This window comes from Bombus bifarius, unplaced genomic scaffold (assembly GCF_011952205.1).
Source record: "Bombus bifarius isolate JDL3187 unplaced genomic scaffold, Bbif_JDL3187 scf7180000008206, whole genome shotgun sequence".
Classification (NCBI taxonomy): domain Eukaryota; kingdom Metazoa; phylum Arthropoda; class Insecta; order Hymenoptera; family Apidae; genus Bombus; species Bombus bifarius.
The window spans coordinates 131,428-1,030,517 of NW_022884510.1; the positions used below are offsets into that span (position 1 = coordinate 131,428).

Genomic DNA, 899,090 nt, shown 5'->3' on the forward strand with positions numbered 1-899,090 from the left:
ATGCAAACGCATTTTAACGGAAGATCGATGCTAAGTATGTAAGTATCTAATGTAACGAATTCGAAATGTAAAGTGTTTCTGTGTCAAGGATCGAATACGCTTCGACACAGTAATAACATGCGAAGAACAGACATTGAAAATGTGTAAACTCTAGCGTTTGATGACGATCCTTTAAAATTCCACATAGTTGTACCAAACTTTCAATATTAACTCTCTCTAAAAACATTCGGTTTGAACTGAATCCAAGTTTCAACGAAAATATTCGAAATCTTAATTCGTTGTAACAATGCAGTGGTTTATGATCCAGGGGGAAATTTGATTTTTAAACTTTAATTAGCATTCAGCATAGTTTTAATGAAATTAACAAGTTCCAAATTAGATCTATGCGAAAGTTTTTATTGTCAACTTTTAAAATAAATGAAAAGATTTATATATATATATATATATACTTTTTGTACTTTATCGCTATCTTATATATATAAACGAAGACTAATTCAACCGTACCGTTCCTAGGGGCTACTTTCTTGATAATCAAGATAATCATTGCCTTTGAATGTTTCAACATTTAAATAAAATCATACATGACGTAACATAGTTGACGCATGAACGAAACGTTTCTTTGTCAGCTTCTTATTAGCGGGTATCTTTGAAAAATCGTGACGATAGACGCACACACACGCGCGCACGCACTTATATAATATCGCATACTGACAATCGGAATACGATTTCTATAGCAACAAATTTTTTGTAATCTGTGAAACGTCTACCAAAATGATGGGTCGACTCGTCGAAAGACTACTCCCTCGACGATCTCGACGATTTCTTAACTTGTCGACACGTAACCGTTTGTCGGCTCTAGTTTCCAACATATTCGCCAAAAGCTGTCGGTATTGGACACCGAATCCTGCCAATATATGTGCATCTGCGACATAACCCAAGCATAGCCGACACATTCGCCGCTCGACGATCTGTTTACATTCATCAGCCATTGATCTCTTTATCTTTGTAACGTACTTTACGGAAACTTCTAGATTGACAAAACCTAACCTAAATGCAAAATACATTGGTGATATTCATTTTTTACCGAGTTTATAATACTTATAACAGGCGTTTCTCACAGTCTCGCCCCGATAATATATTGAAAAATCATCGAAATCGATAGGGGAATAGTCTTTCGACAAGTTCATCGAGTGACGTAACACGAATTACATTTTTCAATATTTTACATTCTTCGCAAAGTAAAACAAATATTATTCGAGTTTCTGTGCTGCTTTGTTGTCACTGTTTCCGCTTAAATTGAATGTTCCGAGTGGCAAATATGAAACGAGCTTACCTAAAATTTTCCTTCTATCTTCGGTAAAAGTCACGTAACCAGCTTAAAACGTTAATTGTACATATGGCGTCGAACCACCGTTCTCACATAATCACTTCCTACCCGTTTAAATTCGTATTTTTAACGATCATCGCGTCACAAGTCTATCGTATGGAATACATGGTGCAGCATGCATTATGATGCACGAGCTTTCATAGAAGTATGGATTATTAATTACCGAATTTGTCATAGTTTTTGTCAAATTTCGCGAAATTGCGCGTCGCGCGTGCCCAACGTGTACATTCACAACCGGAAACTAGACTCTTGGATTTCGTGACGTAATAATGGCTGCCAAAAATGGCTTAAAGTAATGGATAGGCTGGTAATTTATCGATTGTGATAGATGTCCCTAAACGTTACAACCACGGATTGATAGTTATATGGTTTTCATTTTATTCAATTTATCGGTACACATTGTTCAGTTATGCTGCGTGTATAATAAATTTGGAATATTCATGGTATATTTATTTATAACGCGTCGAACTTGAATTTGAATTATGTAATCGTAGTTTTGGCATTGCAGAAGTGCAGCGCCACTACAAACGCGTTCCCTTTGGAATTTTAAAGATACACGAACAAAGTCTGACATGAACGGATTGAACTTTTCAAATAATTAAAATCCTTTATTCCTGTTCTCATCCATTTATAAGATTTCTATAATATAGATTCAAAGGTTCTTTCGATATAGTTTCGATGTTACAAGATCTTACGAATTTGCTGGAACAGGTTAGAGTCGCAAAAGTAAGAATGCGTTATATCGGTATAGCGGTAGAGATTAGTGGTTACCGAGGTGCGTGACGTATTGACTATGTAATATTTCCGTTACTATTTCGTTACTGTGGGTACTAGTTACATTGTTAATATTGTTATTATTAATTCTATTTATATATCTAATAACTCGTCGAACATTATATTTCGGAATTAAGTAGCTTTTTCCACTATCTTCTGTTTTTTCTGTTTTGATCGTGTATTCAGAGGTTAGAGTTATCGATATCTTATACTGGCTACTTTCAAAATTGAGATCTAAGATCAGTTACTGTTTCATTTTAGTGGTATACAATTAGGTGCTTGTTTTGACTTTACGTACACATGCATTTGAAATTTACGATATTCTTTAACTCAAATTAATCCCATACGTGAAATTAGAGTGAGTGTTTGCTAGTCGATCGTTCAACAGACGTGTTAATCTTCTTTCTTTTTGTATGTATTTATTTCTGCTTAGATGCTCAAATTTCATTTAAATATACGGTATTAGAGTCAGTTTGTGTCAAGAGGATCCAGCTTCTCGAAAAATTCAAGAATGTAAGTGTCTCTGTATTTGATACATTATATAAATTGTTAATTAAATAAAAGATAAAGACAATCGATAAGTAAAGAAACTTTGAAGCTTCGTTGCCAAACCAATTTTCTATCGAAACAATGTTGAGAAATTGCGAAACGAAATTTTAAAGTTTTAACACTGACTTATAAAATAAAAATGTCCAACATACGCGAAACGTATCGAATAATCTACAATCTACGATAACGTTGCTAGAGTACGATGCCGCATTTGTCAAAAGTTACATAGAAAATGTTTAGTGTTGTATATTTTTTAGAATGCTTAGGTCTGCCTGAAATATAAACATAATCGTGAGAGTTAAGATGACGCTTGCCAGTCACGTCGTTTTCTGCGTCGTGTCAATCGAAACCACAGTCTCTCACGCAGTTCATCGAAGCGAACATTGTGCGACACTTGCTGTACACAAGAATAGGGACTATTTTCGTATAATAAAAATAGTTTTTCTAATTACGAAATTAGATCTCTGACAATGCTTCTTGCTAATTTCGCGTATCAGGTAATTCCGCACGGTCGTTCCCTTTTAACGTACACCTGAGTCTGATCGTCAGAATCGTTCCTCCTTTCGTTCGTTTTTTCAGCCTTTGGCATACATATATAAGATGCTATGAGATATTCAAACGTGTAACTGAAATGTGTTTTCTGTAAATTGGTAAATTTGAAAGAAACTAGTCTACTGGATTAGAGTTGGATTTGGAGGGGCAAAAAAGTACTCTCGATAAATTTTTGGAGAAATAGAGAATCATTTGTATCTTTTTAGGCAGAAGTAGGAAAATTGAAAGCAAAAATGTTAAGTAATTTAGTTTGAACTGAATTAAAAATTGAAAATTTGATTTTTATTATTATTATTATCATTATTATTGTTATCTCCTATGATATGTCTTATCCTCGGTCAATAATCAACGATGGCTATATAATCGTTGGTAATTTACCACTTACCGACAAGCAAGAAACGTGAAATTTTCCATATTAGATAATATTAGGTTTTATCGATTACTAAGAACGTTTGGTCGGTGATAACAGTTTGATAACCTTCTTCGCGGAATTCCATTTAGTCCTCAGTCGATAAGAATAGTTTCTTTCAAAGTGGCGATTCTAATTTTGATTTATCCACTGGTTTACCTATATTGACAATCTTCACCGCGTATAATATTTGTAACTACGACCGATATTTTAATCGAGCATATATCGATAAAATATTCGTTTCGTTATCATCTGTCAGGAGAAATCGAATAATTTGATAATTCTTTTTAGCAATTCGGAGAATGAAAATTACAATGGATATTGTAATTCGCGAAGGAAACTCGAAGCGTATGGCACGACTGTAAGTTCATTGAATCGTCAAGTTGGTGGAAGTTGGAGTTTGACAGATCGAACACAGGCGTCAGAGTTATAACGTTGGAATATTGTAGTTGCAAAGATCTCTTCCGAAGTTTTCTCAATTTGCGTGTAGTTTCTCCTATTTAATCTAATCTGTTCGATCGAAGAGACGATCGGAAAGGTTGAAAATATAAATATAATATAATTTGTTTTTAACAGAAATGAGTAATTGATAAGTAATTAATATTAGAAACGTATTACGTATGTAGTAACTGATGGATTCTTAGAGTAAGGACAAGTAATGATGGTAGATTTAAAGTTTAATGTATTTTAATAAGTGATATTCAATAACAAAAGGACCGACTACAATATCGTCGCACGTCGATTCGCACTCTGTGTCCGCTCAACTCGCACTCTGCTTCTCAAGCACTCTGCTACTGGCCGTTGTAGCATTCTTTTGTCTTTTGCTAGGCCCACCGCACACGTGTTCCGCAGACGCTCGTAGCCAGAGTCGCGTAGGTCTTTTCGGGGAAACTATTTATTCGAAGGACCGATAACGCATCGATGGAGCCGACAGCGCCTCGGCTCTCGCGACATTGTCTATAGTTAGCTCGACGTTTCTTAGGCCCTTCTGCCCGATACTACAGGTATGTACGTACGAAAGAAATCAATATGAAAGGTACACCGTTGACCATTGATATCAGGATATCTATATTGGTATTTATTAGTAGAAATCGAACGCTTTTATCTTCTACCTATTTTATAATAAATTCACCGTTCCCTTCGTAAACTTATAACGTAAAATACTAAGTAAAATATTCGTTAGGTATTTCTTATACAAGCAGCAGTCTGTTTGACAAAAGAGTTGAAGGACCGTGGCAGAAACATTTTATGCCAAATCAGGCAAATTGTTCGCGAACGTAGCTAATAACGTCGAAGGAAATTATCTCGCTTGCACCGCCTCCGGCATTTTATATAATTTTAAAGGTTGAGCCGTAACGCTTTTAAAAGATGGAGAATAAAATAAAATAAAATAAAATGAAATATCGTTAAAAATAGCGTTTGAAAAATGTAAGATTGGTTGGAGGAAGACGAAATATCGTTGGACGCGAAAGAGTGGTAAATCGAACAAACGTAAATAGATAAAATGGAATCGACGATTCTTAAGAATCGTTTTACACATTTCCATGGTGTGAAGTGGCTTTGAAAGGCACGTCGAAGAAATATCGTTGACGCGCGGTTGTCGGTTCGAAAGATTTCCAGACGAGCGAGTATCGCAGCAGCGATTCTTTCGTTGCATCGTGAAATTTTCGGTGATTCGTGAAACAGAAATTGCACGACCTCGTGGTGGCCGTTTGCGCGAATTAATCGCGCGAATTAATCGCGCGAATTTTCCTTGCTAACGTGAAAATGCAATTTGGGTCGTGACCTCGCTGACCCATATGGCGTGTGTAACGAAGCTTCTTTGCGAAACTCGCGTCTATTCTTTATTCTTGTTTTTCAAATACGCTGTATCGTTGTTTCGCACGGCCGATGAAATATTCGTCGTCGCGGTAACGTGGCTCAAGATGGTATCGGTTCTACGGCGATGGTCTTTCGGTGGAAAGAATTTTGTGGACGAACGATATCTCGGTGAACCACGGGGTGGTCGCAGACCATTCGACACCCTAAAATGTAGTTGGATGCGATATTACGATAATCGCTTTAATTTACTGCGGCATCAGATGCGGTATGTGGGTTACGAGCTCGTTAACCTAGTCGTTGAGACAGAGATTCGGTTAACCCGCGCAGGGATCTGCGTGAGTTCTTACGAGATCGATTCGTAACAGCTTTCGACCCGAATTCCCAACCACGTGCTCCTCTCGTATCAATTTTGTCCACCTTTCGGCCAGAAATTGCTCGCGTTTTTGTCGATCGTGAGTAACGTGCGCGCGAAACAGGCTGCACATTCCAACGTTTATTTTGATTACGGGGCGAAACAAGGGGCGCGGCGGCCAATCCATTCGACCGATTTATTCGTCGCCGTTTTCGCGTTTGCTTCGGTTCTCTACTTCGTTCTAAAGGTTTATCGAGCGATCAGAGTTTGCCAAGTGGAGATATTATGTCTCTCTTCTTGCGTCGTTTCTCTGACATCGCTAGGTAAATTGGCCAAAGTGAAATTTTGTCTAAATACGCTTTCGTCGTGCTGTAAATCAGCTATATCGGTAGATATCGTGTCTCGATCGTTGCGTAGCCTCGAATTTCGCCTCGGTAAACTAACGGTAAAGCAACTTAATACGCACCGTTAGAATGGACTAGCGGCGCGACGTGTTGCAACGCGCGCAACAATGCCAGGTGCGAGCCGCCCGTTGTTTGCATGCAAAAGAAGGGTTGCCTCCAGAGACGATTCGACTAGAGGCGAAATTCCGCCGCTTTCTGTCACTGGCGCTATGTGTCACGTCGACGCGTACAAACCGATCGAGAATATGCTCCGTTGGTTATTCGGCTACGAGTCGATAGCTGGCTTGGCCGGACGAGGTGTTCTTACGCGGCGGTGCTGCGTGACATTTGGGTGAAACGCGACCCAAATTCCCGTAGAATCCCACGAGAATTGGACGCCGGACAGCTTGAACTGCTTGAAACGGGTGTAATAACAGTTTCCGTGTATTCGAATCGTTTGGACGTATCAGAGGTTCAAAGTTCGAAAGATGTCAGCTACAGAAAGCAAAATAAGTAAGCTACGTACTACGATAGATCGTATCTAGATAGATAAATATCCATACTTTCGAACGAATGGAAAATTGGGTAGAAAGAGTAGGATTTTGGTGCGGTATAGACGTATGTAACGGCTATGAATCGCAGCGAATGCCGGTGACTATTTGAAATTATAATTAAACGTCGAAGAGTGGATCAGCGTGAAGAAACAAGCTCGGTGAATCGAATCGCAACGTTCGTAACACGAAGTTAATTAAAATCGTACGCTCGTAAAAATAACAGGCGCAAGAAGAAAAAAGAGAGATTTGATTTCACGATATTTTCATTTTCTTTCCAGTTGGATACCGTTATACTAATGAAAGATAATGGTAATACTTGGTTTCCCCTATCATCGATCTTTTAACCGGATCCATTTTTTTCTTCCTTTTTCTCTTCCTTTTTTTTCTAGTTTATTCTGATGCAACTTTAGTCTGTCAATACTCGTTTATAAATATAAATATGTATTACTTCGATCGAAATCATTCGTAAGTAACGAGAAAATTATACCTACCTACGTGTTCTACATTCGACGTGGAAATTTTACTTTCGAACTTTCTACGATATGAAAGTTTTACCGTCTTGCTTTCTGATTATAAAACGTGCTATATTAAGATCGTTAACGCTCGTCGTTTTCTTCTTATTATTCGCATATGGACGAATAAACAAAGCCACGGATAACTTTTCTTAAAATTTTATTATCAATGCCCTAAGCTCGTAGCTCGGCACATTCTGTTTCAAACGACCATCTGATATATTTATACGTACATATATTTGTATACATATTTTTCTCCTATATATATACGTGTATATACACACGCACACACACGCATACACACGCGTTCATAACATCATCCGTCGCTACAAGAAAACAGGATGAAACAACGTCACACGCTCTTTCGTACTTTCATCGTCACCATCGTCATTCACCGCGTCTCACCTTAACACCGCACGAGTACCAATTACCATTAACAATTATCTAATTAATCGAATCGAACTAATAAAATAATCGTTCTTGACCGCTATTGTCGTTTGCATACTCGAACATCCTGTTCTTTTTCTTTTTCTTTCTTTCTTTTCTGTTTCTTTCCTCCGTTTCCGATCGTTATTTACCGAGTCTTGGTTTCATTTGATTAACGTTTAAGCGACGATTCATCGATTTCTGCGAGGAATTTTCTGGTAATATCGATACTTGACAAGTCGCAGTCGCGTTACATCTCGATTGATCGGTGGATAACGCGATACTGTAAAACGAATTGACCGTGTTTCGACCCTTTAACCATGTGGCTGTTTACTCATAGAAACACGAAATAGAGGATACGCTTTAAAACGAATGTTTTCGTATAAACGTTATGCTGTTGCGTAATAAATTTCTTTCAAGACAAAATGGTCTAATCGACACTGTTTTCCTTTCTCTTTTTCTTTTTTCTTTTTTTTTTTTTGGAATTGTTCTACGGTGGTCGATTTTGATTGTATAAAATTCCGGTGCTGTTGCTATTTTGCATAGTTTGACCAAGTTCGTATTCGTAGCGAAAGATAAAAGATAAAAGCGATACAAGATAGAGTCGATATTAGGAATATTAGCAAATCGCTGACGCGAACAACAGGTTGAAGCTAAACAACATGGTGTTTTACGAGAATTTTACGAGAACAGAACTTTACGAGAGAAACTTTGCGTGACTTTTAAACCGAATGAGACAAAGTTCCTACGGAAAACGGCGTAATTTATTATGCAACAACGGCAACAAGTTGAAAATTAGCAAGAGAAACAAATTTTCTGACAAATAAAAGGTCGTTGAATTTTGATTTTCTTAAACGTACCGATAGGAAATAGCTAGTATCGATTGGATGGAGATTAATTCGGTTATTAATACGCCGATTAGTTCTTAGAAAAATAAATATTCCTTTATTCGAAGATTCGGCCAATTTACGAATTTGGGTAATCGGACTACCGTAACAGGTTGTTGGATGTCAAATATTGTAATACTATGGGCGATTTGTACTCGATGATCCTCGGTGGGAAGAATGAAAAGTGAATTGAAAATTCAGACTAGTCTACTAATCTACAAATATAATCTGCCTTTATTAAATCGAAAGCATGATTCGTGCGGACGAACGTGTCTCCTGATATATGTACATATACCGATATTACATACAAAACAAGGGATTAAATTCTTCAAATAAATATCACAGATTACGTATGGTGGAACGTAGCACAGCCGGTTTAATCATCCTTTAAATAGGAAATTACGTACGCCGTTGGCTATAGATATTAGGGCATCTATTCGCTACATTTATCGAACAACTCTAACAAATTCTATTTTATCGAGTATTTTACATTGGATTAATCGTAATAGGTAGGTAGGTCTAGGTTATCTAAACTAGAAAGTGAAAGAAATATCTGCCAATGTCCTAATATTACTTACGGCCAAATAAATAGCGTCCGAATAACGATATGTTGATAATATACAATGTCGAAGAAAGAGAGTTTAGGTTGATTTCACTGGTGCTACGAAGATCACGTCGTTTCGGTTTTTCTTACGCGATAGGACAGCTAATCGATCGATCGAGTTCGTTAATTCAGTGTGCTGTGAAGTAAAAAAGGTTTAAGCTTTTAGCGCGAGCGTTACCTTACTTTCCGAGACGACTATATTACCGCAATACTTACGGTAAACGAATCTTATATCGCGCAAAGCCGACTGTTTAATTATCGGCTTTTCGATATTATATCTTTAGACCGAAGCAATTCTTGTTTTCAGATACGCCTTGCTAATACTAAACCTACTAAAAGTATACCGTTAGATTTCGCATGACTTGCGCGTGCTTTCAAACGTGTAAAAAATTCTGCAAAAATTCATCAAAACGCTTTCAAGTATGCAGCTTAAAAGTATAAATAGACGGCGAAGTTTTATGGATTTATGGGATATTTTGTGCCGCGAAAATGCATAGAAACTGGCCATAAAATTCAAACGTTCGAGAAAGATTGTTCGATCTTTTTACCTGCGATAATTTTGCAGCGCCAAAGTATCGTAACGACAGAGTAAACGAGATCGGTGAGTCGATGAAATATATTCCAATATACCATATACCATTCCAGCAACGAAAGATCATTTCCATTTACCATTTATTTGAAGTTACAAAATTAAGCAAAACAAGCTCATCGTAATTTTGCGACGACAGTTTGCGAATTTGTTTCGCGTCGACTAACAGCTAGGTACATCGAAACGCTGTACGATGAAATTCGAAGGGATTGGAAGCGGCGAATCTCGACACACATGGCTAAACGATCGCCGGAAACGCTACCGTTCTAACGAAAGTACCAGAGTTCTCTCTCGAAATATTTATCACGAGACAGGGATTTGTTTGTCGTACATGGTTCAAGGGTCACATACTCTACCGTTTGATTTATCGATCGATTCGTCGATCGCTTCGTCGATTGCTTCGTCGATTGCTTCGAGCTACGTTAGCCGAAATGATGAAATCGCCGCGCCACACTTACAGGTTAATGATTGTTCCGCGATCGAGATTGCGTCGCTAAGCTCGCTGATTTCCACGATTTCAATGGTCTTGGCAATATATACATTTAGAATATGCGAATGTTACGAATTGTTATATAAATTTCCAAATAGGTCTGCGCATCGCGACCTCGCCATGTAAAGTAATTTGATATTTGCGATATTTGATAGTTGCGCGTCGTCCTTTGTGACAGAAAGGTAAATATACGTTTTAAGCAATCTACCATATTTCATGTTATTAATATCCGTGAGCCTGAAAACAAATTTTCGTTTATATTTCGATCAACGCGATACGAGCTAATTAACCATTTATAGGAAATTTTCCTTATTTACACGTGTAGCTTACGATACCGCGATTGTCGTGGAAACATTGAAGACATCCTGTATATGTTGGCTTTTGCACCAGCTGATCATTAGCTGTTTCAAAATTTGCCAATTTTTCGTGTGAAATTGTTAAATAGTAGTAATAGAGGATACGTGGAAAATTGGTAATAAAAGAATAGCAAGAATACAAGAATTCTACAAGGTAAAACGCTACATTAGATTTCCAGTGTGAAAATAGAAAAAGAGGAAGCAAGTACGTGCTTTACGGGCTTCTCAGGCTTCCTTGGGAATCGAAATTTCGACCAATCGAAGTAATCGGACGTCGCTTCGTCTGTCAGATATTACGTACGTAACGATTTACATGGTATCGAAATCGGTTTAAACGCGAGTGGCCTAGGATCTCGTGGACACGAAATTTCTTCGTATCTTCGAAATTTGTTGCATTTTAACGCACTGCTCGTGGTTACAGAGAAGCGTTTTATCGAATTAAAAATGAAATGGAAAAGAAGCAAGTTGATCGTAAGATTGCAAGTGGAATTGTCAGGTTCGACGATTTCGATCTTCTTCTTTTTATCTTTTCGATTTTATAGGCTTTATAGGCTTCTTAAAATCTTGCAAATCTTTCTTGCTTGCTAAAATAAAGGCAAGATGGAAATATTGAGGTTCGAGGTTTAAACGAAAGTGGGAATAAATGAAAATTTGCCTGGAAAACAACTCTTTCTCCAAATAATTAGAATGGTGCAACGCGGAGAAAATGAAAATTAATAGAAACGCTAGATTGGAAATAGATCCTTTCGGAAAACCAATCGAGACTGATATTATCGTGAAAATGACCAGTGACTACCGTTTAATTAAACCGTGAACGAACGAAAGTCGAGAAAACTCTGTTGATTGTAAAATGATGGCCAGAACGAAACGGATATCCGCTCCAAATGTCAAAGTTCGGAATCGTATTCTCCCTGAACGAGCGTTGCACTCCATTAATTTCCTAAATTTGTTTGAATAGAACGCAATGAAATGAAAGCTCGTGAATACCATTCGCACGATCGATAATCTACAGGTCGTTTGTTCATCCAATCTCCCTGCCCCGCGACAAATACCATGTAAAGATATTTTTTGTCGTCCGCAAACATCCATAATATCGTACTGAGAATGAGATAAGAAAATATTCGAAAGAATTCTACAAACTAACGATCCTATTTCAACGAAATTGCCCACCTAATTGCCCTTTTCTAATTGTCTAATCTGCTGTTCTTTCCTACGTACAACGTCGAAACGTAGAATTCGGTAATTTAGACGAACGGAAGAAAGATGGCAAATTTATCAACGCATCGCGTTAATGCAACCATGGTCCTTGATGGGTTAGTAATCGTAGCAATTAGCAATCGTAGTTTTGACATATTTTACTCTCGAATTCGAAATGAAAATCCGTACACGCGTACTTGTTGCAAGTACCGTTTAAAGAAACCTGATTTACCTAATTTATACGTAGACATTTCTATTCGTGATTTCGCACAAACTTTCAAATTTATTTCGATTTATTTCCATTTATTTCGTGAAATAATTTGTTAATAAGAGTTCGTTTTATACTTTTCGCTGTTCCGTTTTCCGTATCTCAACGAACCGTGTCCCGCTTTTAACTTTCTTGCCTCTCGATTCGAACAGTGCGTTCAATTCGGACGAGAATTTAATAAACCTAGCTCGATTTATATCCAAAACAAAGTTCTGCCAGAAATCGTACTTTTAAACAGCGTTGCTAATTGGCCTTTGACGCCGAAGCGACGTCGAAACTAGAGAAGAAACAACCTCGAGAAATATACTTTATCTGTTTTTTCCTCGCTACGCTTTTTTTTTTCGTGTTTTCGCTCACAGAAACGCTACTAAATTCTCTTTCATCATAAACAGCTGGTGACTAATTCCAGTAACATATAGTAACACGAGATATCGCTTCTCTCGTCGTTAAAGGAGTCGGTTATCGGCCTCGATTCGGATACTCTCAATTTTCGACGAAACCAACAGTGTCTACTCGACTTCATTCGGGTCCAAACAATTTGGATTTCGCGCACACCTTCGCACGCCAGTAAAACCTCTGTTATCCGAATACAGCACAGTTCGAACATTCGATTATCCGAACGTTCTATCTATTCTGTCCTATTTCCTTTGAAACAGAAACGGTATACACAGTGTACACTGATTTGATCGTAACAGCTGTATGCATTCGTACTACGTTGACAGTCTAATCGTTCTCATAGCAGATGTTTACGCTACTCACAGACTATTTCAAACCATTGCAAATTTTATGCAACTTAAACATTTATCAAACTACGTAATTTTGGAATTTCCTTATATCGGACATTTTTTTTTTTTTTTTTTTTTATTGGAAATTCATCGTAGTATTACTTTTGTGCCAGAAATGAAAATATGCAAGACTCGAGTTTGGGGTACGAACTTGGAACTAAAAAGAGAAACAGCTTTTTCTTTTATAAGAGATAAGAACGCTCAAATTTTCCAACTTGAACGATTAACGTATCGTTTATCGAACGTAGTCGCTATTTACGACGATTGAACGTCATTTTCCGATCTTTATCCACGTTGGACAACGAAATAACCTTTGTTTCTTTCAAGTTTGGTCGCGTTCCTCGCGCGTTGTTTATCCTTTGATCGCCGGCGTCAGCATCGAGGTAATTTTCATGCTCGAACGCGACGTTCACCGACGACATTCCCAGCTTCCGCCTGGCTTTAAGAAATTCATCGCGCGACCGACAGCAGAGTTTCATCGATCGCTCGAAACAATTGAATCATCCATGTCCATTCTTTGATAAATTAAAATATACTTTTCACCGTAAGTAAAAACAACCTATTGACTCGTCCAACTTTACCACTTACTCGTTTAGGTTGAAAAAGTTGTTTAGCTCAAAAGCAGAAAAAGACGATGCCCGTTTACACACATTCGTCGATAGATTAAACGATCGCTGGCTGACTCGACATCGGTCGCTCGTCTGTGAACAAAAACTTTTGTACAAGAACTTTGATTTTTCGTCGAAATTTCACATCTAGGAGTAGGAAACTCTGGCTGAAAAGAAGCAAGTGACTCGATAAAATTCGTCGGAGAAAGTGGAACGAAGCGAGAACGAACTCGCGCGGCCTCTATCTATCGGGCCAATCTTAAAGTATTACTGAAATCAGATCATCCATCTGCTCGGGGGCAGCAGCCTTATTTATGGACTTGATAAACCGCCACGCAGTGGAAATAGACGACAGTGTGTCTTAAAATAGGTTAAAATAGGTTGACCGCATTGAAGATTTCCTTTCAGGACGCTTCTTCGTTCGTAGTTAACTTCTCGATAACGATATTTCACTTATTACTGCGAATAACGATAGAAAATCGAACAGATTGGCAAACCATTTCCACCACTTGCACCTTTACGTGCCGTTTCGAGCTTAGAAATAGATTTATTTCAAATATTCCGTTTTTCGTACTCTGGCATAATAGCGTTCGGTTTTACTCGTGTCCACGGCACCCTGAAGCCCAACTAAAACGCGAAGAAAACGTAGCAGCATGTCTAACACGGTGTTCGAGCGATCTTCGATCGGAGTGGAAACTTTGATCACGACGTATCGACGGTATAAATCTCCTAGTAGCCCTTTTCGTTCTTGAAAATAGGCTCGTAACATAGAAACGTTTTCAAAATCCACTACGATACACCGAATTTCCCAGATTTACGCTAAAAAGTTATCTCTAGACTGGCGCTTTTCTATCGATCGGCGGATCAAGGTACGCGCTCGAGCTTCGCCGAGCTTTCGTTGCCCTTCGACCGTTAATCGTCGATCGAAGAAAGGTCTTGCGCGTTCTTCCATCGTTTAATCGGCGAACGAGCGTCGCGTGCTGGCCGTGTTAATTGGCCAGCGAGATGCTGCTACTCGGCTGTCGTGGCTGGTGATTGGCACGATCGGCGTTTCAGTCGAAAATAGGTCGGATTCGAAACGATTTTTTCCAGTTCAGGAGATCGTTGAGACACGAACGTTGGAGGAACGGTTGGAAAATCAAATGCACGCCTCGATGTGCACATTGGTCATCTCGCTGGCTCTCAGCTGATTGTTAACGTGTAGTTCCGAAGACGCGTTACTGTGCACCAGATCCTGCTTCCGATGGGCTTGACGCAGATCGCGAACCGGCCCGATCGCCACGCAGCAGCTTTCGAGGGTCTTCCTGAAGGCGGCCCGGAAATCCCGGTTGAAGTAGGCGTAGATGAGCGGATTCAGCGCGCTGTTAAAGTAACCCACCCAAAACACCGCTGCAACCACCGAATCGCTGCTTTCGCAGCTGTCGCACAGAGACGTGATGACGTACCTGTTGACAAAAGAAGAAACGAATAATTACGCGTGAGATTTCAGTACGTAATTGTGATCGATGGATTTTTGCAGAGTTTGCCTTGCCGAGAAACGAAATACGAGATACGGAGGGTAATGTTGTATCTTTACAAATACGAGGAAGATGGAAAAGAGGCAAAACGTGGAATGTTCTTTCTCATTTTTTCGAAATTCGTCGTCCCTGTGACTTTATTGTGTCGATCTTCTTGCGAATTCGCCAGACGTCTAGCTCGATGGAATAGCCGGAATATAAGAGCCGAGACGGTTTGCATGTTCGCGAAAGTTTTTCTCTCGGGCGTAGTCGGTCGTCACAGTGGCGTTCTTTTTAAACGTGCCACACACGAGTGTGTCTGCACAGACTCGGCAGAGAGTTTGATTACTCAACCAAGTTAAAATTTACGAGAAGCTACGTTTCATTCGTCCTCGTTGAATCGTACCTCGGTGCAATCTCCTGTAAATTCGTGTTGATGTTATTTTCTTCCTTCTTTTCGTTCGTTTGTTACTTTTGAATCATATCGACGAGTGGGACGAACGTGTCATTTTCTGCAGTATCTTTGCTTTTGTCGCGTATCGATATAATTTTCTGTTTCATAAAGAGAGAGAGAGAGAGAGAGAGAGAGAGAACGGCATGGAATTTAGGAAAGAAAAAGGATGACCCTGTTTTTGGTTAAAAATCTGTCGCGCGGTTAAGCGTTATCGTTAGGAAGAAATTGTTTACACTTTCGTAAAACGAACAACGCAAAGTAAGAAACACAATGAACATGGTAATCTATAGGATATTGGAACTCGTAAGGGTTAGTAAAAGAAATGGAATATCGAGTGAAAAATAAACGAACGTTTCTGCGTTTATCTTGGTTGAATGAATATGACGAATAGACATAATAGGCGTACATACGTAACCATCCTTGGCTTTCAGTCGGCGTTATGTCATAGATTACGTGATGATAAGGGGAGAGAAAGAGCCAATAACAACGGCTATGACGAGAAAGCGTAGAGAAAGGAAAAGTTTCCAGACGATTAGACCGTTAACATGCACAGACAGTGAACGCGAGCTCGGTTCGATTCTCTCCTAGGGAAAAGTCCGACCAGTTGCTTGGAAAAACAATTGACCTTCACCCTTTGTTGTTTAATTTTAACTCGGACTGTAGCTAAGGTGGTGCACACGATTGATGTATCGATCTTACGAATGCAAGGGCAACCAAGCGCGCATGGAAATGTTACGACCGATCGAATCTGCTTGGCTTGGTTGCAGACGTAGTTTAGTCGCGTAAGCATTTTCGCTTGTTTACAAAATATAAGCAAAATTATAGGAAATACGGATAAACTGGCATATCGATTTCGGCTGGGAATTTTCGAGCGCGTTCGATATCAGCCGTAATTTGAATTCAAAGTGAGATACTTCTAGCGATCTCGATGCACATTCGAGGGGGATGGCTTTTATGCTTCGGGGTTTCTTTTAGTCAGCGAAGAAAAAAAGATTTGCTCGTTAAACGACTTCTTCTCCGTGACACCCAATGAGGCTCTACGAGAGAGAGAGAGAGAGCTTCAAGAACTTTTCCAATCTCTCGGAATCGTCAGCTTTTCATCCCCTTTCTTCCTTTTTCTTTCGATTCTATTCGTCGAGTGCTCGCTCTCTCAGTAACAAGCCTTCGTAGCCCCAGTAACAAGATCTTCGAGCACCTTGTTCGATGCTTCGACGAAATCGCCGCCTTATCGATCTGCATATGTGACAAGAAGATGGATTATTTATTGTTGGCATACAACGATATCAGTCGCATGCGGATAGAGTGTTTGATCGTACAGATTCTTCCATTCGTTGCCCAGCGCCATCCCCACTAGCGTACGTTCGTTAGATGTACCGCGGCGGCTGGCGCGTGCATGCTCTTCCGAGAACTCGGCGGAAGAAACATAAGGATATGGATGGAACATTGGGCACGTCGGTGTCGCGCCTTGACAGCGTAGCGCTTTGTATCGAGAAGCTGCTAGAAGGTTCCGTGGCACGTGACGTTACACAGACATCTACTCAGGTCACACTCATTATAGAGAGTGAGGGTTCAAAATCTTTACAAGCGCCACAGGTCACTAAGGCAGTTAGTCTGTGAATAACTGGCCAACTGTCTACGTTCCAGAACGCACATTTATAACTGTCGAAATAATTGTTTAATAAATATCACATTATATTATTTCAACATAAACATTGTGTCTTCCACAGAATATTAATCCTAATTCCAAGATTAAATTCTAACATTTATTACTCTGCAAATGATATTTAAAGCAAAGTATTTGTATTCGCTTATATACTTCTTTATTGCCTTAAAAGTCTAAATATACGCGAGCATCCACGTTTAAGTCATCGTGCTGTAAAAAAGGAAGAACTGTATCGAAAGCCTTCTGATTTCGAAACGACGGCTTAGGGTTTTTGATCGAGGGCTTCAACCACGCGCAAACACGATATAATTAATACGCGTAAATAAATTACAAACTATTACGTTTATCTACGTTGTATCGTATTTTTAGCGATTCGAGTCGTCGAATCGTTCGATCGCAACCGTGGCACGCTGATGATCGATAACGAAGAATCGTCGAGTTGTAAAAATCCGATGAAAAGGCCGTAGAGGAGCAGCTGAGAAATCCGTGGGGCTCGTCGAGCTTTGGAAAGAAAGGCGCGGCACGGAATTATTTCGCGGTTGCAGACGAGGAGCGGAGCGGATGGATGAAAGAAACGGAGAAAGGACGCGGATGAGAGAAGGCTGAAAGAACGCTGCTGCCGTGGAACGGGGTCGACAGGAAAATGCCGCGATTTCGCCAACACTCAGCCAACTTGTCAGACCGTGTACGTTTCGCTTTATTAACTCGTCCAGCCGCTGTACGCTTTTCACCCGTTTACCCCGACACCGTCGAGGAATCAACGGACCCGAGTCGAATGTCCGGAGTTTGGCGCTCCAGTTGCTGCAACATCGACTCGCAGCTGCTCCATTTTTTCTTTTCTCCGTTTTTCGCAGCAGTCGATGAAATCCGCGTGTGCGATAAAATCGATAAAAAAGAATCGAAGAATTTCGTTTCCTGCTCGATAAACAGCTTCAACTAACTTGGCTGACTAAAAGCATGCAATTATCGATTTTCGTCTTTCCTTAAGCTAATATACGATTCGTAGAAATACGATTCACGCTGAAAGAGCACGAGTGCGTCTTTCCACCGCCGATGAAACTAGCAGCATCGTTCGCGAAATACGAAATTGTCGCTCGAAACGAATTCACAGTTTTCTTTGTCGAAAGACGGTGTAAAACCAGCGGAACGTCGCAGTGGATTTTCTTCTCGAGAGAGACAGGCTTAAATCTCGTTTGATTTCTATCGGCGACGATTACGAAAAAGTTTCGTCGTTTCCACGAAACGAGAACGAACGTTTTCCATTAGGCGAAGCGAGAAACTGGAAACAAAGTGGCGCGAAGAAAAACGTTGCATAGGTAGGAGACAAGTCGGACGGAGAGGGTCGAGACGAGCGTAGCCGGAGGCAAGCAGACAAGAAACCAACGCGATAACTTTCGTCGATTCGACGAGACAGCTGAAAACACCGGGGAAATGAACGTTTGCCGTGGAAATTGCGATTCGTAGGAAGAAAATGGTCGCATGGGCCGGAAAATCGGGACGATTCTTCGTTTCCTCCTGTCGGCTGAATACGCGAAACGGCTGTTAATATTCGGACATCTCTGTACTTCTTTTGTACGAGAGAGGATGATTTAAATATCGCGTAGCTTGTTCCATTTATACGATAACTTGTTTTCACATCGCGCCGATAGTTGGTCGCTTGTTTGCGATTCTAGCAATTCTTGGAAATAGTTGAAACCGCGGAATAGATTTATTCTGTACAATTATTTGATATAATTAACTTCTTCGTGTACGTCTTCGAGTATTTGCCAATTTATCGTCCATTTGGCAAAGTTGGTGAAAATAGGAATTTTATTGGGCTGGCAACTAAGCGATCGCGGCTTTTGTTATTAGTTGGTATTGACAAAATCACTTAGTCGTCAACCCAATACTTTTTCTTGCGATCGAATGAACTTTATCTAATTTTATCGCAGTCACTTGTTGCGTTGCTCGAGTCGTTTCTATTATTTCTTTCGATAGGTGCGATACCTGCTATAGCGTTTCTCGATAATCAAGTAAGATCCGCATGATTCATCGAACAATTAACGACGGGACGATATGTCGCTTTTATTTCGTATCCGAGTGATCGATTTGTCTTGATTAAGGAAGACCGAGGAAGTGATTATTATTAGTATTTCGATATATGTTTTTATTTGGAAGAAAAAGAAGCACTTTGTATGTGTTTCCTTAAATAGTAATATACGATTGCTCGTAGTAAATAGCTACTGTTAACTCGTCAATGTAATGTGACCAGCAAGTGCGCTAAAACTAAGTATCATGGTATATGGTACTATAGTATTTTTAAGAGGTTGCCAGTGATACGACCGTATTAGATCTGGCGAATTTGTCGAGGACATCGAACCGATCGAATCTGAAATCGAGTATTCATTGGGAACAATTCGAGAACACGAATTACCACTTTGATCGCAGAATGTAAGAATAACTCGCGAAACCGATAGAAAGGTTAAAAACACCTTATCCGAGCTGAAGTAGCTGCCACTTGGAAGCTGAGTCTATCGTGAATATTTATTGCCAATTGTGCTACGTATCGCCTTTTTCTTTCTGACGTTTGTTTTTCAATTACACAGGGAAAAAGACTAAGTACAAGCCGTTGCGTCGAGATCACGCAAAAACTATATACAACGACGGGATAAAAACCGCCTACGAAAGATCGTGCCATTACGTTCGTTCTAGAAACAGCGTCTCTTCCGCCTCTCTCCGGTTGAAAGCTACACTCTGACAAATCCAAAGAGAGCTCGAACAGTAGCACGGAGAACGGGAACGCGCATAACAATAGAGCTTTCGAATGAAAATTCGATAAACAAAGGGACCGGCAGATCTGGCGGCTGGTACGTGCCGTGGATAACAGGCCAGAATACATTTGTCAGCATCGCTGCGACATTTCCGGCGTTGTGTCGAAACGTGGCCGGTATGCGTGCTGGAGAAATTATTCGTGACGTACGCACGGCGGTTGACGCGACGGTTCTTGGGCCGAGAATTCGACGGCGATATGCGTGCGTGTATCGTACGTGGTCTAGGATACTGACCGTTCTAGGCGATGAGAGGATAGCGTCGTAGTCAGGCTGGCAAAGTGGTCGTGACAAACACTACCTGGACTACTGGACATTAGAATCTTCGTTGCGTAAATTAGTTTCCTAATTACCAGCGAGGTAAAAACGTTACCGCGAAACTTTGCCATTTCGGACACCTCTTATTCCAGCGATATCGGAGAGCGAAAAAAAACCAAATATTCCAGATATACCTACTTAACCGTATTATGCTCTCTGTGTGTGTATATATATAGATATATACACACGTAAGTAAGGAAGAAATTATCGAAAGAATTAAAGGGAAATGGAAGAGCAGCGAAAACAGCGATAGGTGGTGAATCAGAAGCGTTCGTAACAACGCAAACGACCGGTGAATTGGTAATTGGAAAAAGAAATTTGGTAATTCGTCACTTCGGGAGGATTGGGAGGATAGATGAGAAGATGAAGAAGAAGATCGAGACGCACAGTTTGAGGTGTTCGACTATCCGATGTAATTCGATTCCGTCCAGTTTTGCTGTAAATAGTTAAATTAACGCGTCAAGTATAAAAGTATTTGGCAGTACTTTCTTCGTTTCTTCGAGTACTCGTAGAACACAAGTTCGAATCTACTCGAAAGTGTTCGTTCTCGGTTTAGGAACGGTAGGAAACGCCGCGTGCGAACTAATTGAGATTCTTTTACGCTGGAGACGTTATCGATCGGGTGTTGCCAGTGCCTTTCTCAAGCCCCGGCTGGCGGTCGCGTCACCAAGCTTTTAGGAATTTTGGGATGCACCGCAATATCGAAAGCGTTCGAGCAAACGAGGGCCTAGCCCATCGAAATTCCACTGAATCGCAAGCACCTACTTTTTACCTTGGTCTATTTTAAAGTAGCGTTTTCAGGGCGTTCGAGCGAAAGTTCAGGGATGGAATAGAATTTCCGAGGAAATGCGATTCTTCGGGATTCTTCGGGTAGGAAAACGGGATAGTTTGGCTTGTAAAAACGATTCTGGTGATCGTTTCCGGTTTTTAATCGCCGAGTTTATTGCAGATCAAATATGGGTAAACGGTGAATATTACGCCTTGCGACTATCTCCTAGTTAGTTATAATTTAATATTCGTAATATACTCGATCTAGCGCAATGCGAAATAGAAAAGAAATCCAGGTTTCTATCGCGGGTGACGAGTCGAAATGATAAAGTCTCGCGATGTTACTGGAATATATTATAAATAAATGGAGGAAAAGGACACAAACATTTTGTACGGTTATAGTAATGTCCAAATTTGTGTTTTCATGCATATAATTGAAGATACTGTACTTTAGATATAGAAAAAATCCGCTTTGTTTATTTCGCCTGGGTTCTCTCGTGCAATGAATCATCGTTTAGTATCGTGGAAAAGGCCTACGTAACCCTGGCCACGAACGGTTGCGGAACACGTGCGTGGTAGGCCTGAGAAAAGACAATGGGATGCTAGAACAGTGAGTGTCAGTGGAGAAGCCAGAGAGTGTGAATCGAGAAGTCAGACAGTGTGGTGCGTGTCAGAGAGAGAGAGAGAGAGAGCGTTGAATCCGTGGTGACGAGAGTTGCAAATTAACTATCGAGTTGTCTAAATACTACAATCATTAAAAATCAATTAAAATGAGCGAATTGGCAAGTTAGCAGTTGTAAATTATAGACACTTTATATGCACTTTCTTTGAAAATGTTGAATTTTAAAATCCGTGAAACGAGACCATCGACAATGTTCTATGATTCGTACGATTTACTCGGGCAACTGTACTTAGTTTATTACCAGTCTATATAAGAAATAAATTTAACAATGAATTTACTTTCAGTATCGCGGAATTCGCGTGTGACTTGTCAAGTTGAAGCAGCAATATTAATTCAGTCATGTAAGAGAGCTCTGGTATTTCGAGTAGTGTTGCATTGGCAAGCGTAAAAATGCATTTCCAAATTAACGAAGACCAATTTTGTTCGATCGATATTAGAGGGGGGTAATATCGATTAGCTTTACCGTGATATTAAAGGGGCAAAGACTGAATTTGTCGCGCAAAAGATTTCACGCACATCCGCAGTCGACTGTGAATAAAGTTAAATGAATATCACCTTTTGCAAAATTCTATTGAAACACGGTGAAACACGCTCGTTTTTAACCATTTAACGAGTCATTATTTTATTTTCATATCGTAAAACGCATAGTCGTTCGAATATCGAATAAAAATAAAAGAAAATATCCGGAACATCCGCTTAAAAAACATTTATCTTGATCAAGCGAGGTGGAAAATTCATTTTTACAGACAAAAATGTAGAATCGATGTGAGGAAAAATCGCGATATCCCTAATCGGTGGTCGTGTTCCGCGTATTTTTAATTCGATATTCTTTTACTGGGAATATTTTTAATGACGTAACCGTCAGGTTATACAGTAGCCACAAGGCCGTAAACGAAGAACGCGACAAGTCACGTTTCGCGTCTTTTACGAGAGTTTTACAAATTTAAAGTTCGGTACATCGTCGACCGATCACGCGTCAAACTTGACGTCGCGTTATCATACCTTATGATTATTTAAAAATATTAATAACGTTAATTATGCCGACTAATATCGATTAAGTTAAGTCAACGCAATGTCATTTGATTTATGCAAGACATCGCGAATTTATCATCTATATTCAGAAGGTACGTACGGCTTTCAAATGGAATATTTTTTCATCGTACCCTACTTTTCTTATCGTATCGTGATTTTTCTTTCTTTTCTCCCTCTTCTTCCTCTTCTTCTTCTTCTTCTTCTTCTTCCTTTTCTTTTTCTTCTTCCTCTTCATACTCTTCTTCTTCTTCTCCTTCCTTTTTTTTCCGTTTTCTCGATCGAAGAAAAATTTAGAACCGTAGGAAGGAAAAAGGGAAAAGATATAATTGATCGCGATCGTAATCGTACTCTGGTTAATTCGATGGAGCTATCGTAGTTTCAAAGTCCTTTTAGACCACGCGGACGTTTAATGCTCGTCTTAATATATTCGAATGAGTTTTGCCAATTAGCAGGAAGTCGGCTTAACTTGGATCGTGTTTCCTTGGATCTCGTTAAAACGAACTTGACTGGATCAGGAATAATAAGGAATAATAAGGAATAGTAAGGAATAGCAAGGAAACCGCTGGTGGACAGAATCAGGGTTTTTGCCGCTTGAAAAGTATGGAAAAGTTAGAGAAGGTGTTGTTGGATGGGACATGGGTGTCTGGCGTTTCATCGTAACACGTCTTTGGTAAGAATGTTCTTGCCGCCACGTAACTCGATCGTAACGCGTGTAACGACGCGAATATATCGCAGTTCTCTGCGATAAATAAACGAACGTGACAGCAAGACCGAACAATTTTCGACAATGGCGCGAGGGAAGAACGAGAAATTTACCAGAGGAAGAAGGGAAGCCAACAAGCCAGAAACGCTGACACGATGATTCCCAACGTTCTCGCTGCCTTTCGTTCCCTTCTCATTTTGCTGCTGCTGGTGATCGGTGGATCTTCTGGTTGTGGATCCGGCGACGATTGATCCACAGTTGGCAGCGTGGTCAAACCGGCCGAAATCCCATTGATCTGCAGATGTTTGTTTAAGAGCGCTGCCGCCACTTTGCTCCTGCAACCAAACGTCCCAACTTCATATTTCTGTTGATACGCAAGTCTGGAAAATAAAATAAGGGAACAATGCGTAGCTATTTTAAGCGTTAAAAGTATTCCCTCTGAATAAAACTAGACTCCTCGTAGCTTATATATACATCTTTAGACTCGTTTCAAGGCTTACTCATATAATCGCTATAGTCCTGATGAAATTTTCAAACGTGTTTTATATAACACGCGTAATATTCCTAATATTCGCGAATGGTTTGCACAAGTGTTCAAACACCTTCGTCGTCTACCGTACATTGAAAACGTAATTATACGTATTTGCAATTTCCTAGCTACGAATATGGTATTTTGTTGGCAAAAGACGTTAAATAAAGTATCGCTAAACGTGCGAGTGTTGTCCTTTTGAGGCATTATCTCGGCCGAGCGACTTTCGCCGGGCTATTTTCCAGATAATACGCGTATCTGAAGTTGCCGAGAAGAATAGGCACCGTTACAGCTGATACGAAGCGCGTCCGTCTATAGACGTTCCATTGTCACTGACGCGCATTGTTTCCGCTGTTCCACTACTTTTTCTCTCCGCGCCATCGTTTCTCGATCGCGCTTCTTCTTCGATCGATCTTCCTCTAACATTCTAACGCGTTTCGACAATTATTTCCACAACGAAAAACGAAAGCTTGCTCGATGCGTGCAAATCTGTCAGATATTCAAAGTGAAAATTCAGATACTCGCGGTAACTTTATACCGATCTTTCGTACGATACTCTTAAACGAATATTTCTCTAAGCGAATAAATAAAATTATCGTTTCGTTGTAATTCGACGCTAGTTCGCTGTACGTTACGTTTGCAAAGTTGAGAGAAAAATATTGAAAAGACGACGAGTTTCCTAGAGCTTTGTGCAGTTTCGATCAGAAGATTTGATTGGTAAGCGAACGTTGCTGGAAAATTCGCGAATACTGAAAATTCGATCGATTATCGATGATTTTCAATAAAACTAAAACCGCTGGAAGATGCGACCCCCGAATATCGCGTTAAAGCAAATCCTGGAAACTTTCATTATCGTTTCTCCCCTGAAACTCGAACATCCGCGAATAAATAAGATCTTTCCTTCGCATCTGCGATCTCGAGGGATCAGATCGGCCGGACACGATAGAACAGCGTTTGCTTTTGTACAATAAAAGTCGTCCTATCGATCTGAAAGCTTTTTCGTTCGAGTAATATGGTCGGCGCTCCTTTGAAGTGGAATTAGAAAGCAGAGACGTCGGAGAGGCTGGCTGCAGATTTAATTTTTCCTTTGACCGGCAAAGCACTCGCTATGCCTTGCAAACAGATCTGATTTTGCTCTCCGTGGAAATCCTCGAACATGCAGAGCCAAAGGCGCGTGCAAATCGGAATTGCAATCGGTAAAGAGCCCTCTGTGTCCTGGCTGAGCTACCGCAGACTCTGCTAAACTTTAACGTCGTTAAAGTCGAGGACGAATCTTTCGATCGTATTTCGAGTCGTTCGACCGATGGACCTCGTTCCGACGACAGACTAAAACGTTGAGTACAATGGTCGATGATTTAGTTTTCGGATGAAATCCGAATTTGACGTACAGTGGCGATTAGCAAAAGCTTAGTTACTCTTGCGCTGGAAACATTTGTTGGAAAAATTTGTAATAAAATTTATAGTATTTTTAATAAGGTATTATTTTAAGTAATCGGCGCTTAATCGGGTAATAATAGCGGATATATTCACGGACGTTTGTTCGAAGAATTCCAAGAATTTCGATAAGCTCGACCACTGTCGCTTTCTCATCTTTGCGCTTATTTTTTTCAACTGCCCGGCACAGCTTGTTTCGAGCAAATCGAGCTGGTAACGTTGGTGCTGACATTGTTATTCGTCGAGAGATACCGTCGAACGTCTTGGAAGAATTTTTCGTTCGCAAGTTCTCCTTCGTGCTAGTTTTGACAGCTGATACCAAAACGATAAAAGTTTCATCGGCGTACTAAAAATTCAAATAATCGCGATTCGATCGAACGCCGATCCGATCAACTTCGAAGCATAGTTCCGACCCTCGTTGGAAAGACGTCGGTCGATGGTCCAGGAATCGCCGGTTAATTCGATACTGTTTCTCCGGCTTGAAACTTTTTTCCAAGAGCATCTATGGAAAAGCGTGTTGCTGGCGAGCCAATCCACGTGGCAAGGGAAATCGAGAAAAGATTCGGATGAAAGGCGAAAGTTTCCAATCGAGATCTGAAAGTAATCTTCCAAGATCCTAATAAAAGTTGCCATGATTGCGTTCTCGATGGTTCTTGGCGTTTCATCTCGTTTTCCTTCGTCAAAGGTGACATAACGCAATGAGTTTCTCTTTTTTTCTTCCTCCTTTTTCTTTCGTGACCTTCTTCTTTTTACAAGGTATAGGAAACAGTGGAGTAATTAGTTTGCCGGTGAATCGTATCCTGTTTGAAGTGGCAGCATCGCGAATCAAACGTAATAACGACGGTAGTAATTATATCGAGTTATTCGTGTGAAATAGGTCAATCGATATTATTAATCGTTAATTTAACGTTCGTTATTTAACGTTAATAGATCTGCAATTAGATTATTCCTCTTCCTTCGTTCGTTATCAATTCGAAGCGACAAGGTAGATGACACGGTATACGTATTAGACGGTGCGCATTATAATTTAGATAAAAATAGGCCAAAAACCTTTCTCCTCTCTATTTCGTTCGTATTTTATGATTAATTTCATTTGATGACAGAATGAAAATGTAAATATTTGCATTTTTATGGATTTAGCATGGCAGAGGAAGTAGGTTCGTTCTTAATTGCATTATTCTCCATTTTTGCCGTAGATAAGGGCTGCCTGCGTCGCCTCGTGGCGGAAATAATCGAGTTACTGCGTTAAAAACGCAAAGTGTTCCACGAAGATGGAAAAATTGCTTTCTCTTGCGTCGTGTCGGCCGTGCATCGAGATGGTAAAATAAAAGTCTTAGCTCGTTTATACGATTTATAGAATACCGTTGCGTTATAGAGAACCAAGCGTGGTTACATAGTTGTAATAATCTCGAGCGTGCGTATCATCGTTTCGTCGATAGTCGATAGACTGTATCGCACTTATTAGGTATTTATGCGTTTATGTTAAATTTTGGGATAAAAAGGTCGAGACGAATCTTTTATCGTCGCTCAGGATCAGATACGTTTTATTAGGCAACCAAATCTATAATATGACGAGTGATTGCATGAAAAATATCGAAAGTTTCTTCTCGTTTATACGTAAAACGATTCGACGATCGTCGAAAGGAAGGAAAGGAAAGGATAGGAAGGAAAATCGGAAATAGGATAGAAAATTCTGGCGTTTAATTTACAAATCATGGCCGTACCGTCCGACTATAAACTGGCTCGTACTACTCGATGTTTACGCGCCGATCGATCTCTGGTCCATTCTTTCCCCCTGCACTCGCGTCGCATAGATATAGCAGCGATCGAATCATTCGCAAACACTTCTGCCGAATGTTTGCCGAATGTTTGCCGAATGGCATAAAATGACGATAGAAACAACGTGATTCCGAGATACCTTTTTATCTGTTTAGGGTTCTAGGTTTTTAAATCGAAGCATTCTTTTAGAAAAGAACGCGCAACGCCCAGGAAAACGTAAAGATAGTTTCGAGAAAACTGTTTTTTAAAACGTTCGAGTACTTGGATCTCGTTGAAAACTTTTCTCCTCGATTTTATTCGTGGTGAAAACATTAGAACGTTTAAATATTTTTTAATGCAATTGAAGTAATTGATTTAGACGTATCGATGGACATAGGTGAATTTATTTATGCGAAAATGTAATGGCAGAAAATTAGTGTCGAGTTTAAGTATATGTGAAAATTATATGACACGCTATTACAAGTAGATAAGATTAATTTTAATGACGCTAGCGCGAGCGTGTTCAGAGGAATAACCACTTTGGTTCTAACGAACAAAGTCGAATTAATGCCTGAATGCATAAATAAAATGTCTGGAGAGCTTACGGTTACCCAGTTCGCCGATCCTATCGAAAATTTACAGAATGCGGTGAATTTCCAACGTTATCCGAGAAACCGTTCGAGTGGCGTATATCGACCACTATGCCGGCACAATGCATTTTTACTCAAGTATTCTCGATTATCCTATAAATGCACGGATCCGTCCTTTATATAGCGCAACCTTGACTTCGCCAATTATTCGTTATCATAGCGAACAGCTGATATTCATTTTCAAATCGATAACCCACTGTCTTCTCTGTCTCGAGTTAAACGTTGAAAACTCGATCGTGCGAAACGAGTACCGGCGTAATTATTATATGAAAGTTACACAGTTGACCGATCGATAGAACGCGATCGTTCTTATCCTCTATCTCTTACTTGGGGACATTTTGAAAATTTCGTGCTACGACGAATTGTCGTAGCGAATGCTTGAAAGCGAAGAATCTCGATGAAAGTAAGAGTCGTTGGAATCTGCGAGTAATTTCTTTGCATTGGTATTAGCTTTCTGTATAATAAACGTCGATACGTTTGGAATTTTACGCCTCCGTCGGCCCATATATTTTCCAGAGGAATTTCCAGTTGTTCGATTCGATCGGACTTTTCTCCGTCTAACGAGCAATTAACTTTATTTCATGGAGTGGATCGTGTAATACCGACCAATCATCGTCCAATTAATAATCATGCAGGCGTGGGCGTTATTTAATAAAGTGAATCATATAAAGAAGGATGTGTGTTAGTTTATTCAAACAAGAAAATGCTTTCTCCGGCAATTATTTCAGTACATATTTGAGGCCTGTAATACGTTTATTATTCGAGACTAATTAAACCTTTATAAACTAATTAAAACTTTATAAAGTCTAAGATTATTTGCTATTTTATTTCAAACCTTCGAAACGAAATTATTCGAAATTGTAAGTTTTTAGCGTTACTTTGGATAACGTTTTCTCGGGTCTGTAACCATCGTAAGTAAAATACAGTGAAACACAGTGAAACAAAGCGAATCGTTGTTAAATTCGAGCGATGTAGCTAACTGCGAGATTTGCACATCGTGGATTGATAAAAAAAAAAAAAAAAGTATAAAAATTCTTTAAAACGTCTTTTCGTACGATAGGCTAGAAAACTATTTTGCGAGTTTAGACTTTGCGAGTTAGACTTTGACGAAATCTTGGCGACGCGACGGGAATATTATCGTACTTTCGTGAAAGAAATAAGATCCGACGACACGAAGAATCGCTTGAAGATAGAATTTTCGGCTTGCTGAAACGTAACGACGGTTCGCGATCCGGATCAACCCATCGACCATCCTCTTCCTTACGTCCGAGTTAAGCGTAAACACGTAAGCCGGAAAACGGAGAAACAATTTCTTAACCTTTAAACATTTTGCTCGGAACAACGATACTTTATATAGGGTAGTAAATGCAGTTTTCTTTCGTACGATTATCGTAAGATTATACATAGTTTCGTGATTTCCGGTTATAACATTACAAGATTAAGACAGATTGTGAGAATGATAATGTGGTTACTATATCGGCAATGTAATGGCAATGTCGCTGGTTTTTCAGGATTTTTTTTTTTTTTTTCAGGTTTTTCAGGAAAGAAACGGATGCCGATCGATGTTCGTGGAGGACGAAAATAAAAACGACAGCAGTGCCTTGTATCAGGAAAGCCAAGAGGAAAAAGAGGAAAGAATCGTTTGCCTCGAGAGAAGCACTCTTGAACTTTTCAAGTCAAACAAGTTACCTGGTGAATTTTTGATGCTCGCTACGGTAAAACTCGTTAAATTACCGGCGAAACTTTTCAAACTAATTCCATCAACGTTACGAATCGCTACGACTTGCTACTTCTCTGCGTTAATCGAAATTAATTAACAGGTCGAGCAGAAACGTTGAATTCTTTGAGCAAACTTTTTCTCATACTTTACGTGCCACCATCGCAGTCTTAACCTTGTTTCGAAGCAATGAAATACAGGAATATTTCCTTCGAAATATACGTGTACGGCTTGTTTCCACGAAACGAATCTGAGCAATCTCAGGTTATATGGTAGTATCCTTGTTGCTTGCAAAAGAATATCGGCAAAATATAGAAGAAATATTTGCAAGACTTATTACGATATCTGGTGGAAATATTTCAACTAGATTTAAATAAGATAAAAAATTCGCGATCGATATCCGTGGTCTACCGATTACCAGAAAGCCCAAGGGTGCCATATAACTACTAACTTTCCAAAGTTAAACCAACTGCCCAAGTTCCCGGGTACACTCGACATTTTTAAGGGCAGTTTGATTAGCGTTCTACGCGTAAGCTTCGATGAATTTTCGAAGCAGGGTCGATCGATAGCCAAGAGGGAAAAGTTTCCAAGTCGGTTGAGCACGTTGCCTGGAAGCTTTCGAACGGTTGGTACTTTCAAACTCAATTAGCACCTCGGCTACGAAAGATCCGCAGGGCTTTGGTAGCTCTCGTAAAGTCCGACTGATTATACTTTATATCGCAGCATGGAGCTGCGTCGATTCGAAATTTTGATAAGAAAAGATTGACTTTTCGAATGTTTCAAACGAAAGCTAGATGCTGTGATCGAGAAGTTGGGAGTTTCGAAGCTTCGAAGATAGACCCAAGCTTTTTGCCTGATTCGCAAAGGACCTAATTTTCGGATGTTTTTCCTTCGTTTCGAATCAATTTTTATCGCTATCGTCCCTGCGAGCCACTCTAATCTATGATTACAATAAACCAATTCAAAATATTCAAGGTGCAAACAGTAGAATTAAAATTTCCAATGTGTCACGCTTGAAATGCGATATCCATAAATCTTCTAAAAATGCGTTAACGGTTAAAGATTTTATGATGTCTGTATTTTACGATGTACCAAGTTTATAGATAGATTTACCGCGCGAATGCTGCACGGAATCCCTTGCCCATCGCAGATGCTTTCAGACGATGGGCAACCGTAGGTAGAAACATAAAAAATCCAACAGAAATCTGCCGGAGACTTGCTCTCTACGCAACATATCCTACGACCTATCCTATTGCCTCGTTTCCCTGCACAATGTTCCGAGCAAAGCACCTGCCGTTCGAAGAAACAAACTCGTAAATTCGAAATAATTGTCCTATCCCTAGCAACGAGTAGGGCTTGCACGACGTGTCAATTATACTGGTAGAAATGTACCGTCGCTCTATATTTTCTCCGATCCAACGACATTCTTATTTTCCGAAGAAATTCTCTTATACGAGGGAAATTGGTCGGTATAAAGTTCGTTTAAACACTTTTAATTACGCTTACGAAAGATATACGCTTGAAAGAAACAATTTGCAAATATCTCCGAGTTGATCGATGTCGCAACGGATTCCCAATGGACTGGGAAGGTACAGCCAGCGGCCGATCCATCGATACTCAAGCGTTACGGAAACGCAATTTATTCGATCTGCGAGTGTCTGCTGCATACGTCTTTGCAAACTAGGACGATCATCGGAGGCAATGGAGTCAATGGAGACAGTGGAGGCAGCGAAGGCAGTGGAAATGGCAGAGAAACGAGAGCAACGAAGTAAGTAATAATCCTTTAGATCGAGGCCACAATTGGATAGCCAAAGTTGAGAGTAAGAGAGCTGCCCCGACATTCGGTCAGCTTAAGAATATAGCCCACTAGGGTAATTGCGTTGAATGCCGGGGTTTCTTGCTTCTCATTAGTATCCTGAAGTAACGGGGTAATAAAAGCATCCTTTTTGACAAGGCTTTCCAACTTTTCATTTACTTTCCGCTTTCTTTTAGTCGAATATTCACGATCGAAGCTCTAGGAAATGTTACAATGTCGTTAAAACGAATATTCCATACGATCTCTCAGTCGCGTATACGTAAACAGGTTTTTAAGTTTGAATCTTTTCCTACTGCGGTTTCTTTTCTTATCGTGTTAGTTATTATGCGTGTGCATTAACGGTAGCAACTGTTTGCTACCGATCCCTGTCGCGTCTATTTTTTCGTTCGTAAGATTCTAAGACGAACGAAATGTTTATATATGCGACTTTATCCTTCATTCTCTATGAAACACTTTCTTTCGCTCGTGGAAGAAACTTGATACATGTAATATAAGTTTGACGTACTATAGCGTAACAGAGAAACACTACGTCGTCACAGGCATACGTTTCTGATCGGATAAAAAATAAATTCAGCTCTTTTATGGTAATAAGTTATGGTGACTTGCAAATCCGCGATACAAAGATACCAGCCGTTATCCGCTTGTTGTTACACGCGCCTCTCTCTCATAAAAATCGAAGAATATTCAACTCGAGTCTTTCTCGCTGTGCTTTTCCTTTTTCCCACGCACTCTTACGTTCTAAAACATAAATTTTCTACGCTATTCGCAGACTGATTCGAACGCCCGTTTCGTTATACTCGTTCTACGTGAACCCTTATCCCTTATCGTATACGCATCTCATAGGAATTTGAAAATATTCAACTTGGATCCTTCGCGCCCCAAACTAATACGTAATAAGATTCCGAAATACGAATCTCCGTTACGTTATTCGCATCGAATCTAACCTCTGCCCTGTTGTATCCATCCTCCATAAACATAGCCGACACCGTTAAAACAAAGGTATTCGATTTTTCGATAGGTAATCTAATACGAGCCAAAAAGAAAGAAACAGTCCGATCGAGCAACCGCTTTGCGATGAATTCTTTTGTGTAAGAAGGCGTCGAAACGTATGCACGGTTCGTATCCTCCGATTGGCTCAAGCTGAAAGCGTTTTCCTGTTTCATCACGGGGATCGTGAATCGTCGGTCACCGTACCGGACAAAAATATTACGATCGAGGTGGAAACGCTCGGATCTTCCCCGGTGTTCGTTATCGTTTTAGTCCAGCTATCGAGAAAGAAATCGAATTGCATTTTTATTACGGATTAAATCCCCCCTACCCCTTCCGTCGACGTTGTTAAGAGGGTTTGGTCGCGTGCACACAGCACACGCTCCATCAGTTCGATACCAGCGGAACTGTGCTTATCTAAAAATTCGTTATTTGCTCGTCGATGCTCCGGGGAAATAGTATCGAGCCCGATGAATCGTGCAAGATGCTGGTACCGAACGGAGGATTAAACGGCTTTCCATTAACTCGTCGAAGGATCGCATTGATTTTGTCAGGAATTTCTAAGCAATATCGTCGAGCTTGTTCGCAAAATATCCGGCCGAGGACGTTTCGAAAGCTTAAGGTAGTAACTAAGCTCCTAAGTAAACTGCAAATATTTACGGAAATTCATATTTTTACGAAGATGCTTAAACAGGACGACGAGTACTATATTTCTCGTATTTTACATGTTTTACATATATTACATGCAGTGTTTTGCGTATTACCTGCATTTTACGCATTTTTTACACTTTCAAATTTTCTATTATCTAATTGCATAAAAATTCGCTGTCTAGCTGTTTTATTTAAACGACTTTGTTGATTCGAATGCGACATTATTTGATTAAATTGATGAAATTGTTTCTTTTTTTTTTTTTTGTTTATTCCGAATAAAAAAATTCGAATCAAACGGAACATCCACCACATTACGTTCATTTTGTTCCAACACGTTTATTCACTCGCAACGCGTACACGCTATTCGTACCAACAGGCGTTGCCCAATTTTCGTCCGAATATCTCACAGTTAGGTGTTACGATAACAACCGGTCGAAGGCAACGAGCTAAACAACGACAACAATGTCGATACAAGGGCTGATAAAGCGAGCATTAGAGAGAGAGAGAGAGAGAGGAGAGAAATTAAGGTACTCCTTGGAAACTATTTGACAAGCATCGTGCTTTGTTCGGCGACGACCTCTGTTTACCGAGTCGGGTCTCGCAATAGCGACTTTTAATTAACCTACATATCGATGCCGCTCGTTATTCTCGTGCGCGAAAAAGCTCGCGTCTCTCTCTCTCTCTCTGCCTAGAGTTCTTCGCGTCCAATCGTTTTCGCAGCCTCCGATCCTTGAAACTCGCTGACCGTTTCCATCGTTTTCTACAAAGACGAAGAATGGCAAAGAGAATGTTATTTCTTTTATCGCTTAACCGGCACGGAGAAAACGTAATTTGTGTCATTTGTGTCATCGCTATTAGCGGGTATAATGGAATGAGATGCGAATCTGGTGCGAAAGTTTTCTAGCAAACGAGCGAATTTCGACGTTTCAACATACTGATCTTCCAATCTTCTAAAAAAAGTTTTAGAATCCTCGCTGAATTGAAATTTCATTGAAATATTTAAATATGTTTGTCCCTAGAATGTGGAACGTAGGGCGAAAAAGCGTACAAGTTTTCCGCTGTTTATAGTCGTATCGTCATTTAGAAGACAGTTTGCTAATTCTCGTATCGACTTTGCGTCAGAAAATCGACGATCGTAGACGAACCGATCGGACGTTGGTTCAATTTTCGGTTGACATTGAAACGTTTATTACCTTGGACGTGATCAAGTTCTCTCGACCGTACGCGGAGTTTCGTGAAAATTAGAAGAACGACAAGACGCGTCTCTCGCGAGCGTCGCAAGAACCTGAAGGTACGTCGACGGAATATCGTTGGAACGAGTAACGGATCAAACAATTCCTCGTTATTCGATTTGCCAGCGAATCCCACACAGCGGCCTTCCTTGGTTACCGAAGCGATTCCTTCGCAAGGTAAATATTCTCACTAGCGCCGGTGGAAGTTGCTCGTTGAAGTGTCATCGAGGTCGTGAGACTGGAAAACGGAAACGGTGGCGGAGCTCGAACGACCAAAGGACGGTGAATCCACAATTCGCGAGTCTATCGCTTTCAGAGTTTCAAGCTGTTTCGTTCGCCGAGTGGGAAAACTTTTGGTCGAATCGTTCGTTCGAACGTGATTCTTTGAAATCTCGAAGAGCGAAGATACGGTGTGGCGTGGTGTTGGCGTATCTCGATCTCGTTCGAGAGAAGAACCGATTCGCGAGAAGAAACTTGGCATAAAAAATTGTTATCCGCTTTTACTCGAAATAGATAGACGCAAGTAGATGGAAGAAATATGCAAAAATCGTTTTAAAAGTGGTGCGCGAACACGTTTCGAGCGTTGCAGCGATATCGCGAATCGACGGCTCGGGCGCGATCGTTGCCATCATCGAGAGCGCAATTGCTCGCGTGTAACGCCGTTGATAACAAGGACACCACAGTTACCCGATATATTTAACCCACTATCGACTATTTTCGCGTGCTTCGTTCACGCCGATTCGCTAAACTTTCTGACCGATGGATACGATCGATTCGCACAACAATTTACGGAAGGATAGCAGCCGAGCTGACACCTTTATAGACTCGATGACTTTCTATTATTTTATGACGCGACACGTTGTAGATTTACTTCCATCGAAAGAAGGTCGAATCATCTCGCAAAGTCTTTTGTTTCTTTTAGAAATTTCATTACAAAGATACTATATTATCGCAGGTATTTTCGCGATATTTCAGATCGATGCTATGTATGTCGATTATAAATATTTTTACTTCGATAGACGATAGAACTCTTTTAAATCGTTTACTTCTATGACACGTACGATAATTTCAAACTCTTACAGCATATAAAACGTATCGAATAGCATTGAACGATCGACTAAATGTCAGTGAAACTGTGGAATACGGAAGAAGCACCGGCGACACGAGCCAGTGTTTGAAACGATATTCCGACTCGTGGGACCAATAAGTAGATATGGATAGCGCTTGGTCAGGCCATTCCATTCAGGTAGATTACAGGAGCGAAGATGGTGCCTAGTGGAACGATCGCATCGAAGCAGTATCCGATAAAGCAAGTAAAGTAAAACGGAATAATAGCTGTGTTAGATTGGAAGTAGGAACGCGGCCTGGGATTTGCATAATCAAGTCATCGTAGACTGTGTCCCGAAAGATAATGCAGTATTTCTGCTTCCTTGATTTACGAATTGCCAAGTGGAAAAGACCTAAAAGATCGTAGCGTGGAATACATTTCGAAGTGTAAATATACTGACTCGCCTTTATTACACTCGATTTCGTAATGCGATATGGAAATGAGAAACAGTGTTAAACTTTTTTTAAAGTCACGATTCTTCCGAAGAATAACGTTTATCTTATAGGGAAAAAATTTCATTTCTGCTTAAAAGACAAGAATCGGGTTTTTCGCCGAGAGAAATCCTTCCGAGGGAATAAGAATTTGTATATAATTTTACTTTTTTGCAAAGAACGTACGTATAAAACGTCGTTAACGTAAGCGTACTAGCAAATTTAAAAAAATTTCTTTTTTAAACTATATCGTCGTTTAATTTTATATTTGCTACTATTTTACCGATAACGATGGAAGATGAGGCGAGGAGATGTCCTGAAAGTTTCGTTTCGATGATTCCGACATACGCGTAATCGCTTTAAACGTCGTTATATCCATTTTTCATTCTTAAATTATTTATACCACTTAGAGGCTGTCAAATCGTGGGGAAAATATTTAGACTTTTTACTTATCTATCGAAGCAAAGTTGTAACGATAGACAAACGTAACAAGTCGTATAATTCGAAAATCAAGCGATTACTCTTAAACGAACAATAATGATATTGGTATAGCGTATATGTATATAGGAAAGGAATAAGAGAAATAAAACGGGTCTAATTATCGGATGACGGAAAGGGCCAGGAAAAATGTCACGTCGTATCGATAGATAAGAACGGCAGGAGAAAGGAATGGTGGAACGAAAGAAGAGCGTGTTGAATACATGAATGTATTTACTTGCTGATATTTTCGTCGTGCTATATCACGCTCGTCGTTAACCCACATTGCACATTTTTTAAGGAAGTAGCAAAAAATTGTGCCGTTAACAGATTTGATCGATATCGATGAACCGACGTACATTTTTCAACGACATGAAATTATTTTTCATGGAATCTCGTTTTATATTCGATGCTTAACTTTTACCTCGAAATAATCAGACACAGACAATAATCAGACAAGAAAATATCATTTAATCGAAGAAAATTTGAAACGAGATGAAAATATTAGCAAAAATTTAGCGAAACGAATAGATTCTCGTTCGCCGACATTTGAACTTTATACCGCAAAACTTTGTTCGGTTTAAGTTATCACCTATATTAGGAGTCAAGTTTCCGGCATAAGACAGATGCACGCGATATACGCGACATTGACTGCGAACGATGAAAATCGACAAGAGATTGCACGATGATCGTGATTGTTTATAGCGACAAAATAAATAAACGGCTTGTTCTTTTCGAAGGTGAGAACGAGTGGTTCGGTTTGCCGAGAGACACGATGTCGATTACGAGGCGCGCCAGGTTCGCAGACCGTGAAAGGCGAAGGTAGACTCGTTCGAGGGTAACGTTAATCTTCGCTGGCGATGTTACTCGTCAAAGTAATAACGAGTACGCGTTACTGAAACTCGAGCAGCTTGATAACGATTATGTTGATAATTTTCGCTGGAATCAGGACTCGTGTATCACGAAAGAGGATATCTGTCCGTCCACGTTCGCCTCTCTCCACTAACCTATCAATTATCGTCTTTATATGAAAATTGATCGTTTCTTACGACGATGAAATTATTAACATTATTATTATTAATTATTATACGAGAATAACCGTAACTGTTTAAAACTTTTTTGAACTTTTGACTTTTTTCGTTCAACATCGTTTACTAAATATCGACATGTCGCGTACGTTGTACGTTCGAAATGTATCGTTAACAAGCTGCAGATGTGTGCACGTACATGGATTTATTAGAAATTTAAAGATACAAAAATGCACGGAATCGAAGTGAACGAGGTAATTCATAGCGATGTAACGAGCGAATAAATCGCCACCGTACGAATTGAATAAATAAATAGATGTAAATTAATAGCAACTACAAAAATGAATTCCAATATCTTGTAACAGATCAATAGGAAAGACAGGAAATGGATAAAACGCGAACGAAATTTGCTGTTGCTAAGGCTAAGTACGAAATCATTTATGCACGGCGATCGTTCGTTATTGCAAGAAAAAGTTCATTTCAATTCAATCGTCGATATCGAATGATCTATCAAAACCACGATTCCCACTATATCATAGTTCTCGTCCTGTCAATACGAGATGGCATCGAATTCAAAATTCAAAATTGCATAATAATCTGGGCATTGACGTAACGACTATCGAGAGACGATATATCGAAATGAATTCGATCGCTGCATATCTTTTTCACTAACTAAAGCTAACTGAAGCTAACTAAAGCTAACTAAAGCTAACTAAAGCTAACTAAAGCTAACTCACGATCTAAACTGAAGACCTATCTGCGATCTTTTAACAGAAGTAAAAGTGTACTACGTAATACCTGTGCAATACATAAAGCCTTAGGATATTACTTAACAAATTTAACGTTAAAAGCAGCGAAATATAAAAATAATAAACAGCAAATATACGCGTGAGTAAGGAAAAATATAAAGTACGAAAAAATCGTTCTTCGAGCAAGTAACAAATTCGTGGTATAAAATCGATTTTCGGAGGGAAACCCGTATGTGTATTTTCGAGGAATCTCGTGGGAAGCGAAGAAGCAATTTCGGAAATGCGGGTGAATGTTTATTCAAAAGTTTGTGCATCACTGTGATGCAAGGAAAGGTTGGTTTTAGTGTCTGCGCTGGTAATCTTCGGCCACATGCGAAACTTCAACGATTAATGGAGACGTGTCAACCGGGCAATTGCGTGACAAGTTTCCGTCGACCGATAGTCTTGAAACGAGATCGATCATCGAGCTGCTAATGCGCTATTTTGATTTTAACAGGATAAAAAACGTTCTTCCGCTGGAAGAATTTTTATGAGAGTACAAAGGCTACGCGATATATTCTAAATTCGAAACTCGAACACATATGTAGTTATAATTTTTAAAAAATTTATCAAAATACAATGCCGCGTATACGTAACACGAAGCGTACGAGGATTAGAAATTTTGTCCTCTCGATAATTATTCTAGATCTATAAACGTAAAAGAGGAATCGGATAAATTCTAAATTCAAAGTTGTAGGTTCGCTCCATCGTCGATCGCCTGATCGAGAATTGCCATTTTAACGTAACGCAATGACGAACGAGGGTGAGAAGAAAATCCTTCCGAAGCGATTTGAACTTTCGTTCGTCGAGATTGTACGATTAATATCGTGGATCGGACGACAGCGACGATGTCTTCTCTCCGTTGTTAATTCTTTGATCCACTTGAATCGCGGTTTCTAAAACGGCAGATGGTCGATGGCGTAGAAACCTTGTAAGAGGATCGAATCCTTATACAGAGAGCAAGCTGTGGATATGTAAGTGACGAGTGCGTTCTAGAAGCTTGAATTCGTCTCACGATTTCGCACGAATTGCGCTTTCTCGGTTCGTTTATCCCAAGTATTCGAACGAGGGAGAAACACGGTTTTCTTTAAATCACTTCCCGACGAGATGCTATTGCTATATCCCTTTGCTATATCCCATTTTAGAAGAAGGTCGTAGTAAGTTATTGCCTGCTAGATTCGCGAAATTATTCACACTTTTATAGAGGAAAATCTGGATCGAGACCTATTTATTATTGCGTACATTCTATGCACATTCGCATCTTCAAATTTATATAGAGGCTGATCTAAACGTCAGTCCGCACGATCTGTAGAGGATGGATCAGTTCGAATATCACTGTTACAGTCTAGAAGTCGTGAGCGCTTTATTACAGATAAGCTTTGATACAAAGCGCAAATCCTGGTATAATAATTTATCGAAATAAATACGCGCGTGTCAAGAAACTCCGTGTACACTATGATACGTCGATATGCTTAGGCTGCGATCGCTGAACTCTCTCGCTCGTCAATTCGTTTGTTTATTTATACTGGTCGGGGGACAGTCGGAAAGTTTGAACTCGACTGCGTTTGACGGTTGAAAGTAGCGGCGACATTGTTTTGCTCGGAGTTCGTTACTCCTTGCAATACCTGTGACCTAACGGTCATGATACTCCGAAACAAAACAACAATAAGATTTGAATTTATCCTGCTCGCGTGCCGCTACAGATCTTTCGGTCTTTGGTCGCACTGTCGATAGTCGGACAGAGAAATATTTCGTTTTAATCGGCAAGAAACTTCTCTACGACCAAGATTAGTCAAAGACATTCTCGTGCGAGTTTTCAACCTCGACTTTCTCGAAAATGAAAGTTGCGGAGTGATCTCGTCACTGCCGATTTCCATCTTAGAGTTTGATTTTCAGTCGCAGAGTCTTATCGGCTTCGCTTGTATTCGATTACTTTGATTTCACGAATTTAGATTCGCCGCGTAAGCACCATAGGTAAAGTAATATAGAAAATAATTTGTCGATGAATCGTTATCTTAATTGTCAAAACGTCTGGCGTGTGATTTCGTTCTGGTCAATGAATCGGCGCTCACCGCCAACCACGTTGCTCAGAAATAAATATCGCCAGTCTAAAAGGTAATAACCGCTTACGGGAATTCCACAGCTAGGGTAGGAAGCACATCGGCTTTTCCTGTTTGCACATCCTCCGCATCGCGTAATTACATTTACACGAGCGGAAATGGGGAACTGGGGCGCGACAACAAAATTGTCCCGAAAATATGCCGGAGGAAACGCGGTTACGACCGGGCCGTAGCGAAATTCTCGAGTTAATAATTAACGTTCATTCGGAACGACTAATTGCTTGCCGATGAGTAAAAACGCAAATTGTATATATGTATATATACACAATAAGGAATAAATTCCACGTACTCTTGATATCCTAGAAATCTAAGATATCGCATTTCTCTCTCTAAAAGTCGCTTCTCCAGATTTCTATGCAGCTGCAACTTGCCGTCCGAGTAAAAGCTGTAAAAACTGCATTGGAAGAAAGTGAAAGCGAAAGACTGGAGAGGAAGGAGGAACTCGGTAAAGGCTCGTTTCGTAGCGGACCAGCGATATTTCACTAAACGTCGGTGGTGGAGCATTTTTCAATCTTAGAGTTTTAACGAACGCGAAACTTTGTTCCCCCGAAGGTTGTAAATTTTCGCATAATTGATAGAATGGAGCACGATAGCAGCGTGGTAAACCTTGCCAAAGGTCTGACCGTGGCCGCTTCCTCCGCTATGTAAACGCTCCATTATGTGCAATCGCATGACACGAAAGTATAGCTAATGGAGAGCGTGCTGTAACGACGCGTTAAGCTTTAATCGATAAACAAATATGGAAGAGGGAGAGACGATCGAAGCATGTGAAAGCCAGGTATACTAGATAAGCAATTACCTTTCACCTGACAACGTGTCGGACGGATTAATCGAGCGGGGCGAGGGTGAATTCTTGCGGAAAATTTCCGCAATATCCGGATCATGGCCGTTATTAATTTCGTTAACGGGCATAATCGCGAAACTACGCTGTCGTGAACGTTTTAAAGTTGTAACGGGATCGAATCGCTTCGAGGCAAGTAGTTGCGTTTTTCCTCCCTCTGCGTTATTCCTATTATTCGTAGGCCAGCAATTTGTTCTTATTAATTGGTCACTTTATAGCGGTATTTTTTAGATATTAAACGCAATACGATTCCGTCGTATTTCACCATCCTGCGCGTCTCGATATTTTACTTTGGCCGAGCAATTACCTCTCGAAGCACGTCTACTCGGATCTGTTTTCCCCTTTACGACTCGAAATAAATAGTTAAGTGACCGGCATTTTCGCAAGTTTACGGTTGCCCGACGCTCTTCTACTCTCTACTATTTCTACAGGCTTTTCAATCGTTGAACAACCGAAACGCGTTTTTCTTCTTACGGTCGATGATCGATAAGGGTAGAACGAAAGTACCCCGATGTTATCCGACTGGTTCTATCTAATTCGCTTTTGTCGATCGTTCGCGCGTATCCTGTTTGATGAAAAGGGGGAAAAGCAAGAGAAAAGCGGGGATCAGAGATTGGAAACGCGAAGCGAATCGACCATTTGTTCGATTAGAAGGCAAAAACTAGCGATGAATAAATTCCATGATGCTCGAACACACGCTGTACACGCTGTACAAACGTATAACGTTCGGTATTGAAAAATGTTTAGAACTCGATCGTTTCGCGTTTCTTTCGAATACTCTTTACTTTCGCACTGGAGCATTCTCTGCAATCTAGTATGAAAACTCTTGCAATTCGAAAATTTCTTTCCCGAGAATACTATTTAAAGTTCGTTGAAACCGCAGAGTTTATAGACGGCAATTAAACAAATAGATAACGACATTTGTACATTCTCAAATTTACTTCGACTCGAAATCGTAAAGAACCTTTTGATCGAAAATTATTTTTACATATCTATACAGAACACGCATTGACACAGCGAAATTTGAAATTCGAAACTTACGCGCTACACGTATTCGCAGCTTCGACGAATCTCCTCGTATTATCGTACTAAAGTAAATTCCTCTATCACCAGCTTATGTCGCTCTATATGTCGTCTATATCTGTATTGCGGCATTTCTGAAAAATTGTGTTATCCGGCTATCGATTAAATCCTGTTGTTTCAAAGATTAATGCTACCGATACCAATAGCAATTTCTTTATTTCGATAAGTTTCCAACGTAAAAATCTTCAAAGACAACGGACGCCTAAGGAGACGTTTTTTTACAAATAGTTGGCGTTTATCGTCGTGGTAGCATGACGTGTAATTGTGTCGGGACAAAAATGGTTAATTGGCGTTTTTTCCGTTTCGATCGCTAAATCGCACAATTACGAACGATGTTTATCGATATCACTCGGCTGTCCATGTATAATATTTCGCAAAATGTAACACCGAAAGTCACAAAGATAGATTAAATGGAATGGAAAGTCGCAGTTGTAGCGTATTAAACAGCCAAAAGAAACAACCAAAAGAAATATTTTCGGCAAACGAGATATACGAGTCCTGATGAACTGTGAACGAGACGAACGCGCAACAAACAGATCGGTATTTGCCGATGTCGAACCGACCAATCTACGCTGAGAGCGTGCAAATTTCACCGTGCAAACTATGCCCTGGCTCGCCATCCTCGCTATCTTCGTTCTCCAACACACGGACTCGGATCGTCGTTCGAATTTTTGGCGAATCGCCAACCGAATCCTACCGCCATTGTGCAAATCAAATGCAAACTGTTGCATCGTTTGGCGAAAAGACGTCCTGGAAACTGAGTCGAGCATTTATCGATCGGGAAAATCGTTTCTATGCGAGTTTCTTCCTTTTCTTTCTTCTTGTTTTCCCCTTTTTTCGTACGAAACGAGTTTCAAGTAAGGACAGTGTCGACTAATTATCTTATCGAAGTGACAAAGTACGAAATTAGCAGTTCTCTTTGTCCTCCGTGTACGACGTAGCGTTTATCGGTTGTTTCTGTTACTTACCTGCTATTACCGATGCTTCCGATTCGCGACTCGTCGCTGTTTTCGCTACTATTAAATTTCCCTCTCGATTCTCTCGATAATTTCTTCGACGCTTACTTGTCTAACGAAGAATCGTGAATTGCCAAATATACAGACAGTATATGTGTATTGTACATGTTTAGTTGAGAATATTTCTGTTCGTGTACTGGCCGCGGATACTATTCGGATAGTCGTACATTGAAATACGAGATGCCGGGATATTCGAACGTTCGGATAAAATGTGTTGGAAAAATCGAGATCCTACGGAACTTTTGTTTTAGACAAGGGAATCGATTTGGCGGCTAGTGAAAGACGTTAATATCGGGTCAGACGCTCCTGTTTTATAGCTAACGATAAGAATACCGAAGAATAACGATTCGAATACCGAAGTTGCTTAAATTTGATTTCTTTGCTCGTATTCGTAAAAGATGTAGAAAAAGGTTTGATAGATTGGAAATGGCATAGAACGTAAGAACATATTTTCTAGGGTTTCGTGAAAATCTTTGCGAATGTTAAGCTTCGTTGAGCTTCGTTAAGCTTCGTTAAGCTTCGTTAAGCTTCGTTAAGCTTCGTGTCTGAACTGACACAATGACACTGTACTTCCGTGTTCCGTGTACGGCTTCTCTGTGGCATGCGTCTGCGTTATTTTTGTTCTAAACGTGTATCGGACTCGCGTGACGATTGAAACGGAATCAGTTCTACCCTATATAGTTGCTGTTCGAGACGCCTTGTTTATTAGATCCTCTTGAGAGTTCTCGCGATTTTGAATCGCTCACTTCGTATCGACGTATCTTCCGATATATCTGCTAGAGATCGATATTTCCAATTTCGTAGGCGATATATGTATAACCGACCCGCATAAAAGACCTGAATATCTATCGATCGATTTACAACACTCGCATTCTATCGGTGTGTTCGTTTCGCTCTAGAATCTGAAAATCCGAATCGATTGGAAAATTGAACGAAATAACGTTCGACCGTTCTACTTCTGGAACACGTGCGAAGCATTAATGGTCACGACGCTAGTGATAATTTAACAAATTATTAATTAATCTATGAAAATACTAGTTATTTCAATACCACGTTACATAGTTTTTCTCGTTTTAGACGTTTGTTGTTTGCAATTCTTCCGTTAAATAATTACGACCAAGCTGTGTGACAGGCATTCGTTTCAACGAAATATCGATATTACGGAAGATATTATCTTTCTCGTCTGCTTTCGTACGAACGAAACGTTGCCGCGCACTTGATTTAATTAAACTACTTTGTGTCGCATATCGTAATAATTACGTAACTTTGTCTGCTATTTTAATATCTGTAGGCTTCTACCGTCACGTTTCAATCGTTAGAAGTTACTTGTGTAATTCATAATCGTACGATGATGCCATCGAAATGTTACGCGTAGTATTAAAACGATCGGCCAGTTTTACAAGAAACAATTTTTCCGCCATATCGCTTTATAACGATCTATCTGCTTTATTCGTTTCGAGGGAAATTTTAACTCGGGTAACTAACGTTTCTCGAAAACATCGCGATTAAAGCGAAAATTAAAGAAGAAATTCTGCCATCTTGCACGTGCGTGCAATAACGTTTCCTCGTTCTAAACTAATTTCATTTCTGTTCGTATGTTATAACTTGATCGTTTACGACTGTTTCGAGATAGCTTGTAAATTAAACGATTGTTTAGCTGCGATAGAGAATATCGTTAATTCTCTTCAAAAGTTAAATATATATTTACTAAATATAGAAGTTAATGTATCCGATATTTTACGAATCTTATTCGTAGATAACGTTAAGATAGCCATACACCGTTTAGATACAAGTAGGAAAGATCAGGCGGCTGAAAATGCGGAAGAACGATGAGAAATCGTAGACTGCGCTTTTTCCAAAGAACCTCCTTATCTTCGTTTCCGTCTCGTTTTATCGTCGTTAACTTGGCTCGAATCAACGAGAAATCTCGCTGCGCTTCGCCATTTCATTCACTAGCGCTATTTCAACGTCGAAGGCCATTTTTCTCCGCGCCCGAACTCTATTTACGCTGGAAAAAGAGGGGCAATGGAAGAGAAGAGAAAGAGAAAAAGAAGAAACGCGCGACGAGTTTAGCAAGCAGCGTGGAATAATCTCACCGTTTCTCGTAAATCGCGACTTCGTTCCTGGCAATTTGTTTCGCAATCAGTTGTCGGCAGTCGTTTCAGCGTCGCGATAAGCGACCGGAACGAGCGTTGGTCCGCCATCCGGCGGAGATCTTTCAATTTCTCCTCGTTAAAGCTCTCAGAACGCGATCATAAATCGTTGGAAGAAGCTTCAAGGCCCGATACACCGCGAAGACATCGACAAACTGGCGATTAACCGACGATTTATCGAGCCTGACGTTGCCGCGTCTCCTTTCGACCGTTTTGCTCCTTTCCTAGGATCTCGAGCGCGTTTAACTTTGAAACCGGCGGGGGTTTCCGCGTTTCCAACCAAATGCGCGGAAAGCACTTCGTTACGGGAATGGGAAACTGACTTGGCGCTTCGTTTTCTTCGGAATTGGTCGAGCAACTGCGAACAATCGCGTCCCATTCCCTTATCTTTCGCATCGCCGCTCTAATTTCCCTTACCAGAGATCTCGAGCGAATTGAAACGCATTCTGTTGCATTCGGGCTAATTTCAGCCGATTGTATCGACGTTTAATCTTGCCCCGCTTTCCTATATATACAAATTATTGTACAGAAAAGCTGTTTCTATCGATGATCTTAAATATAGATCATTTTAACGGGTCAACATCAACGCGTATACAGCGAGAGTGAGTATGCAAGCGAGTACGTAGATACTTTGTGTGTTTATCGTTGAGACGAGTCCGTCGATCGAAGACGTTCTCTTTTCTCTTTCGATTTCACGAAATTACATTGCTCTCTGGCTGTTTTCTACCTGGCGATATTTACAAGAACAAAAAAGACGAGGAAAAGAGAGACATTGCCGATTCGAAACCGAATATACTATACTTTCTTGTAAGAAAACGTCTTTGCCGCTTCTCCGAGATCGTTCGCGTCCTCTTACATCGTCTACGTAGTTTCCTTAACGCGAACATAGCGTTCCCATGGTCCCCCGTATGAAAGTAAGATTTGCAATGGAAGCAACCATAAAGCGAATGGATAAAGGGACGTTCTTCCGTTCGAGAATTCACCTTCTACTTGTTTCCGTTTGGATGTACCACCGTGGCAATATTTTCTTCCGCTTGTCGAGTGTTTCGCTTGTGCGGACATGCTACTTTTATACTCGCTGTCGTAAATGCCACGCTACGGAGTAAATGTACATCTCTCGGTGTAGGAAATTCTTTCCTATCTTCGTGTTTAGAAGGTGAAACGAAAAATTTCTTTATATGATATTCGTGGAAATATGAGATTGCGCGAACGTAACAGTTGGCCACGTGGTTACACCACGTCCTCGATGATACTGGTTCTCGCGAAGGGACCTTGAACTGGAACGGGGCGAAACAGACGATTATCCGTTCTGTCAACCACCAGCCGCGAGAATCGAACAGGCTGACGACGGAAGCACGAAAACCGAAGCTATCGAAAAATCTCGTGTAAATACAGCTACTCTGGCGCGCGTTATTAGCTACTCGAACCAAGTAGACTGACACAGGGGAATAGAAGTAGAATGGAACTAGAATGGAACACGAGATCGTGATAAAATTCGAAGCCGAGAGTTATCGAATTACGTATCGACTCGCGCGGTTTTACTCCCTCCGATCCTTCGGTCCTCGTTCCCTATCCCCCTTTGCAGGGAGTTTGTTTCCTTCTGCTGAAAACTGGTAACAGAAGATGAAATTTTTTACGTAGCACGATGGTTTTACAAAGTGGTAAACGTTGATAACACGGAAGCTGATCTAAGAGAGAGGACAGCGGTACTAACCTAGCTCAAAGTTTTTTTTTATGGTACAACTCCTTTTACACGAACTTGGGAGACGAGCGGTTTATGCTCGTATAATACGTATGCAGGATTTATGCGCAGAGTTTAATAGCCAAACTTTGTCGGTATACTCTGTCATGCGAACCAAGTATACTCGAGCAAAAGGCGTTCTACAAATATGCACAGACTGCCAAACGTATTCGTACACCTTCTATAGAAATATGCGATATTTAATGCAATTTAATAATACGTTCGTTACGTAGAAAACATCCTGAAACTTCCTTAGAAATTACGTTACGAGACTCGTCGATTGTGAGATACGGTCGCATACCTATGTATGTACTTGGTACGTAGCATTTCCGATAGTCTGCCAAAGAAACGTTTCCGAGAAAGGTTGATCGATCTTCCATCTTTCGCACAGCTGGATATTAAAAATTTTACGTTTCAGGACGAGTCGATCAGCTTGATTTTTTAATCTATTGTATCACGATCTAGAGCGAAGAAATTTAGATTCGATGAACAGCGTTAGTTGGTTGCGATGTGTTATCGTTATCGTTGGATTTCTTTAATAAAAAATAAATAATAGTGATAGCGCATCAATAGTGACTAGCTATACTATTTGAAATCAGCCGTATGAAATTATAAAAGTTACCTTGTACATCGATATCGTAAAACGGTTCATTTTGGTAATCTTTTAATCCTAATGCGATCGTTACAACACTCGGTCGACCACACGAGTATTAGCACCAGTTTCGGCAATGGTTAGTAAAATTTCACGGGAAATTAATCCCTTTGGAAGAGCGACCGCTCCTTCGATGTGCCGTGTGTGAACGCTGCAAAATCAATAACATCTGCGATGTGGACTGATTTGCTGTCGCCGCATGTGTACGCAATAATCCCAGAAAATATGTTAAATACGATTACGATCCTACGTCGAATTTCAGTCGTTTCGTGCCAAAGATTATTTCAAGGAAACGCAATTTGAAACCTTCAAATACCCAGACCTTTGTAAGACAACGACTCGAACAACGATCTGGTTGTTTCAAGGAACACGAGTTCCGTTCGTTAACCGATAAAATTTTCCAATCGAGTCACGAGTCCGATGTTTCATGTTCGACGGCCGGAAACTTGGCGAGCAACGACATGACCAGAGAACGAAGCTTGTTAAAATCGGCCACGTCGTTGTCATTCTGTTTTCCTTGGCGAAATACCGAGACGAAATAACGAGACTGCCGAGATAAATCTGCGAGAAAGCTGTTTAAGAAAACGCAGAGAAAGCAAAAAAGGCGAAAGAAGGATCTCCTCTTCCATTTAATTTCTCCGTTTGCCTAATTCGTTCGCTTTGTTTCGCTTTTATTTTCGCGTCCCTTCGAAACGATTTCTCTTCGTTCCTCTCCACCGAATGAAACTGTCTGTCCGAGAGAACACGTTCGATCCGAAGCGAGTCCAACCGCAACCTAACCGCAACCTAACCCCTATAAAAAGATCCGTAAGGTTTGAGATTTCGCTTAATGGCGTGTCAGCCAACGATTCCGTTCTCCCCTTTTCCGTTGGAGCTTGTCCGTTGGACGATTATACATACACGGTGATTATGGAAGGCAAGATCCGATCTCGATTTCCGTAAGGTGATAGATTATTAGGCGTTGATCAATCAAAGATAAACGCGTTCGTCCTCGAAGCAATTAGTCTGCCGTGCAAATTTAATAGCTTGAGATAATTAGCAGCTACTTGGATCGATCGGATCGTGTCGACGCTTTGTCCGTCTCCCGCTATCCTTTTCTCGTGAGATTCGATCGCCGATTCAATTGTTTCATCGGCTTAGCTTACAGGAAACGAGCGACCTCGTTTCTCTCGCGCAACCACAACCAGGTCATAGACGAATCATTCCGATATTCCTTGCCCACCGCGACCATAAACCAGGCTCCAACTAAATTTTTCATTCGTCGTTACAAACGCTATGTATTTACGTTCGCTACACTTTTTCACGATTGCTGTCTCGAATCGATCAAGCTGAACTGCCGAACGAATCGCGTTATTAAAGGATATTAAAAAAGTCAGGCAGTTGGAAAAGTACAAGGAAAGTAGGTCAGTGCCTGGGCGTGTTGAAAAATAAAAGAACGAATACCGAATAATACGTAATACTGGAATTTTGAAGTTTGAAATTTTGCTTTTCTTTGTAAAATGTTGCTTCGTCGTGGTTACTTCGAGCGTACGTGCCGTACGTCTAACTCGAGGTATGACATTGTAGTACCGAACGTTACTCGATATTTTTATATTAATAAAACTCCACTCACACTGTATAGTACTACATGGAATGACAGGTAGTGTGGAAATGTGCTCGATTCGATGTAAGTAACGGAATGGACTACCGCGTACTAACCAGTAAGCAGCTTGTACGGTTCTTTCATAGAGGACGACCACCTACGCAAGTACAGGACGATTTTCTCTGTAAAAGAAAAACGTTTTACAGACGTTGTATATAATCGATTATTTTATTATATTTCGATAGAATCGTTTCTTTCGACCAGGGTACTATACTAAAAAGCAGGCTAAGCTATCGGTATCTATGGGCCTTGATCAAAAGCTCCATTAGCTTTCGCTGGCCAGTTTGATCAGCAAGTTCGATGTCGTGCTCCCCCGCCGTGAAGCGTAAACTTCCTTCCTTTGCCGTCACGAACCTTTCCCTTCGGTACAACGTTCTCCACGATTTCCACGTAGTTTAAACTACGTACCGAACGATCATCCTTCTTTCATTTATATTCCCGCTGTTTCGCCTTCGTATATTTGCTAACAGAATCGTATAATACATACGTATACGTATTCTATTTTATAAGGAAAGACGTTTAAAGTGCCATTTAATGGATATTTCACAGCAGCATAGAACTAAGATAGCAGCGAAAAGCTTTTTGCATCGACTCTCTTTTCTCACCTATCTTTTTGTTTGCGCTCTATCGTAAAACGTTTCTCTGTCAATCGCTCCGATATTACTACTACTACCACCACTACCATCACCACTGCTTCCAGTTACATTTACATCGATTCTCGTGAAAGTGTCGGATTAATCAGCAAGAGAGCTGTAAAGGAGAACGGCGTGAACAACGTGTTTGTCCCCTTTCGACAGGATTCGGCAGAACGTTTTTCCATTTTCATATAAATTTCCGCGCAGATACACCGATAACCGAAATCTTCATCGGGGAAGTAGGGAAATAGCAGTTTGCCGCGAAAATCGATGGTGCGCGAACTGTGAACTTTGCTGGATTTAGTTTCCAGTTTCAACGCAGATCCAAAGCTTAGAACGCATCGCGATTTAAGCATTCCGTGTATACGGTAAATACGTCTGTGAAAGCGGAGAAGATAAATATGATAGACAAGATGATAGATATGTGGAACAAGAGGCTGATATCCAATCGACAAGCAGCAGAACGAAGAAAATAATGTGCAGATGATTCTAGACAAACGTTTAACTCGACTAATTAAATTTAACGATAAAACAGAGACGCTACGTTAAATGAACGTTCGTGATTCACGGAGGAGCGCTTAAATCGGCGACGGAACGAAAATTCGATTTCCTCGATGACCAACGTTATTTCTTTGATAATATGCTGGGAATAATGGTGAGAATACGTCGTCTCTGACCGGCGTTTGCGATCTATTCCGTCCTTTCGAGCTATAAAAAGTAGGAAAGTGAAGGGAAATTTCATAAATTATGGCGATGCGAGTGGCAGTGGAGAAGGCCGTCGGTGAAAAGTTTGCCATCGATCTCGGTTGCAAGGGGAGAGAAAAGTAAGTAATCGGTTTGCGAGCAAAGTTCTCGCCGATATCTATTAAAAAGAGGAAGGCAAGGCAGTCCTCCGTCCTATTTCAAGGGCCGCGCGACACGTTCGATTCGCTTGGAACGAGCAACGTTGAAAAAAAGTTCTCCACCGTTTAGATCCGCCACCGTGTATCTCATACCTTTTCTTTCTTTTCTTTCTTTTTTCCCATTTTTCTCATAGCGTATCTTCATTTCTTACATTCCGTGCGATAACGTAACGACTTATAAAGCAGTCGGTCTAACTAATTTCGCGTATTCGAATTTATCAAGAGACTGGAAACGTAACGTGCAAAATGTCTGTTCCTTTCTCGAAATTTCTCGAAATACCTGCGATATTTTTGCTTTCGTCGAAACGTTTTTTCAACGATTTACTGGAACGAAACGCTCTGGGATCGAGTACACCGCTCTGATGCGGCGCGAAGATATCCAGTGGCGAGGATAACGCGCGATAATCGCGAGATCTTATTTATTTAGTCGCGACGATTCAATTTCCCGGCAGATCGACAAAAATCCGCGAAAATTCGCTGGTTCGCGCTGCAAAGTCAAACTTTCGCCTGCCTCGCTACGCCAAAGGGAAATTTGTAGCGCGTCAGCTATACGAGGGAACAGATCTGGAAAATTGCTCTTTCCCTCGACAGCAAGGGGAAACGCGCCACGAGAATTCGAATTAGCGCCACGGCTCCTCGTTATTTTCCCTCTAGTTTTACACGCATATCCAAGTTTTCAATATAACGACGGAAATCTCGTCTCGTCCTCGTATAATCTCGTTGCACCGTCTGCGAAGAAAGTGCTTTGTGCTACTTAGATCGGTAACTCCATTCGAGTGGCAAATGTTTAAAAGCGTGGAAAATGGTGGAAAATCGTGAAAAGTCGATGAATATTGTAACTGCAGAAGTATCTTTCTGCGAACGCATCTCGTTAGAAATAAGCACACGCATCCAAACGCTTTTAAAGCTTTTCAACGATGTTGGCTGCTTCTGTCGATGCATCAACCGGGAACCGTGTAGAAATGCGACGATTCATTCGGCAGGATTTTTTCCTCGTGTCGAACGATTCGTCCGTCGATTGGTCCGCCGTAGGAACGATTCCAACTACAGGGACGGTACTGGCGATTCAACGAAATACACGGCTGGCATTCGCCAGTATTCCGATTACTTTCGTTCCAGCCTTTTCTACCCAGGGATTTTCAAGGATTTACAGTCACTTTAGATCTCTTCGTCGTGGTCTCGCGATTTTCATTGCCGTCGTGTTTTCGCGAAAACAGAAAGGTTTACGCGTTCGCTGCCACCAGGTGATCCACCTTGCTAAATCTTGTAGAACGATGACATCCAAATCCTACCTTTTGCTTCCATTTTAAAACAGGGTCGAATAAAATTCAACTTTGTATTAAATTCTGTTCGTATTAAAATGTAAATTTGTTAGAACAGAAGACGCATACGTAGATCGCAGATTCTCCAAGGTTAGCAAATGTTAGGGCCGAATTATATGCTAACTGCGATAACTCACGGTCGTGGTAATAAACGAATTCGTTGCTAATCGGGCGAAAGCTATTCTTTGGTCCGTCAATTCTCGTTTCTACGACGCAAAAAGACGATACTTTCGAATAATACGCACGGTGCTTTATCGAATACTATTTAAATAAATAACGATTCGAGGGACGTTGTTTTTAACTTTAAACTGAATAATCGTGTTGCTACGGAATCGTGGAATTTAAGCATTCCACGTTTAATCGGTCGAGCAAATCGTCTACGTACGGACGAAATGATATTAATAAACATGGTATAGTGGAAACGTGATTCGCTTAATAACGTTCCGAGTGGAGTAATTACTTTGCTGGTTAATGGTGTGCTGTTTGAAGTGACAGCGTTACAGCGAGTCGAATGTAATAACCGTGATACTAAATCTATGGGTGCACGCGCAAAATAGGCCGATTAATCCGTTAATAAACGCAACCAAATTACACTGTTTCACGCAGGATGCGATTAAAAAATGCAATTTTACACCAAGCGCAGATTGTTCGACCAGATTACCGGTTACCGGTTACAGGTTATACGTAATCGTAAAATTTGGCGTAATGTCTAACGTGTACCGTAGATGATCGATGTTCTCGTAGAATAAGCAACGCGATATTTCAATCGTTCCCTCTGATACGAAACAGAGATAGACACATTTTCCTTTCGTATTTCTCGAATCCTTCGAATCGACGAATCGCCCGACGAAGCTAATCCACGCGAGACGTCGAGAAAACAGAGTGCGGTATTCGTAAAGTAAATTAAAGAAAAAAAAAAAAAAAGAAACACGGGAAGCGGAAGAATCGTCAGGAGAAAGAAGGGATCGACGAAGGAAGCATTCTTTCGAGAGAGTTTGAGGAGAAGCGTAACCGAACTAGCGTGTCGCGAGTATCGCGCGAGACATCGCGGTTCCGCGGCTGAAAGCTCGAAAAGTAGATCTGACAGCGACATAGAAGCGGGCATAGGCTCTCTCGCTGAAGCTATAAATCCAAGATTTTCGTTAAGCCCGAAGGAGACGCGTCAAGGCTGCTCGAGAGCATTCCGAAATACGAAACACCGGGGAGCAAATGTGTCCGTAAATTATGGATAGGATCTTGGAATCAGCTTGAGAAACGAAAGAAAGCGTCGGAAGGCGTCTTGGTCCTCGTCTTCAGTCGCGATAAGTGCTTTTCCATTGTGCTGTATCGATCGCCCATCTCACACGGAAGTATATTTTCCGGTTTTCCGGGACTCGTTACAATTGCGTATCCCCCTGATTTAGATCTCTGGTTTTTGCAAAGTGTCAGCAGTGCAGGAACGTGGAATCGCAGACAAGGTTCGTGAAACGTTGGATAAAACAACGAAAACTACCGAGTATATATACGTATAATAGTACGAGTCAGGGATGAATTCTCTTTAACGACTATGTTGGAAATATAGAATGACACTTTTCATTGACATCATCTCGTTCGAGAGAGAATAGTTTCTACCGATTTCTCCTAACGAGCGCATTTTTTCTTTATCTTTTTTTTCTTTTTTTTTACTCGAATTTATCGAATTTCGTCGTTTTGTTGGAAAAAATCGGCGTATCAGCCTATCCTTGATTTAGATTTGAAGCGAGAAACACGTGGAATCGACTCACGCGGAGCGTAAAGATCTCATTAATAATAGCCCAACGGCGACGTGAAAAAAAAACTTGCACAAAACGTTTCGCTTCGTCGCAATTCTCCCTTCGTTCCTGCTTTTGTCAACGATAAAAGTTTCATGGAAGGGAGTAGGACGTAGCCAACGACGGCCTAACCCCGTTTACGAACTGCAGGCGATCGGATCATGCGCACAGAAACGCTTGCAATCGCTTCGGGTACGTACACGATTCCATTCAGACTCGCTTAACGAAACTCGAAAGCGAATCTTGCGACAGTTTCAAGTAATAACGTAAGATACGTAATAGTTTATTCTTCAGCCTGCTGGCTTCAATTTCCGCAAGAGTTTACTGGTCCGAAAGGACTCGAATTATCAGAATCTTGAGATCGTTTCGAAATTGAGACTCCAACCAGCCATCGCTGATCGAGAGTCGCTAATCGACAGAGAAAGAGAGAGAGAGAGAGAGAGAGAGAGAGAGAGAGAGAACAAACGGGAAATAATAGATTCAAGAGCAACCGTTTCCACCGGCGTTTGTTATTCAACGACGGCACGGCTCGATAAATTTTGCGCTGACCCAAAAAGGCCACGGGACAACGCGCTCGAACCTCGAACGGAATTTAAAGAGCGCTCCTCTTCGAGTCAAGCCACTTAGCCATAGACTTTTGCATCGATACCGAGCCGATCTTCCTTCTCTCTCTCTCTCTCTCTCTCTCTCTCTCTCTCTCTTTCTATATATATATATATCATATATATAAGGTCACGAAGAGACTTGCAGCCGAGAGAGAATACCGTCGAGAGGCTTCGTGAAATTTCGGACGGCGTTTCAACGAAACTCGTTCGTGGATCTTGGAAAATCTGAGATGTAGATCACTTTTATTAGGGTAGAAGGATAAGAGGGATGGCTTTTCTAAGGGACGAGTTTCTAAAGAGATTATGATTTAGGAGTGGATGAGCGGTTTTGGGTATTGCAGGGCAAGCAAGGAGATCGTGATGTTCGTAGAGGGTGGAAAAGATGAAGTTTCAAATTTCCAGTGAAAACGTTTCATGTACACCGGCTACGAAAAGAGTATTTTTACATCGCTGCATTTATTATCGCGCGTTAAGTATATACTTGCGATGTTGGATACGTCGTTCGATTGGAAGCGTTTCCAAGTTGAAGACGATTCAAAGATGGATCGTTACTGAGCAAGCGAGACGATACGAACCAGAGAGGTAGATATCGGTCAGACGTTACGAAAGCCAGATCGAGAACAGTCGTTTAGAAAGCGTCGTATCAAACGAGATCGAATTATCGTTACTTTCGTCGAAAAATATATGCTAATTAACCGTTGCAATTTTTCTATGTGCTTTATTTGGGAATTTTTCGAAATTGAGAGCAAAGACGGGGTGCCGTTTCAGCGAGGATGGAAATTTGTCAAAGTTGCAGGATGCGTAGCACGTTGTTTCGCTGGGTTGTGAACATTTTTAGAAACTAGGACGCCACAGTATTTGTAGCAGATTGAGAATTTTTAGGAATTCGAAAGACAGGTGGACGTGATATTTTTACGGGTTGTCGTAAACTTGAAGAAAATCGAAATACGATATCGTTGCTGTAGAAGATTAACGATTTTTTGGACGCAGGCACGCCAGCATACTATTCTTCCCTATAAAGATCTACATTTCATAAAATTGTTTAATCTCTACAGTTTATAGCTTTTTATTAGTTCAATCTCTGTAACGTTGCTCTTTCATTTGTTTCAACTGGTCTTTCGATAGAATTTAACTCGTTTATTACGTACGCGTTGAACAGCAATTTACGGTATTGAAATTATTTAAATATTTGCGAGAGTACGTTTCATCGAAACAAACTTCTTCAAATTGTAGAGCTACTAGCCGTGTTACCACACAAGTTTTTTTATCTAAAACTTGTTTAAACATCTCTGCTAACACCGCTGTTAAAATAACGAGTACGTTGTAGAAACGTATAACTCGGCCGTGGTTAGCAAAGTTGCTAAAAATAACGATGCGATGCGATTGACCAACTATACAATTTTCCATTCGCTTCGTATAAAATGAGGGAATTTACAGAGGGTGTATGAACGCGATGTTCGCGATAATTGATCGAATTAATTCGTTAAATCGTTTTTATATCTAATAATATTCGCAATAAACTTCTTAATTTGTTAAACTTGGCGATATTCGTAATAATTTCTAATAATTGTCCGAGATAGTGATCTGATAGTATTGGTAATAATCGTTAATTCCTTAAAATAAAGTCAAGTAGTAGAACAATGTGAAAACAAAATGACATATATCGAGAATTACGTATTACAAGATAGAAGATTTTGCGGATCAGAAAGGGAAGAAGAAACGAATTACAGATTCCTTCTCCCGACAAAGTTCAGCGCCTCCTCCGCTGGCGAATAGTTGCTTTCCAGACTAGCCAGACGAATGACCTCCACCCCTAGATCGAATCGAGTTATTACGACGCACCACTTTCGTCCTGGCATGCCCATGAATGGCCGTGAATGCCTATGAATCGATGACGCGTGACTCTTTAAAAATTTCATCGACGGCAATTTCGTAGCCACGACGTAAAACAGTACTTTGGCTCGACTCCCCCCGGTATCGAAGCTCGAGAACCGCTGAGACGCTGAATTTTCGAGAGCGTCTCGAAAATCGAAAACCTGCGAAGAATACGTTCAATAGTCGTTCGATTATTATCTATGCGCATGCATTTAAGCATTTACCTGACCTTCCATTTGTATTTAGATCGCGAAATTTTTACGTATTCACGGGAAATTGATTTCTAGAAGCTTCTAGCGAGGTTTTACTATTTTAATTCTATTCTGAGACGTATAATTCGGCGGATCGATTTGTAACAGGAAGCTGAAAGTGGAAGCTCGATTATCGGAACGCCGATTGACGAAAAGTAGAATAATTATAAGATGAGAGCTCTTCCTGCAATTCGAAATCAATGGATATTCGATCGGATATCGTAAAACGCGTTATAAACTTTGAAAATGTTTCAAATGTTTCTCCGTTGAATCGTTAGTCGTCGAGTTGCGGTTCGATGGAACGAAACTTTGACTTTGAAAGATATCAACGTAACAGGATATAAAAAGGCAACTATCTAAATCGCGACATAAATGAAAGCTTTCGGTCCTTTGCCCTTGAAATTTGTGGACATTTCATAACAGAAACGATAGATTGCACAGATATCGTTGAATATACGTATATAGTAGGTTGGAAAAGAGCGGATGGTAGCACACGACACAGCGGTTTTACCTCAATTTTTGTACACTATCCGAAAAAAACAGTTGTTTTCGAGAACGTTGATCGATTACCACGGTCGTAGAACAAAAAGCGTAATGCAGTTACATTAACCCATTCTGGCTGTGAACAAGCTTGGAAATGTAGAAAAAATTCGCACTCTGCGTTGCACTCGAAAAACAAAAACTTTATTCTAAAGCCGATATAACTTAGCTTAACTTGGTCTTTTTATCCCTCGATCGATATACGCATATTCAATTGTTAACAAATAAATTCGTGGTACGAACGAAGCGGGGAAGATTTCGTGATTCGAGATAAGACGAAAATCAAGGATACACGGACAGATGACAGGAAGTTATTATTATTGCGTCGAAAACGTAGAACACAATGTTTTCGCTTCGAGTCTGACTTTCGAGAAAGTTGAGTTTAAAAATTAGTCGAAGATCAGTAGGACCTCGACGAAGAACGCTGTCAATGGTCGGTTTTCATCCGATGGATAATTAAACAAACACAGGTATGGTCGATTTTCTCGTTTCGTCGAAGAAAAGTTGACGAGTTCGAAGAACGTGTTTGACATTGCCATATAGAGTAGAATATAAGAAGCAGACCAAAAGGCATCTGCCTTCGGCTGCTAGAATTGCAGGATCGATTCATAAACACCGTCCGACCCTCGTCCCTCCTCGTGGATGACGTGCTAACCTTCCCATTTGCAAGCTCCGACCGCTCCGTCTCATCTTCGACGCGATGGTAGTGGTGGTTTCGTTGCTAGAACGATTACGCTGAAGAACGGCGGGACGTAAATCTCTGAAAGAACGCTTGATAGAAACGTGAAAGCGTAAAGGTATTCCCGATTATACGATAATTGTTCGCCGTGAGAAACGAAGGATTTACGGTGCTTTCTATCGTATCGCATTTTTATCATAATGATAAATTATTTCTTTTAGAATCTGTATTTTATTCGTGAAATTCTCGTCAAACAGAGTTGATAAATGGACTGTCAAATTTTTCGGAATGTCAGCATTTACAGCGTTAATTTACTTCGTAAACCACCGTAAGCTATATCGATCGTGAGGTGTAAGCTTTTAGAAGCACGTCGAATTCGTTGAATTAACTTTTGCCCGCCATTTGTCTGCGATAAAGGAAACGCGGTTCCGGCAACATCTGCGTTCCTTTGAGCAACAAAATTTAAGAGATACTCTTTGTTTCTTTTTCTTTTTCTTTTTTCTCTTCCTTTCTCGTAAGTTACTCTACTTGGACGGAGCAAATGGACGTCGCGAAGCAGCGACGTGTCGTCCCGGTAATCGCTCGGTCCTCGCGATCCTTAATTACGAGATTTTCATTCTTTACTTGTTCCGTATCTCGACGGTGAAATCGTTTGGCAAAAGGACACAGACGTAAAATACTGCGTCGCGAGTAGACAGAGGAATAACGATCGTGATTGGAAATAATTTTTAATCGAAACCGCGGTTCGCTCTGTCTCTTATACGTGGATCGCTTAATTTTATTTCTCCGAGCAAACGTCATACTCCTATTTCTTGTTTAATTCAAGTTTCATCTCGTATTCGAGGCCCGACGAACGACGACAAACCACCTTTACGAATTCCTTTTTCCGTATGTACTCGATATATATAAATGACTATACATAAGTAGTACTAGTACATAAATGACTATAAAATATATTTTCTTTAAAAAAGAGAGAGAGAGAGAGATTGCAATTGAAATTTTGCCGATATAACAAAGACCGTTCGAACGCGTTCGTTAACCACCACTAGCTGCGTAGACTTTCGTGTCTCGGTGTACATAGCAGCACGTACACATATCGGAGAAGCAACGCGACGTTAATTCCGCGCGTCGACGAATCAAGCAACTCTTGCAAGATGCATAAATGTTCTCAGCTAGAGATAACTGGTACATTCGCGTCGACGTATCCAATTTCCGACGACTGCCGATCGACGAGAAAAAGAGGAAAGTGTCGTCGAGCGTCAGGAAAGGATCGTCTCGGCCGAACGGTGCTTCGCCCATTACCGAGAAAAATCAAATCGGAAAATTTGATCGCTGCAGCTGCTACCGATATCTGTAAGGAGTAAGTAAGGCGGAAGTAAGCGGACGCCCAAGCAATTGTTCGTAGAATGCAAAATATTTCTCATTTCGTAAATTTGACGTACCGTGCTAAGAGACGATTCGAATTAGTTGCTATGAGAATACGATGAAACGACGAAAGAACAGATGAAATACGCGTTTCAGCGGTAGAACAAGTGCTTTGTTAGTGGACTTTGTTGATGCAACTATCTTCGAAATTGACATATTGTGCACGCAGGATGAGCCGTTTCAATCTAGAAATGGATTTAATGTAGTGGCGACTGAACAGAACTGAAAATACGCGAGATTCGAAAGAGATCGAGAGCACGTTGGAATATCGATTAGAAGGTGGAGAGAAGGACGAGTGGAGAAGTGGACGGTGTTTCGCGTCACTCGATACCAAAGAGTCGAGTTTAATCTCGTCTCGTACGTACGAATAGCTGCGATGAAAAGTTTCATCCAATTACGAATTTCACGAATTTTATGAAAATCGAACACGCGTTACAAAGCGTTAAAGTTTACTTTGAAAACTAAAGATTTCGTTCAATTCGAAGAATTCATAACGTAGTTGGTAGGTAGAGGCCGAACAAATTTCAGATTCGAAGATATCAAACGGCGAAGTAAAGTTGTAAATAACGGCGAAGCGTATAACGAGATAAGACGAAAGACGAGAGGAAGGAAAGATCACGATCCAGTTGTTCCATCGAATGATTCGATTTAGCCGAAATTCCTCGAAAATTAGGATTTACAATTCTCATCGAATATCTTTTATACGATCGAAATCTTCGCCGTCTATACGGCGTACGTAGTTGAGAGCGGCGATGATCGCCTGGCCAATTATTACACACCGCTGGCTGGCAAAGTGCAAAGAAATGGTTGAACGGCGAACGATATAACATGTTTAAGATACTCGTAAACGGATAAAGACGCACCGTCTGGGTTTACCTTTGCAAACGTAGCGCGATTAAAGAATAAAAAGAGAGAATTAAACGATTATCTTGCTCTAACGATACCATCGTAATGTTACTCGTAGCGCCGCTGTAAACTATAATTTTGCGTGGCTGTTTGCCCTAGAGCGTTAAACGAACGAGAAAGAAAACACTTACCGATAGAGCATCCGCTCTTGACGATCAGCCTCCCGGTAAATCTTGTAATACATGGCGATCATGATGATTCCAGGCAGCCAGAAACTGACACTGGAGCTAATCACGGCATAGAGTTTGTTCACTTGGAACACGCACACGTCGGGGAAATTCCTTCTGAACTCGAGATGCTTTTCGGTGGTGTACCAGCCGGCGAAGATGGGCAGGAAGCTCATCACCGTCGGCGAGCACCAAACCACGCTCAGCATGGTGCTCAGTCGAAGATTCGTCATGATCAATGGATAGTCCAACGGTTGCACGATCGCGTAATATCGATCCACGCTGATGCAGCACAGATGAAGAATCGAAACGGTGCTGAAGAACACGTCCAGCGAGTTCCACACGTCGCACATGAAATAGCCGAACAGCCATCTTCCGGACAGTTCGACCGACGCGTTGAACGTCATGGCGAAAATGGCCACCAACATGTCGGCCAACGCCAACGAGACCACGAAGTAATTGGTAATTACGCGAAGCTTCCTGTGCCTCATTACCGACACGATCACCAATAGATTGCCGAACAGAGCGCACAGAATGATGAAACCCATTACCATGGCTTTTACCGTTAGAAGAATCGCGTGTTCCAATTCGTGGCCATTTTGCTGTTCGTAGGGATTCGTGGAACGATTCGATGGACCAGTATCGACCAGCACGTTCGACAGACTCGATAGATCGGTGTTGTTGTTCGAATCCTCTTCCATCGTCTCGTTTAGTTCCATCTTTCTCGCCGCAGCTCCTCCCTTTCGCTGCGTTTTCCAGCACTTTTTCCCTTCCCGTCCCGTTACCGTGATCCGCGCTGCTGCTCGACGTCCTCGTCCGCTACTTCGACGACCTCGTCGACGAGGTTACGCCGCAGGTTCCGTCGCAGATTCCGCCGGGCCATCGAAGGAGCAGGGAAATCCACTTTGCTTTAGCTGGCTAACGGATGATATCGAAAGGTTAGATATGGATGCGAGTTGCGTTGCACGTTTCACCGTTCCCAGCCAGCCATTTTCCTGGGATAACGCGAGTCGTAAGGACAGAGTCGGATTCATCGGTGAACGCCGTTGGTTCGAGCAACGATCGTCTTATACGTGCTCGGGACTGAACCGAGAGACTCTCGAGGCGATTCGTTGGACGAGTTGCAGGCGGCACGTTGCACGGTTGCATTTCCATTCTGTGACTCAGGCTGCTCGAACGAGGACGAGACGAGGCACGGCTCCGTGCGATTCTTCCACATCTTCGGAGTCTGAAATTGGAAAAGAGAATCGAAGCTGTGCGAAATCTTGCAGAAACTTTGTTTCGTCGTTGATACGAATCGGACGCATTCGAAATGGTGCATTAGAAGTGCAAACTACTTTTTCTACGCGTATTATTCAGCTTATAACGTGGACAAAATGTGCAAAGTCTTGGATTTATATCCTACGTATCCCGTATTTGTGCGCCCAAGAGTAAGATTTTTGCACGGTTCGTAATAATATTAACTTGACCCTTTCATCCAAGATGAATAAATATCATCATACGTAATTGCAATTATCGATATTTCCGTTTTTATAGATATAATCGAAGATAGTTATAGTTTGCGTACGTAATGGATAGATGGAAGATAATCGGTAAGTTTCATTCGGCTACTTTCAAAGAAACGATCGTATTTCGCGTCGATTCCTCTTATTCGCGATTGCACAATGTGAAAAATAACGAAAAATTATCGAACCGGTAAAACGTGCGTATCCGCTGGTTTTACAAAATTCGTACGTGCTTTCTCGTCGTAGAGAAAATTAAATTTCGAACGAAACGGGATTACGACGAGGGAATTGGCTGGAACAATACCTTGGCGAAATATAAATGACGAACGCTGATCGAAAGATGACCGATATATGCAGCGTAAAGCAAATATCGTTGGTCGCGGTTCGTTGAACGGTTCCTCCGAAATTACAATATAAAAATTGTTCATTTATTACAGACCGGTAATCTAATTATTTAGTCTAATTATTGTCTACGGCTATTAACGGTAGCTATACATATGTAGACACTGTCCAATCTTGTCAGTCGTTTTATTCTTCCGTGGCTGTTTGTTTCCTTGGATCGAAGTAATTGAAAAGCTAATTTACTACTTTAATTTAGCCACACGGTTGATTCGCGTCATAAAATACCGTCGTCCCTTTTCCTTCCATCCGAATTAAATCCCATTACGATTTAATTATCGCCAACTATATTTTCCTCAACGTCAGGTTCCAGCTTCTCATCGGTAATTGATCGATCGTTCGCTCGGTCGATTAAACTCGTTCGTTTTTCACTTTCCCTCTCGATACCTTATTTCAAATAAAACTACATTAAATCTATCCCGTCGGATATTTCAAAATCACGCGAATCTGCCGCACGATTTCAACGTCACTTTTGACCGGCGATCGACATCGAGTTTCCGGAAACGAAGCACAACCTGAGAACCAGCGTTCGCAACGGCGTGCCACTAATCTGGCGATATAATCACAGCGGGAAATTTATTCGTAAATTGCGTTTCGGCGTTCGATGCTATTAGCGAGAGCAATTACAGGCAAAGAATTATTAAATCGTCGTTACAGTTAACGGTACAGCTACCGTAGATTAACTTGATCGACCAACTCGCGGTCTAACTCGTTAAGCGCAACAGTGTAAGTAGCGCGTTAGTAACGGCACAGTGTAAACAACCTGGAACTAGATCTACTCTGGTCCTCTGCACTTGGCCAAGGGTGCGAAGCTGCGACCCCCTTCTACGTAGGATCACGATTTATGCACGATTATGCACGATTTATACCGATAAATCGATTTATTCGTGTTGTTTGTTTGAGAAAAATTGCCAAAGATACTTTTATATTTTCCTAACTTTATCGCTGTAAAATTTCTACGCGTTTTTCAACGTACTTTTTAACAAGCACGACGGTTTATGCTCTGACGCGATACTATATTCCATCGTGCAAGTATCGAGTATTGGATTCACCTTTTAAACGCGTAATACATTCTTTCGGATAACCCTGTATTTACCGAAAGTTTACCGCTAATCACTGAAATCGTACGATCGATAAAATCATACGACGATAATAACGTCATCGAGGTAATTCATGCGACGATGATAAAACGACAGCTACGTCCAAGTGATGACTGGTAATCATCTTTCGAACATCTGGTACATCGACAAAATGTAGTCGTCTTGGAAAAATGTAGTCTCGGATCGGCTCGGTTTTATCAAATTTCGCTTCGTTACTGCAAGTATGCAGTAGCGAGGAAGCCCTACAATGCCGGGCGTATGCTGCGCTTGTACTACTGGCGTGAAACGTTGGTAAATCGAGCAGACTGAGACTAAGACGTGGAAACGTTCGTCCGTTGGTCTCGTAACGCTTTTACGACACCTCTTACCCTTTCTTCCCTTTGTTCGCCTTGTTCGCATCGCCAAGAATATAGAAATTTCGAATCGTGCTTTTCCGACAATCTTGATTGGCTGCAATTTTCCGTCTCGTCTCGGCTCTGCTCGATTACTTTCGCTACGTACACCTTTTTACGAAGAGGAATGGAACCGCCAGGAGTTTGTACCGAAAATGGAGAAACGAGTACCGGAGATGTGTGTGTGTGTGTATAGTGTAGATTTTCGCAAATTGAAATTTTCTTTAAACGCGTAAACATTCGCGATGTACTCGCATCGTTGACCTGCATACGAAACTATAGCGATTGTAAAGAATGAAACGATCGAATCGTCGATTTATGAGTATAATTTTAGAAGGAAGATAGTGCGGTTAAAAATGAGCGAACGATACTTTGGTATCGGATAGAGATAGGATAGAAAGAGTAATTGCGGACTTCCACCAGTATCCCCGTGAGCAATGAAACTATTCGATTCGACGGATGCTCGAGGGAATGCGATATTCAAGGTAAATCGGATAACGGATAGGTATGTAGAAAGGTAAACGGTTTACCTCGAGGTTCCACAGGTGCTGTGATTCCCGACGTGTATCGCACGTCATCGTATCCGACGGCAAGCTCTCGTTTCGACTCGCTCTTGCAACGTCCTTCTATTTCCGGTCAACGTTTCGTTAACGGATTCTTCGATCGCCCATATCGTTGGCAAAATATCGCGCAAACACTCGTCGAACTCGTTTCTGTCTCACTTTCGATCAACACGGCGGCAGTTCTCTACGAAACACTTTGTTCTATCGCACTTTCTAACACGATCGATCTTAACGCAAGAGGGCAACTTTGACGATGTTTCTCGGACCAGTCTCTTTGATCTTAAATTCTAATCTAGATTCCAATCGATTTGGTCTGACGTTTGTCGATTGCTAGAACGAACCACGATGCTTTTGTTCGTACGATATTTTTTAAAAAGCGTTCTTTCTCCCACATTCACCCCCTTTTTCTCTTCTGTTTCTCCTTCTTTCCTGTAATAAACTTTAAACGCCTGTTTTTAAAACGTCTCCGTTTACATACTCTTTATTTGTCCGACTCACGTCGGACGAAAACAATTTACGATACAACTCGCTGACACAACGTAGCGGCGCTTGTGCGCTCGGGATTTAGCGAATCGCGCAACAACCGCGGCTAAACTCAGGCCACGTGTTTCGAATCCGCTCGGCACCCTTGTCACAGCTCGTTTCAACGAGTCATGGTAATTATCCGCCGCGGGTCCGACCAAAGATCGACCGGTCTACCGCCGAACGAGAATTTTTCATCGAAAAGAATTCTCTGTCGCTGTCGCTGTCGCTGTCGCTGTCGCTGTCGAAAATTAGATCGGTCGGTCGAAGCTGCCGATCGATAATAAAAGACAACCGTTTAGTCCTTTCGATCCGTTTGATTCGAGGAAGGAGAAGATTGGCAGGACACGTGACGCTAACGATCGGACGCGGTGCTCGTTGGACGCGATCGATTCGACAAACACGAGGTTGGAGGAGATGGCGGTTCGACGACGAGAGAATAGTTGGCGATACGCGAGGCCGTGGATTTTGTTTACACGACGAGATGGATCGGCGATGGCGGAACGCGACGAGGCCGTGTGTCCGTTCGAACGGCTTGCGAGGCCGTGATGAACTGTGGACGAACAGGTTTCCCGCTTTCCGCCAGTCTCCGCTAAGCTGGCGGCAGCACCGGGGGCGTCCGCACCTTGGCATCCCCTGCGCGGACGCCACCCCCTAGCCACACGGAACGCGACACGCTCGCGCCGGGTTTTCGGCTGGCACGATCGCTACGGGACGGCTTCTGGGACGCGAACCGACCGACTTTGCCATTCTAGCCTGCGCGCTTCCCTCTGCTTCCAACAGCCACGTCCGATAATTCCCCGGGAATTTCGTAGAAGAAGGGGAACAACCAAGTTGGAAATTAGTCGAGTTCCAGTTCTGCGAGCCTGATCTGATTATCGCGCGGATCTGCTTGACTTTTTGTACGATCGCTTGGGAAAGCGGCGATTTTAGCAACCAGCGAGTTGGGAAAAGTTACGCTAGTGGCTCTTAACGATCATCGAAATGATTTACAACTCCATCTGGACATGCGCCGATCGTAAAAGAGCTTTCGTTATATCCGAGGGTTTAACAGTCTCGACGACTCTTCGCGAACAATTTTTCTGATGTATGCGGCGGTATTTTATTTGCCAGAAAAAGTATCGTTCTCCGCTAACGAAATACGTTGCGTCGAAATCTTCGCGAACGTTTCCAATCGCTAAGGGGATAGAGGACAACCGTGATTCGGAAAAATCTATTTATCGAAAGAAAGATTGTTTCTTTCGTCGCGAATTCGCTTCGATACTCGCTTCGATGCTTCGATCGATTTGCGAGAAGCCGAAGGAAACTAGATATCTACCGTAGGAATGGAAATGACGCGCTATTCGCTTTCGCAAAGGACGACGCCGAAACTCGCTGCTCGCTCTTCCGGCTTATTACGGTCAGCCTTTTATGGCCGATGTTTTCTCGCCCGATCGCTCATCGCTTATTGCTTTCGAACGCGTGCTGTGCAATTTAATCGGTAAGAAGCGATCTACGAAGCGTTTCTACGACAACGTCTATCGTTACGGGATCCGACACTTTATAACTTGATTAGACATTCTACGATACAATAGGAGACACGCGGCAATCGTTACGGTACGATCGTAACACGGCGAAAAAACTGAAACGCAGCCAACGGACGAGATATGAAAGATATGGCGATACCGCGGTAACAACGAGTAAGCAGGAATACGCAGGAGAGAGGAAATGGACGGCGAGTTGGAAAATTATTACACGGTTCGTAATTCCTAATTCATCGACTCCCGTCGCAATTTCTCCTGCCAGGCTAGATCGAATGGAGGCTCGTTAAACTCCGACAAAAGCTCGATGCAAAATGGATGTATGCGGGCGTACAGTCGTATCACGAGTCATTTATCAATTCGAATTACTCGCAGAGTTTCGAGCGAATCTGGTGAATTTGTCGCAACTTGGACATCGATTTCCTTCCAAATATAGGCATATCGGTGGAACAAAACGAACAACGACCGTGAAAAGTCGGCAACGTTGTTTCGCTTTGAAATATTTCGACGAAACTTTGCCAGATACGTGCGACAAGTTTTCAAACACCGAGTGGCTTTCTTATTTCCTCTTTCATTTCCTTTTCATTTCGTTCCCCTCTTATCTTAAAGCGCATAGAATCTACCAGCCTTCGCTCCAACGCATCCACCCAATTCGTCGATTAACATCTTCTAAACGATCACCGAATAATCGACCAGCATTTACGAGGAACAAACGTAACTTCCGACGTAGGCTATTAACGTATAACAATAAATAGCGTATAATGGTAAAAGGGTAGCGTATCGAAGAAACGTAACTGTAACGATCGTGAAGTATGGGGTTGGTTGGCCGCGAGATCCAGATCGAAATCGAACAAATTATTATTATTATTAATCGTAGTTTATAAAGAATTTGCATATCTCTGTAATTGGTGAATCTGTATAATTGTAGGGAGGACGTATCGACGCGACCTCGTTTATTTTCCAAAATAACTCTGTGTGCCACTATTTAATAAATATCGACGAACAACGGGCCATGTTTTAAAAAGTGTTTGAAAAAGTAAAAAGTGGGCCGAGGGCAAGGACTTGATTATCGCGCTAATTGAACAATCTCGAGCACCGGTTGATCGAGAGCTTTTAAAAAGAATCATCGTGCGCTGGCCGATCGAAAAACAAAGTAAATCGTTCTATTAGCGAAAAAGAAGAGAGAACGTGAAACGACGCGACGGGTTGGAGGATCGAGTGGGAAAAGCACTCGGGAATTAGGTCGCCGCGCCGGTGTGAAGGATGGGCCATCGTTAAAACGACAGTAATTACGAAGGTCTGAGGATCGCTAGGAAACAGCGTTCGAGGAGTGGACCAACGATCGACGAGCATGCAAAGATCCACTGATTCTCAAAGCTTACGTAACGTTGCGGCTTTAATTAAACCGAAGCGATGTTTCGCGCTGAACGAAAGAATCGTCGTTCCGGTTGTTCCATATATTGGCGCATATCGAATATCCGTTACTAGCAATAAGTAGTGGAATTTGATGCTACGTAGGCAAACTAGGTCGTTGACGACACTTTTGCCAAGTTTTATTTTAATCAAACTTGAATTAATATATAAACATATATATAGATAGATAGATGGATAGATAGATGAGAGAGAGAGAGAGAGAGAGAAAATAAAAAATATTTTCGTCGGAAAGTAAAAACAAAGTATAAAACGAAGACGTTAAATCGATGGATCGTTAGAATGACAGATTCCTCTTCTTTAAGCTTCATCATAATCCAGTTTATTAAGTGCTCCTGTATTCGCGCATATTACCATTATATAAACTCTATTTACATGCATACTTGTACGGAAATATGACAGAAAGGAATCCGCGACGAGCTTATTCCATAGAAATTCAAATTGAAAATCTCGTCGAGCGACCACATTTTTCTTCCTTTTTCCTATTACAGCGACGAGGCGCTTGTCATTTGTCGTAATTTGGTAATTAACCGCTCGATAAGGATAATTAAGGGCCATGACACTTGCGAAGCTCGCTCTCTTACAACGTCACGATATCGATACAATATACTATTGCCAATTACGAGTATGACAAAGCGGCGCAAGCATCGAACCGAAGATAGAGTCGATGTAAGGTAGAGTCCGATTCTTAAAAAAGTGTCTAACCGCTTACAGGTTCGGTTGAAGGATTTCCATCTTTTAAACTGTAATACTATGTGTGTGCGCGTGTGTACACAGATACATCTTTGCAGCGATATCAAATGCTAAGTTCATTTCCAACAGAGGCTATTCTCCTGAATCGAATCGATGCGTAATTCCGAAGAGAAATCGATTTTAAAGTCCTGTACACAATTTAGGAAGACTTTCGAAAGTTTAAACGATTCGTAAACTTGGCCTTTGAAAGTACGTGAAACGCGATTCGCAATATTAACGTGGTTTTCGCCGTTAATAAGTTGCCGACGATACAGCTTCCGATCGTCCCATTAGTCGTTTCTTATAAAATACTAATGAAACGAACCAAACGACACACAGTCGTGGCTTCGCTAATGGCTGTACGATAAAAAGAGGTAGAACGATGGAAAAATAAGAAAGGAAAGTAAAATATCGAAACAGCCGGCGAACGTTTTACAACAACAACGACAGGACAACGATTCGCTGCATTTGATATTTGGCTTTGCGTAAGTCTTTCATCGTCTTACGTAAGTACTTACATCGATTAGATTACAACGAGCATGTATCATGAGATTGTCTTTCTTCGCGGTGATTACACGCAGTTAATCGAATAATTTTTCGCTAGAACGGTTAAGCACGAGTAACAAAATGTACAACATCGAAAGATCGTTTTGGTCAGCGAACGTGCTTACAGACGGTAGTACTGTAATAAAGTCACAGTGAACGGTTTTCGTGACGAAACAGTTTTAATATGAAATCGCGTGTTTTTTGCAAAAAAAAAAAAAAAAAAAGAAAACGAAAGAAAAGGAAAAAAAAAGGAAAAGGAAAGAAAAGAAAAAGAAATAATGAGAGAGAGAAAAGAAATGTCATTAACCGTACTGTCAATTTTTAACGGATAATTGCAACTTTAAAGATGCAGACGTTTTTGTCGCGTCCAAGGATCGACTTGAAAACATGATTTACCATATATGTACCAGAGATTTCCAAGTCAGATCGTTAATCGAAAACGCTTCGCGCGTGTGATCGTCGGGATCCAAGGGCATAAAGCAACGTAAATTTGATTAATCCACCTCGATAATTCTTATTACGGATTTAATAATAGCAATAATAGTAGTAATAATAATAATAATAATAATAATAATAATGATAATGATAATGATAATGATAATGATAATAGTAGTAGTAGTAGTAGTAAGTAATAATGATAATAATAATAACATAATATATATAATATAATATAATATGATAATCGTAGCAATTATAATAATAAATCGTCATTTAGAATTATTGTACATCGATATATTATATATTTAATATAATCTATTTGATATATTCTATATTAATATAAACTTCTATCTCATCTCGATTAAATTCTTAAATCTTTATATTCATTTTTTTTTTCTTTTATCACCTGCCAAGAGTAAATTCTGGCAACACGAGCGAAAAACACTTACATGTTAACGAGGGGAAAGAAAATACCACCAGAGCGTCTTTTTTTTCTCTTCTTGTTGATCTCCTTTTTACATCGTAATTCCACCGTACGTAACGCCGTGTCACGAGAATGTCTTCTCACTTAGATAGATCAAAAGTAATCGCGCACTCTTATCGCTTAAATTCGCGCAAATGAGAAACCGCGATGAGAAAGAGGAAATAGAAAAAAAAAAAAAAAAAATAAAGAACAAACGGAAGAAAAAGTACAACAAAGACGACAAAATCGTTACTCATTCGACACGGTGTTACTTCGTTAAACGTTTGCTTCCTCTTCTAATTTTTTTTTTCTTTTTTCTTTCTTTTTTTGCAATTGACTTGTGAAATATTCTTCTTTCTATCCGAACGTTCGTATGCTGCCCTTCGGATAATCGCGCGATGATTAAATCACATGCTGAGCGTGTGATTAGAAAAAACGACGGTGCTAAAAAGGACTAGAGACTACGTTAGAATTAGTAAAAACGAGACTAAACTTTAAGCGGATACCACATGTGTAATAATAACACGTTTTCATAAAGAAACGTTATCATTTCCCTCTTACGATTTTTTGTACTTTTTTGATTAGGGTTCGTTATTTGGCCGAGCTAGTTACCATTAAATCTTTGTCCATTCGCGAATACCTCGTATTACGGTATATGCGTCTATACATATACATATACAGTGTATACAATTGTGTATCATATACACTCACACACGCCAGGCATATAATTTGGTACTTAAATAGTACTACTACTTGTTTCTCTCTTCTCATATTCGCCTTTTTCTTTTTACCTTGCTTTATAAAAGTTCTATTTTACTGCTACGTTCGTGGTGACTACACACCATCCGTTCGATCGATCCACTCGCACAATGTCGCTCTTCTCTTATTATACTTTCGTTTCCTTCTTCGCATTCTTCATTCTCGTCTTCGTTTTCTCCTACGTTTCCTTCTTCTCTTACTTCCCTCGTACTTCCGCTCTAAATAAATTCCGTTCGCGCATAAATTTCCGTTCGCGCACAAGAAAGTACAGCCTAATCGGTACTTTGTTTACGTTTACACATATCGAAACCGGCCACGGAAAAACTACAACGCTCCGCTCTGCCTCTAGTCGGACAAAAGTGTCGTTGTAATTCGACTTCGCCGTCTCACTTTTACATTAATATTAACACAGCTCAGAGTTAACAAATGATCGAAAGACGATTACAGAATTATTTTTCCCGCCCTTAGGTTTACTTATCTTTAAAAATCACATGATCCGTGCCACGATCTTCGACTACTTTCACACGTATGATCAGACAAAGACCAATGACCTTTACAAATATCTACTGTATATTCTTCGTCGAATATCTTTTTTCTTTTTCTCCCTCCTCTTTTTTTTTCCTTTTTTCTCTTTTTTGTACAACTAACAAACGACAAGATCCTTTTATCCTTCGTTCCTTTACTTCTTATAAATATAATAACACCGATGTATTTTGCACAATTTATGTGACGCGTTTCGTCAAAACAACCAAGAAACAAATTATCAATCTTCTCTACATCGAGTCTGCTTAATTACAACCTAAACGTGACTTCCTTTTTACCCCATTTTGGATTTATGGATTTTAAATCCAAAACATACAATTATTCGTACGTATTTTAACATCGAGATAGAAACCAAATCTTTATCTCTCAAAGTGTTTAACGAGATCAGAAACTGGGTCCGGATCTATCGAAACTGACACGCAGAAGCGGAAGAATATCTACCATACATATTTCGAACCTTTATCGCTTTCCAACTTCCAGCCTACTACCAATTCTTAACTCCAAGAAACTCAGAGAAATTACAATGGAATTGCTAATGTTAAGTGGCATGCTGACTGTTGCATTTTCCCCTTTAAATAATGAAAATAAACTTAAGCTGATTATATTATATAAGCGTCAGAAACTAAAAACTCTGTCTTCAGGTTAATATAATTACTTACAGATGACTTTAACGCTATTGGTGTTTATCGAATGACGTTAAGACGTGTATCTGTGATTATATCCGGCATTATGCAGGCTTCGCTATTCGTGAACATGAGTGCAATCGAATGGAGATTAAGGTAGACTTGATGTTTTGGAAGGTAAGTTATGACCCTTCGTTTGGTCGCCGCACGTTGAAGGAACTCTTATTAATGTCAGGGACACAACAGTTTAATAACTTTCTAGCTATAAACATATTGTGAAGATTAATATTACATATTTTCAGTAATAGTCAACTTATCAAGAGGAAAAACTAACTCTAACAGAAACGATATTAGCTGTAACAAAAATTTCACTTGTTAACTTACTACTTTGATACCCAGAATCGCACTTTGGCAACGAAACTACTTATTACGCAGTCTCTTGATTAAATAACAATAAAATAATACAGCAACTATTTGTAATGACGAATAAACATCCGATATAATTAAGTAATACGAATCGATGAAATTTTAGACGTTCAGTGGTTTAGTGGTTCAGTGACCGATATTAATGTACAAAGATCATTTAAAAATGATACATTGCCAATGTTTGTATGTGTGTGTGTGTGTGTGTGTGTGTTCGCGCGTGTGTGTGTTCGCGTGTGTGTGGGGGGGGGCACGTATGTGTGTGTGTGTGTGTGTGTGTTATAACATTCATACACTTCTTTCTGCTGTATTCAGCAGAAAGTTGCGAATCTCTGAGATCTTGCGTTACAATTAGTTTTGGGCAAATCATAGAAAAAGTCTTCTCGGTTGAACTTCGATAACTTAAAGCATTCCGCCTTGTTATTCATCTTCTGTGTCTCCATCGCTACTGTAATCTTGTAAAACTGCTGGTCTCAAAAAGGGTGCGTTGTTAGTTTGACTGTAACGACAAAAATTAATTTACATCTATATATATATAGACCGAAATCTAAATCGAACGAACGAAATTTAAAGAAAGGAATAAAATTACTCACGCGAGTCTCCGATAATGATTTAGCCATTCTTCTAGCATTTGTGCTACTAATAAGGGTCTTTTGTGTAGTTTTTGTTGCGCAACAAGAATACCACCTTCGGTCCTGCATACGTCCAGCCACTCCTTTAAAATAGATTCTTCGCGGCCTACTTCTTCTAGACTCAAAAAATGTATTGGTAAGAGTTTATGTTCTCGGTCCATTAAAGGCATGAATGTAGTCTGCATCTGTATTTGCAGCTGTTGAAGTGGACCGTTACCGCCACCCAAGCCTACACCACCATGAGACGAAAGAGGTGGTATTCTAGACGATGTGTATGGCTCGATGGGAACTAAAGCCGTGAAATGACCGCGTGTATAACCCAAAGCGATAGGTGAGCGAATACAAAATGAAGGTTCCCATAAAAGTGGAAGATAAACACCTTCGAATCTTGCATAACCTGTATGAAAATATTTTATTTAATTATGTATAAATCTTATGGATAATGTTACCTTCGTCGCGATCAATACCTACCTATATCTTCCCCTCTAAAACTTTTAACATATTTAACGCCATAAACAATAATAGGTCGCCTTAAAATATGGGCTAGGGCAAATACGTGTAGCTGCTCTAGAGCACTTCCTGGTTGAGCAGCTGTTGCTAATAAGCTTTCCCAATCTTCTTGCCATTGAGTCTCTTCTAATGTAAAATCCAACATTCTAGATGCTTGAGACGCTTCGTATTCTCTCCATCGAGGATAAAAACTAAATTAAGAAAAATAGATGTGTTGTAAAACAATATTATAATAAAAATTGACGTAAGAATTGCTTACAATTGACCAGCTTGTTGTAAAGTGTCAGCAAGAGCTCTTCTTAAAGCATTATCTCGATCAAAAACACCCCAAGTAGCTTGCATAGCAGAATCTAATAAACAATCGCCAGCAGATCTATTCCAAAGTGCATGTAAACGACTTCCTAAACGTTCGGTAATTTCTAAAGACCAATTCAGTGCTGGTGGTTCTCCGCCGCCACCTTCTAATTGTTGCTGAGCTTCTTTATCTAATAACTCTTCCAACATCTGTTCTTGCACTATACTTGGTAAATCTTCAACCTAATAAGTAATTTTCTGCTTAAACATTATTTATATAACCTACGTTACATCTAGGGATCTTTAACGGACTAATATCTCTAATATCCCATAATATCCCAAAGAAAGAATTATAATGTTATAGTAACCTCAGCAGGCAAAGCAAATGTAGCTATATCAGTGACAAAATAACATGGGAAAGAACCCTTGCGTAACCGGATACTATTAGTGACATGTCTGCGAATTTGAGCAGCCAAATCTGGTGCAACATAACTTGGTACTCTTTTTACTCCAGATCCAGAACCCTCGATTTGTGATAATAATGTCGCTAGTATATCCTCTCTTTGAAATCTGTCAAAAGTATAATAAAATTGTGTAAAGAACAATTTGGAAACTGTGTCTTTCTCAATGATAGTTGATTTACTTTTCTACACGTGTAATGAACAAGTTGAAACATCGCCAAAGAATATATACACTCATGTAATTATATAAAATAAGCTAAAATAGCTTCATAAAGAAATCCTTTGTCAAAAATTACTTCCCACAGACCTAATAGCTAAATGTACTAAGGTATGTCCAACATCAAAAGCACTACTTCTATTTAGAAGCAGAACTTCTGAATGCGTCAATTGACGAGCAGGATCACCACCACTTGCCAAATAAGCTTCAACAGGAGCATTGTCACCTTCCACAATGCCAAGACACGCATTTAACCAGCACCAATCAGTATGACGCCTCAACTGTTTTAGTCTACGCTCATAGTCACAATTATTAGGGGATTGAGGAGTTGACAAATTGTCATTTCTGCTATCAGGATATCTATGTGAATTCCTACAATATAAGAAAACTTATAATAAACTCGAATATTCGTCGCTATTATCTCGCTAATTCTACCAATCAAATTCTGATTAATAGTCAATCATTCTCGACAAATGTAAAAAATAAATTTACCTTCGTCCCACAGCCAAATTCTCATCCCTCTGGGTTTGATGAATATAAGGTGTATGAGGCGGAGAAGGTAAGTTACGCTGGCTATGATCTCTTTCTGGGCTTGGTAAAATAACACCCATGTTATTGGCTGTTCTGTCTCTTCTATCTTTTTCTTTAGGATTACCACACATCACACACTTTGTGGCTTTTGGCCAATTTTCATAAGTACACACAAGGCAAGACCATTTCTCGGGATGTAAATTTGCTTGTAAGTTATAATATCTTTCAGGGTGTAAGTTTATTGGAGGAGGATTTGATCCTGAGTTTGGTGGTGGATCTCCTAGCCTAAGAGGTGCTAGGTGTTCGTGCAAATTCGAGGCTACAGTCGAGTGTATCGACTGATTGAGACCTGTAGGTTTCCTATTTCCACACTGAACACAACGTGTGGTATTTTGATAATTAAGATAGGTACACATTGCGCAAGACCACTTTCCCAATGGTACATTTTGACAACTAACATTGTAAGAATCTGTTGGACTTAAATGAGTTACTGGACCAGATGCGACATTTGATCCAGACCTTTGTGGGCTTGGATCTCGTAGGCGGTAAATATCCTCCCCTAATAAAGGCTTGGCACCTCTGCACATTGTGCATTTCAACGATGAAGGCCAATTCTCGTATGTACAATATTCACATGTCCATTTTGACTCCTGTTCTTCAAGCCTGCTATTCATTTTCTCTATATGGCCCTTTATTGTGTGAATATTATTGTCTTTAATGCGTAGACAATGTGACGTTCATACACTACTTAAAAATATTTATAAAGCATAAATGTGGTGTCAAAAGTTACATTAAATACTTGTTAAACCGTTATTGCATGTAATAAAATTTTTCATATTTTGTGTCATAAAATGTGACGCAAAGATAATTTCCATAAATATTAGTGATATTATGTACTTGTCATAAAATGAAGTTCATGTCATGTGGTAAACATGTTGATCGTATGTAGGAAAATAAAAGCTGCCACAGTAACGTAAATGTAGACAGCTACCAAAATCTGCAAAGAAAAAAAGAAAAGGTATGACTAATGAAGAAAAGAACATGACGTGTATAAACAAATGTATATAACATTAAACGAAAGCAAGCATTGTCAACTTTATTAACAAAGATAATTTCGTAACCTTAACAAAAGGATACACATCCGCAAAATAAAATAGAAGGTAAGAAAAAACTCATTAAGAGCTCCTTTATTTACATTCGATGGACATTAATCACATGCAAATAATATATATGATGAGAATAATGACAGTGTGCGAACGAAGGTCTCTAGGGAAGCGTGACATTGAATTCGTTGGCGAAGCTAAACATTTCAAAACCAAAACGCGGTAAACTGTAATCGAGGTTTAAAATGTGACTGACCTCTGTGAGCTTTTATGTCGTGCAAGCGTCGCGGCAAGGATAAATATGAATACAATATCCGGAACAAAGTAAAGCTTATAACACGTGGTAGATCGGAATTGGGGCTACCTGGCGAAAGTCGAGCCTGGTGTCCCGAAAGTTGGTGTCACGCGCGAATAAGCTCCATCGAAGTACTATGCATCGGTCGATCGCTGCGAAATTGACGTGAGGATAGTCGTCGATCCGCAGGAATCACACACTGCGGCCAGCAGCCCACTTTAATTGCATTTAAACAATAGAAAAGGTTAAGACGCACAGTCGCGTGATAAATTTTTCGCGAGGACGAAAGCCCGCGTCTTCTCTATTTGCGCTAAAATCCAAGAACAATCCTCTTCCCCACCGACGAAGACCCGAGGCACGTCACTCGTCGAACGGGTGAAACGCGACGAGTGAAACGAAACGAGAAACCTTTCTCTGCACTCACTCACTCCTCCAAAACAGATGCGCTATCTTTCTCGCGGTTGCACTTTGCGCCTCTTTTCTTTTTACAAATCGAACGCAGTCATGATGTTTTCCTACGATACTGGCATGCAAAACTGCGGACTTCGTTGAGAAAATAGGTTTTGACAATCATTCGCAAACAGATGTCAGTACTACCAACGTCACTTCATCTGCAAAAACTCGACATTTCACGTAGTTACGTCACGCGGTTCATCCACGGGCATTCTAACCACAACCCGTTCATTTCTCTCAAATTAACCCATTCGCGAAGGTAATTAACACATGTACGCGAATAATTTCCTCGTAAAATATCACAAATAGTTCTGAATATTTTCTATTATGGTTATACTGATAATATCATGTCAGCTTCCGGTTTTTAAGATGCGCTACGATTCTTTCTTTCTTTCGTTTTTGGATTTTGTACCGATTTCAAAGCGTTCTATTACTCTTCTGACGTATAAAAATATGTAAATTCGCCGGGATATAAATATTGTAGAAGCAATCGCTGAGTGGCATAATTATGGTATATAATAGTCATAATAAACCATTCGTTCACGCAATGCACACGGGAAGCTATTTTTTATTTATAAATATCCTGGGCTAAGCGCCAAATGGGGCTTAGCCTAGACACCTATCCTTGACATTTGATTAAGTAAGACCATTACCATATGCGAAATACATTTAACACGGAAAAAAAACAATTATATTTGCTTTTTACAGTTTACATACCCCGTTCGTGAAACTTACGTTTCTCCAGATATCGTCTGCTAAACGACCAATGACGTCACGGTGTAACAGCTGAAAATTGGTAACATAGCGGTATCTCGTGACGCGATACAATTCTTTTTCTATCAAAAGACTTACGCTCGAAATTTTTTTACGACAAAGAACATTATGAGAATCACGATATTGTACGGTAGTGAGACAGGTACTGCACAAGATGTGGCTGAACAAATTTGGAAAACTGCCAAAAGGTTTTGTTATTGTCCTTCCCTCTATTGTATAGATAGAAATATATGTATATTGTTTCGCAGTTAGAAAGTTTGAAATCATTAATTAGCATTAAGAACTTTATCAATGTTATTTTATAATATAATTACTGATGCTAATATTAAGGATACAATGTCTTTTACAAAAGTCTCTTCGATTTTATTTCAGAAAAGGCCTGGAAAGCAATGTCTTTGCAATGAATGATTATAACGTTCAAAATCTTGATACAGAAAAAATGATAGTGTTTGTGGTCGCAACCACAGGCCAAGGAGATCCTCCTAATAATATGAGGCAATTCTGGAGACTTCTATTACGAAAAAATCTCCCAACAACATTGCTTTCTAATGTAAAGTATGGAATATTAGGCTTAGGTGACAGTTCCTATCAAAAATTTAATTTCGCAGCAAAAAAGTTAAACAGAAGATTAATGCAACTAGGTGCAAAGGAACTGTTACCTATTGGGCTAGCAGATGATCAACATGATTTAGGAATTGATGCTGTTGTTGATTCTTGGCTAGAAGAAATGTGGATGAAAGTTGGCGATACATTTAATATTTCCATAATAGATTTGATTAATAATAAAAATAACATAATTGAGAGATTTCATATATCAGAAAGAGACAGAAATTCCATGAATAATGAATATTGTTCAGTTCATGATATTTTCATGAAAGAAGTATTTACAAATAATGAAGTGAAAGTGGGTACAATAATTGAAAATATAAGAACTACTGCACAAGATCATTTTCAGGATGTTAGATTAATTAAATTTAGATCAGATAACATTAATTACCAACCTGGAGACATAGTGTATGTTAGACCCAAGAATTCTCAAAAACAAATTGAAAAATTTTTTAATATATTAAATGACAATAATGTGCAATTAAATCCGGATATGTTAATTCAAGTAACTGAAAAAGAAATTAAAGTACCTAATGTTCTAAAACAAATTCTAACTTTATACCAAATTGTAGAGCAGTATTGGGATTTGAGCTTTAAGCCACGCAGATCTACGATGCAACTGTTATCTCTTATCAGTGAAAATGAATTAGAGAAGGGCAAGTTAGATGAATTTACAACAGCAAGTGGTCAAGAAGAACTATATAATTACATCAATAGGCCAAGAAGAACTATTTTAGAGTTACTAGCAGACTTTCCACATACAACTAGTAAATTAAATGTAAAATTATTATTTGAAATTATGTCTCCTATAAAGCCTCGTGCATTTAGCATAGCTTCAAGTTTAAGGATTACTGAAAATGAAATTCATCTCTTAGTAGCAGTAGTAAAGTATAAAACAAAACTACTAGAGCCAAGATATGGACTGTGTTCTAATTGGTTGGCGAGTTTGAAAAAGGAAGACAAGATAATATTTTGGATACAGAAAGGAACATTTAAATTTGAGTACAATAAGCCAATGATATTCATCGGCCCTGGAACAGGAATTGCACCGTTTCGTTCGGCTATATTAGATAAATGTGCATTGGATGATAATTTAAATGATTGTGTCCTCTTTTTTGGCTGTAGAAACAAGAAAAAAGATTACCATTGTAAAGATGATTTTGAATATTTGTCGCTGCAAAAAGGTTTAAATTTATTCTGTGCGTTTTCCCGAGATCAAGAGCATAAAATGTAAGTAAATACTCCTTAAATATGTAAATTATTCACTTAAATGTGCCACTTGCATCTTATGTAACTAAATTTTTGTTAACATTTTAGATATGTACAACATGTTATACATAGTCAAAAGCAACTTTGTTGGGAATTTCTTAACAGAAATGGTAACATTTACCTAGCAGGTAATTCTAAAAATATGCCAAATTGTGTTCGTGAAGAATTTGTTGATTTAATCAAACAAATGACAAGATCAACTGAAGAAGAAGCAGAAAATTTTGTTAAACGTTTAGAAAATGAAGCTCGGTATCAAGTTGAAACTTGGGGTTAATAAAAGATTTAAAAAAAAATTAGTCATGGCTGCCAATTTTAAAAATTACACATACAAGAATGCGATAGTATGTATCGAAAGCATTTAAAAATAAAACTTTATAACTTTATGTTTGGATATGTAAAATGGGAACTATGTTTTTCAATACCATTTTGTTCCTTTTTATTCATGTAAATATAAAAACTTTTTAATTTTGGATATAGAATAGATCAGCAATATTTAAGAAAAAGAGGTATCTCACATACAAAATTATCCAATGAAATACCGATATAAATATGTACAATAATGTACATGTATCAGTCAAGGAGAACTAATTGTCTTACATTAGTCTTGCCAATTGCGTCCATCATGTTAGATTTTTTCTGTTTGTTGATTTGAATATTATAGATGTGCGCGCGTATCACAATATCTTGAACTAGTTCGTGGTTATTCCTGAATCTCCGCGCAGCGTGGAGCTCGCTCGACGAACTCTAACCCCTATCTTATCTTAACCTATAAAAAATAAAGCAGAAAGATGGTATGTCTTGCACATTGGGGAGCAGTTCTATTCATAACTTTGAAGCCTTAACTATCGAATATGCAGTGATCCCGACACTAAACTCGTAAAGTATTTTCGCCAGACACGGAATTCCACAGAAATTGGGAGAACTCTGCAAATGTCAATTAAATACTTTCTCGTAATTCAAGTTTTCCAATGATTATTTGAATTCTGAATATCCGTCTACCTGGCAAAAACGAAACTGTATTCAGACGAAACAATTATCGCAGATTCATCTCCACCCTAACACCCTTCACTAACACGTGAAGTATATTAACCCTCAATATTGCAACAGCTCTTAATTTGACTTAATCTTACAAACTGTGAAAAAATGGCGGGTAGTTACACGAAGAAGGAATTTAGTGTGGGCCCCGAGGAACAAACTTTGTTAAAAGATTCGAATGGAACACGCATTGTGCCCGCGAAAGGTATATACTAATGCCCTTCTTTATCGCATCGTCTTTCTCCATACTTTCAAACGTTAATCGTTTCAGCCTTACTACTATATTTTGAATACTTACAGCTTTACCCTACTTACAAACGTGCACCTTCCTTTCTTTTTATTTTTATCGCAAATATTCCACCAAACCGGTCTCTCACCGGTGAAGATTCATAAAATTCACTGTGATTTTAGATTCATTCTTAAAAAGAGCAGTATATTATGAAATGTTAAGTATTATTTTTACATGTTATATATGTTTAAATATTAATTATTATCGAATATTGTTATATGACGATTACATTAGAATCATTTGATACTGTATCTTTTTTATTCTTTTACATATTTAACTGATATGTTTAATTTAATTTATCAATTTTATTAAGAGAGTAATACAAAAACGTTCATTTTTCTAAATATATATAGCATCTGAAGTTTATATGTGATTTTCTGTTAAAATTTCATCTTAAAATATTATCTAGTTATCTTTAGCTTTTGACTTTTTTACTATTGTGCTTTGCATAGATAACTAACTTTGAAAAAAAAAAAATTTAGGAAAAGTGACTGAAAATAAACATAAAAGCATGTTACTTCCTAATTATCTTTCTATCGTAAACAAAACTTTGTACATGCATATTAAGATGAGTGAAATGAAATAATACAAATTCCTATGTTCTAAATAATTCTCTACAATAAATTTTACGATGCTTTAAAATATATATTATTAGAATTTCATTATGGAAGAAGTATATTGTATGCATATTATATGTACAAAGGTGTCATGTTTTATATAGAACATTATTTTTTTGCTGACACAGAGTTGATGTGAACTAAATATGAATATATCTTAGATCCAAGAAACAGAAATGAATATGTTATGAATATTATAAAATAACATGTGTCTGTATGTATGTATGTATGTATGTATGTATATATACATACATATATATATATATATATATATATATTGTGTTATTATCATAATTATCATCGGTTAATCAATTAATATTATAATTATATCTTAATAATTGATACCATGTGCCTGATATGTTTAAATTAGCTATTCAATTCCATAATTTTGTGGCATTTTCTGCTATCCTATAGTGTGCTTATAGCATGATCTTATGTATGTTATAGAGGGGTATAATTTAAGCAGATATGGAATACAAGTAAAATAAACTTTATATCAATGTTCCCAGGTTATATTAAATCTTCTTATAACACTTTTAAAGATCGTGTACCAGCTGGTAAATAATATTTTATTTTTTGCAAAATATAAACATAATATTTATGCGATTAAGATTAGTGCTGTGATATATTCTTTTTATCCTCTGTGCTATATAAATCTAAGATACAAATATAAAATCATATGAGTGTGTAATGTACATATCAAGTGTTTGTATCATGATCGCTAAATTAATAAATTGCTTTAAATTGGAGCATTAGTAAAGTGTTCTAAAGATAGCTTTAACTGCAGTATCATTAAATTTGTATGTATATGTGTTGCCCAAATCATATTGTGAAACTAGATCTTTTATTGTAGGCACTGAGCCTGTTCGTCTTTCTCCTGGTTGGGAAGGTACAGGCAGACCTGACGATGAATTAAATTTTAGAGGAGTTACAATGGATCAAGCAGACCTTGAATTAAATCCTCCTAAAGATAGGTATGTATATAAATAAGATGTCATACTTTCAATGCTATTTATTATAATTTACTAAAAATTTTAATTCTAATAGCTTATTTATGTAATTTTAGATTAAACATAGTATTCTGCATAATGGTACTACATGGAATTGGTGTCTTAATGCCATGGAATATGTTCATAACAGCAAAAAATGTATGACTCTTTAAAGCATATTTTTTAACTTTTTTATCACTAATTTTACATAGGTTATACATTTTTAATGAAATTTATTATTCTTCTAGTATTTTGTTAATTACAAATTATCTGAAGAGTATACAGGAATTCAATCAAACTATGCCACAAATTTTCTTGCATACTTAGGATTTGCAGCACAAATACCAAATCTACTATTTAATTGGTTAAATGTATTTATGCAATTTGGGTGTGTATATTCTGTATAATTTCAAATTAATGTCTTATATACGTGTTATCTTTTAATATTTCTGAAAAACATATTCTCTAGAGCACTTTCATTGTATATGATAGTCTTTATCATCATGTGATAATCTACAGATACTTAATAAGAATCAAGTATCTGTATTTAAAGACAATTTTTTAATTCTTTTAGTGGCAATTTGACAACACGTATAGTATGGGGCATCTTCATACAAGTTTTAATATTTGTATGTACCGTTATTTTGGCAATGACTGATAGCTCTGGTTGGCCAGGTGTCTTTTTCTGGATTACCATGATTTCTGTTATTATATTAAACAGTAAGATAAAATTATTTTTGCAGAAATTCCAAAATAACAGTCATTTATGTGTTTTAAATAAATTATATTTATATTTTGCAATTAGAGAGTACATTGATTTTAAATTATAATCCACTTTTTTACTTAGTGTCAAATGTACTTTCTAAGAACATTCACATCCACATAGTACTAATTTTTGTTTATGAAACACCTTTCAGCTGCTAATGGAATTTACCAAAACTCTGTGTTTGGTATGGTGGCAAAGTTACCAACAAAGTACACAGGAGCTGTTATCTTAGGCTCGGTAAACACCGACTTGTACAGTTTTGTGATATAAAACTTCATGTAATATGTACATGTTCAACTATATTACTCTTATGTTACTTTCAGAATATAAGTGGAACATTTACAGCGATGATTAACTTTCTTGCTCAGTATATGGCACCAAATCCTCGGACTGCGGCAATATATTACTTTATAACTGCTCTGTTTATTCTTCTTGCATGCTTTGATACTTATTTTGCACTACCGATAAATGTAAGATTTACAATTTTCTTATCAATTTTATTATAGATTAAGTATAATGTTTTACATGAATTGTTATTGATTGTAGAGATTTTACCGATACCGCGAATTATTACATCAGAAAGGAATAAATAAAAGGCAATTAGAAAATAATGCAAGAGACAAACATAACACACCGCCATACTGGAAAATATTTAAACAATGTTTTCCTCAGTGCTTCAACACATTTTTCATATTTTTCGTAACTCTTTCTCTATTTCCATCTGTTCAATCTGACATAGTTCGTTCGGATCCTAATTTTATAGTTTCATCAAATTATTACAGTACTGTTATGTGTTTTCTCACGTTCAACGTCACTGCTCTCATTGGCAGTTCAATCGCATCGTTGGTTCAGTGGGTGAGTAAATTTTTTAATCGAAATCCGTTAAGTAATAAATGCAGAAACTAATTTTTAAATCATTATCTTTTTTCTTTGCAGCCTAGTAAAAAGTACTTAATAATACCAGTTCTTTTACGTGTTTTCTATATACCATTGTTTTTATTCTGTAATTACAAACCAAGTGGTGTTTCAAGAATATTACCAGTGTACATTAGTAATGACTGGATTTATTTTCTAATCGCTGTTACAATGGGAATAAGTAGTGGCTATTTTTCCTCTTTATCCATGATGTATTGTCCGAGGTGAGATTTATACGATAAGAAAAAATAAAATCTTTTCCTTTTTTTTTATTTTTAATATTGAAACATATTAGAGAGCGAATTTTTATTTTAGAATGGTAGATTCTGAATATATGGCAACAGCTGGTATGTTTGGGGCAGCATCATTAATCACAGGGCTCTTTACTGGAATATTATTTTCTATGGTTATGCCCATCTTGGTAGCAAATATATCATTTGAATTATCTTAATGCATACAACATTCAATAATAAAATATTAATCCATGTTTAAAGACATTCACTTGATAGGAAAATCAAAAGAAGATGAGCGCAAGGAAAAGAATAAGATGAAAGTTCATCAATATAAAGTTCAATTTAATTTTGACATTACTCTATTTATGATATTAAACGAATTTAATAGATTTCTCTGCACTTAATGATGAAGCTGAAAATTTTGATGTTATAAGATGATCTGGCAAAGTAAAATGTTAATAATTTTTATTTGTTTGTCTCGTACTTCTTTAAAATGCTATGAATCTTTTTGTTACAATATAAAAAAAAAAAAAAAGAAAAACAAATACAAACATTAAACAATACCTCAAAGAATCGAATTTGTATTGTTGAGAACAAATATTTCATAATGGAATATTTAAAATCTGAAAAAAAAAAAAAATGATAGAGATCTCTGTTATTACATCAAGTTCATAGTTGTGAGATTAATATTTAATCACTGCCCTAATGCAACTATTAATACTAAATTGGACCAATAAGCCTTAATATCCATATATTATTAAGTTTTTCACATGCATCAGTTTACTCGAAGCCGCTAAAATAAGCACATAAAAGATCTGTACAATTAATAATTGTTATTTACATAGACCAAATTTATAATAAGACTGTGGTTTGTAAACTTTTCATACTGACAATTTAACAAAATTTAGGACTGAGCTGTATCCTATTTAGAAAACAAAGATGTTAAAATGGAAAATGATTTTCTTCTTTGTTAAATGTTTAGTAATGTGCTGATTATAGCGAACAATTAAAAATATTTACCATGTTGAAACACACACATGTGCATATAAGAGCATATTCAAATATTTTTTCCAAGGTACATAAATATTTTGCACAGGGTAGCTTTTCATAATTTTTAATCATCCATTTTCAATTGTTTTATTATATTTTGTATGTTTGTATTCTGATTTTCAGTAATAGGTTTTTTTTATAATATATCTTTACCGTTTGTTATTACAAGGTACATTTGTAAGTATATTTGTATTACAAACACATTTTGTGTTTTGTATGATTTTAGTATTAGTTTTATATATCAACTCTTTTTTTATTAAAATATTAGATAATTAGTGTTTGTCTTTTCAAATAATTCAAAATGTTCTACAAAACGGAAGTAATTTGGAAATGATATGATTAATGTTAATCTCGATAAAATTCAAGACAATAATATGTGTTTGTTTCATTTACTTTGTTTTGTATTTCTAATTATTACTCTTTTTTCATTTAGACATATTTCTATATGTTTACCATGTTATAATGTAATATCATGTGTTTGCTATGCTTTCTGTTCAATCAACATATTGTATATTAAAAAGAAGGCTAAGGTAATATGTAAAATTGAAATATCATAATGTCTAACAAGTTTACTAAGACTCTAATATAATATTTATTTCATATACTTACGAAAAAAAGAAATAGGTCATAGCATAAGTAACGCCGCGTTTTGACACGAACTTTCAATGAGTAAAATTAATACTTCCGTTTACTTTTAATCATCCATGTATGCATTTACCTACTTTTTCCTTAGCAGTCTAAGAAGATTCTACTTCAATCACAGCCTTTAATGCGTCGACATCGAACGTTACACTTCGGCCGGACCTGTGTTCATTAGAAAATTCAAAAACGTCATACGGAAATTTCGGAAACCATTTTTTGACATTTTCTCAGATTTAAAACGTGTTCACCGTATACTTTACAAACATTTTTAACAGTATCCTTAGTTGCACTGCCTTCTTTAAGTTTGTATAGTATGTAATGCTGCAAATAGTTTTCGCTGACACTCATCTTATAACTTCCTTTAATGTGAAAAATACCGATCTAATTGTTTCAATAATTAGAGAAAAACAAAGGGAGAAGTTCCTATAAAAACATGTCAGCGAAACATGATACGTAAGTTTATCTAAAGTAAGATAAGAAACGATATTACTTATGACATGACCTACTATTTGTTTACATCTAAACGAAGTGCCGCATATTTTACATTGAGTGGAAAGACGCGTTCTCTTATTATTACTTTATAATGTGTACTATTTTATTATTTATTGCTTATCCTTATTTATAATAAATGTGAAGTTATTATTTGACAAAATTAAAAATATAGTTACTTTTAATAGATTTTATTACATGTATTAACTCATATGTACATATGTGTACACATGTTATTTTCACTATAACAAAAAAAAAAAAAAAAGAAAAAAGAGAGAGAAAAGTATACATCATTAAGTATGAACTTCTGTCTTGGTACAGTTAGTAAAATCTGTAAATACTGTCTAAGTGCTTCTACATGTAATAACATGTGGCAATTATAAATCTGCATTTTTATTGTATACATCATCTCGTAAGCTATACCGTTTTACTGTTTATAATACTGTTTATGCTCTATTTCTATCAATTCACACATACAATTATAACTAATATTCCTATACACTTTCAAATTATGCTCAGCTAAATTATCAGAACCATATATATATATATATATATATATATATATAAACAAATCTTGCTAATGGTAAACCATAAATTACCTCAAATATTGTACCCCAGGTTGACCACAAATTTTATTCTAAAATATAGAATCCGAATTCCTAGAAGGACAATCCTCTGCATAAAGCAATTCAGACAATAAATTATAGATAAAATTCAATAAAACCAATGATTGGAAAATCATTGAACTTAAAGCTGGTAGAGCGTAGAAAGGATATTTTTATATCAATTAACTTGTGGACATATGTCATCTAAAATTGCTTAATGCATATCATTAGGTAGATTAGACTTTCTTCGTTGACATATACAATACAATTATTCACTTTAAAAAGTATTTGAATGGTGGTACATCTGTTTTTTACATGAAAAAGAAACAACAAAAAATTGTATAGCAAAGTAGGAGCCAGAATACATCAATGTTACAACACAAATCTTACCATTATTATGGTAAAATTTTTGGGCATGCAAAGTATAAATATAAATACGAATCACTGTAATATACTTACAAAGTTCAAACATTACAAAAAATGCGTCTTGAAACGTAGATTTATGGAATTGTTTTAATTGTTCAATTTATTGTAGAAATGATGTTAAATAAATGAGTAAGGACAAAAATCTGATTTCATGTTTAATAACCACTTACATTATCATAGTAATTTTTATATCTTTTTATATCGAAAAATTAGAACGTTTTCCATAACACACATTATTCATATGTATCACATTTTATTCTAGTAGATGATCACAAATTAATTAATTTGCAAAAAAATATTTCCTTAAAAATAGAAGTTATTCCCTTTGTTAATATCGGTATACAGTATTAAACAGTAAATATTCCAAGTTAGAATATGAAAGATGCATTGTATATAATACAAATTGTGTGTTTGAGTCAGTAATTTTTACATAACATACACTTTTTCTATCTTTTTATACGGAAACACTTCTTTGGTTTTTGGACAAATTACAGTACCATTGTTTTCTTGAGCCATCTTTTCCAATGCCTAAAATAAAATATAGTAAGTTAATTTAGTAAATTAATAATTATGTTTTATAAGAAACAAGCTTATCTACTTGTTCTCCATATACATATCCATTTGGCATCATCATTGGTTGATTATATTCATTTAATGGTTTTCCACTAATACTACAGACAAGTCTAGACTGTGAACAATGAGCAAAAGGCAATGGAACAGCTAATTCGTTAAGAGCTTCATTGCATACTGGACAATTTGGATTTCTCCCTTCTTTGTTTGCACTATAACATTGAGGTGTTTTTAATGCCGATAAACCTGCCTGTAATGCTACTGTAAAAACACTTTGAGTTGCTAATTGGAAAAGTCTATAATTTTCATGCCTGAATTGCTCAATTAATCTATCCCATCTGTAAATATTATATTTTATAAATATACATGCCATATATTATAAGAATTAATAACATATAACTTAATAAATATACTTACCTCTTTTCATCTAACAAATCTTTATATGGACTAAGAGACGTATTTGCTGGAAATGCTAATTGTCCCATACAGCATTGAATTTCTTGCAATTGGTAATCATCATAATTGGTAAAACATTTTCTAGCATGCTTGACAGCATCAAGCCTCCTATCCTGCCTTACTAACTCTATAAACTCTTGCACGCGTAAATTAAATTCCATAGTACTTCCTAATTTCCTTAACTTAGATCGATTGTCATAGCACCATCCAACACACCTTGCAGTTTCATGATTTGCTAAAGACGTTTCTACTTCCCTGGATACCATAAAAACATCTAAAAATATGAAACGAAACAAACAATATTATTCATATTCACAAAATACTGAGTAGCGTTAATATCGAACATACCTATGTTTGTTAAATCTCTAAGCTCGCTACTATCTGCTAATTTAGTTGCAGTTGTATAATAGCCTTTCCGAAGGAAATATTCTATCAGCATTCTATCAAGCCTTTGTCTCCGCCACTGATTCACAACACTCGGTGCGGTATTGGCGTGTTCTTTTAAATGTTCTAGACGTCTTTTGCAAACCATGCTTGCTTGCAACTCTTCTGTAATAGATTCGTGCGCCTTTCTCTTTAAGGTTTGAAGTTTCTCCACAACTCCACCTAATAATAGGCTCATCTCCCCAGCAGGAACAGAGGTTTTATTATCCTTTATTAATTCATTAGCTGCTGTTTGTACGTATGAAGCTTCCCTATCTATGACCTTTTGTGCTAACCGAAATTTTTTGTTGAGGAGTTCATAAGGAACCTAAGAACACGATATTGCGCATTAATTTATTAATATAAATGGTAACAGGATCTCCGTAAATTTAAATATAATAAAGCTCATGAAGTTAGTACAAAATAGCGCAAGTCTCGTAAATGATAAAGAACTGTCAAAGATCTCGAACGTTTCTAAGGAATTTATGTAGATGAACAAAAAGATCATAACACAATTACAAAAGTATTAAGTACCTTTAACGTTGGGTATTCGAGGCTTTTAACGTCTGACATATTGGTTATGCTCAAACAACGCGAAATGTTATACTTAAAAATTGGAAGAAAATTATATTTATTATGTCAGAGCTAATACACTTTACTATTATGTATCATAGTTATTCATCTCTTTTTGTACAAATTGCGGATATAAGCACAGAATGATGAATACAACTAATTTGACACTCTACTATTTTCAAGAATGGTGAAAGCTCTTGCTCTATTTTAATAGAGATAATTATCATTTTGTTTACGCATGATAAAAACGTTAGTATTATAACGTTACAATAGATGGCTCTATTAACGATAGAAATAAGGGATGATCCTCAGACTAAATCATGTGACTGAACCTGACTCAACTATTTGTTACCAATTAAAGAATTTATTGTTGTTTCTATCAAAGTAGAATTTATTTTGCGATTTTTTATAGCGGCGAAGGAAATTACGGTACCCGTAATACCAGTGCAAAAGATCTTGCCATTTATCTTTACGTTAATAATCTTATTTAACGTATGTATTATATCTTATTCTTGCCAATGATTCTTGGCGTTTTTGATTGGTCACTGGAGCGGATTAATTTTTGGTTTTGACCAATCGCGAAATTTGAACGTGTAACCCGAGTGCAACGTAACTGAATAGAAAATGCTAACAACGTACGCGTAATTGAATGTTTTGGAAATGTGATGTGCAGCTTTTCCCTCGCAAAGTGTACAAGATTTTATACAAAGGTGAGCTTTTGAAAAATTCTTTATTACTATCTCCGGTTTCAGTTAAATAATCGTAATCTTAAACAATCACATGTGCATCCCTCATAAAAAAAATTTATTTCGATTATTCGCTAATATTAACATGTTATTTCCATACTTTTTAACTTTAAATGCTAATTAAATAGAAAATTTTTATGGATTCTTTCCATTACAAAAGCGTATAAATTTCTCGTAAACATTAAATAATTCAAATGCATGATATCAGGATGAAGAAGCTAATGGCCCTGTAACAAAACTAATTCCGCTTATAAATATAAAATCAACACATTTTTCATCTGTGATTAGATATAACGATAAGTAAAATTTTGAAAGTCAGATTATTTTGAATAAAAGATTTTTGGAAATTGTTGGAAAAATTCGGCGGATATTTAACTTAACCGTTCGGTAGAGGCTTCGAAAAGGATCGGCGATATTCGGGTATGTTCGGCCGGTGACGGAGAGCATCGGTGGCGCGCGCGAGTCACTCGGATGGCCGGGGGCCGCCATTTTCCTCCAGCGAGGGAGACAGTCGCGAACGTAGTTCCGCGCATTGTCGACCAATTTTTTCGTCGAATCGAGAGATTTTCGGTAAGAACTGGGGCGTCGGGCGGGCGCGTGTGACCCCAGAGCCCGTATCCGAGCGAGTATCGTTCCACGGGAGGCTCGAAGTCACCCGTGGACGCCGCGAGAACCGTGTGAATTGTAATACAGAGTCAAGGCGCCGCGCTTATACCCCCGATCGAGACACAATCGTAAGAACGCCGTGTGAGAGAGTGAATAGTTTGGTGATCGCAGTGTAGCCGGTGAAAATACACGAGTACCCAGGAGTACCGTGGACCAAGGAATACTGGGAGAATCGCCTCCGACAGGTTAGTCAGTGTTTTTCTCACGTAGATCGCGCCGCCGAGAGGCTCAGTATACGCCGTGTGCGTCGCTCGCGCGGCCCCTGGTGTGCACGGTGCATGCGTGCACACACGCACCGGAGAAAATTCCGCGGGTTCGTGCGTGTGTATTTGTATGCGTTTCTATCTTCCGTCTCTACTCTGAACGTACCAATACAGTGCATACATAGTTCTTCGTTTAACCGTCCCACCGTCTCTCTATATGTATATGGCGAATGTATGACACTTGGTGTGCGAGTGTGCTGGAGTAGTGTGATATGGCGGGAGACGCCGCGCCAGCAACGGCCACGCGCCTTTCTTTTTATTCAGCCCTCCGCTCTCGCCACTGGCCCGATTATTCTATCTTTCCTCCTCTTTGTACCCATACTTTTCGACTCTTAAAAACTTATACAGATTTTTCGACTCGTGCCTCGCAAAACCCGAACTATTCGACACTTAAATACTTTCTTTTCCACTGAATTGTGTGTAATCGTATCTTGACGTTGACCTTCGGCAACGCTTCAACCTTTCCGATGAAACGTTACATGTTCGTGCTTCTCACATTTCCCTCGGTATACTTATTTGTATGTATAGACGCGTAACATCCTTTACTATAATATGCAAGTTCATTACAATATGTTAATTTTTCGAGTAGGATTCCAATGGGTAATTAAACGTCTTATCTGTTTTATCACGACACGTAAGGAGTATAATAACGGTGCTTGTACGAAATAAATCTGCACCGGTTAAATTACCGCGTGGAACGAATCGTACGATTTTCCTTCGATTTATGGTTACGCTATAAAACGCACGTGCGAACCAGGTGAATTTTCTGACATATCAGACGAGTATGAAAATTGTTATGAATTATTACTAGGTGGCAGCACTTTGCGCTGTATGCTTTGAAATTTCATTTATGAAAAGAAACATTCGCAGGGAATTTTCAATCTTCGTCCATCTGTGTATGCACAGGTACTTACACGTATCTGAGAACTCGGTCGAATCAAGTTCGCGTGATGTTCCCTCTTTACATTTTAATAAATCACGTTACTGGAAATGTTTGATTTGCCGTTCGAAGAGCATGTCGGAGGAGCGAAATGCCTATGGTGCAGTACAGTCTGATGTAAATCATTTATCCTGCTAAGTGTACGTATCGTGCGACTGACCGCCATTTGGATAGACGCTTCTAGAATATCATTCATTTGTATCTCTCGCTCCTTCCGTCGACAGCCTGTCTTCTCCATATCTATTTATCTCGTGATATACACCATATTAATGTGTTTTGCGTTTTTCACGCGAGAGACTTACATACGCACACGCTCGCTATCCCAGAGAATTTTCTTAAGCGAGAACATAATTTAGGAACGCGTTTACACGCGTCGCTAATTATCGCACCACGTTCGTGCTACAAATTAGCATCCTCCTCAGAGTTCGAGCGAACTTTTGCGAAAACGATTATCATTCGTGCTTGTGGGTGACACCGCGAACGCACTTAGTGGTTCTCAACTTTTTCCGTCCTGTTTCCTGGTGTCCCGCTGTTGTCGCGTGAATCTTTTATACGTGTTCGTGCAACCCGCATCCTTTGATTGATTTGATATATCGCTTGCTTCTCTTACAATACAACGTTTTAGTGTTCACAACTAATATAACGAACTTAATTAATTTTAAAAGTTTGTCGATCTTTTCCATCTATCCTCAATTTTTTAATTAGTTTTAGTCGTTTCTTTTACCATTTTCTAATTTAAAAAAAAAAAGTTTTTCTTAATTTTGTGAAGTAACGAAAAGTAGATACGATAAAAAAAGAATAATCGTGTTATTTTATTTCTTTTTTGAGAAAGATTATAATACGAACACCAATAAAGTATTAATTATATTGGTCCTTCCGTGGTTTAATAACTTGATAAAATTTTTGCAATTATTATTTATTAAAAAATAATATACAAAAGGGATATTTATAAATTAAAAATGACATAACCACGAAGTTTACATAATTGGATTTTCGTGCATGCATAAGTGAAGTTGAAAAATATTTTGTAACATAATCAATGCCACTTACACTTCAACTTCAACACACGCACTGGTTTGGTTTTTCCACGAGTTCGATGTTCTTGTCTGGACTTGGTTAACAAGCTTCCGTTCGAAACGATAAAGCATGCTAACGACCTACTAATCTGAAATGCGTAGGGTTCGAACGACTGCAAAATATTAGAAGCGTGACATCGCGTTTTCCGATGAGAAACAACACCTAACGGTGTAATAATAATATTATACAAACAAAATGAACACGATGAAAGGAGAAAAAGGGGAAGAGAATGATGGGGAATGAAAGAAATACTTTTTGGTGTTTGTGTGTACTGTAATGTGAAATGCAAAATGTAGAAATGAAATGTAGAATGCGAAAGTAGTGGAAAATTTCGGTATGTACGCATAGTTCGATGGCTAATAGCAAGTCTTACAGGACGTCGGCGCCAAACGGTATGTTGGATTGCGTAACTTTCGCCGAATTTAACGCGAATATGGAACGAACGCGTCGCGTACGTTTCCCTTATTTCGTTTCACCGCGCCGGTGCGCGCGCCACATGCACGGGTAACTTATTCATCGTTGATTGTGTCGGTATTTAAACGAGCTCCTGTTCTGGCCTTACGTAATTTGCTGAACGCGGAGAGCAGCGGGTATACACGCGCTCGGTTGCTTATTCAGCGATGTTGTGACCTGTATTCACGTCGCGACACTTCTGTTTCTTTTTACTAGAAACCCACTCACGGCTGGCCGTGTGTATGCGCGCGGCATCGCGCGTATATTTACGTTTTCCTCGTTGGCGCCGCGTAAATCCATCTCCTGCAATCGTCCAGGAGAAAGGAAACGGGAAGGCGTTATCCTTCGAGAAAGTTAAGTCGTTCTCAGTTTAACGAAGGAGGTCGGTTTTCGCGCCACCGTCACTGACCAATCGCGTTTTTCCTTTATTTAGGCCCTCTCGGTTCCCAAGAATATCTTTGCTGTCCGCCTAACGTCTCCCTTTCTTTTTCTGCGTTCTCTTTGCTAATTGCCTGACAATTCGTACATCACGATATATATTTATTCTAATATATATATAGTATTTATTATGACAGAATGTTACTTTGTAAATATCGACTATAATTCGGTTGTTTGGTTTCGTCAACTAGTAGATCGATAGTAGTCTTCTTAGTGCTTGTTAACCGACGGTTGGACATAATCGGGTCATATATCGCGTTCAATTCGGTTAAGGAATATGTCGCGCGTACGGGTCGTGGGACGGTGCGTGGCTTAGAATTTTTCTTGCCATTTGGTTTACTATTTATCGATGATTCATGGTTCATAGTGAACCACGAGGTCGTCGGAAGAATGAATTTGTTATTGTTTGTTCCAGACTCGGGTCGCACAGAAAGATACGTATGTTGCGATTATGTATCGCTCGAAAGCAACGTCATGTCATCATCTCCTAAACACGAAACTATCCGGTTAAATGTGCGACGCTGTCACCTTTCTTTTTACAAAACTATCTAGCTATAGTTACCTATTATTAAGCATCCGAAATAAGAGCAACGTTTCAAGCGTTTGTGAAATTTGTTTGATTATTGTTGCCTGTTTGTCGTATTGGCGTGTCGTATAACGCGCGCGCTCAGCTAAATCAGTTCATTACACGACTTGCATAGTCTTCGATGGGATACAGATGCGTCGCAGGAACACGTACCTATGTACCTCTTCAGAAATGTTATCGCCTGCACTGATAATGACGCGATAATGCGAAAAATGAACGAGTGTCGTATTTTCGAATCTTAAATTGCTCGAACGTTTGTAGTTAAATTAGAAGTACCATTACGGATAATCGATTTTCGATTTTTTTCCTTTTTAACGCAGCGATGGCTATTATTTTCATCGAAGGATAAACATTTATTTGGAAAATAAAAGTTTCAAAAAAATAAAACGTGCGGACAAGTATAAACAAGGATGCACGAGCGAAGTTTGTGTAGGCTTTGTTCCCTGTCGTCGCTCTTCCGTCATTTTTTGTCGCGTAATTAAAGCGTGAAATCGCCACGACGAGGAACGGGAGGAGAGATGACGAAAGCTGGCCAGATAAAGAGAGAGATAGCAGGATCGTCGAGAGGGGGGAGGAAAAAAGTGTCCCTGTCTCGTACGAGGCTCGGGTGGAACCAAACCGCGGCGGTTATTATCGATCTCTCGGCATCGTTACACTTCGTCCGGGATCCGTACAAGTGCGGTAAAAGGCACGAGAGAGTGGTTACGTCGATTGTCCACGGGCTGCAGAGAGAAGCGGCGCTCTACAGGCTGTTTCTAAAATAAACGACCAAAGCTTTTCGAGTGCGTTTTGTTTACCTTCACGATGGGGGACAGATCCCACGTTCACAGCCGCGGAAGTGACTTTTTTTTTTTTTTTTATAGGTCGCAGTCATTTTTTGTTCGTTACAGGGATTTTTCTGATTTAGAAGAAAAACATACTGAATTTCTTTTTATAAAATCACTGTGAACACTTACTTGTATTCCCGAATGTATGTCCCGAATTCGTTTAACGAGTTGAATAGAGTATAATTTTAGCTAGTCGTTTACTAAATACTTTTATAAAAATATTGATGACAAGTACCTAGTCATGATAACAAAATATTTGTTGATATTTATGAAAGTGGTTTACAAACAATTAAGGACAATTTACCTTATCTTACAGAATGTATTTTGGGGTTACCTATATTACATGGACATGATAGGAATATGTGACCTCGGTTGACAAGGTGAAACTGACCTTGAAATATCTGTGATTAATAGTCCTTGAAAAATCTCAAATAACTTTAATCTGGCCTACCACACCTAATCATACATAACTTATCTGCATTATAGTTACTCCGATTAGATTATTAACGGGTGCTGGTTAAGATCCAATTATGCGAATATATTATTTGTAGTCTCATTCACGAAGGTAGTTAAAGTTGTTCGTTTACACTGCTATCGTCGCCAATGTTCAAATTACATCCTAGTTTCGCGTGACAGAATTCAAAGTAGCTTGAGAACGTGCGAGAAGTTTTCTGTTAGGAAAGAAAACCATTTCTAACCGTTAACGGTGAATACTTATTTCAATTTTAAACGCTTGCAAACTAGCCAGCTATCCTTGCAAACCTCTGTCGCAAACAAAAGATAGCCATAACTCGAAAGGGAGTATTTCCCCTCCGTGTCCATGGGATCTTTTCCCATCCTCAAGGTGAACATCGTTAAGGCCCCCAGGAATTGGCTTAAACGAGAAATACAACTTATCGGATGACTACAATTACACAAAGCTTATGGGCATACCTATTTATATATTGTCATTCAAACTTTCCTCCAAGTTGTCTTCTAAGAGATACTACTTATGTAAGGAAGTGAGGTAACTGTAAAAATCATAGAGTGTGCATGTAACGTTAAATTAGCATTGCATCGGTTTAATAAAATTGAAAAATACAGATTATATTTTTTATATGGAAACTTACCTTAATATGAATTTAAAAATAAAGCTCGACGAACTATTTTACATTAACAAACATGACAATGGATATTTATTCTATTTTTTAGTCATAAAATTTTAGAAATTTTATTAGAAGTAATCAGATTATCCTATTAGATCCGAAATGCTTGTCTCTCTTTTAGAACACCCTATATACATAAATGTATCGTCAAGTCAAAACACGTACGTATCGTTTAAACGATTAGCGTAGTAGTCTCTGTTCTATAGTAAGCACGAACAGTTCATCTTGTCCCGTTATGGACGAAACGTTTATGGTAGTGTAGTAGTATACACATCCAAAATTTGTTCGCTCATTTTAGAAGCGCTGTATATATCCGATCGTTCCGTAGAAATTTCAATGTAACAGCCTAAGTGGCATGTGGATGAGTGCACGACAAAGAGGGAAAGGGAGAGCGAAAGAACGGTCTGGTCGGTTGTAACAGGTGCCCCCACCCGTTCTCTTGTTGCCCTTACTCTCCTTGCCTCGATGCCTCTCTTCTCCCGCAGCACTGTTCTCTTCAGGTTTGCCCTGTTCATCCTGTGTGTATATCTTATAACGTTTCCTATCTTCTTTCTCTTCGTCGTTACTTAGCCTCTTTTATGTAAGGCTAGCAAACTGACCTGACTCAACTATTGGGTATGCTATACTTCTCTCAGGGGAGAGAGACGAGCTATGGGTTTCTCCTCCTCTTTTCGGTTTCGTCGCTCAAGTTTCGTCGAGCATGAGGACGAGGCTTTCCGTTAGATGTCGTGTAATCAAAAATCTGCACGATAGAGGGCACGTTTTTCGCCGTTTCCTGCCAGTTGTATGCGATTCGGACAGATAGTAATTTTACCGGATATGTTGACTTGAAGCTTTTCATTACAATTGTATTCATGTAGAAGAATGATAACTTGTCTGATAGTATCATATGCATTGAATATATGAGTGTTTTCTTAATTTCAGCACGATTGAAAAGAACATAGAAATACTATTTATAAATTAGTCAATTAAAAGAGGTATTTTCATTTAGGATATTAGAGCGCAGAAACCTACAGAAAGAGAAACGTTTATAAATCCGAGATTGGACCCAATGGCATTTTTTTCTCCACTACTAAGTGCCCCGGTATCGCTCGCAAATGGTATTCGATAGATACTAGAGCGTGTCGTACAGATTCGAGAAAAAGATATATGACAATTTCTATGCGAGCAGCCAGCGGAACGTTGGAAACTGTTTCGTATGCACCCTGATTTCTTTTCGTCATGGGCCGCTTCTTCTTGTACAAATAATCGAGAATAGGGAAAAGCGTAATTACTGCTATGCTATTCAGGCTACAGGCAATCGATTTCTACAGTGCCTGTACAATGGAATGAAAATATAGATATTGCTATTCGTTTCTGCCAGTCTTGCGGAAAACGGACATGGATAGCTATAATAATAGATAAATGCACATGTATTACGTAAATAACGTGGAACAATGCGTCTGGAACACGCAAAAGAAACGACGTCATTGATCATACTTGCAACAAATTGGTTATTTGTAATCGTGCAAATACGTCCCATATATTCTAATACGCATTTAAGGATTATTACCAATGTTTCTTCTTCAAATTATCGACTATGCTTTAGTATTTAATCATTTAGATCACTCAGATATCGAGATGTAATTGGTTAGATAGTAACGGACGCGTATCATGTATCTCCGTATTCATTGCTCAGTCAAAGAAGGTCCCCACAGTACGCTGTACATAACTACGGTCGTTGGAATATCTTCCAGTAAATTGACCAAGCTAAATATACTATACGCGTATATACCTGGAAATGTCTGAAATACTTCAGATTACAGGAATCGCGCTATAAACGAGATAAAACAAATAGAGATACGGCTGCTACGTGAATATTGGATAGTGGTTGGGGGGAGGGGGGAGAAAAGGTGTGGATCGTTCGAAAGAAATATACAAAGTTAAGAAAACGAAACTCGTTGTTGTCGTCATTGAGGTGATGTAGTCCGAACGTGAAGTACGACCCTAGGATAATGGGGGTAGCACATCGCCATTGTAAACAGACTTGGAAGCAGTAAGCAGCTCCGGGATTTAGTTCGATGTGTCGGAGGATGGGGACAGCGGGAGGTGGTTGGGCGAGACGGGGAGTCTGACGGTTGGGATGAGGAAAGCCGGAGAGTAGGGTGCCAAAGCGGGGCGAGGGTGAGAGGGGACGTGTCGTGAAGAGAGGGGCAGACTGTCGAGGGTGGGAAGTTGCCGAGACATCGATCGGGCCGGCCATTGCTTGCCACACTCCACTACTAGGAGTCAAGATGCCATATCCACTACGAGGAACTAAACTCCATGAAACTACTCTCTGCCGCTCTCTACGCACTTGTCCTAACCCGCTGTAACTCTGTATAGGTGTGCGCCGCGCGCGCATAGGTCGAGCTGACGCGACGAACGTTGGGGACGATCACACAGCAGAAAGAGAAAGGGGTAGGGAGGGCAGAGAGAGAGAGAGAGAGAGAGAGAGAGAGAGACAACGGGAAAGGAGGCAAAAGAGCGACGGGGAAGACACGAGAACCAAGTTTTATGTCCTCTGCGTACGTATTACGTAGCAAGCACGCACGTAGGTGTACATGGGCACATCCACGAGAAAATAAGTGTACGCGGGACTCACTCATCGGTGCTGCTGCTGCTGCTGCTGCTGCTGCTTCCATGCTGGTGAATCGCGCGCATAGAGGAGAGAGAGAAAATCGTTTGTATATACTTGCGGCCCCGTGAGGTCGCTTTTATACGCGTACTCTCTCGCATACTTGAGCCGTTCTCGGACGTTCTTACGCGGGGACGCCAGCGAGCGTGAAGTAAGTTATAAATTGGCCGCTCTAATACGTGGACGAACTTGTTCTCCATGTAACCGTTGCGCCTAATGGGTTATAGGTCATTACGCTTCGCTAATGGATTATCATTTCTCTAGGAGTTATTAGTCCTTCCTTGCTCGATTGATTTGAGATATTGTGCTAATCAACGCGTCGAGCGCGTACACTGTACATAGATATATGTGTGTAAGTATTGTGTATTTCTCCGAACGATGTGTTCTTTAGATTATCGTGCCTCTAGAAATCATTCATTTCGCTGGATAGATCTCGCATGGGAAAATTTTGTCCTGACTGCGTTCGCGCTCAAATTAATTTAATATCTCGCCAAGTTTCTTCTTAACTAGAATTAGAACTACGAGGTTCTCAGCCCGAACCGGTTTCTTTGGAAATCTTGTCGTCGATTCGCTGAACTTGGCTGGATTTTCTTCAACGTATTTACGATAATAATGATTACTACTGAGCCTGTTCCTTTTCATTTTTTCTCTTGTATTTTTAATATATCCAGTGAAGCATAGTATGTAGTAGCAGCGTATGGAAGGTTTTACGAACAACTTTCTTTGTTTCTTTGGAAGTGATTTATTCCGTGAAGCGCGTCTAGAATGGGCGCGGAAACAATAAGAAAAGTTGTCGCGGTTTATGTGGAAAATTCTGATTCAGAGCGGAAGAGGATATAGGGAACCGTGAAGAAGGAGGGGTTGGCGAAGTCGACGGAGTGTATGTAACTTTGAAACTCAACAAGGGTATATTCATCGCGTTCCCCTACCCATGAATAGAAGGAGACACGAGCTGGCACATGTCTTCAGCCGCACTGGCATTGTTCTTTTTATGTATGCTTCTTGATCGAGTCCTTCTTAACCCGACCGCGCGGTGCAGTGGTGAGGCAGAGTTATGCGAATGGATGGATCTCTCGTACAAGAGATGCCGTAACAATTCTTTGCATCGTAATACTCGAACGGACCGCGAACGCGCGCGCGCACGGTCAGATCTGATTTAACGTCACTCGTCGGCCGGCATGGAGACGCTTAAAGGGATGTTAAACGGATGTTAAACGGTTTTGAGAAGCGTTCCGTGTGCTCGAGTCGTTCCACTCGCCACCTGTCGGCCTCTCTCTGTCTTCAAGGTTTCAGATATGAATGCAACGAATGTGTGCAGTGACTCGACACGAGTCCGTGCTCTTGTACTTTCTCCCACGTACACTCTGTTGCACGCTTTTGCTCTGTAGGTTATTACTGGTTGAAAGTTTGAAGCGACGAACGATTGTACCGTCAGTTTACCGTCGTTGCTCCTATTATCGCTTTTGTTCAACGAACGTAACTGGCGACGCCTTTTGTCAGTGGCTAATTAAAAGTTTCCACCAACTTGGGAATCTTTAACGCTGAATTTTTCTGCTATCGCCGTTGTTCCTTTTGCGCGAACACGAACCGCGCGGCGCTTGAATGGATCCGTAACTCCTGCCGAGGAATAGTTTGCCAAGGTAAACGCCCAGGGACGATGCTGAAACGTAGCGAGCCAAATGTTTTCCAAGTTGACTCGCGCAAACTCGAATACTACTCGCGCGAGCCGGGATGAGTCACTGGGTGAGCCGATTTGACTGTCACGGTGCAAAGGCAGCAAGTTATTAATGCGTGCACCTATATCGATCAGTGTGTAAAAGAGGAGGCAGACACGGAGGTTCGTGCTTCGAGCGCACTTTGCATGTGCATCGACATTTGCAGAACCGAGTGCGATCTCAAGGCCGACGCAGCGAATGAATTTACAGAGTTCAACCATTTCTTGTTTATCTTGTTTTCTTATTGCTGTTTCTTTCCTATTTTCTTTTCCTTTCCTTAGTTATTCTGCTTTCTCTCGATCTTTTTTATTTTGCTAAAATTTTCGAAAAGTCATGTTAGGGCTAATTTACAAATCCTTTTAGTTTTACGAAGAGAAGGAAGAAAATAATCGTTTTAGTATGTTACAAGAGCAAATATTAAATGAATTAACGGTACGGAAAAATTAGTCTTGCCTTCGAAATAATTCGAGATGATTCATAGATATATAGTAATACTTCATGAATTGAATTTACATACTAAATAAGTATGTAAAAAAATATCGCGTGAACATAAGCGGTATATACAATAATTTATAAGCTGTCGTTATTAAGAAAAACGTTAGGAGTAATTAAAATGCTACCGTATTTTCTTTCAAACATTATCAACTGATTTATTGGTATTATCATAAATTATTGAAATAAGGATTTAATCTATTCTCTTTGACGAAGAATCAGTTAATTCAATATGATGGAGCAAAAACCATTTCAAAAATTTTCCACATAAATATATACATACTACATTCGATTTAACGCGTAGATATGTATGTCCTACGAAGTATTATCTTTCATTTCTATGAATCATCATGCGTATCTTATGATCTTCAAATATATTATCTGTTTACTTAAAGATTTCTACCTACATAATCTCGTTATCAAATTATTATAAATAAATTATCTCACTTCTACTACTTTAAATAAGACGGTTCTTGCGCATTTCCAGTTGCATTTTCGAAATTTGTAAAAAATTTAAATTAAAAAGATAAAGGAAATTTTAATCCATGTAATAGCGTACAATTGTATAGCGTTCTCTAATAATTTCGCATTCTACATTCAAATGAATAGCAAGTGCCTTCTCTTGCACAATAATTTAGTAATGATATACTTAATATATGTAATGTCAAAGATCGATATAATTTACTAGTTAATAATACTAATAAACTACTAATTGTTAATATTAGTATATTGACAAGTAATGAGTTGTTTGTTACAAGCTTTCACTGCACAAACAATTTTTACAATTTTATGTCGAATAATTTGCCAAGTTCGTTTGTAGAATTTTGCTTGTTTTACTATTTTATTAGACTTGTTATCCAAGAGAATTTATTAGTGAGAGCATTGATAACTTGCAAGTCGCGATTGGTAAAATTTTGCTGATAATATTAGTTCAATAGTGCAAGAAGTACCAGGAAATAACGTTTGCGTAACGTCGAAACCATTTACAATTTAGTTAAAACGCCTAAATACGAAACTGCTTCTTTTCCACGTCTGAATAATTTTTTGCTCCAAAAAATTATTGGCGCAGGAAAGTTCTTTCCCTCCGTTTGGCCAGGAGAACGGTCGTAACTTCTTTTCAAACTATGTACATACATACATGAACCCTGAAAGCTAAACCTCTTCGTAAGTACCGACTCGACCGGTTTCTTTTTTGCTCTGGCGTACCATCAAAGGAGGGACAGTACGCGGTTGATGCTGACTGGTGTCTGTTACAAAACGATGCTTACAAGCTCCAATACACGTACGTACGCGAAGAAAGGCAACGATGAACGCAAGCGAAACTCGCGCTTTCCTTGGAATCTCGTAAACTTCGTCTTGGAATTTCGATCGTTGCCTGCCACTCTGGCCGTGGGAGGGGGGCAGAGTTCTCAGGGAAGTGGGAGAAACATCTTTCTTCCTGAAACGTTTCGTCGAAGTTTACAGGCTTTACCTAGCTGTTTCCAAGTCACTTTTACTTTTGACCATTTTCACGTGAAATTTTATACTGTGTTTTGAAATCTTCAACCGGTAGCAAAGGAATTCAATTTATAAATTACTGACCTTGAACTCTTATGCAGAAATATTACAAGAAATAATCACAAAGACTTATATCTAATAAAGTGTATCTTTTCAAAATGTTTAATCTTTTAACGATTCGTATAATAATCTTAATTTTATATATACACCATACATATGAATCTCATGTATTGATCGTATTGATAATAGTCGTACGAAAAGGATGTCTTAATTACGTCATTTAAATTTAACAGCTCAAACTTTATATCCATGCGAAAGCTGAACAATTTATGCAAATCATCTTAAGAGCGACACTCTTAAGAACGGGCACATGAAACTGCTAAATTTTCTTCAAACACTCACAGCTCGAGGGAATATAAGCTCTGAAAAAAGAAGTCTTGCCCCTCGTATCCGCATCCGCGTGTACATACGTGAAAACGTCTCGTTCCAGCTGCAAAATGGATGGCCTGGGTCTGGGCCTAAATGGTTAGGCCGCAGATTGACGCGACCGGTGCACGGAGAGAGAGAGTAGCACAGAAGGCAAACGAGAGTGACACCGGTCGCGCGCGGGTCGATGCCAATCGATCGTCACGGCGAAACATCGTGACGAAAGTTTGCGGAAAAATGATAATTCCAAAACACATTGCTTATTCGTGGAGCAGCACCGTAGGAATGGATATAGAAGGAAGGAAGAATGGCCAAGACAGTAGGAAGCACGGGCGCGAGACGAAGGGAGAGACAGAGAAAGGGAGAAGGCACACGGCAGGAAAAGGAGAGAGGAGAGAGGATGGAGAGCAAGCCAGGCAGAGGCAGGCAGGCAGGCAACCAGGCTGGCAGGGCAGGCGTTGGAGAACCGAAGTTTCGCTTTAGGAGCGGAGAACTTAACTGAGTTAACTTTGCTGCCGAACCAAACTTTCCGCCAACTTTAAGTAGTCGCCTCTCCTCTTCTCCTTCTCCCTTTCCTCCTTCCCTTCCTGCCTTTCTACACTCATGGCCGTTCGCTCGTTGCCCGCTGGAGAGACGAACGTGGAGGCGGAAGGTACCAGAGCAACAGCCCCTCTCTTTACCCCTTTGCCGACCATTTCGTTGTGCCCAAGGATGAGAATGCCCGAACGCCGACACCGATACTCGTCATCATAATTGGACAAGTTTCTTCTGCTCCTTTCTCCATTCTAGTACTCGACAGATTTTTTACTGTTCTCTCTTTCACACACACACACACACACACACACGCACGCACGCACGCACACCACCCCGTTTGCTTTGCTCTTTTTCGTTTTCGTTCGTTTTTTACATTTACAACTTAGAACAAACTCTCGCTCTCTTTTCAGGCACGGGTATTTATTTAAGCGTCTGTTGTTCGTTGCGCAGAGTACAACCGATTTTTGTTTCTACAAAGAGGAGGCCGCGTTGTCCTGTTTCCCGATGGCTCGCAGATGGCGCGTCGATTTTTATCATCGTAATTGGACGAGTATCTTCTTTCGTGTTCTTTATTCTTATTTCGTAATTTGAACGAATTCCTTGTTTCGTTTGCATTTATCGATAAACATGTATTGTTACGGGGAAAATTTATTCTTTGCAACGTGAAGATTGACTTTGGTTTTTGGTTAATTAAATGAAATTTCTGAGCATGTAGAGGAATTTTTTAAAAATTGATATTGATTTGTAACTGATAAATTTACGTGTGCATAATATACCGGATATATCCAAGAGACCTGAGAGAAGTTAAAATATATATATATATATATTCCTTCATTTAGAACAGTAATTAAAATAATGACGTGATTTGTGTTTAAAACTGACCTAAAATACGTATCTATTGGTGCTAACAATACATCGCTTTAAGAAGGTTTCCACGATGCCATATGCGTCATTACAACGAATGTTATCGCTAGTGCACTTTCCTAATAGACTTGTTTATTTTTAGCTCGCTATCAATGAGCATTCCTAACACCGAATTTCAAATAATAAAGATTTTGTTATACCGAAATGGTTTGATTCTAATTAACTCCTTATGCATATTAATAGAAATATTTATCACGGAATATTTAACACATCCGTCCTTTACAATATCGTTATATTGTACGACTTCAAGAAACAAGAATAAAAGATGCATGTACGTATCTTTTACAAATATATTAACACTCTTATTATATAATAACAGAAATCTGTGCTCAAAGTAAACATATAATGTAACTTAGCTTGACTTGCGATTAGTTAAATTTAAACTTAAGGATAATGCAATTCTTAATTAATTAATAGCTATATCTCCTTTTGTCTAATTACATATTCATAAGACGTGGCCGTATTCTTGAACGTTCACGCTGAAAAAGTTTCGTAGCGATCGTATTATTAATGAACCTTTGACTTAATTTATGGGATCCTTCTTGAATCTGAATACACCTCCTCTCCTTGCCGGTCGATATAAAAAAATTTGCCGCGATTATTATCGCATTGAAGTCGTTTGAATTTCACGTGTCACTAACAAAAACCTAGTCACCTCTCCGCGCGGTAAGTTTTGAAACAAACTTTACTTTATCGTGGCTCGATTGTAGGAAGGGAGAGAGTTGGCAGGACGAGCTTCCCTCCCACCAACGGTTCTCCGCCAAGTAAAGTTGCTCCCAGGTTAGACAATAATTGGATAACTTCGCCCTCATAGCTCCCCATCCCACCGGCAGCTTCGTTGCCCCACCCTTGCTCTGCTTTTCCCCTCTCCTCCCTCATCTCCCTCACCTCCCTCACCTCCCTCACCACCCCCTTCCTCTCCGCCACCCTTCATCGTTGTATCTGTAACTCGAAAAACTCTGTTGCACACTGAGATTAAGCTAAAGGGTTGAATTCGACCGCTTAGTCGAAACGTTCGTTCTAAAAGCTCGATGAATTTTTAACTCGTTCTGGAATATCTTTCGATAACTTTTGAGAAGCTTTCATTGCTGTAAGGAACATTGACAAGCGAACCTTATAAGTTGTGAACATTACATACAAGGTGATGCGTGGCTCCTCTAAGTACTTTGTTAATTGATAAAATTTTAACAAAACTTCATTTTATAATACAAATTTATATCATAAAAATCATCTAGAAAACAGTAAAAAAAAAAAAAAAAAGATAGATTTGAATGTTAGGTCTTGTAATATTTGTTTATTTACTTACTCGTAAATGCGAGGAGGAAGTAAAGATTATAACTAACATAGTAACATTGGGTATATTTCATCATCGTAATCATTTATTCATGCGCGGAACTGTATAATAAATAAAAATGTTCTTTCGGATCGCACTTCCTCGATACATTGCTCCTCCATGTTACGAACTGTACGTGTATTACGTATGATATACGTTGCCAGCTGTCGAACAAGGGCTTAATCTCGCTTCCTTGCCTCTCCTCCTTTTGATGATATGAGCTTGCATTTTCGCTGAGTTGGCACAACATGTGCCCAAGTCAAAGTGCTTGGGTTTGCACTCTACGTTAGTATCGCATCCTCGCTTTCGCTGAGGCCAGCAGCGATCTCATTTTGTAGCCTTCTCTGCGGACTGTGTTTCCGATTGCTTGTGTGTATTGACCCACAGATTAAACATTCCTAATGTGTATCATTTATCTTATATTAACCTTACCACATAGAATGTTTCTGCTACGGCGGGCCAACTACTATAAACTCACTGAACAAATCTCTGCGAGCACTTGTAACAAACGAGATCTCAATCTGTGTCGTTGAGTGTCAATGAAAAAGCTGAATGAGAAAAATAGTTGACATAACAGGCTAGAAAATTAGCATTATGGATTTCTATTTATTAACGCGCTCTGAAAATTAATTGTAGGGTATGACGATAAGTGTATGATTGTTCGCAATTTCTTTAGTATAAAGCAGTTAAAGTAATGTAGAATTTTCTATTTCCGAACAGAGAAGAGAAGGTTGTTTGAATTGTAGTTCATCAGAGAATATTCTATAGTACTACACGGAAGTAGTACTAGTCTAGGTTATACCAATTGTCAAGAATACCATATTGAAGTACTTTGAAGAAAGTTTGATTCATTTTTGATGATCTTGGTTAATTGTCGTGTGGTGACGGCGTCTGACGAGGGCGCCACGTGTCAGTTTCTCTACTTTCTTATGGAACTTCGCTGGTTCAGCATTTTTCCGTTCCGCCATATAAAAGCACCGGGTACTAAATCGACTCTTATCGAACATATTTTCTGTTTTCGTATAGTTACTTGCGTATTGATCATATTAGTAGATACCAAGATTCTGAGAACTGGAATTTATGAGTTACTAAGCAGTTAATCGGACATTAAGCGTGCAAATGCATCATGATTGGTTTACAATTGCTGCCGAAAATGGGCTGAAAACGTCGACCCACTAACCAAAGCCAGGCATTCTATTATCAGTTCCAAAAACATTTGCCCCAGCTAGTAATTTCGTTCTCGATACATGGTGTGTCCTGTGCAATAATTTTTACCGCTGTCTCACACCGAAGTGTAGAAAGTTCATACGCATTTTTGTTTGACATAACACCGACGTTATATTCTTGAAACTTCTTATATTTTCCAAGCGCTTCTATCACTGTTCTGGACACGCGTACTGCGCAGGTTAAGCCGGCGCGTTTCAAGGTAACCTAAAACATTCGGTTTCGTACACGCTGTTAAGTGTTTCGCTTTCTGTAAAATAAAGTAATGCTAAATTTTCTCACTTAACTGAGTACCAATATCTTGCCGAACTATTCATTGCATGATATTACATCCGTGAGTGAAATATTCGCAACCATACGTATCACATGGATTTCTTTTCTACGAAGAAATTCATGAAGGCGTTGAAATGTATGTTTATTGACCGAAGTTCGTACTTCATACGTATTGCGCTTTCTTTCTTAATATTTTAATTATTGAAGGTATAAATGTAATTGGCAACATTTCTTTTTTTTTTTTTTTTTTTTAGAAATTTTACCGCAAATTTTATCTTTTTAATATGTATAATTTATACATCGAATATTATAAAATAAATTCTAATACAATTTAGTTTTGTTTACGTTAACTGCAAAATATGTACGTATAGTTGATTACTACGAAATGATAAATAATTTTAATTCATTATTATTACTTAGTGGACTTTGCATAAGCGATATTTTAATTACTGTATTGCAACATCATACATTAATAGACATATTATTATGTTATGTATATAAGTATGGCAGGTTTCAAATGATTTATATCTTAAATGATATTTTATTTGAAATTTTCAGGAGACGGTGTTCAACAAGTCGTGATGCGTTGGGGGTTCGGCGGTCCTTGTCCAAAAACCGACCAGAAATCAGTGTTAGAGAAGCAATTTGTGTGACAAAGCATAAAAGTGCAAAACTGTATTTTAAGATATACTCAGAGGCTTCCTTGTCAGTGGACTGTAGGACTTCCTTGGAAGAAAGCAGACATTCTTAGTGATACTGAAAGTACAAGTGAAAAATATAAAAATTGGGGGGGCTGTTTGACCGATGGACAAACGGAAGATGATGCCCAAACGCCCTCGAATGGATAGCCTGAGGGGTCCCATTGCAAATGGACCCATTCAGACACGACCATTAGTGGCTTTGTTAGATGGTCGAGACTGTTCTATTGAAATGCCGATTCTCAAAGATGTTGCAACAGTAGCCTTCTGTGATGCACAGTCGACATCAGAAATTCATGAAAAGGTAAGTTATCTATCTATAATGTGTATTCTGTGTTATTAAAATTTCTTTTGATTAAGAAACATCTTTTATTTTATTATTTATAATAATTCATCGAGACTGTTACTATAATCTTCCTGTAGGTATTAAATGAGGCAGTAGGTGCACTAATGTGGCACACTATAATTCTGACAAAGGAGGATCTCGAAAAATTCAAGACATTACGAATCATTGTTAGAATTGGATCTGGGGTGGATAATATAGATGTCAAGGCAGCAGGGGAACTTGGTATCGCTGTGTGCAATGTGCCTGGATATGGTGTTGAAGAAGTAGCTGACACTACTCTTTGTCTTATTCTAAATTTATATCGACGTACATATTGGTTGGCAAACATGGTACGCGAAGGAAAGAAATTCACAGGTCCAGAACAGGTAAGAATTTTGAAATGTGCATAGTATATTTATTGTGCTACATAGCAAAAGTATTAAAAGTCCGATTTGATATTTGATGTCTCCTAGGTCAGGGAAGCTGCAACAGGATGTGCAAGGATACGGGGTGACACACTTGGTATAGTTGGGTTAGGCAGGATTGGTTCTGCAGTTGCCCTGCGTGCCAAAGCCTTCGGTTTCACTGTCATTTTTTATGATCCCTACCTACCAGACGGAATTGAAAAATCTCTTGGTCTTAACAGGGTCTACACGTTACAGGTTTGATATCAATGTTGTTGTTGTTTTTCTTTCTTTTCTTTTTTTTCTTTTTTCGTTTGTTTTTTTTTCTTCTTTTTTTTAAGGTAATAGCGTAGCAATCTCAGTTATATTCTATAAAACTTATAATTATATGATTTATTACAGGATTTGCTATTCCAGTCAGACTGTGTATCCTTGCATTGTACCTTGAACGAGCACAATCATCATCTTATTAATGAATTCACCATCAAACAGGTATTACAGGCCAAATTTGAAGTTTTTTTTTTTTGTTTTTTTATAGGAAAATTTCTTTCCTTTTTGTAAATGTATCTTGCAATAACAATGCAATATATAATGATACAGATAAACAACCTTGTTAAAGATTATTAATTATCTGCGATAAATTCTGTATTTTTTTTTGTATTTTATTCACATTAACTTCTTGTATCGTAGATGAGACCTGGCGCTTTCTTAGTCAATACAGCAAGGGGTGGTCTGGTTGATGATGACGCTTTGGCCGCAGCGTTGAAACAAGGCAGAATTCGTGCGGCGGCACTTGATGTACACGAAAATGAGCCATACAATGTTTTTCAGGGTCAGTCATCGCAGTGTGAGTTTTATCTATCCATACCACCTAACCCCTCTCTCACGTAACTAACGTTTTCCTTCATCATCTTGATCCTCCTTCTTCGCTGTTGGATAATGTAAGCTCATGCAACTAAGGTAACGCTCGGAAGAAGAAAAAAGAGAAAGAAAGAGAAAAGAAAGAGAAAGAAAAAGAGAAATATTTAAGATATGCAAAATGTGAAATTTCAAATTTTCTTATGTATAGATAGTATAGAAAGAATATATTTTTACTCATATCATAAATATAAATCATTGCAAGGTGTAGAAAAATCAGGTGTAGAATCAGGTATTTTTGTTTCATTGCACTCTTGATATACAGAAGAAACGAAAGGAGTTTTAAAAATTAAATATAATCGCTGATAACTGTGAGCAGTTGATGCAACATCCAACATAACCAACAACAAAACATATGTGTGCAAGAATATAATTACAGAGAGAAAATTGATAGCAGACAAGTATTGATATAAAGCACAATACCGAACAAATCGGATAATTATTATATTAGTATAATATTGAATATATTATTGTACGTTTTAAGATATCGTCTGCAAAAATGATTTTTTGAAACATTCTTATAATCCAATGCTCTGAAATGTTAATTACATGACGATATCTTAATGATTTATTAACATAGTACTATAGTGTATTCAATATTAATGAGTTCATTAATCAATCATGTATATTACTGTACATTGCTTATATATACAAATTTGATTTCACTATTATTGGATTTGCTTAATGTGAAGCGCGCGCGTGAAAATTGATTCATGAATATTGAAGGGTTAGTAAAGTAGCGTATTTCTGTATGTGTTCTATAGGTCCTTTGAAAGACGCACCCAATCTATTGTGTACACCACATGCAGCGTTCTACAGCGATGCAAGCTGCACCGAACTGCGTGAGATGGCAGCCAGTGAAATACGAAGAGCTATCGTTGGTCGCATACCCGACTGCTTGCGAAACTGTGTGAACAAGGAATACTTCCTTTCCTCGACCGGGTAAGCTTCGTTCGTATGTTAAATAAAGAAAGTTCAGCTTAACTTAAAAAAGAAAAAAAAAAAAAAGAAAAAGACATCAATAAAAAAAGAAATCAGCGTAGGGTATTACTTTTTTTTAGTATCGTTGCATTTGTTTCTCTTACACCGGGGAAAAAGATATCGTAATTTTTACAGAAACAGATTTTCAAGCAGATGTTAACTCGTATTACATGGAAAGAGAATCGAGTGTGTAAAGTAACGTGGTTAGAAGCGTTCGAACCTTTGGATTTCCTAAGATCGATTGGGCACTTTGTAAAAGGCATTTATCGAAGTGGCCAATTTCTTTTCGCTTTCTCCAGCAGCTACCCTGAGGGGATCAACGGCGGATACTATTCCGGGGGGCTGCCCGTTCAACAGGCGCATTCAACGACTCCTCACGATTCTGCACCCCCACCTCCTGGTGGGCATTCCGTCGTCGGTGGCGGTGGTGGTGGGGGTGGTGGCGGCGGACCGAACTCCTCTGCAGGCGGTGCAGGCGCCGGGGGTCCTACAGGCCCCACGGGTCCAACGGTAGGCGGCGGTGGAGCTGGAGGCCCTACCTCAGCTCCTCCTACTGCTGGATTAACCGGTATACCACACAGCATAGTGAGCGAGCCTGACCCCCGGCCAAGCCCACCTGCACCGAGCCCTCGTTGACCTTGAACCCCCGACGTCCACTCCAGCACCACCCTCCGATCTAATTTCCCTTAGCCATTCACACACGACCTCCGACGACAAATGGCCGATTGACTAACGTGTGTCGTGCACGATGTGCCCCAGAAATCTGTCCGCTGCTTCCGACGAACTCGAGGGAATCCATCCTTGAGAAAGAGTGAAATGAGAGAACGGGGGGTAGGCGGGAAGAAAGAGCGAGAGAAAGAGCGAGAGAAAGAAAGAACAAAATGAAGAAGAAGAAAACGCAATGGAGAGAGTGAATGAGTAGGAGAGAAAGATCGAGGTTTGCCTTGCTTTGAATTGCTACTGTGCGTGCGTTTAAAACGTGCGTTCTCCGGAGTGTACACGTGTTTTACGTACGTATCGATGTAGAGTATGCATGGCATGTGTGAATGGCGCGCGCATGTATGATGAGCTTGAGTCTGCGTTTGGTGGACTCCTGGAATAGTGCATTTGATGTAACATTGTGACCAAACCAAATACAGTTGGGCAGTAATGATGACAGTTTATAAGATGTCGTGGCTAAAGGAGGAAATAACAAACGGTGGGTAAGAATTCTCTGTGTCGTAATTTTGTATAATTCACTTCATACTTAACCGTACGTGACTTTAGACAACACAAATGATGACATAAAGAAAAAGCAAATACAAGGAAAATGAAGTTTCATTGATTTTTTGTTTTTGTGTTTTGTATTCTGTTTTTATCAAAGTTTAATCAAACTTTGGTCGATCAAGATTGGTAATTAGTTCCTCAGGCCCATGATCAGTTCTTCCTTTTATAATGATACCTGCAGCATCGAGAAGTACATTGGCTAGTCATAGAGTACAAATCAAACATGGGTGAACATTACATCTGGCACACAGTTGAAAAGCAATTAGCAAATATTAACGAGTTTAGCCTAAATATCCTGTATAAGTTTTATCAATGATATTTCGCTTCCAGTTAAATAGGTTTAACGAGACGTAGGGAATAAACAATTTCAGAATTTCTTATTTCGTATTTGCATTAGTTCCATTTGTAATTTTTGCGCTACATAATAGTTTAGTATTCCATGAAAACATCTAATACTATAAATAAAAGAAAAACCTCCCTGTTCGATATAAATATATATATACATATATATATATATATACATACATACATATATATATATATACACACAAAAACACACACACACAAAAAACACACACACACACCGCATATATACATATATATATACATATATACATATATACATATATATATATATATATATATATATATATATACTATATGTTTTAATCCTTCATATTCTTTCATTTCAAACATGAAACATGTTTTTAGCGAAGTCATGCATTATTTTGCCACACTGTATTTGGGTTCGCGCATGCTCTTTAGTTTTTGTTTCTAAATGAGAACCATACTCCCGAGAGCATATATATAAATATATAATTTGGCAACTTGAATAATTTTTACAAACTTTATTTCTTTCGTGGACGTTGTGACTCTCAGTGTTAGTATATTATATTAAAATGGAAAATGTAGTTGCTCACAGATACATTTTTATGTTTCACTTAAAGATCATGAAAATGCTGCGTGATAAAAGGAAAAGAAAAAAAAAAAAGAATACGAAGTCAGTAGTATATCTTACCTGTGGTAAAAGTGGCTAAAAGTAACGAAGGAAATTGTAAAGAAATATGTAACCGTTGGGGCATTCTCAAGCGTGTGGTACATCACTATGTTGTTGATAGTACTAAATAGAACTTGGTAAAATCGAATGCCTGATTTATTCATATTTTTAAATGTCGATTACCGATACAAACAGACGTATTTCAATTGCCTTACGATATATATGTATGATCAAAGTAAGGTTTGTTTGTCTTCACGCACCGATCGGTAAAACAAATTAAAAATGTATTGAGAAACTCAGTAAAAGGAGAATGGTATTCGTGAGAAGGGGAGAAACTGTTCTTGATAATTGAAATTTTATAAATTCCGATTGTTCTAATTCTCCCAATTTTGTAAGTTTTCTTTTTATTTTACATGCGAAAATTTTGAAGTGCACATATAAGTGCAAGATTGTTTAAGTTGCAGAAATATGAACTTTAGGGTTAAATATGATTTTTGTATTGTACATTAAGGATGATAGCGAATGGAAGATATATTTTTGAATGGGACATGATATATGACTTTTGTAGATATAAAATTAGTTTCCTCCTTTTCACGAATGCTATTTACTGCTAAAAAAAACTTATTGGTGACGATAGGATCAGCGCGGGTGTATAGTAAAACGAATTGCTTCAATAAACTGAGAAAAACGTGTCGTCTTTAATTTTTGTGGCATCTATTTTTGTACTTTTTTCGAGTTACACTCATGAATGCCTTAACGTTCCGTAATTGAATGCAGCATCTTCATCCGAAGTGTTTAAATTCGTAAATAACGATAATAATAATAATAGGTAACATCGATAAGTGGCATTTTGATACAGAGTATTTTTGTGTTTTCTGAAAGAAACAAAAAACCACTTATTGTTTCAGAGAAGATAAACACCTATCGATTAGCGTTCTTTAAGTGAGTGAGATTGTGTACGGAAGAAAGAGAGAACGAAAGAACACACGAGCGAAAGGTAGTACGAACAGAGACAAGTTTTATTAATTGATAATTATAATATGATTAATTATTGTATTAAGTAAAGTAAAAATGCGATGTTACGAAAACTTGAATATATTATCGAAAGATGAATCATTAAAAGAAAAAAAAAGCGAAAAAAAAGATGAAAGAAAGGACAAAATGGACAATTTTTTGAGAAAAAGATTATTAAAAACGATGATAATAATTAAATAAAAAAGAAAAAAGAGAAAAAAAATGAAGAATATGAAAAATCTATTTTAGAGACACACATATCTATTCGGTTGTTTTTTTTGTATCATTTCGTTTATCGGAGAGAAAGTAAAATTTATCGCGATGGTTAATCGTCGTCATGTATAATTGCGGATCGTCGTAATGGCGTTGGTTATTAATTTTAGACGCCATTTCGGAACTGTCGTACGGTTGTAAAGAGCGTTCAACTCTCCAACACACTGCGTGTCCGTATTTCAAGAGGAGTGCAAATATTGTGAGAAGAAAAGTGATATATATATATATATATATATATATCACTTTTATATATATATATATCATATATAGATATAGACGATTAGTTCTTCAGTTTCTCAGTGATCGATACATATGTATATTACGTCGGATGAAAGGATTTTTTCTTTTCTTCTTTTTTTTTTTTTTTTCTTAATATTATTTAGTCGTTCGGAAGACAAAAATAGACTGAGTTGTTTGGTATTATTCATCGATGCTTTTGGGTTGAATATGCACCTTACACGAGCTTTTGCTTCGAAGCTTTCACAAGCGAATGACGAACCATTCCAACTGTTGTAAAGATCAAATTACCGAACAACACTTGATCGATAAATATGAGACGATGTAGGAGTGAGAGAGAGAGAGAGCGCGAGCGAGCAAGCAAGCGAGAGAGAGAGAGAGAGAGAGAGAGAGAGAAAGAAAGAAGAAATGAAAACATAAAGCATCACAGAGACACATACAGTGTGACAGAGATGACATTATACAGTTCTAAATAGAGATACGCTACGTACACGCTACACGTGGTACGTTTGTCGCGTGACGAGATGGTCCAAAAAGCTGCAGGTTTGTTTAGAGGACTTCGATATAGAGAATCGGGGGTCAGCTCGTCCCTGCAACAAGTCGTACCGGTACATAACGTAGGAACATTATACATACGTTTTCTTTCTTTTCTTTTTCAAGAATATTATTACTTATAAATACATCATTATATATATATGAAGAAAGAACGAGAGCGTGAGCGAGAGAATTTTGACGAATGAATAGGAGATACTACTCTAAATGATGGAGAGAGCTGTTTTTATATAGTTTTAATTGTGAAGAGAGGTAAATTAATGCGAGGATTCATGAACCAATATCTACGCACTTAATTACCAACTAGCCGGCGAATATGAAGCCTCCTTTTCCCCCCTTCTGTCTACGAGAAAGTATGTGGGTCCTGATGCTGTGGGATTACAAACAAAAAAGAACTCACATATTCATTCATCCGTTTTTAATTAGTCGTTCTCATACGAATATTCTATATATATTATATATTAATATATATAATATATATATATATGTATAAATACATTATATATATATATATATTATATATAGAGAGAGGTCGTTCTTTTTTTCTTTTTTTTTTTTTTTTGTCCGATGGAAATGGCGCCAAAACACCTTCGTTTTACAATGACGAAAAAGAAGCAAACTGAGAAAGAAAAAGCCACATAATGAAAATTGAAGATGGTGAAAACAGCAACATTAATATTATAATTAATAATAATTATAATAAATACAATATTTGTACAATAATCAACGGTGCTGTGGTGGATGCTGTAGGTCTAAATCTGCGATACCCTGTTAACCTATCCCTGACCTATTTGTAAACAATTCCTGAACGTATAAGTGAACGAACAAGAAATTTCGCGGGTGCATACTTTCTAAAATTATAACGATGCCGATACATTTCGTTTTTTATTTCCTTCGATTTAATGTTCCGATTCAGGAGGTGATGATGATGATGATGATGATGATGACGACGATGATGATGATGATGATGTTGGCGAGGATGATGATAATGATGATGATGATGATGATGATTGATGATGATGATGATGATGATGATTGATGATGATGATAATGGTAATGATGATGATGTGTATATATATGTATATATGATATATATACATATATATATACTCACACACACACACACACACACATATATATATATATATGCATATATGTATATATATATAATGAATTCTTGATGAGTTCCTAATGCCAAATATAACACATATTGTGATTATTACTTGTCTTGTGTATCGTTTAAAAAAATATTCAAATGTAAGCCCTTAAATAACCAAGTGTTCGCACGAACGCTTTGCAAATTTGAGTCAGTCAGGAAGCAGAACTCTATTGAGAGTATCAACATTCGTCGCAGTTATTTTATTTTACATTTTCGCCGGTAAGCTCGAGCCAAGTTGAATCACAGGTATTCGACAACATCGCGGTAGAACACGATTGTTATCGATAATCGATATTGAGCTGTGTCACGTTAGAGAACCGCCATGGACTCTCATATGCCTGTTCAGATTACCGCTTTGGCTAAACCTCAGCAAGCACAACTTACACTGATATGGTTTCTCGCCAGAGTGAATACGAAGATGTTTGGTTAATGTAGAACTATCCGAGAATGCCTTTTTGCAGAATCGACATCTGGAATAAAAGAGAATTGGCGATTATAAAAGGTAAATCGATCAATTGGATTGCAAAACGTAATACAACATTGTTTAACGTAATTATGTCGATAATCGTCGACTTGGAAGTAATTTATATGAATTTAGAAGAAATAATTTTGTATAATATAAGAAATGTCATTCCAGATTTTTATACTTTTCTGCATGCGATAAGATACAAATACTTCCAAGTAATGTTATGTGCCGGTTTTAAGCGGCACGCGTTGTGCCACGGGTGAACAAATAATCCATATAACGTGGTGCAACACACCTATACGGACGTTCTCCCGAGTGCGTTCTCATATGTGTGGTTACGGAACTGCTTTGCGAAAATCTCCGATCACACACTGGACATCGAAATGGTTTTTCTCCCGAATGAGTTCTTGCATGGGCAGTTAAATTCGCGGCCTGACTAAATGCCTTGGAGCACGCGTGACACCTAAAAAATGTAAATCTTGAGACATTTTGTAAATATAAAATAATATTAGTAAAATTATCGCATAAAAGAATCCGAATTCTATGGTTTCATAGGAAGATAATTTTGATATATCGATCTATTATATACATATGTAATTGAAACGATTATTTCGTCACTGTGACATCATTTTCAAGTGGAAAATTTATTATAGTGGAAAAAATATTTTTATTTTTCATACGGAGCAGTAAATTTTGGTTGTAGGAGAACCATGTTATTATGCCAATATAGTGGTTATTGGTAGCAGTAACGAGTTTTTGTCAGTTTGTAATTCCATCGTTCTATTGAAAATTGAAGTACTGGAATTGCGACGAACGATTTATAGGAAGAACGACTGTAAGTATTTTGTCCAAAGAATTTGTGAACTAATTGTATTTAAATTTAAAAGAAAGAAGAAAAAAGATGGTAATCTCGTTAAGTATGTGTCGTTTTCGAAGGTTCGATTTTCGATACGATGAAAGTTTTGAACCTAACCTAAAGTAACGATGGGAACGATGGGGTACTGTCGCGACTACTGTTCGAACAACAGAAGTAAATATTTATGGTCTAAAGTATTTTTGATAACATCGATTAGAATAAATCTTTTATCAATATTTGAAAGTATCTACGAAGTTATAGAATTTAATTGAACTTTCATATCGACTCTATTAACCCTGTAACAAGATAATAACGCAATATTATACACTTTCAGATGCTTTTCAATGTAATATTTACTGGATTTAAATTGTTCCATCTGTGATTGTGCATTCATGATCGATGAAATCTATAAAGAACAGTATAATCGCAGCATAGTGACAATAATAAATCTTTGTACAATGATAAGTAAAATTGCCAACGTGTGGAATATCTCGTTTGATATATATCTGTGAATCGGTATCGTTTCGAGAGGTTCTCTTATAATAAATTTCTAATTACTACTGTAAATCGGTGAACGGAATAAAACGACCAACCTTTATCGATCGAATGTTATCGAGCGATAAGCGAAGCGGATTCACCACTAACCTAAACGGTTTCTCCCCAGAGTGCGTTCTAAGATGCGTCTTGAGGGTGCTGGGTCGCGCATACGACTTGCCGCAAATTCGGCATAGGTTAGGTCTGCCATTGTCGTCGGGTGTGACTGGGTTCCCGGTGGCGCCTATGCACAGAGCATGCTCACTGGACAATTGCAGCCTGGAATGGCCGTGCGCCGGGGGATGAGAATGAGGATGGGTACTGGTGCCGATCAGACTATTGGCCGGGGGTTGATTCACCCTTGCCTGCTGCTCCACAGGATTATACTGCTGGGCGGGACTTAACAGGGGTTCCACGCCCCATGCCGACGAATAGCTTTGCTCGTACCTACGCACACAACCGTGAATTTCAGAATAGCTCGGCTTTTACACCCTCTTAGATGCGCACCCTCTCCGTCGAGCAAAATGGCGAAGGGCTGTCTGGCTTCGAAGAGAAATATTACGAGCTACTTGGCAAAAAGTATATCGAAATGGTGAGATGAAATTGTATTTTGGAAAAAATGCTGTCGGAAATGATCGAAAGGCTGCCTTGGTCAAGTGAATTTTGTTGTAGTATAAGGTGTTTAAGAGACTCTCATGTATCAAATTCTTATTATAAAAGCTTTTCTACGTTGTAGGAATTTTCCAGGTATTTAGGTAATAATACGAATTGCACGATAATCATACGAACTAGATGTTTAATAAGAAAGTACCTTTCCTATTTATTTGTATATATTTATTTTGTTATTTTTAATAGTTTGATCGTCTTAAAAATTGTGCTTTCTCTTTTTGCCTATATAGTTTTTAGCTACGTATTTCGATAATTGATAATGCAAACGCATGGTATTTTAGGAAATTTTTATATCGTAAAAGGAAAGACAACAGAATTGCTATATAATAAAACTTGTTGAATTGTTTAAATCGTTGTGTTATGCGAGTTTCTGTGTTTGTGTTTTTCTAAGCAAATAGTAAAAAGCTTTATAAAACAATCAGATTCTTTGTATCGCAACAATTGCAACAAATTCACGTAATTTAGAAGAATAGAGTATCGGTTCACCTTACGATTCTTATGGCTTCCAATAAAGTGTCGATTTCTATGAAACAGTGCCGCTACGAATATGGTTCGATTCAGAAAATGTTCGTACTCGCCGCTCTATTTCTAGGCAACGATGGAAAAAGATTGCAAGAAAATAAAATGATGACGAATATTATTTCATAACGATTATTCTCTAAATTCTACGACCCCTTTCATATGAAAAAATAGCAATATTTTATAAAGTCTAATTTCACGATTGAAACAAGTATTTAAAATACTACAATTCTTATATATTTATTTATATCAGATTGAATCTTTTCGTTGAAACGAATTTTGAAACTTATTTTCCTAAGGGAAAAAAATATTGAAAATTAATAGAGGCCGATATTACACGTTTTAAGGATTTTAGATAAACCTATAAACGACATTTAAATTTTATATGAAATATTAAACAAAGGAGAATGATAAAAAATTGTGGAAATCGAGGTCCTTCCGATATTAGAAGTTTTAATTTTTAATTAAATAAATAATCTTCTATCGTAATTAATTGTAATTGTATTTTATATCTTACATTACGACGTACAGATGATGCGAATGAAATAACAGTTTTATATTAATATTATAGCGAAATACGTTGAATTTGTAGTGAATGTTGGCGGATGTGTTAATGGTTGGAGCGGCAGCGTGTAAGGAGAAAGCGATTGGATTGGTTTCGATGATTTGGAAAGGTAGAAATTGAAAATCTATTTTGAAACCGAAGAGCAATGTTTTTATCAGTCGTAAAGACACGGATCGTTAAAGATACAAATGGAGGATAAGCGTTAGCGTTGAAAATAAAAGTTTGATCATTTTCTACTCGCTCGTTAAAATAAATACAAATAAAGCGATACTCACCCAGAGTGCATGTTCATGTTCATGGTCATATTCATAGAAACGTTCACAGACATGGCTGGTGTAGACGCGTAATGCGTGGGTGGAACAGGTGGGCCAAGATTTTGAGTATAATCTTGAGAATAATGATGACTGGATCCTGCCGTGGAGTAGTATCCGCCGGTAGGACTTCCAGGATGGACCACCGCATGTTTTAACGATAGTAACACGTCCGCCACACCTTCCCCGTTCGCGTTGCTCGTTCTCGGCGCACATTCTCCTCTGGTGCAACCCCAACTGCAAGGACGCTTAAAGATTACAAGGTATATCGAATACAACGTTACAGTCATTTTTACGCTACATGCCACTCCATATTCCTTTTTCTGTTTCTTGTCTCGCGTCCATCGTTACGTCCATCGTTACGTGCATCGTTAATCCCGCTAATCTAGTGGCCACAAAAATTACTTGCTCGTACGCTTATTTTCTATATTCTATTTCATATAAAAGTACATATTACTATATGATACGTTAATTGTTACAGTTGCATCTAACTAGCTAGTATATAAATCCACCGATAAACGTACTAGCGTACTAATAGTTTCTGTAGCCACTGTATAATATTTTTCGAACAGAGGAGAACGAATCGAACGTATCGAAAACCTAAGGTCGCTAAAGTCGATTATCCTGGTTAACAAGTGGCTCCAATTATTCACTTTTAGAGAAATCGAAATGTTTGTCTAATATGAAATATATAATAGAAAACGTGTTGGATAGAAAAGGTGGAGGAGGTGCACGAAATTTTTGCAACTATTATGGTCGTTGCGCAACCCGGTTGGGAAACAAGGGTATCATTTTTTACGAGCGTCTGCCAGACAACGAATTCAGATAAAATTTGTTGCCTGTTCGATGTCAAACGCTGTACATATCGAAGAACGAGGAGAGTGAGAAAGCTGTCGTTTTTGAAAAAGGCAATATTAAATTTCACGCATCGATAAAAAGTAGGTGAACCTTACCTGGCATCACTTACGTTACATATCTACATTCGCAAAACGATCATTATTTATTCCGATTTTTATCATTTTACCTACCGACTTCTTCTAATGGCATCAAATGAGATATAGGAAAAGTTTACGGAAACTAGGAACAATTTATTACTACATAAGATGGCAAGTTCTTCGAGAAAGATAATTAAATTAAGATATTATCGAAGAAAAGACTCTATTAAAATAAAAACGTATACATAGGATTTGAAATTTTCTTAAACATTTCATTATTTTTTTCTTTTTTTCTTTTTTCCTTTTTTTCTTCTTTTCTTTTTTAGTCGAAACGTTTGCGTGCTTCGTTGTTTGTTAATATCAAATCTGTTTCGAACGAAATATTCGGACGTATCGGCGTTGAATTGAAATATATCGTCAGATATATTCTATCCGTTTGTTTATTTTTACCGATTCGGTAAACCGGTTGACTCTTTAGTCCCGTGTATGCAACGATCGATTGCAAGTGGAAACGCGTAACATTAGTCAGACCAGGACGCATGGCGGTTCACGTACGGGCGAAATAACTGATATTTTAGGAAATAATCGTAAAGATTGTGGAGGATTGGTGGTTGATAGGTCGAGCGAAATATTTCTGTCGCGGTCCGTCCAATATATTTTGAATAAATGAATAAATAAACAAATTATTTCGCGAGTCGTTGCTACAAATACAAGTGGCGGAATAAATGCTCGTTGATGGTCTTCGATACTGTTCGCGATACTCTCTCGGTGGCGATCGCGTCCGTTTATTTATACTGATCGGAGGAGAACCGGAAAATTCGAGTTCTTACATTGCTTGTCCACCTAACGGGTCTTGATACTCGGAGGCAAAACAACAGAGCAGGATTTGAATCGTCGCGAATTCAATTCGATCGTAACGAAGAGTAGAGAACTATACAAAGAGGAAAATCGTAATAAATCGTCGCACGTTGTAAATCAAGCCTAAATAGTCGAAGGTATCCTTCCGTTTGGATTCGCGGTTGAATATATGTTTCGAAATACTTGAAAAATGCCTATCGTGGCGATTAAACTGCAGATTTTTGTACATTTATGGGGGAAAAACACGCAGCATGCACATAACGCGTAAGAACATTACTTGTGCTGAATCTCGTTCTCCTCGTTACTCTCGCTTCGACGGATGTTTAAAAGACCAAAGAACTAACAAAAAAAAAAAAAAAAAAGGTTAAAACGAAGAATCATCGTTTCGTTTCTTTTTTTTTCAGATATAAGGAATTAAAGATATAAGAATATAAGGAAGGAAAGAAGGTGGCGGCAAATTTTTTACCAAACTTGTTACGCTATTTGATACGCTATTTTAGCGTATTCATATTTGTAATAGAAGTAGCGGTATGTTTATAATAGAGCGAAAAGTATGCACGAAAGGAAACAAACGAAGAGACGACGACTTTCCTGTCACTTACTTGTAGGTTGCCGAGCATGGGCTGAAGAGACCAGGAGGTAACGGGTCCAAGTCCAGCGGTGGCAATGGAAAACCAGCCATATCGTCGACCCAGAAGCTCGCCCCAAACTCGCTGACCACTTGGCTCTGTCCGGAATTTTGGATGTGTTGCGTTTGATCAGCGCCAATGTCTTGCGGAGAATTTTGCAGATCCTGTAGACGAAGCGTGCCCTGCAGTGCACCCAGAGTCTCTTCGTTTTGATTATCCGTTAAGGTGTCTTCGGTGGACAGGACACCGAGAGACCCGGTGCACAGGCCGGAAGGTATGGTGGCCTCGATACTTCCTACCGAACCTACGGATAGAAGAGACGTTCGATCAAATCGAATTAGGAAGACGACGTTATTTGGAAAAAATAAGTCCGAATCTCGTAGATTGTCCGGTGATTCGGATTTAAGCGAAATGGCAAGCTAATTTTTCAAACTCGCTTGCTGCTAAGATCGAAATGGAAAATTACGATGCTTTCGGATCGTGAAATTTCAACTTTGTGTATCGTTATTAGACGGAGTTTATCGAGAAACGATCTAGCGATATCGTTTCTGTCGTTTTCGTATCGTAAGTGTGGTAAGTGTATCGATGTTGGAAAATATGGCTAATAGAAAATCGTCTAACTTGATTATTTTGCAGTTTGAAGAGAGATTACGGGAGAGATGGTGAGAGAGAACGCGAGAGATATCGAGTAACCGTTGATCGTAAAGATTCTTCTGCTGAAATCTTCGGTCAAGATTCACGGACGATTGGCAGAAAGATAAACGACGAGTTTGCGAGCATCTGTATCGTTCTGTAACGCGTTATCCTGCAACGTGCGAGAAAGAATACGTAAAAGTCCGACGCAAGGTGGAACATGGAAGGAAAACGCGGAATGCTGGTCGCATGAACGAAAATAAAGAATACGCGAAGAAGGAGGACGTCACTTGGCGGAAGGAGGCAAAGTCACTTGGTAAAATCGTAGATAACCGCTAAGATATGCCGTGTTTCGTAAGAATAAGAAAAGAAAGGTTGCATCGGTTCCTTCGAGTCTCGAATCTCGCGTCTCGTATACGATATATAGCAGTGAAAATTATATTCGCAGTCAGGGACACTGTGGCTCACCTGTGCCAAGGGTGTACGGCGGTTCGGAGGTGTTCACCGTGTGATGATTCTGCAGAAACTCCATCTCTGCGAAATTTCTGGTCGTAGCCGCCCTTAGAGACACCCCCTTCCCCCGCCTCTCTCCACAAAATACACGGACGGATTGCCTCCTCTCTGTAGAGACGTGGTCCAGCCCCTCTGGTCTCCCTAGCAACCGCACATTGCTCCATGAGTATGACCGATTTCTTTATCAATATTTTTCGCGATATTTCCACCGTTGCCGCCGCCGTCGCCGCCGCCACCGCCACTTTCTCGATTGCCGATAAAATATCGCGAAAAAATATTCGTCGATATTTTCTTTTCGATACTCGTCTCTATAATTCGCTCTATCGTTCGTTCTGTCGTTCGTTCTGTCGTTCGTTCTGTCGTTCGTTCTGTCGTTCGCTTTCGAACGTTCGTTCCTTATTTCCGTATTTTCTTTCTTTCCTTTTATATTTTAGGAAATTCTCATCCAGTTTGTTGAAGATAACGCGTACCGCGAGACAAGTCGGAGAACGGCGAGTCGCTTTTCTTTCGAACGATCGTCAGTTTCGAAACGATACGACGTCGACGATATCGTTGACACGGTATATCGAGAGCAACGGCATGGAACGATAGACGAAATATTTGAAGGCGGTTTTCGAAAATTGCCCGTTTACGCGTTACAGGCGTATTCGAGGCTCGATGCTTTAGAAATCGCGAATTCGACGATCGAATGTATTTTTTTTCGAAGATGGGAAAATAAGATAAAGCTAGGAAACGAAAGATATAAGAAGCTTGATAAACCGACTACCGGTCAAACTACAAAGACGACTAAATAGTTTTACCATATACATCGTTACGTACGAACGTTCATTTTTTAGCGATCGCATCGATCGCGTTTCCAGCGTTTTTCCAGTTTCTTTGAATTCGTTCGAAAAGTTATTCGAGAGATCGTAGTACTCGGTAACGTAACTTTATAACGCGATTGTTTGAGAGAGCAAAGGAGATGAGCGAAAAAATGAGCGAAAATTCATGAATGACTTTTTATGAATGGCTGAAAGGAAAATGCACGTGCATATGGACCGAGCTTATAGAAGAGTACCTTTATGGCTTGGAAGACCTGCCGGTTTCCTCTAAAGGCTTCTGCAGAAAATCTGCCAGATATTTTCATTCATAGCCTGAAAACCATGTGCATGTTGCCACGTGATTCGGTTCTCCATATCCAGCGATTCGAACGATCATCGATCGTCGATCGATGCGGGAAATTTGCGTTTCGTCGATTCTCTTGGCGCGAGAAAATGGCCTTCCGCTTTCTTCCCTTCGAAACTTATCCTTTTACCCGCTTCCCCTTGCACGACTAACGATTACCGACTACAAACTACGACAAGTATCTGGTATTCGTTACACCGTGTATTTAAGATCGGCGAAAAGACTCGGCTTTCAAACTCTTCGTTCGAAACACTGTTTCCGACTTTGAAACTGAAACTCGCCTGCACGGTTAACAATTTCCAAAAATCCTAACAGGTGTACGGTATTTGCGCCGTTCGTTCGACGCGATCGTCTGGATCCGAGTCATCGCTTTCGCACGATTCGCGCACGGAACGCAAAATCAACGCAAAATCAACGCAAAATCAACGCAAAATCAACGTAAACGCTGTTGTCTCGCACAGTTGCTCGATGGTAAACAACGCGCATCCTTCCATCGCTGTACAATGTTCTCTCTTGTGAAACGCGTGCGTCGAGAGTCTCTTCTGTCTCGGCGGAACCGTACGCGATCTCTCGAATCGTTATTCACCTCGATCTCCTCGTGATCGAATTTTCAGTCTGATCTTGAAACACAGACAACACATAGCCGCGCACTGCACGCACCGTTCGTTGACGAAACGAATTGCAAACTACATCGTAAGTTGAGTGAAATCGCGTTCGAACTCGGTCGTCGATGTATACCGGAGTTTACAACGATGTGTATTAAAGTTGCAGCCAGCGTGAATCTCGAGGTAGCGAGAAGGAGGAGAAGAGGAAGACGAGGAAAAAGAAAAAGCGTCGGGAGAAGCGTCGAGGGATGGTATCGTGCGCTGCTGCCATGCTGCCACGATGGCTCGTCAACGTGTCTTGGCTAACTAGGGATCTACCACCTACTATCACCCACTCTCACCCCTTATTCACTGCGACTACCACTTTGACCCCACTCCATCATGGGCCGGCCTTTTCGTCGCTCTCTTTTTTCCTCCACCACGCCTCGCTTTCTTCCACGCACCTAACGTACTGCTCTTCCACGTGTGTCTACCCCTACCCTCGAGCAACGTTAACCTTTCGTCTACGCTCGCATTCGGCAACTCGTTTGCCAAGGAGATTCGCAGCACTTTTCAATTTCGCTCCCGTTTAAACCGCAGATCCACGCGTTTTCTATTCCACCATGTTTGCCCGTGCAGCGCAACGTTCGAGTTCGCTGCTGATGGAATTTTCATCGTTTCCATTGCCGAACGATGCGCCTTAATTTCTATACATTCAGTCTATTTCTATGTACATCGTCGGCTACGATCGGCTTCATCTTGTCAAGGCGAATTTTTACCTATAATATTTACGGAGAATTCGAACGGTCTGTCGGATTGTCCTTCGATTCGTTATTCGGTGGTAGAGGCGTCGAAGCGGCTACTCGGAATGGTAGAAAAGAAACGAGCGATAAAATCGTAAGATTCGACTATTCACCGATTTTCAAGAGCGAAGAAAGAAAATTCCCATGCGCGACCTATCGCACTGCCAGCGATATCTGTTACAAGGTAGAAGAAGGATGCGCGGAAAGAATAGGGGCAGGGTGGACGCGAGAGGACGCGAGGAAGAACCGTTTGAACGATATCCATGTCCACGGGCGTGTAAAACGCGAGACGTCTGGTTGGAATACACGGGTTGGCCGTCGTCGATGTCGACGACACGGGATACTAATGGTTCGTTGGGCGATCGGCGATCACCGATCACCGATCGCCGATCGGGGCCCTCGTTCGCCTGTCTGCTTCGCCTCTACTACACCGGTATCCCCGTTGCCAGGCCGGGGCGGGCAACTAGGATATTATTTTCTTCAGATACCATTACCACGCCGATCACGGTGGTCCTGCCTCGCAGACGAGTGGCCTCGATACCCTCGAGATCACTCGCTTGTAATGCCTTCCCTTTCGTCGATTATTGACCAGTGAACGGTGAGCCCGGCTGCCAAACACTCCGAGGCTACCTATTCCACTTGTGACCCATCTACGGCCACCCTTCGCGACCGCGCGCTCCCATGCCCGTTTTCTCAAATGCCCGTGTCTCCTCGTACTCTGGCCTTTTAACGGCGAGCCTGCTTCGCAAGCCCGTCAAAAGTCAAAAGTTTCCGTTACACCTTGTATATCGTTTCTGCAAACGGCAACTTTCCCGTCTTCCTTCCGGTATCTCGCTTAAATCCTACACTCGCGAAAAGTGTACTACTTTGTTTATCAACCTATCGAGCAAGCTCGACGAACGAGCGAAATTTGCCAGCTCGTCGTTCGGCTCCGTTTTTGCGAAAAGTCCGTCGGGCCTTGCAGATCGGGACAACGCGAGTGCGAAACCCGCGGTTTAATTAGGCGTACGCGTTTAGCCGTGGCCGTTTATTTGCACGTTAAATTCACGTAACTCGATACCAGCGTTAACGTCCGGTTTAAATACCAAGCCTCTGTATATCGTTATCAAATCGCGTCACTCTCGTCGATTCGTCTAAACGCGTTACAACGTACGATCGTATGGTTGCGAGCAACGAATAAACCAATGCTTTTTCCTAGCGTTTCTGATATTTCTTTCAAATTTAATATCGTATTCCTGTAATTCTTGTAATTCTATCGTTACTAAATATAAAACCGCCACGATAGGAAGGTAAACTAAGCTAAAGGTTAGGAAGGGGTAACAGAGATTAACTAGATTAGAGGGGTAACTAGATTAATCGTTTTCAAGTTGGAAGGAAAGAAGAAGCGCTGTCAAACTTTTTTCTTCGACGAGATGAGAATATCTTAAGCTATGCTTTTTACAATGCCGAACGCAAAGTCTCCGATGCGAAAGATAGGAATAAACGTATAGAAAGTTTCTTTGCGACGAGACGAGTGATTTGTTTTCCGGGCGAGCGACGCTGCAAGTTAGATGGAAGTTGGTTAGGCGATAGTTAGACGGTAGACGATGGAGATCGGAAAAAACGTAAAGTGACCGATGGCTGGAAACGCGGTCTCTCACGAGGCCGGGCGCATCCGACTATCGAATGTCTCGACGTAATCGCGACCGTCAGGCCGGACACCTGACTACTGTAGTTCCGATGTGCACGCAGGAAGAGGAAGTCGACCGCATGGCACCGATCGTTCCGGCGTCCACCGTGTGTCGTCGACGCGAACCGTCCAGTCCGTGCGAGCTCTGCGTGTTTTTCGATTCGTTATAACTCTACCTACGTGGCTCCGTATCGCTTACCGTTTACAGCGAATACGCTTTTATCGAAAAGAGATCGATCCGTATGGAGGAGCGATCGGGGAAAATACACCTAGCTGCGTGTCGTACGCACGCGGAAAGACGCGCGAAAGAACGACGAACGAAATAAGAGCGTAACGCTATCATTCGTTCGAAAAGTTTCGCGTCCGACGCTGGAAAACTGGTTAAAAGCGACGCTTCTCCGCTTCTCGATTACCAACGCGTACTAACGGTATAAATGTACGAAACGGTTTGTACGATGAAACCTTTCGCGAAGAAGAAGGCGAAAAGACACGGAGGAAGGATTTATAAAATTGAAAAACACGAAAAACACGAAAAACACGCGAGAACCTCGATACAGGCGTAAGAGAGAAGAGGGGGAAGAGGGGAAAGCGAGAAAGAAAAAAAGCGGCCAGAGGGTGTAAGAAGGATGGGAGTAGAGGGTCGCGTAGAAGAACTCGCAGTACGCCGAGTGCACAACACCCTGGGTATTGGCTTACGCTTCCAACCGATCGGGCCCGTGGTATTTACGCAGGACCCCGTAAAAAACCGGACCCCGCCTTCGTCTCTGTCGATGGTAACGCGCGATTCCACGCAACTGTAACGTTTTCAACGAGTTCGAGCGGTCGCTGTTAGGGTCGGGTTAGACCCGACAGGGTGGTGCGCGACCACCATGATGACCATCGAGTGACCGTGCGAGTCGCGCGAGACGATCCTACGGATTTAATCGTTCGACCATCGACCTAGTCGACCAACTAGTTGCCGCTTTTTATCGCGATCGAGACCGGAAGAACTCGGTTTTCGTGGCAAAGTTCGCTAATTTTCGGATCGTAGCTCGAATCTAGAAAGTGAAAGATAAAGGAAGGAAGACAGCGCCGAAACGACGGCGTCCGAGGCAGATTCATTTTCGTTTACATCGTCGAATCGTTGTTTCGCAGGTAAACATTTGATCGTATCGATAGAGCGACCACAAAATTTGCACGAAACGTTTACACTCGATTTCCCGATCTCGAATCATCGATTCAGAGGCAGAGATAGCCTGTGGCGCGTAGCGTCTATGGCAACGAGAATCGGTCGGTCTTCCAACCCTCTTCGAGGGAGCATCCCAGCCAACCACACACCTGTGTTTGCTCGCACACCTGAAATCAAACGGACGATTACATTCCCGCGATCGTTCTACCGGCGATATCGAAAGAAACAGACACGCGTCGTACGTATGCCGATCCGCCTTAATCGCGTGCGCGCGTTAAGCGACTACGCGAGCCGGGTTGCATCCGCTGTCGCGCCGCTTATCCCGCCGGGTGCTCGTTTCTTAAATACTTTCGACAAATATAATCGCAGTACGTGGGGTGTACGTTGGGTGTACGTAAAGTGTACGTAGGGTGTAAGTAGGGTGTACGTAGGGATTCGTAGGTACGTTCGTTTTCGTAGAAACGCATCTCGTTCACGCTCGGTTTCTCCCTTTTCGTCTGCAAAATGAAGCGATACGGATACGGAAAACCAGCTTCCTCTACCTGAAATTTGCTCTTAACTCGCCGCTAGTTACTCGATTATTCGATCATAGCAGGGTTAAACGTATCCGAATTCGCATTTTCCGAGCAAAAGTTCCTCGAAATTCGATTTACGTTCGATTTTCTATTTTCTGTTTTCTTTTCTGTGCTATCGTGTAACGTGTGGCGCGTCAAAGTACGGCGTACAGTAACCAGCGGTGTAGGTCGATAGAAGAGAGCAGGAAACCGGCCGTCCATTCAAAGTTGAATGATTAACCCTCGTGACGAGATGACAGTGACGGTATTGTTGGCGATCAAAAGTTCCTCCCACTGGTGCCCATCTCCCTTTGCTAAAGTGATTGCGCATCGGATAATCTCCACCGTTGGGATAAAGCCTGCTTTCGACGATCGAGATGTTACTAAATACGTCACGGCTGCTTAATTACATTTGCGGCGAACCACCTCTCGCGGCTGCACCAGCTTCCAGATACCGTGTAACTGGAAGAACGCGGTATTCCAAGACGACGTATCGCCGCGTTTCTACGCATTTTTCGTATTCGATGCGCGTATATCGTGGAAAATCAATTTCCAAGTTTCATCGGCACCGTAACGAGACGTCGCTTGCATCGGTGAAATTTTAAACGCATCCGAAAGCGTGCATAGCAATTACCAGATACTTGTTGCAAGCATATACGCTTTGCAGACGCTAAAACGTTCGAATTTCGTCGATCGTTTATGCCATCTTGTTGTCTATGTTGTCTGTGTTTCTTCGATTCCAGTCATTCCACGATCACCGATGACCCTACATATACGATCGTTGCCAGAAGATTTGCAAACGCGGTCGCCTCTTTGGTCGTTGGAAATCCCATCGGATGACGAGATAGCGATCGGATGATGGCTTATTGCGTTCTTTGTTCGAGCAAAGATCTTTGGCGTATGCGGTGACGGTGGCGGCCGGCTGGCACGCGCCACGTGTAATTCAATCGGCTATTTCGACGACCAGCAACGGCGGAACCGAGCGGCCCGGAAAGTCGACAAGGTTTTAATCCTCGAGAAAACTGTTACGAACACGGGGCGTGCTCGCTAATCGCGCCTCGCGAGTCTCGCCTTATTTTCTTAGTCGGCTATCTGCTAGGACAGATGCTAGGCCGTGGTCTCTGCCTCGCGTCTTCCTTCAACCCTTTCTCAAAATACGAAACTCGACACCAGCCGTGAATGTTGTAGCCAAATTGCCGCCTGCGACTCTCCTCTGAACTAAAAATAGCCGTCCGTGGTCGTTGGTTCTTGGATAAACAGCGCGAAGAAAGATAGCGGCGTTTGAGTTATTCGACCGTCGAAGTAAGTCGAGTTCTCCTTTATTTTCATTCCTATTGCCAATCTCGTCTTTTTTAAATCGTCTTCGAACCGAATTGCCGAATGGAAATGTCGACTAAAATGCCAAGCAAATTTATATCTTTACGTACGTTTATAAACGTAATTAAACAAACAGAAACTAGCTGGAGATTTACTTCGGCGTCCGAGTGTCGTGTCAACGATATGTGTATATTTTTACTCGATCGAGTCTCGATCGAGTTTCTAGAGGTAATAACGCAGCGATCGGTTCTATTAACTATCGACAAACAGTCGACTGTCGTCGTCGCAAAGAATTTCCCATTCTTGCACCGATTCTTGAAACGATTTCAAAGCAACAGCCTGGACAAGCGCTTTGAAATTACGTTCCTCGATACGTAGGCTTCGACTCGTGTTTCCGCCGCGGAAAACGTTGTTATAGGTCCGCTTTCGTTGCGAAATCGTACACGACACGCTGCAATTGCATAACCTTGTAAAATTATGAAAGAGAAATCTATAATATTAGTAATATCGTTAGCTGGCAGATTATCGTTAGCGTGCAAGAGACTGTGATATCCAGATAAAACGAAATACCTGTTAATATTAAAATAAGGTCGGATTAAAAAATTCTATAATGGAAAAATACCGTTTATAAAAGTACGGTAAGGAACATCTTTTAAACGTACAAAGTAGCCGACTATATTATTTCTCGTTCTCATTCTCACGATCTGTCGTAAAGCGTGCGATCGACGCGCGATCTGCCACCAATTTTGTAGCGGCGTTAGACGTAAAGATAGATACAAATGCGACAAATATTTATTTAATCGTAAAATACGATTGAATTTTTTGAAAACGCCAAACGTGAAGTGCACGCTAGAAACGAAGAAATAAAGAGGAATATCAGGGTACAACGTTTGTACTATAAGGCATCGATGTATTAGTAAGTCGTTCCGCATCCCTGGAAGATCGACGAGGAAGAAGAGACGCGACTAATTGCGCCGCGCCGGTATTCCGGAATTGCTTTAAAGCATTAGCTGGAACGTCGCAGAGAGGTATACAACCCCCCAAGATGGCTGCTCCCGGGCGTATCGACGTTTGGCGTTTGCAGGGTTTCCCAGAGGTAAGCTCATCGGAAATTGTGGGTCTTCCCTCCCCTGGCATCGCCCCCGCCGCCTTTGCTGGCCCTTCAAAACAAAGAAACACACGTAATTAAATTTTTGTCCGGCACAAATTAATGTACGCGACACGGCACGCTACTGCACGCCATGGCCTGGCAGCTACACCATCGCCAAAGGAACTTTAATCCGCGATCCGCCTTCTAATCGACATCCAACCTATCCCATTCTCGCCACTTTCCTTCCATCTCTTCCCTCCTTTTCTCCTATCTTTGCAAGATTCGCTCTCACCCTTCCTTCCTTCCTTCCTTCCTTGCTTACTCACTTTCCTCACTTTTATTTTAACCGTTTCCCCAGCCATCGAACATTTTCACCTAATTAGATTTATATCTTTGGACTCCTCTTGTTTACTTTTAAGAAACGTCAAGACACTTGCGATAGGAGCAAAGATCGAGTTCTACAAAGATTCATCGTCATTGGCTTTGATAATTTCGCGTTCATCGAGTTATTTTCCACGGATCGATGAGCACGGCAATTTCTCTACCGATCCAAGCTGATATTCGCGTGAGATTATCGGCTGATTGTCGATCATCGATAAAAGTAAAAAAATCGTTTTTTCTTCTGTTTTTGTACTTTGTTCCTTTCCCATTCCGATCGTTCTATCTTGTTTATCGCATCTTGGAAATACCTACCATGCAATGACACATGGACGACAAATATCTTTTTATTTTACGACAGTTTCTATCTTTATTAACTGTAGATAATCCTCTTATGGTTGGGAAAAGGAAAGGATTTCGTCGTTAGGAATACTTTTTTAGTAAGTAGAAAATTATTCGTGATTTACGATTCGGTCCTCTCGTTAACATTTCGATGGCTACATTGCAAATCAGAATTACGTTTATCGCCTTTGACCTTCTTCGGATATGTTTGCAAAGTTCGAAGAATATCGAACGACAAATAAAAGACGATAGTTTTACCATTATACGATATAAACAGGTAAAAATCACTTCGTAGCAACGAGTACGTTTCATAAAATCAACGCGTTGATCGGGTTGACGAAAGTGCCATTTTTATTTCGTTACATTATCCTTAATTTAGATAAGCGATAGAAAAGAAGCGTTAGGATACAGATGCTCAAACAACGTCGAACAATGTTCCTACTTCGTGACATTAAATAGCGACATTTATTCATACAAAAATAGATTAATTGTTTAGAAACTATTTGTTTAGAAATTAGTATCTATTTACAGCCGCACGAGTTTCTACATGAATTCGCTAGAATAATACAAAATGATTCGTCTCGTTCTTTTCAGCTAATTCCAATTTTCGCATCCTCCTTATGAATGTCACGGAGTTCCTGTAAACAGAAACAAAATATCGAAATACATTTGGTACATGCTCGTTGCAACATGGTCGTTCGTTTCGTATTAAAATGGGGAAAAAAAACACGCGAACGTACGTGTAACATTCGATAGTGGCCTCCTTTCACTTCGTGTTGCTCGGTTTGTTCGTAAGTTGCTTGAGTCGTTAGACGCGTTGCACTTTCCGCCTCTAACGGGCCGAAAGTCCAACCACCTTCTCCGTCGAAGCGTAACAGTAGTTTATGATATTTCGCGAGGGACGCCACGCGATGCGTGATAGTTAACAACGTTATGCCTTTCCTTTTGGCAGTTTCGTAAATCACTGCTTCAGCCTCGAGGCTCACGGCACTGGTACACTCGTCTAACAGCGCATACTGAGGCGCATGGTAAAACAAACGCGTCATCGCGAGTCTTTGTTTTTCACCACCAGACAACGTAGAGTCCCAGTCACCAAAAGAATCCAGTCCATTCGGCTCTCTCTCTGCCAGACTTCGTAGATCCACTTCTTCCAACAATTTCAGCAGTTCTTCGTCGCAACAGTCTTCCGTTTGTGATTCCGAGGGATATATGATCTGATCGCGCAAGCAACCGACGGTCATGTAAGGTTTTTGGGGAATATAAAATAAGGCGGGTCTTTCTCGTTTAGCAGAGTAATTTTCTGCCGGTCTTATCAAAGTGCCTCCATACACTGGCCATAAGCCAGAAATTATGCGGAACAGGGAACTCTTTCCACAGCCATTGGGCCCAGTAATTAATATATGGTCCCCTGGTCTTATCTACAAAAGTAAAAGCGTACGATAATTTTCCTTTTCTTTTCCGATAGTTTGTGATAGTTTAAAAATATAACGAAGCTTACACAAATAGTCAATCTAGGTACAATAATTTCACAGTTTGGTGTAACTATTGGCACGTCGATCAAGCTTATACTACCATCTGTACTTTCACGTACGATTCCTATAACAAATGTCCTTTGCGTCTTATCGTATCCGATCAAGTATACTTCAAGAATACTGCTAACCTGTATGCTCGTAGAACATTACCTTTTATCACTGGTGCTCCGTCTTTCAATTCGATTATATTATCTAAAGCAAAATTGGTTGTACTATTCGTTGTTCTCGATGAACTACCAACGATATTTCTTCTATATTTACATAGCGCAGCATCTTTAAATACATCCAACATTTCGCTGACCCGTGCTGCGTATCCAGCTAGCGCCACCAATTCCTATAATACATGAAATTCGTTATAAACGTCTTACTCTTCCAACTAGCTAATACGCTCTCTCCGTTATTCTAAATCTTACTTTGTAAGACAACATCAGTCTCTCGACGGCATCTGCCCCAGAACTCAAAAGATTTTTAGAAGTTGTCAAGTATCTAGTTCTTTCGCTCACTCCGCCTATTTACAAGGAAATAAATCCGTTAGTATTTCCCATACTATAAACTAACTTTATATTTAGCACGTACGTACCGTCGCCGTCATCTTTTAAAGCCACGTTTCCTGATGTCACTGTGGTATAAAGAAGGGGCATGGCAATAACTAAAAGTCCAGTGCCAGACCATACGTATTTCATGAGCAGTTGTTCCAACATCACGTACCAAAATTTTAGGGCTAACACTCTCCTTAAGTGCGAAACAAGAGATTTATAAGCGGTAATCAAGTATCGGTGCTCTGTACAGTGACCTCCGTAGAATGCTATCTCTTCTGCATGAGCACTGATGCGAGCATGTGCCTCTCTTAATATTCCACGTTTTGATGCTTCTTCGGCCACTAACTGGCCAAATTTAGGAGAAGCCAGACGTAGAATCTGTCCGGTTAGACCAATTACCACGCACGATAACAATGGCCCTGTAAAACAATACAAAGGAAATTTACTATGCTTGTTAATATGTCGCTTAATTTGCCTTTCAAACGATTAGACTCTGGTTATTCGTACACTCTCTATAACTTGCTAATGGTATTACCGTGTATCCTTCTTGCTCCCATTTTTGAAGAGAAAGAAATAAGCGCGATGCACACCAACGCACAATCTAACAATGGCTTGGTTAAACTGGAATACAAATGTGCCACAGAACTAGCCAATTCGGACAAATCATCCGTCAGTCTTTGTTCAGCACCTCCAAGTCTAGTGTCCAGTGCAGCCACTCTATAGTAGGTCTGTTGACTCAGATACATTTTGTAAGCATGCTCTACCAGGCGTCCTCTTTAAAAACAGAAAACAGAACTTGACACTTGTTTGTGAACCGTTAAAGCCATTTGTAGCAAACTACAAATCAATACATTGTTCGTGTAAATACCTAAAACTAAGAGCCAATCGTCCCTCTAGATATCGAATAGCCGAGTTAACGAACGTCGCGGGGAAAGCTATAGCGAACCATCTCGCGAGCATCAAAGAAAACCCTTGAACGTCTCGAAGCACGATTCTCTTCACGATTTGACCTTCTAAAGTGGCTACATAGATCGACAAAAACGTCCTAGCTAGTAACGTCAGAGTGGCACAAGTGAGTAATCCGGCTTCGCGCGTCTTCCATCCAGGAACCATGATCTTCAGCAACGCGATCAGCTGTTTAATGAATTTTCGGTCCAAACCCACGTTTGCTTTCCCTGCCTTGCTGTTCAACTTGCTATTATTAGCATTATTAATGTCATTCTTATCCCTGCTCGGCACTTGGACGCTATTCCGAGTTTGCTTTTTCCCCTTTTGGTACTGCTTTATAGCAAAAGTCACCAACGGATAACCGATCTTGATGAAATAGAGAGTGGTCGCTACCCCGACTATACCACGAATCAGCTGCTCTTGCCTAATACCGTATTTGGTAGACGTCTTGTCGATTAATTTCGAAAACACCGACGACATCCTGCCGGAGGCACGCTCTCATGGGAGCGTATCGCGGCGTAGAAAACTCGTTTCGAACGTCGTTTTAATCGAAACGACTCGTTTCGATGCTGAATGGTTCGTCAACGACGATCGTCACTCATTGTGCTACTATTAGTGGCAACCACTTCCGCTTCGCTTCTCTTCACAGCTATTCACAAGTGTGAACGTTGAATATACGCGGTAAGAGCGATTCGCGCGATAAACGTGTGTATTCTGCTACGTGCGCATAAAAGAGAAAAAGAAACACACACACACACACACACACGCATACGCACACTCTCTCTTTCCGGCTCGCGATTGCTCGATCCACGTAGACCGGCTACCAGCTGGCGACTGTTCGTCACGTCTCTCGCACGCAGTTTGCCGTTCCGTTCTCTTTTGGACCCTCTCCGCGGCGGCAACTAGAACCCGTGACTGGTAGATCGCCTGTGCTTGTGTCTATCGCTGGACTTGGATCCGAGCTCGTCGACTGCGACCGTGCGTCACTCATTTTTCCGAGCCGCCGATCTCAGATACCAAAATGCGCTCTCCTGGTACGCTAGTTCCGCCACGCTCGTTCCGGACCAACTCTAACATAGATCCCTTTGTGCGCAGCGCTTAGGCGAGCAGACTGTACCGTACGATAAAGTACGATAATATTATCTATATTATGTTGTTGACATTGCCATTATTGCTTGACGGATATCTGTGATATCGATAATCGTGTGCAAGCCTCTCGGCCGCTAGAATAACCGAGACCATTTTTTATGAAATTTTTAATTTCATTTCCCAGGGACGTAATTAGTGTTGAACATTTCAGACAGCAAAGGGCCTATCTTCATGAGTTTATTTATCGCAAGAGTAAGAACATAACATAACCATAAATTTCAAGGTAAATTTTAAAAAACAATGCACGCTATTGTTATTTTCTCTTACATATTAATTTATGGAAGTGATCAACATGGCTTGTGAGCTACTATAAGCATGCGCTATAAACGTATCGTTCTGTAATTCGAATGGAATATGAAATTCCGATTAAGGAACATTCTGTTCTGTCCGTAAATTATTTACAAACTATTATTGATCTTTCCCGACTATATTTCAATTTAATGTAATCTCGAGACGATCTATAAATTTTCTCAAAATGTTGACATTTTTTATATAACGAATTCTATGAAAGATTTAGCGAATTCGAAGATTTTTGTCGAGAAACTTGTAGTTGACTCGTTGTCGAGAAATTTGTTGTGACAGCCGTGTTTCATCTCGTACAGTGCTAATGAAGTTTCAAAATCTTTTATATAACGCATATATAATATGGACGTACAAATTTTGTACGTATTCAAATACTTTCGTAAGCAAATGTATGTAATGTAAATTGTGCAATATGGGGGGTACTGACTAAGGAAAATATGATAAATTTTATCCTAAATTTTGAGTACAATTACAAACGTTTCTTACGTAACGGTTATTCCAGAGAAACATTAGTGAGTTAGAAAGAAAATAGTTTTTGCTAGAAAGATTACCCTCGTATTAATTTAAATGCGTATAATTTGTATTTTTACTTCATAATTTTATTGTCAAATATTTCCAACGAATAAGAATTTGTATATCGATATTGTTCGATATTTTAGTTTGAGATTACAAAACTTCTTTTTAGTTTGTCGATATTGCATATAGGAAATTTTATTATGTCGTCAATTAATTAATGGCAAGTATGAATCATTGACCGTATTGCGACTTGCTTGAAACTTGAACACGCGGTACATTTGTGGATCAAAGTGCCGCTACTTAACTGTATTTGCCTTCCTCTCTTTCTCTCTAAAGATAACGTTGATGTGTGCGTGTATACATATATTAAACACACGTCTCCCATATGTATATAAATACTTATATTCTTTGTCTTCTTTCCCCGTAATCTTTTTCTGGCCTCTCCGCTTCTTTCACCCGTCTCCCCTATTAGTTATGCTATGAATCGTTGGTTGGAACTCGTATAGTCAAGAGCGAAATATCAGTACCGGTTACGCCGCTAATTCTTTGGACCTTTCGGTTAGCTGTTAGCTTCTGACTAATTCTTATTTTAGGCACAAGCGTTGTATGCGGCGCGACGTCTCGTAATGGCTGCTTTAAAGAACGAAGTATATAATAGCAGATATTTAGATACAACAGATAAATGAATAGCGAGAGGGGGGGGGGCATGGAGTAAGATCGTTGCCACTTGTAACTGTAACAAGTCGCGATAATTGACCGTTGGTCATGTTTGAAATAGAACATAGATCTATACTTCTTGGCGTTTCTGTTTTTCTTATGATCGTATAGTATACAGGCTATGGTGCACATAAACGGACGTAGCGTACAGTGACCTCGGCGGCATTCTCCGTGTCGACTTTGTCGACTTTGTCTCCTTAAAACTTCGTGATCGTACGACGCTTGGAATTCGTGGTCGAACGATCAAGCGACTTTGATGTATATCTTTGAAAATATTTTTCTCAATCAGCAATAACATCGATGTTGTCGATAATGTTAACAGATATTTTAAATACAAATGACTCTATAGAGACATATATTATAGCTTGTAGATGTTCAATATCGACGAGGAAAAATTGTTACACGAGAGTTCGATATATGTAATCTGAGAGTTGGTATTTATTTGCATTAGCGAATAGTACACGATATTATTGCGAATTAAAGAGAAAAACGTTTTAGAGGTCATCTGATACCCTGAGATCGCTGTGTTCAGAAATATCTTTCTATATATATACAGGCATTATTTGGAAATTACGATTAGATAAAGCGTGGATATTTTTATATGATTATACAGTGTTGTTGGGAAGTATAATTTAGAAAAGAAAGGCGAAAATTATTATTTAGAGGTGTTGGGAATTAGACATGTATGCATACTTTGAATCATTTATTGTAAGAATACGAGAATTAATTTAATTAGTATGTTTTATTTAAGAAAACAAGCGAATCCTGCAACTGTATTTTTATCATGATTCGATAGACGTCTATCAACTAGTCGTTTAACCTCTGCGGAAGTTAATTACGACGTTAGCCTAACACAACAGTCTATAGCTATATCTACAGATTTCCGGTTTGCCATTCTCTTCGTTTTTGATATATGCTGCTATAAGAAAGAGTCTAATCGAAAAATACCTTACAATTCATACGAATGCATAATTGATTTTATTTATCCAATATATGTGTGTGGTTAAAAGGTTACATCGCGAACTATAATTGCGAATTATAATTAATTATCCTCGTAAATTTTCAATCGATCGTTTTAGTTTATCCTATGATTATTATTTTACATTCTTTGTTGATTATAATTATTCGTTACCGATGCTAAATAATTACGTAATTCTAATCATTTGTCACTTTTCTCGCTAAGAATTTGTCATATTCGTGCGAATATACTCGTTCCGAAGCTGAATATTTACGTGCGTAGTGAATCATGTGTCGTAGAAAGTCCATTCCGAGCGAAGGAAAAACTTGTTTAAAGCAGTTGCAACGATCACAATGTCAATTTCAAATCGTGCTCCTCGCGGAAGAGGCTCGCGTAGCAACGGTTTCGCGTGAATTACGGTGAGTAACAAGATCGGTGCTCTACTTTGCTCTGATTCGCGTTGCACGATGCCGATATTCCCTGCTCCGGGAAATGTTGTTTTCCGCGATTATAGAGGAAAGGGGAGAGACGTCGAACGAAAGGCGATGAAACAGGCCAGTTGAACTCGAGACCGATGCAGGATGCGTGACATAATCGCGACGATATACGAGAATTCACGATGGGACCGATTTTTCTCGACGTTTATCTATGCCAAGTTAATATTTTTAACCTTTAAACGACGACATAACCTCGAAATAACACCACGTGTGGAAAGTAACTGTGTACTAGGGATACATACGATGGTAACACGAGAAACGTCTGTTTTCTTCGGTTAAGGTAAATATACTATCGCTTTTCGCCAGAGCGAGTTTATTAACCAGTTAACGAATGTATCCGTGACAAATGCCTATATAGCCTTGACAATTTGCTTATTTTAGCCATTTATATTTACCAGCTTCTACCGTGGTATATAGCTAGGTAAAGATACAGCTATTTCGTAAAAGACGTATCACATCCACTTTCATTGCTTATTTCTTTTCGAATTGTTTTATCTACGTATAATAGATTTGACCAGATATGCACGTACATTTATTTAGCAAAAACCGTTTGTGAAACCGCAGATAAAAACGTGGATCTCGTCGATTTGTTAAATTTATCGAGTCTCGTCTTAAATATGTTAAACCACTGCTTAAACAACTATTAGATTTCATCTTAAACGCATATAATTGTCTAATATTTAAACGACAATACGATAATTTTGTAACAAAAATGCCAGAAAACATTTTCATTTTACTCAAGTGCTGCTGTCGTTGAAACGTCGATCTCAAGAAATTTGGGAATTAAATATTTACAAAGAGAAATAGGAGAGTATATAATAAAATGTAGTTTTTTTATCACGATATATGTACATGTATGTAGCGCAATTAATGGGATAAGGGAACGTTGTAGTTGCGTATTTTGCAATCTCACGACGGTAACAAATCAAGTACGCTTATTAGAGTGATTTAGTTCGTTATACGTTTTGCAATTCCTCGAAACAGAATTGAACGGTGGAAAGTACGACGCCGACTCTATTAAGGGTAATGGGTTTCCAAGTTTGATAGAAATTGGAAATTTTGTCTAATTTGGTAAATCGCGAATGTGAGTGTTTCGAATTTTTTAGGGGTTTTAAAGTTGCTTCCTATTTTCAAAGATAAATACCTATATTTAAAATTTCGAAACATTAATTATTAGTAGCGAATATGACAACAAACGATAAACAATGGACAACTCGCCTCTATCTTACCTTCTCGAGTCTATATGGAACTTTCGATTACTATCGTAATCTACTAATCGCCGATGTAATCAGTGATTTTGAAAAATAATGCAAATCGAAAGAATCGGTTCGAATGGCTGATCTACGGACGACGAGTGTGGCGAAACGTTGATCGAAAGGATAAGAAACGACAAAGGATTTTAAGAGAGGCGGCCATGTTTCGATATCCGGAGACAGGACGAGAGGGAAAGCGGACTGCTTTTTGAAGCGGCATTTACCAGCCTCGCGGCCGCTATTTTGCGTTTCGTGCAAAACAGAGAAAGTAAAAGTGAGCCATCGCCGTTGTACACATGTGTACGGTAAGCTGGCTTTTTCCATCATTGGCTTTCGTTCTCTCCGAATGTTCGAACGAGTGAGCTCATTCGCTTTCGTTCTCTCCGAATGTTGGAACGGGCGAGCACATTCGCCACACTTTTTTCCAATCTTTACGACCGTTTCACTCGATTACGAGTAATTTCGGATGGATTTCGTTAGCCAATAAATAATACGGTTGTTCCGAGTCTCGCAGCATGTTTTATCAGTTCTACGACACCGAGTATCGCGGGAAACGATCGTAGGAAGGATCGTGTTTGTTTTGCGCGTTACGGATTCCTAGTAGAGCGCGAGGTAAAATATTATACAAAGCGTATAACGAGCAACGAACGTTAATGACATCCCAAGAAACCTAATCGTACGTAGAGTACGCTCGCGAAAGTATTCGAACGCTCTTAGAAACTTGTTGCATATATACGCGTTATACGAAATATTTTGAAATCCCATTAGCGCACTAACGAGGCATCCGTTGCGTATCCAGGCGTATCGTGATTATAGCGACAAAGTTTGAAACGTGTCTGGCAAAGCATATAAAAATTAGAGAAGTTATACAGATGGAAGATACACAATACCGTAGAACTAATTATCGTATATCTAACGGCTACTATTCACGCTGTGAAACGGTTTAAAGTTAATTTATATTTGATCTTGACTCGACGAATGTTTCTTCGTTTCTTGAGTTATCGAGAGGATGGGGGAAAAAGTTGCGTTCGACGTTGAAGAAAGCTGGAGAAATTGTATTCTTTTTTCGGATCGTTAGTTTTACAGTATTCAAGGCCACTTTTATTTTCTTCAACGAAAATACTTACGTGTCGGTTTTATCACACGAAACGTACTACGACGTTTCGAACACGACCAACTAAATCGTCTTTCACTTGGAACAACGATGTTCGTTCGTTTAAAAGGGCGTATTTTGTACGAGGCACGTTAATGTTACCGCGATACAAGAGCGTGTTGCGAAATTATAGATTATCGTCGTTACGTTGACTCGAGAACGGCAATTAATTTCCGATTAACGTTGACAAACGTATTTTGAAAGAAAATTAACTGGAAATGCTGGTTATTTACACGCATATAACGAGTAAACCGCGTTTGTTAGGTTTTTTTCAGAAAAAAATCGTCATAGGTATTTTTGAATGTTTTTATAATAGACTTTTTATAATTTCCCCTCTATTCCGTGTTTCCTCTTTCCGGAGATTCAATGGAAAGTAAAGGTTTTAGGAGAGAGTCACTGGTTGCTCGATCAGTTGGCGTGGCTGGCTGTGAAATTTCTCTAAAAGCTTCGAGGGGATACGATCTTTGACACCGTTCTCGTCTTTCGCTTCGGTTCGTTTTGATAACGGGGCTGCGTATCGCGAATTGGTATCGATTCTCACGTCGGAAGAAACTATTTGTCGATTATTAAAATTATCAAAATCGGAAATATCGGCATGCGAAAATGTTGATTTATAACGAATTCCTTGTTTCCATGTCGCATACACGAAGCAACAGGACGCTTTACGAAAAACGATGCAGCACTTTCCAATAATGAAAATAAGAAAAAAATAAAAAAGTTATTCCGTTACGGTGCCCTGTAAGAAAGAGGCAATTAATTTCAAAAGCGAACGACGGAAACCATAATACACTTTCGTTTACAAACTTTTCCTTTTATTTCGCCTCTTTTTCAACTTACGACCGCGTAACGCTCGAACAAAGCTTCGCGTACAAAAATTTCATAGCATTGTCGTAGATGGATCGCAGACAGACTTTAGCAACTTTGATTCTTTCTCTGGCACTTTTTAGCGGCGCGCGTGTGTCAGGTGAAAACCGCCGCCTGGTACATCTGAAATCTCTCTTCTAAGGCGGATATTTCGCAACGATCTTTATCGAGGAACGATAAGTCAGTATCTAATCGGAAAAAAGGGTTGCTGCGAACGCTAGATAACCGCGACTGTACAGAGTTTTCCGTCATCGTGTAATTACAACGACTACCGTCGAAGTTTCTCCTTTTTTACTTTGCGCGCGCAAAAGTTGCGTCGCTCCCACGGAGTAGAGATCGAAGCAGCGTCGTTTCTTTGTACCTACGTATGGAAACGTACGTATGGAAAGCTCGGACAACGATCTATAGTATGCACTACCGAAGCATAGTCCTACGATCCTTGTCGATACGATATAATTAATTGTCTCTAAATTTATAGCACGGTTCGAAAGCCGATTTCATTTTAGTCGATTTTCGAGATTGGTTTCCGTTAGTTTACTCGAATCCGAATCGAATCACAGCTGCTTCGGGTTTCCACCGATTTCGGAATTTTCTCTCTTTCTTTCCTTTTTTTTTTCATTTTCCTTTTCTCTATTATCGACCAGCGTCGAGATTTCCTCGAAAAGTGTGTCGAATCGCGCAACGATCCCTGGGCCCGGTGGATTTCACAGAAAGTACTAGTTGGTTCCAGCTCGATGGTCGTTTGCAATTAAAGACGCAGTTCGACATAGATCGACATAGATTGGATGTAAAAACGGATAACGAAATCTTTTGTACGATTACGTTAGAGACAAGTTCGTTTCTGACGAGTTTTGTTAGCATTCGACGATTGCGTAACGTTCGCGAGGAACGAGAGAAATTGAGATTATTGGTGATTTAAATTCTATTCTATAATTCTATTTATAGCAACAAGTAGCGGCGTCGGCGTACAAAAGCGGAGAGATTAATCTTTCCAAACGAAAGCTAAAAGACAACGTAACGAAATCGAATATTGGATCGAATAATCTCTGCTTACATCTGCATACGTGTCTTGGATGGTAGATCGATAACGACGCCTTAATCCTATCGTACGTTGGTCGAAGATTGTACCAGAGATCGTAAAAAGATCGTTTAAAGATCGTGTAACTTATATTTTTGAAGCGACTAATTTTAGTAGAAATCGTAGATACCGGATAAAGCAACCGGATAGGAAAAAAAATATCGGAAAACAGCGGCGACACGATGGCTCGAAATAAACTCGAAGAAATTGCAAATCCGTCATTCTCCAAGAGACGATCGTTTCGATGGATTTTTTTTTTTTTTTTTTTCTAACTTGACAAAATAATAACTTACTTTATTTACCTCTTTTAAATACTGCCGCAATTACGCAACTTTTACACGATATTTCGCTGCTTCGTCCTTAACGAGTTAAAAACCAGAGGAGTGGAAGGCAGAGGGTCCGTTCGTTAAATCGCTATCTTCCCACAACGAAAGGTAAAGTCGACGCGTGGCCTCCGTCATCCCCGACCAAATAGGTATGGAAACCGGTTGCACAAGGGCATTTCTTGCTATCGCTATTCGTAGGATACACGCTGCAAACGCTACTTCCTGTAACAAGCATTAAGAAAATTCGTTTCTGCCATCTTTGGAGAGATTAGACGTTCGTAGATAGAAATTCGTTAATTCGAATGTTTTGTACGAGACTGGTTTTGTCGATATATTCCACGGGCCAAGATGTTGCGTAACACTGTGTGTGTGTGTGTGTGTGTGTGCGTGTAACCTTTATGACGTTACTTTTAGAGCTCTAACGGGGACGAATGCCACGAGATCTAGATGAACTTGTCAAATAAATATATCTACGTGATCGTAAATCATTGCGAAATTAGAAGACAATGGCGAGAATAGGAAAGAAGGGAAAGCGAAAGAGCCACAGAGAATCTGCGAATTAATCTCCGTATTAATAGGCGAATATTAATATTTACGTAATTTCTGATCTCTCGTTGCAATCGAAATACTTTTTCTTTCATTAATCGCGAATTTTTATTTTGATTTCTGTAAAACATATCTCGCAGATTGCTACGGAATACGAAGGGGACGGTTAAACAGTTTTTTTTTTATTCGGTAACTCCTTGATCCGTCGATACTCGCGATTAACGACATTTTTACATAGCAGAACGTTCGCACATGTATTTAGAAATTCTAATATATTTTATATCGAAACGAACGCACTCCGACTGTGTAACCTTGGCCCAGTGGTGACTCTCGTATCGTCGTCCTCGTTGATTTGCAAAACAAATCTTATCGCTATATACGTTGTACAACGACTGGTTCGTATTACGAAAAGCGAAACGATTCGTAGGATACGATAGTAATTTGTCAGCAAAATCCCGAGTCTAACGAGGTCGGTTTACGTCCGAGTATCGTTAGAATTCGAATTATTATCCACCACGTGCGAATCGTCTGCTTTGTTTCGTCTATTACGAACGTCTTCTCAAATTTCAGAATTTCTTGACACATGCCAACGTAATTTGTTACGACGTATGTATAAAAGGCGTGCCAGAAGACATTCCAAGCGACAAAGTCACAGGCGGGACGGCTCTTATACAAATGTCACTCACCCAAGCCTGTTCGCAAAATGTTCAAATTAAAACCTATATAAGATCAGTGGACGGATCAAGGTCTCTTTCATCGTGAAAGAGAACGAGAGCGACTCGTAATATTACGTACACCTTATCTCGTTTATTCTTGCATCGTTTCTCGTGAGAACCACGTAATTTCGCGTATTTCGCGTAAAGGAAACTTTTACTTCTGTCGAATAATTGGATAACGGAATAGAGTTATGAGCGTTACGGTGTATAAATTTCAAACGCGTACATGTAAAACGGCAACGAAAATTTCAAAACTACGATACGAGACAGAGGCAATATTCGAATAATCGTTAAAGCGAATATAAACAAAACGAAGATAAAAATGCTGAAAAATGCAAGGAAAGTTTAAGATCAAAATTGTTTAGAAATAAAGCGTAGATGTCTGTTTTCCGTGTATCTACGTATCGAAACTAGAAAAATGTATAGGATACGACGTATAACGTGCGTAAATATCCGAGATAAAGAATTTTTTACTACGTACGATAAATTTCTAATTAGATTCTACCTCTTTCCTTGTGCTGATAATTTCAATTTAAAGTATATCGCATATCGTAATACCTGGAATGGGACATACGATAAATAGTACGTGCATAGTGGCGGCAAAATGTATTCATTACGGTATTTACGTTCTAATTAATTAAGTCGAAGCCTATCGAATCTCGTATCCGCGTACGGTGGTACGCGCATTAACACGATTATACGAATTTGACGCTAGAAAGATGAAATACGTATATACGTAGAATCTGATAAGAAAAATCGACTGATTCTAAAGCACCTACTCGTATAACTACTATTAGTAGGAGTACCTCATCCGCGTCTCCCACCGATGTCGTCCTAGTCCGCAGTTGCCAACTGTCGCGGTGGCTTTGTACCTTCGATCTCAATACGTGGGGGAACGAGCGTGTTCGACCAGCGTCGAACGATCGTCATCCGCTTGGTCGCGAACGAATGCCGACGATAGTTTGTCGGATATTCTGTCCGACGTGGCTTTATTTCCAAACTTGAAGGCACCGTTCGTACCTTGGAGATTGCGCTGCGAGGGCAACGCCTCCAAGATTCGAGGAGGATTCCGCCTTATCGCTTGATTAACGAGACAACTTTTGTTATTTATCGAATTTTCTTCCAACGTGCAACCTGGTCGGCTCGTTCGTCCGGTCGGTAGACGTTGCGTTGGCCTGTAACCATCCAAGTCGCCGATCACTGGCGCGCTACTTTGCAGATTTAAGGCGTTCAGTTGAAGACGATTGCCTCCAAAAGGAACGCTTTCCTCGGAACCAACTGATCTGCTGAGTCGGCTGCCCGGTTCTACAACGCGGTTATGATCGTTTATCTCGTCGTTTGTTATGTAGGATTTCTGTTTTCCGGATTTGCTAGTCGCGTACGCGTTTGCAAGAGGAAATAGATTTCTAGATTTGAAGCAACGAGCTTCTTAGGTCGATCCGTCGATGTATGCCCTTACGGATCGTTCGCGAGACTCTATCGTTCACGTTGTCGTGACGTGCGGCGTGTAGTAACGAGAAAAATAAGGAAAGCCGGCGTTCGCACCTAGACGATCTTCAAAACGATAAAATACCGCGTATTTTCCGATTTTGCTCGACCGGTCGGGATCGTCACGCATCGACGGATTCAACGGTTTTACGTTACAACGACCGATATCGGTTGCAACGACCGATAAATTTTCATCGCTTTTACATCGCTGCTTACCAAAAGTTTTTGCCTCTCTCGCGTGAGCTAGGAGCTTGTCGATCCTATTTCGTCGGAAGTACGTGTCAACGATATCGAGTTTCTTCGCTTGTTCCTGTTCGCTGCTCTCCTCGTTCTCAGCTTCCACGTCCATCTCGTCCGCGTTATCCTCGTTATTGCTATTATTGTTAAGATCCGGTTTGGAAGGCACTACGTTGTACTGTGTATTGTCTTTAGGCACCAACGACGCTGGAGGAAGGGAAATACGTGGCGTCGCGTCCGGTAATCTCCAACGACCCAGCTCGTCGCTCCAAGTGGCCGTGGATCTGACGGCAGCGACATCGCGAAACGGACATCCGGGTCGAAGATGAGGAACCATCGCGTCGCATATTTGCGAGGTAAGCAGTTCTCTGCGCAAAAGATCGCGTCGCTCCGCGTCCCAGCAAGCTTGGAGATCGGCTGCTTCCGCTTCGAGTTGCTTCGCTCGTTTCGCCATTCGTTTTAGCGCATCTTCCGTCGATCTACGTTGGGAATATAATTTTAGCCGAATAGAAAGATACATATAATATATGATCTCGAAACGTTTAAACGTACTCTTCGTAATAATACCAGGCAAACTACCGTTAAACTACGTTCTATCGTATATTTTATTTTCAATTATACTATCAATACTGCGTGTAAATACTCGAGTTTCTTGAAACTTGGTAGAATCGGAAAATCTAGAATCTAGATTTCATCGTACGAATTGTTAAAAGGATAGAATCCAATAGCGTAAATCGACCGAACGAAATTTATTCGTCTCTTCCCGCTAACGTTTCTCTCTAACTTGGACGAACAAAGAGGTATACGCCGTACGTTTCAATTGCACGAACCGTTTCGTGCGTACATATTCGACGCAGCTTTCGCACGTTCAAACTACTAACCGGAGTTGACCATACACCTGGAACACGCTTCCGTTTCCTTCCTGAGCGCTAGTCTCCAGAGCCGAAGCGAGAGCCTCCAGCCTCTTTCTTCTTTTTTCTCGTCGTCTCCTCAATTCGGCATTTCCTTGCTCCTCTCCTCCGATAGTTAGCTTCTCCAGTCTCTTCAATACCTCTTGCATGGCCGCCTCTCGCTTCTTCCTTCGCCTTTCCTCCCGTTCCACGTCCTGTTCGTCCATCGGCTGCTGAGAAACAGGCTTGGGCCTCGTATCGCCGATAGTACCAGCTTCGTAGCGAATCTTCATAGCCTGCAATTCCTCTCGAAGCTTCTGAGCAAACAGATTGGAGTGTTCGCACTCCTCCTTCAATCTTTTCACATGTTCGCTGTATTCTCGTTGCTCGATACTCTCTTCGTCTTCGATTTCTGCCTTCGCGGCTATCTCTTTTACGAGCGACTGATCGTTCGACTCGATCAACTTCCTTAGACGTTGCAGTTCTAATTGATACTGCCTCAGTAAAGCATCTTTCGGATCCTCGTTGACGACAGGTTTGTTCTTGATACATCGAGCTCTGGCTGCGTATCGCAAGGTACTCAGAGTTTCTTCGGCGTCCACGTCGCTGCCACTTATACAAGCTATCATCAGAGTTCTTGCGTTTCCACCGAGGCTGTCTCTTAGTAGCCTGGTTAGCTTGCTGTCTCTGGATAGGGAATTTTCAAAGGAAACGTTTAGTGACTTTGTGATCGATCGCGTTCGTTACGCGATGTTTCGTATCGTCTCGAGTATACGAGTTTCTTCGAGCGTCGATTTAAACAACGATTAATCCCTTTAGTATAGGCCTTTAAAGAACAGCCGATACATCCGCGAAGCGTTGTAAGAAAGAATTTATTCAACGACTAAAATTTTTACACCATCTTATCTAATGTTGCGATGTTATAACTAACTAACTCGGCATAACTAACGAAGGAAGGAACCAATCGTCGGCTATGAATCGACGATTTTAACGAAACTTACGTCTGATGTAGTTTTTGAAAAACAATGTGATTCTACTATGCCGCGTTGCGTCACCTATGATACCTTTACGGAGACTTTATCTCTGGAGTTCTCAACGAGTTCATCCTTTTTACAATCGTTCGATATCGAAGTATTCCTTTTTGGCCGTCAAGTGGCGTACAAATTAGAAACTAACTGACTTTTCTCCTGTATTCTTCGCACAAGTACGTTATCCTAACGATTCTAAAATTTCGTCTAACAGTCTACCAACATACCTATACGGCACGTGTCTGCCATGACCAGCAGCCAACGCACTGATCACGTTTCCCAGCGCCGAAAGACTCAAATTGATGCTAGCTGCCTCTTTCAGTCTATCTCCGGTAGCACCAGTCCTCGCTTGCCTCTCGGACCCGGCAAGATCCACCAGGTGAAGCCTTCCTCTCTTTACCGGATTCTCAGTCTTACTGCTCTCTTCGTTGATGGCCAGCGTTTCCAAGGACAACGTCAACACAGCGTGACTCCTGGAACTAGCTGCGTTCATTTTCGTAGCTGCAGCGGCTCTTCTTCGATCACCTTGTTCGACCAGTCGTGCGCATTCCGCCGCATCTTTCACCGTCACCTCTCTCAAACCTCCAGCCACGTAAGTCCCGCGATTGGGATCCTCTTTCAAGGTCAACAGATCGCTCCCACCGTCTTGCAATAGATCCCTTAATCGTTCGTTGTAAATTTCCAGGTAACTGAGCAGGGCCAAGTATCTCATTTCCGCGTTGGCCGTCGACGTGGCCTCGAAGATGTGATCTAAAGTACGTTCGATGAATCCACGCATTGTGTGCGATTTCCCGCAGCCTGTTTGTCCGTATGCAAACACCGTGCCATTGTAGCCGTCCAGTACAGCTTCCACGATGACCGAACCAACGTTTTCGTAGACAAATTCTGTAGTTGCTTCCGGACCGAAGGCGGCGTCGAATTGGTACACCTTGCCGTTTCCGGGGCCTGCGGCTGCTGGACACTCGAGGGTGCAGCATTTTGACGCAGAATCGATCGTTACCACGTTCTGCGCAGGTGAAAAAAATACGATAGGTGAATTTTCGAGTTTACCGATAGATGTGTAAAGCTCGATGAAATTTCCTTATTATTAATAATATAAGTTTAATAATATCTAATGATTAGTAATCGATTTAACAGCTTTGTTGCTTGTAGCTCTTTAATAGCTCTCAAAGTTGCTGTTTCCAGTATACCGCAAAGTATACCGTTTGCAGTATATAACGAGAGAACGCGAAGACGCAGAGGGAATAGAGAAAGAAAAAGGATAGAGACGCGAAAAGTAACGAGGATCGGAGGAAGAACGGAAAAGAAATAAGAGGCTAGAACCAAGAAAGTGTAATATCACATCATATCATGTGTAATAACGTAAGATCGAAGTACAGATATAGCGCGATATACTGCAGCGTGAATTAAGGTCACTGTACATTTACGAAACACCGTGACTTGGAAAAATATGTTTTCTTAAGTTCGTAGTGTGCATGCATGTAGGTTTCCGTTGTGCAAATATTTTTCTGTTTAGTCCATTCTTAAAAGCGAACTACGCGTATAAAGGAGGATAAATATTCACAAATGTTCCTGCCTTTATTAATAACAGGGTTTTTGTAAATTTCATCTGAGCGGAATATCGACCGAGCAAAAGACTTTGCCTTTCAAATTAAAACCTATAACTGCACTCCCGTAATTTACAAGCAACGCGTGCAAGAACGATTAAAGTTATATAATTTTTTTTATACGACTAATCGATCGACGTGATTTATCAATCACGTTATATTCTATACTCGTTATGCAAAAACTATCTGTGTAATGTGGCTATTATTTGCAACGTCGGTTTAGCGATAGTTCGTAGTTCGTACTCGTATCGATTGAATTTCGCGGAAATAATAATAAAACGCAATTGTCGCTTCTTCCTGTTTCAGTATTGTAACTAAATTATCGATTCGAGCTTCTTTTCCCATTTTTCGTCCGATACGTCGAGTAAATAAGTTTCGCAGATATAATTAAAAGCCAGCTGCCTGTTAATTTCAAATGTAGATTAGTTTAAAACCAAGTACTCTGATTAACATTTCCGTAGTGACACGTGATTCAACAACGTTGGTCGAGAGTTAAACCTGATATAACAAAGTGAAACTAAATTACCTTAAAATTAAATTAAAATTGTAGAGCGGGATACGATCCAACAAAATATTAATTAACAATTAACACTCGACATAATAAATACTCTGAATGCATCGAACTGCAAAATATGAAATAACGAATATTTTTCCTGATAATTCCTGTATCTTAAATCATTTTACGTTTCTATATGCATTATCAAACTTAATAAAATTGAACGAATACAGCGCACGAATTCTTTCAACAAAGTTAACATTCTATACTTCTTAAGTAATGAAAAACAAACGTAAATACAATTAAAAGAAAAGAAAACTTTTATTCTATCTGTCACGTGTTGACTCAAAGTCCCTTTCCACTTTCATCGTACGTCCATCAACGTAGCTCGCAGCTATGTATCACGGGCCATCGTGTACAGTGAGTCGTCATTAAATTTACTATTCCATAAGATATTCAGAAGGTAACGTAGGCACGCTAAGCTGATCGGTGCATACACGATGCATAGATAGTGGTATCGAACCGCGTCGTTGCACACATCATTTTACATGCCTATATACATACGTATTCACATGCTTATCGATGAAGCGGAATATATGCCAAATCGATGGAAAGCCACAGTCGTGCTACCAATTTTATATCCTCCTTGTTTTTCCCTCTTTTACGTTCATGTGCGGCGACACACGTGGTTGACACACTGCCACAAGAGGCACACGTGCACGCTGCGTGTACGTGTAACTTTGCGTAGGTGCGATCGTATGATTCGCGATAAATACACGCACATATTGTGTACGATTTGTAACAACGGTATAATGATTTTCAGATTTTCAGAAGTTCCGCGCTAATTATTAAACGATATATTTATAGTTTCTCGTGTTTTGACCTGGTCTGGATTTCGGTTCACACGAATTGCAATGCATATTCATGAAACGTTCAACGCATAATTCAAAACTTGTCGATCGAAACCTGAAAAATTATGAATATCTCGATAAAATGATTTTTTATTAAAGTATAGAAGTTACAAACGTAGTATACAAACTAATAGTTAACTGTCATATTTGTTATTTTTCTATATTCTTCCATATAATTATAACTTTGGAATAGTATGTACTAGGTACTTGAAGTAAGCATGATGTGCGATTTATCTGCGAGGTTAGAAGATCTGCTTTTATTTAATCTATATCTTAAAAATTAAACAATTTTGAAATCGAGAATTTCTCAAATAGCGAAACTCTTCCATTATATTACATGGCATTTGTGCAAAAGAAACTTACAGTTTTATTCATGCGAATAGTTGAATATCGTGTCATAATATTTTATAACAGATAGCTCCATAATGTTATAATTAAGTTACATTTCAAGTAATAAGCAACTGTTGGGATACTTTTCGACGATGGTGTAGGATTCCTAGATACGTAGAAAAACGAAATATACTCGTTGATACACGTTACGGTAAACTAATTATTTCGCCGTTCTTTCAATTTCTTTTATTGTTAAAAAATTACGTTTGGTTTGTATGGGATAAACGGGATTTCTTTATTTTATTTCCGATGTAAATTGTCGAATTCATAACCTATATTATACGATCAATTTTTTGTTCTTCTTTACGGTGTGAAAGAAATTCAAGCTCTTTACGGTTTACTGCAGAATTATAATAGCTATAACAGTTATAAGCAAAATTTAAACACTGTGCGACACTAAAGACAGACAGTTTCTATTTGTTAAAAAATTCTTACATTCAATGCCACGTCATGTTGCTAACAGTCACAAGACGTTAAAAATATTAAAAAGAACTATTCAGTTTAAATAAATAAAAAATGCAGTTCTCTTTTTACTAACGCGTTGTGCAATGTGGGACGAGAGCTTAAGGCTAAGCCGAGTTTTTAGCTTGTTGGGGGACATTCGAAAAGATCTAGAAAAATTCGTGGCTATTTATTAGCATCTCTGCCACGATATCCAACGGGTTTCAAAGTGACATATTTAAAAATTTGTTTAAAAAGACATCGACATTTAAACAAAATTATTTAAATACGCGATCGAAAAATCGTTGGAGGCTTACACGTCCCACATTGCATATAGAGGGTAAAAGATCTGAAACAAAAGAAAAAAAAGAAAAAAGACATCAATCAGAATCTTCGTGGTGACTTTACTTACTTAATAAAACTAAAACCATCCTTAATCCGACGAAATTCATTCATCCAACGAACTTGAGTCAAAGATTCGAAGATTCAGAGAGGATGATCTCGTAAAAAATTTCCTAGCGGAAAAATTACAGTGTGCATGCATGTTGCTCGCGTGTTTTGATACGGTCGCTAGGCTACAACGCGTTCGATAGAACAATGACGAGTTATCCACATACTTTCCACGAATAAACAAAACAAGAAACAGAAGCGAAAGCGTGCATAGCGCACGTTGGTGGCGCGGGTGCATGTGACACGAACTCAGAAGCGTCGACGATCTCCTGGCTGTTCATTGTCCGCCTCTATGAACGTACCCTGCATCCCTGCTGGAGCTCCCGAGCGTTCATTGGGCGACATCTCACAGCCACCTTCACAGACTCGCTCATCTAAAAACGAAAGACACTAGATTAGGCAGAGAAAGAGATTTTGCCTTGAGGATTGTCGTTACGCGTAACAATTGTAGAAGAGTCGTTACACCTTGACTGTTAGATCGCTATTACAAGATGATAGTATACTTGGTTGAAAAGTTGGTGACCGACGGGCAATTAAGTATGCATTTTATTTTGTTGTAAAGCATAGTTCTGTGTATCTTTTGCACTATTTGAACGGTCGAATATATTAATAAATTATGTTTCCCGAATTAATTTATCGATAAATTAAATGAGAATATCAAAAGTCACGAAAAATGTTATCGCTAATTGGATTGAATTTTCGTCATTTTAATAAGTATATCGTGCAATTTTCGACGCCATTATTTCGGCGATATTACTTGATGTTGTGTTTCTCAGGAACATATTGCTTTTTGCTCGTTAAGTATTTCATTCGTTTGCCGACGAAATGTGTGTGTGTGTGTGTGTGTTGTCCTTGAACTCAGTTACGCGTTGAATCACCCCGAATTATAGCGTGTCTAAGCCGTACAACCCACCTCTATGTATGCGACCAGCATTCATAAAATCGTATTTGAACGTAAAATGACCAAATGTGCCATTTAACAACGCATAATACGATAAGAACACCTGATAATAAAAATTTCGCAATTACGACCATAAACTACATTACAAAGTGAAATGTTGGGATCGATAGTTTGAAAAATATGGCAACTATAAGACCTAGTAGTAATGAATTGTATGAAAATTAAATTCTTAGAATAAATGAGTTATTATTGATTAACCAAAAAATTTCTCATTCCTATAGATCGAGTATAGAAAGTAAAAAAATATTTTATTTTTGCATATAATAATATCTCTCCTTTGTTTAATAATATTTTTATTTACATGTGCTACATTCTAAAAACATCAAATATAAAAACTAATAAACTAAATTTAACTTTCTTCAAGTTCAAGGAGTCGACTGAAACTGAATTGATTCTGAGAATTTAACTATGACCTTCAACTTTGAAGTATCAATCAGGCTGTCAAGATTCACGTTATTCCGTATGACAGATAAAACGAATAATAAATAAACTAGAAATAGAATGTTTCAAATATTCATAAATACCGGTTAATACAACTAACGTGATTATGCATAGAGTATACTGAATGAGTTACGGGTAGAATATTTTGCATGAATTAATTGATTTGTATAATTTTGAGCGTATATATAATTAACAAATTTTTATGTTATGAACTTTTAAAGGATACCTGTAAAATTTCATGTCAAGCACTATCAAATATCGATATCAATTGGATGGAAATATCGATCGGATTAAACATGCAAGAAATACAAATAGGTCAAGTGCAGAAGGTTAATGGATGTGTGGTAAGTGGCATAAATCATACGCAGGTGTCGCTCATGTACTCGAGTAAAAAAAGATTATATTAGATTGGGGTAAATACGAAAGCGACATAAGTTAAGCCCGCGTACAATTCATTCGGTGTATTTTACATTTACATTTGCACTTGCTATGTAGATGAATTCTGATTACGAAGGGTAGATAAAGAGACGGCCCCCTAACCGAATGAACTCTACGATTTGACCTAGTAGTAAGGAAAGTTTAAATCGACTAGACTAGATCGATTTGTATCGATTTGTCGAATATTCTCTATTTTATACAAAATATGTTTTCCTTTGTCACATTTAGTTAAATATACAACTGTATTTGATACAATATTGTCTACGTACATATATATATATATATACACACGTGTTTTAAATTTTGAATACATTTTGGACTTTTTTAGTCTAGTTTATCGTTTTCCCTCAGTTTACGAAACATTGTATACAGTTGCTTTAAGATAATTATGTTAATCGATCTTAATACTAATTAACAAATAATCGTGTGAATTTAGTTTTTTTCAAAGCAATTTGTATGGTAAATAAAAAAAAAGCATTTAATTATATAATATATGAAAACTGAATTGTTTGTTTTTATTAAACAAGAAGAGAAATGAGGATATAAATATGATATTAACATTGCATTTAATTGTCACTTTATATTTCATCAGATTATAAAATTGTAAACCGACCAAATATCCCATTATACGAAAACTATTCGAAAGTGATTACCGAATCTTTCAACAAAAATATATACATTCTTTTAATTGGACGAACAATTCTCAAGCTTTTGTTGTAGACGTAATTATAACTACTTATGTTTTAAAACGATATGCTATTGTTTTTAGTACAAAACAATATATGTAGTTTGGTAACCTTAAAATTATAGCAAAGCAAGTTATTTGAAATATTAGTATGTGTGATTGAAAACAAGGATCATGAAAAATGTAAAAAAGCCCGAAGAAATAAATTTGCAAACGATTATAAACAGTTTATAATAACTTCGTCGATAGTTTAACAGAAAGTATTAATCAAATTAAATCAAAATTACTCACTTCAATAAGCGTATTTTCCTCTTCGACATATGAATTATCCTATAATTGTGAAGATATATGTCCTCATGTGCCCCGTAGAAATAATTTGATATGTACTTACAGCGTACTGCATGACAAGCACACCTGAACTGACAAGCAGCTCTAATGTTGTGAATTGCTAGTACCTTGGTTGTCGACTTGCGCTCGTTCGAAAAATCACAGGATGCGCACGCATACCGTTTCATCGTTTGGTTGGTCTTTAAAATTAGAAACCATGTGCTTATTTTTCTGATAAGTTTGCCCGACGCTAGTAAGTCAAAAGTAATCGCTTAATATGGCGGCATACGATTTTAAAAAGAAAGAAGAGGTAGAAGAATATTTAAAGAATCTTTATATAGAATATCAATTTGGATGTTTAAGTGAGAAGAAAGCTGAAGGTAAGCACCGAGGCTGTTGGTGATTCTAACCTCGTATCTCAAATGTTTGACATTTTTCGATAGTTTGCCATCTTTTGGGTGATTATCATGAATCTATTAAGCAAAATCCCAAGGAGGCGCTAAATCTGTATAAGAAAAATTGTGACGAACGCGGTTATGGGAAAAGTTGCACAAAATACGGCGATTACAGAGTAATGGGTGAGTAAAAATGGCGCGTGCCTCGTACCGGGAAAATCAAAATGTTGCCCACGGTATTTTCGTCTCTTCGCCAAATATGTTATTTATATCATGTTTTATCTTTTTCAAATTTATATCGTTCGTTTAATATCTTACGTAATTAACTAATATTTAATGGTAACTAGTATTTGCCGAAACTGTTATTTGCTATTTATAAATTTGCAAATTGAATTTTTATAGGTACAGAGTGTGAGAAAGATTGCAAAGAAGCATTCAAATACATGCAAAAAGGTTGTGATAAGGACGATGCAAGAGGCTGCCTTCACGCAGGCGCTCTTGCGATATCTCAAGAAAAACTTGAGCCAGTCAGGGGTACTCAGGTCTTGCTTGGAATGAAACTATTAAAAAAAGCTTGCGATTTAAACCAAGAGAAAGCTTGCTTCTTTTTGTCAGGCATTTACTTAAGCGGTATCGAAGGATACGTAGAAAAGAATTTAAAAGAGGCCTATAAACTGTCATTAAAATGTTGCGAATTAAATAACCCATATGCTTGTGCTAATTTGTCTATAATGCACAAGAGGGGCGATGGTGTGCAGCAAAGTGCGGAGCTAGCAGAAACTTTCAGGACACGAGCTAACGAAATATTAAGGGATCTAAAAGAAAATAAGAGACCATTGAAATTTCATCAGGGAATCGATCCTTAATCTTATTTAGTATAAGATTGTTACATATAGTAGCTATACAGATGAAATTTTGTAGCGAATATGGTAGATCGATTAAATTATGTGTTCTTTTATCGTGCAAACAATGTGAAATACTAATTTTGACATTTGCATTCGTCGCTTTGTACAATGTCAAGAGATATCAATATTGTAAATGTTAAAGTGTTACGATATTTTCAGTTCTACGATCAACAGTGTTTTTTATCTCTACCGACTGCTAGCAGTTCAACAGCATACGCACGTCCGACCGGCAGTTCGGGCGCAGATTCTCCCTGGCGCCGGTTCTGTTTCGGTTTAGACTCTCCAATACCATTCTTTTTGTTCATCGCGAGTGGTGCGTCTTTGAAATTGGTATAAAACTGTGGGAGCTTACGAAGCAACGCAACTGAACAAAGTACCTTAGTACCAAATAACAAATTACTGCTCAAATAATGAGAAAGATTGTCGACGACAAAAAGCCGATTAATAGGTTATCGGTCGGTAGGCGTCGGCGACGAAAAACCAACTAATCGGCTATCGATCGGTAAAGTGTTAATTGTTGATTAATTATTTAAAAACGAATGAACCGAAAATATTCTTGCAATAATTTATCAAATATCAAAATAGATGGATATGTATGAAAATCGAATATATATTTGTCCACAAATGTAAACAATAAATATTGTTCCTTATTATGTTACTTTTTATAACATAATGAATGACAAAGACTGTATATCTGCGCAATTCACATGGTTTTTACATTAAAAGTTACTGTTAATTGCTTCGTTATTAATTTAATCGATTAATTCGCAAACCCATTACTACATCATTGTATTGTTTAGTAGTGAAAGTGAAGTTACATGTGAATTACTGTCTGTAGTACCGTATGAAGTACCGTCTACTATGTACGATTTCCCGTCTCTCTTCTCTTCCCTGCCTCTCTCGTATCGCTCTTTCTATCGGCCCCTCCTACATTTTCAAAGTCTCCCTCCTTGGCACAGGTTCGACGTCGCTATAGACTGTGGACTATAGATTATAGATAAAGCTGGTTTAAAAGCTGTTGGCCAGTTTGTCGGTATACCAGAAAGACCATGCGGTGCTACCTGTTCAGTGCGAGCAGCTCGATCACGGCCATACTCGCTGTCGCGTTCCTCGGCCATAGTGCTTTGGTAAGTGAGAATTCCTTTAATTTCACTTTTCATAGTTTGTATTTTCGATAAATATGTGTTCATAAGAGATTCTATCTCACGTGTGAAATTTTTATTTATTTTCCACTTAAAATGTAAGATTCTCCATTTAGAATGTCGAGTTTCTGTACATTTCCACATAGAACGTGGGATGTCTTTTTATTGTAGTTTTCAATGTAGAATTTCCATATGTTTTTATTTGAAAGAGATCTGGAATATAGGATGTTTTATTATTCCCATTTGGAATGTGAAATTTCCGCTTATTTAGGTTATAAAAGTTTTATTTATTTCTATAGACATGTAGACCTTGTATTTGTTCCCATTTAAAACGTAGAATCTCTCTCTCTCTCTCTCTCTCTCTCTCTCTCTTTCTATTTCCATTTAATATGTAGAATTTTTAAATATAGTAAGTAAAGCTATTTATATCGTATTTTTTGCACTAAATGTGACATGTATTTCGAATGTAAATAAAACGATGTATTAGAAACAAAGAAAGAGGAAATCGCTCGATAAATGAATTATTACCATGAATGTGTTGACTCGTTCCTTCCCATCATGGTTAAGATAACTGGTTATACGACGACAGTATTACAATGGGCAAATTGTCTTTAAATTATAATTACCTATTGTTTCCAACAGATTTTTGTCACAATTTACGTTGAATTCGCTGTTGAAGTTTGCTTACGTTTTATGATTCCTTTTACTAGATAATGAAGAGACAGAAATAAAATTTCAAATTTCAAATTATCAAAAAGTCTGATCTGTTGATCGTATCTTTGTTTTAATATCGTTGCCGACTTTTAAAATAACAAGTATATAACATGAAATAATAATTGACATTCGTGGTAAGTCTAATCTGAAAGTTCTTATTTTGACACATCGATGAAAAAAGCTATCAAGACGAAAGCCGGTTTTCAAGAAGTTTTTCCCCTCGAGTATCGTACAACATTGAAACCTGTTTATCGATTATTCGCGATGATCCTGTTTCTTTGTTCCAAAAGCTACGAGAGGTTATTTATAGAAATTTATTACGAAAATATTCGTTATAATGTCATTAAATTAATCACTGATCGAATTGTCAAATTGATTAATTAATCACAGAGCAAATAAATAACGTTATACAATTCTTTATAACGCGCCGACTATTTGTAGTAATTATCGTTAGATCATGGTTATATCTATAGATATACATATCGAGAAACGTACGTATTATAAAATATCGAACATAAAAGATATTTGTTATAACGTTTAATATTAAAGCATATTCTTATCGAAACTCCATTCCTTTAGTTTAATTGTAAAAATACCAATTCGATAAGTGATAAGTATAGAGAACGGAAGACGGGATACACACGATATCTATATAACAGAGAATTTTATTCTAGTTTGTCATACGTTGTAATGTTTGGAAGGACGAAGAACGTTTTATTACAAGCCGAAATAAAAATATAAAGTTGCGTGAAAATCTGCTTTCAGGTACCTTATATCAATGAAATATTAAATAATATACCTATCGTTCGCATAATTTATGTAAACGTAGGATAGCAATAGTCGAATTTTATCGACTCCCCTATGGGGTTACGAGGCTTCCGATTACCTCTCTTGCAAACTAGGCCAAACAACAGTCTCTTACGATAACTTGTACTAATTTACGCTCGCTTAAACTAACTTGAACCTAATTCGTCGGTTAAAATATAATTAAGCGTAAGATGATCGACAACCATATCGTAGACTCGTGATCGTTCTGTGATAACTGTGTAGGTGGCCGGCGGCGAGTCGAATGCAGCGATAGATGTGGGAGTTTATTACGAATCGCTATGCCCAGATAGCATACGGTGGATCAGGCAGCAACTTTTGCCGCAATACGATGTATTGAAAGATTACATCAGAGTCACTTTCGTTCCGTACGGGAAAGCATCGGTGAGTGGTGCTATCGCACTTTGCTATGTCATTACCTACTATATCGGACGCGCAACTAATACGTTTTACGCTAAACGCGATAGATAAATAAGAAATAGAATAACGTCGGCAAATACAACGTATCGTACGAATCGAGCCGTATGTCATTTATTCTTATATACTTATTTACATCTAAATAAATAGCATTGGAAAGATCCAATCACGCAAAAATGGCGCTTCGCGTGTCAGCACGGAGAAGCTGAGTGCAATGGGAACAAGGCTCAGGCGTGCGGTATTCACGCGATTCAGAACGGAGAAACGGCTGATAAGGTTCAACAACATACCGTGGCGCTAGTTGGTTGCGCAATGACCTCGCAGTTTCCGCCATCCTCTCTTTCACAGGTACTCGTTATTTTTATTTACCTTTTCTGCCATCTTTCTCGAAACTAGAAATTTAACCGAATATAATTAAACCAATAAAAAACATTGAATTTTCACACGTTGTTACATACTACTGTGCAAACTTTTTAGAAATTCTTCGATATACAGTGGCCTATATCAAATGTTCTAAAACGCGCGTAGAATTGTTTAGAATCGTTCATTTATAATTGCCCTGTGAGAACAAAAGGAATCGGAGATCGTAGGTAAATTGTTGGAGAATCGTTTGGTTGACCGATTCCCGAAAGTCGATTAGCCCGAAAGGATAAAAGAGGAGGAGAACAAAAGAGGAAAGGCCTTTCTCGCCAAATGGAAATGTTTCGTTTCTACGAATCAGCGCGAAGATATTTGACGCTATCTCGGATCCGTTGATATCTGTTCTTGAAACGCGTTTAATCAAAGATCGATCGGTAATTTGGAAAACAATTAAAATTTTGATAGATAGTCGGCTGATAGAAAAGGAAGATAATCAGTGGCCAAGTTTTTAGCCAAGTGTTCGTGTATTTTCGTATTGATTTTTAAGCATGTTAAAGAGAAGAGCAAATATCGATGGATTAAAAGCTGACAAGTTCGTCGATAAAGAAACTCGCGCTACACAAATTTTTCATTAACCGTTTACACCGTTCTAGCTCTAGCTTGAACTTTACGTTAAACGATCGCCTAAAAATACGACGAATTTTGCTGCTTCGTCGAAATAAGAAGAAACTTAAAATATAAAAATCGAAGGTTCGCGACGGGATTAAAGCAAACCTGTTACCTGAGGAATCTTTTCTTCGAGACAAAAGTACGAAACGATTTTCCAGTGTGCCAAGAACGTAGGATTGAGCGAGCAGATCCAAGAGAAGATGAACGAGTGCATCAAGAGTTCTCTGTCGGACGATCTGTTGGTCGCGTATGGCGAGAAAACGAAAGAGTTGGCCGCGAGACTCTCTTTCGTTCCAACGATCACGATCAACGGGGTGAGTACTCGGCATTGCGAGCACGTTTCTTCTATAAGAGCTCGATTAATAGCGAATCACGTTTCAAACGTTAATTCGTCGTGTTTTCCGTCTGTTGCAGGAGATACAAAGCAAGGCGCTGAACAATTTCTTTAAACTAATTTGCGACAAACTGACGGAGGGGGCGAAACCGTCTCGGTGCAGCACAGCTTGAAAATAAACCGTTGCTTAACCCTATCGCCACTAAAACATCTCTGTAGTGGGTCAGATTGCTTTTTATACAAAGCTTGCTGCAGCATGTCATCGTTACGATCCGCGCGAGGGGCCATTACAGTAGGTTAACGACAAGCTCGATATAGGAAAAAAAAAGAGAAGGCGGTACTTAAGCTGTTAGACTAATCCGATTAGCTCGGATGCTTGTCGAGTGCCGCCACAGATTTATCTAATTTAGTTGACTCGAAATATATCCTTCCAAGTTTTTACACCAGATCTATCGATCAACTGGAACGCAGTTAGTCGATCGACAAACAACGAATCGAGTATTTCCTTTTTACAATTTTGTCATTTTTCCTCAAACGGAATAACCAGTTAATGTAGAATTTGCGGAATTTCATCGGTTTTACTAGCACGTAAGTTTTGTTAACATAAGCAACGGGGTACTTATTAATATCGATAACTCGTGACTCGTGAAGTCTAAAAAGAAGTACTTTGTAAAAGTTTTACAAATCACGAGTTTATTATTCTTCTTATTATTGTTATTCTTATTATTCTTCAAACTTATTCGAATGCTTCGAATTCGAGTAATTCGAATTAAATTAATAGGAACGAGGACTCGTTGTTCGTAACGCTTTCTACGAACGAAAATATCGCGATGTATTTTTTGTATAAAAATACTTGTATAGCGAGTCGTTTTCTTAAGGATGTGCAACGATTCGGAGAAAGAAGTCAGAATTCGAACGCCCTTTCGACGAAACTGCGTTCTGCGTTTGAGGATTACATCGTATCGTAGAAAAATTGTCGCTGTCTCTGACTCGATGTACGACGAATAAATAAAAAGTCCACGTTTTATAAGCATAGCCAAGGTTTCTTAATTTCTATATCTTCGTATTAATTTCGTAAATTTTCTTATTAACGATAACGCGATAATAACAAAATTATATCGTGAAATAAATCAGTTCGTTCGCAAAATCGGTAACGTTATCGATAATATTCAGATAGCAAACGCCACTTTTTCTTAAAAAGTCAAAAATAAGATAACATCGGACGTAATAGTCAAAATCGTGTATTTAATGATATATACAACGGTCTATGTACAAAAATATATCTGTCGATGAAATTTATCTAATCGAGCGAAAGCGTATAAAAATCGAATACAAAAAGAAATGGAAACGAGTCTTTGGAAATATGGCGCGTTCACCGCGAAGTCTTCTTCGATCCTCCTCCTATGATAAACAACATGTTTCTCAACCGTCGATGAAAACCGCGTCATCGAGGCTGCTTAGTTCGAGAAACTGTTGTTCGATATCGGAACCGAGCTCTTGGAAGTCAGGCACTTCATCCTCGACCTGGTACCCTGTAAAGTAGAAAACAGATTTGAACGACCACTGTGCGCTAGTTTCGCGAATCTAGTTTAAAGACCTAGACCTAGACTCGACCCTTGAGTCGATCAAACTCCATTAGCTTGGTGATCGAAATTTTATTATTACGCACGTACAACGACGAGACTAGCTTCGATATACATACACGTACGCGTATTTATAATTCTATGAATAAACATAAATCCGAACGAAACGTGATATCGATGAATTTCTCTCGATAAATTCACATCGAGATATCGCTTCCGGCTGCTGATCCGTTGTTTTAAAATATCTTTTAAATTGCTCGCCGCACACCGTTCAAAATACCACAGGGAGTATGCGATAATGGAAATACGCGCGAAATCGTACGATTATCGTCGATCGTAAATGGTATGAAACTTAACGGTTGGAAAAATGAAACGCCCGCATATACGGTGCACGACGATGCACTCGAGCCGTACCTAGCCTAGAGCCTATCGCTGATAAACAGCGAAGAGAACGATTTTAGAAAGGAGTAGAGTGGGGATCGATGATGTGGCTGTATTATTTGGTAGAAAATCGCGGGCTCGAGGGCTGGAATTTAAAAGGGCACGCGTGTGTCGCACGTGGCAGCCGCGTCGTCTGTTTTGGCGCGTGCGTTACGTGCGTGTGCTCCCGGCCAAAAAAGTCGGGAATATTATTTTAAGACTCGGTGTGGGGTAAACGCGTAAAGCGTGTTTGAACCTCCTCTGAGATTAAGCATGGTGGAAGCGAAACGCGCACTGTCATCGGCGGCGCCGTTACTATTTACCGGGACAGAAAAAGGCAGCACGCGCGGACCAGTACAATGAAGATTCGTACGGGTCGCTCGAACAACGCTGCTCGACTTTTTGTTCGAAACGGTAGGAGTCGCGTCTGTTTTATCGCGCGTTCTCGGAATTTTTCTCCAGCTTGCCGTCCATTTACTTCGAACATAGGCGAGAAGGTGTTCGACGCTCTGCGAATTTTACGAAAGATCGATGCATAGACTCTGCCGTAGGTTAAATCTCGTCGATACGAATGCGTAAAGTATGAATGCGTCGATGATTTCTTAGAAATCGCAGAGAATCTCCCATCGATGATTCGTTGATCGGTCGAAGCGACGCGACCGATCTTTCTAACGTTAATCGTGAATCGTTCCCCTTACCTGTACCTTCCACGTGCGATCCTGACGCGCTGACATCGTCGATGAGAAAGCGTTTCACAGATTCGATCGGCACGTACTCTTGATTGCTGTCAAGGTTCATGGAAATCCGATCGACCTGACACAGATTCGTCTGGAACAGGTCCGCGTCCTCGTCCGCGTAAGACTCCGAAGTCTTATACGTTCGATAATTCGATTCCGCGGTGTAGACGATCGCCGTTCGCGCTTGTTGTTGCTGTTGCCTCGAACTAGTAGAAATCGGATCGTGCCGCGAGTTGCTTGAACTTTTAGTCAGGTTAGCCGAAGCCTTGCCGTCCGATGTCAATGACAAGTTGGACAGCGGCGTCGTTGGTTCCGAGTGATTTTTCACGTGTTTCCTGAGACTCGACGGGTCTGTGTACCTTTTTCCGCATCCGCTAACCTGACACGCGTACGGTTTCTGAAAATTTGCGCAAGCATTTTGTTAACAATATTTTTTATAAAATAAGTTTATTTTCCTGTCTAGCACTGATCTGACTTCGCTATAGCTGTTCGCTATAGTTCGAACACGAACACATAGTATCGTACAGGCAAGTATTCGCTACGGTAATTCGATAACGCGAAATATTCGTAGCAGATTTATTCGTCTCTTTTGAGATTCTTGTTTTTGTTCGATAAAAGTCGCGGATATCTAGGTGGATATTTAAAAGAACGGAACTGTACAAGCGGCTCTATTCGTCGTGTACGCTAGTATTGCCTGGTACGTGTAAACAGATGATACTACACGGCAGTGAAACGATTTAGCTGGTAATGGTAATTATTGGTTGGAAAGCCGCTGGACAAGAGGTAATCGTCGAGCGATAATTGCGTTAAGTAGCCGTTATTCGTTGAGCGACAAAATTATCGTGTCCGCGTCTTTTTAAAGCGATAATACATTTTTTTATTGTTACAATAGCAAAATGTTACGTTTCGCGTATCGTAATTCGCAAGCTTTTCGAGTTATCGAGTCAGCTTATGTTCACTGACCTTTCGTGCTACAAAATTTCAACATTGGCGATAAGCGCTTCTCTTTCTTAAAGTTACTCTACGATCGAGTAATATCGCGCGCGATACGTTTTACGTAATTTTAATTGCAAAAAATATCCATTTATCCAAATTTCAAAATATTTCGATACAACGATAGCTCGAGTTTTCACGCGCTTGCAGTTGAAAGATACGAAAGAGTATCGAAGAGGTTCGATCGCGTAAATATCAAAGGATCGCTGTACGAAAATAAATTGCTAATAAAAATGATTATTACGCGATTATGCGACAACTTTTTACTCGTCTTTCGTCACCTGTTCGAATAATCATAATTGAAAACCAACTGTACGCAAATGCGAATACCACATGATGAAATATCGTTCTTTAATTGCGATCGTCTTACGTAACGTAAGAACGCTGTATCGATATTTATCCCAAGATAGCTATATCAGACGCGCGCAGGCGATTGAAATCAAACCATAAATATGTTTTTAAGTTATGCAAATAGCTGACTTGTTAAAACGACCGATTTTGCTGCTTCCTCCTTTTAAATATATATACACACATTTATGATAATCCGAGTATCGTAGTTCAAGCAGGTTTCGATCTGGATAACTAAATAAAATAACAAACTCACCGTGTCGTAATGAGTCCTCTGATGTTTCGCACGATCACTGCTGTTACTGAACGCTTTGGAGCAACCGCGATGCTGACAGGCGTACGGTCTTTCTCCCGTATGAGATCTTTGGTGAATCTTCAGGTTCTCCAATCGTGAAAACGCCTTCTTGCATCCGGTGAACTGTAAAAATGAAAGTACAATTAATTACACCATGGCTCTACAAATGGTGGTTTCGATTAAAATGCAACAGCTTAGAGAAAGTTTGAAGCAAAACCACAGAAGAAACGTATTCGCTTCGGCCAACATGTTCGAGAAGAGTTCAACGGAAGAGGGTTTTTGAGTAAGAACGAAGAACGACTTCTTAATCTCGAATAAACGATTCGAAGAATAATTATTTCTCCTTGCGTTTCCGCTGTCGCATAAAATACGTACTTTCAACTTTTTACAGACAATAAATATCGATGATACTTAAACGCGTGAATCTTCTAGCATATTGTGTATTTGAGAGTTTGACGAATATTTCGAACTAACCGCTGTAACAAAGTATACCACTTGATATAACGAGATATAAAAGAACCCATACCGGACACTTATTAGGCTTTTCTCCGCTATGGACCCTCATATGAATCAGTAGCTTGTATCTGGCGTTAAAAGGTCGAACACGCGGACATCCTTGCCAAAGGCAAGCGAATTCATCTTGGCCGCTTACGGAACCAGCGTAACCCTCTCCCTCTTTGTCTTTATCCTTGTCCCTGTCCCTCTGAACCCGTCTTCCGTGTCCATGCGCGTTCGACGACGAGGATTCCACGTGTCTTCTTTCGATATGTCGAACCAGACCCTCTTGTTCGGCGAAAGCGCAGCCACAGTCTATCCATCGGCACTGATACGTCGACGTCAAGTTGTCGTCTGTCGTTGAACAGTCTGAAACGGAAACAAACATGTCATCAGCGTGTAAACAAGCCGTAGATCTCGAGACTCGAATTAAGGAAACTACTCGAAACTACTCGCTGCACTCGAGAGTGGCAGTCGAGTGCTACTTTTTAGTGCTATTTCTATTTATTTGTCACGTTCTTAAAACAAGCATGATTCTTACCGCCACTTCCTGCGTACATCGGGTAACGAGAAAGAGACCGATTAATCGTTGAACGGTGCGAGATCGGTGGCTCCCGAAAGTACCTTACGTCTTACTAAGTATACTACAGAGTGCTATAGCAAGATACGATTTAAGGTTATTTCCTTTGAAATATGAAATTTACGATTGAAAATATGCTGCTACACTTCGACGTAATATACTGTAATTTAATCAAACGCATTAAATAGCGTAAAAAAGTGAAAAAAAAGTGAGAAACAAACCAATGACCATAACGACGGCTTACCGAATTATACTTTAAGAATCGCGTAAATCGATACGCATACATATATATACTAATGGTCGACGGATATTAACTAAAAACAGCTTTAGACTCACCGAAAGATTTGCTTCGGGTGTCCGTGTCGCTCGCAGGCTTGGACACCGGCACTCTTCTGTCGGTCAGCAACAGTCCTTCGTTCCTGGGCAGAACAACTTGATTCGCAAATCCGTCGTTCAATCCAGTATCGTTGACGAAATTCATCGTGGACACGCAGGTTTGCTGGCCGGATACCAAGTGTCCAACCGCGTAGCAAGATCCGTTCAGGTTGGAAAACGGATCCTGAAGCTCTTCCAGGTACGTGGACGACGGGGAAGAAGGAGACTCCACGTTGCTTAACAACGACGTAGGATCGCCTCTGATTAAACTAAGATCGAATTCGTCCGTGGCTGCCTGCATGCAACCGTTGAACGCCTGATCGTCCGTTTGATTGTGAAGGACGAGGGGCAAAGAGGTCAAGGATACGTCGTCCTGATACTCTTGGTAATCCTGATATCCCTGGTACTCTGGATAGATCGTATTACAGAAAGTTCTTGAGAAAGAGAATGCAGAACCAACGGATGGTAATCTTTGGCTATTGGAACAGTCCGATGCTTCGCTGCGAACGACATTGTTCCAGGTTGGCGTGGTAGCTTCGCTACCTGTGCTTACTGGCGACCTGTCTGTGGACGAATACGGTTGACAGGGATACTGGAAGACGGTGGTGAGTTGCTCCCAGTCCGTGTACTCTCTGGGGCTGAAACTGTTTGGCAAAACGGGAGAGGAGACGCTGTCTGCGTGAGAAGCGATCCAACAGGATTGATCGCTGGTGTTTATGGTCGCGACAGGTGCCAGGTGCAAACTGTTGAAAGCCTCGTGTTTCGTGTTCTTGGAAACCGCCCGTTGCACGTCCTCTTCGTTTCTGTTCGCGTGGTAATCTTCGAGATGCATGTTGCCGCAACCTGAAACTTTCGTTTTTCCGTAAATTTTCCGATATAAAATTGACTTCGCGATACGGAACGGAAGGTTGGCATTCATTGGCAAAATTATACGTGGCAGGCTGGCGTCTAACGGAAAGTTACAGAGGCTTTAAGAAGACGAGTCGGGATGTTGCAACGAGTGACGCGTGATAGAAAGCGATAGTGGGTCGAGTAATCGCGAGTAGCACGTGAGTGAAACGGTATTGCAGGAATTTCTGGAATTACCGAGCCTCCAACTAACGTGCGATAGCATCCATGAATGAACCGTATGTTCGACGATAAATGGAGCTCGCATAGGTTCATGGACCTTTAATAAAATTCAGTTGCCGTTATTTTCAACTACCGTTTACTAATTTTAGTTCCGATCGTTTGACTTTGAACTCTCGATGCTCGTCGCGATATCCACGCTCGAAAACAACGTTCGACGCGGAATTCGTTTCTCGTTCCATTCGTTAACGACGTATTTACTTATTCTCCTTCTTGCGAATGCCGCGACCATCGATCACAAATCGAACCGACTTAAGAAATCGGTGCTATCGAATCACCAACCGACCAACGACATCACGATGCTGCAACCAACTTAATAACCTCCGTCCGAGAAAACTTCACACTGTCCACTTACGAGATCCGCCCGACCGATCAGACTCCCCAAACAAACTCCGCGGACACCGAGCGTGTCGCAGAAAATTTCTTCTTCGATAGATCGTCGACGACTCTTCCGACGTGATAAGCTTATCACTTGTCAAGGTCTACGCGTCACGCGCGATGGCGCGATCTTGATCGCGACGAGGAAGAATCGAGCGGCTACAGGGTGGCCGAACGAACGCCTGGACACTTTGCGCCTATCCGATCCTGAAGATATAGCTCGGCTACACCCGTTCCCGCGTCACTGCGACGACTATCAGCCAGGACAAGACATCGTAGTGCTCTTCCAGCGGACGACACGGAGGATCCCCTCCATCCCTGCGCCAGAAGCAAGGAAAGAAATCTTCGAGAAGGGTACGCGCCGCCCACTCGCGTGGCCGTGCTTCGTTTCCCTCGTGCAAGCAAAGAAGAAGAAGAAGAAGAAGAAGAAGAAAAATAAGAAGAGGAGAAGAGAAGATCGTCCGGCACTTGTGCATTTCTCTGCACTTGCCTCGACCTCGTCGGTTTCAGGGTGGCACGACACATCTGCGTGCGCGTCTGTCGTCTCCCTTTTCCCTCGCTGCTGCTCCTTCGAATTCGTCTTCCACGGCACGTTTTTGTCTCTTCTTAGATCGTTCGAACCGATCGTCATACCCGATGGATTGTCATCGAGGCTGACGAACTGCTACCAGATTGCGTCATCCGTTGTTTAGCGTTGCCCGAATGCCTTTTGATTCGTGCGATTAATCGACCGGCATTCCCTTGATTGGCTGCTGAACAGGATCGATCGGTATTGCCTTCGTGGTTAAAGAAGCGGACGTTGTATGGGAGGGCGTGGAATCGCGGAGGTGGCGGTGGTGGTGGTGGTGGTGGTGGTTGTTTGACGGATCCAGAATCCAAGAATCGAGAGGGCGGTGCATGGAGCTACGGGGTTGTTGCGAATGAGAATCGGCGAGTTGGTCGCGGTTTACAAATTAACTCTCTACCAAAGCATAGATTGCGTTATGCCTGACTTATGCGTGCACGCGTGTCCGTACGCGTGACATATGGATTACTTTGTACATCGTACTTTTATAAATATACCAAAGGATCGCTGAAAATTAATCGAACGTATACGAGTTTTGATTTCCTTTCTCAAAGTATTCTTACAGTTATCCAGAGTGCAGGATTTATTTTTAACCGGTCATTGACGCCGAGAAGCGATTCGGTAGTTGGACGTCGCGTGGCGATCGGTATCTCTTTGAAAATCTGTTAAGGAATATTCAAAGTCGAGGTGCATCGGGCCTCGGGCGAGAGATGGAAGCGGTGAAAGTGGCGGGAGAAGGGGTGCTTAGACCGATCTTTCGTCGCTCGAACCCCGAGAATCGGGTGCAAGGCAAAAAACGTAAAACCAGCTGCCGCACACGCGTCACTTATTAACAACAGCTTCTTCGCGCGCACACATGAGGGCAAGTCGTTCACTCCTTCCTCCTATTACAGCCTACTATTATTTCACTGACCTCCCCGTTCTCCTCCTCCTCCTCCTCCTCCTCCTCCTCCTCCTCCTTCCTTGCATCTCGGACTTTCGCATAAATGCGCTTGATATCGTTGCGTTCTTCATTCGGTATTGCGTTGCTTATGTTTCAAATACTTTACGCCGCATTAGGGTAACCGTCGCTAGTTGTTTCAAGTTTTTGGTAAGTTTAGGGGCGTGTCGATGGAATACCGCATGCTGGATGCACCTAAAGTTTTGGAAATTATTTCCATTATGTTAACCCTCTCGCGCTCCATGTTTCGTATACTATACGCTGTATTGGTCTCGTTAGTTCAAAAATGCCCTACCATTCTGAAACTGAACAAAATTCAAGTTTCGTTTGCTTTGTGTCGAGTTTGCTTCTCTTTGCTCGATTTAAGATAACAGCTGTCTGTATTTGAAGCTGTGGAAACAACTTGAAGCTCGGTTCTGAAAGGGACGAGGAATCAGACTTGAGAAAAGATTTGTCATTTCGTGGTTTCGTGTAAATGATTTTCGTGTCGTTTAAAGCTATATAGGAATTTGGATTGCTTAGTGAAACGGTTTGAAAGTATAGCAGGGAATACGAGGAATTTAAAGGTACAAGGAACATTAAAAATTAGTAGATTGAATATGCTCGACTGTTTAATTTCTTCTCAAATGTACTAACCTACCACTAATATCTAAATATAAAAGTACAAATGGAGGACAGCACGAAAATTCGTAGAAAATTATATATTATTCTTATTGCATTACCCAACTTTTCTTATGTATCGCATTCTTTTAAGTACGATGAAACAAAATGCGCGATACTTTCTAGTTGGCGTATGTGGCTTGTCATGTATAGTCGCATTAAAGAATCCGAGTAAGTTAGAACGAGCCAAGGAAGAATAAGAAAAATGGTAGACTATCGTACTTGGTTCATTGACTGGCCAGTCCAAAACGCGTTGTTATGATTCCATAGCGATTCTGGCGACATCGCGATCCTCGAAAGTCGGAATGTCCTCTGTTTCTTCCAAGCAAACGCACACAGAAGCGCGATCGTGCATCCTTCTATTCAACCCTTGTGTATGTATAAATGCGTGTATATAGTATGTACTGTACATCTTGACTGCTGCACTCACGCATACGCACGCATACATATATGCACGCATGCGTTCACAGTTGCATCTTATGGTCGGGTTATACGTCATATTACGGGTAGATAAGTGATAGAGTGGCACATGTGGCCTGCCAGCCCTCTATGCTTACATTATACATACTATGCCAGCTCTCGACCACGCTTTTTTGTCCAGGCACCTGTCAACTCCGTTCGTACCATAGTCACCGCATGTGTACGACTGCCATTAAAATAAATATACTGGAAAAAGGATTTCGATCGTACACCCCATACGGATGCAATAACAGAGAAAGAATGAAGAAGGGAGAGAAAAAAAAGGTGCTTTAACGAACGTTTAATCGGAGGGGATTCAACGCGACTCGTCCCTTCGCGATTTCCAAAAGGCTATCTACGTAAGTGAGACTGAGTTTCCATGTTCCGTCCATTTGATCAGTACCACGATGACAATCGACAACTGTTTCTCTGATTAGAAAGGAAGTTGAAAATGTCCTTAGTTTGAATTTTAGTTATATACATCGACCATCAAAAACGTTATTCTATTTAGTTATTACATTTATTGGAAAACCAAATGATTTTATTTTATTCGCTGTTTCGCATTTATATGATACGAACTATTAAACAAATTTACAATAAAGTAACTACAAGATATAAGAATAGGGAAGAACTTTCAACTTGTACCAAATATCAACAGATATCCTAATTATGGTCGGCACAATTGTAAGCGTACTTACTATTAGAAATTAGAATTACAATTTTATTTTTTAATATCTGATTTTTACGTTTACTAGAAATACGCATTGATCTCTCGAAGAAACGTCTTCTATGATAACCGATATGACGATGATTAATAGAAAAAAATAGAAAGTAAAGTATAATGAAGTAATTGAACATTATAGTGTGAGTATACTCCTCAATGAGTTTTCCTATGCAGTCTATGAAATCTATATCTTGTAAATCGTAAGAAAAAACTGCGTTTGAGAAACTTATATTTAGGACGATGGAGTTTCTAGAACGATGGATAAATAACGCCGGAGAATATATTGAAAATAGTGCGGGACGCATCGCATATATACATAAGTACGTGTCGACGTTCAGCATTCGGTCAAGCGACGTAAAAATAGAAAGACGTGCGCTCTGCATGTGACTTCGTATAATTAGGTACCGAACCCGAGAGCCGTCTCGTAGTATATCCCATACGTTAGAAAGATAGCACATTAGAACTTAACACGGGGCTGAACGATGTTTTTTCCCCTAGGCACGTTGACGGATCGGTTATGAAACATTATATAATTTCTGACGGGACGTGATGTGGCATGCGAGAACGTCGTGCCTGATCTATACGAACGAACGATTTATTGCTCTTTCATACACCGTTTAACAAAAATATTTGGACCCTTGTATAAAAATTAACAAAAAAAAAAAAAAAATAAACTAAAGATAGAATTTTCGTAGCTCTTGCTCGACAAGATAACAATCGATATAATCAGTAAATGGCAGTCAAATCGAAATTGTATGTATCGTGTCTTAACAACGAGTGCGATGAAACTGAAGTACTCGTATTCGTAACAGGAGCAATTTTCTTCTCAATTATTGGAAAGTGTTGGATACGACCACTACTCCATACAATTGTTAAACAAATTACATTGCCCGATCCTTTTTGACACTTTTGATAAAAGTCCATGCAATTAGGAACTTCGCCCGGAAATCCCTTTATAAGACAACTCGGTTTAACGTCAATCACACGTGACAGATTTCCTAGTTTGGTTTTAATCAATGCGATGTATGGGCTGTCCTAAATAATTAACAGATCTATCGTTAGACTGTTATCTTTTGAATGAAATTTCGAGAAGGAACATACCTGGAAGAGGATAGCAAGATATCTTCCTGTAGGGTCCCACTCCATTGCAGTTATTCTTCCGCCGACAGTAACGTAACTGTCACCGTCATCCAACGAAAAGTTAACTCTTGTTAAATCCATCAGAGGCACGGCCAGTTTGACGTCGTCGAGAGAAGGCTTCTTAACATCGAAAATATTTTCTTGCAGAGGTAAAGAAAAGATTGTGGCAGGGTCTTCGTTCGATGCAAACAACAGACTCAAATTAGGACCGAAACACGCAACAGCCACACGACCATTAGGCACTGTCCATTTATCTGCGTGCCATAACGTTGCTACTCCTGTGTTCCAAATTCTATGCATAGTTGTTAATACGTGAAATAAAATTTTATGCGACGTAAGAGATAAGAATACAAAATCAATAATACGGTATACCTAAATATATTTCTACACGAGGCTGAAAACAAATGAGAACCGCAAGACGACCAACGAGCGAAACATAGGCCGTCACCTCCGACTCGTCTCAATGGAACACCTTCTTTTTTAGAAGTATCCCAGATAATCATACGTGTATCAGCTGGAGAACAAGACACCAATAGATCACCCTGCGGATGCCATCTAACGCTTGTTACAGGAGCATGATTTCTTTGTTTTAGCAACACCGCGTGACTGAGAATATTACTGGCTGCCCCTAATTCTATCGTCCAAACTAAGACACCTGTGTGACACGCTACTGCCAGTTCTTTGCCAGTGAATGGTCTCCAATGTATACAACAAACAGACTTTTGAGCGCCGTGTCTTAAAATCGGTATTATCGGTGCTCCATGAGAAAATATACGTATACGATCGTCCCATGTAACTACTGCTAGTCGCGAGCAGTGTGGATGCCACGAGATACACCTGGCCTACAAATTAATACTGCAAATATAACATATACCGCGAGAAACATATACTGCGGTTTATGTTAATACCGTACCAAAGATGTTTCCCAGTCCTTTGTGTGAACAACGTCCGCAACTGATCCAGATCCAGAAGTAGGTAAAGTTTCTTTCTGATATATTCCTTTGTCTACTAAATCTAACATCCACTTGAGCCTAAAATTAAAATAATGGAAAATCAGATATTAAAATTAAACAAATATTTCTGTACCAGCTATTATTAATACCTCGTAGCTATCAAATGCAAGATTGGTGTAATTTCTTGCGGTTCTGCGGACGCAGCCAGACAAACAGCATCGATTAATCCTTTCTCTCTGCATACGCTAGCCAGCCTTCTAAAGATGCTATCGTGAACTGGTAAAAACAAATCACCGGCACAAGCTGTGCGTGCCGTTTCGCGTGTAGCAAGAATATCAGAAGTAATAGAAACTTCTGGATATTCTCGCAGATATTTGGCAAAAGGTCGTAATTCATTGGTCAGGTTATCACAATCACAGTAATGTAAAACGTCCTCTATAAGTGCAACAGTAGCCAAGTCATCGGCAGAAGGGCAATCAAATTCACGCAGAGAGAATATTTTTATCATAATTACTCGTTTAGATACGTACTTGTCTAACCTATAAAAATAAGATACGAAAGAATAAAATTCTACAGATATTTATGCGCAGGAAATAAATAACGAATAACCACAAGATAGCTATTCTCTTGGAAAAATGAAAGACGATTATTGGAACGAGTAGATTTGAAAAAGAAAGACCAGTTAAAATACTTTGAGATGAAACGAATCTTATACCTTTGTTACATCTAAAGCCGGATAAAATGGCGAACGAAAGTTTACATCGGTTACCATGGCAACATCCAATCGTGACACAGAAACGTAATACTATTGCGCATGTGGCAATTGGCTCCTATTCAAAACGTTTCAATCACGAAGACAAACTTTTAGTCAAGTTTGCTACTAGAAATTCGCATGACATTCAACGTGTGTGCATTCGTGTATTACGATTTAGTCCAAAAATCTCGCAAACATACATTTTCTGTAAAAAGATCTTTTCAAAGTTGTGGAAACGTGATTAGAGGTTGAACATTCAGCGAGTTACGTCGAACGTGACACAGCTAGAAGTAGGGGTTCCATTGGAGCAGGGTGGGGACCAAAAGGGAGGGGTGAGGTGGGGACAGCAGTATGTGGTCGCTATTCGTGCGGCGCGGATTACGTATTAGAGTTGTCTTCTGCTACGGATAGGTCTCGTTTATCGGTTCGTATCGTTCCAAAGCTTTTTCTCTCAATAAGAGTAGCAACGTGAGACACACTGGTCGGCGGACAGTTGTTAAAATGCTACCGCCAAGGTAGTAGCAAGATCAATCGCGATCAACATGGTTTTGGTGGAGCTGTCGCTGTAGAAAGTTGGCCGAGATCGCTGAGAAGACGAGAGACAGAAGGGAGGAGGACCAGCTCGGTCTTCGCGAAAGATGGGCAAGGGTTCTAAGCGGAAAACTCGATGGAGAACTCTCAGCATTGGCAGTGAGTGTTTTCTTATCAATGAAATTTATTGCGAGACACGCGAACGTCGCTTATGTCCGAGGTTATGATGCATGCTTTCGAAACTTGCGAGTGTATCTCGTGGCCGCACGTTCTCGGTCTAGTTATTGATCATTGATCACATATAGACATTTATCGTAAAACGCAGCCCGGTTATGTGAATTGCTATTTTGCATGCTGCGTGGTATCGAACGTGTGCGCTCTACTGGTCACCGTTGTGGCCGTGACACCCGATCTGTTCTCACCAATTTCTGTATAATCTCAAATCAATTTCGAGGAGATTGTGAAATAATAAGGGTGGTTGCATTTATACGACACGTCGTGTGCCGAGACACGCTGTTTTTTTTGCCCGGCAACGGAAAAAACGCGTTCGCGATAAACAACGACATGGGACGATCGTCGCGTAGATGAACGAGTGTACAGCGAGTCAGTTTCATCCGGTGGCAATGCGCGATATTACGAGGAAATTTTGCCATTCTGCTCGGGACCATTTCCTAGCCAGGCATCGATCCGTACACCCTCCATGACTTTCCTCCTTCGTGGAAATGTGTCTACTACTACGCTCTACACGCAACTTTACGGTACGTCAATGTCTGTCTTCTCGTATTTTAAGCGTCTCTTTTCCTCGATTGCCCGAGCTATATCTCCGTCGTCAACGACCCGTTCTAATATACGCTGCTTTTATTCTATACCCAACCCGGTAATATGTCCAGCGTAAACTGTAGTGCAAAAACAAAGTACGCAGTTTCGTCTGTATCCTACCGCGTGCTCTTCTATAACCTATGTCTTTTATTTTCCGGTTGAGACTTGTGCGTTTGTCGCTGCGATGTTTCGAACTCTGACGCGAGGTGCGTTCTCGTCGTTGAAGGGTTTGCCCCACGAAAGTCGTGTGTTCAGACACTAGAATTGCACACGATGATAGATACCGTGGAAATGCGCCACAAAAATGTCACAGACAATGTAAAAATGTGGAATTTTTAAGGCATCAGGAAAAAATCAGGTTGGTTAGTTCCATTCCAACCGCGTGTCGTCGAGAAGAAAACGGGGTGCAAAGATGGTGGTAGTATATATATATATATATATATATATATATATATATATATATATATATATAGGATGTCATCAGAAGGTGAAAGAAAGTCGTGTCTCTCGTTCGACTTGTTTCTTGTGTAAATAAGTATACATATTCCATTACGATTAGCAAATGAAACGACGTATGTATGAAACAAAAAGTAAGGAAAGGAAAGGAAAGAAAAGAAAATTCAATATTCTGTCACTGCTGTAATTCATTCTTGTATCATGTGTCGAAACATGCTTGTTCAATTACTCTTTTGCCGATATACGGTTCTTAGCTATAATCAGGCTTATAAACACAGATTTATTGTGTTGACAATTTTGGTTATAGTAAAGTGTATTTATTTTGATGTTCGGTTTCTTCCACGGTCAACGTCGAATAGCACAAACACGCACGTGAACATGTTAGGTTGGAACGATAATAAACCTCAACGATTGCCAAATATACCTATGTATGTACATCGCTAGTTGTATTTCATAACGTTTTTGTATACATCTTTCGTCGATCCCACCCCCCATCTTCTATTTGTCTGGAATATTGCTTGTACATCACGTTTCGTTTCGCGTTTATCAAACCCGTTGGCGTTATCTTCGCCCGATAAGGTTATGTGGATTATGCTGAAGAGTTACCATAGACGGCGGTACCGTATACATATTAGCTAAGAAATTTTCTTGTACCCGCACGGTTTCCTATATTTTGTAAAATTTTTGATCACTAATTTCTTAATTTCTTTCCATTTTTTTTTTTTTTTTTTTTGTTCTTTGATATCATTAACTTAGTTTCTCTGGGGTTGTTTTCTCTGATCGTTTGTATTATAACGTTATAACATCGTCATATTTTAAAAATCGTTAATGTCGTGATATTTGCAGAAAGCAACTGTAAATGTGAATTACTTATTAGAATGGGTGTATCAAAATTACCTAATAAAATTTGGTATCAGTGTCGCAATTCTAAGCAGTGTTTTAACTGTTGCTTAAGTTGTAAGCGATACAAGTGAACGTTATATATTTTGTTGGAAGCTTTCAAAACACGAATGATATTAGCTAAATAAATATAATAAAATATAAAGGAAAATAAATTCCTTCGCATATAAAAATTTGCTTCTTCCATGATATTAATTAATATTAAACGTTCTTTTATTTTTGACAAGTTATAAATTTGACCGTATACGAATTTCTTTTTACAAAATGAATTTCTTCTTTAGTTCTGTAAATGCATGCTTTATTTAGAATTATTTACAACTTTCTTTTTCATTCATTAATACGTGTATCTAGTCTGATGTATGCTTTTATTTCATTTCAATACCGTGAATGGATGAATTATATCATCGATTTAAAACGAGAATCGCAGTTAGGTAATCGATGTTCACGAAAATATAAACATAGGCGGAGCAGCGTGTAGTTCGCAACGTGGATCGCGTGTCAAATCATCTAATGCTTGGCTAGTGTTTCTAGCGATGCACTAGTTTAGCGATGAAAGTCGGCTCCTTGTGTTTTCCGTGAACGAGGTGGAACGAATTGAATATTTTTTCTCCTGTGCCTTCGTGTTCGTGCTAGCGGTAATTTATTTTTGAAATTGCGTAACAGATCTTTTGTATGCCGTCGTAAGGTAGAAAGAAGTTGCGTGCATAGACGTCACGTGAAAAGAAACTTTCGCACTTTAGATATGTTAAAAAGACGCTGGTCTCGGTTTCTATTTTATTTGGTTAAGACGCTAGTTAAGCCTTTAATATTTGTTCTGCTTGGTACGTTACCAATTATCGTTCTCCTGCGGTTATTAAACCAATGAATAATTTTCTGCGTTGCGTGCGAGTTCGAGATAGTTGGCGCATGCGCGTTTTATCGCTATAAAAGACATTAACTATCGGGTGAAATGATTGGAAAATTAACGTCACGTTTTCGTTTTACTACATAGCGAGAAATATCACGTTGGACATGAAAAAAGATGGACGTATTCTCGTTTAAAAACGTTTTGCATTTACATACTTGAAAGATCAGGGTATTTTGTTGGAGTAAAAGTATTTTTTTCAAGAGCTGTCGGTTACGTCATTGGATAGTTTTTACGATACTTACAACCAATTCAAATTAATATCATAATATATATGATAATTTCAAACGTTTGCTGGAAATAAGAGGAGATTTAAGTTTTATATCTTATCGTCAGATAGTTCAATGTGCAAACTCAAAATTAAAATGATATATAAATTATAGTAGTTTATATCGATTCGTTGAGAATGTTTGCTTCTTCTTCAATTTTTTTTTAGTGTAAAATATAACGTTAATTATAATAATAATAATAATAATCTACATATCCAATATTCTGTATAAGCTATAAAACTAAATGTATTTCTTTTCTTTTCATCTCTTACATCCGATACAAAATATAGCTTTGGCATAAAACAGATGTTATTGCTAGGCTTTTTTTACTATTAGGATGACTCGGAAAAATTAGTAGCTGTGATACGAGATCAGTTGCTATATTTACGTAAAGTTAGTTGTTTAGTGTTTTGAAGAATAGGTTGAATGAAATGTCAATGTTTATCATCTTTTTTCCTATTTTTTTTTTCCCTAGTAGAATCGATTCTGACGAACGCTTTACTCGCACCGATATTAGAGAAAGCAACTAAAGTACGAATATTTCATAGAGTACATATATACTTGAAATTCCTTGAAAAATCTCTTCTGTGCTATGTCTTCTGTTATATACATATATATAGGACTGTTCGTGTGGTGGTTCGTTGCGGAATTAACAGCAGAAAAGTTCCAAATTGTTTCCATTTTCAACGTAGATCGTATCGCCCGTATCGCTTTTATTTTCTTTTATTACTTCCCTGCCCCTTGAACCAGACAGGAAAACGATTTATCTCAATTGCATGAATCATCTTATATAGCATGATATGTACCTATGTACTTCTCACGCTGTACCTATACGTATGCATGTATAAGGCCTGCGCGCGCGTTGCAATTTTTCGCTTCGAACATGGTCGGAAGAGGAGAATCTATATAAATAGCAATTTAATTTTCGATATATTTTAATGTTCGATATATTTCAATTTTCCAGACGAAATATTTATTATATTTTTACGAAAGGCTTCGCTACGTCGTGAGTCTAGCTTTTGTTCGTTAGAACGCATCATTGTCCAGAAGGTGGAAGATTTCTTTGTCACTTTCTTAATCGAGTATAATTTTCGACAAATTTTGCACTTTGATAAATAGAATTTAAATCTTTAAATACGACATATAAATACGTATAAATTAACATTATATTCTAAACCATGATTGGAACAGTTATTACGATATATGCGCTATTTATTTCTAAACCCTCGTATTATTCGATTCTGAAGATACAGGTTTGAGAAAGATTAACAAACTTTAAGCGTTATGCCCTTTTCCAAGATTTGAAATACGAAAGGATTTCCTGTCCCCTCTCCCGTTCCAAGTATTTTCAAAAACGAAACTTTAGGAACTAAGGAAAATGAACGCGATGAGGAATCTACGTGACTTTACAACTTATCTAGCTTATAGAACCTAAGCCCAATCTCTTTGCTGCTTCGATTTTTCGCATTCCGCAAATGCATCTTCCCCTTTTCATCCGCTCAACGTGCGCACATACGTTCTCCTTCTTCTTTCCTTAACTCGCGTCTCTCAACGACAATTCCATTCTTCCGAACTCGATATTTTTTGCGCCTTTTCAGTCTGAATTTCTATACAAAAGGCGTAAAATAAGATTTTTTCTAAATAATCTTTCTCTTCTAACCTTCTCTCCTACCCTTACCTCTTTTTGCGATTAACCCTGTTCTCGTTCTAGCAAATGGAGAGAATTCGCAACGTCGTAACAAGATGTTGAATTAATTTAATCGATCGAACGTTAATTAAAGTTACCGTCTAATTGGGTCGAAAATGAGAAAAGAAAAAAAAAAAAAGAAAAAACGCAGTACGATCGAAAATAATTTGATCTTTTAAATATAAACTACGAATATACGAACAAAGTTCTCTTTCTTATTTCCTGGTGTTCGACCGCGCCCTTACACGCGGCATAAATGGATTTTTTTAGTCGTCTCGGTTAAACGACCGGGGATGAGACTCGATCGTCCTTTCCTTCCCTTCCAAAAAGAATGCGCGCTCGCCAAGAATTCACGATCCGCAACCCTTGATATTCACTCCCTTTCTCCACGACACACTCTTTCTTCAAAGATCTTCGGAGAGAGAGAGGGAGAGAGAGAGAGAGAGTGAGAGTGAGAGTGCGAGTGCGAGTGCGAGTGAGGGAGAGGGGCAGAGGAGGTTAAGATAGAGCGAATCAATAGGAGCAGCCGTTGCGCCTTGATCGTCGTCCTGCTCGGACGTACGAACGAACGAACGAACTGTAACGAAAGAGCAAAGATAGAAACGCGTGCTTACCCCAGACTACATCGATCCTTTGCGAGTATCCTAAGGAAATAACGAGGCCGTGTTTGCGAAAGGAAGCGGATCTTTTGATTATGGCTGTTGTAATTAGTAAAGATCGGCAAGGATAGATCGGTGGGTAGAGATACGGGAATAACATTACTACGGGGAGTACGTGTGTTAAACTAATTCGGAATTTTTATATCTCGAGTAATAGTATACTCTCACTACGTGTAACGTTTGGTGTACTGCTCGTAGGTAAGTAGAATGTGGAGAGTTTAGTCGATTCGTATAGCGTACGCTGGTTCACAGCTTTTTGTTCGTTATCCTTCATCGTGTGTCTCAATTGCAGAAATACAACTACTTCTTACCAATAATATCGTTTCTACGATCCAAGTATCGAACAGAGTATAAATCGGTTGTAAATCAGTCCTACTTTCTTTCAATCTGAGTTCGATAAATTATTCGATCGTTCACGATTGTAAAGACATCGACTAAATGTCTGCCGTGTATCGAAACACGTATTCGTATAGCGCGGTCTGTTCCTCGCTGATAAACGATCGTATCAGGGATGTTGCCGACATGCGCGAATCTTGATAGATACGTGGTTCATGGTGTTTCTTGCCAACTCCATGAGTGGGCTCAATAATCGACTCGTACTACTGCGAGCAGGGATTACGTTTTCTTCTTCTGTCGTATCGTATCGTTTAGCGATTAGAAGCGGCGCCGTTATCGCTAGACGGTCGACTTTTACGCATTTGTGCGAAATTGAAAAGTGCAAAAATACACGTTTCGTTTATCTCGTTTATCGGGACAGGTCGGGGACAAGGCAGTTTCGGTAAGAGAGATTCGGTAGATGACGGACAAAATAAATGATCACGTACAGTGATCTTTTTTCTTTTACGAACGTATTACGCGCATTGTACGAAACCTTTTGAAATTTCTTAGCGTTAGCATCGCAACGAGTCGCTATCGAGAGACTATCGTGACGACGATATTGAAATTTCAAAATATATACGAGAATGAGAGGAGAATCGCGGTATACGGGGATGCTAATTATGCGCGAAGGGGGGGGGGTCTCGACTCCGATGACCTTGACCATCAGATACGTCGAAGAGAAAAGGTCCTGAGTAACTTTGTTCGATGCGTGGCATCTAGCCCGATCCAACCTTACCGTGCTTTACCTCTATCGGGCATCTACCAATATCGCGCAATTTCATTTTTTAACCGCTTATATCGAAGCGAATATAATCTAACGGGTACCGTATTCTTTCTTGTCGTAATCTTCGAATCACGTCACTCGGATTACGAAACTATACTCGATCGTAGTTCGGATAATAGAGGCTCGACGTTAACTCCTACCGTAATAAGTAAGTGCTACCGTATCGAATACTTGTAAGATTCGATAAAAGAAATCAGCAGCGTTGTATCGCTGTGATACGTCTAATAGATACTAAATGGGTTGTATCTAAATATAAGCGATCGGTTATGAAGCTTGGATATGCACGCGAACGACGGTGCGTGCAAACAGAGAGAGAGAGAGAGAGAGAGAGAGAGAGAGCCGAGAAGGAATAAGGATTGGTTATGCGTGAACGCATGTGCCCTGAAAGTTGGGCACGTTGTTTGTTACGTAACCTGGCCGAGTCTCGTCTCGCACCTCGCTATCGTACAGCGGACGATCGTTGTAAGTAAAATCGTATCGTAATCGCCGTATCGTTCTCGTCGAGTAACGATTTAACGTCATTATCGAGCACGATATCTTTGTGTAACGAATTTAACTTTTGAAATTGTACGGCAGGTATCGTGTAGCCACTTGATATCGCTCTTCAAAAAATAGGAAGCCTATAAATTTTCGTCGACGCTCGAGCTTGTTTACGACTTTCGGTTCGTATAACCGAGTAAATCTCAAGAAGCTGCAGCTACTTTTAGATTCTGCAAACGCAGGAACGAGTATTATATGCAACGAGAAAAGATTCATTCAGCCTCGTCCCAAAGAAGTTACGTACCGGCATTCGTGTTGCGGACTATATCGCGAACTGCATCTGCTATCTAAATAATTCATCGATCGTTCGAACACGTCGAAGCAGAGATTTTCAGCTTTTCGAGCGATTTGGGACACGGTCGTTTGGGTGGAAGAGAAGAGCGCTTGTCAACGTTCGAATCATTTTCGATTATCTACGTTTTTTCGTTCGTAGAATCACGCGACGGTATTCGATGGAGAAATAACGCGTCGAGTACTTATATTTTAGCCATGCATAGATACTACATGGATATAGTATTTCGATAATGCTATATTATCCGATCAAAGTATTCCAATTATTTTAGGAAAGAGATACTTACGTTCCAGTGTTTAATTCAGTCGTAGTAAATAGCTATTACTAATTTCGATACTCGATGCTACGCGTTAGCGTAGCATTTAGTGCGAACAACGCTCCGATAATTACATATCGTATCGACGAAGGCTCTGAATATCGGTCATATCAAACATCCGATATTCTCCGATACCGATATTCTCAGAACCAAACACTTTGATATTCAACTATTTTAAACATTTACCTTTCAAATTATCGATATTTCGATCGATCGAGCCTCCACTATAACTGTATTCAAAATATCGATCCATCCGACGATCCGATATCGCAAATACTAAACATACTTACCGTAATCACGATACGATTACTACTCCGAACAATCGCACATAATTATTCCTTACGGACTAAACTTCCTAGTTGAAAAACAAAACTTCCTCGTTCTTTCTTACGCGAATCTAGCACGCGTAATGATCTCGTAATCGCAGTAATATTTTACGCTGACTCGCGTAATCGCTGGTTCTATCGGATTGGCCAAGAGGACTTTCCATATACGTATATATATATATATATATTTATTTATATATTTATTTATTTCTTATAGAACATTCAAACGTAAATGTTATATTTGTTAAACTGAAACTGTAACTATGCGATGCATTGGTCGTTGTATTCCACTATCTTCTGCCACCTTTCAGTTTCAGGCGAGTTTTTCACTTTTATCTTCGAAAACCTCCTACAGACGCGTTTACGGTCTTCTAAATTTCCAAATTTTTCCCCATTGCAAATTACAATGCGATTACTCGCGTCATCTTCGCCGTACGTTGTACACATTTTTTCTACTTTACGTATTTTATATACTTTTACATATAGTGTGTATTTTGCGCAGTTTGCAACTTTAAATTTCCTATAAACGCGTAAAAATCCGCGGTCTATTCGCAATAGGCGACCAACTCTGTTTATCTCGATACTTTTCTTTTTATATGACGCGTTGATACGTAATCGCGATATGCAAGTACGTTACGCGTATGCATTTACTAAAAGGGAAATAGAAGAAAGAAATTTTGATCGGGCCGAAGCTGATCGAGTCGAAGTAGTAGGACGAAGAATTCCATGCAACTAAAATATCTCGAGGGGCGAGATTCCTTCGTCGAATAAATAGAAAAAGACGGTACTTGGTGTCAGTGGTGATTACGATGTCTCTGCGTGAACGTTGCACGTGTTGCAGATCGTAGACCTTCCCGACGTTCCGGTGAATTACGTAACAGGCTCGGAGGCCGTCGGCGATAAAGCGTGGCTTTGCGCGCGTTACGCGCGACGGCATGTGACAAAAGTGTGCGTATCGTATGCATAGCCGCACGCGCTTCGCTGTATGGACGTGCAAAGAAGATTTAGCGCGTCGCGATTTCGAGCTTTTATTACGAGGACACCTTTCCACTGCGAACGAACGCCGAACGGTGTTGGCCCGATAAGATTTCATTTAGTTTACTATTATCTTTTAATCGATTCGACGATAGCAAGAATACGAAAAACGTGAGAAACGTGTTAGAAAATTCGTCGGCCGAAACGACTTGCCGATGCTTTGTTACGTGACCGCAAACGTATATAGGCACATTTGTAACAAGGAAAACTTCGCTATCCGTGTCTCTACGTGCTTCTTTATCCCGTTTCTCTCGTTAACTTTCGTCGAAAGATGCGGAACGTTGCTGCATCGACTCGAAGCGATACACGTATCTTTGTCATCGCACAGTCTTAAGAAACGTAAGATTTTCTCGCAAGATATACTTTGTTCCGTATACTCGCAACATATACTTTTTGCCCCAATTTTGTTTCTACGTTATACGCACACGCGCGCATACACACACACACGTGCATCTCCTTCCACATAATTTGTTCCAGTTACGTAAATCGCTCTATGTACCTACTGTTTATTCATGATAGATCTTTCTTCGTTAACGTGCAAGAAAAACCCAATGTCTAACGTAAGTCATCGGTGTCGTGTTACATCGGTGTTCGCGCGATCGTGCTTTAACCCCGTAACGGCTAAGTTTTTCTCTATATAAGTTTTCGTTATATTATTAATTCGTTGTGATTTTTGTCGTTGTGTCACCGTGTCCTGTAACGCGTCGCGTCAGCGGAGGTTAAAATCGCCGTGCACGTGGGAATGCGCGCGTTGCTCGCGAAACGCGTTATAACGCGTTCCTCGTTCGACGCAACGTCGACGAAAAGTGCGTGCGGAACGAGCCGCTTCGAGTTCAGGTTATGAATAGCACGTGAGTGACTACGAGGTCTTCGTCACGCGGTCCGCCATCCCGCTTTCGAATCGTTGGGCCGTCACGAGACGTTATACTTAACTTTGAGCGACACGCGAACGGGGCAATCGCGCGCGCGGGGGTGGACGAACCAAACGTTTCTCGCCAAATTCTTACCGTCGTCTCTGTGACACTCCGCTTGCGAGATCGTTCTCCCGCGTCTTTCGTCGATTAAACGTATCCTGGTACGTCGCGTTTCGCGGTTTCTCGGAATACAATGACTGGCAAAAGTATTTGTATATTTACTATCGCTATTACGCGTATATTGTACGTGTTGTAAGTACACACACACACACACACACACACGCACGTACACACATATATGGTCACTGTGCGTACTCGCAGCGTTAATCGCGTGTAACACCGTCGCTGCTTTGTTCCTCGTACGAAGCCGTCTCCTCCACCTTGCCCCGAAAGGTTAAAGAACTTTTGACGATTTGCCAAATGCAGTAGCCGTCCGATTTGCCGCTTTTCTCCGCGCCTGTCTTTCGTGCTTTTCTGTTTGCATTGCTTCGCTGTCTAATTTCGATTCACAAATTGCTCGTCCATTACCACTCGCGCGTTCACACTTTCGACTTTGAACGATCACGTTCGCCATTATATTTACTACGTTCGTAGATCTTTGTCCAATTTCAGTCGCTGAATCGAGATCCTAAATTGGCCAATAACTTGGCATTAACGATGGACAGCGGAGAAAGATATATTCGAATAATAATAATAATAATAATTAATTATTTCGAATATCGCTGCCTCGAGTGATCGAACGTGTGCGACATACGATACGGTGTTTAAAATCGGATAAAGTATTTTAAATACGAAGCTCGTTGTGGGTAAAAAGGTGTTCGCTCGTACGAAACAAGCGTATCCTTGTATTTCCAGTGCTACTAGTTTTCCGATCCGTTGTATCGCTTAGCCGATGTCGAGCTAATTACGAGTATTTTCGATACGAAATTTTGCCGTTCTAAGCTCTGATAGTTTTATGGGTGACTGTTCTATCCACAAATACCAAATGCGTTAAACACCAGATATTCCACATTCGCTGTACCATAACAGCACATCGAGTCTTTCGCCATAGCACACCGTTCGCAACATTCCTTTAGGACTTTATTCCTGGTACGCGATTTCTTAGAAGCGTTACGTGAACGCGAAAGTGATTCACGGAAGAATCGTCCGCAAAATACATAACGAGCCATCGCATTTATATTTCATTTTTCTTCACATCGTTACGTTACGTTACGTTACGTTACGCGTTATCGTCACGCGTAACTCCCTTTTTTTTCGCTCTTCCTTCTTCTTATTCGTCGCATATTCCACGTCGCGACGGTATTGGTCGTTGTCCAGTGATAAGTTTCTCGGCCGAAACGACGAGGAAGATGCGAAAAGTAACGGCGATTCTTTAAATTTCCGCGGAGAAAATCATCGAAGGGAAGTTAATTTTTCGTCGAAACGAAAACGATATCAAAGTTCGGTGGTATCCTGTCTTATCTCGGATCTGGCAAGTTCTTTCCATCGTTGGTTTCGAGATCGACGAAGATATATTTATCGTGCTTTTCTCTCGCGAGCTTCGTATCCGACTGTAAGGTTGTCTTCGTTGTAAAAGTCGGAAAACCTGGGCTATCGCGTTTCCCACCTGTGGCGTTCGGTTGCGATCCCTGCAATTATTCGATGGTGTAACCCGGTTACCGAGGAATCGGTAACCTACGATGGCGCGCGTTCGGTTGGCAAATGCCCGGTCGTTGTTCTGTACATCTGCCAGCGGAAGGGTTGGTTCATCGAGTTCATTGAGCACAATTTAGCAATACTCGTTGAAATATTTCGGCGACGCTTGGTCACCGCGAGCAGAAATAGCCGCGTGATTTTCTGGCCTTAGAAAATCTCCCGTACGAATGCCGATTCCTCGGCTGGATGGATTTATAGGCGCCTCTCCGATGGTGAATGGCGCTTCGTTCACGGCTAACAACGCTATCGGCGGAAAAGAGGAGCAGTTAATCAATTACGGTTATTCGTTTCTCTCTAATTCGTATGCATCCAGTTGATCGTCTAATTACGTAAATATTTCGAGAATTAGGTTGCTGCGTTATTGGAATTAGAGGACGTTTCGAGAATGCCGTCGCGCGTTTACGAAATCACCATACCTTACCGAAGCGAGGCTTCGCGAATATTACGCGTTTTAATTGTTGCCTATTTACGTCTTCGCGCGAGATTACTGCCGCGACGATTAAATTGCTTTTACGCTGAAAATATACGAACTAGGTTAATGCTTAAAATACCGATACACTTGCTCTTGTTTTAGATCGTTATAAATAGTGTCATTCACGTTTCTCGCTACTTATGCGGATCTTCGGATTAGATCGAGATTAACAGCTTTGTATCGAACGTTATCTCCGTTGTTTAATTCGTAACTATCATGGAATGATAACGTAACGGCGACTATGCATCTGCCACAACGGAAATAGAATTCTAGAACGACAGTGATTTGCAATTTTATCGCGACTCTTGGTTCCTTCGATCAGCTACTCGGCTAGTTTTCTCAAGGAACTATCGCTTTGAGAAATTCTGTCGCTTCGATGGATTCTAGTTACCAGATTATTTACTCGTCGTCGCAAGATTTGGCTGACAAACCGGCAAAACTGTCTCGATCGTTTCGTCGTACCTTGACGAAGCAGATATCGAATAATAGTAAAATGGTATCGTCTATCAACGTACGCGTGGAAACCTAAACGAGCATGCTACTTATATAGAAAGACCGAAATTATCAGATTCGCAATCGTAAGGTGACACGCCCTTCTAACTATTATTGGACCGTTCGTGTTGTTGTGATTCTTGGCACCTGTATAAATGCGCAATATGGGACATGTTCGTGCCATTCTGTAGCTTTATTCGCCTCCTTCAATCGACAGACGAAACGTTTCGAACGATAGTACATCGAGTCATCCTACAAGCATCGAGCGTGTTAATTAATTTCAGTCGCGAATCTGTTTTAAACTCGAACGTTTCTCTAGCATTTTACGATTTTAAATCGCGAATCGAAATACGTTGTAAATCGCTGTACTCGTAGATAGATAGGTTTAAGATACTTCCTAACCGTCCCTATCTAATTCCTACGTAAACGTAATCTCGAAAAAACATCCATAAGCTCGATGGCGTACTTTAAAGGAATAGTTTCGATATAATTTAACGCGATTTCTATCGGACTAAATTAGGCAACGTCTCATTTGTAATTTTGTTAAATCCATCCACACGATCCACTTCTATCTTTTAACATTGCCGTTATAAAACGTAATTTCAGGCATTCGATATTTTCCACCGTTTCCTTCTTCCACTCGTATTCTACGCAAATTATTCCTTCTTAAGCGACGAAAACCGTTAATTGTCACGCGCGTTATATCGCATCGGAGTAGCGTGATATTCGTGTTATTAACCTGAAAGTGAATCGACGGCGACTGTGGAAAGTAACGAGTTCCGCGACGACGCGAATTGACACCGAAACACAGCGGACGACTATGTGTACAGCTATTGTAAGTAGCGTATCGATACATTTTGTATTGACCGTTTTAACGCCTATACCAATTACCTTATTCCCTTTATCGCGGCCATTTACGACGGTAATAGGTACGTAGCGCGATTTAAAACGTTACTTCGTACGTCTGAAACGGTATTTCGTAAAGGAAAGTCGATATTTGCGTAGCATTTAAAAACGTATTGCCCGAATCGTTAATTAACGACGACGAAACAACCGGAAACTTACGGCGATGGAACGTATTTCGGGACTTTGTCGATTTCGTCTACGTTTTCTGCGGCTTTTTCGTCGCGTTTGCCACCAGTGATCGTACTTTATACCTCGGGACTCGGAGAATGCTACCTTATCGGAATTCTAGCTGTCCGAAGGGCTGCGAACGCGTCGTTTCTTCGTTATCGTCGTTCGATTAATCTGCGCGAAGCTTGATGTTAAATTTTACAGCCTTGAAACTTAATCGATTCGAGCAACTCCCACCTTATCCTATGCAGTTCTCCGCGAAAGGAGAAAAAATACGGTCCGAGCCCGTAATAAGCGTAATGAACGTCGTTATTGGTGGTTTGTACCATTAGGAAATCGGATACCGCGCCTTTTTTCCACTGTCGGTTCTCCGCATCCTCGATGGTGGACCGTGTCACAACACGTTTTTTCCTCGACCATGTGCGAGCCTGCTGGAATCGAGTTACGTCTTCGACCGCCGACGCGTTTCCACGTTTTCCGAAACAGATTGAAATCTCTTGGTATCGAATGTCCCCGCGTACGTTTCGTGATTATTTGTTGTTTCGGTCGAAACTACCCTCTCGATAATACTGGTGCGTGAACCTCGGCCAAAAAGATACTCGTTTCTGAGAAAACACGTCGCTCTCGCTTTGTCCAACCGCGTGAAAAGATAGAAAAGACGGAGAAAAGAAAAAAGAGGTTCATGGTCTGATTTATCGTCTCTACACCGAGGAGAATTTTTTGCTATCGATGGTCAAAAGTCAAGCCTGTTTATCGAGCTTCCATTTCTCCGATCGTGGATCGCTCGTTGCGTTAATTCTCCGTAATTCGCATTTTTTCTTATAAAAATAGAATGCGCAGAATTATCGGAATCAAACGGGGGGACACGATCGTTCGAACGAAGGAATTTTTCGACGATAAAACACGCTCCTTTTCCTACTTCCTTTTCCTGGATTATTATTCCATGTTTCGAAAACAATGAAACGAATGTAATATTTCCTAAATTATTTACATTCTGCGAATCCCCTAGTGTCATAAACGCTTCGGAAGAAGAAGCCATATATTCACCACCACTTTTACCGTAAGCTTCTTTTTTCGGTATCGAGATCGTCGAACGCAGACCGTCCAACGTAGTAATTTTTTCCAATTTTTCCACCACTTCCACATTTTTTTCTCGCCTTCGAAGTATCTTTCATTTCCCTTCGAATTTGTGTCGTTCGGCACAACGCGTTTCTTCTTTGACGTTATTGTACACGAGATATTAACGCGCGTAATATTAGTTTCGTGCTAAAGTAACAGGAAAGATATCGAAATTCTAGGAACGATAGCCGTATAACGGCAAAGGACGTATTCCAGCGTATTCCTGTTTAAAATCAGACTTTTCGTTCCGACTCGAGTCTAACGCGTTCCAATTTCGTATAAACCGAAACGAAGTTTAAGATCAAAGTAAAAATTCAGTTCGACCGTGACTTTTGTTCGAAATGGCTCGATCGTAGTCCCGTTACGCGCGCGAGTCGATATTACGAGCGAAGGAATTTTAAAAGACGATCGAAGCGCGCGATAACGTCGCGTAGGAAATGACACAGGAAATCGCGAAATTCACGGAACAAGTAAGGTAAAAAATTTGGACTTTAGAAACGATGGTAAAGTTTATTATTGTACGAATCCAACAGAGCGACGATTCGGAGTGTTGTAACGAAAAAGTGTCGAGTGCCGATTCGAGAGAGTTCTTATATTTACTAAGGCTCGGTCGCTGGTTGGGTTATCGTCGGCTATTTATCAGACGCCGCTATTTCGTTACTATCTGCTTATTGCTTCGATAGCTGTGGCACGCTGTCACGGCACGGGATGCTTTGTCTACCTTATTACCGTTTCTGAGCGTGCGACAGTAGCATCGGTATGCTCGTTTGGTCATTACGCGATTTCATATATATATATATATATTTACGATCCGACGCGGCGTTTATATTGTATCGTTTTATCGATCGATCGTTTCGCATTAAAGGCGGATTAATTCGCGATGTTTCTCAAACACGAAATCCAGTTGCTTGCTTAGGCCATTCGCTCGTGTAAATCAATATGTTCGTCTGGCGGCTTACTTAGGTTCGTACGTAGAGCATCGTGATAGTGCATACGGCGCTGCGATGGCCTCGTATCACAGTATGCACTTTAATAAATTAGAAAAGCGAGTCGAAGTTACGAGCACGGAAACGAGATTTCGATACGCAATCCATAGTTCGGGCTAATTCTGACTCGAATTTTATTTTCACGTTCCCTGTTTCGTTTAACGCTCGAGTCGAATTTAAAGATTCGAAGGGAGAACGGTAGGGTACGATGCGTCGTTACGCAGCTGCTCGAAAAGATTTGGAAATTCATGAAATCTCGTTACGCGTACGACTAACCGGGATTAAAAACCTTTGTAACGCGAAGAGGGTGGTTAGGCGGTGCTTGCCAAATGCAGAAAGAAATGTATTCAAAATACGAGAATGCGTGTTTATCGTGGAAAGCATTTTTTCGCAGCACCTTTTTCCTCCATTTACCTCCATAGTACCCTGCAGAATTTTAAACCTTTTTTACTCACTATGCGCGTTATCTTTAACTCGTACCATCGTAACTTGTAATATCGTAATATAACGGGATATTATTTTTTCAATTACTTACTTTTCAATCCGTTAAAGATGTTGGACGAGTATTGGTATTGTACATAGAGCTATGTAACGACGTGTAATGTCGTTGATTAATCAAAGATTAGTTATCATTACGCACCATACGTAATTTTGTACACGTAATTTTCTGATGGTCTAAAAGTAGTCGAAAGATCGTCGAAAATAAACGCGTGATATTTCCAACTTTTTTCGCATATATACGTGTATGTATACACGCGTGATTTCGTTCTTACGATTTACATAGCTCGTTTAAAGCGTTTTTTCGCAGAATCACCGCGTTTACGTAATACTTAAATATTCCTTACGTACGAAGCGGAGAAAGCTTCGCCGTTGCAAAGATGTTCTCCTTCTCGATCGAAACACGTAGAAATCTTCGTTGCCGTCAGGCGATCGAGAAAAGCGTGCATCTTCTTTAATTTTTCACGTGCACGTAAATCGATGAAGCGACCGCTGCACGCCCAGATACATTATCGATTCGTTGATTTATTCTTGGAGCCCGGAAACACAGGCAAGCTTCGATCAAACCTATAAACTCTGTGATCGTTAACCGTCGCAAGAATCTGCTGTACGAATCGACGTTGCTCTGGTGAAAAATGGTTTGAATTTTGCGCCTTACAAGTTCGTCGGAGAGTACGCGTCACCGGAGACTTGCTCGTGGAAATGAAACGGAAAAATTGTAATATAAAAGGGGGGAAATATAGAAGGCGTACCTTAATTCGTGTCAATCGTTCGATTATGGATTTTCAGGTATTTGTAAAGCTACGGATTTGCATAAAATATTCAGAATATGCACGTCGACGTTACATCGTTCCTGTTTCGCGGCGGGAATTTTTCTACGTCGATAAAATAAATTGCGGAAGAAAGTAACACGTATGTATAGAATTTTAGAATTTGCTGATAATTCATAAAAACAAGCCAATTAAATTCGTATAACGAAAAAAGTAGTATATTCGATAATAAAGAAAGAACAAGATATGCGTAATGAAATAACTCTTTATATATTCCGATGGTTATCGAAAGATACAAATTTTGGTCCTCGTAGCTATTTCACCAGGATATATTAAATTAAGCAAGGTTAGGGTTAACTGGACTTAACGAATGCGATTACTCTCGCAGCTAATAAACGCGATCAGATTCCGGAGCTTTCTCCCAGTGGGATTTAATTTTACAATGTAGTAAATAAGTGGCACGAGGAAAGCTGGAACCAACGTTTTGTGGAATAATTTGCTGCTAACATCTCCGTTTTTTTTTTTTTTTTTTTTACGGTTGAAGAGATAAGTGAAAATCTAGCGTTGTGAAAAGTAGCGAAGAAATTCTATTTTGTTCGTAATTATTCTTCGTGCGAATTTTGTCCACGAATCGATCGAACGTTTAATTAAAAATTATTTTTATTCGTTGAAACGAAAAATTAGGTGGTCATTACCGACGTCGTTTTATTCGAACGTTGTGTCACAGAGTAAAAATATGTTAGACTGTGATGTAAAAGTTGAAAATCATTTCGAAATGGTACAAGTGGAAAAGATACGAGACGTTGTTTCGTGGCTTCCTTGCACTTTTGCGGCGTCACGTACATGTAATAGTACTTGTAATTATTTTTTCATCGCGCGAACGACGCTAAATAAACGAATAAGAAAATTGGAAACTCTGTTAATTATCGTTCCGTAGCGATCTTTTCCTATGCTTTCCGATACTTTCCTTCTCTAATCATTTTCTACTACTTAAATGTTCAAAGGCTGCGACCGCCTATTTTTCAGTACGACACGATATTTGATACACTTGGATCTAAATAGCTAATACCTATATAAATATGTTTTTGTGGCCACTCTAATGAAATTTCTGGCAAGATATAAACCATAAACCGTGCTATTTCTTGGATGCAATAATTACCCTTTTCGATCGTGAAAAGCAACCATCGTCCCTTATGTCGCACCGAACGTCGATGATTCGCGAACATTAACGACAAATATAAATTTCGTCGCGACATCGCGGATATTAGCCTATCCGTCGGTTTCGTCAAAGAAACAAATTGATCGACGTTAACTGCTTGTTAGCATATATATTACACCCTTGTAAATATCGTTGGCGTAGGAAGAGCTCGTGTGTCGTGTTGATTCACAGCTGATCGTCGCTTAACCGAGTGTCTAACGGGCCGTATAAATCCAGCTCGTACATAAATTCGTTTTCTCACTCGAGTCGATCGAGAGGAGGATGTCGATGAAACGGAGGGATGACGAAGAGGAAACTGACTTGGCAAAGTGATTGTACGACAATCGTGCCGATGGTGTGACGAATTGGAATCTAGTTGCCTCCTAGCTTACAAGGAGCGGAAGAACAGGCGGTCCTATGTTTTCTACGATGTTGCTAGCCGGTTCTATAATGGTCCCACGTTCCAAATCGCTTATGTCTGGCTGTCCTATCTGCCTGCGAGCCACCTTATAAGATCATCCGCCTCGCGGGGACCACGGCTATGCCAAGCTTTCGTCCCTTCTCGTCGACCTTTTTCCATCTGCGAATACGCGACCATCGTCTTTCTACCCGCTCTATGTCGTATATCCTCCGAGCGTTTATCAAAGGCTAGCTTCTATCTATGTTTGCGGCTACGATCGCGTCTAAGTCGTACAACGAATGCCCTATATCGTGTTCGTTTTTCGAGGAACACCGGCCAGAATGTAGCATTTAAGAAGAAAGTAACGGAAAGAAGTAGAGTGAGAAAAAGTAACGCCGATCGTGGGTATTGTTCGAACATTTTTCGCTAAATGTTCTATATTGGCCGTTGTCTGGTATCGAGGGAAAAGCGTAGAATTTGACATCTAAAGAAAGGAAGGGCGTCTATGATCGCATATCGATTTGCACGATAAACAAACGTGTATGCATGTATGTACTGGCGATAGTATTCGACAAGTAAGAAAGATTTCTGTTTCGATTTTATCGCTTTAGTTAGATTCATAAAAACGTGAAATTCCATGGATATCCGCGGTCTTGTTTGCGCAGAGTACGCGTTAACTGCGTTTCTGAAACGAGATCTAAGACAGCCAGAGACACAAACGTATCACGGTGCGTTACACGTTAATTCGATAAGCGCGTACGCTCGCCAGTCGATATATGCACGTAGTAATTGATTTGTACGATTTGTATAATTTATATATTCGCGAGCAAAGAAATCGAAACTTTTACTACTTGATAGAGACGTACATCTCGTCTAGTAAAGCGAATATATCTATTAGGAACAGTAGACATTTTCGTATACGCTTTCGCGAAAATCTTACATAAACGCATACTCTTGCTAGTCAACGTACCTGTACGTTTATCAAATTTTAGCGCTTTCGCTGTGACATATACGATATATCGCGATATATCATGCCGAAAAAAGAACAGGATTCTCTGACAGTCGATATTTCGACTTTTTCAGAGATATTAACGCACACGCGCCCACAAAAACACGATGCGATCAGCCCCAAAATTTTTGTAATACTCTGCGCGGTAGTTTTACGCGTTCCATATTATTTTAGATTGCCATTCGTCCGTGATATCCCGTCGTGATATCCATTGTATTCTTATATCGCATCTCTATACATTTCCAAGTCTCGTTTATCTTTCGAAAGATTGTATACACCGTACAGGTACGATAATTTCCGAACCGTGTATTACTCGAGACTTCGATTAGTTCTCTGTTTCGTATCGTACTTCTTTTCGCGTTTCATTAGCCTTCGCGAGTTTCGTAATCGCTCACTGCTCCTAAAGATCTTCGAACTTGCGTTTCTGTAGTTTTAAATTTCTCCAAGTCGATATAACTCGAACAAACTTTCAACTTCACGAGCTACGTATATCTCATAGCCATTTCTCTAAATTTACTTTTTCCTAGTTTCTATTTCTAATTTTTAAAACGTTCTATCTGTCTACTATCGATCGTCGAGTATTTTATATTTTTCTAGAAATATTTTCGCTTTATCTCCTATCGCCTTCCGGACTTATTTCTTATAAGATATTTTTAACCGGTTGCAGAATTTTCAAAGAATACCTATATTTTTTTAACGTATTTTTACCTCGCGTTCCGCCGTTTCCAAATTCTGTATTCGTTCGTTACGCAAAAGCGTTTAAGCGATCAGTTTTCTCCAACGGTTTTCCAAGATCGACCACCCTCTTATCGAGTTTTAATAACAATTGTATCGATATATCGCGATCTGTTTTACTATAGAAAATATGTGGCGGCGATTTAAACACATGCAGTACCAAACGTTCGGAATTTCATTGGAAAACAATCGGAATTTTGACACGAATCGAAACTAAAATAATCTTTGCACTTGGCGAATTTGAATTTTTCACTCGTAAGACGTACGCGAGACAGACGAGTTTATCTCTTTGAAAAATGTAGCACGAAAATGCCTTCGCTTACAATTAGATATGAGAGAGAGAGAGAGAGAGAGAGAGAGAGAGAGAGAGTTGAGTCAAGGCAATGCAAACAATCACACTGACGTTATAAATTCATCTTCGCTGTGATCTATTTTAAACGATTCACGTCCTGAAAAAGATACGATCGAAGTCGTATTTGATATTTGACGAAAGAAATTGCAAATGCTGATTTTTCCAAGTAATAAAATCTATGAATCGCCCGCGAACGGAGTTTCTAATAAAACGTTGGTCTCGTTGCGTTGCGTAACATCGTGTAAACAAGTTAATATCTATGCACGCGTTAATTCGATTCGCACTACGCGTACGGGAAAGACGTTCTTCGTCGTTTTTCATCGGGACTCGTTGACTTCGGCTAATCTGATTATATAAGTGAGAATGAAAACGACGATAAAAGTAGTTTAAGAATCGATATCACATTGCACGCGGAGCTTCCATTACGGAAATCTGTTTGATTTTCATGGAAAGATGCATAGATAAAGTGACGGTGTAATTGTACATTTTCCGTTAAAGTTAATGATATCGATAATCGATAAATTAATTAATATTTGAACGAATAATCGTCGAACTGGCAATTTCTAATAACCGTTAAATTTCATTTTCTCGTCAAATTTTATCCTGCTTTCTAACGAAATAAGACATTCGAGAAATATTCGATTTTACGTAAATTACGATAAACGAAATGGTTGGCGTATATTTAATATCGCGATACGATATTTAAGCCGAGGGAAGCGTTGCATCGATTCGAAGATCCGTTACGTTAGATTCGCATTTCGACGTTCGATCGAACGACAACCACGCGAAGTAAACGATTTATCCAGCAGAGACGATGTATAATAAACGTAGCCCGACGATACGATATAGGTGATATAGGTAACGATTAAATTTCCTATATAACGCATGGTGGCACGCAAACGCGTAAATATAACGAGAAGGAAAGGAAAGACGAAGAGCGAGGGGGAGGGGAGGGGAGGGAAGGGAAGGGAAGGGAAGGGAAGGGAAGGAAATTCCATCGTAGCAGAGTTTCGTCGTTAGATCGAGAACGATGCGTCGAGTCTACGGTTTCCCTGGTCGTCCGCGGTGACAATTGCATTTGACGAGGCGTTTATACGAGGAGGCCGAATATCGAGTTCGGGTTCCCGTGCCAGGGTTAGCGTTTACGTAACGTGCCCACGCATCCAAATGTACCGAAAGGAACGCCGCTTTATCTATATTTATCGAGCTTATCGCCTCTAGCGCCGCAATATCTGCCTGCTCTGTCCATCGGTTGTACCGTGGATAAATCGTTGGATCCTCGTGGTCCCGTGGTACGAGTTATTTTGCTAAATTTTATAGATTTCAGCCGCGTTCGAACAAGATATAACTTACAAAGAGGAAACGTGGTTTGAGATCTCGTTGGATAAAGCGCGGTAGCTGTTGCGAAGTAAATTGTTGCAACGCGACGTTTGTTCTAGAACGTAGCGCGTGTTTTCTGTAAAATATCACGGTTCGAGTTAAATTATTCGTGTCAAGCGTCAGAAGTTGGAAAGCTGTTTACGCGTTCCTTGAAATTATTTCGTCGGATTATCGTTGACGAGTCGCGTGCGCGTTTCAACGAGAATAAATAAAATTATTCGACGATAGCGGTCGCCACGGTTATCTTGCTCGCACAGAGTTACTATCGTTGGCTGTTTGAAAAAGTTGTTATTTAGTAACGGATTGATAGAGAGATTGGGCATCGAAGTGTATATTCGGCGTATATAGAATAAAACGAGAAAAACTACGTCGAACGATGAAAATAAAGACGACGGTACCGGCGCGATACGAGTTTAGCGATCGAAAAGAAGAAGCAAAGGATTCGACGACCTTTCTCTCTTTGCGAATCAAATTTTTCATTCTCTAATTAACGGATAGAGGATGCGACGTTACGGAGACGAAAGAAAATTAGCGAGAAAGCAATAAGCGACGGAGGAAGGAAAATATAGATTCTCTCTCTATCTTTTTCTCTTTTTTTTCTTTTTTCTCTTTCTTTTTAACCGCGCTATCGCTTTTCCATTTTCCATCGATGATACGGTTCTAGGCCGTAGACACGAATTCGAAGCACTGCACCCAGCAACAGATTTCGACCGGCTCTATTTGTCACGTTTTATCGACCAATAATTTATTTCGCTAGCTGGCTAATCGCGCGCGGTTTCCTATTTTTCCAAACGAGAAATAACTCTGGCAGTTTGGACGAGCGGTGCGCGGAACTCGAGCGATTGAGAAACGATTTTTCGTCTCATTTGATCGATTAAACGTGGGACCGTGTTACGGCTCTTAGCTGTAATCCGATAATTGCCGTTGTATAGATATAGACTCTTGATTCGTCGTTCAACGAAGCTCGACCGAATATTTTTCGAAATAGTTTCAAATATCTTAATAGCGAATAACACCACCGTGTCGTTATAACTACCGCTGCTTAAGCTCAACGATAGCACTAATCCGTCGATATTTTCACAATTTCAGAAATAAGGCCGAATCTTAATATCACGTTGAAAGAGTAATCGAGCTACGTCTAAAATGAAATTTTGGTATGGAAGAATTCAAAGTCCAATTTTTTTTGTATTATTTTATTATTTTGTATTATCAATAAGATCGATATTAGATACGTACGAGTTCCATTTCTTCGGTTTCGTTCGTAAACGCGTAAAATTGCATAACGATCCGTAGTTTCGCTGTACGGCTTATGGACGAGAGCGTAATTACGGTATAACGTATTTTTTTCTTTTTTATAGAAACGCACGAAGAAACAAAGAATCCTGGAGAGAATAAATTACGGTGTACAAAATATCGGTGATCTCTCGCGACGAGTTACTCCGTGCTTTCTAGATAATAAAATCAACGTTTCCATTATTTTTATCGCGCTGTTGTTTAAAACGCGTAGCGCTTAATTCACGGGATATTTAGTTTCCGGAGTGGAAGCATTTTACTACCCACTTTTCGCCTAGAGGCACGCTTTTATAGCGTCGTTTTTGACACGCGTCCATAAACCGATTAAATATTTTCTAATACGAGCGTCGATAAGCGAACGAGTGGACGTTACACTGATCAGCGATTTTAGGAAGCTCTTAAACGCTCGTAGAAGGATGTTCGTTGCGAGTGCATGCGAATCTTGACGTTATCGCTATACCTGTTAGCCGTTAGAAAAACTTATAAAACGTACGTTACGTTCTGTCAAACTCGATCGATCGACGATCGCGGCAATAATATTAGATTGTCCGAAAAGTGACTTTCTTTTACAGACCCGTCCTTTACCTAATCCGTCGAACGTTGTGATCTTTGTTTTTAATAGAACAAAATGGATCGTACGTAATTACGGACAAAATCATATAAAACGGAAAGTGTCGTGCGTCCATTGTTTCCTTATAAAACGAAAGAAACTTTTCGGACGACCTTAATATATTTCGCTATTTACTACGCGTACGTATTAGTACCGGTGCCTGGTGTACGTATAAGGTTTCTCGCGAAAGTATTCCAACGCTCGTAGATATTCTTTGCGATTGCAATGGCTGTTACCCGCCACATCGCCCGATAGAAGGAAATTATTCGTACCTTTTTCTATTTACCGTGTGATCTTATGACCACATATTTACCTCTGGTATTGTAACGTTGCTGGGTTTACAGCAAGAAGGAATTGACGCGTATCGATTTCCCGAGATTCCGCATCCGAATAAGTCGACGTACGATCCGATCGCCTTAAGAGAAAAGGATGCGATTCGTCGACGGTTATCGCGAAGGAAAGTTTAGCTGAAAACTGCAACCTTTCGAACGTAAAAGGCGGGTCGTCGGTGGAAATCACGGAAATGCAGGGTGTACATCGGTCTGTTGAAAAAGTTGGTGGTACGATTTTTTTACCGTCGTCTCGGCAACGCTGCGGCGAACTGGTCGGGCGAGGAGCGCAGTTTATAGCCTTATCTATAAACGGATTAAATTTCGTGAGCCTACGATAAGCCGTTTGGCAACTTGCGACAACATCTTTGGTATGCCCGTATCGTTGTTTTTAAAGCGTCTTTTAAAACGTCTTTTGAAACGTCGACCGATCTTGCGAAGGAACGGGACGAATCTCGGGAAAAAAGGGGTGACCGAGGCGGTTGATACGCTGAAAGAAGCGTATGGAGAGAGCGCCGTAAAGCCAGTAACCATTTGCAAATGGATGAAAAGGTTTGAGGAAGAAAGAGAACGCGCGAAAGACGAAGCTCGTAAGAGTTCGTCCACCCCTAGCAGTGATCGCCGAACAACGATCTGGTATCGCCTTGGGAAGCGCGCGTTCGATTCGAAAAAATTATTCGGAAATGTAAAAGCTTGGCGATAGCGCGGTTTGTCGATGCGATTCTAAGAACTTTTTAAACGGAGTAGGACGTACGCGCCAACTTTGTTGATCCTGTAGTCTCGCGCCGTTGTACGGATTTGATGGATCGAGGTTGCCAAGTAATATCATCGGGTTTTCGATTTTTTAGTTCGAGATCAAAGCTAAATTTAGGACGGACGCGTAACGTTTGTAAATTTCATCGGACCTGGGAATTTCGTTAAAAGTCTGTCTTACTCGCGATTAAACCTTATCGTTGGAAGGGACTGGTTTACGTATTTTCGAGCTGCGATATATGGCTCGCGCAACGCACAGATAGAACCGCGTCCTAACGCGTTAAGGTGCGAGTAAAGTTACGCAAAATTTGTCCGCGATAGTCGTTGGAATACTTTCGCGAGTTAGCTTCGTAGCTATGAAAATAAGTTAGTGTGTGGATAATTGGAAAGGGATATAGCGTATAGTGTATATACGGTATATACGGTATATAGTACACGGTGCAGAATACGTCGTAGAGTATGAGGCAACTGGACTCGTTGTTCGCTCGTCGATCGGTTCGGGTGCGCAGCCGCACTTTCGTTCCAGTATATAGCGCGTTCAATCCGCGTCTCAGCGCCGACATCGCGACTGCTATATTCTCCAACGACCACCCTTCGCTTAGGTCAGTGAAATTTTAATTGGGCATTCGTTTCGACCGTGCAAAATTCCTTCAGCCCCGACGATATTCTCTCGTTATTTTTTCATCGAGTTCGTTACGGCGTCTGCCGCGTCATTCCCGATTAGCTGAACGTTACAACGCGAAAAGACTCGCTCTGATTTATTAGTCGTGGTTTTCATCGAGCGATAATCAGAGAAAGAAAGTACGAGTTTTACAAAATCGATCGTCGTCTCCCTTTTTCCAATCGATGAACTTGGTTTTACTCGTTAGTGTAATACGAATTACAGACGATTTCCGTTAACAATGTAGCAATTACAAAGCAAATACTTTACAATATTTGCGAGGTATATCTCTGGCTTTTAATGGCGAGCCCGACGAAAGCCCTTCGAGAACCATCATTAGCAAACTACAATGGGTCGTAACAAGTATACCGTCCACGACAATTCCGTTCGTTACGACGTATTGCATCGTTAATCGATAACGATGCCACGCGTTTATAAAATCCTTCGTAGATGAATTGATTCGCTTAATACCGCAAACAGAGTCGCAACTGGTACGAAACGAGTTTACTAAAACGACGATGATTCGGATTATTATGGAAAGGACGGAAGATTTTTTCTAATAAATACGTAATTTCTTGGAAATGAAAAGAACGATGGAAGGTAACGGTCGGGTAACACCCGCGCAAACGCAAGAGCAAAATATTTTCGTTTTTTAGTGAGCTGAAACTTTTACTTTTGATACCTTTGCTACCGTATTGTACGAAACGCGTTACGGAATTGCAAAGGAAGAAGACAAGAAGAGGCAAAGGAAAAAGGAATGGTCTGGTCTAAAAAAAGTGTTGCAACTGATCAAAGAGGCTGGAGGTAGAGGCTGCTCGTTGACATCGAAGTTTCACCGTAACGTTATAATCGAATAACGCGTCCACGGGGATCAAGTTAAACGGATTATTGTTCCTTTACCCCGTGAAATCTTGGGTGCGACACGAAACAGGCGATTTGCGTGCATGTGCAACGAGGGGGAATTATATTTCACGGTTCTATCCTTTGCGTTAATTATAAAGCGAAAGCTCCTTCGTTTGCTAATGTAAACTGCTAATTTTTTCGATAAAATTTCTTGGCATTTCGTTGGCGGTAAATTTTATCGATAAAAATTAACGAGCAAAGATATATTCTACCGTGGCCGTGGATATTTTGCGTAATCACGTAAAATTTACGATCTAACGATCGCGTTATAGCTATCTATCTTTCTATCTATCTATTCCTATTATGTAAATAACCACGCAGCCAGGACTCGTCCACCCGATTCACGATGCGTGGTATCGTTATCAACTATTCGTGACAATCGCGTATTCCACTGCTAAGAAAATAATTACACGGCTAAGGGATTGAAGAGGAGCCGTGGCTCTCGAGCTACCCTGTACGTCGACTCTCGGTCATAGACACGAAGTTCGCCTGGCGACAGACGGCGACTTGCGCAGATCCACGAGCGAAAAGCACGAGCGCTCAACTGGAATCGCGTATGCAGCGAGGGTGTTGCCCGAGCAGCTGGAACGACGTAACCCGCAAGAGGCGAGAAAAGGAAAACGAAGGAGAATAGGAAGGATGCCGAATGAAAATAAACGAGAAAGAAATGATAAGTGAAATAACAAGGTGCAATGGTACTTTCTTTGGGTACTTTCTTTCGTCGCTTTGGATTGGGAAGGGAAGAAATTTTGCTGAAACGTACGAATATAAATGACGGGAGGGGGGAGGGAGGGGGAAGGTAGATCGTAAATGAAATTGCAGAAATTTTGATATCGTCCGGACGGAGAGAGGATGGCGTTTCGCTAAAGATACGAACGATAGAAATTGCGAGAAAAGCAGAACGATAAGGCGTAGGCGAGGAAAAGAAGGACGAAAGGGGCAATTTTTGATGGATTCGAGTTTCCAGAGGAAGATATTTTGCTGAAAGTGAAAACGGACGGACGGTGAAAGAAGCGGAATCGTATAGAGTGGAAAAGGTGAATCCGTGGTTCCTTTAGATCGGAAAAGGAAAACGTTCCATCGAAATTACGAACAATGACGAATATCGGCGAGAGAGAAAGAAAGCGGATCAACGCGATTAAAACGACCATAAGCTTCTATAGACTCGAGGAACGAGACGAATCTCCGTCCCGTTGATAAAAATATATAAATTCGCATGGAACGAACGTTTGGAAAGAGGATAGAAGCGAGGTCGAGAGCGCGTAAAAAGCGACGGAACGTTACGCGACGAAGACGAATAGTAGAAGGTTGCGTGGTAGCGCGAGGAACGAGGAAATGGAAAGTGGTAACAAGACGGAAGCGAGGAATCGAACATCGACGAAACGACGAGGAGAGAAAGGGGTTGATGGTGGGGTAGACTGGAAAGCGTGCGCACAAGGGTGGCTGGCAGAGGGCGATGCAAAATCGTTCCGACTGCACAGTCGCAGGAAAATCGAAGCTAGCCGCCAGTGTGTCGCACACCAGTTCGGCGTACGCTCTCGTTTCTTTCATCTCGCTCGCGTGTTTTCGTCTTGAGAGGAACGAGCACGCCGAGCCATGCTGCTAGACGCTGGTTGAGCCGCGATCTCCATCGAGTCGTGCGGAAAAATATCAGTCGACAAAGTCGTTTATACGCGGACACTGTGTTTTCTTAATAATCCGTGGTCGTGGGGAAAACGATCGATATACCCGTTCCACGGAAATATGTATTCCGAGTCTTTGAAAGATGGTCTAGAGAAAGGGTGAACGATGGTGTTCGACGAGCTCTCGTCACAGGGAATTCTTCCGCGTTCGAGAATCTCTTTACTTTCCTTTGGTCGATCGACGTTTTAAGACGTATAAGACTGAATCCCTAGGACGGAGCAAGGCAGAAGGAAGTTCGAACGAGTAGCTTTGTAACGATTATTCGCGATTTGTATATCGGGTACGATGCTCTTTAAAGAATCTTTGCCACGCTCGGAAGAAACTTTGACTTAGATACGGGTAAAGAATCAAGACGTACCAAAGTTCGATAGTGCGAAATTTCGATTCCTCTTTTTATTTCTGCGTGGTGCCACGGTTTTTCCGTCCGTACACGAATTCCATCTATACACGAATCGACGTATACAAAGTTGGCCATAGGTAGGTTCTATTTAGTCGCAAGTCGTTCTTTGCAATTTTTCGTTTTTTAAAGATTCAGGATTCACACGCGTTCGTCTACGGCAGCTACAACGATCGGCAACCCTTTTTATTTTCGACTTATATTCTCGCAAATTATCTCGTCGCGGCGTCTTTGTTTTCAAAGTCGCTTTAAAACATTCCGCGTAATAATTTCGTTGTACGTTGAACGCCTTACGGTAATTTCGGTAGAAAATGAGTTGGAATTTTGCGAAAACGAGTCGTTCGATGGAGACGCGTCGGTCGGAATTAACGAGGAAACGGAGAAGTTGGCTCGCGAAGCGACGAACCGATACTGTCGTTCGTTGCCGCGGTGTCTCGCGAGGCACGGCGAGGAGGAGGTAGGCGAAACGTGTTTCGCGCGATTGCATTACGCGACGCAATGTCCGCACAGACCTGACAAGAGGCGTGTCGGCAAAGACTAATTATCGCGAGTGGAATCCTCGGTAGAGTTACAAGCTGTCCAGCGAATGACAGACGATCCTACTTCCACCGATTTGGCAAAGAAATCGAACTTGCGAAAGAAATCGGAGCCGATGCATTTCTCTCGAGCCTTTTTTTTTTCAAACTTTCTACCAAATAAGTAGCGAGGAGATTATTCTTCGTCGTTTGCATGCTTTTGCGCGACTTGTACGTTTTTACGACCGTAACACGTACCATCGACCGGTTCGTTTTAACCGCGTCGTTGTCTCGATCGATGCGTCGAATCTATACACGTACGTACTCGTTTGTCTTCTGTCTTTCCTACGTTAAATGCAGCCACGTTGCGAATCAAAGGTTCCCGATTATTTATGCGACGTGAAAATTAACCTTATTCCGCTTTCTACCATTTACGTATCTATAACGCGCTGAATAAATCGTCGATACCATCGTTAGTTTTCCTTCGAAAGATTATCCATATCCAACCCGATATCGAATCCGAGATTCAAAGTATGAAAAACAGATAATCCCGTGATAATCGTTCGTAGGTTTGCGTAAGAGGATTCCGTTATGTCCCACGTTCCAGTGATTCGGTGACCCGCGTAGAATTTAAGCCCTACGTTTCAAGATAGCACGCTACTGGGAACGAACGTTGTTCGTTATCTCCGGCTACGTAAGAGGTCGCTATCCTCTTCCTATCTCTTTTCACCCGTTACATCTCGTTTTTACTTTTCCACGCGTCAAACCTACCTATTAACTAAGTTCGTGCGTAAGATCTCTTGATTTTGCGTTTTATTAAAAAAAATCTCAATTTTTTTTTTCAATCTTTTTTTTCTTCAAACTTTGTTACTCGACGTCGCGAATCATCGACCACCGTAGTATTTGCGTGACTACTTTACGAGTTTAAAATTAGAAAATATATTGCAGAAACAGCTAAAAGCATTTGTAGAAGGTTATATAACAGTCGGAGCAGCTTAACGTCGATTCGTGCAGTTAAAAACCGATGATTTTTCTTGCGAGAACAGCGGTAAATTATCGCGAAGCTCGACCAAAGATTTTGACGATAAAGTTTATTATCAGAGGGATTTTTCAAAGTAACGTACACGCGCGCACAGAGGTGACAGAGTCTCCAAGTCTTTCCGAGTATTCCTATACTCGATCGAAATAGAAGAAACGTGTTTTCTCGCGAACGAAAGAACGGGGGAAGACGGGCGAGCCGTTCCGTACGCTCTTCGATGCGAAGAAAACGAACGTACGAACCGAGACGAACGATGAAAGCGCCGGTGCACCGGCATGCACCAAACACGATCGTGCACCAACTGTCCGAACGACTCTAACTTTTACGCAGGCTGCGCGAAAATGTGGCGTGGGTATAGATCTCGCCGTGTCGCGGTTTCGCTTCGAAAGGATTAAGGGAAAATTGTTTTATAGCAGGCGCGGCAAGCCTATGCAAGGTTTTCGTTAGGATTTCATTCGAGGGAGTGCGTAAAACGCGTTTGATAAACCGCGTAAACGTACGTAAGAATCGTTAAGAAACCGTGTAAGAAGTGTAATTAATTCTGGAATTTCCGTTCGTTCCAATATATCGAAGCGTTGGTTCCGTGTAACGCCGTAACTTCTATCGCGTAGTATTTCGAATTTGTCCGACTCTCTGCACCATCCATCACTTTTCGTTCGTACGATACAACATAACGTAATGTAACGACGGAATTTCGCGTCGAGATAAGCGAATTCGATCGTTGGAATAAACGAAGTTGAGATAAGCGGAGTGCTATTGTTACACACAGAGTCGTTTTTCTTCGTAATCGATTTTCGACGATCTATCGTTCCCCTTACCCGTTAAGATCAGCTTCTTTCTTAGCTGCCTATTTTCTTAATTAGCGTCTAAGCTTCGATAGGCGCGAATTCGAGGAACGATTTTCATAAAAAAAAAAAAGGTAATAAAAAGGTTCGTAGAAAGGATTCGATTTATCCGCAAACTCTGGATACGAGGATCCGCGAAAGAGATCGTTTTCGCGGTTGTTCCAATAAAGCTAAAACAAAAAAACAAACTGATTGCCTCTTATCGTTGGATATATTTAAGGAACGATCGAAGAAAAGTACGATAATAATATCCGACGAAACGATTTATCGAATAATCGATCTATAAATATCAACGATATTAAAATAAATCAACGGTGCGTTCCAAATACACGCGCGTATTTCCATACGAAAAAGAACAAGGCACGGAATGTAGCAATGGACGCGGTCAATCACCGATTCATCCCTGAGTATAGTAATTTCTGGCAGGCGTTTTGGGCTTTCGACACTTGGCTCGTCGATTCCCATCCACGTGTTCTCTCTTTTGCAACTTTATTCGCGCGGATATCGGCTCGCCCGTCCGTTCAGTAATCGACCTATTTGCGCGATTCTCCCGCGTACTCGAACGATCGTCGTTCGCGCGTACTTTCCACAATACGATCGTTGCTAGTGCTAAGGCACGGTATAACGACGTATATATCGCCTGTCGGCTTGTTTGTTCTTCCTCTGAAAGACGTTTCGTTCTTCGTTGCCTTTCGATGTTTCTATGTTATGACACGTTTATGGACTAGCGCGGGTTCGTAGCGCCCAAAGTTCGCAGCAAGGATCGCGAAATTTCCAAGAACCGTTCTACGCTGCTATCTATTTATAAATAGACACTTTGGTTCGTTCGTAATAAACGGTATCCGAATTTGATCAAAGCGGCGAAACTAACGACGAATCGATTATTTTTGACAGGATGTACTTACGCTATCGTCCAATGAGTATTTACAACGGCGCTATCGTCGCTATATCGGTAAAATTTTTAACGGATTTCGAAACGTGTAGGAAACGGTTACGAAATATTTATTGGAAACGCGTACGGTTGACGAAACTCGCCCAAATATACGACTGTTTGTTATTCTGTGTATTCGTAAGTGACAGTGTGTGCGGAACTATCGTGCGAGTTTAACGCGACTATCCTCGTTAACTTATCGATAAAATGCAATGATACAATTGTTCATTCCGGAAGGTACGTTCGTCTTGACTTTTCGAATAGTATTTTTTAGCTGCTCGACCGTGCTCGCTTCGTTTTATCGCTTAACGGAATCTTTGTCTCCGTGATGTTTAATTTTTGAGTCGCAAGACGGATTAAAAAGATCGCCAGGTCTAAATCGATAAAAAGATTCGTGGCGTGAATATCGTACGATCGACGACGCTTAAGTGGCAAACGCGCGTATACATCGTGTACGCGGCAAATATATTATCGCTGCTGCGTTTTTTAATAAATAATTCTGATAATACAACTCGCAATATAAATTAAGTTTATCTGGTTGGTCCATTCCGTAAAAATGACCGTAAAAAGATCGTTTAGCGACGATGCCGTAATTGCGGCGAATCGAGTGTTTTCCTCGCAGAGTTCAGATTCGATCGCTGATCGAGATCTCTTCGTTGTAAGAATTACGTCGCTTAGTTAGTTTTGATTTTGATAGATCGCTGATTTCGTTCGATCGACGACGGAGACGGTTCAAATATGCTATTTCGAAATTGTATCGTTAATTGTATCGTAACTCGAGTTTCTTCGAAACGTCGCTCGCCTCGAGTGTCCTCTATCTTGTTTTTCTCGCTTTATTCGGATATATTCAAATATATTCTCGTTATGGAAATTGTACCGTTAAACGAATTATAATTTGAATTCATTCAGAGAAACGGAGAAATAAATAATAAATAAAGAAAAAAAGTAAATAAATTAAACGTACATCGGCAAGAGTTTCCCGTTTCAATACGAAATGGCATTAGCATCTTTGCTAGAATATTCTAAATATAGAAATTTGCCTGTTGGTAAAATATCCTTCGCGCCTTAACCGCCACGGTGATCATCGATAACGCACGTTTTACAAAATAGATGTAATAAAGTTAAATTTCGGTTTAAACTTTAAACTTTAAAATTAAACGGTCTTCAACGGCGTGAGTGATTTCGACGATACGATATTTCGCCTAGGAATTAAATTATCGCGGCTCCCTGGGCAAAATGCGGCAAAATTCGCGTGCCCGCCGACGTTTCAAGAGATCCAGACGGACGAAATAATAGTCGAAGTAACACGGATACGCCCACTCTCGCTTACGTACTTAATTTGCGAATCGCGTCCTGACGCTACGCAGATTTAAGGAGATCGGAACGTACGATTCCTGTAAAAGAATATCGCTATTCCCCTACCATGTACCTAGATGATAGACCGTTTAAATATAAACGATCTTAATGTACAATTTACGTACACCCACAGCTTCTATTTCACCGTTAATAAAGTCGAGCATTTGTCGAGTACAACTGACAAACGCAAGGGTGTTTTATATAACGCGACAATGTAATGACGCAACAACCTACTTGGCATCTGTATCGGATCGTACTATAAATTTCCGAATTTCACAGCTTTATTTTTACTCGAAACCTATCGTTTCCGGTGTATAATCTGTCTTACGATCGACCGTTTAAACTTTGTAACCGTTTTCACCTATACGTTCGATACTTTGTTTTGTTTTCGATCGACGATAAACATAGGTACGTCGAAACTTTAGCCGAGAATTATCTCGCCTTGGAGATCGTGCGGGGTCGAAGGCATCAACAAAACGTAACTGATCTTTTTAACGTTTCCGTTAGGAAAACGAGTACGCGTACAGCTTCGGGATATCGAAGTTTCACACGATGAATTAATTTAATTTAGTTCGCGATGGTTGAAGATGGTTGAAGCGTGCAAGAAAATGGTTGTCACAATGCGTATAAGCGGACGAAGCTAGACGTTCGAAGTGCTTTCTATTTGTTGCTTAAAATACGCCGAGTGACCCCGGTACGTTGAACCTACAAATCTGATTAACAGCAAAGTACGTACGTAGTAGCTGGTTTTACCGTAAAATCAGAAATTACGAAACATCTGCATCTCGTATGGCGAAAGTAGGCCACGGCTTCTGCGATATTTTATAATTAGATGCTCTAGAGAAAAATAGGAATTAGAATATCGGTAATTAGAAAACTTGCTCCGATCGAGCAGATACTTTTTTTTTTTTTCGATACGATTTCCAAACTGGCACGGCGCGCAACTCGTAAACGTTACAACGGTATCTACGTAATAGTCGCGAGTGTGTCACGATTTGTACAAAAGGAGGGCAAGGAATACGATTTTGTAGATTTATTCCCTTCGACTTAAACCGTAAGATGCGGAAACTTTGGCCAAGTTTTACGTTGGCGATAGTTTGGTTCTTCGAGGACGACGACGAGGCGATATCGTAGAAAATATCGGAGGATCAGGTATTTCGAAAAGGCGCGACAAAAGGCTGGCAAAAGGAGGTCGTAGAAAAGGTGTCGATCGTCTTTCGAGAGTATTCGAAAATACGCGTATAATAAACATCTCGTTGTTATCGATACGTGTAATTTTTCGTTTTTAATCGTATGCCGACGATCGGACTGCGGATTTTTATGCATTTGCGCGCTGTTCGAAGACGCGAAGATGTATGACCATGATTTGCACGACGTGTAACGTAGAAAATTTCATTTTTCATAGGCGAAGCGAATTTCTTTCTATTCGAGTTCTACTTTTTTAATCTGACCGAAAGCTAACGCGGGATCGAGGCATAAAGCGCGCGACGATCGCGGCAGGTTCAAAAATTCCACTAATAAATTAACGTCGCTGTCGCGAATTACTTTCCGTTTTTCTATTACAACGGAGAGGAGGGACGTAGCCGTAAATAGGATGGCAGAGATCTCTCGGACAAATAGCACCTTCGATAAGAAGGTTAAAGATAGAAACCGTTCGTCTTCCGAAGCAAAGTCTCGAAATTCTGGAATACCTCCTAGAAATTCCAAACGCCTCTCCCTCCGAACACCCTGCACCACTGATTTCTCCGTTAACGATGCCCATCCTATTTCTCCGACGATACGGCGTACCACAGACGGACAGAGAGACAGAGAATCGACGTTGAGCGGCACGATTAGCAACATGGACGGTGAACGTTGGTTCTCGCCCGTTTTCTATTCTAATTCTGTTGCTATTCTAATCCACGACCGTCGGCCAATGAGCTACGTCCGCCAGCTGGTAAACCATTCTCTCTTTCTCTCTCTCTCTCTCTCTCTCTCTCTCTCCTCTTTCTCGCTCTTTTTCTCTCTCGTTCGTCCCCTGATCCCTCTGTACCCCTCGTTCCTCGCTTCAACCGCAGTCGTTCTCGAGGCATCGCGTGCACCAGATTATTCAGTTGCATCCTCCTTTTATTTGGCGCGTTTTATCAGTGCCGTTCACGTTTCTAAGCTCGTTTGTAAAGCCGTTTCTAAACCGATAACGTCCGATAGAGAAGAAATCACACCGAGAGTTATCGTGAATCGTCGTATAGACACCCTTAAACCTTTTACGCTGCGACATTCGATTATAATCGAGCTGTCGCTGTCAGATTCGACTTTGCGTGCCACGTGCTGTTCGATTTCTTCTTCTTCTTCTTCTTCTTCTTCTTCTTCTTCTTTTTCTTCTCCCTCTGTGAGCATCGACGTTGATATGGATTATATATACGTACATACGCTATAGAGATCTAGGAATTTCTTATTCTTTGCGCTTTTCCGAACCTTTTTTTAATACGATTTATCGACCGCTCGAGCGCTATCTGGCGGCGAAATTTTTTGCAAACAAGAATTATTTTTGGAAAGTAACAAAGTTTTATTTCTAGATCGGAGTTCTCTTCCATCTTTTATTTTTTTGCTGCTAAAAAACAAATTAAACGAAAGTTTGCGCTTTATCAATGTCGCCTAAAGAGGCGCCAGCGGTATGTAAAGGGTTAAAAATATCGGCCTAGACTCGAATTCAGTTCGGACTTCTTAGAATCCTTCTTCGTCGAAAGCCTGTCGAGACGAAGAAAATTGCCGTTAACGATGTGTAACGTCGTTAATTTCGAATCGATAACGAAATTAACGAGATATATAATCCGAGTAAAATTAGACGAGTAATTGGAAATCTTTGTCCGATAGTGACATATATATATATATATACATATATATGTATATGGAGAGATAGAGAGAGAGAGACACGCGATATAATATATAACAAAATGAACGCAAAGAAACGTAAAATTGTGCTAAAATGAAAATTTGTAAAAAATAATCAAAGAGATCGATTAGGCACCGTAAAAGTTAAGAGGATCGAACGATAGACGAATGTTTAAGCTTTTGCCACTTTTTTCTGTCGTCAAGAAGAAGAGAAGGAGTTAAAGAAGGTGAAGGGGAGAAAAAATGCAAAGGAGTGTGTAAATTGGAGCGAGAGAGCAGCGAGTGACCGACCGGTGGTGTATATACGCTGGAAAACAAGGGTCGAAGGAAAGGAGAATTTCGCGAGGAAGGAGACGGCCAGGGAGAGATGCAGTGGCGTCGACAGCGAAAGGTTATCCACGTGATCGGCTCCTCCAAACACGTTCTACTTTTAGCGAGGTACCAAGACGGTACGGAAACCCTGTCGAACAGACTGATCATGGTTCTTAGCGGACGGTTTTCACTCTAGCTTTTTTTTTTTTTTTTTATTATTTTCTGCACCTTTTTAAAAGCGAATCAAATTCGATGAAACGCGTTCGTTCGACCTACGTGGTTGGTGAAACTTGCCGATAATTCGTATGCCACGAGTTTACGAGTTATCGCCGTGATACGTGATAAATTCTATCGCGCGATACGTAGCTGCAGGTTTAGTTGGCACTTTTTCTACCTATTACGTACGTATTACCTATAGAAAGCACTATGCTTTGCATCTTACGCGATTCGACGCTGTTCCGGACCTCCCATAAACGCGTAAAAATCCGTAGTCCACGCGTTAGGCGTAGAGTGGCGCGAAATTAACGGATGTCTCGATCCGATCAACTTGTCGCTCGTCGATTCACCGATATTATTAGTCGGCAAATTATTGCGCAACGGGTCCTCGTCTCTATCTTTTACTCTGTTTTCGTTTCGCGAAATAGCAAGTATCGTAGCACACCGTGAAACAAGGTGACTAGAAAGAAACACTTTTATGCGAGATACGCGTTGCTCTAACTGCGAGACGACCGATAACGTGGCCGCTGTTCCGAATATCTTAAAATCTGGCTCTCGATCCGCTTGTCCGATTTTAATCCCGCCTTCTTTTATTCCAATTTATTTGTTATGTCTAAGCACGAGCAGACGTAGTAGCGTATTTCCATTCATGTCCATTTCTTGTCAACAAATTTCTCGTCGACGACCATCGAGTTTAACAAATAAATAAATCGGAAGATGTTAGTTTATCTTCGTATTAAACGACCAACATCTTGTCGATACCAATTAAAAGAACAGACGTTACTGGTAATATTATAATCTGCTTTTTCTACCGTTTTTTTAACGCCAGTTTCTTTTTTTTCTGCTTTATCCTCGTAATCGAACTAGAGAGAACGTCGTATTTAGCGACGAAGAATCACTTTCGAAATTACTTTTGAATTTCGCAAAACACGTTTCGTTTGACCCATGACCAGTCACGATTTTCTAAAGTTAATATCATAGAGTAGATAGAAACGAATTTTGTTGGTTGGCGTAATAGAGCAAAATTACGCGCAATATACTTAGGAGAATCGGAGGTTTGGTACGATCGATGTAACGAAGGTCGATAGCTCGTGCGACTAGTTTACCCTTTGTTTCGCCTGTTAAAAGTTAGCTTTTAGAAGCTCGAAGCTGTCGATATAAAATTATATCGTAGATTGGAAACTAGACTCTGGAATATTACGCGCGTATGTACATCCGTAATGGTTTCTTTTTCTATTTTCGTTTTTCTTTTCAACTCCTTCGCTACGACCTCCGTATCTCGAATGGACCTTGCGTTTCTCACATGTCGGCGACGTTAGATAAAGATACAGTCTTATGCAAGTGTTCTTCTATTTCGTTCGATACGACCGATCGTCGGACGGTATAATTCGTTTACGGTAAAAATCCATTTATCCGAACGTACGGTATACAGGGTTGATAGATTAACGCCGAAAAAAAGATGGATCACGCGTTTAAAAGTGTCCGAAATATTTATAAGGTAAATATTATACGTAAATGTCTAAAATTACTTATGCGATAGCCTTCTCTCTTTTTTCGTTTTTGTCGGTGAAAAACAATCGCTATATCGTCGTCCGTGTTGCTAATAAATCGTCACGTAGAACTGGAAAATTTACTGTAGAGATAAAATCTGGTACTGGTGTAACGTAATACCTTTCGATTTCAATCGTAATACCTTTTTTTCTTACGAGCCGAGAAAAGACGGATCGTGGAACGTAAAAGAAGGACGGAAAAATGATTGTTCTCGAGAGACAAGATTAACATGTTGATTTTCGTAGAAGTTTTGCACGAGTTTCGTATGAAATTGGTATGGGCGTTTGAACGGGATCGCTGTAACGAAATAGCACCGACCGAGAAATATCCGCTCGACTTATCCGATAAAAAAGAGAAATCGCTGATTCTCCTTATTATCCGTGATGTCTGGTTGAAACAGTCGAGGTTCGCGTTCAGCCAGATTTACTCGATCGATAGGAATTCGTTTGATCCGCCACCATCTAAATGCATCGATAATAAATGGAATTCCGATAAATGGATTACCGTAAATTTCCTCGTAGATCGGATCTTACCTAGTTTCTATCTAGATCTTATAATTATTTCTACGTATATATTTGTTTACGAATCTGTTTTATACGGAATAATCGATTTATCGCTGAATTAGAAAAAGGTGAATTAAAGTTGAAGAAAGAACGCCGAAAGCTTTCTTTTTTTTTTTGAAAAAGAAAGTTTCAAATTGTATATTTGTTTGTAAGGTGTTGGGACGCGAAACGTCGTATAAATATGTTTCCGTAATAACGGTTGCATAATACTGTATCTATCTTTATAACGATAATCTTCTGATCTTCGAGCAGTTAATTACGCTTGTCACTATGCAAGAAAAATGCACGGCACCGACGATTGTTTTCTTTCACCCTACACGTGCCAGTATCCGATACGGCAATTCGTTCTACTCAAAGTACGATATTCTAAAAATTTGACCGAACTCTTACGCTAATAATAATTCTCATTTTTACGATATCGCGTTTCTTTCTCTTAAACGAAGTACTATTACCGGACTACGAATTTTTATTCGATCTCGTATTTTTACGGACGTAGCTAAAAAAGTAGAATCGTCGTAGAGATTTGTCGTAGAACGTATTTCTTTTTCTCAAGTGGCGATCGATCCAACTGGCGATCTATTCGAAATTTCGTAGCATTTAACGCGAGATATTTATACGTACAATGTGCTTATATTTCGCTAGAGTCGTCGATTTCATTCTCGTTTCTTTCGTTTAATTTTTTATTCTCGTAGCGTTCGAGTTCCTACGTCCCGATCTTTGATCGAGTGACTTTAATCGGTACGATTTCTTTTCTCGAGTCGCGAACCATTAACTTCTTTGATCCTAATTATACGCATACGCCGTTTACAACAGCACAGCATGATGGATGATGAAAGCAGCATACTTTGTATTATAAACGTAGGTTACATTATTAGTCGTTTATAAATATCTCGTTTTATTCTTAAGTAACAATCTTTCAATCGAGAATAATACCAAGTACGATACTTGCAGAAACATCGTGACTAATCGTCGCTAGTTGCAATTTTAAACGACGATGAAAATGATCGACGTTCGCGCGTTTCTCACGCTGACTTATTAACGCGTATTGTGCACGTTGAGAGTTCACCAAATTTTAGGAAAACCTGCGTAAGAAAATAAAAAGCTTTTGCATCTTTTTTCTTCGTTGTATCGTACGTAACTGTATATGACCAGGAGAAGCTGTAACTCTAAAATGGTGGATGATATGACTCTTCGTCGAGAAAAGTTACACAGTGTCGAATAATACACGATCCAGTACGTATGTATATCGATCCTGCGAGTAATGGCGTTTTAAACGTTTTAAGGTCGTCTCGGTTCTTCTAAAAATAGATTTACGGAAATTCTTGTATGCGTCGATCGACGAGTCTTTTTAATTCTCCGTAGAAAATTATTGCCGTACTCGTATCCGGCAATGCACACACTTTAAGTACTCGCGTACTTTTAAACCGATCGATTCGCAAATCCAAGTGCTTGATTCTTAATACCCTTTTTGCGGACGATACGAAGATCGATCGATCGATGCTCAACGAGATTCTCTCGGTAGACCTTCTACCGGTAGAATACGTTTCACTTCGTGGACGCAAACTTTCGAACAGTGGTGTGTTTACCTGATCGAGGAACACCGAGTGGGATTTCCTCTCGAGACTTTGCTACCGCGTGTGAGACACGTCGTTGTACGTATCGAGCAAACGGACCTGTTTGTGGCTAGCGAACGCCGTTGCGCTCGGGTGACAAATTCCTCCGTAATTCGAATCGGTGTTCTTTCTGCTCGTGAAATCGTTACCGTTCCAACGACTCTTACGTTGTATCGAAGCACCGAAAACGATAAACTTCCTTCGACGGACGCTTCTCGTTGCATCAGACGCGTTGCAAATAGGTAAAACGATCGATCGATCGAAGATAGATTATTTATTGTTGCATCGATGCGAAAGAGGTTTATATCTCGTTGTTCGATTACTCGTAATTAATTACGCCTGTACAAGTAAATTTTATAACAGAGATAACGTGGAAATTATTTAATAGCGTTGCAGTTTATTCGTTTCGTGAAACATATCTATCTTTCGGTAAAGATTCGGTAAAGAATCGTGAAACGTCCAGTTATAAGTAGATAAAGATTGCGCAGCGTTGAGCAAACTAGCGAGAAGAAGAAAAGAATTTTTCTCACACTCTAGAAAGTAATCCGGTTTTACAAAGTACTGTAAAAGAAAATAAAACTCGTAAACTGCAAACTGCAAAACGAATAACTCGTAAACTACAAAATTATAAATTCTAACGCTATAATAGGTAAAATAATAGCCTAATGAAAGACAGGGTGAGAAGAATTTATATTCTTCGTTACACTTTTATAAATTGGGATAGTCGCTGTGACAATGTATCGACAACAGCATGCATTTAACGGGGAAAAAGGAAAAGGAGACAAGAGAAAAGAAAAAGGGAAAAAGGGAAAAAGAAAAAAGAAAACGAAATTACTTGGATCCGATGAACCATATTTTGCGATTTAATTTTCAGCTCCACCCGGCGAAGAGGACGAAGAAGAGGGATTGCGAAACGGTTACGCGAAGAGACAGGAAAATGACACGCACAGTAGGTTCGGACAGAGCGGGTACAAGCCGCTTAGAGCCGGAAGTAGCAACGGTGGAGCGTACGCGGGTGCCGCGTCTCGACACAATTCGTCCGGCTCGACGTCCCAACCCAAGATTATCTTCAACGAGGATGAGTACACGAGAATCACGACACCGAGGCAGGATATGCTGTTCAAAAAGGGTTATCTGTCGAAGAAGAAGCCGTGGGCTGGGAACGCGAACACCAGCGCGACATCCTCGACCACCGAGAGCCAATCGGCGTCGCATTCCACCGCAGGTAGAGGTATAGATAGAAACGTGACGTATTTCATCGAGTTTCTGGCTTGTCTCGTCCGCCTTCCCGATCGCCGCGTGGTATCCGGCAAAGCTGCTTGGAGTTACCCCTACCATTCTCTTCAAGTTTGTACGACTTTCCGCGTTACTCCATCGTATCTCGTTGGAGAACGTTGCCGACAGACAGAAGTACGGTATCGTCCCACCCCCTTCTTTCAACTCGCCGTGCATTCGAAAGATTTTCTGCACGATGTTTGGTAAAAAGTTGTTTCGTAGTTGAATTTTTCTGTACAATTGGCAGAAAGATAAATTATAAAATTCGTGGCTGTTTGCTTTTGAGATATCGAAGCGTTACACGTTGAGCTTATTTCCAACTTTCTAATCTCGAACCTGTGATTTTCTTCGGTTTGAAGAATATCTGCGGGGCTGAAACTTTAGTCGTCGAACTTTGTTTCCGCTCGAACCGGTAGCGAACAATGAAAATTGGGGGTGTAGATGAAAAATACTTGGAATTCGAAAATAAAGAAATTATTATATCTGTACGTTTAACGGAATTTTTAGCAAAGATGAAATCGTAGGTAAGAAGATACGTTGCGATCCGAGTTAACCCGTCGTCCCCGGTTAGCGAGTTACGTCCCACGGTTAAAAATGTAAATCACTGAAACTGCATGCACGAACCTGTTCTCTCGGTGTTTTCACGTAACATAAATGTTAGTTCTTGCGAGTTCGCGGTCCGTACTCTCGTCTTATCCTCTTACGTTGATTACAGATGGTAGTGAAACGACGGAGGATCAGCAACTGTTAGACAGGGACTGTGGTACCGGTGAGTATGCTCCAGCGATGGACTCGAACGCGCAATTGGGATATGGGACGTTTTACGACCACGTGGGTGGTTACTATTACGAGTATCCTGTGATGCTGGTCGGTCCTGCGCCGATGGCAGCGCAGGCTGCGCCCAGCGTCCTGGCGGCCATGCCTTGTGCACCGGTACCTCTCAGGCCGATCGAGTGGGTCAATTCGACGATCGTACCAAAACTGCCTGGTGAACCCTACTGTATTATGAATTACGAGGTATAGAGAAAATAGACGACGTATAATGGAGAGCCGAAAAGACGATCAGAGGAAGGAATACGAGTCCGATTGGTTATTTTTTGATAGATCCAACGCGATCGTAAACGTAATCGCGGGTATCGCGTGAAAGTGTTACGCGTACAAACAACACGGTATACGCGTGGTTTCGTTGCTCCTGTATCGTTCCGCCGATCCTCTTTTCAGCTCTGCGCTGTGCGTCTCGGCTCGTAGATCTCGCACAAATGGGTCGGGTTAAACACCCCAATACGAGAATAATTAAAATTCGCGCGTTCGTTGCGACAGTTTTACTCGTCGACCGCCATTCTCGGATTACGTCCATTCGTCTAACAAAAACCACTACTCGACGATCGCTTCGCGTTTCTTTCGGAACTTTTCTTCAACCCCGTCGTTCACGAACAAAAATAATCACCAAATATCTAATGGTGAAAATTCCTCTTTCAGAATAACCAATGCGTGGAAGAGAGTACGGTGGTAGTGGAAGAACAAGAAGATGCGATTCTACCAATGGAGAGTACCAGCAGGATGTGGAACGAGAATGGGACAAGAAGCATCGGTTACGGTGATAGCGTAGGTGGGGAAATGGACGACGAGCAATCTATAATTTTTATCGACGCGAAGGAGGGGCAGCAGGTCGACGAACGAGAGGAGGAAAGACTGGAGGAACAATACGAGGATGAACAACAGGCGGAAGAACAACCTTTGGAGAACGGGATGAACGGTGGTGCCTACTTTGATCCGATGATGATGCAGGATCCGGTACACGTTCCGCACGTGATACCAGCGGTTCCTCAGCCTTACATGTATCCTGGCCACTACATGTTTGGTCCTCCTTTGGTCAACGTAAATGGTTAGTTGATAGCGGCGTGTCAGAACCGGAGGCCGTAGAGAGAGTATCGGTCTTTCTCGGCTCTCCTCTATTCTTTTCTTCTTCTTCTTCTTCTTCTTCTTCTTCTTCTTCTACTTCTACTTCTTCTTCTTCTTCTTCTTCTCCTTCTTCTTCCATTCCTTCTCTGTCATTGGCAGTAGATTCTCGAAAGAGAGTTACTTACTTTTTCTGCCCTTGCTATCGCATGACTCTAGACGCGGGCCTTTCTCTCTCGCTCTCTGTCCCTCTCTCGTAGCTTTGGTTCTGTTCATGGACAGATGGACGGAACAACATGAGAACGGACGAACATGCGGAGGTTGTCTTTCTTGCGACCAAGAGAAAATCTACGCACTTCGGGGGAGGGAGCAGCGCTACGTCGCGCAAATCGTTTTGAGGTCGACGTTTCGTTCTGGCCGTCTCTCCACTCTCGCGATCCTACAAATTTGTATTCTTGCAAGAAACGATTCTAGCTTCGAAGAATCTCGCGAGACTCGAAAATTCTAGTCTTGATCTTCTCCGGATGACGGAAATTCCACTTCGATAACAGAAATTTCAATCTTAATTTCTTACAGCAAGAAACATACACATCGTATTACATATTTTTATTTATTACGATCCGATAAACGATTTCGATTTCTTTACTCTATATTCTATTTATATTTTTAATTTATTTAGTTTATAGTACTATTTTGTTATTATCTATCATCTTATTGCTACGCGTTATATCCGATTAATTTCTATCGTATTTTTGTTCCATCATTGAGATGCGTTTAACGCGTTAATCGATTCTCTCGAACAAAGATTCGTACTCCGCCACCTTTTTAACTTAATTTTGGACAAGAAATCTACCGTCTAACGCGTATAATCGTCAAATTCTACGAACGTTTAAACGTCGGAAGTGCATTACGCTTAACGTTAACTTAATTGTCGCTGCCACAAGAGAGAGAGAGAGGTCGGATGAAAAAGCATATATATGTAAGCGACGTGTAACACGAGAGGAAAGAAAGATCACGACTATCGAACGAGAAGCCGCTGTTTTGTACCCGGCTGCTCCTTCCCCGCGATGTCTCGGCTTAGGCGTTAGTACGTTTGATCGTTCCTGTTTCTAATGTTAAACGAGAACAGTGTCGGTTGGATGCGCGGCCAGGAGAAAGGGATATAGCCAGATTCATGACTGCTGTCCCGTCCATCGGCATCATTGCTGTTTTATTACCGCCGTGCCTCTACCACATTCAAGGTAAAAGGTAATAATTCGCAAAGAGAGCCGCTACTTTTTAGATACGATCGCGGAAATACGCGGAATGATGATCGCTACTTTGTTGCCTCGTTGATAACGTCGCTGTCCAAAAATCGAGCTTTTCATACCCTTTCGATGGTAATCTAGCGGAACAACAAAGTTTATAGAAACCATCGAGCGACGCTGTTCCACCGATAATGGTATCGCATAGACTTTTCTTATATGCTCCTTACAGGGTACCCTGTACGATTTATAACGATATTTTCAAACAAATACGAATCGATTAATTCAAAGTGATACGTCAAAGCGCAATACGATAGCAATTATACCGCTATCGAAACTGCATAGATAAAACGAAAAGAAATCATCAATTAATTATTCTTCTCTAGCTGCTTTCTCCTTTACCGTTATATACGCGTATATTTATGCATGCCAAGTTATTCATCTACAAATTATTTAAAAATCTATGCAATTCGTAGTTTACGTATCTGTAATAATTGAGAAATAGCAATTATCGAGTTATTACTCGTTTAAGAAATTAATCGATTAAATTATCAGTTCGTTCAAACCGATATATTTACATTATATTCTATTGACCGATATAACAAATACCTACGTATTTATTAAATTGTCAGTTCTATTAGCAATCCGAAACATTTACATATTGCTTCAAATTCAAACCACGATGGTAACTAAATTTGGAATTCAATGAAGAATTACAAGCATATTTACTATTACAATTACGGATAAAGCACCTTCTATCCGTTTCTTACTAACTTCCAAATCTCCATATTAAGTCGAAGAACGATAGAAAACTCAAAGTACGCACGTTTATGTATTTTTGGGTAATATAGAAGTACACAAACTGAGAGAAAACGTTTACGCGAATATGAGTAAATCGAGCAAAGACCATGCGATCTTATTAGCCTACTGATTTACATTCCATTGCGACTACAAAAAGTATTGGCACGCGTATCCCTATTTCACGCGTTTCAAGCACTTTTTAGCCAGGTTCTATGTTTCATTTCTAAAGTATGGCATCTTTGTAGCGGCACAAAAGTCGCGTTTGCAGATGATACAACATTTAAACGATATATTTGTACTTGATTAATTAGACCGATTCGTTAGCCTGATTAAACGTTATAATAAAAAGAATACCGTGGCGATACTCTTTGTAGCCGTTGTACAACATTGTGTGCATGTACCGAGTTCTCGCTGCCACGAAAATAGAGAAAGCTGCTTAAGAAGCTTGGACAGCGTCCGCATAAGCCAGTCGCGTCATGCGATCCACCGCGTGTGCGTGCCGTGGCCCGGTGACAATATCCGCGTCGATGATCCGGCGATCGTAGCTAAAGCCCAAGACTCTCTAACACGCTCGTATGTGTGTGTTCTCTCGCATATATTACGTTTTCCTAATCGTCACGATTCTCGTTATCCGCGTCTTCTCTCACCGTAACATATCTCGCTTTCGTCATCGTTATCTCGTCAAATCATCGCCTGCATCGACACGCTGCTTCGCACGTTGCACGTGACAAACGGACATTACACGTATATCGCAAGTGACTCGTAAGAAAATTGTCTCGTTGTCACGAAAGGGATGGCACAACCGTGTACACGAGCCACCGATCTTTGTCCGTAATTGGACCGCGCGAGGGGTGCCGAGTGAGACGATGCGATAGAAAACTGTGAAAATTTATATTGTCCTTGTTTCTTCTCGTATCTGCGTGAATATTATTTTTCATTGCTTATAACATTGCTAATAACGAGGGTACACAGAGGAAGAAGTTCGTCGAGCTTTCCGAAACTTCGTTTTCCAACGATATATACGCACGTTATTGATCGAAATAATCGGAGTATTCAGTCTTGAAACGATGAAATCCGATAGAGATCTATTTACACATTTTTTGGCGACAAAGCTCTGTTGTTTCGTATAATTTCAGGAATTTTCTCTAGTTTTTGTCTCGCGGAGTTAAGAAATTTGGCAAGTAAGCCGTTCGCGTCGTGCCGCGCATTCTATACATTTTTGTATATTTCAATTTATTAGAATTGCGGAAGAATCCGCAGTTTATCTAGTAGAATAAATGTGACGATAATGTGAATTTTCGTTTGTTTTCCACTTTTCTACAGCATCGTCGCCCGCTATGGAGCATCGCGAGATCTCTCGACTTCGGCAAAGGATCTGACCATCGTTGCGTCTCAAATAGACGCGATTTAAAATAACTGGTGCTCGGTTCCACGCGGAAAACGAAAGGAATCGCGTGGAAACGACGGAGAAGCCAAGTTCGATACTCGCGCCCTTCGACACGCGTTAATAATCACTTCCTCCTCGAGTTCTCCACCTGTTGATTTTCAGCTGGAGTTCTTAGGAGCAAAAGTCTTGGAAAGACGCGCGTTTCGTCCAACTTTTAACCGACGAACGATGTTTGCTGGTGTATGAAAGAGTTTTAATTCGCGATATTTCTGCTGTCCAAGGTGTAACGATACAGAGCGGGCTAATGATCAGAACTACGGACTTTGCGACCATGTCAGCGGCCATGTCAGCGGCCTGTGCCAAGCGAAAGAAGAAAAAAAAGAGAAGGAGGCAGAGAAGATTTACTACGGTGAGTGGGTGACACAGTTGGACGAATTTTTTAGATTGTACAAAGTTTTCTGGAAAATTGTTACGAATATACAGGATTTCGTTAGTTAACGATGGGGTTTCGTTAGTTAATCGAAAGACGATAAAGTCTAAAATCGTGTCGGTATATGTGCAGGCGAGATCTGTCTCCGGAAATCGATATCGGTCGTGCACTCTAGATGCTAGGACAGCGACGACTATGTGTGCGCACGTATTGCGTTTCTGCTCGAAAGCCGTCACAACTAAAAATAATTTCGTCCTGTATCGGGAGAACGCCAAAGCTATCGAAAGAAGGTTTCAAGGGCTAAAAGTGGAAAAACTTGGTCGAGTTATGTCGCTTTTGAAATATATGTGCCAGATCGTGGACCGCGTTAACTATAGATATAGAGAGGAGATTGTTTTACGTTATGCGCGTTATACGAAAGTTCGTTTTTGAAATTTCGTTTCACCGCAATGGAACAAGACACTGTTCGTTGACAGACTGTTTTACGTAATTAATTTTCGTTTATTAGAAACTAATGGAAAAATTGTTGTGAAAATACAGGGTAACACGGAAGACGAGGAGGAAGGAGAGTACAGTTCCGAATGTGATACCGGCCTACCGTCTTCCGAACTGCCCTGGACAGTGTGTTCAAGCACGGTCACGACCACGACCACGACCACGACCACGACCAGCAATCGGCCGCTGAACCCCGAGTGTCAGGAGTTTCAGCTGCGACGTACCGTCGAACCACGCACTCCGCTACCCATTGTTCCATCATCCGCTAACAACACACCTACGTCCGAGACCGGTACGACGATAAATCAACCGAGTGCGTTATCGTCGGACGCTAACCTGTTGGTAGACAACGAGTCGAACGCGGTATGCAACGGTGTCATATCGGACGACTCGAAGAACCAAAGCGACGAATTGTCCGATAACGGCAAGTCTGACCAGCAACCAGAACCGACATCAACTTCGTTAGAAAACAGTCGATCCAAGTCGCTAGATACGTTTACCAGTTCAGATAACGAATCAAATAGACTGACCAACTGCCTCCCCGGGGACGAGGAGGCAGCTCTTTCGACGGACGAGGTCGTGAACGAAGCGACTGACGTCGACAAACTGCCAAGCATTATCGAAGCAGCGAATAACGATTGTCCGAGTGCCAACGAGCTATGCGAACGACCGAGCAACGAAATGAACGGAGAGACCTTAACGAACGGAAACCTGGACTCCGACTCGAGCAGCAAGAACGCGTCGATGACCACGTCGAGGCCGTTGTCTCCTGTATCTAACGACGAAAACTCGAGATCCGGATCGATGACGCCGAAGAGCGTGGAGAACGCGGCGTTTCGCGACGATCAGAATCACGAATCTTTATCGAGCAGCAAATCGTCGTTGTCGACTAGTCTATCCAAGAGGAAGTACAGCGCAAAGGGTACCAAGTTCGTGAGGGAACCGACGCCTGGTCCGGACCTAAACAGCACCACGGAGCCAGAGAACGAAACCAAGACACACGATCTGACTGAGAATCTGCAAAAGATCGATCTGTCGAACGATACAAAGCTAGACTCAAAGTTCGAATCTCAGGATAACAAAGCGACGAAAGTCGATCAGGTATCGGGTAAGTTTGGAACAAAGACAGCAGCAGTGTGCAGTCTCTTAAATAAGGAGACTATCGAGGCGACGAACGAGGACTCTGGTTTCGAGAGCCAGACGCAACTATCCGATTATCCAATCACGCAGGCGGTGACGGAGTGGCTACGCAAAGAGAAGTCGCCGGATTTGTTCATTGCGTCGGCCATTTCGATGGACTGCGAGGAGGACGAGGACGATATGGACCAAGAGCCGCCAAAAAACTTGCAAGGCAACCCCATACTTGCACTATCTGCTAGTAGCGGTGCGGACAATACGGCATTGTCGCGCACAGCTATCTGCGGGGAATTCGCAGGGCTCGGTAACATCAAGAGTGGACAAGAGCAACAGCAGCCGGATGGTAGCAACAACAACAGCGGTGCTTCGAGAAGGAAGAAGGACGCGAAGAGGAGGTCGGAGGAACGGAGACGAGTGGCAAGGCACGTGGTGATTGGCAAAGTGGACCACGAGATGGTGTCCTCGTCGGATTCTTGCGGCCAGCGGGAGGACTTAGCGAACATCACGAGGAGGAAGAATCTGGCTAAACAACAGCAACAGGATGTTGTCGATGATACTTGCGAATTTACTGAGAAGGATAGCGTTGCGGGTGTGAGGGTTGCTTCAAGTTCTCGGATAGACTCGAAGAGAGTCAATGCAAGGCGAACGAAAAGACAAGGGAAATCGCACGCGCGGAATCCCTCCAATAACATCGATACGAAGATTCGACGTACAGAGGATGTGGACGACGAGGACGACGATGGGATTGTCGAGGACACGATGAACGTGAGGACCTTTGAAAAAGGAGAGATCATAGTCTCGGAAGATGGTAAGCTGTTAACGTCTTCCACGTACGAACCGAGCCTACGACGATGTCACGATGCTGCCACGACGATCAAAGCCCCGGACAAGAGTGAAACGGGCAAACAAACAACGGAGAGGAAGATGGAGGAAGAGCGAAAGAGGAGCAGTAGCATCGAGGACGAAAAGAGTGGTAGCGGAATAGATTCCTTGGACAGCATAGAAGAGCCTGACGTGTTAGAATGCTGGGAAACTGAGATCATCGAGCCTCTGGTAACTCCCAAGAGAATGTTACAAAGCGAGGGAATAGTATGCGAAGGAGAAGCTGCGGAGGACGATACCATCGAGGTTGAACAGGTTAACGTGGACTACGTGCAGAAATATTATCGATTGGCACGCGAGAGCGCTACCAGCATAGAGGAGATCAGTTTGAAAGCAGATCCGCCAACTTCGTCGAAATCAGTGCCAAATATGTCTGAGCGGAAGGAAGAGATTGCAGCGCGGAAGGAGCCCGTTAAAGACAAAGGCGACATGCCAATCGACGAAGCTTTTGAAGTATATGAAAGCTGTTACACCGGCAACTCACCGTTTCTAGCAATGGATTCGAAAGTTTTTAAATTACGAACGTTATACGGTCAGGAAGGCGAGACTCCAATACCATGCAAGACGGTCTGTTGCCAGATTCAATAATTTTTACTGACAGCCTCGTTTACAAACATATAAACCTCCACAGGGACATTTTTTTAAGTACCGATGTCAAGGCCGTCCTCTTCTAAGTATCGTAAGCCTCTGACATTGTACTCTTCGCTGATTTATATACATATATCGCGTGCACGTTTTCACGGAGAACGTGTGTATCCATCGTACTGTCGTTATATTTTTCATTAATATTAATATTATTATTATTATTATTACTATTATTATTATTAATACGCGCTCGGTAGTTGCGTCGAGGGAACTATCGAAAGATAAGAGATACGAAAGGAAATTAACCCTGTGGATCGACATCGAGTGCGCAAGTTTGTTGAAAGTTAGAGGCATGCTCAAAGGCAGCGGATAATAATATAATGAAAAGCCTACGTATCGCTATTCGTTTTTGTAAATAGCTTTTAAGAGGTCGCTCTCGCAAATCGTGTTTCATGGATGATTTTCGTTGAGATGTTATATGCATGAGAGAGCGTATATTACTTATACATATGATATTGTTGACATTATCGTCAATACGTAAATCGGTGCACATATTCTTCTTTTCCTTTCTTTCTCATGTTCGTTCTCTTCTTCATTTCTCATCTTCTTTTCTTCTGTTCTTTAAATTTTACCAAATGAAGAGGTTCGTTATACAATATGGTATATCGTTTCAAAGAAATCGAGCTTATTAAGATTCAAAGAGTATAATAGCTGCTTTGGAACGAATTGTCAGGTCTGAACTCTACGAAATAAAGAAAACAAACATACGGCAACAACAGAAATATGATCAAAACATACTACGTTACATTGTCGTTTCTGTTCTCGGTCTAATACTTTATAGATATTACGCACCCACGCACATACACGTACACACACGAAGTATATTACATCAAAATGACTAAGGCATATTTTTACAAAACTAATTCCGTAAAGTTTAAAACGTAAGTTTTAATGGACGAAAACTTAAAAAAAAAAAAGAAAAAGAAGCACACCAGTATATCGTTCCACGCACCACGTAGCCTTAAATAGCCTTTCGCATAGAAAAGTTACAGCTGCTTCTAAAACCATGATGTGCACCGATCATTTCAAAAGATTCCTAAGTAAGCAAAAGTCGTACTACCCTTTGGGGAATGTCGAGAACGATTCAGTAATCGAGCTACGCTTTACGTAAATATTACGACAGTCATACAGAATACAGTAATAACGAGCTAGGCAAAGGATATAGTTGTTCGAGAGGAAATGGATTGGTAAAAGAAGGAAACTATTTAACTATACCGTAGCTGTTACGAGGTAATGTAAGATGTATATAGGTAAACTTAACGAGAAGAATTATTAAACTCTATTGGTTTTCATTGAACGGGTAAAAGAAATATAAGGTGGAGCATGTTGTTTCGTAATAGATATTTTGAATTTGAAATAGAACAGATTTTACTCATACACATAAATGTACACAGTACAGAAATTGCACTTGTTACGACATAGTTCATGCTTTAGTTGAGTTGTGTCAAGTAGATCGAATACCTCAGTTTGCATATTATGTAAGTTGTTCGATAGACGTGGTTCGTGAAAAAAATCATATATATATATATATACACATATATATATACATACATAGACATACATACACACACACACACACACACACACACACACACACACACACACGCGCACACACGCACGCACGCCCCATATCATAAGATACCTGTATATACAAAACTACTCATCATCCAGTCATTATTAGTAACACCAAGTATGATAATAATAATATTAATTATTAATAATATTGATAATAATAATAATAAAACTATTATCACAACAGCAATATAGGCACAATAGTTCCTGCGAAGCTTTAGATTCCATAGGCATTATATACGTAAACACAATATCCAGGACGATTCATACACTGATAGAAATTCATTGACATCCAGTGGCACTTAAAGATAGATATATCGCTATATTAAATACGCGTTGCATCAATTGTGTGCCTTATTCCGCGGCTATCATTTTTGTAAGCATTTCACAGTATATTCTCTTCGATGAGAGAGTAACGGCTATCGAGTGATTTATGTAACAGATGTAAAATTTTGTGAAATCGTGAAATGACGATGCGGAGCTGTTGTTAAGTTCCATAACAATTATGATGATGCTGATGATGATGATGATCGTTTTATCTAGGCATGCATACAAAACGGATATATTGATTTTTTCATACATCAACTAACATGTTCATCAAGTATTTACAACTGATGTGCATACATTCATAAGCATGAAAGCATTAACATTGCATCTTACACGAGACATGTTATCGCATACTTACATTTTAGGCGAATTAAAGCAAACGTGTAAGGAACAAATGTACTTGAATTTTGCTGTTTGTTTTCGCTTAAAAAATAATGAATAAAATGTTTCAATTAACTTCCGGCATTTTTGATTCACCACACGTGATCGTATGTTTAATGTAAGGAAAAATATATTTTTGTAAGACGATTACTGTAATTTAAATACAATGTATTCTTAAAGGACGAGATAGAATTTCATGGTATACATATACTTAGTTTATACATATACACAGCTTATTTCAACGAAGGCAGCTTATATCAGTACGTTAAAATATATCGAAAAACAAGATTTATATAAACTCGAGGTGTACTATATTTTTATATATAACAGTTATATAAATATGTATAAAAACGACTTTTACATCACGCAAACGCAATATTTAATTTCAAAAAATAATATCCAAATCCGCATGCGCGTAACAAACCAATCAACTAAAAGTCAATTGACAGTAGCGCCACCAAGTTGGTTCGATAGCTCGAACGCAAGATGGACATAAACGCGATACGATACGACGTGAAGCGAGATACGAGCGAGTGCTGCCACCATTCGCTCGCACGAGTAGGTCGCGCAGTTGGTCAAACAAAGATAACGCGATAGGAACCGCTAAAAAGAGCGAAGGAGGGAAAGAGCGAGACAGAGTAAAGTTGTCGTTAATCAAAGAGAGAGAGATACAACGGATTGTGCCGTGGCTATGAAACTGTCTTATATAGATGGACACGCGCAGGCTACACGACGAAATGTCAGGAGTGTGTGCGTTCGCATAGAGTAAGTGTAGCGGTATCTCACTCTCTCGCACCGCGACGGGGTTCGGAGGTGGAGCGAGAGTGAAAGACGAAGAAGCGAGCGAGCGAGGGCGAGCGCGAGTCGGGCCAGCGAGCGTGGAACGGTGTAGAGCGAGCGAGCGAGCGTGTGGTGGTGGTGGTGACGACTGGTGCCGTGGACGGACGGTCGGTCGGCGGTCGGACCGTGGTGTGTGAAGAAGTGAAAAATTCGTAAGTGGTGTGCTGGGTTGGTGAGCTGGCTGGTTAGTGGTGATATATCGGGGTCGCGCCACGGACAGTGTCGGGGATTTTTGGTCGTCTTGGGGCCTGTTGCCGAGACGTCGAGGGACGACGCGTGGAACCGAAGAGAGAGAGACCGCGTTAAAGAGCAATGTCTGACCGGGAAAGTCTGGACGATCAACCGCAAAGTAAGGGTGAAGAAGGATCGTACGATCCTGAGTGCACGAGTGTTTAACATGTTCCGTATCGGTTACGATTTTCTAATAACGTGTTGCAAATGTGCGCGACCGTCGACATCTTTCCGTGCCTGTAGCACCGTGTGCTGCGCCTCCGGTTACCAGGACCGTCTCTTTTCCATGAGCAAACGCAACGACCTCCGGGTCGCGGTTGACCTGATCCGTTACTTCGCGCACGGTCTCCGAGCATCGCGGACTCGTTTACGTCCGATCGTTCCTTTCAGCCCTCGTGGCGTTCTGTCAACCGCCGAAAAGAATTGCTATTTTTCAACGATACCCAGGATTCAAGATGGCCGGTCGCGTATCGGCCGAGAGACAAACCCTGTCCTCTTTCCTCCTTCGGCTTACTCTCTCTTTCCCTCTGGCTCCCTCTTTACCTCGCGCCCCGTACCCTCACTATTTCTCTCTCTCTCTCCTTTTCGCTATGTTTCTCTCTTTCCGTCATATGAACACACGTACGCCTATACGTTTATGCGTGTACACATACGCATACACATATTCCCTCTTCTCTCTCTCTCTCTCTCTCTCTCTCTCTGCTCCGTGCTTTTAATTTTTTCTCTCCTCTTTTTTCTCCTTTTCTGTTTCTTTCCTCCCTTCCTCTTTTTCTTCCACGTCCGCGGCCCTCACGAGTTGAACATTCGCAACTTCCGATATGCGAGCCTCTCGACAGCCAAAATGGTCAACTCCATTTTTTCTAAATTCCATAATTTTCTTACTTGGATGAGAACCAGTATCCAATTTCTCAAAAGACCCATAAACTGCTTTCATACATTTATTTTACTTATAATATAACACGAATAAAAAAAGTAAAGTCTGAGTGAATTTTCAAGAACAATGTTTGCGATATTATCGCATTTCTGTGCTTCTCGATTTATGGAGTTGATCGATGTAACTTCAAAGCGGCTCGTGCGTTGCTTTCCGTGTATCACGACGGTTGTTTCTCCCTGGTGTTTCGTTTGAAAGTCGCGCTCACGACGAACCGTCCTCTGTTGTGTCAGTTGTGTGTGACAGGCACCCTGACCGCGCTCGGCCAGACAACCGGAATAGTCCCGGGTGAACACGCGTGATGTAACTCGCTGATCCCTCTATCTGGCACACACGTATGCGACACACGCAGCGTTACACCAGGAAAGCTAACCATCGCACACGCGCGCACGCACACACACATACACGTACACGCACATGGTGCGCGCGCGCGCGTTGACAGACGCGCACACGCAAAGCGAAGGAACCATGTCTAGCCACGATTCGCGTAAATTTCACACGTGCCATAAGCGCATCCCCACCCCAGAAGTAGCTGGCTCTTGGCCTCGAAACAGAACGGCCACGGTGTGTATCTATCTCGACTAGTGATGGGAGTAATTCGATTATAATCGAAAAATGCTCGACCGATGCATACCTCGATCATCGCTTGGTTGTCGATATTCCAGCGAGAATCGAAATTAAGCGTGTTGCATTCCACGTCTGAACAAACACTGATTACAAAATACAAATATTCCATAGGTGACACGGGGCGTCAATCAATATTTGGACATGTATCTCGACACAGGTGCTCTTAGAAGTATACTTGTTGAAACGGAGCATATATACACGCGTAGTTTCGAAAAAACAGTAAACTTGATCGATGTAACCGTCGTTGATACCGTGTAAAATTATATAATGGTTTTCATGGACGGCACGTGAGACGGTATGAATGTTTGTCAATAATTAAATAGTGTTACGGCAGTAATGCTTCCAGGTAACATTGACTGTCGTAACAATGATGCCATTCTAACCTTGATTTTAGCGTGTAGTGATATATTCTTAATATATATAAGAATATATATATATATATATTCTTTTTTTTCTTTTGTAATATTAGAAAACAATATTATTTCCATTGTTAAATAATATCATTCATGATGCGTATAGAAAATTGTGAATAACCCGGATTTTCATTAAATGTATCAACATGATTCGTGGTTATATTTTTCATTTTGGTCTCCCAAATGTAAGATTTCAAAATGTCGCGAATACGGCGTCGACCTGCTTTCATATTCCATTTGTTTTATTAATGTAGCATGAAGTTTGGTTAGTTTAAGTTTGTTGTGATTTTGGTGCGTTCCGGTACTAACGCGTTATTACGTTTCGATGAGCTACATTCATGCGATTCAAGATAGACATTCAATGTGTAATTCGGATTATCTGTTAGAATTATAGAACGGGCTGCATCGAATAGGTTATTACGATGTAAACGCTATCTAGTGTACGTTCTGCAATTTGTAAAGCATATATTTTTGGTATCTATGGTTGGTAATCAGAACATATTTTATTGAATTTATTTTATGCAAATGTTACTCTAGTAATAGTTTCGTTTGTGGCTGTTATCAACGATGATAATTTTTATCTTTTAGGATATGGAAATCCAGGTAGCATGGATGCTGGGGGGGCTGACTTCGATCCTGGTGAGTAAACAAAAATATAAAAGTCAGAAATATACACAAAGACAGAAAAGATATTTCTTATTACAATCAAAGAATGTTAGACTTTTTTCTGAGTGATAATTTGTGTTATTTTTACTACCTGCGAAACAGTCTCGTTAACATTTATGATTTATATTTACGATTATGTAACTCTAATACGAATCGAACAATATCCTTGAAAAATTATGTAACCAATTTCGCCAATATTTTAGTTAACAATATTGACCCCGAATTTATCGAGCGATACCAGAAGACTAGGGTCATAAATCTTAACGTAAATTTAAACATAAAGATAAACATTAATCTTCTCGACGGAACATGGCCATGTTTTATTTCTTGACTGAGAAATATCGTCTTGCCAAATATCTCCGACTTGCCAGAGATATTCGTTACATTTACAATTTGTCCGATACCATAAAAATCCCAAAATAATTGCGACAAGTTAGGAAACATATCACAGAGACTTTTTTTAGTCTTTTCCTGCACTATCTACACTCAAAATTGCAGATTTCTTTTTAGAATCTCCTTCGAACGATTCTCGTTTAACACCTGTGCTTCCATGATTTTCCAACTGCTCGAAAATCGTCGGCATCGCATCGAAACCGCCTTCCGTGTCTATTTTCGGTGGACGATCGAGAGTCGCGTTGCATCGCGTCAATTTCGGACCGTTCGGAAACGGATTCATCGAAAAATGGAAGTCGAGGAGAAAGAGGAGTAGAGAAGTAGCAGCAGTAGCAGGCAGCAGGACGAGTAAGAGGAGTAGGGAACCGTACTAGCGCAGTCAGCTGGTCGTGACGTCACGCGATCATGTCGTGGAGCTGAGCCTGGTGGTGGGAGGTGCAACGCTGTCACGTGGTCGAGCGGTGAAGTCACGTGGCGCGCGTGGTTCGCGAACGCAGAAGCCGGTGCGAGGTGAACGCCGATTGGTCGCCACGATTTCACCATCATGATGTGCGCATTCCATCAGCATGACGGCGGGCTCCATGAATGACCGGCACGTCATTCGTGTACGATTTCGTGTTCGACGACGCGTTGTCGTTGTTCCTTGAATATCATTGCTCTGTTGTTCAGTTCCCTGCTAAACATCATGTTTCGCGTGGTCGTGCAACAATCTATGTGGTATTGAGTGCAAGGAATCGCGATGACGACGACAATCAGTCAGCCAAACGCGATGCGTCATCGCGAGATGACGGCATTGTTACGTTGATAGTTTTTTCACCCCGTTCTCGTTATGACACATTGCCTCGGCGATTTCTCTGCGCAACGCTTCTTTTTCTTTATTTCGTTCGTCCCTCTGGTTCCTGGTCGCGATGTCCATGAGTGGTTGTGAAAGTTTCGAACTGACTATGCACACGGTGTTTCTTCATTCGTCAAACCGTCTTCTCCGACAGCGATTGGAAATCCTGCTTTAATCTTTTAGCGGTAAAGCCGGCTTGAAGTCCGTTGTACCGTGAAGATAGCGCGAGTTCGCGATCGGTCGACCGACTACGAGTCACTCGTGCGATCAATCGAGTTGGCCGCGACACGCGTGAAATCTGTGACTGATTTTCTCGAACAAACCTCGCGAGTGTTTTATTACATCGGTGAACGTGTAACAGTTTTTCAAAGTGGTCCGTACTGCTACTTTCAGACGAATGTTTATCGTGTATTTTTTGTTTCTATCGCGTAAAAAAGTGATTAATGTGGAAGTTTTGTGAGGTTTCAACTTCACCAATGCCCTTGATTTTAAAAGTACATTGAACTTGGTGCTTGTTGAGTGGTTTCATTAAAGTCCTTTGAAAGGATGTCACGTCAGTTTTGGGTGAAATTTACAAAGATGATTATACGAAGGTTTTGCAGTATAATTTGTTGACGTAGCGGGAATAGGATATTTTGTACTTTCTTCACAAGTGTTTCAATAATTGGCACAATGGGAGAAATCCTAGAAATTTCGCAGGGCGATGCTCAACAAAATGCAGTGAATGGTTGGGGCGACACTATGGGCAAAATACAGTACTGGTGCCCTGAAGGTAGCTGTTACTCAATAATCTTGATAGTTTGAGATTCGTAGCATACCATTTGTCAGAATTACTAAATGATATTGACCGTCTATTGTTGCTAACATGACTTACAATTAGTGTAGCTTGTATAAGAACAAATCATTAATTTTTTAACGTTTCTGACATTTAATTAAATAGCACATTTACGGTTTTTAAAATCAGACCTGTAGGTTATACTATTTTGATCGAATTTTAAAATTGGATTAAGTATTGTAGATATTAGTTTAAATATGTCTTAGTAAGTAATTTAAAAATATTTTAAATATGTTTCTTCTTAACATCGAAGTTAAATATCTCTTATAATTTGTGCATCTTACAGTATATTCAACTCATTTCATCGTCATTCCATCCCTAGATAATATTATAAAACTTTACATTATTGAAAGCATGCATAATTTACTCAAATTTAAGGTTTCAAAACCCGTAGTAAACGCGATAAAAATCGCGAAACTTAATTCTCTAATTTAACCGTGGTGTCTACTCTGAAAACATCCCTAGGAATTTTGTACGCTTGTCTAGGTTAGGTTGCGTGACGCAAGACCTGACACGAGACGACAAGCCTTGTTTTCTTAAACGTTGGCATTTTAGCTCCGACTAGAAGGAAAAAAGGTTCTAGGAGCTGGAACGCGAACGATGCGTCGCGTGTGTATACGCTACTGAAATATTTGCTCGATGATTCAGTAACCGTGCTAAATGTTAAGAAACCTGTGATTAAAAATAGCGGGCCCGGACGAAATAAAAAACTCGCGCCCTTCGCTCAATACTTGAAGTTGGTGAAGCTATTATTTGCATGCTTTAAAAAATGATACTTGGAATCTTAGGAAAAAAAATGTAACAAAAAGAAAAAACAAAAAATATTTGATATTTTCTTTTTTTTTTTATTTTTTTAGAGATTAGAAAATTATGTGTAACTTGACGAATCTTGGTCTTTATCGGCCGCCGTGTCTCTCACGAAGATAATTTACCGACCGTGAGAAACAGACGAACGCGGAATTCGCAGAAATCCATTGGCGCTTTCGTCACTCGTTCCGACGAATATTGTAACGAAATCAAACGGTTCCGTAGCCAGCGTGTTTCACGCTGGAACGCGTGCACAATTCGTTTCGCACCATAGAAACTCGTCGATTCGTAGATAAGTCGGCGAAATTGGAAATCGAGTCCGATCTAACCTCACATTTGCTCCAGCTCCCGAGGTTCATTGAAATCTGGCCCTAATTATTGCTTGCTACGTCAATGAGTTTGCTTCTCGATTCTGCTCGAATATATTATGACGTTTTAGATCGACTGCAGTTAGACTTTGAACAGAGAAAATAGTCGAGTTCAAACGATAAACATGACATCTTTTAATATTGTTAAGTTTGTCCATACGGTTTTTATAGGAAATTTAATGTGATGCATAAGTTGATCACCAGTTGGTTATACTCTTATACGTTATAATCTTATACATAGTATCGATCCATAAACTTACGTTTCCTCCCTTTTGTTTTATTTTTTATTACATAAACTAATTATTAGATAATATCTTTCTTATTTAATGAAACAAATGCCTTTGAGATAATAATGAAATGTTAAAATAAGCGTCCTTTATAATGATCAAACGGCCAATTTCAATTGTATTCGGAATTATTCGTTATTTAAGTAGCTATGATTTATTTTCCTTAAAATCAATTATGTTTCTATAATTTATTTTATAAATTTCTCTGAAGAGTAATGTTAGACATTTTTTGATAAAACATATAAAAACATTGATGAGGTATATGCGTAATATGTTTATCTGTATTTCTGAAACACCTGAATAAACAAACAGAGTAGACATAAAAAATCAAACTAAACTGCAACTTATTATAATATTCTGAATAGTTACAGCACGAAACATGCATTTTAAATTCAGTTAATCGATCGAAATGAAATAAAAATTTTATTTTTATTGCTCAATTATACGGTAAAAGTAAAATAGGAAGACGAAAATGTCTAATTTACTCCTATCGTAAATGTTACAATACGATAATTTACTCTTAAAGTAAAATAAGGAGATTAGAACTTTATTTTTTTCATTTGTATATCTTTGAATAATATTGATTATTCAAATACGATAATATGATAATAATAAGAAGCAATGGAAATTTGACGCATATATGTAATATCTAATATACACTATGCACAATACGTGTATGTAAACAAAGATTGTACAAGGCCTAGACCATAAATATGATCGCAATAAATATTGTAATATACATATACGTATACATTTACATTTGATTAACTCACAAATGTTGAAACTTGAATATTTATTTTTAGATCAACAAAAATACGTATTCCAAAAATTGAACTAAAAATACCAAAGATCGAAACGAACTCTGTCTGTTCTGAAAATAAAAGATTCCTCCAACTACCGGTGCCGGTTTAATAAAAGTTTAACAGAAATACATCAATAATGGCAAAAGTTTAATAAAACAATCGAAATATCGACAAAAAATAGTTAAAAATTTTATTAAAAAGTAAAAAAATTATGTTTTTACCGGAATATAACGTAAGTTTCATGTTGGATGCAATGGTACACTTAATAAACTTTTAATAATTAATTGTTCTTGTACCGAAAATTTTCAGTTGTGTCACGTGCGTCATTTACGACGGCAATTCCTCGATTATTTTCAACCTTGAGTTTTGTTTCTTTAAATAAAAAATTGACGAAAATTATAACATGTGCCGAAGATATGACAAGTTTTTTCGTTGCGTCTAGGATTGTGAAAAAACAGATGTTTTAGATATCGAATTAGTATCGATTTTTATTCAGATGGAAACACGATTATACAGAGCGTTTCCCACGTAAACAGTGAACAAACATTGAGGAATATATTGAATCTAAAGGATCGTAACGTGAAGTATCGCGAGGAAACCTGTAACTCGTTCCTAACGGTACAAAATTTCAACAAGCTCGTGTTCATCATGAATCATGCATGCGTTACGACCCGTTCATAGCGCACGAACCATCTTCTCTGTCTATCTTCGGCGATCATTGATGCGTAATGCGCAAGAAAGATGGGTCGATCAAAAGACATGGTGAAATACCTATGTGGTTAACTATAGTGGGTTACAAAAGTATTTGGACACTTGCTTAAGACTACCTCGAAGTATGAACACAAGAAAAATGTTAATATATAGTAAGAGAAAGACATTTTGATTTATCCAATTCCTTATTAAAATCACCAAAACACCGAGAGAATCAGTAAGCTGATATTCGTTAACAACTTCCAAAACAATCCGTTAACCAATAGTATCCGCTCGTAATGACTTCTGATAAGAACTGATCAGCTTACTCTTTACCTAAATGTGTAATCGCTAAAGAATATGTGAGTTGCTCGCGTAAGATAACACGAATTACGAGAGAGATTTGTTATTAAAACATGGGAAAAGCAGAGGAGGGCAGAGTCGACGTATCGAAGGCGGAGCAGCCGTCGTTGGACGCGACCGTTCATGGAAACGACGTCCCAGCGGCGGCGGCGGTGGTGGCGGCGGCGGCGGCGGCGGCGGCGACGGCGGCTGCTGCTGCTGCTGCTGCTGCGGAGACGGAGGCGGCGGAGGGTCGAGCGTAGAAGGGAGGACGGAAATATGCAGTTCGTATTGAGGCAGGTCGGTGCAGCGCCACGAGTCGCGTTCCAGGCGCAGAGATCAATGCACCCGCCCCCTTCGTGCTTCGCCGACGTCGACGTCCACGTCGAGTCAGCCTCGTAAATCCGCGAGCGACCGGGATGCGTCGACGGGTACGGGATCGCGAAGAGAGTCCTCCGTAGAATTTTCATCTAAACGTGCATGCGGAAAGAATGGGAGAAGACGTGCCGGTTACGTAAGGATTCGCGCGAAAGAGAGGTGTGCCATCAACGACGAGGATCTCGTCAACGCGTGAAAACATCTCGACGAAGATGCTTGGTTAAGAGTGAACGAGTTCTGTATAGAATGCCGTAAGGATTTGCAAAAGCGTGGAAAGAATTTTTTACGAGGATACTGGAAATTGCGGTTGTCCATGACCCTCGTTAGCGAAGAAAGAAAGCAATAGCGTGATTCGGTGTTAGTTCGAAGCTTCGAGGATAATGACCGAGTCTCGTCGAAGATCAGGAACGTTGGAGAAATCCTGGAAATCGAGAGAACTTAAGGAATTCTTCTAGAGAATGGAAAAGTTGTAAATCTAGGATCGGGAGAATCTTTCGAGGATTCTTTTCTTTTTGTCTTAGAACCTGAAAGTGGCGATATTAACGAAGAAATGGATCCTACAGAAATGGAATCTGGAGTATCCCCATGTTCGTGAGGTTTGATCGCGTCGATCTACGACTGCTAGTTTCCACCGGTTCATGATAAAGCCGAACTCGACCGGGTTCCTCGTCTCCTGATAATAAATGGTGACCTAGCAAAGTAGCGGAGGCGAGGCTGGAGTTGAGAACGGGCGAGAATCGTTGCGAGAGAAGTGGAAAATGACGGACGAGCGTACTGGTGAGACAAGCTGCGCGGAGACGCAGCTCGAGGCTGACGAAGACGACGGTCAACGCGTCAAAATTTCCTGAACGTATTATAATGAATTTACCATGGAAAAAAGCGCAGCAAACGAAAGGAAAGAGAAGAAGCGGTAAACGTACGTGTCTATGCTCTCTCCAAGGGACTGTAAATCGGAGGAGCGTGGGAGAAGGGGTGGAGGAACTGTGGGGGTGTGGGTGCGAAGAAGAGGAACGGCTGGCCGCTGATGCGATCATGCGAAGTCCATCGACCAGACGGAAGACGTTTTTCCAACTGTCGTTTTCGTCGTTGGACAGAGATTAAAGAGACTGTGATGGGTGGGAAAGGGTGTGGAGGGTGAGAAGAAGACGACGAAGAGAGAACGACGAGGGGAAGGAAGGGTGGAGAAAAGGAAGGAAAGAGAGTGCGCGAGAGAACAAGACGTATCGACGAACACGTAGAGAGAGGGATGTCGAGGACAGAGAGGCCCTTTCTTCGTGGAGTGTTCTCGACCCTGTCCCAATTTCCAGTCTCGTGATAGAGGCGGACTCGAAGGCGCGATGCTACGGATCAAACGGTTGCGAGATGATGCACACCGAGCGGCTCATAGTCGACGAAAGAAGACGTTATAAGCTCGTTCACGGTAGAAGGGAGTTATCGAGTACAGTAATCGATCGAGGAGAGGTCGAAAGAAAGGAAAAGAGAAAATAAAAGGGAGGAAGCGGAACAGATAATAAATATTAATACACGAAAGGGGTGACGAGCAGAAGGATAGGAATACAACAGGGTTCGGATGCATGAACTATCGGTAGCGTGTCTATAAGCAAGCAGAATGTTCAAGAGCAGGATCTTTCAGGGCGATCTCAGCCCTGTCCCAATTCCGGGCAGCCTGCAACAGTCCAGTACGTAATAACGAGGGAAACCCTTTACAGTTAGATCGATCGTTCGACGCACGTTTCGCGCAGGGGATCGATCCTTCGGGCTTTCTGACTTATCAGCATGGATGGCTACGTGCCTCGAATCGTGTATCGTACTTTTTCTTCTTTAAATGATTATTCAAATTTAATGATAATCTCGTAGGCTATTTTTATAGTATTAATTGTAAGAAATTCGATATTATATACTGGCAGTCATTTTTTACACAAAGACATATGTTATCGATTTAAAAATTTTACTCTATTTTTTGTTACCACTTTTAAATGATTAATTCAAACGCAATTAATATTATTTACGTTTGACATGAATTTATGATGAAATATTGCGTTTGGTCAGATTACCGTCATTCTATATGTGATGTAATTGTAGTAACTGTGTTATGTTATATTTTTCTACTCCGTTACTCTTTTATTCCTGATCATTTACCGTCAGAAAATAATTATCGTCATTATTCTCTATTTAACCAAACGAAGTCTTTAGATTTTGGAAGACCACAATTTCATTCTTCGTATAAATTTCTCTACTACCATATTATTTTTGTTGTTAATTCTGCTCTATAAAAATCAAAATACCTACAAATCAACGGTTTTTGAATACCAAGTTGTTCGTACACAAGAAAATGTTCTCCGTGTATGTCGCTAGTTTTGTCAATATCACGTTCGATGTAAAGTTTAAAGCTCTCTTATTGCCTGAGAAACCCCGTTATCTTTATCCGTATGGTCAATTTTCTTAAATCCAACAATTTATTTCTCAAAACCTGTATGCATGTATCTTCTACGCTTCTCGAAACACTTTCTACCCCGATGTAACACTTGCACGGTTCGACCGTGGCCGATGGGACCGAGCCACTTGTTCATGGTTCAAAAGCCTTCGTCTTTCGTAGGAAAGGTTAAGACGAAGCTAATGGCGCGAAAAACTAGGTAGAGGTGTATCCGATGGGCCGAGTGGGGCCAAACAGGTCAACGACCCGTTTAGTGCAGCTGTTATTGATCGACGAGAACGAGAGAGGAGGACGAGCAACATCGGTCGACCGTTTCATCCAACTCTCTCTCTCTCTCTCTCTCTCTCTCACTCTCCTGCATTCTGATCCTTCTTGATTCCCGCAGGATTCCAGCCTTATTTATCGACGAAGCTTCGTTAGAAACGAGCCATCGCCGTTTCACCTTGTCCTCGGCTAGCGATCGGCGAATTTCCGTCGTCACTTCGACCCAGAAATTCTCTCCGTAGCTTCAGGGGATCCGGCAAAGAGCTGACCCAATAAACACTGGGTGACCTCTTTCCGGACTACCACCCCTCATCCTTGTCACTCTAACCTGCCACTCTTCTCCCCTCTGTTCTTCTTTCTCCTCCTCCTTCTCTTCTTCTCCTCCTTCATCGTCATTTTCTTTTTCTTACTCTTCCTCTTACTCTTCTTCTTCTTCTTCTTCTTCTTCTTTCTTCTTCTTCTTCTTCTTCCTCCTTCTCTTCTGTCTGCCCTTCAACAAGCATAAAACAGTCATAGCAATCGCTGCAACGACCAAGACCCTTGGTCCCTTTTTTCAACCAGCGGGGAATTCTTTAAACGTTATTTATATACGTTGAATGCTATGTTCCCTATTCTGAATGGGTCTCATTGAATAGGGGGTGATTTAGGTGCTGGGAGTCAGTCGGTAGATGTAAGAGGGAATGTGGGGAAATTGGAGGATAAGAGAAGGGTGAATTGAATGGGTGGCAGGGTATTGTTTTCTCGTTTATAGGAACTGCTCCTTTTTCCCTTCCGTTGATGGATATGGAGTCCTTTATTACGTCAAAGGGGTTGTATGAATATATTATAAATGGTAATACGAGACGGTTTTACGGAAACGGTAGCTGTGAGGCGTAAAGTATCGATGAATATTAAAGGTGGAGTTAATTAGATTTCTTTGATGGTTTTAGGCCAGCAAGGTCAGCAGGGTGAACAGGAGTTGGCAACGAAGATGCTGCAAATACAGAGCAAAAGATTCTATCTTGATGTAAAACAGAACAGACGCGGAAGGTTTATCAAAGTAGCCGAGGTATTTCTGAAATTATTGCTAGCGGGATCCTCGGTTAGCCACGTTTAACCATCCATCTAACCATGTAACCCTCAACTAGTATTTTGGATTATAGATATTTATTTTATGCATTTATGTGAGTATTAAGTGTACATAATGCGTACATAAAATGCCCAAAGTAGGGTATTTTAAACAATTTTATAATAGACGAATTAAATTAGATGATTCTATTTCGTTTATCGCGTTTACAAAAATATGAATTTACATAAATATCCGTAATGTAATTACTAACATTGTAGGTATTGTGGATTATAGGCAAATTACAACTGCTTGAATTAAGTTTGAGATGTTATAATTAAAAATTAATTAATAATTACTATATTTTAGGCTATCTAATTTTAATTTATATTCTGTATATCAAACGATAATTTCTATCAGTTAAAACACAAAATATGAAATGAAATAAGCTGGTCAAAAATGAAGCAGTCTTTAGATAGAGATCCAAATTCTTGTGACTTAGTCACCGCCCAACAATACCAATTGAGGGTTAAAGGCAGCGAGATACGTTTTTTCCCCTCTCTTCTTTCTTAATTTTTGTTTGTTAATTTAATGCAAAGAAAGAAGGAAGTAAAGTATGCTTGTGTTTTGTAGATCGGCGCGGATGGGAGGAGAAGCCAAATCTACCTGGCACTTAGCACAGCATCCGAGTTTCGGAACTACCTTTCGACGTTTAGTGACTTTTACGCATCTCTAGGTAAACTGCAATCTCTAATTGTTATGAGATTTCGTTCGATGCGATCACTGATACGTGCCTCAAGAGAGAATGTCGTATTTTGTCAAATAAAATTGGCTTGTACACGGTTAGAAAAGATTTGCTTTAAATCGTAATTTGTGTGTTAGCACGTTCACGTTCGCTATACATAAAGATGGATTTTTATTTTCTATGAAATATGTTGGATCGATTTAGCAGGAGAAACTTGTGTGTAAAATTGAATTGAAAGCTCTTTAACTAGTGATAATCGTTAATTGTTAATATTTTTATAATTTTCTTCTTTTTTTGATGTTTGGTGTAGGCTTTTTCCAGCAAACAAGTATTCCTTTTCCTCTTGCTTTAGGCGAAGAATATTAAAATTGTATTTTTTGTTGTTAAAAGTTATTAATAATGAGACAGAATTAAGAACAGCTTGGTCCTATAAAAGAAATTTCCTCTTAGTAAATATGCATATGTCATTTTTACCGTTAGTATACTTGAAAGTATAAATTTTTAGAAATTAAAATTAGTTTAACTACTGTTGTTTGAGTTTGTATTATTTTTTTTTTATACATAACTTTCCTCTGTGTAATATATATTTATAATAGATACAACATCAAGTATAAAGATTTCGAAAGATGAACATATATATGTCTCTGAGTCAAAAGTATCTTGATATGCTGGTTGTGAGTCAACATTAGCATGAATCACGAATTGTTGACTCAAAGTCGTGACAAGTGAATTACGCATGTTGAGATATATGCAGTATGGATTACAAGCTTTTCTTTCAAAACCATTACAGATGCCAACTTGAATATGCAATGACTTTTCCTGCAATTGAATAGAACATAGGGCCCAATCATTTAATATACCACACATTACCTTAAAACTACTGTTAAGAGAGCAAAGGAGATTCTCTTTATTTATTTTTTATAAAACTAAATATTAATTTTTTTTATTCATTTTCTTTTTTTATAACATGACATTTTTTTGTATAAACTTTCCTGAAATACCTGGAAAAGTCATAAAAAATGTCTAAATAAATGTTTCGTGCTTTAAAAGTTGTATTACATGTGTATTCAAGTGTAATGTCTGAGCACTTTAAACACTTTTAACTTTATTAAATATTTCATGAATATTGTTTCAAATACTTGATAATAATAACGAAACGATTGAAGCCACGATACATAGACAATGTACAGGTATATTCTAATTTTCGTATTTTTCTTTAATATAGGAAGAATGGCCATCGCTCAGGCTCAATATATTTATATAGACCTACAAAGAGATCTAGTGGCTAGATTGCTTCAAGAACATTCCATAAAACGCTTCCCGGCACAGAATATGTTTACTTTTATATTTTGCGATGTCTCTGTAAAGTTTTTATTGAAAAACATATTTTTAATTACATAAAACGAAATATGAATACTTTCGACAGAAATTGGGCGATTAAATTATTTTAAGTAATTAAATTCGATAGGATAGGAAAGATATAAATATTAATATACCATTCTATGTTAACAAACAAATGCGATGCGTTGTCCTTTATTGGCCGTTCCAGAAAAATGTTATTATTCGAAAAAAGTTTAACATAATATCTGCGATAATCTCAGAGGAAGCAGCATGTAACACTTTATTTAGTCCAGCGTATAAATTTGTAATTTAAAATTATTCTGATTCACATGTAGGTCAGAACGGACAGTGAACCTGTTACGGCTTTTGTTTTAAGATAATATCTAATTTTAACGAAGAGAAACTATTTATTATTCAAGAAGTTTCATAAATTAACAAACATTCGAGCTCAATCTGTATCTGAGAATTATGAAAGCTCAAAGAATCTTAAATATTTCAATGTTTAATCTCAACTTACTAGTATTTGTATTAATAAATTAAGATATATTAATAATAATTTTAAATATTTTAATATTTAAGGTTCTTTTTTTACTTCAACAGATACGACTATCTGAATCTAAAACTGTCGAGTGCTATATATCATCGTATTAAGGATAAATAATTTGTTACGATAAATGAGAATAGGGAACTAAAAGGACACAGATGACTAAAATTTAATATGTACTTCTTTCCTGTTCGAACCGTCAAATCTGCAGGTCCACCAAACTCGGAGAACGTGCCAGATGATGGGAAACTGAAGTCGGAAGTAATGACGAAGGATAACAGGCGGTATTACTTGGACCTCAAGGAAAATACTCGCGGCCGTTTCCTGCGGGTGAGTCACCCTGTATGTACCAGCCAATGCATTTACTTTCTACACTAAGTGATAAGGAAGAGAGAGAGAGAGAGAGAGTCTGTCCCTTGTGGATATCGTCTTGAGGTGAAAGGGTCAACCTTATCAGATGGTAAAAAGCATTTAAGAAATGAAAACTCCGAAGAAACGTGTCGAAAAAAAAGAAATGATTTGTTCGAACAAATCGCTTCCACCGCGCACCTGCTTCAATTCCAAAGAAAATCTATAGTGAAATATTCGTTAAAACGATTCTATTGGTTGCACAGGTGTCGCAGACGATAACACGAGGAGGACCTAGGACACAGATCGCAATACCAGCACAGGGTATGATCGAATTCCGTGACGCTTTGACGGACCTCCTCGAAGAATACGGTACGGACGATGGCGGTTTCAAGGGTGACTTACCAGAAGGACGGTACATGCGCGTGGATAGCAAGAATTTCTATTTTGATATCGGCCAGAATAACCGTGGTATCTACATGAGAATTTCCGAGGTACGTGCGTATCGCTGGCTAAAAATACGGGGTGTGTCTTGACATGGTTGGACACATTGTCGTAGGGGTGGATTCAGGGAGAAAAAAGAGTTCCTGTGAACGTACGGCCTATTTAATAAGTGGTCTCGAATAGGAACCGCATTTAAATCATTCTTTACGTCAAATAATTATTATATCACGATAATAAAATTTCCATATACAAATTGATTGTAACATTATAAAACTTAGAACGAATAGATGGGTATTTACGGAAATTAAAAATATGGAACCAAAGTAGACGATTATTTTACTCACGAAATAACACGATGAGTACTAAATTCTAGGTTTATTTATATATTGTTCGATATTATGCGCATTCTGTGTATTTTTCTACAGAATTCTCAAATTTCCTATGTATAGCGTCCAAGTTCAAGCAAGATTCCAGATCGGCAAGATTCAAAATCATTTCGTTTCATGTAAAATACGTTATATTTGTCCAATTCTTAATACTACTACATTTCCTAAACTATAATAGTGTAAGAATATAATAAGAATTTCGTTAACCTACATCGTTATTAGAACAGAAACGTAATTACTAGTCGAAAGCCAGTACTAATGAGACACGCGTTTATGAAAGCATTTTACTATGAAATAATTTCTTGCCTACTAATTAATTAATTGATTGTATAAGGTAGTTGTAGGTACATCAGTACAGGGCAACAATTCAAGATACCGTAACGAAATGAACGTATCCTATAGTTTGAAGTATAATAAGCTAAACTGTTTAATAAAAAAATAAAAAAAAGGCACGATAAAAGTAAGAATACATTTTTACAGGTGAAGACACACTTTAGAACAGCAATCACCGTACCAGAGAAATCCTGGGAGCGTTTCCGTGATATATTCGCAGATTACTGCGAAAGAATGAGAGAAAGAGGCGCTGGAAGCAACGTCGGCATGAACAGCGGCGGTGGAGGAAATGTCTTGCCTGAGGGGAGGGGCTCGGTGGTGGCACAGGTACCATCACCATCGACCTCACAACAGCCTAACCCCAATCCAAATTTAGACTCTCCCTTAATGAAGTGAAAAAGGCTTTAACTTAACTCGAACATTGGAATTATAACCGTAACTCGTTTTCAAGTCATTAAGCGAACTAAAGGAACTTGTCAGAGTCTATGCCATCGTCATCGCCATTTTCATCGACATCGACATCGACATCGACATCGACATCGACATCGACATCGTCATCGTCATTGTCACCGTCACCGTCACCGTCACCGTCATCGTTATCGCCACCGTCACTATCACCGTCACTCGTCGTCAACTAAAAACACCAAAACTCGCCTGGAATGGGTTCTATATATAAAGAAATATATATATCGTCGCGGAGAATTCATACGAACGGCCAGTGCCGATTGTTCAGCATAGAAATTCGAAATTGCACGCAGATCCGATAGAGAAGGGTGCCTGACGCGAACGATCCATAGGTCGCGCGTCGACTTTCGATCTATCGGCCACCGCCAATCGTGGGAAAAAAGGGGGGAGGGGGCAGAACAAACTGGAGGAAGGAAAGGAAAAATAAACGATGAAAGATAGTAGATTAAAGGAGAATAGATGATGTGTGTGTGTGCGCGAAACAAAAAAGGAAAAAAAAAAAGTAAACGAGTCTGCTGCTCGTGCGATTCCACGAAAGTACGCAACGACGGGATCGTGGATATATAGAATTATTGCGCGATGTCCTTAGGTGGATACGAGTTGCCATCGATTAACGTTATGAGTACTACCGTTCATTTCCTGAGCTATTCCTCTCTACCACCATCGAATTCATCTTAATTCGTTAATTTTGCTTGTTTCTTCTCGCTTCTGTGAAATTTCTTACGAAAGATCGGCTGTCGGGTTGATTTATAATTTCGCTCTGGTTACACTCATTAATTCCAACGAAAACAATGAAAGAAAGAAATACGATCAGTCAGCGGGAAATGAACCGTAGTGGAGATCACGTTACAATTGAATTTGATCGTTCAGAATTTATGAATAAATGAATAGTTGTTATATTAACGATTATATCGCAGGGAGAAAGGAGAGCGTGGTGTGGGTAGTCGCGTTGTTAGACTAAAATCCCGTTGATCGCGGAAAGCGGGCCAATCATTTGTTGACTTAACCGAGAAAACGAGATAAATGAACGTGAGCATGAAAATCTCGTCGAACGGATCTCGACTGTGAAGTGTTCTTCGTACACAGAGTAAACGAAACTTTGTTTATACGTGCTCCTTTCACGAAATTCGTCCCGTGTTTTTCTTTGCGCGCGTATAACGTGCTCGCCACTTATGGTGCTCGTTACGGTCGAGTCAAAAGAGAGAATGGGAAAAAAGTGGTTCGCTCGCTTGACGCGTGAACGTCGAATCACGATCTAGCAATCGCGACGCCATATACACTCGTTTACAAACTGAACGACGTCTCTATTAAAAAAAAAAAAAGTAATTAATGAAATAATATATAATATAGGTGAAAAGAAAAAAAGATTCTAGCCGAATACGAATCCCTATGACATGTATATTATAAAAAGTTAATTATGTTATGTTTTGTTTCATCGATTCGTACGGGAAAGTGCGCACGCAGACGCAGATACAAGTCTGGTGTCCGGATTATACAGACTCCAGTGCAGACATACAACGGTACACGCATAAATCATACAGAACACACACACATGTCGAGACATTAGATAACGTAAACATACGCATACACGCAGTTGAAGGAAAAGATATAGAACACACAGAAAATATACGGAATATGATAGCTCCCAGTATCTGTCTCGCGCTACAGATCCACACACACAACACACACATGCATTCATTTCTACATACACATAGAAATATTCCATCATGAAAGACGAACGGTACAAGAGACGGTGTGCACGCGTACGTAATTACGTTACGTTTGAGTGACGGCCGAGTTCTAACACAATTGCATATTAGGTATGTATTATACGAATGCATATTAGGTATTTATATAGAATCTATATAACTGTATAATTGTAACGAAATGCCAATGTCCGTGGACCCAGGCAACTGTATCACCTGACAACGCGCGATCAATCGAATTGAAGGTGTTGCGGGCTTGCAGTCGCTTAGGTCCAGCCCTTGGACACAGGAAGAGAAAAAAGAAAAAGAAACACGTGACAGGAACAGGAACAAAAATGGGGAAAAAGGAAAGAAAGGTGGGGAGAAAAAGGTATATATGATACGAACGGAAAAGAGAAGGCTAGCGGAAGATAGAGAGAGATAATATTCAAAAACGAACGACCGTGTCGGAAGGAGAATTAACGCAGTCTAGTTATTTCTCTCAATGGAAAAGGAAAATCTTAATACGCTTTGATTCTGCAACGCTGTGTTAATATCAACAATGATAATGAAAGAAAGATTTAAAAAAAAAAAAAATAATAAGATGAAGATAAATATCTATCCGTTCTCTTGCGTTTCTTCGTGATCGAAAAACGATTAACCGAAATAATAATCTAAATATATTTCGCACTGGTGCGGAATAAGAGAGTTCGAAAGCAGCGGAGCGGCATAGATGCATTAAACGCATAAAGTGCTATTTAATTAATGGAGGACGCGTTCCGATTCGTGCGTTATCGGCGCGTTTACGTTTGAAGAGATGAGTAAAATTTTATTTATTTTTTAGCAATGAACCTATTATCTATTTCGATAAGATATTTCTTTGATTGCATTTCCTTCGAAATCAACAATTTCGGCTGGTCTGAATTTACTTAGCACGTAGGTTTTGATGATATAAATATGAAATATAAATCACAATAACAAATTCGAATACGCACGAGTGGGTGAATCAACGAGAAAGATATTATATCCCGATCCTCTTCAATTTAAGGATAGTTTGAACTAGATCGATGCACGCATCCCTTCTTCTACTTTGTCGTAATCATCATCTTGTGATATTATCGTCGTTTTAATTTCTGTTCATTTTTTTAACGTACCGTACGATTATTACTTATTGGTCTAGATTAAAGAAATTAGCCAAAAGAAGTATCCTTCGAATGAAATTATTTTTCGCACGTATGTCGTGTTCTTTCCTTTTTTACCAACTTTTTTTAATCTTCTTTTTATGCTTCGTCAAACTGTTTCGTCGAGTTCAAGGGGGTCGGTGAACCCGCAATCTGTGCACAAGAAATATAAAATTGTCCAAACCGAGCGTTCTGATGGAAACGGCAAAGAAAAGGCATAAAGGAAAATTGTTCAACCGATGCAGATGGTGTGACATATTGTGATCTATAAAAAAGTTACAAATTACAAAGCATCAACAAGTAGTAGATATTTAAGATATAAAATATACACAACACACGTACACCTACGGTGATCTAGACACAACACTGTCTAACTGATGTACGCGATCGCGTGTATAGTACACATACATTAAAAACATTTAAAAAAAATAAACAAACATAACATGTTATTAAAATGAGGACGACTACAGCGTACCTAACTAATAAAAAAAAAAAGAAAAAGAAAAGAAAAAACAAAGAAACACGAAGAGTCAGAAAGAGAGAGAGAGAGAAGGGGAGAAAGGGAGAGAGAGACAGTATAAAGTAAAAGAGAAAAAAGATAACAGAAAAGAAAAATCGTTTGACACAGTAAAAATAATAAGCAAAGTAATATAAAGGAAGAAGGGAAAAACGAAGAATGAAAAAAAAACACGACACTCCTGCCACGCAGCGAGTCTTTAGACAGCTTTAAGATAATAATTATAAATGATAAATAATAATTATTATTAAATAATAACGATAAACTTTCTATATGTTGAATCGTGTCTAGTGAGAGGTACTCTATTGAAGTAAAGCAAAAAAAAAAAGTCTACTATCGCCACACACGGATTAACACAGTTTATAATTGATCATTAGTTGTCTATCGAATGTTCTTTTTTCATATAGCGGAGAAGGTGATTGTTAGAGAATAGCTTGGTGTTTCGTTTGCTGTTTTACACGAAAAGAAAAAAAAAAAAAGAAAAAAAAACGTTGCGCGGTTGGTAATCGGCGAACCTTTTTACCAAATGTTGATATGAACGAGAGGGAGAGAGCGATCGAGAGAAAGAGAGAGAGAAAGAGAGAGAGAGAGTAACAAGAAAAAGGTAGCCGAAGATCCACACCTACGTTTATATTTGGTGGGGCTTTTGACCACTACTGTTATCATTATCACTGCTATTATCACGTAGGGTTTCCATACCAGAGCCGTGTTTCGCAAGCTGTTATAACGCGTAGAGAACCAATGATAAAATACCCTGTTAATAACTAAATATGCGATAATCAATCTCCCGATAGGAGACAAACAGAGAGAGAGAGAGAGAGAGAGAGAGAGAATGTGCACGTGAACTTTCAGTAATTACGCTACACCCGTTCGCTGGTATGGCTCTCGTCGTCCAAAGACGAAAGCGTTTTAGATAATTTAATCCATCCCCTTCACACGCATCAAATTCCTATAAAACTAATTCGCGCCGATGTTTTTCTCGCATTGTAAAGCGCTGTTTTATTCTCGCGGTTTGTAACAGGAGATTGAACGACGCCACGGTATGAAAACCCTGCGCTCGCTGCGATTATTCTTATTATCATTATTATTATTATTACGATTATATTGTCATTATACTTATTATTACGATTACTCTCCTTATTATTACTATTATTACTATTAGTACCATTATTACCAGAGAAAAAAGGAAAGAACCACCATCATCAGTTCGTGCCCTGATTATCGACCAGTCAGGACTAGCCTCGAGCGGGCTGATTTTTTAATTTTGTTTCTCTTTTGCTCCCACATATTCGTCTTTCTTATTATTTTTACCCTTTACACGCATTTTTAACACGCACCGTCGATCTCACGTTTTTTTCTCACGCGTCTATTTATCCTTCAATCTCGTTTCACTTCTTTCTATAAATTTTAAACAAAGTCATATCTCGTCCTTTCTCTGTTTACTTATCTGTTTTTATTATTCGATTTTCCTATCGGTTTCTCGTTTCTTAATCGTTTCGTTAATCGGCCCACTCAGCTCTGGCATAAAACCGGTGTGTAGACCGTACGCGCAAAGCAAACGCTATGCAAGAGAAATGGCAAGATAAAAAAAAAAAAGGGAAAGAAAAAGAAGCGGAGAACAAGGATCGAGCCGGAAGATCGAAAAGTGGCGCCAACTCGTGACTTCGATCGACGACGTTAGACATTTTTTCCGTGAATTCTCGCGAATCGACGAATCGTCTTTTTTTTTATTTCTTTTTTGTTTCTTTTTTCCCTTCTTCTACCATTTAAGAAAAGAGAAAAAAGAAACAAAAGGGAGAATCATCTTTTAAGCATGGCGTTTTCTTTTCTTCCTCTTATAGCGCGCTCTCGCGTGTGTGCATGCGTGCGTGTATGTGTTCATGTGCGTGTATACTCGAGATAATCGATGAAGCGAGCTATCTATTTACAAAAAGGGAAGGAAAAAGCAAAAAGATAAAAAATAACACAAGTACTGATCGCGGGGACGATGCAACCTCGGAGACGAGTTCGGTAGACCAATTTTTATCGCTCGCAGGATAAAAACGAAAAGAATATCAAATTTCCTTAATTTATAAATGTATAACTATGACGAAACATGTTAGCCGTAGCACTCTAATAAGATGGTATTTAAAGGTGCTGGGTGCAATTGGACAGTTCAACCCATTTTGCGGATAAACATACTTTTCGGAGTAACATTATAAATTTCGGACGATTTATTTTACTGCGACTAATTGCGTAAATGCTACAAATGTTCTGTTAACCCTTTGCATTCGGTGTACGATGTCCACTAAGCACGCATTTCTTGAACGATCTAAGATTAAACACGCCGATCGGATTTTAATAGATTTAATCTTGTATTTTTCAAATAATGGCACGAAATGGTGTAACACTTCAAAGGAACGCAATAGCTTTTACAATCGCCCCTTCGTTATCGTCAATCACGTATTAAATGTTAGTTGGGATAGTTTTGTAAAGTTGCTGACCGACTGACATACGAGAAAAATTGGACAATGCAAAGGGTTAATAAACTGTTAGCCTGCTTCTAGTGCATACATATATATATACACATATAAATACATACATATATATTTCGTTTGAAGAAAGTCGTGCACAAAGACATGATAATGACGATGAATCACTGCCTGAAATATCACGGCCTTCATCCATAAAGGGTTCAAATATTTTTGGCAAATGGTGCATACTATTTTTCATTGAACATAGTTAAAAAAAAAGAGATTTATTACAAATGCAACTGTTGTGCCTTTTTCATCACGTTGTATTGTATTATTTTTCTTGATAAGCTTTGGTTAATGAACTTTGTAAATAGTTATAAGGAGTAATAGTAGATCTATTTCCCAGTTCCGTATATTTCGCCTTAATGTCCATAGCACTTTAGCACTCTGCATTCGAACAATCGAAGAATGCAACGAGCCGATAGATTACGGTGCCAAAGCCGAATCTTCACCTAACGTTCTAATTGACCAGTCAGTAATATTCGTTTGTAACTACTACTAACCACCCATTCCTTATGCGATACTTGAAATGTACAATTCTAAAACTTTGATCCGTCTGTTCGATACGATACAAACCCTGAGAATTCATTGTAATCTAAATCGAAATTTATCTAAGTATTCCGAAGGAACGCAACGGAAAAGTGAAATCGTACCCGTTTATCTTCAAGGTGCATCGTCCCCAGCATCGGTGTGATGTTACAAGAGACGTTAAGAACGCTAGGAACGTTTAAAAGTCCGCTGCTCTTAAACGTTATTTATTTCGAGGATCGATATCAGCATAATATTAATTGTTATATAAAAAAAAAGAAAAAGAACTAATCGAGTCAAGTTTTCAAAATGTTACGAGCACGAGAATGATCTGCTGTGGATATATGGTTCATACTAATTATTTCTTCGAATCAACGTTTTTCGCCATAGTTTGTAATATTTTAATATATTAACTATTAAAAAAAAAAAAAATGAAAATGAAAAATGAATAAGGCGAAATGATGGAGAGTAAGTTCGAGTTGGAAAAGGGCGAAAGATCGATCGACGCGTGCTCGTACGGTACGAGTGGATCACACGCGATGGCGATACTGTCGTCATTGGTCGACCATATTGTAGATAACGGTTGTAGACGATCTTTCGCCCGCATATATATATAAGGAACGATGCAGAAAGAGTGTTACTATAGAAAAAAAAAACCCAGCAAAAATAGAATAAAAACGAAAACGAACCACTTGGCGTACACGTGTACACGTTAGACACTATAATATGCGTGTACGATCGTGTACGCGTATATTTGTTGGGGTTAAATAATTGTATGATTAAAAAAGACGAGAAAGTCAAAAAAAAAAGAGACAAAAAATTTGGGGGGAGATAAAAGGAGAAAGAGAGAGAGAGAGAGGGAGAAAGGAAAAGCTAGAAGAAACACTAACGATAAGAGAAATCAACATTCATTTTAAGCATAACGGCTTAAAATGAACACAGCTGTCCGTCTATTTGACTTGTGTCTTCGACGAAACAACTTCGATGAAAACAAAAAGGAACTGAAAAAAACAAAAAACAATTAAGAAAAAAAAAATAGAAACACTAATATTACGGCTCACAACACGTTTGAAAACAAAAACATTAAACGATAAAAAAAAATTCATCGCCTCGATGTTAAATGTAACACGTTTTACAAGGTAACAGAGTATTTCATTTTATAACATTTCTACTGTCTATACTTTTACCTGGACATTTTCACCGTGGACGAAAAAAGAGCGAAGCGTTCCATATAATCCAAAACCAATCCCCACCCTCTGCATCTCCTTTTCCCGTCGATAGAGCAAATAACGATTGTGCACGTAAATCGCGCGTGGAGACACGTTTTTGCCGTAAACCTCTCTTTCAACGAGGATTCTTTGTATTTACAAATTATTTTACATTTCCTATCTTTACGGAGAAAACACGTTATATGCGATTGTTAAAACAGAATATGATTCACAACAGACGAATTACGCATGGTTCCATAGAACCACGAAATTTCTTTAGATTTTGCAACAAATACGTTAATTGTGCTTTTAGTTTAAAATATAGAAATCTTTATATTCTATAAAGCTATTCATCTAACATGTATATGAAAGGTAATTAAAAAGATATTTTTAAGTTCTTAGATAATATCGTGTTTTTAAAATTAATTCCTCGTTGAAAACATTGAAAAGAAACAGTTTCATGTTTATTGCAAACACGTGTCACGAGAATAAACCGTAGCTCGATCTTTTATTTTTTATCTCTTATTTCTTTATTTCTTTATTTCATGGAAGTTGCAATAAGAGAGGTCAATGCTTTTTCGACATTCGCTTTCGATATTCTAAAAGAGATTTATCGTTTCAGAGGTCTCGTTGATACTTCGAGACCGCTTTTAAACGTGAATCCAGTGAATTGTGTTAGAAAAGGAATATTTTATATCCTTAAGATGTACCACGAAGAAACTATATGGATCATTACGTGCATAAAAACATGTAGGAGATAAATGTTGGTATTAAACGATTTTAATCGCTTCTGTTAGAGGAAGAAGAGAGAAAGAGAGAGAGAGAGAAAGAGAGGGGGAGAGAGAGAGAGAGAGAGAGACATATTTCAAAATCGTACTTGACAAAGATTATGATTAAATCAAAAGAGTACTGTTACTTAGAATTTCGTGATGAGTGCCTATTTTTGATCATGTTATTTATGCGCAAGGTGATTCGTGCTTCGAAGACAATCTATTGCTATTTGTAGGGTGAAATCCAATGAAAAATGTAAGAGAAGACTATATCTACGATTCAAACGAAATCTAATTTGTTATAAATCTTTGTCCAAAATATCTCGCTTAAAATATATCCATTTGTAACTTCTTCCACTTTGCAAATAGCTATAGTTGGTCGCGACTATGCGAGTCACCCTATAGAATGATTAGAGTTCCCGGAAGAAATAGAGCGAATTATGAAAAAGTTATTTTCGATATGATTGTAAACGGTCGAACTGTTCCCGCTATAAAGGTTTTATTTAAATTCAGTGTATGTTCTTCCCGGCACTCTGTCGTCATTCCTCTTTACAAACGACTCTTTTTAAGGTATATACTATTCATCTAGCCATCAGAAGCTCCTGCATTCATATATTGGCTTCGACAGGTAACACAGAAACCTGCTGGCGTAAAGAACAAAACGGAAAAGCGGCAGGCCGATCAACGGCAACGCGAGTCCTTGAAACGACGCAAATCCCTGCCACGCCAAGCAGAACCGTCCACCATCAGTCCTGAAAAATCCATGTCCGCTCCTGCCTCTCAAGTCCCGACAACCACCGATATCCCGTTGTCTTCTGGTTCTGCTATAACCACGTCAAGCACGAGCAAAAGCACGATGTCCGAAGAGAATGTTTCTAGCGGTTCTACAGCATCACAGGAGATTCAAGGCGTGCCGCGCTTAGAAACTGTCCAAGTTTAAATATCTGCGATGGCGTTCTGTACGAGCACGCATGCGTGCTGATCGCGTGCAAGCGCGAGCGATGGGCGCGTAAGGAACCGACAAAAGTCGGCGCGATCCAATTCAGAATGCACAGCTCGAGTGTAGTATCGTTTAATTTGTTGTTTTGTGTTCCATACTTCATGTATCGCGTTTCACGCGTAGCTTCATTTCCTTGTAAACATACAGATTCATTCAAATCTTACGGGAATAGTTCACTTGTTTGATTGTCGAAACGTTTAGATTCATTGCAAACGAACACAGGTTTCTAGTTAATAGAGCGAATGGTGGTACGTGCGCGTGTATTCCAACACTTCTACTGTATCAATGGAGTTTTCTGCTAAATTTTTTTATTACTAAATTTTTTTATGTTTTTTCATGTTCTAATTTTTCTATTGTTGTCGAAAACTTTCTGCATGCGAATTTTATCAACCGCTAGAAGAAAATATATTGATAAATTGTAATTCGAATTTTCGGCGCCATTATTCAAATTTAAAATTGATTTAATTACATTCTCCACACAAATTTAGTTCATTTCTTTCAAGTTGACGTGATTATATCGTGTTGTTAAAAGTTTCTTTGTTTTTAAAACTTCGAAAAAATTGAAGTAGGGGAAACATTTATATGCGTATTCGTTAATATATTCGGGAAACGGTAATTCTTATTCTTAATATCAATCTATCGAAATTGCATAATGCACCATTCTTTCCACAACTTGACAAAACAAGGGAACCCTACGTAAGTGTTGTTGAGCAGAGAAAAGAAGTATTGAATAACTTGATCTGAGTTTCTGTTCTTTTTTTCTCAATTGTTTAAGTAGAGATGGATCGGTATCGTTAAATACTTTGCTTGTTTTAACACGAGACGATAAGTTTTATAATAAAGACGTCTGATTAATGGTTGGATATGACTTGAGATTCGCGTACTACAACAAACATACGAAATAAAAACCACCTGTTGTATGCGAACTATTTAAGTTAATTATTACATTCTGTTCAAAACTATTAAATTTATATTATGCAGCTAGACAGTGATTTAATAAAGGTACTTTCTTTTGATACTACAACTTTCAAATCTCGATTTTCTTTTATTGTCTTATATTATAAATACATAAATACATTTGTCATTGCTTAAAACAAATTATAAAAACAGATCTGTGCAATTCAATATTTATTATAATTTATTACTATAAACAACTCAATTCCTCGTTATATGAACACATCATCTCGTCACTTGGACTCAAAAGTTGTCCAAATAACGTTAACCACAGCGGGTAATGTGACAACAGAGTTATTACGGTATCTTCATCTTCCATATAAATATCCTTTAGCATCCTTAATGTTCCATTTTTAGAATCATCTGTGTGATGTGTAGGTTCTATTTGTAGTAAAATTACAAGGGATTGCATGTTTCTTGGGTAAAGGTCTACAATATCTTTATTTTGTTTTTCACAATGTTTCTTAATGCTTTTTAGAATTGACTGTATAAAATTCACAACTGTAGGAGCATGATCTAACTGTACTAATAATTCCTTTAGGAATGCACATATTAATAAGAAGATACATGAAGATTTAGTGGCAAATCTGAATAATTGATCTATCAAATTTATATTCTCTAAATCATCTATATTGTCATCTTTATTTAAATCGATACACGATGATATGAAATTATTTAATAACGGTTGCTCTATTAATTTGCATTTCTGTGACTTATATATGGTTTCTATGGTTGAAAGTTTGAGGTCTAAATTGGAATTTTCTTGTACAGCGTAACATAACAAATATTCACTTTCATCGCAGGTTTCTAATTCTGCTAGTTTTAGTATCGACTTTTCTACGTAACACTTATAGTATGAATCTGTGGATGCCAAGCATATTAAAGCACTGATTAAGGATAATAGATTGTCGCTTGAGTCACAGCTGTCTAAGGTATCATCTGTTAAATATTTCTTCAACAAGCTTTTTAGTAATGTTAAGCTTTGCTTTTCATCTCTGAGTACTTCGAAATTTTGAAGATTGTCATTGATTTTACACCATTCTCGTAGAACTTCCTGAAATAACAATAAATTATGAAATAATACAATAAACTTTTTGTATATACTTTTAAATACAAGATACCCACGATTACATGAAGTCTCACAGTATAACGTTGATATGCCTCCTTTGATACCTTATATGTCAATAGTTTTGTTAAAGATAAACATAGTGCATTCAATATATCGTTAGATGGTAGGAATTTATTCTCTTCTAGTAGTTTCTTATATTCCTTTGAATTTTCTAGATTCTTATTAGCACTTTCACAACTATATAATATTGCTTTCAGGATCTTTTCAGCCATATCTTATTCACATTATTAAATAGAAGGGTGGTGTCGATAAAGATGAAAAAGAAGTAGTAAAGATAAAATAAAAGAAATATATATAATTATGAGCCATGCAAAATAATAATTTTCTTAACAGGTAAAATACATATCTATCTGTCAATATACTTACTGAGGTTATATTATTAAATATTATATACAAATCCTGTTGCATTTCTATACAAACACAATTAATTTTACCAATACAAAATGTTAAATTCATTATAAATACTACGACGAATACAATACGTTTTATTTTATTGAAATAAATATTCGATCAACATTGAAATTTTTCGTGGATGACAAGAGTTCCTCAATTACTTTTTCATTATAATGTTCCAAGATCCAGAACTGATTCGTTTAGCTTGTTAAATTTTATTAATCATATTTCTTAAATTTTTTTTTTCCTCCTTTGATTTTTAATATTTATTTTAGGATCTAAAAGTTTAATGCCTACAAGTTTAATATTTACAGAAGCAGAGAGAATTGAATTTTGCAAACTGTGATGATAAATGTTATTTTATGTATTGCATAAAAATGTATTTTAATATCTAAAAAAATTCGTTTCTTCTGTCAATTAAAATGATACACTGAAAACAATGAATCACTTTCATAATTTTAATATTGGTCATAATTCAGTTAAGTAATGCAATGAAGTTAGCAATACAAAATACCTATAAAATAAGAAGAATGTTAACGAAATACTGATATAATAATGAAAAAGATAGTTCATAATAATTATATGCATAATTTAGAATTGAGATCACTACATTATTGGTTTAAAAGCACTCTGTCACAAAATCCCACAATTAAATATGGTAATATATTTAAGATTATGCAAAATACAATACATAAGACTGAAATGTCAAATATAAATACTGATATTCAACAATTTCGAAAGTAAGATATCAAAAATCAACTTAATAGTATAACGGTATAAAATTGATTATCTTTATTTAGTTTTACTCAGAAATCACATGATAATTTTTATAATAAAGCAATATTAAGAAATGTTTTTGGATACTGGAAGATCTATGTTATACACAAATTACATACAAGAAGAGCTAAATATAAAGCAGATTATTTTTATCACAAAAAATTACAGAAAAAGGTTTTGAATGCGTTATCAAAAAATGTGTTATTAAAATGGAAAAATATTGTTTCATTTATGGATAAGTGCACTAACGACCCTATAGTTTCTGTCAATTATAAAAAAGCAGAGGCACATTATTCTAAATCTTTATTAAGAAATTATTTTAAATATTGGAATAATTGTGTTTCAATGATAAATAAGAAAAGAGACTTATTAGAAAAATCTGTAGCTTTCTACAATATATATTGTTTGAAAAACTGTATTACAAATTGGAAATTATATGTAGCATTACAAAAGGAGAAAAAAATTATAAAAGATAAAATTGATAAGGTAATGTTAATTTAATAATTAACACTTGACTCGTGTAATTAAGTTCTAATTTGTAAATAACTTTCAATTTAGGCACGTAAATTTTATGCAAAGAAAGTTTTACAAACTTTCATAAGAATTTGGATTAATAGTTGTGAATTTATATTACAAAGAAGTAAAATAGCACATGCAATTATGCATTATAAAAGTAAATTGTTAATAAAATATTTTGATGCTTGGAAAATATATCATGAATACAAACTAAAAAAGTTAAATATAGAAGAACGTGTTTCTGTATACAATAGAACAAAATTGTTAAAACGATATTTTGAACATTTTATATCGGTAGGATTTTTAATTGATCCATGAATTGCATTTACCATTGTTCTTATTAAATTTTATTTTTCCATGTAGTGCGTAAATGAATCCATCACAGAGAAGACAATGAATGAAAATATCGAAATGTTTTACAACTTCAAACTTGTACAAAAGACATTCTTTGCATGGCAAGACTGGTATAATATGAGTCTACAAAATTCAATAAAAAGTCATGAAATTAGAAATATATTTGAAAACAGAAAAAAGAGTATAATGTTCAATAATTGGCGTTTATATATAATTAAAAAAAAATGCAACAGAAGAAAGATACTTACAGCAAGCAATTTTTATGAAAAAAAGTTGACAATTAAAACTTTAAAGAAGTTTTATAATTATGCTGCTTATAGAAAAGAGAAAAGAATTAGATTATCTTATTTAAACGATAAAAGTAAGGAAATTATGCGACGATTGCAATATATTTACATAGAAAAATGGAGAAATGCGCTTTGCAGTGTTATACAAGAGAAACAAATGTTATATCAAGCGATTCAATTTTGGGAATTGAATGTAACTCGTAAATACTTTTTCAATTGGATAGAATTTTCTCGGCAGTACAAAATAAAAATGGTTCGTAAACAAGAATTAAATGAGATTGCCATTGGTTTCCTATTGAAAAGATTTATTTTACATTGGCACTCCAAGTTACAAGATGTTCTCTATATACGTAAAAAAGAATTTCTTGCGATTTCCATGATGGAACACAAAATTTTGAGAAAGTACTTTCTGCTTTGGGAACAGTATATTGCACAAAAAGTGAAAATGAACGATGATGTGAAAGTGGCAATGAAATTACATAAACAGCTCTTGTTACGAGAAGGACTTAAAGAAATTTTAAGAAATTCCCTTTATAATATCGATTACCAACGTGATTTACAATTAGGAAATGCAGTAATGAGGTCATTTCAAAATTTTGAAATTTTAAAAGAATACTTCGATAAATGGCACTCATTCGTTTATTTAAAAAAGAAATCAGTACCTGTCTGCAAAATTACAGATAGCGATGAATTTCAGTTTAAGCGTATTCAAATTCCATGTAATAATATATATAATAATTTTGAAACTTGCTTAGTTTTACCAGAATATATAATGAAAAAAGATACAATTTTAAATGCATATAATTCATTTCACAAGTTTTCGCGGGAAAGCTGGTTATTTGATTAATTTTAATCACTTTAGAATAACAATATCTTAATTAAAAAAGTACAGTATAAATAGTAAGAAATATATCTCTAGAAACCATTTATTATATATATACAGTGTGTTGCCGAAGAATATGTACATATAATACAAGCAGGCGTAAGGTGATTCCTTATGAGAAAGTAAGAAAATATAAAATAACATTTTTTCGTATAACACTTCGTTTTTGCGAAAATCGAGTTTGGAAATTTGTCAAGTATATTTGAACATTGCTAATTCCAGATTAGATAGAAATAAATAATCAGATTATTTTACATATGAAAATAAGTCAGAAATGTAGAATAAAATTTATTCACAAGATACTTTGTTTCCGAGAAAAATAAATTTGAAAAATTATACATGTACACTAGGACAATTCTTAACTAAACACGTTCAAATTCTATTTTCTTGAAAATTAAGAGGAAAAATGAATTGGAAAATTTTATATCACACTTTCTATCTATTTTTGTATGCAGAATAACCTTTTTCTGACTGTTTATTCCAAGGAGTAATTAGCCAAATTCAAGTACACTCGACAAATTTTCGAATTCGCTTTTCTTGAAAACTAAGCCTTGGATGAGAGAGTTTTATTTTGTGTTGTGAATTATCTCCGTATAATACAATTACAGTATTATTTTCATAAACGAAATGCATTAAAAGATTTTCTTATGAAAATGCTTATTTACATTTACTATAATTAATGAAATTATAAGAATCTTAAGAAACGCTATTATAGCGATCACGATTCGTTATATCCGAAGTCATCGTCAATACAATCTTACACAAAATCATTCAAAATAGCAATATCGTCTAAGAGAGATAATATATACAAACTCCAGAATGCGCCGTTTATTCTCTTACTATTATTTCTTCCGTTTTAATTTCTTTAATTCACTCTGTTGCACCGAAGCTTCTCCAAAGATTTCTTTTACCTTGCGTTTACGTTCTTCATCGCTCTTAATCTGTTGTTTTATTTGTAGTTTCGTTAAGAAAGCTCTTCGTATTTCACGCATAGCACCTCTCATTTATTTTTTATACTTGTCTCATTTACTTTTATACTGTGCAACAACTTTTCTCTTTCAGCTTTCTCCTTGGACATAATCTTATGTTTCTTACCGTCATATCCGTAAAAAATATACGAAACTTAATAACATTCTTGAATTTATAAAACGATGTGGTTTGAAATTGTAAGTTCAATTTTTACATACATTGCTTCAATTCACGGTCCATATAGTCTTAATGGTTTTGGTTTCTTCTTTTCAACCATAATATATTTTAATTTTTTATTCTTTAGTTTTTCCAAATCTTTTCGTAATTGCATAATATGTTTCTTCACTTTTGGTGGATATTTATCAAAAGAATTTGATTTAAGCAATTTTAAAATTGGTTCGAATATCGAATACACAGCTTCCAGTTCTTCTAGATGATTTTTAAATTCTCCCAATAAATTTACAGCTATTAATAATACCCTTATTTTGAAATCATCGTCTAAGGGTCCGTCTATCAGATCGGACGCTTTCATATAGCTACTACTTGGATTAACATCTAACTTAGATTGATCTTCGTCTAGTATTAATAAATTTTCTGAGTGTTTGATTCCTTTAGAGATTGGTATCGTTTTTATATCTTGAATTAGATGTTTAGGGCTGGATACGTAAATTATTGCGTGTAAGAAATTTATCACACATGGAGCAAATCGTTTACTTAATACCGTATACTGTGAATGTGGATGGAATATTATTAATGTAGTGTATTGCATTTCCACATAATATGTTTGTGTATAAAAATATAACAGCAGTAGTAACAATTACCTCTAATATAAGTGTACATATAAAAAGACCCTTTGAAATATCTATTTTATTTTTAATACGACATCTAAATAGTATTTCAGACATAAATATTGCACAGGCAGTAGTTACAGGATGTCTAAAATCAGACGTTGGAAATATCAAAGAAGCCAATTTGAAGAAAATAAGCTGAAAGAAAAGATTTTTATTAGAAGATTATAATTAATTACCATTGAAAATATATTTCTAATATAATTACACGTTAAACATACTGTATCTAGGCCAGGGTATTTCTTCTTATCTTCCTCAAAGTCGTCGTGCTTTTCTTTGATTATTCTTTGTATAACAGATTTGGCATTTTGTGGATTTAGATGAGCAAGATCGTATAAGAAAGGAGACAATCTGAAATAAATATGTGTAATATAATATAGATATAATACAAGTAAATAAATTTTATTAGAAATTTATATATTACCTGTCAATAATTTGGAAACCATTAACTATGCTTCCAACATCACTTCCTATAACATGATTATTTACATGTTGTAACAAAAATAAAAATAAATTTGACAACTTTCCTTCGTCTGTATTATTCGTTGGGCAATTATTACATTTAATTATACGATCTACGATAATCGATTGGTAATCAGCATTATAATTTTGCAAATATTCTTGTAACTCTTCAAACTTTTCTGGTACTTCATAGGTGTAAGGTAATTCCTTCCTTATATTTTCCATGACCTTACCCTTTTTAAAAGATCTGGGTATTTATGGTTTCTTATCAGTTATCATCAGTTCTTAACAGTTATCATCTGCTGGGACTTTGTTATTTACAATTTCTGACATAAAACCATCATCAAGATCATCGGCAGGTTTGTGTTTAATCTCATTGCGATCATAATTAACGTCGTTTTTTAAACAAGGTATATTTCTTTAAATATTATAAACATATACATTTATAAATATACAGTATAATCATGAATTCATAACTTACCCCGTTAAAAGAACGACGTGTTAGATTATCCAATGAATATAAAGCTTTAAAAGCAGGATACAGTATGTTCCTGATATTGCAAATTAAAATAAGACGTCGTTATTCAATTACAATGTTGTTAAAGATTGTATTCGATAAGCTTCTCTTTAGGACTAAACGTGTTACCGCTACCAACATGTATACGTATACGTCTTCTTAACGGAGAGAAAATGACAGTGCTCACGCTTATGGAAAATGGTTGTCTCTGGACTAGTAGTGCTGCACCATGCGGCCAAGTGCTGAGTTTAATTGACGTTAGCATGTACAAGAACCTATAAAATTAAGGATCTGCCGCGTTTGTTTGTACACTAGCATAGACAAGAACCTATTTCATTGTACGGTTCTATGGAAAAGTTTATATCTACTTTTCTACCCAAAATGGACAAATGTGAGAATGACAAAATGGCGCAATAATGAAACTAATTATAGGTTGCCTAAGAAAGAGAAATTAATCGTTTACTATATTTTTTATAGAGAGGAAATTTCCTCTCAGCGTTTTCGGTTTTGCGTTTTAGTTATTGACAATTAAAAATCGGTCAAAATATCCCTGCACGTGAGCAAACCTCCTTACATGAACGAAAGTAGGTCAGCCTAAGCAGCGGAACGCACAGGTATCCTCAAATAATAATTGTAACTGTAATAGTAATAACCAACGATTGTTTTTTTAGTTAATTTGTTAAATATGCTTTCGAATGTACTACAGTTGATTTTATAAAAGAAGACAAAGTATGCGCTATAGCTTCGTTATTTGATATTAAATGGACCTTTCAGGGACATGAAAGTACAATCAAGAATACACGAATTCGAGTTTATCGACGAAGAAAACGAAACTTCTCACCTGTCTTTACCTTTACCTGATAAGGCAGATTGCAATAGGCTTCTTTCTGTGAGAGCTATTTGTTTCAGATAAGAAAATAATGCATACATCTACATGATATATCTTTTATTAGGAAGTTCAAAAGAAAAAAAAAACATTTGCTATTACATTTTTTTTGTTTCACACCAATACAAAATACAGAGGTTTGTGACCGATTACTAGTAGTGTTTAACGGAAACGATAATAAAGATAAAGATGGTAATTATGGTGTAGTCTATTCAGCAGGAAACATTCAGAAAGAAGTTACACTACGTTGAAACCGCGAATAGTTTGACACAGTGGAAGTAGAAAAAATAAAGTGTGTTTTTCCATTTCTTTTAGAAAATTCTTATTTTTTTCGTTGACTCTTCCAATTTACTGGAGCTTTACGTAGATCATTGTTGTTAGACAAGTATATTAAATTGCGCTGGTATTGGTAAATAGAACTGTTTCACAAACAGAATAAAAATGATATTATCAATTTTTCGAACAGTCATGTCGATCGAAATGAACAATTTAATATACACGCCTGACGACAAAAGCCTATTATAGATTCTTCTATTTACGTATAAATTAGATGTTATTGACGTAAACATCCCGAATCGACATATTGTAATAGGAAAAAATAAAATAAATTTATTATAATTACGAGTCCTAGCTTTAATTTTAAATCGTAAGAACATCTACCATGGAACATTGATTCTTTTTACACTTTACCTTTAAATTTACGAAGATTACACGGTCTGTTGTAATTCGGATAAATTAATGAAAGTATTGTTGTTGGCTTTTGCACCATTTGTATTATTAGGCGGGAAGATTAGAGGATTTAAATTATTGTCCGGCGTACTAACGCTGTGTTTCCGGTATTTCGGTGTTGGTGGCCTTAGATCTGGTTCGGAGCAACCCCTTAACCAGTAAGAAGTTACTCGCCCCTTCCCCTTTAATTCCACTTCACCTCTGAGCTCCAAATCGAATGTTCCAAACTTATCCAATATACATTTTGTTGCTTCAGAAATGTGTATGCGTAGCGCTATATCAAAAATATATTTAAGAAAAGGATTGGAATGAAAAAAAAACAAAAGGGAATATCAGTGATCCAAAGTGATTCAAAGTTTCTTTTTTTTTTTAAATAAATTTGGAATTAGAATTAAAATTTAATGATATATCGTTATATAGAAATACTAATATCACGAGGTTTTCCGGAAATGATTTAAAATGACTTACGTAGTCCCGAAGACTCCATCCTTGATGCGGTATTTACTGTATCACCAAAAAGACAATAATGTGGCATCTTTTGACCAACTACACCCGCGCAAACAGGTCCACTGTGTACACCGATTCTAACACTGAGCTGTGCATTCTGTTTATGCATTATAGTGAAGGAACGTACAGAATCGAGAATCGCTAGAGCCATCAGGGCAATTTCTCTCACGTGTTCAATGCCGTTTCTTTCTGGCAAGCCAGACACTACCATGTACGCATCTCCTATTGTTTCCACCTTAGTTTAATTATATTACATGTTAGTAGCAATGCGAGCATCTTATTCAAAATTCTAATAACTGCAATAAGTTACGGATATTTATGAAAATAAATTGAATAAAATGGATTTTAATCCATATTTAATTAGAATTTTTCATATTTTCATATTTTTCTGGATATAACTAAAAAAAATAAAATCTAAATATAGCGAGTACTTTACTTCGGATGTTTTACGCATTTATCACCTTTAAATTTTTCATAAGTACATAAATATCCGTAGTTGAGCAACAGCTTTGGTAATTGATATCGCGAAGTACCTTGTAAACATCGTAGAATTCGATGATGCGATCGAAAGTACTGTAGAGGTCGTTTAAAAAATCCACCACTTCCATTGGTGTACTTTGTGCACAGAGAGCTGTGAAACCGACTATGTCACTGAAATAAATTGTCACGCACTCGAATTGTTCTGGTTGAACCAGCTCTCCAGCCATTAACTGACACGCCACTTGCCTGTGATATTTTAATTATAAATAAACATAGAAATTCTTTTATTCGCGAAAGAAACAGCGTTTAGAAATATTAAGAAACGTAGGAATCTTAAGAAATTTCGGATTTAGAAATATTTGAAATATATCGTTACCTTGGAAGCACTTGATACAGAAGTTCTTCGCTACGTCGTTTTTCTAGACTTAACTGTTCCGTTTTCTCCTCTACAAGGGCTTCTAAATTATTCGCATACTGTTCCATACGTCTTAATAGATCGTCCATTAAATTTTCACAGTAGCCTCTGCAATGTTACGTCATTTTCAGTTTTAGATAAAGACGCTTTGTCGAAGAAAAGAAATTTGTATTTCTTTTTACGGGGAAATACAAGACTTACTTCATAATGCCACGTATAGTTTCGCGAATTGCATGAAATGTTGGTCGTTCTTCTGGGATTTCGTTCCAGCATTTCTCCATAAGGGACAAGATATCAAGTGGGCAGTCTTTTGGTGTCACTTCCGGTCTGAATGATGGCGTTTCTGATGCTGCAACCCGACCGACGATCTTTGGGCAATTTATACAAGAATTATTGACAATATGTAAGCGGGAAAAGCTAATCTAACACGATATAAATATTTCAATACTTAACAATATTAATAGAAATGTATAGCATTAATAGAAATGTCAGGATGTGGCATGATACTTGAACATGATTACAGTAAATCATAGCAAATCGCGGTAAATCGCATTAAAAGATTAATCTTTATCATTGTTCTGCAAATAATCATAGTGATTAATAGTCATTAATTTTTTTTTGTTTTTCTGTAATTATCTTTGCAATTATTTTTTTTCTGTTATCAATTTTATAGTTATTTTCTATAATTCTTACTGTAATTGGATATCATACGACATTCTAAAAATTATGTCAAAATTTCTATCGTACCTCTTGGGAAGTCATAAACGATTTCACAGATTCGTATGGGCCACCACGAACCACGATTTCCTCTAGGATGATCGCGAAACTGTAAACATCCCCTTTCTGAGTTGCTGCACTGCCTGGTGTCACGGTTAATGACAACAGTTCCGGGGCGATCCAGAGCAATTCTATCAAACGATAATTGCATAATGGTCAATAACGTTCCATTCATTTTTCATAAACCGGTCTTACGTACTGGTATAATAATTATCATCCATTATTAAGTCAGACGGGGTAGTGAGTGTTTTGAGACCAAAGTCTGAAATTTTTAAGACGAAACGGCCATCGATTAAGCAGTTGCAGGATCGAAGCTTTCCATGTGCTGATACCTCGCTGGCATGAAGATAAGACATTCCCTGAAAAAATGAAACTTTTTTTGTATTTATAAAATTCTAGTAATATTATGCAAATAACGAAATTTGGGGTAAATATAAATAAAAGAACTTTTAGGTAAATTTGAAATATATTGTTATCTGTGTTGTTTAATATAGAATTGAAATTCTGCATAGTTGGATGAAATGAACCTGTGACGCAACATGTGCACCTGCGGTACCTTAACGATGTCGTGGATTAGAGACATTCGAAAATTCCAATCCAATTTAATAGCTTCGTTCTCTAGGACGTCTTTCAAGGAACCTCGAGGACAATACTCTGTCAAGATTAACACGGTCGGTGATGGAGAACAGAGACAAGCGCCGATAAATCTGAAATTCGTTCGTAACATTTCATCTAGCGAATGATAGTTTGTTTTCAATATTATAACGTTATGTTGCTACACAATCATATTATTAACATACCTGACAGTATTTTCCGATGTAACGTCTCGAACTTGTTTAATCTCCCATAATAATTTCTTGGTGACGTCAACTACTTTCTTTTTAGTGACTTTTTTAATAGCCACTCTTTCTCCTTTGTAAATTCCAACGGTGGTGAATACCGTAGTTGGAGGTAAGGATTCGCAGCTGAATTGCGATCCACGACGAATACGCTGCTCCAATCCAAAATTCTGTAAAAACAGAGTTGATTTTATTGTGTTTTCTTCGTTCGACTCGTCAGTATTCACCTCAGCTATCGCTTGGTGTAGATTAATTTTCGAAGAGAACGGTTTCCCTATTTCTAGAAGCAGTTCTTCAGGTCTGATTCTCCAGGACATGTTGTTCAGATCAGCCGACACCCTTAAATGTCTGCAAATATACGTGCATAAATGTTATTCTGTACAATTATTCTGGACAAAAGTGTATATTTAACACAAATTTCAACACTCTTGGCAAAAAATTCTATACAAAATCGTATAATATTATATATAATATGTAACACTGTATTGCGCGATAATGTCTGTAAAATGGAAATATTACTAGCCTGTACAACACATATATTGCGGTAACAGCAACGAGTAGGAACACAACGAGGGCCAAACTGCTATAAGCGACAAAAGTATACGCTTCGGTCCTGGACGTGCAAGAAGGATCGTTTCCTAGAAATCCACACTCCGGAACATCGGCAGGAGGACCTTCTCTTCCTCCGGGCCAATGAATCTTCTTCCCAGCCACGGGACTATATTCTCGATTTAATCCTAAATAGTGCGCAACGACTTCAAACCTAGAAAATTTCGAAGGAATATTAGCTCTGCATAAATTTACAGAACAATGTCTAATTGCGGTATACGCGATACATATGTATATATGCTTCGTCAAAATTCTGCTTGGTATTCAAAGTAAATTCGAGGGTTTCACAGTGGCGGCGGTTTTGGTTCGAATGTACTCGGTTGACTGATAGAATGGCGGTTGATTAGCAAACGGATCGGAGGAATGGCTGGCTTAATTGACGCTGACCTTCCCGTGATAGGATCTAAATCCAGGATACTGTAGTCCGCGTCGCGATCTCCATTGTCGTCGATCCTCACGTGCCCCGTAATACCAATGAAGTCTCGGTCCCACATTCTCCTCGTTATCGATATGCCGTCTGTGATATTTCCATCCTCGGACAGAGTTTCGTTCAATGCCATTCCGAGCAAATATACGCCATCGTAGAAAGCTCCGATAAAGAAATTCACCTGGAACGCCATAAGACCTGTTCGTTATGCTTGTCGTTTATTCTATTATTATTTAGTATTATTATTTCATTTTACTCGATGGATTTGTTAAGTTAAAAAGAATTCTTTTAAAATATAGTAAAAGTTTTATTACGTTTCTTATGTTATTCGATGGATATTGGTTTTTTGGCAGTTTGAAAGTACAACGCTATCGTCCGCGAACACTCGTTAAATATTTATTAGTTTAGTTATCTTTATCCGGTATTTATAGGCTAATAGGAATACCAATACCTCTTCTCCTTCCGAGAAAGAATAATTGTAGTCGGTTTGAGCTCTTTGGCGAACAGTGTCGGCAAAATCTTGAAATCTCGGACTGGTTGGTTGTAAAAGAGATACTCTGAGCAGTGCCTCGTACGCTTTTCTAGCAATGGCATCATTCTCGTCGTCAACCTGCCAATCGTGGTCACCCCAATAGGCTCCCTGAATTTTTATTAAAAAGGGAAAGAAATTTGTTTGTCTGTCTTGTATAACACTTCCGTATATGTAAGTTTTCGAATTTCAATTTCAATTCCAATTAAAGCGTTCTGACTTGGATTTTGAATTTGGAATTTGAATTCGAATTGAACATTTCTAACACGCTAATTTTATTCATCCATATAAATTTCTTCCTACACGTATTTAATGAAATTAATCGCATATTTATTTATATCTGATATGACTGGTCGGCTGAGTGCCGACTGATTTCAATAGTTTCGCATCTGTAAAGGAAGCTTTGAAGATTCTTCTGCATCGCTTAATTGTGACATTGTTGCACGCTACTTTTATTTCATCTATCGTTGATTTACCTATTTTAGTTCGAAAAATCGGTCTACTTTCGCCAAGTTAAAGAATAATGGACGCTTTAAACCATTTTTTCGTACCATAGAAAAAAGATTTTCGTAATTTTCGGAAAAGTATCGAGTTATTAAATCTCTTGTCGATTGGTAGCTTATTAACCACCCTATGTTTAGAAGAAAAACTTTCGTTTTACTTGAAATATTTCAACATCGAGGAACGCCCAATCTCCCCTCGTCATTTCCAAGTCGTGAGCAGCCAACATGAACTTTCTAACCAGAGTTCCTCGAACACTAAGGATCAGCACTGCCGGAAAACGAATGACGTGTTAATTTCGTTAGAAATGTTAATTTGAAAGAAATCCAGATATATATGTGACGTTTACCTCGTGCATACATACTAGCATCGCGCAAATAATAATGGCACGATTCGTCCTCGGAATTTCCATCCAGTTCTCTCACGAACTTCAACAGCCCTTCTTTTCTTAAACCGTATTCCAAATTTTTCCCGACAGTCCACGAGAACAGATCGGATCTGTCCAATATCAGTGCTACGTGGGACCACCCAAATTCTTTAAATATACTAGAGAATACCAGTCGAAGTCGACACTGGCAATAAGACATCCTCGTTAGAGTTGGATATTTGCTTTTGTCTTTGAAGATTCCCTTGAAAGCAAGAATTCAGGATCGAATGATACATTCTAAGCAACTTTTGAAATATGATTTATAAATTGCAGAAAGTTTCCATTTATTTATCTATTGCCCTCCAAAACGGAATTTATAGCTGAAAGATAGATTTAAACTTGACAGATTAAATAAAATTGAAATTACGAAATACAAAAATGCACTTGTCGCCTCTTTTACCTGCGACTTTCAGTTATTTTATTCGCGCGTATGATATACGTTTTAGTTTTATATTAGTCGCGTTAACAAGCGCGCGACTAATTAAGAATACTAACGAAGTCGTAAATAGGGATGCGGTATCAGGAGAAATATCTCATGTTCTCTTCCACCTAAATACTTCCGTTACATGCGATAATTAAGCGAAAAACGCGATCAATTAACTTAACGAACATAGAAGCATAATTACACTCTCCTTACCGAGCTTTCGTTCTTCCATTTATTGATTCTCCCAAGGATACCCGATGTTACGGACAGTTCTTCCTCCGATGGCGGCTTCATTGAGTTGAAAATGTCGTAATATGAAAACGAACAGCGTTATGTAAATAATTGTTAACGAGTAGATCACGGATATAATTATATAATTTCATTCGTGTAATTTATGCTATATATATTATCTTCTTTGAACTTTCTATTAACTTTCTATAATTTAGCAGCCGATATATCCCTAAGAAAATATCTGAGTTATCGTTAGGAATGTGGAGAGATTGGATTTTTAACAATAGATACAAATATCTTCTAAAAGCGTAAAGGTTCGTTTTCTGTTTGTCTTTGACGAGCTACATCGAATTAGAATGATCGATACTTGGTCACCCATTCCAGTGATTATGGGAGTGTTCCAATAGGCGGCGAGTTTTGCCACGGGTTCCAGAGCGAAAGCACAGGCTGGACCGATAAACGCGATCACGTTCGCCCGGAAGTGCATGTCGGCGGCTAAACCTGGTGCCGCGGATCCACTACACGATGGATAGCTGCGAATCATAGAGTTGCAGTTTTTAAAATTTCATTAATTAATCGTTAATATATAACCGTATTAACCGTATAATATATCGTATAACTGTCTTTTAAAATTCACAATCCCGTTGAATAAAGTATGAAGTTTATAAAAAAAAATCTACGAAACGAAACAAGATTAACGAATAGTTGTAGAATTGTATTGTACCTGGCCAATTTATAATTCTATTTTTACATTCATAATTCTACTAGAAATTACGACGAAAAAGAATTCAAAATGGAAATGTATCGAATATTAGAATAAAAAACAAACTTTGCGTTTCTTTTCAATGTTTCGTAAATATTTTCATATAACGATTTCATATGTATATCGATATTCTCGGGTTTCTAATATAACTGAGTATCGATTCGGATGTGGATATAAAAGTCTTCCGTTACGAGTGCTGAAATATTTTCGCCAACCACTGTACGCGGCAAACAACGATTTTCTCGTATTTCTCTGAAAATTGAGAAATTCCTTGACAACGAAAAGACACGAAGAAAAAGTTTGATATAACATTAAAAATCTTTTCTTCTTCGTTTGTCAAACATTATCTATTACAAAAGTTGCGAAGCTTGTTTCTTCGTCGTTCTATATACCTCTTTGGATCGATCGAAAGGAAGAAGGTCCGCTTTAACGTGACCTCCCGGTCTACTATTTGTCGGCAATCTTTCAGGATCACGTGTTTTCCTGTGCGCCGTTTTCTCCGCAACACGATCCCATTCGAGTCGACGACGGAACAAAAAGGAAGCGTGGGACAATGGGTTGTAGGAATCAAACAATACCGGGAAAAGGAACAGAGGGCAAACGAGTTGATGGATGACGGTGTTTCGTCGTGCAAACAGGTTGCGATCGAATTACCGCTCCAAGGGAAAAGAGGAAACGATCGAAACAGGGTGTTGTATACGAGAGATATCCCCGGAGAACCCGTGGAACGTTCGTAACGCACCTACGACTCGAATGATCGATAATTGTTGGGGGGGCTGGCAGAATGCAGCGTCATTTCAAGTGTAAAGTACCACTCGGAAATAATGATAGATTTAAATCGCACCGTTGAATGGCCAATGATTGGATATACCGGTTGATCCTAGGGATATTATCACGCTCGGTCATCCTTGCCCTTCGTTACCTTCGTTAACCGATTGTGACGTGGATTAATTCGTTCTGTCGGATTAGTCTAATTCTACGTCGTTCGATCGCACAGGGGAAACCTGACATTCGTTGGGCTTTTATTAGTTTTAGATTTACAGCGAAAGTTTCATATTCGATATCTGATATTTGGCATCGATATTTTAGTAATCGGTACTTGTTTGGCATTTGCCGGTCTTTATATATAGTTTTTGATATTTTAATGGAATATGATAGGGGAAGAACGCGATAAATACATTTCTGTTCGTTTCCCGGTTTAAAAGTTATTTTATGACTAAATAATAGTATTTTAATATGACGCACAATGCGAAATTCGAACGAGCCTTCGGGACGTTCGTAGGTCACGTTTGCACACCAGATATACATGCTCGCAGACCAGATACGCACGTTCGCATGTTTGCAGCTCACGTTCTTACACTGAAGGTAGAAAATGAAAACAATCTGTTAGATCCAACGACATAAGCTTTTTAAAAATAGCTCTTAAAGTGACAACATTTTGTAGTAGCCAAATATACAACTATAACTCTGATACTCTTTTATAAAAAATTGAAAACGTTGATATTATTTTTAACTTTTCAAAATTTACTACATTCTCCAAATTTATTCAAATTTCAGACGACTAATCTCGTTTCACCAAACAGTGGTCACGATCAACGAGTCACGGCATCGAAGGCCTGTCTTTTGTGCAAACGGCAAACGTCTGTCCAATTGGATCAATGTAATGACATGGAAGCGATGAGAACGCGTGGTCAAAAGTGAATCAGTTTACAGAGCACAGGGTCGTGCGTAATACACGCAATCTAGGGCACAGACACTTTATTCTACTTCCCTTATTTTTCTTTCATTTTACGTAAACAGAAGGTCAATCGGTAGAACGCGCAAACAAGTACCAGAAGAATTACGAGCGAATTGTCGGCAAAGAAAAATACGACGTAAAACCAACGACTCTACTACGCATAGACATACCTAAACGATCGGTCGTCCAAGGGTCAGGAAACGGAGGCTAGGAAACGTATCGATGGGATATTTTTTACATTCGTCTTACCTTCCTTGAACCTTGTGCAACTTTACGTTGTGCACGCTTAAGAAGTCATTTACTTCGGCCAAAGCCAAGTCGACGGCTGGACCGCATCTCTCCAGATCGAAAGGACTATTCAAGCGAGAAGCCATAAGAACGCCTACGTTGTACACTCTTGTGGAATGTTCATCATACGCTGAACAAACAAATAAAACTGAATTTATATCATTTGAAGATCGCAGTTGTTGTACATTATTGTTCTCTTTTATTTTAATGTCGCTTTAAGATAAAAAAGCAGCATCTTCGCTCTTGCAAATATCAATATTTCGTTGCATATCTATTGGTCTTTTTAAAATCAATTTTGTTACGCTCTAATAATAAAGCACGTAATAATCTTTATCAGCGACTCTGTAATTAAGTTACATCTTGAAAAAGGAACAATCTCTCGATTGCTGATATAGATACGAGTACAAAATATTTAACGAAGCAACCAACTTGCTTACATTATTTGAATTTGATTTGATAAGGACAAATTTGTACACTTTTTCATAATTAATACAGCTTGTTGGAATAAATTAACGATATAAACTCGTATTAAAAAAAAAGTGGTTTATGGACATGTATTTAAACGTGATGTTTATCAAACGCCATCGCGCTCAACAGAAACTGGATCGAGACCCAAACAAGTAGAAGAAGTCGTTGTTGTGTCAGCCATCGAAACAAATTGCACAGAAAGTATGTTTATTTCATTCATACGCACAACTGCTTGCTACATCAGAAAAACGAGGGTCGCCAAAGGTTGTATGTTTCTACTAATACTAATTTTTATACTTTTTAATATTTTATCCTTCCACGATCCTTTTCCACTCTTGTACGTATAGTTATCGATGGATCAACGATATTTTTAGTAGTTAAAATATTTTTAATAAAATTATAGCATTTGATAAAAATACTTTAACCGTTAAAAACAAACTGTTGACCTACCATTCATTAAAAAAAAAAAAAAAAAGAAAAGACTGACGTGCTAGAATATATTTATTCGATCGTCTATTTAATTAATACGAATATTATTTAAAAAATTTAATAGAATATTTTAATCTTACCTGGAGTAACGTTGACAAAACCCATAGTCTGAGAAATCACTGCGATTATCAAAAACTTCGTACTCACGGACAACACCTGTTTGCATAAACTATTCTCCATTCTTCTCTGTTGCGATTATTTCAATAGTACAAATCGTTACATTCGGTTAATAAGAATTATTATATTTATAGCAGAAAAGGTTGAAATTAAATAATTATTATTAACAAATTCGAGAAACTTCTCTTTTATTGGATTAGTATAATTCTATCATAACTTTCGCGTAGCGTATCGCGTGACGGAACACCGGTTAGAACATATCTAAACCACCCCCGAAGAAGATTCACCCTTATATACCGATTGATATAACGCGTTCGTGTCACTTCGTCAAACATTTGTTAGAAGATTTAATGCCTTGGATGTTAGCACACGTGTGTCTCTTTTCTCAGGGAATCACGGCAAGTTACGATAAATTGTGTTGTACGCGAGCAAAATAAACTGGAATATATGCATTTCGAAGATTTGGTACATGCGCCTTGACGATTAAAGCAGGCTATGCCTGTTGCTTCTACGCATGCCTCGTGATCCCACCTTTCGATATTTTATCCAAAGGACACTTTTTCTCGTTGTTTAGGAATAGTGGAATATTTATTTCCATTTGCTGGAGGAACTTCGATATTTCCCGGACGAATATTCTTTCTCCTCTTGAGCGACGAGTTCTTCGTCCAGGAGGAGCTCGAAATTCCCCAATGCTTCCGGTGGTGGACATTTGTTCCATCTTACGCTGTGTACAATCGTGTTTTGATTGAAATAGGAAAAATCGAGTTTTTAAAAATAAATGAAGATTACAAGAGAAACATGATAACTCATATTTTCCATCTTCCATAGAAGACCAATTTTTAAATTCGATATATTGTCAACCAAATCCACGTTACTATCGTTTTATTTGATTTTGCAATTAAATATATATTTGTAATATCGTAGAATAGATTTGAATTAGAGATCGGTTGAAAATAGAAAAAACCGTGTACGTCGTCCTTCTGTGGTTCGTTTACATTTAAGAGCGCCTATGTGACTAAAGTCACCTAGTTCTTACAGAGATATGAGAAAAACAAGAAACAACGTTAGAGCAGAAGGACGGTTTCGTGTTTCAAGGGCGGACGACCGAGAGGTCAGAGTATGCGAGTCGAAAAGCGAGTGTGTTGCGAGAGTCAGAGCTAATTGAGTCGTTGAAGAGAGTAAAGTCGTTAGAGGTTTCGAGTTGTCGAAGAGTAGAGTCGTTAGAGGTTTCGAGTTGTCGAAGAGTAGAGTTGTTAGAGAGAGAGTGTGTGTGTGTTAGATTCGTTGTGACGAGAGTGATCAAATAACTGTAAAGTTATTTGATATAGATACGAGTATTGCATTTATCAAATTTGTTTCCAATTTTTACAACTACTTTTTTCTTTATCCCGTAAAGGAATTTTCTTCAAATGTGACACTTACTCTGGGACACCCTCAGGTGGTACGACGATTGAAATTATGTTGTCGATTAATTTGTATTTTAAGATTCGATCGTTTACTGTGGTGGATGTCAACGACGGAGATGCGTTCACCTGTAGGAAATGTAGGAAAGATTGGTTACCAGAAGAAGAAATAAGGTAAATGATACTAAATACAGTTAAATAGTGAAAGGATTATTAAGAAATTGAAGAACCTCGATAAGCCACGGTTTAAGATCATTATCGATGATGATGTCATAGCCGTAGCACTCGAAGCAGTGTCGATCGTTTGCCATAACTGGAGCGACAGCTTTCAAAGAATGCACGATGCACCAAGTGATGTTTGCGAATAGCTTTTCCGTGACCGCTTTCCCACGCGTGCTTTCCAAGTATAATCTCAAATTGTGCACGCTTAATTTACCACCATGCTTGCTATTATATTCTTCCTGGAATATTCGCATGTTTTCAGAACTCTATGTTGTTCTCGTTTAGTTTTTCTTATATTTCGTTCTCGAATTTTTATACATTTACGCAAAATTTAAATTGTGTAAAAGTGTTTATAAAACAATGAATTTGCATTAAAATCCGCAGTCTATTTATATTTATATATATGTTTCTTTTCCTTGTAAAAACAGAAAAAATTCACTTACACCATGCTTTTGCACAGACACGTTCGTGAGATGAACATACATATTATCTAATTCTTGAATACTAGTGTCGTACTTGACTGTACAAAATCGGCAAAATCCTAGTTTGAAGAGATACGCTTTTAATGGTCGAAAAGACGTAATAAGAACGTATAGCCTCAGATCAAACTTTTTTCCTCCTATTAGAAGCGGATTGTCAATGTACCTATGTATTTATTTTGAAAATAGGAAAATATTTTTCATTTCAACATTCTTCATTTAAGTTATGTTTTAATATTACTAATTTAGCGTCTATATATTTATAATAAAACTGTAGATTTTTTTCAAAAAGCCCCTCAATTTTAACATAAATTAGATGAATTGTAGAGGATCATCTTGTACCTGGATATTACATACGATTCTTTCGTTAAATTTGGATTGAATGGGTTTTTTGCTTCTCGAGACCATTTCTTCAGTTTACTTAATTTATTGATTAGAAATATTCCAGCGCCTTGTGATTTGCCGCACGGTTTCATAATCCACGTGCTTTGTGGTGATTTTCGGTACTCCTCAACGAACATATTGTAGTCTAAAATAAATTTATCTTACTAAGTATTTCAACTATAATAATAACTTATTATATACAATGGCACCGATATTAATATTCGGAAGCCATATATATTTACAATACATTATGCAATATTACAACAATATTTTACCTGCCGGTAAAACAAACGTGATAGGTATGAAATCGAGATAAAGGTATTTTCCCGGGCCATCTCCTCTTTCCGCTAAAGGATTTCCCTCGCGTTCCAATTCTTTCCGGTAGCGTTTTATATTTTTCACCAACAAGTCTTTTCGAGTTAATTCGTAATGATTCGGGAAATGATTAATTATTCTACAAGTTGAGATACTACTTAATAAGTACTTACTTATAAGAAAATTGTACGAATATATTGTGTGTATCATACAGATTTTTTTTTAGATCTGATTAGCGTTATAATAATAAGATACGACTATGACGATTATATTGTTTAAAGTTTGGAACAAGTATGAAAACGTACTTAAAAGTTGTAAATTATTTGCTGCAAACTTATACTTGATAAAAAATTAGAATAAAACATGAACAATAGTTTTAAAGGTAGAATTAGTGTTCAACTTCGTTTGAAATTTCATCAATTAAATCACGATAGTGTCGTATCCTATTATATTATTAATGAAAATGGAAAGTTTTGTATGATACACATAATTCAGGATGTTCGTAAAAGTCTTATACGAGTGTTAGATACTTTCGTGCGTCACTAAATATAAAATGAACGATGAATATTTAAAAATTGTATTATGTTTTAACAAAATGGATATTTAACTGTTTGTCGTCCATCCTATATCCTGTTTCTACACTGAATATATTCCTGCACGATTGCGTGACTGCCCTAAAATAATTTTAAAAGCTTGCGTTACTTTTTCTTAATGCATTCCTTTTGTAGAATTTTCAAATAATACAAATCAGTATAAAAACATTTGGATAATACAATTTTATCTCTTACTTCTTTTCCTTCGGCAAAATAAAAAGTAATTATTACCAATAAAAATTCCAGTCATCCTCCGGACCAACTTGAACCCATCCCCTCTTCTCGAAATTATGTACTATTACAGATTTATCCACGTCCGTGCAAAACGTCACTTTCGTTTTGTCCGTTCCACTTGCCGATACTCTGTAAATGTTTAGAACTTTTCTAGAAGAAGAAAAAGATAGCTAATCATTTGCTTTATTCCGTATTGTTTAACCCTTCAGGGATAGCACGCGATTCTTTTCGTAGGACCGAATATATAAGATAAACAACCGAAGGTATAAACACCATCGAAAATACGATATACGATACGCTTTACAAACGGAGAACTACAACAGAGATAAGCAACAGAGATAAACGCATAGTCCAAGGATACAATAGGCTGGGGCCCGAAAATAGCCGAACAGTCCGTGCACATTGTACAGACACCATCCTTGATGGGTTAAGTCTTTTTCTTAATGTTGTATCACATTCGTTTTCGTTCTTGTTTACCTGCCGTGATTGTTAGATACGCTTAAATTTGTGACACGTTTATTTTCAGCTATTGTACCGGACGCCATGGTTTTCGATGAGAAAAGTTAGATCGATTCACCGTGGATACGCGAATTTTGAATGCATCCAGTCCCCGCGCATCAGGAATGTGATAAACAAGCGATAAAAATGAATCCGGAATAAAATTTGAGTCAGATACGCTTTATGCTTACGGTCAGATACGGTTACTCTTTCACATTTAATTTACGGTACGGTATTACTACTTGTACTCTATTTTCTTCTTAACATAATTCTTCGTAACATAATTCCATAATTCCTCCACGCTTATTTAAAATTCAAATATTTTAGAGCATGCGTTGCTAATATTATTTGATCATAGCTCGCATTAATATTAATTATATTATTTACATATAATCGCAAGCATCGACAGCAATGGCACACTGAGATATTTTTGATTCCGAACAGTAAAAGATATAAACGGCACACAAATATATGAGAAATATTTTTCCAAGAAGAATACAAATTGACTCTGTTTAGTAATGCTATATTTAACATAATTTGAATTTGAACAATGAACGAATAAAGAAAAGACAATTTTTGAAACGTTCACGAATGATTCTCATAACTTCGGAAATGATTAATCGATTACTACATACCTGTATATTTCTTTGAAAAACAATAAAAATACCTGTAAAATATTACGTCTTAAATATTCGACAACTTACAAAATAGGAAACAATTAAATTATAAAAAGACAATGAAGAAATATTACGCTGTTGTATAGATTATTGTTGTTAGCCAATTTATAAAAATCATCGAATTAAAATGTAAAGGTTACCGCCATTTATAAATATCATTGAAAAACTTACTCAAAGCTTCTTTAACTTTCTTTTTGAATATCTAATTTCAGAATCTTAAAGTAGATACCTTAAAGTATTTGAATGATTTTTTCCAAAATCCCTTAAACAAGTAAACGCGTGAAAAATCACATCGAACCTTGGAGACATTGTATCATATTGGGATTAACAAGGTCTCTATATATGTAAACTTCTAATTAAATCGATCAATGGGTCGATTATCGTTTTACCTTCTCGCCATGTCTACTTGCGTTACAATATACTCTCAATCTTAAATCGATCATAATTTTCAAAAGTTTGACCGTTTTTATTACAGAATAATCCCTGCGAGAAGAAACGATTAATTTGGTTATACTGTGACAAATCAACACGTTCGATCAAGCTCGAGTGGTTTGACTTCGCGTTAAAAGACAACCGGCAGATTTCAAGTGTGTTTACGTCGCTCTTATTTTCTTTTTCCTATCTGCCTCGATTGTACGTTTCATGTATCAGAAACCCGCTAGCGTCACAGTAAGAAAGACGTATTTGATCGTTTAGCTTTTCTATTCGACAAAGAAGTTATTTCACATTTGCAATACTTCCAAATTGTGTTGTTGTCAAATAAATTCATTCTTTTGAAATTTTCGACTGTCCTTTTAATCCGTGTGATCATATTTTATAGTGGTTTATTTCTTATTCGCCGCGTCGAAAAAACAGGTAACTTGAAAAGGGTATGTATATTAAAACAAATTATTATACTGTATGAAGATATTTAAGATTTAAGAAGACATAGTATAAATATAAAGGGTTTTATAAATTATTTCATTTTGGATTTTTGTTGTTATCATTGACAAGATTCATTTTCTGGGACTTGTAACATCCTCTTACACGTGTTAGATACGTAGATGCGTAGATGCGTAGATACGAGCATCGTTTTATTTTGTTGAAACGATACGAATTAAGCGTTAAAAGCGAGTCACAAAGAGACGGTTATTACTTGCGAACCGGAAATTAAACGCTGCTTGAGAGCACCAAAAGCGTCGTGGCTATACGAGTGAATCATATTTGCGCATAGGTATTCGTGTCATGAATTTACCATTCGAAATGCGTCTTTCATTAACTCTATATTTATTAATGTGGACCAAACGCATTTTAGAAAGTATTAATTAAATCGAAACGAGTTTTCTTTTGTGCTCTGTTTGCTATAATATTGGACATATTTCATAAAGAACATACACATTGTTCTTATTATATGTATATTATACTATATGTATATTTGTTATTATTTTGTTAAAAAATATTTTTATTGTAAATATTAAATAGTGAACATTGTATGATTTAATTAGGAGTAGACAGTCAAAATGAACGTCAATTTGAATTACAATAATTATGAAAGAAGAGTGGCCAGAGGAAGAGGGATAGCTCGAAGCAATTTACCTGCGAATAGGTGCCTTTGCCATAGACCATACACTATCGTGTTATGTAATGTTTGTGGTTACTGGACAAGGGGCAGAGTACGTTACTTTTGTCCAATTCATCCACAGGTATGTTGTCTTTGATATATCATACTTTTAAACAAAGTACAAAGCAAACGAAATCATTTGCACCTACTCTTTCTATCTAAATTTTCATTTTACCCTTTGTAATTATTAGTTAATTTCTCCTAATTATTTAATCCTTTCTTACAGGTAGTTTTTTTGTTTGACATTCCACAATGTCCCCAATGTAAATCTTATGGTTTTATGTTGAGCGAATATTGAATCATCTGAAAACAGAATGTATACCTTGCATAATAGTATATGAATTACATAATAATACGTAATACATTATACTATACATATACATGCATATACATAATGATTTATTTTGTTATTGATATGTAAGTATACATTCTACATTTATTTCCACAATTATTTCTAGTACAATCATGAAATATGTGTAATATTCTGTTATATAAACAATCATCTCAATACTAATTTATGTTTTCAATTTGTTATTGAAATTTAGATGTATATCTGTATTTATTTTGAGTATTTATTTCAATCATTTCTAATGCAATCACCAAATATTTATATTAAGATATTGTAATAGATGTAAGAATAAAAAAGGGAAAATGCAGATTAATTTGGTTAACATTAGACTTCATTTATTGTTGTACCAGACTAGCAAATTTACGTTTTTGATATTTTACGTTATGAACCAACTGGGAAAACCAGGTGTTTTGTTCTTTTTTGCAAAGTTCTTAAAGTTCTGTTCTACTTCGAGTATGGCTTTGTCAGTTTTATCTTCTGCTTCTTTGGGAATTATATCCGGAAATGTAAATGTTTCGGTATTAGGCTGAAATCGTACAAAATGTTAATAACGAAGATATATTTCTGTTAAAAATTGAGTTTTTATTTTAATACTTACTAGAGTAACATAAGCTATTTTCACGTCATCCTCTTTAACAACAAATTTAATACCTGTAGGTGAATAAGTTCTTCCAAGAGCAATCCTAGTACGCACATGGACAGGATGTATGTTATAAATTTTTTCTAAATAATTCTTCACATCCAATCTTGTCATCTCCATAGAACAGTGAAACTCTACTACATTTTTTGGTTGGTTATGTTCTGGTTTTACAAGCTTCAACCAAAAGTTTGGAAGAAATATTCTAAGTTGTGGATTACCTTGCTGGTACAAGGGGTACCTGTTAAAGTAGATAAAACCATGTCAATAAAATATAAAATAGTTAAACGATTCATCTTAACATACAAATTTCAAAATGCCTTTTTAAATTTCCGTTTCATTCCTTTATAACAATAATATATACTTACCAACGAGTAGACATTTTATCTCGTTAAAAAGATCAAAAATTTATTTATAACAGTAACAATTTTGTTTATAATATTAAACTTCTGTATCTTAAATATGTATATATCACAAATAAACAATGTTCTGTAATCAATACATAAGAGGTTATGTTATATAGGTTATGTCATAGCAGAGAGGGAATGAAAGTGCTCACACTCGTAGTTCTAGTTGCTTCACAGCACAGACGCTGCACCATAGGGCTAAATGCCGAAGGTGACCCACACTAGATATACAAGAATCTACAAAATTAAGTATCTGCCCTGTTTGGTTGCACGTTAATATACACAAGAATTTGTCGTATTCCACGCTGCAACCTATTTAATTGTACGGTTCTACGGAAAGGTTCATATCTACTTTTCTGTCCCAGATAGACAGGTATGAATTTTTTAATAATTGTCATTATAATTATGCATTTATTTTTATCTGTATTATTGAATTTTATTAATTTTTACATTTTTAACATATTATAGTAACCATAAATGTTACTGTCTTTATATTATAAACGTGTTCTATCAATGTTAATAGACATTGTAGTCTGTAGAAAAAAGTAAAATGATATATAGTTTTTGACGCCAATTTTAAAAAATTTACAATTAGAAACATTGGTTTCGATAATACAATTCTTCAAGAATATAAAAAGTGCCAATCGGCTGTTGTGTGACTTCCGAAAATTGTAGAAATTAAGGTCTGCGAAAATTACTTTTCAGTTGTTAAATAGCTTTACAGAATGATAAAAACTACATTTTCACAAAGTTTCAATTTTTCATTCTCAAAATATGTTTGGCAAAATATAGGCGCCTCTTGCATTTTAGATCTAAAACAAGTTTAATGTTTATATTAATTTATTTCATTTTATACTATTATAGGTATATTTATAACAAAATAATATATTGATTTCTTGATCAAAGCAATGAATCCGCTCGTCTGATTGAAATCGATTTCGATAGAAATCTTCTTCGTTTAAATTTTTCATCCGTTCGCGCTCTAATATCTAATCGAGAGTTGTAGTTGATTCGATAATCGATTTGTACGAAACATTCAGCTTTTGAACCGATTCAGTGCTATAAAAAGGACGTTCAAGTGTATTTCGGCAATGACTTCTTTCTTCGGCTAAATTAACAAGAATATGGTTCACGATATTGTTTCGCAAACACAAAACGGTGTTTTAAAAACGAAACGCGTCTAAGAAGATTGCTATTATTTTGAGAAAGTAAAGGGTTAGACCGAAGATTTTCAAGACTTTTGTTGATGAAATTTTGAATCGAAGATGAGCTGCGATTTGCTACCAGAATGGCTGAATCTTTTCTTGGACGACGTAGAAACTACTTTATGTTTACCGATATTGATCATCATGGTTCTTTGTACCGTTCAATTTATAATTAATCACGCTATGGATATTGGACTCACCTTTTATCAAAATGTAATGCAGAAGTCGGATGAAGACTCAGGGGAAGCTGGAAAAGAAAAGGGCGAAGATTTAATGAGCAAGATCAGAGGTTTTACTTTCGTATTTTTCTTAGACCTGGAAATATTTTTTTTTGGAGTGACATTACACAGGGTGCTTAGTAATCACGCTATTTGGTAATTAGTTAATATCATGTATACTAAACGAATGTATATTCAAACTCAATTTTACTCAAAAACGAAACATTGTACGGAGAAATTTTATTCTGTATTTACGATTTATTTCTTTACGTAAATTTACTACCTTACCGATTGTATCATGGCTACTGAGATACACCGTGTAAATTATTTGAATATTATTTTCTATAAAATAATAATGGTGTAATATTACTATATACATATATATATATATATATATATATGTATATATATAGTAACATTTCTATAATTGTGTATGTATATTAAATATTAATATAAAATAATTACTTCTCTTGTAGGGTTTTTATGCGACATTTCTTGCGGCTTTAATAATTCTGATTCGAAACCGGATGATTACCCAGCAGCATCGTTGTTTAGGTCAAACTCACAAGAAGAGGAATGGGATTATTGCGAGGAAGACGACGAAGATAAGTGACAAATATGCATCGCAGGAAAAATTACGCTCTTAATCGATAAGTGCTACAGTAAAACTTTTATAAGCATGCATCCCAAAAACGTTGATTTCGAAGTGGTACTATATTAAACTCAATAAACGGTATATGAAAACTAATACGATGAAATTAATAATAAAGAGGAAACGAGAATGGATCAGAATTACAGAAAGTAATTTTTATTACTTGTTCCTAACTTTACTTTGGATTACTTGTTTTTAATTTAGAGATTCTATAATTTTATAAAAAATAAAACTTCTCAGTTACATGTAAACGAAGAAACGCGGTATTTTTTTTATACTGTGTAGAAATGCTTACTGTTTTCTTTATTAACATTTTATTACGTCGAATTATCGATAGCCTGTCAGTTCAAGGGTTCAAAACTACAAAAAACCAAGTCCAAGTTGTGATTGTTCGATACTTTTACTTTGTCTCTCTTTAATGAAAATTTAGTGAATGTCAAGAAAGAAACACGCGTACAAACAGCGTATTTGAACACTCGTTGAGCCTCGATCCAGCTTGTCGATCTAGGGATATATCTCTCAGCATAGCGATTCGCACGGAAAAAATTTATCTGCAAGACTGGGTTTGGTTCAGTACGATACCGATGATGTACCTTTGAAACATTTCATTCTCTTTTTCTCATTTTCCATGATAAATTTCACCGTTCAACCACTCACTTATATGATAGTTTTATTCGTACACTTGCTTATTCGACTTTGTATTAAAATTAAGCGCTGTTCGAAGTTCGATTAAAATGAGTCTCTTAAAAGTTATACTAGGACAGACTGTCTCGTAACTGAGCACGTCTTTTTTTCTATATTTTATATTCATTTGTCTTTTTGTAACAATATTAATTGAACCGCCTGTCAGGCATATTTTTAAGGCTGTGTCTTTCTTTCGTTTTTCGCATTACCTCTTTCTCCTACGTCTTCTAAAGGATAAATAAAATATTGTAACAAATATAAAATTATCAAATGTCTGTCGAAATTATATATATTATTCAATTAATTATACAACTATTTATTGATGAATAATTAGTTAACTTTTGTTAAATTTCAGTTTTTTCGTACGAATAATTTATTTTCGATTGTCTTACACGTGGTTATTTAGGAAAGAAAAGAAATGTTCTTTGGGAGAAAGAGACGATGCAGCGGCGTATGTACATTTCGATAATTCACACAACTTGTACGAAGAAAATCCGCCCGTCTCGAGTAACCTAGCAACGATAATGATAAGAAGAAGAATATCAGCAGCGATAAGAATATTAAATAGTATTATAGTAACAGTAGTTATAATGTAAATGGTAGAAATCTAGTGTCTTTCGTGATGGCGAATAACCCTAAAAAAACCTCAGAATTCGCGGATTTTCGTTTCAGACACCTTCGTTGTTCGAAGATCGTGTCTTGGAGCCTGTAAATCCGTACGCGAGCATTTCACTCATGTTTCTAAGATTTTTCTCTAAAAAATGTTCTCACTTTATGCTCTTCGGACTCTTTTTCTTTTCTCACAAAATACGATGAAACGGTATAATTATAATCATTTACGAATGTCCTGTCTCTCCAATCAGTTTTATTTCTCTAGATCACACAGGAGAAACATACATATTCCTAGATACATAATTCTTTCCTAATTTTAAATTGCCCCTTCCCTGCCTCATTGATCAACATTGCCCATGCATCTACATAATATCCAAAATAATTCCACTTTCATTTAATTTCCACCAGAAACCTAATTACCTTTTTCCCGGCACAATCGAAACACAGAACACTTCATCCAACTTAGATTTTTTTTTCACAAAATCACCCATGATTGCAGCGTCACATGAAAACGTTCTCCAGCCCGGAAATATTCTTCCTGGTGGGCGTGGAGGTGGCACAGTTCACGCCCTCGTCTTCGAAGGTGACCATCTTCTCGCGACTCCTGGTCGCGGTTCCGGAACATTCTAATAACCTGGGCTGATTCAACGACGCTGAATTCGATGCGGAACCTATCGGCGGTGTTAGAGCCGAGGAGGGCCGTAAGACTGATGAAGGAGGCGGTGGTGGTACAGCCATGTCCGTGACCGCCGCTGCTGCCAGGTTGAACTCGCTCACGCTTCTAGGCACGAAGTACTCAAAATGTAGAGAACTCTCCTGCTGACGATGTTGATGATGCTGGTGATGATATTGCGTTGGAGACAAACAACTGCGTCTCAGAGACTGGGCGCGTTGAAATTGTTGAGTCGACGAGTTTCTGGATTCAGACGGCGTTTTCTTTCGTGGTAGAGAATGATGACCAGGCGATGGTTTTATGGCAGTGTTGGACGTGTGGGCCAGGAGTTTCCCATCCCCGGGACTCCTGGCCTGATGCTGTCAGGAGGTTGGCACCATGGACATGGCGATCGCTTCTTCTTCTTGTTCGGACAATCGCGAGTCACTGGTGCCTCCTCCGTCATCCAGGTCGGCCTTGAGCCCAGGACCGGCACCTGATGAAGAATTGAAGGATTTTATAACTTTTTGGTTGCGATGGATAGAGAGTTTTCGGTCTTTGGTTTGATTGAAATGGATTTTGATTTCATTTTGGCGTTTTTAAACGAAGGGGTTATGCAGAGTGGTCAAGATGCCTGATCGAAATCCCCGACGCGAGTGGATCAGAACCGCTCTACGTGCAAACGATCGAGAGCTCGACTCATTTGTTCGTGATGCCTTTGACACTTTGAGCCTGGGTTCGGTTGGAAACGAAGCTTTCGCTGTTGGGGTGGAAAACTGGAGTTTCGATAAATGGAGGGCGAAGAGAAGGTAACTGCTTATATTATTAGACGATTTTTTTAATAATATTTTTGAAAATATCGAAGATCGTTGTAAGCTGTAAATATCTTAGAATTTCCCTTAGGATAATATAGTGGCATTTTTGAGAAGATTCAAGATCACAGTAAGCTATAAATTTCTGTGTAACTCTTTTACAGTGATAAGCAGAAGTTGAAATATTTAAAATTCTTATGAGTCTTTCTCCAAGTCTACCACACCAGGAAACGTGATGGGATCAGACCTGACGATAACATTACTACTGCCATATAAATAATGTTTTTCGTAAACAGTATTATCTATATTCATACAATACTGCCACGCATAATATTACGATTAAGCCACTGTATAACACTATGTTTAATGATTGACTATAAATTCGCAGTTCTGTATATAGAAATAGTATGTTTCGTCGCCAGGCTCAAAGCGTTCAGGAAATTTAAAGCGTGGCCGGGTAAAATAGTTTCTCGCCCGGAACGATCTAGCGGTTCCCCGTCGAATGCCTGCATCAGGGATACCTGTACCACCGATAGGTCCGACCACCACCCCCGACGACATGCCGCAGGTTCTACCGAAGACCCTGACCACGCGTACCACCTCCTCCTGGACGAGGTTGAAGCACATGGCGATCAGGCCCATCCCGGCGAGTATGTAGAGCGAGCAGGCGCACAGACTGAGTTCCTCCAGGGTGGCGGACGCGGCATTTCGTCCAACGGGCATTAGGTCGCCGAAACCGATCGTTCCGAGGCTGGTGAAGCAGAAGTAGCCACCTTCCAAGAGACTCCAACCCTCCAGACGATTGAACATCACTGCGCCACCGCATATGTAGATCAGCATGATTACTAGACAGAGACTGATCGGTATCCTCACGGGATTCGTTTCCACTACGTAACCTGGCGACGAATTCGTCGACAGGGACAGCGAGCACGGGTGAAAATGGCGTTTACTGTTTCCTGATGTTACGTCCTGGAAAAGATTAAAATGTTTTTTACCATATCTTATATGTTTTTATATTTTTTTAGGACATTATATATGTGTGTTTCAAAAATGACGCAACTTCAACCAATTCCTCAGGAAAAGCTAGGAATTATATGGAATAGATTATACCAATTGGGATCAAATACTAGTTGTAACTTTTTAATACCTAGTTCTTGAAATCTTTTTTTGATGGTTTTGTTATTTGTGTTAGAAGAATGCTTGTGATTAAAATTTATTAGTGTGTCTGAAGATTTGAAAAGGTATAACGAAGACACATGGGATGTCTCATAGTTTTTCTCTATTTGGTATAGAACTGGAGTCCCTCTATTCGTATTACTTTACATTCAGTTAAACTTAATTTGTTTGCTTTTTGTAATCAATTCCGTCGATCATACGTATATGTAACTTTTCTAATTTATTCTTATATTTTTGCTTGTTCCAGAAAAATGGCTGATCATTCTACAAACAACATCTAGTGTCCTCACCGCAAGTGCAGGTAGGCCATATTTCCCCAATATACCGCTACTTTCTACTGTGAAATCATGTTTTTCGAATGAAATATGTTATACCTGAAGCGCTGCGGTGGAGCTGGTGGTAGCATGAAGCAGTCCCTCGCTTCCACAGTCCAACAAGATGGCACTGCTGGTGCCTCTGGTTCCTAGATCGTCGCAGGAGCTTTCTCTGCTAGCTGAATAGTAATTTCCAGATTTCGAGTCGACATGGTTATCATATCTGTAGGTTTTGCTCATCATGCCACCTACAGGAGGTGGCGGTGGTGGCGGTTGTTGCTTCCTGGTGCAATTTCGAGGCCTGCACAATCTGCCGTACAAACGACGGAAGCTCCTTGAGAGAACATCGCCCACCGTGCTTAAATAGACCAGCATTAAGGGAATTCCAGCCAGAGCGTACACTATTGTGATTAAACGACCCCAGACTGTGCGAGGCGCCACGCTACCGTATCCTGAAACGCCAATGATAACGATTGTGTTACAATCGACTGTTATTGAGGGAACAACCGAGGATTGATTGAATATGAGAGCGTTTATTAGAATGTAATGGGTGTGTTCTCAGTCAATTCAAATTGTCACATAAATTGAAGCTTCCAACTAGGTGTTATGTTACCTTTGTAGCTCAATTTTTGTACAATTTATTGGTACGCTTGTTCTCTGTTTTATTTTTGTCAATTTTTTATCAGATTATAGATCATATTTCATGAGTATTAACCTGTTAACCTGGAGAAACAAGTTAACATTAATATTTTTAAGTTATAAACTTTTAATTTATAATAAGTGGTACGTTACATGAAATATTGTATAATGATACTAATATATTCTATATTTTGTAAATATTGGTAATCCTTACCAATAGTAGTGATCAGCGTCAGGGAATACAATAAACTGCCACTAAAGGTCCATTTTCTATGTGATCTTCTGTCCATGGAATGGTCCCTGGATCGAGAGGATGATCCTATCGGTTCGTACTGCGAGGAAGTTCTCCTGAGACCTCGTGCCAAGTTCTCCTGAAATTCGAACACTTCCCTGGCTGCTAATCGTGTCCAGTTTTCCTTGTACAACACGTTCAAGTCCTCTGTGATACTCCAGAGCCTTTCAACGGTGCGCGCTCTTAGTTCCATGGCCGCAGTGTCATCCTCGATACTGGGCACAACGTACGATCCTCCTCCGTTCTTGGAACCGGGAATGAGCAGGTCGTTCCCTGAATCCTGCCATGGAAACAAATAGATTTTATACATATATGTATAATCCATACATATGGCCTTTCTGAAAGAAGAAAGTACAGAATCACTTAAGGATCACTAGGTTACAAATTAATTTTGGTTTGTTTTATGATGATTTATACACAAGATTTTTAGCAATTCTCTTCTTTTCCATTCTTTTCATTACGTATAACGCTCCTTAACATAAAAACTTTATTTAATACGAGTAAATTTATACAATTATGATACCAGACTTCTATAGAGCTTTTGGACAAGATAACGTTACCAAAGAAGCGATGACCTACCGACTTGAGGCCACCTTCCAGCGCCATGAACGCGAACGCGCCCAACAGCGTGTAACCCAGCACGAGCACGCAGACACCCAGACTGGCCAATAATCCCGGTGTCTTGGTAGATGTTGCCGTACTGCAGCTACAACAACAGCACAGCAACTCCGCTCCCCGGACAGAAGCGTTGATCCTCAACGCGTCCGCGTTTGCGTTCGCGTTCCTCCCTGGACAGCATCTCGGCGCCCTCTGATAGTAGTCGCCTGTGCTCTGCATTATGTTTTAGCCACCGTCTGCACGCTGCTACCGGCAGCCTCCTCGTCGCCGCAGCTGCAGCTGCAGGTGCAGCGACCGACGCCGCAGCTGCAGCCGCAACCGGTCGCCTCCTATCGTTCCACTATCCTCCCTCGAGCCTCGTCCATTTGGTGCGCTGGCAAGCCTGTCGCAGAGATTACCCGTGATCCCATTAGATCTTGTCGCTTGCAACTATATCGCCCTAAGGCTCTGTGCAGACGAGGAATGCGACGTCTCGCGCCATTCCGATTTCATAGCGCTGACGCTACACAATTCGACAAGTTTCAATTTTTGATACAATCTGAGCGTACAATCGAAAAGCTTCTGACTAGACTGCACACATATGTAAGTATAAAAATTTATATTTTTATTAATATAATTAAAATATTGGAACGTAAGTGGGAGATTGTTTTGTATACTAACTCTCAATTAATATCTTGGATTTTCAACCCTCGATAGGTCGTTAGTACAAAACTAAATTTTTCAACGCTCGAGTAATATAAAATTATTCAACGTTCGTTATTATTTGTGATCTAACGATATTATTGTTATAACTTGCATACATTATTCAGTTTGTTTTCTAAAATGCTTGTTACGTATATTTTAGAAAAGGAATTTTTGTTATCGAAATCGTACAGGCAGAAAATTATAGAATCGGTTTTGACAAAACTGGTTTACGTGCTGACATTTTTTGTCGAGTGAAACTTTGCAAATTATTTGAATTTCGAGAGTACTTTCCATTTCTCTGGAAAAGATAATATTCATATTACATAATCTACTATATAATATATATATACTATATAATATATGCAGATAATACGTAATTTTTGTAAAATTTCCACAATATCGTATGTCTCGTCTGCACCAAGTTTAATTGCTTCTTATTGGTACCTCAGGGAACGCGTGAGAGAGTGTACTTCTGGTATAGGTGTCGATGATGAGTGGTGACTATGGTCACGTGGCACTGGAGATGCGATCGGGTGACGAGTGTGAGCTCAGGAGGATGTGATTAGGTGTATGAGCGACGACGCCGCGGTGGTTAATTAAGGGGAATGTAGAGCTTGATTGGATCTTGGTGGATTTAGGTGGCGAGTATGTTTAGTGTGTTTGAGATATAACGGATGTGTTTGAATTTTGAGCGGCATATGAACATTAATTTGCATTTCAGGAATGTATTTTGAGAGTGTGACTTGATCTACGTTATGGAAGTTGGAAGAGTGATGTATGATTACGTCTAAAGTTTCAAGATGTTTTCTTGGAGGCAAGTATGTTTTCCATGATCTAATGTATCACCAAAGAGAATATATTTACATAGAAATATATTTAGATCTATCGTAAATTAGAGACTGGTTGTTTTAGTGGTATGCATTCGTACACGTAGGTTATACAACATTTCTGTTTGCTTACATTCTGTATTTGTTTGCTTACGTTCTTGGTTTAGTTGTTTACATTCTCCACTTGTTTATTTTTTCATTTAAGATTTTAAATCTTTACATTTATTTTTTTGTACATATTTTTTGTTCTGGTACCACGTTAAGGATTCAGATTCTTGCAACATAAGAAGTCAGATTCTTGTAACAAGAGGTGGGAGATTTTTATGAAATCCTAGAAATTCCTCCATCGCGTATTTCGTTCGAGGAATCTTCGTTCGCCGAAACGACGTCGTTAGCTCTGAATAATAGATAACAAACTAAAATCCACGAATTCTTCATGTAACGAGAACTTTTCTTCCTTTCTTCATTCGTAGAACCTCTATTAGAGATGATTGAAGTTCCACTTATTTCAATTGCGATGAAGAATAGAATTTATTTTGCGTAGTCAAATTAATATCCTTTACTCGTATAACATTTTCGATCAAAGAGTAATTTTTTGAAATGACAGTATTCTAAGCTGTTTTGTTTTTTCAATTCTGTGAATTCTGTGGAACACACGATGATTCCAAACTTTGTGTACACTAAATACATGCATATCTTTGGATTATGTTTGTATCATTACTTTATTGAAATATCATATTATGTTATTTTATATATAGTGTAATAACATGAATAATATGTACGTTATATTATATATAATATAATAATCCAATAAAATAGTGACACGAAGATAATCCAGAAGATATATGGGTTAGAAATGATTCGAAAACGATCATGATCCGACGAAGTTATACGCCACATAAAAATCAGACTATTTCCTTCTATAAACAATAACAGTGTTGATAAAACAGTGTTTGGAAAAAGCTTGACAAAAGGGTGCCTGCAAGCGATATTTGGCCCGGTAAGAGAATCGGTTCGCGACCAGCTAGTTCCGTAATCGTATTTTTCAATTTCCTGCCGGGCTGCGACCTATTACGAGAAGTTAATAATCGGACTGCTCGATTTCCCGAAATAAATGTCCCCTTTTCGCGCTTTCTGTCGGCCCTCCGCGAGGAGAGTCCGTTTACTGATAAAGCGATCGTTCCGTTGCGTGTATACAAGCAGAAATAGCTACGATCGAGCTTCCAACTAATGCATACTCATATGTATCACTTTTCATCTGTTTATACGGGTACTTACTTTCAAATAACTGATGTATATAGTTTATAATACCGGTCGTACTTGTTCGAACCATGGGACGTTCTAATTTTAACAGTAATGGGGTGGGTAGACGTACGAAGGGTTGATCCCTTTAGGGCGAAAAATAAATTTTTCGTTTGTTTCTGATGTTTCAGAGTAACAAAGTTGAGGGATGAAGTACATTTAGAATTAAATTAAATTAAAAGTTTTAGGTGTGCGTGTGTGTGTGTGTGTGGGTTTGTTTATTGTTATTGGAAATAATTTATTGTATTTATTCTGGCTGGCTATTGAGTGATAAAAACTTGTAATTGGAGAATTTTTTTGTTTTTAGGATGTGAATGATGCGAAAATATATTTTATATTTTTGTTCTTTTCAATGTGATTTCGTGAATATGGTTTTATTAAGAAAGATGGTACTTATTGGAGGTGGAAATGTAGCAGCAAATATAGATTAATAGTACCAAGCAAATATAGAAATTGAACACTTTTATATAGAATAAGAAATATTCCATATCTACTAAAAGCAAAAGAAAATTATTTTCATTCGTGTTAAAATTAAACGTTACTTATACATCAAAATATTGAGCGCGAAATGTTAAGTGTTACACACTATGTAGGTGGACATGTATATTTAGTATTATTTTTACATTTTCAAATAATTGCGAGCGATATTGTATGTGGTACAACTCCGTGTTGATATCACGGTGTGGACTACATGGTAAACTGTTCCGTTTTCTCTCTCTCTGTTCAACTGGTCGTCTCGTTGTCCCTCGACGAGCATTTGAATACCATCTATGTACTACATGTGTATCGCGCTTACGTATCTCTGTTTCGACTGGAGGACATACACGTGTTCCCAAGTAAATGAGTTTCTTTCTTCCCTTTTTTTTACTCTTTAGATTCATGTACTGGTTGGCCAGTAATATTTATTCTTTTTTTGTCAAAAATTAACTAATGAAAATTATAATAATGGTATTTTTCTTCGATGTATAGTGCGGCAATTGAAGGTTCTGATCAAATTGAATAGAAAATTGGAATTTCACTAAATTTTATGTACGTAGTTAAGTTTTGCAAGCGAACAAGAACGAAGTACACGAAACGCGTTGTCGAATTAACAATTTGAGATTGTACAAAGGAGACTGGAATTTGGTAGGATCAACCGGCTTGTAGTTAGCGTCTCTTTAAATAATCAGGCTTCCGACAAATAGAGTTTCCGGTGATCAACGTTCAGCAAGTTTAGAAGCAATCAGGCTTCTATCAATCAGTCTTTAGTTATCATCTCCTGAAGCAATCAGGCCTCCAGCGATCAGCTGCTGAATAATTACATATACTTTGACTAGGTTGTGACAATATTTGCTTGTAAAATATATCCTTCGTATTTGTGTAATTTCTATTTTATCGTATTTTCTTATAGTTTTTAACGATGTGTGAATAATTCTTCGTGAACTTTCTCTAAACTGATTTTGATTTTTTAATCCTTTCAACCACTTACATAGTAACTGAACTATCTTCTGATTAAACGTAGTTATAGAGCTTAGTTCTCTTCAAACAGATTATATTTTTGGATCGAATAGGTCGTTCTTCCTTTTAACCATGTTAGATTAAAGTACATTTTTTTAATCATTAAATAATATTGAAATAAGGAAATCAACAAAATTGTGCTTATCATATTTTTTCTCTGTAATCTTCAATTGTATTGAAAATGTATGGTCGCACTAGCATAAGAAAAAAAATGATATATTAAACTGTTTCGCTGAAGTATCACAAAACTTATGAAAATATTGAACAGTATAGCTTTGTTGTCAAACACATATGTGGTTACTTATTTTACAATGAATATTTCGTTTAAAACCCATATTCGTAATGGGGAAAGGATAAAAAAAGTTTTATTCTGTGAATTACTGAAAACATGTAGCGTTTTGTTATTTGTATCTTTAAATAAATGAGATAAAAGTTGTATTTAAGTGATCACCTATTAACTAACGTGGAAGGATGTAAATAAAAGGGGATTGCTACGGGGTGAATGGGGTCCCCCTTGTGTAAATAAGTGTTATCCGTTGTTTACGTGCGTATAAAGTACCAATGGAGGGTGTAAAAAGGGTTATTTTATATAATTTTCATTTATCAGTGATTTTCACAAAGGATGAAAGAGCTACTGTTTTCAAATAAAAATATTACAAATATTGAATGATCGTGAGGCGAAAATTTACCTAAAATGTCGACACATTAATTTATCGCGTTTCTTTCCTTTTTTTTTTAATTTTAATATTCAAGAAGAGATAAGCCAAAATACTATATGAAATAATGGAAATTTATAGCGATTGATGGACAGTTATTGTTAAAATTAAAAAGAGATGTTTAAAATAGTATCGTAAATTTACATTAGAAAAGGAACGTTTCGATGGACATTCATTACTTTAACTGATTAATACTCAGGATTATTGAACGAAAGCTTCTTTCTCATTTAAATTCCAATATTGAAAATAAAAAAGAAAATCCTCTTTCTCTTTTAATTGATAAAAACTGATGTCAATTGATTAACTTCCAAGATCAAAGAAAAAGGAGAAAAATAAAAAAAAGAATCATTTCAGTGGATTATTGAAAAAGAATCTATTACTATTAATTGACTAGGGATTGAAAAATAATTATTTTTTAGTATGTTAAAGAATTCTTTAGCTTTATTCATGAAAAAATCAACCAAAAGGCTAACCCATCAATTTGTTATGTAAGTTCCAATATTCATAACTGATTAAAAACTAATGTTAAATGTAACTCGTTATATTTCCTGTTTTCTTATGTAGATTTCGGTATTCACATTGGAAGAAACCATTATTTCAATTCAATCTGATGAGCATCTAATATTAAAAAAGAAGATAATTTATGCTGTAATTTTTCACCACCGTCCTCCCCTAATTATTTCAATTAATTAAAATAACGTATTTCACTATTCATTGTTTAATTAATACCTGAATATATTAATAATAACTTTGACTTGATAATAAGTTATGTCTATGGTTATTTAAAAATAATTTTGCGATAGCTTTATGATAACGTGAGAAAAGGGGAATGTAAATTTTGATTGATTGAAAAAATAAGAGTTCGCTGTGAAAAAAACGAGTGACATTTCGGGTGTAAATGACCCAAGTTGTCTACAAAATATTAAAAATCAGTCAATCTTCTGTAAAAGATAGAGAATGTGACTTTATGCATATAAATATTTATGTTTCAGATTGATTAACATTCTTTATTAAGAAAAAGAGAGAAAAAAAGAAAAAAAGAAAGGAAGAAAAGAAGTTGAGATGAGAAACGACGAGGTGAATATTTGGCGAGAAAAGTACAGGTAGAAATTGCGGCCGCGAAACAGGGGTATGATTCAGAGCCGTGAACCGTTGTAGACCAGTGTCGTGCGGCGGTGTATGTGGAGCGTACAAGGGTAAGATAGAAGGATTCGCAGCCGCCCCAGTTGAAGCATTGTACCGTGGTTACCAGAGATAAGGCATGAAATTAAATTCGACGGAATGTGGGTCGTCGTGGCATCCCTCCTTTCGCGACTGTGCTACGGCCAACGACGATGTCGACGCCGACGTCGCGAGCGCACACCGACGTCCTCCGCGTTGTCGTTGTCGTTGTCGTTGTCGTCGTTGTTGTCGTCGTCGTCGTCGTCGCCGTCGTCGTCGACCATGTTACCGAGATCGTGCCACTGCACTGTACAGAGTGTTTCAGAAATATTGATCGATTGATTGTAAATTAGTAATAGAAAAAAGTAATAAACGGAAGATACATATTTTTTGTATTTTTCCATAATATTATATTGTATTAAAGTTAAACGAAATACGATACAATACAATAAAAATTATAATTAATCTGTTAACTGGTGAAGATGCGATTGATTCGTCATTCGGATAATAATTCTTTTATTTAGAGGTATTGTTTCATGTAAAAAGTGTTTAAAATTCATATTTACGTTTCTGTTTAAAGGGCAACTCATTTAAAGGATCAAGTGGTCGTATTGGCAATAGTTGTATTTTACTTCATTTATTTTCATTTGCATTGTATTTTAGTTGTAGTATATTGTATTTCGTTCAATTTTAGTTTATATTGTGTTATAATTGATTTCGCTTGAATTGTATTGTATCGTATTTCATTTATTCTGAATTAGATTATATTTCGTGTTTCGAGTTCTGGCTGAATAATATAATAATGTTGCTTGATTGAGTTGTAACTCTGAAACACCTTGTATATCACGTGGAACGAGAATTTACGATTCAACGAACACGTTGAATCCAGACGAATTCAGCTAAACTCAATAAAAAGGAGACGTGGAAAGATCGGTCGGCCGAATGTGGAGGCGTCTGCCTGTTCCTCCTCCAAGAAAATTTGATTGATGAAGGAATTGATCTTCCCTTTTTGTTTCATGATTGATAAGATGTTTTAACCGATGGGACTCATGCACCAGAAATTTTAGCGTAAAAGTGCTTCGAGGTGGATTTTGATGGATAGAAGATTACATCATAACGTTATCAGGAAATTAATAAAAAACGTCAAGATATTATTTCTCAGAAAAATTTGAAAATCTCTTCTGAGGAAAAGAGAATTTTCAAAAGATAAATTATATATTACAGCAAGAAATTGATTTTCAAAGAAACAAGAAAATTGTTAACTGACGAACAAAAGATTTTGAGCAGTTGCCTTGGTGCAGTATCCTTAAGAAATTAATAAACGTTCTTAAAAAATTATTTTTTTTTACGGAAGATAGAAGATTGACTGCGGGGAAGATATAAAACATTACATTAAAATATTGCTTAGAAAAATAATTAAGTAAGAAACTAATAAATTGGTAATGGGTAAAAGGATTTTGCGAGATTTGCCAAAAGTGTAGTTTAAAATTTAAATTCTTATCTTTTTGAGATATATATATATATAGATTATACCGTACTTGTAGTATTCATTAACTATTCATATTATATCTGTAATTTGATTGTGCAAGGATAAGAATTAATAGAATCGGTTACCTATTTCCAAGAATTTCTTCCACCTCCTTTATTAACACTTTATGCAAATTTCAAACGTGAGATAGTAAACAACATTGAAGTAAATAGCTGTACCATAGCTACATAAGAGTCGATATTTCGTTCTACGCTCGATTTCCTTTATCGCAGATGGCGTAACCATTTCCTGTAACATTCTCGAGCTATTCGAGATGCAAGATGCAACTATGCGATCGGTCCGAGCATCTGTTGTCAGGTGGTAAACGCGAAGGAATCGCAATCCTCTGGGGATAGGCCAGTTTAATTGGAATTGATGCTGCAAGCCCAGCGCTACAATCGACACAGCTCTAACGCGCGTAACTAATTAACACGCCGGAGATAATCCAAGTGAATCGCGTCTAAGCAATAGCTCCCCCGTGATGTAGTCGATCGTACCACAATAGAGGTTATGAGAGCATCAGAAATCGAACGTACCAAGTAAGGAACTTTATATTGGTTTATACTACTGTACAATTCTCTTATATTACTATATTAATACATTCCTATGTTCTATATTATAAATATAGTAACCCCTCGCACTCGTATATTAATTGGGTCTGAAGTAATAGTTACTTGATATTGACTAGTCAATACACATACATATGTATATACATATTTACTTATATATGTTATATACGTATACACATATCTTAACACTTCGTTATAATTTATACACATATATTAACATAGTGAACGGCGGTTTAGATTAATTGCATTATTGATTATTATTTCATTGATTATCAACAAGAGACAACGCTTGGCGATACTTTGAGAATGTAACGTATCTTAAAAAACATAAAGTGAGTCGAGCACGGGAATATGAATTTGATTGTTAGAACAAATGGTTTTTGCGTCTTTAGTGCAAGCGATGTAAATCGGGAAGATGTATCTAAATCGAGGGATGGCTGTAACTGTGACTGTAGTCGCGTAACTTCGAACATATAACTATACAGTATACACAAATACTTGCAGTAATAATAAGTGTACGAAGTAGAGTAATTTAAGTAGAATAAATTCTATTAATTGTATTAAATCTTTTTAGAGGAGATTAGTCATTGTATTTAATAATAACATATAATTTTGAAAATTGTTTAAATTCCATGCCTCTATTGGAATTTGTCTAATTAATTATACATTTCTCTGTGAAATTATACTTTTTGCAGTAAGCATCCTATAACAGGTCAATAATTCCATACAAATTTGCATAGACAAATCGTGTATTCGCAGTGTATAGCCAAACTTCACGAAACCTTTCTACGCGTTTCCGAACAGCCACTAGTAATTTATTCAAATATCGAAACTGTTTGCACGAGAACACTTTGGAAGCAACGTCGGATTTTCCTCGCAAATTTCGTTTCAAATTCTGTTACAACATGAAATTCATATCGAAATTCTCCGATTTCCAGAGCACCTTCCAAAGTTCGCGGTCTCTAACCGAGAATACAGCGATGCATGCAGATATTTCGTTTATTCGTCCTCTCCTGTTATCGTACAGGATGTTCCACGCAACTAGGCCGATTACTATACGTATTTTATTATTAATTATACATATTATCAGTCTCTTCGTTTGATTGATTGAAGCGTTAGATAATTTTAACAAATTTTGTTAAATTCAAATTTTAGCAATTTATTGATTTTTAAATTAGTATCTTTAGTAAGTAGTCGCAGATTTCCTGACCAGTCGAAGATGTTACCTGTAAAATTAAATTTTGTCCCTCTGCGTTTCTGTTTATCTCGCGAGCCGACCTGTTCGATCAGGATTATGCGTTATGCATTCGTGAAGATGTTTTGATATTGTACGAGGGGAAAAAGCGAGCGGACACAGACGAATCGACCAGCAACGAGGAGAAACGTTTGCGTGGATTGGGCCTCTGGTGGAGATAACGAGCGGCGGTACGCGGAAAGCAGGATGTTGGCATGAAAAAGTAGATACAAAATGAGCTGTAGATGCCACGATAAGGTGTTACGGAGATGATGGAAGGAAGAAAGGAAAAATTAAACGATGATGATGGCAGAGGAACAAACGAGAGGTTGGTTTATGGCAAGGAGAATAGATGGACTAATTATCTTTATCTATTAGCTCCTTTTCTGTTGCATGATCTCTGAATTTGAATCGTTATTTGGATATATTATTCTCCTACTGATATAATGACGTTTTTAAATTTTCTAATACAGTTATTACCTCATTTTCTAAAAGTATTCTGATATTTCTGAACGTATGTTTGTGCTCACAAATTAAAAATTCCGAAAAACACGGAATGCGTATAATATGCAAAAATATTATATAAAATATTCAAAGTAAATCGCTTATCATGATATTTAGTAGATGAAGCAAATTTCTATTTAGATCTCATTTTTTTAATTATTTTCATAAAAATGTAAATTGCGTAAACATCTGTAGGTCTACTCATCACCGCGGTCAAACTAAAAAATCTATTTCATATGGCCACAAAGAAAAGTCGAAAACCGTCGAAACACAGAACTCAAAAGAATGATGGTGAATGCTCGTTACGTATACGTATACACGTATCGCACTGTGGGTGCAGACACACCGTCTGTTCCGGTTCTGCCAGAGTATAATCGGGACACGCGGTAACACCGCGTAACGAGTTAGCACAACGAAGCCAAGCCAGGGGTCTTCGTGGCCCTGGCAGCTCGCAATCGATAGCCCGAGCAGCTAGAGGCGTGGGAGTCTGCAGCCTCTGGGGTAGAGTGAGGGACACAAAGAGACGTTGGACCGAATTTCCGCTGAGAAAAAGAGAGAAAGAGGGAGACAGACAGACAGACAGAGAAAGGGAGAGATCTAGAACTCTCTAAGAGGAGGCTAGAAAAAGGGTAGAAAAGGAACGTGTCGCGTTAACGAAAAGCTTGGGACGCGAGAAGGTAGCATGATCCCCGTAGAAAGGCTGAAATTTTTCGTTCCTTGTGGGACTGGATCGTCAATTAGAGGATGTCCAGACTCGATGTGGCGTGGTCTGCAAAGAAGAGAAGGCTTTTCGAGCGTATAATGGGAGAGGGACGAGCCGGAAAGTCACGGAAACCTTTAAGGAAATAGGTCGAGAACCAATAAGTCGTTTAAAGGACCCTTTACGGTTCCGCTTGCCGGCCAGCAGATTTATAGAGATGCCTTTTAATCAAGCCTGACTTGAAACATCTTCGTTTCTCTCTCTTTTTCTTTCTCTCTGTTTCTCCAGGTTCGTGATGGGTGGATGCTACAGTTTAGGCAGATTGTTCGTACTGGATGTAGATTCGCATTAGAAGAGCGTAAACTAAGGTGCGATGACCTTTGATTGGAGGTTTAGTTGCATGTAGATTGGTATTTTGGTAAAGAGTTCAGAGTTTGAAATCTTTGGAATTTGTGGAACTTTTAGCATTTAACATGTTTGAAATGTGACATTTGGAATTTATAGAACTATTAGAAGATTTTTAAAGCGCTGAGTGTTTTAAGATTCAGGATTTTTTGAGATTTAGCTGGATGTAGATAATAATTAGGGCTGAAAGTTTAGGGTTTGGAATCTTGGAATTTTGGAATCTAGCGCCTAGGATATTTCGAATTTTTAATGGGAGGATTTCTAGGATTTTGGAAGAAGTAGTTAAAAAAATACCTATTTGATCTATATTTCTTTTATATTAGTCATCGCCATTTATAGTTACGGAATGAGAACAGCTCTCAGAACTGGGAGTAATTTTAATCAAAAAATTCCAGAATTATTAGTTTCAGTAAATGTCACTTTTCACTTTAAAATTTCAAAATGTAAAATAAGCGACGGTCTTGTACTTTCTTCTCGCCAAATCAATTCAACATTTCCCTTGCAAATCAGACCTCATACATGCACATTGCACATACATATGTATGTTCATCAGCCAAGGTCTCGTCCATATTTTCTGTTTCGAGGTACCGTCCACTTCTTCCAACCGGGCGGAGCGAGTATTCGTCGTGCAGTTGGAAAAACGAGCTTGGCAATTCTCGTGTTCGCGAGAAAAGTTCAAGTGTCTCGAATTAAATGCGTCTGCTCGCGCGAGATAACGAGCTCGTAACTATCTGCTTGTCGTGTCGACTGAATCTCTGCTAGACGAATAACAGTTACGTTTACCTTGTACCTAATCTGCTTTCTTAACGTCAATTACACACATGCACGCACCCACACACACACACTCCTTATATATCCTAGTGAAAACTCCTTGTAGATGAATAGGTGCCAGCATTCCAATGTCGAGTTTGACTATCCTTATGATAGAATATTCAAATTACAAGTCGGTTGAAATTTCAGATGGTAGTCGTAAAATAAAATTTGAAAGAGTTTCTGTGCTCCTATGGCTGGAGGATGTCGCGGGAATACGAAACTTAATAGTTAGTAGTTACTCGGTTCGCGATATCTTGAACTACGTGGTTTCAGTTATTAGCATTGTGGAAATTTTTCTTCTTTATTTTAGTTTCGAGGTAGTTTAGGAAGTTTTCAGGAGTTTATTGGTTTGTAACTTATCGTTATACGTTAGTAAATTATTGAAGATCTTTTTATATAAATTATTAGATTCTTCGGGGTTTTGTTTTTCTCCCTTTTTAAATTAATCAATTCGAATTTGTAAGAATTCTAAGAGATCTTGAGAACTCTATAAGATTTTTAAGAATAAGATTAGAGTGCTTTGTTAATTACGATTATGAGCATCGGAGTTGTCATGGTCTATAAATTATTACTATTAATAAGTAGCCGAAGATTTTTTTTAAGTAAAATTGAAATATAAAAATTCCAAAATCCTAGCAAGACAAATCTTGCATATACCAAGTATATAATCTTGTACATACCAAGCTCACTATAACGTTTCTATCAATAGTAGTTATTCAGATGAAGATCGAATTAGTTAACAGCAATCTGAGCTATTTGAAAACATTACTATACCGCGTGAAAGCCGCTTTAATCAATTTACACCGAGAAATTCTATTTTCTTATCAAGTGTTTCGAGTTGGAGGACAGGCCGGAAGTCGAGAGAAAAAGCGGCGAGGCGGGGTTAAGGCGAAATACCATTGGACTCTCTCTTCCGACTAACGTTTCTTCTCCAACGTTTTACCACGGTCTCAATTCTATCCATTCGCTCTGCAACCTCACTCGATTTTCCCGAACGATTTCGTCTATTTCTAGCTCGACCGTAAATCTCTTTTTGCATCAAAGCTTTTCATTTATGTATCCTTTATCGATAAAAGATGCGGTAGATTATTTTATTTTTATTATTGCATTTACATAGTTAACTCCTTTTTTGTCGATAATAACTACTTTATCCATTAACGTTACAACTATCAATCACTAAAGTATGAAATTTCTTTCAGAGAAAATAAAATGAAAGATATATGAAAGAATACTTAATGCAAGGAAGGGACAAGACCTTTATATATATATATTTTAATAGGAATAGAATAGAACGGATTGAATTGATATTTCCAAACTACGTTATAAATCTACAAAGTTCCCGTAAAAAATTACAAATTGATCGTTTTATAGCTGATAGTGACGAAGTTTATCTTGTAAAATAATAGTTAATAGTTAAAACTTGTAATAACGAAACTTGTATCAGTAATAGTTAATGGTTGTTTTGTGAGGTAACAGCCAATATAGTTAAATTTTATAATAGTGTAGCCTATGCGAGTAATAATTAAATTTTATTTTGTGGAGTAATGATTAATAGTTAAATTTTCTAATAAAAAAGACTATGCTAATAACGATTAAATATTATTTTGAAATTATAGCGAAGCAATAGCTGCATGAATAATAGTTAAGGGTTGTCTTATGAAGTTTTAGATGTTTTATATTTAAATGGATTTATTTCGTTCTTTGTTGTTGCTGAAACTAATGGCAGCAATTATCGATGTTAGAGGTGGTCTCTTAATTATCAAAAGCGTCTAATAGCTCGGTCGTTTCACAGTCCGTCGCGATACTAATGAACGTTGCTCTTTAATTCGTGCATACGCGTCCCACTCGAGTTTCTGTCTCCCTCTTTCTTTATCCGTGCCCTGATTCTTCATGTTTCTAAAGGAACATCGTGACGTTGATGGTCGACGTCTATTCTTACACATGGATTATCCTATAATCCCTACTTCTGACTGTTGTCAATATTTTTGTGACGTTCAATCTTTTCTTATTCGTGGTTTCGAGTGGTTCTACTCGAGTGTCAGACTGTCTTCCGTCTCTTTTTATAGATTCCCCTTGATGTTAGTGGTCGAAGAGAGTGTAAAATAGTACGTAGGGTGAGTTTTGTGAATGGTATGTAGTGGTTTTGCAGTTTTGTAAATAATGATACGTAGACGTAATTTTTAGATCAAGAGAGATTAAGGAAGTGGACAAGATGGGCAGAATTGCGTGAATTATGAAATTTATGATCGATACGCTGGGGAAACTGCACTGATTTCAGTGATTGAGAAGGTGGAAAAATTGTGAAGTTTATAATTGATATTGAAGATAAAAAAGAAGAAGGATTGCAATCAACGAATTTATGATTAAGAAGGTAAGATAAGATTGTAGAGATCGCGAAATTTGGCATTGAAAGAAGAGAAAATAGAGAGTGTTGCAAAAATTATGAAAGTTCTGATTGAGAAGAAATTGGAAAGTTTCTGATCGAGGAAAAATTGTAAAGTTTCTGATTGACAAAGTAGGACGGTGGGAAAGATTATGAAAATTATGAAGTAGTTGCGAAGCTGGAAAGGGAAACTGTTTCAAAGTTTGTCATCGAGCCGCTATAAAAAGGGAACGAATTTTGAAATTGAGGAAATGAAGAAATGGAAAGAGTCGTGATTATGAAATTTGTGACTAGCAAAATGGAAATAGGAAAAGAATCGTAATATTTCTGTAATTGAAAGAGTGGAAATATGAGGGTGGTTACGAAGATTATAATATTTATGTTTGAGGAAATAAATGTTGCGAAGGAAAGTGTTGTGAGATTGAGGAACTACGCTAATGGGGATAGGATCACGAAAAGGACGAAACTTTCGGCTAAGGAATTGAAGAAATAGAAAGATAATAAATCGGAAAACTTACGATTATGATATTGATACATCAATATGCAAAATTCAAAATCGATAAGTTAACAATCTCTTTAAAAGTACATTAAATTTTAACACACGTATACGTCTACGTGGAGTAATATCTTTCAAATATTACTGGAATTAAAATCAGGCTAGCTTAAAGTTATTCAATTTGAAAACTTATTTGTTATTCGGTAAAAGTTCAGTGGAAATTTAAATTTCTATGAAGTTGAATGTAAAAGAAGCGATAAGTAAAAATTTCCTAGTATTATAGCGGCCAGAGGCAGTTTCTCGATACTACTTATACACGTGGCGAAGTTTTGCAATTCTATCGCTATGAAGCGAATATCACTCAATTTGTATACGGTGTAAAGCGTAAGCCGTAAACTTCTCTAGACTGATTATTCTCATTGTGGATGGTGCAATCTAAAGTCATCTTGTTTCGAGTAATGTGCTTCTGAAGATGCATTTACGCAATTGCATTATATTTTACGTGTTTTACTTAACGCAACTAAATATTTCCATATTTCCTTATATAAAAATTAAAACGACGATGAAAATAAGTATTCGTGTTCCCCGTTTTAATACAAGTCAATATTCATTTTTACACATTTTTCGATGAAAGTACACATTAATGTTATTAAAAAAACACCTGCATGTTCTTAATAATTCCAAAATAAAAAATTCTAGTACCTTTAGACGAATGTACAAATCAGCCAAAATGGCTGATTTGACAATTTCATTCTGAATAATTTTAAAGACCAAAAACTGTAGAAGCTGAAGAGTGCGTTCGGAAAATAATATTATCGATATTTCAAAATTCTCAACGAAATTGCAGTTCACCGATAAATATTGTATTTGCAATACATATTGGTACCTTTAATCGAAGACCTTTAAATATCGACGATATACTTATATCGATAGTCCAAAGGCATCCTTAAAGGAGTGTAAAAATTATTCGTCAATTGCAGTTTTAATAATTCCAAAGTCGCAAATCGTAGACGTTTTAGAGGAATGTATTGTACAATCCATTCGTCCTGTCTGATTTGTTAACTTCAGTCTTAATGATTCCATAATGAGAAGCTGTTCAAAGGAATTTAAAAATCATTCATTTCGTCTAACGTGCTATTTTTAGTCTTAACTGCGCTCCTCGGATCCACTGCCTTCTCGAAAGTTCCTAATCTTTCGTTTATAACCGATCATCCCTTAACCTTCTCTTATTGAACTGAGTTGCGGTTGAAAAAAAGGGAGTCGCGGTGGCGCGTGTCGAGGTGAACAGGGTTTGGCAGGGTTATCGTTCGGGCACGCCTAAAGTTTCCGGCTTTACGGCCCGGCTAAAATCGAGAGGGAACATTCAATTAGGGCTTATCGGTTCTCGAGGCGAGTTTTTATCGCGTTTGATCGCCCTTTATTCGCGTGTACGCTCGACCCTGTTGGCCCGCGGCTTTTCCACCCTTATCTCGACGCTCGTACCTCATTTGCGAACGAGAAGCTCTTGCAGCGTGCCGCTCCGAGGATAAAAAGCCTGCTTCTATGCCTTCCTTCTTCTAATCTCTTCCTCTCTTCATCCTTATCTCTTATCCATCCTTTATTTTCTCGTTTCTTAAACGATAATTACAAATACCAACAGTTTTATCTTGCTATTACTCTAGCGAAAATTATCCACGCGTGCACCGGTGTCTATTATTTTTACCGAATGTATTTATTTATTTATACAACGTGATTATTTTAGTTTATCGAGACTACAGCGATTTATCGCGGGTGCAAATGCTCTGCTAATTTAAAAAGATTAAGAATGTTTTCGATATTTCCATTCATTTTCTATGTAAATAATAATGTGTTTATGTATATAGGATATATATATATATGTATTGTTCATTTAATTGCACCGTTCTTTCTCATATGTTTCCCACGTGATTAATACATTTTCATTATTGTAAAGAATCGTTGATTCTCGATTCTATCGAACAATCCTCCTAAACAAATAGAAATTCGGCGGAGATTTATTTCACCCTCCGGATACTGTAACGAGAAAGAAATTCTTTAGAAATTTCATATAGCAGTATATTTTATTGCTTGCTCTACGGCATTGCGAGCAGGTTTACATAGTTCTGCGTATTTCTAGCTAGAAACATGCTACCTTGAAATTTTATATATTTTTGCATATTTATACTTTGGAGGTTTTACATATTTTTATGTATTGTACTTTGGAAATTTTATATATTCTTTAATTCTTTCTTTTCTTTAATTTCTTTCATTTAAATTATACAATTATGCAACAATTATACAACAAAAGTGTATACAAATCCACGGTCTAATCGTAATTTACTCGAAAAAGACAATGCTATTGTCTGTGATAAACGATCTGAAAACCGAAAGAACTTCCGTAGCCGCCTATTATTTACTCCTCTCTCGCGACTGATTAAATTGCTCCATGATTACGATCGCCAGTTATATAGCGCCATTGTTACCACCTCTTACGATTAATCGTTCTAGGTTCTTCGTCGTTTTGGATTGTCTCTTGTTTGGAAGCATCTCTGAGTGGGAATGGTTTGGTTGGTTGGTGTTTAGTGTGTTGATGTTGATGATAAGACAGAAGAGGGTTGGCGAAGCTTTAGAGAAATTTACAGCGAACTGATACTCGACTTTTGTCTTTCGTGTTCATTTTATGATGGATGATGGGGAAAGATTGACACGTGGAAATATTGGGTAACGAATTCTTCTGACAGAATACTGTTTTTCGGACGACTTCAACAGGTTCGTTTCAATCGGCTCACAGATTTTTTAAACATTAAATATTATAGTGTAAGAGTTCTTATATCGTTTAACATCCTGATAACTGTTATATATCTATTTGTAACGTGTGAAACACGCGTTCATATTTATACGCGTTACAATGAATGCATTACTTTAGTAAATGTATACATTTGTTATAATGTATACATATATGTGCGTATTAATTGTACACTAAAATTGGTATAAACGGATTCACGTGCAACGAAATTTAAAGTTCTACCAGTAGCAGCATTCTATATTATCGAATAAATGAATGTATTTCGTACGTATTTATGAATACTTTTTGCCAAAATTTCATACAAATGCACGTTCTGACTGGATGATGTACCGATTAGAAAATTTCACGATTTCATTGCTACGTGAAATGCACATTTACTTGCGATATCCTTTCCTTCGATCGACTAAATATTTTTCTAAATTCGTTAATCGATTAATTTATTTGTTTACTTGTAGCGGTGCGCCGGAAGTTAACAAGAAAAATGGCTAGTTGTTTCTTGAATCTTCCGGAGTAACAGATGACGGAGGATTAAATCCCAAGACTATCCGGTTTATCTTTTTGCTAGGTAAGTCGAGTCCCATTTGTTTCCCTCGCCTAGGTGCATTGAATTCGCCAAGTTTAGTGTAGATAGGTGAGTTAAGTTTTATTTATACAGAAAGGTATTCTGTTAACATTAAGATTTAAACAGAATATGCATGGTATATAAAATTGTAATCTAAAATCTCGAATACAATTTTCTTGGATAGTATTATTGGTAAAGACCAATTTGGCATTGATAGTGGCACGACTTAAAAAACGTACATTTATGTCTTTGAAAATACAGAATACAGGGCTTATTCATCTAACAGCTCCTGAACAGATCGTCATCATTGTTATTACTATCATTATTACTATCAATATCATTACTGTAATATTCCCGAAAGAAAATTTATTCCATTTCAATAAAATCCAAATTTCCGCCACTAATCCACACATTTTATCCTAAAGAATAAGCAAAAAGCAAATTAAAAACGCGTCTAGAAACGAGTAGTACCTATACATAGAAGCGATTAGGACGAATGGTTTAATAATGAATTCACGAATATTTATATCCGACCAGTTCGTTTTATTTTTACTCGTAAAAGACAGGGTCGGGAAAGTTTGTGCGGAAAAATTTATGGGACGCCCTGTATAAATAAATTAAGAGGGATCAGGAGGGGGTAGTTTGCGCCGTCCGGAAGTTTTCGGTCGCAGACAGCCCAGCGATACGATAGGATTTCCAACGTATCACGCGATATATAGACCTGCCCTTAACTTTTGAACGTTCCGAGGCTAGGTTCTCGCGTAACATCCACCTTTGGCGACGCCTTTCACGGCGAGCGCATTCGAACGGAAAGAATGGTAGAAACTCGATAAAACGCCGCGAGAAAATATTTTCGAACGACACGGTTTTCCATTCTGACCACCCTACTTTATTCCAACCGAACCACCCTCCCCGTCGGATCGTAACTTTCCTCATTTCCTTGCGTCGTCGAAACTGTGTTCGCGGTAGCGCTTCGAAATAATGTTCCCTTCGTCGATTAACTTCTTGATTTTACTGGGAATTTTCTTTATGGAGGTGTTTCAAGAGAATTATTTCGAGAACGAAAGGAAAGTTCTTGAAGGATATTGGAGACGAAGATGGAGGTTTGCGACACGAAACTTAGATTCGAGGGGTTCGTTTCGCGATCGTCAGCCCTCGGAACGATGGAAAATAAAACTTGGATGTGTCTTTTAGGCTGTTTTATTTAGCCACGCACCAAAATAGATCGAATAAATTCTTTTTTTTTAGTAGGGATTGAAATTGTTAGTACAAATACATACAATGGAATATTTAAGGGTTCCTGATTGGTTTAAACGTTGCACGTATTTTTAAAACGAATAGGACAAACGGATTTTCAACGTTCGAATATTTCGAAATATTTGAATATTACGTGACCGTGGTCAAAATATGCAGTTTTGGTTGCAAACTAATACACGCTACGGTCATTTTTCTACGAAATCTATATAAAGCTCGAATAAATCTCTCGAATTAAAATTTTGCGCCAAAAATGTTCCTTGGCGCTTGGCTATCTGGCGATCGACATACCAACGACACCATCTTCTAACATTATTAATAAATATTTAAGAAGGTAAATTGCACTTAAGTTCTGTACTACATTCTGTATTCTCATCGCTAAGGAGAACATTTCCCGGTAAAGGCGTAAAATTTTCCAACTTTGGCACTTACAGCGCTTTCTACGAGTATTTTTCAATTTAATCTTCTATCTAATCTTCCATCTAATCTTAACGTAATTTTATAAGATTAAATACCGAGGATTAAATTCTTCTAAACCCTCTTTAGTTTATCCCGGCGGAAATTTAAACGCCACATAGAAATCATCTAGCCACGGAAAAACTGAAAAATGAGGAAAACAGAAAGGTGATTATAGGCGTAGAATATTTTTCTTCGCAGGTTGCAGGATTTTTGTAACGTAACTTTCGGTCGCGATTCTCGTCGCACTTTCAAAGCGGTTAAGGCTCGGCCGACGATTTTTTGGTCATGAAAAAAGAGAGAGAGGGAGATAGTAGGGGAGAAAAGAAAGGGTGGCAGGACAAAAGGTAGAAAAAGGGATGAAAGCGTGGGAAAAGAGGGGTGGAAAAAAGAAAAACAACGAGCGACCACGCGACGAACAATGGCGTAATGAAGAGTCCGCGCTTTACGCGCGCGATACCCGCCCGTGAAAGCCGTAAGAGGATTTTCGTTCAGTCGGGAAAAATGCCTGGCCAGAAATTCAATATTCAGCCTGCTCTTTGTTCTCATTAAGGGACGAACAACGTCGGTTGTAATTAAGGTGGAAACTGTGAGAATCGCGAACGTAAATAGGCTTTCTGACAAACTTCGTTTTCGAAACGAGTCGCTTTACTTCTTCCATGGTTTCACCCTTGTCTTTAGGATTTTTTTTCTTCTTCTGATAAACGGTGGTTTGTGGATGATGGAATTAGTCGCTATTAGTTATCGTATTACGTGCAGAAAGATTCCGCAGTCTACAAAGATCGATATAGTATAGCGTTAAAGTACTTTCATACGACGAGAACGATTTAACGCTATGAAAATAAAACGCAGAAGCCGAGATGAAAAGAAACTCTTAATAAGAATACGTAGAAGTATTTTTGATAACTATCGCATGTATTAAACTTTTAAATGGTCGATCCACGATTTTTGGAATTTTCCACAATTGGCAAACTATTTTCCTACTATTCTTAAAATTCTATAACTCGTAGCACGCTATACCAACTATTTATTATACAATTCCTCTAGCATTCCTTACTTCCATGAAAATTCTTTCTTCCCTATATCGAAGAAAATAAAATAAAACGGAGAATTTGAAATATCCGATTAGCCGTCTTTTTCCTACCGGCATCGCCATTCGACGAATTCTTCGGAATCGATCGATTATTTCGAATTGATGAGACGTCGAATGCTCGTGGAAAGCTCGTCCACCGTTAATGGAGTAGCGTAAATAAATAAGACGAAAGATACGGCTGGATCCCGTGGATGAGGAATCTTAATGCCTGGCCCATCGAAACGTTTGCTCTTCGCTGTTGTCGATCGATCGAGGAGCATCTTGAAAGATTTAACGATCTCGCGGAGTGAGAAGGATTGAGAAGTGTTAAAAGTCTCTCGAAATGTTGCAGGATGGGGAAGACAGAGAGGGTGAGAAAGGGTTGGTGAAATAGATGGATGGAATAAGGCATGGCAACACGCAACAGGCAATCAGGTCAAGTTGAGATGTTTCAAAACTTCAAGAGCCTCGAACTTCCGGTAAACTAGTGTTGAAGAAGGGAAAAGACACGTAGATATGTACAATATTTACGTGAGATGTAGCCATGGGATCAACTTGAATATGCACTTATAAATTCGAATCGAATCCGACATGGAAGGTCCACCGCGTAGGGTTATAGGGATACTATTCGTATCTTGACTGCGGATTTTTATGGAATTTCGTATTTTGATTGGATAGAACTGAAGAAATGCGACTTGTAGAGAAATTTGTTTCATCGACTAAAAATTCTAAAGAGTACGAAAGACAAATAGTTTGTATAACTGGAATTCACACGATGGCAATTTCTTGCTTCCGCTTGCTATAATTTTTTGTTTATACGATAGAAATTGACGTTTAGATAGATAACAATTTTTATAGACAAGAGTTCGTTTGACCGCAACACTGGCGAAAGTTTAGTTCAAATAAATGGATGTTTAGAAAGAAATATTTTTGGATCTCGTAAAGTAGCCGAAGCAGAGCAAAGTCTCTATTTGTTGTTGTAAAATATTCCGGGTCAGAAGAAATATTAAAACACGTTTATATCGCAAAGTAGTATGTAGAATATCATAAAATTACTACTCTATTATAAATTTTCCGCTGTGGAGAAAATTGTTAGATATTACTAAGAGATGTTTCAAATAAGGAACGATACTCGAACTCTATGATTGAACATAACAACGGCCAGTGATAGTTGGGACTCCTGAAATATATCAAATTGGAAAAGAATTTCTTATACATCATTGCATAATAATTTAGTCTACAAAAATATATATCCTACGTTGATATAAAATAAATCACGTAAACAGGAATACTTGCGGAAGTTTTTGTGAAAGGATACGAATGATATTTCTCTTCGTTTTTTACGTTTCACCGTGTAAAAAGCTCGGCGATTTTACATACAAAGAGGGAGAATAAGTTATTCTTCGAAATGGAATAAACGGGCGATAACGTTTGAGGATTTGAAATAGAAGCTCTGCTGACGGTGCTTTCATTAATCCAAGTGACTTTTATTCGGTACAGTCTTCAAAATAATGCATCGATGTATTAAGAGGATACAGCTAAATATAGCGGAGGGAATGATTGACCCGAACAAAGAAGCACGACGGAGAAGCGAAATGTAACAGTGCAAGGGAAAATGGATCGTCTATTGTCAGACACGTTTCGAACCGCTATGACCGGGACCTATATATTCCCTCCGTAACTCTTTACACATGCGTTATTTCGATAACTATTTCGAATAGAAGTTGTTCGGATTAAGTGGCAATCTAGGAAAATTCGAGTATCGTTGAAAATAACATAGAAAATAAATATACCCTATTTGTATTGTAAAATATTTAATTCTCTGCAAGTATTCGACTCACTTCGAACTTTTTACATTTTATGGTATCTTTATATTCATAGAAAATTTGGCCTACCCTTGAAAACTTTCTTTATAGAAACTTGTGTATTTCTTTCTTCTTTTCGATATTTCAGATATCAATATACTTCATATTCAATATTTTTTAGGATTTAATTTTTGGGAATTGTAACGATTACAATTTTCACATATATTTTATATAACTATATAGAATTCTTATAAAACTTATACAACGTTTAATTTATTTTTCAGCAAAATGTTTTTCTGTCAATGCGTTTGAATTGCTAACTTTAACAGTTAAGAACGGAAAGCGATATTAAAATAAATAAACGATTTTAGTTCGCTAGAGTTTGGAAGCCTAAAATAGCACGTTATAATAGTAAATTTTGGAAAATTCGAAAATAATTATTCTCCTTTACTTGAATCTCGCAGACAGCATTCCCAAAAATACCATTATCCGCTAATGGCCTACGCGATTGGCACGAAAATCTAAAGAATCTCCAGAAATTCCTCTCTTTCTTCGAACCACCACTTTTATCGAGTCCACGTTCAAAGAACCTCGAGACAGCGATGCTTCGTGTATCCAGGGAATCTCGTTTCCCTCGCAAAAGTCAGGAATAATAACAATATTCTTGCGGGAAAGGAGGAAAACTCATAATTTCTCGCGCAAACCGGCAACCAATTACGTTAAAAGATCCGAGAGCTGCGAGATTCTCCTTGACTGTGGAGGAAGGCGAGGGAAATAAAACAGAAAAGAGGACGAAGAAACGAGGAAAAAGGAAAATAAAGGCGGAGAAGGGTCGCTGGAAGGAAACTGCGTGCTGGAATACGACAACTATAGGCCGGCTTCGTCGTTATGAATTATCTATGCGCGAGTGACGCCTGCGCCTTTACGACGAGTAAAAGCGAATTTCACTGACGAATCGACAGACTCGTCCTTTGCGTCGGATCGACTCCGGAGACGCTTCTTTCACGCGAGTATCCTTGTTTCGCGAGATAAAGACAGTCGAGGATGAATTTATAGACGAGGGGGAATTTGATGGATAGGGCGAAATGGAAATTGGTTTTGCGAAGATTTTGTAGCAGTATTTGTGGAAAACTGGGGTCACCTTCTTACGTAGCACTCCTTTTTCTTTCTAATTTTCTTCCAGCTTAGTTAGGATTTTTTTTAGGGATCGCCAAGAGAAATGTATATAGGATTAGGAAGCTTTTAAGCTTTTAATTTAGAGTACTCTATCTTTTCTTTTCACGGTTGAGATTTTTAGAGACGCGTAGAATGTATAAAGTTTAAAGGACCAAGAAATTTTTGTTTTCATAATTTCTTCTCCTTCGTTTGCCAGATTAAGATTTTTGGAGATATATGAAAAAAACCTGCGGTTAGTTAATTTCTTATGTAGCAATTTTTTACCGTTCTAATTTTCTTTATATATGGTTAGGATCTTTTAGGATCTTTATTCTGAGAGAAATGGCTGTACATAGGATTAGGACGCTTTTAATTTAGAAATTTTTGTTTTCTATCCCTTACCTCTTTTAATAAAATTTAAGAAGTTGGGAAATTTTTATTTTCGTAATTTCTCCTTTTTACTTGCCAGCTTAAAATCTTTGGGGATATATGAAGGAGGTACGTGGGTATTTACGTTTTTAGGAATTTGTGAGAGAAATGTAATAAGATATTAACATTTTTTATATTTTATACTGCTTAAGGATAACATCCGGTTAAACATTTCTTATCTATTCTTTGCAGCTTCTTCTTTTATTTGTTAGGTTAAAATTCCTTGAAAAGAGACAGCAGCCGAGCATGTAAATGAGAAAAGTCCTCATATCAAATTTAGTTTGTAATTATTACTCTAAATAAACACTAGAATGTTTTTAATATAGGGAATATATACGATGAAATACTTAACTTTTGTTTTCTGTTTTATTCTGTTATATTTGTTGCTTCGCTCTTTTCCCACTACGGCTGTTAGGGCTCAAGAAATTCGATTTGCCTGTTGTTATAGTTTTAGCCGTTTGCTTGCCTGAATGCATAATATGTGTGCTATCTTGCTAAGAATGTACAAAACGTACCCTCGTGGGATACATCTTTATTTATGCGAACCGCTTGTCTGTACTGTCATGCATAAGAAAATTCTTCTACTACTATATTTAGATTTTTACTTATTAAGAGTAACACGAAACACAGAACTAATGAAACACAGTTAACGTTGTTACGAGAAATTCAGCCTATAGATGTAGATCTTAATTTAATTTACTATTATTATATTATATCATACTATATCGTAGTATTATTTGAATTATTATTTGAATAGGATATTTCGACTAAATTATTATATATTGTATCATTGTATCAAGAATATTGCAAAAGTAAGGTACTGATGAAATAATTAGAAGGCAGAAAATTTTGAAGATAATAGCAGAAGCGATCCAGTGAGAATATTTTAATAGCAGTTTCTTGTTACTATCTTTGCAGTTTGATCGCATCCTTGGAGTTTAAAGATCATCACGTTACCGTGCTTAGAGTTTACCTTAGAATTCGTAAATGATGATATCGCGATGTTTAAACTTTGCAGGCTTTCATATCGTTACATCTGAACTTTAAAAGTCGAAATATTACCAATATTATCAATGTAAAATCATTATCGTTAACATTTGATAACAATTCATCGAAAACTCCATAAAACTTGTTTATTTCCCATTCTAGATTCTATTCTAGATTCGAAAGAGTCTACGTTCTAGAGTTTAGGACAGGTATTGATCAGAAAGTATTAAGAGAGAAGATAGCGAGGATACTGGGCAGATCGGTTTTTCGGTTGTAAAATGTGACTCGATAAAAGCAGTTTCGATCTGTTCGCGGGTAAAAGCGTGTTTCGCTGACGAATCGACGGGCATAAAACGAGCCGGACGAGCCAACAAAGACGGGACATTTATCGAAAGCTGTTAACACGGTGAACGGGACAACCGGGACGAAATTACTTCGCCTCGCGCCCATCGTGAAAAGTTAAACGTCGATCTACTCGATTCCCGATATTCTACGAACGATAGAATCTTGTCCTATGTTCCACGGAACCAGATAAGATAAAATCCGAGAGAAAATTTGAATTAGTTAATGAGATTTTAATTTTATATAAAAATCAAATATTACTTAATGAGACCTAAATTTCGTACCAAAATTAAATATCACTTAACACGTTCGATGGGGCTGTCGCTCGAATACATACACGCGTTTCTTCCATGTATCTATCGACTTTGCATTGAACGTGTTAATGATATTTAAATTTTATATAAAAATTAAATATTAATTAGATTATAATTTTATACAAAAATTAAATATTAATAAAATTTAAATTTTATATGAAAGTTAAATATCGATTAATGAGATTTTATCCTACATATAGAACTATCGGTGTAACTATAGTGTTGGAATTTCTTGGAAAATTTATATGCGAGAACTTGGGTAAGTGGAATCGTTTTTTAAATAATTCTTGACAGATCATTTCGCTGGAATCATTTCTCTGGAGTATTTTCGAATGTTTAAAGAATCAGCAAATTTCCGATAACGTAGTCCTTTTATAGTATGAAAGGGTAAACGAGGATTTGAATTAATTGGTGAAAATTAAAAAATAGTAGATTTTTTTTTAGCTACCGCGGAATAATTTTTTAGGAATAATTTTTAATATATGTTGACTAATGAAAAAAGTTACCGAACTGATAAACACAGTCCGTTATTCGAAGGTATGGAAGCGTAAACGAGTACTTGGATTAATTAGTGAGATTTATTGAAAATATATTTCTTAATTAGTATGGACCAATTTCCTCGGAATTTTTGAGTAAACGTGAAATATGAAATTAGTAATAAAACCCTTGTTTTCGATAATCAGGGATTTAAATTAAAAAAAGAATGTTTTAACACTACATTAAAGTATTTTCGAAATTTGTTTTGCCGAATAGACTGAGTCATGTGGTAGATGTGTATGTTTCATGCGATTGATTAGGGTATATTGTTTTATGATTATTTACACTTTCATAGCTTTTTCGATATGATTTGTCGGTAAGAAAGTGCTTTGTGAGACGAAAATAATTTCCTTTAAACATAGTACTAAATTAAGTTTACCGACATCAACTGCAGTGACTGCGACTAATTTCATTTATCGACTACGTTTCGTCTAATAGTAAAAATATCGAGTTATCGATCCTAGTTAGGGCAAGGGGTAAACAATTAATAGTAGAGAAACGTTCGTTCTTGATCGAATTGCATCCGATATTCAAATACTCGTGCATTTCAGGTATAGGTATTAATCTGTTAACCGAAAAAGACAGATTATCTCGTTACTTGGATTTTTATAATATAATATGATATAATTTCTTTGTTTATAAATATCCTATACTTTATTGCTCCGTTTCATTTTTTTTTTTTTACATTTTCACTTAAACGTCACAGAAAAACGACATAATAAGTACATTTTTCCCCATAATTTTCCAAATCATCATGAAAATCTTTGGTAAAAAGATGACCCATTAAGAATTAACAGGTTAAGAGTAGGAATTGGTGCAACGCGATAAAAATCGTCTGGATGTTCCGGGATCGTATGCACGAGGCCGTACCGTGTGTTCGTGTGTGCTAGGTGTGTACGAAATGCCGATGGTTGTGGTGGCCGGTGTGGCGCATCGATTCGGAAACGTTCGAAAAACTTTTCTTTGAAAACTCGAGTCGCGTAACTTGCTACTTACCTTGGCAGCGATCGCCCCGTACCAAGCCAGTCCTCAACTTCCCGCAGTCGTATCGCCGGGCATATCGCCTCACCGACGCGTAGCAAACTTTTCCTTCGGCTCCTCGAATTGTTCCGATCCAATCTTTACATAGATAATTCCTTCTTTTCTCTTCAAATAAAAGATCTCGTAAAACTTCGTTCGACCGCGATCGTTACATAGAAAATCCTTCCTTTTCTCGTCTAATTAAAAATCTCATAGAAACCTGAGCTCACAAATGCATCAGGAGCTTCTTAATTATACCTGGTTTCCTTAAAATCTTTTGTAACTCGCTTCTTTTGGACGGATCTGGAAATCTGTCTGATCCGAATCTGACGTGCAAGAGACACTTACAGAATCCTCTCAGAGAACGCTTATAGAGTCCTCTCAGAGAACACTTATAGAATCCTCTCAAAGTACACTTCTTATTTAGAAGTAGCCGAAGCTTCTTTTATTTCTCACCTCGTACTGTCGCGAGTTTTTCCCCGAGACACAGGGATCTTCGTTTCGATAAGTCGATCAACCGTGCACGTCTCGGCTATTTCGCCCTTCGCCACCACCTTTCAGATGCGATCGAGGAGCCCGGAGCCTGTTCGTCGTTTACATCGATCCGCGACCCTGTCATCTGTTATTCGTCTCAAGCAACCGGTTCGACCATCGAAATCTTTCTCCGACGAACGATTTACTTCACCAAACTGGGTTTTCCCGGTAGAATACACGGGCTGTATCGACGAGAAAGTTAAATCTCTCGGAGAATCATCTCCGCGAGCCCGTACAAGTAGCAAGAGCCAGGAAGAAACGAGCAGATCCAGGGAGAGACGAGATGATCCAACGAAGGTTCCACTGGAAGAGATCTTGCTTCAGAAGCTTGCCACGTTGCTGCACGTTGCTTGCAGCATCCTCGGAGTATGCTAGTCGCGTGTTCGACCCACGATGATGCTTCTTTCAAAAAGATTCTCGCGTTTTCAGCGATTGAGGGTCGACGACGAGGACGAGAAGATGATTTGGTCGACTTGTTGGGTCACGGACGCGATATCGTCGCGGTTTCGAGGGTCGAATGGAATGCTTCGTCACGACTGGACGGGGAACGGCGTTCGTCGAGTGCCGTGGAAACTGTCTGCCGTCCATGAACAGCGTTGCCGGCACGGACGCACCCCGTAGAAGGGTGCACAACGCGCAAACGTAGTGGAGAAGAAGGTTGCTGCGCCAGCGCGGCCTCGTGCGGCCAGATCGCCGCATGAAGGAACGCCGCAGCCCCGTTTCAGCAGCCTCTCCTGCCGCTTCCACCCCTTCTAACGCTACTCCCCCACCGTAAACGTAGCGTGATTCCTCTGGTAGACTGTCTTCTTCGTCTCCTCCGCGGCCAATGGGTCGTCGAAGGCCGAGGCCACGAGCCTTCTTCTGTTCAGGGCTTTTTCCAGGTTAGGTTTCGTTCGAGTGGATGGAACCGGAGGATCTCGCGCCGTGTGGGACGCTTGATTAGCTTTTACAGTCGATGATTCGTTTAGACTTTTTGGCTACTTTGGTGCTTAGAAATTTTGTACATGATACGGAGTTTTGCACGTTGTTAGTTTTATTTCTAGGATTTCCTTTGTGGTATTTGATGGTTGAAAGATGGCGAGGGGTTTGGAGATCGAAGGTTGTCGATAGAGATTTTTGGAATACGAACGAATTAATGGTTTTTCGTGATTCGTCGGAAGAATGAATTTTATTCGAAAATAAAGCTTTTACGTCCAATTCTGAGAATTGTTTTAAGCAGTTAACCGTTCGATCGACCTGACTTATAGGTAAACTAGAAATTTCTAATTTGTCTCTCTCGCGTTACGCTATGGAAAGGTTGAATTAATCTAAATCGATATTCCAATATCTTTCTAAACATTTTCTCATTCGAACTTTCAAGCTACCGAGCTTTAACACGAGTAATATCTTCTGCTTAAATACTAGGACAAATTCCACGATTTTTTAAACAAATCTTATCCACTCGGTTAGAGAAGACAAAGAGACGATAAAGAAGAGCGACGACAACCGGCGGTGTATCGAGCCTGACGAACAGAAAGGCGATTTAATCGTTCAAAAAGTCGGACAAACGAAAAGTTTCCGCCGAAATATAACGTTCCGTACAAGGTAATTCGCTGCGTCTCTCCTCTCTCTTCTCTTTTCCTCTTTTAGTTCGAAGTGCCTACGACGTCTTTTTTTAATTTTTTCTCTCGACCAAGCCGGGCGTTGGAATTTCAAAGAACTCGTCTTTGTACCTTCGACGATTGTGGTCCCTTTATTTTCTGCCCCTTTCATGCTCTCCGCTCTTTCAAATTTTCCCCAGAGAGGGAGGGAGAGAAACGAAGGGAAAGGGAGAAAGAAGGAGAAACGAAAATCATCTTTTCCTCTTCGCTGTTTGCCCAACAAACGTCGCGTCGATTCCGATAGAATCATAATTTTCACGCGTGTACCCCTTCACGAGAACATGGCCGCTTCTCCATTCACTGATTTTCTGCTCTAATCCTTTAATCCTTTGTTTCATAATCTTTTCCGTGAGCGTATATCGTAGCGTTAGCTACCTGATGCTTTAATACGGTGTTTAAAGCAATGCAATTTGTATTTGGAAATCCGTATGTTTGCAATTTGGAATCGGCGCTTCAGTCATGTACCGTGAATTACATGGTAATTCTCAGCGAAAAACGTAAAAGATTCGTTTTTCCGTAGAAATATGTTCATCGAACAACATTAAACTTATCTCGCGATTATCCTATTCAAAGATAAAGCAGTTTCGCTCGGAAGCAAGCAAATATTTGTGATTATCGCGGCAGTCGACTTTTGCTAAAATCAAAGTTAATATTATAAAAGTTTATAATCTTCGTTGAATGATAACCTGTAAGAAATCGTTCGAATTTTCTTATAAAATCGTTCTCCTTTGCTCAAAGTTTCGCACGAAGCGAACGGTCACTGAAATTCTACGACTTAAATAAACCTTCGTATTTGGAGTAGAATAGGTTTTTCGAGGATGTGTCGAGGATGTCTGGAGTGTTGCTAGCGAATCAGCGAATATCACGAACTTTCGTTAGACCGTGTCGTCTTTTTCGGCCATTAAAGGCCGCTTTAGAGAGACATAGCCCCGGGTGAAGTCGCTTTAGCGACGACCACGAAACTCTTCTCGAAGAAATCAGGCATTAGTGCATCTTTGGAGCGAGCACACAGAAGCCTGGCCGAGAAAAATAAGCATAAGCGTTTTCTTTCTTCGCTTTCAGAGAAAGCAGCCCATCGTTTCAAGAGGATATTCCACTATCACTGTATACCGTATACATATATCGACGGAATACTCGAGAGGCTTAGCGAAAAAGCAACGTACACGTATAAAAGTGTATTTGAGAAGGAGGAATTTTTAGACGATCTTTTTTTCTATCAATCTCCAAACGTTTGCGAATACTTATGGCAACGTATTTTAAGCCATTGTCTCTCCAGCTTTTTTCTCGACTGTCCGAAGCGTTAGTCGTTTGTCTTGCACCTATAGATACCGTAATTATTTCTGCCGATACAAAAAATTGTAGGATAAAGTTAGTTGTGTCGGAACGACGAGCGTTATGATTTATGACTTTCTTTCTTCCAAGTCATTTTTTCCGAGTTCTATTCTCTAGAAGAACGTGTTAAGGCGATAGCGTCTGGAAACGACCAGCTTCTTCGTCACTTTCAGTAAAATTACCTAAAATATTTGTAATTAGAATTTTATATACAAATATATTTCTTCTTTATAAATTGGACGAATACCGGAACAGTTTATTGACTTTTTTATTTTGCTACTTATCATAGCCAAAGCGATCCTAATTAAGACTTCGACGTCGGTACGCTGCCGCAAGCACCTAGTCTTCTATGCCGCGCAATTTTGCAAGACAAGTATGCAAATGGAATATGCGGCAACGCTTGAAAAAATAAAAAACGTCGTTTTACGTCTGCCGTCGGTAACGCTCGAAAAACACAAGACGCCGATTCGCGTCTGCCGATGTCAATGTGCTTCTAGTTTCCAATTTCTCTAATTATTATTTGGTTAATTATCGTGCACGAGTGGCCAGATTGTTAAATCTCGTTCTTCGAGAACAAAATGAGGAAGATCTTAATCACATCCATCCACAATTTTCCATGCAATTATAAATCTCGTAATAAGAACAAAAGCGAGGAACAAAATTAATAACCCCGGTTAATAACTTGGGTATTTAATGAAACTGTAGACGGTGTCGCATAATAATGAAATCTTCCATTTTTAACGCTTTTCTTTGCCCCGGCTGGATATTCCATCGCTCGGAGGAAATGAAAGCAATGTCTTTGAAAGCGTAAACGAGCGTTTCAGCTCGATCTTTCGGCGCGCTAAATTCCCGTCGATCGATCGTTTCACGCCCCCATTATATTTCCTCTCGAAAGAAGGCTTCATTTTTCACCTACTATCTTCTTTTTGCCTCTTCTTTATCTATTCTGCGATTCGCCGCCGAGAGAAACAACTTCTCTCCTCGTTTCTTCGCGCCGCGTGCTTTCGCCGGAAGACAGCACATTTTTTCGAAAATAGCTCGCGCGTATATCGCATTTATCGCGTCCCAAGGATTTCTGTGGTTCTCTCTAAGGCGAGATTAAGGCATAACGCAAATTCCGTTCGATACCGAGTTATTTTTTTTTTTTTAGTTTCTTATTTTTCGTAATTTTACTAGAGAGCTGTCCACCCGTGTTCCGCTTTCGATACGAGCGAGCTTCGAGCGAACTAAAAGCCGTCAAAACTTGAAATGAAATTAAGAAACACTACTTTTGTGACATTTTAGTTTATACGTTTAGCACGGAAGAAACAATCGAAAGTGAAATCTTTGCATAGAAACAAGGCATGGGAACATTGGATATTTTCACTAATCTTCTTATATATTGTGCATAAAGTTACAAACGTTGCTTCTTCGCTATATCGTTATAATCGACATCGTCGCCATCTGCTACGTACAAATAAATCCGCGAATTATTGCGTTAATATTGCGTTATATCCTTTTCTTTCCATCAGAATCACGCGATTTCTAATATTTCGCGTTTTCTTGAAAATATTTCTGACACCTGACGCGCGTCTACTTAAATTTCCGATTCGTTCGGACAGCGTGTTCTCTGGAGGACCGATCTCAAAGTACGATTTGCTTCGAACGAAACTGTGTATCATGAATAAAACGAAACGAGTTTCGACTTACCGAGCGTCGTAGAGGAGCAGAACGTGGCTGAGACCGGTTATGGTCACCTGTCGCATCGGAATATGTATTTAATGGTACGCACGAACGCGCGCACCTTCGCGATCACTTCCTCTTGCATCAAGTTGAAGCACATCGCGATCAATGCCATACCTAAAACGTATTACTTTGCTGTTAGTCTATTTTTAACGATGTTTGTGCCTACTGGCAAGTTGACGTTACTTTCAGTGCTACCTTTTACTTTACAAATGTTTACCTCTGTAAATGAAGGTTACATTCAGTTTATGTTAGTTTCGCGAATCTTTGAATTTACACGTAAAGAGAATTCTCGCGAAAAAGGTGAGTAGATTGTTTCGTTACGAGAGCGGGTTGAAAAGTTTCCAGAATCGCCGGCTAGATGTTGCTTTATTTGTTATTGTTATCGTTATTCCGAAAACTTTTCAATCTGTCCTCGTATATTCTTTCGAAATTAATGGACTTGACGCGTCGAGATCAAAGAATCATACTTTCTTTGCTTCTTCGAGGATTTTTATAACGCAATTTTCTATTTGCCAAACTATTGTGCTATAATAATATCCGCGTGCTATAATAACGAAAAGACTCGAGACTTTCTTTGTTTTCTCGAAGAGTACTTGTAGTGTAATTTTCTAATCTTTAGAACATTATAATACGACAATGTCTAGCATCGTTCCAAAGGAAAAGAGAATAAACGAAAAGATTTGTTCTGCTTGATACGAAGAATTATATTTCCTTTGTTTCTTGAACGATTCTTGTATGATAGCACAATTTTCTATTTTTTTCTTTTTTTTTTTATAGTACTATAATATAATAATATCCATGCTCGATCGACGTCCACTCGGTGTAAACCAACGCTCAGACAGGAACGGCTATAAAATGGCCGTGGATTCGATTCGCTACTCGAAAAAAGCTCCGCTTCAAAGAGACTCGTTCCCATTGCCGCATAAACGCCAATCGAAAAATCGAATTTCTCTACTACCTGTGATACGACACGGGGTAAACCTCAAAAAAGCTAAAATAGAAAGAAGAATTCGGGCTAGTTGTCAAACTTTTGTCTGGCCACGTACAAAGTGGCGGACGGCTAAAAAGCAATCGATCCTCCTGACCCTTGACACGCTTCGCGACACTTTGGCCCTCGATTCATTAACCACGACACCACGTAAGTGTGCACCTACGATCGTGCCAGCATCGAACAATCGACGAATTTTAAACGACGGAAGATTTTTATTTATCATCGAGACGTTGACCGCCCACGGTGACCATCGATGAGACCTACGTTTCGCTAAATTTCTTAGAGCGATTGGAACAAGATAAATCTCGTGGATAAAAGCGTTTTTAACAGCGTGAACGATTCAGATAACATGGTTAGAAAAATGTGCGTAAATATAATATAATATTTTGCGAAGATTAAAATTAAAAAGCTTATGGTTTAGAGTGCTTCAACCTCTTGGCGGCTGTCAGGACAAAATATATGAAATTCTCGTGAATTTTTGAAAAATTGGATAAAGACAAAGACAGGCAAATTCGTATTAAACTCTCGATTTCAAGTTTCAACTTCAGGAATCGACAAAACTAAAGAATCGAAAATATACCACTATCGGAATTCGTACAATAATACGAACTTTTCGACAAACATTTTTACGAAATATTCTATGTATACGTGATATTATCGGTATATGCCCCCTGTGGAAATTTAACCAGTGAATGGATACTGTTTGAAGTGAATATTTCGTACCGTTGGCCAAATTAAAGCTGTCGATCTCTTTGAAAACGACCAAGTCTGGCCACGCGACATCGTGTTTCCAGCGGAAATCCGCGGCGATCCAATTGTCACGTTGCCAAAGAAACAATTACGGCGACGGTTTCGATGTTCGTCCAGCGAAAACTTGCTCAAATATGTGTTGGTGTGCCGTGCATCGATAGTTTTCTGATCGATGGAGTGGACGATTTTATTTTTCATTCGTTCCGCGGCTTTTTTCCACGAAGCTTTTAGGATTTAAAGAGATTCGTTGGTTTCTACTCTGATGATAGCTTTCAATTAATGAATATTCTAATAAAAGCTGAATCCGTAAACGAAGCCTTTCGTTAACAAAGATGAAACGATCGTAAGAAAAAAAGCTCGAAAAAAATATTTGATCTTTGCCTGGCGGATGACGGACATTCGAATCTACGCGTACGGCGTTTCTGAATCTCGATCGTTCGAAGCGAAGAAAATATACATGCGCCTATACAGCGTGTACAATCCTTAGACCTAGTTTATCGAGAAAGTAAATTCTTGAAAAATTCCTTTATCGCAGTTTGTAGCCGAGTCGAGGCCGATCCATTTCGTGCGATTATTGGAAAAATGGCTGCTTCGAGACTGTACATCTTGTACATATTTGTGAATATAACAAGATATGGAATATATATTCGATATTTGAAAAAAAGAAAAAAAACGTTGAAAGCAGCATCTGCATCAACATCCACCTTGCACTTTGCTAAAAAAAAAAGGTATAGAAATAAAGTAATATAATTCGTTTCATAAAAATAAGCGAGAAACTGATTTCTGCGATGTGCCGATCACAGAAACAGATAAAACAAGGGGAACAATAGCAATCTGTTCTCAAATTTCAAACACGATTGAATGACGTAGTGATAAATCACGGTAGAAGCAGACGTCTCTGTCGGGATCAATACGTGGATCGAAATCGATCGTTCGTAAATGCGTTTATTTATAGGATAAAATGGAGCGCGCAGTTCCTCCGAGCTTGTATTACATTATTCGTTCAATGAATCGGATCAACGAGAACGTTGTTAAGCGAAACGTTCGTTGTCGTGTCGTCAAGTCCGTGTGCTTGGAAACCGGCCTGAATAGAACTATTAAATCGCGACACACATTAACTGCCGTTAGAATTTCGTCACGGTGACACGGTTCGACCCTTTCGCAAATATCAATTCAAACAGGACACGAGACGAAACACTCGTCCAGTGGACTCAAAGATCTATACGGGAGGTTGCCCTTGTCGTAGATGGTATCTAGGAAAAGTGGTGGACCTTTATGAAAAAACAAATCAAAAAAATGGAAAATATTTTGGTTAAAATTGAATTTCATGTATTTTGAAGTCTTGTAAATGTAAATGTCAAATATTTGAAAGGGGAGATCGTTTTAATTTTCGAAAGATAAAAAATATGATATCCGCTGTACTATACATACATTTTATTTCTTAAAAAAACGATATAAAATTGTATTTACAATTTCACGTTTTACTTTTATTTGATATTTGATATTTTATTTATTTATATTTCATTTGATATTGCGAATATCGAGAATTCCTTTGCTGGAATATAATTTAAATATTTTAAATGATATGCGAGTTAAGTGTATCAAAATTCTGAAACGTTATACAAAAATTAAAAACGCGATATCCGTATACGTTAAAGATTGCTGCAAACCGAGAAAGACGAAAAACAGATGGGAAATGTAGAATAAAATTTTTGTAATCCATTCGCAAGACAAATTACGAATTGGTAACTGGAAAACTTAAAGAATGTACGTGATTTTTATTTATCTAAAGATAGAAAGGAGAAGAGAAAGAAGACAAAAGTGGACGAGGATGGAAAAAGTGAATGTCCGTAGGGAATTGGAAGCATTAAACGTCGAAACCGATAAAATTGTGAGGTCGGTCTGCACTCACCGAGCATTAGGTACATGGAGCAGAAGATGAAGGATAAATCGAGGCCCTGGGCCGCGTAGATTTTGTCACCCGGCACGATGTCGCCGAAACCTATGGTCGACAGGGAGACGAAGCAGAAATAAGAACCGTCCAACATGTTCCAGTCTTCCCATTCGGAAAACAAGATGGCTCCGGCCCAAATGTACCTGAAAAGTCCCTCCAAATAACACGATCGTTCGTAATCGCGATTTTCCTTCGATAGATCAACGAATAACAAATTTTCCGTTTTAAATCGACGAATAAGATAATTTGAGAATTTGTTAATTCGTGTCTGTGATTAATTTCGTGACATTATGATTATAGTCGGTTTGTATTTTGATATTTTTATAAAATTGACGCTAATAATCGTAATATATCAGAGGGTTAATTACGTATGATATACTTTGCTGGTGCGTTTTTTTATTGGAGAGATTCATAATTTTTTTACATCGTATTTTATCAGAAAAGGAAATTTTCTTTGCCAAGAATATTAAGATCTATATTTCTTTCAACCAAGGAGAGATATCGTTCTTCAAGAAACTTCATCAATATCCAAAATAATAATTTCACTTAATGGTGTGCTGCAGAGTATGATTTATATTCGGTCACCACGATATTTAAGGTTTATAGCTTATTTATATTTATATTTATATAGCTAGTTTATAACTTAGGTTCCTTAAGTTAATCTAATTTGATATAAACATTTAGTGTTTATCATTATATTTTAGCTTTTTCTAATTTACATGTAGCGGATATCAACTCTCGATACAAAACTTTATTTATTACACGTTTCAATATTTATCAATATTTATATGTTTCAATCATTTACTTAGTCAAAAGTACTTGTAAATACGGGTTAATTAAATATTATCGACTCACCCGACCATTATGGCGACACATAGCGTCAAAGGTACAGTGACTTGTTGAGGATCATAGCTACTGCTATTACTGTCATCGTCATTTTCCTCTTTCGTATCGTGTTTTTCCAAGGAAATATTCTTGTCCACGCTGAACGAATCAATTTCTCCTCCATCTATGTCGACCATCTATCGACAAATGCCTCTATATTATCGTAAAATTCTACCGTTTCCTGATTTTATAATTATTTGTCCGAGAATTTTGCGCGAGTACAGAATTTTTCGCGAATATTACTTTCCTAATACAAAGGAAACTTACATATCGATTTACGAGTACGCGTTAACGAAATTTTAACACGAAACTTACTTGCCAATGATTTCTCCTTACATCCGCGTCATCACGAGTATTTCCTCTTGGCATCGTTTCTAATGGCCTTCTGCGACATCTTTAAAGAAAAAAAGAAAGAAAAAATCCGTATCGAAGGAAAAAGAAGCAAAAGTACCAGAATTCTCTGGATCTAAAAGAAAAGAAAAAGCAAATTTCTTTAATCCTTGAACAATTAAGTAGATCGATGTAACAACGATGGTTTCACAAATCGAATTTTAAGGTTTCCGCTAACGATCCAATAAAAGTAGAAATGGATGAAATAAAACGAAATAAGAAGAAAAGGAGAATACTTACTTGCACAGACAGCAACGAGCGTACGTCCATTTGAAGCTTTTCGCAAGAATGTCACCGATGTTGCTTAGATATAGCAAGAAAAGTGGCAGGCCTATTATGGCGTACACTATGGTCACCACTTTGCCCCATTTCGTCTTTGGACAAATGTTTCCGTAACCTGCGAAACAAGAAAAGTCGCCGTTTCTTCCGTATCCTTCCTTTCGTTTCATTGAAAAAAGCCGCGAACACAAAAATTTTCACTTGTTCGTGACGAAAATGTATCGACTGTGTCTTTCTCTTTCTCTTAGTTATGTTAAAAACATCAGATTATAATAACGACTGTTATAACAAATATGGTATAATAACGTAATTACGCTCTGAACTTGATTCATCATCTTCACAATTGCATAACGATTTTGCGTTCAATTATGGATCTCTATAATCTGTCGAATCATTCATGATATTGTAATAAGAGGCGCGATATATTTACAGTAGAATTCTATTTATTATAAACTCCGTTTGTCCGAACAAAATTTTAGTTAATGCCCGATTAAATGAACTTTTGCTGGTTGAATTCATTTATCTGAACTCGAGTTCCTATTATATGAGCGAAAAATGGTAAATGGCAGAGATAATTGATGAGCTCCTATTATACGAACTCCAATTGTATATAAACTGTTTGTTCTCCGACAAGTTCTGATAAATGGAGTTCTACTATATCCTTTTCCGTGGTAAATGTTCCAATACTTTCGCGAGTTGCTGCACCTGTCTATAATCTTTAAGCAGATTCGATTTAGAAAATCCAAATAAAAAAAAAAAAAAAAAACAAAATACCTGATCTTATCTACAGTTCGGTAACATTTTGTAACAGCATCAACCGCGAGTATTTTAATTAAAATCCCCTCTCAGAATCAACGGTCGTCAGTCACCAAGTGTAAAGTTGAACGCGCGTTGACTATAAAAAGAAAGGAATGCCTGATCGAGCGTGTTCTCGCGAGAGTACGATATTAATTACTTAATCGACTATAAGTTACCGTCGACCCTTCGACACCTGTCGAGCGTCGTAAAGATCGCTGAAGGGAAGTCAAAAGTTTCCGACGATATCGCCCACGATCATTTTCCAGCCGAGATTTTACGAGCAACCCTTCTGGGAATCTCGTTCCATCAAATTATGGATCGTATTCGAAGGATTACGAAAGGCGAAAAGAGCCGTGAATATCCGAGAATCGTGGACGTTAAAGTTGTTTACCCTTTTTACATTGCTTTCTGGCGTCCGAAGTCTACTTCTGCAAACTTCGGAAAATTCTCGTATTCTAATTCTACAAACCGATCAATTTTTTAATTTTTCAAATTTCTACATTTCCAAATTTCTAAATTTTCAAACTACAAATTCTCTAAATTATCAAATTTCCAATTTTCCGAGTCTTTTGTTCGTTAGATTTCTAAATTTCCAAATATCCGAACCTCCGAATCGAAAAACTTCCAAATTTCCGAATTTCTAGTTTGTCGAATCTCTCGTTTGTTACGTTTCTACATCCCCAAGTTCCCGAATCTTCGAATTCAAAAATTTTCACGTTTTCAAATGTCTGAACTATGAAATTTATAACCTTTCAAATCTTTTGTTCGTTAAACTTCGAAATCTCGATATTTCTGAGCTGTTTGTTTCAACGATTTTCAAATTTTCAAAGTTGTTAGTTATGGAATTTTTAATTTTCCAAGAACCGCTCTTACCCAATCGGGAATTAGCCATGTACACGCATACTTGGCAGGTTTCCAAATCCCATTTTCACAAAAATGAAACCTTCGACATAATTTTGTTATTCTTGATTTTCGTCTTGTTTCGAGCCATACAATCTTCCTAGCTTCGCTGCTACTACGAATTTAGACCCACGTTGTATAGAATAGATACTTGATCCACTTTGTGTATGTAGCGAGAACGCGTATGCGTGAAAACGGAAAACATCGATATCTCGAAAACACCGGGAGAGCACGGAGAGGCCAATACAGCCGGAAACCAGCCTCGGAGTATTTACGTTCCAAGCCGCTTTATTATAATTTATCGGCGATTCACGGCACGATGATTTGTTTAGCGCTGCGCGAGCCGTCAGAGGCTTTGGGTTTCCGGTATCCGGCCTGGAGAACGGTGCTGGGTGATTAAATTCCAGTGGTAAAGCGATTTCGAGGGACCTTATGTCTTTGTATGCGCTGATATCGACGGTTTTCTTCCCGTTTATTGAATTTTCTATTAAGCACCAACCTCTTGAGAATTTTTCTTCGCGACATTCAAGCGTTTTATGAAAACATGGCAGTGAGTTTATAATTTGGTCCAAGTTATTTTTGGCAACATTATGTTTCTAAGTTAGGTTTGAGAAGTAGTACAATTTGTAATAAAACTATGTATTATTATACGATATTATTATACATTCGACAAAATTGTATAGCAATAATAATCGTAGTAAAAGGAAACCCTACAACATTTTATTAAATAAACGCTAAAGACGATCTATCGACGAGCGAATTCTGTGTATCTGACTCGAAAACTAAAAACTCTGCACTTTGTTACAAAATTACTTATACTTACGCATCGATATAATTATTATACGATTGTACGTATAATTGATTGCTTGAAAAATTCGACGGTCTGATATAACGTGATTAAATTCGGATAGTCAAGGTTCTATCGTAACGGGAAGAGTCAGAAATACAAGAGGGACTACTATCGACTACGTTGAATTATTAATAAATTCGCTGGTCAAATAAAGCGTTGTCGCAAATTATCGGGCGTGCTGCGATTAATCTTGATAATTGATTGGTTGACCCACGGTGAAATTATCCGGTTCTAGTGTAACGAGCACGTCCCGTTGGCCTACCAAGACACATCGGTTCCCAGTACTTTCGGTTAATCACCAATAATTCCTTTGCGTCATGTTACACTGTCACTAATGTCCTCGATCCGTCAATGAGCGCCACGCGACGCTGATTACGCGGATCCTCGATGATTTATGCGTTTCGTATCGGTCCACGAAACTTCCGAGTGCTCCCTTTGACGACTCTGATCATTTTACCACGAAACGCTAATTCGTATTCCATTTGCGTTTAATCGATGTGCCGTTATCAATGAATTACAAGTATATATATATATATCGGTATTATGAGTAGGTTATAGATTTTTATAGTAATTCATATTTTTATGAATCTCATAGATCAGCGGTTTTATGCTTTATACATCTTATACGTGGTTTTATTCCCACCGTTGTTCATATATCGATAAAGAGAAAAGTGGCATAAATATTGAACATTTTTTATAAAATTATAAACATTTTGGTAAGCAATCAGCGTATTCCTGAAAGTTTTTGCTCATACGCTGGATTAAGAGCCACTGGCCTGAACAATCGAATCCTGCGAATCGAACAAGATATAAGGTACTACCATCGATCGACTATCTGATCCCCGGATCCCCTGTACAACGCAAGTCCACCACTGTAGTAGCGATTAAATTGGCGTGTCCTCGAAAATTTTCACACGTTCCGAAAGCGGTTATCGTTAGCCGGGCTACGGTCGGCTCGCGAATCGATCTGCCTGTCGACTAGCCTACCCTTTTAGGCTGATGCTGCTAGCCTGTAATCACGGTTGAGATAAAGTGGATAGCTGGGTCTCGTCTCGAACCCAGAAGAGGGTGATGGGACATGGGCGAGGAAGGGACGAGAGGCCCCCGGGAATTAATTGAAAGGTCGCGTGCACGCGCGCGCTCACCTATACCTGTATCGCCTGTAACGCGATAAAAGTTCCCCTCGTTAATTCCCTCGATCTACCAACGCCAGTGGCCTTCTTTTGTTTTTGCCTAAAAAAGAAGTATCATAGTCGACGTTAAATTTAGCTTGGAACGTACTATTATTTACGTCATCTGATTTTTCGAGTAGCCATTCGAAGTACATATAATAAGCGTGAATCATAGTCCAGCCGAACCTTGAGACTTATTAGCGTTTACGGCTAAAATATTGTCACACGTGTTCGAGACTCGACCAATACGATCGTGATAGTCCAGTTTTCGTAATAGCGAAAAGGAAATCGTTCCATTCATCGGCATTAGCGATATATTATGTACAGTCGCCGCACTTATCCCCTACACACACTCAGGGATGCGCCACTCGCTCTCCATTGCCTTATTAATCAACCACCGTCACTCCCTCCTCTCCGCTCCTCCAATTTTCCTCGCTACTAAGTCCTGTTTTGTTCATTGACTGCAAGCCAAGCATTGCCCCTTATGCATAGAGCCGAGGACAAAGATAACTAGCCAGGTAATAAGCACCGATGAACTTTCCTAAAGTACACTGCTACTAATTTCATTAAACTTCATGAATATGTAATATATATCTTTCGACTCTAATGACGTTTCCAATAAACCGCGTTCTCCTAAAGAGCATTTATATACTTCGTTTTGCGTTGCCTCTGGAGGAACCTCGGCAAAGCGTTGGAATTCTTTTAATGGTGTTTCAAGAATATACGAAGTGATTTAAAAGATAAGGCTTTGCCTTTTACCTTCCTGCGGCGAATTAGACTTACTTAGATCAGGAAAATTCGAGAAGTGGGGGAAGGGACGCTGGCCAATTAACAAGACGACAGAGTGAGTGCTATATGTCCGTATTTATGCAAGAGGTAAGTGCAGTGCTTGTAATAATACGTTACATATGCCGACGAATGGAACGATTTCTTTTCCGCTATTACGAAAACTGGACGATCGTGATCGGATTCGTCGAGTCTGCAACATTTAGAGTCTGGCAATATTTAGAGTAATTGCAAGATATTGTGCAGCATGTTCGGTATACCAGCAGGTATTTCGCGAGGTTCGCATAAATGTTTCAACGATCGATTAACTATTCCTTTTTCAGGGGATTTTTCCGTTGGTGAATGATTTGCGCGTCGAATGGTCGCGTTCGTTATATCGATATCGTAGTTTTTTCGTATTTTGATCTCCCTATGGAAACAAACTTTCGTGAATCTGGCCTGCTTTCGTACGCGATTCTTCTCGGAATTCATCGTGAATCTTCTTTTATCCTATCCGTTACTTGACAAGAACTGCTTCGAGGATAGTTGTGAATTCGTTTACTGTACGCTAATCTGTAAAACCAAGTTTTATCGCGTCATAATATCGTGCGGATAGCTCTGATAAAGATTAAAATCATCCTGGGTTTTTCTGCTTATAACTTCCTAACCAAATTACATTTTGTCAAAAATAAACAATCGTTCGCATACTTTTAAGCGACAGTGTACATCGAGCAGCGAAATTATTCGGATTTAAAATCGTTGGAAAGTTTTTAATCGTGGATTTTCGGTTTTATCGCGTGGAACAGACTGTCGTTGGCTTGGGCTAAACACGTCCTTCGAAAACGCGGTCAACGACGCTGAATCGGAAATTAATTGACTCATATTCGAAGCGTCCTCCGAAGATCATCGAGCGAAGGTCGTGCTACGCTCGATTTCCGTCACATCGCGTCGGCTATGTTTAGCTCGTCGGATTTGGCTATTAGAGTATTTCTTTAACATACAGATTTTAATCTTACGAATGACAAAAAATCTTCTTCGAAACTCTACTCGATTTCGCGAGCGAGAGAAACGAAATTTTTTTATCTAAAGGAGGCATTTATTTCGTTGTAAAAATAAAATCTAAAGGAACAAACTTTCACGCGTTAAGTTTATAAAAAGCTCTCTATAGGAATAAATATCTTTTATAAAGAAACCAAAAAAGCCGGTAACAAATCTTCTCCTTCAAAAAATAATCTAAGAACCAATATTCTTAGATTCTATATTTAACAATAACTTCTCTCTAAAAAAAAAAAAAAAATAAAAAAGAAAAATTATTTCTGTACTTTTGGACCATCCGTAAAACCATTGGTTTATACGCGTTGAAGACGTTGAAGGTAAATGATCTGTGATCTTGGAATATTTTTAACTACGACTAGCGGGCCTCTCTCTTTCGACCAAGCGAGTTTCAGTTAAGATAATAGTCCGACGAAACTTTAACGGGGTTTAACGGGGTTTGTGTGTACCCAAATGATCGAACGACGTGCAATTTCTGTAACGAGGAACAAACTTGCAGGTAAACTCAGCCGAAGTCCCTCGTGTAAACCAGTCTGCCTCGTTATCGACTTCATCCTTTAAGTCGTCTGACAATCGGTGCCGAATCCCGCTGCTTTTTCGTATAATTAATACCTCCGGCTAACGCGTTTTCGTATTCCCGTTTTGGTACTCCTGTCTTGAGTGTACTTCGCTCGACAAACAATCTAAACCGATACTGTATCACCACGTTTTCTTGACAAACTACTAGAACCCCTTTTTTCTATCGTTTTCTTAGTGCATTAAGTGTTATTAAGGCGATATATCATCTGTTATTTCTTTCTCGATCAATTCACATCGGTATGGAAACATTTTTTATCGTTACAAGAAACGAGGAAAGCTTTAGAGAATTAAAAAATGAGAAAAAATTTAATAATAATTAGAAATTTAAGATAAAGATAGATTATAGAATCTTAGAACGAATAAAAAGATTCGTATCCAATATTGCGATAGATATCTGTTCTCTATGAATAATTTATTTGACGAATTTGGATGATTTTGTTAGTTTCTCGAATATTCTTGAGATCTCTTGAATATTTTTTAACGAACAAAGTTGAAAAAAGGCTTTATCGAAAGACACAAGCTATTTTTCTCCCGAAACTCCTACTTTTCCCATCAGAATTAAAACTTCAAAAGTAACTTAATCAAGACGCATCATTTCATCTTTTCTTATCGATAAACCATCAACGGATTTCCTTTAAATCGATACTTCTTGGAGCCAAGCGTGTATTCCAAGAGATAGAAAATATCTAAAGCAACCGCGAAAAGGGAAAAAGTGGAAGAACTTAATTACACTGGTTGGACAGTTTCGTATTTCCTGGATGTCGAGAAATCGGCGCGGCCGTTACTGGGAAGCGATTTTGGTATACATAGAAGACAGCCGACAAGCTGCGAATCATACACGAGAGACTTCGTTAGGCCGGAAATTAATTAACGGCCGAGCTGAGTCACCGATCGGTCGACCTCCTGAGATTAACGAAGCTACTCCCTGGGACGTTGATCTTAATCGATCTTCCGATCGACACTGTGTATCGTTCCTGATTAATTAATCCTCTGATTCTCTGTGTCCCGTTGAAATCAGAAATCAGTAAACTTTAACGTAACTCACCAACTACAGGAGGAAAACCGTAATTGTAATAATCAATAAAAAAAAGGGGGCAAACAGCGATAAGCTATAAGTAGTTTATACGGACATTTGTGCAATTTCATATTCTTATGAAAATATTTTTAATTTTAAATTGTTCTTGCCCTTTATATGTTTCTAATCTCCGCGTTATAATCTTTTAAAAGCGTCGAAGTATGTCTAGGAAATTTTCGTTAATTCCGATCGACTTTTAATCGACCTGCCTATCTTACTATATGATCTTGAAACGAGGAATTAATGAGAAAGAAATTATATTCGTTCAGCATTCACAAAACTAACTTTTCCTTCTTCCGCGTCACAGTATTTTATATAAAACGTAATATCCTCACGCCCTTAGCTTAAAATAAGCCGTTAGCCTCACAGAACGCTATAATTTATTTAAATTTCATATTTTAAGGGCGAGATCCGAGGCTCTATCCTTCACGCTGATGAGAACACGCGTAAATATCCTCCAGCTTATAAAAAAAAAAGAAAAAAAGAGAAATAAAATAAAACGCATCTCCCTTTACGCTCTTACATACACAGATCTTAATCCAATTTTGTTTGATCCCTGCCGGACCAAACCTAGCAAACAGATTTATCCAGCGGGTCACAGGTAAACTGGATCGCAATTTCCTTCGTTGGAACTTTGAAAACATTCGTTCCTCGAGTCGGCGGCTACATTTCAAACGTTAAAGGTCACTCGCGTCCGTGTGTTCCTCTTTTCGGCATTAACCATTCTTTTTGCAAGCTGGTTAGCCAGGTCGAGGCTCGTCCGACGCGAAACATTAAACTTTGTCCCGACAAAAACTGTCGTGTTTCTCTCGTGTATGTTTCTACTTTCTGCCGTCTATTTCACCCCTTTGTTTTTTCGATTTTTTTCTCCCGGTGTTTTCTTCTCTCGAGTAGTTGGTACAATTTTCTTGTAACGTTAAGGACGATGATTATGCAGGCGGGTAAATTGAACCCACTCGGAGTAATTTCTCTCTCTTTTTTTTTTTTTTTTTTAGAAGTGTTTGTAATTTATGGTGTGGTTATGAGCATGTAAATGGAATTGCAGAAATGGATGGTAATCCACATTGCTAGAGAGTAGAAGCGTTGGGGCAGCGTAGCAGCGAAGGTTTCCGATTTTTAGATATTATATTTATATCTAGTATTGTTTTTTTCTTTTTTTTTTTTTAGATTCATCTTACAGTAATTTTCTTATTTTCCGTAACGTTTTTAAATCCATTTCGTCCAAAGAACCGAATCAAAATCAAACGTCTACGTTATGAAAATAAAGCTATCTTTTTAATCTCTTTTTTTCTTTCAATCATATAACAAAAAAAAAAAAAGAAAAAACAAATGGAAATGAAACTTTTACGTATGTAATGAAAATTCTATTACTTTTTTTTTTAATATTTCTGGATCCACTCCTTTCTTTCAACCAAGTTGAACAAAAAAACGGTGGAGAAAGAGAAGTTTCACCATTCGATAGATTTTATCTGCTTTTTTCTTCTTACCTCTTTCCCTACATTCTTTGTACTTCTTTCTTCCAACCAAATTGCAAAAAATGGAGTGGTTATAGGATATGAAGATAAAAATAGGATATTTATAGCCCGATGGTTCTGTTCTTTAATGGAAGAAAGAAATTAAGATTCCTTTTTATTTGCTTTGAATCCAATTCTTTCTTACAACTAAATTGTAGAAAACTGAATAAGAATGGGAGGTGCAACGAGATAAAAATGTCTTAATAAGATGTCTTATAGATAGGTGTAATAAGAAGGTAAACTCACCGATAGTAGTGATCACCGTAAGAGAATAGAGAAATGCTCCAGCGAAGCTCCACCTTTTGTTTTCCTCCCCGCCATCGTAGCCATTCTTTATGGCCATTACCATTTTCTTTTGATAGTTCTCGAGGATCGCCTTCACTTTCGCTTTCCAGATCCTCTCGGAAAACACGTTCTCCTGCGCGTGACCAACCAAGCAAATAAAGAGGATAAGAACTTCGTTGGTTCTAATTCTCTCTTTAAAATTCTCTCTTTCAGGACGCGTCTATTCAATTTAATCCAATTTTTTAAACGTACTTTTTACATTAAACTACGCAGCAAGGAAATTGTACTTGTTTAATAACGATAAATTTACCTATATACGTAGTACCCAAATACTTCCATTTTATGCCACAAATCTATGAACCAGATTTAATTGCCGTAAAAACGTTTCTAAGACGTTAATGAAAAAGTTGAAAATCCTCAAATCGAAGGTTACCGACAAGTCCAGAAAGATTGTTAACAAGAATTTATGAGATATTATAACGCGCTATAATATTGTACGGACGTTTACAAAGATATTGGAAGCTTTTTCTCCTTTCCGCAAACCTTTTTCTTTAAATCCATAAATCACTGATTGAAGAAAAATTGTCAACCATAATTCTCGCACCTACTAAAACCAACTGAAGTAAAATTTTCTTTCGAAACCATGAAACGGAAATAGTATAAAAGAAAAAGTGGCTACCTTGGACGTAAGCTCCCAGAGGGTGGCAGCTGTCACGTTCCTCAACCTGATCACGTTCCCGACGATGTCCAGGTTGTTTCTACCCTCGATGTGGGTGAAGAGGAAGGCGCCGGCTATGGTATATCCGACCACCAGGCACACTATACCGACGTTGCTGAAGAGGAAGGCTATCAGAGCCCTGGTCCAGTCCGCGATCCTCTCGCCCCACGGCTTCCGTCTTCGTTTTCTTCGCCTTCCGCCGCGTACCCGATAATTTCCACGCTGCCAGTTTCTGTTGGACGTCGAATACGATGCTCGATCCCCTTCCATCTTTCATCCGGCATCCGACCACTCGAGATATCGTTGCCTTTTCTTTCACACTTTACGCTCGTTCTACTCGCTTCTGACTTTGACTCTATCGAACCGTTCGAGAGCGGTCCGCTACGAGCATTCCACGTACATGGTGGTGTGTTATTGTTTATGACGTTTTGTACCTGTAGAGAAATTGGTGAGATTTCAAAGACGGATCTTATTTCAATTTAGAAGGTTTTTACGAAGGACTTTCTTTTCTTTCTTTATTAATGTTGCCTTTCTGAGGGAGGTATGGTTCAAGCGTTGGATGTATTGGTCGCTGCCAATATTGCCTGTACTTATCGCGGTTTATATCTGTAGAAAAATTGTTGAAATTTGCAACGGAAATTTTACTAGGGTTTATTAGATTTTCTTTGCTTTTCTTTATATCTTTGCTCAAGTCATAGAGATATTGGTAGTTTGTTACGGCGATTTCATCTAGGAATAGTTTATTACGGAGAATTAAACGTTATAAAGCATCGAACTTTTATGTACAAGGGTCTTTGAGAAAGCAAGCTATCTCTCTTCTTCGAACGTCTACTAGAAAATTTCTTCAAGGGTCGACAATCCTTATAAGATTATCTAATAAAGAAAGTTGAAGGTAAAAGGTAGCCATTTCGAGATTATTAAGAGGTCAGTTTGTCAGGTTAACGAACCGATCGTAGATGTAACAAACGCGAGGGAAGAGACGTAATTTCGAAGTTTCCTGCGTAATGACGGAGGTCGTTTGTCGCGGTTGGACGCGACGAAGATCTAACATGCGTGAAATACCCGACGCCGCGTCGCGACGCTAGCCCAGCGTGCACCATTACGAAAGTATTTCGGTGGCAGTCGTAAAATAAAAAAAGAAGTCAGGCATATACCGTGTCGACCGTGAGCTCGGGGCCACCCTTTTCATTTCTCCGTAACACGAGCGGAGTAAACGTATGCTCCAAGTTTTGGCCTTCTTCCGGCTTTTAGTTGGCTATACGACTCTATGGAACGAGGTTTAAGAGTCTTCCTCTTTTTCTCTGCGTATTATACAATTTGTTAATTATGCTCTTAAGTTTGGTTCGAGTTAGAAGAAGAAGTTTATGATTATGATCTTGTCGGCTTCGGTATCAAACGTCTTTTAGATTCTGAACGATAGTTTATTATATCGTACCGAATGATATGCACTGTCGAGAACAGACATTGTTTCAAAATCATTTTCGTAATCTATCTGTCCGTTGAATATTACATATTTAATGTTTCCTATCGTTTTCCCTATTTCTTTCAACGTTATATGATCATTTTTACATGCAACGTTATTTATTGTTCATGCTTATTGCTTCCTATTTTAACAACCTCGATTGTCTGATCAAGAATAGGCAAGATATTATCTGAATACATTTTAAATACATATACTGTGTTATATAACAATATATCATACACGTTGTATTATTTTACAGGTACGTTATATCAAAAATTGCCAAGAACAGGCAATCGCTTTGGAGTCATACTGGCAATTTATTCACTCTGTTAATTTTTACATATAATACTTGATATTCTTTGTCATCTCCTTGTTCTTTTTATCCTTTTATTTATTATCATCTTAATTTATCTTAACTTCCTGCTTTGGCAACTGAGATGTATCTTATCACGAATATGCCAGTGTATTCGTATACTCTCGAAGGATAGTACACATGCATTGCTTTCAGGCATTCGAAAGCGAACGCCCTATTCGTCAACGTACCCGTTTAGGTTAGAAGGTCCAATTCCTCTTGGTCCGCCCGCATGACGATCCCCCGACCGGCCGTTTCCGGATAAAAGTCTGCCTTACCTCTGGCCTCCGCGATCCGTTCCAGATAAATTAATAGGAGGAACACGGTAGAATGCTAAAAAGGGGAGCGCCGATTATACGCGATCGCTGACCCGGCGCAATAGCAAAATTACACGGTCCCGTTTAATAGGAAACGTCAGTATCGCCAGTCGTCCTGTCCCTTCTGCCTTTTCCTGGATTATATCGTTCGAATGCACAACCTCTCTCCTGCTATCGACTTCGTCCACGACCCGCCAAGAATCGAAAACGAGTTTAACGAAATCTATTGTCAGGTCGTAGTATACGTTTCGCCGAAGGAACGATCAATTTCTCGAGAAGCGAAAATCCCGTTTATCTTATCGTCCGATCTTGAATTTTTCGATCACTCTTATTAATCCAAGTTGTTCCCCTTTGGTTTGCACTTCCATTCCCTTCCTATCGTTTTTCTCTGATTCGCACCTATGCCTGTTCTTTGCTTTATTTGGCTTCTGCCGAATTTTAGAGATTTCGATGGGTCGTCTGTCTTTTTCGATTTTGAAAATTTCGTTTCGTTCGCTTTCGATCACTTGAAATTAGTCGTCCAGGTTATCGGCCTTTTCATCTTACTTCTTGCGTTAATGGATCAGCTTTGTCGTACTGATTCTTTGGAGATTCGAAGGATCTTTGGAAATCCTTTTGCAAGCAAAATTATGGATCGAAGCTATTCGAGCGTTATTCGAATTACGTATTGCATTTTATCTTTGCGTCACCTTTTAGCTTTCTTGCTTCTTCTTTCTTCCTCGCTTTCTTGGGGTTTTCAGGATTTTCAGAGTGACTTAGATACCCTCGTGGCGTTTTAAATATAGACTAGCCTGTGCCTTTGAGTCAGACACACTGTCGAGACGACTCGCCACGTGTTGACACGTGCTGCGTGAATCCATTCTTCTTGGACTTGCACGTTTCTTTTTGTAAATCATTTTTCTCCCAGAAGACACGTCAATTCCTCTTCCTTGTGAATCTTCTTACATGTTCCACGATGTTTCCGATTTTGATAATTGTCAAGAACAATTGAATCACGGCTCTTCTTGAAATCCACGCTTTCTGTTTACATCAAAGTTATTATCAATTTTTAATCATTCATCGAAAAACATAATAATTCTTCCAAAGAAAAAAAAGATAATTTTCTTTATTTCACTTTTATTTCGCTTTCTTCTTAAAGATAAATCGAATCTCTATAATTTAAACAAAATTAAAGTGTAATTTTACGTATAATTTAAATATATCTTTTCCAAGAAAACTACGAATCTCCAAAAGGTACAACGTTCTACGATCTACTGCCAATTCTTCTGGAAACAAACATCTATTTCTTTGCACAAATTTTCAATTACAAATTCGCTAATCACAAAGCGTTAACAAAATCCACGAACTCCAATTTTATTCGCCGTAAGAACTGCCCTTTAATCGGCTATGTTTAATTCTGTGTAACTTAAAATCCACTAATGTAATAACTTTCATATACCGAACCATTCAACGTCATAATTTACTTGACATTATTTTATCTAAATGATTTATTTCAGAATTTATATTATTAAAATGTTTCGTGACACTCGATGGCATTCGATTTCCCGGAAGGGTCTAATGGCGTGTGTTTCACGATCCACATGGATAATTGCGTGAAAACGAGCCGAGCCAAACCACCACGAGGCTCTCTCGTGCACTGATTCCTTGTTACTCGCTTCGTAGACGTCGAACTGAAAATAGCGTTTCGCTAAAAATAACCGAATTCAACGGGGCTGGACCTGCCCGACTGGCAACTTCCTGGACACCCTATAGATGCGACCGCGCGGAACGTCTCCGTCTCCGTCACGCCTTTGAAATTTATCACCGGCGTCGATTTCTTGCGTACTTGTGTCTTGTAAGTATGCTACCGTTCGTTGGTATTACGACACCTGCTGAGACTTCGTTTTATGTATTTTGAATTTGTGCATGTACGAAGACTTCGGCGAAAGAGCTTGCTACATTTGCTATTCTTTTCTTTTCTTTTATACAAAAGCGGTTTTAAGGTTTGTGTCTCTGAGAGGATAAACTCCTGTTCCACCTTTTATTGATTTCTTAATTTTGTTACTTATGAAAGCGCATAATTGATATAAACGATTAACTAATGGTAAATGCTATATTTAACGTAAAAGACAGCGCGTTTCTTCTATCCTCTTTAGAATTTTCGAAATATCATTGATTATCGTAATCCAGCAGTCACGGGTAATCGTTAAATCGGTGAAAATGCTACGGAATATGAATAAATCCTCGATGTTTTAAATTATTAGTATCTTTTCTTTTATTCGAAGAATATTTAATAAAGTAAATTATGTTTTAGTAGGAAAGAAAGTGGATGCAGACAGGTTCTCTTGTCGTACGAGATAATGAACGAATGTTTTTTTTCAACGGATATAAAGTAACTTGTACATTGGCAGAGAGGGATCAAGTTATCATAATCCACGTTGGAATATTTACAAAGGGGGACATTTCTGAGAGGAACAGTAATATTTTCCAGAGAAATATTTAATTTTGTTATATTCTTCGCTGCATTCGTGACTTGTTTTACACAGTGTTATTATAAATTAGGGTCCTATTCATAATTAAAATTATAATAACAAAGTTGAATGCGGAATTTTGAGAAAATGGTAGAAGATGATTTTGTAATCAGAACGTTTTGACATATATAAATATAATATCACGAATGATAATGAATGGTGATTATGATTTTTAAGTTAGTGAATGGGAAAGCAGCGCCTTAGAGAAAGGAACATTGGAGTGTCGATTACGTTGATTGTTAGACCGGGGAATCCCTGACTCAGTGCAAGGGTTTTTCCAGTTTGTTGCATGTTACTCGAAAATACTATTGTGAAATAGTATCGTAATACGTATGAGATATAAAAACATACGAAATATTTAAAGCAAAATACCTGTTATGATACTTAGACAATGAAATAAACCTCTATTTAAGTTCCATTCCTGTAACTGTATTCATAAAGATGTGAATTTGCATGAACTTTCGCAGTCTGCAAACAATAATAAGCCAATAGTCGATTACATTCTTCAAAAACATGCTTCGTTCCAGAAATAAAGTTGCTGCAAATTTTTGACCGAGAGTGTACGATCGTAAGACGTTCGGACATTTCAGTTTCGTTCGGACATCGTCCAATTTCCAAGGACGAAGAAAAGAAGAACAACTGAAACAGGAAGAGGAAAGGGAATAGAGAAAACGAAGAAGAAAGAGAAAAGATGAAGAAGGAAGGGACAAACTGGAGAAAGGAAGGTAAGTATATTTGGCGAATGAATGAAGATTCGGATGTCGGAAGTTGGCTAGGCGACGGAAATTCCGCGAACGTTCCTAGTCATCGAGTGACATCGAGGAGTATCGAGAACGTAGCCCTCGAGCTCGTTGTCAACCTCGTCGTTGTATTCGACGTCGTACGCGTCGTAGTCGTCGGCATCTTCCTCGTCGTCACTCTCTTTGATGATCCCGAGCCTCTTCGCGACGTTCTTCACGTTGTTGATGACCTCCTCTTGCACCAGATTAAAGCTCATCGCCAGCAAAGCAATTCCAAATAACAAGTACAACGAGCAAACCGCGATCCCTTTGTGCGCATCCAGCTTGTACGCTGGAACGAAGTCACCGAATCCTGCGAATCAAATGTGCACTTCCAGTATCATATTCGCTTTTTTCCTTTTATTTTATTTTATCGGGATGATAGTTGTAGTCGGGAAGAACAGATGGGGCGCGTTATTATTTTCCTAGTTTTTTCTTTTACTTCCTACGTTGCTTCCTACGTAGTTTTAGCGTATCGCGTCGTGCAAGCGAGTGCACGCGCAATTGTACTGCTATATAGGATCGTATAATATTAATTTAAAAATAATAATAATTCTGTAATATCGAAAATAATCGTATAATAATTCTCAAATAATTCTATAATATCAATTTCTATTAAATTTTATATATAACATCAATATTCATAAATTTCCAGTGGATGATGCATGTACAATGACGAAAAGGTAAACGACCTTTCGGTGTGCAAAGGGTGAATGAACCTCTCATGCGTCAGAATCGAATGACAAGTGTTTAGAGAAGTGTGGAAGTTATCGAGTGGCTATTTGGGACGAGAGGTTCGATTAGGCAGAACTTTTGGCAGGAAAAGGTGAGAGAGAAATAATTAATGCATGCGTGATGCGATTTGGGAATGTCGCAGAATCAAGAGACAACTTTCATTCGATTCCAACAGAATGGAAAAGACGAATTTAAAATTAGAATAGAATATAAAATGTTTTCTAATTGAAGTTTCGTCAAATGTTTCAGAATTTTTAAATTAGCAAATGCTGTGAAATATTATTAGAACAATAATTTAATACGTATAATAAGCATAATAATTTAAAAACCAAATGCTGCTAATGTGCTAATTAATTTAAAAAAAAAAGAACAGAATTTTATTGAGTTTCAAAGGTGCAAGAAGTAACAAAGCAGAAGAAATTCTCCAATTTCATAAAATGCTTCAAACTTCATAACGTTATTTAAAATCTTTAAGTCGGAGCCGTAGACACAAGCAAGATGTAATTCAAACACCACACAGTGCAAAAATTCTAATTAGATAATTAAAAATGAGTAAGAAGTTGTTCTGAGAGTAATGAAGCGGAAATTGGCAGAACGAAGGAGATGAAAATGTTCATCAAGTTTCATAAACTTCTGTGGAGCCTTTAAATTAATACCGCGCACAAAGTAAGGCTTAATAAAAATATTAAATTATTAACTAATTAAATACTAAAAGCATACCAAATAAAAACGGAAAAGAAGAAAAGCCGTACTAACCTATGGTAGTGAGAGTAATAAAGCAAAAATATGCAGAATCGAGGAATGGCCAATGTTCCCAAGCGCTAAATAAGAAAGCGCCACCAAAAATGTAACTAACTACCAGGAAGACGCATAACCATATTGGTACCGGCTTTATTGGCTGCCTTTCCTGATCGTCGTTTACGTGGTACTCATAATCTGAGTCAAAATCGTCTATGTATACTTGTCTGTGCGCAGAAAATCCAGCTGAGGACATTATATCCGATGGCAATGTGTCTCTTCTATAAGAACGAGCTTCGTCGAAAAACAAGAAGGAAAAACAAAATTTATTATAGCAAACAGCTATAAATAAACACAAATTCGAGATGAAATAAAGATATAGATAAGAAACAAGAGGTTGCAAATATTTACATAGAAATTGTTATGATTTTACCAAAAAGATAAATAAATGTATCGAAATAAATAGAAAGATGATAAAATATATTATGGAAATAAGCGAATAATGTAAGAAATGTGAGATATAAATATGTAAATATAAATGTGACATGGATTAGAATATAAATTTAGAAAAATAGAATTTGTAACATAGAAAGATGAATTTAAGAACGAAAAGAAATATTAAGATAGATTACAGAAGTAACTGAATAGTAGAAGAAGATTTAAAAAAATGTATAAGAAGTATAAATTAGAGAATTTGAAAGTTCTTCAACTTGAAAACGCGAATTAGAAAAATAAATCTAACGAGTAGAATTGGAAAAAGAGAAATTATTTACCAGTGGGATAATTAGTTTTATAACGTCTACTTCTTGAAAACTGGGACCTTCTGGAGTTCTCTAGTTCCAAGTAAGTGGGCGACGGCCGTAAAGGCTGTGCCAGGTTCGTCCTGTAGTTGCTAGTCGCACCTTCCATGGATAAGCATCTTCTGGGCGACGACCTCGTCACTAATGGCGCTTGTTTCTCCACATTTTCCAGGGTTTCTGCCGCTTCTGGTTCCACCCGAGATTTGCTTGTATTGCCTACTGCAAATGAAAGAATCATATTTATTAGACAGGGAATTAACCGTCACTCCCTCCTCCTATTTTCAATTCTCTTTTTAATTTTAAATTTTTCATAAATTTTCTTTCCTCCTTTACTATTATATATACGAATGGAGAATTGTCCTGACAAAGTTCTACTGGAGAAAAATAAAATATTCCGAATTATAAATTATATATTTATTTATATTATTATCAAGTTGATTTTTGAATTTGACTGATCGATATAATTTTCCTTTAAATTTTCTTATATCGTCAATTATCAGTCACATTAAAGAAGAAGAAATTTGCTATGAATCACGTACATTCAATGTTGACAAGATTAATAAATTATATCGTAAATATTACATATATTTACATTATAAAACTATCTTAAAGTATATTAATTACGTTATAATTTATATTTAATTTTTGATCGATTATTTTTACAACTCACAGTCAGTTTTGTTTTCAGCGGAAGAGTGCCAGCGTCGTAATTCATCCTCCAAATCATCCAATGCATATTGGTTGCACAAAACCGGAGAACGATCAGTGTCATTCGGCGAACGCATTAGCAACTTCCTGTCTAACGATTGCGTCGTCATCTTGGGGCTAGCTAAACGCAATCGTCATTTAGAGATGTTTCTTTCTTTCATTTTCTCACAGATAATTTCACGGAATGTGGTTCAGATACCTCTGCTTGATTTTACCATCGGTAAATCCGAATATCTGGACACTGTCGCGGATTTAAATCCAAAATTTGGATTTGCCGAAGATGGATAAAAAGAGCTCGGTCTCTTGAGTTCCGAATCTTCGTATCGACGTACATTGTACCTCGATCGAAGCAAAGAAAACAAAAGAAGAAATTATTGTAGATATTTTTTTTAATTAAATAATTTTCTCTTTGTTTATATTTAAGGAATCTTCTCTAAAGAAAATTTCTTTTTGTCTAAATTCTCTATCGAACGCTTTATCAAATAATAAATGACACGGCTTTTTACTATCGCCATATTAAAAACGTTTCAAGAATCTACGTGATTAGGATATTACTTTTAAATACAATGAGAAAATTAAAAGTGCATAACATACTTATTATCTACGTCAAAGTACGATGATCTGGTCAAGGTTTCGGACAAACCCAGAGCTGAGTCTGCAGATCTCTGGCTCACCCTAATGGATCTTCCAAAGCCAACCCTGCTTCCACCATATCGCCTTTCCAAAAGTATGTTTTTATTGCACGTATTTGTTACAGAATATTATGGTTTTGGTATGAGGAAAATACGGATGTTTATACATTTATATGGAATTTAAATATGCCAATATATGCAAAATGTAAGTACAAAATGTATAGAAAAGAACGTTGAAAGCAAACCACTGGTTATATACATTTAGGTTTTTATTTCCGTAATTGTGCTCAAGAAAATACTCATGAGTTAAATAAATACCCTGGTTGTTTCATGGAATATGATCTGACGAAGTGGCTTCTTGGTCGCCTTTTTCTTGGTGGTTTCGTGCATATGTAACAGCAAACTCTCCAGTATAAAAATCTAATGACATAATAAAGGTAAAAGAAACAACGATTAAAATAATAAAATATCCATATAGACAAGACTCTTTTTTACAGTGATTGTATATTTTAATAAAATCCGAGGAATATAGAATAACTTGAGAAATATTTACGTAATTAGTTGCTTTTCTCTCTTTCCTCGACATTTTCATTCGCGTCTTCATTTTACATTCGTAGTTAACGTGCTTTGAAATCTCTCGTGACGCTAATTCGTAGAAGAATTCGATAATATATATATTTCTATGTAATCCAATGCGAAATAATAGTAACGAAAGGAAACGAACAAAATTGTCTCGAAGAGATACGAGCGTATATTTAAATATACATTAGAAATTGGTTGTTTTAGCACCGAAAGCATTAGAAAGTATAAATGAAGCGCATTTTTCTGCGTTCTACGCAATCGATTACCTGAAACTCGAAGCCATAATATCGCCAATGTTGGAGAGGCAAAGCAACATGAGGGGAATCCCAACGATAGCATAGAATATGGTGACCACTTTGCCGTTCTTAGTCTTCGGTGCGATGTGACCGTACCCTAGAGTCGAGGAACGCTCGATTAGCCTTGCGTAATTTCCCCGCTCACGTAATGCGCAATTAATCCTGTTAGGTCGAAAATTACGGCCGTAATTTTCACTTGATCTGCGCCTACCTTTCTTACAGCCCATAATTTACGTGACAATAATATAATAGTTTATGCAATATTATTTTCACTTTCTTATGATATACAGAATATTTATCGCGATATTTCGATCTATACTAAAATATTAATTATTATCCGAATTACCGTTATTCATCTGTTACTCGAAGCCTAGAAAATTTGGAATTTTACAATGGGACATTTGATAACGATATTTTTTAGAAATATCGATAACTTGCGGATATTTTAGTTAAGTTTTGGGATGTCTCCAATTTACAACGACAATCACAAGCTTAAAAAGTTCCTAAATAAATCTTTAAAAATTGTAATTGGTTCTCGTAATTCCGCGCGACTTCTAAGATATTCCCAGCGATTCCAATAACACAAAAATCTCCACGATTCACCTTTAATTTACTTCTACACGCTTCAAATCGAAGGTTGCTAGTAATTAATGTCATCATTCAAACTTTTCAAGGAACGAGCCTCGTGTTCTCAACCTTGTTCAAATATTTCCAGGGTCAACACACGTAATACTCGGAAGGATCATCAAGGTTGTCTCAGCCTCCACCAATTTCGTAACTAGAAATGTTTCTTCGTCTCCTATAGTCTGGGTCAAGGTCACTGCTTCGTTATACACAATTTTTACAATCACCGTAGCAAATACGCGACATCCGAGGATTATTTAATTTTGATGGTAAATTTAACTTTAAAAATCATCGAATTTTAGTTTTAGAGATATAAATTTAATTTTAATCGATTCGGAATGTTTCAGAAAATTTGAGTCAACTTTCACGAGCGTTACTCATAATTCCCATAGTACTCGTGGAAAGCAAGAAGGTGTTAACCACCTTTCTACAAATTATTTGGAAGCGAAGCATATGAACGTCTTTTTGCTTGCTTTTGGCGAGTATTACATGCTTCAGAAGTACGGGACCAATTTTTAAAAATATCCTATATATTGTAATTTATAAGGTTTTTAACGCCAAATGTTACTGAGAAAGATTTCTATTTTTCGTTCCTTCTTCTCCTGTTCTTGTTCTTTTTTTTTTTCTTGTACTTTTTAATTGCTCTAATTAACGATCGAGAAAGAATGAGAACAGGAAGATGGAGAAGATTGAGCGCATCCGCCGGAAAGGGACGAGGATCGATCGATCGAACACAAAAGAGGAGCGGATGTTCCAGCTGGATTTCGGAACGCAACTCGGTCACGCGTTATGAGCCTTTGTTCGTTGGTCGATCTTTCGCGATGCATTATAACCAGATTCCTCGAGGAGAGATCGAAATTTCACGACATTGCGAACGTCACTCTTTGCCATTGTTATTTCGTATGCCCTGCAATCTTTCTAGTCTTTTCAATTCTCAAGCTATTTAGCAGTCACAAATATTTACTTCTAATTTGCCGTATCAATGAATTTACTATGTTATTATTTATCAATTTGTTATTTATTAAGAGTAAGTTTAAGCGTATATGATATTCTAGGGTATATCGAGGTTACACGAGAGCGTGAATGAGAAATGTATGTAAATCGAGCTCCTTTTGCAGCCGGCAGCAAAAGATGAATATATTATATTGTATATGGGGTGTTCGTTTTATTACCAGCCAGCGTTTTTCTCGTAAACGATCAGTACGAGGAAAAAACGAAAGAGGAAAAAGACGAACGGTTTAAAGCGAACTACATATTCGCGATAATATTTCTTTCGCGCAAAAATGCATGTCTATTTCGTACATAATGCGCGTGATATTTTTTTACGCTCTGCCGATATTGCAAAGAATTATCGTTTACATTTATATTACGGACCGATGGTATATCATCGAACGATAATTACTTTGATTTTTCTTCGCTGCACGCCGCACTGTGGCGGTGTTACAAAGAATTTTCCCATCGAACCTAACAAATTTAGGCGTCCCCTTTCGTCGTGGAACGATGAAACGGTTAATCGACGAGATCGTTGGTCGGCGACACGGCGCAAAAATCAAGGAAAACGAATTACGAGACGCTGCCGGCTTCCTGTCCCGGAGGAAAAGTGAATTTCCTCGGTGGTTGGGACGGCGTTCTTCGTGAAAATGACCTTGATCATTGGATTTTCGTTCGACCGTGCCTTTTTTCCTCCCAAAAAAAACAAGGTTACACCAGACCGCGGGAAACGTCGCTTCCGAGAGCTCGACCATTTTCTTTCATCTAGAAAGATTTCCTCTAACGTTTAACGTTGCCTGATTTTATAACGACGCGGTGTTAAATGAAATACGATCGTTCAAAAAGTTTTGTATCTTCCACGAAAGTTTTGTTTAAATGCAGAAACTTTGAAAATGATCGATAACGAAGAAAAGCGACGACGAAGATTGGTGAAGAATAATTGGCACGTTCTTTTTACGGGTTTCTTAAATATTTGCAAGTGTATATTTTATTGCTTGCCTTGTGACGCATTGCAATGGGGTTTATAAACTTTCACGTATTTCTAGTTACGAATTCTTACACGCTACCTTATTAAGTTACTTAACTCTACTTATCAGAGTTATGTAATTTTAAACGTTACACCGATATATACGTTACACGTAGAAATAATTCCATAATAAGTAGGTATGGTACGTAGATCTAACAGAAAGCAAAAATATTACGTCAACTTCCCTACGCGCTACGTTATTAACATTTATGATACATAGTTAGTCCTCGGCAAACTATATTATAATAAATCATATTTTAAAAAATGAATTTCAATGTTAAATTTTGCAGGGAAATCTTAATCTTGACACTAGTCCACTTTAATTTCAACGATTATTTAATTTTCGGTCTAATTTTATGGATTACTTAATTTTCACTCTAGCTCTATTTTAATAAAGAAACACGAAGTAACATTTATTTACGTGTACACATCGATGCAATATTGCGAGGATAAAAATACCAAAATTCGTACATTACTTATCGTTTCTGAATTAATCGATAACGATTAATATACTGTAATGGCTCTATGCTTATCAGAATCGTTTTAAATCAAGAACACTTTTATCTATTTTTGGGGAAAAATAGAAGAATCGAAGATAAAGCGAAAGTCAAAAAAGAAGATCGAAGAAAGTTGGATAATGAAACGTATTTGTAAAGCTGTAATTTTATTGATTCGTCAAAAATTTCAGAAGGAAATGAAATTTGAAAAAACTGAATATGCAATAATGGTAAATATTTACGGTATACGTAACATATTAGCATATATGTAAAACGAGCGAGCGGTTCGCAAGAAACGACTCATCATTTTCATATAAGAATAAAAAAATTGCTGTAGTCATTAGGTTCAGGAATCGGAGACAATGCAGACGTCCTTCGAAGAACGACTGACGAAGTAGCGTGAAGGAGTGTTACGCCATTTCGCTGGATCTTGTCCAAAGAAAGAGGTCAGAAAACCACCTGTAATGAAACCGACTTCCCCTTCTCGAATCGGTGGATTTTCCCAGATCGAAGGACAGGCACGAGAAACACTGGTTTCAGTGCAATGCAATGCACCCACGTGCTCACCTCGCGTTACCTAACACGTTACGTTCGCGCATTTGGTGGGCCGCATTTGTATGTTTTGGTTTAAGTAGCATTTTGAAGAATAGCGATTAAGATCGGTGTTACTTTTTATCGCTTAATCGTCGTAAGTCAAAATAGTTTAATTATTATTACGAATATACAATATACGTATCTCCCAGTTTTCGTTCTGCCTTAAAATTCTTTCTCTCATTCACCGAACTATCGATATTTTCAATCTCCAAGTTCATCAATTTTATTTTCTCTCAAAATTTGCATGGAATCATTTTAATTACAGTTTTTTTTAAATACGTTTCATCGTTCAATCTTTCAATACGTTTATCTTTCAATTCTATTCGAACTTGGGACGAATATTCTCACTCTTTGAATTTTTCAATTTTCATTTTCCCTTCGATATCGTACTTGCAAATTTTCAAACGATATTATTCTGTTTCATATTTTCACGAAGGTAATTGGTTTGTGCATTTGGATGTTTATGCGTCTATTGGAAAATCGAAGGTACAAAAATCTACAGAGTACATGTAATATACAAAAACATGTAAAATATTCAAACTACAATACTAACTACAATATTCAGTAAGAAAACGATCGTCTATCGTGGTTCTTTCTTTGCAATTATATTTATACTATCTACTTGAAATATTTATAGACTTTTTCCACTTCTTGTTCCTTCTGTGTCTTTAAATTTCCCATAAATGTATAAACGTGCACACCGTCGTCGTATCCATTTCTCTTACGTACAATCTTTCAAACGAATATTCTTCCCCTGTTCGATCGCCGATCTTCTCGATTCTCGTTTTACCTTTCAGCTTGCTCATTATTCATTTTCCCATCAAATTTCTAACATTCGGCTCACGCTCGACGCTAAGCAAATATTCCAGCATCAATTTCCTCGCGTCGATTTACAGATTGAAACCTCTAAGCCCTCTAAACGATCCTAATCCGCGTAACGAGAACACCTGCGATTAAAACGGGCCGCACAAGGGGTGATTCACCCTCTGACGAAAACTGTTGATCCGAGATCGCTATCGAAGGGACCTCGAAACGAGCCACACGGTGCGTTCACCTTCCAACGGTGCATATATAAAGACGGGATTCACTTTCACTCTCGTTTTAGTCGACCGTCGGCGATATTCGCCGGTGAGGCTGTCCAAAGCAACAACCAGACGAAATCACGCCTTCTCGTGGAACGATGGCGACCTTCTTTCTCTTTTGTTGCGTCGCTATTGCCATGGTGGTCGCTGAAGAAGATGGCTGGGCATGGAAGCGCAGAGACGAACAGGAGAGCGACGTCGATAGAACAAGGTGTGTTGAATTTTTGGGTTTTCTTTCTTTTCGATGGAACGCGAGATATCGACGAATTGTGGTTTACGACGTGGATTCTAATGTATTTGCAGCAGTTTGATATTTTTTAGAGATGAGATGTAAACGTTTCATATTTGGTTCGATATTCGTCGAGATGTCGCGACGTGGAACTTTAACGTGGCAAATCCGTTCTCATCGGAACTTATAACGTAAGAGCGTTGTGAAAAAGGCTCCAGCAGCAAAATACGCCACGTCCATCCCTTAATCATTCCGCTACCTTCCCTTTTTCGATTTATTTTTCTCTAGCCAACAATTAAGATAATGGCTTTAAATATCTTTAAAAACTTTTCTCCCTTTTGCTCTGTACAAAAGAAGAAGAAGAAGAAGAAGAAGAAAATCGGAAGAAAATTGTTCATCGGAGCTATTTGTTCAGTTATAGGTACCAGGTGAACGAGAACCTCGAGGATCCCGGCCACGGAAGACCTTTGGTAGGATTTAGACCACAGAGCACCGGACCTTACGGTTCTAACAGTAGACCCATTGTGTCACCGTCGTATCCTGGCAACAAAGAAGTTCTCGTTGGTCCTGGTGGACCAACAGGCATTATAAAAAGGTATTTCGTATCTTCTCGCTGTTTTCCAACCCAGTAAATCTGTTTTCGTCGTTCGCGTCCTCCACGTTGATTGGCTTTGCACGATCGAATGATCTGCACCACCGTTGGATTTTATGAAAAGCGGCCAAACATCCGGAGTTACACGATCCGGGGGTTGGATCGGATTTAGGTTGGATTTGGGTTTCGTTCGAGTTCGATTGTTCAACTCTGTTACGAATATCGGCGGCTGGAGAATATTTGAGCACATTTCGATATCGGGCTTTGTCGGCGATCGATCGAATCTGAATTTTTAGTATGCCAATGACAAACTGAAAAGTAACGTATAATAGAGATTTAAGCACTTTCGAGGAAAAATAAAAGAAGAACGTATATACGCAGGGTTTTCCACCTAACTTTATCACTGTTGCATACATATATGTATATTATTCCTTTTAAACTAGAAATATTTTCTGGAAATACTAAATTCTATCGGTTTCCTGATTACATGCAGGATCGAAACTGCAAAAAGCTTAAACCATTATATCACTTAAAGAAGCAACCGTTGAATAATATTTACTTTTACTTTAACCCGTGCAGACCTTCCTACACCGCAAATATCGACGATGGCGAGTTGGAAAACGGTTTCGTGCCATCGTGGGTGAAGGACGATCCTCGATATAGAGAATACGACACTTGCAAATGCAGATACAGCTTCAATTGCCCCTCTAGCGGATTGAAATTTGTAAGAAATATGGAAAAATGACCGATATCTTTGAAACTTTATAACTATATGCTCATTAATATTTCTAATCATTTTTTTAATCAGGGAAGCTGCTCCAAGGATAAAAAATATTGCTGCTTTAATAGCAGAAAGTATCCAGCGTTGGTTTCCGGACGATACGGACAAGGACAACATCCTTCATATCCGGTACCGTTTTATTGATATTGACATTTACCGATACTACTATTAATTTTACAATAACTTCCGATATCTTTCTGATAATGTTACTCAGTTTTTGATATCGTAGATCGCGCAAAATCGAATTCTAGAAGAATTAATGTCGAGTGTTTGAATTTTTCAACTTGCCAATTGAACGAAACCCCCCTTTTCCAAATGAAGTCTAATAAAATACAACGATAGCAAAATTCGAAAAATCTAGATTTCCGAAGAAAGAGAAAAGAAACGAAATACGTCTGTACTCAAAAGAATAATCTGTAACTAGACTGTGGATACTTATGCAAATTCATATTTTTATGAACATAATTACAAAAAATAAAAGTACGGTAAAAAATTGTTTCGATTGCCGAATATTATAGCAAGTATTACAGTTTGAGTATTTTATATGTCTTTGTATAGTATATGCAATCTATAGACTTCTGCACCTGCGATTTTCCAATAAAAGCATAAAAATCTGCAGCCTATTTATAGCTTCGATCATATCGGTTAACTTTAATAACGTTTACACAAATTCCAGGGTGGTCCTAACAAGTACGGACCAGCGACTTTCGTGCAATCGCCGAACAATTATGGTAATCGAAGACCCCAGGGGAGTTTCACTGGCGCTAACAGATATCCTGGAAATTACCATTTTCCAGGGGAAAATCCGGAGCCCTATCCACGACCTCATAGCAATCCTTACGAGCAAAATTACGATTACAACGACTTTGATATTTACAGTCGGTCCTTGAAGAAAAATCAGACGCAAAACGCTAACGCGGATGAAAAAGTTTAAGCTCCATTTACACGAGGCTTTCGACGGCAACTTTTTCTCGCCTGATCGATCTTCCGACGGTTCTTCGCGTATTTCGTCTTGTAAATTCTTAATAAGATCGATCTGCCTGAACGAGGAGTCGGATTAAAGAGTTGGACAGCGTATGAGAGGAAATTATTAAAAAAATGTCGCGGTGTAGGATGTTTCTGAAATTGTTAAAACTGCCAAGATATTCGTTAAATTTTTATAGAAAGAATACTTGAATCAGAGAGATACGTAGCGTTACTCGATATTTATATATGCGTAGTTTCAAATATTATTCGTAATTTGTATAGATACTCTTTGGATATTTGTTTTCGAATATTTTTTAGATAGTTTGTTTATAGGTTGAAATGGAAGACGCATGAGTGTTTACGATGTAGTTGAATATCAAAGGGAAAAAATACTCTAACAGATTGTTCTGAAGGAAATGAAATATTTCCAGAAGTACGTACGGTATTCACAAGGTAGATACTTAGTTGTTAACCTTCTATGTGACTCGGAAATACTCGTGTATCTATACAATTGCCTTTAATTCTTATTTATCTATCATCTGACACGATTTATCTGACATTGTATTTCACGTATTACTCGTCTGTATTGTATTTATTTTTATCTTATTAATTCTTTATCGAAATTTACTAACACGATTCGTTTAGTGCTCACGTATGCATTTATAACTTTTAGATTTTATTTTATTCGTCTACCTTACTTTAGTATTTTATTGGTATAACGTTTTTTCGTAAAATGATATGGCAATTATCAGTACCAATTTTCAAACCAAAATTTTAATTTCAGTTTTCAATAATTGATCAAAGCAATGACGTTTCTTGTGTCGCGAGTGAGCAATGCATTCTGGTTATAGAAAGTTAATATAAATATTTCAGTTAAATTAAAAAAGAACAACAGTGGAACGTAATTTTAGACGAGCATGAAAATTCATGAAACATTTCTCCTTATTTTTAGCCACAGAACCCGCTGTCGTGGCTCCAATCTAAAAATTATCGAACTTCCTGTTTTTAAAAGAGCCACGACGACTTCAAACCCTTTTAACAAGATACCAAAGATTTTTCATTGAACTTATTCGATATTCGTTGTAATATAAACTTCGTATAATAAATATGATAATTGATGTCACGTAAGATTATCGTTAAGAACATTTCTTCTATTTCTATGAATTTTCTCTGCTTCTTTCACCTATCGAGACTTCTTATGCCACTGCTATTCAACCGCTAATATTCAAAGTATAGTGTTCGTTATAATACTCGTTTTAGTAGAAAATAGACTTCCTATTAAACCTACCTAGATTTCGTTTCTCCTAATTATATTTGTAAAAATACGAATTCGATAATATTCTACCGCTCTCCTAATATCCTTCGCTCTTGTCGATAACGTTCTTCGTTGTTAAGGAAATAACTATTAGAGAAAATCAAGATAATTCGTGAAAACAATTACAATCGATTTAAAAAAAATTAAGACGATTCGTGAAAACTATTAAAGAAGATTATGATAGATAATCGTCTGTTGAAGATAAGCGAGACGAAATGATTAGTCTTACCAATGGTAGTAATGACGACGATGGAGTAAAAGAGAGCGCCAGCAAAGGTCCATTGGATGTCATCCTCGCCCTCGCTGCCATCCCAACCCTCCTTCTCCATCATGCACACGAGGTTGTTCTCGAAGCTCTACGAAGAAAAGTAGCGGGAAAGTGATGGCGGAGGAAATTCGAGTTCGATCTCTGGTCACCGAATACGGATGAGACGGCCCGGTACCTTTAATTCACGTAACGCTTTGTCCGTCCAATTTTCACGAATCAGAACCTCTACCTCCTTCGTGATCTTCCATAGCTGCTCTGCTACGTTCCCTCTGATGTCTTTAATGCTCTTCTTGATCTGGACAAAAGAAAGCGAGAGAGAGAGAGAGACAAACAGAGAGAGAGAGAGAGAGAGAGAGAGAGAGAAGGAGAAAAAAAGAAGAAAACTAAAGAAAGGGGAAAGGGGATAAACGATAAAGGGAATTGGAATGAGAATTGTAAGAGGGGAAGATAAAGTGTCGTTATTTAGGCTGAGACAAATTGCGCGTTTATTTTTATTTCTGTATTTCGCTGTTGTTAAATGATAATGAAAATGGAAGTGTTTTCGTTTTATTCGATGTCTTTGTCGCGGAGATATCGCGTCATTAGGTTTTATTGAAATAAATGGATTTAATAGTAGAAGAAAAAAACGACGGAGCAGCGAAGTTTAAAGGAAACAGGAGAAGAAAATAAAGTGAGAAACGTAGAAGAGCGGAGGAATGTAAGAAGGTATAACTGAACGAATCATAATAGAGTACTAGAGAAGAGATTAAAATAGGAGAAAGGAGATGGCGAAAGGTGAAAAAGTAGCTTTTGGCGTGAAATATATCTCGAGTTCGAAGAAGAAAAAATCGAAGAAGAAACAGAATTTTTATTGGAGAACCTTCGGTCAGCCAGGACTTTTCATACAGAGAGAATAGGGGTACTTTAAAGACGGAAAGAATAAAAAAAAAGACGTGCAATCGTAATCAGAGTTCGAAGAAAACGATCAAAATTACGCGATTGACCAATTGATGGAAAGAAAGCCAAGAAAGGAAAAGAAATTAGAAAAAATCGCGAAACATTAAAATACGCGAACAACGTGGAACACGGATATGAAAAAATTAGCGAGAAAGAAATGGAAAAACGTCACTGGGCATAATATAGCCAGGCTAACTTCACCATGAACCAGATACTACTTTTTCCCTGAAACCTCTACAAAAGAACATCGTAAAAATGTAACATTGCAAATCTTCGCCGAGAAGAAAGAATAAAAATAGCGTTTAAATCCCGACTTTTATTTTACCGACGAACGTAACGATATAACGTATGATAATTAGTCGACGAATATTTATGCTCCGGTGAAAAATTTCAGAATGCAAAAATTCGCATAATACGCGAAAATAATATATTTAAAGTGCTCTCGTTATAGTTTACTCTAGAAGGTAAAACGACCTTCTGGATTTAATTTCTTCGGTTGCATTCGTAAAAATACGCTCGGTCTGGCGATAAGATACGCGATAATGTACAAGCAAGTTTGAAAAAATAGACATTGAACGCAGTTTCTAAAACGAGATATTTAATCCCACTCGTAATAAAATGCCGTATTTTAACGGATCTCAACGGAAAAATTTAAGAGAAAAGATGATAACGATTCGACCGTCGGTTGTATTCGTTGTACCGTCGGTTTCGTAAACCAGGGTTAAAGAGATAAGGGAATTAAAATTCGATATATCTACCTCTTTCTCGTGGGTGGCCTCGAGGGCCTCGAACGCGTACGCGCCGATCAGACAGTAGAGCACGACCAACGAAACCAAGGACACGTGGGAAAAAACGCATCTGAAGAACTTCCACAGGAAACGTAGAAACCTGATGCACTTGGAGGGCTTCTCGGCCTCGACCATCAGCTCGAACGCTTCCGGTCGCGAACGCGGCATCGTGCTTTCCGCTTCGGAGCACGTTCTCTTCCTTCACGCGCTTTCACCGCGTTTCTTCATCTTTCTTCGAATTTCTCTCTTCTCTCCTATACGTCTCTTGATATTCCTCTCACACCATTGAATTTCCACGATATCCAGTCGCTTTATCAACCAACGTTCTTACATTACGTTTCTTACGTTTTCAGAAACAAAAGGTACAGCGTTTTTCGAAAATGTTTCGCAATATTCGCAGTTCGCTCGTGGATGTTCGATGATCTAGAGCTAGATCATAAAACGCTTTTTAAATCGAACATTCAAGTATTTACGGACAGCGTACTAAATCATTCGTCACTGTTTTAGGTAAATTTGAAATAGAATTTTGAAAATCGATATAATCGCTGCAAATCTGACATAGTACCATTTTCGATGAATTTTACGTATTGGTTTTGCGATCGTTCGAGATTTTAGATACCAAAATTAATCGAATCGATTTCGATTCGCTATTGATCGATTTCTTTGAAAAAATGTTCTTTTATTTAATATTCTTCGGACAGCATTTGTCAGACAGCAAATCGATTCCACAAAGTTTGAGAATCTTATTACGTACATTAGTTTCTAAACGCGAATTTGATCGCGTGGTAATTTTCAATGCGTAAACGCACACGCTGCGACGACAATACGGAATAAAATCGTAACAAATTCTTCTGTATGCTCGCGACCTTCTAATTAAATTACATGCTGTAGAAGACGGGCAAGTTTGCCGGATACGTTTCAGGGCTAGCGTATGTACAATACACGGCGATTATTTTAACAACTAAAGTAAACGCATAGCTGTTAGGAATTGCTGACCACCGAGAGACACGAGTATGTACATTTTGGATAGCGAACCATGTCGCGAATCGTAGAATTAATATCTTTGGAATAAGATGTAAGGTTGCGTTCGAAGAAAGCTGAAACGGGCGTCTCGAGTATTTAAAAATTAGAAAATTATCGAGCGACGTACGATGTACGTGCGTTATAAAAATCTAAAATAACGGGACAATTTAGAGTTATCGAATCGATCGAGAATTACGATAAATGGAAATTAATGGATTATCAGATATAAGAAACAAATCGATGAATATATCTACGAGCGTATTAATTAATGGTCTATTTTGTATGATGTAAGAAGAGAGATGGCAAGGAAAGCGTATTACCGATATCAATCTAAAAGAAGGACGATGGTAGAGCATAAAAATTGATTTCCTCCTTCGCAACGTGCGTTTGATTTATCTTCCTGTGGTTCGAGTTCCGTTAGATTGGTAGGAAAGCAATCTAGGGGCCTATGCAATCTTTCTTATATCGTATCTTACCGTTATCAAAAATACCGCGTCGACCGAACTAAATGTCTTAAATTATATTGGATTAAATGTAATATGAATCGAAAAGATAAAAATTAACTTAAACCAAAGATAACAGTATTGTTCGAGTTATCGTTATTATTTACAGATAGAAAATTATGGCTCGATCTATCGGTACGATACGTCTATATGAAGATAAGATTTTGAGAAAAAGGCTGGAAATTATATTTTATAGTGAAAGCATCGATTTTAAAAAATCCCATTACATTGTCCGTTGATAGAGGTGAAAAATTACATTTCATACTGAAAGCATAAATTTTCGAAAATTCAATTGCATCGTCTGTATAGATGTATAGAGATAGAAAATCACATTTTACATCGAACGCCATTAACTTCGAAGAACACCACAGCGTTATTTGTTATGGAAATATAGAATTATAGTTTGCATAGGAAGCGTTGATTTTAAACTTCTTTTAAATCGCATCATAAATCGTTCGTGCGTCTACGAAGACACGGAACCACAAAGGAATACAAAAATTATGGTTTATCGTGATTTTAATACTTCGTTTCTATCGTAATTCCGATATTTCAACGGTTCTATTCCCCTGAACCTACGTACACGTATCAAACATTTTCATTCGTTCAACTATATGCACGTTCTTATAATTTTCCATTCTTTATATTTAAACAATTTATGCTTAAAACGCTCGCTACATTTAAATTTCGTATCTTAGTATTTTACACTTGGAACACCTGTAATATTTTACCAAGATAATAATTCGTCTAAGCGAACTTCATAGAGAAATTATTATTCGCGCAAAACGTCGTTCGACAAACGATAATTTTACTTCGTTTTTATCGAGATACACCTGTTAAACATCGCGGTATATCGAGTTCTTTATCGCGGCGTTGGAGAAGCGAAACTAACTGCGGAACTAACGTAAAACACAGGCGTGTTTCGTTCGAGATGGTTGTTCCAAATTTATCCTACCTATGCCATCGGCGAAATTTCGTTTCGAGACGAAGCGTCGTGAAAGGTCCACCCACTAAGTCACAAGTCCAAAATATTCTACAAACTTCTTTCTTTGTAAAGAAAAATTAGACAGTAGATTAGTAGGATGATCGAACCAACGATTAAACGATTAAATTGAAGTTAAAATAACAAATTCTGCTTCTTCGTAATCTTGCTCGTATGGATCGATTATAAAGAATTTCTATCTCGATTAATTCATACCATATATGTACTCTTGAACTTGAAGTAACTGGAATTACTAGAACCGTACATTTACGAAATCTTTTTATTTTTAATTTTTTGGTTTGATATTAAATTCAAATAAAATATCGATACATGTATTTCTGTAGCGTTGTATCAAAATAATCTGTACAATATATATATATCACGTACATGGTTCTATCGAGTCAGGCAACTAATTTTCCTTCGGAGGGCTACTTGATATTTGTCTACAGCTATCTATCTTATCGACGCCTGGTTTGCTCGTTAAAATCTTTATCCGATGTAGGAAATTTTATACCCTTCTCTTTCCATTAACCAAGAACAGAATAGAGATGACGTTGAACGAAACTTTGCGTCTCAGATCGTGAAATACCGACCTGCTGGAAAATCACACTGTTTCGTACGCCCTCTTCCATTTCCTACGGCTTACTATCGATCGATACTATACAATGGGTCGGCAACGTCGATAAATACTCTCTTCGTAACCTACTACAGATTTTTCGTTTGAAATCGTGCACTGTACGCATCTTTAGTGACTCGAATTGCGCGCGATTCAAAATTAAGCTTCTTCCAAATCATCACCAACTATCGAAGTATCGATATCGGCGATCTGATTATTTTTCGGCGGTCAATTATCTTTCTGTCTTTGAAAGAAATTTCGTTAGGAAGATCCATTGGAAAAGAAGACGTGAAAGATGAAAAAAATACGTGTATCTGGTAATGGTTTATTATTATCCCAACCGACTCTTCTGTGTATTTACATAAAAAACGAGAGATCGATCGTCAAGACCGAGCCGTGGATCGCATTCTATTCGCCACCAACGCGAGTTTAGGCACTTTGACGCTCGACTTCGCCTTTCTAAAAACACCAGGTCAACCAAAAACGAACTAGACCACCAGAAACGATCCATATCACCAGACAAACCGGAAATAGTTACCAGATGTTCAAAGATACCGCGAAACCGAGCGTAAATAGTCGTTTAAACAGGAATATTATCGTCAGTCTGATCGTTACGATCGCGTTGAATGGTGAAAAAGAAATGAATTTCGACCAGTTAACGCCGATTATACCACTGTGTCTTAGTAACTGCGTGTGTATAAGTATACGTATTCATTGGAGAGGATTTCAATGAATAGATCCGCTACACGAGAACATTATAATAATAAAGATAATAATAATGATGATAGTAGTAGTAGTAGTAATAGCAGTAGTAGTAGTAGTAGTAGTAGTAGTAGTAATAGTAGTAGTAGTAGTAGTAGTAGTAGTAATGATAATGATGATAATAGAAGTAATAATAATAATAATAATAATAATAATAATAATAGGAATAATAATAATCTATATGTTAGTTCATGGTGCAACGTCAATCGCGCTCTCACCAAACAGCGTAAAAAAAGAAAAGAAAGGAAACAATCGTGTCGCGTAGAAAGCGATCGAGGTTCACCATGCAAAAAGGAAAGGAAAACTTGGCCATGGGGGCCGCTTCGAGTTACGAAGAAAATACACGTAGGAAAAAAGCATTCGGTCGTTCCAGGGATGTACTTTCGTTCCTTCGTGAAACTCCGAAAACGATGATTTTTTACCTTACAAGTATCCTTTTTCTTTCTTCGACGACTCTGACGCGATATCGCGTGCAATAATTCAACTTCTATTTACGATTACCACGATCTCGTTAATTTCCTTAATTTCGATGGCGTTAATTTAATTCTAACAAATTTTTAGAATTTAGAATTTTTTAAATTTGCAAATTTTACGTACTCTTGCATTTTTTTGATCATTATATTTTTGAAATCTCGAGTATTAAGAAGATTTCCGAATCTCCAAGTTACTGAATTTTGCACTATTGCAATGTTTAAAGTTTAGAATTTTCAAGTATTCGACGTTTAAACTTTTGAATTTTGTGATTTTCGAATATTTGAAAATTTTGCCTGCAGCCGATTCGCGTATTCCGGAACTGTCAAATTTTTCATGTTTTTAACGTTTTAACGTTTCAACGTTTTAAAGTCTCCGACGCTGAACTCTTTAAGTTTGAACTTTTCCGCTCTAAAATTTCCGTACTTTCGATATCTTCGATATCTTGAATTAAAAATTGGCGAAATTCTATTTTAACGAGGTTTCGATTTCTTTTCTTCTCTTTCAACGTGAAATGTTATTGCCCAAGACGAGTGACCCTTGAGCGTGACATGAAAATGGCGGGCCATCGCGCGATGTTTCGAAAACCGTGCGATACAATTTATTTCGTGTCGTCTTCGCTTTACGTGACAGAATTCAAGATCGATCTGGTCTTTCACAATTCAACGTGATCGTACATCCCTGGGACAAGGGGCTCTCGTTGTGTCTCGGTTGAAACGCGCAAGAAACGCTATTCAACCAGAGTTACGATCGTTAGTTTACAGTAAACTCGAATTACAGCATCGATCGTGAACTCGAGACCATCCTCTGGTATCGTGGCATCGAAACCCCAAACCTTTCTCCGACCGATTCGACGCTCAGTGTACAAAGTGTTTCGAACTAAATGTCATTCTTCGATTTATCATTCAAAAAATATATTTTTTTTTTTTACTCAATTCGTTGAAAAACTTTTATAAATAAAATATAAGAATTTGACGATTCCATCTCTTTATTCTAGTTTACTCTTCTATTTTGAAACACTCTGCGTAAAGCGTTCCATAGAATTGCTGAACAATAAATTGAAAACGATGGTCCCGAATGAACGCGATCGATGTTGTTTTAATCGATGAAGTACCGTTCGTTTCACTTGCCGATCGATACCCATAATCAGCTTTCTTCCCGTTATCGCTTCGACACAAACATCGCAATCGACTCATCTTCGCGGAGGATTTCCGTTCCGCGCGAGCAAATCGAGAGAAAGAAGAGGAAAAAATGACAAAGAGAAACCGATACTGCGGGTCCTAGTTTTCGCGCAAGATAATAATCTAATTAATACTAACATGGGCTTGGTGGAAGAGATATAGTACGATTATAAACTAAATCTTTAACCTTAATTCGCTGATATCTACTTTGATTAATCGAAAAGAAGATCGTAGCCAAGAGTAGATATCAAATTGTAAAAGTCATTCTTAAAGCGATACATCAACCATGTTTCTAAAATCTGCTTTTCACATTTTATACCATACATCATTTTTTCTATATTATGGAGCGTTAAAAAAAGGAAAGAAACGATCGAAACATCGAGACTGAAAGTGGACTGAATAGGAAAAATTAATTTTTAGATAGGATTAGTTGCGCCGAGTATTCGATGCTCGCATCTATTTTAAACGACGAATTATTCAATTTGTGGCGTTTGAAATCAATTCGCTTTTACTCTTCGTACTTCAATTTTGAATGGACGCTCAAAATTTCGGCTTTCTCGTATCTATCTTTATCTAATCGAAATTAACGTTTCGAATCTTGAAACCTATAAATATTGATATATAATCAACTATATCGTCTCGCTATAATCTCTTTCACCTACAACGCGATATATTTGTGTAAATTCAATCGATCGATACAAAGAGCGCTCGATAGAGAATCGTTCGATAGAGAACGATAAATGGCTAGAATACGGTACGATTAAAAATACAACGAAGCTTCGTCGATTTTCATCGTTGAAATGAATAAATTTAAACTCGTTTCGTATCCAGATTACGTTGTCGTGTTGCGAATTTCGAAATATATTGCAGATTTCCTATTTATAGTTCTCGTTTTCGATCGTTTGTTTCTTTGATTCTTCTCTTTCAAATTCGAAATATACGACATAGCCAACGTTCCCTTTAATGCGACAATCTCGTCTCTTCGATTCTCGAATTTTTCGAGTAAGTCGAATGCTATTTGACTTTTCAAATTACTCGAAACATTCGCCTAATCAAACATTCGCTTGGCGTTCGCTAATTTAAGAAATCGACTAATTCGTTCTAATGTATTTCTGTGAATATTCGGATATTAAAAAATAGCCAAAATCTCTATCTCTTTAAGGTTCGGAATTTTCAAATTCGGAAAGTATTCGAATTCTTTCGTTTCAATTTAATATCCAAATATTTCCACATACTTGAATTATATAATTTAATGGTACGCGATACATTGCACAAATTGTTAAAAATTGGAATTTCTCTAGTTGATAAAATTCGATGTATCGAATGATACGATTATTAGAAATAAAATATTTCGCGTTACACGACGAAACGGGTTTCCCTCGGTTCGAATTTCAAGTGCAACTGTAATTAGTTGCCAGTCTTTCGATCGCGTTCGTTCGACGATATTCGATTTCGTAAAGAGCGTATCACACACGTGACAGCATAGTTGATCGAGAAGCAAATAATTCGTGGCTATCTCGAAGGACGTTGAGCAAAGAAGTCATGTTTCCAATCTACGATTCCGCCAATCGAGTTTACATTTCGTCCAGTGGCACAAATTGAAAAATCATTAACGCTATTCTTATCCTTATCCTATAGATTATTCTAATCGTCGCCGTACGTTCTGTCCGATTTACACAGCCTTTTCTTCCTCGAACGTGTCTCGGTGAATCACGACGCTTCGTTGTCATAACCACCGATTCTTTTCTTATCTAAGCGCATCGAGTTTCTGTCCAATTGCGAAGAATCGATAACAATAAGAAACACTTTAGAGAAAGACTCTATAAGAGACAAACAAGTGATTTTTAAATTATTAACGAAGTAATTTGTTTAAAGTATTTATAGAAACACGAAACTGGAATATCGTACGGTGCTTGTTAATATTTCAAGGCATCGTCGTACTTTGGTTTCAACAAATATTTCAAGCAAACCATCGTAACGCAACAAATATTTGATCCGAATGGAAAGTTTTATAGGAAAAAATTTGTATAGTTAAGCACCGGAGTGGATAAAAATTCTTTGTTAATCGAAGCAAACGCGTTCCTGGCGACCGTTCGAGTAGCAAACTTTTCGCACATTGGACCGTTTTAAAGGAAATCGATAGAAGGAGAAACGAGACGAACGGAGGAAACGATTCTAAACGGTTTCAAGCTTCGTCGTCGATAGCGCACGAAATAGAAACTCGGAAAGTCTGATTCTCGCTAGCTCGGTCCAAAGAAACCAAGGGTTTCCAACGTCCTGGTGACTCTTTCGATTAATTGGTCCTTGTATCGCCATATCGTGGTGTCTAACACGCTGTTCTCGCGATATTGGACGCAAGTCTTCTTCAACGATTTCACGCAATCGGCTCTGTAATGCTGAAGTTGAGCATCCTCGGTCTCTATGGGGTAACTGGTGCAACCGGCGCCCAAACAGGCCAAAGGGAAGTGATTGTGCAAGGTCACCACCCTCTCCGGATTGTGGAAGCACTTGATGTACTGATTAGGTTTCGTGAAGTTTTGCGAACGATAGACGTGTTGCAACATATGCATGTACCTGCGAACATATGAGAAATTTTGAACAAAGGATTAACGGAGACGTTGCATCGCTCGGTTCTCCAATCTTTGTATATTTCAATTTCCAAATACTCGAATGTCCATATTTTCAGACTTTCCGATATTCCGATTCATAATGTTTTCAAATTTTCGAATTTTCAAACGTTTGAATCTTTTAATTCTCGAACTTTGGAATTCCCGAATTTTGGAAAATACTAGATTTTCAAATTTCTCGTCTCTTAAAACTTCAAATTCCTAAACTCTTCGATCTTTGACTTTCTAACTTGTTAAATTTCGCAGATTTGCAGGTCATTGAACCCGAAAACTTTCCAATTTTTCATTATCGATTTCTAATGTTTCTAACGTTTGAAACCAAAGATCTACGGATCAAGTAGAAGGAAATTCGTGAAATGTATATTAGATCATTTACGGTTTCGTTACGTTTCGCTTGGCTTTGCTTCTTTTCGGTTGTTCAAAATTGGCTGACAGCGTTTGAGCGGTTGCTACATCGTAGTCGATACTATAGTTACTTTGTTAAACAGGGGTCCCGATACTTAGTTGGTTAGTTACGTTAAAATTTGCCAATACCTTTAATGACACAGAAGAAATTGTAAAAGTATCTTGGGTGCAATTTATTCGGCTTTCGAAACTAAACGATCGTTTACCCAACACGAAGAATACCGTTATTATCGATACGTTACCATCTAGTATTACGTTCAACCTAAATTTCACAATTTTACATAATTTCCAGTAAGGCTAAGATCTCGGATGAAATTACAATGATCGATATAATGATCGAAAAATTTATTTCCTTTGTATTCTGATCAAAATATTCTCTATGATAGTTATCTTCTTCTCAATGAAGATCGAACCTGATCCATCGACTTTCTTCTTGATTAACGAATCGTCGCTCTTTCTTTTATTCGACAGATTACTCGAGTCAAACTATCGCAAAACATCGATAGGAAAGAAAAAGTTCTATTTCGTTGAATGTAATGAAACAAATAGGAAAATAAGTTATATAATATAATATATAATATATAATAAAATAAGTGTGATACTCACTTTGGCATGTCCTTAAAGTACCCGTGCGAGTGCAGCAAATCGTCGAGGAAATACACGTTCCTCACGTTATACGAAGCCCTAGTCTCGTTTCTAATCTTTAACGCTTTCTGCAGCACCCTCTTCATCAAATCCTGCCACGTAGCGTCTTTCACTGGCATGATCACTTCGTCCACGTCCAATAAAGCGATATATTCGTACTCGTACATATGCTTGTACAAACAGTCGTTATAAGGAATCAGTTCGTTCTGTCTCTTATGATTGGTCTTCTTTGTCAGATACATGTGTTGAAAAGCAGGAACGTTAGGTTGCCCACCAGGTAACGTCAGCGGGGTCACATGGACCATTCCTAATTTCTGATAATGATCTAGAATCTTTGTCACGTTAGGATGAACCTGGAGCTGATAGAAGAAGATCTTGTCTGCGCCTAACAGGCTGATCAACTCGATCCATTCGACCAGTCTGACAGACAAATCCTCGTGAAGGAAATCTAGACCTTTCACGCAGACGGCAAAATCTTTTTTACGTTCTGGCTTATTGTATATGACTCTAAGATTATTGCTGGGAGTGTCGCAGCTCTTTTCTACCATAGAAACTGAAGCCGGAGGTCCCTTCGACCAATGAGACTGGGGAATCTTGCAGGCAATTACGTACGGCTGATAGATTCCCTGTTTGTAGTTACCCCATTTAGGGTACCAGATATATTTATATTCCATGGTCTCGACAATGACAGGATCTCTTTCCCCATCGTACCAAAATTGACAGTGAGTCTTTACAGTAGGCTCGATTCTATCGATCATCCCAACGATCCTAACGGCTGGCCCTATTCTCGACAGCTTTCTACGGTCGTAATAAGCACCAAACAATTGAAACGTGCCGTTACCGGTTCGCATCGTTTGCCAGTAAACGTTATTGAACTCTATATCGTAGATAGACGGATATTTCAGATTGGAACAGCTGTAATTGCCTTTAGTCTTGCTCTGACCAGCAGGATATTTGCTGTTCTTGTTCCAGTAAGCTAAAGGCAGACTAGGTATCCTCTGTTCTATTTCCTCGATCAACTCTTCCTCTGTTTTCGCTGGTCTTTTATCCAACAGTGGCTCCAACTCCGAAGGATTTTTCGTTGGATTGTTGGATATGGTGGTCAAAGTGGTTAAGAGGCTGGAACCACCGGAATTCGAAAAACTGGAGTCTGCCGAGGATCTCTGCAAGAGATATCTGGAGAGACCGAGACTGGAAGAGCCACGGTTCTTCATTATCTCGCGTCGACGATAGATGTCGTCGAGGAGAAGGTCGTTAGCGGACTCTTCGGCCGTTGGTGTCTCTCTGAGGCTGTTCTCCACATGACGGAATTGCACCGCCGCGATCATCACCAGGCCCCAGACGAACACGAACAACAGAGCGCGTCTGACGCACCTGGACCCTACGCCGCCACAGTTCTGCCACTTCATGCTGATCGACTAGCTGCGTATCGATTGGGACACGCTGGCTCTGTGGCCCCGGCTCCACTCACGCGGACGTCCAATCGTGTTGCGTCTGAAATCAAATTGAATAATGGTTACTAAGAGAAAGTATTTTCTTTCCTGTAATTATAATAATTATTATAATAGTACAATAACGTAAAACAGAACTCTCTCTCTCTCTCTCTCTCTCTCTCTCTCTCTCTCTCTCTCTCTATCTATCTATCTATCTATCTATCTATCTATTTATTTCAATGAAATTTTTATAGTTTCTACTTTATTAATTTGAACCTGAATTTCTACTATGCATTTTCTACTTTCTTCGTATAGAAGAAAGATCATAGACAGCGCAGAGAATCGGTGAATTCTTATTATACGAACTAATATAAGCTATTCGTCTCTCGACAAATTCATATAAGCGGAACTCTACCGAGCAAATTTACTTCTGTATACTTGTTTCATATTTTATTAGGACGATTATTAAGCTCCTTTTAAACTCATTGTTTCTAATATGCTAAAAAGACTGTCTCGGCGGTAATATCACTTGCTACGTGTAATAAACGAGATAAATTAGTATTGGAGTATTTGAACATGTATTAATTTCCAATGATCTTGGACTTTTTCACGTCTTTGTAGGAATTGTTAGATCGTTCGGCCCCAATGTCTAAGTCATATTTATTGAAAAAGAAAGAAACGTACAGACTCGATATTCAAAAGCGCAAAACTTTCTTACCACGAATATTAGCTCTAGCGACGATGATTCCGTCGGTTTGTTCAAACTATTTTGCAAACTACTATCTTCGCAAAGTGAAACTTAAATATACAGGATGCTCCAAAGGATACGAAGATTGAGAGTACAGAAAGCATAATAGTATCTCCTGGGACGAGCCGCGTCGGTTCGCCTAACGTTTGGGAGGAAGTCGATAATAACCGGAAGCGTTTTCCCGACAGTTGACGCAACCGGCGAAACTGGAGGATCGTAATCAAACTCTTCCTCCTTATAAATCGAGTTACAAGAAAGAAACAAAAAGAGATTATCCTACAGTTGTTTTTACTCGTCGATAATCCGAGACTATGATCTTCGACGTAATTGCTCTTCCATCGAGGAAAATCTTTTCCTGTATACCATTAAGCTTGGGTTATTACTTGCGATCGCTCATCCAGAACAATATTACCATGAACTAAATGACTTCGAGGTTAGAGTTAGAGGTCTTCGTTGAACTCCGCGTTATTACGATCCTGCTCTTGTGAAATTATCCTTGAAACAAAATCTTGCATTCTAAATAAACTTAAAATATATTTCCATTCGAAATTTCTGACCATTTTGTTTTCGTATTGAAACCATGAATTCTAAGACATCGCTAATCTACCAATGATACTTTGAAAAAATCGCTTCTTTCGATTTACATATCTTCTTTAATTCGTCGTTAATATACCGCGGATCTTCACGCGCTTAGATGCATACGCGTGGAAAATTAAAAGGTACAAGACCCTATACAACGCGCATGCGAGAATACATAAAATATCTAAAAGACAATATTTGCTAATTAAAACAAATATCTGCCTGAGACTTGCTTTTTTAACTGCGTTTATAGGACTACGAATTTGCGTGAAACCGTAAACTCGGGCTCTTTCGCAATTGTCAACTTCGATTGTTCGGCTAATTCGTTCATTTAAAATATAAAAGATGTTACTTGTTATATTTTCTGCCTGTGATCGTGAAACAGTGTACACATAGAACTCCAAGCGATTACGATCCTGGTTTTCGAAATTATCCTTGACCTTTTTGGCGCTTGGGATGGTAATAATTTCCAATTTTATCGTTTTTCAATTTCAGTGGTGTACATGGAAAGCGAAAAACAAGCTTGGTAGACAAACGGTATGGTGGAAGGCTTATCTGGAACGAGTCGACCGTGTCAAGGTATCAAGAACGATACTGGACTTATTGCGGTAGCTTTCACGCCTGGCCGAGGAGACAGCTTTTATTCGTCTGTTTATTTATAAACCGGGTGTAAGTGGCGGAGCGTGATACGAATTACGAAAGGTGGTGAATAATCCGCGAGGAATGGAGGGGATGGCTTTCGACTTCTGTATTTTTGTACATATATTTCTAATTTTATTTTCACTCTGAGCTTATTCCTCGAGATATTACTTGCAAGATATCACACCTTGAGTTGTAAGTTTTATTTTATCATAGCAACGTCCGTCATAGCAAAAGTAAGACATTTGAATGTAAAATTTTATAAAATTAAGACAGAAAATGATTGTAGAATTAAGAATTTAGTACTTAGAATTTAGGCAAATCGAGAATCGTAAAACTAAGAATTGATAATGCGTCTTTTATATAAATATATTGGCGTAATGGACGTTTGGTGCGATGAGCGTTAAATTCCAGAAAATTAGAGACGATCAAGATAATTGCTAAAGATTTAAAAAGACATCGAGATTCGAGATCCAGGCAGATACGTAGGAAATTGAAGACGTTGGACTTATCTCTGTACAATCGTACGTTTAATGTGTATCGAATAAAATAAAAGACCATGACGAATAACCAATGGTTCGCGGCTCGAACGTACAGATGGTAAATTATTACCGTTAATAGCTAATAAGTTGCGTACAACAGTAGCAACGGAAAATCTTGCGATATTCTCGCAAAGAAAGAAACGATTACATGACCGATTTTACGACCTTGCTAAGTCACGTGGCGACCTTGCCAGTAGGAATGAAGCAAAGCTAAGATATACGCATTACGCATAATAGCCTGTAGAATCTAATGAAATGTTAAGTTGATTCACCGACTAACAGCATCGACGAACACGTTGAATATCTGATCGATTGTGAAATACGGCATTCCATCCTTTTCAATTAATGTCTAATCGAAGCTAAAGTTGTTATACCTATTCTAGATGATTTTCAAAGTTTATCGGAAGTTTGCAGGACATTTAATAATCGCAGGATTCTGACAGAGATTATAATCTTAGAGGGCCGGGTACTTAAATTTATTTTTCAGATTTTTATCAATTCTTATTAAGCAAAACTTTACTATACACAGACGCGTAAACTCCGACGTTTATTCAGTTTTACGAACCAATTATATTACGAAAGCTACTATAAAAATTTACTGTAATTTCAAAATCACATATATTCGACATTTTATAAGAACCAGAAACACAAGTTTAAGATATATTCTACACACACTATCTGAGATTCCCAGCTTCTACCGTTTCAGATATTTCTATGAATCTCTTTTAGCCAGAAGCTCGAATATTTAAATGTAAACCGATTGTTAAACGTAAATTTTAATTTGGTCGATTTTACGATTTCGACGTGTCGTAAAAGCTGCGCTATCGACGATAACACAACCGGTAGCAGATAAAAGTCGATTATGATCGGTTAAGAGACCCTCTCTGCTAGTCGAATCCTTGTTATCCAACCACGCCAGAGAAACAGTGAGACGCGCAGGCTCGGAATACGTGGAACCGGTTATGCTGATGGCAAAGTGTTTTTCACCTTTTGCACCTCCCTCTACCTGGCCATCGCCCAGCCGCTCGCGAACACGCCGATGCTCTTTCGTCTAGCTAGCACGACGCTGCCCAACTTAAGTTCCAGAGCTTTTAGTTGGCGAACCTATCTCGCTTTTGTCCGACGACGTGTTAACAGGCACGTCGTCGAAATGAAACCTTCGATTCGGAGGCTCGGGAAGTACAAATGCAGTTTTCTCAAGAAACGAAATGAATAAAAGAAAGGACGTATCACGCGTGTACTTGCACAGACTCACGAAGGTATTCGAGTACGCGTTACACTTTGCAATCTCATTAACGATATTACCAGACTCCATTATCGTGATTATATCGATAGAGTTCAAAAGGAATCTGAAAACGTATGCAGGAATTATTTGATATTTAGCACGAGTATAATATTTCACGGAGATTACAAAAGTATTTAAACGGTCGATTATTCGCTACTTTTGTAAGCCTGAATATTTAATGGGACCATCTTTAACACCTCTTACATGCTCAAAGTGGATATTCGTGTCGTATGCTGGTTATGTACTAAATATATACTCGCAACAAGTATCTTTTGACTTGTTTATAGATTTTGACGATCGTGATAGTCGAGTCTTGTCACGATGTTAATGAAATTTCAAAATATTTCACGTAACATTCACCAATGTAAATATACAAGTTTTCTATTCAAATACCTCCGTGGGCATCTTACCGACCCAACAACAGCTAATTGTCATGTATTTCTTCGTCTTGCGTATTTCTGGTTTCTTGCAGAGAAAGGAAGCGAAAGAGAAAGAGAGATTACGAGGCTCTCGGATTTGATGAGGAAAGTTTGGAGGAATAATTGAGTTTTTAACCTTCTATAACGAGTTAAATACTACATATTCAAATGAGAAGCCAAATTGATCGATTCCATTAAGATAAATTGATTCTTAGGAAGTTAAACGTTAATCGTAAACCCTCTCCTATTCGAATGAAGAAGTTTGTATATTTTATAGAATTAAATTTCATTTTATCTATTTATTAGTATGTCACTATATTTCATTCCTATATCATAAGACTGATCCCCGATGATTTATTCTAATTATTTTCAATTTATTTCTTAATCTACTATATTATCCGTTATATGCCACAACTCGTTGATAGTCTGTCATAATTTATTGTGGCTTGAGATTCGTTTAATATATTATAATTTATCGTAAGTGATCTAGTAAATATCGTTTTTCTTTGATAAATAAGATACATTCGAGTTATCAAAGATTTAACGATTAATAGGTAAGTTCCTTTTTAGAGTAACTTTCTGAGGGGTTACTTGCGAGGAGGGTTGGTGTGTAGGGAGATTAAAAGTTGAGGGAAGCTTCAGAGTGGATGAAGTTTAGTGCTTTGGGAGGATCATTGTAGAAATTTTAAGACTCTCCGAGGAAAATATTTTATTTAATATTTCTATTTAACGAGTATGGAAGTTTTTATACGTTTTACGCGTCTTGGGAGGATTATAGGTATTAAGGTCTAATTTTAATCTTAACAAATATTTTCACTCGCAAGATACGTTTAATCTCTTCAAAAGAAACTTTGGAGTAAGAATAGAAATCTTTCTTTTCGAAAGATCTCCAATATTAAGCTTAACTGTAATCCTTCCATTACAAGAGCATATTTCTGAAAAATGTTGAGTAAAAGTAAAATATTCAGACGGAAGAAGGATTCTAAGTTCTTCGGAAATTCAGGTTCAAAGTAAAAATCTTTCCTTAAACAGGAACATCTAAATATTCGTTATTCGTTCTATCACGAATCTAAGAGAAAACCAAAGATACCAAAACGTTGCTAACGAAAGGGAAACCAAAGTACTACGAAAGTACCAATGTCCTTCTTGGGCCACTGGATTCAGAAAAGTCAGTCGTCTAGGCGTTTCGATGAATGGGATATCGCGTGCAAGGGAAAGTGTCACGCAGATCTCTCAATAAGCGAACTGTCCTTGCAATTTGAAAAAAAAAGTTATCTCGAATTCCATCACGAACTAGCTTCGCGACACGACAGAATTCTAACTAAATTCGATTTAAAGACAAGAAAAAATATGTTTGTTTTAAGCGGGAAGAATGATAATCCAATAATATCAGCGATCGGATGGAATTTCAAATAACAGAGAGAAATTTTGAGGCACGCGCTTACGCTGGGCGTATTCTAGAATCGCAGTGATTCGAACAAATAATTTCGAAACTTATCGCGAAACTTATCACGAAAGATGATTAGGCCTTCTAGCGGTCCCTAAAATAAAAGTGTACGATAAACAGATGTATCTATTTTTATTTGCTTGAATCTCTTATGTTTGTTGAAATTGTCACGAGGAAATTAAATTCGTCGATTATCTGGAAAATTGAAACACGGAAGATTCGATAATACTGATCGTTTATCGTTGCGTTGTCAATTTTTCTGACGAGTGGATCAAAATAGCTTCTATTGGTTGCGTTATTTTTAAGTTAAGTGACGTACGGAAGGATGGAATTTTATTTTTGAAGAACGTAGGATTTCAACTTGAAAATCACTCGATAGGAATATCGATTGATTTTGATCTACACGATTAAAATACAACGTGAATATAAGAAATAATATCGAAACAATTTCATTAACTCGTTTAATTTATATAGAAATTACTGTTAGTAATAAGTAGTAGTGGTAAGTAGTATTGCTATTAGTATTAATAACTTGTAAACTCTTCTATCCGAATTATTAAAACGTCTATTAATTTTATCTAACATTTCGTCTAGCTCAAAAACTACTGAAAAATCAAAAAACTACAAGAATATTCCTGGCTGGAAAGCGTCGCTTTGTTGCGTGTAGCCAGCACACGAGTTGAGTAAGTTTGCCAGGTCGAAACGCTGCAGTCCGCTGTACTCTGAGAGAAACTGGACCCAGAAGCCGTAAATTCGTCAAGGTTAGGGACTGGGCGTGTCGTGACACAGCTTGGCGATAAGTCAATCTTTATTGGGAACGAAAGATCAGGACCCTATACCATTGTGCAATATCTGGAAGCATGGAACTTTCTCGATAACGAATCGAGAGTAACGAATCTAGACTTTGGGTGCTGGGCTTAAATTCCCAACATTAGAATGACCACGGTAACGATTTTGAACCCCAATATCTGACGTGTATTAAGATAGAGATATTCCAAAAATTCGATGTAAACGCGCGATATCGTATTATAATTTTTACAGAGATACATGTGTTAAGTTACGATATACGTATAAGTATATATCTGTGTATCTGAAACTATATTTTAATTTTATATATTTAAATGTTATAAAATAAATTTTAATTTTAGTTCATGACAATAGCAATTTAACGAGCGCGGTAGAGAACGATAGATCAAAATTGCGAATCTTAACCTAATGAATTTTTTACGTAGATTACGTGGATTAGAAAAAACGTTCACATTCGAAAATTTCATTATATTTCATGGAAGAATCACACTGTTTAGTACACGAGACACAGCGTTTTGCTATTTCATCGAGGATGTCAAGCGTTTTGGATCTTTTTAGTGGTTTTTAAAAATTGTAATGCTTTAAAATAAAATAACTGTGAAATTAGATAATTATAACATAAGAAAACAATCGCGAGATTACAAAGATTTCAATAACGAAAGCAATTGCAATCGTCGACCATTCCCAGTTCTCCACGTAATCGTATCTCGTAATTACATCTCATTCTTCGACGTATTAAAGTCTCCTTATACTTCGTTCAAGTATCGTATCGTTCTATGCAAGAAAAATATACTTTACCGCTGCAACGTAGAATATACCTCAAGAACGAAAAAATTGCAGATTCGTCAACTCCGCTGTACGATCTTTCAAACATCCCAACATTCGACAATTCCTCTAAATTCTGCAAAACGCGATAACCACGATTCCTATAATTACAACGTAAAGAATCTAATAAAAGTGGAAAAGATTTCAAGCAAACCCATTACGACCATCGACCTCTACGTTTCTCTGCGCAAACTACCATTCGCATTCGAAAGTTTCATTATACTCGAGCAAAGAAGCATGCCGTTCGACAGAGCGTTCGAAGACAAAGCGTTTTGCTATACGACATCCAGCTCAACCATATGGAAAGTCGACTGGAGAGAGCGACTGATGCTGTTGCTGTACGTGTCTGCTCCAATTGCGATTTCTCGCTTACGCGTGCTAATTAACCCTAATTGTAGCAGCCTGGGGAGAGAAGCGGGAGAACCAGAGACGATTTCACTCGTCGAGGATCCTTCTCGTCGATCTTCGCGATTCGAGAGTAAGATACCATTGCGATGTATCGTCCACGATCGTAAACAGACACACATACGTGTATACATACACGTGTCACGCATGCCTGGATTCTTTCAACACCGAAAGTTCCGTGTTTCGGTGCTCGTGTATTACTCCTGGCAAACCGCTGGTTACGTGGAACGACAATTACGGTTATGTCAAACTTGGTTGGTTTGGCTTGTTTGCTATGATGCTTCTAACCACTCAACGTCGTAGCGTGTTAAGTAACGAGAGTGCAGAAATAAAAGGCGATTATTAGACTGCGAATTTTTATGCGTTTTTATATTTTTAGAAACACAACTAGACGGATGGAATTTAAATAGAATTTCGTTTCATCTATCGTTTGTATCGTATTCGCTTGTCCTATCAAGACTTATGCCTATTACCATATTTTTCTATATGTACGCGCTCCATACATTTTCTCTCTATCTTCATTACTATTCCGTTCTATGTCTGTTCCTTGAAACTAAATCTTAATCCGCTTAAATTGTCCAAACTGTTCATATCTTAATTTAATTTTATTTATATTCGTCCGTATCTTAATTTCTTCATTCCTTAAAGCCATATCTTATTTCGCTATCTGTCTTTGTATATCTATATCTTAATTTACTGCACGTATTATTATATGTCTTCTATGCGTTAGTCTTTGAATTTCACTTACCAAATATCTATTCTGCGTGTGTTTGCATCGCGTACGTTTATGCCGAATTTACAGATACAAAAATGCTTGCGATTCAGAAAAATATGACTCCTTATATCAAAATTTGCTATTTAGTGGTTACGAGATGACGATTTACTTTTGGAAAATATGCGTACAAGTATTAATAGGCATCTATTTGTATCGCCTTTTATTCATTTTGTAACATGAAACGATTTTATGTAACGATATTATCTATCTATCATTAAAAAAAACAGCTTCTTTCATTTATGCCACAAGATAGCAAATTGATAGTTTATGGGTTCTAATTAATGTACTCTAACGAGTCATTTAAAACCAATTATCTATTTCAAAATATTATTTCATAATATTCCCCTCAGCATCTTTAGCTTTTAGCGGTTCTTTCGAAGAAAATACACGTTCTCTCTGAGAGCTAAATTCTGAATAGTTTTTCTTTTACTTAGCACAATTATTAATTGCATAGTATAAAATTAAGTTCTATAGGCTCTAAAGTCCCAGAGACCCATTATTTATTCCTCGATAGTCCGCATAACAAACGACATCGACTGTGTTTGAACCTTATTCGTGCATCGACGATGAATGAGGTCGATCATTGATCGATGGAAGATCATTAAATATGAAAGAAGGAACGTATCGGATGATACTCGTTTCTGTGTCATGGAATTGGTATTTTAATGATAATTGAATCATTCCTAAAACAAAGTGTCTGCTATGGAAATAACTATCGCCCAATGTCCTTCGATCGCTCGTAGTAATTTTTTTTATCTTTAAAGTTGTTAATCTCCAGTCCGACTCTGTTAATGAGACGCACTACCATTATCTCTATTTAAAATCATCTTCGTACTCGGTGAAAGGCTCACCGCACTAAGATAGCATCGAGCAAGTCATCGTTTGCAAAATCGGAACATAACTTCAATCATGCGAACCATAATCGTTAAACAAAATTCTCTAAGAAACCAACCACTCGAAAAGAGCAAACCAAATTATCATTAATCGATCAAAAAATGATGAAATCCCACTTGATATATTGGAAATAAATCATGCGTAATTAAGTACTCTGCGATTAACGAAGATAAAATTATTACTGTTGCATAGATCCCATCTCGTGTTGGCGGCAAAGGACGCGTGTACCTTGTACCTTTAACAAAGAGGTTGAAAAAAATTCCTACGAGTAATCTTTGAGATCTTTCCAAGAAAAATCTCCAACTCAGGTGGAACAGCACACGGAAAAGCTTTGCTGTCTCATATATACTCGAAGTAAACGAGGAATTTCTTAACAAGGATCTAGTCACCAAGAACCTCGATCGTAGACATCAAATTGCATTAGCAACATGCATACCTAATCTGAAGATCTAACCCACCACCAGTCTGCGACATCTGCAATCGTTAAATTATCGTCAAACACATCCCTTTAAATCGTGCTAAATAAAATTATTCTCGCGACAAGTACCTTTTGAAAAGGAACTTGAAGCGAAAATCTCTGTGATAAAAATCAAGATTCAAGCGTTCTCTCCCCTCTGGAAGATATATCGTTATTTAACAAAATCTCTCTCTCTCTCTCTCTCTCTCTCTCTCTGCATTTATCGCATTATCGTCGCTAATAACCAGAAAGGTTGATGCGACGTTGAAATTTATACAAAGAGAAAAGATTATAATTTTTGTAAAGTCGATTTCGACCTCGATACACCATAATTAATCAAAGTTTTTGTAGAATGAATCTCGATCGCAGCAAATAAATTACAACTATCGACGCGATTTCCTACATTGAAACGCTTGTAGTAGATAAAATAGAGGTTGAAAGAAGCAAGCGGTCGAGAGTAAAAGGATCGCACCCACGCAGCGATTCATAGCAATATTTATAGGGCGATGGAGTTAAGCGACCGGGTTAAGCGCGATGAGACGTTTTAGTTAAACGAGCTGCCTGCAGCGAATCGACCGACTTTGTCTGCGATTATATTGCCATCTCGGTACCTGCAAGATACCTCGTTAGCTAAGCAAGATTAAATTGAAGAGAAAAAATTATAATTACGCTTTGTAAGCGCATCAATGCGTAAAGCTTGTTAAACAATGAAAAATTGTTCTCTCACTGTAACGGTTTTTCTAACTCGATAAAATAACTTTTATTACCAGACTGCGAATATTTATGCATTATTGAAGAATCTACAGGCTGTATACGATTTCGAGATTAATTTCGCACAAATTATAGCTTGTTGATCGATCGATGGCCGTTCAGATTGTATTTTTGGAGATGCGTTAGATTAATTTGTTAGACAATTTCTACGTATTACTCGAAAGATTAGATTACACATTAGATCGTAGATATTAGATAGATAGTAGCATTTCTAGAAAATTCAGCAACGTAAAAATGTACAAAATACAAGTGGTACGCAAAATTAAACGTTCATTCTAACAAGGTGAAGTAAATTGCTACTTAGTTCTCATTTATTTATTTGTCATTTATCGCCCTTAAATGTACTTTCTCATTTGTATCTATGCATTATAGTTTTAGTAATTAGGAAGTAGACTTATGGGAGATCGAAGAGTTAAAAATGCTGTAAGAGCGATTTCTTAAATCTTCTGCAAAGAGTTTCAAAATATTTGAACGCTATTCAAATTTTCCCCGCAAATTTTCTAATATTTACGGGCCGGAGTGTACGTGTTAGAAGCTTCGCTTTTGCTCGGCAAAGGGATAGAATATAAAGCTCGTTTGGTATTCGTCTCGTTGCGTCGACTCAATCATTGATGACAGTCAGACCACGTATCGTTAATAATCGAGCGTTTGTGGACGCACGGCTAACTCGCGCGAAACGCTCGGAACGGACCATCAGCTTGCACGATACGCTCGCGTAACACGCGTGTATCGCGCAATTAGGACAGTCACACGCGAATACTTAAACGACACACGGCCGAGTCGAAAACCAGGCCGTTGTTCCCTTCCACACACAGGAAGCAAAACGCGTCGCGTTAAATCGACGTCCGCCAACGCGTCATCGTCTGCTCTTGGGGGATAATCGAACGTTCCAGAGACTTTGGACGAATCTCCTCGTTTTCTTGCTTTAACGTCGTCGTATCGTTTACGACGATTTGTTCGAGAAGCTTTCAATTTAGGGGATCATAGAGGACTACGTTATTTCACATCGATCTGATCGTATTAGCTGCTCGTTATTTCGCTTCGACGTCACTGTATGGTCTATGGCAATTTGTTCAAAAGTTTTCAATTTATCCGATTATAGAGGACAACGTCGTTTCGCTTCAATGCGATCGTATTATTTACAACGGAGAAACTGAAAAACGTAACAGTATTCTTCTTAAATACGATTTTATCGCTTCCTTGTTATTTTACTTCGATTATGTGATTATCCATGACGATTAGTTCAAACACTTTTCAATCGACGAAATTACAATGGACAACTTATCTTATTTGTCTCGTAACTCTCACAAAATTATTAGTTTTTACAAAGTTTTTTTAGATTCTTATCAATGAAAAAAAAGAAAAAGGATTAACAACGATCTATTCGCGTTTCGTCGATGGTAGACAACGTTGTGAAACGGTAGTCAGAAAGATTGCGCGGTGTCTTGCTTACACATTATATTATAATACCATTCAGATGATATCTGTCTTACGTCATCACTTTAAAATGCTGTTTTTATAATATCTATCAAGTATCTCGCGGTGTACGGATAAGGATCCTCGTGTTGGTTAAAGTCTTCGTCAATTATTCTAGGTTTCTCGATTTTTAAGCTTTTAACGACGTAAATTGACAGACCAAATATAGCAGATACTATAAATTTCACGTGCTAAATATCACCATACGTGCGGCAATTATTAATATTCGTGGCGATCGCAGAGAAAAATAACACGATGAATACGTCTTTATACGTTTTTTCATTTTAACGTCAATTTTTGATTGTTGCGACTAAAAAGAAATATTTTAACATGAAACAGAGAGAAGGTCGCTGAGGCTCAGAAAAATAGCCAAAGTTTTGTGAAAGCCAAAGGTAAAACTGTTAGGGAAGAAGAATATTTCAATAGCTTTCGATATTTTGATATCGAAACAAGCAATATTTTTGAAATTATGAAAAGGATGAGAAAGGCTTATATAACTGCGCAATATAGTTACAAGCACGGATAGTTACAAGTTTATATAACTCCAAAAAAGAAAAAGAAAAATGGACAAGTTTGATAACCGGGGGCTAATAAAACCTGGCATAAGAAAATACTAAAAAAAAAAAAAGAAAAACAGCAGAAAATGTAACTTATCGTGTTTTTCCCTATAGATTCCACTTACTTGTTACTAAATTTCGTTTCTTTATTTCCTACAAAAAGTCGAAAACACGCGTGTTCTGTATCCAACGCGAAAGATTTTGGAAATCTCGAGAATACAGGGATAATTATCTTGAAAATCGTCGGTTCTCGAATCTTTGTCGTTTAATCACGCTGTCATTAATCGAAATCATACTCCGTGGATTAAACTTCGTTCGCTTTGATTACAAATCGTTTAACTCGTTGGAACGAGAGGAAAGAACGAAGGGTGAAGAAATAATAGAAAGACCTCGGCCAGTTGTTCCAGTTCGTTTTCTTTTCTACCCGTTTCGAAATTTCTCAGGATATCTGATTGTAATGCTTAGCCTTTTGGAATGACGCACGGTGAACATGCTCAGTTGATTTTCAGATTATGTTAATTACGGTTAACGTACGATCGAGTAAGGTTGAAAGCTACTATTTGCCCGAGGTAAATGGAAGAAGAGAGACTGTTGATTCGTTGCAGTTTTGCATATTAGGTTCGCAAATATCTATTTGTCCGTGTTTGGAGAACGAAACTGCAGTTTGCCTTCGTTTATAGCATTTTAAAAAACAGTATGATAATCGAAGTGTGATTAACTAAAGCGTGAATGATCGTTTAGTGGAAACCAATTATAGATTGTTCGATTAGAAGAATAAAATGCAAGTTGTCCGTCTAACTTTGCCATTAGAAAAGTGATACTACGATTTCTTCTTTTTATTTGAGATATTTTACGAAAGGGTATAACGTTTAATTTAAAATTTACGCATTAAACAGATACGTACAGGGTATATCCGAATAACATGTACGAAGGGATCGTGACTGGTTCCTTGTGAAAAAATAAGAGGAAAATGTAGAATAAAATTTTCGTTTAAGGCTTCGTTTTCAAAGAAATAGAATCTGAACGTGCTCGGTTAAACAATTCGTTTAGTACGCTCGTATGATAGATTTTGAAATTTATTTTTCTCGGAAACAGAGCGTCTTGCGGAATAATTTTATTCCACATTTGCGATTTATTTCCACGCGTAGAATAACGTCGTGTCGATTATTTGTTGCCGTTCGAAGTTAGCCGTGTTCGAGTATTGCTGATAAATTTTCAAACTCGATTCCCTCGAAAACGAAACGTCGTAGGAAAAAAACGTTATTCTATATCTTTTCATAAAGAATCGCTTCGTTCGCCCGCACGTACGCGTTATTCAGCCGCACTCTTCATAGAAATGAACATAAATGGAACAAAAATAAAATAAAAGATATAACACAAAACGAATAAGACGAATAAAACAGAAATGCGTAACGTAAAATCCAACTTTGAAAGCGTTTCTTTCTTTCTAACCACATTGCAACCTCAAAGAGATAAGAAAAATATCCAAGCTTCCTCTTTGACACGTTGTACTCGTCGTTTACTTTGCTTTTTCCTCGACTTCCTCTCGCGGGGGAACTGAAAAACACAGCCGCCGGATGTTCTAACGAAGAAATAACAGCATGAACGATCATGGCCACGAAATTAATCGACGAGAAATGCTACTTCGAGATTACACGGATCCACGGTAAATCATCTCTCCTTAATCGTTTCCTTTCTTCTTATCTACTTCTTCCTTTCTTATCTAAGAATAGGCAAACAAAAAATGGACCAAGATTCTTTCATACGATACTTTGTTTCTGACAAAATGAAATATGAAAATGTAACGAGTACGCGTGTACCAGTGCAACTCTTAAGTAAACGTATTGAAATTTTCTTAAAACGAACCTTTAAACGGGACAGTTTTGTTCCACATCTTTTATTTATTTTCGCGTGTACAATAACTTTCTGCCGATTGTTTGCTCGTATCCAGCCGATACTTTCGATCCGTTTTATCGACGATAGAATCATCATGATCGATTACTGATTATTATCATGCTTATATAATAAATTTCATAATAAATATGATGGTGTAACTGCTACTAAAATGTAGTCTATAGGCACTTTGTGGCCTGACTCGTTAACAAATAATGAACGAATATTATAAATATACATAGAGAAGCAGGAAAATGTTGAAACCTGTGTTAAAGACGTGGATGGAATAACAAGACGAAAAAGATTTCAAATCGGAGCACAACAGGAAACGTAATAAGCCTGATTATGGTCGAGTATGGTTCTACTATCAAGATTAAAGCAAATTAATTAAAGATCAGGGGGCGTGATGAGAAGCATGAAATTGTTGAATGATATTAAATCACTTTACATACATATACATCTATGTAGCTACTACGTAATATTATGTAGCTAAGGTGCAGAAATATTTTTAGTTTCGTTTTTACGAGGTTTTTAAACGTCGGTTCCAGGGATTTTCATCGGGAATTATTAAAACTTACAATGCTTGAATCGAATAAAAACTTACGTAAATACACGTGTACCGATGGATAGAAGAATATGGAAAGATAAGCAGTACAAGATACGTGATTTTAAAAATTTCGATTACGATAGGTAACGGTGATAGATAAGTATGGTAAGATCTTCAATTATTTTCGTTAACGCGATAAGAAATTCTATCACAAAAATCTCTAACAACCGTATAACCAAGCAAATATTAAAAATCTTTCCTCTATTTGTTCACTATTCGTAGGAATTGATCTGACTCTCAGAGGACTAGGTAATTAGTTGGTAGATTTTATTTCTAAAGAACAGAGATGCCTGATTTTTCTCGAAACAATCTTACGACCAAATACGCTTGTCTGGTTTAATAGAGCCGTCCTTTCGAAAAAAGCAAACATCGATAACGATCGTTGTCAAATTTTCGATCGTAAGAACGAAATCGGACGAGGAATTGAAAAAGAATGGGAACGAATTTTCCGATCGCGAGTCAAGTTTTAGATCGATAAGGGGTTTCAGCGATTTCGTAAAAAGTCGTCGGTCCGGTCGTTCAAGCGTATATAGACGATCCAGAAGCGGATCTATACAGAATCTATAGAGGTTCGATCGAGGTCACGATCACTTTAACGGTAGTTTTCTGGGGGACAATTGCTTTTAACCGTGAAACCGTCCGTATCGAAAAGCTTGCACCACGCGATATCGCGTTATAATTACGTAAGTCCGATGCAATTCCGTCTTCTCGCCAATCGTGCTAACCGTTAAGCTTCTGAAAGGCTGAATCGAAACAATCGATTCGATTCTTCTCTATCGCGTTCCCTGATTTCTTTCCCTCTTTCTCTGTTTCTTCCTTTGGTTCACGCACACACCTCTGGCATTTTCTTCGCGAGATATCGAAAGGCGAGGCGTGGCGAATATTTTTGATGAAAAAATGGCGTAAACGTTGAGAAAGTCGGGGAACGGGTGAGATTGGAATTAGAAAATTGCTTGGTTGAAATAAAAATGAAACGCATTAAGACGATACGACGCTAAGAATTTTAACATTAATTCGTACAATTTTTCGATCGTTCTATTTTGAATAAAAAACCACTGGATATTTAAAGAACGAAAGGTAATTTCTGCAATAAAAGGGAACGATGTTTTCTTGGAAAAAACAAACGTTTCGCGAACAATGTGAAACGAGTTGAAAGTTGGTTTTGAAAGGATCGGTAACACGTTCTAATGAGATCAAAATAACGAGGACTTAAAAGGAATAAAACGATAACCAGCTAAAGGAAGGTCATGTTTGAAAATTTGTTAGAAACGTTACTTCGTAAAATATCGAAGATCCAGAGGTTGATTTTAGAACGAAGAATAAATCGATTCTGCGACTGTTGGCAGAAATCGAAAGTACCATTCTAATTTACTAATTCTCTGTACCGGACAATGAATCATAGTGACGTATACGTGATAATTTGCGTATTACCGTAATACAACGACAAGGTTAAGAGGTTCTTAAACGACCAAACAATTCTCTTCTATCCTGCTTGAGTAAACTTTTGAATAAGCTGCAACAAGATTTGCATACAACGAGCAAAGATACAAATCGATCGAATCACAAATCGATTCTTAAGTTTTATATTCGATTATCAGTACCTACTTTCGCCGAAAAACCGGTCTGACAAATTATTTGCCTAGAGAATTATCGTCTTTCAAGGATAATATTGGCGTTGGTCGTTTGTTACGGTTAACGTTTCTTTAATCCTCGAACGACTCTCGATAATAATTTGACAGCTGATCAGGACGAAATTAGGCGGACATCGATGTTAATTTGGGTCAAGTAAATCACGGATGCGAGAACTGTCGCGAAATCAACGCGAATTTCACTCAAGATAGACACGGTTATGGATATGTTTAATAATATAATATAATAACAATATCAAGAGAAGCATATACGAGGAGTGACATGATCGACGCGATCGGAACAGAGCTAAGAAAAAAGGTCTGGAGTAACTCGTAACTATCTGTCGAAGTTCGCTACTTTTTTTAAACATTATTTCGAAAGAAAATGTTCAACGAAACAATCTGTTTCGCGATTTATTATTCTCCTGGTTTTAAATGTTTTTGATCAAAAGAAAAACATAACATCAATTTGGAATACATTACATCATACGGTAACGTTGACGAGTTATTTAAAATATTTACGTAGAGATGGTTATTGGAAATAAATTTCGCCCTGCTCTGTTCCAGGTTATTCGTTTCGGTCTTCTTCAATTAAATTTAATCAAACGGAAAACATAACATCAATTGGAACATATTGTTTGTCATACATCGTTTATTTGGAAATTATTTCAAATAAATTTCGCCTTCTTTCGTTCTAGACTACTAGTTTAAAATATTTTTACTCGTAAATAGATAACGTAACATTCGTTCGACCGTGTTATCTATATGATTTGCTGTTTGAAATATTTCCCTAGAAATTATTCGTTCAAATAAGCGTCGCGCTTTTTCTAAAGAGCTTCGCAAGTAAAGCTGGGAAAATTGAAATCGAATATTCGATTGCAACGATATTTATTCTACTCACGAGAGAGAGACGAGTCATCCAACACGAGAAACGGTCAAAACCACTTGGAAGTAGCTCCATTCAATCGGCACCGTGGAACTTCACCCGCGGTGCCTCTCATTCCTTCCGTTTCCACGGCGAAGAAGCGCGCGAAGATCATTAACAGGCCGGCATTCCTGCTTCCAAACCTCTCTCTTCGCTTTCCTCTTTTTTCTCCTTTCACAGAAATTCCCCACGAGGAAAGAAACCGAACGATGAAAGAGGAATTACGAGATTGATCGAAGATGAGCACACGATCGAAGAAGGTGGGCGACGTCTTTAACCGGATACAGCACCCAGACGAAACTTTCTTCTCCTCCGATTATCTGTGCCAGGTAGCTGGCCTTCGAGACAACCTCGCCGATTTTTCTTTTTTCCTAACCGTTTCTTCCAATTCTCCTTCGAATTCTTCCAACTTTTTCCCCTCGCCTTCCAATACGTTCTTCCTCCGTTTCAAAACTCTGTGAAATCTCGCCAACTTGTAAAAACCAGGGTTTCGGCCGCAGCCCGCGAATTGTCCGCTCGTCTAAAAATTTTCTTCTCAAACGTTTAGTTTCTAATTTTCGTGTGCCAAAAATTGCAGAGTTCCAGATTTCTTTGAAGATTCTTTCGAGTTTTCCAGATTCGACAGATCTTTATTCTGCGAGGAAATTTCTAGAGATTTAGCTTCCAAGAATTCTAAATATCGGGACGGTATTGCAGCTTCGGAATTTTAGATTCCTCGGTTCGAATTTTATTTTCCGAATAATTCGACCGAAAATTTGGTCCAAGTATCTCTCTCTTGCTCAAACTTTTCGTTCGATGTTTATTTCAGCGTAATGCTAGTAAAAATCTCGTTAAACTTGTAAAACGATAAGCTGTCAGGATTTTAGACTCTCGATTAGAATGTAATTCCAGGATCTTGGATCGCTATATTCGATGCAGAGCTTGACAACTCGAGAATCTTCGTGGTAATCTTCTCTCAAAAACAATTCGTCTTCGCCAAAAAGAATCGACGAAATTCCGCACAGTCGATCGCGCGATAGAAATTCACTTTCTTCGAAAAACTTTGGTCGATTTTACGAACAAAATAAATAATTTCTCCCTGCCCCGCCCCGAAAAAACTTCCAACCAATTCTCCAGAAAGCACGAATAAATACAACAAGATGCGAAACAACTGGAAATAAACCTGTTGCACAGTTTTTCGATGCTCCAAACTGTTTAGTCGAACACGATCAACACTCGAGACCTTGATACAAGGAATAAAAAATAAAAATAGCTTGAGCACCGTTAACCGCAGGGTTGACGACGAGGGATGTTTAACGACACTGTGGCTGACGAGAAATTAGGAACGAAGCGGAGACACGCGTTTCACGATCGAAGTGCCGCGACTAACTGCCGACAGACGCCGGACGAAGACTTTGAATAGGGGCCGTTGGAGGGTCGTCGCGCGGGAACAGCGGGGAAACGAAAAGAGGGAGGGAACGATCGGTCGACTTACGTGGCTACGGGGTGGGAGATGCCTGCGGGACCCCATGGACATTGGCAACAGATGGGAACATACCCGCAGGGAACGTACGTCATATAGGGTGAGTCATTTCGACTTGGTGCTGTATAGATAGAGTTTCGGATAGACTAACGCAGCAATCGTCCGACCTTCTTCGTCTCTTCTTCGTCTCTTCTTCGTCAGATATCGTAATTCTTAGGAGACGAATTTTCAAAGTTACGATATAAGAATTAATAGGTTTGATCGATCGAAAGATTTTCACGACGGATAAGCGTTATAAGAAATTGCAAATTTATTTCATTATCGATATAAGCGATTGGATTTTTTTTTAATATCAGCGATTATTATCGATGATCCGAATTTTATTCTGATTGCCGATAAGCATTATCGAGTGTAAAAAACGTATATAACGATTGACGATAGTCGAATACAGGCAGAAAAAATATTGTCGTCGATGTCGTAACCAAACAAATTTTTCGCTATCGATAATGAGTATCGGTGACCAAAATGAAATTCGAGCGGTCGATAAATGGTTACTGGTAGCCAAAAAAACCGAAACAATTAAAAATTAAAATTTTTTCACATTTATCGATAACTAGCTTCCATTTCAATAAAAATTAACTCTTTTTCATTGACCTTATTCCCAAAAACGCTAAAAATACCTGTTACTTTGAATCTCTGCATGGCACACATTATTCGCGTAAGCGACCAAACACTCTCAAACGCAGGAATAACTTTTTTAAAATTCAAAACCAAACGACTCTATTTTCTCGTTCTCCCTGAGAAGTTAGAAGGAATTGGTTTATTATTTAAAGTGACGGAGCACATAATCGGCGCAGCTGACTAAATTGTCGAATATCGCGCGTTTTAACAATTCTTGCGCCACAGCCGGCTGAAAATCGATCGGCGTCGATGAACTGAACGAAATTTATATATGTAGAGTAGGTTTTCTTATATACATTGGATCAGGTGCACACTGTTAAAACTAAGTTATATGATGTTTTAGTTATACTTTGTTTCAGCTTTGAAGTCAAGTTTAAGGCACCGAGTGAAGCGTCCTACTTTAGTTTGTCCACTTATTTGTATTATTCAGACTATTAAACGGTATTTTAACGCGTAGTACATTGTGCCATTATAAAACGTTCTCTTACGTTTGCTCGAAATAGCAAGGAAAAGTATTAACTTTATACGACACAGTGTATCACAGAATTAATATCCCATAAATTGATATCTTCTTTTAAATACTTTAAAAAATCCGCAAAAGTACCGTAATGAACTCGACCACGATCTCAAGAGACGCGTCAAACTGGTTCTATTTTAATCTCGTAATAACAGCAGTTAAATAAATTCAACGGCTAATTCCGTCGCACTTCTAAATCTACTTGAGGCGCCTCATGAATTGCAGATTTCGCACAATTCCACCATAGAATCACGATTACGTAGGTACGTAATTAGTAAATAACCTGTTAAGGTTATAACAGGTGGGAAAGTTAAGATTCATCGATCGAAAAATCAGTCGGGTTTATTAAAATTTCACAAGCAGACACTCGTATAAAGAAGAGCGAAGAAGAGATTTTTCACAACTATAATCCTGCCACTGTTTCCCTGCTTATTAACTCGAGGGCGTAATAAGCGCACGCGAAATTAAACGTTACGCGTATACGCGTTACCGCGATAATTAGAGTCACCAGCTATCCAAACACTACGAAGACGAAGATGTACATATTAAGGGAAAATATACCACTATGAGGTAATGTTTTGACGTAATAGACTTCGTTAACATTCGTCATTAATGGTAACAGATGTAATTAATTCCACTTAACGAAAGTTGAAAAATATTTGTACAGCTCATAGCGTTTTAACCGGAAGTAATATTTTAATATTCGTAAAAAGAGGACCGCTTTGACTTTTCCGACCACCCTCTATTTACGATGAAAACAAAAAAATAAATAAAAATATTTTACGTGTATTATATCTGACAGATCGATCGTGATTTCTTGGGTTAATTAATATCTGCAGCAGTCACTACGTGTAATCGACCACGTTTAATTTAAATTTATAATATCTTAATAATTAGAATTACGTCAAATTCTTTCCTTTCGTATCTTTACTCCTCCAAAGATTTCTATCAAACAAATTAGAAGAATATAGGAACGTTGTTATTGATATTGTCATGTCGGCTGTTAAAGAAGTTATTATAATTTTCCATAATGTTAACCAGCCTATAAGTATCTATACGCCGTATCAATAAAACGCGAATATTACGAATATGTATAAATTATCGTTAAATCGTAAAACATCGTAACATGTGTAAAGTAATGACTAAAGGATTATTTATCGTCCCCTTACGGAATCAACAGATCACACATATAGAAATTAAAAATACATCGAAATTAAATATGCAGTTCATCGTTGTATAAATTAAATACGTATTATCGCATACGTATTAATTCCCGTAATAACCACGATCTGACGAAAGCTGAGAGAGAAATACGGAGCAAGATTAGAAGTTGAGAGAGAAGCGGGGAAAAATGATAGAGAAGTTAAAGCGGAATATGAAAAAGTAAGGGTGGATGGAAAATGGATAGAATGGACTGATGGAGCAAAAGGAAGGTCGTCCGACGGACGATTCCAGGTTTTCGATAAAAAGGTGGAGCAGGAACAGCGTCGAACGGAAAAACGTAAATGAAAGTAAAAGCACGGGCAAAATGATTTTCTGGAACGTTGTGCGAGTCTCGAAAAAGGGACAAAGACTTCTGAGCTTGCAGACCGAGCCAGAACGCGTGGAAAGTACGGCAGGGGATGATTCGGTGAAATAAAAATAAAAAACAAAAGTATAAACGGATGGCGTCGTTATCGAGTTGCAGCTTATTTTCTGACGCTAGTTCCAATTGTTAGTTATAATGGTATTTAAAATCTGTTGTTTATGGAACGTCAGCTGACAGCGTCGAAGCTGTTCGTCAACGTGACAACCAAAATTGCCGACAAATTCGTGTAAGCTGTTCGAACAAGCTCGATAATCTACGATGCTATTCGAATTTCAGTTGCATTCAAGCTAGACCTGCACGCTTGCAGCAATTTCCCTGAAGGTAGATGAACGACTACCTACTATTAGTCGGCAATAAACTGAAATAAATTTGTGTATTTTCGTTTGAAATGTATTTATTTATAATACGTAAGTCAAATCCTTTTTCGCGGCCTGTAAATTCGATAAATAAATAAGATACGTTGTTAATGCCCATAATCTGTCATTCTGTTGCTAACTACATAAGAGGAACGGCCTACGGATAAAAAGATTTTCACATCAAAAACAAACGGTAATGAATTATTACTATTCGCGTGGTGGATAATCGAGACGACACATTCATCCTCATTCAGATTAATCGACGTCGATAAAGTACCGTTCGAGTGGCGATAGATAAACGCAAATAATTAATATTAATAACGCCAGTTTTCTTCGGATGTCGGCGAAAGCAGCGCCGATCGAAAGAATACAGACGGATCGAGATGAACAGTTAGAAGGAAATAGTAACGGGTGTTTGCCAGAAGGAATCCGCCAAATAAAATTTATCTCGTTTCGCGTTGCCGCGTTCAACGATCCTACGAATTCATTTTCTATTCCAGTGATTAGCATTTCTTCCTCTCTTTCTCCATTTCCTCCCTCTTTTTCTTATTTCGATCTGTCGAATAGCTGGCTTCCGTTCCAAGGAACGTATCTTTGCGTCTTTCGTAAACGTTTGTCATTCTCTTAGAACTTTTGCCATTTTTTCGCGATTGTAAAACTTTTTCTGTGCTTCTTTAAAATTGTATCGACAAAGGGCATCGCGATTAAACGTTTATAGATACGGAAGTGATAATATCATCTTAGATTAGAATCTTTGCAATTTCCGTCGCAATTGTGGAAGCGATAAAAAGCGATAAGATTCGTTGTAAGAAAACAAATATCTTTTATAGAATCTTCATCGATGAGAAGTATTGCAACAAAACGTCTAGAATTACGAAAGTGGTCGTATTTTCTTAGAACTAGCACCGTTTTTTTAAATTCATCGATATGGAAGGTTTAGAGTTGCGAAAGTGTTTACGATGCGATGGAATTTTCATTGTGGTGTTGATTGTGCGATCCGGCGAGGATTCAGACGAGCCAAGTGCACACGATCGAATGGTTAAGCGAATGGTGTATCGATGACGACGACGAGTCGAAATTAAGAAAAAGTAAGATCCAAGTAACTGCGTTATAATTATATAATCGACAAATATAGTAAATAGGAAAGATAAAATATGCAAAGATGCATAGAACGCATATTATACGCGAAAATATGAAACAATAAAATATAAAATATTAAAAGTATAGTAAAGTATAGTTATCGTGATGTTCAATGGGTAAAATAAATCTCTGTTTAGGTTGCATTTTTGTAGATGGGATCAGAAAGATCCGAGTTTGCGTAAATATCCGCGATCTAGTAATTATAATCTCTTCGTTCAGCATCGATTCGGAAATATTTGGTTCGCGTGCAAAGCGAGAGGGAAAACGTTGTTCCCGGATGTGTCTACCTTGCATCGAAACTGCCTTGAGCCAGTATCGACGTTGGTGCACGACAAATATTGACCAACGGAGCAGATAGCTGCGCGATTTTTCCGCCAGAAGCTATATTTCGCCGGTTTCTTTGCTTAACGGAACGGTCCTGCGGTACACGCGACGCTAGAAGCCCTGTTGCATGACTCGTTGTTATTCTAACCCTGTTCGTTCAGTTATAAATGTATCCTGGACAACCAAAGTGCAGTTAGATTGATTCCGTAGAGTTTGAGCACAGGATTTCGATCGTTTCGGCTTTCTATATCGCTGTTTGACGATTAAGAATGGAAACTCCTAACAGATATCGAAGACTTCCTCGTCGACTTTCGATCGTCGTAACTTCACAACAAATACCAGAAATCGTTCCATCGTGTTAGAAATCATGAAAAAGTACGCTCCCAACTGAAACCAACTTTTCTAGATGAAAATTGGAACGAAAGACACGTTCCGGTCGTAATTTCGAAAATCGGAGCAGGACATCCTGAAAGCGGTCGTCTTTGCCTCGGAGATACTTTTTCACCTTATAATATCTTCTCTTTTTTCTTCGAATCTTCCAACAATTCCTCCGTCGTCGAAGAAACGGCCCGTAAAAAGAATTCGAGGAGAACAGAACAGTTGGTTTCGCGGAAGATAACGATCCTATTACTCCGCGTATTACATCCGTTTCTTCCGATGATCTTAGAAGCCTCTTTCGCGGCTCAATGGATCGTTATGCGCTCGGTTTTCGCGTGAATCGGCCTTTCTCGGAACACTTTCGAGCCGCAGACGCTTGCCAGCCGTGCCGCCGTTACGTCGTGCACCATAAAACTCGAATCTGCCGCGCTTTTTATCCGACAGAGACTTTCGAAACAGGAAGCGTTTCGCCGGCATAAGAGATCGCGGAATATTAAAAATTCATATAACGAGTCGCGGACTCGGTCTGTTTCGTCTGCAACAACTATACCGGCTAAACGATTCGCGACTTCGCATGCACGCCACTCGTATTTTTTCTTTATTTTCCGAAACGCTCCTACATTATGCAAATGGTTTCGCAAGTATAACGTTTTACCGGACGATATGCTTTTTTCGCGTAGACACGGAATGCTTGATGTCGTGGTCGATAAGAGAAGACTGCAAGATATTAACATTTTGAAAAGAAACAGGATCCTATTTGCTATTTTTAGTTCGCTTCGAACTTAAAGGTTGTAAACTTGCTTCTCTGTAAGATTTTCAAATTTTTGGTACTCTATGCGTTATATAACGTTGAAGAGTAGCGGAAATTGGCGTTCGAGAAAGAAAGAGAGTCGTCTTTTAAATTTTTCTCTAGCTTGGAATAGCGAAACGTTAAGCGATGATTATCGATAAGCGAGTGGTTGAAGAATAATGGAATATAGTCAACTTTGATCTTGTTACTTCGGTTAAAATTTAATGGGTGAAATTTTGATATCTTTTATCGTGCTATTTGTTACGTACGACGTACGTCGAGGAACGGCAGAAAGTGGAAATCACGTTTGGTATTTTTCTCGTGACATTGAAAGAACGTAAAAAATATCATTTTGAAAAGAAGAAAAAGGTACTTGATTTAAAATCCAAAAATCAGGGACTGCTTAATAATACGAATCAAAATTATAAGATAAATTACAAAGCGCCTTCCGGCCAAAGAAACTCTGTAGATAACACAAATGACTTTGTAACTATTCTACAGAAATACGTACATAAAAGAATGGAATATAAAAAGGTATTAGATATTCAGCTTGATAAGAGGCAGAATCTCAGAAAGAAGCAGCATCACCTCGGCTACCTCTTCGCTCATTTAGAATGTGGAAAGGGAATATTGCACGCCCTGGAAAACCCGCTGGTATCTCATGACGAATGTAGGAATAAATATGCCAGTGAAGATCCTCGGATTTATATTTAAATTCCATATTAAATCGTTGGGAAACGGTCGAGTAATATTCTTTACAAGTTGCAAAGAATATTCTTCGTAAATAAGTTTTCATGCCAACTTATTACAATAAGATCAACATAATTTATTCGTTCCTATTATACTGAAAAAACTAGGGACAGTTTAATCACGAAAAACGTATATATACTTTCACTTCCTAAAACGAGTTATTACGCTTATCGATAGTTATTCGAGGGAAAGAAGGACGAAAACAGGACGATTAATATATCTCGCTTATCGTCGTGAATCATCTTGCATCTAGTCCCGTGTTACAATACACGCTTTCGAAAAAAAAAAGCGGATACATTCTGGTTACATTAATTAATTGATCAACTAATTATCATAATTATTTAACGAACGTCTTAACGTAGTTTGATACGGGAGAAAAAGCAAAATGTACAAGTACGAATATAAAAGTATTCAATTAACCAATTTACGTGGAGAAAATCGTCCATGACTGGTTTGTACAATGATCTATTGAAAGAAATTATGGGATCGGCCAGGAAACAAGGTTGATTAGCTTCGTTAGATCTACGTATCTGCAATTTAATGAGCGATTCGATCTTCCGATAGATTTCAAATGGATTTCTCTTCGGTTAATGGTTCTACGGACGCGAAGACGCTAGAATTCGAATCGATGATTTCGTTGCTCAAGGTCGTGTTTCCCTCCACTATTAATCAGCGTAGAATTTCCTTTTCCCTTTTACTCGGTCCACCCTGTTAGTTACCCCGCTGTGTCCTTTAAATCAGTTTCGAAAGATACGAACAAGTCGTTATTAATACGCATAATCTCTCACTCGAATTTTGTTTTCTCGAAACATTAAAAAATCTCTTTGTTTGTTAGTGTAAAAGTAAAGTTGGAATATAAAAATTCGAAGACTCTAACATAATTAACGATTATGTAACGATCTCGGTTGTTTTCTAAAAAATTAACGTTCTCATCGTCGACATTCTTTGAACCATTTTTGACTCGATCGTATTTTTTTATCGTTGACAAATTTTCCTAATTTAGGAGACGCGTGAGAGAACCGCTACTGATAATACCTATAACTTCTCATCTCGATTCTATCTTACGGATTTTCTTAAAACCGCTTAAACCGTTTCAACCGCACGACGCAAACGTCAGAAAGGAACGAAAAATGAAGGAAATTGGCTCATTGAAAAAAAAAATTGGTCCGCGAACGAATCGCTGGAGAACAGACGGGACCACGATGGCAGAGATGGAAGACTGCAGAAAATTTGTGTCAATGCCGATGGCTAGAGCAAAGAAAATTAAGGCCACGAAAGGAGGCACACGTCAGCTGTCGCGCAAAACGCGAGTAACACTTTTGGAACAGATGGTAACGCTGTACGAACGGTACAGTATGCGAATAGCGTACCACGATCCCTCGTACTTTGGCTAGCCTAGGTCTGGGTTAGGCCTAACAGGTCTTGGAAGTAGGCTGATCGTTAGGTCTAGGCCACGTTCAGTTCAAGACTGGATCACTTTGGATTACGTCTGGTTTGGCCGGGTTAAACGGCTGAATTACGATTTAGCCTAACTAGAATTGGGTCTGTGTCGAGTCTAGCTTCTGCTTAGCTTCTGACTTGAATCTAGATCTCCATTAGTCGAGTCTAAGTTTAGTTCTTCCGAGAATCGATCTTTCTCCCATTTGTTTCAATGAAGTTTACACGTCCAGCAATTAAGACGAGAAAACTATATCGCGTTAACGCTAGAAATTCCGTAATTTACACTTTTTGCTATTCTTCGTGGCTCTAGTATAGTATCCGGGTTGAAAAATATTCGACTCGTTCGTTGTCGAAAATTGATAAAATGTTGCGTCAAGTGTACAAATTTACAACAAGGAAAACAGCCGAGCAAATTCAAATTTTCAATATATGGTAGTCAAACGGATGAGTTTGATTAAATTTTCTATTTAACGCGTAATTTAAAAAAGAAATTATCTCTACGCCCTCTGCTTCCTTCGTAGATACGATAGGGTTGGATTTAAGGGTTGGGTTTTAAAGACTACGAGTCACGAAACGGTTGGGCCAATAGTAATTGATAAATTATTTTTTTATCTTTCGTCCTTCTATGCGTTCGTGGACAAAATTGCATTAAATAATTGCGTTTTATTATTTGCAACGACGTTCGGATTCATCGAAAGCGAGCAAATAATTTTAACCATTTGAGCCATTGAAATATTCCAAACGAAACTTTTCGTTCTTCGAAAACAGGACACGGTTTTCGCTGGTCGCCATTGCAAATCGTAATCGTTTCAACGGATTTCCTTGGTAGCCACTCTACAGAACATCACAGGGTTGCAGCAAATAATTTCAACAAATCAAAATTAATTTCAACAAACATCGCCAGTCGTGTTTCGCGATTATGGCGACACAGGAAAATCGCAACGATGCGGCACTGTTATTGGTAAAACCGGAGATTGCAAAGTATTTCACGAACGTATGTACACTGTCGTTCGTAAGTATGTGGACACTTTAGAGTTTGCTTCGTTTCAATTCTATGCTTCGCGTATAAAAATGAGAAATATCATTTATTACATAAGAGACAGAATACAAATGAAAATCGAACATCGTAAAATTAAGTAGCTTAACATAGATCCAACTTGAAACGTCGTAGCCACTTTTAATTCGATAACGTTGAAAACAGAGCAACTACTTAATATTTCGAAAAATATATCATAGGTCAAATATAGTAATATATTTATATCGGATCTATCAATTTTTTTTATAATTTTGATAAAATAATCTCAAGATAACTAATATAATACAATATAATAAATGATTTTTAGGATAATTTTCTAAACAGACAAGTGGACACGTAATAATTTTCACCTTAACGTTAATGTTGGGTGAAGACTTGGCTGAGAGCTTGGCTGTGAACTTAAGTGGATATACACTCTACTACTATATATATAAATAAATAAACAATATGTAAATAACAAATAGATAAGCGTTAATATATAATAAGACACCTGAACGATAGTGTACACAGGCGTTGGTACGATCCATCGTGGGATTATGTCATCGATAACGATATTCGAGTAACCGCCGCCAATTATTCGCCATCCGGCTGATGTTGCGCGATGCACGCTTTAAGAAAAGATGATAATACATGCCTGGAATATATTATTTAGCCCGTAACGATTTGTCCTCGTTGTATACGTATACGTTTGATAAATGTCGCTTCCTGGATGGATCCACGGTAACGGTACAAGGAAAATAAAGAGTCCCTATCGTCTCTTCTTCTTACGAAGTCTCCGATCAACTGCAAGTTTATAAATCGTTTTGTCCCGTGGTTTCCTCCTTTTTTAACAACAGTGTTTGCAACTTTTATGTTGTCCTTAACTTTATCTTAACTTTAACGGAAGTGTCCATGATTCAGTACTCTATACACGTTGTTTACTATCTTATACTACACTTTTGATGATTCTCGAATAGATTGCTTTTATCACGATCGATGAATAAACAAGCGAGCTTGATGTTCGTCGATTTTATCATGATTTCTGACAAATCTTGTGCGACAGAACCTTCTCGTTGCCAGTATCTCGTGGAAAATTCATCGCTTATACGCGTCACGTTTTTGTTAAATTACTCGTTTCATCTATAGTAGAAGCTTCTCGATGGCTGAAAGCAACAAAGAACGAGGAAAAGTAGGACCACCATGTCGTTTCACGAGTTTCTCTCTATAAATAACGATCCGAAAAGAGGACGAGGGTGCATCAATCGAGCCAAACTGTTATCTAACGCCACAGAGGGACTCGTCCCGCTAATCCAGCAGATTAAACACGGCCTAATCGTCTTCCTACGTTCATTTTCATCCTGTCATCGTCGTAGAAATGTCACGCGATCCATCCTGTCGCGAAACAACGTAATTACGTTTACCTTTCGTTCTTTCTGAACGCAATCATTCCTCTTCTAATGGCTATCGCGATTCCTCTGTCGTAAGACACGAATTACGCAAAAATATAGATTCGTATAAATCACTGAGGACTTTGATGATTCGCCATACGAATACGCTCACTGTCGGTATAATCTTCGACGCTGTTTTACGTCCAAAGCTACGAAAAGGTGTAGCGTCATCGTTATGGGCAACCGTCGATTTTAGACAAATTCGAATTACCCGACCCCCTCCCCCTACCAGTATAAATATACGGACGCGATCGCGGGAGAGGCAGTAATATACCGAGTGACACGTGTTAGCGAGCAATATGTTGGAGTCGAGTTTTCCGCGAGCGAACATATTCTATCGGTGCGAATGCAGTAAACGAGCGTCTTACGACGGTTTGTACTTTGTTTATTTATTTATTTGTTTAATTTATTCGAAATATATTTGACGGGTTGCGACAGCAACCTCTCGCTCTCGTTATTTCACATTGTCTATCCTCGACCAATCCTCCGCAAAGGTTTCTAACGAAAAGCATCAGAGTTGGCAAGAAATCGAAAAGTTGTATTGGCATTGTATCGCTTTGAGACAAAGATACACTTCTTTCTTTACAATCTCGGATAATTATCGTTTAATTTGTATCCACGCTGTCGTATCGCTTTGAGATAGATTAAGATACTGTTCTCTCTCCAAAAACGCGATTAATTGTTCATAAGATATGCTTCGATAATTCTTTAACCGTAGAACGTGGTATCAACTAAAATTTCGTCACGATCAATCAGAGAAATTCAGATAAATAAAGTTCTACCGTATTATTCGACTCTTTCCGATCTACGAAATCTTTCGGTCTGCCTTTTATAATCGATCTAGCCGATATATACCTTGGAAACGTCATTCTGTCCCAGTTCCCAGGCATCGAGGAGCATAGAGTTCGTTTTCACGATGATTCTCGTGCACGTTTTCTGAGGATCGAGTTCCGTCGGTCTCTATATACATATATGTATGCACTTCCGTAAGCTGCCATTCCAACGCAAATTTATTCCACAGAGTTTCTGCGTTCTAGTATCGTCACCACTAGCTTCAATTCTTTCGCTTCCGGTTGGTATTTTGGCAAAAGCACGTAACTGATTTAGCGAGATATTATTACCTATGACTTCTATTATATCAAATATTTTATTATTATAAATTTGTATATCGACATAACGTAAAATAATATTACGCGCTATTGTATCGTATCACGGACATCTTGCAATAATTAATATTTAATGATAAATTTATACATTATATCCGTTTCAAGAGCATACACGCGATTGTTTCTTCGAGTATCAAAAATACGAAAAAATGTTGCTGACAAGTGTCGTATGGTATCAAGGGGGACGTAATATCGTGTAATTAATCTTTTTGTAGTTGTTCGAGTAGAGATATATCTCATACGAAGTTGTTAACGCAAAACATAAAGATATTGACTACTTATTTACGTCGATATAATTTAGAAGATACTTTAACGTAGAAAGATTTAACGTATGGAAGACAAGGAAAGACGCGAGACGGTATTATTGCGTTTACGTTGTCTTTGCGTTTCATACGTTAAATTTACGTTAAATTAAAGTTAAAATATCTTCTAAACTAATGATTTTTCGATATAAATAGGTTAATACTTTTTTGTAGAGTCGGCTTTCGCCTATTGCGAACTTATCCTATTTATTTTATTTATTATCGGTGGACACAGATATTTTTCTTATATTTTACTCCTACATTTTCATCGTCCTTGGATCTGTTCGTTGGGAACAACGCGATAACGTTAATATCGTATTAGCACACAGGCTCGCGAAAGTATTTATTCGGACACTTGCAAACACCTCTAAACATTTTCAGATTCCATTAGCACTGTTATCAGGTGGATTTTTAAGGATTTCTATGGTAAGCTTCTTATCGTAGCTATTCCAATTCTTTCAGCGTAAATACCATTTCTTCGTAATGTCTTTACTGTATACTTAATGCTTTCTAATTCTAAGGTTAATACAATAATTGTCTTAAAACGTTTGAACGGTGGTGATGCCAAATCTTTTTGAAACGATCGGTACGGTTCAATGTCTTTGAAACATAGACAACGATTTTTTCTGCATTAATGAACGATTACTATCTCGCGTGATGGATCGAGTCGCGGGTTTGGAGATGCGAAATATTAATTCAGACGGTTGTAATTTTCACCCGAATAAAGCGAGACTTTCGCTTATTACGCTCTCATTTTTACGTCGCCGTTGTTTAGCATTTCAGAATAGCGTGATTTGAATTAATTGAACTTCCGCGGTTATACAGCCGGCTACGTAATCGCGTCTCCCCGAGCCGAGGATACGTTCTTGCTTGGAAATACGATGGATCCCTAGATAGGATCTCGTTTCGTCCATATACATATCGGGAATTTCGATCGGTTACGAGGCTCCTTTCTTTGGACTTCTGCTGAAAAATGCCATTCGACTCCGATTGTATTAACGAGAATGGACTAAGAATTCCGTAACGATTACTTAATGATTCTATCGAATTAGAAATTCTCTTTATAGGATTTCATAATTCTCTAGACTTTTTAACCTGTTAACTAGATCGTTCCATTGGACGTAACAAATTTCTTTGATACTTCGGATCGCAAAGTACGTATCATGCTAATGAAAAAGCAGTCTTGCGATAGAGTAACTAGAAATCAAAAGCAATGGAAAGCACGCAAAACATTAAAAAGCGTCGTAGCATTTATGACAGAGAGCGTAGATTCATCGATTTCCACGCTCGTCTAATTCGAATTCACTAAAATTTTATTTATAGAAATATCGTTCTATCTCTTAATATCCTATATATGTGTATTCTTTGAAATTCTCAAGTTATTAAATCAACAGAGTTCAACGGCGTTCTTTTATGCGTCTCTCGTCTTCAATCGTGGAAAGAGATAGAAGAAACTTGTTCGCGAAATCGCGTAGAAACAGCCAGTGTCTCGCCCTTAATCTCCAACTTCGCGAATTATCGAAGATACAATACCACTTCTACCGTTATCTCGAATCTTACTCCGCAGTTCGAAGCGATTTAAAAATGCTCGTCGGTTACGTGAATCGCGAGGAAATTCTTATCCGAAGATGCGATCGAAACCCGAACGTTAAAACTCTATTTTACGATCGAGATAACGCGGTAACTGCCTACAATTCGGCTCTAATTATCGATTTTTGCCGAAATTTCCGACGATCGTCCTTTTTTCACACACACTCACTATTCCGATCTTATACCATAACTTGTACTAAACGAAGTTTTTGCTTCTTTTATGGAGATAGCTTTATAACTAAATAAATATTATTCATAGCAAAAGGCCATCTTTTATAGCGATACTTAAGCTATTAAAAATCTCAATTTGTTGGATGAATTTTTTTTAAACGCTGCAAGCCAAAAGGTTTCGAAAATTATTTTCATCGCTTTTACGAATTTTCGATTGTTTTATAATTGGTTTTACGATTACCATCGTTTCTTCGTGTGAACTCATAACGCTAAAAGGAGTACGCTATCCCATGTGTAGAATAACATTACGTTACGTAATATTACATAATATTAACATTAGCGAAAGACAATTATTTTTAAGTGGAATAATTTTCAAATCTTCGCGTTTCCATCTTTTCTTACTAATTTTTCGAAAGAAAGCGCGGATCGGTGGGAAATGGAGAAAAATTCACAGTTACTTTTGCATGAAATAATTTACAAATCTTGGCGCCTTTTCGGTCTCTTGGGAAATTTTTGAAAGCACGTAGATACGCGATCGATGGAAAGTTTGCGCAAATTTCATTCTTATTTTTCAATGACATAATTTTCAAAACCTCCGCGCTTTTCTCTTCTTTTCTCGGGAAATTCTCAAAAAGCAACACGTAATCGATGGAAAATTTCATCTCTTGGAAAATTTTCGGAAGAAAGTAGGTACATGGTCGGTGGAAAGTTGAGAAAAATTCACGGTTCAGAAGACAAACTATATAGATACACGGTTTTCATTAGCCTACTTGATTCTGACAGGCCTGGATCGAACGCCGATCCGGTAGACCTCGATTGGATCTCTTACTTTGCTTGCCATGATGCACGTTAATGGGCGACAATGTAGTATAATCGACTACTCCGTGTTCATTACGCGTTACGATACTATAGAAACGCGAACGAAAGCGCGAGATTCTTTCATCGGAACCGCCATTTTCCTCCGTTCCGTGTGCCTTGAAACGGAACAAAAATCGAATTTATTTTTACAACTCGGCTACTTCAACAAGTACTTAACCGGCTTAATCAGTGGACTGATTTGTTTGCGTAACGAATAGGATGTTTATATAAATTGATATTTTTATCAAGTAAATGAATGGAAGTTGAGTTTGTTCTAGCTGCCAAATCAATCGTTAAATTGGATACTTTGCGGCACAACGCGTTAAGAACTAGTCCACGCTAACTGCTATATCAGAAATGAACAGTTAAGAAACGATCTGAAAATCCGAACCGTTATTGAATAAGTAGAAAAATTCACCGCAAGATACGGCAAGGAAATGTCAAATTACGCACAAGCAGTGGCAAACGAGCTAGTAAAAAACCTTAAATGCCACAGATATAGCGAGACGACTCAGACGTGGAAAACATCCAATCGACGACACACACGTCGCTCTAAAATAAAAGAAAGATAAGAAACTAAACTACGAGGAACACGGTAGCACTCGCTGGATCGTTAATTCAGAGGACTACCGTCGTTTTATCCGCCAAACGAATTAAAAGATACGCGAAATGCCCGGATGGCAGATTATAAAAAGAAAGGAAAACAGTTGGTTCTTTTATAAGTAGTCATGAATTTATTGCCTCGTAAGCAAAGAAAAATATTTTGGATGAATTGCGAGAGATCGTCGATCGTCAACGAATACATCAAATTACTCGAATCAAATAATCACTCGCGAAATTTCTTCTTCTCTCATAGGCATAGACACGTTGTTTTAGTCGACTTATGGAAAATTAACAAGCTACGAAATCGTTATAATTCAAACTGTTTTGATTTTTACGCGCAATTTAAGACAGCTTGTAGTAAAGCGAAGCACAGAAGAAAAAGAAAAGGGATGAGAAAAATATCAAGCCGTATAAAAAATAAACGATGCCCGATCGGTATGCTCTCCGTCGTACGCTTAGGGTCATTGTGCAAGCCTCCGATTCTTCCACTTGCCTGCTCTCCTCTTGCTTTCTTTCTTCGTTCGTCGTGCACGATCCATGAACCGTGATACGAGATGCGTTTCAGCTTCTCGAGCGTGCACGCCGGAACGTGCGGTCGATCAGAAATTGGTTCACTTTCGTTGCAACCGGAGGAGCCTTCTCCCGACTCGTTCGAACCGATTCAGAGCGTGCTACGTGGCCGGACACTTTCCCGTAACGACTAGAACCGCCATTTTTGGTAAACCGCTGGTGATCGTCTCCAACCGGTTCGGATAATTACATTGGATGCAGTCAACCTCGATATGTATTCTTCGTTACAGGTCTATTTATTTCGACGAAATTTTAATCCGCAGACTTATAAGCCAGATTTATTCTTTGTTTACCTTGTGATACTTATCAATAGAATAGATCCTTGTTGCGATACTTGTTGGTAGAATATGTATTCGCTTAACGCGAGATACGTAGTTTACTCTTTTGAAAAGTACCCAAGTATTTTAAGCGTTAGATCGAACTGCTCGTAACGGGATTTCGCACACTCGCAGATATCAGAAAAGCTACAAAATTACTAAAACTTTCCGACTTGAAAAATGATCTGTCTTGTATACGGAAGGATGTAGTAGGCTCAACAGCGATTCAATAAGTCGCGAGATTCGAAGAAACTCGCTAATACGACATTGATTTAGCAAGAAGCTGAATCTACTTATACTTTTATCCGAACGTTTGTTCTATCGTTTGTTTATTTTCCACCATTAGATATTTTGTATTATATCGATGAAATCTTAAATCTTTCCTTCTCAATTAATTCAAGCAGCGATCAATGATACTGATTCTTATAAATATTGAGAGAATATAACGATATTAAATCCTCTAAAAATTCTACTAGGAATCTTTCTCTTGAAAGACGATCAATTTTAGTATCACAGTGTTCGCTGATCCGATAAATCGCAAGATTGAAGGAAACCGCGTTAGTGGAAGCGATGTATGTCGATCTTATAAATATCCAAAATATAGCGATATAAAATTTTCTGAAAATTCTATCGAGAACTTCTCACTTGAGAAACGATCGACCTTATCGACGCCAGTACCTGTTGATCCGATAAATCGTAGGATTCGAAGAAACCGAGTTGATAGATGCTGGATTCGTATACGGGCCGAGAACCCGAATGGCTTCGTGCAATGGCTTCCGGTCGACTTTGAACGCGGCCACGCATAAATCTCCGAACCGCGTGATCTCAGCCGTGTATCGGTCCGTTTAGCAGCACAAAAACAGACGTCAACGTCGAATTTACATATTATCTTAGACTTGGCGTCCCTATAAATAATAAACGAGTCACGAACCAAGCGTGAAACAGAATTAACGACTCGCGATTGTTCCATGATTCACGGCGATTGCCAATCGAACGAGCCACGGAATCACGGAACCATTTCTCTCGTGAATTTACACGATCTTAGATCGAAAATAGTGGCGTAACGATAGCGTGTAATTGTTACTGGGACTTGGAAAAAATCTGATCGAGCGACGAGTATGAAGCTTCGTCTGGTACGGTTTTCTATTTGGATGCAAGGCGCGTATCGTTCGGAAACTTTCTTCCGTCAGTGACAAAGGCTCGAGGTAATTGTAACGCGATAATATTCCTCAAAAGTAAAATAAGCCGAGACTCGAAAGTCGTACTTTTCACGCACGTCTGAGATTCTCCCTCGAGAGATTTCTTGGTTGTCCGTACTTTCTACTAATTCCGTTTCCAAATTCAATTCTAATTCAATTATAGACATAACAGCAGATTCACGTTGTAAAATATCGCATTTTGGACATCGAAATTACCGACACGGCGCGTTTCACGTTACTTTTATCCGAAGGCGGTGCAGGCGGGGGACGAGTTTCTCTCGGAAAAGAATTCTTCTAACCATTTTATACGACGCGTTAGTCGTTTAACAGCTTTGTAAGAACGGTTTTTGTAGGTAGTAAAGAAGTCATTTTTTGCAACGGTTTATTACACGGATTACGCGTTAGAACTTTCGCTATAAATAATATACTATGGATGACGAATCGTCGAAATTTCAAAGAAATTGTAAGAGAGTCGATCCACGTACAGATCCATGTACAGATACCTTAACGAGCTTAAATGACTCGGTACTAGCTCTCATATAGGGTGATACGATTATCTCGTTAGCTCTGTTGTGGTCTTGGGAGACGCCGACGTCTCGTGAGCAATCCGAATGGTTCGATCGAGTAAAGTTAAGAAACGAGGGACCGTTGTAAAAGTTCTGAGAATTTGTGGATTTTCTTAAAAAAATCTCCCAACGACCTGAAATTTAAATGGAAGTCGGGAAGAGAATCCGTCGAAATAAGCAGAATGCGTGCTTAAATTTTCCTTTCCTCTTTCCTACGAATCGATATGTTTAATTTTTAATTTAGAAAATATCAAAGCTATAATTTATATTCTCGATAGTAAAAATTAGTAGATTTGTTAGAACGATGGATTTAAAACGAGGGCAGCTTGTGTCGTAATTATTACGTCGAAACGAAGTTAATGCTTGCTAATCGATTATCCCGTTAGAGGGAAAGTGTAAATAATTCTACGTGTTTTTCGCGAATCCTAGTTATATGTCTCGATTTATTCTTTTCGAAGGTTGCAATTTCGAAGGTATGCTGAAAATTCCTTCGTTATAAATCTTCTACAAATTATAACGAAACGATTAATAAACGAATCCTGAACGAAGTTGATAAAAATTGTTGTTCGATTTTACCAATTCGAGTCGCCATTACCGTCATTTAACCAGGATTAATCATTAAACAATTACAAGCAAGAGATTCCAACGACACGCGATCTTTCGCTGGACAAAATTAAGGCCGAGGACCGGAACGATTAGATTTTCGTTTTAAACTCTTAGATCGAAGAGTACATATGTATTGCGCAAAGCGAAAGTCGCTTCTTTTCAAGCTCCATCGTGTGCCATCGTCTTTACGTAAATTGCCACGTTAATTTCGTTCAACGATGTAAAAAGACGAGAGTGCTCTTGTAGAAAGAGGAGAACGAGCATCGTTCGTTTCTTCCTCGGCTAAACTCGCTTTCACAGTGAAAGATGAAACATTTTTCAAAGGAAGACTCGTCGTTTTCCTTTGACAGCGGTAAATTCTTTGTGTGAGAGTCAGACGATCGATAATTGTTCTCACATGTACGTTAAATGTTGAGTCACCGTTTCCAGATATTTCGAGCTGTAGAATATTGGCGAGTTTCGAAGGCAGATTAGATAGTACGAACGTTGGAGAACGCTCGCCTGTATTTGCATTATTATAATCTCCGGCGCATTTGCATATTCTGGTAACATCTGCAGGATGTTTCACAATTATGGGAGAATATATCGCAAACTGAAATTCTTCCTACATAACACGTGGACTTTTTCTAAATAAATATGAAAGTCGTTTTATAGACGTAGACACGGAAAATGTATCTACGCGTTAAAAATCATTTTTCAGCTGAAAATTATCTTTCGATAAGCGTAAAGAATACTACATCGAGTCTGTACGCTTGTATCTTGTGGATATTTTTACGAATATCGAACGAGATCGTATCGAAAAATATTTTTAAACGCGTCTATAAATATACGTAATACGATAATTGTATCTTTATACACATTTTTCGACGTGCTCAAATTTTAAGATCTTCAACGACGAATTTATTCAGATCAAGAGAAAGATAATTGCTTTATTTTCCAATTTAAAATGTATCGACGGATATATAGTCGGGTTCAGAACGAGTCAGAGATCGCGTAGCAGAATGTGTGGTCATTATATGAATTTTGAAATGGAAATTTTAAGAAATTAAGGCACAGGTTCGATAAAACGCTCGTTTCAAAATTTCTAGAACGCGCTTTTCAATTTAATGAATAAAATATTCTTTCGGAATTTGGGCCTCTGCGTTTCAAACGTCCTCTAGAATCTTCCACTATATCGGTCGGATAAAAAGTTATTACAGAAACTTTCTTGCATTACGAAAGTTATTACGCGAGTTTGTGTAAGGTGTTGCTCTCTTTTTACTAATAAAAAGATTACCCATAGCCTGCAGACGTATTTCCTGCAAGTAGAAGAAATTTATAACTCCACGACGAGATTAAAAACAATCCCGGGAAATTTAAAAAACTTTCACGGCTCAAAGATTAACCACGGTTAATTTTAACCATTCAAAGGAATCAATGTCCGTGATTGTACGCCATTATCGCGGACGTTGATTGACACGGCTCGACAATATTCTCTGTCATTAATCTGGCAGCCGGTCAAAGACCGTAATCCAAGCAGACGGATGTGCAGAAAAATTCCAGGAAAGAAGTTTTACGACAATTGCGACACGCTAGGGAAGTAGTCCAAGGGAATCTTTTTTCCAGAATCAAAATAAATATAGAAAACTACATTTATAATATAATAACGTTCTAACGCTTGTAGACACATTTTATGAATATATGCAGAACGTATTGTACGAAACATTTTAAAATTTCATTGGCATTGTTATAAGACCGTCACGATTATATGGATAACGTTTAAAACCTATAAAAAACAAAACTTTCTCCACGTACTTCGCAAACGCTCGTTCGAATCTGGAAAAGTACATCGATACGACGTTGTGATCATATGTTTTATTTAACAAGATATTAATCGTGAAAGAGATACAGGGAGAAAATAGGAAATCGAACTTCGATCTATAACGATGGTAAAATTTCTATGAGAAATTAGTTGAAATAACTCTGGTATAAAAGGATTTATTCTTTTTCGCCATTCTTCCTCTGAACTGCTAAATTATTCGTCGCTATCTAAAATAGCAGGAAGAATTTTGTACAAGTTCTTTCCTTTCTGACGATAGAAAAAGTTCGTGAATCGTGATGATCTCTTCGTGCAACGAAGAGAAACGATCGACCCTCGTGTACGTATTTATGCCGTTTGAGTAACATCGATTAAGTTATAGTTAGCAGAAACTGAACGCGAAGGCAATTAAGGAGGATTGCGAGAACGGGCCAAAGTACGCCTGTTCGACGAAGAAGTGTAGCTTAAATGGCGTTAACATTTTTGCCAGTGACGAGATCTGACTGTAATTGTACAACGGTACAAATAACTTTTATATATCGACCTTTTTTAATAAACAACGACCTTTTTGCGTAAGAAGGAAATAACGTAAGAAGAATTTTTACCTACAGGAGGATTTTTCTTCTTCGTTCGTCTCTTTATTCATCTTTTCACGCGAGTAAGACAAATAGAATATCAAAGACTAGAATTATAACAAAATAGACATACAACATGTATACCAAAAGATTCGAGAATTAGAGCAAACCGTTGAGAAAAGCTATTAAATTCCACTTTTCTTCTTCTCTTTTTGCCTCTATTTGTTTAAACGAACGAAACAATAATAACGCGATAAAATTGAACAAAATTTGATGAAAACTTACGTGAGTACGTTAAATTCTCAAAACGACTACAAATGCTTCGATAAACTGTGTTATCGAACTTTCCATCAAACTTTCCATTTCATACGAACGAAAGACAAATGAAACATTAAAAAAATTTGTCTCGCAATAACGAAGCTTTCTCGAAATCAAACGAAACCGCGCATAAAATACAGAAAGTAAAGGCCCCATTGTCATTGCGTAAAATTGCAGACACAGAGCTATTCGAGTGCATCGATACAAGTCGGTGCACGTGCGGCCATTGATTGTTTTCTATTAACGTTTCACGTCCCCGACAGCCATTGCGTGTGTTCGAACAGCTCGTTTTACACGTCCACGCTCGCATTTAAGTCGTATAATCGCAGTGACATGTACTCGATACGATCTGCTATTCAGCACGGTTTATTCGATTTTAGTGTGGCAAAACTATATACCAGATCTTGTACGGAGCATTGGAGGAGAGAAAACTGAACGTAATATAACGCGGTTAAGAGAATTATAAAATAGGAGAAGATTCTTGGAACTCTTTTTATAGAGATTTGGCTTCGTTATAAGTCAAAAATAAATTTTTATATATGGCGGCACGGGCCACGGAACTTTTCAACGGCTCCGGATGCAAAGCGCGACGCCGTCAAAGCGCAACACCGACGTGCCCAATGTACCATCGATATCTTCACACTCTTTCCGCCGAATTCTCGGAAGAGCATACACGTGCCAGCACTGGCGGCACATCTAATGAATGCACGCTAGTGGGGGATATCGATGGGCTACGAAGGGAAGAATCTGCGCGATCCGAAACAAAAGGACAGGCAGTCTGTCTTGCGCCATTAAATGTGTAACTCCTCGGTACTATTTGCATAGCAACGCGTCGAATGATCTCTCGGTGTCTATCGTTATTTGTTAGTTGTTACCTGTTGTCTGTTAAGTGTAATTGTTAATTGTTAATTGTTAACTCTGATTGTTGATTAGTTCTAATTGAACTATTGTTCGTTAAAAACACCAAGAGTAGTTCCTTACGCACCTATCACCATACCACCTCATATATTTAAAATCACTACATCTGCAAATAAAGAATTGAGAAAAATTTGAATATTCAAGATTTGCAATTTTTAGAAGGCCGCAATTAGTATTAAAATGGCCAAATTTAAATTTAAGAATCTGTACGCTTGAAACTTTGGACCCACCAAGTGAATCGGAAATAATAAAATAGATACCTGATCCTAAAATTTTAATCTGGAGTTCCAAAATCTGAAGAAAGCTGGAGGTCCTGAATTTCGCATATACCTACACAGACTAGGTGCGCCAGGAATAACCACGTAATGCTCGAATTTAAATTTAGAGTTCCAGAATCTCAAGATGTCCGAACGCTCCACACTCCGCTCCACATACAGTGTAATCAGTGTATCAGAAATAACTATGTACCTGGTCGTCAAATGTAAATTTAGAGTTCTTCAATCTGAAAAAGACCAAACACTGGCAACCTCGTATTTACTCAGTCACCGAGTGTATCAGAAATAACTACCAGATTCCAAAGAAACGCGAGTCTCGCGAGAAATTGCCGTGTTCCACGACCAAAGAAACTCGTTCCAGGATCGAGGTGAATTACCTCTGAAATCGAGGTATCGCGATCGTTCTCAAGGCGAATAACACGGAATAACACCCTGTACTCTCGAACGGAAGCCGAGCTGAAACGAGTGGCGGAGCAGGAAACCGTGCACTCCGTCGAAGGTAACGCGAGCCAAGGTCGTTCTACGTCCGAGAACCGCTTTTCGGTATACAGAGTATCGCTAAGTAGAAACGATCTCTGTGGAAAGTTGGTCTCTCACCTGACACAGAGCCACTTAACCATTCGATGACGTCGTTCACTGGTGATTTTGTTGCGGTAAGCCTGGAAATATTATCGTTTCCGTTTCGTTGGAATAATCAAGTTCCTTTCGAACGATCTCTAATCATATAGCGATGGGACCAAGTTCGACGTATGTATGTTCATAGCGTTCGAGTACCACTCGTAACTAGACTGCGAATTTTTACGCAACTTCATATTTTTACCAACACAAATAAGGGTTGGAATCTAGTAGACCGATGTTCGAACCTATTTGTGACGCACTTGAGCCTATCGCTGCTAATCAGCCTACAGCAAAGGGTCTGTAAATATGTTCAGTTTGCTTTAATGGAACTGTACGTCGTTAAAGTGGACCATTCGGTAAATTGCGTTAAAGTTGGGTTCCACGAGATACTAATGGATATTTCGAACGTTCGATGGTCAACGATGTAAACAATGGGGTTTCAGTATACCGGTTAACGATACTCGAGTTACGTAAAACTTACTCCGGGTTTTAAGTGATTTGAAGTCTGAAGAACGGAACTTGCAAATAAAAACATTAACTTATACTTGAATACACTGTGAAATCCTCGAGAACGTAAATCCTGATCGACAATTTGGAATCCGTGTAAATCGAGATCCTAACGAAAAATAAAAAAAATTATCCATTCCGTTCTATTTATATTCTTAGGGATAAAAATGTCAATAAAGAAATGTAAATCGTCTGCAAACGATTCCTAAAATACAGTCACGGTATGATCGATCTCGCATTAATATACGAATAATCGCAATGATAAAATAATGAAGAATAAAGGAATTCATATTCTTATAGATAAGTACTTTGATAAAAGATTTTATTTCATTAAAAACTAAATTTCACGAAAGAATGATCGACCTTACACAAAAGACACCAAGTACCACATTTAAACAGCCTCGTGCCGAATAACCATAACGAAGAAAGAATTAGGAACACAAAAGCTTATGTCACCGCGATCTGTTTCATCGCCGATAACATCGGCATTGTCGACAGGCGTAGCTATCATCCGCGTTGATGCTTCCAGGCATCACTGTCTCTCGTCTCGATGAATTTAACATTTTGAAACGCCGGGGAAATCGATACACGACCGTAAGTCGACCATGACAAATTCGTTTCGATTGTTTCGTATGTTTAAACGACGATCAGGTAACCGACCGTATCTGCTTGTAGTAGATAAAAAATTCCGCTCGTTAGGACGCCGGAACGACGGGTTTTCCAGGCTGTTGATTGCTTGTTTAAGCTACCCGTTGATTTCATGGGCCGATGAAGAGACCTAGACGCCTGAACGCCCTGATTTTTCCGTAAACCTGCCTTTAAAACCTGTCCTAAACCGTGTTCCCGATCGTTTAATCAGGAATTTTCTTTCGTGGATTTTATTCGACCAAAAATTTAGCATGTATTTTCAAAACCTGCCTGTCGAATTCTCGTTGGAAGATTGGCGCTATAGTTACCACTCGCAGATCGATAATTTATCACACACTTTCGATTCACCATCTGTAAAATTAGAATGCATCTAAAATGAAAGTTTATCGCGCGATTAAAATATTAATTAACGGTTTGTCGATTATCAGATTTTCTAAATATTTTGCATATGCGAAAGAAATTAAGTGCCAATATCGAAAATTATTTCCATTGAAAAATGTCTACGAAATCGAAACGTACGTCGAACGTAATTTTAATGAATACTAAACTATTAAATAATAAATTATTAAGTCTGATGAATGCTTCAGATACATATATACGTATATTTTGAAAAAGAATCGAACATTGACACGCTTCGGTGAATACTACTTTCGTTGAGGAGTTGTACCTATATGCATAGAATCAAAGTACATTTAGCAGGAAATTTTAACATCGTCTCTTAAATTCTCACTAAAAGACCGATAAAATAACAGCTATTTGCAATGTATATTATTCCGATAATATTTCAGGTATTGGAGAAGTAAATTAAGTAGGTAGCGATAATTTTCATTGCAAATAATTTTCATTAACGGGTGTTTACAAAGAGAAAAAGTTCGTTCTAGGAAAGTTAGACAACATTTAGCACGAACAATTTTACCGGTTAACCTTTTACCAGAGTCTACTTCCACTTTATTCGTCCTCTTAGCACAGCCGATTGCTCGTAAATCAACTTTTACCAACATCTTCGCATATTCACCGATCACCTATAGCTAGAATAAGAATTAAATATGACCGCTCAAGGCCGCTCTCCCCACCGCTATTTCAATCCACAACTATCCTTACTTTCACGGTTTTATCAAAAGCCTGAATTTTCTCCCAAACAGACATCGCAAATGCATCGTCTTCGATCTTTATTTACTTTAATATTTTATAATATCCAATAATTATTAATATCCATATTTCATTCGCAATTTATGGTAACGCTTTACATTTTGCAAAACCAAATTTGCAAACGGGGATGCCGGTGCAAGTAGGAAATCGTTGATTTATCATTGAGCACGTAACAAGCGTGCTGTGCAATCTGTTGATCTGGAAGCGATCGTTTCTCGTTCTGTTGTAAATGTTCGTGCATCGAGGCATAGAAAGTGACGCTTTCTCCATTCATCTTCAAAGAATTTTTAACCCTCGAACGGTATGGTTCGATCGTAGGTGGACAGAACCATTCGGATTACGTTACTTCATCTTCTATCGAGACGAATTTCTTTCTTTTTTAATAATAGTTGCAACGATATAGCAGCTAGAATATAAGCACAGCCTCTACATTTTCGATAAGATCAAGGATTACCATAAAAGATCAGAAAAAATAGGAATAACCCGAATTATGTAATTAATTGTCGAATCCATCGACCTTTCGTTAATCATCCGTCAGGGTGAGCCCAAGACCGATTCGAATGTTAATAACGGTGTTTCGTTACTATAAATAAATGCACGCGTGAGCAGCAGAAGGTGAACGTAAAATACCTTCGCAAAATAATGCTGATGTCGGCGGCGTCGCGTTCGGTCTGACGATGTGCAGAATGCAAATTACGAGGCAGTTACTTCGTGAAATTCTTTTTTGTGAAAGATTTTTGGTTTTCAGTATCGTAAAGTAGATTAATAGATATATAATGTCTACAGAGTACTGGATGAGGATCGATTAACTTTTAGAACGTTTTATTGAATTTTGTAAAATTTATACAAAAATAAAACTAGATACATGCAATCGTTACACGAACTTTTGAATTTGTAGGATTCGTTGAAAGTTATGTAGTCAGATATTTCGTTTATAATCTTTAATTTTATATTTTGCGCGATCTTTTACACACGATATAAACTGCAAGTAATATTTGTTTCTCTTTTTTATCAACGACTAATAGATCATTGCGAGTGCCGTGTAAGAAAAGATTGGAAACGAAAGTAGTATACGGAAATTTCACTCTAGAAAGCGTAAGTTTATGGATACCTCGACCACCAGATGATCGGACGATCTTCCTACGATAAAAATCTCAAAAACTCGATGACAAAATGTCGACAAATCCGCCATTTGTCGCTTCTCTTCGCGTGTTACGCTTATACAAAGAATTGTTTTTGATTAATTGGAAAAATAAAGGGGGACGAGAACGTATATTTGAAAAATATCAGGAAAATTCAAACTTTCTCTGTCTTTGCTATACGTGTAATCGAACGTGCGACAGTAAAACACGAACGAATCTCGTTCTATTCGCTCTCATCCATCCTCGTTCTTACGTGAAGTTCATTACGAAGTCGAAGTCCGTCTCGGAATTCCGTTCAACTCTCTCGAGAGTCTCGATCGTCCGGAACGATCTCGTTTACGTAACGATCTAACGGATTCCGTGTGGCATACGCAGACAATTGCACCGAATCGCCCATCAAAATGGAAATGTATACCCTTGGCGAAACGTTCTGACCAGCCGAAGGAAAACACTGACTCTCGAATTTTTACCGAAGAATCGAGATTTACCGGCGGAATCGACCGATCGGTGTCGTTGCCTGTGAGAATCGAACGGTCATGACGACGATGACGGTTTGATGAATCTGCTTATTGATTTGGAGGGCAATGGCCTTCGAGGATGTGAAATGGTAATAGCTTCGGAGAGATCGGAAGAGCAAGAGTGAGAAAGCAGGCTGCAACAGCCTGACAAATTGATATGGAAACTAGGAATGACTAGGAATGACTAGGAATGACGATAGTTTTCGACGAAGATAATTAGTACGAGTGACTTTTCGAAGAAAATCGTTTAAATGCATTTTTCCTTCGAATTGGGACAGAATCTCCATCGATTTCTAAAATGGCCTTGAACACGCTTTTAACATTTTATGCTACATATCTATCGATATATATGTGTATGTGTATGGATTTGGCTATATTTTTGCAATATCGTATTACGTGTAGTATCCGTGTGGATGATGTATGGAGCGTGAAGGAAGCGGAACATCGTAATCCCGTAGGGAAAGGAATAAATATTATTACTACGTATCTATTGCGAGACGACGTGTTCATCGTTGAGGATTGTAAAATCAAAATATCCATTAACTCTGTGAAATCTGAAAGGTGCTTTGTTATACCAAATATTCAGCCAAGATTGAATTCTTTATGCAAAGATAAACAAAAGCACATTTACCTCGTCAACTTGTTTTGGTTCCATCTTAATAAGCGACAGTAAGTAGTAACGTTATTTTATGTACCTTCTTACGTATCGACATAACTGGGACCGCGTAAAATTTCCACGAATAAAATGAGATCGCAAAAGGAGAAAGTTTAAGAAGCGCTGCTTTAGAGGATGTAGGATATTTAGAACGTTTAGCTTCCTTTTAGGTTCGAGTTTTTAACATTTTCACGATTACAAGTATTTTGGCGGATTTATCGAATCTGACAAAATTCTTCCGAGAAACACCGTGTCCTGATTTTCTCAATCGATCGTCGTCATGGAGTCCTTGACCAGTGGCGAAATCTCGAGGTCGAATCAAGATCTATGGAGAATACGTTTCTATGAAATTCAAAGAACCTCGTACCAGGCGCTACGAACCCAAGAATTTGGAAAATATTTTAGAATTCTGTCAGTGGCTGATTTGAATCGTACAACGAATTCGTATTGTTTTAAGCGGGACGATCGAACGGTGAACGGAAAAGACTAGAGACGAAGGAAGGGCACGATGTACAAAATGAACGAAATATCCCAAGAAAAGATAGAAGACGAAAGTCCTAAAAATGGGAAAGATCGTGAAACACTGAGGGAAAGACTGAAAAAAAAGGAAATATCCTAAAACAAGAAAGATAGAACAGAAACTCTGGAGAAAGAAGAATAAAGCAAAGGAAAAGAAAACGAAGAAGAAAGGTGAACAGTATATATCGTATATGTACTAAGAGAGGGAATTACGATAAAAAAATGTTCATTAACAACCTCGACTAAACTTAGTACATAGAAAAAATGAAAATGTGGACAGGGTGTGCTGGACGAACGACGACGATACCGCGGAGGACGACTGGAAAGTACGGTAGACCAAGGGGGAGTATGTCTCGTGGTGAAAGAGAAAGGCTATGGGAAAGGATGTATAGCAGAACGAGTGGCAGTCGACGTCTCTCTTCACAGTGCATCAGCATAGTGACCTTTCGTCGTTACGAAACGCTTAGTCCTGGGAGGTTAGGCATTAGACCGACGCCGATACCGATTCCGCTATATCGTTTAACTTGCGAAACACGAAGCCTCTTTTTCTTCGCAATTTACTCGTAATTACTTAAATTCGATTCTTCTGCCACGTAACGCTTCGTCTCGCGCTTAACACACATCCTGGAATTCGAATCCTAATCGAAATCACTTAACGATGAGTCAATGATAGCATCGCGTCGCTATAAGCGTGACTGCACTTCTTTTATTACCCTTTTTTACACTCGAAATAACGAATAACGAAATTGCAGTGTCGTACAAAGATGGGAAAAAATGTTGTCTTACGAAATGGATGGCGAGCGATAAAACGGCAAAAGCGATGAAACGAATCAGGTGTATTAGATATTATTAATTAGGTGTAACGAAATTTGTACTGTACGGATTACATGGACACTGTGACGACGTGTGATGATACTAACATCTTCTAAAAGAAAAGATGATAAATCTGTATTTGTTGATTCTTTGAAACAACGAACATTCTTCAACGTCGCGAATATCATTTCGGTCACTAAAATCCATCGCTTTTATGATCTTCTATTGGTCTGATATTTACATCGTCCGAATCGTAACTATATTTGAAAGAACTGTCGATATCGTCGCTTGGGCGATCGCACAAAGTGTGTATATATTTAGAGGAAATTTCTTCTTCGCTCAAAAATGCACGATACGTCGCTAGTTTTAAAAGTTTAGCAGTACCAAATCGAGTACCAAACAACGTACAGGAGATCGGAAAAAGACCTACCGTGACAAATGGCGAACGACGAAGATTGCAACGTTTTACGATAAAATGTACAAATTTGGAGCTACGACAACCTGACCGTTGACGTACGGTGATTTTAAAGACGTTTTAACGAAAGTCGTCCCCGACCGCGAAATATGTATATATTTACTGAAAATAACTGAAAATATCCAAAGTCAATAAAATAATGAAATTATTCAATCGCAAATCCAAGCTTAACCTCGCAAGCCCATAATCGAACCGCTCTAACGAAGGTTATCTGAAATTCCGACCGAGGATATCCACAACCGATTAAAAAGTTCAAGTCCAACAACTTCGTAAACCAACGGACAATCTCTAACGAATCTTCGATCCCTCCGTTATTGGCCGTGCGTTTTCGACGTGTTCATCGGCGTTTATCGCCAGAAGCGAAGATATTACGAAACGGCTAGCAGCAGGTAGGTATCCAGGTATCCACACATCGAGGAAGATCGAAAAATTCCTACGAGTTCCTAACGGTTCCGTGTACAGTACATATAGCCAGCTCGTTAACGCGTATCGCGTCCACAACATAACGTCGAATATTAGATAACAGAATGATGGTGTTCCACGTGATTCTTCGACGTGGACTGGTCAACGATAATAACGGGTTAATAAAGATTAGATGCCGCGATACGGACACGGCGGTGAGGACAAAACGGGGCAAAAACGTCCCCGGATGTTCTACTTGTTTCTGGTAATCGTATCCCAGACCGGTGCAATTCCGTTATGCAACGTCGCATCGCATCGTATCGGGGAGGATGTGACGATCGTCGGCGACGTTTTTGATTTCCATGCAATATACCGTAAGACGTATGAAAAGCCACGGAAACGCGGCTCGAACATCGGTACGCGAAATCCCGGAGCAAACGCGAGAACCGGTAATGCGGTGCACGCATGGATGACTCGGCGCATCCTGTCCCATCTAACTCGATTACGCTTCCGCGAAATTTTCATATACAGATAGCGGATTTTACCTACCTGGTTGACCTATTAAGGCCCAACGTTGCGTCGCAAAGAAAGATTTCTTCCTTCGAGATACCGGTTTCCAAGGCTTTGAGCTTCTACACTTTCGAGTCTTCGTATTCTCGTATCTTCGCAGGTTTCTAAATTTTATAATTTTCCAACTTTCTAATTCGTAATTGAATCGTACATTTTCAAATACGCAGATTTTCAAGTTTTTAAAACTTGAAGTTTTTAAGCTCCTTTTCACCTTTCAAGTATTCGCATCTCCAGATGTCTAAATGTTCGAATTTTTCGACTTTCCGATTTCAAATCTTCCAAACCTTCGTGTTTTCGTATCTTTCTATTTGCGAATCGTCTAACTTACAAGTGGATCGTTCACCTTCGAACGTTTAGGTTCTCAGAGTTTCTCATATTTTCGGATTTTTTCATTTTTGCCTAATTTCATTCACTCTGCCTAACTCGTAATAGGTTGCGCGAAGCGTATACGTATATAGGCGTTACAAGTGTGACAAAATTTCTGTTCATCCGTATACTTAACTCTCCTGTCAATGTACGACTCTATAAAATTCGATCGCGTCTTTGGACCTGTCCTCGAGTATCCAATTTTTAGCAAACGTTACAACTCGAATTATCGCAACTCGATTGCAGCTGAAATTCCAAGAAAATGCTTGAGAATTCCAGGATCTTATTGGAGTAATTTGAAAAGGAAAAAAAGGAAATTGTGCTGTTTTTGCATACAGAAACGATTTACGAAGATCAGCTGAGCGTGCGAGCACGAAGATTACTTTAAAATGGAGTAGCAAGGTTATGCAACGTAATGCGATAATTGCAGTCAATAACGTGGTTCCGTTATATAATTCCGCATCCTTCGTGTGCCTCGTAACGACAGAAATTTCATGTGCACGATCATCTGTTGATTTATCTCGTTACAATCGCCGGAAATTGATAATTGCTGTATAATTGAAACCCCCTTAAACTTCTTTGCATTCGTTATGTTAATCACTCCAGAATGATGCAATCTCTAAAATTGCTGTTTACGAACTCTCGTGAAACAAAACTAAACTGGACTCTCTTCAAAATCCATCGCGACACCTAATGAATACAAAATTACCGAATAATATTTATAGAATTATTATAAATTCCACTAGAATTATATTTCATATTCGTAAAAAGGAACGGACTTTTCTATAAATATTCGCAATTTGACGTTCCATGTTCTTCCATGTACGTACAATCGATAAGTAAAGTTTAAATTAGGTTTCAGCTCTTAAACGTTACGTACGAAAGATGTTAAGCTCGACGATTAGAAGCAGAACATAGTTTGTCCTAACCCAGAGAGGGAAGACCATGAAAAAATAAATAACAATTCTATGATCTAGAATACATAGCTCGATTTTATAAATTAGAATAGTCGTGCAAAATACGTCTCGTTGTAACAAAAAATACATAAGAGGTGTTTGCAGATGTTCGAATACTTTCGCGAGCCTCTATAACACGAGTGATAGATTTGTTCATTAGCATGCAACGTTAGAACGTTGTCTCGATGTAGGATTAATTTCTAAAGAAGAATTTGTTCGGTTTACTTGAAACTTTCACGTTACACCCCGTATTGGACTCGATCCCATCGCTACTTAGTCACGAACGATGTCTAGGACGAGTGTTCGAGCTGTTCCAAAGTCGAATCACGCGCGATTCTTGGACTCGTCGAAGGCAGCTGGCCAGACGGATTTCTCGTTGCTTTGCCAGAGCATCTCTGGACGCTCGCGTTACGCAACTCGGCCTGATATTCGCGACGAACGCCGTAAAAAGCTTCGCAGAACAATCTTACTCATCTTCTGCTTTCGCAACGAATGATCATCAAAGACGTTTCAAAGACGTTTACGGTGTCACGAAGACGGATGGCCACCTAATTTTGGTGAATACTAACGATCATGCACGAGTTTCTCTGATCGAATCGATTGAAAATGGGAAGAAAAAATTGCGCGAGAAATGGTTGTACGACGAACGAATCGATTTGTCTTTCCAGCACCTCGTTGAAGCTGAGAAACACCTGCGAGCAATGACTTGGACTTCCTTCTACGAAAGAATTCCCATTTTCGGAGCGAATTGATTGTTTGGGATATTCCGGTGATACAATATACTGTTTGAGAAGGTATCGGGGTTAAGGGTTAACTTAATTTTATAACGTACAATAATAATTTATTTCTTTGTACATTAGGCCCATAGTCTATTGCGAGAAGTTTGTTGGGTTCTTATTTCTAATGTTTTACGCTGTATCGTATTGAGTTGCTTTTTTATTTGAATATATTTATAAAATAAATTTTCTGAAATATTTTGGGATATTTCTGTGAGCCATTGTATATTTCAGAAGAAATAATTCTTACTAACTACGATAACTAAATAGGTAGGAAATAATGATTAGATTGTGATATGCTGTATATGTAGCGTATATATATACCACAACAAATTAACTAAAACTACAAACTAAAAAATATTACGAAGGTTGCTAACACTCGTATAAACGAGAACAAATTTTTAACTTTCTGTTATCGGTCACTGTATCTCGCAATTAAAATTGGGCTTTCGTGCTTATTGCGATCCAAGGAGTCGGCATGGTTGAAACAATATTATATATTAAAAACTTAAATAATAAACAATCAAAACTCGTTACGCTTTTCCACGACGATGGAAAATCTAAGAATTCTACGACGCAAGAGCGTACGTAAATTGTTCCAGAAGATAATAACGAAACGTTAGACAAAGATTACAAAGGAGCTTTGTAAAAGGTTATCAGAATACAGGCTGGTTAGTGAATAGCTTTCGGTGAATGGCAAAATCACTGGAACGAGCGATCTTTTAACTTTAAACAGCAACGAAGAATACAAAGACGAAAGAACATTGAAATGCACCGGCACGTTTCGAGTTCTCTGTTCTTCGCGTGGCCCATTAAGGTGCGTTTAGACCAAGCGAATGCTCCTTCTGCCTGCACGTTTAGTAAAATTACGCAACATAACACGACAAAAGCTGTCCAGTGTGAATGCCTTGTCTTGGACCGAACATCGATGCACAAATATCCAACGTCCACCAATCCAGTTTTGTGAAACTTGAGATTCTATATGCGACAAATAATTCTTGACTGTTCCCCCATGTGGTATAAAAATCACGTTTATATCTACTTTATCGATTTTTTCAAAATAATATTGTCGTTTATCGTATCTGTTTGGTGTATTGTACAGGGTGTCCCGCGTGACACGACTCGTTACTTTTCTGCCATTTGCGATCGTGCGACAAAAAATGTTTTGCAAACGACGATAAAAAGGTATTCCAAAAATACTTAGTTTTTATGACGGAACCAAGATCAGCTTTCCATGAGATCGTAGAGGTCTTTCCGAGAAATTCAAAAAGCACATCGCACGATACTTTTATCAACTCGATAATAGGTTTACAGCAGCGGAAATAATAACGTTTCATCACTCGATAGATTTCAGAATTGCTGATATTTCGATAAGAGAGAATTACTACGGCGTGTGCAATTGTATGTACATTTAGGTACTCTGATAATATCAATTTACTCAATCTTACTCTGCGAAAGAACAAAATGTCACATCGCGGAAAGCGATACAAAGTTTAAACAAGTGTTAGGAAAAATGTATCGTAAAGCTGGCACCGAGTTAATAAAAGGATTATATAACGTGCTTTTCGAATTGGTCGTAAATTCCCCTATAATCTGTTGAAAACATATCGTTCTATTTACGTCATATATACGTTTTTATCTTATATTATCTATCTATGTTAAAAAAGAAAGTATTTTCAGAACCTTTTTATTGCCATCTATAAAACGATCGTCCTGTTAAACTCCTAAAAAGGCACGTTTCGCAACCAATTTTATAATAGCATTGACAAAGATAAATACAACGTAAAAGGTATTTATTTCATCGTTTGAAACCATTGAAATTTGTAAACCTCTTTTGTCAATACGTGTTTGTGCAATAGATGAGTCGTCGGCAGAATCTATTCTCTCTTATGGTAGTTGTAGTAATTAATTTACACGCGTGCTGGGACAAAGAAACGTTGAAAATCGTCAATCTCTGCGAACGTTCGCTCGCTTCCGTTTCACGAAGAAACTCTTTTAGCGTAAATGAGTTTGGCCTTGATGTTCCCCGTATTTCTCGCCCGTTTGATCTAAATGCACATTTATACAACGTGTTCCACCAAAAACGGAACATTTCGTTGCCCCTTTTGTCGTAGACAAGACGCGAAAGAATAAAGGACGGTCGAGCGAAACTCGAATGCTTTGGAGAGACGCGGAGGTAATTAGACAGAGGTGCCATTTTTCTACCTTATGTTCAGGATAATCGATGTTTCTTCATATATGAAATTAATTGCCTCTGTAGTGTCGCGAAAATTGATTTAACGTCTAGTTTCAGCTTGCGGTTCAGGAGGGTCAATTATATCATTTGTTTGGAAATCTTGGAAATTGCATGAAATTACCATCTCAGTCTTCGAGAAACAAAATTAGCCAAACTTCCTTTCCTAAATAACAATTAGATCGTGGATGCTTGGCAAATTCAGAGTTTTTAAATGCAACTCGCAATTCGAACTAGCGATTTATCAGCTTTTTATTGCTCCTATTTGGGAATTGCTCTAATGGTTCAATATTTTAAAAGATAAATAGTAGAATTTCGTTCTCTATAAAAGAATTTCGGCGATATTATACAAATATTCTGTAACAGAAAGGTACGAAAAATATCTAAAAGAATTTTCGAGAAACCACATTTCGAAGAATTGTTCATTTAGCAATAGCAATCTGAACATGCGTGTTTCCACGTTGCTTATTTAACGACGGCACAAATATATCGCAATCTAATGTTCCGCATTAGCGTTATCTTTCTTATTCGTCGTTTTTCCGATCTGGTGTATCGCTAAACAGCCGTTAGCTGGAAGAACAAGAAAGAGAGTCTAAAAATATTAGAAGTAGTACGGTCGCTGCGAAGATGTACAACCAGGAAACGTTGTACCGCGTTGCTTTCTCCGAAAGACCTTTCCTCGACGCGTGAAAGCGACGACTGCCCTTACGATTCCTCTCTCGCCTCTCTCGATTCCGATCATCGAGATCCGACATCGACGCGATAGCAAGAAATATCATATTTCTATTATGGATCGAGTAAAGCAAAAGAGGTTGGTAGATGGAAGGAATCGAAATCGAAATTGAATACAGAATCGTTCGATCGACATATTAAATTTGGGTTAGAGCTTTTCCGAGGTGGCAAAGTGACGATTGTCGAATGTTATCGTGGATGCGATTTCAGAAGAACGATATTTCTGCTATCGCTGGTTTATTAGTGGGTATTCGACAAATTTATTGTTCTTATCGTACATCTGTAAATATATTTTCATAAGCGGTGAATTCTTTTCATTCTGTCGATAAAGTATCGCTTTTCCGATGAAACAAAAATATTCTTTTAGTCGTTTATTTTCTTAAATAACGTTTAATCTTTGACTGCTGCAAATTGTAACGATATCAACGATCCAAAGTCCAATTCCAAAATATTTGCGACACTGTATCTTCATGCACTTTTTTCCCGCTTAAGAATTCAGTAAAGAATCGAATGAAAAATTATTTCAGCTGGTCTGTGCACCTTTACCTTTACTTATCGCTATACGTCTTCCTCGTGAATACGCGAAATAACGTCAAGAATCGATGATCCACGAGTGTAAACACCGATTTAAATTCCAAAATTATTCTTAAAGAAGAATTTTCGTGTAACAACGATAAGAGCAACTTTTATGAATTTCTTTTACACTGACTGCTGGTTAGACGGAATTGGCCGTTTCTGGGATGAATAAATAGCGTTGAAGTACAAATGTGATTCTCTCATTTCGATTCTTTCGATACTGACCATTGTTGGCACGCGGTGTGGCATTCGTCACAGTCGTCAGAATGCAAAAGTTAGGAAATTTTCTCAATGATAGTTTACGCTGGCATTGAAACTATTTTTGAAAAAAAAAACATGGAAAATTGGAAAGTTGCAGCGTTTAGAAGAAAAATTTGCTTTCTTCCACGGATAAATCGAGTTTATATCCTTTAAAAAGATATACAAATAAATAATCGAAAGAAAATTTCGCAATAAAGTGAACGTGCTTCGTTCAAAATCGACCGATCGATTTGTTTTTCGGCTATCGTGCACGTCGGTTTAAAAAGTTGATAAACAACAAGAAGGATTCAACTAAAAAAGATCACGCTTGTACTTCGAAGACAAATTTACACGCCATGAAAGTATAGTCACATATAACTAGTAATTAGCCTAAAAAGATTCATAAGAATCGTCTTGCTTTTACTGTTGTTACACCAAGATCTTCCCTTAATAAAATCGTTCTCAGCCCAAACAGTAAAATACGAAGGAAAAGCTTCGTTTTCAATTAAGAACGTAAGAGCGTGCGATGTTGTGTAATTTCTCGGCGATGCTATCGTCACGCGCATCTTTGTTATCCTCTGGTCGCAAGAAAAGAAACACGGGTTCTTCGACACGATCAACAAACCGACGAGAATGTCGATGAAAATTTTGATGCAGACAACTCGTAAGACGCTTACCGTGAATCGCGTATCGCGTTGTAAACGATATTTTTCCACTTTCTAGGCCGTGTTCGAACGAGGATTCTCGTGACTCCTGGAGATCCCAGCGGAGCACGTACAACGTTCTCGTCTGTCTCCGCGAGATGCTGGGGCAATGCCCTGTCAAGGTTGTGAATGTTCGCGCGTATCGACGAACTTCCTTAAACCACGACCGTCATTTTTGTTCACGGCGTTTCCCTTCGTTAAGGTTGCTTTATAAACCCGTTCTGTTACGTTCCAGCGAGAGTGGGACAGTTCCGTTTACATTATAAATAGATCATAACGTTGTTACGTGCAGTCGAACGAGATCAAACGTCGTTGCGCTAATTACACAATAGATATGCCTATATTTAAACTGGAGGATTCGAATGGAATTTAAAATGAAACGTGAAACATACGGTGGCTACAAAAGGCATCGGCGCACGCTCTTATTTTCCAACGAAGCGTCTTTTTACCAGATTCCACGCATTTTATTTGCATAGTATCTCTGTAGTCACGCGAAAGTAGTAACTAAATAACACGATATTTTATTTTTCACCCAATTATCGTTCTTCTAGGAAAGACATCTTCGATTTGAACAGAATATGGACAACAAACATCGGCTTAAAACGTTACAAATTCTTTTTCCTTGCTACGATCAGAAAAAGATCGAAATATAAAGATTCGACGATGCTGGTAGGATCGATCGATTACAATGCAAATGTTGTGATAAATACAACGTTGTGCCTATACTTTTCGTAGCCTCCGTATCGTCCATTCTTTGAATACTTTCAACTTCGAATCTAACTAATCGTTCCTCCTTTTCAGGCATATCAAAGGTAGTTTTATTGCACGTGTCTTGTGTGGTCTGCGTTTATGAATATTAAATTCATCAAGTAGTACGAAATGACAAAATTATACCGCTACAAGTACGCTAGCGAACGTGATAAAAATTCATTTGCATAACTCGAAGGTCGACGATATCCACGCGTTCATCCGGCACGCGCGATGAAAGTGACGGAAGTCACGGACGCGGATGGCGCGTTTTCGCGAGTTTCCGCGGCAGGAATCGCGCCACGTTCTCCGATCGATCGAGGATGCCAGGCTGTATACCGTGAAAGCGCGAAACCAGCCAGTAAATGTCGTTAAACGTGCTGTTTGATTCGCGGCACGATCTGTCCTCGATCGGTATGCGAGCGCCGAAGATCAGACTCGATACTTCGATATCGAAAACGAGTCATACGCTGAAAACAAACTCGATTCGAAGATAATCTCTATCCTCCCGTGCCTTCTGCTTCGTTGCGAATTATCGTGTATTTGGTTGTGCGCATTCCCGAGAATAAGATCGGATTTTTGGTCAGTCGAAGAGGAAGCGGAAGATCAAATTCGAGTCGCTAAAAAGCCAAACTGATCAACGCGATTATCGCGACTTTTATCGCGCGAACGTGAATTTACGAAAAAGATCCAAACAAGAAATACGTATTATTCTCATAAATTGATTTATAACAAAGAAAAGTAGCACGCGTGATTCTAGATTTCAAGGAACATTTTCAAAAATAATATTTGTGACTGTCGTCCTTTCGTGCCTCTTAATTTATGACTCAAACGATACTAAATTCGATACTAAATACTAAGAATAAAAAAAAATATAGAGATAATAGAACTATGCTGATGATAGCTATATATCGATAGATACGTATAAAGATGGATTCGTACTGATGGACGAACGGATTCCGACTCAAAGTACCAGTTGAACACCATAGTTAACAACCTGCACTGCCAATCTATCTTAATAGCATGAGAATTATTCCGTCGTTTCGAGGCGAGTGTCTCCGAATGTTGGCAGTTGACCAACTGGCCGCTCGAAAAGTCTCATTGCGAATGGCCATTAATTCGACTAGCTCGTGCGAAGGATTTTCTGCGAGTCGCGTGACAGCCGTTTCGCAAATCCTACTTATTTATGCTGTAATATAGGCTTTAAGAAACTAAGAAAAAGAGAAGAGGAAAGACGAGGAAAGAAGGAAGAGAACAATAAGGGAGGAAATGATGGGTAGTTATTGAACGATCGACGTTCGTTTAACAAACTGTTCCACGATTCGAACGATAAGGAAGAGAGGAACGATGAAAGGACGAGAGGGAGAAGGACGAAGGAGAAGAAGGAAAAGGGAAAAGAAGAGATACGGAGCTATTGATACTGATTGATCCATGATTTGTACCTATACGAGGGAGAAGACGAGGATGAAGATCGAAGAAAGGAAAGGAGAAAAAAGGAAAAGGAAAGGGAAGACGCGGAGCTGTTGAAAGATTGACATGCTGTTACCGAGCATAATTTATATTCTAGGAAGAAGACGATGAAAATCAAGAAGGAAATAGGAAAAAGAAGAACGAGGGAACGCCAAGTTATTGAACGATTGACATTCGTTTACCGAGCTCCCCCGTAATTTAAATTATAAGAAGACGAAGGCAAGATACAAGGCGAAAAGGAAAGAATAAATATGGAATGGACCATAATTTAGATTGCAAAGAGAAGAAGAAGAAGAAGAGGAAGAAAAAGAAGAGGAGAGGAAAGTGTAGAGAAGAAAAATGAAAGAAGAGGCGCAAGGTTGTTGAACGATTGTTATTCGAGTCGTGAGCTGGCCCATAATTTAGATTATAATTTAACGGGTGCCTGCAACGCGCGGATGACGATCGGCCAACCATTTTATGCAGACGACATGCGTCAAACGTCGACAAGATGGCTCACGCCGGTGGAACGTCCCTCGTCAATATCCATAAGTCAAAGGACATCCGTCTTTGCGTACACACGCGGAATAATTTACAAGGATCCGTGATAACCAGCCGAAGGAATCGTTGCCGGACAACGTGCGCGAGGTAATAATGCACGGGAACGAGATGACGCTGTTTCCTTTCGATGAAGCGATAATAAGGCGCAACGAAGGCTGCCTTGTATTTATTAATGGATTGCACGGTAGCGTACACTACTAGAATAGGAAAAATGTAGAGAAAGAAAATGTAGGGAAAAATAGGGATACAAAAGATGATAGTGTAGTATTCGGATAAGTAATCGATAGCATATACCGTTGACGACGAAAATAAGTGGAAAGGTAAGGTAGAAATAGGTATGGTCGAAGTTTCGTTAACTACGATTTAACGGCTTAACTACATAAAAGAGTAAGTATTAATTTCAATTTGTTTGCTACATATTTTACGTACAATAGGGATATATAATAAACAAAACTGAAGCATATAACACCGGTATTAGCTCGATCGAACTTCATCTTCCACTATCTGCTCCTTTATTTTTGTGCCCGACTGCATAAACGAGTATTGTAATTACCGAATATACTTGATACTTATCGGCCGCTTGTATTACAGGGAAAACTAGGTTGTATCGTGTTTTGAAAATTTCTATACAGATTTAGTACAATTTTATCGAAGCTTAGATTTAGAGTTAAACAAAGTCCCGTTATTTATGGTCGACAGTGTACTTAAATATAATTGGTGGAAAATAGAGCGAAATAACGAAGATCGAAGAGGATCGAAGCGAAACAACGCGAGTTGAGGCTATTAGAAGAAAGATGGTATTTCGCTTACAATTAAGCAAAGTTGAAATTCCTCTCTCGAGGCATTTGCTTTTTCCTGTTTTCTTTTTTTTGTTTTAGTTATATCACTCTTGTGTCACGCACGCAATCGTACAACCTTCGGTTACGAATTTTTTACTTCTACATCAACCTTGAGTTAAAAGACGAGCGTACGTAACAACAGTTAGTCCAACGTTTTGTTGCACATTAATACCATCTTAATCTACGATGCTAGTTTATGGAGCGGTAAGATATGATTGGATCATAATGGAAAATGGAAAGAATAAATAGTTCCTGTTGCAAATAGAAATTTTTTATCTATCCAACCATCTAATCGCGGAATAAAAATTGCGTAAAATTTACGTCCTCTTCTATATTTTTATTCTTATGCTACAATATTGCATTTTTTTGTATCTTTAGTCGATAGTTTGACGTGTTATTCGTCTAATAATTAGTAGCATAGATTCGCCACGAGTGAGACTGCTAAATTTTAATAGAAATTAGAAACGTTTGTATTTCAAGATTGAAAAATGAATTTCTCCTTCTTGCGTGAATTTAAGGAAACGAAAGGAGTTCGTGTCCTTTTATTGCGATTTTATTAAAGCAAAAAGATAGCTGTTTGAAACTGTTCAGACTCGTTAAACACGCGTCGCAAGATTCCCTCATTCCGATAGCGCGGTTCTTTCAATTTAGATTCGTGACTGGCATCTTTATAATATTTCTAGTATGTACGTACAATATACGCGGACATCTTGTACCTCGTCCGACATCCATTAACGATGGTTTTTACCATCCGTTGGGGATAAAGAGGTATTAATTCGTTTTAACGAAACGTTCCAAAGATCTTAGTATCGACAGTCGTCTCAGTAAATTCACCGTGTAACATGTAAAAATTACATATCGACGTTTAAAACCGTAGTACGATGGATGACTCCGAATAAAAACAAATAACAGAAAACAAAGGTTAAAGCATAAATTCAATATTTTTTATAACTTTAAAATAATCGATTTTATGTTATTTAGAAACGACATTTTATATTCTACCCATGGTTCGGTTTCGGTTCAGTTTAGTTTCAGTTCGATTTCGGTCATAGAGATACAAAGATAGAGTACGCGAGTCATATGTTACCGTGTAACTGAATGCGACATGGGCATAGAAAGAGAACGCTGCATAGAGACCCCTTCTGTTCTGGTCTAATCCGCTAACGCATGCACACTGGCGCCGCTCATTGATCGGTGTTACGCTTACATATTTACTGTACGAACGTGCATGCGTCATCAGACAAGGACACAAGGGGCCTCTATGTAGAGTTCAACCTTCTATTCCTATAGAATCGCTTTTCAGTCCACTCACACGCTCTATCTTTATATGTATCCCTATAGTTTCGGTTTGATTTCGGTTAGATCGCAAAACCGTGTACAATATAAAGTAGAATATTCACCAATGGGTGAGTATTAACCGAGTGGGTAAAACAGATTTCTACCTAGATTTCGTTTCTTTAGTTGTATTCATAAGAATAAATTGCATGAAATTTGGCATGAAATCGCATAAATATCCGTAGTCTAATTATATTTAATATCTAGCCCATAATCGTTAAAATAGACAGCCTCTCTACCCCGATAAATATATAATTAAATTAATTGTTAAAAGTATGTATATTTGTGAATATTTGCAAAGAAAAAGAAATGTTAAATCGATCGTTTTGGTAGGTTTGGTAATACTAGTGTAACGTAATCGTCTCTCTTCGAAATTTGTTTTATTCGAGTCACACGTTGAACGATCAAGAAACACATTCCCTTTCATGGTAAAAGCACAAAGTATGCGGGTAACGAGATCCATTGAGGACAATAGAAAAAGACGAGTCGCGGATCTAAATTGGTTTCGACAATCGTCGACCAGTTTGCTCAACGACGAGACGACGAAAAGAGTTGCAGCAACCAGCCCGGGATGAACAGAGCTAACCGGTGAAGAAACGAACTTAAAGACGAATGCAGATTGAAGATCGTTTCTGTGTCGCAACAATTGACGCTTTTCAAACGACAATTTCTCAATCAAATCGTCATTGAATAGCTTAAAATACGACGATTTGAACATTCAACAAGTGCATGCGACGTTTCGACGCTTAAACGTTTGAAAGATTCAGAATCCTTGAAATTTTTAATTTAAATACTCGAATTTTTGGTTCTTTAAATTTATAGACATATTTGCATTTTAGAGTATCGGAGCTTTTCAATTATAGCATATTTCGATACTCGATTGCTTTACCTATAAATTTGAGATTTTTTAATTTCAAAGTTCTTGGATCTCTAAATTTCTAAATTTTCAGACTTTCAAGCTACCAACTTTTCGAATCTGTCGATTCTTCGACTTTTTAGAACTGAATTCCAATTGTAAGTGATTGGTAAATAAAAAAAAAATTCACTGAAAGAAGAGTTTAGAAATGAAAAAGGATCGAAGGATTAGTCGAGATCGAGATACCAACTCCGCCTTAATTCCAGCCCGGAACCCACAATTTTCATTGCCGACGACGCTTGTTATTTCACGATTTTGCAAACAAATTTGCGGTCGTACAACATTGCGTGATTTAACCACGAATTCATTCGATATTTTTTTTCCATGGATTTTTATCTCTTTATTACTTATATTACTATCATGCTGTAAATTTAAAAAATGGAATAAACGATAGGCTATTAAAATATTAAAATACACAATAAAATTCGCATTATTCCTGTTCAATAAAAGACTTTATGGTTTGAAACAAATGTTCCATTCCAAATTATAAAAATTTCGCTTTCGAGAAATATCGATGTAAAAATTAATATTAAGCAAGAACAGTTGCACACGCGTCAAAACGAAATATACCGAGGCTATACAATATGTTTATACATATGTGTAGGTATAAAATTATAATATATCACACGATAACGTTTTTATGCGGCGAATTACTGTTTTATTTATTGATTTTGAACTCACCGCATCGTCGTCTTGAAACTGCTCTGACAGGTTTCATAGTAAAAAATGTCCAAAAGAGGTTCGTTTCTTCTTCACACGCGCATACACACACACACACGAGCGCGCGCGCGCATGTACACTTCCTTCTCGATAGGCTGCTTACAAGTGACGCCTCACATTTCGTAAGCCTATTTTCAAAAAAATGATATTACATGTCTTTAAAACTCGCTCTTGTAATCTATGTAATCGGTAATTTTGACAATTAACATTATATATATATTAGATGTTATTAGATATTAGATACAATACACAGAAAAGAGAACAGACAAAAAAATGATACATTTTTTTAATATACCTGTAGTAAAATACCGAAAGAAATAAAGTTGTAATAAGGCACTCGGAACAAATATAAATATTGAAATTTCTACGATAAATAAAATGTTACACAAATCCTACAAATATTCCCCAAATTTATGTAATAAATAGCAATCGAATCCCATGAAACGACTTGAATTAGCAAACACATATTGAACTATTACTAACCTAAATCTTACGTTTCCACATTTCTCTGTATGCATTTATTTCTAGCATCGTGTATGTGCTCATATGTATACAAACTGCATGAATGTATCTGCTACACACGTGTAAGCACTTTGGTTAACTAACTTGAGTCACTTGAATGTCACTACGTTCTGTATGCTTTACACAGTATATGTATACAAATTAGGTTAGAATGTACAAAAAAAGTACTGCGTATACAATTCGCTATACAAAACTTTCAAACATCGTATAACCCGAATATTTCGTGATTAATTCTACCTTCAATTTGCGCCGACTTCCTTGAAGCACATCAAACTGGCGGGTTCGAAGCTTATTTATGACGTCATCGAGCATTGGTCGATAAAAATTCAACATTTACCACAAACAGCACCGTCTGTCGCATTACTGACTGTCGATGCTTACAACGGCTGAACTTCTCGTACAATCGCAGATGTCACTGTTTAACGATGAACCTGCCTAACGTGAGAAAGTGTATATAGGGCTTTCATTACAAATTTTACTATGAGCAGGCGATAAATAGAAAACGCTTGAGAATCATTTTAGTCGTATAATTCTCCAGAATTTTCCGCGACCACTGATTCAAATTATTTTTGTAATCTTAACGTTGCAAAAAACCACTTCCACCAATTCTATACTAGAATTTTATGTACGTTAACAGATATACCGGATGTGACAGGCAGCGTAACGATCTTTAAGGTTAAGTGACATTACGCTTTTTTTTATATTCCGACTTTTTTTTTTATATCGCTAAACTATTCGAAACAATGCCAACGCCAAACTCTATCAGCGTAGCTGTGATATGTTCTAGCAATATGAATAGAAGCATGGAAGCTCATGCCTTCTTGAGGTAATTAGTCTTAATTGCAATCGAACTATGAATTATATAAAATATTGAATAGACGAATTCTTACTTTATTGTTCTTTTTCAGTAAAAAAGGTTTCAATGTTAAATCCTTTGGAACTGGCGATAAAGTTAAGCTTCCTGGAAATGCACCTGATCGTCCAAACATTTATGACTTTGGAACTTCGTACGATGAAATCTACAATGACCTTTTATCTAAAGACAAGCAATAGTATCCTTTTTATCAAATAAATGAATGAATTTTTTTTCTTCTTTTCACAAAATCTGTACGAGAAGTCCATTGACTTCGAGGCAAAATAGATATCTTTTCATTTTTATTTCTTCCGCATTATTATCTCTGATAAGTACCATAAAGTTTATGAAATAACTGAAACTAAAATTCCTTAACTATAACATTAGCTATACACAAAATGGTTTATTGCACATGTTAGATAGAAACCGTAGAATAAAACCGAAACCAGAACGATTTCAGTTATCCAAGGACAAATTTGACATTTTAATCACATGCGAAGAACGTGTTTATGATCAAGTAATCGAATGTATGGAATCTAGAACTCAGGAAGATAGTCAACCAGTACATTTGATTAATATTGATATTCAGGATAATCATGAAGAAGCTACAGTTGGATCGTTCCTCATTTGTGAATTAGTCACTGTGGTAATTTCAGAATTCATTAAAATTTATGCATTTGTATATATTTAAGTCCTCCTGTAATTATTTCTCTAACTAAAAAATTGTTTTTTTCCAGCTGGCCAATAGTGAAGATTTAGATAACGATATAGATGAACTACTTCACGAATTTGAATCAAAATTTGCAAGAACGATCTTACACACGGTACTTTTTTATTAAGAAGCCTGTTGTATATCAACAACTTGGTGTTCATCAACGATTTAGCTTATAAAAGCAGACTAAATTATATATACTATAAATGTAGCACCACATTATCTGAATCAGATTATGTGAAGCGAATTCCGTTTTTACGTAACAACTAAGAATTCGATTCGCGCTTGCTGTTTAATGAGATATTGCTTTCCACGGAAATCGTTCTAGAAATCTGCTGTTACATTCATACTGTATCTCTAATCCGTGACAAAATATGCAAAAGCAAGATTATAGGATTCGTTCAGGTTTCGAAACGCCAGTATCAGAACGATTAGAAAAGATTAAAAAGCAAAGAATACAAATTATAAAATATTTTAATTTTATAATATATACGCATATAAGTACAACAGCAAGCTATTCTTATATGTGTATGTATGCCGTTATTAGAATGTATTTGTAGTACATAGAATCAATATGAGTCTCTGATATGCTTATAAATTCAGAGATTTGTATATTATAAAATATGATCCGCTGTTATATAGCGAAAAGGCCTTCAATTCTCATAATACAATATAAATATTCGTAAAATCAATGTTGATCGAGATGAGCGTACAATCTTCTTGTTTTTTCGCGTTTCTTTTTATTTGAGTGTTTATTAATCTTTTTCCACGGTTTCCCTTCAAGCAACAAACTCTGTGTAGAACCTGTCATCGATCCTGCATCCCTAAAAAAATAATTACAATAATTACCAAAGTATTCGAAACGAAATTCGTATACACGCTCCATTACTTATTATTATATATGAACAATTATTGTCAATAATTATACAAAAATGACTTTATCAATTAATAAATATACAATAATGTTACATACTTTGAATTAATTCTACGTAAACCGTGCATTTTTCCAATTACTCCTTTTACATGTACATTCGAAGTATTATCTTGAAAAAATACTTTATCTAAATCTTCAGACGTAGTTTTGCTCCCTTTATTCACGCGCACTGTTCTAGGTGGAAAATGCTTATTTTTCGAAATTATTCTTCTTCGCGGAGGAAATGTATGAAACGTTTTTTGTTCTGCTGTAGTGGGTGCAACGCAATACAACAATTTACCGTTTACAAAATCTTTCAGAAGATATCGCGCCGCACGTGGATTATCTGGTTGTCCATTCTGTGTCATAAAACCTCTATTATCTAAATAAAAGTATAAAATAAATTATTAAACTTATACAAATTATCATGCATTACTATCATGCTTAATACATAATTACATACAGGCATAAGCATTTAAAATTTCTTCTGCAGTTGGAGGACGATCAGCATCTTCTCCTTCTAATGGTGGAGGTATCATAATTCCATAAAGATCTTCTATAATGTGCCTTGGTATTAAAGTACCCAGTAATGTAATTGGAGGTACATGATCCCTCATTTGATCAATTGGCAATATACCATTTAATATCATTTCTGATTTTGTACAAACGAAACTAGGCATTACTAATCCAGGACAATCACAAAGAAGTAGATCCTTATCCAAGAATAGTGTTTGAAAATGCTTTGTTTTACCCGGTGTTGCAGACACGGATACCTTTTTGTCCATTAATAGGGCATTTATTGTGGAACTTTTACCTACATTTGGATAACCTACCAAACCAATTGTTGTGATTCCTTTTGTATATGTCTCACCCTTATAAATCATTTTGAAAAATGATACTAATTGATCTCTGGTTAATAATTCTGATGAATTCTTCACCTTTGTATTATCTTCTATATCTTTTTCACTTAATTTCTCTATTACATCATTCAATTCATTTAAATTACATTCATTAGATTGCTTAGAACTTACTTCCTCATTTTCAGTTATGGTATTATTACTACCATCATCTGCACTTTCATATTCGCTTTCTGAAGCAAATTCTGAAGTATACAAAGATCCATCACTATCATCATCCTCCACTTCACTCCCTTGTTCATCTTCACAATCTTCTTCCTCAATTATATCTTTTATCTTTTGTTTTTCAGCTGCCAATGTCGCGGAAAAGAATGCAACTCTCAAATTAATATCTGTAAAATATTTTGCCCATGCTTGTCTTTGTTCCTCTGTTAAAAAGTCTGCTTTATTAATTAGTATCAGATTCATTTTTTTAAAATCTACTTCTTTAACATATGCTTCTAGGTCCTCACAACGAAAGAGCAGTGGATTTCTTGCGTCAACTATCTGTACAATAACATCACTACGCTCAACTACTCTCCACAATTGTCTCCAAAATTCCAAATTCTTTTCATAAGGAGTTAACATCAATTCTTCGACTTCTTGCAACATAGCAAGAGAACGTCTCCACTCTAAAAATTCTTCTCTCTCTTTGCTTTGCAATTCGTGAGCTGTAGTTGAACTATTCCATTTTGGCCTTCTAGGTATTTTCAGAAGGGCTTTATTCTTTTTTTGCATCTCCAGTACCTTTGCTTTTTCATCTTTCGAGAGTAATCCGATTCCATTTTTTGGATTAACGAATTTAATGTTTAATTTTTCTGCATGAAACTCGGTTCCTGCTAACTCTGCAGTAGAGAGAAATTCTTGAAAAGAATTTTCTTCCGTGACGGATTGAAGATTGAGACGTCCCCAGTCGTAGCCATCGTTTAATTCGGCAGTGTGAAGCTAATTAAAAATGCAATGTCAAAATATCGAATATTTATAGTTTAATTCATTTTAGTATGTACCAAAACAAATAGGTTATGAAAAGGTTATGAAATAGGTTATTATTACGTTACCATAGATAAATCAACATCTTTTTTATTTCTCGATGAACCGAAACGGCCCCTAATCAAAGCCTTTCCTAAATTGTTGCCTTCTACTTTTCCTTTTTTACCCATTGCGTTTGATTTTATACGATTTCAAGAAATAACAGCCAAACCACAGCCAAATCACAGCCAAATCACAGCCATCGAACGTTATCTCACAAAGGATATAACCTAACAAACACGAAGATGGTACCCCGCTAGGGGTAGCCACCCACATGTCCTACTGGACAAATTGTAAAATTTAAATAAGTAAATAAAAAAAAAATCGAACGTTAGAAGTAACGTGATGGCAGCATGAACGGAACATTAAAGAAATAGACGTAACGTATATTAACTAATTAAGTTATAAGAATCATTGCAAAAAGATATTTCAAATATAATTTCATGCACGGTGAAATATTACAGATAGAATTTAAAAATATATATATATTTATGCATCATACATTTGAGCTATGTCTCTATATTCGCATATATAGTTAAGCTAGATCTATGTCTAATATCTATAAATTAAATCTGGGATAGAGCTTTCATGGAATAATTTCTGCATCTTAGTTCATTTTTATTAATAATTGATAGGTAGACTGTTCTGGTTCACAGTTTTCTCGACGACCAGCAACAATTATGAAACGTTCAACATGCTTCACATGCTTCTCTATCCTACTCCCGCGCGCTCATCAATTCTCGAAATCGGAACAAGAAAAATTCTTTCGCAAGGCAGCTTGTGAACAGTTGTTTTTTTCTTTTTTTAATCCATTTTTTCTTTTTTTTTTTAATCAGAATTATACCAGTGTGTCATTGATTATATTTTATATATTACAATTTCTGTGACTTCGTATAGATTCACCACGCTTGTACACCACTTGCAAGTATCACAAGTCGAGGAGAAGAGAAGTCTCACTTGCATCCAACACGAATTCATCTCTCGCATTATTTAGAAATCTAGCCATCTATAATATGGATAATCAGTCGCTTTTCCTGGAAAAAGGACATTGTTCTCCTCAAATAAAGTCTCATCGGAAAAAGAAAATATACTTTCTTCCAAGTATGCTGTACTCGAACGCCTACTTTTGAGTTTCCTTTTTTAGCACTGAGTATAAAGTGGCTCGCAACGTGTCTGATATGGGCCGTTATTTTACACCCGCGATACTTTTATGGGATACCGCCGTTCTACGGTCTAGAATTCATTATTGATCAACTGTACAACCCAGCACGGAACAATTGGATTATTCGTGCAAAACGAACGGCAGTATGTTAACGTACACATAACATACAGATACTTCCGTCCCGAATAATTATTTTTCAATAATTGTCTCTTCCTCGAATCCCTCGTGGTTGATCGCCGTCACGTCCTCTACCACGATTACTATAACCGCTCCTTCCCATTCTTCCCATGTTATTGTCGTTGGGACCTCGGTTCATACCACGATTAGGTCCCAGTTTATTTCCAAAATTACCAAAATTCGAATTAAAATTATTTGGCGGGTTCTGCCCGGGGTTTTGACCGCGGAAACCAGGACCAAAACCCGGCCGGTCAAAATTTGGCGGGCCTGAGTTCGGCCCCCGGAAATTCGGCAAACCTTGAAAGTTATTACCGAATGGTCCTTGGTTTGGTCCGAATGGAGGCAACGGGCTCGGCCTAAAGTGTTGATTGGGCCCGAAATTACCGTTTGGCGGTCTAAAGTTAGGGCCAAAGTTTCCGGGTGGTGGTCCGTTAGGACCAAAACCGGGATGCATGTTAGGATGGTGCATCATGTGCATTGGACCGTCAATTCCTTGCATACCAGGATGCAGCGGTTTATTTTGCATAGGATGCTGAGACATATTTGGATGTGGTACTAAACTTTGGATCGGGGGGGTCATGTTGGGATTAATATTTTGCATATTATGGTGACTCGACATGTGAGATATACTGTTGCCTAAATGAGGTATGCTGTTACTTATGCCGGAGCCTATAGCCAGCGGCATGTTATCACGTTTATCAAAGTTCCCTGAAAAACCACCATCCCCTTTTCTGGGACCATCATTCATCGACTTCTCATCGTCCCACCGCGAATTACCGTCCCGATCTCTGTCATCGTAAATGTCGTTATCCAAAGACTTCTTCAAGGGGAATCCATGCGAACTTCTAAAGTCCTTATCCGCGTAATTACTCCTTACGTCGTAATCGGAACGTGAACTGGGCCTTCCAGGTCCGCTAGAGATGTTAAACCGTAAGTCTTCATCGCGATTCGCATTTCGAGCATTTTCACCATGAGGAAGTTTCCTGAGATCCTCGTCCTGTCCACTGTGGAAAGAGTTAGTCTCGTTGGAGTGCTGATTTGATTTCGTTCCCGTGTACCTTAAGTCGGTATCACTGGATTGCGAGTCTTCCGTCATCACTCCGCCAAAGACCGGTTGATGAATCTTCGATGTTCTGTCGCTGGCTCCACCGTCGCTCCAACCGATTAGTTGATCGAATTTCCGCTTTCCACCGCGATTCAGCGCTTTCAGCAATTCAGGATTCTGTGCAAATTTGGAACTGGGTAAAGGTGGAGGAAGTTCGATATCGGGAACTTTGGAATAATCTATTTCGCTGTCGTCTTGCAAATATTCTTCGGAATCGTCCATGTTATCTGGTGGACCCACAACGTCTCGTAGCTCTTCTATTTCTCCGGAAAATACTAGTTTATTTATGGCATCATTTCCTTTGCTAATTGCTTCTGCTAACTTAGAACCGGCTGCAATATTAGCAACGATTTTAATAATCTTAGAATTTTATTTAATATTACAGTACTGAATGTTCTCATTAACAATAAATAATGCTTACGTTCGACAGGAATCATTTTTCCGTACAATATAATACCATTAGGTGTCACTTCATTCAATGGTACCGCTCCTGGTGTGGTTTCGATCAACTGATTCACAAATGCATTTAGAGCTTCTACCTGCTCCATATCCTCAGCCTCCATCTCATTCCATTGAGCTTGGAAATTCCTTGGAATTGGTTTGCTATATGGAACTTTCTTGTTAGCGAATTTCTTTCCTTCGTCGACTGCATGATCCAAATCCAAGCCAGGGATACCACCGCTTTTGTCTTCTGGTTCGCCATCGGCATTGATTCTATCTTCTGGCCCCATACCAGGTATTACAGCTGCTTCATCAGCTATGAAATAATCGAAACAATAGTAAAAAAATTCAAAATTCCCTTTTTTTAAAATGTGAAATTATTACATAAATTTTGTCCGGAGTTTTTCATTAGATTTGCATCTTTTCAAAGAATTACGAACCGATGGTAAAAAATGCAACAAGTTATTTTGTTAATGATAAATCTAAAGACTTTTATAAAAGTAGCATTCGCATAAATTGATATGGTAAATCTAATTTGTAGAAGATTCACTCTAGCGGACATAATTTGTGCAGTAACTTAATACTAATAACAATATTATTGTGATTATTCGCATAATATATTGTGTACCAATTTCATGATCATCAACGCCAGCCGATCCTGCAGGTAAAGTGTTGAGATTATACTTGTCTCTCATTAAATCACCAGGCCTGTTTCGTGTCCAAAACTTTGAAGTGTGATCATTACTACCGGAACACAGGATGTGTCCCAGCGGGTGCCAAGCTAACGTCCAAACTATACTGTCGTGAGCTTGTTCTATCGCACCTACCTCTTTGTCGGCTCTAAAAATTAATCATAGTGTGAGTGATGTGTAATAAATAAGATTAAAAAATAGGATTAAGAACTGCGGAAAGCGTACCCAACGTGCCAGAATAAAATAGCTCCATCGCTACCACCGCTACAAAATAGACCCTCGTGACTCGGGTGCCACGCGACGCTAGAAGCTTCTTTTTTGTGACCACGAAATGTTTGAACTTCTTGACTTAAATTTCGAAGATCAAACAACTTGAGCAAATGGTCCCGCGACGCGGTTACCAGCCAATTTCCATTTTCATTCCATTTAACATCCATTACTGTCGACTTGTGTGCATGTAATGTTGCGAGTGACTGGCCAGTCTTTGGATCCCATAATTTAACCGGTTGCTGATTATCTTTGCTTCCAGAGATGACTAGACTTTTTTGTGGATGCCAGTGCACACATTTCACATCAGCACCATGACCTAAACAACAATTATATGAATATTGAATTCATTGAAGTTTGTATTAATGATTGAGCTGTTCGTTGAAACCACAATTAATTAATAAATAAAATGTAAATAAAAATATTTTTTTCTAATGTTAAAGAGTAAATATAATATAATAAGAGAAAATATAATATAATATATACCCCTGAGAATTCGTTCTTCATGACACCGAAGAAAGTCCCAAATTCTGACTGTTCCATCATCACTGCATGTTGCCAATTTGTGATCCGTTGGACTGAAACTACCCACCCAAAAAGAAATGTTATATTCAAACAATACGCTGTCATGTACTTATAGAGCGATTCTTTATTTGCAAATGCTCACAATGAGAATTTTCTCAATGAAACAAGTATTACAACGTTATGGAATGTATAATACATATTTGGTAATTATTATCCCATGTAGGCACATGTATAAAATATTAGATAATAGAATAGTATGATGAACGATTGATTACACGTTGAGCTTTATTAACTTTTATTGAAGTTCTATCCTTATACAACTGCAATATATTCAAAGTGGAAGGAGACAGAATATGAAAAGTTTATTAATATTCAATAGAACATTTCAGGCATATGGTACACCTTACGGACATTATTATGATATGACATCAAAATATGATCATTAGAAATTGAAGTTAAAGCATATAATAGCTTACATTTATTACTGATTTGTCATTGGTTATTAAATAGATACTACACATGCAAAGAAACAAGCAAAGAATACTATAAATATTTTTCTTTTTTTTTATGGTACCATCTGCTAAATAAATTACGTATTTGTATGTCTACACATGCATCCTTGATGAATCCTAAACATATCATGTAGAAGTTAGTTAGAATCAACCGACAAACCTATAAAGGATTATAATTTTCAAAAAATTACTTAAACCAGATACATAACAAGCGACTATTATATGGTTGCTAAAATTCTTCATGTGTATGAAATTTTTTGAGTTAAATATATGCTATATGTGTGCGAAAAACGTGTATAGGAACGCGTAAAAATACACGAATGAAATTCATTTTCAGGACAATTTAAAAAATTATTCACATAACGATAATATATGTGATCTAAGAATGCGCGTAGTGGGCTTTTACTCTGAATTCGTCTCGCGGAATAGACAAACATCAGTAATAAAAGGAAGATCTATGTGTAAATATTGTAAATAAACAAAAAACCATCTTCGACAGTCATATCTGGCACTCAAACAAAATTCACTGCTGATCAAGCAACAAACTGTTCCATTATCATGAAAGTAGAATCTCTTTTTGATGCCACATGACCACCGAGTGATATACCAAGATTGATATTTTTTCAAAAGTTCAACATTTATTGCACAAAAAAAATGTCCGAAGTGTACATGAAGTTCGTTATATCTCTCTGTTACTCTCTCTCTTATCTGCAAAAGGGCACAAGTGACACAGACCAAAGAGAAAATACTTTATTTTTATTTTCAGAGACATATGATACTGTAACTGCCTTTATTTAACTTTATTGAAAACTTGGATGATGTAAAGAAGGACACAGGATATTTATTTTTATTTAATTCCATGGGAATCTCGACTAGGTATTGCTGTATATTTCTTGTTTGTTTATTCTTCATTCTAAATATACACATTTTACCTAATAACCTGACCATATAAATTCCATAAACTATGAGCCATAAGGACCTAATTTCTTTTTTCCTACAATTTGTTTTGTTTTTGTCTCAGACCTTTCTATATAAAAATAATAAATTCATACTACTGTAATCTAGTGGACCATGTAAATTTATTTAGGTCCCTAAGACTCTATGAATACAGTTGATAAATTTCATATTAACACACGTACAATATATTTGGCAGAAAAATTTACACTATCCTTGTTGATCAACTTTAAATATTATTAAGATACATGAAGATGTAAAAATTTCAAAAATTATTAATTTTGGGAAACTAAGCAAAAATAACTGGAATTACTTGTAACAACATTTATAATAGTATTATAGCACATTAAGTTTTTTTTAAATATAGAGCCTCATAGTTTATATCACAATTAAATATCAAAATTAAATATATATATATATATAGGAAACCTTAATAAAAAAAAGTAAGAAAATCAATTTGTAATAACACGGATCTCATCACGTAGTATAGGGAATGTATTTTCATCACAGACTTTATATCACAGAAATTTTTCAAAACTTGAGAATATCTTCACCATACATCTAATATATCAGGAAATCTTTCAAATACAATTTATGAAAAATTTTAGAAATCACCTGTGTACCCATACAAGAATTAATATTTTTAAAACAAAAATGTTGTAAAACCAGAAGAGGAAGAGAATGAGAGTCATGTCCAATATCTTAACTACAGCAAGGATGGACGGATCATCGATAACAGTGGCGCAAGAGACGTAAGGACTAGTGTGGTGGATGGTATACCTGAGTCCTCTAATCGCTTCTTTGTGCGCCTGAAACATCTTGACGTTGTTCATATTGCTCTGCCAATACTTCACATAGCCTGCATGATCTCCTGTGACCATCCAGCTCTCATTGTGCGACCATACCATTGTTCTCACTGGACTATCATGTGCCTAAACAGACAAAAACAAATATTTGATTAATGCATCTAAAACTAGTATACATTCTACACAAAAAGTAATACAATGTATTCAAGCTTTAAAGTTTTGGTCCCTATTTATGTCCAAAGCTCCCTATTTATACATATAGTCTTTTATTTAAATCACAAAGTTACAAATGATGATAATAAATTACAAAACAATATTAATAATATACAGAAATATTTAATTACTGTTAAACTATAATAAGGGGCATAAAATACCTGCAAAATAGTTTCAAAATTAAAGGTAAGACCATTCCACAATGTAAATTCTCCACTAGATGCACCAGTAACAAGGCGTCTTCCCTCTGGTGTCCAAGCCATACAAAAAATAGGGCAGCGCATTTTATTTGTTGCAGTCTTCACAAATCTTGTGGTGACTGCATTTATAGGATTGTCAACATAACTAGGTGGTGGAAGCAGATCAGGGTAATACATCACATCTGGCTGTAGGGCGCGTCTGTCTCTGTAATCCCTCTGCCATACTCGATTCTACATATAAAATATGTAATAACACTATTCATCACTGATATCACAAAACTTTGCAAACCAAATTAAGAATCCTACCTCTAAGCTTTTTATAATGGCAGAATTATAATCCACAGTTTTACGCATAACAGATTTCCTAAGTCTTTTGCCATCAAATTCATCTTGTAACGTATCTTGACCAGCCGCAACAATTTTGGGTGCATGATAAGGTCTGAATGGTTTAAAGAAACCCCTTGTTCCATCTCTATGATTAGTGTATCTGTGCTGATAACTTCCAGATGTGTTTATTGTAGTCAAATTAGGAGGTGGAGCTGATAAATTTGGAGTGGCAGGAGGTGGAACAGACATATTAGGTAAACTTATAGCTGGTGGAGGATTTGCAAATTGAGTATTTGCAGACATAACAGCAGTTGTTAATTCTGTAAATAAACACAAAATATGTTTCTTATTATTATTCCATGAAGTAAGTTTAACATTATTTAATCTTTATTAATGTTATATTTTATATATTCTTCAAATTATTTTTATTCAATTCACATATGGTATATGATACTCTATTGGGTTATCCAATAAATGGAAAAACTTAGAAGTCTGACCTAACTATTTGCTCTATTTATTATGTTTAAAAAGACTATTTAAATTTCAATAAAGTAGCAATAATACTGTGGTTGTTTTAACACATTTTCTGATGAACTAGAGATCTACAACGTTCAAATATAAACGAACAGAAACTGTACTTTCACAATATGTGAAAATCTAATACCGATTTCTATTGGTAGAAACATACTTCATGCATTATTTATCTTTATTATTGTAAATTTCAAGTTTCCTTTAATCATATAGTATAGCAATGAGCAATATATAATAATTAAGAACGAGTACAAAACCTATCGGAATCGGAATGTTACTAAAGGTTATACGAATTATTTTTCGAGAGAAGCTAACCAATTCGACAAACTTTATTAAAAATTCTACATTTCTCTAATGCAAAGTGAAGCTTGTTTACAAAAACTGATAAACAACCTGCTCATTAATTGTGAACAAATTTTCTTTGATGCTGTTGCACTGTAAAACGCTTGTCACATCTCCCGAACGTGTGTGGATCGAGCGAGTGGCGATAATTCAGCCCGCCGCCGTTAGATGTCTAGCAACTTTCCTTCACTCCGGCTTTCTTCTCTATATGTTCTAATATCCCGTGCAATTAAAGCAGGGGTTGCGAGCATAAGGCCTACTGATGAGTCTGGTTGGGTGGTTCCGAGACGAAACGCACCTTTCTTTTTCGTTCCATCCTTCTCTTTTGTTCTTCGGGATGCGACACGCGCTTTAATGTTGTATCTTTTATAGCTTACAACTCTGCAGGTGGGGGAATAAGACACAAGCTAAAAACTTAATACTTCCTTACGTTCTTAGATTCACTATCGAATCCGAACGTTAACACGTTTTTGATATATATTATACACAATATCACTTGTTATTTCCACCGTTTGTATAAAAAATGTTTTCCAAGTAATATGATGAAATATATGTATTGAAATGACTATATTATTTCCGAAACAATTTTTGGTTTCACGCTTTATATTGATGTAAATTTAAACACACACGAGCAAACAATGAGAAAATTATATGTCCCCTATATACTATGGACGCCATTACTCATTTGGATGATCACATCCGTTTCATTCGTATCCACTTCCGATAGTGATTTTGATAAATTGCTGTAATGTATATATTATGATAGAATTTTATTAACTAATAGCGTTTCATATATAGAATAGATAAAAGTATATTCGTATTAACCTAATGTTTCACTTTTATAATGAAAATTTAAAAATTTTAAAAATTGATAGGGATTTTTAAGATATTTTAGAGATTCTAGGAAATTAATACATTTCATACATCATATCTAATATACCTGAATGTTACCTTTTTGAGTTATCTGATTTCTGTATTTTTAAGATACATATTAATAAAATTTTTATTATCATTACTATATTTATTTAATTTTATTTAATTCCACAAGAATAAAAATTCATGTTTCATTACTATCGTAAAAAGAGCCACCTGTTATAAGTTGCCAAGTTAGCATCTTTAGCACAATTAGCATTCTTGCGTACAAAAATGTAAAGTGGTGCAACAACAATAATAAATATAAATATTAAATATATGAAATTTTATTAGAAAATTAATTATAACTATATATATTTAAAAAACTCCAATTTTGTAAAAGAATATAGTAAAAAAAAATATAAATCATGGATGATAAATGCGTCATAACAAAGCTTCCTCATCACGTACAACAAAAATTGTGTCATACACGACCTCCTTATAGACAAGGGAAAAGATTGACGTCTGTGAAGGTAGCATTGTGAACTTGTATCCTATCATATATAAAATTATGCTTAGTAATAAGTAATATTTTATAAGTTACTTTCTCATATTGTATATATCATTTATTATAAAATTGAATACAATTTTCATAAATCACACGATGAATTTCTTTAAATAATAACAAATTTAAGTTTACAAATAATTTTATTTTAAATACGTAGTTTATTTCATAATTTGCTATCATTTTTGGTTGTTTGTAATATTTCCTTGACACTCTAGCTCTATGTAACAGGTTTATACAATAAATGATGAATCAAAACACTTAATGATATGTGGAGTACCAAAACTCCAATTAGGTGATGAAGTGAGAAAGCTTGTTGAACCTTATGGTAATATTAGAAAGATACATGTAGTGTCTGATTATCCCACAGAGGAATTTACAGAAGCATATTATATACAATATGATCGTATACAAAATGCAAGGTTCATACCTTTTCATATTTCCCTAATACCTTTTATATAATTGAATTTTTGTAATTTGGTAATAAAATAATCCATGTCATTGTGTCTTATATTATACATTATATAGAATAGCAAAACGATTCATTGATGGCAAAAATTTTTATGGAGGTTCACTACATGTTTTTTATGCCCCTGAACTTGAAAATATCTCGGAAACTAGAGCTAAGCTCCTTCAACGTCGAAGAGAAGTAGCTATACGTATAAGAAAAAATCAACATGATATATTGAATCCAAATACTGATAAATTTGTTCCAAAGTATGTAAACAAATTATGCAGTAGCATAAAAGACTTGGCTTGTTATTATAATGGAATAACAACTTTTAGAGAACAGTATAATAGAAGAAAAAGAACACCTGCTTTACCACTGACAGAAGAGCGCCTCTGGCAACAATATCCTGGAGAAACATTATTTTCTATTTATGATGGTATACCACAAAGTCTAGATCCAAGGCCAATATGTGAACCTAGTCTACCATCAACATCATCTGAATATCAAGCAGATACCGCATCTAATTCATTGCAAAGTCCCTATTATCCGACTGAAGCTATTATTGCTCAAGCAAGTGAATTTAAAGAAACTACATCAAAATTGGACTGTGTAAGAAACAAAAGAAAAAATTACAAGGGACAGTCTATTAATAATAATCTCAAAGTTAGAGTTGTCAAGCCACAAATTGTCGATACAAGTGCTATAGCAAAATGGGATACTTCAAATAAGAATATATTTTCTAATCCAAAGAAGGCTCGGAACAATATAATTATTAAATTAATACCAAAAAGTGAAAATGAGAAAAAAAGGATTGTAATAAAAGATCCAAGGTATATTACATATTGCATTTTGTATTAATTGTACTTTCATAATAAATTATTATTATCATATTGTTTAGTGTTACCCAGTTAGTACAACCAAGCGAAAATCTGCAGTTGTCAATTGAAAAAGCCAAATCCCAGGTACGAGCAGCGATGCAAATGAACAACAAGGAAAATCCATGATTTTATATCAAGACAAATAATAAAAAGTTTATTCAAAGGATTATTTATTTTACATCAAGTAGATACGCACTATTCCAATCAAATAACACTTATGTTTATAATTAATTTTTACAATTATTTGAATTTGTTTAAAATATATAAAAAATATAAACTATGTCTAAATTTGTCCTATTATAAAAAATTAATAAAACCCTAAATGATAACCGTTGAATCTGGATCCCACTGTATACCACCTAATTTCGATTTTGTAGTATGTTTCTTGTGTGGTGGTGTGTTTTCTTGCAATATTTTTGAGGTAATACCTTTGTTCCTAAATACCTGTTGTGGTGATTTTATTAATAATGTTTGTACTTGTCCATTATTTGAACGATTTCCGAGAGGAGTTCGAATCTGAAAATAAAATATGAAAACTTTATAATAGAGCATAAACATTTATATTTTAGAGTCGCGCTGACTCGATTGACTGGGACTCAAACTCGTGGCTGTATGGTCAGGTTTCGAATTTCAGCTGGCACCTTTACAACTCGATTATAAATCATAGTTGTATTGTGCTTATTTCAGCGTGGTTTCTGCTGATTCAAAATCCACCAACTCATTTTCAAATAAACGAATAAATCGTGGTGATTCCGATTTACTGGATTTGTGATAATAAACATTAATAACTGAATTTTAAAACTTTGTTGTTAAAAACTGTACTTCAATAACATTCAATTGTGATGTTTCATAATATGAAAATTTTAGAAAAAATATATCTATACTGCAACTACCATGTCTGCAAAATAATTTATTAAGTACCTTTGTAGATTCACTTCCATCTTTATTAATAGAATTAGAAAATTTCTTTTCGTCTATTGGAATTTCCACTTCTGATTTTAGATTTTTTTTCTTTTTTCTAATTGTATCTATTTTAGTTCTTTCACTTTCAAAATTAGCTAGTTTTGCTATATTATCATCATCAAATGTTATAATTACTTCTTCTTTAGATACTTGTGCTATTTTTTCTTCAATAATTTGTACATTGTCTAATTCACTTGTTTTTAATTCTTGAGGCTCATCCAATATCAATGAATCTCTCCATACTTTAATTATTTCATCGCTGGTAACACATGTTTTCTTTTCTTCTATATCCTTCTTCACACATACATCATTGAACTTGTTTTGCCCTGAGATTCTTTGAGATTCACTCGGATCTTCCAATTCTTCCTTCGCTGATGCAAATATTTCTTTATTAGATATAATAAATTTTTGAAATAAGTTTTTTACATATTGTAATATAAATTAACTTTGAATTATTAAGAATAATTTCTCACCAATCACTGAAGTAGATTTATTTCCAGATGAATGACTAGAATATAGTGATTCAGGTGATTTGGATTTGTTATCGCAATCACTAATGACTGAATTCAAAGAATTTACATCAGTTGTGGCTAAACTACGTGAAGCCTGTACTTCAGTAACATTGAATTGTGATGATGTTTCACAATATGAAAATTTTGGATAAAACATATCTGTATCGTAACTACCAGCTCTATGTAAAAATTCTTGAGACCTTGCTCTTAAACGTTTTATAGATTTTGGCATTAAAATTGGCGTTCTGTCAAAATCCGCAGCTGGAGATCGAGGATCAAGTCCCAAGATATTAAAACGTTCCTTTTCTATATCAGTAATTACCTTTTCATTATTTAAATTACTAGTTGTTGGTGTTGAGGGAATATCTGTATCTTTATCTTCCTAAAATAGTTTAGTGAGCCTTATAAATTATTGATAATAATACAATTTCTAAGCCATGTTATAATATACATAATTTACCATTGTTGGCAGTTGTACTTTTGGAATATCTATTACTTTTGGCATACAATGTTTCATTGGAGTTAAACATAGCATTATTTTATCTATATCTGTTTCCAAATACTGTTTAGTTTGTAAATGTTTTGGCATTGCTGATATCATTTTTTTATTTGTTCCAAATGGTGTACAATTCACCTATAAATATTACAAATTTTATATATTGTGTATTATTATACAACTTGTGAAAATATATGTTAACTTGTGTTAAAATTACTTCTATTGGTGTACGATTTATTCCACTTGTTATTGATCTAGGATCAATTAATGTTTTACGAACTATTGGTGGAGTTTCCATAATGTCTGTCTTAAGAGTTACTTCATCAGTAGATAATGGACATCTTATTTCTTCTTTTTCCATTTTATTGTTATAAGCCTCAGTATTATGAGCAAAAAACTTATTAACATAATTTCCCATTATACGTTTTCACCTAGTAATTCAATAAATAAATTATGAATATAATTAGATTGCACTTGCATAAATAAACGACACTTAAATCATTTGTTTGGATACATAACAAACAGTAGCACATTTTGCTTAGCATTTTAAAAGTATTTACTGGTAATTTTAGGTACATTTAATATTGTATAAAACTTAAAAATTGTGTGTGAACTTACTTTATATATATAAATTAAACCCTTCAAAAATGCATACAAAACACAGTAAAATTCTTAACGGGCCACTGCTTCGATCTTAAACATGGTAAATCGTAATTACCTTTTGAAAATTAAATTAACCGAATGACGAAGTCTTACCAACATGTGGCTTTAAACAGGGGTACCAATGCACAAACTGTGTATCTTTGTATGTTTATTATCTGATTATATGCATATGTATACTTGAACAGACTTAAATAACATGTATCTGAAAATAACAAGCAAAATAATACGTTATATTTTCCTTAAATAAATTTGAAATAATGACACAGAATTTCAAATAACGTGCGAATTTCATTTAGTTTGTTATAATCATAATAAACCAATAAGTACGTCTATGGCTTAACGCGTAGGTAATATAATTCAATGGAATCTATATCGTTCACTGAACTAAAACTTTAAACGCGTCGTAAATATCAAATTGGAGCAATTAGTTTTAAATCATGTATAATGAGGGAATAAATAACAGAAATATGTAGTAAACTAATGATACTACATCTTTTAGGTTGTTGATCTAATAAGACAAATGCCTAAGTGCTAGAATTGTTAACACTATTTTGATTGTTGTATTTAAAGTAAATAAAGTTTCTCTGTAAAAAAAATTCTCATGTCTGAATATGCGAGCATGTCATTCACTTTAAATCCAGAAGAGAATTGTAAGAATGATATGGTTCAAATGCAGTCTATCAATCTTGTTTGTCCGGTGTGTGATGTTGGATACATAAATAAAAAAGAATTCTATGATCATTTACGTATCCATGCTGGAGATGTATTATTAAAGCATGTGCAATGGTTAAAAAATGCAAATAATGAATTAGAAACAGTGTCAAAACACTATACTTCGAAAAAGATTGATGACAATCCTTATGAAACTACATTAAGGCCTTTCAAATGCCATCAGTGCAGTTTAACTTTTGACAGAGCTTCTCAATATGATTATCATCATCGAAGTATACATTTAGGCGAAAAGTCACAGCTCTGTGAAATTTGTGGCAAAGGTTTCTTTCGCAAGGCAGATTTAAAAACACATTTAAACATTCATTTAGGAACAAATGTTTGTATTTGTGAAGTTTGTGGGAGAAAATTTAATCACATATCTAATTTAATCAGACACTGCAGAATGCATGCTGGTAGTTATATTGTACATCAAATTTTCCACAAAATGAAATACAAATAATGAATAAAAATTTAAATGTGATATGAATTTTTAGGGGAAAAATTATATCCATGTTCCATTTGTGGAAAACGTTTTACTCAAATTAGTTCCCTTGCAAGACACAAACGTATTCACGAAAGGGTAAAGGATGATGTTAAACATCATTCGCAAACTAATTTCAACAATATCAATTTACAGAAAAAAGATCATGCAATGTGCAAAAATAAGGTGATGAGCAAATGTGATATTATGTAATATCCTTTGAATATAAGTATATCTTACTGTCAATGTACAGTTTGTTGAAGGTAATGCACCTAGTCAGCAAAAGATTGTTAAGAGACAACATTACTGTAAGATTTGTGGTGAAAGTTTCAATTTTATTTTTCTCTTAAGGGAGCACGAAAAATCCCATTCGCAAACCTTGGAGTGCAAAAACAATGAGGTGGTAAGAATTCTGAAAGTAACATTCAAGAACTACATGTTTTTGACCTATTTCTTCCATTTAGAGTTTTCAGAAAGCTACAGAACTGAAAGAACAAACACAATGTACTAATAATTTTGACTTTCTTGAAAATGAAACAAATATGAAAAAAGCTTCACCATTGGATGCAATTATTTATATCACATCAGAACAGGTAAATATTTTATCATTTATAATCATACAATTCAAAACTATTTCTATATATAGTTACTTTTTTACATGGAAAAAGTTAAAGAAAATCAATCTGGAAAACATTGAAGATAGTAGAAATCACATTTCACAAGAAGATCTATGTGAAACAAAAATTTTGGGGGCTGAAGAATTAAGTGTTTCTGAGGAGGTAGCATTTAACGATGAACAAACACAACTTGTTCATGATAGTCCGCTTTTATTATGTAAATCCAATGATTCTACAGAAAGAGAAAATGTAGCATATGCTGGTCCATTAGATGAAAATATTCTTAAAAATAAATTATGTATTCAAACATACGAATCGGATTTACAAAAATCCGAAACAATATCAAATTATAACACCCTAATAAATACTCCTCTGAATGTTACCGATATGTTTCAAAAGATAGATCTCTCGGAATCTAGTAACAATGAACATCTTAATTCCGATTCAAATATACATAAAAATGAAGAAATAAATTTAGTACAAAGTGAAAAAATATCCGATGATTTGAACGACATAAATAATATCGTAAATCATGATGAACCAATGTTGCGTTTAGTACAAACAGAAACAGGGGAACAATTTTATGAATTTCTAATTAATAATTTAGTTGAAAAATTGCCGAATCCGCAAATTATTGAGTCCACAAAAAGTTCCGAGAGTAAAGATGATAGTACAAATATGAACGAAGAAAATCATGAGCAGAGTATACGAGATGATATACATAACGATTTAAATTATTCACAATATGAATTACAAGGCGAAGAAAAAAATTTTACAAATCAGATTCTATTAGACACACAAAGTGAATTCGATAAATATGTTGAAACAAATTTCGAAGTATTTGAAAGATTAAATTACGACGATAGTCCCGAGCGATTTCTTGAATTTGTGGAATCAGGACTTGAAAACCAAAACTCGAAAATTTCAGATTGTAACAAAGACAGTGATGAATTCTTACAATTTCAAAATTTTGGTGAAATTGACACTGTAGAATCGAATGTAAAAGATGATATTATCGATGACAATAATAGTAATAATCAAATTGTTGAAACAGATGAAAAACAAGAGCAAAGTGAAGATGTGACAAATAGTAATGAAAAATTAGAGGATGAACAAGACTCAAGGAAATCGAAAACGTTTTTAATAAAGTTTCAATGTACAATATGTGAAAAGTCATTTTCAACTAGTTACAATTACAAACAACACATCGGTACCCATTTCGCAGACCAGCAAAAATTTCATTGCAAAGACTGTAAAATGTCATTTGCTTGGAAATCAACGTTAAATAAACACATTGCAAACAATCATAGACCAGATGGTCCACAGAAGTTTGCATGTGATATATGTAATAAAATTTATAATACTTCTTCACAAGTAAATGTGAGTATTTTTCGGAGGATATTTCTCTAATTATTAAACCATATACTAAATTACATAACAATGATTATTTTGATATAGGAGCATGTAAAACGAGATCATTTAAAACAACGGAACCATGTTTGTTCTCAGTGCGGTAAATCATTTTTTAAAAAATACGATTTGAAAATGCATAATAGGATTCATACTGATGAACGGCCATATGTTTGTCGCGCTTGCGGAAAAAGATTTCATCATCGAAGTCACATTGTTCGTCACGAACGCATACACTTTTAGGAATAGATAAGTTTACGTTATTTGTTTAAGGGCGTAGGGAACAAATTGTAAAATAGTTATAAAATTTTATCGAATAAAAATTAACGACGATGATGTTCTGTTATGTTCGTGTGATTTACATTGTAATATGTATCGATACATATTTAAAACAGGCATTTAAAACAGGTTTTGTAGACGATTATTTTTTAATAAAAGAGAAGATATTAATGTTTTATTTCTTCATTTCCTCTTTATAATATTGTGATTAAAATATAAATATTAATTAAATTATACTATTAAATTATAAATATAAATTGAATATTTAATAAAATAAATTTTTATTCCTATTTCTTACGTCATCATAACGTACGTATAGAAAGTAGAGGTACATCGGAGCTAGTTTAACGAATCAGTTACATTATTATATATATACTCAGCAAGTCTAGCTTCAATATGGTCGACAACCTGTGTGAAGACGTGGTGAATAATATGGAAAACCTGAATTTGAAGGAAGACAAGGCATGAATACTGATTCTTTTTAATAAATATTTTCATTTTCATTTTTAGCGGTAAAATATGTTGGCGACTTTGCGTATTTGCAGTTATAGAAACACTTACAATGTTTCCAAGCGGACACATGCTTGGGTTGGTTATAAGATATACTATCATTACAACATTATGTTATAATATCACGTTTCGAATTTTCTTTTTTTTTTCGGTTCTTAAACTATTCATTGATATAATTTGTACTATGTTAAGAATGACCACCCATATCATTGAAATCGATAATCTGATGCAATCCAACCTTATACCTTTTAACGATTGTTGCATTGTCCGCGAATGCATTAGCCTCATGTTTTTTTAATTTAGAAGATAATGATTAGTATTTGCGGTGATATTAAATATTTTATTTTACTCAATATTAGAAAATGAAACCAAAGAAAAAAGCTGCTGCCATCGAAGAAAGGAATGTTTCTGAATTAAATCCTTGGCCAAGTTATATTCAGGTATGTTATTTTGCTAACATTTGAAAATTGCATGTTTAAATAACTGACAACTGAAACAAATAGATTTAATTAATTGAAATCAATTTTTGAATATACTTATTATTTGATTATGTTCCTGAATAATTATTTTTTCAGGATCGTATTGCATTATGGGATAAGCTTAAAGCAGAGTATGAAACATCATTAGCTTTGAAAACGGTTACTGACATAAAAGTAACACTACCTGATGGAAAGGAAGTTATAGCTCAATCTTGGCGTACAACGCCATACGAGATTGCCAAAAACATTAGTCAAGGTTTAGCGGACAGTACTGTTATTGCAAAAGTTAATAATGAACTGTGGGACCTTGACAGACCCTTGGAATCTGATTGCAAACTTGAACTCCTTAAATTTGATCATCCAGATGGCCAACAAGTGTTTTGGCACTCTAGTGCACACATTTTAGGAGAAGCCATGGAGAGAGTATATGGTGGTTGTTTATGTTATGGTCCACCAATAGAAAATGGATTTTATTATGATATGTACGTAGGTGAAACAGGAATTTCCAATTTAGACTTCCCATTCTTAGAGACTCTTTACAAAAAGATAGCTAAAGATAAACAACCATTCGAGAGATTAGAAATGACTAAGGAAGACCTCTTGGAGATGTTTAAATACAACGAATTTAAAGTTCGGATTATTAATGAAAAAATACATACTCCAACTACCACAGTATATAGATGTGGTCCATTAATTGATTTATGCAGAGGACCACATGTTAGACATACTGGAAAAGTTAAGGCCATTAAAATCACAAAAGGTTCATCTACTTATTGGGAAGGAAATGTCAATGCAGAATCTTTACAGAGAATTTATGGCATCAGTTTTCCAGATACCAAACAATTGAAAGAATGGGAAAAGTTTCAGGAAGAAGCAGCAAAACGAGATCACAGGAAAATAGGAAAGGAACAAGAGTTATTCTTTTTCCATGAACTTTCTCCAGGATCATGTTTCTTTCAACCACGCGGAGCCTATATTTATAATACTTTAGTTGAATTTATTCGTTCTGAATATAGAAAACGGGGTTTCCAAGAAGTAGTTACACCTAATATTTATAACAGTAAATTATGGCAAACGTCTGGTCACTGGCAGCATTACGCGGAAAATATGTTTTCCTTTGATGTTGAAAAGGAAACTTTTGCACTTAAACCAATGAATTGTCCTGGTCATTGTATGATCTTCGACGTTCGTATCAGGTCCTGGCGCGAATTGCCATTAAGGATGGCAGATTTCGGAGTATTGCACAGAAATGAGTTATCTGGTGCATTAACTGGACTAACTAGAGTCAGGCGCTTTCAACAAGATGACGCGCATATATTCTGTTCGGTTGATCAAATTAAAGATGAAATGATTGGCGCGCTTGACTTTTTGAGACACGTGTATTCCGTGTTCGGTTTCACATTTAATTTATGTTTATCCACGAGACCCGAAAAGTACATGGGAGATATAGAAATGTGGGATCAAGCTGAAAAAGCATTAGCAGAGAGTTTAGATGCATTTGGAGAACCATGGAAACTTAATCCAGAGGATGGTGCATTTTATGGTCCAAAAATTGACATAACCATTATGGATGCACTTAAGAGACATCATCAGTGTGCTACTATTCAACTGGACTTCCAACTACCAATTAGATTTAATTTGTCTTATATTAAGTAAGTAGAACGATTTTAAACTAATTTTGTGATATAAGTTGAAATTTTGAATTTTAATTTTAAATGCAAATTTAAATTAAAAATTTTAGCGAATCTGGGGAAAGAACGAGGCCAGTAATTATTCACAGAGCCATTTTGGGTTCTGTAGAAAGAATGATTGCAATTCTAACAGAATCATACGCTGGAAAATGGCCGTTTTGGTTGTCCCCGCGACAAGTAATGGTTATTCCAGTAAGCTCTCAATTTGATGAGTATGCGGAGCAAGTAAAAGATAAACTTTGGAATAGTGGAATTATGGTAGAGATTGATACAGATTCAAGTGATACTCTGAACAAAAAAATTCGAAATGCTCAACTCGCACAGTTTAACTTTATTCTCGGTAAAGAAATGTCTTGTATAGTAATGCTTTATATGTATCATGTAGTACAATATTAATGTGTTTAATACATATATAAATATATTTTTAGTTGTTGGAGAAAAAGAACTTAATGCTGGCACGGTAAATGTACGAACTAGGGACAATGTGGTGCATGGGGAAATTCTTGTAGATGACCTAATTGCAAAATTCAAAGTATTCAAAGAGAAAAAGGATAGAAACTGCGAAGAGAAGTTTTAAATAAGCTTTATATACAGACAGAATATTTATTTATTTCCAGACTATAATTCTGACAGAATCAGGTGTAATATAGGTCGACAGGATCTAAAATCACATTTTTTAAATATATTGAATAATGCATAGAAACTTATTGAAAGAGAATATTATTATAAAAAGAGTCTTGTTAATAAGATAACGATATAAAAGCATAAGATGATTATTTTGCATTTAATTAATTTTATTTAGTATTCAAACTTTGGTATAATATAATCCATGTATTTATGCTTGTGAAGTAATCTGTAATTTTATTATGAAAATCTTCCTTCTTATTAAATAGATTTTTTTTATGCAAAAACATGAATATATTTTATTCATAGAGATAAATTAGACAACGAAATATATAGTCAATTTATTTAATTTTCTCCAAACTCTATTTTTTATTCGATGATTTGTAAATGCTATTACGATAAATAATTTTATTCGGAAGCTACAAATAATTTTTTATTTTTCGCAATTATAGCAGAAACATTGAGTGTACATTGTAACTAACGAAATGTTCATCTCAACGGCTGTGCTCCGTAATTTATTGCAGATATTGTCAATATATGCATATTGCTGTAACTGCTCTAATATCTTTTGGGAATAAATTATTGTTGTAAATTATAAATCACATCGACACAAATCGAAAAGTTGTCATTAAAATCTTTCATAATATCTTTCACAATCAAGTCGCATCTTCGGCTAAAGTTGTTCTTATTTTACTAATAATCGAAGTACTGTTTGAATAAAAAATAACTTTTAACTAGGAATAGTAGATATATTTATTAGATTGAGTATTATCGCTTAATTAGATGTGTATCAGCCACAATCATATAAGACCGTGTATCAGCTTATACATATACATATATGTAAGTTTATGTAATCGTGGTATCAGTTTTCTTAGCTTCAATATCTTTTGTAAATTCATTGAAAAGAGCATAAAAAAATTTTGCTGCATAACTTTTATACATAATCGAAATAATGTTATTAATAAAACTTCACATGTTGCAAGCTACAAATTGCTATAGTTTATCCAATGAGACGAGGCAATAAACGTTGTAAAATTTGATTGTTGCGACTGCAACTATTGACTGCTGATTAGTGAAACTCGAGTGTCAGTACCTCGTCTCGTTAGATAGAGTATATGATAAGATGAGAATTTTAACTCAAAATTTTACCAATAAAACTTTTACTAATATGTTTCTAACATTTTTGTAATTAAAATGACACGATATAATTTACAGCATATTTGCTTACTTATTTTAGTCGGAAAGATTTCACAAATATGTTAGTAAAAGTTCAAATTTAAAAAAGTCAAAAATAAAAAATATTTCACTTTTAAATTAGTATCTACATACATTGTCTTAACGATATCTGATATTAGATCATGTTACACCACTCGATCGCGGCGGGCCGTCGAGCTTCTCTGTGTGTCGGGGAACCTCTTCTCCGTAGCGGCGACGAGCACAAGTGTGCAATTATGCAAAAGATCTTGTTTTATACAATTATCGAGTATTTCTTGAATTCGATAAATGGAAGCAAGATATAACGATTTTGAATCTAGGAATTACGGTTTGAAGTCCAGGAATCCATTGCACTGGTTCAAAAATTGTACATTGTTAAAGTTTGGTATTTCTTATTAAATTAATTGGCTTATTCTCCATGACCCCTTTTGTCATATGCGTTGTTTATTTTTGTTGATACTATGAACGTAACTGAATATTGTCTTATGGAGATAGAAAAGTACAAGTAATATTGGTTGGACCACGTACATAACATTTATTCAAAATGTTATTTGACAAATTGATTTATATATCGATAATAAAGCGAGATTCCGTTATTCTGAATATAATATGTGTTTAAATAAATAAGAAATTTATCGTTTAAATGGCTATCAGATTAAAGTAAGTTATGCAGTAGGCTAAAAGTACTAAACTTTGAAAACGCAGAACTTTTGAATCAATGGATTTCTAGATTAGAAACTTCTATATGTCGTCTCTATACTTCTCTATTCATATGAGTACTATCAGAAAATCCCCAAAAAGCATTCATAACACTTTACAACAATAAATGATCTCATATGTAAGATCGTTTAATTTGTTCAATTTAGGTTCTTGTATATGCTAATGTCAATTAAACTCAGCATTTCGCCGTATGATGCAGCACTAGTCCGGGAACAACCAGGGCCATACGCGTGAGCACTTTCATTTCCTCTCTGATTATATGTTGTCTATGGTATGTTAAGTACGCATTTCTGATTTCTGAGTGAAACGGACGCGCATGCCTGAAAATATGGAGGTCTGCTTCCGGCAAGAACGGTAAGTGGCGAGTAGAATCCTGGGAGCGTATTGTTTGATTATTATAAAATGACAGCCATTACAATCTCGCCGGCTGCACAAGGAATTATTCAAGTTGTAAATGAAAGCAATTTGTCTAAAATCGAAGGGTATGTGTTCCTTTAACTGTAAAATATAAATTTATTCTTGGTAGGATGTAGGACTTTACATGGCTACTATTGATTTCTTCACAGATTCCTCAATGACACAGCATATAGGGAAGCCATTGAAAATTCCTCAAATTATAATAGCCGACTATGCAGAGAACGACGTTTACGTATGCCTTTCCTCGATTCTCAAACAGGTATTAGTTATCATAATTTTTCTATAAAATTTTTATATCTGTTTTTCATGATATACCTACAATGTAATTAATGATGATTCGTTCGTATCCTTAAGGCTTCCTCGTTCGAATGATTGTTAAAAATGATTTAAACATTTAGACTCTGTCGTTGAATTTGTTATTTTTTATTGAAAAAGTTTTGATATAATTGAAAGAAGATATTTGGAGCAATTGCACTCCATACTTATTCAATTAAAAATGATAGGTATTAGTATTACAAATATACAATTATGTAGCATAGTTATTTACGGATGAAAATTGTTACTGTTGTTATTTGACTATATGAAATTACAGGTGTAGCACAGAATCACTCTGCGCTATTTATGTCTTCAAGAGAAAGACTACCCGGTTTGTTACATGGCCAGATATATACATATCCTAGTAAACGATGGAGGAAAAAACGGCGACAATACTTGATGCATTATTTACATCCAAAAAGAGGACCAAGAGGTGACACTGAAGACGGTAATGAAGGTGTAGAAACTGTAACACATGTAAATGACGATAGCAAAGATTCAGTGGCCCTTAAAGGTAATAAATAATATTACATTATTAGTGAAATAAAGTTAAAGATAAATTTCATTTGTTATAATGTGACGTATAATAATTTGATGCAGATGAACATAGTAAAGATGCATGGTACTATGATGAGCAAGACATGTTGGATATGGACACGTATGAAGAACCTGATGCTGAAAGTGATTATGATTATGAGGAAAGTTATAGTAGTAAAAGGAAACGAAGAAAACCACGTGGAGGTGGCCATCATCCTGCACGAAACCACCCATCTTCTACAGATAGCCCTGGGGGCAAACGTACTAAGGTAAATTTGATCGGTGCTGCATAGTTATGCAAACATTTTATTTTATTAATTTAATTTTTTCGGTATACGCGTCAGTTATGATCAACAGATACGAAATACACAGTCAATTGTTTATGCTTATATCCTTCGATACGGTTGCTACCTTTAGTGCTTTTGTTTATTTATTTAATCGTTTTAATCTGTCCATTCGTTTATAGATTAATAATACATATAATTAATAATAGAAGATGTACATACGATACACTTGCGCTACGTTACTCTCGCCAATAACACTATACGTCGAACTGTCGCCGTACCGAAGAAGTTAAAAAAAAAAAGAAAAATATTTAATTTGTTTTTCATTTAAATTCATAATTTAGTTTCTTTACATATGGCAGATATTAAATTCGTCATGCATATATTTTATTAAATATAGGGTGGGGGACGCGGGCGCAAAAAAACCAACTATGATGCCGTTGACACTGATAAGCCATTCGTTTGTGACCGTAAGTTTAATCACAGATACAACTACAAATGACCACTTCCTGTTACTAGTTTCATTAAAAATATAATTATTATTAGTTTTATCAGTTGTTAATTTTGAAATAAGAGAAAAGAAATGCATTGCATTAGAAGATTTGTTAATTTTATTAAATAACTATATTTTTACGATGCCTACGTATTATTTTACAAGATACGCAGAGGTTACTATATTAATATAAGATGATGATTGGAAACTCGAAATAAATTATTAAAGATTTAGTCTTGGTTGCCGCATAATTTTACATTTGGGGATGGTGATTGAACTAAGTATAATCTGATTGTGTAACGTGGGAAGGTACCCTTCTAGTCGTAAAATTAATTCCACAGTTGACTTTTAGTGCTCTTTCATTCAGTGGAATTGATCAGTATTGTATTGACTGCTGTTTTCCTTCAAGTTTATGAATTGCAGTATATTACTTAGCATATTCCAGTCCTTACTGTATAATTTCTGTTTGTATCAAAAACCTTGTACTCCATTTCTCTTTTCCTATTTGTTGAAGTATGAAGAGACATGGTATGATTCATGGATGAAAGGCAAAGATTGATTATCCGCATAAAAAAGAATTGAAGTTTTTATATAGAAGAATCTACGATATATTAATCCAGGTTGTGTGAAATTTCTATGAAATAGTACATTGTATGATTCTGTACAAAGACAATTACCCCCTAAAGTTATACTATAGTTTATCACGTAACTCGCGTTTCGTAAATTCACATTCATTCGAAGATTTATCAATCACGGTTACGAATCTGATAAATGCTATTCATTATATATTTGTTGTGTAATGGTTAATGCAATTTTTTTATTTTTTTTTTTTATTTATCATAACACGTAAGATTATGTTCATGACAGTAGCGTTGAGACGAGATATCGAAATTAGCTGAAGTATAATTTTCATGAACGCGTAACGTCGCGCTTGTCCAAACCTTGAAGGAGTATAATAGTCATTACTAATTTGATCGAACTTTTTCCAGACACGAAGTCTATGAATTAACTCGAATGTGCCTGCAATCTGTTTACTTCTTGAAACCACTCCTGTTAGATTAGCAGAAAATAAATCTAAAGACATTTGGTCTCGACTAGTAAGCTTCGATCACGCAACGATAGAAGAAACCTCACGATATTCGAAATTTTTTATCTCGATCACGTCGAGCTTACGAAATTGGCCAAATATCTTCGGACTTCTATACTACCTGCCAATAACAGAGCAAGAATGTACTGGCTCACACTGTAGCGAGCTCATTCTGTAGGAGTATACAAGCATCAAGCCTTGCATCGTATTAGTTTTGCTTCTTGGGCTGGAACTCCTTCACTGCTTGTCCACATATAGATTCGTAGGTGGATAGGGATATGTACTGGTGCGGAAGGTGTGCAAATGCTGTCCCTAACCTGTAAGCTTCTATCCTAGATTTACTTTAACCGCCTCGTTTCTTGAAATTCACCAAGACCTTTTTTATATCGTCGTACAATAGTTTAATCTTTTCGATGTTCTTTGTTATTATAAAAGGTTTAAAAGTACATTTCTAACGCGGCGGTTAAATAAGTACATCCTCCCATATCGTCCAACCAACTCGTCGACCAAGATTTCTCTTATCATGGACGTTGCATTGGATGGTTTGTGGGAAAACAGTATTTGCACTTTTGCAGTATGCAGCGCACGGTATAAAACCAGACCTGGTCTGGTCTACCATTACGGTCATTCCCACTCTACTTCCTCCGGTGATCCTGCTAAGGAACTAAGTCCCAGTCCTGCCGAAGTTGAACCTAGGAGCGTTGCAGACACCGCTGCTTCGAACCAGCCAGGTTGGAGCCAAAATCAGCTCAATTTTCTCACTTTCCTTTAAAGAAAAAATACCAACCCAGAAAGAAACAAAGAAACAAACGTCAACTTGTTCCTGGTCTCCCGATGTCTTTTTTTACCTGATGCCTTATGATCTTTGATCTCTGGATCCCGATTTTTGCAACTACTTACTTGTTCATATAACCCTGAACAATATTTACCTAACTTGATGGAATTAAATATAATATCTTCTTCTTGTTCTTATATTCTTCTGTTGTTTTTACTCTCTTCTTAATTACATGTATTGCAAATGCATGTATTGCAAATAACCGTAGCCGTAATTGATTTTTGTGTTTCCACTTTTTTCCATAGCGTTTTTCATGCATATGGAATCTCTCATGCACAATAATCTTTTTTCATTTTTATTATCTCTTTTCGGATAATTTACGTGTCGCGTAAATATCATACGGAGAAGAATATGCCTAAGTCAGTATGATAACTGCGATTTGTTTTTCTTTTTAATATATATATATATATATTTGACACATATATATATACGTATACCGTTTATATGTATACCAAAAATTATGTCTGCCTTTATTGTGCTGAAAATTTTTCAGATTTCTCTCTGTTTCGTCGATATATATATTTAACTATATTATATATATTTAAGATGGACTGATTCAAGCGAAATTATAAAAAGAGAAATGCAGCGATCGTTGCGAATGTTTTGCAATAGCATGTTTCTGCAATTCGCATCTTTTTCCTTCCAAAAAATGTTCTCGTGTGTTGGAAGAGTAAAAACCGGAAAATAAAGAGAGGCGACGTCATTTTAATGAAATCGGTAGTGCTCCTTGACGCGGTCATTTTTGAATGTTTGGTATGTGTGTGCGTCTTATTATTTCACCCGACGAGATAGTCGTCTCTTCCGTAATTCTCTATAGCATGCGTTCGCATTTATTCATTTCTAATCTTTAATAGTTACTATATAGTATTTCTTTTTTTACAGTTTGTTTTAATTTTTCATTTTTCTGTTTGCTTGCTGCTTCTATTACTGCTTTACTTTCCTAGAGCGATTTTGGCTTCGAGTTTTCCTCTTGATGAGCGCCTGCAGAGCTTAAAACTAAAGAAAAAAAATCGCACGGAGATACGTTTGTCTTATATCCTTCTCTTTCTCTCTGTCTATCTCTCTACATGAGTTGCCAAAGTAGTTTGTTTTTCACGTTTGTGTAGTGCTGTTTTGTCTGATCTTTGGAACACTTTCGAATTATCCCGACTTCTTTATATAATCTTGGAATTGCTCTTTTTTGGTGATGGAATGCATATCGGATTGACATAATATGTGCACCCTGTTACGATTATTATATTTGTGTGTGTATATATACATATATATATGTATATATTTATATACACACACACATATATATATATATATATTATATGTATCTATATACGTATTATTTCATTTGTTTCCTTATTGTTGTGCCAGTTTCTTTTCATTAAAACATTTGTGATGCATCGAATGATCGATTCTGGTTATTCGAAATAACAATTTTCGTCATTTGTGTGGTAAGTGATTGCCTGTCGTGAAGATTCTCTGAATTTCACAGAAACGTAAGATTATTTCACTAATCTCTTTCGCTTCAAATCTGTACAGTGTCTAATTTTTGTATCCTTATATTTCTTTAAAAAATTACAAGTTAATTACAACGGCTAAAATTTCGTGAAAAATATTACATTTAGCCAACTAAAATTGTACAGCCGATTCCTCGTCAATTTCTTTTTTTTTTTTTCACCTAAAAAATAGTAATTTCCACCACTCTGCCAAAATATCCGAAAGTCACTGATTCTAAATAGATTCTGTTTCACAATTTCCTTGTCCTGGATAGTGATAATTATTTCAGAACCGGCAATCGCTCGCCAAGCAAAGCCACGAATCCTCAATGCTTATCAAATGTGATATTACTGTCGACCCGACATCCGACAACCGGAAGGCTTGTAACCGAATCGATTATCGCTGTTCGTCATCACAGAAATTGACTCTAAATCATTGTTTCTAAGCCAGTGTGCATGGTCATTAGCTTGAGACGCAAAGCGCAACTGGGTATGTGGTCGGTTTGTGATCAGGTGGTACACGTCGGGGTCGTCAGAATGCAACTTCGTCGAGTACTTCGAGTCCCTCTCCCGCAGCGCCGTCCGCGTCCGCTGCGGGAGCATCGGCGCAGCCACAACCGCAGTCTCAGCCGGCCCAGCCTCAGCCGCAACAGTCGCAGCAGCAACAACCACAGCAACCGTCTCAGCAACAGCAGCCACCTCAGCAGCAGCAACAATTGCCCGCGGTACCGCCAACGGTAGCGCCAGCATCGCCTACGATACCAGCCGTGAAGGAAGAACATCTGCCGGCGGTGCCGTCGCCAGGTACAGCTGTCCCCTCGCCTTCCTCGGTGAGGACGGAAGGCCCACCGACCCCAGGGACGAACGAAAAAAAAGCTGGCAAGTCCGCGCAACCGTCCCCATACTGCGACTTCTGTCTGGGCGATGCTAGGGAAAATAAAAAGACCGGCGGCTCCGAAGAGTTGGTCTCTTGCAGTGATTGCGGTCGCTCAGGTAAGCCAGAGGAAAAGATCAAGCGCAAGTATACGCGGAGAACGAATCACAATTAAGCCACGGTTGTCCCCTGGTCTGTTGCGTTTAAGCAACGATATCTATAGCGTTTTCCGGGAACGATAATCGTCGTGTATCGTATTCGTCGATTGAACATTCGCAGCCGGGGATGTGGCTCTTCTCGTTTTTCGATAATCAATCCCCGCGCTATCGGCTGTGTATATGGGGATGAGTATTTTGTTCGGCATGATTGGAGTATTTGTGAAATACCGTTGTTCGTTGAATTGAGAGTTAATTTTCGTTAGTCGAATCGAGTATTTATTAGCCTTATAGCGTTCTCTAGGTCGTTCGTATTTATGATTCTTAACAATTTCTTGATATTTATATTTTCTTTAGTTTATATTTTCTTAAGTTTAAAAAGAATATAAAAGAATTGTTTATGTGAAATATCAATGTGATAAAAATACTAAGGAACGATCTTATGCTAAAGATTATTTTAAAACGTTATATGTCTTTCTATTCGTTAAAACGAGATCGAGACAAGGCTAAAAAGATATTTTATGAACGTTGTGTTTTATATAGTGCTCGGTCATTCCCTTCGATGGACTTAAATGGACTTCTGTTCATCTCTTTCCGGAGAAGATATATCGAGGATAAATGTTATTGTGTTATTTTCCAATTGCCTATTTGGACCATTGTCTTCCGGAAGTATGAAATCAGTTGCGTCTACCTCTTTCCTTAACGAATTATCATATACGAAATATTTAATATTCCTTACTCCTTTATAGTCCACCTTTACGTGTCTCCTTTTTCCAGTCTTCTTGTTGCCTCCTCTTCTCACGAAAAATCGACAATGAACAGCAAGATTAACATTTGTCAAGTCCATCAATAGGAAGTGATTTTAAAGTTTAAACTTTTATCGCCCCATAAAACACGGTCAACAGCGCGCGTTTTCATCTCTTGTGTCTCCTTACGATCCGCGACTTGTGTTCATACGAGGCATAAGAGCCGAGGAATTATCGCGTTTCTTCATTGTTCGTTCGATCATTCGTATTGATCATGGTCGATTAATTAACAATCGTTTATGGTTGAACCGTTCGTTTGTTGAACTAGACTTTTGTATCCGTATCGTAAGGATCGTTTTTTCTTTTCTGTTCGTTGTAGACGAATTTCGTAGACGAATCATTGTTATTGTCCATCGTCGACTCGGAGGTTATCATACCGATTCGATCGCTATTTTTCATACCGTTAAGGATAATTCGATTTGTCCGTGAGAGAATCGTAATGAAAGAAAAAAAAGGGAATTTAAAAAAATGGAGAAAAGTGCTGAAAAAAAAGTAAGAGAATAATATACTATTTTTCGGATTGAGGTTAGGTTGACAAACTAGTTGCTGTGTGACATACGTTCGGAACCATCGTTAAAACGTAGTTCATGTGCAATAATTAAGGGATATCGATTATCTGCACGGTTTTCTAGGCGGACAAAAATAAAAAGGTAGAGAGAGAGAGAGAGAGAGAGAGAGAGAGAGATAGAGATAGAGAGAAAGAGAGAGAGAGAAAGAGAGAGAGAGAGAGAAAGAGAGAGAAAGGAATATGAATGGTTACGAGCTTTACGTACACTAGTCAAGGCACGAAAAGCAAAAACATCACTTTGTCAATGGTGCAACTTGTCGCATCTGAGTAATAGGAATTTTCCACGAAATTCCTTTACTGCACGGATCAACTGTGATTTATTGTGTAATTCAATGATTAGTTTTTAAGGGATAAAAAAATTTTTACGGAGGAAAGAGGAACAAAAAGAAAAATGATAAACAAATAGAAAATGAGGAAGGTTAACTATGTACAAAAATCAATTGAAGTTGAAGATACACGAATCTCGCTCTGGATATTTAAGAAGGAAAGAAAGAAATGCGAATGAACAAAAAAAAGATTGAGGAAGAGAGAAAGATAAATCATCGATAAGATTAATCGTACAATTTACGCGAAAATTTTTGATGAAAAGAGAGAAAAAAAATTTGTAGATCGCGAAATCGACGCGTTTGAAAGTTTTTTAAAGAAACAAAGAAAAGAAAAAGAAAAATGAACAAAAGAGAAGAAAAATAACAAAATTCCTGTTGCACAGTATCACTAGAGCACATATTGAAGAAGATGTGTTTGTGTTCTCTGTTTGACTACAGTGTAATCGTGTGGTTTTTTTTTATCGTTGTTTCGTTCAAAAATCAAAAAATAAAAAAAGGATCAATAAAAAAGGACGAAGCTTGCCGCGAGAATTGTTCGTTCCATATGATCGCGAAGTTTTAAGAGAGCTTAAAGAACAAAACGATACGATATACAATATACATATATTATATATATACTTTATATTATTGATATTATCCAGCACAGTCGTGAATCGTTTAACGAGAGCAACAATATTTATATATAGTAAGACGAAACAAAAGGAATAACAGGATCGACCATGTTTTTTCGATACTTCTACACTTTTTCAAATTTGTAAATATCCTTTTTTATTTTACGTTTTTTCGAGTGTTTCTATTTACAGAATATATTACCATAGAATACCACAGCATAAGAGCGCAGCACATATAACGCTAGTAAACAAGTACTGTCGTTCAAAATACTCAATTAAAAAAGTCACAAAAAGAATATTCATTTTTGCGATTCGACCATAATTCATTATCATATTATTTTCTTTTTTAATATCTTTGCTACCGATACGTTGCATTTTTCTTGGAAAGTACAATAAAGAGGAAAGTTGATTTTTCGTACGAACGTAGCAATGTTTAGTAAACAGTTGTGTCAGTAAATTCACGATTGATTATCCGTCACCTTTTAATGCAATAATCATAGATGGCATGCGTTTTAAATAATCGATTTACAGCATTTTCGAGAATCGTAACGAAAAATCGCGGATTAAATTAAAAAAAAAAAAAAATAATTTCTCAATTTCCAATTTCACTTTTTTTCGCGTAAACATTCCACATATTTATAAATCTGCTGCTCTTAAAATCTTCCGTTTCGTTCTGGGCATTAATCGTTTCCGTCTCACGTTGCAAATGTAATACATAATATAGTAATCGCCTTTTTACCATTCGTAATCGTCATCAAATGACGAGTATATTTATTGCATACATTGAGGGAGAAAGAACAAGTGAAGCGACGACATATGCAAGCGAAACATGCGTATATAGAGTGAGAGAGAGAGAGAAAGGTTGTAAAAACTATCGATAATTCTTCCTTTTCTTTCCAAACGAATTTCTCCAGTCTTTAGGCAGCATTTCGACCATACGTCGTGTTTTAACGATATGAAAAAAGATGAAGAAAAAAGAGATAAAGATATATCACGTAATCTTAGAAACTCGATAATAGCTTAGTTTTATACAAGCTTTGATATTCGTACAAGAAAATATCGTTCGAACGCTAGAATTAACGAGAAGAAAAGAATACAAGGAAAGAAAAAGAAAAAAAAAACAGAAAAAATTCGTCATTTTATTGTTTGTACAATATTCCACGAGTTTCTCTCGTCGTAGCGGAGAGGTCGTCGCCGTCACCATTCGTATTTAATTAATCAACTCTCCACTCACCACTCCCGAACGGTACTGCAATCCGCGCGTTCGTTTTCCATTACTAGTAGCTGGTTTCCAACGCTAACGTTATATCATTATCATAGATTTACGAATAACCGATGCAAACGAGTTGTAACGTACGTACGTGTACTCGACATTTTCCCTTGTTATCACCTTTACATCCGACGTGTAAACAAGCGCAGTGGTTAGATGGTTAATTTCTACGGTGCGTCTGATTAACCGACCGGAATTGCACAGCGCAGAAACACACGCAGAGGAATTACCTAGGGTTTATATCGTCTTTAAGTGTTACACGCAAGTTCTTTTGTGTCTTTCTGCTGAAAAACGTCGTCGACGCCAGTTTCTCGAGTCTTACCAAAAAAAAAAAAAAAAAAAAATGGGAGAAAACAAATGAAAAAAAAAAATAAGTGAAGATAGGAATAAAATAGTGGAAAGAAGAATATATATAGAGAGGGAAAAAAAGAGCGAAGGAAGATGAGATGTGTTTAACCCCTTACCTTACGATTTAAATTCCAGTAGTGCGTGCCATAAACAACAATAAGGTCGGTCACACGTTGTGCCATTTCACGGTTTGGCTGTGCAAATCGCACATGTTTCTTGATACGTAAATGCATGTATAAGGTACAACTAATTTTATTTTGCAAGATGTTTGATAAATAATCACTACCAATTGATCATTTAACAAGAAAGATTGACTATCTTGAAGCGAATAACAAATCGATAACATCGAGGTGTACCACGTGTCTCACACGTGTTGTTTATGTTTGGCCCGATCGACGTTCCACGTCTCTCACACGACATTGTAGGTTAAGGGGTTAATAACACGAGATCCTTTAGGTTTACTTTATAGCTTAGTAGCGCTCGTGCGTCGAGAGAGAAATAAATCTGAAGGTGAATCACTATCGTATCTTGATGAACCCTTCTGTTTATCGTATTAAGAGAGATTCACACACCTAGTATAAGAGAGAGGATGAAAGATTAAAAAAAAAAAGTAATTACGAGTATGAAAGCATGCAGAGATAGTTCCTCCTTGTTATATAAAAGAAAAAAAGATCGAAGACTTGTTATTAGGCAATTTTAATTAAGCAATACCCATGAGGCTTACAAATCTAGTATTTAAGTAACGCTAGTTATATATAAATATATATATTATATATATATTATATATATCAAATGTGATACGTTATATGAGTTACATGTGTGCGCGTGTGTGTCTGTGTACATTTTGTGTGCGCGCGAGTGTGAGTGTATGGGTGTCAAGAAAAAAATATAGCACACGCACACACACACACACACCCGCGCGCACTAAAGGGGAGAAAGCGTGAGTGAGAGAGAGAAAAAGAAACGAAAAATAGCGTGAAAGAGGTGAAAAAGAGTACGAAGATTTGAAAAAAAAGTGTGTGTAAACTAATGAGAGGAGAGAGTGTGCTGGTCCGCGACGTTTATATTGTGCTGCGCAAGAAAGAACGTGAACTATTCCAAGGTACGCACCGCTATTACTTACCACCTTACTATTCCAAATAAAATAACAATATGTTCAAGAGGCAACATCAAAAAAAAAAAAAAAAAAAATAAAAAAATAAAAAAGAATACAATCGCAGATATCATGAAATAAAACATTCTGTGCGGAAACATAACAGAACGTATCATTATTCCGGACGTTTTTAGTGCTGAGGAAGGGTGAAAGTCATGATTCTTTGTGATAAATCATAGAAATCTTATCGCACGCGTTTTTTGAGCAATCGAAAAAAAAAAGAATGTAACTATCGAACTTAATTTGGAATTTCGACAAAATGCTTCCGTTCCAGTTCTTAAATGAACGTTTATCTTTCTGAATATGGAGTAAAAAGATATTAGAAACGAGATGATAGCTTGGAGTTCACTGTTCTTCGGCACAAGATAAATGTCCTAGCACCTTTCTACTCGTCCAAAAGCTATCCTATTCCGTCCCAAATGCGTGTTCCATGACCTAGTTTACGTTCTTGTTATAGGGCATCCGACTTGTTTGCAATTCACAGCGAACATGATCGTTTCTGTTCGCAAGTACAGGTGGCAGTGTATCGAATGCAAATGCTGTTCCATTTGTGGTACTTCTGACAACGATGTGAGTATTCATTACCATTTTTCGGGTTTCCCTTACACTTTACGTGGCCGAGACAAAGAACAATCCACGTGCAGCTACTTCAACTATTTTGATTTTCCTCCTCTGTCACGAAAGGACAATGTTGTTCGAATACCCTTTATTCTATACATACGTTAACGTTATCTTCGTTTAGACCTTACTTTGTCGATTACTTTACGTTGATTCTTTTGTTGCTATTAACACGTTAACTATCATTGTGTGATCATCAGAAAAAAAAATGTTTATTTTTCTAGAATGATTAAAATAATATGAATTTACTTATTGATTAAATAAATTTAAAATAGTTGATTGATATTGTAATATGAAAAATTTATTCAAGAATTAATTATTTGTATTACAAGATAATATTTTACAAAATTAATATTATAGTATATCATATTGAAACATTTTAATCTATCAAGATCATTGAAACAAAACAGATCAGTCACCGCATGATTATCATTTATTTGAAAAAATTGTTGGTTTTAAATCAAAATAGTTCGAGGAAGATGTACGGAAATACATTGACGATTCTAAATCTTATCAAATTTTTTGAACTATTACAACGCGTTACTAATATCTTTTATAAAGAAAAAAAAGAAAAGAAAAAGTTTATGATTATCGAAAATTAACAATGGATCAGACTACATCTGAATAAGTGAATACCGTAGTAGGGTAATCGTAAAGAGGAAGAGATAGTAAACTGTATAAAGCAACGATCGCGAATCACTACACCCAGTTAGTTAGGCATCGTTGGAAGCTAATTAATTGTTTCGCGAACCAAACTAGGATCAGCTGCTGTTCTGTGACGACTGTGATCGTGGATACCATATGTATTGTCTGTCTCCACCTCTTGCATCTCCTCCCGAGGGCTCCTGGTCTTGCCGTCTGTGCATAGCAGAGTTTCATCGCCGTGATTAAGAATCTTTTGTCTCGTAAATAAGTGATGGATTTTATCTATTTGCTGTGGTGCAGTGGCCGTTCTCGAATTAGGAGAGTATTCTATAAGCTCACTCTTCTTTCTAGTATTACGATAAACGCAAATGTACTTTCAAGTGAACTCTTCTTTCCTTTGTAAAAGGAACTATTAATTAACAACGTCGGCAGCATTAACTATTCCGCTTTTTGTTTTTCTTTTCGATTTAAGTTTCTATTGAATAAGATGAAATATCGCAAAGTATACGTAATGTATGAATGGTGCGTTATATTATCTCAGGCATTGGTGATCTCAGAAAATGAAAAGTATCACAATTATGTATTTATATTCTCTAACGAACTAGCGTTTATCACTAGATGTACGAAGGTATAAGGTCAAAGGGCTGTCTTAATGTTTCTATCGAGAACAGATGAATAGCCGCTTTAAGCTTGCCATTAAAGTTAATGGGTTTAATGGGCATAACCTTAATGGTCAAGGACTTCGGCATCAGATTGTCGTTAAACGTCGTTGCTTTTTTCATTGAAATAAGTTGGTTCGACAATTGCGAACATCGATAAATACTCTCCTAGTTCTCCTGGCCAATATATTTTTAGCCATTGACATTCGAAGTTCGGTTGCTTTTAGGATTTCAAAAAACTGCTTACACTTTAAACGACTTTGGAGATCTCAAGTTTTCATAATATCTTTAGCTCCTTGCTATTAACTTGGTTCAATCCAAGGTGAATGAAAGAAGCAAACGTAAGGAAAAAAAGATTGATATTCTAGGAAGAACATGATATTAATAGCATCTGTTTCATAAATAGTGATAAATAGAACACTATCTGTTTATCTGTATGTATCATGATATTAAAGCTTTTACACTTAATGACACAGCCATTACTAGCAGTATAGCTATGACATACAAAAAACTCACAGTACAGCAGAAAATTATATTCTATATGCCCTTTATTGTTAGCTCAGTATTTTTATATTTTATATATTGAATGTACTTAATTTAAGATACCATGGTGATATTTGGTACTCATTGTTGTAACTCTTCGTTTCTTTTTTATTCGAGTAATTTTAAGGTCGCTTAACGACATGGAATTGTGTGTATTAGATGTCATGGAAATGAGTCTATAAAGATTTTTGAGTTTGAACCAGTCAATGGTGAATTTACATTTTATATTGCTTATTTTTAACAAACTGTATGCAAATTTCAATAAACATTAGTATACAACTGAACCACTAACTTTAGACAGTCTTATTGTGTGCCATGAATATTTTCTGAGTGCAGGAATATAATACATAATGATAGAACTTCTTTGGGTGCTATATTTCAGGGATTAGGTCCCTTTTGAACATTTTAGGATAACTTTATAAGATTGAAAGTCATGTCTTTGACCAAGGAAAATTATATTCTATAATTATAATGAATAATATATATATATATTTGCGAAAGTGTAATGTAAGATATTCATAAGTAACAAACAATACTCAAAACAAATATAAGTTTTTTTATAAAAACAGGATTTATATATATAAATCTATGATTATGTGTACTCATTTTTGCATCATCCCATAAGTAAGCAAATATTCTGACAAAGTATTAAACAGAGGTACTTTGTTTCCCATAATTTTTCATTACATATGTGTCAATCAATTTCTATTAAAATATCAGATAGAGGTTTTCGCTGAAGGTCAGGCACTGTAGCATCCTTTGCTGGATAACCAACTGGCAGTAGTACAACAAGCCTTTCATTAGGAGGACGTCCAAGAAGGTTGCGGATGGCAGGTCCACAGTTTAAAGGAGTAGAAGTCAGAGTTACCAAACCTGCGTACTAGTTTTAAAGTTCATATATTATTAATTCATATTATTCATAGGTATACAGTATAAGAGATTATAGTATTATAACAATATTACCTGTATAGCAGTGATGAGAATACCACAAGCAATAGACGTGCTCATTTCATTATAGTAATGAATTTTCTTATTTCCATTTGGTAAAATTCCATAAATTTGCTTAAACACAAATATTAAATAAGGAGCGGTAGTCAGGTATTCTTTAATCCAATTTGTTCTTAATGGAAGTAAATCAGTTGTCCATTTTACTCCCATTCTTTTTTTATAGTTTATTTCTTCTTCGCTTTCAACGATAAGACGTATTTGTTCTTTCACCTTCTGATTTGATACCGCTACGAATGTCCATGGTTCTGTATGTGCACCACTAGGCGTAGTGCCTAAAACCGATTCAGATGTATAAAAGTTTTGTGAATGTAACAACATGATATTGTACCTGCAGCTTTTATTATCTCATGTATGACTTCTTTTGGTACAGGGTCAGGACTGAAAAATCTTATACTTCTCCTAGCAGCTACTATTTTATAAAACTCAGAAGCTCGACAGAGTATCTCTTCTTCAGAGGGTCTCTTATATACATAAGGGATATGTTTTAAATTTGTTGTTAGTACAGGTTCATCGCTATTTTCTAGTGTTTCCTGATTAATGTCTAGAATATCATAACTTTTTATTTTATTAAAAAAATACATGACTAATCAGTAATTATTACATTATTACATTCATTACATAAAAATACAAATGAATTTCACAGTTTAAATAGCATACTTTTTTATAATTATTATTTTAAAAATTTAAAACCTGGTAGTAATAATATTATAGTATTATTACCTTCTAACTGCTCCATGGTATTATCCAAAATGTTAAAATTATGTCTTTTGTTTTGAATAAAAATAGTGCCCTTTTTTAACACTTCATAAGATAATGTCAAAAAAATGTAAAGTATGATACTAATCAGTATATGGTACCAGTATTTCGTCCAAAATGGTAAAAGTTCAATAAACATTTTGAATAAAAATTTTACATTTATTTCAAGAACTAAAAGATTGAGTATACTGCTCAACGGTTTCAATTACAATATATTGAAGGCTAACAACGTAGCAATATATATATATATATATATATAAAGATATTGCGTTGAAACGAGTGAAGAGATACGTGTGACCTACAATAACTAAGTTATCGCTTTTAAACCGACTATGTACTCCACTACTCATGATACAAAGTAGATTTAATTAACAATTAATTTTTCGTCTATCATTTACTATACAACGAAGTATTCAAGTATTTGTGTCTTAAAAAAGAATACATATTATGCTTAGTAAGTTTCTAATTTTCCAAGTGTAACGAAGAGTAACTATAATTCTTACTATATACGATTAGCGATTATTTAACAAATTTTAAAATTGTCTTTTGCACCTTCTATCGTCTAGAGAAAAAAAAAGTATTATCTACTGAGGCATCTAATTACATCTTTAAGCAATACATGGAAACGATTTAATTATTCAGCGTAAAAGAGACTCAGGCTATTTAAAAAATAAATCCATCGAGACGCTGGCTTAGACAATGACTTTTATTGACATCCTACTATTGTTAAAGACTTGTTATTATAAATAAAGTCACTGTTTACTTTTAATAATTCTTATTCATTTCGATCAACATCGTGGTACATCGTTTCGCCTCCATGTTTTATTACGTTTCGTAAACTTCTTGCTAAGGGTTGTATATCGAGTAAAATATTCACATTTTCCTTCTTTCAATTTTAATCCTATTATTTTAATCCTATTAGTCCAGTAAACAGATGACTGGAAATTTTTGACCTTTAAGTATAATACAGACAGGATATTTTTTGAAGTAATTTTATTATTATATATGAATAGAAAGACGAGAAATCATAGTTATGAATTTTATTCAAAAACTATCATTGTAGTTTTATTCTAAATATATGAAAATTATAAGATTACGGACAAACTGAAAAATTACAAATATAAAATTACAAAAATTGTATAGGGACAAAAAATTATACAATTATAAAACCATGAAGAAATCATGTTATATACATTATAAAACTTTTGAAATTATATCCATTATCGTTAGAACTATTGAATTACTTTAATATATACTTAAATATATTATACATACATAATTAGAATTAAATAATTAGAATATGATGAATATATGGCGAATAAGAAAATAAATAAATATATGTAATCATATTTTTTTCAATAAAAATATCAATATTTAAAAAAACGCATCTTTTTAAAATTGTAATCAATCTTCTACCATTTTATGTATGTAGTTCTAATGTTAATGAATTAACATATTATTCCTGTTCGAAACATTAGAGTATCCTGCATGAGAACTTAAGAAATGCATTCCTTTATTACATTCATATGTAATTCGGTGCAAAAATGTCCCTATCATTGCTAGAGAAGGATAAAAAAAAAACGGTTTATTAATGAAAATTGATCGGCATGCCTTCTCCGCTGGAATCGATAAGATCATTTGATAATCACAGAAACATAAGTTATACTGCTTGTTTTCTATAGAGAAGCAATTTTAAAATTCAATGTATTGTTGATCAATCCCCCATCAAAATTGTCTTCCCGTTTAATTTAGAATTAAATATGTTTTTCTCATCCTCTTGAACATTAAAAAAATGTTGATAACATTAGTTACCCAGTTTAATACTAATTAAGTTAAACTAACATAAAAATCAAACTAGTATTATTCGTTTCCTACAAAATATCGTGGATTTATTACTTATTTTCAAAAGACTTGTATCTTTGAATTTACATATCAGGTTATTCCCTTTCTCAATTACAATGGTTACAAAAAGTATTTGCACAGCATTTATTTATTATTGTAACATTTACGTATTAATTAATCAGGCCTATGGATATTAAATTTCGTATGATTAATAGTATGCAAGTACTTTCATATGACTACAAAAAGTGATACTCTGCAAATGAAATGTGAAACCTATTAAAAAAGCACTTCATATGATCCTCTAAACTTAACAATTGTGTATTTTGTATTCTATTGCTTACTATCAAGAGATAAAAAATGAGATAAGAAATTTTAAATCCTTCAAAACATAGTTTACTCTAGTATTTCTTTTCAACTATCAAGCAACACAAAAGTTAAAAAATCAATAATGAACTTATCATATTTTTCTATTCTCTCGTGGTTTGCATTTAATATCGCACACGGTCGGTAATCTGTCGACAGTACTGACGCACCAACCGAAACCAGTTCAGTGTTGTATATTGCGCGTTGTGGATGCGCAGTATATTGAAACGTGCGTGCTTCGTTGTCCGTCAACACGGACGCGAGAAAGTTGTGGCAATCATGTAAAAACACGGTGTCAATGCGTCATTTCTCGGACCGATTCATTTATTCTTCGTGACAATCAGGACGATCGGTATTGTAACGCAATACAGAAAAACGATTCCATCTTGACGGTCGTAAGTACATTAGAGAGAGAGAGAAAGATCTTGTGTCACGCGTAGATATAGACCACGTACGTTTTTGCGACGAACCAGAAGATCATCGACCCGTATCGTTTCGCGAAATGTGTTCTCGCTAAAGAAGATCGAGAGTTGTATCGTGAGTGACATCGAAATTTTATCGAGCAACAGGGACATGGAGAACGCCATGCAGCCGCCACCGCCACCCCCACCCTCGGAAATTCTTGAGAATACCAGCACAGAGCACACGGTCACCCACGTCTTGACATTTGGTACGTAACATTTTTATTTTTTCTTATGTCTCAACACGGTGCCGTATAATCATAATCTCACCTATCTTTCAGTTTTGATAACGTGCAATTGATTACTAATTGTTGATAACGTTCTTACGACGTACTCGTCTGCGTCGACTAACTTCCTCTGATGTCACTTGACGTAAATATATTTAAAGAAACGTTGTGCTTTTTACTACCATAGGAATGATAGTCTTTCATATTTTTGGGGATTGTATGGTAGTTTAAAAAGTGGTTTATTCGAAATTTTTATCTGTTTTAAATGTCAGTTAGATAATCTGTAGAAAATATTGAATGAAATTTGTAGTTGAAAGTATCAGGTTTGAAGTTACTTGTCATGTTATAGTTTATTGTTCGATACAAAGTATATTTTCTTATTTACAAAATATGAAGCATTTGTTGATCTCTCATAAATATTAATTATTTAATATTTGGTTCCTGTGTATTTAGACTGATAAAGTTAATAACAAGAAGGTAAAAAAATGCATATATATGACAGATTTGAATTTTCTTTGAAAATTATGATACGAGGGATTTCTTTTGTCTGTATTAAGCCTCAGTTAGTCAGTGTACAGAAAGAATTGAATTGAATTTATAATCAAAAGTGTGAAGTTTAAAACTACTTGTCGTATAACAGTATGTTGTTCGATACAAAAAGATTGTCTGATTTGAAGAATATGAGAGATATAAAGTTAATTACAAAAAGATCAAAGTATGCATTCGGATGAACTATAATTTCTTTCTACAAAACAAAGTAACATTAGATAATTTGATCTAAAGTGTTTTATGGTTAGTTTAAAGTTGCCATTATACATGTAGCTTATCCTTGCCTTTCCCGTCTCATTTTTTTTGTTTCTTTAAATAATGTGTAAACCGTACCATATAGACTTAATGTTATTCGAAGGTTCTAAGAATACTACACCGGTCCTGAAATTTGTGATATTAACACACTGGCCATCATTCTCTCTTCTTTCTGAGAATAAAGGAAGCATTTGGATGCAAGATTCCCAAAGAACAGAAATGACACATATACATATGTGAACTTCTAAATTTAGTGGCTTGCCAGCCAGAAGGTGGTAGCCTTTTAAGCGAGCAATATTGGATGTTCTTTGTTGGTTGATGAAACAGAACAATGTGGTCGTGGTAGTGAAATGTTTATTGGCCTTTGTTGACATATATGGTAGATTTTAAAATAAACCTGTTGACCTTTCTTAATTAGTTTTCTGCAATGCATATTACACTTTATTATATAACTAATTAAATTGGACAATCCGTATTAGTTGTAGGTTGCTTTCTATTTGTATCGATTAACAGTAACTCCTAAACAAAAAGTAGTTTCTGACCATTTTTTATATAAAATAAGCACATTACCTACTCTGAACTTTTCAAACGAAATTTTTTGAAAATGATTAAGAAACAGGTATGATTCTTTATATTTTATTTTTTTTCTTTTAAATTTTTCATGAAAGAATATACATATAAATTTACACAAATTAGTGAAACATTTCTCCGTCGTTACGAAATAATATCTTAATCTTTTAATACGATTTTTTCCAAGAGAATTAGACAGATTTAAACGAAGCCAGGAAGAAATTACATAGCCAAATAATTCATGCAAAGTAAATTTGAAGAAAACACCACGCAATGATGTTGCATCATAGTCATATTCACAGTAGTTCAAGGTCATCGTATCTACACGCTCAATACAATAAAAGATATTTCGTAAGAGCAATTTTAATCAAAAACTAAAATCTTATCTACTTTACGAGAATTTGTTAATTAAGTTATCCATACAAAATATATTTAATTAAGTTTCATTTAGTTTTATCCGCTTTTCGTGATAAAGTAACAATATAAAAGTACCAATCATACGGATGTATTTAATAATAAGTTAATACATAAAAGGAAGTTATGCTTGTGTCTAGATTTCAATAGATGTATACACAACATAATTTTATCGATCGAATAGACGTTTTGTTTATCGACGATCGATATTTATCTTTGGATGCAGGTCGGGCATTTAAACTGCACGGCAATTTGTGTCAATTATATTCTTACATATTACGAGCTATACGTTTATCTGTTTATTAATATAATCATAAATATTACACAGTTGGACTTGAGCGGTATGTTTCCTAACGATATAATATAGTATATACATATCATGAATCATAAATGTCGTGTTCCTTGAAGGCGCATGCCTCTACCATGATGTTTCCAACTCTTTTTAGTATATTCCTCAACCATGCTCCTTCCTTATCTTGGTTATACGAAAACCAACATTATCTAGCCGCTTAAACAACCGCGTGGCAGGGATAGACGCGTCGTGGTGGGGATACGATATTTACGATTCATGGCGTATAATTTTCTCCTCGATACGCGAAATTTCGACCAAGTCGCATTTTCACATGTAAAATTCTGGTACGATCGCGACGCAAATGGAACGTTGATCGATAAAAATATTACTGCAATAAACAGCCTGTCGACGATTTGAGCAATAAATTACTAAGAGAAACTGGTAATAAAGTCAATAGGCGATCCTCCTTCTCTAACCTTACTTTTCCAAGAAACTTTATAACAAAATAGAATATTTAACCCTTTTTTTTTCTAGCATTCGTATAAAATAAGTATTTGTTGAATTAAAATTCACTTAAATGTAATCTCTTGTTTTCTATACTCTGAAAACAAGAACATATTCTCACATTATCCATACGAGTGACTTCAATTTACGTGGCATATGTGCAAGGGTTAAAAATCTGAATCTCTAGTTTATTTTTCATTATTTCTCTGCGTACGAGACGAATCGAATAATTCGATTTCGTTGAAATGGAGAAATAAGATTAACTGGTATTACGCAACTGTGCAAGGAACCGGGTTCGGTTGATCCGTTACTGGGCGGATCTCGGTGTTTTCCAAATCAGCTGTTAGTCGCCGGTGAAGGGTGACTCGCGGGTCTCGTAGTGGGAGGCCCGCCAGTCGGCTTTCGGACTTGAGCCGGTGCGTATGGTGTTTTGTTTACCGCGGATTACGATCCGTCGTATCTACGTGTACGTAGTCTACGTAACCTCGTGTACGTCAAATATCGTTTTTCCATCGTACTTGTAACATATCGGTGAAGTGAAAGTGAAACGAGATATATCGACTGGAAGCTTTTTGAAAAGCAAAATCATATTCGTATTACACGCTTACGACCTCTACGCTGTATAGTAGTTACACTATCAGTTGTTGGTTCGCGCGATCGACTGCGTGGTGTAAAACGTCAAGAGGTCTGCGTGTTACATGATTGCGGGGCCGCGTATCGAACGTGACACGCGAAAAGACACGCTGCGCCAAGTACAACGTTCCTTTTTACGTCGTACGATACATTGGCCAGACAGGCAGCAGTCGCCTCGTGAAACCATATGCTCTTGTGGTGCTAGGTACCCGGGTACTGCACCTAGTGGAAACTTCCATGTATCGATGAAGGGGAACACTGTGACGTGCCTTGGAAGCGCAGTAAATATTTAAAAATAAATACCAACGCGAAGCCCCGTGTGCCCTGTATACACGGGCGAGGCTCGCGAGTGTCACGGTGTGTGAGTGTGTGTAGTGTGTCTATCGAAAACATTGGAGCAGCGGAACACGTGGCAGCAGTGGTCACGGCTAATCAATTTATCCACTTTTCCACACGGTGTCTCTTCCCGAGTCAACGTTACGTTCGAGCAGATCGCGCAGATATTCGCGAAGGTGGCCAAGGCCGAGGCCTGCTCTCCGTACAAGGTACGCGACTTAAAGTGTGTCAGTAGGATAACGACGGCCGATCCGTTTCGTTCGGCCTGACACTTTTGCCTGACTCGACTCTTAGGAATTGGAACACGACTGCATAACTAGAGAAAGGGATTGCGCCATGGTCGGTCGGAACTTTTTCGAATACACGGTAGTTAACCGCGTTAACTGGCCGGAATTTTTTTTTTATCTTGCTTCGCTTCACGTTGTAACTTATGGTTCACCGATGACCCGTATCAAAATATTTCGTATAATGTATTGCATGGATCGTTGGTGACCCGTGAGGTACTTGATCATAACGTCAATCGGCGTGTTAATTATTATTTATATCGTAATACTTTGTATACTATATAACGCGTGAATATAATGCGAATACCGAATCGCAAAGTACTTCCTCGTATCGTCTGTCAGTATATTAATCGTGGTGTATTGCTATATTTTATACGTTAGGGATTTTTCTTTAAAATAATAATCTTTTCGATTTTGTAATCGATTTTGTAATATCATGGAATACAGATTATTTGATAAACGTCACGAATATGCTGCGTGGGTTATGTGGCCCACGCTGGAACTTTCGTTCAAGCCATTTGATATTTCGTCTATAAAAAGAAACAGTATCGCGAAATATTTGCTGGATCCTCTTGCACGATAATTTACCAGTTAATAGTATTAGTAAGTCGACAAATTGCAGGTTGCAGACTATGAACTTTCCCTCTATAAGATGTTGTCATTTTTCATCGAATAGAATAATCGAATAATTTATAGTATGCAAAGTTTATTTGGAAAAGATTTGTATTTTTTATCATCAAATTCGTTACTGCTGTTAATAATTCGTTATAATAATAATTTTTGCAACTATTACGAAACATAGTTTATTTATGTCACGTTTAGATGACAACTTAGAAAATTGATATAGCACCGAATCTATCGACTGTCCATCGCTATCTTCACAAATTCTTAGAACTGATTTCTTGCGGTAAACCTTTCGTGCTACGTATCTATTTAAAATAAACAAATGTTTAAGTATCCGTATATCACTCATGTTTAGCGGCTGTTCAGAAGTCGACAACTGGCTATTGGACGAGACCATTGGTCGATTATCGAGCAAGATATATCTCTAGGAAACCCCGAATATCTCTTTGACTCTTTAAGATATCGATACTATACTCGTTTGTTTATTTCGCATCAAGATAGTATTTTCATCGTAATTTACGACGGCATTTATATTAAAATACTGCTACAAACCAAGTATGCTTAAATAAGGTTAGGATTTCTAAATGGACCTCCAAGGTGCTATAAAATATAGTATTAACGCTCAGAAATACAAAGAGGAAGTTTCATTATAGCACGTGGTAACGATCCTTTTGTTCTCGGACTCGTTCGTATCGTTGTTTTTCAATTCGTTCACCGTTACAATGAATTTCCCTGAGATATTATCCGATCTCCTTAAAGAATCAAAATTGTTATTAAATCTGAATTTTTTTAGAATCATAGTTACTTTTCGCTACCAGTGTATGTCTTTATCCGTTAATGAACAAATTTCAATACAACATCGCGTTTCTCTCGATAACTACTTCGATAATATCTCGATTCGTAGCCACGTGGCGAAATTACTTTAGTATACGATTTTCGCGCCTCGTTGCGAAGAAACGCTACTTTCGGTCGGATTTGACATGCCTTGCCCCCTCCCTTTGCTCATTGGCGAATCGTGTTGCGTCATCGGGAGAGCGAGGGGAGGTTATGGCGATGACGATGACGGTAGGAAGAGAAAAAAAAATGAAAGAAGAGAAGAAGTTGTACCGAGTGGCGAAAATTGAGTCGACGTACACCGGTTTTCAGCGGATACGACGGTACATCCGAGCGCGTAAGCAGGTTAGTTACCGATTGTTTGGCCGTGGTATCCGACTACGCGAATAATACGGTTACGGTTAACCCAATACTCGCGTGATACACTGTTCAATCGAGCAATGGCAGTTATATTAATACGTTGTTACAGGGTGTCTGGTTCGAACAGGGAACACGTGATACGTGTATCGGGGTCACTGGTTCGGGTTAGGTTTAAACTTTGCGTGTAATTAGCGCACGCTGTGTATAGTACTTCATAATGATCACCGATAGGAAGCTTGTTTTTGACGCTCGCTCTGACCAGTAGTTTTCAACGTTTGCTAAGAAATATCGCTATGTACAAATGGTTCGCGTATGTATTTGAACATTTCTAGAAATGCTTTACGAGTACAGTTATGTAAGTTATACGAAATATCTTGAAGTTTCATTAGCGTTGGTAACGAGACGCGATTACTTGCCGCCGTTCTATCGGTAAGATTTCCAACGAACCTGAGAATTTATACAGGGTGGTTGGTAGCTGGTGGTACAAGCGGAAAGGGGGTGATTCTACGCGAAAAAAGAAGTCGAAAATATAGAATAAAAATTTTTTTGTTAATTTTTTATTTTTTTAATTTTTCCATCGGAACAACGATCTACAGTGAGATCCGTTATAACGAGACGCGATAAAAAGTGCACGCGTGCCGAGCGAAAATTCAAAGTCGATTTTCTCGAAAACAAAGCCTCGAACGAAAAATTTTTATTCCGCATTTTCGACTGCTTTTTTCGCGTAGATTCACCCCCTTTCCCCTTGTACCACCAGTTACCAACCACCCTGTATAGACGTAACAAGGCATTTATTGTAAATATAAATCTGGGTAAAAGAAAGTTTCGCATAAAGTAACGTGTTCGTAAAAATTTTTCGTTGGAAGTGTAGGTGTTTCGTAAATAAATATTGCCGAATTACTGCATGTGAACGTATCTTTTTTATATCTTTCGTTAATGTTTTCTTGACAATTCTGTTTGTTCAAGCGTATTTATTTGATGTTTAGTAGGAGACCACCATTTGATCAATGATATCTTTATTGCGTCAATTTTTTTATTAGATGATTATATAAAATTGTATGGCATAACCTATATATATATATATACACACGCACACATACAGATTCACCCCCCCCCCTCCTTCCCGCACAAAAATGCTTTGCCCAGTCGCGTCAGTAGATGTAAACACAATTGGTCACGTGTAACTTCAGCTATTAGTTAGTAGTGAATTACGATGCTCACGGATGGCTTTCTATCATTATGTAGAAAATATTTAACACGTTCACGCCGGCGTTGCCATGTGTGTTTCTCGCCGCAGGGGCCACGCTCGTATTCATGTTTATAATAACTTTATAATATCGAATTTGTATGCTTTTGCTATCGAATTTTTGTTTTCTAAGTTATGTTTATAACATCGAGATGAAACAAGATAAATCCTACTTTTTTGTTTTTAATTAATATACGTTAAATTTCCATTACTTAAATTTTCAACTGTTTTGGCAGTTTTTCCTAGTTACCAAACGAACGTTACGTTTTTGGTGGTACGCGCCGTCTGATGGGACGTCGAAGCGTGAGTCACCGGTGGTACGCGCCGGCGTGAACGTGTCAATCTGACCTGATAAACCTAATACCTGTTTTGCAATATCTTAGCATTGGGAATAGACTTTGTCTTCCCTACCCGTTTCGCCCAGGTATGTTTACTTATTTTTCGCGATTCGAGCCTGTTGCACAGAGTATGATATCACGCGTAGCAAGCCTTGTTTTTAATAAACAGTATATACTTTAAATTTACTGAAACTTTGCCTCAAAATGTTTGAGATAAACGATTGTTATTACCTGGATAATAATTTCTATTTAAGAAATTTCATTCGAGAGAGAAAACTCGGAAAGATTAAATCACGTTTAACTAGCGTGTCAAGGTAGAGCAAAAGATAGGATGACACGTGAATTTCGAGGAATATGTATTTTGCGGTGTGATGTAACCGGCGTCGATGATAAGTGAGATACGACATTTCTTTCTAGTCATTATTTTATGATAGTTTCACGTTTGAGAATCGATGTTACAACCCTGAGCTTTTATTACGCTATCTCGAAAAGTATCGTTAAAAATCGTAGAATACGTAACATCGACGATTCGATTGTGAATTTTTATTAATTTATGAGAAATCTAGAGATATACACGTGCGATGCAAATACCTTTACTTACTTTACCGTCGCGAATGTAGCCAATATTTATCAGTACGAATGTGGACGCTACAAGAGGCTATGAGTAATGGCAATAGGATGATCGAGATGATGGTGACGACGAATTCAGGTTCGATAACGAATCCACGATCCGCGGGAGGACAAGTATCAACGTACTACTCGATTCGGATAGCTCAATCGACAATTTGTCCAACGACTCTAACACTCTAACTCTCTTAATCCAAAAGAGGCTTATATATTCCTGTTTCCGCTTCTCGGGTTAATCTTTGCCTTTAAGGAGAGCCATATAATCATTTCATACCTCTGTCAGGTACATGCCCCTCGCGTGACCGTGGCTACGTCTAGTGACCCGCTATGTCACTTCGAGCCCAAACCCATCGTCGTAAAGTCAGATTGGAACATTAAGACTATTTGTTATTTCTATTGCTTAAGGGCGGCTGTAGTAAAAGTCTGGACTAGTGTGTTGGGGGTTTTCCCAACATTACGGACGGGAAATCCCGCTGTCGTTTCATCTCCGACATATATTTCGTTCTATAAAATTTTGTTAATGCAATAACGATATTGAAAGATACGGTATACGATGAAATAGAATGCTCGCAACTTGAACATTTTTACAAGAAGAAACTGAATAGTAGTGAAATTAGAGTTTTCACAATTAGTGATTGGAAAAATTTAATTCCAACTCTTATATCGTACTAAACTTTCTTGAATCCATTAGTGTAATAAGTAGTTCACTACACGTATGAAATACGGTTTAATAAGACAATGAAACAGCTACGAACGAAATTATGATTAACAGACAGTGTTATTAGGTTCTCGATGGTAGATTGAATCGTGATTTTACACGGTTAAGCAATGTATCCAGCGAGAAATTTCATTTTAATTGTAGCAATGTAATAGCTGTTAATAAAACGGTAATTTAAGTAAATTACGCGGAATCATTATCAGGAAATGTGAACGATGTTTCGAAGTTGAGTCTGTCATTCTGCTTGTCTCGTTAAATCCGGCTTTTGATAGATGAACACTAGAGTTTTCATATCGCAGGAAACTGCAGAAATCTTACATACTGTGATAGCACTAATGACCATTAGCATCAATCATTGGAATAAAAAGTTAAAATGTTATTTGTTAATATCGGTAGTTCTACAGGGTGGTTGGTAGCTGGTGGTACAAGCGGAAAGGGGGTGATTCTACGCGAGAAAAGAAGTCGAAAATACGGAATAAAAATTTTTCGTTCGAGGCTTTGTTTTCGAGAAAATCGACTTTGAATTTTCGCTCGGTACGCGTGCATTGTATCACGTCTCGTTATAACGGATCTCACTGTAGATCGTTGTCTCGATGGAAAAATTAAAAAAAAAATTTTTTTTAATTTTTATTCTATATTTTCGATTTCTTTTTCGCGTAGAATCACCCCCTTTCACCTTGTACCACCAACTACCAACCACCCTGTATATTAAGGACATTCCATAGCAATAATTCTAGATATTTACTTTATAATATTGATACGATCACGTCAGACGTGAATTTCTTATTTTATCGTTAGCAGTAGTTTTATTTGCGTGTTAAAAGTTTTCATGGCAACAATTCTATATTTTTCGATATTTCGTTCTACGTATTTTTCTTTTAATATTATAGCATCAAATATCGTCAGTGTTATCGTCGATACGATAAATATTTGAAAAATGCGCGAGTAGATATATGTTGCGAATACGTTCTTCATCGTAGCATTCGTGTTCCTTCTATTCAGCTAAATAACTGTTTCTTCGTACGTTTGGTATTGTCTCAGGTAGTTCAAATCGGATACTCGGTACAATGGCTAGGTACGGAATTACCCAGATTTGTATTGACGCGTTTATTGCCTTGGGGGTAGTTTATTTTATTTATTTCTTTATTACTTTGCTAAGCAAGGGAAAGGTACAACGTTGGTGCTGGGTTTATAGAAAGTATTACCGAAAATACTGCCGAGAATAAGCCATGACAGATTTTAGTTAAAAGCGCTTTACATGTGTATGTCTTTCCTTACACGGCAATATGTGGGACTTTTATTGTGCAGCTTCTAACTTTATTATACTATACTTTTGGTTGTCCGGTCGACCCTTGGTATATTAAGTTTTGAAAATATTTAAATCTGTACACTCAGGTAGTTTTCTTATCGTAAATTAGGAATTAAGATAATTTAAGCCTGCGTTAAACAATTCTATGACTCGGCACTTTGACGAACAAGAATTACTGTTTCTCGATAATTAAGTATTTCTTAACACGTGTTCTCCTTAGACTTGATTTTTATTTCGCTTTCAAACTTTCAGTTCTTGTACGTCGTACAGATTGTAAATATCTACGTATTTTAATCACCGTTCTGCAATTTGCCGTTCTAACGAATGTTAAAGTATAAATGAATTTTATGCTACCAAACTATCTTCCACGGTTAAATTAGTATTTCAAGATTACTTTCTCTTACGCTTGCTTTCAACATCTTGCTACAATTTCACTTCGAAGAAAATCTACTAGTCATTGATCAAAAGCCATCTTACTATTCTTTCTTGTATAACAAACCGTTTTTCTCTCTTGCGATCTTAAACCTTCCTTTCAATGTCAATCTCGCTTTCGAACTTTCGATTCGTAACACGGGACGCGTCGATCGATCGGTCGTGTCTCATCGATTAAACGTACGATTACGATAACGATGACCGTATTACATCCGTGCATCCGGATGTCGAGCGTTCGATTTCTCACTGGGGTATCCGGTCGTTTCTGGCTGATACCGAAGGATCTCCGAGAAAACGCTATCGATCAATTCTTACCTTACGTTGAACGGACGACACGTGAAAAACACGATAGGTTGATACGAGTTTCGATGTCGAGCAAAGGGAAACTTCCTTCTCCAAACGTATGAAACGATCGACTTTTTGGCAATGTTGCGTTAATCATAGGGGTACGATTAAAATGAGAATCGTTTAGGTAAACGGGAACGCGTTATTAGTAAGCTGTGAATATTCGTGCAAATTCTTTTTCTTAGAGATAGAGATAAAGGAATTGGAACTCGAATAAAAGGGGATAGCGATATGTACTTTGTTTCCGATGTTTTACATATTTTTCCATCTTTTCGCATTTTTGCATATTGACGGTTTTCGTAACTGTATAAATATCTAATTATTAGCGAGTATCTCGGAGAAATTTAAATGTATGAAGTATTCGAAATAAAGTATACGTTGTGATATCTGGCTAGTTGTTAGTATTAAATAGAGAAGAAAAATTGAGTGTACTGCTATATAGAAATCGATACGAGGGAAAATTAGATATGTATATTATTAGCATCGAAAAGGGAGAGGATATTAAATGTAAAAATAAAAATTTATCCAATAATTAAAAATCCAACGAATGATAATTTAGCATACGTATGAAAATATGAAGAAATTATAGTTTGATATATTTGAGATAATGCTTGTTTTTTTTATAGATAGACTCGTCTTCTCGTTCGTGGATAATTAGAATAGAATTAGCGATAATTTTGACAGGATTTAGCTTAGCGCGTTAAGGAAGTACATTTTTATTTTTTCCAGTTACGCGTCGTTTTCGCGATTGATCAACGATATATCATATCGTGCCTCGCACTTCGACCTTTGCGGCAAGCTATTCAGCACGAATTTCGGTATATTCGATAAGCGCGAAATCGTAGCGACACTCGGTATGACGCATTGAAAATAATTTTATCTTAAATAAAGCGCATTATTCGCCGACCTGGTGCAATCTAGTCGCGTGTCTATCTCGACCATCACTCGTGCGTTGTATATAGAATTGATCCGAAGATGGATTGTTCCGTTGGAATTCGATTATTCTTACGAGAGCTTCTTCCACGAGAAAAAATACTTGGAAATAAAAAGAAAAGTAGCTATTCTTTCGACAAAGATTATTCGTCGTACGTAGCATAGTATATATATATATATAAATTTTTTTACAAATAAAATTTGTTATTGCAAACTCGTATACTTTTTCGTCTAACGTTGTTTTCATAAAAATGCACTCTGACCGTTTCTCCTCGGTGAAATTGTTTAATAAAAATTAAAGGAAAAGGTCGCTGCAAGTAAAATTTGTAAGAAAAGGAAACAGTTACCTACTTACCTGAAGGCTTTTATTTTATTTTATTTCTTTATGAGGGGCCGTTAGTGCAAAATCCTGCTTCGTCGCAGACGATCCTAGGATTTCGATCTTAAAATTCGAATTGTCACCTTGCTTAAAGATGAAACAATGTAGTAATCTGCTTCTATACCTGGGACCCTGAACCCTCGTTAAACTATCCATCTTCGGTATTCTGCGGTAGCAATTTGTCACGGGTAAAGGATAATAGGCAAACAAAGTTGTAACTGTACTTCATTTACCTCGCAGGTATACCTACCCGCAATAGAATCATAGGCAACGACTGAACCTCTTGGGGCGCATATGACTCAGTCTTCGACAGACAGCAGACCGAGCAGGTTGTTCGAGCAGTCTCTCCTCGCATCTAGGAATCGTTGGAACTTTGCTTCCAAGTTCGTTTAGAAGGAGAAGGCATTCGAGTTTGTACGTTCATTCGAGGAGAGAAGAAGGATAAAGATTCGAACTTTCGTTCGATCAGCGACGCATAGTATTACGCTGAAGAGAATCTACGATTCAGTGGCAAGAAGAATCTGGACAAGAAGAAATCCATCGAAGCGGATCATGCAACGACTTCTTTGCTGACCCGTTCCTGGTTCTGTGTTCTCGTGTTTGCTTCGTGCAGTGACCGCGCGTGCAGTACGAGTGTAAAATTGTGCCAAGTTGTGTGAAAAAGTGTGAAAAGTTATGTCAGGAACTTGTGATTCATCGATGAACGTCATGAAGAACCCGGTGCACGAAAGTGGATTTTTCGAGGACGGAAGCGACATAGAGATGATCGTCGAGGAGACGATTGATGTCGGAGAGGAGGTTATCATCGAGCATTGCACGGAGACCTGTTACGGGTTGAGCGAAGTCATTGACGATCTCGACGACAGTGACTTGGATGAGCCGGTTCCTGACGATCACGAGGACAAATCGAACAAAGGTAAGTCGTGGTTTTTTTTCCAAAGAAAAGTATATTCGCTATATTTATCGATGGTTTTATCTATTTGATCTGATGTACGATTGATCGTGTATAAAGAGAATAGAGTAAGAAATGACAGTCAACGTATCGACAAGAGATCAGAGTATCGGTCGTTATTATATTCTAAAAAAGATTCTTTACGTTGAAATCGAATATTTTTTGAGCGTATCTTTTAACGTAGTTTGACTAAGATAAATGGAATAACACCATCGAAATATAGGACAATTTTTTACGCTAGAATTATCAATGTTTCGTGCGTTTCTTTTAACGTAGTATTATAAAAATAAATGGATACACCGATACAGACAACGAAAGAGGTTCGATTTAATTCAACTCACGAGTTCCTCATTATTATCTAAGATAAAAATTTGAAAGTTGCTCTATGCTTGTAGCGTTTCGAAGCGTAAGAAATACAGGGTGGTTGGTAGCTGGTGGTACAAGCGGAAAGGGGGTGATACTACGCGAAAAAAGACGTCGAAAATATAGAATAAAAATTTGTTTGTTAATCTTTTTTTTTAAATTTTTCCATCGGGACAACGATCTACAGTGAGATCCGTTATAACGAGATGCGATACAATGCACGCGTGCCGAGCGAAAATTCAAAGTCGATTTTCTCGAAAACAAAGCCTCGAACGAAAAATTTTTATTCCGTATTTTCGCGTAGAATCGCCCCCTTTCCGTTTATACCACCACCCTGTATATCTTCGAATTCTGTATTGTAAAGAAGAAATCAAATTTTTTCTAATACGGCTAGATGACTTTATACGGTCAGCGTGGCGTATAATCGTGTTTCGATCTCAGCGAACGTTTATACACAGTCACGCAGTTGTCGATAATTTGCTTGCTGCGACATTTAGGTAATCCAGCTTCTTGTTATTCGAGAAACGTCGACGCAAACTTTCGCTCTCTTTTCTCATCCCCGTAGCGGTTCGTTGAATTAAGTAAAGCTATAAACGCGTACCCTTGCTGCGATAAACGCATGACCGCGGAAGAAATAACGCTACCCAAGAAGCAAGTCTATTCTTGGTCAGAAATGTTAGCAAAACGATCGTCGGTCTGTGCTATTCTTATCACTTACGAGTATTATTAACGACTCGCGAAGCGATCTTCGAAATTATCCGCGAACGAATCTCCTAAAGATCGAAAATCGTTCCATCGATAGGCTCATTCGCGTCCGAAAGGCTGTCTTTCTTTACTCTGATAACGATTCTGGTAAATAAACTCAGCGTATGGTGTTCGCATTAGGTAGACCCAATTAGTCGCTAGACCGATGGTGTACAGTTGGTGGAATCGATGTACGACGAGGTCGTACGATTTGCCAAGCGTTAAAGTCTCTGAGCTTTCGGTGCTTGAAATAGTAATTTCGGAAATGTAACATAAAATGTTTGTATATCGTGATCGTAAAGCGAGATAGTTGTTAGAAAAAGAATAAGGCGTTTTGTATTTTTCAATCGCTGTGATTATTTCGCGTTGATTAAACGAATCGAGACTCAATTATGCTAAATATCTCGGACGCAATTGCAGGAAAAAGTTGTTGTAATTACAGAGAAATGTAGAATAATTAGTTCGAAGCAAAACCTACGCTAAAATATAATATATTTTTACTTTGGAATAAAATAAACATTCTAACGCTGGTTTAAATTATTACAAATCGTATAATAGTTGTTTGTGTCGACTATCGATCGTTATAAAGAATAGAAAATAGAAAAAAAGAAAGTGGAATGTAATATATCTTAGTAAAATGAAATCATGTTATCGAGAAATGTTAATTTACAAATGACATTTACATCTCGAGATTCAAGAAGACGTTTCTACAAGACGCTATACAAGTGGCTGTATAAATCAGCGTTACCACTTAATATTTTAATTTACGGCCTCGTTAGATCGTTTTCTCGAACTGTACTTTTAGGTTGGGGCGAGTTCTGAATGTCCCGTTGAACGTGTCATAGAGCTTCGTTCCAAAGGTCGCGTTTTCGTGAGCATCGTGCTATCTCACAGAGACAGTGAGTCACGCTGTAAGCGTGTATAACGTCGCGTTTAACCCTCTTCTAGTACCTAGAAAGTAAAACGATCACGTGTGGGCACCGTTACGATTTTTACGAGTGTCTACTCGTAAAAGAGGAATTATCAATGATCCTCGATGATTCATCTTTTAGTCACTTACCTTTTGCTTCTCTTAATTTTAGACCATGTTTCGTTTATCCGTCTCTTCGCAATAGGAATTTTCCTTATTTATTTCTCTGTAACAGTAGGACGATAAGTATTAATTTTTTATTAGCAAAAACGCGACAGCGCGAAGATGAAAGAAATTGCCGAATTTGATCGCGGGCCAAACGCTTCTATTATTGCAACTGTTCAAAGACAGAATCCACTATATCGCGTAACGCTCGTTCCAACTGCGATCGTACTTGAAATTAGTTGCAACAAAGCTAACTGAGTGCACTCGAAACGCTATTATCCGAAATGTTATCTGATCGCGACGACGAAATAAAAAAACAACAACGATTCGTTGTTATTCGGATTTTTGTAAATCAATTTACAATCGAACATTCTACGATCGTGTCGACGCATATTCGCTCGATCAACTACATTCGTCTCTCAAATTATAGATCGTTATTTTATATAAAAGGAATTATAAATTTAATTGCCATAAATACTAATCGAGTCGAACAAGTTAACGATTTAATAGCGCGACAGAGTAAAAGTATAGTTACGCAAGAACGAGTTAAACGACGATCTTTCGTGAATTTTAAACGTACGTGAACGTTATATCGAAGATGAATATCTTAAGCTCTCTTAAACCTCTCGCGATACTCGAACACCTGTTACAACTCCTCAACACCATGTTCCAAGCATTCTGGAACGTCCGAAGGGCGTAGCAAAAATGCTTTGGTACAGTTGCACGCCGTAGACACCTCAAATTACCCCGTAAAGAATATTCCCAGCTAAAACCGGACCTCGAAAAAATACATACCCCTAAGCGAATTCAATACTCCGATTTCGAACAAGTTGACGAGACACACTTTTTAACGTACAGAATTTTCGAGATATCGAATACCTCGGAGAGTAAATATATGGCCAAGGAACGATATCATACCGCAACTGACGTGTACTTTTCCTTGACTGACGCGAGCAAAGATTTCAGATCGTTAGAAGTTTAACTCGTCGATTAAAATATATTTTCGAAAGAAATTTTGCGGTTATTTTATACAGAGTGGTTGGTAACTGGCGATACAAGCTGAAGAGGGGTGATTCTACGCGAAAAAAGAAGTCGAAAATATAGAATAAAAATTTTTCGTTCGACGCTTTGTTTTCGAGAAAATCGACTTTGAATTTTCGCTCGGTACGCGTGCACTTTATCACGTTTCGCTATAACGGATCTCACTGTAGATCTTTATCTCGATGGAAAAATTAAAAAAAAAATTAAAAAAAATTTTTTATTCTATATTTTCGACTTCTTTTTTCGCGTAGAATCACCCCCTTTGCGCTTGTATCACCAGTTACCAACCTCCCTGTATAAATATTTCTGGTAAAGTTTATTTACAAATTATGTGCACGCTAAATCGGCTAGATTTGAAATCAATTGAATCGTATTATGTTTAAGATTAGGTTTGGTTCGAAAATAAAGGAAATTACTAATTATACCATTGGCGTAAAAGAAGTTTCGGAAATAATTTCCTTATGGCTGAGAGAGTTCTATCGGATGGATGTGGGTGTTAGGCTTGGGTGAAGTTTTGTTTTAAATTTAATTTTTCTTCGGGTCGAAAGTAACCTATTTCGGCGCAATAAAGAACCTAAGAATAAACTTTCTTACGGTGAGAAAAGTCAAGATGGTGCCTTTAGTATCTTAGTCGAGTGAACCGATTAGAAGGCGATGGTGCAATTTATCCTGCTTGTCACCCTCTCGTAATTGCAAGCTCGGGAGCAGAGCTCTATTCTTTGAGATATACTCGTATAGCTTGGGATACTCGTGGGACCGTGGTTCCAACGCAATAACAATAATTGAGTCTTCGAATTATCGGGTCGCTCGGAACGTTCCTAGCGAAATTTGAGAAAAATTTCGAGCCAATGTATTTTTATAAAATTTTCATAGAATCGAGTAATCTTTGCAAATATTACGTTTGTTGTTGAATTTTGCCCACTCGTTGACAAAATCGTTGTCGTTGTTTCATTGTTTAGTTAAAGTTCGATAATCTTCTTCCCATGTAACCGACTATGGTCGTTTAATTATTAATTGGCAGATTAAAATCGACGCATCTCTCTCTTAGTCTTACAAACACGGTTTCTCACCAACCAGAAAAGCTAATATTCGTTGCGAAAGATTCGTGGCTAAAAGCGAAGAGCGAAACGCACAGTGAACTTCTATCCCGACCGCTCGAAGAAATTCGACGGCAGACACTCTTAACCGCATGATGCGGTTTTCCGCCCTATCTCGTCCATGTGTGTACCTTCATGTTCCGTTTTTTCTTTTTCTCCCTTCGCCTCGTTCGTGTTTCTTTTTCCTCTGTCGTTTTGCCTTCTTTTTCTCGCGGTTTGCACGCGTACACACTGGACATCGATCCGGATAACGCGTGACCGGCGCACGTACTTACACACTTTCTCATCCGCATTCTTCCCCGAACGGTTTTGCTCCGGTGAAAGAGACGACGAGAGAGAAGGCGATGCGTGCAATTGGGTCCAGCTTGCGGGTCAGTCGCGGCTGCATCGTGTTCTCGAAGGACACCCATGCAGCGACTGACATCCGTACGCGTCGATGACTAGGTCTTGGACTTTTATCCGCAACTGTGACATTCAAGATACAAAAATCCGTTCAAACGTACGAAGAATAATATCCTTTGTAACACTTAATGGGTGATATTTGATAGGATTTTTATGCAATTATGAGAATTTAAAGATACGGAATATAGTACTCTGTGTAATATCTGATAGATCGCGTTTAATATGATTTTCATGGTTTAAACGACGATTTAAAAGTGAAATTTAAAAATACAAAATACGTCAAACTGAAACTTGGTTATACACAATATGTTAGCGTTGTTCGCGATCTTTCGAGGCTTCCGCGGCAACGTTGAGGGTCGCGCTATAGGATAACGTTAGGTCATCGTCGGTGATTCGTCCGATATCGTTGAATACGAAAGAAAATCGAACTGTTCACATTCCACGGTTTAATCTGGTTTGATACGTGCGCGTTTCGTACTATTTACCTACTTGAATCTGGAATATTCGATTCTGATAACTTTGAAAAGTAGACGCATCATGGTGTAAAGTTCGAAAGATCGTACTTTGGCATTTGATTATAGATTCAAAAAGCAGCCACGATGACACGGGTTTTATTTGTGGTCAGTTGTGAAACGTTTCGCTTTGAAAGTGTTCCGTTTCTCGCGTAATCGAGGGGCTCCTTCGTTACGTTCTTCGCTATGAATTCCAAAGTTACGTTGCTGGAAACAGAGGTTCTGCAGATCCGAGGAAATTTACATCGGAAACGGAAAACCAAGCTTTTCTTCTTCTCTGTTTAATCTCGCGTTAACTTACGAATGATCGAAGAGTATTTGTTGATTATGACGATAAAAAAAGCTTCGAACTGTTTCGTATAATGTTTCGTTAACGAGATAGCAAATCGTAGAAATTGCTTTGAGAACTTTAGTTCTAGTTTTCTGGTATTAATTGCGTTGCAATTGATAATTATTATGGCATTTAAAGAACCTTGTTCTTCATCTATCTACGAAATAAACAAAAATTTTATACGAATACGCTTGTCGGCATCTATATATTTATCACAGTTATCTCTTTTAGAAAATTTCTTAATTACATTTTGACGAGAAACTTTGTTTCCAATAAAATGGTTGAAATATTTTTTTTATTATTATTACGCACAAATATTCCTTAACGACTGTTAAGTTGAAACGACATTAAATATTCACCTAGTTTTCAAAGGAATTTTACTTCAAAGAAATAAAGTCCGTTCAACGAGTCGGATCGTCAACTGTAAACAAATGCACGTGGCGCCGACAGGGACGCATGCAAACGCGCAGCATGGCGATAAGACGATTATCTACGCCGCGAAAGATTTTTGTTCCTTTTATACGTTCTATGAAAGAGAAATGGACAAGGAAAAATAAAGAAAGAACAAAGGCAGATGACCGAAAGAAAAGGCAAAAATTTGAGAAGTTGGGTCTATTCGTGTCTGATCGCCAACGCCGTGTAACTTCGACGGACTGTCTCTTAGCGTAGTTGGGTCGAAAGTGTATACAAACAAAACAATTTCATACGGAGTGCAATGAGAAAGACCTGAGGGGGGGGGATACGTACAAATCAACGTTGCATCAAAGGGAGATTTTTACTTATACATAGATCTACACATATACTTTCGTAATAACAACGATAATAATAATAAATAAAATAGTATCGAAATGTAAATGTAAATATGCAACGAAGGAACTAATATAAAAACATAGCGAATATAAATAAATGAAGAGAATAAGGAGTAAACAAAGATACAGGCAATATCTCTGGCCTATCTCACGTGCTACGGTACAGGAGACTTCCGTTTACAGCTGATCACTTGCTCGTTGAGCGCACTATAAAAATATTAAAATTATTATTTTCACTGTCAAGTAGAATTACTTCCAAGCTTTCGACTTCGTAAGAAAGATAATACTTATCTAGCTTTCGTTTATTCGTTTCAAATAATTATAAATTATTCTTCAGCGATTATCTTTACGGCGCATTAAAATTATACTACGATTAGAATAAATGCTCGAAACGTTCCGAAAAGTCATCAAGATTTCAGAAGAATCGAAACTATTCTACAGGAATTTTATATCTTAGAAAGGCTAAGACCTTAAAAAGTCTAATCTGTTTAAAAATTCTATTAGACTGTTGCATAATAAATACCGCTTTCTCGCGTGGTCTTGTTCCAGTTATTTTGACTTCATCAAACATTCAGCGGCTAATTTTTTCGTTTGTCTATCGTTTCGCGCAAATGGTTCTACTCCATAATAAATAACCTTGCGCGGTTCGATTTTATTTCGTGAAGCAACAACGTTTCGCTATTTTTAAAACACAACAACGGAAGCGTTAACTAACAAATAGTTTTCATGGCTATATGTTACGATAATAGAGATTTTGTAACACGATAGACACATTTCTTTTCGATATAAGATACAGTTACCTATTGAAACGTTTTATCTCGAAACTATATTTATTATCACACCTACATACGTATAAAATTATAGTTTTTCTATCGGATTGTGTTTGAAATTACGTATAACATTCGTTACACGGGAAAATATTTCAAGTACAGGTTGTTATTATCTTATCTTTTTTGTTCTGTCCTTCGCACGTTCTCAAACGGAATAGTATTTTTCTTTTTTTTAAAGCACCTAACACACTTCGGAAGTTCATTGGTCTTACTACGTGGGCTGTCCAAGGTCGTTCAAAATCGTTCACCGCGTCTCAAAGTCCATGTCCAACAGTAACGTATTTATATTTTATACGAAGAGTGGCTCATTGAACTTAAAATAGTTGCGCTCTTTTTTAGTGACAAAAAGGTAGTTAAAAATACGCGAATGCTATCGTTGAAATGTGATTTATGCCAAGGTCGCGTTAAATAGCATTTCGAAGTTATTTTTATTTCTAAGGTGGAATTATATTCGTGGTATTTTAATTAATCGTAATATGATAAAACGAGCCTTAGCTGTATTTTTAATTATAACGTATTAATTACTCCAGTTCCAAAATGCAAGCCGCTCGCGAAACGTAGATCGTGACCTTGAATTATTTCTTTTTTTTTCTCTCTCACTTGTGTTTTCTTCGAACGTCTCGTCGATTGAAATCTCGTTAAGAATTAAATCGATCGGCACTCGTCTGCGACGATGTCTATGACATCGTTTCTTGCGAAACGCGGATTCATCAGGTCGACGTAGAGGTTCGTTCATTTTACTAATCTACAATCGTCATTGTTTTCTTAATTATTAATGATAATATTAAAACTTTTCGATTTGCCGATAATCCAGAAGATAAAACAAAGAAGAAGCAAAGCGATATAGATTTTACGATGGAAAGTATTCTGGGCTAAAAGGATTACATTAAAAAAAAATGTGCTACATTTTTTCTTAAGAAGATACCGTCCTTGACTATCTATAACCTTCCACCACGTAGATTAGAAGTATAACACCGACAGTGTACAATTATCGTAAAGAAGAGTACATTCTGAAAGCACTTAAACCGATCGAACGAATTTCTGTATTAATTTGTAGTAGGTATAATTTATATCGTAAGAAAGGAACGTGGAAGGCAAAAGTGCTTTCAAGCTTCTCGTCGACGATATACTTTCAGATTATCTGGCTTGATTTACTTTTCCAAATCTTAATACCAACCATACCGAATCGTATTTCGCATTCTATATTTATCGTTTAATGCCTCGGACAATAATCTTATTCTAATGCCCATTTGTTTAATATCTTAGATAGTAGCACACGTTTATTTTTATTCTTCTTAAAAGCCATCTACCTCAGATAATTATTTCCACGATCGTAATTCTAGCGATTCTTTGATTTTAAACAGAAATTTCCCTAAAGCAAATCGAACGTTCATTCACGGTAGCAATTAAAGACTAAAAACGTATTCTGCCCATACCTTATTTGTACGAAGCGTTAAGGAAATGAATTTCCTCGTTTGTTTTCTTCCTTCTATTGTTCCAAACAAATACTGCTTTGTCCTTCTGCGCGTCTTATATTATTCATCTTATAAAATCGGAACACGCGTATCGTACGATCGTTAGAAAGGTGGCAAGTGAATTCAGGGAGCATCGAGCATTATTCTCTCGAATCGAGAGTCGAGAGTGATAAATAACTCTCTGCTTTGTTCGGCAAACGTTGCCGGCACAGATGCATTTCCACGGGTCTCGTAATAAATTTATAGATATTTCCGGGTAATGCTGGCTGACAATGCCGCTGTTTTGCGGTGGAAATATATCGGGCCACGGGCTGGAACGTGTAACGTATCGAATGGTCGAGTCTCGAAAGATGAAATAGCGATCGCGAATCTGTCGACTCCGCGTTTTCTACATCTTCTCGTTTCTTGTCTTCTTTTCTTCGTCTATTTTTAATTTTGGCGAGATAGACGACGATACTCGTAACGCTTATTTTATACGTTTCTTTCTCGTTTCTGTAAATATCGTAATCGTGTTAGTTTTATAAATATTGTATATCGTCTGGAATTTACTATTTTGTTTCTCACATACGAAACAAGATATTTTTCGTAATACTTGTATATTCATTTGTTTCTAAGTATCGTTAAGTTTATTATAAATAGGATATTCGTACAAATTTTTATTTTTCTGTATATAATTAGATATAAATAGTTATAGTGGAAGGTGTCGTATTTTGAATAATTTATATACTCTTGTATATTACGTGTATTTTTAAATCTTCGATCGCAAATGCATAAAAATCCACAGTCTCGTTATTCAGAAACTAAAGAGTTACGTTCTGAAAGGAAAATGATTCTAAATATCTTTGAATTTATTTATATCGATCGATATTCTTGCTCTTCTAGCTGTTTATCGGTATGGCGAAAATCGAACGAATCAATGTCACCAAACTGACGCTACTACGCGATGTTTCATATATACAAATATATGTCGGAGATGAAAGGACATCGGGACTTTCCTTTTGGAATGTTGGGAAAAACCTCAATAATCTAGTTCAGACTTTTACTATAGCTACGCTTAAGTACTAAAAATAGGCAATAGTTTTAATGTTCTAATCTGATTTTACGACGATGGGCTTGGGCTCGAAGTGACATAGCAGTTCACTGAACGTAGCCACGATCACGGGAGGAACGTGTATCTCACAGAGGTATGAAACGATTATATGGCTTTCCTTAAAAACAAAGATTGAGGAATATATAAGGGCAGTTCCACTTGGCCTTTTGTCGAGTTCATGCAGATAAGTTTTACTTGTACGTGAAGTTATACGCGTCATACCATAGACCGTGGATTCGTTATCGAACCTGAATTCGTTGTCATCGACATCCCCAGTCATCCTATAATCGTTATTATCAGCCTCTTGTATTGCCTACATTTGTACCAATAAACATTAGCTATATCCGCGATGATAAATTTGAGCGAAGGTTCATCGAACGCCCAAAATTCCAACCTTAATCCGACATATATATGTTCTTTGTCAATTTCAAGTATAGAAAGTATTTGTACAGCATTGTATTTGTTACAGCATTTATGTACCAACAAATTAGATCCAAGTATATCAGGTTCCGTATCATTCGGTAGTACTTTCGTACGACTGCAAAAACGTAATGCCATAAAAACGAAGTCTGCTGGCTGATAAAAGAACGTCGCGGTGGAAAACGGAGGCATCTAAAAATATCTTTCGTGGCTATTGTATTAACCGTCTACCTACGCACAGACCCCGTAATTAAACCGCGACAATTTCGATGTAAGAACGCCGCGAAAAGAACACGACTTTCGTCAGAAATCACGAAGCAGTCGGCTCTATCCAGATAAAACTGGGTCGCCGAAGCTTCAAAGAGAGATATCGTTCAACGAGAACTAGGATCTTCATTAAATATATCTGAGAGCTAGACACGGAGTCAGCCTTGATATTCGGTCTCACGCGGTCGATATCGTCGAAGTAGAATTTTCTTCCACGGGGATGGAAAAGTATCGAACCGAAAACGGCTTTCGCCGAAGGTTAGTCGATGTTACACAACCTCCACTATCAGTCGTTTTCACATACATATGTACTTGCATTTCCTGCGTCTATCTTTCGTCCAATGAAACGAGCAACGATTAATAATTTACCAAGTATAATTACAACTAGGAGACATGCTGTGACATAATGCTCGCGTGCATTGCTTAACAGGTGTACATGTCCGTCGTTGTGTTTCTCGTACTTTGTTTGAAGTAGACAAAGAGAGAGAGAGAGAGAGAGAGAGGGAGGGAGAGAGAGGGAGGGAGAGAGAGGGAGGGAGAGAGAGGGAGGGAGAGAGAGGGAGGGAGAGAGAGGGAGGGAGAGAGAGGGAGGGAGAGAGAGGGAGGGAGGGGGAGAGAGAGGGAGGGAGGGGGAGAGAGAGAGAGAAGGTGAGAGAGAGAGGGAGGGAGAGGGAGAGGAAGGCGTAAAAATTCTGAGTTGATAAGTTTGCGATATAGGGCTCTTCAAGATCATCCTAAGGTCAGATAAATGTCACTATGACCTGTGCACTTTGGTATTCTATGAAAATCTGAAACATTCTCTCCTTTTTTATATTCCGTCGGATGTTTTATCGTTATCGTAGTTTTTATTTCATCGAGTTTTCGGGCTTTTTATGCGACTTTATAGGCAGGTCGGGAATTAATAGATGAAAGAGTATAACTGTGATGTGTGCTACTTCGATCAGATTATGCTAGGGAAGGTATAGTTAAGAGTATAGTTTCGATTTTATCGTCATGGGATTTTAAGTATCCTGTGACGTGTACTCTGAAAATTTACGATGAATTTTCATACTAAATCTGTTCTAGAGTTACTAATTACTTCTGCGTTTTATATCTTGTTAGTCTCTTCAAGCTTTGTCAGTCGTGAAAAAAATTTGACGTTACAAAAATGTGTTGTAACATTTCACCAGCATTGCAGGTGGGTCGAGTATGCTTGTAAGGATATACCAGCGCGTAGTGTTCGGTATCAATGCTTCCTTTAAATCTACGATGAACTTTAGCTGCAATGCTGGCGCAACGTTGGAATATTTCCAAAAGGACAAGACGGAAGTCTCGGGTAATATTAATCGATTTAGCTCGCTAAGCGTAATATCGATGGTTATGGTCTTTGATTATTTAACTTTTTCTTTACTTTTAACTCGTTACCGTAATCTTTGGATTATATACGACCATAGCGGCTATTTCATCTTATAATGCATTTCTCATATTTATTTGTATTAAAGATCATTAGTATTCGATATTTCGTATTCTATATGCTTGTTTGTATTAAGAATCATTAATGTTTGACATATCTGAAAAGTGATACGACTTAGAATACTTTAATCCTTTGTTAGAAAATTACAAAAATAATATTCGACGATTGTTTCTTACAATATATCCTTTTTGTCAACGTTACGTGTTTGGTAAATAATTTTTCTTCCGAGCTGCCAAGCAATGTCCCAAAATATTGATTTTAATTGTTCCGAAAAATATGGATTTCAAAGACAGATTAGGGATAGACAGATAGATAGTTTTATTTTAGCCTGACAGCCTTGAAATAGGATTTGGATCGCGAATTTTGTAAACTTTTCGATATCGCACGTAGCTTGTTACTACAAATATCTGCCGTTATTATCAACGATAGTTTGGTTCTCCGCGCTTGATCGCAAGTACACTGATTATTATATTTTAAACTCTTTTATAAACTTCATGGATTTCTCGTTTATTGCTTAGGATCGAATAAGTTGTTCCTCTTTCCGATTACGTCGTGTCAAAGTGCATCCTTTTCACCATTAAATAACATCAAACTCAGAAATTCGATCAAATCGTACTGGTGATAGCGTTAGTGAAAATACATAACAGAAAGATTTTTGCTAACAGTTAACGAGTGAGATTGACAATTAGCGCGAAGAAGGATATGGAAAAACTTCCTTGCAATCGATCGTTCTCGGAACGATTCGATTCATCCGCGTGAAACGAACAACAATAAATTCTTTAATGCAACCGATGTTGCGTAATCTCGTTTTTGCGCAAGCGAATCTGCATGAATGTTTACGCGGCGATAGTAAACGACCATCGAGGACGATTGTTACAAACGGCTACGCGATTGGTCTTTTTTGTTGTTGTTTCTTTTTTATTCTCTTATATTTGCTTCTTGATTCTTCGTGCGCAAGAATTAATGGCCGATATCGGCGAGCTACTTTACTTTTCGCTTTTTTTTTTTTCGCAACTCTTTATGGTTTACGTTACGCTCTCTGTTTCGATCATTCTGCCCGTATCGGTTTAGCGACTCGCGTTTAAGAACACTCTTTGGTGTATATGTACCTTTGTGTTTTCGCAACTAGCGACAGTATTTCCACTGCTGCTCAAATATTTGGTATTAGTACTTTGCTGTTATTTCAAAGGATCGAGGGAAAAAAATGAAGAAAGCGAGAGAAAATGTCTGTGGAAACGAGCGATACTCGAAATAAATTTGCGCGTTATTGTTATTCGAAATATCCCTGTACTTATTGTTTTTATTAGTATTGTTTATCGCAATTCTCGTCATTCGGCACAGGATAGACTCCGGTTTACGTCATGTTCGCTTACCACTGTCTTGCAAACTAATATTGCGTATTAAAAGATAAGGACAGAAACTTACTTAATTATAAGCTAAGCGGTTTCGTAAAAAGCGTTCGATAGAAGTCGCGCTTATAGTTGCGGAAAAGGTTGTCGGCGATCACGTTCATCGAACGTGCATTTGAGGAACGTCTGCATATCCGATAAATGCCCATCGAATCCACGGTGGCGTCGTTGTGCGTTGATATTGATTTGTTGCGAATTTATATTTAGACTCGACGCGAACTTGCCTTGGAACGAGTTATTTATCCTTCGGTGTTTTCCTGTTGAGAGCGTGCTCGCTTACGGGGAATTACACGTCGAAAAGCTTCTTTATCATATCGTACCAGTTGTGCCCGTGCCGTTTATTCATCGATGGCTCGCGTTCGGCCTCTGTAAAATATCAGACGTCGCCTGTTCATTCCGAGTCTATAACGTTTTCCACGTTTCTTTCTTTTCTTTTTTTCTTCGGGAAACAGGTCCTGTCGATGCACGATGAAAACGCGATTGTTACTTGCAGTTCGAGATGAAAGGTTCGGTGTTTTGCTGAAAGGTGAAGTATCAATTTCTTCGTTATTTCTTTCAATTATTCGCGTTATCAACGTTGAGAAGGAGGACACGAATAAAAGTAACTCAATTCGTATTAGGAATTCGAGACTGGTAAGATCGTTTTACCGAAAGGTAAAATATACGTTTTTTAACTATTTTATCATTGTTGGCAAGGATATAAAATATAAAATCACGTAAGAGTATTCGAAAGTGTGGCCTATGAGAAATGGACGTATCTTTGCTGTGCAGTTTGTTTTTAGCGTTATTATATATCGTTATTCTTAGTAATTCTATTAGCATTAATGGAAGATGTTTCAGAGTTAGTTAGTTGTAAATATTGTTCGAGATAAGCGTTTTCGTTGCGTAGGACATTGGTGACTCACAATGGATTCCGTTACTATCGGATAATATTTCATAATATTACTGGTACGTTTAGTGCCACGTGGGTATCAGACCTACTTAAAGGATTTTCGTTTAGATCGGATTTTTATTTATTATAATATCGTATTACAAAATTACAATATCGCAATACCTTCGCGCCCATTATTTACGATTCATCGCTTTCGCGTTCAACGATTAAGCGCTGTATTCTCATAGACTGTTTTACAAACTTCGCGCGACGCGTGACGTTTTTTACTTCGTTCTGTATATCTTTTTCATTTGAAAAGAATTCCTTTTTGTCGTCTCCGAACGAACGATATCGTGATAGCTAATGGATTAAAAAATACTTTGGCGCTCTCTTTACCGTTTCATCGGCACATCTATTCGAAACTCATCGCGATTAATATCGTGGAATTTACATTTTCTTTTTATGATCTCAAAATTTGTTACCATGGTAGTCGACGAATTGAAAAAAATTGCTAGAAACGATCTCTATTTAAAAATCATTACGATCGATATTACGAAACTTGTACGAATTTCTTCCTACGATTTCCAAACGATCACCAAGACTTTTAAAACCATTTCTTTGTGACATCTCTATCAATGCCTACGTTCGCAACAAGTACTAAAAAATGTCGTGATTGGCACCATGTAATTTATGCAAATTTCTTCTTCGGATCTCCAAACTGTAACGCTCAACGCCACCTCCAAAGCCATTTCCGCTGTTTCATCGGCGTATTTAGATCCAACTTACATCTTTGTTATCTCATCTTTAATTAAGCAAAAGAATACATAGGCGGTTGCGTGCGTATGGTGAAACTCCTGTGGGCAACGTCTGGCGGGCACGTGTGGGGGTACACGTGCACGATTTACCTGGCGACGACGAGGCAAACGGTGGAATGCGTATAGCGTGTAACGTAAGGCACAGTACCGTATCAAATAACGGTTGTGCCACGGTAAACCGACCGTGTACAGACATTTTCGCCGTTTTCACGAAGGGCGTATCGCTATTCGATCCAATTGGAAATTGTTTCGTAAAAGCCTTGTCAGGCGCAGGCTAACGATCGAACAATACGGTGTTTCCGCGATAATTGTTTCCAAAGGGTTAATTGGTCTTTCGCATTTCACAGATCTTTAGCTATGCACAGGGATTCTACGTTACGTACAAGTACAATAATATACAAAATGTCCAGTTTAACGATTCGTACTTTGCTTAGTGCATAGAAGGGCGCGTTTAAATACGTAAATATTATAAGATTGACTCTGACGCGTTGTTTGCTTCGTTATTTTAAATGCCAATGTTTTTCTTCAAATATCGAAAATCTCCGGCTGAAATAGAAAATTTCAGTTTTCTTTGAATCGTTGTAATGCAAAATCGTTATCTGCTAAACATTTTCCTGATAATGTGATTCGATTATCTCGTTTCGTGTATCGGTAAATACTTGCATGCTTGCTTGTAGAATATTGAAAAATACTCCCGTTTTTGCTTGATTAACACAAATAAATAAACGATACTAAGCGCTGTCATTTTATATCTTTATCTTTCAAATATGGACAATGTGGCGTCTCTGTGATATTTACTATATGCCTCTTATCACGCATAAATTCAGTTCAATAAAAAAATCGAACGATCGTAATGGCAATCTTCGCCGATAATCGTACGCGAGTCCGGTCTTAAGCGTGCATTTCATCATTCAGCTAAATAGATGTTTCGTTCTTTGAAATTATACTTTGCATGAAACTTTGCTTTCGATCGAACTGTATTTTCTATTATTAAAAACTTCGTCAAGTTTGAAGAAACCATAAAAGAATTATTACTCGTTCGAATTTTATGCTAAACGTTTCGTTGAAACGTTAATGGCTTCTGTGTTTATCGAAACGAAAAAGCGATTAAGAAATAAAAGTTGCGATAGGAATAAAACATGAAAAACGAGCGTAATTGGTTAGGACTTTTTCTTTGCGCGGAAACAAAGATAGGAAGAAAGATCTTCCTTTAGGTTCAGCGAAAAGAAACATCACGATTTTTCCTTTTCCTTTCTTCGGGTTAACGTCAGTCGCTAAATAAAAGATATCGCTTATTGCTTGTTTTACTTGTCGTTTAGTAACTACTTCACGCGAAATCGTAGTTATTATCGTGTCTTGTATTTACAAATAGCCGGCGTAGAACTTTAAATATGCAAAAGGAACCGATAACGACTTTGTTCTATAACGAATTTTCGCAGTGAAACTTCTGAAATATCGTTAAAAGTAAGTCAACCTTCTGAAAGATATTAGCACAGATGCGTAGCTTTAGAGATTATTTTTAATTCAAAGTACAGCGAAATAATATTACACGAATAGGCGAAAGTTCAAGGTACAGTTTAGAGGAACGAATATCCCTTTCGCGAATAATTCATCTTCAAGATCTCAGAAAAATGACAAATGTCTTTTTCTAAATTTAGTATATTTATCTCTGAACCACTTATGCCGGAAGTGATAATCATTTTTCTTCTTTCAAATTTAATTTTCATGTTTCGTACGTATTGAAATAGCTGCGCTCAGTTTTAGATGTTTTAACGTGTCTAGTATTCACGATGCAACTTCTGAAGTGTGTAGGTATCATCGAAGATAGAACGATCTTAGGTTTGACTACGTGTGTTTGGGAAGAATTATGAAGTAAAATGTTATTCTCATCCGAAGTTGATTAAAGGGTCCCAGAAAATCTTATTTCACTCGTATAAAATAATCTCCAAAATGTTTCTAAGTATTAAAGTATTTGTATTAATTTATATCTGTTGCGTTCGTAGCCGTTAGATACTTTTGGGAATAGAGATTCTCTCATGTTGGAAATTTCTTTCTTTTCTTCTTTTTCTTTCGTTCGTCAGGAGGAGAAGGTTTAGTCGTCGGTTAATCGCTGTATTACTTTCCAATCAGAGACGATGACCAGCAGAGCGATACGATTGACGTAGAAATTTCAAAATGTCATTAGAAGTGTTATGGGCTTTAAGATATCTAAACAATTCCACTTTCTTCGTAAACATAAAATTAGGGATAAATTTGTCGAACTCGGAAAAAGATAACTTACAAAGAGCTCTATTTTTTTTATTCAAATTTTAATCCGCTTAGATAGTTAAAGCAGGAGCTTGAAGAAGAAGAAGAATAGAAATATGTTATCCTTGTATCCTCGAATATGTATCCTTTTCATATAATACTACACAGGTTTCAACATCCTATCACGCTTCACGTAAACATAAAAAAAAGTGTCATAAAAAGAAACAGACGAACATATTTAGCAAAGAAATAATCTAAGAGATACTTAAAGCCTTCCATTCTTCTTATTAATACATACGGTATTCTATTACCATTTCGATTCACCTTCTTAAAAAAATTATTTAAAGGAATTTTCAAGGAAACGTAAACACCCTTTCCATCTATATTTATATTTATAATATTACTTATATATGATAATTATGTCAATTAAATCGATAATATAAAATTTTTAAAAATACCTAAAGTGTTCTACTCTGTTCCAAATATGCAACAAAAATCAATGAAAATCTAACTGAAAGTTACGAAAGCTTCAAAAGGAAGACTGAAAGAAAGAAGTAAATACACGTAGAAAGACATAATATACCTAGGGAAATTAAATAAGTAAATAAATTTCCATTTCTTCTTTGTAACAGAAAGGCTGATATCTGTTCTAATGGTCTAATATCTGTTTAGAAGAACTATATCGTCCAGTTGTTTCTGTACAATGGACTTGAAATAAATCTTAGAAGGTAATATATCGCGTGATATTAAGTGCACGTGTAGTTACCTTTCGTCTGGCGAAAGAAAGTAGTCGGTCCCGTTACGAAATAGCGAGTGAATGCCGACTATCTGGGTCAGACAAAAGCGGAACTTCCGCGACTATACTCGAGGGCTGCCGAACCGTTTAACCTGGAACATTAGTTCAATTTTTACGCAAATTTACCCCTATGCTTTTGTCATATATGTACCTTGAAGTTCTCGTTTTTATTATTGCTATTTACGCGTTATTTCTTCGTTTCGTTTTTTAAGAATAGGGAAACAAGAGAGAGCCCTGACTTTTAAGGTAGATCGTATTGTTACTAAGCTGAAAAATAAATATTTGAAGGATCGTAGTGGTAATCTATTAAATTATTTTTTATGCTTTTGTCATATTCCATAGAATTTCTCTTTTTATTATCTCAATTTACTCGTGCTCTTCCTTCTCTTTTAGGAATAAGAGGGGGAGGGGGAGAGAGAGAGAAAAAGAGTTCTTGCTTTTAAAATAAATTAGATCGCTTTTAGTTTTTAACTTTTAATTTAGCGTTTAGTTTAGTTGTGTCGATATTTTGTTAGTTCGATCTAGAATTGGTTTCTTTAATTTTCACACGTTTCTCCGTGTAAATTATTCCCTTCGCGTTTATCATATATTCCGGGATATTTATCTCTACTAATTTTCTAATTTATTCAATTTAAAAATACGTACAATCGACGATGTTATAAGAATACTCAAGTTCAATAAATTGCGTAAGAGTTCTTCTAAGAATTTCGATTTCGATCTAGTTAAGATTTTTATAATTCCCAAATAAGTTGAATCTTTGGTGTCGTTACAATTCGATGAACTTACATTTGACAAAAATCGTTTAAAACGTCGCAATGGTAAAATTTCTTTAGTTTTCCAAGAATATTGTTAGACATTTCAAATTTCAATTTGTCAGCTCGTGTACTTATCAAGATATCCAATGACAGTGGTATAAATTTCCTGCAGGCTCTTCAATTTGTTGAGGAAAATGTGCGTGGTCAAAGAACTATGATACATACGTGTACCATATATTACCGGTGAATGGTACTTTCCGTTTTGTGTGCAGACAGGGTGAACAGACTTTGTAAGGAATCATAAATCACCTTTGTGAAAGTGTTGTGATGGCGTTGGGTCTGCGTTGGCCGACTACCCTTCACCTTCAACTTGCATGCACCCTTTGTAAGTGCAACGTGCTGTTGGTTTCCCGTATCTATAGCTTTCATGAATCTTTTACGACTGTTTGTACTCTCTTTATTACAAATTTTCCTGTGGTTTAACTGAAGACATTTTTCCCATTTTCTTCGTTTTCAGCGGAGATATATTTTTTTCTATACTTTTCAATCGGTAAAATACTGTTCAGTAAAATACTTATTTTCCAAAATTTATATCAATTACCGTTGACAAACATCTACGAGATTAAATCCATAAGTGTCTTCCAACAAAATTCTCAATTTTTTCTCAAGTTTTTTGCAATTACACCAACTTTTTTTCGTGATAAGATTCAATTGGATAAAAATATTTTCCTAATGAAACAGTTCTTCCTATTTGCTACATCCTAATTGCTTACATTTCTACGGAGAAATATATTTACGCTGTCACAAAGAAAATTTCGTTATCGGCAATGTCGCAAGAATTCTTATCCTTAAAATTCTTCGAAGCACATTGTGCGATATTTCCTACAAAAGAGCGTTGCCCAATTAAGATTCAACGCATCGGAAAAATTTCAACCGACCGTTGGGAGGAACGAGACTTCTCGGTCTCTTCTATATTTAACCGCGTCTCGATTTTAATTTCGGAATATCGTTTCACAATGTCAGGAACTCGCGGTCGCCTGCTAAACTTCTAAATCGAGATGTTTACTCGGCCGGATTTTAACACAGTCTGGAAAGTGCGTTCCTCTTTCTCTCTCTCATCCATCGAGGATCAAACGCGAGAATCTCGTCTTTTATCGTCGGAAAAAATGGCAAATATGTTTTCTCTCTCTCTGTCTCTCTTTCTTTTCTTTTCATCGAAAAGATTCTCGCTCGCCCGCGTTTTGAAAGGATTTTTCGAAACACAGCAGAACAACAATCGCGAACAGAGAATGAGAGAGAGAGCGAGAGAAAGAGGCTTTCGGAAAAGTAAAAGGTGAAGCGCTGAACTGCAAAGAAGTCTACTTTTCACGCGCAAACGGGTATTTCGAGTTTTAACTTTCAGAGCGGCAATCTCGCGTTTAACTCATTCACCGCTACCGACGCATGCGTTGCGTCGCTTCAATTATTTGGGGAAATATGTGTTACAAGGTATTCGTGAAAACACGAATTTGCATAATGTATCATCGAAATAAAGCTGTTTCGTTTAAAGGTCTCCTTTTACAGAAAGAAGGTTTGAACGTATTCCGTCGAGTCAATTAGTTCGGTACACGTATAGTTGGCAAATTTTCAAACTCAATTTCGATTTTCCAGGATAAAAATTATAATGAAATAAAAACGGCACGCAACTAACTAACATCCCAAGTTTATCAAACATTTGAGACGAATGCCGGGCAAGTGCTAGACACGGTCGAGTTTTCTTCCCAAAGATCGCACTGGCTAAGTCGAGAAATTGTTTCGAACGCGTTGCACGCGTGAAACTTGAACGAGTGCGATTTTTCTAAAAGGTAGATTCGCCCGATTTTTGCATCAAGGTTTTCAATTATCAGGCAGAACGTGAAATCGCAGTATGAATGGGATAGACAGAGAGAGAGGGGAGGACAGAGAGAGAGAGAGAGAGAGAAAGAATGACTGATACGAAGCGCGTGGATAAGATAGCTTTGTAAATATAGGTATTTGTAAACCAATTCTTGGCTGTAAGTTCGAATAAACATGTATGTTATATCATGAAGATAACTAAAGAAATAGAAACGAGATTTCTTATTAATACTTATTACATGTAAGGACTCGTACTCGGAATGTTTTGCTTTTTTTCTATGTTATATATGTATTCCATGTATTTTTGCATCTTCAGACGCACAAACAAGCGCTCTTATACTTGTAACGATCGTTGTCGTAAAATTACGTTTGAAGAGAAGCGTGGAAAACAAGGGACGAGCAAAGGGGTAAATGGTTCGCAACACGTTCGGATCCACAGGCTTGCGTAATCCGGATAGAGGGAGGTTAGAGGCTTGTCGACGGTGCTCGAGCTTGCTCGTGGTCGCTTTTACTACCTTGACATGGATTCTCGGCTGGCAGTCAGGGCCGGGGACGCTCGCGAAGGACCCCCACGTGTTAATTTCACGCGAAAACCCTTTTAGCTACGAGGTGAAAATTCGATCGTCGTTTTCGTCTTCGAATCGCGACACGATTTTCGCTTGTTACGACGCGGACGAGCTCTAAAATTCTTGGAAAACACGACGTTCGTACGTGCAAGAACTTTCATTGACCGATGGTCGATTGACAGACCGCGGATCTTTATGAATCTAGTAGGGTGGATTTAAGCCGCCGAAAATTTACAGAATTCACGTAGTAGATAAATATAGTAAAATATAGTTAAATGTCAAAAGCAAAGTGTTTATTATGATATTTACCGGTTCAAACTATTTAGTTTAGCGTACACATACACGCACATGCAGGTATGTGTGTGCGCGTGTGCGAGGGTTCGAACGAAATTGAAAGATATTTATATGGATAATTCGTTGAACAGCACAACGAGCAGTTAATAAATATTCATTTACCGTAAAATCGTATTAAGAAAGAGAGGAAAAAATGTGGCTCTTATTGGCGAACAATGTTTGCACGTTTTATCGTAGAATCTTGAACTCTTTTTTATTTAAACAGCCCCAGCAAACACCTGTTGCTACACGGCGAGCGACACTGAGTAAAAATTCCACCTCAATCTCTTCTAACCTAATTCTAATAGACTCGATGCTTCGTAGCGGCGAAAAATGAAGAACCTCTCGCAGTCTTTTGCACCTATTTACATTCTTCGGACGCCAATCTATTTTATTATTTTATTATTGTCAGTATATCATAACGCGTAGATCAAACCAACATAACACAGTAGCATCGTCTAGAGTCTAGGGGATGATTTTACGCGCGAGAAGAAATAGAAAACGTAGAAGAAAACTTTTTCAATGAATCTTTATTTATGTTTCCGTTCTATTCTATTACATCCTCAAATTATAATCGATTGATTATTATATTATTTTAGTCGAGTTTAGTCATTGAAAAACAAAGATTGTACATTTCGAGATAATATTTTTAGCCTGCACAAAATATTCAAGCCGCCGGATAAGTAGTTTTGTAATCAACTTATAAATAGATGTACAATTGCATACTCTACAACGACGCTTATACTTACCAAGCAAATATCTAATGACTAGCTCCTTAAAAGCAAAAACTCAACCAAACTTCTTCTATCAAAAAAAAAAAAAAAAAAAAAAAAGCGAAAAAATGTTTTCTAACGATTCCTGTGATCTAGGCTTTAGAAACTCTCGAACAGTTCTTAACAATTCCTGAAAAATTAAAACTTCAATTTCTTCCCTCGACTGATTTTTTTTTAGACGTTTCGCAACGAAAATTTCGCGAGATATTTGCACGAGCTCGTACAGCAAAGCGATACGTAATATATTTGTTACGCGGAATTGACGAAACCCGCACTCTGTACCTTCGTTCGCGTTCCGCGTTGAAGTTACGTTATTTTTCACTCGAAGGTGAGAAGCGGAGAGGATATTGTCGCGGGATCACCGCGACTTTGGACCGTTGTTACGTTCGACGAAATTTCACTGCGTTCACGTAATCGAGAAAACGAGGAAAAAGAGAAAGAAGACGAGGAAAGAAGGAAGGATCGTTGCGCGAAAGGCGCAGAAGTGAAAGCATCACTGGTGACGTTCGTTCCGCGAACAGATAGCGGATCTTAACTCGATTTCGAGGCTTCAAGGGCAGTAAATTTCACTTTTCGTTGATTTTCGAGGTTTTGACGTTCTTTTTCTTCCATATAATTGTGCAGGCTCTCGCAAGGAAAAAAAAGAACAGAAACTGCGCTTCTGTCGTCTGAACAAATGCGTATCTTCTTTTGTGCGAACATCTGTTGTTTTCTTTAATAAATCGATTCTTCGAAACATTCTGTCTAACGAAGCAGTGAAACACCAACAAGATCGATAATTCGTGGGATATTTCAGATTTTTGTACGATGTATCTCGCTCTTTAATGCAAAATATCTCACGAATCATCGATTTCTTTGATACTTTCGATCTTTTCCTACGAAAAAATTAATCGCGTCAAATTTGTCGCATATACCCCTCGAAATCGTCCAACTTTTATCCGAAACATTTTTCGTTTGTATAGATCGAAATAGATCTATCGATTGTATAGATCGAATCGAAGCGAATTAAGGGCCCATTGTACGATGGACATGATTTGGAAATTTTTTCATTTCTTAAAGCGCAATCCTACGTTACTTTCATCTTTGATCTTCCTGTCTCTTTTTTTTTTTATAATAATCAAGGTTGTTAATGGCCATAGAAGATCGCTTTCGATCAATTATTTAATTCATTCTGTGATATTCGAAGATTCTTTAGAAACACAAAACTTTCTGCTCTTTTTATGACATTTAATCTAATCTTAATCGTGGATTTTTTTATTTTACAACGATTATTGTTCTCTCCTACCGTAACTCGTCTTTCTTGAAATTCTCACTAAGCGTTAATAATTATTACGTTAATAATATTCTAAATCACGATACTTTGCCGTATAGGTATCGAGTCTCGTTTTATATTGGACGAAGTAAACGAACCAACGAAAGAAAAACTTGGCAATGATAAGTAAAATACTGAAAATATTCTTCTTAAGGAGATCAATGTTTGTGTATTTATATGTTAAGAGTGTATAGTGACGACGTTAAAACTTATTAACTCGTTACCCAATGATTTCTTTAATAGCTGTTTAAATAATTAGTAGCTGTTCGGTAATTTAACATCGTGCCACGTGGCATAACGTTAAAGCACGTAATCCCATAGCATTTTTACGTTTGCCAATCAGTACTTAATTTAAATAATTGAGATTGAAGTTAGACTTCGAACTAAATTCTCTTATATTAGGATATCCGAAAAGTTTCTTTCTTTTTATACGGAATTAGTAGGTGCACGACATGGTTTGTTTTATATTGTTTTATCGAATTATGTATGATCCATTTTGTAGTAATAGAAGAAAGCGGGTCATATACGATTCAATAAAATAATATAAAAAGAAAAATGCTGTGCATCTATCGTTTCCTCGTAATACGAAAGAAACTTTTCGGACAACCTAACAAGCGTGAGTAGTTGTTACAAAGCGAGAGGTTTAAAGAAAATGAGAATACTTAACCTTTCGACACTTGTATATAATTTGTAGTATGACAAAATTACGTTGATAATTACACGAATGGGAAAAACGTTCATATTTCATTTTCTTGTCATTTCACCATCACACACGGCTCAAAACAAATAGAGGATCGTTTTTCATGTCTCTTTGACCTTTGCACATATTCATTTTTATTATCTCTATATCTATGTATATTTTCTTACTTTAACTGTTTTCCCAGCATTATATCATACAAAGCTATTTATAAATGCATATCACCGCTTCAGAATGTAGATCTGCGCGCGAAAACAATGAAAAAACGTCGTATAAATACGCGTCTCGCGTAGCTTAGTTTTCAGGTTACGGATAGTGAAAGAAAAGGTCGTTTCAAATTTTCTTCACTTTCGCTCGGATACCTTTAACTCTCACTCGCATAAACAAATCACAGTCACGAACGTGAAATTCGATCGATAGAAGTCTTCAATGAAATTTAGATAACGAACCGACTCGCGTAACGCGAATCACGGGCAAACGAAAAACACGAATTAAGAAAAAAGAGGAGAGGAGAGGAGAGGTAGCGACATGGCAGAGAAACGGTTTATCCATGGTGAGCCAAAGGAAAGGCTGCGGTACCAATAGGCTGTTTCATATTTCACGGTTCGATCGGAACCGAGTCACGGTTCGTTCGAGATCGGCCATGATTCGAAGTAATTTAAACGGAACACCGATCTAACGCTTCCGGGCTGCGCTTTGCTCCGCGTGTGTTCGTCCTTTCGCGGACTCGTTTTAAAAACACACAGCTGCATTCTAGCGGACCAGTATTTGCGTATGTTTGTGTACATGCCTACCCGCACACCTGCCGATATTAGCCGCGCCGCAGGTGCGTACAACTTTGCACACCGCATCTTGTACGGACCACCGTGCGCACGATATTTCACGATCTGGCCACACCGAGACGAATGACGAATCTTTGCGTCTCGCTCCCTTCGAATCAGATTGTTTCCACCGCAGATCGTTTTACTACAAACTGCTTTACTTGCGAGTAACAAGTGCTTCTGGCGAAGGCAATCGAGTCGATGTACAGTCGATGCGATATTGCTAGGCGCAGATCTGAAATTCTTCTTAAACAAAACTATCGGAGCGATTTTGACGATCATACGCGAGTCGCAATTTGTCATAGAAACTTTGTAGATTCGCAAACGTGCGTTTTCCAGTGTCTGAACGATTCTTCGCAGCCTCGTTTCTTCTTTTTATATCTTGTTAAATTATGCTTCTTTTAAATACACTTCTCACCGCCATATCTTCGGTATTATGTAATACTATTTATCGTTTTGTGTGTATATATATATATACATGTTTATTCGACCTCAAAGCCAAGAATTGGACGTTTATACTGTACGTATATTTTTATACGTATATAATATCATACTGGTTGATTTTAGAGTTGCGAACGACGAGGATACAAGTCTCGTAGTTTCTTCGATGGGACGTTAAAGTCGAAATTTTCCAACGATTTAGAGTATTTGTATTAAAGAGAACTGACAACTCTGACAAATTTTAATCAGGAATTTTAAATTCATCTTCAAGAACGTTTCTACTAAAACGTTGGCTAAACATGTTTGCTGAAACGTCGACTAAAAAAGAACTTGGTCAATGTTGATTAACACGAGGAGAAAAGAAGCAAGTGAAAAAGACGTTAGAAGAAAGTCTGCTGTTTCGTCTTTTTCTCGTTTCGCATGCAAGGCCGAGATCGTAGTCGAGCCGATTCGATAACCGAACTCGGGAACCGTGGCAAGCGTCATTTTGCAATCACCTTCGTCGACCTTGTCTGGCTTTCTTGAAATGACAATCAGAGCGTAGATACAGATGCCAAACTCGTGAAATCAAAATCATTGCTCCACACTTGTCTCTTCCTTTTCTTGTCGAAGCAATTTTCGATCAAACCGTTTCGAAATATCTAAAGTATCTTTGCGTATCTTTAATTCCCGTGCAGTTTCAAAAATATACAACAATTCGTTTGATTATCGCGCCTTCGCTGTATATTGGTAATTCGCGTCCTGCGTTCTACTTCGATGGAAACGCGGCCAATTCGAGCTTTTTCGAACATTCGCGTACAAATTTTTGCCGTCGTTCACCTCGAACAATAATAACTGCGTTTGCATGGTGACTGAAATTTGCATTGCTCGTACAACGAGGAAAAAATATGCTGGGATATTTAAATACTTAATAATCTTTTCCGCGAATTGTTGTTAAAGCGTAATTAGTAATTCTTTCAGTCCGCCTTGGTTGGAAAATTTGTTAAACAATTCGGGAATATCTTGCATCGAGGACGATGGACTGTTGCGTCGAATTTGCAATACATTGCATACAAATGCGATACAGGAATTTGTGAATAGATAAATTCTTACGCGTACGTACTTACTTTTCAATTATTACGTACGAGCAAATACTTTAACGGGGCGTTAACCGATCGAGCTATAAATGTATTGGTCTTTGATAAATCTTCAATTTCATCGGATTGTATCTTCTTTACAAAAACGTAAAAAACGTATGTTCCTACCGTAAACGATTGATAGAAAAATTGCTTCTCACAGGTCGATAAGTGTTCGATTTCAAGGAGATTAAACGAACAACAACATCGAGGAATCCGTTTTGAGCAACGTCGACGAATCTGACAGACGGCAGAGAATGGCCGAAATAATAATTCCAATAATCGGAAAGGCCCGAGTTTCATTGACTTCCACGATTAACTTTCTGCTCTAATTGATTCACATTTTCTACTGCGTAAATCGATGAAATGCGTTAGTTCCGTTACGAAACGCTAGGCCAACGCGGACGTCTTTTTCCCTTCTCTCTTTTTCTTTATCGCGATATTGCGTTCAATTTAGGAAACAGTTGTGAAAATTTGTTGGATTAAATAACGAAATGGAGTCTCATGAAATTAGAATTTCTAAAATCCTACGTATTTTTATTCGACAAAGATCTTTTAATCTGTAATCTGGCTAGACACTGTAAAAGACTATTTTAAACGCTGCAATAAATCGCAGAGAGAGAGAGAGAGAGAGAGAGAGAGAGATCCTTGATTTTGTAATAAATTTCGTTCTTCCAACTCAAATTTTTTCCTACTATTAAACATTGGATGTTTCTTCTCTCTTTATTATTTTTTTTTTTTATATTTAATTTTTGCCTTTCGACTTTGAATGGTATGGCAACTTTACACAAATAGCCAGTATGCACAATACCGTATCGAATATTAAATATTAAATATTAAATACAATCGTGACAAAATTCTTGCACATAAGAAACGTTCGATTTTGTCGCTTTCGACACTTTGGTTTCCTTCTGTCCAACTTTCGTACTTTCCGAGATTCTGCCGTAATGTCTTTGTTAAACATATTTTATTTGATAAGGCGCGAACCCATTTCGAATCGAATCGTTTGCAGACGACTGTTCTACCACGATATTTAATTCTAATCGACGCTAACGTTTTATTTTTAACCTCGTGTTTCTTTACACAGCCAAAGACCACCGATCACTTTCATCGAACGAAATGCTTTCTAGGAAATGAAGCGATCGAGAGAATCTCATTAGCCGGAGATAAGGTAGTGCAAATGTTGCTTTAATAAAATTTTGATAAAGTAACCGGAATCTGAACTTTATCGAGTTGCTTCGTGTTTGCTGGAGGAACAATTTACTTGATAACACCATTTGGAATATTAAAACGATATTAAATTTTTATACACCTGATCGCGAAAGTGTTGCATATGGAGAGCTTTAATACTTACGTGTTCATATTGTGTGTGTGTGTGTGTGTTACATTGAAGTTGCATTAGCGTTGCAGCGAGACACGACTGTCACAATTGCGTCAAATTCGAAATTAATCTTGAAATGTACACAGCAGTGAGAATAATGTAATTTATTTAACTGAGAATTCAACGTATGAGAACTTTATTCTATATCCTTTCCTTTTTACAAACTTTCAGACAAGCATAGTTATCTAATATCATCTTATTTCACATAATATATAATATAATATATACAATCTGTTTCAGCTTAGTTTGGACAATATTTATCGAGCACACGATCGTTTATTTTCCTACAATGATGTACACTAGCCAAAAGATATTTTCTACTAATCCTGCGATCGCACGCGCGAATAATCGTGGAAGTCTAAGAAATCTACATTTTTTCCAATTATGGGAATTATTATCTTTATCATCTTGTACTCTGCGGCATTTTCAAGTCTCGTGTAACGTTTCCTAACGTTATTTATTTCGTAGATTGTGATTGATATTCCAAAGAAAATGCTCGTTTTCAAATTAGAGGAACAAGGGAGAAACGGACGAATATCAGACTAATCGGGTGAGAAACGGGGACTCGCTTTTATTTGCAAATTTTCTTTAGGAAATATACCGCTAAAAACAATTCACGAACCTTGAATTATTATTATTTCTATCATTTTCTGCTGCCTTTGTAACTCGTCTGGGACCCTGTACTGCGACCAGAGATCGTAATTTAGATAATGTCGTTGAAACTGGATTCATGGGCTTATATCTGGCGGATTTCGCCCGTCTAAATCAGATTTTTACGAAATATTTATATCGTTACAACTGAGCGTGCCGCATATATCTTTTTTTTTTCTCAAATTACATACATTTTTCATTCTTTCGATCTTGGTACAAGAGTGCTTGTAGAAAACACTGTAAGTGCCAAGAAGCAAGTTCTTCGGGAGAAAAAGAAAACTTACGCGTCGATGTAGTTTAAATTCGTGAAAAAGAAAAGTGCACGTGTCGTCTCTTTCTCTTCGGTAAAGAAACTCAGTGGTTGTTCGTTCATTTACACAGACGACATAGGCAAAAGCCGAGAAACGATTAACTAATGTTTGTTGGCGTTTATATCCTTTTTCTATAGAGGCGACTTTGTGACACCTAAACCCATGTATTTTCTAGCGTTGTTGATAACTATTTAGAAAAGGAAATTGCATTTGAATTCTATGCTACGGTATTCTCATTGGTATGTGCAACATTTTCCAATAGGAAGTCGAAATTTTCCAATTTTAACACGTACAGTGTTTTCTACGAGAACCGTGTTCGGTTAACGATGATCAAATTTAGCCCGACTTTTATTAGATTCTGAAACACGTAATTCTCACTCAGCTTATAGCAAGTTAGATCCAAGAAAAATGTATTTTTTAGTTATTACGTTCGAGATCCGCAGGATTGTCACAATAACGGCCATATCTTTCATCGACACAAAAGTGTCTACGTGATTGTTATTTCCGATCTAAAATTAAATAGGCGGAAAGCTATGCTTATTTATCGATATCGAGATAGTCGATCGATTATTCGAAAGTACGAGGAATGAAAGTTCAGACGATCGAAAGTCCGATTGGAGGCATTCAAATAGAAAGTCCAGTTAACAGTATTTCGATAACCGAGCCCCGATGAAAGTAGCTGTCCGTTTTCTGAAATCGATGGAAAACAATTAAAAAAACGTTATTACACCATCGAAATTCCACTCGTACAATACGGTATTTCTTTGACGAATGTTTGTAAGCATCGATCGAAAATTTGGGATAAATTCTTCGTTGCTTGTTTTATTTTTTGAGAAAATGGAGATATTAAGAATTTGATAAAAACTACAGAAGGTTAATCGTTAAAAATCGTCGCTGTAAACACGTTACATCAGAAAGTCCAAGTTTTGATAATGTCAACTCGAGAGGAATAACACAATGTTACGTAATATTGTTTGATATTATAATAATTTATTCTTTTCTTTTAGGATACTACAAGCTGGCTATTACGCTCTTATTCTTACGTTTCTTACGCTATATTGTTTCGCTATTTTATAGTGCTCTGTTATAGTACTTGATTCTTTCTTAATAATCAGGGTGTGTATCTGTATGCGAATGTATAGCGTGGCGGTAAATGTTGTATAATATGTTACTTCATGATATAATAAAATATTGTCACCTGTATAAAATATTACTTCATTTATACGTAATTATAAATCAATTTTTCAGTGCAATTTATATCACTATAGTGATAACTGATACTCGCTTCTGTATACATATATTCGTATATATTCTTTATTTATTTAATTCTGGAAAATATTCGACAAAGTTGCGAATGTAATTCAGAAAAGTTAAGACGTGTAATTGCACGAAATTGCAAAGTGGAATTCAACAAAACTGCAAAATATGATTCCACGATCATTACGATACTTAAAATTCTACAAAATTGCCAATACGCAGCACGTGTATACTCTAAACGCGAAACATTCGAACAACATATCAAATTATTCAAATACAAATACAAATTTCCGAATGTTGTTCACCTCGTAACTTCGCGTAATTCACAATACGATCTACGATACCGTTAAATTCGAACGACCCCACTTTCCATTCTCGACCTACCAGTGTCGCTTCTACCATTTCCTCTTTCGCGTATCCTAACGTTCCTATCCTTGGTCGTTCCTTAACGTTACATTAAGAAGCGATAAAAAGAGAGAGAGAGAGAGATAATAAAGATAATTTTTATTACAAGTTTTGTTAAAAACTTTTTTTTAACAACTATTTTTCTTTGTTACAGTAAACCTGGCAGACAGCGGAGACCAGAGGGTAGACATAACGCATTTTGATCTGCTGAAGGTCCTTGGAACCGGAGGTACGTGAACGAAATCCTTTATGGTAGCGATTAAAGTCCACGGTAGGACGTACAACCGGTCCCTTTCCCCCGTAGCTTTTCGCGCTCCTACCATTTTAGCGTTCGCAACCGGTTGATTTTTAATTGCGATCGTCTCGCGTCTTGACGACGCGACTATTTTCCCTTCGGAGCGCAATAAACATACCCATCGAACGTTTATTATCCGCCGATTCACGCGAAATAGAACGAGTTTTAAGCATCGTTTCGATCGATTCCGCGTGAATTTTCTTTTCTTTCGCTTTCTTCTTCGGCGTATGGGGTTTGTATAATTTGCCTGGTTCAGGGGCGGAAGTTCAGGCGAGGCGTGCAAAAATCGATAAGACGTTGGTGAAATGTGAAAATTACGGCAATTTCGTTACGAAGAATAGACGCGGGATTGTACAGGATGTTTCGATAAATGTTTATATTATTACCCGATAGAGGAATACATGATAACAGTGTCTTGTTTCCGATGTAATTCAAAGTTTTTAAAAATTGTTCGTGTGAGTCGAACCGACGCGTAGTGTACCGTATTCGTTGTAAAAGCATGCGAATTGAATTACGATGGAGAAAAATCGTTTTCTTTGCTTTTTTCTTTCCGCGTTTGTATTCGGATTAGCAAATGTGCATAGTACGGAGTTTAAATAATTTAATAAAAATCGATGGTTTAAACAATTTAACCATTCCATTTTCCATTTCGAATTAAAAAACCCTCGTTATCGAAACATCTTGTACGGCCCCTATCAAAGTTTCGTCATTTATGACCACGTTAAAGATCGTTTCTATTTAATTGCTGATGTTAGAAACCATCTGTACGATTTTAACGAAACTTTGCTATTTTTACTAGTTTATGGTTTCACTATGGTTATCACGAGCCTGTGCTTAGAATTTTATAAAATTCAAATAATAAAATAAATTTTCCACGTTCCATAAATTTTTGAAGATCGTTTCTATTCCTTCTAGCTTTCAGTCTAGCTTTCATCTTTCCGCTATTCAGAAACTCGCACGTCCGAAATATGTATCAGTGGAAACCACTCGATAAACCAATCTCACTCGTCAATCTAAAAAATCTAAAAGTTCAAATTCAATTTCTTTGTTTCTCTCACACCAACAGCTTATCGACACGCCGTGTATCCGAACCAAAGATACACCGTGTCCACCGAAATTTTCTGACAATACGCCAAAGTTAAAAAGAAGAAAGAGAAAAAGCGACGATATCGAAGCAGATCTGAGCGCGAAATTTTCGTTCGATTAATAATCCAGACGAGATTCGTAATTGTTCTATCGACAAACGTGTTTCTCGTTTAAAGAACGTTTGACAGTTGACGAGAAATAAAAACACGTTCGAGTACGAATAATACGAATAATCGTGACATAACTAACGAATTGGGTCATGATAGAAAGAGTGAAAACGAAAACCTTTTGCACAGCTTATGGAAAAGTGTTTCTGGTGCGTAAGAGAACGGGCGCCGATGCCGGTCGACTCTACGCCATGAAAGTCCTGCATAAAGCGACGATCGTGCAAAAGAAGAAGACGACCGAGCATACGATGACGGAGCGACAAGTTCTGGAGGCCGTTCGTGACAGTCCTTTTCTGGTTACGCTGCATTACGCCTTTCAGACGGACGCAAAGCTCCATCTTATTTTAGGTAAGTAGATTATTTTTTTGGAAAATTATTCAAGAAATATTCGCCAGAGATATAGTTACAACGGGGATATAGTTAGGAATAGGGAAAGTTCGAGTACGCTAGATTCTCAATTCAACTGAGTTTTGCGGTTGCTACTTGGAATAATCGTTTGATAGCTATTCTAATCTTTGTAAAGGGACTATTTTCGTGTAAAATAAAGCACGTGCCTGCGATATATCGCTCTATAGGAAAATATCTATTACTCTCGAGATAACAATAAAAAAAAGCTTACTTATTTAGTGACCGTGGCGCAGAAAGCTCTATACGGTATTTCGTTTTGATAAATTTTTCCAGTCTCGACAAAAATATATAGCCACTCGGTAATGAGCGTAGTTATACAGCGATAATTACAATTAACGCGTAAAAGGAAGTGCACTATACGCCAAGTAAACAATTTTAAGTACAACTTGTTAACAGCAGCAAATATTGGAAAATTGGAAAGAGAAGAACGCGTTTTAGCGTACATAACTTAAGTCAATTTAAAGCGCGATGTGAAGTTTTGATGTGAAAAAACGAGTAATTAGCGATGTTAAAGTACATGAGAAAATATTTGCTTCCAAGAGGATAGGAAATGGTCGGTTTATCGAAAAAACGAACGAACCTTTTCAGCTTCGGAACAAACATTTTCAGATCAGACATGAAAGATTTTTAAAGTTTCCACAACTATGCTTTACGTAAAATATTTTTATTCTTTATGTACGCGTTACTGTGGCGAGTATGTGATACCGAAAAAAAGTATCTAAGAAAGCGAAAGAATGGACAGCTGAGAAGGTTTTCAGATGCTATCCTGACATCATCGTTGAGTCGTCCGTGCAACATTGTGCAACCTTCCTCCCTCGTAGAAACGTGTAATCACTCGATGATTTCGTCTTCTCCTCAATTATTTTTCTTTAGATGACATCACAATGTGCGAATTATTTTTGTTTCGCAATATGTAGGTCGGCTACTGTAACACGTTTCCGCGAGTCAGTTGTCGTTTTATTCCAATTTACATGCATGGAAATTCATTAACGATAATATTTAAACGTTTATGTCGATTTTGAAATATGGACTGTTTCGCGAAGCCCCGATATTGAAAATAAATTATTCATATTGCAATTAATATTTAAAACGCAAACTTTTCCGAAAAAATTGTACGTTTTGTACGAATCTCGTTCTCGGTATATTTTTCGTATAGATCTTTTTGTTCAGATTTCCAAATAATCGTAGAATATTGCAGATATTTCATTGGAAGTAACAGTAATTTCTAGTATAAAGACACGATGTAGAACTTTTTAGAACATCTACTTACGTCTTCAAACAAATTCTCAGTTTTACTTTAAAAACGTTTGAAACGATTCTACGATGTAACAGGGACATTTGTAAATATTCCTCAGGTTTGCACGTTTCTTAAAAATCTAAAACAACTAAAAAGCGATATTTGAACACGCGAATTAGCATTAATTTTCTCGCGCAAAGTATTTCTTCGGTAATCCGTTTTGTTAAGGAGAGAGGAGGACAATCGACGAAAGAGAACTAACTATCGCTAGTTATCAAAATATCCAAAAATAGTATCAGACATTTTCTATTCGTCAGGAGAACACGATTGAATTCCAAATCTCGCATGCGGCAGCTTTATCAATGAATATTTCATGCCTTACAGCGTTACAGCCCAATATCTCGTTGACGAGTGCTACGGAAGATAAATAGAGAAAATATCGTTATTCGTTTCGCTGGTTCTACAGGCAATTATCTTTTCCTACTTTTTCTATTCCTTTCAATCTCTTCGACGTTCGCGATATCTTTTAATCTCGAAGAATTCACCGATCGAGGAGAGGAGATCGAGGAAAATAAATATTTCACGAAGAGATTCGGTCGAGTCGAAGATCGTGTTCTCAGGCGTGTTGTCTAATTCGTTGAACGATAATAATTTCCAATTTTTACAGATTACGTGAGCGGTGGAGAGTTGTTTACACATCTCTATCAGCGAGAACGTTTCACCGAGGACCAAGTGCGAATCTATATTGGTGAAGTTATTTTGGCGCTGGAACATCTACATAAGGTAAGTATCGTTCTTCTCCAGCACATTGGAAAACTTACGCTACTTAAAATAATCGATTTAAGAGAATTTGTTTATTTAAAGATCTTTTCTTTTGAAACTCGATGCATGGACGAGACTCGTTACGCTTGTCAGAAGTCGAGCAGTTTAAATTCCGATATAAGAATCGAATAGAAGCATACGTGATTTTACTTGAAATTTCATTTCGCAGCAATTTTCGAATCGAAAGATTTAAATCTTAATTTAATAATTTAATTCGTTTAAACGAACGTTTCATTTTAAGCTTCGTCTTAAAGTCGATCGAAAGAAACGAGGCAATTAAATACGTTTCTCGTATCTCTTATAGCTTGACGATCGAACTAAAAGCGATCGAATTTTTAATCTATCCATATCTGAACTATTGCTAGTTATATCGCTCTTCTAATTTCATTTATACTGAACTTATTTGCGTACGTGATATCTACTTCAACCGTGACCCGCGAGATTACACGAAAAGGAAAGCGAACGTAGTCTGGAATTTTGCAGTCCCTTACTATTGCGAATATTTGCGCGTTACATGGTAAATTATTAAAATATTCCATTCTTATCGTACAACCTGATCGATGGAACGTACAATGTTGCCTTTTCTGTTGCAGCTGGGTGTAATCTACAGGGACATTAAGCTAGAAAACATTCTGTTGGACAAAGAAGGTCATATCGTGTTAACAGATTTTGGGCTGAGCAAAGAGTTCCTACCACACGAAAGAGACAACAACGCCCGAGCCTACTCGTTTTGCGGAACTATCGAGTACATGGCACCGGAAGTGGTACGAGGGGGATCAGCGGGACACGATATTGTAAGTCAGGATGAATTTACGTCACGATTTGTTCCCTTCGTTCCTGGAATTTCGTTATCGCGCCCGTACTCCCCGCCTGTCAGATACATTTTTATCGATTCGTTATTCTTTCTTCTCTGGTTACTTGAAAAAAAAAGAAGAAAAAAAAAGAAAAAGAGAAATGTTAAATTTGATGGAATCGGATTGTCGGAGAATGAGAAAATCGTCACTCGGTAGTTCTTATTTCGTATAAAATGTTAGGAGAATGAAACATTTGTAAATCTTGCATTCTCTGCAGGCAAAGAATAAAGTAGAATTTATGTAATTTGTAAATACCGTGAGAAGAATCGTATAATTATAATAATCAGAAAATGCGAAGATCGCGTCGTATAAGCACACAGCGAGAAAGATAGTACAATTAGACTAATTAAAAAATATAAAGATAGTATAATGTATACGCGAATAACGAATAAAAGAAATGAAAACTAGAAAATCTTGTATATTTAAAAATCAAAGAATTGTCGGGAACGGGAAAACAAGATTCCATCAATGATAGATTGTACTTATTGGAATAGGTTTCGTATTTAAAAGTCCACAAATTTGTTACTACGAATATTAGCTTCGAATTTATAGAACGTTTGAGAAAGTGATTTGATTTTGATCGATGTCGAGTTAGTTTTTATCGGGCCGCTCGAATTACTGGAAAGCAGTGCTGTTTTCTTACTGTAGTAGCCCCTTCGGTTTTGAAATTCCAGGAACAATCTGTTCAAAATTTTCTATTCTAAATATCTATCGATGGTCAATTTGCAGGCGGTGGACTGGTGGAGCGTAGGCGTACTAACGTACGAGCTGCTAACCGGCGCGTCGCCTTTTACGATCGATGGCGAGAAGAACACGCAGCAAGAAATTTCGCGTCGGATATTAAAGACAGAACCACCGATACCGACCCAGATGGGTCCAACGGTTCAAGACTTTATCCTACGTCTTCTCATGAAAGATCCGCGACAACGGCTCGGCGGAGGTCCAGGAGACGCCAAAGAGTTGAAAGAACATGCTTTCTTCACGGAAGCCCCACCACCGTTTAGCTGGAAAGCTCTAGAAAGACGCGAACTAGATGCGCCTTTCGTTCCTACAATTACTCACGAGCTGGACACCAGAAATTTTTCGGATGAATTCACAAAAATGATCGCAACCGACAGTCCGGCCGTGGTTCCGCCCAATTATGACAAATTTTTTAGAGGTTACTCGTACGTGGCGCCATCCATACCGGTTGGAAACAATATAGTTAGTAAAGACATAATCGAAGAAGCCACGACGGCTAGTACAGAGTCTGAAATACCTTCAGCGTCGGACGCGCTGTCAGTGAGTTTCGAAGAGTCCCCGTTCTTACAGGCCTACGAATTAGACCCTCTAGAGGTCTTAGGAGATGGTAGTTACTCGATCTGTCATAAGTGCAGACATAAGAAAACGTTGGAGGAGTACGCTGTGAAGATTGTCAACCGCAGAGTCGACTGTGGAGGAGAGGTCAATTTGCTGAGAACCTGTCAGGGACATCCAAATATAGTTAAACTGGTCGAAGTTCACGAGGACCAAATGCATATGTACTTGGTAATGGAATTGTTGTCTGGAGGAGAACTATTGAGGAGATCGAGGCCAGTTAGCGAGCAACAGGCTAGTAAAATAATGCGGCAACTTGCCTCTGCGGTCCTTTTTATGCACTCGAAAGGCGTGGTCCATCGAGATCTCAAACCGGAGAATATAGTATTTGCAGACGAGAGCGAAGACTCGCCAGTGAAGATAGTAGATTTCGGTTTCGCCAGGATAAAATGTGACTGTGAGCCTCTATATACTCCCTGTTTCACTCTTCCGTATGCAGCTCCAGAAGTGATAGCTGGACAAGGTTATGACCAGAGCTGTGATCTTTGGAGTCTGGGTGCTATACTGTATTCCCTACTGTCCGGAGACCCGCCATTTGGGACCGATTCCCCAGACTTGGCCACCCGAATCAGGGCAGGCGAGATCGATTTCGATAGCGAATCCTGGAGTCACGTGTCTGACCTCGCCAAACAGGTCGTCAAAGGCTTGTTGACCGTGGACCCCAGCAAACGCCTCACAGCTAGTGGCCTGGTAAATCATCCTTGGTTAAACGAATCTAGTTCGTTCGAAGTATCCACTTCGGTCGATCAAACCACTACGGACAATTCGAATATACTATCAGAGAAGCCAAAAGGATTCCGATTGCGGGCAGTAGATGGTGCCAGACTTGCCCAGCGCCGGAAATTGCACAAGCGTTCTACTTCTAGTTCTGTATCGTCATCTGCCTCTTCGTCCAGTCAGTCTGTACAGCCCGTTCAACTACCCAGCACCGCAACTAACCTAACAACTTCCGTCTCACCAGCGCAACCAAGCGCCTTCGATTTTGGCAAAGACACAGTAAACGAATATCTCAGCTCTTTGTCTTCTTCCTCCGATTCGAATTCGCCAAGGATCGTGCAACAGGAGTCATCTAACAAATGTAAACAGAACGACGATGGGGTGACCAGGTCGAAGAAGCTTACGAGATACGCGCGATATTTATATGAGTATTACAACAGTACTGGCCCCGTGACTAGGTCCAAGAAAAGAAAACTAGAGGAGAAGACCGTAAACGAGGACGACTTATCTACGACAGAATCTTGCGAGACAAATCAGGTGGACTTTAGGGAGATCCGTCGGAAACAGCAGACAGGAAAACGACCCAAGGTGTTTACCACTGTCATCGGGGAATAGAAGTTCACGCCACCTTTTCTCCGTATCTCTCCTATGTACATTGTATGCATTTTACGTAATGTGATGTCGTTTTCTGCCTTCGAAGCTCGAATCGACTCGGGCAACACACATTGCGTCATTCCTATATCCGGGACTTCAGCCGTGAACTATTTGAATCCTATACGAGTTCGTTATTTTGCGACATTTTGATTTTTATCGTTAACATAAGGTATGTTAAAAAAGAATTTAGTTTTATTCTTTGATTCTTTAGCATTTTAGGTAATGTCAATTGACATATTAAGATTATGTAGAATGTATGAGATATAACGATAGAATTAAATCGTATAACCCAATAAGGACCAATGAAATAATGCAATGCAATTATATAAATGCAATATTATCGAAAAACGTATGAAAGTGATTCATACACTGTTTTCTTAAAATACAAAGTATGTATCAAAATAGTATTTTGTAAAAGTGCACTACATAAATCAAAGATGAAAAATTTCCAGGATTGAAAAAGAATAGTTTATCATATCGTTATAAATAGTTCAATTTCTTTAAGATTCTTAAGAAAGAAGAAATAACGACGAAAAGAATATTGCCCAGATTCTTAGAATTTCCTTTCTGTAACATAATATAGAATTCAATAATAGGTTAACATGATAATGTTAATTAAGCGTTGTTGTAAGCAAGTAACATTTCAGTATAAGTAAGGTTTGAGGTAAACCTTACATATATTTAAGATACTTTGATGAACTCGTACAGGATTCTAAATGGAGTGTCCCAAGACGACACTGTTCCTTATCGTAATTTTTAAATTATTGTAGATACGTTTAATTTTATGCCATGCTTAGGGTTACGTATCATCGAACGACACTACGACAGATAGTATTTTAAGTAGGAAATAACGAGAATACGTGTTCCTGATCTTTTGAAGCCACTCTGAATGTGGATGGAACTTAACCTAAAAAATAGTATTCGTCGTTCTTAGATTACAATATTATTATTTATCCTATTAGAGGAGTTTCAAAACCAAACGAATAGATAATTTCTATTCTTGTCAACTATTTTCTAATAGATTATACGCATTATCATCCTTTTTGTATTAGATTTTTCAACCGTTATCAATTTTCTATGGGCAAATATCTGATCAACTTATCGATACTGTGTATATGTATACAGAGTGTCCTATGGAAACAAGACGTAGCGTTCGAACGATAGAAAAATTGAATGATTTCGGGGCATCATCCGCGGTGCATGTGTCTTCTTGCAGTGGGACGCTCTGTATAATAAGGTGTCAGAATTAATTCATAAACGTTCTCGTCGCGGGGAAATGTCGATTTGTACAGAAAACACTGAATAAAAGAAAAACAAGATTCTCCGCTCAAAACGCGACGAAAAATGGAACGGTCCCTCGAGATCGATTCCCAGTAGATTTATTTCCTTTCTTCGCGTTGTCTGTGATCAACCATGTATAAAAATGGAAACAAAAGAACAAGAAAGTCGTCAAAGTGTTTGTCGACTTTTCTTAATCTTCGCTCTATCCCTGATCCTTCTCAGAGGAAATTAAAAGGTAAAAGAAGGGAGTAAGAAGAGGAAACCAGAGGAAGGCGTAAAGAGAAAGAGCAAAAACGACTTTGCGTAAAGACTTTATGTAAAAAGAAAAAAAAATTCGATTCGTGAAAATTACGCATAGAAAATGTGCCTCAAACAGACGATTTATAAGGCGTGTATGAATATGGTGTACACGCGTTTCAATTTTTTTTTTTTTTTTGGGAGGAAACAGAAGGATCTTCGTTTGTTTCAGATGAAAAAGGAGGTTAGGAGAGGTTAGGAATGATAGAGGCGCGTGTATTCTCTATTTATTGTATCGACGCAAAAGTAAACGTATTGTGTTGTACGCGTCGATTATTATTATTAATTATATACATAATATATATATATATATATATGAAAAAAAGTATACACACAGACTCAAATCCAAACGGTTCTGTTTACACTAGCATATATTATATCGGATACATGCTATTCTTGTACATTAATTTTTAGCCTTGAATCTTTATAAGAAAAATATTATATACAAGAAGAAAAAAAAATATATATATATACTTATACACACGTGGTACACACACAAAATCATATACCCGTGTACATTCTACATAGAATGTTAAAAGATAGGGTTGATCGAAGTCATTGGGTATTGTAATGATTAATGGTACAATGCATCGATTACATTACGATTTTTTCGTTTTGTACGAATGTTTTTTACGTATTATTACTTTCATTGATTAGTTTTTCCTTTTCTTTTCGAATGATAAAATGATCGTGTGTATTATGAAAGATATATTAACGAATAGATCATCGAATTATTTGTAATGAAATAGACGAGTTGGAGGGAATTGCACTTTGTTAGAAAACGTTGAAATTGAAGGTAGTTGAGATTTATTTTCGTAGTCTACGATACTGTTTCGTGTGATTCAACTTCTTGCTGCTTCAGAAATTCATTGTATAAAAAATTTATTTAGATTGTCTGAATGACACGTATTTTTTTTTTTTTACACATAATTTACAGAAATAAATGTTTTGTTCTTTTAGTTGATTCGTCGTAGCAAGAGGTGAGAATAAGTATCATCGAGGCACGAAAGAAATTTCATTCTTTCATGCGTGACGATAGTGTGTTAGTTTTCACGGGTTTTTATTACAAATTACAATTGGTTATGCGGTGACTCATGGATATGTTCGAGTCCAGAGCTTTTTAAATTTAATTCTATAAGAGTAAAACTCCAGACAGACGATTCTACGTTAAAAAATGAAATGTGTAATACAGTTATTACTTATGATTTTTCCCCCTTTTTTGAGAAATTTCAATTTGAAAGTTCGTGGGAACCCCATTTAGATCAGTGTCTTTTTAAAAATAATATGTATATTTGTGTTTTGATGATGTTTTCAAAAGTTAGTCTAGAAGCTCATAAAGTCTCGTATAGTAAGGGGATCCACTTACTTTGTTTATTCATTTTATGACGTGGAATCATTTGGTGATACTTTTTAACGTTGCTATTTATAGTTTTATCTTTTATACTTTAAAATTTATAACCCGATATCTTCCAAACCTGTTACATCCGCATCTTCCATACCAAAAATGACGTATAACTGTTTAAGTAACTTCCATCCATTAGTTTAATGTAGAGAGTAAACTTTAATTTGCGGTTAGTTTAATAAACATACGAACAGATCTGCGAGTCACGATGTATCGTCTTAGTGTGTAAGCTGAAAGAGGAAAGAAGGGTGTTGACTGCTGTGAAGAAAAAGTGCAACGTTAAAGAAATAAGAATAAAAACTAAAAATAAAAAACGAGATAGGTGAGAAAGAAAGGATAGTGAAGACTGAAAATGGTTGTACACGGACTCAGGGAACAGAGAGACACAACCAAGGACATAAATCCTCTAAAAAGAAAAAAAAAACAATCGATTATGAAAAGGATGAGAGCGTTCCACGTGGATGGAGAAACGCGTGCTTCTACCAAAGACGACCGAAGTAAAATCGCTCTGCAAAGACCAAATAAATCAAGGAAAAGTCATGAAAAAATCAACAAAAGATATAAAGAAGAATAGAAAAAGCTTAATCTTTTCGAAATATCGAGAGGCGTGTAAATTTTTGCTGAATCGAGTGTGATTTTCCAGACGTAACAGTTAAACATATGAATAGAAGAAGATAATGAAGAAAAAGAGGGAAAGAAATAATTATTTAAATAAGAAATGCATAGATATATAAAGAATATTATATATATTATATATATTTAATATAAGACTATATTCTAGGAGATCATATTTCTTTAATAAGAGGATATTTCTATTTAGGGATCATACGAGTCATTATTGAATCCTTAATAAGTTGCAATCAGTTGGATCGTGTCGAGGAGAAAAAATGATCTTTTCTCGATACAATATATCACTGTTATGTTATTAAAAATAATTATAAGAGAAAGAGATGGAAGGCGAGGAAGATAAAAAATAAAAAAGCAGAGAATTTGTAAAAATATGTATATTTGTACAGGGCGTCGAAAGAGTCTAGTGCGCATTATTTTTGATAATTCGAAGTTAATTGAATCATCCATGTCACAATATGTTCACGTTCGTTAGGTTTACGTTACGATGTTCGTTGAAATAATAACTCATAGCATTCTTATTTCATTCGAACGATGGCTTGTACACGCGTAGTAGAGTTCGTTTCCTTTTTTTTTTTTTATGTATATGTATTATATTATGATTTTCTGTGAGAGAAAGACCGAGAGAGTATTCTTCGGCGACATGTGTTCTATTGTTCGTTGTTTCGATCGGGACTTTTCCTCTGTCCACAGATAAAATTGTGCGATAGACTTTTCAGGCATCCTATATACATATATTATATATAATTATAGCTTCTATTATACGATAAAGAGTGCTGTTATGCTGCTATAAGTACGTAAGAGAGACGAGGTACCTTTGTTACTACTGGTTGTTAAATATATCATAACATAATATTTATTTATATAACGAATCTTTTACTCGCTTCATATGTCCCAGTTTTTACGGTGAACATCTTTATTAAACGCGTTTTCAAGTATATCATTTTACCTCGATTGTTTCATTCGTTTCAATGGTTTTGGGAAATTTTGGTATTGTTCATTTCATTATATTTAATCTTGGAACAGTTTTCTTACTTCTGCGTTCTTGTATTTTTATTTATTTTTTTATGAAAATTAAACTCTACCTTGCGTTGTAGATACTTGGGTCCTTTGGTTTTATAATTTTGAAATTTGAATCGATAATATCTTATTTGTAGTATCTTTAGTTGAATAAAAATTTGTTTGATGGAAAAAAAAAATTCGACCGATCCTGCCAGGATTCGAACCTGGAATCTTCTGATCCGTAGTCAGACGCGTTATCCGTTGCGCCACAGGACCCAAGTTGCTAAGAATGTCTATTATTTGTAGGATAAGGATCATTTATGAAAACATTTTTTTATGTGTATTCTTTCTTTAACTTTAATTATTAATTTCCAATTTAAGATAGATTAGGTAAAAAATCATAGGCTAACGAAATTATTTGTAATGCTATGTTATCTTTATTTTTAATACTTTAATGTTTTTAATACTTTAATGTTTTTAATATTTAAATAAACAATTCAATATGTAATAAGAAATCAAAATTATAAAAAGGTAGTAATAATAAAAGCATTAATAAATATACAAATGCGTATTTTATTCTTTAATCTCAAAATTAAATCGAAATACATTTTGTACGTTGTTAATATCGATACATTTTTCACTAGAGTTCGAAGAATGTGTCACAGCCTGTTTTTCCTTTGTAGATGCAGAAGCAGCCTTCCTTACAAATACATATTTCCTATTCTCACTGGGCGGAGGCATAAACTTGATAGAAGATGCTGTTTTGCCAAACTTTTGCTCGTCCAAAGCCATTTTTTCTCTGTAATTCCCTAAAGTGTTACGCATTATTTGCCTCTTTCTTATCAGAGGTGCAGTATTACTTTTTAGAATATTTATATTTTTATTTAAGTCGTGTGCCTGCCTCTCAGAAAGCTTTCCAGTGCCCAAACACATTTCTAACTGTTGAATACACCAGCATAATTCTACTTCAAATTGATCTTCAGCTTCCTGGCTCAAACCACTATTAGTTTCTACGCCAACACTAGCTGAATCTGTCAGTTTTGGTGGTTCTGCGTTTTTTTTATTTGCTGTCGGCTTCTTAGCATTCTGAAATTAGCGTTTGTTGTAAAGTTGTGATTATTGTTATTGTTAGTCGTGATTTAGTCTAGGTTAGAATTAATAAAACATATATTTTCTTTTGAAACGTATAGTAATGGAAAACGAAGATCAAATTAATATACCGTTCTAGGTTTTGGAGGCATCTTTTATTATTGAAAATGGAGTAGTTCAGTATTTTGTTTTAATTACTGAAGTATTTTTGATTATGTAGTCTCTGGTGCAATTCCTGTGTTGACGTTGTTAGCCATTGTTCCTCTGTTTTAGTAAATTATCACTAGATGGTAAACCATTCGCATCATGGCGCGAAATTTAATTTTTATATAAAGAATATGTATTACTTTTAAAAACGGTAATTCAGTTATGAATTTCAATAAATTTCTTGCACATAGCGGTACCTGATATATAACGAAACATTCTTTTTTATTTGATTGAGAAGCAATTAGTTAAATAGAATGATACGTAAAACAAGATGTTTATAAGATTGAAACATAAATACTGTAGACTTTTGTCATCGCTTTAAATAGATGCAAATGAGTATTCACTCGTTGTGAGATTTATATTACACAGTTTAAGAGATAGATTTAGAAAATTGCATCCAAGTGACACCTAGGTCGATCACCTGTTAAAATATTCAGTTTGTTTTCTCTTTTTTAGAAATTTCATAATGGATTTCAAATAAATTATACATAGATAACTAATTTTTAAGAAATCTAGAAAATAAGTTTAACATAACTAAATAATAGTTAAAGTTCAACAAAACCTAAAAAATCTTGCTATAATTAAAATTTATGTTAATATTCTGTGTCATTTCCATCGAGTTTTTAGGTATTTTGATTTTTAATATGAGAGTTAATTTAAGTTAAAAGAGACTAAAGGTGATATTCTTATGTAAACGAATTACGACTGTATCCTACTATTATCAAAATATTATTACTGAAAATACATTGACTTATACAAACGAAACAAACATGACACGTATATTGGACTAAGGTGCTAACTATTTTGGAGCTTATAATGACTAATATAGCAGTAATTATGCAATAAATAATATCACATTCTTAAGATTCAAACGGAACCGTTAAACGAGTAGCTTATTTTAATATGATGACGAAGTCTATGGCATCAACATTGACGGTATTCTGTTGCCATTCATCTTATTTACGCCTCTTCTATGTTCATTAACATATAAAGATATACAATGTGTCTCTAGTATAGGCTCGCTTAATTTAAATCTCCGCGCCAAATTTTAACAAATTTGATTTATCGATAGTAACGTGTTATTTGACGATCTAAGTAGACTTATTTATTTATTATGTATCATTGCAGGATAAAATATAAATATCTATTATTAATATTGATACTATTAATATCACTATATATATAATATATAGAATAATATAAATATCTATTGTTATAAATAAAAATGTGTAATAAAATTTATTAAAAGTTGTATTAAGAAAATTGTCGTTATAAGTATGTATGTCAATTTTAACTTATCAAAATCTCGATTTGAATATTACTAGAATTGTAAACAACAGTATTTATGATAAAAGATATTATGAAGTGATATTACCGGTAGAAATTTCTAGAAGTTATTTGTGACATTTTATTATTTCGTCCGGCAATGTGCAACTTTCAAAATTTTTTACATCTCTTATCCCGAGTTTGTACGATTTAGAAAAGAGAGACGAGGGTTTATTACATACATATATATATATATATATATATATATATATATATATATATATATATATATATATATACATGTATCGACCTGTAATATCGACATGCTTTTCAACCATCGAGATATAAAGATAGAGTACGCGAGCCATGTGTAATTGAATGCGATATAGGAATAGAAAGAGAACGCTGCATAAAGGCTTCCTCTGTTCTCGTCTTGTGTATTGTACGCTGACGCTGTTCGTTGATCGGTATTACACTTAAATATCTACTGTATGACCGTGCGTAGGTTATTAGACAAGGACGCAAGAGGTCCTTATGCAGCGTTCTCTTTCTATTGCTAGATCTGTTTTTCAGCTCTCTCGCAGTCACGCACTCTATCTTTAATCTCTATGTTTTCAAATATCCGCCATGAATCGTGGATATAGCAAATCTGACAAGCACTTTGCGATACGTATATTATTCAAAAACAATTTATGACCACGATCCAACAATTCCTTCTTGTTTATACTTCTTGGATTTATTAATCATTTGTACGTACGCAACACGATATATTCTTGGTTTATACAACGGAATAAGTAAATGCACATGTTGTCGATTTATTAGAAGAGTGATACAAAAAGATTGGCACAATCATTAGGAAAACAGTTTAAAATAGAATATAATTAATCACTCTGTTATTTAGCAAGAAAACTTTGTTTTTTTACAATGTGATTAATAGTATTGTTTACTACTAGAAGAAGGATTAAAGTCTGATCTTAAACAGTGATGTTGTCCTTGCTAAATAGTATAATGTTATTGGATAATTATTCTATTCTAGTAAACGATATTTATTATTTTTAAATAGTTCGCTTTTAGAGTTAATTTCTTCAAATACTTTGGAAGTTGTGATTTTTTGGACGCGTTACTCTTTTACCAAATCAATCATGTTATATTTATCAAATAAAACTTACAACGTCGCTCTCAACACATGTTCATGCATTTTTAGAAGACAAAATTAAGTTTATTATTTTCATCGGTAGATACTAAATCGTTTCGAAGAATCAGTGATACCATAAAAAGAGAAACGAAACAAAATAAAAAACTAGATACTTTTTAATGAGAAAAAAGTCGAAGGAAGAAGGAAAACGGAAATGATCGTAATTTGTAATATCATAAGTAACGTTCACTGATTCTCCATAGATTAATTGTTTTTTATACGGTAACGAAAATCGTCTATTTTTAATTAAGCGAGATTTATCTCGGGTCGATATTGTAGAACGCCTAAAAGTTTCTATAGGTAAATTATCGACCAGCGGGAAATACGATGAAAATGTGATTTCTTGTAGAAACTCCAGTTAATAAGGATCAGTCTTTTTGAAGTTCGAAACATTTGGGCTAAGCTTCTCAATTATTGAAGCAAAAGTTATACTGTAAACCACGTGGAATTCGTGATTTCTTCTGAATCGATCGGATTAACGAGTTCGTCTCGTTACAATAACATCACCAACTTTTTGACGTTAAAAGTGACACAGTGACACTGTACCTCGTTAGCTCGACGATTAGTTCGAATTTTTTAATCATTTTCACGAACCTAGTTTTTCTTTTAAATAAAGGTGAGTCGTGTGTGTGTTTTTGGTTGGATAGTTCTTCTAAAATGCAAGCAGAAGTGGATGAAATAAACTAATGATTTTTAGAACTACAATGTACGAAGATACAAGTTTACACAGATAAGCTAATCGAGATGCTTTATAAACTTTTTAAAACGAACGCTTTTTGTCAAATTTTATACGAATTTCAATTTTTATACGTTATATAGTACGGTCTTTTATTCTTTTTAATACTCGCTAAGGAAAACTATTCGTTGGCTTTGCAACATAGAATTGTACAGTATTTTTAAAGCATTCTTCTTTTACGATTTACAAACTCAAATACTTGAAGCGCGAACAAAAGAAGTGAAATTTTATCGTTTGTAAATTAAGTTAGATGCAATTCGAAGTTAGTTAGATTTTATCGCTCAGATCTAACGTAGATTAGGACGAAGTTAAATTTACCTCGACCTAGGTCATATCACCATATAGATGATCAGATACCAGATCAGATTGATATTAATTCCTGAATGTGAAAACTAAGATCCGAAGCCTGCTTTATTTACACCAGGCCAGAAGGTTAGGTTCCAATTACTTGACTATTTATGAAATAAACCAGGAGATACAAAAGAGGCCAACCCCGACGTAATGCTCATGGCAGTTACGGGGTTGGGCCTCGTGTAGCTATCCGATATCAGAAAGAGGAGAGGTTTTCGGTGGGTAGAGGCGTTATCATTTTGCCGAGTTCCACGTAATCCAGCGGCCGCACGGGTTGCTGGGCATGCGTAAGTGCATTTTCCCCTCCTCGCGTAGAAAAAAAGAAAAAAGAAAAAAGAAAAAAGAAAAAAGAAAAAAAGATAGAAAGCTCCGATTACTTGCATTTACACACTCTCATTTTCCCTTGCAGCATCAGCTTAGCGAGCTAAAATATTTTTGTAGCTTATCGTCGTACGCTCTCGTCATCCCATAAAATTCATTCGTACGTCTAACCTGCGATCACTCGCTCAAAGTTTAATCTCGCAATTCTCAGTTACTTTGTAATAATCGTAACGATAATTAAGCGAGGATGGTTAATCTATTTGAAGTTTCAAGCACCATCACCATCACGAACAGACTAATTTCGACCCAAGTTCTACTTTCATCATTCGTAATTTCAACGTTTCTACCTAAACCGATATCGCACCCTGGAAAACTTAAACGGTGTTTTGTTCGTTCGTTTCGTTCCATAAAGTCATCGAGATCTCCTCTCGTCTAAGCTCTGACCTTCTCAGAGGACTATTTTCCGGGACGGTGCACGTGCTTCTTCCGGCGAGTTTCAAGGACTTTAAGCCGGGGAACCATTTTAACAAACGCCACCATTTCTTCTGAGATTGGCTCGCGTTCGAAAGCTTCACGGTGGCATATCTGGCTGGCCTCGATTTTCTCGAACGCTTGCAACAACCGACGTCCTTGTTTTTAATCTCTTTCGAGTCTTCCAGTCTGCCGATGTCCTCGTTGTCCTTCTTATCCACGTTGTTCCGCGTCGACTCCGCGTTAAGATGCTCAGCCAATGGCTGAGCGTTCTGCTGTAGGCTGTGGTGGCCAGAATTGCCGGAACAGTCGGTGCTGTCGTGGATGATTCCGGTGCCGCGTGTTCCCATGTTTCTAGAACCGATCGCTCGCTGCTGCGATCGTGGCAGACTCGAGTACGATCGTTGCTCCGTGCGAATCGCCAGGCCGGGGATTCTGCAACTCCTTGACAATGTTTCCTGTGAAAACAAGAATGACGCTTGGTAGTCGAGCAGCTTGCGACGGTCGCACAGTGTGGCATTTGAACGAGGACTCGGCACAAAAACAGAAGTCCACGTTCGAGAACCAGGTTCGCAGATCGCGTTCTTACATTCGTCAGGGCAAAGTATCGAGGAGATGTTCCAGTGGATTTTCTGTCAGCAGGACATTGAGCGGGACTCGGTGTCGATAGGAATATACTGCCGGTCGTAAGTACCAGGGCACGTAACTTGTATCTTTACATTTTCAAATCTCCCACAAATGCGCAAACATTCGCAGTTCCATCGTAAGAAACAAACGATACGAAGGAAGCGATAGAAACCGTGGGAAGCGTGTAATTTATACGAAATATCAATAGGTGTCCTGTTAATTATGGCCGACAGTGGTAGATTAGGTGGAGTCGGTTGTATTAATTTGATTCGTGTAAGTCGATTGATTAACGAGAGTGGTAGGGCGATTAAAGGATATTGTGTGCTACGAATGATCGTAATATAGGAATAATGGGATTGTGTGGGAGTTGGAATGTGTTTCTGATCGCTGGAATTGGAGAATATCGTGAAAGTTGGTGCGCGGGTGGTTGGACGCGTTTTATGTGACATAATTGGAGAAAGTTGCAGTTTACATTATCGAGTTCCGTACTTTTTAATTAATACCGTGGCTCTGAAAGGGAATTCGTTCGTTTAAACTCTACGATTTGGAGAGATCGAAAGAAGCTGAATTATTTACAAACTACGAACTAACCCCTATCGAATACAACCTGGTTTCTTAATCAACCCAGACCGACTAATCCAACAAAGTTTCATCAGATAAAGGAGGATAATTGGATATCAATCAAGTGGACCATTCTACTAGATTAATCCAAACCCAATTTCTAATTACGCGGTACATGCTGTTACACCTAAAGAAGGGTACTGTGACTCACCATGAACGCAACTCGAAATTTGTTCGACATGATATTATATAAAATCGGGTTAATCGACGTGGACACGTAATAGAGTACTCCAGATATGTAGGTCATCAGGGTATAAAGGAACTCGTCCAACTTGCTGTTCGAGCTCATGTGGTCCTCCGAGTTCGTCCCGTGTGTGGCGACCAGTCGTTGTATGTGAAACGGCGCCCAACAAATAAAAAAGGCTATCACCACGGCAACTGTAACACAATTCCACATTTTATTTATTAGATTTCTTTAAATATACTACGTACGTTCGTAACAGGAGAAAAGAATGTCAAAAGACGAAGATACAAAACGTTCTTATTCTACAGGAAATATTAGGTTCTAAATTGATCGTTCTAACTGGTATCAAGAAAGACCGTTACGGAAGCTATGCGAGATTTATCTGTTATCGGTTTGTTTCTCGTAGGCTATCGTTTTCTCATGGCTCGTCTTTTTATAATCGAGAAGTAAGATTATCCCAATAACCGAGAAGCGAGTTTCGTCTATCTTGCTATCTCGAAACTAGATTTTCCAGTGAAATTAAAAATTAGGTTCCGAACGAGAGGTAGCACGTCCTCTGCTACAGGCGCGACCACACGAGTATCCTCCGTTATTCAAACGCCTGTGACAGCGGGTTCGTACAGCTCGCAATGTCCTCGGTGCTGCATCGTTCAGGGGCTGCGTAACTCAAACTCGCGATTATCGAATCTATAATTTCGACTTGTCTCTATTTGCTCAATGCCAGAAAGAAACGGAATTGAGAACTTATTAATATCAACTAGCTTATATTCGGTAATAAAGAATGTTGAAAGATTGATACAATTACTGGCAATCTTATATGCTACGAGATATACCAATATACCGATACAATGGTAACTGTAACAATAGGAAGTGGTAACGCAATGGAAATGGTAACGCACGACATTCGTAACAAGAAAATAAAGGCGCGAGGCCAGTGGTACAGGCCTTTTTATACACTGGCCTTCGCCACAGAGAAGAGGGTAGTCCACGTGCAGACACAATTTCGCCTTTGATGACTGTTGGTATCAGGGGTGGTATCGGGGTTGGCATTCGCACCCCTCGGGCGTCAAATACGGAGCAGCGATGGATAGAAAAATTCGGAGTATTTATATGGTTAGAGTAGCAAGAGGTTGGTAGACGAACGTCGTAAATTTCACGTCTGTTTCGTACCTCGCCGATGATTACACATCACCGATAAGTCGTTTGCGATAATTCCTGTGTTCGCCGGAACAGATCGCAGAGGGTGTAAGATTTACGATTTTTTTGGCAGATCGATATTATCGTAATCCGAGAAACAAAGTTCTAGTTAATTTCACGTTGATCCGGTCCTTAGCCAATGACAGAATCAAAACTTTTTGACTGTAGGATTACGCGAACGAATTTATAAGTTCTAATTATCCTCGCGTTGGGAGTACTCTATTTTTTAGAGCGAAACTCGAGTGTCGTTTGCAAGGGAAAACACCGTAAAAGTTAGGTAGGATTAATGGTGGCTGAGGAGATTGATGAAGTTAATCTTTTAGGTGAGTTGATCTACGTAATTATTAATTAAAAACCAGAACAACTGCCATTGCAGCTAATTTTAAAATATTACATTTATATAATCGAAAGTTTTATAATCGTTCGTCGGAGAAGAGGAAATCTACGGTAGCGTAACAAATTTTTCTTCCGTTGTTGTTCAACCAAACGATCTATTTCTTCTTTCTTTTTTGCGATAAATTGTAATAGGAAACTAATAATTTTACTTTCTAAATAAAATTATATCTTGCAATTGGATCCTTATTGTTATCGTAAATTCTCTAATTACGTACGTGGCTATCGCGTAATTCGTGTAATTTTGTAGTTTGTTTCGCGTTAAACGGATGTATCCAGCAAGATCAAAATGGATTTTGGTGAAACAAAATGGAACAACTACTTTATAGAACGTGGCTCTCTCTCCTTTTAAGAAAATTGATGCAGGATCTCCTAAAATTCAAATCCCAGGATATCGTCCGGCAATATCAGAAATTTTTCATCTCGTTCATCCAGGAGGAGAAAACTTTTCGTCGGAGGAAGTATCAGCCAGTTTCCCTCCGTTTCGTTTAAACTGCTTCCTTCCACGGGTGCGATTCGAGTCTTGGTGTGAAAATCCCGGTCATTTTCTCAATTTCAATGGAAACCAGTTTACATAACTCACATAAATTTGCGACGATTTATCATCGACGCAATTTTCTCCTACTTTACGTTCAATCTGTTGCTTTTCGCCTCGGAAGGAGAGGAAAAATGGGGAACAAAATTGGAGAAGAAGATAATCGAAATGTGTCGCGACGTTTTGGTCCAAGCGCGTTATTCTCGACGAGTTCATGCGATTACGAGGCGATATTGCGCGGGCCGCTTTTCAAAGAATATGTAAAGACTGGAATTGATATGCGACTGAGGTCAAGATCAGTCGAGTTATGGCATTTCATAGCATCGTGCCGCTTACGCTCCCTTTGAATAATTCATCCACAAAACTGGATGTACGTTCTGCTCGTTGATTTTGCTTTCTTTCCAGAAGTAAGCTTCCCCGCCCTTTCTTTCTCCTCCAGTCGCACATTTTTTCCATTATTTCATTATTTTGAACTTTTGTCCCTTCGTTCTTATAGCTCTAAGTTTATTATTCTCGCTTTACGCGTCTGCTATGTATTTCTATTCAGTATTTTATTCATATTCCTTTTACCGAATGTTATTGTAATGTAGGTGTAAAGGTGAACGACTAAGATCAAGCGAAGCGTTAGAGATCAGAAATATCGGTGGAGCGTGTTCGAACTGCGATATTATTCCGAACATCGCTACCGGTAAACGTTGGAAATGGCAGATTTTCTGATTAAGTACTCCTGCATTCGGCTCTATCGTTCTATCGATCCCATTCCATGAGATTTTCAACCAGATTCTGCTTAAAAAAACATCTTCTATAATATAATGTCCATGAAAATGTATAATCTCTTCGTCACTGAAGTTTGTATATACAGTAGAAGAGAGAAGTATAAATCGAACAACTTTAAGCTGTATGAAACGAGCGCATGGAACAATTTGGAAAATTCCTAGCAAAAGCCGAGATAAATTATCCTGAAACTTTGACGTACGTGGTAGAATTGTTGCTTCGAACTTTGAGACGCGTGCCGATATGTAATCTAGTTCTAACTTTTTGCTCATATTCGACGTCTAAACGTACTTGAAGTTATAGATACTATTGTTTCACGATCTCTTAATTACATCGTACAATATTTCAAAGCAAATTCTGTTAAAAAAAATGTCTTCTCCGATAGTATTTTTCTTTTAAAAAATTTCCATTATCAGAGACACGATCGAAGAAGGAATAAATGCAACGTATTGACAGAGAGAAAACGTAAAAGTATCAAATATTATTATTCGTTATATGTTCTATTATTATGTATCGTATAATATCGTTATACCGTCGTTATTAAGAGTTCCCTAACAGCTTACCGCGGAAGCTCGAAGAGGACACGTTTCGCGCATATTCGCAGGATCCCAATACCATTTAGTCGAGGAAGAAGTTTTCCTAAGGTAACGCGCCACAATATCGAAACGAAAGTCAAACACTATCGGCGAAGTTGGATGTGGCGCTCGTCGTAGCTCGTAGCTCAAAGAGCAACGGGATGGATATCCTGTTTGTGAAACGTGAGACGTGACCCGTGTAAATTCTGCCCCTAAATCGGTCCACGCCACGCTTAAAAATTCACCGAGGATGATTCCTCCTGAGACGTTGAGATAAACCGTGTTTTCAGGCTTCTTCCTGTTTCGGGCACACATTTCGTTTGCGATACTTTTCGTGCGGTTTTTCACGAAGATTCGCCTTAAAAGGCTCGGAACAGGTCCAATAGGTTTGCAAGCGAAGTCGGACGAACGATAACGAAACACGTACGAGTCAAATATTATCTGACGTCGATATCTCAACATTTCTACAAAATACGATTGTGCTGGATTGTAGCGACGGCTGTACAAGTCGATGCAATTTTACTTTTTAATTAACTATTTGAAAATTAATCTTCCATTAATTATTTTCACGATCGTTAGTCAGAAATCGGAATCGCCACTGCAACAAAGTATTCTCGTATAATTTACGATATTACTATAAATATATAATACAGTGTTGCTTAAATTAATCGCGGTATAATTTGAAAAAAATCTTTCTTTTCGAGGAAACTATACGTACAGATATTTATAGACAGGGGATAAATAAATAAATTTTGTTGAAACGTTGCCCCATAATTTCTTTTACTTCTGCAGATATCGATATGTATTTCACGGGATACCTGTTAACTACCTGAAAGCAATTTTGTTACCAACGATATATAACATTTACTTGTGCTACTGTAATTAAACCGTATCCTGCTGTCAAAAATAAGGAAGTCTTTGGATATTTTGCGCAACAGTGCGTACCATCAAAGATACAACATATTAAATTCTCCCCCTCCGATCGGATCGATAAAACGAGCTTATTAGTCGGCGAAGCTGGCTAATCGAGGATTACTTGTTTTTCTTTTAGCAGCCGCTTTTTGCCTCTATTAATTGAACGAAGTTTTTGCGTGATTAAGATAAGAAATTCATGCGTACGCATTTGCGCCTTGTTTATATACGTCTGATAAACGACCATTAACTAACGGAAATGATGACATATGAAAGAAAGAAAAGTAATGAGAGTAAAACGGTCGGGGAACTTCTGCTGCATTGTAATCGATAGGTGGAATAATTAACGTCGAATCGGATGTATCGAGTTCCGTAGAGCAAGCGACCACAAGGAAACAGGAATCGGAAAAAATCGAGGTCGTCGTCATCGATCATCGTAATCGACGAAACGGGACGAGACAAGAAAACGAGTAGTAATACAAACTACTTTTCCGACAAAACGGAAGCGGAAAGAAATCAATTACTCTCGAACGACGATAAATTTTCCTCCTTTGAGAAAGCAAGCCGGGAAAGATATAAAGAGAAACGAAATAAAAGATAAACTCGTCATATATGCGCGTAAGCCACGTGGAAGCTAAATTGATTCGCTTCTTCGAGATTAATCATTTATATTCGAGAAATTACGCATCGATCGTGTATTCGAGCGAAGCGAGGTACGTACGGAACCACAATTTCATTCTAGAACCTTGCTCGTTGCAGAATCAGTTCGTCTTAGCGTAAATTGAAATACGTCCACATACGTAGTTTCGAGTAATTTATTCCAAATTTACAGTTTAAAGCAATATTGCTACCCAACGCGACGAATTAAACGAGATAATTTTCAAGATACGCGTAATGCACGAAAATCGGTTTCTCGAACGTTTTTGAATCTCCCGCTACAGTCACCGCAATTAGCCCCCGTTAAGGTAAAACAGGAAATGTCGATATCGGCCATTGTGATATTCACAGGAAAAAAAAAGAAAAAAACAGATAATGAGACGGAAAGACGGTCTCGGCTTTTTTGCTCGTCTACCTTGCACTCGATGCTTTAAACGCATTTAATGCAACGCAGCTGTGCCTCTGAAAGGAGCATCTGCTACGTTCGACGTCGTTTCCGATTGGATTTCTGCTAATCCTGTGTAAAATGTATGCCTACAACCCTGAAACAGATATTTAAGTTCGATTCTTTGTTTGCGGACGCTTGAATATCCGCCCTCCTCCGATTAAAGTAATTTGACGATTGTTCGCTGTAAATCGCAAATGGCGTTATTGCACGCAAATAAGATGGGAGAATCGACGATAGAAACGCTTTAAAAAGATCTTGTTCTCGCGAGAATTCAACGTTTCGTAGATCTCAACAAAATTTAATCGACAAAAATTCTTAATTTTGCGAATAACGCTGATACGTTTTAATGAAAATTAATTTTAATATTTAATTTATTAATAATCGATATACAGTGGCTTCGAAAGGTATCACGTACTCTCATTTTCCAACGAAACGCTACTTTATCAGGTTTTATATTTCGCTTTCATAATGCTAAATTTTTATAGCCACGCGAAGGTGCTACCAAGTGACACGAAATTCCATATACTCGTACCGAGTTAATCGGCAGGTAAAACGTGTCAACGCTTTCGGTAGTCATTGTACGTATTACGATCTATTTTCTTTTATTATTTTCCACCACATTGAGAGATATTTAAGAAACGATCGTGGCTATTCAAAAATATATTACCAATTTGTTGGAGCTGCGAAAATCGGCATAGGACTATTTATTATCCTATTCGAATAAAGTCGAAGCGACGTACATAAATCTTCTGTTTAAAACATCAATCTTCTGGATTACTATCAGCTCCACGCTGAATCTCATTCTCCACTTTGGTTTCTTGCTTATCCCTTCCCAAATTTTTCCCTCGATAGTCTCCCTTTATCGTTGCAAACTCAAAACTCGTTCAAATTGGAGATTTCGATAACTATTTAAGAAACACGATCTCTCTTTAAAAGGATCGATCCGGCGAAGTTTCGTCAAAGATTGGACGATAGGATTAGAAACTGTCGATCGGGCGAAACGGCTAATTTCCAGACCGAAGACTGGAGGAACGTTCTTTAAAAATCGTATTGTTGTTCGTTGGATCGAGTATTATATATTGAGCAGTATATATTCGCTTTGTAGATAATAATTAAGAGATAATAAAAATAATTAAGATATAATCGTAGTGATTGGAATTGAAACCAACGATATGATGGACTTGGCTTTGTGAAAAATAATCTAGTGTAATAATAAATGATCTATGACTTGATACAATTACGTGATTTAATTATGTAGATACGAGTCACTCAGCAACATAATTACACAGATTCTGACATTAATTACAACCATGAATTCCAAAACAGCTCAGGTCCATCGAGGAAATCGATCTTTTTTCTTAATTCAGTATCGAATAACGTTCATTAATCCATTGCTAACCTTGTCGATTTATCCCGTGGAATATCGATTATATATTTTTATATCGTATAGTTATATCGTGTTATATTTTGGATATTTTATATATTTTCCCATATTGTGTGCGTTTTGCGAATTTTTCCACCTTTAAGTTTCACACAAACGCATAAAATCTCATAAAAATCTGCAGTTTATCTGTAGTCCTCTCTTTACTCAAGGCCAAATTTAATTTCACCTATTTTTTCTTTATTTATTCATTGACGTGATCAGAATCCGTGTAAACTCTAAATGTCATAGAAAGCGTGGATTCTCATCTGTCGCACGTATTCTGGTCGAGCAAGTTATTTTTTTTATTGGATTAACGATCGAAATTACCGACTCGCGTTATAATTACAGCAATTAGCAGATATCCAGACATCGAGTTGATACTCGTTCGTTTGTTATTGTCTTTGAATTTGATTGAAATTGTAAAGTCATTCTCTGGCTAGATCGGCCATCATTAAAATATTATGCGACAGATCGAGGATAGCTTACGAAGAGACGTGTAAGTACACTAACTTAGAAAACAAACGTTTAATCGATATTTTTCGTTATTTACAATTACCTTCTATATGCGAATATCGTCCACATTTTTTGCTGTTACGATACTCTGCATAATTTGATTGGTAAAAAAATACGCTTGCCGATATAGAAAATTTTCTAACTATTTTTAAATCTGCTTGTATCATCATCCTTGATCGCACTTTTCTACGTTATTAGTAAGTTACACCGGCTTGTTAATTATTCGCTGCAAAACAGTTGGGAAACATAAAAGTTCTCAAACGATAAAAACATATTGTACAAATTGATTCTTTCTAGGATTACTCCCATTACTTCGAAGAGAAAATTTCAAAGTTATTCTTGTCGTTGTGCGCTATAAAATAATCGTAAGTCGGAGAACAAGTATTTTTTACGTTTACCATTATAGTATTTTAATAAATCTACGCAATCTTACCGCCTATTTGTTACAAAACGATTCTATCGTTGCATCTCCTATCAAAACCCCAAAGTCGAGAAAGAAAGGACACATTGTGCATGTTCGTGATCTAGTTGATCTCTAATAGCTAAACCTATCGCTAAACGTAATCTTGCCACGCATACTGTAAAATAATTTTAACGCAACAACATTAACGAAACGTAATCTGTTGAAATTGTAATATCACAGGGTAAACTAAGCATATTGTCGTTGACTGCAGCAGTACTTTACGAATAAGAAGATTTCATGCTACAGGGTGCAAGAGAGCTTCGGGAGCTGTACATTCAAAAACAATGAAAATATATTATTATTATATACCATCTTTATAGACGATACTCAAAATGACCGGCTATGCTCTGAATGGATCCTGGCGTTTACCCAGTTTATTGGAAAGCCTATTCTATTCTGAACCTTAGTATTCGACGCTTCCAACCAGAGTTTGCTCTGTTCGCAAAGTTCGCTATACTTTATAAACGAAAACAAAAATGTTCTGTTACACGCTTTATACTCTCGACTTGCTTTTACATCAGGAATTGTCCCATTTCTCAACTATTTTCCTTGCGAGGGTAAGAATTGTTTTGGTCGAATCGTCTTACAGTTACTATCACTTGCACTCGGTAGATTTGATTGCACACATTCACGACGATAAATACGTATCTTATCGTTGTTCATTTTAAAGTAATCGTAGCATTGCGACTGTTATTGAAGTTCCAAAATTAAAGGCAATGAATCAGCCTGTATACCGCGATGGCTGAATCGAATCCTCGATCAAACTTTCCTACGTCTATATAGCATCGCTTCCATTAGCTGAACCTACATAGCCTTATTACCGTGGCCATTATTAAGCCGTAAAAGCGAAAAAAGGTAGTTCGTACATAGACGAGCATGCAGTTTCTAGCAGAACTCAGATCACCAGCCGCTATTCTCGTCACGTTCATCGATTCTCCCGAGCCTATCGTCGTGTCCACGATAAACCAGCTCTGTTAATGAATTCACAGGCCGCGACCGGATCATTCGACAGGTACAAGGTTTAATCGTCGTGATATTGCACTGACACATGGTGCATCGTAATATCGCGTTCAGTATTTGCGCAATCGAACATGGATATGACAGTATTTAAAGGTTAAGTAATACCTAACGCTGTTCTATCTTTTCTCTGCTATTTTTTTTTCTTTGCCCCCTTTTGTAATTTTTCTAAAAGAAGCAACTTTTATGCGAAGCTTCTTTTATTGGCAATTTGGCTTTTCATTAGTTCAAAGATCAAATAAAACCTTAAAATTGCTCTATTTTTTCAGAGAAGGTACTTTTATGCAGCTTCCTTTATTAGTCCGAGCAAGTTGTATCGGTATATCGATCGATAGCCATTCAAACGTCGGAGTAAAGATAGGAGGGGACGTTTTTCAGTTGCCTTTTATTAAAATTATAATTTTACGCAAAGCTGCGGATAATGCCGCTTCTTCGCTACGTACGATTGCCATTTTTTTCGGATAAAAGGAAAAGATTCGGAGATATCGTTATGTAAAGACGTCGTAGGCATAGTTCGTAGACAAATACGTAGTTCCTTTGTCAAGTGGCTTTGTCAAGTGTTATTTTAAAGAAGGTGAGTTTGGGGGTCGCGAGGTTCTTCCGTTTCGTTTTCGATATTCGGGAAAAGAGCTTCTACAATCATTTCTGTAAACTATTGTCATTTTTTACCGCAAGTAAAATAGTCCTCCTTTTTCGCTGTCGTTTTATTCCATATTAAAAATACAGTTTGCGTAACTCTATAAAAGAAAGAAAGTTTCAACTTTGAATGTCTGGAAACACGATTTTTGTAGATACGCCAGTATTCCAATTAACCGATTCGTCTTTCTTAAATTTTAATTTCGTTATACAAGTTCCTGTTAACGAACGACGGGGTTCACAGGTTAAGTAGGTAAGTAATTCATCGTATTTGCACAATACTTAATCATTTTGGCAACCAGTCTTTTTGCAAAAAAAAAAAAAAGAAAAAACATACGAACAGGACGAGACCATTCAAGCGACTTTTCTATTATTTTATGGAACATTCGAAAAAATGGAAAATTTCGAGATGTTTTATATCTGCGAAACATCGTGCACGTTTGAGTATTATATTTGTCTTTTTCCACGATGGTATTTTTCAATTAATTTCGCTATTACGAAAGGTTCATCGAAATAAAAGTTCCAACTTGAACTTGAACCGTAAGATGTTCGTGAAACGTTCGTGTTTCACGGATTGTATTATTACGACTCATTGCAAGCGTGCAACAAAGACTCTACAGCTGAATTATGAATTCGTCCCGGAAGTTTACCTACAGAAATAATGCGAATTCTGCGTTTCGTGTGCTGCCGATGTCGTATATGACGTACAATTATAAATTATAAACTCGCTCAATTATAAACTCACGATTCCGATTCTGATTTCTCATCGGCCTGGCAAACTACGAATATTAACCAGCCTGTTACGAGATGGAAGTCGATGAGAAAATTCTCGATCAAACTTTCCCATTTAATACGTTTCCATCGAACGTTGCTTTATCGAAATTTCCAATCGAAATTTTCGCTTTATAGTATTTCCACTTCGAATATCTCGTTATGAGACAGTCGAGTATTTTACAGTTTGAGATTTGGAAAGATTCTTACAATGCTTTTATTTCTGAGTAATTTTAACAATTCTCGCGTTTGTTACATTTTGTACGTACATTTATGTTTAATTTATATACATATCTTGCATAGTAATCTCCATTTCAATTTATATATTAACTTATATGTTAATTTGTATATTTGTATATTCGTATATTCATGTATATACTAATTTATATTTATATTGGACGATGCTTTTGTCAGTTTTATTTGCATATACTCTTTTAGTTTAACCTTTTATGTATGAAACAGCAACTTGTTTAGTTATCCATATTTCGTTTCTCTCTTTACTTCATCGATTTAATATTCGATGAAAAATACAAAAAGATAAAGACGCGTAAGTGTGGAAGAAAAGAGTGTACAGTTCGCCCGCGAATTATATTCGACCGATCGGCGCGCATTTTGCCTACGATTATAACATGATATTATTGATAATTCTAATTTATATTTATTAATTTTAATTTAATTTATGTTTACATTTTAATTTATGTTACATTTATACTTAGCGTATGTAATTTTAATCTCGGCTAAATTTATACCATTAAATAAAAGATTCGTTCCTTGAAATTCTCAAAGAAACGGTAATTCATTTTCGTGTGCGTGCATAAAATCATTCTCTTTTATTCGAAAACAGATATCAAGGAATCGACATTCCAAGATGATACCCCTTCTATTTTTATAGTATAGACAGAAAGAAACTGCAGATCGGATTTAGCAACGAGACTAAAAATAATTGTTATTATCTCATATGTATATGGATCGCTATTTTAAACGCGTTCGATCGAAGGATAGGATGATTCGTATTCAAATTGGAGAATCTGTCATACGAGATAAATGTTCCTCGTGATTTATTCCAAGAATCGAAACGTATATATGTAATTATCTGCGTTTATACAAATTATTTTTCCAATAACCGTTCAACTGTATCGATCGGTGAATGTTTCCATGAAGCGATCGTTTAACTCTAGAAGTAAAAAATTGGTAAAAAATTTACAATGAAGCAATGTCTCGGATTTTTTGTCGATATCGTCATTAATGCTGGAACCATCGATCAATCTTTAAAAAAGAATGTATGTAGATACGTAGATTATACGTAAGCGATTACAATTAAAACGATATGTCTAATGATACGATAACTCTAGTTTGTCTCGATGATTGCCGATAGCGATTTTATTCAATTTATCAATTCGTTTGTATATTTTTATTAGTTTATTTTGCAAAAAAAATGTCAACCCATAGAACGATTCTTGCTTCTTTATTAATATTACCGAGCATAGTTCCATTTTTAGGCTCGTAATTATTTCGCAGAAAATTTCCAAGTTACTGGACGTGCGATCCGAAAGGTATCTCGTAATTCGAGATTATCGAGATTCTCGAGACTTTTGGAATTTTTTAAAAATTACATAGACCGGAATACGGAGCGAAGGTATTTCAGATATAATATTTCCTAATAAAATATTATATCTATCGCGTATTTCGCTATTACTTTGCTCCATATTCCGGCCTAAATAATTGTGTAAGTCTCGAGAATCCCGAAATTCTCGGGAGTCCCGACACTTTCGAATTACGAGATACTTTTGGGAGCCCGACCCGACCCCGAGAGAAACTAAATCTCGAGAGATATTTTCACATTCTCGCACAAACCCACATATTAATTATACTTGTCACTGTTAATTATGCCATTAAAAAACACGGCGAAACAACGACAAGGAATAAAATACACTCGACGGAAATAGACCTAGCCCTTTTCAAAAATTAAAATCTCCAAACTAAATTTACTTGCTTTTAGGTTATCGTGGGTTGGTAGATTTCTTCGTAACTTCACTCAACTCTTGTTACAGTTACTTATTATCCATTTTTATGTTACTATTTATTTAGTACTTGATCCTCGTTGTTTGGCATTTATTTTTATCGTACTATTTACTTGACATTTCATTTCCATCATATCGTTTCTCTTTAAATGTAACGTAATGCAGAGAATGTTAAAAATTGAAAGTTGATTATTCAAAAATTGTTTTCAGTATACGAGCATAGGTATATTTTATGACGACACGAGCTCTAGTATCGTTAAAATGTCGGAGGATTGGTCCAGAAGGCCTTTGTATCATCGCAGTGCTGACGTAAATCGGTTAAAATGGATATCAGTGGGAACAGTTGGCGATTTATGAAGTTGTTATTGGTGCTTTCGATGCACCTGGACTCTTTTACCATAAAGAAGAACAAATTCACGAAATTGCCAATGTCGACAGTCGGTGACAGCGTATTTAGAGATTTAATATTCCTCCTTTGTTCTTTAAAAATTGCCCCGACGCTCGTACCGAATGAATAACAAACAAAGTAATTTCTGGAATTCTCCTTTTCTGGCGATATTTCACGAAAATAGTGGTAACTGGCTGGCGTTTTTAAGATTCAAGGCAAATTTTCGACATTGATCCTTTTCTCCATGCAAAGGAATTCTCTTTCTTCGAGTTTTGAACGATTTCGATCCTTGTAATTTGTATCCTTCGCGAGTATTTGACATTAACCGAGTCGATGGATCGAGCTCTTAATACTTACACCCTTACGCCCACAACTATCCGGACACTGATGTATTTGCCAACTTTACATAATTACCTCGCGTCACTTTCTTTTATGGGGTTACTACGTCGTTTTACGATCTCGATGTTATCTTTGGAAAGTATTAAGCAATATTTATTAACAAATAACATTGATCAAGTTGTCACAAAGATGAATCGGTACGTCTGCGTTGCTCTTTTTTAACGTTTATCGATCTTAGATGATTCATATCCCTCCAAAGGACAGATAGGATACCAAACTTTATAGGAAGCGTGAAAGAAGCGTGTACGTCTTCTCACACCTATCGTTTATAATAATTTTATGATAATCTTGTAATAATTTGATCGTAGGACAACGTAGTAGATCCATAAAAGAAACTGAGGCAAAGCAATTCTACAGCGTCCGGATACTTATGGATGGGAGATTAAACCGCTTACAAGCGAGCAGATCTTAACGATTCAAAATTTAATAAAGACATTTCGACATTAGTAGCCTACTAATTTGGGAACTTCAAGGTAATAGCTTTTCCCATTCAAAGTTCAATGCTCCATCGAGTTCGGCACTTCAAAATTTAATGGGTCGTGAAATGTAGGGGAGACCCAACGAAAACTGGATATATGGGTGAAACCAGGAGCTGCTATTATTTCTAAAACGATTTGAAATTTTCCGCGTCAATACAGTCGGTTTTGCTTGTCATTTGGCTTGATGTCTAAATAAAATACAAGCGCGTTACACGTGTGCCTTCTAACGTTACGATACTTTCCGTATTTGCCGGTTCTCCGATATAATTTCCAACGAATTTTAAGCTTTGCAATTATTGAAATCGTTCAGGCAACTACCTTTCGCTATGAATTATACTATTTGTCCTGTATTAAAATATGAACATGTAAATGGCGTATTTTCAATTTGCCATGGTGCTACCGATAACTCGTAATATTTATAAAATTGTATATCGGGATGGAACCTGATATATACGCGAGTTATGTTCATGCTACAAACGCATCGACATTCTTACGTTAATGTTAAGATTATTTCAAGATCTAACAAAGCGTTTTAGTATCACAAGTGTCTTAAATCATTTGAGAAATTCTCAACTTACAAAATTTCATCGATCGAATCTTCGAAATTCACTTACGAATCCATTCCATTCGTCATTTCCTTTTCCTTGTGAAGTTTCGAGTGAAACTAAACTGACGATCAATGGGAGATATTTCAGTTCCTAAATGAATAACGATTCCTGCGACTGATCGTGATTGATACTTTCAACCCTCTCAATTGAATCGAGCATCGTTCCTCCACGATCGATCTAATCCTTGATCGAAAGAACATCCTAATATATCAAAACGTTTACCAGAGTATCTTTTCGTTAATGAGGTTTTTCGGATTTCTAATCTCAGACGGACGTCTCACGGTAGAAATTCTCATTTCTATATTTTTTCGAAACGTAACGAAAACTCTGTGGGTGACTGTTGTCTGTGGGTGACGGCTCGAATAACAAGGAATAGCGAATATTAGGTCGTTTAGCGAAGATCGAACACGGTTCCGCTATTTTTCTTATAACGTAATGTTTCTTGTAATGTGGAAAACTGTTGATTATAAGATACGAATTTTATTATCGTTATAAAGAGACAAAGGATGTTTCCGACGTTTCGAACGTTTTCATTCGATAAAATTTTATTTTTAAACGAGATACGCTTCGTTCGTGTTATTTCTTTTCCGCCTCACGAAATATCTCTCGCATTATTTGGTTTTACCCTTATGCTCCGAATTACGATATTTTTCGATACATTACGCCGTTTATATTCGATTAAGTGCATACCAATCATTACGAGTTAAAGTGTTTATAATTACCGCAAATTGCTGCAATTTAGATCGTAGATCGTAGAGCAAGATATATATTAACAAATTATTTCTTGGAATCATGTATTTTCATACCCGCACGTGAAGGTGTCATTTTGTTCTAAAAATAAATTCCAATTAAAACAAGAATCAGCTACAAGTAAAATGGAAGACATCGAAGTTAAAAATCACTTAACATTGACTTTTTACATTTAACGTTGAATTTATCCAAATATTAAAGGTAGATATTATTTCACGCTGAATTATGGAATTTGGAAGCTGGCGACGACGAAGGAATTATTGAATTTGAAAACTGAAAATAACGGAGAATGACATTTTTAAGAAAAATGATAATTTCATTATCGACAGAGGTTCCATTTCTTTATTTATTTATCCCTTTTATAGGTCTGAAACTCCCGTTCCTGAAAAAGCGCTGATTCGAGTTAAGTGCTACTACCTTTCGATCTAAATCAGACAACCCTTCAGCAAAAGATGTTTCCTTCCCTTTTTCCTGGTTGCACGATCGTTTCCTTGGAGAAAGGATCGAACTCCAGGTCGTCTCCTACCCTTCAGTTCCCCTTTTTAAACAACTCACTGGCTGACACCTGATAGTCGATAGGTTTGACTCTTTCTATAGTAGACAATAATAGGGATGGCTTTCGAATCAAGCTTTTCCTGTTGATCCTTTCTTGATTTTAAGAGAATGAACATATATAAAATGTTTTCTTTCGTTGTTTAACGATCGGTGCTTCTTTTGATAACAAGTGGATGAATTATAAGATCTGAGAATTTAATTAAATGGTAAAATTGATCCAAGATTTAAGAAAAATAATCTTGCGGTTTGGACAAGGAGCTATTCATTATGCTTTCTTTTTTTTTTTAACAAAATTGTTACCTCGATGGTTATCATTTTGTGTTCTTTGAACTTATTTATGTGCATTCGGGAAACGTATTTTAGTGAATTAAAATACGACGATGCTGCGAAAACATTTAATCTACCAATGACCAGATCTTAGAAGATTAATTACCATTACTTAGAGTGGCGAGAATTAGCAATTCTTATTACATAGTAATGTAATTACTTCCTGAATAATATAATCAATTTTTCAATATTTGGATACATTCCGAGATCTACTTCAGTAAACTTTTATATTATACATTTGTATAATATTTTACTCGTTCGTTTGCTTCTCAATAATGTATCAATAATCCCCCCCCCCCCCAGAAAATTATACGCATATAGTTTTAAGATCAATGTTCGAAACATTCGCAGAAACCCATTTCTTGAATTCCTGTTTATAAATCGACATTTTACATCGATATTAATATCAACGATATTATACAAAAGTTGATGTTTTCCTTATATATTTATACCAATATCATCCCTATCGACTTTAGAAAAGAAAGAAGATATCTCATTTCATCGAGTATATTTTCTTTTCGTTTTTTCCTTTTTATTCTATATCAATCTCATCCTCTCCTATATTTCCCACTTACTTCGTTTCTCTGTTTTCACAATCAGTTGACTTCGTAAAAAGATCCACGTTTTCTTTACCACATTTTTCGCTTCGTTTTAACGATCGCTTAAAAAATGCCATATCAAACATACCGACGTAAAACTGACAAGAATTACTGAAAAATGAAACTCACCAAGCATCTTCAGCACTCTCCTCGACGATTTTCCAGGATGATGCCTACAGCTTCCACTCTCGCCGCTGCCTCTGCTTCTCTTCATCATATTCGACTTCCTCAGTTTCAGTCCAATCAACGCGTACAGCACCGTAATGAGAATCATCGGCATCACGAAGAAGAAGAGCGTGGAACATTCGAACAAATACTCGATCAGAACTCTCTTCACGGTACACATCACCATCTTTGGATTGCTGTAATGCTGGACAACTCCGAATTGCAACGCCAGTGGCAATGCGAAAATCAGACTCAGTAACCAAATTATAAGAATCAGCTTCACCGCTCTCGTCAGCTTTGATATGGTTTGCGAAAAGAACGGATGACAAATAGCGAAATATCTTTCGATGGTGAACGCTGCAATGGTCAGCACCGAAGCGTTCGTGGAGGTTTCCGCTGCCAGGCCACGAAGAACGCAGAAAACTTCACCGAATATGTACGGATACTTGAACCAGACCATATAGATCTCTGCTGGGAGACCAGAGACTAACAGCAACAGGTCTGACACCGCCAGGCTGAATAGATAATAGTTGGTGGCTGTGTGCATCGACTTATTGCGTGCGATCACGATGCACGTGCTGATGTTTCCGATTGTACCGGTTATGAAGATCGACAGATAAATTATGGTCACTGGTATTACGATATATAAAGAGTCTCTGAGAGGCAGAACGGTGTTCGTGGTGTTGGTGAAAGCGGTGAAGTTTTGGAGATAGGTTTGGAGAGCGGAGGAAATGACTTTGGGAGCCAGGGTAGTTGTAGGATCCATGGTGAAGGCTGGTCATTCCACGCGAATCGTTGGTGTGTTTTTGATAGAAGTACGTGGGTTGGTACTGATTGGTTTTCTTTGGTTCAGAAACTTGATTCCATCGTTTTCACTGGCAAATTTAGAGATTTGTTATTAATGGAAATAAAATCGAGTGTAATTTAGTTCGCTTGTGGTTCAGAGAACCGATTGCATCATTTTCGATATATCGTGGAATTCCTATTAAATCGTAATTTTAAAACTCTTTCGTTAGAAACGGTAGTGAAGATCGGTTTGGATTTGTTTGAAGAGCTGGTTGCGTCGTTTTCAGTTGATCGTGGAATAAATCGAGAGTTGTCAGAGTTTTTGTATCGCTAATAGAATTTGAAGTTTTGATGGAAGAATGGAAATGATTCGTTCGAACTAAGTTGGAGATTGGTTAGTTGTTTTTCTTGAATGGAGTGGTCTCTCGGGTAAACTTACTCGTGTGATTTACTTTGCTGGGTCCTCGGAGCACGTTGAACTTGATTTAAGGGAGATTAAGCTTCAAAATACGTAGTCGTGGCTCGTGGATAATTATTTGCAACTTCTCATTTTTATTTTTAAGCGTTCAATTTCCTTTAATCTGGAAGCCTAATTTACGATCTGTTTAAGGTATGGTCTATTTAGATATTTATTTTTAATACGAAGTTCCTTGAGTTCTTAAACGACACATCAAATTTCTCTCAGGCACTCAAACTTAATTCCAAACATTCGAGCTCCTAATTATCACTGATAGAATCATTGTCGATCACTCGATGTTGAAACTCCTCTTTCTGCTGAAAGCACTTCCACCGTCAATCTCATTTTTCTAATTTCCGGAACGTTTGTTACACGAAACTTCTTAGTCTTTCTTAACTTCCAAACTTCCACTTCTGCTTGAATAAGATAGTTTTACAAATATTTTCCGTTTTCTTCAATTTGTTGTCTTCCTCGACTTTGGCGATATTTTCCTGCTAAGCTAGAGCAGCTATTTCTTTAATCGTCGGTTCTCAAGCTTCTTTGGACTTGTTTTTACCGTTCTTCTTTTAGGAAATTTCAAAAGAATCCATAGGAAACAGTCGCGCGATGTTATCTCGATCGTTCCAACGTCCTCGACTTTTTAAATTCTATCCCTGCTGAACCAATGCAGTTTTACCATCAGCTTCCCGTTTTCAAGTCTTTCAGCTCACTGATTTTCTAATTTCCATTAAGAAATTTTAGGGAAATCCATAATAATAAAATAAAATAAATCTTGTCCTCTAAAGCAAAGGGTCGGATTCCTTGCAGAAACTTTGTAAAAATTCGCAGAAGACAGGTGAATAATATTTATTTCAGGTATATTGATCTTCAGTCCCCAACTTCCTTAAATCTTCAACTTCTCAGCTTCCTTAAAGAAAGTAATGAAAATCCACAGAAAAAAAGGAAAAAAAAACAGCATAATAATATTACTTTAGAATTGTAATCATTTCCTCGACTTCCTCGATTGCGAAACTTTTTCCCCTCTAAACCAAGGCTCTTGCACCCCCGACCTTCAATTTCCAACTTCTTTAAACTTTCTAATTCGCAGCCATCTTAAAAAGTTTTTGGGAGAATCCGCAGAAAGCAGTATAATAATTTCTTGGTCTTCCTCGTCCTCCTTACCGTTTTCTCCTCTGAAAACCAAATCACTCGGGCCGGTGATCTTCAGCTTCCAACCTCTTCGAACTTCCAACTATCCAACGTTTTCTTCTTTCGTAAGCGAAGCAGTCGCGCTCTTGACCTTCAACTTCCGACTTCTTCGAACCTTCAACACTGCAACTATGCGAAAGAAATTTTGAAGAGATCCACAGAACCAGTTGAATATTGGCGCGGCTGTGTTTCGAGCTCGAGTAAAACGTGGCACTTTGAATGTTTCGCGGAAAACGGCGAACTGACACGGACGCCGCGCGAATCACGACTGCGTTAGCCCTCGTCGCGGCGCGTGACACCGAGCACCGGCGCTTCTGCGCACCTCCGATCGGCGGAAGCGTCCTCGTGGCTTCCTTCGTTCCTCTTTCCGCGTCCTGATCGTTTCACGTTCTTCTCTTTTGTCCGATTATTCACCCCTTCCTCCAAAATACTCTGCCATTATTCTTCGTCTCCGACTGAAGCAGGAATTTCATGCTTCTTCACGTCCGTTTCTTTTCAACTTCCACTTTTCTTCTTTAACATTCGGCTGAATATATTTGTTGGATAAATTGATTTGTGTACGGGATGGGGATTTAAGAGGGCATCCACGAGTTTGAAACGAACGAGCAAGTTTGAAAAAATATTTGGGAAAGGGACGAGGGAGAGAGAGAGAGAGAGAGAGAGAGAGAGAGAGAGTTGATCGCGTCGTTTTCTGTTTCTCTCTCTCTCTGTTCGAGTGTGTTTCAAATGGCACCAACGAATAAATTAGAAAATGTCAGTTCCCTCGTGTGGTACAAGTTTACACGTGATACGTAATATGAGCTAATCGATAATGGTAATATAATTAAATCGAATAATATATTAAATGGTATTATTTTGTGATTGAATTAATCAGCAGCTCGATAAAGCACGATACCGTGTAGACTTATGCGTGTATTGTTTAATTTATATCAAGTAATATACAGGACACTCCCAATTTAAATGGTAAAATCTCGTGAGCGTGTAGAAGGCCGATAAAATAAGAGAAGAAAATCATTTTGAGAATCGCTCGGTTTTGCTTCATTTTGCAGAAAGTCGCAAAAAGAGAAGCAGGAAGGTTTTCGTTTCTACGCTTATTTATTTATATTTATTTGTCCGTATTATCGTCTATTTAATAGATGAAGATACTGTTCAAAATGCTGGTCTCTTGCAGCAACACAAGCATTACATCTAACAATGATCGCTCTAATTGCAGTCAGACATTGTTCTGATGATATTTGATGTACTGCAGCTGCGTCTCGGTCTCATCTCCGTTAAATAAATGATAACACGAATAAGTGGGAAAAAATATAGTTCAATACTCCGAGAGTAACGAGATAGGCGAGAAATTCGGAGAAGCAAAACAAGAAAAAAGCTTTTTTTAAAGTTTAGCAAACATCGATCGATGTTTCGGCTCTTAAATCGAGCCAACTAATCCAGTGGATTAAACGTTGCTTGTGTAACGTTTCTATTTTCGGCGTGATCCATTCGAGGGTGCAACGATTCGCGAAATCATCGAATTGCTTGGTTTTCGGAGACTGTCACGTTAAGTACCCCAATGCTAAAGTTGTAGGCTTCCTTAAGTTTCATTAACTCCTGACTGATCTGTTCCATCGATACTGTTGGAAATGACAACGTGAGTTCGTGCTCGTCATCCATATGCAGATGCGTTAGTTATAAGAAATAGTAACTAGAAGATAATCCTATTTACGATCGATAGATTTAATCGATAGGCTTAAGATGTTTTTTTGCTTTTATCCCTAGTTTTTGTAAGCGCGTGCAATAAACGTTTTTACCTCCGAGTATAGAAATAACAACAGATACTTCGTTCGATATTTTTCTGTTTATATACCAAAAATTTTTCTTCTCACGATCGCAGCAGGCGTGACAGTCGTTTTCTTTATAATATGATGTAATATTGTTGTGCGATTTAAAAATAAATCCTCCGCTAAATTGCTCAGGGATTCTATAAATAATTCTAAAGTTCCACAAAATATTTATAATCTTCAGAAAATGAAATGAATCAATCATGACAATTCCCGTTTTTCAAATTCTTCAAGATCGAAATAAAATTCGAGACGAATGTGCTTGGCAATGGTCTTCCGAGAAGCTCGAAAGATCTTTTAAAATTGAGATAAAATTCACGGCACGAAAGTTGCTTAGGAATCATCGTCCAAAAATTTAACAAATCTTTTAAAAGTTGAAATAAAATTCCAGGTAAAAAGAGGTCTTCCAAAGGAATCTGGATATCTACCTATGCACGATTTATCGATAACAATGTTTATATTTCTAAGAATTAAGATTTAATTAAATTGTGAGATTTTAAATTGTCTAGATTATTAAATAACAAATTTAATTAAATTGTTATATTGTAAAAATGAAAATTTGACGTACATTCCATAAATTCATATAGACAAATTTTAATTATCTTAAATCCTGATAAATTTTGCCGTACGCGCAAATTTTTATCTATTAAATTAAGTTGAAATGAAAAAATTCATTAAATCTTCGCACGCTTTATTTCTCATTCAAATTCTTATTAATTAAATTTAATTAAGCCAAAAATGAAATGAGAATTTCATAGAGGTTCTTTTTAGAAAAAATGGAAACACGATACAAAAAGAAACAAAAGTCGAGATATATAAGGTTCGCTTTTATCTAAAGAATTTTGCTATGAATTACTGAACCTTTATGAGTACGAATGGAAATTTATTTTAATATTTGACAGCATACAAGTTTTTTCATTTCAGTGTAATCTGTCATCTATAATTTTAACGTTTATACAACAATTATACAGAATTATTTATCGACTAACAATTTATCTATATTTTTTATCGCAATTTATCTTTATTTACAACTATCTTAAAATCTTGACTTTATCTTAATCCTGCTTTAGCCGCAAGTTTTTACTAATTGAAGTAAGCGAAGATAAGAATAAAAGCAGTATCATAATTTTAATAATTATACGATTGTTAAACTTCTCGTAATCTATTAAATCGATATGTAGCGTACTACTGTTCTACCAATTACGCGAAAGTGAAGTAAAATGACACTAATGAATAAAGTAACCGTCATAAACGAAATACGTCATGCGACATTGCTTATTATTTTTATTAATTAACGACACTTTCCAGAAGCGCGAGATAAAAAGATCCCGCGATTCTAATTACTTTGACTAGCAACGATAGTTAATAACGTTACTGAACATTTAGCTAATTCTGTTCCGACGCTATTTACACATGTCTAACAGTAATAAATGAGATTGTTACACTTCCGTCTGGATACTGTTCGGTCATCGCTATGCAACAAAGTCACCTATAAATATTAATAACTCTTCTAGGAAAATAGATCGTTATTTAAGTTGAGTTAATCGACAGTGTGCGTCAGCGGATTTACTTTGAACGTAGACTTAAATTATAAATTATAGTAAATACACTTAAATTATGTATTGACTAAGTAACTAGGTTGCGGATACTTATTTTCCTGGCGGAAATTTAAAGGTACGAAAGCATACAGAATGCACGTAAGATGAGGAAATATCAAAATATCTAACGCGAAATAAATATCGTTGTAACATATTATAAATGGGAGAATAAATCTCGGCTTAGATTTCATTTTCATAGTCGTGTTTGCAAACATATGAATTTGTACAGGCGCGTGTTAAGAAATACCTGCGGTCTGCTAATAATCGGATAGAGATTTAGATTTAAGAAATGTAAATTTATTACAGTTATAGGCTGAAAGTCGTAGGAAACTGCGATTTTTCTCATTTTTAACCGTCTGGATTCTACAGCAGCGTGCTGTTGCTTGCACTTAGATTTGCAATGAATAAATACCCTTCTTTCTATCTTTATTCTTTCTTCTGATCCTAATTCTAGGCTAAACGACAATGGTCAGGTAAGTACATAGTTCGGGAAAAGAGTCATCGCGTCGTTGATACCGGTTAAACTTAATTTGTAAATTCGTGCATCGGTGCACGACGTTACACGAACAGAAAAATGTGCTCAAATATTGCTAATATATTAACGTTTATATATTTCTAATATAATACGATATTAAATTTTAATCTTCAATAAAATAATAATGTCGCGCCTCTATTTCCTAAATTCATCAAACTAGCCACTGTTCGTTCTTTCGTATTTCGCTGCGTGGTTTCGTCGTTGCGGAGGCAGTCGTCTAGAAGCAGTTGGTCCCGTGACCTTGGATTCCACAACAACCTCAACCAATCCTTTTCTCCAACCCCTGCTAAATCTTCGCTTCATTTCGCGCGGGAAACAGCCCTTTCCCACATTCTACCATCCTTCTTCGCTTTTTTATTTCACTTGTTCCCATTCTTTTATCTTCCACGTTCTTTTTTCGTACCTTGCTTCAGCGTAGAAAAAGAAGAGTCTCCGCTATTCTCCACGCAAGTAGCTCCTGTTCGCAAGTGTCGAATTCGAAACGCGTCGTTTAACACCTTGATGGCGACATTTCTCTCCGTATTCTCTGGCTTCTCTGGTTTCCTTTTCTCTTTGGACGCTGTTTAGTGGTCTGCGAACTCGTCGATACGAATTATACTAGTGGCTTCGTGGCTGTTTCTAAGTCCCTCTTGGTTACTCGATTTATGCTTCGTTGAGCTTCAGTTCGAGTAAATTGAAGTTTAATTCGTAGTTTTACTGGGTTCTCGGCATTTCACGCCATGGTCCTAGCAAGTAGTAGAGGGATAGAAGGCGAAATGGCACGAGACAAGTATTTTTACCGTCGAGGAAGTTGTTTGGCTGTAGTTTATATCGTGTAATTGAACTCTTTCTCCGGTTCCCTTTTTCAGTTTGGGTGTAGTAACTTTGAAATTGAAAATATTTGTTGCTTCGCGGATCGAAGAGATCTTTGTTAGTATGGACAAATATCAGCTTGGACGTTTATGTAACTAGATATACATATAAATAGCAGTAATAACTTATGTAAATAGTGGTTTATGTAATTAACCCTTTTCTTTGTATTCCAAGAGTACTTTGATGGCATCGCTATGGATAATCTGACGTTCCTTTGCAGAGAAACCCTTTGGAAACGTATACCGTGTAGTTTGTAAAATTATTCGCCTATAGCTTGCAAAATTTTCTAACGTTATTCGTCGTTAATTAAATTAACTTGTAAAATGTTATTTGTATTACTAGCAAACTCGTTACTGTTATGTTGGAATTTGTAAAATTTTGATAATAATAAATAAATTCAGTTATATATGAAACTGCTTTCACGTTTGTCTTACTGGAAGAAGTTTAAATGATTTTCAAATATCTTCGACCCTTTCGTTTACTGAATTATAAAATAATGTCTGGTAAAACAACTATGATGTTTTGCGTGCTTGTTAGCTCTTTCTTTCTTTTTTTAGTTATGCGGGACATGTAGGTTCGACGAGGCACCAGATGTATTCTTGATATTAACGTTTTTTTCTCGAAGGAGACTGTGAAAATGCCTTGACTGATTGGTTGGTGCAAGCTGTTCGTGGACGTAATAAACAGCTTGTAAAGTTCTTCGTGGTGGTGCTAAACTTTTCAATTTTCTTCGCTCGTGTTGTCCTAGGACCTCCGTAATTGACACACTTTCGCAATGTTAGAACTACCACGGTTTTCGAGTAGATAACTGGCACCTTGTATATTTTAGCGTCTCAGGTTACAATAATAGATGTTAAACATTAGACTATACGTATTTACGTAGATACTCAATTATAAATGAGATCGTATGCTAATGGATTTTAAATCTTATGTGAGATAGACTTGCGGATGAAATCGTAAATATAAAAGAGAAAACTGAATTTCAAATGACAGAAAATTTTGTTGATTTATAGATCGAAGCAATCTCTGTTGGCATATTTAATTAAGACAGCGTTAAAACAAATTTAATTGCAAGTAAAATTGGATTTCGAATAAGACAGTTTTATAGTATTAGTTAGTTAAACTTCTTTTAAATATCGTTTTTGGAACGTAAAGTGAAAAATCTGTCTCATTTTATTACTTTACTGTAATTACTATTATTCCTCAGTCGAAAAATAACTCACTTGATTCCGGACGCATATTTAATTGAATCTTTACGTGAAACAAGCTCGGCAGTTTTACATGCTTCGATAATCCAGATTGCTGACCGCATTCCTCGTTAAACGCACTTTTATACCACATGTTATTTTCTCGGTTCGGCCATTTCACGCGAGGAGACCTGTTAACGAACCACATTGATGTTCAGTTCAGAATCTTTTTGTGCCCTGGACTCGTGTGGCCATTTCCCGTTCTTTGAACTCTACGTATATCGGATTTTTCTTTTATTTTGACAGTTTCTCGTTTTTACGGTGATATCGTATATTTTTACAGACCTTAATTATTGTCGCTTGATCTCGAAATATTTTCACTTGGATACCATAAACATTTCTGAGTGATTTAAAAAATCCATTAGCATTGTTACGAACCTATAATGACTTTATCGGCAACGTTCCAAAGAAATCTGAAAATAGATTCAGAAATTGCGAGATATTTCCCGCAACTATACGTACTTATATTTTACAAATATCACAAAGGCATTTTTAAACATCATGACAATGATTATATTGGTAGAATTTGATTGACAATTAAACCAGTACTAATTAAACAATAAATAAATATATAAAGACGCGAGCGTTTTTTGGACCACGTTTTTCAATTATACCGATCGCTTAAGAAGCTAATAGCATTCTTTTAATGCACAAATTCACTCGTACAATTTGTAGGAGGAGCCGATCGAAACTATCGAAAGGTTGATCGAAGTAATTTCTCGCTATCTCAAATCAATTTATTTAAAAGCACAGATTGAAATTCTAGTTTGTATGCGGAGTAAAAGATATTGATACTGTTTCGCAACGGAAAGGATCAAGTTCGACGTTTCGCTGAAATTGCTTTCTTTGGAATATGGAATGTTACGTAAGATTCAGCCAAATGAATTTAATTAATTCGTTCACTGGGAAAGAGCTTCCTCCCCCTTCGTTCTCGCGAATTGAATTTCGTTTCGAGAAGTTTATTTTATGAAATTTTGTATATGTATAGCACTCTACTTTCGTGCCATACGTTGGCTTCCTTTGAGACGCGTTACAAATTCACGTGTACATTTCTGTATCGATCTCGACGTTGCAGATATCTGAAATGCGTACTTAATATTTCGTATGCCACTTCGTTGGCTATTTTTGCCTAATCTTACACAGTTATTATCGGCGAGGTTGTTATGTGTACTGAACTGTGGCCTTTTGGAAGAAATGAAGATAAAGTTCAGTTAACTGGGAAATATTCGGCCATTTCTTTTATAATGTTTTAACAACCGGAAAGGCTTCATTTTCTTGTCTTTTTTGTACTTTTTACGAAACATGAAATAATTTCTACCGAAATAATAATATTACTTAAACAGTAATATTACTTAACGGTCTATCCTGCTCTTAAATATATTCCTTGACTATCATTTAGTGTACTTCTTTTCTTAAAAAACCTTAATTTTGATCATTGTAATTTTAAATTTCTTTCATATCTAGTATTTACTACGTACAAGATAATTTCTAACAAAATTGCAACTTTGTTCGTATAACACTCCTGCCCTACTTTTGAGTATTCTTTTTAGATTATGATTCACTTAAATACTTCTTAAAAAACTTTCGTACATTCTACTTAAAAAGGAGTTTTATCTAGGTAATATTATATCCTATTTTCAAATATCTTCTTCGATGACGTTCTCAGTCAGTTTTTTCATCGATATAAATTTCTGATGGTAACGAATTACGCTAGAAACTTGTTATGATTTAACTAGGAAAATTATCGAATTATTTATCACTTATAGAACCGAATATAGTGATAATAGATTATCGAACTGTGTAATTGACAGGGAACGTTAAATAACAGAATGTAACACCAACCTTGAATTTTACCGTAATTCTACCGAAATATAGTGACCTTGAACTTCGGAGTACAAAGCAATTCTTCGTGGGAGCTTCAAGATGAGTTTAGGCTTTCTACGCAGAAAGCATCGTTTCCCCTTCGTCGTCAGTATGGAAATGTATATGTAACAACATTTTCATGTGTAGGAGATATCGTAAAACGGGGAAAACTTTACCAATTCAAATGTCGTGTTGTAAATCTGCCTTCTCCCGCAAAAACTTTTTAAATTCTGTACTCATCGAGTGAAAGTACATTCTGATATTTCTATCCTGTTCTTTATTTTTCTCCATGAATGAAAAAGGAAACAAATACATATACGATTTTATTTCCCAATGATATAAAACTATAGAATAAATCATTAGTGCATAACAGTATACGTACGCTATAGGTGAAAAATTAGACATCACTGTGAGTTAAAATTAGCAGAAATGTTGATATACGTAGAATTCAGTTATCTCGAATCTAAAAAATGTTAGAATATCAATTGTTGTTAATAATGAATTCTGAATTTTAATTTCAATCTTACGATTCTTAATTTCGAATTGAAATTATGAAAGTTGTCAAGAGTATACTATTCAATACAGGTTCAATCGGACCACGATTTAAAATTTTCAGCTGCTGGTATTATATATTTTAAAATTAATAAAGGAGAATCGAATCGATAAAAATTAATGAAGAAATCTCGTCAGATTGTATTCTCGACAGCCTTTTACGACCATTAATTTCGTCATTCATTCTTTCACCATTCATCTCTTTACCACTTGATCTGTAGGAATTCTTACATACAATAGAACTCCATTTATCTGAACTTCAGATATTGAAATAATATTTTCATTAACAGTCTGTAATTGATCACAGTTTTTTTACGATTCAGAAATCACTAGGTAACTAGTATTTGGTAGAAATGAATAGCTTAATACAATAAATACAAAATAGTGCACTATAAAAAATACAATATTCAATCGTTTCATTTTCGCGTGAATTTTTATCATATGAACTGTTCGATCATTTATTCAATTATACATAGATTGGTCATTCAGACAAACGAAATTCTACCGTGAATATAGTAAAAATAAATAAATTACACGTAGATATTTGTATAAATTATCCGTTTATTCGCGATAACGTTGATTCATTAATTAAATTTAATTAAAACCTAATTCTACATTCTATCCGATATTAATGTATCTATGTATTAAAGAGATCACACGTCGGTATATTATTATGGTACAACACTGTACAAAACTAAAAACAACGATATAGGTATGGCCTTCACGGCTGAATTATTCCTAAATTCAGTGGTGAATTAAGCGTAAGCATTTTCATTTGGGGCTGAAATATCGTGGCATGGTTATTCGTAGTACAGCCTTTTGCAACAGCTCAAGCCACTAGGTATAACCTGAAATGGTCCATGGAAAATGTCACGTAACTGGTTATAATAAGTTTACAAATGTGAAATAGGATTTTGGATGAAATTATCTATTATCGGAATTATTACACAGGGTATCGTTGATTATCGGTGAGGAGAGAATCCTTTTATATCTCGTTGCGAGTTACGAAACGTTTGTTTTTCAATGTAACTCGATTTTAAAATACCTAGTTTAAACCTAAGTTTCATGTAAGAGTGACTTCAATTTAGATACAAATATGAATATAAATTAGCTGAATTTATTTCATTTCAACGATCAAGTTAATTCTATTCTTATTGGTTTTGATTCTTTCGCACAATAGACAGACAGCTTCAAACTTGCCAAGTCAGAAGAAAAAAGGAAAAGAAAGCAGTGAAAAGACAAAATATAACGGAATATTAAAAATCATAGCAAAGTGAACATACGAAATTCGCCTTTCCACAAAAATAAAAGAAATCTGCAAGAACCACAAAAAAGCATTAAAAATCACAGAAAAAGCAAACGTTTCGTATGTATCCACTAATTAATTATATAGTAAACTAATTATATGCTAAAAAAATTGCATAGTTTGCGTTATTATTTCAATTATAAGAAATGGATAAACGAAAAAAAAAAAAAAAAAGAAAAACTAGGGGGAATGAGCCCTGATATCAAACATTCACAACAGGTACTTAATTTACCTGGATGTGGTTGGACACGCCGTAGTAAGGGAAGATGCCACCAAGGATATAACGGTAGTATCCGTTGTGCCTAATACGATATTCACCAGCTTTGATGTCCTCCGGGACCTGCCACGTAATGGTCACTTGACTGGAACCGAGAACCATCGACGTCCTCTGCCACTGGAACCTGTACGGATGATACAGCAACCAAACGGAGGGAGAAATATCGTTATTATTCGCCTGTCTGATGGTCAGAGCCTGATACTCTTGGCTGATCGATACTCTTATCCTCCCCCTTTGTCATTTTTCGCACCGATTTTTCCGGCTATCATTGATTTATGGAGGACCTCCTATGTTTTTTTTTTTTTTTGTTATACGAAATGTTCCAAAATAGTGCGTTACTTTCTTTGAATTATTTACGATATAATTGTGCTTCTATATAGTTAAAAATTTCTCATACCGGAGGAAAAAATATGAGAACGCTTTACTTTAATTTTATGCCAAAGATTTTTATTGACGTATTAAAATTCCTTTCGTTCGCCGGAAGGAGAGCGGGATTAGAACGTAAAAATTCGAAGATCGCGGCGGAGCTAACTTTTTCCTAGTATTGCATGAGAAAGATTTAATATAAGATTTGAAAAGAGAAATTTCAAAGTGGTCGAGGTTTGCGGCTGAGGTAACTATCTAGGACAATCGGTGAAGTTTAGCGACTTAGGTACTGATTTTTAACACGTTGCCTTAGTTAAGAATGCTTCAAATCGATCGTGCGGATATTTATGCAAGTTCACATTTTCGTGAATACAATTTAAAAAATAGAACTAAATAGAATTTTTTGTGTTTCGTGTGTTCCGCGTATCTTTACATCATTAAATCTCCTATATAAACGCGTGAAAATTCTCAGTCTACTAACGACTAATGTTTAATAATCTGAGTAGTTCAGAGACTATATCGATTGACTACATAAACAAAAACATAAAGAAAAGTTGCGATTGAAAATATTATCTTTTAAAATTAATCTTGAAATTTGCGATTATTTACGCTATCGCTACTGTAATAAACTTTATAGAAACGAGTCATTCATTTTTTCAAAAATGAAATGTTAAATCGAGAAACTTGTAAAAAGTGGAAATTGACCAATTCGTCTTCTGCGAGATTCGTTTGTTCTTATCTTACGTATTGTATAGGATATTGAGTCTTTCATAGTATAGGACGAGAAAGTTATTGTACTATTGATTTCACATCATCAATATTATTACATGTCACGTAACTGCTAAAATTTATTGCCTATAAATAAGTGAAAGCACGTTTACTGTCTAACATACAGAGAATCTTAACGATAAAAGAGTCATCATTTTCCAAGATATTCCTCCTGAATTCTTTTTCATTTTGATACATGTATACTCTCTTTTTAACACCCTATACAATATAGCTGTATACTAACAATGAAACGATGAATTAAATATAACGTCTACATGTACCTAATACAAAATAAAACTACGCTAAAGTAGATATGGCCTGTATTTTATTCCAACTCGAAGCGATCAAGTGCTGCATTCATCAGAGACCGCTAAATTTCTTATGAATTAAATCAATTAATTTGATTAGAAAATTTCTTGTTTTTGATAAAAAATATTTTATGATTGTTTGGTTAAAATGTAACGTATTTGTTTAAAATCCGCATAAAAATCCGCAGCCTAGTTATAAATTTTCGTATTTGTCAGTTCGAGGATTTAAAATGAAAATCGATGAAAATATATACATACTTAGTCTCCCAACTGGCATCAGTAGCAACTGGCACCCATATCTCATCGTCACTTAGCCTCTCGATCGTCAGATACGACCTCTCTGTCATCAGGTTGTTACGTGGGTGGCCAGCAACCTGGTGAAAATAAGACCAGATTTATGAGACGTAATATTCACAGAATTCCTTACCACGTATCTTTTCCTTTTTCTCCATGAATAATAAGCTTATGGAATTTGTCAACGCCCTAGCAGATACAATATACACAATATATGAAAACAGTATTTATTTTGTAGATAAATAATTAAATTAGACTTATTACGAGTGATCTTTAAATTTAGAACGTTATAAAATGTGGATCCTAACGTAACAAATATAAAATATATTAATGTACAAAATCAACAAACAAGGTATATGATAGTAACAAAATTAGATCGTTTGCAGCGTCCTACACTGAAGATTGTAGAAGTTAAAAGAGTTAGGAATACCAATTTCTAGAGTTCAAGATTTGAACTCACAAAGTTTTATCTTTTACAATTTGAGTACTCCGAGTTTTAAAAGTTTTCAATTTGAAGCTTATTCTAACAAAAATTGTTTTTACTATCTACTAAGTCATTTGCAATCAATCTCCCTTATTCAGTTCACGAGCAGATGTACTATAGGCGCAATCTTTTGTTCAGAGTAACACGCAATGTGTTCCTCCTTAGTTTTTAGCTACAAATATGATAGTGTCTTTAGATGTTTTGGAAAAGATGGGATAAGTCCAGCACGTGATGTCCGTTGAGTTTCCATATCTGGACGCTCTTGTCTGGAAAATTAATAGCGTGGAAATTCGGATCAATTGCAAATCTGTTTATCTACCTATTTGCTGCCAAATCTTTCTTTCAATTTTCCCTTTCAAAGTTTGCGTTCCGAGCTTATGACGGAGTATTTCGTTCGCGTCATTTTAACGAAATTAGTATCGATACTTAGTATACTTACGAATACCGCACTGACGATATCGCCTGGTTTGGCGAGTTTCGGCGGTTGTTTAATACAGTCACCGAAATTTTTGCCCCATTTTGGGGTGTCGAAGAGAACAGGAGTGACGAACGTGAGAAGATTCTTTTTTCTTAGATCCAGAGGCGTTGGACCAGGATCTACATCCTTTTTCTGAGATCATATCGAAACTAGCGTTATTAAAAACTTTGTATATAAGCTAAATTCATTTAAATAAAATTTATAACATTTTTGGGGGGAGGGGAGGAAGATTTTTACGGTGTACTTACAAGAATGGCGGATGTGACGAGTTCTTGGTATTGTTTTAAGTAAATGGTTAGGGTATGGGGCCCAAATATCGTGGACGCACCTTCGTATCTTTGGATCTAAAAGATTAAACAAAGAAATCGTTGGCAAATCTTAAATTATAATGTTTCAATAAATTTCTATAATAAATTTTTATACTAGTTGACTTTCTATTAATTTAGATATATATTTAACAAAAACTTTTCTATTCAATTTTATTTATCACGAAGCAAGAAAAATTATAGAAAGGTAATGATTCTAATGTTCAACATTTTGATGCAACGTTTCATCCCTGAAGAGTACTCGTAAATTATACTATTTCATGCCAATATTCACCGCTTCGAATCTAATCCTCCATGTAATAATTCCTTTTTATTCGAATCTATTTATCATAAATGACACGGATATTTGTTACGAGCGTAAACGGTTTTAAATTAGAAATTATAAGATCTACAAATTATTAAATATCGATGGCATAAGAGATAGAAGATTATTCTAAAAACACCGGAAGGAAACGATAAGGATGATCTACGAGTTACTTGATATTCCTCCGGCGTAGTGATGTAATCGCTGTAAGTATTGCAGAGGCCGGCGACTATAACGGACGTTTCGTCGTCGGACGCATCGTTCATGACCGTTTTGATAGCCTCTCGCAATCTTCTTCCGGACATTGTTGTGAATTCTCCTGGTACGCCAGCGATGACAACGTTACCGATCAACGCGACCTGCGTCGCTACGATTTTCGGTTGCCAGTCGTACGGAATACGCATCTGAAGGTTGTTCAAATCATTCAGAAATTAAACAGACGAACTTGGAGATCTTGAAAGTTTAGAATCGTCGAACGACAAAGAAATAAGATTTATCGATGTATAGGGTGAGGCACGTAACTGCAATCACTTCGGTCACTGTATAAGCAATAATTTTAATGGAAAATGTTTCAGATAAAGTTGGATGGTTTGGTTGGGCACATGGTTTTATAGGTGGATACTAGAGGCTAAACGAAGATCATGTTTGTTTCTTCAAATGGAGTTATATATCTTTTTTTACATATATCAATTCTTCGGAATATTCTACGCCAAAAAATATTATGATACAATGTTAAAAAGTTCAACTTTGCGACAATTTTTGTTTTTAATTTCACGATCTTTAGAAATTTATTTAAAAAGGAGTTTCGTATTCGAATAAGGATCATTTTTTACCTAAACGCTGTAACACTATCTCGTAATAATATTCTTCGACACATATTTAAACTTACGCGTCCAGTGGCAAGTAGAATTGGCTTTGCACCGTGACATTTCACATCGTCGGTCGTAGGGGCTGCCAAGAGGTTTCTGACTGCATTCCACATGGGATTCGCGGTGGTTGTGCCTTGTTCGAACGAGAAAGACCCAGGGCCGTCGATCGTTCCCGCCGCAAAACTGTATCCCATCGCTGGTTCACATCCACGAACCTATCGTAATATTCCATAACTCGTAAATAACGTTCAAAAAATCGTTCAAGCCTGTGAACTCTAATGTAGTTGCTATGCTAAAAATATGCATCTTTATTTTCGGGGAAACAAAGACGAAGGAGATACGTAATAATTGTTTTCAAAGAAACCACGACGAACAAGAATTCCATTCAGAGTTTCAATTGCATTAATTGACCTTGATTGTTGACCTTAATTGACCCTGAACCCTGAAGACTGAACGAAGGTTCTTAAAGGCTGAAAATTATCATTTTTCAAAGTCCTACCGTGTTACAAATTATTTAACATTATATCGTGGATGAATAGAATAGACTGTGTATGTCTATGTAAACTTACATTTTTGCAAAGATAATTAAAGGTCTGAAACATCTACTTTATCAGACTTGATAATATTCGTACAGATACACAGTGTTCTACCGTTACGAACAAAATTTGTCTTTCGAGAAATTTCCCTTTTATGACGAAAGCTCGAGAAATTTAACACAGAATGATGAGATTTAAAGTAAATGTATCTTATCGTCTTCTGAGAATATATTAATTTTGCGGAGATTTCATTTTAACAAGAAACAGTGTCCTCACAGGGTGTGCAACAAGGTTTCGTAGATTATTGTCCAAACATAGAAATCCTCGAGTACAGATACTTTCTCATTTTTTCCAAAAAAAAAAAAAAAAAAAAAGGGAGAAAAGGAAGAACAAATGAGATTTAGTAAAACTCTAAAATAAAGGGAAGAAGAAGAAAACTACTCACAGTTTCGGTTCTTTTGGTGGTTTCATTGTAGTATTCTGCCGTCTGTTCCACCATATTCACGTAGCGATGCACCACACGGAGGGGTCCGATCACTTCCTTGGCGTCCCCGTACTGCCATAAACGCTGCAATCACCAGGCAACGGAACACGATTATAGAATCGCGATACGAGCAACAAGTAACGCAACACAACGCAATGTGTACAGGCCAAACACGCATGAAACGTATCCGCCTCGCTGGCTACGAACTGTTCTCCCGTTTCTGCTTTTATTATGCTAATACCCGTTTCTCGAAACCGACCCTTCGCTCGACGCGTCACGGCTAAAGAGCATGCGAATGTACGTTAATTACGAGCCTAACGTTTTCTTCTCTGTTTTCTACGTCTCATCGTTTGTTCGATGAAAACAGTCAATAACGTAATTTGAATTACAATTCTCCGGTGAACGGCAAAAGTATGCTAATATTTTCAACATCGCCGTCTTTTGCTTGTGATTTTAACGATAGGACAAGTTAATTTCGCTTCTTTCCCGCTCTTCTACCAAATGAACTCATTATGAAAATTTCAAAAGCGATTCAAAGAAACTAGAAATTCTCGATAATCAAACCCCCAATAATTAAAATCTCCCATAACCGATATCTACAAATATCAAAATTGTCACTGTCCAATTCGTTGTCAGATGCTACAGGTTCCTCTACCTAATCCAACATAATGGCATCGTGTCCCTTCATCCTCCTGTCTAACGATTCTCTCCCCTGAAAATCCACTCTCCCTTTCGATCCTGACTCCCTTCTAAGTTCCACTATATCCGCCGATTCCATGCACGTCGTGTTGTTCTGGGATCGATATCCGGGATCTCATCTTTGTGCACACGCAACCTTGTCTTCCGCCACTTTCCCTCGATCAGGCAACGTAAAACCTAACACTACGTTCTACGCTAGTGCAATGTTGCGCGCGTGTACACGCGGTCAAGAACACGAAGGACCAAGGAAGTTTATTGGTTGATGGACGCCGATTCGCGCCATTGACGAACCAATGGCGAGGAAATGGCCGATGATTAATGTCAAGGAATTATATGGTTTCGTTTGATTTCGTCTGATAGAGATCTTCGAGCAGAAATTTGGGATTTCGCCGCCTGCGTTTGATTACACTTTTGGCTTGGAAATTGAATTGATAAATGAACTGAACTGTTTGTAGTTGGTATATTTTTCTGCTGGTACTACTCAGCAATCGAATTGATTTTATTAACCGAATCGAACGAATTTATTGGGCTATATGGGAATGTACATACGTCTGGAACTATTTTTGAGCGATGGATGCGTGCCGTGTAAAGAAAGCCGTGTAGAAAGAAGTCACGAAACGATCGTTTTGCAAGAAAGATAAAACTCGCGTTAAACTAAGGTAAATAATAGAAAATGTAATTTCAAGACACGCAAGGCCATTTTTTCAAGATTCCTGATTCAAAATATTAAAGTAGACTTGAATTTATAAGTATTTAGTAATTATATTGCATAGTTGACATTAGTAGCTGTATTGATTTTTCAAGGTTTTCTAATTTTCTTATTATGTAGTAGACGCAAAAGATATAATGAAATTCATCTCGAATATGGACTAATCTAGTCATTATATGTTCTTACGAGACAGAATTTCGCCTTTTCTCTCTTGAGATAACTAATTTAAAATCATATTTTATTACTTGTTTATTATTCATATAAAGATATCTCGCTCAAATGTCGCAAAAACAAGTATTAAAAAATGTACTGAATATTAAAATGTATTTTAATTTAAAATTACTGTAATTTCTTACTATAATTTATACTTGATCTACCTTCTAATGTAAAAATTATGTAGATAATGTCACCGATAATTAGAAGAAACATTAATCTACGCATTATCAAGGAAAAATAAAACTCTGTTAAGAATTTATTTAAGAAGAGCTATATGATAATTTGATTTTTTTAGCGGCTTTCGATCAAAGATACGCCGTTCTTTAATCGATTAAAAAATCCACGACGCGAGGCTTGCATGCTTCCAAGTATTGAGAATATTAGTTTGAGTGAAAATATTTATATACGCTATAGCAAAATTTCCCAAAACAACATCTTTGTCGAATTAAATCGTGTTACTTTATTCTTTGTTGTGCATTTGAGAGAAAGTCATTCGAAGAGGATGAAAATTCATGCTTGATGAAATGGAAACAACTATTGCGATAAGAATGTTGCAAGATTTTCCCGAAGGAAACTTTTTGTATTTGTATTAGTATGGACGGTATCACAGATATCTATTTTGCTCGTGATTGATCCCAACTTGTTTTATTTATAAATTACACCATATTTTCCGTTCTATCGACACAAGATAATCCATATAATTGTTATTGAAATTTCAGCAGGAAGTAAAACTGGATTTTCAGTTCAGCATTCACTCTACGAAGCAATAGCGTAACATTTCAGGATAGACTCATTATCGAATAATTTAATAATCAAGCAGTGTGTAATTAAACAACAACAGACACGCGTAATTAAAATTTTTATTTGCATTCTATTGAAAATTCTCATCGTATTCGTATTTCGTAGTCAAAGAAAATATTTATCTTATCGAGAAATAATTAATCGTTCCAGCCGATATTTTTTATACGCATACATACACATTCACTGAAACGCTAGGTGCGTAATGAAGTGGGAGCATAGGAGGCCTTACGTTCACACGCGTTACAGTTGCACTATACTTGAATGACTTGAGCCTTCTTACGATCGACATTGAACCATTTACCGTGTTTTCTACTATAAGAGTCGTATAAGGATGTTACGCTATATGAACAGTTATGTTTCTTGGAAAAACGTCGCGAGTATTTCATTCGAGTACGACGAATCCTTGAAGGCGGAAGAGTTCCGTTTCTAATTTGTAATTATAACTAGTGAAGCGTGAAGGAAATATCGAATTGTTATCGAAGGATGAAACGTAGATAGGAATACAAAAACTGAGAAGTGTGAAAGTATTATAAATGTATGGAATAGGATGAATTCTTTTCGAATTCGATATATCACATTTGAAATTAAAAATTTGAAATCTGAAATACGAAGTTTTTAAATCTTCAGTCTTTGAAGTTGAAGCTTTGTATAAAATTTAAGCGTTAGAGATTTTGCAACCTTAGATTTTTAAGCCGATGACTTTCTAACTAAAGATTTTGAAATTAAAGGTTTTTTAATTCGAAACTTTGCGATCGTTAGGCGTTTAGAAAATAAAAAATATGGAGCTTTTCCGTTTCTCTCAATCTCAATCCAAAAAGTCTCGAATCCAACGTCCGAAAACTGCAATTTTTCATTCGTTTCAACCACAAAGATACTATTACCAAGCTCTAATTTCACAACCGTTCTAAATCCAAATCGATCAATCCCTTCTTTGCTGTCTTGAGATTAGTATACAACGGTGCTCTGGCAACGGAAAATTTTTATTTCAATTTCCACAGACTTAGACTAGAGCAACAGGTATTTTTTAACGCCTTTCGCTATGAATAAACGTGTGAGAAGGTAAGACAGTAGCGTGATTCAAGAGTTCGTGGAAAGGAAAAAAGTCTCGGTCTCTCGAGGAAGGAACGACGACGTCGTCCTTGCGAGCGTCGAGCGTGAATCGTGTATCTCGTGATTCGTAAAGGGTGTGGCGGTTTCTGGGAAGGATCACACAGGAGCACCATGCGAGCTGACCTCGTTAGACTGCTAGTTTCCCACCGCTTGTCGAATCTACGTCTCGTGTGTGATCTCGAAATTGTTTTCATGATGTATCGCGTGATCCGTAATCTTTGCAACCATGTTCACGTTTAAACATATTAACTATATAGTATATACTGAATATATACTTCTACTTGCAAGTATTTTTTTATATTTACTTGTTCCGAATGCGAATAACCATTATGGATGATCAACATGTTTTTTTAACTACACCAAATAAAAATTAAATTTCCGTCATCGATGGTGGAAATATTCGTAACCAAAATAAAATTTTCGTCGTCGATAACGATCGCTGGTAATCAAAAAGATTTTAATCGTTCATAATCGTTGTTCGTAACGACATTATTTTAATTAAAGACATTAAATTTTAAGATTTGTCTTACGACGAATCTTCGTGATGTGAACGTCTACGCTATAATCATTTGCGTATCGCGTCGTTCCAATTTTGGATTTCAACACCTTCGTAATCCTCTGTTACGCCTTCACCATCAAATTAATGGCGCAGAAGAATAATGGAGTTGATAGGAAATGGAACTAGTACGCTTCCTGTTGTTTTCTGTTTGCACGTTTGCGAAGAGACTATGCCGTGGTCGCGAATATATTTATGCGAAAGAACACTCGAATCCAAAGTCAACCAAAGTTAACTTATGTCATCGTGTTAAGTTATGTTATCACGAACATGTTACAAATACACAAGTAATACTGGAATATGTAAATAACAATTTAACATATATTTTTTCATAACACTCTTTACGAAATTGATTCTTCCATGGACAACTGTCTTTACGAGTTCCATACGAGAGATTAATTTCTGTTTCAATATAAAATTTCTATCTGGTTGCTTAACTTCCATTTGGTATAAATTTACAAAAATTTGCAACTTGTACGACGTTACAATAATCCCCAGTTCCAATTTGGATCACTCTAATCCTTACATATACCGATGATTGTAAATGACCTAAGTCGTGTATTTTTCCTTCCCAGATATTTAAAGTTTCGCTTTCGACGCATGGACCGAATTCTCTTTAACGCCGCAACGACCAACTCAATCCAACGGTACAATTTCTACTACTTTGCAAAGATGGTTCCAGATTATTGTGATTAATTTTCTAGTTAATTCTTGACTTAGGCCATTTTTTATAATCACCGGAACATATGTGTTCTTAACTGGAATTAATTCAAGTAAATAATAACGAAACACAGTCTTAACGTTCTTGTTGCGCAACTTGTTCGATTGCCGATTGGGCGTTGTCGAGCCACGAAGACACGAAGACACGAAGAGACGCGAAGCCGAAAGGAGAGGTAGGGAGAAAAAATGGAACGAGCAAAGAGCCGGCATAGAGATCCACGTGTTTACACGTTCCTGTTCCCACGTCTGTTGAGACAGCACTTTGCAATCGTCTACTATCTCACCTTATTATTCTGTTTATCTATAATCTCCAGAGACACGATTCTGCTTCCGCGGATGAAAATCCTTCGCCCGCGAAATAGCTTTGCACGATGACGTTTTCCTAACGTTTGGTCGTTACCTTATCTGCTGATAAGGAAGGTTGTTATCGCATCGTGGAATACGCATTGATCGATGCACGCGTTCCTCGCTATTAGAAATTTTTATTCTCACGCTGTTACGTATTTGTATTTCTAATGATTTGAATGGCAACTTCGTGTGTCATACGTAACTTGTATTAGTTGATTGGAAGTATTGATTATTCAAAGGATTCAAAGGATTTTTAATGTAAAATGTTGCGAGCACAATACATTGCATTTAAACTTCTTTACGGTTGTTTAAACAGTAGGTTTTAGTGTGAAATATTACTAACGTAATATTATATATTATTTTGGTGAATTAGGTAGGAAGAATCGAATTTGCGTAATAGCTTCATGCTGTCCTCTACGTGATCTTTGTTCGTTTATTCAGGATGTTGATTATTCAAGGGATCAATATCTCTGAATGTAAAATGTACTATGATTATTACTCAAAATTGTATACTTAGCTGTGCAGTCGGTTTTTTTTTGAACGATTAAAATTTCATTTAGATACACGTAGATATATGATATAACGTTTCCTTATTCGATATTTTTTGACGATTTTACGGCTACTCGCAGGTTTCTCGTAACTAAAATGTAGCGAAATCGTTTGTAGTACATATCGAAAAAATACAGTTTGATATAGTCGAGCCTCGTTACAGTTACATTAACGAAATCACGAAATGTTTCACATAATATACATAATGTGCTCATAAAAAGTTTCCACGTTCTTCACCGACTAAAATCCGAAAACTTTCAAAAACCTGGAGGATGGACATAACGTAGATTAAACGATAATCAAAAGATTACGTAGACGTGTGGCGAAAGGGGGCCATAGTTGCGCAAATTAACCGACAAAACTGAGAAACGAGATCGCGAGCCGGCAACGCGTGACTCGATAAACCGATTTTGCAACGTACGAATTTACGAGCAATTTTGTGGACGCTCGTAAGCTTCTCGTAACTTCCGGATGATTCACCATCCAATTTGCAAACATTATAATTTTGAGGGAAGATGAAAGAAATAGACGAATTTAATGCTCGTGAACGTCGCTTTCCTTTCTTTTTTTTTTTCTTTTTTTCTCGTTATTTCCTTGTTGCAGAAAATAATGTGCAATTTTGCTTTAACAATAGAGTATTATTCCTTCGTCGCGATAGGTGAAGTTTAACACAGATGAAAAAATTGTAGTCGCCAATGACTCAGGAAGAATCACTCTTTTAGAATTGTGTTTTTATTGCAAAGAGTGACGTATAACGTGTATGAATAGTTGTTTTCAAGCAATTAGTTTTCCCTAACAACAACGATCATTAGTTCTTCGACACTGACTCCTTTAAGAGGGTAAAAAATTATCCCTTGTCACGATTCATGATTAGTACGAATAAAAAAAAGTTCAGTCACTAATCTCACAAGAAAATCATTCTTCTAAGATTGTATGTTCAGCGTAAAAAGCGATATAATAATATTTATTTCAGACGTTTACTAACTTCGATGTTAGCCATAAAAACAACAGGTTAGCTGTTCGACGGTGTGCCACTCCTTTGAGAGCGTAAGAAAAAATTAAGAAGCGGAGGAAAACGTGGAAAAAGAAATCGAAAATAGGAGCTTCCTCGTAAGTTACGACACGGTTATTCAACCAAATAGGTTTCACTCTCGTTCGCTCTGGAACACGTGGTGTGAAATCCAAATGCGATCGCGTCAACTATTCCAAGTTCCGTTTCCATCACTCTACTGCTCTGGAATGACAAGCGTTGTACCTGCTCTTTGCTCTCCGACGAGCAAATTTTGTTTCAGGAAGAAGAATTCGCACGACGATACTCTGTACCTTCTTTTTAACTTGCTTACTGTGTTACGCGTTACGAAACAGCAATCCGATGCGACGTAATGTCTTCTAATCTAACATCGTCGATCTTCCCTCTTTCATCCAGCGAACAAAATGCTCGTTTACATACGGTAGGGCGTATGTGCCGACGAAAGTTCAATGGACTCCTTTGCCTCGGCTTGCTCGAGTTTTATGGGAGCAATTTGTGCGACCCTGTATAATTTAGAAATTTTTCTTATCGAGTAAACTTTATATTTCGACAGATACGTTCGGTTTTTGAAACCAGTCAATTGCTAGTTGAACAATAAGTTGCTTCTTTAACGAACCCTTTGAAAACTCCAAAATACCTGCATACTTACAAACAATATGCAGCGAGCAACGCTAGATCACAGCGTGTTTATAATTCCTCAAAACTAGGGCTACATGGAGTATCTGTTTGGAATAATCTTTTCCTATCGAAGATTCTGAAGTTTATTTATTAAAATCCGGGGCACTGTGTGTGCCTGTACGTCAAATAGCAATTAGGTTCGCTGTAAGCCAAACGCGGTCTCGTTCGAGCAAGCGCCTAACTCCTGTAAACGCTGGGTGCATCGGGGTGTGCCAAGGATACGCCGAGACATTTCTTCCCCACGTTTCGTCGAGTTCTCACACGATTGTATTGAAATGTCGCTCGTAAACAATGAGTTGCATCACAACGGTGACCAATCGACGGTGGTGCGAAGTGCCGGAGGAGCGCAAAGAATTAGGGGGAAGCAATGGAGAATGATTACTAACCTTCCGTCTGTCGGATTACGAAACAAAACACGTACTTCGTTCTAATCGAAACTTCGTTTACGTATATGTGAAATCTTTAGGAGATGTATTTTTAAGAAACGTTCAGAAGGCATTTTAAAATGAAACTCAATCTCGCTTTCTGTTAGTACAACCATTATAAACTGGAACTGTATGTTTCGCGATCGTGTGCGTCGTTTCGATGGGCAAAATACAAATTTTTTGTGGACACTGGCTGTGATATAGATGGGATTCGTGGTTATCGATTTGTTTGTCTCAAAATTTGTCCTATTTATATTTTTCGTATATCTTTGCATAATAATCAGTGTTCGTTAATCCTAAAAAAAAGCAGTGTACTTTATTATTACGTAAGCATTAATTCTTCGTTGCATAGACTACGCAGCACGATAATTTCTCAAATAATAAGGGTAGTAGAAAAATGAAACACTATGCGTAGGTGTGAACTTAATAAGAAGCTACTGAGCGAAGCAGAGAGGAGATTGCTGGTAACATTGTTATTTACGATATCAGGCGAGAGGTCGTCAACTCACAGACGACAGGTTAGTAGTTTAGGTTCACGGTTGTACTAATCGAATTACGCTGTAATTTACTGCGTAATTTAATTACGTTATACTTCAATTACGTAGTGAGTCAAGTACGAAGCGATTAAAACAACGTAAATTACATAATTCAAACTTTTCAGCTGATTTAATTGCTAATTACTGTAATCACGAGTGTAATTGAATTATAACGTAAGTGGAATATGGTGTAATTGAATTACTTTGTAATTATAATTCACGGAATAATTCAATTGTAATTCTCTACAACACTGTCTAAGGTTAATTCATAAAATCTTCTGATCGTTCCGGTATACACTAAACGATGATGACTCATTCACTCTGGTCTTTTCAAACTTTTATAGATCTCCATATTACGACATTATCTTATCTTTTTCACGCTCTTTTCGAATTTCCGACTCGTAGAATTTTCTTTTTTACGCTATTACCTATACAATTTCCAATCGGTACAACTGACCTTAAATTCCATAACTTCGGTTGTATTAGACGATTCACTCAACGTTCCATAAAACTACTTTATCCTTAAAAACTGCAAAATCTAAATACGGAACCACGAATTGTCCTAGAGGAGCTGTCCAAACTGGGATATTCTTAATCTTAAAACTTTTCAAAGTATCGTACTGCTAACATTTGTTCTGACGCACTGTCCACCGTTCTGTTAGCCTCTCTATTTCGTCGAAACTCATAAAATACTGACTGCAATAGTCGTGTCAGTATGCGTTATGAAAGCGTTTACGTAATTTTCCCCTGTTTACTTTACCTCGATAATATTTCGAAGATAGTAGACAAACGCGTTATTGGAGAAATTTCTCTAAATGAGAAGAAAGTAAAACTTCGTTGTTTCTTCGGTGAACAAACTTTGCAAGAAATATAGTAGTTATCTAAAGGGATTTTCTTTTGTAGTATTCGCGTTTCACGTTGCACTTTGCCTGGATCCTTCCGACAGCTACGTTATACTAAAGTTTCGGTAGGTTACCAGCGACCCACGCGTAGCATTGCTCTCCCCATAATGGTACTTTGAATATTGCATGAATATTTATCTTACGATATATCCCAGTTGCAAACTATTTCGTGATATCGCGACTAATCTCAGGAATGAGAATTGAGATTTTCCTTAACACGTTGATTGCCACGCGATGGCCATAGGCGACTCACGCCGATTCTGCTATTAAATTTTGTAAAACGATTAAGATCAGATAAATTTCATAGACTAGACAATTTTCAACGATGCGAATTCTTCGTGTAACATTGACAAAAGGGATGTGCGAAGATACGATGTAATATTTTTCGGTAATCGGCTGTCGTGGTGTGACGTATTCGTATCTAGCGTAGTGACATAGGCAAAATAATAAAATTCACGTGACGGTGAACGGCGCTAACGATACTACAGCTTTAAATTCTTACTAATTTATGAAAATGCAATATCTCATATATGCAACAATCAATCTTAAACAGTCAGAAAACCGAAAACATTTGTTCCGTATTAAAGCGTCGCACGAAACGACTATTTGGCGCGTGATCTTTTTCAAGAAAACGGGAAACTTGTACAGGAAGTAAGGAACTCGGTCGTATCTCGTATCAGAAATCGCTGTAGGCCGGAAATTGGCCGCGAAAAGCGGTTACGATGGAATCATGGGAGTGGACGATCTTTTTCCGCAATAGTTCTTCTGCCATTTGGAGTTTGTTCGTCATACTAAACAGCGTCGCAACGTGAACGCGGTGGCAAACGTGAAAACCGTGGCAGGGCACTAACGACGTGTGTGTGTTTGCTTCAACATTACGGTCACGAACCAACCTTTCACGATTTAACGGCTGTTAGAATTGTAACAAACAGGGAGGACGAGTTCCCGAGCCTTTTTCCAGCTCCGAAACTGTCGCTGGACTCATTTGCAATCGGAAATAACCGCTTTCACATTTTTGTTGAACGTTACGTGACAGATATTAAATAAATCTCTGCGGTGGGGATATTGAATGGGAGATTTTCTAATTTGGAAATGGTCCAGCGCGGAGAAAAGTGCCGTGAAACAATTATATATTTAATTACATAATGATTCAAACGTTGCCAGTTCACAGTTTCACAGTTCTTTTATACATATGAGATTAATCCGAAGCAGCGCTTCTTCAAATTTCTTCATTCGCGATTTTATTATTATTAAAGATACAAATAAAACATTAATCGACGATAAATCAAAGAAGTTTAGTTTCGAACAATTCTTTGTGATTTTAATAATAAAATACCGAATTTCAGTCTCGAAAGTGAAATCACATAAATGTCTTCTGTGATACAAGAAACATAATAAAGAAACACGAAGAATGTACACGATACGTAAATGTTGCGAAATTAAAAAAAGTAGACTTGCATTGATAGAAGACAAAGAAAAATACTCGAATCTCGTTATGATACGTTAATCGAAAAGTCAAAACTTTTGTCTATAATTATTTTTTAATTACTTTTTGAAACTTTTTTCATCGATACAACTATACAACGTAGAGAATTTAATCCAGAAATTTTTACACCTGATCTTAATTACGAAATAATAGATTTTTGGAAAGTCCCAGAAAGCCCCTGTTGGAAATAAAGATTTCAAATTTAGAAATTAAATTTCCGTTTAATTTCACATTTTCGAACGCAAAGTTCGAAAGCGAAACCGTCTTTCCACTTAAATACTGAAACAGAAATCTTGTAGCTTTCGTTTTTAGAGTAGTTTAATATTCTTCTGAATTTTGAAGTTCAATGAAAACTGCTCTAAGCGAAGAAACCTAAGTTTATGATTACAAAAGGTGTTAAAAGAATGCCTTTGCAGATCCGTCGTTCATAGAATGGCTCGAGTAACAGGTACTCCTCTTTAATGACCCTTTCACGCCGCCTGACCATGGGTATTATCTGCTTTAACTGGCCGTAAAGTACGTCTTCACACGCGCAAGGTCCTTCTACGAGTTCGAACTACATCCAACTGTTTCGTTTTAGTGAAAAAAGAAAAAAAAAGAGAGATCGATCCGTATCTCGAATGTCCGAAGTATTCTCAACGTTTAATGGGGTAACTTGAACATTTGGTAATCACAACTATATATCACTTAAGCCTATTTTAGCTTGAAACCTTTTCGTCGTTGCGTCTCGTTCTTTCCGACGATATTCTTATGAGAAAACTCGACGTTTATGTAACATTCTTATATTTAAATTTAGAATTTGAGGTGTTACGAATGTACATAACGTTTCATTGCCTTTTGCATGAAATGGTTAGGATGTATAATTGAAATTTATGTTCGAAAATTTGTATTACGAATTAGATTTTGTTGCGAAAGTTTCAGTTTGTCAGTTTATAGATTGGAACTTTTCAAGAAACATTTCGTTTCCAAATTTTGCATCAAATAAATTGAAATTGAACGACAATTTCGTCTGTAAATTTCGAAGTGAAAAGCTCAAACCTGAAACAAACGTCGAGATGGAAATACGAACATCGTTTCCGAAATTTGATCCGGCGAGTTGAAATTCGGAATGAAAAGTTTCTTCGAAAAATGTCAACGACAGAATTTCAATGCAAAATACAAATTTCTCCGAAGAAATAAAAATTCGAAATTAAAATTCCAGATTTGTTCGCAAACGAACGTATTCTGCCGGTAATGTTTGTTCGTATTTCAAACAGCAAAATTTTTACAGCATAGAATCTGTAAAGATTCAAGTTCCTTTTTTAAAACATACGTGACCTATGGCAGGCCATCTTGTATTCGCTCATATTTGAATTGAAAATGAGACACACGTACGTGAATCACGTAAGGGTGGAAAGACCTGTATCTTTATGTCAACTCACGGTAAGAATGCAGAGCTTGATCCAAATCTCGTCCGCGTTCCAGCCAATTTTTATCTCGACTCGCGAATCAACGCACTGAATACCAACATCGTCTCTTTGTACTCAATTTTTGCATCACATCGACAATGACTTATATCGTTACGTTCGAACGAAGGAATATATTTTTACGTTAACATTTTGATAAAAATCGTTTAACATAATTTCATTTAGCATTGAAAAATTAAATTCAATTACAGTTGACACATTTTTAAATTCAATTGTATTTTGAACTAAATCGCTAAATTTTTCATTTGATCTCAGAATTAAAAATTTTATTGAAAGTTTCCAAAATTTGACTCGATCAGCAGCGTTAAAATTGTTAAAATTTAATTTTAATTGATATAAGATTTATATATTAAATTCGATGGCGCAGCTTGTAAATCATTTTAATTAATTTAATTCAAGATTGCGAACACGTTTTCCGGAAGAATGAGTGCTCGTAACAAGATCAGGTAGAAATTTCTCTTTTTATCGATAACTGGAAATGATATTTTTTTTTTTCTGTATCGTTCGCACTTGACCGACTTTGCTGATGGCAATAAACGAGCGAAATCGTCGCTTTGCATAACGTCCATATACGAAGCATTTCCGTGATTATACAGGCGTGTTTAATGTGCAAGGGAGCAGTACCATTCGTTCGGGTAGACAAACGAGCTCTGTCGTGGATACTCTACTATTGCGTCACTTCAAGTGCGATGCGTAAGACTTTGCTCGACAAAGTCATTTCATCTCAAACTCGCTGGAGATTGTAGACGCTTTAAAAGGAAAGAAGAAAATAAAAAACAAGATCTTAAAAATTAACGGTAAATTGCTACCGTTACATTATAAGTAGACTACGACAGTTTCGAACAAATGATTTAATTGTACTCTTCAGGTACTTCGTTTTAGCATGTATTTTACGTTTTACATAATAAAAATTATAAACGGCGTTTATCGTTTAAGGTTCATTAAGTTACCCAGAGTAATTTTTGTATGAATGTAATATTTTTTACAGTATCATTTACAATAAACAGCTACACGGAATTAAACGTACCTAGTATTTGTCCGATAGGAAGGTTCATAAATGTTACTTTTTTCAAGTTTGATCGCAAATGCAAACACCACGTTACTAGTATATTGCAAGAACGAAGCAACGCGTTTCAAAATGAGAGACTCTCATAAATAACGAAATAATTATGTTCAAGAGGCTAGAAATCTGAATGGCGAGTTAACTCGTCTCTCCAAGACAGCAGGTTTTCGAAAGCTTCAGTCTTGGAAATTATCGTACAACACCAACGATTCAGCCTTATATCCTTATATAAAATTTCTTTCGTTTCCTTCAAAATTTCGTAACGAAATCTCATTACAAAAACCCAACGAAGCATAAAAAGTTAGCCTCAAATCTACAATTAAAAGTAACTGTTTCCTCTGAATCGCGTCAGCAAAGTAGAAAAACTCGACGTTAATAGCCATCTAATGCAACAGTAGAGTACTAAAGGGTTCACGTTTGAGCTCAATTTCTTTCGAATTAAGATCGCAGCGAATGAGCAAATTTACGAAAGATCCTGTTGATTTTCGAGGTATTTCCGAGTCATCAGGCCTCGTAAATCGTTAAATAGCAAAAAACGAGGCGATTGCGAGAGCAACTTCACACGTAGCCAAGTAAGTGGAATGAGATAAAGGGTCGTTAGCGCGAACAGGGGGATTATTTAGATTGTTTTGCGATTGCATCGCGACTTCGGCGCAACTTGGCCGCTCTGCGCTCTATTATTCGAGCGAGCTTTGTTTCGAGTCGGCTAATATATTACGACATTCTCTAACGTAACATTCGCAGGGACCACGCCTATTCCTTCTCAACGAGCTGGTTTTCTTGCTAAATTAATTTCTTCTCTTCCTACCGGATTTACGCGTGGAACGCGAATCTGTAGAATCGCGTTGCAGAAGCGTCTGAAACTTTGTCTCGTGTTTTTCAAGGGGAATAGATTACGAAAATCGTAGCAATGGAAATGCATCTGTAATAGTCGAAAGTTTAATTCCTACTTGGGAATTGCGTCGAAATATTTGTAACCGAGTCGAAATACAAACTTTTGTCCGTTCTATCGTTGGATAACAAAGATAATATCGTGTAACTGATTGTCCGATTGTCCAATCGACTATTAAAAAGCTAGCGTAAATCGCGTGTAAAGAATCAAATGTCGATAAATCTAAGACAAAGATAAATCACTTTAAGATCCATGGCCTGCGTGGAAGATGCAGACATCGAACGAAATCTGATTTGAAGGAAAAATATCGCGTTTGTCGATGCTTCGTAAAGTAGTTAAAATTTATCCTAAATTCGAGGCAATTTAGCGAAGTCCAATCGCAATTTGTGGCCCTTGCAGAAAGCTCGAAGGTTAACAGAGAACGTTTCCAGATAAAATCACGTTACAACTTATTGTTCGTACAAAATACGAGAAATTCGATAAGCCGAACCTAATCGAAAGCAAAAAATCCATATCGGATGATCTTCCTGCGTAAAGTACTCGAAAAAGTTAGCTTTCCTGAGAAACAAGCTATCCAAATTCAAAATCCTTCGGACTAGTCCTTCGGAAAATTCGCGTCACGGCTAATAACCTATACAAAGTATTAACAAACGCGATAATTATGAGAGCCAAGTTTAATGCAAACTAAAGAATCCACATGGAACTCGACGGCTCCATAACTCAATAACCTCTCGCTACATTTTCCGCTATAAAATACTGTAACTAAATTAAAAAGATCTGTCCATAGGAGCATGGGAGAAAATACGCGGAGAGGTGAACATTCCTACGAAATAAAGCAAATGCAAATTCAAAATCATTCGAAACCGCAATCGCAACCGCGCGTCACGAAATCGAATCTCTCGATGCATCGACAACCGCGACTCGAGCCGCGAGTCCTCGCGGCCGACCGGAAGTGTCCGCAAGAGACCGAGGCATCCTTTCGCCGGCACGTGGACGCATCGCCTCGCCACCCTCTCTTCTCCTCCAAGGAAAAACGTGGAGAGGATCGTTTGATCGAGGTGGGAGCGTCGTGGCGCACGGGTAACGCAGTAGGAGGACGAGGGCTTTTGCCCGGAACGAAAGAAGAGGCGCGGGTGGGAGATAGATATAAGGGCATCGTTTCGGAATAACGGCTATCAGTGAGTATCGCGCTGTTTTCGCATCACACGGCAACACACGGGACACGCAGCATCGACCACAATGCCGAAGGTACGACGGGAGAACCGGAAACCGGAAACCGCCGGGACCGTGTGCGCGCGTGACACCGTGCAAGTTTTTCTTTCGGACATCTATGTAGCCTCTTTCGTTGATCCTGCTTTAATTCTCGTGTTTCTTACGACCTCTTCACCCTTTGAATAATTGAAATGTACGTTGTATATCGGGTCAGCCAGGAGCTAACGTTTGGTTCGATTAATTAAGGGATGCTTGTGCGTATTCTTCCTCTGAAAGAAGTTTCAAGATGAAATAGTAAGGAAAGGGATATATTGGTTTTCGAAGGAAGTTGATATCGTTCGGTACAGATGGTAGTTTAACGTGGTAGGTTAGTTTGCGGCATCTTTCGAAGATTCCTTTACATCCGATGCTTCGATTCTCGTGTTTTCTAGTTCTACGCACCATCGATAGTTAGAATAGTTGGAATATCTGTATATTGTCAAGGGGCCAGGAAATAATGTTTGGTTGGAACGGCGAAGGGATGGTTGTGTGTATTTTTCTTCTGAGAGAAGTTTCAAGATGGAAAGGTGTAAGGTGAGAGATGTATGACTGGTTAAAGATGTTATTACATAGTTATCGTATAGTGTAGGTGCTATTTCGTACGGATGGTACGCTTATGCTTTAATTTTCGTGTTTCGTACTATCTGCTTCTGCACCCTCTCGATAATTGGAATATACGTCGCTCATAATACGTTAACTCAAATTAGGTACTTTCCACTGCTTTTATCTTTTATCCACTTTCTCGTGAATCTGTTACTTGAATCGTATCATACGACATGCCTTGCAACGTAAAATAGTATTAACATCGATTAATTGTATATTAACGTTAAGTAATTTAATATTAAAATTGAAGTAAAATCTGTTAGAGTTTTGCGATAAATGTAACGAGTAGGCGTCCTAATATTTATAGCTGGCAGTTTATTGCTCTGCACATTGGTTGGATGGATAGGTAAATAATAGTTGGCAAATGGTCAGCCAAGAAAAGATGTTCTTCTCGACCAGTTGAGAGATGTTTATGTGCGTTCTACCTCTGAGAGAAATTCGAAGATAGAAGGGTAAGCCGTGGGATATATAACTTGCTTTTCGAGGAAGTTACAGGTGTTATTAATAGGTGCTGTACATTGCAGGTGATATTTTGTCCGGTGACAGCTCTATTTATGGTGGTTTTGGAAGGTTTCTTTATGCTTAAACGGAAGTTTCTGTGAAAACGAGTGTTTCATCGATGGAAGTCGTTCGATAGTATTTTTGGAAAGTTTCTATGTAGTAAGGAAGTGTTTAAAACTTAATTAAACCGTCGGTAAACGATTTAACGAGAAGCTCTTCTTTTTTAAAAAAAAAGTTATATATTTTTTTATACGTATATACTTTTTTATACCGTAGAACGATTGAAAAAGTACATTTCCTCGTACCAGAAAAGATAGAATAAAAGTTTACAATCATTCGCTTTAAAAAAAAAGATGAAAAATTTTCCAAAGGTTCTCTACTCGATATTGGAATTCCATTTATACATTTTTATAAAAAATACGATTCTTTGATCGCGTATTGAAAAGACGATGACCTCGAGAGAGATCTATTCACCGCGGTACCAAGGGCTTGATCCTTTTTTTTGTCGGGGAGTCGATATGTTTCTGTATAACGTTTTGTGGTCTACGATCCGCAGGCGAAATACGGAAGCGGTATAGCTACTTCCGTGGATTTGTATTAGTTTACGGAGCAAGGTCGACGCGAGAAAGTGAAAAAGGACACTTTTCTCGGGAAGGGAAGAGCTCGTGAAGCGACGCGAAAGACGAAACTCGAGAAACTTTCTCGAGCCATACGATGACTTTCCAAGTTCCCCTCGCGTTGATCTTGTTGCCGCCGAAAAACGTTTAACGACTAAGGACTTTTAACGAGAGTGTCGTTTAGCCAATAGTCGAGGTAAACCGAAACGATCGACGAGTTATAAACGGAAACTGGTGTTTATGGCGAGGAAGATCGAGTCGCTAAATATATCGTTGATCTCGTTGATCGTGTGATTTGTGAATCAGCTTTGCTTTGCTTTCGATCGAGTTTGGATCGTCTTTTATTTGGGATAAATGTCAATATACACTTTTGGTAACGGCAAAGATGTTCTAAGTTAGGGGCTGACTTTAATTTATCAATTTTGAACCGTAGCCATCTTCAGATACAACGTTTTAGGTTGTGTTTTATCATTGATTTAAAATAATTGTTTATATATAGCGTTAGTAAAATTTTCTTGTTTTATATTAAAGGGTGCCTTTTATTCGTTATCTCTAAATTCTATAATTATTTAGACGATACTATGTAGCATGCTGTTATGTAGCATTGGAAGACACTACAGAAATTCATTTTTGACGGGACTTTGAGTTTCACATAACGTACTAGTTTTTTAATTTGAGATAAATCTTAAGTTACAGTAAGCTTGACTTTTGGTTACTTATACAGCAAAGTAGCATGCTTTCTATATATTTATTTTGTGTTTAGCTCTTTTTTTGCTTAATTTATTATCAGTCATAATAAGTATCTACAGATTCAACGAGAATTCATTTCCGTGTAAATTTAATAGTCGTCGTTTCTCCTAACATTTTTACAAGGAAAAATCGACAAAAAGATGTACCGATATCTTGTAAATATTCCGTAGTTTATCAAGAATTTTTTCGCTGATATCCGAGTTATTTTCTTCTTACTATTACTTGAATTATTGAACCAGATTTTGATACGAAAGGTCACGAACCCGTGATTCTGCGTTAGCGTCATACGGCATTCGCGAATTTCTCTTCGAAATTTTTCGAGCAAACTACAACGATATAAATAGATCAGCACTCGCATAATACTGCTACCTTATAGTTAAAATTGCGTTCACATCGTCTATATTAGCTCGATGAAATGTCCGCCATAATCTCGTTTGTTTTACGAGCTTCTGATATACTGCGTGCTCGTGGAAAAATTGTTGTAATAGCTCGTGCCCTGGGAATCGAGCCTCCGATCGAAAAATCTAATTTGATGGGTTGTCGACTTCGTCCATAGCAAGGAATCGTGTATAAGGAAAGATTTTCTGCTTACGCTCGAGAATTCTTTCGATAATCCCTTAGAAATTACGATCTATACTCTAGGCAGCTTCTTACGTTTATTGAAAGCTTTCTGAATCCGAAAAATTAGGTCGCACGTGAAGATACATATGCAAATGCGTTGGAAACGAATGGATTGGCTATTTACTCTCTGTTAGCTTCTCTATAGAAACGATGATAGCAATTGTACATTGTTCTTTATGCCGCGCAAGATAGTAGAGAAGAACGTGAAAATTGGCTAACCTAAATTATACGGTGGTTATCGCTTCGTGAATCTAATGTTTTAAGAAAAGGAAAATTCCTTGCCTCGTTTCTAAATTTCAAGTCACTTAATTCTAAAGAAATTTTAAAGGAAAATGAGTTTTGCTATATTTCTAAACGACTATGATTCTTTAAAATTATTGTCACGAAGCAGGCGAAGATGTTTCATCGTTGATCCAATGATTTAAGAAAAGAAAAATTTATAATGACGCGCAAAAAGATATTCTTCCTCTATTTTTAAGAATTCTAGAGAAAGAGAAGCTTCGTTATACATTTTAATTGAAAATAAGCTTTAAAATAATAGTTGTAAAATTGTTGGACGAATTTATAACAGCTGTTCCTATGGTGTGAAAAATTCTGTAAAATTTTGACTAGGATTTAATCAGCACGGTCGTATTGTTAATTAAGAAGTCAATATAAATTTCAGTTTCAGATTCTATGTCTTTTATGCGCGACGATTGCAGTCAGCCACGCAGTGGTCTTAAGCGGTTACGACGGCGGCCATGGAATCTCATACGCGGATTACGAGGGTCTAGAAGGATACTCAGGATCTGCTGTTCAATACGAAGGACACGCTGTTCTACCAACAGTAGCGGTTCCGGTTCACGCGGTTTCCGCCTCGCCTGTTCAAGTTGCAGCGACCCTCGATCATGGATCTCACGGATACGATCATCATGCTGATCACGAACACGATTACTATGTAAGCAATCGTATTTTTCATTACGTTTATCCTTATATCGAACTAATTACTTAAAAATAAATATTCCATCGTTCATTTCACCCTTATAATTATCACCGTGGAACGAAATTTTTACGGGTAAAATCTTTAATCTTTGTCGGAAGAAAAATTTCCATTTGCCTGCGGCGACAAAAAGTTTTATTCTTAAAAGAAGGAAGATCATTTTTTGCAAGATAAAAATTACAATATCCTCGAAAAAGTAAGAAAATTTTGTTCTTAAAACAAAACAAAAAAATCATCTACAAAACCGCTTTTGAAAAAAAGAAGAGAAAATCAGAAGAACAAACGAAGATTTGTAGTTCGTTTCGATTTACATTTCGACTCGATAATTATTTATTGAATTATATAGCTGTCATTTTGTTCCACAACCTTTCTTCATCTTTCACGCAATTTCAATATTTCATCCTTCCAGAAGCTCTCAGGTTTTTCGGCGAAAAACTTTTCAACGTGATTTTTCCTGTCGACCAAATTCCTTAAAAATCGGAAGGAACTTTCCAAGCAAACCAATATTTTAACTTAATATCTTTCGTACCATTCGCTTGCAATTAAGATCAGATTACAAACGATGCAGAAAACAAGTTATAGTAAATTACGCCATCAGCGATCGTCGATCACCAGATAAGATACTAATTATCGGCCATCTGTACTTGGAATCGCGTATCGTATCGCAAATAGTTCAGAGCACGAAGCGTGACGTTCGCCTCGCCTCTATGTTAATTGAAATTCCAGCCTGTGAAAAGCAGTGCTTGGCATAAGAACTTCTTCCGCGACGTATCTCATTGTCGCGAACGTTTCCGCGACGCTTTCTCGTAACGATCGCTCGTTAGAGATCGTTTGAACGTTCGTCGCGTGGAAAATCGCTTATGAAATTTCGTTCCATTCAAAATACACGGCAGCTACTTTTGGAGAAATTTAGATGTTGAAATTACGTAATTTCGTCTTTATATTTCGATATCGTTCTCGTTTCAGAAAACAAAAAGAATTTCTAATGTTTCAAGAAGATGTTTGACGTAAAATTGAAACGAGAAATTACGCATCTCAAATACGACCTCTCCTTACTTTGTCCAAAAAGACATTTTTTTCATCGTAGAAAGATATAATTTGGTCGAAATTGATAGAAATTTAATGGCAATTTGGGGTGTATGAAATCTTTCTTGACTCGTGGTATTGGATTCGCTATTTAATATCGTTTTGTGACAGAAATTTATAAATAGTTGAATGATAAATAGAAATTTACCAAGAAATTATAAATAGACATTTATCAACAAATTATAAATAGAGATCTATTGGCACAATCTCGAAGAATTTATTTTATCTAGGCTTGGTATCGGTACCACTGTACGCCAGCAATTTATAAATAGAAAACTTGATTAAATTAAGCGGAAAATCATCAACAACTTATAAATACAAATAGAAATAAAAATAGAAATTCATTGGCAAATTACAGACAGAAACTCTTACTTATGAATAAGTTATTTATTAACAAAATATAAATAGAAATTTCTTCTTTTCTATTATAGGCTCATCCAAAATATACTTTCAACTATGGCGTTCACGATCCTCACACAGGGGATGTGAAGACTCAGCACGAAGTTCGTGATGGTGACGTGGTTCACGGATCTTATAGCGTCAACGAGCCTGACGGTAGCGTCAGAATCGTCGAATACACTGCCGACGACCATAATGGCTTCAACGCAGTGGTTAAGAAAGTCGGACCAGCGATACACCCTAAACCAATTCCCGTAGCAAAATACGTTTCGCCGGCGTACTACAATAGTTACGAGGAATACGAAAAGCATCATTATTAATCGTATGAATATATTCGAGTGATGGAGGAAGAAACAAAAAGAAAAAAAAAAAAAAAAATGCAGGAACAGGGTTAGAAAGAATTTATTTAAGTGAGACGTGTCGACGATTAACCCCTCGTTTTATGGTATCGAATTTGTGATAGACTATGGTTGAAATATTTAAAAAAAAGGACTATTTCAGCATCCTATAGGATCTATGGTATAGATAATATGTAGATTTCCGACATTTTCATTGCTACCGATGCACATGTTGCGTCGTTTCAATCGTTCAAGCAACGTTAACCGACGTAATTGTTCTTTTCCGTGCATTTCGATGCAGCGATCGAAGAAATAGAGAAAAGGCGGCGAAGTGTATCGAGATAAATATTATTGTTTGAAATAAAGACATTTTTTATGAAAAAGAGGAGATGCGTAATTCCAAAGGTGGAGCAGTATTTTTCAACACCGAGCGTGTTATATAAATACGTATATTATAATACGAAAATAAATTAATAATTAATCAATGCTGCGTTATCGTTGATAATTCGTCATTCTCTATAATTTCTGCCATTTTTTCCCAAAAGTCTTTTATTATGTCCCGAGAAGATTTCCTTTGAATTTGTTTCAAATTCAGACCTTGGAAGAAATTTCTTACGAACTGAGTAAACGTATCGCAGGTAAATTATTAAATCATAAGGCAAGGGGTTAACCGATTCGAGTCATCCACGTTTTCGAACGTTGACTTTTCCGATTAATTCCAAATGGTTTCTATAATGAAATCGCGGATATTCGTACAAACTGGTATTTAGTCGTAAACACAACTAAAGAAATGGATATTTCATCCGCTAGATATTATAACGAGAATTATATTTTGGATATTTCGAAGGTGTAAAAAAAATATCGCAGTACAAACGTAAGGTACGAAAACATGAAATATACAGATGCGTATTTATGGGAAATTTAATGGCGCAGAAATGCTGAAAACAGGTTTCTCATAAATGAATAAATATCCGCGGTGTAATTATATTTTAATCGCTAGAGGTGCTTGGAGATGGAAAGCGTGCCAAAAAGACGGGCCAAGAAATGGTAAATTATTCATCGTCCAAGGTATATGAGTGTCTCCGAAGGAATTTGATCTTCCTCGCGAAACTTAAAAAAAGAGAAGAAATGCTCATAACAAAAACATGTTCCCAGGAGAAATTTCCATTCGAAGAAACGAGTTTCCAGCTGACGACCCTCCGAATTATCGGGAGGATATGTAAACGAGTGTTTACTGTTCGTTAATCGGTAGAAAGTGCCTCGGGGCGAAAAACGATTTGCTCGTGTACTTGAACAGTAGCGAAACAACTTTCCATTCTGTTTTATCCGATGATTTTGCCAAGAAATTCGATGAAAAATAAATTCTTCGTGATTGGATAACAGACACCAGGGACGCGAGAAAGGGAATCGAGTTGATAATCATTTGGCTGAACGCTCTAAAAAAAGAATTATCGTACTTTGTTATACTTTCTTTGGTAGTTCATAGAAATTAGAGACGTTTGATCGAAGCTACCGGGAGAAATGTAGAATTTTAATAGGCGAGGAACTTTTTATAATTTTATTTAAGAATAAAGAGCCGGGAAGAAATTTACGAATATTTCGTAATAAATATTATGTTACATTATTAAATAAACAACCAGGTGATTGGAAATTTAATTAACGAGATTTCCAATTGACGAAAATGTTAATTACTTAGATTTTTTCGAATATTTTCATTTATTTCCTGTAAATTTGCTGTTTTCCAATCATTTCGTCTATGCTGCAAATGGTTTTATTTATTTGCTGTGTATTTGTTCGTGAATAAGTGAATAAGAAAAGAATATCATTGTTTTCTGAAGGAAGAATTGTACCTGTCGCTTCGCTACCTGAGCAAAAAATCTGGAAGATCGTAATTTTTCAATGTTCGAGGAGAAAATTTCTTAGAACAATTTCCGAACAAATATAACCAATATATAGATAATAGGTAAAGTAATCAATAGGTTATAGGTAATATAACCATAAGAATAATCAGTAGGTACCCTTGTATTTATAGACGGCAATGTACTTATCTTACTTCTGTCATATAATTTAAATTATGATTATTTAAGTTAACTTATGCACGATATATACTTATATATACATAGAGATACATTACAAACTGCTAGTTCCAATATCAAGAAGAAAGCAGAAGATACGAATCACAGCGAATGTTATTTACAGAATAATGATTTAATCACCGCGAATCTGTTCGACAAACAACATCTTTCCTGTTCGTCGTTCAAGAAAGGCTTCCTTGAAATTAATATTCCCTGACTGACCAAAGTAAAAAAAAGAAAAAAAGAAAGAAGAGAAAGAATGGGTACAAACGTAATCGAGGAAAAGCAGTTCAGACACCATCTAAACCATCAACGTCAAAAGTGTTTTATTACACCGACACTTTATTTCATCTTTAATTAATCTCGTTATCGCGATATTCCGCATTAAGCGCTCTCCCGAGTGCAGCACCATTTTCTTCGTTTATTCGATAGTTATCTTGCGTTTCTATGCCCATGATCTCCTCTACTGCATATGTATATGCCTCTGTAGATTATATTCCTACATACGTATCTATGTTCGAATATTTATGTTGATTTTATTATTCATCAACGAACAGCCGAGTATTCTAATTACGAATTTTCTCAAACGGAAGTGTACAAAATTGGAAGCGTACCGACGGTGTAATTAGTAATCTCGATGCTCATTGCGCTCATTCTTTCTATTATCGTTGGTCATTTATTTTGCACCTCCGTAGAATCGTTTTATATTACTTACGTTTATGTTACAGTGAGAGTTAAAAGTAGCGCGAAATTTATTCCAGAATTCTTGTACTTGCGAAAGGTCCACGTATTTTTTTTACCATTGTATTTACTTTTTAACGATACGCTTATGATTCTCGAAACTTAATATGTACGGTTAACGATCAAGTATATTAGCAATCTGAATATCTAACAAATATTCAGCCTTTGAACCATAATTTTTCATTATAGACTCAGCTTGTAATTTCGAAACAATTAGACTGACAGTATGTGGTAGAATGATAATCACGTGACAAAGATAGATTTCGAATTATTTCTGTTTTCAGTGATGTTTAATTGTAGATCAAATGTACCGATATCGATATCTAGTAATGCTTCGATACTTGTATAATTAACTTTTAACAAATATACCGACATATATATATAACGACGTAGATAAGATCGTATCTTATCTTGTAAAAAATAAAAGAAAAAAGATAGAATTAAAATAGACAAAGTACCTAGAATATTATAACGATATTTCTATAATAAATTTCTATCTAAATTTCTTTTTCAAATAATAAAATTCCTAACATCAAAAGGGCTTACAGTTCAAACGAGGAAGATTCGCAGAACTTGGTAGTAAAATTTTTAATATTGGAAGGTGAAATGCCATCAAATAAAAAAATTACGCCTATATAGAATAAGAAAAGCGTATAACAAGAATGACTTACCCATGATTCTTTGAAGATCTTGTTGGCAATGATACTGGTGCTCTCGAACATGTCCTTTCCTGGGCCAGAAGCAAAACACATCTCCTTTTTTCTGGGGCAAGTGTATTGCTCGGAACAGTTATCGCCAGAAAATTCACATTTCGGGCCACGTGTGTTCGGTGAAACATCGCCAAGATTACTGGAGGCGAAGGCTGCTACGAATTGGCCCTGATTTCAAGGAATTTGTGTTACAACTCCTCGCAAAATCCACAATTGTATTCTTCTTTCGTATTAACACAATTACTTGGACTCGTGAAATCATAAAGAAAAAGAGAGAGAGAGAATGGAAATTGTCGATTTGGACAGAATAATTTTAGAGATCGATACAATTTTGTATTCTGATCGCGGCTGATTACAAACAGTAATTAACTGTACGAGCTGTAATTATAGTATAATCGAAGATCGCGATAGAAAAATATAAATCGCATTTTTATGTCTTTTATATGAAACTGATCCTAAAATTCAATTTTATAAATCTTATCTTTCTTATGGCTTATAGTATGGAAACCATACGAACAATCCAACATTCCGAGATAAACCGCGTGTCTTTCATACAGATAACCTGTGAAATCCGCTACGGGTGATTATGCTTATTTACAATATAGCTGTGCTCTGAATATATAAGTTCTCTGAATTCACCATATTTGTATGTATTTCTTGTTCCGTCGTTGCATATTCTCTTTTTCTTTCTCTCTATTCCGCAAATATAATAGGTCGACATTCTATGGATTCAATATATTAGGAAATTTTTAACAAGATATATTCGTAATATTTATTTAAAATATATTTATCGTCAATTTGAAATACATTTTAAATAAACTCTAAATTATTTAAATGTTGTAGATATAAATTGAATGATTAATAGAATTATGCAACGTGTATATGTACATATACACAACGAATATAACGCAATGGATAATGAGGATAATCCCTTTATAATCCTCGAGATTATGTTTTCTTGTGGGCTTTAAGGTATAAACCATATCTTTCTTCGTCCTATAATTTAATTGGATAAAAATGACGAAGGAACGTTATTGCTTTCTAACACAATTTATTATGAAAATATAAAAGGATAGGAATTGAGAAAATATATTATTTGTAACTCTCGAACCAAGGTTATCGAGTATGGATCTATTGATTAAAAAATACCAAATGCAACTTGGATCGAGAAAAAGTTAATAATAATCACTTTACTAATGTCTTCCTACATATCTGAGAAATTGAACTAACTGAGAAACCATTGCTAAATATGGCTCGAAGTATTCTTAGAAATTTATCTAAAAGCTAGCTAAGCAGTAGACGAATGAATTCTTAATTTTCCTAAGTAGCTTAATAGTATTCCATACCGAATTAATATGGCATCAAATTATTTCTAAATTAATAATTAACTTTAATACTCAAAACGCTTACCTTGCCAGGCAACGAATCGTTATTCATAATTTTCTCGAAAAGAATCGAGGCATAGCCAACGTTATCACTGGACAATAGATGATTAGTATTATTCATACTAGTTGGATGGATCGCGAACCAATTAATTACACCCAATCGCTTGTTGTCAGCTCCGATAAATTGTATTTGTGTCATGATCTTATCCACATCGTACTTGTACCTGTTACATTAGAAAATGAATTTAATCGTTAATGAAATGAAAGAAAAGCACGGAAAAGGAAAAAAATAATTTGATCGTTAAAATATGGACATTACTTGTCTCTCTCTGCTTTTGGATTGTTTAAATAAGCGGATGGACTTCTATTAATGTTCACACCATGAACTTCTCCATGGGTGATGAATATTCTGCCTGGAACTATGTCATAGTGAGCACGTTGAATACTCTGTAAGATTTATACGATATTTATCGATCGGATGATCATATGATAAAACATTTATTAATATAGGAAATACAAATCTATTATAATATGTGTTATAACATTAGCTTTTTAATTTTCTCATTTCATTCTTCAAGATTGTAAATTGAACTTGATCATTCGAAGATTCATAGTTAAGTATAAGGAGAATGAAAAATTGACGTGTTTCTATAATATATAAAATTTATCAACGTTATACGATGATGATAAAGATTTAATCGTGTAGGTATTTTTAATTCGAAGAAATTACCTTCGTGATTCCCTTGACCATAGCATCGAAGGTCTGTTGAACGAAACCGAATGTCGTAATATCGAACAACATGTGCAACATGAATCCACCGGGTGTGGAGTGCGAGTGAGTTGCACTGATCATCACATTTTTCTCCGTGTATAGGCTGCCAAACTCTTTTTCAAGATTCTGCAACACCTGTAACAACCAACATATTTTATCAGCAACACAAACTTTTACAACTTGTATAAATCCAATAAGTAAAAATTATTGAAACTTTATTTCCAAGTAGAACACTTTAAAATGAATTGAAAACGAAGCGTCGCATAAAGAAATTTTACCTTACGTTTCTCATTTATTTTTTCACGTAGAATCTCCCCTTGTTTATTATGCTACGATTACTAGGATACCTTGCATGTACAAACACAAATGTATGTTACACGAAAATGAAGAACAAAGAGAAATAATAAAATAAGATAAATATACGAAGAAAGATTCCGAGAATATTGTAAGTCTTTCTAATATATAATTTCGATTTAAACGAACATTCATTGATATCTCCTTAGAAATCGCTTTTTAATTATTATCGATTTTAAATCGAGTTTATTTTTAAATTACTATCGAACAATGTCTCGATGGAAAACATTTTCACTGCTTATCTATCTCAACTTTTTTAATTATCATCGATAAAAGGACGAAAGATGCGGATAAATACAGTTAATTAGACGAAACGATAGATTCGACTTGCGAACTTTGTGTTCGAAAAATGGCAGAAAATTTCTATTTATTTTTCTATTTGTATGAAAGAAGGAAGATGAAAGGATGCAAGTGGAATTACCGTTTGACGAACGCCGTTTCCTATCATGGCGCTATCCACGCTGACGAAGACGAACCTCTCCTCGCCATCGTCGATGATGAATGCGCGGGAGAATGTTCGAAGATGGATTCCTGATCCTTTTTGATCGATCTTCGCGTAGCCCATCTAGAAAACAAACAATCCTCGTGAAACACTGTACAAATACAAGGAACACGACTCTGCGTCGCTTCTGTCGGTCGTTTATTGCTCAACTCCGTTGCATAATTCGTTCCAACTCACCGATATCCGTCGAATGAGAATTATTTTTCGTTCTATACAATTGAATTGGTTGTGCACAGGATATAATGCGTATAATATAAAGATATAATGCAAGCATATACGAAATATGCAAAATAAAATACTATTGACAATAGTTGGAGGATAAACAGGATGTTTATCTAGGTTCTATTTCTTTAATGACGCGCACAAAGATATAAATTCGCTCTCTAGTAACGAGCATCTTGTAATATCAACATATTATAATTTCTATGCTAAATACTTGTTCGAACATGATACTTTCGCGGGATACTTACAAAAACAATTTCAGCGGCGGGTCCTGTAGCATCTGCTCTGCCCACCCCGATGCTGTAAGACGCGATGGCGCCGGGCACCGCAAGCTGGACCAGCCATATCGTCAGCAACGCAAGGATTCTAAAGCGTCCAACTGCCGGTGCCTCCATTCAGTTTTTCTCTGCCGCCAGTCTGATCGCGCTGAAATCAAATAAACCACTGTTTTCGATCGCTGTTTCAACTTGACTTAATATTATCGTCCATTCAGCGATAAGCGAGCATACCACCAAAACAGAATTTTTTTCCATTTCCTCGCTTCCAAGTCGTACTAAACTCGTTAAACGCATCTTGTTTCAACATAGAATATTATCGCACATTAGAGATTGTCGTATCTGAGTAACGATATCAATGATTTGAAAGAAAATGCGCGAAAGAAAGTAGGTGAACTTCGATTTAAATGGTTTGTTTGTATCGCGTACGCAAACTGGAATGTTGAAATAACATTAACTCGTGATCGTCGATCGTTGCAACAAGATGCGCAAGGTGCATAAGCAGGATTTTTTAGATATTTTTACGCGTACGTTATTATTCGATTGCCTGATTGTTTTTTACGCGCCAATTCGTAAGAGAACATTTTACGCGAATAAACCTCGCGCAGAAAATTTCACGTATGTTATATTTTAATGGTACATAAAATGCGTAAAATAAAAATTATATGTCGGGTTATCATTGGGGTTAGCGGCGTACAACGAGTCTGCGTGAATTGGCCATCGTTGTTAGATACTATAGATGATACTTTACTGATACAAATATAATTATTACAGAGTTTAACGAGTAATAGCGACGATTAGATAATCGCGATGTCGATGACAATGAATTTGGGTTGGATAACGAATCGACGGTCAACGGGATGACGAATGCGATTCCTGCAACAGTCTAAGTCGAACTCAACTTACTGATCCAAGATTCGGGCGTGTCTCGACGTACTCGTCAACAGTACAAGTAGAACTAATCCGATTAAATCTCAATCCAAGTGGAACTGCCCTTATATACTCCTCTCTGTACCTCTCTGTGCGCCTCTCGGGTCAATCTTAGTTTTTAAGGAAAGCTATTTAATTACTCCGTACTTCTGTTAGGTACACGTCCCTCCCGTGACCGTGGCTACGTTCAGCGACTCGTTATGTCACTTCGAGCCCAAGTTATAACTTTAGGGCACCCATACTCAGATTAGATCGTAAACAACTATTTCTCATTTTTATTATTTAAGTACAGTTATAATAAAAAGTCTGGACTAAAGTATCGGGGACTTTTGCAAACGTTGCAAAAGAAAGGCCCCGAAGTCCTTTCATCTCCGACATGTATGTAAGTTCATAAGAAGAAATTGTACTATAAAAATGTTAAGAAATAATGTAAAAAATACTGAAAACAATTTTCATAACACATACACTATCACTTTGATAACATTAAGGACATTTCCTTACTCGTTTAAATTTTTAAGAGTGAGATGGAATATTTATATGTCCCGAGGAACTCTCTTGAAGAAATTTCTTGTTGCTTTGAAAGGTTTCCATTTCTACAGAAGAAGTTGAAGGTTATAAGAGGACTTTCGACAGATATCATGACTACCCGGAATGTGTCGAAGCAAGAATGCCTATTAGCTGTCTCAAGAACCACGCCTAGCTTCTTCTCCGAGAGGAAGAGGATCGTGAAAGTTGAAATACCGAATGGTAAACTTGTCACGTTTCCACGAAATTTTGACAAAACTCATGTACACGTGAAGACAAGGTTTCGTCAGATTAAATCGTCGGATAAAAGCGATTAAACTAATATTTAACGATAATTTTCCCATATTGATCGTTTAACGAAAAGCAAATTAACTCGTTTCTAATCACTAAAAGATTCAACGTAATAAATTTAATGTGATAAATTTAATATAATAAAATAAAGTAGTTTATACGTATTTCAAATAGACTGCGGTTTAGCAAACGAATAACGTAGTTTCTTTAAATGCATACTCTTTAAATACGAAACCATTTGGTTTCACCCTCTTCTTGTTCATCGCCCTTGGAAAGACACCCTCTTAAACACATTTACACACACAGTCATCGCTACCATTTAGTCACACTAATCCCTCCAGAGTCTTCATTTCTCAAGCGTCAGAGATATCCTCTTGCTTGCAGTCCGAAACATTTATCTTACAACTTCAGATAAGAGTTCAAGTGCAATTATTTTAAAACGGAGCACGTGAATGGATAAAACCGAGACTTAAAAAAATATTAGCAGACGAGAAACGTAAAGAAATTAGAAGTATTGGAATTATTCCTATCTTCTTACAAAATAATATATTGATAGATGTTTTATCAATGGTGTTTGAAACGCGTGTACTCGTTAATATAAGATATTGAAGTTCTATCGCAACAACATTTTTAATTACGATATTTAAAATTAGTTATATCTTGGACAATGGATGTATCGATTGCAAAGCGTACAGACGCTTTGCTGACGCAAATTTAATTGAAATTTAAATAATCTCTTCGATAATAATGAGAATAAATAACGAATATGAAAATTGAATAATCTCTGCTGACCTATAAATTAATTTTAATAGATAAATATAACATAATATATATTATGAATATAATATGATATTTTTGTAGCAATATTTTTCAATCACGCTCCTTGTGATCTGATTATTTTATGTTACGCAAAATTACATATGAAATACAAAATAAAACATTATTACACAAAAAAATAGTGGAAAAATTAGAATTCGTAGAGACAAAAGGACATAGCGAACGAAGGACGCTTCCATGAAATTACATATTATATAATACACGAATGATCCTTTGTCTTGATAATCATTATCACGCGAGGCAGCCGACATAACGCCCTTATCGAAATATGCATATCACGAATCACTCGACAATTTCCTCTCGTCAAATTGATAATCCTCTACCGTCGATGCTTCCATTATTAATAATTTTCCATGGTAAAATTGATCAACTTTTTTAGCAGAATTTCGATCGGTAGAATTAATACAAAGATTCGCGTAAGAACATTTTTTTGGAGAATAGAGTGTTTCTTCTCTGATATTTTTAACGTGACCATTTCGATGAACAGGAATTTTATGATCAATTATAATCGATTAATCGCGCAAATTCGTATTTCTATGAAAATAGCTATGGAGATGAAACTTATAGAAGATTTATTTCACGTATGGAATATAACTTAATAGTTTGAATGTTTCGTACGTTTTATAGCATTATGCGCATTCTGTGCACTTTTGCCTTTAAATTTACTTTTATCTGAAATTATATACATAAATAAATACATACATAAATAAATACACGTTCGCAGTATATTAATTAGTCTCAAAATTATAGAAAACTTTGTCATCGTTTCAGCGAATTTCAGTTGATTTTTCTATTTTAGTAAGTAGAAGCTTATGAGTAATTCCAGACGACAGAAGACGCTCGATCTTTGGACGCAGTCCAATCATAATGGAATAAGATGCAGTGATTTTATCTTTCTGATAGTAAAAGCGTTACAAATTATAATTTCTGCAATGTCTATAACCTTTTTAATTATTCCGATCTCACAGGAAATATTCATACCTCTTAATTATATAGACAAGTTGTCTGTTCGATTATTTTTCTATATTTGATTATTTCGAGCATTCGAAGAATAAAAATAACAATATAAATTTATTACTTTTAAATATTAATGTAGAAGGTTCTTCGGATAAAATAATAAAAGCTTTATCGAAGATTTAAAATATGACAGCGACAAACTGTTAAATATTAACACGCAAGAGGCTTTTAAAAATAGAATAATACAATTTTCACTCTAGAATAATAAGATTTATGGCAGTGACAAATAAAATTTATTGTCCTTAAACCTTTAAATAGATATCATTCCACAAAAGGTTTCAAAAATACTGTAGTAAGAATTCTATTGTATCATACATCACCTTAAATTGATGCTGAAAAGCACATCAAAAAATCCCACTATTCAACGAGCAAAATCTTCACTATTCTTCTCTAGTAAACAGGTTTTATGTTAGAAGACTTTTATAACTTTTATCGTGGAAGTAGATTCAATAGAAATCGCTACGAAGTTTTATGCCGGATGACAAGGATGGCACGGAAGTTCTATTAGTTGATATATGGATACTTTATTCGTGACCCGGTTCATTAGAAGCACATAATGGAGAAACCAGAGTTTGAAAGATAGAATCTTAGTATTTAAAGTGTTCGTAAAACAGTAGTTCTATTGTGTATACTTAACACGGTTCGATAACACTGTTTCTCGTGTTTCACTCATATTGCTGTTGCTTGATTTTCTTTCTTTTTTTATAACTATTTTAAGAAAAATGATAATTTTATAATTATAATAGTATGTAAGATCATTTATTATAACGATTTGGTGACCTTTACCTTTCTTCCGTAAATATCATTCTTTGGTCAAGCCAAGTTCTGCAAGTCGATAGGATGAAAATGTTAAAAATTATTCATGGTTAAAGACGAAGAAAGGCCTGGCTGATAGAGACGAGGAATTTTAACTTTTGCAAAAAAAAGCTGGAGGTGTATTAAAATTTTTTAGAAAACAAGTATTATGTATTATGTAAATATCTGTATATTCTGTCCCTGATAACAAAGAAATATCACGTATATTCCCAACAACGATAAAGATCGATAATAATTTGATTGATTATAATCGACGATACAGAGAGATAAGAGAAATCTAAAGAAATAACGAGAAGAACTCTAGTAGACGTAGTAATGGAAAAATAATAAAAAGAAGATTATTTACGTTTCTTATGATAAAAAGAGATCATCTATGCTTTAGCAACAAGAAATAACGTGAGCAAATAATAAAAGGTAGCCGCTCTCACCTAACTAACATTAAAGACACTTCTAAGATTCTATTCTTAAATCTTGCATAACGTTTACTCTAATAACAAAAGGAATCATCCACATTTTCAACAAACAGAAAATAGTCTGCACGAGCGAACGCAAGAAGATAATAAAAATAAATGGAAACGCATAATAGACAAATACACAACACTCTCGATGCAAGATCCCAAAAGAAATTCATGCAAAACAAAACAGTCCACTGCTGAAAACGATCTTCTTAAAATCAACTCTTTCGCTGACTGCAAAAGACTCACAAAAATATCTGCAAAGTATCGGCCATTCGATTTTCCTCCTTCTGCTATCGAAGAGAAACACGCTCGACCGCGAAATGAACAAAGAAGATAACGAAGATCCGTAGCACCTCGGGAATAATTTTCCATGCAACTGATCGCGTCCGTGTTTGCATCGAGCGTCTACAAGGGGAAAGAGCGAAACGACGAGATAGCGGATAACAGATAGTGCACACTTGCCAGTGGGAATTTTCGACGCGAGTCCTATTATCAGTCACGCGATTAAGGCTAATCGGGGACAAGCACGATTATCCAGAAACCTCGTTCGCTTCCTACGTTCTATGATTCATCCTTTCGTTTCGACTTAATTCGTCGGCTTTTCAGGCCGCATACCCCGGCCGCGACGACTCATCAAAAACAAATTAATTAGACTCGAACCGCTGCACTGTACGCTTTATATTCGTATTCGCTTTATATACGTTCGTACGTCTACTATCTGGCCATTAAGGCCTTTCTCTGCGTGCATCTAACGTTTCGTTGTCGCGAGACAATCGATTCGAATCTCGCTTGGTCGAGATGATCGAACGTGAGGAGACTGCGAGGTGATTTACCTCCGTTCAGCACGTGAATGACCCACTGCGCTACTTTGTGCGTCTCTGTGTTTGTGGAAAAATTACGGATCGCTTCTTCGGACTGTGTTTTCGACGATTTTAAAGATGTACAGGATGTCTCATTTTTATCCCGTCAAACGGTGTCAGCGTATGCCACGATCGGAAACGAGGAAAAAATGTTACATGAACGCATCGTGATCCTTTGTTACCAAGCTGTAACGAATTATTAAGATTGTCGGTCACGATTATTGAGATTGTCGTTCAAAGCATCGTACGTTCTTGTAAACAGGATAATTTGTAATAAAGAATAAAGCATTTTTCCATTGTTCAATGGAATAAAACTGAGACACCCTGTATATTTTAATTTGCGTCGTCTGTACGAAAAACTAGATGAGTTCATACGAGAAAAAGATGGATTTTGGATATTTCTTGAAACTCTGCGCACCTTTGGTTTGCTGATAGTGATTGCGAAAATATGGTAAAGAATAGAGATGATCTTTTCGCGAAGTTTTAGTAATTTTAGATCATCGATGCTTGGTAAACTCCGAGTTGATTTTTAAACATTTTATTATTTATGTCGCGTTGATCGAGAGTCGACGTAATAGTGTGATAAAAAGTGAATTTTTAGTATTTTTAGATCGTTAAGGTTCAGTCTAGAAAAGCAACGACTTTTGAACATATTTTGAGAATTTCGAATATTTATGATCGAAGACCGATGAATTTCAAGAATTTCTCGAAGGTTTTATGGTTCCTTACCTCGACGATGGCTACTGGAAAATAAACAATAATGAAAACGTACAGAGTCTTGTGAGACTTTCTATAAATTTCAAGAGTTAATGTTAATAGCATCGTGATGACGAATCGTTGCTCGAAAACGAATTTAAACGATGGTATTATTCCATGAATGAGGACGCGAGGCTTCTAATTGGTTTCATAATTAGTATACAAGTGAGAGTACATCTCGCGAACAATCGTGAAATGAATGAAATTTTTCTCTACTCTAAACTGTAACGAAATTGTAAATTATTGCCGTTTTAATGCACTTTTTATCTACATCAGTCGTTCTATAATTTTTATAATCAATTCTTTTCTTCAATTTCCCAATTACCGAACGTTCGTTGCATTTTCGACATACGATGTCAATTCGGAATTCTAAATCGAAATTCACAACTATGTCGTACCTTGGCAACACGATCGTCGCTATTCTTTCTTCTCCGCTTAAATAAAACACACAGTTTCGTGTAATTTACAAAAGTATCACCAACGACATATAATTTCTTCATAGTAAACACTTAGAATCAGAAAATATTCAAACTCTCGGAACGATATTTAATATCCATCACTTACCGACGATAACAATCGATGACCAAAAAATACTTCGAGCCTGGTAGAGATTTTATCGAAACGTTTGAAGCTATTACGGTTTCGAAACCGAATATCGACTCGAAAAATTCTCAGAACGATATTCGAAAGTCGTCGCTTTCCATAAATATCGATAACCTAAAAGTATCAGAAACTTCGAAAAACATCCCACGAAGAAACTTAAAATTGAATCTAGAAAAAGTGAAAACCGTGTAACAATTTCTACTAACATCGCACGAATCGTAGCACAGAACGATCAAACTTTCCTCATTCACCCCAATTTCTCTGATGATCGACTAACCAGAACGGAAGCTTCTTATCTGACTTCCATCGAAATCGGTTCGATTATACTTGTCAGCTGGTGGATTCCCACCAACAAATTCGTTCCTTTTCTCGTGACGCGTGAATGAACACTGAGACGAGATCGAACACAACGCTGGTAGGTGGATGCTGCAGAATTTCGACGATATTCACCGATCGCACGGCGAACGTTCGCTTTCACTTTCCGACAGTCGACCTTTCGAACCAGGTATTATGTCTACTCTCAATTCTCTACTCCGCTGTTGGCCACCTGTTCCAGAACGAAGAATGCTCGTCGAGTCGATGTGATGTAAACGTCGTAAACACAAGATCGTTCGGTGACGTGGACGTTTCTTGGAAAATTACAGTTGTTGTTACAAGTCTGACAGCAAATTATACATTGGCAACTTAAGTTTGCGAACTTGATATTTTTTCGAGTAACGTTGTTTATCGAAATTATGAAAGTAATAATTTTTCATTGAAATATGTATTCCAAGTTCGAATCGTAACATTTTGCCATACGTTCGGCGATTTTTTAATTTCTCGGTAGGAGTGGATCTCCTTTGATTCAAAATATACGGACAGATTCGAAAGGTCGTAAATTTAGTTGTCACTTCATACATAATTCAACTGGAATTCAATTCGTTATTGGACAAATTACAATACATTCGGTTAAACGTTGGAGAAAGTTCGATCATATTCAGATGAGATTTTGAGTAACCACGCGCTCTTTTTTCGTGTCCCAGTTTCAAGATTCATTCTATATACTCGAATTTTCGATAAGAAATCTCCTTGCCATCGTATCGATCTCTATAGAATCCTCAATTTCTGATTATCAATGGCGACAGACAAAAGTTATTTTTGTTCAGAAGCAAAGTTCGCGCCTGTGTTTTAGTCGTCGACCGTTTATCGATCTGTGTCGATCCATTAAAATCAATTCCAATCTCTCGATAGTTGACAGAACCGATTAGCGACGTCGTTATTCGTGCATAATACTCGACGGCGTTATCGTCTCGCTGTAAAAGCGATAACACTGAATGATCGTTTCAAACGTCTGACGCATGGATTGTGTAAAACGAGTAAATGTATACACTTTGCGTAAAATCGAGAAGCGTACGATGTTTCTGGTCACCTTATCGCAATGTTACGAGATTGTGTAAATACCGGGCTACTCGAATGTTAGCCAAACACTCTCTAATAATCTCTAAATATGTGCAGAAGTTTATTTCACCTACCAATCGGAAATGTTATGTTTTTAAAGATGCTACACCTTACACGAAATATATTGTTATTTCTTAGGAATGTTTAATGTTTTGCTTTTGTTCCATATTAATTATTTTTTCAGTCGTGACAGTTCTTCAAAAGTGTTTTTAGATCGAAATACAAGAATTTTGTATAATCGGTGGTGGAATGATTATATGGATAAAGCGTATGTTTAGCGCGAAATTTTATGATTAATTATCGTTACCAAATCACCATCGTAAATGGTTTAAGACTTTTGCACCGTACATACATATATACGATGTATTTTCTTCGTTCGTTGACAACGGTCGCACTACTCTTTGCGATAGAATCAGAGAACAATAGCGTAATAAGAAAAGATTAGAAAAAAGCTTATTTATCCGATGCTAATTGCCAATCGATAACAAGAGAAAGTAGTTGTACAGATTTGATCTATGTTCTATTCTAAATGTCTGTCGTGATTTCACCGATAAGGAGTTGAGAATATTGGATTAATCGATGAGTGGAAGATTAATAGTTTGTCTTTTGTATTTGCTCAATTTTTTTTGTCGATAAGACGACACACGTATTGACAAAATTCTACTGTTATTATAGAAATTATTTGCTCGCAAATAAATACAAGACGATCTCTTGTCGAGACATATCTATGTGTCTCACGGTCTGAATTTAAAATACGAGAGTAAAACGTTTTCGTCGAAATATGGATCGTTTGAATCTAATTACCGAGTATAGAAAGTTCTAAGAAACTAAAAATATTTCAGTCTCAGTTTTAGTTTGGAGTATTCTAGTGTCGGTTTTATTTGTTAAATATAAAACTGAGAAGAGAGAGATTTGGTAAATATTTGATATATTAACAAATGGGGCTACGTACGTACTGGAAGAATAATTTTCTAAAAGAATAAAAAAAAAGAATTAGAGGCAGTTACGGAATAGTATAAGTTAAACGAGGAAAAATATTGAAAGAAAACAGCGAAATGAGCGAGTATTCGTGTCGCGTGCTGTTCGAAGAATTGTAAATAAAAACGAGAGTGCAGATGCAATGCTGCCTGTTTGACAAACTACAATCTATTGTATATGTATATACAATATTGTATATGTTTGATAAAGGACAACAATGATATTTCTTAATACGATCGACAACGTACTCGGAAATAAAGGTATTCGTATTCGCCAGGTCGATTGCATAATGAAAACATCGTTATCGGTGAGCATAATTTATTAACTACGATCGGGATTAAAAAAATACTTACGAATTGAGAAAAACAAGATAATAATACTCTTGTTAATTCGTTCAACTTTAGAGGTAAACACACGTATTATTCATTCCATTTGGTATTATAATTTCTAACTTGTAATATGCTGGTACACTGGCAGATTTTACTATATATAGATACATACTATATCGTACATATGTAAATTTTTAATTACATCGGTGTTCTATTTCATTCGACATAAAATTCAAATTAACATCCTTTTTTTCCTAGAGGAATGGGGTATTTCAGTAAGGTAGCGCTTCGTAACTTAACTCGCTTTTACCAAAAGTGAAGCAAACGTAGACGCTATTCGTCCATCGCGATTCATATAGCAAAGAAAATTGCTGCACAAAGACAGCATCTACTCGCTCCATGATAAGCACCAAATTTTAACGATATTCATTCATCGCAATACGCGTGACAAAGAAAAGCGTGCAGAGATAATACACGTTTTCAAACTTTTCTCACTCTTATAAATAATAAACCATTGGAGTGCATCTGCACCGAATTCACGATCTACCCTACAAAAAGATCACTATCCAATCACGATCGTCGCCACAAAAAATATATCATCCACATACGTATAATACTCATTACGTAACTTTATGTGTAATGCTTTGCGATTCCTGTCACTGTCATAAACAACAAAGCACGCAAGTACACCTGCACCGAATCCGATCGAGCGAAATCCATTATTCGCAATGTACATCTGAAAAACTGGATTATCCAAAATCGCGTAATACCGATTTCGTAGCTTCGTACGTATACTATTCGCTGGAGAAACAAACCAACTTCGACCGGTACTCACCGTCACGATCCACTAAACAAAGAGAACTAAACTAGCAGCTACACAAAGGTATTACTCACGCGCTCAAACGCTCCAGCTCATGACCACGTTGATCGAACGAGGGATCGAATGCGTAGGTGATCGATGGATCAGCAGAGACAGAGCGGAGACGCGGCTATAACAGCTGGTCTGCACGGCCAGTCTCGCCGCGAACAATTGGCGCGAACACTCTTAAACGCTCTCTCTGAAATATACTCTGAGAGGCAGCGTGGTCGACGTTGTTCGAGGAGGGGAAACGGAAACGATTCTCCACGGCTATTCTCATGGCTCACCGTCTCGCTCCTGTCGTCACGGCCGGCGCGGCGTTTCGCGCTCCGTTTCTCTCTTTCCTTCGCGTATTTCCACCGTGTTGGGGGATTCATACACTCGTTTTACAGTGTTCTGCTTATCTGGCCGGCGTAAAAGCGCGTGGCGAACGTTTCCAGGGGTTTCGAGGGTCGTTTCGAGGCTGCTTGGCTATGCGACCGTGTCTCGAGGTTTCGAGGGGAGACGTTGTGCGACGCAGGGGTAGATATGGTTTTAGGTGGAGGTATATAGAAGCGTGTTAGAGAGGCTGATGGAAATGTTGGGCCGTTGGATGGGATTGATGAAGCGTGAAAGCAAGCTAAGAGCGAATTGAGATGTGCCAAATTGCGCGAGATGAAAGATTGGGTAACCGGTGTCTTTGTACAGAATGCAGGGAAGAATTTCAGGCGAAGTTGCCTCTTCGCTGATTTCGATGCAACTTGATTTTTACGCAAGTTCGTTTGTCCCAATGAAATCTTAGTAAGCCGCTGTTATACGAACTGCAGTCGTATAAATTGTTCGTCCCCTACAAGTTCGAATAAATGGAATTCTACTGTAATTGCTTCGTTTATATTTATGAATAATCAGAAAATTGAAAAAAAACGAATGCCCGGATGCGCGCAACTTTTAAAAAAATAAGAAACTTCCAGAAAGGAGAAAAAATTGAGAAAAGCTTCGATATAAAGCATACTGACAATCGTGCTTTACCACGTGTCGTCGGAAAAAGAGAGATTTATGGAGATTACATCGAAAGTGGCAGTAAGACGAAGGATTTGTTTCTTTTCGTTCGTAATACCTACGTCACTCTTTAACGTTATCTTTTAATAAATACGTCGTTCTTTAATACGATCTCGAAACGCGGTGTTGGAGATTAACGTGTCAAGAATCTAACAGTTCTGCTAGGGGTAGTTTTTTAATAGGACGATGAAGAAATTATGCGAAGTTTTAACGTCAAAAGTCAGAGAAACGAGGTGAATCAAAATCTAAAATGAAAAAAGGACGTGCTCCGCTGTTTCTGGTTCTCCTTGACTTCGATACATCGCTATGTGCCACTTTGTTTAACTATCATTTTTATTCTTGTGTATACTTCGCTAGCTCGAAGAGGATAAACCGTACTATGGACCCTACGTGACTATTCAGCGTTTAATTTTTCTAAAGGAACGTGATAAAAACTTGAAGTTCTTGAAGTAAGATCGTAAAATATAATTTTATTATTCCAAGATTATCTTCGAACGAATACGAGGTTCTAACAATTAGAACGAATCAGTTTCTTCGTCTTTCTGACGCTCGAAGAAAGATCTATTGAAAATAATCAGCATCCATAGAGAAATATCTGTTAAGGCAGCTCTGTCACGAAAGTATTTAGAAATTATTCGTGTCTTTCATCTTTTTCTGTCATGTTTTCCACGTTTGAGTCGAACAGATCGAGTAAAAGTAATCAAATCCAAGAACGGAAGTCTGTTTAAACATTTTTTAATCTTCGTAGACTGGAAGTTTATCAGGATTGCTGGCACTTTTGTTACAAAAGCAACCAAAATTCACTGATTTTCTGTCTTCTCTGGTTTAAATCAACAAGATCGACCGTAGACTACCAAGCCCGATAGTAAAACGCTACTTAAGAATTCTAAACAGCTTCCAAACAGGAAGTTTACCGAGGTCACTAACACTTCTACTACAGTCTAAGAATCGATTATTTGCTTTTGAATTCTTCGATCGAAAAAGGATCAACCGAGAAAACTAGTTTTCATCAGTAGAGCAAAACTTACAAATTCAGAGTTTCCGAACCGGAAGCTTGGATTATTAGGTTCCTGAGAAAATTATTAAAACACCGAAAATTCGTATGCTTTCTTCCATTTTCCCTATTTAAAAGTTCTAAAACATTTTTAAATAGACACATTGGAAGCTTACCGAGATCATCAGCACTTTCGCTACAGAAGCGAATATGATTCAATTATTTTCCCTCATCCTCTCGAGTTTAGATTAAAAAGACCGGTTCTCGTAACTCGGTCACTTTCTTCACCGATCGCTACAAGTTTTTATCATCTTTCAACGATGTCAGTTCTCAGAATTCGTATTATCGTCGTGTCATTCTGTCTTTCACTCCGAAAAGAAATTTTGATTTTTTCAACGATATTCATTTCGAATCATTTCACAAAAATTCTCAGGCAATCTCAGGAAAGAAAATTGCTGCGTAATCTCGCGTTATTAGTTCGATAACCTTGAAATTCTTCAGTTTCTAGGTCACCCGTCATTAGCATAACACGATTACATCTGAACAATTCGATCACCGTACGCCATTTTATCTCAAATCTATCATAAGCGCGAAATGTAAGAAATTTCTCGTAACTTTTCACTATTCTTTAGTATACTGCTTTTTTTTTTTACTGATTTCGACGAGTGATTTGAACGTGTATAGTTGGCGTGCTAGGACAGACTGTCACTTTCATCGATCGACAGTACAGCTAGTTGAGTGCTGGCTTGGAGAAAGTAACGGAATAGCATCGCGTGTTGCGCAATGATTCGTATTACATTGGCTGAAATAATTCCAACGTAATCGGACTGGCTCCAGCTACTATGCGAGTTATTCACTGGTAACCTTGGAATTGGTGGCATTGATAGAGTCGCTGGTAACGCGGATAGATCGACGCTCGAGGAGATTTGTTTGAATGAAATTTGGACGATTTTGATTTAGCCAAATGGAATCAGATTGAGGATGTTTATGGCACTTTCCGTGATGGAAGTATTAAACTGTATTACGATAAACAGGGATACGCTAAACGTATAAAACCGTTCGCACGTTTGCTCTGTACATACACGCAAGGCTCACGAAAGTATTGGAATACTTGCAGACGTCCTTTGCGAGTAAATTATGTGCGTCATGCGAAACGTTGTGAAATTTCATTGACACTGTTGTAATTGTATTAACAAAGTTCGAAAGAAATTGAAAAATGGCCAGACTGAGTGAATTATCGAAGATATAAAATTCCCGGAATAACCTCCTCGTTGTAATGTTTAAAGAGTGAAATAAATCTCTAAATGAAAGCTATATTTCGAGAAGAAAGATGCCCAAGGTAAATGTTTTTACGCCGATCCATGCATTTGTTTAGTTTCCATAAAAGGTTATCTTATAGAAGATTTCTGAAGATCGTCTGAAAACGATCTACCAAAAAGATATTTCATCTTGCAAAACCTGTAACACGAGAAAGGATAGAAATATCACGAACATTCGAATACGTTAACGATCTCTCGTGAGGACGTTTGGTACATTTATTCGTTCGTAAAATTCGTGGAATATTAGTAGTAGTTTGAAAAATCTATTGCCGCGCAACAATCATATATAGACATAACAAACGACAATTTGAAACATTCTCCGTCGTAAAATTGCAAGTCTCGTGCATTCCAGCGGCCTACGTATACACAGTAATTAATGAAAATTGATGACAGCTGGGATCTTATTACGCCCAAGACAGGGCGAAAATAATGAACAGAAGTAGGATTATCATTTAATAAGCATTTATTTCAATTTGTGAAACTAGAGATTTCACAATAAACAAGGAACAAAACGGTAGTATCTATACTAAATTTTCTTTCTTCGTTCATTTATTCGTACATCCCTTCTTTCCCTATTTACACATAAATCCACTGATTTTCGTATCAACTCATACATCCATTTACTTTTTCGTCTACCAAAAAATTCACCCCCAATTCGTGTTTATCCTTTCTCATACCACTAACCAAACAACGTCACCAATCTGCGTAACTTTATCGATACAGAACATTGTGTCGGAACAATTTGTATCTGATTCTAAATTACGATATTCCGTTCAATTACGATTTACAATTTTTTGCGTCTATTTTTTCATTCGTTCGCCAACGCATCCGTTCATTTTTCTATCCGTTCGTCGATCCCATCGTCGAAAAAAGAATAGAAGGAAAGAAAGGTAAAAGATCGATTCGAACGCAAAACAATCGTGTTGCTAATTTAGCGTTCGATGCTTATACTCCTATTTAAAGGGTCATTCACTTCATCACGATGATGAAATCTCGTTAGCCCGATTTTTAGCCAAGCCGTATTGCTGACACGTTCGATCCAAACCATCGTTGGTTCGTCGGATCGAGCATCGAGTTATTTCACGTGCATCGGTTGCATCGAGTGCACGGATCGTTGACAAGAAGCAAGTTTTCCGGAAACGTTTTCGAGGTTGTTTCGGCGAGAATACCTACCGCGATCCATCGAACAGAAACGGCGAGGAGAAGCGCTCTAAGACCTTGCGAATGTGAGTATCGTCTATTTCGTATACTTTCAAAGAACCACCGTACCGGAAACCGGAATCGCGAACGATGCAAAATGTTGCGCGTTTCACGATGGAAACTTGATACTCGATATTTCAGATCGATGGAAAAGATCGATAGTGCTTCGTAACGTGAACGTTGAATTATGAAATATCATCGAGAGATACGATTCTGCTGAAATAAAATGTTTCTATAATTTTATGAAAGAATTTGTATCTTTTTTTTAACGCGATAATCATCTTTAATTGAATATTTCTAATCGTTAGATCCAGATCGACGATCGATATTAATGTTTCAAACGTACTTTCCACTGCGTACTGCTTGATAAACGTGGTACGGAATCGCCGATTTGTAAATAAGAAAATTACCAAAATTATATAACATCGGTGTTATTTGTCGGCATCGATCGCGCGCGAGTTACATAGAAAATTCTTCGACGTGACCTTTTGCTCTCTTTTCACTCAGGTTTGTACGAGTCTCGTCACCATGAATACAGAGTACAAGATCTCTCTTACGAAGCTGGAAAATGTACCAATAACGGACAACCAGTGTTGCATTAACTTAACAACTTCGAAAAGCGGTACGCCGATACCTTGATATTTTCCAATCGTCTTGTTTGTCTATTTATTTTCAATCTGGTACATAGACACGCGTATACGAGACGCTTATCCGATACAGATCTCGATTGTCACATCGCTACATCTCGTATGTTACGTTTCAATTTCAGCAAGTGCGACGGAACATAGTGGAAGTTCGAGCAAATATACGCATTTGAAATTTATGAGACGCCATAGACTAGTGTATCTGGTGCAAAGTCTAATCCTCATACTGATCCTGTCTTTTGCTGGATTCCTGATATATTTGGCTGTTGTTTCAGGTGTGTAAATCTTTGTTCTATTCGTTCACGGCTGGAATTCCAGGTAACCGGAATTAGGGACGCTTTTAATATCGCAACTACGGACGAATCGTAATAAATTTGTCGTTGATAGTTTATAGACTTACTACGCGTTTTTAGGAATTTTTTTTAACGATCTGGTTCACGCAAGAGCATGATGGAGTAAGGAATGCGATTTAAAGAAAAACTTTGATATCAGAGCGAATCATTTATCGCGTTATTAATTCGTTACAAAGCGCAAGATTCGTAATTTACAATGAACCACTTTAGTCGAGAGCACTATGAATTTTTATTACGAATAGCTTCGCCATGCTATGACTTTTCAAAAGGTCGAAATGTTCATTTGACTTGATTAAAACTCTCGAAATGTTTCTCATCTGTCTGATTAACGATATTAAAAGTCATTCTCGAATAATAAACCGTTGAGAAATATCAGCATCGATTTTTCAGAAAAAAATCCTGAGTCATCGATAACCTATAATAATCGAACCTATAGTATTACGAGGTTTCGTATTTAGAAACGTGAATATCGATTTTGCGGAAGAGAAATCCTTGCGTCGGTAATAATCGGATGCAAACTTCACGCGTTCGCACTTTCATTCTGGTTAGCTTTCTAATATTCTACCATTCGAGAACCTATAAAAATATTCACTTAAATCCAATGAAAAATCGTAAATCTCTCTCTTTCTCTCGCTGTACCCTATGTTGACGCAATTCACTGAAATTACCAATTACGAGCCAATTATAGACCACTAAAATCACCAATTCGAACAAACAAATTTTCCGTATTACGCCTACGATAAATAAATAAATAGGACGATATCTTAATTCGCGACAGGCTACATCTACACGGCGCACAAAATACAGAAAACTAACGAACAAGTAAATCTCATAAGAAACAACTGCCCTGCACAACAGAAAACGATAAATGCAGCCCTACAAAGTCTGCATCGATACTTGTACAAGGATCAGCTTGATCAACAAAATCAGTTGCACTCGATAGCACTGATGCGCGAATCTCGTCGGAAACGCGAAGATGCCAATGCGAGTGCCTGTAAGCAGAATATGAAACACTGCAAGGAAGTGATCGATTCGATGTGGAGCATCGTGAGCATCGTGAACAGCAGTGTGCCGCATTTGCAGGCATTTTTCAAAAACTTTTCTACGGAGACGAGTCCTATCAAATCGAAATTCGTCGAGCTGGTCGAATGTCTGCAGTGCAAGAACGACACGACTACGTTAATCGAAGATTCTGATCCGAATACTCGTACGAGCGACGCAGGAACGATGCAGGAACACGCTGATCATAGTCAGATTAAGAACAACGTTGATATCGTAACTAATTTGTTAAACGACGAGAAGCACGACGACGATGAACAGAATTTGAATAGCGATTTCGTGGATGCTGGTACATTGAAAACGACCAAGGTCGAAGAAAACGTACAGAAATCGACTACGGCAAGTTTTAAGGATAGTTTCGGAGGTAATGGAAAGGGGGATTTGAATAGAACGACGAAAGAATTGGAAACGGCTGAGAGAATGTGAGTATCGTTCGACTATTTATGCAAATTCGTGTCTTTGCGAATATCGGTACAGATATTTTTACGAATTTTTCGCTTAAGGAGATGAAATTTAGGTTGAAAATTGTTTTACCTATTGCACGTTGTACAGAGGGCTATACCTTGAATATTTTACGTATTAATTAAATTTCCTCTATTTCCATAATAAACGAATAAATTTATCTCTCCGTATATTCGTAGAAATATTTCTTTTCAAATGTTGATAATTTCGCTGATATTTCTTAGTAAATGGTAATTTTAACATTAGCTCATCCACGACTAGAACGACGGAATATAAAGCGACGAGCGCGTCCACGGAAGTGGATACGATTAATGCAACGACCAACATGTCGACTACGCCGAAGGCGGAAGAAACAACGGTCAGAATCACCGACCAAACGATCGGAAACGATGATACTAAGCGGACCACGGACGTGGCCAAACTAGGCGATGGCGACGTGAGGAAAATTGCGATCAACCCGCTGCATCCTTCGGTGCATCCTCCGAACCAAGGTCACGAGCAGAAGGTAGCGGAAGGGGAAGGTGAAAACGGTAGATGCATAATTTATCACTTCATTCTATGTTCGAATGACGAAAATGTCCCGTCAAATTTGGTTATACCAAGTTGATGCGTATGAATAGCTTTTTTTCTTTTTTCTTTCTATTTCTTTTACCGGTCCAAACACTAACGACGAACGAATTTATTAGAAAACCTAGCGATAACGTAAGAATCTTCGAATCAAAAGTGTCTGATGAAAGTTTTCAATTTCAGCAGGCAAAAATTTCAGCAAACCGGTCTTCCGCGATAACTATGGAAGAATCGTCGTCAAAGGAACCAAAGAAATACCTTCGGGAATGATCCCCACGGCGGAAACGATAAAATCGAGTCAACAGCTAGTACTGACACCAACGATCTCCTGGGTGTCTCATCGAGTCTGTTTCTACAGTCCAAGCGCGAATAACAATCCAACGAAACAATCGGGTCCAGGTGAAACCGTGTATCCAGCATCTTCTCCGGGAGTTTCGTACGCGTATTCGGTGCAACCCGAACGACAAGGTTTCCAGAATCTCGATCAAACGCAAGGTTACGTGCAAGTGCAAACGCCTGCACAAGGATTACCACCGCAACCTGGCCCTGGTAATTTTGGATCATCCAACGGTCAAAGAGTCGGTCCATCGGGCCCTGCGATTCTGAATTTTCCACCTATCCCTGGACATCAAACGTCTGCCAGCGCCCCCGCCAATTCTAACAGCAAAACACCTTATTACTGCACGTATATTCCTGCACCAACGTTCCAGTTTCCGGCTATTCCTGGAGTCTCCGAGTATCAGAGATCTTCCGTCGCGTATGACAAGGAAGAGGAGGAGGGTAATTTTGTTAACGAGAAGAAGGACAACAAGGAATTTCTACATAGTAAGGGCGTGTTTCAAAGATGTAGCAGAACTCTATTTGTTAGAACTAGAATTCAATTCAAGTAATTTGAGAATGAAAGGGTTATGTGCTTGCTAGAAGATGGAATGGAAAGATGCAACGACGAACAGATAAGATTAAATACGATAAATACGATTCTTGAATATGATACAATCGATAAATGGAGGCGGTAAATAATGAAATTCTAATAAATAGAGTTCTACCGCGTGGCTTTAATGATTTCTTGTTTGATTATTGTTTTTGATATTTTATGTGGTAGGATATCCTGACGAGTGTCCTTCCAATACGATTCGATGTAGTGATGGCAGGCGATGTGTATTGAGATCGCAGTGGTGCGACAGTGTGGTGGATTGTTACGACGCTAGCGACGAGAGGACGTGTTCTTGCAGAGATCGAATATCGCTCGAGCGACTTTGCGATGGGTATTTCGATTGTCCGCATGGGGAAGACGAGTTGGGATGTTTCGGTGAGAATAAATTTTTGTTTTTTAATACGAGAAGTTGAAAATTTGTTAGCCTGGAAATTCCGAGGTTCTGGAAATTAAACGTCCGTAACTCCGTAAGCTTAGAACTGAAAACTTTTCGCTCTCTGGAACTGTAGAACTTAGGTACTTGAGAATTTTCGAACTTCGAAGGTCAAGAATCTGGTACTCTAGATTTTTTATTTGAAACTTTACAACTTAAGAATGCGGATCTTTAGAATTTAAGAGCTCCGAAATACAGGAACTGCGAGATATTAATTTTTAACTTTAAAACTCCCGAAACTCGAGTGCTCTGGTGCTCTGGAATTCCACTACTCTGGTTCTACTTCTATTTCGGCGCTCTAAAATCTTAGGATTCTAGAATTCGAAGACTATTTATCATTTTGTCATCGTTCCACAATTTGAAGATCCTCGTATTAATTTGACGCTAATGTTGATATGCTGTACCTCTTATGCGCGTGCAACAGAACTCTGTTTCATCGATGGAGTAACATATACATCGAAGTTCTTGTCGATTATCCGGTATAAAATATAAGATATCTCTCGTTGTAGCGTGTGATCGATATAAGCACTGACGAGTAGTGTCAGTATGTAAATATCAAACGCGAGATATTGAAATTTCACATAAAATCAGTTTACATCTTAGTCTCGATACGAACGTGAATATTTTGCACGAGATGGCACCAGATACTGCGATTTTATTTTCCAATTGGAACTATTTTATCCGTGGAAGGAAGATCCTGTTTTACTAACTCGTAACGTAAAATTCTTATGTTCTGCTATCTTAAGTACGCCGTTACGCTTTTCAGGTTGTCCAAAAAATTCATTTAGCTGCAACGATTGGCAAAACCCATATACCTCTGATACTTGTGTACCGCTTTCCCAACGATGCGACGGAAGACGGCAATGCGCTAGCGGGAAAGACGAAACGGACTGCAATATTCTCACTCCCTCGTACATCGAAGGAAAAAATGTAAATCACGAATGCAATTTCTCCTATCATTCACGAATATTATCAATCGCGCGTTATCTTATGTATTAGATATCGTGTTTTGTACGTACATACACTGGGTACGCTTTATAATACGTTGTTAAACATACACACATATTTTTTAGTTATTCACGATCGGCTACACCGAAGGATATCTTCATAAGAACTACAAGGGCCAATGGTACCCCGTGTGCCCACCGATCGACGCATGGGCCAAGGATGCCTGCATCTCTGAAATTGGCACGCAAATCAAGTAGGATAAAACTTAAGAATTCGAAAATTTATAATATTCTAGAGGTCTAACACCTTGGAACAGTAAAATTCTAGAACCACTCTGTACTCTAAAACTGTGAAACTCGAGAACTCTGGGCCTTCGGATCTCTAGAACTTTAGAAATCCAAAACTAAACGATTCAGAAACTTTAGAATTCTAAAGATCTAAAAGTAAATATTCGAGAGGTGTAAAACTGGAAAGCCAAAACTAAAGGTTGGAGAAGTTTAGAACTCTGAAATTCCAAAACTCCAGAACTCTGATCGTAGAACTGTAGAACTTTAGAACGTCGGAACTTCGTAGAACTCTGGAACTCTAGAACTCGTAGGGTTCTGGAGTCGAGTAGAATTCCGTTTATCTGGACGTTTTAATTAGTACGAACTCCGGCTATTTGAACTATTCATCCCTGAACGAATCTGGGCTTAACTGCAATTCGTTTTAATTTTCACACGACATTTTTAGATGGTTACTCGTCTTAAGAGATATTGCGTTACTAATAATCTTGATTTTTTTTTTTCAAATTTTATTACAGGAAAGCTCCCGAAATAAAAGTGCATTCCGTGCCAGGCAACGCGTATCACGGCCCCTATCTAACACGAGTGAACAACCAAACGAAATTAATTCCCTCGTGCATGAACACAGCGATTTTCGTACGTTGTCCGCGATTCTCGTGCGGAACTACCGTGTTTTCCCACGAGGATTCTCTACGACCGCACATACTGGAAAAAGAGGACCGAGCTCCTTTACAGATGTACGATGCAATTATGTTTCCATCTGACGATGATACTTACATCGAATACGAGGATATAAGACATAATGAAAATAAGAAAATTGTGTTGCCATCGGACGATGACAATATAGATCCAGGAGATAACGAAAGTAAGAAGATAGACAGAAAGCAGGACGATATAGTTGGTTCGCAATTGCGCGTCGTAGGTGGTCGTGCGAGTCATCCGAAAGCCTGGCCGTTTCTGGTGGCCATTTACAAGGATGGCGTTTTTTATTGTGGCGGTACTATTCTGAACGAACTTTGGGTGCTTACAGCTGCTCACTGTCTCGAAGGGTACAGGCATTAAAAATAGATTTTCGACGAATGCTTGACAATTTTTGGACGATTATCATTGACAGTAGACGAAAAAAATGATTAAAAGTATGGCAGCATATGATAATAAATTCACGCGACTCAAGTAGCAATTGTAATTTGTGTACATGTATCTGCATATTGTTTCTATATATTTTAATGTAGAGATGCAGAAACATGTCATTTTATAAGAATAAGTTCGTAGTCGTCTGGAATATGTCTGTGAGAAACAGCTTTTTGTCACGATATTTGACTTTCTCGATGAATTTGTTTTTATTTTCGTCTACTTAAGATTAAATTATATAAAAACGTATTGCATTCTTTAGCAGCGTCGTTTGTATGTGTCGATGTATCATTTTATTCGTAAATTCGGTACCTTCCATTTGCGAATCATTCCAAAAATTGACGTGGCGTACGATCAAACGATAGAAATATTTCGAAAAACGTTGAGGAAGCTATTCATTCACGATGTGACTATTAAATTTGTAAACAGCTACGTAGGCCAATATTTCGAGGTCCAAGCGGGAATACTTCGTCAAAATTCTTTCTCGCCGATGTCACAATCCAGAAAAGCACGGTACACGGTGATGTATTCGCAATACAACGCTAGACATCTGCAGAACGACATTGGTATGATTATGTTGGACGATCCTCTGCGTTTCAATCGATGGGTGCGACCAGTTTGTCTTCCTGGCCCGAATCTCCTAGGACCCATGTGGAGAAACAAACCAGAACCTAATACAACTTGTATAGCGATTGGTTGGGGTACTACTGCAGAATATGGATTAAATCGTAAGACATTTCCTTTCGGTCTAAATTTCATAAATTTCCTCTAAATTGCACAAATGTGTACGATTCACTGATGAACAAACTATACTAAATTTAACGAACTTCGTCCAATGATAAGCTGTATCAAAGTTAATGACAAGCTTTTCAAAAAAAAAATGTAATGAATTTGATTTAGCGACTATATCAATTTTAATAAATTCGCTTTGGTAACAAGACAAATCTAACGAAGTTGATATAATTCTTGGATTTTCCAGCCGATCATCTGAGGGAAGTAGAAGTTCCGATATTAGCAAGTTGTAAGTACGAAGAAGACCAGAACGACGCTTCCATTTGTGCTGGATATCTTCGCGGAGGTCGTGATGCTTGTCAAGGAGACAGTGGTGGTCCTTTATTATGCAGGTATATAATTATCCAATTAATGAAAAAATCACCTTTTCTATTGGCAAGGATAACTAAGATATTAAGAGACCAACGATAAACAAAATGATTATTTCTCTGAAGATAATGTAGCTTTTAATTAACAAATCCACCGATCGATGTTTCCAAAAATACAATTTTTTTTTTATTTATTCGTCCTACTGATCTTTCCTTTGTGAATTGCTTATGTATACACCTTCGCTGTGTATACATTTCTAACGTTGTTGAATCACCATTTTTCTCGTAAAAGGGTTTCTAATTATTGCTTTGGAATTCATGGCGTCGATTGCTGCGCTCCATCGTTGAAGTATTCAACCATATAATGTTAGGAAATTATTATTCGAGAGAGTCTAGCTAGCGTAATTCAGAGTTTAGTCTATAATTTGGTTAATTCGTGTCATTCATTCGTAGAAATCCGTACTCGACATCGCAGTGGTACGTGGCAGGCGTAGTTAGTCACGGGCAAGGCTGCGCTCGACCGAATGAACCGGGAACCTATGCGAGAGTCAGCTATTTCCTAAGTTGGATTAAAGAAATTTCCAGTGAGTCGTATCTCTGGCATTTTTATTTTCTTGTTCGAATTCACGCAAAACGAGTAGCAAAGAACAAATAAAGCCGATAGAACAAGTAGAACCAGTGGAACAAGAGTAGAACAAATAGAAAATTAAGAAATATTACATTTTCGTGTGCTGCTATATTTATGCTTAATATTTAGATGGTCGAGGTGTGCCCCCTCTAAGGCGCACTCCTTTGGAAAGATGTCCAGGATTCAGTTGCGACGGAGGCCTAGGCAAATGTTTACCGATCGAAGCGCGTTGCAATCGAATAGTCGATTGTTTGAACGGCGAAGACGAAGTCAATTGTAGCCATTCTTCTCTTTACATGCAGATGGAGAACACCACTCACGATTTCGAGCCTATACTATCAACGCCAAGTATAGATAATTTTATGATGTCTAGCGAGATCGTTACCACTGGTAGGTTTTCCACAATTTCTTATAGTAATTTGTTTCGTCATGATAATTTTAACTCTAATAAATCGGGATTATATTCAAGGTTTAATTTTGATAACGCATTTCCACTTCTATTAAAAACGTAATAACAAGTTTTTCATTCTAACAGCATTCGTATGTAAATTATGTTTAGAGTTCACAATATCTTACGATACAATAAACAATGCGACCGAGGAATCCGTGTTTACGCAGCATGACTCGGAATCCGAGGGTGACGATATCTCGACTTCGACAACTTCTACTATTGTTTACACTGAACCTGTTTTGCCATTAACACCGAAAACATTTCCTACGGTATTCACTTGTACAAGGTACTTTTGTTTTAATTAAAATATTCAACACGAAACGCGTTAGTCGACGGATATATTTATTTCAGCAATTTCGACATATTATCGTATTTGTACAATTCACAGGTTGCTTCAAACTATTCCAATTGAGAAAAGATGTGACAGAGTGGTGGATTGCGAAGACAGTAGCGACGAAATGAATTGCACTTGTAAGAACTATTTGCAGAATCTAAAAAGAAGTGCTATATGCGACGGTTACGTAGATTGCGATGATTTAACGGACGAACAGGACTGCGGTAACTAATTATTCAACTGTCCTGTACCTTTTTAATTATACCGTTAAAAAGGAAAGAATTATACAGTATAGAATAATTGTACAATTAAGTATAACTAATGCTTTATTTATTCTATAGAAATTTGTGCCGAGAATGAATTTTTGTGCAAGACGAGTAAAACCTGCGTCTCGATGGCGAAAAGGTGCGATGGAAACTTCGATTGCATGTTTAAGGAGGATGAGCTCGACTGCTGTGAGTCATTTTTAATTTACCAAATTTTTAAGATAAAACTTCTTTGTGTATTCGATATACATTTTATACGTATACACTGTTTTATACATTTTTATACAAAAATATATTACTACAGTTTAAAGTTTTATCTATCTTCTTTCTTACAGTCACGTTGACCGATGGTCAACGTATATATCTCGATGGTGATAGAAGACCATTTTTAAACGTACAAGGAATTCTGACTAGATACATCGAGGGAAAATGGCAACCAATTTGCCATCGTCCCAGAATGCACAAAAACCAATCTACTGCCTCGATCATTGGACAAAATATGTGCGAATACTTTGGTCTTGCGTAAGTATATTTTCAACTGTACGAATTTTTAATCAGTTTATATTCCACGCTTGAATTTGATTTGTCGATTATCCTCGAACCCTGCACACGGTATCTACGTAACGTAGTACCAGAATAGCGTGGAAAGGAGCGTTTAGATAATCGATATTATCGTCAGTACTATTGTCAATATTACTGTCAATAGCCAGGATCCTCGTCGATATAATGACAATATATATATTGTCAATACAATGTCGAGAACCCTTAATATCTGCAATAGTATCTACAATAATATTGATCGTCTAAACGGTCCCGAAGGTTCCTATGAATCAAACGGTTTCCATAAGGTTTCAAATACACAACTTCAAATTCCATCGCTTGTGCTGTTCGCTGATTCAACATCCTTAAAGACACAGCTAAAGTTCGATGCTTGATATTCCACAACAAATCCAATAATCTTTCATTCTTCAAGAATGAAAATTCTTCCGATACGAAGAAAGAGGAGGAAGAAATAGGAGTAAAGATTCCGAGACTTATTTAGTTATTTATTTTTCGTTGAAAGAAACGTTCGGTCGTCCAAGTCCATCGTCGTGAAAAATTCGCAACTGGAAAAGATAGAGTGGCGCAAAGGGGACTCCACGTACCAAGAGAACTCATCAGCGGCCTCTCTGAACGAAAAGGACGAAACATGTTTGGGACTTTACATTCACTGTGCAGCGATACCAAGCGGCAGTATGTACGCTCACTTGGCGATCGACGATAGAACCGGAAACCGCGACTACCTGTGGCCCTGGTTGGCTGCCATCTTTGTCGACGGACGCTACCGTTGCATGGCGCTGCTCTTGGACTCGAACTGGTTACTGTCCGCCGCGAAATGTCTCGAGAACGTCAGGTAATCGAAGCTATTTCGACTATTCAAACGTTTAAAAACTCTACAAATTCGAAGCTTCAAAGAATTTCGAGCGGATCCTATTTGGTTCGAAGAATCGCAGGTTTCAAAAAATTTTACGTGAGTTTCGTACAATTGTGAATTTTATGGATTTTTGAATCGATTAGTATTCGCTGAAAAACATTTAATCGTCTAATCCTTTTTGCATCGAGGAATTTCATGTGAAGTTTGCATAATTCCAGCGCAAAATTTTACTCGTTACTTTGCTACGCGACGAAAGGTTTGGAAAGATTGAAAAATTTGAAGCCTGAAAGTACTTTACGTGGAATCTATCTGGTTTGAGTTTTCATGTTTGAATCATAATATAGAATCACAGAAATTTTTCTTTCCAAGGGTTTTTGACAAATGTCAAAATGTTTGTCTCCGAGATATTAAAAAATATGCTTTGTTCGTTTGATATTACTTTAAATTTGCGACTGTAACATTAACATACTGGTTTTTAACGAACGACATTTGCAAATTATTTCCAGGTTGAATACAAGTTATGTAGCAGCCGTACTCGGTTATGGTCGATTATTCCGTCAGATAAACGGTCCTCATCAACAGGTATCGACCATCGATGAGGTGCATTATGTGAATAACTCGGTGTCGATTTTATTGCACTTGAAAGATCGAGCCCACTTCGGTCGTCACGTGCAACCATTGTTCGTCAACAAAACGTAATTACAACAAACTAAATTTGCCAAAATTCGTCGAATCGTTTATAAATATTTATCGAATATCTACAGGATTTATCTACCAGGAGCGATGGACACTTGCATAGCTGTTGGAACGAACGAAGCTTACGAGATAAAGTCTGTTTTCTTGAAAATTATTTTTGAGAATTGCCCAAGTTGTCAACGATGCTTCGTGAATATCTCTAATTCCGAATGTTCGGTAAATCCTATTTTGTTAAAAAATTTTATCAATTTATTCACTAACAAACAAATATGAACGATTTTTGAAAATAAATCCTTGTCGATTTTATAACGTTTTATTCGTATTAAAAAACGATTGTACCAGTATCATTCGTCGTTCTTCAGGAAAGTGAGACATCGAGGTGGAGTGGCATAATATTCTGTCGTGGCAGAAAGGGATGGTATCCTGCCTCCGTTTTCCAAGATAACAGAGGAATTTGTAATTTCAAAAATGCGCAAAATATGACGAGTATCGAACACGTAAATCCCTATCTGATGGAAGTAATCGGTAAATGTGTATTCTACTTTAATACTACTAACGCTACCAATCTAAAATTCTACTCTATAAACCTATAAAACTATACAAATTATCCATACTGAATTCGTATTAAAATTACATTGCGTCGTACTAAATTTTATATTAAATATATTAAATTATATGTAAATTTAATTAGATAATCCAAGACAGTCGGTGGAACCAATTTGTACGGGTTTTCGATGCAACATTGGACAGTGTATTCCGCAAAACCGGGTTTGCGATGGTATTCCGGATTGTCGTGGAGAAGAAGACGAGGACGCGAGATATTGCAAAGAATTTCAAGAAAATTGTGAAAATAGCGTGGACAGCTGCAGTAAGTGCTACGATAATTTGAATATTTCTAGGAATTTTAAATTTTTGAGTCTCTTAACTGTACAATAATTAGACTATTATATACATCGATTGTTCGATACTTGCATTCATTTATATTCATTGAATCTATATGTTTGCGTAGAATAAACATGTTTGCTTCTAAATTTGCATTAAGACTGGCGAATAAATTTGTAATGCTAGAAATTTTACTTGGATTTCAAAAACTAGAGAAAATATCCAACTAAAATTCAAATATTAAGAAAAAAACAATGCATGAAAAAATAATTTCTTCGTATTACATAAAGAATGATTAAAAGACGTATATATTTTAAATGTTAAGACTGCATGAAGACACAGCTTCGCTGTAGAAATGGCAAATGCGTCGACAAAAGTGCGTTTTGCGATGGAAAAATCGATTGCTACGATGGATCCGATGAACCTACGATATGTACCTGCGCGGAATATCTGAAATTAACATCGCCAGAGCGATTGTGTGACGGCGTACGACACTGTCTGGATAAAACTGACGAATCACCGGAAATGTGTTCTTGCAAAGATTTCAGCTTCAAATGCAAAACGTAAGAATTTCTTCGCAACTCGACATTTTTATAAAATTTCAATTATTAAGCGACAACTAACGAAGCAGAGCTGTAACAATAACGTCGGTATGTTTGTTCAGATTTTATAAACGTAGCCCTATAATATAACCAAGAAATCCATACACGAAAGCTATTATATTTTCTGAATCTCAGTTACGAGATAACAATAAACGCTGTAATAAACACTTAGAAATAAACGCAATTATAGAGAGTTGATAATGGTTTTCTCTGTCGATAGAACAAGCGAAAACGACACCTGCATAGCGCAAGATTTTATTTGCGATGGGGTGAAAGATTGTCCTAACGGCGACGACGAAGCAACGTGTAGAATGTTGAAGCTACATTCAAACGACAGGTATTTATAATTCTTATTTAATATCTTTAATTGTCTAGTCTTTAAAAATTCACCCATTTCACAGATGTATTTTTAAATCTGATTGATTTTTCCTTCAAAAATGTCTTTCTCTTTAATTCTCGTATATTCAATTCGTCTTGGCATTCGATTTACGAATTATGCGATTATTTCATAAACGAAGGATCCGACATTAAATCCTACACTTGTAGTAAATTTTCAATTTTCCATTTTAACGATAGCTCTGGAGAAGTGATTCGTCGAAGTTACGGCGTGTGGTATACGGAATGTTTCCCAAGTCCTACCATGGACGAAGAAGACTTAACGAGTTTGTGCAAATCGATGGGATATTCTTCAGGAATCGTCAACAACGATACCGTGGTCACAGACGAGATTATGGTTCCCAAAAGAGACGAGTTTTACGCAGTGAAGATGAACGAGATGTCGTGGATGTTTTTAAGAAACGATAAGCCACTGATAACTTTGGAAAAATCCAACGAAACCTGTTACCGTACGTTTGTCACCTGTTCCTAAAGTTTGCCAAACTTTAACGTACTACCTGATTCTTTTTATAAATCAAACGTTATCTTCACATATCAAAATAATTTAGGTAATGTTGTAAAACTTCGTATTTATTTCGTAATTTATTTAAAAGTGTCATTGTATTTATTGTAAAATAGAAATGAAAAGATAATGTTATAAAATTTTGCTATTTTAAATAAAAGTAAATGTAAATGAGTCTTTTAAATATTACGTTATAATTAGAGCACTAAAGTGTATAAAACCGAAGACGTTGAATAATGGATAGAATGGATAGATAAGATAGAACTCTGTATCATTTATTTGTGAGAATTAAAAAATTTATTTGTGGATAAAACTTGAAAAGATAATTGAAAAGAAAATTGGGGACGAAGGTTCGTTAGATTTCCCTGTTTCTGAGTTTATGTTAATTTCTTGGATTTTAAGTTATCGATCGTCCAATTTATAGTAACGTTCGATACGAATAACACGCGATTCTTTATCGTTCGACTTTAAAATACAAATTTTTTATGACAGCGTATCTCTTTGACTATGAAAATTCACCAACCAATTTTCTATCGTAAAAAAATCCTTACCAGCATCCTACGTGTCCCATGATCCATCGATTCCTCGTCCAACGATCGTAGAGAACTCGAAGCCTGGTCGCAATTACGCAAGCGTCTTCTGTCGAGATGAAAGAAGAAAGGCAGAATTAAAAAAAAGAAAGAAGGCAGCGCTGCGTGAAGACAAAAGTATCGAATAAGGTTGGCTGTAGCAAGGAGGGGATGGGACATGCGAAGGGGAGTATGGAATGCCACAAATGGGGTCGCAGCCGTTGAAGGCAAACGACTGCGCCCTGGCGAAGTGCCTTCGACGACGGAAAACGCTTGTCCATTCACATTCTACGGCTGACTAATTCGTACGGTTGTCAGGAACGTGATCCATACCGTGATTCCTGCGATCTGACGTTACATCGTCAGTATGACACCGTAACCATAGTTGTTTAACTCTTTTACAACTACTGACCCATGTACGTAAAAGGTGAAGAAGTCAGAGCACATAAAGAGGGTAACAATTAACTGTCTTTCATGATGTGGATAAATATAATTGTAACTATATATACACAACGTTATTGACCTAGAATATTGCTATAATTACGTACACATATTGTACTACCACACGTAAGTGTCGCGTGAATCACGTTACGAGTATCAAATACGCTTTAGTCGATTTACAACAACGGTACACGGATGTCAGTAAGATGTATGAAGTAATAAGAAAGTAACGGTTAAAAGCGATACCTGTCGTCATTCGATAGAATCTCCAAGTAGTAACTTTTTATTATTTGTCGAAATATCGAACGACGGTATATTAAAGCTTGAAACTCGATTCATCGTATCCGTAGATTTTAAACATAGTTGCACGAATTGGGCAAATAACTACAAAGTTAAGAAATAATAGCAACTCGTAACGATAGCCAAATAGATAAAAACAATATCAACGACGAGAAAACTGGAAGATACTAGTGCGAGAGAAAAGTAGAAATTAAAAGTATAAAAGGTCGTCGGAAAAACGATCTGAGAGAAGACGCCTTAAAGTACAAGGAACTGAAACAACGAGAACAAGGAAGTAGAAGAAAACCACGATAATCGGTTGGATGCTTAAAAACCACCCTCCATCCGCGTTCTCTTCTCCACCACGCGCACCTAACCGTGCATCTCATATACCCGTATGAAAATCAGGCATCGCATGCTTGAAAACAAACGTAGAAATGTATCAAAAGGAAGCTGTTCGTTCCGACATCGTTTAAAATCGTAGGTACGTACGTTTCAACCGATGCGTTTCAGCCATCGTTCGAGCTTGCAGCTCGACGAATAACAGAGAGTACAGTGATCTCGGAATTGCATTACATGCTTCCTGAGCGTCGATTGCGCGCAAGAAAGGCAAAAAGAAGGGGGAAAATAGAAGCGCGAACGAAAGGAGAACGAAGAGTAAAAAGGAGAAGAACGAGACGAAAAATGGTCGAACAATATGAAGTCTATGGTCGTGTTTCTGAATCCGCTACGAAGCGCTCCTGATGTTCGTCTATGTGTACAGCGTAAATGATCGATGATTTACGTTGACTTATATTGGTATTCGGGCGCGATAATAAAGTACGAGATATTATTAGAAACGCCGCTATTTTCTAGCTACGAGGAAATTAATTTTTCATATTTCTTAGAGCCAATGTGGGTTACGTTTAACACCAAACTTGTCCACTCGCCAAATATTACAACAAATACCATATTTTCGATACTTTTTGTACTTTTACGCGTTATATGTATCTGTTTGCATTCCCGCGTCTTTAAAATTTTCGCAAACGCATAAATATTCGCAGTGTACCAACGAACATCGAACGAGCAAAAATTAGAAGATTTTTTTAATGCAGTCGCCAGAACGATTTTGTTGACCGACTAATAGTAAGTAGATCGTCGATTGTTCGTACTGTGAGTCAGCCATATTTGTGGTCAGGGAACGACGATCGCCGCTTAGCTTTTCTTCCGATGGCGTTCATACCGATTATGTAATCAACGCGGCGCGTACTATGAGTACGTGTAATTTAGTTCCAAGAAGTACCGTTGACTCTGCTCGCTTCACCGCCTAAGGTGCTTCGTTTCCTTCTGCAACCGTGTTTAACCGGCGCGCGTCTCTTCGCTTCGAGATCTGACAGAAAGAACGTTGGATAGCCAGGATGCAACAGGAACGCGTTCCAATGTCTTTTTTCCAAGAATTTCTAAGGGAGTCTATTAACTCGAAGATAAATAATCGATGATCGATCGAAACGCGTCTGGTTTTATCGCCGCGACAGTTGTTGCTTATTCCTCGTCGTCTGTCTATTTCTTTCCTAACGCTGGAATTGTCCACGATTAATGTACTTGCTCGTAAAACACGTATCGAAGAGGTGGAAATGGCATAGCCGTGTGAAAAGATTGGCAAAAAAATTCTGGTTACGAAGGATGAGCAGTTTCGAAGGATCTCGAAAGAAGGATCCCAGAGAAATTATAGTAATACCAGTGGCGCAAGTTGATACGCGGAATACGGTTAATTGTACCAGGGAACGAGGAAATTGTTGCATTTTAATAACCCTCGTTCGCACGAAGCACTGGATCCTCGTAGAAAATGAAATCGCGTGTGTTGGTCGCAAAAACCGCTTGCAAGGAATTAGCGAGGCAAGGAAGCTGTTGAGCAACGAGCCTGGCCGAAGGAAAGTTTCCTTTTCGAATAATTTAACTCGGACGTTAGTTGCTGGATCGTTGCTCGTTTACGAAGATTGGAAAAGCGGTCTTCCAGTCTGTGATCTTTACGAATCAAAGACGGAGTAGAAGTTAAGAAGATTCTAGAATAGACGTAAATTAGACTCGAGATGAATCTAGATCGCGCAAGTGATTTGGAAATTTGTTGAACTAATCTTAGTCGCATAATTGTGAATAGATTAATTTAGACTTTATGAATATTCTGATATTTGGCTTCGTTTTTCGTAAGAAATTGGCTTGAGCTTTTATTTGAAGTATAGGTGAAAAATAATAATTCGAAACGATGGATTATTTATTTCGACTACATTGTTACTTTTATTTTAGAAATAATATAGAGAAGCTAACTTTATTGGCTTTATCGCAGTATATATTAAAACTGAGAAGAATCGAGAATCGAATAAAACGGAATGTCGATTCTACGTCGTTACAGGATTGCAAATAATTTACAAATTTCCATAAATTTGTCCAAAGACACCTACAAGCTATAAATTATGCTTCGAGTAGGCTTCCTCGGATAAAGACGTTCGCATAATTCGGTATGTTTGCATTCGGCGAAGGTGATCAGCGTTACAAGATGCAACAACATCCACGGATGATTAATCGTACCCTACACGCGCATTTTTTATCAACAGGTACCTGCTTTCGCTTGGAATCCACGATTAAGCTTGCGTGTCTTTCGTTGTAATGGAAAACTGAAGAACGCACCGATGACTCTTGCAATTCACAGAGATCGATTTCTAAGTTGGGAAGTATGTAATGGCAAAGTAATTTCTTTGCCTTTTTATTCCTCTACTGTTACTTTCATAATGAGAAACTGAGAGACATGCCGATGGCTTTTGCAATCTTCAGGGATTCTTATGAAAACAGCAATAAGAATGAAGCGTAGATACCGTGGATATGGCGAAATAATTTCTCTGTGTCATAAGCTTCCCTAATGTCTCAGCGAAAATTGGATTCGTACGCCCAAACTATATGTATGTAAAATATCCAAAGTATGCTGCTACTTGCGACATTTAGCGGGTGAAATATAGATCTCTGCTTAATATTCTTCGATTCTGTTCGTAAAGATATTTTGCATAAAAGTTCTTACACGATATACGGAAGCTTTCGTGAACGAAGGTGGACAAAATTGGGAAAATCATTCTGGACTTTAGCCGATGATATACAGCGATTACAAAAAGTACTTGCATTTTCCTATTAATGAAACGTATTAATTAAATTTCGTATAAATTATTAATAAAAACCTTATGAAAAGTTGCCTCGCTAGAAAATAACGCGTATGAATAATTTCTGCGATCAAATTTCAAATATATATTTATTTGTTTCGATTTGATACGTGCGCATAAACCGGATGGATAATCTTGCGACGACGAAGCGATGGAAAACGGTGTCTGCGATCGATGAAAAATGCCGTCCACGTGAAAAGCTGGCTTACCTATATTCATCGAGCACGTGAAATCGTCGAAGACGCGTGAAGGCAGCGATGCTCGGCTGCGAGCAGTCAGGCACCGATACCGTTACACTTGGCAGCTTCCTGCCGCTCGGAATACGGCCTCCATCGGCCCTGTTTGTCTCTCTTCTGCATACTTATGCTCTACCTTTTTGGTATCGTCATTGTCACCTACTATCGGTGCGCACGCGCGCCTTCGATCTTATACCGTAATACAAATGATCGCGAACCGACGCGACCACACGATCTCGAACCTGCAATTCTTCACTTTCGTATGCATATAAATACATAACCTAGATACTTTTGAATTCTTCTTTTTCGCGGTGTTCTTTAAAAGCAACGTCGGTTCTCCTCTGTTTCGGATTTCAATCGAATGAAATTCAATTTTTGTATTGGCTTGGCATTGCGTACGAATCCAGATATTTCTCACTTCTTTCTCTTTTCCATGACATTTTTCCCAGTAATATCGGTCGCACAAGGTAATTAAATTTTTTTATGCGAATGAAACAAATGGATGGTTACTATCGTATTAACGTTACGAACGTTACAAGGAAATCTAAAAGCTATTAACATAACACGTTAGTATCAGTTTGCGGATTTCGTTGAGTTTGACGATGCCTGGCGGAGTTTAAAGAACTGTTATGTGGTTTATCTGTCGATAAAATTATAATTGATGTTTTCTTCTTAATAATTATAGCAATTAAGCGATACGTTCGTTGCACGTAGGTTTTACGATTCGAAGGAACTTTGATAAAGCAACTTTGATAATTGATAGTTTTATGAACTTTTAGCTTGAACGGCTTTTGTCTGCTATACTGTTATAATGATCTCTTAGATTTAGGTAGATAAGCAAGCGAAGGTGCAATTAGTACTCGCAGAAATTATATTTTTCAATGATCACGGAACGATTTGTTAACGAAGTCTACATAATTATATCTTAATTAATTATGTGACTGTGTAGGTTTTATCGCGAAAGTTTCTTGAACTTTGATAAATGAATTCTCCCGTTAATAAGGCAGGCAAATCATACAACTATGATGATATATGTATAAAACAGTAACGAATCTAACGGGTGTTGGGAAAGTAATAGTCGTAGTTGTTGTCATAGTACAACGGTTTAAACGAATATAATCATACACTATAGTCTGTAACAGCGCATATCGAGGAAAATTTCACGCGTTAAAAATAGCATTGTGGCTTTTGAAAAATTAAAGATGAGCTTCGTTCCTCGAAAGATATTCCAACAGAAAAAATTACCTTGATCGTTCAGTATAGTAAAACGTCTGCATGTTTCATTAGACTGATAATGAAAAACATATTCCACACATTGTTGAGTTGGTGTCGTAAATCCAAGAATCGCAGCAAAGTACATTTTATTAAACAATTACCCTTCTAAATTTATAAATCCATCCTTGAAACGTTATCTATGCGTATAATACTTCTTCGTATACAGACGACGTTTTAAAAAAACAAGGTCAGCGTGTAAAGAAGACTTCAGTCCCATTAGAAACAACAAAGGCGGCTCTCCAGTCGAATTAGGAGAAAATATGATAATCGTCTAGTAGTTTGCACAAAGCAAATCCTAGAAATCCGATAATTTTACACGCAATGCATGACCGCTTACCATGCACTGTTATTAAAAGCTGAAACTTCATTACGTACGCACGGCGGCTCACGCTGCATGCCTAAATCGGAATTTCCCTCCCGCCATAAGGTTACCGCCATTCCGTTCCAATTGCGATCGATTCGTAACCGATCGAAGGCACACTTTTCGCGAAAAGTAAAAACCACGCATTCCAACCTGGTCTACGCGAGTTAGCTTTCAAATTACAACGATTATCCGCGTCTTTTGAAAGCGGTCAACAGGCTGACGTCATTCTGTATGCTTCCTTCGTTCCTGCGTGGCGGATATGTGATTCGTTGATCGTTGGTTTTCTTCGTTTGGTAAGTCTGGTCTTAGTCCTGTGTCAGCGATTAATAGAAATTGCAAGGAAGCAAAAAATCCATCCAATACGATGCTAATAGAACGCTAATTCTCTAATAAAATTTCGATCGTTCTCAAACCCACCACAACCATCCTTCCACCAGACAACGTTTTCAGCCTTCCGAAAATTCTACTCGCACCCGACTTAGCTCGACTCGATCCCATTTTTCTAACGGAACTTCGATCGAAGGAAACATTTTCAAACGTACCCGTTTATCCCTTTTACCGATCCAAATCTTTCGTCTGCCCAAAAAATTGTACCCAAATTCGACCTAATCCAATCTAATCCCTCGATGATCTATGAAACCTGCAAAAAAACCCGGACAACCCGAAGCACGAAGCTATCCTGTTCTCTCGATAGAGTCAGTCACGAATTCGTGGCGACACGTCACCTCGTGGTCAAGCGGCACGATTAGGCAGTTTTGGCAGGACGTCGACCCGGTGCGAGAAACCGTTCGAAACGCGTTGTCCGGCTGGCGTGTACAGGTGTATTGCACGTATACGTGTCGCAGTGTAACGCGCGTTGGCTGATCGCATGCCACGAACTCGTATGAGAGAGCGAGGCCTCAACAGCTGTCTCTTCCCTCGTCTCGCCTTCAGTCCGTGTCCTACAAAACTCCTGGCAAATTAACGTCAGGGCATTTACGACGACCTCTTTATTCTCTCATACATGCTGGCGCATGTGCGCCTCGTTCCACCATGGAATGCCGAACTATAACAGAAATCAGCCGCGGAAGACTTCCTCTATTTCAGCGAAACCATGGAAATTAGTCAGCGAGATTCTTTTTAATCTCTGTTTGATCTGGTTTGAGCGAGTTTGATGGCGTTGACAGACGTTTGAGACGTTAAACTCTTGCGGAATTTGTTCGCCGATAGAGTCAGAAGCTACGTTATTCGTATTTTATTTGTTAATTAGGTGGTCCCTCCAACTTCTATAATTACGAAAGACAAATATCCGAAAGTAGCACGAATTTTCATTTCATTATCGCAATATCCATATAGCGGAGAATTTTAGAAACTCCGGTAGAGGATCCTTAAGTAAACAAGTAGAACCCAGGAGATAGAGTAACTTTAATAATCGACGCTTTTCAGTTTCTTTTTTTAATTTTAAGCGTACATACATTTTTCTAATTAGACCGCGAATCTTCGTGTATCCATGGAAAGTTTAAATATATAAGAAGTATACATATTACGTATAGAATGCATGTGAAAGTATTTAAAATATTCAAAGTAAATGACTCGTTACGATATTTATAAGAGACGAAACAAATCTCTATCCTGAGTACCATTCTCTAATTACGTTCGTCGTAATCATCTGAATTTGCATAAACACCCATAATCTAATTATAATGATATCTTGGACATATAGTTAGCTGAATAACCAGGCAAAGTTGCAATTAACATATATACAGAAGACGCATGTTCTAGCGTTCGCGGAACAATTTATTAAGGAAGGATAATTATTAGTAGCTTGATAAATTAAACATTTACCTTCATAAGTAATTTTCTTTATAAAAATCTCTCAAACCCTGACAAATTCTGATAAACGATCGTGCAGATTCTACTAATATGAGTTAATCGAGAGAGAATTTATTAAAGGAATGCATATGGGGATAAATTTCTTCTGCACTCGTTAATCTATACCATGAATTCGCTGATGTCTACTCTCGAAAGTCGTTTTTACTATAATTTTCCAGAGTTAGGTAGATTCGCGATTATTATGCGTAGAAAGAGTCGCGTTCTCCGGAGATTAGAAGAAGGCTCATCGGCGGAATTCTTTCAGCTAACGTTCTCCGCTGCTTCAGATCGTTTGCTGTGCGAGATCGCCGATGATTATACTTAAATGATTTCTTTTTGGGTACGATCTCTCTAATTTTGATCGATTAACCAGTTTTGCTGTACCGAACAGATGGAAAAGGTGCTAATTCCCGGTCATTAGGAGAAATTCCGACGAGATCTACAATGGGCTCGTTGATTCGCTCGAGTTCATTGATAATTACACTTTGGCGAGACTTATATTGTAGAAGAAAAATTAGTGGGGAGGGATGCGAGAAAATCTTACGCGGAATTAATAAACCGTTCGAAGGAAACTCGGAAAAGATTACAAATACATTTTTGATATTTCTCATTCTATTTCCTATCGCCTATTTTTATTCTCGATGTTCCTTGCTTCGTGTTCTTAATACTTTTCGTCTTAAACTTGCAACTTGCTATTTCTATATTAAACGTTTCCGCGTATAATATTTCCCTCCATAAGCAATATTTAATTACGCGGACGATTAATTTTCGCTCACACCCAGCCTAGCCACGCATTTACGTGCCAGTGACTCGGCACGATCTTCTATTTAAATTTAAAGAAGCCATCAAAAGGCAATTTCAAGGCGATTTTGTTGCTCGCAGATGGCACGCGGTCGTTCCGAAAAGTCAGAAGCCAGTCTAAGGAATTTAATAACGGTGGTGAACCCGGACAAATCGGTAAATGGAATCTCGTCTCGAGATCATCTCGATCGCGACTCAGCAACACGGAGCAAGTGGACCAAACAGACGTCATCGTGGCCACGAGGGCCGTCGTGGCATTTCCGCAAAACGGTGTTTTCTGCGAACTACATACTCGCGATATTTAAACAGAAACTTTAATATCGTCTGTATCGCGAGCTTTCGTAAGTCACGATATTTCCAACGTAATCTCAAGAACGTATCGGTCTCTCGACATCGCTACGCCAATGATTAATACGAACAATCTCCTCGAAAGATAATTTGTCGTAAAAAGAAATCGGAATTTTAAAGCAGGCGATTTAAATGCTAATTTGAAAACGAGTCTAAACATAATCGGCATTCTATGAAAAGGAAAATCGTGATATTCCTCCTGATTTATCAAGCGAAATATCTTAAGAACTTCTAAAATATTAAATCAGCGAATAAATCAGCGACTATAATATTCGTTTCACTGACGGCTTTACCGGAAATATCTTAATTTTCTGGCGTATTGGCAATTTTCTATGTAACGTTTTTCTATCAATTTACATTATCCAATTCTTCTTTCTTAACTTTCACTTAGATTCTATATTTTCGTGAGCTATATGATATTAATTCGAACAAAATGTGACCGAATCGTTATCGCATAAATATAATTTCTCGTTTGAATTTCGTTCGAACACGTTTTTAAAAATATTTGAAATCTTTTTCGCGTACTGACTCGCGAGAGCAAAGTGCAGGCCCGATTTCAATATTCTACGAGAGCGGAGCATCAACCAGAGTTCGATTTAGCCGCGTATAACGATCGAAGAAGCGCCTTGGACAGGTCAATGTCCCGAAAAATTACCGATTGCAACTAGTTAAGACTTCTGGCCGCGCCTAATACGTACATATATCGCCAGGCGCGGCGATGAATTATTAATGCTTCGTAATGAAAGACAATTACCAAGAAGAAAAGCTCGCGCTGCGAATAGACGAGACAGACGATGTTCGTCAAGGAGACGTAAAAACTTTTTCCTCGTCTGAAGGCGCGTTAAGTGATCTTACCACGCAGTCGTCTTTTGATCGACCATCCAGGCTAAAAAGGCTAGTCTTCGATCGTTGTCGGACACCGACCAAAGAAACGAACTATTATGACGTTTTTCTGCACTCGAGACGATTACAGACAGACTCGATATATTTCTACTACGAAACTACGACGTACGTCGAAATTGAAATTTTATAAGTGCGCAGCCTCTATCGATTTTCTTTTCCATAATTTTCTATCGTTTGTATTTTAGTGAATAGAACGATGTCAAAATTCGAGTATAAATAAAACTTGAGATATTTTCAATCTCTGAATCTATTATCCGTTGATTTTAATTATTTCATTTTATCTAAATCCATTTTCTAGCGGCTTTCCACTCTGTGGACGGAAAATCCAATTAGCGACGTTTATTCACACGAAATCGATTGAGAACGATAAACGGTGGGTAACGCTTTCGAAGAAGCGAATTATTGGATAATGTCTGTCGAAATTCGTAATTCATTGGAATTGCTTCGTGTCTTGTGGCGAAACAAGGCTCGATGATTTAGAAAGTGTAACGAGATTCGTCTGGACAGAAATCGCCGAGAAGGTAAACAGCTTTTTCCAATTACCATAAGCATTCTGCAGCTGCAATTTCTCGGGCAGTTTTTACTTTGAAAAATTCTATTCTGTCGGCTATCGAGCATTCTAATCGCGTTGAATGCCTATTTCGCGTTGTCATAAATAGAATCTCGAACAGTGTGACAGGGAAATTTGTTATTTTTTATATGTACCTGGTCGATACGATCTTTAGCGTTTAAGTTCTATTTTTCTAATGCGAAATTTGCATTTTTTCTTTCGCTTTTCAAAGCTGCTTCTGTACAGGATACGCAAATTCCACTTTCCACGTCTTCTATGGCTATTGAAAATATAATTGGGGAAAGTCAATGAATCAATAGAAAACGTAGCGCGAAGAAGAGAAGAATGCAATGCAATTAGACAATCAACTACTTATTACGATAATCTTGTAAAAAAAAAGACGATTGGAAAGTATAAATAACAAGTTGGAATAAAAATAAATCGAGGATGAATTTAAACAAAAACGAGCAAATCATCGGAATAAATAGAAAAGTAGATAAAGTACATGGAACAATTTTTCCACCATATCGTTTTTATCTCTTTTATCGTACCACGTTAAAACGCGATAAGGAAAATGCAAAGAAATATAAAAAATATTTTTTCATCAAAAATCTGGCAAACTTTCAACGAAAAAAAGAAAACAAAAGAACAGGAAACGATCTTTCATCGAAGCGACTGAAACCGATCTAAACTTTGGATGAAAAAGAACTAAGTAAGCGAGTAAATAGAAGATATTCTTCGGTCAAAGCTACTGGCTTTGATCCAACTAATTTAAGCTCGAGGAAAAGAGATAAAAGAAACCACGAGTAAACAGAAAATATTTTTCCGTCAAAATAGATAAACTAACGCGATTAAACTGTTTCGCGTAGAATCACCTCATTGCCGATTATACCGCGACACTCGGTGCTTCGATAATCTCGAGGAACTGCCTATCTCCTCGTCCACTTGGTGCCGGATGTCTTCGAGATGACGCCCGAGTCTCGAAGAATGGCAGAACACATGAGTCACGGGTTTTTATTTAAATCTACCGCGAGATGACGCGATGAACATTCGACTGGACGTTCTAGCCGACGATCAAGGTTCCGTTCACGAATCGTTACGATGAATTCTCCTTGAATATACGTAATCCTAGGTCGTGAATAGCCAGGAAATCGTTTAGAGTCGCTGTTCGAATAATTCGTAGCGAGTATATCGGAATGCGTCGGTTAGAGAAGAAAAGAACGATTTACAAGGCTCCTTATGTTTCTTTTGCTCGTTGACCAGTTCGGATTCGCAGCTGCGCTGTTCGTGTCGTTCGAAGAAAGTTGGGAAAGTGCGTAATCGACGCACGTTCGAGAGCCTTTGGTGGTCGAACGAGAGCATCGGTGCGAGACCTGCCAGGTTTTTAGCGTACACAGCGAGCACAGGCTTCTGGGGAAATGAAAATCTTGCCGTACTACCGTCGTGTATGTGTCTTTTCTCGGCTGCTATCGATCGTATCGTTAGCTTCTTGACGAAGTTTTTATCAACAAATTTTTAGTCCTCTTTTACTACGAACCTTGGAACAGTTCGTACTAGTTACATCTAAACTTTCGTTGATCCATGGTTGTGAAAAATCAGGATAAATCTATCTAGGAACTTGGATTTGAAGATCAGAGTCAAAGTACCTACACGCGTAACGTGGTACCTCTAATTACCCATACAAAGTTGTCACATTTTCTCTTCAAAATATACGAAATATTCAAATACTCGTGTATAAAGCATCTTATAACTTTGTCCCATATCATCCCATATTATGGCTTAATCCCCATAACGTTCCTCCGTTTTCCAATAATCTCGCGATCCCAGATGAAAACCGGAATCCGCGAAAGGCGAAGAACCGTGACATCGGTCGGCCAATTTGCTTCGCCGGATTTTTCTGGCTTGCTAGGCAGCCTAAGAACGATGGTTCCGTTTTATTTATAAACGGCAGGACACGGTGATTCGCGTGCGTGCAACGAGCTGCCGGGTTGAACGCCTCCGGAGTGCAACAGACCCGATAAAACAGTAACGGAGCTCCTCTATCGCGTTCGCCGTTCTGTCGCGAAATTGTCCGACATGTTCGACTTTCCGAACCCAGTATCCGCATCCAGTAATCGACTTGCACAGTCGAGTTAATTGAAACTTGAAAATGATCGCGCTCCGGTCGCGAACGACTGACCACGCGAGCGCGCCATAATACATTTCTCTTACGTAATACAATGCTGGGGAAAAAAGTGTTACACTCGTTGCAATTGGTTCACGTGGCTGTGAGAGATCGCTCGAGACGTGCAGAATGAAATCGGATCTTTTTGTATCGTTTACTTATAAAGATATCTGTATTTTTGTAATTAGTACAGGTTAAAAATGTAAAGTGTATTTTTCATATGGTTTCAACGCAGAATTTTTATTTAGTAGAGTTTGATAGAATAGACTGGTTTATTTAGAAAATTCTTTCATTAATTTCTTGTTTTTGCAGAAGCTTTATGCAAAAGCGTTATTTTTCAAAAAATCATTCTTTTCTTATTGGCACAAATATTCGCGTTTCGCGACTTTTTACCTGTAAGAAAAAAAAACAAATTAATCGATTAATATGCGCTTTTTGCTACATGGAAAATTTAAATTGGAATTAATCCAATGTTCGACGATAATTTTATCGCAGATATCGCTTCGAGCTTAAAATAAACCTAGTCATTTGACCATTATTATACAACAGAGTAGTAAACGATACTTCTCGAATACACTCGCGTTATATTTGCTAGACCAGTTCATCACGTTGTTCGATCGTTTCATCTTCTGAAATCGAATCAGTTAAATATAAAAATCTTTGTGGAAATTGTATTTTTAATCTAATTTCGATATTTACTTTCCAGAATATTTTGTAAAAGAATCCGGACTAAGATATTTCTGCTTCCTCGATTTAGGAAGAAACCTCGATTACCAACTTCTCCAAAAATAACGATCCAGTAACAATTCCGCAAATAACTCTCCTCATAACCAATCCCTTTTCCTGATTCAACCAGTTTACCTCGATCTCAATTAAGTCGGTCGATCCACGCCATAATCCTCCCATACCGTTTCGCACATTCGTCCGCCTAAAATACAACGGTAACGGCCTAACTGGGACAACGCGCGACCTTACCAGAGAAAGGGTTAAATACCTACGTTGAATTCTTAGTACAAACCACGTGTACAACCACGGTCAAATCGTTGGACGCTTAATGGATTTACCGGCGCGGAATAAACTCTCGCGCTATAGCCACGAAATCAATTCCGAAAATTAAGTTATTGCGATCTTAACGATGTTTCGTTAATCACTCGTGCAAATACGCTATTTTCTCTCATACCAGTAATATCGAGCGACGTACTTGCTACTTTATTCCATTCCACGGAGAGAATGATTTTTTTACGTGTAATATCGTAATGCAAATTAATTCGTAGAAGCCTGTACAGATATTTTCTAATCTTTATACTTCTTGCTATATTTTCTTCCAAATTTGGCGTTACACGTCGCTCACTCAGCGGTCAATGGTCATAAAGGAAACCTGCTAAAAATGGATCTGTCTCACTGGACAAAAAATCGGGAATTTGTTACTAAAACGAATAAGACAATTCGGTTTTCTCGAATATTTCAACTTCGGATATTTCAAAAATTATCCGAGTACAAGATACAGCGAAGACTTCCTTTTACGAAAATACCCTCTCTTTCTAAAAGAGTGATAAAACTTCTCGAAGACCACGAAACACGTAGCAATTTGTGCAGAGGAGTGTACTTACGTATTCCTATACATCGTTTATCGACCGCTAAAAAAATCGGCTGCCCGTTATGCAATTAGTCCTGGCGGATGCTACGTGTATATATCGCGATCTCGGTATTTCAAGTGACCGGCTAGGTATCCTGTTAGGCCAGAAATTAATCGGTCGGGTTAAAGTTGCACACGAGCCGCTCGCCTCCGGCTATTTATGACGTCGTTCGTGACTACGTGCAACGACGATCGCGATTCTACCACGAAACCGTATCACGGAAACGATGTGTCCGCAGTTTTCACTCTGTCACGATCGCCGACTGTATCGAATATCAGCATGGTACGAGGGGAACGTAAACAGTGCAGCAAGTACAATGAAACTCCAAATTGGAGCACCAAGTAGCGACACAGTCGATTCGGTGATACGCAAGTTCGTGCGGTGATCGGTAACGTTGCATCGCTTTCTTAACACAGACGGAATAAACGTTACAAATTACAAGATACGAATAGTTGACGTTGGGATGCGAATAGGAGACGCGAATTATAAAGTGGCTGCATATGTAGAAACGTGGACGGAGAATGTCAATAACGCGACCACGCGTCGGAGTCACCGAACCACCTTTCTTATGCGAGCGTCGATGTCTCCGACGGAGGAACCAAATGATTTTTCGACGCGATCGAATATAGAATAGGTCGTTGATCATCGATAGAGTTTGGAAGCTTGATGTCTGGTCGGCACCGTGGTAAGTCGTATTTTGTGAACGAGTCAGCTCGTGTATCTACTGAACAAGCGAATAGCGTTTTGTTAATGAGAGACGAAGTTTGTGTCTCGTCGGATGTCTCGTACCTGTGTCTTATTACGTTATATGGCAACTTTATGGATACGAGGAGAGGAAATATTACGAAGAAAACGCGTTAACGAACAAGATGCAACGTGAATAAGGAAATGCATCTGTGTGCAAGAGTAGAAATAATAAATATGGAAGACCAATGAAAAAGCTATCGGGAAAACAATTTTTTACGATCTTTCATACTGGTCGCATCTACTAGCCGCTCGTTGAAACTTTTGCACGACTGTTTCCACAGACGTAGTTGCTGTGGTTTGCGAGCTGCAGTTTCATCTTCTTTGATCTCTTTTCTAATTGGTACGATAGAACTTCTTGTTGCACAAACTGATTCCTCGTACGCTCGAAACTCGAAACGCACGGGAACCGATCGGAGAGTAACCTCGTTGGCAAATCCAAACTATCATCCACTCAAATTATTATTCCTAGATCGTTTTTCTTCGACCAAAAGATCCACCATACAGGCTGCTTCTAGCTTCTAACTGGTGTTATAATTCTGTTGCCAGCAAAGTTAGAAAAAAATGATAGAAGAAAATGTTGCACCGCCTAACACGCTCTATCGTTATACCGTACAACTTTTTCATAGGTGCACCGGTGCAAAGTGCAGCCGCGCTGTGCAATCGTTTTTGCGTAAACCGATCGTTTCCCGTATACTCGAAACGCATGGAAACAGATCGGAGACTCAACCCTGTGCAATTCCATCGTCGATAAACAAACAAGGAGCTGAGTCTCGCTCGGCCTTCTCCGTTGACGCCACGAGTCAAGCCGAGTCCGCTTCTCCTCCGCCTTTCCAGCTCGCCTACGTTCACGTCTGCTTCCTTTTCTCTCTCTCCTTCGCCTCGTTCAACCTATCGGCGTGTCTTCCCGAGGAGAGAAGCCTCTTACTCAGGTGACTCGCGCCGTTCACCTGGAGAGAGAGAGAACCGGGTTCCTCAGTTTCGAACCGGTGGGCCGGAGGGAAAGAGCTCCGTGACCCTGAATCCAACTGCTCTTCGTTCGTCTTCCCTTTGTCATTTTTTTATCCGAGACTTTTTCACGAGGACCGATCGCAGATCGATTTTTCCATCGACGTTCTGCCATTCGCGTCGAAACTGTGGCCGTCGAGAATTTTAAAGAGGATTTTCCAACGGTTCAACTGTGTTTTCTGTTCGTTGCTTGAAGCGTGCACTCGAGGCTCGGTTTTGTGCAGTGAATTGTCGTCGACTCGCGCGGAGACCTTCTGTGCCGTGTACATGTACCCAGGACAGGGATCGCGGCGTGGAACGTAGGAGAGCAACAAACAAAGTAAGTTTACGAGGGAACTGCAGGAAATTCGAGGAAACCTTGAGACTCTCGCCCGAAGGATGCAACCTTCGTACTTTCGTCGCCAGACTTTGCATCGAGTTCGTCTCTCGGTGCGTGGGTTTCAAAGCTGTTGACGCTTTTGGCGAATTTTTGAAATATTTTCGGTAAATTTCACGGGAAATTTAAGAATGTTTTAAGACTGTGACTGGAAGCATGGAATCTTGAAACTTTCGTCGCGAGACTTTGCTTCGGGTTTATCCTTTGACGCGCGAGTTCGAGAATCGTTGACACTTTTCACGAATTTTTGGAAAGTTTGTAGTAAGATTTTTGATAAATTTAAGAAACCTTAAGACTGCGATTCGAAGCGTGCGACCCTTTTCTCTCGAGTCTGCTTTCAACTTATTTTACAGAGAGATAACGTTTGAAAATTACCGACAATTTGAAGTGAATTCAATAAAAAAATGGTTCTAATATCGGAAACTTAGAATCTTCTTCGTGCGACTTTTCCTTGAATTTGTTCTTTCGGAGTATGAGTTTCAGTTGTTGACACTTTCGATGAATTTTTGATTTCGAGGAAGCCTTGAGACCGTAGCTCGAAGAATGAAACCTTGAGACTTTCATCCTGAGACATTCCTTTCAATTTATCCTTTTATACATAATGTTTGAGAGTTATTGCCAATCTTGATGAATTTTTAGTAGAGTTAGGGTTACGGATATAACGATGTTGCTTAGGTTGCTGATGAGGATGTTGCGAGTAATACGGTTAGGCTTGGTCGAGTTAGAAAGACGCTAATTAGAAACAGTTTCTAACGAGCCTGAGCTCGATATACCGCAATATGGTTCGTTTTGATGGACGTTGGCAGAAGAACGCAGGAAGAAGGATGGTTCTAACGTTAGTTAAATCCGAAGATTAAGTGCACCGCTTTCTTTGATGTCTTCTTCGAAGTTCAATTTTGAAATGTTACATCGGTGCAGAAATTGTTATTATAAAAAACTACAGAATTTCACTGGGTAATCTGTTTGTTGCAACATTTAGAGACTGAAACGTATCTCTATTTACGTTTGATCTTTTCCATCGTGTCTATGAAAGTGAGTACGAATTCGCATAAACATCCATGACCTATCGATAGACGATTCATCGAATCAATTAGTTTCAAATATGCTCTCTGTCGATAAACTTGTTTCAGAGTTCTGTAAATAACATTCGATTAAATTTTGAGAAACGAATACGATAAACGTAACGCGATCGATGAGGACAATATACAACATTCTGTTGCATTTCTTCTTAAATAAATAAACGATATGCAAAATACGCGACAACCCATTGTTAAATTACTCCAAAGACTATGGCAATTTTTCCGCATCTGAAGTACGAATTTGCATAAACATCTGCAGTTCGGTTACAATGTATCGAGGAAGACAAAACGAGGATAATCGCTACTGCGAGTTGATAGAGGATGGAAAGAAGGATAGGAAATGCAAGATACGCATTCTCTGACGTTTCATTTTGTTCTATTCCGAGCGTTCGAGCATTCGAAACGGCATGTTCCTTCTTATTTCTTCTCTTAGACTTCGTTTCAGCGCAGAACTCGCGCGATTTTCGTTCTGCTCAGTGAGCTGTCGCATACATCGACTCCGGCTACGTAAAATGTGGAAACGGAAGCCTCGGGCTCGTACATTAAATCTCCCGTAATGCTACGTTTTTCATTTTCGCCTCGGTTGCGCCGCAAGATCGAAAACTTCAGAAATTTTCATTTCAAACCATTGGAAAAATATTCGTAGCATAAAATGCTACGAATAAAATTTTACATTGCACTGCGATCCTTAAAGCTACACCTGACGATAGCGTATCCTTGTACGTAAATATCGAGATAATTCGTGGCCTCGTACAGGACACGATAATCGATACAGATTATCAAGGAAACGATCGATCGGATTATCTTGTACGCGTGGAAAATAATCGAGCAAAACGTACCGAAAAAGCACGCGAGAGATATTTGCAAAAGTTGTTGCAAAATGATGCATAGACGATCGTGCGTCGGTTTTATCAATTTTTTGATCTTCGCTGTAAAATTTTACGACGCAGAAAATTCGAGAAGCGTGAAATTCGGAATCTGATTGGTGGAACTTGTTTACAGCATCAAAGTGAATAAAACTAAGCGCTAGGGAAGACTTAAGGATACGAGTGCAAAAATTAGGACAGTGGTAGAAGAAATACTTTGAATTAATTTTTCGATCTTTTGTTCACTGATTTTCAATTCCTACCAAAATCTTCGTTCCGTCTGTAATTAGTTCGTCGACGATCCATTAAAAAATATAATTCTGCATAAATAAGAAAAGAGTATTCGTAAAGTTACGTTATATTCTCAAACGAGCAAACTAAATCTTTCCCATTAAACTGGTCTTTCGCTTTGCTATCGGTCCAAGTTCCTATCGAGCCAGATGTTTAAATCTCTCCTAATTATAAAAAATAGCCTTCCTCGCGGATTTCTTCCTTATAAGAGAACAATGTAGCCACCATTTTCGTCCTGAACAGGAACTACCGGTTCGTCGCTAGAACATAAAACGCGTACCGTAAAATTCGCGAGCTAGAAGTCGCGCAAGAATGGCGGAGCTGAATTGATGGAAGAGAAAGCTCGTTCCTCGAACGACGAAATCCGAGAGTGCCCCGTAGCGTTCTACGTTCCTTGACCACGCGAATAGACTGTCTAATACCGCGACCGACCACGGGAATTAAGAAAATCGCCTACTATTTTGTTAATAAAAACGGAAAAAAATCTCTAGCTCCTCAAATGGAAAGCTTATTTGAATCAATACACCGTTTCCTTCTTCGTAATTTGCGCTCGTTTCTTTGCTCGTTGGTCTATTCGCGTGCACGATAGAAAGTTATAGCTGCGCTATTAGCCATTGTCGTTTAAATTATTTCAACTTAAGATATTACATTCGTTTTATCCGTTTTCGTATATTTATTTACATTTATTTAATTAGATTTAGTACCGCTGAATGTTGGCTGAATAATAATTTAAATAATAATTTAACAATTACTACGTGAAGACACGTAGATATCGCACCTAGTTATAATTAACGTCGACTTTTATTCAGATTAAAATATAATTACGTATATCCATTTTATTCTCGTATCATATAATTTTAACCATAATAGAGACTGGTTGTTCTAGTTTTAATTGTAAATTCATTTTAAATAACTCTCAAATATTCGTAGAACGATAACATGGGACATTTAATTTTTATAATAAGATCAGCAAAAAATGTAGAATCTTTGTTGTCGAATTATTATATTTTCTCATCGTCTAACTTCATCCGCGTATACGGGTCGTGTGCTTATATAAACACGTCCGATGAAAATAATAAGTACGTGATAAAGATGTAATCGTTGGATGTTGTCAAAGGATGAGGTAATGAAACAACAGCATGATCGAGTCGATAAAAATCAACGAATATGTTATAATAAAATATCGTGCAAAATTGTTAGCCTATTTATCTCACCGATTTTGCAATAACGCAAATAAATCCCTAGATAGTTATGATTTCTTTCGGCAAATTATTTAAGAATGTTTCGATAAATACTACTACCTTGACCTAAATGTTGCACACCAGGTACAGGATGTTTTATTTGCAACGATTCAACAGAGGAAAGGGAATATAAAGTATAGGAAACAGCTGCTTGAAATATTGGAAAGAAAATGACGAAGAATAAGAGACTATATTTATCGTAATTTTCACATACTGTATTTTATTTTATTTGTAAAAAAATCCATCATCGATCGTTTAATTATCTGGAACACTCTTAATATCGTCGTTCGTTCTTCTTTTTCCATCCGAAATCTAACTTAATAACGAACGAATTGAAGATACCTACGCAAAGGTAATTAAAAATGATAACAAAATTAAAATTAATTATATCTTTCTACTCGGCTTAAAAACTCCAAAATTCCCATTTGGTAAATATTCCAACTACCATATCCTTCGCACGGCATTGCATCCATACCAGCCTACGTGAAACATCCTGTACACCTTACACTACACATTTAACCTCGATATCGCTGTTCGTTCGTTTTTCCATCGGAGATATCTACCTAATAGCGGCGGACAAGTGAAAACGCCTATACACCAGCTATAGATTACTTTGGAATTCAGTGACCAGGTACAACTGGTTCTGCTTTCCTTAGATTAGTCCTGGCCACATGACCGGTCGTTATACGAACGTGGTAAGAAAAAACGTGGCTGGAATTATGTGGCTTTTGGGTTAGGCCAGGTAGGCGAGTTATGCTCGACGAATGCGTGGGTAGACGGTTAGAGGCGAGTCTTGGAACCTCTGCAACAGCCTATTTGTTACGGTTTCGTTCGACCGTTTGACATCGACCTGTTTCGCCCAACGAAATTTCCTTGAGACTTCCTCTTGGTTAGAAAACATGTAGACTGGAACTCGATAATTTTGCATTGAATCGCAAGCAACGAGAGAATCATCCACTCGATTGTTCTTTTAGCAAGTTCTTTCATCGGTTCGGCTAATCATGGCTGGAGTTTGCGTTTTCGTAATAACCGCACCAATAATGGCCAGGTTATTGAATCTTTCATTTTCATATTTATTTAGGTATTCGTTGCTTGAACGTGGAATTATTTATTAGTTTGAACGTCGAAGGAATCGGTCGCGGTAATTATAGATAATTGGGATTTGTTTTTCTTGTAATTAGATACGGAATAACGCGGCTATTGAAGCGTTTGATTTTATTATCGAACGGAGGAAAAAAGATATAGAAGTAGGAGAATGAAACTGTTTGTTCGGAGATTAACGGAGATTAACGTTTAGATTTTTAGATCCGGAGGATTCATGTAGGAGAAATTAAGATCGACAACCTTTACGCTGCGTAATTGACCCGACTATTCTTTAGATTATTCTTTAAATGCGTCAATTTTAAGAAAGATGTATAATAGAACAGAATTTCACGTTGACTTATAGATAAAGATGTTCTTTTCTATTAGCGATTTAGATCGAACACATTAAATCCCTTTTTTGCGATATCGAGTTATATTTACGACATAGAATTCAAAAAAAGCGTGTCGTATTTATAAGAAAAATTAGCTTCGATCTACTACTAAGGTTTAATTTGATACTACAGGTATATAAATTATTTTGCGATCATCTTTGTCACGACATATGTAACAGGATTTTGATAATATAATGCTAATAAACCTACTTGGATTAAGTTCGAAATATACTGGAGATCTGAACCCCTTCACCGAAGGAATTTATTTAACCTAAGCACGTTTGCAACGCTGCAAGATGCAACTAAACAAAATAATTCCATCGAAGAGTACATTACCGTGTCTCTATCTTAGCAATTCTTCTACGATTAAAATTTATTTACACATTCCACGCAATAATCGTAAAATTATATGGAGCGTTTCAATCTCGGTCGCTATTTGCTAACTTTAATCGAGATCAACGTACCACTGAACGTGGTAGTAGATGTGAATTTAAATAAAATAGATAATAATAATAATGATAATAAACTGTGCTGAGACCAATAATAATAATCAAGATTCCACTTAGAATGAAATAAAATAAAGTAAATTGAAGTTAAATTAAACTAAATTCAGGTAAAATAAAATAAAACAAACGTAGGTACTTGAACGTCCTGCGTTAAATTCCAGTAGCGACTTCATCTTCCCACGATGGTTAGCAGGATGCACGGTAGAAGAAGATATAATCGAATCTAACTAGAACGCGACAAAATTCGGTCTGTAACGCGCGGATCGTGACTTAAACAACAAATTTACGCGAACCGAGGCGTAACTTGGTTAAGGTACCGTTATCTTCTGACAGGTACCATCGTCCTAAGACATTCCAATCGCGTAACAAATTTCGAATCGCGTTCCAGGACGACGTTTCGTCGTACTCGATGGCAGCTTCTCGCCCGATTATGTTTCTCGATTCTTTAACACGTTGACTGCTACGACTTGGATCGTCAGTGACCCAAGTCGTTAAATTTTTTATAACGAAAATAAATATAATAAAAGGAAGATAAATTTCGTGGACTAAAAAGTTGCGGACAATGCGAACGACCTAGATAACACGGTTAAAAACAAAAGTATGGAAATATAATATAATATTTTGGTGAAATGAAATCTTATGCTGTGGTATATTTTAATCTATCGCAGCTTTCGTGGGAAAATAGAGAACTACGTACATGGAATTGGCGCGAAGGTCAACGTGTTAACCGAGATAATCTGGCTTCTGAAAAGGTAACGAGAACGGAGTAATCTTTAAAAAATTCTTTATAAAAGTTACGTGTACACAGTACAGAAGCTGTAATATTTTAACAATGACGTTTTTACAAGTGAAAGATATCGAAGATCTCGGGGTTACAAGACATCAAGATATCTTCCAGGCAGCATATCATACATTTTTATCTTCGTTGCAACCAACGAATTTAAATCTCTATTCGGATAAGTTTCTCTTCAAAGTACCTATATATTGCATAATGATTTCAAATGGATGAATTCTAGCCGAATGTGGACCATTCGCCGTAGAATATAAAATAAACAAAATTCCTGCGTTACATCTTCACGTTCACTGTACTCGTAAAATATTATGTCGCATAGAACTATTCGCTAAATTACTTGCTCACTTACCATGCAGAGTTAGAGATGGTCGCATACAAACTGTGGTTTAGTATACGACGTGTGCAATGAATAAATACGATGAGCAAATAATTAATCAAATACTCTGGTAATCTTAACAGAGTGTAGGTATGCTTCTAACAAATATCTTGCAACTTCTCGAATTCGTTTCAAATCTGACCGACGAGATCGCGATAATCGTTTAAATGGAATTTAAAAAGCATTTTACATAAAACACACGGATGACGTATTCGCAAAAAGTTTCCACGAATATTTAAATACTTTCGCGAACTACTTCGTACGTATGTACTTATCGAACGATACTCTCAAATATCTCACAACCAAAAAGTTAAGTCCCACTGGTATGTAGGTATTTAGTGGCGAGAGAAAAGAAGAAAGCCAAAAATCCAAGTACCTGCCACCACGCGATATCAACGTTGCTTTCTCGTTGCAACGATTTTGCGGCCGATCGTTAAACATTTTCCAACACGGTGGAACGTGGATATAGCTGTTCCATGGAACCAAGCAACTATGACCACGCCCTGCGCGCTACCGAAGCGCTATTCAGGCTATCTATCAGGACTAACTGCACCGCACACTGAGCACAGTGTCGTAAATTCGCGAGCCGTGTCCGCTCCGTGAACCGACAAGAAAGCCGTATCCCGGATATTTCAAGTATGTCGGTCGATTGGCAAGAAATCGGCGAAATCGATTGCCTGTTCTGTTAGACGAACTTTTCGTGCACTTTGCTTCGTTGTTGTCAAATTTTCTTTGGGGACCGCGATGGAAATTGAAAATAATCAAATCACATTGAGATATAAGAAAATAAAATTCAAACTCATGGTGTAATAACAAGCTTTAGAATTAACGACGAAGAAAAATTTGAACCTGATAAATTCCACGGAAACGCCACAAATTCGACCGAACACGATGTTTAATCGTAAAAGCATGGAACACGCGTTTGGCTGAAACGAATTAAATTACCTTATGCCTTGGTTACGAATGGTTTCACGTAATTATCAAGGAAAACGGGTATTCAGAGAGAAAAGTTTCGCTCGAACCACGTTAGAAACGGAAACTCAAAAGCCAGAGTTACGAAATATCATTGCAAGATAATATTGCAATGTGGTCAGACCGCATCGCGGCACAACACCGACACACCCCGTACAATACGCTTGGCATTCACTAAGGCGTTCCTCTTATACGTTTATTATACATTTATACGTGTCTTCTCGACATTTTAAACGAGCAGTAAACAAATTTCCCTGTTACGACGAACGTGCTCGTTGCTGCGACCAGCAACGTGACGTTATCTATTCTCGAATCATAATAACCACTAACCTTGATGCTTCGTGTATAAAATATCGCTGCAAGGTCTTTTCCATGATATACGGTCGATCAGGAACATTTATATCGTAAAATGCTTTCGCGTATAGTGGCAACAGTAAGTATTTGCATTAACCCTTATTTTCCAATAAACCGTTCTTTTTCTTGTCAGCTTCTACATTCTTTCATTTTCATAGTTATACGAAAGTATCAAATTTAACCTATAATACTTAAATTTGACTAATTAGCATATAAATTTCGTAATGAATAGAACGACGTGCAATTACCTTTCGTAGCTACGGTATATATCGTATGTGTCGTATAACACACGTTGCGATCGAAAATCTAATGCGACTATATGTTTATGGCAAATGTCTCGTGGTTTTTATATACGTTTCCAGATCGGTTTCGAATTCTGCCAACGATATAATCGCGATTAGATCGAAAACATACATCTATATGAATATAATTAAAAAAATGGATCCTGGGAAAAATGGTTTACTCTGTTACGCATTATACAGAGCATTATACTTTGGGTATTTTCAATATTCTTGCTTATTATGTACATTTTACGTGTACCTTTATTCTCCTTATTATTAGGCACGCTTTTTCACTTTCAGCTTTCCCATAAATGCATAAAAATACGCTTCAATCGTAACAGTTATCTCTGTTGCGTATAATACATACATAAAAATATCTAATGGTGTCCCTCGCGATGATCGTCGCTCCTCGTTCGTTACTAACTCGACAATAATCGCGCTCGCAGAGCTCATCGTACTAATGAGTTGAATATTAACGACGTTAACGGTAGAGCCAGTCGACGCGCATATGTACGTAGCAAAAGCAAAACCGGGCAACCGGTAGAGAACGTTGCTAGAGTCGATAATTACGCTGTGGAATTCAGCGAGAATTAATCTGACCACCATCGAATCGTCTTCTACTAACTACGCGATCTACTTAACTATGCAATTCTTCGAGAATACGAGAGGACCGAATTAAACACGTGTCGACATCTGGTTTCGATATAACCGAGTGGGAAATTCACCTGTTGCTGGTCTGTCGTTGCTGGATAGGTTCTAAGTTAGAAGGCTGGAGGAACTAGGAATGCGCTTGCTCAATAATTCTTGCCTCTGGATGACGAAAGAGGCTCGAAGAACGTTGCGTCTTTGCTCGCTCGATTCTGGCCTCTCGATTCTCTCTCCTCATCGTCGGTAGTTACTTTGCATTGGGAATTGGTGTGACGAGTTCGGTCGAGGAATCGTACGTAGACAGTTTAAGGTTTGAAAGTTTTTTGGGAAGCTGAAATTCTACGGCGATGATTTTAGGAAAGAGAATTCTCGAGTTTTGGGAACAATTTTTGCAGAAGCTACGATCTGAAATTATTCCTCGATATGAAATTATTCTGAAATAATTCGAGTTACGGAAAAGATTGAAATCGCATTCGAGAATTTTTGCAGAGCTAAGAATCCTATTAAACGAAGTTTAAAGGAATAATTGTCGAGTCGTGGAAAAGACACATAAATAATAGTATCAAAATTATCTTTGATATTGAAACGAAGGTTTTATGAAATCAACTTTAGGAAAAAGAAATATTTGCATTAAGAAAGAGACACGATAAATCGTTCTAAGGATTTCATGAAACAAAGCTTCGGATAGAGAAGATTTGAACGACGCTATCTTGAAATAAATCGTAAGAAAAAAAAAGATTGGTCGATCCGTTGATCTTCCATTGCAAAAGGTACCGTAGTTTTTCGTTTTTACCATAGTCTTCGATTTCCAAATGAATCGTTCTATACCATTTTATTAAATCAAGATGCGCACGATGTATGCCGCGAATTACAGTACAACGTTCCGTTTAAAAAAGAAATTTGCACGCGTCAGACGTTGAGCGCACCGCAAGGATTCAGCTTTTCGTAGTAGGTGTAGGTTTCAGGTTTTCTTGTGGGAATAACACGGCTGAAGGAAGTTGGAGAGCCGGCTTTGTTACGAGGGGGCCCTCTTCTTAACCCTATCTTCGCTATACGCGCGTTGCACACAACGAAGCCGGCTGTTTTTACGTGCGTGCGTTTAATTTCGCGTTACCCTCGCCGCTCACGCGAAACTTTCTTGTTAAAAGCAATTTCGACCAACCAACCAATGAATACGGCGACGTTGCTCCTTGAATTCGCAATCGATGCTCGGTTTTGACTTCTCACTTCCTGTTCATCCGTCAGATTGTCATGGTGTCTTCGTTCGCTGAATTTTGAATTATTAGTGAAAAGCTTATTTACGAATGTATTAAACATGTTCCTTTTTGAGGCGTTCGTCTATTGTTCGAGAATATATTATATCATTGTTTGTTATTATATTATCGTTTGTTATTTGGAAGAACGAATATAATCTCGGTTCGTGCGTTTGCTATGGTAAATAGTATACGAATCGAGTTATTTTCTACAGAATTAGGAAATACATCGACTGGTATATAGAAAAATGTATAGTTCCGTTTAAAAAGGGCAAAGAAAATCCTTGAAATCTCGAAGCCATCGAGTATATAAGAACTGTCACCGTCGCAAGATGTCCACCCCGAGGCAAATCAAGTTTCGTTCGAAACGCTTTTTCCAAATGAAACGAGTCATCTACGATAAGAGACCAAGGACTTTGGTGAACCGCTGCGTTCAACAACGTTCCAACTAGCTGTAAGTCTAAAGAACGCTGAAACTCATTGTGAAATCGAACAACTGCGAACATGGTCGTACATCGGCTCTAGTTTCCGCTAGCCGTTGATAAAAGACGATGGTATTCTAATTGCGCGAACGTTAGCCTCGCGATGTATTATTAAACGCTGGCGCGCGCGAGCGCGTTTTTATTAATCATGCCAGTCGACCGTATTCCCGTTAGCCGTGGGACGTAACAAGTCGGACAACGCGATCACGAGCGCATCGATGATGACCGGAAATTAGATCACATCCTCTGACGCGAGAAGGATCTTGCTGGTGATCCACGAAAGGACACGCGTGCTTCGTTTATGGTGCACATGGTAATAACGCGTAAGGTAATTAGGTCACGTGTCGGCCCATTCATCCAAAGAACCGCGAACGACTCACAATGAACTGTACAAATGGCCGACTGATGGCAGTTTCCATTTGCATATTACGAGGCAATGCGCTCTCTGAAACAAGAGTGCTCTCTCACAATTACGTGTTTTAATTATAACAGTGTACGGTGTATGCTCTGTTATAGGATGAAATGTGTTGGAATATTTATGTAGGTCTTTGGGAATTCATAGCGTATGGGATTAGTAGGTTATTTATTATAGGATTTAATATCGATACGTTTTCGATATTAGATTTCCGATTTAGACCGATCAAGTCATTTTTCTACGACTTTTTCAGAGATTTGTAATTTAAAGATCAATTGTTCTGGAATCTTTCCACTTTTATCGTAGGATATAATTTTAGTACGTCTTTAACATCGCTGTAAGTCGCTGAGGGAATTTTTTTTATAGATCGCAGATAGATTAGCGAGACGTTCTGCGATCTCTGCTTTTTTTCGCGGAATTTAATATTACTAATACGTTCTTAATAATAATTTAGATCAACATATGGAATCGTCGTGGAATGAGAAATCTGAGAAGATTGATGTATGTTTTTAAAGATTTATAGATGAATTAGTAGGTCGTTTTCAGATCGCTCGGTTTGTTTCGTAAAATATTAATTAGTCTGTGGACTAATCAGGATTAACGTGCCGATAATTGCAGGTATTGGGATTAACGTAAATAGGCGTACGCAGTACGCAGTATGTTTTGTATTAGTAATTCTATAACTAGTCCATGATAAACAATGAATCGATATAACGATATTTAATATTTATAGAATATTAGGATTAACATAAAACTAGAAGTTTAACGCGTCTAATATATTCTGTGTTCATAAGAGGCAGTTCGAAATACGCGTATGACGTACCTATATGGTGTGCACAGTGAATCAGTTTAGTACTTGAACGAGAATTTTCAAAATAATTTTTCCATTAAAAAGCAAAGAACTTGCGTACAGTGAAAGTTTAGAGAACACGTTAGAATGATAATTGTACGTAGAAATAACGTTACTGGATATTATCCACGTAGACGTTATTTGATGTAATCCGCGGTAAGCTACGATATCGATACGCAAGCGGACGTTGATCAAGTTCGCCAATATCCGCAACGAAAGTGAACGAATGTCTTCCTTTTGTCGGTTGCTCGTTCACCCATGGGAGAATGAAATTAAAACCCATTCACCGTTGTACGAACGGGACGCTAAATTCACTTCCTAACAGCTTGGAGTTTCTACGGCGTTTAAATGCATTCGATGCGTTTAACGTTAATACGTTAACGTCGTTCGAGCGACGCAAAGCAAGAACTGCGCGATTACTGGTCCGGAGAAAAGAAATTATTTATATAACGATAGGAGTGCAATTGGTTGCGAGGAAAGGTAGATAAAAGAAGCAAGAAGAAAGGAAAAAGTTCGAATAATGGCAGAATATTTAAAATTGTCAGTGTAGTAGAACAGATATAGTTGCAGCGAAATGTTTCATTGTATGTTTATTAAGACGTATTTTCTTCTTTATGTATGGAAAATTTCTATAATTATCGGAGAGAAAATTATTAGAGGAAACGAAGGAAAATAAAAGACTACTATGAATGCAAGTGAATTGTTTCATTTTATGTTATGTATCTCTAATACATTCTGTTCCCTACTTTGCGCGTAAAAATTTGTAGAATTGCGAAAGCTAGCAGTTACATATTAGGGAAAATAAGAAAGAGTATCTACTGGGAAAGATAGATGCCCGTTATGATATTAGAGATTGTTAGAAGAAAAAATAATTAGAACGGTGTTTCTGTTTGACTAAAAATTTACTTTTCCATCGTTAATGAATTATTATCCGATGCTTCGATGCAGAAGAACGATTAAACGAAAGGACAAGGAAAACGATACTCTTCCTTAGATGCAACAATTATTCGAACAGTCTGTCAGTCAGAAGTATAAAACAAATAATATCGTCGTTTGAAAGTAAAGCAGAATAATGGTTGAAAGAAAAAGAATCGCGAAGAGGTAAAGGAATCCAAACGAGTCTTGTACTTAGAGCTGAATGCAGATTGACAACATCAAACGTCGTTCTATAAATAATTCAATTAGGAGTTCGCAGGAATATCTAGCATTATCCGTAAGAGGTTACGTAAAACCTGCTGCGAAGGTCAGCGTCTTCGTGCTTCGAATCGCGAAACCTTCTGGTATCGATTACCAATTTCGTTCAGGGGCGGAAGTCGCGACGAAAGTCCATCTAAGGCGGCGGAAGTGGTCGCTGAACAATACCAACCGGTACTGCGTCTCGTGATAGCCGTGTTCGTAGAGTTCGACGACATTTTTATGTCAACTATGCGTTTTAAATACTTTAACAGACAAGGTTAGAAACATAAGAAGACTTTTAACTTGGAAATCTTCTTCCACTAAACGTTTTTGACTTAAAAGTCCTTTTCATCGATTTTATAGACATATAGATATAGATTTTGTAGAAAAGGTATTTCGATCACACGTTAGAGGCCCGTTAGAGTTAACATTTTTTTCAGAAGATTTTTGAAATTTTATTTTCTATAAGGAAGAAATTTAACATAATTTAAGATCCTTCATTATGATTTTCAAGATAGATTTTAGGTAAATCGTTATAATAGATTGAGAGTATAAGAAATTGTAGAGATAATGGTTATTTTAATAATGGATATCCTATAAAGAAATAACTGCATAGAAAGGAAATTATGCAACAAAGTTACCTTCGATAACAATAACCGATTTCCTTGTTTAAACCACTGCCATATACTCACGATTTTTTTCATAACCAATTTAAAGAAAACCTTACATTTACAAACCCGTCTGTATCGCTAATAATAGCCTGTTCTATTTGCCATGAAATTATCACTCGAAATATAAGATACGTATCGAAATAAGATCGGTCACGTTGCAAAATCACAGGGAACTGCGCCAGCAATTGAACAAAAATTGGACAAAAATGAGTACACGATACTTTGATTTTCTGAACCGATTAAATACGATGCACAGCTGCAAATGCAAACTTCAAGCCCGGCTAATTTATGCCGATGTAACAGCTGTTAAAACTATATCGCCGGGGGTCCAGTTAGAAAGTATGTTTCCAGTATCATCGTAATTACCGTTTTACCACCACTTCCTGGTTACGTCGAAACCGTTATTTGGCATGGTGTCGGCGAACGTGGAGAGATAAGTTCCCCGCAGGATGTAGATACGAGTGCCTTTCGATCGGTAAACGCATCGAGAACTATCGTCTCGACGTTTTACTCTAATGAACGGCAATCTCGGCCGAATAAGCGAAAGATTTTCTAGAACGGTACTTAGATCGACGAGCTGGGTAACTATGCAAAGGAATTAGTTTCCTCGAGATACTTTGGCGATAATCGGTGAATAAAATCTTCGTGATCTTGAGTATCGACTTTTCGATTACAGTTCTCAGACTCGTTTTACACGCTGTCACTCATTTTTTCGCTATTATTAATTTTTACAAGACCAGAAGTACCTATAGTTGGTTTAACACGTGTTAAAATCCGTGTAAAAAAGACCGTGCAAACGTGAATCGTGTAAGAACTTGTAAAGTGTAAAAAGAGTATCAGGTGTATACTTCTTTGAGTATTGACTTTTCAGTTGCTTCTTGTCAGATTTGTAGTGTTGCGTATTTCACGACACTAAATTATCCAAATATATGCCAATTTGTTTCGCTGGTTTTCATCATTATCTTTATGTTCCACGTTTCTTTAGTTTTAACACCAGCAAAATGCTCTTATCTTTAATTATAAATTTATATTTACCAAAACTATAAAGGCTACTTAAAAATTATACATACAATGCCTTAATTCCCAGAAAACTGTATTTTCGAAAACTTCCTACCATAATTCAAGAATGAATTATTTTTTCAATTCCTAAAACGAGCAATCGTACTTAGACCTTATCGATTTTATGGACCAAATTATCACCAAAATGGCGCTTATCCTTCTAACACCTGTTCTAGTTTCCAATAAAGTGTTATTTTATTAGTATCTTACATGGTGTTGGGTGGACTTATAAATCGTATTATGCGATCCAAGGAAATAACGACTTGCACGAAATCGTGCGTGGTTTCACGCCAAAGGCTGGTGGAATCGTGTCTGGCAGCGGTTGCTCGCTTTTTACACGCGCCGTTTCGTGCTGGTAAACCAGGAAATTCGGATACTTTCTAGTATTGACCTACAGCCACATATCGCGATTTCCCTCCATTTGTCTGTTTTGCCCTGGGCACTTCTTTACGTTGTTCTAATCCGTTTTAACGAGCCCCGAGCCAAAGTGTTTCGTTGTTGGAATATTCTTCGCTCCGTTATCAGAGACGAGATATCTCGCGACGCAATGTTGCTCGTACGATATCACGGACGAGATATACCGCGCGTATGTTTATTAGGGCGAGAGTTGTAATTACAGGAAGATAGACGCACGAACAATGTCGTGTCGCGAGATATCTGGTCCACAGTTGCGAAGCGGTTAAACGATAAAATAAAATTTCTGACATTTTTTAAATGAACGGAAAAATAGGAAATTTATAACGCAAGAAAAAAGAAGTGTCATAACATCATAAGATGAAATTATATTTGACAAGAAGAAAATGTAATATATACTCCGGAATAGATGACTGCTACCAATGCGATACAAATGTTTAGCGCAAAAGTAACTAATTCACGCAGTTTAACGATTTTAAACTTTCTTCTGTCTAATTATATTTATACTACCTTCTCTTTTTTCAGATTCAGAATTTTTTACCAGATTTAGAATTTAGTCAAGGAATCTGTCTAGTTTATAAAATTGTCGTTCAGCCGAGCCTCAAACACAGAGACCAAACTACCTTTTGCTATTTGATTTATGGTTTCAATAACTTTCGTGCAAGTTGATAAAGATTGAACGAGCTGCATTGTAAATCGAGGGCTTCGTGCTGAAAGAAACGCAAATACCCCGTAGCAACAACGCGAAGAGGAACGCCTTCCTAATTTGATATACTCTAATTGCTGCGTGAAGGCAACTTGCAACACGCGTCTATAGTATTCTCTTTTTCTACTCTAAAAACTACAATTTCTTAGCAAGTGCATCCAAGAGATATCTCTAAATTTTCCACGAACAATGCTAATTACACTAAATGTCTCTATACGTCTACGTTTTTTTTTTTTTCTTATGAATCAAAAGCATTCAAATGTCACGCTTGCGTAAAAATCTTCGAAAGAACATTTTTATTATCGTTTCTATTGGCGTGGGATGGTTGTCGTCGCGTATATTCTTTAGTTATCACGATGATCTTTTTAATATCATTTTGAATCGATAAAACAAGCGACAGAGATTTTGTGATGATTTTAATAAAGAATTAAATCAAGGTATTTTCTCCTTATCATACGTACGTTAAAATCCTTTCGTGCTCATAATTAGCGATAGTTAAGTTTCGGCGTTTTCAGGTTCTTCTCATACTCATTCTTCTCGCTCTTGCATCATTTACCATTCAAACTTCTGTTGCATCATCGTACACTTTACCTGTGCTTTACCCGTCGAGTTCAACCTGTCGAATTATGCACTGAATCAACTTGCTTTCGCGAGACTTTCTACGAGCCACCTCTTATCAACACCCTTATCAAGAGCAGCATGTAGAGTGATTCGAAAAATTGATCGCATGCCAAGCCGCCTATCTCCTATTAACGCGTTACCGGTATAAATCAACAGATGCTGTTGGAAAAATGACGGTGATTTAGTCTGCTGCGTATCAGGTTTCCCTTCAGTTTCGGGGCCGTTTACATTTCTCATTTTTAGGTCAGCTTGACGCGAAAGGTGCGATAAATGATACGATCGATAATTCGAGCGTTCCTATCCTCGTTCGTTTGTCTCGTTGTAGAGATGACTTCGTTTAAAATCCGAGAACGAGCTTTGAGTTCCTCTGGCAAAACATTTTGCGTAGTATTTTCTATCAGGTCGTGTAAGCTAGGTAATTGTATCGAGGATTAAACATTACGTTCGAATTCGTATCTTCTTAGCCGGTACACAGCACGATTTTCAATTGCGAAACTATCTTCCGATGATTCCCAAAGAAGCCATAATCGCCCGCAACTTGAAAGAGCAGAAAATCTAACCGTTGCACCGAATCTAACTCACTTCGTTCTAGAAACCCGCAGGATTAACACATACCGTCGCAGACAACTATGGTCGTCCTATTAGGCGTTTCTTCGGCGCAATCATCGTGACGAACAATGGGGCGTTGCATAAAAGCGCATCTACAGCGCAGCGATGAACTGCTGCCGACAAAATAATAAACTTTCGCGAACCACCCGGTGGGTTTTCACGAGCTCGTAGGTGTGCGACTCGCTTCCCACGAGCTCGCGGGCAGTTACGTCAGCCGTGGGTCTGCAATTAGCCGCAACTCGTCGCGCGAACAGTGCGTGCGTGCGCGGTGCACGTGCAATTGGCGCTCCTGTTGCTCTTCGAGCTACCTCGAGACCGAGCAACTTGTGTAACACGCCGTTCTCAAAACTTTCGCCGATAAAGTGTTTGATAAGAGCCTTAATTGGCGATATTAAATCGTAGTAAAACTCAATTAGATCGTATATCCGTGACTCGGTGCAATAAGTACCAATGTCGGTATTTATAAAGTTCGGATATTAGCGCTTTTGCAAATTACATATTATCCGATTATTATCCCATTCGATGGATCATAAAATTGTAAGAAACAAATCCACGATCTGCGATCTACGATCTGATTTGCAATGACGTCTAAGGGATATGTTTAGTTAGTTTTAATGGTTCGTATTAATTTTAGTTTACTATGTCAGTCGTACGTGTTAACGACTCGCTTCAAGTAAGAGGACAAAATGTTTTTCAACGAGCTACTAATTAACTCCTTCTCGACGACTATTTCCTAGTTTCCTTTTTTCGGTTTGGCTTCAAGTAAAAGTGAGTTTACAGTCTACTTTCTTCTTTTCTTCCCAATATTCGCCGTGCTAAATACTTGGAGATCGACGAAGAATTCTTCTCTTCTTGGGAGGCGTTTTATTGTCAATTTAGAGGATGAGAATTTTGGATGGGAGGATGAGAGCATTAATACTGTAGGCAAATAGAAAAGACAGCGACGAAGGCAAATTAACGTGCTTTCACGAATTTTTGAGAGTTTCTAGTTGGGTGTGTGTAGTGTATACACGAGCATAATAATTTAAGAAGTGTTCTTCGTTTCTTTCGGACACAGTCGTTTCTTTATTCGGTAACTTTCTACGTGTGAGCAAGTAATTTCTTTATTTGGGAAATTTTGTATATTTGATGCGGAACAAAATTTCATTTCGTAGTAATTAATATAAAATAAACACAATGGGGTGTAAATATCTTTCGTAGCCGCTGTATGAGATAACGAAACCCTATATCCGATCTTAAACCCAAGAAACAAACACTTCGCATCGATCCAGTGAAAAAATACGACTCCGGAGAACATCAACGTCCGTCTCAAAGGAATTAATCAAAGAGAAGCGGACAATGCAATGGCAGGGAGCACTCGATAACGGTAACGGTACCCATTGCGAAAGGAACCAGCTGCTACCTCGATTCCCACTCTTCAAGCGCGTAATTAGGTCGTTCCTCTAATCGTCGATTCTCGCGCGTCAAATATATTTATTCTGTTAGAATTCCTCGATTGACTCGGCGTTTTAACGTTGCTCGTTTTACATATGCACATATATAAGTATATACATATATATAGTGTAAATATAACAATAGCGAATATAATACGATAATATTAGTACGGAATATTAGCCAAGCTTAATTATTCCAACATACGTCAGCATGGATGACAATTTTGCAATTTCTAACGTAGAAAAGTGTCAATCGCGTTCAACCATTCGAAGCGTACGAATATTTCTGCGATTGTGTAGGCTCTGAACGAACGCTGTGATCGGTCGACCGGGCCGGAAGACCCGTTACCTGCAATCGACAGGAAGTCTGCATCGTCTAGGCTGGCCACGCCACGAGATTACGATTACGCTTGCGGGAAATCTGGCCGGACTCGAGCGAGCCGAGTCAAACGCTGCCACCTTCACCTCTCCGCGACTCTGTCGATTATCGGTGGCGGTATAACGGTTCCCAAGGGGATTCACCGAGGAGCGTGTGTCTTCCTTCGCGACGAACGCACCCGTTCACGTGGCGGATTCAACGGAGAAATCCAAGTCGTTGGCCTCCTGCTGCGCTTCGTTCGTTCGTTCGTTCGTTTGCATTCGGCGGCGATCTGACAGAGTTATCGCTCTGTGGAATTATTTCGGTGGGGATTTTTGGGTCGATGGTAAAACCTTCGATGTGATTACTTTGAATTCTCTACCCTGTCTTCCTCTTCGTTACTTTAGTACTCTTATTTCATCGAATGATCGTGTTCGTTTATTTGATTCACCAGGAATCTGGTGTAGTCATCGTTCTCTAGAACCGACGTTTCGTTGATTCTTTTTGTCGACTTCTTAAAGAAGACTGGTTCGATACTAGGGCCATTTACTCGCACTTATCGTCAGACTACACGACGTTAACCCCGTTCGAATCCAAGGATGACCGGCAAAATGAAACGTCATTAAATAATAATCCGATGTCTGCGGAGATTTATCACGTTTCTCGATTACGCGGCAGGCTATGCTACTGCTGTGCCACAATTCAGCCGCAGAAACCGTAAGGAATTTTATGGGAACCGGCGTACATCCTATACATAGAGCGACTTTATGTGCCGCATATTCCGTAGGCGAACGACGAGCCTCGCTGAACTCTGTATTTAAATATTTAACACTGACCAGTTTCGTTTCATCCTTATACCTGATCTTTCGCTCTCAAACGATATTTTTAAGCCGGGATACTTCGTTCCAAAGCATGGTCTGTTTTATTCGCCGTTCTATAAGATTATAACGCTCTTTGCCACGTAAAATGCAGAAGATCAAGTAAAACGATACATTCTAAAATTAAGTATCGATAATTCGAATTATTAGAGACATCCATGGCAGAAAAATTATTTCATTGACTGTTGGTAGAGACTGAACATTTCTGTTGCTAGGTTAAATTACCTTTTTGCGAGCATTTAATTAAACTAGTTTCACTTTCTCTAATTATTCTCAGGAGACTCTACCATATGTTTTTTAGACGAAGAAATTTACATAATAGTTTCTAATTATAATAAAGTTTTTGTGTCACGAAGAGATCAACCTCGTTTAAATACAAATACTGTATTTGGAAAGTGTCAAGGTCTGCGTATAGTCCTCGAGTCATGTTACTGCTCAAACACATCTCCCTCGTCTTCTCTTTCCCCGATGTTAATGAACGGTCGATGCTAATGAACAGCTTGTTCAAACGAGACTCTTTTCTTCTCTGTTACAGGAATATGCTGATAAGAGAATTGGCGGCCGTGTGGGTCGCCGTCCTCTTGTGCCATCTTCAGCTAACGGAGTCTCAGGTGAGCGCTCGATTATTATTCCGCTATGGCTTTTCGATGACATCGCGGTCTACATTGTTTCACACTTACTTACGTATAAACATATTCCGTCGTGCGAAGTGAATATAATGGAGCGATCGAAATCGGGTCGAGAAGTCACAACGTGATTTTTAACAATTTAATTCATCGCCTATCTCGTTCTTGTCAATTTACCTTACTACGATACGCTTATACATTTAACGAGAGGGAAATTTCATTTATCGGATACATCGTAGTACCCATCGCGAATATCAAATTCTAAAAGTATCTTCAAAATTATCGAGAACATCGTTTCGTAAATCGTTTAAATTTTTGAAATTTTCCCGTCAAATAAAATTCCTCGTATACGACGTGTTCGAGATGAAAGATTCGAATTAAACGTATGACGTTTGAAATCGATCATCTTTGATCAAAGTAAGGACCACTTTGATTTTTGCACATTGCGGTTGTAGTTCCGCGTTCTAAAAAAAAAGGAAGACCTGTCGTTTCTCGAAGAAAACGTTCAAATCGAAGAACGTAATAAATTAAAAGCTAAATTATGGTCTTATCGTAAAACAATATCCATCGATATTTTCAGTTTGTAATATAAAAGTTACTCGGAAAGTGATACGTCTAAGGTATAATCTTCGAGCCGTTCATTCACACGCAAACGCGAGGGCGTCACGCGAGGATTAAATGGAGATTTGTCGGTTTGAACGTGGCATCTTGGTGTGCCAGCAGGGCATCGAGGATCCTCGTTTCGCTATACAACGACTCGCGTACAATTCTTGAGAAATCGAGCCGAGGATTATGAAGTAATTGGCATGTCGAGCCCCACAGGAGTTGGCATCGTTGGCTGGCCGTTTGCTCGGCACCTGAATGTGGAGTGTGTGTGCGAGGTGAAAGTGAATTTCAGGCCGCGTGTACACGCGTGTGCCCTATCCGAAGCGCAAACAATGTTACCAACTGTGCACAGTTGCAACATTTTGAGTATAGGAAGCGTCAACGCGTCAGGAAAACGTTTCGTGTATTTCCAACTGCGTGAGATAACTGATTTTCGCGCTAATTTTTCAATTCTATCGAACGGATCTCGTACTCCGCGTTAACGAAGTGTCCTTTTCTTTCGAACAATTACGAGTTTTATTTTTTATCGCAGCTGTTCTTTTAAAAGTAAATAAAAATAGAAAAGATCGATATCTCTAAGCGTCGGATACGGTAGAATTTTGTTAGTCGAGAAATTCAGTATCTTCAGCTCGTTTAATTACGAAGGTGCGGATAAGATCGAGAAGATTTTTCCGAATTGATATCGAAAACTACTAAACGCTTTTAACTTTGACATACCAACGATGATATTCTAAATAATCGCTTTATATTTCATTGTCTGCGATTATTAGCTCGTTAGTTCGTGTTTTTTAACACCACGCAGATCGATCAAAGTGTCCTAGTATCTACCTGCGAGCATCGCTGTATTGTTATCTTTTATCGTCTCGTTGCAATGCAAAATTCGATCGTTATTCGTCGAAGAAAGTTTTACACGTGAGATGATCGAAATGAAGATGAAAATCAAAGAGAAAGGAATAAAATTCACCGAAATAAACGCAACGTTTCGTCAAAATCCTACAAACGAGAGGAAGAAAAAATGGAAAGATCCGTTGACGCATCGAATACCAGTGATCGTTGGCTGGCCGCGTGGAATTCCATCGGCCTCCGTTTCTCCTCTCACGAGTGCCTCGCGTCGCACCTTGAAGGAATGCAGCACACCGTTATGTCACTGATATTCTGGTACGCGAAGAAAACTCGCGAGAACTCACGGTCGTATTCTACGTACGAACCACGGTGCCGCTTTCCGGCGAAGATGAGCGCAAAACCAACAGATCCTCCGCTAGATTGGCCTCCTTCACTTTCTCCAGTGGAATAACAATGCTATTCTATCTCCATTCGCTGCTGCGAATCCGCGCCATTCGATGCGTACTCGTACAACTTTTAAATAACGAAAGACTCGCGTAAGAAAAATACAGGAACCGCTTGATTCTCCGAAAGATATTGCGCTCGGTACTACTTAGTTTAAGTACGTTCTGTCTCAGCGAGCCTTCTCACTGGGTGGTCACTGATATCCTTAGGACGTGAATGTAGCCTTAGACAAATAATAAAAAAGAAAAAAAAAGAGAGAGAAACGAGGAAACATAAGAAGAACGAGAAATTTCTCTTTGTAAGATTTTCCTTATTTTCTTTTACTGCGGATAGATATACAGGGGTCTCGCGTATTACCTCGGCTCGATTTCTCAAGAATTCTAGGGACGTCGATAATTTATTCCATTTGTCGACAAGCTTTAAGATGCGTCTATTTCAAAATATTTATACAAAGATTTCGCGTCTGTCGGATTAATTGCAATTTCTTAGGGTTAATTAAAGTTTGCAGAAATTGTTAGACGTATCTTATCTATGTTCGTATAGTTTATCTAATCGATTAAAGTTTAGTACGTCTAGTAATTAGAAATTTCTGCTCGAATTCTAGATCGAGCAGAAACAAAAATAGATTAGGTTTTAAGTCGAGACTCTAAACCCTCCATCTGCTACCCTATTCTTACTGACGTCGTTCGCATACCAGGCCGTCTGAGTCAACGTAATTTTTTCTTTTTTTAAAGGTTTCTGTGTTTTAAAAACTTTCAAAAACTTCTTATACACTCTTTCGGATTTCGGAAATATCATCCAGTAGTTTTTAACGCTACACGTTGCCTTAATTCTTCTAAGCAAAACAAAATTTAAACAAAGGCATGGGAAAATGAGAAATCCTGTCATTTTCTACCCTTCCTTATTTTCCACCCCTTTCTTCTCTGCTTTTCTCCTTTCTTTACTCTTAAATTGTCAACTTACAATATATATGGTAAATATGGAAATATCTCTCTTTGAGAAATCCAACAAATAAGAAGAACTTTCCTCTTCGTGTATGGTAGAATAGTCGCGACATCCTCGTCCTTTTATGCAATCGACGTCGTAACTCGTATTTCCCGCGCTCTTCCGGCTTCGATTCAAAACTTTTATCCCACGTTCTCAGGCACGAACGTCCTCGGGTTTCGTCATTCGTCAAGTGGAATTGTAGCGAGTTACTGGATTCGGTATGTGTGAAATATTGCTTTTTTCTGTTAGAGAAATCTGTACGGTGTAGATACGGATGCGTCCATACTGTTACGTGTGACGTTAGATGGATCGAATCGATATTGATGGGAATTGGGTGAATAAGAGACGATTCTGTGGAGATTTCCTGGTTTTAAATACTGTTACGATTGCAATTTTAGTTCTATGTTGCGTTTATGTTCGATAAAGTTACAGAGGTAACAAGAAGATAAACTATTTTAGATGTCTGTGTATATACCGATAGGATGTTTAATTATTTACTTATTTATTTATCCACTTTATCCAATTTATTTGTTTAGCACTATGCCGAAACTTATAGGAATAACGAAAAATTACCGATTGACGTATTTTAGCCGCATTTCACTTTTCTCCAAATTTCTCATTTAACATCTACAGAATTCATTATATACTTTATCAACTACTCTGTCCATAAAACTATATATAAAGATAATTTCAAGAAAAATCGAGCCGCTCGGAGATTAAACGATCGACTGAATTCGCCGAAGATATCTTAACTTCAATATCAAAATGGTTTAGTAATAAATTGAATGCTTAAAAAATCAACCAACGACCTTGATGAATCCTTTTATCTTCATACACGCATGAACGTTAAAAAATTCATATACGCTTTTATATCGAAAGCCTAAGTGCAAGAAACTACACTTACGACTTCTATAAGAAAGCTTAAAATTTATTTCACTTTAAATTCCTGTCGCTTTATCGGGACGAAAGGAGGCTAAAGTGGTCGAGTGCTTTGAGTTACTACGCCGTAAAGCGTTTTTAACGCGTTACTATGTTTCTTTGTTACAGGTTCCTACCACAAATGTCTTCACCTGTCCGAACGGTGAGTAACTTTAAAAAAACTCTTCTCGATATCATCGACTTCTAAAGCAAGTAATTCCTGGCTGACGGCCAGACTATCGGTCACCTTGAAAAGGTCGCACCTGGTGGTCCTATACCTGGCCAGGTAGACTACTAAACTCGTGGACCAGGTTGTGCTTCAAAATTTTTTAAGGCGTAGGGTCCCTATTATGTGGCCACGAATCTGCCAGAATTTCGCTTTTTATTTTAAAGGGAAGGCAGGTGAAAATAGGCTTCGTGAAAATAGAAAACTTAACGTAATTTATATTATAAATTAATATTATTTTTATCAATATTATAAAATATTGTTATACGTTAATTATAACGTTAATATCGTTCCGTTATTTTATTAGGTTTTGTAAAACTGAGTCGGAAACGTTCGAATATGTTAAGAATTTTGAACATCGAAGTAGCGTGTCATCTTAAATTTGTCGGTAAATATTGCGTTATTAAGTAACAAATTGTGAAAACAAATACTTGCGCAATTTGTGTAATTATTGTCTCAATAATCACGATACAGTTGACGTTAACGAAACGATCGAAGCAGAAAGGCGAAACGTGTAAAGACAGTACAGGGATATATTGAAATAGCAGAGTATATCCTTACGTATTACTTTTTTAATTTTAAACGCACACGCGCGAACGATTATTACAATCATTGAACAGAATATTTCAACGATTAGAATTTTTCTATTAATTCTTACTTCATTCTTATTCATCCTTTTTCTTCTAAAAAGGTAACAAAGATATATTTCTCGATCGAACAAGCTTTCTTTCTTGTCTTCTTATTTCCTCCCCTTGCTCTCGTAGCAATTTCATACTGCTTTTTGGAAAACTCTACCAGTGCTAATGGTTTCCATCAGACACATTCTTTACCTAGCATGATGCACTTGCAGTATCATTTCGAATAGAAACCAAAGTATTTCTTTCTTCGATGATCTCAATAAAGAATGAAATAAATCAAAATATCTTTTCCTAGTCGTATATCAAAATCTTTCTCGTTCTCGTAATTCGAAATAGCCGAGCCTCGACACTCTGAAGCTCTTCTCGTACTTGTGCTTTCTCCTTTCTTACTCCTGAAACCTTAATCTTTCCACGATCGAACTGCACAACGTTGCACAACTTGGTTGTTCTTTTAAAAAAAAAATTTGAGGAGGAATACGAAAGCGAGACGCGTACGGCGAATAAATCACGCGAGGGACAATGAGGATAAGAGTTCGGCCATTCGCAACGTTGCTCCACTTTTCCTCGTTACTGGCAGCGCAATTAAGTAGGTTGCACGTACAAGTATGAAGCTACTTGATCGTTAACCGTGTTCTGTCGCGTGAGCTCGAGACGTTTCATGTTCGATCGAGCCGGACCTGTGCCGGCGAACACGAATCTACCGCTTTCGGATGCAAGAATTCCTCGAGCTTCGAAAATAACTTTATTTCAGCTCGCTGACCCTGCTCCAAGGCCTTGGAACCATGCTCGATCATCGAGGGCCTGAATAATTCGTCCTGCGATCTTTGAATCGCGATGCGAAAAAAATTTATCGAATCATCGTCGTGACGAAGATACGGACCTTCTTTTCCTTTCAGGATTAAGATTGTTGAGTTATTTAGCAGAATCTGTATGACAGTATGAATGTAAAATCTATTCCAGTAAGCCGAATATCGATATTAATATTAACAAACGAGGAAAATACGGTTCCATCAAAGTTTTTCTTCCTCTAGAGGATTAATTTTAAGATTCAATATGGTTATCCTCGTACTTGCTTTTGGGATTAAATGTACGTTTTCGTCATCTTCTCGGAAATGTTGTTTGTTGGATTGATAATGGTCGGATGATATTGGTTTTTTATCAAAATTCGTAGCCGTGTCATACATATATATCTTTGGACCTAATGGATCGTTACATTTTACAATATTGCTTAAGGAAGAGAGAAAAAGAGAACGTTAAACAGGAGGAGAAGAGAAAGCAACGATTAAAAAAGGGATAGATCGATTGCGATATTTTTGGAGACAGCGTTAACAATCCCGTACACAGATCTTTCGTTTAATACATTCCACGACGATTTGCGAACGTTCGTACCAGGGAAAATATATCGCATGCGTTGTTTCAATCAAGAAATGCTAATAGTCGCGAGGAGAACCGCATGGTCGGTATAAACATGGCCGTTTGACCTTTTAAAAGAAAGGAAGGCCGGCATCGAGTATTTCTCCGTGAGTCTAACGCAAGCTGGCATCGAGAAACCATTGAGAAATCGTTTGAACGCAGAAACTATCGTTAAATACCTACGACAATCCCAATCAATATCTTCGAATCGCTCGATCAACCACGCTATTTGTACGTGCAATTATACTTCGTTGTAAAATTTCGTTATATTTAATTATGCTATTTAGTAATAATAAAGTAATAATAGAGTGATACCGTATCAGATACACGGAACAACGATCGACGAGTTAATAAGTCAAACACTCGTTGAATTTGTTGAAAATCGGAAATAGTCAAATTCGTAAAAAATCCGATGCTCGAGAATCGAAAGGTGAAGAACACGAGCGCACGAGAAACGTTTCAGCCGACTCGGCGAATCTCTTCTGTAATGTGTTACCCGCTTACCCAGCGACCTACCTTTGACTCTCGGTGCTCACACACCGCTGAATCGCATTAAAAACGATCGAGGTCGTTATGTCCGTCCCTGTCTGTACAGGTCACCGGTTAACCGCGTTTCCTGCGTCGAACCTGTACCGAAAGTTTCACCTCTTCGCTCGTAAATCGATCAAACAATGATACAATGGTTCGCGAAAATATTAGAACGCTTATCGTAGAAGCCATGATAGGAATAGTTGATTGTTTAATGGTGAGGTAATATTTTTGACGCGATATACAGGTTTGCGATATGGGATAGACTTAATAAATGTAATGTAGATTCGTGGTCGTTAGATGCTGACTATGAACGTCCTCTGAGTATGATAAATAGAGAAAACAGGGGGAAAAAGGTTGAACTCGTCCACTATTCTACTAAATTTCGGAGTAGGACAAATTTTGTTCTGTTATTGTGTGCCATGTGGCACGATCGTGTAAAGAGAAATATAACTTGATATTTTTCTTGCACAGGATGGGAACTGAAAGGTATACATTGTTACAAATTCTTCAACATCAGGCACTCTTGGGAAAAGGCAGCGGAATTATGCAGGAGGTAAGTGGATCAATTGTCAATAGCCTTTTCATCGTGTTTCTCTCGGTGCTACTGGCTTTAATAATTCAAGATAACGATTTCTACGTTTTTTGTGCATAAAAAAATTTATTCGCTATTGAAACGTCTCACGTGCATCGATGAAAATTCGTTGGTAATCCGCGAAGATAGACAAATCTGCGAATTATTGTATCACCAATTATTATTTGATCGATTCTGTACCTACAGCGTCGTAGGTAACAAAACTCCGATCCGTGTACAGTTATCGAGAATTTACGTAGAGATTTCTTTAAATTGACTCAAAATTTTACATAAATAACAAATGCATGAAAATCCTCGGTACCAAACACGTCAGACACTCGATCAAACTTGCCGCGAAATCTTCTATCGAATGACTCGATGCATGTCCATTTATGTACTCGTACGCGTCGACGTTGCGAAACGAGGAATGAGAACAGAGGAAAGAAAATAAAACGGAGCATCGCGAGGAAACTCGGTGAATGCCTGTGTAACCGCGTCATTACACGCTAGAACGAAGCAAGAGATGGACGAATTGATGCGATTACAGGTACGGCAGCGAACTGATGGTGGTGGAGTCGTACAGCGAGAACAACATGTCCGCGAGCATGATCGGTCGGCATTTGGATCGTTACTGGCTTGGCCTGGCCTCCCTCGACGATTTACGAACCAACACGCTCGAGTCGGCCGCTGGAATGCTCGTCTCCCAATACGCCGGTTTGTAAAATCACGCTTCGCTCGACTTTCCACGCATCTCCACCTCTGACTCTTAAATCTTCCTTGGCGCCATCGTTATTCGAAGACGAGATCGTTACGACGTACGATCATAGATGAACCGAAAAAATGTTTTTCATTATCCAATGGCGGCCATAAGTATCAGCACACCTATTGGTATTTCACACACATTACACGCTTCGCATTGCCATTATGTTTTCTAATTGTCTCATTATAAATCTGTTACTCAATTCGTATCACGTGTGCCTTACGATATAGATCGCTGAATTAAGAAAAATTTGTTGGAATTTTTCAATAAATACGATTAAACGGTAGATTCTAATACTTGTGAGCTATCTAATACTTCTATATATTCAGAATACCATATATATTTTTTAATATTATTATTTTAATTCATATCTTCGTAAATACACGTATAAAATTTTACAGCGGTCTTATTTTTGGCACAACTAGTATATTGTGCATATATTTCTAAATATACGTATTTGGGATACTAGTTGTATCGAAAATAAGAATCGTGAAATTTGATATGTGAATTTACGTACGTCTTAATCGAAGAGCACACTGGGAAAATATGACGAGTCAAGGCAACGATAGTTTGCTCTGGAATTGACGTCCTTCTAACGATCGAACACACGTGCAGGCCGGTTTTCATCGGGGTCACGGAAACGCGGAACTGCATCGTGTATACGACACGAAGACACACTTTTCCCACAACAATGCCCAGATACCGTCGCTTTTACGTCTGCTCAGGTGCAAGCTGCAATTTACTCGTCTGGCGTATTATATATTTGCATAACATTTTCTTTTCTTTAGCTGTTCCTCCAACTATCCTCATATAACGCGAATTCTGTCGCTTCTTACCAGTAAATTCGGTTTTCGATTTCTACGTTCCATAAAATCCACGATTTTTCTTTTCGATGTTCCACGGATATCGAAAATTATCGCGTCACATAATTGTATTTGACATTGAAAGGTAGACTGCCAAAAGAATTGTAAAATTCTCTATTTCGAGTATACCAAGAAACTACGACTTAGAAAACAATAATTTTCAAATGAAACATAAATTAGACGAATATACACTCGCAAGTTGAAATAATATCAGAGGTCGATTCCAAAATTTGGTAATGAAAAATTATTTTAAAATGTAATACAACCCTGTAAATTCGCCAACGAATTATAGAAACAGACGCGATATTTAAAGTCGTTTGCTTCGTTTTCGTAGAAAGTTCTCTAACAAATTCCTTGAGATAATAACACTATCACGAGTGCAATTGAAAAAAATGGCAAAAGTTAGACCAATTTTCTTAAATTCCTGGCCATTTCATCGAGCGCCTCGCGTTTCCCCGAAATTCCATCGAACGAGAAGGACAGTGGGCCTGAACAGCTTTGGTATTCAGGTTTCTGGGCGTCGAAGCAGCCGAATCCGCAATCAGGTGAATGCGTGGACGTCGCGTTGACGGATGACCGACAAACGTGGGAGCTGACCACGTGCGAATCGTTGCTTCCTTTCATGTGCCGTGCCAACGCCTGCCCGGCAGGTAATCATTTCTCCACGACCTCGCACAACTCTAATCGCCTGACTGTGAATGTTTATAATATAATAAATTCATATCTTTGAGAAATTGAGAAATTTACTCGATCTTTTAATACCAGACCTACCGCAGTGGTGAAAATTGCCAATTCATAATTTCTAATTTGGCAAACGATAGTTTTGAAATTATATAAATGGAATACACGTAATTGAATATAAATTGAGAAAACGGAAATTAAAGTGGAAAACGTAAGAAAATGTATTTTATATTTTATCATTTGCATTGGATATTCCTTAAATTTTCGAATGTTATACTTCTTAGATTTATGTTATCGTATCGTTTCGAACTTGATGTATATTTCAGTATATTTTTGTATAATTATATATTCCATAAAACGTGCAAACATTCACGGTCTGGTCTACTAATCACCGTAAGATATCATCCATCTTTATAGTTAATATTATTCGTGAATTTTCGTAGGCTCTTTCCACTGTTCTAACGGAAAGTGTGTGAACGCGGCGTTTAAGTGTGACAAACAGGATGATTGCGGTGATTTTTCGGACGAAATAGATTGTCCGGCTAATTGCCAGTTTTATATGGCCAGCAGTGGCGACGTGGTCGAGAGCCCTAATTATCCGCACAAATATGCACCCCTCAGCAACTGCAAGTGGACCTTGGAAGGCCCTCAAGGCCATAATATCCTGTTACAGGTACAAGACCCCCGTTTTAACTCTCATGTTGATATTCTTCTTTTATTTCGATGCTCGCGATAACCAGTAAAGAATATCAAATAAAAATACAGGTTGCGCTCTTTATCAAAGAATCGTAAGAGAACTCTATTAACGTCAACGAGTTATCTTTTTTTCTTCTTTGTTCAGTTCCAAGAATTCGAAACGGAAAAGAGCTTCGACATAGTACAGATCCTGGTCGGTGGTAGGACAGAAGAAAAATCTGTGAACCTGGCGACTCTCTCCGGCAAGCAAGAACTCACCAACAAACTATTCGTATCCGCCTCGAACTTCATGATCATCAAATTTAGCACAGATTCGTCGGTGGAAAGGAAAGGTTTCCGAGCTTCGTGGAAAACCGAACCGCAAACTTGCGGCGGAATTCTTCGAGCAACTCCTCAAGGACAGGTTCTCACCTCTCCAGGATATCCTCAGAATTATCCTGGAGGATTGGAATGTCTGTACATTCTGCAAGCTCAACCTGGTCGTATAATGTCGCTCGAAGTACGTAATAGAAAGAAAGAATCAAGTTTCTAATGAGAAGAAAAATTTCGATTTTGCATCTCGATCTTTCATTAACGGTAATTAATTCTACTTCCTAGATCGAAGATCTGGATCTCGAGATGAATCGGGACTACATTCTAATTAGAGACGGTGACTCGCCAATGAGCAGACCGATAGCCAGACTAACAGGCAAATCGGAAGACAATCCTACGGTGATCATGTCAACTGGAAGTAACTTGTACCTCTACCTCAAGACTAGTCTTGGTGACTCAAGAAGAGGCTTCAGCATTCGATACACTCAAGGCTGTAAAGCTACGATAATTGCTAGGAATGGAACGGTTCAGTCGCCATCTTTCGGGTTGAATGATTATCCTAACAACCAGGAGTGCTTGTACAGGGTGAAGAATCCTCAAGGAGGACCGCTGTCCCTGAAGTTTATCAGCTTTAACGTTCATAAGACTGACTTTGTCCAGGTAACTAAGAATGATTTTCCTTTGAGAAAATAATTATTATCGTTCTTATTTAAGAGATTCGAAAAGAATAGACCTTTTGATAATTAACCGATTAACTTTTTCGATAGATATACGATGGCCCAAATACTAATGGCCTCCGTTTGCATCCTGGAAGTGGGTTCACGTCGAACACGAGACCAAAGATCACTTTGACAGCTGAGAGCGGAGAAATGTTGGTTAGATTCACCTCTGATGCTCTTCATAGCAGTCCTGGCTGGCAAGCAGAGTTCTCAGCAGGTAACATTCGAATGAGAAGAAGGTTGTACGGTATTTTCTAGATAATTACGATGGCTGTTTTTACTCGTAATTACTTGTATTGGTCGTCTTATCGCGAAAATTTTCTACTATTTATTATTAGGCTAGTAGAGTCACGACACAAGAAGGAATAAAACATACTGGTATAAGATCGATAGAAGTTACGATACTGTTTGATACGATAATCTACGAATTTTTTTAGATTGTCCTCAGCTTCAGTCCGGCGAAGGAGCATTAGCGTCAAGCAGGGACACAGCTTTCGGTACAACAGTAACGTTCTCGTGTCCCCTGGGCCAGGAATTTGCCACTGGTAAAGCGAAGATTACCACAGAGTGTCTTCCTGGAGGGAACTGGTCTGTTACCTACATTCCCAAGTGTCAAGAAGTTTACTGTGGACCGGTACCGCAAATTGACAATGGTTTCTCCATTGGATCCTCTAATGTTACCTATCGCGGTTTGGCTACTTATCAATGTTACGCTGGTTTCGCATTCCCATCTGGTAGACCTACCGAGAAAATTTCGTGCATGGCTGATGGAAGATGGGAGAAGAAGCCATCTTGTTTAGGTAAATAATTTTAAGAGTTTGTATCAGGGAAGTAATTGTAATCTAGTCTAGTCTAAAACTGCAATCTATCTTCCAAAGAATTTATAACGTATTATATCCGATACATCACATTTCTTTAAATTTTTCGTAAATACAAGCTACTTTTGTCGAATAAGAACCTTAATTCCTGCCACGACTGCAACTCGATATCATAAAGAGATTTATTAAGAAAGAATTAAAGTTTCGAATATTATCAACTTTGAACAATTTGGAAATTGAGTGTTAAAAACAGAAGAATACCGTGAAGCAACAGGAGAATTAAAAATATTAACTTTGAACAGTCTAAAAATTAGGTATATATAGAAGAAGAAATATCAAATATTAATTAATTCCCTCTATAGCCTCTCAGTGTTCTCCGCTTCCGGAAGCGCCGCACTCCAACATAACTATCCTAAATGGAGGTGGACGAAGTTACGGAACAATTGTACGATTCGAGTGTGAGCCAGGATACGTTAGAAGCGGACATCCTGTGATTCTCTGCATGAGCAATGGAACCTGGTCCGACGAAGTACCAACGTGTTCTCGTGGGTATTCGATTCTTTGTAACAGATTGCACAATATCTCTTTGCTATTTGACCATACTTTCTCGTGTAGGTGCAAAGTGTCCGTTGCTACCCACGATCAAGAACGGTTTCGTAGTCGACACGACCAAGGACTACTTTTATGGAGACGAAGCTAGAGTTCAATGCAACAGAGGCTATAAACTGTCCGGGTCGAATATCATACAGTGTGGACCCAATCAGCTGTTCGATAATGTACCCACTTGCGAAGGTAAGGATTGTAAATATTTTGATTTAGACTTAGATTTCATAACTAATGTATGTTTCATAGCAGCATCTTTTAAGCCTAAACCCTAATGGTTAATATCGTCTTTCGTATTTTCTACAGATATAAACGAGTGTGCATCGAGCCAATGCGACCTAGCCTCCACAGAGTGCATCAACAATCCTGGTGCGTTTACTTGCAAATGCAAACCTGGATTCGCTCCAACTATGGAATGCAGACCTATAGGCGATCTTGGATTGATCAATGGTGGTATCCCGGATGAGTCTATCACCGTTTCAAGCTCTGAGAATGGTTACACCAGAACTGTGAGTATAATTCTCACATATGTACAATGTTTGAAGTACATTTATTACAAGCACGGCTTATTACTGCCGAAGAAGGAATTAACAAATGTGGGAAAAATTAGAATGTAATTCAATAACATATATACTATTTGAAATATATTTATTTATATTTGTTTAGTATTTATAACGAATCTCAAACAGGCGATGTGCTAATGTCAGTTACTGCTACCCGCTGTGTCAAATATAAAAAGATCTTGAAAATTTCAGGGCGTTCGACTGAACAATGGCGATGGTTGGTGCGGCAACAACATCGAACCAGGCGCAAACTGGGTGATGATCGACATGAAAGCTCCAACGATCATCCGCGGTTTCCGTACGCAAATAGTCTCCAGAGTAGATGGAAACATAGCCTACACATCAGCAGTGCGAATTCAATACACCGATGATCTAACAGATACCTTTAAAGACTACACGAATCCTGATGGAACACCGGTAGAGTTCAGGATATTAGAACCTACATTATCTGTTCTAAACTTGCCAGTTCCCATCGAGGCACGTTATATCAAATTTAGAATTCAAGATTACGTTGGAGCACCCTGTATGAAACTCGAAATCATGGGATGCACTCGTTTAGAGTGTACAGATATCAACGAATGTGCCATTAACAATGGTGGTTGTCACCAGAAATGTATAAACAATCCTGGAAGCTATGCTTGTATGTGTAATACGGGATACGAATTGTACAAAGGCAATGGAACTGCTGGTTTTTACATAGAGAAGCACGAAACTGGTGAGAGAGATGGAGATTTGGTTCAGAAGAATAAGACTTGCGTACCAGTTATGTGTCCAGCTATATCGGCGCCTGAGAATGGAAAATTATTGTCGACCAAGGTTCGAATTCAATGTATACCTTTCGAATAATTGTAGTATAATGTCTTTGACATTCACTTAGAATGAAATTTTATATATTACAACTATATTATTTTTTACACGAAATATTTTATTTTATTATTGTATTGTATTGTGAAGGACGGTTGCGCGCAGCGGCGACATTGTTTTGCTCGGAGTTTGTTTGTCGATACGTTTGTTTGGTATGTCAAGACGGTGTCAAAGTCCCAAGGCAAAACATCAACATGAGTCGCTCTCGATTCGCGTCGTCTTCTGACTCGTCCTCTACAATTTCATTATTATATGTATATATTGTTAAATTTTGTATTTTCTTTATAGCAAAAACATCACTTTGGTGATCTTGTGAGATTCCAATGTAACTTCGGATATGTGTTGTCTGGTTCCTCGGCTGTTATTTGCACGTCCAGTGGAGCTTGGAATGGAACCACTCCCGAATGTCAATGTAAGTGAGATCGTCGAAAATACTGTTTTACAATAAATTATCCAAGATATAATTTGAAAGAACACGTAAAAATTTTTTTCTGTGTTATTTAATGTTTCCTATATTCTATAGTAGTTCAAATAATATCCTTTACATTTTTCAATACTAAAGATAGTATAATATATAGAGGAAATGACACACACATATACTCGTACAATCACTGAATGAGATACCGAAGAAATCATTGAGAATCGTGCGAACAGATTAACCAAAACTATTATTTCCAACAAAATATTTCCACAGATGCCAAGTGTGTGTCGCTACCAGACGACAAGAACGAAGGCCTCTCGGTGATCCGCAGCGACGAAGCCAGCGTCCTGGTACCATTCAAACAAAACGTCACCCTAAAATGTGGCAGCAACGGTCGTTATTTGCGCAATACAGCTACCTCAGGCTTCCGTCAATGCGTGTACGATCCGAAACCAGGTCTACCAGATTATTGGCTATCAGGTTATCAACCAGCCTGTCCAAGAGCCGACTGTGGAAAGCCTCTTCCAACACCTGGCGCGGAATACGGTCAATATTTGGACACCAAATACCAATCTTCCTTCTTCTTCGGTTGTCAAGACACCTTCAAACTGGCTGGACAAACAAATCGTCATGACAATGTAGTCAGGTGTCAAGCAAATGGAATCTGGGACTTTGGGAACCTCCGATGCGAAGGTCCCGTTTGTGAAGACCCTGGACGACCTAGCGATGGCTTCCAAGTAGCCAGGAGCTACGAGCAAGGATCAGAAGTTCAATTCGGTTGCAGTAGACCAGGATATATTCTCATTAATCCTCGACCAATTGTCTGCGTTCGAGAGCCAGAATGCAAAGTCGTGAAGCCTCTTGGTCTAGCCTCTGGACGAATTCCAGACTCAGCCATCAATGCAACCTCGGAAAGGCCTAATTACGAGGCTAAGAACGTCCGTTTGAATTCAGTGACCGGTTGGTGTGGTAAACAAGAGGCCTTCACTTACGTCAGTGTTGATTTGGGTCAAGTTTATAGAGTAAAAGCAATTTTGGTGAAAGGTGTGGTGACGAATGACATCGTTGGCAGGCCAACGGAGATTAGGTTCTTCTACAAACAGGCTGAGATTGAGAATTATGTCGTCTACTTCCCTAATTTTAATCTGACTATGAGAGATCCTGGGAATTACGGAGAATTGGCGATGATCACTTTGCCTAAATATGTCCAAGCTCGGTTTGTCATTCTTGGAATTGTTAGTTATATGGATAACGCTTGTTTGAAGTTTGAATTAATGGGTTGCGAGGAACCAGTGACAGAACCATTGTTGGGATACGACTATGGGTTCTCTCCCTGCGTGGACAATGAACCACCAGTGTTCCAGAATTGCCCTCAACAACCAATTGTGGTACAAAAGGGAACGGATGGAGGATTATTGCCTGTGAATTTCACTGAACCCACGGCTATTGATAACAGTGGAAGTATTGCGCGATTGGAAGTAAAACCTCATAGTTTTAGAACACCACTGAAGGTGTTTCAGGATACTGTGGTGAAATATGTGGCCTTTGATTATGATGGAAATGTGGCTATTTGTGAGATCAACATCACTGTACCTGGTAAGCATATATTCTATCTTCATTTTTGTAGCCTATTTCCTGTTTCAACATTAGAATTATTATTGAAATTATTCGAGAATTATTTCCCTATGGTCATACAAGATTTCTTACGTTTCTACGTTACGTTACGTACCAAATAAGAAAGGCGCATACTTCCAAGCTTTTATAATTAATAAATTTTAAAAGTTCTCTTATATATGATGGCATTCAAAATGTGAAATTTATAGCAATCATAAGTAATTCTCTTGTTAACAAATTTGGAAATTTTTCGAGAAAGTTCTATATTTTTATATAATCATTTTTTGGTCATCCACAGACGTGACACCGCCAAAACTGAGCTGTCCCCAAAGCTACGTCATAGAGTTAATAGACAAGCAAGAAAGTTACTCCGTCAATTTCAACGAAACTCGCAGAAGAATCAATGCTACAGATGTTTCTGGACCAGTGAAGATTACATTTGTCCCGGAAAGAGCAGTGATACCAATTGGAGGCTTCGAGAATGTTACTGTTTACGCGACAGACTCTAGTGGAAATAGGGCATCCTGTCACTTCCAAGTGTCTGTTCAAGCAACGCCTTGCGTCGATTGGGAATTGAAACCACCGGCTAATGGAGGACTAAAGTGTGTTCCTGGTGATAAGGGACTTCAGTGTATCGCCACTTGCAAGAATGGCTTCCGTTTCACCGATGGTGCACCTGTGAAGACGTTCACGTGTGACGTCGCTAAACACTGGTCTCCTTCTTCCGTTGTTCCTGATTGTGTCTCAGAAAGTAAGTTTCTTCAATTTTTTATCTTAATCCTGCTACATTCTTTGAATCACTTTTTACATGCATATGTATTGTATTTTGTAGATACACAACAGGCGAACTATCATGTGGTCGCAGCAGTAACTTACAGAGCCAATGGCGCTGTTTCGAGATCCTGCCTGCCGCAGTATCAGGATCTTATGTCTCAATATTATATGAATCTGAATAATATCCTGACGCAACGTTGCTCTGCTGTGAATGTCAATATGAACGTGTCATTTGTGAGATCAGTACCGTTTCTTCTTGAAGAAAATGTTTTGAAGGTGATTATTATGGAGCAAGATTCAATACATTGTTTATTGTATAGAAGCTTTTGATAAGTCTTCAATAAAAAAAATCACTAATATGGACGTGTGTTTTAGATGGACTTCATTCTCGTCATCGTACCAGCTATACGTCAGCCTCAATTGTACGATCTCTGTGGCTCCACGCTGAACTTGATCTTCGATCTATCAGTTCCTTCCACTAGTGCAGTTATAGAACCATTACTAAACGTTTCTGCCATTGGAAATCAGTGTCCTCCTCTTAGAGCTTTAAAGTCATCCATCACTCGTGGCTTCACGTGTAGCATTGGCGAAGTTTTGAACATGGATACCAACGATGTCCCACGGTGTCGTAAGTATATTTCGATATCAATTTCCTAACTTTTATGAGCGTGCACAGTAATGTGCTTCAGTTTTTAAAACGACACAGATTTCTAAATTAAAACTCTACTTTATCCTCGATTTTTAAGAAAATATTCTCTAAAACATTTACATAGAATCACTTCTCGTCCTACTACTTTGCTATTAAACTATCATAGACGGACTAGACTTTAATACTGTTTCCCCTTTAGCCTATACAAGAACTGAAAACAATCTAGCTTCTAACTCTCTCTACTGTCACTTTCAGTGCATTGTCCAGCCGGAACATTCGCTGGAGAAAAGCAAAAGCAATGCACATCCTGTCCGAAAGGCTTCTACCAAAATAGCGACCGCCAAGGATCCTGCTTACGCTGTCCATTCGGTACATACACTCGAGAAGAGGGTTCCAAGAGCATAGACGACTGTGTCCCCGTTTGTGGATACGGTACCTATTCTCCAACAGGTCTGGTACCATGTCTGGAGTGTCCCAGAAACAGCTATACAGGAGAGCCGCCAGTTGGTGGCTACAAAGATTGCCAGACCTGCCCAGCAGGAACCTTCACCTACCAGCCAGCTGCTCCAGGTCGAGATCGATGCAGAGCCAAATGTTCTCCTGGCATGTACTCTGACACAGGACTGGCTCCCTGTGCTCAGTGCCCTAAGGACTTCTTCCAACCTCAACACGGAGCTACCACCTGCGTTGAATGTCCGACAAATATGTACACCGATGGTGCAGGAGCAGTTGGACGAGAAGAATGCAAGCCGGTGCAGTGCACCGACAGTGTGTGTCAACATGGAGGCTTATGTGTTCCCATGGGACACGGTATCCAATGTCTCTGTCCTGCCGGATTCTCTGGAAGGCGCTGCGAAATCGATATCGACGAATGTGCCTCTCAGCCTTGTTATAATGGAGCTACGTGCATAGACTTGCCACAGGGTTACAGGTGTCAGTGTGCTAATGGTTATTCTGGAGTTAATTGCCAGGAAGAGAAGTCAGATTGTTCGAACGACACCTGTCCTGAGAGAGCTATGTGCAAAGACGAACCTGGATTTAATAACTACACGTGCCTTTGTCGCTCTGGGTACACTGGTGTCGACTGTGATATCACTGTGAGTATTGAGAACCATTTATATCTTAGAGTTGGTAATTGTTGGAATAATCAAGGATATGCCAAGTTTAAGATTCTTCTCCTATTTCTGAGAATTAACATTTCAATATCTGTTTTTTCATACTGTTCCCTTATTTATTATCGTGGGACAAATTTTCTATCGTTATCGAAAAATTCACAGTTTCTCTTGCTGCTCAAAGTAGCAATTAACGTCTAATAATAATGTCTATTTGCAGATAAACCCATGCACAGCCAGTGGAAATCCTTGCAACAACGGCGCTACCTGCGTAGCGCTGCAACAAGGTCGCTACAAATGCGACTGTCTACCAGGTTGGGAGGGTCAGAGCTGTGAAATCAACACAGACGATTGTGCTGAAAAACCATGCCTACTAGGTGCCAACTGCACAGATTTAGTAGCCGACTTCAGCTGTGACTGTCCTGCAGGATTCACCGGAAAACGGTGTCACGAGAAAATAGATTTATGCTCAGGAAATCCTTGTCTAAATGGAATATGCGTAGATAATCTATTCAGCCACGAGTGCATCTGTCATCCAGGATGGACAGGTGCAGCTTGTGAAACGAATATCAACGAATGTTCTAGCAAACCTTGCAAGAACAATGGCCAATGTATCGATCAGGTTGATGGATATACTTGCACCTGTGAACCAGGTTATACAGGCAAACAGTGTCAACACACTATCGATGACTGTGCCTCTGAACCTTGTCAAAACGGAGGGACCTGCGTGGATCAGTTAGAAGGATTCGTTTGTAAATGTAGACCGGGTTTCGTTGGACTTCAATGCGAAGCTGAATTGGATGAATGTCTCAGTGACCCATGCAGCCCTGTTGGAACAGATCGTTGCGTTGATTTGGATAATACTTTTGTTTGTCACTGTCGTGAGGGTTATACCGGATCAGCGTGTGAGATCAATATCGATGACTGTGCGTCCGATCCTTGTCTAAATGGCGCCACGTGCAGAGACGAGGTCGGCGGGTTTAAATGTATGTGTCCTGAAGGTTGGACTGGAGTTCATTGCGAGGTGGACGTTGGAATGTGCCAAAATCATCCTTGTCAGAATGATGCGGCTTGCGTTGATTTGTTCATTGATTACTTTTGTGTGTAAGTATAATGGTAGAATGATGTGATTTGTTAGTTTATGTACTATGTATAAGTGCAGACATTTGTAGTATTTTCATGTTATTGTTCAGATTCGGATTGTTTGTAACGATTTAAAATATTCTGTAACAGATGCCCGTCAGGAACGGATGGAAAACAATGTGAAACAGCACCCGAGCGTTGTATTGGCAATCCTTGCATGCACAATGGACGTTGCCAAGACTTTGGATCTGGGCTCAACTGTACTTGTCCCGATGACTACACTGGAATCGGTTGTCAATACGAATATGACGCTTGTCAGGCTGGCGCGTGTAAGAACGGAGCTACGTGTATTGACGAAGGTGCTGGATTCACTTGTATTTGTCCATCAGGGTACACAGGTATTTCATTCGATAAATTACAAGACAATAATTTAGGTAGAAATTTGAATACCATAGACAAAGCGTTATCTTATAAATATTATTCAGGCAAAACGTGCGAGGATGATATAATCGACTGCAAAGAGAATTCATGTCCACCATCAGCGACGTGCATCGATCTTACTGGCAAATTCTTCTGCCAATGTCCTTTCAACTTGACTGGTGACGATTGCAGAAAGTGTAAGTATACATAGTATTTTTGTAATAATGAAAATATACGTGTAATAATTGGTAATATCTTTTCAGCTATCCAAGTGGATTACGATTTGTACTTCAGCGACCCAGTGCGCAGTAGCGCAGCCCAAGTGATTCCATTCTTTACTGGAGGAAGAAAGAGCCTAACAGTGGCCATGTGGGTGCAATATACTCAAAAAGATGAAGCTGGAATATTCTTCACTCTCTACTCAGTCAGGTAGACGCTCATATTCACACTTTTTTCTTAGATATCGATTTAAATTAAAGTTTCCTAATAATAATAATTTATTATAGAAATATAATAGAAATATATTATTTGCTTCATTTCTGTTTCAGCTCTCCACACGTTCCTATGAATAGGAGACTTATGATCCAGGCACACAGCAATGGAGTCCAAGTGTCGTTATTCCACGATCTGCAAGACGTTTATCTGCCATTCAGAGAGTATGCAACGATTAACGATGGCCAGTGGCATCACGTTGCTGTAGTTTGGAATGGTGAAAACGGTGGAGAATTGGTCTTAATAACAGAGGGTCTAATTGCCAGTAAGACGGAAGGTTATGGAAGCGGAAGATCTCTTCCTTCTTAGTGAGTACCTTGTCCTAGTTATCTACAGTACATACTTAGTTAGCTTGTCTCATCTAACTATGCTTCGCTTAACCACGCATGAACTTATAAAAACCCCATCTTTCAGTGCCTGGGCAGTACTAGGTAAGCCACAGAGCGAAAATACGAAAGGCTACACGGAATCAGGCTTCCAAGGACATCTGACCAAGGTACAAATCTGGAGTCGAGCCTTACATATCACGAACGAGATCCAGAAACAAGTTCGTGACTGTCGTACCGAACCTGTTCTCTACCAAGGTTTGGTCTTAACTTGGGCAGGCTACGATGACACAGTCGGAGGAGTAGAGAGAGTCGTGCCTTCACACTGTGGACAAAGAGTATGTCCACCTGGATACGGCGGTACCAAGTGTCAACAATTGGAATCCGACAAAATTCCACCGAAAATGGAGTACTGTCCAGGCGACCTTTGGGTGATCGCCAAGAACGGATCAGCTATAGTTAGCTGGGATGAACCGAAATTCGTCGATAACGTTGGTATAGTGAGGATCCAGGAGAAGAATGGACATAGGTCAGGACAAACATTAATGTGGGGAACGTACGATATTAGTTACGTGGCTTATGACCAGGCTGGAAACTCTGCCAGCTGCAATTTCAAGGTCTATGTACTATGTAGGTGAACTCTATGTACAATTCGAATCGTGTTTTCTAGTATTACGCGACTTTTATGAAACAGAGACATTTCAGGGATAATTTGTTTCATCTTTCAGCCGATTTCTGCCCAGAATTACCAGATCCAATTGGAGGCACGCAACAATGCAAAGACTGGGGCTCTGGCGGCCAGTTCAAGGTCTGTGAGATATTCTGCAACCCCGGGTTGAGATTCTCTCAAGAAGTACCGAAATTCTACACCTGCGGAGCTGAAGGATTCTGGAGACCAACCAACGATCCGTCCCTTCCTCTCATCTATCCAGCTTGTACAAGTAAGTTTAACGTTAAATTGCTTCTCCTGTTTTTCTTTTTCATTTGCTGTTCTAATTATGTATCATGCTGTTATATCTATTGGTCAGGTGCCACACCAGCGCAGCGTGTATTCAGAATCAAAATGAACTTCCCAACATCAGTGCTATGCAACGAAGCTGGTCAGGGAGTGCTCAAGAAGAAAGTTCGAGATGCTGTGAATTCTTTGAATAGAGATTGGAATTTCTGCTCATATTCGTACGAAGGTAAGCAATATTTTGTATAACGTACGAATTATTTGTAGAATTATTTTTCAGTCGACATAAAAGAAAATTTGTGACTCTCGTTGTAAGTTCCGAAGAAAGCTTAAAATAGCAATCAATCCAACTCTTAGATGGCTTAATCCTCCACAACCTCGTTATATCATACTTTGTACTGTACTAAGAAATTCTTAACGAATGTATTTTGTCTTTCATAGGAACTCGCGAATGCAAAGATTTGCACATCGATGTTCAATGCGATCATCGCATACGCACCACCAGAGAAACGAACGAAGAGGATGGTGGAACGTACATAATCTCAGCAGTAGTGCCAGCTGAACCGTAAGTATTTTATCCTATCAACCAACAGTATCTCCACGTCAAACATCTCCGCGCTGTTCAAACGAATAGAATGAAAAATTATAGAATAGAAAGAAATAGAACTGAAATTTCTATTTGAAACGGATATCACGTTCACTTTAGTTATAGCAATGAAATTTATAATCTACTGAACATCGAGATACAGCTTCGAAAAATCATGGAAAAATAACATCAGATAGGATGTGCGAGAATGATTGGTACTTAGCATTTGTTACTTGTGTTGCATCGTAGAACGAGACAAGCTCGGCAAGGAAGCGATACCTACGAGGTGGAGATCTCGTTCCCGGCGATAAAGTAAGGACACAGCAACTCGATTTAAGCCACGTGCGAAACGTATCATTGTACATGTGTTCTCGTCATTCGGGTCTCGGTATTATCCGACATTCATCTCACCATTTTTAAATATATTAAGATCCACGTTACATGAAGCATTTTACCATTGCGAGAAAAATCACGGATGCATGAATCGTACATGGAGAAACAATAATCGTAATCTATATCATAATGTTACTAAACTCGAACTAATTAGACTAATTAAATAGGTCGGCTCTTCTAACGTGACGAGGAACCGTTCTTGTCAAATATGTATTTATAAGAGGAGAATCGAGCGATGGTCGATTTTAATAAGTTGTCGTTTTAATATCGTTTATATTATTTTTATTCGTTTCTGTCGACCATGTGATTATTCATTTATGGAATAGTTATGGTACGAACGAGATTCTGACAACTGTTAAGTCGACTCTAACCGACAATTACGAAGTAAACGCTGGTATGCACGTTGTTACTAACTGTTCACACACGACGGACTAGTTGAATGGGACACTTTACCAGGAACCAACGAGTCGATAGTAGAATAACAATGTAACTGAAACCGCGTAACACTGGACTTGAAACCAAGCTGTTAGATTAAACAACGAATAGTTTTAACGGACTATATTTTATTTCTCATCGTTCGGAAACCATACAGACCATATTTTTCAATTCAGTAAACTTTTTAACGAAACTTTTGCAAATATTTTTGTGAAAATTATTTTATATGATCGGATGAATTTAATTTTTCAATTTTTACGTATATACGTTGTTTGGAATTTAGCGAAGAATTTTGCTCAAAATTTATAAATCCATAGAAATCGGATATGTAATGTGTTAGAAACTATTGATTGTTTTAAATACCAAACAGCTTCGATTCGCCATATTAACAGAAGATTAAACCTCCCAACGACATTCTGCCTCAGGCATGTAATACGTTAGAATTCCAGGATGTGTTGGACATTAAACATTACGTAGGTATATAAATTAATTGGTGTCGATAATAGGTGACACTACTGGCCAGGAACCAATGGAAAGGCTGCCTGATTACCTCCGCCTTCAGATAACGGCTGTACATACTTGCGCATACTCTCCTTCTGCCTGCCGCTAAAATAGACCACTCATCGATTTCCAATTTATCAATTGAATTTCATATTTTATAGCGACCCGATTTTGAACGCAAACTCGAACGAGAGAGCGACTGTTCAAACCCTATTGGAGAGATTAATCCTGGAGGAAGATCAGTTCGACGTTCACGATATTTTGCCCAATACCGTGCCAGATCCAGCTTCTTTGATGTTGGAGTCTGATTATGATTGTCCTGTTGGACAAGTCGTTATGGCACCTGATTGTGGTAAGTATGTTTAAAAGATTTTGAAACAGTTGTTGCAAATTCTCGTGGTATTTAATTCCTTGCAGTTAAAAAGATTAGACCGAGCTTTGAAAAATAAAATCGGTGGATACTGTACACGTTTTCACATTCCTCCTTCCTAATCAGAATATCTTCCCGCTCGCCTCATTTGAATCGCTGTGTTCTCGACTAGAATATCTAAATACTTACGTAAACACCTACGTTCCTAATTGGAATATTCAAATATCCATTTAAACGCATTCTAACTGTAATGTAGACTAACTGTAATTTCCTACGCCATCGACTAGAACACGCACGTATTTATATATGTTCCAAATGTGTCCATAACCAATTAGAATATTCAAACACCCGCCTAAATCCCTCTAAAAGTTCTAAGCTTCAAACCCAACCTCGCGTTCACGCGAATTACACGAGATTCCCAATTTCTGTAATTTTAAATGTTCTATAATTTTCCTCTATTCATTCCCACGCAGAATATTCAAACAGCCATCTAAATTCCCCTCCAATATGCCGAACCCCACGCATATCTCATTTTCATCAAGTTCCTATGTCCTCGGATGTCTTCCTTGATTGTCCAAAAAGCAAAAACCATAAACCTCGTATTTAACCCCATATTCATCCTAATTACAGTGCCATGCGCCGTGGGAACGTATTACGACGAAGAAACGAAACAGTGTCTGTCCTGTCCAGTGGGAAGCTACCAGAGCGAATCAGGTCAACTGAAATGCAGTTCTTGTCCGGTGATAGCAGGACGTCCTAGCGTAACGGTGGGGCCAGGTGCTCGAAGCGCAGCCGATTGCAAGGAACAATGTCCCGCGGGAAAATACTACGACGACCTGGCTGGTCTTTGTCGAAGTTGTGGCCATGGTTTCTATCAACCTAACGAGGGTAGTTTCTCGTGTTTGTTGTGCGGCCTGGGAAAAACTACCAGAACAGCGGAAGCTGTGTCTCGAGAAGAATGCAGAGACGAGTGTGGCTCTGGACAGCAATTGGCTGTCGAAGGAAAATGCGAACCCTGCCCAAGAGGAAGTTACAGAACTCAGGGAGTTCAAGCTGCCTGTCAGGCGTGTCCCGTTGGCAGAACGACACCGAATATGGGTTCTGCGGCGATAGAAGAATGTTCTCTGCCCGTATGCGAACCTGGAACGTATTTGAACGGAACGCTGAACGAATGTATGGAGTGCAAGAAGGGAACGTATCAGTCGGAGCCGCAGCAGACCTTCTGCATACCTTGTCCTCCTAATACTAGTACCAAAGGAACAGCTGCGGTAAGTTTCGTTTTCTGTGTAACTGTGACTTTTAACATTTACGGTAACATTACGGTTTAACATAGAACTCGGTTCGTTCAAACTTTTCTTAGTACCGTAAATTCTAATATAATTTTTATTCTTTACAAATTTCAAAATTTTTTAGAAATTCGAGTTTCTGAGTATTTCAGAATCGTTAACTTCTCGACTTTGAAAGACTCGAGATTCTTAATTTTGAATTTTCGAAGATTTCAGAATGTTCAACCCTTAAGTTTCTAAGCGTTTCAGAATTTTTAATAAGTAGAGTACAGAGTGAAATACGGTCAATAGAAATATAATACCATGCCCCGATAACTGATCGACAGAGTTAATTCGGTATTTTTAATGAAAATGTTTTGCTTCTTTTTTTTTAAATTAGACCAGCAAAGCTGATTGTACTAACCCATGCGAGACAAGCGACGCGGAAATGCACTGCGACGCTAACGCGTATTGCTTGCTGATACCGGAAACGAGCGACTTTAAATGCGAGTGCAAGCCAGGATATAATGGAACCGGAACCGAGTGCACCGATGTCTGCATGGGCTACTGCGATAACGAAGGAGTATGTCTTAAAGATTCGCGAGGTCAACCATCCTGCAGATGCAGCGGAAGTTTCACCGGAAAACGATGTACGGAAAAGTCTGAGTTCTTCTATATCACAGGTGGCATCGCTGGTGGAGTTATCTTAATCATCTTCGTCGTTCTTCTTGTATGGATGATCTGTGTCAGGTTAGTGGGCCACAAAATTATCAACTCTTTCTTTAGATCGAACTATATATTCGTCAATTTCTAACAAATTCATTTCTTCGCCAAATAGGCGAGAAATCTATGAATTTTTCTAGATAATCATTTTTGATAATATGAAATCGATTGGTAAATTTAAGCTCAAAATGTACGTGAATTAGCGATTTGAAAATCTGTTGTTGGATATTTGTAAAGAAAAGAATTATAATAACATTAAGATAAAAAGAATATAAATTGCCTTCCGTAGGAATAATCTGAACCGTAATATTTGCATACTAATACACGATGTATGACTGTCATAGTAATCTGTATAATAACAATATACAATAATAATATAAATCATTGCTGTATACGAATAATAGCATAAATTGGTGAACGAAACGAGGAATTTTCTGTGACCAGGACAATCTTCTAGAAATATCGAGTGAGAAATAAAATAAATTCTCTCTACAGAGCTTCCAGAAAGAAGGAACCTAAAAAGATGCTAACACCAGCGACAGACCAAAATGGTTCGCAAGTGAACTTCTATTACGGCGCGCCCACGCCATACGCGGAATCTATCGCGCCGTCCCACCATAGTACCTACGCTCACTATTACGACGATGAGGAGGACGGCTGGGAAATGCCTAACTTTTACAACGAGACCTACATGAAAGGTGAGAATAAAAACGGGACACTGCGAGAAGTACACATTAAGTTTCACAACTTTCACGACTTCTCTCTGCGTCTTCTTTCCAGAGAGTCTGCACAATGGCAAAATGAACAGTCTTGCACGCTCCAACGCCAGTATTTACGGCACGAAAGACGACCTTTACGATAGACTGAAACGTCATGCGTATCCTGGCAAGAAAGGTTGGCATACCATTTCCAAATAAGCCTTCAGTGTCTCCTTCTTTCTTTTTTCGATAATAAAAGAATTTGTAAAAATACTCGTGAAGCGTGTGACTGGACTGTGGATATTTATGCATTCATAATATATCATAATACGCACAAAGATAACCAAGAATAAGTACAAACGTAAAGATATACGTGTAAAATATCAAAAATAAAATACGTGTTAGAAGATTTAGAATTTAAGAGTGTCGCTTCCTTATCAGTGGCTATAAAAGTATCAATTTGCATAGATAACTTCGCAGTCTGGTTATCACATTAAGGGTAACTATAGTTTACTAGATTGTAGTACCTATAAGTATCAAGATAACCCGAAGGTTATCATTTTAAGTGATTTTTTAACGGCGGATACGAAATACACTGCTCAAAATGATTGTAGATTCGCTATTACGCGAATGGTTCTACCGAACCGATCAAGCGAGCACAAATATAAAAGGCCTATACGCTTAATATAAATTTCAATTTTTGTTCGTACGATACCGGAATAAAAATTGACTCTAAGACAATCGTTAAAAAAAATAAAACTAAGTAAGTAATTATAATAAAAATCAATCCTCTAACTTTTTTGAGAAGCATATATGTATACTTTCTTACGAAAAAGATAACTACTAGTGTCCTTGCAAAGAATTCGACAAATATTCCTTCCATAGGATATTCTTCCATTGAAAGCATCCAAATACCGTGCTATAAACATTTCTCGTATCATTAGAAACAACGGAGGTATGAAAGTAGCCTGTTTCAGCTGGAACACCCTGTATTTATACTTATGTATATAATTGTCCAGATAATGCGGTGGTACCTACGACCGTAACTTTTCTATATCTAAAGGTCAAATTGCGATAGGTCGTTGGGTTCGCCTTCGCGTCATCTGCCGTACTGTATTAAAATAGAAATGACGCTACAGAAAAACATTCCGCGCATCTTCCGCCATTTTCGTTCGTTCTGCCAATCCATCAGGATTCTCATCCTGTGAATCATGATCCCATGAGAGTGGCAGGATGTTTTCTGAATGGTCACCGCAGTTATTCTTACAATTAGTTGTAATTATTTTTATAGAATACTCTATAGAATATTAAAAGTTAAGTTACTTAAATATTAGTCTAGAATATTACATGTAAAAAATCTACTTCTTTGTGCGTTTTCTTTATCCTCTTAAAAATTCCTTCTTATACAAATGTTAAAGGAAAAGGTTGCAGATCATTTTTTTCTATTATGAAAGAATATCACGACACGAAGATATTTAGGAAATAATTTGCTCCAAGATAATAAAAAAAGCGAAACACAGTCGGGCAATATGGTCCGCTCAATTCTTATCCGTTCCATTCTTCCTCAGAGCCAAAACTTTGAAATATCCAGGAAACTAATGAGAAAAAATAGTTCTAACGAGGTGCGCAAATATTTTTCCAGACAAAAGCGACAGCGATAGCGAGGGCCAGTGACCACGACGAGTGACCCGCGTTCTACCATCGTAGAATACAAAGAAGAAAGAAAAGTACATCCTAGTTACGCAGATTTTATAAAGGATGTCCCATCGTCGAGACCAATTTATTTATTATTCCCAGACGAGGATCGTACCGGGGTGGCGCGTTCGAGGAGATTCGTGGTTTCCGGCGTGGAAAAAGAGGTCGATATCGAACCCGCGTGAACCTCTCGAACGCGTGTATTCGCGTCGAACGTGTACAACGATGCAAAGTGACGTTGCGTTGATCGATTTATCCAGAGACGAGATCGAGTCCTGGAACGACGATCCGTCGTCTTTTTTTTTTTCTAAAGTAGGATCGTTGTTTCGGCACCCGTTAACACATCGATCAACGAAATCGAGAGAACGAAACGTTCGCAACGAAAAAGAAAAGACTATTAAGCGTGAGGTTGTAATTTTATGTAATTTATAATACCACCTAGCCTAGTTAAGGACTATTCTCTTTTTTATTTTCTATCGATTAACTTTCCACGTCTTTCTCTCTCTGTCTGTCTCCTACGATTTATAACGAGATGCGAACGAGAGGAGCAAGTGTGTGCATGTATGTTAATACAACTCCCCCCCCCTCTTTCTCTCCCCTTTCAAGTTCACTGTCCCTCTTATACATTAAGCGAATTTATATTTTGTTACTATAGATAATATGTGTATCACTCTCGCTGTAATATAAAAACGTTGCATGTAGGCGACTCGTGCAGATTAACCGGGGAAAGAAAACAATCAAAAAAAAAAAGAAAAGAAAAAATGGAAAAGATGGAACGAACGATCCCAAGAACTGATCGCGAATGTACATTGAACCATGCCTACCAACCTGTTTTTCACTTGTATTGTAAAAACTTTAACAAACGGTTGTTTTTTTTATTAATAAAATATATTACAAGATGCCGTAGTTTTATTATATTTATTCTTTCGTCTGAAGATCGATTTTCGTCGATCGAAGATGACTCTTTAGAATTGAAGATTTTAATAAAATATAGTACGAAGAAATGCTGCTTCCTTTTTACTACTTATCCTTTCGTTTGGATTAATTTTTATGGATTGAAACTGGATTTTGTAGTTTAAATATATATTCTGCTAGAATACCGTTTTCTCTTCTGTATTACTTATCCCGCCATTTAGGTGGATTTATATTTATCAAAGTTGGATTTCAATTAATCCAAGCTACTGTTCATTTTTATCATAAAAACCTCGATAAACGGGAACATAATTTTTTGTGAACGTAATTGGAACGGCGAGGGCTAAACAAACTAAAAAAGCAACTAAAAATAAAAAACTAAGGAAAAAACTTATTTCGCTGATCAAACGTTACAATGAATATCTTAATTCGGATATTACGTTACTGCATACTGTACATTTCTCCACTTTTAAATGTGCTACAATTACGCGAATATCTACAGTCTGTCGATTAATAAAATTTACCATATAAATAAATATTACGATAAGATATTGTTTTTTCTGTTTTTTTTTATTATTTATCATTTTGTTTGAATCGACTCTTATTAGTGGAAGTTGTGTATTTTGATTTGAATATTTTTTCGTCCAATCTTAAAGGGATTACTCTGTACATTTTGTCCTCGAACACAAAATCGTTCCAGGCATCTTTACGCGTGTCCGGCTTTAAGTGTTTTCGCGTGTTCCTCGCGTGATCTCCATAGGATTTGCTTAAGCGAAAAATCGTGTCGTAATCACGTCCATTTCCAAAATTTTGTTCGTTTTCATTTGTCTTGTCGTTATCTTCGTTCTCGATATCTGATTCATCGGAGCTGATAATATAGTCCTTGTTTTCGTGGTTTACCGATTCTATCGACGGACAAAACGTAGCAAAATATGACTGGCAAAATTATAGGAAGATGCTAATACGCGTATACGAGTTAAACAGGTTCGTGATTCATATACCTTGCTTAGAATTGCCTGTCATCAGTTCTAATAGCAACTGAAAGTATTTTAAGCCACTTATTGTTGTTTCATAATTACGACAATTATCGTGTTACCTTTACGTGGTCTGCGAAATCCGTGGAATCTAATTTATGCATCACGAGTTATGTTTGCTTTGTTCCAGTTGTATGATTGCCGAGTTAATAGATTAATTACGATGTCTTGTATTCAACTACATTTTTCCCTATTTTTTTGAGAATATTATTTTTCTTGTTTGTTCATTGTGGTTTGGGTTAGTACGTTGGATGGAGGAGTAACGACGAATTGACTGTTTGATCGACAGAATAGTTGTTCGTTGTTTCGATTCCAGTCATTTCGATATAAGTTTAACGCAGGCGTTCCAAAGTGTAAAATTTGGTTATAGGTATTTCGCTATAGTGACAGTTCGTAAGAGGTTGCATCATAATTGTGCTTAATCATTAAACATTGCGATTAATCATTACGTAACTCCTAATGTATTTAAAATGTCCAGAATATTATGTGTATTTAGTTTTGAAACAGTTGATTCATTAATTAAATGTGATTAATTACACGTAATTAATTTTATTATATCGCATCGTTTATCTTATATTAATTATACGATCTATGATATGATGTTAAACAAATTTTTAATGTATTTATTTTTAAATTAATGACATAAAAAAAAATAAATTATTAATAAACAAAGTGATCATGGTCGTAAATGAAAATGTTGCGTAGTTCCAAATATTATCCATTTTCGTAATCGTATCACGTGGATACGTAACACGTACCATCAACTCCATCTGGTAACACGTTACGTTCTTCGCGGAACTGATTCACTCCAACGATAAAGTTGCTGAATTATTAATGCGGCGTATTCCAAAATAGATTAGTCGCATACCGCAAAAAAACAAATACATCACATTTTTATGTAACTGACCTAGTACGTTGTCACGTAACCATTGTTTCAGTGTGCTCGAACGAACCTATACTTTTACATCATGCAACAGACCTCACACTATATGTCACTAGAAGAGCGACACAAATATTTACATAAGTAGTGGCTTTCTGCTCGTCTTTATACGCAGTAACATTACTTTCCGCTTCAAACAAACTTCTCGTTCAAAAATAAATCTCAAACCTCCCTAACATGACTATAGAATATGGGAGAATTTTAGTCGTAGGGCGACTTAAGTTACGAGTGTCGAAAAGTGGAAAAATACGATTATCGACTGGAACTTCCCTGGTCCCATATCGAATCTACGTGTCAGATTTCTTCCCACTGCAGCGTTTCTTTGCAACGATTGGTCGCTAGTGTGCTCATCTACGCTCAGATTGGTCGAAAGTGACGTGCTCTAGCATCTGACGTTCAACCAGACACCGGATCCGCGGCGCGTTGGTACCGTGACGTGTTTAATCCCGCACTACCGACGTTCCAGCTCGCATTCCGCGAAGAAGATTCGGAGAGGTGTGTCAGTGCGAAGGATCAGTGCTCGAGTTGCGTACGAAATCGTTTGAATTCTCGAATTAACACGTATTCCACAAAGAAATTAGAATTGTCGGTACATAAAATAGTTCTCGCGTTCCAAGTGGAAGGTACAACACCTATTGTTTCAAGGAGGGTGAGTGATATATTTCAAGTTATCGTGTTCTGCCTATACGTTAGATCTGGCCGCCGTGTCTATCTGCATTATATAACCATAGATCGAGCTAATTTTGTCATTTATTGAACTGGCAGTACACGAAATTACGCCGCAACTATGTAGCAAACAGTGCGAATCGATCGGACGACGTAGCGCTCGCCTATATACGTCCTAGCTGTTGTGCAAAATATAGTATTCCAGAAAGGTCCCGAGTCATTGTATATCTCGTGTGTATCACGCGACTGATTTCGATCATTTTCTGCGCAAATTCGCTTTTCGCACCGCAACGTAGTACAAACGAATAATGCCGTAACGTGAGCCGGTTTGCGAAAATTTAGTCACATGCGTCGAGACTGCCTGTTACGTAACGAGATTAGTATTAGCAACGTAGAATGGAAGTTTCCTTTCCCTGCGTGTCCTAGAGGTAGAAAAACAACGACGGCATATCGATTCTTATCGACGGCTTTTTTATGGCAATCGATAATCTTGGTATTTTTATTTTCTGATTCTATATATGTGTATCTTGATACACAATTCAAGTATTGACAATCTATAGTAATACATGATATTGTTCATATCAAAACTAACAAATGTTATTTAGTATTCCTCGTAAAAATTGGAAAATTTCGGCTTTTCTTAGATACGATATTGTATATTTTATCTGTTGTTACGTTAGTTACTTCATAATTTTTAATTGAGCATATTTTTTCAATGAACAAATGCTTAATAAAAATAATAATAATAAAAATTTATTCGAAGTTTAAGGCTATGTTATTACATTGTATGTATATATATTATATACTATATTACAAGTTATCGATTATAGTTCTTGTAGTTTCATAGAATTATATAAAATAATTGATAATTATCAATGTTCATGCCTATCAATATTTTTCCATCTCTTTTTTATTCGATAAGCAACGTATCAAATATCAAAGAATATAGCGACTCGACGATAAAAATTGGCTGTTGCCTACAAATGAAACGCGATTGGCTTGATGTCGGAACGCGTTTGAAAATGTACGATTATCGAATCGCACTCTTTGCTCCGATATTGCGCGAATAACAGTACACTAAACGTTTACTCCGTGGTTTAATAAGTATGTAATCATTGAAAAATCAAAAATCAGATCGCACATGCATGTTTTACATGTACATAAACGTTTGTGTACGTGTGGCATGTAAACAATGATAGCAAGAGTATTCTCTATGTCTCCATTGACTTTAGAAATGTGTATACTTTTATTATACTTAGTCATCGAATTAAATTGCACGAGTAAAGAAACGTTTAGTTGTAGTTACGTATATATATAATGTGTATTTTATATTTTCATATGTTTTGTTTTTGTACATTATATTAAACTACTAAACTTCTTTGATTTTTTTGCCAACAGACCTGCCCGAATATGGTATACCTGGTTTAAAGATCTTGGTTTAAATGTCTAACTGTGTTTTCAATAAATTCTGTCTGCTGATTGCACAGTGAATTAAGACCCAATGTTGTGTTTAATACATTTCGTATGATCCCCTTAACACATAGGAAATATTATCTTTTCAGCAAAATATTAACTCTGTTATCTTGATAAATTAGATCCTTGTTGGTTTGTAATCACGTTTTATAGATGGAATTGTTGATATTTTTTATCTACGTATTCATAAATTTGGTATCAGAATGTACTGCCTGTTTTATATGATTTAGATGATGTATATTTTGTAGCATAAAAAGCAAAATCATTTGGAAATTGTTTTAATATTAGAAAGGTATTCAAAGTATCATTTTTCTATCTGATAGAGTCATAATTCCATTGTATGGGAAGTCCTAATGTATCGTAAATGTGAAAATATTGATCTTTTTCATAGGTATCCAAAATCCCTCCTGTTTACGAACACCCAACAGCCAGCAACATTTCATTTGAGAAAGGAGGCGTGTTTAACGTATGTGTCCTCTTAGGTGTTAACAAGATTCCATTGAAGAACCAAGTGGTGGTAATAAAGTTTTAAAGAAATTATATTCTAGGTAACAAAGCCATGCAATCGTCAGCCGTGCCTGTCATTTGCTTCTCGTGGCGTGAGATCGTGGCCACCAGAGGAAGAGCCTTCACAAATGGATACAGTTCCTTTGTTAACACCGACCATGGAGACAGAATTGTTGAACGAGCCATGGGTGTTCCCACAGCCAAAAACGAATGTAACAAAAGAAACCGAGAAAGAAGCATCCTCCATATGGGAGGAGAACTTTCAAGATTTAAGCGGTTACATGGATCCATTCCAGGGTCAATGCGATTTTCATGCAGGTGAATCACCTACTTTTAAACTATCAGGTCAGTATTTATCTATTACATGAATATCTGCATTAAGAAAGAAATATATGTTACCTTTCATTCTGACATTGCAATTTATAGGTACGAAATACGAGGGTAACAGTGTTTTGTCTTCAGAAGAGGGGGTATTGAAAGATTTGATGAGTGTAACAGATGAAGAAAAGTGGAACGTGAAAATGAGTACCGCGGAGACAACCGAACATTTAAACGACAGTTGTCACAGCCTACAATCTACATCAAATGTAACTAGCAAATACGAGAGGAAAAATAGTCCAACAGAATCAAACACATCCAACTTGTGGTTAAAAATATCAAAAGGATCAACTAATGTAAATACAAGCAAACAGAATAATACAGATGTTAGTGCACCATTCCAATCCAGATATCATATAGAGGAAATTGATTTGAATGATGCTTGCCCGACTTCATTCGATTCCACCGAGAATCAACGTGAAACATGGGATGTATTACGAACAGTGGAAACCACTGGATCGGATACGTTCGATTTATTGTCGTACCTTTGCGATGTAAGTTGACAGGTGTAATTCAAATCCAAAAAAAGTTAACATCATATAAGTAAAAAAGTAACACTGACTAAGTAAAACAATGTTCAATAAAATATCGTATACGGCTTTGTAGGATGAAATGCATTCTCCGGAAGGTAGCGTTTCAACAGATTCTTCAGTAGCATCGAAATCATGGTCACCCTCCAAATTATCCACAACGATTCCACAAACTAGCGTGAAAGTGAAAACGGAGAAGAACGAGACTATCGTCCCAGAGTGCACAAGAAATCGAACACCATCGTCAACGATAACTTCGTCTTCTTCAGACGCACCAGTAGTATCAACGAGGAGGGCGGAACGTACGAGGATATCAGTTAGCAACAAAATAGAGAAACCTTATAGTCGAGCGCGACGGGAGAGAATAGAGCGAAAACGTTACATAGAGTCAGACTCGGACGATCGAACGTCTGTTTTGCATTATCGAGAGTCCAGGGAGAAGAACAACGAAGCTTCGCGAAAGTCACGTATGAATAAAAAAGCGAAAGAAACTGAGATGGCGAAGAAAGCAGTCGAATTGGAACGGGACAATAGGATATTGAAGATGAAGGTTGAAGAACTTGAAAAACTCGTAACATCGATGCGCAGTGCGTTATTGAGGTCCGCTTTGAAAAAAGAATTCTAAAAAGCGTTTCTTCTACTTGTTTCGAATGATCGTTATGCGGCGGGTATCGCATAAAATTTTTCATTTCTATCATAATTTTTGCCTTTATATATATATCTATAAATATATATATTTTGTCATATAAGAGAAAAAAGCGATGCATCATTTTCATTTATATATAAATCTATATCACTACGACTATTAATGCAATGAATGATTTCAAATTGTATTGTTATATTTAATTCATCTCTTATTTTTTTCTTATCAATCGTTTGAGGCAGATTGTTGTTGAATTCTTTACATAAATACATATATAACGTTACTCGAAGGAAAGGTGTATATATTAACATCTTATGTAAATGTTTGTTGCACAATATGCTTGTGTTTGTTCTGTTTTTGTTCAAAGACATCCTATTTACAATGTTTTATAATGCTTATAACGAAATCTACGTTCATATAATTGAAATGAACAAACGAAAAAAAAAAAAAGATAAAGAGGCAGAAGTGGAGTAAAATCTAAAATAGTATCTCTTTTGCCAAAAAAAAAAAAAAAAAAAATGAAAAAAGATTACATAATCATATTTTGTTCAGCCTTGTATTGTACCTGATAAAAAGTATAAATATGGAGGTTAGAACAAGATAAATTATGATCGGTAAGAATATAATTTTTTTACTGGCGTGGGCACAATAGTAGCATGATGTACAATTGATATTCGAATAAAGAACATGCTTGTCAGAATCTACCTCGTAGTGAAGAGAATTATTTTTGTAGACACTCATTGTATAATTAACTTAACTTGTCGAATAACAAAGGCATTTATCTAAATTCAATAATTCCTGTAAGTTCTGTTTGTAAAGAAATTTTAATATCCATAGCGATATTGCATACACTTATCACAATATTACGAAGATGTTACTCTATTATTAAGCAATGTAATACAAATCAATCACTCAGAATTGTTTTTTCGTTCCTTCAGACTATGCTGTAGTGAATATTGAAAATTCTTGTACGTATATGGAAATAAAAAAGAATCGTACGGGTAATAATTTTTGCATCTAGATTACTATCTAAGCTATATTAATATAGAAGGTCTTATTTCAAAATAATTGAGAACGTTATTGGAATTTTCCTAACCAGTGAAATGTACTTCTCGATATCTTATTTTTATTAAACTTATATTTTATCTTTACACAGAATATTATAAATCTAATAAAATGTATATTTTTATATCTTATTTTGTTTTATGTTTGCATGTTACATATTAAATATTAAGCTGTGAAAAACATGTATATTATTGTTTATATTACGAAATATGTATACAACTCGAATTCTACATCCTAAATGTGTAAAGAATTTGTTAATAAATGTAAGTATATCCTCCGAAAAATAATACTATTTTCATTAACCTAAATTAAATACACATGAATTTATTACTATATATATATAAATTCATTTTGTTTTTATAAAAATATTTTCTTAAATTCATAGTTTCAATTTGAGTATTTAGACATTCGACGGAAACTTAAATTTTGTTTGTTGTACTTGGTAAATTTTGGTGTACTGCAACTTTTGAATTTTTAAATGTTCCCGCCATGTGCGTGAACATCACATTGGGATCCATGTTGAAGTCGATACCAGCGTGAATACGAGTATTTTTACAACATGAATTGCAATCACTAACTACATTTTAAATAGAATTTTAATAATACACCACTAAACAGGTTCCCGATAATAAACATTAACCGGAAAATTAAGCATTGTTTATTAGGTTAATACGATCAGATACTTCATTACCCGTGTCTTAACTTTTCGAAATGTTACATTACATATCACGATACTCGAGTCTCGTTAATCTTAAAGATATAACAATATACTTACAGTTACTGGAATATGCTCGAACTATCCCTGTTCTGTAATAATTCTATAAAAATATGGTGCAGTATTGTCCAAGGAGATCTTATCCGCCATTCCATCAATCCACCCCTTTCCAAAAATTTTCTTCCATTAGTCACTTCCCAAACACTCAACACTCCACACAATTTTCCACTGCCGAATGAATCGTTTCGAATCTGGCCCAAACTACACTGCACACGCAAAGCACAATTATCAAACATTATCGCGACGCACGTAAGCCGGTGGAACCCGATTTCAAACTACTGGCCGCCATGACGGAGCGGGAAAAGGAACGGTTGCGCGCGCATCGTTCTCTGTGCGGCGTGCTACGAGAGTTCAGTACGCTGCTAACAGGTGGTCCGCGTTGATTGGTTAACGAACAGAACAAGCGAGGGTTCGGCCGGGCAGCACGTGCGACCGATCGCGCATTTACGCGGAGAACGTGAACGCGCGTGTATCGTTCCGTCTTTGGTTTATACGGAAGTCGACTTTACCGATCGAAGGTCAGGTCATCCGTGTTTGGCGGCGAGCTTACGGCGAAGAGCTTGCTTTCGTGTAACCTATTGGTGGCCCGATACGTTCATAGGTGTACGGGTGTTGGCTATCGATCCCGCTGTCCCGATTTCCTGCATGTTCATTGGCGCCTTGGTTGCGAACAGTGCATCGTATGGTACAGTGCGGGTTCCGTTCGATCAGTGCTGTGGCCTTTCTGTTACGCTCAAGATATTTGTGTAATTTTACTCGTTCCATCGGGGTGATTTTTCCTTGTACCAACGGGAATTCGCGGTTCCCCAGCTTTTCTTCGGTAAGTATTAGCTCGTATGTTATATATCTTCTGCAAATGGATTGTTTATCGAGATACAAATATACTTGTAATCGAGTGCACGTGTACGCGCGTGCAAGTCGGTCACATTGAGCCGGTACTTCGTTCCATCTGGTGCATTTCGATTGCATCGAGTGGGTGTATTAGTAGGCGAAGGGGTAATCCTCTTGACGATTTGTGTAGAAATTACTCACAACTAAGGACGATTGTACTATTTTCGTCGAATTTGTTTGTGTATCAGTCTGAACAACCACTTGTCGCGCCAATCCAGCTGTAACTCTATCTTCATTTAATACTTTCGTATTTATTTTTCCAATTGCGTTCTATTTATGGCACTACCTGAACAGAGTTTATGTATGTTAACATATAGACAATTTATTGATTTTAGAATATATTGTTGTAAGGCCAATTGGAAAGATTTGTTCATCTTACTTAGTGATACATACATCGCGTTCGTTTTGTGCCGATATAATATATGTTTAGATACATTTTTAACATTTGTAACAATATAGTTTAGAATAAAATATGATGCTGATAGTCATTTTTAATTGAAATGACGGAAGAAACGTATGTATGTCTTGTTCAATTTATCTTTTGTTAGTTAATTATTTTCAAAAACAAACATAACCTTAGTTGAATCTCTTTAGTGTTGAAAAAAAGGATATAATTGATATGTTTGCCAATTTCGTGTTGTCAAATTATAAAATTTCTGTTTTAAACATCACCATACTTCAATTGAATATTAAATTTTAAAACATATTTTTATTTTCATGCATTTTGTGAAAGTTATACGAGTTATAAAACGATCGTTATTTTATTGTTTGGGCGTTGTGTGTTTTATGTGTGCTTGAGTTTAAAAGTGTTATTCCCAATTCGCACGGTCGGCCATGTGTTAATGTCTTTGAAATATTTTCTCATGTTAAGGACGGTTATAATGGAAATAGAGTTCACGAGAGGATAGAGAGTGCGACATGGTGGTGTTTAATGGGAATGTGAAACTAAACGTTAATGATAATACCGGGTGCGTTATGTGGAAGCTGAATGCGGGTAGGAGGGGAGCGTTTGATTCGGTTTAAAAGCATTGTATCGCGTTGAAGGGCGGTTCACACAACCGGCATTGCGTTAACGTTGATAAAACAGTTGCCGATGCTTTTTTCAAAACGTTATCTCGTATGTTGCTCAAATATTTGTATACAAAGAGGCAGTCGAATCTCTCACGTATATGCCAATCTGTTTTGCAATATCGTAAAACGAAACGTGACAATTTCATCATGATACAAATTCTACTTCGAGCATGACCTTTTCATCAGACGAGAGTAGCAGACGGATAGCTATTAAACGTTAATAAACCTCCTATAACATCATATGAATTGATAGTTACGTATGTATTATATACATATACTTTTTAACCCTCTAGATACATATATACTTTCATTTGTTAATTTTCTGCATATGTATACATATTATGTAATTTTTTAATCGTCTACTTACATACATTAACGTATCAATAGTATTAGAACACCTGTTGATATTTATTACAAATTGAATACTATTTATTGCTTTCGTTTTTCAGTTATTTGTAAAAGACTAAATAAGTATCTAAGAGTTTTTCAATAAAAATAGTAATGGGTAGTGTTCTAAACGTTTGTAGAATTATCAGCTTTCGACAGAAAAAATTACTAGTTATTAGTAAACATAAAGATTTCTTAGAAAATTATGAAAATTAGCAAATGTACAACTTCGAGCGGCTAAGTTTAATTCTCGAAACTTTGTTATCATTTCAATTAACCATCGTGTAAGTTGGAGTAGAAAAATTGTATGAACTTTCTGTTAGAAGAAAATCAATAACATTCAAAAATGTATAATCTTTATTAAATGTTTCGAATCGTTTCAATCTCTAAAGAAATGAGGATTTTATGTTTGCCTCGTAGTTATAAAAACGCGAGTAAAAAATTTAACGACATAGTATTTCGTTCAAACGATAATCAAAGGTGTATCTATCATACTCTACGCTCGTGTTCCGGAAAAAATGTTACCGCTCGTTATCTCGATCCTGCTATCGATCAAAGATACGTACATATGTACATAACACGTAAGTACCTGTTCAATAAATTATTTTCGTTAAAATAATTAAAAGGTACATAGCAAAAACCACTTATGTCCATGTTTGCCTTTTTTACAGGAGTAAAATAATACATGTTAAATATTTTAAATGAAATAACCATTATATTGCGGTAATTGCTAAAGTTCAACTCTTTGGTTCCTTTCCTTTTAGAGAGATACTAATTATCGATAATGCGAATGAAGAGCTACGATGGTCGGAAGTAACAAAAAAAATGTTCGTTATCGACGGTATTTAGTGATAACCAAAAAATGTTTTCATAGCCAATAATATTCGTAACGTAAATTAACTATAACATATGAATTCTTATTTACTGTAACTTTTTTTTATATAAACAGATATTTTTTTGTATTTTTGTTGCATATTAACGATTCCACTATGTTGCGATTACCAGGGTGGATCCCACTATATGAAAAGACCGAAATTTGGACTGTTCTAGTTACGAGCCATCGCTCGATACATTTTCACGTTAAAGTTTCGCGAACCTGTTTTTATGTTCAACTGTGTTTCCTTGAAATATACCGGTTCTGTTTGATATCGGTGATCATGTGGAACTCTTCCCAGTTGAGTAAAAGGTCGGACACGATTAATACGAGGCTGATGATTGGTTTCAAATTTATTGGCGGGACAGAGATAAAGTAAGGCGGATCGGTTGAACGATCGAAGAAGAGTCCAACATACATACCGTTTAAAAGTTTGTTATACGATCGTTTTTTTAACGCACATTTAGTAACGTGTGCTCAGGAAGAACAACAGACCTCGCTAATGTACCCGCAGCTGCTGATAATTGTCGGAATTGTGTAAACATAGCGCGCTATGCCACAACGAGCACTCGTTGGGAGTTTACCGTTCGGAAATTTTGTTTCATTTCCTGGAAACTCTTCTTCTTCGTGAAATCTGGATTGTTGTCGATAGTGTAATTTTGAGCGCGATTGTTTTCATGGCTTCTTCTTTCCTCTGTTGTGTCGTTAGTTTTGTTAAATTACAGATAATTTATTTTTTACATTTTCATCTTCATAATGAATGTATATGAATGAATATATATTACATAGATGACATTAATAAAATTTCAATGAAATAGTTAATTGAGAATATGCAGGATGATACATTTTTATCGTATTTGCATCGCTATGCTATGAAACTCTTATACGAAAGAAAACTGATTAGCGTTGACTAAAATTGAAAATTATCGCTCAACAGGATTTTGAGTAACAGTACTCTGTGTAGAATATGAGTCAAAGAAACTACAGTGGGAACTCTATGGAAATTTCCTTCCTTCTTTCTTTTACAACCATGGCCGTAATTCCTTTCGTTCTCATGCCTCTTTTATTCGGTAGAACGATATACTTAACTCGATACTTAACCCTGTTAACGACTGCAATTACGAATTTGTAATGTGATAACCGACAATTAGTATCACGAAGGCTAGAAGGACTAAAAGAGAGGTAAAAGAAGGTTTAAAAAATCGAAATCAAGATCGAAATCAAAATTTCGAAATAAATATATAAATGAAGCTTCCACGAGTCTCCTTTAAAAGTAAAGCAAAGATACTCTTTTGTCTTTGAAGAAATTCTCCATTGTTTTCCAAGCGAACGCATCGCAGTTCATTTCGCAACGCGTTCGATTCTCCTTCTCTCCGCGAGAACACTATACATATATACATATGTACTTAACTCATACAGACAGGTCCATTGATCTCGTTACAGTATACAAGCTCTGGTACAGTCGTTGCATCGTGTTGCACTGATAGAATAATAGAATATATTAAATACCAAATCGTGTTCGCAAACGTTACGATTCACATTCAACCGATTTGCACTTCTCCATGTCATAGAGACACGAGTGAAAACAATAGTTCGTTCAATTTCTCTGATTTTTCTTCGACGTCGCTATAAAAATATAATTATTTCTACTCGAATTTATAATATATGCAACTGCTGACGAAAATATTCGAACATTTGCAGAAACATTTTACGAATATATTATGTATTATACGAAACATTTTCACGCTTCATTACGAAACGAAATTCAATGAAATGTAAAATTTCGAGTGTAAGTTTTCTATGCTAAGTGTTCAAATATTTTTCCCAGCTACTATCATTATTTTGAAACTGTTTGCTAGCGTAGAAATTCTTCGCGTTGTCATTGGCCTATATAGAGGTAAAGGAAAAAAGAGGAAAACGTAGGAATAAAATTAACGACCGTTCGAAATTACTAATGGTACTTGCCATACTTAATTGGGATCGAATATAGTTCGATCATTCTATATTGACTATGCGGAAGACAAGATAACGCCAATCACAGAAACACGCTTATAAATAGACCGCGAATGCTTGTATTTATGGGAAATCTAATAACGCAAAACTGTAAAATAATTTTTCAAACGAGAAATGCAGTCCCATTTTCAATAGAATTCTGTATTCCTATCGGTTCCAGCAATATTAGAAAAATAATTTAAGACATATTATCGAATTAGTTTCGGAAGGATTTAGTGGTTTACTATATCGTAATAGTATTTTAAAGTTATAAAATATTTATTTCTATATATTTATCTCATCAACTTGAGGTAACCGTCTATCATAATCTTTCCATCAGTCTAAAAGAATCTGAGTCACAGTTTAGAAATCAAAAGTCAAACAATCCAAAGATAAAGAGTTTCTCATGTGATAGAACAGACCGTACAAGAAATGAGAATTCCGAAATGTTCACTTTCCTACTGCTTCGCGTCGCAATATTCTACAGCAGGACTTCGACTATCTGAATTCTGCGCAGGATAACCAATTTATATAGAGCGCCTTGGTAATCGTGTAAACTATTGGCAAGGCTGTGACTTTATATAAGAGGAAGGTATACGTAAAAAAATAAATATAGAATAATCGTTTCCGAGAAACTTCTTATTAAAAAAGAATGCCTAATACAAATAGAAAGTTCTATTCAATAAAATAAACAATTATTATTCTACATTTTTTACTTATTTTTTCGCGTGGAATCGTTTCCTCGATAATCGTGTCACGATCGCTGAAACGTTCTGTATAAGAAATTCATTTTCTCCAATTAAAGATAGTAGTTCAATTAAACTATCTAATTAAATGATATCAGATCAAAAGTAAGATAAAGCATGTAAATATTTTTGAATGCTACTGTACACCGATCGTTCAACCTTCTCGAACGTTTTGCCTTCAGAAAGTGTCGGTCTGCCGGTATCCTTGGAAGACAATGAATCCTCGAGGAGAGATCGTGTCCGTATTCTTCTGATATTCTTTATCCTCCATGGGCAGACTATACGGCAATTCATTGACTGGCAACGGCACGACACTAGGAACGATCGAGCAAGCTTAGGATCATGGAATTCTACGACGTGGGAAGCAGCGATCTCAGGGAACTGTGGGAGTCCTATCTCTCCGAACCGGTAAGTACATCGTCGTTTATTTTGCCTCATTTTCTCTCTATTGCTTCTGATTGTTATTCATAATTTGCGTGCATAACGGGTATACAATTTATACACAGGTATCTAACAACCTTATAGAGCGAAAATCTGTACCGTATTATACGTAGAGTAGACTATACGACAATAAAATATTATTTGACGAATACCAACAAAATAATAGATACAATGACGTATCTAACTTTTAATATATTTATGTAATAGAGGTTCGAACGCAGGGGGTTGTACTGTATCGAAGATGAAAGAAAATTCGTATAAACTTTAAAGTTAGCCAATTTTCGTCTTCACTGCTATATACAAAAATGTCCTAATTTTCTTTCATTTGATAACAGAGCAGCCCTCGTGACCGATATTTTTTCGTCAATAAATCGTATATCACAATTAGACTTGGAAGATCGTTCTCCTACTAAGTTCGCTTTATTGTACATCGCAGTTTCCCTTTAATTTTCCGACATTGTTCTACCAAAAATTCGTATACTTCTCGTACGAAAACCGTGTTTGCAAAGTATGTGTGCCAGGAACGTTACCTGTACTCGCACGAGGATGGATATAGTCCATTTCTCTCACGCGTTGAATCCTCGCGATACGAGAAAGTTTTCGATAGGTAAACGAACGAGAGGAAACGAGTGTCGAAGAAAAATAGGTAAGACGCGTGTTTCGTATTTCTGCTTCCTGCTTCTGCTGACAGATTGCATTGCCAAAGCTTGTTAACGTGTAATTAGTTTGCCGCGGTTCCTGTAGATGAACAATAGAGATTGAATCGAGGTATTTCACTTCTTACGTTTTCTGGAGGCGGTCGCAAGTATCTTTGGTATTGATTCGTTGGGCGTAATGGACGTTTTAGAAGAGGAAGTCGTTGGGTTAGGTTATCCGTGGCAAAGTATGTTGGTTAATTTCAATTGAGGAAATTAAAGTGGATGATATTGACTCTTTGCGATGGTTATTTGAACGTCCAGTTATTTTGTATTAGGTAAAGATTGCGAATTTCCGAATTCTTTAATTTAATTCTCAAAACTTGGAATTCTTCAGTATTTAAATTTTCAAACTCCCTAATTTCGCAATTTAAAAACTGTAGGATTTTAGAATTAAAAAGTTTTGAAATATAAGAATGTCGGAATATTGAAATTTATGAATATTCAAATTCCAGAATGTTAGGACTTGAAAATTTTGATGCCTTCGATCAAATTTTGTGAAATCGCGAAAGTTTTAATTCTATGATTTTCGAATTATTCAAATATTCAACTTTTTGAATTTGCGGCCTTTCAAACTTTTCAATTATTTTCCGATATTAGACGCTTCTTAATTAAACCTGACATTTAAAGCCCTGTAAATCGTTTAAGACCCATCCAATAAGCGTTTTAATATTATGTTTCAACTCGGCAACTGTTTAGCTTCTTAATTAATTTATACCGGCTATTTTTACCTTCAAGAGTGGAACTTACGTAATTGTAATGGAATATCTCGTCGTAATTATTTTACGAAACTCAAGTTTCCACGGAGGAAAAGAAGAGCTGTTTCGTTACGGTTCGGTTACTCTTCGTACACATGATGATAAAAATATTTTTAAATCTACATCGAGTATTCATTTTATAATATCGTTCAACGAGAAATGTTTAATGTTGGAGTGTAAAAGGCTGCGCATATTAGTGTCAGTTTATTCACCTGTATAAACAGCTTGTCGCACCTTACGCTCCCACATTTACATTTTTCAGTGCCGGGGGAAGCGAAAGAATTACATTTCGATTACGTCGTTAAACATTTTTATCGTTATTTTAAAAATTTATAATTATATAAACTATCGATGTTTTTGATAAAATTATGACTTACGTATAGATTTCAGCGAAGGAGTTTCAGTTCCAAGTAGATGGAACATTGAACATTGAACGTTGATCTACTTAAAAAAAGAGTTCGCGACAGGAGAATGTTCGAAAGAAGCTGAAATTTATGCTACGAGTTTACCACACTATCGATTCATATTTATCACGAACAAGCGCTATAACAGTAAAATGTTGATCGAAAATAAAGAATTGGATATTATATGGACAACAACAATTTGCAACAGAAAACGGTAGACAGAAATTTATTTACGTCATAAATTTAAAGCCTCATTCATAATTGTCACCGTTTCTAATTTCCAAATCCATTCAGAAAATATTTCAAAATCGAGAGAATTAAATCAGGGAACGTGCGGTAATCGTCGAGTTAATATTTACACGAACGTTTATTTGTCCAATACAATCCATCCTGATTCGCATGATTACGTCATTTGCATCGTGTTTACAGCTATATTAGTCACTGACCGCCTTCTCGACGCCTCTTCTTCCCTCACCGACCAATTATATTATCGTTTGCTAATTACTCTTTGACAGGATCCGATGAAATTTACCTTCTTATCGAATATTCATCGCATAATTTCCTTTCCACTTGACCTGGCGCCTCCTTACTACCAACCTTCCTTAACGATCATGCTCCTTCGAGCATGGAATCTTTATTAACGACATGGTTATGCGTGAATTTGCTATCGTAGTAAATGATTTTTAATTTGTTAACCCATCAAGAACCAAGCTATAGTTTATCATAATCCTATACGGTAGTTACGAGAAGTATTTGAATATTATTGCTATTCGTTATTGCGTGTATCATATATTGATCAATTGGCTTCAAGTATATTAAATTTCGTATTATTTAAGAGTATGAGTATAAAAATTTAATTCTATGAAAATGAAATGTATGTAGAACGCGATCAAAATATATTTCATTCGGAAGAAGGCAAAGTGTAAATACTTTTTGTGGTCAATGCTAATGCAAGCGTACATCTTTCAGAGATCATCGAAATATTGAAACAGTCGATTGTACATTGTATCAGTAAGTCTCTATTCTCAGTGGGACGATGTTTAACACTTATCATACGTTTAAAATCAGCTATTCGTGCTGTATACTAATTTTTCATCAAATATGTACATTTACAGTAAACGCTTTCCAACTTTTGCGTACGATACGATTTTAGATCGAATTGAAATTTTACGAATATAATCGCGATAGTCGTATCTCATGCAGCGCTAATGAAATTTCAAAATGTTTTATGTAACACGCTTACACCAGACAGTCGAGTATATACGTGACATACGTGACTATTTTTATAGTAAGTGTTCAAATACTTGCACGAGTTACTATAAGGAATATTTGCAACAGAGTTAATATTTTTCATATTATACAGGCTCAAAGAAAAACAAATTCGTTATATTTTTTTTTTTTTATTGAAAGGTAAACGAGAATTTACGTATTCGTATATTACGTTATATCGAATAGCCAAAGTGTGTCACATTGTTATCTCGAATTATGTTTCTTTCCATTTTTAACGAGCAAAAGATTTTTTTAATACTAAGACCTTAGTTTAGTTTAATTAAGAGCGATTACGAAGATACTGTCAGTGTGGTGCACTGTACGTAACCGTGCACCATCTACGTGTTCTCTCTGACGGAAAAGACAAAGATTTGCCTCTTGTCTTTCGTTACGCAATAAAGAAAAATCGCGATAACGTTAGATGAAACGATGGAACAAGGTGTCGTAAAAAATGTCTGTAAAAATAACCGATCGTGTCTGCGAATTCTGGATCGCTGGGTTAACGAGTGTCTGTTTTTACATAGATTCTTATAAAATAATATGTACATAGTTGGTTGGAAGAACGGGTTTTGAATCGTTCTAACGGAAGTTTAGAGGCATATAGTAGCTATTAAAAGCAGTAAAAAATGTTTAATTACTACTACCGAAGAAGATATACAGTAGCAGGCGTATATTTAGCGAATTTTATTATGAAAAGTTCTAATTTAATTCTTTTCTTTTTCTCTATGATATACGGTTTACAGAATTTATATATAAATACGATAATATATGGTTTTTGGGTCTTTTTGTAGCTTGAAGTATTACAAACGTAGGAAAGCCACTCTGTTTGTAATTATTACTGGAGATAAAAACTTGAAAGCAAAACCAAATCGAAAGAATTTGATACAAAGACCTTATCTTATGTATTTAAATCCCCGTCATTCGAAGTACTTTATTTTGTCTAAATTTTGTTTTCTACGTGTTAATGCAAGGCATAGCAAGCGATCGTAAATTGATTTAATGTAGGTCAGGAATCGGTTCCCTGTTACTTGTATAAAAACTTGTCCGAAGATTAATGCCTGGACTTATCGTAACGATCAATTTGGATCAAGAACATTTATTGGACTTACTCGATGCAAAGCCATCTCCGGCTATTGCAGCTAAAATTTTCCTGAATTTATTGTATTTTGAGATTTTGAAGTTCGATATATAAAGTACGAGTTACATTGGAATTTATCTATGAATTAAATTTCGCCAACAGACCATTCTCGGTTTTTTCGTCTCGTCTTTTCCTTTGTTGCGCGGAACAACAGACGCAGGTTTTCCCCGTGGTGGTCACCGTTAAGTTTAACGACTCGGTTCGCTGGAAAGCGTAGTAGTATACGCCTCTACAGTACCGTCTGAGAGATGACGTAATTGAGTAAAAGGGGATTGACCCCCTCCCCCAAATATGACGAGCCATCGCGGAGGCACAGATTGCCTTTCAATTTCTATTACGGACAGAGATTTGTTAGGAAGAAGGTTTGGTTGGCAACCGAGCCGATACGAAGCTTTTCGCCTTGACCATATGCGCGTTTATTTCTTGCAATCACTTTTTATGTCTGCGTTTGTCCTTTTTATACACTGCGACATTGAAGGTGAGATTCTGGCACTGCATGTGGGGAAAACGCTAGGAGAAGTTGATCTCATGAATGTATCTTTAAATATCGTTGATAATTGATATTATTAAATGTTATTGTTCGTTGTTATTATATCTTATTCTTAATATTATATAAAAATGCATGCGGTTAAGACGTTAAATGCACGAGGAATATAAGTTAGTAGTGCATATTATAATTATGTTTTTTTTTCACCGACTAATGCATTTGAATTTCAAACGCGATCTAATAGTACTATCTTCCTCCTATTTGAATTCCGTAGAATCATTCTGTTTGTGGAATTCATTTCGCTTGAATATTGCAAAAAGTTACTTATAAATTCTAATGTTTTGAACGACGACCGAAGCGAGCATCTGTTACTTTCTTTTCTACATCATCGTCTTTAAGACATAATAGTGGCACGTATTCTTTCTTAATATAATATATCCAAAGAGCCGCATAGCATTCCACGAAAGGCGTGAAAGGAAAATCATTATTCCAAGTTGAGAACCGTGACTAATTTATCGCCACATCGTCAGACTTTGTATCTAGCACAAATGGTCCTTTTAGAAAAAAATAATAGTTAACTATATGACTAGTGGAGTTCTCCTTGGAACTCGTGACAAGCGTGAGGATTCGAAGAATTTTTTCTGGAATAAATCAGCCTCGTTGGTCGGGATCTTCCTCCTAACGTGCCGGCGATTTGTTATGTCTGCACGGGATCAAAGATTGTTTCTTTGATTTCTCCCAATTACAGTGTCGTTTTCTGACATCGCTATTTTTAACGCGATCGTTGTGCAAGCGGCTGGTCCGTGACGATTTAAAACGATGTGGGACGTATCACATGTACTAAATTGCGGTAAAACTAGGGTACGAGTCGCCAAGGACTCGGATCGTACGGTCCGAAGCAATGGCGGCAACAAAATCGCCTCGAAAGTCGTGCTCCAGTTCAACGTCGTACACTTCTGATGTTCACTTCCACCCTGATATAATATTTAAAGCACCATTGGGACTGAACTAGGTCTCGACTAGCCTGAAAGAAATTTTTAAAAAGCAAAGTTGAGACCTCGTTCGAGGAATCGCGAAATGCTGGCTGGTCTGACCATCTTCTTTATTCGCAAGATTCTCAAATTTACTGCCAGGAAAATTTCTTATTCTAAGTAGTTTATAAAATATACGTACTGACTGAAAAAATTAATAATGATAATTGAACATTTTATATGGAACATTTTTACGAGTTTATGGTTTGTTTGGAATGGCGTGAGTTATATAGAAATTGTTTAAATTTTATTAGCGTTAACGACTGTTATTAATGATTATGGGAATGTACATAAGAGCTACGAGGCGATTGTCGCAGACATACGCTTATTAAAAAATTAGTATGCGGTATGGATGATTGCCTTAATCATATAAATAGCGACAGAGATAGTTTCACTAAATATCGAAGCTTATTGGTACAATTGACGATCGACTGGTTAATTAATTTTTTGACCTCTATGAAATACACGTTTGCTATGATGTAAATATATACGTAGTGTAAGAGGAATTAAAAATAATTACTGAAATTGCTTGTGATTAATGGGTATATTGTGGAAATGTATGTTTTGGAATGGTAATAGGAATATTTTGTTTTCACAACTCGTGTGAAATATGTACCGTCTATCTGTAAATTGATATTTCTTATTAAAACTATAGTGGGGATAATCACGGCGGTTTGGGCAAAAATATATCAGAAAGGCAAATAATAATTCCAGTTAAAAATGCTTACATCTATTCATGAAATCAACGTGTTCCAATTTTTCTTTACGTAGCTTTTAAAAAACGATCGTTGGACGATAAGCTTTAAAGAAGGAAATGCGTAGAAGTAGGTATTTCTCACATTCTGATAGAATGCTCATTGTGACGATTAACGGTGCACCTCTATAAATATTGCAAAGGATATATTCTGTAGAACATAATAGTTTAGATTCGTTAACGGTCAATGATATGCGGTATGTAACAAAGTAAAATGTTTTTGTTTCCATTTTCATAAATATTTACTATCTGTGTTATTATTATGTTAATAAAACTACAGATCTATGAAAATATTGATTGTTTAAAAAAAATCGTTTAGTAAAACTCTCTGACAAGATTAAATGAAATATTCAGTATTCGTGTTGAATGCTATGCGACTAAAATAGTAAATAGTGTTGTAAGGATTAAATATCGAATCGTAAAGCAAAATATAAAATAACATTAAATGGCACAAAATCTCCTTTTCTTTTTTCCTCTATTTATTTATGAAATCGAGTTATTTCGAAACTTGGAAATATTTGCCTGTAAGAAACTCTAAATAATATAAACATAATAAAAGTTACACAAAATATCGATCACTGTATCGAGCACTCTGTATAAAATGAATATAGACACTGATTATTTAATACCTTGTCAAAGCGTTTCGCCAAATGATTTTTATTAGCTATTTCTTTTCATAGATTTGTGATTTTATTCTCGTAAATCGAAGCGATTTCGATTTCATACGTTTACCAGACTCTGAGAACAGTGTCTTCCCTATACAATGACCGTTGATTAAGTATCTAATCTAATTAGGCTTCGCGATAGAACGAAGCATAACGTCGTGTTAGTGGCAACCACCACTAGGAGTGTCGTGGTTCGCTGGCTTTTGGTGCACAAACCGGAAGCAACCGTGTACCGAGTTCACGAGCGGAAACACGTAGCTGAGAAGGAAGCTACACTCGCGATACCACGAAATCACTCTCTTTCTAACGTTTATATTTCGTGACGATGCCACACGTTCGTCACGATTTATCATGTTTTACATTGTTTTGTAACACTAACAATAAATGCACTATCGAATTCCGATATCATACTCTCGTAAGATGATAAGAACAAAGAAAACAAGATCGTATCACTGACACGTATAATGTTTATTAATTAATACACTCGTCCGCAAAATCGAATGATCGCTAAATTGCTAATTTCTTTTTTTCACGAAGTTGCAACGTTTCAAAAATGGATATCTGTTGGATTATTTAGCGATCCTTTAATTTTATGGAGCGTATAATATTTCAGGAGATTGGATCTTCGGACTTTGCTTTAACGATTTAAATGATGTCATGAATCATAAGAATTTTCTTAGTATGATGTGTCTCCGCGTTTATGTAATATCGTACGTAATAAAATATTAATATAACGTCGATCGACCTCAGGAAATAAATTAATAACGATTAATTCTATGATAGTGTACAGAATTCTAGGAATTATAATATACAAATTTTTTGTATGAATCTAAAGTCGAATTCTGTAGATAGACATTCACAAATTGATTTATTTCACTGATAAACGTTTGTATAAATCCGTACTGGTATTCTATAACTGTACGTTTACAAATCAAGCTATTTTATTGACAAATTATATAATTCTTAAGAAGTGTATATAAGTCGAAGGGGAAGCGTGAATCATTAAAAAATGCATTTCCTGGTATCGTTCCAGCGATAAAGTTGCACATCCTCCACTTGTTATCGTTTATTTATTCAGGCCGTGCATAATCCATGTTTTGCCATTAATTCCGTTACGTCGTTATCTACATGTGTCCATTGGCAAAAAAAAAAAAAAAAAGGAAAAAAGAAAAGAAAAGAAGGAAATGTTTTTGCACGTAGCCTTGATCTTTAGTATACTTTACGAAGTAGCTGTGACTTTATTAATCGGTTTTCGCTGTGACATCTAATATTTCGGAATTTACTAGTTGAATTTAGATAAAATTATTAAGAGATAAATCGCAAGTATTAAATTAGCAACTTTACTTTACTCGTTTTCTTAACTTTCCATGTGCTATTTTATTAAAATTATATCAAGAAAATGATCACTCACGCTTCCTTAATAATTCACCTACAACGAAAAATATTCCTAACCGCTTACGATGTAACCATCAATTTTTACTCTTAACGATATGTATCGCTAATTTAGGATTCCCTTATCTAAAATCGTGCTCCTCGTTAATGAGATAGGATAGAATTCACAATTCTCGAATAATTGATTCAACTCAAAACGTTTAATATATACGTAATATACGTAATAATATATTTTAATCATATTATTATCAAGATATTTCAACCATTTACGATATCAGCATAACTTAGAATTTACTGATCCAGAATCGTTATTGCCGAAATATTTTAACCAGGTGGAATATTGTAATATATTCCAGTAGTTGTTCTCAACTCATTGTTCTCAGTTTCGCACGCACAAAATCATTTTCCATACATATATGAAATCATATTTCTTCAATAATAATTCACTTAGCTATAGAAAATACTCAAATCTCATTAACGATATTATCATGTGCTTACTTTAATCTTTAAATTATCTACTACATACTAAAATATCTTAGATATTCAGAATATTACAACACCGCTCAATCATCATTACTAGACTGGGAATTTTAATGCAAATTCGTATTTTCATAAACCTGTAATAATTAAACAAATTGAATTGTATACTATGTACGTAGGAATTTGCTTCATCCACTGAATATTATACCAAGTACTGTACTCTGGATATTTTGTATTCATATTTTTACACATTACGTACATTTTGTGCACTTTTACACTTAAAAATTTCCTACGTATGGATAAAAATCCGCGGTCTAATCGCTAACGAAATACCTTAGCCATTTACTATACTACCATAACTCGGAGTCTCCTTGAATTTCTGAAACCGAGGCTGGAATGGAAAACGGTCCCGGCTCGTTTCGTTGAGAGGTAGCGTGTTCATTCAGCATTCCCGTCGGCCGTACGCGCGTTTTTTACGCAAGTCTCGCTTCCTTGATCGCTGTCACGCATCAGTACAACCCGTAGGAACAAATTGGAAAGGATGAAGGTTGTTCACGAGGAGTTCACCGTACCGTGGCCTCTAATGTTCGCTGCCTTCTACGATCTAGATGTCGTGGATCGACTTTTTCTCGAAAGTCCGGTATCTTCGTGTTTCCTCCTTTGGAAACAGAAAAAGATAATGCTCCCTTTCGTTTCGTGGATCGTGTTTATTCGTTTTCGCATTCTTGCCGAACTTTTTAGCGACAAATATCGAGTGGGAAGTTTATACGAATTGGTGCTTTAAATGGTAAATATTAGATAGGATGAAAATTGGTTTCTCGAAGCGAAGAAAATGGTAATTTTGTGTTTGGAATCGGTAACAGCACGTGGTTTAGCTCCGCGTTTTAGCTCCGAAAAGTTATACAAGTGGGAATTTTCATGTTACGAAGCTTGGAAAGGTTGGGAATTTGTAAGTTCGTAGATTCGAAGATTCGAAACTGTGGTAATTTTCGGGCTTGGAAAATGGAAAGTTAGAGCATTTGAAAAAATGAAAAATTGAAGAATTTCAAAGATCGAGCACTTGAAAATTCAGATAGAATTGTACGTTTCCACTATACTAATATCTTCTTCGTTTTTTCTGCAGTAAAAAGAGTATTACTATATTCCGTCCAGCTAAAAATATTCGATTTTTTTTTTTTTTTTGCAAAATGGCGTCTCGTATTACATAGGCGATAGTTAACCGTAAACGTTTTTGCAAGGACGTTACGATAGCTGTGTCTGTCTATTTAGATAACTGTTGCTTAGGTTCGACGTTTGCCACTCTTTCGTTTTTTATAAATAATTGCGGTTATGACATTATTCGATATTAGATATTGTAAAAGACATTTTTAAACTTGACACTGTGAGTAGTAAAGTCACTCGGTCGTTCACATTCGATCTACCATCAGTGATCGAGTGATTTGTTCGATTAATCGATGTATATATTTACATATTAATTTTCATACTGAACGTTTCAGTGGAAGATTCATGGATTTTTTATAACAATCATTTATTAATATCATCGAGGTAAATAGATTTATCACGAGTGAAAAGTGTACGTGCTATTTGTCAGGCAACGTGTTCCGATTCGAAAAGTTTTAGTCTTTCGAGTCTCCATAGATAAGAATTTGAAGAAGTTGGAACTTCTGTTAAATATTTTCTGAAATTGTGCGACGATAATTGGAAAAACACGAAGCTTAGGAATTCGATAATACGACAATGTCTTCGTTCATATTTTAGCTTCCACGTATTAAAGATTCGTTAATGTTGGAAGCAAATATGTCGTCAAAAACTCATCGGATCGATAATATCCGAACAATTTAGAAAGTGAAATATTCAGCAACCTTTAAATTGGAAATCTGAAAATATGAAATCGGTTTGTTCTTCGATTTTTCTCCATTTTTCCTTCTATTTTAATTCAATTTATTTTCATACGAAAGCGCGACGACGCTTCCCTTTATCTCCACGATTTTAAAATACACGGGCGATCTAATTCAATAGAGGCGCTTCCTCTCTTAATAACCACGGTATTTTCCTCTGTTACTCCTTTTTTTATCAGCCATTGTTCGAGCGTTATCGGAGGAAACAGATAAAGCAATCTACGATTGCCGTACTTAGACCAGCTCTCATCGAACGAGTCAAAGGGGTTGTTCCACGTTCCATTGCCTTTAAAAATGTTACAAAATATTCTTCAATTTTCGCACGGTTGCACATACCGAAAATTTATCTCCTTAATGCTAAATAAGCTTTTTATCGCAGTGAGTATAAGGTAAATTAGAATGTTTTTGAGATAAAAATTATTCCGAGAAAGAGCCGAAACGTTTACGGAGTAAAACGACCTTGGAGAATGAATGATAACCTTACTTTCTCGCTTTTCACCTTGACGTGAAATTGCCGTGATAAATGACAAGCTGGATTCCATTAATTTCCACATAGAGAGATGTGCAAAGAGACGGTGGGATTTCTAAATACGTTCCGTGGCTCGTGGAATATTTTCGAGCCAGTGAATACTGCTTTATTTGATTTCTTAATATAAATGTCGGATATTTTGTAGAGTCGTTGTAGTATCGATCGTTTCGTACAATCGACAAAGCGAATTTTTCATAGAAATTTTATAGCATTGCGAGAATTTTATACTTTATAACATTTTTAGCTTTATAAATTTACAACGTTGCGTTATTATATCTATAACTTTTTTATCAACCTTTTAAGTCCTCGAGTTAAAGTACCATTATATTTGCTACTTGCTTTTACTAGATATTTTATACACTTTGTACTATATTTGCTAAATTATGGATATTTGCTGGTGTAAATATTCTCTATTATCGACTTAATAAATATTTTATCAGCTCATAATAAACGTGACGATTGAAATTATATCGTTGACTGATCGAAGTTCGATAGGATTTCGAAGAATATTCATAAGCCAGAAGATCAATAAATCGGTATTTCTGAAATTAAGTTATCTAACTTCTGTCTATAGATTCGCATCGTTCTCGTGAAAAGATCGTCGTAAAACTGACAGAATGTTTTGTCATTAGCGATTAACTCGTGTTTTCGACTCGTGGTTTGCATAAATAATATTTTCTCAGTAATACGAACGAATATGTATAACGAATAAAAAATATGAATTGCATCATGTGTCGAATCCAAGCGTGATTACGATATCAAGAAATCCCACGATTGATATTTTCAGTCTCGTCTAACGTCGAAACGAACCGCGCCACAGTTTTATGATACCGCTACTCTAATCCACGATATAGTTGATACATTATCGTTATCGCGCATCGATATACAGGTATATGTACATGTATACTTGTGTGTCGTAAGGGAGAAGGCAGGACGAAATGATAAAAGCTCGAGGATAATTGCATAAATGCGTACGTACTTGTCAGAAAAACTGCAAATTACTATACCGCGTTGGTCAACTATTTTTGTGATATTTTATGCCTAGTTTCGTCAACGTTAACGTCTTTTTCTAGAATTCCAATAAGATCTTTTGATGTAATTTTGATGGATCGTTTTGCTCTTTTTAGGTAGAGTCAAATCTTTACCAATAAAACAGAACCTAAGCGGAGATTACTCTCGCTCGCTAAAATTCGATTCTTCGTTTGCAACTTATATTTATTGGAATAACCTCCTGCCAGTTTTCCCCAAAACCAAGCTTCCAATACGATTTTCTTATCCCTGATTTCTTTATTTTTTTATTCTTAAAACTATTCGTAACTGTATATAATATTGCCCTCGCAATGTACACTATTTCTTTCTCACCTATCGCTTTATCTATTGTTATTTATTATCTATTACTACTATGTAGTTCGTTACATATTATGTTCGTTCGTAATATTTAGTTCGTGTTACATTCTTTCGACTAATTCTCGATTCCAAAGTTTCCACAAATAATTCATCGTCGCAAACATCAAACTGAAACCACTCTTGCGAATAATTGGCAAACCAGTTGGCTGATAAGATCACTGAAATCATAGTTACGAGCTATTGACACCTTTTAGACGAAATTTCGAGGAAAATGGAAAAGTCGAGCAGTGGACGCGACGGAAAGACCACCTGCGATAAAAACCTTATCTGCGAATGTACATGCGAGTGCGTAATTTTTGCGTTCGTTTTATCGCGCCTCGTATACATGCAAACTGTTCGTTTCTCTTCTTTCTTTTTTCGTCACGCGACCGATAAACATGCGCCTCCACGGTTAAAAAGGTAGACACGAAACACCGGGTAGAAAAAACCGTTTAACCTGTTTCATTCTTCTTCTTGTTTTCCAGCGTTTAGTGAAAAGTAGTTTGCTTCGAGAGGGTAATTGTCGGCACGATCGATGCTCTTTTTCGATTTTTATGTCGTTTCGAGATCATTGCTTTTTGATTAGAAAAAGATCTGCGCATGTGTCAGCGCAATATTTAAAAAAAGACAATAATGTTTTGTGTATTTTATTTTTTTGTTGATAGAAATGATCGAAATTTTATATTACGTACATACGTATTTTCTATCGTATACATACGTATTCGAATTTTCCTATCGAAGAGAGATTTAATATTAGGAATTCGTATTTCGTATTTTTAGAAAGTGTCTACGAACGTAGAAGATAATAAAATTTATTATCAAAGATTACAATATAATCTTTATCTTATATACGCGTAATTGCATTTAACATATTTTAACCACCCGTAACATCCAGTTTATTTTCCACCGTAATGAATAACAATCATAAATTAGCAGCGAGCGTGATAATGGTAATTAATAAGAGCGCAGTTTAACGAAGATTTGCCAGATCCCAACGCGAAACGCATAGTTAAACGTGGATTTCCTGGTTTAGCGAATAACGAAATATTAACGCATTATGACGCTGTTTAAGAGAGTGATTTGCGAAACTTGCGTTACTCTACGAATAGAATGTTCAAACACACGCTACATACATCTATGTCTGTGTTACAAATATGGTAGAAAAGTTATATTTATAATGATCGATAGTAGAAATAAGCAGAAATGGGTGAAAGGCTAATATAGTAATAAAAATGAATATAAGTGGCACTTAACTACAATAGTTGAATATAAACGAATAAAAATAAGTTAACGAAGCATTGAAATTTCATGGCGAAACTGGCGAGATGCCTCTCGCTGTAAAATTATTCGCAATTTTCGATATTAGAGGTTTCGAATAGAGGTCTCGCGATAAATCGTGAACCGTTGCTCGCGATAGTTTCTTAAATCCGTTCTGAGCTATCTAAGCAACGAAAGGCACGAATGCGTTTTCAGATAATTTTTACAGCGTGTAACTTATCGCTCGTCGCACGCTCAAACATAAATAATTTCGCTGGATTCGTTCCGAAGTTACGATCCGTTTTATTTTAGCATTATCAACTCTACACACCGACCGAATGCTAGTAGAATGTCATTTATTTTCGTCATTGATAACGTTTTTGAACTGTTTGGCATTCTTTGCCCTGTTTTCGAGCCTCTCTGTATTATTTGCTAGTGAAAATTTCGAAAAATTGTTCACGTTATAGGAAATTCCAAATAAGTCAGGCTAGATTCTCTTCGTTAAGGTTTTAGTATAAATTTGGAGTCGTAGTGGGTAAAATTCTGGTGCTAGATCGACTAATTATATCTAGCTGATTCAAGAGAAAATGCAAAATAAATTCGCTCGGTTAATTTCGCGATACAAATTTAAAATTCTAGTAACATTTTGCAATTAGATTCAATGTCTTTCGGATGTTGTTAATTTTCCTTTTGTATTTTTGCTTCCATATAGGCGGTTTTTATCACTCGATATCTATAATTGCGTGACTGTTATCGAAATGATATATCGTTTGCTAAAGTGTGTCGATGCGCGCATGAAAATGCCAAACAATTTTTCTAGGACGATTTAGAAACGCTTCGAGGCGTTTTATCGTTGAAAGCGATATTCCTTATGCAGAAAATAGCGTGCACAATACATTCCTGCGATTCCACATTGCGCACGTTCCTTTTCACTTCTCGTCTGTGAATCACGACCAATCTATATATATATACATATATATTGGAAATTCCTCGTTTCCTTACAAATTTTCAAAATGATATCATTCAATATATTGTTTATTAAACTTTACGTGCAATGAACGTTGTTCATCGAACTTTTATTTATAGAACGTCTTTATTAAGATGTTAAATTAAATGTAAACACACATTTGCAACTCACTTTTTCATTTTCAGTTTCTTCGATCACGCGTAATTAATTTGGAAAAAATTCGTACGGTATTTTTTCCTAGATTTTTGCAATATGATAATATTGCCAGTATTTATTTTATTCGTGAATCATACCGCGTTCTCTCGCATCTAATTTTAGCATCGCGATAAACAAACGATACTCGTACGTATGCAAATTTAATTAACCTCGTCAGACGAGTCGAACAGCATCGGTGATTTCTTGAAATGTCCAGTTAGTACCGTTTAACGTGTTCGTTTAAATAGAAAGAGGGAATAATATTGTAGGTCTTTCCATTGGTTCTGAGAATGGATAAAATTTCTTGTTATCAGCGTAGTTGATCGAATAATTATTACATGGATATCGCTGCTGTCATCAGCTGGTGTAATTAAAAAGTCGTGTATACATAGGCACAGATGTCTGGACAACAGCGCCCACGAAGACGGAAGTCGTAGATCGTAACAATGCATTGAAAGAGGCGCATATTTATAAAACCGTGTCGTACTTTTCTTCATTTCCTGCAACGTGCGACATTTTTTTATTGTGTCGGATACATTTGCGCAATAAAATTCTAAAAATAGGGTCCCTATAAAGTTAAGATAAAAAGAACGCCCCTTTTCCTTTCACCCAGGCTTCGTTTTCTCCTTTCCAATTTCATTTTATTTACACTCAAAATAATAAAAATACCGAAACACTATCAAGATACTGAAAATACGGAAAACCAGATGTAAACAAAACATTCACAGCGGTGAAAACTTTTCCTTCTTTGCGTTAACCGAACAAAATATTCTCACTTCTCGAACAGAACGATAGAAGCGAATAATGCAAATACTGAAAAGGAAATCGCCCCAAATTTACGTAGATCTTTAGACATCCGTTAGACTCTTTTCTCTTCTTCTCTGTCCAATCATCCACTCGTCTATTTCAAACAAGTCTCCAAAATAATACAACTCTTAAAAGAGGGACCCCACGAATTTTGCGTAGCGAAGAAAATCCTCTCTTCCTTCATCCATCGAGAATCCTTCGAAAGATCTTCTCTGGTAAAGTTTACTGTATCTTACTAATAATTCCCGTACTATCAAAATCACAGCATCTTTGAGAAAATACAAAAACAAAAGGCAAATACCATGAATATTAAAATAAAGACTTCGCGAGAACAAGCCGTGGTAACTAGAATAAGATCAAGACATGTTTAACCGACACATACGTACGAATTGGAAAATAATTTTCCTGTCGAACGCGACGCTTGCCGTGCCACACTCTTGAGGTTATCATCCACATAATCGTAAGAAAGAAAAGAACATAATATCGACAATGATAATAACGATATCCTCGCATCGATTCCGCTCCAACGAAAGATCATCGACTTCCATGAACAATGATCTTATACTACTCGATCAGACTTTAAATAAAATAAATAGTAATAATAATAACGCAAATCTAGCAGCGACAGACTCTAGGTTGTCATTTTTACTTTTTTCGTCCATTCGCCCATGAGCGACTTTCGTTCGAATGTAAAATCAAACCGCCGAGAAGTTGATCTTCTTAGGGGCGTCTTCGTGGAATACGGCGCGCGTTTTCCTTGGGTGCTGAGCCGCGTGTAAATCGCGTAATCCCCGTGGCTAGAGGCGTCGGCTACCTGTTGAATCCTATGCCCTCGATCGACCGCGTGTTCGAGTCAGTCTCGCGAGAGGAAATCGAGGCGTACGTTATTCCCCAAGTTACGTGAGAACTCGACTCCGAATTCCATCGTGCGAGTACCTCATCGATGTGAGCCGCTTTCATTGGCATTTTCGGGCGCTACCTGCGGCTCGCGGCCCTATGGAAGCTCATAGGGGCCCACAAGGGGAGAGATTACGTCATTCGAGAACCTCTCGAGGATGTTACGAGGATATTAGAATGCGTGACCAGTTCCTTCGTCACGAACTGAACCTGTGGATCTTTTCTACGTCAGGAATTGGATGGTCGATTCGTGTGCTCTTTGGGCAATCCGTTTCGAAATTTATATATTACGTTGGCTCACGAAAGTGTTTGAACACTCGCCATAGAAATTTTCTTTATGTCTATATCGTGCGTGTTATATAAAACATTTTGAGATTTCACAAGCATTGTATTATATATTATATTCGTTGCCGTAACAGTAATAATTTAATGAATATTTAATAATATTAAATTATATTATCATATAACGTTAGCTAATCCAAGCTTCATCTTTATCCAATTAATCTCATAAATATTATACTTGTTGGTGTATCAGAGACAGTATCATAATAATAATTTTTGTTTTCGAACAAACTATTTTTGTCGCTTAGTTCACGCAGGATAATCGATTTTACCGCGTTTTATCCAGCAATCGTCGGCTTTTCTACTACTTCTGTTTTTTAATGAACGTATTATAGTATATTTACGTGTTTTAAATTGTAAGTAATCTGAAAGTGATTCGATATGATCAATCCAATGAATCAATCAGGAAGTATACAGTGATTCACGTAAAATGTGATCGAACTATCCTTGAAATTTATTTTCAGAAGCATTTTTCCCCTGCTTAACGTCAAACAGTTTTCCTTTCAATTAATCCTTCCATAAAAAAAATTCTACGATCACAAGCTCGTTAAAATATCAGTGATCGATGCTCCTTTAATCTCGCCGTGATCTTTGAACTTGCGAGCTTTCGTACGTTCCTCGAGTTACACAAAATTTATCGACAATAGAGAAATAAAATTCGACGAAAAAAGACCCGAGGAACATAACGCGCGAAATTCGAACCACTCTTGATCACTCGAAATTATCATCAGCTACCGTAAACCGAGCGTTTCCAAATCCATAGAGTGAAGCGTGCTTCCGGTATCGAAACCGGCACGCAGTATCCAGATACCCATATTCCTTCTTTGCTCGGTTGTATTTCAAGGTTTCTAGAGTTTCTCGACTTTCCTGGTATCGTCTACTTGTCTATCCGAACAGGTATACACAGTCGAGTACCTGTCCACTGGAGGGCATCGGGTTTTGAAACGAGCCACATGGTCGTGCATACCACGGGAAAGAAGATCTGTCGTCATCGTTGTCTTCATCATCTTCAACGATCCAGTCGTCTTCGTCTTCGCCGTAGTTTGCTCGTGATAGTTGCACGAACGTAGAAAGGGAGAGAAGGGGAAGTGAGCTAAGTGACGGGACGGTTTCGATGGGACTCGAGGACGTTCACCTTTTTTCGTGACTTCATCGAGGCTGGTACACGCTGGTAAAAGTGACTTCTGCCAACTAGAATCCTATAGGTCGCCGTAGATTCTCGACCAACCAAAGATACTACTTACGTTTGCGGGACGAGTGGAAACTTTTACAAGAGGTTTACTTAGGAGCAGCAGATTTACTTACTTGGTAAATCGTTGGCTCTCTTTCTGCTCTAGAGTTCCTCGACCCTTTGGAATTCCAGAGGTTTTAGGCGATTAGAATTTAAGACGTCGAAGACGGGCGTGTTGATGGAATTAGGAAGGCGCGAGGTTGGGCTGAATTATTGGGCGGAAATTGGGATTTGCGAATTTCGTTGTACGCCGATGTTTGGGAATGTTCGATGAGTTTGTTGAAAATTTGAGAGATATCACTGGAATTAAATTTGTAGATTTGAACAAGTTATTACTCGTTAATTTTCAATTCGTAACTTTGAAAAATTAATTTTCCTCGCACAAATTGAGAATATCCGGTCTTCTCCGAGAACTTAACTTTCAGTAGTTTACCAACTTTAACTCCACTTTTTAATTTCTCTCCGTTGAAACTCCAACATCCGTTAAGTTCTCAACGTTCTAAATGTAATGCAATAAAAGTTCCAAATCCAAAGCATCCAAGAACTTGGAATTCCGTGTCTTCGAAGACTAAGTAAATATACAATCTCTAAATCCTAAAGGAAACCTGTTCGTCACGAACGAGTCTTTAATGTCGGTTTAAGATCTTTTGCGTAACTCTGAATATTTGGTCGCGCATGCAAGGTGTTCTTCAGAAGGGAACCAGTCGTTTCTGTGTGACGAACGAACGCGAACATTATCGAGAACTAACAATCAAGATCGTAACGGCTTAATCGAAACGTTTTATTGCACGTGAATATATAATCACGTCGGTAGATTTACAGCCGGCGACTTTATATTCGTTTGTCAAACCGGATTCTTAAAACCAGATAAGCCAAAATGTAGGTCAGACGAAAGAAATGTTTAATTTTTAGTTCTGTAGAATCTTTTAGGAACGAATTTAGTATTTAATTAATAATTTATTTCATAGCCACATCTGGGTAATTGAAATTAAATATTCGGCTCGTTGTCCTTTAGTTAGATTTCATAGTAGAGCTGAGTTTCTGCGAGGTAATTTAGGCTGTCTGTAACACGGTCCTTTGATATCAAGGCGACGATTGAATTCAATTTGTACTCGTGTGTTTGATTTCTATGAAATTTAATATTCGTTTAATTCCAAATTCCTTGACTTCAATTTTTACGACGAGCTTCTTCGCGATACATTTTTAGAATCTTTTTTTTTTTGAAAATTTAATTCGGTAGTGGTCCAAATTTATTTAATTTTAAATTCGTTGATCTGAATTTTTAAATTTTCGACAATGAGTATTTTAATAATAAAGTTTAGTTACAATTTTTCCATGAAATTTATTTTAGTAGTAACCAGAATTTATTTAATTGACTTGAATGAGAATCATTGTTAGCAACTGCGTCGTCTTCCCCAAAAGTTTGTAAATTATGTTCGCTCGGTGACCACGATTTTTACGATCGTTTGCATACATCTAGAGTTTGCCAGCGAGTTGGCGAACAGAAAGGTCAATTCTGTCGGATACTTGGCATAACTGCACGCCTTGTCGCCTCGTTCCTTGCAAATTCGCGATTGTTTTCCTGTTTCTGAACGGGAAATACCGGTTTTCGTTGTACTTCTTTTTTACAGTCCCAACTTTTAAATGTTTTCCAGCACTTTTTGGCTTTTTATTTTATGCCCGTTTTGAACTTTAAACCGGTTTTCATTTCACAGGACCAGATAAAAATAGAGTACTAATACAGAACAAAATCATGTTTATATTATGATATTTCTTCTTGCCAGCAGATATAAAAAAACGAATTATATCGCATATTTGATCTTCTGGATTAATTGGTTCATAAATATTTAAATTTAAAAATGTGAATTTAAACGATCATAATACTTAAACATATTAATATTTATTGCATCGATCTCTGAAATATTCAATATTACGATTGTGCATGCAGTGTTACATACATAATTAAACGTATGATAAACGTTTCGTAGAATGATATCGTGTAATATTTCTTTCGTTTTTCTGTATTTCCCCGATGATTATACAAATCAATTGATAACTTCTCTACTCGCAACGTAATTCTTCATACGGCTGTTTTATTATAAAGGCACTTTGCGTATTTATTTCTTGCCTGACTATTAAACAATCGGTGTATATGCAATTAAACAATCTGTTTAAGCATACGAAGCAAATAGATAATTATTAATTTTCAGATTTAATAATTTAATAATATCGCCCTCGCAAGAGGGAATTCAATTCGGAGGTTCGATCACGTACAAAACGTGCTTAACGAAGATAACAATTTCATTTGTTTACCGACAAATTTATGGTAAATATCCACGGTTATGGTTTCGTGCTGTAACCGTATCTTACAAATGACCTTTCAATAAATGTATTTCGATAATTCTGTAATCGTATCTCTAACTATTTTTCAGTAATCGTATCTCGATAATTTTCTAATTGAAAACGAAGAAAACAAGCCTCTCAACGACGTGATCTCTCGTTTCTCTATTTGGAATTTAGACACTGAAAGCTGCGAATAGCTCGATTTAAATACTGTTTCATCCGTATGATTCGTTCGATTAAAAATCTGCTCCGTCGTGAAATAGTTAGATATAGCATACCAGACGAACGAAAGGGAATAAAAAATATTCTAATAATATAGTACGCTTAATCTGATTTTTTTAAATCCTCGACCTTGAGCAGTGTCGTGGGGTCATAGGTGTCACACAGCTGCTTGTATTAGGTTCTGTTAATTATATTCTGCATTTTACACGATAAAGATTATCATTGGTGATACGGCGTAAAGTACAGGATACAGATTAAAGTTAAGTAACCTAATTTAAACCGAAGCCCGAACTATCGCGTGTGTCACCTGTGATTCTAGGATATCGCTAGTCGAGGATTAAATTTCGTAATTTGGAAACAAACATTTAATCCGATTAATACATCTTGCGGTATATGTTGTTAGAAAAAATATTATAAAAAATCGAGGCAGTAATATAAACATATATAACACGAACTAATTACGATATTACGGATACGCTTCGTACATCTCCTGTTTTTTCAATCGCGAATAAAAATATTTCAAGTTCAGTTGTTCTAATCCGATGGTGTACATTTACTTTTAAGTACGAACGATTTGAAACTTGTCAAGCGATATTATTACACGACTTAAAAATTCTTCTCAAAATTCGTACCGCGTACACATCGCGAAAAACCATAAGAATTAGAAAATTATCTTTAAAATTATCCGCATTAAAAAATTCGTCGATCGGATAAATTAATAGAAATTGGAAAGATCGTAATTCATTGCGACGCCACAGTTTCGACAATTCTTCTTTATTTCCCAGTGTCGTACTGGATTTGTATCTGTACAATAATTAATGTACAAGTTGCAATGGAAGTATCGATTGCTTGGAACTCGGACATAGAACGTAGATAGCAGTGGTTTTCGAGCAACCATGAACGTGACCCGAACGTATATCGACTTTTTACGTGAACTAGGCCCTCCATGGTCACCTATAGTATAACATATGACACCTTGGTGGATCGATACTTCCATTAGAAGGAAAACGATGATGGTTAGCTGCGAAAAACGTACGTAGGAATTCGCGAAATGTGACGAGCTCGTGTCAATTTTCCAATGGCTGATGTATCCTTGGCTCTTATCGTTGCGAAAATGATAGACAACGTCGATTGTTCATTAGCAGTCAACCATTGTTTATGCGATTTTATATTTTTAGACATAACCGAGGGAGTGAAATAGAGACTCTTCCTAAATATTAAAGATGGATATTTCGCTTTAGATATTTTGCAAAAATATTACATTCGTACAGATTTGTATAGTATATTATCGTATTACATGTTGATAGTGTATAGTGGATATACGCATAATATACGTATGTTGAATTTTTCCTAATTAATTATGTATAAACTACATTGGTTCGCATCCAGTAAGCAAATTTAGAAACCTGTTGGTAATTTGACTTTTTATAACATATTCATACACGTTAGGCTACTTTCGAAAGCTATAAATTTACTATCTTTTCATATTTCTATAATCGATAACTGCGTTCACGTATTTTTGTCAAATTTGGCAATCGTTCGTTTAAGAATCGAATAACAGCGTCACGATCGAAAAGAGGTTCGTTTGATGTATTTCATGTATTCTATAGAAACCATAGACGAATTGAATAAAATAGAGTATCAACAGTGACCAGACATATTATTATACTTATTGACATCTGATCGAGGGCCAATGTCGCGTTATTCGCGATTGTCGTAATTAATTTCCGTCAAACTTGCAGTTTCTCTATTTTTCAAATAAAATCTCACGATTTTACTATTACTGTGCTTCTTCGAGCATCGGAACGACAGTTGGCTGGACGAAAACGTGACTGTCGCTCGTCCGTTCGAGGGGCTGGCAAAGGAATCGCTTTACCGCGACCGAAGAAAAATGATTTGTCGCAACGTCGAAGCGGAAATTAGCAGTTAGCAACCATAGATTTCTACGGTTTCGCGAAGGCACTGACACGAACGGGCTGAACCAGCGAAATAACTGTCGGAGAAAATTGCTGAGCTACGACACCGTCGGCTCTTGCACTTCCCGTACGGCTCCATGGCGAATTAATATCGACGTCGAAACTACTGTGATAGACGTAACAATTACTTTCTCGAGGCTAACTCGACGTTGTTTATGATTACAAAGTGACGCTGAAGATAAATTATCCGAGAAATCGAAGATAAAAAGTTATAAAAATTACCTCGTTACGTCATTGCTTTGTTATGCAAGTGATAGGGAGCCGATAAAAATTGATAGTTGTTTGATAGAAATGAAAAAAGTTTACTAATAAATGCGGATAATTTTTTGATAGAAATAGAAATTTAAAACCATATTTAAGACTGATTTAGAACAATCGCGTGTATTATAGTTTGATTTTCAGTGGAAGCGAAGGATGCGTTTCGATGGAAAGTTACAATTAAAATTGGTTCTTAAGTGTTGGCCAACTGGTTAACGGGTAACTGTAATTGGGGATTACCGAACAGACTTCGAAAAAGAACAGGTGATGTTTAATTGGCACTTCTGCTTGATAATGGGTTAGTTCGAACGGTCTGCGATATAACAAGATGTCGATGTCAGTAGTAAAATCAAGCTTCTGTTCAATTTGAAAGATAGTTGCTACGTACTTGCAACTAACTATAATTCATAATTTTATTAATAGCGATGGATTAATTTATTTCGTATGTTAAACAGCGAACGATATCAAAGGCGCGCGTTTATGAACAATAGTACGCTGAGTTAACGAAAATTGTTGAAACGTGACAAGTCAGTCTATTTCGATTAAATTCCTTTCCATAATTTATGGCCCAAAAACTTATTTTTTGTACTTTGCAGCGTTATAAATATCGAATATTATAAATATTCGAGAAAATTTGTATTTCAAATAATAATTACAAACTAAATTCGATATAAAAACTCATAAAGCCACGGTACATTCCTCAAATTTCACCCTTACATCGTCCTGCAGTTCGCGATTCGTTTCAACGTAACAGCCTATAAACTCAAAACGCTTCAACAGACTCAAAACGTGTTTTAGCACGAAATTAATGTTATCTGTCGATGCACTTCAAACCGGAACCCGATTTCCTCCGAAGAGACTCGACAGAATCGAGACGAACGACGTTCAAAATCGAAGAAAAATCTGCGGAAGCACCCTTATCTCCGAGTTCCGCGATAAAATGACCCGTTAGCGACTTCCGGCGGAAGTGAAACCGTGTAAGGAGCTGGATAAACGGCGATGCTGCGACTGAAGCATAACGGAAAAGCAGACGGGGGTAGAAGGAGCGCGTACCAGAGGAGAGAGACCAGGTTGAAAAGAGACGATCGTTGGAGATGAAAAAGGAAGAGTGGTGTCGCGACCTTGGGCTCGAGTTCCGCATTGCTGAAGCGCAACAGATCTCGCGTATCCAGTCGTTGAACGTGTCAGTTCTCAGTTGGCAACGCGACCGGTTGCTTCAACATTTCTCCTTTAGAAACTGGAAACAGCTAGTTTGAAAAACCAAGAAAATTTTCTACTTCGTATTTCTCTTCGCTCGTATTTCATTTCCTCTCTGTCTCTTGGTTTATTTTCTCTTTTTCATTTTCTTTCCTCTCTTAATCAAGTAAAATCCAATGAAATAGAATTTTTTCGCGGATGGAACGATTAGAAAAGAACGTTGGAAAAGTGTCGTGAAGCTGGGAGAAGATAGTTTGAAAGACAAAGTTTCGTTCGTTTCCCTCCCTGTTTTTTCTTCCTTCGCTATTTCTTGGTCGAGAAAAAATAGCAGGGTCTTCTTTCCGATCGATATCGTTTAAAAGAGCATGTCGGAAAGACGTTGCCATAACGAGCTACTTCAAAAGACGAAGAAAATTTTGTAGTTCGCGTCTTTGTTCTATTCCCACTGTTTCGTTTATGGTCTTCGATGTCCCATGTTTCGAACGAAGTAAAGTGGAAGCATAGGTGAAGAACATATAGTGAATTCTTTGTGGTTGGAAGAGCACGTTGAAAAAGTGTCGCGAAGCTAGAGCCACGGTCCCAGATTGTTGGTTGCTAATTGTCTAGGGCAGAATAATTGTCTCGTTTCTGGAAAATCACCGGCTTTGTTCTGCCGTCCGTTAGAGAAACGACCCATAACGAGCGAGGAGAAAGAGCAAAAGCCGCGACGCCACTCAAATGAATTACGATACGGAAGAACTTTGAATAGAATTGCGTCCGTGCCACGATTGTTTGAACGTTCGTTGGATTAATCGTCTTCTTTTTAATACCAGGACTATCAAACCTATTAAAATGCGTTTCAGATCCTTTACTTTAACAAACTTGTAACTTTTGCATGACTTTCGTCTATTCGTTTATATTCGAAGCAATGTTTATTTCATCACATACGTCTTTTTCACAATTGCAAAGGCTAAAAATCGAAAATCTATCATCCTGACAAACTTGCCGATTCTAGCGTTGAAAGACTGTCCACTGAACGCGACGAAGAATGTGTAGGAATACGATCTATCTGGCCAATGACTTTTGCAGGTTATTATACAGCTAATTCTTTTCTCCGAGTAATTCGATTTAGGAACTGTTTCGTCACTGCCGGATAATTTGTCTCTGAAATATCCTGTATGGACGTTCACTTTTAGTAAGAGCACATTGTATCAACTTTCGAGCGGAGGCTGAGAATATCTTTCCCCTTGCAACCATGTAACGCAATCACGTGTAACGGTATCCACCTCAAAACGTGTCGAGACTTTCGCAACCTATCAGCAAGATATAATAGAAGTTCACCCGTGGTATAGACAGCCGAGTTATCGAATCTCACGCGAAACTGTCCTTCCTTTTCAACGATTGTTTTCGGGTTCAGCGTCCGATTTTTCAAGTGTATAACACGTTCTGCAACAGTTATTAGCATTCAATGTCTTCGTAAAAGTAGCTGGAGTTAGAAGGTTGAAGTTATTTTCTTTTTTGTTTTCTGTCGAAGAAAAGTATCGTAGAAAGTACCTGTAAGAATCTTCGCTTCGACTTTCCTATTGCTTCGTCTTAATATTCATGAGGAAAGGTAACAGCTATCGTTAGAAACTTTTATCGTGATCGGAGGAAATAGACGGTATCGTGAGAGTGTAGAAATTTCAGGAAATTTGACAAAGAAATCCGACCCTTCTCCGCAACATACGATAACAATCGCCGAAACTTAAATAAGATACAGGATAGTTCAACAAAAGTAAAAGGTAGCCCAAAACATACGTTGATTGGAAGATAAAGAGTCGGCAAAAATCTTCAAACCTCCTTAGAACAAATAAAAACAATCGACCACAAAAACTCAACATTTGGGTCTAAAAGTCTAACGATCGATCCCATAAACCCAACAATCTTGCGTCTAAAGTCCTCTCCCATAAAACCTAAAACTCATCATCACCTCGACTCGGTCATAAACCATTATGCGTAACAGAATCTGCAAACGAAACAAAATAAAAGAAAGGGAAGCCGGGCAGTGACCGGAAGGCGGAGCTAAGCTATGCAACGCTATGCACAAAGTTTCAAAATATTTGTTTCGATAGTCGTGTTTCGATCGGCTTAGCTTAGCTTTCGGTGGAAACAGTTCCTTGCGCCGTGCCGCTTATTTGCCCAATCGATTAATTTCATAGAACGAAGAGCATAGAATGTCGACGAAATTATTGGGTTCTCTCCAAGATTGTTTTTTCGCTTTGTTAACAAGCAATGGATGAGCGATATTTTACGTTTTACGTCATGTACGACATCTGGTCTATTAATTTCTCCATGTCTCGGAAAGTCGTACAGTGGCGTTTTGCAAAACTTCTGCGGTTTGTTGGCAAGATGTCAAAAATTGAACCGAATCCTTTACTTATGTTACGTGCGACTTGCGGAGAGACGGAGAAAGCTAATAGACCAGGATGTATCGTAGATCCTAACGCGACATAAAACATAAAACATCGCGCCTATTATTATTTCGATATTCACCGATAAAGCGATATTTTTTTAGACGACCTAGTGCCTGAGACAAGCTCGAATCGAGCGCTTCGACACGCTCAAAAATGTCAAAAGCCGAAGTCAAAGTAAACACTTTGCCGTGCGAATAACCAAATATTTTTAAATTACGGCGTAGCACTGCTCGGCTTAGCTTTTTCGATGGTTCTCCGGTAAAAGAGGGAAAAAAGTGCGGAACCTTGCGCGTTGACCTTGACTGTTGTCGAGTTCCGCATTGCTGGAGCGCGAAGGGCCTCAAGGGAAGGGCCACTTGTAAGATCGTTGGCCTGGTGGGAAGAAGGGCGAAGAAGAGAGACTGTACCCGTGGCTGGCAGCTTCGGCCTTCAACTTGACCGGCCCGACTAGCGCCCTTCTCTTTGGTCGAGGCAAGCGTGACCGCTTCGGGATACGAGCACGTACAATTTTAGATGCGGGGTCCTTGACACCTTCGGCAATGAGACAACTGGCAGCCATTGACAGCCTCGAACGTTGCTCCCCCCGTCCATTGATTCGCACCGCGAGTCCTCCGTTGGTTTGGCTTGGCCGCGTATGTGCCTGGCAACCAGCGAGCGTACAAGAGAGACGAGCAACCTTTCCAGCGATCGGAGACTTCCAAGACGGATCGAGACTCTAACCTGTTAACCGGGTTATGCCTTAACGCATTGTCGACAGGTCACCAGTGAACTCGTGTATTTATGCACAAAGTTCAGTTGTTAGCTTTTGCGTAAGGTAGTCGGTCGACGACGCGTTAACGCGTTAATTTTACGCGAATTTTATGTATTTTCCCTTCGCGCCGCAACGAATCGAAGTATGCGTATATCGAGATATAATCGAAGAGGATTTTTTATTAATTATCCTCTTAAAAGCAAACCATCCGTTTCCAGTATTGATCGTTACAGTCGCTCGAGGAGCCCGAGCCATGAATTGCGCCTAATAATTTTCTTTAAAATCTAAACGGAAACAGTCTTTTCATCGATCCTCGTAAATTCGAACCGGTTTTCCAAATTTCAAAGATTACAGTCGCATTGAAAAATATTTCGGAAATTAACTCGATTCGTTGACTAGCGCGCCAGTTTTATACGTTTTATCTTGCGAAGACATTATGCAATACCTGCGCACTTCTTTCTGACAATGTTACCTAAGTCAGTCGTATTGTTAGCTAATTGCTCGGTCTATTAGGTACAAAAATGTGCACAGTACACGTAACACGCAAAACTATGATAACGTGTTGAAAACGTAGTTGCGTTATGGTTATTTAACAGGCAACACGAATTTCTGCTTAGCCTTCGTTTTTTCAATTATATTCATAGAGATACGAATTTGCGTAAATTCGAACTTGTGACATAGCGATGTTTTGCTTGCAGGGCCTCGGCCAGGATGTTCTCATGGGAGCCAAAGAGGAAGAATGGGGCAACGCGTTAAACGTGCGAGATAAATCCTCGCTGGGAGTTGTGTTAAGGGATCGTTTGATGACGGATGCCGCCCTCGGAGGTCCACGACCGATCAAGTCCGAGCACAATTATAGTTTGTTGGCGTCGAGTCCTCCTCCAAGCCCCGCGACACCCGGTGCCAACCCCCATACACCTAATTCCGGATCGTCCGCCGATAGGGTTGGCGCTTCTCTTTCCACCACTAGTTCCTCCATCGATTCTACTAATCTGGATCATCATAAATCGTTGGACATTCGAAGCAGAATCGATGGTAAGAGCACACGAAAACTTGGACTGTAGTTGTAATCTCTTTTGGGAAATTTTTTATAGGTCAACAGGAAGCCCTGTTAACGTTACAAAATCTTCAATAGCACCAATAGCAGTTATAAGTTATGCGAATCCAGTTGGAAAGAATTCATTTCCTCATCTAGTAATTACGATATCTTTATCCAATGTTTAAGATAGTTAATCTTCGAATATTTACATCTTATTATTTTATCAATCTTATTTTTTATTGCCACATAGATGCAGAAAATAGGATATCCAACACTGCTGATAAAAACGAGCTTCCGCTAGACAAGGGATAATAAATCGATTTCATAAAACGATTAATTGAATTTCCAAGTAGTTGATCGTTTATTTTTTAACGAAAAGATTTCATTGAACAAATTCATTATTTGGGATAATTACGTAAGGTGATGTAGAAAAATCGATTCTTCGTAAATATTTTCGAAATGCGAATATCTCGTTGATGATACCGAAAAATATATTAGATAAGAGTCGAATGGTTTCTTGCAAGATATCGTTCGATGTGATTGTTTCACTTTTCGTGAGTGAGGAGAGATACGAAGGCCAGATTTTTGCTTTGTTCGGTAAAACATATATTTTTATATTAGTCGAGATTTATCGAGTAAATTTACTAATGAATTCTTTGATCTATATACTACATACTTTGTGATTTTATCTTATTCACCGATAGTTACTTTCTTAGCATATTGTCATAGATGGTTCTTAATCGTGTCTTCTTAATGTTTTATCAGTGAATCCAATAATATGCTCGTGACTGCAAATAATCTTAGATAATCGTAATAGCATATAAGAGTGTATCCTACAGTAGATCCTGATATCATTATCGGTAAATCTTAAGACCTCTAACCATATCGGCAGAGAGTATTATGTAATACAATTCGTAATCTTAGCAAAATCGGGAAACTTTAGTAACTGTATTAAATCCAAGAAATCTTACTTCTACCAGCGTCAGTTGCAACAAATTTTAATATCGTTGTTATCGTTAAAAAATTACGAGAATCTAATTGTAAGCCACAAAGACTCCTAATATCACCAACAGCAAAATTTTGATATTATAATTCTTAACTCGATAAAGCGCTGGTGCTAATAATACTAATACCAATAATGATAACAGTACTGATATTAATTCCGCTAATATCCCCAAGAATCTTCACGAACACACTTGTCAGTTAGAAAAAATTGTCTCATCTGTCACATTATCAAAAGAAAAGCTAAACAACTGCAAATTCTATTATTGTCTCCACTAGTGTCAACTTTAATTTTTAACAAAATCTTAATACTATTTACAGCTTCGTTGCTATTTCCAACTGTGTACCTTTCTTTACCAACGTAGTCGTTGGACGTATCCAATGCGGTTTTACATCTACAAATTTCTCATAAACGCATACAGACTCGCAGCATAGTAATCCCTATAATATTCCATAGACAAGGCACATTTCTGCTAAGGTTCGATCTCTCTGGTTGTGTTCATAAAAATGCAAATTCGCAGAAACACGCGCGATCAAGAAGTGCGTGCTATAAAAAGATCTAATGTCGTCATTAGCAGATCCAACAAATATTAAGGTTGTAGCGTAACTACTATACGCTATCCATTCTCAGTACCAGGATTCTCAACAACGCAAAGTCCTAACGTTACAATTTACGATCCTACTAATACTTGCACCTCCATTCACCGGCACATCTATCAGTCGCGAGAAACCTCCTCACCTTCCCACATTCGACTTTTAAGAACCTCTTCCTCGACATCATTACGGTGCATCGCGAATGACGGGGTAACGCTAATGCACGATACACTTGAAATACACTTGAAAGCTATAGCAGAATCTCCCATAGAGGAGGATATAACGTTACAGGTGTAACAGGAGTCTGATAATGCTGCTAATTTCAGGGAACCCCGTACTATTGGCAATATCCTGCCGTCATCAACGTGTCTCGTCAGTTTCGTTTATGCAGCCTGTGTACGTCGTTGATCCATTAACTCCTCGAGACGACACAGTTCGTATTATCGTATTGTTCAATGGTGTATCAGTAACGTGTAACGACTGGATCTGATAGCGGTTGTCGCGATCCGTTTGCTCGTCGTGATTTCATTGTACACATTTGCACACGTAATTTCGGACCTTGGCGTTGCCTGTTCAGTTTCTTATAATGCAATGGCGGATAGAAAAATAGTTAGAACTGATACATAGTACCTATATACTTGGGTATTTGTGTACAGAAGAATACGTATGGAACAGCGTGCGAACATACGAAGATGGAGAGAATTTAGGTTCAAAGTTGTCGGAAACGATCGTCTTATGCGAATAAAATGCGAAGTAAAGCGAAGAACGGATGATATTTTTGTTTTTGCAGATATGGAGGAGGAGTGTTTCCCGGCGATCTCAATGAATACCGCGTCGGGACGCGACGAGCTGCCTTCGTCGTCGTCCACGTCGTCTACCTCAACGATTATCCTAAAGAGAAGAAACAATGTAGTACCTGAAGACGTGGAGTGTACAGAGATCAAAGGTGAACCGATCAGCGCGCCTAGCAGTCCTTCCGAGTCTTGTCAAACGTCTATAACCGACGACAAAAACACGATAACCATGGTGTTTCCTCAGAGTCTCCATTTTTCGAAGAACCACATGTCGCAGACCAGCGATAGCGAGGAGGATGACGAGGAATATTATCAGGTACTTCCATATTTTCTCTATCTAGAATTCTTACAGATAGAATTCTTTTCGTGAAAGTGCGCAAGGGAATGTGTCAAATGTTCAAGGAATTCGTCGATTCTACGTATCCCCTTTTACATGTTGCTAAATGAGAGGCGGATAAAGTTTTGTAAAAGCAAAGATCGAAGCGTACGATTATTAAAAATTGAGATACACGTTCGTCTTAACAATATATAATACGACGATTATTCAAACGATGAAGGAACTTTCAAGCGCGAATGTTCGTGTCTTGTAGTTATTCGTAAACGTATGCGAACACTTGTTCCAACAGATAACGTCAAATACCGAAACGTAGCTAATTATTAGAGTGGAACGATGTTAGTATAGATGTAACGACACGTGTTAGGTATTCCGTAATTTAACACGTGTAATTGTTACAGCAGAATGACTTTCACATGAATACTTTTCGCTTAATTCTGTTTGAACGAACTTCTATCGTTTTTATTTGAAGCAAGTTTTTGTAAATATTCTTATCTCTTTACGTCTCAATGGAGTGTTTAAAGTTCGAGAATTTCCCTTTTTACACTCTAGTGCATCTAAATGCAAATAAAATGCAAAAAGAAACGTAACATTTAGTAGATTTTCACGATAATTTCTCGCTTTTTCTTGACACGCCATATTCTTCGTTTTCCTATGTAATTACGATTTTAATTGATAGAATTTCAATTTAAAAAGAAACAGAAGAGCGAATATTCGACTATTCCAAAAAACAAAATTTCGTCGACGCTCGATACTCTTACTCGCTGATCTCAAATTACGAATATCTTTTCCTGATGCATCTAAGAATTATAAAGATGCTAATAGAAAACAAACTTTGTGTGTCACAGGGTATGGAGGTAGAAGAGTACAACGGGGAGGCGAACGATGAGAAACAGGCGGATCTATGCGCGTCCAGGCAGGGTCTACCGCCAACGCCGCCGAGCAGCGCCAGCTCCGACAGCGAGGGCACCGCTTCCGCTTCCTGTTCGCCGGAACGCCGAGATTCCCAGAGCTCCGCGCACGCACAGAATCTCAGAGGCCTGCTCACGCCCAGACTTTACATCACAAACGGCACGCACACCACCAGACAGCCGATACACACACCCTTGATTTCCTGTCAACCGGTGAGCCAAACTGGAATCTTTTTTAATTAACGCCACTTTTTTTCAGACGCATATGTAAAATAAGCGACTTCGAGTTATAAGATAGTCGACAATCTTGAAGTAAATTTATAATGTAATTACGAAATGTTTTTATGTTATAAGCGAGCCTATGTCACGAACGGTAGTAACGATTTCTTCTATTTTCATTGCAGATTTTTCAATGTCGCTGTATAAATACTCGATAAATTTCCAATTCTCAGAAAAAGTATGCATTTTCATAGCGCTAGTTTATTTACTGGAAGGAGATGGCGTAAATAATAGTGCCTATAATATATCATATTTTTCTTTACATTTCGTTTTTTGGCGCCTCGTTATTCATTCTGTCAATGAGCGAAATATTTTATGCGAAATAAATGATAATATAGCGATATAATGGAGTAACTAAGAACTCGATATAAGAGTATAATATTGTGTAGGAAACTAGAAATTAGAATGCAATAACCACCTTGTAATATAATAAGATATGGGCCTAAAGTACCAATAAATTATTATTATTATATTTTATGTGACGTATTTTACGCTTAATTGCGTGATTTACATTCTACACATGCTTTCATAAGAGTTTTATAAAAGGAAGGTACATCGCTTTTGACAGAAAATTTTGTTAAAAATTAAGCAAATATCTGATGTCTTATGCGAAATATGATTTTTAAAATTTTGTGAAAGAGACCTGATATATGATTGACAAGATATATAATTAACCACTACGTTAATTGATATTGGGTCGTAACACAAATAAGTTCGGTCGAATAAAGAAATATATTGAGTTTGATCGGACTTGCAATTTAAAAAATTATATTTTGTAATGCAAAAAAGACCAATAAATTCCAATAAAATTCACGCCATAAACACAGAGAAAGATGGACGTAGGTTGTGACGTTGCGTTAAATTCATCTTGCAGAAAGGGTCGACGGGTGTGTTAACGTTGACTGAAGAGGAAAAGCGGACATTGATCGCGGAGGGATATCCAGTGCCTACGAAACTGCCTCTGACGAAACAAGAAGAGAAGTCCCTGAAGAAAGTCCGTAGGAAAATTAAGAACAAGGTGAATGTCGAATATTTGTTAGAAAATAATTAGGCCGCGAATGTTTATGCAAGTTGATATTTTTAGCGACACAAAGTATTTTACCTTTTAAATATTACAACGAGTAAATTTTATTTTTAATCTTCTGTGTATTTTCGAATATTACGCATGTTCTTTTTACTTGTATATCCCATAAACCTGCAAACATCCGCGATCTGGAAATAATTATACCGCGTTCGTGCTGCTTTTTCAATGAAATTATCTATTACTGCATAATATAAAATTTGTTTCTTAATCTTTGATTCTAGACAGGTTCTGTTCTCTGCTTGTATTTTAATTTTATTTTCGATTTCGATGGATGATAAGTCGTGTGTCGTAATTAATTAACATTTGAGAACAAACTTGCCCAAGATCTTGTGTCTGTGTTAAATCTGACGACGATAATTACGTAAAAGCAAACACTTTGTCGCTAGTCATTTTTTTGCGATACAGCTTTTTTCGTTTATAAATCAACGGCTGAAGAAAACACTTAACTCTTCAAATATACACTGAAATAACCAAACTTAATCAAACAAATCCACCTTTTTCGAAATTTTAAACTGTTGACTCTATTTCAATTTCTCATGCTTAATATTCTGATATTCTTGTGCCGTGTGAATGAATTAATTTAATTTTTAATATCATCTATTTACTTGCTTTTCGATATTTCCTATCTATATCAATTTTTAACGTGCCCCACTTATATAATACGTTATTTTTAATAATGTTCATTTTCTATTAATTTAACGTTGTCTAAATCGTATAATTGTTTCTTATATGAAACTATTCTTTTTAATTCCCTCTTTATCTATACAGTACAACGAGCAACGCATTGTCCACGTAATTCTTTCTTTAATTTCAACAAAATTTATACGAAAATATCTTCCCATTGGACACAGAATGGAACAAAGGAAAAATGCATTGGTTTCCAGAAATTTGACGTAGCTATTCGTTACAGACATCGGAATATAATTTTCTCGTAATGCAAACTGTTTCCTTGAATCTTGGCAGGAATTCCTTGGTAGGAATTTTCGCGGAACAGCGAGTCAGTCGATAGCGCAACCAACGCTCAACGAAGAACAAAACTCGACGCATGATCGGCTATTTCGTGTTTCAGATATCAGCCCAGGAGTCGCGACGGAAGAAAAAGGAGTACATGGACGGTCTAGAAAGACGCGTGACGATGCTCACGAACGAGAACTCCTCCTACCGGGACCGACTAACAGCCTTAGAAGACACGAATCGCGAACTACTGAAAGAGCTTCAACGTCTCCAAGCCCTTCTTCAACTACAAAACTCGTAGGCGCAACGTTTCGAAATCACGTTGAACGTTAAACTACAAACCGACGATTCGACTTATTATCAAGAAGACATTATAATCGCGGTCATAGTGGTCGGAAGAGCGATTTCGCGAAGACTGGTGGCCAGATAAAGGGCCTTAGAACGTGTTCCTGATCGTCGAATCACAAGTGTTTTACTTTTATCTTCTATGTAGTTTCCTTCGATCCTTGGACAATTTGTAATTTTCTTCGATTATAAAAGGGAGAGAAGAAAACTTACGTTTCCTCGATGGATATCTTTCAACGAATGATCCATCGAGTTTTTACGGGATCAAATGTTCTTGCGGACTATTTCCCAAACAGACCATTTTCCAAGGGAACAGTGCAATTTCCTTTACATTCCTGTGTAAAGTCTTCCTCGTGTAGCGGATCGAGCGTCAGTCGAGTAGAACGATTCGCGATGAAAATATATTCCTTGGATACGCCTCGTCTTCCTGTTTTCCGTGGACAGGAGTCGGCGGAGGGTGCAATTCTGCCGGGAGTGCCTTGATTCGCTTATCTTTCTTCCATCGCGAACGACGAATCGAAAACGAATTTTATTCTCCTTTCTCTTCTATCAAAAGTGTTTCGTTACGTTTCTGTTATTGTATCGCACCTAATGAATCGAATTCATCGAATTGTAACATATTGCGTAGAAAGCATGTGGAGAAAGGCCGATCGCTATACGATCTAAACGTGTAATACATCGAGAGCTTGAAATTCGAGTCAAACATCGTAAAGTTCACGCTCTAAAGTGACTATAGAGAAGTTATTCTACGTGTAAAAATGAATCGGGAAAGCAAGAATAAAGTTTTTTCGTTAGAATCTTCGTTGTTGAGAAAATCGTATTTGAAAATTGAAGCGAGATATACGTGCGTTTAGTTGACTCTCGACAGGGCACGTGTCTATCGACGATTTTTTAGAAAACGAGACTTTAAAGGAAGAATATTATTTTACATTTTCGACTTATTTTTACACGCAGACCCCAACCTTCGGAGCAATGATACCATCTTCTTTCGATTTAGAGTGAACTGAACATACACATATCCGACCTATTTTCAAACTCGATTATCTCGAAGACGAAATGTTAAATAAAAAAGATTTATTCTTTATTTTTAATTTAGTTTTGCTTACACAATAACCTTCTGCCACCTATTTTGGAACATTCGATGCATATAACGTTCGTTTCACACTTTATCTCGGAAAGTTGACTGTAGCAGAAGCGGTGTCTAATTTACCTCGAAAATTGAAATCAAAATGTAAAGAATAAATTTCTCAAAATTGATCGTATTTCAGTTTCCTTAAAGAAGAATACATTTCTAAAGGATAGCGACTCGTATAACTTATTCCACAAAGTTCGATAAAGCGTACGGAGAGAGTTTTGATTCAAACGAAATTTCAACAAACGTTCAAAAGACGTGCGAAATTTAATTAAACGACAAGGATTAACCCTCCAAAGGCAGACGTATATTATATTTTTCCACGCTCCGTAGTTACGCTGGGTCATTTCCATCCAAGATAAATATCCTTAGTATTTTGGACTTTCAAAAACGTAAAAAATGTCTAGGATACTTATCGATGTCTTCGCTGTATAATAAAGTCATTTATCAAGTCAAATATTTAAAATTTCTATCGATAAAAATCAAAATTTCGCTTGGATGAGTAACGACCCAGTTTAATTACGAAGAGTTAAACTCGTAGGGAGACATTTAGCGATAGATAAGCGTTCGCGCAGACTACTAAAGTATTTAGAAGCGTAAGTGCATTTTCAATCGAGTGTCGATTGATATTTGTATTCGCTTGACAGCGATGATGACTCTTCGATTTTCGTCCAAATAATATAATAAAATTAGGAAACGAATATAGAGAACGAAGAATAGTTAAAATATAATATTAAGACGACATACAATTAAAACGATAAATGTCCAACGCGTTAACTATATAAATTATATGGATAATGAGTGATTATAATTAATGTGGTATTTTATCTAGAATGAATACGAGATGATCGTGTACGTCTATTTTCTTCAGAGAAAATTTGTTAGATTGATATATATATATATATTTAGGAATTTATTTATAGATTAGGATCCATTCACGCGAGATATAGATTTGTATATTATATTTGTAAAAGAAGACGTTTATTTAACCATCTGTACGTTGTTGAGATGGTTCGCACCATTGTGGTTTTAAGAAGAACGTGTGCAATGATGTTGACTTTGATTATTTCTTCAAAGAACGCGCCACAGTATATAGATGTAATTTTTTCGCAGTTCTGTTATACTATGATACTATATTACGTGCGGCGTGATTCGTAGTACGATAATGGAAGATAATTTTTCGCATTGCAAACAGTTGAGAAACTACAGCGAAAAATGGAAAATGAAATTCGAATCTTTTCCTCTAGAAACAGATATTTTTCGAGAAGAATTGTATTTTAGACGTAATAAGCAGGGTTTTTCTCTTTCCTGTTTTTTGAACTCCTTCGAGATTCTTAAAATTCTCGCGTTCTTTATGGAAAAAGTTTAATTCAAGAAAAAATAAGAAAGTAAAAACAGAGAATAGTCGAAGAATGTTTTCTGCGAAAAAAATATTTTCTGTGTAAGAAGTGTTTTTATAAAAAGACAAACACTCGGTATCGAAAATATAACTTCTCGACAAAGATAAATTTCTCGAGAGATTTGCAATTTAGGAGATAACAATGGTTTACAAATACACGCACAAAGAATCGTATAAAACTTAATTCTTCGAAAAATATCTAAGAAATCTAATGTTCGATTTTAACAAAAAGTCGGTAATCCGTTAACTGTATAACGAATCACGCCCCACTTTGCATATTCTATGCTCGCACTGATCACATGTATCGTCGAATTTCAAAAGCGACAAATTTTCATTGTCTAATGGGTACAAATATCACCGATAATGTTCACGATCGTGTGAATTAGAGTTAAAGGAAGGGTCGACGAATGGTTCTAAGAGAAAACTTGTCTCGAACACGAGCGCTGCCATTGATCACTATAACGATCTTCGAAAATACGATACTTTCGTCGCGTGAAGTCTTGCTGATACAGTTAAGCACGAGAAGAAGAAATTCTCCAAACGATTGCATCTTCTTGAATTTTAAAATACATAGGAATTTTATTAACGCACCAAGTGCCATGATAGTTAAAAATATTATTATATTACAAAATTATGTGAAAACTATAACAGAACTTTGATTATCGGAACATCTAGATGGAACATTCTGCTTTTCTTCAAATTTTGCTGTAATATCTCTGCGAAGTTTTCCAACCATCTAACATATCGCACTGTGTTACGTGACGTGCATAACGCACGTAAAAGTCAGCGTGTGTATTATCGATAAAAAGTAAAAGAAGAAACGAATGTCGGAGTATGTTTTTGAAAAAAAAAAACGATTTTATTTGAAGTGGAGGACCGCTTGAGAAATTCTGGGAAATGATAGAACGGTTCTTGTCTGTTTTACTTGGCTATTTAAAGCTCGAAGCCGAACGAGCTTCGGCGTCTGGAACATCTATTTTTATGCAGAATTCGCTGGGTCATTTAAACAATAACAAATGTGTTAGGCTCAGATTACGTCTACAATTTGGAAGCTCTATCTTTTATTTCAAACAGGTTGTCCGAAAGATTGATTATGAGATAGATTGGATAAACTATTTGGTAACTTATCGTGACGCGATAATTGTTATCACGTGTCGAGGTAAACTCGAAGGATTTATTTTATTAAATATTCTTTTGCCAAAAGTCATATTTCTCTGTGATAATAACAATCGACATTCTGTTTTTCTTTTTAATTCAGAATTTTTATATTCTCTATAGAGTACCTTTAACGATACAATTAATTTAAATACACGTTAGCTTTTTGTATAAAGAATTAATCGCAAACTTTTAAACAAGTTACTAAATTTTTCAATCCGTCTCGACAAAGAAAATATCTCTGCCATAAGTCTGCTAATTTAATCGCAAGAAAAATGGGTTTTCAAAAATCACTGTTTTATTTAAAAAAATTAAAGGAGAATAAAAATCAGAAAGGGACGACCTTTCCTATTTGCGGAAAACCTGATTAATCGATCAAAGGGTAGGATAAATTTTAACTGACATGGCATCAAACGTGTTAATAAATATCAAAGATGGTCGAAGAACGTTTAACAGAATAATTCAAGGCTCCAGTATATGGAATTTCGATGGCGCGTCTCCGATTTCTTCATCGAACACATTTTCGATCACGATCGAGGCTCCTCGCGCGATTTTGCGATCTCATCGTTCGCGATCACGTGTCGCGGAAAATTTTCCTCCTGGCTTAGATCCAGGCTTCCAACCAATCGAAGTTCGTGAGAACTTCGATCAACTTGACTAGCCGTCATAAGCCCGCGGAACAGGGAATTTTAAACACGATCCATATTTTAAGCGGATATTGAAAGCCGAGATCTAGGGAAGCTGCCAATTTCCAATTTTTCAAATCCTAAACATTGAAATTTGCAAATTTTCATCTTTTCGAAACTTTAAACGTCTCGATTTCTCTTAACTTTATTCCTCTACTTCCGAAACTTCGAGTTCCTCGAATTTACGAAAATGTAATCGACGATAAATTTATTTGCAACTTAGGCTCCCGGAATAATAAGTGATATAGTTGTTCGACTTTCGCGAACAACAACGAAGATCCGTGAAAAAAGTTATCGGATTAACGTGATCTCTATTGAAGCTCGAGAAAACTATCGTAGCAAAGATACGCGTAAAACTCCCAAGAGATTGAAAAAAAAATTAATGAGTTTACCAAACAGTGTCACGTGTGTTTATAGTACGCTAGGAGAGAAAAAAAATACGAGAAAGACACGCACACTCGTGTGTTACGTACTCACGGTAAAAAAAAAAAAGCGGCAAGACGTGTAAAAAAGGCAGGTTAACTCGGCGTCTGTCAATTACTTACGCCTGACTGAGCACATCCGCAAACGTGAATCCTACTGACTTTAAAGATCGATGTGCCTCTAACGTTCTTAAAGGGGATACTGTTTTTCGCGCTTTCAGTTGTTGACCCTATCGATGGTACGAGATTGTGGCGTGACACCTGTACTTATGGGGTAATATCGATGCATTAAAGATTAAAGCTGAGAGTTGGACACCTATGTGCGTTTGTTACATTAAGTAGCGGATGTTGGTCGCAATGGTCTCGCAAATAGGAAGAACTTAGATGAATTTTCCAATGGAAAGTATCTCCGGTTTAGATGATATTACAGCAGAACTTTGTTTGTTCGAACGAAATTTTAACTGCCCGATGAATTGAAGTTTTGCTGGTTGAATTCGTTTATCTGGACACGAGCTGCTATTACGCGAACGAGAAACGATAGGCAGCAAGGACAGTTGGCGAACTCCTATTATACGAACTCTAATTATAATAAACTGTTTGTCCCGTTACAAGTTCAGATAAATGTAGTTCCAGTACGTAGTTAGAGATACGTTAATTTGGTATTTGAAAGAAATTTAAAATTTGGGAAATTTGTTCAATTATTCGGAACTGTGTACGTCCGAATGATCAAATTTTGGGATTCTCAAGTTTCCGTAACTTTGCATCTCCGAATTCCTAGACTTGCAAATTTGTTGATTTTCGAATTGCACGTTGAAACTCTCAAATTTTGGATATCTAAACTCTCCTTCGACATTTTTTACAGTTTCATATTTTCAAGCTTTTCAATTATCTAAAATTCTTCAAATTTCAAGCTTTCAAATCCTGAAATCTCTAGATCTCTAGCTCATCGAATCCCACGCGCTCAAATTTCAAAGCATCTAGTTGTGAGTTTCTAAATTCCCAGTGTTTCCTAATTTCACAATTTCCAAGATTCTGTGAGTCGTTCCGTTTTCAAAAATTTTCTAAATTCTCTTTGCCCGACTTCTACGCCACTCGCATTCTCCTCGAATATCTTCGCGCTCTTCGATCCGTGCGTTTCTAGGTTGTTTCAAAGTCGATCAAATGTCTATGTAAATTAATAAATCTCGAGATATGTGAAGAATTACTTGTTACAGTCCCTGTTAATCCTATTCGCGAGAAACAGACGCAATTTATACGTCGGTGTTATCCAATGATTCGCGGAAACCGTAATTCCTGCTATACAATTACACGAGTACGTACGTAAATTCGCTGGAGGAAGCCTCGTATCGTTAGATAAGAATCATAGCCTGTCGCGCAGGGAATCGTGTATAATTTCTTGTACAAAATGCCAATTGAACGCAGTTTTATCCAGAGGGAATGAGAGAAAGAGACGAACAGAGAGAGAGAGAGAATGAGAGAGAAAGAATTTAATATATTCTATAAACGAAGCTTTATATAAATGGTTATATATATACATATATATATATAAATATACATATATATACATAAGATATTTCTATATAAACAGATAATATATGTATACACTAAAGAAAACGTACACAAACACATTTACGAATCTACAAAATAGACGACGAGGGAACGATTGTCATACCATAGACTGTGGATATTTATGGAATTTCATATTTTTATCACTCGAACGATCAAGAAATGGATGAAGAAATCTGTAAACAGAGATTCGTACCACGAAACTAGATATCATAATTTTATCGTGGACATCTCGTATATTTTTGCACGTTGTATGCATTTTAAGAGTTGCTATTCTTCCAAATTTCTCGCATTTCATACTTTTAAATATAAATGCCTAAAGATCCGCAGGCTGATCACACGCAAACAGACACGTACACGCAAATAACGTTCGCTCGATTTCATTATCGCGAATCGACGATCGATTACCGATTCGTAAAATACATTCGCAGCATCTGTGTGCCCTGCACCAAATATATGATGTATCGCGTGAATTATATTATTTATCCGCAGAGACCAACTGTGTGTATCTCGGTATACGTGTCCTCGTGTTAGCTGTGCAACGACTTATCCTATTATCCCGACGAGTAAATGTCTTTACGCGATTATGGTGTGCCGCTGCCACGTGGACGCCGGTGCACGTGGTCGTTCGTCTAACTTCGAACGTTGTATGACAAATGAATAAACACATGTGACTTAACTTTTTTCTTTTCCACCTTTGAATTCTTAGCCACTCGTCCAATTTCGCGTCTGGCGTGGTTCGATTTCCTGCCAAAATATAAGAACCGTCGACCATACAGTATCATACTAATCCCTTTAAACGAACATCGTGTTGAAGAAAGTTTGTCCTTGATTTCCCAAATTTCGTTACGTCACTTTTAGAGTTGATCTTCCTAAACTATTTTTATATTCTTCTCCAGATAATTTGCAATTTTGTTACGACTATGTAAATCGATATAACGAGCTGGAACAATAGTTCGTAGACGGTATTCCCAGTAGTCCGTGCCTTAGAGTTAAATACATTTGTTCGTAGATTATTGAGCGTCCTAGTTCATTGGGATGTTTCCTGCTCAGTCTCCTTGGGATTAACTTAGAACATAAGTTGTTTACTAGTGGGTTTAGGTGGTCTTCTAATCCCTTCTTAATCTTCCTACACAAATTCCTTAGTACTTGTAATACATGGCGCGATAGATGGAATGATAGTAAACGAAAATAACCTTCACCAGCTAATTGATTTTGCACGTACGTGGAATAATAGATTTCATATGACGTCACTGTTCGTATTGGCAATCTTATCGGGTTTACTCTTCTGTTAGGTTTCACAGGATCATCGAGCGTTTTTATCAAAATATCGAGTAACCGATACTTCGAAATTCGATTAAAGCGAACTACTAAAGAAATACTTTTGCTCGTTTAATTCTCTTCGCAATTCTAAATGGAAAAATTACGTATTTTACCTTATATGCCGACTTAATTATGCCGTCGAAATAAGACCATTCGCGCATCACATTTCACAGCCCAATCTGATAGGCCTGCACAATTGAATGGACCGTTCATTCGCGTTTTAATTAAGATTCTGGTAATGAATTATCGACCTCCACCTCCTGATAACATTATTTCGATCTCTTTTCATTTCCTGGACGTCCTTCGAATTTTAGAAACGAACAAATTTTTACGTCGTTGAATTCTCTAGCGAATTTTTTATCGTTAAAAAATATCTCAATTTTTTATTTCTCAAAAAAAAATTAAACGATGTAAACGATTAAATGTACGAAATAACGTACGTTCACAACGGTTATAACATTTATTGAAAAAGAATGATTATACAGCGAATCGTTTCTTATATTACAACGTAATAAAAGCTGCTTTATATTTAAATTTAAATAACATAACCTTACGCCGTGAAATTCTGTAATTTCTACGAAAAGAGAAAAGCAAGAGAATTTTTATCGTTTTATTGATCGGTGTCAAGATCCGCTTCTTCAATTTGATCATCCACTTTACGCTTAAGAGTCGATAAACTGAGGGGAGCTTCCATATTTAAGACCTCCTCATCCTCCTTGCGCCCTTTTCTTCTCGATCTGTACAGAGGATTTTCGAATCTTCCACCGGAAGACGGATCGTTTCCCTCCGCTTCGTTATCTTCGAGATTTGGTTCGTTGGCGACGTTGGCAATTTGAACGTTACTCTCTGCACTATTTTCGAATCGAGCAAAACCGAATGGTTTGCTACCCTGCGTTTTGTCCGCTCGAATTCCATCCCTTATCGAAGAGAAGATCTCCGAGAAGCCTAGCAGGAAACTGCAAATAATAACGAGACGTCTGATTAAAATTCTGGATACTTAAATGCGTCTGGTGACTTATGTCAGATGCACGAAAAAGTACATTTTAAAACTACTTTCATTAATTTACTTGCATTTAAAACAAAAAGTTTGAAGTTTCAAACATCTATCTTAGATAACTGAATTTGGAAATATTTCCTGTTAATCTCAAAGAATAGTGAAAACTATTTTCGTCGGAAGAACATGTTATGCCTTAGAATATTTTGAAATCTATTTAGAGAACATAGAATTTTTCATTACAAATGAGAGAAAAGGTACCGGTAATATAAAACATTATTATAATATTTTCAGCACTTCGGGTCATTAAATTCTCTTTAAACGTTCTCTTTTAAAGCTACAAATTTACGATATTTTTACTTATAAACAGCGCTACTCATTGACCAAACAGAGTTAATTAAATTACAGAAATTTCTAGTTCCTATTTTCTAGTTTCTAAGCATATAAGGAAAGAATATTCCATTTTTATTCTTCCTTTTCTCCTTTCGTTCGTTACTTTACGAATTTATGTTTTCTTTTCACTTCCCCGTTTCTTCTAACAATTTGAAACTTCATTTTATAAATTGCCTGATTGAGCGGACAAATATTTAATAGCAGTAGCGTTCTTGTAGTCGCGGAATACGAGTTTGCATTCGTAGTTGGAGAAATTAATAACGCGATAAAGCTTAGACTTCTCCGTTTCTTCCTTTTCTCGACCTTTCGCTTTCCACGTCTTCTCCTGCTTCTCCTTTTTCTTCGATTGCTTCACGAATCTGCATCTTATTATTCGTTATATTCTTTCTTTCTTATAATTATATTTACACAAGTCATCATTTACACTCTATCGCTTATTTTCTTTGACCTTTGCATCTCCTAGAGATATCCTTCCTTTTCTCCCTTATTAATCTTCTCTTGGAAATATTATTTTCTGCTTCTCTTCTACGATTCGTTTTTCCTTCGGTGATTGAAAATGTTATTTCACAAACTGTTTGATTAGGTGTCTACATTCGCTTTGTACACGTGTATTACCAGCGTACTGCTTTCCAATGATTCGATCGACAGCAAAGAGAACTTTTGAAGTTACACACGTTCCAATATGCAGTTCGGTTTACCGTACGTAAACACTGATACCATTGCTGCAATTCGAAGCAACCAGTGCTGTTTCCCTGGTGATTTGGTTATTCAAAATCACCGAGATCGATACTCGAATTTCTGCTACTCGAACGGAATTCATAACAGATATTTGTAATAAAATGAACTTCTGTTTACGATGGGTAAACTAATCGTCGTTTCTAATAACTTTGTAAGCGGACTTCTCGCATAGCCGAATATAAATGCAAAGATCAAATTGGTTGGTTTCCCAATACGTTAGACGAAATATCTTTCGCTGAATTTTATCGATACTTGCAAATTCTTCGATGTTCAAACTTTCGAATTTGCAAATTTCCAAACCTCTCGATTTTCAAATTTATTCGGTTCGCGTCAGATTTTTCAATGTTATTTCGATCGATTCGCCAAAACGTTCTCACGATCAAACGTTTCAAGAGACATATAAATGTTTCAAAAACATTTGGTTCAGTCTCGTTTAAAAGTATGCCGAAGGGAGGTTAATTTCGGAAACATCCGGTTTAACGGGGCTGCGAGCGAAGGAGAAACGCAGTCAGTTGAAAACTGCGCCTCGTGTTTCATATTCCGTGTAATTACTTTTTCCATCGCGTTTCTCTTCTTTTTCTCCCTTTGCTCCTCTCTTTTCCCGTGTTGTCTCTGCCTCTCGACGATCCTCGTCATCGACACCCACGTGTCGCTGGAATATAAGGGTCAAACGGGACGAGCTTATAGAAAGCTTCATCGCCGTTTTCCCAACGAGTCGCACGTAATCGTTGAGCTGCTCGCTTCCGTTTGTCGTTCGCGAAAACATGCATCGGCCAGCTATTTTCGACGATTTATTAATTCCGCCTTCTCCTTTCTTTTTCCCCTTTTCCTTCGACCTTCTCTCTTTCATTCATTTGCTTGCTTAATTGGCAGCGTAGAACGCGAAGTTAGCTTTGCACGTGGAATCTTTTGAAAACGCGAAAATATGAAAATTCAAAGGGTCGTGTTTTCGTAGTTTCAGCAGCTATTTCACAGTTTGCGGGGACATTAACAGGTGTATGAAAGCAGAGGTCCGAAGGTACGACGATCGGTGAATCCACAGATTCGAAAATTCACACGTTCGAAGTTTGAAGATTTGAGAATCCGAAGGTTTACAGGTTTGAATCGTGAGAACTTTGAAGGCGAAAATTCGTAAATTTGCAAATTTTAACGTTAACGCATATTTGCAAACCTGTGAGTCCCAAAGTTGTAAAATTTGCAAATTAGAACGTGGCAAATTTGGAAGTCTCGTGACTTTGAAGTTTCGAAACTGACAGTTTACAAATTTGAATTTGAACAATAAATGAATCGTTCTTACGTTAAAATATGTAAAGCGCTTTTATGGTAAATTTAGAAGCAGGAGGGATTATCATATTTCTGTTGCTCTCTGTATCGTCTCGCTGTAGCTCATAAATTTCTTAAACCATTTTTATCCGAAGTTAATCCTGCGGGAGACTTTAGAATTCTCAGAAGGTACAAAAAGGATAAAAGACTGTATATCGTGACGTTATAGTGCCTCGTAATGAGAAAAAGAGTTAGAAGAAAGGATATTATCTCCCTAGGTTGATCATTAATTAATTATACTAAGTACTTACTGTCTGTAAGAGTAGCCAAAGTATAAAAAGAAGAGGAACAGAAGAAGAAGGACGATCATTGGCATTCCCAAAAACGGAACCAACGTAATAGCCATACGATTATCTTGCACGGCAGCGCCAGTTACTTCTGCAGAGAAAACTTCGATTTTCATACCTATTAAAAAAAGAAAAGCACGATAAAATAAGGAAGATTTAAATCTGTCGTGGTTCTCCATTTTTACGTTTCAATGTTGTAATGGAAATTCTTGATGCAAGAAGCAAACAAATTTTTTATGTTTTAAGAAATACTCTGACGTATAAACAACGAGTGTCGTTCCATATTTTTCTCAAATTTAAAAAATCCGCGAGAGAAGAAAAATACGATCGAATCGAAGACGATGCAAAGGTCAGGAAGCAGAGTTAATGAGATTTCTTGCAATTAGAGTACTCCATTTTTAAGATAAGTCGTAATCAATTTCAGGATTTTTAGCTCATTGGGAAATATTCTTCTTCCGCTTAATTTCGAAGAATGATTTAATATTTCGCGATAATAATTTACCATTTCATATTAGACTCTGTTTGTATAAAAACCGAGCAATAAGTTAATTCGTCTTATTTATTGTAAATCGAATTCTTTGATATGAAGATGGTAGACGTTGAAACTATGGAAGCTTTGAAAGTCACTTTTTAATCGCTTGTTGATTGAGAAAATATTCTGTTAAAAAGTTTCACGGAATTTTCCCACTTTCTTTGATAAAATATGAAGTTTACCTTGTCTAGAAGAAGAATAACTTTCGTTAATCTAGAATGAATGAAAACTGAAATTAATGCTGTTGGAAAGTTTCTTTTTAACGACTCGCTAATTGAAGAATATTTTATACTATTATAACTTTCTTGCGACAGTCGCCAATTTAAGTTAGTAGTTTTACTTAATTTCAAGTAGATAAAACGTAAAGTATTTAAGCGTATTAAAAGTAATAAGTAAAATAATATTTTCTTGTGAAAAGAACATAAGAAATAATGAGAATGTTAAACATGGAAAGTGTTTCGAGGGGAAATGTCTTGAAAGAGTGATGGTTGCGTCGTCGATGAAGTCAGAATAGTCGATCAGGTTAATTGTTTTCTATGTAGTGGAAAATACAGTAACTGATATTATCAGGCCGTGTCTCGTTGAAGAACCGTACGATTATTCATGGAATCCGTAGAAACCATTTTGAAAGAAATAAATAATTTATTTCCTTTTTTTCTTTTTATTAACGTGGAGGAAATCCGCACGGACACCAGGTCGCTTCTGGGGAAAAGCGGCGTAGTAGTGCCGGAAAATAATTTATTTCCTGCATCGCGTCTAACTATTCCTCTGCATATTTTTACACAAATAGAGAACATCCGATGTCAGTTTTTAATATGGCGAAATGTTTAAAAAGGGACTTGTTTCGTTCAAAGTACACGTTACGACGATTAAAACGAGAGAAAATAATCTAAAAAAATGGCCACAGCTGCACAAATTTATGTTGAGATAATACTTTTAATTCCAATATTCTTCGATATTCGATAACATTAATTTTTATATTTTTAATTCTATTTCTAATATACGTGGGCATATACAGGGTGTCGCAGACAATTGAAATTCGATACAGGATAAAGGAAAGTGATAATCGATAAGTGATAAGATAACGATAACGACAGAAAGCAAATCGTGACATTGTCCATGTTTAATAATACAAACACGAGCAGGAAGAAAAGTTTCATAATTCGAAACTTCCACGTAACACACGGCTATTTGCTCGCGAGTGTTTAATTAAACTTGTTCGTTCCTTTCGAAAACGTAGCCTTAAATATAAAAACGTTATTCTTCTTTTTCCATTTATTTCTCCACGTAGAATCGCTAGCCGGCCGATTGTACGATTATTTTCAGGACGGTCCGTATATTTTTAATTCTTATTTCTACGGAATTAAATTAAACGATAAAAAGAATTAACAGTATGTTCGATTCACATCCTCGATGCGAAGTACCGCGTTTTTCAAGCTTGACTTATTTCCCCTTGCGAATATTCCTACGAGAATAGATATCGATGACGCGTTAAATTAAAGAAAAAATCGTTAGTTACGTACATATTTGGAGATAACGAAGTAACGAGAAGAATAGAAAATGAAAAGATTAAACCAGAGAAACGTAACGTATGGAATTTACTTTGCAACGCTCTCTTTGCGTCTTCTGTAGCTTCCAAGATATCGATTTCCGAATAGTCGAGCTTCTTCTTTATCAAAACCTCGATAGCTCCGTTCCAGGTAGGTCTTACGTGCCAAGCGAGCTTTTCAGCGTATCTTTCTAAAGCCTCGTCTGTTAATACTTGAACCATTGATAGAGGTACTTTGTTTGTTAAAGACAGTCGACCGCCACAGTATCGACAGCAGTGACCTTCCACCTACACTCGAACGTTATTTCAAAAATGAACTTCAAGAATTTATTACGTCTATGGGAATTTGCGTAAAGGATAATAATTGTTGGTCGAATTTACCCATATGGGATATTCGCAAGGCGTGAATCCACACTTTGGTCTTTCAATAGCACAAATTTCTTCCAGATAGTAGCCATTTGGATCGTCTTGGCAGGGACACTCCTTGCAACTATAGCCCACGTACCTGTAGAATTTTATCTCGCATCATCTTTGAATATCGTAGGTTTGTAAAAGTCGCGACTGTTTAATTCAATGCGGCGTTTCGAAAGTTAACATTTGGGTGAATACACGAAGTGTCTCTGAAGTTTTGAACGAAGTTTGAACTTGCAAGGTTTATGAATTTAAAAGTTCAAAGATTTCAAAGTCTGGAAGCTCGAATATTTAGATGCTCGGGTTATTTGAAAATTCCAAGATTCGCAGATTTGAAAGCTGAAAGACTGGAAAGTTAAAAAATTGACAAACTCGGAGGTTGGAAGGTTTCGCAATTTAAGAACGTCGAAATTTGGTAGCTTGAAAATTGGAAAGTTTGGAAATTCGAACATTTGAAAAATTGTAAATCCTGTAATTTGCAAATTTTTTACTCCGAAACATGGTAAATTTTTCATGGAAAGCTTGTTCAGCGAGACGCACTTTACTGTGAATATTCCTTTCTCGAACTCTCTACTGTGAACCATGTCTGCCCATTGCCACGCTCTATAGGGTTGCTTTTCGTCCATCATTCTCACCGATTTCACTTCGATATTCTTCATCGGCAAAAGTACGCTGAAGGTTTGATTCTTTCTGGGAAGTACGATGTTATCTTGGCGACATGGTACTTGCTCGAGATGCGGCGCTGCTATTGAACTTCCGCCCCAATTTTGAGGGTCGGCCCAGAATAGGTGACCCGACCTTGACCACTGGCTGATTTTCTTTGCTGATTTTCCTGCTTCACTCAACTATTATAATTGATCGATTAATTGGCTAATAAACTGATTAAGCATGATAATTGTTACCTAGAAAGAAATTTTGTAACGAAAATAAAAGGACGATCTTAAAAAATGGCAATTTACGGATCTGATTGCGAACGAAAAATTTGTCAAGAATATTAATAGCATCTGTCAAGCAACGAGAAACGTTATTTTATCGGAAATGTAAGAAAAACGAGTGTAAAGATGAAAAAGCGGCAGCCAAACCTACTCCTGTGTTGCGCTTAATCTTCATTTTCTTCAAATTCTGATCCAGCTACAGAATAATTATTCATCCATGTCGACATAATAATTCTTCGGAAATTCTGCTGATGATGAATTACCATCGGATTGTTGCTACGATAATTGCTACGCGAAAGCAATAGCCAACAGCGATCTTGTAGTACTTCGGATTTGCTAGATTTCAAACTTTAATTGATTCACCAGCAGGATTTCCGAGGAATTATTTCGTAGGCGGGTCGGTATCTGAAGAAGATGAAGATTAAGCTAAGGTATGGGTAAGTTTGATCGCTGCCACTTTTTCATCACCGTTTTTTCCATCGTTCTTTTTTAATTTTCCTCGAGAGATGCACTTAGATTAGAGACTTTCTCGTTCGCAACGAAGTTAAAAAATGGCTATCTTTAACATCCTCCTTCGTGGTTAATAATTTCGTAATTAAAATTTTGAAGAAAGAGGTTAACAATTTCGTAAACTTGGTAATTTAAATCTCGCACTCGCAGTTTCCATTTCATTTTTACTGATTTTGAGTTTACCGAAGCAACTGGCGAAGCATCGTACTCATTTTATTTCCACCATTCTGCGATATTGCTCGTTAAATCTTGCTTTCAAAAGCAGAAGAATTAGATTTACGATCGATAGGACAAAGAGGATATATTAATATATTAATACACAGCTGTGGAACTTTAGAAGTTTTAACGTTCAAGTACCTCCGAGTATAAAAGAAAAAACTTAACGAGTAAACGCACGTTAGATTGATTGTTATGAAACAGGGATAACAGTAAATGAAATTACTTACTTTCTTTTGTTCATATTATGTTGGACATAAACATACGTGAAATACTATAAATAATAAGAACAACAACAACAACAACAAGATTGTTAGTGTTTAGTGTTTAGTGTTTAGTGTTTAGTGTTTAGTGTTTAGTGTTTAGTGTTTAGTGTTTAGTGTTTAGTGTTTAGTGTTTAGTGTTTAGTGTTTAGTGTTTAGTGTTTAGTGTTTGTTTAGTGTTTAGTGTTTAGTGTTTAGTGTTTAGTGTTTAGTGTTTAGTGTTTAGTGTTTAGTGTTTAGTGTTTAGTGTTTAGTGTTTAGTGTTTAGTGTTTAGTGTTTAGTGTTTAGTGTTTAGTGTTTAGTGTTTAGTGTTTAGTGTTTAGTGTTTATTGTTTAGTGTTTAGTGTTTAGTGTTTAGTGTTTAGTGTTTAGTGTTTAGTGTTTAGTGTTTAGTGTTTAGTGTTTAGTGTTTAGTGTTTAGTGTTTAGTGTTTAGTGTTTAGTGTTTAGTGTTTAGTGTTTAGTGTTTAGTGTTTAGTGTTTAGTGGGGGAATTAACGAGGAATGGAAAAATTCTACTTACAATTAGTAAGATCAATTTCATTTTAAACTTGGTACTTTAATTTACCATTATTATAAATCTACCACCTGTCAAATATAAAAACAATTATCTATACTCGCATCTAGAATAATATTATGTTGTCAAAATATCAATTACTAGAATAGTAATTATTAATTATTATCAAAATAATAACATCAAAAGATTGGAAAATGAAGCTTAACAAATGTCAATTTCACCTGTGAATGTACCGTCGCGTTAATTTGTTACTATTTGTAATATATAATCCGGTGACCTATGAACTGAATTTATAGTACGTATCTAACAATTAGTAATATTCATATCACGAAGCCAATCATCGATTAATTGAAATATCATACGTCTTTAGTCAGTTATTTACGTAATTATTGATTCACACGTGTTTCTTAATTCCTACCTGTAATTTTCCATTTCTGGGCAAGACCAAAGATCCAGATCTAGGTAAATCGATTCCAGACAGCCTTAAATCGATCGATTTTCCAATTCCCACTGCGTGTCTCATATCCAAGGGAAATGTCACGTAACTGTCTAATTCAGGTATCCGTTTCCCAATCCAATTTTCAGCCGTTTCCCATTCTAAATTTGGAAGCCAATGTTTCTCGACACCGACAACTACTTTTATAATTAACAAAGATTGGAGAAATATCCAAGCTTCGTAAGAAACTCCACATTTCATGATATCGAGCAACGGTTTCCTATAAATTAAAATCTTATAGATTTCTGAAATTTGTTATTCCTTTAACGACACTGATTTATCACGAGTAGCGTTAAAAGTTCTTTTAATTAACCGAAGATTTTACTTTTCAATTTCAATATTTGAAGCTTCGTGCGAGTCGAGAGAGAAACGATTTTTATTAAAACGGTTCGGTTAGAGTTTAGGCGAATAGGGACGAACGATCGTCGAGTTAAACGATCGGAAACTGAAGCGAATAATCGGAGTTGAAAGGGGGCGTGCGTAGAGATTTATGGCAAGCTGCTGCAGACTCGGCCTGTTTATCGTGATAATTTAAGTTTCGACGATCTTTTTACAACGACGATGTAGAAACCCATTCGCGAACACATTTCTATACTTTGTGTCATTAGGAACGGTCAATTTTTCGATTTTTAAACTTCGAATCTTAATATAATATTACGGTGTCTTGTAACAATCGGACATTGCAAAAGGAAAACGTATTACTTTCGTGTTTGTTAATTTTCTAATTTTCATATTACTTGCTGTCTAAAAGCAACTTCTCGTATTTTCTATTACCAGAGATCTTCGATGTAATATTCTTATCCTTTAATTGAATTTTATAAGATTAACTATCTTTTTTTTTTGCTTTTCATAGGCGACTGAAATTCGATCGCTACTAACTTTGAAATACGCAGGAAGACTAATTGCGAGCATAGCCGCGATATCAAAGCCGACACGAAGTCTATCTCGAATGATTCTGGAAGCATTCGCGTTTTTCAACGTTCAAAGTCCTTTGTTTATCCTCGATAAGGTTTGTCAAGGATTTTTAAGGCATCATCACTTTTCTCTTTTTTTTCTTTTTTCTTTTTGAAGAACATTTATTGGATAAACACCTGGACAAAAGTTTAAACAAGGTTCGTCTAGAATATTCTTAATTCTGTAAAAATAATACTTAACTACAAGTATCTAGTATCTTTTATTCTGATGATAATCGAGATCTTACGTAAAACGGTAACATTCATAGGGATTTTTAAAGTACAGCGAATGTATACAATTGCAGTGGATCGATGTTTCTGTATATTTCGGTATGAACGATAGCCTTATTTAAATTCATAGTCGCAAATGGATATGAAAAAAAGGGATACAGAGCTGGGTAAATTCGATTTGAAAGCGAAACGACAAACCATTTCAGCGTTCCATCTCGCAATAACTTGTCAACCTAGATAAAATACCAGTTTATTTGAAACAACGTTAACAAGCTCCAGGACATTGCTGTTAATTTATAGAATTTCCTCTTCGTGCAACGAATAAAATTTATTTATATAAATAAAGTAAGGAATACACGATACATTCGTAGGTCTAAAAATGCTTTATTTTGAAAAATCGTCACAAGAACTGTTCATTTGTTATTTGAAATCGTCAAAGATAAATTATTCACCAAACATTATTTTTTAATGTGACATAGTTTATGTCGTTGTTATTGAAATTTACATTTATTACGTAATATATTATATGAACGTTACTTATTACGATAGAAATTATTTAATAACGATTCTTCGCTACTCAGCATTTTCGATATTATTTATTGAACAAATCTATGTACACGATATGAACCTTCTAATAAAGCATTTTCAAATCCATGTGTATAAATCTCAAAACACTCGTAATTCGATCGTTTCAAACACATTTTATTCGTACAAACGTCTTAACCACCAAGTCGAGCCAAACATCGCCATACAAAAATAATCACCACGTCGACATCTTAGGTATTGTTTAAATAAAATATCTGAAAATCGATCGTTTAAATAACATGTTTTCCTTTTTAGATCAATTTTGTAATTATTCTTAAATAATTGCGCTTCGACGTATTCAAAGATGAATATGATTCTTCTCCGAATTATTTGATCGTACCTTGTTCCATATTTGTTCGAGTAAATATTTTCTAGAGTAATTTTTCGCATGATTTCTGATTCTATTACGCAAATTGTACCGAAGACACAAACTTCCTCGTACACGTTTATTATTCAAGTATACAATCAAAAGGAGGACTTGAAACGAGGAAAGCAAGATGACGTTTATTTCGTGAAATAGTCTGGGTTTGTTATTTGTATATGCATGCAAAGGTATAATTTAAATGTACGCAGAGACCGTATTTAAATCGTTCCTTGGTACATTCCAAAGCGTTACTTGAAATAAAAAAGTATTATCTCGGCATAAGGTAAAATTCATTCTCGCGAAAATAAAGTTCGAACGAAAACAATTAATTAAAATCGACGCATCGCCTCAAGTTACGCTCCTTTATTTCCGTTTCAAATAACATTTGCCCAACTTTGACACGCCGCTTTTCCATTCGATTCAACCGTCGTCCAAACGATGGAACGATCCACCCAGCTCTGCGGTTACTTTTACTCATATAACATCGATCAAATTAAAAACCACCACCGATATTATCAGACGTAAAGAAAGAGAATTCGATAGGTAGATGATAAAAATGGAACACAAAGCCTGAACAAGATGTAAGAGACGTTGAAACTTTCAAACGCGTCTTTATTGTTGCGTTATCGATATACTTTGTCTGACAATAAAACTCTGCGACATCGAATTAGAGCTACATTGCCATAAACGTCGGCGACACCATTCAAATGGATCGTCGAGCAAGACATCCTTCGCGAAGAATCCTATTGCGACGAATTCTCCTCGTCTTCGGGCAGCCTTTTGCCAAGGCCAAAGTGATATCTTTGGCTCATCAAATCGTTTGGTCTCTTCGGTCCTATCGGCTGTCCGTTGTTCGGATGAGCCGCCCTCTTACCCAATCCAAAACTATAGGGTCTGCTACGTTTCGCCTCCAAAAGATCGTCCAAATTCTCTTGCGAATGATAAGCGAGATTATCCACGGGGAGATAGTCCATGTTTAATCTGACAGGGTAGTCCGAGTTATCGTTTCGTTTCCCTAGACCGAAACTGTATTGCCTGCGTTTACCAAGACCGAACGAGTAGTCGCGTCCTCTCTGCAATTATGGAATTTAATTATTTCGTAGAATCGCATCTTAGAAGAATGGGTGGGTTGGCTATATCGAGAGAAAAAGGACTATTGTACACGTTTTCTTTTCGAAAGGAAGTTTCTAACATGGAAAAGTTTGATTAGAAAAATATATTGTTTCGTAATATGTAAAAGAATCTTCTTCTTAGGTATGTTCCTACCTTGTTATCGCTTGTGTCTATCCAACGTTTCCCAATACCAAAATTGTACACTGGTAGCCTCTTATATTCGGAAACGTAAGTATAAGCTCTTTTGTCAGGCACGGAGTCGTCAAATTCCATAGAATTCAACATAGCATTATAATCATGAAGGTTCGTGGAATAAGGCGGTGCTTCCTCCATCGCCAAAACTGGTCTTTCCACGATCCCGATCAAATAAAGAAAAGCTACGCTCGTCGTTAACAAACCTGTCCTAATCTTCATTGTAAAGTTCTCTTTCCGTTTAACTCTGTCCTGAAAAAGATAGAAATGCAGTTAAATATTGCAGTATCGGGGAAGAATCCTGGAGAAAAGGAGAAGACCGGTGAACTACAGGTAGAAAACAATAGAAGCGATGACGGGCCGAAGAAGATGGGAAATTCCTATGGGACATATACCCGTGGCCCTTTACAACATTGGTTAATTACAAAAGGTGTACTTGTCATCCACGTCTGTGGAACACATGTGCGTACTAGGAATACCAAAACCGTATTTACGACTGAGTTGCGACTAGTTGCAGTAGCGAGGAAGCTGCGATTAGTCGCGGGTTAATCAATTGTGAGCTGTGAGCTGTAAGTTGCGAGTCGTCAGTTGAGTCGAGTCGAGTTGAGAGCGAGTTGCGAGTTGGTTAATCATTAATTGCCGAGTTGTTACGAGTTGCCAACTGTTAGTTCGTGAGTTGTGAATTATCGACTTAGTTGTCTTAGTTATATCGCATTTAAATCACAGTAAATAAATCCATAAAGATCATTGATCCGTGATTTCTACAATATAATGTATAAATATAGAGTTTAATCGACAATTTATTATTTTATATTTAATCTCGCTTGATTGAATTTTTTATCGAAAGCTGTAGGATGTATTTTCTAAAAGTATGCAACCAACTATGGTAATATTTGTCGCCCAAATATCGTTTCATCGAAAACCATTCGAATCAGGAGATATTTTACCGGAATGGAAGCAATCTGTTTCCTAATTTCGAATTGGGTTTCAAAATTCACAAATCATGAATAGCAAGTGACACGACACATTGCCTCGAAAATTGCTTTCCCGTGTATCTAATCTGTTGAGAATTTCCACCTTCGTAGTCCGAATCCAGTTGCCGAAATTTCGTTGCCGACCCGATTTTATCCGAAAATTTTTCGTCATAATCACAACGCGGATTTACATCGAAAATGCAAAACCGAAACTCTTAACGAGTTCACCGCGGAAAAGTTAAGTGATCTCATCGATATTCGATATCGTCGTTGTCATTATTTATTTAATCAATTATATATTTCCCAATGTATTGCTATACCTAGCAGAAGAATTATTATATCTGTTTTAAATTAAACTTTCAAAGTTTTTTTGCTCGGAAGCAGTAGGTTATAGAAATTCGGGAATTTTTAAAAAGATTCCTCGGATAAATTGTTTTCTACATAGATTGGTATATTAACTTTCCACGAGAAGATGTATTTTTTAAAGAAATAGAAAGTTCAAATATTTTCGCGCTATACTGGTTCGTAATTTTTATACAGTACAATAGTTTCCAGTATATTCGTTTCGCGTTTCTGACCACTGTCAGTCCATTTCCATTTATATTCCTTTGCGAATTTCTTTACGTTCTTCGCTTCCACCATATTTATTCCACTCCACGTATCACGTACTTTAAAAATACTTTATTTTCAAAGATCTATTCTTCTACGTATATTTCAGAATCCCGCGTCAAGTAAAATCTATAAAATAATACATTTTTTAAGTATTTTCAACTTACTTAATTTCCAAAGAATCGTGCCTTTCGTAGTATTAAAATTTGACAAAGTAACATTTTTAAATTTTTACTACTAAAAAAATCCGAACTGTCTTGGTTCTTGTAAGAATCAGAGACACGACTGAAGTTCCAATAAATTTCTATTATATTTTAACGATTGATCAAATTTTAACCGGGTAATTGATACAGGCTAGCAGATACTAAAACAGTTTTTCACGTCGATCGTTTCGTCTTCCTCTCTTTCTCTTTCTCTTTTTACAACAAACACGCGAGAAATGGTAAAACGATCAAGGTTTACGATCCACGATTCAGCCGAAAAATCCGACGCTACCAACGATTCTTTCGAGAGCCACGAACGATTGTAAATCCTGTAAATTGAACGAGATGAGCTCCGGGAACGCGTATCCTAGTTTCCCGGTGTTGGCCTTTCGTTTCACTCGGAATTGCCACTTTAAATCGAGGCCGATTTAATTTCCACGGGTATCTCACAGAAATGAAACGTCCTGGTAAATGTTAGGTAGGTACCACTGAAATTTTCACGAGCTTCGCGAGAAATCTTGCTTCTCGGCGTACGAATCGATATTTTCAGAACTAATCTCACGAATCGGCTGGCTCTAACGTACAGAGGTGTTAATAACCCTTTCGGGATGGTGTTTCTTTCTTCGAGAAAAATTGTTTTGCGCGAAACAACGACAAATTTCACTAAAGATACGTCTCTCTTAATACGGAGAAAGCTATTCTTTACAGGAAAGGTTCTCAAATTTTGCTACGTGACCATAAAATTGGAGAATTGGTGATCCGAAATTTTGAGAATCAACGGTGTTGCAGTTGCGTTTTAGAGAAAAGTTTTTAGTCGAAATAACGACTTAGTCTTTGCTATAGATATTCGCTTTTTTCAATAATGACGATGAAAAAGAAATGGACCATGATATTATATTTGCAGTTGTATTCTTATATTCTTCATGATAAATAAAAGAATAAAATATTCTTTATTTTCATTCCACGAAACGTCAAAATAAAGATGAACGATGATCAAGAAATTTATATTTATTTAATAGAATCATCGTTGTTGTGAAAATTCTTGACGTTTGATCATTTTCATTAGTCGTAATCAAGTATGACCAAGAAATACCGATATCCAGTGGGCTTCTGTATCGAATATTGAACAGATAACCAATGATACGCGGTTTCAGTATCGTACAACAACACGTGTAATCGCTCATCCTAAATGCGACCACGAATTCCTAATGATTATCGGATTAACTGAGTTCCAATTCGCTTAAGCTCGATAGTGGCATCTCTCGTATTGAAGAGACGCGATTCAATATTCTAAAATACTGTTAAGATTGTCGTGCACTGCCTTGGAATTCTGTCATAAAATTGGTAATTCTATTTTTGAAAAATCCCAGGATAAGTACTTAGAGAGAAAGTATTTTTCGTTGATTTTCGTTTTTTCCTGATAAAGTATTAATAACTACGATTAATATTTAAATAGCATTCACACGCTTGATTTGGTACATTTACTTTGATTAGTACAGTTAATTGGTAAGATCTTCGTAATTTACGTAAGGAAACTTTGCCAACAACTTCGGCAAAGAAATTTTTCAACAATTTCCTCGATTTAATAGAAATTCGAAGACCGAATCCTTCGATACTTCGATATTCGCGAACAGAATTTCCACAAATTAATAGAAATACAACTCTCTGGAAAACTTGGTACGTATAATCAATGTAGTTTCATAGAAACTCGAGAGTAAACTCTGATAAACGAGAAACCCTATAAAATTGTCTGCATCGCAACAGGTGCCTCGACTCTCTCTCAACCAATGAATTTAGTTTTTAATTACAGCGACGCTCGTATTTTTATTGCACGAGAAATATCAATTTGCCGGACTTTCGTCCCGCCGAGTTAATTCGCCGGCGTAAATCTGCCTTTTCGATCTTCGCTGGATGAAGATGCATTAGCACGTAAAAAAAAAAAAAAAAAAAAAAAGGGAGAGAGAGTAAAGAGGAAGAGAAGCGAGAAAAACGAAGAGGAATAGGAAGTTCCCATAAAATTGCAAATTGCTTTGAATAATCATTCCGTCTCGATTCATCAAAGTTCTTTTCTATGGCTTTTCCACACGAATGTGATGAATTTCGGGTTACTGAACTGGCAAAAACGTTGAAAAGAGGGCGTGAAAGGAAACGGGAAGATGGGTATGCCGAGATGTGATTTATCTGATTCGTTTGGGGACATCGATCACGTGTCTTGTATCGTGCTTCGTATCGATTATCCAGCTGCTTTGAATCAGCCTGTTCCACGTGTTTGCTGCGTGTACTTTGAGAGATCTGCTATGTGTTCATTTTTTCCTATTTTTAATAGTCTTTCCGTAAGCAATGTTTTGTGTTACGACAGGTATTTGCGTTTCCATTAATGCTCCTTTAGAGGCGAACAATATTTCTCGCGTTCTGACTATTCTCTTTGGACACCGTGTGCAGCGATAAGTATTTCTGTTTTACGTAATTCTTAATGTTTTTAACTTTTTTAATAATTACTTTTAATAGGTAAAACGAATCCCTATTTAAGTACCGATTCTCTAGTCGTATCCAAAAATATAAATCTTCGCATTATGCAGTTTGATTTATTCGTAATTTCGAAATACACAAAATGCGAAAAATAAGCGAGTGTCTGGATACTTTGGAGTTTCTTCCCGAGGAAACCTGTACCGATGATCTTTGCTGAAAAATTATTTCCCTTCCTACTATGGCGTTTCTTTAATCCGTGAAGAAACTCCTAAAAGGCTTTCGTAAATCTCGCTTACTCACAAGTTTTAAGTTCACGAGCTACGACGTCGTTAGGTGGTAATCTCCAAAGTGATAGAAGTGCAATTTTACAGCCACTGTCTTAATCTTCAAAAAAAATTTGGTAATTATATACTCCGTGGCATTAGAGTTTCTTTAAACATTTTGAAATAAAGTTCAGAAGTTTCCTCTCGTTATTAAATTATCGAAAGGTACGATTACATCTGAAAGAGAAGAAAAAAGATATTGGACTGTGTCATTAAACGCTCGTGTGCGTAATTCTGAACGTATTTTTTCTTTCATAAAATCGAACTGGTATTTATTTTTCATTACTGCGTCTCTTATTCTGAAATGAACTATTCTAATAATGTATGACGAAATAAACGACTTCTTGCTATAATACAGTTATTCGTCGTGACAGGTTTCTCTCCTAATAACGTAGTAACTTATCGTTAGTATAGTAATTTCTCTTCTAAAGAGACTTCTAACTGCTTTCCATTATACAGAGCAACGTACATTCACGTACTGCTAAATGATACGGAATTCGATATACTTGCAGCTAATTAATTAGTACTATAATAAAGTAAATACTATAATAGACACAATGGCGCACAAGTACTTTTTACAGACACCGTATATGCTTAACAAGATCGTGCCAAAGTCGATCACAAAAATTCCAACTTTTTATCAAAAAAAGAACGACGACAAAATGTTCCTTGAAGGAATTAGAAATAAAAGTACAAGCATCGTTCCAATCGCCGCGAAATACGATAGATGCTTCTTTGAATTACGAACAAAAATCAAAAATGAATATACTGAAATGAAGACACCGACTGAATACGTAAGAAAATCGCGTCGGTTGAAATCGTGTCAATTTCAAAAACGAATTGCCAATGTTCTCTCTAGTGCTGTCGTGTGACGTTTCCGGACCAATTTCCGCGTTTCCCCGGCAATTAAATATCGGACAGTGCAACGTAAGTGTTCAACTATATACCGGTCGTACGTGTTGGTCGAATGAAATGGACTATCATCAACGTATGCAGACATATGCAAACAAGTACGCATCGCTGGATCGATAGCGCAGGAGTCATACGGAATGTGTCTGACTGGTCTGACTGGACGACGAGCTTAATTCAATCGTCACTTGGGAAAGTTTCCGATGGACGACAGTTGGCAGGGCTGAAACGGCAGTGATTCGACTATGTTTCGAAAACCATTGGCAAATTCGTGAGTTTCTGATTGACATCTGTGTCAGAGGTTTGAGACGTCACGCTGCCAAGTTGTAATTTTAATCGTTTCCGCCACATGTTGCTATTATTGGTCATTGACCATTTCCATATAGTTAACATACTTTTTCAGAACTTTGTTACGAATTTGTGGTTGTGTTCTAGTTGGTTGGTTAGATTCCTATGATTCACTGTTCACTCGAACTTTTAGTAAATGAGAAATATTTGGTCTCTATAAAAATCAAAAGAATTAAATATAAGGTTTCGTTTAAATCCAAAATACCTTTCTTTGAACTATTTCTGATAATGACGGTGTTAGCTGTTCGATGCTTGCGATTTTCCTGTCTTTTATTTTGCTAGCTTTTAATTCAGTTCAGTTATAACAACTTAATTTCGATCGAATTTTTAATAATTTCGCGATATTTTTCTGTTCTTTTTCATAGAAAATTATTATATTTCACGCATAGTGCTTTTTTATAGAAATTTCTGCATACGTAGTTCTTTCTCGGATACAACTTCCTTACGTAAGAGAAACGTAACTCTGATCATTGCCCTGTTACGAAAAATCTGTTTTCAGGAGAACGCGTGATAAAGAAGCGCTTCACGTAATATATCGAACGTGATATTACGGAGATGGAACTTACGAGATTAATAATTGTTTTATTTACTTTCGTTTACTTTACTTTGTTCTCTTTTTTACTTCGTCGCTTATTCATTAGCGATCTCATCTGTATTACACCAATCGTAGTTTAACCGGATGCTTTGGAAAAGCACAGTGGAAGACTGGACGCAGGATCGCTTTTTAGTTCGCGACAGGAAGCCACCCCCTATGATATACTTGGTAACCGGAAATGCGATTAACGCGTGCTCCGTTGCAAACCCATCGACGATTCGTTAATGAAATTTTAAGTTGCCTCCGATAGACCCTTGTTGATAGACACCCACTTACCTTCGCCCTCTTCATCCGATTTAATGAAATTGGTCTCGTTGACCAAATGAACGGACTTTCCTCAGGGAATTCAAGACGTGATAGGGTAGGTCTTTTTTGATGGTCGAGTAGTGGTTCTTTTTCTGTTTCGAAGATACGTATAACGTCATTATTATTTAGGAACTATCGTTTAATTTACGGAGAAATATAATTTCATTTCGTTTAGATGAAATCACTATAATATAATTATATCACAATATAAAAACTGCATCTTCGTTTTTATTCCTTTATCAACATTTTTCTAATATACCCTGCTTGATCCCATTAACGTTTTTACCTATCGCTAGATCCTTTAAGAATTTTCTTGTTCCACTGAATCTTTAAAAGCAATTTTTACGATCTTTCTACATAAACGGAAGGAGTAGCTAGTCCATGAACAATATACGAGAACTCGAGTAGGAAAAGCTTGAGACGCGTTATTGTTGCGATTATCATCGATCTCATCGATAGACTAGTGAACAGGTACATGCGTATACGTACTACTTCGTCCCGGAAACGAGATTATCCTCGCTTCTCGATATTTCTCCCTCGAGAGAGAGAGGAAACGCGCCCCATGTCGTGAAATTAAACCTTGTTAACGTGTCTTCCATATTCCACTGCCCTTTACGACATCGCACTAGCTTCCGGTACAGCAGAGACGACTAAGTTCCACGAACTAATTCCAAAACAACGTAACAATCTCCGTTTCTTTAATTTTCTATAACAACATTTCCGATTCCTCGAACTTTCGATTGGAAATTCCACTTCGTAAATTGTTTGAATCTCTTGTTTCTCGTATCTTTGTCGAATCGTTTGAATTTTTAATTTCTAAATTCTTCGCTGAAGCACGCAAAAACAAAAATGCTATAGTTAGGTCACCTACGTTATTTTGATGGAATCGATGCGATGCAACTTGCGCATCGAAGAGAGAAAAGGCAGACGATCATCGTGTCTCTTTGTAAATTTGATTGTTCCAACTATTTGATCATAATTGCACGAGTCACTGTATATGTAGCACACTGTACAGCACGATAACGAGAAAGAATAAAGACGGACAGCTGGAGCAAGTTGACGTAGATATCGAGACACGGTCAGTAAATTTTACGCGAAGCACGTCATGAAAGTAACGTGGAGAAAGTAGAAATACGGAAAAGAACGATACGACGATGAAACCGTGAAGCTGAGCAATCATAAAAATCGTAATGTCACGTTGCATCGAAAGGCGAATTTCACGCGCGGTGGATCATTATCAATGACGACGTTGTCGATGAAAGTGATAGCGATCTTGTTAACGGACCAAATATCGCTTCTTTCCGCACTTTTGTTCTTTTACCTTCTTTGAGGCGAAATGTCAGATTCCCAATTTTATCTCGGCGATGGGATACTGTAATGTTTAAAATTTATAGAGACGAATTACCATTTTAATTCATTTCTAGAAATAAATAGGGTTCGGCAAACTTCTTCGTACTTGGGGCGATTTCATGGTTTTTGGACGAAAACCGACAATCATTGGGACGATTTGACATTGAAAATTTCGATATTAAGCATCGACTAAAAAGAATCTTGTATTTTCTAAATACGAATTTATGCCTGGTATCTGAATCTAAAGTTCTTTATCGTTGTTGTCGAAGAGACAGATTGTTGTATTCGATACAGCAATTTTTAATCTTTTATTTGTATTTTACGGTATTATTAATATTTGAAAGAATGGGAAACAAATTTCTTACATTAAATTTTGTGTTCTGTTCTGTAATGTTGGTAATTGCGGAAAACTTCCAGTGATAACATCATCATCACCGATATAGTTTTTACAAAACGTAATTTCATGTGAAACTTTGACAAATGCTAAAATTTAGGACAATGGTATGAAACAGTTACATCCTATCGTTGATATAATTTTTCTAATGTTTTATTTTGATAGTACAAAGATTCTATAAGTATTAATATTTGGAGACGTACAAGGTAAATATTATAATAATTAGAGGGACGCTTCTAATAACCAGAGTTTCATCCAAGTTCCAGATTATACTATTTTAAAGGAAATTACTATTGAAAGTTTCGTCAAAGTTGCAAAAAGGGGAAACTACGAGTAGTTTCGCCTTTCGCTAGTTTCCTTTCTTGATGCGTCTGATTGAAATACAATACAAGGGACCGCTACATTATGGCAGAGAATTTCCAAGTTGTAGCACAGTTCGAACACAAGACGAGACGGTAAAGTGTGGTTTCGCATTCGAAACTGTTAGATACCCGTGTTTGTGGTCATAAATCGTGTCATCGAATTGGGTCAAGCTTTCCGTTTAACGTACATTTATAGAGAGAGATCAGCCATAAGAACGTGGAATATTAATAAATTGTTGGTAATCCTACGCGATAATACGATTTACTAGACGAGAGAAAAAGGAAAACTGAGGAACAATTTTTGTACAATTTTGAATATGATAAATTTAAACACATTTAAATTTAAATTTTTTGAGACATAGAGAATTCAAAATTTTAAAAGTTGGGGATAATATTGGATAATATTGGAAGATTTAAGTAATATAGGTCAACGATCGCCGCTAGTGAAGTTGCTCAATGTCATGAAACAAATTCTATTTAATCTTTCTCAATCCTAATACCTCGAGGTTTAAGTAGTATGGGTCAAGGATCGGAGTTACGGAAGTTAGCCAATGTTACGAAGCCAATTCTACTTAATCTATTCTAAAGAACTAAAAGATCGCTGAATAAATACAAACAGAAGCCAGGAATTATCTCTTCCGAAATGATCGGTAGAACGAGGTATAATTAAAAAAATTTATTAAATATCATTGTAAAAATTCTGTTTCGTCGATTAAATCAACGCGAGAAATATAACGATAGCTTATTCCAAAATAATCAATTGAATTTTTATAATCTGCCACCTGAAAAATACATAAATTGACAAAATATCGCTAAATCGATTCGAGTTGCGATTAATCATTTCTATTTGTAATAAAATCAGTTCACAGCGTTGAACTAAAATCTAGAGAAAGATGGCTAGACTGACAAATCACCGAGTAAATTCTCAAAATCTGCGAATTATTCATCGCGAAATGAACAGCAATCCTTGCTACTTAAGCGATCGCGAGAACAGAGCAATTTACATAGGTTATCAAAGAGCGACGCATATTAAAGCAGAAAGCCACGCAGCACCAAACAGAGAATTGTTATTAAACGACTGGTAGTAAACTGAAAAGTTGTCGTGAGCTAGTGGTTCGTCGTGGCAGGCTGATTAGCCCACTTTCAGATTTCATACGCGCGAGATAAGCAATAACTGTGCTCTGCACGCTGCTTATAAGCTACAAAAGATTCGCTAATAACGCTGTTTTAATAACCTCGCCTGATCCGTGCTTTTCCTTTCTACTCCACCCACTGCTCTCGTTTTCTCGTCGTTTGGCACACAATGTTCATGGAAACGCGCGAAAACGATCGTATTACGAGGATGTCATAACAGAAATTAGGAGATAAAGAAATTCTAAATTGAAGTAGCAAGTAGCAATTGATATTGATCGACGCATAGACATAAAGTATTTTACGTGTTTTTCCGATATACGATCATTTTATATTGTACACGATCTATTTTATGTTCTGTTATTCTCTGGTTTACGATCATTTTATGATAATAATAAGCGTTTGTAATAAGTGTTTATGTGCGGTCGTCAATATTTGTTGAAGCGTTGTATTGTCGCGATGAAAGAAAACTTATCTTCGTGATTGTATTATTTTGATGAAAGCGATCCTGCACGTACAAATTAGACACTTGTAAAATGTTTGATTTCTAAAAATTTGTAAACATATTTAATAGGAACAAAATAGTTAAAATATACGTAATTGATACTATAGATAGATAGATATAGTATATAAATATTTATAAATACTTAATGCATGCGATACTTGGAATATAAATATTTCGAATATGCATAATTGTAGTATAAATATTTGGAGTATAGATATCTTTATCGTTGACAGTTCACGTAATTACATTTAGAAAAGTGTTATCTTGCTTAATACTATCCTAGTAATTTACGAAGTCAATAAAAAATATTAAATAAATTACGACTCGTAGAAAATTCTCCAAAACTATTTAAATTATTGATAGAAGAAAATAAAAAGCAAACGAGTAAATATTCTTACGGTTTAAGACATTTTTAAACAATTGCACAACCTACAAACGCGTTCCTGTACTAACGTTGACCTGTACTAGCTGAGATCGTTGACTTATACTACTTAAATGTTCCAATATTTCCGAATTCATCGAATGTTGTCACAAAAAAATTGTAAATTATCTGGAAGAAAATAATAAAAGGAAAGAATTGGACTCTGGTAAACTCTCCGTCGCTCTAACGTTTTTCGATCGTATCATAAACTCTGCGCACACCACAACAGATCGATCGTAACAATTTGCACGGACTTGTATAAGATTCGCGCCAGGATCACGAAATAAATCCGTTTTCTAGATCTGTAACACAATTTGTAGCGAGTCAAAAGGCATTCACTGTATACTTCTATCACGTGCGATCAAAGTTTCGACCAATATTCTCTTAGAATCTTAACAACTCGGACAGCACGAAAACTTCGCGTCCGATTGGAGCATTCGATTATTCCGTGGCCTCGAAAGAAGAAGCGATTGCTATCCATGGAACGAAAGTTTCGATATCAATTTTATTGAACCAGTGACGCCCGTAAATAATAAAGAAGATATTACGAGGAACTCGAAGTTTTAGTCTCGTCGTCGAGATAATTAAAAAATCTTACTTTAGTCAAAGAGTTAGTCGATACTCGTGCTGAACGCTGCTAATGAATTTCCGATCCTTTTGTTTTAAATTCTGTTTGAAACACGAATTACGGTGAAAGTTTGAGTGACATTCTAAATAACGATCTTGTGAAATTTTCAAGATCTATATGGTATTTTGAGACCTAAAGAGTTCGTGTAAAAATTTTACGTTTAGAAGTCTATTCTTAGAAATTTATGTATTCGTTCATTTTGTTTCATTTTTTTAAATAGAGGTACATCCTTCGGGCGTATCGAATTGACTTAGAGCTAAAAAGTTTGATGGGAGTAACGATTTATTATCAGAGGATATTTACTAAAGAAAGATCTTGTGCATATTAATTGGACCATTTTTATGGGAACATAAGTGTCTGGAAATAACGGAGGAATAATAAAAATGTTGCCGCTGGCTGTGAGAGAATTTTCTTGACTATCTTTCTTTATTTTTTAAATAATGAATTATCTACTATTTTTGCTTATGTAGTATTACGCTATGTTTTTATCGTTATTTATTTTTTATTTATTTATTCGTAGATTTTTAATGACACATATATATACATTTCTAATTAGTAACAGAAGTGGTATGTTTTCAGTAAAATTGTTCGAATCGAAGCGACACGTTCTTGTGACATTTCCGAATCAATTTAACAGCTTTCGATGACCCAGCGCGGTTAAAAACATATCACCATAAAATTTTCCGACGGTTCGAATAGTTATTCGAACGAAATCGTAGTTTCCAATTCTACAATATTCGTTAGGTAATTCTTTTAATCACAAGCTTTAACTTTTCAACATGAAATTCTTCCTCCATATATTATTAGTATTAGTATTAGTAGGTCCATAAGTATTACGCTGTGAACTTATTTAAAAAACCTATCCGATGGCTTCGGGGAAATTATCTAATTATCCGTAAAAATTTTAAAGCAATTTCATTATTTCTGACACCTCATGTACAAGAATAATAATTATATATATCATTGCAGTTTAGGAATGCCGATGGTCAATTGTCACTTATCAATTTATTTGTGCAAATGATTTAATTAATTTGAATAAATAATCAATTAAATAAGTAGATATATTTCATAGTAACAACTACGAGAATACGGTAATTGAGAATGAAAAACGAGAAGAACGAGAAGTGCGATAACGGTTCCAAAAAAATGTATGTGCCTCTTTTGTCCGATTCCTATGGTAATTTATATTTCAATTGCATCGAAATAAAATGGTTTTCCTTTTTCGTATACGAGAATAATCCCATATACGGTGTGTATATTCAGTAGTAATTATTCGAACGATACAAATCTCGTATTTAATCGTACTGTGATTATAAAAGCTAAACGATTGTTATTTATCTATATACGTTTGTGAAAATACGTTATATACGTTATCCTCGTTACCCAAATAATGTTTTAAAAGAAAAACTCTTCGTCTCTGATTTCGAAAGGTACACCCAACGACATTCGTATCTTTTTTACTTTTTTTTTAAATTTATTCTTTTAAAAGAGATTTAAAAAATCTGTATTTTTTGTCAAAATTCTACACGTGCTCTTGCTGTTCTTAACGCACGTGATTCTCCACTGGCAGACTACATGTTTATGTAACTAAATATACAAATAAATATGCGAACATATGCAAAATATCTATACACAATATGAAAAAATCGTAAAAATGAGTATTGTTTCCATTATTGAAAAGATAAAACAAATCTAAATATTTAAATGCCGTTTCTTTATTTACACTCGTGAAAATATTTATTTTTATAGCATATCCATCAGGACAGCGAATGCTAATTTTATTTACATTTGTCGCAACTAATTGAAGCAAGATCAAGCGATTGTTTATGTCATTAGAATAATCAACAGTAGTCCATGACTCTTCTCATTAACGAATAACTCATTTTTAAACTCGCTATTTTCCCTGAGCAATTAATCAAATTACTTCGGCATTGGCTGGAAAAAAGTAGGATGATCTTGTTTCTTATTACGTTTTTATTCAAACTCTCATCAATGCTTGTTCACATTGGCACAAAGCTCGAATTTAACGTCGTTACACGTTACTAACGGGTGTCACGAAAGAAGAGATACTTTTTTGTTGTATCGTCGTTTGTCTTTTGCGGCTACATCGATCATTAGTTAACATTCGTGCATCGTGGATCATACAATTTTATTATGCATCGTTCTTGACGCCTCCACAGCCTGTCGCTATAGCGAAAATTTATTATCCAAGTCAGTCATCCGTTATACAAACGCAAAGTGGGCTATGAGAAATTTTTGTTCGTAGACACGTCGCAAACAAATCGATCATTCCTCGCATAATTAAAAATTTTGAAACTCTTTTTACCTTTTATCGTGACTGACAGGTCAAAGAGATGTCGTGTTCCATTAATAAACCATTAATAAAATAAAAATACATACATTCTTTTAAGTATAAATATTTGTAATACATCTAAAAATAGTTTACAAATAACGAATTCTATCTGCGTGATGCAAAAGAATAGTGAAATAATTACGAAAGCGAGCACCAACGTTTTCGGGTTGACGAACAATCTGCCCAACGATCGGTCAACTGTTTTTATACGGGGTAGAGAAACGTTTGCTATGTTTGAAGACAATGTTTTCGCGTGGCAAACACGCAAACACGGGAAAATGCCCTGGCGATAAATAATAAATGAGGGATCATTTTCAAGCGACGATTGAAATATCTTTTAGGAAAAAAAAAGTGTTTTGTTATTCAGATAGAAAAGTAACATTTGACATTTCACTCCAACTGGTTCATATCTCATAAGCTAGTTCCGAAACTTGTTATTATGTGTACAATGATTTTAATAAATCTTAATAACTTCGTAAGCAATAGTTATCGCATCATAAATAATTAAATATGTGTTTTTACAATCCATTGAACATTTAGAAAATATCGATTGTCGTAATATTAAATGTATCCTTGACTGTTTACGAAAGTTCATAAATTTATCATCTAATTTAGGAGACTTATACCTCCGAATCTGACAATTAACTTCTTATACAACAAGTGATGTCAAAATTAAGAAATCAACAAGAAAAAGGTACATATATAATTTGTATGGAATGTAATGCGACACAATTAAAATAACAAAATTTCATTTGAATGCCTTCGTAGGTAAATTCTCTTTATGATCATGTAAACTTATTATTTCTCCGTAATTTAGTATTGCTTTACTATATGTGGAATTTTAAACAAAACGCGTTAATTACTCCTGTCCCAGAAAATGATCATGTCCGATAAAAAGTAATCCGCTGATTATGAAGCTAGTAACAAAAATGAAATTATTAGATGGCCGAAAATGCGATACTTATTAGAATACGCATGTAAATTGAAGAAAGGATTCTACGGAGATTGAAATTCTTCAAGTGCCAGTGTTAATAAGAAATTCCTTCGCAGAAGTTTCGCGCCCCATCGTAATTTAGTAATTTGACGAATCTTGGCACACGGAATAATAAGGTTTTCCATTAAAAGAATAATCTTTTTTGAAGTATCCTACGTTAAATCAAACCAGCTATACTTCATACAGCTATAATTGATTCAGTTACAAGCGACGAGAAAAAGAACCAGTTGCCGTCAATCTCACGAGAAAAGAAAAGAAAGATTAAAGTTACAATTTATAATTTTTTTTTTTTTTTTTGAAACAGTGGTTAATTGTTTTCGCCGAGTGTACTCGTTTCTTTCATAAAAAGCACAACGAGTTGTCATTTTGATTTCTCCGTCGAAAAGAGCAAACTGCTAACGTTACTTTTGTACCATGCGATTTGTCACCGATGGGTACGTTCTCGCAAAACTTTTCTGTCGTCTCTTTTTACAACTGTACTTTTAGAATTCTTCCGGACTGTCTGTCACGTTTACTATGACCGGAGACATTTCGAGTCGGGCACTGCTTCTCATTCCAGCACTCCGTCCTCATCTTTTCTAACTTTTTCCACAGTTCTAATTTCTCTGTCCACTTTCCTTCGTGTTTCTTTTCTTCTTCCAACGACTTTTTCCCCAATGGTGCGGATAGTAAAAATTGACTCGACTTTTATCTACACGCTGCTTCCAAGATATGTGACGATTAAGAGAGCGAAAATACAGCGATACGATATAATTTAATATTTTTAATGTCAGTGTTATAAGCTCGTTCGCGTTTCTTTAGGAGACCATCAAAGTTTAATCGCTAATTGTATCGAGAACTATAACTTAATATATTAAGAGATGATTAGATATTTGAATTTAATTAATTTTACGAAAAATTCATTCAATAAGAAAGTATGAACGTTCAAAGAGGGAAATGAAATATCGTAAACATTATAGAAATTAAAATTTAATACACTGAGGAAATATCGAAAAGTTGAATTCAATGTTATAAACAATCTATCGAATTCCTGCCTAACGCTGCTTTCATTAGTATTTCAAGAACGTGCTTAAAACATAGTTTCCTCTTTCGAGCAACAGGTGAGCGTTTTGTTGGTCTCATGAATAAAAAATCGCCTCTTCTCTCCTTTTCTGCCTCTGGTTGATTGATGTTACGGTCTCACCCCTTAATTTGTGAAGTCAGATGTGACTAACAGCTAGGTATTTTAAATTTCCGTATCCATCTATGTCCTTCGCGATACAAACCACGAATGACATTTATCGTATAAAATGTAGAACAGGCAAATTGAAGTAAGATAAACCACATAATCTATATTTAATCTAAATCAACTAAATCTAATCTAAATCATCCGTTCAAACTTCGATTATCTCGACTTTCAATTTTTATAATATTCCGCTTTTCAATTTTCAATATTTCACTTTAAGCCTTCGCTCTACTCTATCGTAAATAGATAAAATCACCAACAATTTCAGTAGTAAATTTCAAAAATTTTCGAATAAAATATCTCGAGTTATCCAGAGATTGGAAATCTGATGGTTCTTGAACAATTCTCTATAAATTTTCTATAAATTCGCCACGCTATTGGCATAGTAAGATAATTCTAGCAAATGCCACACGAAATTACAAATATCAAAAGGGAGAGACTTTCACTTCTTGCGCTGTACTGCGTTTAAAACGATTAGAGTTTCCGCTTTGCGCCGTAGTCTTGCAAATTACGAATCGTCAAATTTCTCAAGAGATTTCGTTCGCGGAGTAGACGTCTGCATTAACCAAATTGAATGGACGTCTCAAAAACGTTGTAAGAACGCTTCAATTGCAATTGCGTTAGACAGGTCCAATATCTCAACGTTAGTATTCGGCTGGAACAACGTCGCGTTAAGCAAGGAATATCCCTTTTATAACATCGCGCTCGCTTTATTACATGGGGATCCTAATTGTGTGGAACGGTATGGAAGTATCCATCCCATGGAATCCAATTACGCTCGAGTTTTTTCAAGAGAGAATCCGTCGATTTTTGGCGCAACAAACTTATAGATTCGAAGATAAATAGAACGTTACGTTTCACGAAAATTTGATCGATGAAACTGGACGAAGATTCAAATTTCCTTCTATTTCTTTACATTCGCGTTATTTCTATTCGTAGCGGGAAATATTCTTCCTTTTTGTGGTTTTTTCTTTTTCGTTCGTCTAAATCGTTTCACAAAGGACTTTTTCCACGTCGTGTTAAATATTATCTTAACATTGACATCGTTGGATCTGTACTTGATCTCTATTTCTCGGTAATTATTCTTCACAAGGCTCGCATTTTCCTTCGGATGTACGAAACGAAATTCTATCCTAGAAGTCTAAAAATTGCATTCTGTGTTTGAAATGTATTTCAAATACGACACTAAAATACAAACCAAACCAATAGAAACTACAGTTCGTAATTTTTCTCAAATCATCCCTAAATCTAAAAACAAAATTCTAAACGTTTCAGAATTGACAATTTCTATTTTTCAAGATCGAAAGCATCGAGCTACCTTAAATATCATTGTATCAAGATCTTCACACGAAAATTGTATCACTTATCACAGTTTTCCACCTAATCACCTCACTACACCCCCTATAAATCTTCAAATAGTCTTCCTATTTCTCAATTGTCATATTGTGTTATATGCACATTTGTATTTAGATTTTCAACCCAAACCCATAGGACGAAATTCTAATTTTTTTAAATTGTCTCATCGCATCATAGCCAAAGCCATCCATCGCCAATCTCTCCAATTCTCTCCCATAAAATTCGAACACTATATTTATATGAATGAACTTTTTCAATCTTCTCACCTTTTTCTCGAAAAATTCAACTCCTACAATTATATACTAACGCACAGCTTATATGAATTCTCAGGAAATAACACCAACTTGTCTCGTAAACTTCGATTCCTATTAATTATATCGATTCATAAAGAATCCTATCGATCTTCTGTCACAAAATCAAACCTGTATATTTATATTCCTGTTCGTAGCTCGTACGAGTTATTTTCAAAAAGAAATCCCAACACCAATGTTTTCTTACAAAGTTCAACCGCTATAACTATTCACAACTGATACGTCGTAGGAATTCTCCAAACAATCTTTCCACCGAACGAAATAGAAAAATAGTAAGCAAAATACACCGGTAGCCGCGATATCGAAGAAACGATCAGCTCACCTGTTGCTATAGAAGCGAAGTAGACGATGTATCGAGGTGGATGTTCCCTTGGGAGTCGAAACTGTAGCTCCGTTTCCGTTTCACGTGGTTCACAATCGTAGGTAAGGTGTTCGAGGTTGAGTGTACGATGCCGAGCGCCGCGAGTTTGCTGTCTACACGAGATATGCCGATCAGGGCATCGCGACGCCACCCTTTATACGCGTGTAAGCCGCCTGTGTGCCGTGGGCCGCGCGTGTCGACTACCCCTCTGCTCTTCTCGATCTCCATCTCTCTCTGTCCAACCCTGATCCTGGTATAGTCGTCTTTTTCGCACACACCGTGTGCGCATACGCGCGCTTCTCGCGATCGGCATTCAATTCTCTTCGTCGCGAGCTGCCTTCGAAGTCGGTCTGATAAAATACGTGCGAACAACTCGGTTCTATTTTATTCCTTATATTTAATTTATTGCCTCGTTGTTCTTTGTTGCTCTGTTAAGCAGAACTTTGGAAATGTCGTTTCAAGTGAATAAATAAATTTGGACGGAGAAAGGGTGGAGAATAGGTTTCTCTGGTCAAACGAATTTGAAAAGTTTTGTGAGATGGTTGATTTATGGTGAAACGTAGTATTTTTCGTTGTCGTGAGTTGTCTTCGATATTCGGCGTGGTAAAACGCGTGTGAATAATTCGCTTCTATTTCGTTTCTTTTATTTTGTTTTTTATTTATCGTACTTATTTTATCTCTTCTTCTTTTCATTGTGGTTAAACACGCTTTTGGAAATTGTTGTTTTATATGGAATTTTAATAGAACTATCTATATGCAAGGGGAGAATTAAGAATAGGCATTTTGATAAAATACATTTTGGAATCTTCGAAGTAAGAGAGTGTGGCAAAATACTCCGAAATAATCCGATTTTATCTTTCTGTTTGTTCTTTCTTTATTACGGTTATGCAGGATTTTAATGATGTTCTAAATGAATATTAAATGCTGATGTTTCAACCATGTACGCATGACGGCTGAAATGGAGAAGTTCGTGAACTTAGGATCGTTAAAAGCCAAAGTTTTGCACGTGAACGTAACCTAATCTGTGAATTTACCCTTCCGTATAGTCGTATTTTGCGATTTCTCTACTTTTCTAAGAATGAAATGACCCTTTCTTGTGAATTTGAAATTGCGTTTCAAGAAATGCTGCAGTTCTGTGCATTTTTATGCTATTTTATAGTTTGATAATTATTCGACGACCAGTTCGAACCGCTTGTTACCGTCGAAGAAAAGTTAATTTAGCGCAAAAGAGATGACTTTGCAACTTGTATTCCAAGGAATTTCAATTTTCTAAAATCATTCGCGACAGAATGGAGGACTTTTGTGCAAGATTTTCTAAAACTAAGAAAGAAAGAAAATTCTCGTTTGCATCTCGCGTTCCAAGGAATTTTGATTTTCCTCCAAGCGTCCATGACGTTAGGAAATTCAAATATAGGATATCCGTCCTTTTTTAACTTTTCGTTCTTCCATCAGACGCCCACTCTATCAGACGCATAGCCTCTTTTTTATTTAACGAGTGTTTTCCTATTTTCTGGTTGCTCGCACAGGCAACAGGTTCGTCCACTCAACCTTTGCGAGGTTCACGTAAGTTCAGCTGCTTTCGACCTACGTGATGAAAATTTGGCTCGATCGAGCCAAACTGAAATTGAACTGTTTTATATATCATAGTTCTTGAAAGCTGTCATAGATAAAATTTTGTTTTAATATTGTCCATGTTAATATCATCGTAATATCTAGATACATCTACATGACAGGAATGATAACGAAAAAGAAAAAGAAAGAATTAACCGAATCTTAGAATTCTCTTTTATAACTGCAATGTTTTAAAAAAACACAGTTCTATAACGTAAATTGATGGAAACAAAAATTGCAAATGAAATGTTGCATTAACGCAACGTTGGTACTTAATGGCATAAGTTATTTTGGAACGATGTGTTTTATTTATGATTTATTTAAAGGAAAAAGAAAGCAGATAGAAAGTTCAGACATTTTTTTCGATGTTAAAATAATTTCATCCAATACTATACATACAAATAATTCTAAATTTATTATATTAGATCGTGATAATCCATTCATAATCGAACATCGATAATTATTCATATTCATATTGTACGAAATCTCCATATACATCGTTTTTAAGACTACGATAAATTTCAAGAAAAATTATCTTCGTTTAAATACCTTCGTCTTTCGCGAATCTCTACGATTCTATGAAACATTTATATCCTGCTTAATACCAGAATGAATAAAGTTTCAACATTAACACTAATAAATTAACAGAAACTATCTTTATTCCAGACCAGAATAAATTGGCTGTAGTATCTTCGTTCAAATACCTTTATCCTCCACGAATATTTAGAATTCTTAAAATCGATGAATATTCATATTCCAGTGAAGACTTAAAATTAACAAATAATCAACGACCCTCTTCATCAGCAACTATTTTCATTTAACGAATGATCGTAGATGTTAACATCAGCATAGCGATAACAATAAAGGTCTTTATCCAAACCCCTTCGTTTTCTTCGAATCGCTAGAATTCTTAAGACGAATAAGATGAAATTAAAATTAGTAAATAAACAGAAACTATCTATATGGAGGATGTTGCGAACAAATGACTAATTTTACCCAAATGTTTTTATTTTCGTCAAATTCTTGGAATCATCAAATATTGGATATCCGAGTCGATCACTTCCCTTTGACGCCGACGCCGGCAAAAAAGAGAGTCGACAAAAGAACGACGACGAGTTTATTGGTTTTTTCGTCGGATTACACGAACGATGACAGGGTTCCTTTCATGGAAAATCGACATACGTCAACGCGCATATTTCAGGTATCGGCCAAACTAAAAACGTAGCGCTATTTGATCCGCGATTTGTCCAGCTTAATTGGCTGGTTGTGAAAACACAATTGTAGGATGGTTTCGACTAAACGATACCGGCCCACGGGGAATGGATATTTGCTTCTCACTTTATTGGGACGGTTTTAGTGTTGCGTCAAGAATCCAGTTACGAAGTATACATACTTGAAATCAGGAATTGCTAGAGGGATAGGATAATCGCCTGAGATTAGATTAGTCAGGGTATCCGAAATTTTGCGTACGCTTGATTTACAGTTCTCAACCGGAGTCTGGGAATATCGCATTAAATGAATGTTAAATGTAAATAGCTTGAAACTACACACAGTTGAATCAGTGAAAATGGATGTTCGAAAGGTGGACAGTAAGCACGTGTAAAAATTGTTGAGGTTATTTGATGTATAAACAGAGAAACTCGTGGGTAAATTGTAAGGTAGAAAATATATTTTAATACAGAAGTGTAATTATAAGTAAGAATACAATTTGAACTGATCCAGATCGTCGCCTGTCTACTGTTTATGGTAAATCTTTGTAAATGGACTAAACTATCTGGCAATCGAGTTATCAAGTATTCAGATCATCCTTTTCGCAATCCTTTCCAGAATTCGTTCGTCGAATGATTCATTTCACATTGAATTTCACCTTTATCCTTTCAATATAATTCCGTATACCTGATACACGTATCTGAAATATTGTTCAGGAAACCGGAAACTTAACGTGGATCATTTTCTTAATATCGTAGGAGTCGCGTAGCCGGATACACAGGTCGTATTCGCGGAACAGTTATCCGGTGAAAGGCTCGCAACAAAACATCAGGCTGACAGAAAATGCCAAAAACCACGCGAGTTTCACTAGAGTCCTGAATGATGAAACGGATGCACGTGTCGTCATTATCGTGTGATAATATTCACCGGAAGCTGGAGATCCATTTACTTCGTTTTATGAAATTCCGTTTTTCTCCTTTACAAAACGTGTGGTGCGCTTGGCGAGGAAGTTATTCTACGCGCAGAAATAAGTTGAAAAATGCAAAATAAACTATTCCCATTCGAAGCTTCGCTTTTTCGAAAAATCCAATCTGAAAATTTTCGAATTTTCTTCCATGACATTTTTCTTCTCTTTTTTACGGAACGTAACATAGGACATATGCCACAAATGGACAGTTTATTCTACATGAAAAGATACATGAAAATAGAATAAACTATCCCCATAACGGACTAAACAATTCCTATTCAAAGCTTCGTTTGCCAAAAAATCCAATTCGAAAATTCGCCGAGTTTTCTTCCATAATATTCCTTTTTTCTTTTTTATACAGTGTAACACAGGACGCGTGTTACAATCGGTCAGGAAGGTACTCTACGTTGAAAAACAAGTAGAAAAATGTAGGATAGAACTTGTTCTATTTAAATTTTGTTTTCGAGAGAATTGAGTTTGAAATCGGTGTTACTCCTCGATTAAAAAATTCTTTCATATTACGAACGTTCAACGACTCATCCGTCAAAATGAAAATATTTTCGACCAGCAATACACCCGATAGAAAAAAGGATAAATTACATGATGCGCGGGTTCGCGAACTCGCCTTTTTGGTCTCAAAAAGCATGCAAATGCACGTGATTTTTCTTTCGACGTTGGCTCGTGGCCAGGCATTTACGACTTTTCTGTCAGTTCACGATCTCAGAGAAATCTCGTAGCACACAGTGTCTCGCGAAGGTATTTGAATATTTACCACAGGAAACTTTTATGCATATATGGTACGCGTTATATAAAACATTTTGAAACATCAACGTTGCAAAGAGACGCGTGACTTTTATATCTATGTTGGTAAAGTCTGAAATTTAAAAATGCATATAGATTACAAGATATTTACCGCAAACATATATTCGGCAGAAAATTAGTATTTTCATCGTGCGAGAATTTGAAAATTAACATTTTCAGCGTGCATCTTCATCGTGTGATAAATGTTACAAATGGTCCCATTGAGTATTGTGGTTTATCAACATAATGGAAATTCAACTGTTTAAATACTTGTGAGATCTTTGCGAAATGTTCATTTACACCAAATAATCTCGTAATTATATATATCTTGGGATTTGTTTCGAACTCCATCAGTATAATCGTGACAGTCGAGTATCTACGATGGTACTAACGAAATTTTTTAATGTTTCATCTAACGCAAGTAACATATTCGCGAGAGGTTTCCACGAGTGTTCGAATATTTTTATGCGCTAATGTACTTGTCCGAAAGCGGCGAGCTTCCGGCGGAACTGTCTGCAAACATTTCACCACGTTTCGCGTATTTAACTTCGGTCGCCGCTGACAGCAAACTTTTCTCTAGCCCGCACGACAATCACAAAGATTATCCGATTCGGTAATTTTATTATTCGTTTTATGCTATCTTTCCAACGTTCTTACAGAGTTATTTGATTGAATAACAAGTTAGATCTAATCAAGTTCTTTGGGATTCAACGAAGAAAGTTCCTTTTGAGTAAAAATGACAGTAGAAACATTACGTATACATTTATGAAGTTACAGCTTATTTGTTTCTCTTATTAAAAGTAAAATCATGGAAGTTACGTTTTCTAGAAACTAGAAAATATTTCGAAAAATTTCCGAAAGTTTGGATGGCATGGATCAACAAAATCCCCTTTGGTAATCGGCTTAATTAAAAGTAAAGGCTTAATAGTTTGCAATCTTACTCGGAGGAATTCTAACGTTTCCTGAGCCACAATATAATTCTAATTAACGATGAGAACTTCGTTAAGCGTTCTTCGCAACTGGAACGCAACCATTTAAACCAGAGTTAGATGCAACCTCATAGAAAACAAAATTTGTGAAATATGAACGATAATTGGAAAAGTCAGAGAATCGTAAACGTTACGAAAGCTGCAAGCGCAATGAATGAAAATTTGCAAGAAAAATAAAGTGCATAAATTACAACAATTTTCATCTCATTTTCTTTTACCTTCTGAATACGATGGCGCTTGGAAAAATTTCTAATTTTATTCGAAGATCATAGTTCGTGCAGGCGACAGCTTATGGAAAAAGTTCTTCACAGCGTGGGATATACTTCTTGCGATGCATTAATGCACCGTAAGATTGCTATGCATAAGACGAGCGATCATTACAGTTACTCGCTTGTCAGTTCAAAGTTGACATCGGTCGACTTTTATTTTCCAGATGCGACTAGGTTTGCGCGACGTCTACGAGAAAGATCAAACAAATTTGTAACTTTTTCTTTTTTTTTTTAAATGACAATGAACCAACACTTTAATTCTGGTTATAGTATATACAATTAACTTTTAATTAACTTTTTCTGTAACAATAAGAAACAGCCTTATTTTACTTTTAACGAACACCCCTACAACTCGTTATATTCGAAAAGAAAATCCAGACGTTCTAGGAAAGAAATAATAGGCTTGCGACTAAAACTGCAACTGGGTACACGAAATTGACATAATGAACATGAGCCATCTGTTTCGACACTTTTTGAAACTTTGTACCTGGTCGTTAGTCACGTTGGACAGTCGATCGCAATTAGGCAACGCGTTAAAACATTAATTAACACCGACGCAACGAAATCCTTTGTATCGCAATTATACTTTACGGTATAACGTAGCACTGTAACGGACGTTATAGTCGCGTGACAACGAGCGTTTAATTCGTCGAATAAAATGTCTGACGTTGATTGAGACATCACACAACCGCGATGAATCGAATTTCATCGACACGTGTAAGCGGCTATCCGATGAAAAATAAACAATTCCATTTGTTCCACTCGATTCAATATGAACGTTCAATTTATTCAATTTATTCGATCGATCTGCCATCACAGGATTTAGGAAATCCCCTCTTGCAGCCAACAACAGAGAGGCAGTCCAGCATTTTCCAAATATTCTTTTTTTTTTTCTTTCCATAAAGTTTTCGTTTCCATGTACGCTTTCGCTCAAAAGTTTGCTGCAACCTTGTGCTTTTCTGGACGAAAAATATCTTTTCATCCTTATTTTTTCTTTTTTTTTTTTTTTAAGAGAGATAAAAATATTTCAATATTTTAAATAAAATATTTATTTATTTAACGCGCTAACTGCCGGCCCGAAATGACTTCCATTGTGACTGAAATATTGCTTTTTAAAACTCGTCGACCTCTCAACGCCATTTGAAAACTACTTGTGCTTGACGCGAACGTGGCCTCATCCGTCTTCGGGAGCAACTAGCCGTGACGCCTACGAAGCGTCATCGACGATCAACCTGTTAATTATTTCTTCTGAAATCTTAAAGGGGTCCGCACCGAACAATCGGTGATATCGACAATATATTAAACCGTCAAATTCGCCTTGGAAACGTCACTGCGTGTTGTGCTACGTGCATCAACTGTATTTGAAGTACATGTGAATCTATCGCTGCAAAACATATGCAAATGAAAAATATTGCTCGGAGCGTTGAAATTATTTATTTCAATTACGTTGAAATAAACTAGACCGCGTTTCAATGGCTCGCAAAAATAGAATTTTTCTTAAAAACACTAGATACGAATATGCATCGTGTTCCATCCATTAACCTGCGGTATCTCGCTACTGACATAAATTTCGAAGACCTCAAATCACAATGTAAATACCGATTAAAATATTAAATTTCAAACATTCACAGTCAATACTATTATCAATATCCCCGTCGCTTGTCAATATCCTCACCACATAATTTGTGCATTATGTTGGCTTTAGTATCGTAAAATATCTAAATTCCCATTGATATTCCACTTAAACCCTTCGGTATTTAATATGGAGAATATTGAAGAGCAAAAGTTGGCGATATTATCGATCACATAATACGCTGCAAACTTTTCAGCCTGAGTGTAAATCGATTCGAAGAAAGAAGAAAACGGAAAGAGAGACGGCGGACACGTCTTTTACATGACAATACGTCAATGGACTTTTGCCAGACCGACGAGTAGGCGTACGAGCTATTAAAGGAGCGCACAAAACGTAGGAGCCGATGTATTCGTCTCATTAGGAGGCAAGGTTGAGAAACTCGTTGGAAAAACGAAGAATCGTCGAATAAAGATGTCTTTCGTTCGATTATTTCTCTTCTCATTTGTATTTCTTCGTCTGGGAAGGAAATCTCGTTTGTTTTTGGGAGAACAGTTTATGGAATGCTATTGTTAATGGAACATTTAGAATCGCGAGGCTGGTTATGGAGAAATTAGCGTGATTGTAATCGAAGAACGATAGGAAATTCTCAAAAATTGATAATACATGTAAGATCGCTGAATAAAAATTTTAAAGATTTTGTTCTTTGACTCGATTAGGGTAGTTTATAAAATGTGGTATTTAAGGTTCAGAAGTAGATCGCAGGAAAATTCTTGAAACTATAAAATATAGGAAAGCATAATAAATTTCGAAGAATTAGTTTTTATTCGATGAAAAATCCAAGAACTTTTGGTCGATTTAATACAAATGATTAATAACTACGAGGGAAAGATACAATTTGATTGTTCGTGTCCCTATATTTAATCTTCAATCCCAGCGTTCGATAGCGCGATACGAAAATATAAATAAAAAAAGTAAAACACTGCTGATATATTTTAATTTTCCACTCCCTTATTGAAATCCCTGCTGTAATTTTCACGCTATTAACGATAACATAGTCAAATATGCATAGATACTTCTGAATCCTATCGCTGGCTATTGGACAAACATCGATCGATAGGAATTTTTACTTTCGTCCGCGTCACGGATTTCAACTAGTCAAATACCGACTGACAGTTGTGCGCGATGAGAAGATATAGACAAAATAAAATCTATTAAATAGATACGACGATCGTCCGGTGTACAGTTTGAAAAAATTCTAATTCACGTTTGACGTACAACTTGTATTCTCCGATATCTTTATCGATCGTCCATGATTTTCGGAAAATAGAAAGATACGAAAATAGAAAAGTCGGGAAATGGCAATATATGAAGATAGCGAAGTAGATAGAGAAGAAAATGGGAAAATAGCGAGCTAGTAAACTAACGAAACAGATCAATAGAAAAATGGGAAAATAACGAAATAACGAAATGGCATAACGGTGAAACAACGAGATAGAAAAATAGAAAAATAGAAAGTATCCGATAACAGTATCAAAAATTTCTCTGTGATCGTCTTAAATAGCAAATTAGGAAAATACCGCGATACCAAAATGCAAGATACCCACCACTGTGACTCTACAGATTCTCCTACAATCGTGTGAAATAACCATATCGTTTAAGCCTCTGTTATATCAAGTACCGAAACGATACATTCGCCATCCTAACGAAACAAACTTCAAAATATTGTGCGTCACGCAGTATTAATTTTGCTTTCGCGTTAACCCGTCCCGTGAGAACGGACCAGAAATCGCGCGACATCGATCCAAGTTATCTCATAATATACAAAAGAGATTGGTCGATAACGGTATCATTTTTATTACCTATTGTTAATCGGAAGGCACGCGTCGAAGCATCGTTCACGTTGCGATACGTGACGATTGCTCGATGGTACCGTGGAATAACCGGTGTTTCTTCACACGAGGCTCATCCGTGGACGTGTCGCGTGAGACCTCCTATTTAATGACCAGCGAATATCCGCGCTATTAGCAACGACCTGGCGTTGGCGTGAGTTACTTTCGAGCACAGCCTGCTAGCCTTTTATCTTATTCGAAGATGGAGCGCGATATCGGAATCAGAGATTGTAAATCACCTGTCGCTGACATCCGCGACTATGTCAGCTGGAATCGTTCGCGCGATCTTGGTCTGCGACGACTAATAACCCGGTGGGTCGATAGAGGACAGATTCAAGGGAGAGTGGTGATGAGGGGATTTTAAGACGACTCGTTTTGTCCTTTAGAAAGATGGTAAAGTAGCTCGATGTGGCGGAAGAAATTATTTTCTTGTACTTTTGAATTTTTAACACCGATTCGAAGATAATCTATGATTTACGGAGCTATATATCGAATATATATATATATGGTTAAATGAATATTAAATGTGGATATTTTTAAACTACGAATAATTGAATTATCGAGAAGAAATATTGAAAACTTTTGTAATAAGTGGACAGCCGTAAGCATAAACGCGAATTTAAATTTGTATGTACATCATTAAAGAAATAGAACATAAACGAACATCCTTGTTATGCTTCAACCATTATGAATAATACTTTACTTCGAATATTTCATATATTCTTGTATATTATACGTATTCTATACGTTTCTGCACATTTCAATTTGCAAAAATAACCGCGATCTAATAATAAAAATGTTTCAAAAGAATTTGAAAAAACGCATGAGAAACTTTGATCGATCGCTAATCGACACGACCGAGGCACTTTTCCAATTTTTCTCCAAAGTTTCGTCACGATCTATCATTCTACACGTAGAATATTTTAGTCGACAGATATTCTGTTCGTTCCTTTGAAATAACGAAGCGCTTGCCTTCGGCCGTTTTATTGTTAACCTCAACGTGTCTCTTATCTTGCTTGATATCCATTTACGACGAGCCTAGTTTTTTTATCATAGACCATTTTTAATAATCTCTTGCAGTTTCTTGCCCTTCTTTTCAATGTTTCGCTAAAGTGCTTTACTTTAATATTTCGTGCAACTTCTTCAAGCTACTTCGTGACCGTACATTTTGTGTTATATTTTCCAACTTTAGCTCATTTGGAATATGATCTTTGAACATAACGATCGATCTATTACGATCAGGCTGCTTACGTGTTTACGCAATCTTGTTTCTTTCATAATTAAAGAAGTTCATCTTACTGTGAATATTTTATGTATTGTGTACATTATGTACCTATTTTTTCACATTATATGCATCCTATAGAATTTTGGAATTTTTGAATTTTCCCAAAAATCCACAAATATTCTCAAACTAATGATAACGGTGCTCCTTATGTTCAAATTGGACACGAAAGGCCAACACTTATCCAGTATGTATCGATATATTTTAATACTCATTAACACTTATTAATTGATGTATTAGTTAATTGATAATATTCTCCGAATTATGATATTTCTCCCTTACGATTCGAAGATAATAATAATCGTTCGTGCCACAACACGAACTTAACACTTGCTAACGATTCATCCCGTAAATCACGCAGCGAAATTTCAACTTTCCAAATTTCCTTCTAGAAGCCTGCCGCGAAGTGAGGAACTTTGCACGGAATACTCCCACGTTTCCTGGCCTGTCAGACTGTCGAGAATCTACAGTTAGAAGGAACGTTTCCTCCCACGGAACATCTTTGCCGAGCAATTTCAGAGAACCGTGCAACAAGCTTCGTCCAACAGGGTTTCTTTCCTCTCTACGTTTCGAATGACACCGTTTCTTCGTGTAGTTTCACGCAACCGGCCATTTTTTTATAGACACCAGGCATTTCTTCTCATAGAGGAAGTGGCGGTGACAAGAGCAACTGGCTCGAACCGAGCAAATGAATTTCACGTCTGTGCAGCTAAAGTGAATGAAATTGAGCCTCGAGCTCGTAGTCTCGCCATAGTAGCTAAATGTCAAAGTTCTACCGTTCGAGTACTTCGTTACGAGTTTGACTTAATTGATTTATTATAAGTTTAACAATCTCCATATAAGTATCGCGTAATAAAAACAACGAGTATAACAATTTGCACGTGTATTAGGTTGCAACGTACGAAATTTCCAATTTTCTTCACGGTAAGTGTTAGTTTGATTCTAAATCTGACTCTAAATCTTGATTTGTCTCGAGAAATATTTTTATCTTTTTGTAAGTACCATTTTATATGTTGTTCTACAACTAGAAGAACGGAGGAATCTTTCGTTTCTTCTTTTCTTTAATTTGGTGAGGTATAACTTGTTGAACATTGAATACTTCGTACGATGCAATTTAGTAAAAATATTTAAATCTTAATGCTACTTACAAACGTCGTAGAATAGGTGCAATGATTAAATTGGAAATTTAGAGGGATGTTTTAAGCTCGTAATTAATAATTGTTTCATAGTAATTAGTAACGAGCAATCGACTAGTTCATCGATTTATCTAAATTATCTTTTGGCTCGTTTTGTCAGTAACAGGTTGTTATCGAGCCATTGCAGTTCTTTTTGGGTCTTCCAGATGGTTACGCTACGAGTTGCTCGTCGAATCAAGTACGACATTGCACGAGTATCGCAATTTTTTTCGCGAGCAGTGTATATATACACCGTATATTATATCATACATACAAATATATTAATTGTACGAAAGTTTTAACTTTGGGTGTAGAGTTCAAAATTATAAAAAATCGCAAGGAATTTTTTTTTGTATAATCAAAATTTTAGCTAGTCTGGCTAAAGACAACGTAGATCTGCAACATGAAAACATTTCTTTTTGATGCGTCGTTTCGTTAAAATTCTCCTGTAGTATTTTTTAAAAACGCATATGTGTATTTGATTTCTATACAAACAACGAATTATCAACAAGAAATAACAAAAATATCTGGAGCTGTTAAAGAAAATCGACTCAGTGTCCCTTTTTATCAGCCCCATTTCCGCCATCGCCCTTCTTATACGTCCATTTTTTTCCATCATGATGATTTTGTTTCTTCCCATACATATTTTCATGTTCGTAGTGACTATCCTTGCCCTCTTCAACCTTATGACCTTTGTCATCATCGTAATGACCACCTTTCTCGTATTTGCCTTTCTTCCCATGCATTTCTTCGTGGTCGTCTTTATTATGACGACCCTCTTTGTAGTGACCGCCTTTGGACATTTTGTGCTCGTGATAATGTTCGCCGTCGTTTTCCGTGTCACCGTCCTCGTGGAACTCGTCGAAGAACTCGGTGCGTTTCTCGAACTCATCCTGAAATAGAAATTGCAAGATAAAAAAGGAAATTGTAAAATGAAAGGAAATAGGGTAACGTGAAAACAGAAATTGAAGAATTCCAACGACGTGTATTTGGGAATTGTCTATAAAATAAATAAAGGATCGATCGATAATAGAAAATGCTAGTAAAAATATTTTTTCAATTTAAACACTAAATCACCAAAGCTTATTTAGCAAAATCTTCAAATCAAAATAGAATATTAAATTAAACATAAATCCTAAAATTATTTATGACAAATAATTAGAAAATTCTATTTGGGCAAGAAACAATAAAGGCAGAAACATAGTTTCTGCTTTTTTCACTATTGATCGATCCTTTAATTCTATTTAGATAAAAGTAAATAAAGGCAAAAAATAGTTTCTTCAATTTAATCAAAACAGATCAGTTCACCCCATATGAAACTTACCTTTTTGTGCACGAAGTGTTGTCCCTTGGTATTGTAACCCTTCTGATGTTTCCCATTTTCGTCGAATGCCGCCTTTTTTTCACCTTTCTCGCCCTCATCGTGTTCCTGGTGGTATTCACCCTCCTCTTTATGATCTTTCTTTTCGCCATCCTTCTCGTCGAAATAATTGCTGTGCCGTTCCTTGTCGTGATGACCCTTATCAGCTTTCTCCTCCTCGTGCCAGCTTTTGTAACCCTACGAAAAACAAATTAGACACACGACGATTAATTTCCGTATCAGTGATAGCTTTAACGATGTAGAAACCGTTTAATTAATTTTTTTTCGGAGTTCTTCGATATTCCTATCTTTGAGAACTACGAAGCGCTATTGGTTTTTGTCGCTGTGAATTTGATTACCGAGAATCTGAAAAAGTTGGGAAAATTTTATCGTAAAATTGTCACAGAAAAAGCAAAAAAAAAAATATGAGAACGTAATATACGGATACGGTAGGAGATAATATACGGATAGGTGTGAAAATATTGTTCGGAATTTTAAACAATCCTCGTTTCTGAGAACTCGCAGGCATTAATAATTTTTATTACGAAGGATATAACGGAATTCGCAGAATTTTGTTACACGTAATCGAATTAGTTGGAAATGCAATAGTATGAACGATTCGCTATGCGCATCGTTAATTATGAAAATTCTGCGTAATAATTTTTTTTAATTTCGACGATTCAGAACTTTTATAACTCGTAATTTTATGTCGTCTAAAGCGTAGGTATAATTGTTCTTTATAATCGAAATAGTTAGAAACATTCAGCCATTGATATAAAAAAAATTAATTAAATATACTTAAGACTAATCACGTTTTTCCTCCTAATCTCCATCCAACGTGAACTTTCGAAATTTACCAGTGACTGTAAAACGCTAATTACTAATTACGAGTTAAAGCAATTAATAGCCCATCCAATCGCATTGACGTCCTACCTTCTCCCCTTTTTCATCATCGCTCTCACGATGCTCTTGCTTGCGTTCCGTGGCTCCACCCTTCTCAAATTTCCCTTCACCACCCTTTCCACCTGCGTCGCCACTCGCTGCACCCTCTTTTGCACTCTGATGACTCTCGTTATTATGCGAGCCGTCGGTTGCAACATCTTCCTCCACCCTGTCGTCATACTTCTGCGCATATTGACCATAACTGTCTTCGTCCTTCGTAAGTCCATCGTCCTTCGTCCAACCATCTTTTACATCTTTAGATACACGTTCACTATCACGAATATACTCGTCTTCGTCTGACTTTCTCTGTATTTCATATTTCCCGCCCTTTTTCAAATTCCCGCTTTCGTCGTTTGCAATATTCGTAGCTTCCGCCACACCATCAGAAGCTTCTCTACTATCCTTCTCATCGTTTTCTTGCGTCTTTGCGTCATTTTGCTCAGGTTGGTTTACCGGTGCCTGAGTGGGCAGCGATGCCGGATAGTAAACGTAGTTATTTGAATGTAAATTGGATGCTGTGTAAGGTGATAGAGTGGAGACTATGGGATTTACCGAATGAACAGTAACTGCTGGACTTTTGATGTTTTGATAAGAATTCGAATTCGATGAGATTACTGATGACTCTTCGGAAGATTTACCTAGTTCCGACCCACTGGTGTATCGATTATTACCATTTGTCGGTTCGTTAGTCGAACTTCCATCTTCGGATGAACCATCTTTTTCAGAGAACTTTCTTCGAGGACTTTTATAATGTCCGAGTCTGGCAGCATCGGGTCTAGAAAATTGTCGACGTTCGGTAGAGCTTTCATCTTCGAAAGAACCAGTTCCGTCGGAATATTTTCTTTCAGAATTTTTATGCGTGCGTCTGGAAGCATCAAATTTAGAAGACTCGTGATGGTCAACAGAGGCCTCGTCTTCCAACGAGTCATCTCTCTCAAAGATTTGGGAATTCTTATAAGGACCGTGTCTATCAGCATCAGATTTAGAATGATCGGTAGAACTTTCATCTTCGAAAGAACCATCTCTGTCGGAATATTTGCTTTCAGAATTTTTATGTTTCTGTTTCGAAGCATCAGATTTAGAAGATTCGCGATGATCGACAGAGGTCTCGTCTTCCAACGAGTCATTTCTCGCTAAGATTTGGGAATTCTTATGACTATGCCTATCGGATTTAGAATGATCGGCAGAACTTTTATCTTCGAAAGAACCATTTTCTTCGGAGATCTGAGAATCCTCGTAAGGAACACCGACTCTATTGGCATCAGATTTCAAAGATTTTCGAAGATCGGTAGACAGAGAACCATCTTTCACGTTCACTCGGATCGTCGAACTGCTTTTACTATCTTTCCTTTCGTGCGATTTCTTATTTAATCCAGGCAAAGAATTTCTGTAACCACTCGAGTGGCCACTATCTATCTTCGCAGTATTTCGATGAATATTTCTATCGTCGATGCTTCGGATCTCGTCAGAGGCTATTCCTTTACCATTTATTTTCTCCAAATTGTCTTCCTGGCTTTCTTTAGAGTATCTGTTTATGGAAAATGGTCTTGGTGCAATATCATACTTGGGTAACTTGGCTTGCAAGCTTAATCTCCTCGATTTATTCTTATTTTCGTTCGTTGCCGATTCTCGAGCCTTCAGGAATTCTTTAGGATAATTTTCGGTATTTTCAGTGAAGCTGGATGATTCTACTTGTTGTGCAGGTTTACTCGTCACTCGTTTGCGACTTTTCTTCCGTCTACTAACTTTTGCCGGATAAGAATCGTTGCCGGAAGGTGTTGTAGTAATTACGGAGTCTGTGTAGTACTTTTTCTGTGGGGCAGCGGCCAACGTATGAGGGTTGTACAAAGGAGTAGCGATCTTTTGGTTAGGTACATTTTCGACGTTCGTTTCGTCCTTTGGTGTAGTTGATCGAAGAGTTTGCGGGGAACGAGTTCTAGAATACTTTCCTTTGATTGCTTTCGAGACTGTGACTCGGTATATGTGCTCTGGGTCTCGAGATTTTGATTTTGAATCGATCTTAAGCGGTTTCTGGCTACCTTGGTCGGGTCTGGAATAGTATTGTGGTATTGTTACGAGTTTCTTGGGATGGTCGGTTCGTGGTACTTCGTAGTATGTGTTCGTAACGTCCGGAGTTGCTGGACTCGCGCTTTCGCGGCTGGCAACTATGGTATCTGAAAAATAAATAGTTTGCTTTTCGGAAATGACATTTAAGGTTAAAGAAAGTTGAACGAATCTTTCAATGGAAGAAAAATTTTCTATCTTTTGACTTTTCCAATTTGTCGAATGAATCAACAAGCGAATTTTTCGATATAAATAAAAATTTATTCTTTCAAGTAAAATTTATAATTTCAATATAAAATATATAAAATAAATAAAAGTAAACTTGTTATATATTTTTCCCCTAGCGTCCTCGTTCGAAGTTATTCCTTTTATTGAGAATTTGAAGTTTCAATGAAAATGTATTTCTACTTAGATAAGTGTATTTGCATGCGCAGACGCATACATAATTTTTTAATATAATTACCACCGATTACAAACATAAAACTCTTTTAAAAAAGTAAGCATACGAAAGTAATATCTTGTATTACAATTCGTTTAAATTTACTTTTCAGTTTACTTACCAGGGTTGATGTTATAAGAGTCCACAATTTTCCTTTTCCCTATCTTACTAATTTTCTGCGGTTCGTATTCAACGACAGACAGAACGTGCTTTAAATTTTCCAAGCCTTTTACATCACCAGCGTTTACCAACGCTATTCTCGATCGATCCACTCGTTCATCCAACCTGCCTTTAACGCTATTTTTCTCGGGAATCACATTTTGGCTCTCTGCTAACGATAAAATCTCGTCGTTGATTTTTGTAGCATTATGAACATCGAAAAGTGCCGTTTGTCTTGGGTTCAAAGGGACTACTCTCCTTATTCTGATGATGTTCGCATTTAGTATCGACGATCTTGTGCCCTGTGAAAGATACATTTCGTAATTGAAAGGATTTGCAACCGAGAAAATCGATTGTGTCTGGTTACGGTTGAAGCATGATGCTACTTTTTTGTGTGAAACTTTTTAGTATAATCTTACGAGACAGTTGCTTGTTACGTAACGAATAAAATATATGGATGTAATACCGTTGCACGAGAAAGTGAATTTTTTCTCGTTTTTTCATCTAGAAAGTTTGACAACTTTTTCGAACGAAAACTTCTACAAAGCGTGAACGAGTGGCTATCTAAATTTATATTTTATCAATTTTATCAATCGCAATGTTGCAATATTAATTATTGTAATGCACAGATAAAGTGTATTTGTTAGTTTACGCGTAGTCGTATTTATGCGTCGCTCAGTTTCTATAACGAATTGCAATCCCATGCAGGAATAAAGGAAAAAAGGTCCAATTAAAATTACGCGTTCTAACTTGCAACTCGTCAGTTTCTCTACATTTCCACGCATCGTGCGTTCGTTCTCTGTTATAATAATTAGGATATACTAAAGAATATATGTATGTACAGTATACAGAAAAGTTCGTAAGATGGATAAACGTAAAAAACGTGAAAATTCAAATACATTCAAATAAATTAAAATTATACCTTCGAAAGCTTTAACGAGGCTCTAACAGATAAATCGTATGCATTTATTCGCTCGAGTTTATACTACGATGTTTCGAAAAACGTTCATTGCTTAAAACTTCTCCAAACAATTTTAAATTGAATTCGCATTCCTCGCTCAATTTCACCTACACTGACGTATATGCTTCAAACCCACCAAAAACCCCTAGGAGCCTTCAAAATAAGTAATCGTCGTACTGAAATTGACGTAAAATATTTTTCTTTGTTTCTAATACTTATACTACACAACCGTTTTGTACAATTTATATTTCACTTGTGTCGTTTAAAATGTTAATTATCCATCGATTCTAAGATTCACCCCAATTAAAAACACAAACTATACGTATATTTAACAGCCTAGAAAAATTGTCGACTATTTTTGATCATTTAACTATTTTGGGAATAGAGTTCGAGTTTTTAAACTATTATTTATAATATCGGTGAACTTTACCAGGCAAAACAGCAAAAGCAGCAGGACGACTGCCGATAACACGCGGGCTCCCATGTCTCGTTGGCCACAGAACGTAAACTGAGCTGCAATTCTACCTGGTCCAGGCAATTATATCGGGTGATTTCTCACCACAGAAAACCATTCGCGAATGATATGACAATTTCACACCGATTAGAAGTGTCGATTTACCCGATCGAGCCAGCAAACCTGACTCCTTGTCGATCGAATCTTTCAGCTTCCTCCTTTCTCCGTTTATAAAGTTGCACAAGATGGTCGCTCGGCCGAATCGTGCTAAACATCTCAAAGTCTCCATCTCTTATTCGACGATATTGCACAAATCTTTGCCCTCGTTCTTCCTTTTTCAGCGTTTTTATCTAAAGTTCATCGTATTCCCAGTAATAATTTTTCTTTTGGAAACTTCCTTTATTCTTTTTTTTATTTTTAGTTGGTCGTTCGCTAGTTGGATTTTGCTCAATTAAAACAAGTAAAATCCTCGCCAACTGTTAATTACCGGAATAATCGTAACGTGACATGCTCCTGGTTCTCGTTTGCCAGTGAAAATATAGGGAAAATCGTATTTTTAGTTTTGTTGCTTGTAGCTGGCGGTTCGTGAAAGTGGTTTAATTGCACTGTGTACGAGAATCCGATGAAATACTTTTTTCGCTTGTCACGACATTTCGTTGCAGGATTATTACACGTGATTTTTGTTCAACGTTTTGTTCCAGAGACATGGGACAGTTATCGTACGGCATTTCTGTTACGTGTAGCTTAAAACAGAGAAAGAAACTGTTTATGGTCTTCTGGTTTTTCATGACTTAGAAACGGAGCATAGTTTTTTACATTATAATTACACGTACATACGCGATATAAATATTATATTCAAACGCTTAATAACGTGTGTGAAACAGTTACATCGAATATTTTTCTGAAACTTTCTTCCAGATCGAAAGAAAAATCTTGCAGCCTCGTCTTTCAATAGAAGCTAGGCATTTTGTAACGATTAATGAAGTAACCATCGCTGTTGCGGTAAATCGATCGCTACTTTGCAATCACCTGTGACGAATTTATGTTCGTCGTGCCGCACGGTTTCGTTAAAACTCTGCCAACGTATTATATACACGATATCGTTATGATTTGCGCTGCGTAAATGTATACGTATCGAGATTAATTATGCACAACCGTCGTCGACGAGTTGAGCGATGCGATTACCGATCACGCGATTCATTTCAATCGAGTTATCACTTCCAATCGTCCGTAACAATTATCCGAAACAAATTATTTATTAATTCAAATTACGCGACGAATTACCTTTCTGCGTGTGCTCGTTCCTATAATTAAAATCATACTTCGCTTCGATTACGTCAAATTTTCATGTCAATAACCAATATGCAAGCAAAATTGCTTACGAAACCGAAAATCAAAATTTTTATCGATTTACTGTGTAATAGTTAGACAAATTGACAAACGTTATGCGCAATGTAACTATATGTACAGCAATGTTCGCGTAAGCCAACACTCTTCAAGACAGAGTAACTTTTCTAAAATTCGATCAACAGGCCCGATTTTTTTTTAACAGTTAGAGAATCAGTTTACTAGATGTCGTGTAAAGAAACGTTGAAACAATTGCAGTTGGTTCTTCGTTATATTACCATATTACAGAAATAAATATTTATATCATAATAATTACATGTTAATTAATAACGACGTAAAAAAGACGAGAATAATAATTACACGATAATATCATTTTTATCGCACAATATCGAACGAGCAAGCAGTAAGTAGAATAGGAAAAGAAGAGAAAAGAGAAGCTCAAACATTTTATACGAAGTTACACCCACCATACGTCCAACATATTTCTCTTCGGCATATGTACATCTCCAAGTATGTTCTATTTACCAAACTCTCTAGAACTTCCATCGTATTCCACACCCTCTCGAAAAGCCGCCCTTGACGTCCATCCAGACGCACTTGGAAATGCACTTTAGACTTTCATTTTCGTGCGTGACACGGTCACGCTTTAAAGTTTCGTAGCGAAACAGCCGTTTCCCGTTCCATCTGCTTTCATTCTCCGATGAAAGTGTTTCGGGGTTGCGAAGACACGCTTCGCGTGGGCAGCGAAAATAGAAAGACAGGAAAAAAGAAAAGGTTCCAGGATTACTTGTAACGTTTAATTCGCCCGTTAGTGGCAAGACGAAGATCGACGAAGGGCTGCGTCGGAGCTTCTGACGTTGTTCCTCCCACGAGCGCCGCCCGTACGCTTGCAAAACTGTGTTCGTTAACTGTCCAGAGGGGCAATCTTCGGCTCATCTTGGGAATTTATTCGATTCATGGAAAACGACTGGCCTCGTTCACCGTCTTGAAATTACCATTCGATCCGACCATCTTCTTGTCCTTGCAGCGTGGTATTTAAGGAACGGCATCGCGGCATTTTTCTGTTTTTATTTCGTGCTCAGCCGTGGCTGAGAAACAACGTCGCAATACGAAGAGAAAACTATGAAAAAGAGTGGAGAGAAAGTGCAATTTAGTTTCAATCATAATCGGATCGGTTGGAACGATATTTTTTTGAAGAAAAAGATGAAAGTGCGTGTTATCACTGAAATTTTGTAAGTGAATGAGCGAATCGAAAATGATAAATAGTACTTTTATAGCACTCCTATAACGTTTCAGTAATAAATTGATGAAAAATGGCAGAGGAAGTCATTTTAACAGGTCACGCGCTCTATCTGACTTTGAACGACCCTTTTCCCTTCGCATTTCCACGTTATTTCTCTGGCGCTTTACTCGCGTGAATTAACGACAACTTTACTTCAAGCAGTGCGCAAACAGAGTTGTCAAAATACTTAGAAAAAATTATCCAAGAGGTTTGAACGTTTTTACCAATTTCTAAAATAAACAGAGATTTTACAACTTCGAAAAACGTCCATTCGTCTGTCGGGCTAATATTACATTGCTGTTTTATAGGTAGAAATTTTCTTATGCGACAAAAATCTTTAAGTGCTTTATTAACAAGTTTTAACAGAGTTACGGAACGTGAAGGCCACACAGTACCAATGTTTTTATTTCGTATTTATCGTATTATTAAATTTCGTCGCCATTCTGTCCAAATTCGTTACGATTAATTCCATTATAATTACGCTAATATATTGTGATATACAAAAAAAAAAGAAAAATAATATTTACCGACATATCGCTCATATCTCATATTTTTGTTGCAGCTTCTTAATATTATCGAGACATTCGCGTGCCAAAAGTGGTTAAACGCTTGATCGATGCTTATCTTGTGTAATTTCATCAACTTTCTTCTACTTTTCGTTTTGTTACCAATTTGACAAATAAACAGCTGGATCGTTAATTTTCACGGCGTTAGAAGAAATTAATTTATGAGAAAAATACGATAAGGATTGCCTGAAATGAACCAGAAAATCATTTTCGGGCACACTGATTAACTGCTGAATTCGTGAATCAACGTTGTATCTCACGGAAGAGTTTGATAAGCGGACGCGTCTGGCTTCCTGTCGCGAGAACAATCGCGGTATCTCGAGTCGATACTATGGTCGTATTCATTCAACAGCGCGACAATGAAGCGCTTTAGCGGACCGTGGCCAATTTCACGCCAAGATTTTCACTTTTCACGCCGGAATAATCGTCGCGAGAGATCGGGAGAGAACGAATTCTCGCTTGATCGGCCAACGCGACTTTCTGACTTGTTCTACTCGTCCAGATGTTTCGCTATATATAACTGATCGATCTTGGATCGATCTTGGTCGAAAAATTCTTTTACGATCCTTGCAACTTTGCGATGTAGATTCATAATTCTCTGAGGAAAGAATGAAAGTTTTCAGGCGACGAAATATGAAATTTAATTTACAAAAATGAACATAATGACATTGAAAAGTAGAATATTCCCCTTAATCCCCTTGCATCTCATTTCCTTGCAAATATATTATACGAGAATTCCCCTCGACAATAATCTCGGTAATTCTAATTTCACAATTCAATTTTCGAAATGTGACAGCAACATAGCCTTCTAGTTGGAATAACGAACTCTAAGAATCCTTTGAGATAAAACTGCTAAATATGTATAAATATCCAACTGGACGATCGAAATATCGCAAAACGTTGGAGTGCGCAGAGAGATATATTTTGCACCATACTATCAACATGGATAATCCAGAATTATTATTATCTGGTTTCAAGCGTATCCCATTAAAGCTCATAAAGGATTTACAAAAGTTACTTCCTCATCCCTTGTTTGTCGTACAATTTCATGTACAAAAAGTGATGCGAATTTCTGTAGCAGGTTCCATGTATTATCATTCAAAATATTCATATTCAATGTCATATATCACGTATTAAATATATCCAAAGAAACGTATCGGTAAACAAAGACAGACAAAGGAGTCAAGGTTCGATAAAAAATGACTTAACAATTATAATAATAATTTTTATGCACTTGTAGAAAATTTAAAAGCGTATATCATAAATATGGGAAAATATATAACATATCCAAGGTATAATACTCGGTATGTAAAACATATCTTTGCATAGATTCTACTTTTTTTAGTTGCATTTATAAAAATACCAATTTACATTAATTTTCGTAATTTAGCCATAATATTATGTTTGTTACTGTATAACGATATATAATTTGATTTGAAATGTTTAGACTCTCGTCATAAGTACGAAAATAGATTTCTTCAAAAAGGAATTGTTCATTTTTGCTACAAGTTTGTAAATATTTATGTAATAAGCTAGAGCAATAAAGAAGCTACGTTTTTGGTATATTTTTCTAACTGTTCTTCTAAAATTTAATGAAATTTTATAAACATCCAATGGAATTTAATTAAATCCGGTAAAATTCAGTGGGCAAAATTCAACCTTTGCTTTGACAGCCGAATTTTTTTTAATAAAGATAGTTTCTTGACGCCTGTTCGTATATATTTAACGAACTTTACTAAAAAGAGATTAACTGACATTTGCATAGGCGATAAAGTTTTGTAATTTTTCGAATAAAGATCTCGTTCATAAACAGCACAGTCTTGCTTTCTACAGAACTTGCACTCGTTACTGCTGTCACCTCGAACAGTCGACGAATATACACGATTCCGCACACCTGCCTCGCTATTTACGCGCCTGCATTCTGTTTCTACGTTCGACTACTTCCTCCGAATGTTCTTATGCATTTGCATTAGAGTTCCGAGAACGATGACATGTTGGTTCCCTTGAAAATTTCATCACGGCGAAAGTGCACAGTGAATCGATAAACTTCGGTTCGGATTAAGGGCTAAAGCTACTTAATATTTCATACGTACAAATTGCGACTTTATTATGATTTCTATGCGTATCTTTTATACGCTGTGATCTTTAATTTGATCGATTTTTAACGATGAATATTTTGTTGCGCTACTGATTTTTCAATTTCACTAATTTGTTTGAAGATCGTTTAATATTTTACCGAATAATTATCTATAATGATTTCTACGTCTAAGGATGTATAATGTATGTATAACGTACCATAATCTTCAATTCTGTTTCCTCTAAATTCCATACTACGGATTAAGAGTTTTCTAAATTGTCATACGTTAATCATTTAAATATTTTTTAACGAATCTTCGAGTCGTTTTAAAACGCGGATACTCGCTGTCATGACTAGCTGAAGAGTTAATCTTTCGAAGCATAAATTCTTATTTAGAAAACATACTTTATCTCTTGAGAATTTAATGACCGCTGCTGGCGAACCATTTCTTCCCTGATTCGTGTCCTCCCTTCTTTCCATATTTCTTATCGTGTTGATGATGACTATCGTGGCCTTCAGCGAGCTTGCGACCCTTCTGTTTACGATGGTGATGACCCTCCTCGTGATTCTTCTTTTTACCATGCCGATGCTGATAGATATATCAATTAATATCAAATTTAACAAGTTTAGAAACGTTTGAACGTTTAGAAATCATGTAACAATTTCTTACCATTTGGACAAATTAAAACTGATCCACGAACAAATCAAATAAATAAATGATAAATTTTTCAGGAAAGGAACCAATTAATTTCTACATGTGAGAAGTTGCACAAGAAATTATCATTTTAACAAACCTCGCGACGAGCAGAGTCCGTATGTCCTTTCTTCTCGTGTCCACCCTTCTTGCCTTCGTGTTCGTGGTGGTACCCTCCATGTTTCTCGTGTTCCCCATCCTCGTGATACTCGTCGTAAAAATCGTGCTTCTTCTCATACTCGTCCTACAACACTCGTCTCGTATCATAATTTCTTAATAAAACTCTTTGTGTTTAGAGAATTACATTTTTCTTAAGATATCCACGTAGCGACTTCAGAAACTTTTATCCACCCTATGTATAGTTTCTTACTTGAAAAGTTTACTGGAAAATCGTAGAGGAATTTCCATCGAAAATTCGTCGGATTAATTAAACGGAGATTGAAGTACGTAATTTGTTATTTTTGAAATAAAAACCTTCTTAGAAATACTGTGCTCTCCTTTGGTGCTGTAGCCTTTTTGGTGTTTGCCCTCCTCGTCGAATTTCGCAGTTTTCTCGCCTTCTTCGCCATGGTGACTCTCGTCGTAATGATCCGTCTCCTCGTGCTCCTTTTCCTCTTTCCCCTTTTTCTCGTCGTACTTTTGCTTGTGGCCCTCGTTGTCATGGTGGCCCTTCTCACCCTTGTCGAACTCATGGAAGACCTTGTAACCCTGTTTTCAAGCATTCGTGATCGATGAAACAGGCATTCGCGTTATAAAAATATGCGATAAGATTAAAGATCGTACAACAAATACGGGCAAAATGCCATACAGCTACAGAAATTGCTACAAACTGCGGATTTCCATGCGTTCATAGGAGATTTGAAAACGCAAAATTGCATGGAATGCACGTAATATGGAAAAACTAAACAAAATATCCAAAGTACTTTCTATAAAATATAAGACAACTGTATTCTACCAAGGATCTACTCGGTCGATTGTACTCTTAAAAGATACGAATTTTCATAAAAATCCACGGTCTACTCGCCGCTATAAATATCACAGGAAAGAATCGGAAAACACCGACGTTATAATTCATAAAAGAGACTGGTTTGGAAGAAGTCAAAGAATTTTCTCCGAATGGTCATATTGAAAAGAATTTTTTGGACGAGTAACGAGTCCGTTGACGAATTAATTGCCTCGTGGTCAGCGGCCCATGAAACGAGCGCGAGAAGCAATATCGAAGGGTGCGTGTACCGGACAAAGGGGCGAAAATACCGTCTCGTCGTTACGAAGAATTTCCCGGTGAAGAAAGAAGCGTCGTTCGGTCTCTGCAAAGATGTCGTTCGCGCAACGACGACCGTATAATAAATAATCCCTTAAGAACACCGGGTGGACACTAATATTACGGGCGATAAAAAGGGAAGAGAGTCTTGGACGTCGACGATGACGAGTACGGCTGCAGGAGAAGAGGAGTGTTGCATGCTCCCAAGGAAATTTGTTACAGCTGTGATATTGCAGCCAGATTATCAATTAGCGCCGAAATATTACGGTTTGCCGAGTTTATGATGAAATTACGATGATATTGGGCGTATTTGAGAAATTTGGAGAGAAATTTAAGGAGATTGAAAAATAATGTATTTACACTGTTGTTCGCAAGTGTATGGATTTTTTGATTAACATTAACGCGTAAATGAACGAGAAGTTGATATTGTAATATAATTGATATTGAATTATAAAATTCAATCGTTTATCGAAGATATTGATATTGAGAGTAGTTATTGGAAGTCTTCCCTGTAGTATCGAAGCATTTTACGAGTATTCTTTTATAATTCGCAATAAAGTATTTTTTTTATGTATTAATAATCATTCTTGAGAAAAGATATCGAAGAAATAATGGATCTTGTTACTGCATCTTTATGACCTTTATCGTAACGTTAAACCATTTCAACGAGCATTCTTTTATCATTTTCTACTTTAAATGCATTGTTCGTGTGTTAATTTATTTCCTCTGGCTTTTTCAGCGAGCGATAAAATTAATTCATCAATAACGATTTGTATAAAAACTGCGAAAGCTTCTACGAAATCGTTCGATAAATGTAAAAGGAATATTCTCATCTGGTTATTACACTGCGGACATTTATGCGTTTTTGACAAGTGTAAATATGCAAAAATCTGGAAAAAAATGTACAAATGCAAAAATATATGAAATATCGAAAGTAAAGCGCGTATTATCAAACTTAAAAAATAAAATACACGCTTTATTTATCTGCATCTATGAAGATATGAATTTGCATAAATATCTGCAATTTATTTAACGTAAAAACAATCCAAAATAAAACGTCACGCTTAAAACATCGTGTTTTCTACTTTTTTCTTTTATCCTTCTTTTAATGAAACACGTTGGTAAGAATTTTTACGAACGTGCATTTCGTAGAAACTGTTGAACAATTTTGCACGAGAAATTCGTTCGAACAATGGTGCTGTACCTTGTCACCCTTCTCGTCGTCAACGGTATGATGATCTTCCTCGTATTTGGTGCCGCCGCCCTTTTCCTCTTGCCTTTCTCCACCTGTTTGAATTAATTACCGAATAAAGCTTTTCACCCTTTGCCGAAAATTTCTCAAGAAATTCTCGAACTCCATGAAAGGATGGTGTTAATTGGAGTTATTAAGGTTTACCGAGTAACTGAAGGCGTTCTATTTCGGTATTAATTAAGTCTACCGTTTCTTGCATCGAGAAATGAATAAAACAAAGGTGACAATTACAAAGAATGATTCCTTTGATCTCTCGAACGCTTGAAGCATTAGCCACGAATTTTTATTATTAATTTAATAGTTTTGTAAATCGAGGAATATTAGTTTTGAATCGTATCTTGAGATTAAGATTCAATTTGCTTTCATTTACTTTAAGAAATGTGCTTTTGCAAATTAATAAATGCCTATTGTGAATAAATTCGTTTACTTTGACCAGCGAATCTCTCTCAGACGATGATTTAACGTACCTTAAAAAAGTAATTAAACCAGCTACTTCGAAAAGTATGTATATAAACGTATTTACCATTTTCTAAACAAAATAACGATTCAAATATCGAAGCAACTACGAACAGACTTCTCGAAAACTATTACTTGCCTTCGTGTTCACTAGCAGCTACCTCGAGATCCTTCACGTGCCGGAAGTTCACAGGATCGTTCTCGATCTTCTCATCGCCAAACGAATTACCAATCAGAATCGAACCAATTACCAAAACTAGAATGAATCTTGTAAAATGTAATATCTCACAACGTATTGCCATCGCGTATAGAAATATACAAAAAGTAAAGAAGAATCGTAAACTTTAAAAGCAGATATGTAAATTAATGACGCAAGAGAAGTCTCGTTATTTAACGATGGGAACGAAAGCAAACACTGAAGATCGCTTGGATTCGATCGACAGATTTATTCGAGGCGTAGTTCCTCTCTCGCGTTATTTTCCTTCCCGCTCTGTGTCCGATGATCGCGTTTTTCCGACACGAAGAAAGTTCGTTTCCGAATGAACGATGAAAAAAGATGCTTTCACTCGATTCGCTCGACGATACATTTCCCATCGCTTGACATCGATTGCTTGTTAAACGCAATCGTTTATCCGCCGTGTCTATTCAGAAGGTTCATCGACATGGATATTCTTTTAACAATCCCAAACGCTTTCCCTTATAGATAGTTGTTGAAAGAAGATCGGAGAGTTTCTTTCCGATATTCGAAAGGATCCACGCGTTTATTTATTTTTTCGTACACTGTCTTTCCTATCGTTTTCTATTCTTTGACACGATCGATACGTAGATTGCGAACTTTTATGCAAACTCGTTTTTATATCGGCTTTGTATAATAATTTCTATTTTACGAATTTTGTACAAAAATTATTGTGGCCACGTGATCAAACGAAACGATGCAATTAGACAATGACAAAGATTTGTGTCACGCAGCAAATATTAAAGTGAATACTCCGTGCTTTTTTGTCATAAACGCAGAAATATCCGGAGTCTATCGATAAGACAACACGGGTCGTTTAATACTTTGCTGGAGTATTGGAATGTAAATGTTTCTGAATTTTGTTATTTTTATCTGCGCGTGCATATCGTATTTTACTATATTGTATTCTTGTTTTTATATATTTCGTGTTATAGGTCACGACGTAACGAAGTTATGAATTTCGTTAGCAGCCAAAGTATAGTAGTCACGCTTCGAGTTTCAGGAAAATGGAACAGACATAAATACACGCGGGCAAGGAACTAAAACCTCCGCAAAGTCACGCGAAAAGTTCGAACTTGAAAGTTCGAACCCATCCTGAAAACGAAGGAACGAATGAATAATATCTGAAAAGAGGTACAAGAGTTTAAGAAAAAATGATCAAGGACTTCTTAGATCTCTTTAGGATTTTTTCACGAACAAACCATAAAACTTTTTCGTATTATCATTTTACACATATATCTGTTTTTGTCTTAAAAATGTTTGTCGATATTTTTGAATAAAAATTATCGATATCACCATTGATATGAATCAATACAGTAATCATTTATACGTCATGTAGCATGGTGTTTAAAAAGAAAAGTGTGTTATTGACATGATGAAACAAAGTTAAATTACGAAATGATAAAAAAGAAGCTTTTCACGAGTGGAAGAAAACGATGTCTTATGATTTGTACGATCATTGTCAATTGACGTAAATAAGAAATGACGTTCTTTTAGTTAACGCAACGTAGCACGTGTATAAAGTATTACCAGAGTGTTTTCACGGAACGCCATAAGCTCTAAGTCTTTCTCTTCTCGTACTAGCGTGTTATTTTTGCACCTGAGAAACGAGTTCCCAAGCTGTTGACATTTCATAGTTTTCTTGAGTCAGCACCGCTGGTCCATTTATTTTCCTTGCGTTCAACAATCCTCGAATAACTTTACAACTTCAGTTGCAAGCTTCTTTTTAAATTTAACAACCTAAGAATAATAGTTGCTTAACACGTTACGTTTCATTGCCAAATCTGCCACTGTAAATAAAACGCTACAAATTACGATAAGAAATTGAAATTACGATTGAAGGGCGAAACTAATATTCTACTAATAATAACTAATATTAAGGGCGAAATTTCGGGTTGAAACTAATATTCTGAAAAGCTACAAAACGCGGATAAGCTAGATAGCTCTGACGTCAAATGTCAAATGTGACAGAAATCTCGAAGTATACTACGTACAAAATTAAAGGAGATAGTCAAAGGACGCGCAGTTCAAAAATATCTTTGTTATCGCTTCTCTATTTTTTCGGAATAAAAAGAACCCGATGGAAAATTAAATTCCGAACACTACGAGAAAATCGTAAAATAAAACAAGATCTTGAACGTTATAACATAATTTCGAAGTACTTCAAGTCAGAAGTCTAAAAGAGATAATAACTAAAAGACTAGTAACTGTGTAATAATTTCACCTTAAATAACAACTACAATTGTAAAATATTCCACTGAAATATTCTAAAAGAATTACCTCGTCAAACAACGGTAAATATTAGTTTTGAAAACACGAAAAGACATGAGAAAATAATGAGAAAAACATGAGAAAACTAATACCGCAACGCGAAGTAACGACAAGAACTAAAAGACAACTACGGTAGAAAATTCCCAAGAAATCACCTCGTGAAACAAAAATGAATATCCTCGACGAAATACCCGTTGATATTCAACTATCCGTAACGGAACAGCTCTTCGATAGTCAATAGAAAGTTCTTCGAAACAACGAGATCGAAGTGGAAAGAAGCATATAAACGGAAGCCGATGGATAATCTGCGTTGGATCTACGATCGTTGAACACCCTCGTGGACGCTAGCCATCGAGCAAACATCGACTGGAACGAGGGGAAAAGTGGATGAAGCCGCAGCGCAAACCGAGCTAAAAAGAGCTGGCTGGCTCTTTTTCATCCCTCGTTCCTCTGATATCTGGCGACCTGCTAAGCCATAAGAGGGAACTCTTTAATAGTGCAGTTTAATGAATTTCGCAATTTGTAACTAGCCAGGTTGCGCGGATAATCGGCCTTTAATGCCGTTCGAGAGTTTCGTCGCTGCTTTGAGCTACTTTCTTCCAGGATGTCGCGAAGACTTGGACGACGTCTGGCGAGGATATCGTAAGACGCGTATTAATTAATCGATAGACTATGAATTTGCACACAAATGTATATCTTTATGGGTGCGATTGAAGAAACTGAACTTAAGAAGAGATTTCTGCATCGTTCTAAGTATTTTATGCATCCTTATTCATTATGTACGCTAAAGGGGAAAAGCTTAAAGACTTTGAGAACGAAAGGAAAGGAAGGAGAATTTTGATCGTTTGAAGTTCCTAGAAAATCTGACGTTCAAATCGCTTTTGTCAAGCGGACGAAGTAAATATTATACGTATAGAGACGTATTTATTTATTTCGTCGATCATCGAGAGATACTTTCATTGAAATATTGCAATTTCTCTTTCATCGCGTGCTAAGTTTCATCGAGCAGTAGATGCTCGGCGGTGGACAAATCGATTCGAAAGATTCGCGAGTTAAGGGTATCGTAACTTTTAGGGGCTATTCGAGCAAACAATCCGCGTAAAAAGATCCTGTGAAAAGAATATCAAGGATGATCGTGTTGCAGGACTATAACGACGGAGGACGCTAAAACGCGTCTAAAGAATTACATTTTTTTTTTGGATAGTAATCCGATCGTATAACTCTAACGATGCTTTATACTTCATCCCTTAATATCTAAGCCACACAAGGCATGGAAATAAAAAAATATATCCATCGCATATTTATCTCGAGAATTTTTTAATAAATTTCCAACATTTTATATGAAGTCTTCTAAGATTCCTCTGTTCCTTTTTCCTTTATCACATTTTCTTACAGATTTATGTATCATATATTACTTAGAATTCTAAGTAAAAATTGAAGACGATGCAGAATAAAATAAAGAATAAAACGTTTTACTTTGATACGATATCTATGAGAAAATATGAAGTTGCGACATTACACAGAATGTAATGAAACACGTGGGGTCCGCATCCAGAGCTGATTGTACATCTAAAAACATATGTCCTATCTGTCTTCGTTTATAAGACGTAGCGAATTTTCTCTTCTGATTTCATGTTACCTAATTACTTTCGCAGAAGATGCTCAAAACGACCACCTTCCATTCCCAAGCCTATAGACGTCCTGTCATGGATCCAGTTACACTCTGAATGGTTCCTGGTGTTTCCCGAATGTGTTGCAAAGCTTGTTCTATTCTGAACCTTGGTATCCCAACATTTTCAATAGATGTTGTTCCATGTACAAAATCTTTGTACCTCATAGACAAAGACAGCCAGAGCATGTTTATACGAACATTTTTCATTGTTTTTAGCTCAAGAAGCGGATCTCGCATGTTCTGTTACACCCAATATATGGAAAAATAAATTTTCTTTTATCGAGAAATGTAAAAACTTATCATTCCCCCTTTCTCTGTGGATCTTTCATATAAAATAATAATTGTTGCAGTTATTATTGCATACGGTATTACTAATTATTCGTTAATTATTGCTTATTAATTATTTAGTAACTATAATTATTATTATTTTATATGCAAAAGTCTGTCCATAAACACAGCATAACTGTCAGAGATGACACTGTTCGAGAGCACCCTCTGACAAGCCATCGTGTGGCTAACGAGATATCGATAAGCAAATTAGTCCGCGTGTGTACACCGCCTTAAGCGACTAGGCAAATAAACAGGGTCTCGGTTAATACTCGTAATTCGATTTCCATCATCCCCTATATAAGCGAAATCGACTGTCGCCAGTGTCGTTCGCTCACAAAACTCTTCACGAACCTGACTCTTTTTGAATACATCGATGATTCTTTCAATCGTTGAGCGTTGTTGATTCTCCGTACGAAGAAACTTCGTGGAAAATTTCGTACTACTTTGTGACAGTGTGGTGCAGAAATTGGAGAACCTAATCGAGAGATTTTTTGACAAAGAACAAGGAGCGAAGGTTCGTGGATTTGAAGTGGAATCGTCGCAAGTTTGGAGGTGAATAAATTAAAGGATAGAGTTGTAGCTGTTTCCAGAGTTTTGGTTCGACGAAAACGTGTTAGTGGAGATTGGTGTGCATTGGGAAATCGGTGGAAATTCGGTTCTTAGATAGCTCGCATTATTCGTGTGTTGCGATTGGGGGTAAAAGAAGTCGAATATCATAAATCTCTTCTTTTCCCAAAGATCTAATTCCCCTATTAATTAAAATACAACAATAGCAGATATAAAAGATATTTGTCGCTTGAAGACTCGTGTTATAAAAGATTTTCTTCGTCTTATAGAACTTCGAAAATTGTCTTTAAAGCCGTAGTCGAAAATGGGCTTCGAGAGGACAGAGAGAGAGGTAGAAGCTCCTCCAAACGAGATGGAAAGCTACGTAGTTCATCTTCCAAGGCCTTTGAACATCGAAGAAAAGAAATATCTATTAGCAGTGGAACGGGGCGATCTAGTTAACGTCAAAAGATTCATTCAATTTGCCAATAAGGGTAGTGTGAACGTGAGTCTTTGTTCCAATCGATGCTTTTTCTTAATCGACTTCTATTTCGTGAAAAGGGTACAACGTATTTAAATCTTAGGGGAAGTCACTGGACATAAATTGCGTGGATAGTTTGGGACGCGGCGCTTTGTCATTGTCCATTGATTCAGAGAATTTGGAAATGGTTGAATTGTTGGTGGTAATGGGCGTGGAGACGAAGGATGCACTTCTCCGAGCGATCGATCAAGAATTTGTGGAAGCTGTAGAGTTGCTGCTCGAGCACGAAGAATTGCTGACTGCTAATTTATTGGCCGAGGAAAACTGTGAGTGATCGATGTTCCATCCTGCTATCGAATCTTTTAATTCGGCGAAACACGTGGACAATTGAGAAAATAGCAAACGATCGAACCTGACGTTTCTTATAAAATATCCATGCGATCTGCATTTGTAGCGACGAAAGATGTGATCCACAGTTGGCAGAAGATCGATCCAGCATCCGCGAGATATCCGCCAGAAATCACGCCTCTGATTTTGGCCGCGCAGCGGAACAACTACGAGATTTTGAAGTTGTTGCTGGATCGCGGTGCCACTTTGCCCATGCCACACGACATTAAATGTGGATGTGCCGATTGTCTGCGATCGACCACAGGTAAAACACTCGAGCAATCCTATAAAATAAATTCCCAAATAAATAATAATAAAGGTTCGTCTTTCTTTAAAGACTTCTACGTCTTTTTTCTATCAAAAAAAGAAGATTTCGATAAAAGTACCGTAAGTTGAAATATAAGCCATCGTTAAACAACGCTACAGTTGTTACAATTAAACTCTTCGTCTAATTGTTGATTGCCGATTTCTTTCCATTGGTCACGCGATTTATTTTTCATGTTTTCGTGCAACTTCTCCGAACGAGAAAAAGAATAAATTTTTCCAAAGGTTTCTCTAAACGAATTTAGCAGTCATAAACATTGTCATAATTCGTTCTCGAGTAGCGCATGACGTCAAGCATATAGATAATCTTCGATCAAGTTAAGTTCCATTGCTACGAACGTATTTCCATTGCAGTGTAGCAATTAAGGGTTCAAGAAGAAGAAAGTAAAAGGATCACTTAACAATTTTCGAAATGCTATTATAAAAATGTCAAAGTTATATAAATCTGGAAACTCGAATCTGATTTAAAACAGGTATATTATCCTGACATTATCATTCGTTTTTATGCCAGGCGACCCACTGAGACTTTCGTCCACGAGGATTTCCGAGTACAAAGCATTGGCAAGTCCGAGCTTAATAGCGCTCAGCTCGCCAGATCCATTGCTAACAGCTTTTCAATTAAGCTGGGAACTTCGCGAACTGACGATTGCCGAACCGGAAAGTAGGGGCGAATATCTGAAGCTTCGACGACAGGTGGAGAGGTAAATTTCATTCTCTTTCATTTAGTTATTACCTGGTCCATCGATATTTCATTTTGTCGCGTGAATTAATTTAAATTTTTAATTTTCTACAACGCGTTAGCAAACACGTTGCATCGTATATTTTTCAAAGACGTAAAGCTGTATTTAAAAAAATAACGCAATATAGAAATGTTGCAGTTATAAAAAAGTAAATGTAAAAAATATGGCTATTTCTCTTGAAATTACAAATTGTCCTTTCTAATATGTAAACCTTGGAGATCTGGAAATATCCTTAAAAGCTTTCGTCGATTTCATTTCAATTAGATTCGCCGTTGATCTGCTGCAACAAGTGCGAACTACCACGGAATTGCACACGATCCTCAACTATGATCCTGAGGATGAAGAGAACTTGGTCACCAGGAAGCAGCTGGCTAGATTAGAATTGGCCATACAATATAAGCAGAAAACTTTCGTCGCTCATTCCCACGTGCAGCAACTGTTGGCGGCGATCTGGTGAGTTCGTTACAAAGTTCCCTCGATTTTCTGCTCCTGAATTATCCGCGTGAAATTGCCACTGGCTGTTTGCAAACTTTATTTCGTATATTAACAATGAACTCAATTACACTGTAACTATCAGACCTTCTTGTTACGTTTTACTGATATTAAAACCGATTACTGATATTAAAACACGATTCATAAAAATCATTTTGCGAGGTGGAAATTAAAGAAGAAGCAGAGAAGGGAGAGGACATTAAGATGACGAGATCGTACTAAGAGGGATATTCGGAGATCTCTCTTAACGTTACAGCTTTATTTTAATTAGAATTTTTCAACTAGAGCAAAAGAATCTTGGAATAGTAAAGATAATAAAGATACTTGTTCCTCGAGAAGGTCACTGAATTAAGCTTTAGAGTTAGGGCAAAGTTCAGTTTCCTAAAAATCAGTTACTTAACAGAGTTTTCGTTTCCTTATGGCACAAATTGTAGAATAGTCAGTGGTTCGTTAAAATAACTAACTGTATACAATGGATAGACTGTGGATGTTTATACAAATTTATATTATTGGCAGAAGCAGAATCTAACCAAAGACTTATTTCGATCACTGAATATTACAGCATATACTATATTTTGGGTATTTTACATATTTTTACGTATCATATACATTCTGTACGCTAAAATAATTCACAATATTAATAGCTAATTATTAAATAACACAACAGACTATCTATTAAATATTTTTACGAGAGTAGTTAATTATTAAATTATCTTAATAATTGCATAAGAGTGTGAGCAGAATATTAATTCTAAATTAAATTATCTTCTTCTTATTCGTCGATCGAAGGTACGACGGTCTACCTGGCTTTCGGCGTATGACCACGTGGCAAAAGTGCGGCGTTCTTGCAAAAACTGCCCTCATGTTTCCATTCTACTCTATAATGTACTTACTAGCGCCAAATTCGAAAACTGGTCAAATGATGCGAAAGCCATTCGTCAAATTTCTCGTTCACGCTGCCTCGTACGTGTTCTTTCTATGTAAGTCTCGATGATATTAATAATTGTTGGAATGAAACGATCAAGTTAGACGATGAACAATCGTTGTTTAGTTATTTTGATGCTGGTGTCGCAACGCGCAGAAGTGGAAATAGTAAAGATATTCGGCAGCGAGAAGGCAAAAAGGGATATCGAGATGGAACTAGCGAGACAAAGGGGCGCAGCCCCTTCGTTTCTAGAGGGTGTAGTTGTTCTCTATGTTCTTGGATTTATTTGGCAAGAAATGAGAGAGGTACTTTCTACTTTTTTCTCTATTTCGTTTATTACACTACACTATAGGCCTTCGAGTTCATATAAAAAAAATATATACCGCATCAAAGATGTATAATACATTCTATCGATGATAAAACGAATGTACGTTGTTTAACAAATTGGAGATGATCTTGGAATCTTTGAAAAATCTCTGTCCAGAGGAAATTATGCCACAGCTACGCTTCATTAACCATCTTAGTTTTTAATTCCGTGGAATTCTATAGAATCATAAGCTCGAAAATGCAAAGAATTTGTTCGTGTTAGGAATTGTCAAATACTGCTAAGCTTCGTTAAGAGATGTAGAAATAGTTGGAAAATCCTAAAGAAAGGAATACGAAGATCTCGTATGAAACTAATGTACATATATAAAACCGAGTTTACTTTGGAATAGTAGATTTAACACATTATGTCGTAGAATCGAATAACAACAAATTAATACGCTACAAATTTCAAGGCCTATGTGGATGGCTTGAAGGCATATTTACGAGACATGTGGAATTTCATCGACTTCACCAAAAACTTTCTCTACATCGCAACTGTGGTTCTTAGAACTGCCGCGTACCTTCAACAAAGAGCGGAGATTAATCAGAACCCTATGGCAGCTTTGGTCCCGAGAGAAACATGGAGCGATTTCGATCCTCAGCTGATAGCGGAGGGTTTGTTCGCAGCCGCTAACATCTTCAGCGCTTTGAAACTGATTCATTTGTTCAGTATCAATCCTCATTTGGGGCCTCTTCAGGTACTTGTTATTCCCGATATCGTGAACCTTTTTAATTAAAAAGATCGATTAAAAATTGGAAAAAACAATGCTAAGAAGGAAATATATAAAATAGATAGAGGAAACAGAAATATTTGAAAGAAAGATGAATAAAAGGATTGGTACGTAAAATGAATAAAATGTTAAGGAAAAATTCCGAAAATTTTCTAAAATGACAAAATTACAAACTTCTACGATCGAACGAAAATCTCAACAGAATTCTCTTTTTGTTTCCAATTCTGATTTTTTGTAAAGAGCTCCATCGTTCTTGATCTACAGTATCATCGTTGGAAAATACGTTTCCTTCCAGATATCCTTAGGTAGAATGGTGATAGACATCGTAAAGTTCTTCTTCATCTACACGTTGGTACTTTTCGCCTTTGCTTGTGGCCTAAACCAACTGCTTTGGTACTTCACGGAATTGGAGAGACGGAAATGCTACGATAACATCGCGGACCCATCTTGGGATCCTACCAGCGAGTCCTGTTTAAGATGGAGAAGGCTAGTATTCGTGCATCGTAATCAACAATCATTTATTAAAAATTATTTTCTCCGATTTCTCAATTACAATCCAACAATTACCCTTTTTATAATATTCTCCGATAGATTCAGCAATCTGTTCGAGTCGTGCCAGAGTTTATTCTGGGCTAGTTTCGGAGGAATTGGCATAGAAAGCTTCGAACTCGCAGGTAAACCGAGAGAATCATCCAACTTTTATGCCATAAATCTATCTTATTGTTTTCTTTTTTTAATAAATCATGAATTCGTAAAATAATATTTCTCGATTTTGATTAATATGCATTAAAAAAAGCTCTTGGTTTCGTTATGTCGATTTCTGTTTTGAGGAATCAAGACTTACACTCGATTCTGGGGCCTGTTGATGTTTGGTTCATATTCTGTGATCAACGTGATCGTTCTGCTGAATCTTCTCATCGCCATGATGAGCAACAGCTACGCTGTCATCGAGGTAAATCACTTTTCACAACATGAAAGAACGAGAGAATTTCGATTCGTAAAATCCCATGTAAACAGGAACGCGCTGACAAGGAGTGGAAGTTCGCGCGGACGAAGCTATGGATGAGCTACTTCGAGGATGGCGACACGCTTCCGCCTCCGTTCAATATTCTTCCGCCACCGAAATTACTCTTCAGACTGTGCGGCCTGCAGAAGAAGAAATTCGAAAGAGAAACGAGCGATCGCAAGCGGACACAAGAGTCTAAGTAATAATCCAGCTTTAACAATAATTCATCGCATGATACAAATTGATAATAATACTAAGACTTACAAGCTATACAATGGGTTATTTGAAAAATTCATAGTTCAATTTCAGTTGATATTTCAGTTTCTGACAATCGACATAAAATTTTGCTTTCGGCGAAATTGAAAGAGAATAATTTATCAAGATTTAGAAAAATAGCGAAATACTACGTTCTAGAAGATGTTGTTCCTCGTTAGAGACTATAGTCTTTTAATAATCCTCCTGGATGAAAGAGTTCTTAGTATGCTAAGAGTTACCATATCTACCATGGCGTTTTACGAATTTTACGACGTTCTTGTTTGCTCTGATCAGGTACGCAGCCGTAATGAGAGCTCTGATATGGCGATACGTAGTGAACTCGCATTCTGAACACGAAATGGATCCTGTTACCGAGGACGATGTTCACGAATTAAAATCAGATTTGTCATCTTGGAGATGCGAATTGCTGGATATCTTACAGAGGAACGGCATGGATATCGCTGGGGCTGATACTAAAGAAAGAAGTAAGCGATTTCGAGGATTTTAAGAGAAAAGAAATTCTAATGTTGATAAATGTTGATGTTTGATAAATTGCTGAATAATAAATATAGTATTGGCAAAAAAGAACGACAAATGAGGAAATAAGGAAATTCTAGAACAAAAATAAAAAATATAGGATACAAAATAAGAATATATCTATAAACAATACGAATGAATATGGAATATTTATAAGAATAAAAGAATTGAAATAAGTAAAGTACTTTTCCTACGATCGATTAAAATCTTTACTGAAAACTTCAATGACTCGTTCAACTTTTCGATTAATTATTACAACTAACTAACTCTCGTCACTCCTGTGAACAATCAGCCATTCTAGGCAAAAAGATGAGGGTCTGGGAACGCCAGCTGATGAAGGACTTCCAGGTAGCAGTTCCTGTCTCAGGTACGGAGTCCGAAGAACAGGTAGATTCTCTTCAGCAACCGGATGAAGACGAAGATAACATCGCCAGATGGAAAAGGATTGCCAAATTAGCCGTATTAAAATCTGCTAATCATCGTTGGAGCCAGGTGAAAATCGTGTTTGAACTTACGTAATGAAATTAACATTTGATTCGTTGTGAGCGAAGAGACAATCAATGAAATATTGCAGGTCGTGGACAGCGCGATGAAAAGCTCTCAAATTGGTAAAAGTAACAGCAAAGCGTCTCTTCAAAATCAATTGCATTTGAAAGCAGCCATGGAAGAAGCACAGAGATTAAACAATAAGAGCCCCCTGCCACCTGTGCCGCCTGTAGAGCTACCTGAAAGCACAGCTTCGACGATTCTTCATGTTCTTCAGGATATAGTCGAAACTGAAGAGAAGCCGCATGAAACATTGACCGAACCTCCGATTTTTACTCTCACGGCAAACCATAATGAAGCTGTTGTTAAAGTAAGTACCACTTTGCGTATTAACACTTTAGATAAATAAAAATTTACATACTTACATATTTATTTATGTCGATATATCTATTATCCGTTTCTATATTTATTTATAATCTAAATTGTCGATTATAGTTAATTAAACTTTCATAGATTAGTAGCCTGAAGTTCAATGAAGCATAATTCTTTATATTTGAGTATCAAAATCAAAAACGATTTTGAGCAAAATTCTGTTAATCCTCCAATGGAAAATTTTGGATTTCGTGGAATTTAATTAACCTAGTAAATTTTCTTGCAAAATATTAAACCTCAATCTTTGAATATAAAGCCAAAAAGAAAGATTTTGTGAAAATTCGTAGTAGTTCTCCAAATTCAAGATCTCCGTAATTCTTTTTATCGAAACTCGAACTAAAACCTATGAAAATTCCGGAAAATATTGTTTCCCAATAGCAAATTCATTATTCAAAGGAAGAAGTTCTTTAAAAATCTTCGATTGTTGTTAATAAGTCTTAATTTTTTCTTAATATATCATGAAAAAATTAAATACTTATAAAATGCTATATAATTAATTATAAGACACAAGTTTCTTAATTCAAAGATTGTAATTTGTTCGTACCTTGCACGCGCGTATGTTTGGATCCCGTCTAAGGGGAATCACGTAATGGGTTGTTGCTTTCCTTTATAGACGAAGCCCGTGATGTCAATGGACTATGTCGATGAGAAGCCCGCTAAGATTGCACCACCAGTATCGCTTCGTACGCCACCGCGAGTCGTCAAAAGGAAGTCCGCGAACTCTTCGACCACGGCCTACCAACAATCGACTGGTAAGAACTTTGTTATTTTTATTTAAAGAGCGCTGTTTTATTACTACATTCATAGCAGAATTAATCAATACTACTTGCTTTCACAAAGCTCTTATAAATGTTTTCAATACAAGGGAACTGTTTTCTCATTCAAATAAATAATAATAATAAATCAATATAAATAAATATTTTCGTTGATCCTCTGTATAAAAAGAAATTCAGTCAAATATCTATAATGTTCGTAAATGAAAATAAAAAAATGGATATATTTTTATTCTATGTCTCCATGTTTGTTTTCCATTAAACTTTGTGCGTACTTGAGTAGAAAATTTTATAAAAATTCTGTAAGCTATTTCTATTGCGACTTGTGAAATTAATTTCTCTATTTTTTTTTAATTTAGTAGTTACGATTCCATTTGAAGAAATGAACTTCTTCTTTTAATAATACGTGTGTTTACAGAAACATCATCGGCACTCCCCATCCACGCAATGAACAATCCCCAGTCTTCATACGGTTCACCAGTGAGGGCCATGAAGAAACCTAACACTGACACAGAATCGACGTTATCTGCCCATACGGATGGCAAAACGATAAAGTCACGATTGAAACCTACGCTGAGTCCGAAAAAGAATTTAAACATGCCAGAGGATAAAGAAAAGTTAGTGGACATAACGTCTCGATCACCACGAGTATCGAATAATAGGTCGCCTCGAAGAGGTGGCTGGCTGTGAAACACCGAATAAATAATATAAAAGAAACATAGCTTATGAAATTTCATTTAGGCATATGAACTGAACTTCATTTTATATTCTTTAAAGTAAACTGTTAAATCCAATATTTTAAAAAGACAAATTGTATACTATACATTTTTACGACATACGTAGAGGAGATAATAAATCAGCATCGAAAGGACGGTGTAAAGTATTCGTTTTTTATTTCTTAAAAAATATGTGTATGTATTAGAAATGTCAATTTAACGGAATAAAATACAAGCTTGTACAGCTGAAGTATCGTATATGTATATATTTCTTCGCTCACGGGTACAATCGGTGTTGTGGTTCAATGGCGCTGGACACGAGGAAACAAAACTAAAACAACGCATAAGTTAATGCACTAATCGTATAAAATATATCTCAACATCGTGACGTTCGAAGAAACTTTGAATCATGGAATTGACGAAGGCAAATGGCTACTGCCATTTTGACAGCATTTTACATGTTCTTTCATTTGAATAAACTCGATTGGCTACGCGTTTTTTTCACCTTAGAAATAACTTAAATACTGAGGATACACCATAGGTCAAGTAATTATACTCTCTAAGCGGCTTGCACCACTTTGCTTTGTGGACCTTTCTGCGTAGAGCTAATTTTGTCGCCTAACGACAGCGCCATGCCTTGACTTTTCGCTCTAATACGGATATGACCGACCACTGGGGCATCTGGTTTATTCAGTGGCTTCTCGATGGACATATTCGCCAGTGCATCCTCACCGAATATCGATTTCGCGTACATGTTCGCTGCCATGAAACCACACTGTCCAGAAAGGGCCTGAAAATATATTTGTTCCCCTATTTTTAGAAATTTGACATTTAAGGTTTTGCTTGCCACCGTTAATGACAATGCAAATGTTTCCTTTTTTTAAGAATCTTGCTACAATTTTTTTCACTATTTTTAAAGTTGATTAAAGTTTCACGAAAAAAATGTATATATACATATTTATAAAAAAAAAATTAAATTTAAAGTACAGTACCTTTTCTGGAGTGAGACAGCGCATATTTGTAGATTTTAGTAAGTGAGCGAGATACTCCCTCAAGTCTGATAACGTCGTATTTACAGACACCTTGTTCTCCCATTCGAATTCTGCCCACATTTGTCTGAATTCCAAGTCGGTACACGTTGCTGGCACTATATAATCCATGATATCGATATGTATGTCATTCAACACCACTACGCTCCTATCAGATCCCGCGCCAGACACGTCGTAGACTGAAAATCGATGAATTCGCGTTCTTATATGTCTTTGATAAACAAAGTAGCAGCACGAATCTTTATTAATTACCTATATTTCCAAATATTATTCCATTTTCTGTGGATGCCACTTTCACATTTGCCTTAATGCTTGCGAAGTCTCGAGGAGCAAGCACAATAGGCTGTGGTCTCTCTACGAGTTTCAAGTCACCCATCGTAGCAAGCTCTAACGTACAATTCTGCAGAGTATCTTCGGTCTGATTAACGATTAATACATCGAGTACAATGTCGTATTGATTAACATGAACAAGAGCTTCTGCATAAACAGGGTCTGAGAAGCCAGTTAATTGGGTAACCTTGCTCAAAGCACTGGGAGTTGGCGCATCTCCACTAGCACCGGGTCTTCCAGCGACAGCAGCACTCAAACTTTGTTCGAATACATCACCAGCTCCACCTGCCAAGTCCGAACCACGGCTCAACTGTAAGAATTGTATCGCGTCGTCTACTTGAACAACGCTACTTGGCTTCTCCTTTGCCTGTGTGAACAAAAGAATGTACTATTTGCACAAGTACTGAGACCAAGACTATATAAGAATTAAGGAAGAATGTATTAGATAGATTTGAAAAAAAACCTTTTGATTCTGTGAATCTTCTTCAGCTTTCGCTGTCAGCATTCTACCAAGAGCTTCGCGACATCCCTCTGTGAAAACTTTCTGCACAAGTGCCGTCGGGGAAGCCAGTGATCTCAAGCATAAGGACAAACGTTCTGCATCATCGTGCGTTATTGCCTTAGCAGGGAGACCCGAACGACCCAACTGCATTACGCTGGACATCACGAACATCGCTTCAGCCTGTATACGATTGCTCTTTTGCACATCTATTTCAAGACTCTTATAACGAAGCGCTAATTTAGCTAAGGTTGTAGCTAAAGACGCGCCTATGAAGAAGTCGCCTTCCATCATGTATTGAACTAATGCTGGGCGTTTTTCTTCTTTCTTTCCTGTAATATTAGAAAAATAAATGTTATAAATGCTATGTTTTCTTTTTTGTTGAAGAAAATCAATATTTTAATCATTTTCTAGTGAAAAAAACAACAACATATTAAAGTAGTTAGGTAAATGGTAATAAATAATTACGTGAGGACGCCGCACTAAATGCACTCTGACTAGCATATGTGCCATCTGACGTGACCAACTGTGCTGGTGTAACTTGTGCGCTTCCATCTTCTGTTGATTTCTCACCAGACTGACGTTTATTCTCTGCTTCCAATAATGGTAATTCTCCTAAAGCAGCCCGTATACGACTCAGTACAGCTTCTATGTCTTCTTTCGACGTTGCATATTCACCAAGAATCCACAACGCTGCTCTGTGTACCCTTACCGATCGTATATGTGGAAATACCTATACATAAAACGCAAGATTAAAAATTGATTTGTTGAGATATGAAAACGAATACAAATTTGTTAATTTTTACTTCTTTAATACGTACCTCAAGCAGTTTCTCTACAATAAGTGGTCTGAGATTTTCAAATCGCTGAATAGCTTCGCGAACAAACACAAGAACGTCAGTAGCAGCGGCCTCGTTATTCTCAGACAAGAAATCTGTTAATACTGGAATTACTGTAGCCGCCACGTCCGAAAATTTGATAGAGCAAGCATGTAGTGTTCTAACGAGTAATTGTCGATATCGACCAGCGTCTTCGTGTTCTCCGCCAGCTGTTCTAAGCACTTCTTTCTTCAGTAATTGTACCATTTCCTCGACTGTGCGGGTTGTTACCAAATCCATCGCTAGAGCTAATGTTTTTGTTCTAACTTCCAATGCTGGAGAACCTAAAATATGAATTAAAGCCTTAATCAATTTTTTATATTTTGAGTTACTAGTTTTATTCGTCTTCAGAAATTTACCTAGAACCCTGAGTACGTCCATCACCAAATCTTGAAGGACCCTCTCGTAAACAGGACTATCCTTCATTGCAATCAAACGATCCAAGACAATCAATTTAACGTTATTATCGCTTTCTTTAACAACTAATTCGATGTAGCACGAAGCTGCAGCTTTGATCGCCGTAGGAGCACTGGAGAGTGTAACCAAAGTACCAGCTGCTTCATAACGTACAGCAGCACTGGGTGAATTCAACAAACTATAGATGCATCTGATAAAACGAGCTCTCTCTGACGGATTTGCAAGACAAACCTATAAAAATATACGTTTATTAATATTTGGTATTCGATTTTTTACTACCAGTAGGAGCTTGTTTAAAATATATGCACCTTGTAAATTAATTCTACAATAACTAACTGCAATATGTCGCCAAAGCTGGGCACTTGATCCAAACAAGCTGCTAAATAAGACAATGCTCTGCTCTGATCAGCATGTAACAACATTAGGAATGCATTTCTCCTACAAGACATATCCTGTTCTCCCTCTAAATATTTTGCTATTAATTCTGGAGCATCTGGTATAAGAAATTCAAAGTTTCTGTAAATAGTAAAAATAGCCAGGACTGCATTACGTCTAACGTAAGAGTGTCTATGCTCTAAACACGCAATTATCGCAGGCATCAGAGGCTCCAAAAGTTCTGGTTCCTTCAATTTGCACAAGAATCTGAAATATACAAGCATATTTTTAAATTAATCTAGCATTTCAACAACTAAAGTAAAGCGATCGATATATTTATACCTTAAAGTCGATCCTCTAACAAACTCATTAGGATGCTGCAAATCCTTTCTATAAGCATCGCAAACTAAAATCATCTCCTGAAGCAATTTTCCATCGGGAGAAGTTTTGGGTACAATTTCCCAGAATATCAAAAGCAGTTTCTTTATGGTATGATCCTGTAATGGTAATACAAATCTAATGATAGTCATCAAAAGTCCAGGCAAGCGTTCTCCATTCAAAATCATGTGAATGGTCTTCTTAAGAGCATCGATCTTTGTCTGAACATCGCCTTTCTCCAGATCTTGTTTTAACTGCAGTTCGTTTAATGGTTCGGTATCGGTTGGAACGTTTATCAAAGTATAGCAAGGTTGTTCGACAATAGTACTCATTTTTGCGGTTACTTTACACTATGTCAGAAAACTTTTTCTTCTACGACCTGCAAATTAAGAAATCTGTGTATAATTTGCGACTGAATAATCAAAATGATCGTGTGATATATTATTCGGAAAATACATTGAAAGTGAGGTTAGGTTGCCCTCCACTATACCTCTACTTTGCCATATTGAAGACGATACTATAGATTGTGTTTATTGAGCTTGACATACCTGATCAAAAGAAAATCGTGCAGTAACAAAAAGCAACAATATCTTTCAATTGGTCAACTGACATTTATACGAATCTCGAAACAAGGAAAACAGCATACGTGTCAAACCCCTGCATAAGGGGACTATTTGGATTAGGAATAGATAGCGCCACAGTCTACGCTTTCCACGTAGATCACATATTTTTGAATTCGTCATTTTATTTCTTTCCTAAAATATTCTTTATATCTTGTTTTTGTGCAAATATAAGATTTACTGTCATTCATTCTTCTTTAATTCTATAATACTTTGAGTTTAAAACAACGAACGATCATGCTTTAACACAAATGTACGAAGAAATGTTTCTATAAAATCTGTATGTAAATCACACGGTAAAGAATGTTTATACTTACGTAATATTGAATTGTTAGTACTTCTTAAAAAATTATTAAATGTCACTGATCACAGAAAATATTTAAACACGTCATTTTCTCAATTGTAATTAATTTTCATGAGACGATTGTTTTAGATGATAAATATGAAAGTAAAGTGTATGTTAATTTAATTATTAATATTGTCAAGGCACATTTAAAAATGTGTGTTTTAAATTCGTACGAGTCGAAATTTTGCTAAAGATCTAATAATAAATTTAAATATCCAATAATAAATGTATTACAAATTACAAACATTTAAATGTTTTTTGAAAATTTCTTAACTTGCATAATTAATCGAACCACCTGATTAAATTACAATTCTGTTAATAAGCAGGTATTCACTTGCATCTTGTTTTTGTTTACTCTTCACGCAAAGAAAAAATGTACAATTAAAATTGTTCCCACAAATAATTCCGAAATGAAAGTACAGAAGAAAAAAATAAGAAGTAAAGCGTATACTTACTAAATAAAGCGTTTAACCTATTAATCGAACGAGATACATTGTTACTAAATATTATTAATTTATTTCCTTCAAAGATAAACCATCTCGATTAGCGAACTGCCTCAAGTGGAGCACTACTGACCTAGAAAACAAACTGAACTAAATAGATTGCAACTGCGTTCAAATAAGCGAATAACCCGTTCGCGAACTTCGCCAACGAAGTATTACACGCGATAAAAATACTTTGAACAATTCCACTATTAAAGAGAATAAAAATAAAACATTAATTTAGCGATCTAATTCTTGTAAGAAAAATGGATATTATGTTGCTTCATGGTATTCGAGTCATTTTGTTGCAAATAGAATCGCTCGGGGCTATTGCATAATCGCGTTATCACTTATATAGGATATTAAAAAATAATTATGTTGCGTTTCGAATAATTACAGCATTTTTCATTGATAAACAAGATGACCATATGACACATTACCATATATGTATACGTGATCAGATCTCTATGATTGACAGGCGTATTTTTCTCTTTGAATAATAAACATCCATGTAGAATTTTATTGAGGATGACATATATCTTTAAAAATTTTCCATTTAACATATGTGAAACCAGTTTCGTTTTATGTTTTCTTCGCATTTTGCTGCGAATATTATTTTTGTGAAGTTGAAGAGATTAAGAAAAAGCATTAAATTGAAAGAATTATAAGTATAAAAGCTTCTAATAGGCTTAGAAAAATCAATCAAACCTTATTGTAATAAGAGTACCTGGTTTCGTTATCGGAAGAATAAAAACAAATGCTCGGGCGAATTCCAATCGTAATCGGATTATGATCTATATAGAAACAGGCTAATATCTTCAATACGGATTAAAAGTACACATCCGTAACAGCAAATTGTGTAATATGAAGCAAACTTTTTTCAATTATTCATTGCATCAATAAACATCAATATTCAATGAAATCATTACATTAATGAAACTTCATAATACTCTAAATATTACATAATTTTATATTATATTGTTACGTTATTCTGTATCATATGTTACACATCGTTTCAGGTACTAATAAAATATCTTATATAATATATTTACGTGTAGCCATACAAATTTTCTATGGCAAATGTTGACAATTTACACAATATTTCTGCGAGTCAGCGTAGATATTAGGTTGTCTCAAAAGTTTCTTTCGTTTTATAAGGAAATAATAGGTGCATAACAAAAAATGGATAAAACGCATGCAAAAATGCATCTATTATTTGCTTATAAAACGAAAGAATGTTTTGGAACAATCTAATATAAACCATTAACCAGCGAAAAGCAATCGATCTCGTTAGACACGATTAGAGAAATTCCCATTGGTGGTCGCTGTTAATTTTTCGAGATTCCAGCTCGATGAAGCGGTTTTATGGCGTCAGACGAAATTAGCGGCTAGATCGCGCGCGCGCCGGCTAATTGCAAGCGTCTCGACGTGACGCCGGAGCCGATCCTCAATTGCTTCTCGTCTCTGTCTTACCTACTTTTTTCGATTAACTTCTATTGCACCGGGCGTTGCACGCACGAAGGGGGTCAGACACGCGTTTAACTCGTTCTGACCATCTCTCCGCCATAATCGGCACCGTCCTTTTTTATCTCTTATTGGCGTAGTTTCACGGAGTTTCAGCCCGATCGTCGGGAATATCACTCATTATTGCCACAAAGAGCTTTGCGTTCGTCACGCTGTCGGCGTCTCCTTTGTTGTTTCGATCGCCCGAATCATTTTCTATAGCTGAACGAGCTATTGTCCCGTTTCGAGCGATTCAGTTTCCTCTGGTAATTGGTATTTCGTTCGTCGTTTTACGGTCTATGCATATAATTTAATGCCCCTGAAGCAATTTCAATTAACTCTGTAAATTGAAATGTAGAGGAGAGGGAATTTCGTAAACGTTACTTTCGTCCAGCTTTTCTTGCAATTTTATTTGACTGCATCTATAGAAAGACTAGTAGTTCAGATGATAGTTTCTATAATAATAATCGATTCTTCCCATTGGCTACGATTTTACGGTTTACCTTCAGATAGATGCAGTTTCGCCGTATTTACACCATTTTCTCGCAATGAATAAACTTGTGGAAATAAATCGGTTTACCTTTTAAGAAGTTCGACGCTGACAGCGAGATTGAGAAATTTGTGAAAAGATAAATCGACGATAAAGGTCGATCAATTTGCCCAAATTCCTACAGAGTTAAACACTGTAATACGTGATCAAGAAGTGTACGATTACTTATATACATATATGTTCGAATTTCTTACGTTTTTTAATGACGTAATGATAAGAAACTGTATTAAGCCGGCAATTATCTCGGTTAACCATTCGTTCTTCAAAATTCTATCTTCCTCTGTTATGCGAATATAAAATTCCAATTAAATACAATTTATATTGACTCGAACAAAGTGAGCAAAATCTTTAGACAAAGCACAACATCTTAGCGAATAAGTACTTTATTTTCTCAAAGATTCTCAACGCACAGCTGAAAATTTAAGTACGATCGATCGTATAACAGTCGTCATTCAGATTTTCTGTTCAAAAATGACTAAACTTTCTTTCGTACTAAAATTATTAAAATTACTAAAGTTTCTCGCATGGCATATCAATGATAATCTCGCGATTCATTCCTAAACTCTAAAAAAGTTCAATAATGAACTGCAAGGTTGTCGTTAATATCCCATGCAAGGAATTATTCCTGGATTATCGTAGCATAATTTCGGATTCGGGCAGCATTTCATGGCAACGCTTTGGAAGATCTGCCTGCTCCGATCCTTCGAACTTCTGGGCATTCTGTAGCCGACCTCGTCCAGAAGTTCTTCCAATTCGTCGGAGCTTAAGCTGAAGCCGAGCAGATCTTCTGGACGCCGTGAAACGTCGACATTCTCTGTAAAGGAAATCGATTTTCGCTTCATTAATCTTTTACATTCCTGATCTGGTAAAGTATTACGAAGAAAATACATATACACTATACATTGTTGCATGAGAAAAGAAATAATTTTCAACTCGCTTTAAATATTCAACTTTCGATATTTAAAATTGAATATTCAAAGATTTGTGTTGATAGAAAATTAAAAAATTCCTACCGATATAAATATAAACAACCGCGTGGAACATTACCATTACGTAGATAATGAAGTAATAGCTGGGCATTCTCCATGGATCGTTTTATCCTTTCTCCCTTGCAGCTATTCATAATCGCATCCCTGGCGACGTTTTTACACTGTAAGGACTGTCGGCTTATCGTGTTGGCTATCGAGATCTCGACTATTGCCAGCAACATCGTCGTGAATAACGCCACTCGAATCTGACACATGTCCACCAATGATACCGTTTCGACTAAATTCCAACAAATAGCAAAACAGCTGTTTCCTCGGATCGAGAACGCGAGATCGTCGATTCGCCGGTCTTTCGGTTACTCCATATATTAACCATGATTCTTCGTACTTTTAACGAGAAAGTTATCAGCTTGAACGTGTCGCCAGACCGACTTTGCAATCGGGTTTGTTTTAATTGGATAGTTGGATTTTGTGTTCGGTTTATCATTTTATCGTCACTAAAAATGTTATTGAGGTCAAGAATGGGTATAGATGGAATTATTATTACGTATTAATTATGACGCCATTCGAGTTTTGGATGATTGCAATTGAAGTAACGCGTTCCTACGGATAAGAGCGTTCATTATTGATTTATTATTATCCATTATTATTTATTGTTATCAGTATTTATATTTTCGTATATTATTATTGAATTATTATCAACATACATTCTCTTTATATTATCGTTTATTATTCATTTACCCATCGTATTATTCATTTTCGTTTATTATTCACAGATGTTAATACTTTAGAAGCTTTTAGATTCCTCGACTAATTAACTAGAAGCAAAAATTTATTTATACAATTTACAGTAATTTATTTGTAGATCGCCACAATGTTTAGGCTGTTTTTGATAGTTCAATAACGAAGCTTCTGAGACAAAATTTATTAATTTCGAATGAAAAATGAATTACCATAGTTGAAATTTCGAAAACATATTTCATTTATTTGCATCGTAACGCTTTCACGTTTACATTATAAATTGAGCTCTTGTTTGAAATATTTTGTCGTAAAAACGTGGAACGCAACTGGAATATCGCAACAATGCGGATCATCCTACGTACTTATTCTCTTGCTGAAGTAAGCAAAATACTCAAACTTTTTAAGACATAACATAATTTTACCTCGAGACGCATTACGGTATTACGACATCGAAATATAAATACGAATAGTTATCACTTTTCGCTAAAAGGCAGGTTTCATTTGCATTTAATAAATACACACTCTATATTTACAAATAAATATCGAATAAACGTTCAATTGCATTTAAAAAGAATGCAATTAACCTTTGCAAACACACTGGTGAATTTGCAAAGAAAATTACTCTGCAATATTTGGGAGTTTATAATCGAACTTGTGAGAACCATTTGTTAAGTCGTGATTTTCAATTTTCTATTTTTTCCATTTTGAAAACTACGTTCATAAAAATATTCATTTGCACACAAATCCACAGTTTAGTGACAATCTAAGCTCTTTCGGGCAGTTGCACGCTAATCATTTACACGGATAATAAAATCGAACGACAAATTTCGCTCTCAGGTGTATCTCGATGCGTGGTTTCAAAATTATAATCGCTCTCAGCGTTCCTTATGAAAATTGCCTTCAGACATATCCCATTAATCTCAAGGGTTGAGACACTCTAGCATTGATTCATACTCTCCTTATCTCCATTCGAATAATAGAACACCACTTACGACTTACAAATAATCATTACATTTAAACAAAATTAATACATCATCGCCCATGTATGTACAATGCGTGTGTACGAGGCTAATACAAAATTTGACTTGCCAATTTCGCGACCAAAAATCTGTACGTTCGAATTAATCAATGAAATGATCCGAGGACGAATTCTTTATGAAAGCAAGAGATTCTGGATGAAAAATTAAACGATCTTGCGCGTTTCGAGATTCGCCATGTATTCCGACATTCCAATGACGATCGAGAACAAAAATAAAAATTCACTGGCAACGTTCGCAGGTCGTACTCGCACGCAGGTAGACCACGTTCGCGGATCAGGTTCGCAGGCCATGTTCGCAGGCCATGTTCGCAGATTAGGTATGCACGTTGGCACGTTCGCAAGTCACATTCGCACGCTCGCAGGCCACGTTGGCGGACCCGGTTCGTAGGCCATGTTCACAGATCATGTTCGCACACTAGATACGCGCGTTCGGAGGTCGCATTGGCGGGCAACGTTCGGGGAACAGGTTCGCACGTCCTGAGGCCACTTTCGCATGTTAGCAGGCCACATTCTGACGTTTCGCAGTGCGACATTTCAACGAGGATCGAGGGCAAAGATCAAAAGATGGATACAATGTGCAGCTTTCCCGAAACTCGATATCAGGGGATCCGAGGTGTTTTCTCTGCTCTCTGGCTCAGTTGAGATGTCTTGAATGGCTACCTCTTTGTCTAAACTACACGCGGTGACGTTTAAGTAAATAGCGCCGATGCCAGGAACAATCTTACCGTTCTTTCGTAAGTATCACGCAGAAATCATTTTGTTTCCCTTCCGTTCCGTCAGATATCGTGCTGGCGTTTCACAAAGAACAGAATGTTTGTGTTACTTTTAAAATTTTCTTAGGATAGGCGTCAAAAATTCACTCTTCGATCAGGTCGCGGTTACGAATGAATTTCATGAAAAAAATTAACAACATACAGCGTAACAGTTTGTAGCAGAACAAAACTTAGCGATGTAATACAACGTCTTGTTGACACGGAACGATAAAAATTACAGTCGCCAATGGTTTGGACCATCTCTTTTTTTATTCTTTAAAGAAGGGAAGTGGAGTTTTTAATTGGAAATTAAAATTATACGCGTCTTTCTATTTAACGAGAATTGACAAACGAGAATAAAACTATCGAGCGATAGATTCTGATGTACCTGATGATTCTTACTAATCCTCTATCGATCATTGAGGGAATTGTTGCTCACATTTATTATTTACTTACGTATTATTTACTCAAAGACCGATGATATTCATCGACTAATAAGATCAAGATCGAACAATGTTTATTTCGTTTTTTGTCGACTGCATTCCACGCTGTGCTTGTGGCCGAAAGTGCACTCGCACGGAGGATTGCGAGAGAGAAACGATGTCCCGTAGTGGGTTTGCTACTATCATCCAATTTACAAGCGAACCGTGTGCAGCGGTTAATAGCTGCCGGAATAATGGGCATCGTGCAGGTAGTGATGGGATCGAAACGAACATACAGCAAACGTAAATCTTTCGGATAATAAAAGTTTCTTTCACTTCTGTCATTCGTCTAAGACGTCGTTTCTTTTGTTCTTTTTCTTTTATATCCCTACGTCGCGGAGAAACAGATTTTGCGAGTAGTCGTAAAGTTTATTTCTGCGCCTAGAACGACGCGTGTCGTGTGGTCTCGCGCGCTTTCAAAGACCGTATTTTTGGATCTGTACAGTACTCCTCGAAACGGCCGTTATACACGTCGTAATAATTAATACCGCCTTTGCTTGTTGAAGGTTATGGTTTTATAAATTCTGGTTTTATAGAGAGGAGAGCGTGTACAGTATGCTATATTCTCGGAACTTATGCTGTGCAATTTGAAGAATATTGGATTTTTAACGTTTCTGCAAATCTTTCCAAGCTCTCTTATTATCGAACCGATGAAAATACTTTCTCGGTCTTTTCGACTTCTAACGTGATATTTCTATCGTGAACTAATTGAAAAATTCTTTCGGTGCATCTTCGATCCTTTGCTTACATTTTCTATAAATACACAAATATCTATAGTCTTGTAACTTTTGAGCGAATCTGTACGTGAAAGTTTCCTCTTTTCCTCAAAGTCGCTCTTTGATCCAATCGATACATTTTCAATAACTTCAAACCAAACCACGATTCCCTTGTATAAAAAGTTTATGCGATATTAATATTTCACGAAGATTCAATTTTTTTAAATGCCTAATATCTTGTCTTTATAGCGTTGATCTCCGTTAGGGAACGAACACGATTGACGACTATTAAATTCTACGAATTCCAGGATTTTCTCCTTATTTTATAGGAATTCGTATTTCTCGGCCAAAGTAGATATTACAGATTCGAGTAACAAGTGGATAATAATTCTTAACTACAAGCGTGCTAACAAGAGCGATTTCTGATTTTAAAGAAGCACCACAGCGTGCCGCGAGTTATCTGTCACGAGATCGCCTAATAAAGACCGAATTCTCGAACATCTTTCTACTGGCCAGAGAACGAGGATGCTGTGCTCGTTCACGCTCTTTGTGCGCGACTAGCGTGTTCGACACGTTGGCATCAACGTGACCTGTTAATGGTTCAATCTGCCACAAGATGCGCCAAAATACATTCTCAGAAACAATAATTCTTCTACAAAAGACACTTGGCGAACGTTCCCTTTGAAATCTATTAATTTCCACTAGGTTTTTCAAAATTAGGCGATAGGCTGTATAAAAGCTAATTATTTTTTATCAAATATATTACGTTAAAGGTATTTATTAATTAACGTTATCTACTATAAAACCACTTTCTTCAATTTTTGCGTAACAAACATCGTAGAAATTATAGGTTTCGAGATTTTCAAACGTATTATGACTCCATACTGGAAATACTGATAAAAGATGAAGTACAACAAATTTGTAATAAAAAAAAAAAAAAAATCAAAATGGATAGCATACGATGAAATTATAATGCAAGGGACAAGATAAGCTTTTATTCATATATTTTGCAAAAGAATCGTTCAAATCGTCGGAATGTATAAAATTTCTACGAAGAATTATAAATTTCTCACTTTGACCATTCTGATAGTTCTAGCGTCAGGTAAAGGTATCGCGTTTCCTTCCAGTTTCACCTACTTGAAAGTTATATCGGATTATCTATCATCGAGGGAGCCTCTTCGCCCTTTGTGCGATGCAAAAGCCAGGAAACATCAAATCTTAGAAATAATTTTTCCAGTTGTAGATATTTAAGAGAAGGATATCAAACTATCAACCATGAAACCACGTTTTCAAATTGAATTTTGGATTTGCACCCTCGGATTTTGATTAAAGATTCGAAAGAGTACGGATTAAAAGATCGCAAGAATGAGATACATCGTTCTGTTCATTGTAAATATTATAATTGTCAAATATTTTGGAGCAGGAGAAAAGGTAAAATGAATGGGTAAAATAATGAGTAATGAAAAATCTCGAAGGGTAAAAAAAAATCGAACAAAAATGTGTCAGTTTAAGCGTTCGTGTATTTTTTATGCAAATTCTAGCAGATAGAACTGGACAACAATCTCCATGAATATGTTCTGACAGCACGCGAAAATCGATCCCATCGCTATCTGCAAGCCGGTTACGCAAGAACTCGCCACGTGTCTCGTATGAATCGCAATCTTCTATGATAGACGTGACAGAACAGGAAGGAGGAATGAGATTGCGAACAAGTAACTATTCGATTGATATAAATATTTAAATCGTTTCTCGTTATACAGGACCCGTGGCGAATGTACGATTTATTTACAGTGGTTGAACATGAGTGACGAGAAAATGAGAAACTATGTACATAAATGCGCTTGTGAAATGATATTTACGAATACTTGGTGGAGGAAGTATAATGAATTTTCTAATATTTTTACACTAAACTTATCAATGCTTTATATGTTACATCTGGACTTTTATTATTTAAGAAAACTTATTCGCATTTCATGCGTTTTAATACATAGGCGTGTAAATTAAATCGATGAAATATTGACGAAAGTTTATTGAATGCTTTATTTAGGAATATAATACTAATTTCATCGTTAAAATAATTTCTATGTTGATTTTTAATCTTCTAATCTATATTCAAGATTGCCGGGCAAAGTTACGAACGGTGCTCCTTTAAAGGATATTTATACATTTATAAGAGATTTACAAGATAGGAAAATATTTAAATTTAAAATAATTACCTATAAAAAGTTATTAAATCTAGATACACCAAATTAATTTACACACCTAATATTAAAAAAAAATATATATATATATTCCATAATAATAATTATTCACATTTTTCTATTTTTTATTAAAAAATAGAGACACAAATAATTAAAACTATAGAATTTTTCAAACGTTTCGCTATACTTCTTTCGATACTTCGCTAAGTCCGTATACGCTACCCGTTAGGTATACTCTTGAAACAGTAGAATTTGAAATGGCACACTCGAGCGTTCAGAGTCGAGAGTCGAATTAAATAAATTAACTAATACAACTGAAAACTAGTGGCGAATGACGTCAAACACATCTGGTGGTTCGCGACCCTCGAATTATTATGCACCGTTCGAGCGTGCCTCGAGTATCTCACTATACAGTACGGAGGCAAAATTGAACGTTGTTAAACGACACGGCTATTTTCTATCGCATATATATCCGTTTATTTATATCTACATACCTATTTACTCGTCTTTCAATTCGCAATACACAATTGCATTTCTCTTTCACTTTCTTCTTTCATCTTGTCGAGTTTGTTCTTGCCGGATCGCAATATTCGCGCAATGATATTTCGTAAAACTCGACAGTTTAAACAAATTTTTAAGTCGTTCGATTTTGCCTCGAAATAATTCCAATGCTGTGGAACAGTTTCTCTTCTTTTCATGCAGAACAAGAATTAACGCTGTCCAGGCTGAAAAATTCAGAGAGCTTTCCTCTTGCTCTTTTACATAATTGTATTAAGCGATTCGAACTATTCAGAAGTCAATCTGACCAATTTTATTGGAAAATTGGTTGCACTGTTCGTGAAGTTAAGCGGTAATTGCGTGTTACGGTATTTAAATTGTAAGATTTTGGAAATTGTCGAATGGCGCAGAGTCACGCAGAATCTAAGCTCCATTCTATAGAAGCGAATTCTTTGATTTGCGAAAGATACCGCGCTATCGCATCTTCTTATTCGCAATAATTTACTAGTTAATGATGTTAGTGAATTGAATCGAATAGGATAATCATAGGATACGTAAATTGTAAGATTTCATTTGTTTTATTACCAAACTTATTCCATTATTCTTGTGATTCGTTTAACCCTCCTATCGTATCAGATAATAATGGAAATTCGTCAAAATCTTAGAACTTTATCTCGATCAACAAAACCAAAAAAAGAAACATCTGCATTCAAATTTAAGGATACGATTAAATCACGTAAAATTGATTAAACGCAATAGGGATATTAAAGGCCAGATTGACTTCCTTCTATTCAAAATGACACGCAAATAAAGACGAAGCGAGAAATTCTCCACCTAAACCTCATCATCCAAAAAGGAATCGCGATTCTGACTTTGTTCTCCGAGAAAATTCCGATCGCCTCGCATATTTCGTCTGCCTCTCGGTTGCTCGGTATTTCTTACCATCGTCCTTAGTGACTAGTTCGTTCAGCACTAATTTATTAAATGTAGAATTCCTTAGCTCTAATACTAGTGAGATCATTGTTCGACAAGGGAGCTGAAAGTGACCGGCAACTTAACGAGAGCAACGAAACGGAGAAACAAAATAAAAGAAAAAAAAAAAAAATAAAGAAAGAATCGCGAACGAGTCCGACTAAACTTATCTCTCGTATGTACATTTCTGTGTATGTGTGTGTATGCGCCTCGTTAAAAAAAAAAGAGCGAGAAAGACACGAAGACAAATAATAATAATAATAATAAAATAAAATAAAACGAAAAAATCGAGCAAAAAAATATATATACATACACTTATTGTATAGGGTTAGGTTAGACGTGTTACAACACTGGATTTAAGTCTTTCTCTAGGAGATCGCGCGCGACTGATGGCCCGGATCGGTTTTCCCAATTTATTACATACGTATAGCTTCTCCATTTTTTCGGATTCAGCCGCGATTACTCGTGAATGTGGATACTCCGCGTCACGAGCAGTGCTTCCAGAGACATCGAGCGTCGTTTTTCAAGCGATGCGATGGCCCATGTACGAGAAATCCACGAAAATTGACCATCTTATTTCCATCTTTTGTATCATTTCTCCATCTTTTATATTTTTTGTTTCCTGTCTTTTATCCATTTGGATAATTTTACTCGACTAATATGTTAAAAATTGCAGAGTAGATCAGATTGTAAATTTCCAAGTCGACCATTCGCGCCGTAGATTCGAAGGGAGGACGATCGAACGACTTACTCTTACTCGTCTCCGATCTCTTTTCCTTCGCAACTCCAGAAAATACAATGACCAATTTCTCACTATTTTATGGGACTAGACATCTTACTGACTGCACGCTCTCTTTCGTCCGCCTCTGTCCTCTTGGATCAGCTTCCTCACGCTTTCTTGTCCATTGGCCTCATCTTCCTTAGATATTTTGTTCCCTCTCGCGCTTTTCTTCCTTTTGCTCGTTTAGCTCTCTTTGTTTGTTACGATTGTTTCGAGTTCGTGGTCTCTTCGACTGTCTCGACGGGTGCACGAACGAAGGAGGAAAGAAGTTAGAACACAGAGAGTTCGATGCTAAGATGAAAGAGGTGCTTCAAAATGGCGCCTCACGGGTCGTTGTTTTTGTCTCCGTTTCTACCTCTTTTTTCAATGGCGCACCCGATTTCACGCCCGATGTCTTCTCTAGCATCTGCAACGAGAAATAACAACTCTTATTAGTTACGAATTCCTTTAAATTCGTTCTTCGATTCTAAAATACAGGCGTCTGGAATTCGAACGATTAGCGATTTCCTCGATTATCGATTATTAGCTAAATAACGTACGAAACTGTTTGCCTAACATCTCTGCCAGTCCGATTATTTAATCTCAGAACACAGATATTCGTTATTTTCATGATCGACAATTTGTTTGATTATCGATCTATTAATTGAATAATATTTCAAACTGTCATGTAAGTAGAAATTTCTTTGAACCGGTTATTCAATCCTAGATCTCAAACATTCGTAGTTTTTTATAATTCGAGAATTTGTCTGATTATCAATTATTAATTAGATAACATTTTAAGCTATCGCTCAATAAATTCTGCGATACAGCGTCGCAAAGATAAAAATTTATATCAAGTTGTAATTTTTTTATCGACATTTGTGCTTTTTAAGAATGTATTGGGTAATAAGAAGATTTTTAGGAAAGGATGAGAAATCTAATTTCGGCTTTCCGTGTTTTTTCTCTTTTATTGGACGTAAGATTGATTTGAAAAAAAAATTGCCCGAGAGACTATCGCGTGATATTTATACGGTATATCGTAATGATGTCGTATCGTTTGCAAAATACCATTGAGAAAAGTAATTTAGAAGATAAAAATTGCACGTTGAAGATAAGAGCGTCAGACTGGGAAATAAATGCAAACACAGCGCGAGACTCTGATCTAATCCCTTATCATCTTTGTTTGCTTATTATTGGATCTCGTTTAATTTCTGTTATAATTCGATAATTCTGTAACACTATGGAAATTTTATTGTAAATCTGCTGATTCGTTGAACGGTATTAATCCGGAGAAAATATTTATTTCCTACAGATTAACTAAAAAATTCAGATAGAACTGTTCGAAGGAAGAAGGGAAACGATAGTTCGCGACGGTGGTAGATACCTTGCCAAGACGACGACGCCTCTGTCGTCGATGCCTGCAGCCGCAATGGCCGGCGCGATGCCTTCTCAACGGGTTTTTCCTGTCGCAGCCGCCGGCGTCGTCGTCACGGTCCATGTTAGCCCCCTTCTTTCGTGCTCCCTTCGACCCGTGGATTTTACATTTAATTGTACCGTGGACGTAGTCGATGTCCGACCTCGATCTCTCTTCCAACGACGACGAGGTTGCCGACCTCGTGGACAGGTACGGGTATTTTTCTATCCAGACCGGGCTGTTTCTGTAAAAGACAGAAACAAACGTGGCGAATTATGAAAATCGGCAACGTTATTTCTTGAATCGTTTCGTATCTTAGCTTGGAAGTTAGAAGCGAAAGCGCGATAAGTGCAGAACACGATGAATATCGCGACGAAGATGCGCATGCGAGAAAAATGTCCATATATTTGAGAAAAAGTATTTTATTTTTATTATTAATTCGTTAAACGATGTTACGTGTAATATTCTTTACTTTTTAAATTCCGGATCAGTCATAGATTGTAAATCAGATATTAAAATATATCATTATATCGTTTCACATTAAAGAACATTATACACGTGTAACATTCTTGAGCTACAAAACTCTACCGTAAGATCATTTTTTGAAAATAGTAATAAAATAATGTAGTATAAAATCTACGACTATGAAGAACAAGATTCGAAGGAAGATTATAACCATCCTTTATATTGGAAGGATTAATTAACAAGAAAGTGCAGATTCATTTACTTCCTTGTTTCTCCGATACGCTTAATTCGTTCGAGCAACGAACCTGCCGGACATACATGAAGTACGAAATACTCGTAGTTGTAAAGGAGGAAATAGAAAAGTGTCAGTGAGATATTTGACAGATGATTGATTAATGAATAAAGAGGTTTGTTAAGCTACCATAAATTACTCGCTGCATGAAATCTCTGATTATTCTCATGCGCTGAGATGTTTCGAATTTTTATATTGTGTAATTACTTCTTGCAAAGAGTATACTCGTTAGAGTGGAAGAAATCATTCATGAAGAGATTATCGTGTTTCAATGTGTGCATGTCCGACGAGGAGTCAACCGAAGTTACTCTTAATTACGATTAATGTTCTTCGTCAGAAGTTTGAGAAGACGTTGATGAAGTCGACCATGCAATGGAAAATAAAACGTAAGAAAATCTTTTCTCAAAGACAGGTAGGTTACACCGGCGTAGCGATTGTACGATCGAGTTTTGATACTAAATCTTATTCGCTAACCGCACGAAATCAAATTCGACAAAAAGAAAGAAATTCGACATCAAGAAAATTCTTTGTACTCGCGATGAATGCATTAACGATGAGTACACTGCAAGCGCTTATGGAAGGTTCACGATCTTGTAAGGATAAATTAAAGAACTAGGCTCTGACTAGATATCATAACCGGTAGTTTATTTGTAATATTCCATGTATTTTTGAATATCGTATAATCATTTTTCTACTTTTAAATGCAGTCATAAATGTATAGATAGTCGAGTTCTAACAGAGAAAACAAATTATAGCATAATTATTATTAAGCTTATATTTCCTATAAAGCTAGAAATAAACGTTTCGATCTTCTAATAAATAGAAATGGATGTAAGAGGTTAAGAACCACGCCTGATAACGAGTTACGTTAAAAAGATACTACGGCAAGATATAGATATTATATAAAAATGAAAGAGTTGAAAATTATAATGTGATGTAACGTAATGTCTTACATATTCAGATAAACTTTTAGTGTAATTATTGATATAAGCTGGTAAGTAAATATGTTACCAGTGATGAAAGACACTGAGATTGGCACATATCGATACTTAATTATTAACAACTGATAAATATAACAATTATCGATGTACTTCGTGCGGCGATAGACGTTTTATTTTCGTCATTTCGTTTATAAAATACCGAACCTTTCAAATTCATTTATTTCGTTCGTAGGTTTAACATTCTCATTTTCTGGAACTTACGTACATATCTTTCGGTTCCTTTTCCTTATTCGCTTAAAATATGATTCATACAACATAAAATAATTTTTCTCGTATTAAACTGATAGATAATAATAATCATGCGATGGCGCGTTACGTCACAAGCATAAACGCGATAAAATAATGAGTAAAAAATCGCACATTCGCTAGAATTGGTTAGTGCGTCCGTCAGTTTGCGATAGTTATCAATTAGTAGTGAGAAATTGAATGTTAGGGCTGCTGTAAAGTATCTAACGTTGCTCGATCACGGTGGAAAGTATCACCTCGTTGTCCGAAGCTTTCTCCGCGAAGTTCAACCGTAGATTTACGAGCGTCAAAACCAAGAGTAATTGCTCTAACAGATTTAACAAATAAACCAGTTGCTCGGCAAACAATTTCAAATTATAGAGTTACATAATAAATATATTAGACAGAATTTTATCTAAACTACGGTTCACTCTGTATGAAATAAATTTTAGCCATCGAAATAGCGCCAATCGGTCCTAAATTCCGTCAAACAAAATTCAACGTAAAAATCGAACTCTACCGAATAACCAAAGATGCGAGCAACTTCGTTGCAATTTTGACAAACGAACCTAAACCAACGCAACGATGTCGATAAAAACATTGCGTTTCCATCAATAATCCTGTCATCGAGTAATTCCTCAAGCAGAACTTCTACCGTAACAGAGCTAAAAGTGAATAACAAATTAATATCAGTTAAATGGATTTCACCTTGCAAATATAAATTACAATAGACTTTGCTTTGAGCAAGAACGACGCGATACGTTCTAAGATAGAAGATCTACGAATATTATATCCAAGTTAATAAGAATCTAAAAATGACGGTTTAACAGCCGCCCGATTAACGGGTTGATCGAAGCGATAGCTGCATTTCAACTCATTGTCCTCGGCGGTTCACGTTTCGAAATAGTACTCGATTCGCGCGTACCTCGTCACATCTGCGATAAACAATAGGCGCGAAATCGATAATCCAGCTGCTTGAACGCTGCACGCATGCGCGTAAGATCTTCTGAGAAGAGTGCGAGGGAGATGATATTGAAAAAGAATGAGAATAAAAAGGCGAAGAAGATTGTTTTATCGATCGTTGAAACAAGATAGACGCGAAAAAAAAAACTGTAGATCGAGCGACGAAAGAGATAGCGCTCGATCGTCCTAGTACTTCGGACTAACCTTCCTGGCTGAGGCCACTCCACGCAACCGTGAACTTTAGGAAAAGCGACAGAGATTATCATGGAGCGGCTGATAATCGCCGCTCTCGAGCCTTCTGTCCTCGTCTCTCCCGGTTTCTCTGCGACAATTGAACCGGCCGGGCCGGCTAATAACCACGGCTCCGCGAAGCCACCTACTATCGACGTGGTAAAGTCCACCGAGATGAATTCCCTTCTATCGTGAGGAACGAAAGAATAACAAGTAGCTGATTGGAAGAACAGCTCGCCGATGGCAGGCGGTTAAATAGGTGCTTTTCGCGATTCTCATCGTACTCGAGCCAATGACTGATGGAATGTCGATTACGAGCTACGAATTCTGCCTATGGGCGCTGCTCTGATCTGTCGATCTTGGTCTAGTGACAGAATACGTATTTTTCTGCATAAATTTCCGTCAAGATATATTAAAATCTTTGACGTGATCGAGGAATACGAATTGGGACCTATGGATGCTGCTTCGAGTGCCTCTAATACGTTTGGTTTATGAATTTTTGTCAAATAAATTCTTAAGGGTATAATTTTAATAATAATTCGCGATGATAGTTCGTTGGTGTTTTTGGAAGCAGAGAGAGAGTTACCTCGGATACTGCTTTGATCTATCGAGATTCAATTGGTAATCGAACAGATATCTTTTAAACGAATTTTTCAAAATATTTGCTAGTTATTTGAGATAATTCCTTGGTCCGGGATGGTTCTTTGAAATAAAATTAAATAATGCAAATCGATCGGGTGCTCTGATTTGTCACACTTGCGTTAGAAAGTGAATACACTTTTGTCTCAAATTTTTGCTAATTTATAAGGATTTGGAATAACTTTCAGTGAAGAATAAAATATTATATTTGTTCATATTGGTAACGAGTGGATCGATGAACTGAATAGACGATATCTGGATCGAGATTTCGACAGCTGAGCTAAATGTTTCGAAGATAAAGTCGAAACGTTGATCTGGCTTATCAAAGATCGATTTAAATATACATCCGAGTTACGTTCCCGTGTAATTCATCGACTAGAATTAGAAACTCGGAATCGTAAAGTCGATTTTCATCGAAAAATATTGAACGTTGCTTTCCCTTAAATTCATCTCGTTGTATAAGACGATCTTTGCGAAAAACAACTTCCTTGTGTTATTAATAAATTGATAAACGAGCGCATCGAAAGAGAAATAAAACTGAAGCACGATATACGAATAAATAACAGAAGTAAAAGAAGAAATTGAGTCGCAGAAGCTATTTCGAACTTGGAATGTTAACGAGGTCGTTGGGAAATTAATCTCATGGCCGATAATTGCAGCCGAAATCACTGGAAAAAACCCAAGGCGAGTCGAAGGTTGGAAGTTGTTGCAAAAATCTTTGCATAATGGAATATTCAGACGTTGAACGGGTCAATTTAACAGTTAAATCGGCTAGATCCCGCGAAGTCGATGATTTCCGGCCAAGACAGGAAAGAAATTGATCGTCGCGTTGAATATTTAAACACGTCTGGCGAAGATTGGTCCTCAAGGCAAAGACGAGGTGTTATTGGAAATTATAATGTTATTGGAAAGGTTAACAAAGTCTGAGGTAAGCGACCATAATCGACAACAAGAATAACGTTGATCCCCTGGTTTCGTTTCATCGATCCATCGATGAAACCACCAGAAGATTTGCGAATGTCTCTTGAATTGAATTTTAATTTGATCGAAGGGGAAAATTAACTGCGCCGCAGCAGATAGATTAAAGTTTCAAATGTTCGATTAACGTTTCAAACGCTTCGCAAACAAAGAAAAAAGCAAAAGATCGTAACTGAAAAGTACTATCACTTTCTACGAAAAGATTCGTTTTCTAGAATCTAATATCGAAGATTATGAAAATATGCAAAATTACGAATAAAGAATAAAGCGTATGAGAAATCTAGTGATTTATGCGTGAAAACTAAACTGAGAAGAAACGTTCGCGCCAAAGAAAGACGCACGGTTGTCAAAAACCATGTCTAAAAATGAAATCTTCGAAACCTCTGGTAACTATCAAACTTTTAATAATTCGTCCGGCTAAAACCCAGAAACTCGAGGGAAGGGATCAATTTACTCGTCGAAAAGTCGATCAACCGATAAATAACTATCTAACCGTCGTGCAGAAGCGGCGCAGCAAGGAAAATAGCGTGTACAAAGTTTCGTAGCTTACAGTGTAGAAAAATACCAAAAGAAAAACAGGAGAAACTAACATCCACTCACACGGCGTCCACGGAACTGGACTTCTCCGGCTTGCAATATTGTTGCAGCTGGGTATAGGTGCACGTATGGTAGCAACACTCCTCCGCGAGTCCCGGGCCCACGGAATCCATAGGACTATCCTCGCTGCTGTAGGAAAACGGCTCGTTGTAACCTCGATCCTTGCACGCGAGGTACAGAGCGTCGCTGAGACTTTTCGAGCATAGCCTGAGCAAGGACCTCTTGTAAGGGGTGCTGTTAACCGTGTCGAGAAGCGTGAGCAACATCAGGCCGACCAGGACTATCGTCCTCGCTCTGCTTCTTCCAAACATGGTGGTTTTCGCGCGGCAACCGCTTCGTGGCATTGCGAATGGTACAACTTTCGCTTCTTCGAAAAGACAGCTACGTGTAATTCCCACTGGTAACCAGTCGAACGACACAGTGACGGATTATCGTCGTTCCCTTAATTCACGAAAGCTGGTCGAAAGGTATCGCGTTCACTGGTAAACACGACACGTGCCTTTGATCCGTCCACTCTTCGAACTGTACGAAACTTTTACAAATATTCTTCGGCCGATCGAATGTTCGAGGAGTTGCTCGATTCGGAGATCCTAAACTGGAAACGTGGATCTTCGGAGATACGGAGACGATGTGTTCCGGACACGGTGTACCGGTGGACTAGGTGTTCCAGGTGACCAGGATCGGTTTTATACGCGCACTTTTGCCGATCGTGGGGCTCGTTATCGGAGAACGTGCTCAACGTGGTCGTATCGTAAACGACGACGAAAAGAGAGGAAAAAGAGAGAAAGAGAGAGAAAAAGAGAAAGAGAGGGAGCGCGGTTCTCGTTCCCGAAGATGAGACCTCCGTTGGTACCGAGTTCCTCGGTGCCACTGGTACCGGCTAGCCTCGCCACGCGGTTCTTGTTCTAGATTTCACGGATTAGAGGAGTGGAACAATAAGGAGGCGCAGCTCGAAGGAGGGGAAAAGATCAGCAGAGGAGTAGGTGGCGGAGCGTCAAACGCGATCATAGAGAAGGGGGAGGTCACGTCGGACTGCTGGTGGTACGCGTCCTCGTGTGTGCTTCATAGTAGATCGAGAGAAGGGGTCGATGGAGCGAGATCGCTCGATCTCTGTCACGTTTCTTTGGCCGGTACAGAGGAACCGAACGTGCTAGCCTAGTCATATTCTCCAGGTGAACTTGGTTATCTCTTACGTCCGTCGTCCAATTGAATGTACGACCGTAAAATACCAAGTTTATCACTGATTCGCGTGAAACTGTCATAGAACGTCTGTAGTGTTTTTAGTTCCTCGAGGTCAACCTCGATTTTTCATCAGATACCTGGAACACGTGTACGTAAGATCTGTGCCAGGAGACGGAGGGATAAAGTAACGCGTGAGTAGATACGAAGGTTAAGGGAAGGAGCGTGATATTTTATGTTCGTTGATGCACTGAGTTTCGAGTTTCATTCTACGATTAAACGAGGCAAAACGAAGATACTTTTTTAGGCTCTGTTAGGATCTGTCTTTGAAAAATAGCCGATGAATCGACGAAGTTTCGTTAGTGTTCCGATATTCCGCTATTGTATTCCATATTCTGTTCATACATCGATAGTCTAATATTTGTCGCAGACAAAGATCATGAAATACAACGAAATCTTAGGAAAATAGTATTTATGCTCGTAAATTAAAAACGTAAATTCGTACGTTTTAGCATTCAAAGTGAAATAATGGCATCGATCGACGATGTGCCGAATTTCAAAATTATTTGCCTGAAAAAGGTAGGAAACGTGATAAAATAGGAAACGTATCGCGTTCTTCTCCTGCAGTCTTCGTATGCGTTATAATTTAGAAAGAATGTGATTGTTCCTTGGTCAGTGGAAGACAAAGGGGTGGCGGTGGTCGCGGTTTGGTTAATCGCGCTGTATTTCGTCTCGAGTACGATAAATTCGATAAATACGTCCGCGTATTTTCGCGATACACGCCGAGGGGAAACAGGGGACGCTCGATCGACCTCCTACCCTCGTTTCTTTCCGACGATCGTACCAATTCCGATTATCGTCCAGCTACAGAGAGATTGTTCGACGTTTCTATTCATAGAAACCTCGTATGGGGGGTGCGAACAGCCGGGTAGATAACGACCGATGTTTCCACTCGAGATTTAGGAGGTGACGTCCCACTATGAACGCGATTCCTTCCATTGAACTTTGATTAGGCGATACCGGTGAAATATACGAATATTGGACAGGTTTTTCTGTTCGTTGGATGAGAATAAGGTAGAGTCTTATTTTTCGGTTTATCTGATCTACTCGAATTTCAATGCGGTTGAATTTGTCTCGTACGATGGAGGAGACTTTGTTTGTGTAACAGTTTTGTGTATTTTTCTTTTCTAATATTTACTTTTATCCAGTTTAATCTTCGCTATGCGATAGCTAATACTTTGTTTACACGGTAACGGTATGTATTTTTCTTTCGCTTAATCTTTGTTACGTAGATTTTTCCATTCACCAAAATATGCAACTGTTTCGATCCCGATTTTTATGGTTTACACAAACCTTCCTCGAATATGATTCTCGTCATACGCAATAATATCGCATTGTAATATAAGTAAGTTCGGTTAAACTCAATATTTTCCTTTATTTAAGCAAGTTTACTTACGTTGCAACGTAATACTCTGCCGATACAGCAATTCCACAATTTTTGTTCTCTTTCTTTTGGTTTTTGTCGATTGGTAAAGACCTACAATCTAAAATAACGAGAACGTGATTGTAGATGGTATCGGCTTACGGGTCGTCAGCATTCGTATCGGTTTACCTCGACAGTGTAATTGAAACGTGTCCGGGAAATTTTTTCTTCTTTAAGTAAAAAGTTGAACGTTTGTTTCGTTTATTTTAAGCTCGTCTTTCAATTTTTTTTTTTTTTTTTTTTTGGAACTCTGAAAGACGAATGCAACGTTGAGGAAGTAAACTGATCGTTTGATGGATTGTAGTTGTGATTTTTTTTAATGTTCGTCTATTTCTGATCACTTTGCCGACTGGTTATGCAAACGGCAAAAATGATATTGTATTTATAAACAGACTCGTGTAACGGGTTTCGCAACATCGATACTTCGTCTATGTTCGTTGCATTACTGGTATTGCAGACAGGATAGCCAGAATAGTACAGGCTATCAGTTTTACAGCTCCTATGGCTTCGACCTTGCAATATTTTCAGCTGCTTTCTTAATCGTTCCGGAAGAATCTCATTTCGCAGAAGTTACTGGAATAATAACTTACATGTAGACATACAGTTACATTTCTCATTTCTTACATTTGATACCATTGAATACTCCTATATTATTAACATTATCCTACAATTTCCTTTATCGTATAGCTAGAATATTACATTTTGTGTGATCAAGCGAGAAAGACACGAAAATCGATGAAACTTGGCCGATGTTTTTCTCGTGTGGTCTTCGTATCCTTCCACGATTAACAATTTTTCTATATCAAAATACGAAACTTCTCAACACAATTAAGATATACGTGTCGATTACGAAAGGAATAACGTGTTATCGATAATTAAGTTGTGTTGTTCGAGTTCGATTACAAAAATACGTCGGACGACACAAAATTAAAGCTTTCTTACAATCTTTACGATCTTCAAACACGATAAAGACCATCGAATTCAAAATGAAATCGAACGAGCTAAAAAGCGTCGTACGAATCAACAAAATCGTCGTACAGTGAAACAAAGTGACAGAAAATGAACAAAATGAATAAATATCTGTAGCGTAACAGAAATTATCGAACAATCGTGCAAGAGTCGGCTTGAAACATCGTTTGTAATACGATTCACCTAATCTTGCGTAGAATAAACCAAACTCACGTTACAAGCTTTCCCATCTAATCTTATCGTTTTCCAATAATTATCAAATAATCCTGAATAATCAACGAAAATCTCGAAATCTATCGTAAAGAAGAACCACGCGCCACAGTATCGTATCTTAGTTTACAAGAAACTATCAACATGTACAACAACAATGACGTGTCTTCCATGCTGGCGCGAATCGTTCGAGCGCAGCAAAAAATTGCCACGTGTAATTTCTGCGTGTGATTATGGAAACAAATTGTATACGTTGCACTGGAGAGTTGTTATTTTTGTACGTTCATTGATTATCGCGATTCTGCAGGCGCCATTGCGATTAGAGTACGCCACGTGTATCAATGGTATAGTCAAGCCTCCGTCATCACGTGCATTCGCACAGCTCGTGCATTCGAGCGATAATGATTTTCTCGTACGATAATGATTTCCTCTGGCTCGTGATCGCGTTAGGGGATTATTGAAATTCCTACGTAAGCGATTAAAGAGACGAGGAAGGTGAGACACGTATCGCATGACATATAAAGTACCGATCTATCGTATTAACGAGGAAACAGGTAAGGATTTGCATAATCGTAAACTGATTCGTCGACGTAGGACATTCCTTCTTATCGTCAGCGCTTATCGCTCGGCACTGATACGCGATCGTCAAGTAACTTACTCGAACGGCTGTGCGACGATAATTTTAATGATATTGTATTATCGTAACTAACGCTAGAAATATCAGAGTCCCCACTTTTTTGGTATTTTGAAAGTTTTTGTACAGTTTCGTTATGGCTGTAATATAAAATAACTGGAGAAGCAGAATCTCCAACTATCGTAAACGAGACATAGAAAAATATTGCATGTCAGTGAAAATAATAATTGAACTACTTAGAAGGTAGAACGATCCACTCCACTTTCCGTAAGTTTCATAATTTCACCCGATCGATGCTCTATCTTCGAAAAATAATGCTTGCAAAATTGTCACGTTTCTCTATTCTCTATTTTCCAAGCTTGAACTTGATCAATCTTGACGTTAACCGTGATAAAAGAATAAATTTAAAAGATTTATGATTCCTTTTTCCTTTCTTTCTTTTTTGAAAAATAAAAGATTATGTCTCGCTAGGATAATATTCTTGGGAACCTTAAAAGATTAAGAAATATTTTGTGATTTAAGTCGAAGCGTATCAAACTTGACAAGAATTATAAATTAAGTAAACGTAGAATGATTTAAAAAGGAGAGATTGTAGATTTCTATGAGTTATCAGAAGGGTTGTTACCTCTTGAGTAGCGATGGAATTTTTTTGATGAAGAAATCTTCAGAACCGGAGCAGATAATTTCTTTGGTAATGTAGATTGACGACAATTGTGCGTGCGAAGTTTTTTAGCTCTTTCAAAACAGTCTGTCTGTCTATTTTATCATCGATAAGTAGATATTTTTATTGCGTTTGCTGCGTTGGCGTTAATTTTTTTAATAGTACTTGGAGAGCACGAAAATAGCAGAATCTTATTAATAATGTACATTTTATTTATTCGTAGTCTTTTTGAATTAAAATGTGTATGTTTTTCATGGAACGAAACTTAGGAATTTTTATATAGAGAAAAGCTAGAGAAAAACTTCTTTCCGTCATTGTATGTATCCCTTGAAATAGTACAAATTTGCCCCGAGAAGATTTTTCATACAATCGTAAATAAGACAGATATTTAGGTGATCTCATTTAGATGAGACTCACCGTAAACATGTACACAAGATAATAACATTTTTGCAGCGACGTGTTATTTCTTTAATTAATACGGATTTTCTAGAAATTCTAAGAAACGTTTGCATATTTTGATTGAATCTTCCTTTTATCGGGAAAGATTTTTTATACGATCGTAATTAAGGCAAATATTTAGACGATCTAATTTAGCTGAGACACCCTGTATACATGTGTAAGAGATAACATTTTTACAGCGATATGTTATTTCTTTAATTAATATGAATTTTCCAGAAATTCTAAGAAATGTTTGCATATTTTAATTGAATCTTCCTTGTATCTTGTTATTCTAGTTGAATATCGGATTTTTCATTGGTAAAAATTGCCAGGAAAATATCCACTCGAGTCACCCTTATTATCAACCATCTTTCACTTCATTTACTCTTGAAAACATCCATCGACATCCTCGTACTTGTAAAAATTCAATCTAAAGAGTGTAACACAACCACTTATTCTGCCTCTTATTACAGTTATCGTTTTTTTAAAAATAACTGTGACGGTTATTCAACGCTCCTCCAGCGGAGTCAGCAGGAGCCAGGAATGGAAACGTAGAAGACATCGTTAATATCAAAACCATTCCGTAGAGATTTCGGAAAGTTGCAGACGTTCTCAGGTTTTGGTGTTTCTAATGATTTCTTGTAAACTTTATGAATAAATGCTTCCATTCCAAAACTAAATTTTTTCCATTTCATACCTTCCATCCTCGTTTCTTTGGTAGAAATTGCATTTTAATATTTCAATAACGTACATTATCACTCCAGAAAGGAAAAATTTGTTACTTTACTCAACTTTTACTAATTTATTAAACAAAAGATTTCGATAAACTAGTTTAAAGTGGAGATTAAAAATGTCCTAGAGCGACTGAATCGTCTGTCTCTGGAACTCCTTACTTTCTGGGAAACCCTCGCTTTCAATTTTCTTCGAACTTTCGATCTCGTTCGATAAAAGTAATACATTTTCTGTAGAGTAAAAAATAAGAAAATTTTTCGTTCGAACATAGCGACAATTTTTCAAAATTTCATTCAGCGTGTTCTAAAACGCCGCAAATATTTGGAGACGCGCATAGTGTTGGAGACAAACTAGCTGAATCGTGTAAGTAGTACTCGTCAAAACAAGCAAACATGTCTTAACGGACATGGGTCAAAAAACTACTCGTTACGAGATGTTTTTGTTAGTAAGACATTATCTCTACAACATATGTTCGATATGTCTCCGGTTGATTTCAACACACACTTCGATATGTTTTTTCATGGAGAATTAGTTCTCTCATAGAGTTTGCGAAGCAACTGAATTACCGTGCACTATAGTTTTTAGATGTCACCACAAATAAGAGTCTGCGAGATTTAAATGGGGTGAACGAGACGACCATGTCACAGGCCATCACGTTCACCTTTCGCGAATCGTTGCGTATAAATTCTACTTGAAGTAGAAAACGTATCGTACGTCCAACACGAACGGTTTTTCGACTCGTGTTTGTTAAGACTTTACTGCTAATTTTGACGAGTACTACACGTTTCCAAAAGTTTGTCCCCCACATTTTAGGACAATTCTGTATACAATCGGGAAGAAAAGTAAGCGGATAGGTGGTGGAGCTATCGATGAAGTTTAATCGAACCGACACTAGCGTTATACGAGCTACGATCGAAAGTTATGGAACGGGAACGAAATGATTCCTTAGGCAAAAATAAGAAGGTATTTTCCTCCGAAGCTCGGTTTCCGACAAATTCGGGTTTGAAAATTTATCAAGTATACTCGAACGTACCTAATTATCGACTGGATGCAAGCAAACGATCTGTTTGATGTCATTCTATATGGGAAAATAGGTAAAAAATGTGCGATACAATTTTTCCCGCACCCTGTATATTACAGTTTTATCTATTATACGTCCCACAGTACGTAGATCATGCAGCGAATAATTCGAATTAATATTTACATTTTTGCGTAAACAAGCTGTATTTGGAGAAACATCGTCTATTTATCTAATTTCATTAATTGTGCACTTATTTTCGACGCCAACAGATACTGCAGCATCTGTGCACTCTATAGATTTTCACATCCTGAATTTTGTCAAAGATACATAAACATATAATACAATAGCAATCTACCAATCGATAATAACACTGTCGACCAGACTACACAACGTTGCATAATCGTGTTTAGACTTCGATCTGCCCCCCCGTGGAACCCATGGGCAACGGGGTTAAGTTCGCCCGCTCTTCAGCGGTATCGTTTCGCTGTCCATCATTTCAAGCTATCTGTTTTCTACTGGCTCGATTTTTCCCTAAGAAATGCTAGACCGGCGGCGTCGCGGAAACGCGGTCGTGCAGCTGTGCCGAATCTAGGTCCGATTCGATTGAGAATCACGTGCACATGCTGTTGACTGCACTTTGAAATCGGGGCTGCGTGGCTCGCGGGGAAGGGCGATAAAGCTTACACGCGCCTCCGCGTTCAGATTCGTTCGAACGAGGACGAGCCGAGGTTCGGTTTGTGTATGCATCGATCACCAACGAGTACGTATTATGTATCTCGGCGATAGTTCTTTGACACGTGCAAATTGTTACGCGCGAGACAGATTCGCGAAACGCCTTTGGGATTTCGGGCTGACCAGGCGTTGGGTTATACTACTGATACCGGCGCGACACGTGCGGATCATTCTACGTATATTGTTTCCTTCCGATGTTTGGTTGAAAAACTATGTATGCAATGTATGCGATATGCAGAGTAATAAATATATAATATACAGAGTATTAATACGGTATCGATATACACAGTGTACTCGGGATATTACAGGGTGTTTGTTTCTCGTAAAGTGGAAAACAGTACCAATCGTTTTATCGAATCGTGTTTGTTCGGAAAGCAATATTTATTAAAAAAAAAAAAAACATGTAATGTACGACCCCTTTTTTAATACAGTGCTATGGTATTTTACGAGCGAAGATGAAAAAGAGAGGTTGATAATTGTTTCGATGGATTTTAATCGTTTAGGAATCAATGCTTGTTTGTAAGAAATACACAATGTAACCCGTGTTTATAGTTATGATAAGGACTATAATATTTGCAGTCTAACGTAGGTCTAATAAAGAGCCAATGATTAATTTAGATTCGGATATTACAATTTTGTATATGTATATGCGATATTATAAATAAAATTATATAAATAAATAAAGGTTTATATTTATATAAACGATTCCTCTTCCTCGTTCTTGTATTTTGAATCTTAAATCAGAATAGTGGTTGAAATAAAAAATTAATAGCTGCAGGTTTTCTACTTCTAATGAATATAAAATCTCAGAAGAAAGAAGTTATTGCATAGTTCGATTTACGACCTCGCTATATCGTGGCCGCATTATACAATGAATTATTACAATAATTGTCTATGAATGAATCGCGTGCATGTGGTGTGCGCTGTTTGATAGCTTCGTTTGAACTATGTTTTCATCCCGTCTTCAGTACTCCGAGTCCAATGGAAAATGTGCCTTAAAACAGCGGAACAGCTGTATATTGCAATTCAGCATGCTTTATAATCGCTTTATATATAAATAGATTCTAAATTCTACATTGTAGATATTTTTCATGGATCTAAAATTATGCATCGTGCATATCGTGGATGGATCCTGTGTGTGATGGATCGTAGATATTGTAAATAAATTCTAAATTGCAAATAAATCGTACATTCTATGCTGTAGATATCGTAGATGCATTCTAATATGTATGTAAATTCTAGGATTATATGGTTAGTGTAAATTGTAGAAAGTTTAGATCTACTACGTCTGACAAAGACGATTGGGACTGAAATGAGACTTCAATTAAGCTAGGACTCGAATAAGATATTAAAATAATCGGACTTGGAATATAGTTTGAGCTTTTTATTATTCGAAACGTTCGATCGATCGAAGCGATTGTAATTTAATTAATCCTTTGTGCTATGATTTGAAGACGTCAGAATTATATAACGATGAAATATGAGAATCGAGATGTAAAAATTGAGGAAGATTGACAGATCGTGATATTCCGATTTGCTGACTTGTCTGGGCTCCTTGATTGATTATTAATGTAAATATTTTGCGCATATCGAACTTCCATGCTTTATATTGTAGTTCTGATAAACTTTGATTTAGAGCAGTGAAGGTCAATCAAAACAGCAACCGGTTTATACTACTTACTTTGCACTTGGCATATGGAATATTCTTAGTTTTCATCTCCCACATGTTTTGCAAAATCGTTAAAATTATCTATGATTTCATTAATTAACGATAACGTTGTTATTGCAAGTATTCTGCAAATAGCTTTTGTTCAAATTTGTATGGAAATCAACAATCGTAAATTGCTCGAATCAGGATCAATCTCTTTTCTTGACCGTTGCCTTCTTCTCATCTTAGTTTCTACAATTCTTCTTATGCTTTGTTATATTTATACACACGATTATAACACGCTAAGGGACATCTATTAGTCTCGTTACGGTGTTCATTAATTTTTAAATGTCTCTATACAGCATAACATACTCGTATAAAGTTTTATCATCGTGCTTTCTTGATTCAATTAAAAAAAAAAAGAAAAAGTACAAAGTATAATGAAAAATTGTAATCGTGAAAATACATTCGACGAATAGCAATCGTCAGACTGCGGATCTTCATGCAAACATAGGAAATTTGAAAGTGTCAAATTGCACAGAATGCGCGTGATATGAAGAAATATGGAAAATATACGAAGAAGATATACAGTGCTTTCTGCAACATACGGTAGATAAAATAATTTTCTATCGAGATTCTATTTCTTGAATTACACTCTCAAATGTACGAATTTGCGTAAAAATCCGTATTCTGGTAGTCGCAGTGCGTGGAAAGCAGTCGGAGCTGCGCGGAAACTAGACCGGCGAAGTTTGTATGGCGACGGATGATATTTCTTCGTTAGAGTTGCGAGGATCAAAGGAAACGTCGATGGAACAGAATGGAGGGATCGGTGGCTAACGTTTGTGCACGATAATACCGAGTCAATTGTTATTTCCTCGATCGTCATATCGGTTCCAGGTCGTACACGAGCCGACCTTAGACCTCGCGGCACGCGTCTTGCTTCTCTTCTACCTCTTCCGTCAGCCGTCTTCCTTCATAATATCTAATGAAATTGACCTTTCGTCTTGAAAATGTAGCGTTAGGTTATTCGATAAATTCATAGCGAAGCTTAAGCAGAAATCGAAAAAAGTATATTATAATTCGTGAAATTCATAGAACTGGACCTATTATCGTTTTCAATATTTAACAGCGAAGAAAGATGGTGTTCGACTGAACGATTTAAATAAATCGAGGACGATCGTCGTAGAATTTCCAGAAGTTGATAAATTTGGAGAATTATCGATTTCGTATTGATTTTGGTATTTTCCAAGGTCTGGATTATTGTTCGACGAACCTTGTACTTGTTTACAATTCTTCCAATCGTATTGCGTCCCATTTCCCGCTGATATTTTTCACATTCTCTGGATCAAGGCTGAACAAGCCGAGACGCAAAAAAAGTAAGTATAACTAGAAAAGAACTTCATCGAAGGGGAAGTAAACATGTTGGTTGGTGAGTTTTCTTGTCAAACCGGAATCTTCAACAGCGTCTGTTGTTCCTCTGCAGTCACCGGCGACATTTCGTACACGTATGCAATTTCTCGCGAAATTATACGCGTCGGTTGGATCTTTGTAGATAGATATTTGTGAAAGTTACGGAAGTGGTATTTGCAACGGAACAACAATTCTTATTCGATCCACAAGAAGTTACGAATTCTGAAAAGCTTCGAAATCAACAAGCTCGATCATCGCCACTATTTATTTTCATCGCTCGGTTGCTAGTCCGTCCTTTCTTCTTAGTTGTTCCAGCTCCGCTTTTCCAAATAAAGAAAACCATGTAATTAACCAAACCACGTATGTCTCGTATGACACGAAGAATACAAATTCATGATAATACGACGAAGACTCTATTTACAAAGCAACTAACGTTTGGTTCTTTCTACAATCCTACAATCCACAAAATGGCATTAAACTTCCTAAACTTGAAACTCGGTTTGTTCGGTTTACAAACCAACGAAGATAGAACGACCGAGAATCCAAGCGGCGAAATGCCGATAAAACCTAACGAAATTAATTTCCACGTAATCAAAAGTTTGAATAGACGATTCTCCTGTGCGCACAGCGTTATCATAGAAGCACTCGCCGATGTAATAAAGTCGTAACGCGTGCAATAAACGCGCACTGAAACGCGAGCCGACGATCTAAATTGAACATGTAGGGTAAACTTGGAAGAAATCATACGGAAGATCGGTTGTGTTGGCTACAACGAACGCACGGTAAGTAAGAACGTTTGTAGTGGAAATGCTTCGCCGATGATACTCGCCATGATAATGCTCGTGGTCGTAATACAAAACTTGCGAAGCGTCGTCAGCCACCTGTCAGCACGTCCTCGCTCACACGTGTCTCACATCATTGACGTAAATCGCGATACACGGAATACGGTAAATTAGCTTACGATGGAAATCGAGGAATTTTGTTTTTAAAACAAGAATGGAATACCAAGATGGGTACGTGTAAGAAAACATTTTAATGGCTTGTCATTTCCAGTTTACGTATTTTGAAATACGAGGGAGGTTGATGAAAATTTGGAATATTGAAAAGTTTAAACATGAAGTTTGGACACGTTTTATTTAATTAGATAGAAGGTGCTCACGAATATCTGATAAATAGAGATATAAAGAAACGATAAGATGTATACAATCTGCAAAGGTGTATATAAAATATGCTAAGCATAGCGTCCGTTGTAACATTTAACGAAAGAAATCTCCGTTTGCGAACATCAAACTCAATTTGTTTAGTTACGTTTATAAAGACATGGATTTGTATGACCATCTGTAGTCTGTCTACATATAATTAGATAATTATAAAGCAAACTTTATTATGGGGTATAATGTTAAAGATTGAAGAAATGATTCTCTAGCCGAAATTCAGAGAGTGTTAAAATTTGCAAGTCCATAAAGCAAGATTTTTGTGACGTTCGTTGATAAATGTAACGAAGGACGATCAAATTCTTTGAACGTGAATGAATCTTTTTAATTAATTACAATTCCTTTAGTTACAGAAATCTATGTAATAACCAGATATTCTTAATTTTAGTGGTAAAAGTTTGAAGAGTTAAAGAAATTCAAGACATTAAAGAATCGCGATAATTACTCTAATTACACTGTCAAACATAGGGCAAGAATCAAAATGCAACATTTCAAAGAAACGAAAGAAAAGGGATCGAAGGAACGAATAGATCGTATTTTTATGTATTTCGTCAAACGAGCAACGAGAACACGGTTCAACCATACACTACTATAATATCATTTCTTTATTTAGGAGGGCAGTCACGGTGAACCAGAGCGAGCACCTAACACGCAGCATTTACGATAGGCCAGACTCAATAGGTTAATAGTAGGGTTTACACTAATCGAATGGGACGGAACTCGAGCGAACCGAGAGCAGAGTGAGTGGCGAAAATAATTCAGCTTAGTGATCTAATTCACCTATTGCCTCGTTCGGTCCTGGTTAAACGATGAAACATGATTGTGCCTCTGGCTGAACAGTAATTGGCATAATTGTTTCCCAACCGACTCGACATTTACAAGATTCTTTCTCAACTTGAACAATTATTCGACAAAGATATCGAATATCTTCTTTAAAAATCTTCCAATCCATCCTTAACGTAACTGTTTCTCAAATGTCTAAAAATTTCAAAGATTCTTTCGCAAGTCAAGGAATCATTCGCAAATTATTCGATAAAAATACGAGATATTTTCTGTGAAAATATTTTAAATCATACGATTAATATAATCGAAACACAACATAACGCCAAACGTTTCAAAATTCGAAAGATCCTTTCCTAATTTAGAGAATTATTTACCAATTATTCCATAAAACTATAAAATATTACGTTGACAAATTTTCGAAAAGAAATATATCCTTTTAAGCGTGATTCGATCGTATTATCACTTTTCGGTCTAATCATCCGACAGAGTGATATTTCATTGAGTTAAAGTTGTATTAACCTAGTGCACTGTTATTGCACAGTAACTCTATCTAATTCAGCTGATCGTTAGTCTCAATGCACGCGGTGGAATAATTTTCTGGCTGACACCAGGCCAAATTGCAATTGTCCGCTGTCGCTGCGCCTTTAATCGATGAATTTAAGAACAAGTGGCCCGGTTCTCGTTTCCATTTCGATCATAAATCATTCGCTCCTTAACCCTTCGAATTAGACTCTATAATTTATTGGCACCGATCCGTCCGCTCAACGTGTCCTCGAGTTGATTATTAAGAACGGTTAAACTTCGAATAATCGTAGAATTAAACTCTTACAATTCCATTTCTTAATTTCCAGATCCATGCGTGTGTAGAAAAAATTACATCTACCAATTGAAAACGAGCGTCGAATTTTGCTATTTTCTAACATTCGATACTATTATTTTTAAGATCCTATTTATCTTATTTCCCATTTAATTTAGCAATTTTACACTTTCGAAATTCCTATATAAATCGATGGAAATGCACGGTCTACTAATTAGCAAAAGTAACATGCCGTAATTCAAACGATGCTTTATATGCGGTTCAACTGCACGGTTCAACTAATCTACAGCTGAACGATCTAAGCTTCCTGAATTGACTCGTTGGACGGATGCGTGCATTATGCAGAGGATGGTGGGGGAGGGTGCGTTGCTAGAAAGAGCCGCGAAAGAGACACGTGGAAGAAGTAGGTCTCCGCCAGTGTTCGTCGAGGATCATCCTAATCTGTGTTACCATCCGTACTTACCTCATTGTCGTTGACTGATCATGCACCTTGCTCATGCACATCGCCCCCCGCAGTGTTGCAAGGCATTAGTGCACGCGGCCTGACCTCTGGCCAAGCTATCGTCGTCGGCCGACTGACGCTGCTCCTCTGCACGATTGACACACAACGTTATCGTGATTATCGTTAATAAGCGGCAGACACGCAAATCTACCGAGCAAATTTTGTCACCAGGACCTGACTCGTTCTTGTCCATCTTTTTTTCAGGCTGCGCCGAAATAATCGGTCGCGACACCTCAGACGTGGGGTCTTCGTAGGTCTTTGGTTTCTTAACCCCCGGTCAGCTGTATGATTAGGTCATTTCAGAGTCGACCGTGGTGAATGAATTAAGAGAATACAGTTTTAGAGCGTACAGTGGCTATGAAACTTATCGGAACATTACCCTTAGCTTCCAACGAAGCTTTCGTTTTTTCTAATCAGAGTCTGCGCGTTTCATTTTTATAGCAGATTTTTGCGCTCTTACTTTTGAGGATGCAACTAAGTGAGCCAGGCAAAACGGTTAAGAAGGATCTTATTATTTTCTATGTTCTCGCTGGTATTCTCTTTGCAGAAAAATGAATGTTTCTTATATTTTGAATCATCTTTGTCTCTCTATCGATTCGAGTACCGATCTTACCGAATATATTACTAAATTCATGCTATAAAACAGGATCCTAAGGCTTCAAAAAAATCTACGAAAATGATCACTGATAACGCTTTTATATCGATCCCCGACGAAAGCAGAAAAAGGAACATCCATAGCGGAGGTGAGGAGCAGATGAAGATCAAAGACAGAGTTTCCGTCGATCGCTACAGAATACGCGACGATAATTGCTCGTTATCTGTTTAGAAGATTTCATTTACCGTGTCCTGTCTCGTTTCTCTATTTGGTAACGATTCTACGTACGATCAAGGAATTTCTCGACGAGCAGCCGATACAAATTGTCTAGGGGAGCAGCGCGTGAACACCCGAGTATAAAAATACAATTATGGATGCAATCTGTCGATAGTTGTTTTGCTGATTTACGCCGTCGAGGTCCAAGTTCAGACGCCACGATCGACCTGGCTGTGTCGATGGAACGAAGTGGTGTCGACGACACCCTTATCGTTATACCGGTCGGAAAACTTTCGCGTCGCATAGCATCTGCTCGCTATGTCGATAGACACATACACTGGTTCACGAAAATGCTCCAACACTTGTCATAGAAAAGTTTTATGTCCACATCGTGTGTGAAATATAAAACATTTTCAGATTTCATTAGCACTGTGGTGAAAGTCGGATTTTCACGCACTTGTGGGAAATCCGAAGACACAAGAATACACAGGCCGCAGATAATATGCGAAAATATGCCGAATATCTAAAATATGTTGCAATATATGCATACTACTCGTTGTGATATTTAATAAGTAACGCAATTTACATGAATACCATCCTTTAAATTTGTAAAGATACGAGACTGCATAAACGTTTCTCAGTCTGATCACGATTATGAACTGACGACAAACTAACTACAAATCTGGCCCAAACCACTTTGAAGATACGTGTGTCGGTGATTATGAAATAAAGATGGCACGCGAAGTCGCTAACATTGATTTATCACAGTGATCGCAAAATCACGATCACGGTCGTGACGAACTTCATTCACGAGCGCGACCATAATTTTTTTTATCACCAAGGAATTTGCTCCGTGTGATCGTAATTCTTCGTCTCGATTGAATTTTTTTTTCTAATAAAGTACTTCGATGTAGCTTGCATAAAAATACCAGCATACAACGTACATTTATTTCGTCTGATATTAAAGATAAAAAACAATTCAATTTTCTTTCCTTTGTCTTACATCGGTATCTTAAAAAATAAAATGCTAATTCTTCCCCTCGATTTCGAACGAACGTGATCGAATATCAATGGCGATTCACGAGTAGCAATTCGCATCATTTCGATTTTACGCAAGCCGACTTTGCGCTGTGTCTATTTATATTTGAATCATCCGAAATCATCTTCGCAAAGTAGTAGAAATTGAAGTGTCAGATTAAGTTGCTTGGGTTAGGTTAAGGTTAAGGTTAGGGTTAGGGTTAGGAATTGTAGAATCGAGTTGGTTGTTACGTCGTTAAACAGAATTTCGTTCACGCGTTAAACGCGAGACTTGAAATATCTCGAAATGAGAAATGCGTGACTTGGACCACTTTCGTAATCATCGGCACATATATAGAAATAACAAGATATTTAGCACAAGTATATGTACATTTCGCGGAGATCGCAAAAATATTTAAGTAATCGATTATCCATTTAAACCTCGATATTCGGTGAGACCATATTTAGCACTTATAATATACTTAAAATAACTACTCACGCTGTATACTAACTTTTTATTAAATATATGTATTTTTGCGATAAATATCTCGTAATTTCTATACATCTTCAAACTGATTTCAAATTATACCGATATAATGATGACACACGTGTCTCGCCAAAGTGCTAATGGAATTACAAAATGATCGACCACCTGTAATTTATATTTTTCAACGATGTCGCGCTTTTACGCGTTTACGTTTAATCGCGTTTCGATGCTTGATCCTTAACGAGCCGGAGACCCCGAGCCTGCTAAATACGCCGAGTTGAACCTAAACAGCGCTTGACTGAGAAAACATTGGTTACACAATTGTCGTAACCGGTTCGTAGAAAACACACCCTGAACGTTGCTCCGCGGAACATGCGCCTCTCGCGTGTAATTACACGCGTTGTGCAATTCCACTCGAATTTTTCGTCCAACTAATCTGTGAAATGCATCGATGAAAGTCACGGCACCTCTCTTTGCAAATCGCATTGACATCAAAATAACATACATACAAAATCGGCTACTCGACGAACCTATTTATATTTACACGATTTGGTATATTAAAAGCGAGCATAGTCGTTTCTAGGGTCAAAACGGTTCACGGGCCAATATCCACCGAAAATAAAAGAAACGTTTCGTAATGGGTGACTTAACGCGAACTTAAACTCCAGCTACCATGAAGTTCCATACGACTCAAATTTTTGTATCCTTAAGCTCTTCGCGCTTTTTATAGCCCCGCTACTAATAATTTCACACGTAAGCCTAACGCAGACCAGCATTCGTCGAAAGTAAACGAAAAGTGTTTTAACAAAACTTTCGTTCGCTACAAAGTTCTATCAAACTTGATTTTCTGGTCTTGAAACCATCGGCTTATTCTTTTCGCAGAATCTCTTCGGCACTGATTTGCGTTATTCCAGAAGAAGGCCTAACTGGACGTTATAATTTCGGAAAAGAGACCTATTCTCACTTAGCCGAAACCAGCATTCGCGGAAAATAGAAGAAACGCGTTTCAATGAAATCTCCATCGAGCGCCGCCAGTTCCGTCAGAATCGAGCATCGGCCTCGCTCGGCTCTTCCTCCTTATCAATCGAAGCTTTTTCCGCGGCAGCCGACTAAATATTCGGAATATTACGCTGTTCTCATCCGCTTCTCGTTCTGTTATTGTTCTATATTTAAACATGAAACTTTACCCCTCGGCAGCCAGTGCAACAATTATTATATACATAAAAGACGCGCTCATACGTAATGGCCGTTCTCGCGGACAAACACCAGAGATATTCAATAAGGTGCATGACACATCCAAGCTTTGCTCTCTCCCCTGGTGAAAACAGAGACAGAGATAGAGAACGGAACGGAACGGGCCGCGCTATCTTGGACATTCACATCGGTTCAGAGGTCAATCAATTGGAAATGAGAGATGGCGAGAAAAAGGTTGGCGAAGAAGGCGAGAGTGTGGTCGCGAGCGTTGGAAACCGGCCGTTAATGGTCAGCTGCGTTATAATTGAAACCGGCAGTCTTTATTGTCGCAATTATTCTCGCACGGGTAATGGACCTTTTTACGTACGAGACGCACGAGAGAAATTTGTTGGTACACGGCATGCACGCTGATCGACGATCCTTCCCCTATCGCCCGATGAAATTCGTGCGAGGTCACGGAAAGTATCTCGGGAAACGCGTGCAATTAGAATCACACCGATGGTTCGTCGTTTCCGTGAAAATGGGTTTGTTCGCAGATGCAACACATAAGTAGTAAACTTCTCTTGCCTATTTTCTAAGATCACCCACCACAGGGTTATTCGAGCCATATTATCGTTTTCTATATTTCTTCGTCGTTGGATCCGAAGTACAGGATATCTTCTCATTCTCTGGTTATTATATCAAGGACTAGCGATGTCGCGCAATGTACAAAGCAAGATTGAATTTTAGGATGTCGAGGCTTAAGCGACTCGAATAAGTAATTACGAACGAGAATGAATAATTTACGTTACGTGGTAACGTGATCGAAGCCAGAGAGATTCTATGGCTCGAGCAAGAAGATCAAAAATAATAAAGTAACGTTGGAGGTTTCGTCTTCCAGACACTCGAGTTACATAACTTGTCAAGTATACGTAAATTTGTCTGATCATAACTAGACAGAGTTATAGAAATGTTGGAAACGCTTCGTTAAAATAGCTGGATTTATGTGTGAACTGTTGGTGGACCTTAATTGGGTTAAATTTGAGTAATCTGCGGGACGCACGCGGAACTTTAAACTGGTTGCTTGAGTTAATATCAAGAAATTAACCTTTCCGCTGCAGAAGCCTCTGCCAAGAAGCAATCATGCGGCATGAATGTACTTACGAGGTATACGTGCGTTGGTAATTTTGTTTCAGACCATCATCTTGTGATCGCTTTGTCGGAACTTCTTTGCAGAGGAAAGATTTACCTACGATTAGTAAAGATCTATTAAAAATCTTCATTCCCCCGTTATCTCGTAAATGATAGCATAAATTAGAAGTTGGATTGTTAAATAATATCGTACAACGTACATGATATGTTCGTAAAAAGTATCCGTAAGTCTGCAAATACTTTCATAAGCCACTATAACTTTTATGTATCTTATCTCTATTTTTTAAATAAATAGATCGTTTATTTCGTGAGCGGTGCAGGTCCATTCGTGACTCTGAAAAAACACATTGGTCTAGTTAATTTAAACAAAAAATATTATGTGAACGAAATGTAAATGATAAAAGTATATTCGCATAATGAATTTACACTTACTTAAACGTATAGAGAAATAGACGAACTACGTAGACCTCGACAGGATTTTTCAATCGACAGAAACGCGAACACCTCGATATTTCGAAACAAAGGGAAACACCATTTCCGAAATAAACGACCCATAATGCCTCTTGAGAAATTTTATTTCGGAGTAAGCGTTACTTCCACGCCGCGTTTCTACCGAATCGTGTTTCGCCAAGGCTGTTTAATATTTCCACGAAGCAGTATCTATCATAGGACCACCCAGTGACGAGGCATTATTTTGCTAACACTCTCTTGTTCGTCACAGCATTGATTTACGAGCTTGTAAATTCCGACTTCACGACCGCTTTGAAAACAGTTGCGACGCGACGCCTCTATAAAGTTTATTTCCGGTTCTTTTATGAGAGAATCGCTGCGATGCATAATTAACTGAAATCGCGTGCGTCCTCTATCGTTCCAGAAATTACGTTTCTTACGAAATTATCGATCCGTCGGTCGTCCTACTAATAATTCATCGATCGGAGCAGGGTAATACGATCGAGCGATCAACTAATCTGTCGATCGAGTCCTTGTATTCACAAAAACATTTTTGTGAATGACTACGTTATCTGATTTATGGTTTGTAGCTCGGTTGCAAGTGAGGAAACGTAGATGCCAATGACTCGAGATATTCACCCAAAGGTCAGTTTACAATATTTTTAGACCACCATGGGGTTTGGTGAAAAACAAGAAACAAACATCAGGCTGAAATACAACGGGGGTCACGAAATACGAGTGACCCCAGAAATTATGTGCGCATAATTGGATCCCTTTAGGCCCCGAACATACATCCGTATGGCTAGATAACAGTATCCTACTAAAGCAGGAAAACCATAAAGTTACTAAAAGTATCGATCAAAGTCGGTCTATCTGGAAAATAAATAACTTGTTTTCTATTGAAATCGATGTTACCGGAATGTAACTTTGTCTAAAAATAAGTTTCAGATATCTGTCTTTTCCTTCTTTTCTTTCAATTTTTTTTTTTTTTTTTTTCGTTACCATCTTTTTGTACAATATGTATTATCGAGATCTTTCCTTTACAAAAGTTTATTAATAAATTACAATTTTGCAAAATACGCGGATATTTCTCGTGCCCTTTCCCACGCTTTCTACGTTATCGATCAGCCGATATTACCAATTTACTCGCATCGTTTGATCAGATTTTAATCTTCACCTTCGTTTTGTTAACCTATTACGTATAAAGTAGCTAATAATTCTACTGCGCACGAATTTTCGAACGTCCTAGCCTGTCGATACTACGAATAATCGACTCTTTAAATACTTTTACGATCTCTGTGACATACACTGCCACCAAATATTATCTCGTAGCTTCTATGACATTTTCACGATATAATCGTAATCGAGTCTTATTGCGGAATTAATGAGAGCTCAAAATATTTCGTTATAACGGGCATAAGATAGTGTACGAGAAAGTTTCTGTACCTACCCTCGATATTGGCCACGATCTGGCAGAAAAATTGGCACCTGTTCTACGACTCGTAAACGCAATCTCATCGTCGATTGTCAGCTTCGTGCAGCAATCTCTTTCAGCCTGGTAGCCTTCGCAGACTTCTTCGCAGCCCTTAAATACGAATATAATATAATTTATTTATAAAGCAAAACGACAGCTACGCGAATCGGTAAACAAAGAAATACTCACGGGATTGGCAATCTGAGTAACGAGTTGGCTCGTCTCCTCCTGGTGAACCGATTAAACGGGGAACGGGCTAACAAATCTGGTCAACAAATTTTCACGATTCAAAACAGTTAAAAAAAAATTTAACCTTTTCATAATCTTCAACCCCCTAGAACCTCCGAGTATCGTTAACTTCTGGCCTCGTGTAGGCTATTCTAAAACGTCTGCCATAATCGAAAACAGTGAGGAAAGACTGACCTCTTTGTAATCTCCAATCTTTACTTCCCTTCGGATCGATCAATCGTACAAAATATCGCGTTATCTTATCCCGGATATAAGAATACATCTCCTAAGGGGAAACGAAAGAACGAAGGGTCACGGGTCACGTTCGAAGGGTCGATTCCCTAGGGAGCGGCGTTCTCCGTGTTTGAATCAGCCGGTGAAACTGGCGGGCACATTTTTTCGACGGTGATGGCGCCGCCGTGGCAACGATAACCGATAAGGGACACGAGTTACACGCACGATAACCCCGTGGTAACTCGCGCATGAGGTCACGCCGGGGAGCGGCACGCTTTCCTCCTACACGGCCGACTTCGTGGCGTTTATATTTAGATTATCAATGGCCGGCCAGGGTATACCAGGAAACACGGACACGCTTAGAAGAAATCGACCAGGGATTCCTGGAAATCGGAATCCGGATTCGTGATTACGGATACGTATATTTTCGTACGATGCCCGAAAACTGCTGGCCGCCTAACTCGCCTAAATCATTTCGCTGACTAGTGACATCGGGGCCGCCAGTGAAGATTCAGGCGCGTTCACGTCGTTCAGGCGAATCGATTCGCAGTGACAGATCTGTACTTGCCTTTGATGTTGCTTATTTGTCCTCGACCAGAGCTATGCGTTCCAAGTAATTGTATGATATATTATTCAGCCACGGTGTACGCGAACAGAGAGGAACCGAAGCAAACAATCGTGTTTAGTTAATAGACAATGAAATTTAAACTTCGATACAACTTGAATGGATGATTACGCTGATTGCGTCGTGTGTATGTTAAAGTGTTTGTTCGATGCTTACACTTTGAATGTTTAAAGCTGTACGATGTTTAGCGGGATATCTACTGCGTGAATGCTCCAAGATGTACAGTGTGCGATGTCTGAGGACGTTCAGTGCCAAAGATTGTCCAGTGTTTGGATGTTACACGAGTCCGTGTTTGCTCGATGCGATTCGAATGGCGAAGTTTGTAATTAACGAAGATGGCTAAAAGTAGGAAACTCGAACATACGTTTCATGCGTTAACGTACATCGAAATATTTAGGCAGTCGATCGGCTATTCTATTTAAGCCTTTGTCGTCCAATGTCTCTACAACGGCGGCAATTATTCGTTCGAGTATTTACAGTCTGCTTCGACTAGTTGATAGTGCTACCAGAATAATACACCGACCGCAAGGGGTTAACAATCCTCGATATTTAACGATAGATAGCTCTAATTGTACGTTCAACGCGATTTATTCGTGTTACATACTAATTTTCTACTAAATGTACATTTCCAGCGTGTATCTTGAAACTTCTAGCTAGTACGTTGCAACTTCGTACACTGTCGAATTAGCTTCGAAGCTGATATAATCGCGGTAGTCGTATCTTGTCGCAGTTCTAATAAAATTTGAACATGTCTTATGCAGGGTGTCCAATAACGTGCGATACAACCGTGTGGAGGATGACTTTGCGCGAAAGACTAAGTCGAACACGTAGAATACATTTCTTTTCGCGTAACGCTTCGTTTCTGAGGAAATCGAGTTTAAAACTGTCTCGAGTATACTTGAACTTGGCTAAATCTGCACTGAATACGATCAACGATAGTTTAAACTGCGCGTGAAAATAAGTCAAAAATGTAGAATACAATTTCTTCGTAAGATGCCTCGTTTTCGAGGAAAATAAATTTGAAAGCGTATCGTGCGTGTGCGTTGGATCAGTTCTTAACCAAATTCTATTTTCTTGAAGACGAGGCCCTGAATCGTTTACTCGCTGTTCGTACCGTTTATTCGTACCAAATCGATACGTAGCCGAGTTTGGGTATACTCGACAAATCTTCAAACTCGATTTTCTCAGAAACGAAGCGTCGTATGAAAAAATTGTAAAGTATATTTTCGATTTACTTGCTCGAATAGGACAAAGACTCGGCGTTCAGACTGTCGATATTTCCAGATATTCGACATTCTCGTCAATATCGACGATAAATATCGATAGTCTGAACGTGCCTTCGCGGTTTTCTATGGCAAATGCTGAAATTGTTTTAGCATGGTAAATGTTTCGACTGTTTTAAACGGTAACTATTGGAATTACCGCACGAAACCACGGTGGGAAATCGAAACGCCAGTGACTCACTGATTCTGTACGCTTGTTCTAACATTGGCGCGGGACGGCGCAACGAGAGCGATAAAAGGCCAGCCGCCCCGCGTCTCTTACATAAAAGTAATAACAACTGTTGGACGCGTGCCGGTCTCTTGGACCAGTAGCCAGGTCGTAGTAGAGAATCGTGCGGCTGAGGCGGGTGCAGCCGCCGCGATGTCCGGTTTTATTCCATCCAGGAGGAGGGCCGCGAATTGCGAAACCAGCTGTTCGAACGTTTGACCCAGCGACACTGATATCGCGTATCTTGATTAAGCCAGTATGTAACGACCTTTGCATTCCCCGATATCCTGCCACCACGTGAACGCACTGACCGAGAAAGTTTGAAAATGGAATTCACGTGCGTCCCTCGAAACTTCCTGGACCATTTAATGTCCCTGAATCGATTTGTGACAGTTTCGATGATCGAGCACGAGGAAATCGATGCGAGAGGGACAAGTAAATTAGCGAGTTACACAGGCTGTCTCGGTGATCACGATCCCCTGATCGACAAGAAAGTGATTCCATGAAAAAAATAAACGGAAGATGTGAAATGAAAGGTTTTTTACGCGGTGCTTCGTCGTCGATAAAATTCAATTTGAAAATTTACTTAGTACGTGTGAACGAAGCTAATTACTGACCAGGTAGAAGCAGGCAATACTCGGTAGATTATTCTACGTGCGAAAACGAGTGAAAACCGTGGAATACAATTTGTTCGTTTAAGCATATTCCGTTCAAGCGCACACTGACGTTTCAGCTTTCTCAATACGAGATTCGTAGCAACGCATTGGATAATAATCTTGAAGCGGAGTCCGAACCGCGTGCTCGCACGGAATCGTACGATCCCTGTATAACCGTATTACCCAAATAATTGGTTATCGAACGAATTCGGTATTCCAGATTTGATAAACTTTCTATTTTGGACGTTGTCCGTGTCCCGGACTCGCTACGAGCAAAAATAAAAGTAATAAATTAGAAACTAACTTCTGGGAATAGCAGACATCGGATAAATCAATGCGATTCGTTCCTTTACGAAACAAATTGCTTATCAGCGTCTGTAAAAAACAAGACAGTGTATTATAATTGGCAATTAAATAAATCAAAGAATCTACACAGATATAGCGATTTAAGAAGCGGTAAGATAATATGAGAAAAAAGAATAAAATAAAATAAAATGTAGAATGCAGAACGTAATATAAAAATAATTGGCAATTACGGAAGAGAGAGAAATCGGTTAACGGAAGAGCTGATGAAGGTAAATAGAAAGCAAGATCAAACACACACAGAGAGAGAGAGAGAGAGAGAGAGAGAGAGGGAATTGCGATCAAATTAAAACGAATATCGTTCGTTTACCAGTTTGCGGATCGATCGGAGGAAAAGGTAGCAGGAAGAATGCGTGCATAAACACGTCTATTAAATATCAGCGGGAAAAAGAGAGGCTTCATAATCGATGAGACACCCCAGAGGGAATTCAGTGACAGTTAAGTCATGGAGAGATTCAGTCCGCCAGCAACGTCGTTGAGGAAGAGAATTAGCCCTCCGATAGCTTGGAATCTTGGCCTCACTAGCAGGGATCCGAGAATTGTCAAAGTAATCCTACTGGGACATCAAGGCGTTGGTAAAACCGGTAAGAATCCAATTTAAGAATTATAATATTTCAAATATCTCAGGATACTTTACAGGCAGTCGACTTTAATATTCCAGTTGTCGGATCTTCAAATTCCCAAATCTTTTATTTTCCAAAATCTTTAAACATCTTCGAATTTCCAAATAATCTAAATTATCGAACTGTCGACTTTTCGAATTTTCGAATTGCCAGACATCCGAATTTTTAAATTTCCGAATTTTTAGATTTCTGATTTCTCGAGTTTCCAAATTTTCAAACGTTCGAGGCCTCCACGTGAGATCGATATTACGCGATGATTCTATCTTTGGCAAACACTAACATATTGACGATCGATAGCCCTGGCAGTGCGATTCGCGACGAAACGGTATATAGGGGAGTACGATTGTTCTATCGAGAGGGTTTACAAAGTGGACAGTTTCCTGGATGCGGCGTGGGAGATAACTGATCCCCCAGGATATCTACCACCTCCGTCCGAGCTGAAATTACGGTGGGCAGATGCTATCGTTCTCGTTTACTCGGTGTCGGATCGTGTCAGCTTCGACGAAACATCTCGTCTTCGGTAAGAAAATTTATTAATCGCTCCGATTCGAACAACACTGATTGGAATAACAGTGTTTAGTCTATGTAACGTTTCTATTGATAAAGAAGCGTAATGAATTAATAATCAAAGAAGGGGAATATAATTTGTCAAGTGACGCGCGAATATACTGATGAACATAATTAGCTATTTTTAAATCGTTGATCGTTACATTACACGGGATACGTCACGAAAAATATCTTTTCTACAAAATTCTCACGGAATTTTTGAAAGATAATGCTCGTGGTAAATTTCTCTACAACCTTTCTTCTACGATAAATATTCGTTTGATATTATATTCTATTAAATATTCGCAATCAACGTTCGTTCCGAATTAAAAAACCATTTTTACCACAAATTCGCACAGAATCTCATCTCACTGTTTACATTATGCGTCATAAATATATCTTTAAATATCTACAATTCTGTCTGATAAAAATTTACAATTAGTATTTCTTACCCGATATTTATTTCAGATTTCTAGTATCGCACGCGAGGAAAACTAGAAAGGTTCCACCGATAGTAATCCTGATAGCGAATAAAGCAGATTTAACGTACACTCCTGGTGAAAGGGTAGTTTCTACGGCAGAAGGGCGTCAAAGGGCGGAAGAGATCGAGGCCCACGCGTTTCATGAAATTTCCGTCAGAGAATCTGTCGAACAGGTAACGTTAATACCAAAATTTGTATTTTCTTTCCATGAAAATAATTATTCGTATACCGAGCACCCTTCGTCTTGGCCTTTACCTTCCATAATTAGATGCGTATTAATAATAGATCCATTGCCAATGCTGCGTCGATGCGCTTTAACCTGACCTCGAAAAAGACATGGTACTACGTCGATGACATTTTCCATGTTAGAAATGTTGCGAACCAACTTGTAGCGACATTATTTTTATCAAAAATACTGCTTTGTATCTGCTAAATCTTTAACCATGCAAATTACAAAGTGTAACATTACGCGATATCGACTCTGCGAGTCGATAATACGACAACAACGATACAAAAATAAATGAAAAGCGATGCAAAATAAAATTGTCGTATTTGAACGCGTGTTGGGGGAAAAAATTTGAAAATTGTGTAAATGCACGTTTAGAAAAGTCAGTAGTCGTTGACACGGCATTGCGCGGTGCGGCGTTGCGTCTATTACGATAAAACCACGAGCTTTTGACGTAACACTGACATTGACTCTTTTGCCGTACCTTTAACCTTAGATGGCAAGGACTGAGGCACAGGCCATCCGACCTGTAAATTACTATCTATGCTATTCGTAAGGTAAACAATTACGAGATAACAAATTCATTGCACAAATGCCACTTCGTTTCGTAACGATCTTTCCTCCGAGCGATATACCATCGCTCGTATTAGAAGCTCGCATATATTTTTAAAATTCTATTTAACTAACCCTGGAAAATAAATTCATAAACTTCGATTTATCGGCTAGCATTACAAAAGAAGCAACGTGTTGCCTTCATGTTCGATTATGTCATATTCAAATTGTCCTGTAATCGTAAAATGAAATTAGTGGACGAGGAAGTCGACGAAAATATGTACTTATCGTGTTTTTCTCCTGTAATCTTCGTTCGATCAAATGGTTCGATAAATTCCAAATCTACGATATAATCTGATATACATATCTGTTATACGAATTCATTCGGAACATCCTCAAAAATTCCTTTTCTTCCTCGAACGATGGAGGGTCACGATCGTGCACTTGCTTCATTTTCTAAAATTTGGTAGAGAGCCAGCCAGACACAACACCACGTCATCCGACACGAAAGCTTCGGCAGACAAGCGTTTGATATCTCGACGAGTTAAATATTCGTGGAGTCTCGTACGCGACGATATGACATTGAGATCGTTGACGTAACGTTACACGTCATCGATCGCGAAAGAAAGCCCCCGTCGATCGGAAATCTCAGCTGGAGTTCTGCTATTACTCGTCTATTTCAATGGCGAAAGAACGCAGAGAGAAAGAGAAAGAGAGAACCAAGCGGTTGGCGAATCGATCGCTTTGTCGCGATCGATCCCGCGGTCGAGCCTAATCGCGAGCCTCGTTATTTTTCTAAAACGATTGTTTACTTCTCCGGGAAACCGGTCATGGCGTTTACGCGTGATCGCAGAGTGGTAAACAAAATCTGTATCGTGGAGCGGGCGGAACGCGGGCGATACGGCGGCCATCTCGAAACGATCGTTCCAGCGTTATCGGTATCGTAAACGTGCCTATCGTAATTAAAGATTTGTTTCACAATTAATTATGTGTACTAGGTGGAAACGATATATGGCGCGGTCGTGGTATCGAGGACCGAGCTTCGAATTTACTCTGATACGTTTCAAGGCTGGGAACACGCCTGAAATCGTTTCAGCCCCGAAGAAGCGAAACGTAACGTTCGAGAAACGTCGGAACGAAACGCAACGCGCTATTAAAAATCGAACGAGACTCGAAGAACCACGAATACGTCGTATAACGATCACGATGACGGTTTAGAGTCTAAAATATATTACGTATGCTGTACGAAACATCTCGAAATTTCGTTAACGCTCTAACGAGACTATCGCGTTATTCTGTAACGAATATATTTTATTTATTTATTTATTTTATTTTATTTAATTCTGGCCTTTCGGCACTCTGAATGGTTTCCATGGTTTTTCCGCTTTGCCACAGTGCGTCGTCTCAACGCCATACAACAATAATATTCTTCCCTTACGCTATGACACTTAGTATAATAAATATAGAAACAGACCAAAATTATGTTACGATCCAATGGACGATACCATATGTTCTTCTTTGAAAGAATTTCAGGTGGATGTACGAGCAAGAAAAGGTAAAAAGAAGGGGGATATATAACTTGTTCTACACGTGTCGCAACTGTTACGCACAAGCACAAATGAAAAAGTGGCATGAGCGATAATGAGACTGGTTTTAAACGTACTTTATGAGAGAAAAATATATATCAAATATAATCGTCATAGCGGTTGAGCAGATAATCCCGCGAGGTTACGTAACGATAGCAGCGGACTGACTCGATTATTTTTATTCGACAGGTCATGGCCGTTTTCACCGACATCTCCAAGCTGTTGACGGAATTGCCGGGAAATTCTGGCCAGCAAACAAATTCCTTCAGGGTGAGAGCCTCCACTGACGGCACCTTGGACGCTCTTCGACGCCCCTCGCCTGTTCCGCTCAAACGAAGATTCAGCATCTCCGTTCGAGGAACCCTTCATTAAGCGAGCACAAGCTTACAGCTTAAAACTACGCGCTTTCTGATAAAGCTCCTGTTCTAATCCTTCGAGTTTTGAGAAATATCGACTGTTCGTTGTCAATTTGTAGTATCGTGATCGTTTATTGTATTGTAAAGGCGTATTTTGTTCATTTTTAGAAATATTTTGGGAATCTTTTCGCTTTGAGAAATATTTTTAGAATCTTTTCACACGTTGCGATATATTTTTAGATCTTAAACTTTTAAACTATATTTTTAGATTATTAGATAACATATTCGTGGTCCTAGTCTGTGCTGAGTGAACTGCAATATGCGCTATTGAAACATGATCAAAAGCCAAAGAACCACAAATATGTCAGTGAGAGATATTTTTGGACTGCTTTATCTTTGGGTTTAACGCGATTTATTAAACATGCACTATCGGCCAATATGGAGTTTCGAATCGTTACATGTTTCATAGAAATAAAAAGTTTAAAGAAAAATCTGCTGATTAAGCGGTAAATAAACGATCGATAAGTTCTGTGTAGTACCTCAAATATTTCTCTTACGTGTGATATTAATGTATTTAAATTATTGCTGGTATTTGTCGAGTATATATTTAACTGTAAATTATATTGATGTTAAGAAATTCGATGAAATAAAATTTGCACGATAATTATTTCGTAAAAATAAGTATGAATTATAGATTATTCAAATTACGATTAAGTTATATTTATTAACATATACATATCCTACAATGTATATTTAATTGTAAAGATTATTGTATAATTTCTCAAATTCAATCAATAAATAGATTTTCTAAAGCAAATTCCAATGTCGTATCTTTCATCTTTAACTTTGTCCACCTCTCACTCTCCTTGTAATTTTCGCCAGTTAGAATACGTAAAACGTCAAAAATTCAGAAAAATTTCATGATCATTGAGGATATGAATAAACGAACGTAAAAAATAAATAAACAAGGCAATGCATGTAAACACTAAAAAATCCCAAGAATTTGAGGTCATTTTTTAGAACTTTCGAAAATTGCAACCTCGAAAAATTCCTGGAATATGAGACGTCTCCTATCTATCTCCTATGATTCCGTCTCCTATGACTTTCCTATCTCCCACGAATTTCTCGAACTAATTTGATCACGACCAGAGCTACTTTTCGAGTTTCGAGCTTCAGAACTTCGCTTTAAAGTTCCTCCACTTTGGTTCTCGTTAATTAACAGACGACACGACGCGATGACCAGTCCTCGAAACAACTGTCCTGAAAACTCCCATTTTAAGCCAGTTTGTTGAAGAGATCAATTGTTTTTCACGCAATCTAGAAGATGTAAAAACCCTGCAGAGCTCTTTTGGGGTCCTCATAGCGTTCCGGCGCCCAACGCTTACAGTGACATTAGCGTCAAGGTAAATTCGCCCCTGAATTCATCCGTGTCTTATCGCCATCGTGAGAGCCTTCGGATTCTCGTCCTGGATCGCTGCTCTACAACGGGCTATCGTGTTTGAGGCACTTTTCCCAACTAGTAATACAAATTTTAATAACGCTTTATTTTGAGCAAATGGAAAATAAGCAAAAGTAAGATAAAAAATATCACCTCTTAATCTAGCTGCACGTTGCACTCCGAGATTTAATTCTTTTAAATTCGCCGTGAGTTCTCTATAACTCTTCATTCTGATTTCGTGTTCCCTGATCAGATCGACATTAACATTTTTCAACTGTACGAGCCTCTTTCTCATTTCATCGATATTCTCGAGAATTCTTGCATCCTCCAAGCGAATTATAATATTCTTCAGTAAAACTGTTTCATTAGCTGCCTCTGCTTGCAGTCTGGTATCAATCTCCTTTAACTCTGCAACAAATAAACAAATTATCCTCCGATATTCTCTGAAAGCCATAAAATATATCTTTTCTTATCGTCGGACTGCGGATTTCTACGCATTTATGGAAAACTTGAAGATGCGAAAATCCACATAAAGAGGACAACCATTACCTAAGCCTATGTTCCATCTTTTTAATTATATTTATGAAAATACGAATTTGTATCAATATATTCGCAATCTAATTATTACTTTGAGTCACCTTTGACGTGTTCCAAGGCGTCCAACATCTTCTTCTCTTCAGCCGGAAATGAAACTTCGGAAGAAAGCTCTCTAAGGCCCAAGTACAAGGCTAACGACTGAATAATGTCGCCAGCAAATGTAGAATCTTCTGTTTGAACGGTTACTTTTCCCGTTGCGTCTGACATGAAACAATGAATCTTGTTGTCTCTCATGCCACGAAGCCACATTTCAATACCTCCGTTGTTTGGTTTGTCTTCCTGAATTTCGAACTCTTCCGGAAGGATGAGACTCTGATTCAACCAAAGAGCGATTCTTTGAGGTCTCTCCGCAAACTGATTAACCAAAAATAGATATACTGTATAGCAGCGGTGATAGTTATTCGAAGGATGCGTAGAAAAGTTAAAAAAATAAGCAGATGAAAATAAATGTGAATTTTCAACAAATTAAAACTAATACCTCAGCTGTGACGCTATTTTTCGCAAAGTCCTCCGCAATTTGCGCAGGCCGTTCGATGATCTGGTACATGCAAAATCTCGGCAATTGGCGCGTCATTTCGAACACCTTAAATGGAGTAAAGAAGTCAGGATAGAAATTGAACAAACTTGTTTTATATATCGAAATAAAATTTCCAATAAAACCTCGTTCGTCGGAATTTGTCGGGCAATAAACAGTTTATACGTGTAATATAATAGGATCTCATCAACTATCTTTTGTTCGCATAATAGGAGCTCACGTTTGGGTAAATGAATTCAACCAGCAAAAGTTCAGTTAACCGGGCACTAAAATTTCGTTCGGATAAATGAAATTCTGCTGTACTAGAATACTATGCGGTAAAATGTTTTGTAAATGCCCCTTGCTTTATACGGTACCTGTAACAAATCTGCAGCAGCTGGACCAACGCATACTTTAACGTGCATATCGACAGGGGCATTCTTCGGAGGACGAAGCTCTATTTCCAGCTCCCCTCTAGGTCTGCTGGGATGGACAACGAGAGTTTCGCCTTCGAACACTCCTTCGGTGAAAACTATCGCGCAATACATCTTGGGCAGAGTAAATGTACGACAGTATTAAAATTTATTTCGTCTAAAAATGATGAATGTATGTATCTTTTACGTTTGATGCTGCAAATATGAGAAATTTTATAAAGATAAAGAAATCATTGTTTTCTACATCGACCGTTCCGAATTCTTCGTTATTTTATTGTACCGTGAAAGCGTTAAAGAACACTTCAAAAAGACAGAAATTAGTTTCATGCAAGAACCGATCGACTTACAAAAAGTCCAGGTCCAGACGCGAGGGCAACACGAGCCGCACCATTGCAGGTCATCAAGCTCACTGCCAATTTCGTTCCATGGAACATATTCGGAACAGACGCGGCCCTCTGCCTAAGCTCCATTTGGAGGATCTGCCTTTTCGCCAATAAATCGCGCATCGCCTCGCCAGGTTCTGGAGTATCCATCGCGGAACCGGAACCATAGCCGCGCACTAAAATATAATTCGAAAAATCTTCCTGTCAATCTTTTTAGTCTATCACTGTATGCGTATATGGTATACACATTCTATTCTACCTTCGCCAATAGAAGACACTACGACTAAATCAGATTTGCCGATTCTCCTGTAATCAGCTTCCACGATTCCAGCTATTCCGGCGGATAATTGAATTTTAAAAATTACTTCGCCGTTATTGGATGACCTTGCGTCTACCTTTCCATTATTCCAACCAGTTATGACTTCCGGTGCACCGTCTCCGTTCAAATCAAAGCTCCTCGTGACCACCACCCGATGCTTCGACTGAAAAATTTATGAAAACGAACGTTCCTACGACCTACATTCAATCATCGTATATTGATTTCTTTCTTGGTACTTGTATTCTGTAATTTAGAGTGACCTTGACACGCCATAGTCTTTGAGTCGTTTCATAGACACCAAGAGTCCCATTTCCTACTGAATAAACGAATCTTCTATTAGGTAGGCCGGTTAGGGTGGTAATCGAAGCTGTTTCTTTAGCTTCCCAGAGTAAACTGTCCTTCTTGTACACCTTTATTTCGAAATCTCTGGTCCCAATGACTAACTAAATATTGTTTGTATTTATTAGAGAAGGATTTTTATTAGACTTATTTCCTATTACAATTTACCTCGTTCTCGTCATCCCCATCGAAGTCAAAAACAGCTAATGAAGTTACAATACCTCCTAGTACTGTCCAAAATATCTCTGTGCCTTGTGAGTCTAAAACTGTTATCGAACTATTGCCACCAACGATTGCAACTTGATTTGGAAGCCAACTTAATTTACCAACGATTATACATCTTGCACCATCAGACATCTAATAAAAACAAATATAATTTATTTGAGTTTTAGTATGATAAGTGATCTTCGGATTTTTATGCAAATTTACATATATCCAAGCAACCTAAGAAACCTAAGTACAGATCATCCATTAAATATTATAACAAGTAATATACTTCGTATATTTTATGTATTTTTGCGTATTATATACACTTTATGCGCCTTTAAATTTCAAGTGAATGCATAAGTATCTGTAGTCTAATAATTGCGGTACCTCTTTGTAAAAAGCATCAGAGTTGTCTTCTATGTGATAGGCCAAAATATGAGATGCAGTTCCAATTAGAAGAATATCTCTCTCGTCATCACTAAGTCGACCAGTGCATAATGCTGTAATCTAATAATATACATATATATATATTGATTAATTTGTAGTAAAAGTTAGTTTTTATTAGTATCTTTATAATTATTTAATTAATTATACCTCGGTTCCTATCTGAAGTTCCGCGAGTTCTCCGCTCCAAGATACTTTTCTGTCGGATTGTTCGTGGTCTTGGCCGGTTATTTGTGGTTGCCTATGAGGGCTGTGTACCAAAATATTTCCACCATAAGTTGCAGCCGCTAGGCAAGCATGAGAACCATCGAATTTACCGGAAGTTACAAGGCCAGGCTCCACGTGTTTTTGAATATTTAGAGAAAACGCTGCCATTTTAAGATCAGCTTGAGTGGCTACACATATTCTAATGCATAATGGTAACAGTTTGTGGCCTTGTTCATTGGGTGGCAGATTATTGATCTTTCCCTGCCTTACCTGTCTGAACTTTACCTGATATAGTAAACTATACATATAGGAAGATTATATGATTATAACAGCTAACTTTCACAAGTATTATAGCACTCTAATGCATGTATATTGCATTATACAAAATTTTCGCTCTACGTGTTACTAGTTGGAATGATAAAACAAAAGATAAACAAAAAATTTTAATTAAATCATAGAATTTATTCAGGAAAAGATACAATCATAATTTTTATAACTATAATTATGAAAGTACATTATAAGTTTATAAATAAACGGTTCCCGCACAAACACTCTTCGAGGCACCAATACACTTTATGTTACTGTCTTTGGGCACTTCCTCCTGCACCCCCAGCTTCTGGATTTGTTGCGGATGATAGAACAACAAAAATTAATGCAGGGACAATGTACATCCACTGAAATTCAAAGCAATAATATATAAACTGAATTTGAAAAAATTAAATATACAAACATTGTTTAGAACAAAAAAACCTACATATCTTGCAAGGAAAGATCTGTTATCTTTCGCATCTCCTCTTTCTCTTGCTTCTCTTTCACGTTCAAGTTTTTGAATATATGTAGCAGTGTCTGGAACTGGTCCACCATCAGGATACTTAACAATAATGTTGGTTGTCCACATATTTGTAAACGGACTTTCTGTACTACAAGGACCAGGCGACGATACACTCACAACTATTGGCTCGGCTGCGCTATCCAGCCAAATTGTTATAACATCTTCAAGATCAGAACCGAGAAGATAACACTACGCGTGGAGAAAACATTATAAGTCGTATATATAGATATATATGTATATATAAAGTGAAAGCATAGTCAGAGGAATAAGATTACCGCAGGTACAGAAGTTAGAAATGTTATTTCATTTCCTGAAGAGGTCCGAGCTACTGCTTTAAGTCTGTATTTGCCATCATGTTTAGCAAGGTTTTTTAATTCGTTTATATGAGATTGTAACAATCCATTTTGTCCAACAACAGAAGCACCGCTACGAACACTTGACACTGTGACGTTACCTCGTTCTATAAAAATGGGCTCTGGCTCGTCGTTAAATGCGTGCCATAATCGTAATTGTAACCAGCCGTCATAATCGAGTTCGCTCTAAAATTTTAGTGGCTGTTTAAAACACGATAAAATATCAAACATTATAAAAATTTGGAAGATATACTAACCCCACGAGCTAACGATGAAACGCTGACTAACAAACTTATGAAGATATATATCGTTTGCATTATTAAAATTATTTATTTTCTACGACGTATAAGAAAATCAAATCAATCTCATTTTATAACATTAATGTATTTTACAATTTATTTATCGAATAATACTAATGGAATGTGCGAATTTTTGCACTACGGTGCAAGTGCTTTGACAGTCAGTCTACTACCGTTTGATAGGTTTAGATATTTATAACCTTAGCATTTAGTAATTAGTTTTACTGAATATTCTGTTGAAATTGTTTCGAATTTGTTATCGGATTTTATTTCTCTAAATTTATTTTAAAAACTCATTGGATTTTAAAATTAGGCTATACATGACAGCGTAATTGTTTCTGCTATTTCTATTTTTATTGGCTAGTTTCTAGTATATATTTATAAAGTTTATATATTTCAACAAGGTACTATACTTTCCTCGCCAATCATATTATGTATACTGAATAGCGTACAGTATTACTATTATAATTCTATAGTGATTTTTCTCTAACTTACTATATTAGTGATTTAGCACATGTTACAGGCAGTATTGCTTTTTACAATATACTTCGAACAAAATTATAAAACCATGAAACCATGAGTTTGTATTACTTTTATACATTAAAAAGAGATAGGTTCATCTAAATTTTAAAGAATATAAAAATCATATCATAGTGAATACCATGTACGAACACATCATCTAGATTATGAGCGGTACTCATAATCCAGTCTTGTGATGTCATGATCTCGACACGTATATAATATTTCGGAACCTAGAAAAAACCGCCCGAAAATTGAGTTGTAACCACGATCGTATAAACTGCTCTCGACATTCATATACAAACGCCTAGGGAATATCGTCTAAAAATTAAGTCGTGTCTAGTTGTGAAAAATCAACATGGAAGACAAGAAAGTTATTCTGCGCATGCGTGACGTTTCTGATAATCAACGTTTAAATTCGATCGGCGTTCCGCGGAAAAGCGCCCTTAGCTGCCGACTCCTTCACATCTGTTGCAAGCTAATCTATATTATATCATTTGTTCGTGCCATATCGCATATGCGCAACATCGCTTTATACGAAAATCGATTTCAACTTTCCTTTAAAAGCGAAAATGAACGCTCTCTGAATCATTGCAACAAGTTGCCGTTAGTCATAATGTGTCGAATGAAGTTAAAATGATAGTATGTTCGTATTCTTCTCTTAAAACTAACAGCTTATATATTATAATATTTAAATTTATTTTACGAATTCAGAAAATATATTAAACAAATACTAAACTAAACTATATTGTATAAATAAAAACTGTTATATAATATTAATGATAAAATATTTATATTTCGGATAATATAAAAGTTGGTTTTTAATATTTTTTTAATATTTTTTTAAAAATATAATCAAAGCAATAATATTTAATCTAAAGTTCTCTTTAAATTAAGTACTTAATATATTATGCGAACGAACTATCGCTAATGTCTTAATGTACTACAATTTTTAACAGGTTTTAAAATAACTTCGTCGAAGCAGTGTCTTGATAACTTCTAATCTATTGTTCCACGAATAAGTGAAAGTTTATCTAAAATAGTTTACCAGTAGTAGAGCGCAAGGTCGATCGCCGTAGTTGAAACTGTCTTTAGCGATGTAAGTATGAGTAATTGTAGGAATCGAAGTAGTCAGATGATTTATAGATATCACGATAACGCAGTTAAGATACCGTCCGTGAGTGGCATTACTTGAACGCACAAATGGGTGGAAATAATTGTAAAGGACTTCTTCCACGGAGCTCTAATGCTACGTCAAGCACATCCGCTAAGACAGGTGAAAACTACATATCTTTTTTCTTAAGTTATAGATTCATAATTATACATGACATTATTCAATGATATGTGGGATTTTATATTGGTGTTTTTATTTATTCGATGCACACCAAGAGACAAAGTTTCCTTATAGCAACAAGGAAAATTTTAACTTGGAATATTTTAACAAAGAATTTTTTGTTATTATCTACATTTAATTTAAGCAATTTATATATGAAATTCTAACAATCGTGATTTATATATGTAAATAATTCAAATAAATATACGTAGTTGCTACTAGAATATCGACTTTTCTCTCGTATACGATAAATCTAATTAATGATGGGTTTTTACGTTCGATAATAAATGATTACAAATATCAGATAATACATCTAACATATCTAATCATATTTCCGTATGTATTAACATGTTTAAAAAGCTAGACACGATAATTTGTTGCAATACATTAAAATAAGACAGAATGCATTGCATGTGTTACAATATCTTGTTTTGCAACATCAATGGTTTTATGTGTGCGTGTACTTGAAGAAACCTTCGAATAGTTTCACTATACTTCTCTTTATGACAAAAAGTCCATTTTAAAGTTACAATTCATTTAATGACTAATCTATAAATGTTTAAGTAACATTGACGAATAGTTGCAGTGAATAATAGCAGAACGACTTGACAGTATGCGCTTATTCATTGCGAAACAATGTACGAAACTATCGTTTAACTCAATATTTCACGTTAGTGGGAAAATAAATAACGGAAGAATGTCAGAATTACAGAAAAGGAAAATTCACATTTGTAGTGAGTGTAACAATGAAATCGAAGATATTAGGCGGTCGCATAATAAAGCAAAATGTTGTTGCAGTTGTGAGTTAAGGACATGCCATTTGCACGCCAACGTATCTAATGAAAAATCTAATGAAATTAATTTATCAATATGCAGTTATATTGACATTTAGAATATTTCAAAATATTTTACCAAATTAAATAAAAAAAGAAAAATATTAAATCTATTCCAGTTACAAATTGATATAAGTAGATTTTTTACTTGAATAATTCATATTTGCTTAGGTAAACCAGAGAAGTATGACTATGTTGAAGATGTGGTGTGTAATAAAACGGATATCAAAGAAAATGAAATGAAACTATTGCCACTTGGAGAAAGTGGGGCAAAAGTCTTGTTGATTAAACAAAAGGGGGAATTACATGCTATTGGTACAAAATGTACGCATTACGGTGCATTACTTCATACAGGAGCGCTAGGAGATGGAAGAATAAGGTGTCCATGGCATGGTGCATGTTTTAACATCAAAACAGGAGATATAGAAGATTACCCAGGATTGGATTCTTTACCATGTTACCAAGTAATGTAGTGAACATATATGTTTAACTTTTAATCTTGATAAAATAAAATTTAAAATTTGAATTAAATAGGTAAACGTGGATGATAGTGGTCTTGTACGTGTGAAAGCGAGGCGTAAGGATTTAGAATTCAATAGAAGGGTCAAGAAGATGTGTGAACAAGATCCCAATAATAATACTACCGTCGTAATAGTTGGAGGTGGTCCAGCAGCTGCAATTTGTGCAGAAAGCTTGCGACAGGAAGCCTTTACAGGAAATATTATTATGGTCTGTAAGGAGAACACAGTGCCATATGATAGGGTAAAGGTATCCAAAACATTTGATATAGACATTGAAAAAGCAGTTTTGAGACCACTTTCGTTTTACAAAGAGCATAAAATCGAAACCAAACTGGGTGTAGAAGCTACAGGTAAAAAAATGAAAAAGTTAACACAAACTATCCTTTTTTTGGCATAAAATATGATCAAATTTTATAATAAAATTCATTACAGGATTAAATACAAATGACAATGTTGTTCATTTAAGTAATAACGAAAGATTAACGTACAATTATCTATTTATTTGTACCGGAAGTATGGCCAGAAAACCTGATATACCTATTAATTTATCTAACATTTATGTATTAAGAAACTACACAGACTCTCATGCTATATCCTCCAAATTATCATCAGACAAACATATTGTAATACTCGGATTAGGTTTCATTGGTATGGAAGCTGCTGCTTATTGTATAAATAAATGTGCATCTGTCACCATCATAGGAAGGTCTACAGTTCCATTACAAACAGTTTTTGGTACAGAAATTGGTAACAGAATCAAACGCCAGTTTGAAGAACAAGGTACTAAAGTATATCAATAATATCCAGGTGCTATACTGTATCTGATTTGTACCAAGTTAGGTAAAAACTAATCAATATTGTTTTTTCAAGGTGTTAAATTTATATTTGAACGTAATATCACACAGTTTGTTGCAAAAGATGATGATAAGAATGCTGTAGGTACAGTTGTACTTACCAATGGTGAAGCCCTTCCTGCTGATATAGTGATCATTGGAATTGGATCTAAATTATATACAGATTGGATAAAGGATACTCCTATCAAAATGTTACAAGATGGCAGTATCGTAGTGGATAAGGTAGATTGTTATTCAACAGTGAATGAATCGAAGTATCAAATTTAGGAAACATAAAATTCTATGTATAATTTCAGTACTTGAAAACAAGCGTTGAAAACATATATGCAGGTGGTGATATAGCGTATGCACCGCTATTTGGTTCCGATGACATTTCAGCTGCAATAGGCCACTATTCGTTGGCCCATTACCATGGTAAAATAGCAGCATTAAATATATGTGGTAAAACTACCGCTGTAAGTGCCATACCATTTTTCTGGACAACGCTATTCGGGAAGAGTTATAGATACGTCGGTACGTTATGCTTTTACATATAATACATGTAAAAGAGAGATGAAACGTTATAACGTCATGATAATTATTGAAAATTCCACAGGATACGGAGAACCAGAGAAAGTAAGAATTTATGGTTCCCTAGAGAACTTGGAATTTTTTGCATATTACATTAAAGATGGTAAAGTTATCGCTGTAAGTAGCATCGGAGCAGATCCTGTAGCAGCAGATTTTGCAAATTTCCTGCACGAAGGAAACGTACTAACAGAAGCGGAGGTCGATCGAGATCCATTTGTTTGGATAAGAAATAAACCGAAGGATTTAGAGACTAGATTCAAAACTGAAACTATCGTAGATCCATGAATCGAAAGCATATAAAAATTATTTAAATGAAATTCTCATACCAGGACCTTGATATTGAATTCTATAATGCATTTTGTATTTCTATAATCTATTTTTTTAGAACTTCTAAATAAAACCGAGCCTAACGTAATACTATGTTTAGCTTTTGTACAATTATATTGTAGATACATCATACATTTTTATTTAACACAATTCTTTACTTTTAACAAAATAGCAAACAAATTGTACCTAATTAGAAAATAAATACTAATCCCAAGATTCGGATACTTTCAAATGACCTAACCGATCCATGATAGTGACTTTTCTGTTAAATTTCGCATTTACATCTTCTCTGAATTTTGTCATCAGATTTATAACCTTCTCTTGCTTAAGATGACTCATATGACCATTTGATTGCTCCGTAGTAAGATAAGGATGCCTTAATATCAACATATTTGCTTCTTCCCTTTCAAGATCCCGTTTGAATTGAAAAATATCTCTCAATGTTGGTTTTCTACGTATACCGTGTTTCCTGTACAAAATATAATATTTAAATGAAATTCTTGCTAATAATAGTGTTTACGATAATGCAGCTACAACAAATATAACCTTAGGCCCTAGTGCTACGGTAGGTTAGAAATTAATTTGTTTAAATGATATTTTCTTTGCGGTAACAGCACCGTATTAGACACTACATTATGTGTTTTATGCTGTACTTATTAGTGAATTGTCACGACATAATAAAAAAAATATGTATAGTGATCGAATAAGTAAAAGGTAACCTTAGAATTTTATCAAAACGAGTGATTTGTACATACCCACGAAATCTATATGGGATATTGTGAACCTTGTACAATAGTATACTCGTAATACGCATATCGAATACAATTCCCTTTTGTTTCGATATTTAACACTTAATTTTTATTTACTTTGCGTTAATGATGTACTTTCGTGGTAAGTGGCTTCAGCGACACCTATCTCGATATGTTACGCAATTCGCGGTCGAAGGTTTGAATCATCGAAGATTTGAATTATATGTATTCAAATACGAATTTAGAACGACAAAAAGCGTATGTATCATTCTTTAATCAATAAATCTTTCGTGAATCACTTTAGAATATTCTACGCTTACCGACGTATCGTAAATATTCCAAGGCAAGTATATTATTACTTTTTTATTTATATTCCTAACCCGCTTGTCAATTAAAACTTGTAATAGGTGAAAGTCAAACGCAATAATAATAATAATAATAATAATAATAATAACAACAACAATAATACTGATAATGATAATAGAAATGAAAATAATAATAACGACGACGATGATGATGATGATAACAGTAAATAAAATAATAATATTTTGAGGTAAATATAAAAATGTTTGAGAAATAAAGTAAGAAATTAATGCTTACTTAGCTGCTTGTATCGATCTTCGTTAATGGATAGGATCGGTTTAGGAAGAAAGGGTTGAGAGAAATTAAAGAAATCGTGGTTCCATGAAAGAATTGATCTATTTGATAGCATTTCAAATTTAAGACAAAAAGAAAAGGTGATATTCTTATAATTAATAACAAACACGTTGTCAAATTACGAAGGAGGTTCACACATTCGGTTTCCGCGTTTATACGCGAGGCTTTCGGTTTTCATCACCATTATTTTCTCGTAAGTGTCGTCTGCCTGTCTTTCTTTCTCTCTCTTTCCCATTATTTCCTCTCGCTTGTCTATTTCTCCCTAAATTATACGTTTACATTCGTAAATTGCACTCGCTCTCTCGGCATTGTACAGTATTCAAATATCTCGATAATAAATGTTCTTCGCGACTAATTTATATCTATATCCTGACTTTCGATATTCGTTAATGGCAAGGTGCGTGAAATTAAACGGAAAAATAGATATAAATAGACAATAGACAGATAGACGGACATAGATATAGACAGAAGGACAGACAGGCAGACAGATAGATAGGCGAGCAGATAAACTACACGGACAAATGGTGGACTACGCTATTCAATAACTGTGGCTTTCCTTTGAAACGATCTACGCGCGTTAAATCCCTCTGTTGGTTTCGCTTGTTTCCTATATAAATCGAATTTGAAATCCTTTCTATTCCGACACCCTTAATCAACCCCGTAAAAAAAGAAAAGAAAGAACGTCTTCGCACACGTGCACACGTACAATTGCGCAACGTAATCGTGTCGTATTAGAAATCTCCCTTTCCCTTCTTCGTCACTCTCCAACATATCGATTACGCTGTCTCCACCGTTTTGAACACTTTTATTTCTATTAGGGGATGCTGGGTGCCAGACTCGCCACTCTTTCCGCTAAGGATTATCATACAAAATAATTAGAAAAATGTACAAAAATTCATAAAAATAGTAATAGTTACACAGTACAAATTACATCTGGGTAATTAGAGTAGTGTGATCGAGAAACGAGCATGAAAAATTACGGTTCCCTACTAATATTACATTTTCTTCTTTTTTTTTTTTTATTCGTGTGTATGTGTATGTGTGTTTCCCATTTTTTTGTCGTCGCTTTTTTAACGCTTTCTTTCCACTTTTTTCCATTTTTTTTCGTTTCGTTCTTTCTTTCATTTGTTAATCGCCGCCGGTTCCAACGAGTGTCGATCGCTCGTCCTCCGTAGTCATAGGAGGGGAACGCCTCGTGGAATGATTTAGGCGCGTGCTAATTATCCATTATTCGCAAACTAGTTACGTTGTTGCACGCGTACATACACGCTTGATCCTCGCATAACTTCCCGAATTTTCATCTTTCCAACTTTTCATTCTTACGTATTAATTAAGTTTTCTTCCCCGAAAAGATCACATTACATACATGTACACGTATATCAGCGCAAAGTGAGTTTTGCTGTACTCCTATCGTCGTCGTTTGCCCGCATCAACGCGAAATTAATCTATCGTGATTTTCGACATCGGAATAGAGGAGAAGGGAAATTTGGAAGTTTGATCGATCGAACTAATTTCACCGGTTCTATGGGATGTTACGCGATTCTATGGAAATTTTCGTTGGGACAGGATCGTATAGAAGAGGAAGATTTCGCTACGAATAGAGAATAGCAGGGAATAGGAGAGGCGCGGATGGAAAAGAAGCAAACGATGAAAATACGAGTACAACAGATCGAATATTCGCTACGTGGCACGACACGTGTATCCACTTCATTCTCTAAACGTGATCTTAATTTTACTAATGCCACAATATGTAGTGACCACACCGTAGCTTGCGATGTGGACGTAGTACAAACAGTCCCGATCCTTCTGAACCAAACAATACGGAGGAAGCTTACGGAGAGCCAGCCGAAATCCTCTCTAAACTCTCTAGATTCTAGACGACCGTTCGATTCGGTCGTAATATACATGTATATACGATCGGAAGAGAAAAGGAAGGATTGCCTCTCGTTCCACGCGGTCCCTCGTATCTCGGTTCAAGAGTTGTCTCGCGCGATAACACTTTTCTCTTATATATATTTTTTTCGCTTTTTTTTTTCGTCTTTTTCTTTCTTTAAAAATCGCTAAAAACTTGGCCTACAAAGTTTTAAAAGAACATAGAGCCGCGTACTCGACAAGGTTGATTCGTGTTCGCGAAATATAGAAAGTTTAGTTAACGATAATAAGGGGATCGCGCGAAACGAAGGCGAACCAGTGCCAGTAACATTGAAAATTCACGGGTGAAATCGAGAATGCCGTTTTACCGATTCGCCGATCGAATCGGCCGTCGTTCCATGCATCCATCGTTTAACGAGTAAAGGAATTCGCCTTAACTCGAATCGACGCGAAACATTCGCAATTCTCTCGAACTCACTCCGTCGCTATTACCGATCAACGACGCGCGCGCGTTCCTCCTCTTCCGGCCGCGATCGTCGCGATCGTTGCGCGTGTTCGCCGTTCGTTCCCGTGTTTATTCGCGTCCAACGATTCGTCGCGCGATCAATTGCGATTAAACGTATGCGAGCGCACACACAAACACATATACACGCATCACGCATCTTCACACGTACACACGTGTACACGTACACAGGCATACATGCATATACGTACAGACCGAGCACCCCCGACACACGAGCTTTCTTTTTCCATTCTTCGCGATTATACGCTCGCTCAAAAAACTTTCTTACACACTTTCACACACACACACACACACACACACTCTCTCTCTCTCTCTCTCTCTCTCTTTCTCTCTGGCTTTCACTCTCTCGCTCTGTCTCGAAACCGATTTTTTCTTGCCGCGTTTTCGGCTTTGCCGCTCATCTTTCTTTCGTTCGCTCGCCTCACTGACAACGAATCCCTCATTCGTCGTTCGCACTAAACGTATATCGATATACTTACGCACCTAGAACGGTACTCTGTGACCAAAAAAATAAATTCTATCGTGTACGTGCGTTGTATTGGCTAAGCTACAATTATCTCTCGCGATCTTTCTATCGATGGATCGCGATCCCACGATATCACGCACGCTCTCTCTTTCTCTCTCTCTCTCTCTCTCTCTCTCTCGTCCAATTTCCGCCATTCGAACGAGAGCCGAACGATTCGAAGAAAATTTTTCGAATCCGATCGTACGCGGAACTGATCACAGCGTGAATTCGAACGTAATTGCGACAAAGAGAACGGAGATCTATCTTGTCTTTTAGCACCTCGCGAAATCTCCCCACCTTGTATCGGGTTAAAGAAAGTTTTGTAACTTCGCTTCGATTCGAGACATCCTTTGCGTAGATCGACGCGAAATTGCGCTAGAGTTTACTTTTACCGGAATCGATCGACGCGTAATCACGTGTCCGCGGAAAAACAAACAGAT

At 37.3% G+C, this 899,090-nt stretch overlaps 60 protein-coding genes, 6 long non-coding RNA genes and 1 other non-coding gene across 127 annotated transcripts; 26 read left to right on the forward strand and 41 right to left on the reverse strand.

Annotated features, from left to right (window-relative positions):
* Nucleotides 1-14,548: 14,548 nt before the first annotated feature.
* On the reverse strand, nucleotides 14,549-61,127 carry LOC117210555 (octopamine receptor beta-1R-like). The gene is made up of 3 exons (XM_033453688.1): nucleotides 60,342-61,127; nucleotides 23,540-23,761; nucleotides 14,549-14,948 (listed from the first exon to the last, which is right to left on the reverse strand). The coding sequence occupies exons 1-3, from the start codon at nucleotides 61,094-61,096 to the stop codon at nucleotides 14,642-14,644; spliced, it is 1,284 nt and encodes a 427-aa protein (XP_033309579.1). The 5' UTR covers nucleotides 61,097-61,127; the 3' UTR covers nucleotides 14,549-14,641.
* A 10,279-nt stretch (nucleotides 61,128-71,406) lies between these two features.
* LOC117210593 (ubiquitin thioesterase trabid) lies at nucleotides 71,407-77,697 on the reverse strand. Of its 3 annotated transcripts, none has more exons than XR_004488125.1 (9): nucleotides 76,449-76,864; nucleotides 74,943-75,978; nucleotides 74,541-74,822; nucleotides 74,141-74,342; nucleotides 73,738-74,015; nucleotides 73,440-73,669; nucleotides 72,930-73,365; nucleotides 71,950-72,835; nucleotides 71,407-71,859 (listed from the first exon to the last, which is right to left on the reverse strand). XR_004488125.1 is itself a non-coding variant. In XM_033453751.1 (9 exons), the coding sequence occupies exons 3-9, from the start codon at nucleotides 75,653-75,655 to the stop codon at nucleotides 72,757-72,759; spliced, it is 2,220 nt and encodes a 739-aa protein (XP_033309642.1). In that variant the 5' UTR covers nucleotides 75,656-75,978; nucleotides 76,449-76,595; nucleotides 77,568-77,697; the 3' UTR covers nucleotides 71,407-72,756. The 3 variants fall into 3 exon arrangements, 2 of the variants coding, with proteins under 2 accessions (XP_033309642.1, XP_033309643.1); XM_033453751.1 differs by adding an exon at nucleotides 77,568-77,697 and having other exon boundaries at nucleotides 71,407-72,835; nucleotides 76,449-76,595; XM_033453752.1 differs by having other exon boundaries at nucleotides 71,407-72,835; nucleotides 76,341-76,864.
* LOC117210594 (NADPH-dependent diflavin oxidoreductase 1) lies at nucleotides 77,659-84,965 on the forward strand. Of its 3 annotated transcripts, XM_033453755.1 has the most exons (12): nucleotides 77,659-77,794; nucleotides 77,979-79,442; nucleotides 79,530-79,609; nucleotides 82,276-82,396; nucleotides 82,489-82,570; nucleotides 82,660-82,799; nucleotides 82,986-83,131; nucleotides 83,329-83,414; nucleotides 83,501-83,647; nucleotides 83,724-84,032; nucleotides 84,114-84,316; nucleotides 84,408-84,965. In XM_033453755.1, the coding sequence occupies exons 1-12, from the start codon at nucleotides 77,715-77,717 to the stop codon at nucleotides 84,541-84,543; spliced, it is 2,994 nt and encodes a 997-aa protein (XP_033309646.1). In that variant the 5' UTR covers nucleotides 77,659-77,714; the 3' UTR covers nucleotides 84,544-84,965. The 3 variants fall into 3 exon arrangements, with proteins under 3 accessions (XP_033309646.1, XP_033309644.1, XP_033309645.1); XM_033453753.1 differs by lacking the exons at nucleotides 77,659-77,794; nucleotides 77,979-79,442; nucleotides 79,530-79,609 and adding exons at nucleotides 80,241-80,721; nucleotides 81,932-81,979 and having other exon boundaries at nucleotides 84,408-84,714; XM_033453754.1 differs by lacking the exons at nucleotides 77,659-77,794; nucleotides 77,979-79,442; nucleotides 79,530-79,609 and adding an exon at nucleotides 80,241-80,721 and having other exon boundaries at nucleotides 84,408-84,714.
* Nucleotides 79,904-80,926, reverse strand: LOC117210595. The gene is made up of 2 exons (XR_004488126.1): nucleotides 80,815-80,926; nucleotides 79,904-80,247 (listed from the first exon to the last, which is right to left on the reverse strand). It is a non-coding gene; the product is annotated as an uncharacterized LOC117210595 (long non-coding RNA).
* A 2,702-nt stretch (nucleotides 84,966-87,667) lies between the features above and the next one.
* On the reverse strand, nucleotides 87,668-89,827 carry LOC117210597 (E3 ubiquitin-protein transferase MAEA). Its single transcript, XM_033453764.1, has 5 exons — nucleotides 89,521-89,827; nucleotides 88,912-89,314; nucleotides 88,525-88,837; nucleotides 88,136-88,445; nucleotides 87,668-88,065 (listed from the first exon to the last, which is right to left on the reverse strand). Exons 1-5 carry the CDS (start codon nucleotides 89,557-89,559, stop codon nucleotides 87,964-87,966), a joined length of 1,167 nt encoding a protein of 388 aa, XP_033309655.1. The 5' UTR covers nucleotides 89,560-89,827; the 3' UTR covers nucleotides 87,668-87,963.
* Nucleotides 89,828-90,771: 944 nt separating this feature from the next.
* Nucleotides 90,772-112,420, forward strand: LOC117210596 (C-terminal-binding protein). 7 transcript variants are annotated; one of them, XM_033453761.1, is made up of 8 exons: nucleotides 90,772-91,156; nucleotides 108,333-108,776; nucleotides 108,896-109,183; nucleotides 109,271-109,459; nucleotides 109,604-109,693; nucleotides 109,892-110,048; nucleotides 110,884-111,061; nucleotides 111,403-112,420. In XM_033453761.1, the coding sequence occupies exons 2-8, from the start codon at nucleotides 108,579-108,581 to the stop codon at nucleotides 111,734-111,736; spliced, it is 1,434 nt and encodes a 477-aa protein (XP_033309652.1). In that variant the 5' UTR covers nucleotides 90,772-91,156; nucleotides 108,333-108,578; the 3' UTR covers nucleotides 111,737-112,420. The 7 variants fall into 7 exon arrangements, with proteins under 7 accessions (XP_033309652.1, XP_033309647.1, XP_033309653.1 ...); XM_033453756.1 differs by having other exon boundaries at nucleotides 90,774-91,156; nucleotides 111,400-112,420; XM_033453762.1 differs by having other exon boundaries at nucleotides 90,774-91,156; nucleotides 109,892-110,033; nucleotides 111,400-112,420.
* Nucleotides 95,785-98,582, reverse strand: LOC117210598. Of its 2 annotated transcripts, none has more exons than XR_004488127.1 (3): nucleotides 96,866-98,582; nucleotides 96,489-96,565; nucleotides 95,785-96,429 (listed from the first exon to the last, which is right to left on the reverse strand). It is a non-coding gene; the product is annotated as an uncharacterized LOC117210598 (long non-coding RNA). The 2 variants fall into 2 exon arrangements; XR_004488128.1 differs by lacking the exon at nucleotides 96,866-98,582 and adding an exon at nucleotides 96,665-96,703.
* LOC117210599 lies at nucleotides 105,862-107,081 on the reverse strand. Its single transcript, XR_004488129.1, has 3 exons — nucleotides 106,710-107,081; nucleotides 106,251-106,628; nucleotides 105,862-106,175 (listed from the first exon to the last, which is right to left on the reverse strand). It is a non-coding gene; the product is annotated as an uncharacterized LOC117210599 (long non-coding RNA).
* Nucleotides 112,421-116,751: 4,331 nt separating the features above from the next.
* On the reverse strand, nucleotides 116,752-125,305 carry LOC117210556 (protein glass-like). Its single transcript, XM_033453689.1, has 7 exons — nucleotides 125,144-125,305; nucleotides 124,042-124,227; nucleotides 122,914-123,244; nucleotides 120,483-120,755; nucleotides 118,566-118,901; nucleotides 117,360-117,527; nucleotides 116,752-117,068 (listed from the first exon to the last, which is right to left on the reverse strand). Exons 2-7 carry the CDS (start codon nucleotides 124,103-124,105, stop codon nucleotides 116,903-116,905), a joined length of 1,338 nt encoding a protein of 445 aa, XP_033309580.1. The 5' UTR covers nucleotides 124,106-124,227; nucleotides 125,144-125,305; the 3' UTR covers nucleotides 116,752-116,902.
* Nucleotides 125,306-132,229: 6,924 nt separating this feature from the next.
* On the forward strand, nucleotides 132,230-150,712 carry LOC117210523. 3 transcript variants are annotated; one of them, XR_004488118.1, is made up of 5 exons: nucleotides 137,226-137,302; nucleotides 137,448-137,546; nucleotides 148,171-148,331; nucleotides 150,216-150,516; nucleotides 150,579-150,712. It is a non-coding gene; the product is annotated as an uncharacterized LOC117210523 (long non-coding RNA). The 3 variants fall into 3 exon arrangements; XR_004488117.1 differs by lacking the exons at nucleotides 137,226-137,302; nucleotides 137,448-137,546 and adding an exon at nucleotides 132,230-132,441; XR_004488119.1 differs by lacking the exons at nucleotides 137,226-137,302; nucleotides 137,448-137,546 and adding an exon at nucleotides 139,847-140,594.
* Nucleotides 133,598-136,783, reverse strand: LOC117210520 (ATP-binding cassette sub-family D member). Of its 2 annotated transcripts, none has more exons than XM_033453635.1 (8): nucleotides 136,095-136,783; nucleotides 135,762-136,000; nucleotides 135,268-135,645; nucleotides 135,101-135,195; nucleotides 134,838-135,021; nucleotides 134,654-134,751; nucleotides 133,983-134,573; nucleotides 133,598-133,793 (listed from the first exon to the last, which is right to left on the reverse strand). In XM_033453635.1, the coding sequence occupies exons 1-8, from the start codon at nucleotides 136,652-136,654 to the stop codon at nucleotides 133,746-133,748; spliced, it is 2,193 nt and encodes a 730-aa protein (XP_033309526.1). In that variant the 5' UTR covers nucleotides 136,655-136,783; the 3' UTR covers nucleotides 133,598-133,745. The 2 variants fall into 2 exon arrangements, with proteins under 2 accessions (XP_033309526.1, XP_033309525.1); XM_033453634.1 differs by having other exon boundaries at nucleotides 133,896-134,573.
* On the reverse strand, nucleotides 144,912-157,160 carry LOC117210519 (osmotic avoidance abnormal protein 3-like). 2 transcript variants are annotated; one of them, XM_033453632.1, is made up of 7 exons: nucleotides 157,005-157,160; nucleotides 154,491-154,562; nucleotides 150,121-150,899; nucleotides 148,857-149,552; nucleotides 147,955-148,454; nucleotides 147,057-147,555; nucleotides 144,912-145,210 (listed from the first exon to the last, which is right to left on the reverse strand). In XM_033453632.1, the coding sequence occupies exons 2-6, from the start codon at nucleotides 154,560-154,562 to the stop codon at nucleotides 147,131-147,133; spliced, it is 2,472 nt and encodes an 823-aa protein (XP_033309523.1). In that variant the 5' UTR covers nucleotides 157,005-157,160; the 3' UTR covers nucleotides 144,912-145,210; nucleotides 147,057-147,130. The 2 variants fall into 2 exon arrangements, with proteins under 2 accessions (XP_033309523.1, XP_033309524.1); XM_033453633.1 differs by lacking the exon at nucleotides 144,912-145,210 and having other exon boundaries at nucleotides 147,242-147,425.
* On the forward strand, nucleotides 150,792-151,501 carry LOC117210524. Its single transcript, XR_004488120.1, has 2 exons — nucleotides 150,792-150,925; nucleotides 151,046-151,501. It is a non-coding gene; the product is annotated as an uncharacterized LOC117210524 (long non-coding RNA).
* A 64-nt stretch (nucleotides 157,161-157,224) lies between the features above and the next one.
* On the forward strand, nucleotides 157,225-159,082 carry LOC117210521 (cytochrome c oxidase assembly factor 7 homolog). The gene is made up of 3 exons (XM_033453636.1): nucleotides 157,225-157,420; nucleotides 157,484-157,618; nucleotides 157,838-159,082. Exons 1-3 carry the CDS (start codon nucleotides 157,318-157,320, stop codon nucleotides 158,299-158,301), a joined length of 702 nt encoding a protein of 233 aa, XP_033309527.1. The 5' UTR covers nucleotides 157,225-157,317; the 3' UTR covers nucleotides 158,302-159,082.
* A 241-nt stretch (nucleotides 159,083-159,323) lies between these two features.
* LOC117210522 (gamma-interferon-inducible lysosomal thiol reductase-like) lies at nucleotides 159,324-163,836 on the forward strand. Its single transcript, XM_033453637.1, has 5 exons — nucleotides 159,324-159,467; nucleotides 161,247-161,405; nucleotides 161,589-161,786; nucleotides 162,626-162,781; nucleotides 162,882-163,836. The coding sequence occupies exons 1-5, from the start codon at nucleotides 159,390-159,392 to the stop codon at nucleotides 162,972-162,974; spliced, it is 684 nt and encodes a 227-aa protein (XP_033309528.1). The 5' UTR covers nucleotides 159,324-159,389; the 3' UTR covers nucleotides 162,975-163,836.
* Nucleotides 163,837-164,026: 190 nt separating this feature from the next.
* On the reverse strand, nucleotides 164,027-170,946 carry LOC117210558 (Krueppel homolog 1-like). Of its 2 annotated transcripts, none has more exons than XM_033453692.1 (6): nucleotides 170,111-170,946; nucleotides 168,589-169,476; nucleotides 167,704-168,041; nucleotides 167,139-167,300; nucleotides 165,503-165,938; nucleotides 164,027-164,333 (listed from the first exon to the last, which is right to left on the reverse strand). In XM_033453692.1, the coding sequence occupies exons 2-6, from the start codon at nucleotides 169,457-169,459 to the stop codon at nucleotides 164,224-164,226; spliced, it is 1,917 nt and encodes a 638-aa protein (XP_033309583.1). In that variant the 5' UTR covers nucleotides 169,460-169,476; nucleotides 170,111-170,946; the 3' UTR covers nucleotides 164,027-164,223. The 2 variants fall into 2 exon arrangements, with proteins under 2 accessions (XP_033309583.1, XP_033309582.1); XM_033453691.1 differs by having other exon boundaries at nucleotides 168,589-169,470; nucleotides 170,111-170,945.
* Nucleotides 170,947-172,898: 1,952 nt separating this feature from the next.
* LOC117210500 (aladin-like) lies at nucleotides 172,899-176,688 on the reverse strand. 2 transcript variants are annotated; one of them, XM_033453592.1, is made up of 6 exons: nucleotides 176,290-176,688; nucleotides 175,724-176,113; nucleotides 175,535-175,652; nucleotides 174,994-175,463; nucleotides 174,583-174,913; nucleotides 172,899-174,516 (listed from the first exon to the last, which is right to left on the reverse strand). In XM_033453592.1, the coding sequence occupies exons 2-6, from the start codon at nucleotides 176,080-176,082 to the stop codon at nucleotides 174,208-174,210; spliced, it is 1,587 nt and encodes a 528-aa protein (XP_033309483.1). In that variant the 5' UTR covers nucleotides 176,083-176,113; nucleotides 176,290-176,688; the 3' UTR covers nucleotides 172,899-174,207. The 2 variants fall into 2 exon arrangements, with proteins under 2 accessions (XP_033309483.1, XP_033309485.1); XM_033453594.1 differs by having other exon boundaries at nucleotides 174,379-174,511.
* LOC117210496 (serine-rich adhesin for platelets-like) lies at nucleotides 176,683-229,467 on the forward strand. 6 transcript variants are annotated; one of them, XM_033453578.1, is made up of 7 exons: nucleotides 209,413-209,514; nucleotides 213,709-213,953; nucleotides 218,634-218,990; nucleotides 219,750-220,051; nucleotides 220,514-220,919; nucleotides 224,647-224,774; nucleotides 225,336-227,897. In XM_033453578.1, exons 2-7 carry the CDS (start codon nucleotides 213,872-213,874, stop codon nucleotides 227,895-227,897), a joined length of 3,837 nt encoding a protein of 1,278 aa, XP_033309469.1. In that variant the 5' UTR covers nucleotides 209,413-209,514; nucleotides 213,709-213,871. The 6 variants fall into 6 exon arrangements, with proteins under 6 accessions (XP_033309473.1, XP_033309472.1, XP_033309474.1 ...); XM_033453582.1 differs by lacking the exons at nucleotides 209,413-209,514; nucleotides 213,709-213,953 and adding an exon at nucleotides 176,683-177,018; XM_033453581.1 differs by lacking the exons at nucleotides 209,413-209,514; nucleotides 213,709-213,953 and adding an exon at nucleotides 177,545-177,617.
* Nucleotides 229,468-230,958: 1,491 nt separating this feature from the next.
* LOC117210502 (transcriptional activator protein Pur-beta) lies at nucleotides 230,959-258,455 on the forward strand. Of its 8 annotated transcripts, none has more exons than XM_033453597.1 (9): nucleotides 232,690-232,800; nucleotides 232,975-233,020; nucleotides 233,865-233,915; nucleotides 243,308-243,426; nucleotides 244,057-244,159; nucleotides 246,265-246,395; nucleotides 246,668-246,895; nucleotides 247,712-247,891; nucleotides 257,060-258,455. In XM_033453597.1, the coding sequence occupies exons 1-9, from the start codon at nucleotides 232,705-232,707 to the stop codon at nucleotides 257,369-257,371; spliced, it is 1,266 nt and encodes a 421-aa protein (XP_033309488.1). In that variant the 5' UTR covers nucleotides 232,690-232,704; the 3' UTR covers nucleotides 257,372-258,455. The 8 variants fall into 8 exon arrangements, with proteins under 8 accessions (XP_033309491.1, XP_033309492.1, XP_033309488.1 ...); XM_033453598.1 differs by having other exon boundaries at nucleotides 246,265-246,383; XM_033453600.1 differs by lacking the exons at nucleotides 232,690-232,800; nucleotides 232,975-233,020 and adding an exon at nucleotides 230,959-231,423.
* A 68-nt stretch (nucleotides 258,456-258,523) lies between these two features.
* On the reverse strand, nucleotides 258,524-260,083 carry LOC117210503. Its single transcript, XM_033453606.1, has 3 exons — nucleotides 259,881-260,083; nucleotides 259,511-259,728; nucleotides 258,524-259,439 (listed from the first exon to the last, which is right to left on the reverse strand). Exons 2-3 carry the CDS (start codon nucleotides 259,724-259,726, stop codon nucleotides 258,576-258,578), a joined length of 1,080 nt encoding a protein of 359 aa, XP_033309497.1. The 5' UTR covers nucleotides 259,727-259,728; nucleotides 259,881-260,083; the 3' UTR covers nucleotides 258,524-258,575.
* A 130-nt stretch (nucleotides 260,084-260,213) lies between these two features.
* Nucleotides 260,214-262,947, forward strand: LOC117210498. Of its 2 annotated transcripts, XM_033453585.1 has the most exons (3): nucleotides 260,214-261,170; nucleotides 261,243-261,494; nucleotides 261,564-262,947. In XM_033453585.1, exons 1-3 carry the CDS (start codon nucleotides 260,916-260,918, stop codon nucleotides 262,686-262,688), a joined length of 1,632 nt encoding a protein of 543 aa, XP_033309476.1. In that variant the 5' UTR covers nucleotides 260,214-260,915; the 3' UTR covers nucleotides 262,689-262,947. The 2 variants fall into 2 exon arrangements, with proteins under 2 accessions (XP_033309476.1, XP_033309477.1); XM_033453586.1 differs by lacking the exon at nucleotides 261,243-261,494.
* A 427-nt stretch (nucleotides 262,948-263,374) lies between these two features.
* LOC117210504 (nucleolar protein 14 homolog) lies at nucleotides 263,375-265,762 on the reverse strand. The gene is made up of 4 exons (XM_033453607.1): nucleotides 264,966-265,762; nucleotides 264,763-264,892; nucleotides 264,515-264,679; nucleotides 263,375-264,420 (listed from the first exon to the last, which is right to left on the reverse strand). The coding sequence occupies exons 1-4, from the start codon at nucleotides 265,226-265,228 to the stop codon at nucleotides 263,923-263,925; spliced, it is 1,056 nt and encodes a 351-aa protein (XP_033309498.1). The 5' UTR covers nucleotides 265,229-265,762; the 3' UTR covers nucleotides 263,375-263,922.
* A 597-nt stretch (nucleotides 265,763-266,359) lies between these two features.
* On the reverse strand, nucleotides 266,360-277,251 carry LOC117210508 (atrial natriuretic peptide receptor 1). Its single transcript, XM_033453614.1, has 19 exons — nucleotides 277,128-277,251; nucleotides 276,052-276,220; nucleotides 273,669-273,834; nucleotides 273,284-273,358; nucleotides 272,569-272,848; nucleotides 272,380-272,489; nucleotides 271,641-271,829; nucleotides 271,150-271,370; nucleotides 270,677-270,916; nucleotides 270,381-270,501; nucleotides 270,115-270,323; nucleotides 269,871-270,021; nucleotides 269,514-269,673; nucleotides 269,285-269,445; nucleotides 268,739-268,905; nucleotides 268,499-268,645; nucleotides 268,176-268,368; nucleotides 267,604-267,877; nucleotides 266,360-267,409 (listed from the first exon to the last, which is right to left on the reverse strand). Exons 1-19 carry the CDS (start codon nucleotides 277,225-277,227, stop codon nucleotides 267,114-267,116), a joined length of 3,429 nt encoding a protein of 1,142 aa, XP_033309505.1. The 5' UTR covers nucleotides 277,228-277,251; the 3' UTR covers nucleotides 266,360-267,113.
* An 84-nt stretch (nucleotides 277,252-277,335) lies between these two features.
* LOC117210501 (probable tubulin polyglutamylase TTLL1) lies at nucleotides 277,336-282,294 on the reverse strand. 2 transcript variants are annotated; one of them, XM_033453596.1, is made up of 9 exons: nucleotides 282,199-282,294; nucleotides 280,792-280,923; nucleotides 280,576-280,641; nucleotides 279,928-280,106; nucleotides 279,611-279,797; nucleotides 279,233-279,434; nucleotides 278,798-279,028; nucleotides 278,587-278,696; nucleotides 277,336-277,888 (listed from the first exon to the last, which is right to left on the reverse strand). In XM_033453596.1, the coding sequence occupies exons 1-9, from the start codon at nucleotides 282,276-282,278 to the stop codon at nucleotides 277,753-277,755; spliced, it is 1,323 nt and encodes a 440-aa protein (XP_033309487.1). In that variant the 5' UTR covers nucleotides 282,279-282,294; the 3' UTR covers nucleotides 277,336-277,752. The 2 variants fall into 2 exon arrangements, with proteins under 2 accessions (XP_033309487.1, XP_033309486.1); XM_033453595.1 differs by having other exon boundaries at nucleotides 280,792-280,944.
* On the forward strand, nucleotides 278,658-283,926 carry LOC117210507 (uncharacterized protein CG13380). Of its 2 annotated transcripts, none has more exons than XM_033453613.1 (3): nucleotides 278,658-278,741; nucleotides 283,454-283,651; nucleotides 283,796-283,926. In XM_033453613.1, exons 2-3 carry the CDS (start codon nucleotides 283,469-283,471, stop codon nucleotides 283,865-283,867), a joined length of 255 nt encoding a protein of 84 aa, XP_033309504.1. In that variant the 5' UTR covers nucleotides 278,658-278,741; nucleotides 283,454-283,468; the 3' UTR covers nucleotides 283,868-283,926. The 2 variants fall into 2 exon arrangements, with proteins under 2 accessions (XP_033309504.1, XP_033309502.1); XM_033453611.1 differs by lacking the exon at nucleotides 278,658-278,741 and adding an exon at nucleotides 282,357-282,838.
* LOC117210505 (probable 39S ribosomal protein L23, mitochondrial) lies at nucleotides 283,742-285,298 on the reverse strand. Of its 2 annotated transcripts, XM_033453609.1 has the most exons (4): nucleotides 284,924-285,298; nucleotides 284,517-284,796; nucleotides 284,266-284,444; nucleotides 283,742-283,872 (listed from the first exon to the last, which is right to left on the reverse strand). In XM_033453609.1, the coding sequence occupies exons 1-3, from the start codon at nucleotides 284,935-284,937 to the stop codon at nucleotides 284,295-284,297; spliced, it is 444 nt and encodes a 147-aa protein (XP_033309500.1). In that variant the 5' UTR covers nucleotides 284,938-285,298; the 3' UTR covers nucleotides 283,742-283,872; nucleotides 284,266-284,294. The 2 variants fall into 2 exon arrangements, with proteins under 2 accessions (XP_033309500.1, XP_033309499.1); XM_033453608.1 differs by lacking the exon at nucleotides 283,742-283,872 and having other exon boundaries at nucleotides 283,948-284,444.
* Nucleotides 285,299-285,517: 219 nt separating this feature from the next.
* Nucleotides 285,518-287,133, forward strand: LOC117210506. The gene is made up of 2 exons (XM_033453610.1): nucleotides 285,518-286,456; nucleotides 286,862-287,133. The coding sequence occupies exons 1-2, from the start codon at nucleotides 286,228-286,230 to the stop codon at nucleotides 286,996-286,998; spliced, it is 366 nt and encodes a 121-aa protein (XP_033309501.1). The 5' UTR covers nucleotides 285,518-286,227; the 3' UTR covers nucleotides 286,999-287,133.
* A 285-nt stretch (nucleotides 287,134-287,418) lies between these two features.
* On the reverse strand, nucleotides 287,419-289,368 carry LOC117210578 (the record flags this gene model as incomplete). The annotated part of the gene is made up of 1 exon (XM_033453725.1): nucleotides 287,419-289,368. A coding segment is annotated over one exon (534 nt), but the record flags the coding sequence as incomplete, so codon positions are not given.
* LOC117210499 (potassium channel subfamily K member 18-like) lies at nucleotides 289,342-321,802 on the reverse strand. 5 transcript variants are annotated; one of them, XM_033453591.1, is made up of 6 exons: nucleotides 320,368-321,798; nucleotides 292,798-293,218; nucleotides 292,141-292,498; nucleotides 291,348-291,739; nucleotides 290,319-290,766; nucleotides 289,342-289,481 (listed from the first exon to the last, which is right to left on the reverse strand). In XM_033453591.1, exons 2-6 carry the CDS (start codon nucleotides 293,053-293,055, stop codon nucleotides 289,369-289,371), a joined length of 1,569 nt encoding a protein of 522 aa, XP_033309482.1. In that variant the 5' UTR covers nucleotides 293,056-293,218; nucleotides 320,368-321,798; the 3' UTR covers nucleotides 289,342-289,368. The 5 variants fall into 5 exon arrangements, with proteins under 5 accessions (XP_033309482.1, XP_033309481.1, XP_033309480.1 ...); XM_033453590.1 differs by lacking the exon at nucleotides 289,342-289,481 and adding an exon at nucleotides 299,112-299,330 and having other exon boundaries at nucleotides 290,048-290,766; nucleotides 320,368-321,802; XM_033453589.1 differs by lacking the exon at nucleotides 289,342-289,481 and adding an exon at nucleotides 299,103-299,330 and having other exon boundaries at nucleotides 290,048-290,766; nucleotides 320,368-321,802.
* Nucleotides 321,803-328,536: 6,734 nt separating this feature from the next.
* Nucleotides 328,537-343,824, reverse strand: LOC117210533 (TWiK family of potassium channels protein 18-like). The gene is made up of 8 exons (XM_033453648.1): nucleotides 342,586-343,824; nucleotides 340,542-341,014; nucleotides 339,701-339,995; nucleotides 330,833-330,989; nucleotides 330,518-330,596; nucleotides 330,173-330,339; nucleotides 329,276-329,460; nucleotides 328,537-328,634 (listed from the first exon to the last, which is right to left on the reverse strand). Exons 2-8 carry the CDS (start codon nucleotides 340,848-340,850, stop codon nucleotides 328,537-328,539), a joined length of 1,290 nt encoding a protein of 429 aa, XP_033309539.1. The 5' UTR covers nucleotides 340,851-341,014; nucleotides 342,586-343,824.
* A 1,752-nt stretch (nucleotides 343,825-345,576) lies between these two features.
* LOC117210553 lies at nucleotides 345,577-361,348 on the reverse strand. Its single transcript, XM_033453686.1, has 11 exons — nucleotides 361,151-361,348; nucleotides 359,632-359,751; nucleotides 359,418-359,544; nucleotides 350,462-350,588; nucleotides 349,932-350,033; nucleotides 349,576-349,698; nucleotides 349,181-349,320; nucleotides 348,944-349,102; nucleotides 348,247-348,492; nucleotides 347,492-347,767; nucleotides 345,577-346,313 (listed from the first exon to the last, which is right to left on the reverse strand). Exons 1-11 carry the CDS (start codon nucleotides 361,346-361,348, stop codon nucleotides 345,994-345,996), a joined length of 1,938 nt encoding a protein of 645 aa, XP_033309577.1. The 3' UTR covers nucleotides 345,577-345,993.
* Nucleotides 354,926-358,518, forward strand: LOC117210554. The gene is made up of 5 exons (XM_033453687.1): nucleotides 354,926-355,516; nucleotides 355,950-356,129; nucleotides 356,706-356,850; nucleotides 356,935-357,036; nucleotides 357,584-358,518. The coding sequence occupies exons 1-5, from the start codon at nucleotides 355,404-355,406 to the stop codon at nucleotides 357,839-357,841; spliced, it is 798 nt and encodes a 265-aa protein (XP_033309578.1). The 5' UTR covers nucleotides 354,926-355,403; the 3' UTR covers nucleotides 357,842-358,518.
* Nucleotides 361,349-368,294: 6,946 nt separating the features above from the next.
* Nucleotides 368,295-434,416, reverse strand: LOC117210490. 2 transcript variants are annotated; one of them, XM_033453567.1, is made up of 3 exons: nucleotides 434,353-434,416; nucleotides 370,354-371,886; nucleotides 368,295-369,289 (listed from the first exon to the last, which is right to left on the reverse strand). In XM_033453567.1, exons 2-3 carry the CDS (start codon nucleotides 371,799-371,801, stop codon nucleotides 368,956-368,958), a joined length of 1,782 nt encoding a protein of 593 aa, XP_033309458.1. In that variant the 5' UTR covers nucleotides 371,802-371,886; nucleotides 434,353-434,416; the 3' UTR covers nucleotides 368,295-368,955. The 2 variants fall into 2 exon arrangements, with proteins under 2 accessions (XP_033309458.1, XP_033309457.1); XM_033453566.1 differs by lacking the exon at nucleotides 434,353-434,416 and adding an exon at nucleotides 389,481-390,151.
* A 910-nt stretch (nucleotides 434,417-435,326) lies between these two features.
* LOC117210495 (RNA polymerase II subunit A C-terminal domain phosphatase SSU72) lies at nucleotides 435,327-437,137 on the forward strand. The gene is made up of 4 exons (XM_033453577.1): nucleotides 435,327-435,739; nucleotides 435,822-435,965; nucleotides 436,154-436,412; nucleotides 436,504-437,137. The coding sequence occupies exons 1-4, from the start codon at nucleotides 435,657-435,659 to the stop codon at nucleotides 436,603-436,605; spliced, it is 588 nt and encodes a 195-aa protein (XP_033309468.1). The 5' UTR covers nucleotides 435,327-435,656; the 3' UTR covers nucleotides 436,606-437,137.
* On the reverse strand, nucleotides 436,935-439,535 carry LOC117210489 (large subunit GTPase 1 homolog). Its single transcript, XM_033453565.1, has 4 exons — nucleotides 439,346-439,535; nucleotides 437,855-439,232; nucleotides 437,452-437,773; nucleotides 436,935-437,302 (listed from the first exon to the last, which is right to left on the reverse strand). Exons 1-4 carry the CDS (start codon nucleotides 439,445-439,447, stop codon nucleotides 437,167-437,169), a joined length of 1,938 nt encoding a protein of 645 aa, XP_033309456.1. The 5' UTR covers nucleotides 439,448-439,535; the 3' UTR covers nucleotides 436,935-437,166.
* A 251-nt stretch (nucleotides 439,536-439,786) lies between these two features.
* Nucleotides 439,787-448,263, reverse strand: LOC117210485. 2 transcript variants are annotated; one of them, XM_033453553.1, is made up of 9 exons: nucleotides 447,622-448,263; nucleotides 446,677-447,017; nucleotides 446,332-446,601; nucleotides 445,932-446,083; nucleotides 443,647-443,744; nucleotides 443,119-443,479; nucleotides 442,830-443,041; nucleotides 442,182-442,517; nucleotides 440,675-442,092 (listed from the first exon to the last, which is right to left on the reverse strand). In XM_033453553.1, exons 2-9 carry the CDS (start codon nucleotides 446,998-447,000, stop codon nucleotides 440,675-440,677), a joined length of 3,171 nt encoding a protein of 1,056 aa, XP_033309444.1. In that variant the 5' UTR covers nucleotides 447,001-447,017; nucleotides 447,622-448,263. The 2 variants fall into 2 exon arrangements, with proteins under 2 accessions (XP_033309445.1, XP_033309444.1); XM_033453554.1 differs by lacking the exon at nucleotides 447,622-448,263 and having other exon boundaries at nucleotides 439,787-442,092; nucleotides 446,677-447,000.
* A 282-nt stretch (nucleotides 448,264-448,545) lies between these two features.
* Nucleotides 448,546-450,479, forward strand: LOC117210493. Of its 3 annotated transcripts, none has more exons than XM_033453573.1 (5): nucleotides 448,546-448,955; nucleotides 449,219-449,409; nucleotides 449,516-449,704; nucleotides 449,774-450,268; nucleotides 450,337-450,479. In XM_033453573.1, the coding sequence occupies exons 1-5, from the start codon at nucleotides 448,851-448,853 to the stop codon at nucleotides 450,440-450,442; spliced, it is 1,086 nt and encodes a 361-aa protein (XP_033309464.1). In that variant the 5' UTR covers nucleotides 448,546-448,850; the 3' UTR covers nucleotides 450,443-450,479. The 3 variants fall into 3 exon arrangements, with proteins under 3 accessions (XP_033309464.1, XP_033309466.1, XP_033309465.1); XM_033453575.1 differs by having other exon boundaries at nucleotides 448,819-448,971; nucleotides 449,206-449,409; XM_033453574.1 differs by having other exon boundaries at nucleotides 448,819-448,971.
* Nucleotides 450,480-450,528: 49 nt separating this feature from the next.
* Nucleotides 450,529-453,047, reverse strand: LOC117210492. Its single transcript, XM_033453572.1, has 6 exons — nucleotides 452,906-453,047; nucleotides 452,505-452,718; nucleotides 452,252-452,425; nucleotides 451,753-452,173; nucleotides 451,238-451,650; nucleotides 450,529-450,832 (listed from the first exon to the last, which is right to left on the reverse strand). The coding sequence occupies exons 2-6, from the start codon at nucleotides 452,703-452,705 to the stop codon at nucleotides 450,635-450,637; spliced, it is 1,407 nt and encodes a 468-aa protein (XP_033309463.1). The 5' UTR covers nucleotides 452,706-452,718; nucleotides 452,906-453,047; the 3' UTR covers nucleotides 450,529-450,634.
* A 54-nt stretch (nucleotides 453,048-453,101) lies between these two features.
* LOC117210487 (zinc finger protein 724-like) lies at nucleotides 453,102-456,510 on the forward strand. Of its 4 annotated transcripts, XM_033453558.1 has the most exons (7): nucleotides 453,102-453,293; nucleotides 453,450-454,074; nucleotides 454,156-454,328; nucleotides 454,396-454,545; nucleotides 454,607-454,735; nucleotides 454,811-456,139; nucleotides 456,218-456,510. In XM_033453558.1, the coding sequence occupies exons 2-7, from the start codon at nucleotides 453,552-453,554 to the stop codon at nucleotides 456,410-456,412; spliced, it is 2,499 nt and encodes an 832-aa protein (XP_033309449.1). In that variant the 5' UTR covers nucleotides 453,102-453,293; nucleotides 453,450-453,551; the 3' UTR covers nucleotides 456,413-456,510. The 4 variants fall into 4 exon arrangements, with proteins under 4 accessions (XP_033309449.1, XP_033309451.1, XP_033309450.1 ...); XM_033453560.1 differs by having other exon boundaries at nucleotides 453,102-454,074; nucleotides 454,616-454,735; XM_033453559.1 differs by having other exon boundaries at nucleotides 453,102-454,074; nucleotides 454,396-454,542.
* A 257-nt stretch (nucleotides 456,511-456,767) lies between these two features.
* LOC117210488 (threonine--tRNA ligase 1, cytoplasmic) lies at nucleotides 456,768-460,430 on the forward strand. Of its 2 annotated transcripts, none has more exons than XM_033453564.1 (5): nucleotides 456,768-456,910; nucleotides 457,318-457,398; nucleotides 457,534-459,089; nucleotides 459,179-459,468; nucleotides 459,557-460,430. In XM_033453564.1, exons 1-5 carry the CDS (start codon nucleotides 456,845-456,847, stop codon nucleotides 459,703-459,705), a joined length of 2,142 nt encoding a protein of 713 aa, XP_033309455.1. In that variant the 5' UTR covers nucleotides 456,768-456,844; the 3' UTR covers nucleotides 459,706-460,430. The 2 variants fall into 2 exon arrangements, with proteins under 2 accessions (XP_033309455.1, XP_033309454.1); XM_033453563.1 differs by having other exon boundaries at nucleotides 456,810-457,036.
* Nucleotides 460,431-461,790: 1,360 nt separating this feature from the next.
* Nucleotides 461,791-476,002, forward strand: LOC117210491 (zinc finger protein DPF3). 3 transcript variants are annotated; one of them, XM_033453568.1, is made up of 9 exons: nucleotides 461,791-462,169; nucleotides 462,254-462,366; nucleotides 462,697-462,933; nucleotides 463,020-463,225; nucleotides 463,641-463,710; nucleotides 465,396-465,551; nucleotides 467,656-468,135; nucleotides 473,711-473,823; nucleotides 474,631-476,002. In XM_033453568.1, exons 1-9 carry the CDS (start codon nucleotides 462,090-462,092, stop codon nucleotides 474,760-474,762), a joined length of 1,587 nt encoding a protein of 528 aa, XP_033309459.1. In that variant the 5' UTR covers nucleotides 461,791-462,089; the 3' UTR covers nucleotides 474,763-476,002. The 3 variants fall into 3 exon arrangements, with proteins under 3 accessions (XP_033309459.1, XP_033309462.1, XP_033309460.1); XM_033453569.1 differs by having other exon boundaries at nucleotides 461,795-462,169; nucleotides 462,254-462,363; XM_033453571.1 differs by lacking the exon at nucleotides 465,396-465,551 and having other exon boundaries at nucleotides 461,792-462,169.
* A 337-nt stretch (nucleotides 476,003-476,339) lies between these two features.
* LOC117210494 (iodotyrosine deiodinase 1) lies at nucleotides 476,340-477,688 on the reverse strand. Its single transcript, XM_033453576.1, has 4 exons — nucleotides 477,447-477,688; nucleotides 477,055-477,267; nucleotides 476,682-476,998; nucleotides 476,340-476,598 (listed from the first exon to the last, which is right to left on the reverse strand). Exons 1-4 carry the CDS (start codon nucleotides 477,619-477,621, stop codon nucleotides 476,413-476,415), a joined length of 891 nt encoding a protein of 296 aa, XP_033309467.1. The 5' UTR covers nucleotides 477,622-477,688; the 3' UTR covers nucleotides 476,340-476,412.
* Nucleotides 477,689-479,867: 2,179 nt separating this feature from the next.
* On the forward strand, nucleotides 479,868-536,115 carry LOC117210486 (ribosomal protein S6 kinase alpha-5-like). Of its 3 annotated transcripts, none has more exons than XM_033453556.1 (7): nucleotides 479,868-480,357; nucleotides 492,598-493,273; nucleotides 524,204-524,278; nucleotides 525,727-525,945; nucleotides 527,910-528,025; nucleotides 528,658-528,858; nucleotides 529,648-536,115. In XM_033453556.1, the coding sequence occupies exons 2-7, from the start codon at nucleotides 493,033-493,035 to the stop codon at nucleotides 531,604-531,606; spliced, it is 2,811 nt and encodes a 936-aa protein (XP_033309447.1). In that variant the 5' UTR covers nucleotides 479,868-480,357; nucleotides 492,598-493,032; the 3' UTR covers nucleotides 531,607-536,115. The 3 variants fall into 3 exon arrangements, with proteins under 3 accessions (XP_033309447.1, XP_033309448.1, XP_033309446.1); XM_033453555.1 differs by lacking the exon at nucleotides 479,868-480,357 and adding an exon at nucleotides 481,850-484,137; XM_033453557.1 differs by lacking the exon at nucleotides 492,598-493,273.
* Nucleotides 536,116-536,457: 342 nt separating this feature from the next.
* Nucleotides 536,458-536,530, reverse strand: Trnar-acg. Its single transcript has one exon. It is a non-coding gene; the product is annotated as a tRNA-Arg (tRNA).
* A 277-nt stretch (nucleotides 536,531-536,807) lies between these two features.
* On the reverse strand, nucleotides 536,808-537,624 carry LOC117210562 (UPF0488 protein CG14286). Its single transcript, XM_033453696.1, has 2 exons — nucleotides 537,475-537,624; nucleotides 536,808-537,340 (listed from the first exon to the last, which is right to left on the reverse strand). The coding sequence occupies exons 1-2, from the start codon at nucleotides 537,493-537,495 to the stop codon at nucleotides 536,828-536,830; spliced, it is 534 nt and encodes a 177-aa protein (XP_033309587.1). The 5' UTR covers nucleotides 537,496-537,624; the 3' UTR covers nucleotides 536,808-536,827.
* A 1,987-nt stretch (nucleotides 537,625-539,611) lies between these two features.
* LOC117210561 (pyrokinin-1 receptor-like) lies at nucleotides 539,612-560,783 on the reverse strand. The gene is made up of 3 exons (XM_033453694.1): nucleotides 559,892-560,783; nucleotides 543,290-543,516; nucleotides 539,612-542,348 (listed from the first exon to the last, which is right to left on the reverse strand). Exons 1-3 carry the CDS (start codon nucleotides 560,691-560,693, stop codon nucleotides 541,794-541,796), a joined length of 1,584 nt encoding a protein of 527 aa, XP_033309585.1. The 5' UTR covers nucleotides 560,694-560,783; the 3' UTR covers nucleotides 539,612-541,793.
* Nucleotides 560,784-571,369: 10,586 nt separating this feature from the next.
* Nucleotides 571,370-616,888, reverse strand: LOC117210548 (neutral ceramidase). Of its 2 annotated transcripts, none has more exons than XM_033453678.1 (15): nucleotides 616,727-616,888; nucleotides 605,969-606,146; nucleotides 605,418-605,561; nucleotides 604,601-604,777; nucleotides 604,190-604,317; nucleotides 603,896-604,094; nucleotides 602,447-602,653; nucleotides 577,590-577,712; nucleotides 576,629-576,823; nucleotides 575,913-576,143; nucleotides 575,358-575,453; nucleotides 575,071-575,241; nucleotides 574,112-574,227; nucleotides 572,367-572,535; nucleotides 571,370-571,676 (listed from the first exon to the last, which is right to left on the reverse strand). In XM_033453678.1, exons 2-15 carry the CDS (start codon nucleotides 606,113-606,115, stop codon nucleotides 571,629-571,631), a joined length of 2,151 nt encoding a protein of 716 aa, XP_033309569.1. In that variant the 5' UTR covers nucleotides 606,116-606,146; nucleotides 616,727-616,888; the 3' UTR covers nucleotides 571,370-571,628. The 2 variants fall into 2 exon arrangements, with proteins under 2 accessions (XP_033309569.1, XP_033309570.1); XM_033453679.1 differs by lacking the exon at nucleotides 616,727-616,888 and adding an exon at nucleotides 611,116-611,269.
* LOC117210549 (cuticle protein 19-like) lies at nucleotides 592,822-599,444 on the forward strand. Its single transcript, XM_033453680.1, has 3 exons — nucleotides 592,822-593,062; nucleotides 596,822-597,094; nucleotides 598,654-599,444. The coding sequence occupies exons 1-3, from the start codon at nucleotides 593,054-593,056 to the stop codon at nucleotides 598,939-598,941; spliced, it is 570 nt and encodes a 189-aa protein (XP_033309571.1). The 5' UTR covers nucleotides 592,822-593,053; the 3' UTR covers nucleotides 598,942-599,444.
* A 4,336-nt stretch (nucleotides 616,889-621,224) lies between the features above and the next one.
* LOC117210576 (serine protease nudel-like) lies at nucleotides 621,225-635,624 on the forward strand. The gene is made up of 26 exons (XM_033453724.1): nucleotides 621,225-621,268; nucleotides 621,750-621,864; nucleotides 622,012-622,161; nucleotides 623,018-623,720; nucleotides 624,022-624,290; nucleotides 624,511-625,152; nucleotides 625,430-625,636; nucleotides 626,461-626,624; nucleotides 626,768-626,895; nucleotides 627,445-627,975; nucleotides 628,487-628,785; nucleotides 629,037-629,181; nucleotides 629,611-629,741; nucleotides 629,915-630,175; nucleotides 630,345-630,522; nucleotides 630,625-630,794; nucleotides 630,912-631,025; nucleotides 631,172-631,358; nucleotides 631,900-632,229; nucleotides 632,757-632,945; nucleotides 633,015-633,162; nucleotides 633,309-633,471; nucleotides 633,638-633,814; nucleotides 634,154-634,391; nucleotides 634,651-634,767; nucleotides 635,007-635,624. Exons 2-26 carry the CDS (start codon nucleotides 621,771-621,773, stop codon nucleotides 635,296-635,298), a joined length of 6,027 nt encoding a protein of 2,008 aa, XP_033309615.1. The 5' UTR covers nucleotides 621,225-621,268; nucleotides 621,750-621,770; the 3' UTR covers nucleotides 635,299-635,624.
* A 14,736-nt stretch (nucleotides 635,625-650,360) lies between these two features.
* Nucleotides 650,361-701,960, forward strand: LOC117210572 (sushi, von Willebrand factor type A, EGF and pentraxin domain-containing protein 1). 3 transcript variants are annotated; one of them, XM_033453718.1, is made up of 37 exons: nucleotides 650,361-650,616; nucleotides 672,402-672,477; nucleotides 676,420-676,453; nucleotides 679,570-679,651; nucleotides 680,217-680,383; nucleotides 681,802-681,942; nucleotides 682,417-682,646; nucleotides 682,815-683,168; nucleotides 683,267-683,641; nucleotides 683,749-683,917; nucleotides 684,138-684,500; nucleotides 684,881-685,063; nucleotides 685,134-685,310; nucleotides 685,428-685,630; nucleotides 685,877-686,500; nucleotides 686,837-686,960; nucleotides 687,243-688,565; nucleotides 688,882-689,334; nucleotides 689,416-689,633; nucleotides 689,733-689,985; nucleotides 690,262-691,103; nucleotides 691,339-692,222; nucleotides 692,352-692,599; nucleotides 692,687-692,818; nucleotides 692,885-693,050; nucleotides 693,170-693,421; nucleotides 693,528-694,069; nucleotides 694,168-694,380; nucleotides 694,468-694,623; nucleotides 694,836-694,959; nucleotides 695,230-695,292; nucleotides 696,471-696,661; nucleotides 697,310-697,947; nucleotides 698,345-698,694; nucleotides 699,163-699,365; nucleotides 699,448-699,561; nucleotides 701,008-701,960. In XM_033453718.1, exons 2-37 carry the CDS (start codon nucleotides 672,406-672,408, stop codon nucleotides 701,037-701,039), a joined length of 10,695 nt encoding a protein of 3,564 aa, XP_033309609.1. In that variant the 5' UTR covers nucleotides 650,361-650,616; nucleotides 672,402-672,405; the 3' UTR covers nucleotides 701,040-701,960. The 3 variants fall into 3 exon arrangements, with proteins under 3 accessions (XP_033309609.1, XP_033309608.1, XP_033309610.1); XM_033453717.1 differs by lacking the exon at nucleotides 650,361-650,616 and adding an exon at nucleotides 651,628-652,002; XM_033453719.1 differs by lacking the exons at nucleotides 650,361-650,616; nucleotides 695,230-695,292 and adding an exon at nucleotides 651,628-652,002.
* Nucleotides 701,961-702,404: 444 nt separating this feature from the next.
* Nucleotides 702,405-703,590, reverse strand: LOC117210575. Its single transcript, XM_033453723.1, has 3 exons — nucleotides 703,069-703,590; nucleotides 702,974-703,010; nucleotides 702,405-702,877 (listed from the first exon to the last, which is right to left on the reverse strand). The coding sequence occupies exons 1-3, from the start codon at nucleotides 703,108-703,110 to the stop codon at nucleotides 702,546-702,548; spliced, it is 411 nt and encodes a 136-aa protein (XP_033309614.1). The 5' UTR covers nucleotides 703,111-703,590; the 3' UTR covers nucleotides 702,405-702,545.
* Nucleotides 703,591-704,323: 733 nt separating this feature from the next.
* LOC117210573 lies at nucleotides 704,324-708,670 on the forward strand. Of its 2 annotated transcripts, XM_033453721.1 has the most exons (6): nucleotides 704,324-704,595; nucleotides 706,011-706,025; nucleotides 706,477-706,551; nucleotides 706,634-706,937; nucleotides 707,019-707,464; nucleotides 707,577-708,670. In XM_033453721.1, the coding sequence occupies exons 2-6, from the start codon at nucleotides 706,023-706,025 to the stop codon at nucleotides 708,123-708,125; spliced, it is 1,377 nt and encodes a 458-aa protein (XP_033309612.1). In that variant the 5' UTR covers nucleotides 704,324-704,595; nucleotides 706,011-706,022; the 3' UTR covers nucleotides 708,126-708,670. The 2 variants fall into 2 exon arrangements, with proteins under 2 accessions (XP_033309612.1, XP_033309611.1); XM_033453720.1 differs by lacking the exons at nucleotides 704,324-704,595; nucleotides 706,011-706,025 and adding an exon at nucleotides 704,863-705,105.
* Nucleotides 708,671-710,433: 1,763 nt separating this feature from the next.
* On the forward strand, nucleotides 710,434-758,521 carry LOC117210574 (cyclic AMP-responsive element-binding protein 3-like protein 2). The gene is made up of 7 exons (XM_033453722.1): nucleotides 710,434-710,803; nucleotides 716,127-716,352; nucleotides 744,845-745,181; nucleotides 747,572-747,891; nucleotides 748,758-749,033; nucleotides 749,974-750,117; nucleotides 751,253-758,521. Exons 2-7 carry the CDS (start codon nucleotides 716,287-716,289, stop codon nucleotides 751,436-751,438), a joined length of 1,329 nt encoding a protein of 442 aa, XP_033309613.1. The 5' UTR covers nucleotides 710,434-710,803; nucleotides 716,127-716,286; the 3' UTR covers nucleotides 751,439-758,521.
* A 1,176-nt stretch (nucleotides 758,522-759,697) lies between these two features.
* Nucleotides 759,698-768,650, reverse strand: LOC117210563 (protein amnionless-like). The gene is made up of 6 exons (XM_033453697.1): nucleotides 768,251-768,650; nucleotides 765,933-766,237; nucleotides 765,363-765,486; nucleotides 765,035-765,269; nucleotides 762,865-763,018; nucleotides 759,698-760,121 (listed from the first exon to the last, which is right to left on the reverse strand). Exons 1-6 carry the CDS (start codon nucleotides 768,527-768,529, stop codon nucleotides 759,776-759,778), a joined length of 1,443 nt encoding a protein of 480 aa, XP_033309588.1. The 5' UTR covers nucleotides 768,530-768,650; the 3' UTR covers nucleotides 759,698-759,775.
* A 2,402-nt stretch (nucleotides 768,651-771,052) lies between these two features.
* LOC117210557 (allatostatins) lies at nucleotides 771,053-790,054 on the reverse strand. Its single transcript, XM_033453690.1, has 3 exons — nucleotides 789,855-790,054; nucleotides 771,728-772,018; nucleotides 771,053-771,534 (listed from the first exon to the last, which is right to left on the reverse strand). Exons 2-3 carry the CDS (start codon nucleotides 771,986-771,988, stop codon nucleotides 771,205-771,207), a joined length of 591 nt encoding a protein of 196 aa, XP_033309581.1. The 5' UTR covers nucleotides 771,989-772,018; nucleotides 789,855-790,054; the 3' UTR covers nucleotides 771,053-771,204.
* Nucleotides 790,055-802,146: 12,092 nt separating this feature from the next.
* LOC117210534 (NK-tumor recognition protein-like) lies at nucleotides 802,147-806,939 on the reverse strand. Its single transcript, XM_033453650.1, has 4 exons — nucleotides 806,585-806,939; nucleotides 803,952-806,134; nucleotides 802,983-803,216; nucleotides 802,147-802,551 (listed from the first exon to the last, which is right to left on the reverse strand). The coding sequence occupies exons 1-4, from the start codon at nucleotides 806,937-806,939 to the stop codon at nucleotides 802,210-802,212; spliced, it is 3,114 nt and encodes a 1,037-aa protein (XP_033309541.1). The 3' UTR covers nucleotides 802,147-802,209.
* Nucleotides 806,940-813,657: 6,718 nt separating this feature from the next.
* Nucleotides 813,658-821,336, reverse strand: LOC117210535 (histidine-rich glycoprotein-like). Its single transcript, XM_033453651.1, has 6 exons — nucleotides 821,177-821,336; nucleotides 817,112-817,228; nucleotides 816,469-816,551; nucleotides 814,478-814,711; nucleotides 814,104-814,247; nucleotides 813,658-813,898 (listed from the first exon to the last, which is right to left on the reverse strand). Exons 1-6 carry the CDS (start codon nucleotides 821,334-821,336, stop codon nucleotides 813,731-813,733), a joined length of 906 nt encoding a protein of 301 aa, XP_033309542.1. The 3' UTR covers nucleotides 813,658-813,730.
* Nucleotides 821,337-822,105: 769 nt separating this feature from the next.
* On the forward strand, nucleotides 822,106-830,830 carry LOC117210531 (transient-receptor-potential-like protein). The gene is made up of 18 exons (XM_033453646.1): nucleotides 822,106-822,176; nucleotides 822,317-822,531; nucleotides 822,611-822,833; nucleotides 822,962-823,159; nucleotides 823,730-823,919; nucleotides 824,223-824,411; nucleotides 825,240-825,430; nucleotides 825,502-825,680; nucleotides 826,155-826,439; nucleotides 826,768-826,958; nucleotides 827,064-827,146; nucleotides 827,303-827,424; nucleotides 827,490-827,677; nucleotides 828,028-828,218; nucleotides 828,563-828,762; nucleotides 828,845-829,126; nucleotides 829,802-829,940; nucleotides 830,380-830,830. Exons 2-18 carry the CDS (start codon nucleotides 822,352-822,354, stop codon nucleotides 830,649-830,651), a joined length of 3,303 nt encoding a protein of 1,100 aa, XP_033309537.1. The 5' UTR covers nucleotides 822,106-822,176; nucleotides 822,317-822,351; the 3' UTR covers nucleotides 830,652-830,830.
* A 98-nt stretch (nucleotides 830,831-830,928) lies between these two features.
* Nucleotides 830,929-835,299, reverse strand: LOC117210532 (coatomer subunit beta). Its single transcript, XM_033453647.1, has 10 exons — nucleotides 835,152-835,299; nucleotides 834,568-834,982; nucleotides 834,159-834,492; nucleotides 833,793-834,081; nucleotides 833,377-833,717; nucleotides 833,024-833,288; nucleotides 832,520-832,887; nucleotides 831,979-832,423; nucleotides 831,670-831,905; nucleotides 830,929-831,467 (listed from the first exon to the last, which is right to left on the reverse strand). Exons 2-10 carry the CDS (start codon nucleotides 834,933-834,935, stop codon nucleotides 831,237-831,239), a joined length of 2,877 nt encoding a protein of 958 aa, XP_033309538.1. The 5' UTR covers nucleotides 834,936-834,982; nucleotides 835,152-835,299; the 3' UTR covers nucleotides 830,929-831,236.
* A 3,173-nt stretch (nucleotides 835,300-838,472) lies between these two features.
* Nucleotides 838,473-839,356, reverse strand: LOC117210560. The gene is made up of 2 exons (XM_033453693.1): nucleotides 839,152-839,356; nucleotides 838,473-838,918 (listed from the first exon to the last, which is right to left on the reverse strand). The coding sequence occupies exons 1-2, from the start codon at nucleotides 839,345-839,347 to the stop codon at nucleotides 838,704-838,706; spliced, it is 411 nt and encodes a 136-aa protein (XP_033309584.1). The 5' UTR covers nucleotides 839,348-839,356; the 3' UTR covers nucleotides 838,473-838,703.
* A 7,422-nt stretch (nucleotides 839,357-846,778) lies between these two features.
* On the reverse strand, nucleotides 846,779-855,445 carry LOC117210582 (insulin-like growth factor I, juvenile form). Its single transcript, XM_033453737.1, has 3 exons — nucleotides 854,060-855,445; nucleotides 848,636-848,909; nucleotides 846,779-847,678 (listed from the first exon to the last, which is right to left on the reverse strand). Exons 1-3 carry the CDS (start codon nucleotides 854,398-854,400, stop codon nucleotides 847,583-847,585), a joined length of 711 nt encoding a protein of 236 aa, XP_033309628.1. The 5' UTR covers nucleotides 854,401-855,445; the 3' UTR covers nucleotides 846,779-847,582.
* A 17,516-nt stretch (nucleotides 855,446-872,961) lies between these two features.
* LOC117210586 lies at nucleotides 872,962-880,370 on the reverse strand. Its single transcript, XR_004488123.1, has 5 exons — nucleotides 880,272-880,370; nucleotides 875,243-875,318; nucleotides 875,030-875,164; nucleotides 873,330-873,463; nucleotides 872,962-873,226 (listed from the first exon to the last, which is right to left on the reverse strand). It is a non-coding gene; the product is annotated as an uncharacterized LOC117210586 (long non-coding RNA).
* On the forward strand, nucleotides 878,823-883,039 carry LOC117210581 (ras-related and estrogen-regulated growth inhibitor). Of its 2 annotated transcripts, XM_033453736.1 has the most exons (5): nucleotides 878,823-878,862; nucleotides 878,964-879,234; nucleotides 879,571-879,793; nucleotides 880,288-880,474; nucleotides 882,855-883,039. In XM_033453736.1, exons 2-5 carry the CDS (start codon nucleotides 879,096-879,098, stop codon nucleotides 883,035-883,037), a joined length of 732 nt encoding a protein of 243 aa, XP_033309627.1. In that variant the 5' UTR covers nucleotides 878,823-878,862; nucleotides 878,964-879,095; the 3' UTR covers nucleotides 883,038-883,039. The 2 variants fall into 2 exon arrangements, with proteins under 2 accessions (XP_033309627.1, XP_033309626.1); XM_033453735.1 differs by lacking the exon at nucleotides 878,823-878,862 and having other exon boundaries at nucleotides 878,910-879,234.
* A 726-nt stretch (nucleotides 883,040-883,765) lies between these two features.
* Nucleotides 883,766-888,163, reverse strand: LOC117210579 (Bardet-Biedl syndrome 2 protein homolog). The gene is made up of 11 exons (XM_033453726.1): nucleotides 887,847-888,163; nucleotides 887,640-887,759; nucleotides 887,214-887,402; nucleotides 886,967-887,149; nucleotides 886,647-886,869; nucleotides 886,352-886,563; nucleotides 885,948-886,118; nucleotides 885,535-885,639; nucleotides 885,098-885,410; nucleotides 884,613-884,867; nucleotides 883,766-884,537 (listed from the first exon to the last, which is right to left on the reverse strand). The coding sequence occupies exons 1-11, from the start codon at nucleotides 888,069-888,071 to the stop codon at nucleotides 884,443-884,445; spliced, it is 2,091 nt and encodes a 696-aa protein (XP_033309617.1). The 5' UTR covers nucleotides 888,072-888,163; the 3' UTR covers nucleotides 883,766-884,442.
* A 181-nt stretch (nucleotides 888,164-888,344) lies between these two features.
* LOC117210584 (ER membrane protein complex subunit 10) lies at nucleotides 888,345-889,817 on the reverse strand. Its single transcript, XM_033453738.1, has 4 exons — nucleotides 889,346-889,817; nucleotides 889,011-889,274; nucleotides 888,658-888,924; nucleotides 888,345-888,577 (listed from the first exon to the last, which is right to left on the reverse strand). Exons 1-4 carry the CDS (start codon nucleotides 889,403-889,405, stop codon nucleotides 888,482-888,484), a joined length of 687 nt encoding a protein of 228 aa, XP_033309629.1. The 5' UTR covers nucleotides 889,406-889,817; the 3' UTR covers nucleotides 888,345-888,481.
* A 576-nt stretch (nucleotides 889,818-890,393) lies between these two features.
* LOC117210580 (apoptosis-inducing factor 3-like) lies at nucleotides 890,394-894,428 on the forward strand. 7 transcript variants are annotated; one of them, XM_033453733.1, is made up of 9 exons: nucleotides 890,394-890,548; nucleotides 890,866-891,005; nucleotides 891,070-891,182; nucleotides 892,244-892,536; nucleotides 892,607-892,943; nucleotides 893,026-893,373; nucleotides 893,464-893,669; nucleotides 893,744-893,960; nucleotides 894,043-894,428. In XM_033453733.1, the coding sequence occupies exons 3-9, from the start codon at nucleotides 891,110-891,112 to the stop codon at nucleotides 894,300-894,302; spliced, it is 1,734 nt and encodes a 577-aa protein (XP_033309624.1). In that variant the 5' UTR covers nucleotides 890,394-890,548; nucleotides 890,866-891,005; nucleotides 891,070-891,109; the 3' UTR covers nucleotides 894,303-894,428. The 7 variants fall into 7 exon arrangements, with proteins under 7 accessions (XP_033309624.1, XP_033309622.1, XP_033309625.1 ...); XM_033453734.1 differs by having other exon boundaries at nucleotides 890,396-890,552; nucleotides 891,053-891,182; XM_033453730.1 differs by having other exon boundaries at nucleotides 890,396-890,552.
* A 7-nt stretch (nucleotides 894,429-894,435) lies between these two features.
* On the reverse strand, nucleotides 894,436-895,285 carry LOC117210585 (ribosomal protein 63, mitochondrial). The gene is made up of 2 exons (XM_033453739.1): nucleotides 895,100-895,285; nucleotides 894,436-894,813 (listed from the first exon to the last, which is right to left on the reverse strand). Exons 1-2 carry the CDS (start codon nucleotides 895,156-895,158, stop codon nucleotides 894,549-894,551), a joined length of 324 nt encoding a protein of 107 aa, XP_033309630.1. The 5' UTR covers nucleotides 895,159-895,285; the 3' UTR covers nucleotides 894,436-894,548.
* Between the last annotated feature and the right edge of the window lie 3,805 nt (nucleotides 895,286-899,090).

What these genes read in the sequence shown, in the direction of transcription:
- LOC117210555 (XM_033453688.1), bottom strand. Translation starts at nt 61,096, where the DNA reads ATGGAACTAAACGAGACGATGGAAGAGGATTCGAACAACAACACCGAT. An exon ending in CAAGAGCGGATGCTCTATCG is followed by an intron (nt 23,762 to 60,341) that starts GTAAGTGTTTTC and finishes GTTTGGTTGCAG; the next exon opens with GAGCAAAGTGGCGGCAGCGC. An exon ending in TGGCTTCCCTTCTTCCTCTG is followed by an intron (nt 14,949 to 23,539) that starts GTAAATTTCTCG and finishes TTTTGTCAACAG; the next exon opens with GTACGTCATCACGTCTCTGT.
- LOC117210593 (XM_033453751.1), bottom strand. Translation starts at nt 75,655, where the DNA reads ATGAATAGCAGGCTTGAAGAACAGGAGTCAAAATGGACATGTGAATAT. An exon ending in CATTTGCTTTGCCTGCTGAG is followed by an intron (nt 74,016 to 74,140) that starts GTTACTATAACA and finishes ATTACTTATTAG; the next exon opens with GTTGAAGATTTACCAAGTAT. An exon ending in TTTTAGAGGGGAAGATATAG is followed by an intron (nt 73,366 to 73,439) that starts GTAGGTATTGAT and finishes ATTTTCATACAG; the next exon opens with GTTATGCAAGATTCGAAGGT.
- LOC117210594 (XM_033453755.1), top strand. Translation starts at nt 77,715, where the DNA reads ATGAGAATCACGATATTGTACGGTAGTGAGACAGGTACTGCACAAGAT. An exon ending in TGGTAACATTTACCTAGCAG is followed by an intron (nt 79,610 to 82,275) that starts GTAATTCTAAAA and finishes CTTTTATTGTAG; the next exon opens with GCACTGAGCCTGTTCGTCTT. An exon ending in TCCATGATGTATTGTCCGAG is followed by an intron (nt 84,317 to 84,407) that starts GTGAGATTTATA and finishes TTTTTATTTTAG; the next exon opens with AATGGTAGATTCTGAATATA.
- LOC117210597 (XM_033453764.1), bottom strand. Translation starts at nt 89,559, where the DNA reads ATGTCAGACGTTAAAAGCCTCGAATACCCAACGTTAAAG. An exon ending in TAGAGATTTAACAAACATAG is followed by an intron (nt 88,838 to 88,911) that starts GTATGTTCGATA and finishes TCATATTTTTAG; the next exon opens with ATGTTTTTATGGTATCCAGG. An exon ending in GATATGTATATGGAGAACAA is followed by an intron (nt 88,066 to 88,135) that starts GTAGATAAGCTT and finishes ATTTTATTTTAG; the next exon opens with GCATTGGAAAAGATGGCTCA.
- LOC117210596 (XM_033453756.1), top strand. Translation starts at nt 108,579, where the DNA reads ATGGACAAACGGAAGATGATGCCCAAACGCCCTCGAATGGATAGCCTG. An exon ending in CATCAGAAATTCATGAAAAG is followed by an intron (nt 108,777 to 108,895) that starts GTAAGTTATCTA and finishes ATCTTCCTGTAG; the next exon opens with GTATTAAATGAGGCAGTAGG. An exon ending in ACAGGGTCTACACGTTACAG is followed by an intron (nt 109,460 to 109,603) that starts GTTTGATATCAA and finishes GATTTATTACAG; the next exon opens with GATTTGCTATTCCAGTCAGA.
- LOC117210556 (XM_033453689.1), bottom strand. Translation starts at nt 124,105, where the DNA reads ATGGAGTTTCTGCAGAATCATCACACGGTGAACACCTCCGAACCGCCG. An exon ending in GCCGTACACCCTTGGCACAG is followed by an intron (nt 123,245 to 124,041) that starts GTGAGCCACAGT and finishes TTCTATCCGTAG; the next exon opens with GTTCGGTAGGAAGTATCGAG. An exon ending in TCGGGAGAACGTCCGTATAG is followed by an intron (nt 117,069 to 117,359) that starts GTGTGTTGCACC and finishes CTTTTATTCCAG; the next exon opens with ATGTCGATTCTGCAAAAAGG.
- LOC117210520 (XM_033453634.1), bottom strand. Translation starts at nt 136,654, where the DNA reads ATGTCGTCGGTGTTTTCGAAATTAATCGACAAGACGTCTACCAAATAC. An exon ending in GGGAGCAAGAAGGATACACG is followed by an intron (nt 135,646 to 135,761) that starts GTAATACCATTA and finishes ATTGTTTTACAG; the next exon opens with GGCCATTGTTATCGTGCGTG. An exon ending in GCCACTATCGAATGTTACAC is followed by an intron (nt 133,794 to 133,895) that starts GTACGTTCGCGT and finishes TTCTGTTTACAG; the next exon opens with GAACTCCGTGACATTCATAA.
- LOC117210519 (XM_033453632.1), bottom strand. Translation starts at nt 154,562, where the DNA reads ATGAGCGAGTCTGTGAAGGTGGCTGTGAGATGTCGCCCAATGAACGCT. An exon ending in GGCAGACACGTGCCGTATAG is followed by an intron (nt 149,553 to 150,120) that starts GTATGTTGGTAG and finishes TTCCCTATCCAG; the next exon opens with AGACAGCAAGCTAACCAGGC. An exon ending in GAGAGAGGCAAAAACTTTTG is followed by an intron (nt 147,556 to 147,954) that starts GTAAGCAGCGAT and finishes ACCGCGTTGTAG; the next exon opens with AACCGGGCAGCCGACTCAGC.
- LOC117210521 (XM_033453636.1), top strand. Translation starts at nt 157,318, where the DNA reads ATGGCGGCATACGATTTTAAAAAGAAAGAAGAGGTAGAAGAATATTTA. An exon ending in AAGTGAGAAGAAAGCTGAAG is followed by an intron (nt 157,421 to 157,483) that starts GTAAGCACCGAG and finishes ATTTTTCGATAG; the next exon opens with TTTGCCATCTTTTGGGTGAT. An exon ending in CGGCGATTACAGAGTAATGG is followed by an intron (nt 157,619 to 157,837) that starts GTGAGTAAAAAT and finishes GAATTTTTATAG; the next exon opens with GTACAGAGTGTGAGAAAGAT.
- LOC117210522 (XM_033453637.1), top strand. Translation starts at nt 159,390, where the DNA reads ATGCGGTGCTACCTGTTCAGTGCGAGCAGCTCGATCACGGCCATACTC. An exon ending in TCCTCGGCCATAGTGCTTTG is followed by an intron (nt 159,468 to 161,246) that starts GTAAGTGAGAAT and finishes ATAACTGTGTAG; the next exon opens with GTGGCCGGCGGCGAGTCGAA. An exon ending in CGCCATCCTCTCTTTCACAG is followed by an intron (nt 161,787 to 162,625) that starts GTACTCGTTATT and finishes ACGATTTTCCAG; the next exon opens with TGTGCCAAGAACGTAGGATT.
- LOC117210558 (XM_033453692.1), bottom strand. Translation starts at nt 169,459, where the DNA reads ATGCATCTCGAAGATTACCACGCGAACAGAAACGAAGAGGACGTGCAA. An exon ending in AGAGGACTCATTACGACACG is followed by an intron (nt 165,939 to 167,138) that starts GTGAGTTTGTTA and finishes GCAAATTTTCAG; the next exon opens with AAACCGTACGCGTGTCAGGT. An exon ending in ATCGCACGTGGAAGGTACAG is followed by an intron (nt 164,334 to 165,502) that starts GTAAGGGGAACG and finishes TCTACTTTACAG; the next exon opens with GGTACCAGGTCGAGGATGAA.
- LOC117210500 (XM_033453592.1), bottom strand. Translation starts at nt 176,082, where the DNA reads ATGATAAAAATATTCTCTCTGCGTGAATTTGATTGCCCTTCTGCCGAT. An exon ending in AGGACTGGGAAACATCTTTG is followed by an intron (nt 175,464 to 175,534) that starts GTACGGTATTAA and finishes ATTAATTTGTAG; the next exon opens with GCCAGGTGTATCTCGTGGCA. An exon ending in TCGTGTAGAAATATATTTAG is followed by an intron (nt 174,914 to 174,993) that starts GTATACCGTATT and finishes AACTATGCATAG; the next exon opens with AATTTGGAACACAGGAGTAG.
- LOC117210496 (XM_033453578.1), top strand. Translation starts at nt 213,872, where the DNA reads ATGCAGTGGCGTCGACAGCGAAAGGTTATCCACGTGATCGGCTCCTCC. An exon ending in TTTAGCGAGGTACCAAGACG is followed by an intron (nt 213,954 to 218,633) that starts GTACGGAAACCC and finishes TTTAATTTTCAG; the next exon opens with CTCCACCCGGCGAAGAGGAC. An exon ending in ACTGTATTATGAATTACGAG is followed by an intron (nt 220,052 to 220,513) that starts GTATAGAGAAAA and finishes TTCCTCTTTCAG; the next exon opens with AATAACCAATGCGTGGAAGA.
- LOC117210502 (XM_033453597.1), top strand. Translation starts at nt 232,705, where the DNA reads ATGTCTAGCCACGATTCGCGTAAATTTCACACGTGCCATAAGCGCATC. An exon ending in GGTTTATCAAAGTAGCCGAG is followed by an intron (nt 243,427 to 244,056) that starts GTATTTCTGAAA and finishes TGTGTTTTGTAG; the next exon opens with ATCGGCGCGGATGGGAGGAG. An exon ending in TCTACATGAGAATTTCCGAG is followed by an intron (nt 246,896 to 247,711) that starts GTACGTGCGTAT and finishes ACATTTTTACAG; the next exon opens with GTGAAGACACACTTTAGAAC.
- LOC117210503 (XM_033453606.1), bottom strand. Translation starts at nt 259,726, where the DNA reads ATGGCTGAAAAGATCCTGAAAGCAATATTATATAGTTGTGAAAGTGCT. An exon ending in CTGTGAGACTTCATGTAATC is followed by an intron (nt 259,440 to 259,510) that starts GTGGGTATCTTG and finishes TTGTTATTTCAG; the next exon opens with GAAGTTCTACGAGAATGGTG.
- LOC117210498 (XM_033453585.1), top strand. Translation starts at nt 260,916, where the DNA reads ATGGATAAGTGCACTAACGACCCTATAGTTTCTGTCAATTATAAAAAA. An exon ending in TAAAAGATAAAATTGATAAG is followed by an intron (nt 261,171 to 261,242) that starts GTAATGTTAATT and finishes CTTTCAATTTAG; the next exon opens with GCACGTAAATTTTATGCAAA. An exon ending in ATTTTGAACATTTTATATCG is followed by an intron (nt 261,495 to 261,563) that starts GTAGGATTTTTA and finishes TTTTCCATGTAG; the next exon opens with TGCGTAAATGAATCCATCAC.
- LOC117210504 (XM_033453607.1), bottom strand. Translation starts at nt 265,228, where the DNA reads ATGGAAAATATAAGGAAGGAATTACCTTACACCTATGAAGTACCAGAA. An exon ending in GGTTTCCAAATTATTGACAG is followed by an intron (nt 264,893 to 264,965) that starts GTAATATATAAA and finishes TATTTATTTCAG; the next exon opens with ATTGTCTCCTTTCTTATACG. An exon ending in TATGTACACTTATATTAGAG is followed by an intron (nt 264,421 to 264,514) that starts GTAATTGTTACT and finishes CCACATTCACAG; the next exon opens with TATACGGTATTAAGTAAACG.
- LOC117210508 (XM_033453614.1), bottom strand. Translation starts at nt 277,227, where the DNA reads ATGGAGAATAGTTTATGCAAACAGGTGTTGTCCGTGAGTACGAAGTTT. An exon ending in GGATGATAATTATTATACCA is followed by an intron (nt 269,446 to 269,513) that starts GTACGTAAGACC and finishes ATCGTTTGATAG; the next exon opens with AATTGCTCTGGATCGCCCCG. An exon ending in CTGTATCAAGTGCTTCCAAG is followed by an intron (nt 268,369 to 268,498) that starts GTAACGATATAT and finishes AAAATATCACAG; the next exon opens with GCAAGTGGCGTGTCAGTTAA.
- LOC117210501 (XM_033453595.1), bottom strand. Translation starts at nt 282,278, where the DNA reads ATGTCTCCAAGGTTCGATGTGATTTTTCACGCGTTTACTTGTTTAAGG. An exon ending in TATAGGATGGACGACAAACA is followed by an intron (nt 280,107 to 280,575) that starts GTTAAATATCCA and finishes CTCAACTTGTAG; the next exon opens with AATAATTAATCATTTCCCGA. An exon ending in CCACCTGAGGGTGTCCCAGA is followed by an intron (nt 277,889 to 278,586) that starts GTAAGTGTCACA and finishes GATTGTACACAG; the next exon opens with CGTAAGATGGAACAAATGTC.
- LOC117210507 (XM_033453613.1), top strand. Translation starts at nt 283,469, where the DNA reads ATGAACGTCAATTTGAATTACAATAATTATGAAAGAAGAGTGGCCAGA. An exon ending in TTTGTCCAATTCATCCACAG is followed by an intron (nt 283,652 to 283,795) that starts GTATGTTGTCTT and finishes CCTTTCTTACAG; the next exon opens with GTAGTTTTTTTGTTTGACAT.
- LOC117210505 (XM_033453609.1), bottom strand. An exon ending in AAATAGCTTATGTTACTCTA is followed by an intron (nt 284,445 to 284,516) that starts GTAAGTATTAAA and finishes GTACGATTTCAG; the next exon opens with CCTAATACCGAAACATTTAC.
- LOC117210506 (XM_033453610.1), top strand. Translation starts at nt 286,228, where the DNA reads ATGAGCTGCGATTTGCTACCAGAATGGCTGAATCTTTTCTTGGACGAC. An exon ending in TTTAATGAGCAAGATCAGAG is followed by an intron (nt 286,457 to 286,861) that starts GTTTTACTTTCG and finishes CTTCTCTTGTAG; the next exon opens with GGTTTTTATGCGACATTTCT.
- LOC117210499 (XM_033453587.1), bottom strand. Translation starts at nt 293,055, where the DNA reads ATGCAGAGCACAGGCGACTACTATCAGAGGGCGCCGAGATGCTGTCCA. An exon ending in TGGAAGGTGGCCTCAAGTCG is followed by an intron (nt 292,499 to 292,797) that starts GTAGGTCATCGC and finishes TTTCCATGGCAG; the next exon opens with GATTCAGGGAACGACCTGCT. An exon ending in GCTCCACCGCAGCGCTTCAG is followed by an intron (nt 290,767 to 291,347) that starts GTATAACATATT and finishes AATCTTTTCCAG; the next exon opens with GACGTAACATCAGGAAACAG.
- LOC117210533 (XM_033453648.1), bottom strand. Translation starts at nt 340,850, where the DNA reads ATGGAAGGGGATCGAGCATCGTATTCGACGTCCAACAGAAACTGGCAG. An exon ending in TCTGGGAGCTTACGTCCAAG is followed by an intron (nt 339,996 to 340,541) that starts GTAGCCACTTTT and finishes GGTCACGCGCAG; the next exon opens with GAGAACGTGTTTTCCGAGAG. An exon ending in TGTGTCGCCATAATGGTCGG is followed by an intron (nt 329,461 to 330,172) that starts GTGAGTCGATAA and finishes GGGACTTTTCAG; the next exon opens with GTACATTTGGGCCGGAGCCA.
- LOC117210554 (XM_033453687.1), top strand. Translation starts at nt 355,404, where the DNA reads ATGGCGACCTTCTTTCTCTTTTGTTGCGTCGCTATTGCCATGGTGGTC. An exon ending in CCAACAGGCATTATAAAAAG is followed by an intron (nt 356,130 to 356,705) that starts GTATTTCGTATC and finishes TAACCCGTGCAG; the next exon opens with ACCTTCCTACACCGCAAATA. An exon ending in GACAACATCCTTCATATCCG is followed by an intron (nt 357,037 to 357,583) that starts GTACCGTTTTAT and finishes CACAAATTCCAG; the next exon opens with GGTGGTCCTAACAAGTACGG.
- LOC117210553 (XM_033453686.1), bottom strand. Translation starts at nt 361,348, where the DNA reads ATGCCGCGTTCGCGACCGGAAGCGTTCGAGCTGATGGTCGAGGCCGAG. An exon ending in AGGCCACCCACGAGAAAGAG is followed by an intron (nt 359,752 to 361,150) that starts GTAGATATATCG and finishes TCTTTTGTCCAG; the next exon opens with ATCAAGAAGAGCATTAAAGA. An exon ending in TATTCCATGAAACAACCAGG is followed by an intron (nt 349,699 to 349,931) that starts GTATTTATTTAA and finishes ACTTTTGGAAAG; the next exon opens with GCGATATGGTGGAAGCAGGG.
- LOC117210490 (XM_033453567.1), bottom strand. Translation starts at nt 371,801, where the DNA reads ATGAAGTGGCAGAACTGTGGCGGCGTAGGGTCCAGGTGCGTCAGACGC. An exon ending in TACTTTAAGGACATGCCAAA is followed by an intron (nt 369,290 to 370,353) that starts GTGAGTATCACA and finishes ATATGTTCGCAG; the next exon opens with GTACATGCATATGTTGCAAC.
- LOC117210495 (XM_033453577.1), top strand. Translation starts at nt 435,657, where the DNA reads ATGCCAACGCCAAACTCTATCAGCGTAGCTGTGATATGTTCTAGCAAT. An exon ending in GAAGCTCATGCCTTCTTGAG is followed by an intron (nt 435,740 to 435,821) that starts GTAATTAGTCTT and finishes GTTCTTTTTCAG; the next exon opens with TAAAAAAGGTTTCAATGTTA. An exon ending in TTATCTAAAGACAAGCAATA is followed by an intron (nt 435,966 to 436,153) that starts GTATCCTTTTTA and finishes CTATAACATTAG; the next exon opens with CTATACACAAAATGGTTTAT.
- LOC117210489 (XM_033453565.1), bottom strand. Translation starts at nt 439,447, where the DNA reads ATGGGTAAAAAAGGAAAAGTAGAAGGCAACAATTTAGGAAAGGCTTTG. An exon ending in AAGATGTTGATTTATCTATG is followed by an intron (nt 439,233 to 439,345) that starts GTAACGTAATAA and finishes ATTTTTAATTAG; the next exon opens with CTTCACACTGCCGAATTAAA. An exon ending in AATTTTAAATGCTTATGCCT is followed by an intron (nt 437,774 to 437,854) that starts GTATGTAATTAT and finishes ACTTTTATTTAG; the next exon opens with ATAATAGAGGTTTTATGACA.
- LOC117210485 (XM_033453554.1), bottom strand. Translation starts at nt 447,000, where the DNA reads ATGTCTGCAAATACTCAATTTGCAAATCCTCCACCAGCTATAAGTTTA. An exon ending in ATTTTATTCTGGCACGTTGG is followed by an intron (nt 443,042 to 443,118) that starts GTACGCTTTCCG and finishes ATTAATTTTTAG; the next exon opens with AGCCGACAAAGAGGTAGGTG. An exon ending in CGTTGATGATCATGAAATTG is followed by an intron (nt 442,518 to 442,829) that starts GTACACAATATA and finishes ATTATTTCATAG; the next exon opens with CTGATGAAGCAGCTGTAATA.
- LOC117210493 (XM_033453573.1), top strand. Translation starts at nt 448,851, where the DNA reads ATGGATGATAAATGCGTCATAACAAAGCTTCCTCATCACGTACAACAA. An exon ending in AAAGATTGACGTCTGTGAAG is followed by an intron (nt 448,956 to 449,218) that starts GTAGCATTGTGA and finishes TCTATGTAACAG; the next exon opens with GTTTATACAATAAATGATGA. An exon ending in ACTGATAAATTTGTTCCAAA is followed by an intron (nt 449,705 to 449,773) that starts GTATGTAAACAA and finishes AACAACTTTTAG; the next exon opens with AGAACAGTATAATAGAAGAA.
- LOC117210492 (XM_033453572.1), bottom strand. Translation starts at nt 452,705, where the DNA reads ATGGGAAATTATGTTAATAAGTTTTTTGCTCATAATACTGAGGCTTAT. An exon ending in TAAATCGTACACCAATAGAA is followed by an intron (nt 452,426 to 452,504) that starts GTAATTTTAACA and finishes TAATATTTATAG; the next exon opens with GTGAATTGTACACCATTTGG. An exon ending in ATGGAAGTGAATCTACAAAG is followed by an intron (nt 450,833 to 451,237) that starts GTACTTAATAAA and finishes TTTTATTTTCAG; the next exon opens with ATTCGAACTCCTCTCGGAAA.
- LOC117210487 (XM_033453558.1), top strand. Translation starts at nt 453,552, where the DNA reads ATGTCTGAATATGCGAGCATGTCATTCACTTTAAATCCAGAAGAGAAT. An exon ending in ACACTGCAGAATGCATGCTG is followed by an intron (nt 454,075 to 454,155) that starts GTAGTTATATTG and finishes ATGAATTTTTAG; the next exon opens with GGGAAAAATTATATCCATGT. An exon ending in AGTGCAAAAACAATGAGGTG is followed by an intron (nt 454,546 to 454,606) that starts GTAAGAATTCTG and finishes TCTTCCATTTAG; the next exon opens with AGTTTTCAGAAAGCTACAGA.
- LOC117210488 (XM_033453563.1), top strand. Translation starts at nt 456,968, where the DNA reads ATGTTGGCGACTTTGCGTATTTGCAGTTATAGAAACACTTACAATGTT. An exon ending in CCAAGCGGACACATGCTTGG is followed by an intron (nt 457,037 to 457,317) that starts GTTGGTTATAAG and finishes ACTCAATATTAG; the next exon opens with AAAATGAAACCAAAGAAAAA. An exon ending in CTTGGCCAAGTTATATTCAG is followed by an intron (nt 457,399 to 457,533) that starts GTATGTTATTTT and finishes TTATTTTTTCAG; the next exon opens with GATCGTATTGCATTATGGGA.
- LOC117210491 (XM_033453568.1), top strand. Translation starts at nt 462,090, where the DNA reads ATGACAGCCATTACAATCTCGCCGGCTGCACAAGGAATTATTCAAGTT. An exon ending in AATTTGTCTAAAATCGAAGG is followed by an intron (nt 462,170 to 462,253) that starts GTATGTGTTCCT and finishes ATTTCTTCACAG; the next exon opens with ATTCCTCAATGACACAGCAT. An exon ending in CGCTGCTTCGAACCAGCCAG is followed by an intron (nt 465,552 to 467,655) that starts GTTGGAGCCAAA and finishes GTTTGTGATCAG; the next exon opens with GTGGTACACGTCGGGGTCGT.
- LOC117210494 (XM_033453576.1), bottom strand. Translation starts at nt 477,621, where the DNA reads ATGTTTATTGAACTTTTACCATTTTGGACGAAATACTGGTACCATATA. An exon ending in TGAGATAATAAAAGCTGCAG is followed by an intron (nt 476,999 to 477,054) that starts GTACAATATCAT and finishes AATCGGTTTTAG; the next exon opens with GCACTACGCCTAGTGGTGCA. An exon ending in TTCTCATCACTGCTATACAG is followed by an intron (nt 476,599 to 476,681) that starts GTAATATTGTTA and finishes CTTTAAAACTAG; the next exon opens with TACGCAGGTTTGGTAACTCT.
- LOC117210486 (XM_033453556.1), top strand. Translation starts at nt 493,033, where the DNA reads ATGTCAGGAACTTGTGATTCATCGATGAACGTCATGAAGAACCCGGTG. An exon ending in CGAGGACAAATCGAACAAAG is followed by an intron (nt 493,274 to 524,203) that starts GTAAGTCGTGGT and finishes TCTTTGTTACAG; the next exon opens with TAAACCTGGCAGACAGCGGA. An exon ending in GAAGGTCCTTGGAACCGGAG is followed by an intron (nt 524,279 to 525,726) that starts GTACGTGAACGA and finishes CCTTTTGCACAG; the next exon opens with CTTATGGAAAAGTGTTTCTG.
- LOC117210562 (XM_033453696.1), bottom strand. Translation starts at nt 537,495, where the DNA reads ATGCCTCCAAAACCTAGAACG. An exon ending in TGCCTCCAAAACCTAGAACG is followed by an intron (nt 537,341 to 537,474) that starts GTATATTAATTT and finishes CGCTAATTTCAG; the next exon opens with AATGCTAAGAAGCCGACAGC.
- LOC117210561 (XM_033453694.1), bottom strand. Translation starts at nt 560,693, where the DNA reads ATGGATCCTACAACTACCCTGGCTCCCAAAGTCATTTCCTCCGCTCTC. An exon ending in GAGAGTGCTGAAGATGCTTG is followed by an intron (nt 543,517 to 559,891) that starts GTGAGTTTCATT and finishes ATTGTGTTACAG; the next exon opens with TTGCCGTGGTGATAGCCTTT. An exon ending in AATTTCGAGTTGCGTTCATG is followed by an intron (nt 542,349 to 543,289) that starts GTGAGTCACAGT and finishes TTGTTTTCACAG; the next exon opens with GAAACATTGTCAAGGAGTTG.
- LOC117210549 (XM_033453680.1), top strand. An exon ending in ATCACGAACACGATTACTAT is followed by an intron (nt 597,095 to 598,653) that starts GTAAGCAATCGT and finishes TTTCTATTATAG; the next exon opens with GCTCATCCAAAATATACTTT.
- LOC117210548 (XM_033453678.1), bottom strand. Translation starts at nt 606,115, where the DNA reads ATGGAGGCACCGGCAGTTGGACGCTTTAGAATCCTTGCGTTGCTGACG. An exon ending in CTACGCCGGAGGAATATCAA is followed by an intron (nt 575,454 to 575,912) that starts GTAACTCGTAGA and finishes TTAATCTTTTAG; the next exon opens with ATCCAAAGATACGAAGGTGC. An exon ending in TCGTCACATCCGCCATTCTT is followed by an intron (nt 575,242 to 575,357) that starts GTAAGTACACCG and finishes ATATGATCTCAG; the next exon opens with AAAAAGGATGTAGATCCTGG.
- LOC117210576 (XM_033453724.1), top strand. Translation starts at nt 621,771, where the DNA reads ATGAATACAGAGTACAAGATCTCTCTTACGAAGCTGGAAAATGTACCA. An exon ending in CGTACATCGAAGGAAAAAAT is followed by an intron (nt 626,625 to 626,767) that starts GTAAATCACGAA and finishes CATATTTTTTAG; the next exon opens with TTATTCACGATCGGCTACAC. An exon ending in AAGCTACATTCAAACGACAG is followed by an intron (nt 634,768 to 635,006) that starts GTATTTATAATT and finishes TTTTAACGATAG; the next exon opens with CTCTGGAGAAGTGATTCGTC.
- LOC117210572 (XM_033453718.1), top strand. Translation starts at nt 672,406, where the DNA reads ATGCTGATAAGAGAATTGGCGGCCGTGTGGGTCGCCGTCCTCTTGTGC. An exon ending in TAATGTACCCACTTGCGAAG is followed by an intron (nt 685,311 to 685,427) that starts GTAAGGATTGTA and finishes TATTTTCTACAG; the next exon opens with ATATAAACGAGTGTGCATCG. An exon ending in CTGCTCATATTCGTACGAAG is followed by an intron (nt 694,624 to 694,835) that starts GTAAGCAATATT and finishes TGTCTTTCATAG; the next exon opens with GAACTCGCGAATGCAAAGAT.
- LOC117210575 (XM_033453723.1), bottom strand. Translation starts at nt 703,110, where the DNA reads ATGCATAAATTAGATTCCACGGATTTCGCAGACCACGTAAAG. An exon ending in ATTTCGCAGACCACGTAAAG is followed by an intron (nt 703,011 to 703,068) that starts GTAACACGATAA and finishes AAATACTTTCAG; the next exon opens with TTGCTATTAGAACTGATGAC. An exon ending in GACAGGCAATTCTAAGCAAG is followed by an intron (nt 702,878 to 702,973) that starts GTATATGAATCA and finishes GTCCGTCGATAG; the next exon opens with AATCGGTAAACCACGAAAAC.
- LOC117210573 (XM_033453720.1), top strand. Translation starts at nt 704,959, where the DNA reads ATGCGTCGAGACTGCCTGTTACGTAACGAGATTAGTATTAGCAACGTA. An exon ending in AGAAAGGAGGCGTGTTTAAC is followed by an intron (nt 706,552 to 706,633) that starts GTATGTGTCCTC and finishes ATTATATTCTAG; the next exon opens with GTAACAAAGCCATGCAATCG. An exon ending in ACCTACTTTTAAACTATCAG is followed by an intron (nt 706,938 to 707,018) that starts GTCAGTATTTAT and finishes TGCAATTTATAG; the next exon opens with GTACGAAATACGAGGGTAAC.
- LOC117210574 (XM_033453722.1), top strand. Translation starts at nt 716,287, where the DNA reads ATGGAATTCTACGACGTGGGAAGCAGCGATCTCAGGGAACTGTGGGAG. An exon ending in AGTCCTATCTCTCCGAACCG is followed by an intron (nt 716,353 to 744,844) that starts GTAAGTACATCG and finishes TTTTGCTTGCAG; the next exon opens with GGCCTCGGCCAGGATGTTCT. An exon ending in GTAGGAAAATTAAGAACAAG is followed by an intron (nt 750,118 to 751,252) that starts GTGAATGTCGAA and finishes TTCGTGTTTCAG; the next exon opens with ATATCAGCCCAGGAGTCGCG.
- LOC117210563 (XM_033453697.1), bottom strand. Translation starts at nt 768,529, where the DNA reads ATGAAATGTGGAGTTTCTTACGAAGCTTGGATATTTCTCCAATCTTTG. An exon ending in AAAGGAATATTCACAGTAAA is followed by an intron (nt 765,487 to 765,932) that starts GTGCGTCTCGCT and finishes AAAATTCTACAG; the next exon opens with GTACGTGGGCTATAGTTGCA. An exon ending in CTTGCGAATATCCCATATGG is followed by an intron (nt 765,270 to 765,362) that starts GTAAATTCGACC and finishes GTTCGAGTGTAG; the next exon opens with GTGGAAGGTCACTGCTGTCG.
- LOC117210557 (XM_033453690.1), bottom strand. Translation starts at nt 771,988, where the DNA reads ATGAAGATTAGGACAGGTTTGTTAACGACGAGCGTAGCTTTTCTTTAT. An exon ending in TAGACACAAGCGATAACAAG is followed by an intron (nt 771,535 to 771,727) that starts GTAGGAACATAC and finishes CCATAATTGCAG; the next exon opens with AGAGGACGCGACTACTCGTT.
- LOC117210534 (XM_033453650.1), bottom strand. Translation starts at nt 806,939, where the DNA reads ATGTATCTTTCACAGGGCACAAGATCGTCGATACTAAATGCGAACATC. An exon ending in CTCTTATAACATCAACCCTG is followed by an intron (nt 806,135 to 806,584) that starts GTAAGTAAACTG and finishes TTTATTTTTCAG; the next exon opens with ATACCATAGTTGCCAGCCGC. An exon ending in AACACTTCGTGCACAAAAAG is followed by an intron (nt 802,552 to 802,982) that starts GTAAGTTTCATA and finishes TTTCTATTTCAG; the next exon opens with GATGAGTTCGAGAAACGCAC.
- LOC117210535 (XM_033453651.1), bottom strand. Translation starts at nt 821,336, where the DNA reads ATGCTCTGGCTGTCTTTGTCTATGAGGTACAAAGATTTTGTACATGGA. An exon ending in AACTGGATCCATGACAGGAC is followed by an intron (nt 817,229 to 821,176) that starts GTCTATAGGCTT and finishes GATTCATTCTAG; the next exon opens with TTTTGGTAATTGGTTCGATT. An exon ending in CGGACTCTGCTCGTCGCGAG is followed by an intron (nt 813,899 to 814,103) that starts GTTTGTTAAAAT and finishes TATATCTATCAG; the next exon opens with CATCGGCATGGTAAAAAGAA.
- LOC117210531 (XM_033453646.1), top strand. Translation starts at nt 822,352, where the DNA reads ATGGGCTTCGAGAGGACAGAGAGAGAGGTAGAAGCTCCTCCAAACGAG. An exon ending in CCAATAAGGGTAGTGTGAAC is followed by an intron (nt 822,532 to 822,610) that starts GTGAGTCTTTGT and finishes TTTAAATCTTAG; the next exon opens with GGGAAGTCACTGGACATAAA. An exon ending in TTGTCTGCGATCGACCACAG is followed by an intron (nt 823,160 to 823,729) that starts GTAAAACACTCG and finishes TTTTTATGCCAG; the next exon opens with GCGACCCACTGAGACTTTCG.
- LOC117210532 (XM_033453647.1), bottom strand. Translation starts at nt 834,935, where the DNA reads ATGAGTACTATTGTCGAACAACCTTGCTATACTTTGATAAACGTTCCA. An exon ending in GGACGTACTCAGGGTTCTAG is followed by an intron (nt 833,718 to 833,792) that starts GTAAATTTCTGA and finishes TTCATATTTTAG; the next exon opens with GTTCTCCAGCATTGGAAGTT. An exon ending in AATAATATTTGGAAATATAG is followed by an intron (nt 831,906 to 831,978) that starts GTAATTAATAAA and finishes ATCGATTTTCAG; the next exon opens with TCTACGACGTGTCTGGCGCG.
- LOC117210560 (XM_033453693.1), bottom strand. Translation starts at nt 839,347, where the DNA reads ATGTGTCAGATTCGAGTGGCGTTATTCACGACGATGTTGCTGGCAATA. An exon ending in ACTTCATTATCTACGTAATG is followed by an intron (nt 838,919 to 839,151) that starts GTAATGTTCCAC and finishes TTTCCTTTACAG; the next exon opens with AGAATGTCGACGTTTCACGG.
- LOC117210582 (XM_033453737.1), bottom strand. Translation starts at nt 854,400, where the DNA reads ATGCCACGAAGCGGTTGCCGCGCGAAAACCACCATGTTTGGAAGAAGC. An exon ending in TCCAGTTCCGTGGACGCCGT is followed by an intron (nt 848,910 to 854,059) that starts GTGAGTGGATGT and finishes TGTCTTTTACAG; the next exon opens with AAACAGCCCGGTCTGGATAG. An exon ending in GGCGTCGTCGTCTTGGCAAG is followed by an intron (nt 847,679 to 848,635) that starts GTATCTACCACC and finishes TTCTCGTTGCAG; the next exon opens with ATGCTAGAGAAGACATCGGG.
- LOC117210581 (XM_033453736.1), top strand. Translation starts at nt 879,096, where the DNA reads ATGGAGAGATTCAGTCCGCCAGCAACGTCGTTGAGGAAGAGAATTAGC. An exon ending in GACGAAACATCTCGTCTTCG is followed by an intron (nt 879,794 to 880,287) that starts GTAAGAAAATTT and finishes TATTTATTTCAG; the next exon opens with ATTTCTAGTATCGCACGCGA. An exon ending in TCAGAGAATCTGTCGAACAG is followed by an intron (nt 880,475 to 882,854) that starts GTAACGTTAATA and finishes TTTATTCGACAG; the next exon opens with GTCATGGCCGTTTTCACCGA.
- LOC117210579 (XM_033453726.1), bottom strand. Translation starts at nt 888,071, where the DNA reads ATGGCAGCGTTTTCTCTAAATATTCAAAAACACGTGGAGCCTGGCCTT. An exon ending in ATGGGGATGACGAGAACGAG is followed by an intron (nt 887,150 to 887,213) that starts GTAAATTGTAAT and finishes AACAATATTTAG; the next exon opens with TTAGTCATTGGGACCAGAGA. An exon ending in CGCCTTGGAACACGTCAAAG is followed by an intron (nt 884,868 to 885,097) that starts GTGACTCAAAGT and finishes TATTTGTTGCAG; the next exon opens with AGTTAAAGGAGATTGATACC.
- LOC117210584 (XM_033453738.1), bottom strand. Translation starts at nt 889,405, where the DNA reads ATGCAAACGATATATATCTTCATAAGTTTGTTAGTCAGCGTTTCATCG. An exon ending in TTTCATCGTTAGCTCGTGGG is followed by an intron (nt 889,275 to 889,345) that starts GTTAGTATATCT and finishes CTAAAATTTTAG; the next exon opens with AGCGAACTCGATTATGACGG. An exon ending in GATCTTTCCTTGCAAGATAT is followed by an intron (nt 888,578 to 888,657) that starts GTAGGTTTTTTT and finishes TTTGAATTTCAG; the next exon opens with TGGATGTACATTGTCCCTGC.
- LOC117210580 (XM_033453727.1), top strand. Translation starts at nt 891,853, where the DNA reads ATGCGCTTATTCATTGCGAAACAATGTACGAAACTATCGTTTAACTCA. An exon ending in ACGCCAGTTTGAAGAACAAG is followed by an intron (nt 893,374 to 893,463) that starts GTACTAAAGTAT and finishes TGTTTTTTCAAG; the next exon opens with GTGTTAAATTTATATTTGAA. An exon ending in GCAGTATCGTAGTGGATAAG is followed by an intron (nt 893,670 to 893,743) that starts GTAGATTGTTAT and finishes GTATAATTTCAG; the next exon opens with TACTTGAAAACAAGCGTTGA.
- LOC117210585 (XM_033453739.1), bottom strand. Translation starts at nt 895,158, where the DNA reads ATGCGTATTACGAGTATACTATTGTACAAGGTTCACAATATCCCATAT. An exon ending in ATCCCATATAGATTTCGTGG is followed by an intron (nt 894,814 to 895,099) that starts GTATGTACAAAT and finishes TATTTTGTACAG; the next exon opens with GAAACACGGTATACGTAGAA.